The sequence below is a fragment of the Pezoporus flaviventris genome, unplaced genomic scaffold (genome assembly GCF_033815535.1).
Source record: "Pezoporus flaviventris isolate CSIRO_AGI_PZ_B2104156 unplaced genomic scaffold, CSIRO_AGI_Pfla_v1 ptg000093l, whole genome shotgun sequence".
Lineage (NCBI taxonomy): Eukaryota > Metazoa > Chordata > Aves > Psittaciformes > Psittacidae > Pezoporus > Pezoporus flaviventris.
In genome coordinates this window covers 3,305,795-4,441,763 of record NW_026892641.1, presented here as the reverse complement: position 1 = coordinate 4,441,763, position 1,135,969 = coordinate 3,305,795, and the positions used below count along the sequence as shown (strand labels likewise).

Genomic DNA, 1,135,969 nt, shown 5'->3' with positions numbered 1-1,135,969 from the left:
ACACTGAGCAAGTGCTACTGAGCAACAACTAAACCATCGGTGTGTTACCAGCGTTATTCTCACACTAAATTCACAGCACAGCATTAGGAAGAGCACTAACTCTATCCCAGCCAAACCCAAGACACCAAATCATTGCCCTTACCGTGTTCTTCATGTCCAGGGAAGCTGAAAAAAACATCTTTCCCACTGAAGAGCTCCCACTGCTGAAGCAGTTCATGATCCTGTGGGGTAAAAAGGGCCCAGGAGTTAAAGAAATGGGCAAGTGGGAAAACTAGCAGGAAGGTGAGAGATGGCCCAACAAGACACCTGCAACTCACCTGCCCTTCCATTGCTTCTGATTTACCTTCACTGGCCAGGCTGTCCAGGGAGGGCACAACTGCCACCACATCCTGCCCTTGGACCTTCTGCTCCACGGCCCGCTTCAGGGACACATTCTTGTACAGAGCGTTCCCCAGCAGCATCTCGAGAGCTTTCATTAACTCTGTTGCCTCTTGCCATGGAGCACCTAATGTGAACCCAACAGGCACTTTCAGTGGACTCCTACAGAACCACATGAAGAACTGCAATGATCTCCAGAGCAAAACCAAGAGCACGAACCTTTGGAAATGCCACACAGTGCCTCCAAGCTGCCTCGTGCTGTAGCATTTCCAAAGAACTCCGTGCTTACCTGTTCCTAAGCTGTGCCTGGCTTCTCAATGAACTCACACGAAGACAGGCTGTCAGCTCTTACAGAGCTCCTACAGAACTACAGCACCACTGGAAGACAAGGTCTTGTGGGATGTCCTCTCATGTGTATGAGCCATCCACTGTACACATCACGCACTGTGCCACCCACCGATGCTCCCTGACACTGCTGCTCTCTTGCTCTGCACTTTGGCTCTCTCACCTGATTGGGAGTTGTGTCCACAGTGCCCATCGCATTGTTCAGCACACGCTGCTGCCCTGCTGCTCTCTGCAGGTTTGTGCTCATGAGCCCTTTTCAAGTCTTCAGGGTCCAGTGCTTGCAGCATGTCCTGCTTACAGAGAACAGCAGTGTTCAACTCTGCAAGTCCCACAGTCCACCCATTCTGCTTCTTGTATAAAACCAGGAATTAGCACAACTATGTTATGCCAAAAGAAGGGACTGAAAGGAGCAAACTGCCACTGCAGGGGAACCATTTATCTTACAAACGTCGCAGTTGCAAGACTCCCTTCCCTCAGTTGTTTCCACACTGACCATGAGACTCTGGATCTGCAGGCTGACTCCATTGTAGAACACCAGCACGTCCATCCTGTGCTTGGCCAGCTGAGATGCCAGGTGCAAGTTCTGATCTTCCAGCTTATCATAGAGGGTGCGAACACTGAAATCCTCCAGAAGCCTCCGTGTCAAATGCTCTTCTGAAACACAAAGTGTCTGGGGAGTGGCCACAAGTCTTTATTTCCCACAAGGGGCACTGCCTGTCCATAGGAGGCAACAGCATGGTGTAGTGTGAAGGAGGAAAGCAGAAGAGGCAAGAGATGTAAGAGAAGGTCCCGTTCCTTAGTGAGGGGGAGGAGTGTTTCTATCACCTCCTAACTCAGGGTTTCTGCTCCTCTGTTCTCAGCATCACCATCGGCTGTGCTCTGGATTTTACTGTACCCTGTGAACATCCTGAAATTCCCAAGATGAGGTTTATTTCCCAAAGGCAAACAAGGCCAAAGAGGGCTGGCCACTGCCCTCCTAGGGAATAAAACACTGACCCATTCCATGACAGGAGGTTACAGTCCCCATCTGAGGGGATCAAATGAACCTAGAATGGAAATGTGTGTGGTGTGTGTAAATGTGCACACATGAGTACAGGACAGCCAAAGTGCCTGTGTGACCTTGGTGAGTAGGTATGAAAGTATCACACTAGAGAGCTAACAGAAGACAAAAGGATGGGCAGTAAACTGGCCTAGCACTTTACCTGCATTATGCACAGCTCCCTTCTCTTCAAAGCCAGCATCTTCTCCAGAAGCACGAGGACCGACTGTCTGATAGAACTGAAGGCTAAAAGGAATGACAGGAGAGGGAGAAGAGTATCTCGTCCTCAGTAAAATCAGATCCTGCACTATCACCAGCCCAGTCCAAGCAGGAGGATAGGTTTCTTGGCTAGATTCTGAAGTCAAAACAAAGATGGACACAACAGAGCTGTTACACACCACGCTGCTGGTAACACCAACGAGCTCCCTGTGCAGTTAGAGACAAAGCATACTGTAGAGCTGGCAAGAGGTCCAGCATCAGGGACTGAGAGTAATGCAACAGGACATGCTTTTGTACCATCAGGGTGTCCTGATAGCTCCCATGCAAAGGGGGTTTACCTGTCTTTAAGGAGGATGTACTCCGGTGGGATGTGTGGCTCACCCAGGCTCCTCCATCGTGGCTTCCAACCCTTCAGGGGGCTGATGATGGGCACAGCAGGCTGGAGCACTACAGCCAGGGTTGCCAGCACCACGGTTAAGGAGCCCAGAACAAAGAGAACTGCTGGGAAAGCCAAGAGGGATGGCAAGGAGGATGCAAGCCACACTTTCATTTCTTGCTTTACTGTCCTCCCACTGATGGACACGGGACTGGTATGTGCACAGCACTTAAAGAGGCACAGCTTTGAGGAAAGACCTCGACTGCCCTTGTATTTAGCCTCGAGCAACCTTATAAATGATGCCTTTCATTTCAGCTGAGTTTAGCACTAAAACACTCTGGCACTTTCTGCCTTCAAGTCAAGGGAAACAAAGCCCTCACTTGAATTCTTCAAGCAGAGAGTGGGGAGAAGCACAACTGGTCCTTCCCTCTCTCACAGTGTTTTGGCTGTACCTGTGATAGTGGCCCAGTTAGGAGCCAAGTTCAGGTCCTGTTGCTTCAGAACTCCATGTCTGGCCAGCTGGAACAGAGAAGAGGGCTGGAAGGACACATCTCGGGGGTCACAACCCACGTTTGCTTCATTCACAGTCACGATCAGGAAGTGCTCCTGAATGGTCCTATCCCTGAAAACGTATGTCCCAGACTCCAGGAAAACATGGGCAAACCTGGAAGGGAGAAAGTAAGGAAGAAAAGGAAGGAAGGTTGATCCAAGCTTCCTTCAGCCTCCAGCTGTGCTGACAGTCAAATACATGAACACACCAAGCTGGCATTTTCACTGCTCACCGATCCCATGACACACTCACCCTCAAGTCCTGACCATGACATGTGCATATTAACCACAGCAGGCATTCTTACCAGGAGATGTTGAGGTGAGTCTCCTGGATGAGGTGGTCCAACCTTCGGAAGGCTCCAAAATCCCAGCCTGGGTTGCTGTTATAGAGATGCTGCTTCTGATAGACAGGGTAATGGCTGGATGCACGATCTGGGAATGGTTCAGCACAGTGTCAGCAACAGTGACCCACTTTCAGTCAGGACAGTTGATACTGGTCTGGCAAAGAACTATGGAGCTGCATTTCTCTTATGGGGCCATATGCAGGGCCAACTCCTTTGAGGTGTGCATTACTGCCCAACAACATCTTCTGCTTTCTAACAGAGGACAAATGATATTTTTATTCTGTAGAGATCCAGTCAAAAAGTGAAAAAGCACCATGTAAGTCACTAGGCTAAAACTCTGGAGTCCCCCAAAGGCAGGAGAGACAGGGAGGTATCGGAATGTGCTCATATGCCGTGCTCCCAGATGTGGAGTCGTTGCTCTGGACACAAAGAGCACAGAGACCCAACAACACTCACTGTGGGAATCGATGCTGAGCTGGAAAAGGATCGTGTCTCCTGCTTCCAGGCATACTACTGGGTTAGGAACAAGGGGCAAGGTGTGGGTATCTGTGGAGGAAGCCCTCTGGATTCGATGACCTTTCTGTAGCAACTGATGTGATGAAAAGTCTCCTGGCATGGGCAAGAAACAGAATGAATTCTGCAGAATGAGGAGCTCTTGAAAACAGAGAACTCTCTCTTTGTATCTGTGGGCAATTACAGCTCACGAGGTCAAATTCTGCTCTCAGCCACACTACCATAAATGAGAAGCAACTGGAGTTAGGAGCCAGCAACTGGAGTTAGGAGCCAGCAACCGGAGTTAGGAGCCAGCAACCGGAGTTAGGAGCCAGCAACCGGAGTTAGGAGCCAGCAACCGGAGTTAGGAGCCAGCAACCGGAGTTAGGAGCCAGCAACCGGAGTTAGGAGCCAGCAACCAGAGTTAGGAGCCAGCAACCGGAGTTAGGAGCCAGCAACCGGAGTTAGGAGCCAGCAACCGGAGTTAGGAGCCAGCAACCGGAGTTAGGAGCCAGCAACCGGAGTTAGGAGCCAGCAACCGGAGTTAGGAGCCAGCAACCGGAGTTAGGAGCCAGCAACAGACCTGCCTTCGAGTGGAGTTTCCTTCTAGCTTCCTGGAAGGCCAGAATCATTCCACAGGCTGTACTTGACCTGCTCCCAGAGAGCCAGTGCAGGTCACCACTGGTTACTCCCACAGAGAACAAGATCTCTCCCAACTTTGTAAATAACTTGGACAATAAATTCCCTCTGTGCCAACTTGGAAGGAAATGAATGGCTTTGTCTGACTGGAACTTTGGGTCACCCTCAAGCCTTACCTGTGAGAAATGCATCCAGAGCATCTGTGCTGGAGGCAATGAAACCCAGCACTCCAGTGGGACTGAACAGAACCAAATGCACCCGCTGGCTTTTCTGCACGTGTTCATCTGGGCCCAGAACGTTTGCCACTTCCTGTTAAAAGCAGAGGCAACACTTGGCACTGATTCGAGCCTGGGTTGTGATCAGTGTCAGCTGTACCAGACTGCTCCACGGAGGGCTTTCGCCAGCCATTCAGAAGCTGTCATCTCTCAGCAGTGCAGAACCTGAGCAGTGAGAGTCTCTCCTCTCTACTCGCAGCTTTCCACCCTTGTGTAACCTCACACTTACCCACACTTCTCCTCCGTTCATCCTCAGCAGCAGCTCTCTATTGATGCCAAATCCCAAGGAGATCCGTGGGGCTCTCAGCAGACACAGTTGGTCACACAGTTCCTCAGCAGAGACATACTGCTTGCAGTGACATCTGTGCAGAGGACAAAAGGTCTTGATCATTTCCGATCTCTGAGCAAACAGCTATAACACACTGATGGTCAGGCTGACCCCAGTATCTTACAATCTACACTATGTCCATGGAAACCAGGATGGAGCAAGCTCACAGACCACCTCACCCAGCACTGCCTGCTATTCAGTGCCTGTGAAAGGCCAAAATGTAATACCCCACTCTCTAACAGGTATCTAATAGAGATCAAGTTCAGTCCTGTGGCAGTGTTATGCATCCCTCCCTAAAGTTCTGCTTTCAGTCAATGGCTGAAAGAAACAGAGTTTAACTTTAACACACCTCATTTCTGTGCAGTCCATGTCAGGAGGAGATTTTGCAATACGGAAGTTCCTCCACAAAAAGCTTAGAAGTATAATTTGACAAGAACTAGCTTTTAGTTGGCATTAAGCTAGTGTTTTAGTTGGCATTAAAGGTAGGGGGGGAATGAGGGTTGATTTCCTCAACCTGAGGCACATGGAGAAGGTCTACCTCGGAAAACATGAGCTCTGCCCACCCTCACCTTGTCCCTCAGTGTCATTCTGGTGTCTCTGCCCCTGACACCTCCCTCGGGATGCCCTGATGGGATCAGTAACTCAGAACTCACTGTGAGGCCCTTCTGGATGGCACTTACATGCCCAGCTCTGCATTCACCTCTCCCCCCGCGGGCCCGCAGGCAGGGGAGCAGTCGTACCGCTCGGGAAGCACGCACTGGCGTGTGGCTGCGAGCCGGACCGCTCCTGGAGCGCAGAGCTCATCCACCTGGAAGAGCAACCCCCGCCAGTGAGGGACACCCGAGCAGCTCCCACTGAGGGGCAGCACCCCGCAAATCCTCCCCCTGCAAGCTGCTGACGTTCAAGTAAAGGTAACCCCGCAAGGGCTGATAAAGACAACTTGGAAAGCAGGGAAGAAAGACCATGGCATCCCATCCAAGCTCCTCAAGCAGGGCTGACGAAGGACTCCATAGGAGCCATGTGGAAGCTTTAATTCCTGCATCTGTCATTTGTCTGTGACACTGTGTTGCTCCCCATTGCCACAGCATGGAAGAAGCATCCTTTGCCTCCAACTCTTATGAATTTGGCAAAAGCAAGTGCCATTACCCTACACGGAACGGTCAAACAAAGCAGCTAAAGGACTTGTGTCTGCAGCAGCCCAGAGAACTGAACTCGGATTGAATGCACGCACCCTGAGACAGGGCCTGAAGCACCAAATCACCCTCCCTCCCCTTTGTATCACACAACAGCTCTGTTCTGAAGGCAAGCTTTACCTGGGGCCGGCAATCCTGATCGCTGTTGCTGTCAGGGTCCATCTTGCCTCTCTCATCATAGTAAATGTAACCTGCCTGGCAGATGCAGGAGGCATCCGACTGCTGGAAAGCCCGGTTCAGCCCGTGGCAGGTACAGCTGGTTGCACCTTAGAGAAGAGCAGCAGTGGCACATTGACAAACGCTCCACTCACTTGTACATTAAGCCATTAGGTAGGGTAAGGACTTAGTCAATGCTGCCTAGCCCGTCTCTTGTGCCTCAAATCCACCACAGTACACAAGGTAAGGCATTTGCCACCTACCTTCCAGTTTTCCAGCCTTCTCCCAAGCTGGATATGGTTCAGTGCCCAACTTTGGCACACCTATACTTAATGCAAGCTCCCCAGTGCAGGGCAAAAGTACTCTTGGCGAAGCTCCAATGTTTTCAAAGCAATGATAGAACAAGAATTAGTAGGGCTGCTCACCTCTTCCTTTGAAGGAGACAAATCCCCTTGGCTAAGAGTGTAAGAGGAAGAAAAGCTTTGGAAATGGAATTCTCCTTCTGGGTGGGACAGAGGCAGAGCAGTTGGTAGCACCAACAGCATCATGAGGATCCCAGGACTTGTGGCCCATCACGGAACCACAATGTGGGGAATCACATTTCTGGGTGATTTCCTTCCTGGTCTCTCAATAGAGGTGAAAGTTTCACTCACACACAGCGACTCACCGGGCCGAGAGGAGGAAGAGCTGCCGCAGGGGAAGCAGGCAGCCTGGGCAGGGAGGTGATTGAAGGTGCCAGCAGGACAGGCCTGGCAATCCTCTATGTGCTTTGCAAAGCTGCTGCTCCTGTGGGTCCCCGGGGGACAGGGCAGAGGGGCAGATGCCAGGGCAGGGCAGTAGTGGCCACTGGGACAAGGCTTCTTGTGGTAACTCTCACTGCCTGGAGACACAGACACTGCGTAGAGACTGAAGCACGTGCCAAGAGATAGGCAGAGGCCACTTATTGCCGTTGTACATATCCACACCTCTCTATCATAGAATCCCAGACTGGTTTGGGTTGGAAAGGACCTTAAGATCATCCAGTTCCAACCCCCTGCCATGGGCAGGGACACCTTCCACTAAACCATGTCACCCAAGGCTCTGTCCAACCTGGCCCTGGACACTGCCCAGGATGGGGCATTTACCATAGGCAGCTGTATATAAAGTTCACAAACATTCAATTTATTTCATTGATACTAAAATATAAATCTTCATTTCTTTGTCTTGCCTCTTTCACTGGTCAAATCCAATGGCAAGAGCGAGCAGACAAGATCTCTTTCATGGGAGCTCAACACACATCAGTGAAGTTCACACAGGATACCAGCCAACAGGCTTGCGGTACTCGTAAAGCTGTTCCTAACCCCTCAGGCTGCAAGCAGCAGAGGCTGTCACAGACTTTGAGCCCTTAGACTCACTCCTCTGGTAATACATTAACTCTGAACCTCTCAGCTAAGCCACAGAAGTAGGGAGAACACGGTTCCCAAGGGCCAGAGGGGTCATCCCCTGGGAGACAGGACATGGGTACCCAAACCACTCTGGGCTCCTTTCTCTTCATCCATAACCACCTACCACAATAAATGCTCCACAAAGTGATGTGACAGCCCACACCAGGGTTTATAACTGCGGAGCAGCAGAGCTTTGCCCACACAGAACTTAAAACTAGCAGTCTAAGCTGCTATTTCTTGCCTCCTTCCTCTGTGACAGCTCCTTTTACCTTGTGGGCATATGAAGCCTGCAGGGCAGGGCTGGCAGGGTGACATGATGAGGGGGTCACTGCGGTAGGTGCCTGCATCACAGATCCTGCAGAACTTCTCAGGCGAATCCCTTGGACCAGGCAAGCTGAGGGCCATGTACCCTCCTTCACAAGGCAGCGGATGGGCACTGCCTGGGGGGCAGTAGTAGGGAAACACACACCTGGGATGCAAAACAAGGAGGGAAGAAGGAAAAGTGTCTGGAAGGGTTTGGATTTCCGGATTCCATGGCCAGTGCTAACCGAGGGCAAAACTAAAAGTGGTTTTCACCTAGTTCCAGGCTCAAGCTAACAAGTAGAAATCATAAATCCCCCTTCTCAGCCTTAGCAGCCGCCAAATCCATGACTGTTTTCTATTCCAGAGGTACCTTTGCTTCTGCACAGTGCACAAAGTCCATGCTTGAAGCATTAAAATGGGTTTTAGCACAGGCACATTTCACAATATTCAGTCCTTAGAAAGTTAAAGCTGGCTGCACCAAGCACCCCAGGTACTCACAGCTGCTCAGGGCTGTTGTATGTTGATGATCCTTCAGGACAGTAATACCCAGCAGGGCACACGGAAGGCAGGGCTGTGTGAGCAGCACAGTACAGGCCAGGCCTGCAAGGCTTTGGATTTACTGAACCTGGTGGAAAACAAGGGGAAACAGTGATTGATTCCAGCCAGAAATAGCTGGAAATAAAGAAAACAGGAGCATGGTCACGTCACCTGCTGGGCACTCATAGCCAGGTTTACAAGGTACTCCCTGGGTGTTAGGCAGCCCTGTCTCTGCTGGATCCGGGCAGAAGTATCCAGGTGAGCAGGGAGCACACTCTTCCAATGATTTTGCACCAGGCTGGATCCTGGAAGTGCCAGCTGGACAAAGGAAAGCATCCCCTTTACCTGGGCACCAGTATCCAGGGGGGCAGGGATAATCCTCAAACCCGGTCAGACCTGTTAGGAAGAGAAAGGAATGAAGACAGGGCCATGAGGGGGTTTAGAGAAGGGCTCTGAGTGCTATTGCATCTCAGGGAATCCTGTAACCAGCTCCAGAGGCAGGAAAAGGCTGGTTTTCACCTGGCACTCACCTGACAAAGGGCAGTGGTAGCCAGGAGGACAGGGTTGGCAATCTGTCAGGCTCTGAGCTCCTGGCAGCTTGCGGTAGGTTTGTGGAGGGCATTTCTGAGGTGCCAGGAGACTGCTGTGCTCACTGCCATTGCCTCCGAAGCAATAGTGTCCTGATGGGCATGGATAGGCCTCTGAGTCCCCTAGCAAGCAGAAAGCAGGGCTTTAAGGAGTCAGCTTTGCACTGTAATTGGAACACTTTCCTTCTCTGTCCTCGCTGGGTCCTTCCTGAACTCCTGCACAGATGTGCATAATCCACCTTCACAATCCAATCCCCTCTGACACAGGGAGACATCTGGAGCCTGGTTGTGGTTTCAGGCTCTCCCACATTTCCAGTGTTTGCTGGAACAGCACATTGTATTAAGAGCTCAGTGCCTTCTTCCTCTGCAGTCACTAGAACTCATCACTAGACAGTGTGCCTGCTGCAAGGACTGTTCCCCACTGCAGTATCTGGTCTCCTAGGCGTTCTCCTAGGCCAGCTTTCCAAAGCCATCACCAGACTCAAGGATACAAACTCTCCTTACAAACAATGCCCATTCCCTCCCCTCCCTGGTCAGCTCCAAGTTCCTACCTGCTTTGCACCAGTGGCCTGGTGGACAGGGGAGGCAGTCTCCTCTCTTCGCAGCTCCTGGAACACCTCTAATAGTATTCGCAGGACACGGTGTTGGTACCTCAGATCCCTCCAGGCAGTAGAAACCTACAGAAAGGGATGGCAAGGAGATGAAAATAAGATCTGAAAGCCCTCCAATGGCAAAAATGGCTCAGCGAGAGCCTCCTGTTGTTGTAGGATGAACACCTACACAGCTGTGGGGATGCTGCTGTGCATTTAGAGAGCCAAAACAGCTGCACCAGCAGTCTAGCACTATAAATTCAAGGCAGCCTTTAGGTCAGGCACACCTCTTTGTTCAAAAGGCACAAAACCAGAGGAAACCAATGAGCAATGACAGCTTCGCAGAAGGGATCACAATATGTTCTGCACGATAACAGATACTCTCCAGCAAGTCACTGTGCTTACACTTAACATACTACTGAGATCCTCACTTACCTGCAGGACACAGCCCTGCACACTCCTGACCCCAGCGGCACCCAGTCAGCAAGCGCCAGGAGAAGCTGTGGCCCTGGGGAGTGGATTGGGAGCTCCCAGCAAGGCAGAAGTATCCAGCAGCACATTTCCCCTCCAGCCGCCCATGCCTGGAGCAGAGAGAGCAGTGAAGAGGCTTTGTAGGACCTGCTGCTAATGATTTGGTGCAGGAAGAGATGCAATGAACTTGGCAATGAAAAAGACCTTCTTATGCCGATACGAGAGAGAAAACAGACCCATTTTGCCACTTACAGAACCATGCAGATAGCTTGAACCAGACAGTTCTCAGTTCAAATTCCACGAACATGGGCAAAGTGCTTTAGATGCAATTGTGGATGACTTTCCACGGGGCTGGAATTCCTGCATTACTTTCATGCTTTCAGAAGCACTACCTACTATCCCTTTCAGATGTATCAGACTGCTTTGAGGTGCCCCCAAAATTCATGGGTCCAACACCTCTGTACCCCAAAGCTGTGTCTAGGCTTCTGTTTCTTTCCTTTGAACGAGAGATGTGGTAGAGAGCTGGGAGGAGCCTGGCATCGACTCATCAGCACAAAACAAGATGCCAAACTGCTTAAAACGGAGAGGAAAGATGCCAGATCGAAATGCATCCTAACCTGCAGTAGTGACCAGGTAAGCAAGGCAGGCATTCCTTCTCATTCCACAGGCCAGTCATATTTGCAGGAGTGAAGGTGCCTTCGGGACATGTGAGAGGAACCCTTGTGCCTGAAAGGGAGCCCACAGAGACAATAAAACCCCTGTTGTGCTCTGACAAGACTCTATAACGGAGGAGCTGACTCCCAGGAAGCAAGATGCCAACTACACCACATCTGCTCATTGCCACTTCCCATCACCTGGCTTACAGGATGACACACATTAGGTTTGTACAACTCCTGGGTCACAGTGAAGCCACAACATTGGGATCCTTGGTGTGCAAGTTCCAGTGTACCTGTAGGACAGTAGGAATGTGGGGGGCAGCGCCTGTGGTCTCCTGCCACCAGCTCCTGGCAGTAGAATCCTCTCTGGCACGGGATGCAGGCTGCAGAGCCGCTGGCTGGCTGGTACTCCCCAGCAGGGCACGGCGTTGGATGGGCTGCCCCGGAGCTGCAGAAGTGACCCTGGCAATGACAGGAGGAAGCGGATTGCATGGGGATAGGATCCGTATAAAGGGTGATCCCAGAACTGCCCAAGCAGCGTCCTGCGGGGATGTAATCAACAATTCCATGGCCTTTCACGACTGTGGGAAATGAAACCTCCTGCCTGGAGCTGAGACCCACCTCTCACCTTAGGGCAGAGAAAAGCTGTGGGGCTGACGGAGCTGAAGTTCACTGGGCAGTAAAACCCCTCAGCACAAGGTCCTGTTGGAGAGCTCAGCCCAACACCAGCACAGAAGGAGCCAGGGTAGCATGGCACACAGCTCTCCAGGGAGGCACCACCTGGGAGCAAACCAGAAGTGAAGGCCAGCAGGGAGATGATGAATGTACACCCAGTGCTGCCACAGCATCGTCAGCGCTTCTTTGGACTGATAACCCATTGCCACCCTCAGGCCTGACTGCCTGTGGACCACAGGAGAACCCTGTGGGTGAAGCCACACTCACCCGTGGCATTGTTCAGGGTCCCAGCTGGGCAGGCAACTGGGAAATGGGTGCCCTCTGGACAATAGTGCCCAAGTGGGCAGGGTCCACTGAGCGGGAATGCAGGTGTCCCACGTGGAATGGCATCAGTGGCTCCTCCTTCACAGTAGTAGCCAGCTGAACACAGACCTGCCATGGGGGGACAGAGAGGGCAGCAGTCACCAGCCCATGGCACGGCGGTCAGCGAGGGAGCACCTCCTCAACCCCCCACAAGAACCTGTGTTATCACTGGTGATATCCTGGGCCTTTGGTTTGCCTTCTCTCCTTCCCATCCATCTTTGGTCTCTATCACTGCCCTTCCTGACCTGCACTGACCTCATCTGGCATTTGCCTATTCTCCTCATTTCTCTAACTGGTTCCCCATATTCTGTCTTGTGTGGGAAGAGCTGTGGCTCTGCTCTTCATGCCTCCAACCTTTGCTTTTGGCCCAGTGACGCCTACTCCGTGCTTAAATGGGAAGGGTAGGATTTTGGAGGACAGAAAAGAGCAATAAAAGGGTTAAAAACATAGAATGAGAAAGGGGAAAAACCTAAGGGGGATAAGAGAAGTGATGCAGTTACATGAAAGCGACATCCAAAACAAATGCTCAGCTCGAAGAATGAAACAGAAATGACTGATAGGCACAGACAGAGGGCAGGGGGTGCGCTTCTATAGCCTTCACTACCTCTGTTCCCTGAGATACGTTCTCCACTTCCCCACATCCTTCAGCCCTGACTCTCCAACCCCCCTGTGGTGGGTGTCTGCTATGAACCAAACTCACCATCAGGCTCCCAGTTGGCATCTCCTCTGCAGTACCTCCCCACTGGGCACAGCCTGCAGGCGCTGCGGGCCAATGCCCCCTCCACAGTGTTCAGTGTCCCCTCGGGGCACGGCAGGGGGGCAGCAGTCTGAACTGGACAGTAGTAACCTGTAACATGGGGAGAGGGGAGTGAGGCACTGCTCAAAAAAGAAAGGAGAAGAGGTGGACACGTTGAGCTTGCTCCAAGGGCAAATACCCCATCCCCTGGAGTGAACCAGCGCCAGCAGTTGTGCAGGCATCAGTACCTCTTCCCATTGCCGCACACTCGTGTTGCTCACCTCTGGGGCAGCTCAGTGGCTCAACAGTGGCTGCCCTGCTGCAGGCCATACCAGCAGGGCAAGGCAGGCAGGCGCTGGCCCCAGGCACAGGGCTGAATGTGCCAGGCTCACAGGGCAGCTCTAGCACAGTGCCTGCAGGACAGTAGAAACCACTGGGACATCTGTATCCATGAATCCCATCAGAAGGGCAGGGAGCAGAGTTTCCTTCCAGGCAAACATAGCTGTAGAGAGAGAATTCAGACCTGAAACAAAGAGCTCACAGCCCTGTTCTGGGGAAATAGACGGGGGAGGCAATAACCAAGAACCAAGGGTCACCACAGTAGAATCACGGGAGGGTTTGGGTTGGAAGGGACCCTCAAAGCTCATCCTGTTCCAACCCCCTTCAATGAACAGGGACACCCTGCACTATAGCACGTTGCATAAGAAACATCCCTTGGAAACCCAGGTTATTTCAGTTTTGATAAAACCAGTGAAATAACTTCAAAGATTCTAAGGCAAATCCTGCTATTTTGCCCCAGGAAGCGAGTGTCTGCCCATACCCTGCGTTACACGGCGAGGTCTGGGCTGGATCAGACAGTCCTGCCCCACTGCAGTAGCGTCCAGCCGGGCAGGGCTGGCACTGCTCCTCTGCCTCCAGCCCCACCATGCTGGAGAGGGAGCCAGGAGGACAGGGCACAGGGTATTCTGTACCACGGGGACAGAAGTGCCCTGCAGGACAGATGTCATTCCCGGGCAGCCCAAGGCTGGAAGATTCCACCTGCATCAATAAAACAGAGGAGAGAAGTGTTACTGAGAGACTTGGCACCATGTGCTACAGACAAGGTTCTGGAAAGGGCACAGAGGAGCAGAGTTATAATATCCCAGATCGGTTTGGGTTAGAAGGGACCTTAAAACTCCTCCAGCTCCAACCCCTGCCACAGGCAGGGACCTCTTCCACTGGAGCAGCTTGCTCCAAGCCCCTGTGTCCAACCTGGCCTTGAACACTGCCAGGGATGGGGCAGACACAGCTTCTCTGGGCACCCTGTGCCAGCGCCTCAGCACTCTCACAGGGAAGAGCTTCTGCCTTATCTCCAACCTGAACTTGCCCTGTTTCAGTTTGAACCCATCACCCCTTGTCCTATCACTACAGTCCCTGATGCAGAGCCCCTCTCCAGCATCCTTGTAGCCCCCTTCAGACACTGGAAGCTGCTCTGAGGTCTCCCCGTAGCTTCTCTTCTCCAGGCTGAACAGCCCCAGTGTTCTCAGCCTGGCTCCATACAGGAGGTGCTCCAGCCCCTGAGCATCCTCCTGGCCCCCTCCTCCTCCAACAGCTCCATGTCCTTCTGATGTTGAGGTCCTACAAGTCTGCTGCTACTGGAACTAAACAAAGACCACAGCTGGCACTGGCTGCCAAGATGTGGCTATCCCATCCCTGTGTCATCTCCTGGAGGAGGTATTAGACATGACACCTCAGTGCAAGCTACACAGGGGTCTGAGCAGAGTTTATCTGTGGGCAGCAACACATTGCAGTGGACATCAAGAGCAGTGGCATGTCACTGCATCTGAGGAGCTCTCAAGGGCAGCGATAAAAGGCACAAGCAACCCCACAGAGAGCAGAAATGCTTGGAAAACGTTGCCCCAGAAGGGACAGGTCCCCATGTCACCGGGTTTACTGCGCTGCTGCCTGGCACTTACTCACCCTGTGTTTGAATGGGGCTGGGCTGATGGCTCCCTTGGCACAATGATAACCTGAATAGCAAAATCCAGATGGCTGTGACAGGCCTGGTGCTGAGCAATACATGCCTGCAAGGAGCAGAAAAGCAATCTCAGTGTGAGGGCCTGCACAGAAGATCGGCGGAGGAGTCAATAGCATGAAGGGAGAAGTATTCCTCATCCCTCCCATGTATGCCCCTGGGTTGCTTGTGCCAACTCCCTGCTCACCTGTGGGGCAGGGCTCACAGTCAGACTCATTGGTGGCACCACTCCTGGGGCCAAAGGTGCCCTTTGGACATGGGTGCTCCAAACTGGAGTTGGTGCCAGGCAGGCAGAAGTACCCAGCAGGACACACCTCAGGAGTATGCGCTCCAGAGCCTAGGACACAAGCACAGCACCTTGCTCAGGGGAGGTGACAGGAGCTGCCTATGGCTTTAGGAGCACAATCCCATCTAGGGAGCTGTGCAGCCCCATTCCGTGTGGTTCATCTTGTTGCATGCATGAGCAGTGACACAGTGAGAGCTTCGTAACTGGTATTTTCCTGGGCATGGAGCTTCTCTCCCCAAATAGGAGAAAGATTTGGCTTCAGCCTACTTGTTCACCCAACAACCCCATGGGCTTTGAAACGGGTTTTGCCTTCCATTCTTGGCAGAAACTGCTGCTCCTGCATGTCCCGTCCAACCCACACTGACTTAGCAGAACCTTAACAGAAGAAAGGCAGCATTCAGAATAACCTTTTATTGTCTGTGTCACTAACAGGCAGACTCAGCCCTAAACGACATGGAATCCCTTTTACCACAACACACAGCCCCCCCTTCACACTCCTCACAGGAGAGTCCTGCTGGGCAGAGGTCACAAAGTCCTTCCTCTCCTGGGACTGCTATGCCCCATTCTCACAGGGTATAGGAAAGGCAGATCCCACTGGGCAGTAAAAGCCCCGTGGGCAGTGATGGGGGTTACAGAAGTCTGGCCAGGGGTGCAGTTGTAGCCTGCAGAACATGGTCCTTCAGAACTGGTTTTACCCAGCTCTGCAACGACAAAAGCAAACCCCTTCCTCTTCCTTTGCCAGATCAAAGACAATGGAAACCCTTAGCTCCTGAAATCACCATCTCCATCATACATACATGCCTGTAATACATGTCAGAAAGCAGCAATTCTCTGAAGTTCAGCCTCAGACAAAGGACATCTTATTGTACAGGAAAGTAAGCTCTGAATTATCTGCCTGGTTTAACACAGGCTTCCAATTCAATGCTCAGCTGTGAGTGACGCTCTCAGTTGTGGCTCCAGCTCTGCTAGAAGCTTTGTGTTAGCTCAGTCAAGTCATTTCCTTCCTGTTGCTTCAATTCCTCACCTGAGAAAGTCAAAGCCTCTTTGTCTCACAGAAGGTGATGGGTGAAGCTCTTACTGTCAGCGTGACCACAGACATTGCAGTGCTGGCTGGGGAGCACAGAAACATCTTGCACAGCCAGATGGTAAGAACATCTGAGAAGCTGCAGAGACCCTGGCTGTTAGCGAGCACCAAGGGCCCGTTTGCTGAGCTATTTTGTTTTCCTGAGGCCAAAGACACAATAGGCATCTAGAAGATGTGGCTGAGCCAAGGGAGAAAGGTGTGATAACAAGCAAGAAGTGTTGCGGGTGACCTGAGACTGCTACCGAGATCCCAACGTGAGTTTTGGGAGACAAATGACTTGGGGTGTTTATATTGGTGTACATCCTGCATAAACTGCTGCTAACCAAAGAAGATGCGTGGCACTAACCGAGTTTCTTCTCCTGTACCTGCTAAGCATGAGCTTGTAAGGATAAAGCTGCAGTGGGTGTCTATCTTGGCTCACATTGTGTAACTCACCACTGCAGAAGTACCCAGCTGGGCAGGGCTGACAGGCTGCAGGCTGCCATTTCCCACTGTTCGGGTTGAAGCTTCCAGGACTGCAAGGGACTGGGGATTCAGAGCCTTCAGGACAGTAGAAGCCAGGGGGGCAGTGCTCCTGATCTGGCTGCGTGGCTCCACGGTGACAGAAATACCCAGCGTAACATGTTCCTGCAAGGGAGAAAAGCTCCTGCATTAGGTTTAAGCAATGAGAGAACATCAAGAAAGCCAATCCTGGGAGACAAGAAAGATGTCAGATGCACGCAATACACACCAGAAACACTGGCCAGGCCTTCTCCTTGGCAGAACCTCCCCGCAGGGCAGGGCACGCAGGCATTACCATGACCCATCCCAGCCTGAGGCAGAAAGGTGCCAGCGGGACACGGCTCTGGCTTGCTGCTGCCTGGTGGGCAGTAATGTCCTGCTGGGCAAAGGCTGCCTGCCTCTTCATGGGCAGGATTGGGGACTCGAGCCTCTGAAGTGCAGTAATACCCAGGCAAACAAGGACCACTTGGGGAGGAGAGTCCTAAAGACAAGGAGCATAAAACATAAGCCAGTGGCGTGATGTAAATCACAGCTTCTGGACTAAACAACCCAGCCAAGCCTTGTCAGCACAATGATTGCAGAGTCTGATGGCCCCTTAAAAGCTCAATCCAGGGTCTTCGTATTCATTTACCAGGTAGCTAAAGGCTTAAAGAGCTTTCTAGATCATCTTCACAGACGGGGGGGCTTGCTCTATCCACTAAGAGGCAACCGAAAACTAATGAGTCCTAGAACCCAAGCTGCTTGGTTTGTGGTTCCATCATCTTTGCTTAACCAGACGCACCTCAATCTGCCTCTTTCATTCAGCTTACAAAAGACTGCAAAAGTCTTGGGCGTGATCACAAAGAATCCTACTCAAGGGGTCCCAGAGCTCACTGCAAATGCTACTTCAAAGTCACATAAACCGCATACAGAAGAGCACCCACTGGAGAAACTTTTCGGCTCTGCTCCACACAAACCAGCCTAGGATTCTATGTAACCCATAGGTGATTCCTACCTGCACTGGCACAAAACATGCCTCCAGGACAAGGCTTGCATCCCCTGGCATTTTCCAGCCCAGTTTGGTTGCTGTAGGTGCCCTCTGGGCATGGGTATTGATTGGCAGCTTTTGTTCCTGGCAGGCAGTAGTACCCTGCTGCGCATTCTACTGCCTTGACCACACCATGTGGGAAGCTCTGGAGGTCACCTGGCTGGGCTTCTAGGGCACAGAACCTGCCCAAAAGAGCCCAAGTCTTGCCTCAGGCCAGAAGTCCTGCCAGAGGCCAAGAAACTTGTGCACAACAGTGACAGTCTAAGACTCCACAATAAAAGGAAAGTCAATTACATGGAAGGAAGTAAATGGAGAACCAAGATGCAACCTGTCAGGAGCATTTTGTCCATCCCAGCAGACAGAGCTCCCAGGATGGGTTTTCTATGGTTCATAGACTGTGGTACAGAAAAATGACACAATAAAGGGAAAGGTGATAACAGAAACAAGAAAACCAGCCCTGTGTATCAAAGGATGCAACACACAGAGCAGTCTAAGGCAGAGGGAAATGCACATGCTAATTCCTAAGGAAAGCATCAAGAGCAAGGATAGAATCCACTTCACTTACATCCCTGCTGGGCATGTTTCACACTGGCTTTTCCCAGCCTGATCCTGGTATTTTCCAGAGGGACAGGGTATGGGCTCTGCGCTGCCAGTGGGGCAATAGTGACCCACAGGACACAAATAGTCTAGGAACAAAGAAAGAAACACACTTGTAATGTCACTGCTCTGCTTATGTGCTGAACAGCTCTATAGTGCCATGAGGGGAAGCACCACCACACACCTAGAACTGGAAGATTTAATAGGATATAAAATCTTTATAAAGCCATTCTGCACTGCCACATGGTTCAATAACTTCCCCTTCAGAGCCCCATGGATGTTTTTAATCCATCAGAATCTGAGTTACACTTATGCGTATATCACTCTTATGAAAGAGAGAATAGACAACTGCTTATGCATCTTCTTGCTCTCTTTCTAACAAAGGTGAAAATATCCCATGGAATAAACTTCTCTTGGGATATTGTTTTCAGCTTGGGTTTTGCCTTGGTAAGATCCCCTATTTTTCCTACTACATTTACACACAATTTACACACCACTAAACCTGTGTTGCAAACGCGTTTTAATCTAAAGAACTAGTCATTTCTAAACGTGACTTGAAAGCGTAACTAAGGTCAGATTTTAAGCCCTGTGCCTCCTGTAGGTAAAGAACGACCCAAAGATTTCCTACCTGAATGCTGGGCTGACACAGAGCCCTCTGGGCAAAACCATCCTTCTTTACACAAGCCCTCTGGGGATCTCTGGCCATGCTGAGAGCAGAACCACCCTGGGGAGCAGGCCTGGCAATCCTGTGCTGACTGGCCCCCATCATGAGCCAAAAAGGAGCCTGGAAAGAAAAAGCCATCAAAAGCACATACTCTTGTCATCCTAGACTAAAGGAAAAGAGCGGGAGCTGCTCACACAGTAACTAACTACACCAGCCCCAGAAACCTCCTGCAGAAGATGCCAAGAGGATGCTGGCAAGAAAGGAATCCAAAGGGAGTAGAGTCCCCTTGGAGAGTAGATGACAGGTTGGTCCTGAGTGCTGGCTGCGCTGAATTCCTCTTTATTTCTGGTCTGGACTGAGCAGTGCAACCACTTGTTTAATGTAACAGGAAAGAAACAAACATTCCACAGTCTTTCTCCTTCAACTTAACCATCTGTCTCATGAAGAGTGACGGTAAAGGACAGCTCTTGATGTGCAGGGAGGGTGGCAGTGGTGTGCTGGGCTGTGTGACCTCTCCTTCAGCATCATGTAGGCCACAAGCTGAGGCTTCTGAGGCAGTTTTGCAGCTACTCTCTGAGGACACATCTAGGACTGCTGTTCCCAATACAACAGCACTGGATTAGAGGATGAGCTTTGTGCTGATAGCAGCTGTCTCTTGGGGAAATAAAGGGGCAGCAGGACAATGGTACAGCCTCAGGCTCAGCAGTGCACTGGGAAGAGAAATGGTTGAATGCAGCAGCTGCCATCAAACCTACCTGGAGGACATGGAGATGGAGAAGAACTCCCTGCAGGACAGAAGTGGCCTCGAGGACAAATGTTCCCTCCTGCTCCATCCATGGGGTTTGGGAGCATTGAGCCCCCTGTGCAGTAGAAGCCAGCCTCACAGGGACCTGATGGAGCTGAGAGCTCTGCTGTTGCACAGTATGAACCTGATGCAGGGGTAGAAGCAAGGCTGCCATCTAAGAGTGCTCAGAACCAGTCCCAGCACAAGACTGGAATTGCCTACTGCTCTTGGCAAAAGGGAGAGCAGCACACATGGGCAAAACCCCATTTCTGCAGGAAGCAAGCAGTCTTCTCCTACCTGGGGTGCAGGGAAGAGGAAGAAAGGACCCAGCAGGACAAAAGGTTCCTGCTTGGCACAAGCCAATAGATCCAGAAGCTGGAGCTGCCATACCTGCTAATGGAAAAGACATAGACTGAGTTGAAACAGAAGAATTGAGAGTACCTAAACAGCTCAGGAAAACAGAACCAGAGTGCTGAAGGAAGGAAAAGAAACAGGAAAGTAACCCACCCTGAACTGCCTGGACCCTACAGGTGACTCTGTAATGCCACCTTCTCAATAACAACAGCCATCATGCTCTACCATTCCCCTTTGTACCAGAGTGATTGCCAAGAAACACTGGTTTGCTTGATGTGGATCCAGGTGGACAAAACCATCCAGGCATGCACAGTCCATCTGGTCTTGTCAGGCCTGGCTTGGAACAGACCCTTCCGGGAGGACACAGCTGGCACTTGGAAGTATCCCAGATATTTAAAGCTTCGCTGTAGGTTCCAGGGGGACAGGGATACTGAGTGGCAAATTCTGTATTCCTGGGGCAATAGTGACCTAGGAAAGAAGAGAGAGGTTTCACAAAGGTTAACACGTGCTGGAGAATCACCAACCTAGACACAGCATTCTCTTCATCTGAGAAGGACTGATCCCAAGCTTCTCAGCTTTAGTGAGAAGGTCTCAAAGTGTACGATAAAGGTCAAAGCTGATGCTCTATTTACCATTTTCCTCATTCAGACAGGAGCCGAATCTCAAAAGAGCTTAAGTGCTTTGACCAAAGACATTGACCTGTCCATCTGCTGCATCATGCAACCAAGTCCAAGGGCAAATCCACTCCAAACAGCTGCCGGGGCATCTGCTAATCTCAGATTACCCAATCCCAAACTGTGCCGGGATGAGTGGGCAGAACGACCAGACCCACCTGCAGGACAGTCGGTGTAGTTTGCGGAACCAGCCGTGCAGTAAAAGCCTTCTGGGCACTCCAAACACTGTGCCATGCTCCAGGATGGGCTGTAACTCCCCGCAGGGCACGGCTGGGCTCTGCTGCTCCCCACCTCACAGTAATGTCCCGGTGGACAGGGTCCTCCTCTGACCGTTGTCTTGCAAGAAGAACACCCCAGTTACAAGGCTACCAACTCAGGGGTGGCCCTTGCAAAGTGATTTGGGTCAAGCTCTTATGCCGATGAGAACCAGATGTGTTGTGTGAAATCCTGTGCTCATCCCTCAGGCTGCACGCCTGTTCCTTTCCCAAAAGAAGGGATCAGAATTGTGCCCATAACTTGCTGGGATGGCCATTTGGAAGGTGGCATCACCCTTTCACCATTCATAGTCTGCAGAAAGCTGAGGCATAACCTAGTGTTTGCTGAGTTACCACCTTTAAAGATTCTCACTGTATTTTGCCTAGGAGGGGGGCTGACAGATGCAATGTTCTCATCAAACTCCTGCACTCCTAACCTCTGGAATTCTAATCTGATACAGCATTTCACTCTGCTTTGCAGAATCAGTATGCAAATAGAGAGTTCTTTTTGGTCAGCTTTTAGATGTAAAAGCTGAAAGAAGGCCAACTGCCCCTTTTGCTATCAAGAAACCAGATGCACCGATGCACCCAATACACAACATAATGTAGTTAAGGGACAGTTCAATCAGGGGCAGAAGAACTAAGGTGACTTTATGGTCTTCAGTTCCACAGATACATTTTACACTATTCACAGTACAAGCACAGCTTACCCTGGGAGGTTTAGCAGAAATGGCTCCTCCACTGCAGTAAAACCCAGCCTCACATAATCCAGTTGGAGAAACAAGTCCAGTCCCATCACAGAAATACCCTGAAATGAAGAGGAACCACAAAAGGACCATAATGATACTGGTCGCATGAGACAGACAAACAGCAAGTGTGCAATGAGGAAATAATCACTGAAGCATCATGTTTGATAGCACCAACATCTATTCTCCTGGAGATGCTGTCACTGGGAATAGCTGCAAGTACAGAGCTTACATGCCTGAACAAACAGCACTCCTTGTATCATCTACAAGGGGCTGGAACTGGATGATCTTCAGGTCCTTTCCAACCCAAACCATTCTGTGATTCTGTGACTTTAGGATCTCCTAGTACAAAACCACATAGAGAAAAGGTGGAGAAAGGGAAGCTCACAGTGCAGATGCAGTCCCTTTATGCTCTACCCTGTATCTCTCCATGAAAGCAGTTGTTCATGATTGCTTGCTCTGGAACCACAAAGTGTCTCAGGAGCCCTGGAAATACTGGTGCTTGGCTAGAATCTCATTCATGCTTTCTTTTGATATTGTACCTGCATCACACAGGAGACAGTCCTTGATCCTAGTATTCCCAGTTGAGTTGCTGTAATAACCAGGAGGACATGGCTGTGGAAAGGCAGAGCCCATAGGACAGTAAGTCCCCTTTGGGCACGTGTTCCCCAGAAGACCATCTGTAGGTGCTGGAACAGAAACACCTCCTCTGCAGTAGAACCCAGCCAGACAAGGTCCTGTAACATGGGACTGCCCCACAAGTGCACAGTAGTGCCCTGAGAAAGCAATGCAATGCCGTTAGTAGGGGCAGGAAAACACCCCAGGTACTCCAGAGAGGAAGCTACACAAGTCACCCCTGAAGCTCAAGAACACTCCCAATTTTCATGCATTCTCCTGTCATATTGAGATGTCCTTATTTGCCGCTTGCCTGGGTCACAGGGGGTGCAGTGAGCCTTCAGGCTGCTTCCAGTCTGGGGGTTGTAAGTCCCTTTTGGACATGGGAACTGAGTGGCAGAAGCAGTACTTGGAGGGCAGTAGTGGCCAGCTGGACATTCATTCTCCATAAAGGAAGAGGAATTTGAGGGGCAGAAGAACCTAGTGCAAAGAGACATTAAAAAAAAAAAGAGAAGAAATAAGACATTTTCTAGCAACATTCCATCCCCAAATACCTGAATAACAACTTAGTGGTGGGACCAGCCAGTCTAATGTGGTGTATTGACCACAAGAGACCTACTTATGCATATTTTACTACATTTTGAGTTGTTTCCTCCTCTGCCAAATTGATGGCATAATTGCAAAAGCCACAGAGACATAATTTCCTTAACTTGAGTCACAACACATCCAGGCTGCGATTCATCAACTTGTAAAAGTTAATCAAGGTCAAATCCAGGCAGTAATTGGAGATGAATCCCCACAGGAAAAAGCCGGACTCAGCATCAGGTGATACCCAAGATCCTCTTCCCCTTCAGCAGGCTTGTTGCCAAGGGAACAGTCTCTTCCTTTAGACATGGGAAAGGTTTATGGTGCTAGTGGTTTCCTTGCTCCAAATAACTTTCTGATCTAAATTCCAGTGTAGTTGTACCTGGATTTAGGACTTTGCCTGCTCCCACACTCAGCTGTAGCGTGGTTAAACAGAGCTCTGCTTCCTCACAGAGACAAGTGCTTTTCAGTGGTAAAAGAACTCATTTTCCCACCACACTCCTCTCCACGATGACTGGATAAACAATTATGCCTAATAGTCCCTTACTCACACCTAAAATGTGTGAGTATGGGACTCACACATGTAGGGGACTCAGTGTCTCACCCTTACCCTTTGGGACAGGGGAGGCAGCTGCCTTGCCTTGGTGAAGGGTTATAGGACCCTGCTGGACAAGCAAAAGGAAGAGCTGTGCCCTTGGGACAGAAATACCCTGGAAAAGAAAGAACAGACCAGAATCAGCAGCCTTTGGAACGTCAAAGACGACTCAGACATTTAAGCAGGACATTAACTCACCCTGGGGACAGGGCTGTGGCTTCTCTCCAGAGACACAGTGTTCCCCCTCCGGGCAAGCACGGCACTCCTCTCCATGGGTGTGTGGCATGTAGGAGCCAGGGGGGCATGGAGCTGGACTGCTGGATCCGAGAGGACAGAAGTGACTGCCTGGACACGGAGCTCCTGAGAGGCCATCAGTGGGAGCTGAGGACTGGGCCCCAGAGATGCAGTAGTACCTGCAGCCAAGAAAACATCCTTCATTTCCACAAGGCTAAGAAGAGCCCCTGTAGACCTCCTCTCTTGCAACACAGCATGTAAATGTGTGTGCTCTTCTACTCACCCTGGGCTGCAGGGTCCTGAGGGGGCTCTCTGCCCTGAGCTATTGCAGTAATATCCCCCAGGGCAAGGCTGGCACTCCTGCAAGCTCCTGCTGCCTTCACCACCAGCCCATGTGCCAGGAGGGCACTGCACTGGAAGCGGGGCACCTGGCAAAATACATTGTGCTGGAGTGAGGAAACACCACCTCATGCCTTCTGCGACTGATCAACAGCTCTGCTTTAGCAAAGCGCTCTTACCTTCAGGGCAATAATGACCAGGAGGACAAGGAAGTCCTGATTCTCCATCTTGGGGGGTTCTTACTCGGGCACCACTTTTGCACCAAAACCCCTCAGCACAATCTCCTAGAAAACAGAGTAACTGATACGAAATGCATGAATCTATTAAAAGATATCAAGAAGTTCTTGATAAGCGAATGGGATAGTTCACCTAGATCAGCATCCTAATGTCCTAACACCAGTCCATCAGCCCCTGCCATGACTCTAACACCACTGAATACACTCAGGAGAGCAGCAATATACCTGTTGGGGCAGCAAGCCCAGAGAATTCACAGTATTTTCCTGGTGGGCACCTTTGGCATTCTGTGATTGCTTTCAGTTTTTGCCTTGGTCCAAAGGTTCCTGCAGGGCAGCTGTACTGAGTGCTGCTGTTTGTTCCTGCTGGGCAGTAAAACCCTCGTGGGCATGGGTAAAGGGTAAAATCAGTAACTGGCCCCTGCTGGTTGTTACAGTAATAGCCTGCAGGGGAAAAGAAAGCTACATTAGGAGATAGTTACTAGGAGATAGTAGCTATTGAGGTGCTGCTCATCAGGAGAGAGCAGGTTCTCCCAGGCACACATGTCTGAATTGCTTTAACCTCTAGTGGCCTTTTCACACAAAGCCAGAACTTGCTCTTCTCCAAGTCAGGAGAGGGAAACCACCAAGACAGGCAGCGAGACTCTAAACTTGCACCCATAGGAAGGCTCAGGAGTCAGCAGTAAGCAGCCATCTCTTGTACGATGCATGGAATTCCAATTGGAGACTGTGAAAACAGGACTCCTGTTTTCTGGGTGCCTGCACAGCCTACAGCACCTTCTCGACTCCTGGCAGATCTCCCGGCAGGGGAATGGCTTTTCCACCTTTGGCTTTTCCTCTCTAAACCACTGGCTCACACATTCATTTGAAGCTGTCCAATACACACAAACACACCTTCCTTTGAGCATGTGCCCAGAGGCTCGGTCTGTTTATCCATGACTTACCTTCCCAGCACTCTCCGGTCGGAGCAGTGAGGCCAGGCTCCTCACAATAGAAGCCAGAGGGGCAAGGCTGGCACTCCGAAAGCATTCTCCTCCCCTGGAGGCTGGAAAAGGTGCCAGCAGGGCAGAGCTTGGGTACTGCTGATGCTGCAGCTGCGAGGACAGAAGCAAGACAGAGAGAAATGAGCAGTGAAAGATGAAGGAGGTCGTTGCTGCGTTCAGGGCTTGGATGAACGTGCAGCAGCATGGAAACAGGGTCAGGGAAGCCATGCAGAGCTCAAACAGTGCTGCGTGGGAGAGGACTGACATTAGGAGCTTCATTTAACAAGGGAAAATGAGGTGCAGCTGTTCACAATCCAAAGATGGAGGAGTTTGGGTGCTGAGACAAATCTATCACTCCCCACTTTCAAAGAACAGGCCAGGGGGGAAACTAGGGGAAGAATCAGAGTCTTTAGGCAGTAGCAAGTTGGCCACCACACTTCCAAAATCAGCCCCAGTGATTTCAGATATTGCATGACATGAAATTTTCTGTATTTCAGACATTACGTGACATGAAATTTTTACTCCTGCCGGATACCTACTGCAGTAAGTGCCCCCAGGGCAGATATTCCCAGTCACACCATCTGTTGGGTTAGGGATTGTTGCTCCAGCTTTACAGTAAAAACCAGCAGTACATTCCCCACTGGGCACAGACAGACCTGGAAGACAGAGGGGATAATGGCACTCAGAGCACTTAGATAAAGGAAGGAAAGCAGGAAAAACACCCACTCGAAGCATCCCTCTGGAAGACACCAAAGGCATCTCACAAGCACCATCACAGCTCTACAGAAACATCAGGATAAAATCAGCTCCTGTTTAACACATGGAAGGAATACTGAAAGGAAGGAAAAGGAGCAGGAGAAAATGAAGCAGCATTTTGTCTGTATCCCAGCATCTGCAGGCACACAGAATACAGGGAATTCTGTCAGGAGACCCTGATACTCCATGTCTATGAACCTATAGCCACCTGTGTTCCCATCGGTCCTCGAAGATGGCCATGGAGGCAGTGACTCACTTGAAGACACACAGCAAATTCTGGGAAAACCAGGTTTATCATCCAGAAACAAAACTAGCTTTAGGGTCCTCTAGTGAGTTCTGAAATAACAAACATTTCCCTGCCCACACAATGCCTTCATTTTAACACCCCTCAAACCAGATCACTCCTGCTTTGCAAACACACAGACCTGAGGCATTGCAGTAAAACCCTGGAGGACAAGGAAGTGGCTCTGGGCTTCCTTCGGGGCAATAGAAACCAGCTGTGCACTTCCCTCCAGTGGCAGTGGCTGGGCAGAGGCAGTTGGTATTGGTGTAGTTATCCAGATCAAAAGGCCGTGAGGTCCAAGCAGCTGAGATGCAAAACCAACCTGAGAACAAAAAACGCCACTGAGAAGCTCTAGCAATGACAGAGCCCCAGGAATTCTCATGAATAACCCATCCTGGATGGTTTTGCTGCAGGACACAAGCATCAGCCTCCCAAAACTATGCTGTCCCCAAGTGCTGGGCAATGCAAAAGCCACAGAGATCCAGTCTCACCTGCATCACACATGCCTGAGGCAGCTGTCAAGTTCTCCTTCCCACAGTAGTGCCCAGGAGGACAGGGCAAGCAGCTATCCAAGCTCTGTGTCATGGGATCAGGGTTATAGTAGCCCCGCGGACAGGGGAACTCAGTAGCAAACCTGGTTCCTTTGGAATAAAAAGAGCAAATAGCTTTCATGGACTATAAATACTACCTTGGCTACCAATCCTGCTGTATCACTTCATGTAGCATCCTATGGTTCGGGGTCATCTTTGCCCATTTATGTCACTGCTGACCTTCACAGTGCACAGCTTGCCCTTCACGGCCAGGCAGACAGTGCTGTTTGGTTTGCCTTTAAGGCTCAAACAACAGCCATAGCTGTGGTTTCCATGGTTGGGGTTTCTTCCTGTGAAGAACCAGACTGACACTTAAACCTTTGGTCCACAGAGACAATTTCTTGGCCCATGGATTGCCTTGTCCCCCAGGACCCATCTCACCTTTGGGGCAGTAAAAGCCAGCTGGGCAAGGGTTCATACTGTAGCTGGTGGAGTTTTCTGGGCAGTAGTAGCCTGCAGCACAAGGGAAGCATGCAGCTTGTCTGGTGAGGTTGTTGTAAGTCCCTGCAAGGCAGGGCAAGGGAAAGCTGCTTCCTTCTGGGCAGAAGTGGCTCACAGGACAAGGACCTCCTTTCTCCCACATACCTAGAGCACAGAAAGCACAAAAACATGGCCCACAAAGGGAGCTGCTGAGGGAGGGACAATGCTAACAAAGGTCCAGCAAGAAAGATGTTGTCTTCTCTGGGATCCCAGAAGACAGATCAACACAGTAACTAGAATGACCACTTTGGAACTCTCTGATGCTGTGTTACCGTGCCTCTTCTCTCCTTGCTTCACAGGCAAAGCCACAACAAATCATACTGAACAGATCAACTTTCTAAATGCTCTGCTTCGCATCCACCAAGAATTCTGGAGGACATGGAATTCGCTATGAAAGATCTGTAACTCTTCCCTGGAAATTCTTATTTCTGAGACACAATAAAATGACCAGGAGCAACCAGGCTACGTCCATTACAGGCACAACAGGAACTGCCTGGGGCCAAACCCCCTCAGCATTGCACACAGACAAATGAAGACACCGACGTTCTTTCACCCAGGGCAGCTCACCATGTGGTGATGGTGAGGAAGCTCCACTCGAGCAGTAGTAGCCAGCTGAGCAGGGTCCTGAGGGTGCTGTGAGGCCAGCAGAGCTGCAGTAATAGCCAGATGGACACACTGTGCAGCTGGAGTCCTGCCTGTTGTAGAGCCTGGTGAGGGACACAAGCAGGCTTTCTGTTGGCAGGAGCACAAGTTCAGCAGTAGACCACTGATACCTACAGCTCTGGACAAGTGAAAGCACCCAGGAGGCTTTTGTGATCAATGCCATGTGTCTAATGAGCCTTGCTGAGTTGTACTTTGCTACTTAAAGGACTAAGGGAGAAACCAAAAGGAAAAGGATAACACCAATGAGCACCAGCAGAACCAAGAAGACTACTTACCTGTCAGAGTAAGTGCCCACAGGGCATTGCTGGGGGATGCTTGTGCCAGCTGGGCAGAAGTGGCCAGGGGGGCATGGACCACCAGTGCTCGTGTTTGTGGCTCCATTAGGGTTTGGGACGCTTGCTCCTACATGAGGAAGGTAAACCAAAGGTGTCCTGAATGACACGGGTGACTGTTCCTGCCTAAAGAAACATTTCCACAGCTGACAGAAGAGAGCAGCTGGTGATTGTTACTTAGGCCAATCTATAGCGGAATGGAATAACTAACAGCAAGTACCAGGGGGAACAGAACCATTTGGATGGCTTAGTCCACCACAGACCTACTCCTCTAAAAGCTGAGATGTCAGGGAGAAGGAGACAGTGACCACACATGATACAATTGCACTTAAACCCCTATACAGATTTAACTATAGCTCACAAAATACCTCCCTAGCATGTATCATCACTCTCCAGTGTATAGCCAGGAAAACATACTCAGAAGAGAATAAACTCATCTGAGTTCCCACTGCTGCAACCAGGACTAAAAGTGACCCCAAATGCCCACTTTCCATGCTAAACTGAGAGTCATCTGTTTGTTGAAGGGCCAGTATGTACAGAAGCTATTTAAGTTATACGGGAATAGTGAGAGCATCTATGGAGCCTGCCATCCACATTGCAAAGCATGGATCTGAATGCTGATCACAGCAGAGCTGACTGCCTTCTGCGCTTGACCTGAAAGAGATCCCAAAGAAGGGGTGAGCTGCCCAAACCAGCCACAACCAGAGAGCAAGGCCTCTAGGAAATTTGTATTTGTGTGGTTTTCAGCTCTCATCTCGGACTTCTCTTAATAATTCCAAGCACATAAGAACTTAGAAGTAAAGTAAATGTCAGGATCCCTATGAAATCACCCAAACTCAGGACCCGTGGTTCCATGAGAGGTATCAAGCACTAATCCTCAGCAGCGTGGTTGCAGCATGCAGCACAGAGAACATTCAGTGCTGCTGAATATAGTGCAGGGGGACTGAATGACGTTGCCACCATCTTCCTGTCTGTAGTCCTTTGTCCCTACAAATCCGAGCCCTTATCCTATGCAAACACCAACTGCAAGCTGCCAGGAAACTTGCTCACAACAGTCAAATCCCTATGGTAATGACTTTCTTGAGTCTGCTTCTTGTAGTTTTCCTCCCCAAGTCCTTCTAGTAGGCTCAGAAAGCAGGTATCTAAATAGAGAAACTTATGATGGGACTGATGATAACCTTATCACATTGCTTTATTCCTCAGGACCACCCTGGCACTGTCTGTAATAAAAACATGGGAAAGATTGTACAGAGAATGTACAAAACCTGATTCCTACAGGGAATTCCTTTTCGCTTCTCTTTTTTGCCCTGTGAGCTCTAAATTCAGTACCTGCTGTGCAGAAGAATCCTGGCCAACAGGGACCACTTGGAGAGGATAATCCCCATTCTCCACAGAACATCCCTAGAAGACCACAGAGGGAAAATAGCATCAAGTATGGGTAAACAGGGAGAACAGCCAGGAGAGCTGCTGTGCTGCACACACGCATCGGGAGGCAAAAGGGAAGATTGGGAGAGCCAGTCCCTCAGCAGCAGCACAACAGGGACAGAACCACATCCCAGCCCAGCTCATGCTCCTCTGGGAAACCCTGAGTGTAACCCAACCTTCTGCAGGGCCTCAGGGAAACCTGTGGCTCACTGGGGACACTGTCAGTGGGATAAGGAACCTCCTGGACTGTGTACTTTGATGTCTGTATTCCCTAGAGCTGAAACATGCATCAGTGGCTTAGGAAAAGGGATATTCAGAGATATCACCCTCTTAGACACTGCTCTACACTGACAGAGCCATCCCCTCACCTGCAGGGCAGTGCTGACACCTCTCAGCCTGGCTGAGGCCATAGGAGGGGTTGTAGGTCCCAGGGGGACAGGGATAAAAGCTGATTCCAGTGTTCTGAGGGCAATAGAAGCCAGGAGGACAGCGACGGCGCAGTCCACTTGAGCAGTGGAACCCAGCAGGGCAAGGGAAGCATCTGTCTTGACCTGTGAAGGAAGGAGAGGAATTAAAATGAACCATGTAATGAAGTGGAAGGAAAACACCACGTACACAGCTTCGCTCTGCCTTAGGAAGCAGGAATGGAAACGAAGTTATTCCGTAAGCCCTCCTGCTATAACTGCCCTTCCAACACAAACCAGGAGAGTTTGATTCAGCTTCTTAACTCCACCAGCCCCAGAGTGCCAGTAACCTCCACACCTCACCGCAGGCAGAACAGCAAGGAAAGGCCGTGAACCGCTTACCAGCTATCTGTGCACCTACTGCTCCAATCCTCACCCATGAGCTGTCTGCCAGGGTGAAATACATTCCCCGTGTGACACGAGGGAAAAAACAACACCCCCCCGACCCCTTTCTTTACTCCCCCCCATTGAATGCTGATAATGGCCAGGAGCTCTCAGGACACTCTTGGACGCAGACAAGTAACACAATTGGTGTTTTCTACATCCCCCAGGTCACAGACAAGTTGCAAAGCTCCAGTTCCTGACCTGTTGCATTGCTGTATTCTCCACTGGGGCAGGGAGAAGGGGCTGCTGAGCCTGCAGGGCAGAAATGTCCTCGAGGACAGAGATCTCCAGTGATCCCATCCTCTGGCTTTGCGGTCTTTGTCCTTCCTGCGCAGTAATAGCCTTAAAGCAGAAGACATTTGAGTCCTGTCTCTGATCCAGAGCCAAGGGAGTTTTTAAGAAGCTGAAGGAGCTTTGTCTGGCTTTGTCTCACCTCGTGCACAAAGTCCCTCAGGAGCAGCCTGCCCAGACATGTTGCAGAAAAACCCAGGAGCACAAGGCAGGCACCAAGTGGCATCCTGGGCTCCTCTCTGTGCATTCCAGGTGCCAGCAGGACATGGCATCTCTTTTGGGTGGGTTGTGCCAGCAGGGCAATAATGTCCTTGTGGGCAGAGATCTCCAACTGGCAGCCCCATCTGAAGCGAGGAAAATTACCTTAATGTGGTTTACAAAAGGTTTTGTAGTGCCAAAAGGCGTGATGCAATGTGAGATATTCAGTACTCACGGGTGTGGAGGTGCTGGAACCTTGAAGGCAGTAATACCCTGGCTGACAATGTCCTTCTGGCTCAGTCAGAGCAGCCCTGCTGCAGTACATGCCTGCTGGGCAGGGCTTGCAAGAACCTGCCCTGGCTACATCAGTGTAGGTTCCCTGCACGGAGAGAACTAGTGAATGTCCTCTGCCAAGGGGCTGGGAGCCTGCAGAAAATCACTGCTTGAGACCCAAGTTCACATTCGACTCTTACCACTGGGCATGGGAGAGGGAAGGAACTGCCAGCCAAGCAAAAATGCCCTTTGGGACAATCCTGGGGTGCAGCCAGGCCTGCCTCACTGCAGAATGTACCCTCTGGACAGTCCCGACAAAGAGCCTGAGCACGAGCCTAAAGGGGGAACACAGAAAGCACTTGGCAGATGTGGGGTATTGCTGCTTGCCCCATGAATCAGTGAACTTTGCACACTCTCCCAGCTCCCTACTACGGAATGAGCACCCTGAAGCAAATGAACTGCAGTCAGTCCCAATGCAACAGACCTGTGGGATCTGAAGAGCACCTTCCACCACTAAAGCAGTGGCAAGCACAGAGCTCTTCTGTTGTAGGGTAAAAGCAAAGGAGGTGGTGATTACCCAATGCAGGAGAAAACCCAGGTCCGCTTTTCTTAAGGTGACCACTTACAACCACTTCCTGCGTTTCTGTTCCAACACTGGACAGTTTCCAAGGGCTCTGATGCCCCCCCCCCCCAAGTACATTACACAGGGTATACTAACAGACTTACAGGCTGGAAGCTGCCAAGAGGACATGGTTCTGGCTTGAAAGCTCCTGGTAAGGAATAATGCCCTTCCATCACCACTTGCTGAAGAGCACTTTTGGCACCTCCTGTGCAAAAGTAGCCAGCTTCACAGGGTCCTGAGGGAGCTTGGTTGTTTGTCCCATCACAATACAGGCTATGTGGGGAAAAACAGACACCGTGGGTACAATAGTTCCTTTTGTCACTGCATAATACAATCTCAGTACAAAAATATCCCTGCTGTCTATCTGGAATCTTGGAGACCTGTTTCTTGAAAGGGAGTTACAGAGGATACGTGTCACTTCTCACACATGTGTTTTAAGGACCATAACCTCTCAGATTCAGTAGCTGTACCCTGGGAAGAATCCTCCCCTCTACAAGCAGGGAGCAGCATCTGCATCTACTTCTGACTAAAGGCCTTACAAACACCCAAGTGTTGGTTTTCTTCAAACCTGCTCTGCAGCTCTGGGCTAAAAATACTTAAGAAAGCCACTCTGACGGCATTCCCTCCAGCTTCTGCACAGAACAGGAATTCCAGAGCAGTCTCCTGCTCGGTTTTCCTGCCTACCTCACCTGGGAAAACAGAGTGAAGTAAAAAAATAGAGGGATAAGCTCTTTGAATTTGGATTCTCCCAGAGCTCTGGACTGCACCTCATGGAGTCCTACAGCACCTGAAAGTCACCGTCCCTCACTGGCCTTGTGCTGCACGTACTCAAAGCACGCTCACGGGGAAGTGAAAGCCACCACAATCCATTCCTTTGCCTTCCAAATCAGTGATGTCATTTTGGTGCCGTTAAAAGGAATGCAACAGGGTGGTGAATTACACTGTCTGCTAACGTAACATCAGTATCAGGGAGGATGTTTAGGCAGGAGCTGCTGGGTGAAACCATGCCGCACCACTGATAGGAGCCTTGCTCTGCAAGGTAAGGGTGGGCTGTTGGGGCAACTAAGCTGAAGGCTGAACAATCCCTTTGCAATGGGACAGGGCTGAACCATGTTCTCTGAAGAGGACACTCACCCAGGGGGGCAGTCCAAGCACTCCTGGAGGCTCCTCAACCCACTGAGGTTGCTGTAAGTGCCTGCAGGACAGGGGATGGGTGAGGCACAGCCAGGTGGGCAGTAAGCCCCAGCAGGACACACGTCTCCTGTCACACCATCTGTGGGCAGCTGGAATTGGAAAAGGCATCATTCAAAAGAAGGAGTAACCAGGGTTCAGGTGTTTACAGCATCATCCTGCTTTGGGCCCAAGGCAAGACAGGAAAACAGAGACATCTTCTGTTGTGCAGAGCACAGACAATACCTAACTTAGGGGAAATGCAGTAAACACAACATGAATAAACGGATGTTTTCACAGCAGCATCCCACTGGAATTCACATCCACTCAACTTCTGGTTTTAGTTAAGGGGATGTTGGTGTTGAGAGGGACAGATATGACGTGGCTGGCTGCACTCCCTTTGAGGGCAGCAAGTGGTCCTCATGCCATCAACCTGGGGACTTGATCTTGAAGGTCTTTTCCAACCTAGTTGATTCTATGACTCTATGTGAGCAGCGCAGAATTGTGACTCTTGAAGTCACCAAGCTAATAAAAAGCACCACAGTGACGAAAGAGCCACCACATTGGAGCACAATTAGATAAGGAGGAGAAGAACTTGCCACGAGACTTACTGGAGTGAGGGCTCTGCCCTGGCAGTAGAATCCAGCCTCACAGGGACCACTTGGCCCAGTCTGCCCTGGAGCAGCACAGTAGAACCCACGGGTACACGGACTGCACTTCGAGGGTCCAGATAGCCCCTTCTTGCCACTGTATGTCCCCTCAGGGCAGGCTTCAGGTTTAGAGCTGCCTTCCACACAGTAAAAGCCCTGCAAACCAAAGTCAGCTTAATACAGCACTTCAAGCTCTTCTATTAGACCCCCACATACCAGTTTCTTCCACGAGGTAACTAAGAAAGAACAACTCACTGCTGGGCAAGCTTTGGGCTCTGGCATGGCAGGAGAGTCACAGTAGTACCCAGGTGGACATGGTGTGCAAGGGTCTTCACCCTCTGTGCTGGAATTATCCCAGAAGAAGCCTGGCATACAGGGGAAGGAGAAAGGGAACCCAGTCCCCGGAGGGCAGTGATAGCCAGGTGGGCAATCCCCTGTCTGGAAAGCAGAATACACACTCAGGCATGGTTTTGTTGTCTTCTTCTGAGTAGGGAAGAGGAACCTCTTAAGATTCAACTCCAAAAGAACCAAGCTTAATCTATAATTTGAATAACCTGGCATCTTTTAATGCAGGAAAACGGGGCAGAAAAGAAGGGGAGGGAGGGAATTCACAGTCTTATCAGTAGAACTCTGACCATGTAGGATCATTATTCTAGGTGAGGGGTTTGGAAGGTAAAGTCTTGTCATTGAGATAGGCCCTACATGTTCTCTATACAGCTGTGGGGAAGATGCTCTTCTTCCACACTTGGAAAAAGGGCTGGAACTGGGATAAGAGTTATCCTCTTGCTCCTAAATGAAAGCACAGATTCACCCATGTGGAAGAGAAGAGGATTCTTTTTTTAACAGCTATTAATATTGGAAGAGTTCACTCTTTCTAGAGACAGAACAATCACCCTGAAAGATCCCCAAACTCATTAGATACAGAGCAGCACCAGCTCCTGATCTCTGTCCCCTCTTTCATAGCCTGCTTTGACAGGCAGAAGGTTAAGTAAAGACAAAAAACATGCATTAAGCTCACTCCATTTACAGTTGTAGCCTTTGGAGAAATAAAAAATCAGGAGGACCTGAGCTCTACTTACAGGATTGGGAATTCCTGGAGGCTCAATCCCATCTCTGTAGCAGTACTTCCCCATGGGACAGGGCAAGCATTCGGCAACACTGCTTAGACCCATCTGCTCACCATAGGTCCCATTGGGACAAGGCTTACCCTTGAAATGATATAGAAAAATGGACCTTTACCATACTAATATGACTGGGAACAAACACTGACAAGAGGCACCAGGAATCTGGGGTGAATGCTGAAAAGATGGTACAATGGAATGGGGATCCAATGCTCTGGACTGTGCACAGAAAACATTACCCCAGTATTAGCAACAGTTGTATGGAGGGCAAATATTGCTAGGATCTGTGAACCCCAAAAGAGTACAGAAACCAGTTCAGAGACTACTGGGAAAGGCTCCTATAGCAAGACAAAGCCCAGTGCAGACTGTAACTGCACAGCCAACTCAATCCCAATCCCAAGGACCAAAGCAGACTCACTCACAGTGTCTCCCTGGGGACAGTAGTATCCTCTTGGGCAGGCATTTGCACTGGTGTCTGGAACAGCAGCCTGTCCTTGTGGGCACAGGAGACCCGCTGGGCACATGGCTAGGAGCATCACCTCCCAGCTGGTGTGCTCTCCAGCACAGTAATGTCCCACCAGGCATGGCAAGCAGGAGGCTGAACCTTGGTCCTACAACAGGGAAAGCACGGGGTTCTACTTCTCAAGGGCAAAAGAATCCTTGCACAATTGGTAATGCTCCCAGAGACAAAAAGAATTCCCACCTAAGCTAACCTGTGAGCAGCAGGCAGCTTGCAATTCAGTGTATTCACCCTGCAGGCAAGGAAACCTGGGCTTCACAAATAAGAAGCAGGTTCTGTGGATTATCCATGGAAAAGGTTCTGATCCTCAGAACAGTCCAACACCCTTTGCCAGCAGGAGCAGAGAACACAGGCACGTCCCCTCCTCTTTCTTTGTTACACGGAACTCCAAGGCACAAACAAGAAGGAATCTCTTTGCTGTACATACATCTCCATTCACCATTTCCCTCCTCTCTGACCTTAGTAAGGGTTCCAGTGGTAACTACCAAAACTGTGCAGTGATGGAAAACTGGCCTGGAGGAAGATACTGGGGTCTCCTGACAGAAGTGAAGAGCCCATTTCCCATCAATGGGGAAACATGGCAATTAGCACGATTATTGATGCCGTTTTGGGGGTAGACAACTCAGAAACAGGCCTCAGCACCTGCCTGTGAGAACAATTGGGCCATTGCTACTCTCTGCTGTGGCTCCATCTTGCTGTTTAACTGACGGCTTGACTCCACTGCAATCAAATGCATCCTTTGGAGCAGGAACCAACTCTCCTTTCTGCCAGGGTCAAATATGCCATGAAAACCCAAAGTCCCTGCTCAGCTGCAGGACAGATGTACTCAGGTTGCTGGTCCTAGCCTCTGGAGTGGGAATAACAGCAAAAGCAGCACTGCACACGTGGTATGCACTTTTAGCACCAAGTCTGGAGCACACCCAGACCTGACTGTGTAGAAACACTCCTTCTCTGTGCTAGCACTTTCCCTCCTTACTTGCAGAGTCAGCACATGTGGCCAGTATTCTTCAGAGCACTGGATACGACCTCCCCAAATTGGAGCCATCGCGCAAGGAGATGAACTCACTCCAGTGCCTCCTTTTGAGGCACTCAAAGCCTCAAGCTCGCCTTGAAGCTCCCTTTCTGCCAAATTTCAGTCCTTCTGCTCAGCAGGTGCCAGGAGAAAATTATTGTTACTTACTGAGAAGTTGCCAGCACCACAGGGTTGAGGAGATACAGTGCCCAGCTCAGGGCAGTAATACCCTCCAGGACAAGGGGTGCAGTCTGCAGCCACTTCTGCACCATGTTCTATGCGATAGGTTCCTCTGCAGCAGAAAATCCAACAGAAGAGAGAGTCACAACAGCAGCAAAACGATCCAGTATCTGAAGGGGGCTACAAGGATGCTGGAGAGGGGCTCTGCATCAGGGACTGGAATGGTAGGACAAGGGTTGATGGGTTAAAACTGAAACAGGGGAAGTTCAGGTTGGAGATAAGGCAGAAGCTCTTCCCTGTGAGGGTGCTGAGGCGCTGGCACAGGGTGCCCAGAGAAGCTGTGGCTGCCCCATCCCTGGCAGTGTTCAAGGCCAGGGTGGACACAGGGGCTTGGAGCAAGCTGCTCTAGTGGAAGGTGTCCCTGCCCATGGTAGGGGTTGGAACTGGTTGAGCTTTAAGGTCCTTTCCAACACAAACCATTCCCTGGTTCTCTGATTCTATGACAGCACACCTCTGGTCTGGATCCTCAGTCATCTGTATAGAGGAAATCTACCATTTCTGGAGGCAAGAAACTCCCTGATTCAGAAAAATCCAGCCTGGACCAGCCAGTAACACGCAAGGTCAAAGGAACATTGCTGGTGCGGAAAGCTATTACTTAAACCCACAAGTGTTCTGAAATGCCATGTAGAAGTGTTTTCTTTTGTACCTGCACAGCTACTGCAGCACATGGGATGCACTTACACTGGGCACAGAGCTGGCTTGGAGGTCCCACTGGTGCAGAAAGCTCCTGGGGGGCAGGCAGCACAGTCTTCCACTCTCCCATTTCCCAGCCTGGTGGCATAGGTTCCTGCAGGGCAGGGGTACTGTGTGCCCCTCTGTGTACCTTGCCAGAAAGAGGAGAAGACCAGCCTTAGTTCTTAATACAGCTTCAAAGACAGGAGGCAATAAGCCCCCTGCTCTTCGTTGTTGGTATTTACATGAGTTACATGTAAATATGTATTTCTATATACAAAAATCACTGCTCGCAGCTCTGAGAACAACAGTGACAAAATCACCACTTAGCAAAGTGTGCCGAATCCCTGCAGGAAGTTTCCCATTTACAATTGCAGCAGATATTTGCATCTGAATCCTTTGCCAATGAAGGGAAAGAAAACAATGCCAATGTGCTCTGTGCAAACAGTGTTATTTACTAGACAGAAGGGACGTTTTGTTACCGACTCCACATTGAACACCCAGTGCAGAAGATCCGCTGATAAAGTCAGGGTGTGATATCAGAGTCCAACAACATTTCTAAGGACAGAAGCACACTAAAGCTCCTTCACTCCTACCCTGAGGGCAGTAGTGCCCTGAGCTGCACATCCCAGTAGGAGAACGGGCTCCTCCGAAGCAAAACCAGCCTGCAGGGCATGGGGAGCACTCCTCCGCTGAGGTCAGGCTTGTCCTGTTGCTCCAGGTGCCCGGGGCACACTTGTGCTGCGTTGGGTGCTTGGTGCCTGGTGGGCAGTAGTGACCAGCTGGGCATGGAGTGGGGGGCTTCTGCTTCCCCCCTGTTCCTGTAACACACATTGAAGACAAGCAGTGTAGCCTAAAGCTGGCTTTACAAAGCCCAGTTCTCGGTCTGTTTTCAGCTCTGCCGGGTGACCCTGAGTGAAGTCTTCCCCTCATTTTGCACCTTTCCTCTATTTGAAACAGGGTAACAAGAATTACATCCTCTCATGAGAGATTCTGTCAGAACTGGTTACTAAAGCAGCTTTTCATCAGTTTAAGTATCCTGTGTGGTGTCCCTGTCCAAAGCAGACACTGATATTAAAGCCACCAATAAGCGAAAAGCTTTGAAGACACTAAAAGCTGGCCACTTTGAGGCCATGAAGTTAAAACAGTCACTCTGGGTGGCATAAAGAGAGAACCTGAGAATAAATTTACCTTGTCCATAGGGCACAGCAGTCTCTGCAGTACCACTTTGGGCATCTTTTTCCCATTTACCGTCATTGTGATAGCTCATTGACCTGTTCCAGGATGTCCCAGTGGGCCCTGTGACACCAAAGAACACAGTTCACTTGGCCATAAAGCCTCTCCTTACCTCTCCCACAGGCAAATCCAGCTGGGCACGTTTCGCATTGGGACTTCTCAAAGAGGTTGAAATCATTGCCGACTGTTCCTGGAGGACAGGCGTTGCTGGGAGAATGAGGGCTGGATGACCCTGCTGGGCACACGTACCTGACAAAACACAGCAGGTTAAGCTTTGGTGCAAGAAGGAGACAAACTCTGTGCCCTGTGACAGTATTAGGGTGAGCGCTGCAGCTGGGGAGATGCAGCAATCCCGAAGGTGAAACACAGTGAACGGACTGGTTGCGTCAGACACCCTTCATCTAAAGAAAAGTAGGTTATGCAGCCAGGTTGTGCTGTTCACAGCCATGGGATGTGAGGCCTGGCTTCATCCTTGGCTAATTTTATAACCTACTCAGTGGCAACAGTGCTCTCCACCAGAGCAGGCTACATCAACACTGACTCAACGGGAACTGCAGTGATGTCTTGACACAGCAGCACCACCTGCACCTCTTGACACACGAAGCAAAACCAGGGGAGGTGAAATACATGCACAGACATCAGCAGCAGCACAGGAACCAAGCCAGGCTTACCCCGGTAAGCACTCAGCATCAGGCTGGGCTAAGCCAGCCTGGGTACAAGCTCTCCCTGCTGGGCAGGCTCTGCAGTCAGTGGCTTCATCCTGGCCTTGCAGAGGGTTGTGTGTGCCTGGCTGGCACGGCACTGGGTGACTTGCTCCAGCAGGACAGAAATACCCAGCAGGGCACTTCCAGCACAACCCAAGTCCTGAAGAGAGACAGAAAGAAGGCATTTAAGGTCCCCAAAGGAAGCGTGATGTGCTGACAAAACAGAGGGTCCCATGGAATGTGCTTCCTTTGCTTGTACCAACAATAAAATCACTGCAATGCCAGAAGGTGGTGCTGTTGGATTAGCTGAAAGCTAGTGAGGTTTAGTGGCTCATGCAAGCAGTAAGACCATCTGGATTGTGTTCTGAGACAACAGGACAAGAAATGAGACACATTAAACATAAAACCATCAGCCTTAAACCATGCTCTGCTGCAGGTACATTTAATAACCCTCATGCTCAGGCTTCTGCTGGAAGAGAGCCTGGGGTTTTCCATGCTTGTATGGGGTTTTCCATGCTTTACAGACTGGAGATATGCTCAGGACCCGTGGATACCTGGCTTGAATGACAAGCAGTGAGCTGTGAGCACCCCTAAAATCCTGGCTGTTAAACAGGAGGCGTGCATTGTGACTTAGAGGAACGCTAGTAAGATCAAGACGTAATAACCCAACGATTCCTTCCTGCTGTTACCATGCTCAGAAAGTGCATTTCGTCACAAGATGCCCCCAGATATCTCAGTGGGTGAAGAGGAAACACAACTTTAGCACAGGAGTGTCACTCCTGCACAAAGCAACTGGAGCAATTCAAGGGGAAGGGAAACACTGGCTGATGGAGTACTCCCAGGTTGAACCCCTGCTGCCTTCCAAACGCTTGTTGAAGCAAGGCTCAAGCACATCCCGGTGTGTATGTGCTTCTGCAGGCTGGAATAGAGCTCTCCAGCACCCCAAAATGACCAGGATTTATTCAAGCCCAGGTTTCCCCCTCCACAGAGGGAAGGTGCAGGTCCACATCAGGATTCCTCAGGGTGCAAAGCAAGTTCAAGGGTCACCTCTGCCTTCCACCCACTTGCTCATTCCCAGCCCACAAAACCCTCATTGTTTCCCCCTTACCTTTACTCCACACGGCCCAGAAGAACACAAGGGTCCAAAAGCTCGCTAGAACCAGGTCTGAAGTTCTCAAGGCTATAAAATCCCCCAGCTCTGAGCATAGCAACGGAGTCAACGCAGCTGAAGGGGGGCTGCAACCTCATGGAACTTTAAGCATTGCCTTAAGATGAAAACAGCTGCATGATGGGGGTCTGTGCCAGCAGCAAATCCAGTGGGAATGCCATATGACAGAACCAGAATCCACACCACTTAGCTAAACCATATGAGCCATCACCTATCTCATGATAGCGTACACGAAATACTCAGGGTTTATTCACATATCCCCTGCTTTGCAGGTGTTGTCCCGCCTTTGCCAAATGCTCCTTAGCATAATTGACTCAGTACATAAAGCACTACAGGCCTAACATGACCACTGAGCAGCTGAACGCAAGGTTTCTGCTCCTACCAGTGCACACGGTGATTTGTGACCCTGGATAAAACATCCTGGACTTGGACCAAAGTTTACTCGAGTGAACTGAGCTCATCCCCTGAGCATCCCTCTGATTGTCTCTCTTTCCCCATTTGTACAGCACTGTGAAGGAGGAAGCAGCAATTTCTACACCTCTGTGAGACACTGAGTTACTCTGCAGGGCACAAACCCAGGCAGAGCTTGCCTCAGCAGCATGCAATTGCTGCAGCAGAAAGCCAGGTCTCCCTTTGCATGTCTAAGCAAAGATGTAGTTACCATGCTCCATTATTCTGTCCTTCTCGATTCATTTATCCGTTACTAAACTGCAAAATCCAATCACCTTCCACAGGTTTCCCAGGAACTCAGCCCTGCTGGGTGCAAACCAAAGGAAAGGTCACAGAAGAGAGCTGGAAACCTGTGGAAGCTTTGTGCCTACCTCCTTGCATGCATTTCAGAACACGACATGCTGCTTCATCTACTTGGCACTATAAGAAAGTGGCACTCTTAAGGGCAGGGCTTCTACCGCTTCCGAAGGCTTCAATTCCATTGTTTTTTGATTGATACAATGAAGTTTTGCCTAATCTGTAACCTTATTTCCCTTTGCTACAAGAATTGTGCTAAAAAAGGTGACTCATGCAAAGCTGACACAGTTGAATAAGCTTTAGCAACAGGCAGCTGCTGACTTTGGCTTCACAGCTGACCTGCTGGATGCCTTTAGCACACTGTGTCAGGTTGCTCCTTGGTTTTCTTTCCTTCTGCTCTAAGTACAAGCATCACTTTTCCCTGCCATGGCAACTTCTTTCAAGTGTCTGCATAGGGCAGAGATCTAAGTATCAGGGTCCAAGTCCATAAGTGATGTAAGTGAAGTGAAATAAGGGGATAGTAACTTCTAGATGTAACAGCTTTGTAATCCCCAAATGCTTCACCACAAATCTGGTGATTCATAGGCAGTTCCATAGGTGGTCCTTTCATGCAGAGCTCTAGGACTGCCTGAGCCAGAGCCTAGTAAACACGTACTGTAGCTGCAGACCCTTCACAAGAATGTGCTTTAACAGCGTGATTTACAGTGAGAATTATAACCCCAGTGCCCAAAATGAAGATCTTTTATGACACAGACCTGGCAAGCATGAGGAGCTGCTGCTGCTGGGGGGGTGAAGCTCCTCTTTGGGCTTGAAACTCCCTGCTGGGCATGGAGGGACTGCAAGGCCATCAGGACAGAAGTGACCTACAGAGAAGAAGAAAACAACCTGTGGTTTAGCAATGACATTGTAAGTCAGAGCAGAGCGCTGCTGGGTTTCTTGCACGCTGATGCATGTCTGTGTTGCAGGGGATAAAGGGAAAGCTCAAGTATCCACGGCTAAATCATACCATGGTGTCTGAACGTTGCACCCTGAAGGCTTGGTTCTGCAATAGAAGCAGAGATGCATGGGCATAATCAGTGGAAGAAACCAGCAGGTCACTTCAGGGAGAAGCAGCACATTAGAGATAGCCCAAATCTTTGAGTCTGGAAATTCTGACAAGATTTGGTAAATTCTCATCCATTTCCCATCCAAAAGTGTTTCTTCCTTAGGTAAAACCTGAGCTGGTGATTCAAATCCAATTCAAAACATACAGTGACATTTCCAGCTAAATATCCCAGTTAGTTTTATTAGTTGGCATCATCAGAGTTAATTCTTCTCTTCCTATTCCAATTCTTCTGCTCTCTCCAAAATGGAAAGATGAGCTGAAGTGTTCCTGCTCTAAGGACCACATTCCTCTTTCCCTTGAGATCCTCCTGCCAGTTGCACATCTAGTGATGAAATGCTCATATCCAGTTACAATGAATTGTTCTTTCCAAGTAATGCTTTGTAAACCCTGAGTATCAACTAGTTTCTAAATTCCAGATGGATATTTGAAGAGTGAAAAGAAGGATTTACCTCTGGCATGAAGTGCCACTGCTAAGTGCAGATGTGTTGCTATGTATTAGAATAGCAATGACACATTATTCCCATGCACACGATGTTGAGTACACAGATTATATGGAATTAAACTCAGGCAAACCATGAAATATCCCACTGGGAATCCTCAGGCCTCTCCTGCTTGTGGTGGTAGTCAAACTCCTTACCATGTAGGGGCTTTGCAATTGGGCTGGATGACTTATTCTAATTGAAGGACACAAGAGGTACTCATTTAACACTGAATTTCACCTTGGGATCCTTGGCATATATTGAACGTGTTGAGCATCAGGAGATTCGCACTTGCTCTCTCAGGTCTTGTGGTTGATAGACTGGAGGTGAAACCTGACTGCAGCCTTTGGCTGATCCTGTGCATGGCAGGTAGAGAAATCCTCTGTTCTGTCCTCTCGTCTCTCTATTATAACTAAATCTAAACTCCTGAGGTCTTGCTCTAGCATGATCTCTTTAGCTTCGCCATTTCTCCTTCTACTGCACAACACGTAAGGTACCCAGAGCACAGGAACTCTTCATTATTTAATAAGAGGGATTCTAATTACAGACACAAGAATTAAGTTACTGAGTTGAGTGACTCTGCAGGAGGCACCTGGAGCTGTGTAGGGCTTACAGGAGAAGGAAAAGCATGATAGGACTGCAGATCACAACTGCATCTCTGTAGTAAGAGCTACCCCATGCTCTCCCTGTAAGGCCAGTGTGCTTGGAAATGAAGTCTGAAGGTGGGTGGAGGGAACTCTCAATGATATTCCTGCTACTGCAGCACCCAACTTTCCCTCTTACCAAGGACTGTGGTGAAGAATGGAGCTGAACTGATGCTGAGGACCTTGGAGGGACACCAAAGCACTGCACTGTATCACAGGAGACAAGCCCAACAGGAAGCTAATATTGGGCTACCAAATCCTCTCTAGGCTTATACTCATTCTCCTGGATGCATAAGGGGTTTTAATGCTGCAGAAAGCTCTCTTTTTATGGGGAAACTAAGCCAAGCAGCCCTTCAGTACCAGGACAGCTTAACCTCCAATGTCACTGAAGAGCTGCACGCTCCCAGCCTGGACAAACACAAAGCTTTGGGGTTTTGTGTTGGGATTATCCCCAAACAAACGCTCACAGACTGTAAGTTAAGGTGCTTTCACAGTTACTCCATCATTTCCTTCTGGCTAAGGAATCACGTGAAATGACATCCTCTGCCCAGTCCCTCCTATTCTGTTCCCCTGCTGCCTAATTTTGCACCAGCATCTCAGTGAGGAATTTGTACCCCCACCAGTGACAACACACTGCAACCACCTAAACATGGGCCTATCTGCATGTCTTTGAGAGTGTCAAGCAGAGAGAGGAATTAGGTAAAAAACCACAGCGTGGCCTTATTTGATTCTGAATGCTACAGCACCCACTATAAATGGGTATTAGTGATAGCCTGTGAAACCAGCCCCTGAAGTGGAGAAAGACATAACTGTGTGTGAATCAATTTCACAGATGATCAGTTAAAACCCACAGAGAGGGAGAGCTTTCTGGGAGGGAAGGGGAAGCCAAAGCTTTCCTCATGGCTCAGCAGCACTTGAGGAACTTGCTTTTCAGGAACCCTTCTTGATGGCATCTGCTGGTTTTAACCTCCAGTGCTGCTGTCCCACAAGGAACCAACCTCTGTTCCCAAACTGCCAGCTAAGCTTTACCAGAGCAAAGTGCCATGGCAGTCTCCTTAGGGTCTAATGCCTATAGAGGACACGGTGAGATGTACCTACCTGCTGGGCAGGGCTGGCACAGCAGAGAGTCTTCCCTTGGGAAAGGGCCGGGAGCGGAGGTTATACACTGAGTGCGGCTTGGATTCGGCTGCTCACCAGCCCCGCAATGCTAAAGGGAAGAAACAAGAATTGATCCCACCACAAGGTCCAAATGGCCATTGCTGCTCAAAGCTGTGTCCCAGGGAGGCCTGAGGCAGGAAAAAGCCCTTCATTCTATCTGAAAGCGCTTCATTCTGTCTCCTGCTTCCTCCTTGTCTGCCTTTTCCCTTCCCACCACCAGGGAAGTAAAAAGAGTACTTCAAGCTCCAGGCTTTTTGAGCCCTCAGCTGAGGGTTTTAGCGGTGGCAGATAATCTGAGCACTAACAGCCTCACAATTTAGATGGGAAACGTTTATTTCTATTAATAAAGGCTACTTGTAGAAGGCCTTAGGTCTACTGTACACCACTGAAGTGTACTGAATGCTTTTCCTTGAGGAAGAAAGGTTATATCCTACTATGAAAGCAGGGAAGCCTGACTCGTCCTGACGACTCACTTCTGCCTACCCCAAGTTTACCATTGGAGAACAACACACTCATTCTGTACCTGTCTGCTCTGTCCATCCGGGCAGATGTAAGTCTCTGGACATTCCTGGCACTCCAAGTCTCCCTCTGGTGAGTACTGACCAGGAGCACAGCTCCTCTGCACACCGCTTTGGGGATGGCAGGAATATCCCTCTGGACACGCACGGCACCCAGCTCCACTCTCAAGGCTGAGGTAGCCACGGGGACAAACCTGCAGTAGGATCACAAGGAGCATCAGATCCACGGGGACGCATTCTTTGCATGATCAGAGCAAGCCGCTTTCTCTGAGCCAAATCAGAGCCAAACAGTGCAGGAATATCCCGAACAATGTCAAAGCAGACTGTAAAATCTGGGAAGAAGCCTGACGGTTCAGAATAGGTGGGAATAGAGGCAGAAAGCACTACTTACTGCTTGCTCTTTCCCCCTGTCCCCCAGCTCACCTGGCAGGCAGTGATATCTGTTTGAGCCGTAAGTACATTGGCTGTTCCCAGTGGGCATTTCCTTGGAGCTGCTTGACCCCCAGGGCAACTGGATCAGAAATAAAGAAGTTGGAAACCTGACTCCAAACAACATCCCTGCCCCTCCTAAACACACACAGGGCACAAGATCTGCCCTAAGCAATAGCAAAGGGAAACTGGTTTTGTACATTCCCCACTCCCATTGACTTCGAGGGTTGCTCCGGATGCTGTAGAAAGCCCTGGATGGCAGTTTAAGTCAAAGACAGTGGATTCCCCATCACCTATAAGGGACCGGGCACCTCGCTTTGTGCCCCACCTCCTGATCTGCATTGTAAGACTGCTCTCAGGATATTCTGAGTAAAAATGATGTCCCCAGTGTTCAACTCCCTTCCTGCAGTGCCGAGCAGGAGGGAAGGAAAGATGGAGACTTACTAGAAACCTGTTGGACATTCCAAGCAGTTGCCAGCTGTGTAGTAATATCCCTGCCTGCAGGCTATGAGGCAGTGGGTCTGGCAGTCTGTGCTACAGCCTGGGGAGAGGGAAAAGGCCCCTAAGAAGAAAGCAGAAGAAATAAATGAAGGTACAAATTCATGACTCTAAGTTAATGCCCAGTTATTATCACACCATAATGTAGTATCTGCACTATTTTGTCATCAGTGTCAATGGCACTAGTAGTACTAGAGCAATGACTTTTACTGTTAAGAACATTGCTTTGCCTTTATAGAAGAATGGTGGTTATGAATGGGACACAGCACTCCACCATTTCACCCAGCCCTCTTGAGGATGTCTCTTGACTTCATGTTCCAGAAGAGAAAGGTGATGAATACAAAGATGCTGAAACCTGAACTTAAAGAACAGAACAAACCCTGAGTTACTATTGCCCTTTTTGCTCTCCATACTTTCTATGTTGAAAACACTGACATGCTCAGGCTTTTTTCTCTCTTCAGACCATTAAAACCTCATGGTGAATAGATGCCCCACCTTCTCCTGCCTTCTCCCTGAATAAATTCCTAGAAAAGACTGGAAGAATGGCAGCTACATTCATCTCTTTATGACCAGAATAAGCCACATATATACATGTGTACATATATATTTATATACACAACCACCATCTCTGTTAGCTTATAGCTTTCTGGAGGTAACCATATCAGCACCACTAAAACCAAAGTAAAACCAAACCAGACTAAACCAGAAGTCTGCCTGTATGAGAAAGTTATCCACTCACCTCTCAGCAAGATTCCAAGGCTACAGCAGACCGTCAGCCACCTCCAAGCATTAGCCATGGGGACTGGGAAAGAGTCCTCCAAACAACACCAGGCTTAGAGCTTACGTTTAAAACATTCCCTGAGCATCTGGTGGTGCTTTTGTTGAAGCTCAGTGTAACCGAACCCCTCCCAGGTAATCATTGCCAATCCAGCCTGAAGTGAAACCAACACCGAGCTGCGGAAAGAAGAGATGGCCCCAGAGCTCATCCCATGGGAGCTCCCCTGCAGCACTGCTGATGCTAAAAGTGAGGAAACCCATTTCAACAGGAGATAATGAATCCATACCTCCTAAACACCTGCCAGGCAGGGAGCTTGGAATATACTTGCCCTCATCTTGCACACCTGTCCGGCTGCCCAACAAGATGACCCCATGAAAAGGACCCCGTAGGGTCCCACGTATCTTCTTTTTCTTCACCATTCAGGTGAAATGCCCCCAGGATTCTCCCTGGTAATGTCCCCTACTCACTAGGTCAATTTTGCTCTTCCTGGACAGCTCTTTGACGAGGCGCAAGGCAAAATGCTTTTAGGAATAACATGGAAAATGTGAAGTTCAGTCAGTACCTGCTCCAATGAAGATTGTTTCTCTGTAAGTTACAATACGCTCTCTTTGTTCCGTATTTCCTATAACTTCCTGGAAGCCAGAGACCGATGAGGGCTTTGGAAATATTCTGATTCCTGATATAATTCCAGTCCAGGAGCCAGTCCAAGGCTGGTTGCTGGCTCTCATGAAATTACTGGGGTCTGGAAACCAAACAGATCCTTCTTTCTCCATACCACCTCCTAAAGAAACCTGTACAGCTATGAGGGGTCTGCTCACCTCTGCAAGCCTTCCGGAAGGGAGCTGAGGACATCTACAGAGGTCAGGGAACACAAAGCTCCTGGTGGGAAGGGCAGTCCCCTATGCACACATGGAACGCCATGGCTTCAATCTTCCCAGTTGGGACCAGAACATAAGGGCCACATTATCCTTGAATTGCCCAAGTCCCCTGATGGGAGGTTATGTCAGAGCATCTCCAGCCGCAGGGAGAACTCAAACCACCATGGCTGAACATGGACAAGGAGGCCCCATGACTGCCTTCCTCCCTAGCCAAGCACCATCTGCTGCATTTACGCTGCCCTTCATCGAATTCCTCCACTAGAACTCAGGTGTGTCTTGGGTATTTTCCCTATTCTACAAACAATTCCTGGAAAGCTCTGCAATTCTCTTCTATTGCAGAGAAGAACTGCCAATTCAAAGCTCACCAACACAGTGTAAATGCAGGCGCCAGGCCAAGCACTTCTCATTCTCTTCCCCTGTTGACCTGCTTGTTCCATGTACTTCAGCAAGCTCAGGAAAGATGGAAGATGCAATAGAAGGCAGCAGCGAGAAGACAAATGGTTCCATTCACTTTGCCTTGTTTCCAGTTCCCTAATTCACTATAGAATCCTCAGATTTATGTAGAGATAACTCCCAGGTCCAATTCACTCCTGTGGCATGCACTAGAGCAAGGCAAAGAAGGATCTGCTGTTTCACTGCAGTCCCATACCGACCTTGTGCTAAGAGATGGTCCTTCCTCTGCTCAGCCAAGCTGGACCTCTGAGGGTCAGTGACTTGCTGGACGTCACTCACCCCCTCCAGTATAGATTGTGAACTCCCCACCTCTCAAAACAGGTTCTGACATCCCTGGATTCTGCACCAAGCTTGAATGAACAACTCTGTGTCTGCCACTCCTAGTGCTGTGAGAAAGATGTGCCTCTGATGTGCTTCTTTCCAAGTGCACTGCTACAGAAGAACCTGGGGCTCACTCCAGAGCACTGCGATTTACTTCCACAGAGTAGCAGCATCACTCATCTGAAACATCACAAACCCCTGCACAGTTTATGCTGATGGTAAGACACAGCTCTCTACTCCTGGCTATAAAGCAAACAGAGCCTGGCTGTTATTTCATCCTCTTCTGTCAAGAAACAAACAGACACAGATTGAATTCTAAATCTGGGCTGCTGGATGCAATGCACAGGAACACGGAGACACCAGCAAGGAAAATCAATAGGCATGTCCTCTTCTCAGTTGCAGGCATTGGAGGCCTACCAAGTATCAGCATATTCCTCTGGGATACAAACCAGCTCAGCTTCCAGAAGAGATACACTCATCTTCCCTCCGCCAATAACCTGACTATTGCTTCAAGCAGACCTGCCCCTGTTTGAAAAGCTCATATTTTTCTTCATCTGTTTGGTCAGTCCAAAGCAACCAGCCAGCTCTGCAGGAGCTGTAGGACTACAGCTCTCTGTAGTCCTTCAGAGAGGAGGAAAGTACCATTCTTCTTCATTTGAACCCCCAAAATCCCTTCTGCTCAGCTCACAGCCAACAGCGATAAACTCCTGCATGTGCAAGCAGCAGCACTACCCACCTCAGGGCAGGTGAATGCACCAGGAGGGATGGAACAAGCTGGAACCTTGCAGAAAACCGCAAGCAGTCACCCTGAAATCAGTCACCATTTCCATGTAGGTGTTGGGTACCATTTCCTCAGCCATCAAGGCTGATAAAGCAGCAGTTTTCGAAATAGAGAAAGACTCCAAATTGCACATATTTCAGCCCCAGCAAGCCTTGCCAGAGGAAGGGGGAAAAGGAGGCACAGAAAGCTCAAAACTAGGGGAGAGGCAGGAGGTAGAAAACACACTGGGAGCAGTTCTGCTGTTTATTTGTATAGATATAAGTCCTAATAGCACCAACAGCTTATAGAGGTTTCTCTTCAATGCAAAAGGAAAGAAATCTGTGACTTTGAATCAAACAAGCTCTTGGTTCTTGTATAGAATCAGGAACCTGCCATACAGCCCTGGAGCAACTTGAGCACTGATGGCAGAAAACACGAGGTTTAACCGAGTTCAGTGGCATGATCAATACATGCAAACACCATCACAGTCAGGGTGCCACACACACAGCACTGAGCCACCCCTCCCAGACACTTTCCTACTGCTGTACACCGGGTCAGGGCATCTGTCCAACTACCTGATTAGCAGATGTTTGCATCATGGGATAAGCCAAAGCAACAAGGCAAGAACAGACTGATCCTTGTCTTGCCGTGCTCTCCCCACACGTCTTGGCTGTCTCTGTAAACGTGTATGTACAAAACACAGCCCAGGGCTGGCCTTGGATGTTGTCACAGGGCAGACAACGCTTCCAGAATGCCATAAAGCCCACATCACCACAGGCTGCATTTGCGTTGGTGCACCCTGCCTCAGGCTGTGTTTGTTACAGTGATTACCTAATTACAGTGCAGTTAGTGGCAATTACACTCTAGTGAGACACTGCTGAAAACCCCTTATTTCTGTGTATTGTCCTTAGTGAGAAGGGGACAGGAAAGACTAAGTCCCTTTGACCTCTGCTGCCCACAACCCTTTGCTTTCAGCTGCACCCAGCAGCAATGATAACTCCTGGTGTCTTCCAGTTCCTGATGGACATCACCCAGAGATGTGTTGTCCAAAGACACATCTGAAATCACACCCAACAGCTAACGGTGAGGGTTCCAGTGCTGGGAAACACAGAGAGAAGGTGGATTAACAAATGTGTTTGGTGCATTGCCAGAAAGTAAATCAACAGACAAACACCTAAAGGCTGTTAGTGACTTAGAGCTACTGCCTCTTGCTCCAGCAGCATGACTGGATTGGAAACCCTTCAGAAAATGAACCCAGTGCTCAGCTACCAAACCAAGCTGATGCTGGAACTACCTAGAGGAAGCAGGACAAATGTGCAGAGCATCTGCCAAAGAGACCAAGGGAAGCATCTTTGAGTATAGAGTATGACAAACAGGGCTGGTTCCAGCTCTGTTATTGCCAGGACAATCTCAGGCTGGAATAAGACCAGCAACATAGAAAACAGTTTGGAAAAACAACACAGGGCTGCTAAAGTCTCACTATAAGGCATCTAAATGACCCTGTTCAGACTGTGTGGTCAAGTGTGGTTGGTTGTGTGGTCCCTCAGCGAGGGCCCCAGTGCTTTTCTGTATCTCACCCAGGCAGTGCCTGCTAACAAGCAAGGTAACAGTGCCCAGAGCTTGATACAGGATCAGAGAGCGAAACACAACAAGCAGTGCTGATCAACGTGTCAGAAGCTGGAAGATCAGGAAAGGTCTGAACTGATTCAACTAACACGTATCAGGAGTCCCAGGCAGAGGGATGAATTCCATCTCCCCCGCTATCAGGCTGGGATAACAAACGCTTAATGCTAGTGAAGTGGTGCCTGCTTATCCTAGGAGAACCTGCTCAGTTTGCGTGCCTAGCACAGCAGTGGAGCTTCATTTCTCACTGGCAGGAAGAAAACAAAGGATAACTCCCTATAGCTGAAGCCTTTGCTAGCTTTGAATAAAGCATGAAGTGGGGGGGAGCATTTTGGCTTGGCTTTTAAACAACAGGAGCCCCTAAAAACTCTCTGGGGAGTTCATACAGAAAACTGTAGCAGCAGAATCATAGCTCGAATGTAAGCAAACATAGATCTGTTGCATCTGTACAAGCTTCTACACTGTGGCGAAGGAGTATCTCAGTTGCAGAGAAGCAATGTTACCTCAATATTGACTCTTCTATTATAGCGTAGCCTGATTAGCGTGTTGCATGTTGAACACATCTGGAAACACCGTCCTTGACAGTGGGCATGTATTATGCACATCTATTCCCCTTTTCAATACAGCAGACAGGAGAAAACGACACTGCTCCCTATATTGGGAAAATGTGGTCACTTCATAGGAGCAGCCGAGAAATCACTGGCATAGAGGTAGAACTCAAACACTAGTGTCAGTTGAATATGGTAGCTGGGGGGGTTATTTCTCCCCCCTTCTTTCTGCATGTGTGAGTTTGAAGGGCTGTGAATGGTACTAGGAAGAGGTAACTGTGATTTAATAACACAAAGCAAAACACAAGAGTCCAGATAACCCCAGCGTTCCACTTCTGTATATGCATCAAGTGGCCATAGTCCAGAAGGGATCACAAGTTAAGGCTCCCAACAGCACCAGATCTTCTTTTGAGAGCCTCCATCCTGCATTTTATTGGCAAACAAGATTGCTGCTACAGCAGACAAGCAGCAGGAGCTGACTTAAATTTGCTGGTTTATTTGTGACCCCACCACTCCCATTATTGTGTTATCTAGATTCTTAATACAAACATAGCTCAGCCTGCAGAAGGCACCAAGACAAAAGGCACAGCCTCATGATCAGAGATTTAAACACTGAAAAGAGTTTGGCAGCTCCCCCTTCATAAAAGCAAGGCTCTTGTTCCAGAGGACAGAAAAGCTAAAAGCCTACTACATCATCTTGAAACCAGGATCAATTCTGTCACCCAGAAGCAGCAGGAGTAACTCTCTTTTACACCCTGCCAAGACCTTGTAAAAGGTGCTTGCTGTGGGAACTGGACCATGTCAGAAGTCTCCAAGGCCAAACTAAGCAGCTGAAAGGAAAAAAGATTGAAGTGAGTGCCAGGAACAGAATATGGAGTGATTGAAAAGGAACGTGGACAAGACAGACCAAAGCCTTCCAAACCATCAGGCTGGTAAGCTATCAAAAGCTGCCAGTGCTTCATGGAGGGACCTCATGTAACTCATGAGATTTCTCCATCTCTTCATCATGAATTAGAAGCTTCTGATGGAATCCTCAGATTAAAGCAAGGACTGGCTTTGCCAGGACAGATGAAACAAACATGTCCATCCAGGAGGAGGAACTTCAGGCCAGCCACATCACATCAGGAATTTCATTTTGAGTCAAAACCGTTACATATGCACCCAGTGTCTGAGCAGCTGAAAGCAGACTGCAGCTCTTCAGGCAGCACAGGATGTGTCAGAGGTGGTCGCTGCACCATCATTCCCCTCCCACCTATGGTTTCCTTACCATAAGCTGCAACAATTCTAAGGGCTGTGTAATTTATATACCCTACCAGAGTCAAGAGCAGAGCCTGGCCACCCAGGACAGGGGTGGATTAACAGCTTAAGGCACAGTTAGCTCAATGGGCAGCTCAGGCTCTTACAGCAGAGCAGTATGCTAGCACCTCACCAAGGAAAGGGGATGACCTTGGGCAACTGATGCTGCCCATTAGTTTCTTTCTGCACCCCTGAGCTATTGTACCACTTCCCTGAGATCAGGACAAAAGGACATTTATTAAAGCCAAATCCCTGACAGGAAAACCTGCTTTTGGCCTCCTTCAGCTGCTGTGGACCACCACAGGATCCTGGTTGCAGGGGCTTCTCAGTCTGTGGCTGGGACTCATGTTGCAGTTATGGACACAGATACCTGGCTGTTTGTTTATCCCTGGAAGCTTTGCATTGTACAAGAGCAATCTGAGTTCAAGAGGTGCCTTGTAGCAGCTAGAATTGATCTCCTGGAAGAGAAGTGTTAAATAGACACTACTGACTTATCCTCCATAGTGTGCCCAAACCCATTATTTCTCATTTCTAAGCTTAAAGCCCTGGATAGCTGCTTTGCCTTGCTTTTGCTTCCTGTAAGCATCAGACAGTTTAGCAAGCATGAAAAAAAAAAATCACTTAAATGTATTTTTTAGTGCCACTTCCTGCATGGCAATGACTGAACAGCACAGAAGAAAGGTTGTTACGTACAGCATAGCCTTTGTTCAAAGGAGCGGGCTATTTAACAATAACTTCAGAGCTCTAAGGCAAGTGAAGAAGCTTCATCTCTTCAGTTCCCTGTAACCAGACTGGATGTAGCCCTGGAGAGTGTGCTGTATTCCCCCTGGAAACAGGGGTGACATTTAGAAAGTCAATGGCAAAAGCGAACAGAAGCTATTGGAATGAAAAGAGGTCTGAATTCAACCACTTGAAAGAACGGAGTCTGAACAGCTGGACCAACCTTAAGGCACACGATGTCAGCACCAAGGGAAGAGCATTTTTGGGGTGCTCTCATGTGCTAACCAAGGTACACACTTATCCATTCAAGCATTTACAGCATGCTGGGGTATTTTGACACGGTTTAACCCAGATTTAAGGCTTTGCCTTCAATTGGAGGCAAAAGCCATCTGGGGTCGAGTGGCTTCTGCTCCGTTCCATGACCAGTTACCTTCCAGGAGTGGCAGTGCTGCAGCTGCAACACTAAAAGCTTCTACAGATCTTCCTTTTAGTGCTTTGCTTAAAGAACACACAGCACAGCAGGACCTGAATTCCGAGTCCCAGAACTCCCTGACTTCAGGACCTCCTATTCGACATGAGCATCTCTGCAAGTACCCAGTTCCATCTGCTGTTCCACTGGAGTACCTGAATATCAAATGCATACTACCCTATTAACCCCTTTAAAACAGCTATTTCCATGCAGCAAGCATCAGGATAGCACTAGAGAGGACACTATCCGTGAACATTTAATCCACAGAAGTGCTGCATTCGAAAGACTCTTTCCTTTGTGTGCTGCTTAAATGCCAAAGTGCATCATGCAAAGCAGAAACATTCAGTCACAGGCTAAAACACTGCACGGCCCTTCAGAGACCAAGCAGATTCCTTTGTTTTCAATGTTTGTGTGCAGCTTTGGACCCCATGTTGCATCCTTATCTGTAAGGTACTAAGATATCCTAACATTCATTCCCTCTCCTGCTAGTCTGTTATCCCTCTCCATGCCCAAGTTGCATACATCCCCAGGAAACCACAGCAGGAAACCAAGTGCTTCATTGATTATCAGTAGCAAACTGTCCCACGGGAGTTTTGCTCGGTTCAGACCACCCCAAGCTACATCTTCTTTATAGGAGAGGTTTGTAGCCACATCTTGAGAGAGCTTCCTGCTATTTTTCTCTCACCGCCCCCCCCATCTAAACCCAAAGCCTGGGTTGTGAACCAGCCCCTGGAAGTTTCTAATCCCTGTTTAGCCTAGCATGAAATTGTGTGCCAGGTAGCAATTAATTCTGCTGCAACTCTCCCCCCTTCCTGGGCCATTTGTCTGAGAGGGCTCCACTAAAGCAGAGCTGCCCTGTTATCAGCACTGCCATAGCAGCTGTGTCAAACAAGCCTCTGAGCATCTCCTGGCACGGCATATCTCACTGGTTCCTGGGGACTGGAGCAGGAGGGGAGCTCCTCAAACAACAGGGACAGATGAGCATAGAGCATGAAGGAACAACTGTCGGCTCACTGACTGTTAGAAAGAAAACGTTTCATTGCAAAGGCTTTCTGGTTTCATTCTTTATCATTGCATGTTCGATGTAAAATGCAAACTCAGTGCCTGATTCTCCCCAGTTCCTTCCCTTTTGAGCTGCATTTGCCATAAAACCAAACCCAAGCACAGCTTTTCACAGCAATTCACTTTGCTTACAAAGCAGGCTTTGGTTCTTGGAGAGGACTTGTGGTTGGTTTTGTACCTTTCAGCACTGTGACAGTGTTTGATCCCCAGCTTAGATTAGCTGCCTTGTTACTGCGGTCTAATTCAAACCCCTGCGTTTCCCCTCACACTCTTCTGGTTTTGTCTATTTTGTCTCAACTCCTCATTTATCTCCATTTAGCCTCTCCCTATCGCTGCCATTCCTGTCTCACCACTTCCCTCAGGAGACTGCTGAGGCTCTGATCCTTGCTTCTTCCAGCCACCAGCAGCTCTTCCGTGCCTGCTCAGCTGGCACTAGTGGAAAACACAAGGAGGTTTGGTGTGATGAGGGGAGGAGGCCCCCACTTGAGCACAGATTTCACAGGGCTCACATCTCCCCTCTAGGACATCCTGCAGAGACCCCCAGTGCTCGGCCATGACACCTGAAGGTAGCAATGAATTCCTTTCCTACGCTTCAGGAGCTCTTGGAACTGTTCTTCACCCATGGCAATGGACCTGGGCATATTCTTTAACACCTGGAAACTCAATTCTGGGCCAATAATCTACTTTTACTGCTCTGTTCTTCATCACGAGCAAGAACAGCAGAATTTGGACCATTGTTTATTAAAAAGGGCTTTTCACTGGGACACTTTCAGTCAAAATAACCCCAAACCTGATGGATGGCACCTGGAATTTCCTGTTTGGGGATGAGCCCTGAAAGACTTCCAAGTGTGCCAGTCCTGCAGCCACCACCGCAGCAGCAAGTCTCCTCTAGGAAGATGTGTCAGTGCCTCTAATAGCTGGACCCATTCCACATCATCCAGCTTGCTGAGGAAAGGCTAATACCAACTCCCATGCTAGATTCCCTTACTGGAACTTCAAGGAAGAAATAATAGTGAAATTCCACTGAACAAAGGACATTTGGTAGGGAGAAAAAGGCCTGAACCCAACCTCTGTGTTTTCTCTGGCTTTTTACCCATTCTGGTTTCCACTTCAGAAGCACAGCATTTTGTATTTAGGTTTTTGTGCTCAGGTTTCCTTTAAAAGCCACAGTCACTCACACCATTTTCTACCAGAAGATGCTTTTCACTCATCGTTTTTCCTTCTCCAGACTAACCCCCCCAGCCCCTGATGTAAGGGACGTACCATTCCTATCTTAGAGTCTTTCTACTGACAAATAGTTTAGCATTGATTTTAAAGGCTCTCTGCAGCCAGACCGCAGCCAAAATTGCTTTGTGATACCACCAACTGCTGGGGCTTTTGTTCTGAGAAGCCAGTTTGGCTTGGACCCTAGTTTCCCCTTTGTGATGCATTTAGCTGCACAGCAGCCAACAGCTGAACTGAACTGAGCAGCAACATTGCACAGCACTGACCTCCAAACTGGTGCTGCCTCCAAGGCAGGGAAAGCACAGAACGTCTGTCCCTTTCCTTTTCCCCAGCTCCAAGCGTCACATTTGGCCATCTACACAGCACTGACAGTGGTGACAAGGCAGGATACAAGTGACATGCACATGTTCTCTTTAGGATAGGGCTTCACGAGCTCAGGGAGCAGCACTGAGACGTTGCTGCTAAGCAAATGGTCACTAGTACTGAAGTAGCCCACAGCAATAGTGACTAAATCTTTACACATCTGGCTTCACATCTGCTGGTAAAAGGCTAAATCCCAAGTTTCCCATTAGCTTTTACTCTAGGCTGTCTGTTCTGGGATAGCAGGACATCACAACCTCGCCTCACAGGCATGTGAGTGGTGCCCAAGGTACAGGATCCATGTCAAGCTTGGCTCTTTAGGCTGCCCTCTTCAAGTATTCCTTTCTGCTTGTCCAGAAGTCTTCTGTGCTCTCTTTTGTTGGCTTGAACAAGAGCAGAGTAATTCATTAGTGGGACCTTGACCATTACTGAGTCATTTGAATCGTGAAGCAGGGTTTGATCATCTAGCAAGTTACTGCTTTAATCTTGCCATTTTGAGCCACGTGAAGCAGACAGAAATGTGGAACACTAGCAGAATACGTCAGCAAGGATTCCTATCTGGATCCTAAATAGCTGCTTATGTCCAGAACTTCCCATTCTGACCAGTTTTGACATCCCACATTTCTTGGATAAACAGTTCTGGTTTGGGGTATGAAGTTGAGATCTGGAAGATACTCGTCACCAAGTTTTTAGGTTTGGGCACTGCGAGCCCAAAGCAGCATTAAAGAGTCCCATCCTGAGCCATCCAACACTGAGTCTGGCCTCATTTCAAGTTATTATGATGAAGTTGGATCCAATTCAAAGTCCGCTGTGTTTCAAAGAACTCCATAGACTCAGGGCTAGCTCATTCTGTAAAGCCTGGCATATAGGTTTTGGTCTTTCTAAAGTGAAGACTTGATTGACAGCATGGTATGAAAGCTAGGGAAGACTCAGTGGTCCGGAATGCTATTGCTGCTGACTCAGGAAAACATAAACCAAGCCTTACCTTCCCTCCTCAAGTTCAAAAGTAGTCTTTGATCACTCAGACTGACAAGTTAGACACACACAGGCTGGACAGAGTGCTCCTGTCCAAGGGGCTGCTGACAGGCTAGAAAGAGGCAGACTTCTTATACTTTGGAGCAATAAATGATGGCTGATTTCAAGAGAAATCAGGAATGGATGCACTGTCAATCTTATCTTTGAAGAGATTAAGAGCTGAAAACATTAAGAAAACCTTTTGATAGCTAGCATGGTACAGGGTTTACAGGTTTAGGCAAGCCACTATTATCCTCCTTTTCCATGCTGGGCACTGACACAGGGAATTAAATGGGCTTGTCTGAAATCATATGGAGTATCCACAGTGCATCAAGAAGATGGATTTCTGGACTTCCAGGCTATGGTCCACTAAATCTCCCCCTTCCTTTAAAGGCACTGGAAATAGCTACTGGTATTTAAGGAAACAGAAGCCAAAAGGCCAAGGCAGCATAAGATGCCAAACAGAAGGATAAGCTGATTTTCAGGTGGTTTACAAGTACTTGTTACTAAAAAAGTACCTGTATTGGTACTGCACTGGCTTTGCCACAGGTTCCTGTAAAATCTGAAGTAGATGATGTGTTAAAAGGACTGATGCTTGACCAAGTGGGAAGTGTTCCCCCTCCTAGTGCCCGTTTGCAAAGCACTAGTGCTGCCTGGCTGGGCTGCCATGGTGACTCATGTTCCCAATCGCTTGCTTTCATATTCTGAGTCCCTCTTGACATTGCAGTCTTGGAAAGGCAAGAATTGAGCCCCTTCAGGAAACTGAACTGCAGCTCAACATTCCACATGGAGACAAGAACAGCAAAACACAGGTCTGGGAGCTAGGGCCATGGGATCTCAGCTAAGAAAGAGCCCTAGCAAACTAATTGCATTCAGGGAGAAGAGAGTCATTTTCCAAGTAGGGGGGTTTATTTCCTTCTTCAGCCTGTGCTTTTGAACACCAAGACGTGCACCACCAGCCCAAAAGCCATTTCAGTATCAAATGCATTAGAACAGGAAAATTACAGTTCAAACTCCTACCAAAGCCTGAGCAATACAAGCTCAGAAGAAGGATGCTATCGCTTTTAAATGTCACAGCAGGTATGGAAACCCAGCTCTTTTTAAGGCAATAAGAACAACTATTAATAACCAAAAGGACACAGCGGCTGGGGAAAGAACAGCAGCAAGGGGCCCAAAGAGAATTAACCAATCTGTCCTACTTCGGGAGGGAGCTCTGCATCCTACCTAATAGAGAATAAGCTGTCCTTAGTAGGATGAAATGCATGATGGAGCAGTGAAACCTAGGGAACTCTAACCTTTGCATTCCTTCTTCAGGGGAAGAATAAGGCTGCTGATGTATTCTTGCATATGAAGACTGCACTTCTTAAGACCACAGCAAATCAGCTTCACAAAGGACAAGCAAGAACACAAAGTTTCACTCCCGCTCCTTCTGCTTCCCTATGCCACAACCAGGTAGGCCAAACCCTGGTGAGTGCTTTCAGCATGTCCCATCCCCAATGTCACACCTAAACCATGGAGTAAATCCTCACTCAGAATGGGTGACTCCAGGGAAGGCTCCAGACAGCCCACAGAAGTCAAGGGAACAGCCTGAAGGAGGCTTTTGCTTCTCTCCACTGCTAGAATAGAGCAAAGTCCTTTGCTGATGAATGCGTGGTTTTGCATAACAATAGAGCAACTGAGAAATGAGAATACAAGCACCCAGAATCAAATCTAAATTAAAAGAACTGCCAAATCAACTGCAAATGAACTGGTAACCAGTGAAGAGAGACCAAAGCAGGCAGAATGGGATCATATTTCCTTGCTGCAGCCGCAGTGTATGGAGCAGCATTAGCAAATTACAGAGCAATCCAAGAACAAAACATCCCAACAATCAATTCCTTTAGGACTAAAGGCACACGCTCTGCATTCTGCTTTGGTAGCAGTCACTCAGTCCCTTATTTCCGAGGGAATGTGTTAGCAAAGGAAAGGAAATCTCAGCCCTGGAATTTACAATTACTTCCCCCGTGCAGGTATTAATTCTTTAGTTGTGGGTTGGGTCCCCGCCCCCCCAGATGATCACTGGAGTAAAGGGAGCTACAGAAGATACTAATACTGGAAAATACTCAAAGATAGTCTCAAGTGCCCAATTTTCCAGGCAGTGGGAGGTATTCCAGAGAATTTCCCATTTCAAACTGGTTCAGGCACAGGAACACGGCAGTATTTAGGGGAATCACACCCAAGACAAAACCTTGGGTGACCTGGTTTAGTGTGAGGAGTCCCTGCCCATGGCAGGGGGGTTGGAACTGGATGTTCTTAAGGGCCTGTCCGACCCTAGCTGTTCTATGATTCTATGATCCCTTTAGCACCCATGTAGAAAGACACCACGCAGCACGCACCAAGGTTTATGCAGTGCATAGAACAGCTAGGAGTGTTGTTTATGGGAGCTTCTAGTGTTATTTTACATAGACTCCAACCAACATCACACAGTTCTCCCTTCCTTGGTGGTCTAATATAGCCTGCTGCATTTGTTAGCAGCTCGCTGCAAGGGCAAGAGTGACTGATACAACCTTGCCTGGAAAACGCTCCTGTGAAGAGGTCCCATCAGGACAAGTAGCTCTTCTTGCTTCTGGGGCTGCTTGCTGGAGTTATCATCCTAGGGAAGTTTAACCCAAGCTAAATTCCTGCCTCAAATGGAGCTTTCAGGAGGCATTCAAACACTGCCACCTCTTTGCTTTCCTCTTCCTCACACCCAACTCAAGTATCAAACAAAAGCTCCCTGTGGGTGAGCTTGCTTTCTTTCAAGAACTTATAAACCCCAGTCCTGGCAAGGAAATGTGAACTCATGCCATTTCTTCATGGTCCTACATTCATTCTTCCCCCTCTTGACCAAGAGTAAGGCCACTGTGCTACAACTGCTCCCTGCTGATGGCTCTTTCCCCATTGCAGTCTGTAACGTGGTAGCCTCTAAAGCAGCATGTGGCTGGTTCAGGAGTGGAGCTGGTTTCATGCTGTAATTGGTACTCATTTGAGACAGTTCATTAGGAAAGGCAGCACTTCTGCCTCCTTTCATGGCCCATCTGACCTGACAAGCAGGCACCAGCCATTGGGATCAAGCAGGGACACCAATGAACAAGCCCCAGCTCAGCTCTCTACAAACACGTTAGATGCTGCTGTAGGGCCACAGGGGGACAGAGGCAGTGTGCTCAACACATTCAAAGCTTTTTGTTTCCTTGTTCCACCTCTGGCAAGGCAGCCCACAGATGCATTACACACTCCAGCATTGCAGCAAAGGGACTTGGGCACAACACCGGATGAGATACTCTGAAACAGTCTTGCAGGACTTGCTAATAGGTCACCTGCTTCCATAGGGGCAATCCCATGCCAAAGGGACCACACTGCAGCAGGAAGGAAGCTCACAACCAGCATATTTATGCTGCGTCTCCCCACTGTAAACAGGTCTCTGGCACAGCCAGAAAGCAGAACCCTAACTGTGCAGATGAGGCCCTCATTGACATGGATTAGTGGTGGCTTTGGCAGTGCTGGGGTAAAGGCTGGACTCAATGATCCTAAAGGTCCTTTCCAACCTGGCTAATTCCGTGATTCTAACAAAACCAGAAAGACTCATTCACCTCTAACACTAAATTAAAAACTACTTCAGACCCAGCAGAGAGAAACCAGAGGGCAGATCTCAAGCAAGCTGGAGCCTGAAGGGCTCAACTAACATGCAACATCTCTAGTTCAAGAATAAAAGAGACATGTTAGCCAGCTAAAGCATGCAAAAAAGCTCCTATTTGAAGGCAAGAAGCAGCACACACTGATACTGTGCAAATTCTTTAGCCCATTTGTAACTGAGCCTCCACAAAGTCAATACCAAGGCAAACAATTTAAGAGTCACTTTTGGAGGCAAGACAGAAAGGTTAAGCCTTGCCATACCCAATCAGTGTCAAAGCAGAGCCACGAGAGGATTTATCTCCCAGACGAGTAGCATGGGATCTCATCTTTTATGTAAGGAAATACAATCCCCCACAGTGGAAACAGCCTTTTTTTCTTGGGAAAGCCAGGCTTGCAGCTGTACAGCTCTGACTGTATCACATGTTCAGGTGCAAGCTTGAAACTCAACTCATGACCCAGTTCTTGGAACTGCAGGAAAGCATCACTCTTGGAAAGTCCTACTTTATTCTTTCTTCCTGACTCTGGTCAAAAAATAAGGCACATGGAGAGAGCACTTGAGCTTCCAACACTCATCTCACAAAGCCTTAGAGCAGGCTGTACATAACACGTTTTACCTCTTATGCATCCACTCTTCCATAAGCCTGTGCTGTGGCAGTATTCCTTCATTCCCTCAGAAGACTGTAAAGCGAGGTTCCAGGTCCACAGCCTCTAAAGCCTCAGAGGTGTCTTAAAGCTGTGCTGCCAGCATGATGACAGCTCAACTTCTGCCTTTGCGTTGTTCTTCATGCCTGGAATTCAGGTGAGTCTCAGAAGATGAAAGTCATCTCTGCAATGGGGTTTTACAGCTCACTGTGAACTTACAGGGTGAGGTTTGTCAGGATTCCCATCTTGGTTATACACCACCAGCTGGTAGGTGCCACTAGCGAGGCACAGTCCCTCGGGGGGGACATTTATCCACGGGTGTCACCAGCAACTAGTTATGCTGATAGAGGGATGACTTGACAGCACTGCCAGCTGCTTACCAGGCCCTGTCTTTGTTCCAGCATGTCTTCTGCACACATTGTCTCCTCTCCCTGTCCTCACACATGATGTTTTACATTTTAGAGTGACACTGAAGCACTTGGGAACCTCAGTAGGAATAGGTACTATCATACCTCGTGCCAATTTGGTGCTGTGTGTAGAGACAAAGCAGGGCTGGTCTAGTGAAAGCTTGACTCAAGAGATGTCAGGTAGCTCTCACAAGCATGCAAACATGACTCACTTCAGCTGGTGCTGCCATTCCTGTTGGATGTACATAAAGCCTTTCCAGGAAGAACAATTCTAGCAGAGGTGCTGTGGTTCAAGTGGATTGATTTGTAAAGGGATTGTAATTTCTTTCCATTAGCAGTCCCCATCGTTTCTTTTAAGAGGAGTTGCTGCCCAACAAGGTATCCGATTAGAGACTTCTCCTTGCATAAATAATCACCACTTTGAATGCCTCCCCACAGCTGTTGGACGCCCATGAGAAGATGGAGCAACAGGCAGGATATCCATTCTGAACCAGACAGAGAGGGCTGGAAAAGGGGAGAGCAAGTGCACAACTGAATGATGCTAATAAGAAAGGTCCCTTTTGGATTCTTTCCCATCTCTATTCCCCATCCTCCCTGAAGCCTGTTCAGAAATCCTGTTGTCATTTGCCTTAACATCTTAATGTTGTCATATTTCAAGCTCATAATAAAATGTGAGGCAGCAGGAATTTCATCTCTTCACACTAACACAGCCACACATTAATTTCCTGTTTCATCCATTATAATACTTCTCCAGAGCAATTTTTCCAGGGAAATGCAGAAAGCCCCAAAGATTTTCCTTCAACAGTTCAGTCAAGCCGTGTATTTGGCAAGTTTAGTTTTTAGATCCGTGCTTGAGAATAATGTAAGTGATTCTTCAAACTTAATTGGAAAAAACACAGACTATGTGGGGATTTAATACCAGTATGAGAGAGCACAGAAGCAGGCATTTGCCGTTTGCTTTGCTGCACTATAGCTCCTTAAATAGCTTCTTACTTACATTGCATTCCTTGTGACAATTCCAGCCCCAGCACTGAGACTGGCAAGCTGTGCAACACAAACATACATTGACATCAAGGGAAGGAGATGATGCCGTTAATCAAGAACAGCATAACAAGGATCTGGTCAGCAGCATCTCAAGGGTATTCTCTCAAATGCAACACAGGAGAAGGACACTCAAAAATCATAGAATATAAACTAGAACATGATTTCAAAGTCATTACAGCTCCAACAGCTACAGGCCAATGTTATCCTTTCAGACACCAGTTGCTCTGAAGGTAACACTCCATGTCTTCCCCCCACCCCAAGCTGACAATACAGGACTCAAGATGCTTCAGATACGTGCAGATTGCATGTCTCCAGGCCACAGAGAACCAGCACAGCTTTGCATCCCAGCACTAAAAGCACTGGTGAGACAGCTCTCTCCAAACTTTCTGGCCACTCTGGAGAGACTTTTGGCTCTGGATGCACGGAAGACCTTGGTATGACTCCCAGTTTTAGATGGCCTGTATTATGAGCAGTAACACAGAACCCCTCTGTTGCATTTCCAGAGGGCAAAGCTAAACCCTCGCCAAACTTCAGAATTAAGGTAGGACCAATTTCACAGACTCTTCCTAACAGCAGCAAGCTGCAAGTAATTCTGAGCACGAGAGTTTCATTACTGGATAGCTCATAACATGCTCCTGAAGAACACTATTTGCAAAAGAGAGTGGAAGAAGCTACCTTATGAATAATGGAAGTTTATCACCAAGTGATGGGTTGGAAATAAATCCAAGTCCTTGGGCATTTCAGTAAACACCTTTGTGCCTGAAGGAGGAAGAAAAGAAGAAGAGAAGAAAATGCAGGAACAGCTCCTAAGCTGGTGCCTTTGTAGCTAACTCCTCAGCCAGGCTGATGAAGATCAAACGACTTTACTGCACTAACAACTGACAGAGCAATTTTACAACTCATTTAAGAGCCATCAGTTAAGATTCAGCCGATTTTAGTGTCACCAACTATGTTCTCCAGCGTTTCCAGGACACCCAATGACATCAGTCAAGGTGACAGCAGCATATAGGAAGGCTATAGCCTGTGCTTCAGGTGTCCCCCATCTGACAGTACTACCCAAGCCCTGGGATGAAGCGGTGAGTGTTACACATCCAGATTTAGACACAGGTTTACCCAAAACCTTCAAAACATCCTCTAGTCCTTTGTTCATCACTAATTCTAAGAGGAGATCCTCTGTAAAATGCACTGGTCACATCATCTCCTTCCAAGTGCTTTAAACACCTGAAAAACAGACCTCAAATTCCAGCAACAGAGATACCATGGCCTGAAGAAGCCGTTTTCAGCATGCACAGAAATAAGCCAGAAGGTGAATTGCTTGTTTCTACGCTAAAAATACCTTATGACAAACCCTGGGTTGTAGGAGGCAAAACAACAGGTGTATGTTTAAGAGGTTTCTAATCCAAAGTTGCTTTTGCTGTACCATCTTCCCCCAAATAGCACCTCTCCATTTCGTTTTTGTGTTGATTACGCTTAATATTCAGCCCATATGATAATTTCAGGAACTCTCCCCCTATTAATAACATGCAGATTTATGCACTTTCCTACTTTGCATACCTAATTTTCCCCACACAGTTTGTCTGCTTTACTCTAATTCCTCTGCTGTTTACTTTGCCTTGGTGTTCTTGATGCAAAGCTCAAAAGGAAACTCTCACTTGAGCATTCATTATTAATTTCCCCTAAGTGTCTCCAATTAATTCTCTGAATAGATTGGTACTTTATGGCATTTGTTATGGATTGTTTGGAAGCAAACTTCCAATTACCAAAGGAGCCCTGTTTTCCTTGGCTTGGAATAGTTTTCTGCTCAGCAAAGCAGTGTTAAAGAGACAAAACTCCTTTCGATGGAAAGAAGGCACTGTCCTCACCCAGATCCAGGCAAGGTCCAATTCTTGGAGGGTTTTCTGCTGCCCATCCCGACACCAGGCAGCTCACTGATGGAACCAGCTCCTCACACCGCAGCAGCTCAGCAGGAGGAAGGGAGTAGCTGCGCTGCTCTGACCCGGCCTCACAGCCCACAAAGAGAGCCCTTTGTCACCAGGAGGTCTAAGAGGGGAGTTCTCAGGGTCGCCACTCACCAGTTCCAAGCTTTCAATCGCAACAGCATCACCATACAAAGGAGCATCACCCTCACCCCTACTCTCCACGCTCTGCTTGGAAACATCCCAACCTCAAGTATGAAGGTTAAGCTCTGTTCCACCAAACTTAAAGAACTCAAATCTGGGGTTTGTGGAGCTGGTTTAAAGCTTTTCTTTCTGCTCAGGTTTTTATTTCTGGAGGCCTAGAAAGCTTTACAAGATGCCAGGTCCATGCAACACTCTAGAAACGCATTGCTAAGCAACACTCGAGCGGTGCTTAGGCTATAAAGATATTGTGGGCAAGAACACAAGCCAGGCATCACTTGAGTTACAATTCTAAGTACACCTCAGCCACCGGCAGACAGTATCAGCCCAAAAGGGGACAGCAGGTCAAGTTCCATGTCAGCCAGCTTTCATTCTCAGGCACAGGGATGTCACCTGTCTGCTGCTCCGAGAGACCCAGCCTTATCTCAAGATGTTTCTGAGCCTGACAATGACTTTCTAAGTGTTTCATAGGAGCAGAAAGAGCTGAGAACAAAGACAGGACTCAGATGAGACAGTCTGTGCTCCAGAAGTCAATATACAGTGTTTTTCACTTAGCATTTGGAACTACGCAGGCAGAAGGAAGCAATTTAGAGGCAAGGTCTCACACAGCACTGGGAACTCCAGTTCATTTTATTTCATCCATTTAACAAACATGACTTGCTATGTGTGTACCTTTGCCTGAGCTAGGTAACACACATCTTTGAATTAAGATTAGAGGAATTCAGTTCAGGCAGTGCAAAATAAGCTATTTCACAATAAGCAAGAGGTTGGCATGAAGATTAAGTCCTCATAGCACTCTGGGGAGAAATCAACTCCAAGCAATGCAACCAGTTTTCCTTACATAAAAACTAGTCTACTGATAGAGCAGGGGACAAGCAAACCTGTGGATGAGCAGTATAGACTGCAAGTATGGAGAAGCCCATTGCATTAGAGCTATTTATCATTGGCAACCTGAAGCCTCTTCCTAGAGATACCATTACTTGGGCACATGCCTATCATTGCAGTCTCTCCTATTGGAAAACAAGAGGGTAAACGAAATAGAGTTCTCATTCAGCTGCCTGTGCCAGTCAGCCACTGAAAGCTGCTAGGTTCTCCTCAGCCACCTTCTGCTTTCTGCCCCTTCCATCACACACAGTGTCGAGCAACATTTGCCTTCTAAAAGCATCCTTTACCTCATGAGCTGTGACTGACACCCACAGAAAGGGAGGGAAATGGAAAAGAAGATGCAAGTGTGGGAAATAACTCATTTAGCAGAAATCCGTCAGAGAAAGGAATGCTGTCAGAGCCAGGAGTCAAACAGTAAATAAGCGTTACCCAATTTAAAGGTGGAGCTGCTTAAAAACCTGCTTCACAGTAACAGGCAGTTTTAAGCACTTAGGAAAATTGCCAAGAGGTGTCAAAACAGGAAGAAGGCTGAAAATAAAACTGCATGTAAATAAATCCCCCTCAGCTCTGCCAAACAGCTCAGGCTCACTAACTACAAAGCGGTGCCATATGTATATATATACACCATATACATCAGATACCAGAGAGAGCCCCCTTCTAGCCATACATGGCCAGACTGACTTTTCTTTGCCATGCTGGAAGGAGCCACCAGCACAGACCATCTTGTCCTGTGCCCCCAAACCCTAAATTCCACCCTCCATTTTTGTGCTACTTGGTACCTTTGCACCATATCATCCTTCAGATACTCAGAGGATAAAACCAGACACGTGTGTTCTGCTTTTTTATTTGCTCTTAACCCATAGCCCCTCAGATGGTCTCATTTCTGGTCTCCTCATTGGAAAAGTTGGGGTTGAACAAGAAAGAATCTAAACCTCACTAGGAAAACAGGACAATTGTTTAATATCTGCTTTGGAGACATAAACAGGCTATATAACATCCTTTGTGCACAGACACAGCATCATTCTACAGCACAGGACAGTAGCAGCCATAGGACAAGCTAAAGAGCATGGGAACACCTTTCCCACCTCAGCCACCACCTTCTTACCAGCCAGTTTCTTTCTGCAATGCCATTTTTTGCCACTAAATTGGGAACATTACTCTGGAGGCAAGGTTAGTCCACGATTCCAGTATTTGAGATCACCAGATGAAACGGGAGTTCTCAGCATCACTCATGAACTGTAAGCACATGCTACGGGAGAACAACTGCAAAATAGGTTGTCAGCTAAGAAATCCCTGTGGGCTCACAGCTGTGCTTAGCAAAGACTCCCAAGGCAAGAGAACAACTGCTTCTTACTTACATATTCCTCATATGGCACATTCTCTCCTTAGCCCACGTGGTGCTAGCAGCACCCAAATGCAGCAGGGAACCGTTCTTCAACACTAAATTCCCTGGGAACTAGATGATCTTAATGTCCTTTCCAACCCTAACTGTTCTGTGATCCCAGTGGAAGGGCTGGTTTGCTACAGGGCTCATTCCATAAGAGACTACTAAAAGAGAAATCTCCTGCTAACCTGCACTGAGATAGTCTCTACCCCAAATTCTGGGCATTTTAGTAGGCTGACACAATCCATAACCCTCTAAGATGTCTTTTTTTATGGCATCTTCAATATAAGTCCCATGCACACCCCTCCAAACCCTGACACTGATTTGTATTATGCCATTGACTATTTAAAGCTGGTTTTCTATTAACATTCAGTCCCTAAACACTGTAGAAGTAAAGCTGCACATACAAGACAACCTCCACCCACTGTAAACAAGTTTTACATCCTCAGAACACCGAGCACAAGATGCATTTTATTTCATCAGGAAATCAACCAAGACGATCTCTTTATATCTTGATTGCTGAGAGCTATTCCCATAAAATAGTCCTGGAAAAATACTTCAAGCCCTACTTATTAATCAGCCTCCCAGCACTGCCACAGCTCTGGCTTGTCAAAGAGCTGGGAGGCAAGTTCCATGCATTCAGACAGAACAGAGTGGATGAGCTCCAATGCGAGTCCTGCAAGATGACAGGGCAGCGTTTAGGGCTGCATCTAAGCCCCAGCCTAACTGCGCTCAGGCTGAAGGCTGTCGCTGTATCTCCCATGGAGCTCAGTGCACGTGGGTTAACATGGCAAGATTAAAAGTCTATTCCCACACAATAAATGGAATTCCTAAGGCCTGGCAAGTAAAGGCCAAGCAGCAAAGACAAGACAGGGACGGGAAGAGAGCACCAGAACTCCAAAGTGAGCTGCAGAGAAGTTATAACCAAGTCACACCACAGCATGGACCTTCACCAGCTGAAGGACTGGTTACAGCAGCACTGGCTTTCGTGTTCCCACCATCAACTGAACCCAGACCCAGCAGCACACTTGCACATCCCAATGTGGCCGATCTGATAACCACATGCCACTGGGAATTCTGTGCTTTCCATAGCTCTTCCAGCCAGGATTTAGCTGGTTTGTCAACATCCTGAGGGCAAGTCAGAAGAAGATAAGCTACAAGAACTGCACTATTCCCAACTTCTATGCCTCCCCTCCAACACCAGGTCCTAAACACCTATAGAAGGTGTTTAGAAGCAAGGAAGGGGAATTAGAGTAAATTATCCCCTCAAATAAGTATTAAATCTCTCCCCATGACTCATTACAGACATATGACTCTGTTAACAGAGAAACAGAAGTTCCCTAAACTTGGAATTATTTTATCATCTATTTTCCAATTTAAAAATACAGGTATCTGCTTTGAGCTAGGAGCTGATAACTCAGACAACTCTTTGCCATATAGAGATTAATACTGGGATATTGGACCATGCCAGTTCTGTCAGTCGCTGCAGGGACTGGTGTCTGCAGTAAAATGTACTGTGTAACTAAGTGTTCTACTGGGCACCCTTACCCACAAGCACCACTGCACACATTCCACAGGTTCCTCTCCCTACCAGGTTTCCTAAAGCTCCCATGAGTCAAATCCAAAAGCACAAGTAGTAGCTCTCATTGGGAATCACACAGGAGAGATACGGATGGTGTCAGATGCACTGCTTTCACCCCCTGCTGCTGCATGCAGCACTGCTTGCTGACAGGTAATGGACACGATCTAAATCACTCTTCCCCTCACCTCTTCAGATACACTCAGTTATCGATGTGCAAGGAAATGAATCTGTCAGACTGGAAAACCCCACGATATCTCGATCGAATCAGCTCCTTGGCTTCCATTTAACCTCCTCTCCTCCTCCAACAGTTAGAACTTGAGCAATGCTCCATCAGGGCCATCCCCACATAAACGCATGCAAACATAAAGACAAAGGCTGGCCGGTCACAGAGAGCTTCTCTGCTGATTAACACTGTCATGCAGTTACAAGCCAACATGCTCACAGCAAGCAGTACCTCTCCTCTACACTTACCAGGGATGCACCTTCTTGCAGCTCAGAGGACCCTTTGCCTCCTGTATTCTGGTACTCACAAGCAAGCCTCTGAACTGAAGTCTTCCGCAGGCACTCCCTGACATCTTCACTTCTCTTAGGAATTTTTGGTGGCACTGATGTATATCCAAACCATTCCAAGCATTCCTTCCACAAACGAGTGCCACAAGGTAGCAGGGGCACAGAGTTCTCTAAATAGGCACCAAAGATTCAGGAGCTACAGAAAGAGTTCTTCTTAACACAAGAGCTACATATCTGCTTAGCAGAGACCGGAGCAGACACCTTAGTCGTAGTACTGATACCCACCTGGAAAGGCTCACAGGAGAAGAGTCAGGACATCTACACAAAGTCAAGCAGGCCACATAGCCTGTAGCATTCACAACTTCTGCAACAGCCCAGGAGCTTGTCAGATGTACAAGATTAATATCTACAGGGATGCCAAGAATCCCAGTGGATCAATACAGGTTCTGACAGACCCCTGCATGCTGAATTAAGCAGAGCTGCCAAGTGGGTTGTAAGCACACCATGTTTAATGATCAGATGAGCTTCCACTCCTAAAGAGATTACTCCTTTCAGCAAGGGTGTTTTTGCTGCAGAAGATGGATAATCCTGCACCATCAGCCCGTGCACACATGGAAAGCCAAGAAGCATTGCTCAGTAATGGGAATTCTATAGACACAGCCAAGCAGCTCAAGCAAACAGGTTTGACCTCCAAGTTTAATCAACAGTGGGGACTTGCTCAAAGCCTTCAGCAAAGCATAGGCCTCCATCACCTGCACGTGCTCCACTAGCATCACAGCCCCTGATTCCTGTGTGGTTCAGCCATTAGAGAGGATAACAGCAGTTGGTGCATCATCCAGGAAACAGGCTGTGGTTTACAATCCCCTACAGTTATAACACTTTTAAGCACAGGATACTTTTGCTCCTACAGTCTGTTACCATCCTATTTGAACCAAAACCCAGCATTGGCCTGAACTTCTATAATAGACACAAAGAGCATGGGACTGACAGATTCCAAACCACACACAGCTGATAATGCACCTCAAAACCACCACGCAATCCTGGTGACAATGGTCCCACTGAAATGTCTGTGATCAGGGCATTTTTGCTTCACAGACTCCAACGCTCCCAAGCACTCCCAGGTTATTCGACACGACAGAGAAGGGAGACCAAACCCACAGAACACACTGTCCAAGAGCAATGCAAGTATTTTAAGTGAATGCACAGCTCAGTTCTAGTGTTTTTCATGAAGCGGCACAATCTTAGAAAGCAGTAAAACCTCTCAATTCAAACTGCACCCCAAAGCTTAACGCCAAACAGAGTTGGCCTAGGAGAAAGCGAAGCATTAGGACAGGTGGAACATTTTCTCCTGTTCTTTCTGCTGCTGTCTGAACCTTAATTTAGTGTCAGTATTGCTTTCTCACTCATCTTCTCCCTTTCCTTAAGTGTGTTTAATCTGCTGTAAAATTGTTTTCATGGCTGCAGTGAATGTTATTGTAACTGGTTTACAATGTGCATTATCTGCACTGTGTAAAGGCTTTTGCCTTCTGTATGCTAATCAGTGTCTCCCTGCTGTCATTCAAGGTGCATGCCCTCACACAGCTCTACTAAGTTACAGTTCACCTCACTGAAGGGCACAAATGCCATTTCCTACACAAGTTAATAAATCACTTTGGATCCAGTCCTACCGAACATGGGTGCTCAGGTGGCTTTGTTCTGACCTGTAGCTGCTGAGCCATGGGAAACGAGGGCTTGAACAGAGATGGTCATCAATCACCAGCCTGACAGGCAAAGCGCAGAACTAAATGTGCCCATTCTGTGGAGAGAAAATCATCCTGGGTTAGTACAAGGAGAAAAGCCATCCTCTGAACCCTCCCTAGCTTGTAACATATCAAAAAGACTTCAGTTATTCAAGACTAAGCAAATCAAGGCAAGAAGCTGGAACACCATTTCCCCAAGATCCCTGAGCAAGTCAGTATGGATAAAGGAGTTCAGCTGCCAGTCCTGCACCACGGCCTCATTTCTAAGCTCTTCCCTCAAATATGACTTGGTCATATATACAAGTCAACGTGGCCGCAGGTAAGGTGACACACTTTTCATCATTGTATGCACACAGCCAGGCTGTGAAAACAAGAACTCAACCCCAAGGACTCCAAACTTGGAATACTGGTCATCAGCCAAAGGGACAAGCAGCCAACTTGTCCAGACCTTTACTTCTCTTTAGCAGACCTTTAGTACTCTTTAGTACACATACCCCACAGGGAGTCTTCTCATTGGAGAAGCAAACAACTCACGCACAAGATCACTTCTGAGGTGCCAACTGGGCCTCCTGCCACCAGCTGGTCGATTAGGACATCAGCTGTCTGATTGCAGCAGCTACCCCTTCCTGGCAAGGGCCTCAGCTCTGTACCTCCTCATCTGCACACATCCAGGGCTTCGTGGCCAGGGACAATCACCAAAGGAGCAGCTGAAAGGTGAATTCTTGGACTGAAACACGAAGTCACCTGCACAGAGAAGGTGGGACAGCTTCAAAAGCAAGCTTATAGGAAAGCCCAAGGAGTTCATCCCCTGTAAAAGGCAACGCTTTGTTCTCCAGGTATCTACGCACAACAACTCCTTTACCAAGGTGTCTTTAGGATCCTACTCTGTTTTCCACTTGCCAATTTCCCACAGCATGGGAGACTGCTCAGAGAAGCCTGTTCCTCAAGCTGTCAATGCAAGGTTACATGATTAACCAAGAAAATCTATAGAAAAAGGAGGAGAAAAGCCTACAGACCCAATCCTCAGTTCATCACACCGCTCCTGCTGTCATGCAAAGCAATACTGCCACGGTACCTTTAGCTCAGGGGCCAGGACAGCTGAAAGGAAGCACTTGTCTCCACTTTGTTAGCTGGGTAATTGGTCCTGCTGTGCAGGGTCACTTGTAAGGAGGATGACAGTGGGTACAGCCTGTCTGCTTCGACAGCAGGGGCACCCTGGAACAGATCTCCTGGATTTATTAAGCACTGGAGAGGTTAGTGAGCTGTGAAGAGCCGATTCCCCACCACTGCAGTCTGCTGACTAGAAACTTCCTCCTGTGCTTCATCAACTTTTCATTATCTTCCTGTGGGGTCTGGAGGGAGGGAAGGAAGCTTCAGGGATTTAAGATGCTGCAGGAACCTCCCAAATCAGTCACCCTCTGGCAGCAACCTTTGTGAGAACCAAGTCAGCTGGAGCTGGCTCTTATACTGAGCTCTTCAAGGCAGCACACGAGACAGATCAAGGCTTACCACGAGTTACGTTACTTCTTCCTCAGTCTGCCTACAAACATGTAAGCCAGTTGTACAGCATCGTTTCCAATGCTCCTCATTTCCGCACTCGGCTGTTTTCTCACCTTGAGGTGGAGAAGGCAAACCTCAGCGTTGACACAAACTATAGCTCCTCATGTGAAGAGAAGGGATTAGCTCAGAAGTGTGTATCCATATAACAAGCTGTTTGTCAGCCTGCATGCCCTCTGCACAAGAGGCTGCGTCCTGCAGGACATAGGCACACAGGAGGTACAAGATAACTCCAAAGACTGTAAGAGTTTTCCTCCTGGTCTTACAAAGCTCCCTTCCCCAAAGCTTAAAACTATCTGAGCAAGTATTTTACTGACACTTTGCCCTCACAGTTTGTAACGAAGCAGAGGGAATCAAAAATGTCCCTTTGAGAAACCTGTGCTCTATGAAGGGTAGAAGACAGAGGTTTTGATATCGCCAGCAACCTTTAAGGTTTCTTCTTTACTAAGATAAATCCTGAAATCTCTACAAAGCTTTGAGCAGGAGTTTGGGCTAGAGAACTCCTGAGGTCCCTTCCACCCTGAATTATCCCACTGCAAACCAAAGCCAATGAAGCTGAAAGTCAAACCACCGCATTCCCAGAAGCATCTTAGTCCAAGATGAATAAAGGAAATGAACTGCAGAGAGCAAGCAACAGTCAGGAGTGGCCAGAAAGTAAATACCTTCACATCAAAGCTGCTGCAGCAACAGCTCTTTGGAGCCCATCTGTGTCCGCAGAGCTATCTCTTGACCTCTCCATCAGACACATCAAATCAGGATGGGAAAATGCTTCTTCCCCATGGCACAGCTTCCTTTTCCCCAGCTTACAGATCCTTTAAAAAGCTCCTGCTATTCAGTCTGGACAAGGTAAGAGTAGCCAGAAGGCATCGTGTTATCTCTAGCAAGACTGCAGCAAGAGGTTTGCTGCTGCGCTTCATGAAGCAGAATTCATGCTTCAGACCAAAACCCGCTCCAGTGCTCCCTATGGGGAGCATGCTTCAAGCTGCAGGCCTGAGAGTCTCAGCTCCCTCCTCTTAGGCAATATTTTGAGCCCAGAATTCCTTTTGCCCCCAAAGCACAGAGGCTGCAGCTCACCTCCACTGCCAACTGCTGGCAAAGAGTCAAGGCAGGGAAATGCTTTTAGCATTTGCTGTATCTGCACAAACCCAGAGTAACTGCATGGATTAACAGCAGCCCTGCGAAGCACAAAGGGTGGTTTGAAGAGACCTCCCAGCTCTGCCTTTGGTGAGGTACGTGGGGTTCTGTGGCAGTGGTGCTGAATGATCCCCTTCCCCACAATAATGTATAAAGCCGTATCAATGATGGGATACAAGAAACCATTTCAAACACAAAAGCAGCAGTAGAAACAAAGCATGTTTGAAAATTTCATACAGATACATTAATGTCTGAGGATTCCTGGCTTAGGAATCACCTTAGCTTGCAGTCAGCCTGTAAGGGTGACATCCCAATAAAACAACAATTGTGAGGTGTGCTATAAATACCCCCTCATTTCTCCTTCAGCATGCACATTATCCATAATGACTGGGCCTTTTGCAAACCTTCAAACACTGTTTTACAGGCCTTTATTTTGGTGTAATATCCTCGTAAAGCACAACAGCAGTGCAGCAGAGAGACCTAAATTAAAAATTAATGGGCCCTGCCAGTATTAAGCTTTCTCAGAGCCAGTAAAAGGCAGAAGGACATTCCTCCCTCCAAGTACAAGTCCTCTTGTACACCACCACCAAGGATACCCTTCCCTGCCCCAGGTTGAACAGCCAGCTCTGCTCCAGCCGCTGTCACTTCAGCAGTGATTGGTGGCATAGGATGGGCAGCAGAAGGGCACTTACAAAGAACCCCGTAAGGGAAGAACCCAGTGAAGCAAGCCCCAGTTTGCTACCGTGCATAAGATCCAGAAGCCACCCCTGAGCTCCCGCAACCTTCTTCATTTCTATCTAACCCTGGTTTTCCCCATTCTTAACAACAGAACTCAGTGCTCAAATAGATACAGCTTTCTCTTCGCTACCTTTTAATAGCATTCCAACCTCTTGCAACTTACACTCCAAAGCTACTCAGCAGCGTAACTCACGACCACTCCACCAAAAGCATATAGCCCGGTCTGATTCTACAGTGTAGTTAATCAGCAGAAGCCCCTTCAAGCAATATTCCCACCTTGCACCATGGCATCAATGGGAAAAACATTCCACCATACACTCTTCATGCATTAGAGTACAGCCATTTCTTTCTTCTGTTGTCAGATTCATCTCACACCAGAAGCTCTGCTCCTGTTCATCACCGGACCATGCACATGCAGCCTGAGACTGGAACCCTCTGGAGCTCTTCAAAGGGAAGGAAGCTTTATCTTGATCCAGCTGCCCTCGGGCACTTCCACCAGACACAAGGCACAGGGCAGCAGGAATTACCTGGAGAAATGCCATAGTCTTCCATGCAGTACCAAGACAAGCTGTCTTCATTCTCTCTCCACTCCCTTGTATCTCAACGTGCTCTGCAGCCTCCCAGGAAGTTGTGGGAGCTCTCATGGGGGGATATGTGTGAATTACACAACCTGTGCTTCCTGACTCAGCAGCTTTGCACCCTCCCTCCTGCTTTTCCTTCCCAGGAACCCAAACGGTAACACAGCATTAAACCTGTGGTGTCCCTTCCTTGCTGGAAGTACGGAATGACCGGTCAGTGAGCACCTGACTACCCAGTCACTAAATGAAGATGGCAGCTCAAGAACTCCAAGCCATGCACTTTCCCTAAGCTCTTGCTCTAGTCTTAAGGGAAAAGCTGTCTTTTCACTTTCTTCCCCTTCACTTCAGTTAAAATTGATGCTTGCAATGAGTATCATTTATCCTACTGGATGCTACACTTCAGTATACAATTCTATCCATACAGAAGAGATGGCATCAAACAGCCTGTGAAGAGCAGGAAGTCTTAGTGGTGACTGTTGTGGTTAGCACAGTCTATGGCACCTCTGGATATGTTTCTCCATGCATTTCCATGCAGAGCCAGCCCCATCAGGAGTGCTGCTGCAGTCTGGAAGTCCACAAAAGCACGGGTATTAGCTTGCATCGAGCGCATCATGGGTTCATCCTGCCCAAGCACTGCTGACCATCTGCCTGCTCCACGCTCAAGCTCCCATTCAGCAGCTTCAGGAACACAAGTTCATTTCATTTAGGACCACCTCCAAGTGTTTCAGACCCACCACCTACACTACTCCTTAACACCGTGCAACCAACTCCATCCGAGGAAAACTAACAGCCCAAAAGCAGTTTATTGGATCAAAGTGGAAAGATTTGTTGCATACCAATGCAAAGCCCTTATGGGGCAGCATTTGTGACAATGACAAAATAAGGCTTCGGGTACCCAGACAAGCATTTAACTCTTTTAAGGCACCAGAGAAACTACTGATCAGCTTTCAACCGATGTCCTATGAGGTGTCTCATCTTCAGGACATGAAGCAATTCCTTAAGCCCTCATCCATCAGAACTCTCTCAGCACATCGAGCCTCCAAGGTGTGCTACAGACATTAAAAACTTCTCTTAGGAAGAAAACCTGCCCCCCCTACCCCCGGACCTGTGGCCCCCAAGATTTGAGCAGACTCCATCAAGAGCAGCAGCACTCCTCAGCATTGCTAACATGCCTATTACAGTCCAACAGCATGGAAAAAGCAGTCACCAAGGCAACTGCTGGAGAGACCTGCTGGTGCTCAGGGATAAGCTTCAGAAGCATGTGAACATAGCAATTACTCCAAGGCATCCACAGCTTGTGCCCTTTGGAAAACCTGCTGGAGAGCTGGCAGTTTCCATAGGAACACGGTGGAACAGCTCGGAGTGGAGCTTCCTCTCCACTGTTTCGCTTCCGAGGGCGAGCAGAGGCCCAGCAATACAATGAGCTGTAGTTTCCATTTACTACGTGCAGCAGCTGGACCGTGAGCGATGAGGCCAGAGGAGCAAGAGATTACCAGAGGTTCACCTCAGGGGTAAATAACGGAGTCCCTCACCTATAGTGACCCACTTTGCTACTATCTGCTTGCTTGGTGTCAGCTACCCCCTTTAAAGACATCATTCCTTGGCCAGCTCAAGAAGAAATACAGGTCTAGAGAGAGCTTCATGTTGTTAGAGTGACTGCATTGCACAGAGTTGAGGCTACAAGCCTATATAAAAGCAATGAACCTTTGGATACAAGCCCATATAAAATCACAACTGTTTTGGAAGCTCTCTGAGCACTTCCAACTAGATCACCACAAAAGCTTATGAAGCAGTTACAATGCTGCTTGCAGCACCAAGCATTTCTCGAAGTCTAGCTATATCCATGTGATACATCCCAGAGAGTTAAGCACACATCACCTCCATTCGGCAGCTATGGACCAGAAACAGGCCCACCTTCAGGTGACAGAACTATAAATCTTGTCCAGCAAAGGGACTCGTTTGCCTGAGAATTGTTTCTTTTTGTGCTCTAAATAAAAGCCAGCCCCTTCTGCTGCAGGGACCCACCTGCTCTAGCCATTCACTGCAAAAACCATGCATGAGCCTGTGCTTAGATCAGTGTGGGAGGAGTTTGTGCATCATTTGAGGAGTGAAGACAAGAGACCTGCCATAGCATCAGACCTGCAGCTCCTAAACAAGCCCTTCCCCATGCAGAGCCCTCCTGCAGGGTACTACATGAGGCCAACTTGTTCTTACATAGCAGGTTAGTCCTCACACTCACTTCAAACCTTCTCCTCCCCAGAGATCTAGGAGTGTAATGTCCCTTTGGTTCCTCAGCTAGAAACAGACATATTCCTAAGCCACCTTTGGCTGGGTGCTTGGATGAAGATCAGCACAATAAAGCACTCAGGTTAATTCCTTTTCATGCCTCTGCACCACTGCCAGTACTGAGCAATGATTCCTCCTCCTCCATAGAACAAGAGAAGTTACAGGAACTGCTACAGACGATCTTCAATCTTTTCACCTCCACAGCGTTGGCCATTTCTGTTGTTCTGATCTCAAACAGCAGCATTACTACCACTGACGCTGAAAGACTGAAGAGGAGATCATCTGGTCTGCCTGGAAACACTGTTATCCCAGCAGGAACTCCATGACAAGGGCTATATCCCTCCGGCATGCAAAGCAGGGACACCAACCTACCTTGAGCTGCTTTTCATCATCATCCCTGTGAGAATCCTTCTGGAAGTCTAAGGCATAGCTTGTGCTTATTCTTGCATCTGACATGGAACAAATCCTTCAAGGTCCAAGGAGCACATCAGGCAGCTCTGCTGGAAAACTCAAAGCATGATGCTGAGAGAGCAGGAGACTGGGACAAGAGCCCTTGTCCTCTCTAGTGACAGAAACACTTCATCAGAGCATACAGAACAGAGGGCTGGGATGACTCTGCCTTCTTCCTGGGATGCTGCTGTCCTGCTCACTGGACCATTCAGTGTGGAGCAGCAGGAAAGACAGGTTTGCGTGCATAAGAATGAAGGTGCATCGTCTGCAGGTTTTCAGTTCTGTCTAGAACCTACTCGTGACCCAGCTAACAAGGAGACTGGCATTCCCTGTCCTTACACCATTGGGGCAGAAGGTGTTTCAGCATGTAGTAGGCAAAACTGGCTATTCCCTGCAAAACTACTGCCCACAACCTAGGGACACGCAAGGCCCTAAAGAGGAGCTTTGGCTCAAGCTAGGTCTGCTCCAGCACAGCAGAGAAGGAACATTCAGCATCCATGCAAGTACCGACCCACTCGAGTTGCACACCAGCTACATTTGCCACCATTTCTGAGCCTCATCGTACACATCACACCTGTATATTCCTTATTCCTGGAGCACAGGGGTCCAATTTACTACTGGCCTTAACCATAAATTAGTTAAAACAAAGAACAGGCCGTGCTAATGTCAATGTAACTGCTACCCAGCTTCACCTCATGGAAATCCCAGGAAGAATTTAGCTCTCATGCAATCAGGTCCAAAGGGATCTAAATCCCAGCATATTACAGTTGCAGAGAAGAAGAATGAAAACAAGGAGCTGAAGAGAGAGAACCCAAGTAGGAAAACAGCTCTTGCAAATGAGGGGATGTTTGTACAACCCCATTAGCACAGTACAGAGGGAAGGCAATGGGGATGCCGGCTGGTCCTTGTAAAGCAATTGGCTTAAGCAGGCACTTGTCAGCTGGAGGAGATTGGATTTTAAACCCCCATTCCCTCAGGCACAAGCTCTGTGCCAGCCTGGCACCTGCAGCCTATGGCAGGGCTGGCTGCCACAGCAGCACAAGGTCTCCCAGCCAACTCCAGAGTATCCATAAATCCTGAAGAGAGGTACAGGGCTGGCAGGCTCTCAGCTGGAGAGGTGTTCAGATGCAATAGTGCAGTTGTTTCAGCTGGAAGGCACCCAGCATCATCAGTCCTGCCCCATCGTCACATCAGCATCCCAACTCACACCAGTACAAAGCTGATGTGGGGACAGCACCATTTTAGCCTAGACACATGGTAACCCAAGTTTAGAGACCTACCATTGCCTGGGTTGTTTCATTCATCTCGGCAGTGCCTGACTGACCTTCCACATCCCCATCTCCTTTTCCCAAGGAGGCTGTTTGCTGCCCTTTGCAGGCAGCACCGGAGGCATTAGCTTGTGGCACAGGATGCACCAGGACCAGCTCAGGTAGGGCCTCGTCAGCATTCAGCTCCCAGGGATGAGGGGAAGGTCTTATTATAGCCTGCTGCACTTTTGCTAGCAGCCCCAGGAGCAGAACAGTTACCTTGGGGTACCAGCTCACACCAGGCAGCAGATACAGCCAGGATCAAAGATGCCTTTCCTCCTCCCACCCCACAATGCTTTCTGAAAAGACAAGGAATCTGCCCTCACTTATCTCCAGCTATTTATTCCCGGCACGAAGAGGATGACAAGGATATAAACCTGTTGGGAGTGACATGGATGGCTGCAAGGAGTGACAAATGCTTCACGTGTCTCTAAACTGCTCGGGCATTTGCACGTGTGGCTGCATCCCTGCCTCCCTGCTGGGTACAGCCTCTGCAGAGCTGAGCGCCTTCACAAGCTGTGAGCCTGCTGCTTCCCCCCCTTGCAGTCAGCGGGGACAGCAACAGCATGAAGAGCTTTTGTGACAGCAGGTGTTAGGAAGTGACCCCTCACTTGAAGCAGCCCATCGTTGAGCTGCTGAACCTCATTATATTTGATCATCTTCACAGCTGAAGCAAAACCTGCACAGAGAAGCAGGCCTCAGATCAGGTCTGCCCCTGCTCTTCTGGGGTTTGAAGCCACTTGGGGATTCCTAGAGCATCTCTGAGTGTCTGCCTGGTTTCTCAGTTACTGCTTTGCCCCACAACTTGTAAACGAAAGGTTTAAATGCCTGCGGGCAAGCAGCCCGATTAAAGCACATGGTGTTCTGGCACCATGATATACCCACATCCACCTCCAAATCAGCCACTTGCCAGGCCAGATGGCAATTCCTACCTCTGCGCTCACCCTAATTCACTGGATCACTACAGCAGCTTCCAGCTGATGGCTGGGACAAGTCATAGCTCAAGATGATGCTGGTGCTGGCCCTATATGTTTTATAAACACAGGGAGTGCAGCTGTAAAAGCTGCAATCTTGTAAGGGTGGCAAAGTCACTTTATGCTCGCAGAGCACATTCCCCTCACACACAGATGTGTTAACATCAGCTTTATGGCAATAGTAATACTTAGCTTTCCAGCAGCATCTCTTACCCAGAATCTCAGTCTGTTTTATGAATATGATGGACCAGAGGCTCAGAGCCACTCAGCAGCCCTCTGGGAGCATTCACAGGGGCTAACTGCAGCTAAGGAAGCCAAACTCTGCAGTCAGAGACTGAAGCTGAGGCAGGACTGGTGCAAATCATTCCCTGTAGAGGCTTGTCTCTTCAGGGCCATTTGGAAAAAATCAGCATGAGCAAATAACTACCTTTAGATTCCCAAATTTCAACTCCTCAGAGAGCTTCTCGCACTGGCGCTTCAATTCACCAAGTTCTTCTCCAGCCAAGTTTTTCCTCCATCCCATAGCCTGCAAGCCATGAAACCTTCCTGCGGCACTCTTATGCTAAAACGAGGACTAAACAGGGAGCCCCACACAACTTTACCTTTGGGAAGGTTTAACTACCCAAGCTTCACACTTCTTTATCGAAACAAAAGAGTTCACAGAGCGTTTAGAACTCAAACAGGACACAAAGGGTCCCTAGAAAGGGTTTGCACCCCAGTACAGAAGAGGCAACACTGCCACCCGAAGGACTATGCCACTAATGAAGCCCCTCCAACTCTGGCCAGCAGTGACTGAACTCATCTTTCAGCAGGTGAAAGCCGGGTGAGGGCAGGTTCTGCAGGAGAAGATCCTGGAGTTTTACAGTTTCATGTGACCACAGGGAGCCTTGCAAACAGCCTGCATTTCCCACTGGAGTTACACTTCCCTTCAGTAGGACTCGATGGTCGGGATTTGCAGAGCCAGAAGCAACACCCAGCTCTCCAAAGACTATAGAGGAATAGATCCCCCCTTATTCCAAGTCAGTCAAAGGGGAAATAAAAGCCAACCCATCTTCCTAACAACGATTTTCAATGCCATTAGTCACCCTTTTCCCATATACCCTTCCCCACCTGAAACCCACTTTATAATTCACACAATACCAGCCTCTTAATTCTTATTCCTGGCAAGACCATTTCCCTCACTATCATGTAAATGAGCCTCCCTGGAGCTCTTAAGCATTATTATACATCATGGTAGTTGTATTACTCTCAGCACTACAAATGCAGTCCAGGACTCAATTACTATTCACAGATGAACAAAGTATACAATGCATTTACTGAAGCTGTGGCTGCTTAAGGTATAGAGCCTCGAGAGTTATGTGCATTTATTCATGAAGTGCCCTGAAGGAGAAAATGCAGGTCCCCACCTTTACTGTCCTTCAAAAGGCAATTAAAACCTGTCAGTAAGTGCCACACTTGCACACAACATTCATCTCAACGGTTCCATCCGCAGCTGCTGTTCTGCAACATGAGCACCCTTTGATTATTGCTTAAAGGGCTACAAAAATCAAAATCTGGCTCCTAAAATCAAGTACCTAAATTCTGCTTCCTAAGGGGCTTCTGAAAGGCCAAGAAAGAAACTGAAGATTCCCTCTGGAGTCTTATTTGGAGGCTTCTATAGGTATTTCTCATGTTTTACTCGATTCCTATAGCTGAGCCTTAACCTAGGGGCTGTTACTTACCTGCCATTGTAGTCATAATTACAGCTACTAACGGCAAGGAAGCAGTTGTCACGACCTACAAAAGAGTTCCAACCTCCCTAGCACTCAGGCTTGCAAGCTTCCTTGGCACACCGGTCCTTGTCTCTGCAAGCACAAAGAACAAGGAGCATGAATTAAGACAAGGTTTCTCCATCCCAGAAAAGGCTGCAGAGATGCAACAGGATCTCCATTTGTGACAAATCCCAAACTCCCTCTCTGCAAGAAAGCAGCCTAAAGGAAAAGGTCCTTCCACCAGCCATTTCAGCCTCCTCTATGGACCTCCACAAAGACCCTGACATCTTTGTTGCAGTTCCAGCAGAGGTAGCAGAAATAGCATGCAGCATGCCTCCCAAATTCCCTACAGGACCAGGACTTCATTAAAGGCTCTGCACAAGTGACTAATCTGTATTCAAACTGGAAACTGAAAAGCAAGGGCATAAGCTTGTCACCCACACAGAATACATTGTTAAGCCAAGCGTTTGGAAGCTTCCCAACTTATAACTTCTATGGACAATAGGGAGAGTCAAGGGAGTTAGAAATAAGAAGAGTCTCACTGGTTTTTCACTAGATTTACATGGAACACTCAGCTCAGTGCTCACAAGAAAGAAGCAAGGATTGAGAGGGAAGAGTGACTCCACCAAACTCAGCCTCCCGAGTCCTAAGGAAAGGAGCTCTGTCACATTGCCCACACTGGAGCAGACTAAGACTGAAAACGGAGCTGCATGCATGGCAAGTTGCTTTTAAGTAAATATAAATAGGCCCAAGAACCAGAGCAGCAATGTACCATGGGCAAAACCTTTCACCTGTGGCTTGTCGGGAATCCTGTTCTTAGTCACTGCTCCAACCCAAACCCCTTCTGACAGGAAGCGGGGTAATTTCACTGTATTTCTGGGGAGCAGAGCAGTCAGTGCACAGTTTACATCTGCAGAAAGGTGATCTGGAAGCTGCAGGGTATCATTTCTGACCAACAGCCAAAGCAACCTCACAGCCTGCGGTGAAAGCTGCAAAAGAGGGGGCACAAATCAGCACAGAGCTCACTTACTTGGCACAAAGTGCTCTCTCAGTTACACAAGAGCTTCATCTATCCAAGCCTGTTATTTTAGTGCACTTTGCAGTCCCTTCTAGATGACAGGATGCTTTCCACTTGGAGTAGTTTCTACCTCATAAAAACCAGGCAGTATTTCACAGATTTCTATACATTTGCCTATTTATGCACAAGCAACTCTTCTTTGAGGTGAAATTTGATTTTCCTGGCTGGCTAGAACTGCACGTCAGTACTGGCTTTTTGTCCTACAAGCTGTATTGATTTTGCACCCTGATCTATGGCTGGCTTTAGCATATGGTAATTCAATCTAAAGTCCATTTTTGAGATGTCAGTCTCCCCTTCTCCAGCAGAGTAACTGCTTACACTGCATAACGCTTTATCTGCACATAGGCTGGTTGCTTAGCACAAATACTTGTGGCTTAGGGAAGGATTAAGTTCCTGACAGGTACACAGGATTTATTTCAATGTATGTTTGCAAATCAGAACAAAAGAGTCTTTAAACTCATTTCACCAAATAAGCCTCAATTATGGCTCACATGAAGAAGAGGAAGAGTTACTGTCATGGCAAAACCTTTGATCTCCGTTCCAGGCCTATCTGTGTTAAGAACACACACGGCAAGTCCACTTCATCAGCAGTTTCACACAGGGACTCCATAAACCTGTAAGTTGAAGAGCTAAAATCAAGCACCTTGCACCTTTTACTCCTCACCCTGCACACAGGTGGAAGCTAAAGCTAGAATTCAGCAGGCACATTGAGTTCACAGAACTGCAAGGCTCAAGGTCTGAGCAGAGCTGTCTCTAATAACACTTGGAACATACTTTTTCACCAGCCATATCTTGGCATTTACCAGTTTTAGTATCTTCACTTCATGCCTCAGCTAAGGTTAGTCACACTTGAGCTTCCAATCCTTGAACAGTGCTCTCATGCTTACACTTAAACTGAATATACTGACTTTTGCCCAGTACAACTTAACCAGCAACAGGGAACTTGTTTTCTCTCCTGGACAAGAAGAGCCTCCTGTCTTCCACTCTCCTGCCTGACTTCAAACTGCTCATTCTTAGCATCACTCCACAGCCACAGGACACATTTCTATGAGCCATCTGTCTGCCTACCTGCTTGCTCACTTGACCCTGTCCAGTCTTCAAACAACCCAGACCTCCCTTTTTCACAAAGAGGAGCCCTACTTCCATCTGAAACAAAAGCAGACACGTTAGAGAGCTCAGCAAGGCAGAGACACCCGCACAAAGATACACACCACCCACAGAACTACCAGCAAATATCGCTATCAAATCAATACATTCTTACTTCCAAGACACTCTCCTGTTTTGCAGATCCTCTCCTCTATAGGGCAAGCCAGCTCATCACAGCCAATCCTACCAGCTCAGAACTACTTCAGTAGAAGCTTTTACCCCCTCACACTACCCCAGATGCCTCAAGCAAGCAGTAAAACTCTTAAAAGTCCAACTAAGGCTTGCAACCCCCCCATGCACTAAAATAATGAGTTTCCAACAAAAAAAAAGACAACTTCTTAACTGCACACACAGATCCGGTCCCTTCCATACCAGCTGCTGGTTGATGCTGCCCCTCATCACACAAAACAGAGCTTAGCCGCACGCAGCTGCTGCTCAGAACAATCTCTTTAACAACTGTGTATAAACTACATGAAGTGCTTGTTCTTTAAAGGGCAGTTACAGGTGAGGAGTCGTTGAATTAGCAGCTAAGTATGTGTCTGTTGCTTTAAATGGTGCCTGCAAAGCTCTGCTTTCTTGAGTTGGAATGGGATGCTTTCAGTTAGAAAAGCTGAAAAATACGGGGAAGAGGCATTCCAGGGCTTTCTGAGGTGTCTGGGGATGTCTTCACTAACCAGTCACTGCAGGAGACTTCAACCATTCGTTTAGAGCTGTTTCAGTCAAGCCACTGTGTTGTTCGAGCAGTGCTGTGTAACTGGGCGCCCTGTGCTGCCTCTGAACCCATCCTGAACTGAGGCCGGAGCTCACAGTGACCTACCACGTTTGATGCTCAGTGTCTGTAGATTAGTTAAGCGGAAAGAAGCTCTTTCCTGCAAACAATGTGAGATGGAAAGGCGAGCTTGGTGTTCGATGATAACTGATCAGTTAGCTTTAAAAGCTTTGTCACCATATTCTCCCCTTGTTTCCACACTGACCTCAAAGCCAGTTTTTCTCTGCTCTGGGAATGACAGCCCTTTCATTTTACCTTTTGAAGCGCTATTCACCCTACCAACTCTCCTTCCCAGAGGGGCTTGGCAGTTGTGTCATTATTTCTCCTAAGCCAGCTTTCATTTGGTTTGCTAGAGAAGGGGAAAGGCATCCGGGCTCCTTTGTGCCTTTGTTCTGGCAATTACTCTTGTGCTCAGTTAATTGGGAGCCTTTGTGTTTCTGGGCTCCTCCCATCCGACTGTTTCTAGTGGTCCTTTCACCAATGCATTCCCCATTAGAGTTTTAATCTCTTTCTTCAGATTCAGTTTCAATAGCAGCAGATGAAGTGGGTGAAGCATCAGAAGGATGTGAAAGTTGGCAACTGAAAGTCCGAGATAGCGGTGCTGTCCTCGGGAGGCCATTCACAGTGCAGGTCCCTGTTCACTAGCTGTGCTTCCCTCCCTCTGTTCTTCCTCTACCTTTAATATTATCTAGAACAGCGAGCTGGCTCTTTCCTCTCTTCCCTCAGCACCGTTTGTGCTTCCCAATCCTTTGACAAGTGGTTGTTATTACCCCCTCTGTGCAATCTGTCTTCCTTGGTGTCTCCTTTCTTGCTGCAGCCGCTTCTGCATACTCTGTAACGTTTCTTTTATCTGCAAAGATCCTATGTCCCTCTTCTGCGTGACAACATGCAGCTTTACTGTTGGTTTTGCCTCTTGTAAAAAGCATGGCTGATTTTACTGCACCAAAATAGAACCGTTGGTACCATTCTGGCCTGGTTGGAGTAGATCGCGAACTTCCTATTGCTTGAAGACTGTCAGCTTAGCTTATTTTGTTAACTTCAAGTCTTGATTCTGGGCGAGTACAGCCCAACCTTTCTTATCACAAGAGTGTTTTCTACCTGATAGCAGAATCTTCTGTATCATGCCTGTTTCCACCTCTGCTGCAGCGGTTTTGTTCTGAACAGTGAATGAATGGCTTCAAAGAGATGCAATGAACTTCCTTCGTTGTGACAGCGCTGAGAAGAGCAGCCGCTTCCTCAGCCTCCTTCCCTGAAGCTGTCACTTCCAGGTACGTGGAATCCAAAGCTGTGTGTTATGGTGCATATACACAGTCCTGCCTAATTGCTTCATACTTCTCTCTGTTCCCCGCTGCTCTTCCTGCTGAGAGGCTCTTCCTGCAGGATCATTTTCAGATGCTGCTTATGAACAAGAACTGTCATCTCTGGGCATGACACAGGAGCAATTCTGCAACAGAGTCAGTGATAGATGTGTTTGTGCTGAATAACTCCTATTTTTCATTAGGATCTGGGACTCTGCAGGCTATGGAATGATTTCCAATGTTAGTGACTCAGAGGGATCACTGTATTTGTAGGCATTCTCTTTGGTCTTTCTTTTAAAATCACTGGCATAATTCAGTTGGGTGTTTTGCTCTGTAAAGCTTACTAGAGCCATCAATCATTCATGAATTGCCTTGCATTTTGTACTGGATGGTAATAACTGTAGTTGGGGAAAAGCAAAATAAAGCACTGTCAGTTCATGTAATCCCCTATCACTTTAGGGGCTACCTGAGAAGATGTTTCTATTGCTGCAAGTGGTGGTTGCCCGTTATCAAGGTGATACTGGTTGGATGTGCAGCTCTCCAGAGAACTCACTGCAGCTTTCATAGGGCAAGTGCCACCCTGGCTCTGGTGTAAATCATGTGTATCATCTCTTGTACTAAAGCAAGTTGTGACACTTCAGCAGGAGTGAGCAGGCGCTGGTAGGCTCTAGCCTGACAGAAATGGCAATGCCTCCAGCTTGATTTCATGCATTCAAGCACTGCAGTCCTAAACTCAGTTACATTTTAGAGCTCAATAGTAGGACGCTGTGGGGTTTCTGCTGGATGTGTTACTGCTGCTGGAGCACAGAGTGCATTTATGTCCATCACGGGGATTTTAGGATTCCTCTTTGGGTTTATTACCATTTGACATTGGAACACAGTGGTTCAGTAGTTTCCCAAGAATACATTGAGCATGTGCTCATCCAGTAAGGAATATTCCCCCATCATAAATCACAAGCAGCAAAGGCTTGGTCACAGCCTAGCTACCCAGGAGCACCATATACAAGAATATAGGAGTCTGAGCTCTTGATTTTTCTTCTTGTTCTGACTTGAGTTAAGCATATGAAGGATACAACCACTTGATCATGAAACCAGTGGCTGTCGAATTCAGTGCTGCTGTGAAGAGATGCGCTTGTTTTGACTAACCTGTGTTAGACCAAATTTAGAAGAAGCAACAATCTGGCAAGGTAAACATGTTGGAGGGATGGGACAATACTAGAAGGCTGCTGGGCTCTTCAGCTTGCTAGAAGCTGCTTGATCAGGTAGTGATTCCTATCACCATGTTGGGTCTCAATGTACCTGAGTTCTGAGGGTGCAGGCTCTGCAGCAACTGAGTGACAACCACATTTAAGGGTCTATCACTTAGCTCCTTGCTCTCTAAGCTCTACAACTTGGTAGAATGGTATTTACCATGTAGGTAATCACTCTAAGTGAGGGGAAAATGGGCTTTCTGAATTAGTAGTAATCATTACGGAAGATAGAAGGCACAAGATGTTTTCTTGGCAGCATTAGGATTTTTATCAACTTTTTGATTGGGTTAATTTGAAGTGACAGCTGGTTGGAGTTTTTAAATGGATTGGAATATAGGTCCATCAATCTGAAATCAAGCAATGTAAATGCATCTGCAGTAGTTACCTTAAAATATCCTGCTCCTGTGGTTGCAAAGTGGCAGTTAACAGAGGAACAGCAGCCCTTGGAGAGGCAGGAGATGGATCCAGGCAAGTGGGATGTTCTGGGAAGTGTAATTCATGGAGTTGTACAGGTCTTAGCCATCATATGCTGAGTCTGACTCTCCAGCCCTGAAATGAGTGGTAAGATAATAGAAGGGATTTCAGCCTCATCGCAGAGGAGAGCTTGTGTATTGCCTTGTCTTTGAAACTTGGGAACTTGACTAGGGCTCTTCTTAGCCTGGAAGAAGAATTATTCCCCAAATCTGGAAATATACATAATTATTACTTCCAAATGTCACTGCATCAGTATCCTATTCCCAGCTTGAGGCTTGTCGTCCTTTCTACGGACTACATAGGCTGCTATCTCACTGATGGAGACAACTTCTTTATGGCCCTTCTTGACACTTGACAGCTGCTAAGAGGAGAGGAGTCTGAAATTTGGGATAAAGCTGTTTTCTGACACAGCACCACTGCCCTCTCAGCAGCGAAAGGGCAGGAACCTCACCTCAGGAGCATCTTTGTCCCTGCAGAAGCAGCTCTTAATTAAATGTAGGTCACAGCACAGTGACCACACCGGTGGTGGAGCTGCTTAGTTGTGGCTGTATCTTGGGCAGGCAGTTTAACCTCTTCTCGACCCCCAAAAATGGCCTTAATGTGTTCTTAATCCAGCTGTGAGATTCTGCCTTGCTGAAAGATGGAGTTTTGCCTTTCCAGGGTCAGAGCTCAAACTGGAGTATTGGTGTCCATAAGCCTGTGGATGAAAAGGAGCCAAACAGAAGGAGCTAAACAGAGCTTTGGGTCAGTATGCATCATTTCTCATCCTGCATGCACATGGAAGTTGGCCTGGCATGCTGAACTGTATAAACAGATTATCCCCTAAACTAAACAGCCTGTTGCAATCGACTGCATGATTACAGATGCAGCTTTAGATGGGTTGGGAAACTTAAGAGCAAGCTGGAGAGCTGTAAGACAAATTCATCCATATAACCATTCATACTGTGCAAGAAATCATACCCAAACTGAGCTCTGTAACACATAGGAGTCTATTTTTAAGCCTGACTTGGCATCCTGAAATGCTCTAGTGAATGAACAAATGCTGATGGACTGCCATCAGTGTTGTATAGAAATAAGTGTAATTAGGGAGAAACAAATAAATAATAAAGAAGCCTAACTGCATTTAGCACTTCCTTTATTGTCAGCAGTAGGATGTATATTCCCTTAACAGATTTAGCAACTGCACTGGTAGGTGGTGATTTGTATTGCTGCCAACATCATTCACTTAGATGAGGATGATCTTGATGGGTGTTTGCAATTGTTCTCCAGAGGCAGCTTCTCCAACAATTATAAGACGATCCCAGTTGGATTAAATGAGTCAGTTGTGTGCAATAGCATTCTGAGTGTCTTACCAGATCTCAGACAGCTCATTTTGTTCGTCCACTCTGCCCCACTGTATGAAATGGCCACGCTGTTGTATATGTTTTCCCATGGTATCTTATATCCACCATGCAGAAGGCAATAGCTGCTTTCCCAGATGGAGACCTACCTACTTGTTGTGCGTTTAGGCTTGGGAACAACAGGAATCATCTGCCAGCAATGCTGCTTCCAAGTGCTGCTGACTGCTGAACTGGAACAGAGGAGGGGCCCTGAACTGGTAAGTGCTCTTAGGAACGCTCGGGATTTAACCAACTGATGTCATTTTCTGTACAAGTCTGTTCTCTGCTGGCCTGAGACACGCAGGCAGTGTCTGTGCTCTGTTCCTGTTGCAGATCATGCAGTGGGAAAGATGCAGCTGCTTATGATGGGTGTCACTGAACGGTCTCTCGGCACCTGCCTTGCCATGCCTGCTCAATGAACTGATTTCTGGAGGAGAAAGGGGGTTCACACCAACTGTGTAGCCTTTTGTGTCCAGCTGCGGGCTGGGCTTTCCCCTTAGCCATACGTTGGCCTTCTGCATTATGCTTTATGCTTCTGCATCATGTGTGTCTCGTTGCTCATAAATAGCATTGCCAATGTCACCTGCCTGGACTGGATGTCCTCCCCAGTGACTTGAGCCACTTCCTCCTGATGATAGATGTGTGATGTAACAGGGCTGATTCTGTTCTGTCTCCTGTTACTGTAACTGTAAATACCTCACGTGTGTGCTGAAAGCTGAAGATATGACTGAGTTTAAAATGAATAGATTTCCAGACCACCAGTGAAGTTCCTTAATGCGCCGAGCCCTGTACTACTGAGACTCAGTTACAGGCACTTAGATACTCAGCAGTGTTGCAGCTTTAATGTGAACTCAGTGGTTTGAAGGCCAGGGTTAGCTTGAGTGTCCTGAAAACCAGTGTGGGACCTGAGGGAACCTGAGCCCTGCGGCTGACACTCCACTTGGAGTGTTTTCATCCTCAGTCATCCCAGTAACAACAGTGTAGTGTTTCTTCTGCGATGCTGTAATGAGATCTAAGCAGTCCCATTGGATAATGGATGAGGGTAGAAAAGATCAGTCCAAAAGCTGAGCTAATGCGGCTCTCCTGCAATTACCGTGGCATCTATGCGGTGATGGAACAACAAAGTCCTTGGTAATCACTGCAATAAGGTGAGAAAAGGTCTTGCTCTCTAATTGAGGCTGTCAAACCTGCGCCTTGACTTTGTAACTTGAAAAGATGCTTGCAGCTTGCATTCTCCAAAGCCTTTTGAACCACATGCTCTCAAGCTTAATTTCTGTTGAAAGCAGGCTCTTCCTTGAAAAAGATCTTCTTTCACTTAATGTGCTGCTAAATCATCTCAAAGGCGTTTCATCTATTTGCTAAGCCTCTTCATGCTCAGTCCAGTTCATCACCACGCTGTCACCCATAATTGTCACTGGTGTAAAGAGACAGTGATGTCTGCTTTCACCCCTGCCCTTCCTCCAGCCAGACCTGGCTTCCAAGCTTTGTCAGGTCTTAAGTGAGCTATGTGTATGAAAACATCCTGGGGACTTGAACAGAGGAGTGAGAGCAGGGTCTGATATGAGCTCTGTGAGATGAAAAAGGCAGAATCTTATCTCGGAGCTGTTAAAGAATGAACCGAGGTCAAGACCTAAGGCAGACATCTCACAGCAAAGGTGAGCAGTGGGGCTCGGTTTGCAATTTAATCAAGCTCTTGGACTTCTTCTGTCTTATTGAAAGCTCTGGAATATTGATTATGGTCACTAAATTCTGGGTACATGGGCACACTTGGAGGAAGAGGTGGAGTGAGAAGGCATGGGAGCTGGGAGATGATTCTCTGCTGACCCAGCCTCCTCATAGTGCCTGTGGGCAACCTGGTTGGCTGCGTGGCAAGGAACTCAGCTGCAGTCCCCTGGCAGGTGACCAGGCCCTGCTTGGGGCTGTCAAATCCATCTGGATCTCTCCATATGCTGCTGGAACAGATGTGCTTTCAGGGGGCCTGCTGAGTCAAGCCATTAAGCTTTTGTCAAACCAAGCTAACCAGACAGGGTCAGTGTATCCTGCAGTGCTGGAAATGCAAAGAGTAAGGAAACGTGTAAAATGAGGCTTCTCTTGTTTGTTTTAGTTTTAACATGTCAAGACTCCTAAAGCAAAGTCACAGGATTTAAATAAAGTCCCAAACAGAGATGTGTAAACACTTTTCAGTGCCGTTACACGATATCCTGCCTGTGGTGGTGGTGGTGGTCTGTGTGATAGGCATGGTGTATATTCCTGTGCCACCTGCTATATAACAACCAAGGGGAAATGCTTGGTGAAGCACTGCTGTCATTAAGCACCTCTCAAAATTCAATGTTAGGGCAGTTCTGGAGTAGGTGAGTTCTCAAGCTGTTACTCACCCCACAAAGGGAAAACCCACGTTCCACTTCAAAACGTGTGCATTATCCAGGCTCGGGTAGCAGAACCTTTCCCAAAGGAACCAGGCAACTGGTTCTTCAGAAGTGGTTTGGGAATGGGGATGCTCGTGGGGCCCTGTTTATCTGTGTGGGGCAAATAAGTCTTGGTCTAGTCACCAGAAACTGCTTTGCTTCAGCCAAAGACCCATTTCTCCTATGTGAAGTACACTATGATATTGTAACTGATCCAACATCTAGGCATGTGGCTGTTGTGGTATTGAAAGTGTGGGGAGCAGACACAATAAAGCAGGATTTTTGCTGTTCTCTGAGACATCAAAGGTGTGTAACTGCTGCAGTGGTCAGTGCACTGAGCAGTCTCCTGTGTGAGCCTGAGACTGCACTGAAGTCAAAAACTGTGAAGCTGAGCCTGTGATGGAGGCTGAAGAGGAGACTCCAGCAGTCTGGGCTGCTGCAGGGGGGCTCAGAGAGATGTGAAAATGAGTGCCAGGAGCCTTGGCAATGCCCCCTGCCTGAGGAAGCTGTGCTGAGACTAAAGACAGCACTCAGAAGTAGTCCAGTGTGATGAGCGAGAGCCTTGAACCTTCATCTTGATGGAGGAGCATAAAACGTGATAGACTCATTGAAAACAACACATCCCACGTGCAACAGAAATAAGTGGTGACAGTACATGTCTATGTGTAAAGTCCCAAAGGATTTCTGCAGTCAACAAGGAAACAGAGTGGTTATAATAAATCTGTAACCATGCCCACCTTGCTTCTCCTGTAGGAACAGCAGTGTTTGCATGTGCAACTGCAGGACCGGTTATTTCCAGGTTACTAAATGTGTAACTGTACGTAAACCCACTGGTATATGTCCTGTGGATGCTTCTGCTCACAAACTGAATCTGCCCTCAGTTCCAGATGGTTTTAACTTCAGTGCTTTAGCCTTTATTGAGATGACGATTCATTTTCCTTTGACAAGCATTTTTTAGCTCTCCTCGTGTGCCATGTCCCCATCTCCTCTGAATAAACCCAAGCTCTTTGAAGGCAAGGAAGTCTCATCGTGCATCAATGCCCAAAGGACAGGGAGTTTTCCAATCCTGCAACAGAAAAGCTTTCTCATACTCTAGTTCTATTTCTACAGCATCACTGTTCAATGTTAAGCACAGCTGACATTAAACCAGTACTTTGTGAAAGCTTTTTGCTTCCATTTTCTCTTTAGTTCAAGATGCAAACTGGTATCCACATCAAACATGCAGCCTGTATCATAGCTGGTGAATGTGATGTGGGACCAGGGCCAAGCTATTGGTGGTTTTATGTGCAAGGAGGTTGATGGTACCCCAGTAAAATAGCCAGAAGCTGCCTCATTTACTTCCCACTGGAAAAGCTCATTTACCCATCCCCTATGAACCAAGATCGAGGGCAAACCATACTTTAAAGGCCACCTTTTATGTCTATTTTAGCAACTGGTTAGTGTCAGTGGGATATATCTGGTTTTAGGATTAGGGTCTCACGTGCTGAGTACACTTACACCATCACTGTGCACATCACCAGTGCTGTCCTGTGCTGGCTTTGGCCTGGCCAAACCTGCTTCTTCAGAAACGTCTGTGTCTTTGCCCTGCGGAGGGAGCAAAAAGGCATTATGAGAAGAGGCAGAATGCCTGCTCACCCAGAAGTCTCTGAACACAGTCTGAGAGCTGTGCTCAGCCAAACTTGTAACAGACAAAGGCTGTCCTGAGAGACAAGGGGGGAAGAACTGAGCCAGAGCTTTGCGGAGCCCAGTCAGGGTCATCTCAGGGTAGTTAAGTTCTTCCCTGAGCAAAGAACTATGAAAATGCATAAAAGTATGTGAGGAACAGTTCTATATGTGAGGAGGAGCTCTAGAAAAGCCTCAAGGGTGCCCTCTCCTCGCTTACTAAGGGTGTGTAATTCAGGCAGCGTCTCTGAGGACATGACTAATGCTGAAGACACAGATTTGGTCTTTATTTCTTAGCAGGCAGTAGATGTTAGAGCAGGGGAAGCGTTCCACATGGACTCAAAGTGCAGCCACAGCCCTGATTTCAAGCCTTCCGATCACTGAGGTGGAGAGAAGCCCTCAGACACTGTCCATTTGCCTGTAGTCACAACAAGGGGAAGCACAACACGCAGGGACCCACCTGGGAAATACAAACATGCAGAAGGAAAATGTGCATCAGGCGCTGGGGCTCGAGTACACCAGGGCTCTGTTGGGGAAGTCAGCCCTTCTGTCTCACACATCACCCTCGTACCAGTGGTTCAGAGCCTCCTAACGCTGTGGGATCAGTCCAGAGGCGTTTAATAGGATGCCCAACTGTGGCAAAGCCAGCAATGCTTTGGAAGTGACTCCCTTTGAGGATGGCAGATGGTGCCAAGGCAAATACCAAGGTGCCTGACACAGCCTGCGCCCTGAAAACCATTCTCTGGCCTATTACACTGCTTTACAACAGCAAGCTGCTACACTATATTGCAGTGACTACTCATTTGCAATAAACAGAGGCTGTGTTTTACTTTTACTTTACCCTCTGGTAAAAAACAACACAAAATGGCCAATAAAAGCCCTTCAGCTGGAAAATAAAGGATGTAACTGAAACAGAAGGGAATGAGAATGGGAGGGAACTAAAGATTCAGGGAATTGATGCTCAAAGAATTGGGGGAAGGGATTTTGTGTGACCCCCCCCCAGTGCTATTTAAGTTGAGCTTGAGGTCTAGAAGGTACTTGGGATGTTTTCTCTTGTGTTCTGTTTGTGCTTTTCTGCTCTAGGCTGGTAAGTAGCTATGTGAACATAAGGTCTTTTGTTTGTTGGTTTCAATAAGTTAATGATGCTGCCAGAACAAATGTGTTGGGAAAATGGGTAAATTTGAAGAGGCTGGGATCATCCTGTGGTTTTTAGCTCACTTTGGCTCCTGAAGTGGTTGTATTTGTGGTAGTATCCAAATGCTGGCAGCGTTATTCAAAACTGAGGCTTCTTCTAATGAAAGTACACTCATGGGTTTAACTTTCCATTGAGCATTCTGGTGTGGACTTGTGTGTTGAGAAGGTTCCATGGTCTGACACTGACTTTTTCTGTACCAGCCCTGGAAGGTAAAACAAGCCCATGTGGTTTCAACTAGAAGGAACTACTTTTCTCTGTGCAGAATAAGCCTGGGCAGTGGAAATCTCTTAATTCTACTTAACAAAGGGTGTTTGCTTGGTTGGGTTTGCTGTCATTTAGTAGGGATTCCCACTGGAAATTTCAACTTCATTTCCCCTTCAAGTTGAAGGAGTTGCTCTTGTCAATAGGCTGCACCTGAGCTACGTTACTCGGCAGGATTAACACCAGCTACTCCTTGGTGTTGATTTCCACCTTGCCAGTTAGTAACCATGCCTGAGTGACTGATAGGAGTCCCTGATGGAGCACAGAGTTCAAAGCTTTGAACTGCCTTAGCTCTGCAAATACAGAGAAGCAGACAAGTGACAATTAAGAATGTACAGTGGTGGTGTTGTTACTTGTACCTTACTGATGCTCCCTGGTGTGTGATACTCAGCTGCTTCTGTAGAGGGTGGCCTGTCCTGCAAGCCCACAGTGTTGCTTGCAGGCAGACAGCTGTGATACCCAGTTGTTCTTTCTTGCAGGTTGAGCTGAGTGCCAACATGGGGAGCAGCTTCAGCAGGCAGATGTTCTGCGTGCCTTGTGGGAGATGTCTGAAACAGGAGGAAGCAAACGAAGAGATCAGTGAGACCAAGCCAATTCTGCAGGCCTCAGGGGGACCGTCGCTGTGTGTTGGTACACCACCTCCCGCACCAGCCCTGCAAGTGTCTAAGCAAGACTCTGAGGAGGTGCAGTCACTGAGCCAGGATGCACAGCCATCAGCTGATGCTGTGGAGGAAAACATGGAGCCCTCCTCTGCTGCGGATGCCATGGGAATGACTGAGGGGTGGGAGGGAGCCTGGGGCTCCACAGGCTTCTTGGTAGCCCTTGAAGATGGGGAGAGCAAAGGAGAAGCTGAAGTCTTAACCCAAGCAGGCAACCAGAAAGAGGGAGAGCAAGTGGGGAACAGGGAAGAGAAAATTAAACCTGTTCCTGGTGCTTCTGAGCTCCAGGTTGTTGCACCCACCACTCGGGATGCTGAGCTGGTTGGAGCCAGCGAGCAGCCTGATGAGCAAGCAGGGGCTGGCAGTAAGGTTAGCCCAAGTGCTCTCCCAGGGAATAGTCTCCCCTTTGTCCTCAGCTTCAAAGAAATCCTAAGTGAGACGGCAACTGGCCAAGACTGTGAGCCCAAACCTCCTGCAGGGACTGCAGAGAGCCTCATAGAAAGAAACTTGCCACCGTGTGCTGTGCGGATGGCGGAGGAGACTGACACCGACCTTTCTGCTGAGCATGTGGAGGAGCCAGAAAGGACTAAGCTTGCTGAAGTAAGTCCTCAGACAGCTGAGAGAACTGAGCTTCCACCTCTGGTAGAGGTAGAGACAGCATCTCCCCCGCCTATGCAGGCGGCCAGGGAGACTGCGGATGCTTTGGCAATCCCAGCTGAGATGAACTCTGCTTCTGCAATGCCTTGGGAGTCCCTGTGTCCAGAGGGGGCATCTCTTGAGCCAGCAAACCAGCTGCTTGACTTCCTAGAGCAAGTGACCCAGTCTACTATGGGAACTGCAGAGGAGATGGAGAGCTTGTGCCGCGCACAGCCTGCGGAACAGAGCGGGGTTTTGTGCTTCCATGAACTGGAAGATGAGCACAGGGGATGTGATACAGAAACTGCAGCAAGAGAGGCAGAGCCACAGCAACAAGCAGAGCTTCCAGCAGAGCCAGTAACTTGTGTTCAGATACCTGTAAAGCAAGATGCTGGCTTCCTAAATGTGACCCCCTCACTGTCTGAGGAGCCTGGGAGTAGTGGAGAAAGAGAAGCTGAGAATGTTGAAGCCTGAGAGACCTGAAGATGGAATGGCCTGCCGTCAAACATGTGTTCAGTGGCGAGCGTGATGCACTTGCCTTGAGGAATTTCAGCCATAGGAAGCAACTCCAACTGTTGAATTGGGATTTTGTAAGATGTTTTTGACTTCTGAGAGCAGTCTTGCTAAACAGAGAGGTGATAGTAGTAGATGTTTTGTATCTTCTCCTGAATTCCAGCTGAGATGCAGTTCCAGTTCTTCCTCTTTCCAGCAGCTGTTTTTCAGGAGATCATGCCCTACTGGGAGAGAAGAGATTCACTTCAGCTGTGAGTTCACAGGGGTGATGTTGGGCACTGCATTCCCCCAGTGAGGCATGATGTTCCATCTCTTAAGAGTCTGGGAATGGAGAAGACAAATGCTCCTTTAATCCAGCCCAGTCAGATCTTTTCTGTGAGGTCAAGAGTTTCTTCCTTGGCTACCTGGAAATAACCACATGTTTGAGCTACCTCCCTGCATACCCCTCGTGTGCAGCTCATAGTCCCTGGTTTGTCGTCAGTATTAAACGAGGTGATGAAATGATGGTTTGCTCTTGTCACGGTGGCAGCATTAATGGAATCTGTACCACTTCTGCAGAAGTGAGAAATGCAGTCTCGGTCAGAATGCAGAAGTCAGGGTATTGCAGCTTAAATCTACTGACTTTTAATGTTTCTACCTTTGTACTACCAATAAAATATTTTAAGATCATGGCAAAACCCTATCCTGAATGTTTTAATTGTTGGGTGTTAAAGGCAAAAGAATATGGCTGGAACCACTCTGTGCTCTTCTCTAAGCACTCCAAAGGAGAAACTGTGACTGTTCCTCCTTAAAACCCCTTTGAACAACTGACTGCATGGAGTGCGGTGCCCAGGTGTTCATGTGGGGGGCATAGGGATGGCACACTGGAGTTCTTTCAGGCTTACAGTGTGCTTGAGGAACAGGACTTGAAAGGATGCTGGGGGAGGAAAAACAATACAGGACAAAGCATAATGCTGGTGAATGATTTGCTGGCACAAGGCTGAAAGCTGAGGAGGTAGGAGCCACATGATGCTGGGGATGAAAGTGCTTTGGTGAAGGGATGAAGTGTTTCAATACCTTGACTTTGTTCTTCCAACTGCATTTAGGCTGACTAAGTCTCCTGTATGTAAGGCTTGCCAAACAAATCTTCACTTATGAGTCCACAAGCTGCAAGGAAAGAGGCGCCTGTAATACGTTTCTGTTCCTTAAAAGGCGTCTCTAAGCGAGTGAACTGTTGCTTAGGTGGGCTATCTCTGCTGTGATACCAAACAATGGGATGCTGGGGCCTGAAAGGAGAGAAGCTATTAAATAAACATCCTTGTGCAAAGCTGACTCAAAACTTATCTTTCTAAACTTGTTTGTCTCCATCCTGTTCTGCCAGAAGTCACAGTTCTCCCTGTTAATACTTGTAGCCAAGGGCTGCCCAAGCAGGGAACTGGATGAGCTAACTGCTGGTCTTTGTCTCAGCCTACCCCAGGAACAAAACATCACTTCAGGCAGATAGGAGGACCTAAAAGCCATCAGACTTCATCACATTTATGCCTGCCTACGGGCTGGTGAGTTAATTTTGTTAAGCAGCGTTATAAAAAGCAGCTGTGCTACAGAAGATGTTTCTTAACCATTGGAAGTCTGGGGCATGTGGTTCCTTAGTGTGGAAACAAGGGGAAGGCAGAAACTCTCCAGTGAAGTTCATGTGATGCATCATCTGGAAGGGTTAAGTGTTGGTGTCTCTACTGTGCTGTAGAGCTCAGTGCTGCAAAGCCCTTCTCACTCTTTGAAGAGGACATTTCTGTCGCTCTTGGTAATGTCAGCTGTGTGATGGATGAGAGGAGCCCCATGGCAGCTCATCCACTGCATCTAGCTGCCATGTGCACTGGCAGGAAGAGACAGGTCTAGTAAGAGGGAGCAGCTTGAACTCTGTGCAATAAAAACCCCAAACCACAAAGACTGATGTCCTGAGCTGACTGCAGCATGCTCCTCATCACCAGTGATGCCATCTAAAAGGCTTTGTAACAGTCCTGTGGCCCAGCGTTCAATCACACGACACAATCCTGAGCTGACATCTGAGCAAAGCTCTTTGTAAGGGCTGTGGTTTTGTCATTTGTCACAAAATGAATTGTATGGCTTTCTGAGAACAGCCCTTTAAAATATGTCAGAGTAGGAGAGATGGGAAATAGCCAGTCAGCAGAGCAGATGTGATTGCTGTGACAGTAGGGTTTCCCCTCCCCTGCTTGTGTGTGTCACATTGATATCTTCTGCGTTGTCTCCCATGCAAGAGATTTTCTGTATTGGTCCAAACAGCTGTAAGCTGGACTCTGCTATTAGAATGTCCTCATTTTCCACAATGATGCAAGGGCAAGAAATGTTATGCTTTGAATCTCAGATATTTCAATCTGAGTGATGTAAGGAATAACATCAACCCATGCAGAGGCTGCATGAGAGCTGCAAATGTGTCATTTCCTTCCAGTTACGCTGTTGTACAAAGCACCAATGTCCCTAAAGGCACCAGAGTTTTTCAGCCACTGATGTGTGACAGTCTGTACGTGCTGTCATCTGTGCATCTCACACATCAAAACCAAGGATGAACTCCAGAGAGGTTTCCAATAGTCAAAACCAAGGATGAACTGCTGCTATATTGCATCAGCCCAATAGGAAGCATACAAAAAAGGCTTTGGAAAAGCTGTCATAAAAGCCCCCAGCCATAAAGTCAGTGTAAATGTGTGAGTGGGATAGTGCAGAGAAGATGCTGGACCATGTTAAAAGGCAAGATATGGATGTTGTTCAAGTCCCACAACTGGCTGCACACATGGAATTACCCCACCCAAAGCTCCTTTGTGTTTTCTGCATCCAGGGAATCATAGCAGCTGGGCAAAGTATAGGAACCTGAACCAGATTTGGCATCAAAGAATGTAGGTTCAAGGGGCTTTTATGGCATCCAACCAGTGTGATCTTTCTGGGTTTTGTTCGGCTCCATCGTTGCTGGCAGTGGGTGTTCAGGATCTGCCTTTCTGCTCATGGCTCTGGGATTAGTTTGGCTTTAATGGATATTTGCTTTTGTGTTTTGCCCAGGTGACCTATTTCATGTTACAACTGGCTGCCAGGCAGTGAACACAAGCAGGGCAATACAGCAACTGTATGGCTGTTAATGGCAAGCGAGGGGGATCCGCTGGGGCTGCAGACATTAAGATAATCTGCTGTAAAACAGCCACTTGCATGACTCAACCAGTTGAAGACAGCACAAAGGTGGAAAGTGGGATAATTCCCCCCCCCCCCCCCCCAACTGTTCAATATGAAGTCATGCAGGAGGATACAATGGTTTGTAAACCCAGGGACTGCTCACACCCAGCCTGAAGTACTGCTGCTGTTCTGCCTCATCACAGGCTATAAACAGGGGTCACTTTACTTGTCCATGGCTGCACTGTATTAATCATTAGCTTTATTTTAAGTAGTCGATGCTTATTACCAAGTGGCCACAGCGAAGCTAATCATGTACCAACTGCACTCAGCAAGTACAGCCATATGCTGCTTCTGATGGCTATGAAATGGCTGGGAAAACGGGAAGACAGTGTGAGGGAGCTTCACAGCCTGGAATTAACAATGGGAGTCAGGGGAGGAGATTGAGCATGACCACCTCCTCCTATTTAACCCAGCTGGGGCTTTGCCTTGTAGGTGTTGGGTGGTCAGTGGGTATTGTGGAGTTGTGCTGGTAAGAAGGGGCTGTGGTTTGAGGGGTGGTGCTGGTGAGGTTTTGTGCAGTCTGAGGTTATAGTTTGATTTTAATGCTTTGGGGTCTTGGCTTTAATTCCTGCACACTTTTAGGGTCTTTCTGAGCGCAAGTAGCTCTGTTGTTAACTTGTGGAAGTGCTCAAGGCAGACCCTGCTGTTGGGTTCTCAGGAGTTCATTTTGTGCTGGGGGATGCTCTTTTGCTTTCTGATTTGCTTGTGCCTCTTGCAGCCTTCTTTTAATGGCCTTATTAAGGAACGAACCACATTGTGTCTTGTGAATTTTAAGTTCATGTGTAACTTTCCTGCCTGCCTTGCTTCCTGCTCCCATCTGCTACTGGTGCTCTGAACACTTCCTTGGCTGGAGCCTAACAAACTTGGCTTTGCTGTACAAGTCTGTAGTATAATGCAGTCCTCGTGGCACTGCAGCCACTGAAAGAGAACAAGCAGCAGTGTTTGGTTTGATGGATGAGTAGTCTCTTCCCTCTTCCTCAGACTCTTCATGTCTTAAGAAAGAAAGAGGGAAGGTCTCTCTGGTTTCCCCCTGCATGTGCAATTCCACCTGTGTTTAGCTCCTGTCTGTGATCCCTGACAATGCTTTACAGCTACTCCTGTGTGAGAACGGGACAGCTAATTGCCCCAGGTGGATACAGGCTAATAAATACCCATGTCTTGCAGGTGTGAAGCCAGTTCTTCACTAGGAAACAGAGCTCCCCACTCACCTCCAGGCAGTCTGCGACTCCTAGAAGTTTCTCCAGAAGAAAGTACTCAGCTGAGGTGCTCCTTTCATCTCCAGCAATGGGAGGGATCTTTGGCAAGAGCAAGAGGCCCTGTGTGTTTCCAAAAAGAGTCCTTTTTCATAAGGCCAAAGGAAAAAAGACATCCGGGACCACCCGTGTGTTCTGTGATGCTTCAACATGGACTGGGGAGAACCATTTTCAGTCAGCACGTATAGGAAGGACTCCAAAAGGCCCTGAACTTCCTGCTCCGAAGTTGGTGTTGGATGCACCCGAGGCTGCAGCTTGGGCTGAACAGGAGACAGGAGAGCAAGCTGCACCTCTACCCGCACGACACAGCGAGGCCCCGCTCCCTGTGACTGCTGGAGGCACGCAGGATGCTGAGGTGTCCCAGGACCCTGAAGCCAAGCCTAGCACGGAGGCGATGCAGCACCAGGAGCACACTGAACAGACCAAGAGAGAAGCCCAGTCTGCTTGGGGAAGCTCAGAAGAGAGTAAGGCTGAAGCTGTTCTGCACTGCAGTAGCAGCTGTGCACCCGATGAGCAGCTCGGCTGTGGGGATCGTGCGGTGCCACCTCTTACACAGACCACGGTGAAAGCTGAAGTCCATGTGTCTGCAGGTGTCCAAGATGGACCAGGCAAGGTGCAGTCTGCTGCAGCTGAACCTGAGCCTGGGGAGGAGCAAGAGCCTGGAGGAGTGTGTGCTCCAGAGGATGCTTGTGCTGGAAAGGAAGAGCTTGTGCAGAAGGCAGCTGACTCCCTGGCTGCTGTGTGTACCACAGAGGAGTCAGAGCTGCTTCTGGAGACTGCAGAGACGAGAGAGGGCCCCAGAAATGCGCAGAGACCCGCAGAAGAGCAGGCAGTAGAAGAAAAAGTACGTTGTGCTGCTAAAGCCCCACCTGATCTGCAGTGGGAACAGGATACAGAGGGTTCTGTTACCGAAGATGTGGTACAAAATGCTTTTGAACCAGAGCAAGCTGAAGAAATGGCTGAGGACTGTGATGATGGGCAGACACCAGAGGAGCTCCCATGCAGTCTGGCAGAAACCCAGGCTGCTCTGCAGGGTAAAATCACAGCGAGCAATGGGGGAAATCCAGAGGAGCCCTGAAAGAGCACATGAAACTTGGTGCGGCGAACACTGAGCGGACCGAGGGCTTGTTTGCAGGCAAGCGATGAATCTGCTGCCTTGATCCTGCAAGGACTAACATGCAACGGGTATTTGTACTCTAGAAACCTCTATGGGCTCTAAAGCCTGCTTTGAAAAGCGGTACTGAACTTAAAGCTGGTGTATTGTCTTCTGCAAGTGGCAGCACCCTCTCCCTCTCTCCAGAGCAAAGCGCATCTCTGCACAAAGTGTATTTATGTAGCTGACTCTTCCTTTCCATGCGTGTTTCCCCTGATCAGGGCTATGCACTTCACAGTGGTCTGTGTGTGACTGCACAGGGCTAAGCCTTCCCTGCCAGACAAGGCAGGCACATTAACTACACTTGTCTGTATCCTGAACTCTGTCACTACTATTTGGAACTGACTGTGGTGAAATGCTGGGTGGAAAGTAGAGTTTGTTGTGCTTGGGATCAATAAATGGATGCATTTTAACGCTTCTTACCTGGAAATGTTGTTTTATTAGTGGGCACCTGCTTGGTGGTTTGTGCTTGTGGAATGGAGGTAAACCAGCTCAGAGGGGGGGCAATGGCAGAGAAACTTCTGGGGGTGGTTTTGCTGCATTAAGTGAATTTCAGGCCATTGCCTATCCACTGCTGGTCTCTAATTATACAGCTCCTAAAGAAGGGGAGTCTTCCTGGCAAACCTGAGCAGCTGCCTCTCAATTTACAAGCGATGCGGTGCTGCAGGGAACCAGGAAAACACCATAGCCGAGCTCCTTTCCCTCTCTCAGTCCAAGCAGAGTTTTACACCAAGTGATTCTGCTGGAGCTCCTGGGGATTTCCAAGTGCAATAATGACTTGTTTTAGACAGCTGGAGAACTACCATGCAAAGGAGAGCCAGCTCTTCCCTAAGGAAACCATTTCCAGCTCTTGTGTTCCTGCGCACTGCATGGACTGACAGCGTTCATAGGAGGGAACAATTGTAGTTAAAGGCAAGTCAGGATATGAGGGGTTTGATAGCTGCGCATCTCTTTAAAGGATGATTGGTTTTACTGGCTTTTATGTACTTAATCACATCAGAAAGAGAGTGTAGCCTTAAAAAGATTTCCTTGGAATCAAAAGACAGGGCTGCCATGCTGCAAGCCTGACTTGAAGCAGGCTTCCTTAATATATTGCCCCTTAAGACCAAATCTGAATGGAGACCCTGTTCATGGAGATATCTCTTCCCCATCCCTTGAATAACACAGGGCATGTTCCTTCCCTCTGACTGATCCTCAAAATCCCAAAGGCACCTACAGCAGCTGATCATGCTGACAAGCTGCCCTGGTTTGCTTGCCTCAGACAAAGCTCCTGCTGCTCTTAGTGTGGATATTATGCCTTCCCTTCATAGGATTCAGCTATAACAATTAGTGAGTGGGCAGGTTCCTCCTTACCAATACCAGGAGAGCCTGAGGAAGTCATGGGAAAAGAGACAATGTTAACACAGCGCAACAGAAGCATCACTGCTTCTCTCTTAGATATTCAGATCAGCAGCTATAATGAACTGCCAAGTGCTTTCAAAGGGTTGGTGTTATCATCTGCTCTCTGGTTTGTGGTTGCTGGGAAAATCAATGGCTGGTTGACAACGTGGCAGAAAGAGCAGAAAGCACTGGCATGTTCAAGAAGAGGATCACGGATGAAGCAGAGAGAAAGGGACATGAATTCTTCTTAGGCTGGGGAAGAGCTAAATGCCAGAAAGGAAGAAATGGAGGGACAGGCAAGGCAAAGATTAGGTGGATGTCTGTTTGCATATATTCATGGCAAAGGATCATGGAAGGGATGGCAATCACATTGAGGAGTCTCAGGTGACATTCAGCCACAGACAACTCAGAGCAAAGATCTCTCTGATTCTGGCAGAAGAGCGTTTCTGCCTGCTCACACTGAAGAATCACTGCAGAATAAGCTTGTCTCTGGAGTCTACGCTTGTGATTTGCTAAATGCTTTTTTCATCAGGAGAAAGGGGTCACTCAGCAGCTCTTACTCCCCCCGAGACTGGGAGTATCTGCCACGATAAAATAGGTAATTCCATGACCCTGTGGCTGATGCACAAATGGTCACAGGGATCAGTTCTCCCCCCAAATGGTCTTATGCAGAATAATGGTGCAGGTTAGAGTTCCATAAACATTATCCCTAAGCCCAAGCCTCGTTCAGTCTGATTGCTGTACAGCTGCTAATCTGTTGGCCTGCATCACGAGCTGTTAGGTTAGTTTGTGTGAACAAACATGCACTTCAGTTCTACTTGAATTTAGGATTTAAGTCAAATTAGCAAATCTGGGAAACCAACCTGCAATAGGAATCATGTACCTTCAGCTTGTGCTCTCAAAACGGAGTAATCCTGCCTTCCAGAAGGGAATCATCTTCCACCAGATATAACACTGCAGGGATCTGGGGAAAGAGGTTTTCGTATGCCCTGTGCTCATTTACACCCAGCTTTGCAGTGTATGCTGTTCCTTGCTAAGTGAGACAGTAGCAGCACTTCCTCTTACAACAGTTCTGATGCTTCCCTTGAGCACAAACTTCTGGGGGTTTGAGATGTGCCCCACGTTCTGTCAAGCCAAGCTTTCATCTCCAGATGTCCTGGGTTAACCTCTCAAGTTACACAGGGAAGATTCTTCTTTGGTAATTCTAAAGAAGAGAAGACTTCTGGAGTCTCAGGAGAGACTCCACCTCATTTCTGATATTTGCACTGACTCTAATGTCAAAACTGATGTTTTTGCCCTTTTTGTCTTGTGAAGTATTTGGGTGAAACGCTACATATCTCACTGCCCTTGGAATGAAAGCTGCTTGTCTCCTGATGATTTCCTTGCAAGCCTTTTAACACTTGCTGTATTCCAGCTGCTGAAAACAAAGGTACAAGGCTACACCTTCAAATGTGACTCCCGTATGAATAGGACTTAAGTTATGAAAGCCCTTGAATGCTTTTAAACTCCTTCCCTTAGAACAGGGAAAAACCATTCTGTAACAGCAGAACAATTGTAGCGCACCCCATCTACAAGCCGTCTGTGACTCCACTTTGTAAGCATTAAACTCTCTTTGGCAGCCTCATCTTTTTGGGTAAATCCTAATTGGAGAGGGTGTTAACTGCGCAGTGATGTGACTGTAACTCAGCTCCGCTCCCAGGCTCTAGGCTGCCCTCTCAAGATGAGAAGCAGCAAATTCTTTGACTGGTAAATGGACCATAAATCACTGCAGACAAGCACGAAGTCGCACTGTACCCCCCGTACCTGGCCTGCAGACAGTGTGGATTCTAATAGCGGTTTGGCTTCTGAAAGTCTTAGCTCCTGACGCTGAGAATCGCTGCTTTTCTCTTTTATCAATCGGGTTTTCTGTCATTCAGCAGGAAAGCTTGAAAATACTCTTGAGAAAGTGAAAACCCAGAAAGTTTGAGGATTTATGCTGTAAGGACTCCGGATGTTTCTCTTCCTTTTGAAGCACTGTGGTAAAGAATCATCACCATCTTAATCACAGGAGTCCGTTTCTCCTGACCTGTTTAAACTGCTTACACAGCTTAGGAAGAAGGTCAGGTTTTGGTCAATACAAACCATATCTGTATCGCTGTATGTATTGTCCCTTCCTGGCTTTCAGAAACAAGGTCTGTTCCTTGCTTCCTTCCTCCCTGCTCTCTCCACAACATGTAAGAAACCCAGGCTTAAAGGCCCCACATCTGGCAGTGATCTGACAGCCAAAACTAACCGTGATGTGCAAATCAGACATGTCCTGAAACAAAAGGCAGTCAAAACCCCTTCCTGACAGAGGCAGAAATACCATCACAAAGTCTCCAGCAGCTCTGCCTCCTGTGTTAGATGAAAAGCACCTAAGATCTGTTCCTGAGGGTGAGAAACGTGTACTTGCCTATGATCTGAGGTGTAACAGGTAAGATACAGGCTATTTTCCCCATAGCCTGCTGTGTAGCTGCTGCTCAGTCCATAATCAGGGTTGTTATCGTCACTTTGCAGGAAGATAGCCCACTGCATCTTCAGTCCTGTATTAACACCATGGCAGGAAAAGAAGCTCACATCTAAATGCACAGAAACCTATGATGTGATCACAGAAGATGTTCATAACATGGACAACTCCACGTGTTATTTCTAGGCTGCAGAGATGGTGTAGGGGGACAAGAATTCAATCACCAGGTTTTGGTGGGAAGCAATTCAGTGTTACTGTCCTGCTCTATTTAAGGTCCCTCTGCTCCTTACAAACAGAGCTGTTTGGGTGCTTTACCTTTGAAAGTGTATGAGGGCACTGTATGACACAAGTTTGGGTGTTTGCTATTTGTATTTGTGGGATGTTTGCTCTCTGTCTTCTTGGGGTCCTAATTGGCTTCTCTACTGAGAGGAAACTCTGTCTTTAGACCAAATCTCAGCCAGTGGCAAGAGTACGGGGTGAACAGCAAAGCAAAGCAACATCCACAGTGTGAAACGTCTAAATGAGGATGAGGAAGGGAAACACTTTTACTGCCTATAAGAAAAATAACGGGTGCATTTGTACTCAGGGCAATGAGTATCTACATCTTTATGCCTATCTCTCTAAATAAAACGTCTCTTGAGATAATGGCAGTGGAATCTGTCAATTGTCATATTTTGAATCCCTTCTGTATCTGATGCTGTATCTGTTTACTGCTTTGATGACAGGATCTAAGAAATAGAAATATACCAGAGAATAAACTATTATTTCACTTTCCTCTCCTCCTATTACACTGCCCTACCAAAATCCTGGTGTGATCAAGAGGAAACGTTTCCCTGCTATACTCATTGAAACCAAATGATTGCTTACTCTGGGAAGTCAACCTGGCGAAGCACAGATTTGTTTCTAAGCTGTCCTCTTTCTACCTCTGTATCAAGTAACATCTGTCTGCGGTCTGGTTTCTCTCCCCCAGCAGAGGTGGCTGTGTTAGTCTTTCCTGCCTTCTCTTCTTACAACTGTATAGTTTTAAGTGATTAAATCCATGCAGTGTTGTGAGCGAGTGCCTAACCAGCATGGAATCACCCATTTTTACACATTCTACCCATAAAAGCAGCTCAAAGAGTGCAGCAAAACTGCTCAGGATCCATTAGTTTCACGTTAAAAACTGTAATTCCTAAATTATGGATGTTTTCCTCTGGCTCCCCTTACTCTGCGCTGTGCCAGTTCAGCTTTCTGCGGAACCAGCCGTGCCCCATAGCATTGCGTGGCACTTCTATGTGACTTTCAGTATTTCACTATGAAAACCAGCACAGGATTTGCAGTGGAACAGCACTTTGAAGGGAACTAATGAAGTGGGACTTGTGGGGAAATGGTGTGGTGTCACTAGCTACCCTACTTAGGAGCAATACCTCATCGCCAGGAGTAAGAAGTACCGAGACGTGCTGCTGGCAGTGGTTTAAGTCATGTTTACCGTGGAGTCTGTCTGCCAGAAACAGGGCACTTGTCTTGCTTGTTTAATTACATTCCGAGTTTAAAGCGTGTTTTCTTCTTTCTAGCAATGACAGTTCATCTGCACGACACAGGCTTCAAAAGGAATCCACAGACAGATCTGTATGTGGGTCCCTCTTTCCTTTTCTGAGAGAGTTTTCCCCTGCTCTTTCTCTGCAAGGTACTTAACCTAATGATGCTATAGATTGAACATTGCACTCTGGAGTAACCTGAGGTAATTTTTTCCTCTGCATTCAAAACATATTGTCCCTTATTACTTGAGCTTCAAGGGGTGGCATTGCTGTGATTTCTAAAACCTGAATAAATGACTGATAGAACAATGAGCTAAGGGCCTGAAATCCACGTGTTTCTCATCTCTCAATAAGGTGACGTTTTGCCTTCCCTATCTCCTCCCTTCCATCTCTCACTTTGCCTGTGACTGACTAACCTGGCTAAATGTGAACTTCTTTCTCCAATTAATAAATGGCATAGGAAATAAGAGGAGACCTAAATAGTATTTACACTGGTGCTATAAACTAATAACTGTAAAGTGCAGTATTGGCTGAGAGTCATGGTGAGCAACTGACTCCCTACATGCTCTCAGTGATATCAAAAGACTGTGCCTTGAACTGGCTTAAAATCCATAAATCCTACAATTTATGTCCAACCTGCTCTGAAAGGTGAAGCTGATCTTTTTTAGGGGGGCACATTGGTGGTCAAAATAACAAGGAGATGTAACAGTCTTTAGCCCCAGGAGGATCCCAACTTCCTGCTCCAGATGTAGATAATAACGAATCCACATGCTGAAGCTTCCTGACAGGCTGGGGGAATGGGGAAAAAAATCACATCAAACCTTAAACTCTTTCTTATCTCTATGCTCCTCAGAAAACCGGGCCAGAGCAGCAAATGACCTCTTCCCCAGGGTTAGGGTGTGGGTGCTAATGAATTTCTTATTGCCTTGCAGGTGTGATGGGCTCTATCAGCTAGTAATAAGGATTTAAATTGGCTGGCCTTTGAGGAAAGGCTGTGTCGGTGCCAGCATCCCAAAGGCTCGAGGTTCCCTAGAGAAGGCTGCTGCTACACAACTTGATCATGGGGAACGAAATCAGCCACAAGCAGTATTGCTGTGCAACGCCTGGGCCAGCAGCTGGGCAAAGCCATCCAGCCCTGGATCTCCCTGTGGCACAGACCACCCCAGGGGCTGTGCTGAGCTGCAGTGCGAGCTGTCCTGCGAAGGAGGGATCACAAATCACTGCTACAGGGATGCAGGACGAGGACGTGGGAAGAGAAAGTGCAATAGCCTCGTGTTCTCAGCCTGCTGCACGAGTAACGGAGAGAACCACTGAGCTGCAAGACCTTGGTGAGGCCCAAGCTTGTGCAGAGAAGGCAGAGGAGACTGCAAACAAGCCAGCTACAGTGGTAACTGCAGACAGGCAAACTTGTGCTCCAGCTCAGGAAAGACCTGCAACAGCTCAGCAAGCCGGAGGAGACAGAGGAGTGATGACAAGTGACTTGTCTCTGCAAGCTGCTACAGAGGAAGGAGCTAGAGATGGAGGAGATGTGGTGGCTGACCAGGCAAGGATGGAAAGGAGCTCCACAGTAAGCAAGAGGCTGTGCAAGCCAAGCCCTCTCTGCAGGTGGCTGAAGAAGCTCAAGTCCCCAGCTGGAAAAGCTCAAGTGAAGCCCAATGCTACCAACAGCCAAGAGTGAGCTTCCTGTGGACTGCAAAAATAAGAAGTGGCAGTAAGGTCCCCTCCGAAAGAGACTGTAAGTGTGACTGCTCTGTCCTATTTGAACTGCTGGATACTTATGTCTGTCTACATATATATAGGGTAGTATATAGAGTGCATTCTGTGGTAGAAAGGGGAAATGAAATGTCTCTGTGCCCTTAGCAAGCAGCGTGTGAGGTTTGTTTGGCTTGTCTTTCTCTGCTGCTCACTGGGGGATTGTCTGTAATAGCCTCCTTTTGGAAGCTCTGTGAGGATACAGGTTCCTGCATCTCCCTTCTGCTTCCTACCATCATTTGATTTCCTTTCCCCTGCTTTTAATAACTCGCTCTGCCTCACGGACCAAGATAAGTGCATTAGTATTAGCAAACTAAATAAATACATGGAAAACCCACAAGCTGACTCTAAATGCATAATGGTAATAGCGGGGGTTGTGTGGGAGGGTTGGTAAACAAGGGGCTCTTGTTTTGCTGTTCAAAGTGATTGCTCTGTGTATGCTTCTGTAAGTCAATAAAAGCTAGTTTCATTGCCTCAAATGAAGCATTGACTACAGCTGAAAGGGGGATAAGGGAGAGAAGGAAAGAAGCTGCTGCTACCTACCCACAGATGCAGGGAACGCTACTGAGAACTTGGAGTTCTCTACAATTAGGAAGGCTACTGAGTACTGCAGGACAGGAGAAGCCAACGGTGGCTATGGTGGGGCTGCCTCCAGGAAAGGGAAGTCCAGCCTAAGAAGATGTGTACAATGGTCTTTGATTTGATGACTGTAGCTGTGGCCATCCTCGTGGCTCCTAAACCTGCCTCAGAACTGACCCCATGAGGTGTGTGAGGTGTCCCTGCCCGTGGCAGGGCTTTGGAACTGGATGATCTTAGGGTCCTTTCTGACTCAACCCATTCTAGGGCTCCATGTCAGGCAGCTCAGAATGCTGAGCCTTCTTCTGCTGAAGAAACCAGCTCATAGCCACAATTCTGGGAGTAAAAAGAATAAAATGGGGAGCTGACTTGTAGGCAAAGGTGAGGAGTGGGGTGCAGAGGCTGTGCCAGAAGCATCCCAACCCATTTGAGGCCAGCCTGCCCTTGAGAAGCAGGGGGGTGAGCTGGTCTGCCAGGAAAGCTAAGCCAAGGGCCTGAGCTGCTGAAAACTAGCCATGGGCTCCTCCAGAATGCCTGGGGAAGCTGGAGCAGCACCCTTGCTGCTGACAGAAAACACGCTGCTCTTAGGCACTGGGGAGAAGCTTCCTCCTATTCCCAGCTGGGCCATAATGAATGGAAAGAAGAAATGCACCATCCTTGGTTTTGTCTTTCAGCTCCTTCCTTCACAGAAGCCACAGTTTAGAGTCCTGCCTTGATGTTTCACAACTCAGTAAGAGCATCCCCAACTCACATATAGGGTGAGCAGGGACAGCAATGTGCTTTGGCGTTGTTCTTGCTAAGCCCATGTTTAATGAGCTCAGGGTGCACCTGAGAGCTCCTCTTGGGACGGAATTAAACCTAAAAAATAGCTGCAGCATCTCTCCTTCCATTCCTCCACCTTAATCAAAAGCAGGTAGCTATGCAAGCAAAGAAAGAAGTAGGAAAGCAGCTGGCTCTCGCTGTGTGCTCAGAAGCACCATCTGGTGCACTGCTTCTCCTCGTGCAAAAATAACTCCTTGGTTGCTAATGACCTATAAGGATAATGTTTGCTTTGTGTCCTCTTCAGGTGCCCCCAGAAAGTTACAGGAAGTTTTTAGAACAAAGACTGCCCTATTTATGATTATAGGTATGGAAACTATCCACTAGCACCATGGCTGCAATAACCGCTTTGGAAGGTGAGCTACACCAGCCACTCTTGGCAATTTGGATGAGATCTTGTATGGATGGATTTATGTCCACACGCACTTGTTAAGGCACGGAGGTGTCTTTTATTTTGCTTGTACAGAGCAGTTCAATTTCCTGTGGATCAGGTCTCTCACATACAGTAGAACAGTCTGTGCCAGGATTACTGCCCTGTTCAATTAGGCTGTGATGTTTCCCTGCTCTGGAGTACTTTTGGAAACATGTCTTTTACCTGAAGGTCTTCCCAACCAATCTCACTGCACAGTTCAGTGCTGTAGCACTGTGGGGATGTTTGAATAGTGTGCAGGGAAAACATCATGAGGTGGAACTCACTGTGAGGTGGCAAAGATGCTAAAGGTGGCTGCTAAGCTCTATTCACAAACAGCGTGAAGCTGCACAGGATTTTATGCACAATTGAGGAGCGTTGAATGGTTTTCCCTGTCTGCTGGTGACAAAACGCTTTTGCTTTTCCTCCTTCTTCCTCCTCCTCCTTTATTGAGAAGGGCATCTCCTGCAGTCACTTGTTTCTTTGTTGGTTCTTCAAATGCATGTTGATTGTTTATTTTGAAAGGGATGCATTGGAACACAGCTGTTTGCTGCAGTGCTTAGTGCTCCCTGGAGAGATCCATTTGGAAAGCCAGGTTTAGAAAGAGGGGCACTCTGGTTTGTAGTTGTTGGAAATCCTTTTGTTTATATGCTCTCTGTAAGAAGCAGCCACACAGGTTATATTACAGCTAGAATATATTACAGCTAGAGTTCCACAGCGGTAGGGAAAAGCTTTGATTCGAGAACATCAGTGAAAAATAAAACTTGAGGCTTTGGTAAACTGATATAAAATGTGTTATCTGCTCCATGTTGCAGCTAATCCAAAGATAATGTTATTGCTTCTTTCCTGGGCATATCACAGCAACTTGGCTTTGATCCATTCAGTACCAAATGTGAAGCCTGCCCTGCATTAGGTGCACTGGCAATAGGTGTGAGGCAAAGGTTTTAGCCTCTCATTGCAAGGCAAATAACCCAGCATAGATTTGTTCTGGGTCTTGCCTTCTCAACCGGCCTGAAGCTCAGGATGTGAGCGCTCTCTCAGCTGCGTTTGAGCCTCTTGCCTTTACCCAGGCTTTCATAAAACCCCCAGCTGTGTTCAAGAACACTTTGCTACAGTTTGGATGAGAATGCACCCAAACTTGCCCGATTGGAAGACAATGTCAGCTTATTTTCAGCATCAGCATACTAAAAGCTAAGCCACTGTGTATCTGACACATTAATCACAAGCTACTGGAGGCTGAGGAGCTGTTTGGTAGGATTCATTCCTGTGAAAAGGCACCACCCCTTAAACTGATGACTAATACAGAAAGTGCATTTGCAGTGCAAGAGCTGTCTCCCCAGCACTGCACCTGCCCAGCTGCTGCAGCAAGAACCTAAACCTCTTACCATTTATCTAACTGGATGAAAATACCCTGACAGAAAGACGCAGCGTGAGCCCTTGCTTGTGTGGGAGCTGGTAACGCACGCCAGCCACCTTGCTGCTCTGTGAGCAGCATCTCTGAGAATAAACCCCATTCCTGACAGTGCCTGCTTAAACCAGAACTGTTTAAGATCAGCATGACGATGGCTGCAGAAAGCTAATGGGTCTGAACGCCACATACCTATTTACCTGAGCTCTGCTGTAGGGAAACTGCAAAGTCCCTGATGACTTCAGTTTTAGATTCAATTAGGCAGCATGAGCTGTCACCTGCAGGAATAGGCACCAGGGTTTCCTGCTACTTCTGCATCCCCTTCTGAAAGCACTGAAAAGTCTCAGCCATAAGGAAGGAATCTGTTGCTGAGAAACCTGAAGCAGCCATCACTGAGCAGAAAGACTCTACTGAGTAAACAGGGAGCCACTTGCAGAGGGCACAGAACCAAGAATGTGAGAAATGGTGGGACAAGAGGCAAGAGGGAAAAGCCCAGGCAATTTTGGCCTGCAGAAATCTGAGTACAGATACCAACTGCCAGAAAGACTGGGCACAGGACGCTGCTCCCATCCAGAATTTCAGGGCAAACTAACATAATAAGTCTCCTAAAAGCTAACTGCTAGGCAAAAGATGGTTTTTATACAACCAAAAGGCAGTGAAGCTTACCCCCGAGTATGGCTAATGTGGAGTTTCTAAAGCATTAAGCAAAACACATGCTTCCATTCTCTAACACATTTTCCTAGTTAGACCAGCCAACTACCCACAGTAACTTGCTATATAGGTCTGCGAATTGGCAAAGAGAAAACCTGCAGGGAAACACAAAAGGCCATTTATTTCACCTAGCTTCTCACAGTTAAGAGTCTGTTCCTGGCTCTGCTCAAGGTCCTGGTCCATCAGAGCCCTTTGGCACAGCCAGCCAGGCAGAACACAGGCTTTATAAATAGGTTTGCGAGAGTGCAAGGGTAATACCAGGGTTCATACAATGTGATACAAGCTAAGAATGAAGTACAGCAACTGGAACTCAGGTGCTCCGCACTCCAAGCTCAGTGAGTAAGCTCCCTGGCATTCACACCCATCAATAAGCAACTTCTTATGGCTCCCAAACCGTGCATTTAATTCCATTCTCTTTTTGCCTTTATGAGAAATTCTGCTTTCTGGCCATGGCCCTGTCTCGGTGTTACTGGCCGAGGAGCTTGCTTTGCTGTTTTGGTTTAACATTAACAAGTCACCCCGGAGGAAGCTCGGTAAGTGGCCACATCTGCAGTCAGGTAAGTGCTTGTCTGGGGCAATGGCCTCTAGACACCGAATACTCACAGATAACTGTCTACACGAGCCCTTGATATTAAGCATGCAGGTGGAAAAGAGAGGTTACTACGCTCCTGCCCGTGCTTTTAGCAAGCCTTGGTGTCTGCTGTGCTTCTGAATGAGCGAAATAACCACGGAGTTCTCACAGCAGCACTTGTGACTTGTGATTGCAAACCAGCTTCTTGTGCCTGGAGGTGCAGATCCTTGTGGAATTCAGGAGATGAGAATGAGGGCAGGAACTAATCAAGTGTCTCATCTAAAAGAAGCCTTGCTCTGGGTGTCTCTTGACTCCAGCCTACATGAGACTGCACCACCTCCTGGTGCATAACTGAAGTCAATGTGTAATTACAGAACATGCGTAAAGGGATGTGGTATCTCCATTAAATACCCAACACGTTTGTAACACATGAACAAGTGGTAGCAGAAACGCTCATCTAGACAATGAGGGAGTTGTCAATTACAGGTTGTGCACAGTTAACAGAACTGCAACACACTGACAGGCTTATCTTCTTCTGCCAAAGCTCCCAGTGAAACCAGGCCCTGTGAAGGGGATGCACTGGTATCACTTGCTTACGGTAGCTCTTAGCTGCCTTGGAGAAGCGGCACCAATGGTGTTGTCACAATAGACGGGATGATCTTAAGTCAGTTCCAGCTGGCAAAGAAGGGATTTATCTCCAGCCCTTCCCGAATCTGTGGGGAGCTGGCCTGCCGAGTACCTGCTGCTGTGGCAGTAATACCTGTAGCTTAACCCAGATCCTTCCACTGAGCCTCAGCCACTTCCCCTTCTCCCTTGTATTTAGCGTTACACAGGCTACAGAGCCACTGCTGCAGTCATCTCCTTCAGCAGAAGCAACTCGAGTTGTTACAATCCTCCTTGACTCATGAGAACAGCCAATGAATCAGGATTGCGTCTTCAAAAGCAGATGATAAAGAGGGCTCTTCTGTATCTGGAGTTTCCAAGTAAAGACAAAATTATCAGTTATACCTTTTAGAGTGAAAAGGACATTGAAAAGCTGAGGCAAATAATGTCTAGCACCTAGACAGAAAAAAATCTTTTGACACTTACTCATACCCATCAACTCAGTTATTCATTCCAGTCTTCCTGGCTTAATCACGCTGTTGGCTGAACGTGTGACTTATAACTCCCTTCTTCCCTTCCCACAGCCTAATTCTGGAACCTGAGCTAGCTTCAAAAGGAAAAAGCTGCTCATCACTCTAAATGGAAGGCTCCCTCCACTTATCTCCTTGGAACAGAGAACGTCTGTTGAAAAGTTTCGGAATTGAAAAGGTACAAATCTTGACTTCCCGCACTCCTTCAGCTTCCCAGGTAGAAGAATGTTCCTACTCACTCTCTGAAACCTAAGCACCTGCCAAATATGCCCTGAGATGTCAAAAGAGTGCCAGGGGAACTGCAGGCTGTGTATGAAACAGCAGATTGAGTATATCTGCCCAGAATAAGCATCTCTCTGTGGGGGCACATAAACAATATCGTCCCTACGTCAGTCTCCTTATCCTACTGGCCAATGAGTCCTCTTCAGTGACAGAAGGACCCGCCATGAACAGCCATGCAGACTGGGCTGTGGTGCTCAGGCACTCAGCATTCCTTGTCAAACCATGCCACCCATCTGAAACGTAAGTTCTATCTGTGCAAAGACACATGGCTCAGATTGCTGCTGCTGCCTCTGTTCTTCTTTCCCTGCGTGATCACTTCTCTAATGGCATTTAACGCTTCCAGTCATTACTCAGCTGCAGCTCGTGCTGAGCATCTCCCCAGACTGGCTTCCCCCGACTAAACTGAAATCTGTGACCCCATCAGTGAAGGGGAACAGAGATATAAACAAAGGTCATAAACTGAATTTATTTCACTTCTGATAAAACTTCCCATGACAGGTTTGTTGGGGGCTTTTTTTAGCTGGCAATTTGTGTTCTGGCGCTGAGGCTGCTTCAGGCTTGTTGCCTGTGGTGCACGTCTATTAGAAATACATCACTTTCTGGCATCAAACCAGAGGTGTGAGCAGTAATTAATGGCATGTTCTATAAATTTCACTCTTTTCTCCTTTTTCTTTCTGCTACTAAATATGCAAGAGACGACTGGAGAGGCGTCTGAAAACGCTATGAGAAAAGAGCATGTCCATTACTTACCTCCATAAAGAGGAACCTGCAAATGAAACAACTGTTTTCCATCCCCTTATTGGTTTACTTTTTTCTTCTCCTCATATTAATCAAACTTATGTGTTTAATTTGATCTTTCTGTTACCCCCTAAGTGCTGAAGGAAAGAAGAAACCCCACCTCATATGCCTTTAACTCCCAGACCCTTTCTTTGTTCTGGCTTTGCCTTCCAAATTAACTTTCCTGTTTTCTTGGAACTGAGAAAGCCATTACAGAAAAGACCAAACCAATTTTTCTTTCCAGTAGATGTGATTGTTTTCTACTTCCCTAAAAGGTTAATGTTTAACATGAATAATGGGCACTGGGGAAGAGGAGAAAGAAAGGTTTCTCCTCCTTGCCTTTCTCTCGGCTCACACAGCATGGAGGTACGGCTGTTTCCTCGCACCACGGGCACTTTCGCAGCCCACAGAGCTGTTTGCCCTTGGGTGGTGGCCTCCAAACCAGATCCAGGCTAATGACGGAGATGCTTACAGGGGGAATTATTTTGCCCTCCTCTTTTTCCCTCTTAATCAACAGCCTTTTGTTGCTGCTGCTGCCTCCAAGGGTTGCAGTTTCCTGCCAGCAGATTAGTTCTCAAGTCCCCTGTACAGACTAGCACTGCGAACCCACAGCAGTGTTGCCACCCAGTCATCTGTGCAGAGAATTCTCCTGCTGCCACTTTATCACTGGGCTTAGTGGAATGAAGTAAAGAGAATTGAGAATGTGCTAAATGAAGAGCTGGAAGAGTCACCAAAACTGTAAAGTTAAGAAGAGAAGCATGAAATACATCCATCAGCAGCACTGGTTACCTACTGCTTGTGCTCCTAACTTCAGGGTGGCAGCAGGAAGAGAACTGGGTTCTTCTTGCTTCCAAAGGGTGACTCTGAGCTGGCAAATGATCCAAGATCTGTAGGACAAAACAGTAGGATTCCAGTCAACAGGAGGGCATCAGCAGAAGGCAGGCAGCCCCTCTGTATCAGAGCCATATGGAAATAGTGTGGTTCCATTTTGAAGAGCCATTGGATTATCCTGGAATAAATTCACACTGGAAAACACTATTACTCCCTATTAAATCAAAACCTGCTTGCTTGGAGAAAAAAATCGGTAGTGCTGTAGGGTTATTCAGTTCAGCTCGGCAATCCAAGGCTCCTGGACGCTCCAAAGCTGAGGCTTGCCTTTCCACAGACCCACCTAATTTTTCCCCTTACATTTCATCCTCCTGGAGTTTCACAGGTAAAACCATACAGCTACTGACTTCCAGACTAAAAGGTGTGCAAACCCCCAGATTTCAAATAGTTATGCTGCAAACCCAGGTTTTCCTGAGCCCGTGTCTAAATCCTAGGATAATTTTCCACTCTCCAGCTGTGGACTCTCAAAACTGCACATTCTGCATCTCAGCCTTTTTCTCTGGGTGTCCTTGCAGAGATGAATGGATGTATTCCTGAAACGTGAAGGCTGTGGCTTTGAGGATTAATCTGCCACACCACTTCTAATTGTAAGGCAAACACTACATCGTGGTCCTCATATTCCTGCAAAGGCCTTTCCTTTAGATTTTCTGACATGAATAGGAAGCAACAGCATTTTATTGAGTCCAGCCTTGGATTTCTCTCACCTAGATGACTTTCTATTTTGCTGTTCATCCCATACACTCTACATACAATCAATGCACGTTCATTATCTTTTATACTAGGAAATACTGGACAAAGCATGATCTCGCGGTCACAGAAGCCCCCATAATAAAACATCCAGGCTTGCTTTTATTCCTCTATTGTTGTTGTGTATAATAACTTCATCTTTGCATTCCTTAGTTCAGTCTGTTTAAATCACCACCTCCTGCAGGCAAACACTACACTGCGTGTGCATGCAATTATGAGGAGGGAACTTTGTTAAGGCCTGTGGGCACTGATGGAATACTGAGGATAAATCCAGAGAGGCTGCCTGGCTCCATATGGCTGTAAAAAACCCCATGGAGGAGGACTGCATGTCATGGTGGAAACGGCAACAAGAGTTAAAAGAATTACCTCTGCGGATGGCAGAGCTGAGTTGCGCTTCGTTATATTGCACTGGTGTCACAGAGTGTGATAAACTGTGGAGACACAAAAATGAAACTTGTGTCACAGGCAGTGTAAGGAAGTACATTGCTAAGGGTGCATTAAACTTTGATGGCTCCGTTTATACATTATACATGTGCAAGTCAGCAAAGCTGTACTGGTGGTAATTTTCCAGAGGATTCAGCTAATAATGTTATGGCACGTGTTGGAACAAATCATTGCACAGGTTCTTGCTGCTTTTTTCTGGGTTTCTTTTGCTTACTTGCACACAAAATATGTAATGCTCCGCAGTGTTCTGTGCCCCAGGGGTCTTGTCCAGAGAGCAGAGCAAAGGGGAGTTGTAGGAAAGATTGACAGAGACACTTTCTGCCTATAAATAGCATACTGATGAGCAGGAGAGGAAACTAATGTTGGAAGCCCCTTACATGTGAATCACCGACAGCTCTCAACCATAAGAAAAAGCTCGCTGCACAAATTATGCCAACAATACCACAAGATGCAGGAGCAATTTTAGGAGAGGCTGGACTCCTTCCAAGCCTAAGGTGTTTAGAAGCCTTGCTGACAAACAGCACCAACAAGCCTGACAGCAAAGAAACCAGCTGATCTTCCCCTAGTTTTCTCCTTCGAAGCAGAACCCCAGCCGATGACACGGCTGGAATATGAAGCAAGCCAAAAGGATGGTGTGAGTTTTGTCCTCACCATACCATTATGGCTGAGACCAGCCAGGGAAAGGCAGCAGGCCTGGCAAGGCAGCACAGGGTAAGAGCAAATCTCAGAGGTTTTCTCTTAGCCTCCCCTCAATACAAGAGTCTGACATGAAAGTGTCAACTAGTCCTGGCCTGACATGTGCTCCAATGATTCCTATGAGACAGAGCAGCAGGAGAGGACTGGATAATTTCAGTTCCACAACGGCAGGTGAAAAGGCATCATCTGTCTCTATCCCTTGCTGAAGAACCCCAAAACCTCATAACGTTTTCTAGGCTCTGAAGAAAGTGTAAGACTCACCCCGTGACAAATGAATTAATATCCTCCCTACCCAACATATGCTGACCTCAGAGATGAGGCTGATACATTCTGAGGCTCAGGAGCAATACACTAACCTGAAAACAGGTAGTTCTGAGCCCTGAACAAGTCACCTGAAGTGATAAAATGGTCCCACAACAGCAGGACCATGCTCTCTTCATCCAGTGTGAACTGACAGAAACACCCAGTAACTCGGGCAAGTCTCTATTCCATGCCAGTAACTTACTTTCAGGACCCACCTACTGAGAACCTGCACCCCAAATTTAGGTGCTTCTGAATAATCTGCCTATTTCCAAACGTCAAAAGCAGCTTTGTACTTGTCGTGGGATGAATCTCTACTGACTGCTGCCACTACAGGCAAGGGGATACAGAGGAGGATGTTTCTCTCTTTGGAAGCCCCCAGGTGTTATCTCAGTAGCACATAACTATCACAAGTACTGCTTGCATTTACCAGATAGAGAATTGAAATTCCATCAACAATGTCAGCAGCAGAAAGAACAAGCCCTGGAATTGCTTGTGCTTCACAGACACTTCCTGACAGGAGCTTATCTCCACCGGTACAACGTTGTTATTCCGGTAAACACTGTGTGGGGGTTTATTATGGTTAATGAAATGCAGTCCTAACAACTCCTGAGATACAGGAGGACTGGGAGAGCTCCTTGCAGGGACTGGATAATTCAATGTGCTGTGCTTAATAGGAAGAAAAATGTAGGAAAGAGATGATTAGTGCAAGCAAAGCGAATGAGAGGAACGTGGCGACCACAAGAACTTTTGATGACATTCAGGTCTCACTTAAGAGAGACACAACTAGGCTCACCAACAGCATTTCTCCCTGGCATAGGTTAGGCTGCTTTATTACAGACCCTGGAATGAGGGAATATTCTGATAATGAAGTTAAAGCAAAAGCAGAACTTCCCAATTTGGGAGTAGCCTTTCCTTGCTTGTGATGCTAGCGCTGTGCTAGGTCAGAGTAAATCAATAGTGCAGCCCCCCGGGAAGCTCTAGTTATGAGATATCCTGTAAACTGATGCTTATGTGCTACTGCCAAAGAATAATGTTTTCTTTAAGGGGCCCAGATCTCTGGAGATAAAGAGCATTTGCATGAAAGGCAAGTTCTATTGATGCACCTCCTGTATAAACACACACTCATTAAAAGGCATAAGATCCCCTTCAATGCTGCTGAAAGGAGAGCAAGTATGTTTGCACATCATCGAAGAGATTTTGGTTCTAATTCAAGGGCTAAATGAAGCTTTCAAACCCCCAGGTTTAGGCTGGTTACCACTCAGCTCTCACCGTGTGCAGTACAAATTGTATGCAATTGCCCTTGTGTCACCGAAGATCATCTTCCTCCAGTATTTCCTCCTTGTGACAAGTAGGTGTCTCTGAAGATGATGTGACCCTTCCATTAATAGCATGTGCTGCTTCCTAACTCATGCACATATTCTCTTCCCAGGCATTTTGCATTGGCTTCTAACAGTCACTTGCCTTTTCCAAAGTGATTACAAAAAAGAAAAAGCCCTTTGTTTTATAGGTATTGCCTTACATTTATCATTCCTTAGCTTCAGCAGTTCCCTGAGGTGACCACATTAGCATGTTAAATACTCCAGGCTCCTTCCATAACCAAAGTAGAGACTTCAAATAGGATGAGTTGTGCTCTGCACATCTCTTTCCTTCTGCTAAGTTCAGAGAAAGCTCAAGGCATCAAATTCCTATTCTACGTGCTTCACTTTATTACAATGTGGGATGAATTTGGACAGTCACAGTTTTGGTTACGTCTTCTCAAACCATAGTGCAAATCTCTTCTTCTCAAACCATACTGCATGGACAAACCTTTGCAAGTGAAGCTGGCCAGACACAACTAAGTCCATTATTGCCCTAAGAAACTACTTTATCATTTTACTAACCATTCCTACCCCTTGTGTAAGAAAGGCTCAGGAATAAGCTTAACACGAACTACTGTTTTCCCATTAAATGCCTAAATATGTGTATTATTAAACCTTTAGATTGTAAACTCACATGGGTTCCTGGGTTTGTGCCACACCATGTTCATAACAGAGCAGCACCAGAATGTTGGAAAGTTGCTCCTGCAACTGCTTTCAACCATCTGATTTATTCCTCAGTGTAGCTCCCTCTGAGGAAAAATATCATTATCTCGATTTTACCAACAAAGCATAAACTCAACTAACTGTGTTACTCATAGGTCACACAGGGAATAAGTGGTGAACTTGCAAATGGAACCCAGGAGCCTTTGCCTGCTAGCTCCCTGCTCTAATTTACATTAAGCATGAGGAGAAAAAGCCTGTCCATCTGCACATGCACACGATGGGGAGCTTGTATTGTAAAAATCTCTCTCATTGCTGCTGCAGCAGGTTTGGAATTACAGATGGAGTGGAAAGTTTCTTGCCTTGGCTGAAATCAGCTTCCAAGCATCTGCTTTTCTCTTATTACAAATCTGTAGGAACAGAAATTGAGGACTGAATTGTGTCTGTAGAGAGAACTTTCTCATTTGTAGCATGCTCACTGCAAGAGGCCACCTCATTGCTGCAGGAATGCTCCCGGGAAGGGACTTGGGCTTTTCCTTTTGTATTCTACCCTTTGCAGCTGCTTGTGCAGGGCTCACACACTGCTAATCCTTCGCCCTGCACTGACTACAGGTGTTTTCCTTCTTACTACACAGACAGCTCATAATGTAGACAGGAATCGACACCGTGGTTTGGATGATGGGTTTTGTTAAAAGGATCAGCTGGGTGGGCATGCAGCTTGTACCTAAAACCAGGACAGGGGTAGCTGTCTAATGGCAATGCTGTGGCTCAAGAGTCGGCACACGTAGGCTTGTTTTCTCGCTCTGCCCCCAATGTCTAGTGTGCTCAAATGCTCTCCCTATTTCCCTTCATTTCAGGATTAAAGTACAAGCGTGCTTGTGTCCAATTACAGCATCATGAAGATGCATCACACTGTGGCACACAGAGGCAATCAATCAATCAATATACTGATCTACGAAACAGTCCCTTGGCAGTGCTTCTTTAAGAAGCCCAGACCTTTCCCCCTGACCCACTGCTTGCCTGCCAGCATGGACTGGGGAAAGCCTTTACTGAGCCCTATTCAATGCTCAGTACAGAGCAGGTCAAGCACCAGTGGCAGTGAGTTGCTGTAGTGTGACCTCCTTGTTGCTCAAGACATTGCTCAAGTAAAACAATCTCTCCAAAGTCAGCCCTATCCTCCAAAAGCCAGATCAAAGAGCAAAGCCAAGAGGTAAGGAAGGGTCAATGGCTCTGAGAAGTGGTTATCTGATACGGTGATCATGCCATTATGGGTAGAGGGACCTGGAAATCAAGTATGTCCCCAGGTTATCATCCCTGAAAAGTCACAGTCAGCTCATCATCAGAAGGACATGATTCATCAGCTTGTGTCCAGGAACACTGGGAGTAAGTGCTTACTAAAGCTTTGAGAGCAATGGTTCTGCTGGAGTCACTCCAGGCAGAGCCAGGGATAAAGGAACTGTGGCTCAATCAATACACAACGGGATTATTTTGTTATCCTGCCCATTCCCAAGTGCACCTGATGGTTGGAAACCAAGAGAATCAGGGCCCAGATTAGTTTAGCCGCAGAAAATGTGTGAGGGAAAAGAAAAACGAGGAAACAAGTCAGTATGGCTCTAACTTCCCCTGCTCACCCCCGGGACAGCTGAGATGGCTGGAAGGAGTGTTTCTGGTAGTCAAGCTTTTGTGGTGTTCAAACAGTTGAGAAACAAGCGTTCAGAAGCTGGCAGGAGAAAACGTGAGCTGCTGTGGAAGCCAGGAAGGCTCCAGCTTGAGAGCTGTAGGAAGGGAAGACGTCTGTAAGCTAGAGCAGCCCACAGGCTCTGCTACTGCAATACAGCAGCCAGGGCTCCTGTGACCCACGAAGCAAGTTGCCTGCTCCCCCTGTGTTGGCAAGCAGAAGCCATGTCTCAGGGCTTGCCTGTCAGAGGACAGTGACAGAAGGGTCTGAAGAAGCCTGCAGAAGCAGTGTAGAAGCCTTTTCAAAGTGTCATAAATCACAACCCCATGTGAAAGCACATCCGAGGGATCAGAAATTCAGGCTGTGTTTCTGTGCACACTATCAGAAGTTAACACCCTGCACTATCAGCTTGCAGTGTCAGGTCTCTCCTATTAGCTCAGATACAACAACCTTTTGCTTTTCATGCCTGAGTGCTTCCAAAATACTATTTTTCCCCATAGTATTCTGTATGTGCAGAATTAGGACATCAAACAGGACTGACAGCCCTCTCACAGCCTGACTGAGGCTAAATCTGAAAGGCTTAGCCCTTCCCATGCTGCGTGTGCTCTGTCTGATCTGCTGGGCTTCAACACCAGCACAAATACAACCCCCACCGTGGACAGTCTTTGGGAACCAAGGGAAGCCTGTCCATGTAGTTAAGGCACACAAGGAGCTCCCTCCATGTTCCCAGCAGTTCCAGTCTGCAGGATGCACAGACATCATTCTCCAGCAGGTTCCCAACACCGCGCGGCACACAAAAGGGAACACGACCCTGTTCATCCTCAGGAAGGCATCATGAAGGTTTCAGAGGACATGATCATCATGAGCTCACAGTCAGTAAGCCATGATGATGAGTCCATAGGAAGCCATGATTGAAGACTTGTGGTGTTCAAAGGCCCTCTGCCTCCAAGGTGTACGGCACTGTTATCACAAAGTTTATTCAGGAGCCTTGTGGGGCAGTGAGAAAAACAAAAGGCCAAAATGAAAGTTAAGCTGGACCCTATTTCATAACCATACAATCACTCTGTAATTACCCAACAATTACAGTCCACACTGCAGTTGTCTGAGCCTTTTGGAAAGCCCCACTAATTCCTGTAACTGGAAATGCACCAATCAAGTCAGAATAATTACAATATAAATATGATGTACTTAAATATCTGGAGTTTAATAGCACATCATTAAGAATAATATCCAAGGCTATCATGTTGTCACAAAGTTAACCTTCTAGTCATAAGAAGAAACATTATTTGCATACTTGAAAACAAAACTGGAATGGAATTCCACTGTCAGTACACAGGAAGCTATACAAGCGTGTTAGCCGCTATTACAGTATATGTACCCTCCTTGAGTCATTCATGCAGTCAAACATGTGGAAGCTTCAACATGCTACAAAGCTGAAGAGAGAAGAATGGCTATGAGATGGTGTTCCTCTTACTTCCACAGAACCCTGACATTTTTCAGTTATTTCCCCTGATATTTTCCCCTTAAGGTTTAAACTGAGACCTCAACAATTCCACAATTTGAAGCTGAGGCTCCTTTGCAGGATCCCAGCAGGATTCTACTGCCACCTCCCAGGGCTGGCATGAAGTTCAGACTACTATGAACTCATCCAGTGCTACGGCAGTGACCTCACTCAGCAGTTTCCTTCAGCCCATGCTCCCATGAGATCCCTCTTCCCCCTTTTCTGTTCTGGTTTGGGCAAAGCCATCCAGAAGCTTAGCACAGAAGGCAGAGCATGGCAGGCAGCTAACAGGGCACTTGCACCTGATGGTACTGGACAGAAGCAGCCTTGGCAGGGCACAGAAACAGCCTGGGCCAGTTGAGCTCAGAGGGGAGAAACAGAGGCAGGACCTCATCATCACAACCCTGCTCCTGGACTCAATACAAGGGTTGTAATTCAATTGCAGAGTTCTGCTTCAGTGCATCTCTTATGATGTTAGTAGAGAATCTCTCATCCGCGCTCAAGACTGGTATCAATCAGCAGACAGACACAATTTGATAGGGAGACAAAGCAAGAGAAAGGCAGTTTGCGTGCGTGCGTCTGCATCAGGTTCCGATTTAATCACGTCTAATTTCAAGGTAGTGGGATGCGAAACTCTAATTGAAAACTTTGGGTGCTTACGTCTCAAAGGCTGAGGAGAATTTGTGTGCCCATCTGCTTAATTGGAAAAGGATTTTACTTTCTAGATCATTGATTTATCATCATTAAGCCCCCAAATAGAGAGTTCTGTAAGTCAACTTCAGGAATATGTTTTTTCCATTACATTTACACTGTCTAAAATTGCCTCTGGTGCTGTGAATGTTAAAATTGACTGGATTCAATTTAGTGAGATGGCCTCCTTGCTCTGGCAGGGGTTATTCATCTCATTTAGCTCTTGGAATGGAAGGGGTTTGCTTGGGTTTGTTTTAAAAATAAAGATCCACCTAATTATTCTTTTTTATTACTAAAACACAAGCCCAAACCTGGATTGATTTCAAACGGGAACACTGTCTTGATGGCACCTTTAGTATAAATACACTCACTCTTGCCAAACCCAATCTCAGTCATCAGAAGAGAGGCTGTTGTTTTATTACAGGTTACACAAGAACAAATCCCCTTTAGCAACCTGGAATTCCTTCCCCATCCAGTGCAGAGGTCCATGGGGCACTACAGAACATGACATGAATTAAGAGCCGCATCTATCACATCTTACATCAACTCTGTTTACCATCCAGACTCGTGACAGCCTGTAGGAGAGTGGCTGCTTCTAAAAGAAAACAGGGAAAGCCCTGGAGGAGCCCACCAGGAAACCTAGGAGTAGCAGCAGTAGTAACTTGGGAAGTGCCTTCCTTGCTCTTTCTTTGTGCAGATACAAGAAGCGTTTAGGAAGAAGATCCAAAGTCTCCAAACAGGTTATTCCTACATCTCATTTACTCATTACTCCTTCCAAAGACCTTGCTGAAGCCACTCTCTTGCTCGGCTGAGTCACCCCAACAGCTTTCAAACCGATGTAGCAACACTACATGAGGTGGCTGAAAACCTCTGGTTGCAGTTTTGAGCCATCATGGGAATACCCAGAACACTGCAGAGCACCAGATTTCTGTTTGGCTTCCAGTTCCACAAGTGCCAGCTGAGGATGCTGCTTTTCACACTGATAGGATGAATACATGAGTGAACAAGGAACACCGGTCTCTGGGGAGGGAAGGTGGCCAGCGTCACTTACAGCTTTCCAAAGAAATGAATAATGCAACAATAACGTTAATATTAACATAAAACTACATAAAGACTGTGTGGTAGTTCAGCATCTGCCCCAGCCTCAGGACAGATGGGTAAAAATGGTGCAAAAAGAGGCATTGTGTTTAATTTTCTTGAGCCTATGTCAAACATCTGCTGCACTTTCTGTACGGTGCTTATTACAACACATGAGTTATTAAGAACTATTATATCTATGTAATCCTAGTGTTGGCAATACACACGCAAGTATAAAAGCTGCCTACCCAGCAAGAGCAGAGTGAGATGCCTGGTGCTCCGTCACCCTGCAGGCAAGCAGCTTTGCATCGAGCCAAACTGCTCCCTCTGGTATCAGTAACAGCAAAAGAACACAGATAGAACTACCACAGCCTTTACTAGAGTGAGGAAACAGTCTTAATCCTCCTAATGATTTATTTATTCAGCAGCTCCTACAGGAGCAGCAATCCATTCACCCTCCTGCCCTCCCCCAGCACTAAAGCACTTCATTTTTTTCCCCTTGCTTTCCTTTTCTTGGGTTTTCCCCCCTTTCACTCAATGCCTTTTACCCAATAAGAGGCTTTTAATTAGATTTCTTCAAGGTTACAATTTCAGAACAAAAAAGCACAAGGATTTCCAGCCAAAGCCTTCGTTTTCACAAAGCCATACTGTCAAAGGGCCATTTGCTGTAAAGTACAACTCTTATCTGCTATAAGCATATGTCTTTTTCCTGGTACAACATACCTATTTATTCCTCTTCCTTTTATACAGGAGGATTTGGAGGAATTCTTCTGTGGGGCCAGTGGGCATCTCTCCCCCCCAGGAAAATTCCTCTTAGGTAAACAGGGTAAAGTACCTGATACCCTGTGATAGGAATGCTTCCCTCCGGTTGGGTTTGAACACTTCCATTGAACTAGTACTCGAAAAACAGCTTGTAGCATTTGCTAAGAGATCTGTAATGGAATACATGCCTCTGGCCATGCTCAGATCCTGGTGTAAGAAAAGTCCCTGTACCTGCTATGGATCATCAAAGGATTTTGTTCTCTTTAAGAACTTACGGGGCACCTACACAGGGCTGGGAACATGTGCTTCATGCACAGCACGGGTAATGGACATACATCCTGCTTTTCCAGAACACGCTCCAAAAGCAACGTGGCTGCCATTGCTGAGATAAGACTTGGCTGCCTACCATCCTTCAGCACATCCTCTGGCAGCTAACCCCGATGGATGAGCATGGAGAAAGGAGCACAAGGCATACATACAACAGAGGACACCAGCTGTGCAGCCCAAGCGTGCCCAGAGAGGGCCTATGTGGAGCAGGGCTGCCAAAATGACCACTGAAAGAGGCCTTACCTTCCCTGGGCAGCGGACAAGAAGCCCACTCTCCACCAAAGAGAGTTTAGTGCAGGTGACTGAGCAGACCGCAGCCTTTCCCATGAGCGCAGTGAGGATGACAGCAACTTGTTCCTCCTCCTGCTGAGCCCTTCTCCCAGCTCTTTTTCTTTCTCTCACCTCCCACCAGCACACCCAGTTACGTCCTTACCTGCCCTTTTGCTCCTGCAAGCTTTGCATGAATTTGCTATCTGATTTCCTTCAGCAGGAGCCCTGTGAAAGCTCAGATTGGCTCCCTGTAGAGGAGAGAATACTAGTCTATAAACACCAGGCTGGTGGGAATCAAATTTGCTGTTATGGTTCTTGAAAGAGAACTGTTTTTTTTTCTGTAGCATTAGCTCCAGTACAGGTCTATCTTCCCAGCTGGGCTACAGCACTGAGGATACTGATTGCTGAACACTCCCAATGAGCACACATTAGAATTCAGACATTTACAGTCATCCAAACCAATCTGTGGAAATCCAGTGACAAGATGCTCTCGCATTTACAGCCCAGCTATTAAACTTTCTTCCTCGCTGCCTGCATCTCTCCATCCCCAGGCACACATTCATGCACTGACTGGGTTACAAAGGAGAACATGAGCTCAAAAATGATACTAAAATGTACTTATTTATTTTTACTCCCAAGCTATACCCATGATTTCATGGGGGCCTTCTGGTTATTCTTATATTCATTTGTAACTTCCTGAAATAACCATGCTTCCAAACCACTCTAGAAACCTCTATAATGGAAAATGCAAGTATCAAAACACAACCAGATGAAGCTCAGATAGGACCTTTCCCCACCCCTCCAAAAAAATCACATGCAAAAGTGAACCTTCAGGTCTGAGCTGGTGATTAAAGCCCTGAACTTAGACTTGCAAGATCTCAACTCTGGTCCTACAGATCTTAGGCCTTAATTCTCTATCTGAAATGAAGGAATAACATCTGCTTTTAACAGAAGGAATTGTAAGGGAGGGGAAAGAGAGAAGCTAAATCAGTTGGTACTTAGGCTGGGCTTAAACATGGTATTGGAAATTACAGTGGCACACTGACAACTAGCTCCACACCCATATGCCCGAGGGGAAAATGCCACACATTTAATGCAGGAAAGCCTCACTATGAGCACCTGGAGTAGCACAGACGTTCCTGTTTTCAGGGAACCACTCCTTCAATTTTGAGTTTTTTGTATAGACCATGAACAGAAAATGCAGAAAGGATGGGGGGGGGAGAAGGACAAATTCTCTCAAATTTTCCATGTTTCCCTATAAGAAAGGGATCCCTCATAAACATCATCCCAAAAAACTACAGTTTCCGCAGCCTGAAGCTTATTGTTGAGAAGCAGAATAAGCTGCACATGTCCAGTGACCACGCACAGGTGCATGGGTGTGCGTGTCTGAGTGCATACACATTCCCTGCCTATTTCAATGGGGGTATGTGTGCTCACACACGTGTCATGGCTGGTGGGTCATTTGACAGGGCTACTGCTGTAAGCTGTCTCGTGATTTGAGGTAATAAAGCAATCAGCCTTCATACCGGGAAGTCACGAGCCTTAGAGTGATTGCACCTCTATCTAACAAATCCCCCCTGATACCTCCTTTTCTTCCACTACCAAATTAGCATGGGCTCTAAACTTCATCTGTAATGTGCTCACATCTCAATATGGTAACAGGAAGCCAGGGAAAGGCAGGGAGGGTGAAGATCTATATTCACCAAAGCTTTATTATGAAGCTTCTCATTAATGAGCAAGGCTTGTGTAAAACAAATCAGCCCCCACCCACCTGCCCCTTGGGAGCTGTTTGTCTGATGGGTACAGATGGTTCTGTGCTCCGTTTGGTAGCAGCGATACCTCTTACTACCAAATACCACAAAAGTGGGTTTAACTTGAAGCCTGATGTTAAGCGTCAGATGCAAAATCCACACACTAAGTATAGCGTGAAGCCTGTACAGGACATGATACAGCAGGTTGGAACAATATATTCCCAATTTGCAGTGAGAAGCAGACTGATGCAGTGCTTCACTTCCAAAGTATAACGCATGTTCACTATCCATATGAGTGGGCAGGACATTCTGTATTCCTTCTCAGCACTGTAGCAGTGCAATTTGCATCCAGATCTGGAAGAGCAGTTGGGTTTCCAGAGATGTTTTTAAGAGGTGCCTGAGAAAAAAACTGACTCCTACCAGGAACCAGGTAACGGATGGATGATACATAAACCCATTTGCTAAATGCCACTTGAAAAATCACAGGCAGCATAATTGACTTTTACAGCTTGGATAATGTAGGTCAGTGCGTTAGTGCAACGAGAAAATGAATGTGTGTTGGAGTGCAAGACAGAAGGGAAGTAATTACAAACTATAGATTAAATAACCATCAGATAACAGGCATAATAAGAACAACCAGGGTGAAGATAGAGGAGAAACAATTTGTTAAACGGATTGTAGCAGGGTTCTAAAGCTGCTGGGCTGGATGCTAAGCTTGGCTTTTTTCTCCTTCACTACAAACTCGACAGAATAAATTACTCCTTCCCTTTCCGGGGCTGATATCCTACTTCTCGTGGTATCAGCTTACAGCTTGCTCAGCCTAGAGGGCTATTAAGTTAGAACCTGATTCTATTAACACCCACTTCTTAACTCCTGCAGAAACAGGAAGCCATATAATATCCAACAAGTAAGGGCTCACAGTCCAGTCCTGCAAAGCTCTGAATTGTGGCACAGGCTTACTCAAAGCTTTGCATTCTCAGTGCTTCTGTGTTTGGCTCAAAGATGTTAAAAAAAAAACCAAACCCACAACCAAAAAACATCTGCTCTTCCCCTAAACAAATGAACCGCCCTGAGAAACCCCCCCAAAAATGACAAATATGGCAGGGGGACTATGCAAAAATGCACATATGATTGTTTTTTCCCCTCCACGTTAAACAATTGCAGTCCAGCCTGGCCCAATAGTGCTCTAAACTCAGTAGGAACAGAGAGCTGTTTAGTGAGCTCCGAAAGGAACATTTGGAGGGCTGCCTGGCTGCAGTTAGGTTTTCACATCCCATCGAATCACCATCACAACTACCACCCCTTTGGGGAGGGCACATGGCAGCAGATAGACACACAGAGCTGAACTTGTATCTGCTAGAAAAGGGTCTGTGCAAGCATACTGTGAGCAGCACCCGAGATGACCAAGGGTGAAGAGGACAAGGCAGAAGAGATACAACTTGAGATCAGAGGAAGTTGCACAACAGCCACGTATGAACCTCTATAAGTGGGAATCCAGAATGAGCCTTATGTTCTGTACACGTATGCTCCCTGGAAAGGCCCAGAACACCATTACACATAACACAGAAGGCTACCACAGTGAGGAAATGGGAAAGAAGTTCATCTCCTAAGACCCAGTTCTTGCCTTTTCCCACCTCATCTGGTGATTTGCAACGAAGGGCCTAATACACCTTTTCCTGAAGCATTACTGCTGCTGCCTGCAGCTCGTAGCCTGTGGCTGCGTTGGCTCATCCCTGTCCTCTGTTGCTGTGTTCATTAATCAGCAGCTCCCCTGAATACAAATGAGTTCTAGAAGGAGGCAGGTGAAAAGAACACCAATTTGCTCACAGCTTGATAATTACACATTCTTCCAAATAAATTAAAGCCCCAGCTAACGGCAGCATACTGTTTCCACAGGTCCTTTTTACACAGGAAAATTAACTGGGAAGTACAGTGATTGGAGGGGCTGCTGAATTCCAGCATGGGATGTGTTTCACCATTGTTACCAAAAAGAACCTCTCACTTCTGCTCAAACCAAGAGGGAGCATAAAAGGAAGCACTTGAGAAGCCTCACTTCCTTGCAGGATGAAGTGGTGTTTGGGAGGGAAAGAAGGCACAGCCTTCAGTGAATCTTTGCTTTTGCGTTACCCAAGACAGCAAAGCTTCAAGATCAGTTAAAACAAGGGCCACGGCCATCAGTAGTTTTATGATTGAAGCACCTCAAACTAGTTCTTTCATGCCAAGACACGCAGATCAGAGGTTTGCGTGACCAAGCAGCAGATGAACACCACATGGACAATTTAGGTTGTTGAGATCTTCATGAAGAAACCCCACAGGCAAGCGAAAGAGAAACTCATCTACCTCACCAGAACTCCAGGCTCAGGGTTACCCGCTGTAAAGAGTTACCTAAGCTCTAGTGCAAATCCTCTGGCAACTTGCCACTCTATTTGAGGTATGGCAAAGAGAGAACTGCAGAGAGTTCTGCATTACAGAGCACACCATAGGAACCCCCATTTTGAAGATAATCCTTTCTCCTGAGTGTGCTAAGCATCCTAATGACAGCAAAGCCAGGGCAGCTCAATGGCTCCAGTGGGTGCCAGAAGGTGGTTGCTCTCTTGCAGCACAAACCTTAGGTGGTTGCTCTGTTCTGTTTATTCTTTGCTTGCCTCAGCAACTCGTGTTTGAAGGGGCAGCTCTGCATCACCAATTGAGTTTGTGTAATCGAGTGTTTTAGATGATGAGATTAGTTTTAATTTGTTGTTCTCACAGTTCCTCCCCCACTCTTCATAAAGCTGCACCCAGTGCAGCAGGAATTCACCTTAACCAGGGCCTTGCGGGTCTAATCAGGCAATTACTGCAAATAAGTAAAAGAGAGAATCCACCAGAGAATTACACCTACTTGGATCCACTTCATAACATTCAATTCACTACCAAAAGCATTAGGTGGCAAGGAGACAATTGCTTCTTTCTTCCTAAGAGCAGGGCACTGGAATGCTCAGGAAACAGCAAGACAATGCTCCCATTCCAGCTGTAGATATATGACACACCTTCAGCAACATCTCTTGTTGCCAAAGCGAGGGCTCAGGATTAGACATGCAACATCTGACACAAGAGATTAAAACCTGATCTCATTCTTAGAGTTGCCCAAATGTGCTTATCTGAGACTCTTAATTTGCCCCATTAGGAAATGAAGGCTGCAGGCACAATTTCCACGGAGGCTGCATGTGACTACACTTGTGGGTTTGAGTCACACCTTTCCTCTCTATCTTTTGGGTTTAATTCATACCCTTTCTCTCTATCTTTGGGCTTCATCTTGCCACACATCACTGCAGTGTCTGAGTATTTGCACGAAACAAATAAAGATCAGAGTAACAGCAGGTACCCTTCCCTCTATTCAATGCCAGGGTGAAATGGATTCTCTTCTGCTCCAGCTGAAATTGCCTCTCTTGGCTAAGCTAGGAGACATTCATATGAATTATTCCCAAGATCCTTGTGATCCATGTTCAGGGAAGAGGGGTATGAAATGGAAAGAGGAACAGCTGCAGCCCACTTCTCATTGCCTAAGCAAGACATTTTCACACTAAAAAATGAAATATAACAAAGCCAGCGTTGGCCAAAAGCAGAATTCACATTCTTAAGTATCACCTGTATTACCCTTTCCTAGATAGCTCTCTTATGAATAAGCAGCGTGCTGGTTTTACATCGAAGGCAGAGAGGCATGGGGGCAGTTGGCCGGGATACAGACTGCAGTGGCACCAGGCCAGGGTGGTTTTCTGCTCAGCCATACACCTTTCCTCTGCTACAAGTGACACTGCTGTGTGCTGCAGGGAAAAGAGCTAAAGAGCGATATGGCAGGGGCAATAAAAGGCGGGTTTCAGGGAGCTTTTATAGCCCCCTAAGTGACACCCACATTGGAGCCGAAGCATGGTTTCAACCACGCTCCTCACCTACGTAAGTTATTCATATCTAGGCTATGCACACTTCAGGAGTGAAATACTACTGAACTCAGTGACAGTTGGATGATTAATGCCATGGGAAGTGTCTTCAACTCTGAACTTGTTCACTGCTGCGCATACAGTCCCCTGAATTACTGACAACACCGTCTCATGTGCAGCAGAACATATAAATTACCTGTAGACCCCTATGCCCTCCATCAGTAGTCCCTTGACACAACACCATTAATTCCTTATCAATTCACCAGTTCAACACCATCCATCAATTCTTTATGTCAATGATAAAGCTTCCCCTCAGAGTCTCAGTGCCCAGCAACATGACAGATCTCATGGATCAGGGATACCCGAGCCATCACTTGCACATTTCAAACTACTTGCAAGTGGAAAAACACAACCAATCAAACAACCAAGATGCCCAAATAGTGAGGGGGAAAAACCCCAAAGCATAGTGCGGGTTGCATATGAATGGGTGATAACACAAACTTAAGCTGCTTGAAGTCAGCTGAACCTCACAGGCTGTATTTTTAAACCAAGCTACAAAGGTTTTGTTTTGATGATTCTTTTTACATTTGCATCGCTTCCTTTTTTTCCCAAACAATCAGCTGAGGACATGTGGAAAAACATCTCTGTCTTCTCCTGCACCAGACTAACTGCATCGGTTGGTATGCAGGGTATGAGCCAGCCTGTAGGAGTATCTACTCACTCCCCACTTCAGTTGCTTCAGTTGTGCAAATGGGGATTTTCCTGCCAAAGCCGTGTAGACAGCTGTGGTAAAGGACTGTGTTTCAGGAAGGAAAGGCATAGACTTCACATGTGCCAAAATTACAAAGAAACACCTAAGAAGTGTTTGCCTGCAACTTCCAGACACGCTGACTTCTTAGTTACGGTTCTGAAGCCTGAGCCACACATCCAAAATATACCTCCACTATCGAAGCAGCTGAATCCTTTCCAGGGCAATTTGTAAGATTTACACTTGCTATATTTAACAGGGCTATTAAACACATGGACGAAGTGGATTCGGTGATTGACAGTAACAGACCTTTTCCATTCCTCAACTCTTTGCGATCCCCCTGAGCAGGCTGAAGTTATTTACAGCAGCCTCTCATTTGCACTGACCTGGAACGCTGGTGCTTTTGGAGCTCCGCACGCACACAACCACACGGTGGAGTAGCACCGAGGGACAGATCCAGCTCTCCCTCCATGCAAGCGGGTAAAGAGCAGGACAAACCAACGCCACAAAACCCCAGCACAAAAAGAACAGCCCTTCTGCCTCACTGTTCCTCTGGAAAAACCTGATGGCTTTATTCCCTATAGCTGCCTACCTTCCAGTGGGCATTGCCACCACCAGCCTTAGGATTACTGTGGAAAGTCTCCCGGGTCCAGTGGTCTAGACAACCTAGGGAAGCCTAGGTTCTCCTCCCAGAAGAGATGCCTGAGATGGTTTTTATCCCCAGTTACTGTGCATAATAACAACTTAGCATTTGTTCACTAAACACCTGTGTACTAACAGACACCACCGCTGGTGTCAGCCCAACACTCCAGCCATGAACGCGAGACTTTGGCAAGCGCTGCGCTACAATCCTAGGTACATCAGCCCTTCAGAACAAGTGATGATGGGAATGGATACAGCTACAGAGCTCCGCAAAAGGGTCAGCGTATGAGAGCTGTGGCCCTGCAAACCCCATGGAAACACCAGTGCAGGCTTGTCCTTTGGCACCTGGGAGCCCTGCCCGGTGCTGTGACAGGGGAGCACCCTGAGGGCTCCCAAGTCTTGCTTCATTAACTCCTCAGGGGTGCTGCAGTGCAGAGAGGCAGAGCATCAATGGCTCCTTCATGCACATTTCAAACAACAGAGCTGGGAGGGACTGGGGAGGCAGCAGCAAATTAAAGAACCATCAAACTTCTCCTCCAAACCTCCCTCAATGAACGCTCCCCCTCCTGCCTCCAGCCAACATGCTAATTGTGCCTAATTTCTCAATTTTCATGCAGTTGCTGCATTTGCCTCCCTTTAATGAGCTGGAAATGTGTTGCCAGTTTGTGGATTTGTTTAATTGCAGGGTAGCTACACTGTGATTGGCCACAAGGTTCATTTTTACATTTATTTATTTAGCACACATGCAAGGCATTTGCAAGAGTCTTTTCTCCAGCTCAAAGAGAAAGGGGAACACATTCCATTTGCCACTTATGTTCAGGGTGCTGTCACAGAGGAACCAGCTGGTTTTCCATGTGTTTGCTTGTGAGCTTAGAATCATAGTATCCCAGACTGGTTTGGGTTGGAAAGGACCTTAAGATCATCCAGTTCCAACCCCCTGCAATGGGCAGGGACACCTCACACGAGGCCATGTCACCCAAGGCTCTGTCCAAGACTTCTGCCACGTTCCAAGTGTCTGAAGTAAACACCTGTTTACCTTGGCTTCCTAAACTGGACTTTGATGCTCAGGGATCTTTGGTTATCAGTGGGCACAAGAAACGCACTAAAAGCATTTTAAGTGGCTTTGCTATGCAACAATACTCATTCACTGGGCTTTTCCTCACCAGCCTCCCATTAAGTCATTTAAAAGAAAGAAGGAAAGACTCAGGTCCTAAACTGGATTAAGAACAGAGTCATCATTACCTAGCCTCTCTTCAAGTAAGATCCACTAAAGCTCGAAGGAAATACTAACTGATTTTGGTACCTTTAACTTACTGCCACTTCAGAGATTGTTCAAGATTAGGGGAGCAGGAAGAAATCTAAATCTCCACAAAACTTTGCAAGTGCAGATAAACCCCCAATTTGCCTTGCAAGAACTTTTACCACCAAATGTGATGATTTAGAAAAGGCCTGGTTTGATCTGCAGGCTTCAAAACACCTGGAAGTGAGAAAATCATCTTCCAGGATCAAGAATGGGAACAGAACCACAGGGCTGTTTTTGTAGGGGCAGCTTTCAAATGGACCCCCAACAGTTCTGGTTTTGCTGCTCTGTGATCCAGAGATCAGTTCTTCCACTCTGCTGTTACTTAACAACAATTAGTCTGCTGGTAAAGTGTAGCTTTTTCAATAAAGACCACTGTATAAATAATATATTCTTTTTCAGGATTTCTTTAACATTCTGCTTTCAATCAGTTTTATAGCACCTAATGTTGCTTTTACAGTCACCTTTATGTAATGACTCACCCATACAAGTCATTGAGATTTGTACCCATAAACTTCCCTTCAACCTCCCAGTAAAATCCTGAAGCAGCAGTGTTTACCCCAGCACATCTTAATTCAGCACCTAGCACAATAGATTCCAGTTACCATCATCTATAAGCCCCAACATCCAGTCTCAACAAGTTAAGGGTCCCTTTGCCATTCTGATGTCCTACAGGAATATTGCTACAGGATGAATCTTGTTCCCAAAATACCACTCCTACAGGAGCAGTAGACCTATGCAGACCTATATTTAGACCTACAGGTTTCTTCTTGGTCTAGAAGAAACCAGAAAAGACACACTCAGGAAAGGTTTGCCTCCTGGTAAATCTGTCCAGGAGAAACCCCAAGTATCTGATCGCTAGTGAAGGACACCACCACATAAGAGGTGAATATCCCGCCGTACAAGTAACTTCTATGTATCCTAGAGAGAAGAATGGAAGTTGATTTCAGCTCCATCTGCCTGTTATTCCCCCATAAACAGATAGCTACAAAGGTAATCAGGATGTCCCAGGGCCAAGGGCATCACTTCTCTCAACGACTGTCAGTAACAGCCAATAACACAAGCCAGCGAAGTAAAGGGAAGTGACAGCAGGGAAATAATTTAGCCTTTAACTGACACGTTATCCAGTTAAAAGCCATTTACCTTCTGCTGCTCGGTGTGTCATTGCTCATTTTAGTTTTGAAGTGACATCTCCCCAAATGCCATTAACATGCTAGCAGTGAAAGGGAATTTATAGAGTATGCACCCTGGAGAATTATAGCCTGGTTGGTTTGGTGAAGCAAAGTACTTTGTGGACTCTGTTTATCCTTACAGCTCCTACCCCATTCAATCCAGAGCATCCAGGAGGCAAAGGATCAGGCAGCTCCACTGTTGTCACCGTCTCCCTGCAGCACAGGATGACCTGATACTGCTCTTCAGCAGCAGTTATTGTCTGGGAGGATCACCCAGCATCCAACAAAGCACAGCACTCAAATTCCCCTTTCTGGAGGAAGAAAGGAAGAAGGGATCTATTCCTCACCAGCAGCAGGTCACCACTGCTGAGAGGGGCAGTCAATAAAGGTTACAGTCCCGGATAAACCACAAGGAATGACAGTGTAAATCTGTGGGATAGCATGACCCAAAGTGCAGGGGGGGTTGCAGAACTAGATACCTGCAGTTACCAAAATGCTACCTGCAACTGGATACCCACGTAGCACGTGAAAGAGTATTCAGCTCATAGCTACTTTGCCTGCGTTCAGAACTACTATAGTCCCTTCTAATTACCCAGGCGAGCCACAAAATAACAACGGGTTATTATGGGCAGAGAACATGTGGGTCTTAAAACAATCAAGTCAAGGTCAGGATAAAAGATGCCATCTATCATAAGCCAAGGAGCCCCAAGAGGAGCCCGAGTTATCTCAGAATCCAGAATTACCAATGTGTTGATACCGACGACATAAAACACGATGTAACGAACAGCTACAAGGCTGCTTCCACTGGGATGCACCCCACACCACCAGGAAGCTGTGCCCCTTTCGCTGCTCAACAGGAGAGGGGCAAACAGTCGCTAATTGAATTCGCAGTTGCCCTTTACATTCACCTGACAGATGAATTTCCATGAGTTCAATGTGAATCACCATGGATAATGGAAAACAATACTTATGCTAATGAGAGAGCAGAGCAAAAGCTTTGCAAATGAGGTGCCATTTGCTCGCCAGCCGGGGTTCTGCTGATTAGAAACAGCTCCGTGACTGACAGCTCCATCCCTCCCTGCCTCCAGCACACCGCCTTCACCGGGCACCCCACAGCACCCTGACCCCCACGGTGCTCCCTGGAGGTGCAAGCCAGGAGGACGCATTTGGGAGCAGACCAAGGTGTGAGGTAGCCCAAAGGAGGAGGAAACCAAGCTCTGGCTTCATACCGTGATGGCACACGACCTCCTGCCACCGTCGGTGGGCAGCGATGGGGCTCCCTCCTGGACCCTGCAGCCGGCCGCAGCGGGCACCCGTGGTGGAAGCAGGCTGTGAGGGGCTGCCCCTCAGGCAGCTCAAAGAGGACGCTGCTCCTGCATCCCATGGGAAGCCGTTCCGCTTGGGAAGGGCAGGGTGCTGCCGGTGGAGAAAAGAATCCAGACGTGGAAAAGTCCCCCTGGAGTTTTGGGGTGTCTCATGTGTGTGGCTCCCCTCAGGCCCTGTCTGCTGCTGCTGTCCCTGAGGAGAGGAGGGAGGGTGCTTGGTCCCCCGGGTGCTGGCAGCATGGTGGTGCGGTGGGAAGAGCTGCTGAGGAGCCTGGTGAGGGCTTGGGGGTGCAGGAGAGCAGTGATCCCCCCCCAAGGAGCCTTCCCCTATCTGGTTTGGTGCTAGAGGAGACATGGCAGTGGAGTTCTGGAGATGTGATGCACGGAGAGACTCCACAACTCGTTAAAGCTGTAAAGTAGGGATGCTTCATTCAGCGCTGAGGTGCATGGGGGATTGCTCCTCCAAAAGCACACACAGCAGATGCTCATACCACCTTAACTGGTTCGTTAACACCACGCACATTAACAATCCTCCTGTCCTCCTACTTACCAGTTAAACTGCAGCCCATCCTGGACACCTGCCATTCCCAGGTACTACTTATCCTTGCGTCCTGTTCTTCTACCCTGTTTTTCTTTATGTCAGCTATAACGGTTTATCTTGTACAAGAACTCTTAGTATGCTCTCCAGCTGTACTCTATTTTTTTTTCTATGTATCATGCACCTCAGTAATTTTTCCATTGCTGTTGTTACAAAGCCATCAAACTCAACATCACTTAGAACTGATTCTAAAGGTTTATATATTCCATTTTGCAATTTTGTGCCCCCCCTTTGTCTCAACAGCACCATTTGTTCCCTTGGGTGCTGTCTAACGGCACCAGTTGATGTATGCAAGCCAGCGGTCAGAAGCGTTTGAAGGCACGAATTCACTGCTTCCCCTCCAGGAGTGCTTGCAGCAATGGGACAGGGCAAGCTTTGCTGGGTGGCACCCAAGGGCTGCTTTCATGGGTGACTTGCCTCATGCCATGGAAGGGGTGCAGGGAGGAGGCTGCCTGCTGTCTGTGTGAGGGGAGCTCCTGCACACACGGAAAGAGTTGTGGAAACCTGGCAAACACTGCTGGGCATCCCCTGGGTATTTTGTGCTAGGAGAGGCTGGGCACCCCGGAAACACAAGGGAGAGGAAGGAGGCATGGAGGGTTGTGGGGAATGCTGCACAAGAAGCTGCGCCAGTAGACCTGGATGAGAGCCCGGACATCTGGACTCTTACCAGCCACAAACCTTGGGAGAAGTGAATGGGACAAGTCGGGAAGAACTGGAGAAAGAACACCAGGTGGAACCGAAGGAAGAGCATCAAGATAATTTCTGAGGACTGTAAATTTGGAAACAGGAGGATGCTTAAGACAAGATAAAGCATGTGTAGTCAAGGGGAAGTGGAAGTGAGATTGTAACGAGTAGTGATAGCAAAGAGCTATGTTTAGAAATAATTACTCAAGCAAAGGCGAGTGGACAGTAATGTGATTGGCTGAAAGAGTGCGTGATCAATAAGATTGTTTTGTGATGGAAAAGCACCAAAGGAACTAAGCGCTACTAACCGCTAGGCAGAATACTGTAAAAGCCTGTAAGCTCACTCAATAAGGGATTTCGTTTGCAGCCAGAAACAGAGTCTGTGCCTTCCATCCTCACAGAGGGTGACTCCATTAGTGAGGAGAGAGGGGTATGCGTATCGCAAGGCAAATAGAACACTGGGGTGAAGGTGCAGGTTAACTGCAGGCTTAATGTATAGTATGTGGGGCAAAGCTTTGTGGAATACCCGTGTTGTGGCAGGGTACGAGTCACAGGCACTGTCACAGCTGTATAGGCATTTATAGCCTTTCATACTAAACATCTGTAACGGTGTTGAGTGGTATGGTAGGGGTTTACTCTGCCTATGTGAGCTTGGGAAATGCATTGGTTCCCTAATTCTCCCCCTCCCACTAAGGAAGATCTAAACTACTTCTGCTCTTAGGAAGGGAATAAGGAAGTGGGTGTATAATGGCATTGCTTTGCTTACTGTACCCAGCACTGTACTTCCATCATTTCTTGCAGTTATTGGCTGTTAGTATGTTATAATATAAATACTTATCAAATACAATAGCACCTCAACTCAGAACAATGGAAATCAGCATCTCCTGGAGGAGGACTGAGGTAGGGTGCCGCATTATCTTGGGATTTCCATGAATATTTCCATTTAATTCCTGAAATCTCTAAATAGCTACTGAACAGCTCCAGACACAGGGAAGTCCAGGAGCAGAATCTGCTCTTCTGCTCATCGTTATTTCAGCAGGGCAAAGATCTGTATAAATGAGTGCTTAAGGAATGTCTGAACTAGGGAGGCTTGTCCTGCTGAGAGATGCTGACCCAACTCTTTTTAAGTCAAGTTTCCAAGGGCAGAGGGGATAACTGCTCAGCAGGGAGGCTGAGGATGCTGGGAAGGCTTGTCCTGTTTTGCCCCTTTTTTTCTAACTCTCCCCTCATCCTGTGATCCATCACACAGATTTAGGACAAATCCTGGTCCTCAAAGCAAGCAAACGGAACAGCTTTTCTGGCTTCGGCTCTCTGTGACTTCTTGGCCTGCAGTAATAGAGTCTGGCTGGTGTTGTGACCTTGTGTGGGGCGCTTGAGAAGCTTTCTGATGTTGATGGTTTGTGGATCAATTGTTCTTGTAGCAGTGTTTTGGCAGAGGCAGCAGTTTTGGAGGAATGCAGTGGTGTTCGCGTAACTTGCTCACTGGTGTTCACACCAAGTGGAGCTCTGTCGGCATCCCCAGACCTGACACCGAAGTTCCTGCTGCTGCTTGGAGCCCGTGAGCAGTGGTGGGGATCTGCTGCATTCATGAGCTCGGCTGTATTCGGTTCATCTTGCATCTACTACAAACATCTGCACCAGAATCCAAACCAGAAATGCTAAACTTCAGTTCAGGGACCTTCAGGGTTCATGGAATGAACCACAGCCTCAACCATCGCAAGAGCTCCTGCTGTTTAACTTGCTGAATCTGAATTCCCAACAGCATCTTCTCCATTGTCTTGCTCCCATGTTCTTCCATAGCATATCCCCTTAGAGCTGGACAGAGCTATTCCCCTGAACCCCTTTCCTTTTCCAAGGAGAAGTTATACTAGAATGGAGTTTGACATCCACCCTCTGTGTTCACTAGGACTCTGCTGGGACCTTCCTCTCTGTTGAACCCATCGTTCATCCATCAAAAAGCATTACTTCTCCCTTTTACATTGCTCTCTGCCTGATTTTCTTTCTTTCATTATCTTTTCAAGCACTGAGGAGCCCCATCCTCTTCTGCTCAAGCCACAAGATGATAAAGTTGTTTTTCCCTCTGGCTCTTTTCAATGCATCATTTAGCAGACCTCCTCTAACACGTTCTGAAAAGCCTCTCTTATCCCAGGTGGAGGGCGGGAAGGAGGAACTGTAGGCTGGTGGGACTATGGAGTTGAAATCCATCTAGGTTTAAATAGCTCAAGGTCAGCTCAGGATGGAAACACAACAGCGGATTTCTGGAGACTTCATTCAATGAATTGTTGATTGGAAAAGCTCTTTCAGATCCCCGTGGAGCAGAATCTGGAGGAAATGTGTTTTCCAAAAGGAGGACAGCAGGTTAGTTGTTAATGATTTCAGTAAAGCAAGAGAAGGCACGTTAGGAGGTTGGCCATAAGGGTAAAAAAAGGAGGCTGGTGTATTGCTCATTAGTGGTTTGCTAAAATTAACTCCATTACCATGTTTGCTTTCAGTGCAAACCTTCCATTTAATTGCAATTACCACTGAACTGCAGAGAGGGGACCCTGCTTCGTGCTACAGGTTGCCAGGAGCAGGAGAGAACCCAGAGCTGAGGTGTGGGAACTGTCTCTGGGGTACAGCTGGGCCTGTTCAGCCTGGGTTTGCTATGGGAGGAAAGTGGGGATTTACCCTTGTTCCTTTCCAAAGGTGTCACATGTATGAGCTCACCAGTATGAGCAGGAAGCTTGAATAAAACCAGAGGACCTGGTCCAAAGGGTGCTGAAATCACTGCCAGCTGTGCCATAGCTTTCTTTCAGCCTTGGGTTAAGCCCAAACCCCTGAAAATGTACTTTCTGTGAGGAAAAAAAGTAGTTTGAGGTTTTTTTGTACCTTTCTCCTCTCTGTATTCTGGCATTTCCTTTGATGTTCCTTTTCTCTTTCGCAAGCTATTGATGCCCATCTTGTCTTTTATTTACTGCCAGTTCTCTCATTATGTCAGGAATCCTATATTGAAATGCTGTTGTGTTTTCTGCACACACCAGTCTGGTTTCTGCATTTCCAACCTTTAAATAAAGAAAAGGCTTTGGTGCTCTCTGTGAAGGTGGCTGCCAGTTGGCTAGTGAGTATTTGAGTTTATAATGCAGAATGGAAAGACAGAATGACTGGAATGCTTTCCCAGCACTGGGAGGTGCTTTGCTTTCATCATACAGATATGATGTCTGTTCAGAAAATGAGGACAGGGACAGTTCTGGCTAAAGACACCAGGATATATTGGGCAGCTTCTTTCTTTCCAGTGAGATCCATAAGGATTTCAGGCATCTATTCACAGCATGAGGGCAGGGAGGAAGTTAGCCCTGTGCTCTTCAGGGCTTCTCTGAAACCTCTGAGGAGGTCTGCTGCTCCTTTGGGCAAGTTCAGAAGAGAGAAGGGCATAGATTGAAACCTTTGGCTTCATGGTGTGAGGTTACTGCTGTTCCTTCAGCCTTCAAGTAAGTCGGTCAGAGGTAAGTGTAGGTCCATGTGGTGGCAGCTTTTTCTGGTAACGGGAGCCACATTGGGAAGGGAAGGCTGCAAGTGGCAAAGGGAATGGAAGGAAACAAAAAGAAAAGGAGATGACAGTTCTCTGATGGAAGTAGGTCATTGTTTAATGCTGTGGCCAGTCTCTTTGGACTCCTGAGGAACAGTTTTAGCTCGGGATGGAGATGGCACTGCGAACTGAAGGGAGATGTTCTCTGAAGGCAGTTATCGACCAGCAATAGAATTCTAAGTGTTTGGGAAATGCAGCAGTTCAGTCCTGTGATTTTTATTCCTGTACTTTGCTCACTGACCCTGCAATGGTGCTGAGAAATAGGAGTGGATGGTATTGAGGAAGAAAATGGAAGATGGCTGTCAAACAAATAAATCAAATGAAGTTGCTGAGCCCATTTTAATTACAGCTCAGGGTGAAGCAGTTACCTCGTTCTTGTGGATGGTTCCAAAGCTTTGCTTCTCACTTTATGTCCATGTTCTGCGTCTGTGGATCTGATGCAGATAATATGATACAAATATGAGGCTACTTCTGGTAACATACTCTGTAATCAGCAGAACTGCCTGCCAAATTATGCTGCTTCTCCTCCCGATTAGTGCTAACACGTAGGGTAGTCATAAATATAACATGAATTGAGGGATTTTGATTACCTGATTGTAGAGGAATGTGCTCAGGGAGAGTGGAGCTAGGAGAGCATTAGAAATGCCTTGCCAGATCTCTGCCATAGGTTCAGAGGGGCATTGATCAATTGGAATAGCTCACTAGGTAGAAAAACTAAGGAATGGGGCAAGAGGGAATGACCATGAGTCTTCTTTGCTTAACCAGGGGTGGAAAGATCAGTGTAAAGATACTGTGGTTTTAGCTCTAACCTTGTCAGACCACAGATACCCATTTTCAGCTATGAAAGCTCAGCTTGTCCGCTTGTGCCCTGAGAACACTGAGCATGTTACCCCATGCTCTGCAAGTGAGCCACAAGTGGGCTTCAAAACCAGAGTGTTGTGACGAGTGGGTAAGCGGGAGAGGTACAGGCAGGGAACAGAAAGCTGCCGTTAGAGAGGGGTGAAGGAGCTTGCTGAGCAGCTTTTTCCTAACTGTGCAACAGGTTCACATTGCTGCCCATTGCTTTCCCTAGTGAAAACAGGTAATAAATGGAGCTGTATAAGTAATGAGTGTTTCTATTCAGCAATGTGCTGAAAAGCAAAAAGCACACTTTGAGGGAAAATGCATTTGTTACTTTCACTGGGGGCGGAGGGAAAATGAAGAAGGAAATATGTGTTTCAGGTTGAACAAAACATCGATTTGCTCTGGAGAAGGGGGGTGAGGTTATCCATTCTATTAAAGTTTGGCATATTTGTAAAAGAAAAGATCTTGGTGATGAAAAAGGGTTAGTTTAAAAAAGAAAAATGCTAGAAATATGGTTCGGATTTTCTTATTTGTTTTCTTTAGTTGAACGAATGTATAAATCTGTGTCACGTGTGTCGGTCCCCCTGCATGTGCCTGGTATGAAAGTCTTTACTAAAATCACCTCCTCTTGTCTGTTAAGCAGGTTTTCTCCAAGGAGCAGTGGTTATTTAGTGCCAACAGAGGTTATTTAGTTAATTCCTCTGTGTGTGCAAAGGGAAGAGGCTCCGATATTTGAGAGCCACAGACTCAGCCAGAACAAACAATATCCATCCCCGCTGCGCTTATCCCTGTGAGACCTGATAGCTGCTGGAGCTGACAATAGCTGTATGGTTATTAATGCTGAAGGAGACTCTGTTACGTTGATATGCAGGTTCAGATACCACTTATTTTCTGTGCTTTCTGGATGCTGCTGTTGAAGGACAAGCAGCTTTTGAAGCAGATCAAGGTTAGATCCCCATACTCCACCCCCTCTTCCTTCTTTTATTTGCCTCGGTTCCGTGTTGGAGACACATTGTGGGTTGAGCAAATCTCTGGGTAATTCCTTCTCAGCTGGGGAAGAATAAGCAAGGGCTCCACGTGTGTCAGGAGCATGAGATTGGCTGGGAGATACCCTAGATTAGCTAAGACACTTGGAATTGTTTGCAGCAGCACTCAGACATCCAAGGAGAGAACAGGAAGCAAAGCACACCTCAGGTTTAAGTATTGACCCCATGCGGGTGATAAAACACAGGGTCCTGTATCAGAAGCAGGTAAGTGAGCTGTAAGTCCTGCGATCAATAGGAAGGGGAGAAGATGAAATCAGCTGCTTGAAGTTCAGTTGCATCCCTGTGCTTTTGCCTGTTCATATGGATGAGATGGAGCAGGGGATGGTGAGGGCAGCAGACTGCAGGCAGGATGGATGCAAATACAAGAATACAGTGGAACGTTGTGTGTGTGTGTGTGTGTGTTCGTGTGTGTGTGCTCATGATTAGGTCTGGCAGTGCTCTGCATGAAGCCCAGCAGAGAGACAGGACATAGAAGGTCCAATTACAGTCAAAACCAGTGGAGAAAGAGTAAGGAGCTGTCAGCTGTTGAGGTAATATTGACTGTTCACTGGTCAGCATCTTGAGCTGGAGGAGACTGTAGCATTGCCAGGGTATGCTAACATTTTATGGCCTCTTAAACATATGAGGAGCTGAGACTGTCTTGGGATTCTCCGTGCAGAGGAAGGAAAACAAGCTAGTTAGGAGAATGTAAGTAAGTTTGTCATTTGGAGCTGTCTGTAAATTTGCTACTACCTCATTTAATGGGAGGAGAGAGGATGAAGTAAAATTAAAACAACAAAAGAAAGGAGTCACCTTTAATAAACACAGGTGAAAAGGGCAACAAAAAGCGACCGGCAGCTTCTTAGCTGTGCCTAACCTACAGCCAGATCCTCTCCGGCTCGGCTCAGCTCAACCAACAGGCTGCTGCTGCTCCTGCTGCTCATTCCCTGGGAGCTTTAGCTCTCTGAGTGTTACTGCAAATAAATGTCTGCAGTCCAGAGCCAATTTTAAGAAAAACATGCAGTGACAAAGGTAAAATAATAGAAAGGAAGGAATGGGTCCTGGCAGAGAGAATTAATGGTCCTCCAGCCTGGTCTCCAGTGAGCTCTGAGCCCTGCTTTGTGAGACAGCAAGTGGAACCTGTGCAGAGCAGGAAGGGACTTGGGGAAGGATGGATATGTGTTGTGTGGGGATGATAGGACAGAAGGATGAATATAAGGAGTTAAATGCAGCTGGGGGAGTTGAACACGGTCAGCATTCAGAGAATGAAGGTGAACATTCAGGGAGAGAGTGAACTATGGAGGTTTCACATATGGGAAGTGAACGTACAACTGTGGTCTGTAGGAATGGGTTGGGTGCGTTTTAGCTTTAGGGTTTTTAGTTTTTAGCCTGATGCAGTCTATGTCATCGTGGAGATTAGTGCTGAAGGACAGCATTGGGTCAGAAAGGCGCTGGAAAGCAAAGAGCTGCTGTGTCAGGTGCTGGCTGAAAGAGGTTCTAAGACTCAAGCCTGGCATTCCCCACCTTTGTGGCTGGTTAAACAAATACCTCTTGTGGGGGTGACCAGTCAGCCAGCAGGAGAATGGGCAGGAGAGGGTGGTGTGCTGTGCTGAAGGCAACAGCAGAGGAGCTAATCCAGCCCCTCTGGTAGCCACTGGCTTTGATGTGGCTCTGAAATCAGCTCTCGCTGGGTCTCTGAAGCACGACATTGCTTCAGCAGTGCAAACTGCTGCTCCCTGCAGAAAATTAATAAGGAGACTTTGAATTTCGCCCTGCATCTGACCTAAGCAGCTAAATAGGTTACACTCAGGTTTAAGAATTGCCCCAGTTTTCCTTTTAATAGGCGATTTTTCTGCTTAATTTGCAGAACAAGCAGAAAAAGCCATTATGTAAAATTTATCAGCGACAATTGACTCTCATTAGAGACGGGAGCAGGAGGCTTTGTTGTGAGGGGGAAGGAGCCTCCACATTTCCACTTCCCAGTGTTCGTGCTGACCCATGCCCTGAGCAAACTCAGACACCGATCCATCAACATTTCTGTTCTCACAAGTGCCGTTCTCACCTTCCTTCAGTCTGGTTTTAGAAGTCCTTAAGCAGTCAGCAAGCAGTTCTGTTTGCAGCGCATGCTCCAGCTGAATGAAGTGCCTGCAGATGGCATTGCTATTATTACAGGGGGTGAGGAGGGAATTTTGCCATGTTGAGCAAGCTCAACTCCAGTAGAAATACTCCGTTTCAAGAGTGTCAGAGTGCAGTTGCGCGCAGAGCAACTTGCTGGGCGGACAAGTTGGACCATAGGTGTCCAGTTGTGCCTCATGGCCACATGGACTTGGGTCTGGAAACTCATTCCTTAGTCTAACACAAGGGCTCTGGCTGCTGAGACCCACAAGGCTGCCTTTTCTCCTCCTAGGTCCTGTGTTGGATATAGAAGACATAGAAGGAGCTGCTGTCCATTCCTGGAGACCAGAACACAGCGTGGTCTGAAATGGCTCATGTTTTCTTCATGCTGCAGCAGCGTTTTTTGGCTCCAGCTGAAGGCAGCTGTGACTTGTGCTATGCAGGGGGACAGGTAAACTGTGATATACTTTCCTATGAGAGACATAAAGGAAGAGGAAATTATTACTGACATTGAAACATTCAGATGGGGATTTTTCCTTTCCCTTTCCCCATACAGTAAATGTTAATTATACATGAAGGTTCACTACAGCAGAAGGGATTATAATTAATTTATATTTGAACTATAATAGATTTCACTATGAGCTGCATTTCATTGCAACAAAGTGGATTATGACTGTTGTTTGCTGCCAGCAATTTACATAAACCAACCACAAAGCATTGCATCCATTAATCCTGCATTAAGGACAGCAGCAGGCAGAGAAAACTGTGGAAAAAAAGAAAACAAGTCTGCTTAACTTGTGAGCAGAGCCCTTGTGCTTGTGGCAGACCCTCTGCAACCTAACCTGAGAAATGCAAGCAGGGTTTTTCATTCTTGACCCGATGAAAAATCATTTACTTTCCACCTCTCTTCCCTTTTCTGACATTACCTGCCTAGCTTTACGGCATGGGAGTTTCTCTGCAGCAGGGGTTAGCTTACAAAGGTAGTCTGGAGCAACTCCCAAAGTCCCTGTCATAGTGTAAGTATTAAACCAACGATACCGGATGTTACATTAAAAGCATAGGATGGCGCATTGATAACTTTGAATTGGTGCTTTCTGATTTATTACTGCTAAAACACTAACCTCGCAGCTCACCCTCCTCCTCATCCTTTTGTGATGTCTCAGTGATGGCAAGTCTTGGGCCTTGTTTTTTTTGCCATCAAGCATACCCTGACACCTTACAGCCCTTCACTAGGGGGTGTATGAGACTCTGCTGATGCTTTCTGTTGCCCTGCATGCTGTCTCTGGCCATAGCATTATGAGCTGTAGTCCGCAGACAGGAGCTTCATCCCTGATGACCCAATCTTAGACTGTAGAAAAGGGCAGGATGGCTTGTCAGGGACTTCAACAAACAGCTCGACAGGAAAGGTCAGAGTCAGCCCTCCTCTGGCACTGATAAATATTTCCTCTCCTGCACTGCCAAGGTTTGGCCAAGCAAAGGGAAATGCAGCAGGAAGGGCCAGGGGAGGGAGAGCTGGGAACAAGCAGCACAAAGATTGCCAGTGTCCCAGCAAAGAGGATTTGGAGATGGGCTGAGGCTGTCTCTCAAAACAATGAAAACTCTTTCTAATGGCCAGGTGAGCGATTGACCTTTGTTGTTTACCTTCACAAAGTGCCTTGGGATACGTGTGGTTGTTAGAATCAGTACTCTGTAGGATTCCCACTTCTTTTCCTGCTTCTTTTGGAGGTGTTACAGGACACTTTGCTTGGGGAACACAGGGCGTGAATGCAGCTTCTGCCATCTTGGGACCTTGGTTGCCATCTCCTCAGGCCAAGGCACTCTGTCCTTGTTGGGCACCCAGTGCATGACTGGGAGCAAGGAGTTTCACTGCCTGCCATTGCTGTGCCAGTGTAGAAGCACATAGGTGTGTGGCTGATCTCGTGTGGCATGGCTGGGAGCAGCACTTCAGGTAGCCTGAGACATGAACCAGTATCAGGCTCTGGAGGTGCAAGTCACCTTCATCCAGAGGACTCAGATGATCGAGGGTGTTCCACGTCAGCACTTCTCTCTTCCACAGAGGGCTATTAAAAGCCATGCTGCTATTGCAGCTGGGGTCTGTGGATGCGGCACATCTGGATGCACTCGAGCTATCTTTATGCTGGAGAGCTTGGGCACCAACAAATCAGAACTGCAGCAGCAGAGCCCTCAGTAGAGTCAGCACAAGCCTGCCTGAGACCCTGGAAAATGAGCTGCTAGCTGAAGTGTTGCTGTCCTTAGCTCCTGAGCACTCCAATCTACCTAGATTAAGCAAGCCTGGGTGGCTGTTGTCTTGTGGCAGTGCTGAAGCACTATCTCCATTGGGCATTCTTTGCCCAATTTGCACTTGCTTTGCTTCCTGGCTATTTCATGGCTGTGCTGAAGGCACACTTGGCCACTTCAGTGATATCTGGTTGGCTTCCAAGAGCTTTCTTATGGAATTTATGCTTATACTCTAGCTGTAAAATTAACACTCTTTCATTACACAGGGTTTGCTGTTCAGGGGGACCCATCCAAAGGCTAGGAGGGGTTTTAATCCCAGCAGAGTGACACCTTGGCAGTAAAACAGTTTTGCTCCTGAGTTATTGTTGGAGGTGTTTGCTGAGAAAAGGAGAGAAGTCCCAAACAGGCTCCCTGGGCTCCACAGGAAGATGCAGGATGGGGTGTCCGAGTTTTGGAGCAGTACAGACCAACAGTGGTGCTAGTCCCTTCCCAGGTGATGCTGTGGGAAACAGGGGAACGGGGCTCTGGTGACAGCATTGCAATGCCTACGGCACTGAGGAGTAGGCACTGCAGGGAGTGGTGTGACACTGCAGGTATTACAGACCTGGCACCATCTCCTTCCCACACACCCCACAGCGGGACTTCGGTGTCGTGTCCCCAGAGAAACCACTTTTCCTGTGCTGCCTGAACATGTGCCTTGTCCTACAATGAAAACTGCTGCGGTCTGTGGTGGGGAGGCCCAGAAATTCCTCCTGTCCCACAATAGCAGGGTGAGTGGGGCGAGTCCTCTGCCCCCTTTACTTGCCTCTGACTCAGCCTCTCAGATAAGACCATCTCCAGAAAGCTCTCGGGGTGAAACTGTTCCACTTTGCTGCTGTTTGCAGTTGCCAGTCTCACAAATCCCTGCTCTGATGTCACCAGCAGTGGCCCCATTAATGTTATTTATAGTGTTTGTGCCGTGGGCTTTGCTTGTGCTCAAGGCTCTGTTGCTGGTCTGCAGGAAGGGAGGAGCAGCTCTTGGTGCTTGCAGTGACAAATCTTCCAGCCTGGAGAGTATTCCAGATCCTTCATGTCCCACCCGGGCTGCTGGCTCTATCCCACACTCCTGGATTTGCTCCAGCAACCTGAGCCATCCTGGGGCTTATTTTAGTTCTAGAGAACTTAGTTCTAAACATGCAGTAAGTCATGAGACCAAGCAAATCCGATAAAGATGCTCCAGGGGAAGGCAGTCTGCAAAAACAGATGCAAATGCAGCCAACCAGAAACCAGAAATATATTAGTGCTGAGAGAACAGGCAATTTCTCTCCTACCAGAGTTGCAGGATCAGTGTGTGTGACTTCAGGACAGCCAGGAGAAGAAAAGGAGAAGAGCCACGGTTGCTTCAAAGGCCATGTCTGTCCCTGCGCTTCACCCATGAACCGCAGTTGATGGATGCACTGAAGGCATGTGCCAGTCTATGTGAGAAGGACCTTTGCTAACCTCAGGTGTTGCAAAAGCACGAGTCAGGCTTTTTATCTGATCCCACTAATCCTAAACATTAACAAGGGAAGATGAAGCAGCAGGCAGGGCTTCTGTATTTACCTTCACTTACCTTCGGTGTTTACCTGCAGAGGTTTAAATCTCTGGAGTTTGGGTCTTAAGTGTGCACTGGTGTCAGGGCAGAGGAGACAGACTTGGGCAGGTAACACACGTCTACAGAAGAGGCTGTTGTGTCTTTGAAAGCATCCCATAAACCGCTTGGCCTGAGGTCAGTCCTTGGGTGACAAATTTATTTACAGTGAACCTGTGCCCTGTTCTTTCTGCGTTTCACTTTTTCCTGCAATATTTCAGCTTGTGAGAAGCCACTCAATGTGTTAATGATCAGGAAATAATCACGTTCTCAACCCACGGCCAAGTAGCCTCCGTCTCCTGCCATCTGTAATAGCAGCCTGCTGTATGAATGTCCCTCAGGAACCCCTGGGAGGCACAGAGCTCTACCCAAGGCACAGTTGCTCATCTGCTGCTGGAGGATTGAAGGCTCTTTCCCGTGTTTCAGTGCCAGGTTGGTGACTTTCCCAGTGACATCAGTCTCAGTTACCTGCAGCAGGCTCCTGTCCGACCTGGGCGCAGAGCTCTCCATCAGCACAAGGATCTTCTGCATGGGCTGTGAGCATCCTGTGGTAGAGACTGATGGCAGGCAGCAAGAACCACAAGGCTGCAGAGTCTCGCAGCAGTTGCCATGCATGATGGAGGAGGCTGTCAATCAGCAGGCAGCAGCATCAGTGCTCTGTTAAATCAAATCTACCAGAGTGGCTGCCTATGCCTGTGAATTGCCACTGGGTATCAATTACAGTTTGCCAGATCACTCTCTAGCAGCCTTGCTCCACACTGCTGTTATTACATTGTCCATGCTGTGTGCCTTTTGTGGGTTTAAAGGCAATGTATGATATTGCCTCACAACCCAAGAGAAATCCCGTTTTGAGGGATGCTATTCAGAGTGATTGGTCACAACCATTAGACCTAACACATGGCTTGTTCTGCCACCTAATTCATCTTTAGCTCTTCAAGAGACTGGCACTAAAGAAAGCACAATTACTGGGCTCGATCTGGCTGCTGCCGACTTAGAGCTGATGGCCTTTGTTAAGTGGTATGAACATAATGGCCTCCACTGGGCATTAATAGCTGGAAGACTTTGAACACAAGACCTTGGGCAATTTTTTGCAACCCTGTCAACTGTGAGCTGTGTGTCTTTGGGCAAGTCTTGTCTTCTCCCTGTGGCCCAGCTGAACAAAGCATGTAATAACACTGCGCTGCCTCTGAAGACTGGGTCATTGCTGAATTAATTCTTGCTGTGTTTTGGTTTTGAGAGAGTTTTGGATGCCAACTGGATTTTAGTGTGAAGTAGTATTGATTATCATCACGCATCTATACTGCAGTAAATTGTTATTCATTTCCTTATTGCTTCTCTTCTCTGGCATGATCCTTATGAGATACCTCAGGGGGCAGGTTAATGAAACTCTGTCTATTAATATTAAATTCTAAGGGAAGCATTAACTTTAGTCCAATCCTGCTCACTGCCCCAGCACAGTCCATCCGTTTGGCACAAGGCTCCAGCACGTTTCCCAGTGCCAGGATGACATTGTGCAGTGATCTATGTTTCCTTGTGTGTTCCCCTGCTGCATTTTGTAACTGCTCATCTGACCTGGCATTGCTGCCTGCCATAGGAAGAGGCTGCTTTTCCATGAGTGATCTCACAGGGCTTATTCTTATAGGTATATTGAAGTTAATGATCCTCTTTCTGAATGGGAGATAAGGAGACAAAGACAGAGCTGCTGGCTTTAACTCACCTGGAAAGCTTCAGATACATCTGGGATGAGGACCGTAGATGAAGACAGAGCAGTGTAATGACTGGTAAGAGAGTGAGCAATGTAGCAACTATGGACAGTGACCTTCTCAGCATTAAGCATATTGCAATATATTGCAGGAAAAAGGCATAAGACCCCAGACTCCCAAAGGTGACAAAAAGTGATGCTGAATCCAGCAGCATTTGAGCACCTAAATACTTTTGTAGATATGGACGTAAACGCCTTATTTAATCTGAATTAACATGACTGGAAAAGCAAAGCTTTAGCAAGTGGAACATGCTCTGTCTGCCGTTCTGTCTCCCCTCTCCACTGTAACTGCCATTTTGTATTATGGGCTGCACACGTTGCCAGCCTTGCCCCAGGCAAGGTTAATGAGTTGTGTTCCCTGTGATGCGCCTGGCTTTGGGAGAGCCACGCCATAGCTGGTGGAAGGATCAGCACTGGGGAGCTGACACAAGGCAAGCTGGAGCCAGCGGCTGTGATTGATCCCCAGTGGTTGGCCAAATGCCACAATCAACAGCGCTGCAGCACGGTGATCCCAGTGTGGTGGGCGTCTGAGGCACTGCTGAGCACATGGCAAATGGCTGGAGAGAGAAAGGGAAGCCAAACTTGCCAGCTGGACGGGGGGCAGTACAGGAGAGGGGGCATGTAGGATGCTGTCATGGCTTAATACCCATAAAACTCAGCATCACAGAGGGAGACTATTAATATAGATTTCTCAGACTGCTTCTTTCCTCTTCCTTCTAGTTTCCAGTGTTTCCTGGTTCCCATCTCCTACAAAAACCAAGTTGGGAGAGCTGGGAAACCTCTTCTCTCCTCCCCACACCACTGGTCAGGTTGCGTCTGAAATCTCGAGCTAAGGAGCAATTTCACCAGCATCTTACCTACCTTATGCCAACCGCGGTGTGCAAAGGACTTGTTCTATGACTTTGCCATCCTTTCCCATACAGAGAGGGAGAAGCATCCTCATTCAATATTAATCTCCCCTCCATGGATTCAGGCTGCTTCTGAAGGTGTATCAATTATTTAAACCCGTTTTAAAAGTTTCCAGGATTAAAGAGATTAGTTTCTTGTTGATTTTGGTAATTCCTCCTGCTTTTGCACCTCTGAGGCTGAATGCAGCGCCACTACTGAGCTGTGCCCCGAGTTCCCCCTATCCAGGGGCAAAATGGGTATTTTGTTTCCATTTGTAAATGCCAAGTGGTAAAAGCAGCTCCTGCAAAGTGGGTATCAGTAAAGCAATTGCAGATTTCCCTTGCGATGGTTTGTATTTGAAAGTGACATTTGGAAGTGATTTGAGAGCTGTATCCCCTTCCAGCTGACTCCAAGCATCAGACCAAAGAACCTCCTGCGCTACTGTCCCAAACTTAATGTCTAAAGATCATCTCTTGTCCCCTGCAGAATGGGTCTGTGTTAGCTGTGAAGGAGCAGCTCACCTGCAAGTTGAAATGGGGGCTGCAACTGGCACTTAGGAAAATTGAGATAGAAGGATTAAAAAGAATAATCAAAGAGCTTTAAACATCAAAAAGAAAACAGGTCTATGAAATATACATGAAAACACACTAAAAACTCAAGCCCAGCATTATCTGTCTCCCATCCGATCATTAATTCATGGGGTCGTGCTGCCAGGGAAAGTGAACTCCTTAAATGGGTTCTTTGACTGGGTCTTCCCTTTGCTAAGCAAGACCGAGCGGTCCAGCTCAGCCCTCCAGCAGAAGGGAACGTTTGTGGCTTCCTGTGATATCCCATAGACGTACCTGGTCAGGCAATCTTCACTTAACAGAGGGAAGACCCAAGCTGCTATAATTACAGATAAATCAGGAAACCCCCTCAGTAAGCTTTTCCCTCTAAAGAGTCACTGTTAGAAAGAATCAGATGGCCCAATCTTTTCCTCCCCATCTGTTTCGTGCTGCATGATAGACTTTATCCATCAGCCCCAGAAACCCTTCTTGTCCCAGGCTCCAGCACAGTCATCATCAATCACATGTGTGAGCCATGGCACTAGGGCCTCATCACAGCCTTTCCTCTGCTCACAAGCACCGCAGCTCGGAGGCAGAGAGGGAGATGCACATTGCAAATATCCATCATTGTCTCCTGCAGGGAAAGGATGTTGGGAGGGGAGAAGAGAGAGATCCTGTGTCTTAAACTGTTTTCTTTTTGTTGTCAGTGTCTCTAGCTGGCAAGTGATCAGCTGCAGGAGCTGAGAGCATAGAGGGAATGTGGCATGAATGGCTGTGGGAGGAAGGTCAGGAAAGGAGGAATACAAAACGTATTCCTGGTGCTACCATTATTTGTATTATAATGGTCCTACCAAGCTTTTAGCTTGCAGCATCTGTCCACCTACTGCAAACACCTTTATAAAGGTCAAGGGCATCATCTTCTTTTTCTAAATGAAGAAACTGAGGAAGGTTTTGCTTGCACAAGGCAGAGGTGCGGAACTGTATGGCTGTAAATCATGCCTGTAACGACAGAGAACAAGGTGTTTCTTATGCCCTGTAACACTGCTGATTCTGATTCTGCTGAGAATTTAATCTCTGAGTGCTCCTAGTTGTCTGCATGAACTACTCCAAGAACTCAGGCTAAGGCTGATATCCACAGCCACTTGGAATGTGGCTTCTTGTCAGCCTTAAGGAGGCTGAGCATTGTGGAGCACACATTCACCATCCGCAGCATCACCAGGCTGTGGTCTGTGGCTGATATGACCCGAATGCATGGAGCTATACTGGATGTTGCAATAGGATCTGAGTTGTGCTTCAGGAACTTTCTGGAGAACAAACGCAGCTGCCTGGATTTGCAAAGCAGAAATGATAGACATCTCAGAGCAGGAGTAGAGGCTTTGAATGATGATTTAGAGCTATAGGCTTCTGCCTTTGTCCCTCTGAATTACAGATGCTACATTAGCTCGAAAGAAACAGCTTGTATGAGTACCTCTGTTTTAAAGTTACATGTATCACACGTCTTGAGCTGGAGATCCATCAGAAAAGGATTTATCAGTCTTGTCCACGCTTGTGCTTTGAGCAGTCCCACGTGCAATATAAAAGCAAGATATTTCATAAGGCTTTTTTTTTTTTGCATTGGTCAAATATTTGACACTTCTTACCCAACTGCTTGTCTCCCATCTGTGTTAGTCTGGTTTGCTGCTGATCTCAGTTCCGCAGAGCCACAGTAAACCCCCTCAATTCTCTCATGCTTCTTAAGTACAAAGAATGTGTATTTATTTTGTCCAAGATCAGTTGTGGAATTAGTAGCCAAGCTGCACAGACCTCCCAGTTCCTGCTTCTCCCAGGTACCTGAGTGCAATGCTTTCTGAATCGCATCCCCTTCCTTCAGCATCTAAGCAGAACAAGCTTTCTGTGGGACCAGTGAAAAGCAACATCAAGTATCCAGGCAAGGGATGGATGGATGGAAACACAATGGTAATGACGCTGGCAAAGAAAGTTGTACAGAATCAAAACACCTCACGTTTCCGTGCCTTTCTGTCCTTAAAAACTACTCTGGATGCTGGTTACCCTGACTGGCTCAAGCCAGGGAGAGATCAGCTCCTTCTTCACTGCCTTTGTGTCCCTGCTTCCCATCCTATCCTAGTGTAGTCTTCTGTGAAATTGTTTTCTTTGCAGAGACGGAGCTGCCTTGTCTCTTGTAATTCCACTAGGATAATCCTTGGCTCTGAGCTAGGGAAGCAGGGAGCGTGGTCACTGAGGGGAGCGCTGGGGAAACACAGGCATCCACACACATCCACCTTAGTGCTAGGGGAGCTCAGGCAAGGAGTTGCAATTAGCTCTTTCTTTCCTTTAGTGCTTGCTCTGTGGTAAAGTAGAAAAGGCTCAGGGAGCAGCCAGGTGGGAGGCTGTGTCAGCGAGCAGGAAGAGTGGGGCACTGGGGGCAAACACAGGGGGAGCAAACACTTTGTACAGGACCTCCCCACATCGGGAGCAGAGCGATTCACAGGCAGTGCACGTAGAGACCTGGGGCTGCTCAGCATCAGAGCTGAACACAGGGCCAGGCCCTCAGCGTGGTAACTCCGCTGACCTTCCTGCAATTAGTACAAGAGGTTTTGTCCCCAGGTGCTTATGATCTCAAGCCATGAAAACGAAGACCTGGAACCTACCTGTCAGTGTAACTCTGTGATGTAAGAGGGAAAGACCTAGGCCTAATTACTTAGTTAAGTAGAGCATCCTCCTGTGACCAAGACAAGCGCTGCTCTCATTGTTACACAGAGCTATGCACATTTCCTTTAATATAGCTAACAATTCCCAACTCAGCATCCGAAGCCCAAACCATGAGGTGCCAAACCCAAAGGAGGCATAACTATTCCATGTGTGTGATTTCCAGCCAGAAGGGAACACTGTGGTAAGCCTCCCTCACACACAGCAGGTCTTTCCCTTTGCTAGATAAATGATGACAGTAATACTGGGCTGAACAATCCCCAGTTCCACCAGAGAGCATCTCTTCTTGAGAGGTAGCCAATAGCCATGTTCAGATGCTATCGACAGAGCCTGCAGTTGAGCTGCATCACACCGGAGCCCTGGCACAGGGCTCATTGCTCCCTGTGGAGACAACAGGGCTTCTTTGAGAGCTTATTGTCACCGTATCAGTGCTGCAGCTCAGGTTATCAGCCAGCATCCCAATGGCAGTGCTGAGGAAGATGCTTATCCGATGGGCTGATTAGTCAGTAATTTCCTTTTCTTTTGTATTTGCTCTGAATCCTGGCTGTTGCCAGTGAGGAGGTTTGTGCTAGTTAGGCATGTTCCAGCTAGTCCAGAATCACCTGGTTGTGACCCGTGATGCTCTGAGCTCCAGTGAGGTCTGACAGGCAGCTGACAATATTCTGTAGTCCCATCAGACAGAGCAGATTTAAACATGAAGTCAATCTATAGACACGTCATTGACATGCGTCAAGCCAGGCACGGGAGTAGGGAGACAGCAATTGGCATGGAACTCTGGGGTCTGTCACTTAATGTTTACATGTGATGGGTGTCCTGAAAGATGAGGGGTTGCCATTCGCATCCTGGGTATGCGAATTTGTCAGGCTGACAGACAACAGCATCCCAGCTCCTACAGGGAGTAATTAAACAGGCAAAGCAACCAGCAGACATGGCAGATGAGGAAGCTTAATGGGAAGAATGAGATGTATAGAGTGACCTTGTGATGGGGTTTGGTGTGGTTTTGTGTGATACCACAGTATTACATTTCCAGCACATAAGGTGTGACAAGGCAGTGATGACAATGCTGACAGGGTTCCATAGCATTCATCCGGAGGGATCTCAAAGCACTTCCTCAGCTGGCTAGATTCACCTCATGTAGCATGAGGATTTACTTCTCAGCTTTGCAGCTTTAAATGTGGTGAACTGGGCAATCCATTTCCCGTCTTTCTCATTCATAAAGCCATCTGGGTACATCAGCTGTGATGGATCATTTCAATATTATGCCTTCTGTCCTGGAAATGGAGCTTTCCCTCCCCTTCTAGATAAAAGCTGCTAATATGTGAGTCCTTATTCTAGTCAGCCAGGCCATCAGGCTTCCTAACAGCATATATGTGTCATGAGCATGTGACACTGCTCCTTGCTTCACTAGCCCAGACAATAAATATTGTGGAGCCAGAGCAAGAAATGAGAAGGAGGATTTACAGTGCACAAGCATCATACGGCTTGTAGGCTGGGTTCATCCCTGGGTTAGAGCTGCTCAATTCAGGGGAATTATCCCAAGCAGTGAATCTTCTCCAGGGGCAGACATGCAAGACTGGGATTTCAGCTCTGTTGTTTTAACTCACTCTTGTCCAAAACACCTCACAGAAGGCTTAGCACAGGGTCTGGGATTAACGCTGAGCTTGCTTAATCCATTGCAGAGGCTGGGGAGAACTCTGAGGCTGGGATTTAACTTAAGCTGAGTTTCTAAAGCTAGCCAACTTCCAGAAGGATCCAGGGAGCTGCTAGGATGAGAACACTGCCAAAGGTAAAGGCTGAGGGAAGGTCATCAGCAGCATTCGGTGAGTGGGCAGATGGATTTCTTTGTGGAGAGATTCAAGGCACATTGCTTCCAAAGAAGTCCCGGTTCTATATGCAAACCTCTCTCAAATGAAATTGAACTTGAGAAAGTCAATTTGTTATTAGGTGGCTCAAGAAGAAAGCTCTGTGAGCACTTGGACCACTCAGCCAGCCAACAGCTCTATGAGGCCTGAGGGCTAGCAAGAGAAAACAGTGCTGGCAGTACCACAAGTCATTACACCCCCCAGCAAAGCATCTCTTTTGGTTCAGGAAGTATTGCAGCTGGAAGGGGTTAAATGTTCATGCTCTCTAATCAGCCAGGGGTTGAGAACAAAGAGCCTGATGTGTGCTCTGCTCTCCTTTTGTAGTCAAGTTCTGCTTCCTTTGCAAGCATTCTTCCAATCCTCTGTGTACATAAAAGCAATGAAAGCATTTAAGGTCTGTGCGTGTGTTTTATATGGGATGAGAGGTGTTCGTGCATACAGGAGCAGTGCAGTGAGCTCCCAGGGGAATCCCAGGCTACATGGAATTTACCCATTAGGTTGCATTCCGAAGAACATCTGTTCACATGGAAATCACTGAATTTTTCAGCTTGTCAGTTTGCTTGTTTAGGAGAAAATGAACCCTTAGGATGTTTGTGATTTGGATGTGCAATCTCACAGTAACACACATCCCCCTGTAACATAAAAACACGTGGACTTAAAATTGGGGTTTCCTGGCATCCAAATTCAAAGGCTGAATGAAGTGTATGGAATGGGGAGTGAATAGAGAATGACAGCTATCATATCTATCTGTGGGAATACCTCTGTGGCCTCTGTTACCATAGCATCTGAGCTCTTCTGAATCACCAACCAGTTCTGCCTGCACACCCTCTTGTCCAGGAGCAGTTCCACTACCTTAAATTCATCCTTCCTGTGGAGAGTTAAATGGAGAGGCGGGGAGGGAGCGAGGTCTGGAGAGACCAAATAAATCAGCACCATTTACAGAAGGGTGGAAAATTAAAAGAGAAGGAGGGGGAAGAGGCAAGTACTGACAGTAAAAGGACAGATGAAGAAGTGCCATGATAAAGATGATACAGTGCCCGGGCAGTCCCCAGCCTTGAAACCCCCACCAGTAAAACACTGCTCAGTAAAGATGGATTGTTTCAGTTAACCTTGTTCACAGCAGCGTCTCTGCAGGTCAGAAAATGAGTCCTTTCCCACGTTCCATCTCTCAAGTGTGCTCCTGAGTATCTCTGCATATGGATAGGTAGATTGCATAGGGTTAGGCTGAATGAAGTGGCAGCCAGATTCCCTAAATCTGGGAATATTGTGCACTATCGTTCTTTTCCAATAATGAGGAAAAAAAACCTCCTGAAACAAACAAAGGGACCACAACATGTTGCCATCGAGCTTGTTTGTAGCCACTGACCAGGCTGAAAGAGCTGCACTGCAGCAGAAGTGCCTGGAAAAATGATGAGGACTTCAGAACTGCAGAAGCTGTAGGAGCAAGTTGCTTGTGAGAGCCTCTCCATTCCCAAAGGATTCAGGCACCTTCCTTTGTAGCTTACCCCTGAACGTGCTCTTGGCTCCGTGATGCAGGTGTGCAGTGTGGAAACTCTCCTCTTCCCTTTATCCACTTTTACTGAGCAGTCGAAGCGTTTTGCTGAGGTTCTCATCTAGGAAAGGTCCTTTAGGACCCTAGGTAGAATTCAGAGCTCTAGGCATTTTCACGCCACTGGTGTCACCAAACTGATGCAGCGTGGCTGTGGTACAGCCATGACTTAGGGATGTCACCCCATCACTAAGCAAACACAATCAAGGGAAGTGCTCCACAAGGCAGCCCACTCCCCATTTTCCCTCCAAGCCACCCAGTTTCTTCTTCACATAACATCCTGCCACTTCTCCCATCCCCAGGCACGGAAGGTATGGGGATAACCGTGTGTCATGTTTGTCTAATGCTCTTACTGCTACTTACCCATGCAGTTTCATCAGCAAAAGCAGGCACAAGTTGATAAAGAGACAGTGAACAGAGCTGCTTAGTGCTTGCCCACTGGATACTTCTGATCCTGAGGCAAACATGAGAGCCAGAATGTCCTTAGGCAATTGCTTTGGGCAGATCCGCAGCAGCACACTGGGAAATAAGGAATTATAGCTGTTCTAAACACTGAGCACTTGTTTCAGGTAATAAGATCAACTGGGAAGACCCTGCAGGTCATGGACCCTTACATTTCCCTATACTGGGTTTAAAATGGGATCAGTTCCTCAAGTCTCAGAAAGTTAGATGGTTCCTTGACATAGGAAACACAAATAATCAAAGAACCTCGTGTGCCACCAGTGCCCAAGGTGAAACTTGACAAGAAAACCTGTCTGAAGGCACCAAGAAGCACGAGAAATTCTCCCTGATCCTTTTAGGATCAGATTCTTCAGCAGAAGAACACAGTAATGGGTTGTAGAGCCATATCAGATCCCTGGGATAAAAGCTGGATAGAGAAGCAACAACATATGGTGATGGAAAAAACCTGCCTGCAGATATGGGAAATAGACCTGGTTTGGTTTTAATAATGTGTCAGCCTTTGCATGGGCTGGCCCAGCACCCGAAGAAGGGGAGCGTTGCTTCCACTTACAAGCAGGCCAGGTCTATAGCAGCCTACATAAATGTTCCATTATCTCTTACAGCTATCTATCCGATATGTTACCTGACCCGAGGTTTATTCATTCACAGATTTGGTCATCTTTTCTAGCAGAAGCTGGGCTCTTCCTTTTATCCAGGCGTTTCAAAGTGCTCCACACGTAGCAGTGATTTCAGCTTGTTAAACAGTACCGAAGCGGGAGCTGAGGCATGGAGAAAATGGAATAAATGAATCCAAACTCATGCTGTGAGTTAGAAACAGCCAGGAATAGTCTGGCTACGAGCAGATGAGAAATGATGAAAGGTCAGGGCGAAACCCAGTCTTGCTAGTTAGATGAAGCTGCCTCTTTACAAGGTGAGACACTCACTAGAGCTGAGATTCACTGTATGCATGAGGAAAAGCTGATAATACGTGTGTTCTTATACTGTTCTTGCCTATACTTTTCTCTGATTTCCTAGACTATGAGTTTGTGTCTTGCCCCTCACCAGAAGAAGGTGTGTAGCACTCTGTAGTAAGTACAGCTTTGGAACAGTGTTGATTTTAACCTTCCAAGACCTGTCATTCAAGTGAAGAAATGGGATGCCTCAGACGGTCCTTTCACTTTATTTTCCTTGCAGAGGGTTGTATCCTGGTTAAGCATATTACATAAAAGAGTCACTGCTTGATGCAATTTGTGATGGTTCATTAAGCACAAGATATGATTAACATGAACACTTCTTTAATCAGCCAGAGATGCTGTTACAGACACTTAAAAGCTCTGTGCACTTGTAGCTGTTCTTGTCTCCACATTGCTACTCTGCCCAGGTTGGTAGGAGAGCAGTTCACAGTCTCTACACGCCAGCACAGGGCAATTTCGAGCCATGGTAACTGTTTCAATACTGGATCAAGTGCAAAAGGCTCCCCTGCAAATAATTCCCCAGGTTTTGCGCTTACCCCATGTGTGTAAAGAACATGGACACACACGGTCCTCTCTTGCACCTCACCCTGTGTCAGCTTGTCTGTATTTCAGTTCTCGCTGTGACCAGGCTGGTTATTTAAATAAGGAATGGCTATTTCCTCACCCTTTCGTTCTTCCTTTCCTAGGCTTAGACTAGCTGAGGCCAACTTTGCCCTGGCTGCGGTGACTTCGTGTCCTTGCCTTGGAGTCACTTGGTGTCTCTTGTCCATCTGGTGTTAGCAGACCCCAGACCAGCTAAACAGACACAGACACTGCTTGCAATTCACTTTGGCTACTCACTGCAGTCTGATGCTTCTCCATTACATCTCTCCTCATTATGGATACAGATAACAGAGTATCATGAGCTGAGTAGCCTTATCCTTAAGAGATAAAACTAATCTGGGTGCTTAGATCAGCAGCCTTGTTCTTGCCTAATCTCACCTTGGAAAGCACAGTAATTGCAGAAACATAGAAAAGAAGTAGAGTAAGGGGGTGAGAAACACAGTGAATGCATCCCTCTGACCACCTTCTGAGCCTGTGGGCTTGCCCTGGTTCCCAGCCACATCTTTCCTCAGTATTGTGCATTTACACCATGCATCATAAGGAAACAGTCTGTTACAAGAACTCTTTTGTGCAAGTGAAAACAGAGCTAAACCTTATGCACGGCCTCAAGAATAATCATGCTGGGCAAAAGAACCCCTTGTACTCAAAGCTGAACTGGTACAATGGGCACAATGCGCAGCACACTTTCCTTTTATACCGCATTTCCTCTCTTGTCCTTGTTTTGGCTTTCTTTTGTTTTTCTCTCAGAACAAAAGCACCACCAATATGCTCCAATGGCCCCAATGTCAGATGGCTTCTTTTGACCCTGCCTAATACGAACAACGGAAGCAATAAAAACAAGGTAGTTCAAGTTGGAGTTCAAGCTCTACACCAACAAGGTTCAAGCAGGGGCACAGTCCTGCTAATGCTACTTGGAGCTTGTAATACTAATGCTCAAGACTTGTACCTTGTCTGCCCCAAAGGTCTGGTTCAGCTACAGCAAACACGTTTCCTAAAGAGGTTTCCATTCTTCCAGTGGCTGTGCTTGGGTTTGGAGATAAATCCAGTAAAACTTACAATCCACATCCAAATATCCTAAAACGCCAGCGATGTGGCTGTTCCCAAACCCAATGCCAAGAACCATCTTCTTGTCCTTGGTGAAACCTTATGCCAAAGCTTTTGAGACACAGTTTCTCCATTTAGTTCCTGCCATTTCAGCCTCTGGATATGAGCAGGGTTAGAAAGGAAAAAAAAACCACAAAGGCATCATACAGGTTGGAAAAACTATGACTTCATATTGATTTTGGGCATCCCAGGGATTGAAACAAGCCTTCAGCGCGGAACTCCTCCGTAGATGTCATGTTCATCTCTCCTCTGACACAACGTTTCATTGATGCCCCTGTTTGTGCCACATGAATGATGGATCATCGCGTATCAAACCTCAGTGTTCACTTAATGCCTGTGAATAAAACATTGCTCACAGATTAACTGGGCGGTTTGAAGTGGTTTCCATTTTCATGGGTACTGTTCTGAAGAAGGAAGACACTGTTAGTAACTGGGGAGAATGAGACCTTGCTGAGCCCTTTGGATTTAATAAAGTCCTGTTGCACCCCATTCATTTCTCTTTCAAATATCAGCATTTATACCAAGTCATTACACTTACCTCCCTCTCTCTGAAATGAATGATCCTGACATTATACGAAAGGAAGGGATTCTTTATGTACCAGGAAACTGGAATTTCATTGGGTCCAGGTCCCTCTAAACGTGGCCTGTGGTGGACTGAATGGATGAGAGGAGGGAAAAACACTTTCCAGTGGAAGCAGAGGTGCAGAGAGCAAGGTTAGGAAGAGAGGAAGGTATAGAGAGGAAGAATCAGGGGCTAGAGGAGAAAGAATAGGGATGGAGTTGGTCATATAAAACCAAGAGGAAGTGTGTATATGTATCAATGACGAATGAATACATCTCTAATATGTTTGTTCTGTCGTTCTGTTCTTTCATCCCTCTGCCTACGGTGTTATTTCAGTGACCTCTGCAACTCTTTCTCAGTCCTTGCCTGCCTCAGACTCCAATTCAGATCTCTGCTAGTGCTCAGAGCTTCTCAGAGCTTGACTTTACACAGTCCCATTTCTCATTTGTCAAATACAATTACTGCTTTACACACAGCCCCAGGATTAAGTTTCAAAGGAGAAGAGAAAACTCAATATGTGCACGATTTCCTTTATTATTATCAAGACAGTGTCAGCCCACAGAAGGCTGGTCTCACGCACATTTCATTCCAGCAAGTTTCATTAGATTTGGTGATCAGATACAGTGTGTTTGGTACAGGGATCTGATAAAGAGAGTCCTGAACACTCCCAAAGGTGCTGTACATCAGTCATCCATGGTCAGAGCAGCGAGTGAGTGGAGAGGCTTTGGCAGCAGGAGTGAAATAAACCCAACTAAATGCATCAGGTGCCCTCCTGAAAGGCTGTTTGTGCACACAGAAGGAAGGATCAGTTCCCTAACTCTGCATTAGTACACATTGTTACTGACTCAAACCACTTCTGAGCTATTCACGTTCAGTTCTATGTCTAGTGATTGGTTTTTGACTTGAAGGGGCTGTGATGAGAGGGTGGTAACCAAACACTCAGCCAGCAACAGAGGTCTCCTGCAAGAATCTCTTTGAAACGTTGCCTGTAAATTGCTTGTTGATATTTGACCATGAGTCACCTCTGCATAGATCTTTGCCTGTTATTGCAGCCACTGAAAAGATGCTGGAGTGCTGCGATGTGTTAGTGGGAGAACAGGAATGGGACTGGGCAGCACAGCTTGCCTTTAGATACACAGCCTTCTGTGTGAGTGATTGCAGGCAATGAGTGTGAAAGCCTTTGTGGGAAGGAGCTCAAAGCAGCTCTGCGGAGGAGAACACCTTCTTTTGTCATGCTTTGAACCAAGTTTCTTACTGGTGAGCTCATGGAAGGGGCTGGCAAACAGATTCTTAACGGAGCCGCTGTTATGGAGCCAAGCTGGTGGAGTTTGATTAGTACTGAGAGTGGGACTTGTCCAAGCAAACGCTTCTGTGCTGCAGAAAGGGTGTTGTTCAACAAGAGCATCAGTGTGGTAAGTACTCGAATCAGGTCCTTGGCAAAGGTGTCTGGTCACAGAGGGTGGTATCAGTCACTGCCACTTTGTTGGATATAAAATGGGATGTCTGAGCAGCAGTGATCTGGGATGCCTTCCCATTTGCAGACTAATATTCTTCCTATCCGTATTCCCTTTGGATGTCCACGAGTTAGTTCCTTCCACTTCCTATCTCAGGCTGTACAGCATCATCCTTAATCAGATGTCATATTCCACCCAAGGTGGGATTTGCTCTGTTTCAGTGGTAGATAAAGCAATTTCAGTTTTTCTCATTTGTGCCATGGGCTGCAAACCAGTGGCACCAGTCAGACCTTCATGTGGAGTTTTATCCTGATCCTGTGTATTAACTGTGCAGCACTGGGGTGTAAGCTTCCCTGAACAGCCAGGGAAGAAGGATGCAAGAGCAATGAACTGATGGGATAGTTCACACGTGCTCCAGTTCTGTATGGTAAAGGACAGCCAGGCAGCACTGAATGCTTGAGGAAATGCCACCTCGTTTGCATGTGTTATTCTTGCTCTGTCTCCAGTTGTGGTTTTTGGCTCATGCATTTGCAGACAGTGAAGAAGGAGGGTCTATCTTAGGACAGAAAATAGCTGGTTCGTCCTCTTCTTGCCAGTGAAACAGGGGCCAGTTTTCACCTTCCCATTATGTATTTGTTTAGAGCACTGCCTTCCAGCCAGGTCAGCAGTTCATCCCTACGTACCTGCTGGCACTGAGAGCCTGGAACTGTCTCTTTCCTGCAGCCCAGGCCCAGTTGACTGTGACTGATGGCTTTGCTTCGACCTTGGGAACTTGAGTCCATTGGCACAGCTCAGTGGAAATAAGGATTTAGCCCTTGGCTTGTCTGTAAGCTCGCTGTGTCTCTGGAGTACAACACAATCAGTGCTCACACGCCGGCTGCGCACACTCCCTGGCACCACAGGCAGGGCAGCAACGCAAGCCAGGGCTCAGCTGCAAACTCTGCTTCTGTGACATGGGCTCATTTGAGCTGCAACTGCAAGTGATGTCAATGCTCTGACCTCCTGATGGTCCTGTTCTTGCAACCGGCTTGTCCCAGAGTGACCTCCTGTAGCTGCTGCTCAGCAAATGTAGTCACACACTGAGTGCAACCGCACAATCCCAAATCCATGCGAGCCAACTCATCCCATCTCATTGCGCTCTGGGTCTCAGCTTCCCACTACCAGTCTCACAAGCCCTCAGGCAGTGTCAGCCTTGCAGACAATCAGTAGATTTGTGTGAACACCAGGGCATAATATGCACACCGTGTGGCAGGTAGAGTTATCCAGGCCATGCTCTGCATCACACGTCCCCTGTCAGTGCAGAGATCAAGTGGGGTTTACTTTTACTTCACTTAGGATGGACAGCATTAATGAACTTCGCTGCAGGCTCAGGGAAGCAGCTGTGGGAATGTGCTGAAATCCTGCTCCACTGAAGGTTTGTTACTGTTCAATATCCCCAAATCCCCAGGTGCGTTTCCAAATACGTTCTATGGGTGAGTACTGAGCCAGCTGTAACCCTGACAACAGTGACCCAGATGGCAATCGGCACAATGGACTAATTGAATAATGTTGAGGTAGAACCAGTGCTTGCAGAAAACTCTTAGACCCTGCAGTATCTCAGCATCATTTGAAGATGTGGAATGGATTTCACCTTCTCCATTGTTTTCCCCCACCTGGAGATGCTGGAAGGGACTTGTGTATGGACAGCAGAGACAGGGTAAGGGAAACAGCCAGTGCAGCAGTGTGCATGTGGGGAGAGCTTTCTGGAATTCAAAGAACTGGATTTATTTGTCCACATAGAACTCTTTGAGGCCCTTGAATAACCTTGAGACACAACTATTCATTACCAGGCAGCACAGCCAGGCACACATCTACTGTATCCCTTAGTAGAGTTGGAATACCACGGTGGGGTTCCTGCGGAGCTGAGCACGTTTGTATTGTATTTGTACTACCATACCTTTGGTAGGACACGAGCTGGAGAAGAGGGATTAAATGAGAAATATGACAGGTATCTGGAGGGAAATAGGAGTTGGTAAAACCAGGGATGGGGAGTTCGTTCAGTCCTTCCCACCGCTGAGGGGATGGGGTGCACCCAGGACTGGGAGTGCTGGCTGGGAAGCCTGGGCTTATAGTGGTGAGTGTGGGAGGCTGTGATTCAGCCCCCCCAGGGCCTGTGTTTCTGCAAGCTCTGAATCAGCGTGGCTGCAGCAACAGAGAGGGGTGTTTGGAAGCACAAAACAAACCAGCTGTGAACGGGAAAGGGCGCTGACTTTCTGTCATTAACCTCAAGACTCTCTTTGGCAGCCCTGGCAAGGAGAAGAATAATGAGCAGTGGCCAGTGTTGTTCTGTGCAGAGACCACTGCAGCCAACTGATTTATAGGGCAATGAAATCATTCAGCCCACCCCTGCAATGCTGTATTAGTTCTTGTTCTGTCACCAGGGCCTGGGGCATATGGGCTTAGGGTGATTGCTTGACAAGCTCCTCTTCCTCACCAGACCCAGGACACCAGGGCTGAGCTGAGAGAGAAGGGTGCAAAAGAAAGGAGCAACTGGAGCAGCAGCAGAAAGAGGAGGCTGGTGGGGAGTGCTGGAAATAGTTCTTGGGTGAAGGGGAGCCCAGAGCAATGCAAGATAATTACCAAGAAGAAGAGCAGGTCAGTCCGAGCCCGGAGCATCCATCAGTTCAGCCGTGGTAATTCCAGCAGACATGCACAACTTTGTCCCTGCTTGAGATCGGAGACCAAGGGAACCTCTTGGCTGCAAAGGTCTGAAGAGCTTTGGCCTGTGCACAGTCACTCTATGGTGATTGTCTGTGTGCTGCTAACTCTGTTACCTGTCAAAACTCCAGGAATGGTGCAGCTATAAGGATGTGTTACCCCTAATAGTGAGTCCATCCATGAGAACTGCAGTCTGCAGCGTGGAAAATGGATTGGGACTACATTCAGAGGTCTGCCAGTGGAGATGGGCTTGGAGTGAAGAGTCAGGAGAGGGATGCAGGCAGCCAGCTATAGGGGGTGGGTGGATGGTGTGCTTTTGCCAACATAGTCCTGGTGGCATCTGACATTTCAGGGAGCTGGAAAATTCCAGAGAGTATACAAGACTCATAAATTCCAGCAAAGGGCAATGAGAGCTACTTCTGCTCTTTGCTTTAGCTTCCCCCTTAGGGTCTGAGGGCTTCATTATCCCAAACAGCTTCACAAATTGCATAACAAATAGAGCTTTAAAATATTTAAAGAACAGTTGAATAGTAGATAACTTATATCCCATGGAATGAGCCTTTTCTCTCTTTCCTTCTTTCCACTGCCATAGATCCCTCCTTTTCTCTTTTTCCCACTCCACCTTGTGTCTCTGCTCCCTTGGTATCATCCTAGATCTCTGCTTCTGTATCTCTCCTCCTCTCTCAGCTTCTCCCTGTGCCAGACAGCACATGTGTTCCCAATGCCTCTGGTGTTACTTTCCTAGCTGCAGGGAAGGAAGGGATTTGGGGTGGAAAATTTAACGAGCTGATCCATAAGGCAGTTGTTTCCCATTTGTGTTTGTGTCCTGCTGGAACGAGATCATTTGTACATCCACAAACCGAGGGGCAGACTTTCGCTCCTGTAGGATCTGGGAGGTGTAGCCTGGGGTCACAGCTAAGCTGCACCCCTGGCTATACCCAGCATGAAGCTCCGTGGGCAGGGTGCCTCTCTCTCAGGCAATGCGAGCAGCTGACATGGAAGAACACACAGCAGTGACGAGGCATGAGCTGCAGCGGTGCCACATCATTTCTGCAGGCTCAGGCACAGGGAGTGACAACACATTCCCTCACAATGACCTGGAGCTGAGGAGCACCGGGTATGGATGGCAATTCATCCGTATGGCTCTGCCTCTCTTCCCTTAGAGCTACTCATCACACTAGAAGATGCTGTATTGTTAAATATGAAGCATCATATCCAGGTATGAATTTATGTTCAAAAGCAAAGCTCTGCGGTCTGTTCCTGTTTGTGGAAAGGTCCCTTTTTGAACAGCCTGGAGCAAGGAAGATGCAGACTTACCTGTGGCTGCTAGAGACAAGTCTCCCGCTTGGGAGACCTTGGTGGCTTTCTTGCTGCTCAAGTCTGTGAAATTCACCCTGTGAAAGTGCACATGGATTGCTTTATTATTTAACAAGCCTACCCAGAGTTACCATCAAAGTGAAGAGCAACTCGGGAGTCTGTGTTTAACATCATGCTCCAGGATTGTGTCACGCTGTGTCTTAAGGCTACGATGTGATGTTGGAGAAGTGGTTACTCCGTATGCACTGGGGTAGCAGTTCAGACTCAGGATGATCAAAGAGCCAAATGACAGCGTTACCTCGTGGCTATTGGCCTCCTGCATGAAGGGAAGGAGGTGCAGCAGGCTGGCTGTTCTCATGTTAAAGTAAACCAGAGCAGGGATGTGGAATGAGAGCCCTGACTCCTTCCCACAGCTTCAGGAACACTCTTCTCTGTGGCCTGCTTGCCTGGGCTCTCTGCTTCTGCTCTTTTCATGTCAGCCTATGTCACTGAGGCTGTGCAGCATAAAGAAACCCCTTCTTTGGTCCGAGAAGCAGCCCAAAAGCAGTCTCCTATCTCCTGTGGCTCCCCTGCTGCTGCTTCACAAGTTGCCTGTTCCAGGAGCCTGGAATTCATTCTGTGCCCCCATGACGCGTGGTTAATAGCACTGCTACCTGGAGCGGCACTGGGCTCTTTGCTCCAGCGGGAGAATCACCATGGAGACCCTGCTGTGCCTGTGCACCCAGCACACCTCTTGGCCCTGGCATTAATCCTTTTGCAGTGTACCACAAAGTCAGTGTTAGCTTGGAGGAGCGATCAAATCAATAGGAAAACTGCTCCCAGAGGAGGTAAATATTCGCCAGACAAGCAGAAAGGAAAGCAATAATATACCATGTAAGCTACTGCCTTTTATTAGCTCAGCTCCCTTTCCTCCCCTTGTAAAGGATTGCTGCGCTGTTGTATTCATCTTTACTCTGAAGCAAATTGAAGCGGGGACAGTTGTCAGAGTATTATGAAGAACATCTGTTTAATTAGGGCTGCCTTTGCATCCATCGGAGACAGGAATGTAACACCCCTGCTCATCCACTCCTGCTGCCTCACTCCCCCTTCCTGCCCTTCCCCAGCCTTGCTGCGTGCCAGAGGAAGAGCATGGAGTGAATACAGGAGCACCCGAGGCCTTTATTACCTTCCAGTGCTTGGAAGGAATGTCAGTGCTTTCCATTAATGCTGGAGAAGGAGATGGGGCAGGTGGAGGGGGGGTAGAGGTGTTGGGGTGTGGGTTAGTGAGTTCTGCCTTGGGAGCCTCTCTCCCCACCTTCTTCCGCTCAGAAAATCATCTGGAATTCGGGAACAACTATTAATTATCATTAGCAGTTTGCCATTCCAGGCCAGCCTTTCATCTGGGAACCTCAGAGCAGTTTTACACATGCTAATTAATTGAGACTACTCCATGAGGTAGGCGGTTAAACTCGTTTTACAGGGGTGTAGCAAGGCTAAGAGATAGGAAGCAACTCGCTGCTGCTGCCAGTAGAACCCCTGCTTCCCAGCTACAAACTGCCTGTTGCAACCATCCCACAAGTGAGGTTCTCAAGCTCTCCCACATTCCCTGCAATGCCCCAGCTGGATGATGGCATTCCCGCTGACGCTTCCACAAAGCAACACCAGGAGGTGATAAAAATGGTCACCAAAGCTCTGGTCTGGTCCATTTCTTCATCTTCATGAGATGCTTCACAAACCACAGGTTCACTATTAATAAAATACAACGATTTAAGCTGAAACAGGGGAAGTTCAGGTTGGATATAAGGAAGAAGCTCTTCCCTGTGAGGGTGCTGAGGCGCTGGCACAGGGTGCCCAGAGAAGCTGTGGCTGCCCCATCCCTGGCAGTGTTCAAGGCCAGGTTGGACACAGGGGCATGGAACACCCAGCTCTAGTGGAAGGGGTCCCTGCCCATGGCAGTGGGTTGGAACAGGTTGACGTTAACGTCCTTTCCAACCCAAACCACTCTGTGATTCTATGATTCTATGGTCTAACTGCAGTCAGAATCTGAAGGGAGTTACAGTCCCTGCTGGTCTTTCTCAGGGCTGTGATCTAGCAAGGACTTTTGCTGTGACCAACTCAAAACAGCTCTCACAGTTTTATGCCCACCAGTCTCACCTTCTCCATGCGTTCTGCATGTCTGCATCAGTTCACGTTGCAGCATCTCATTGCCCAGGCAGCAGTTCTTCTGCATTTGGGTATCCATTTACCTAGGCAGCCAGCAGTGAATTAATCATTATGTCTACAGTCTCAGCTGGGAGATGTATTGACTCACAGAGTCAGGTCCAGGAGACCAAGAGCTTGTTTGTTACCTGCTGAGATGAAGCTTCATTTGGGGCTGCTCAAGGTGTCACGGGTGCTTTAATGAGCTAACTTCATGAAGCGGGAAGGCTGGAGCTCAGCTCTGCACCACTGCCCAGGAAACACAGTTTGTGCATCTGATTGCTCCCAGTCTGCGTGCAGCTTGGCATGCTGCACATCACAGCACTGCAGGGAAGGGCTTGCAGCAAAGAGCAGTCTCCGGTTCACAGCGGTTGAGAGAGACAGAGCTAACTTCTCCCCTGCAGCCCTTTCTCTTCTCCATGCCCTATCCATCCCATTGTATGGTTTGGAAAATGAGGAATCCCAATTGAGGAGAGCCTTTTCCTCCATTTAGCATAGCCCATTTTCCTCTTAGATTGCTTTCCCTGAGAGCTCTGCCTGTTCTCTCCTATACATGATCCACAGACTGAGGTTATCTGGTGAGTTCATCAGGTTTAGAGCTATGTCAGGGCACTCGAAGTTCAAAGCAGTCCAGCCCTATGTGTGAATCCAAACCCCAGTGAGCAGCCTAAGATGCTGCAGCAAGAGCTGTGTGTAGAAATAGTCAAAATCCCATAAATCCTAGCTCAGTTTACATGTTCTTGGAAGTATGTAGGATTCGGGGATGGTCTAAAGAACCTGGACTCTGAATGTCTGAGGCTTTCCCATCATTAGAAGTATTACCCATCTAATTGGGTATTATCTGAGAATTATCCATAAATACTCATCACAACATGATATTTGCTAAGCAATAATCAGGCTGTGAAAGGAACTCAGATAATACTTTTGTCTAGAAAATGAAAGATCCTGCGTTGATTTCTACAGCACCATGCTGAGGGGTAATAGGGTTTAAAACTGCAGTGAATCACAGTTAGACCAGATCTCAGCACCCTTGAGTGGGAAGAAGCCTAAGGGCAGGATAGAATGAGGCCTCCAAAGAGATTCCGGAGAAAGCTATGTGTATTACAGCTCTTTACAGCAAGTTTGGAACCCAGTCAGTGAAAGACGTGAGCATGACACTGTACTTTCCACATGGCTCGTGTTGACGCATCTCTGATACCAGCTTTGGTGGGCGCAGGAGTTTGTCCTGCTGTACCCAGCTCCTGGGCACTGCACACTCTTAATTGTGCTCTCTTTTACACCCACCCTCTGGCCAAGACCATCAGCTTCAGGAGATACACGTCCTGCCCTGGTCATCTAGTAAGAGAGAGGCTGTGGCGTTTCTATACCATTAGGGTATAACAGAGCTGAGGGAAGAAGGCAAGTCTGTGTTTGAGGGCATCAGCGGTACTTACATGTGTGCAGGAAGTGCAGTGGCTGTGCAGGAGGCTGTGCCATTGACATCTCCAACGGGTTTGGAAATGGGTTTATTCAAGTTCCCCTTTCAGCCTTTTTATTGTCGGTTTTAAAGTCTAATGTGCAGAGAGGACAAAGTAGGGACTTAAACCTGCCTCTGCCTGCTGAACTCTGGTGTTTTATAGTGGGAGTCCTCTGCACAGGAGCCTTTGAAAAGGAGATGGGTTTGTGTGCTCTGACCCAGGAAGGGTCTGTGCTGTGTTTGTTCACTTCCAGAGGTAGACACCTTCCTGTGGAGGACAAGAAAATTAAGGACAATGCCACGCTGTTAACATTAAAAATGGCTTAAAGCTCCTGTGTGCTGAGATGCTTACGAAGCCCAGTCCACATTCAGTGTCCACATCTGCATCCTGCCCGAGCTCTGGACGGGAGTTAAAACATACCTATAGTAGCACCCTTCAGTTGTTAGGTGCTCCTGAGTGTCTGATGTGAAGGGCCTCATGCTGGGAAGCCTGTGGGCAGGGTTATTTCACAGAGCTCTCTAGGTTTGAATGCTGCAGCCCAGCTATCTGCAACGCCTGACTCCTCTCAACTGCACAGAAAGAGAAGACAAAGCGGTTCTCATCCTTTTCATGCTCTTTCTATCTCCTTCTTTGTTTTATCTTCTATGTGTGCATGGCTTCGTTTCTGTTCTGATAAAAGCAAATGCCATTTGACGTGTTATAGCATCATTTATTGTCATTTGGGTTTTAATTCATGAAGAATAACTGAAAAGAAAGAGCTTTCTCCCTGCCTGGCATTCTCCATAGCTATGAGTCTGTAGGTATTTCAGACCCAAGCAGGGCACGGATAGGGCATTTGCTGCTGCTGTTTCTGTGCCTTATTGTTTCTTGCTGGCTGAAGGAAGATGTGGAAAGAAGGATCACCTGATGGCCATAGCAGACAATGAAGTGTCAAGGAGCATAGTCGGTGCTCGTTCTACTTCTGTGCTCCATCGCATGCTTCCTCTGTTTCTTTCTGGCATGCCCCCTCTGATCATCACTCCATCCAACAAGGTCTAGCATCGCTCATCCAACAAGAGCATTCACTGAGCTGGGCTCGCTGACAAGGGGCATGGCTGCTGGTAGCAAGTTTCTATGCTGTAAACATCTTGGAGTAAACTGCTGCCAACAGCATCTTCTCCTTCCCTCGCTCTGTGGGGTCTGTGAGCAGAGCCTGGGTGAAGGAGAGCAGGAGCAGATGTCTGGATCTCACTCTGCACCTCTCCTCCCTGCCCATCTGCCAGCCTGGAGGAAGATTTTTCACCACCAAGTGCAATGGGGATTCGCAATGAACAGCCTCTGCTAAGCCAGGAAAGTGTCCTGCGAGCACCCAGGGCAGCTGATGGATGTGTGTCACTGGTAAGGGCAGGATGCTGGAGAGCTCCAGGGATTTCTTGCTTGGACAGGATGATTCTGAGTGCCTCCAGCCTTGTCTTTAGCAGAGGGGGCACAGCAAGGACCACTGGAGCAGAGCTTTGCCAGTTCCAGGAATGTTAACTTGATGGTCTGTCTGTGTTGAAGGAATGATGGTGGGAATCACAGGCCTGGGTGCCTCACTGCAGTCTCCTAGTATCAGAGGCCAAGAGGAAGAAGTTTTTGGTTTCCTTTCTGAAATGCCCACGTCCTCGCGTATCAGGAGTGAAAATCCCAGTCCTGCTGTCCCGACATGGCATTTACGTACTGTGCAGGGAAGGAAGGAAGTGAAATCCTAACCTATAGAAGCAGGCTTCTAAAGTGCACTTGGAGCAATACAACACAATATCCTTGCAATAAATAAACATCCCCCGTGCTTTGCATAGATGAGGAATGTGGTGACAAACCAGCCACTGAGATAGCCTGAAATCCCCAGTGGAAATGCAGCTCCTAAAATGGGGTCTGGAAACGGAGGGCAGTTTTCCAGCTAGCACATAGCACGGTGATGCCATGGGCATCTGTCAGTCCAGGCTTGTGTTTCCTATGGAAGGATTCTCCCCCTTCGGAAACATTCTGATTGTGATTCCTCTCAGCAGTTCCTCTCTGACCTTTGAGTTTGGAAAGTCCTGAAGTACCAGGATCCTTCAAGCAAGCTATTTGTAGTGATAAAAACTGGCAAGTCGGCATTAGTCCTGTTGTGTGCCACTGTCAGGCTCTGATGGATTGACCCAGATTGTTTCCAGTAGCTGTGACTCCTGAAGCAGGTACCTGTGTAACACCTCAGGGAGTTTATCGGGTTCCTTCCCTCCATTTGGCTCAATCCCGCAGCTCCAGGCTGATGTGGTGTGTTTCTGTGTCTCTGGCAGTGGCCGCTGCTCGTGCTGGCTGTGCTTCAGTGACAGATGACATTTGCCTGCTGTCTGCAGAGTTTATTACCAGCTTTTATCCATGCTTTCTCCTTCAGCAAAAGGACAGCTCTTAGGGGGAGAGACTGGCAACGAGTTCAGGGGTCTTTGATGCCGCGCTGTTGATGGACCAAGATGGACCAAGAGCAGAGCCCATCAGGAGTCACAGGACAGGAAACAGTCCCTTTCCTGGCACCTTTGGCTCTCTCTCAGCCAGCACGTGGCCCAAAGATTCCCCTTCACTGTCTTTCAGTGCTACTCTGCTATTTGTGTACAGCTCCTTTGCCTCCTTGCTACTCTTCCACATCTCCAAACCATCTCCAGGAAGAGCCAACTGCTTGTCTGCTTCTGGGAGTCCCTTGCTTGTGCACTAACTTTGGGCAGCAAGGTTTCGGGCTGACTGATGGAGCAGCGACATTTTGATTCCCTGATTCCATATATCTGCACACGGATGGGAAGGGAGGTGCGGCACAGGAACATAAGCAGCGCTTGGATCGTGAAGGAGTGGGGATGTGGATATACATTATGTTTTATGCATGCAGGCACATATCTTCAGATGCCTCAGCCTGTGCCAGGTGCAGGATAGGGCGCTACAATGATTTTTTACATGTTTGATGCATTTCTGTGCAGTGTCAATGTGGTTTAGTCCTGGTTTAAGCAACCTTCCTTTCCTTCAAGCACCTCCCTGCTTTAAGCTCTGCCTCTCTGTGAACTCTGGAGAGGTAAAGAGGGAGCCAGAGAATGGAGAGAGGCAGCTGGGAGATTATTAATACTGAAAGTACCAGCGAGCATCAGCCCTTTGATCACAGGCGTGTTTGCAGAGGGACCTTTCCACTGCATGAAGACTAGTTGGCATTCAGTGCATGCCACAGCATCTGGTTCTGTCTCTTGTTCTGTGCCCGTCCAGAGAGAGATTGTAAAGTGAGTCGACAGGTAGATAAATAAAGGGAGAAAACTGGGCTGTCCTCAGAGACCAATGGAGGTTTATGGAGATGCAACTGGACGGGAGGTGGGGAGGGATAGGTCACGTTTGCAGCCTGAGTGTGGAGGTGCTGCAATTGCACTGGAGCCTGTGGGCCAAAGGGAGCTGGCTGGGAAGACTGGGAAAGGAGAGGAAGGAGTTGGGATGAGCACAGTGGGGTACCTGGACCTGGGGTCCCCTTTCAGCCTTTGCCACAGTTCATGATCTGATCGTGTCGATGCTGATTGTGGCCTCTGGCCAAGACAGAAACAGAACACAGCACCGGTCTGCTCTGTGCTGCACCTCACCTGGGTACTGACCTGAACCCTCTTCTTGGCAGATGGTTTGAATTGCTTCAAATCAAGAGCAGAGCTGTATGATCACCTGCTCCTCCCAGCCCCAGTTTAATAGCCATTAAATCCGACATTAATGCCGTTCCTGCTGGCTTGGTTTGTGGTTTTGCCACGGGCTTTTTTCCTTTCTTCTTTTTAAACCAGGAATCAGCAATATCCGCCAGGACAGCGCACCCACTTCAGCATCTCCTTACCCCAACTATGCTGTGACTGGTCAAAAAACAACCTGTAGCAGGAGATGGCCCAGTGGAACCTCCATTCCCTGGCTAAGACTCCTGAATACCAATGATAACGTAAATACTGGTACTGCATAGTAATGGCTGCACGGCTCTCTGAGACTGCCTTGCTCAGTGCCATCCCCATTGACAGGCAGTGCCAGGAGATGGCTCTGTATTTCCTAAACAGCATTTGCAGGTTCTTGTCCAGGCTTTGCAAAAGAAGACCCTTAGTCCCTTGCCAGAGTGTTCCTCAGTACGTCTGCTGTGCTGGGCTCCATATTGCAAGCTCCTAAATTCCCTGCTCTTTAAACCACGTTTGGAAATCAGTGAATTTCTATGCTACGAGGGGAAAACCATCTCAGATGTACCCTAAAATGATGGGAGCAGAAAGAAAGGAGGAGGAACAATTCACCCGTCTCAGAAGCTGCTCATTCCCAGGTCTCTCCTATGACACACAGAAGAAAGGTTCTGTGGTTTTACTTCTGAGTCTATCCCCCTTTTATTCACACAAAGTATTTCCTATAGCCTTAAACCTCCCTTCCCTTGTCTGCTCCTCACACGCACCCCCTTTATAGGTTTAAGTTCTGTATCTTTCTCACCATGCAAATACCCATATACAGAAATGCACACACAAGCTGTTTTTATAGCTTTAGCTCCGCGTGTATCTGCCTTGTCATGGAGAAGGTTCCTGCAGCTTTACTTTGCACGTCTATAAATAGTCTCTCACAGGCACACATACATGAAAGCATGTTTCTGGAGCTGTAGTGACACAGAAGCAGGGTTTGCTCCTTTTGAAGGGTAAGAAGTGTGGGAGGGGGTTCCCTGTTTATGCTCCTGGAAGTCACATTACAAGATCTGCGATACCAAACCACAGCTGACCCCTAGCATACGGAAATGCTTTACTGCAGCTGAGATGACTGGATTTAATAGAGGCAAACGTCACGTATGTCACGGTGAATGTAACATTTGTGATATACAAGAGAGCATCCTCGATAAGCAGCTGGCTCCTGCTTCCCTTCCTAGAAAGCTTGTGCCGCCAAAGCAAGAGAAGAATGTATGGTTATAGGATTTGCTCCTCTGCTTTCCAAAACCAGACAATGGAGCTGGAAGCCAAATGGTATCAAAAACAAAGAAAGGCTCATTTTGAATAGCAGATAACTTTGCTATCTGCAGAATTTGCAGACACTTTGCTCTCCTCAGTGCAGTTACCATTAGCCCCAAAGAAACAAAGCAGTGCGCAAACAAGTGCAGGACGTGTTCCAAGGAAACGTGCATCCACAAACAGTGTGAGTGCCTTCTCCGCAGAGCATTGCCCCCTTATGCCAGCACAGGAAAAGGAGCCTTTCCCTGGAGATGCGTTGGAGGGCAGAGAGCTGCTGCTGTGTGCATGGACAGGAATTAGCTTCAATCTCCCTTACCCCAGCAGCAGCTTTAGCATCTTTGCCTGGCAGAGAAGAGGGAGCTGAAGAAGCGGTGATATCCTGACAGCATCTGAAATGTTCCTGGGGCTATCTCTGGTCACACTGTTTATACAGTTCAAGGTCTGAAATGTAACAGCTCCTGTTAGCCCAAGATAAGACACAATGAAACGGTGTCTGTAGCTGGGGAGGGTTATTTCTGTGTATCAAATTATTTCATGCTAGTGGGTTTTCAAATGGACTCTAATTAAATTAAACAGCTCTTTTTTTCCCCCTTATCACCACAGGCACATCGAGATTGTGTTGCAATTATGGGGGAAGATCTGTATTTATAGCGTGGAAAGGATTTGCACAGGAGCCACAGTCCTCTCTCTGCCAGGCATGACATTTCCATTCTGCACTAATGTTGTGGAACCTTGTGGTAAGTAAAACAGGCACAAAGTATTTACCAGTGATGTAAAGACAAAAGGTGTCTTCTCTCATGCTTCAAATCTGATAGCAGATGCTAAAACCCTCTCTGTTTCTAATGTGTTGGTGGTTAGAAGTTGAAAGCCTAATTCACACTTACTGACATGAATGCAGGAGCTGGGGCTTCAAGAGAAATAGCAGCTATCCTTGATTGCACCAGAAGAAATGCAGTACTGGTAATGTTTGCTGTGGAATTCCAATTACACTTTAGCTGTCGTTTGCTATCCTGTATGTTGTATCAGAGCATCTTTCCTGTATCTGTCCTCAGAACATCCCTGTGAAAAGCTGCTGACCTATTTTCCCAGGGGGGACTATTAATAGAGATTGGCAAAAGAAGTTCATAACTTTTCCAATATCAACCCCGCATGGATTCACTGCTGACAAAGGTTACACTGGGAAATTGGCTTTCCCCAGCACGGATACAACGGGATTGGAGGCATTCAGTCTTACCAGAGATGCTCTTTTTGTAACGGGCCTTGACGAGGGAGCTGTAAAACCCGAATTCAGTTTGTAAAACCTGTTGTAAAACGTGAGTTCAGTCTGGGCTCTGCCACAGACATCCTTAGAGTGTTCCTGGACAAAGCAGGTCCTCCTCTGCTTCAGCTTTTCCATGTGTGAAATGCAGAGCTCTGTCTGATTTAGCACCCTCATTAGTGGTCCAGATGTACTGGGATATTCAGGGGGGAAAACTGCATCAGTTCCATCAGTTGTGTGAATTCCAGCAGTGCTTTGCACCCAGCTCTCAGGCACGCAGATGCTGGCCTGGGAAGCTTGCCTCTCACAGGGCTTGTCACTCGGCTTTCTCATTACCATAATCAATGCGATTTACACCCAAAATGATCAATGAATGAGCATCAGGAGCACTGAGAGCTGCGTAACTACTCTTCTGCTCCAGTTCTGCTCACTCCCTTCTCTACATTGTGTCTGGAAGTGGAGCATAATAAAATGAAAGCAAAGATTCCGTTTCCAAGTTGAAGGTGCAGCTTCCTTTAACATTCCCAGGATAGCTCAGCTTATACAGACACTTGGTGTCAGCTTCTGCGGCCCGTGCTGCTCTTGCAGACATATTTTGTAATACATTTCTTTAGCCCATCCAAAAAGAGGACAAGTACAAAGGCAGAACCCGGGTTCTTGGTGCCTTTCTGGTGATAACCGTGCAGGTTAAGGAGAAATGAGAATTAGCCACTGAATCTGTGGCAGCAAACAAACGGCAGTATTCAAACGGGCTCTTTTTTTGCTGTCAGTGTTCTTGTAACACCCTGTGTGGGGGTTCAGCCTTCTGCCAGTGTTCCACAGCTTCCCAGCCACTGCTCAGGGAGAGCAGCATCCACCGGAGCTCTGCAGAGTGCACGGGCCACGCTCTGTGCACACAGAGACCTGATGCATCCCCCCCAGTGCCACGTCTCTGTGTGCACAAATCAGCTCCACTGGCCCCATGCTGTGGAAAAGCTTCCTCCTGCTCCCTGCTCGCATTCAAGGAGCACTGTGCAGAACGAGGCTGCTACAGCTTGTTCATCTAAACACACACGCGCTGCTCGTGCAGTAGGAGGGCAGGCTGTGGCTCTCCGTGAGAGCTCATTGACACCGGAGGGACCATTGCAAAGAGGGACATCAGAAGCAGGCTTTTGCCCAGAACCCTGTCTCTCTGTGATCCCTGGCCTGCACTCACAGGTGGGGCAGCTCTGCCTGGGGGAAGAGGTATCTTTGAAGAAGAAAACGACTGTAGTTTAAAACCACTTCAGGCTTGGCCCACAAAAACACATAGGGATCACTCATGTGCCCTTCATGCAATGATCTGATCTCTGGGAGCCCTTGTTCTTCTAAGTGGCTTGCTTAAAGCCTCATAACAACTGAAATCAGTGCTGGAAGTAGGAGCTGTAACTCGGAGCAGTTTGATAAAACCGGAGATGCTCAGCACTGTGCTCCTGAGGCAGTGTCCCCCTGTGCTTTCTATCTGGATCTGTGGGCAGAGTTGCAAGAGACTGGCTGGGTAAGAAGGTGAAGCACAGGCTCTCCTTTGAACATCTGGAGATGAGGATACTTCCAGATGGCTGAATGAGCTTTCAAATGGAAGATTCACAGTCATGTTTGACTGATTATTTGCATCTTTCAAATGCTGCCTAGATAAGCAGTAAGTAAAAGAACAGTTAAGATTGAGGAGAAAGAGGGAAATGATGCCAGATGTGGAAAGGTCTGTTTAAACTTGACACTCTGTCACACTGGATGTGATTGCCAGCTGTAGGAACAGTGTGCTTGTGCTCAGGGGCCTCAAGGTAGCAGCACTATTGTGTGTCTGAAGCAAGCAGACACCTGAGCACTTGCAGGCAGAGGACTTCTTGAAGAACATCTCTCCTGTCTTCTATGTTCATCACAGAGCCAGTTCTGCCCTCCCTTTTAGCATCACTTGCTGTGCAGCACAGTTATTTCCTAATCTAGCCAAGTCACTGGTGTTGAACCCAGCCTCATCACTATTAGTGTTTTTCAGTGTGATATTCTTTATGGAAGTTGTGCTTCGAAGCCACTCTCAAATTCCTGCTTTTCTTCTGCATATCCAGAAGATAACAGCACCTTTCCAAAGAGCAAACACCCTGAGTCATCCAGATGCAGCAGTTTGCACCCTGTTGTAGTGTGGTCCGTGTAAGTGATTTCTCATGTCAAGTTGTGGCCCCACTGCAGTCAGCAGGAGCATCAACTGGACAAGGATTTCCTCTCTAATGTAGTGAACTTGGTCCAGGGTAGTTAGACACTTGGCCTTTGCTAATGAAGGGGTGGTCCCCGATTCCTGACTCCTCGTTGTAATGAAGCCACTTAGAAACGTGCTGCAGAACCGTTCACTAAAGAGTTTTCCAAGCTTTGGGAAGGAAATCCGCTGAAGATGTCCAAGAGCTGGGGCTGGAGATGTGCCTCACGTGGCCTGGTTTCAGTAATGGATTGTCATTCCAAACACGACACTCCTTATTCCACTCCGTGGAGTCCAATTAACTGTCAGGAATGCACTGTTGAAGGGATGATGGATTATACCACAGGAAACATTAATGAAGCTCATTCCAAGCAGCCCACATGAAGACCACAGCTGATGCAACTGCCTGCGTGGAGAGCCCGTTCCTTTTGGTTTCCAAAGCCTCAAGCAGGGAGAACCTCATCCACCTGTCAATCCCACCCAATTAAGGGCCCATTAGATGCACCCTTTCCTTTCACTGTCATGATCAAGGTGATTTTTGGCTTTGCAAGTAGCTCTGGCTTTACCACAGAAGCAGAGACTGTGGAGAGTGAGCAATGATTATCTACAACTCACTGTATGACTTCATTATTCCTGACCCGACAGTGCTGCCTACTAATAAGGTAGCCAAGGTGAGAGAATAAAGTGCTTGGCAATGCACGCTTCCTAGAAGGTGAGGACCTGCCTCCTGCTATGGAGCTGGGACAGAGGAACACCCAGAGCATGCCACCATGCACATCATCCGGTGGGTGCTGTGCCACACCGTGGCATCCAGCTCTGAAGCTGCCATTCTGATCCGAGCTGTCCTCTCCAGACCATGGCTGGAAGACACCTACCTCCAGTCTGGAAGTTGATGCTGGTGTCTCCTCCCTACCTCTGTGCACAAGTCTTGCAGGATCAGCTTTTCTCTGCCTCTCTTCCTACTGCATCATCAGTAGCAGAATGAGTACAGAGCTGGTAGTGCCCTGCTGTGCTGCCTCACACACACTGGGAAGCTGTTTGTTTCGAGGTCATACTGGAAAGCAGTCTTCCCAGTGGTGAGAGCTCCACAGCCCCAGACAGCCTCCAATGCCTGATCCTCTCAGAAAGGAAGTGCTGGAAAGAGGGCAGAGAGCATCCCTTCAACACTCACCACAACTTGTCTCTCCTGCTGGCCAGGGCTGTGCCATCTGCTGAACGGAGAAGAGCATTTCTCTCCAGCCATGCTCCAGCCTTCGGGTGCCAGTTCAGAGGCACCAGCAGTAAGTGTGACAGCATGCAATTAAGTGGGAGTGGAATGGGTACCAGTGTGAGCCCAGCGGGCAGGGGTCAACATAAGATGCTGGAAGAGTTCTTCTCACCTCATCCTGAGCAGATGGCATCAGATTAGTCCTCTTTTTGTAGCCTTTTAAGTAACGAAGCAGCACCCTGGCTAAAATAGCCCCATCTGGATCATATAATCCTAATCCTCCTCAGTGTTATGGGCACCATGGGCTGATGGTCACTGGCACAGAAATTGCGCAGCTGGAAGTCAACTCTGTTAAGTGCCTTCATTTCCACCCATGTTAAATCCAGAATTAGAAATCCTCCCTTCTGGCTGAAGATCTTTAACCAGAAACCTGAACTAGTGGATACCTCACTGCTGCCTTTTTCTACCGTTAGCAGTTTTCAGTCACCAAATCGACAAGGGGTTGGAATAACAACAGGGAGCTGTACCCTAAATGTAGCTGAAATCCTATTTGCCAGACCTCAGAGCTGGCCTGGGGCTTGTAAGAGGCTGGGACAGTGAGTGAGTTGTTGACTGTTCTCTGTTTCTTCTCAATGGCTTGTCCAGCTACTGAGTTTAGTGTAGTGGGATGCCCTGGGGATTGAGAGTAGGGTTTGAGCCTTCCAGTTCCTCCACCCAGTCTCTGCAGGAGCAGCCTGGGAAAGGCTGTGAGTACCAAGATAGGAAGGTTTAAGGGTGATGCAGCTCAGCCTGAATAAAACTAGTGGGATTAAATGAAGCACAGAGAGGTTTACACGCACAGGAATTATATCCTATTAGACTAAAGGATAATCCCGAGAGAGGTGGCAGAATGTGGCAGACAGTTTAAACCACGTTGCTTAGACCAGCTTGTGAATGCTGCAAGATAAAAGGCAGGCAATACATGGATGAAAAATCCATAGTTCAGACATGATATGCCTCTTACTGTCCCTGGAATGCATGCGGAGAGAGAACAGTACAGAGGGAATACAGTAGCACAAGGGCCAGGCTCCTAGTTTGGCAGCTGATTATGTCAGTTAATTTAAGCCAGAGACACTGCAACACAAAAACCACTGCAGCAAAGAAAGGTCTTACCTGAACAAGTCATTTCCCATGTTCTTTATGACTGTATTTATCAGAGCATCTCTGAAACAAAGTTCACCTCTTTATATCTCATCATGAAGACTCGGTGCCTGCTGCACTGAGCACAATTAACTGAGGTCCTTTACAGAGAGTTACTTTCCCTCATGCATCATCCAGTTAATTATTTAATGGCATATAAATCCTCGTGGCTCACAAGGTCTGGGGCTGTGCTGCAACCACACTGCGAAGCTCTTTCATGTGTCTCTGCTCGCACAAGAGCAACTTCCACTTTGTTGGGAAGAAGGAGCTCTCTCTTTGAAATCTTGTTGTGGCAGCCATCAAAAGGTGTGATAGGAAATGTTTATTCACACTCGGATACCAGCTATTAAATGGAATGAAACATATGTGCTTCCCTGTTTGTTTGTTATTCCCCTGTTACACCCTAAAGACATTTTCCTGTCACTCTCCGGGTTGGGATTAGCTGTTGAATAGCACGTGTCTGTTTGATGGTGGGTGTTCGCTTCATTAGATAATAGCTCTCATTAAGGAAACATGACAAATTAATGAATTTGTAAAGAGACATCCTTTGTTAATGGTGCTTTGGGTTTAGTTGGTACCTTTCCAGGAGGAATCTTGGAACCAACTGCATTAGAGAATGATGCAGGTGTGTTTCCCACCTTGCACCTTTGGGATGACAGCTTTTTGTCTGTGCTTTGAGCAGCGAATTTGGAGCTACCCCTGGGGACCTTCATCACTGAGTGCCACAGGAACTCACTGACTCTTCCATGGCCTTGGCTTTCATCTCAGCGTAAGTGCACTGACCCTTGTCTTGCAGGATCTTTCAAAGCACGGAAGAGCACCCATGGCCACTCTGAGTGTCTCTGAGATGGTTTCCTTCCAGCTGACACTGGCTTCTTCTTATCTATAGCCATTCTGTGAATGGGAATGAGTGCCCCTCTCCGTAGAATAGGAATTGCTGTTTCTCAAGCCCTTACTCCAAAGGCTGGAAACAATCATTCTTCATTGTAGCCCAACCTTTCTAACAGATACATTATCACGTGTCCATGGCAATCAGTTTAAAGTCTAGATGGATTTAACCACAGTGGCAAACGCAGTTGCAAACATCCTTTGTCTGCCACAGAAACAACGGGCAAACATCCACAGTTTTGTGTGAGGAGAATACCCTCTGCATTGAAACAGTGCCTGAAAACCTTTAGTTGCTACTCTGGGCCTTCACCAAAGAGTTAAATGTGTCGTGGAGATCTGTTGAGGCCACATTGTTCAGCTTTACATGATCTCCTCTGCTTTGGAGCTGCAGAGGTGCTTTAACACACAGGTGTTTTGGCAATGGCAATTGAAGATGAGCTGGGGAATCAGCCAAAAAGCACAAATGCCCACCAGAGCAAGAGTCTGAATAGTGCCAGTGAGGGTGGAATAAGGAGAGCAACGGGGCTTGGAAGGGGCTGGCCCTGATTCTCCCCTGCCGTGTGCACAGCAGTATGTGAGTATTGCCCTGGGAAGGGTAGGTCCAGCCACACTGCCCCGTGTCAGTGCGTCTCCAAGTGCAGGGCTCAGCTCAGCACCATTTCTGCAGTGCCTTTTGCTACCGGAGCTGTCACAGCCTAAGGGGGAGCTCTGAAAAGCTGCTATTTAGGGACCGCTCTGCGTGCACGTCAGCTGGCATTTCTGTTCCCTTTGCTAACCCTGCTGCAGGGCCTCCAATGAGAGCAGGAGCTGTGTTTCTCCAGTGTTCACAACATCTATTCCCTTCTCCCTTCCCTCCCCACCTAGAATGAGGGCTCTCTGCAGCAGTGGAAATCAGAAGGTGCTGGAGAAGGGTCTCACTTGTCTCAAGGGTCTCACTCAGGGCCAAACTTGTAAGAGGCAGTGAGAATCCAGGAAGGCAATCACGATTTTCTTCTAGATCATTTGACAAAACACACAGGTATGCCTGCACAAAATGATGGGGAGAAGCATCCTTCACGGCCTGTTGGAAGACAAAGATGCTACCTGTGAATCACAGCATCTCTGGAAGCTGTGAGGTTGTGCTGGGTGGGGTGGCAATGTGCCCTCTGCTCACACTCCTTCCTGTTTGGCTTTACCCACTCTGACAGGAAGCATCTTTGGCAGGGTGGATGTGCAGGGGGATTTGGTAAGGCTCTGCAGGCAAATGGAACCCTTCTCCTTGCACTGAACATGCTAAGCAAATCTCTTGTGCTCTTCACCCTTTGCTTTAACCCTTGCTCAGGAAGCTGCGAGGCAGCGGTTGCCAAACCAGCACTGGTTTCAGAACAGAACATTTTCCAGGGCATGCTTTTAATACAAACCCACTGCTAAGGGCCCCTGAGACAAAAGAGATCAAAGAAACAGCTTGGCTGATACAAAGGCAGTTGAAGACATCCATAGCAAAATGAATATGAACAGAAATTAGCAAGGAGAAGGAGGACTACACTGATGTAGCTGCGCATGTTTAGTCATTATTCCTAAAAGGAAATAACCCTTTCTCACCTGCTGCTTCCTGTTTCAGCCCCAGCTAGCAGGTTCCCTTTGGTTTCCTCTCCTCAAGGGCTGGAACTGAAAGAAAGAGGAGAATGAACTAACCAGCTCCATTTGGAAATGAGTTGTAGCTTTGCAGGTTGCCACACTCACACCCTGGCTGCCCAGGACATAAAGCTTATGCCTCTGTAAGGGAGAAGGAACTGGGGGGCCAGGCCAGCAGAACCCCTTCCAATGCATTCCAATGCTTCCTAAAGGAAGTGTCTGAAAGCTTCCATTTAGATCCTGTCAGGCAGTTTCTGGGTGTTAATTATGGAAAACATATTTATGGGGAGACCAGACCTGCGGATGCCTCCAGGAGTGTTTTGTAACACATCCTACTTGGGAATCCTTCTTTTGCATTGGTTTTTCTGGGCTCTGTTTTTCACTTCCTTTAAGGATATTACCATGAACAGAAAGCTATTTCTCTCCTAAAAGTTTTCCTGCCATAACTTCTCCATTCTCTCTGCTTCTTACTGCAGGAGAGGAGACACAGGCAGTAAGTCATAAACTCTAGTTAGAAATATATAGACTATGGACATGTAGCAAAAAGGAGACATCTGAACCTTTCCTTCTCTTCTGATTTCTGGGGCTAGACACGCGTTTTGCTATGAACCCATATTTTCCTTGTGAACTAATACTGATTTCTGTCTAAATAATACTGTGTAATATGCCATCAAAGGACCCCTGGGTTTGACTCACCCATGGGAAGTCCAACAGAGCACAAAACTTAGCTTGATATGATTAAAACTGAGATTAGGGAAACACTCCAAAAGAAAAGGGGATGGCAAATGGATGTGAGCAAGGCTCAAATAGATCCAATACAACTCTTCTAGGCTGGCTTTTGCCCGGGAAAGGTGGATGAACAACGTGACTCTCCTGAATGCCTCGAAGGACATCAGAAACATGGTTCAGTATTACCTCAGAGGAAGCACCTCCTCTTCCATAAGCACAGGTTCCTTCAGCATCACGTTGCACTGCAGATGGCATGGATCTGGGTCCACATGAGCAACGCAACCAGCTGAATCACAGAGACAACTTGATATATCATCATTTGGCTTTTATTTAATACACAATAACATTGCACAGTGGTACGTATGAGTCACTTCAGTCTAATTGTTATTCCCTTCATCTCTGCAATCACAGTGGGTGAACAGTGGTACTTCATTTCCCAAGTGATGTGGCTTACACGGACAGCACGTTTTCTTTCTACCTTGTGCGTTTCTCATAGCAATCCTGTGTAAATCATAGCAGAGGATTCTGAAGCATTGTAACTCATCACAATATTCAGGATTTCCCCTTCAGCTCTTTGGTGACTGATTATCACCAACCTGCTTTGCTAGGTGACATCTTCAGCCAGGAGCTGAGGAGCCAGTGTCCAGCTCTTCTTTTAGTAGATGTATGCTCGTAAATGCATTGTGCCATCAGATTTACAGCTTCTCCAGACATTGTCCTGGGGTTTTTCCACTTTGAATGGTAAATATGTAACATCTATCCTGTAGATATCCTGGGGTCAGTTCTAGGAGTTGCCGGAGCCAGGAGCTGTGTTTCCTCGTCACTGAATGGGACAGTGTCTTTCCAGCAGCAGAGCTCTAGAGATGCATCGCATGCAGATCTAGGAGAGGAGAGTTCACTGATAAACTGAGTTTCTGCACTCCCTCTTCAAGCTACAACCCCTTTAATTCCAGGCCTGGACCATTTCTCAGTAGTTCTCACTTCCCAGCACAGTTTGGCTAATAGAAGCTGTATTGATGGACCCATCTACCCGAGCAAAGAAAAAACCAAAGCTCATGGATTGAAAATGAATGGAGTGTTTACCTGTACATCATTTTAATGGATGGGGAAATTCGTTCTCATGATAGAGCCATAAATGTCACTTTCTGTCTGCCACAGCAAAATACTCGCGTAACAAATAGCGTGCTGCATTCACACCCAACAAGAGGACGTTCAGAGCAGCTTGACTTGCATCACACACACTAAGAAAGGCTCAACCTGGGTTTTTTATTCATTCCATTGGCTCAGGGATCAGCAGAAACACATGAGTGGAGGTACAGCAACAGGGAAGATGAATGATAGGAGGACAAATCAACCAGTCTGGCTTCCCAGAAACGACTCTCTTTGTCGAGCCTGGGTTTATTCCAGGTGCTATGGTAGGAAACAGGTCCTTTTATCTTTACCTAGAGCTCCCTCTTGCATTACACACAACCCACTGGCAGGTTGCTCAACTCCAAGAAAACTCTGGGGCTGAGCAGTGGAAACAGAGATTCACAGCTCTGGCATCCCAGTGCCCAGGAAGGGGATGAAATCAGAGCCCTCAGGCTGACATAGGTGTGCACAGAAGAAGGAACGCAGCACTTTGTTTCTTCCTATATCTGCAAATCATCCCCTAGACTGCCCCATCCTCTGCCAATGGTCTGTTATGCCTTTGGGCTTGTCTTTCCTGGATCTACACTTTGAAAGGGAAGGCTCCCTGCTATTAAAGCTCCCTTTCCAAGACCAGCTCAGCTCTGCCACGTGGTTAAGCTGGGCCTGGCTGGGCTGTTTGCTAATGAGAGTTTTCTGTGTTAGAGAAATGTTTGTTCATTTGCATCTTCCAATATAAATATCTCCTGGATACCGGAGCTGAAAGCTCCAAACCCTTTCATAGGGAATGCAGCATGGTTTTCCTCTGCTTGCCAATTGCCCTGCTCCATGGCCAGCTGGCCCTGCAGCATCTGAAGGGCAGTGCTGGTTTGGATGGAGTCGTATCTTCAAGCCTCAAACAGAAAGCCAAGAGCATCCTTTAGGCTCTTGAGCACTGTCATCGCATCAGGACACGTGGCAATTGCCAGGCCCTCAATGCAGATGAGATCTGAAGGGTTCAGCTGCTGCTGCTATTTCCTCTTGCTGAGCTGGGGTGTAAATGCGTTTAAGGCAAACACCCTTGCTCCACTCTGATGGCCTCTCCAGCTTTTTATGTGGGGAGAGTGGTAATTCCATAGTGCTATCTCAAGAAAGCTGGTTCTCGGCGTTCAAGTGCTTTGAATCGTGAAGAGAAAGGGAAAATATAATCTTCTTATATTATCATGAAAGGCATCAACTAATCCTGCTGCAAAAGGTGTGATTTGCTGATGGGAAGGAACAAATTTCTGCTGCATGAGAATACATATCACCAACTAATGAGCACTTCTTCCCTGGTTCCTTGAGTGCTTATCTGTGTCTGATAAATTCCATATCCCTGCCTAGTTAATGCAGAATCCCACATAGCATATGCTACATCCCTTGCTCTAAATATTTGCTTTCTCTCACTGCTCTATCAATTCAGCCTGTGTAAGCCCAACAAAGTGGTGGTGCTGGCTAAGAGATGTGCTGCAGATCAGGCAAGAGGGGCCATGGCCCGGTTGGCTCAGCATCACTCCATCAGGGGTCACCCATGCCTTAGGCAAATCACTGCACTCACTGCACCTCTTTCAGCTTCATGTTATACCCACAAGGAAAAGAAATGCCAGTATATCCAGCTTTGCCCTACTCCTGTTAAAACAGAGAAGATCTGGGAAGAGGCATCTAAGCATGTGTGTTGGTTGGATTTACCTTGCTGCTGTCTCTTTACAACAGCTCCATCCACAGACGTGTGTCAAACTGGCTCTGTGATAGCATGCGCTGCTTCCCTTTCCTCATAGTCCAGAGCTTTGTATAGAGATCAGCCATTCCCTGGCCCTTGAGTTCTGCAGTGGCCTCAGAAAGTGTTCCATGGTATGGATGCACTTTGCATAAGGGAAAAAAAACTGGGCTAAAATGTTGGGGAATGGCTAAAATGGGATTAATAGCAGTGGAGTTCAGTGCAGGTTGTGCCTGTGGAGTGTGTGGGCTGGGGACAGGAACAGGATTCGGTGGCAGGGAAAGGAGGCTTCACAAATAGAAAGGACTTGCTTAGAAGGCTGGAGGAGTTGAAGCATCTAACACACGAATGAGAACTATACCATTAAGAGGCTCACAGGGAACAGCAGATCTGTGCAATAGCTTGGACCTGTGGGTTGACCATCACCAAGTGCTAAGGTCCAGCCAGCTCCTGGCATTGCTGTCAGCACGCTTGAGTCTCACAGCCAGCTGGCAGCAGAGGGGGAGTTTCTTCTTGCAACATTTCTTCTCTGCCAGTGCATTGATGGATTGCAGCACTGTTCAAAAAAGGAACTAAATCCTCTGGGATTTCCCATTTCTTATCTTTGCTTTTCGGTTGTTGTTTCCTTAATGACCTGCTTTTAGTTAATGAAACATCCTGTTTCTTGGGAAAGAAAAGAATAGACCCTGATTTGCAGCCAAATCTCTACGTGTCTGCCAGCGCCTGGCAGCATCATACCCTGTTCAAGTTTGTGTGCGCATCTGGGTGCAGGAAGGTGGGTGCAGAACCAGGATCTGAGACTCTTCACTTCTCCTGCCTTTCTCGTGTGTGATCTGGAGTTTGAATCTGGGTGGACACGTCAGGAACTGAAGCAGGAACACACAGAAAGGAAATCCAGCATTCTGTGGCTTGGGCTCCATACCTTCTGTGGGTTTGATATAGATGACTTGTATAATCCTGGCTGCAAAGTGGGCATCAGTTGTGATTTCAAAAGCAAACATCCTTTGTGGGGGGTTTAAAAGCTTTTTTAATCCCCTAAGTGGGATAAACAAGGGGAAGGATGCCTTTGAATAGCAACTCTGCCTTGGAAACATGTTTAAGATCCCTTTAAGTATAAGCTACAGCATACTTCTAGAGAGTGTGAGCTGCTATTAGGCATCTAGCAGTGGTGGTTTATGAAGGGGAAACATTTTTAATGCCAAAGTAGTGCTATTTTAAAACAAGTTGCTTTTATAGAACGAATGAGGTGGCTCTATTGAAAAGGAACGTCTGGGAGGGACGACTGTGGCTGTATTTCTGTTCGACAGTAGGAGGTAAATCTGCCTGGTTTCCCCCATCCCTGTTTTGGGAAGCAGCGGCTGGCTGTGATCATTTGGGTTTGTGTGGAGGCAGCTGAGGCTCTGTCTGCACACAGATGCTCTGCAGTGGTACCTGAAGGGGAGATTCAGGTTGGATATAAAGCAGTTCTTCCCTGCGAGGGGAGCCAGAGGTGTGCTTTTGCTCCAGGGAAGCAGCATCCGTGCGGCTCCACGAGAGGCTTGGCACGTCAACACTGTAATTCAGTTAAGTGGGAAGAGAAGGCAAACTCATCATAATAGCTCCAAATGAGAACCCCAACCCCAACAACCACCCGAGAACAACAAATAACAGCTGCTTGCTGCAGCAGCACCAGCGGCCCATTTTCCTGCTCATAAAAGGCAGCAGTGATGTGTGGCTGTGAGCGCGCCGCAGCTGCAGCATCCCTCCGGCTCCAACCCGGTCTCCAGAACAATGTGAGAGATTGTATCTGCATAAGCAGAAGAATACAGGAACCAAACCAAGCCACACTGCTAAGGGGCATTAAAGCCAGAGCGCTGGCTTGCAGTCATGTCACGGGTTCTTCTCCCTGCCCCAGTGCCTTCTTGTTTCATCAAACACTACAAGAGTCACACAGGATCTCTTTCCCCCCCCGCATCTCCAGTCTCTAGCACTGCACAGGGTGTGAAGAACTCAGCTCTCCATCCAAATTAAGAGCATGGTTATGGAGAGCAACTGGTTGCAGATGGAGCATGCTTCAGGTTAAGTTGCTATAATTGCTGGAGTTGAAAGGCAAAGGCAAACCCCAGCTCCTAGTGTTTGCTTTGTCTTTAATCATGCCTTTACAAAGTCACTCTTGTGGCTCCCTGGGGTTTAGCTGCCTGGTTTTGCATACCTAAGAGAGGCGAAGCTGCTTTCTCCCTTCCCTCTCCATTACTTGCCTGTTCCTTTGTGCCAGGTTCAGCTTCAGTTCGGAGCATTCTCTGGGCTGTGCTGATAATTACATTTATTCCTCTGAGATGCTTTCCATTGGGTTTGCAAACAGGAGATCCTGCTGTCCCTGGCCCTCGGATGGCTCTGGAACAAGAAGAGTGTGTCAGTCTCAAAGAGAGCTCAAAGAGAATGTTACTTGTGTTACCCAGAGGGACCCGCAGAGCCCTGTATGTCCATAGGCTTTGGAAACACAGACAGAGAAAAGACTTCATCCCACTACTGGGGCCTGTGCTGTAAGGTCGCCCTTATTAGAAACCAGGATCAGGGTGGGAGACGTTGCAACTGTCCCAAGAACAGGAATAAAGCTGCTTGCGAGCGTGCATCTCACCGACTGACAGTGCCTAAACCTCGATCCATTGCCATAGGACAGTCAGAGTTCTCTGATTCCACTGCTCACCGGGTGACCTGGGCACTACAGACTTGCATATGTAGCTTTCTTTTCACTGTTTAACAATGCAACAGGCATCTACCACACCATTTGTTCTCCCCAGCCCTGAGGAAGGAGCATCTGAGGACTGGAAGTAGTATAAATTCTGCTGTACTTCAGATAGAGAAACACACCTTGTGTCTGGCATTCAGTGCTTAACACCCTGATCCCTTCCCTCCCTGCAGACAGAGATGCTCCTTGGGTGCATGATTCAAGTTAATGATTGAGCATCTTTCCCATCTAAAGGAGCTGGTGCAGCATTCCCTCTGGGATTAGCACAGATGACCTCATGTCTGGAAGAGCACAGTGCCTCCAGCAGGAGCAAAGGCACTTTCTGGATGTTCTGAGATTTGCTTTTCAGTGGTGCGGTACTGAGCATCCTCAGACAAAGTTGTCCAGGTTCCAAGGGATCAGGAGAGCCTCAGTTGCCTGCTCTGGGTATAGAGCAATTAAACTGACATACTGTGTTCCTTTCAGATGTGCAGCTAAAGCAGGGAAATACCTCTCTGGAACGCTCACTTAATCTCCTTGCCCACATTACAGTAAACTCCTAGAGTAGACAAAAGGTCTCTTGCAGTGTGAGCTGGGAAGGGACCTGCACCCTTCTGCTCACAACACAAGGACAGTCATTGCTCTTCCCTGTCAGAAGCTCCAATTCCTACTTCAGGAGGTAATTCCAGTGCCAATTAGTGCTCCTTGCAGATGGAATTAGAGTCTGTGTGATCATTTGGAAAATACAATCAGTATACTCCAATTTGTACGTGTCCCATCTCTCCAATAATGAAGAATTCCTCCTCCTGCATGAATACAAATAATGAGCCGTTAGCCATGAGATTAGGGAGCCTGTCAGGAACAGCAGCCCCAAGATGGGATGTGCTACATGTGAACACCAGCAAGTGTTCACCTCCAGAGTTAGGAGGATAAATAGGTGATGTACAACCTCATTCTTGTCGTGCTGTACCAAACTGCTCACTGCTTCCTGCATCCCTTGCTCTTTGTTTCCAGAAGGGCCACTTGGCACATAGGTTCTTCTTTGGGTCGTATGAGAAGATAAAAGATGGATTTAAGGTCTCCATGGTACTTGTAATACTTTCAACCTTCCTCCTATTTAGAGGCAGGGCTGAGGAATCCTGGCTGTGCCAGAGAAAGGCCATTCCCAGTTAAAGGCTCCCTTTAATCCCTATGATGCCTACTGGAAAAGGTGGCTGCTTTATCAGGGGCTTCTGGGGCTGGAGTCAGGATGCAGAGCTCACCCCTGTGCTGAATCCAGGTAGGAGATTCCTACGGCATGCAGATGTTTAAGCATATGCATCCTATCACTGGGGCCAGCTTTAATGCTGTGGGAAATGTAGGAGATGGTAAAACCTGCATTATCTGGGATTTAGGATGTTTGCTTTGCAGAACAAGGGATTAGAGAACAGAAAGCTGAAATGACCATCTGTCTGCAGAAAAAGGATCCTGTGAATTACAATTTCCATGGTCATCTTCCCTAATCTCCTTGACTTTATTCGATACCTTCTCCGAGAGCTGATGTCCTTGCGCCCCGAACAGGAACACAGTTCACTTTCCACACATGGAGCAGTTTTCTTCTTCTTCCATCTTTCTACAAGGAGTTGCAAGGTACCCGTAGGAAGCATTTACTTATCTGCTGCTCTTGGAGTTTCCCAGTGTTTGCAGCCATGTGCAATCATCATCCTTCCAGCACCTTCTAGCTCAAAGAACGACAGCTCTGAGTGTGCATGATGTGTATTGCTCCTACATGCAGTGGTGCAAGGCAGTTGCTCCTGGGTGGAACAACCCATGCTGCTGACCTGTATCACTGCTCAATACCTCAGCTCAGGAAGTAAGCAGCAATCCTGTTGAGCTTATGTACTCTGTCATTTTTTGCGGTGTGACTGTGGATCTAATGCTATTTGGTGTTTCTCTGTAGAGCTTCTGGTCCTGAAACACAGGAAGCTGAAGCTTTTGCTTGGAAATAAGCTCCTAGAGCTGGTGGCTATAGGAAGCAATGCAGCAGTGTGTTACAAGCGCAGGCTGTGGAGCCCCAGTCCAGAGAGCTGAAAGCCCCAAGCTTATTAATTTTAAATCTCATTATTTTTAAGAGCAAATTCTATTTTCCTTTAAAACAGCAGAGGCGTAATACCTGCAAAGAGCCCGCAGAGCCTTGGTGCTTCAGATAGAGATGCTGACACACACATGCTTAGAGTCGGTATGAATAAAGTTCTTTCTTTGCTTTTGCACCGTTCCTTGCTCTCATCCTTTGTGGGTGGCATTTGATGGTGACAGAGATCCTGCCTGCGCAAGCTTGACTCTGGGTATCTTCAGCAAGGAAAAGAGGTTGCTGAGCCCTGCTCAGCGCTGGTGAGATGGGTTGGGGTTGTGAAACACACAAAATAGATGGGGGAAAAGAACCACATGAGCATTGAGGGTGCTGCTGCAGGACACTGGCCTGGGACAAAGAGTGGCAGGTAGGAGCATGCAGCGTGGAGCTGGGTCCTTCCTCTCTCCGTACAAGCTGATGTGTTGCACACACAGACTTCCCTTCTCAGGACCAGCAGCTCCTGAGCTGTTACCATAGTAGAAAGGAAGAACAGAGGGAAAACTTCTCTGTTGGCTGCTGCTGCTTCAGCTGCAGCCTGATCCAGTGTGATGTTTGAACCGGGGGAGAGCTAAAAGATGCAGGGCAACAGAGTTGTTTCTCGTGGACGTTTAGAGAGCAATCATCTACAAATATCAGTTAATATTTTACTTCAGTTGCATGAGACATTTCAGTGCCCTTGGAATCACTGTGCTGAGTTGGGATGAGGGATTCAATCAGGGAAGTGTGAAGCAGAGGGATTTTAGGCTGCTTTAAGTGCAAATGTCTGTGCGAACCTGAACATGGAGCTGCTACAGACTATTCCATTATTCATATAGTGGATGTCTTGCTCCGAGCATGGAGAGGAGAGGACAGAAGAGGAGAGGAGAGGACAGGAGAAGCCTCTATGTTCAATGCCTTATGCTGGCACTGAACAGCTACAGGGATGAGAAAGCAGGTCAGCATCGAGCACAGCGTTAAACTGGGCATGGGCAGACCCAGGTTTAGGCAGTTCTAGGCACACTTTGGGCCAGTTTGAAAGCATCCTCTGTGCAAATGGAAGCCCCCATGCAGGGTGCAGATCCCGTTCCTGTCTCTGCCTGTGGGAGAGAGCACTGCAGCAGCTGTGCCAAAGGCTTTGAGATTCAGCAACAAAGGGGTTATTTAGCAGGGAGACGGTTGTTGTTTTCCTCCTGGTGCTCAGCCCCTTGGCAGAGGGTGCTGCTGGGGGTCAGTGCCACGCACAGCCCACACGTCCGCAGGCAGAGATGCTCCATGTGCTGGAGGCAGCCCGGCTTGCAAGGCTCAGGTCTGTGTTCCTGCAGGAGGAGAGCACGGCTGCGCTCTGTGCTCATGTCCCAGTGCCTTTTGCTGCCGGTGTCGCCAGTGTGTGCTGCGGGTAAGATTGCTTTAGCTGCCAGAACAACCTTTGGTTTGCTTTGTGCTTCCAGCTTCTTCCTCCTGCCCAAGTGCCTGAGCTGCAAGCGTTGCTCTGAGGAGCATGAGATGGTCAAAAGAGAGGCCCTGTCCTCACCTGCCAGCTCACCCTGGCTGGTGCTGCATGTGTTTGCCTGTGTGCGATGGCTGGAGCAGCAATGAGGGCTGCACAGGTGGTGTTGCTCGAAGCTCCATAGAGAATCAAAGCCTGATTCCTGTCTTTAGCTGGGAATTAGTCTGGTGAGTGACTCACTGCTGCCAGAATAGCTGATGCTGCCTGCAGGATTATCCCAGCCACTGCAGCCTGGACTCACGCTGGTGTTGCTACTCAAGTGACACTTGGCCTTGTTTAAAACCTTCTTTGCTGCTTACCAAGCTGGTGAGTTGGTCAACGCGAGAGGGAGGATCCATTGGGGAGCATCAGAGATCTTTCATGGCATTGCCACAATGCCAGAGCTCAACCCGGCCCTGCTTGTGGCATCATCTCTTCCCAGGAGAGGTCAAACACCATGAGCTCTGCGTCTGCTGTCTGTGGGAGATGAATGGTGCTGTTCCAATGGAGCCTATGGCTCAGAAACAATGACCTGGTGAGAGGCACACCAAAACAGAGCACGGAAAGGTCATGGTAACAGTTACAGGAGAGTAATAAAAGTGCTTAAGTTTTCACAGCAGCTTATTCCTTGGTGAGGGTGGAGATATCCCATTTTGGAGAGGAGCAGAGGTCACTCTATAGAAGGATGATGAGCATATTTGATGTGGCAGGTGATGGATTCCCTGACTCCAGCCGGGTGAGTGTCCTTTCTGTCTGTGTGCAGGGCTGTGCAAGAGCAGGCATCAGCACAGGTGATGGAGAAGCCTTTCAGCTTCCTTAGTGTGAAGATGCTCATCTTCTGTGGCTTCAGCATCTAATTCTGCTGCTGAGATGCCTCTGGTGCCTGAATCTAGTAGGTGCCAGCCCTCAGCACCCTCACAGGGAAGAACTTCCTTATCTCCAACCTGAACTTGCCCTGTTCCAGTTTGAACCCATCACCCCTTGTCCTATCCCTACAGTCCCTGATGCAGAGCCCCTCTCCAGCATCCTTGTAGCCCCCTTCAGACACTGGAAGCTGCTCTGAGGTCTCCCCGCAGCTTCTCTTCTCCAGGCTGAACAGCCCCAATGTTCTCAGCCTGGCTCCATATGGGAAGTGCTCCAGCCCCTGAGCATCCTCGTGGCCTCCTCCGGACTTGCTCCCACAGCTCCATGTCCTTCATCCGGGAAGCTGTGGGGACGCTGCCCTTGCTGAGCTGGAGGGACTGGCGTAACCTGCTGTTAACCCCAGCCTGCTTTGCTTAGTTCTCCGGCTCTATCAGCCCAGGTTTGCTGTCAGTGGCGCTGGGGCTGTGTTTAGCAGCAGCTTTGCCTTTGTTGCCAAAGCTGCGAGGAGGCTTGGAAGAGCTGGAGTGTAATCACAGCGTGCTCAGACAAAGGTGTTTGGTGAGGAGCTGCAGTGTTGCTGAATCCACAAGGGGCACAATTAACTGATAAGAGTAAACTAATTGTTATTCAGATTAAATTAGGGCACAGGTGATTTGGAAAATCTATAGACACTCCCATATGCTTTGCCATTTTGCATTGCAGATTATGGTTTTATAAGGCCCTTCTGGGATTCAGATTATAGAGGCAGAGCGTGGAGCTGTGGCTAAACTGAACATACTCCTTCCTGATTAACTACATGATAAAACCAGAAACATGCACAGCAGAGGATTTATCGCTCTGGTTGCATCCTCATTTTTCCTTCCTAGGCATGAACACAACGGCTCTTCACAGATCCAATTGATGCTGGTTGGGAAACCCAGGCAAGGTGACGTGATTCCCACATCCTAGTTCAGAGATGGAGATTAGTAGCAGGGAATGGGCATCTGGCAAGGACACGACTGCCACAGCTGAGATTTGCTGCAGCTTCTTTTGTGCTGTGTTATCATGAATACCTGCAGGCAAGAGGCAGCAGGACCATGCCGACCTGCGGGGTGAGGTGAGGCTTGCTTTGCTTTTGGGGCATTCTGCAGCAGGCTCTGCTGGTTTGAAACATCTGAAATGAGCAGGACAGGGCAAAAGAGCCTCGATAGCTTGTGTGATCCTGGCTCTCTCTGTAAGGTCCAAAGCTGCCTGGTGAAGCAGTGGTAGGAAACGTGGGGACAGCAGGGTTGGAAATGGGGCAGAGCACGTGTGAACAGCACAGCGGAAGGATAAAGGCAGAGAGAAATGCAGGTCTTTGGCTTGGACGTGCTGGGGAGTCTCCTGAGCCCTGAAATCCAAAAAGGCCTGTGCTTCTGTAGTGGGGTTGTCTCAACACACTGAGAGACCCAGCATTAACCCCTGCATGGTTCTGCTTCCTCTCCTCTCTTCTGGCCTCAAGTGACGGCATCCAGAGCCAAGACAAGAGTTTCTGACCTCTGTGACGGAGGGTTTAGAACCAGAGCTTGGTTACAAAGCCATGCGGGGAGAGCTGGATCGCTGCTGCTGCTTGTTTGCTAAGAGGGTGCTTCCCAGTGAATTGCAATCGCTCAGGGAACACTTGGGATGCGTGTGATTTAGCACTGTCTGCCTTGTGCCGGTCTCTGATCAGTCTCTGCCTTGGAGTCCGGCCAGGGCATCGATCGGAGCAGGGCTGTAGCTGGACAAGGAGGTGAGGGGTTATTGAATCACTGCTGCCAGCTCCCAGCAGTGTGCTAAAGCATCCCCTGTTCGGTGTTCCCCTGGGTGAGGTTACCTGCGCTGGGTCTTTAGCCCGTGAAGAGCTCCTGCCAAGGTGTTAAGAAGCATCACTGCACTGCTGCCAGGGAAGAGAGGATCTCCCTGCCCCGGCTCCAAGGGAAAGATGGGCTGTACTCAGGGAGTGCTTTTCCTCCAAAGGTCCTTTTGGACATCATCGTGTCAAGTGGAGCTGCACAAGGTGGAGCTGAGGGATGAGGAAGCATCTCTGATGGCTTGTGTCGGTGAAGCCCATGAGATGGACTCATTGAGCGGATCATAAAGAGAATTCGGGTGGGATCTTTGTGACCAGTACGTACATGTAGGAGCAAGGATCCGTGCCAGAGGGTGGCATGGACCATGGTGCTTAAAGGGAGCACCAGGGCTGAGAGGTTTTGTTGCACTGAGAGCTATCATGGGTGTAGTTTGAGTTGTGGTTACACGCTCAGCCTCCTGTGGGAAGAACGGGAATTGTCTTAGTTTGGCAAAGGAGACAGACTTGGAGGGGCTTTTCTCCGTGGCCTCTCCCAGTGCATTGGGGCTATCTGGGAAATGGGATCTCAGATGAGGCTCTCCCTACCTAGTGCTCAGCTTGGCTCTGACATAAACTGGCCCATCTCCTCCCTCACCCTGTTCCTGTGGATAGCTGTGCTCCCTGCCAGCCCTGTGCACATGGAAGCACACCTCCATGGTGAGCCCTCGTGCTCTGCCCTTGCCTGCGCTGCCTCAGCATGAGCTGGAGACTCTCGTGTTCCTGCCTGGCTGCAGCGTGATTCCAGGCAGGGATCATCCTGGCAGTGCCAGATGGTGGGAAGAGGGGGAAAGGAGCTGCAGCTCTGCCTCCTCCTGGTAACACAGCCTGGGGGCTCTGCTGCTGTGGGGCTGGGATGGAGAGCCTGGGATGGGGAGATGGAGCGTGGGCAAGGAGCAGGCTTGAGGCAGGCTAGGTCAGGTTCCCCCACGTCCCCACACGTGCGGCAGTATCCCTGACAGGGGCACAGCATTCGTGGTTAAAAACGGCGTTTCAGGTGCTGGATGTGCGCTGTGCTCTCCAGAAGAGCACCCACGGGTGCGTGTGCCTGCGCCTGGGGCTTTGCTTTCCATTTACAGTGGGTTGTCGTGTTTGTGTGTTTTACTCGGGGTGGTTTGTGCTACAATAAGGATGGGGAGGGAGTAGGCAAACGCTGCTCTGTTTGCGTACACTGCTGTCAACAGCGAGGCTGCTGCTTCGCAAGCGCATCCTCTGGGAAGCACGCTGGATTCCAGGCATACAACACCCTTCCCTTCCCACCTTCATCCCAGATCCTTCGGCTGCATTGCCCGAGCCTCTCCTCCATCCCTCTCTGCTGGCACACGGCCCTGGGGCATGTGGCCCACTCCATCCCCGGCATTGCTAACACGTGGCTACGCGAAGGGAAGTGCCAGAGCAGCGGCTCCGCAGCAGTGTTCCGGGGGAGGCAGGCTGTGGTGTGCAGCCGGGGAGGGACACAGCACTGCCTCCCTCTGTCTGTGTCCCTCCAGAGCCTCCGATGCTTTCCCCAACACCTTTCACCTTTGTGAGCCTCCAGAGACGCTGATGAGGAGCTGAGCCTCGAGTGTTGCTGCTCACCCGTCGTGTTTCCGCATCTCACAGGTGTAGCACATCCCCTTGCCCTCCTCCCTGAGTCTGGATGGGCTCAGGTTCTATGGCAAGAACATCCTTAAGTCTCTTCTCCCTTGTTTTCTCACCCAGCCCTGAAGTAGACAAAGAAGAGGCCCTTTCTTTTCTCCTCAAGGGACAGTTCCTTCCTATTCATCTCCTCCATAACAGCAGGTAGCCTGGGACATACTGGAGAAGCGCTTGGTCTGAACCCCCCCTTCTGATGCAAGTGGGCATTGTGGATTTTTAACAGGCAGGGGGTTCAGTGAAACCTTTAATACTAGCTCAATTGGCACGACATTCCCAGGCTTTGGAGCTGAGCTCTCCCTCTGTGCCTCGCAGGAAATGAGACCAAGGACAAAAAGGCCACATTCCCTTTAATTGCAAGAACTGCCTTGCTCTGCAGCAGGAGCTGGCCTGGCTGTGCAGGAAGGATTCTGGCTTGGCAGCTGATGCTCGTCCATCCACAGGCTTGTAAAGCAGCTCCTTCAAGCATCGCCCTCTGTGGATGGAGGCATCGTCTCCCTGGTTTGTGCAGTGCAGACCTGAAGCAGTGGCTTGGAGCCACACGTGGGGTCCCCCAGCTTGCTGCACTTGAGGAGAGAAGAGCAATGGGAGCTGCTGGCCCTGGCAACGATGGGAATCACTGTGGAATATCCCTGAGAAGGCTCCCCAGCGGGGACCTCAGCTCCTCGCGTGCTGAAGCTTTCCACAGTAACTGGAAGGTTGTGGTTTTCCTTTGCTGTTCCTTTTTTTGGGTAAAGCATAAGTAAACGTGTGTATACCTACAGGTTACCATGGCACTGTAACCTTACCCGATCTGGAAGAGAGGGAGTAACAGGGGAGTAGCTGTGGATCTGTGCATGTCCTCTGTGGAACACGTAGGCAGGAGGAGATGGTGGGACGCGGAGGGGCTGATGGGGTTGGAAGGCAGCAGGAGCAGGACAGCTGAAAGGTAACTCACCCCCATCGCCAGCACTGACTTTTGGCTCCTGTTAGACTGTCCAGATGTGAGTGTGGCCTTCAGAGACACAGGGACTGTAGTGCTGAGGCAGCCTGGAGAGCTGTGCTGTGAGCATGAGGCAGCCCTGCCTGCGTTAACCACTGATGGGCAGTACCAGGAGGCGAGCTCTTTCCCGCATCCTCCAAGTGGTCCCTCTGAAGGAGGGGATACACAAGGTCCTGCTGCACTGTCAGAGGTCCAGGGGTCCTGTCTGCAATTGTCCCCAGTTGAGGGACAGCCCTCGGCACATCCAGAGCCTCCTTCTCATGGGGGAATCACGTTCCTAGTGCCAAGACCCTCAGTCAGCTGCTGTCGGGGTTGGGATGGCTGAGGGGAGGCATGGAAAGACATGGGGGACTCCCAAAGCCCAGGTGGGGAATGGAGGCACCCACCAAGAGCTGTGTGTGTGCAGAAGGTGGAGCAGCGGGGCTGGAGGAGAGCCTGGCTCTCCACCCCTCATCCGGGCGCCGCTTTCCCTCTCCAAGCCCCTTCCCTCTCACTTCCCCTCTGCCTGCTGGGCTGGGGAGCACCTCCGTCCCCTCCCTCCGTGGGTGATGCTTGGAGTGCGGAGGGCAGGAAGCAGTTCCCGAAGGGGCCCGCTCGGAGCCATCCCTGCCTTGCCCGCCCTTCTCCCGCCGCCCCTGCCCAAGTGGAATCAATTGGTACAGACCATTAGCGGCACAGGTCCTCCTCTGGCAGGGGGGAGGGCACTGCTCTGGATACAAAGCAGCCACGCTCCGGCTCCTTCCTCCTCCTCCTCCTCCTCCCTGTTTGCACGTCCCCCCCCCCTCTCCCACTCTCTTCCCCACGCTGCAGACCTGGGAAGCGGAGGTGCCCGGAGCAGGAGGAAGGAGCTCTCCAGCGCTGCTGCTTGGCGAGCGGAACGGGAGGCAGAGGCAGCGCAGGAAGGTCTTGGTGGCTGCCTGGATTGAGAGGAGAGAGAACAAGGCAGGAAGGAGAGGAGGAGGAGGAGGAGGAGGAGGTGGCTGCGGGGAGCCCGCTCCGGTGGGCGAAGAGCCGCTGTGAATCGTGCCTCTGTTCCCAGGGATTAAAGCATGAATGGGAGCAGCTTCCCAGCCACGATGGAGAGAGGAGGAGGAGGCTCAGGCTGTGGGAATAAGGTAACTCCTGCCTCTTGCAGGCATTGCATGGCTGAGCTGGGCAGGACAGAGCTCCTTTATGCACAGGGTGTGTGTGGATGCGTGCATGCAGCGGGCAGGGGCTGGGAGGAAGCAGGGAAGACTCATTCCTCTCCCCCTCGCCGTGTATTGAGAGGGGTTCCGGGAGCTGCTGGAGATCACTTTACTTCCCCCCCCCCCCCCTTTTTCAGGCTGGGATATGGATAATATACGCTGTGCTCCCAGACCTGCACTCGCTCCGTGGGCTTCCTCCCATGGGGAATACAATGGCCCCGCGCCCTTCCAGCTCTCCAGTGCCTCCGTGCAGGAGGATGAGAGGTGAGAAGCCACAGGGAGAGTTGCTTTTCCCTCCCCTTGGTCATCCTCTGCCTTTTCTTCGCTACAGAAAGGGATGGGTTTAGGAGGAGGGAGAACTGAAATCCCTTTCATTCGTGCCAGTGGTGGCGAGAGCCAACTTTGAGGCTGCTTAAAGGGAAAAGCTTTCTGAGTGCTGTCTTGTGCAGGAATAGGAGATGGCTGGGCAATGCTTTGCCAGCTGAGAGGTGATCTCTGTGTCGTCTTATGCTGTGTGAGTGAAAAACAGTGATTATGGGGGAGGAAGCCCATGGTGACCAATGAAGCCCTCACCAAATGTTGCTTCCCTTTCCCCGGCTGGGCCTCTGTCTGACTCAGTTCTGGGCTCTCTGACCCTGAGAGTCCTGATTCCTCTCCCAGACCAGAAACAAGTTCAGCTCCTACCGGGAGGTGGTTCAGCCCAGATGTTTGGGAAAGCACTGAGGACAGCCTGATGTTGACAGCTGTGGGGCCCAGATCCGGTTAATCCCAGCCAGTGGAGGTCTCGGCTGGGTGTCCCTCTGTCTTGCTGCTGCAATAAGCATTTGTTCTGTGCTGTCCATCCTCCCCTTGCCTTCAGGGGCTTCCTGACGGCTCTTGGCATGAGGTTAGGAAGCATTTGCTTTGGGGTTTAGTGACGCATCACACAAGTACCCACTTGGGTGCACCCAGCGCAGGAAGTCGGGAGCCATCCCTTGGCGTCTCTGCACACTGAAGGAGCCGATGGTCCAGTGCTGGGACTGGAGGAGCCTTTGCAGTGTGCTGGGTGGCTCTGTCCATGCTTGTCTAAACTGCAGGGAACTTGTGTAAATGGGGGAGGGGGTGCCCATGGAAATGGAATAAGGGCTGTGGAGCTCCAACACATTCCTTTGTTTCCTCCTTGCTCGTAGCAGGGAATTCTCCTGCTCACCCAGGCTCCTGCTTGCCCTGTCCACGTACTTCTCTGGGCACAGCTCTCCAATGCCAATTGCAAGCTTATGGTGGTTGGGATTTGGGGCTCAGCTGACAGAACTGGGATCAGAAAGGTGTGGGAAAATGGAGGCACTTGGGGAAGAGAGGGTGAAAGATGTTGCTGTATGTAGCACCAGCTCAGTGTCAGCTTCAGAGCGCTGGGAATAGAGAAGGTGCTCTGGGGAAGGAATGAGAAGGAGATTTCACCCACGAGGGTTAATTCTGTGGCAGGGAACAAGGCTCTGGAAATGGCCAGAGCCAGCAGGACAGTGGATGCTATTTGAGTGGGAAGGAAGCGGAGCAGTAGTGTCATTCTCCTGCTTCAATATGAAAGACAGAGGAAGAGAAGTGCCTGGATCCATCCAGCAGCCAGGCCTGGATTTGCTCTTCCCTTTCCCGACCTGCATCTTCCCAGTCTTCCCTCTACAGCTGGGCACCTCCCGAGGCAAGAAGAACAGCTTGGCTTTGCCTGGAGCTGGGAGAACCATCCTGAGCTGCCCAAGGAACCTCCCAGTGGGAGCACACGCTGTCCTGAGCTGGCTCCACGTCAGAGCGATGCTTCCCGAGAGGAAAACTGTGTGTGCCCTGCTCATCTCCTCCAGCACCCTCGTGCTGCACCAGTGGAAGCCTTGGGATGAACAGCAGGGCAAGTGTTGCACCTGATGGTTTGGTGTTTCTTGGAGACTTGCCTTTTGCTCTCTCTTGCCCTTGTTCTATTTCTATCAGCTCAAACCCAGCAGGTTTGGAGTCTTCAAAGCAAACCCAGTGGGCAGATGTGAGCCCATGGGCAGACAGGAGATGGTCCTTTCTTGCTTCCCTGTGCGGTTTGCCTTGCAGGGATGAGCAGCGCCTGCTTTCCAGGGGCTCACCAGCAACACCCCTGATTCCTGGGGACACACCAGGCCTCGGGCAGCATCTTTCCCTGTGGCTGATGCCCTCTGTGGCTTTCTCACCCTCCATTGCATGCAGCATCCTGGGAAAGGGAGGGGGGCTGTAGCTCTAGGTCTCATTTGAGGATACGGCTGGAGGTGCACTTGGTGTGGCTCAGACCAACCCAAAGGCAAAGCATCTTCTGGAAGCAGTGACATCTGCAGTGTCTTTTTCACAAGTCCGTGTTCTCTGTATCGTGTTGTCTGCTAAGCTTTGCTCGTGGAGATCCTGAACCAGTTCCCTGCCTTCTCTGGTGGCAGGGGGAGTGATCTTTGCCAAGCACAAGGGCTGAAGAGTGAGGACAGAGTCTCCTTTCCCTCCTGTGAGCCCCAGCTGCTTGCGTGTGGGTTGGCTGGATTCACCTCCAGGAGGTAAGAAGGGCTTTGCTGAGTGGAGACCTCAGGGTGAATGAGTCTTCACACCCTCATCTGGACACATGGACACCCCCAAGAGCCCCAAGTGATACTGCACGTTAGTCCCTGTTGAATATAGCCTCCCACATCCTTTAATGGGGACTCCACAGCTCCTGGGAGCTGAGGCACTGGGGGCTTGAAGGAATCACTGGAACACTTTTCCTGCTGTCTCGCAGTGCTGGTGGCTTTGTCCCACTTTAGTCCTTCCTTCCTGCTCTCTCAGCCTGTACCAGGTCCCACTTCCCACTCCTCTATCCATGCGCACCGCCGGTATCCATGCCTGTAGCAGTGTGTGTCCATCCCCAGTACAGCTGTGTGCAGATGTGCACATACCCTGGGCTGCTCTCTGAGAAGCCATGCCCTGTCCTGCCCAAGCAGCACATGGCTTCAAGCGCTTTGCCAGCTCACAAACCCCTCCTACAGCTATCCTATCCAGCTGATGTGCCTGGCAGCGACAGCAGAATAAAGAGAGAAAGGCTCCAAATCCCCTTCCTGCCTGGATCTGAGCTGTTTTCCTAAAGGTGGAACAAGAGCTCATCTTCTGTGCAAGGCTTCCTGTGCTGGTCTTTAAGAGCAGGTGATGTATTAGCTCTCCAAGGGTGTGCTAATGCATTGGTCACTGCTGGCCCAGCTCCAGCCTCTACACTGCCCTGGAATGCTCCTTATTGTTAGTGCCCGAGATGTGGTTTGATACTGCAGAGTCCTTGGTGCTGGGAACGCTGGAGAGAAGTTAAAGTGGGACTGACCTCAGAAAGGAGCTTAAACCCTGTCTTTGAAACCTCCAGGGAGGGGATTTACATCTTCACATCGTGATTGAGGACTCCCTTGTTCAGCTCGGGGCTGTTGAGAAGCACAGAAGAGAGATGTCCACTGAGCCCCACATTCCTTCCACTGTGCCTGCTGGAGGCTGGATGTCCTCCCTGAAACAGCATCAGCTTGTGCCTGATGGTGCGCTGTGGAGAGCAGAGTTGAGAGCCTCTGCTTCCCTTCCTGCTGGAGTGTACTGAAGACGTGGCTCTCAGTTCAGCAAAGAGAAATGGGCACCTCCAGGGTGCAGCTGAGCTCACGTGAAGGCATTCTCCCAATGGGAATTGGAATTGTCCCTGTTGGCTGCAGGCAGAACCCATCAGCGAGCTCTGCTATGGGGATGCCCAGCCGTGGCACTGCAGGAGGCAGGGGTGTGTGTCTCCTACCCTAATCCCTGCAGCTGGGCACTGCGAGGCCAGCGCAGCTCCCATCTGACCTTTGGTGAGTGGGAATTCACCCGGAGGCTGGTGTGCACGGCTGCTCCAGCCTGGTGAGCGCTCGCTCCAGTTTCACCGGTGCCACAGCTCATGGAGAATGAGACACTTCACTTCCTGCCGGGGAAAGGGCACGGGCTTGGCTCAGCTGCCTTCCTCAGTGCATTCCGGAATGCTCCAGCTGTTTCCTGCTCAGGTTCAGCGCCTGAAAGACAAGAGGAGGCTAATCCAGAAGAGCCAGCTTGACTCTGCCTCACTTCCACCCAGCTGGGAAGAGCCAAGGAGCAAAAGGATGGATGGCAAGGCTCCGCTCTGGATTTCATGAATGGATGACTGCAGAGGTGCAAGTGGGGCTTGGAGGGGATTTGGAAGCCTGCTCCAGGATTCGTCTGGCATGCAAAGCATTTCTAATACCTGCAGCATTATCATACCATAATGCCAGTGTGACTCGGGGCCCACTCCAGCTCTCAGTACAGCAAAAGCATCACTCCCCTCCCCATCACTTCCGATAAGGTGCAGCTTTGCACATCCCAGTCTCTTGTCCTGGAGGCACGAAGTGAGGGTGAAGGCGATCCTGTGCTCCGTTGGGAATGAGTGGCTCTGGGTGCATATGTGTGTGGGTGCTGAGCGAGCTGCAGTGTGACAGCGGAGTGGGTGCTGGGGTACCTCCCCCTGGGCTCCTCTATAAATACCACCGTGGTGCTGAAGCGTTCTGGCTCGGCGCCTTAGAGCCCATCCTTTGTTTGTCCATCTGTTTAGCAGCTTCTAAAGCTAAAGAAGAAATGTGTATCCATGGATTTCTCCTGGAGGCCTGGGAGGGCCAGGCCTCTACTTACTGGAGGCTGCTTGGGGCTTCTCAGTGTGCAAATCCATCTGAATCCCGTAGCCCGGGGCACGGAGAGGAAACCTGGAGCTGTGCTGAGACACCGACACCCTGCAGTGCATCCGAGTGGGCTTTGTCCAGCTCACGTCTTCCAGGCTCGTGCTGATGCGATTCCAATGGCAGGAATTGGTTCCGTGGGAAGCGCCTTTCTAGTGGTCTGCACTGCTGTGCTCTGCTTGTTGTTGGAACCCATCATTCCCAGTGCTTCCTCGGGTGCAGGAGCCGTCACCCATCCCAGGGCAGCGGTGACACAGCCTGACGGGGCCCTGAACTCCTGTCCCTCACGGTAACAAAGCTGGAGCAGCCTCCGCAGGGATCAGAGCATGGGAGCAGCTCTGCTCTCTTCCCGCTGAGGCCACGCTGAGAGGGGAGCTGTGATTAATCCCTAGCACGGCAACCCATGCCATGTGTGTGCCGGGGCAATGGGCAGCACCCCGCGAGCTGGGGATGCTTTGAGATGCTGCCTCACCCGATGGCACTGAGAAGCAGCCTTCTGCTTTCCCCTGGCTTTCTAGTGGCACGTTTTGCTTCTGATTTGGGAGAGAGGAGTGGAATGTGGCACAGGCCTGCCAGCCCTGCAGCCTGCATGCTCCCTGCAGCCCTGCGCACATACAGGAACACGGTGTCCTTCCCAGCCTCCTGCAGGAGCTGCAGGGATGCAGTGCCCCAGGAGGGGCCGGCTTTGCCTGGGCGATGTGGGGTTGTATGGACACGCAAAGGTTTAGTCAGGTGGGTTCATCCATTGGGATGAATGGGAGACTGGAGGTGCAGAGTCACTTGTGAAGAGTCTGGTAACAGTGGCACATGACTCTAGCATGCTCCTTTCCAGAGAGCTTGCTGGGATGACCTTCTGCAAGGGTTTGGGAGGAGCTGTCGCTGGGTTTCAGTTAGATGAGCATCATTCCTGGCATGCTTCTTATCAGGAAGTGCTAAAACTGAAGAGTCTGGGTGGAATGTGAGGGATAAGGGTGAGGCCAGGACAGCTCTACCTGTGTGGGAAGCTGTTGGTGTGCCCAGGGAAGGATGCTGATGGATTTCTATGGGCTAGCCTGGCCGGAGCAGCAGGGTTCAGGCATGGCAGGAGATGGTTAAAAGAGGATGTGGTGTGGTGAGAGTTCAGCTGTGGGGTGGCTCAGGCTTGTACCTTATCGTTATTCTATCAGTTACCAGTGACTTTAGCTCTGAAACACTCCGAGTGCAAGCAGCCAAGAGTATTGAGAAGGGGCCTGGCAGGCATAACTGTGAATAACAGCACTCCAAGATGAATCCCTTGGCAGCAAGGTGGAGCTGTCTGGATGCTGGAGGTGTAGATCCTGTCTCTGCCTCCAGCCTGGCACAGCAGCCTCAGGAAGCAGCACAAACGGCAATAAAAGGTGCCTTTCCATAAATAAAGCCCAAAGGATGGTAGTGGGGGAGCTGCCCATCCCTGCCTTTTGTGGAGGAGTAATTGTCCATGGCACTGTGAGGATGCTGGTTATTGTCACCGTAATCAGGTGAAGGAGTGCTGGGCTCAGGCCAGCGCTTCAAGGCCATGTTGGACACAGGGGCTTGGAGCAAGCTGCTCTAGTGGAAGGTGTCCCTGCCCGTGGCAGGGGCTTGGAACGGGATGGGAAGCAACACATCCAGAGGGACTGAAAGAGGAAATTCTTCTCTTTGATGCCGACGTGACGGAGGGAAGGTGTGCCAGGATGTCCTCCCAGATGTGCTGCACCCCTCGTGTTCACCGCCTGCGTTCTGCATTGGTCAGCAGCGCTGCTTTAGGGCCCCATGTAGCACTGAGCCCCTCTGGAAGCAGGCAGCACTGATTCCCCCCCCCCCCATCCCAGCTCTCCCTCATTATCAGCTGACTCAAAGAGCTCAGTAACTTGTTTCTAAAGCTTACTCCTCTGCAGGAATGCCATTTGAAAGACTGACAGCTCCAATCAAACACCCAGGGCTGCTCTGGTGCTTGCAGGTATTTGTTTCATCGCATAAAGGTAAAACCAACCTGGCTAATGGAGTGTTGTACCTTGAGATGCAGCAGGAAGGCACAGATGTGCTCCTGCTCGCTCGAGGAAGCCACTCACATGGCTTGGCGTGTGATGGGGCTGTGCGGGGAGTCTCCTAACCCTGTCCCCTCCTTGGGCAAGGGGGTGGCCTGTCTCTGTGTCCCTGCCACACAAGGTAGGTGACAGGCATAATAAGGCTGCAATTTGTGTGGCTGATTTGAGATGCACTGTAATTACTGCATGATTACAGTATTCTTAGAGCAGCCATTACAAACCCCTCCAGGTTCTCCCCAAGGGCTCGTCTCGCTCCTCACCTTGCAAGTAAAGCACTGCAGGGGAGTCTGTCTGTCCATCAGCGAGCTCGGTGGCACATTCCATGTGCCTCTTGCAGGCTGGAGTTCCTGTGTCCATATGACCCAGGATGGAGCTGGGTCCAGGCTTCCATTGGAAGCTGCTGACACTGGTAGAATCAGTCTGTCCCACCCAGAGACAGACCCAGAGCCGCATCCCGCTTCCTTGCAGGGCTGGAATAGCCCTGGGTTTGTTGCGTTGGCACAGGGGGGCATGGCAAAGGAAAGGCACTCGTTTCCTTCCAAATGCCTCCCAGGTGGGAGATGAGTCCATGTTATTCTGACCTGGCAAAGGGTCCTGGCCAGGCAGAGGCCTCGTGTGCACTGTGGAGACAGGAGGTGAGGCAAGCAGGATGAGCGCATCCTGGGGACCCTGCCCAAAGCCAGCAGGAGATCCCTTCCAAATGACCTTCCTGCTTCCGAGGAGCAGGTCTGCGGCTGCACTCAGGGACACCGAGCGCTGAGCAGCGTTTGGATTTGAGGCTCATCTCTTTAAAGAAGCCATCTAGCAGGGAACGGGAGATGGGGTTTCCCCTGGTGCTCTTGGTTGGGATTTTTTGGCTGACCAAGGAGCTTTATCTTTGCTGGCTCTGTCCTGGGAGAGGAGAGGAAACTGCAGGAGAGAGCTGCTGCGAGTCAGCCCTGCCCCTGCAAGCGCTGCTGCTGGCACAGGAATCCATCCTGCAGCTCCGAGGGATGCTGAGGTGCCGGTGCTGAGCTGCTGGAGGGGTTGCTGCTCAGGCAGCAGCTAACACGGGCTCTGCTGAGTGTGGAGTGTGGAGGAGATGCATTGACAACACATTGCATCCCCTGAGCAGCTGCACCATGGCAGTGGATGCTCCCCTCAGCCTGGACATGTGCACCCCATCAGGCAACTCAGCGACAGCAGTATTCCTTCAGTGGCATCTTCAGGGCCTGGTGCTTACGGTGCTCACAGTGTTTGCAGCGCTCAGGGGGAAGCTGGATGCCAGCAGGTTGGTTTTGCTTCCAGCCTTCAAAATCCAACCCTGAAGATCCTGGATTTTGCTCCTGAAAAGAAAGGAATTTATGCTTTCCCAAACTAAAGCCCTTTTTAAGGTGTCAAGGTGCCCGGTGGTGGCTTGCTGCAGTGGAGAGGGCCAGCTGGCTCGCTCACTGCCAGCCTTCTCCTTGCATGCATTGGAATCAGGTTATTAATAACTCTTTTTAAATAGAGCAGGATTTAATTCCTTTCAGGGCTAGGCAAGAACTCAGTGATTCAAAGGGAGTGCTGGAGGCTGCCGAGGCAGGTCTGGGGTATGGGGGTGCTGAGCTCTGCGCCACTGTGTGCCCTGACCCACAGCCAGGCAGCGGGTCTTCCCCCAGCCCCATCTCCACAGCGGGTCAAGAGGCAGCAGCGTGTGGGGTGAGCAGCCTCAGCTCCAGGTCTGGGATCGGGAACACCGTGCGGAGCCAGCAGGGAGAGTCAATGAGGGCTTGTGGCTTGTGGGCACAGCTCCTCGTGGGTGATGGTCCCAGTGCCAGAGGCAGCCCCCAGTGTACCCCACCGCCTGGACTGAGCCACAGGATCCTACACCCCTCATTCAGGCACTGTCAAAGCCTGGGGCTTCTCTCCGTCACTAACAACAGAAGGGAACGATAACAACAGATTGGGGTATTGCAGCTTCTGAGACAGCAGCCTTCTGCCTGCAGGTTGGCAAGGTGAGGCTTGGTCCTTAGTTCCCACTGCCACCCTTACACAGGGGGTATCATGGAAGTCTTCCAACCCTTTGGACAAAGCATATGCAAAGCGTATTATGGAGCTATGGAAACGAGTCCAGTCCTGTTGAAATTGGGTCATCCTTTGTTAATGTCACTTTTTAACATCTATGGAAGGTAGCAGTGAGCAAAATACTCGGTGCAATGGAAACCATAGGGGTGGAAATAGAGACTCTGAGTGGTTCTGACAGCGTGGATGTGGTCTGAGCTGAGCGAAGGTATGACTCAAGGTATCGTGGTGTCACCAGCTTGAGGAGGCTTGATGGAGAAGGAGCTACTTGCTGGAGCACTCACTCAGCATTCAAGCTTAAAGAAAGTCAAACAGCTTCTCATGGGTGTCATCAGCATTTCCCTGGAGAAAACAACTCCCATTTGTCTTTCCCTTTGGAAGTGGGCTGTAAATCCAACAGCTTTCCGTCGTGATGGGGATGCTTTCTAAAACCCATGTGTGAAGGGCAGCCGTTGATGAAGAAGCATGGAGTGCTCGGAATGCTTTCTCAGCCAAGACCTGTCACCCACAGCTCGCCTGGCTGGGGAGGGAGCCTGGAGCAAGCATTGCCAACCCGGAATGACAACCAGAGCATCCCCTGAGAGCATCACGTCTCCTGTCCTGTCCCTAGCTCGAGCATGGGGGGAAGATGAATCTGCAGAAAAGGAAGCTCCTGATGTGTGTTAAAACATGGCTGAAGCTCTGAAGCTCCAGGGTTTCTGTTTCCCGGACTGGTGGGTGTCTCATTCTCATTCTGGATATGCATTTTATTCACATACACAACTAATCCTGTTTGGAATCCTGTTAAGTTCTTGTTCTTCTTCGTATCCTGTGGCAATAAGTTCCAGAAGCTAATTGTGCTGGTGTTGAGCTCCCTTGATCCACTTTGCTCACGCTTGCTGTAAATGGTAAGTGTTGCTCTGAGAAGATGGGCTCATGTTATTTCTTCTTGTGAGCTAATCTGTGGGTTTGATCCCATTTGTTCTTGACTTGCAATTCCAGCTTTGGGATGTGCAAATCAGCTCCGGTGCAAGGCTGGTCGCGGTGATGTGCAACCCTCTGGGGGGGGGGGCTCAGAGAATCCCAGCCTGGGTTGGGTTGGAAAGGACCTTAAAGCTCATCCAGTTCCATGGGCAGGGAAACCTTCCACTGGAGCAGCTTGCTCCCTGTGTCCAACCTGGCCTTGAACGCTGCCAGGGATGGGGCAGCCACAGCTCCTCTGGGCACCCTGTGCCAGCGCCTCAGCACCCTCACAGGGAAGAAGCCCTGGAAGAACAAGCAATTCCATGTGCTCATTACTCAGCTCCATGTTCTGCTTAATAACTAAACAGCAATTAGCTCCGCAGCTTTGCTACTACACTGATAACAGCCCCCATTAAAGTTATGGGGTTGTTGGCATTAATGGCTTATGGAGTAACTAGTGAGCAAGAGTTATCACCGCCTTTCTTCTTAGCCTGTGCTTTACAGACCTTTGCTGCCAAACACCAGCATCTCTGACAGAGGCTTTGTGACAGTGCCCGTGTCCCCAGTGTCTGCCGGGCTGGAGATGCACTTTATCCTGGTCAGGGGCCATTGTCCAGCAGGGATCAGACCTGTTCCCATCCCCAGGGTGAGAGGAACCCTGTGTTTGGGTTCAGGGACACTTTGCTCAGGGGGAAAAGCTATCGGTGAGAACATGCTTTGTATCCCGACGTGTTCATTTGCTTTGTAAAGCTTTTGTTGCAGGATCTGCCACGGTGTGTGCTATTTCCTGGCTGGTTGTAATGCAAGGAAGTGTTTGACTGTGTTTGTTTGGGGGGGTTCTCTGTGTTTTTCTTACATCTAGGCATCTAGTCAACTCTGGTGACATCTATCTACTTATCTATCTATTTATCATCTATCTATCTATCTATCTATCTATCTATCTATCTATCCATCCATCCATCCATCCATCCATCCATCCATCCATCCATCCATCCATCCATCCATCCATCCACACAAACTCAACCCAAGCAAGTCTTTAGGTGAACATGTTCTAAATCACTCCTGTTCCATGGGGGAAAAACCAAGGAGTAATGACACTCACCAGCCCCACAGGACGGAAGAAGGGATAACTACAACCGGCTTGCAGGTGGAATCCGTGTTTCCTACAGCAAGGACCAGCACTGAGGCAAATTCACTCCATTTTGAAGACGAACCTTCGGTGTTTGACAACCCAGCCGGCTCCCAACGCGTGGCTCCAGGGTTTATTACAGCTGCGTTACCAGATGAACGCCCTTTCCCTACTGTCATGCCTTGACACCATTGCCCTCTGCCGGAGAATGGGGAATCTCTGCCACCGTGTGCCACAGCCCTCCTGCTTCCAGCCTGTTGGAAGAGATCCCTGCTCCAGCCATGCCAAACGCCTTTGGGTTAGAAGTGTTTTAACCCCAAATCACTCAAAAGCTGGGGATTTGTGTCTTTTGCCTAAAACAAAAGGAAGTATTCTTTCCGTTACTTCCTGTTTCACTTTGTTCCCCCTTTTCCCTGCAGAGGAGGAGGTAGCAGGAGCCTCACACGGACAATCTGAACAAAGGCAGGTTTGGGTTTAAAGCTATGCACTGGGAAAAGGAGAGTTGTACGTGATGGGGAAGGGACGGAGCGAATACCTGGAGGAGGAGCATCGTCTTTCCCATTCTAATTCTTGGCAAGCCTCCCTTGGGCCATAAAGAGCAGCAAAAAGCATCATTTAGTTGGGCACCAGGGGCTTTGGGGCTCTGCTGCAGAGCAAGCCCTCATTGTCTGACCGTGAAGCTGCGACTGCTGTCACCAGCAGGGTACAACCATGGGATCCTGGCTGATGCTGTTCACAGCAGCAAATGGATTTCACCCCTTAGCACGTGCTGGTGAGGCAGGAGCGTGGCTTTGGAACAGTGGGAGCTGGCCTCACGCTGGAAATACTTTGGATCCAGGTTTGCTGCTGCTGCCCATGGGAGTTCTCCCCATGTCCTTCAGTCAGGCTTCTCGGGGTCGTGCAGGCACTCAGATCACTCCAGGGATTAACAGCGAGCAAACGGCTTTGCTGCAGAGCAGCGGATCCCACACACAGAAGGCGCTGGCTGTGTCCTCACGTTCTCCCCAGCCATGGAATCATAGGATCAACCAGGATGTAAACCATTCCCTTGGTCCTTGGGAGCAGAGACCAGCCCCCTCCTGGCTCCATCCTCCTGACAGGCAGTTGTAGAGAGCAACAAGGTCCCCTCAATGTCTCTCTCCCAGTGAGGGGCGCAGACAAGCACCATCTGCTGTTGGGATCCCTACTGTGTCCCTTTGGGCATGCGGAGTGTGCTGTGTGCAGGGAAGGAACATCAGGAACAGTCGCTGTGTGCAGGTACCTCATTCACCCCTGCAGCCCGTGGTTTGGTGCTGCAAAGGGAGCTCAGCCAGCCCCAGAAGGACACGGAGAGGAAAAGCTCCATCCTAGGAAGCCCAGGCTCAGCCTTGTCCTGTGGGAGGATGCTGGCTTGGCAGGAGGCAGGGAAAAGGCATCTTTAAGGTATGAGCGCTGTGCTGGGAGGAAGCTGCCCTTGACAAAGGGCCATTTGCTGCATGCCAGCCACTGTGGCAGCTTGCCAGAGCTCTGCATTGACTCTGAGCAGCTCTTTTTGCTTGTCCTTTCCTCCCAGCCCCTCTAAGTGCCCGAGGCCTTCCCTGGATGCATTTGCAGCTAGCTAAGGTGGGCAGGCTTGTCAAAGCCACCCCTTCCAGCTCTGCCCTATAGGGATGCCCAAGGGATGCACAATAGGATTCCCAGTGTCCTCTGTCGGGGCACTGACAGCAACTGCAGGGACAGCAAGGATGAGGCCGGATGCTCTTTCCTGAAGGCACTGTGTGCTTTGGCAGCGGGATGTCTCTGGCTCACAGAGCTGGAGAAGGGATGCAGCAGCAGGCTGGGATGCGCTGGAATAACTCCTCTTCTTCCTCCCTGGCTGCTTTCTCCAGTCCTGACCATAAATAGGGACAAATCCGCATTGCTGAGAGATGCTTCCCTGAAAGTGGCTGCACCGAGCAGCTCCTTGAGCTGTGAAAGCTGTTCCCTGCTGCTTCCCTGTTCTTCCCTGCAGGAAACCTGCCTCTCTGTAGAACCAGGTGTGTCTGGGGGCTTCTTGCTGCTGGAGACCCTACCAGGGTGGGTGCATGGGAGGTGGATGGGTCCCCAGCTCCATAGATGATCCCTGGCACAGGTTTCTCTATGGCAGGTAGCAGGTTCCCCTTGTTTTCCCTGGTAAGTTAACCCCTCTGTGACTGAAGTGCTGATCTGGTTGTGTCCAGCAACTTGAATCCCACTCCGAAAGGACAAGCCATGGCTTCTTGGAGCCGCTTCACTTCAGGTCTTCCGCTGGGCTCAGTGTCAGAGGCTGACTCTATAGTCAAGGCACAGCCAAGGAAACCCACATCTAGCCAAATCAGGGATTTGAGCCTGCATCTCTCCAGCACTCTTCTAGCATCTCTCTGCAGCCCTTTTAGCAGCAGGTTAATGCCTTGCCCCGCATGGGAGCAGTGGTACTAAAGTGGTACCCATGTTTGCAGAGTGTCCATCGCGTGTATCCCTAAGTGATGTACTTTGCTTGCCGAGACACTTGGATAAAACACAGTCTGCTTAAATGTTGTATGTGCTTACACTGAATCAGCCTGAGCCATCGTGGCAGCTTAATATGCTCCAGTTGCAACACCCCTGAGATGGAAGAAATGAGCCATTGGAAGCCTGAGCTGCCTCAGAGATGCCAGTGGGATGGTCTGAGCTGAGGGGAAGATGGTGATGGGCAAAACACAGGGTCACCAGTTCACTGGAGCTGTATTCCCAAGGGAGCAGGCACAGGCAGCCCAAGTGCTCTGCCTGGCCTAGGGAGGGGGTCTGGTGGGTCACAGGATCATTATGGTCCCTGCTTCCTCCCAGGGCATGGGCCTGGCACGTGGTGGTGTGAGGCTTGGCTGGCTGGGGGATGAAGGGTCCTCTTCCGCTGGGCATGGTCAAGCAGTGATGCAGCACCGAGCAGCTTCTGCTTGAGGAGGTGGATGTGAAGGGAAGCAAGGCTCTGAGCACGCTGGAGGGCTGGGACACGCTGCTGCTGCTGCTGCTGCTGCTCAGTGCCCAGCTTTGATTTGCTCTTCCTGAGGAGGGCTGCGAGCCCTGTGCAGCAGCTCCACAGTGCTCTTCTCTGCCTCCTCACCTCTGTGCTGTGTTGCAGGTTTCATTCCACGTGAGTCCCTGAGGCTCCTGCTGCCAGCTCCAGCTCTGCGCTGCAGAAGTGCCCTCCTGCTCCGGGTGTCAGCAGCCGAGGCCCCTCCAAACCTGCTTCTGCAATGGGTGGGTTGTAAGCACTGGTAAGACCCACGAGTCGTGTCGCCGCTGCTGCTCTCCCCTTCTCGCGTTCGCTCTCTTGTGTCCTTGTTCCTTCCTGCCCATTTATTTCTATTCTCCATGTGCTCTGCTGTTCTGTCTCTGGGGTTCTCACTGTCAGGTAATGAGGAGCTGTGGGTCCAGTCAGTCTTGGAGATGCCGAAGAGACGAGACATCCTGGCTATCGTGCTGATAGTTCTGCCCTGGACACTACTAATCACCGTCTGGCACCAGAGCACCATTGCTCCACTGCTTGCAGTGCACAAGGGTGAGAGAACTCAAACCAGCCCATGCCTGGTCTGTGCATCCCTCCCTCGTCTTCACCTCCTCCCTCATTTCATTTCCCCATGGCAGCCATGCTCATCTCAGCTCCCAGTCCATGCTCATGCAGAAGCCTCCCCACCTGTGCTGTAGGAGCAGCCCAGTGCTCACAGAGGTTCTTCACACACATCAAACTCCAAGCCATGGGGTGTGCTTACTGCACTTGGAGAGCAATCTGTGGCCTATATCCAGGGTTCTGAAGGAAGATGCTTTTCTTTGCTCTGGTTGGATGATGGTCCGCAGCAGAGGAGTCCCTTCCTGCTGTCTCTGCGCACAAGTCAGTTGAGCAGGAAAGCTGCAGAAGCAAGAGAGCAGAGGAAACAAAGCTGCCACTTGAGACAGCTCTGGGAGACGGGAGGCAAAGAGCATCCGTAAGTGTCCTCAGGAAAGCAGCCAGCTGGTGCTCCTGCACTTGAAGAAGGCAAGAGGCAGCCTCTCACCTGAGTGTCTGTGCAGTTCCAACGCTATGAGAGCATCAGCTCCCACGCTACCTGTCACACAAAGCATTAAACAGAGCCCTGGCCCAAATCAGATTGATGCAGGAAGTTCTGAGGGATCCCCTCTGGCCAGAAGGTCCTAGTTTTTACCCTGCTCTTGGCACAGCAGCAATACCTATAGGCTGTGAGAGCTCTTGCAGGCTTCATTCTTGACTCTGCCCTTCTGCTGCAGGTCATTATGGGGAGGCTTGTGTGAGGGGAAGAAAGCCACTTCATTTCCCCTCTCTGGTCCTTTTCTATGGAGGATTCTTTCCCCTTTTCAATGTCATGTTTGCACCCATCCTCCAAAGATGCTTCTTCCTTGGCTGAACACTTGGAATTGTCAGTTCAGTCTGCTGATGCGCTTTGCCTCGTACCAGCATGTGCAGGCACCTCATCCCTGTCCATCCCCACCAGACAGACACATCTCCCTCCGTCAGCACCATGGAGTTGGAGGCCTTCATTCAGTTCAAGGCTGCTATCAAAGTCAGTGATGCTGGAAGGGTAACATGCTATGACCCTGCTGGGTCACATCTAATGTCTGGCCTCTTCTTTCTCATCTGGTGGTCGCTCGGTTTGCAAACCCAAGTAGGATGTGCCCACTAGAGAGCAGCTGCCTCAGACACTGAATGGAAGTGTCCCTTCACCTCTGCAGCTCCTGACTGCAGACTGTGGTGTTCCTGCTTGCTCTGCAGTGGTACACCCTGGGAAAGCAACAGGGGCAGGACCTTTTCTTCCCTTTAGCTGAATAAGAAGGGTTTTGTTTGCAAGGAATGGTTTGGATCATTGTATCCTATGTACATGCTGTCTATTGTTCACTCTGCTCTGCTGAGTGTGATGCTCAGAGACTGGGAGGGCCTTCCTGAGGGTCTCTGCAGGACAATGCCTGCACTTGCAGGCTTTGATTCCCCTCTCCATCTCTGGATTCAAAGTGTGTCTTTCCCTGCTTCCGCATGCCCCATCCCAGGCCTGTCAGTGCTGCAGAGTCGCACAAGGTGATGCTGCTGGGAGATCTTCACTGCCTTGCTATTACCACCAGTTAGCTCCCTGCCTCCCAGTCCAGGTGTTCCGGTGTCCTGTCCCACTGAACGTGGTGCCCAGAGCACTGGATCCCTTTGGGAATGACACCTCATCCATCCCCGTTGCTGTTTCCTTTACCTAGATCTGAGTGCTGTACAACAAAAACCTGTCTCCTCTGTAGCTTTGCCTGGAAACGTTGGACCGGATGGTCCTCGAGGTCACTTCCAGCCTGGTACTCTGATTCTGGGATGCTTGTGGAAGTTGCTCTGAGCACTCAGGCCTTGCTTGGTGCTGCTTTTCTAACAGCAGAACCCTCTTTCCTCCTGTATGTTTGTCCCCGATGCCTTTATTTATTTGTGTATTGATGGAAGCCTCCATCCGAGCTTGTTTCCCGTCCTCTGCACCCAGGAGGGTGACCTGCTATTAGCAACCAGCCTGCAGGCTCAGCCGGGTTGGGGGGGGGGGATGCTGGAGGACTGAGTCCATGCAGCTCTTTCTTCTCTCTCGTACCCTTGCTCAGATGATGGTGGTGACTCCCAGCGTGATCTCGCTGCAGGCTTGGACTCCAAGGAATACTGCCTGTCGGAGCGGGACATAGTGGAGGTGGTGAGGACAGAGTATGTTTACACCCGCCCGCCCCCGTGGTCAGACACCCTCCCCACCATCCACGTCGTCACCCCCACCTACAGCCGGCCCGTGCAGAAGGCAGAGCTGACCCGCCTGGCCAACACCCTCCTGCACGTCCCCAACCTGCACTGGATCCTGGTGGAGGACTCCCAGCGCCGCACGCCCCTCATCACCCGCCTGCTGCGGGACACGGGGCTCAACTACACCCACCTCAACGTGGAGACCCCGCGCAACTACAAGCTGCGGGGGGACATGCGGGACCCCCGCATCCCCCGCGGGACCATGCAGAGGAACCTCGCCCTGAGGTGGCTCAGGGAGACCTTCAACAAGAACAGCAGCCAGCCCGGCATCGTGTACTTCGCCGACGACGACAACACCTACAGCCTGGAGCTCTTTGAGGAGGTAAGACCCTGCTGGGCTCACAAGCAGCCTGGGACGTGGCGGGTAAAGGATGCTGTGTATTGAGCCGAGGGGATGCTGTGTGCGTCCTCTCCTGAGCTCTTGGACCACGGTCGTCCTGTGGGAAGTGATGGGAACCCCAGTGCCATGAAATCGGGTAGGTTTTACTGTAAAGAAAGATAAGGAGGAGCTGCCTTCCCCTGCGGGGAGTATTGGAGGAGTGGAACATCACAACACATACATCCACCCTCCTTCCATGCACCACCCTGGAGCAGATTCCCAGCTGGTTCCTGGGCTGATGTTACCCACTTTTCTCCTCCACCATCCCTCTGTATTGCACTTGCCTGCCTGTGAGTTGGTGTTTGTTCTTGTCTGAGGAGCTCCTGGGGTTTCTCCTCCCTGCTTGCTCTTTGCACATCCTTGCTCTCATCCCACAGTGCCCACTGGTTGAATCCTGGAGCCGTCAGGAGCACGGTGCCTGCTCTGCACTGAAAGGCACCAGTGCCCTTTCAGCGCTATGCTTGCGTGGCGTCATGCAGGACATCTTCCCCAATGGCTCTGCCTTGCTGCACACACCTGGAGCACGGGTTTGGGCTTGGTCCTTCTCCCGGGGAGGTGGAGCCCTTCACACTGCCTTGGAAAGGGCTGTGTTGCAGCAAGGGAGGAGAACGGGGGACTGCTTCCTTCCCCAGCAGCTGCCAAGCTCCATAGCAGGGAGCTGCTGTTTGTTTGCTCCACACCTGCCTCCTTTCCCTCCCCTGGTGCCTTTCACTTTAGCTTCGATAGCCGCAGGAATATGCAGCTTTTAAAGCTGGAAACAAATCCAGATGAATGCCTTTCTTCCACGGTCCCCTTTGAGCCTGGCTCTGGCAGCATCTCGGGACAGACACCACACGTGAATAAAGCAGGAAGGGTTCCTCCATTCCCCTGCGGGCTCTGCTTGCAGAGGTTTTTCTCCCATGCGGAGCTGCAGTTTAAGGTCACACGGAGCTGCTGGAATGTGCTGTGAAATGCAGAAGACACGCACCAGCGTCCCCCGTGGGCAGGGGCTGCTCTTAGCCTGTCTATAACGCGGGAGGGCAAGCGCCAGAGCTCCTCTGGTCTTGTTTGCTGCCATTGGCAGTGATGAGATTAGCTCTGGGAGATCCCTGAGCTGAGAGGCTGGGCTGAGAGCAGGCTGGAGGCTGAGCCTGCCAGCAGAGAGGGCCTGGGTGAGGGGGCAGCCTGGCATTCAGAGCATCTGCCCTGGCAAGTGCAGGCATCTCGAGTGGCCCCTCGTGGCTCCTGTCTGTGCCTGTTGACTCTGCAGGGCGGGGAGGCATCCAGCACCATTCCAATGCAGGTAGGAGCAGGTACAAAGCCCTATCCTGCAGGCTGGGAGCTTCTGGAGAGGCTCAGCTGGCCCTGAGGTGTGGGCTGCAGCTGCAGTGCCTCACTCTAGAGATGCTTTGAGTCTTGCTCTGCATCACGGGCTGAGACTGCAGCTCAGACTCCTTAGCTATCACCCTGCTTCCTCCATATGCCACTCCTGCTTCCCTCCTATGTGCCCTGTGCTGTCCGTGCGGGGCAATGATGCCCCACAGCTCTAAAGCCTTTGGACAAAACCCCACTCTTCAGTCTGTTACGGTTATTATTGGCAGCTCAGGGGTTAGTGCTCAGCATCACGGCCAGGGCTTGGAGCAAGCTGCTCTAGTGGGAGGTGTCCACGGTTGGAACTGGATGAGCTTTAAGCCACCCCAACCCATTCCATGGTTCTATGCTCGTTTCAGCTCCATTCCTATGGTGCCACTTTGCTTCTGCAGCTCCCGGTGCTCATCCTCGTACCGGTGAGCGTCGAGCTCCGCGGCTCGGGAGCACAGCCCAGGTTCTTGTCTCTCGAGGCGGTGCCGAGCGGGATGCGTGCTCCCTGCGGGGTGCTGGCAGCCCCTGCAGCTCACCCCTCTGTGCCCCTGCAGATGCGCAGCACCAGGAAGGTGTCGGTGTGGCCGGTGGCCTTTGTTGGAGGGCTGCGCTACGAGTCGCCCCGCGTGAACGCCGCCGGCAAGGTCTATGGCTGGAAGACGGTGTTCGACCCGCACCGCCCCTTCGCTATAGACATGGCCGGCTTCGCTGTGAACCTCAGGCTCATCCTCCACAGACCTCAGGCGTACTTCAAGCTGCGGGGAGTCAAGGGGGGCTACCAGGAGAGCAGCCTGCTCCGGGAGCTCGTCACCCTCAACGACCTGGAGCCCAAAGCTGCCAACTGCACCAAGGTACGGTCTGCTCCTCACCCCAGCGCACAAAGCCTCGTCGGCCCCATCCTTCCATCACTTGGCTCCCCCCTCCCCTTTCATGTAGGTGGGTGTGAATGGCAGGCGTGGAGGGTTCTCTTGGCCTTGCCTTGACGTGCTTGGGGACCAGCAGCACTGCTCTGCAATGCCGTCCCCTGTAAAGCTGTCATTTACACCCGAGGAGCTCGGATGCTGCAGCCCTCTCTGCCTGCACTCGACATGGAGCTCTCTGCTGCAGCTGCAGTAGCTCGAATCAGGCTGCTGTAACCTTTTCTTCTCTCGTGGTCCGGTGTGTTCCGTCTCTAACACCCATCCCAAGGCACAAAACGCAGCTCAAGATTAGTTTGAGCTCATTTAATAGCAGTGGCCTCGATTCGCTTGACACGGAAGAAAAGCAAGAGTTAGAGGAGAAGTGAGCTGTGTTTGTTACACCAGTGGGTGTGCTCTGGGGGAAGAGGATCTCCACAATGCTGAAGAGAGCCTTAGAGATGCAGGAACTCGGGTTAGCACAAGCTGGGAGGAAGCTGAGCTGTCACTGCAGCTCGGTGTCTCTTATCCTTCATGCTGTATAGTCCCCATCTCAAACAAGAGCCACTGCAACCCCTCCAGGTCAACTTGCCTGTCGGCTTTCTCATTTCCTGTTAGAAGGCAACGTCTGCCATGGATGAACAGGCTTGTGGGGAGCAATAAAACAGGGCTTTGGACCAGCTCCAGGCAGCAGCCGGTCTCTATTGCCCCAGTTGGTGAGATCTGAGCCCTGCACAGGAGGTGATGGCTCGTGCCAGAGGCCCAACAGGTTCTTGGGGTGCTCCTGTTTAACTGAGGGGTTTTCAAAGGGCTTTGTTCATCCTTTAGAAGCAGAACATGCCCTTGTTTCCTCCCGAAGAGCAGGGCCTGGGTATGGGATTGCACATCCCTGGATTAACCGTGCAGAGCATTGTCATAGCAACAAGGGGAAACCCCGGCAAGGCAGCAAACATCAGCGAGAGCAGGTGAAGGGAAGCAGGAAGCTGTAAGTGAAGGGATGGGGCTGCTCCCAGCAATCCAGGTTCTGGGAGCAAAGCAATGAGTGTAATTGAGTCCGGTGACGGGAGAGGGTTCCATGAGCTTCCATGCAGCAGAACGGCACAGCTGCCTGAGGCTGCTTACCTGTAACCCTCCTCTTCAGTTTATATGGATTCCAGCTCTCATCCACAGAGGGTCATCCCTAAACAGTCTTCCAGTGCCTAAAGGGCCTACAGGAAACCTGGAGAGGGGCTTCAATCCGAACCATGTCGTGATTCTATATTGCGTTTTGCTGCTAAGACCGTAGGGATGCTTTAGCAGAAGCTTCAGTTCTGGTTTAAGCTGGAGAGGGGCTTTAAGCGACGCATTGTACATGGTACAGATAGCGGCAGTGCGAGGCCAGCACACCAAGAGACGTGTACGGGGTTTTGGGGTGATCTGGCAGACAAATGCTTGCTGGGTTCTGGAAGGGCCACGTGCACGTGGAAGGTGGGGAGCGTTCTGCACCTACCTCCTGCATCCAGGGCTTCCCTGCAGCGATGGATGATCAGGATGCACTGAAAAACTCCCTTTACTGTTTCCACACTGGCCAAGGGTGTAGTAACAGGAGGAAGGAGCTGGCTCTGTGGGGAGCACACGTGCTTATGAGGGAGCTGCCCTACATCACTGCGAGGGATGCTGAGCCTCTTGGTTGCTGGCTCCCTGGAAGGAGCAGGTTGATGTCCCAAGGCAGCACGCTGTGAGATGCGCTGCTCCGGGGCTCTGGAGGCACCAGGGCAGGCGGTGAAACCGCACCATTGATGGAAGGCGCAGGAAGAGTTGTTAGCGCAGGCAATGACTTCTGTTGCTTCCTCAGATCCTGGTCTGGCACACGAGGACAGAGAAGCCGGTGCTGGTGAATGAGGGGAAGAAAGGATTCACAGATCCCAACGTGGAAATCTGACTGCGTGGCTGAACGGAGACCAACGGGAGGTGAGAGCTCTCGGATCTGGACCCTAACGGGAGGAGAACGCCAGGCAGTGACTCTTCTAAACGTGCTTTTTCAGTGCCATTTCTCACATTCTGACCTTCCCCTTGTGCAGAACGTCCTGAGACAAGTAGAGAATCTCTATTTGATCTTCAAGACAAGCTGCTGAAGGGGGGAGAAAACCAGGGCAGGAGAGCTTAGGCACAGGTTACTTGCTTAAATAACCAAACCTCTGCCCAAACAACAAGGTTGCCTTATGAACTGTACTAATAGAGCCAAAGCACAAGGGCGCAGGATGTGCACTTAGGCTGCAGTTGGTTTGCTAAAGTGGAGGATGGACTGTTCACTCCTATCCATATCCAAACCATATTGCTGCATTTCATGATTATAGGGAAAAATAAATGCACAGCTCCCTTTAACTGGAGTGCACCACCAGGACTGAGGGGAGAGGGAGCTGCTGCTTGTTCTCTTGTTCTCTGGAATACAGGGAAGTAAGCACAGCAAAGGGAAGGGTCCCCGTGCTCAGCAGCAAAGGGAAGGGTCCCCGTGCTCAGCAGCAAAGGGAAGGGTCCCTGTGCTCAGCAGCAAAGGGAAGGGTCCATGTGCTCAGCAGCAAAGGGAAGGGTCCATGTGCTCAGCAGCAAAGGGAAGGGTCGTTGGGCTCAGCAGCAAAGGGAAGGGTCCCTGTGCTCAGCAGCAAAGGGAAGGGTCGTTGGGCTCAGCAGCAAAGGGAAGGGTCCATGGGCTCAGCAGCAAAGGGAAGGGTCCATGGGCTCAGCAGCAAAGGGAAGGGTCCATGTGCTCAGCATCAGTGTGTTTACCCCAGCAGTGAGCTCTCGGACAGCCCATGCCCTCAGGCTGAGCGGCTGGAGCCCTGCCTGCTGCACTGGCCCTCTCGGCAGCCCACTGGCAGGCCAGCAGAGGAGAGCACATCAGCTGCACTATATATAGCAGCTTTGCAGAGAGGCCACAGCTCTCCGGCGCTGTCACAACTCCTTGTCACCAGCACCCAGTTGCCTAGCAGCAGTACTCCGGATCCGAGATGGGGTTTGGGCTAGCTCCAAGGGGTGGCAGCTGACTGCAGCGAGGCAGGAGGGTGATATACATGCTGCTTGTGTCTCTGTTGCAGATCTCTTCATGCACAGCCTGCAAAGCTCCTCTCTACAGCATCCAAGCAGCCAGACGCGCAGTAGCCAGGACCTCTGCTGACTTCCAGGAGTTCTTAGTGTACTGCAAACAAGCACCACTGCATCCATGAACTGCCCAGGTTCCCCTGCCCTTCCTCCTGGACTCTGAGAACAACCAGACACTGGAGGTGGAGAAAAAGCACAGAAAACACAGGACTGCCATCGTCTTTGGTACCAGAGCAACTGCCTTGCGAGAGGAGATGCTCGGTTCGGGAGCGGTGGATGCAGGGCAGGAGGCACTGAGGCCGTGGCACCGTTGCGATGGTGGGTTAGACCGAAGGGGCTGTTCCACAGGACCTGAAGGCGAGGGTGAGGATGGCCACAGGAGCATGCTGGCCCCTGGTGACTTGTTTCTGAGACACGTGTACCTTGTGGCTGTGCGTGCCTAAGAGCTCCCTGCTCGTGGAGGGGACAGCCGCCTTCTGAGATGGCACCTTAGCCCTTCCTTCGAAACCTACTTCAATCAGTGTTCATTACAAGACAGGAAGGGTTTGAGGGAGGCTGAAAAGCAAGGCAGGTTAGAACAGGCCCAAGAAATATCTCTGTTCTCTTTGTATTCCCTCTCCTTTCCCTTCATTAGTTTCACGGTTTGGGGGGCACTGATGTACCTCTGTGTTCATAGAATGGTTTGGGTTGGAAGGGACCTTAAAGCTCACCCAGTCCCAACCCCTGCCACGGGCAGGGACACCTTCCACTAGAGCAGCTTGCTCCAAGCCCCTGTGTCCAACCTGGCCTTGAACACTGCCAGGGATGGGGCAGCCACAGCTTCTCTGGGCACCCTGTGCCAGCGCCTCAGCACCCTCATTGTTAAAGAAATTCTTCCTTTTATCTCGTCTAAATCTCCCCTCTCATTTTACACCATTCCCCTTGTCCTGTCCCTACATCCCTTGTCCAAAGCCCCTCTCCAGGTTTCCTGCAGCCCCTTTAGGCACTGGAGCTGCTCTCAGGTCTCCCCTTCAGGAGCCTTCTCTTCTCCAGGCTGCCCCAGCCCAGCTCTCTCAGCCTGGCTCCAGAGCAGAGCTGCTCCAGCCCTCGCAGCATCCCCATGGCCTCCTCTGGGCTCATCCAACAGCTCCAGGTCCCTCTTGTGCTGCTGCCCCAGAGCTGGATCAGGGCTGCAAGGGGGGGGGGTCTCAGAGCACAGCAGAGGGGCAGGATCCCCTCCCTGAGCTGCTGCTCATGCTCCAGGGTCATTCCTGGATGGATTTATGGTTACAGCATGTGGTTCGCTGTTCATCCATGCTAAAGCAGTTGGGAGTGGGTTTTAACCAGAGTGGTGTGGCCATACACTATAATCCCTGCTCCAGTCTCAAATCCCGGTTCACGTGAGCGTTGGGTGTGGGATTCTCTTCCCCAAAGCCTAATTTCCACCCTTAAAAATGTTAACTGCTTAAAATGAGGGATTTAATGATAAAAGCCGATTTTAGTGCATACCCGGATGTATGCTTCAGCCCCAGCCCCTTGCTCAGAGCCGGGCCCCACTACTGCAGAGCTGCTGGAGCAGTTCCAGAGGTAACCTGTGATAGAGCAGCACCCTTGTAAAGGGATCCTGTGCTTAGTGCTCTTCAGCGCCTGGCTCGAGGTAGGTTGATAAACTATCCCTGTAAAACGTGAGTCACCTCTAGTGTGTTCTGAACATCAGAGGACCCGAGATGGCACTGATGGAAGCGTGGTCTCTGATGAAACTGTGTTCTGCTCCTCAGTGAGACACAGGACTGAGCACTGCAGAGGAACCTGGGTGCTGCTACCTTGGGTAGCTCTGTTTGAGATAGACTGACACCCTTGCTGAGGAACACTTGAGGTACACCACCTCCCTCCTCCCCATTAACAACCCCCAGAACTTACCTCCCCCTTCCTGCTGTATTTAAACCTTTGATCAACCCTTCCCACCGTTGTCCCAATTCCTTCAAAAAGGTCTGAAGCACAATTTTACCTTTGAATTGAGGGGAAAAGTAACCCTGCAGACGTGGTGTATCTCCTCAGATCTCAAACAATCTATTTTTGGTAAGTTATTTTCTCCCACTGTGTATCCATCCCTTGGGAAGAGTGGCATTCCCCAGCTCCCACTCCCGAAGCCTTACAGAAATGCTCCTTTAGGTGCACTGGCTGAAGAGCTACTTGGCTAGAGAGCTGCTGGCTGCTCTATGGGAATTGGGGGGTGTTCTATTAAAGCAGATTGACTCCAAGTTCACTTCAGTCTGCAAAGCCTAGAGTGCAAAGAGACACTTAAAGGACCGCAGCAAGTGCTCGTGCCACTGGAATCGTTTCCAAGTGCTGCGTCCTCTCCCGGCTGTATGTTTGGTTTCACTCCTCTTAACCCCAATCCCTGCCGAGTTGCAACCTTCCCTCCTTGGAAGGGAATCGCTTCCAGAGGCAGGGAAAGGCTCGAGTCCTGAACACATCCATACGTGCTCCATCCTCCTCCAAGCTGGTGCCACCAGCCTGGACCCTTCCAACGTGCGGAGAGGGCAGCAGCGGTGCCGGGGCGCAGAGCTGTGTGCTGGGTGGGAGCAGGGTGGATGCAGGGTGTTCCAGCTGCGCTGTCCTCACTTTGAAACAAACTCTATTGACATTTGTTAATAAAACAATGGTTTCTAAGAGCCAGCAGACCCTGAACTGCTTCCCTCATAGCCCGGCCCCTCTGCTCACTGGGATACGAAGCAGGGGCTGAGCGGCTTCTCGGAGATTCCCAGCTGGAATTTGATCTAAAGAGGTGGCAGCTGCTCAGTGACTGCTGGGCAGGGGGGTTAAACCCAACAGCTCACGATTCCCTACATCCTGGGTTTCTCTTTGAGGGACAAAAAGGACACAGGACCCAAGACGCCAAGCTTTCAGAGCGGGTTTAACTGGGAAGAACAGATGTGCTCTCCCCCTTGCAATCCCTTCTATCCCAACCCAAACCTGATCCCTGCTCCTTTTACAAGGGGGGATTTCACCTTCAGGTGCTTCCCAGCGTGAGCAGAGAGGAGGGATGACTGAAAACGAACCGGTCCTTTCTCCTCCTTGCGAGTCCTCATTCCTGCCTGAAACACACTGATGTGTTCGACAGGGGACGACACACAGGTCACTTCTTCAAACCCTTTTTAATCCTTTTTGAGAGAGACACAAACCCCCAGAGTAAAACTGAGTGGGAAAACAGCTTGAATTAAAGCCATCTGACGACAGCCTGGCTTCCAACGAGTGAACAAGGAAACGGCCTCTTTGCAGAGTGAGTTGCTGAGTTCTCCACACCTCGTTCCTCCCATGTTCACCAACTATTTTCTCACTATCTAATGATAGAAACGAGGAGGCCAATAACAACACATCTTGCAAGTCACTGGGGAGCTGGGCTCAGCTTTCAGTTCGGGTGGTTTTAGTTCTTTCTCTCTCCTTCTCCTGCCTCTAGCACTTTGACTCTCCCACATTCAGGCTGTCCATAGCATCATGCGCAGCCACCCAAGCTGTGGGTCCTCAGTAGTCCAGGGAGATGAGCTTCCACATCCATCTATGAAACAACAGACCCACCTTCAGGGCCCATTCTCTCTTCTGAACTTACTGCCAAAGCGTAAATCCTTTACCTGGGTCGAGTGGGATTTAACATGCCCAAGTGCCTGGACCATCACATCCCAGCCATGCAACCAGGAATGTTCAAGGTGAACCAAACATGGGGAAGAAGCTTTCATCAGTCCACATACTGGGTCCTTCCTAAATAAGGAATGTCCACAGACTGTATGATCCTTCCTGCAGTGCGCTCCTCAAAAATGACAATCTGCAGAAGAAAGGGACACAAAACCATTGCTCACACAAGGTTACTGTCAGCAGTTTGAGGAGGAAAAGGCACACCATCCCAGTAGGGGAAGGCAGCAGCACTTAGAGAGAGCTCTGAGCAGTGACTGGGATTCTTCAGCACCACACGCTGCTGAACATGAACCAAATCAGGTTTGCCTTGATTTGGAACGTGATGGCTTCGAAGTCGAGCTGCCATCCCCATCATGTCTCACCGGCTGTCAGAGCCACAATCCCTCATCTCCCAGACCTTAGGAGAGAGCAGCCTCCTTCCTCTGTGCCGCACTGCTTTGCAGCTGGGACACAGGCAATCAATACATGATCTATGTCCAGCTCTTTGGGACCTGGCTCGGGGCAGGATCTTGCATCGAGCAAGCAAAGGGGAAGCTCTCACCTCATTGCTCCCTTTCCGCAGCCAGGGACCAGGAAGGTAGAGTGTTTCCTGAGGGCCGATCTTCCAGTAGCGGCCCAGGTTCTGCCCGTTGACAAACACAACTCCCTTTTCCCAGCCCTAGAACCAGGAGAACACCGGGTTACGGAGGCAGCTGTACTGCCTGCCTGGCATTCCCACTGGGAATTCGGTCTGCTTCACACTCGCCTTCTTCCAGGCCACTTCCCGCAGGTTTTCTGCTTGCTCTCCCTGAAGCCAGGAACGTTTAAGCCCCATTGAACAGGAGTTATCCCTAAAGCACTAATGAAAAGGATAAAGCTTCCAAAGCTTGTACAGGAAAACCTCATCCTTTTGACAGACACATCGTGATTTCTTCCCAGGCACAGAACCTATTTCCCACCTATTTCCCCAGGTGACAGAAATCCTGCACTGACAGCAAAGCATAACTGGAAAAGGGAGCACTACAATAATGATTGGCATCAACCCTGGCTTGAAGGGAATGAAATCAGAGAAGGAAGCTGAACGATAGCTGGAGTTCTCTGCAAGAGCAGCAATAAGCCACAGAAGGAAGATGTGAGCGAATGCTAACTCTCACGTCTACAAAGAAGTGCCTCTTTCCATGCCCCATTGAGGAGGTAGGGTTAAAACCAGTGCCTCCTTCCTTTGGTGTGCTCTGCAACTAGAGAGTAGCAAGCAGAAAACACTGTCAATAGAGGAGCAGCTCTGCAGGCTCAGCATCGCCCGTGTTCTCCCAGCAGGACCACTACAGACTACACAGAGCCCAGACCACGCAGCTTCCAAACCTCTTGATCCAGAAAACACAAAGGACTTGCCTGTAGCTTCAGGAACGTGTCCTGGGGCTGATGCTCGATCCACAGCCTTCCACGGAAGAAAGCTGGACCCACAAAGTAATCCGGGACGGCGCTCCAGCCCGTCACACGCTGCAAGCTGGCAGAGAAGGAGCAAACACAGCACGGAGCTGTTACAGCAGGGCTGCCACTGCTTTGCGTGCCTGCAGTGTCAAGCAGTTGCTTTCTAGAGGGAGGGGGGCCCTCATGCTGCAAAGGGATGGAGTGGTCATCTGCAGATAGCCAAGGCAAGCACCAAGGGGGTCTTTGTTATCCTGTGCTTGCCACATCACCAACAGCCCCACTCCTGGTACAAAGGAAAAGGCTCTATGGGGCTATCACCGTCTCTAACACTACTGAAGTGCCCGTCCTCCTTCAGATACCGCGGTGCAAGCCGCAATGGAGGTGGCTGGCATGTGCTAGAGGAAAACCTGCAGAGCTGACAGGATTCAAACCACACATTCCTGCCCGCGTTCCAGGTGAGGAACACAGACACGTCCATGGGAACCTGCGGTAACTGGGGGCAATCTGGCACCATTTCTTACCTGTGGCAACAGTTTGGGGGCAGGGGGCAAACAGAAGAGGAACAGAGGAGTGTGGGGGTCCCACGTGTTCCTTCTGACCCTTAGGAGGTGCAGCTCTTGGAATCAGGGAAGCCGCTGATCCAGTGCAGTTGAATAACTGGGGAGCACTCAAGCTAAAAGCCTTTCACACCCTCCCACCCACTGAAGTGGTTCTCCGCTGTGTTCTGCTGCTCCTGGGCACTTGCCAGTGCTGACCAACCTTGCTTTAGCCTGGGTATGGCAGCTCACTTGCAGCCCAAGCTTATGGGAGTCACCCCATCAATACCCTTCCAGTAGCCCCCCCAGCACCTCCTAAGATCAGCCTCAGAAATGCCCAGATCCCTTTGAAAAGCCATTTCATGGCCTCCATTCTCCTTCCTACACACACCACAGGAGCTGTGAGATCCCGGGGGATGCACACTGTGTTCCTTTCTGGAATGAACAAGCTGCAAACAGGCTCTCAGGATGGTGGCCAGAGTCCATAGGGTGTCTGTTGCCTTAAACATTTGCTAAGGTCTTTTCTATAAGAGGCTCCTTGACTTCCCCCTGCTTGTTAATGTACTATCAGTAGTAGAGTTAATCCATCTCTTGTGAGCTTGAATTACTAAGTCATCTCCAACAGGGAATCACAGAAACAACCAGGTTGGAAAAGACCTTTCAGATCCTCAGCCCAGCTCCTGGGTGTGCTGGGACCCATCCCTTTGGGGGAGCCACGCTCTTACCTGCCTGATCGAACCCTGCTCTGAAGGAAGCCTTTAAATCCTCCACAGTGGGAATACACTTCACCCCTAAATCACGGCACAGACAAAGCATCCCCTGCTTTACCTTGTGCTGCCTGCCATATGGAACTGCTATGGAGCAGATTTTGCCCTGTTGGTAAAAGTTGGTTTCAAACGAGGAAGGAAAGAGTTTTCAATGCCACAAACCTCTTCATGAAGGCAGGTTTCATCTCCAAGCTGTACATCTTGAAGTTCCTCAAGGGGGTATTATTCAAGAAGACATCACCAATTAAGCCTGCAAGAGCAATGGGGGTGATGAAGAGCTAAGAACAGCTAAAGCTAAGAGATCTTCCTATTGGAACGTGAGGAACAGCGGGAGATGGAAAGCAGCCATGTTCTGCAATGGAATTACGAGTCCATGTGGTCCCACTGCTCATCCAGATTGAGTAGGGAACATCACTGGGCTTTGGCCTCCCCACTCTCTCCTTTGCTTCTACCCACCAAGCCATTAAGCACTGCTGAAGCAGAAGGCACAGCTGGCACAGGCAGCAGCCAGGGTGCATTGCTGGGTTTAGCTGACCAGCTATAAAGCAGCCAATGGGCTGCTTCTCTAACAGGCACAGCACAAGGTGCCAGGGGCTTGAGCATCCACTACTGTTCATCCACGGATCTCAGGGCACCTGAAGAAGCCATTTGCACTCTCTTGTTACATAAAGTTATCCTCTACGTAGCAGGCAAAGCTGGGTCCTAATCCAGCCTCCTACTTACAGGAGTGCCTTTGAGACTGTCACAGAGGCTTTGTGCACCTCTTCTGCAGTAAAGCTGAGTACAGCCACGTGCCCAAGCCCATTGGTCTGTTTCGTGCAGGTTTTGCACCTAACTCCCCACTAAAATGGAATCCTGGGGGCTTGACCTCGTGCAGCTCCACAGCTGGGTCAGACCTGAACGTTTTAGTACGCTCAATTTGCTCCTCCTGGAATTGGGTGAGCTTTTAACTGCTGTGATCCTCCAGCATCAAACTCAGTTCTGCAGGGCTTATACTCAGAGAACTATGTAGGACAGTGGGAGAACAAAGAACTTCACTTACCTTTTCTCTGCTCATTGAGTGCCAGGCCATAATTGACACGACCACGGTTCTCTACCAAGAGTCTCAACTGCCTGAATCCCTGTAAGAAAGATAAGGAAGAGCATCAGCTGGACCAGTGCTCAGCATGTGCTGTATCAGCCCCAGTGCCTGGCTAATAGAGGCCAGTGGAGGTGTTGAATAGAGGGAAGGTGGCACCAATACCTTTGGCAGTTGCATTTTGCCTGTTGAAAGCTCTGGATCATGGGGCAGGTTTGTACCTTCTACCTACTACAAGCAGTGATGCCCCTGAGCAACTCTCAGCCTTTTCGTAAGAGCTGGGTTTTTCTTGCTGTTAAAAGCTGAAGCATCATTTTGGTATCATCCACAGAGCCAGAAACGGAGTCTGACACAGTACAGCTCATGTCAGACACCTCTCCATCAAGTCAAAAGAACAACTCCTGTATCCGACCCACTCACCCAGGAGCCATGCACGGCTCTGTTGACATGCTTCAATCAATGCACTGGTCTTACTGCCAACTTCTGCCAGGGTAAGATTGCTCTCAGAGCAAAAAAGAGACATCCCCCCTCATTTTATTTAAGTCCTAAAATGTGCAAAAGCCCCCAAACCCCCTTAAAAGCTGCTTTGTGCTAAGGAAGGTGAAGCCTACACGGTTGCAGCTGTAGAATGTGTGGCAAAGACAACAGTGACTTGAATCTTCTCCATGGAGATGTATTCAAACCCCACTCCTCAAGCACAAACCCTCACTTGGCAGTGAAACCACCCTGTATTTCACTGGTGAAACAGTGTCTCATTGGGGTATAACAACCATTCCCTGTGTCAGGCTACTGTTAAAGGGATTCAGTGGGAGGTGCCTCCTGCAGAGCTATTCCTCTTTAGCAGTCGTGGTCCTGTTATCCCCATCCTACTGTGAGCAGTCTCCAAGCAGTTACCTGTCCTTCAGGAAGGGAGAGCTCCACTATGTTGTAGTCCAGCTCACCAACATACATGGTGTTAACAAACACCTGCAGAGCAGAGCACAAGAGAGGAGAGCAACCTCTCATCAGTTATACAGTCATAGCTGCGTGAAGCTGTATCTGGGGAGGAAATTGCCTCTACTAGAACTCGGTGCCACTGACTGAGTGGAAGTGGGGGAGGAAAACCACAGCATCCCTCAGAACAGCCAATATTCTGCTGTGTAAAGACAGAAGCTCCATCAGACCGGAACCTCAACCTGATTCACACATGGTGAGGGTTGGGGCTTAGCTGAGAACTTCCCATTTCCCTTCGTGGCTGACCCATTTCCTGCCTGCCAAGTCCAAAGCATTTACACCTGACTGAGGCTGGTCCATCTGCTCCTTACCTGTGCTCGGTCACGGACGTGGTTCCTTGAGTGGAGGTGGCCACCACCGAATATGACAGTCTCATAGAGCACGTACCCATAGGCCTGCCCGCTGCTCTCATTCAGCTGCAGATTCTCCATGTTAATGGGAAACTCTGACTTAATGGGCTGCAAAGGAGAAAGGGATGGAAGGGCAGAAATGGGCTCTCAGCACTGACAGCCCACCCAGAGGCAGCTCATTTCAGATAGGTGTTCCACATCTACCCTGTAAACCTCCTGTTCCACCCAATACCCCTGACTCTCCAAAAGCCACAGCCAGGAAGGTGCCAGAAAAGGGAGCCAAGGACTTGCAAAACCAGAATTCCAAGATAAGGGAAGTGGCAGTAAAAGAGGCGAGATAAAAGATTTGCCTCCTTCAAAGGCCCTTGATAAAACCCTACCTGACTTTATCCTCCTGGGGTAACAAGCACTAATTGCCCTTCCCACCTAAGGAGTGATGCCTTTCAGCATGCAGATTGGTAGTGCTACCTGTAGAAGAGATGGTATCACATCCCAGAGAGAGATGTACTGATGCAGCAGGATTGCACCGTATGATGCCTTGCTTTCAATCACAGGAGGGAGAGGAAGAGGCTGGCCTGAGATGCAAAAAGAAAGATAAAGATGGATGGACTCTTTGAGATACCAAAGGCCAGCACAGATTTAAAGCCTCCTTTGGTTCTCCCACCCATCTTTAGCACAAGAACCAACCAGAGCCACTGGGCTCCAGCTAAAGAAGCTGAAACCTGAACACTGGAGGCAGGACAGTGACTTGGGGCTGGATCTCTCCTTACCAATGATCATGCTGAAGAGCTGCCGGAGCTTGAAGAATTTGGATGTATAATCTCCAGCCTCTGTCAGCACAGCATCGTAATCTGAAAGAGCAGCACAGGGGTGGTTTGGAGCACACAGCAGCTCTGGGACAGCACTATCAACACGAGGCAAAGTTGTCATCTGTGACTTCTATTCCCAATTCAGAATGAGGGGGTTCTCCACACCCTGGAATGGGTCTGGAAATAGGAAACACTACTGCAACCCCCCTTGTATACAGGTACTTGCTTCTGAGCTCTCTTCCAACTCATCTCTCCACGACAAAGTGGACGTAGTGATCACTTCTCAATGCTTCTGTCAAGTGTAACCAGCCCACAGGGGAGCCTGAGCTGCATTCTGTAGGTGCATGGGCAAGGCCATGGGAGAAAACTCACCATAACTGGTGACATCTGACTTGTATTCATCAGCCTCCAACGCACCGTTCATGAAGCCAAAGTTGGTGCCGCCGTGAAACATGTAGAGATTGATGGATGCTCCCAGTTTGAGGATGCTGGCTACAGTATTCACCATCTCTGTAAAGGAAGGGCAGTGCCAGGTAGGCCACAGAGCAAGAAGCTAGGCTAAAACTCCTCCAGACACAAACATTCTGGTCCTTGTCAGTCAGTATCACTGCAGGGATTTGGATTGGGATATGGATTTTGCCCTCAGGAAGAGCAGCACATCTATTGACGTACCAGGACACGTTAATACATTCAAATACAGCTCTCCTATAGGTGAAAAAGGGTAAAGCTCATGTCCTTGAACAGGAATTCTGCTTTTAAGCAGAGGAGTTGGAAGCACTACTCAGCCTCCTCTACTCAACCACTAATGGCCCAATTACAACTGCAGGAGGGTGAGACAGTCATGACAATAGCATTACACAGCTTTCCCAGCCTCTACAGCACCTGGGTTAGACACCCAGGGGGGGTCTGGAGGTTTGGCTGGGCTGGGTGTGCTCAGCACCAGTTTTCCTTCCTAATGAGCTCAGGAGGTGACCCTGAGGGTTTCAATCACTGGGCTGCACTTTTAAACCCCCCTAGAGCAGCACTGACACTGACACTGAGAGCACAGAACCCCAGAGGAAAACCTGCATCACCACAGCTGCCGTTTACTGACACGACCCAAGGAAAGCCACAGCCCAGCAACGTGAGCCACTCGCTGCGGGGCTCTTCATCTCCAAAGCCTCCCACAAAGCAAAGGCTGCAAACTGCTGCGGGCCCTACAGGAGCAGGATATAGTGCTCACCGTCCGCATCAAAGACATAGTGAGGGCCCCCCCAGTTATCGAACCATCCCGTCCAATACTCCATCACCATCTTGGGCTGATCTCTCTGTAGCGAAACAAAACCAAGGAGTTAAACTGGAGACCTGGCTCTTCTAGAGAAGCATCGGTCAAAGGCAGTTTGGCAACGTGCTTTCTTCTCCAGGGCACCCGAGAGCTGTGAACAAGACGCTGTGGGGCTGCAGCGCCCAAGCAAAGCAGAGAAGACCTCTTCTAGGCACAAAGCAAAACCCACAGCGCTCAACCAGGCGCCACCAAACACTTCTGGATCCTGTTGTGTGGTAGAGCCAGAGCAAAAGCACAAACCAATCGTCACTGCTTTGCTCCTGGAAATACCCATTTAGGAATGACAGCTTCCCAGTGCCAGCCCTGAGCGTGCAGGTGCGCTGCATGAATGCCTGCCAAGGTACAACAGCAGCGCTGAGCAGCTTAATGCCTTTTTAATGCTGCACATGGCCCTGGCAGCAAGGAATTAGCCTTTGCAGGAATTAGGTCTTCATTAAAAGGCTCTGCAATTGCAGACACAGAGCAATTGCTTCCTATGTGTCACAGCCTGCCTTAGCTCCTCGGGAATTCCAGCCAGCCCCATCCCACTTGCCAGGAGCTCAGCCTGGCTGGCACTCCCTCCTCATGGCACTTATCCCTAGCAGAGGGAATTCTGCCCTTTGTTTGACAGGGGCTTTATCTGGTGCCACGTGGAACGGCCACGTTAAGTGGCATTAAAGAAACTCATGTTTCAGTAGGAGGAAACAACTGCAGGTGCCTGTAGGGATCTAACTGTTCCAGGCTCAGAGCAGCTCTTGGGAATGTCTCATCAATCCTTCCCTACCAAACTCATCCAAGGAGGAGTTTTATCACCCTCTGGAATAAAAGCCCTTAAAAAGGAGAAGGTAGCAACTACAAGAGCTCCATTTCCAGAGCTGCCTTTCCAAATCAAGCTCAACACAGCTCTCTTGCACCTTACCTGCACCGAGTCCAGATGTTTCAGCAGCCCAGGTTCCAGCTTCTGGAAGTTAACAGTGGCCAGTGCTATTGGGGAGAAGGAAAAGGGTTTATTCCTTTAACCACCTGCAAAATGCCTGAGGGACCATTGGGAATCCAGCACGAGCTCAGGGGCAAGCGGAGCATCATCTAAACCATCATTACAGCCTCCTCAGAAGCTGCCCATCGAAGCCTTCACTGGGTATGCAGAATCAAACTGGACAGCAGCACACAGTGGAATACCTGCAGCCATCTCTGTGGCTCTCCTGTTCACAGGCACCAGAAGGAGAGCACCAGAGTAGGTCCCAGGGTGTCACAAGCTTTAGTTAGAGGCTGTAAAGCGCTTGGAGGTCCTCAGATAAAAAGCACCACATAAAGGCAAACCGGTTAGTCTGGATGCACACTGAGCTTCCAGGAGTCAGGAATCAACCCCTGCTACCTTAGGGCTTGTCAGGCCTGCGGGGTGGGTGAGAGAAACCACAGCACCAGTGAAGCAGATAGAAATTGGGAAGCTTAATCTGTGCTTCTGCCCTGTGCAGCACGAGGGGACCAGCAGCTCCTTGGTGTGTGCTGCAGCGTAGCCAGGGTCACTGCATGAGCTTCAAGCACTGGAGCAGGACAACCTCTCTCCAGGAGCCCACGCATTAGAAGACATTGATCTGGTATTAAGGGCCCAGCCCCTGGTACGTGGCTGGATTTAGCATCCCTTGGCAATCCCGCAGGTGAACATGCTCTGTTCTGCTTTCCACGCAGATCAGCAGCACACCATTGGGAATTGCGCAGAGAACCAGTCCCCAAAGCCATCCCCATCCATTCCCCAGCTGGCAGCTCTCACATACACACAGCTTTCCACCAAGAGTTTCCTCTGCAGAGCACCAGACTGCTCCTGGCGTGAAGGGCAGAACTCAGTACACCAGTGATGAACTGGATCAGCAAAATCACGTCCAGTTTCAGCTCCAGAGCACAGCCTTCTCTATTTGCCTACCCATGTCTACAGCGGGTTTTGTTCTCTCCCCTGTAGTGCTTCCATAATCTCCTTGCTGCTCCACTGCTCTGAGCCCTAGTTATTCCACACATCTGATTACTTGACACGTTGACTCTAATGAGCAGATTGTTATGACATCCAAGAGGCAAATTGGTATCCAAGAGCGCTCAGCATGCAACACGCTGCAAAAGGCAACTCCAAACACGAGCTCCGAGGCAGGCAACGTTCCCACAGGAGATGGGGAGGGCTAAACAGGGACTTCCACAGCAGAGCCAAGGGGGAGAGCGACTCTGTGTGGTGATGGCTGAAGACTGCTGCACGCCACCAGAATACACGTGAGAGGATGCAGTGCTGGGGTAGGGCCATGGGCTGAATTTGTCCCTCTCTTATTACGGTCATAGAACCATGGGATTATTCGGCTTGGAAAGGACCTTAAAGCTCATCCAGCTCCAAGCCCCTGCCAAGGGCAGGGACACCTTCCTCTAGAGCAGGCTGCTCCAAGCCCCATCCAACCTGGACATAGAAACCCTGTCATAAGAACAAGAGGAGGAAAAACAGGAGGGAAATGCCTTTAATCATCCTCCTGCATGGGATTAACAAAGGATGCCCTCCTTCACCTACCTACCAGAGGCTGTAAGCCCAGAGCAAGCTGGCTGAGCAGAGAGGGCTACCCCAACCCACTAACCTTACAGGATGCTGTATCTCTGAAGCAAGGTTTTGATGGGCTTTTTCCTTCTCTTTGTTTATTGCAAAGTGGGTATCTTCTTCTTAAGTTATTACTATTAATAATGGCTGAGGTACTTGTTTAGTATCTATTGAAATGAAGCAATAAGAAGCAGTATTTCCAGCCTTGTAATCTGATTAACACAGCTAATGGGTGCAGCTTAGTGAATGGAGCATACTGCTCTCACCCAAAGGCTATGTTTCATCAGCTGCCCCTGGCAAAGAACAGCCTTACCCTGCTCTCCTCCAAGCACACACCTGCTCCGAGCACATACCTCCTTCCACTAAGCCATAGGACAGCCCATTCTTGTTGTCCGAGGTCATTAACATTTCCACAATCCCTCTGTTTAGCAGGGCCTAAAGGAGAAAGAGGAGAAGCAACTGCGTTAACAGCCCGAGTTCAATGCTGGTCAGGGTATTAAAGCATTCGAGCACATCATCAGCACCTCTGGGGATAGCTTGAGACTGGGAGTGTCTTGGTAAGAAACACTATTCCCGTGACATCTCCCATTGCTCCTAAAGCTTAAAGTCAGCTGCCAAACCTTGTTCTGTCTTAGCAAGCTGGATTGCAAGGGTGATGCATCAGACTCCAGGGTTTCCTCTCCTTCTGAGAGCAGCTAAATAAAGAGCATCACTGCTTTCCACCGAGAGAGGGCTTCAGGTGGAAGCAGCTCACCCTCCCTGAATGGGAGCTGATGTGCCAGTGAGCTCATCACGGACTGCTCAGGTACCGGTGCTCTTCACCAGTCAAGGCAATGCATTTCCAAGTTCTTCTCTGTATGAAACAGGACCCTAAGGCTTTAAAATGCCCGTGCACACAGAAGGCTCTTCCCATCAGGCCTGCTCTCTTCTGGGCGTTTTCTTTACAGAGCAGTGGCTCGTGTTTGCAGGAGAGATGGGGAAACCCCAAATTCACCCCTCTTTTCACTGGACCCGCAGGGAAGTCACTCCCTCAGCCTCGAGCAGCTCGGAGAACAAACCTGCAGTGCCCTCACTCCGAATTCCTACCTCTGAAGTGGCGACAAAGGCATTCATCAGATAAAGCAACCCGCACCACGTGCAGCCACCGGCTCGTGTGTGCTGCGCGACCAGAGAAACCGCTGCAGACAGCACCAGCCTGCACAAAGAGAAGACTGGAGCATTCCGCACAGGGAATTCCTTAGGGAATTCCAGCACAAAGCTTAGAGACAAGCTGGGACAACCTGCCTTGTTTATCGACCTGGAATTACTTATTGATACCCCACTGGATGCTGGGAGCTGATAGAATCCAGCTACCGAGGGACTGGAGTTTCTAACACAGCTTCTTGTGTATCCACGTGAAGTTTCTTTGCCTGTCTCTTGAATGGAAGTGTGAAATGGAGAACCAGCAGAGAGCTGCACACATGGGAATGGCTTAGGGCATTCCAGGGCACAGCAGAGAAACCAGGAATAGAAACAGACCCAGGTGAGTGCTCAGCTAATCCCAGCTCCTGCTCCGCGCGGGGAGGGAGCTGCCAGGACACGGCACTGCACCCACACAGGGGAGGTTAGCACAGGGCTTCCAGGTGCTCCATGAGGTTGGGAAGGTTTAATGGGCATATTCCTTCCAGGAGGATTGCAACGTGTGTTCTAGCTGCAGATGTGAATCAACCGAGTTTAAAACCCAAACCAGGACACAGACCAGGAGCTCCGCCTCACGTTAGATCCCACTCCAACCGAAAAGGATGCCCTGCAGATCCTGCTTTCCCACATTTCCACCTTCAACCACCCCAATGCACTTCCTCGGATGCACGCCGCACACAGCACCAGAGGATGATGAAACAGCACTGCAAAAACACACCCACAGCAGGCCCGGCAAGGGGATCTGTTCTGGCAGGTCTGGGAAGCATCACACGCTCTTCCAGGACTGAGAGATGGAAAAGCACCGAGGCAACACGCTGCTCAGGCACAACAGAGCCCCTGCGCCCCATCCATGCAGGCCTCTGCAAGCCAGTTGCTTATATACTTGCCACTGGTGTGACTGGTGAGAGGAAGCTGATCTGTTATCAGTGCAGACTGGCCATTAACTCCTTCACATGTTACTGTGTACTCCCTATGGAACCTTCTAAGCGATGCTGAATCACTCCACGGGATGGAGATAGTGCAGGCACTGCTCTAAGCAGGTTAAGACCCCTGCCACACCATTGATTCACTGCAAGAGCCTCTCTATACCTTAAGCAAGAGGACAGCCGGAGCCAGAGGGAACCTGAAGGTGAAGTTGGGGCACGCGGAGGGTTTCAGAAGGCAGAAGCACAGGGAACATCCAGTTCACAGCAATGCACACCCCTGTAACAGCACTTGAAGCACTGTGAAGTGTCTGCCTTGCAGCTGTGCTGGGGGCAAACAAAGAGGACAGGCTTATGTTGGATGATCGCTAAGGTTCCTTCCAACCCTAACCCTGCCTCTGTGCGTTAGATCCACTGGGATAACCTGGCCCCCATGGGCACTGGCCAACTCTCCATCACTCAGCTCAGAGGCAGGGGCCAGGGCACGGATTAGTCTCTGCTTGCCAAGGGGAAGGGAGGCACTTGGCAGATGACCTGCCCGGAGCTGAGCTCCGGATCACACACGTTCAGGTGCGTGCCACTGGCTTGTTCACAGCCACGCAAGTCAGAGGCAAAGAGAAACCTTCCCCTAATGCTAAGAGAAGCCAACCAGGACCAGAAGGAGACAGCTTCTTCAAGGCTAGCTATCTACTCCAGATGCTCCCCCATTTCCCTATCAGCCTCTTCTCGGGGAAACACGAGTCCTGAGAGGCTCATATGCCATCTCTTCCACTCCAGGAGGAAAGACAGAAGGGGAAAGCAGCGGGATGATGCACTGATGCTTCCAAGGGTTTCTGAAGCCCAGCTCCCATACGGAAGGTGTTTAGGAGAGATTCACCCCAGAAACAAGTGCCCGTGCCAACGTTACCGTTTTAACATAGGCCATGTAGTTTGGGTCTTTGGCATAGGAGCCATACTCGTTCTCCACTTGCACTGCAATGATGGGACCTCCTTTCTTGTACTGTTGGGAACGAGAGGGAGAAGTCGGTCAGCAGGGAACTGAGCAGATGGACAAGGAGCCTCGGTGGCACAGGGAAGATGCAGGAGTCTCGGATGGACTCAGCTCCACCCTCCCAACGTCTGTGTACAACCAAACCTCTGGATCTGGAGAGCTGACAGAGACAACCCTGGTACTGCTTCAGCCTGCTGCCATCACACACAGTCCCTGCTTGTGGACAGGGAGGGTAATGGGCTGGACTTGCCTGAAGAGGGACCACAAGAGGCATCAGACGGTCGAAATAAGCATCCACGGCTTCCGTGAAGCCCTTGTATGTTGTCCTCAGCTGCATCTCTGGGTCCTGCAGGAGCCAGCTACGAGAAAGGCAGCAAACAGAATCCATCAGAGTCTCCTGGCCACTCAAGGAATGGGCAACTTGGCTAAGGCCACAGTGCAGGTATGGACACCCGAGTCGGGGGGGGCCCATCACCCCTTCCAGTGAGGCCAGGCTGCAATTGCCAACTTCTCCCCCTCTTTTTGGCCTGCAGTTTGGGCCTAAGCTCATTTCATACCTTTCCCAAGAGGATTTCAAGGGCTAAACTTACCACTCGCAAGGTTACCCTGGAACATCCTGCATCCCCTAGGGCACAGACCCCAACCATCACCCAAACAACGCCTCCAGGCATTGTTCCCGTGGTTTCTACTGCTCATTTCCAAGACTTAGTTTGTTGGTTGGGTCTTAACAGAGGAAAGAGCAATTGGCTTCAGAGCAGACCAGTGCCACGCTGTAACGCTTCGAGCTTGCACCTTCCTTGTCTCTGCATAAGGAGGCATTAACTAATAGCGCTGCCAGAGGTCTGGAATACTCAGCTCCTGCACTCTGCGTGCAGCTCACTGGGGTTACAAAATCACTGCTCTTTATCTGTGAAACGAGAACAGCACTGCTGCTCTTTATCAGTCTTTTATCTGAGTGATAAAGATGCACAGGGCAACACGGGCACTTCCCCGTCACGCAGAGCCAACCGCTGCCTCTGGGCACACAAGCCATCCCCACACACCTTCCATTCCACCTCGAGCCCTCTGATGCCAAAGGCATCTTGAGAAACGAAGACTCCAAGCAGCAATCCCCACTGCAGTGTCTCCACTAAGGTTCACACTCCCTGACGGTGAGGAAAACAACCGGTTCCACTGGGATCCAGTATCCAGGCGAGCCTCAATGCTCACGTCTTCAAGTCAGCTCTCCAAGCACACAGCAGGAGGGTGGCACGGTTAGGGGTCAGCCAACCCTTCCCCATCTCTGAAGGGGGCTCAGCCGTGTGCCCAAGGGCTTTTCCACCCCCCCAAGGGAAGCAGCACACACTTACCTGGGCAGACCCCCAAGGTCCCACTCGGAGCAGATGTAAGGGCCAGGACGCAGAAGCACCCACAAGCCGTTCTTAGCTGCCAGCGAAAGGAAGGCCCTGGGGATGCAGAGAGCTTCATCAGTGCCTGCCTGCACCAGTCACCGTGTGGCACAGCACAGCAACTGCCTGCTGAGGCTGGGACTGGGACGACAGCTCCAAGGAGCTCCAGAAGGAATGAGAGCCTCCGTTGCCTGATCAAGGCACGGGCTGGAAACGACCTCCTCACCCACAACCAGCAGAGCCAAGCGGGTCTGGAGCGGAGCTGGAAGAGGCACCACGTACCCGAGATCCAGGTTCCCACTGAAGTCGAACTTCCCTCGGTCTCGTTCATGGAGGTTCCATGGCACGTACCTGGGCAGTGCAGGGGGGGAAAGGGCTCTGCATTGGTGAAGCACACCGAGACCCCCCGCGCACCCCTGGGCACAAGCATCCCTTCAAACAGCCGGGATGGAGGACAAATCCCAGCAACCACTATGGAAGCCATAGGGAGGGAGGGGGGGCACTTACGTCGTGAGGGTGTTCAAGCCACAGGCTTTCATTTTCAGCATTCGATCTTCCCAGTATTCCCTGGGCACTCGGAAGTAGTGCATGGAGCCTCCAAAGATGCGGAACGGCATGCCCTCCAGCAGGAACTGCGAGTGCTCTGCCTGCAGGCCCAGGGTCCTCCCCCATAACCGCAGAGGGACCAGTTCGCTCCAGTTAAACCTGGAAGAGAAAGGCAGGGATGAGAGCACCCGGCCTCCAGTGATCAAATCTGACCCGAGAGGCTGCTCGTGCTCCCCTAACCTGGCAGGGTCCGCTCTGACTGCTCCTCAAGCCACGCTCTTTGCCATAGAGAGCTATAGGCAGAGGGAAGCCTGCCCACGATGTGCATTTACCCTTCCTTTCAGTAGCAGCTCCCATCCCAAGCCTCTCTGCCACGCTCTGCAACTGAACCGTGGCACCGCTCCGGCCCGGAGCATGGAATCACCCCACTGGCAACAGGAGGAGGGCAGCTCCTCACCCCCAGTTCCAGCACTTCCCGAAGTTATTCCCTGTCAGATGTCCCTGTTTTGCAGCGGGATGGCCGATTCCCAGGTCCTTGCTCCAACAGCAGCTGCAGCTCGGTAGTGACACCCTGAGCACCTTGTGGCCTCTGACACCTTCCAACTCCATGCACGGAAGGCAAAGTGCCCTCAGTGGGAACAGAGAGCTTCTTCCTTCATGTCCTGGATTACATCCATCCCAGGAAAGGCAGAGCCAGCTGCCAGCACCAGCTTCTCACCGCTTCCATCACTATGTTGTTTGCCAACAGAACAGGAGCAAAGGCGATGCCAGGTTCCACGGCACTTACCGCCTTGAGTCCTCATGCTACCACAGCTCCATTCGGGATGCTTCCTGCGTGCTCTGTCTATTCCCTATCCCCTTGCAGCTGGTTATGGCTGAACCAAGAAACCATTTCATCAACAAGCAGTCAAACTGCCTCCATCATCCCAGTTCCACCGCTCTGAACACGCAGAAGAGCTGGACAACAGCAGCTTGCTCCTCCGCACAGCCACATGTGAGGGCTGAATTCCCATCTCGAGCAAGCAGGAGTGGAAGGGAAATGCCTCAAGCTCCAGCTGCTTTCTCTACTCTAGGTGCAGAGCAGGCACTAGCAGAGGGGCTTACAGGGATTGCTAACCAGCAGCTAGTACCTGTCCTTCAACACAATGCAAGGAGAACTAAGCCTACTGCAGGGGCTGGCTGGGAAGCCCAGGGTACCTGTACAGCACAGCATTCCCACAGGGCTCTGAAACAGCCGGCAGCAGGCACGGGTAATACCTGCAAAAGGAAGTCTCGATTAGCTTGGTGCAAGCCAGAGCTGGGAAGCTCAGAGGGGTCTGGAGACTCCAATCCTTCAAGAGTAAGCTGGAAAACCCCTTGTTTCCGATCACTTCCTCAGCCCTAACTCACCCCTGCCCACAGCACCCAGGAAACACACAGCCAGGTAAAGATAACGCCATCGCTTCATCCACTTAACCCTGGCCATAACCCAGCTGGCGCGTTCCCTGCCTCAACACCCCCTGGCACCCACCTCCGTGCTTCCAATGGAGAGCAATTTATAGCTCCCAGGTTCGGGTTTCTCACCTCCATAATGAAAAAACCCAAATCCAGCTCAAGTCCTCTCTGATGAGCAGGGATCGAGCCTTGGTATTGCTCCCCCACATACCCACAGCAGCCAAAGGAGAAGGAAAATGAAGCCAAAACGAGGTGAGAAGCACGGAGACCCACACTAAAGGACAAGAGACTCCATTTAACCCCTAAACTCTACACAGAGCTCTTTATTCCATGCTCCCTGTGGCCAGGGGGAAGGGAAAGCTTTGATTTGCCTTCACTTGCTGTCCGGTGGCAACCAGGGTCCTGTGCCAGGCAGCCAAGCCCCAGATGCACGTGGTGGGGATAATGATCCTGGTACAGGTTATTCCCAGCGGGAGAAAACCACCGGCTTCTGATGGACACCCTGGTTTACAGGCACTCTTTGGAGCAGACTTCCACCCGTTTACCAGGTATTGGCTTGCAAGAGTCCTCTGTGAGGAACGGATGTGGCACAAACCCAAGACCAGCCCTAAGAGAACTTTGCTTCTAATTACACAAGGACTTAACCAAAGCTTGTCTATAGCCCCGAGGATCAGGTAGTTTCCTGTTATGAACTCCAGGACCCATTATAAACATGCAATAAATCCCGGGAGTAATAAATCCCACGTTGTCATGGTGTGGGTTGGAAGGAACCTTAGGGCTCACCTAGTTCCAAGGGGCAGGGATACCTTCCACTGCATCTGTTCTATCCAAGGCATAACCACATCTGTTCTGTTCTATCCAAGGAATAACCACATCTGTTCTGTTCTATCCAAGGCATAACCACATCTTCCCTCGTATCATCCCCCGTGCCAGGGACTGAAGAGCTCCTGCCGCTCGGCATGGACCAGTCCAACGCGACACAGGCTCGTCCAGGGAGGAGCATCACCCCCGAACGGATGCGATCCAAGCGACAACCCCGAGCAACAACGCCCCGGAGCAGAAGGCGGCGGCAGCAGCACCGCGGGCACAGCGCCGGTCCCTGGGTACCGCACGGGCACGGGATGGGAAGAGCCGGCCCCGGGAGAGGCTGGAGCGAGGTGCACGCAACGGGAGCGGCTCCAGCGGCGGCACTGACGGGAACCCCGCTCCCGTTCTGCGCTGACGGGAGCGCCAGCATCCCCCGGGACAGCATCAGCGCAACGTTACCGTTACCGTTTCTGACGGGCAGGAGCTGCGTTTATTATCACCCGTGCAACTCACGCTGCAAACCGTCCCCACGCTGCCGAACGGGAGCGGGGCGCGCTCCTTCCCCCCCCCCCCCCCCCCCCAAGGAAGGATTTGGGTTCATCCCCATGGATTCACCTCCCGCCGGCACTGCCTTAATTCACCGGTTTCACCCCAAACCCACGCTCCCGCTCCCGGCCCTGCTCTCACCTCCGCACCAGCACCCACAGCACGACCGCGACCAGCGCGACCCCGCCGACACGGCGCTGCCGCCGCCCGCCGCACGGCCACATGGCGGCCGCGCTCCCGGCCCGGCCCCGCCGCCGCGCCCCCCTCCTCACTCCGCCGCCTTGGTCCGCTCCGCCCGCTGCTCGCTCGCTATTGGTCAGCCGCGGGCTCAGCCTGCCTCTTAGCGGCCTCTGATTGGTGGCTGGGCGCCCGCAGGGCGGGGCGAAGGGTGGCGGTATGGAGAGGCGGGTCCCTGTGCCCCTCCGCCGGCCGCTACCCGGGGAGGTAGCTCCGAGCCCGGCCAGCGCGCTTCGCTCCTCGGTGAGACCCAAGGCAGGCGGTAAGGGTCCGTCATCTCCCGGCCCTGCCATGGGTGAAGCGTGGGCTGGGAGAAGAGGAGCCGGGTTTAATCCCTGCCATAGCCCAGAAGGGAATTATCAGTCAAATCAACATCGCTGCTTTATTGATTCCAAATGGGAGGGGGGAAACACCTGAACTCACTGATTTATTCCCCCTACGCTGTGCAGGGCAGGGAGTACCGATTAGGAACAACAGGTTAACTGTTCCCATGCAGTACCTTAGTGTTCGTACCGCTTAGGTTAAGCACCAATACGTGGTAGGAATAGGGAGAACAAACAGTCGGTCCATTGGGAAAGGGGTGCAGGGATAAAAAGGAATGCTTCCAGGTAGCCCAGAAGCATCCTGCTTCATAGTTAAAAAGCCATTGCAAGTGGTTAGAGCTGCAGTTATGTGGGTAACTTGTTCCCTATGTCCCCAGAGGCCTGGTGTTAAAGCAGAGCTAATAGCTCCCTTGACCTAAAGAGCAAAAATCCCATGGGATTAAGGCTGCACCTCTGCCCGGTGTTCCCATTTCAGTCCTGACTCAGCAGAGGCTGGGGTTTCTCTGGTGTGGCAAGCAGCCCGTGATGGAGATGTGGAGACGGAGGCTCGTATTCACTGCTGTGATTGGCATCCTCAGGCTGCACAATAGGAGCCACGGCACAGCAGCTCTGCCAGGCACAGGGTGGCAGCATATGAGGGGCATCCAGCTGTGTGCTTCCAGGCAGTATGAGGCAGAAAGGCTGTTTCCACAGGGATATCGATCCCCCTCCGTGCTCCCAGGGATGGAGCCGGTGCACAGGGGAGGGAAACAGAGTGAGTGTAACACACGATGGCATTTTAAGGCTGGAGAAGAGCTCCTGGTTTCAGGCCTGCAGCAGGCTCCTGGCCACGATCATCCGCATCACCTCATTGGTACCTGCAGCAGGAGAGGGGTGCAGAAGAGAGGCAGTCAAAGGATTTTCCTCCAGATAGAGGATTCTCCCCAGATCAGCAGTTTCACAAGCACAGAAAAGCTCCTCCCAGTGATGGAGGTGGCATTTAGTACATGTTGGGGCAAAACACAACACATTTCTCAGGATTCAGAGTGGCAGATGCTGTTGCTTGTATCAATTTGGGCTTTGGGAGGATGCAGCACCAGCAGTGGACATAAACCAACATCCGGGTTTTCGCTATTAACATAGAGGGAGTGTGGACCCATTTGGTACTGGAAAGAGGATGTCTTGGGTGTGGGTGAAGGGATGTCAAAGGAGGGCACACAGAATGGCCCAAATGAGATCAGAGCAGGGCAGACCCTGTCAGAGACATGATGTTCTCCTGGCCCTAACAGTGCCCTTTACCTTCCAGGATCTGGTGGACTCTGACGTCTCGCACAAACTGCTGCACGGCGTAGTCCTTCAGGTAGCCATAGCCCCCGTGCATCTGCAGAGCCTGGTTACAGATCTGAGGAGAGAACACTCACCAGTGAAGGGACACGGAGGACACGGCAGGGACAGGAGCTTGGTAAGAACCCAGGAACCTCCCTGGTGTCTTTGTTCTGGTCACTTAATCCCATCTTTTCAAGTGTGATGCGGCAGCAAGGCACTCCCAGTGCTGCTCTCAGTGCCAGCGCATCACCCAAGTGCTGTTTCACATTAATGATGCATTTATAGCACAGAAACACCAAGGAAAACACTTTTAAGGGGTATGCTGCTGCATGTCTGTGGTGCTACCGATGCAAAACGCCACCACCACCATCTACTGGTCAGAGAGGGAGAAACTGTTCCTTTTCCTCCCTTCTTGCTTCCCCTTTTCAGGGACGTTTTGGGGTAACAGTGGCCTATCAAAGAGCACCTGCTACCTGGGAATCACGGAATGGGTTGGGAAGGGCCTTAGGATCATCCAGTTCCAACCCCCTGCCATGAGCAGGGACACCTCCCAGCCTGCAGCACGACTTTTACCCTGTCCTGTCCCCCTCTTTGGTCCTCTAGAAGGCAGTGTAGGAAGCGCAAGCCTGAGCTGTGAAGCCTCCACGGGCTGCAGAACTCAGTCCCATGAACACCCTGCTCCTGCAATGAGGCTTCTGGCTCAAGGAACGTGCTTGGGGCTGGGTCGTGACAGTGCCCAGCTGCTTCCTGACACCCTGGAGGGGCTGCAAAGCTCCCAAGCGATGCTTCGAGCAGCCCACCTCAAAGCACGCATCGGTAGCAAAGAGCTTGGCCATGGAGCACAGCACCGGCGCGTCCTCCCGCTCCTCCTGCAGCGCCCGCGCCGCGTTGCGCACCATCAGCCGCGCTGCCACCAGGCGTGTGGCCATCTCTGCCAGCCTGAACTGCAGGTACTGCACAGGGGAAAGCAGGTCAGCGTCTCAGGGAGGTGGGGGGGACGGGACCTGGGCCTCGTCCCCTCCCAGCTCTGATGGGGGGTACCTGGTTGTTGGCCAGGGGCTCCCCAAACTGCTTGCGCACGGTGAGATGCTCCTGAGCCAGGAGCACAGAGGCGTGAGCAGCTCCTAACGAACAAGAAGCTGGTGGGAGAAGGCAGGGACACAGAGTGAATGGGAAGCAGTCGCAGACAGGGAACAGGATGATCCTGCCCTCCTTCCTCCTCCTCCTCCCTTGGCTTTCTTACCTATGTTTATCCTGCCTCCATTGAGGCCCTTCATGGCGATGCTGAAGCCCTGCCCTTCGGCTCCCAGCCGGTTGCTGATGGGAACCACGCAGTCCTCAAAGATCACAGCTCGAGTTGGCTGGGAATTCCAGCCCACCTGGGGAAGAGCAGAGTGCCCTCAGCCTGCCCGAGGAGCAGCACAGCTCCGGCTCCCAGCACAGAACTGCTCTCAGCCTCTCGGTCTCCTTGCCAAGCTGCTGCAGAGCACCCCCAGGCTATGTGGTCTGGCCTCAGTGTGGAAACAGGAATGATCTATTTGAGAAGAGGCACAGATCCAACGGTCCGTGATGCTTCTGACATTAAAACCCTTCCCTTCACAAAGGGCAAACTTCACCTAAGCTGGGCCTGGCTTGGGAAGAACGGTCCAGGTGGGATTCTGGTACCATCCCAGAAGAGGTCCCTCATCGTTATCCTGCGCTTCCCTCAAGCACCCAGGAAGCAAGCCCCAAGCCTCGTACCTTCTTCTCTTTCTTCCCAAAGCTGAGCCCTGGTGTTCCCTTCTCCAGCAACAGGCAGGAGATGCCCTTGGGGCCTGGGCCTCCCGTGCGACACATCACCAGGTAGACATCCGTGTCCCCGCCTCCGCTGATGAAGGCCTGCAGAAAGGCACGAGAAAGGGGTCCCTGTCGTGTGCTAGCCCAGAGCCTGCAGCTGTGAAGACCCCAGAAGGTGTTCAGGGACCAGCTCTGGTGAATGCTCTGCAGAGAATACAGAGATGAGATAGCAGGAAATGGAAAAGATGAAACCCTGTGCATGCACTGCATCCAGCAGCTTTAGGAGCAAGGAGGTACCTTGGTGCCATTCAGGACGTAGGAGTCCCCTTTCCTCTGAGCTGAGGTCAGCAGGGAAGCTGCATCACTCCCGCTTCCTGCTCAAGAGGTAAGGAAGCAGCCAGTGAAGCAAGTCCAGAGCCTGAACCTCCCCCCCACCCCAACCTGCCCCTTCCCAACATCCCGGTGACTGCCCAGGTAAGCACAGGAAGAAACTTCCCTGCTGCTTGGAAGGCTCAAGTCCAGCTCGGCTGCGCTGGGAGCCTGGGAAGGAGCCGATGAGGATGCTCACCTGGCTCGGTCAGGCAGTAAGAAGCAAACTGTTCCATGCTGCAGAGGGATGGGCAGAACCGGCGCCTCTGCTCCTCGCTGCCAAAGGTGTCGATCATCCAAACACACATGCTGGAGCAGCAGAGAAGGAGCAGCATTACAGGAGGCCTGCACAGCCAGCACTTAATCCTATCCTGCACGCCACAAAGGCAGAATCAGTTCCTGGTGGCATCTCCTTTAGAAGCCTGTTTGTTCACAACCACTAAGAGATCCTCACAGGGATGGGTTTGCTCAGGGTCCCAACATGAACTACGAAGCAGCGCCAAGGGAGCTGCATCCAGCCCACGGAACAACTCACTTGTGGATGCTCATATAAGCAGTGGTGCTGGTACACCCCGTTGAGAGCGCTTCAAAGATTATGGAGGTATCAAGTCGTGACAATCCAGAGCCACCGACGTCTGGTTTCACATAGATCCCACCAAATCCCAGCTGGCCTGCCTTCCGCATGGTGTCCACAGGGAAGATTTCCTATGGGACAGGCAGAGGGAGCACAGTAACCAGGATGAATTCAATCTCAGCATTCAAACTCTTTTGGTACAGCAAGGCCAGACCCAAACTCCTCCAGAGCTGGCGTTAACTGGGCGGGTTGCAGAATGGTTTGTCTCTACTTAGGCAGATAGAGACCATCTTCAGGAGTAAACCCAGGTCTCAGGTGGTTGAACAGCCTGGCCAGGGAAGCTTCAAGGTCTTCCTGATGGCTTTCCACCCCAGCTGCAGCAGCAGCTTCAAAGCCAAGCCCTACAGACGATGTGACAGCACCGAGGAGCTACTGCAGGACCACCCCTCTAGGGAGTCCCAAGACCCATCATGTCCTAAGGGACAGAAAGCAGAGCGGTACAACCCTGCTGGGGCTGCGGTACCTTCTCATCCCACTCAGCCATGTGAGGAGCCATCTCCTTGGCAGCAAAATCTAGGGCAACGCTCTGGAATTCCTTCTGCTGCTCAGTGAGCCCAGCAGATGCTAGGGAAGAGAGATCAGAAACCGTGTCTGCTGCAGGAAAACCGAGTGTCAAACAGCACCCAAGTGTCCCAAGGACTGGGACTGCAAGGAAGTCGAGAAGCGAGCTAAGAATAAAGCAGCCCTCTATAGCTTTAGTTAGAGCCTGCATCCTGCTTCACCCAACACCGATTCGTTGGTTCCTCTCCCAGGGATGCCGCAGCTCCAGTCCCACACGCTGGGACACCCGGCAGCAATGCATCTGGGCAGCGCTCAGGAATCCCGTAGGAGGAGAGCAGCTGGGCCCCAGTAACCAGAGCCCCCGCTCAGCATCAGGGCTACGAGCCGCCCCTTCTGCCTCCCTTTCCGAGCCACGCCGACCCGCAGCCGATCCTCAGGATACACCCCAGGTACCGCGGAAGGGGAAGCAGCGCTTGGGCTCTCCCGGCCCGCACCGCCCTGCGCCGGGTCCCGGGGGGTCCCCATCCCCTCCCGTTCCGCTGCTCACGGTCAATGCAGGAGGCGATGCGGCGCCGTCCCGCCGCGCACCGCAGCGATGCCAGGGGCAGAGGCAGCAGCAGCCGAGCCGCTCGGGGGGCTCCGCACCAGGCCATGGCGCGGCCGGACCGCAGGCTGCTCTCGGGTGCAGGCTGGGAGCTGTAGTCCGGCCCCCGGCGCCTCCCGCCTGCGCGCTGGTTCCGGGAAGGGGGCGAGCCCGAGGGCTCTGCCGCCTCCGTCCGCGTAACGGTGCCAGCTGGACCGCGCCCGGCAGCAGCAGGAGGAGAGGAACCGGTGAGGGGCAGCCGGGGGGGGGCAAGGAGGGAAGGGAGCGCTTGGCACGGGAGGTGGAAAAGTTGATGCCGCCGGAGCCGGGTCAGTGCCAAGGGGCAGCGGTTGGACGCGCCAGCCCTTGCCCAAGGGGGATTGCGGGCGGTAAGCAGCGAGTAACAAGTCGAGGCAGAGCCCCGGGTGGGAGGCTCCCCCTCGCCTTGCGCCGCTTGCAGGGCAGGGCAGGGCCGGGGGGGGGCCGCGCTCGGGACGAGCACCCCGGGGCCTCTCCTCCATCAGCGTGGGGCGAAGCTGCCCTGCTGCTGGTGTCCATCAGCGCGGGTCCTGCCTTCGGCACCGCGGGTGTGGTCCTCAGGCAGTGCCAGCCTTAGCACTGATAGAGGAAACGGCTGGGCCCGGGGAAGGAAACCGCTCACTCTTCCACTCACGGCGCGGCTTCTACTGCCCTGCCGCTGCTCTCCTCAGCTTACCTGAGCGCTGCTCCCTCTTCCCTCCTTCAACGGCAGCTTCCCAGCGGAGAGAAGATCGTTCCAAGAGAGCGGAGATGCCTTGGCCAAGCAGGAAGAGAGACAAAGCGGCAGTAGCAGGTCTGTGCTGGCATCCTCACTAAGTCTCTTGAGGTCTCAAGCTGTAGTGAAACTGCAGACAGTCATCTTAACCCGCGCGGGTTTCAGACAGCATTTCCTCCGTGCAAACGGGCTGAGCAGCCAGGGGTGACCGAGACCAGGCTGTAGATGAGGACAGTGGTGCATTCACAACGCCAGGTGGTTAAGAAACACAATTCACGCCCATTTACAAAGAGCTTTCACCTGCGTGTGCCCAGTGGAGCAGCAGGACACTGGTGTCTGCACAGACAAAACCCCAAAGAGCAAGAACCGGGCACCTGAGGCACTCTTCTGTGGTGTTTAAAGCAGAAGGTGAACAAAGTGCCCAGTTGGCTCATCTGTGGCACTCCTCTGCTTAATAAACTCCAGCAAATAAGCATCATCTTAGCCTTTCGTCACTCCTGTTGGGAACAAAATGGGGTTTATCTGAATGTTTTGTTGTCTCTTTTAAAGATAAAAAAGAGCCTGATGCTAAAATTGCCAAAACCGAGGAGGAGGCTTCGGATAAGGAGGAAGAGGAGAAGTCCACAAAAGCTCCAGCTGGGAGTTCCAAGTCGGGGTGGAAGAACTGGAAGAAGGCAAAGGAGTCTGACTCCGGTGGGGAGGAAAGCAAGATCACGTACTGCCACTGGCTGCTGAAATCAGAACCAGAGAGCAGGCTGGAGAAGGGAGTGGATGTGAAAGTAAGCACCTGCACCCCCCTTCCTCAGCAGGGTACAGCAGCAGTGTCACTGCCATCCCCAGAGCGCTGAGTTACAGGCTCAGGCAATCGGGATGAACGCTGTTGTGTCTTTACTTCTCAAACCCCGTTTGTCTCCCTGCAAACCCCTGTTTTTTCGTTGCATTTGGCAGTTCAGCATTGAGGACTTGAAAGCTCAGCCCAACCAGACCACCTTTTGGGATGGAGTAAGAAACTACCAGGTACGGAGCACACGACAGGGGAAGGCACTGCAGTAGCACTGGGAAAATGGGTAACCTATTCTTTTGCCTGGAAAAAGGATTTGCTTTTGAGGTTCAAAGGTTGGGCAATGCTCTGTTACATCATCCAGTTTTCCTTTTGCTTTGAGCAGCCCTTATTCCCCCTGGCAACCTCTTGCAAGTCTGTCCTTAAACTGTCAGCAGACATCAGCTTTCTCTTCCAGGCCTCGCTGCAGACAAAATCCACGTGTGCTTCCACTACTGTACATGCTTGCCCCCATACGTGATCAGCTCTGCTGAACTGCTGGGTTCCCACATGCTTTCTAACCATCAGGAGCTTGTCTTTAGCCTGGGTTTTATTTCACATGCACTCTTGTTAGCTCTTGTTCCTGCTGCTTGTAGTGAAACCCTTGATGCAAAGAGCTCAAAGTCTCTTCTTTACACCTGACAGGCAAGGAACTTCCTGAGAGCCATGAAGCTGGGGCAGCAGGCCTTCTTCTACCACAGTAACTGTAAAGAGCCTGGCATTGTCGGCATTGTCAAGGTGAGTGCCTCTTCCTTGCCCTGTGTTTTGGGGCAGGGAATGGGTTATCCAACAGCTCCTTAGCCCTGCTTCTGTCTCTGCACCAAAGGAGGGCAAAAGCTGTCCAGTGGGAGCAGGAGGTGAGCCTGGGACATCAAGGCTCAAGGGTACATGTGACAGCAGGGCTGACACAAGCACTTCTCCCCGGAGAAGTGGGACTAAATTATTCTCCTGCTGGCATGTCAGGGTGCTTCCAGCCAGGGCTTGCTCCACACTGATCAAAATCTGACTCAGTTCTAGTCAGTAATAAAACCTCGGGCACAGAGCAGCTTCTGCAGGAGGAGAACTCACCACAAAGTCTCTCATCCTCTACCCAGTTTTCCTCTGTTGGGTGCGCTCCTCTGCATTGCACTCCAAAGAGGTGATGGGGCTTCACTGACAACCGTCCTGCTCTGCAGTGCTTTGACCCAAGAGATGGAAAGGAAGGAAATGGACTTCCCTGTGAGAATGGAGCGCAGGGAAAGCCAGGCTGGCTTGTGCATCAGGATTAGTCCTTCTCTCTAGTCACAGCTTGCTCAAGGGCATTTCATAGCCTTTGCTGACAATAGCTTTGAACTGATGTCTCATGTTCTTCTCCCTTTCTGCTTCAGATCGTAAAGGAGGCTTACCCTGATCACACACAGTTTGATCAGAAGAATCCTCACTACGATTCCTCCAGCAGAAAAGAGAACCCCAAATGGTCCATGGTAATGTAGTAAACTAAATACAGCTGCTTCAAGCTCTGTGTGCAAGCTGAGTGGAGGCAGAAGCCTCTTTGCATCGTACTGTGTGTCTCCTTAAGCTTCTGGCCTGGCCTAGCTACCCTGTTCTCTCTCAAGAAGGTCAATCCTGATAGTTTCTCTGCCTTTTCCCCTATTTCTTCCAGAAGGCTGCCAAATCTATCTCCCTAAGTCTTTGAATGTTGGATGCAGACTAACATCCACGCACAGCAGGATTCTGGGTTAGCAAAGAGAACATCTTTAAGTACCACTCTCAGCCTAGCACAAAGCAAGCTGTAGTTCTGAGGCACGCTAAATGACAGGGAAGTGACTGTTCACAGGCTGGCTACATCCCACAGCTTCCTTCTGTATTGCCCATGCCAGCATGGATGTGTGCTGCTAGTGCCCAGTGCTCACAGTGCTGTAAGCACATCATCTGCCAGGAGCAGCCCAAAGTTCTTTTAGCCTTAAGCAAGGAAAAGCTTCCACACCATTATAAGGTGGCATTTGCTTCAGTTTAAGATCTTTATCCCCCTCCACCAGTATCTTATGTGATGCCTGGAGGCTTTATCCTCCTCTGCTGCCCCTCACTTCCCAGGTGGATGTGCAGTTTGTGCGGATGACCAAGCGGTTCATCCCGCTCTCCGAGATCAAGGCTCACCACCTGGCACACAAAACAGATGGAGGCCCCCTCAAGAACATGATGCTCTTCACAAGACAACGGCTCTCCATCCAGCCACTGACACAAGGTAGGAACCTTCTTCTCTGCACTCCTGGTGCTATTCCCTGCGGAGGCAGCCCTCACTCCGACTGCCTGTAAGTCCCAATTACAGCTGTTCCTCCCTTACCTTTCCAACGCAGAGGAGTTTGATTTCGTCTTGAGCCTGGAAGAGGAGAAGCCACATTAAGAACCTACCAGCAGCACAGTTTGTACCTTGCCACTGATGCCTCCTTCTAAACCAGCCCAATTCCCAAGTTCCCTTGCTCAACCCCAGCAACAAAATGTGCCTGCTCATGATCCACAGCTCCACATCCCTTCTCCTGACACACTGTTACTTGCTTCTTTTTAAATAAAGCTTTTGAGAATCCACTGCAGCTTCTCCTTTGTAATAGCTGGGAAATCTGCAGTTTAGCTCCTCAGGGACCAAACATCCTCCTTGGGGATCTACTACAGGAGCCAGTATGGTTCTGTGTGCTGCAGAGGCACATTTCTCTGCAGGAAGGTATCACTAGAACAAGAACATATAAACATGCATCCAGCTTGCTTGCTGCAAAGCACATCAGTTAACTTCCTGTAGGTACCAGACTCCTCACGTTATTTAAGCTCTGGTTATCAGGGAAGTGGAAGATAATAGAGCTACCTTGCTCGTTTTAAGCTATAAGGGTTCATCAGCAAAGCTTCTAAAGGAAGAGCAAGGACTGACAAAGCTACCAAAGGACAGACTGCTCCTGGAGGGCTGCACTGCACAGCACTAGGGGAAAATGGCTTCAAACCATAAAGAACCCAAGGCCAGAGGCAGGCACCATGAACCACAGCAGACCAGGTCGTGCACAGCATTGACAGCCAGGGCTGGCTCTTTTTAATTGGAGAGACAAAAAAAAAAACCCAAGTTGGAAAATACAGCCATTGAAAAGACAACGAATTAAGAAACATGTAAACACAGCAGAGGCTTAATCACAGGTTGCACTGCTTGGCTGGAGTACTTGCACACTGCCCCTGCTCCAGCCTGCCTGGGCAAGAGGGAATGAGCCAAAGGCTGAACAGAACCCTCAGGGGCCACCACTGCTCCAGTGCTGTCTGCCCCTTACACACTAAGGAAATGCTCTTCTCTCCTACCTGCAGTGACCTTATGCTTCTGCTTCTCTCTGAAGAGGCTCAGCACTTCTGCTCCACCCCAGACAAACACAGGGCCTAGTGGGCAACAGGTTGAATGGTCCATTAGATGAAGGAAAAAATGGGAATCGTTTCTACATTCTGGGTCCACAAGTAGGGACACGGGAGAGGGGCACAGAGGAGGGAAAAATCAACCCAAACGACTCATGCACCTTCTCCAAGTCAACCCTCCCTAAGTGGTGAGCAGTTGGTGAACAGAACTCTCCCAACTGTGCCTTGTTATCCCACATCCAGTACTGCTGCTGTTCAGCCAGTAAACAAAACACTCCTGGAATGCAGAGACACCTTCATCCACGGGGTTTCTTTGATACCATGTGGCCTACAAGCAAGAGGAATAGGCAAGGATGGGAATTCCAGGTGGGATGGGAGCCGAGGGGAAGCTAGAGGGGGGTGTTAGGGTACTGCTGTGCTCAGCTAAGCCATGGAAGGATAGTCTGCTATCCCCAGAGGCTCCCACTGGGAGCTTCACTTGTCCCTACAAGATTGTATTGCCACAGCACAGGTTCCCCCTACACAGAGAGGGAGAGTAAGGAGTAAATCCAGATTCCATTGCCACCGGGGCCTGCAGCAGGTCCCCACCCTCTGCCCTGCCACAGGGCAGTTGTCTGACGCCAGGAACACCCAGCTCCAGCCCACGGCACAGCCCTCTCATGGGCAGAAAGCAAGCCACATCTTCAGATGAGAGCAGCACATGGTGAGACACAGCATCGGGCAGGGACGAGCTCAGTAGTGTCCTCTACAACAGCGTGATCTGTCCAGCTCCACTGACAACCACAGCCTTGCACGTGGTGAGTAAAAGATAACTTACTTTGGCAAGCAGAAACACACATTTATCACTGGAATACAGTAGCTGTCTTAGTACATAAAATGCTCCCCTTCCCACCCAGGCCCCGCTCCCTCCACCAGCACTGCTCCACTAAACAAAGCAGAAGATACCCTAGTGAGCCACCAACTCACAGGGAAATCCAGGCAAATCCCACTCAAGAGAGCTCACATCCCAGCATTTCCTGCAGGCTTCTCTCTCTCCATCTGGGAGGAGGTCTAGCCCCCTGCATCCTCAAAGGGCAGCTAATCAGGGTGGATATTCTCCAGACTCCATCAAGTCTACAAAGCCACATCTAATTGTTAATGGAGGAATGACTCCCTTCTGGGAATGTTCTCATGATTTCACTTAGCTGAAGACTAGGAAAAGCTTAATTCAGGGAAGGAAAAGCCCACATTCAGGTTCTCAGTTCACAGCATGACCCTCAGACCTTCAAGCTCAGACCTTAGGAATGTGCCTCTGGAAACACAGAGCTCCACCATCCTTCCAGTTGCTGCTTGGCTTCATCTTGCAGCACACACAAGCCATAAGCTTCTTAAAACCATCTCATCCACTTTCTGTAATTCCTAACCCTCATCCCACAGGCTCAAGGAAGCAAACAACCGTACACACGTGTTTCTATACTGCCCTGTCTGTCCCTACTACAGACTGCTCTGCCACAAGGACACAGGAATGAGCAGGACAGCGTGTGCACCGTAAGTCCACTCCCAAGAGAGACCCCATTGATGTCTCACACCCCAAAAGCATCCTTGAGAGCTCTCCAGGCTGCTCTGCAGCAGCAGCCAGAGAGGGGCACTCAGGCAGGTGCTGGGACAACACTAGGAAGGCACTGCTCTTGGCCAGGAGCCTTCTGCCCCCTCCTGTTGCCCACTCAACAGCACTGGCACCTTCACAGCTCTGCCCAACCTGTGCCACCTCCTCCTGCACTCTCATGCCTCGCTCCCTCCTGCCAGGCACAGCTCCTCCTTGCCACGACACACAGGAGCTCCACGGCAAGGCCACTGCAGCGTGCTCAGTGTGGCTGAGTCAGTGACATGATACAGCTGTTTGTGACAAGGAATCTAGCATGGAAAGGAAGGGGAGACAGCAAGGGGATAACACTCAGCACTTCAAGAAGGTCACACCTCAGTCCGAGTCCCTCCTCTACCTTCCAGCTAATCCCTGTGTCCTTTTCCCTCGTGAAGGTTTCAGAAAGGCAAGACAACATCCATCCTGCACAGCCCCAGAGCAACCTCCACCCCGCTGGGACGCAGCAGCAGATGTGGCCTTCACTTGCTCTCTCCCTCCCCGCTGCCACACCAAAAGGGTCTCGGGGCAGAGAGGAGATCAGGCAGCGCTGCAGCCTCGGGGCACACGCCTCAAAGCAGCCAATCCCAGAGGAATGTCGTTGACTGGGAAGCACTGAGGCACCTTCAGCTCCGCAGCACCAGTGCTGCAGCTCGCTCTGCCCTCCCATCCCTTCCCACCCTGCGAGTCCTTTGAAGAAAGGAATTAAGTCAAAAACGGGTATTTGTTTTCACAAAGTCTCTCTAGTGTTTTGTCCTCCTCCTCCTGCTGCTGCTGTCCCTCTGGCTCCACAGCAGCATCCTCTGCGTGGCCCCTCACTGCCGGCCGTTGTTCTCTGCAGGCTGGTTGGGGGTCTTGGCCTCGGGGTGCGAGGAGGTCCCCTCAAACCGCTGGGAAGCGATGGCTGCCTGGTGGGACATGCTCTTCCTCACGATGTCTCCTTTCCGCCAGAGCACCACCTCCTGCAGTAACACAGCCAGCAGGCCTGGTCAGGGCTTGTGGGGCCTCCTCCTGGCCCCAGCCAGGCCCAAAGGCTGAGCCAGGCAAGCAGTGAGAGCTCAGCCAATGCTGGCATCTTCCACCGCATGTGTGCATGAGGTTATTTGCAGCCTTGGTATGTTTGGGTAGAGCGCTCCTCCCCAGGGTCTGAGCACACAGAGGCAACCCACTGGACATCTAGGGCAGCCATGGGCTACCGCCATGGGCTACCACATTGGAATGGGTAAGGTGAGAAGCTCCACCATGGGGCAACAGTGGACAAGAAATCCCAGTTAGGCACCTGCTACGCGCACATCTGACCCACGTGGACCACTCTTTGCACTCTCTCATTGGTATATGGGTAGTGGTATATGGAATATCCTTATGGCTATTCAGTCAAGAACATGATTCTCCCCATGGGAATCCCAAATTCCCAGAAGGTGCTTCTAACACTGGATCCCAAGTGACAGTCCCCAGGTCCGAGAAGAAACCCAGCTCTGCTCCTCACCTGCTGTTTGAAGTAGCGCCTCTCTTCCTCATCGATCAGCACCAGGTTGAGGTAATAACGCACCGAGAACTTCTTATTGATGTCCCTCATGGTTGGAGTCAGCTCATAGCCAGCCAGGAAGAGCCTGATGGGAATGGACTCCCCTGCGAAGTGCACAGAACCATCAGCACAGGCAGAATGCACAGCTGTGAACTAGGAGAGCATCAGCAAAACACCTCACTAGGCCACAAACATCGTGACCACCTCCACAAGTGGGGTAAGATGAGCAAGAAGATCTCGACGCCCTTCAGAAACCCATAGCCAGATTCTGCCCTTGCTGACAGCTACTCCACCTCCACTTCTAAGAGCATGGGACTCGCTGTGACCTTCAAGACAGCACTGCAGGAAGAAATGAGTAAGGTGCCATTTTCTCTGGCAGAGGAGAATGTGGCACAGGAGACTGGCACGGAGCTAGAACATCATCTTTCTGCTCCAAGCTGCAGCAATGCCAGTTGGTGGCCCATGCCAGCAGCGAATTTACATCTATTCCACTGCTTCAGCACAAGACTTAAGTCATTGCAACTCATTATGCCTCAGTTCCTCCTCATCAGATCAGAGAAGGAAGGGGATCATATTTAACCACCTCTGGAAACTGCTGTGAGCCCACCAGTGAAACAGGAGCACACAGATCCAGCTGAAGATACTGCAGGACTCCTGTTCCCATCCCAAGAGACTCCTAAGAAGAGGAATTCCAAAGGGTTCATCTGCCTTCTCACCTCTCACAGGTGCCCCATCCATGATCTCGTATTTGGCTATTGTGTCATTCTCATGATAGACGTTGGGGCCGGTCCCTGTTGTTTCTCTCTTGATGATATCTATCTCCATGTGCTTGATCTTGATTCGCACCAGCAGGAAGTAGATCTTGCCAACAATCACATCTTTTAAATGATACCTAGCATGTGAAGGGAGAAAGCACCACAATCAGTATCTGCACCGTGACACCAAAGCCTCCAAATCCAATCTTTTAGGTCAATTAAAAGTAACCCCAGTATTACACCAGAGGGAGGTCTGCCAGCATCAGCTGGGAAAGGTGCATCAAAACTAGCTTAAAAAGAGCTGTTCCCAACTCCTCTGCCTGAATTAATGTCCCACTTCAGCCGCACTGACTGGTAAAGAGCAGACTTGATACTTGGAAGACACTTGGAAACACTGATCTTGCCAAGGATAATATAGGGAACACGAAGTTACTGCAGCAGCCTCACTCTGCTGTGCTCCAAGCTCAGGGAAGCCACAGCCTCCCACGCCTTGATCACAGAGATGTGATCCCCCACATCTATGGGGCAGGGTGAGGAACCCCCAGATCCTCAGCAGGATCCAACCTGCCTTGCTGGAGCACGTGAACACAAGACTGCCTTTGAGGATCACACACGTGCCTCAGGCTTCTAACCCAAGCTGTCCCCTGCAGCAGATGGCTCCTCACAGCCACTGCCTGCTCCCGAGACACTTACTTGGACTTGTTGTACTCAAACTCAATGTGTAGGCAATCCTCAATCCCCACCTCCATCTTGATGGAGGAGTTGAGCTCCGGGTAGGTGCTCAGGGTGTGCACAACTATGTCCATCTCCTTCACCACGTCGTTCAGTCTGCGGCTGACGGTCGCGCGGAGGAAATACCTGCAAGGCCAGTCCCCTCCTGTTAGGGGGGGCACGGGAAGCAACAGGGACAAGCAGGGAGGGATGTGGGGCTGAATGGGTTGCACTGGACTAGCCAAGCAGTCTCACAGGTATCCTGGCTTCTGGAGCAGCCAATACCCCGGGTTGGAAAAGACAGAAGGGAATTTTCTAATGGAAAAGGCTTCCCTAAGCTTCCATGCATTTGTGAGCCTCAGCTGCCCGAGTATCATGGTGGAGATCCAAGTAACAGCTTGCACATGGTAAAACCACTTTTGCAAGAGATGAGATCACGCTGGTCTCCAGAGACACACCTCTTCTTGCAGGTCCCAACTTTCCAACCTCCCTTCAAGGGCCAGCGACTGGATTTCCAGTCAACTGGAGCTCCTCAATGTGAAATACATGCTGATAAAAGCAGAGCCCTCCAAGACAACTCAGCCCCACCAAATCCACTGGGAATGACATTCCAAGCTTGTAAGGATGTGTGGGAAGGGATGCAGTGAACACCAGCACCTGCACACTGCACAGAGCCAGGGCCTGGGCTCAGCATGAGGAGGGGACTCACCGTAGCTTCACGTTCTGCCCCGTGTAGGACTCGTAAGGCTTTTCCACGTGGGTGAACTCGAAGTCAAACGTCTGTGACTGAGTGAATTCACCAGGGCGGGCCAGGTCCTTCACCAGGGACACGAACTCGTGGTGGTTCCCTCGGTCATAGTAGAGCTCTGGGAAGACAGAAGGGCAGGGTAAGCTGTGCTGCTCCATCCCGCAAAAGCAAGAAAGGCAGGAGATGTCACAGGCCCTGCAGCAGGAAGAGGTCTGTACAGCCTCACCAGCTCCAAATCAGGAGCTCACCTTGCCTCAGGGACGTGGGTCACCTCCTGTCAGTATTAATTAAGACTGGCTGAGAAGAGGGGCCAGTGGCTCCTGCAATATTCCAGGGAAAAGGCATTGCCACTGTAAGGAGAGGAAAACGCCACCACTGCTTCTCTGGAACAGCAAAGTGACCGAGCAAAATCAAGGACTAGGAGGCTTCCTGCTGTTCCTGCTTATCCTTTCACGACAAAGAGTTTGAGTGGTCTTGATTCCCACCAGGGAATAACAGTGGAGACTGTCACCAATCCTGCAGTAAGCCAGCACTCAGTGCATGACTGCCAAGTGTGTGGGGAGGAGGTTGAGTCAGGTGCTCCACCAGTCCCTGGATAACACATGAACACTGATGAGAGAAGAGCACTGCTCAAACCAGCTCAGGTAACCAACACCAGCCCATTGCTTCAGTTTCCCCACAACCTTCTTGGGCATGCAAGAAACAACTGCAGGTCTCCTCACTTAATGCCCTTTCACAAGTGCTCTTCTCCTTTAGGACAAAGCCACAGAAACATAAAGCGCTGCAATTTGCATTAACAGCTGGGTATTACAGCTGAGCATCAAGGAAACCTGCCCTTCCCAAGGCTGTGTGAGCACTGTTCCTACCAGACACCCACACAGGCCTTCCAAAAGCTAAAGCCTTTGCCGGCCTGATAAGGTGAGATGAAGAAACAAACCCCCAAGTCATCAGACAGTCACATGCCCAAGCTCACTGTCAGCACTAAACTGTGCAGAGAAGACTTCTAAGAAGGATTAGTAGTGGTCAGGAACAGTTGTGAGACTCACTTCCCCACTCCTTGAGATGCACAGCAAGACTCCAGCTTATGATTTCTGCTTCATACACCCCTCTGCTCACCCTGTCTCCATAATGGAAGTATTGGCACTAAGACACCCCTCACTTAAGCTAAACAGTGAGTGCCATCAAGGCTGGGCAGGCAGGTGACATAAATAAAGCAGCTCTCTGCATTGAATACAGGTCCACAGGGAGGGAAGTGCTTGCTAACGTGACAGGAGGGACAGATTATCCCGCCACACAATGCAAAAAGCAAAGGCTGAACTTAAAGCAAGGGGAGGCAAATGTCAGTGCTGCCTTGGAGGGGCCCGGGCTGGCACTTTGCAGCCTTAAGTGGAGGAAGGATTGGTGTTTCTCACACTTCAGAAGACATTAGGATGCCAAACAGGTATAAGTTGTAATTGCAGGTTTTCAGGGCTACAGGGTTTCCAGGTTAAACAAAACCATGCTCAGGACACTGCAAAATGAAATGTTAAATGGGTTCTGTGCTCACCAGTGGCCACACAGGACAGTGTTCACAGCCTGGACCCTGGTCTGGAGCACCCGTTCTTCCCACTACACCTCTGTCTCCCTACCTCTATGTATGGTGTGGATACTGACCTTGTGACAATGGGAAGCTGGAATATAAGGCAGGCTGGTTTGAGATGGAAAGGATTAAGGTGGTACACAGTTCAGCTCTTGAATAAAGTTGCCTGATGGGCAAAAAGAAAGGGCTTGTGTGTGGCCACAGCACCTCCTACCATACCTGCTGGGGTGATAATGTGACTTCAGAGCCCTTATTCTAACCAGGTGAGGCTCAGAAATCTTCCAAAATGGGCAATGAGAAGCAGGTGAGGCAGCACAAAGCAGAGAATAGAGCAGGAAGTGAAGTTCATGCTTAATTTCCACTGACAATCATCAACAAATGGGCTCCCTCCTGAGGAACAGGCTTAGCTACACCCTGTTGTTTGCAGGCTCTCCTACCGGACCTCCCCTTCCCTTCCAAAAAGCAGCATTAAGCACAAGTGAGGCCAGCAAAATCATCCAACACCAGCATCAGGGTTGGGTGGGGAAACCTCCAGCTCACTTGCCTACAGCACATGATTTGCAATGCAGAGGCTGCAGGCCCACAGCTCACACAGTGGTTCTGGGGGTCAAAGTGCTACAGACACCAAATGCAGCTGCATCACCAGGAATACCAGCACAAGAGGGACGTGGAGCTGCTGGAGAGAGTGCAGAGGAGGCCATGGAGGTGCTGCGAGGGCTGAAGCTGCTCTGCTCTGGAGCCAGGCTGAGAGAGCTGGGCTGGGTCAGCCTGGAGAAGAGAAGGCTCCTGAAGGGGAGACCTTAGAGCAGCTCCAGTGCCTAAAAGGTGAGATGATGATTCCAAGATCCTGAACTTATTTTGGGGTGCAGGGATGAAACATGGACATCTCCACTGGGATCCAGGGTGGGTGTGGCAGCCACCCTTCCTCTGAGAGAGCAGGAAACGTTCAATCTGCATTGGTTACACACATGGATAACCACGAGTTTTGAACAACTTGAAGCCACCCAACCAACCATGCAGGGGCACACAGACATGCACTCGAGAAACAGAGTCAAAATGGAATGAGCCATGCTGAAGAGAAGGCATCAAGAATTCCAGCCTGGTTTGGGGTGGAAGAGACCTGAAAGCTCACCCAGTTCCAAGGGCAGGGACAGCTTCCATTGGGCCAGGTTGCTCCAAGCCCCTGTGTCCAACCTGGCCTTGAACACTGCCAGGGATGGGGCAGGCACAGCTTCTCTGGGCACCCTGTGCCAGCGCCTCAGCACCCTCACAGGGAAGAGCTTCTGCCTAAGAGCTCATCTCATCTCAGACTCCCACCATAAGAAAGCTCATTCACACGGGTCAAATAGTGAGGAACAGAGGTTGCAGAAGCCCCTGGGATGGATGGGCAAAACCCACCCAACTGACCACCCTTATTTTGCTTCCCAAAGTGGGTGGACAGACACCCAAGCAATGCCAACAGCAGAGCCATTCTGGAGAATCGCATTACTGGGACGTGCAGGCTCAGCCCTGCACCTGCAGGAGGTAAAGCAGGCACCACCCCCTTCCAAAACACATGCATCTGCGAGCTGCAATCAGTGCCCGAGCAGAGGCTGGAAAATAGGACGAGGAAATAGGGAACAATGACCTGGAAAAAGGCTGGAGCTCCCTCCCTTCACCAGGGTACCCACCTCCAGCAGAGGATGGACTGCCTGCGTGCGGCCATAGGGATCCGCCGGTGGGCAGGAGCACAGCCCCACCTCCACACCCCAAGGCCCAGCAGCATGCCCAGGACCCGTGCTACGGAGGTGAGGGGAAAGGGAGCGCGGCTCAGCGGGGCCTCACCGATCTGCCCGATGAACTCCACTTTGATGCCCTGGTGCTCCAGCCGCTTGTTGGGGTGCTTCAGGGTGAGCACCACCCGCCCGGACACGGTCTCCCCGTCGTAGAAGAGGAAATACTTCTCCTTCTTCCCTTCCTCCGTCTTGTGCTCCACCCGCCGCCGGCTCTCGCCGTCGCTCAGCACCAGCTCCAGCTCCACGCTCTGCCCGAACCCGAAGAAGCTCATTGCACCGGCGGATGGGGCGGGGGGGGGGGGAGGGACGGCCCGGCCTGGCCCCGAGGGTGAGAGGAGCGGAGAGGGTCTGGAGGGCGGAAGGGGCCCGCAATGCGGCACGGACACGGGCGGCGGGACCCGGGCGCCGCTGGAGGGAGCCCGGGGCGGGCGCGGCCCCGCGGCCCCTCAGCCCTCACCGGGAGCGCGGCCCCCGCCTCACCGCCGGCCCAGGCGCCGCGCACCGCGCATGCGCCGCCCGCACCACGGCGCCCCTCACCGGGAGCCGGGCGCAGGCGCGCTGAGCGCGGCGCTGATTGGCTGAGGGGGAGAGGCTGCCGCACGCCATTGGCTGGTTCGAAGCCGGGCGGCGGTGGACGGCGGGACGGTGATGGCGGCCGCGGAGTTGGTGCAGGCGCTGGCTCGGTGCAGGCTGCAGGAGGTCGGATCAGGTGTGGGACCGGGACCGTTCTGGGGGGGTCTGCGAGGGCCTCTGAGGGGGTCTGCGAGGGCCTCTGAGGGGGCTGCGAGGGCCTCTGAGGGGGTCTGCGAGGGCCTCTGAGGGGGTCTGCGAGGGCCTCTGAGGGGGGCTGCGAGGGCCTCTGAGGGGGGCTGCGAGGGCCTCTGAGGGGGGCTGCGAGGGCCTCTGAGGGGGCTGCGAGGGCCTCTGGGGGGGGCTGCGAGGGCCTCTGGGGGGGGCTGCGAGGGCCTCTGGGGGGGGCTGCGAGGGCCTCTGAGGGGGGCTGCGAGGGCCTCTGAGGTGCATGAGAGCTGCCAAGGTCTCCTGTGGGGAGCTGGAGTTGCTATGCACATACGGTGCTTATACACCACCCCCCACCCCCACCCCCCCGCCTTTTATTTCCCCTTAGTTTGGGTGGACGCAGTCTGGGATCTGGATTTCACTGAGACCGAGCCCCTGGATCCCAGCATTGTAGAGGAGATCACCAACGATGGACTTGATGTCTTCACCTGTCTTCACCAGGCCCTGCTGTGGTTTGCTGATGAGAACCAGAAGGAGGTGAGGATGATACTGACACCATGGAGGTGGGCCCTGGTGCTGTGCAGGTATTCAGGGCTGTCCCACCTGGAAACGTGTAAAATGCTCTAAGGCAGCCCTAAGTAATCCTTGTCACATGTGCTGGAATGCTTTGGAGGGAAGGTATTCCCATGGGTAAGAAATACCAGATCATATATAGTATAACATCATGTAGACTCTATATAGTATTATATACCACAGCATAATTGTGAAAGTGTTTTCACACTTGAAGTTCAACTGTAAATTCCTGCCCCTGGGTCAGGACAATCCCCCAGCCCAAACACAGGCTGGGGGAGGTAGGATGGAGCAGCCCTGAGGAGGAGAAGCTCCTCATGACCCAGCTCCAGTGTGCACTTCAGCTCAGATCTGCACCCCCAGAGCATGAGCAGCAGCTCAGGGAGGGGATCTTATCCCTCTGCTGTGCTCTGGGGAGACCCCCCTGCAGTCCTGATCCAGCTCTGGGGCAACAGCACAAGAGGGATGTTGGAGAGAGTGCAGAGGAGGCCATGGAGATGCTGTGATGGCTGGAGCAGCTCTGCTCTGGAGCCAGGCTGAGAGAGCTGGGCTGGGTCGGCCTGGACAAGAGAAAGCTCCTTAAGGGGAGACCTTAGAGCAGCCCCAGTGCCTAAAGGGGCTGCAGGAGACCTGGAGAGGGGCTTTGGACAAGGGCCTGTAGGAACAGGCCAAGGGGAATGGCTTGAACCTGCCAGAGGGGAGACTGAGATGAGCTCTTAGGCAGAAGCTCTTCCCTGTGAGGGTGCTGAGGCGCTGGCACAGGGTGCCCAGAGAAGCTGTGGCTGCCCCATCCCTGGCAGTGTTCAAGGCCAGGTTGGACACAGGCTTGTAGCAAGCTGCTCTAGTGGAAGGTGTCTCTGACAATGCCAGGGGTTGGAACTGGATGAGCCTTAAGGTCCTTTCCAACACAAACCATTCCATAGTTCTATGATTATTATATATTTATAGCATAATTATTAAAACATGTCTTTAAATAGGGGGTTGTTTGCAGTGGGATGTGTTAAAAATTGAACAGTAACACTAGTGCAGAGTTATGCTATGGTGGTATTTCTCACTCTTACCTGTGTATTTCACCTCAGAACATCTGGACCATATGTGCTGAAGAGAACTTCTCTCCTACTGCTCTAGTGGCTGTGTTACATCACTTTGTCCAAGCGGGCCAGCACAGGCAAGCTAATGCACAGAAGAGGGTTTTTGCTCTCCATGCAGCTGGGTTGTACTTCTTGTTGCTGGAAATCCCAGGTGAGCAATGGGTCCTACTCTTAATTGTAGGATAAAGCATCATTCAGGATAAATCAGCTTTCGTTTAGAAGGATTCCAGGTGGAGCAAGTGATGGCTTTAGAGCTGTCTGCTTGATCTTCCTGAAATCCTTGGGGATCAAACCCAGGCATGGTTTGAGTGATCAGCCTGACAGCAGCTTGGTCACTGGTCATAAAGTAGCTTGAAGGTGTCAGCTCAGGCCTGTGCTGCTGTGCATCTTAGTAGCTCTGTGACAAGGTGGGCTGAGGAGTCTGGATGCTACACAGAGCTGAAATCATGTATCCCTCTGCTTAGACAGTAACACACAGTGAAGGCAGAAGCTTATTCCTGTTCCTGCTCTATAACTAGAGAGGATTTCACTGTGTGGAGCTTTTGGACAAGCTCATTTGTGAAACAATAGTTTTTGTGTAAAATAATCAGCAGTGGGAGTGTTCTAGCAGTCAGTTTTCTGGCTGTCAAAGCAAGCAGGGAGCTGGCCAGATGATTTGATGCTGTCTGTATTTTGTGTGGAAGATGCTGATGTTGTCTCTCCTGGGCAGGCAGTATAGTTAACCAGCTGTTGCACCAAGTGATGTTTGATAAGTGCCTTTATGCCCTGACAAAATGCTGGCCTCAGGAACCAGATCTGGCCAGGAAGAGGAAGAAGATGCACACTCAAAGCTCTCAGACCACTGCAGGGAGAAACAGAAAGAAAGGCAAACCACGCAGGAATGGCCCCTCCCATGTAAGATGTTTGTATAATCTCTTCAGATATAAATCACTATTAACAAGCAAGTTGTTGGCAGTCTATTTCATCTTGAGGGCAGTGTGATGCTCTTCCTCTTTTCCACCCTTTTTTCCATCCGTACCCTTTCATTCAGCACTTCAGCTGTGCTCTTGGTCCTCTACCTAGTAGGAATTTCAGAAATCTAATGATTTGTGTGTGGCATATTGTTAGGAAGCTCAGTAGCAGAGGGAGAAACTAATTCGTATCAGCTTCCTCAAGAGGGTTCAAGTTAGTATTCAGTCTGATGGACTTTGTCCTTCAAAACAGGAATAGGCTATGTTGGCACTTTCTGGTTTTGTACCCAACTTTCATCTTCCTGTCTGGTTTTTGGTTGGTTGGGGTTTTTTGTCCCCTTCCATTAAGTGTGTTGGTTCATCTGAAAGAAAAGATTCCACATTTGGGATGGGAAATCATGTAGGATGTAGCCTGAAAACCGAAATGTGCAGAAGAGACCCACCAGTGATGTGGGGCAGGATGGTGTTGTTTCTCTTTTCTACCAATATAGATGGAAGAGATCCAAGAGGAAGAGGAGAAGGAGGAAGAAAATGATGAAAATGTTTACTTCTCAACAGATGACCTCCTTCAAGTTCGCAATGCAGTCTTCTTTCTGCTCAAAAACATCTTGAGGCTGCTACCTAAGTTCCCCCTCAAAGAAAAACCTCAGTGTGTGCAAAACTGCCTGCAGGTAATGGGATTCAACTACAGGAAACCTGGAGAGGGGCTTTGGACAAGGGCCTGTAGGGAATGGCTTTAACCTGCCAGAGGGCAGATTGAGATGAGCTCTTAGGCAGAAGCTCTTCCCTGTGAGGGTGCTGAGGCGCTGGCACAGGGTGCCCAGAGAAGCTGTGGCTGCCCCATCCCTGGCAGTGTTCAAGGCCAGGTTGGACACAGGGGCTTGGAGCAAGCTGCTCTAGTGGAAGGTGTCCCTGCCTGTGGCAGGGGTTGGAACTGGATGAGCTTTAAGGTCCTTTCCAACCCAAAACAGCCTGGGATTCTCTCTGAGCGGGATGCCTGCTCCATGTCTGTCACGCTCAGCAGATTGTGTTTCGTTCCAAGGTGCTCAACCCTCACCATACACATGGTATGGAGCTGCTGGGCTTTGGGTCTGCTCATGTCCTGCTTCAAGGGAAGTGCTGTGGTTTGAAATACAGACTTGAGTTCTGCAGGGTCTGACCCCCAGCAGACCTGCACATCTTCCCCGCTTGTGAATGAGCTAAGCTTGGCTTTCTTCCCTTGCAGGTCTTTATTGAAGTGACAAACTTTGAGCCAGTGGTACAGGAGTTCAAGTTCTCATCAGCAATGTGAGTAAAGAATTCTGGATGCTTGGGGGATTCTGTTGGTGTTAACCTGTTGTTGTGACAATGAAATCAGGGTTTCCTTTCACTAAAGATAATTAAAACGTGTTCCCCCAGCTAACAGGATACAACACCTAGTGAATATTGAATATGTTCCAGTCAGTGAGCTGATTTAGTTGTAGTAATTGTAGTAAACGCTTCTCTGATGAGAGATGATGACATCTCTTTGCCTCCTTTCTCTTAGGAATGTTGACAAGGCCAAGTACATCTCTGAGCTGGCCTACTACGGGGTGCGGTTACTGTGCTCCCCTCTACATGGTACAGAAGATAAGGTAAAAGTTAGGCAAAATCTTTAAAATCCTCCCTGCTGTGGTTTGTTTCCTTCTCTGCACGTCATTTGGGCTTGCATGTGTTCTACTTCTCCAGTTAGTTTTACTCTTTGTGCATGTGTTTGCTGGGTAAGAGATGAGATGCTGTCTTCCATCCCAGCCCTTATTCCTTGACTTGTATAATGATGTGTCTTGTGAGCTTTGAGTTCTGTGCTCTAGTGATTCTTGTGGCAGGTGAATCGAGAGCAGAGGATAGAGATCTCTGTTTGTTAAAGAGAATTCCAGGTTCCTGCATTTGCTGGAATGCTTTTGTTTCCTGCTAGGTGGAGCTGTAGCACTGCTTGTACCATGCTGCGGTGCTGGGTTGTGCAGCAGCAAAGCATGATGTCAGTGTTATGTGCAGATGCTGGTGAGCAGGGCTGATTCTGATGCAGAGAACACTGTCATCTGGCACATCCCATTCCATCAGGAATGTGTCTGCAGATCTTATTTTGTTGTCAAGCACACTGTGTCATCTCGCTTAACCTGTGCTGCTCCTGTGGATGGGGCTTTTGAGCTTTGGGTGTGACTGTGCTGCTGTGTTTGTGGGTCTTTCTAATCCCATCTGAACTAGCTCTGAGCTAGCAAGCCAGGAGTTAGTGTCTGTCTAGTCAGGACGTCCCTGCCTCTCCTGTTTGACTGCTCAGAGTGTGCCAGGATAACAAGGCATGCTGTGATCCCAAAAGTATGGCAGGGAGGAAGCTCCAAAACACTTCTTGTGTGTGCACACCAGTGCATTTCCTCAGATCCCAAACATTTCTGACGCACTCAAGTCCACTGCTTTGGGGAGGGGGATATCTGTTGATGTTTTCAGGAAGCCCTTAGACATGAGCAGAGCCCAGAGCCCAGCAGCTTGATACCATGTGCATGGTGAAGGTTGAGAATCTCGGAACCATGCCTTGCTGAACTGGAATGAGAACATCCCAGCTGGGAAAGATGTGGTGTATTAATGAAGGGATCCTCTTTGAGTTACTCTTCTGGGAGTCATGTTTTGCAGGTTCTGTCATTTGGATGTAGGCTTGTTTGGTTTGGAATTCTTCCATAAACCTGGCCAGAATGCTATATCCATGGGCTCTGGTTGCTGCTGAGCTGAACCTGAGAATAACCTTTTCTTTCCAGGTTCTCCGCTGTGTCTTCCAGCAGCTCCTCAGTGTCATTCTGATGCTGGAAGGTGGTGCAGGCTCCAGATTTGCAGTCCTTGCCATCACATCAGCTGTGATCAGTGCCAGGAATCAGGCTATTAAATTTATCAGGTGAAGTACAGAGCTCTGGCACTACCCTCCCTGGGTAGGTCTGCTCTTTCTTCTGGCGTGCCCTTGCTTTACTGTTTGCTTGATAAAGGGATGACAAGAACTGGCACTGGCTTTGAAGCTGGTTGTGCAAATGAGGCTTAATTAAAATGTCTGTAATGTGAATTTACTGAACTTGCTGGCAGAGGTGCTGTTTGACAGAGACGTGGCACTGAGTAGAAGGCATCCCTTTCTCTGTTTTGCTTTGTGTCAGCTTTTCAGCTCTTGTGGTTTACTACAAAGTATTTGGAAGGGAAGATGACGATGGAGCTCATGTCTCCTTAGCTCTTTGCATTCTCCTGCTTAAAGAGGGGTTTTGCCTGTGTTTACTGGGGATCTATGTGGTTGCAAAGCATAGTTTGGGCATAGGTCCCCAGACAACATCTAGTGAGTAGACTGAAAACAAAGAGGCTTTTCCTGGTTTCTACCTGCAAGCCAGGTTAATGCAGACAGTAGGTCTTCCATGCCCATATCTTCTTGTACTCCTTGACTTCTGAAATGCATTCCAAAAGGAATTTACTTCATTTTTGCTGTCTCCTAAACCGAGTCTTATTAACATCTGCTTTTCCTTTGTGCAGCTCTGTAGTGGATGAGCTGAAAGAAGTTGCTTTTCCAGTTCTTCGGATATTACTGCAACATATCTGCACCAAGGTACGCTGAGCTTTGTTACCTCTGGAGCTGAAGAACTGATGGGTGGCAGTATCTAAGAATTAGGAAATGGGTCTTAAAACAGCTTATGGGAATGCTGAGGGTGAGCTCTGTCCCACTCATTTCCAAGTGCTTGTTCCCCACTGTGACCTTTCCAAAATGTGCTGTTTCATTTTCCCCTCCCAAAAGATTAGTAAAGAAGCTTGATTCTAATACAAGACTATCATCTGAGCTAGCTGGTGAAGGGCAACTCTTAACCCATCCTGTTCAAATATGTGATTTACATTAATTTAATCATGTCAGAGAGCAAAAGTGAGCCTGGATACTCACTGGTGCCCACATGATTAGAAAGGTTCTTGGGGGCTGGGATTTGTTGGGATTCAGTCCCTGTTAATACAGGGGGGTTGGAATTAGATGGTCTTTAAGGTCCCTTCCAATCCAAACTATTCTATGCTGAGAGCTCTTGGCCTAGGTACCCATCTGTGGACAGTCAGGTAGAAATACTCCCTCTGGATTTAATCCAAGCTCCACCTTTCCCTGGGGGAGAGTGTGGAAATGCCACACCATGCCGTTGCCCTTGTTTTTCAGGTCCCAGACAAGGCTGATTATCGCACATACGCTGCACAGGCCCTGGTGACTCTGCTGAGCAAATTCCCTAATGTAGAGTTTGCTGACTTCATCGCCTGGCTTTACAAATACTCCCACAACACTAAAGTAAGTACATCTTGATGCTCCAGGCTTCGGATGCAGCAGCAGGTTGAAGTTGAAGGGTTCTGAACAGCCTTGCTGTTGCTACTGCTACCTAAAGGCACTGAGTAGAGCACTCCTGTGGCTTTGCTTACATTAACAATGTGCTTTTTCTTCCCAACAGATTGCCTACAGGGTGTTCGCTCTCGATGTAGCCTTAGCTTTGTTGGATGTGCCAGAGAGGACCGTGGACACCTCCCTGTCCCTGGACCAGCAGAAGTTTCTGAAGCATAAGTTTTTAGTACAGGTGATGGTGTTTGGGCGCTGCTCGGACAAAGCACCCGTGGTCCGTAGCAAAGCTTTAAGCAGCTTTGCCCAGTGTCTTGAAATGAAAGCTGCTACTACCTTGGAGAGCATCCAGGACTTATTACAAAGCTGTAAGTATTAATGGATCAGATAGGGGGAGTATTTCTTGAACTTTAGGGAATAACTACTGGGAGATAAGAGAGCTGGTGGTCAGGAACTGAAATCTGCTCATCCTTGCGTATTTGTCGTGATGAGAAGTAAGAAATGAGTCTTGTTACTCATGAAGCCTTATATTTGGAAGGGATTCATTCTCACGAGCCAGTTCTAAATAGATGCCTCCATATGAGATACCTTTGAAAGATATTTGCAGATGACTGAAATTGCTCACTAAAAAAATGTTTGTTCTTGCCTGAGAGTTGCTTGATTCTTGAGTTGCCTTTTGCTCCTGTGAAGTTGTGTGCTCTTCACTGGCATTCTGAACTCCCTCAGGTGTGGGAAAGGCCAGATGTCCCAATTCAGAGATATGCCTGGGGCATCCTACAGTTAGATGAGTTGCCTGAAAACAATTTGGAAGGACAGAACATCTGGAATTAAAAGACTTCATTTATTTCTTTTGTTTGCTTTCTTTTCGGCCTCACAGTCTTGGAAGCAAGCACAGACGCTGCGAGTTTGACGGGCAGTGCAGAAGGTACAGAGCTATTCTCTTCTAGTAAGTCTTTGGCTTTTTTTGGCATGCCACATTCTGTGCATATGCATGCCTGTAAAGCCTAGGCCATGCATGAGGCTCATTGTGTAACAGTGAAGCATCTTGCTGGGTGAGCATCTGCCTTTTGAGCTCTTAAACCCTGAATTTTCCTTCCAGCTGTGTCCAGCCATCCACTGAAGACCTTGCCCATGTTCAAAACCATTGAGTTGACAGACAACAGCAACGCTGCTGGGCTTGATGGTATGTCAAAATCACACTTGCCTTTTCAGGTGATTTTTCAAAGCCTTCACTGAAATTAGGCCTTCTGAAGTGTATTCACTGTCCATTTCTCAAAGAGAGCAGAGGGTTTTCTGTAGAGCTGCTAAAAACCCACTTCTGGGTGATGAAGGGGGTGGAAGTGGCAGCTATAAAGAAATCCTGTTTCCACTCAAGTCTGACAAATTCATGTAATCTTGAAATCCTGATGTTGGTTTATGTGAATGTAGTGGTAACTCTTGTGGAAAAGCCTGTAACGTATCCTTTCCAGGAAGGATGGGGTATATTACTTGGAACTCCATAAATATAAGGGTAATTACATCTTTTGCTTCAGTGCCAAAAGAACTAATATATTTTTGCCATGTAAACCACATCACCTTTGAGTAGGACTTAAGTGGGGAAGAATTCACTTCTCTGCAGCATCAGGAACTGGCTGGAGTTGAAAGCCAAGTGTGAGGTGGACCGATGCACAACGGCAAGCAGCTGGTTCTAATGTGTTGGTAGCATGAAATCATCTTTTGTGGCTCTTTGAATCTCTTCTTTCTTTCCCTCTTCAGTCTAAAAGCTTTTCTTCCTAACCTTTAGGCCTGTGCCAGTATCTCTGCTCTGAGTTCTTGCTGCTCACCTCCCTTGAACAATTCAGCAGGCGGCTTGGTTCACATCCTGCATTTGTGGCTTTGTTACGCGCCTCATGCTGTGCTTCACATGGGATCTCTCTCCCTATCTCCATGAGTCAGGCTCCAGTCCTTTCCATTGACAGCTTTCCTTTAAAACGTTGCCCTGATAAATGTCATTAATCTGCTCTCTCAGATAGAAAAGTCCTCCAGGCCACTTAAGGTATTGTGTATTCCCTGTGTAGTTGCAGGCTTCTTGTGGCAGAGGATGCTTGGCTTTGTATCCAATACCCAGCTGAGCATATATTTGGCACGTGGCACAACAACTTCAGGAAAGGATTGGATTAGAAAGGGCTGTCTTGGGCTCAAGAGGATAGCTGGAATACAGGCCCTCCGAGTCAGTCAAGATGCATTAGCAAAGCTGTCTGGCACACACTTGTGTTTGGCTTATGCTTGGGCTAATCTTGCACTTCTGTGGAGACCAAAGAGCTCATATTGGAGAAGTGGAATAAATCTTGGTTGAGGACAGTCAGAACGTGCTGATTGCACAAGGGCAGAGATAAGAAGGGGGGGGGGAATCTGCAGGGTGCTGAGGAGTTACAGCATGCAAACGTTGGTGCTCCCTTGGTAATTCTCAGCTCCTCTGTTTCTTTGGTGGGTTGTTCTGGGGTTGGTTTTCCTCCTTCTTAAGGCACTGGGAGTCAAATCAGTGTCAGCTGGCAATATGTGATTGGTTTCACACATTTGGTCCCCTTCACAAGAGAAGGTGTGTTTTAATGGCAAAATCTGGTGCTAAAAAGGTTCTTTTTCTGGGAGGAACCTGTGATTGCAGTTAACTTCCTGTTAAGATTGAAGTCCCTTTTCCAACTGCTTTTGATTAATCCTATTTCTTAATGGCAACAGAGTGAACCTCCATGGGGATCTCTTGTCACAGACACCCAAATTTGCCATATCTTGGGCAAATCTTCCTTGATGCTGTAAGAAATCTAACAAACAGCATTAAATAGAAACCTTAAAAGCAATAGTCAAATGCATCAGTCAGGGTTGCCAGCTTGTCGCTAGCTCATTTGAATGATTTAAAGGTGCTAAACAATTGTTCGTGGCTCTGTGTGTTCATTTTTGTGGCATTTAATAAACTCCATTATGTATTTTTCCTGAGAACATCCAGAAATAAGTATGACTGTGACTATGGAAAGTGAAATCTGAGGCCTAATTTGATGTTCTGGTTTCCTTCTCTTGGGTTCTTTGCAGCTGCCTTCTGCAGCCTCGAGGAGTTCATTCGGCTAATAAATGGAGTCATTTCCACTCTAGGAAACACAGCAGTTCATACATTAATGCTTTATCCTGTGTGGAGCTCTGAGGCGTAACTTACAAAAGGTTGTAGGCATTCAAAGCTCTCTGCTTACAAGTCTATTAACCTGCCTTGGGTTCAGACCTGAAAGTCTCCGGCAACAAATTGCTTAGTTGAGTTGGGAGCTGTGCTCCTCCTTGCGCAGCATGGCAGTGCTGCTAAATGGCTCACTTCTTCTTGTCGTGGTTTTGGATAGGAAAAGAAGTCATGGCCATGCTGAGACGGAGAGCTGGAGATGAGAAAACCAACGTGAGGAAATCCGCTCTGCAGGTGGGATGGCTCCTGCTTGATTACCCGCAACACTCCCAAAAATGATGAGGCCATAGTACTGTAGGGAACTCTGCAGCTTTACCCTGTAGCTTCCTGCACAGTGCCTCCAGGCCTTGGAAAGATCTTGTTTCCTAGCTCCTGATCAGTAAATAATGCAAGCATGATGGTGGGAGATTGTTCTAGGACTCTTGCTGGCTTCTCTTAGCCCCTCATTTAGAAGAGAGGCTCTTTGCAAATGTCAACAGGCATTTCAATTAAGTGACTTCCTTGGAAACTGAAGCAGATTAGCTGCTTAGTTTGTTTTGACCTTGTTATGAAAGAGATTGGGTCTTTTTGAGGGATGCTTTGCTTGTTGCTCCCTTTATTTAATGAAATCATTAGCTTTTAAAGAGATGTGCTTCAGCAAAGATCTCATCCTTTTATAAACCACCTTCCTCTGTTAGTCCTCTGCACCCCAGCTCTTCCCCCTGATTCGAGCTTCCCAGGTAACAAACATGGTTCATACAAAGATCTGTTATTTTCAGGGGGAAATAGTGACATTTGCTCTATCCAAATGCTGTTTCAAGAGCAGAATGACTGAAAAGATGCGTTTTGTTTCATTCTGCGTCTCTGCACCCACTACCCATAAATTGTGAATGTGATGCCTGGCTCTGGCTGAGGGAAATTCATGTCTGGTTCAAGTTGCTAGGGTTGGATTGTATTTTTGATTGGCTACTTGATGCACATGGCCTGTATTCCCAACTCCCAGGTTTTCATGAGCATCCTGAAGCACCAAGTGATCCCTTGCACTGCAGAGGATTTGTGCATCCTTCAGGACCACTGCCGGGACCCCGCTGTCTCTGTCCGTAAGCAGGCCTTGCAGTCTATAACAGAGCTCCTCCTGGTGAGTGATCTTACACAGATGAGCGAAATGTGAGTCAAAAGAAGGAGACAACAGACAAATCTGGTCTGTGTCAGTTGTTCATTCAGTGAATTTCATCCTATGACTGTGTCTTAGTATTTTTTGTTACCTTTTGACTCGGAAGTTGTGATTCATTCTTACACATACTTGTGATTGCTGCAGGGTGCTTCCAACTGTTGGAAACATTTCTTTTCCCTGGGTGTTGATCTCTGTGTCATGGAGAAAATGTTTATGTGGCTGGCCTTCTCCAGTTTGAAAGAAAATGTGAATCACTCCACTGAAATGCAATGTGGAGATGATAGCACTGCAATATTTTGATTTTCTATTTATTCACAATGGGTTAGTAACTTGGAGCCCAGGGTTTATATTAAGCAAAGCTGGTTTTTTAGTGTTAGATCATCTGCTGTGCAGCTTTATTGTGATACTGTGAGGACTATTTATAGGGTTTCAAACCAAAGTGTTACAGTACTTCAGCAGAAGCACCAGCTATGATCATATGCCTCATGGTGTCAAGGAGGTACAAGTTCTCTTATCCTATTGCTAGTTGAGCAGTATGCTGGCATTTACAACAATTCCCTTACCGATCTGAATCTGGAGGCTCCTAGGCCTTTGCTGATCTTAGATCCTTTAATGATTTAAAGATGTTTCTAACACAACATTGTGTTTCTCTCAGTCTCAGCACAATAATGCTGTAGTGCAGAAGGCCTGGTTAAATGGAGTGGTGCCTGTTGTGATGGACTCGGAGAGTTCTGTCCAAGAAAAGGCCTTGGATTGCCTTGATCAGCTCTTGTTGCAACATATAAAACGTTATGATAAATTCAGGAGCGATGATAAGAATCAGGTGCTGGCATGGGATCTCCTCACCCTCCTGGCTTCAGACAATCAGGAGCTCAAGTAAGTGCATTTTTCCCCTCACCGTGAGCTCTGTTGGCTTTTCCCTTTGTTCGATGCCTCGGGTGCTTCTATTGCCTTTACAATGTCAGCATTCAGGTCCAAAATCCAGTACTGTTACTTGGAATCCCATTAGGATGTGCAACTTTCCCAGCACAGACAAGCTGGTGAGAAAAGTGCAGTCTTCCTTTGTGTCAAGTGTTTCCCCTTGCTGCTCTCATTACCTGTGCTCTGTCCTTGCACCCCAGTGTTCACACACAGGAGCGGTGCGTGCTGTTCTTGATGTGTTGCTAGCAGCATGACTATTTAAGTCAGATGGAGGTGTTGTGACGACAGAAGAGGGGATATATATAAAGAAAAGAGAACATCGCCCTGTATTAATTCTGATGTACAATATGTTACTTGTCTTATGACAAATAGAATTATTCTGCCTTTTGTAGAATGCTGTGGGAAGAAACAGCAGAACTGGCATGACACACAGTATGACAAGGACACAACATTGGTTAAAGGCAGCTGTGTGTTTATTAGTCAACAGGGCATAATTGCTCAGAAATAGAAAAGGAGATGCTGGTGGGGCTGCCTTGCCCATCTGTGACACTGGCAATGTTCTCATTTGGGCTATTTTCTAACATGGTTTGCACAGTCATGGTGCCTTAGAATATCTTGCAGCTTGGTAGAGCTCAGAACTCTTTCCACGTGAAGTAGATAACTGGTGTTAAAGATGAAAATGAGCAAGTTTTGATGCCTTAACATGAGTGTAACTTGTCCCATCCATGGCTATTCAACAACAGCTACTAGAAAGTCTGTTACAGATTGCTGAAATGATGTTTTCTTGATGTGTCATGATATCAGTTGGACCTTGCATCTTACTGACACGGAGCACTACCTCCATGCTTGTGTGCCAGGGCATCAGGACAATGAGCTGAAAGACTGAAAATACTGCTAGTGAATAAGTGGTAGATATCCCCCTGTATTGCAAGTCATGGGAATGCCAAGCAGTAGCAGCTTTTTTGCATTGCCCAGTGTATCCTGGATAGGGATGCTGGATTTTCCTGCCAGTGCCTAAGACCAAGTGTTTGTTCTCTCCTTTAACTTATTTCTCTTCTTTCTCCCCTGCAGCCGTTACTTGAACAAAGCTTTTCTTGTGTGGTCCAGACAGAATAAGTTCAACTCCACCTTCATTAATAACATCCTGTCTCATGTGGAAACAGAGCATGCTGTACCAGCCTGGATGCTGCTTGCTAAGGTGGCACGTTCTTCCCCCAAGCTGGATTACTCCAAGATCATTGAATCCTGGGACAGTGTCAGCAGGTATATGTGTGCTTTGAGCTCCATTCTGTACTGAAAGAGATGGGGGTGAAGAGGAGGGAACAAAGCAAGTGAGCACGTTCTGTCCTTCCCCAGGCAGATTGCTGCTTAGATATCAGTCCTTGATTCAGGCAATCTGTTCTGCAATGGGAGGCAAGCAACGGCCTATAGTTTGTGCAGTAACCAGCTCTTACCTAAAGCTTTTTGAGTTTTCATTTGGTTTGACAGGGCTGCCTTAATAATGCATACCCAGATGAAAGGATCTTTCTGCTGTGGTTTGGTGGTGTTCCTTAATGTGAGCTTGTCTGCTCTGCTCTTTTTCAGGCAGCAGAACATAAGCGCTGATACTACAGGACATATGCTGTGTGTCATGGGTCATGTCGCAAAGCACCTCCCTAAAAGCACTTGTGAGAGGCTGATTGGTGAGTGGCCTTGAGAAACTGCAGTGGGGAAGGCAGGGTTCATGCCTCCCATCTTCAGTTAGGTCTTCTCCATCACTTGGGAAGCTTAGGAAATGCTCTGTTTCTGTTTCTGTTGTTTTCAGATCATCTCAAGTGGTGGCTGAGGGATCCTCGGTGTCCCTTGGAGGTGATTAGCCCAGCTGTGGAGACTCTGCAGAAGCTCTGCCGTGCCTACACAGATGTGCTGGAGGAGGCACAGGTGTGACTGAAAAGATAGCTTCTAAAATAGCTTGTTTCACACTTTGGAGCGCTCTCTCTGTCTCCAGTCTAGGCTCTCTTAACAAAGGGGAACTGACTCCAGCAGCTCAAGTCTGTCCTGCTTGGCTTTTACCTGCTTTACTGCAGTTGTGCTGGAGAGCATCCTATAAGGATGGGCTTGTGAGAAATAGTCCTTTCTTGAGAAGGATTTCTCAGCACCACCACCTGAAATACCTTGCATTTGCCTTCTGTCAGAGCTGACAGAAATAGGAGACCTATGGCTGTGCCTTTTGAAATCAGCTACTTCTCAGGCTTACTCCAGTTTGAAGCTGCAGGCGTATGCTATAAGCTCTGAGTATTCTATACCAGAGCTGCTGTACATACACATATTTTCTAGACCTCTTTCATGGGACCAAACAGAGAGTTGGTAACACATCAGTTGCTCATTTTTAGTGCCCCTGTTTCATACCATAGCTTGTTTCACTCCTGTAATGAGAAGGTAAAATAGACATCTCAGCCTGAGCAGTCTCAAAGAAGCTAAAACTAGTGCAGTTCTCTCTTGCTACTGTTCTCTCTTTGTGTTCTATATCTCTTTCAATATTGATGACAGCTATTTGCATTGTGTTTTCATTTGAATAGAGCTGCAGTTTCCAAGCAGCCTGTGAAAATTCACACAGGTAACCCCAAATGTGTTGGATGTACATGAAACAGTCACTTAAATCCTTTTCAAATCTGTGTTATTTCTATAATGAAGTAAACTTAGGCCTGTAGATCAGTAAAAGCCAGATTCTCCAAGATGTTTGGACACTTGCACACATCCTTTGATGTGTAGGAGGAATTTGAAAGCTCTAAGGCCCTGTCTGATTGATTTCAATAGCACCTAGATTATTAAAAGCATGTAAGTGCTTTCAGATAAGATTTTCATGTATGGACAGATATTCCAGCTCCATTTTGCTTAATTAATCAAGTGCCCAATTAATTTTGTTTAATTATGGAACAGGAGCTGCTCAACCAGGTGTGTGGAGATTTAGTATCCAACTGTGAAAGCTACATCTCGAATATAGTCCTCAAAAAGGATGGAGCAAAGCACCTGCAGGAAGATCTCTTGGTACGTTTGGTTCCCCTTCACAGACTGCTCGAAGGCTGGAGGTGTAGTTGAGACTCCAATAACTGTTCCACAGGAAGATCCTGGTGTGTGCTTGGGTGTACACACTGGGATCTGGTATTTGTGAGCATCCAACAGTTTTATACATCAACACTTGCTTTAAGGGTACAATGTCCCATGTATTTGTAATAAAATGACATGGGTTTTCTTTGCTCTTCCACTCATACTTATGAGCTGTTTGGGAGATAAGTGTGAAACACAGGTTGCTTTTGAGGTGGATTTCAATGTTATTGAAAGTTGGTTTTGGAGAGGTAGCAACAGAGTCCTGCTGACTTCATTTGCAGCTCAGGCATTGCCTTTTGACTGCAGTGGTGCTTTATCTCTGTAGGTGAGACACCTCTACCTCCTGGGGGAGGCTGCACAGCTCTGTCCAGCCAAAGTGGAGAAACGTGTCTTCCTGTTGATTCAGTCCATTCTGGCCGCTCCTGTCAGCGAGGACAAATGTGAGGCTCTCTCCTTGCTGCCTGTAGTGTTGGGCTTACAGACAACAGTGTTTACCAGAAGAGCATGTTCTCATTCCTGACCTGTTCTTCCCTAGTGGTTAGTCCTCCAGATGGTGAGGAAATCCCAGCTTCTCAACCGCTGTCCCAGTTCAGAGGATCAGCCATGCCTTCTGTGGTCAGAGCTCATGCCTTCATTACTCTAGGTGAGTGCCATCCTGCAGTAGAAGCTGGCCCTCACATACCCAATTCCCGGCCTTCCTGCTTCAAGTTCTGCTCAAAAAGCTGAGTCAGTTGTAGGCACAGTGCTCCATGTTGGCATCTCCTCAGCTCATGGCTTTTTAGCAATGCAAATATCCATGGTAACAAGTGGCACAACCATAAAAATACATCCATGTAGCTGTTTCTCATGGTGGTTAATGGTGACCAACAATTAGCAGTGTCCTTCGGAATCATACTTGGTTGCTGTCTGGCTGAAGGATTCTCCTACATATGGTAAAAGGATGAAGAAAACTTCATGCTTCTGATGCAGTTTAGAGCAGAATGACTGCACACAGCTCCTTGTTCTCCTCAGCACGAGGGAAGAACTTCTTTGAGAGAAGCCTCAGACTGCATCTCCAGTATTAATGGAGAGTACTAAGTGCAAGTTCTGCTTTCGTAGTACCTCTGTGGTTAAGAGCAAGTCTCTTCTCTCGCAGATAGTATTATTCTTAACTGCTTTGGGAAGCTTAATTCTTTTGTACAGAGCTAAGAAACAGGGAGAAGTAATGTTAGAATGCAGGCTGGTTTATTTTAGGTTGGTTTAGTGATGCTCTCAGAGGTGGGTGTCTCCCTGCTATGCCTATGACAGCTGGGGCTGTTCTTTTTAGCTGCTTTGAATAATACCCTGTACACAGAAATAGTTTGCTGTGAAGGAGGGAATTTGGCATGGAGACCCACGCTAAGGGTCTAAGTGGAGTTTGGAACAACTCCTCAAAGTATCATTTCTTGGAGAGATGGTGCAGATTGCTCATCAAGTTTCCATGTGTGTTTCTTCTTTATTCCTGCTAACTTCCCGATTCCTTTCTTGGCTCCTATTGGGCTCGAAGGAGGCAGTAAGCTGGGCTGCGGTGGTTAGGAAGAAGACTGTCGTTACAGCTCTGACAATCTCATCCCTGTTTCCCAGGTAAATTGTGCTTACAGCATGAGGATCTGGCCAAGAAATGCATTGCAGCTCTCGCTCGAGAGCTGGAGGTGTCACAGGATGTGGCTGTTCGCAATAACGTTGTCATCATCATGTGTGATCTGTGTGTCCGTTACACATCCATGGTGGACAGATACATTCCCAACATTTCCGTGTGCCTGAAGGACCCCCATCCCTTCATCCGTAAGCAGACACTGATCCTGCTCACCAACCTCCTGCAGGTAAACAGGGGCTCTGTGTCTCACAGCCTGTCCAGCCAGTGCATTGCTTACACCTTGATTCAGCTGCACTTCAGCAGGAAGACTTTAAACTATGTGTCTTGTGCCTGCTTTGTTTTGCTAGCTGGGCAGGGATCCTACCAAGGACACTTTACACAGTTGGATAATGGGGTTATTTTTAGACAGTGGGTACCTCTTTTCTCACCTTCTGTTTCTCTGAATTCCCATCACTCCTGTATGAATGAATTTAACGAGCATTGCAGCACCTTCTTCTCCCACTGAGAAGGCTCAAGATGTTTATTCTCCCCATATCCATACGAAGCCAGGCAAGGCAGATTTGGAGTGCATTTGGCTCCCAGAAGAGTTGTTGAAGAGCATATGTTCCTTGGGATGCTTCTGCTTTTTCACTGGGACCTGTGGTAAACCTGGATCCTTGCCACTGTGGCATCTGTATGTCCACTCCAAAAGGAGTGGTTTGGGGTTGATTTTGTGTCTCTCCAGCTGAAGGTACCTTGCTCATCTGCCTGATGTATCTTCTGCTGGCCTCCATCAGATACTGTCCTGACAACAGTCTGAAGGCTTTTCCTGATCCAGGTAATTTGTTTGCTGTTTCTTACAGGAGGAGTTTGTGAGATGGAAGAACTGTCTCTTCTTCCGTTTCATCACTGTCTTGGTGGATCCATGTCCAGACATTGCCAGGTAAAATACTCATCTGTGAGTTCAAAATGAGGTGGGCTCAAACCCAGTTCTAGCCTTGTACCTTCAGCAAGCAAAGCAAAGACCCAGTGAGAGAGATCCCATTAACCACTTCTATGGTGGTCATGCCTTAGGGTCTGCCATGGTAGCAAAGGAGTGGGGAACTTCTTTCCAAGTCATCCAAAGGACCCAAAGTAGCAAGCTGTGTGTTCTTGCCATGCTGGTTTTGACTCTCAAGTTATCCAGGGAACAGGAGTTTTTGAAGGAAGCCTTGGTGAAATTCTCCCTGTGGTTGTCCAGTAGGCTCTGTCTTGAGTGGTGGTTTTGGTTTAGGGATAGGATTAAATATTCTCCTTTTAAGCCTTCCACCAGTTTGTAATACTCTGACACCTAAGAAGACTTGTGCACACTGGCTTTAAGTGATGTTTCTGTGGGTTTCCAAGTCTCAGGCTGCTCTGTTACATGAGAAATGGGAATGGGGCAGGTTTCCCTAAGGATGGTGCTGCACAGGAGACTTGGACACTGCTGCTTTCTCCCTGAAACAGTCAATCTGAAGATTGGCATCTAGCACCATCAACCTGTCATTGCTTCCTAGTGCATATTCAGACTTTCCTTTTCTCTTCAGTGAGTTTAAGATGTAAAAATGTCTTTCCAGTAGATGGTGACATTGCAACATCACGTTCCCAGAGCTTCGGCTGAAGAACATGGTGTTATTTCTTTGGGAACCTTTCTCTTTGCATCTGCCTTCAGTGACTGCATCCAGACAAAACCATGTTCTTCATGTCTGGGTTTGACTTGCAGCTGTTGTGGGGATTTTGGTGATTCATTTTATGCTAAGTGCTGTGCGTCAGCCACAATGGAACTTAAGTTATTTAAACAGTCCAAGTCTTGTGCATGGATTCAAGTTCAGTCTCTCTTTAATGGCACAAAAATTGTAGTATTGTGGATGCTGAGAATGTCTGTCTCTTTCTGCATGAAAAAAGGCTTAAAGTCAATGAACTGATAACCTTGCTCGAGCCCAGATGGAGCCAGGCAAGGATTAAATGTGGTGTTGAGGGAGAATTGCAAGAGAAAAACCACCCTACTGCTTTATAGCTTCTGAACCCTATGCTGTGTTTCAAGGGGTGGCTTTAGAAGCTATTTGATGGTAGGGTCTTTGTTTTCTTCCTTTTCAGGTTTGGAGAGTTCTGCTTGGTGCATCTCTTGCTGAAGAGGAATCCTGTAATGTTCTCCCAACACTTCATTGAGTGCATCTTCCATTTCAATAGCTATGAGAAGCATGAGAAGTACAACAGGTTCCCCCAGAGTGCGCGGTCAGTTGAGCACATTCATATCTCCTCTTTGCTAAATGATGGGCTGTCTGGCCCATCATTACCAGCCCCGGGGCAAAGGTTGGGCTTGATGATCTTAAATGTCTTTTCCAACCTAGTTGATGCTATGACAGCACTTGTGGCACTGTGTAATTATGTATGCAATAGGGTGAAAGCAGCCAGGGGAAACTCTGTTAAATGCAGGGTGCTCTCCCTTCCCTGTGACACTTCTGGGAGGCCTCCTGCATGTGATTTGTGGCAGTGTGTGGTATGCTAACAGGTTTATGGGTCTGGAAATTGACATTCAGCTGTTCCTTGCTGATTGAAAGTCATTATTTCAGTGACTTCACATAATGTGACTTGGCCCTGGTAATATGTCTTGCTCATCCCCAGGGCGAGGAGTCTCTTTTCTCTGAAGGGGAAAGAAAACAAAGAGAAGAGGATGCTTATCTACAGGTTCCTGCTGGACCACTTTACAGATGAGCAGAGGTTCAGCATCACGACAAAGATCAGCCACAGCATCCTAGGTAAGGGCCTGTCCTTTAAAGTCTGCCAAACTGATGTCTGTATAAGACCACAATCCAGCCATGTTATCTTCCCGTCTTTACTGGCACTGCTGCTTTCGGTATACTACTTATTTCTTCCCTGTGTGTTCCAGCATGCTTTGTGGATAACGTCCTTCCATTGGACCTGGAAGCCAGTGAGCTGCTCTCAGATACATTTGCAGTCCTTAGCTGCAAAGAAATCAAGCTGTCAACTATGAGGTCAAAACCAGACGAAGATACTCAGCCTGAGGAAGATGAAATGGCAATGGCCAATGCTGTCATGCAGGTGGCACAGAAAAAGCTCATCTCGCAGGTGATTGGCACTTCATCTGGAGTGGGGAGAGGACTGGCCTCTTAAGAGGCTCTGCTTAGGTTAAAAGCCTATGTACATATGTATGGTGTTAAGAGCAGGCTTAGCTGTGGTAATTCCCTTGCTATGGAGTGATAACTCCTCGCTGAGACCATTCATCTAACCACAGAGTGGCTTCTCCTTTATTGCATTGTGTAACTGTTGATGCCTTGTTCAAACAAAGGTTCAAAAGAAGAACTTCATAGAAAACATTGTGCCAATAATCACATCCCTCAAGTCTCTGATGGAGCAGAAGAGGTTCCCAGCTCTCCGGGACCTTATGAGCTACCTCCAGGTAAGGGGAAGTGTTTCCTTGTTGGGTTTCTTTTTCCTCTCTTGCCTTAATGTGTTAGATGTGCGACTGGGAACAGAACAGCCTTCTTAGAGGGAAATTTAGAAGGCATATGATGTTGTGACACTGCCACTGTGTTAACTAACATAGGAGGCGAAGGGATTTTAGATCAGGATCAGTGTGATATGTGTGAGCCTCCTCAGTGGAACGTGGGCAGAAAGCCTGAACGCTGGAAAGCTTTTCCATGTTCTCAAGTACAAACTGGAATCGAAACTCTTAGTCTGTTAAAAACACCTCTGCTCCACCAACTGGTATTTCCTTTTGCACTTAAGCAGCTGTGATCTGAATGGGGATGTGAATCAGTAGTCAAGAGATTTCTGAAAGACTTGAAACATTCCTTATTGCTCCAGGAAATGATGCAGGATTACAGAAATGAAATCAAGGACTTCTTTGCTGTGGACAAGCAGCTGGCAGCCGAGCTGGAGTATGATATGAAGAAGTATGAAGAGCAGCTGGCCAGGGAGAAGGAGTCAGACCAAGAGCAAGTCTCCACAGCACAGGCAGAGGTTGGTGGTGCCATTAACTGTACCTGTGCTGTCTCCTCTGCTAAAGTTGGTGTATGGCTCACACCCCGGCTCTGTATGTGTGTGGACCTCGTTACAGCACTTGTAACAGCATGGCTGTGTAATGTTCTCATCCCTCCTCTCATTTGCTGGCAGAAGCTTTGGTTTCAGAGTCATTTAATGTGCTTAGAACCACTACAAGCAACACGTGTTAGCCAGAGGAGCAGCAAACAACTGATGTAAAGAGAATTCAATTTAAAGGGAAGGCTAAGTCTAACTTGCCACTGGCTGTGCTTACATGTTGTGTTGCTCTCCGCTCCCAGCGTGATAGAGATGATAAAAAGGTTCATTTTGTCTGACTTTAGGTGTATACATAGTGCAAACTTAACCTGTCCTGGTGCACATCCTCTTTTAAAGTCATTGCAAAGAAATATGTGCTGGGGTCAGTTGTCCTGAACTATTTTACATAATGCTTGAAGTTGAGGTGACTTCTACTCTGCTGATTTATAAGAGCACCTCTATATACACTCCTAAACTAGGACATGTGTGTCCCATCTCGATTTCCTATTTGCTTCTTGTTAACATTTTGGCCAATAAATTCTGTCTCCCTTTCACCCCTTGACATCCATCACCCAAAGGGTAGTTCTTAATCATGCAGCATGTACGTCTAAGTGTATTGTATCGGGCTTATCTACACCTGTATCCACTGTTAGACATGATCTTTCCTCCTGTTTTCTATAGCAACCTCCATCTTTGGAGAGAACTGGACCTTCTGGAGGCTGGAGCAGTAATGCTCAGTCTCCTACAAGTGGGAGACAGTCCTCCTCACCTCAATCAAGTGCTTCCTCGGTGCCTTCTGCGTTTGCTACACCCAGGGCTGATGCTCTGAAACGCAGTCACAGGTATGGGTCCTGGTTAGGATGACCAGTTTGATGACACACTGCAGGGCTACTGCTTTGCTTAGCCACTCCTTTTTAGAGGTATGGAAGCTACCAGTGTTGCAGCATGATCTTCTCCAAAACATCTGGTGTCTAAGATCAGAAGGGATTGGAGAGCACAGGTCTCTCTTCCTCCCAGGCCAGGTTGGACAGGGGCTTGGGCAACAAGGTCTGGTGTCTTAAGGTCCTTTCCAACCGAAACCATTCTGTGATTACATCATCTCCTTTAGGCTTGCAGAAAGCAATGGCTGGTTCTGTCATGGCTTTTTCCCTATAGGCCAACATCCTTGAGCACAGTTGCCATCCTGAACTCTGCCAGGAAAGCGATGGAAGCCAGGAGCAAGCAACGCAGCAAGAGTGTTGGAGGAAGTTTAGCGACTGCATCGCTTCCACCGAGCACAGCCGGCAGCAAGCAAGGTAGGAATCCTGCTGGAAACTGGCATTGGATCAGATCTAGTTGACACAGCCTGATTGTGAGACCCTGGAGGTCTCCGAGTGAACACATTTCTATTTGAATGATTTCCCTGTTGTTCCCAGCATCCTTCCAAAGCCTGAATGAACAGTCTACGAGAGAGAATGTTTCTGTGGTGGGCCGTGCAATCAGCACACCAGAACGTAAGTACAACCCAAAGGAGCCCTTTCCAATGGGGCTGAGCACTCATTCTCTGAGAGAGGTAGCAGTGCATGCTCTGTGTGCTCCCTAAAGAGCAAAGGAATCATTGCTAGCTGTAGGGTATTTATCTGAGTGCTTGTAGTAAATAAGAACTGTTCTGAAATGGAAGGCATTGGATGAATGATGCAAGGGAAATACTCAGGGTCTGGTCCTCTTCAGCTCTAAGACAGGAAGCTCCTGTTGTCCAAACAAAAGCTCTTGGGTGAGCTACGACCTGCTTCTAGCGCAGGCAGTGAGCTGTGACAATTGCAAGAGAACAGAGAGATCTGCTTTAGTGGGATTAATAACCTGCAGGGTCATTTCTGAGTGTGTGTGTTCTTCCCTAAGGAAGAACTGAGCATTGGAGAAGGATTCAGGTTTTTTTCACTCTGCTGTGGAAACTAATGTACAAATACACAGGGAGGAACCTCGTACACAGACTGGGAGTTTGCTGTGCTTGTGTCCATGGCAGCTTCAGCTCCTCCCTCAAAACCTGACCTTCAAAGTCAGTCTTTCCTGGAATGCTTTCTGCCAGCCTACAGCATTCTGCAGTGTCACTTTCTGCAAGCTGAGAGGCAGTTACTCAAATGGGGCTGAGTTCCAGCAGTGGATTCCTTCCTTTATGTCAATTCACTGCTGACCTTCTGGAGGGCATATCCGTCATGGTGTGAACTGTGTCACTGACACCCTCCAGTGAAGCTGGGTGAGTATCTGACAAGTTGTCTCTCATTAGGCAGCTGTGAAGTGTTGTGGGCATGGGTTGATGTTCCAGATGCACTGCTGTCTGCCTGCGCTCTTTGCCTCTATCTGTGCAAGCACCTGACCTGCACACACACAGGAGAGCAAACCTCATCTAGCCAACAAAGCAGGGAATGGCAAATACCTGCCATGTGTGAGCAGGCAGCAGTGATGTGCATCCACTGGAAAATCTGACCCTTCTCTTCCCTGCGTGCTCCACTCTGTGGCTGGATTTGTCTGCCTCAATGTTTCTCTTTACTGCCTGAGCAACAAGCAATGATCTTTGTGCAACAAAAATACCTGAGGGCATGTTTTTAGAGAGCAGAAATGGTGAGGAGCCAGCTCTCTGTCTGGAGACTTGCACGGCTGTTTCTCTTGAGTGCCATATGGTGAAAAAGGAGGCAGAACATTAATCTGCAGTGGTACTAGGGCTGAATTCCTCCTTTGCTTCAAGGCAGCGCATGTCCTCCTTCAGCAGGGAGACAAACTGTACAGAGCAGTGTCATCACTTGAGTTAGTGTGCTGAGCCATCTGCATGGTGGGCCTTGTAGGCTGATAGTCAAAATAAAGCATTCTTGTTTCTCTAGTATATCGTTCTAGAACTGACAGAGTTCTTTGTAAGCCAGTCTGTACTTGAGAAGTTCAGAACAACTGTCTAGTCTTTTTATTTGTCTGTTCTGGCTGTCTTTGGGTCTCCTTCTCAACCCCTGCCTGTTACTTTGAGGATGCCTACATGGCTTTGAGCAAGTAGCAACACACGTTGTGAAGACAGCACCTTTGATTACATGGGAAACCCTACTTGATGGCAGTTCTTTACCATTTCCTTCCCCTGACATAAACTTCTCATTAACCAAGGTAACTTAAGGCACACACTGCACAAAGGACACTTGCAGGTCAGTCTCCAGAGATGCAGTGGCCAGCTAAGGCAGATAGATCAAGCTGGATTCCCACTACAAGCTTCAGGGGCTCCCTTCTGGGACAGGGAGGTAGTTGAAGGGCAAACCCAGTTAGTCTGGAGAGGCCTTACAGCAGAGTTTCCAGCTCCTGTCCTATAAAGCACCTTCTACCTTAATTCCTTGTGAAAGGTTCTGAGAAACATGAGCGTAAACCAGAGTGTTGAATAAAGTAAAATCTGAATATTGTGACATCTCTCCTGAGATAAATGACAGCAAAGAGACAGCTGACAACTCTGGCCTATTCAGGCAAGCTAAATTCTACCTAGCTTCCCTGTCAAGTAATTCCTCTTGTCTGGCTGCAGGCAGCTCCTCAAGGAACGGCTGTTCAGGTCCTTTGTCAGTCTTCAGGGGCCCATATTGTGCCTCGGCAAGGCAAAGCAACTGCTCTGAATCTAACGTGTTGCTGAGACAGATGGCAAAGCTTCAGTGGAAGGGGTGGCTGTCCCACTTAGGGAGGGCAAGGAGGTCTTGTGATTGAATTAGCTTCCTCCCCATACAAAGCAGGCTCTGAGTTTGGAGTGTAAAGGTGATGCTCACAGATAGCCCAGCACATTCAGCACACAGTTTTGAGGCACTGAGGTCTGCTGTGGATGTGCTTGCAGTTACCTGGATACACTCACTCTGTGCCACTTGGGTGCCACATGCCCTGCCCCCAGGCTGTGTCACAAGCTCGCTCTAATCTGTGCTTCTCCTTTCAGAGACCATTAATGACTTGACTTTTGGTGCTGGGGTCAGTTACATCAGCTTGATGCGCACACCCGCTTCAGGTCCAGGCAAGTTCTCTTTGGGATTCTAACCTGAGGGAGGGGGAAACACCCCGATGATCAAATCTGTGGCATTTCTTACCATATGAAAGTATGTGTGTTATTTGCAGAGAAGGAGAAGGCTGAGGAGCAGCCAAAAGATATCATCTGTTTGAACTCACCAGATGAAGTGTAAGTCACTGCAGGGCTGAAGCAGCAATGGCAGTGAGGGCCCACTGATGACGTGCTTTACAATCAATGCTCCTTCTCCTTCCTTCTTCCAGCCCCCCCCAGCCCCAGAAGTGGAAAATAGAATCCCCAGCGAGGAAAAAGAGCAGCCAGTGTGTCCCCTTGAGACGTTCCCAGCGGAGAACCCCACTGAAACCAGACAACTGATCCCTTCACTGAGCCATTGTACATAATCATCAGGTTGCCTGAAATTTGTCCCTCTCCTCTGTATTTATAAGTCCCTGTGGGCACACGTCTGTCCTCCCTTCCTTCCTTATCTATTCTGATGTGGGTTTTACATGAAACTGTCTAGAAAGTGGGCACACAAAGCCTGCATTACCACATGTACATATTATAAACTGCTGCTGTTGACAGAGCTCAATGGAGTGCTGAAAGCTGCAGTATAAAGGGAGGCTTGCTCCTCACCCACAGGATGTATAATTTGTCCATTTGGAAAAGTAAGAGCATAATGTTGCCACCAGCTTAGCAATAAAGGCTTTTATCACAGCTTGCAGGGGAGTGAGTGGCTCTGCTTAGTCCCTCATTGTCCCTTCTGGCTCTATGCTAGGCTTGCTTTAATTTGCACAAAGGTAAACCAGCTTGTCACTGCCATCCCCCTAAATCTGGTAATTGCAAGCTCCAGCACCTCTTATTTGTTGTGCTAACTCCTGTGTGTGTGAGCAGCCTTCGTGTTCTTTTCTATGGAATATTTCCAGTCTTGAACTATGTGATTTCCATTTTATGAAAATAAATGGTTACGGAATTAATTCCACCCACAGCTTCTGCTCTTGAGCTGACAGAGGAATTCTTTTTTCCTATGGATTTCCACAGCCTCTTAACTCTCTTCCACTCCGTTGCTGGTATCTTTAGACAGTCACTTCAATTAATGTTGGACCCAGCAGCTTTTAAATATAGACTCTCATTTGACTGCAAGCAGGATGTGAGTAACTCAAATCAAAGCTGGTAAGTCCTGGGCATGGCTTTGTGCTCTATAACCTGTTTATCATAAATACGCTGTGGGAATGCTGGGATCCGACCATTCCTGAGGCTCTCTGGTGCCATATGAACCTCACTGAAGCAGTTACAGAGCTCTTGCCCTAGATTTCATTGCAACTTGAAAATGGAATCTCTTTTATTCATGCTGGGCTGTCTCAATCGGCCATGACCAGCAGCAAGGGAATGGGTTTTTCTGCATAAGAGGAAACAAAGAGGCCGAGCGTGGTTTGGCCACAGCCCTTCCAGGGGCACTTACCTCCTGCATTGGAATTCCATCATTTGCCCTCAGTTTCCCTACTCTGTTCTGAAGATCAGAGAAACCTTTAAGCAAAGTTCAACTTTACTCTCCAAATCAAAGTCAAAACCTGGGAGCAGGGGATGTACAGACCGGCTTTGGCTTAATTATGGTCAATTATGGCCTCATCCATTTATTTTGTACCTTCTCTCCTACAGTGAAATATGATTTAACCACTGGAATTGGAATAGGTTGTTTCCTAACTTGTGCTTTTCTAGTTTTGTTCTGTTCTTGATCAGTGTTTGAGATGAGCCCCATGAGCCTAAAAAGAACCAGGGATAGACAAATGCCCAAGTAACCTTCAGCCCAATACAAGTAAAGGAATGCTCAGCCAGAAGAGACTTTCACTGACCTTTGCTGCATTGAAAACAGAAGCCTCCACTAATCTGGCTGTTTAAAAACCAAACCCACCCCAAGCAACCCCACAAGACTGCTTTGTACCTTGGTATTTATGGAAAACCTTCTTGGCAAAGTTAAACAGAATACATTAGTACAAACCTGAATATTATTCACAAAGATGATACAATGAACTCCATCAGAGCTGGATGAGGGGGATCATCTCCCCTTCTCTCGTTAGAGATGCCACTGTCACATTTTAGAACTGAAACAGAAGCTTGCTGGCTTTTTGCATGAAGGCTGCCTTTGGTTCATGGTGAGACTATGTAGATTGTGCTCCCATAGTGCCCAGAGCTCCCCTCATTCAACCCTTTTCTTCCTCTCCCTTATTACAGGTATCCTGTAATAAAGATACCTGTAGAAGCAGCACAGAAAAGGAGTAGTGGATGGACAGAAAGTGCAAAGGAATGTTATGCTCACTAGTGGCATACAGGTTAGAGGCAGCCAGTGACCCACGTGTGGCTTGCTTGAAGAGCATGTCTTAAGAAGGTAATCATGATGTAGTTCAATATAGCAGTGGTAATGTCTGAATTACACAGAGAACACCAGGTTCTTGCTGCCTCATTCTTATTTTCCCTTTCCTTAGCAAAAGGAGAAGTGATGCCACTTAGCTTAGGCAAAACAAATGCAGCAATGGCATATCCAGCGAGGCCCCAAGGAACCAAAGCAGGTTAATGCAGAACACTAGAAAATAACACTGACAGTCCAAATCGTCAAGTATCCAAAATACTGTATCCAGGAAAAGTTAAGACAACTCAATTCATATTGGAAATACAAGAACACTACATTATGCTACATTAAAAAAACTCCTAAACCACAGCATAGTTCTAGTGTTGCTTCCGCATCTTGCAGCCTTATATTACCCAATGCTGTTCAATACTATCAGCACGTTTCCAATGAGTCTCTTTAAGCCAAGAGAACATGTGTTTTCTTTTACCACCTACAGAGAAGTTGCAAATGCCACTACAAAAGTGCTTTTGTATTGAGCTTTTGCTTTCCCAGCTCCAGGAACAGTTGCCCTGGCTCTGCAGCTTGAACCTGGAAAGCTGCTGTAGCTGTCACACTGGGTTAGTGCTTTAGGGAACTTGCAGAGGGGTAGCAAACGTTGAAGTCACTCTTGTCACCTCGGTGGGACTGAATCCAAAAGCCATCCCTGGCTGTTTCTTGCAACACCAAACCCGAAGTGTTGGTCACTGGCAAGAAAACTATGGTTTATGTATAAAAAAGTTGACAGCTCCTGCCATAAATGTACAAAAACTATCCCTGAGTGACTCTGTTCTGTGTCTGTAAGACCTCTTGTGACAAGGAAATTGCTGAAGCTAGCTGGAGAGGAAGGAGATGCTGTTCCACCTGCAGCTCTTTAGCACACTCTGCAGTAATACTGACATGCTCTGACAGTGCCCGACTGGAGCAACTTTTGAGCTCCTCTCTGTAGCTTGAACAGTAAAAAAATAGCCCCATTCCTGACCCGCTGCTGGCATCACCTATTTATACTGGCAATAGAAACATTACCTTTTCTGAAGTAACCAAAATAGATCTTTCTTTGCCCAAAATTGAGGCTGTGGGATTTTTACAAAAGGAAGGGAGAAGGTAAAAAAAGCTTGAAGATATCTCCGCCTTTCCTGGCCTCCTTCCCCCATGGAAATATTTGGCTTTAATTGTCCTGAAAGGGATGTCTCAGCACACTCTGCCTCCACTCTAAGCCTCTTTCCAGCACCAGGAGATGCAAGAGGCAAGCCTGCTTTGTGCAGATTAGACTGAGGGGTTACCTGCGTGCAGTGAGCTCTCTATAAAGCAGCGAACAGAAGCAATCCTCCTGGCCTGATGCTGCCTGCTCTCTCCTGTTAGACAGAGGAACAAGAAGGTAAGTTTACAAGAGGGCTGAGAGCGTTAGCTGTGTATCAGTACCTGTCGCTGCAGGCTGGTCACATCCCTGTTCTGCACCAAAGTCGGAGCCAAAAGCACAAGACAATCACACACATGTAAAAGTCACCATGCAGGCCTGGGCAACCAGCTGCTGAGAGGAAGATCCTCCCCCCTGAAGTCCATCTATTGCCGGTGCTGGTGTATCAGCACCTTTTTTTGTCTCCTAGTAACACCTACTAGTAATGTCTACTACACGTTTACCTAACGCTGTCCCTCTGGTGGGTTTGCACATTGTGGCTGTGTCCCTGCAGCACAAAGAGAAGGCAATTCCACAAACTTCCACAGCCCGCAGTCTCTTGGGAAGCATTAGAAGGCTCCCTCAGTCCAAGGACAGGTTTAGGTGATCCTGCTGGTATCTCCGGAGGCAGGGGAGATGCGAGTTGGGCAGTGAGGAGTTACTTTAAACTTTGGCAAAGAAAAAACAAGATACAGATAGGTAGCTATCGAGTTCTGGTGTGTTCCAAACTCTTCCAAGCGCACTTAATTCATCCTTTGCTCTTGTTTCGGGTTCCTGGAGGAGGTATTTGCACACTTGCTTTTGCTGGTTTGTGAGACTCTCGTGGCATCTTAGATGACGAATGAAGACTTGTGCCTGAAGTCACCCTGCAACAAAACAGTGCTGGATGGAGGGAGGATCTAGCACCTGCAACGTGCCCATGAAAGGTAGATCCAATCTGTGTCAGTACCAGGATCCTGTCCCCCTTCAGGCAGGTAAGAAGAAGACACCAGTCACTGACCAAGGGCTCCTTCTGCTGTCCTCCTCCCAAGAGACTTTCTCATTCCCTCCTCAGCATCTCTGCTACAGGGAGAGGCTTTTTCTGCTCTTAATCTTAGCGATCTATCCAAATCCCAGAATGGAAATTCTCTTGTAACAGTATTGTGGCCTGCCCACTTAATCCAATGAAACTCATCCTAAGGGGGTCAAGCCATGAGATAACGGAGGGAGAGCAGAGCTGCATTTGATAGCTGTTGGCATCAAGCCACTCAAGGCAACTTAAACTGTTCATCAGTTCTAAGGAAATGACTCAGCCTTCACCCTTCTGTCTCCTCTCTGTTCTGCATCCTTGGTTCTGAGTGGTGCTCATGTCTAAGAAAGCCTCTAGGTCCTAAAAAAGCCAGTAGTTCTCTGCCCACCCCCTTCCTCTCCTAAACAGAGATGTTAAATGCAAATCATTTGTTACCTCATCATCTGTCCGGATATAGTTAACGCCATCAGGCTTTGCTGGAGTCTTGTAGCTGAAATAAAGGGAAAGATCTCATTTCTGGGACAAGAAGACTGCAGGGTTTTGGAGGGGAGGACAAAAATCAGGACAGGACTCGTGCTGCAAAGCAGCATTTAACATGAAACGGTGAGAAGCTTGGGTTTCCATATATTATCTCTTCTACGGGTTCAGTAAGGACATCAAGGCTTGTTTCTGATGCTAATGCTGTTGGTTTGAACATTTTAATGTGCATTCTAAGAGTTAGTTTTGAATCCCAAATTGAGCTTCTCACCACGAGTGAGATTTCCTGTTGAGAGCCTCCTCTTCTGCATACATTTCCTATGCATGTCCTGATGCTTTTAACTAATGGTGCAGTGAGCTCTGTTCATGCCATTGTAGCCCTCATTATGCCAACAGCACGTAACCCCTTGGCCAAACCCCTGCAGGCTTTTAATTGTGCTGGTCCCCCCTTCCTGAGCAAAGGCTGAGGATATCAGAGCACAGCATCCACTCCTCTGCCTGCTCTTAGCAGCAAGCACAGGAGGAGCCAAACCAAATGCTCCTTTAGGCAAATAAACCTTCAGCATGGTGTAGGGCTGACAGTGGGGGATTGGATGCTTTAAGAACTGCTTGGCCTCTACTCTTTGGGAGGAAGCAAGGAAGAAATATGTCTGAGTCAGGCATCAAAACACCCTTTAACCACCAGTTTCTGGCACCTTCAGACTCCTTCATGCAGGCTGTGAGACAGGGACTTGTCTAAGGACACTCTTACCTTTCCCCGCTCTCTTTGCTGTTTGCAAAGTAACCCCTTCTATAGGCACAGCAGATACCAAGGGTGATGAGCACCAAAACTGCGAGGACCACCAGGACCCCACCGATGATCCCTCCAATGTTGAGGTCATCTGGCAAAGAGAAGCCATCGATTCACATTTAGATTTACATACACTAAAATGACATCTCTCAAGTACTGTAAGTAATGCATAGGGAACTGATTCCAAGACTAAAAGGGTCATGGATCTGAATAGTGTTTTGATGTTTCCCTGGATTTTTACTTAGCTTTTCCTGTGTTTGGAGCTATGAGAAAGCAGGAAAGACACTTGAGGATGTCCCCCTTCTTTCCCTATGGTGATGGCAGCTTATTTATGGGGATCTATTAAGCAGCATTGATATAGAGCCACTCACAGACTTCCATCTCCTGCTCCTCACACTTGGCAAAGCCGGCATCATTGGTTGCTATGCAGGAGTAACGGCCCGTGTCCCCTTTGTGCACAGCATGGAAAACCTGGCGAGGAGAAAAGGGAGGGGAGGAGGATGTGAGAAACAGAAGGCACTGTGAGGGCATAAGCATGGATAAGCTTCACTCCCAGGCATCTCAGTGAGCTGTGAGACATCTTCTCCTTCAGCACCAGGATCTTCCAGCATTAATCTTCCCCTTCCCAACTCACCCGCCTCCTACACAACCTTCTTCATGTTAGACCTCCCTTGACAGCTATGCATTGGCCTCGTACTCCCCCAAGCAGCCCATGCCTTGCTGCTGTGTGCCAGGGCATTACCAGAGTGCCTGTGCTGGGGTTCAGGGTGTAGGAGGAGTTGTGGGATTTGGCATTGGATCTGGAGTCTGGTGATAGAGGTTCGCTGTTGCGGTACCAGCTGTACGTGGACTTGGGGTAGCCTTCGCTCTCGTGGCAGTGAAGAGAGGCTGTCTTGCCAACAGGGACAGCTTTAGGCACAGTGCATCGAGGAGTCATAGGCTTCACTGTGGGAAAGACACAAACCATAGGAATGCTGCTTTCTAAAGTGCTACAAAGCCATTAAAACCTGCCCTTATTCCTAGCTGCTTTTAACCCAAACGCAGAGGGTTTGGACTCTGGAGAGACCCAGAGCCCTTTCTGTTAGGCAGGCATCTGGATTTATAGCGGTACCTTGGACCGTGAGCTGGATGTTGATCTCATCGATGGTTTTGGTATCAGCAGGCGCTGCCACTTCGCAGCGGTACGTGGCAGTGTCCATCCGGGTGGTGTTTTTGATCACCAGCGATGTCCTGCTCAGGATCTCTGCACGAGTCACAAAGTCCCCTGAGGCACAGGAAAGGGACAGAGACGTTTCAGGGCAGTCACACAGACCGGTTTCAGGGTCTGAATTAAGTGGCTCAACTTGGAGCCTGGAGAGCCACCTAAAAGGAACCTAATGCTTGGAGTTAAGAGCTTTCACCAGTGAGCACAAAGGGAACCGATGCTACTAAGTAAGAGGATGAACTCTAGAAGGCACCACTTCAATCTCCAATCATGGCAAAACTGAACTTCCAAGACCCTTAAGGTCTCGTCTCCTTTGGAAGGTTCATTTGGATGTGGCTGTGGTCCCATCTAAAGCACTGGAGTGTTTCCAGATGGAGTCAAGCCCTTTTGGCGGTGCTGGGTTTGAGTTTCACCATCAAGCCAAAGAGTCTGCTTCGAAGCAGAAGATGCCATATGGGAAGGTGATAAAAGACAAGTATGTCATATGGGAAGACAGAAAGGGTCAGTGTCTGGTCCTGAAAGCTCAGACACCCAGTGACCACCAGTCATTTATGGCCAGAGCTCCTGCCTTTACAGGCTTGTGCTCAGCTCTGTTGTTTCTGAGGCTGCTTTGGAGGCTTCAGGACAACAAATCTCCCTACCCTGCATTTTATTGTCGAAGAATACATAAGAGGTTTCCCCATCCCGGATCTTCTTCCACTCGATTCTGGGATCTGGTGTTATGGTGGATTTGATGATGCAGGAGAGCTCAACACCTACCAGGAGAACGAAAGGACACAGAGATTAATAGGAACCAGATGTATTTTTCTCTGCTTTAAGCAGCCTCGCAGAGTGTTTTATTAGGAGATGCTGCCCACGAAGCAATGCCTTTCATCTGCCTCACAAACAGAAACACTGCTGGCTTCCAGGAGCTATTGGGGAAGATGGATCTTGGCCAGCAAAAATAACAGTTGAACTATGGAGAGAAATGAACACACTGTTCTCTGCGGGCTCTATCTTATGGCAAACAAGCCCTTCTGACAGGGTGAGGCCAGAGCACTGTCCTGCTGCTAATCAGAGCCCACCACATGAGGCAGGGATGCAGAATCTCCCTGGGTGGTGTCTGGGGATGTACTAAGGACCACGATGCCTGGGGATAACTGCAGCAAACCCAGTCCCTTTGAAGCAGGCACTGTCACCTCTATCTCCTCTACAGGAGAGGGCACTGCAGCAGGTTGAGGGGTGCTTTACCCACTATCCCATTGCACATCTATAGGGGGGCCAAGCTACCACATACTTCCCGACCTGCTTTCCAGTGTATTAATTGCAAGGCAACTGCCATTCCTCCTTTTGGGATCCAGTTCAAAAAAGCTCTTAGGGAGACGCTTTGCCAGCGGCTTGACTTCAATAAACCATTTCCATCAAGAGCTTGGCTAAACAGGGAGCTCCAGACATCTTCTTCAGCACTTCTGTGACTCTCAGGCTCCCTAAGCCCCCAGAAAACCAGATACCACAAGCCAGAAGCAAGCTCTTTCCCCCCAGTTCTTTGCACTGCAGCCAGGACTCACTCTGGAATTCCTGCACCACGGGCTTGGTGTTGCTGGATGTCAGCTCCACAGCCAAGAGCCTGTAGCCTGGAAAAGCAAACAGAAGGTAAGGAGCAATAGCACAGCTCATAAGTCACCCAGCTGGAAACTTGCTGGTGTAAATAGAGGGAAAGGGAACTGGAGTTAAAGGGAATACATCATCAGGTGTTTCAGGTATTGAGTAAACCAGGGAAGGACTGGGATTCAGGAGGAAACTGGGTGTTGTGGTGGTTGCAAAGCCCATCAGCCCATGGTATTCTCAGAAGAGGCTGATCAAAGGAGGACGATACAGGAGGAGGATGCACACTACAACAGGGGAATGCCAGGGCCCCACATGCAACTCTGCTGTTCAGACCTCATTGGAAGCTACCTCTTGAAGAAGGGAACTGTGCCACAAGGCACTGACACGTCCCCTCTGTTGAGCCTCTCATCCTCTCAGGTGCTCTCTCTGGGGTTGGGATCCTCGCTTGCTCCCTTGAGATCACACACAGATCCCACGGATCCCAGCAACACCCCCATCACCAGAGGACACAGAACAACCTTGGATCATGTTCTCAACAACACCATAGGGCACGTCACACAAAGCATTTGGTTGCTTCTGCTGTGAGATTCCTGCTTCTGGGACCAAGAGAGTTGTGCTTGAGCTCAGTGTGGAGATCCTGGCTGGCACAGGTGACTCTGCTAATGCATTTAGCTTGGTCTTCCCAAAAGGGGGAAGCTGGAGGTGCTGCTTTCCTTCTTGGCCATGGAGCTGCACCACAAAGACCTCTCCAAGACCTGAAGCAGGAGATGACTATGGAGCTGCACGGCACCTGAAGAGCCACAGAAGGCGGCTTGCACAGCATCCGCCTGGTCTCTGCTATCCTGTATGTGTTCCTTTTGGAAAAGCCAAAGATGGGGAGGGAAAAGGTTCCTTAAAGGAAACCTGTGGATTTTGTTACATGTTTTTGCTCACACAAGATCTGTTTCGAGTATATGAGAGTCCTACAATATAAGTGCGGTTAAGGTGGGGACAGTCATACCCCAGTGTTGTTGCTCTGAAGGAGTTACAAGTAGAAGTATTCACTCCAACAGTGAGACTCCATCAGGCTCCAGCCCTTCATTCCTCAGGAATTGCTCACAGCTGGCGTTTTCCCACCCACTAAACACAAGAGATTTAGGCCTATCCCTGAGGGATGACAACAGATTTCAGACAGAAGCCGAGCCCTTGGGGTTCTGACACTATTACATGTATTGACTGCAGGCAGAGATCAATGTGGCTCCTCAAATCACTGCTGAGACAGAGTTATTCTTGTGTGCGTGGCAGAGAGGAGCAAGGAGCGTGCCCTAAATCACAGGAGAGGAGCTGAGCACCTTCCTGCCTCTTCTTAGCATTCCTTTGGGGGTTCCTTGTCCCCCAGTTTCCCTAGGGCTGAAGGAATCTGCACCAAGGCAGTGCTTCCCAGCTGCTCAAGGAGCCAGAGCATCTGTGCTCTTCCCATTTCCCTGGTGTTGGCACACTTATGGTTTGCTTGTTTTAAATCCTCATTAGTGGCCAATGGCACCTTTTAAACTGAGTATTCCAAAGACGTTCCTTTAGGCCTCTTTGAGCCCAGTGCAAATAAGCAGCAAAGGATTTGTGTTATGGCAGTCTCACTTCAAAGGCCTCAGCAGCCAGGATGTGGGGAACAGCCGGGCACAGGCACGCATTCCTTTCGGGAGCAGGAGGCATGCCACAACAGACACACCTCCAGCTCTGTATGCGCTGCAGCTCCGAATCCTTACCAGCTCTGTATGTGCTGCAGCTCTGAATCCTTACCAGCTCTGTATGTGCTACAGGCTCGGGCACACATATGGCTGAATCCTAAATGCCATCAGCTCTCCGAAATGGAATCCAGGACAAGGCAGTGAAGTCTATAGCATATTCCTACAGCACTTCTTTCAGCTTCTGCTTGTTGCTGTGACTCATGGCATCTGAATCACTTCAAAATGCTACTCAAACTATAGCATCAGGAGAAAGCTTTACAGACAACTACACTGCTAAATCTCCTCCTTCTGCACTGGGTTTAAAGCCTGACCTTCCATCTCCTTCCATCCCGACCTCCTCTCTGTTTAAAGCAGAGCGCAACCCAGCGATGTACTGTAGGTGTTAACCATGCGTTAGCACACTTACGCCTGCCAGCCTGGAGATGCCCCCCTGCAGCAGCCACCCTCGATGCTGTGAGCTGCAGGGGAAGCGGTGGTGACAAGGACAGTGTAAAAGGGACGATGAGAGCAGCAGGCAGGAGACAAGCACTGCTGCTCAGGGCAGCCCAGCCGACCCCAGTGCTGCCCCTGCCTTGCAAGTGATGCGTGCATGCGGTGGGGAGGAAGCAAAGTGTTCAATGGGAGACGCCTCCAGAGGGAAAGCAGAGGAAGCTGCACGGTGCTGGGCTGGGGAAGGCAAGGAAGGGGAGGGCAGGTTTCTGCCATCAGCTTGTTTGGAGGAAATCACCATAAACCATCAGGTTTAGAAGCATCTGGCCTCGAAATGCCTCCTTTTGTGTCTCAGCTCTTCAGGCTCTTTACCCTCCCTCCTCTTTCTCCCCAGCACATCTCTGTGATTCCATGCTTGTGCCGGTGTGGACAAGGTGATGTAGGCAACACAGCAAGCAGGACTGAGATACCAAAAAGTGCCTTCTGGTATGTTTGGGGTAACCAAACCCCCTTGGGGTCTCTTCTGCCCAACCTTCCCTTAGCTGGGGCTTTGGGAATAGCTTACGGGCTTAAACCTGTGCTAGATAAAGACTGGATTTATATAGGATGCCTAAATGTTTTGTAGCACTCAGTCTTCCCATTCAGCCCTTGCCTCCAGCCCAAGGAGCTGCCTTTATGTTTGCTCTGGCATCATAAAGTTGATGATGATGCCATCAATTTCAGGCTTTTAACCCAAAGTTGCAGGTTAAAAACCCCTTCCAAGGAGCAGGCGGGTGGAGTGTGCTGATCAATGACTGGAGCGAGCTGCCTGCCTCTCTCTTATCCCAGTTTTCCATGGCAAGCCAAGCCTGACTCAGGGGTGGGCTGCCCTGCTGGAGAACAATGTAGATGTGCAGGGAGAGATTAGCACACAAAAGCTGAGGAGTGTCTCCGTTCAAATCAAGTAACAGATGGACCTGGTCTGTGTGGGAGCTGATAACGGGTATAAAAAGGCCATCACCAGGCTGTGGCCAGGCAAAAACCCCACTCAGGCATAAATCCCCAGGGCTCTCAGAGCTGCCTATGTAAGGCTTTATTTTTACCAGCCAGCAGGACTGATTTTAGATGCATGGCTTGTACCTCTGAGTTAAATCGGTGCCAGCTCTCTGACAGACACCTACAAACAGAGATGTGCCCGCCTGGGCAGGGAGCATGAAGCATAATTAACCTAGAGGAGGCAAATGCAAGCCTTACAGAGCAGGGTTTGGCATTCCACGTGGTTCTGCCTTTTGCTTTTCTCCTCTTTTAGGTGGCTGATGGCACTCAATCCTTCCTTATGCTGATAATAAAGGAGTATCTGGTGGTGTCAGCAGGACCAGGACCCCCCAGGACAAAGTTGCATGGGAGCCCATGGAGTGTTTTCAGCCATCTGAAGATGTAAGGATGTCACATTTCACTCTTGAGTCACTCTCTTCCTGCGCTAGAGAAGGCAAAGGAGGTGCCTGTCTGCAAGTAAGGTACATGCAGTTCTGGATTGCAATCTTAGCCTGTTTAAATCTCCAGATTTAAATCTCCTGATTTAAACTAGCACCTTAAAGACCTGCCTGTGCGTGCTGCAGATAAGGTCCTGTATTAGCATACGAGCCATGCACAGGCTTTTTTTCATCCTTTTCCTTTCTTTTCCCCTCCCTCTTCTGACAGGAGGATTTACTGTTCTACTCACAGCTTACACAGCCACACTTGAGAGTTGCTATCAAGGAGATATAGAGCCCTCTTAAGACAAGCGCATCCCTGCAAAGCAGCCTCCTTCTGCAGACAAACATTCCTCCTCTCTCCCAAGCAGGAGATTCCATCATAGAATCATGGAACGGTTTGGATTGGAAGGGATCTTAAAGATGATGCAGATCCAATGGGCAGTGACACCTTCCACAAGGGCTTCTGGAGGTAAGGATTGCACAATCCTTGGTTGCCATTGCTCATGGCACTGCAGGCTGTTTAGAGATAAGGTCCCACGTATCTGCACCCTCACAGAGACGAGACAGCTTGTTCCCAAGATGAGATTCACACACCACCCACTTGGCAAATCCTCAGCCCCATGCAAAGAGGGAGGCACCGTGAGCCGTGCTGCAGAGCTGTCTGAACAAGAAGAGTTCAACTTACTCATGGTCTTAGCATGAGTCTGAGCTCTTGGCTGGACACGTTGAGCTTGGACCTCATCCACCAGCAGGTTCTCCTGCTCTGTTCTCCCTAAAGGAGCACAGATGCTGTTCAAGGGATCCTGGGATCATGGCTGGCATCCTGGGAAGAAGGTTGAAGGGCACAGCACACCCAGCCCATCTTATTGGAACAGCTCTTACCTCCCAGAACAGACATGGATCAAGAGGCCAAGAGCCAGCTCCACAGAGGTATCTGAATGCTGTTGACATCAAGGGAGAGATGGGCAGTTAATACATGCGGCTGTGCACGCCTTGCCCAACGTCCCAACCCGTGCATGGTCTGGTCTTAGCTCTCCTCTTTTCCCAAGCTCCTACCCTGGGTTTTGGCTCTTCTCCTGGGAAGGACTGAGCGTACGTGCAGCATGGGAAGGAAGCAACACTTGGGTGGATGACTAATACCTAATCTTGAAAGAGATTAAGATGGAAGCAGCACAGGCTAGAGGGTTCCCAGCATGTCAGATTGCCTCTCTTCCTGCAGGGTATTTTAGGCCATCTTCGGCTCAAAGAAAAGATGGAAAGAGAATTTGCCCCTCAAAATCTGGGAGAGGGAGCAGAAAGGGAACGGGGCACAAAGCTGCTGTTGTGCATTAGATACCACTAACCAGGGGATTAAGCCTTGCCCAGCTTATTCTGCCTGTGAGGTCCAGCCCCTCACACAGACACCTTGCAGTGTTAGGCTGATCTCGAAGCTATGTGGCTCCGAGGGAAGGCCACAGGAGAGCCTCTCGTTGCCTCTGCACTAAGGCTTTTTGGCAAAAGCCATTAGAGAAATAAGGCAAGAAGGAAGCACTGAGCTCACTTGACTGGGAATGTACCAGCACGGTTGTGTCGTACCGAGTGCTGCTCCTGCCATTCTCATCAACAAATGGACAGCACAATTACAGCTTCAATCTGGGCTGGTTCCCAGCCAGTCCACACCATGACCATGAATTCATTCACACAAAATGGGATGTGAGGGGAGCTCATCTCATCCCTTCCTCTGCATGGAACACGACCAGCTGGGTCCCTCAGGTTCCCATCTGCAGTGTTGCTTTGTGGTGGCTTTCATCGTCACAACCCTTCAGGTCCAGTGTCCCCTCCACCTCAGTAAGGATGTGCAGTTCCAGCTCACTGGAGGGAGCACTGAGGACCAGGAAATCTAAGGAAGAGTAAGGAACACAGCATCTCAACCCGCAGTGGCTATACCCTTCTGTGATCTGCTGGCTGGATCGAAGTGCCTTGCAACAGCAAAGGCTGGGAGCAAAACTGGTGAGCACTGAAGACAGTGGGAATATTTGCATAGGGCAGACTTGAAACCAACCCTTCCTCCCTATTCCCACTTGCCTTCTTGCATTGTTTCCCTAGCCAGCCCCAAGAGTTGCCACGCAGGCACATCCTACGTTATTTCTCACTTCAGCAAGTCCCTTTACTCCCCAAAGTGGCAGATGCTGGTACCAAATTAGTGCCAAGTGGGAGGGAACCAGCAGATAACTGTGATAAGGAGCCAGGGGCAATGGTCTTCTTCCTGTCCTCTCCCTTCCTCCCAGCAGGGCTCTGGTTGCAGCGGACCCGATAATGGAAGTCTCCTTCAATTCAGTAGCATGGCAGGGATCTGCAGCCTGGATAAAGGGGACAGAGTGAACTCTAAAGGGGAAAGTAAGGGGAAAGGGGGCAAGTTCCTTTATTTTAGTCTTGTGTGGGAATGTGACTCAGGGATTGCTGAGGAGCTCATAAGCCCAAGTGACATTTTCCAGGCTGAGTGCCAGGTGAGGCACAGCCTGGATCCCAGCAGGTATTTGACTTCAGGAGGAGCTGGGGATGCTCTGGACCTGCCTGACCCTGCCTCTGGAGCAGGACACATCTATCAAAAGCCGCCTGAAATGCAAAGACAGGAAATAAGAGGATATGCTATCAGCACCAGGCTCTGCCATGCACTTTGGTGTCTGGCTCTGTCCCAGCCATCAATACAGAGACTCGCAGGGTTTTAGCCTATAATCCTCTATTTCTCTGTCTGTGACTCTAATCTCTTGATCCTCTGTCCTCCCCCAGCTTGACCAACAAAACACAGACCTGAAGTTCCGCTTATCAGAGAGCAAGCGTGTCATCTTCCTGTGGAAAACGGAGTTGGGAAGACAGCGGGAGCCATCAGAGCCAAGAGAAGGGAACAGGAGAGGGCGTGAGCAAGCACACAGAGGACTCCTTTATGACAAGGCTGAAAACAGCTCTCGCTTTGAGGACGTGATTTCCAGCTTTACAGTGTCTTTTTTGTGCGTATAATTCCAGTCTCGGGTAGAAACCAGTTGTCTGTCTCCTGTGCAGCACAAAGCGTGCACAAATGAGCGCTGCAAGAGCCTGATGGCAGGCACCAAGGGAACATCCACATCTGCCTATGAGCGTGCGATCAGGAGCCTGTGAAGCCGCTGCCGTCATTCCAGGCAGGAGAGGTGGGGCTGTCTTCCATAAGGCAGCCTGGAAGCGTTGGAGCGGCTGTGTCGGAACAAAGGATGCAGATCCAAAGGGGAAGAGGCATTCTGCCTGCAGACATGTGAGCTGGGGCAATGCTATTCTAGGGGCAGCCCTGACTCACACGGCCAGATTTGAAAGGACTTCCCTTGTTAACATCAGCCTGAGCACAGGCTGCATGGGGAGATGTGCTGCACGCTTCAGGAGGGATTGTATCCTTGGGAAGAACAGCAGGGAATTAAAGGGAGCCCAAATGAGCTCCCAGACAGAGAAGATGGGAAGCTTGACAAAGGGCACAATTAGGAAGATGCTGCAGAAAAGGGAAAAGGGAGGAAAGTAATGCCCTGTCAGAGCAAAGAGCGAGGAGCAAAGCCATTCTGGCTACTGCCAACCTGGGGCTCCTGGCCAAGGCAAGCTTAGCAGAGCAGAAATGAGCCTTTGGCATGGAGGGGTTAAAAGATGGCTTGCGCTGGGGAAGCTGAGTTCCCCACGTCTCTGGGAACTAACTTCTCCCAACCCCTGACTTGTTTTTCTCCTTCAGCATCATCTGCTGCTATTTTTAGCAGAGAATTCTCTCAGCTGAATGCTCCCAGTTGAGTTTCAGGCAGAGGCCCTTTTCCCACAGCCACAGCCCCGCAGCACGCACTGGTCCCCAGCTCAGCTTAGCTCTGGTTTGTCCCCTGCTGCCTTTGGGGGTTAGGTGTCCCTCCAAAGCCAAGGGGGACAATCCCCCCATCAGCATGCTGCAGGCATAGGAAATGCACTCACGGCCCCTAAAAGCCAGGCTGCGATCTGGGCTGCAATCTCAGAAGCAGCTAAAGAAGAGGGAGGACTGGACTTGGTTTAAGTGCTTGCAGGAGTATGAATGGCCAAGAAGGTGGGAAGGAGATAGAAAAGTGATTGGGCTGACTTTAATAACAGGATCTGCTTCTCAGCACTCAAATCTCTTTGGATTCATTCCAGTTCCTCCAAGGGAAACCGTGGAAGCCTTTTATTGTTCATAAAAGTTGCAACTAAAATCATACTGGATAAAGCTTAAGGAAATACCTCTCAGAGGACAACCCTGCCTTGGCTGCTGGAAACAAATGAGGTAACTCCCTTCCTCTTCACTGGCTTTCTTGGGGGCTTTACTCCTCCTTAGCCCAAATGGCCCATCAGTCCATCACTCCCTTCCCTTGGCCCCTTGGCTCCAGAGCAAGCTATGTGCAATGAGCAATGTCAGTGAGCATCACAGGGTAGCGACGCTCAGAACCTCCTTTATCTCCACCTTGATTTCACACCTGCCTGCCAGACATGGGATGTAAATCAAAAGGCCAGATCAGGGCACAGGGATGGACAAACAGGAATGAAGCCCTGGCTTGCCTGTGCAGTTAAAGCTGAGTGACCTGCGAGGATCAAGCACTCTGGGGCCTGTGAATGAAGCAGCACCAGTTGGTTGCAGCAGAGCCACAGTCAAGATGGTCCCTCTAACAATGGCCCCTTCTTGGTCAGAGGATCTGTGGCCTGTGTGTCTTGGAGCCGTGTCAGTGCAGCAAACAGCTTTGGAACATATTTGTACTCCCTGCAGCAGTGCAGAAGCCAGCCCAGACACACAAGAGCAAGCTGGGCTCTTTTCTGCTCCTCGCCTCAGTGCCAAGTTTCCAGCTCTGCTTGAAACCTGTGGTCGAGCCCTGCTCTGGCAGGGGTGAAGGGAGAGGACAAGGCAGGGTAAAGAAATCCTCTGCTTCCAGCTCATGTTTGCAGGGATCTGCAGCTGGGTGCGGGAGAGGGGAGCCAGACTGCACCAACACTGCACCTCTGAGGGCCCCAGGAGGGCTAAGCCTGCCTTTGCCCTTCTCCCCAGCTATGCTTTAATGGGGCTGCAGCAGCGTTCACCTGGACACGCCACAGATGTTGCACAAGGGCTTGTCCCAGAGCCAAGAGGAGCCCAGGGTTTCTCTCCCGACCTTCCCATCCGCATCCCAACGCATGGGCACTTAACCTCCGATGCTCCCTTGGAAATGCCAGAGACAGCGTTTCAGGGATGAGCATGTTTCCCCCTCACATCTGCCCCCTGTAACAGATGCTGCCAGAGCATCTCTCTCCTGGCTCTGCTCCCAGCTGAAGGACACAATAGGCATTTGGATGAAGTCTCCACTTCCCCTCCCAGACAGCCTGGGGGACATGGCACATCAGAGCCAAGCTCCGAGCACAGCTTGCCAGCCAGCGACACATCCCTCCCGATCATGGCCTGCCTTTTCCTCCCCTCCCCATGGAGCTGAACCACTGCTACAGTTGTTCCTGGCCATGCAGGGCAAGTCCCAGCAGCATCCAGCCCAGAGCCAGCCCGATCCCTCTCCAGATGCTGCTAGAACTGAGTGACATCCTGGATTCCCACCCCTGCTGCCCAGGGCGCTGGGTAATGGGACCTCTCCTGTACCTCTCTGCCACGGAAGCACACTCTTGGCCTTCCCCTTGGTCATTCCTAATAGCATCTATGTGCAGTTAACTGCTGCAGGCACAGAGAGGAGCAGTTCCACCGTGCAGGAGGTTCGACAAGGGTTCAGCAAGAGCTGGCTGGGATTCTGCTGGAGAGCCATTGTTCTGTGTCTCTGGAAACAGCTCTGCTGCATCCTGGAGCCGTGCAGCCTGTCTGGCACCACTTGTGTGCTTCAGAGGCAGCAACAGAGGGTGAGAAAAACCTGTCTGTGCGCCCTTTACCTTCCGCGGGCTCCCATTGCCACATCAAAGCACTGCCTCAATCAAAGTGGGCAAGCAACAATCCCCAGCTCCAGCCAGAGGCAGACACATCCCATCGTGCTCCATCTTTAGCCCAGGCCCTCCTGACAGCAGGAGGAGAGGCAGGATGCAAAATCTCATTGCAAGCACATCAGGACACGTTTCCTGGCCTCCCATCACTCACATGGGAGCTGTGTCCTTGCTGCTCAGCATCCAGGTACAAGCAAAGTCTCCTCTGCCTGCTCCCAGCACTGTGCAAACCCCCAGCTCCTTTCACAAGCAGCCCTCAGACCACCCTGAGACCAAAGATCACCTTCCTACGGCACCCAAGGGACCGGAGCTCACCCAGAGCAGCTTGCCCAGTGGCTGTAAAGCAGTGGGTCCCTATCAGAGCAGGACAAAGTCACAGGAGCTCAAGGGTGCAGCAGCATCAAGCATGGACCCTCTGCAGCCACCACGTGAGCAACATTGAGCTTATTGTTTTAATAAGGATCCTTTGAAATAGCTTCTGTGTGAGAGGCAGCTGAGAAAATCCAGCCTGGCTTTGTTCTGTCTGGGGCAGAACCAGCCTTTAGTTAGCAAACCGCTGTTAACAGCCCTGTCTCATTAGTCAGTGTTTAGGGACCCAGGCTGCCATTGTTCAGAAGCCTGGCATTGCAGGCAGAGCCTTGGTAATGAGGCCTCCAGGAGATGATTCCTCCTGACAGCCCCACAATGACCTAGAAATCCTACTTAATTCCCTGTCAGGGAGGTGCTGGGGCTGATTGGAGAGGGATGCTGCGGCCTCTGCTTGCACTGCGGGCTCTGATGGGTAGCAAAGCTCCCCCCATAAAGCAGAGGGGAAGCCCCCAGGCTCCTCACTATGGTTCGTAGCCTCATCTGAAATCTGTGTTTAGCACAAAGGTAGAGGCAAGAGCAGGCACCTGGAAACAGCCTGGGCTCCTTTGAAGCCCCCTCAAAGCAGCACCTGGATGTGGTCTTCTCAGTGCAATAGGCATCACCTCCTCTGGATCACGCCCGTGGCAGGGGGCTGGAATCAGATGATATCTTTAAGGCCCCTTCCAACCCAAACCATTCTATGCCTGCCTGCAGACTGTGCCAAAGCCAAGCTCCCTGCCTCAAACAGCTCAACCTTTACTGGTGTTCCCAGGCCTGAAGCAGCTCACCGACAGCATCCAACAGACTGCAGAAGCCGACTGGAGTGGCTCAGGTATGGATGTGGGATGAGCAGCAGCTCTCTGCCCTATTCCCTGGGGGCTGGCACAGGCTCGGGCTGCACACACACTGCTTTCAAGTGGTTTGCTTCCAATAAGCAGCATGTGTGCGTGGTTGGGAACCTCTGGGCTGCATGGCCAGAAGATGAGGTAGGCTGGAATGTGGGCTGGATACAGCTGACCTTGAAGACCATCCCCTATAAAGACCCTTCCAGGCATGTGCTTGGCAGCTGCTTGAGACAGCAGAGCAGGGACTAAGGCAGGAATGCAGGAGCTGAATGCAGTGTCTGTTCAAGAGGGGTCTGAGGGCTGCCTCCCATGTGGGCTGTCGCTGATGCGCTCCCTCACAGACCCCTGCAGAGGAATGCATCCTGTGCGCGGCTGCTCATCCCAAAGCGCAAATGCGGGGAGGGCACGGCTCAGCCCCGCACAGGCTCTGCTGTCGGGAAGGAAACCACCAGCCAAAACAGCGTCTAAAGACGAGGCCCTCCAATGTCAGCACCAGAAGGAGGGCTCTGAAAGGGAGAAGCCAGCTCACTGTGCACTAGCTCTGCTGGCACAGGCAGAGGATGTGCCTCGGAGACATGAGGAAAAGCCATATGCTGAGAAAGCAAGGACCAGCTTTATTGTACCCCTGTGTTCCCAGCAGAGATGTGCTTTAAAGACTGCCTTGCGAAGCAGGAATCGAATCCAAAGGTGCCTCTTCCTCGCTGTCATCCCCTCACCAGTTATCTGCAGCCTGCTGCGTGAGCCAGGAGATGAAAGGATCATAACGCCACTTCTCTTCCCACTTCAGAACACGCTTACAGCTTGCTGTTGAAGAGGAGGACACTGGAGCCTGGGGAAGCAGCTGTAACTACTGCTTCTCAATGAGGGCCCCAGGAAAAGGAAAGCAGGGAGGGAGGAAAAGAGGGAAGCCTTTGTAGCAAAGATGTCCAGAAGATGACAGATGTAAGATGTATGGCATGCGTGTGAGGGTGCGCCAGGAATTGAAAAGCTCTTGGGAAACATTTAAGCAGCCAAATGATGGGATGTTTGTCACCAGAGCACAAGAAACTCCACAAACACGCTCCCCTCAAGCGTGCAGTGTTGCAGCCAACAGCAGGGATCCCCTTACGTGCTGCACGCAACCCAGCTCCAACAGTTGAGGTCAGGTCACCACACACCCTCTCCCATAGAGCCTCCTGCTTCATCTCTGATCTTGACACCCATCTCGCCCCTTTGTAGAGCTACTTGTGACCAGGGTGAACCCAGGTCCAGCTTCCCTTTGTCATTCCATAGCTGAATCAAACCATCAGAGCAGCCAAACAGGATCTGGTCCAAATACTTGCAGGAGGAGGAGGCTCCAGGAGCCTGCAGCACAGCACCAGCAGAACAATCGCTGTTGTTGCTGAGGCGGGCGAGGAGCATGGCTCATCACAAAGCAAGCCCCCAGTCCTCCCATGCGGGAACACACTGGGCTCTGGAGCCCCCTCTGTCCCCTGGCAAAGCCCCAGTGCTCCAGCCCTGGATGGGTGCTCAGCTGTTGGCTCGGAGAACCGAGGTGCAGTTGGCAACTGGATGCACTGGGGCACCTCAGAAGCTGCTGCCAGCCCAAATGCACACTTCAAAGGGCTTATCTCGCCCTGCTGTGTGGGAGAGATGTGGGTGAGGACAGCTGCGTGCTGGCCAGGCCCACTGGAGCATTCCCAGTGGGAGAAGAGAGAACCTGGTACCTGGTTGAGCCTCCTCTCCAGCACACACAGGCAGAGCTCCAGGCAGAGCTCCCTGCTCTGATGGGATGTGGAAAACTGGCCCAAAAGAAGGGGAAACGCCAGCTGTATAAGGATGCTTCCCAACTCCAATAGTTCTGCTTGAGGGAGAATCAGGAGGTGATCACAAGGTGCTCTGCCTTTCATCTCCACATCACCAGTTCAAAGGCAGCTCCATCAGCACTGACCAAGCAGAAGCCAAGTAATAGCTGTTTGTTTGTGCAGAAGGAATGAGATAAGCCATTGCTCCTTGAGAAACCAGCCCAGCCCCATTGAAGTGCTCTATATGCAACCTCAGCAGAGTAACTAAGACCAGAAAGGGAACAAACCAGCTCCTCTGCTGGAGGAGCTACTGGAGCAACAGGGAGATCCATGGTTGAAGCCAACAAACTGGCTTCAAGACCAAGACCAACAGGATCCATGGTTGATCCATAACTTGAAGCCAACTTGTTTCCTGCTGCATGTGTATTCTGTTATCAAAGCACAGACCACTCAGGCCAACAGGGAGCTGTGTATTTATGACTGCCTCCACCTCAGTTGGTGGTATCTGAACCCCTCAACAACAACAACCCACCCTTCCAAGGATGGGGGGCACCAGTGGCCATAGCATCAGGGATGATCCAGAGGTACAAGTCACTGTTGGGGCTCCCCTTGCTAACGTGTTACTGATGCACAGGACCTTGCTTGCAACAGAGCGGGTGTTTGCCAGGCTCTAACACAACCACCCCAAACAACGTGGTGCGTAAAAAGTAGTATTCCTCTTTGGGCTTCTGCAGAGATCAATGCAGAGGGAAAGGAAGGTGAAAGCACAGGTTTAAGTGTGTATTAAGATCCTTTGCTAGGCTAATTGCAGCAAGTGATGAATGGGTCCTTCGGGTGCCTGTCACTGAGTGGGGATGCTAATTGTTAGTGAGATTTCACTTCTTTTCCTTTCTTTTGACAGCCCAAAGCAATGACAGAAACCAAGCCATGAAACAGAGGCTCCCATCACACAGGTAAGAGCAGTAACATCTCTCAAGGCCTTTGCTTTCCAACCGTCCCGTCCTAGATTGTCTCCATGGCTCATCTTGGTCTAAAAGATCAAGCAGAGCCTTGTTGCTGTGCACACACAACCACTGTGTCCATAGCTGTGTAACCAGCTCCACTCAAGTGGGTCTGGGAGAGGTGGGATGTGGCAGGAGCCTTTCCCTTAGGAATACAAAGCAGGAGTGCTGAGCAGAGCACTGCTGGCTGTGTTAAAAGGTGAGACTGGCTCCACAAAACAGCTCTCCCCCACGACATTGCTTGCCAGGCTTATTCCCTGTTACTAATGAAACCCATATTCAGACTTACTGTGGACATGTGGACTATTCTGGGCTCCTTCAGCACCCATTGAAGGACTTCAACCTGTGCCAGCCCCTCACCACCCTCCCTTTCACCCTCCAAAACAGAGTCTAAACCTAAGTGCCCCAGTTTACATCCTCCTGTCAAGTGCTGGCCAGTTACAGAAGTCATTTCCACAAAGTTTATTAAGAAAGCCATGGGTGTTAGAAGCAGCTTAGTAATGGGACCAAATCCCCTTAGACCTCAGTGGATTTCTTTGGCTCAGCAACAAATCTTTTTTTAGGCCACGAAAATACACTTTTAATGGTGTGGTTAAACCCCTTGAAATACTGCTGAGCATCCTCAACTGCCACCTCTTAGCCCTGTGCCAAAGATACAGCAAGTCCCTGGCACAAAGCTCTGCATCGTCACATGAGCCAGCTGTGCCCAAATGAATCCCAAAGAGCCTTCAAAAGGTGCTGATCTCAGGTTTGTGCTGTAATCAGGTACATTGATGGGGGGGGTGTGGGGTGTTAGAGCGTTCTGGCTTTAACTCCCAAATCCCTCGGATTTATGACTTAAAAAAGAAAAGGAAACCTTGAGCATGAGCTGAACACGATTTAATTTCATCTACTGCATCCATTGCTGCGCTGGAACCTTCATTTCCCCTTGTAACCACCTCTGTGCTAAGCCCTTTGCTCCAGCCCATGAGGGGCAGGCACTACACAACCCAATGTTCTGTATTATTTATACTGACAAGTGATTTGGGCATGACAGAACAATTCCCATCATGTTTCTAAGCTCACCTCAAGTACCTGTGGGCTGTCGGGTTACAACTTGTATGCAGCTGGGTTTTAGGTAGGTGATGCCAGCCCAGTGCGGACTGGACTCAAAGAGCACCCAGCAGCCCATGGGAATCCTGTTCTCGGGAGCAGGGGGCATTGCAGAGATGGGTTTTATCCTTTGCCAACTCCCATTTATGATTTTCCCTTCTGCCTTTGCACCTCTTTTCTCTGCCTGGTTTGGGTCACGCACCAAAGCAAATCCCTTCCATACTCAACACAGCAGAGACCCTTCAGGACCGGTGAGGAACAACACCCTCCCTAGACCTTACTTCTTGCCTTCCTAAGGCCTGGCTTAGGATGCTGCTCTAATAGGAACCAGGCACCAGCTCAGTTATGCAGCTGTCCAAGCTGTGTCTTAGACAGCTGAACTCAGCACAGGAGTCACACAAAGCTTACTTATAGCCCAAAACACAGCGAGGCAACCAGAAAGTCAGTGGAAGAGGGGATAACAGAACCTCAGCTGGCCGTTCTTGTGCAGGACACAGCTCCAATATCCACATCCCTCAGTGCCTGTCCCCAGAGGAAGCCTGCTTGACCTCCACTTATCTAAAAGGAGGAGCAGAAGCTTGTTATCCTCGTCCTAATGAAGTCCATGGAGTACTTTGCTGTCCTGTTCCCCACAGATGAACTCTTTTGCTGGTAAGCCTCTAGAACAAGAATGAAACGCTCCAAACAGCACCTCTGACCCCAGGTTAATGCTGTGGGTGTTGTTAGCACTCTGAGGAGTCATAAGCAAACATTGCCCTGAGCTTTCCAGCCAAAAGGAGAGTCCAGTTTTCATGTCCTTGTTTGTTTTACTGAAACTGAAACCTCTGGTTTCCAGCAGGAGCCCAGCAGGTATTTCCCCTGCCCCAAGCACAGCTATTGCCAGAACTGCACCCAAACAGCAATCCAGCCCCTTTGGGTGAATGTGGAACTGTGTCCAGAACATTTATTAGAGCAATTAAAGCCATTAACTGGTTCTTAGGCCATGTCTCAGCAAAGGGATGGGTTTCGTTGCAGGGTACACACCCCCTTCTCCACTACTCAGAACTGATGCTTCGTGGTTGAATTTGGGGTTGATCTCATGTCTCCTAAAAACAGGATACCCCCTGGGGGTGCAGAGGGAAGCAAAACAGCCCTTATCAATTGGGAGAAGATGGTGCAGTTCAGCTTCCAGTTGATGGAGAAGCCAGATTGAGAATGTAATTATCCTAATGAATTTGCTATCACAGATACGTCTCTTTAGCAGATGAACAAAGCAGGCCACCAGCTTGTAGGCAGAGAGCAGAGGCTGGACCTTCTGGAGGGGCACATTAGGAAGGCACAGTGCAGAGAAGGAGTCAGGATCCTCTTGGATCCTAACTCCCTCCCACCACTCCAGGCGTGCTCTGTAAGGAGTTCAGGGCTTGACGGAATTAACTGTGAGGCATTAGCTCTAAATATACAACAGGGAGGCTGGTTCTGCTCCAACACAGCAGGAGCAAGTGCTTTACCCTTTGGAGATGGATAAAGTTAGGGGCAAACTGGCAGGAGACCCAGAAACGAGCTTTTGCCCTGAGTTGTGAGGCTGAATGCAGGAGCTCCTTCCACTCTATTGCCTTGTTGAAGGTGAGGTTTTTGGCACCACACCGTGTGTTCCTGGTGCACATCCTCAGTGTGTGGCCAGACCGCTGCAACTCAGCTGCAGGAGACCCGGAGTTCAACTCGGAGAAGGAAAACAAACAGAACAGTGAAAGAAGCCAAGTTCACCAGCAGAGCAGCAGCTCTTTCTCCTCGCTAAAGAAAACACATCTCACTCTTTAATCTACTTGAGCTCCAGTACCCAAGTCATTCCCCAAAGTATTCCAAGCAAGAGGGAATGCGCTGGTGTCATGTTCTCTGTCAACAGCTGTAAAGGGGATGCGCATCCAACCACCCTTTGGTGGTGATGCCAGATATTTCTTACCCAAATAGGAACACCAAGCCCTTCCTAAGAATTTTTTGGAAGAGGTTCTTAAGCCTGTTGGCTCTCCATGCTGTTTGTGCTGGTTCTATGCTGCCTGTTGGAAAGCAAGCAACAGTGCAAATACTCCTTCCCATCAGAAAATACCAACAGGGCGACTGAACGCTGCCACCGAGTGCTTTTTGGCACTGACAGCTGACTCGGAACAGTTGCTGGTGGCTGGGACAGATGGACTTCAGAGAGGGAAAAAAAGGGAGAAGGAAATGGGAACTGCTCTGGAGAGTCTGAAAAGCATGTCACCAAAACCTCACCACTGAATCGAAGGGAGATTTGGATGTATTGAGCTTGAAATGAGCCAGGGACTTGCTGGATCTCCCCACTGAGGAGTACATCAACCTGTTTGTTTCAACTTGAGAGGCTGGGGAAGGGCTCAACATCCAAACCTTTGTTTCCACAGGGAAGCTTGCATTGGAGCTAGGGCACGACACTGATGTCAGCTGGAAGCCCCACTCTCCATCACTGACGCCAGTCTAATTATGACTGTGGCATGCCCCTGATGAGCAGAGTCTTTACATGCTTTCAGTGCCTGGAGCTGGGTAAGCACTGAATGCTCCATTGGCTCCATGGCAAGGCTTTAAGACTGCGAGCAAGAGTAGGGGGCTGTTCTGCGCAATACCACCCTAGGAGGAGGCAATCCCTGCTCTGCACCTTGTATCGGCTCACCAGCACCTTCTAGCCTAAACCATCCAGGTTAATTTTGCACCTCGGTATCTCAGCATCCCATTAACTTCCTTTTGTGCCTGGTTTGTTCCCAAGTAGTCTGCTGGCACCAAGCACACCCTCATTGTCATGCTCCTATCCCACTGTCCAACACCAACCCTGCAGGCTTCAGTCCGTGTTTCATTTCATGTGCTGCTCACAGCACAACCTTAGTCCATCAGAGTGGGACAAACTTCTTTATTCTCAACCCCACTCTCCTGCACTTAGGAACCCAAATTTGAAGCAGCTGGAAATCACTTCCAGGATGAAGCACTTGGATTTGGCCACAACCCTTTGGATTTAAATGCAGAGCAAACGCTGGTATCACTTGGTTTACTGGCCAGAGAAACGCTGTCAGGCAGAGGTGTGAAATGAGTGGGGTTTGTCTGGCTAAAGCAATGCAGGAGTGTCTGTAGCTCGCTCCAGCTTTGCTATCTTTCAGGCCAGATTCAACGGGACACTCGGCACTGGGTACACTACCTTACAGACTAACTGTATGGAAAAGGTGCCTTAAGTCTGTGCTTTTTCTCCTTCAAAGTGAGCATCCGGATCCAGAGTCAGCACTTGGAACACCCTGTGATGCTCTGGGATCAGGCATCCCCATTCCTCCTGCTGCAACCATTTCTGCCACAAACCTCAGTAAACCAAGTGAACAACAGACCGTGGAGCGCGTGACAACCATCTCCTCGCTGCAGATGAGATGTGAAAGAAGATGTTAGAGTCATCTCCTCACCGCTCCACTCACTCCTTTTTGGTAAAGAGTGCCCACATCTCTCTTCTTTCAGGCTCTCTCAGTTACATGGAGAATTGCTCGATAAGCTCTTTGAGATACTCCAATACACCTGAGTCTGAACTGACCTAAAGCAGTTATTTCTGGGTCGGCATTGCCCTGTGTGTTTCAGTGATCACTTGCTGCTTGTCACCCCAACCCCACTCCATCCATCCCCTTTCCTCCTGCTGTCTGGGCAGAGAAAGGGGGAGGGCAATCCAAGCCCACCGGCTGCTGTCCCCCTCCTCACACACACACCCCCCCCCCTCCACTATTAATAGCCAGACACCAAATGAGCCCAAATTCATTCCTGAGAGGAATTAGCAAATGTTTTTGCAATTAAAACTGCAAACATCCATGCGGGGCCCCCGGAACAATAGGCGCCTGTGCCTGGTCCTGAATAGGCACCAGTGTCCTCCCTGCCTGCCTGCCGAGCCTGCACATTCCTGGCACCCTCATCCCTGGTCCGGCTCCTTGCTGAGCTGGGCTTTGGGGGATGTTTTTACCCCCCGCTCTCCCTCCCTCCTCGCCGCACCGCACTCCCGGCGCCGAGTCCTTGTCCCGTCCCGTCCTGCCCCTACGTCCCGACGGGGTTGGAGCAGCGCATCCATGCCGGGACAAGGCTCGGGGCAGCGCATCCCTCCTTTCCTCCCTCCCGGGATAAGGCTCGGCGAACGGCATCCTTCCCTCCTTCCCTTCCCCGCTCCCGGGACAAGGCTTGGGACAGAGCATCCTTCCTTCCTTCCCTTCCTCTCTCCCGGGACAAGACTTGGGACAGCGCATCCCTTCTTTCCTCTCTTCCTCCCTCCCGGGACAAGACTTGGGACAGCGCATTCCTTCTTTCCTCCCTTCTTCCCTCCCGAGGCAAAGCTTGGGGCAGCGCATCCTCCCTCCCTCCCCGGCCAAGGCTTGGGGCAGCGCATCCCTCCCCTTCTTCCCTCGCGGGACAAGGCTCGGGCAGCGTATCCCTCCCCTTTCCCTTCTTCCCTCCCCGGACAAGGCTTGGGGCAGCGCATCCCTCCCCTTTCCCTTCTTCCCTCCCGGGACAAGGCTCGGGCAGCGCATCCCTCCCCTTTCCCTCCTCATCCGTTCCCCGGGGCGCTGCCGCCGCGGGTCCCCCGGTGCCAGTACCGGGGCAGCTCCGGTGCCCGGGACTCACCGAGCAGAGGCAGGAGCAGGATCCGCAGCGCCATGATGGGATGGGAGGGAAGGAGTGCGGAGCCGTGCAGAGCCTGCGCACTGCCCCGCCGGCGGCCGCGCTCCCGTTACCGCAGAAACCGGGCGGGGAAGGGGCGGCCCCGGGAGGGCAGGGCCGGGATGGGGACCAGTGGCGAGGGGGGAGCCACCGGTCCTGGTCCTCCGGCTGCACCCCCCCCGTCCCCGTCCCCTCCCCAACCCAGCCCCGGGAAAGCCGCTTCCCATGGGAAGGGAAGAGGATGCTCCGTGCGTGGGACTGGCCGGGAGGAAGGGGCTGGGCAGGTTTTATGTGGTGGAGAGCAGGGAGAAGCTGGACGTGGGCTGGAAGGCAGAGGTTTGGGGTCAGGTTTTGCTCTAAAGGGAGCGTTTCCCCTCCTAAAAGCCTCTGAAAAGGGTTTGAGCACCCTGGTCTAGTGGGAAGCGTCTAGGGATGGATCTAGATGGGCTCTAAGTTCCTTCCAAGCCGAACCATTCCTTGAGTCTATAAGAAAGGGGCATTTCCCTGCGAGAACCAGTCCCCAGTCTGTGCATTTCACTGCAAACTTTGGACCAACCCTAAAAGACCTCCCAGAGCCTTTTTCAGTGATGGCGAGAAGCAAAAGCCATCAGGACCGGACACTGGAATCCAGTGCCTCAGCCTGGGCTAATGCTGGCTCCCACGTCACTGCCTGTCAGCAGCCTGTCATGATGGGATGTAATTAAGATGCTGTTGAAGATCAAGCAGCTGGAATGAAAGCTGAGCTCTCCTCTGTGCTGTGAACCAGCTTGGGAGAGCCGGGAAGAAATGAAGGGATGTAAAGCTGTATTTAAGTTGATAATGTGGCAGATCTAACTCGAGATGCTAATGAGTAGATTTAAAGGGCTGATCTGAGCCTGGTGAAATGAATACAGAGAGGCTCATCAGCTCTAATGGCCAGATGGGACGTTGCGTTGAGGATGAAGGGGAAGAAACCACCTAATAAGATGACACAGCTTAAATCCTGACTCCAGCAGTCTCTGGGCTGGGCCCCTGATGAGCAAAGAGTCATCCGAACACAGTCTGCTTGGGCTGGAATGACAAGAGACATAAAACACAATGACAGAGAGTGTAATCAGTGGTAAAGTGTCAGCACTGAGCTGTCGGGGCCCTCTTTAACATCCAGCAGCAGCTTCGTCAGGGCAGAGTGGGGCTGAGAGAGAGGAAACAAGGAAGGATGGGAGGGTTTCCAGCTCCTGGCCTTCTACTTTGTATTTACACAGCCAGGAGGAGCGTGGACCTGTGAGTGGCACCATGGCCCTTTCCATCCGTTTGGAGTCACAACAAAGAGCGCACAGGGACTGCAGAGCCCGTCAGACCGGGATGGCGAAGCGCTGCCATGTCAACCATGGGCTTTCACACACCAATGCAGCTCCCCTTTCATTGTTTAACATCGAAACAAGGAACCGGAATGAAATCCGTGCTCAGAGCAGCCCTGGGTAGCACGGGGTTTATTCAGGCGTGATGAGGAGCAGCACGAACCTGCCTCTTCCTATGATCCCTTTGTTCTTTGAAGAGCTTCCCATCTGTGCTTGGAGCAAGGATGAGAGTGGGGGAGCACGTGTCCCGCTGAGAGCCCCCCTGAGCCCCAGCCAAGGCCTGTGGTGGGCAGTGATGGAGAAGAGAAGCCCAAGAAGAGAGAGTCAGCACTTGTGAGAGCAGTGGGAAGAGGATTTAAGGTTAAACAGAAGGAAAACCCCCTCGGGGAGGGGGGGGGGGGTGTCTAGAAGCGGCAGTGTTGTACACGGAGAGTTCGGGATCTGCGAGGAGAGGAAGGCAATCAGGGAACATGGAGATCCCTTTGACACTTGTAGTGCCTGCAGGCCCAAAGTGAGATTCCAGCCCTGCTGGGAAGAAGCTGCTCCAAGCTGTGAGGACAGGCTGCGCCTGTCGCCGTGGGTTTCCAATGGCAACACACATGGCAGATGGGAACCTTATTATCCAGGGCACCGGGGCTCTGAGGACTGTGCCAATGCCTGGCGTGTGGAGCAGCCTGGCTGGGGCCTCGGGGCTCTCCACCTGGACCTTCCCCAGCCATCGGGGTCGCTCCAGACCTGGAGCCGTGGCAAGGAGGTAAAGAGGGGCGGCAGACCCCAACGTGCAGGGTTGTGTTAGGTCCAGTGTGTCAAGAGCCATCGCTGTGTATGGCACGGGGTGATGGAATAAGCCATTGGAGAGGGAAAGGCTCTTCAGAGCTGCCCTCAGGTGAGCAGGATGCTGCCGCACCCGAGTGGAGCTGCAAGAGGCTTTTTCCCATTGGAAACACTGGCTTGGGAAGCAAAGTCCTGCCTTGTGCTGGAGAGGGCCTTTAGGCTCCACAGGTAACACCACACTCATTTATACACCTCCCTTTGAACGCGAGGACCCCAAAGCACTTCCCAGCTTCACCCAGGCTCACTCTCAGCAGCTCTGGCAATAGAGGCAGGGCCCTGGCATCCCTGTTCCATGCGGATGCTGGGGCAGCTTTCCATGAGCCGAAGGCAGCGCCTCTGTTTTTGGCTGCCTCAGCCCAGACAAGCTGTTGCTCCCGCGGTGGCTCAGCCCATGACCCCACTCCTACACCAGCCCCATCCTTCTCCCCTCGCTCATCACTTCGGCATATGCTCATCTATTTTGAATCCTGCCTATGTGTGAGGCTGGGCTGCTCCTAATCTCGTCTCGGTGCCGGGCGTCAGTCTCCCTGGCATGTGCCTTTTCCCTGTCTGCCTCCCTCTGCTTATGGCCTGGGGATATTTTTACCTCCACCCTCTAATTAGAGGTGGTTTTCTTTGGGTGCTTTGCTCACAAGGGCTCCTGGAGTGGTCAGCGGGAGCTGCTTAGAATAAACCCACTGCCTCCCAGCAGGATGCTTTGAGGGAGCCCGGGATTTGGGCTGCATTCCTTGGGGTCTGTCTGCAGCAGCGTGGTGGGATGGCAGCTATAGAGAGGAGCCACATAACTCTCATCCAAGCTGATCTCCATCCCCAGGGATCCCTGAGCCGAGATCGCTTACCCTGTGCTGGTCCAGGGATGGAGCAGAGGCGATCCTCACCCCGATGCTCAAGCATTGGGATCTGCCTGGCCCTCAGCATCCTCCCCACGCTCCAAGCAGGAAGCTGTGATCCCAGAGCTTGGGGTGTGCAGCCTTTTTCTCTCCTCGATGGGCAGGGAGCATCTGCAACCCCTGGGGCTGCTGGAGCCCTGTTCACAGCCAAATCCTCTCCTTCCTGCCCCTCAGCCCCCAGCAAAGCAGAGCTGTGGGTGGCAGGACCGGGGGTCACCATCCCGTTATATTGCTCGCTTCCAGGCCAAGGCAAGCTGGGACATGGAATCAGCTCCGGTCTGAGTCCTGCCAGCATCCCCAGGCTGGCACTGGGAGGAGGAGGGGGTCACTGCTCCCCTTTCCCCCACCTGGAGTCAGTGGGAAGGGGGCCATGGAATCCCAGCCTGGTTTGTGTTGGAAGGGACCTTAAGGCTCATCCTTAAAGCCACGGGCAGGGACCCCTTCCACTAGAGCAGCTTGCTCCAAGCCCCTGTGTCCAACCTGCCCTTGAACACTGCCAGGGATGGGGCAGCCACAGCTTCTCTGGGCACCCTGTGCCAGCGCCTCAGCACCCTCATTGTTAAAGAAATTCTTCCTTTTATCTTACCTAAATCTCCCCTCTTTTATTTTACACCATTCCCCTTGTCCTGTCCCTACATCCCTTGTCCAAAGCCCCTCTCCAGGTTTCCTGCAGCCCCTCTAGGCACTGGAGCTGCTCTAAGGTCTCCCCTTAAGGAGCCTTCTCTTCTCCAGGCTGGACCAGCCCAGGTCTCTCAGCCTGTAAATGCTTCCTATCTCCTGATCCCACTCAACACAAACAGGTTTGGAGCTAATGCTCCACAGCATTTATGCCTGTTCTTGAGAGAAGACAAGGGATATAGAGGAAAAAGCTTGAGGAGAGTGAGGATGTCCTGCTCCCACAGTCCTCCTCTTGTGCTGGTTCCTCTGTTGCACTGATTTACTGCTTAACAAGTGCTTTGTCTCCAGCAGACAGTGCTTGGTTCCCCACCTTAAGCCGGTTTCAATGGCTCCTGATGACTCCCATGGAAATCAGTACTGTGGCATGTTCTGGCTTGGAAACTGTGCTCAAGTACAGTAGATTGCTTGGAAAAGAGGGAAGAACTTCCTAGCACCATGGAATGGGTTGGGTTGGAAGGCACCTTAAGGCTCAACCAGCTCCAACCCCCTAGAGGACAGATGGGATGCGCTGTGTGCACCCAGTGCCATCATTTACTCCTCCTCTGCCCTAGAGCAGGCAGGTGAAGGCCCTGTCCTCCTGCCTGGCTGGGCTTGGAGGAGGAGCAAGGGCTTAATCTCTGCCTGCTGTGCTGGCAAAGGCGATTAGACATATGCCACCTAATTCAGAGCAAACAGGATGGAGGGACCATTTGCCACTTAGGAACAATGAGCAAGCCCATCGCTCCCATCAGGCCTGGGTAATACATACCGACAGAAGCCTGGGTTAGGGTTTATCATTGCTAATCCTGGCCCATGCCCCTGCTCTCCATCCCTCTGGCATCTCTTCCCCTTTCCCTCCCTTGCTCCTGGTACTGGCATCTTCAGGTGCAGCAGACAAGTTCCTCAGCACCATCCATCCATTCTTTTCCCATACATGAGAAATGTTTTGCCTTCTCCTGGATGTGTCCCTGTGCAAATTCAAGCCACAGGGAGATCCTCTCATCCCATGGTTTTAGATTAACTTCCCAACCAGCCCTCATCACCTCTATTCCCAAGTCTATCCCCTTTGGTCCTCCATGGCACTAAGCATTGCCCAGTGTCAGCGGGGCTATAAACCTGAATGGGGACCAATATCTCTGCCCCATTTGGGCTCCCTCCTGAACACTGTCCCGCTGGGATGCAAACCAGAGCCAGGCCAGCTACATCATTCCTGGAAATCCTGTTGGCTTTCCTTTATGGGATGCTGTGAATGGCCATAACTGAGCCACCCACAGCCTACGTGGCTGCTTCTTGTCCCATCGGATGCCTGCTGTGCCCCCTCACTCAGGTAAGCTTGAGCTGTGTGTCCTGCCTTGGTCCTCACCCCTCGGATCAGATCAGCTGGGAAATGAGGTCAGAGACGGGAATCCCATGGAGAGGTATCCATCTCCCAGCGGTGGGGTGCATGGAGGAGCTTGCAGGTAGCTTGGGGCAATAGAAGGGGTCCAAAGCCCCCTTGCTGGCGAGGGGAGCATCCCTCCTGGCCCCGGCCCCTCTCTGGAAGCAGGGGCTGGGAAGCGGCTCCAGGACGGGATTCTCCAGCCCAGGGGTTCCCTCTTGTGGCAAGATGCTCCTGGATGCTCCACAGCCAGGCTCGGAGCCCCGGGGTGGGGGGAACTTCATCACCTTCATCACCCCGTGTGTGGGGCGGCACTGGAGACCCACTGCGTGACCCCAACACGATGTGGGGCTGATGGGCAGCCGCCACCACCCGGCACCTGCAGCCCCATCGATGAGCGGGGAGCAGCCCCGGGCTCCCGTTTGGGCTCTCACAGCCCAAAGCAGGGGCTCACACTGACGGCGGGGGGGGAGAAGTCCTGGTGCATCAGACCCCTTGGGGATACCGGGGAGTATCCAGGTGCAAAAGCCTCTCCTGGAAATAGGATTTGAGTGGGCTTAAAGGGAGCCTGAGCTGGGCGGACATGGGGTGGAAGGGGGACTGGGGGGCTTTAGCCTGCAGCAGCCGCGGCTCTGGGGCTGGAGGGGGGGACCGGAGCGGGAGAGGCTGCTGCTGGTGGGGGGGATCCATCCGAGGGGAAGGGGGGGCTCGGGGCTCGGGGGGGCCGCCAGGGGGAGCCCGCGCCGAGCATCAGCGTCACCCTTCAGCATCATCCCAGCCCAGCATCATTCCCGTCGAGCATCATCCCCTATGAGCATCAGCATCACCTCCCAGCATCATCCCGATCCAGCATCATTCCCTTTGAGCATCATCCCCTCGGAGCAGCAGCATCACCCTCTCAGCATCATCCCCTCTGACCATCGGTATCACCTCTGAACATCAGCGTCCACTCCAAGCATCATTCCCATCGAGCATCATCCTCTCTGAGCATCAACATCACCTCCCGGCATCATCCCCTCTGACCATTGGTATCACCTCTGAGCATCAGCATCCACTCCGAGCATCATTCTCCCTGATCATCATCCCCTCTGAGCATCCTCATCCCCTCCAAGCATCAGCATTATCTCCAAGCATCATCCCCTCCAAGCATTAGCATCCCCTCCAGGCATCCTTATCCCCTCCAAGCGTCATCCCCTTTGAGCATCATCCTCTTTGAGCATCATCATCCCCTCTGAGCATCATCCCCTGCACCCCCTGGGCTGGGACATGGGACATGCTCCTGGGAAGAGCATTGCTCTGGCTCCTGCTCCAGCTGAGCCCTCAGTGTCCTCATATGAGGGCATGTGGGGGTCCTGCACTGCCCCAGAGCCCTCTGAAGTTCCCAGGACCCCACATCAGCCCAGAAACAGCTCCTGGAGGGGTGCAGTGGGAGCCAAGGTGGGTGGGAAAGCTTCTTGGATAGCCACAAAGCCCAGCTGGCATCTCCCCAGTGCCTGCGTAGTGGCTGCACCCCACGTGCTGGCAGTGAGGTGTCCCCTCACTCTTCATGCATGGAGCCATCCCTCCAGTGCCTCTGCCACAGCCAGATTCCAGGGGTTTGGAGCTTGTCCCTCCAGCGTGCAGGCCCTGACACGCTCCAGCCTCATTGCATCCATGAGCCATCTCCCACCAGCCTTCCTCACCACTTCCAGCTTGTTCCAATGCCAGAGGGCTGGCACTGCCCCGGCAGGGATGGGAGCAGAGAGGTACCTCCAGCATCGCCTCTTCCCTGAGCTGCTGAGGCCGAAGGAGAGGCCAGGAGCTCCCTGGAGCACACGGAATCTGTCGACAGGAGCAGCAGCCCTGATAAAGCAGCACAGATCCAACTCCCTGGCAGCGTGGGCTGGATCCTGCTGCTGGATCCTCCGCCATGGGGTGTCCGTGGAGGTGGTGATGCAGGGGCTGTGCTGCACCCAGCAGCAGGATATTTTGGGTGCCCTGCTCCTCATCCTCCCTTCACTTTCTGTTCTGGCTGCTCGGTAGCATCACCCCTAAGCTAAGGTGGATGGCGACAGCTGTGGTCCCAAAGAACATGCAAGGGGGGGGACGACACTGCCCTGAGACCCTGGATTTGTGCCCCTCTCCTGCCTTTTCCTGCCCATTGGGACATCCCCGGTGGGTTCCCCGTCTCCATATGGCTGTGGATGCCTGCGGATGCGTTTGAAACCCTCGGATGGGGAATAAATAGCAGCAGGCCCGCTGCCTTTTGTTGTGATTGATTCCATTTGTTCTGCATAAGCAGTTCCTTTCCCTTGCCAAGGCTCAGCTCCTGGGGAAGGAAGATGCTGTGAGCAAAAGATGCTGATGAGCTCCAATGTGGGGAAACTGAGGCAGCCGGTGGCACCGGGTCTGACTGGTTCCAATGGAGGTGAAGCCACCAAGGGGCTGGACCAGCAGCGTCACCCCATGGGTGAGCGGCACTGCCCTGCACACGGTGGAAAACGACTTTATACAGGAGCTTGGGATGCAAATGGACACGGGAGCCGGGACTCCTGTTGTGAACAACAGCCTCGGGCAAGTCTGGTGCCTCCCTGCCTCAGTTTCCCCAGGCTGCAGAGGCTGTTTATCCATCGGGAGCTGGGGAACCGGCTCGTTTGGCAGCGGGAGGATCCCTGTGGATGAAAGGCGCCGCTGGATGCTGGACCATGGGCTCCCTGCGGGGCGGCCCTGGGGGCTGGATGGACCCCATGCGCAGCCCGTTTGCCTGGGGACCCGCATCCCTGGTGGGAGGAGGGATGGATGCACATGGGCTGGGGGGGTACAACAGTGGTGCTGTGCCCTGTGGGTGAGTCAGAGCAGCCCAAAGCTGCCTCCTCACCGCCACCACGTCCCCGCTCTGCTCCTCTCCTCCTCCTGATGTGGCTCATTATCTCCTGAGTCATCGCTCCCACCTCCGCTGCAGCCACAGCCGGGTGCAGGGACGGGCACATGGGGGCTGCCACGGAGCCCGGGGGGTGCTTGTGGGGAGAGGGGGGGGGAGCCTGCACCCCCTGGTCCTCGGGAGCAGCCCCGGCGGTGGGAAGCGCTGCGGAGCATCCTCCCGGCGCGCGTTGCTGCTGGGAGGGATCCTCGGGATCGCGCTGCTCCCGCAGGGATGCTCCTAGGCTGGAATCAGGCTCCAGTGCGCAAGCGGGCTCCCGAGCAAACCCCACGGGCAGAGCCGTGATGCTCCGTGTGATGCTCGGGATGTGGATGCCGGAGTCACCGAGCACACGGGCTGGCTGCAGAGGTCCGGGATACGGCTGCTTATCCCGGGGGATGCTGCAGAACTTCCCCTCTGAAGGTGCTGGGATGAAGCAGAGTCAGGGCTGCTCCCATTGCGGTGCTGGGCTGGGAAATGCAGCTCTGAGCTGAGAATGTGCCTCTGTCTCCCCGTGCCCTTTGGCAGCCTCTTCCCAGGCTGAATTCCCCTTTGACACTAACAATTTGTGCCTTATTAATCCCAATTTGAGCTCTCCTGGTTTCCTCTCCCAGCTCCTTGCTCTGCCTTTCCCAGCAGATGGATGCTCCCGGGGTGCTGCAGCTCCTCATCTCCACTCGCCTTTATGGGGACAGCAGTTTTCAGTGCTCGGCAGGAGATGTTTGCTCCCGGCTCATGGAATACCACCACAGCTTCCCACTGACCAACGTCGGGATGAGCTGTGGCCGCTCGGAGCCTCTGCATGGACCAGTCTGGGATTCTGTCGTACTAAGGACACTGCAAGGGGGAGGATGCTGCAAAGAAAGAACCAGGATCTGTGTGGGGGAATGCTGAGCAGAGGAAACAAGTGAGGGCCAGCCACATAGAATCATGGATTCATGGAATGGTTTGGCTTGGAAGGAACCTTAAAGCTCATCCTTAAAGCCACGGGCAGGGACACCTTCCACTGGAGCAGCTTGCTCCAAGCCCCTGCGTCCAACCTGGCCTTGAACACTGCCAGGGATGGGGCAGCCTCACAACCTCTCCAAGGCCTCCTGCTTGCAATTCCCAACCGGATGCCTCCATTTCCCCTTCTATGGGGTCAGCCCTGCCCTTGACCGCCTCAGCTCAGGGTCCCGCCGCAGCCTCCGGTCGTGCTGGCAACCACCGGGAAGTGCGGGTGCCCTGAACAAGCTTCCCCTTGTGTGGGCAGCCCTGGCCTGCGGCAGGGAGCAGGGAACAAGGGGGTCTGTGTGCGCCCAGCGCTCGCTGGCCCCATTCCCAGTGGCTTTCCGGGGATGCAGGCGGCTGCGGGGGCTTGTTGAGCTCTCTCCTTCTTCTCCTCTGTTATCAGCATCCTTAGGGGTGTTAATGTGGGTCATGACACCGGGGCTCATTACAACCCGGCATCCAAAGGGATGCTCTTGGCAGCTCCGTGCCTCTGAGCCCCACATCCCACTGCTGGGGGAGCAGGGGCAATGTGGGGTGACTGGGGTCCCCCTTGCTGGAGTGGGCAGTGATGCTGTGCGGGCACTGGGGTACCCGGTACCCACTACAGGGCTCAAGAGCTTTTGAGGGTCTTTGGCTTGATTTTATGTCACACGAGCCGATGCTGGTCTGCTCATAGAGTCCTAGAGTCATGGAATGGTTTGGGTTGGAAGGGACCTTCAAGCTCATCCAGTTCCATGGCAGGGACATTGTCCACCAAAGCACGGTATTCCAACCTGCTTCCCCTCCCCTGGCTGGGGAAACTGAGGCAGGGACCCCATCCAACTGCCTGCTCCTGCCAGGCAGGGAGGACCCATCCCTCCCTGGCCAACGCTGCCCCAAGCAGCCATAGGGAATGGGTCCGTGATTCCCGTGCCAGGAGCCGTGTCCACCTCATGGATGATGCTTCAATGGGTTTGGCTTTTGGGCCATGAGCTGCACCTGAGCTGCTCATCCTGGCTGCTCTCCTGCTTGTCTGCTGCAAGCCCCGGCCTCAAACCTCATCACCCTGAGCCCTGCTCCTGCTTCCAGCATCCCTGTGTGGCTCGGGCCGCTGCATAGGGATGGGGACCGGGAATGGTGGGGAACATCCCTGCTCCTGGCTGGCTGCAGCACAGCATATGTGCTGGGATCTGCTCCCTGCCTGCTGTTTATCCGCTTCCTTCGAGTTAACTTATGTTTCCATCGCTGCCCATCTGTCTCCTTCTCCTCCTCTCTTCCCGCTCATCCCTGCCTGCTGCAGGCACCACGCAGGTCCCCATCGGCTCCCGGTGGCCCGTGGTGAGAATCTCACCTCTTCCTGGGATGATCCCGGGCTGGATGCATTGAGCTGTGTCCATTCCCTCCATCCCCCATTAACTCCAGTAGCAGATTTTGGCCGGAGGTTCCCCCCTTTCCCATTAAACTGGGGCTGCATGGATGCCGGCAGCCCCTTTGGAGCCTTCGTTTCCCTCCCACCCTCCTCTTCCTCAGCTCCTTCTGCTCTTCTGACACCAGTGATTTCCAGAGGGAATCCTGGCCCCGCTCCCACCCGGATCCCGGTTATTAGGGATACCCGGGAAGCACAAAGGCATCAAGAGCCAACGTGCACCTGCTTTGCTTGCTGCTCCAGAGCCCCTGTGGCTGCTGCCTCCCACTTCTCCAGCCTTTATTTATAGCCTGTCTTGCTCTCGCCGCATCCCATATTCCCGTTCCTCTTCCCAGCCCAGCTGAGCTGCTGAACCCGGCACTCCACAGAGAGGCTTCTCCCTCGGCTCAGGCATGGCAAAGGGAAGCCACATCCCTACGGGAGCTCCATCACCCCCCAGTGCATGGCTGACCCACGTCGGGGACCTCACATTGGGGTGAGCTGGTGCTGCCCGTGGTCCTCAGTGCCCTGGAAGCGATGGGGAAGGTGTTTGCCCACTGCAGGATGTCCCTGTGCCAGAGAGGAACATGGCATCAGGGTCCATGCCATGGGAAGCTTGGGAATTAGCTGTGTCCTGGTGCACTGGTGTTGTTCCACGCGGGATAACTGTGACATCCCTCAAGGAAGCCACCAAGGGCTACTGAGAGGAGCTGAAATCCCGGCTCTCTTGCACATCAACATAGGATTCATGGCATAGAATCCTAGGATTCCAGGGCTGCCCTCTGCTATGGAAGGAGGTGGCGAGGGGACATGGGAGAGGGGAAGGGAGGCGAGGGGAGGGTGCACTGAAATAACAGCCAAAAATAAGGGGGAAAACATGAAATCACAAGGAGAGAGGCTTCACCATCTGCAGCGTGGGAGCCCGAGCGGGAGCCGCCCGCCAGCCCTGTGAGTCAGCACCGGGAACGGAGGGATGCTCTGGGGTCCAGGACATGCCCTGGGTGGGAAAACCAATGGAGAAACCCTTGGTTGTCCCACCCAGGCAGGAGCCCGTCGTGGCTGGGCTTCCCTTCACACCTCCTTGGGAGGGAGGATGAACCAGGTGGAAGCGGATGGAGATGCGTTTCCATGGCACCCAGCGGGGATGTGCTTCTGCATGGACATGATGCTGGATGGATGCTGGAGAGGGGCTCTGCATCTGGGCCTGTAGGGACAGGGCAAGGGGGTTCCAGACTGGAACAAGGGGAGTTCAGGTTGGAGATAAGGAAGCTCTTCCCTGTGAGGGTGCTGAGGCGCTGGCACAGGGTGCCCAGAGAAGCTGGGGCTGCCCCATCCCTGGCAGTGTTCAAGGCCAGGTTGGACACAGGGGCTTGGAGCAAGCTGCTCCAATGGAAGCTGTCCCTGTCCTTGGAACTGGGTGAGCTTTAAGGTCCTTTCCAACCCAAACAAATGTGGGATTCCACGATTCCATGGTGCTGTGTGGGGTCCAGCAGTGTGGCAAGGGATGCCCATGGAACACCAGCCCAGGGTACCACAGTGAGAGGGAGCCTCTCAGAGCATGCTGCCCATAGTTGATGTCCTCATGTGAACACGGCTTGCCATGATGTGAAACCACCATGTGTCATCCCCGAGGTGTGTCCCCCCCCGCCCCGGGGTGCCACCCTGGGTCCCATCCTTCTGGATGAGGTGGCCATGGGGTGCTGTGTCCCTGGCTTTGCTCCATGCTGGAGATGGAGACAAAAGCAGGATTACTCACTGCCGGGGAGGAGCAGCTCAGAGCATTACTCAGCCCCGCCAGCAAATGGGTCTATTCTGTGTGCATCAACCTGTGGGCCCAGGAAGGAGGAGGAGGAGGAAGGCAGGGGGATGAGGGGACTCATTCTTCCCCTCTCCTCCCCACTGCATCGCTGCCCCTCTGGGAGGGTGCTGCTGCCTCTGCTTCTCCCTGTGCTGCTTCACTGGGCTCATTGGAGGGGGTTAACCCATGGAGGAGATGCTGCAGTGTGGAGGCTCGTGTGGGTCATGGACCAGTGCTTAGGGCTCAACTGGAGCTGTGGGTTTTGCTGTTGGATATGGGTGCAGGTGCTGGTGTGGGGTTTTCCACGGGGTCAGGGGCAATACATCCCCCATTCCCAAGGCTTATTAATTGCTTAATGTCTTTTAAGGAGCTCTTGGTGAGGCTGATGCCAGGATGGATGGAGGCATTAAGGGAAGGGAGCTGGAGATGGGTGAGGGATGAGCCAACAGTGGAATTGCAGCCATGGATGCTGCTTTCTTAATGGAGGTTGTGGGTTTAAGTGAGGAAGGGGGACATCACTACCCTGGATTGGGACCCAGGGATGAAGGGGGACAGTGCCCACGAGGGAGGGAATTGGGATGCAGGAGTGACAACAGCCCTGATAGGGAGCATCTGGAGCCTCCCAAATCCATAGGGGATGCAGCTGCAGGGCATGAAGCTTTAAATAAGGGAGTGGGACCCATCCTGGTGCTTTGGGGGCTCTGCCTGGCTTGGTGACCCTCAGCATCTCCTGGCCAGGTACCAGCAAATGGGATGGGATGGGATTGCATTTGCTGTGTTTATGGGATGCTGGTTGCAAAAGGTGTTCCCTCACTTGGGAAACAGGCTTTGGGAAGGGAGGGTTGGAAGAGCAGGTCCTTCCCCAGCAGCATCCAGCTTCCTGTGGTGTCCGAGGTGGGATTTGGGGTGGGGAATCTACATTGAGGTCCAGGGGATGTGGCTCTGGGGGCTCTGGGCATGGAATGGGTGCTCAGGTCTGTGAGGGGAGTCCCGTTTGCTCATGGCTTTGGTTATAGAACATGGAGTCATGGAATGGTTTGGGTGGGAAGGGACCGTAAACCTCATCCAGATCCTACCCATCTCCTACGGACACAGGTCCCTGTTTGGGGAATGCTTCACAGGAGCAGCACCAAGAGGGGATGGGAGCAGTGGGACACATGGATGCCAGTGGAGATGTGTGACCACTGGGACATTTCCCTGCCCATTCCCTGGCCATTTCAAGCCAGGTTGGAAGGGGCTTGGAGCAACCTGCTCTAGTGGAAGATGTCCTTCCCCGTGACATAGAATCCTAATGCTTGCAGACTGCCCCAGCCACGGCAGGGTGTGATGCTGGTTGAGGTCCCCATCGCCCTGGCCATTGAAGGCAGGAGGAGGTGCTGGTTGCCCTGATTTGGGAGCATGTCCCCTCCTATCTGAGACCCTGCTCTCGGTTCAGCATCCTCCATGCGAACTTGTTGCCCCAGGGATGGCTCCCGGGTGCCTGGCTGAGCTATCCCAAGGGATCCCATTCCTCTTTGAGTCACAAGGCCTTCTCTTATGGTTTTACATATCAAAATAGACGGGTTTGGCTCTCAGCATCCCCCCTGAAGGGAAGCCCGGTGTGATGTGCTGTGGAAGACACCCGCTCAGCTTTGAGCTCTGTCCTCATCCAAGGTTTTGCAGGGGATGCCTGGAAAAAAGCATGAATCAGCCATTCCCTGAGCACAAAGCAGAGCGAGCTCTTGGTGCGTTCCCCTCGGGGGCTGGCTGGGATGTGGGATATTCCCCACACACACACAGCTTGTAGGGACTCATTTCTTTGGATCCCCTCAGGCAGCCAGCGGGAGTCTCTGTGTCCTCCAGTTGCGGTGCTTGGGCAAGGAGCAGCATCTCCTGCCTTGTCCTGCTGCTCGGACGGTGAAACACAGGTAACGGATGCGGATTTTGGGGGTGGGAACACATGTAAGGCATCCCTGTTCCCAAAGGATGCTCTGCTCTTGGGGATCATTTCCCTTGCCGTGGCTTGTGGGACTGGCTCTGGGGAGCAGAAAGGTGCTGGTGGCTCCCATGGGTGTTTTCCTACCTCGGCTCTAGGTTGCATGGCCATGCCTGGTGCTGCATCCCTGGCTCTGCAGCACCGATGGGGAGATGTTTTGTCTATTGCTCGGCTTCGAGGAGCCGTGCATTGGTTTCCATTGCAAACCATCTGCTGTGATGCTTTCCTCCCTTCCTCGCTGGGGAGGAGCGGGGCCCGGGTGGCGAGCGGTGACCAGGGGAGCTGCAGCACAGCAGAGGAACAGCATTTATTTGCTGCGACAGCTTTGCAACAGATTCCTTCGGCGGCACCGACTGCAAACTGCAATCCCAAACTGTCGGCCGGCTCCTTCTTCCCAGCCTGGGAGTGTGAGGAAACCAATTTGTTTGGGTTGGAAATCCGTATTAAAAAGCAACACATTTTGTTTTGCAATACACACAGCTCCTCCTGCCAACTCCCATTCTCGTTTCTTCAAGTGAGCGCAGCTCGAATCCCTTCCAAAGGGATCTCCATCACTTCTTTTTTTTGTGGAGGTAATTGGAAGGGAGCCGTTTCAAAGCGCTCCATAGGGAGCCGTCGGTCCCAACATCCAGCTACAGGGGAAAGAAGGATGAAAAGCTTTTGGGTGTCTCCAAACCGGGTGCCTGCAGTGGGAATGCCCAGCCCTGGTAGTCTGGGATGTCTGGAGCAGCAAAGGAAAGTGGCTTTTCCCTCATTGCATCGGGATGCTTTGATGTCTGGAGCTCTCCAGTGTTTTACTGGCTGCTGCTTCTCCCCAGATCCTTGGCTTTGAGGAGCATCCTCCGGGTACCAGCAGCTTCCTTTACTCCTGGATGGGGGGATTGCAGCCTCCTGCTTTGGTCCCAAACGACAACCAGGACCTCCAGGGATGGGCTTGGAACAACTTATGAGGGACCCCTGGGAGCTGCAGGTGGGGTTTGACCCCAAACCTCAGGTCTCCATTCCCTCCTATGAGCATGCACACCCCAAGAGGTGCTGCTGGTGGAATGAAGCAGCTTTCCACCCAGGGCTTTGGGAATGACCGTATTCCATACTCCACAACACTGGCACAGGCAGTGAGGGAAATCCATCCCACCATAAGACATCCATCTATTTCCCAAGCAATGCATCTTGCATTCCTCAGTGCTGGCGGCGGAGAGGGGAGGCTGGCACCTCTTCAGCTCTTCATGTTCTTTATGGAGCTGCCTCTTTGCTCTCCATGCCAATGTGTGCCTGTGTCTCCAAATCTCTGTCTCCCAACCTGCTTTGGTGCCAAACTGGTTTTTCCAAGTCAGTGTCTGTGGTTCCTCAAATGCCCTCGGGTTATTTGGGTTGTAAATGGGCATTAACCATTGCTGTGTAATGAAGACACCCCATTTCATTAGGGGAGTACCACAGAACCTTTAGAATCAGGACTATTTCTATGTATTTACTCCCCTTGTGTTCTTCTCAGTGACTGGAGTTCCACCTAAACCAGTCTCACTATGAAACTGTTGGCTCTGAAATAATACCAGGGGCTAAGGCCACCTCCCTGTCCCCACATCTCTCCTTTGGGCCGTCCTCTCTGCGTTGGTTTTCCCCCCATGAGCTTCTCAAGGCACTTGATAGAGCTGGTGCTTGGCTCCATGGCTTGGCTCCATCATGCTTGCGCTTGTTCCGGGCTCTAATGTGTCTGGAGCAGCTCAGTTGGGATGAAGGGATGGGTTTACAATGGGGCTGGACTGGTTTTCTCCCACCCCATAATCTAAGGACCTTTTGGAGGTGGTTTCTCCCCCAAAAGCCCATCCTGATGTGCCTCCAGCTGTAAGACAACGCTACAACAAGACCAAGGGAAACACTTTGCTTTCCCTCCAAGCACTCCTGGGTGATAGATGCATTTCAATATAGGAACAATAGCCATCCTGCCAAGCTAAACACGAGCTGTTCCCAAAGCTGTTGGCATTCTGCTGGGGTAAACAGCCACTAACTCTGAGCTGCAGCAAAGAGGTGCCTTGCTCTTGAGCTAGAAGGGAGCTTGGGCCTGGAGCGTATCCTGCTTGGAGCACCCAGGTTGCATCATCGTATCATCATCATCATCGTCATCATCATTGTATCATCATCATCATCATAGTCGCTTCTGCCTTTGCCCTTGGAGCCAGAGGGACTTTGTGCATTGGGAAATGGAGGTTTCCAAGCACAACGTGGTGAGCACCCTGGTTTGCCCCAGCGAGGCCAAATCCTGCCCTGTGGCAGCTTTGCCTGGAGCCGGGGTGCTGAGCAGCGTTTAATAGGGAGGTAACTCCCCAGGGGTACCTGAAGTTGCCTCCGTGGGAGCTGTGAGGATGATGTCCAACTGAGCCAGGCTCTCCTGTGCTGGGTTTGGAGGAGCTGTTTTGATGGGATGCTGATGGCTCCTTCCTCATTGGGAATGACGGGCTCTCTCCATGTCCTCCCCGAGTGGAAGCTGCTGCTTTCTGTCATCATTAAGCAAAAAGGGTGATAATGGCTTTAAAAGAGAGCAGCCAGGGTTTGGTCCTGCTGGGTATGGCACGGCCTGCGCATCCCCAGTGATGCTCGCAGCCTGCAGAGGTGGCATCTTCGCCATGGGTCGAGCAGCGTTTTGGGTCACTATTGCGCAGGGTTGGGGCTTCCTCAGCTCGTCTTCATAAAAGAAGAGGTTAAAAATACACACCAATAAACGCCAGATTATCGAGGTGGGATTAATATCAATTTTAAACACCCCCTGCGCATGAATAACGACCCGCCATAGCCCAGCTAATGAGATTGGGGCCTCAGCAATCAAGGCGAAGGATTAGAAATGATGAGGATAAATCCCAAATGATAAGAGACGTTGCCCAAGTCTATCCTTGGAAGACCCCACAGCATGGGGCTGGCTGTGGGGGGATGCTTCAGGCTCTTTCTGACCTGGCTGGGGGCTTAGACATCAGCTGCTGAAGTGTTGGAGCCCCAGACCTTGTGACACCTCAGCGGTGCACATCCCACTTGTCCTGCAGCATCCTGCGTGCTCCCATCTCCATCCATTCTCTCACCTCCATCCCTGCTCCAAGGCTGGTTTATGCCACCCTCAGATGTGTTACTCTGTCTCCCCGCAGTCCTTGGGTACCCCCATCAGTCTTCTCCTGCATCCATCCATAGTCTCCAGCTGTGCTCTCCCTTCCCAGCTCCCAGTTTAATCCCCAGGAGTGTTTTTAATGCCTCTGCATGTCTCTAAGCTCTTCTGTACCCAGAAGCCAAATGCTCCTTGTAGGATTCAGATGTCTCCCCTGTGGATTAGATGGGATGGCTGCAAATTCCTTGTAATTTCCTCGTGCAGGGTCCATTATCCACTGCTGGGAGGTGCAGGAGGAGGAGGCTCAGGGGCAGCCCCCCCATTTCCCATCTGTATAAGACTGAGCGATCCCTTACTGGGGCTCTGATGGAATTATTCCCCCCTCTGCCTGCTGAGGTTTGGTTCCTTGCATGGTGCAATGGAGAAGGACACCTCATCCCTGCGCTGGGGCAGGAGAGGACCGCAGCCTCCCCATCCCTTGCAGCCTGGGGGGAGCTCTCCCCATTCCCAAGTTAGCTTGAGACCTGCTGCCAGTCGTATCCAACCAAGCTGGTGCTTTCAGGTCCTTGGAAGCGTTTGCCTGATCCATATGGCTTTAGGGATGGAGAGCATCGAGTGAAGGCAGCCCTGTGCATCCCGCATCCCCCCAGGGCTGATGCCGCCTTCCCAGGGCAGGGAGCCTGGATTTGTCTTTCTGATGCCTCAGTCAATGGCATCGATTGGGCTGGAGAGAAGAATCAATGGTCGTTTGTTGGGAGGGCCCAGTGCTGGGTGCAAGAGGGAGTTATGGGAGCAGCAGAGCCCATTGCCTGGGGAGGGATGGACAGACAGACAGCAGGGAGGGTGAGGGGCTGGCTCCTGCTCCCCAGGCAGCCGGGATGCCCTTTGGTACCCAAACATCTCTAGGCTGATAGGAACAAGGGGGGTTACTCTGTTCAGGGGTTGATCCTGAAGTGAGCTGTTTTCCCAGCATGTTTTCCTCTCCCTCTTGCTGCTGGAACAGCATCCCCATCCCTGGGAAGTGATTTTCCCCATGCAGGTTAAAGGCTGGATGCAGGGAGGTGCAAGGGACCCATTGCACTCCCCAACAAGCAATGATGGGTGATCCTGGCAGACATCGGGTCTTGGTAGGGGAAAATGGGACAAATTTCTCTTTCAATCCAAGGAAATAGCTCCAAAAAGCCTGGATTCGGGCTGTAGCACTTGGGTGCTGAAGCTTTCCTGGCTTCCCCTTGTCCTTCCATCCACGGAAGCATTTCCTTGCTTCCCCCAGCTCTGCCTTCACACTGCCATGGCCTTTCTGCTCCTCTCCAGCAGGAATTACGAGTCCATCTGGATTCCAAAGAGGTTTCTTGGGAAGCTGTTCCTTGCAGAAGGAAGAAGGGGGCTCGTGCTTAGTGACAGCCCCAGCTTTGTCCATGGGGATGCTGGAGAAGCACATCCCGCATCCCGGCTGGGCCGTGGGGGATGTCTGCACACAGCCAGGCTTGGGGGCTGGATTTCAGCGCTGGGTGGGAGGAAGGGAAGGGAAATGAGGATGTAAACTTGGGGAAAAGGTCAGGCGTGCTATAAATAAGTGGCATCCGGGGAAGGAAATGTCAGCGTGTGGCAGGAGCAACACAGCAGTGCCCGAGATGGGGAGGGAATGGTTATCCAGGGGATCAAATCCATGGGAGTCAGGGCCAGGGCAAGAGTGGGGGGGTTCTCCCTGCATTGTGTGTCACAGGTTGTTATTTGGGATGCTCTTGCAGCAAGGAAGGTTGGGAATGTATCAGCCAGAAGCCACCCAGGCTCTCTGTGTCTGATGGGGGATAAAACTGAGGAGCTGAGGGGTCTGCACTGCCAGGACCATCCTCAGCAGCAACGGATGGGCAGATGGGATATGCAGGAGTGGGTGAGCACCCCTTGGGTGCGGGTTTGCTTTTGGGGATGGAGTCAGCGCCCATCCCCAGGGCATCCCTTGCCCTTCCCAAGGGAGCAAGTCCTGCTCCTCGGGGGGCTGATTGCACATTGTGCCCAGAGCGGTCTGACTGCTGCTTCATCATCATCCCCCCCGCCCGCAGGCCTCTGAATGCAGGGCTGATTGCTGCTGGCAGGGAGGGAGCAGGGGGAAGCTGTCTGGGAGCCAAGCCCAGCTGCAGGGAAGCGATGCCGGAGCCGCTGGGCTGAGTTTGGATGGAGCTGAGGATGAGCCAGCTCCCGTCTCCAGTTTGTGCCAGGCTCCATTGAAGGTGACCTGTGGGGCAGGACCCCCCCCCTCGCCTCCGTGTCCACAGCACAGCCCTGGGGTGCTGTCAACGCTCCGTGCGATGCCTTGTGTGTGTGTAAAGGGGTGAGTGGGGCATCCCCCTGGACCTGCAGGCTGGTGTCACTGCATTCCTGATATCTGGCTTGGGATTCCCTCCCTATGGCTGCAGTGGCACCGGGACATCACCCCTTCACCCCCTGTGAACTGACCCAGTTTGGGGCTGTTGTGATGCTCTGAGCTCAGGATGGGGCACGAGGTGCTGAGCCTCCTGTCCTGGGCTGTGTGTTGGGTGGGGGGAGTCAGCACAAGCTGTGTCTCCTTGAGCCCTTCATTGTGGCCTCTGGGCTGTGGCCGGAGGGGACCCATGGAAGGGCCGTGGGCTGTTTCCGCTCTGCCTGGGCGCAGGGAGGTGAGGATTTGCCCACCCAGTGTGGGGCAGGGAGCAGCATCGGGGGGCTGGGCTTACTCCCTTCCCCGCATCCCCTTCTATTTGCTCCCAGCAGCTTGGCTCCCAAAGGCTTTCTGGGAAAGCGATCCCGCAGGGAATGGTCCGCTCATCCCCTGCTGAGCCCCAGTCGGGGATGTGGGGCCGGAGGGAGCAGACGCGCCGAGGCTGGTGCAGCTTGAGCAGGGAGGTGCGAGACTTCATCCGCTGCCCTCTGAACAAAGGCAGCTCTGAGCCTCCTCTGCCTCTTGGCACGCTACAAGAGAGCCCTTCTCTCCGCAGCAAAGGCTCTCCCCAAGCCTTGGCCAGGCTGCAACCCCTTCCATGAGCCCGTCCCCAGCTGGGGGGTTATTTGGGAGGCTATTGCCGCAGAGCAGAGCACGTCCTTGGTGTGTGTGTGTGGGGGGGGATGCCACCGCATTGAGGCTCCTGGGGGAGCAGGGCTTGTGCAATGGGGTGCCCCGGTGGGGCGCTCCTGCCGCCGGGAATGGCGAGCCAGGTGGATGGCAGGGACGTCAGCAGAGTGTGTGAGCAGGGGCTGCAAAGGATGCCAGGGCGAGAGGTTGGAGCATCGCAGGGACAGCATCGCTGCCTCAGCCCCGCAGTGAGTCACCTCCCCAGCGCAGCCGGAGCGGTCCAGCCTGCTCTTCCCTTCTCCTCCGGGAGCTCCGTGCCTCAGTTTCCCCCATGGTGGGAGGGGAAGAACAGCTCCGGGCTGTTTGGGGCCCGGTTTTTAGGGTGATCTAAGACAAAGTGTGGTTACTCACAGCGATGACAAAGTCCCCCAGCCCCCAGGAGCACGTGCTGTGCCTATTCCCAACGCAGGGAGGTGTGTTCCCGGTGCCAGAGAGCCCCAGTGAGTAATGGGGTGGGTGGCAGTGCCGGGGGATGCAGTTGGTGGTGCTGAGCAGAACATGCTCCAGCATCGTTTTAGGGTTTGGGGGGGAAGACACACGACACACACGACCAGCCCCAGGGGATATGCTGCACTGTGGGGCAGTGAGATGGGGGGTACAGCACCCAAACTCATGTTGGAGGCTGGAGAGGGACCCTTAGTAGGGACTGTAGTGATAGGACAAGGGGTGATGGGTTCAGACTGAAACAGGGGAAGGTCAGGTTGGATGTAAGGCAGAAGCTCTTCCCTGTGAGGGTGCTGAGGTGCTGGCACAGGGTGCCCAGAGGAGCTGTGGCTGCCCCATTCCTGGCAGTGCTCAAGGCAAGGTTGGACACAGGGGCTTGGAGCAACCTGGTCCAATGGAAGCTGTCCCAGCCCCTGGCAGGGATTGGGACTGGATGAGCTTTAAGGTCCCTTCATCCCAACCCAGGCTGGGGGCAATGGGTCCCTGCTGTTGTCTTGCTGCCCCTTGCTTGGGGGAGCAAACCCCATCCCACGGTGCCTGATGTGGGTCCAGGGTCTCCCACTCGCCCCCAGGTTCCCAGGGAGCAGTGAGGCTGAGCCTGACAGCACTGGCTTCCCCGGGAATGGTGCTGGGATGAGGATGCCCTGCACCATGGAGAGCCGTGTTTTGGCTGCAGAAGGAGGTGATAAGGATGGGGTATCATTACTTTGCTTTGAGGTTGATAAGACAAGACAGACATCGCTGCTGCTTGATCCAGGGAGTGCGATGAGTGAGTATTAGTGGGCTTGATGAGTAATCAGCTGTGCTGGAGACCTGCTAACGGGAGGGAGAAGCTGTGAACGTGACTCAGCTGACCCCTCGGTGCTGGGGTTTGCTGTGTGTCTGCTCAAATACCACAGGTGGATCATTCCACGACTTGGAATGTGGAGCCGAGAAAGGCCTGGCAGGATGTTCCTCCTCGCTTGCCAGCCCCTGGTGATGAGCCACCGGTGATGGGAGAGGGAATGAGCCTAACCCCGGCGCGGCGTGAGCTGAGCACTGAGCCCATCTGCCTGCTCCAAAGGGCTCTCTCAGTGTCTCCCGTGGCAGCCTGGCTGTGTGCAGCGTTGCTGCAGCCTGCCTCAGCAATTCCCTGCTCTGCTCCTGCCTTTCCCTGCCCTGGCCGGCCGGGCATCCCGGCTCCAATCCCGCATGGAGCAAGGAGGAGGTGGCAGCTGGGTGATGTGGGATGCTGTGAGACACCGAGTCCCACTTTCGGGCTGTGGGCCGTTGCCTCCCCACTGCAGGAGGAGATCAGGTGTTGTGAGACTCGTGACTCCACCATGCAAATGCTGTGAATAATCATGTACTTGTGCAGGGAGACTCAGCCCCGTGTGGGCTGGAGCATCCCGCGGCCGGGGGGGATGCAGCTGGGTCCGGATCTCCTGCTCTCCACACCGGATCACCGGTAGAGAGGAGCTGGGAAGAGAGCACCGGTGACCCACAGCCCAGGAACTCCCCATTATCAGCCCTTCTCCAATGGGAAGTCTTTCTGCTGCCCCATGAGAAGGTTCAACCAGAGCCTTGTCATGGAAATCTCTGCATTTCCAGCCTACATTTCTGTCTCATTCCCAATTTTCTTAAGTCTCAAACCTCTGTTCCTGATCCCAAGAGCAGAGCCCCAGGGCTTGAACACAGATGTCCATGTGTTGCAATGGGAAGAGCTGCGTCCCCATTGTCTCTTGCTCTTGTGTTCATGTCAAGAGTCCAGGTTCCTGCCTCATCTGTCGGAGTTTTAGGAGAAACAAACCCAAAAGCAATTGCTCCACCTTGGAAAGAGAAGGTGCCAGCTCCATGGCTGCCTGCATCCCATGGGAGCTGCATTCACTGTGCCCCACAGGGTTGGATCTTGGGTTTATGTGGGTCTGAGGTGTCCACGGCTTATTCAGCTCCTTCTCCTTTCCTCGGCAGCTCCCATCTCAGCTTCCTGCCTGCTTCCCACATGGACATGGCTGAGGACCGGGATGCTCCTGGCCCTGCCTTGCCTCGCTGCCTTCACCCTCTCGCGGCTCTGCCACCGCAGGCTGACGTGTAAGTACATGGAGTGCCCTGCTCATGTAAATAAACCCAGCTATAAATAGAGGGAGAGAGGTGTGAAAGCAGTGGGGAATGGATTTCAGAAACCAGCAAATTAGGCAGGAGAAACAAGAGCCTCAACCCGAGCCCATAACTCCGGGTTCTGGAGGATGCTGCTGCGGCCCCCGCACCGGGGTCAGCTTTGGGAGCGACACACCGGGAGCATGGCTGTGTCCTCCCCATCGACCATGGGCTCCTGATGCCTCCCAGGTTGGGCTGAAGGTATCAGTGTTGTTTGGTATCTATTGTTCTTTAGATGCTGGAGAGGGGCTCTTCGTCAGGGACTGTAGCGATAGGACGAGGGGTGATGGGTTCAAACTGAAACAGGGAAGTTCAGGTTGGAGATAAGGAAGAAGCTCTTCCCTCTGAGGGTGCTGAGCAGGTTGCCCAGTGTTGAAGGCCAGAGCCTTGGTCTAGTGTGATGCATCCCTGCCCATGCCAGGGGGTTGGAACTGGATGGTCTTAGGGTCCTTTCCAACCCAAACCATTCTGGGATTCTATGAGTCTATGAAAATGGGGCAAAACCCAGCTAAAGGCATGAAGATGATCTAGATGGGAACACGGACTCCAACTGGACCAGAATCTATCGACTCTGTATGGCTGGGAAAGGGGTGAATGGAGGCCTGATGGCTTTGAGTTTGCTCCCTCATGGGCCCGTGGGTGATGCCTGGGAGGCTTTGGGTGCTTTGGAGCTGGTAGGACTGGAGCAGGGAGGATGTGAGGTCTGGAGAGCAAACCCAGCCCAGCACGAGGGTCATCCTTGGCTCTGCCACCCCACCTTGTAGATCTGCAAGCTTTCACTTCAGACCTCAGGACTAGGAGCTGAGTCAGGCTTTTCCGAGGCCTTGGGTTTTGCTAGGGAAGCAAACTGCTTGGGAGCCTGCAGGAGCTTGGGCTGGAGGATGCTCCTGTGCCAGGGCTGCACCCAGGCCTGACCCTCAACCAACCTAATAGTGGGCAGAGGGGGTGGGATGCTCCTCAGACACCTGCATCCTCTCCGAGGGTTGGTTTTGGTGCCTCTTTCCAGGACACGCATGGGAAGAGGTGGGAAGAGCAGCAGCTGCTCAGACCTCTCCCCACATCCCTTCCCAATAGTGTGGGCACAGGGAAGTGATGCTGCGCCAATGCAGGAGCCACATCTGGAGGCAGGGAGGTGATATTGAGCTGGTGCAGGGGGGGCACATGTGGGGACAGGTAGGTGATGCTGAGCTGATGTTGGGGGCAACCTGTGTGCCTGTCACTTAGGGGGTATTCAGTGGCCCATTTCTCCTGCTGGCACGCTCCTTGGGGAGCAAGCCAGGCTGTTTGCCCATCTGGCATCACCGGAGGTCTTTGCAGGGATGAGAGGTGGGCTGAGATGGGGGAGCACAGGAGGGGGCTGCCCATTTGCTACCTCCTTTAATTGAATTGCCCCCCAATTCTCTCTTTTCAGGTAGAGGGGTGGGCTCAGTGGGGGACAGGGTGACACAGCGGTGTCATAGGGTGCAAGGGGCTAGGGATGGGGGCAAGTGGATGTGACACAGGGTGCACGGCCCTGATCAGGGGGACAGGTCCTTTCCCCTGTGCTGACGGGGGTACAGGGTTGCAGTGGCACCAAGTAGGTGGCAGGGATGTGACCGTAGTGGTGCAGGGTGGCAGGGAGAGCTGGCACAGCTTGTGGTGGTCAGGGTGATGTGGAGCTGGGGCAGATAGTGGGGAGGTGACCCCGAGTGGGAGCAAAGTGGGGCTGTTGTGATGGAGAGGTGGTGTGTGGCAACAGGGGCAGGCGGCAGAGGAGGGGACAGGGCAGGGGACACATCTGGGGACAAGGAGGTGATGCTGAGGCAGGGCAGGGGGAACATCTGGTGGCACGGAGGTGATGCTGCACTGATGGATGGGACCATCTGAGAACAGGCAGGTGACTGTCCTGGTGCAGGGGACACATCTGGAGACAGATGGGTGATGCTGCACTGGTGCAGGGGACGCAGCTGGGGACAAGGGGCACATCTGGTGACAGGTTGGTGATGCTTTGCCAGTGTGGGGATCACATTTTGGGACAGCGAGGTGACTGTGCTGGTGCAGGGGCCATGTCTAGAGACAGACAGGTAATGCTGCACTGATGCAGGGGCCACATCTGGGGACAGGACAGTGACTGCACTGGTGTGGGCAATACATCTGGGAACAGGCAGGTGATGCTTTACCAGTGCCGGGGAAACATCTGGAGACAGGTGATGCTGAGCTGGTGCTGGAGCCACATCTGGGGACAAGGAGGTGATGCTGAGCTGGTGCAGGGCCATATCTGGGGGCAGGCAGGTGATCCTAAGCTATAGCATGATACACATGGGGACATGAAGGTGACTGTGCACTGCTGTAAGGGCCACATCTGGGGACAGGTAGGAGATGTTGAGCCGGTGCAGGGGCCACATCTGGGGACACAGAGGTGATGCTGAGCTATTGCATGATACACATGGGAACAGGAAGGTGACTGTGCACTGCTGTAAGGGCCACATCTGGGGGACACAGAGGTGATGTTGAGCTGGTGCAGGTGCCACATCTGGGGGTAGGCAGGTGATGCTGAGCTGGTGCAGGTGCCACATCTGGGGGCAGGCAGGTGATGCTGAGCTATTGCATGATACACATGGGAACGGGAAGGTGACTGCACTGCTGTAAGGGCCACATCTGGGGTACACGGCGGTGATGCTGAGCCGGTGCAGGGGCCACATCTGGGGACATGGAGGTGATGCTGAGCCAGTGCAGGGCCACATCTGGGGAAACAGAGGTGACGCTGAGCCGGCGCAGGGCCACATCTGGGGACACAGCGGTGATGCTGAGCCGGTGCAGGTGCCACATCTGGAGGCAGGCAGGTGATGCTGAGCTATTGAATGATACACATGGGAACAGGAAGGTGACTGTGCACCGCTGTAAGGGCCACATCTGGGGTACACGGCGGTGATGCTGAGTCGGTGCAGGGGCCACATCTGGAGACACAGCGGTGATGCTGAGCCGGTGCAGGGCCCACATCTGGGGCCACAGAGGTGATGCTGAGCCGGTGCAAGGGCCACATGTGGGGACACAGAGGTGATGCTGAGCCAGTGCAGGGGCCACATCTGGGGTCACAGTGGTGATGCTGAGCTGGTGCAGGGCCACATCTGGGGACACAGAGGTGATGCTGAGCCGGTGCAAGGGCCACATCTGGGGACATGGAGGTGATGCTGAGCCGGTGCAGGGCCCACATCTGGAGACACGGCGGTGATGCTGAGCCGGTGCAGGGCCACATCTGGGGACACAGAGGTGATGCTGAGCCGGTGCAAGGGCCACATCTGGGGACATGGAGGTGATGCTGAGCCGGTGCAGGGCCCACATCTGGGGACACAGAGGTGATGCTGAGCCAGTGCAGGGGCCACATCTGGGAACACAGAGGTGATACTGAGCCGGTGCAGGGCCCACATCTGGAGACACAGAGGTGATGCTGAGCCGGTGCAAGGGCCACATCTGGGGACACAGAGGTGATGCTGAGCCAGTGCAGGGGCCACATCTGGGAACACAGAGGTGATACTGAGCCGGTGCAGGGCCCACATCTGGAGACACAGAGGTGATGCTGAGCCGGTGCAAGGGCCACATCTGGGGACACAGAGGTGATGCTGAGCCAGTGCAAGGGCCACATCTGGGGACATGGAGGTGATGCTGAGCCGGTGCAGGGCCACATCTGGAGACACAGAGGTGATGCTGAGCCAGTGCAGGGGCCACATCTGGGAACACAGAGGTGATACTGAGCCGGTGCAGGGCCCACATCTGGAGACACAGAGGTGATGCTGAGCCGGTGCAAGGGCCACATCTGGGGACACAGAGGTGATGCTGAGCCAGTGCAAGGGCCACATCTGGGGACATGGAGGTGATGCTGAGCCGGTGCAAGGGCCACATCTGGGGCCACAGAGGTGATGCTGAGCCAGTGCAAGGGCCACATCTGGAGACATGGCGGTGCTGCTGAGCCGGGCACTGCGTGCACAGGCAGGTGACCGCACCTTGCGGGCCCCGGCCGGCTCGGAGGTGACCGCTCGTCGGAGGTGACCCCGCTCCGCTCCGCTCCGCTCCGCCCGCCGCTCCCGGCAGTGCGCATGATACTGCGGCGCAAGGGGGGCCCCCCGTGCGCGCCAACCCACCTTGAATCGGGCCCGGGCCGCGCCGCTAACCAATCACCGCCCACTCCCCCGGCGTTCTGACCAATAGGAGGCGGGCGGGGGCGGCACCGAGCCGCTAAAGGGAGCAGGCTAGGCTGCGCCCCGCAGCGTGCGGCGGAGGGCAGGTGCGGCGGAGGCATGGCTCTGGGCGCGGGCATGGGCGCAGCGGCCGGCGGCCGGTCCTGAGCCGCTCCTCCGGCCCCGCGGAGGCCCGGGGAGCCGAGCCTCTCACCCCGGACCGGCCAAGCCCTGCCCTGCCCCGCCCCGGCCGGGCCGCCCGGCGGGCGGAAGATGCTGCGCACCGGGGACCGGTAGTACTATGATTTGGTATGTGGCCGCTTTGGTAGCAAGTGTGCTCGGTGCCCGCGGGCTGCCCGTGCAAGGTGAGTGGGGATAACGGGAGGGGTCCCCCCGCCGGGATCTATGGGGCTGCGTATGCATGTATATCCTTCCTTCCACCACCCCCCCCCCCGCCCGGTTTGCCGGCTGCGGCTGCGATGCATGCACCGGGGTGGGATGCGCGCACCGGGGTGGGATGCGCGCACCGGGGTGGGATGCATGCACCGGGGTGGGATGCATGCACCGGGCATCTTGCGCCGAGAGCGCGTCGCGCTGCGGGGTTCGCATCCTCCCCGGTGCCCGTGGAGCGGGGCCGGGCGCTGCCCGTGTCCCCGCTGCAGCGGGGAGGGAGGGAGGGAGTGAATGTGTGTGTGTGGTGGGGGGGGGAATGGCGGGTCCGTTATCCCTTGCACCCAGCGCATCTCCTTCTGCCGGTGGTTCGTGCCGTGACCTCCCGGAGGGCAGCGGCTGCAGCAGGGGAAGTTCGGGAGGCAGGAGGTGGTGCGTGAGCCCGGTTCTCCGCTCGAAATTCCCTGTGGCAGAAGGCAGCCGGGTGCGAGTCCTTGCTGGGGGCGCCCCTGGCTGGGGCCGGAGCGCAGGAAGGGAATGAGGAGCGGTGCTGGCTCCCCTGTTCCTTCTCCCAGCTTGGGGAAGCAGCCCACAGCGTTTGCCCTTCCCTGCAAGGGGAAACGGGAAAGGGATTCGGTGCCTTTCCCTGCAGCGCCTGGGTTTGGGGGTGACTTTGCTCCCCGCTGCCCAGGGGGAGGTGGCCAATAACCCCCCCTCACCACTGCAGGCTGGGCTGCTGCGCCGGGTAAACTGAGGCACAGGGTTGTCCAAGGTCAGGAGGGAGACAGCAGCAGGGAATAACCCTGATTTTCCTGCTCCGGCTTCTTTTTCCTTGAGCTGCCTCCTCCCTCCCTCCCAGCCATCCCTGCAGGTGAAGGGAAGCTGCTTGCTGCTGGTGCAGCACCGTCTCCATCTCTGCTTTGCCGGGCACGGGGTTATTCCTGCATCCCAGTGGTCCCAAACCGGGATAAGACCCGGGATCTGCACCCTAGGTGTCCCCGAGCCCTTTTCCATGGGGATTCAGCAACTGCTGGCTCCCCGCTCTGCAGGGAAACGCTGCCTTGGTGGGCTGGGATGGGGCACATCAGCATGTACCGGGGGCACTGCAGCATCCCCCCTGCATCACGGTGCTCCTTGAACATGTGGGGTCAAATCTGCATCTCGCCGCGGTCCCTTGGCATTCCTGCCTGGCAGCGTGCTCCTTAGAGGCGGGGGCAATGTCAGGAATGTGGGGGGGATTTCAGGATGGGGCTGCCCTTTTGGTGCCGAGCCGCCTGTAATGCGTGCTGCAGCGTGGCGAGGCGGTGGTTTGCAGCAGAGGGATCCTCTGCTTGGGAGAGGAGCAGAGCGCTCGGGAACTTGGAAATACCTCGGATGGGGGCTCCGGAACCGGTGCCAGGGTGGGTGGGTGCCGGGAAGCCCGGGTGCGGGGGTGCCGCGCGTACGGAGCGGCGCATACGTGGTGAATGAGTGTGCCATGAGTGATGCCCAGGTGGGTGCTGCGTGGGGATGAGGACTTGCTGCTGCAGCCCCATGGCCACAGTGATGCTCCCACCCTGCATCGCCCAGGGACGAGGCTTCGGAGCAGGGATGGGGCTCGCCATGGGGTGATGCCCTCATCGGGGTTTTTCCCCCTTTCCATGGCCTTCCTCTCCCGCACTGCATCCTCCTCTCCTCAGCCCTCCTGCCTGGCCTGGCTCTCCGAGGGCTTCCCAGGCGTTAATCGGCTCAAGGGAGGGATGGAGGGCGCGTTATCCCTTCTTACGGCATGGGGGGAGGAGAGCCGGGATGTGACCGCGCCGGGAGTGGGTGTTGGAGGAGGGATCTGGCCTCCTGGCATTCCCAGCCGTGCCGTGGTGCCGAGGGGCTTTTCCTCCCTCTCCCACGAGAGCGCCGCGGCGCCGCGCCGTCAGGCCGAGCGGGGATGCTCATGGATCCATCGGGAAGGAGGATTCGGCTTCGCCAGCGCCTGGTGAAGGCTCCCATGGAAGAGATCCCTCCGGATATCATGGCAGGTGATGGTGACCTTGATGGTCGGAGCGGCTCGCTGCGGGGGTGCCGGAGCTGCATCCCTGACTCGCTCCTGGTGCAGAGCCGTGGCACATGAGGGTTGGTGCCTCTTTGGCCATGGAGGGGTTTGGACCAGCAGCCACCATCTTTGGCTCCATTCTCCTCTGGCAAGGGGATGCTTTGGCACTGGGAGCGGCCAAGGGGTTGGCTCAGCTCCCAGTTCCATCCTTCCCTGGAGGATTTTTGCTCTCCTGGACCTGTTGGATGGGAGGGATGCGTCTCAGTCGCTGACTTGGCTTGCCAGAGGGGTTTTGTGGCGATGCTTTCCCTGCTTGGTCGCCTTTTGGCTTCGCTGGTGATGAGTGAACCCTGCAGATTCCCTTCTGGATCTGCAGCAGGATGGGTTAGCTCCCATTCTCCTCCAGTTCTCTGTCTTGGAGGTCATGGCTGGAAGAGAAGCCCCACAGATGGGTTGGGTGAGCAGTGGGTCCAACCTTGTGCCGGAGCCCTTCCCTTTCCCTTCCCCTGCAGTAGGCATCTCCCAAGCTGGGGCCAGCTGGCCTTTGGAAAAACAACTCCCATCCTCCCGCTTCCCGATGGAGAAGCTGGCGTTGGTGGGAGGGCTGCCTGAGAGCCAGGAACAGCGTGATTCAGGAGCTGCTGGCGGGCAGCTCAGAGTGCTGCCTGCATCCCAGTTGCGAAGGCATCATCGGGGTGGCACACGCTGCTCTATGGGGAAGGCGATGCGGGTACCGGTGTGCTATAGGTCTGCTTGGGGGGCACAGTGCTCGCTGGGTGCAGGTCTCCCTTGGGAGCAGTTTTGGCTCCGGCCTCCCTCTATGGCATGCGGAGGGGGCTTGTGGGGAGCTGCTGGGATGGTGTTGTGGTCCCTCAGGGCATCCCTTGTTCCGGGGGATGTGGTTCAGAGCCGCTGTGGATGGGACATTGAGCCACCCCTCCCAGCTAATCCCGCTCCTCCGTGGCCCCGGGTAACCTTGAGGCACGTCACTTGACCTGCGCTCCGCCCTCCATCCAGCTGGAAAATCGGGTTTAAAACGCAGGAATTGCGCTCAAAGCCCAGATGCTGCTTTTCCAGCTGGGGGGAGGGAGTGAGGGCTGCGCTCCCATCCCCCAGAGCCGCCCCTCGCCAGGGATGGGTGCTCTGGGGGGGTTTGTGGGGACTGGGGTTGCTTGCTCTGCTTCCCTGCTGGCCTCCATGTGCCGTGCTGGTGGCCTTGTCCTCGGAGATCCCTGCCGTATCCCGCCTCAACTGATGTGTCAGAGCAGATCTTGTCTCCGCTCGGCAGGGAGGAGAGGTCCTTGCTCCTGCTCCATCAGATGTCCCCATGGGGGGATAGGGATGGGGATGAGAGCCTTGGGGTCGTTGCAAGCAGATTGTGGGACCTGCTTGCCTGTAGCAAGGTGGCGGGGGGACAGGGAGGGATCCGCTCTGACCGTGCACAGGCAGGGCAGCATTCCCACCTGGAAACGTGGCCACATCCTCAGGAAGGGTCCCGCTCCCGATCTCAGCTTCGTGTCACCTTAAATCTCTGCTCTTGGGATGGGAGGAACCGGATGCCCAGACCCGGGTGAGGGTCTCCCCAGCCTCAGCATCCTCCCGGGGAGCCCCTCGGCAGCAGCGTTCCCTCCTCTCCCATTGGGATGCTGTTCAACTCCACCTCCGCAGCTTGTATCCTCGCCTCCTGGCACGCAGCGTGCTTTTATTTCTCCTGGATCTGCTCGGATGACGGAGCCTGTTGATTTACTTGTTTTCCTTTACGAGGCATCCCCCGGCTCCACGTGAGCCCCTGCCCCGAGGTGGGATCTGGGGCTCGCATCCCCTCTGTTATCCCTCTCCCCAAGCTGCACGTTGAGCCTTGAAACCCCTTGGCTGGGGAAAACCAAGTGGGTTTAAAAATACCCCGTCTGTTTGCGCTCTGTTTCTGCTGGCGTCTGCAGGTTGTTTCCAAGCATTTCCCCGTCAACGTGGGGGTGAGAAACGCTGCTTCGAGTGGAGCTGCAGCCTCCAGGGCTCGCGTGCCTTCAGCGGATCGGCTTGGGGAAGGGAAACCTGGTCAGGGTTGGCAGCTTGGGAAGTGAGGCCATCAAAGGTCTGTGAGGCATCTCCCTGATGCTTTCCTGCTGTCTCTAACAGTGGGAATAGGAGAGCAGGGGGCTGGTGGTGGGGCTGGTGGCAGCTGGGCAGAGCCAGGGGCTGGTTCCCTGCTGTGGTGCATGGGGAGGTGATGCTCAGCCGTGCGTGCCATTCCCCACCGGCACCGCGGTCAGACACCGGCGCCGCCAGCTCCAGGGAATGACCTATTTTTCCCTGCACCCTGGCATGGATCCACCCTCCTCCCCTGGGACATCACCCATAGGTTCACTGGGGGGGGGGCTGTGTGTGAGTGTCACTCCCCGGTGCCCGTCCCTCGGGCATCAGGGCGGCCTCGTGCTTCAATAGCTGGGTAAGCATCAGCATCCCAGGTTCTGCTTGGTTTGATGTAAGATCCCACCTTGGTACCCCAGGAGCTGAGGGGCTCCATCCTTTTGAAGCAGGACTGTCCCTGTGAAGGCAGCAAGGTGCTGGGGACCTGTGTGTGTCCTTGGATGCTCTTGAGCAGCACGTGATGGCAGCTTGTCCCCTGTGAGCACAGGAGCACGGTGGGCAGGGAATTGGGGGGGGGGGGGGGGGTCCCAGCCCTGCACTGCAGCCCCCTAAATGGGTGCATTGGGCTCGGTCTGGGTCCTCACAGCTCCTTGCTGGGGTGGCAGGGGAGGGCTGCCACCGTCCCTGCTGACAGGGTGTGAATGCCTGAGCTCATCAGCGATGCAGCGATAAGGAGGGATGGGGAGAGAGGTGCAAAGAGCGGTGTCAGGGTAGGCAGGAGCAGGCTGCGTGTGTGCATGCCTATTGCACGCGTGTGCATGCCTATTGCATGCGTGTGCATGCATAGCACATGTGTGTGTAGCAATCCTCTCCAGCTAGATGGGGTCCTGGCTTTGCAGGACCCCTGTAGTGGGTGTGCAATGCAGCATCTGCTCCTTGCAGCTGGTTCAGAGGATCACCCTCCCCATTGCCACCAGCCAGCCCTCCTGGTTGAACAGCCACTATAACAAATCCCTGTACCTGGCTAGCAGGTGATGCAGGGACTGAGGATGCCTGGATGCAAGGAATGATGCCTGGATGCAGGGATTGATGCCGGGATGCCTGGCTGCCCATCGGGCTGTGCATCCCTGCCGTGCTGCACCATGCACCACGGAAGGGGTTTTGGCTATGGGGAGCTTCAGGCTCCTCTTTGCCGTGGTGGGACTGGGCTGGAGAGCCCATGGGGTGGCACAGTGCGCGCCTCTCGCCGGTGTGAGCTTGTGCCAGAGCCAAAAATAGCCGGTGATGCTCGGCTCCCGCGGCGGGGATGCGGTGATGTCACTCGCCGCCAATCACCGACGGCCCCGAGGAGCAGCGCGGAGGAGTGGGAACGTGCTTCCCCGAGCATCCCCCTTCCCGAGCATCCCCCTTCCCGAGCATCCCCCTTCCCGAGCATCCCCCTTCCCGAGCATCCCCCTTCCCCAGCATCCCCCTTCCCCAGCATCCCCCTTCCCCAGCATCCCCCTTCCCCCCTTCCCCAGCATCCCCCTTCCCCAGCATCCCCCTTCCCGAGCATCCCCCTTCCCCAGCATCCCCCTTCCCCTGCATCCCCCTTCCCCTGCATCCCCCTTCCCCAGCATCCCCCTTCCCCAGCATCCCCCTTCCCCAGCATCCCCCTTCCCCAGGATCCCCCTTCCTCAGTATCCCCTTTCCCCAGCAGCATCCCCCTTCCCCAGCATCCCCCTTCCCCAGCATCCCCCTTCCCCAGCATCCCCCATCCCCAGCATCATCCCCATCCCCAGCATCCCCCTTCCTCTGCATCCCCCATCCCCAGTATCCCCCATCCCCAGCATCATCCCCATCCCCAGCATCCCCCTTCCTCTGCATCCCCCATCCCCAGTATCCCCCATCCCCAGCAGTATCCCCTTTCCCCAGCATCACCCTTCCTCAGCATCCCCCATCCCCAGCATCCCCCTTCCCCAGCATCCCCCCACTCCATGCTGCATGTGCCAGGGAAAGAAAAGGGGGAGGTCCTTTCCATCAAGGAGACCCCTGTGCCTGCAGTTCTGGGCCTTGGCTCCAGCCCTGGGTTTCCCTCTCTAAAAGGCCATGCTGAGGATGCAGCTTTGCTGGCTGGGTGATGCCAGGCTGCAGCTGAGCAGGGAGGCACGGCTGGGGTGGAGCCGTCCCTGCCTTTGATGGGGACACCAAAGCCCTCTTTAATTACCCCAGCAGGGTGCCAGGCTTGATCACCAGGTTTCAGGCCTCGGGGCTCTTGGGGATGCCCCAGGATGGATGAGCTTGGCTGCAATGTCAATGCTCTGAGCCTGCTCCCGTGGGAAAGCCAGATCTCCGGTCTGGCAAAGGTCTGTGGGTCAGTGGTCCCAGAGGACGTAAGGGCACAAACAGGACAGCAGAAGCAGCCTTTAACCCGCCATGGGGATGTGGGGCAGCCCCGATGGTGCTGCTAAGTGAGGAACAGCACTGAATGTGCTCTGTGCACCCCCTCCGTTGAGAACAGGAGGTCCCCGCCATGTGGGGTCACTGGGCATCACCTTGCCCTGGTGCAGAAGCTTTCACCTCGGGGTCCCATCCTCCATCCATCACTGGTGCTGGGGTCCAGTGGTGGGCTCAGCCCCAGTTTCATCCTTTGCCCCTTGCAGGTGCCCTCGGCTCAAGGGAAGAGCCCGAGTTCGTGACCGCTCGCGCTGGCGAGAGCGTGATCCTGGGATGCGACGTGATCCACCCGCTCACGGGGCAGCCCCCTCCCTATGTCGTGGAGTGGTTCAAGTTCGGCGTCCCCATCCCCATCTTCATCAAGTTTGGGTTTTACCCTCCCCATGTCGACCCGGAATATGCTGGTGAGTGTAGGGGTGGCGAGGGGGATGTGGCAGGGGTGCATGGATCCGCTCCATCCGCTCCTCCGCCGGGAACCGCGCGGGCTCTGCCTCTCCTTGCTTGCTTTCCACCCAGTTGGTTTTAATTAAGCAGCAGCACTAGGAAGCCAGCTGGGCTGCGTGGGACAGGAGCAAGCGAGGCAGAGAAACCCAGGGTGACACGTGGTGGCGGCGGCTGCTGCTGCTGCTGCTGCCACCACTGCGCTCCAGAGCATCTGTGAGCCGGGAGGAGGGATGCAGGGATGCTGTGGGGATGGAGCCAGCCCCACGTGCTAGGTGGAAGCAGCAGGTTGGAGCTGCAGAACCCATGTGGCCACTTGCCAGTGTGCCGCCAGCCCCACGTGGCTGGTGGGGATAAGCCTTGACGTGGTTGGTGTGGTGGGGAAGACCCATGTCGGTGTCTCAGTCCCCTTGGGTCTTTACCCTGTGGGGCTTCCTCGGCCCACATTGCTCCCCTGAGGGAGGATGCACCTTAGCTTGGGCTGAGCTCTGCCACACTCAGCTCATGAATGAGCCCAGTGGCCTCTGTGCTCCCCAGATGGGAGCTATGAGGCTCAAACCCATGGATTTTGGGTGCTTTTGACCCCAAAGGAGATGCTTTGGGTGTCCCCAGTGGTGACGCTCCGGTGCGGGTGGGCGCTGCGCTGATGCTGATGGCTGTGCTGTCCCCACAGGCCGGGCCAGCCTGCACGACAAAGCCTCCCTGCGCATTGAGCAGGTCCGCTCCGAGGACCAGGGCTGGTACGAGTGCAAAGTGCTCATGTTGGACCAGCAGTACGACACCTTCCACAACGGCAGCTGGGTCCACCTCACGGTCAATGGTGAGCCGGGCATGATGGGCTGCATGGTTCCTGATGGATGCTGAGCCTTGATGGTACCTTGGAATCCCAAACTGGTTTGGGTTGGAGGGACCTTGAAGCTCATCCAGTTCCACAGGCAGGGAGCCCTTCCACTAGAGCAGCTTGCTCCAAGCTCCTGTGTCCAACCTGGCCTTGAACACTGCCAGGGATGGGGCAGCCACAGCTTCTCTGGGCACCCTGTGCCAGCGCCTCAGCACCCTCACAGGGAAGAGCTTCTTCCTTATCTCCAACCTGAACTTCCCCTGTTTCAGTTTGAACCCATCACCCCTTGTCCTATAGCTCCAGTCCCCGATGAAGAGCCTCTCTCCAGCATCCTTGTAGCCCCCTTCAGGCACTGGAAGCTGCTCTGAGGTCTCCACGCAGCTTCTCTTCTCCAGGCTGAACAGCCCCAATGTTCTCAGCCTGGCTCCATACAGGAGGTGCTCCAGCCCCTGAGCATCCTCGTGGCCTCCTCTGGCCTTGCTCCAACAGCTCCATGTCCTTAAGCTGAGGACACCAGAACTGCACACAGTGCTCCCAATGGGGTCTTGGAGAGCGCACACCTCGCAGACAAGGCTGGAGCCATCGAGGGTGGCTGCTCCAGCCAGGGTGTGCCTTAACAAAGGGACATGCTTTTATGAAGGATTCAGCAGTTTAATTATGAGGTGCTTGTTGAAAGGGCAGACATCAAGGAGCGGGGCTGGGAACAGATCTGCTCCGAGCAAGCGGCTCAGAGCATCCCATCTTTGTTCTCTTGCAATCCAGATTTACTCAAATGGCTTCTCCATTTTATTAAGGCTGCGGCTTAAACCCATCACAAACTGTTCTCTGCATCAGGAGAGGGCTTGATGTGGAGCCCAGCAGCAGGGCTCTCTGCCTCTCCTGCTGCAGACGAGATGTGGGCACCACCAGCAGCTCCTTGGTCTTGCCTGACCTTGAGTGACTAATTCAACCTTTCAGGGGGGTGCTGGGCTGCAGAATGGACCAGAGCCGCCTAATTGAGCCCAATTAGTGAGCAGGAGCTTTGCAAGCCATGCACTGCCCCAGCCTGGCCCTGCCCTGCTGCTGCCTCCTTTCTCCTGCTAATGAGCTCACAGGGTAGCATGGTGCCTGCTTCACCTCCACTGCATGCAGGGATGCTGCAAACCAGCATCCCAATGGGCTGGAAGTGGTTGCCAGCACCTCTGACTCCCCATGGGCTCGACCCCCTTTGGAAAATGGGGTGTTTTGGCAGGGGTTATGCAGTAAGGGGCACACAGTGGCTTAATAACAACCATAATCCTCCCGGCTTGAAGAGCTGCTTGCAGGGGGAAGGTTGTGGCTTCCCTCTCAGTGCATTACAATGCTTCCTTTTCTTAGGGGGGGAAAACAGGAATCATCTGGGGAGAAACAAAGTGTAATTCTTCTTCTTTTCATCCCCAAGCAGCTTAAATTGCCAACCTGTCTTCCTCCAAAGCGAGCTTTAACAAGTGCTGGTAATTGGGGGCGGGCTGTAATCCTGCCAGCCTCTGGAATCAGGAAGGAGCCTTTCGATCTGCACTGCGGTGTTTTCCCATGTTTTGACAATAGGAAGTTAATGTGCAGCCGGGGGGAGGCTGTGCTGCAAGCCTGGAGCTGCTGGGGAGGAGAGGGGACAGGGCTGGGGCGCGTGTGGCAGGGAAAGGGATACCCTCGGTGGGTGTTATCCCCATCCCTGCTCCCTTTTGGGGTGGTCCAGCCCCCTCCATAGGGATGTGCAGCGTGTTCCCTCTGTCCCTGTGCCTTCCGCTGACCCACAGCGGCCATAGGGGGGTCACAGTGGTGTCCTCTGCCCCCCAGCTCCCCCCACCTTCACGGAGACACCGCCGCAGTACGTAGAGGCAAAGGAAGGCAGCAGCGTCACCTTGACCTGCATGGCGTTCGGGAACCCCAAGCCCATCGTCACCTGGCTGAGAGAAGGAGACCTTTTGGGTGCTAATGGCAAGTACCAGGTAGGTAGATGGGTGGTGGGAGCTGTCATGGGGGTCCTGGGCATCCCACTGCTGGGGATGGTGTCAGTGGGACCATGGTGGCCACAGAGCCGGGTGTTCTCTCTCAGCATCTCCTTGCCATGATGCCTGTTTCTCCCCATGTCTCTTCCCACCCCATCCTCTCATGCTGCATCCCTTTGGTACAGGCTAGAGACCCCCCCCAGGCTTTATCCCACATCCAAACTGCTCCCCGGGGACTCCAGTAGGGGCTGTAGCCTGGGAATGCTGTGTCTTCAGGCAGGGATGGATGCAGGGGGAGGTTTGGGCAGGGAGGATATCCTTGCCTCCCTCCAGGACCCTGTTTGCATCCCTGAGGTTCCCAAGCAGAGATTTCCCCCCCTGAGCTGTAATTGGTAAATCAGGCATTGGAATCAGCGCAGGCACTAATGAGAGTAATTAGGAATCATTTGTTACTAATTGAAATAGAAGGAGGAGGAAGGATGGGGCAGGGGGAAGCCAGGCTGGGAGCGTGGCTCCTTGTGCTTGGGGGTGCTGCTGCCCTGAGGGTGACAATCCCTCACCCATCCTTCCTCTGCTGTGTCCCCAGGGAGGAATTTGGCTTCTGCAGGGTGTCCCTATAGGAAGGATGGTGGCTGAGCCGGGTTCTCCCCCTTGTATCCCAGCCCAGGGGTGGATCACTTGGGAGCAGGGGATGGATCCGTATGAAGGGCTGATGGTGCCGGGGGCACCTGGCAGGAGCGGTTTGGAGCCTGCTTCCTGCCAGTCACTTCTGCAGGAGATGAATGCGTTGTGATGGTTTATTTATTCATTTATTTATTTATTTTTTTCCCTTCCCCTTGGCATCCTGCAGGAATCTGTGTTGGTTTATTAATATCCAAAGCCTTGCCGAGCCAGGGAAACCCGTTTCTCATCCAGCCCTTAAAGCGCTGGTAGCGCAGTGCTGCAGGGAGGGAGGATGCTGAGCTGCGGCTCTAGGATGCATCCCTCTCTCCCAGGGCTCCTTCCCTGTGCTCCAGGGTTTTCCCTTGTCGTTCCCAGGTGAGCGACGGGAGCCTTACAGTGCTCTCTGTGAGCCGGGAGGACCGGGGTGCCTACACCTGCCGGGCATACAGCATCCAGGGTGAAGCTGTGCACACAACGCGCCTGCTCGTTCAAGGTGAGATCTTCCAGCACGGACCCTCCAGCTCCTCTTCATCCGCTGGTTTATTCCATAGGGAAAACTCCATGGACCGCAGGACTGCGGCGCTGTCCTGAAGTGACCCGCGAGCCTCATGGGCTCAGCATCCTGCAAGCTGTAGGATGGAGGAATCTGCTTCAGCATCCTGCCAGCTCCGCATCCCGTTTGTGGGATGGAGGAATCTGCTTAACTGGGGCATGCAGTGGCCGTGCCGGGCCCCTTTTGTTTGGGAAGCAGGGAAAAGCTTGAGGCTGTCACAAAGCCCCTCGTCAGACAGCGGTGATGCATGGCAGGGCCTCCTGCTCCCTCTTTGATTAAATAAATCTTTAATTAGGTCAACAGCTACCAGCAGAGAGAGGAGCACGGGGTGTCCTCTGCTCTGCTTTAGCTGTGGTGCTGAGCTGTGCATCCCTCTGGTTTTTCCCGTGGGTGATGTGGAAGTGCTCAGGATAAAGGGAAGCATGAGCTCATCTGGCCTGGGAGGAGCAGAGCCGTGTACCATGGATGCAGGGACCCTCCCTAAAGCTGTAGAGAGTATAGCATCCCACACTGGTTTGGGTTGGAAAAGACCTTAGGATCATCTCGTTCCAATCCCTGCCATGGGCAGGGACATGGTCCAATGAATCAGGTTGCTCCAAGCCCCATCCAGCCTTGACCTTGATGGGATGGGGCAGCCACAGCTTCTCTGGGCACCCTGTGCCAGTGCCTCAGCACCCTCACAGGGAAGAACTTCCTTATATCCAACCTAAACTGCCCCTTGTCCTATCGCTGCATTGTCCTGATCAAGGCTCCCTGTCCGGCATTAGGGGGAAAACGTTGGGAATAACAGGGCCAGCGCGCTCCTGGAGATGACCCCCTGCGCTCCATGATCCCAGAGCAGCTCCAAACCAGTGATGCTGGGATGGAGCTGAGCCTGCGCAGCCTCTGCAGGGCCATGTGCTGGTGGGGGTAACACCTTTCCCTCCCTGCCTCCAGGACCTCCATTTATTGTTTCCCCTCCGGAGAACATCACGGTCAACATCTCCCAGGATGCGCTCTTCACCTGCCAAGCCGAGGCGTATCCCGGGAACCTCACCTACCTGTGGTACTGGGAGGAGGAGAACGTCTACTTCAAGAAGTGAGTTGGAGCTGGCTGCGTGTCCTTATCCTCCTTTTCCCGCTCCGGGGTCATGGTGTCCCCACGATCCTCCTCCTCCTCTCTTCTCTCGCAGTGACCTGAAGCTGAGGGTGCGGATCCTGATCGATGGGACGTTGATCATTTTCCGTGTCAAGCCAGAGGATGCTGGAAAATACACCTGTATCCCCAGTAACAGCCTGGGCCGCTCGCCATCGGCCTCTGCCTACCTGACGGTGCAGTGTGAGTGTGGGTATCCTAAGGGATGGTGCTGGGATTGGTAGTACTGGGCTCTGAGGCAGCCCAAGAGGCTCTGTTATCCCTGAATCCTATTACAGACTGGTTTGCGTTGGAAGGGACCTTAAAGCTCATCCAGCCCCAACCCCTGCCATGGAGAGGGACACCTTCCACTAGAGCAGCTTGCTCCAAGCCCCTGTGTCCAACCTGTCCTTGAACACTGCCAGGATGGGGCAACCACAGCTTCTGGGAATCCCAGACTGCATCCCACATGTGTTTGTAGGGTGCAGGCAACAGGAAAGCAAAGAGCCTGAGCATCCTGTGTGGCTTCCACCTTTGATACAGGTGGGTTTTGATTAGGCAGGCATCTCCCCACCACGCTGTCCTCATCTGCATCGCGTTGGGCAGGGAAACACCAGCTCAGGGCTCTCAGACCCAGCTGCCTGCTTGTGTTCCCCAGTGTTTATTATGGGGGCATGTTCCTGTGGAGGAGTTTTCTGCTTTGCATGTTGTATTCTTCAGGCTGTAACCGATCTAAACAAGCAGAGGAGAAGGGGCTGGAGCAGGAGCGTTGCTGCCCACGCTTGTTCTCTGGGCTCCCCAGGCAGTAATGGGTAGTGTGCTACGGGTGTCCTGTGGCATTTGACAGTAATGGCCTCAATTGCTGCTGCTCTCAATGGCAATATTACTCTGCTGTAAGAGGTTTATTTTATAATGATAGATAGGCTTGAGCAAAGTGGGCTCCTGATTTGAAGTGTTTTAACTCAATAATGCTGGTTAGTGGGAAGCCCCACACTGGTGGGGAGCTGCCGTGAGAAGGGCCGGTAGGTTCAGGGGTCTCCCTATGGGGATGGATGAAGGGGTGACCAGGCAGAGGTGCTTGGATACACCCGGCTGGAGAGCCTGTGGCCTCAGGCCATTAACTCTGCCCTGCTGCTAATCCAGGACCACTCATCAGGGCTGAAGGCTGTTAAAAATAGCTCTAATGTCAGGAAAAAGAGCCTTTGGGCAACCTGCCCTCCAGACAGCCCTGCAAGGGGGGCTGTTTGTGCTGCAAACCCCTTTCCCCCACAGCAAACCTCATCTAGACCCGGGCTGACCCCTCAGGAGGGAGAATTCCCACCCCCTGAAGCAGCCCTCGGATGGGGACACAGCTCTGGGGCATTACTGAGCCGGGCTGGCCCCTCGCCAGTGACCTAGTAGTGAAAGGCTCGATCCCATTACCCTCTCCCATGCTGCCAGAGCCCTTGATTACATTTCCTAAGAGGTGGAGTGAAGCGGGGGGGGGGGGTAAAGCCCATTCCATATGCAGCGCTTGGCAAATCTGGGTTACGGTGCCATTGCCGGGGGCACCAGCTTGGGGTTCCGTGTTTTGGCAGGCAGGGAGGGAGCAGTACTCCCAGACTGGGTGTTTTTTACCCCAAGGAAGGGCATCTTCCATCCCTTCCTCCCAACCACCTCACCCTTAGCCCCAGCTTTGCGTTTCTGTATCCGCAGCACAGGGATGCTGCAGCCCAAAAACGCATTCATCCATCCCTTATGGCAGTGTAAGCACTGTCAGGATTTCCCCCCTAACCTCACGCTGCCGGTGTCTAGACAAGGTTGTGGAAATACTCTTCTTATTAAAAGTAACTTCTTTTTTCCTCCTTTTTTTATCAAGCTGCTTATTAAAGAAAGCCTCGATTCCCTCCAACCCACTCACACTTAATTAAAAAGCTCTTAGAAGCACTGGTAATGACACATCCTAGGCTGGAGCATCGCGAGACTGTGTGGGTGATGCAGCGTGGGGGGGTTAAGGTGCATATTTTAAGCTGCTTGCATCCTGTTGGGAAGGCAGGAGGTGGCTGATGCTCAATGTGACCCAGGCTCGATGAGCCGCGAGTACAAACAGACAGGAGGTAAAGGACTCGCTGTAGCCCAGTCATGGATCCCTTCTCCCATCTCTATTGCTGCAGCTGGGAGCTGGGCTAGTTTTCACTGCTGCTGTGCAGAGCCAGGCAGGCTGGGTGTGATGGAGCATGCTGAGCAGGGCATGACTCAACGTGGATGTGCCAGCAGATGGGTTTAATGCTGCTTCTTAAATGCATCGTTTAATGAGCCCCAGGTAGGAACACCCTGGGCATGAGTAAAGCCCCCTTGAAATACCAGGTATTACAGTGGATTTGTGTGTAGGAAGCCTGGAGATAACAGCCTCCGGGAGCCAAGGTGGTGTCTGGGCTTGGAATTCATTATCAAAGCTATGGAGATCGCCTGAAGCTGGGTGGTGGAGGAGAGATGGACTCTTTCCCCACCCTGACACGGTGCTTCTGCTCTCCCAGATCCTGCCCGCGTGGTGAACATGCCCCCCGTCATCTACGTCCCCATTGGGATACACGGATACATCCGCTGCCCGGTGGAGGCAGAGCCCCCGGTCACGCTGGTCAAGTGGAACAAAGACGGACGTCCCCTGCGCATTGAGAAGGTAAGGAAGCCCCCGGGGAGGGACACAGAGGGATTTGGACCCCTTGTCCTCTGCGTAGCCAGAGAGCATCACCATGTGTGTCCATCAGGAGAGAAGAAACCCCACAGGATCAGCAGGGCTGGAAAAGACCTTTTAAGATCGTCAAGTCCAACCTTTACCCTGCCAAGTGCATTAATCCATCCCATGGGTGGGATGATGCTGCTGTTCCTTATCAGCTGTGGGCAGAGTGAATTCGGGTTCTTGTGTAGACGTGATGTCTGCATCTCCCAGACCTTGTGCATGCTGCCCTCCCAAGTCACATCTTGATGGCCCTGTTTTGGTTTCTCCAATGGGAATGGATGGTTAAAAGACCCTTTTAATAGGTTTCTGCCATCCTATAATCACAGTTTGATCGGCTGAGCAAGGATATGAGCCATTAAATATTTAAAGGAAACGCTCAGGATCTTATATTTCCTTAAATATTAATGATCCAAAGTTTTAATTGCATTTAAACTTGTGGGTTCCTGCTCCTTGTTGCCCTCAGCCCCTCGGGTGAAGTTGTCTCCTTGGTGCCACCAGGATGAGTTTCACTTCAGGGGGTGATGGATTGGGATGTTAAGTCTTTTGGGCTACTTGTGTGTTGGGAATGGAATCGGGCATCTCCTGGGGCATTGCTGAGGGGGGGATTGGCTGAAGGGAGAATAAGCAGCAGTGGTGGGTGTGGGATAAACCAGCTCCCTCTTTCTCACTGCTGCAGTATTCCGGCTGGAACCTGCTGGAAGACGGGTCGATCCGGATCGAGGAGGCAACTGAAGATGCTCTCGGCACTTACACCTGTGTGCCTTATAACGCCCTGGGTACAATGGGCCAGTCTCCCCCTGCCCGACTGGTACTGAAGGTAAATTTGCCTGCTCAAACCCTTGCTCTGCAGCCATTGGATTGTGTCTTCTGCCAAGGGATGCTCTAGGGGTTGTGCTGCAGTGAATCTGTGTGTGCTTTGTGGAGATATCTCCTGCTGTAGCCAGGCTTTCTTAACGTAGAATTGCAATGTGCATGTGACTCCTTCTGCCTTCCTGTTCAGCACAGCACTGCAGGGATGGATGAGGTGGGGTTTCTAATCCATGGTGCTTATTTGGTTGTTAATTCAGTGCAGGGATTGAGGATTTACTTTGCTTCTCTGAGTGCTTCTCTGTGAAGAGAGCTCAAGAAGGGCTTTGTGCCCCCAAAATTGGTCCATTACTCACTGTAGCAAAAACCTTTGCTTTGAGCCTTATATCTCTTACCTGTGCTGAGAAAGATGGATGTGGAGCCTCATGAGCATCCTGGAACACCAGGCAGGTATAGCTGGAGCAGTGCCACAGGTTGGGCCACAGCCAGTGTATGATGAGTGTAAGGCTTTGGTAATGCTGGACCAGGAAATGTGTCCCTGGGATGGCCTTTTTGCAACAAAACACTTGGGCCCTGCTGTCCTGGGCTTGGGTTCATGGTGGACTTTATTAAAGGGATGATTTGAGCTCTAGAGATGCTCCATGCGCTCTTGCTGCATGCAGAGCCTGAGGTGGGCTGAGGTCCCAGTGCAGTTCCCACTGTGGCTGGGGTGGGATTTGCTTGCCTCTTCCTTCCCTGATCACCAAGTCCATGCTTGTGAACAGCAGTGATTTATGGTGTCTTGTTGAGATTCATCTGATAATGCTTTGTGTATCGCAAACGCACATCCACTAAAATGGCTGTTGATGGTATCTGATGTGATGTGAGTGGGTTTTCTTCCCCCTGTTGACCTCCTTTAAACTTAAACAAGAAGCCATAGTGCGGTGGCTCTTCAGAGGAAACACTCTCTGCTGTGGCTTTCCTTGCAATGCCTCAGACCAAATTGATTTGTGTTGGAAAAGGGTTTGTTTTGGTGGTGGGCAGCTCCTTGCACATGGTGGAGTTGGCAATGGGTTGGTGCTCCTTGGTGAGAGTCATCAGTGGGTTGATGCTCCTTGGTGGGAGTCGTCAATGGGTTGATGCTCCTTGGTGGAAGTCATCAATGGGTTGATGCTCCTTGGTGGGAGTTGGCAATGGGTTGATGCTCCTTGGTGGGAGTTGCAATGGGTTGATGCTCCTTGGTGGGAGTCATCAGTAGGTTGATGCTCCTTGGTGGGAGTTGGCACAGGTTGATGGATGCCTTTTCCATTGGCTGCAGGACCCCCCCTATTTCACGGTGCTACCAGGCTGGGAGTACAGACAGGAGGCAGGGAGGGAGCTGTTGATTCCTTGTGCTGCTGCCGGAGACCCCTTTCCCATCATCGCCTGGAGAAAGGTACCCGGCCTGCCAGACAAATCTGCAGTGCCTTTGGCTTTTGGTGACTATTGCAGACAGAGAAGCCACACTCTGTCCCGGTAAGAACAAACTGCAGGTACAGCTGCTTCGCTTTGGGCTGAGCCACTGCCGTCCTGTCCCGCAGGTGGGTGGGGGAAGCCCAGTTTGTGGCCACCAAGTCCTTGAATCCCATGAAACCAGCACGGGAAAAACATCTGCCAAGCTGAGCCCTGCCCCTGTCTCCCTCCTCTTCCTCCTCTGAGGTGGCCACCATTCCCATGTGGATCTCCCATCTCTTGTGCTACCAGAGGACCCTTGGCTGTGTTTTCCTAAGGGGCTGGACCTGTTAGCAGCCCTGTGGCTTTGAAGACCTTGAGAAGAAGCTGTTTTGATGATGCTGAACTCAACATAATGACTGTCCCTTTCTGTGCCACGCAGGCTGTGGTGGCACAGCCAGAGAGCAGTGTCCTCCTGAGCCTTCCCTTTGCTTCCCAACCTTGCTGCTCCCATGAAAGCCACCATGCAGGGACCCCATGTGCTCTCTGTCCCCCTGTCAGAATCTTCTTGCCAAGCTTCATGTCCCCTTCTCAGAGCTCCTGAGAGTGATGCGGTCCCTTGTGTCATCCAGTGGGCAGCAGCATCTTCAGTCCTTATGGTGTGAGATGCTGGATCTCTTTGAGTTCCTTTGACCCGCACGAGGAGGGCCATGGCCTGCACATGGACCTATCTGAACCTTGCTGGCCCTTTAGTCTTTTTCTCCATCTTATTTTTCTCTTCCCTGCCCCTATTCTTATTCAGGTCTCTTTTCAACCCTTCTTGTGCCTTCTGGCCATCCTCTTACTGTCATGACCTTGGCCTTATCCCTTCCAAGTGCCGTTGTGGCTGGCTTGGGCTCAGTTTCCCAGTGCCAGAAGCAAGCTCCCCATCAGCCCACCAGCGCTGACCAGTCTCTTGAAGAACCCCTGAAGACTTGGGCTTGGCACTGGTAATCCCATGTCCTTTGTGCTCGTCCTGTGCGTCCTGGCGTGGATCAGCAGAGCCCTCCGCGTGAAGAACAGCTGAAGAAGACTCGGGACAATGTGGGATTTGGATCATTTGGGTTTACGAGCCTAGGAAGGAGCTGTTACAAGATCCATCTTCCAGGCATCTCCCTCCATCCTCCTGTGTCCCCATGGGGCCCTCTCTGCCCGCACATCAGGGTCCTGCTGCTGGTGCAGGGGCAGGTTGGGCACCTGGGGACAGCCCGGAACGGTGTTTGCTGCTTTGCCCCTTCCTCGGCAGCGGTGCCCATGTGGGTACCATGGGGCTCTCCACTCGTGCCGAGTGCCGAGCACCAACCTCCCTCACACCTTCCTCTCGCGTTGCCCCGCCAGGTCCTCTCGCAAGCGGGGGAACCGGGTGCCCTGCCACGACCGGAGAGACCAGCTCCCTTGCCGGTGGCCGGCGGTGTCCCCTGGGCCACGCAGGTAGCTTAGTGTGACCCCACTGCCGCCTCGCCCTGCCCCACAACCCGCCGCTGAGTCCTCTCTCTTTCTCTCTTTGCCCGGCTCCTTGCCCAAGGTAGGGAAGCCCAGCAGGAGCAAGCACAACACACTGCCCGGTGGCACCCTGCAGATCCGCTCCCTCGGCAAGGATGACCACGGCGAGTGGGAATGCGTCGCCACCAACATCGTCGCAAGCATTACTGCCAGCACCCACCTCACTGTTGTAGGTACGTAACTGGTGGCACCTCGAGTGAAGAAGGTGAGAGCACCCACGCTGTTAACTGGTGGAGCTGCCTTTTTCTGCTCCCGTTTTGTCCTGCTGCTGTTTGGAGCAGGAATTCTGGGTGGCCTTCGGTTGGGGCAAGAGGAGTCCATGTGGAATCGTGGCTGGGAGCTGAAGTGATTCATGGGAATCGCTCCTTGTGGAATCATGGGGGCTTCCAGCCCTCTTGCTTCTGCCAGCTGGCAAAGAATCATGGAATGGTTTGGCTTGGAAGGGACCCTGAAGCTCATTGAGTTCCATAGGCAGGGACACCTTCCACTAGCCCACGTTGCTCTGAACCCCATCCAACCTGGCTTTGAGCACTTCCAGGGCTGGGACAGCCACAGCTTCTCTGGTTTTGCTCCCATTGACCCCCCTCCCTTTGTCCCTTGCAGGCACAAGCCCTCATGCCCCAACCAGCGTGCACGTGGTGGTGGCCATGACCTCAGCCAACGTCTCCTGGGAGCCCGGCTACGACGGTGGATACGAGCAGACATTCTCAGTTTGGTACGGCCCTCTGTGAGTCATCCTGGCATGCTTTGCTCTCTGCTTCTTTTCCTTTCCAGCTGACCAGAGCTTCCAGCAGTGGGGAGGAGGGAGGGGGGGGTGGGTTGGGGGGAGGAGGGTGGTGAGGGTGGCTCTGCACCCATGGGTGTCATTAGGGCTGGGTTCGGAGAGGTTGGGTGGTGATGGGTTTTGTTCTGCTGATGATGGTACAAAGGGAGACGCTTTGCATTCACGTAACTTTGCCCCTGGCATCTCATTTCAAGATAAACTGTTTATGGAGCTTAACAGGCAGGGAGAGGATGGGAAATGCAGCCTTTAGAGAGCGCGTCCTGGAAGAGCTGTGACTAAGCAGAAATGATCTCTCCTTGCTCTCTGGCTCCCTGGAGGTGATTAAATCCCAGCTCGCTTCGCAACCAGCCACTGCGAGATGAGGGCTGGGTGTGAGCCTGGTGGGGCTGTGCTCCCATCACTCCTGTGCTACCTGGTACCCAAAGCCAGTGGGTGCATCCCTTGGGACAGGGGAGGGTGCAATGTAGCTGCAGTGAGGTTGGGGCTCTGCACTTGCTTTTGTCTTGCATGTCCTCGGAAACGTGGGGGGGGGATGATGCCTTCCCTTCCCAGGCTTGGGCTGGTGTTCGTCAGCCTTTCTTCTTGCTCTTTCTTTCCTTCCTTCCCTTAATTTGCCTTGATGGAGACTGCTGAGAGTGGAGATAGGGCAGATGTCACCTGCAGCGATTCCTGCTGTGCTCCCCCAGTCTGCTGGGAGGTGGGGAGAGGAAGGAATGGAGCAAGCAGAGCAGTGCAGACCTTGCTGTGATGAAAATGCCCTTGGGAAGGAGCAGTTAAACCTCTCTGCTCTGGAGAGATGTGACAGCTGCTGCTATTCCGGCTCTGCAACCTGCTGCTGGTTTCCTGCCTCATCCGGGCTCTTCCAGACCCCTGGGGAGAGCAGCCAGCAGCAGAAAGGGTGCTCACACCAAGCTTTCCATAGGGAATTTATAGGGTGTTGTGGGAATAGGGAGCCAGAGACCTGTCTTGCCCTGATTGCAAGGGTGTGAGCCTTGGGTGCTATGCTGCTCCTTGGGACCAGGGATCTGGGATGGTGCTGGGTCATCTAGTGCCATGTAGAGAGCTTGGCCATCCCTGTGCTTTCCTCCATGCTGTGGCTATGGGATGCTCAAGCAAAACACAGCTTCATCCTCAGTGAATCTGATGGTTCCTCCATCTTCCATGGCTATCGATGCTGGAAATGCAAACCCTGCTCCCCAGAGGTAGCCAGGGCCAGCGCAGCATCCCTCCTGCATACACAGCATCCCTCAGCAAGGATGGTCTCACATCCCTGGGGGGGTTGGTTCTGCATTTACCCTCCTCTCACCCCAACTCAGCTCCTTGCTGTTGTGTGTCCCCCCGCAGAAGGGATGCAGGAGGGGATGGAGTTAAATGCCACACGGAAACCCACTCCAGGCACTGGCTGCTCCACTGTGGTGGCAGTGGGGATCCTGGGAGGTGTATTCCCAGCTGGAGCAGTGGTGGGACAGAGGCTTTCCCACTGGGTTTGGTGGAGCACGCTGCAGGTGCATGGCTCTCCACCGACTTCCTTGTTTCCATAGCTTGCTGCTGCTTCTCCTGCCTCACCTTCTGCTCCTTTACAGCAGCATCACTTGTCCTTGCTCCATCTTTTACTTCCCACTTGGGGGATTTACTTGGCTGTAAACTGGTGGTTGCAGATCTATTCAGAATAGACCATCTGCAGCAATCCTTCCCAAATCCTCTATTGGACACCACCAAAACCTGCAGCCGAGGGCTGGAACTCGCTACAGCATCCTCTAACATAAGCACCAGTAGTTGCAGCACAGCGATGCTCCTCTGGGACATGGTGCTTCCCAGCAGGGTGATGGCTTGTGGCTGCACGCTTGTCTATGCTGGGTTGCACTGGGATGGCTCTGGGAGCTCTTTTCACCCTGGGTTTGTGGGTTAGAACCCAGCAGAAGGGCTGTGTCCTGTGTGCCCCACAAGTGCTGTGCTGCTAAAGCCCAAGTGATGCCCTGGGCTGTGCTGGCAGCCCCCGACTTGTGTAGATGTGGCAATGGTAGTTGAATGTCTCTTGTGGGGTTGCATGGACAGGGATAGAGCTGAGGGAAAACTCAGGTCTAAATGGGAACAGGGCCCATCTCCATCCCAGCAGCACTCACCTTAGGAAGAACGTTCCAGCTTCTACTTTCGCCCATGGGAATCTGATGGAGACAACCTCAGAGCAGGGCTGTTGGTGGTGACCCTGCTCATGGGGGTGCAGGGCAGGGGGGAGGCTGGTGGCAGTGTCCATATGAGCTGGTGTGGCACAGCGGGATGCTGACCCTGGTTATCGCCAAGCCAGCTCTTGGGTGGCTGCCCCATGTCCATACACATCACTGCTCTCAAAGCAAACCATCGCTCAGGAAAGCTCCATATTCACTCCAGAAGTTAATGCTGCCTTTTGGTCCTCCCTGTCAAAGACCCCTTTCCCTGAGGATGCTCCCTTCTCTCTCGGCAGGATGAAGAGAGCCCAGTTTGGCCCCCATGACTGGCTCTCTCTCCCTGTGCCAGCTGGTTCCAGTTGGCTACTGGTGGATACCTTGGAACCGGAGACTGCGTACCAGTTCAGTGTCTTGGCTCAAAACAAGCTGGGTACCAGCTCCTTCAGTGAGGTGGTCACTGTGAACACTCTAGGTAGGTCCTCCATGGGCACGAGGGGAGGGATTCAGAAGGGCTATGGGGATGTCCTGTCTGATGGTGATCAGCAGCACTAGTTTGAGGGTTCATGGAGGGTCCTAAATGATGCTTTTGGACTTTGTGGGGTGCATGGGGCTCCTTAAAGCTTGTCCTAACAGGCAGTGCTGGAGAGCTGTGCTGCACCAGTCACCTTTCAGATCTCTCTTAAGTTCAGCTGGGGTCAGGAGGGATTAATGGAGCCCCAAATCACTTGTGTGCAGCTCAGTTGGAGCTCTCATGTGCTGGTGCCTGCTTTGGAGCTGTCTCAGGAGGAGGTGGGAGGAAGCAGGATGTTTTCTAAGGCCTTTTTCTTGGATCCACTGCATTGTTAGTCCTGCTTTTTGGAAAGACACTGAGATGGGATGCCTCAGATAGGCCTGAAACTCCAGCAAGCTGGGAACCGCTGCTACCACCGTGCTCTGTCTGCCCTTATGGGAGAGCATCCTTCACCTCGCCCCATCTCAACAGTGTCCCTGTCCCATCTGCTTTGTCCCCAGCATTCCCTGTAACAACTCCAGAGCCTCTGGTGTTGGTAACCCCACCGAGGTGCCTAACAGCCAACCGCACACAGCAAGGCGTCCTCTTGTCATGGCTTCCTCCTGCTAACCACAGCTTCCCCATCGACCGCTACATCATGGAATTCCGCGTCGCGGAGAGGTGGGAGATCTTGGATGATGGTATCCTGGGGACCGAGAACGAGTTCTTTGCCAAGGACTTGTCCCAGGTAGGCAGGGGCTTCGCACCCCATATGTATGGTGTTGTGCTGTGTGCTGCGGCTCTGGGGATGCTTTAGGGGTGGCTCGGGGTCTTCAAGGTTGGAGGCTGCGGTGAGGGACCTGATGGATGTTCTTGGTGTTTCAGGATACCTGGTACGAGTTCCGTGTCCTGGCGGTCATGCAGGATCTCATCAGTGAACCCAGCAATGTTGCTGGTGTCTCCAGTACAGGTAAGGGGTGGTTTGTTCTTCTACCACAAGCATCTCTGCTTCTACAGGTAGCGCTCAGGTCATGCAGCAGAACTTGCTCATGACACTGAAGGGTGGTTGTGTGCTTTTGCTGTGGGCTGGCTGCATGGTTGTGGTCATTGTCCTGGGAATGTTGCTGGCCCCATCCGTGTTTGGATGCAAATGGCGCAGCACCGGAGTGGGTTAGTCCTTCCCGAAGAGCATTGTGTTGCAGTGTGACAGCTCTGCAGGGTGCTTGGAGGACAAAGACCGGGCACAGCGTAGCCTGGAAATGGGAATGGAAGGTGCAGAGAGGGAAACGTAGCACTGCAGTGCGGAGATTCAAGGGATAAAAAAGCTTTGGAGCTGGAGACTGCAGCATGCTGCAGCTTGTGCATGGACCTGTATCCCAGCCCAGCTCAGATGATGCTTCTGAAGCAAGGGGCAGGGGAGGCGATGGCGATGGGAAAGGCAAGGGGGAGATGGGAATGGGGAAAACCCTGGGATTATGGCTCTGATGGAAAAGCCGATGAGCAGCAGAGTTCTGCTGCGGTCTTCCTCTGCCCCCAAGTGGTGCTGGCACAGTGAGAGCCTGCCTGCTGCAGCCTCCCTGCTTCCGTGCTCCAGCTCCTCTCCCAGAAGCTTTCCCAGGGGGTTTGGCAGTGCCTGCAGAATGTGTGTGTGCTCTTCCCAGCTGGAAGTGGGGCAGGAGCACACTGCAGGAGCACCGGGGTTTGTGGCCTCTTCCCTGGGTGTCTATTAGCTAAGGCAAAAAGGCTTTTTGCTTCATTGAGCACCCTGTGCCAGCGCCTCAGCACCCTCACAGGGAAGAGCTTCTGCCTAAGAGCTCATCTCAGTCTCCCCTCTGGCAGGTTAAAGCCATTCCCCTTGGCCTGTCCCTACAGGCCCTTGTCCAAAGCCCCTCTCCAGGTTTCCTGCAGCCCCTTCAGGCACTGGAGCTGCTCTAAGGTCTCCCCTTCAGAAACCTTCTCTTGTCCAGGCTGACCCAACCCAGCTCTCTCAGCCTGGCTCCAGAGCAGAGCTGCTCCAGCCCTTGCAGCATCTTAATGCATTTATGTGGTGCAAGGTCACCAAATCCTTTGTCAGTGTCCTGCAGCAGCACTGGATGCTCTCCCTAGGTAGGCTGAATGGTCAAAGAGGTGATCCTGCCCCTCTGCTCTGCTCTGGTGACACCGCACAGGTTGGACGGGGCTTGGAGCAACCTGCTTTAGTGGAAGGTGTCCCTGCCCATGATGGCAGGGGTTTGGAACTGGATGAGCTTTAAGGTCCCTTCCAACCCAAACCAGTCTGGGATTATCATTCCTAGTACCAGTCACCTTCACAGTTGCTGTGACGGGTCCCTGGAGAAGACAGCAGTGATTGTGCATGATGACACCCAGTTGTCGTGGTTTCCCCCCAGACGTATTCCCTCAGCCTGACCTGACAGATGAAGGTCTAGCCCGCCCGGTGCTGGCTGGCATCGTTGCCACCATCTGCTTCCTGGCTGCTGCCATCCTCTTCAGCACACTCGCCGCCTGCTTCGTCAACAAGCAACGCAAACGCAAGCTCAAGCGCAAGAAAGGTAAGCCCGTCCCCTCTCGTGTGCTTCCTCCTCCTCCTCCTCCTCCTCCCTCCTCCTCCTGTCTTGTGTTGTGGTGGTAACCGTCTTCCCTGTCTGTCTCTTCTTCTGTGCGTGCGCGTCCTCAGGTGAAGCCCTGACTTCATCCCTCGTCTGTGCCTGAAAGAGCCCGTGGTCGGGAGCGGGAGAGGCAGGGTGGGTGAAGAGGAGACACAGGAACTAGCCTGGTGATAACTCCTAGAGATGGGGTTTAGGGTTGGGGTGTTGAGCCCCTCTCCTCCTCGAGGTCCCGTGGAGCTGGGCTCTCTAGTTCCTTTCTGCCCAGCCCTAGTGCCCCACAGCCACATTACACTAGCGAAGACCCCCGCAATGGAGACCCTGCTGCTCTGCTTCCCAAAAGCTGGGGCTGCAGCCACCATGCAGGAGTGACTCGTAGGGACAATGGTGGCTGGAGAGCCAGGAAGGGCAGCAGCTCCTCTGTCCTGGAAGACTAGATGACCTTGGAAGGTCCCTTCCAACCCATATGATTCTATGAGCTAAGATGCGGCAGCAGGATGGGGCAGGACCCTGTGACGGGAGCTGTGTGTTGTCAGCAACCATTAAAGCGCTGGAGCAATGAAACCTTGGCCTCTTGTTGAGTGTCTTTTGTTGTCTTGATGTTGAGTTTGTGTTGTCTCTGCTGTGTTGCGCCTCCTCAGCTTTCTCTCTTCTTTCCCCTTTTTATTCTCTTCCAGACCCTCCTCTCTCGATAACCCACTGCAGGAAGAGTTTGGAGTCCCCGTAAGTATCTGTCTTAGATGCGGCACCAGGCTGTGGGTCTTCAAGGTGCCTCCTTCCTTACAAGTTGTTGCAAAGCTCAAATGGAAATGTCTCACCTTGTTTGCTTGCTCCTGACGAGTGGGTTTGGGTGTTCCCTGAACTCGTGGGAATACAGCAAGAGACAAATGGGCTTTGGAGCAGAAAAGAGGGACAAATGCAGCTAAGTGATGACCCCGTTGGATCTGTGAACACTGACCAAAGCTGGAGTTGACTGATGGAACTCAATTTCACACCCAGCTTGAAGGGGCTCCTTAGGAGAAGGGTTATCCTGCTGCATATGAGTCCTTCGTGCAAACCCGGTGTAGGTTTTGGGTGACTCTCTGTTGATTATGGTTTTACTTGGGAAATTCAGGGAATCTTCCACCTGCATCCTTTCTTTTCCCATCAGGAGTGTCCCGCTGAAGCCTCTTCCCACACGTGCCCCAAGGTGGTGGATTGTGGTGTTTGCAGCAGCCACAGCTCCTTGCAGAGCCATCAAAAGCATGTATAGCTGCTAATCAGCAGGAGCATCTTCATGGGAGTCAGATGTGGACACCTCATGCTTTGGCTCCTGGATCGCTGTAAAATGTCCCAGTGCTGGTGGATCTTAATCTTGCTTTATTTTGGTTCATCCACTGCACTGGAATAACCATGCCTGGGCTGGCTTTGTTGGATCTGCTGCCTTTTGCCTTTGAACCCTCTTTGTCCGAGGCTTTCTGGATAGGGATGAGTGAACTATTCTGATGCTTTCTGCCTTTGAGGCTCTCAGCCTTAAGTTGGAGTGTTGAGAATGGGGTAGACGGTTGGTCTGAAATGATCCATCAACATCTGCAAGTGAGATACTGAGTTCTGCAGGAGGGAAACGTTTGCCTGATGTCCCTCTCAGGGGCTTTCTCTGTGTTGATAGCTCAGGTGGACATAGGAAACCTTTGCAGGAGTTGGAAGTGAGCTCTGGATCTGTCTTTTGTCCTTCTGGGGCTATGGAGCTGGTTGCAAGGTGCTGATGGAGCTGGTTGCAGGGCGTTGGTGGAGCTGGTTGCAGGGCATTGGTGGAGCTGGTTGCAGGGCATTGGTGGAGCTGGTTGCAGGGCATTGGTGGAGCTGGTTGCAGGGCGTTGGTGGAGCTGGTTGCAGGGTGTTGGTGGAGCTGGTTGCAAGGCATTGGTGGAGCTGGTTGCAGGGTGTTGATGGAGCTGGTTGCAGGGTGTTGGTGGAGCTGGTTGCAGGGTGTTGGTGGAGCTGGTTGCAGGGTGTTGGTGGAGCTGGTTGCAGGGTGTTGGTGGAGCTGGTTGCAGGGCGTTGGTGGAGCTGGTTGCCTTGGTGAGGGTGCTAAGCTCTCTTCCAGCGGAGCAGGATGATGGGCATTGCTGCTGGTCCTCTGACCGTGCAAGACTTTGCCATCCTGGTTTCTCCCAGTGGTTCCTCTTTGGAGAGCTGGTAGCAGTCTGTTCTCTGGATCCAGCTGGTGGTTCTTCTGCTCGAGAAGACCTCCTTTCCCCTCCGGGTGACAGTCCCCTCTTGGTTTTTCTCCCTTGTGGTCCAGGTTGTCTTCCGGCAAGGTGAGTCCCGAGAGCATCCGCACGCTCCGTCCCCCTTCAGAGTCCTCTGATGACCAGGGCCCACAGGCCAAGCGGATGCTGAGCCCCACCAAGGAGAAGGAGCTTTCCCTTTACAAGAAGACCAAGCGAGCCATCAGCAGCAAGAAGTACAGCGTCTCCAAGGCGGAGGCCGAAGCCGAGGCCACCACCCCCATTGAGCTCATCAGCCGCGGGCCGGACGGCCGCTTCGTCATGGACCCATCGGAGATGGAGCCCTCCTTGAAGACGCGGCGCATCGAGGGCTTCCCCTTCGTGGAGGAGACGGACATGTACCCCGAGTTCAGGCAGTCGGACGAGGAGAACGACGACCCCGTCGTCCCCACCTCCGTCAGCGCCCTGAAAACCCAGCTCACCCCTCTGTCCTCCAGCCAAGAGTCCTACCTTCAGCCACCAGCATACAGCCCCCGGTTCCACCGGGCGCTGGAGGGGTCCGGTGCTCTGCAGCCCACCGGCCAGGCTCGCCCACCAGCCCCACGGGCTTTCCACCACCAGTTTTACGGTTACCTCAGCAGCAGCAGCCCCGGGGAGGTGGACCCACCGCCCTTCTACATGCCGGAAGTCAGCCCGTTGAGCTCGGTCATGTCCTCCCCACCGCTGCCCCCCGAGGGGCCCTTCGGACACCCCACCATCCCCGAGGAGAACGGCGAGAACGCCTCCAACAGCACGCTGCCCCTGGCCCAGACACCTACGGGGGGCCGGTCCCCTGAGTCGTGGGGCAGGGCTGAGTTCCCCTTCGGCAGCCTGGAGCTGGCCCCTGCGCCGTTCCCCCACCAGCTCCAGCCCTGTGAGGGGGGCGAGGGCACCCAGCCCACCGGTTGCCTTCCTCGGGGGCCACCCCCTTCCTCCCTTCAGGTGGTCCCCGCATCCTACCCGGGCATCTTGCCCTTGGAGGCACCAAAGAGCTGGACCGGCAAGTCACCCGGCAGGGGACAGCCTTCTGTGCCCACCACCACCAAGTGGCAGGACAAACCTATGCAACCCATGGGATGTCAAGGGCAGCTAAGACATACCAGCCAAGGTATGGGCATACCCGTGTTGCCTTACCACGAACCGTCCGAGCCCGGCGTTCCCAGCGGCACAAGCACATTCAGCCTGGATACCAGGTGGTACGAGCCCCAACCCCGACCTCGGCCAAGCCCTCGGCAGGTCAGGAGGGCCGAGCCCAGTTTACATCAGGTGGTGCTACAACCTTCGAGGCTTTCTCCTCTGACCCAAAGCCCCCTCAGCTCCCGGAACAGCTCCCCGGAGCTGACTGCCCGTGCCCGGCCCCGGCCGGGTCTCATCCAGCAGGCTGAGGTGTCGGAGATCACCCTGCAGCCCCCCACGGCCGTGAGCTTCTCCCGCAAGTCCACACCGTCATCAACGGGATCCCCGGCGCCCAGCAGCCGGGGCGACAGCCCCAGCTTCCGACCTACCACAGCCTTCACCTCCCTGGCCACCACCGGCTACTCCGCTTCCCAAGGGTCCTCCTTGCCCGTGGATACCATGGATGTTTTCGGAGACATCCCTTCTCCAAGGAGGGCCAGTGAGGAGATCCTCCAACCGGAGCCGACATCCACCACGGTAGCCGCCACGGGGTAAGTGTGTGAGCCCCGTGGTGCCTCCCTCCAGCCCCTTCCCTGCTTCCCTGACCCTGCCTCACCCATTCCCTCTGATTCCTTCCCCGCCATCACCATCCCAACTCGTAGGGACTCTCTTGGGCGTGCTGCAGCATCCCTTTTGGAGATGGCATCTTGCGGGCTTTGCTAGGAAGAAGCTTGGTGGCACCAAGGGGTTGCATGGCCACTGCCCAAGAGAGCTGGGGTTTAGGCGACCTTCCCAGTCGGAACGCTTGCCTTCTCCTCCCTGGCTGCTCCCTTGGGAATGTGGGAGCGCCGTGAGGACTATGGGCTGTCTACCAGGCGTGCAATGACCTGGCTCCCGGCTCACGTAGGTAAGTGTCCTGGTGTCACTGGCGGTTGTTTCCTCTTCTAGCTGCTGGCTCTTGGCTTTCTTCGAACGTTAGGGCCGCCGCCGCCGCGCCTCTGTCTTCCTTCCTCTTCCTCTTCCTCCCCGCGGAGTCTAGAGAGCTTTAATGCATGACACGGTCACCGCCCCACCTGCAAAAGGGATGCTGCAGCCCCAGGACGCGGGCAGGGAGAGCTCGAGGACTTTTAGCCACAGCAGCAGCATGTCAGGAGAGGAGGACATAGAAACAGTAAAGTAACCCCAGCGGAGATCGGGAGGCTGCCGGCACGCTCAGATCCTGCCCTAAGAGAGGGATGTGGCTGCACTAGACAGTAGCGGCTGGTTTTCCAGGTACCAGGGTTGCTCCAGGCAAAAAGCGTCTCTCTCTTTCTCCTTTTCTCTCTGTATTCCTCCTCTTTCCCTCTGTCTTTCCCAGCTCCTCAGACCCCGTAGCCGTGCTTTCGTCCCATCCTTTCGTCTCGCTTCATTTTGGCTTGTTGTCTGGTGGGGCTTGAACCCCCTTCCTCTTGTGGCAGAGAGGACTTGGGGGGCCGGGGCCCCCTAGCCCCACGGAGCCGGCGCGGTCGGAGGCGTGCGGAGAAGAGGAATGTGTTTTGGGGAGGGGGGAGGCAGCGTTTCACCACTTCCCCCATTTCACTCCCTCCCTCTGGTACCTGGAAGCGTTATGGCCTTAGAAAACCCCTCTGGCGCAGGGGGAAGGATGGAGGGCTCGGGGGAGAAGATGGGGAGGGAGAGGAGCTGAACGAGCCTGAAATGACTTCTGTGTGCCTTTTGGGAAGCACAGCTCCGGAGTGATGCCGTTAAGCATCTATAGGTCCACGTCTCCAAGCCAGGGCCAACCCTAAGGAGAGCCAGCTCCAGGACAGATCCGTGTTAGAGCCAGCACTGTTGTACGTGCTTTTACGCAGTGTATCCATTCGCTTCGTTGAGTACTGTTTTGGTTTCTTCTTTGTTTCCTTTCTTCTTCTGTTTCTTTCCCCCTTTATTCTCCAGCCTCGTTTTGTTTGTGGTTTCTGTTTGGTTTCTTTCCCTCCTTTTTTCCTTTGGAGTTGTTGACGTGCTGATGTGTTGCGGAGCTCGGCTCCTTGCGGGTGTTGATAACTGCTTTGTTTTTGATTAATCTCAGCTATCTGGGCAGTGTTGTCGAGACAAGCTTCTCCTCAGCTCAATAGGTAAGGGTGATCCATGTCCGAAAGGATGGTGTGGGCGCTGTGGAGGGTGGCTGGGAGCGGGGCATGAGAAGGGGGACACGGAAGGGGCTTTTCCAATACCATCTCTTCCTTTAAAGGGGAATAAGGAATCCGAAAACAGTAGGAAACACCTCTGGACACACAGTCTCTGTGGCTTTTGGGTTTCCCCTCCCAGCAGCACGCTGCTGCTCCCCTGCCTTTGGGCTGGAGAACCCGGTGGTGGCAGCAATGTCTTCACAGTGGACTTTGGGATGAGCCAAGCTGTTGTATTCCCATGGCCACCATTCCTTTCCTGGAGGATGGCACCCTCGATCCCGGTGTTGGTTGTGTAGTGTCAGGGAGGTGTGTGCTGTGTCCACGTGATCCAAACCAAGAGGAGCTCAGGGCCACCTTCTGAAGCCAGGTAGAAGGCACAGATGGAGCAGACAGTGCCCTCGGAATAGGGTTCCACAAGGCGGTCTCCAGTTGCAGTCCAGGACATGGGGAATTTTGCTCCCATCAATACCTGGACCTGTTTTGTTCTTCCCACATCCCCTCAGTCATGGAGAAGGGGAGAAGCCAAGATAGGCTGTGTGGTTGGCAGCAGCGTGGCTGCAGTTTCAGGCTGCTGGGGAGGTGATTCCTCATTCCCATTGGGAAACCTTGAAGACTTCTTCTGATCCAGCTGTAATTAAAAAGCCCTAAGCAGATCTCGGAAGACTCTCCTAAGAGAGAGGCTGCCTTCACAGGCCCTGTTTCCTGGATGACCATGGGCACCCCTGGGACTGGGATGGAGTAATTGGGAGATGGCTTTCAGACCTTAGAAGCAGAGGATGTCACTAAAACTGCTAAAGGCAGATGGGGTAACATTTCTGACTACAAGGACTGGGAATGCCGACCCCTTTGGCTGTCACCCAGCCTGGTTATGAAAGGAGAGGTTGGATTGCACATGGTGGGTCCGTTTCTAGGGCTTGGCTGTTCCCAGGCTTCTTTAGCACAGGTCTGACAGAGCTTTTCTGCCTTGGATGGACAGAGTCAAGGTCTTGGCTGATGCTCTTCTAACAGCCTGAGGACCCTTGTTGGGCTGGAAAAGAGCCTCATGAGAGAGAGATGGGATCGGGTACATGTTTCCAAGAGAGGAGAATTTCTCCAGCTGACCTGGAGGGTTGTTGTGGGGTGGGCAGAGCAGGAGAGGTGAGGAAGGAGCAGGTACAGGATGTGTGCTCCATGGAGGAACCATTCTCTAGTTTGAGCCTTGTAGCTTCCAAAGGTCTGGAGTGCTTGGCCACTTTCTTCTGTTTTCCCCTGCTGATCCCAGAGCAGGGTATCGCATGAGGAACAAAGCTGGGACCAAGCCTCGGGGAGATCTGAGCTGTGCCAGGCTTCTGGAGTAATAAAGAAGCCCTCAGTGAGGACGTGGCTGTTCTCACTCTTCCTTCCCTGTGGTACTTCCCTGCTCTGGGAGCATTAGGGACACAAGTAACATGGCTTTAATAGAGCAGAGGTGGATCCGGGCTGGTTTGGTGTGGCTTTTGCACAGATCCTGGTGGGCTCCTGTCTCCAGATGCCGTGGGCTGATGGGTTTTTAGGAGCAGAGTCACATTGCCCAGCAGGATGCTTCCTGAGGAGTAGCCATGCATCTTATTCCAAGATGCTGCAGGGGACTGGAGCTGCAGGAGAGACTTCCCAAAAGGGGAAGCCAGAAGGATAAATCTCCCTTTAATAAGCAAGGAATCCTGTAAAGAGCCCAGCCAAGTAATTTCTTGATGATTTGGGGTCATAAAATTGTCAGTGCGTGCAGAGCACAGGGATTTTTCACCAGACCAGCTGGACTGCTGTACTGCAGTAATAAAAGCTGAGGGAAGGAAAGGGAGAGGCCATTCCTTGGGGATGCTCCATCCCTGGCAGTGTTCAAGGCCGGGTTGGAAGGGGCTTGGAGCAACCTGCTCTAGTGGAAGGTGTCCCTGCCCATGGCAGGGGGTTGGGACTGGATGATCTTAAGGTCGTTTCCAAACCAGTCTGTGATCCTGTGGTGTATGGGCTCGGTGGTGGTTGCAGGCTTTTCCCTGGGTGAAAGGCAGGGATAAATAATGCCATTCCCGAGTCAGCACAGGCAGTTTTCCCATCCTCTTCTCTCCGGATGCATCTCCTAATGGGCTAAAGCGGGGCTGTCGCCTCCGTGCAGAGGGAAACCCAAAAACCACAGACAAAGCACCAAGCACCCATGCCCCTCAGCACCACAGCCTGCCCTGGCTGATCCCTTCAGGACCCCCCTTTTCCAGGGCAGTGCTGCTGATGCCAGGATTTGGGAGGCTCGGCCATGGCGTAGCGTTGAGTGACAAAGGGACGTGGGTGCCAGGCGTGCGGGAGGAGGTCACCCCTCGCTCCCCGCTTGAAAGAAACCAGGTTCCCCTTTAAAGACTGTCCATGTGCTGCTCCTCTGCATGTGTTCCATGCCTCCTCCCGCTTGGAGAAGTTGTGAGTCCGCTTGTCTGAGTGCGTTTTTTTTTCTCTTTTCTTTCTGGATTATTACTATGATTTTCTTCTTTTCAGTCTCTTTTAAGTTCCTTCTATATTTTCTCACTCCCGTTTTTCATTTCTCTTCCTCTCTTCCCTTGCCCCGTGACTTTATTCCCCCCTCTTCCTCTCCAGTCCAGCCCCTTTTCCCTCACCCTCTCTCCTCTCCCGTCAGCATGGTGAAGTCCGTTGTGTAGATGAGTTGTGGTGTCTGCAGACCTGGAGAAGGGGACACCCTTCTCTGGTGTGTTCCCAGCCTCTTCCTCCCTCATTGTGGTGCCTTGGCAAGGGGCCGTCACCGCTGTGTTTCTCTAGCGCCTCTTGTGCCGAAGGATCTCAAGTGTTGCATGATGGCATTCCAGGATGGAGGCAGCAGCCTCGGGACAGAGGGGGCATTCCAACTTGCAGGACATCTTATTGGATCATGCTGGACTTTGGGTGTGAGATGGAGCCTTGAATTGAACTCTTCATCTGAGGAGGATGAAGGGTTGAAGAACGTGGTGGGCTCTGGTCCAAGTGGTTGCTCTGTCTGGTCCAAGTGGATGCTCTAACATGTCCAAACTATTCCTGGATGTCAACATCTTGACTCAAGGAGAGCAGGAGACAGGGAATGTGTATTGAGACCTCCCTGAGGTGAAATACATGTATTGTGCCTTGAATCTGCTGGACTCTTCCTTTATATGGGTTCCCCCTTTTGGGTGGAAGGAGGTTAATGATGCTTTCACAGGGCTTTTCCCTTGTGTCTTTGCCTCGTATGTGGAAGGAGGTTTGAAGAAGAGCAGCTGAGATGTGTGTTGGTTTGGATAGCTCTTTTCTCTCAGCTACCTCTTCCTGTGCTGGGGTTCTCTGAGGTCCCTCAGTACCTTTCTGGTCTCTCCAGTACTTCCCTGTCTATGCAGTTCAGACCCTAGCTCATTCAGAAGGGTTGTCCTTTGAAGACTTGAGAAAGCTTCTGCTCTGGGTGTTTGTGGGGCCTTGACCTGGAATTCACGTGTGCTTCTTGAAGCTCCTTTCCTTGGTTCTGCAGTGGAGAATTTCACCCACCTTCCTGAACCTCATCATCATGTGTTCAAGAGACTTCTGGTGCATGGGCAGCTGCCCAAGATATGAACTCTGTGGGCAGGAACAGACTTTTGGCTGAGCTTAAAATGCAAATGAATGTGAAATAATTGGAGTCCTTGGAAGAAATAAAGGGTGGGTAGAGCAGATACGATTTGGCTGGTGAGTAACATCGTCTCGTCCTCCTCTGTATCTCTTCCTTGCCAGAGGTCAGACTATTTATGGTGACACATGGGTTCATCTGCTTATGTTTGTGTGTATAAATACAAGCCCAATTATGGAGAACAAGTGGAAATGAGCTTCAGGCAATTTCCCCCTAATCCCTCGCGTAAATCTGTCTCATTTTGTCAACGTGCCACAGGAACATCTTCTTAGAAGGAAAAAAAGCATGGAAAGAGCAAGAGCCTTTTATAAGTTGGGCCTTACTAATAGCAGCAAAGTTAACTGGATGGTGGGAACAGGCAGTAAAAGGTAAAGATGCTGATGGGCAGGATGGTGGCACACATGGGAGATGGAGTGGGGCTGGAGCAATTGAGGTCGCCATTAGCCAAGTACCTGCATGAATGTATTGTGCAAACCAGAGAATGGTGGATAGAAGTGGGAAAAGCCTCTTATTGACTATTCAGATGGGAATTACTGCAGGAAGTCCTATGTTGTTGGCCTTCTGGGTCAATGTGGTGTTACTCTGAACCATCTTATGTGTGTGGTGTACAGCCCAGTGGCTGTTGGTGTTGATGCAGCCCAGTGGGCAATGCCCCAGTGGAGCTTGGAGCTGCCACTTGCAGCATCTCGTTGCCCTTGGGAAGATGATGTTGAAGAACTGCAACTCTCTGGGCTCGTAAATGTCATCTTTCCTATGAGGGAAAGCTCTCACTTGGATCCAGCCAGCAGCTCGTCTGACGAGTTGCTTCATCTTCTGTTGACGTGCTGCTCTGCTGGGAGCTGGAACAGAGGCTCTCCAGGAGCATTCCATGCCTTGATGTTGATGTGAAACATGAAAAGCAGCTCTTCATACCCAGTGTTTGGGTTTCTGTTGCATCTGCTGTGCCCCAGCTGCTGCATCAATTCGCACTGTGCTTTTCTCACTGCTCTCCAACGCGGCTGGAAGATCTGAGAGGCTTTGCAATCACACGTACCTTCAGAAACCAGCTTCAAAACCAACCCCTCCTGCTCCTCAAGGGGAAAAATCCCTTGGGAGCTCTCTGCCTGTGCCGCTTCAGCTGAAGCATCAGTCACTTGGGATCTGAGACATGAAGAGTTGCTGGCACATCGGGCTCCACAGCAGTGGAAGACTTCCAGAGGAAACCCTGCAGGGTGTTTTCAGGGCCTGCAAGGCTCCTCCTGGAATCTAATGGAGATGAGAAGCTTCAAACACATCACAGGGGGATGTGGTCTTGTACCTTGTGCTGGGGCTCTATGCTTACTCATTCCCTACCGCTGGCACACAGAGTTTTGGCGATGCTGGATGGGTCCCATCTTACTGACCCACCAGGAAGATTTCATCCACAGCTTCTTGGGGACACTGAGGCAGCTCCTCCACATGCTGCTGGGTGCAGGGCGTGTGCCTTGTGGGGTCTGCTCATCCCAACCCCATCACAGACACCTGAAGATGCAGGAGTTGCCATGCTCTGTGTGGCTGTTTGGAAAAGGTTTGGTCACCGACCTCCAGTTGTGAAAGCAGTAGAGTGTTGTGTAGACAGGCTTGTTTGATGCATGCTGGTTCAAATCTCCTCTCTGGAGCCTGGCTTTGAGCACTGGCTCTATTGCAATGAAGGATGTTTTGCGGGTGCTTTCCCTGTCATCTCTGGACACCTTGCATGCAGGTTGCTCTGTAACAACTCAAGTTGATCCCAGGTTGTTACCTGTAGCCTCAGGCTTCTCCTTCTGCAGGTGCTGGTGCAACATCGAGGGTCCTGAAAGTAAAATAGAAGAGGGAAGGAGATGGGAAAGCAGCAAGAGGGGGGGATGCTGGGATGTGTTATAGGCAAGAACTGGGCTGACCGTTGTCCAAAGGGAAAGGTTTTCCTTGCTACCCTGCTGACAGCAGTCAGCTTTCCAGCCCTTGGGTGGGAAAACAGGTACAGTGAAGAAAACAGAGCAGAAGATCCCTTTGCAAAGGGGAGACCACTTAACCTTGAGCTGATTCCTGTAGAAGAGTTACTCAGGGGCTGGAGCTGGAAAACTATCACTTACAGCTTCTTGCTGTCCTGCAGGAAACACCTATTTGCAAATCCCCTCCTTGTCCCTCATGGTAAAACCTCACCATTCCAACATCCTGTCCCACAGGGCAGGAAAACCCAGCTCTGGGTGGGAAAGGAGTAGATGCTCCCGTGCTGTTGTGTTTCTGTTGTTGCTTATAGCAGGGACCTGGGAATGAGGTTCCCGGCTGTCGGCGTGTGCCCTTTGTGTCCCTGTCTGTCGTGTGGCGCTCGGTTATCCTGGCCATGGGAGCAGGGCCGGGCAGGATTCTGCCTCCCTGCTGCTCGTGGTGCTGGTGTTGTCCACCATGGGTGGCTCGTGGTGCCCGTCTCGATGCTGCCGTGCCGCTTCTGCCTGTCTTCTTCCTCTCTTTCCATCCCAAGGGGTTTCCCCCACCGCTTCCCAGCAATACCTTATCGGACATAGGATCTGCCCCGTCCTTTTTGGTTTAGCTGTGCTGGCATGGCAGGCAGGTGAGCTGGGGGTGCTGGCAACGCTCTTGCTGGACGTTGCTTTTGGGACCGGCAACGTGGAGGAGATGTCGGGGGCCGGCGAGGCCCCGGGTTTCTCACCTTTTCCTTTTCCATGGCACAGCTGGCTGGGGTCAACCGATCCCCCACCGGGGACATCCAGAGGCCGGAGAGTGGCTGAGAGCCGCTGACAATGCCTGTCTGCTTTTTGCTCCCTAGAAACTGTCCATCTCCGCCCGGGGACGCTGCTGCACCTGAGAGGCTTGAAGCTCTGAAATACCAGCGGATAAAGAAGCCCAAAAAGTCATCCAAGGGCTCCTCGAAATCCAGAAAACAATCCAGTGAGTGCAAGGGCACCGTGGTCCCCATCAGCATCCCCTCTGCCCTCCCATGGGCAAAGACCAGGCAGGTCCCTGCTGGCTCCAAACCCATCCGTGGATGATGCCCTCACCCCCTATCCCTAAAGGGACGGCTCCCTTGCTCACCGTGTCCCTCTGCTGCTCCTCCCCACCTCCAAAACAAGTTCCCCTTTCATGCATCTCCAGTCTGGTTTGGGTTCTGAGTGTTAACTTTCCATGATGCCCTTCTCACCAAGTGATTAGATTCAGGGCCGGGCTTGTTTTAACCTCTCTTTTACAGCATGCAAAGCACTCTGCTTGCTGCTGGTGTTGCCTCTGGTCCCATCTATCTTGGGTCTCAGGCACTGGAACAGGCTTCCAGGGAAGTGTTGGAACCACCATCCCTGGAAGTGTTCACAAACCATGTAGACAAGGCCCTCAGTGGCATGGGTTAGTGATGGGGAATGGTTGGACTTGATCTCAAGGGTCTTTTCCAACCCAGTTGATTCCATGCTCCTATGATTCCATGCTTCTCTTCCCCCGCAGACGGCTCTGCCTCCCAGGTTCAGCACCTTCCCAACTCTCAGGTACTGTGGCCTGACGAAGCTGTCTGCCTCCGCAAGAAGAAGAGACACCCTCGTCAGGACCCCTTCGCCCGCCTCTCGGCGCTGAAGGACGACCTCTGCCACCGGCAGCTCCCTGAAGACCAGACAGCCATCCTCAACAGCGTGGACCATGACGACACCAGCGGCCACGCCACCTTGCTTTAGCCTAGCGCCGGCCCCACGTGCTTAAACAGGACGGGGTGGAGGGAGCCAACATCGCGCCGCCGGGGGATGGAGGTGATGGGGGACATGGTGGGGGACGCCCCTACGCTGGTGGCTTGGGGTGGGGATGAGCTGGGGGCATCTTGGAGCAGGTTAGGGGGTGGAGAGGATGCCTGGGATCTGCTTCTCCCCCACTGCTCCGGTTGGCTTTGGTGGTGGGGTGGGAAGGGGGAGGCATTGCACCTCGGTTTCGGGAAAGATCTTTAGGCTTAAAAGAAATCAATGGAGCTTTTGATGTCGCTTCCATAGTGTGAGGTTAGGGAGGAAGTGTGGGGTTGAGCAGCTCGATCGCTGGAAGAAATTAAATGGCACAGGGTGTAATTAGTTGACAAGAAGCCAAGAACCCAGCCGGGAACTGGTGATCCCATGAATCCGATTATGATAAAACCATGACCAAATAATCCCAGGAAAGCTGGAATTGTGAAAATTGCCCTGCCTTCCCCTTCCCAGCCTCCTTTTGTGTGAAGATAACAGCAACAAAACCATCCGTGACATCTTTCCTTACCTGTCTCTGAAAGGGAAAACCAGAAAGACCCTGAGCCTTTGAACTGGTCTGAGATAGAATCGCAGACTGGTTTGGGTTGGAAAGAAAGGTCATACAGTTCCAACCCCCTGCCATGGGCAGGGACACGTTCCACTACAGCAGGTTGCTCCAAGCCTTGTCCAGCCTGGCCTTGGACACTTCCAGGAATGGGGCAGCCACAAGCTTCCTTTGGCAGCCTGTTCCTGATGTGAGGAATCATTTCTCTCTGTGTTTGAACGTTTGTTAAAGCATGTGAGCATGCAGGTATGGGACTGCTGTCAACCAAGGGTCTTTGTGCCCCAGGTCTGGTGTCCCTCAGCTTTGATGAGGGTGGTTTTGATTTATTCCTCCTGACACTTTGTGTTATCAGTGGTGCACTCAGTGCTATGTGGTAATGTGATTTCTTCCTGCGGTAACGTCTGTAATCCTGACTCACAACTGCCAAACAGGGGAGACGCAGGCGTGCAGACCAAGGGGGTTTGGCCACGGGGTCCCAAAAGCCTCCATCAGCAGATGCTGAACCCAGTGCAAGCAGCTGGAAAAGCCCCAGCTCTGCAGATGGAGATGGATGATGGCTCCTTGGAGCATCTGTGCAAAGCGAAGCCTGGCCTTTCACATTGGCTTCAAACACGTTGCTGCTGGTTTCACTCTTTTCCCCACTTCTTTCTCCTGCTCCAGCCTGGCCGTGGAGGCTGTGAGCCCCACCGGGGTTGTGTCCCTCCCTTTGCTCCATCCGAGGAGACCTGCTGTTCCCCTCTTGGTAATGCTGTTGTATCTCTTCACCAGAACGTATTTCACCACACGTAGGGTAGGTTTGGCGGCTGGTGGTTTTCTGGATTGCACAGGCCTTTTGTTTTCCCTTTAGCAGGAGAGGTGTAGCCTGTCTCCGAGAGCAACCGGGCTCCCTTTCCTGCTCTGCCTCCACTCTCTGACTGCGTGGCCTTGGGCAAGTCACTCAACCTTTCTGTGCCTCAGTTCTCCCATCTGTAAAATGGGGATAAGTCATATTTGAGCACTTTGAACAAGCACTTCGGTCACCTACAGACCGCAAGTGCTGCCTAGATGCTGAGTGCTGGTACCAAGTGATCCCTCCCTTTAAGAGATTTAGAGGTTTTGGGGGTTTTGAAGTGGTAAAATCAACCACTGCATCCAGATTTGCACACTTCTTCCTCTGAGTGCTAAATCCTCCAGCCTGCCTGGGAATAAACCACCGTGTGTTTCATGTGGATATTCTTGCTTCCAGCGGATTCGGGCTGTCTAGAAGAAGCATCAGGAGAATCCAAGAGCCTTTAGGCATGGTTTTTGCCCCAGGCTCTCCATTTGCATCTGAAACTTTTGTTTATTCCCAGGTAGAATTGCCAAGAGATTCTCCACAATCTCGCCTTTAATTCTGCTTTGCCTTGGTTATTGCTCTTGCTGCTGGTTGAACCTCCAAGGGCTTAGATGTTTGGACAAAGACGTGAGCTCTCAGCTGGGCTGCAGCACTCCAACCACGCCACGCTCCCTGGGAGCTTTTAGGTTGGAGTGTATTGATCCTCCAGCCTAGAAATACCTGGGTTTGGAGGTTGTGCTTCCTCTTCCAGCAGGACACTGGGCTCCCTGCGACCCCAAAAGGCAGAGCGCTGTGTCTTTTCCAGTCTCAAAGCCCTCACTTAGGTTTGAACCACTTGACAATGAATCCTCTAACTCGATAACGTGATATCTCGGAGCTTTAACATCGTGTAGGTGGTCTTCAAACCGTGAGCAGGTTTGTCTTGGGAAGGAGGGAGGGTGTTGTAGGAATGCCCCTCTCCTTCCAGCCTCTACCAGGGCTTTCTATTGAGTACGTGATGTTAAGAACCTCAACTATCAGAGTGAGAATTCAACCTCGCTAACGGTATGACTGCCAATTTCTTTGCTTTGAGTGTGTTTTTAGGGGGTTTTCCCTAGAACCCGCTCGGATCTGAATTGATTTAATGCCATTCCCCCGCTCGCCAGCGGGAACACTCTGCCTGGGTAACTTCAGCTCGCCGGCAACGTCAGTGGGCTGCTCCTGATGGACAGGTGACAATGGGGGCCGGGGGGGGAGGCTTCGTGCTGACTTGCTCTTCCTTTTGCTCTTGTTGCCTCAACCTCTCTAACAGAAGGCTGGGGTTTTTTTATCCTTTGAGTGCTTTCCAAGGTGTTTATGACGCCCGTTCCTATGGGCAAGGTGATGTCTTCGGGCTCTTGAGGTCGCTACCTCGGGACTGTGCCCCTTTCCCGTCTTAAGGAGCTCTAGAGGCTTTGGAAGGTTGATGGAGCGCGCCGGCTTGCTGGGTCAGTCTTTTTGAGAGTTGTTTTCCTTTTGCAGGTGTTTTGAGCCACTGGGCCCCCTGCTTTTCATGGTCTTCGACCTTTAGAGGCTGGAGCTGCAGCCCTCTCTCTTTCAGCCATGCTGCTGGAGTGGGAAATCCCGCCCGGGCGCCTCATGGAAGCGGCTCTTCCCTAAAAACCATCCTTAACTCCTTTCCCTGCTAGACCGAGCTACCTTCTGATAGACTCGGGCTGTGCTTTGGCAGACGGGCTCACCTCTTGCTTTGGCAACCTCCTGGCTTCTCCCAGCCCTCTGGTTTCCCCTCTCTCCTCCCGCGGACCTGGGACATCGAAGCTGTGTCAGACGATGCCAAACGCTTCCCCCATTTCATCCCTGTTTGAACTCCGTTTCGCTTTGGTGGTTTGCAAACACAGCTGCTGCTGCTGCTGCTTCATCTCCTTCCTTTCATTTTTCTCCTTCATGCTGCAAAATATATCATGTTTTTTATCTCCCTGGGCCCAACTCTCTTATTTGCTAAGCTTGTCTGAGGTAGATGGCTCTTCCTTTAGCAGTAAGCACACGATTCCTCCTTGCACGTTCTGTACTTGATGCATTTCATTAGGTCCTTTGGCAAATCCTGGGCCAAAAGTGAAGAGATGCCTCTGAATCACAGGAATATTTGGCCCTGGGCTTCACCAAAGCGTCACTGCAGTGGGCACCAACCTGGCTTTAGGGGGTTCCTGCTGTGAGGTGGCCATGGTGGGGATGCTCCGGTGCTGTTCTCCATCACCATCGGGGTGCAGGATTCGGTTGCTGGGTCACACCGAGAGGTAGGTACGGGAATGTTGCTGAGATCCCTTGGGAAGATGGGGTTGTTATGGGATGCTGTTCCTCACACCCTCTCCATCAACCTCGTGCTGTCCCATTGCTTTTCCAGCAGGAGCTGCTGAGCAATCAGCCATGGATTTTTAAGTTGACTTTGCCATGCAAACCCACCGGTGGTCTCAGTTTTGCAGCATTGTTGTGAAGGGAAATGCACGTTGGTGTAAATGGGAGAGAGGGGATGTTTATGGCCCACTTATGGGGCCTGTTTCTGTGCCTGCCATTAACTGCCTCCACAGGAGCGATGGGGTTGTAGGGTGGAAGGTCTCAGGGTCTCTTCCCAGCCCTGCCATGGGCCTGGGATGAAGACCGTGGCAGGAGGCATGGTTTGTGGTCTCACTGGGTACATGTGTAGGTGCTCCCTGAGCAGAGTGGTCCCCATGAGCTCAGGTGATGGTTTTCCCAGGGTAGGTTACTCACTGCTGCTGCTGTGTGTTGGTGTGATTTGGAGGCCGGGTTTGGTCGCTGATGGGCTCCACGTTGCTGATCTGGTGGTGTCCCCTCAGTGTCACCCTTAGGAGGTTCAGCCCTTCCTTTGGAGGTGATGGTGTTTGGGTGTATGGATGTATAGGGAATATAAAGGGAATATCAACTTTGCTGGACCTGCTTCCAGGGGTGGAGGTGTGCTCTCACAGCAGGCATAGTCCTGCAGGGCTTAGTGATGGCAGCTGGGCATGACACATGCGTTAGAGATATGCTTGTCCCTTGCAGCCTGTCTTTGGCAGTGATGCAGATATGGGAGTTCTCTGAAGTTCTGGGTTGGTTTCAGCTGTGGTTCTTGGTTCGGGGTGTCCTTCAGCAAGGCTGGACCAGCTGCTGGCTGCCTTCAGGCATTGCCACGTGTCCCATGTGGCAGAGTCGATGCTGTTTGTGGCAGGAAATCTTTCCAAGGAACTGGAGTCAAACACACTGTATATATGAGCTATAAATACATAGAGAAGCGTAGGACAAAGGTAGATGTATGCAGAAGTCCAGTAGATTTGCATGTTGGGGGTATGTTTGTCATTAGGGGGAGAGTATTTAGAGCTGTGCTGAATGGGGGGTGGAATTGGGATGGGCAAAGCTTGGTGGAAGGGTTGGGAGCAACAGGATTTGGGAACGGACCAGGCACTGCAGCCCTGCTGCACACAACCAAATCCTGCTTTTGATACTCATTACCCCCCTCCCCGTTTGGTTTTGGTGCTTTATTCATTGTATGGGACTTACCCCGGGCCGTCACATTGAGAATCAGAAGCGTCAGGTCCTCCCCTCTGCGTGTGCATGGCGTGTGAAAGGGCCATCACGCTGGTGCAGTGGCTTAAAGCAGAGGCAGCACCACGCAGGAACCCTTCCCTTACGTCCCTCTAGACGCTGCTCTGGTGTGGAAGCATCTGTTCTTCCCAGGAAAAGCATGAGTCAGAAGGGATGAGAAGGGATATGGCTAAATTTGTCCCTCGGGATGAGGAACGCGGTGCCAGGTGGGCCCAGCAGTGGCTCCTCGCTGGCACAAGATGTTCTTATCGATGGCTTTTCTTTCCTTTTTGCTTTTTTAAACCTCATTAGCAGGACTGTTAATATCTGTTCTGTAATGAGAGCAGAGCCTGTACTGGCACCATGGGACTGGCTGAATTCAGGCTGGCTGCTCTGCGGGAGCCCATCCCCATGCTGTCTGGGCTGTTAAAAGACAATGAGATGCTTGCTCCCATTACCCCTCTTCACCTTGGTTGTCTTTTTGGCTGAGTATCTTTACTCCTCCCTGCGTGTGTTGGCTGGGAAGTGCAGTTTGCTCCTCTTGGAGGTGAGGGCTGGAATCTGCAGGAGCAGGGATGTCACCTCCAATCTGGCAGCAAAAGAGGAAACTTGATGTCAAACTCCATTCCCATCAGTGATGTGGAGCTGGTGCTTCCTGGGAAAGGGCTGGAGGTGGGAGCCTGTTCGCCTTCCCAAGCAACTGGGATGAGTGGGGGCCTCCCAGTGCTGTGTTTCCCTGTTTTTCCCTATTTATATGTGCTTTGACTTGGCAGGTTCCTGCTAAGCTGGCAGTTCCTCATCACTTGTGTTGGCAGTGGGCATCTTGCTGGATGACCTCGGGCCCTGTGCCAACGAGCATCCCCAATCCCAGGGCTGCATCCCCAGTCCCAAGGCTCTGGCTGCCTTTTGATGCGTGCATGGATGGATAAAGGACCGTACTGGGGAGAGGGTGGGCAGGAGAAACAGGGGCCAGGCAGGCTGGTCCAGGCTGTAGAGGGGGTTGGACATGGAAAGCAGGTGCTGTAGTGGTAGTTAAAGATTTATCCTGGTTGGAATGGGGTGGGACACGTGCTATGGAGGAGACTTTGCCCAGATTTTTGCTTTGCCATCAAAAATACCAATTTCTCTCCTAGAGGAGGCTTTTATTCTTGTTCTCCTGAGGTTCCAGGGGACCAAGAGGGCTGCAAAGGGGGTGCCCATCATGCCAGGATAAGGCATTCCTGTGGTCTGGAAGCTCCTCTGATTTCCACCCCTTCCCCTCGGCACTTCTATTATAAAACAAAAGAACTACTTTCCAGCTGAGCCCCAGTATCTCTTATCTAAAGAAACGATATTGGTGTTTGGAACCTGCGTTGTATATACAAACCTGAAACAAATAGATAGTTACTTTCTATTTTAGAAGGGGGGGGAAGAGGAAATATTTAAGTGAATTCCTTAGATGTAGGTGTCAGAAATCTCTGTGCAGCAGGAGAGAGGCTGGCAGAGGTGGGGAGAGTGGGAACAGCGGGAGCAGGGCGAGTAGTTTGCCATCCTCTTGCGCTTTGGCTTCTCTGCTTCTCCATCCACCTATAAATAGACAAAAAGATATATATACAAATCTATCTATATATATATATATATAAATTCTATATATCTAAGTCACATAGCTGTTTTATTTTTGTATCCATGCCTAGTGCTGTTTGAGCAATATGGTGGCCAAGGAGAGGAGGGTTGGGTAAGGCTGGGGGGCTCAGAGGGCTCCATAGGCTCTGGCTGCCCTCCCAGCATCGCTGCTGTTTGCTGTTTTGATAGGGAAAAACATGGAAAAGGGAGGGAAAAGGGAAAAATCCCCGGGATTGGGGGGAGCCTGGGCACCCCGTTTGCCGCCAGCTTGCTGGTAAGGAAGTGGTTTTCCCACTGAGGGCTGTGTCTTGCTTGGATTTTATTGCTTCTCCAGATGAATTTCAGCTCCAGGGGTGCTGTTTTCAACGGGAAGGATGAGGCCCGTGGGGTGGCACAGGACGGGGGACACGCTGTGGGGACAGGCTCCCCATGCCGCTACCTCGCTGGGTGCCAGTGGGCACCCATCCTCGCCGCCTTGGTGTTAATCCTGATGGATCCCATGGCTTATGGAGCTGCCTGGGTGGCTGTGGTGAGGTCCCCTTAGGTCCCCATGCCTGACTGGAGCAGGGCACCTTCTCTGTAGGCACGTCAATACCTCTATAACAAACACAAGATCTCCAAGCATCAGGGTTTTACTGGTGCCGTGCAGGCTGCTGGTCCCCGGGGCGGGATGCGAAGCTTCATTCCCAATGTGTGGAATGGCATGGAGCCCTGGCTTGGTGGGCAGCAGGCACCATGGAGAAGGTGCTGGGGTGCTCAGGGCCTTTCCTGCAAAGCAGTATGGACCCGCCATCCCCTTTCCCTATGTGGTGAGGGGAAGAAGAGCCAGTTTTGGGACCGAGCAATGCCAAGGAGTGGCAAACCATCCCCTCTGCCTCCTTTAGGGCAGGATTTGGGGATTGCCTTTGGGCAGCGGTGCTTCTGCTCCCCTCCAGCTTGGTCCCATGGTCCTTACTACTATGGGGTGGGGGGGACCCAGATGTTTTTGGGGCTCAGATGTCTCTGCATGGAGACGGGATGGCGGGGCAGACCCTGGGTACTTCATGCCTCTGGGACCAGGCAGAGGACCCTCACTGTTGCCATGGGCTGAGACACGAATGTAATGCCCAGGAGCTGGTCCCCTCATGTCCTCCGTAGGTGTCACCTGTATTTTCCATGATATTTCTGTCTTCTTTGTTGGGATGGGGATGGGGAGGGTTGGGGGGGGACGGGGGGACGGGGGGGGGGGTTGGTGGTATATTTCTAATATCAAGCCAAGAGTTGTTCAGCACCAATTCTTGATATCGAAGCAAAAGCATGTTTGATGGGACTAACTTGCATTTATTAGAGGTAAATACATAAGTGAGTATTTTCTATGTTAAAACAAGGCAAAGGATGGGAGGAGGAAGAGGAGGAATGAGACTTCTCACTGGTTCGAGGGGCTGCGTTGCCTCCAAGCAGTGGGGCTTTGGGGTAGTGCTGGGGTGGGTTGGGGGGGGGGGGGGGGGGGGGGGCAGCTTTCTCCTTTCCCTATTTCCCCTGGAATCACTTACAGAAAAAAAACAGGAAAAAGAAGAAGGAAACACAAAACTCAGATGTTTACAAAGCACATTTGCCACCGTTAACCCTCTGGATGCCAAACAGACACGTCAAGAGCTGCTCCTCCCCATGTGCCATGGGATGGAGGGGTGGCTGCACCAACGCCATCATCCTGCTTCCCTTGGGATCATTGACTCTGGTCGTATCTTTTCCTTTGGTACACTCAGCCCTGCTTCCTCCATCCACCTGCTGGCAGGAGCTTGCTTTTTGGGGGGGTGTGTTTGCTTCCTGCCCCCTTTCCAGCCTCTTCCTGCTCTGCTTTGGGAGCGGTGGGAAAGCGCCTGTCTCCACTCGGGGAAGTTTTGGCTTGGTGGGAGGCATTGGACCTGCTTCCTGCCCTCCCAGATGCACTTTAAGGCCAAACTCCTCCTTTTTCTTATCTATGGGGCTGGTAGAGAGCAGGCAGAGGATGCTCCTGTGGTCCTGGAGGGCTGCAGGACCTTCCCTAGGCTGTGTGGGCTCCGGTTCCTTTGCCTTTCCTGCTTGGAAAAGCCCCATAGAAATAGAAATCCTTCTGGACACATCTAAGTTGCCCTAAGTTACTCGAACCATCCTTTTGGGCTTTCAGAGATTGCACATGTGCAATCCCTGGATCCTGGGGGAGCATCTCCAGCTCTCCTGGGTGAGCATCCCTGCATCTCCAGGGAAGCATCTTCACCTCTCCCACGGGAGCATCCTTGGCTCCCCTGGGAAGCATCTCCAGCTCTCCAAGGAGAGCATCCTTGGGTCTCCTGGGGAGCATCCTTGGAGCTCCAGGGGAGCATCCCTGGATCCCATGGGGAGCATCTCCACTTCTCCCAGGGGTGCATCCCTGTCTCCCCTGGGGAGCTCAGACTTTTTACTCCCCTTTGCTAGGTTTGTAGAGTCTCTGAACCCTCATAGATCTCCCTTAGGTAGCTCTTGATTTCATTCCCTCCTAACTCCATAGTGTTTTCCCTAAGGCTGGATTTTCTTCTGGACCCACCAGGTCTCTGGTTGCTTGCAACATCTTTTCCCACTTCTTTAGGAAGAACTTCTTGCCTGTGGATAGAAAGACTAAGACCATCCAACCTCATTTCCATTTCTTGAATGTCCAGTATTCCGATCTATAACACACATTAGGGTGCTCTTTGGTGCTGTTTCAATGGGAACCAGTGGAACTGCCTTTTTTTTCCCCCCATAACAATAAAGGAATCTTTAGGACCGCTGGTTCCATCCTGTTTCTCGTCGTGACTTTTCTTTCCTCTTTCTTAGTTCTTTTTTTTTTTTTGGGGGGGGGGGGTGTTTGGGTTTTTACTAAACAATGAGTAGCTCTCAGCTGCTGGAGCTTTGTGGTGTTGATTCTACTGCCTTGTGCACTGCGACCTGCTGCCTGCATGGGCAGGATGGATGCTGCGAGCCGGGTGGGCTGTATCACCCCTTGGGATACAAGAGGATCCCAAGGAGACTCCGAGGAGGAGTTGGGGTCGAGTCGTTTCGGTTTGCAGTTGCACACAGCAAAAAGAGCATTGGAGGGGAGCCCGGATGGCAACTAGGGGGTTAATTGTTGAACTTTCAGGTATGTTCCTCAAGAGAAAAATAATAATAATAATTAATAATAATAAAAAGAATAATAATAAAATAGAGAAACAAACCACTATTTTTTCAGTCAGCTTTTTTTTTTCTGTAAAGGATTTACAAAGAAATCTGACATGATGGTGCTGTACCAAAGCCTTATATGAAACTTATTCCGTGCTCTATATAATCTCTCTGTATCTGTAATTGTTGCTCTCGGCCTCTGTGCTCACGAAGGCCACTAAAATGCTATCGGGAGGGACCGACGGTGGCGGCGTGCTCGGCATTCCCAGGAATACCCAGCTTCCTACCCGGAGCTGGGCTGGGACCGCAGGGAGGGGAAGCCAAATTGCAGCATCACTCCCCAGGTACGTGATGAGGGGCACAAGTGGGGGTCCCTCACCCCAAACTCTCTTTCCCACTGGGTGCTAAGCCTGCCCTGGGGCAGGTAACTGAGACCTCGCTGGGAGCACTGATGGCTCCTCCTGGGCAACCTCCGAGCTCACCTCCAAGGGGATAACAACCCATCGAGACCCTTTGCCATGGGGGTTTTACATCTTCCAGCTCAGCCCAACCTAAGCAGGGCTTGGCCAAGGCAGATCTGTCCTTGCTCTCGCCCTGCGAGCCCTATCCCTGCCCTTCCCCATCTTCCCTTGGGGGTGGACGGGGAGCTGGGGCTGCTTTGATAGCTCTAAGCAATAATCCCACTCTGCCAAGAAAGTTGGGTCCCTTTGGCTCTTGGACTGTTGTCAGTTAATGAGTAAAGGCTCAAAGCCAACACCAATTGGACAACGTGAGTTTGAAGCCCTGCCTTACTGGGAATACTGGTCCCTCGGTCTCTGCCTGTTGGGATTTTAAGGCCTTCTGAGCACTTGATTTTCTCGCCGGTCCCATTGCATGTTCCTAGACTGACTTTTTATGTTGGTTTTCTTTCAATGTCCCCACGATGAGAGAAGTTCTGGCAGTGTTGCAATGTTACGTACAAGTAGCCATGCTGTAGGAGAATGATGGGTTTTGGAATCGATTAACTTGCTCCTCATGTAACATTACCCTGCTTCAGAAATGTTTTGTATTTTGATATAAATAAACATTTGCTAAAAAAAGAAAAGAGGCTTTTTTTTTGCTGTCATTGGTTTGGATTTGCCTGTGGAGATGGTTGTGGAGAGGATGCCGCTTCCTTGGGATGCGGGAAGGATCACCCCCATCCCCTGCTCACCCCTATCCCCTGCGCATCCCATTCCCTGTGCACCTCCACATCCCCATCCTGTGCACATCCCTTTGCTCCTAGGCCCATCTTGACGCCAGATCATGACCTGGCTCTGGGTTGTGCAGGTTTGGGTGTGCAGCAATGAGGGTAGCAGCCCGTCAAGCCAAAATCCACCTCATTCCAAGCTGTGGAGCTCTTGAGGCCACCCCATGCCTGGGAAGCAGGACACAGGGCTGTGTGCAGCCTGCTGTCAGGGTGGTCCCCCTTGCTTTGTTATCAGCTTTACCATCCAGCATTCCCCTTCTGCTTTGTCTTTGCTTTACATTCATCAATATTACCAGCTGATCCTCCAGTCCCCCTCAGTGGGTTTATTAATATTGCCCTCTGATCTGCAGGAAGCAGCCATGCTTTATATTCCATCCCCATCCCCAGCTCCTTCAAGCCCCAACACCACATTTAATTACATTTTCCTCCTTGGCTCAAGCAAACACAAACTGAGCTCCTGCAATCCCTCCCCTGCACTGGAGCTGGTGCCTGGTAGAGGTGGACAGCATCCTCCATCGCTTTAATAGATGGGGCTGGTGCCCATCTTTGGGGCTTGCTTGTGGGAGATTGATGTTTGTCGTTCCCTGTGGGTGGCATTGAACTTGGCAGGGAAAAAGGTTTGCCCATGGGGTTCAATGTGGAGGGCCGCTGATTAGCAAGCAGCACAGGAGCCTTGGACCACAAATCAGAAGCTTTGCTCAGGGCAGATGCTGCTCCTGCCACGTCCCACCCTCTGTGTGGTGGATCCAGGATGGAGTTAACTCGAGGGATGGATGCTCGCATGGATGCTCATGTGCAGAACAGAAACCCCTCCTGGGGCTGGATCTGCCCTTCTTGGCCCAACTATGATTCCATGGGGCAAGAAGAGGCAAAGATCTTTTCTAACCCCCCCCCCCAGGGTGGCAGCTTGGAGCCCTTCTCACTGTACTGCTGGGTGCAGGATCTGGTCTCTGGGGCTTTAGTGCTTTTCCTCTACCAGCCACTGCCTGAAGACTGTGTTTGCCAGAGTCAATAGAATAGAAATTAAGCTATTTATGTGGGGACAGCAACTCCTATGGTGTTATCCTAGGAAACACGGATGTTGGGATGAAGGAGCACAAGGAACGGCTGTTGGCAGCCCCTGGGATGAGGAGAAGCTCAGCTGGGGCTGAGCGAGGACGGTACCAACAGCAGCATCCTCAATGGAGCTGCTGCCAACCAGCTCCTTGGCTTCCACACACTGCCTGAAACAAGCCTTTGATGGTTCTGTAGTGCCTAATATTTTTCCAGCTGAGAAGCTGGTGGTTTATATTCACATCCATCCATAACAATGGATGAGATTTATTCCTGGGTGAACAGCGCTCCATGGCTCCATGCAGAGGACCCAAACCCCCTTTTCTCCCCACTAAACTCTCCCCTCCGGGCAGTCCAGTCTTGCTGTTTGCAAAGCAAAGCAAGCTGCACATTAACTTTACATTGACTTTCTCTTAGCAGAGCCCCGGGAGGTTGCTCCAAGGTGTGCAATCTGTTCTTTGGGGGCTTTATAAGCTTTTAGTAGCTTAAAACACAACTAAGTTGGCCCTAATCTCTCATAAAAGCAGGTCTTAGCCCAGTGCTTTCCTTCGCTGTTGTGTTTGCCTGATTGATGGGAAGAAAATGGGCCTCAAATCTCCCTTTGTAAAATCCCAGCTCAAACCCATCCATGGTGTTTGCAGGGAGAAAAAACACTGGGAACATCTATTTCTCCAGGCTTTGCTCCTTTGTTTTGTAAGAGCTTATCCAAGCCTGGCTGGGGTTTCCTCCCAGAGACATCCATGGAAATGGCTTGTGTGGGGTGGAGATGAAGGTGTGGAAGTGGGTGATGGAGGAGCAGGAGCGGTCTGTGCTCGTCCATGGGTCTGCCAGGATTATAATCCCCAAGGAGTGATTCTGATGGGCACTTGTGGTCTCCAGACCTCAGCTTTCACTCTCTGGTGGGTCCGTGAATGCTTTGCACTCCGAAAGGTGGATTTCTGCATCCTGAGTGGGAATAAGCATCCTTCTGGATGTCAGGGGGGACATTGCCTCCTGCAACACCCCCAAAACAATCCATAGGAGATGCCGTTGAGGCCAATGCGGCAGGACCAGCACCATTTTCATGTTACTGGTGAGTTTATGCAGAGGACTGGCTGCAACATGCGAGCACTGAAAAGTGTATTTGTCTTTGTGTCTTATTGATTTATTTCCTCTCTCCTGCATTGCAAGCTCCAGCAGCTGCAGCAAGGAAGGGAAAAGAGCCCAAGAGGCTGCTGGAGTCGGATCATGTCCCCATCAGAGCCAAGGGTCCCTTTGGGTTTGTCCCCTTGCAGGATGAAACCATCAAGCTGAGTGCTGAGAGCATCTTTGGAGTACTCAGAGGATTGGTTTGGTGGAGCAGGAGCCTAGGAATGATTCAAAGAGAGGGGTTTGTTGTGGTTGGTGACAGCAAAGATGCTCATGAAGGGTGATGTGGATGGAGGGGGTGTGAGCAGGGTGTGTATGAGCAGTGCAGCCATGGGATGCAGGAGAATCATTGCAGCCTGGTTGGGAAGCTGTAGCTGTCCCTGTTTCCAGTCTAATTGCACCATGCTTGGACCAGAGGGAGATGCTGGGCATGGCTGTGCTGATGCAAGGGGACCAAACCCTGCTCCCACTCAACAGGAGGGGTCCCATTCCCCATTTTCCCAGTAGTTTGCTCTGAGAACCATGGGTGGCATCATCACGGCTGGGAGGACATGAGCGTGTGTGTCCTCATCCGGGTAGAAGCACAACCATCTCTCCCTTGTCTCTGTGTCCATCCCTCTGCCCTTTCCACTCATTAACTCCACCATCTGCTCCTTCATTCATCTGCTATCCCCATCAATAAATCACCCCTGCCTTCCCCCTCCATCCATTCATGGAAGTACCTTTGGGTTTCCCCCTCATCCCAGACCCCCGGGACCATGTTTTGAGCTTGGAATTCAGGAGGAAAGCTCCCATGTCCCTGGGAGCTTTATTTTACCTCTTGTGATGGCTCTGGAACGCTCAGGGACATGGGAACGCATTGGGAGCTGCTCCCTCTGCAGGTGGATGGGTCGTGGGTACCACTCACATCCACACTCCACCTGCTTCCTCCTGCATCCATGGAACTGTCCCTGTTCCTCCCGGCTCTGCCCTTTTCCCCAAGGCAGGAAAGGTTAAGCCGAGATCACCCAGCCCAGATTCCTGCTCCCTGGGGCTAATTACGGAACAACATTAGATAAGAGTCAACATATGTTGTAAAAGGCACTATGTATCACTGCCTGACAGCTCCTAACAATGTGCTCATGTAACAGCTGTCAGCCTGCAATGCTTCGAAATGAGTAATATGGTGATTTATGGATATCAGACCTGCCCTTAACACTCACCAGCAACAACACACGAAGCCCTAAAGCTGTGGCACGAGATGGGCTTGGCTCAGCCTCCTGCTTTCTCCAGTGATGCTTCGCTTCCAGATGTGTCTGCATGGATGCTCCCTGTGCAGAACTATTGCTTCTTCTGCCTCCTGCTACCAGCAGCAGGAAGAGCCAGCTCCTCTCCATGGGCTCAGATAGGTCTAACTTCATTACTATGCTAACTATAAGATGATGTTTGAAATGCAACCAAGAAATACACACCAGAGCCCTGTTTTCCCCTATTCCCTGCCTGTTCAGGGCTCTGGATGCTCAGACCTTTGATTAAACCAAGCTCCATGTCATTTTGGAGCCCTGGGGTCAGAAGGGAGATTTTGTCCACTTATGAAGCCCTTGAACCCCAAACCACGTCCCTTTTTTCCCTGTTATCCCAAAGGCTCTGTATTTTGGGGTAAAATAGAGCAGGGGGTGCAAACTCACCAGCTGCATTTGGGAACGGGGAAGCTCCTCTTCACCTTTCTTAGGCATACTTGGAGGGATGCCCTTAGGTATGGCTGTGTGCAGGGGGTTTTGCTCCTTGCTGCTGCAGTGCTTTGGCTTGGATCTTTGGTGCTTTTGGCTCTGTTTGGGCAAGAAAACCGACTTTTGGGAGGTGTTTCTTTGCTGGGCAGAGCTTGGCTCAGGTAGGGATGCTGGGGAGGCAGGGGGGATGTGGTGAGCTGTGCTGGAGAGGCTGCTGGTGTGAGAAAATAGCCCCAGACTCATGTTATTTAAAATGTATGTATGTGTTTGCCTTTCCTCGTTGGTTTTAGCAAGCCTTAAGGCTCGCTCGAGTTGGGTGCTGATGGTATTTACTGGTGGGAATGGGTGTTTTTGGTGAGAGCTGAGATCTGCTTCCATGTGGGAAGGGCTGCAGCAGGCAACGTGACTGGGGGGGATACAAGCTTTAGGCACCCCTGCATGTGTGGAAGGCAATGAATCCAACATGAATTAGAGGTGGGGATGAGTTTTCAGCTCTTAATGTCATGAAGACATCATTTTTCCCCTTTGCTTTTCCAGCTGGTGATTTCCAGTGGGATTTGCATCACCCTCTTTGGTTTATTCCAAATCCCTTGTTTTCTTGTATGTGTGTACTTTTCTCCAACCTAACAGTGGGGCTGTTTTCATGGTTTCTGGGGGTAAATATGTCTTTTGGACAAAAGACATGAGCTAAACCTGCTCTGGCACTTGGTGCTGGGCTCTCATAACCTATAACCACACCAAGTTCCCTATGCCGCAAGAGGAATGTGGGAATCCCACTAAAACTGATCATTTCATCAAGTTTCGAGGCTATAATGCAACTGGTAATGCGGCTTTATACAAAGTAATAAAGAAAATAAGGGTGATGGCCTTACCCCTGTGTTTTAATCTGCAAAACAACCATGGAAAAGGCCATTTATGGAGCTTCTGAGTGGGTTGGATTGAGCCTTCACAAAACCTCACCTAAACTAAGGCTGCGTTGCGATGTGCTCTTTATAGGCTGGTATTTACCAGCCTAGCAACTCCTTTACTTTGGAAGTGAAACTGTATTTCATGTTTTCTAATACATATTCATTATTTACCAACTTGTTTCCACTTGAATTTTTGCCGTTTTATGCGATTTCTCATGGGGATTCTTTTAATATGCAGATTTCATCTAAAATATTTCAAAGGTGGGTATTTTGGCTGTGTAATTATCCCTTTCTATTGTGTTTAAGGCCAAATATAACTTTTAAATTCCCCAAACTATGGCTCTATTTTGGGTTTTTCCTACTGGGATGGTTGTATTAATCACAGCTGTGTGTGAGACCTGCATGCAGGCGCTGCTGTGTTTCCAGCCCTCAGCAAGCTGTAGTTGAGAGCTGATGGCCCCTCATAGGTGATGCTGATGGTTCTTTATAGGTGATGCTGAGAGGGCTTGCAGCTAGCTGGCATTATACTCCCACATGAATTGGGATGAATAACGGGGTTTGGGACCAGGGAAGAAGTCGATGGGGGTGACTTTGGAGCACATCATCTCACCCTGTGTTAGCTGCTTTGTTCCCTAAATAGAGCTTTGGCTCCTAATTACTACAGCTACTTCCAACCTGTGAGAACACTTGGAACAATAACCAAAGCCAGTCGAGAATGGGTTGAGCCATCTCCATTTCCATTCCCAGGATGAGAAAACAGCTCCAGGCTGCTTCGTTTTGCCCCAAGGGCTAAATAAACCCCCATGAGTGTCTGCCTTGCCCCTTTACACTGCTGCTCTGATGGGGAAGGTGAGCTGGTGACCACTGGAGGAGCGAGAAGCTTTCTGCAGTGAGGCATTCACAAACCAAGTGTGTGTTAACGGGCTTCATCAGGGCTGGACCAAAAGCCCTATGGCATTTGTAATGCAAATCACCCAGCCATGCCTTAATCATGACCCCCGGGAGACAATTAGGGTTAAAATAGAGATTTCTCCACAACAAGGGCAAACAATAGAGAAATAATAAGAAGAAAGGCTTGGTTTGGTTCATTTCCAGCAGACTGTTGCTTTGGTAGCTCTTAGGGCTTGAGCTGGGCTGCTTCTGCTTGGAAAGCATCCTCAACCCAGTGCTTCTGCCCTAATATAGAGGTTAGTTTGAGGAGGAAAGGGGGGTTTTGGGTGAGCTCCCCCAGTTCGAAAGTCAGGGTTGGCTCTTCTTGCAGAGAGCCCAGCAGCGAAATGGGTTAGAAACAAGGGAAACAAATCGGCTCTTGTGGAACGTGATGGCAAATGTGACCTAAAGGAAGAAGGAGGTGAGGAGGAAATGGTTTTTCTTTGCATTTTGATCATATTGTCGGTTTTACCGTCTAAGTAAACTGGGTGTGGGACAAGAGCCTTATTCAGTGCTGCCCTGAGGCTATGGAAGGAGAAAGGGGCTGGGAGAGCACTGTGGGGCATGGGGAGGTGCTGCTGGGACCCACTGGAGCCAGGCTGTGATGCCCCTTTTTCCCCTCCAAGCTACAGCTTGGGAATGATGCAGCCAGGATTTATCCCCATGGACCACACAACCGTTTTCCTTGCCTTTTACCTTCCTTTTGCTCCCTGCTTTCCCCAAACAAGCGCTAAAAGCAAGGAATAGGAGCGTGTGCCCCTTCTCCATACTTGTGATGCCCTTCCTAAACCCAAACCCAGTGTCTGAAGTCACCACTAGGACTTTGTAGAACGCTTACCAAGGTTGCATTTAAGACTGTCCCTGTCCTAAAGACAGGGAAAAGACACCACCAACAGTGCTCTTATCTTTACTTAGAGTTTATTAAACCTCTGTACCTCTATACTGCATTGTGCGGGGTGCTTGGACGTGGGATGAAGCTGTTTTGGGAGTGTAATAAAGGACAAAGTCCTTTCTTTTTCTTGATACCTTTAATATATATTTTTGCTACTTTTGAGCTCCAAACAGGAGAATCTTGCAGCAATTTTCTTCATTTACATGGGGGGAAGTGTTGCACAAACCCAGTTTGGGATGTCCCAGGGCCCTTCCGTTAGAGCTGGGGGGGCTGTATTCCTGCAGGGATAGGGGTGATGTCCCACCTGGCTTAGGAGGTGCAAGGAGAGGAATGCTCCTTGCAAAGGGAAACGAAATAGTAGGAAAGCTGCAGTGATTTGCAGCAGGAAATGTTTCGGAGCACATACACTGCCCTGCTTAGAGCTTATGCAGCTCGTTTTGCATCAGTCCTTCCACAAAGCGCATTAATCTCGGCTTAATAGACATGGTGATAACAGCAATGAGTTGCATCCATGTTCATCACCTCCGAGCACCCATCCCACCCCTGTCTGGGCTGTATCACACTGTGCCATCACTCCTTACATAGAACGGGGGGGGGTCTGGGCATCACCAGCCATGATTTGGCCAGAGGAGGGTGCTCTCTGCTTAGAATTACCCCAGCCTCTGCCTTGATTCGACTGCAAGCACCTCGCAGCATCCTACAAGGTCCCGGTGCAGAGGGGTCCTGCTGCCTTCCCTCCAGCCTGGGTGCTTTGGGCAAGGGGGATGTCAATCTCCTTGTACCCACCCCAGCATCCCCATCCCAGTGTGCGACTTAGGATGAGCGTAGGATGAAGGTAAAGCGAAAGAAAGGAACATCCCTATCACAGTACGGGGTTCTGTGTGGGATGAGCAGGGGGAGAGGATACAGCAAATGAAGAGAACAACCCTATTCCGTTGTGGGGCTCTGCTTGTGATAAGCAGGGAGAGAAGATTCCCATCCTAGTATGCGGCTTGGGATGAGCACAGGGAGAAGATAGAGCAAAGGAAAGCGGTATCCCCATCCCAGTATGGGACTTGGGATGAGCACAGGCAGAAGATAGAGCAAAGGAAGGGGGCATTCCCATCCTAGTATGAGACTTGGGATGAGCACAGGGAGAAGATAGAGCAAAGGAAAGCGGTATCCCCATCCCAGTATGGGACTTGGGATGAGCACAGGGAGAAGATAGAGCAAAGGAAGGGGGCATTCCCATCCCAGTATGAGACTCGGGATGAGCACAGGGAGAAGATAGAGCAAAGGAAGGGGGCATTCCCATCCCAGTATGAGACTTGGGATGAACACAGGGAGAAGACAGACCAAAGGAAAGGGGTATCCCCATCCCAGTATAGGAATTGGGATGAGCAGGGAGAGAAGATGGAGCAAACAAAGGGGGCTCAGCTACCAGGGAGGGAGTGTGAGTACATTCATCATCAAGAAAGGCAAAAACAAGAGGGAAACCAGCAACCCAGCATCACCAAGTTGACTGAAGCAAGTGTTTCCAGCCCTGCAGGAGGGAGCCGGGCTGACTGGAATGCTAAAATCCCCTCGATTTGCATCTTTTCCAACAGGAGCCGATAAAAGCAAATACTCCACTGCCAATAATTATAATATTTTAATTGCCTTTCTTCAGGCTTTTTGTTTTTTCCTGAGCCACACAAAGGCTGCATCCCAAACCCGCAACACAGCATCCCTCCTGGGGGAGCTTTGGGTGCCTTTTGCCTCTGGGAGGGTCCTATGTGTGACCCACAGCACCCTGCAGGGTCAGCTCTGGGTGCGTACCTCAGCACCCACTGTGTGCAGTGGGGTGGATTTTGCCCCTCTTCCTCCCAGTTCCATGTGTTCCTCTTGTGATTTGGCAGCATTTTGGCTATAGGTCACCCTCTGGTTTTGGGATTGCACCCCAAGCATCACATATTTGGGCTCACACTGGAGTCCTTTAATCACCATAAATCCAGGGATCAGGAATCACCTGGTTTATTTAGGTTTTCATTGAAGGCAAGGAAATGAGGTTTGGTTGGTGATTCCTTTTAGGGTTTGTCTTTTGGAAGTGTTTCAGCATGGTGCAAACCAGCACTTCCATGTCTGGACCCTAAACCAGTGATGGTTGGTGGGGTGGAAACTGGGATGGAGCAGGAGGGGATTTTTCCTTCCTTGATGTCAGCATCCTTTCCCTTCCCAGGCATGGAAACAGCCTCTGGGTTCCCCAACCTCTTCCCATCCCTTCCCCATCCCATTTCCAGGTTCACCAACCTTGATGTGAACTGGTACCTTTGGGCCTGGAGCAAATGGGTCATTGTGTTGGGATGGGGTATCAGGAAGGTCCCTTCTTTAATGGCTGAAGACGGGGTTGAGATGAATTTGGCTGCAATTTGGGGGCTCGAGGGCTCTTCTTGCACCATGGCACATCCTCCGTGCATCCATGTGCAAGAAGGTATTTGCAGGGTGAGGGACTCATCATTTAAACTGTTGAGCAAAACAAATAGATGTAAAGCAAAGCCAAAGGCAGGGAGCCGCAGGAGTAGGCAATGCTGTTTGCTTTTCAAACAGACACACCAAAAATACAAACAGTAGCAGGAGGGATGGGGAGATTAAAGTGGAAACAGCAGAAATCCCACCAGGAAGTGGTGTTTTCCATTTTGGATATGCAGGAGATTAGCAACACTTTGTTGCCTGCTACAAATGTCCCTGTCCCCCTGGGAAACTTGCTTAGAAAAGCTCTTTTTGGGAGGGGGAAATAATTCATATTGAAATCCCTTGCAGGGAATGCTGACTTTTGAAATGGGAGCTGCCCCTGCTTGCCTTTTCCGTGCAAAAATGGGATATTTGGAAGGAAATGAGATGCTTTCCCTGCAAATCTGGATATTGTTATAAAGCTGATATCTATTAACCTGATGTCGATGACCCCCTAGCTGCATCCTGCACCATCTGCTTCCACGCACAAAGCTATCCCTGCAATAAGTTATTTGCAGGCCCACACAATTCCAGGTGGATTTCTGCTCCCATTCCGACTGGCAACAGCCCTGAGTTGGGGCTGCAGTAGCCAGGGGATGTGCCATGGGTTTTAGCCTATAAAAGGCAGGGAATTGCTTCTTGGGATGCAGGCAAGGGAGAACTTTGCTTTAATGCATAGGAGTCAGGAACTGCATTTTGTAAGAGCTCCTTGCCTTTGCTCCTGCTTGGGATCCAAACCCAAAATGCTGTGGAATCTTGAAGTGTTTTCCTAGTGAATATTCCAGGGATGTGCAAACAGCATTGCAAGGGCCAGCAGGGATGTATTGGCTTGTCCATAAGGCAACAGGTTCACAGCTGGGCTGTAAACTGTGGTCCTTGGGGCTTTTCAGTGCTTTTCAGGGTAGCTGGTGCCTGAGCATCACTGGAAGGATCTGTATCCACTGCCATCCTTGTACGTGCTTTGCTTGTAAGGGGATGTTTTCATTCTGGTGTGTTTTTAGGATCTCTGGATATTAAACTTTGGAAACTTCTGAAGTGTTTTATTGCACTTTAGAATCAGAAATGACGTCTGTTTTGAAAGCAGAAAGTTAGTGTGTGCTAAGCAAAACTGGGAGTTCTGCTTCTTTTGCATTGGAAGCTCTGCTGAAATGGATGGTTTCACTAAGGGAAAGCTCAGCTTGATTTGCTTTTCAGTGTTGCTTTTGCTATTTGGTCTGGTAACACCTTTTTCTGGTGCTTTGAGTCACTACTGAGCCCCTGGCGCTCCTCTCTGGTGCTGTCATGTATCCAAAGTGAGCTTGGAAACAGGCAGAGCTGCGCTGGGAGCTTGTCTGCATGCGGGATGATGCTCGCTGCATCCCCAACCTGCAGCCCCCATCCCTCCTCCCTTTGGGAGTCCACGTTTTCCTTGGGGCCTGCCGGGATCCAAACCACGTGCTGGGTGGGAACAGTGTTAGGAACAGCAGCGGGGTGGCTTTGACAAGCAGATCCCACCATCATCCTCACCTTCCCCACAAGCATTTGGTGGCGGCGGTGGCTGCGGGGGGCCGGCAGCGCTTGTGCCCACCCCGCTGCAGAAGGCTGGAGACAGCATTTGAATAATGAATTCTGTTTAAGACTGAAAGCTCGGAGATCCATCTGTAACAAGACTCGGAATAATTACAGCTGATGATTGCCTGGTACCTCAGCCAGAAAAAAACAGAACAGATTTTGGCCGCCAGCAATTACAAGCAGGCACCCGCTCAAGCACACGGAGAACTTTGGGAATGAATTCATGAATGCAGCGGGGTGGGTTTGAGCCATGGGGATGGTGGTTTGGGGTCCAGGGCTGTGGGAAAGGGGTGTCTGCATTCATACGGCTCCCAGGTTCCTGCTCTGAGGGGCAGGGGTGTCCCCTTAGGGGATGCGTGTTGTCCCCTGCACATCTACAGCATCATCTGGGGCTGGGAGGTGCAGGGCATCAATACCTGGACCAGTGCTTGTGTGGGGCTGTGAGAATTGGTGGTCCTTGCCCATGGCAGGGGGGTTGGAAGTAGATGTTCTTCAGGTCCTTTCCAACTCAAACCAATTTGGGATCCTATGAAATAGGAGGATAAAGGACAAAAGTGGCGTTGAGATGAAGCCGTTCGCAGGAGCAATGGGGTACCTGGAGGTGGCAGGAGCAGTAACAAGTTTTGGGCCAGCCATTTGCCCTGTGTTCCTTTGGCTTTGTCTTGTGGCTTCATGGGCAAGGGATGAGCAGGGAAAGAGGGTTCCTCTCCCCAGCACAGCAGCAAAGCCCTTTAATGGCTGCCAAACCCATGTGTGCTGTCCCCAGCATCTCAGATTTGCCTTGCCTATAATGGGGATAATTTATCAGCTAGTGAATAATACGCTTTCCTCCTTTCATGTCTCCTCCACCTATCATTTCAACCAAGTGAAAATTGTCAAATTAGACTATTTTCCTTGACTGCTCCATTTAGGAGCGGGGACGGGGAGATGAAGGCTTTGATAACCGCGCTCTGCCGATGCCTTGTAAACCAAGCAGCGAGTAAAAATGTTCCTGCCTGAGACTTGAGGGATTCCCTCCTTGGTAAAGCCCCAGCATTCCCTGCTGAGGTTACATGCTCCTGATTTGTAACAGGCTGTTTTCTTTGCCCCTTAGAGCTTGGCTGGCTGAGGCCTGGGGGAACCTTGGCTTCGCAAGTCACTTGGGGACTGTAAGTACATGGCGCTATCGCTTCTTGCCATCCGCCAAAATTGCGTGTGCTTTGAATTGTCCTGGTGTAATGCATCTATATTCATCACTGCTCCCTTATCTTGCTCGGCTCCAATCTACAAGGATCTGCTTAGTTCTCCTCTGTACCTTTAATTCTCCTTTATCTCAACTGGTGTCACCGCCGAGCCTGAAGACGGCAGGAGCATCTTTACTCCTGCAGCTGTAAAATCCCTGCTCTGTCCCCAGCCCTGCCCTATGCAGGGGACATGGGACTGCTGCTCATCCTGGAAGGACTCATATTGGCATTGAGGATGTGATGGTCTGTTGTGCATGAGTGCTCTGTGCTGCCCTGATGGGAGGGATGATGCCAGTGATGAGTCCACTTGGGAGGAGGAAGGTTGAAGAGCTCTACGTGAGCGAGGAGACCTGTGGCATCCCTGGATATCTGGGGGCAGGGAGCACGTGGCCAGGTCCTGTGATGCTTTTCCTTAGGGAATCCTGGGCCGGTTTGTGTCGAAGGGGCCTTAAAACTCATCCAGTTCCACAGGCAGGGACACCTTCCACTAGAGTAGGTTGCTCCAAGCCCCATCCAACCTGGCCCTGAACACTGTCACGGATGGAGCATCCTCATCTTGCACTTGCACCTTACATCCAAGCTAAGGTGAATGCCAAAAAAGGTCTTCCTGGTCCTTCTTTGTGTTTTGAGCTGATCTTAGGTTGCCAATGGGTTTTTGCAGGTTCTTTATTTCTCTTATTATGAAGACAGGAGGTTTTAAGATGTTGGTGTTAAGATGGAAGGATTCAGTGATCTAGGTTATTTCCTCCACTGGAGCTGGTTAAATATAACAGGACCTACGAAATGACTTGATGTCCAGTTTGAATTATGCCTCACATAACTCGTTCTGTCTCTCTGCACCATCCTGTTTTGGGCTGAAACACAAGGCGCTGAGTCTGCCATCCTGATCCAATGCTCTTCCCTCAGCCTCTCCTAGAAATCTCCATTGAAACCCTTCACCTTCCCAGGATATAGGAGCTGTGTGGGCAATACGGATTGTGCAGCATCACTTAACAGGGACCCAGATACATGGAACAGCTGGTTAATCAGTTCAAGTGGCCGGGCCACCAGTTTATGGTATATTAAGTATTCTTTGATTCCGTTTAATTGGGACATTGCAGAGACCCTGATGTCCAGTAATAAAGACAGTGGGAAGCTGATCAGACAGCTCATAAACACTCCATTAATGTCACTCTGTACAGCCCAGCAGTGACTTAAAACACGTCCAAGTGTGGCTGAGGTGCAATGGAATTGGGAAGGCAATTTCCAGCGCTCCCAGCGTGTGCGTGTGTGATTGAAGTGGGTTTAGGAGTTGAAGTGCAGTATTTCGGGGGGGGGGGGGGTGTGCAGCCGCTTTACACAGCACAGAGCGAGTTCATTTTTAATTCATAAGGGCAATTAAAGCGCACTAAGAATAAAATTCATAAGTCTGGAGCTAAAAAACTGACCGTGGTGCTTGTGAAAACTCTTTCTGCTCCTCCTGATGTGGGTGTTTGGTGTGCCTGGAATAATAACCACAGCCAGTTAGTCCCCTTTTCCCTCGTCCTTGTCAATCCAATGCAGGCTTTATTAATCTTACCTAGATGTGCCCTTGCGATACTCTGCAACTGCGGTCTTATAGAGCTTCAGCAGCAGGTTTAAGTTTGGGTTTTGGCTGCGAGGCCTGAGAGATGGGGGTGAATTGGGTGAATTCCTGCCTGTGGTGCTTGCTCAGATGCAGAAATAGGGCCTGGGAACCATCGTCATCCACTTGAGATGCAGAGGGACAAAGGCACGACTTGGGAATAGGAGTGGTGGCTGTGGCGGTACTGGGAGACCCGGAAAGGAATTGTATGGAGAAGTGCTAAGGAGCAGTGTTTGTGTGCTCCTTCAGCTCTTGGAAGAGGCATCTTGGTCTGCAATACCTCCCTGTGGCACTGGTGGAGGCAGGTTTCAGCTTTCCCTTCTCCCAATTGCTTTCCAACCCTTTTCCTCTTGGTCCATGTGGTAGCGTCGCTGGAGGGGTGACGGCCAGCTCCTCATTTCCATAATGATCTCTGGGTCTGCTAATGATCCTATTGCTCCTGCACAAAGCAAGTCTAACAGAGAAGCTCTGCTCCTGGGGGGCTCAGCTTTGATCAGGGGATGTATCTGGTCCCCTGTGTGGTTGGAGGGGGACAATTCCCTGTTGGCTGCTTTGTAACTCCAACCATTCATCGCTGTCAATAATGGATTCATTTAAGGGTCTAATTCCCCACCCCCTGCCTTATTCCTTTTCTTTTTTTACATCTGCACACTCACTCATGCAAAAAATTACATGATTTCAGAGGCCCAGCTGACTCTGGTCTTGGATTGTGAGGGCTCCTTAGTACCACGAGCACCATTCAATTAGCCCTGGTGCACAAAAGAGACGTGCTGGAATAATACAGCCTTCAGCTGAAAAGGGGCTTTGTCCCGTGGGGAGCTCCATCACTTCCCGGCTGCATGGCACACGTTGGTCCTCGATGCTCATCCTTTGCGTGCATCCATTGGGATAGTGATGAGGACCAAGTAGGGGAGGTTGGGACAAGTTTGGGCATACCAATAGATGTAACAGGCAGAGATTTAGGTGCTTAGTGCCGCTGGCTCCCAAACAGGCACTTTGAGGGTGCTTGGTTGTGTCTTCTGCAAGATGCGAGATGAGTCCAGCCCTTTGGAGCATCCTCATCCTCCCGACTGCAATATCAGTCCCCAGTGTGTCCAGGCTGGAGAAGTCCTGGCATTCCCTTCTGCATCCTCAGCTCTTTGGATGTGCCCTGGAGCACACAAGGTGTGGAGAGGGCCCAATCTGTTACCTTGAAAGGAGGATAGGAGTTATTTCTTCCCTTCATCTCTGTGCTTGATTAGGAGCTGATAAAAAGCCAAAGGCAGGTCTGTGCTCCAGCAGGACATCAGATTCCACTCCAGCTTTGCCTGGGAACCATGTGGATGAAATATTAAGCAGCTTGGGCACAACAGGCATAATGAGAAGAGTAGTTAAAGGTCTGGCATCCTTTGGGGCCACGTGTGATTGATCAGCCCTTGCAAACATAAATAACAGCCCTTTAGATCTATGTGGCAAGTTTAAATGTTTAATACAGCTGGATGTATGGTGAAGAAGTTGTCACCCTCTGCTCCGTGCCCGTGATGCTCCAGGTGAATCCATCATGTTCTCCCTCCTGGAAACTTCACATCCCGCTGGCAGGCACTTTGAAATTCACATCCCATCTTTAGCTTGATACAGGACTGGGGATGCTCTGACTCCCATCAGGGAGAGGGGACAGCCCCAAACTGGGTTTGCTCCATGGGACCCCCAGGTGTGCAGAGGGAGGAGGGATAAGACCTGCCATGAGGCTGATACCCCACCTCTAACCATACAGAGGGGCTGTTACCCTTTGTGGCTCTCCTAGCCAAGGTTATAGCATTGGGTGAGTTTTGGGAAGTCCTGCCTTCCAAAATGCCATCTGCCCAGCGTCCATGCTCCTGCTGGAAGCTCTTGGGTAGCTGCAGTCTGCTGTACTTCAGCCCAGGTAGTTGCTACTGATATTTAGTTCTCATGGGGTGTTTATAACAGCATCGGTCCTTTTAAAACTAGAGCTGGCAACAGATCCCTGCGGTGGCTCTGGAGCAGGAGATCTGCTGTTCTCAGAGGCTTATTTCACCTATGAAGGAGGATCCATAGGGAGGTAGCAGTGATGCTCAAAGGTATGGTCAGAGGGAGACACCTCAGCATTGCAGAAGGTCCATCCCTGTGCCATGGCAGGACAGTGGGTGGCTGAGATACCCAACAGAAGCCCAGCGAGCAGCCCTGGGGACAGCAGGCATCATGCACAGGATGGTGGCAGGCAGAGGGAGCCCCAGGCTAGAAAGCAAAGGGAGTGAGCAGGGAAAGGTGTCCAAGCCATCCAGATGTGCACGGATGCATTGGTGGAAGCTGATGCTGCCGTCTCCGGTGGTCCCAGCCTGGCAGAGCTGTGACATCCATCCCTCTTCAAGCACTGCTCCCCATCTCTATAGGAGAGCTCATTAAAAGCAAGCATCTCCTGCTTCTGCAGCAATTGAGAGCGATCACTGGAGCTGCAGGGTGCTCTTTAAAGTCTGATGGGTAAGGAGAGAAGGTAAAAGCCCAGGGATGAAGGCCAGCAGCAAGGATTAAACAGCACTCAGTAGCAAGCAGGTTTGCCTTGGGCATCCTGGCAGGCATGCAGCCTTCTAGGTAGGATGATGCTGACACGCAGGTGTCATCTACTTTGATTTCCTGATGGCATCTTTAACCTTTTGGAGGCTGGGAAAGCCATCCAGCCCTGCTGTTAGTGCTGGTGAGGATGGCTGCAGGTGCTTTGGGTGAGTTAGGTCATGCATGGTTGGGTTTTTCCCCCTGTACCTGAGGCAAGCTCTGGTAATGTCCTCTGTGACACCCCACAGCACCACCTGAGGAGATGGAGGGCTCGTGGGGTGAATGTGGCCCTGTTTGCATTGCAAACCTTCCCACTGGTTTTAAACACTCTCTGGCTGCCAGAGCTGGGCTCTGATGATGACTCCTCGCTCAGGCTTCAATGAGGGATTGCATCCCTTCTGTGCTCTGTGTGTTGCCTCTGTTCCTGTGATCACCAGCAAAGATGATGCTGGAGACGTCCTCTCTCATGCAGATAATATTCCTCCTGCTTTGGGCTTGAGCAGACGAGGTGTTGCGGGGTGAATGGGTGCATTTTGCTTTGTGGTCCAAGGTGTGTGGAGCCCAAAATGCTGCTTCTGAGAGCAAAAAGGGCTTCAGAGGGGAGTGTGAGGAGGCGGAGCAAAGCTGCTTCAGAAGATGATGGCTGTATGTAAAAGCACTGGGGAGGAAGGCAGAAGGTAAGGTCATAACATCACCCAGCTCCATGCAGGAGGCAAGTGATTCCCAGGCATTCCCAGTGTGTTTCTCCCCCAGCTTTTTGGGTGGCACAGTGCTTTTGGCCACGTTTTTGCTCTGCCACAGGCCCTGGATGCTGCTTCCTGACTCGTATCACCTCTGTAGGGCTGAAATCATGGTAGAAGTGGCATCTGATGCTTGCTCTCTGCTCCTCTTTGCATCCTTCCTCTTGTGACTGTACGTAAAAGCTGCTTTCATCTCCTGCCTCCTTTAGCATCCTCCCTCCCATTTTTTCTTTCCTTTTTTTTCCTATAAAAAGAAAGATTTTGGGAAATGAAGGGAGAAAGAGACAAAAAAATAAAAGCTCAGATGCGAGGGGTTTTTTTTTTTTGCTCATGAAAGGGAAAGCAGGGAATACAACAAATTAAATAGCCACCCGGCGAGAAAAAAGGGATAACAGTGGAAAATGAGGAGGGGAAGGGCTAGAAACCAGCTGAAAAAAGCAGGTTGGTGCTGGAAGGTGCCAGCAAGGGTTGGTAATGGAAGCGTAGAGTGTGGTCCTTGTACTGAAGTCCATCACTTGCTCTCTGCCTCGCTACCCCAAGCCTGCCATCCTCTGTTAGCTCCTGCAATGTTGTACCTGCCAGCTGTGTTTGACCAGTGATGGAGAAGGACCAGATTAATTAGGAGATATCTCTTTTATAGAGCCAGCCTGGCTCTGCAGGAGGACCTATTTAAAGGGATGAAGATGCGCTGCAGCAGCTGCCATATCACTGGCTAGGAGCGTGCTCACTCACCTAGCTCCAAATCCATTTCCTTTTGCCCTCTACCAGTAATTCCCAGCATATAAAAGTGAGGCGAGCACTGAGCTGGGCTGGTGAAAAGCAGGAATAGATGAGGAAATGGGAGCAGGATTATGTCTGGATGAATGCTGGGAGCTTGGAAAACTTATTATAGAGCTGCCAGTGGGAATGGGGCTGTGGGGTTTCCCATATCCAGCACAGACCCAGCCATCAAGGGTGGTGATGGGAGCATCATTCCACTGTTGCTAGGCTCATTAAGGCCCAGCCTTGCCTTCAAGTGACACAGGTAATGAATCCTCTGCAGGGTGCCTGCTGGCTTTAATAAGCTGGAATGAACTGAGGAAGGGAATTAACCTGGCAGCACTGGTTCGTGCTGCAGCGGGATGCTGGGGATGTCTCCTCCCAGGCCGTGCTGGGAATCTTAACACTTCTCCAGCTTCCCTTTGTAAAGCACCCGCAGGTTCCAGCCCCAGTGAGGCGGTGGGGAGCAGGCAGGGAGGCAGCACCCTTGTTTCCATGCTGCAGGGCACCTCCTGCCTGTTTTCCCCCTGGATGAGTGATGTCAGCGAGCTGAGATTGGCACATCCAGATGTGCAGCATCCCACTCGAACCGGCTTCCCTCCCGCTGCCTCTTGCCACCAGCCTCCCTCCTGCAAAGGGACAGGGATGGTTTAAGGAGCCGTGCGTGTGTTTGGAAGGTGTTTCAGGCCGTGCATAGGACTGCTTTTGGTTCAGGGTCCTGAAGGCTGCTTTATCATAGCACATGGAGAGCATCATGCCTGCAAACCCTGCTCTTAAAGTGCTTTCGGTTGGATCTTTTAGCTTTTGTTTTAAAAGGCTTTGTAAGGCAGCCCTGCTGTGGGGCACACTCAGTGGGGCAGGAAATGTGCTTCATCCAACCGGATGGCTGCATGGGAAAGGTGCAGACCCCAATACTTGGCTGTCAGGGGTCTGGGAAAGTAGGTCCCATGTTCTGAGTTGCATTAACACTGATCGCACAGTGCTTTTTGGGAGCACATGTGATGAAGAGCTTTCCTGCTGTCCTTTTCCTGCTGGTTTTGGCTGGAATCGAGTTACTTTTCTTCCTAGTAGCTGGTAGGATGAGACTTGTTATGATACACCCCCCCTGTTCCATATCATCCTCCCTTCATCTGGCAGGTCCCTGGGAAAAGATCATTCTGGCAGCTGGGTGAGCCCTTGTGGACACCAGGTTGTGTGGGTTATCCCTTGGGACATTGGGACCTGTGGATAAGAGCCCACAGCCTGTTCCCTATGGGAATGGCTGGCCGAATTGCATGCCTGGCTCTGTGGGTGAAGGGGTGAGGGAAGGGTGGTGAGGGATGCTCCCTGCTGCAAGCACAGAGCCCTGTTTTGGCCGTGCTCTCTCCGTGCACATGGTGCATGCATACAAATGTGCTCTTCCTGCAGTAGAGGAGCCTTTCCCTGACTGGTCCCTGAAGAACAGCCATAGGTTTTGAGAACCCCTTGATGGCCTTGCTTGTAATTATAATGTAATCGGTGTAATTGAGAGCCCAGGGGCTGATTTGCATGTTCTTCATGTTATTGAGGCTTGTGGGGTTATCCCTTGCCTTCCCCTGCAATTAGTGGGGTTTAGTGATGCTGGGGTTGGGTCCTTCCTCCTGCCCATCAATGGGGAGCAGGAGATGAAGGGGCTGAGGTTTGAAGGCGTGGAGCAAACAGTTCCTTGTGGCACCAGAGCCTGGGTTTGAGGGCCACCAGAGCCATCCATAATTGATAACACCCAGGCTGTAATGAGGTCCCAGTCCAGGCTAGGAAATCATTTGCAAGCTGATCTGGATTTCCATGGAAAGGGCTTGTTCTCTGAAGGGTTTTCAGGCTTTTGGCTAATGCTCATTCAGAGCACGAAGGGGGTGATGTTTAGACCTCTGGGTGGATGAGTTTTAGGAATTGAAGAGTGGATGTCATGTCCTAGGGCTATCTCATCCACAAGATGCTGAACTGGGGACTGAGCTCCTGTCCCTTGACATGGGCATGATGCTGGTGGCAGATAGAGCCTGGATAACCCCATAGGGTTTTGAAGGGGGGCATTTATGGTGAGTGGAGAGGGTTTTCCACTACTCCAAGTGCTGGTGTTGAGTTTTCCCTAGGAAAAATCTGGGTGAAACACACATTTTAGTTGGGTGATACAGAAACACGAGGGTCCAGCCCAAAGGGCACATGAGGTTGGGCAGGGTGGTTGTGCCTGGCCCACTGTAGTCTTAAAACTCACAGGGGCCCAGTCTTTGCTGGGTAACTTGATGTTCTTAAAGGTCTTTTCCAACCTGGTTGATGCTATGAAAGATGCAGGATTTCAGGGAGTCGTGGGGGGGGGCTCCTGCTTGTTTCTTCCAGCCCAGTTTGCAGAGGAAGAAAAACAATCAGAGGCAAGCAGGCAGGGAGATGCTCTTAAATCCACCGGGGCTTTGAGAGGATATTGTTTGTGCTTCTTGAATAATGGCTTTTGATATGAAATAATAGATTGTGCCCGTTTTGATGGCCGATATTACATTTATTTTAAATGATATAATCAGCCCTCAGCGTCTCAATTGATTTAGTCAATTAAGTTTTTAACCTCATGTCTTCAGTCTCATCTGTGAGTAATTTAAATGTGGTGGGTTTAATGAAAGAACATCTACCTGTTCATTTAGCCAGGCATATCATTGCCCTTTGGATCTCTGGTGGTGGGAAATGTCTCTTCTGCATGGCAATGTTTACCAGGGATGAGGAGACAATAAATGGATTGGCATTTCCAGAGCAATCCAACTATACCAGCCACAGCGATATATTGAAAAGGCTTTTAAGCAGGACAACGGGCTTGTCTCTTAATGCTGGGGTTGTGCTTAACCACAAGGGGTGATGGCAGCAATGAACCATCCCAAGCTGATAGATGCACAGCAGCTTGGAGGGACCAGCCTGAAACCCCCTTTGCCTGGTTTAGAAAGCTGCTTCAGCCCCTCTCATCACCCTCACTTTTACCTCGTGCTACATTCAACACCAGAAAATGAAGCTGATGGGTTTCAGCCTCCCCTATTGTTGCTAAGAGAAATCAAGATAAATGACCCAGGGCTCCTCAGTTACTGGTTTTGCTGCTTTCTCTTCCCCATCGTTGGGCAATGAGCCTTTGCATGGGATGGGTGGTGGGTGTCCCTTGGTTTGCTCGCAGGGGGGTGTCTGTGATGAAGTGATTTGAAACCACACTTAGAAACGTTGGTGTTGACTTTTTGTTCTCGTCTCATAGACTGATATTCCTAAAATAACATTTTCCTCCTGTTTTTTGAAGCAGAAATACTCCCAAGGAGCATTTTCTGTGGTTTTCTCACAGAAGGCAACCTGCCTCCCCCTGAAAAGAGTTGTTTTAGAGTTTTCAGTGCAAAATGCGACCTGGTTTTGATAAAGCGTTTCTATTCATGAGCAGTAGCTCATAGCGACTCGCAAGAAACAAATAGCTTTTGGCAGCATAAACATCTGTGTCGAACAAGGGGATGGGGAAGGTTTGAGACTTGATTTGGTGCAGTTTGCCCATGGAATTTCAGCAATATGAGTGTCAGGGGATGTTTTCCCATCCAACCTAAGCCCAAATCTGATGCTGGTGAGAGCTACAACATTGTTGTGTTAATGATCTTCTTGGCTGTTGCAGTGCCTCGCTCCTTGGAGATCTATTTCACAGTCTCATTGTTAATGGTGCATCTCTTCTTGACCTGGGATATGAAGGTCCTTGGTGCAGGGCAGGTTCTTACTCTCCTCTAGGACACTACCTGGTGTAAATGGTCAATAACACCAAGAAGAAGATGAAATGAGCATTAACGATGTGTGATTAATTCACCAGGGTCCTTCCCACGTACCCCATACTTGCACTGAGTCCTCCGCTGCAGTGGAGTACATCTCATCTTGCAGATACCTGGTGTGAACCCAAAGCTGTTGCTCAGGTGCTCTGAGACCAGGTTTTCAGGCTGGTGATGCCTCTCTCCTGCCCTGACTCTCCCAGATGAAGTTTTGGGTCTCATTTCCTTGCTAGTTTGAGTCTCTTTCTCTCCCTGCTGCCATAGATGTGCCAGAGATGATATGGTTTCAGAATATGACCTGAGCTGGCCAGCTGGTCCATCCTGCGTCTGCATTACCTCCCCTCTATTCCTGCTTATAAGGAGGATTAATAGTGCTTGAAGGCTGCATAAAAGGGTGTTTCTATCTCTGGTAAGGAAAGAGTATGAGCCAGGGATGCTCAGAGCTGCCTTGGTACCTCCACCTCTTCCCCCACATCCTCTTGGATGCAGCTTCACTCCCCTGCACGTAAGGGAGATGGCCCACACTGGTTTCCTTTAAGCAGGGCTTCAGCTGTGGCTCTGAAAGCGGAATTAGAAGTAGGACTTAATCATACAAGCTCTGGAAATGTGGGAGATTAGATCATTTTAAGGAGAGTGGTTAAACACTTTCTTTGCTGTGCAGGAATCTTCCGGGGATTGGAGAGTGGAGAACTGGATTTAAAGCTTAGAAATTCCTTTTCTTTTTAAAGAAGGGTTTGTTTTTTTTCCCCAGATGGACAGGAAAGACTTTAAAGGGATGGTTAAAAAGAGGGAGAGATAGGGAAGGATGTGTGGAATGGAGACACGTGTTGAAAATAGACATGAAGCATGGATTGAGTTGTCTGGCCACATTAAAGGAGTTTAAGGTCCCTTCCAACCCAAACCATTCTATGATTTGATCTTTGAAGTGCAAGTCTGCTCTGGGAAGTCATTATTGTTGGTGGGGAGACCTTTCAGGTGCTCTGTGTTGTTTCTTGCCACCTTTGAGGACAGATTTACTCCATGTAGAAACAGATCTTTGGTAGCCTCATCCTCTCCCCTGCCTGCTGCAGCCTCCAATACAGCAGCTGAAGACAGCAGAGGATGCTGGTTGCTGTGGACCCCCTAAGCTGGGGGCCCCAGGGGTGATGTTGAAGCTGATATTGGTGCTGTGTCTGTAACTGGGGTTTTGTTTCTCAGCTAGGCATTGCCTGCCAGCTCCTGGTCCTGTTTGGTTGCCTCTTAGCTTGCTCAGGGACGTTTGCTTGTGTTTCTTTAGCATTTTTCTTCATTTCACAGAGCTGAAGAGATCGATGGGAAGGTAGGGCTGGGATTTCAGGCTGCCTATAGCATGGATCTGTGACTGATGACCCAGCTCTGCTGCTGCTTTCGGGCATGGGAGCTTGCAGGGCTTGGTGCAGGTGGGATACTGTGTTCATCCCATATGTGCTCTTCTCCAGGGACACCCACATGGGTTGTGATGCTGTGACCACCCCAGAAGAGAGTGGAAGGTTGGGTTTAAAGCCTCTCAATGGCCGAACTGTGCCCTGGGAGTCCTGCGTGGAGCTGCAGAGCAGGAAGAGCCGGTGGGACCACGGTCCCCCATGTCAGCAGAGCGGTGCTGGAGTCACGGTGCTGGCTGTATCAGAGATGCTCGTTGCTATAGAAACACCCTGTGGCATTGTGCTTATTGGGAGGGAGGTGGCATTTTTATGATGGAAGGAGCTCGGTGTGGACACATAGGTGTTGCTTCACTCTTCCAACCTGGGGCAAGTGCTTTTGGTCACTAGGTGGGAAGGAAGGTTTGGCTTGGGTTACTGTGCTGGTAGGGCTGCTGCAGCCGAACCCTGAAGACAAAGGTGATGGAGAGAATCATAGAATCATCATAGAAAGGTCTGGGTTGGAAGGAACTTTAAAGCTCATACAGTTCCAACTCCTGCCATGAGCAGAGACACCTTCCATTGGGCCAGGTGTCCAACCTGGCCTTGAACACTGCCAGGGATGGGGCAGCCACAGCTTCTCTGGGCACCCTGTGCCAGCGCCTCAGCACCCTCACAGGGAAGAGCTTCTGCCTAAGAGCTCATCTCAGTCTCCCCTCTGGCAGGTTAAAGCCATTCCCCATTGTCCTGTCCCTGTATGCCCTTGTCCCTTTAGGTGTTGCTCTGCTGTCATCCTTGGCGCAGACAGTTTGTTCCTGCTCTTTTTGAGCCAATCACTGCTTCACACTCTTAAAACACACTCTGAGCAGCCCCAGATGTCCCCAAGGAACCCCTTTCCATCCCTTGAGCATCCTTCCCCCCCCCCCCCCATCCTCATACCTGCCACCCTTCCTTTTAATAGCCCACTTCCACTGAGCAAATGAGGCAGAGCCTCGGATCCCTCCCCTCGGTCTGCCAGTGAATTAACACTCCATTAACTTAATGAGGGCTCTCCCGGCTGCCCTGGCCCTGGACATAGTGTGCAGTGCTGCCAGCCAAGGGGAAAGTAGGAGCCAGGCTTGGCTGGACACAGGGGCTGAAACAGAACACCTGCAGCTGAGCAAGGAGAGCTTTGTCCAGGGGTCTTGGGGTTGCTGAGGCTTTGGGGTGCCTCTGGGGTTTCCATGGTGGGGATGGCTATGAAGGGGAAGGGCGATGGGAATGGCTGGGTGTAGGTTGTGATGTGTAGTCCAGGACGCCGCACAGCTGTAGTGCTCCAGCATCCTTCACATCCCTTCACACCAGGAGGAGTGTGGCCACAAGGCTGAGGGAGGTGATTGCTCCCCCTCTACTTGACCCTGGGGAGGCCACATCTGGAGTCCTGTGTCCAGATGTGTCCTCAGTACAAGAGACAAGGGGCTCTCTTACGAGATGGGGTTCATGTTCCTTCAGCTTGTGCATGGGGTCTACATGGCTGGAGCCTGTTTGAAAGGAGGTCTCACTCTCCTATCCTGTTATTAGGGCACAAAATTTCCATCCAACGTATTTAATCACCCAATTTGTGTTAAGGAGCATCAGATTTTAGTTTCCAGCTGTGCCAGCACAGAAGATTCTACCTTGTTAATGAATCCTAGACTTGAAACACCTTCTGTGTAGGTAGGGGGACATAAAAGCCAAGGAGGGGAGAAGACTTGAGGGTGCTTCAGGAAACAGGGGGCAAGGGCAGGCCCATGTGAAGAGAAGGGACCACCCGTGGATCACCCTGCATTGTACTCCATCCAGTATCCAAGTTTTAGCCTTTTAAGTGAATTAGCAGGTGTCTGTTTGAATTACCCCGACATGAAGAGTCAGTCAGAAAATGTATATTCATTGGAAAGGTCAAGTCCATCTGATTCCTGCATTTGGTATGCGGGGGCTTCTCCTTTCAACTCTCCTTTCCTTAATGAGATTCTTGTTTCCAAGTGCCGTGCTGCGGGCACGGGATTTGACAAAGTCAAGTGTGGTGGAGGCATCGTTTCTGTTAACATGTTTACCCTTTCATCTGCCTGTCCTTTGAAAGCTCCACAGTAGACAATAAGGATGCAGTGGGATGTGGTTGTCAGCAAAACGAGCCTTTTTTGGGGGGGGAGGAGATGTGCTAGCGGGGTTCTGCATCACCACCAACTTTGATTTGTACATGGGGAGGAATGCAATTGGAGGGAGGGCTTTTGGAGGCTTTGAGAAGACCCCGTGGTCACCACGGGTGGCTGGGGCAGGCAGCAGGGTGTTAGCAGCTCCTGCCGTGGATAGAAAGCTGAAGTTGGCCTGGCATAGCAGAATGGTGTTTCTTGATTAAATTAATGCCTATTGATAGTTCTCCTGTTGTTTTGATTTCGCAGGCTGTTTAAATTCAGGCTTGTCACAACAAAATACAAAGGAGGTTGCGCGGAGATTGATCTGCTTTTTTTTTTTTTGCATCATTCCCCCCCCTTTAATCCTGTCTCTGAAGAAGAGTGTTTTAAATTTGTGTGTATTTTTTCTCCCTCCACTTCCAGATTGACAGCAGGGATGTTCAAACAGTGGCACAAATAATTATGGTAAATTCCAAGCATACATTAGCGGGGAAGGTGCTCCTTGATTGTAAAGCACAGCTCAGTTTCCTGCGTCATGAAACCACTGACACGGGGGTTGACTTTGGTGATTTATTCCCTTGGATTTAGTGGCTGCCAACCTGCTTTACCCAGAGAGGGTTTTAGGTTTGATGGGTGAAGCTTTGGTGTCCTTTTTGTTGTCAACGCTGTCTCCTGCCTGCTTTGTGACGGTCCCCTCCAATTCTTCAGCATAGAGCCATTTATGCAAGCTGAGTCCCAGAGCGCTCTGCCAAGTTAAATAATGTAGTCACAAAACCAAATATTGAATAATGACTGAGGAAAGGATTAAGGGAGACAGTCAAGGAACAAAAAGAGAGATTCTCAAGCGGTTTGAACGCCAAATTGAGAAGACAGAGATGTTTTCCTCGTGGAAAGTTCCCAGGGAGGCTTTTCTGTTCGCTTCTAGGCTCACTTGTTGGAAAGGAAACATTCACTTTCTTTTGTTCCTTTAGAGAGCTGCGTCACCAACCCCAGTTCTTGACTTGACGCTGGTTTTGCAGGGAGATTTAAATAAAAGATGCCTTGCGGGGAATCAGATGTGTAATTTCACATGCGCTTCGTGAGGCTTTTCTAGCCCACCTCGGCGTTGTTGAGCTGCGGTAACCATGGGGTGGGTAGTTGTTGGGTACTCATATGGTGAGAGAGAAATAGGCTGAAGGAATGAGCTCCTCCTGATGTTGCACAGAAACTTATGTAAATGCCTTTTGTATAGCTCAAAGAAAATCTAGAGCTCCTCTAAATCAGAGAGTGGGAAATTCTGCTGGGAAGCCATAAATTCAGTAGATATCTTCAATAAGTTCCAAGTATTGACCAGGAAAGAAGTATCCATGTGGCAAAAGGGGTTATTGGACCTCCTGCTGGTTTCTTTATCTTTTCGGGTCAGTCCAGAAAATGCAGCTTAGGATCCATTGCAAGGTGATGATTTACATGGCAGGTGACATAAGAAAGCGCATTATGCTGGGAGGAAGCATGAGATGGGATGTATTTACTGCCTGTCTGGGTGAATTATCCACTCTCACATGTCTGCCATGTGCTTGTGTGGAGAATGTGTGTGTCCAAAATAGCTGATAAAGTGAGTGCGGAGTATAACTGTTCATAAATGCAACCCCCCCATGGCTATTGCTGCATCCCTTGTGCTGAACTCTCTTTAACTCCCTTTGGAGAAGCTGGTGCTGGAGGTGATGTGAAGAAGCTGGTTTTGATAGAGCATGCACACAGACAAATCTCACTTCTGCTGCAGAGGTGAGGTGAGCGTGGCTTTAGCTGGGAAAAGGAGAAGGATCTGTATTTGTGGGGACATCAGTGCTTGTGGCCTCATGCGCTGGGATATTGGAGCTGCAGAGGCCATCTCCTCGTCTCACTTCTCTTACTTAGCGGGGTTAGAATGTCCCATCCCACTGGGGAAACTTCTCATTTGAGATCAAGCAAATTATCCTGTGCTGGCTGCTGCTATTTCTCAGTCTTGGCAGGCTGGCTGTGATTTACTCCTAATATTTATCCCTCTTCACTTACTATTTCTTGCTGAATGAGTAAAAACCCTGCGAAAGAATGAAGTGGAGGGGATGAACTCTAAGCTCATGCAGTACAAGGGGACTGCAGCTCGCAGGCAGTGATGCTTTGGGAATTGAAATGCAGGTTTGAAGACTTGACATCCACCGTGTTAGTTGCTCGTGACCCTTCACGCAGAGGCTGCTTTAGGCCACATCTGTTATGGATGGATGGCTTGTGTTTCCAGAAGGCTTCTTTTTCCTTCCCCCCAGGCGGGTTGCAGGATGATTGCTTTTTATTTGTGTGTGTGTGTGCCCCCACGGAGAGCTCAGGATCTCATCTGGCTTTTAAGTATATACTTCTGTTATCTAGCAGGTGTTGTAGGTGGATGTGTAAATTAGTATACTTCTGTTTACACAGAAATGAATATATAGTATAAAAACAATTTGCTTGCAAAAGACTCATTCTGCCTCCAGAATATGTTTGAATCTTAACACAAGACAAAGTAATTTAATCCCTCCGAACCCATACGTTGTTTGCCTCTCATTTCTTCCAGCGTGTTTTACCTTCATCAAAAGATAAATCAATTTGTAGCAGCTATTGGCAGCTTTTTAAGCCAGCAAACTGAACAGCTTAATTAGGGAAAATATATTAAAGGATCTGAGAGATGCTAACCCGTTCAGTGCCTCCTCATGGCTGCATCCTCCTCCACCCTAAAGCAGCGTCTGGGGCTCTGTGCATCATCTCCAGTGTGCTGGTTTGCTGCTGCCTTTATCTGATTGATAGTGCATGGTGAAGATGGCAGGACTCATCTACTCTGTAAAACCTGGTGATGCCTTTCTTGGCCTGGCCAGTTTTGGGGCTTGAAACTTCATTATCCTCCAGTTTGATTTGGTATCATTGAGGGCTTTTCCTATTTCCTTTACCTGCTGTGTGTGAGCATCCCCATCCTGACACCCTGGCAGTGGCTGCCTCAAGCACAAGATGTAATCCCGGTCTCATAGTTTGCCCCATGCCCAAATAAACAGCATAGGAATGGGGAGCAGCATTCCTCAAACACCCCTTCCTATTCAGCTCCATTCATATGTGTTATTTGTACTTTAAAGTAGAAGGAGCAGGGGGAAAGGTATCCCATAAGTGCAAACCACACTGAGCTCTCATTAGGGCTCGTCCCTTGGGGTGGATGTAGCTCTAGGATGCCTAGAGATGAGCTGGCTACAGGCTGGCTTCCGCACAGAAGATCTTTTTCTTGCAAAGGCTGAGAATTCACAGAGCTGAAGTCCTCGAGGCTTTTAGTGTGTGGGATGGCGATGGGTTACAACAAACAGCCTCAATGTTTGGTTAATTTCAGCTCCAACTTAAGGTGCTCAGACGAAATGGAGTTGATATCAGGACAGTCTTGCTTAAGGAAGAGTATTGTCAGCGCAGACCAAAGCATTCTCCATCTGTTGCTGTAGCTGTTAGAGCCAATATTAGATATATCCACTGCAGGCTGGAAATCCTGGAGTAAGTGCTCATGGAAAAGCTCCACTTGGGAACTTTCTTCCCTACTTTACCTTGCTGCAGGTTATCTCATGCCCAAACCAGCAAAACTAAGTGTTCCTCGCCATGTCTAGTACTCACTGAATGTCCCTCACTTCCCTCTGAAAGGACAGAGCTGAAAGGGGAAGGTGAAACATCAGCTGCAGAGTCTCCTTGTCCTTAGCTTGAAAATCTCCTAATGACCCAAGAAGTGCTTTCCTTGCTCTTGGAGCTTGCAACAAATGGCAGACCTTGATGTTGTTCTTCTCCTACCTGTTCTTTACGTTCCATAGCAACAGAGGGTAAGGTTTATTACTGCTGAAGAGAAAGAGGAGACTTGGCAAATGAGGTCCAGTGAAAAGCGAACACCTCAGATTGCTTCCAACCTGATATTCCAACACACCTACCCAGTTTTATTCCTTCATTGCAGATGGCTTCTTCCACCATAACATCCATGCCCATGCACCACGTGCATGTGTGTGTACACGCGCAGTTATTCTTGCCTCAGCACAATGACTTCCTAACGATCTCTTACCCATCCAAGACAGATTGCTTTTCATGGTTCAGTGCTCGCAGCTCAGGCATCCATTTTAATCAATAAAACAGTCAAAAGAGAGAATAGATTTACTTGTTTCTGGTTTTTTACATTTAATTGAAAATTTTCGAGTGATTACAAACATAGATATTGTATAGATTGAGGAGTTTAGAAGACAATAAGTGCCAAAAGAAAAATCTCCCTGTAGCCTCGCCTCTTCTCCTGTTGTGCTACAGAATAGATGGTAGCGGTTTATGCCTGGCAGTGACCCTTCTTTTCCTGTCTCCTGCCTTGTAAAAGCTGGGATGGATTTTATGGGGTTTTACCCAGACATTGCTGAGAGTATCTGCGATGAGCACTGTTAAATCCTTTTTACCTGTGATGAGGGAGAATCTTCACTCACATAGAATCATAGAATGGTTTGGGTTGGAAAGGACCTAAGGATCATCTAGTTCTAACCCACTGCCATGGGTTCTAATCCGCACCAAGTGGAACCTGGAGATGTCATAATTTCATGAGTCAGGTGGTCATCAAAAGTGTGAGAACAGGCCCTCAAACCTCTCCAGATCCAACAGAAAGGGTTTAATTTTAGTGAGAGCTGATAGAAAAGTGTTTTTTGGAGAAAAAGAGCTTTTGGTCATTAAGAGGGGACAGAAAATCAATATTTTCTGTTGTGTTTTTAGCACTCTTTCCTCTGAGATGTCAAACCCAAGTGCCTTCTTCAGACAAAAGCCAGAATGAGTGAATAAGAGGGAGGTGGGATGCAAGTGCCAAAGATACCTTCTAGCACCCAAAAGTGTATGCTGCTGTGGTGTTTATCCCTTAGTACCAAGTAACTTAACCCTTCCCTACTGGAATATTTCATTTACTATTAAATCTGTTCAGTGCTGTCAGTTTCCCATGGAGAGATGTGCATCTAAAGATGTGTGTGTTTGTGGGCATATCATATACATAATAAATCTATTGGAATAAATATGTGCATGGAGCACTATCTGTCTGGTTTGTGTGCACTTGGGGAATGGGTCTTCTGGACTCCCATGTTTTCCTAGCCTGTGGATCTGAATGATGCCCAAGAAACTTTGCCTTTCTTCTGGGGGTTCTTTGGGAAAAACAACAAGCCAGCTTGTCTCTCTGGTTGTAAATGTAATATACCTGGAAGCAGCACAGCAGCTGAACATGGAAAAGTCACAGACTGTCAGCTCAAATGCAAGAGAACTTTAAGAACAGGCATTGAGCCCCCTGCAAAATGAGATCTGATTTCTCTTTCAGTTGCTTTTAATACTGGAATTACCCAAGATTGGTGTTTACCAGCTAGTAGGCACCTGCTTGGTGCCCATGGTGATATCATTTACACTGGTATTCATGCAATAACCTCTCGAGCACACAGGTCTCCTCACAAATTAAAGCTGAACCTTGTGTGCCGGGTGCGCTCTGTCTCCCAGACGGACAATTTCCTCGATGCTTTTATTGTCATCTCTGATTTACTCAGCTTCGTTGCCTGCTGGAAGCATATTTGTTCCAGCGTGGGCCTAGATGTGACTCTGGAGGAGCTGCTGTCATCCTCGATCTAGTCAAGGGCAGCCGTGCCCCGGTGTCGCTGTCAGCTTGCAATAAGCGTGGCTTCATCCCTATCAATCCAAATCAAGTTGCAGATCGCAGGGAAGAAGACACCAAATAGGCCCCCCACACACCCAGAAGCTGGTGGTAGGAAGGTTTGAAGAGCCCTTTGGAGAAGAAGAATGGGGTTTGGGATGGTTTTGTTCATGCAATAATCCATTTTGGTCTTGCTTATCCCCAACATGATGGTGCGAGCTGGAGACCCCAGTGTGATGGGGGAAGGACATGCAAACACATCCGGAGCAGCTTGCAATGAAATCAATTTCTTACGACCAAAACAGCATATAGATTCATGGCACTTCCTATCTTGGCAAAATTTTGCCTCTTCATCCCCATTTTGGGTGAGTTTAATCCCCTCCCTATCCCTCGCCAGAAGAAAATGAACACTGGGAGGAAGAACAGATGCTTTTTGCAATGTTCTTTTCAAACACAACATCCCATTTTCCTGGAGGAAAAAGCTTCAAATGGCAAACTCTGACCAGCCCAAATTAGGGGGACTTAATTTACTATGGTAAAACACTTTGAGAGCTGCAGATGAAAACTGCAATTTAAGTGCCTAATATTATAATTAGATACTGATGTGTTTTATTAATGGGATTGAATGCTCACAGCTTTGTAGTAATGAGCTTTTTTGAAGATCCATATAATAGAGTTTTCTGATGGTAAAGGACCCTGGTGTGCTGTTCCCTCTCCAAAGCACCTTGAAACTCATGGAGTAGCCAGGGATAGGGTTAATTTGTTGACTTGAGGAGTAATTAGGAGCCTGTCTCCTGGAGGAGCCCTTCTGGGAGGAGGGGAGGAAGAAACCAAACCTCCTCCTTCAGGCGCTGTAGGGATGATCTGAAATCTTATTGTGGTGGGACAAGTGACTCTCGAGCAAATGAAGTGTTATGGGAACCTTAGAGATGAAAGGTGTCATGTTGACAAATTAGCACTTAGCAAATTGCTAGTATTAAAGATCCGTGGGGTTGAACAGTGTGTGCATTCAGGTCTTTCTAACACAGGGGGAAGAAATGATTTCCCTGTGCTATAACACCGCTTTAAATGCACTTCTGATAATGAATGGGAACCACAAAATCAGAGCCTTGAGTGTTTTCCTAGGCCAGGGCAACTCCTCCCACCAAAGTTAGGCTGGGTCAGCTCAAACTGTGCATGCTGTGTCAGATTCCATGTGAAAAAGTCCTGACTGATGCTAACCTGAGATTTAAAATGAAGAAAGACTTGCAGACAGGCATCAAGTTTAAAGGAAATGTTGAAATGGGAAATCTTGTTGATTTAATTTTTCTTCTTGTAGTCAATTTATCACAGTTGGCTTTCTGGTGAATGAATTTAGATTGGATAAATCAATATATAGTATTAATTATGTTAATAGACACATTCATTTTACAAGTGTTAGTACATAAGACTTCCTAAGGCTGAAGAGGGAGGACATTGAAAGGAAAGGAGCAAATTGTAGAGCTTGTTATAGTGTGGACTGGATATTTCTTATGTGCTATCTTTTGACAGGGAAAAAGTGATTTTTCAGAAGACACTACAGTATTGTTTATAAATCCTGCTTTTTCTTAAAAAGCTTCTCTTTTATGTGAGACTGTGATTTGCTTTTGATAACTTTTGTATGGGCAGTTCTCATTGTGCACTTTGGGAGCTGTAGCCACTCTTCTGCAATAGCTTTTGAGGCAGTTTTATTTCTTCCCTCAGCATCTTCATGTTTTGCCTCCCCTGGTGTCCTTGGTGCATTCCTTTAGGAAATGGGAAGCCAGGTTGGTGTTCACCCTTCTCCCTTTTTAATTAACACAGTACTACAGTCATATTGTATTTGGCAGCTTGACTTGAGAGCCCAGCTGCTGGGAGATGAGCCATGAGAGGAGAACCAGAAGCTTTGTGTTAATACATGGATTTTGGTAGCCTGTGGATGCTCCCTGGAGCATCTGCTCCTTGGAACTTCCCTTTCCAGCTCAACCTGGCTTTTTCCAGGAATGATGGAACAAGGGTTAGGGAAGAAAATGGGGATGGAAATGGGGAAACTGGGTTGCGAAGCAGGTGGACTTTCACCATGCTACTGAGTGCTGGGAGCTTGTGTGTGCATCAAAGAGTAAATCCTCAGACCCAGTTCAGGACAAAACCTACTTCTGTCCTTCTGAGGCCAAGAAAGCACATCTGGCTTTTGGCATTATCCTCAATGACCTGTGGCAAGCAGGGTTTTGGGTGGGTGAGATGGCAGGAGACAGGAAGATCCCTGTCCTGCGTGTTCATCATCTTTGCCTCATCCCTTCTGCTCTTCTCATTCATAGTCACTGTCAGTAATGAGACAGGAAGACTGGGCGAGGAGACAGCTCCAGTGCCACCTTGTCCACCCCGCCATTATCCTGACTTATTACGTTATAATAAATGGAACCATTCCACTTCATTATTTCATATTTGAGGAGATTTATAGATTGTCCTGGTGGCTGAAGAGGCAGTGATTAAAGAAGCAGTGTGCTAATGAATGAGCCTCAGCACAAAGCCTTTTTAATTACTGCACAGCCCAAGGGCTGTAAACGACTTGCTGATAACAAGCCTGGCCCATTCAGGACGTGAACTGACAACTTTGCACACGTGGAGACACTGGGTTGGTATTGAAATGCAATTAAAGCTAATAAAATGATTCATCTGCTTAGCCATCGCTGCGGTGCTGGCCCTCCTTTGGAATGCCCGGCCCTTTCTCTGCATTGGAAGTAATGGCAGGTGGAGATTCCATTTGGCTCTTCCAACCTTTCTTCGGTGATTTAATTTACAAGCTGGCTGCTGCATCTGTTCCTTCACGGGGCTCTTTCAGTCGTGTTAGAGGTGGATTTTCACTCCAGGTTTTCCTGAACTTGCATGGAATTTCCCTGAGTCACTTTCTCTGGTGTTTTCCACTGGGTTTCCCCCTGTTTTGTTAAGCTTTTCTAGTGAAGTGTCTTGCTAGGAAAGAAGGCAATGAACTTGTCAACAGTTGTCCATCCATCCATCCATCCATCCATCCATCCATCCGTCCATCCATTCTTGACTGAGGTCTTGTCAGAGCACTAGGATAAGCAGAGGGTGGGCTCACACGGCTCTGAGATTGGAATGAACTGGACAGGATGTGAAATACCAGCATGAAAAGGACGTCCTCAAACCTGCCCATGCTTTTAAATGGGTTTTGTGTCCCCTCTCTGTATGTACCGGGATAAAAGACTTGGGAAAGGTGCCTTAAGGGACAAGTCAATCCTTGAATTGACTTGTGATGAACTGGAAGTACCCATGCAGCAGAGCATTGTCCTTGGGATGTTATGAGTCAGATGAGCAGCACAGGTAGGTCATTCCTGCTCTGACTGAATTCTGAGGAATTACTGTGCCAAATCCTGCATGGTGGTGCTTTGGTGGGTTTAAATGCTGTGTCCCGGGTCAATCTTGCAGCAAAACCTCAATGCGTTCCAGTAGCACACAGGTCTCATGAGCGGAGCCAAACCAGGCATCCCCAATGCTGGCCAGGGCCAGGCATCTCTGCAATAATTGGGAACACTGCTCCTCTGAGTGTCCCCAGTGGATTGAGAGATGGGGAACTTGAAACTTTGGGTTTAAACGGGGGAAGTTCAGGTTGGATATAAGGAAGTTCTTCCCTTTGAAGATGCTGAGGCGCTGGCACAGGGTGCCCAGAGAAGCTGTGGCTGCCCCATCCCTGGCAGTGTTCAAAGCCAGGTTGGACACAGGGGCTTGGAGCAAGCTGCTCTAGTGGAAGGGGTTGGAACTGGATGAGCTGGATTGTTGGTCCCTTCCAATCCAGACCAGGCTGTAATTATATGAGCCCAAAACCCATCATTGTTCCATCTTATCGGGGTTCAGCGTCTCTATTTCACCAAGTCCCTGAGAGGTGGAAGCACTGTTTTTCAGTAATATGGGTAGAGGACGTGGTAAACTTTGAAAACTAAGTGTAAAAAAGAAAAAAGGCCAAAAAATATAAGCGATGATGCTGGCTATGGCCTGTGGATTTAATGATATTTACCCATGTGATTGATGAAGATGATGAACAAAGCTTCGTGGCCTGTTGAGGGTGAAAAGTCTAAGTACCAGGACAAAGAGTAAATCAATCACTTCTCCAGCTCCCCTGCCAGATGGGTTCATCAGTTAACTGCAGCTCCCAACAGGGTCGTATATTACCCCTGGCTGAGGGACTGCATGTCAGCTATGGCTGCTGACTCTTCTCCAGAGAGATCGATAACCCATGGCGAGTAGAAGCAACACAGCCTAAATGAAACCACTAAAACTCTTCTCTAACTGTATTATTTTGAGTCAGATTATGTTTGTTAATACATATGTTCCCACAAAATGTCTAGCAAGGGTTGGACTAGATGGTTGGTCCATGAATTGGTGTGTTCTACAGGGCCAGGTAAGAGATTTTAACTGGAGAACGTGGTGCAAAGTGCTGGTGGTTTGTTGAAGAAGCTTCTCTGAGTGCTTGCAGTAACCCTGGTTTTGTTATGGCCTTTATTTAAAGTTGAGGCTGGAGGAGAGAAGGCTCTGGAGAGACCTTAAAGCAGCTTCCAGTGCTTAAAGTGGCCAACAAGAAACATGGAGAGGGGCTTTGGACAAGGGCCTGTAGGGGAGGACAAGGGGAATGGCTTTAACCTGCCAGAGGGGAGACTGAGATGAGCTCTTAGGCAGAAGCTCTTCCCTGTGAGGGTGCTGAGGCACTGGCACAGGGTGCCCAGAGGAGATGTGGCTGCCCCATCCCTGGCAGCGTTCAAGGCCAGGTTGGACACAGGGGCTTGGAGCAAGCTGCTCCAGTGGCAGGGGTTGGAACTGGATGAGCTTTAAGGTCCCTTCCAACACAAACCAGGCTGGGATTCTGTGGTTTGACCACTTGCTCATCATTCCCATAGGTGGTTGTGAGGAGCGTTTCTGTGCCCGCTCCTTCTTTAGGCCAGATGCACGGCTGCATCCTTATTATTTGGAGTAATATTTACCTTGCTCTGAGCAGAAGTCAGTGACTTACTTGAGGATGTGTTGGTAAACAGGGGTTGAAACACAGTTGTGCAGAGCTGTGTAACAAGCTCCAGCCTTGGGATGTTTGTCACCAGTTTGGGGCTTTTCTATTTCCCAAGGTCCACTAAGCCTGTTAACAAAGCCAGTGTGATTTATGGCTTTGGGTTCTGTTCCTGGGAAACTTGCAGGATTTTGATATAAAATTCTCTTGGCTTTAACTATCAGGTTTCACCTGACTCCTGCTTGGAGCCTGTTATTCTTTATGTTGTCATTTCTGAAGAGTCTCTTATAGCGGGAGCTTGGCATTATATAGCACTTAGTAATGGGCAGGTTATACTCCAGAATAAAGAACATTCTGCTATGTTCAAACCTTTTACACTGATCATCGCAGCTGCTGATGGACAGGACAGATGTGCAGAGCGTTTTGCAACATATTCGTGTAGGGAAAAGCCCTTCTGTTTCATGGGTTGTGATTTAGAGCTTAAAGGTGCTGGAGGATTTTCATGCCGTCTGAGTTCAGTTATTTAACCCAGTCCCAAGTTGTGCTGGGAGAAGTCTCTCTTGACCTGGTCTATTGCTTTCCCGGATCTATAGTCAGGACCCACTGGCCTTAATATTATGGGCTTAATGTCTTGGTCAGACGGAGATGCTGTCACATGCTAAGGTCCTTGCCAGACATGAAGAACATGGTGGGAATTAAATGGAGGAGGATGTTGCGGTGATGCAGGGATGTAGGAGCTGTGGTCCTTGCAACATGTCCAGACCCTGAGTTTTAAGAACGGGGATGCTGTAGGCCATGTTTGGTCACCATCACAGTGCATGCAGAAGCTGTACACTAGATTTGCAGCCCAAAATGGTGTGAAAATAAGAGGGAAGGCGGCTTTCAGCGGGGCTGATGGATGGGGATGTCTCAGCACTGTTTCTTTCCATGGCTGTGCTGCACACTCCTTCTGTGACCTTGGGGATGTTCTCAGATCTTCCTTTTCCCCTTCTATCAGTGCACTCTGCTGTGTCTGTGCTTTCTAGGGCAGGGATTGTCTCTTCTAACGTGAACTTAATCAAGGTTTGCCTCTCATTTGAAGTTTCTACTTTTCATATCAATAACAATCATGATAGCGAGAGACCAGAGACAAAGGAATGATTCCCAGGAAAAATAGAGCAGTGCTGCTCTTCTGTATTGGTAATTCAGGGGGAAGGAATATAGATGAGTTTTAACAAGAAACAATAAGTACTGGAGAGGTTCAGGCTGCAGTCCTAGTGTGGATGGATAGCTGGTATAGGATGAAACAAGCTCTTCTGACTTCCCTGTGCTCTTTTCTTGGATGGGAGAGGAGGAAGAGGGATGCAAACATTTCCTAGGAGGAAATAGGCCAAGTGCCTAAAAAGCAGCTCTGCCTAGGTGAGGGTTGTGGGACAGGTCCTGAATCACACGCAGGGGTAGACGAATTGGGAAGAGCCCATTTATCCCAGTCAATCCATGCTGTGCCTGATGTGAACTAGAGCTTTGCCAAGTTGGAATTGCTAGCTAAACTCCACGACTTCTCTTCAGCCCAATGTAGTCATTAGAGAGGGGCTTAAACTCATTATCTCCTTTTCATTAGCATTAACCACTAACTCTGGGTAGCTATGTTATTGATATAAATGTCTGAAACCTTCTGAGCTCTTGGCTTCGATGGGTTTCATAGGCTGGTTGGGGAAAAGTGTTTCTTTTCATCAGTTTGGAATTTGTCACTATTTCCATGGAATCAAAGGGGACTTAGTGTGTTGCAAGGCAGGGAGTGTAGAAATACCAGATGTACTTTGTCTCTCTCATTCATTAATTCATATACATTTATCATTACACTTCCTATTTGTCTCCTTTTTAAGATAAATAATCACAGCCCTTCCAATCCCTGTCATATGGAGACAAGAATGATTTAAGGAGCTGGAAAAGTTCCATAGAGAATAGATACAGGGACTGGTATATTTAGTCTCTATCCTGAAGGGTAGAGCAGAAGATGGAGATGACCAACCTGAGTATGCCATTTCCTCTGCAAATGTCCTGCTGGCTAACACAGGGACAAGAGCATGGACACACATTCCTCTACCCCATTATTTTTGGGCTGCTAACACACTTCTGGCCTGTGTTTGGCATTTTAGTATGGAATAAGATGAATTTGATAGGAGCTGCCTGTGCGGGTCCTGAACCCAGAAGTGGGTGCTGAACGTGTTTGGGTCATTTACTCCATAGGCATGATTTATAACCCGAGTGAGGTTATAGCTGTAGCATTCTCCTAAGATCTGATGTAGATTTGTAATTGCCAGGATTTGGAAGAGCTTAAACTGCTTATTCCTTTCCTCATATCTTGAAGGTTATGCACCCATGTCTCCCCCAGAATACAATACTCTTTCTTGGGGTACTCAAGAGGATCAGAGGAGGGCTCACAACCTTCACTCTGCGTAGCAGCAGCTGTGTTTTAGGGTACTAATCCTATTGTAAATCCCTGCGCTTGGCTACCTCTAATCATCATTCCTGGCACTTGAATGGTGGTTTACACACACCCGTAAAGCAATAGAGTAAATACTGAGCTAATCCTCCCGGTGCCCTGGGAGCAGGAATGTGAGCGCCTACTTAATGCTTGTGCATTTGGAGTTCCAAATGTACATTTGGACTTGCAAGGGGCGGTGGTGGGGCTGCTGCTTCCAGGAGCACGGCGAGGACCCTGGGACCACGCTGATGCCATTTAGGAGGCACGGCTCACCCAGTGGATGTTTTTTGCATTACCCTCATGTTCCTCGCTGCTTACAAGCTCGCTGTGAGCTCCGAGGGAGCAAACTGGTTGAGAAATGTCTCCCTGCAGCCCAGCCTCATTTGTCCCGTCAATCTGGTGCTCGCCTTCCCGCGATCGTACTTAGCGCCATTGATTTATTGAATTGCAGGAATATTAAGAACCTCCAACTATTAGTCCTGATTACAACTTCTTGGCAGCTTCATCACTCCATGTGTCTTGCCGGGCTCCGAGGAGGACTAGCTCCTTGGCAGCTATCAAGCAGCAGTTCACTACTCTCCTCTTCCCTGCTCTTGCTTTCCTGAATGTGCCTTTCTTGCAGCCACAGGTATTTTGGAAGGGAGAGACGTAGTGAAATGAAACAGCTTTCACAAGCTGAGATGAACTCTCAGAACCAGGAAAACGAGGTGGATTGTGTCCTTGCCCTGATGCTCTCAATGCACTGAAGCTCTCCTCCTTTCTCCTCTGCTGCTTCCCATCCCTTTGCTCCCTTTGGCCATCACCAGTCCTGCAGTTAGCACTAGCTTTTCTCTCCTACCTTCGATGTGCTCTTTGAAAATCACATCTTTTGCCTTAGAGTGGCCTGCACAATGTTTTCCCTTCTCATTCCTCCTCTGGCTCCTGGATGCTTCCAGAAAGAAACGTGGCTATCCCAAGTACAGATGGGATGCATTTAGCTCCTCCGGAGGGATGGGGATGCCACCCTGCAAGCCATGGGGTGTTCACTGGTGCTTATTGCCTATTGCTCACTGACACTGGCTGCTGGGGTCTAGCAGGACCTGCTACCACCATACAGGAGTGATGCTTTATAGCTGCTGACAAGACTTCATGGGTGGGGGGAAGTAGCCTAAGAAGAGCTCAGTAGTGAGGACAAAAAGAAAGAGTAAAAGCTTGTAGCTGGATGTGAAAGCATCAAGGAGGCTCTTACCTCTGTAGTGTGCATGACACCAGGAACCACATAGGTCTGGTGGTGGCTGGGACCAGGCTCCTTGCTATGGGTTGCCAGCTCTGTGATGCTTTGGAGGGGATGTCATGTCCCATGCTGACTGTCACGGCTGGGAGAGAAAGGCAGTAGGCTCCCCCCTACCCCATCCTTCCTCCTCTGTCAGGGAGAGGGTTGCATCCCGCTGCTGGGTGGGTTCCTCCAACAGCACTTCTGGATGGAGAAGCGGGTGCTGGTCCCTATGTGATATTCCCACTCCTGGGCCTCCTTTCCTGCCCTCCAGAGGCTTCCTGGGGAGGTGAGAGATTCAGCTTCAGCCCTGTCCATCCTTCATTGCTCATGGCTTTAGAAATATTTTGGAGAAAGGGTTTCCAGGCTGCTACCTCGAGGGTCACCAGCTCATCTGGTGAGTAATGGCTGGTGTGTGCTCCACAAGGACCTGGCCATTTCCTCATGAAAAGCTTTCCATCATGCTTTCCCAGCCCTGTGGCCTTAGCCTAATTACAGCAGCTCTGCTTAATACACTGCAGCCACCAGCAGAAGGGGATGTCTAAGCTCTGATGGTGGCTTTTACCATCCACTGCAGAGGTTTGACATGCTGAGGTCCTGCTGTGTGGATGCTGTTGCTCCATCCTTCCAGGCTTGGACAGCAGCATCACCTGGAGTTTTGGGTCCAGCAAAGGGGGTGGAAAATGAGCAGCACATAGGGTGGATTTGGATGGGTAAATGAGCAGTGAACAACTGCTCAGCCCACTTCTACCCCTCGTGCTGTCCTTTCCCATTGTTGTCTGTACTCCCTTGTCCCACAGCTGTGTGCCGGTGCCTGGGAATGCAGCAAACCCGTTCCTCAAGGAGCAGCGAGCCTGCTTAAGGAGCTAAATTTATTTCATTTTCTAAACTGCAGCTGGGAAAAAATAAGGAGCCATTAGGCTGTCAGTTGTCAGAGCTTTACAGGAGCATCAGCATCGTGGTTTGCTTTACTGAGACATTAAATGTGTCAAGACCCATGATGGATGGGCTGGATCAGATGCAGAGGGCAGACGGGATGGCGAGCGAGGGCAGGAAGGCTTTGTCTGCTCTATGGTTGTGTGGTCCTCAGGAGTTCTGTGCTTCCCGAATTGTAAAGGGCAAAGTCCTTCAGCCCCAGGGCCTGCTGCCATGTGGATGTTGTCACCTTAATGCCACTGGTCACTGTGGGGATGATGGCAGGTGATGGTGAGGTGGAGGTGCATGGGTGAAGCAGGATTGGGTGTCCTTAGTACAGTGTTTGGGTGAAGATCTCTCCCTCTTTTCTCCCCATCAGAGGTTAATAACTGCCTGACCACAGCAATGTGCTGGGGTGGAGATCTGACAGGGAGGGTAATGCGGAAACTGTGACTTAAGCTAAGGAGAATTCAATGGGAATGTAGGATTTATTATTATCCAAAGCCTAACAAGTCTCTGTGCTTTCAGTTTTGCTTTATATGTTTGCCATACATCCAGAAACCTCCCCAAAGCCTTCACCATCAGTAGGCTATCCTGAATGTACTGTTTGGTCTGCACGTACATGAAATATATGGCAAATATTTTATTTCAGATGCTGGCATATTTGCATTGGTGCTGACTGCATTACATGTGAGTGATGAAAGGCCCTGTATAAATACAGTGTTTTCACCAGTATTGATTGCATTATGATTGCAATTACATTTGCAATGGAGCTGGCTGTATTATGTGTGTCGTTATACTGGCAGGCAGCATCCGTGCTTGCTTGTGGCCACTTTCTTTTGCTTCAAGTCATGCCAGGAGCAAGAACTGACCTCTTGAGGCAGAGCAGGGCTGGCTTTGGGATGCTGACACCCACCTTTGGCACCCAGAAAAGCTGTCCTGCCACCACAAATGCAGGGGAAGCTGGCTGCGGGTGCATGCAGGGTATGCCTATGTGTGGATACTGGACCTGAGCAGGTCTGGCCACTGATGCAGGGGACCAGTTGATGCTTTCCTGGCTGTGATTTCTTAGTACCTTCACCTTCTTCCTCTAATATTTCAAGATGCCATTGAAAAGTTCCTTCTTTCTGCCTGCGCTGACTTCCTTATTGCAGAACCTGATTTCCTTGGATGATCTGTAACAAGCCCATCTTTTCTTCTTTGACTCAACCTCTGTCTTCTTTTGTTTTGTAAGAAGAGGTGCTGTGGGCTCAGAAGCGGTTTTGATATTTTCCAAGTCAATATTCCTTCCCGCTAAGAACAAGATGTAATCTGTGCGTGTGCTCGCAGGCTCACGCAGAGCAAGAATCAAGTTCATGGAATAGGAAGAAAGGGATGTGCGTTCCCCAGACGCAGGTAAGGATGGATGGTGTTGCCTTTTAGTGTCCCCTGAAGCTTGTGAGAAGGATGCCCTTTGGTACCCTGCCCTGGAAATGTCATCCTGGATGGGGAGGGAGTTTCGTGCCTGTTCCTCACCCGAGGCTGAGGCAAGCTCAGTGGTAAACTGATTTAAAGCAGATGCTTTGAGCTCAGGAAGGGTTTTCCCTGCCTGGGCAGGTGTTAATGGGAAAGGTTGCAGGTATGGTGGGAAGTGAAGATTGGAGCAAGAAAGGGCAGACAGGTAAGCCAGGGGGTAGGGATGTTGGGAGAGGGTGAGAGCAACAGGGATGTCTATGGAGGCTGTCTAGGAGATGAGGAGCTGGCATGGTGACCTCAGCTTGGCCACCCTATGGCCTTTAAAGTGGGGTGTGGATGTGCTCTGAGCTCTGTTCCTAGCCCTCAGGGTGTTTGCCTTCCACTTGCAAGCAAAAGAAGACGAAATGAAGCCACAAAGGGGTGGAAATGGTGAGGGGGAGGCAGGAAGGAGGAAGGGACACAGAATACGCTCCCTCTCTGACAATCCACATGAGTTTGAAGTCAAAACATTCTGTGCATGTCTGCTTTTTGCTTCCCTCGCCACCTGGTAGCTATTATCAGATGACAATTTATTCCAGGCGTTCTCTTGGGGAGAGATTTCATAAGCATCAAGAGTTTAAATCAAGATAGGGCCATGATGTGCATGGTGCCTGCACAAGGCACAGCACTTGTCCCCTGCTTCCCATCCTAGGATGTGTAATCCCATGCATAACCTCAGGCTTTGGCTCTGAGGTTTGAAGGCCAGGAGGCTCTGATGGCTTTTGGACCAGGTCTCCAGCCATGACTGGGAGGGGAAAGGACTCTTGCATCCTGGGATAAGGTGGGAGAGGCTGTGCACGGGATGTGCTCAGTGCGGAATTTCATCTCTTGTAAGCTCCGTTTGCAACGCAGATAGAAGTGGCTGCTGCCAAGGAGCAGGTAGATTGCAGGTGCTCCTGGAAGGAGATGAATCCCACACAGTGATGCTATGCAGGTTGCTCTGATTGAAGTCTTAGCTTTTGCCTTTGCCACAGAGGCTTATTAGTCAAATTAACTGCTGGAATATTACTTTGCTGCTAATGACTTAGTAAGAGGTTGCACTGGGCAGCTCCAAAACTCCCTTTATCTTATCAAAGCAGCTTTCCCTGTGGCAGGAAGGCTTCTGTATTTAGGGTATTACTTGTGCAACCTTTTCCCAGTGGCCAAACCCACCTCAGCTCCTCTTGCACTCACCCTATTGCCTCTCTGCGCACCAAGAGCTTTGCTGGGATTGCACCTGATGGTGAAAATAGACTTGTCATGTCTGGTTTGGTTTGGTTTCCAGCAGATGGATTCCCAGACAACTTCATTTGATGGCAATGAAGGGGAAAGAAAAGCATCCCGATCATTTCCTTAATGTTATCCAATGATCTAAAGAGCCAACTCAGCAAAGAAGGGGAAGAAAAGGGATTGTGAGTAGTTGGACAAGAACGTCAGTTCTTGAAAGTACTACTTGCAGCACATAATTCAACTGGCTTGAGTTCCTTCTGTGCTTCAGTGCTGGTTCCTGAGCACTGCATTCCCAACACACGGGAGGCACAATGGGCATTACAAGATGGTAAAACTCACAGAGCCTTTACTATTGCTCCTAAGGCTTGAGGGAGGATGCTTTGGGATGTCTTTTCCAGACTGGCTGATTCCATGATTCTGTGATCGGATGGGTTTGCTCTTGGGTTGTCCTTTCTGCTCAGTGCCTGCTGCAAGAGGTGGAAACCCCAGGGCTTACAGGGGGTCAGAATGGTGGGATTTGTGAGATGAAATGAGTGTTGATCTCAATTTGCTCCCCAGTGCAAACTGGAAGTTCCCAAGTGCACTGAGCACAGCAGGAGGAGGGAGCTCAGGCACCACGTGGGGTAAGTCTCTGCAAGCATTCCATGGCTCTGGTGTGAGATGCTCTGGAGCTCCTTTCCCCTGCAGCTGCATTAGAAACCTTCTCAGGTCCTGCTTACACGAGCCAGAGCCTCGCCAAATCCATCCCTGCGTGGTCCCATAGGAGCGATGCTGATGGCAGTTAGAGTCTTGTATTGAAAACAGAAGCGCTGGGTACTTTGAGTGAAGAGACTGATGTCCAGGGTCTCATTTGCACTGGATTTGAATTGGGTTTTACTTACAAATTTGTAAGTAAAGTACTTACAGATTTGTATTGTTGGATGGGGGAGCTGTGACCAAGAGTGGCCATGCCACAGTGATGCTGGGTTAGGTACCATGAAGCAAACAGGGGGAAAATACAAGTGATAAGAAATAATACCATGGGAAAGCTTAATGTGAATTCCCTTCATGTCCTGGCTGTGCATCCAGCAAGCAGCTCTCGTGACATGGGGTTTGGTCAGCAGGACCAGGGCTTGGAGATGGGCAAGGGACAGGACCTGGCTTGCTCAAACACCCCAGGGAGCATGATGCCCTGTCCAAGGGCTCGTATCCGGGTGGCTGCAGGCACAGTGTGAGGCTTTGTCTCTTGTTTAGAGAGCCTTGGCTTTTATAAGTTCAAAACGAGACTGCAAATTGAATTTATTCATGAGCATGGAGGCTCTCTAGGGTTTCCTCTTTAATTCAGTAGACTGGCTTTAAGGGACTTTGTATTTTAGCAGAAAAAGGATGGGATTGGTGCTTTTATCTTTCTACCTTCCTTTACTGGTTTCCCCCCCACGCTTTTTGCTTCTAGCTCCTGCAGAGTCTGTCCGAGAGCAGAAACATCCCCTTCTGTGCTTCCCATCACCATCACAGAATGGTTTGGGTTGGAAAGGCCCTTAAGACCATTAAGTTCCATGGGCAAGGACACCTTCCACTAGACCAGGTTGCTCACATCCCTGAGGATGATGGATTTTAGTGTAGCAGCTTGCAAAGCACTTGAGAGAGACCCATTGGAGGGGCCGCAGCAAAGCCCAGCCATGGTTTTGGGGCTGGTGGAGGATGCAGGACCATGGTCCTTTCTCCTTCTTCCCCATCCTTTTTTTCCCTGCCTATACAGCTCACCAGCAGCTGGTTTTTGCTGCGTGCTGTCAGTGCCATCCAGCAACAGGCTAATAATGTGTGCCATATGGAGCAAGTGAGGCTGGCTGTGGCTCCCACCTCCCCTGTTCTTCCAGAGAGCCCCAGGGGCTTTCTGAGCAGTGACAGGAGCAGTCACATGCAGAGGGACCTGCTAGTTCCTCTTTCATGCTCCAGCAATCTCCCTTTCCACCTGGTGCTCCCTAGGGATTCCCTGTGGGCTGCAAAGGGTGATGTGGGCAGGGGGAGATGGAGGCTTCAGTGGGATGCAGGGCATCTTTGATCAGGACAAAGGCATGAATTAGACCTGGAACCTCTGGCTCTTCCCAAATATTCCCTCCTCAGGTACTGGGAGAAAGCAGCAGCTTTCCAGAGGTGCCCAAATTCCGATCATTTTCCTCCCTTTTTCATTTGTATTGCGGCTGGAAAATGAAGGAGGGTGCAGCTGAAGGAGCTGCTTCAGCACATGAGTACAGTTTGAGTTTGTTGGTGTCCCAAACTGGGATTCAGGTGAGTTTTGCTGTGTTTTAGGTTTTGTCATCTTTCTGGGAGCATCAGGAAGCAGCAGATGGGAAGGTGCAGCACTCACATCCATTGCCTGCTGAGCTTGCTGCTGTGTGCGTACAAGCCTTGCACTTAAAGCAGCTCTCTGGGGTTGTAAACCCCATGGAAAGGAGGTGATAAACCCTCAGGAGACTCCCTGCACCTCCACATCTGCTTGCAGGGCTAATGGGACCTCCTGACGCACTTCTTGCTCTTTGCTGGGAAGGTGATGGTGAAGGAGAAAGCCTGATGATGCTTGGATCTTAATGTTTTACAGCTCCCCTGCCTTCGAACAATGCCTAAAAATACAAGTGTATGCAGATTATAAACTAATTTAGATGATGGAACATGGGAATATTGCTCATATTCCCCAAGCATGGCATTTCCAATCATATCTTCGTTTCATTTTTAAGCAAAGAAATCATAATCTTGACATGTTTATCATTCAGTGCCTGCACCAATTATCTCTTTGGGTTCATTCTATAGTTCATAGAACTGATAGATTATGATCATGTTGTTAGGAGAATTGTGCAGTCATTATTCCTGCAGCTGGAGGAGAAGTGGAAAAACAATTATAAAGAATGATTCTCCTTTGGATTGCTTTCTGAGTTCATGAAATCAGCAAGTTCCTATTACCGGGGGGCATGAGCTGCAAGGCTACTGCCACTCTTGGTTGTGAACTCTTGTGATGCAAGCCAGATGGGCTTGTAACACTCATTTTCTCCAGCAAGTTCCTGTTGTAGTTATTATATCTTTATGGGTTGAGATCGCAAAGATGGATACCATTGGCCACACAAGAGCTCAACCTCTGAATGGTAATTTCCAGTTTAATTACAGAGCAGGGGTGGTGATGAGGCACCTTTTGACGCTGGGGTGCTGCATTAAGACATTAAGACCCAAGGCTTTGCATTCAAACAACACAACGCTAGCATCTGTGCGTCCTTTTGGCTTGAAATGGGATGAAGTGTGGCTCCCTCCAACAAGTTTTTTTTCTCTCCAGATCTTTAATAAGACTCAGGGGACTGTGACCCCCCCCAAAGAAAGTATTTACATGAGCTGCTGCAAAAGGAGGCCTCTGGGAGTTGGACCTTTGCTTTGATCCCCAGAAGCAGCTCTCTAATCCCATCTATTAACACATTTGGGAAGCTCAGGGGTGATTTGGCAGCCTTCCTTCTGTGATTGATGGTTCCCTGAGGAATACATGGCCTTTGTGCTCTCCCCTTGCCCCAGTTCTCTGTGCACGGCTGTTGAATTTTCAAGTTACTTGACCAGAAGGGAACAGAAGCAGGAAAACAAATGTCTTGACAAGGCATTGCTCCCGTGCAAGGATTTTGCCTCCTTGTCTCTTTAGGGCTTTCCTTTCCTTCCTCATCTCCCAGCTGGGGTTCGGGACAGGAGGAAAAGGCTGCATCCAACACATTGGTCACCTTTGTGCGTATCCCATTTGGGACTGGATGAACCTCCCTGTCCCCCAGGCCTTGTTGTTTTGCCTTCTTGAAGTGGTCAATATTGAATGCTTGAGCAGATCTGCTGATCTAATAAGGTGCCCTGTCAATATTTATGTAGCTTGTAGCTGGGTATTCCACATCCGTGTGGGGAATGACTGACGTGCACAAGTAACTCTCCACATGTGAAGTGCTGGGTGCCTGGGGAAGGAGGCAGCGGCACTTGAGGGGGGCTAGTGATTCTGTAGTGCCTTGGAGTGGCGGTTTCCCTCTGCGTGCCTGTTGCAGCTTCCCTCCTCTTGCTTTGAACCTCTTCCTTTCCCCTGTCCATCCCCACTCCGGAGGCCTGGCTTGGAGTTTCCACTGGAGGACCATAGTAGAAAGTAATACACTCGCTACGAGACCTGCCTTTGGAGACCTGTTAGTATGGGATCTGCTCCCATTATGTGCCCCATAGCAGAGAGCCCTCAATTAGGTTATTTGGGTGCAAGATGGATGCATCTCCTTAAACTAAGCTCATGCTTTAGTAAGAACCTGGTTTTATGGGCTTGAGTTGGATGGTGGCACCCAGAGTCCTTGAAACTTTAGAGGGAAGATGGAGAAGCAAGCGTGCCTGTTTATTGTAGTTGAACACCCTGAGCTCCCCGAATTAACGGGCTCCCTGTAGCTCTCTGCTTGCTTGTCTTTGATAACTGGAGAAACAGAGTTTATTTCTTTATAAAGGGGAAAGGGTGTTTACGGGTTTTAAACCAGAACAGAAATGCTGTTTTCCATCAGAAGGGGTTTGTGAACAATAATGTTGAAAAAACCCAAAAGTCCTTTTCAACTGCAAAACTGAAGTGCTGGGAAGCACATGAAACGCACACAAACCTGAGGAATTAATGCTTATTAATGAGCTAAGACAAAAAATGCAATGGAAAGCAGAGATTTATGCCCAGCACCAAAACCTTTGTGAAGACGGTGCCAGACCTCCAGAGGAGAATGGAGACGTCTCTTTAAAACCAAACCCAGCCACACAATGGGCTGTGACACCTCTGCCTTTGGGAAAAAGAAGCCCCACGGCTTCCAGACATAAGGTGATGTCTTATTAATAGTGGGCAGGGAGAAACTCTGGGTAGGGAGCACTCAAGGGGCTGGCTGTGAGGCTCCTACTTATTTCTCCATGGTCCTCTGTGCTCCGGTGCTGCTATTGCTTTTCTCCAAGTGTATTTGACTGCTCTTTGGATATTAGACAGTAGCAAGAGTATGTTTTGCTGAATTCTCCTTTTGCTTGGAATTAGAGTAGCAAGGATATCAAAAAAGGCTTTTAAAGCCCAAATTCTGCATGCTGGAGTCAGAGCGAGACTTGAAGAGCAGGTCCAGCCAAAGAGGACTGGATGTATTTCCACGTACTTCCTGGCCAGCCCCAATGAGAACTACAAATATTTCCAAGTGCCAGAGGAGGGAGCCAGCAAAACACAGGAAATCTGAAGCTTTCTGCTGTTTTAATGTCTCTTTTCCTCATGAAATCGGAAGAGATCAAGCGGAGCGACACCAAACTTCGCTTGGCACTTGAGAAAGAGCTGCTACAAGGGATGACTTAGGAGCTCTCGCTTTCCCCTGCTTTTGCAGCATGGAGTTATCCATGTGGATAATTCAAGGGGAGAATTCCACCTTCATGGTGCTTGTCAGGGAGCACTGCTGCTCACCCCACAAGGCAGAAATGCTTTTTGTTGATGGGTTCTTGAATTGGGCCAAGTTGCACAATATTTGGCTCCATCTCTTGCTGCCAGTGCTCCCTGGGAAAAGCCTGGCATGGAGCATCCCTTGCCAAGGATGTTGGGTTTGCATGGGGAGACGTGGCTCACGGGTGTGATGGGGAATGGGAGAGCTGTAGTTCTGCCTGGAAAAGCTGTGGGAAGCAGGGAAAAGGACATCTGTGAGATGCTGGAGGCATCCCTCCACCCTGCAGCATTGCTGGTGGAGGCAGGGATGTAGTGGGAGAGATGGGGAGAGGCGCGTTCCACCCTGGACAATGCAGGCATAGACCCAAAATATCCAGGTTCTTCCCTCAGAACTCCTCTCTGGTGTCTGGGATGGGTGGGAGCTGCTGTTGCCACTCGGTTTTGGGCTTTGCCTTTAGATTTACGTGCGTTCCATCCCTCTGCAAATTCCCATTCCCCGTCAAGTCGCGCCTTGCAAAATGCCTGCGCCGCATATGAAATGGAGGAGATAAAATTACAGTATCTCCAAATTGGCCGGGCTCTGTGCAATATATAACATAACAGATGGTTCCACATGATGCCTCCGAAATAGCTGTGCAAGAGCATTTGAAGAAACTGATATAACTGATCAGGCAGCATATGGAAAATACTCTGTGTGCTGCACAAGGATGCGGTGCCCCGTCTCCAGGCACCTGCTCTCCCTCCTCGAGTTAGGTGATGAGCATAGAATCATGGAATGGGTTGGGTTGGAAGGGATCTTAAAGCTTATCCGCTTCCAACCTCCTGCCATGGGCAGGGACACCTTCCACTAGACCAGGTTACTTCAAGCCCTGTCCGGCCTAGCCTTGAGAGCTCCATGCCCTTCTGATGTTGAGGACACCAGAACTGTGCTGTAAGTGGGGCTCCTGGGGCAGGGCTGCCCTTGCAGTTGGGTGATCACCATTGCAGCACAATGCCAAAAGGAAGCAAAGTGGTGTCATCCAGGAGCAGAGGGAGAACAAGGCAGTTTGGGGGCTTCTTCACAACCTTCTGGAGGTCCCTTCCCCTGGGAGCATCCCAAGCATGGGCCTATTTGCAAGCAACCTCCCCTCTGCTGCTCCTGGTTGAAAACAGGCTCTCAGTCATGTATTTCCCACCTCTCAATGCCTTTAGCAGAGAGCAGTGGATGCTACCTAGAGCAGACAGACCAGGAGAGTGGTCACAGAGGTGGCTTCAGATTGAGGACTATTCGTGCTTTCCATCTTGCCTCTTGCTTTGAGCCACATCTAAAGCCTCTGCTGTGTATGTGCTGTACCCTGTATTTGCTGGCCTGCTGCCTGTCTCCCTGGTTGCACCCCCCCGTCTAACAGAGAGGATGCTATTTCCTCTCCACGAAGCTCAGCTCATATTCTTTAAGGCGCTTTGGGGTCATGGGATGAAAGGCTCCTTGCTGTTTTCTGCAATGAGGCAAAGTTGAGCTAAGAATAGATCTATAAACAAGACAGCAGGGAAAGTTTCCTAGCAGAGCCTCTGGGGACACTGAGAGTATGTCACTGCAGGCTCATTTGCAATGGAGACGTGGTCTATGGGGTGACCCCTCACTGGCTTTGCAATGGAAGGGGAATGGCTGCAGGCAAATCCCTTCATAACAGGTTGGTTTTGGTGCCAAGGAGAAGTGTTGGGGTTGGAGGCATCCCAGCCTAGCAAGAAGAGGCTCGCCGTGGTGGGTGATGCTGTGGGGAGCAGCTGGTGGGCCCTGGTTGGGCTTGGGAGTGGTGAAACCAAGGTCTTCACCCAGAACCACGTCTCTGTGGGTGCTGCGGAAGAGGACCAAGGGCTGAAGTGAGCTGGGTGTTCCGCCAGCATGTGAGATGCTCTGGCAGGAGGCACTACACTTGGATGCTACCCACACTCATGTAGAGAGGTATTTAGAGCTGTCAGTCTAGCGTGCTGTCTGTCTGTCCATCTGCCCACCCACCTAGGTGGCTATAAAAATCCAGGGTGTATTAAATGTCTGTGAGAGCCTGGACACCCTGAGACGAGGCTTCCTGTATCCCCACATCCAGGATGAGAAAGTTGGGATCAGAGTCCTGGATGTGCCGCTTGCTTCCCGTTTCTGGATTAATCCCCAGAAAATCCCAAAGCGGGAATCTTGCAGAAAACAGACTTTCTCATCCTTTGTCTTTGCTGACTTTGTCCTCTCTGTCATCTTGGCAGCTTTCTGCTTGCTGTCGTGTTTGGCTTTAATCTGAAGCCCTCTGTTCTTACCTGAGCTACAGAGGAAAAGCCACTGAACTCGATGCAAAATGAAAGGAAGTGAAGCTTAAACCCCCTGTTTTCTTTTGCTCTCATTCTTTAAAAGAGGGAAAAAAAAGCCAGAGAAAACCCAGGGAGCAGTGCCTGAATTATCCTTGAACCATCAGCTCCTGCGTCTGGATCAGGATGCATCGTTTCTGCCCTGTTTTCTTTTCATTCCCCCTAACATTCAGTCATTTTGATCAAAGCCAGGCAAGCAAAACTCAATCCATCAATGGGAGAAGGGAATTCTGCCCTGGCTCTGGCGAGTGTGTGTTGGGAGCTGATGGAATGGGGGGGACCGGAGCGGTGGGGCGTGTAGAGATGGGATGTGGTGCAGAAGCAGCTTGATGTCTGTGAGGAGGTGTTTTGTACACCATGGCAATGCATAATGGCTATGAGCAAAGGTATCTTCTGTTTCTTTGCTCTATGGAGTGGGCCCATCCACCTTGTGGCTATAGAGGGGAGGAAACTCCATCACTGGCTCTTCCCATGAGGATTTCTTCCAGGAGATGGGGTGTTCTGTGTGGCTTGGAGCAAACTCAAGGGCAACAGGCGCAGGTTAAGGTACAAGGAATTCTCTTTAAATGGAAGAAACAGCTTTTCTTATGCTATTGGGATAGGTTGCCCAGGGGTGCTGTGGGGTTCCTGGCCTCACAGTGCTGCCTTCACTGCTGGAGGTACCCCATCTAGCACGTAGCTGGTAATGATTCCTGATGGGAATTAGTACCCTGTCCATCTGGGCCTGTTCTGCCATCTAACAAGAGGAGCTAAGTGCACTTAACAACACACCAGCTCTTGTTCAGGCCCCTTCTTCCCAAGCCAGAATCAATAGCAGGTCTCTCCAGCTTTTAGAGACTTAGATCCCACCTTTTCATGTCTCTCTCACTCGTTTTTCCCAAGCAGCATGTGCTTGATTTCTCTGTCTTTTTCACGCTGGGGATATTTTCCCCTTCTCCCTTTCATCTGCACCCACTTGGCGTTTACCCAGCCAGGGCTGCAGCTTGCACACCAGATAAGAAACCCCACCATGACCGGGTTCCCAATCCCGGTCTCCATCTCCCTCCTGGTTCCGAGCTCTCTTTATCTTCAAAGGGCTTTGCAAAGAGTAATTAATCCTTCCAGCACCCTGCTGCTGTAGGTGAGGGGGAGCTGTTTGCCATCACCTTGTCATGCCGGTCCTCTCCTGTGCCATGACATGGCTTTATCCCTCTGTGACATCCCTTGTTTGGAGGAGCAGGATGCGCTCCCCCAGGCAGGGCTAAGCAGGATGCTTGGGGTCTGTGTCACAATGGTGGCTGGACACCTGGGTGAAAGGAGGGTGCCTGCGGGTTAATACACACCTCAAAATGCAGGAGAGGAGCCAGCTCCAGCCTGCTTCTCCCATTGCTTTTCCTGCTCATTCAGTCGCCTTGCCCGGTTTGCCTTCACCACGGAGCTGGCTGTGTGCTGCTTCCCCAGCCTGGGGTAACTCGCCCTGTTTGCCCTTGGGAAGGGATGGAGAAGCACTTGGAGGGAGGGATACATGTATACGGGAAGGGAGGTAGCTCCTACAGTCTCCAAGCTGATCTTTGTGCTGTGCAGGGAGTTGGGGGTGACTAAAAGTGATGGGTAAAGCCGGGGCGCAGTGGGGAGGCAGCTCAGGCTGCTCTCCCCTTTATCTTCTGTGTATCCCTGTAGTAGCTCTGCGTTCAGAGGGGAGGGGGGAATAAAAGAGACTTCCCCCCCTCCCCTTTCTCCTTACACGAAATGCAAATCAATAGATGTTGTATTCACATTCTAACAAGATGTCAAGGAGAAAAGGGTAGCCTTTCATTCAAGCAGGCGCGCACACACACACACACACAGAGGAAGGGGGGCCGGAGGGGACAGGAAGGAGGCGGGCAGGAGAGGGGAAAGCCCATAAGGATGCTGGTTTTGGGATACTTCCTCTTCTCCTCCTTCGTGTGCATCCTTTCCTCCCTGCCCCAGGAGCTCAGCACAGCAGGAGGAGAGCAGAGACCCGGTAATAGGAGCACTTGGCAAAGCAGCAGCCCGTTGGAGAGGTGCAGGGGAGTTGGGAATCATTTGGAGCTGGATGGGAAGGGGAATCCCTGCGTGGATGGGATTGGGGAGGAGCAGGAAGTGCGAACGCGGTGCTCCCCGCGTTTGGGATGCGCTGCACCCCTCTTTTTCTGAAGGAAAGCATAAGGGAATATCGCTATGGAAAACTGAGGTTCTTTACCCTGGAGGCAGGTCGCAGATGTGAACATGCATTGAGACAGTTTGGGATTAAAAAAAGCCTCTCTGAAAACACAGATAAAAATCGTGTTGAAATGTGCCCAGGGACCATAATGTCACCTCCCAGACCGGCTGCTGCCTGTCAAGGTTGTATCTGCGTTTTAGATTCTCTGCTTGATACCAAAAATGCCCCCAACAGCCCTAAATACCCCAGGAAAGCTCCACCAGCTCAATGCATATTTATAGATCTGGGGTTTGGGCAATCTGGGGGCTAGAATGTGTGTTGGATTTGGGTTATGGCCATTGCCAGGTGGGAACTGAAAGGTACGTGGGAGAATTAAGGAATTAAGGTTTTGGTTTGAGGTTTGCCCAAATAGAGCTTTTCTAACCTCTTTCTTCTGAGCCCATCAAACATCTCAGTTAATAAGAAATGATTCCTTAAGGATAACAATATTCCTTTTTGCCTTGGGTGGATTTAGAGCTTCCTGGGGTGGGTTTCGGAGCACAAGCTGTAGTGGATGGTTCAGCTGAGTCCCCTCCAGGGACAGATATCCCTGTCTTGGGCTGCTCATACAGGCTGCAGCCCTAGGATATCCCAAATGCCTCCTTGCAGCTGGTTTCCCAAAGCACTTGTGAAGCAAAGGATGAGTTTGCTTCTTGTTGGTTGGTTTGGTATCAATTACAAGGAAATTCAGACCAGGAATCTAGCCTTCCTCATAGAATCAACCAGGTTGGAAAAGACCTTGGAGATCAAGGTGAACCTTTATCCCAAGTCCAACCCTGTCCTCATCTGGAGCGAAGCGATGCTTTGGCTTTTTCAGAGGTCAAAGTTATGTGAACACTGTAAATTTACTCCTATTAAAAGAAAACCCTCCCTGGGCCTGTTTCCTCCCTAAAGCTTCAGGAGGTGGGATGCTTTCAGCAGGATAATGTGGGAATATGGCTGAGTTAAAAGCTCTGAAAAACTTGTGGCTTATCCATGCAGGGGAGCAAATGAATAAAGATTAATGGCTAAAAGCCAGGGAACGTTTGTCCTTGTGGCTCCCATCCCTCTCCTGTTAAAAGAACCCCCTTGAGAGCAGGATGGATATAGCTTTGTGCATGGAAAATGTCATTCCAGCTCCTTGGTGCTGCCTTTTATGGCGTTAATGTGAGATAAGAAGTGTGTGGAAAGGGATGTTCTTGCCATGTCTGAGTAGTCTGCACCCAACTGCAACAAGTGGTGAGAGAAACCTGGTGAAGAAGAACAACAGGGGAGGAGATGCTGGGTTTTGGGGCTGGGTTTGGATGAGAGGAGTTTGGAGAGGCTGAATCCTGTGTTCAGCTCTGCGACCCTCACTACAAGACAGACATTGAGGTGCTGGGCTCTTTTCCATCCTGGTTGATCCTGTGTTTCCACGCGTGCAAGTGGGTGTTTGTGGCAGCATCCTCCATCCAGGAATCGCGCCTGGATGTGAAGTGCCTCTTTTCCAGGCACTCCCTGCGATGATGAGTTAATGCAAAAAGGAATCTTGAGGGAGGGGAAGGTCCAGGGGGGGACTGGGGGTAGTGAGAGGATGCCCGGGCTGATGAGCACTAAGGCAAAGAGCAGGATGAAACCCTGGGATGGGAGATGAGGGATGAAGGAGTTTGTGGCCGCAGGAGCCTAAAAGCTTTGGTGGGTTAACAGCTGGGAGTCCAAAGTATTGGCCTGAAAGTATTCTTGGAACACAAAAGAAAGGACTTTTATCCCTGATTTAGTGGGGAAAGAGAGAGTTTGGAGCAAAATGAAGCATTTGAGTTTGTCTTGAAGCATTAAAAAACCACTTCTGATTTATTTTTAACAAAGCTGCAGTGAATGCAAAATAAGAAATGTCTTTTTTTTTTATTTAGAAAACATCAAAAATAAGTGCTGTTTCCTTTGGAAACTTCTTCTTTGCAACCCTTGTTCTTGTGGCACTGCAGCAAACTGAAGCTCTTGCTGGAGAATGCTGTGATTTTGGGGGTGGCTGTGGGAAGGGGAGACGTGGCAGAGAGGTGGGAAGCAGCGTCTGATGCTCTGTGGGGGGATGCTTGGGGCTTGGGAACGTGACAAAGGGGGAAAGCCGGGATTTGAGGGGAACTGTGACAGCCTGGAAAGGGAGGGTTGCATTACAGAGCCTGAGGAAGAACTACTTGGCCTTGGGAATGGGATGGTATCAGGCAGGGGGTCTGCAGGAGCAAGTGCTCAGCATCCTTTTGGGCTCAGTGAGCCTGCTGAAGGGAATCAAATCCAGCTCTGGTTGAGATGTACAGAGAAGATGCTGCTTGGTTTCAGAGATTTGGTGTGAAAACCACCCACTCTTGCTAAAACCCTTCCATCGCTCCCTGCTTTGCCTCTCTTGGCAGTAGGCAAAGCTGCTGATTGCTTCTGGGGAGGAGAGCAGAGCCCACAGAGGGGCAGGGGTGAGCCAGGGAGCTGTAGCTGCCCCATCAGCCAGCTTCAGGCTGGCGACAAAAGATTTCCAAGTCCCTTCATCCCTGGTACCTGCTGCCTCCATCCCTGGTACCTGCTGCCTCCGTCCCTGGTACCTGCTGCCTCCATCCCTGATACCTGCTGCCTCCATCCCTGGTACCTGCTGCCTCCATCCCTGGTACCTGCTGCCTCCATCCCTGATACCTGCTGCCTCCATCCCTGGTACCTGATGCCTCCATCCCTGGTACCTGCTGCCTCCATCCCTGATACCTGCTGCCTCCATCCCTGGTACCTGCTGCCTATGATCCCTGATGCCTGCTCCCTCCATCCCTGGTACCTGCTGCCTCCATCCCTGGTACCTGTTCCCTCCATCCCTGGTACCTCTTCCCTCCATCCCTGGGTACCTACTCCCTCCATCCCCGGGTACCTCCTCCCTCCATCCCCCGGTACCTGTTTCCTCCATCCCCAGGTACCTCCTCCCTCCATCCCCAGGTACCTGCTCCCTCCATCCCTGGGTACCAGCTCCCTCCATCCCTGGTACCTGCTCCCTCCATCCCATGTACCACTGGGAGGGATGCTCAGGGGGTAGATGCCTACATTTAACTCCCTGGTTGCAGAGTGAGCCCTGCAGAAGAGCAAGTGAGCGTGTGTCACTCAGCATCTTGAACCAATGGGTGCCTGGTAGGAGGTCTGCTTCCCCCAGTGCACGCACGGAGCCTGGTGCTCCTTCTGCTAGTTGTGTGTGTGTGTGTGTGTGTGTGTGTGTGTGTGTGTGTGTGCAAGGAAAAATCCAAGCCACTGACTGCCTGCTCCCGTCTGCCTCTCTCCAGCTCACTAACTCAGTCTCCCTCCCTCTGCAAACATTGGATTTAAACCTGCTCAGAATTCAGCGCAGACGAAAGCAGCAGCGGCAGCCGCAAGCAGCAAGCAAATCACCCTCTATCCTAACCGCAGCTCCAAGATGTACCATCCTGCCTGCTGGATCGTCTTCACGGCCACAACTGCCCTCCTCTTCATCCCAGGTAGTGCATAAAGCTTTGTCTCCAGGGGATGGGAAGGTTTCGGCTCACAGGGTGGGAACACAGAGCGCGTGGGGGACCCGGACTTCATGCCCATTGCGCACGATCGCACACATGCAGGCAGGCAGCGAGTTGCTCTGCAGAGGGGGAATTGCCAAGTGCTTTCAGGGAGTGGGGCTCGTGCCTCTGCCCCATGGCAGGGCTGTCTCTAGAGGCAGGCACCCGAGTGGTGCTGGCATCTGCAGTGGGGGCTGGCTGGGATCTGGCAGCCCCCCATGAGCATCATCCATCCATCCCCTCGGGCAACCTCCTGTTGTAAATGATGGGCTCAGGGAGCTTTTCCCCCTTCAAAGTTGTGCCCCTCCTATGCCTTCCCTCTTGCTGTGCTATTCCCTGCGCTCCCCCTCATCCCTGCTTCCGAACTCGAGTGCCTGCCCCTCGCTCCCTTTGCCAAGTGAAAATGAACCCCCCAATCTGGTACTGGAGGGGGGACCGCGTTGGGCTGCGGCGAAGGTGCTGCAACCTCCGTGAGCTGCAGGTTGCTCCCGAAACTGGCTTCAGCCTCATCCCCATGGCAGGAGGGGAGGGATGCTGAGGTTGGTGGGGCAGCAAGCACAGCCCTGTGCTGCATCCATGGGGAAGGAGTGAGTGATGGGGGTGGACCACAGAGCTGAAAAGTCTCTGGCATTTTTTGGCTGCTGCTGATGATGTGTGCACTTTTAGCAGCTGAAAAGATTCCGGAGCAGGCAGATGGAGTCTGGGTGTTGAAGCTCAGAGCAGATTTTAATCCAATGTAGGGGATTTTTGTGACTGTCAGCGGGAATTCTGTTGGGCTCGGGAGGGCATGGCTGTAATTCCAACAGCTTTCCATGGTCTGGTTACAGCGCTCTGCTGGGCAGGGCTGGTGTGTGTGGGAAGAGGATGAGGTTGGTGCAGGAGAGGTTAGCTGTGTTAGCTGGCTCTTTCCACAGATGTGATGAGCATGAGGGGACTCGGGCTAAATCTTGCTTGTGGAGCCTCATGCCATGGGATCACCCACATCCCATGGCAGCAAAGAGCCCTGGAATGGGGCTGGGTACCACTGATGCCCTGTGGGATACGATGTGAGTTATCCTGGGGTGCGTTGGCTGGTTAAGGACCACCACAACAGTGCCTCCAGCAGTGCCTTCAACCAAAATGGTGCATGTCTGGTTGAGCACGTGAGTACCGTAAGGATGATGGGGCTGTGTGAGCGCCCTGACGTTACCCAATGCAAGGGGGTTTATTGGGAATGTTATCCTGAGCTTCACCAAAGCTGTGCTGAGCAGTGTTGGCTCCGTCACCCTCTTGCTAGATGAGGTTCCTCTGGGTTGAGATTGCAAAGAACTGGATGCAAGGGTGAATGAGAGGACGTGTGACACTCGCTGTGTTGTCATCAGGATGTCCTTAAGCTGCTGGAGCTGGCAGCGACGTGGCACGGAGCATTTGTGGGTTGCTGGTGCCCGGCTGCAGTTCCCTTGGGATGTGGCTGGGCTAGCTCTGACATCCGTGCGTGCCAGAGATGGAAAAGGTCCATGTGTTTAAGCCCCCAGTAACTTGGGAGAGGTTTCTTGATCCATGCTTAAGCAGTTGTAGCTTTCCCCTCTTATTTCTATTAAGCAGCAATATCTGCTTTGGCTTTTGAATGTCCCCTGAGCCAAACCAGCCCAGGACTTTGCCCAGCTGGGCTCAGCCTTTAATCCACCAAGCTGAAAGCTGCTGCCTGCATTAGAGGAAGGGAGATATTCCAGCGTGCTGAAGGCTGCTGGGTGCTTTGCCTTCCTGCTCCCACACCAACCCTGTTCTGCCTTAAAGGATGGGATTTGACCATCTCCTGTGCCCTTATTTTGGCTTGCAGAGGAGGGATGTTTTCTCTCCCTGTCGCATCTGGCCACAGCACTGATTTTGCTCGGGGTTTCACTCTTGAGTCACATTGGCAAAGTCTCTCTGGCTGGGAGCTGGTGCAGAGGGAATTTGGCTGGTCTCTGCCAACCCTCTGATCCTGCACCTTCCCAGAATGGTGGGGTTTTTCTGGGAGCTGTTTATTAGTTGCAAGCGTATTCCCATGCGTTTGATGCAGGTGATGCTCCCCTGGGATACACAGAGGCTGTTTGTGAAGCCTGAACTCTTCCCCTCTCCGTTTTTATCCAAATCCTGCAGGATTTTCACAGGGGGTTAGAGTGAGAAGGGAACCTGCTTTTAGGAGGTGTAATTAGAGTGAAGGGAAACATCACAACTTGAAGGCTCCTGCAGAAAATAGCATCACAAAGTTATTATTAGCTGTAATAGCTTATTTGCCAGGTTTTATCCTTCTTTCTCTTGCTCCCACCTCTGTTCTTCCCCCCCTCCCTTTTACTTTTGTTAGGAAAGATGCATTTTCCCCATCGGGGCTCGTGTCATCTCATTACCAAATTACTCCTGTGGAATCTAAAGACACGAAAGGTTAATGCAATAATGAAACCCTGACCCTTCTGGGTCAGAGGCAGTGTCTTACTCTGCAGCTTTTTCTTCCTTTGCAAGACAAGTTTGCATGGAAAAGGATTTTGAAGGCTTTTAATGCTGTTGTCATCTGGTGCCTTGGGGGAGGCGGGTTCCTGGACATCACTTGCTCTCTGAGGTGGGTTTTTCCTGGTGGGAAGGATGCTGAGGGGTTTTAGCAAGCCCAGCGCTGCAGGATGCGGACGTGGGATGGGGAATTGAGTTGTCAAGCTGTTGGGAAATGCTTTGAACTGCTGGGCATTTTGAGTGCTGCTGGTTTGGGATGTACCAGGGTGGGCTGTGATGCACTTGGAGAATGAATTTTGGGGTGGGAGGGAGTCTCTTAGGCTAATGTGCGGTTGTGGTGTGACATGATGGCTCTACAGGTGGCAAAAATCAATGCACATCAGCTTCCTCAGACATTTAGATTGCTGCCTTGGGGAAATGACTTGTCATGGCAGCAGCTCCTTTCTCTTAGGCTGAGATAGATGGTCCCAGTTTTCACTGCTCCTGGGCATATGGGTCAAGGTAGAGCTCTGTAGAGTTACCCCAGTGCTCTTCCATTGCCTCTTGCACATGGGACTTGCTTTCTGCATCCCCCAGAGACTGGCTTTGTAACCCCTTCTTTATCCTTGCCTGGGCAGCCTGGCTTTAGTGATGGTTGTAAGTCCAGTCTGAAGGTAAGAAATAGCTATTGCAGGACTTAAAACCCCTCATCCTGCTGCAGGAGCACAGTCCTCCTGCTGCCACCACTGCCTGTGACATGGCCATTGCCTCTCTAAGGGAGGTAATGTCGGCCTGGCAGAGGAGGGCTGCTAATCCCTGCGACCAAGCCCAAGAATAAGTACCTGGAGCCCATTAGTTCTGCTTTAGTGTCATTTCAATATGAGCAAGAGGGATTTAAAGGGGTTTTCTGTGCTCTTCCAAAGGCTGGGGATGGTAGTGGGTAAGATGCTGCAGCCATAGATCCTCCATCAGTCAGAGATGCTGGGGGAGAGGTCCCAGCAGGATGGGGAGCTGCCTGGGAATCTGCTTGGTCTTCCTCTGCCTACTTCTTGGAGTGTGGTTTCCCTTTTGGAGGTTGATTCCTTCATCCCTGGGGGAGGGAAGAAGCTGATGCTGGCTGTTTAGAAGGGGGCTTTATTTCTGCTGGGGAGAAGCAGCACTTGCTCTCATTTCCAGATGATGCAGGGAGGGAATGGGACAGGAGAACGGGCACGCACAGCTTTTGCTCCATGCAAATCCTAAGTTTTCCCTCCCAGGATACCCAGGAGAATCCTTTTGCTGCAGTCAGGTGGGGATAGAGAAAACCTGCTAAGTTCTTTGTAACCCTGTGGTCATCCTGGGCTTTGCAGCCTCATCCTTTTACCCTTCCCAATTAGGCAAAGCCGGACACTGGTCCCCGTCCCTTTTTGCCTTGTGCTCCGAGCATCCCCTGTGATGCTCCCAGCTGCTGGTACGCGCAGGATGGGGAATGATCTCGGCTGTCACACTTCTTCTTTGTTTAAACTTAAAACTAATAACAGCTCTGCTGCGAATCTCCGCGCCTCCCAGTCATCTCTCCCAAATCCCTAATGAAGGCATGGTACTTATAATTACCAGTGCTGCAACAGCACAGAGGTGGCTTTGACACTTGCTGCTCAGTGGGTGGGTTTTTCCAGGGAACTCCTCTTCGTTTCATGCTTAGAGGAAAGAAACACTTTCTTGCCTGCTGCTTCAAAGCTCTGGGGCTGTATTATCACCCTCAAAGGGTGACCAAGCAAGGTGGCTTGCTAGGGATAAAGAAGCGGGAATGGCATGGGATGCATTGCCTTTGTGAGCTGATGGTACCATGAGCCTGGTGGGGTCCAGCTGAGTAGGACCTCAGAGCTGGTGGCTCTTCCTCTAGTCCTGGCTTAGGCTTAGAGAGCATGGGGTGGTTTGGGGCATTGGTTTGAGCCGTATGGAGGCTGTGGGCTGCTGGCAGGGCTAGAGAAGAGTGTTTTGCAAAGGAGGTGTCAGTTCATCTGAAACAGGGCCGTTGCTCCTCATCCTGTCCTTGGGGCACCATTGAAGAGTCTGGCAGCATCCTCCTGGCACCCACCTTTGAGATCTTGTGTGCTGGAGCTGCCTCCATGGGCTGAGCTTCCCAGATGGACACAGCCTTGGGTGAGCTGCAGAAACCCATCGGTGCATCTGTGTCGAGAGCAAGCCTCCTTGGGAGGCTTTGGGGAAGTTGGCCCCTTTGCCTGTGCAGCAGGGTCATGTGCAATCCGAAAACGTGTGAGATGAGGCAGGGAAGGGGGAAAAGGGTTATTTTTGGATTTCCTTTTCTGTGGATTCAGCGCTAGGGAAAAGTGCTGGATTGACAGCTCTGGAGGCTGAAGTGGGCTGTGAAGTGCAGGGAAAGGGTAGCCCAGCAACCTTTCCCTTCAAGTGAGCTCCATGCTTTGGGATGGGATGCTGCCAATGGACAGCACAACCATGGGGGGTGTCCATTGTGTTGACCAGAACTGTGCACAGGTGGGGTTTTATGCATGGGATACAAGCCTCCCAGAGGGCAGCTGGGGTTACCTGTGCTTGATAATGGCTTCATCCTTTATGAATGCAGTGTTCAAGGCCAGGTTGGAAGGGGCTTGGAGCAACCTGGTCTAGTGTGAGGTGTCCCTGTCCACTGCAGAGGGGTGGAACCGGATGAGCTTCAGGCCCTTTCCAAACCAAACCATTCTATGATTCCGTGATCCTTTATGCCTCACCCCATAGTCATGGCTTCTTGTTGTATGAGGACCAGCTGAAGCTGTAGCAGGAGGGCTTGGGCTTCCTTCTGGTGCAGCAGGACCATTGCTGTTCCCACTAACTAAATAGCCCAGGCACATTTCTCCCCATGCTCCTTGCAGAACATGGAAGAAGAGGTCTTCACATGGGGCTTTGATCCATTAGAGCAGCTTCACACTGGTGAGACAGGGGAGAACCAGGCTTGCTTCACCCCACAATGTGCTCTCCAAACATCCCTCTGCTGTGTGTGCCTGCCAGCCCATCACCTCCTCTCACCCAACTGTTTACTTCTGGCTTCTGTTCCCTGGACTTGTTGCTATGCACGAGGCGTGTGGAAGGAGCTCTGGTGAATATAGGCCACACTTTGATTGTTCAGCAAGCTGGAAAATGATGCTGATAATTTTTGACAGAAGGGAAGGAGGGGGATGGAGATCTCTGGGCTTTTAAATCTGCTCTGTCATAAGCAGGATCTTGCAAGGGCCTTCTGATGACTTCTCTGTCCCAAAGGAAACGGCGTTTGCATAGCAAGAAGGGGTTAGAGGGAACGTTTCTCTGTTCGCAAGGACAAAGCAGCACTTCTGTCACCAAGCACCTTGTGCAGCGCTCCTGTCACAGTGCATAAGCAAAACACACTTGGTGCTGGCCAGTAATTGAATGGGAAGCATCCAAGAAACCTGGATGCTGCTAAAAAAACCCCATCACTGGTAGAAGCACAACCAGGATGCGTCCTTCGCTGTGCAGCTCTTGGCAGAGGTTCTGGCAATGTGTTGCCTGCAGCCCAGGGAGCATGGGCATTAAAGCCACCTTGTGCAGAGTGTCCTGAAACTGGCTGGGAATGAATTCCCATAGGCTTATCCCAAACAGATGGCTACACTTAGGGCCATATACAGTCATAGAATCCCAGCCTGGTTTGGGTTGGAAGGTAAAGCGCATCCAGTTCCAACTCCCTGCCATGGAGACCTTGGGTGCTCCCACCATGCCAGGTCAGTGATGCAGATGATCTCTGTTGGCATCGGCTGTAGGGTCCCCATTGGATCCACCCATTTCTTTATTATATTTCATAGCATTGGCTAATTTCCATTGCGATTTTTTGGTGTTTATTTTTTAATGCCATCACTCCTAATGAGGCTAATGACATTTAGTCTCCATGGCGGCGCATCTTAATGTGGCCACTGAAATGTCAGCGCGAGGCAGCCACCTCCTATCTACCCAGGACAAGAAGCACCACACACAAAGGGGCTCTGTCCCTGCTTGTCCCTCACCCTCCTTATCTCCAGCCTTCCAGGGACAGGCCAGGATGTTTGGCAAAGCCACCCTCCTGCCGTCCCCTCCTCTGCTGGCACCAGAGGAGTGAAACGCAACCAGCCGGTGCGATATAATTAGTCAGATGTCAAAACCTCCCAGCAAAGTTAGCTTTGACTGGCAGGAGCCTGTCAGATGGGTCCTTCTGCTGTCCATAGAATCATGGAATGGTTTGGGTTGGAAGGGACCTTAAAGCTCATCCAGTTCCAACCTCCTGCCACGGGCAGGGACCCCTTCCACTAGAGCAGCTTGCTCCAAGCCCCTGTGTCCAACCTGGCCTTGAACACTGCCAGGGATGGGGCAGCCACAGCTTCTCGGGGCATCCTATGCCAGTGTCCCTCCACCCTCATAGTGAAAAACTTCCTTATCTCCAATCTGAACTTGCCCTGTTTCAGTTTGAACCCATCACCCCTTGTCCTATCGCTAAAGTCCCTGATGAAGAGTCCTTCTCCAGCATCCTTGTCTACTTTGCTACCTCTCCTTTCCATGGCTGCAGTAGCAACCTGCTATAGCCAGATGGGATAAGTCTGTGGAGTCTTCCAGCTTGCAAACCATGAACCAACACCTCCTCACCCTCACTGGAACCAGTGGCCAGGCTGATGCCATGGGGCAAAGCAATATGGCCCTTTGCTGAAATGCCATGGGCATCCCTGGGCTGGAAATGGGGCAATGGACTGGGCAATGGGATAGGAGGTCCATGAGCTGAAAGAGGACATAGGTAGAAGTCAAGATGGTCAAATGCTGTAGTGTGAGATTGAAGTTGGGGTGTCAGGAGCAGCCTAAAATCCAAGGGAGCAACGCTTGGGCTTGGATGTGATCTCTGGGGAGATGACAATTCCTCTGCATTGTGTTGCATTGAGTCCTCATGAGATGTTGAACCTTAGAAGCCTGAGCCATTTTGCTTAAGAATGAGTCCTTTTTTCTGCAATCTGGGCCCAAATGCAGTTGAATTTGATCTGTTCTCCTTTGATGTGTTCCTCCCTCTCCATTCTGTGTACCAGGAATGGATGAAGATTAAAGTGTGCAGCTTCTGAGCAAACTAGGTTGCTCATCACTGCGTGATACCCAATTACCTGCTGATACCTCAGGAGTGAGAAGGTATTGATCCTGCTTGGATTTGAACTTGGTGAACCAAAGAGTCTGGTTGTTTCAAATGCATTGCTTAGGACATGCCATTTCCTTCAGGAATCAAAGCATGCTGCAGGTTGTGTTTCAGTGCCCCATGGGCCTCAGAGCTGACGGGAGGTGGGTCTGTTGTCTCTGCCACATAGGGAATGACCACTAAGTGATAAATAATAGCACCTGTACTCTCCACAGTGCAGGAGGGATGTAGATCTAATGTTCTTTGTGATATACAGGAAGGATAAATCTCCATTTACCTGCAAATGAGTCCCCATGAGCTGATTTTCCCCCTATGTGGGGGGTTTTCTGTGCCCTCCCTGCACACCATCTCTTTGCGAGCCCTCAGAAGTGCCTTTGATGGCATCCCCCATGTGCCTGCCTCCTATCTAGTGCTACCTGTCATGTTCCCAACCCAAAATAGCCCCTTAGTTCAAAACAAACCCAAAACCTCTTCCAAGATTACCTGGTGAGACGAGGCCTGAGGGACTGGATTGAAACATTTATTACTGAAACTTGGTGGTATCAGTTGTTACTTGTCTTGTGGCTGTTTCTAGCAGATCTTAACACGGAGAAGAGAAATGTTGTCCCTGTTTTCGCAGACAGGGAAGCCAAGGAATGAAGAGGGAAAATGACTTGCCCGAGGTATGTGCAGAGACACGTGTTAAAAGACGTGTCCTTGTTGTAGCTCTGTGTTTGAAGTGGAGGATTCTGCACTTGTTATCATGTGAAACACTGAGTTTTGGCTTCCTCTTTTGAGAAACACGGGAGAAAGACTGGGAGATCAATACATGGGCTCCTAAAAGGCTGGACGGGGCTTGGAGCAGCCTGCTCCAGTGGAAGGTATCCCTACCTGTGGCAGGGGATTGGAGCTGGATGAGCTTTAAGGTCCCTTCCAACCCAAACCAGGCTGGGATTCTAAGATCCCTGTGCTGGGCTGACACAGAGCTGGAGCATCACAATGCTCTTGGGTTTGTGCTTACGTGACCATTGGAGCAACTGATGCTCTGGTTAGCGTCATCACCAGGAGAGGCTGTACCACGCTTCAGGCAGCAATGTTTGGAGGTAGGAAGATGGGAAGTCATGATTAGCAAGAGAATTAGTCTGGCTTTGTGAGTCGAGGGGCATCCTCTGCTCATCTTGAAGCTGTCAGGAGGGCAGTGTGTGCTTGATCCCCTTGTCTTTCTCTGCCTGGCTTCACCCAGGGTCTGAGAGATGACCCCTGAGTGGAAACCAGGAGATGAGCAGAGAGGAAATTCTCAAGCACGCTCTTCACTCAAGCCTTGGACTCCAAATGGAAATGCTCTTTGTAATCTAACGGAGAGCACATGAGAAACCTGGAGAGGGGCTTTGGACAAGGGATGTAGGGACAGGACAAGGGGGAATGGCTTTAACCTGCCAGAGGGGAGATTGAGATGAGCTCTTAGGCAGTTGGAACTGTCCCTTCCAACCCAAACCATTCCATGGTTCTATGCCTCTCTTCTGTACACCACAGCATCCAAGGGCTGCTCTGAGGTTGCAAGTCGATGCCTTTGCCAGGAGTCTTTATCTTTATAAAGTAGCAATGAGTGGACAGTATAATATATTTCACTTTTAATAAGGTATTGCCAGTTGCACACACTCCACAGAGCAATTAGTGTCAGAAGTAGCTAAGCAATGGTGGGGAGCTATAATTTGGCTGTTTACTGGGTTGGAGGATTTATGGGCAGGCATTGGGGAAAGCTGCGGTCACATCTTGGCTTGGAGGTACAAGAAGTGCTGTGCACTGGCTATTGAGAGTCCTCCTCAGTCGTGGCATTCGTGAGAGGCCCAAACAAACCACTACATTATTTTGGTGGCCCCCCAGCACTAAGGTTTGGGAGGATGTTTTCAAAGCAGGATGCTGAGCCTGCTCAGGTGGGTGGTTACCCAAAATTCAGGCAGGGAGGAGCCTGAATTGCTCTTTGGGGCCTGGAAGGCAGAGCTTTGTGGAAGGTGGGGTCTGAGGTGGTCAAGATGCTTTTTAAGCATCTGATACTGCAAGTCACAAGTATAGAAAGGAGTCCAGCAGTTGGTGGTGCTCTAAATTCAGTGGTTAGTAGCTGAGAAGAGAATTTATCTGGATTCTCCTCCAAATACACACTTCTGGCCTTTATCAGGCTCCGTATTCCATTATTTGGGCAACCTGGTCTCCTAGAAAGTGTCCCTGCTCATGGCAGGGGATTGGAACTGGATGATCTTTAAGGTCCTTTCCAACCCAAACCGTTCTATGAGGTTGTCCTAGTTGGGGAAGAGTCACATCCGGATTGAAGGGAGACCCTGGGCTTGGTTGGCACATGGGCATTGTGCTGATGGGGATGGTCAGACAGGATCGGAGAGGGATGTTTTCAAGTCTGGGGAGGCTTTCTTGCATAATTCCAGCCTGTGAAATACCTGGAATATCCAGAGATGATGGGGGAACATAGTGAGCACCATTACTCCATGTGAGAGTATTGCTGGTTTCTATCGTAGGACTTCTTGCTTTAGTTTTAGGGGTTTTTTAGCATTGGAGCGTGTTGGACAAAGAGCTTCAGTGAGCTCAGCCCGGGGAGGTGCTTGTCTCTGCTTCCTTCCCATGAACTGAACAATCCCCTGCTTTTGTCTGGGACTCTCTGATCATCACAGGTTGTACTGTGCAGTAGGAAGGCAGCTTTTATAAAGCCCATCTGCGTGTTGATCTCTCTGCCGAGGCAGTCAGCTAAAGCGATCCTGCCAGAGCCCTCCTACCCAGATCTATCCAGGCTCCTGCTGGTGTTCCAGAGGCTTGGCCCACAGTCTTTGGCTGGGAATAGCTTTGTGGGTGGACAAAAAGCAGTCTCAGTTTAAAGCCGTGGTGTGGATGGAGATGCTGCCGTGCCTATGGGTCCGGATCGTGACGCAGATGCTGCAGGCTGAATCCAACCTGGATCCACAGAGGGGAAACAAACTCGGTTTGTGTCAGATCTGATTTAGGGGGCTCTGAAATCAGCCCATAGGGGGGTGCGCGTGGAAGCTCGTGGTTGCTAACAAGCGAGGAGCGATGCCAGGGATGCAGGTGCGTTTTGCATCCCTGGTCCCCTGATACCATCGGCCCTGTGCACCTGAACCTGTCTCTCAGCTCCCCGGCCCCTGTGTCACTGTAGTTTCTAGAGGGAGCACAGGCAGTATTCCTGAGCCTGTAGCCCTGCCTGCTCCCCCCTTTCCCACCCCCTGTTTCTCAGTTCAATAAAGTCCCAGTTCCTTGGGTTTGTTCTCCGAATTGAAAGCCTTCCACTTTCACACCTCTGTAATTGGTGCTATCTGTTGAGAGAAACTCTGCAACTCCAGCCCGCCAAGGTCAGGAGGAGCTGAATTGAATTAAAAGGAGCAGAAATTGGTTCAAGGTGGGCAGAGGACCACAGGGAGAACGATGCAATTTCTCTCCTCAAGGCTTCTGATGAGCAGAGTGAGCGGCAGCTTCTCATCTCAGCCCATGGGGGGCTGACATCAGCTCACCCACACCTTAATGCGCACACCGAGGTGGGCACCTCTCGATTGAAAACAAGGAAATGAAAGCCAGCATCTCCTCCTTTTATCTGGACAGCGGGACAGGGCTCTGCTCCTCTGATGCCTTGTCTTGGATGCTGACAACTGTCACTGGAATGACCCTGCAGTGATTAAATGCAGCAAGGAATGGTGTTTTTAATAAAAACCTAAAGCTGCGATACAAGCTGATGGCCAGGAGATTGCAGATGCTGGGAGTTTAATCCTACCTCTAACTCAAAGCCATGTGGAAAACCCTATGTGCTGTAGGACTGAGAGAAGGGAGAGCATCCTGGTGTTTGGATCACGGCTCCTTAGCTCAATCTCTGCTGGTTTAAGCTGGTGTAAAACCAGCGTAACTTAAGCCAGGATGGATTTATAGCCCCGTGGAAGAGCTATGGCTGGAGGGTGTGCTGGGAAGCTGCGTGGCAATAGATGTGATGCTTATAGCTCTTACAGAGCCACTTGGAAATTTTCCCTTTCCTTTTTTTGGCCTTGCCATTGAGAAATGTCTATTTCTGCGCTCACAGAATCTATGAACACTCTTTCTTTAGCTCTGGAAAGTTTGCTTGTCTTGAGGATGCTGTTTCTAGGAGCAGGAGGAGATCCATCTGCTGTGACCTCCCATCCCTGCTCTGCCCTTATCCTTCAGCCCACACAAAGTGTTTCTTGCCATGGCCGGGCTTGGCTTTCTCTTTTGGAGCTCTTCTATGGGATGTATAATTTAGAAGGGATTTGGCCCCAGGTCTTCCCCAGCCCAGCTTAAATGTCCTTGGCTCTTCAGCAATAGAGCCGTGATGGCTTGGGGAGCACTCGGAGCCGAGTGGCTCCGACAGGGTAGCACAGAAAGGGGGAGATGTTTCAAATGGTGACATTTCAAGCAACAAGGGGACAATTTTCCACCCACTTCTGAGCTGGAGCAAAGCCCTCCCAGTCTCTCTTTCACTCCCCAGCTGGGCTGGCACCGGGGATGTGCCATTTATTAGCAGCAGCAGGAAGGCACATGGCCAAGGTAGCCTTGGAGGATGCCCAGCGTGGTACCCCAGCTGTTTGGAGGATGTCCTCAACCCCATTTTCTTCCCTGGGGAACTCAGTGCTTGTGGCCTGCTCCCATCCTTGGGCAGGAAAGGAGCCACTGGCACGGATGCAGCCAGCGGCTTGCCCTGTGACATCCCTGGGCCCCAGCTCTTCCTCTCTTGTAATTTATACAAGCACAAGCTGATGTTCCCTTTTAAATTGACAAAGGCAGGGAATGGAGCCTGGGAAGCCCTCTGACCCCGGAGCCCTGGTCCATGAAAATTACAGCGCGTTTCCTCTTGATGTACTTGCAATGGGGAGACGCTGGTTAATTTGCCAGGACTCAGAGGTGACCTGGGTTTAATAAAGAGGATTAATGGATTTGAGCTAAAGGTCTCGGCTGTTTGGAGCTGATAGCCTTCTCCTTCGAAGACACCAGCCTCTTGCAGGGGGATGTGGAGGCAGCTCTCTTCAAGGGACGTGCTGCTGTGTCTGCAGGTGATTTCCTTATGGCTTGATAAGCAAAACCAGGTACCCTGACCCCATCTCCCTGGGCATGGGCAGTGCTGCTGTGATGGTGCCGACCTGCCCTGTCTGCTGCCTGTCATTGCTGCCTCTGGACGTGCTGGTGCTGCCTGTTCCTTCCCTTTCTGCCTTTAGGACACGTGTGCCATCCCTTGTGCTCAGCCTTGTGCTCTAGCTTTGGGGTTTGATGCTGAATGTGGGCTTAGCTAGCTGCATCCTATGGCTGGTTTAGGGTAGGCGATGGCAGCAGTGCCATCAACCAAGGCATCCCTATGGCAGTGCTGATCTTACCAAGCAGGGTTTGTGTTTCATCCCACGTCTGGCACTGCTTCCCACAGGGATTTTCACTCATCCCTGACCTCTCAGGGAGGAGAGGCAGGGATTTAGGGATGGGTGCACCAAGAGGCTCTACAGTGGGAGGGAGATGGTTTAGCTCAGGGGATGGATGCCTGAGCATTGTCACGACTGGGTGTAGGGATTTAGGAAGGATGAAGGGGGAGTTTGGTGCTTAGGGAGGAAGAAGAGGATGCACAATAAGGTGTGAGGGGTGGCAGGAGCTGCATGAGGGCAGTTTGTCCCAGGAGATCCTTGCGGGGAAGTGCCACGTGCTGTTCTCATATGGGTTAAAGTCAGCCCTGCGAGGATGATCCCACTCGCTGTCAAGCCCCGTAGCAGGAGTGATAGGCTGCCAGTGGCCGTGATGGGGAGCAGCCTGAGCTGCTGCAAACCCTTCTCCTCTGCCTTCTCTCTTAATGTTCCTAGTGCTCAGAGAGCAATCAACTTGCCCTTCAGGTCTTTTTTGGGTCGGATGGGAAAGATGCCCTGACTGAAACCCATTTATTGAGGAGAGAATGTGCAATGAAATTACAAGCTGTAGCTCTTACCAGCTCCTGGCTTCTGCCTTGTCTTTTTCTTATCCAGCAGCATACCTCATCTTAGGAAGCATTATTCTCATTAAAATCCCTTTTCTCTCTTTTCAGAGGGACTAGGTAAGCAAACAGCAGTTCATCCTTTGCCAAGCACAGGTAGAAGTGTTCAACAAGAGATACCAGAGTGGAGCTGGGTCATCTCTAACCCATTATTTCTCTCTCTTGGGGCGGACAGTGCCATCTCTTACCTTTGGTGCTCACCAGGGGAAGCCAAATGGAGGATTTCCATGCAGAGCTGAGCATGAGGTCAAAGCTGAAGGCATTTGCACCCTCCTCCTAATGAATCCCACTGCCCTTTAGGACAGGAAGGGAAAGTATTCAATGTATTGTGGAGAAATTAAGTACAGGAGCCTGAATGAATGATTCAGCAAATGCACTTGAATGTGATGCTGTTATAATGGATCCTGATGTGCTGCTGGATCACTGCTCCAGGAGGGAGTTTGAAGGGATGTGTGTGGCCACACAAACCCCAAGCATCATCAGGAATGAAATAAGATTTGGTCCATCCAAGCATGTGCTTTGGTTACTTCAGGCTCATGTTGGCTGCTTGATTTTGCCTGAGCACTGTCGCTCCTGGGGAATTTCTCCCTTTTTAAACAAGCCGATTTTGAAGGTGCTGATGAAATGAAGGAAATCTAATAAAAAGAAGGGAATTGCGAGTTTGCTGTCATTAAATCTCTTGTGCTGCTTCTCCTAAGCAGCCCCCACAGAGCTCGCTGCAATAGCCTGTCTGGCAAATCATCTTTAATGCTCACAAGTGGCCAGGACGTGGGGTTTGTCTCACGCCTGCTTCCTCCCACAGCCCGGCAGAAAGCAGCATCACCTCCATCCTCATCCTCAGGAGGACTGAGGGCTGCGTCCCTGCCTGCTGTGCTGAGGCTTTGCTGATGTGACATTAGAGATCTGGCTAATGGCCTTTTGCTGCCTTCCTTTATCCGCAGGGCTGGGGACCAGATTTAGCTGTGCAGCAGTGAGGTGAAGCAGCTATTTTGGTCACCAACAGCATGCAAAGAGGAGTGCTTCAGCCTCACAGCCGCTTCCCAAGGCTGCTTTCCCGGGAATGCTATGGTTTGGGATGAAAAAAAGCCTCTTTACAGTCAGGTCAGGCTCTTTCCTTGGAGCTGAGCCCTGCGCTGAGCCCTCCTCACCCCACCATGACCTGGGGACCCCTGCTATGTGCAGCGGGGTCTTGCCAATGAATCAGGCTGCAGCAGAGCTGCTGCTTTAATGCATTCAACCCACATTGTCTCCTGCCTGTAATTTATACCTGAGGTTGTCATGTATTATTTAGCTCAGTGCTGGAGATTAGAAATGCAGTTGGTGGGAAGGAGCTGGGCAGAGCATCCCCGGCTCGTATGGGAAGTGAATGGAGCAGCTCCATAGTTTGGCCCTTTATCCGTGGCTTTTCCCAGGAGAACTCTGATCCTGGGCATCAAGCTGCTGTTCAGCCCTGCAGGAGGAGCCCCCGCTGCAATATATTGATGTTATTTTTGTCCTTGCGTTTGAATTCTTTGCCTTTTACAGAAACTTTTTTATCCTAAGAAGTTTTGGGCTGCTTTAGCACTGTGTGACCACAAAGAGGGGAGAAAAGGCCAGCTTCCAGGACAAGAGCAACCTGTGGGCATGGTGAAGAATGTGCAAATCCCATTCCCAGGGTCTGAGCAGGTTTTGATGTTGATTTTATATACAGTGGGAATAGAAATCAGAAGCATTCGAAAATCACCTTTTTCTAGCAGGAAAAAGAGGTTGGGAGCAGGAGTCGGGGTTGTGGTGAGCGTGGAAAGAAAGGGAGAGATCCCCAAGGAATTTCCTCTGTGGGTTGCCCAGATTTCCAAGTTTTTCTTTCAAGACTCCAGCATCCCATGCACAAAACCAGCCCAATCTCTCCATGGAACTGATGCCTTTTAACCAAAGTTGGTTTTCATCACACACGTCCCATAAAACATCCTTTTCCAGCCCAAATTGGGTATTCCCCACCACTTTTGCTCTGAAATCCAAGGGATCCCTCAGGCTGTGTCCCTGATGCTGTGACCTTTTCCCATGGCTTTTCCCATCCCTCGCAGCCTCTTTCCCCCCAATGCCAATAAAGGCAAACAAAAATTAAATCTATAATTATCATTACTAATTCCACTTAATTAGTCACAAGCCAGCAGCCAAATTGGCTTTCTCATAATTATCAGATAAGCAGTAAGCACATCTCATAGATTATAATTAACACTACTTAATTAAAATCTAATATACAGACACCCTTTCCTCAACATATGCCTAATGGGGTTCATAGAGGGTACGTGAAGTCTCCATCCCCATTGCTCCCCCTAAAGTTGCCTTGGATGCCGCTTTGGCGTTGAGTTTGGGATGCTCTTCCTTGCTTTCAGACACTTGGGCTTGGAGAAAGGCATCTTGCTGCTGCATTCACATGAGATACTTCCCCAACTTTACTGTTGTAGAGCCTTAATATTGTTATTGCTCCAGCTGTGACCCTGCCATAATCCCTGTCTATGCTGGGCTCTGCAATAATAAAGCAGCTTGAATAAATTACACTTTCCAAGGCAAAGGCTGGATTTTGGTGCTGGGCTCTGGGTATTGATGGCTCTCTTATTTCCTCCTCCTTTTCCTGACTGGGGTCAGGGGGGGGTCTGAGTTTGCAACGAAGCTTTATGCATGAGGGGAAGGAACTCACCCCCTTGCTTGCACCCTCCTTGGCCATTTATAGCCTTGTAAAAGGCTCTCACTGGCCCCATTCCCCTGGGTGTTGCAGCACCCACATGCAAGGAAGACCTTGGTCCCCTCCAGGGCTTGGCTGGGGGTTGAGCATCAACCAGTGCACTGGGGGAGCTTTTAATTGTTCTTTCCCTGCGTTTGATGGATGCAGATGCCTGTGGATGGAGAAGCAGGGGCTGAGCTGGGGAGTCTGAGCATCATAAGGGCCACCAAGGCTTTGGTGTCCCTTTGCGGATGGCACGATGAGGTGAACTGGGAGCAGTGCTGCCGTTGTCTGACCTTGGGGTGATAACTCCATCCTGTTCCTGGTTTGCTGCCTATTTGGCTGACTGGGAAAAAACGGAAACTCCTGATAGTGCTGATTATTAATGAGATCATTTGCCTGCCAGTTTTTTGCTGAGCTAATATCTGACTGGTGAGTTGATTCACTGTGGGAGATTTAGGAAATGTGATTTCCGTCTCAGAGATGCTGAGCTGAGCTCCTTGAAACCGGGAGGGAGGGAGGGAGGGAAGCTCCTTCTCCAGGACTTGGTGCCAGCAAGGGCTCCTGGTTGTGATGCCAGGAATGGAGACCCCTTCTCTATGCAGGGCAAGAAATGGAGCATCACCGTTGCAAGCACTGGTCCTTGGGGATGGGGAACATCCAGGTTTGGAGCACCAAGGCTGTGGGTGATGGAAGGGCAACCCAGTGCCTGTGATGTGAGCTCATCTGGAAAGGCTGCAGCAAGTAAGGGCTTGGCACGTGTTGTGGTGTCAGGGGAGGATTTGCGGATTAGAGATGTGTAATTGTATGTAGTGCATGACAAAACAAAATAAGTGGTAAAAGGAACTCAGTTGTATTAAGAATTCAGAGCAAGTGTTAAGCTTTTTTACGTGAAGGGGAAGGAAAAAAAAGGCCTGCAAAATCCCTTTTCCCTTCTGCAGCCTTGGCTCCATGTGCTCCTGCTCCTGGCTGCAGGTGATGGAGGATGAGGGATGCTCGTTGTCCATAGGAGACAGAAGAAGGACTGACCACTCCTGAAAGCTTTCCCTCCCCAGTTTCTAGACCTGAATGGATTTGCTGATGGGGTCCAAAGGCAGTTGCAGGACTCTCTGGTCCATCCCATCCCTGCCATGCCGTCAAGCATCTTGCTTGTGAGCTCTGCAATAGACCGTGCGAGGCAGCTGTATGCTTTTTTTCCCATAGGGATTTCTTGCCATCATAAGATCTTCCCAGATTAAGTAAATAATTTCACATTAGCTTAATTAAGTCTAATAGACTCATTAGTTCACTCTTTGCGCATGTTCCCAAGGGGAGATGGCCGGGAACCGTGAAGAGCTGCTGCAGAGAAATCCATCTTGGAGGCAGGAACCAGCAGCAGGCAGCTGGGCTCCTGGTTGAAGGGTGGCTCCAGGAGGTGCAGGAGTTAAAAGCTGACATCCCTGTGCTGTAGCTTGAATCATGGACATGTTTTTCCTGCCCCACACGGGCTGGCTGGAGGCTCAAGCGTGGCCACCCGTGTTCCAGACCATCCTGGCATGTCACAATAGCCTCTGTGTGCTTGGGGATACCTTGAACTGCTTTGACCGTGGTAGCATCATGAGACCAGTTTAGCAGCCCCATGAGGTCTGCGTAGTGATGCTTTGCCAGCCCTTTAGTTATTTCTCCTTGATGCTGGCTCCTTGAAACTAAGAGGCTTCTAAGCTCATCGTGATCAGAAGAATGCAGTACTGATCTGATGGGGTGAATGTTCCTTCTGCCTGCTGCATGGGAGGGCAGGAGCAGATTCTGGATGGAGTGAGTGGTAAGGACAGGTGTTGAGCAGATGTTTGGGGAAAACAGATGGTGATGGGGAAGGGAAAGAGCTGATGGAGGCTAAAATAGACGTGTGTGTGCAGGTGCTTGCCAGGGGAGAGGTGGAAGCATTGGAGGAATGTGGCTTTTCTGTTCCCTGCTTTCCTGGTGGCGCATGGTAGTGAATTCCACTGCAATGCACAGGACATTTTTGTCTGCATTTTAAAGTTACATCAAGGGCATTGAGAGCATATGGATAGATGACCCCTTCTTCCATTTGCATAAATCTAAATAAAACCAAATAAGATTGAGAGAGGAAGGCAGGGACCTGCAAATCTCTTCATTCTAGTGGCGTGTTCCTATCTCCTGCACACAATGCTGAGGAGCAGGAAGCACAGAAGAGGGACGTAGACATCTGGTTTCCCTTTCAGAAGTGTTGCCTGTTCTTTATTTATAAAGAAATGATTGTATTTAAAGCCAATACTCAATCTCTTGTAGCAGCAGAAGAGCAGAGATGGGTGGAGAGATTAGAGGGAAGTGGCTTATGCATATAAATGGGAGTTAATTTTCTTGACTCTTTGGAGAAGTGAAACTTTACTTCGAGCTCTGGGGCTCTTAGGGGTATTTTGCCTTCAAAAGCAGTGGGATGAATACTTGGCCTGGCCGGAGGGATGCTGTGTTGTGGTGTGCTAGGGACCATCACCTCTCCTGCATGGCAGAGGGCCAGGATGTAGCCCGGGGTCCAACAGAAAGCCATAGGAGGAGGGAAATGCTGTTCCACTCGTGGTTTTGAGCCTTGTTCCTCCAGATCTCATCCCCTGAGCATGTCTCCTTACCCCATAGCACAGCCCCTGGCTGCGCATCACCTCCAGCAGGGATGGGAATGGGAAGAGAATAGATTGAAATGCTAAATACACTCAGCTGGAGCTGGTGGAAACCTAGAGGAGAACAACACAATGTTTCTTTTGTTTTGTCTTATTGCACAAGAAAAAAATCTTCCCAGCCCAAACTGTCACTTTGGAGATAATTTGTGGCTGAGGATTTCAACACCCACTCCAATGATATTTTATTCTGACCCTAAACAAAATCAATAGCTTTTTTTTTGCCTCCTCCTTTTTCTTCTTCCTCGAGAAAACAGTATTTTTCAGCTCAGTGGAAGAAGAAAATAGATTCTGCCCAGTGTTGTTAAAAAAGATGGTATAACCACTGTCTCTGGAAGTGTAAAAAGTACATGATCTAATATGTCTGAAGCAATTTTGAAAGGCTGCTTTATTTAAGGTAATGGAGAAGCAGCAGTAAACCTCATAATCTTCCTGGATAAAGAGTGCAGCAGGAGGGTTCAGAGCTGCACAGTTCTGCCCTGCCTGCTGCTGTTCACCTTGCAGAGCTGGGGTTTGGTGCTGGATGGAGCATAGGGAGGTGCTGGTACCCACCAGAGCATGGTTACGCTGGAGGGATTGGATGCTTTGGGGTCTTTAAAGCTCTTGTAGAGGGAAGGGGACTCTGAGATGCAGGAGCATCTCTGGGGGACTTAAGGGAGCCGGGATGGGTGTCCCTGGCACATCATTTCCAATTCCCAAGCTCTGGAAGCAGAAGCCTTCAACAGTGTTGTTGCGCTTCTTGGGAATTACAGCAAATCTTGTTTGTCAGAGGAAGCTGATGAACTTCCAGCTAAATTATAAATTATTTTCTATAAATTATGGATGCATTTTCTCTGTTAGGAGTTGAGGCTCTGATCAAAAAGTTTCCAAGTGTGCTCTCTCCCTGCTTCCTCAAACTCAGATCTGTGCGCTTTGGCTCCTGATTTGCTTTGATTTTGATGAATTTTTTACTCCCCCCCAGAAACAAATCCTTTGTTTGTTCTTGACGGGCACCAAGGGAGAAAACTTCTGAAACCCAGCTCAAACGCTTCACTTGCAATCAGGGTGAGCACTAAGAGGGTGCTCTGTGTCGGCGCTTGGAGAGGGAGGAAGAGGAGGAAAAGGGAGGACGGAGGGAGCTGGTGCTAGGTGGGTTTGACATATACCACTCCCTATTCTGAGGTTGGAAGCAGTTTCTTGAAGGTCTTCCCAAAGGTCTGAGGTTGAAATGCATTGAAGAAACAAGATCCAACAAGTGATGCCACCCTTGGGGTGTTTGCATCCTCCTGTCTCTATGCCCAAGCTTCCAGCGTTTACACCCTGCTCAGGTGTAGGTAAGGACCCAGTTCCTTACAGACACCCAAGACTGGTGCCCAGCAGCACGTCGCTGGACCGGATAAAAGGGACTCTATTAGCCTTCCCTTGTGCGGATGACAGGGGCAATCACTCTTGTAGATGTTTAATTAAAATGTTTAATTAAGCACACTTCGAGCAGGCAGCAAAGTTAACAGTGATCCTGGCTGAGTCCCCAGACTTGGAGTTAGTGAAGGTGGGGGGGGGCGAAGAGGAGGAGGTGAGCACAGAGGAGATGCATTAGGCTGCTCCTCGGTAATGTTACAGGTCTCCTGCTAAGAGCAGGAAGGGCAGAAGACAGCAGTGACGTGTGTGTGTGTGTGCTGGCTATTGATTCCTCTCTGGTGTATAGAGGCTAGTTGGGGCTTCCTTGCATCTCCCGCTGGTTCTTTGCCTCTTTATTGGCTGAGGTGCACTCCCAGGTCCTTGTGGGTTTGGACTCTTTTTACCCATTGCCTTGGAAGCACAAGTCTTCCATGGGAGTACATCCATCGCTTTAAAACCAGCCTCAGAAACTAGTTCCTGAAATAGCCCGTGGGGAAGGAAGGAGGGAAGGAAAAATCAGTGCAATGTACAGCCTTTCTCCAGGGAGCAATTACCAGGCTGAGAGAAAGCTATCGGTGCTCCACTCCCTTAAGCCGCCTTTCCATGTGTGTGCATCCTCAGCACCTCCCTTCCTGCTGCTTCCCCAGCAGCAGGTACAGGAGGAGCCCCTCCAGAAACATCCCATGAAAGCATGGAGCCGAAACGAACACTACAGGGTTCAAATGGGGAAGTTCAGGTTAGATATAAGGGAAAAGCTCTTCCCTGTGAGGGTGCTGAGGCGCTGGCACAGGGTGCCCAGAGAAGCTGTGGCTGCCCCATCCCTGGCTGTACTCAAGGCCAGACTAATGGGGCTTGGAGCAACCTGGCCCAATGGAGGGTGTCTCTGCCCATGGCAGGGGGTTGGAACTGGATGAGCTTTAAGGTCCCTTCCGACCCAAACTGGTCTATGAGAAGCTGAGATTACATGGAAATAGGAGGAGCAAGAGGACCAGAGTTACCAGCTAGAGAGCGATATGGTCTTGTTATCCAGTTAACACCATGTGGAGCTGAGCAATATTTAGCTCTGGCTAGCAGGAGCCCCAGGGTGAGTAGCTGAGGGTTTGAAGAGCCAGGGCTGAGAATGCCAACCACTGTCCCCAGTTCCCTGGTTAACATCTGTGCCGAGGTCAGCCTTACTCCATCTCCGAGTCGGGCTCCTCTGCTTCCCCTCTCTGCTGACGTGTTTATTTCTCTGATTAATGAACTCTGCAAATTAACCTCCACGCTGCTCTATAATTGCTATTAAAGCTTCAAAAATCACTTAAGCGTTCCCAACGCTGCCGAGCCCATGCTGGTTGGCTGGGGGTGCCAGGGTGCTGCACTGATTGCGGGGAGATGGAGCCCATCTCCTGACCTCCACGTTGACAATTAATTATGGCGTTCAGCACCCAAATTACCCCTGGTGTCCACGTGCTCAGCTTTATCTCTCTGCACACACGAGCTTGGCTTTTAATTAAAGGGCCTTCAAATTAAATGAAAACAAATTCAATTATTGCCTCTTCTTAGAACAGCTCGCTGCAGACTCCTGACGAGCCTTCGATGGAGAACCTGGGGAGCGTTGGTCTCCCATAATCCAGTCGAGCTAAATTTGTCTGCTCTGCTGTTTTCCTTATCATCAATTGAGCTGTTCTCTTGCCACAGGGTCAGACATGGGTTTGATTTGCAGAGGAAGCTGAGTTTTAAAGGTTATTGCCTTCTTCATCTTCATAGTTCACTTCAAGGAGAAGATGCTCTTGCATGCGGTGGAGGGGTGGGACTGTCATCATTAGTCTTCATTTGGGCTGCAGTGGAAGGTAGGAGACCACAAAATGAGGGTCGGTGCTGGATACCTGACTGCCAGGCAGCTGGTCCCTCACCCAAGGGGACTGTAGTGTTCAGAGCTGTATGTTCAAGTGTGGACTCCTCCAAACCTATAAAGGTCTTCTCAAAGGGGAAAGTGTCATATAGAAACGAAGGCAAAAATCTTCCAGGAGCTTTGCTGTGACTTCCATTACTGTAGCAGAGAAAGCATCACGAGTCAGTGTTATTGCTGATGGCCAAAAATAAGTGGCTGAGAAGGTTTCACAGCAGGTGGACACACTGGGAGAGCTTGGCTTGAACAGGAGCTCTTGGCTGGAGGTCAGCTTAGGTTAACCCAAATAGTGCCTTCTAACACCAAGGTGCCTTTTTAAGTGATGTGCTTGCCTTCCACTTCCATCTGCAGCCATCCAGGCAGGGTTTCTTTGCTAGAAAAGCATCTTATCCGTTCCACATGCTAGTGATCCCCTAAAAAGTCCTTGTTCATCTCCCTTGGGAAGGAGAGAAAGAAAATGTGGCTCTGGCACTGCTCTTCCAAGTCATTTTGGTCCTAGTTATTATTTTCCTCTCTTTGTGGAGTCTGTGCTATCATCTGTGCTGGCAGGAGCTGGCACGAGGGACTAGCTGATGCAGAGGGAGAAACCAAAGTCATCAAAACCCAGAATGATAATGAAGGTCTGGGGTAAGGCTCTCTGGTCTTGTCCATGAGCAAAAGCTCCACAGCATTTTGCCAAGCAGCATCGGTGGATGATCAGCCTCATTAGCTTCACCTATGGAAAACCATTCCCTGGTTGGCAGGGAAGGACGCAGAGGGATGCTCTGCCAACGTGGTTCAAAAAGCTTTCCAGAGCAGCCAAACTCCTCCTAAGCCCTCCTGCTGTGCCGAGCCTCTCTGTCTGCTGCTCTGGATGGTAATAACACGAGATGATATTGCTCTTTAAAAGGCCGCAGTGATCTCTCTTTATTCTGCTTGCAGCCAAGCACCACTGCCTTGCAGTGATTGAAGGTTAGGCTGCCGTGACCGCCTGCTCCCGCCTCCAGGGCAGCCTGCCTGCTCCCAGTACCAGCTCCCCCCTTCATCTGGTCTCCACTAGGAGCTTACCCTGCCTCTGTTGCTCACGGCTACACTATCTGCTCTCTCATCACCACGGTGACATCTCTTTCCCCAGGTCTGTGCAGGACGCGGATGGAGGGTGGCAGCCTCTCCTTCCCATCCCAAGTGGGCTGCACCTTGGGAAGTGGGATGCTTCCTGGAATCCAGCCTCAGCTTGGGGTAGGGAGCATCCTGCAGCACCTCCTTAGAGGTTTCCTTCTTAGAGGAAAAGCAAGTTCTGCTTCTCTCACCCAGCTCTCTTGCCTCTTACCAGTGTGCACGAGGTGGCTTTGTACTTGGAGGCAGGCTCTGGTTGGCTTCCCCCCCTCTGGAATGCTGATAGCGAGCTGCAAAGAAGAGGGCAATGCCTGTAAATAACCTTGAACCATACACAGGATCTGTGCTGCCATGGCAAGGGGAGGAGAGGGGAGCAGAGCATGTGGAAAGGGGCGATCCAAAAGCACGGAGAAAGGAAAGGTTAATAGGGATGGGAGGAACGGTGAGGCAGATGGCTGCACTGCAGGGAGCAAGCACTGGAGACTGGAGCAAAGTCATCTCACTTGCCCATGGGGTGCCTGGGCTGGGTGAGCTGGCTCTGGTGGCATTTCATTTATGGCTGGACACTGTGTCCCGCAGCTTGGTCACCTCCTTGGGGCAGCAGCAGAGCTGGTGCCTCTGGGCCAAGGAGCAGAGTGGGTTTCAAAGCCAGGCATTGCTTTGTGGTTTCATTTTGTGTTTCCCTATTGCTACCAGCCAGTGTTTGGGCAATTATTAGTTTAGAGCAGTTGTGGAGGATTTTCTGCTTCAGTTCCCGAGTTCCCCCTTTGCTGCACAAGCACTCTGGTGGGAATCTGATTTTCCCTGCGATGCTCCCGCAGACGCTGAGATGTCAGCTGGGGTATCACAACGGATGTCTCTTCCCCATCAAAACCATCTGGAGTGCTTTAGTAACCCGGGGTGAGATCCCAAAGTAATGCTCCTGTTGCAGCCCAGGATTAAGACAGGAAGTCAGGGCTTGTGTCCGAGTGAATCGGCATCTTTCCATCAGTGGACCTCAAGGCACGTTAATCCTCTCTGCTCGCCTGTGAGGCACAGCAGGTTTAGAATCCTCGGGATGCAGCTTGGGGAGAATAGGAACACTTGTCTGAAGCTGAGTGGTCAGAGAGGAGCCGACTTCCATCAGCTCCATGCCAGCCCTTTGCTGTTCATTAAATACATGTAAAGAACACACTGTGCTGAGCATTGAAGGGCTGTGTGCTGGGAAGCCCACCAGTGCTGGTGCAGCCTGGGATGTGGCAGAGGGGTTTTATCAGCCTTTTGTCACCTGGAGGTTTGCAGTGCATGGAGGAAGCACCAAAGCCTGAGCCCAGGTTTGACTGCAGAAGGAGTTATTAGGCATTTTGGAAAGGGTTTGTTTTGGGCATGTGTTTGCCTTGAGAGGGTCATTACCGAGCGTGAGCCCCTACTTTGCAGTGCGGTGATGGCAAAGTATGGTTTATAGGCCTAATGGAGCAAATTTATCACTGGAGCAAGGAGGTGTGACTCTACTCAAGCCACAGAATTGTCCCCCTGTTTCTGCAGCCTGCTGGTTTTCCTTTCCCCCTCTTTCCTTCCCCATCCATCACCGTTCAGCGCTTGCCGCAGTGATTTCCCCAAAGTCATCTACCCCGAGGCTGTGCCATTAACGCACAGGCTTCCGTGTGATAGGTTTGTTTGTTCTTGGAAAGCTATAAATACTGCTGAAATAATGGCCTAGAGGATGAAGCCGGGCCTTTTTGGGGTGTCTGAGTTCCAGGAGGGTGAAAGCTACTTAAAGAATTAAACACATAGCAGAGATGGCTTTATGGTGTGGAAGGAATGAAGGTATTGGGCAGGGGTTTGCCTTGCTGTCCATCACACACCTCACTCCTCCAACTCCAGCTTGTTTTGCTCTGCTGCAGCATCCTAGCTGGTGTCTGCATCCCATCCTGTATCCTGAGCATCCCGTACCCCAGCAAAGCAGGTTAGGGATGGGAGTATCCTAAGGAGGAAGTTTTAGTGGTTGCAATATGTAATTTGGTTATCATTTGGTATTCTACCAGAAGAGAGTCTCTTGTTGGTTTATTGGGTTTTTATTGTTTTTTTTTGTTCTGTGTGTGTTTACATCTATGAAAAGTGTTATTTGGGATGAGGGCACAGCTTGTTTGAAGCCAGCTCAGCTTCTGTGACTGTAATATACACCTAATTTTGTTAATTAAATCGCTACAACATGAACCATTAATCTCTGGGGCAAGATGCTGCTGGCTGGCTGGCATTTGTGTGGTGCAATGTGGCTATGTGCAGGGTATGTCAGGAGCTTTCTGACCTTTAGAAGTGGTGGATCAAAAGATTAAACAAGGGTTTCTGTTAAAACTGAAGCATTATTGGTCTGTGGGTGCAAATAAATGCTGTGGATGGGGGATGCTGGAGGGTAGCCTGCCTTTGGTATGGGTGTCCTTATCCCAGCAGTAACAAGCACCCTCTTTCTATTGAAGATGCTCTCTCAGAGATTAAAAGCAAAGATCACTTGGTTTATCTCCTCAACCCTGCACTGCAGGTAGAGCAGATATCTCATGGGAGCTGGCTGTGTGGGTTGCTTTGGCTGAACTCTCTGTGAATGTTGATGGTGGATGCATGCGAAAGGGAAAATGAAGATGAGGTTATGACCAGGTTTCAAATGGAAAACAGCCTGAATTCCCTGGGTGTTCATGGTGGAATATCTGATGGGCTGAGGAAGGGTTGTGCTGCTCATGCCATGGGGATTCCAAGAGATCTGGAGGATCTGCAGACCCTGAGGTCAGGTAAAGATATGTGTTGGTGTACTTGTGAAGTGCTGCTCTTGGCCTCCCCTTGCCACCTAATGGCTCTTTCTGCTGAGGACAGAACAGCTTGCTTGGAAGTGAGAAATAATTTGTGAACCCAGAGGATGACACACGAGAACGTGGGTGGAAAAAGCTGATTTTTGGCTTCTTCCTGCCAACTAACTCTTTTCCCCATCCAGAAAGCAGAAGCTTATTGTAATTTGCAGCCATCTGCATCCCTTGCTTTATTAGAACAAGTGAACACAAGATGGACAGGTCAGTGGTGTGCCTTTGCCTTGGTTGGAGCAGCACGGCTCTGAAGGCGTTTTTGCTGTCAGAGACAGTGATTATACAAGGAATTCTGCTTTTCCCATCCTCCCAAGAAGCTGGCACCATAGACTGCAGCTGTGTAGTGAAGCAGGGAAGAAAGAGAGATAAGATGAAGCGAGAGTGGCAGCCGGGATTGGGTTAGACCTGTAATAGAGTATCTTCCTTGAAAGAGGCTGTTACTGAAAATCGTTGGCTATTATAATGCACCCAGAGGAGAAGTGAGGCAGTGGGTATGGCATAACTTTGCGTGGGGAAGCTTCCATGTAGGAAAGCTTTTAGGAGGGGCTTCTAAGCACAGCTAATTTGCCTGGAAAACCAGGAGTGTTTAGCTCGATTTTACGTGCTTCACACAGCTCATCTGCCTTGTGAGTCCTGGTGATGCCTTTGAGCGTGAGTTCTTGTGTGAGGGATGCATGTGCACAAGTTTCCACCCCACTAAGTAAAAGAAAAGCCAAGAAAAGCTTGCAGTGAGCCCAAACTCGGTTTGTTCTGCCCAACCTGAATGCTGCCCAAGGCATCACTGAGGTTAAATCTTTCATTTTCATCCCTGTCTTCTGTGAAGGCTGGACGACTTGGCTAAGTGTGATTGGAGCAGTTTGTTTTTAAGCTCCACATAAGCACTATGCTGGATTTATAGCGTTTTCATTCTTTCTGAATCGACCCACTGGGAGCCATTAAACTTTTATTGCTCTCAGCAGTTGCCTGGCCAGAGCGGGATAGAGCAGCCCTGCTGCTGGAAACTCTCCATCTTCAGCTGCTGTGGTTGTGTTGGAGAACAGGGACTCTGGAAAGAGGCATTCCCACGTGTAGGGCCACCCAGGGCTTTGCTTCTCAGTACAGGATGCTTGGGGTGCAATGGTCTTCCAGTCCTCTGCAATGCAGAGGAAGATGTATGAGAACATCCTCCTTTAGATCTTGCTGTTTCCCACCTCTATAGACCGAGAATAATATTGCTGCTTGTCTTTAAAAGCTGGCAGAGCAGGAAATCTAAGACTGTTATTCTTAGAATCACAGAATCTCAGAGTGGTTTGTGTTGTAAGGGACCTTAAAGCTCATTCAGGTCCAACCCTGTGCCATGGGCATGGACACCTTCCACTCGAGCAGCTTGCTCCAAGCCCCCTGCAACAAGGCCTTGAACACTGCCAGGGATGGGGCAGCCACAGCTTCTCTGGGCACCCTGTGCCAGCGCCTCAGCACCCTCACAGGGAAGAGCTTCTGCCTTATCTCCGGTCTGAACTTCCCCTGTTTCAGTTTGAACCCATCACCCCTTGTCCTATCACTACAGTCCCTGATGCAGAGCCCCTCTCCAGCATCCTTGTAGCCCCCTTCACACACTGGAAGCTGCTCCAAGATCTCCACGCAGCTTCTCTTCTCCAGCCTGAACAGCCCCAATGTTCTCAGCCTGGCTCCATACAGGAGGTGCTCCAGCCCCTGAACATCCTTATGGCCTCCTCTGGACTTGATCCAACAGCTCCATGTCCTTATGCTGAGGACACCAGACCTGCACACAGTGCTGCACATGGCGTGTCACCAGAGCAGAGTAGAGGGGTAGGATCACCTCTTTTCGCTTTATCCTCCCAAGGATGCCCAGAACCACTGCTGGGGTCCTTGGGTGTGTGTTGCATCATGCTGCCTGTCTTACCTCTTTCATCCACAAGACTTGCATTTAAATATTAATGAAAGACCCTACTTTTTAGGAGTGGGAAAAGTTTGTCATGTTTGTAGTGTGGGGAAAGCAAAATATGATTGCTGGAGCCAGAGCTACCTGCCTTGACACTCTTTTGGCACAAGGAAAGAGAGGAGCCTCCCAGTGAGGGCATTGTTCTTATCAGAAAATATGTTTTCAGGGTAGATGAGATGAATTCCTTGTTCAGGTGCTGGTTGTGAAGCTGGGTGCCCAGCTTGTAGGTGGCTAAAGCTGGGGGAGATGTTTCCTACTCAGGAGAGAGGGAACAGGCACGGGGCAGAGCTAGATCAAACCAAGAACCTCATTCTCGTGTGTCTTAGCTGTTTTCCTGAAGGAAACTTCAGGAGCAGCTGAGGAAGTTTCTGGTAGGGATTTATCTTGGCTTTGCAGCCTGTGGCTCCTCTCCCACTCTTCCCCACTGCACCCAGACCTTCATCACCATTGGCTTTCTCTCCAGCAAGGCTCTTCAATGAGAGAAAGCACCATTTGTGGGGTTTTCTCTTTGGCTGAACCTCCTACAGCCCTTTCCCGTGAGAGTTTGAGTGTGTTGGGTGAGGGCTCAAACCCTGTGGAGCTCCAGTATTGAACCCGAGCCTGAAGTTGTGCAAACAACAGTTGAAGAGACCCAGTGTGGCCACTTTTCCTGCTGGAGGAAGCTTTCCATTATCCTCTTGTAGCTCCAGGAGGCCAGACTGGGGTACTTCTGTCGGCATGTTTTCTAATTTAATTACTTCTCCTTGTCTCCAATTGTTTATGGTACACTGGGCTATTAAATGTGCCATAAGCAAATGGCTCTTGAAAGAGGAAGAGGATTTATTTGTTTTAGCAAGCACTCCAACAAAAGTCGATTTCCTCAGCTAATTAAGATTCCATTCGCTAATTTAAATGTTATGCTAATTAAAGCATAATTCTGAAACTGTAAAAAGGAACTTAAAAAAGGGGAGGGGGGGGAGGAAGAGGGAAAAAAGAAGCAGCAAGTAGGAAAGAAATCGGGTTGGCCTTTAGGAATTACATGGAATTGATTGTGGTGGTGTAACAATGGTGAGCAGAGTCATTATTTCATTTGCCTATCATGTGCTATTCATGCTGGTGCTTTTATTCATTTTCCCCCTCCTTCTCACACTTCATCTCATTAACACCCCTCCTCTCCCCTCTAATGGGCATCATCTTGCGATGGTTTAAGATGAATTGTGAGTGGGAGCCTTGCCTTCCTCTGTGAAGGGCCACATGGAGAGTATTGGAGCTTGTTTATCTTCCAAGCCAAGCTGAGACAATGCTCCATGGCCAAACTCACTTCTGGAGTTCCATTGTGCTCGCTTTAATTAAAGTATAAATAACCTAGTTTTGGAAAACGGGGAAAAAAGAGAGCAGAAAGGAGCCAGGTCTGGTTTGTTTTGTGTTTCTTTTATTATGTCTCACTATCCATGCAGAAAACTTGTTCTCAATTAAGCCACGTAACTCAGCAAATGGTATCGCTGAGCACTTAAAAAGGAGTTTTAATTCACTGGAGACTTTGGTACAATCATTGAGTTGAAGCTTAAACACTTGGGGGAATCGTCATTTGAAGGAAGGAAACTGGACTTGCTGTTGTAGTTGAAGGCTGAGTGCAAGACGTCCATTGCTCAACTTCAGTCTGGTTGATCCCACCGTGGTTCATCACCCACTGCGGGCTGGGGCTTGAGTTGTGTGTGAGAACCACAGCCTGAGCATCCTCTGCTTGCTTTGATTTTTGCCTTGCTGGTGTTGCCTGGTCCAGCGTAGCCACGGGCAAGACTCTGACGTTTGTTCGAGCCCCTGGAGGCCCTGATGAAAGGGCAAGAGCTGTCTACAAAGTGGAGAGAAACCGAGTTCTTGAGAGCAAGGTTGTGCCTGGAAAGAGGATAATAAAAGGAAAAGGGTGAGATGAAAGAGGAGCATGAGGAGGCCTCTTTGGGAGGAGCAAGCTGTGAGCACCAGCAAAATGGAGGTGGTAGCAGACCTGGTTTTATCTCTTCTTGCAGTCAGGCTTCCCACCTTCCTCCGTGTCCTTCCTTTCCCCAGTCCTGCTGGGGTATGGAGCTGGGGGATGTTGCCTGCATCAGCCTGTGCTGCTGTGGATGCTCCCAGCTGGACGTGAGCATCTTTGGGATGTTGCACTATATCTGTGGAAGGATGGCGACTGAGGGATGCAGCAGCTGGATTGACCCCATTGCCAAACACCGGTCCCTCTGTCCATCTCCACGCAGCTATGCTCCAGCTGTGAAGCATCCCTTCATCCCAGCTCAACCCTGTTGTGCTGCTGAGCCAGGTTCCCTTGGTCTGGACCCACGAGCAGCACCTGCTGTTCCTGTCCTAATCCACAGATCTATTTAAACTTTGATCCTGATGGGAAGTGACTGGTGATACATTAAAGCCATATGTTTTAGATGGAACGGCGAGGACGTTTAAGCTCAGTGATATTCACATCTAGAGAGAGCTGGGAACTCGTAGTGCCACCCACGCTTGGTATTTCTGCTCGCTCTGACACAGCTGTGGAAGGCAGAGTGGGAGCGAGATCTTCTGCTGAAGGGATTGTATAGAGGGAGATGGATGCGATGGATTTGATGGGAACTGATAGTTTATGAAAATGAATTCACCTGCATCTCAGAAAAAAAGGAGAAGGGAAGAAAAAAGGCAAAAAGGGGAGAGAAAAAACAACCCCAAATGAATTAAAATGAGATTTTCCTGGGCTGTGCTGGCCCGTTTCCTTTTGAACTGGGATCTCTCTATGTCAGCTTGTCAGCAAGGAGTAAGCAAAGCGACGTGGATGATCAGGATGTTTTCTGATCTCCTTTGACTGCCTAATCGGCAGCTTAGGAGAATGAAGTGGGACTGTGTCAGGAGAAGTGAGGAGAACTGTATTGGCCATGGGTACTTGGCAGCATGAAGAACAGAATTGCTTCTGTTGGCTGCGTTAATCTCCGAGGCTATCGGAAGTATCCTGCCAGGAGTGGAATGTAGTGCTGCTAATTCAGCACCCAGGCTGCCATCTCCGCTGCCTGTCATGTTTGGCCACTGAAAGCTTTAGTGGGGGGGGAAAGATGTTAGATAGGAAGGGAAAAATAACCCTTTTCCAGCTTCGCTGAGTCACCAGGAAGATGGGAAAGCAAATCATGGGTGTTTGTGTTGGAGCAGGGTGGTCAGGGAGGGTTGCAGGGGGCTTGTGTATGGGAATAGGATTGTCTCCGCTTTGAAGAGCACAAGAAGAATCACAACCTGCTTTTCAAAGGCTTTACATAGTCAAAGGTCCCCCCCCTGCCTTTTGTGTGGCACCAGACAGGCAAGAAACTGCAGCCAGTGCATTTGGAGGGAGGATTCAAGGCCGGGTTGGATGGGGCTTGGAGCAACCTGCCTTAGTGGAAAGTGTCCCTGCCTGTGGCAGGGGGATGGAGCTGGATGAGCTTTAATGTCCCTTCCAACCCAAACCATTCTATGATTCAGGTGGCTATTGGACCTTGGTCTGTGTGTTTCTAGATGATGGGGCTGTTGGGACAGCCACTCTGGAGCTGGTGGGAGATCAGGCTTTTCCCTTCGTCTAGGTGCTCAAGCAGGGTCTTTCCTTTCTTCCCTGTGATGGAAAACCCCATGAGCAGCCTCTCATCCCAGGTCGCTTGTATACCTCTGTGATGAATCCTGTTTTCAGGACAACGAGGGCTAGATAGGTGCCTGGAATATCATCAGAGTAGCAAGGTCCAGGAGCTGAACCATATTCTTTATTGCCATCTATCAATACTCTTATTGCTAAATAACTATTGCCATGGATAGGCACAGGCAGCTCCTCAAACTCTGCATGACCTTAGGCAAATCACTTCATCTCTGTGCTTTGGGTCCTTCATCTAGACAACAGGAATAATAATCCTTCTTTTCCCTCAGCCTGTGTCATTCTTTCAATATAAACAGGAATTCTTTGGGCAACAAGCATCTCAGGGAACACGTGAGGAATAGAGGGTGCTTGGAGGTGGTGGTGTGTGTATGAACAGGACCTTTATAGAGGGGCTATATGCAGCTCCAGAGAGGGTTTCTCAAAGGAGGATGGGAGGAAAGAAACCACCTTGGTTTGAAACAAAGATGTAGGTAACTTGAAGCATGTAAGTCTTGCCTTGGAGTGCAAGGGAAGCATCTCTGCCTGCTTAGTTTATCAAAGGGAGGTTAAGAGGTGATTTGGTTGTGGTCTGCATATTTGTCTGTGGGGGAGAAGTGCCTGCAAATAGACAGGTCTTTAATCTAGCAGCAAAGAGTCTATCAGGACTCAGTGTTGGAAGGTGAAGCTGGACTCATTTACAATAGAAGTGGTGTCCAGTTTTTGAAGAGAGGGTAATTAATCATTGCAACAACTTACTCTGAACCACAGCGGGGCTGTAAAGACATTACTTTAAGCTTCCTTAAGCTTCAAGATTAAGGAGGAAGGTTTCAGAGGGACTTTCAGGAGCTGCAAGGGAAGTTAAGAGCTTGTGCAGGCCATGGGGATGGGGGTGGTGTGGTCCCACGCTGGCTTTTTTGCCTTCAGAAAGCAGGGGCTTGCTCGGGTAAGGGGGTTCAACCCAGTTTCACCCCAGTTTGGATGTCTGCATGGTGCCTGGGCGTCCCCAGCCGCATGAGCGATAGCAGATGCATTAAGCACTAATCACTGTCTAGCCCCCAGGGATGAGGAGAGTCATTGTGCACTTTGGTTCCCCCTTTAGAAAGAGTTTTAAAAATCAATATAAATAAATAAAGAGGCCATAAATCTCAGAATGGCACCCGCAGCTCCCTCTGGAGCCCTCTGCTTTGTGGGGATGGGTAGGAAGGGTGACAGAGCATTGACCTGCCTGAGATAGATGGGGTGGTGATGGGTTGATGCTGGAGCAGCTGTGTGCCCTCTGAGACTGCAGTAAATGGGGCTTAAAGGTGGCAGGGTTGCAACACTGAAGGGGCTCAGCATGGATGCTTTGCATCTGGTTTAAGATACAGGACCAATCCCCAAGGGAAAAGCCTGCCTTTAGGAGTGTTATGCTAATTTGGAGGGATAGCTTGGAAAACAAGACCAAGGCAGATGTGAATAGTAGCCCCTTGTCTTTGCTCCCCCTTAACTCATATGGTTGGATATGCTTCTGCAGTGCCTGAGCTTGCAGCTTTGGGGGCACACGTTGCTCCAATCTAATTTGTTTGTGCTGAACCACATCACCTGCCTCCAGCACAGGCGGGTGGAAGCGATGGGCACATTTCTGTAGGGGGACCCATCCAAGCTGTCTGTCATTTCTGCTCGGCAGGAGTGGGGTTTTCATGGGAATGGGTTTGGATTCCTCCTCCGTGTCTCTGGGAACTTGGGGTTAACAGCGAAGTGCCTTGTCCTGCTGTTGAAAGCTAACTAGGAAATCATAGATTAACTGTGAAATTCACTGCAGCAGGTCATTCCCAGTGCTCCTTCCTCCACGGCTGATGGTGCAAGCTAGTTAAAACTCCTCCCAAGGGGCAATATATCCTTATAAAACAGAAGATGCTGCATGTGCCCTCTCCTGCCCTGGCCAAACAAATACTACCTTGGGCAAATAAAGCATCTGAGCTAGCTGACATATGCAGCAATACCCTTTACCTGAGCAATGTGCCCCTTGGCATGCAGCAGAGAAGCAGCTCTGCCTTGGCAAGAGGGGGGAATACCTAAGCAGGATAGCTCTGAATTGGGTGCTGGGGGTCCGTTGGAGGAGGATTCATCAGGATCTCAGCATGTTGCATGGTTTTTTCTCCCCTCTACTCCCCTCTTTCCCTGTGGGAGGCTGGCTGTGTCTCTGGCACCAAGCACCTTGGTTGTGCTGCCTGCTTTTGCAGCAAGAGCTGCGCTACTTGATAATCACAGGCTGTTAGCAGCCTGCGGAGGGTTGTCCAGCTCAACACCAACACTGCAAGGAGAGATAATGGTAAATAACCAGCAGCTGTTGGGGAAGGTTGAAGTAAAATAAATGGATCCAATTTTCAGTCTTTTTGATCTTCTTTTCTCTGCCTCGCTCTGTCCTTTCTCTCAGTGTGACAGGAGACCAGCTCACGCCCTTGCAGCTCAGCAGGGCTGCAGAGCCCTGCACCCAAACCCAGGGTGCCTTCCTCTTTGACTTGGGTCTCCCCCCGGGTTTCAAGTGCTGAGGTGTTGAGGGGGAGGCAAAAAAAAAGCAATCTGAGCTCTTGTCAGAGGATACGCTGTGAGGGAAAACGCCTGATTGCTGCAAAGTGGATGGAGGAGGGGGAGAAAAAGGGGCTCCAAACGTCTCCTGGCTCCTGGCGTCTTAAATAAATCTTTTCCCTTAGTCTTGCTGCCCACACGTAAACAAAATGCATTTTCAACCTGTTCTTCCTCTATCCTCGACATGGCAGAGGCAGTTTGTGTGTGAAGTCCTCGTGGGCTGCTAGTGGAAACAGTGGTGGGAAGCGAAGGGTCCCTGTGCCCCGCGGGGGCTGTGGGAATCGCTCCGGGCGCTGCTGCTCACTGACGTCTGCTGGAGGCTTTGAAATCAACGTGATGGAAACATAATAGTTCTCCACCTTGCACCATCCTCCTTGTCAAAACGGAATCGTTTCTTGCAGGACCACCTCCAGGACTTACATATTCCTCTGCAGCACTTCGCTTTGCTGCTTGACATCCAGCAGCTCTGCTTTCCTTCCTTCTCAGCATCTTTCTCACTCCTGCCCCGCTGGCCTCGAGGAGACGGGAAGGACACGATCCTGATTGCCCTGATGATGTTTTCTGTCAAGGCTTCGGGCTGCATAGCCCCAGAAGAGAAGAGGAGGTGCAATAACTGCATCTCTTTGTCCTTTGCAAAGCATTTTGGGGCCATAGTGAGGTGCTGCAAATGATTTGGGTGCAGCCTCTGCCATCCAGATTGCTGGGTCTCCTTCCTTGCTGCGTGGTGCTGCATGTGGCAAGGAGGAATGTGAAGACACCCCAAGTCCCTCTCCCCATCCATGCTCCATACTCAGCTGTTCAGACAGGAAATCAGATAAGTGTCCATTTTACCCCTCTGCAGGCACTTTAAGCCCTTATTGCAAGCAATGTGCTCCCTGCTGTTTCAAGCTCTCCTACAAAAGTGTGTCAGATTTCCCTTGGAATCACGTGGAACTTCCTGTCCTTGCATGACTCCTCAGTGGTGCTGGGGACATTGGGTGCTGCAGGGCAGGGTCGTTGCCACTCAGTCATGATGCTGCTCAGTCTGTACCTGGGTGTTGCTTGGGAGGGCTTTTGGCAGAGATGCTGCATGTGTGGTGCCTGATGGAGAGCGGCCTGTGTGAGGACATCATCCCCATTGCAAGATGCGTCATCATCCCCGTTGCAAGAGGTGTCATCCCCATTGCAAGAGGTGTCATCTCCATTGCAAGAGGTGTTGACCCCATTGTAAGAGGTGTCATCTCCGTTGCAAGAGGCGTCATCTCCATTGCAAGAGGTGTTGACCCCATTGCAAGAGGTGTCATCCCCATTGCAAGAGGTGTTGACCCCATTGCAAGAGGTGTCATCCCCATTGCAAGAGGTGTTGACCCCATTGCAAGAGGTGTCATCCCCATTGCAAGAGGTGTCATCTCCATTGCAGGAGGTTTTGACCCCACTGCAAAAGGTTTCGACTCCATTGCAAGAGGTTTACCTGGGTGTGGGGCTCTGCCAAAGCTGCAGGTATCTGCTTTGCAGCCCTTCAGGAAGACAAGGGGAGCTGGTAAATCAAATAGGATAGGGGAATTTGCTCAAACAGCAAGGTCACCTCCAAACAGAGGCAAGATGAGGAAGCTCTTGGCTTCTTTTTACAGCTAAAGGGTTCCTTAGCTTAGGCAAGGCAGCCTTGCCACATGCCCACTCTTAAAACCCAGGGCACAGCTCTCATGGCCCAAACTCTCTTCTCACCCTTCTAATGCTTCAAGTTTCCATGCACCTCTGCTGAAGGGCAGCTTCTATAGAGCAGGCATAGGGAGGTGAGAAGAAAAGGGTATCCTCTCTCTTCTGTAAGGCCCTGTTCTTGCCTTTTCGTGAGTGAAATTCCATAAGGGCTCAGTAGATGAGCACTCGCCCAGAACTCTCATTTCAGGTGTGAATATGGAGACGTTTTTCATTAGGCAACATATGGCGTTAGGGTGGAAAAAAAGAAGAGATGAAGTTTGACAGCCAGGAACAAAGCAATGAAATCAGAACTACAGGTGGGCAAAGCCTCCAGCAGAGTTTGCAAACAACAAAACCAAGCCAGGGGCTGTTCAGATCCAAGTGTTATTGTTGCTTACTAAAGTCGGTGAGGAGTTTTTACAGGGAAATGAGGGTGGTTTTTTTGACAGAAACTTGGGTTTTCATCCAAAAGTGCAATTTCCATGGGAAGCGTTCACCTTCTGCAGGAAATCTGGGCAGCTTCGGGGAAGACAAAGAAAGAAAGGAAGGGAAAAGGCAGAACAAGTCAGAAAGCAGGTGATGAATTTCTATGGTGAGTGGTGGATGAAGTCCCCTCCCTGTCACTAGTGCAGGGTGTGAACAGATACAGACTGGACAAGGAACCTGTGTGTAACTGGGTGGTTGGTTGCTCAGTCTGTGCTGAGGAAGAGCTGATCTGAGCTTCAGCTCATGGGATCACTGGTGTCAAACACTGGTCTGATCTCCCTGCTGCAGCAGCTTCATCTTGAGTTAAAAATGGAGATTCCCCCATCTAGAAGAGGATGTTTCCTTGATACTTCTTTTGGGACTTTGTGGAAGTCTTCTGCATCCTCATCTATTCAGAGAATTCCAAACTGCTTTGGGTTGGAAGGGACCTTCAAGCTCATCCACTTCCAATCCCCTGCCATGGGCAGGGACACCTTCCACTACGCCAGCTCCTATTTCTCTTTTTGCTTAGTAAAATGGGGCCGAAGATACTAATATTCTTGGTGAAATACTGGGGAAGATGCTGGTTATAAGAGCAGGATGGGAGGTAGATCCTTGATGCTGGAGGGTTGTGCTGGCCTCTCATCTCTCCTTGGGGCTCTGGCAGCAAGTTGTGGTTGGGAGCCAAATGTCATTGCTGAGGCTCTGCTTTCTTCTCCTCACTTTGAATGCTGGGTCCCGAGTGGCATTGCAATTGATGGTGAATATTTTATCCTTCCACAGGCTGTTCTGTGGAATTCCGCTGTCTTGCCTGCTGTGCTTCCATCACTCTTGCAGGACAGCTGCCTTTGTTGTAGGTGTCAAGCTTGACGAGGCGGCGTTTTTCCAAATGGATAATTCTGGTTCCTTCACCCTCGAGGAAATTGTTTCCTTCCTGGAAAGGCTCCTCTGCTGCTTAAACGAGGAGAAAATCTGTCAAATGCCTGCAGGTGACCTTGAGAAAAGGCACGGATGGGTGGGTTGAGGGCTTGGCTTCCTTCTATTCCTTTCACAGTCCCCTTTTGCAGCTTGTTGGGACTGGAAAGAGCTCCAGTACAGATGGCAAGAAGGCACAGAGAGGGTTATCAACCCCCCATGTATATCCTTTCCCATAGGCAACGTGGCATGGGGAATGAACTGGTGTAGGGGGAGGAAGTTTCTCTTCAAAAGGGAGAAATCTCAGGGACTTTGAAATAGCAACCTTGAAAAGCAGCATGCATTTAAATAGGCAGAGAAGTGGCATGAGAAGCAAGTCACTAGAAAAAGACAAATCAGACTTCATGGAATAATTTAGGTTGGAAGGGACCTTCAAAGGTCCAACTCCAACCATCTAGATGTGGAGTATGCTGCTCATCTTCCAATTCAGAATCACAGCCTGGTTTGGGTTGGAAGGGACCTTAAAGCTCATCCAGTTCCCACCCCTTGCCACAGAGGCAGGGACCCCTTCCACTAGAGCAGCTTGCTCCAAGCCCTTGTGTCCAACCTGGCCTTGAGCACTGCCAGGGATGGGGCAGCCACAGCTTCTCTGGGCACCCTGTGCCAGCGCCTCAGCACCCTCACAGGGAAGAGCTTCTTCCTTATCTCCAACCTGAACTTGCCCTGTTTCAGTTTGAACCCATCACCCCTTGTCCTATCACTGCAGTCCCTGATGAAGAGCCCCTCTCCAGAATCCTTGTAGCCCCCTTCAGACACTGGAAGGCTGAATTTCACCTTCTGCCTTGTAGATAAAACAGGCTCGATGCTGTGGCAGTGGAACCAGTCCTGCCGTGTACCCCTGCAATGCAGGAGGAGGATGGAGCCCAGCCAGCATTCCTTGCTGCTTTAAGGCTGGAGCATCACACTCCTCTGCAGGTGGCTGCATCCCAGTGCCCTCGGCATGCACGCTCCCACCCCATCTGCAAAGGGCTTTGACTTCAGGGACCTGTGGGATGAAAGGTGCCATAGAAACACGAGTTGTATTTATACTGTGGAAGGTTGCCAGTCATAATGAAAGCCGTGAGAAGCTTGGCGGTTCCACTTCATGGAGCTTGCTACAAATCTCTCTGTTGGGTTTGATCCATGCTGCTTTGTAGCCACTTGGTTTCACCTTGCGCTGCTGAGCTGCATGAGGTCTACTCGAAGACCTTGGTGAGCCCTTGCTGAGGTGCAGCAGGGCGAGCCTTAACGTGATTTGAAGGCTGACAAGCCAGCCAAGTTTCCTCTCGGTGGGGCATGGCTTGCTTGCAAAGTTAGGAGAAATTGGATGGGAGGGAAGTAACTTGGAGAAGTCAGTCAAATAGTGCCTTGTGTGGGATTTCACCAGCATATTTCCCTCTGTCTTGGAGAGGAGGAGTGTGGGGAAGGAGCAGACTAAGAAGAGGAGGCAACCTTTGGGAGCTGCGTGGAGATCTCTCTCCTCCTTCCCCACTGTTGCAGTAAGCCATCTGCTGCAGCTCAGCAGGCTTTAGCCCAGTCAGGCTGGTTTCCCTCCGCTTGTAAATCACTGCTTGCGAATTGAGGCAGGTCATAGGATCAGTTATAAACACACTGGTTTGGAGGACCTCATTGCACATGTGGTGGGTATGAGGATCTGGGTTAGCTTCATGATACCTGCTGCTTTTAGGCCCCTAAAAGTCCAGTCCATGTGAAGCCTTCAGTGACATGGGTTAGTGGAGGAGTTGGCAGTGCTGGGGTAGAGGTTGGACTTGATCTTAAAGCTCCTTCCCAACCTAGTTGATTCTATAATTCTATGGTAGTTGTCCAGGTTCCTCCATGCCCATGGTAGTGGGATTGGATTTAAGGTCGCTTCCAACCCAAACCAGTCTTTGATTGCATGATTTATTCAACTGGGAACCTAACATTTAGAAGGCAAAAGCTGAATGAGGTGGGGTTTTAGGAGGGGATGGTCTTCCTATTTGAGCAATACCCAAATGGAGGGAGCAACTGAGAGCTGTCTTACCCTTAAACTTTGAAGCTGGCTTTATTCAGCTCCTAAGGACTTGTCCCATCCTTGCTGAAGTCCAGGGAATGGGGATGATGACTTAACCTCAGTATGGCAGAACTACTTGCTTCAGCATATAGTAACTATGATATCATCCCAGTGGCAACATATGGCTCACCCCCAAGATGATGTGTGCCTCCCCTAAATTCCTGAAAGCCTTTCCCTCATCCACACTGTTGAGATCCAGCCTGGATCCAACCTACAGGCACAGCCACGCTGTTCCTCCCCTCTGTTCTGCAAGTTAAAGATATCCTGGAGCTCTGCAACGCTGCTTGGAAGGTGGCTTTCTGGAAAGCGCCTCCTCCTTTCTCAACAGCGGCTTCCCAGCCGCGTGCAGTGGGGTTGAAACTGGAGACAGAGATGAAGAGCTCCTTCCATCTGTTGCCCACCTCTCCCTGCGGATCAGATGGGAAGGAGGCACCAAAGGGGGCACAGCTGAAAGCACGCCCGTGGGAGTCTCGACGCTGAGGCTGCGGCATGCGGGCTATTTATAACGCTGTGTGCAGCCAGAGCTGGCAGAAAGTGCCGGATTGCCAACCCAGCCAGGAATTCTGGGCTCGTGAATTGCCAGGGAGGGAGCTGAGGTGTGAATTCAGCGTGCCACGCTTTGTTCCCACTGGAAAATGAGGTCCCCGTGCCGTGCGGGGACCTCCTGCCTGCATGGAGAGAGCTGGAGCATCCCTCCATAGGCGAGCCATGTGGAAGACACCCTGGGTTGCCTCAGGCATGGGTTTTGGGGCAAGCTTCCCCTCTGAAATGTCCTACAGCAAATACCCTCTCCTCTGTGGCCATGGAGTGTGGTGGGACCTGTGTCCTCAGCCCATCTCAGGTCCCTGAGGATGGTTAATGCGATGAAGCAATGCCAGCCTCTATGGGTTTTGCTGTTCCTCCCCAGCTGAACGCTGCTTCCTCCTCAGAAACAGGGCTTTAGCTTGTTCCTGACCTAGAAATCAGGCCAGCCACCTCGAGGTGAAAAGCTCTGCCTCCTATTCCCCATCCCTGGAGCCTTTTAATCTTGTGAGCTGAAGATCTTTTGATGTGAGCAGCTCTGTAGTGCAGCCCAGTCTGGCCGGGTGGTGTTGAATGTTTAAAACCCTCAGCTCCTCTCACTACAGGGGAGCAACACAGGATAAAACCGGGTCTGTGGTTCCTCCTGTGGATGGGTTGTGTGTTGGGGAAGGGGGAGGACCATGGCACTTGCCAAATGCCTTGGGTGCCACTTAGCAGCCTAATACCTAATGGTTGGTCCCACGCAGGTGCTTTGGGCTACAGCAGCATCCCTGGGGCTTGGGGATGCTCTCCAGCAATGGGACAGGAGTCAGGAGAACATCCATCCCTGCAGAGCCTTTAATTTCCTTAGGAAACCCCTCTATGGTTCTTAAGCTGGCACCTGAATAGCTCCAGAATGTGGGGATAAAGGCTTGGGAAAACCACTGAGGACTGGGGACTGCAGTGCCGGCTGGGCTGTTTTGCTGAGGCCCCCTTAGGCTGCACCCCTCAATTGTGCTGCCTGCTTCATAGCTTCCCCAGAGCAGAAAGCTGATGGGGAAAGAGGTTCTGGGAACTGATGCCATGTCCTTAGAGCCAACACAAGAACCTTTCTTTGCCTCTGAAGCTGCACATCAGAGCTACCTCTTTATCATCAAGGGGTATATTCTGGAGAGCTGTTACCCGTATGGTGAGCTGCTGAGATGTTTGTTTAGTGCATAAAACACTTTTCTTGCTGCAAATAGGTGCTATTTAGCAGCTTGGAGTGGTTTTAGGGGATGCTTATGAAGAGGGAGGTACAGCCTGGCAGGGCACAACCTTGGACTCTGACCTTACAGCGCCTTTGCACGATGCTGGCTGCCTAATGAGGCTTATGGGGAAGATCAGCTATTATTGGAGTTAGTGCAGATGATTGCAGTAATGATTTGCTTCTCTCTCAAAATACAATTAGTCCCTTCTACCAGCACAAGGAGGGTGAGGAGGGCCTGAACTATTTGTGGCTTCTTGCTGAGGAAGCTGAAGTCTGAGTCCTCTTCTGGATCTCAACGACTCAGGATGAGCTTTGCCTTCTGGTGGCTTTTATTGCTGATGCTCTCATCATGTTCTGTGTCACACCACTGCATCCTTAAGCGTCCTTAGGCTTGAAGTCATGTCCTGGGTGTTGGGTGAGGTGGTGGAGGCAGATGATGGGTGTTGATGGAGCCAGACCACGGGCACTGATGGAGCCAACTGGGTCCATCAGTGATACAGCAGCAATAGGGAATGGGAAAAGAGAAACCACTTGCCAGAATCCACTATGGATGGGGCTGTTATTTTGTCATTCCCTAGAGTGGTTTTACATGCATGCAGCTGTATTTCTTCCCTCTGGCTTGTGGGGAAGGTTTGGGCTCATCCCTGCCCTCTCTGCCATTGCCAGCTCTGCCCCTGGGATCGTTTCTCTCCTCGGTGGGAGCTAAGGAGCATCCTTGTCTGCTGGCAGGCTGCCTCCTCGCTTCACAGAGCTGCTGGCTGCAGCTTTGCTCATTTGTAGGTGAGCTGTGGCTCGGCTGGAGCCTTGCGGAGCGATGCTCTGTGCCAAGAAGTTGCTCAGGTGAGATCCTTCCTGCTTTGGTACCCGATGCCGGGTGCTTTAAAGGCGCCTTCCTCTCCCTGGGCTGCACTTTACCTGTAAACGTGCCTGGTTGGTAGTTGCTGGGAGTCTGAAAGTGCCTCAAGTCAATTGGTGTTTCTGAAAACCTTAATTAAATGCTTTTTGCTTCTATTGAGCCCCTGCCCTTTAAAAACCAGCCTTGAAATTGCAGTACATTACCGGCATCTTAAGGTTTCTTTATCACCTTAACTTTCTGCTTGCAGATCCTTTCTTGCTGTAGCAGTCACTTCTCCCCCTTTAGTTCCCTCCTCCCTGCCTGCCAGCCACTGCTCCCCTTGGAATCTCCCTGGATCTCCCAAGGAGGGCTGCATGCATCCCTGTTGAAACCTTTCTGTGCCTGAACCCTGCCAATTTGGCTGTAAAAATGCAGGCTCAAGGTGATGTTTTTATCCTACTGAGGTGCATTTAGGTCTGGGGGCTCCTGGGACTTCAATGTGTGCAGCATCTTCAGGCTGCTTTTGGGATCCAAGTGAGATTTGCAGGGTTTCTGCTTAGCTTCAGCCTCCCTTTCCTTGGCATGGGTATCCCGATGCTGTGATGCACACGCTGTCACCAGCATCCCTGCCCTGATTTGCTCTGGTTATCTTAACTCTCCCCTCCTCCTCCTCCTCTCTTCTTATTATAGCAATTGTATTGTTTTAAGCTGTAACCACGGTACACTGTGAATGTTCATAAAGGACGTGTTGTGGAAGGGAATTGTGTTGTGGAAGGGAATTGTATTGTATATCCTGGCTGTGTGCTTCCTTTGAAACTACACCCCTGTCACCAGGCAGCTTTCTACAGGTTGGTTGCTGAGTGGAACAGCTGAGAACCTGTGGGAAGACCCAAATGGCACTTAAATTATATTTGCTCTTTGATTTCGAAGACATTTAGTACCATTTAATAGAATCAGAATGCAATTTAACTCTGCCAAGTGGGGGAGGCTGCCTCGGGAGAAGTGCCACTGCCAGAGCTGGGGAAACAGGGAGCAAACCAGCAGGGTCACGTTTACTATCCACATAATGAGTATTAAATAAAGAGCAGAGTGGGACTGTGTCTATTGGCTTCTCCATGCACTCGAAATGGCATTAACCACTTCAGCGCTGTGGGATGCTCTGGGTGAGACGCGCTGGGGGGACACCTGTGGATGTGGCATCTTGAAGAGGCTGTTGTGGTGGTGCGTTGATCATCAGAATGAACCCAGGAGCTTTCAACACAGCCTGATTTTAGTGTTTTAGAGTCTTGCTATATCAGCATCTCTCCTAATGCTCCCATTACCCTGGTTGGGCTCACTTCCCGAAGCATGCAGGAGGGCTTTAATATACTGTTCTCCATCAGTTATTAAAAGAATAACACAGGGAAAGGGAAGTTTCTCCAAGCCACAAGCTGTGCTGGCCATGTTCTCCAGCACAACTAGGAGACAGCACTGTGGGAAGGTCTGTCTTCCCTGCCTCCCTGCTTTCTGGCTTAGAATATGGTCCCCATGAGGTGCTTGGGGAGGATAAGTCTATTAAAGGTTGCGAGGTGCTAAAGATGCTTTATTTACTGACTGGGGGCATCCAAGTAGCTCTCTGGTTTAGGCAAAGCTTTGCGGTTGAGGAATAGGAAGAGTGTCTGTTTTTATTGCCTGCCAGCTCTGGCTGGCACCTGGAACTCAAATTGAGTTGTTAACATTTGTATTTGCCTCAGATGTGATATGTGTGGTGATGAGGTATTTCATTCCTCAAGCATGTTTTGGTAATAGCCCCAAGGCTTCTCACACAGCAGGAAACACACCGAGCTGCAGGTGTGGAAACTGAGGCACTGACAGCTGAGGTGATGGTACTCACCTACCCATAGGGACATAGAATCATAGACTGGTTTGGATAGGAAAGGACCTTAAAGCTCATCCAGTTCCACGGCCAGGGACACCTTCCACTGGAGCAGGTTGTTCCAATCCTCTGTGTCCAACCTGGCCTTGAACACTGCTAGTGGTGGGGCAGCCACAGCTTCTCTGAGTGTTCCAGTGCCTCATCACCCTCAGAGTGAGTAATTAGTTCCTAAGATCTAATTTAAATCTAAGACTTGATGTTAGCCCTTAGCATCCTCCAGACCCAACTGCCCAGGAGAGCAGCAGGTCAATGCACCCCAGGACGCATTGAGTGAATGAGAGTTGGTGGGAAGCCAAGTTCCCCCTCAAAATAGTCAGGAGTCATCTTCTGCTTTGTTCAAGCACTCCAAAACTCTCTGCTCACTGCAGAGAGTGCTGCTGGGTGTCAGTATGGACACGTAGACAAGGGCTGCTTGATGCTCTGAAGTCTTTGGTTGCTCCAAGAGAGTTTTCCCTGGAAAACATCAGGTTTGTACGGAGCAGCCATGCCAGACGCAGGCATCCCTCCGCCAATAATAGGTGTGAGTTTCCGTCTGCATCTCTAAAACAGCTCGATATGGCCAATCCTCCTGGATAAAGATGAGGGATTGAATTATTACAAAAGGACAATATTTCATTTCCTATAAGTGCCTTAATCTCGTGGGTAAATATTACAGCTTTGTGCTCTAATCCGTAAACTGGTATATCTTTTCCCTTCCCAGTTACCTTTTGTGTTGATTTACTTTTAATATGTTGCCATTAAATCTCTTTCTCTCCCCGAGGCCTATTCTAAGTGCAGTATTTATTCTGTTGAGTCTTTTTTAGTCACATTTGTATTGTATTCTAATGTGCTCGCACAAAAGGCTGCCGGGCACATTCCTGAGATATTTGCATCTTTTTCTTCCCTACTTTTGTCTGTGCTGCTGCAAACACACGCTGCTTTGGCCCTGCATCTGCAGGAGTGTTCCTCATACTGATGAGATGCCTGCAGGAAAGCCTGGCTGGTAACTCCAGGGCTTGCTTGGGCTGCTGGTCCTCCTGGTAGATTGGAGCATCCTGCTGCATCGAAACGTAACTGAATCACCCCTGGACATCTCCATGTCCTCTTTCATCCTTGGGAGCAGGGTTTGCATGAACCCGGTTGATTCATGAGCTTGGTACAAGAGAGTTTGGCAAAGGTTTGCTGTCACCACCTGGGAGATGTTTTGATTGACCTCCTGGAGCGTGTGTTCCATGAGGATTTCCCCAGCTGCATGGAATTGACTGAGTGCTGGCAAATGGGAGGGATTGGTTTCAGTGATGGCTGCTGGGTATTTCATGGGTGCAGCTCAAGGCAGGGCACTTAGTAGTATGGAGGGCTTGCAGTAAGGCAGTTTTGGGTTAGCATGAGGGGTTTTGGGCTCCTTGCTCTAACAGTAGGTCTGTCTAACTTGCTCCCCAGCTATCTCCATAGCCAGTTGGTGCTTTGTGGAGGGCGTGATAAAGACTAATTGTAAGGTTTGACTGAGCTGGGTGGCAGAGGCTGAGCTAGAGGTGGTGGAAGGGGATGTTCTGTGTCCTAGGGGATGTGTAATTGGGGTTATCATTGCCTCTTTTTCCTCCCTGGAAAAGTGCACATAGCCTTGAAAGCAGCATTCTTACTGCCTTGGGGAGCATTTTACCTGCTTACTAAAGCTCCTTTCCCTGCCCTCAGCCTCTGCTTTCCATGGCCACTGCTCCAACTCACTTGTCTCTAGCCTAGCTGCTTTTTGGGTGCTGTACCTCTGATTTCCAGGCTGATTCCCAGTCTTTGGAGGCAGGTTTGAGAGATGGGGGTGTGTATGTTGCCTGCATTGCTGATTTCCTTGTGTAAATCCCTAGGCTTTTGTATATCCTTGTTCTTTTCCCCTCCTTCCCCTCAATATAATAGCTTTGCTCCTTTCTAAAGTGCTCGGATCTCTACAGATTAAAGGTGCTCAGGAAGAGGTGTTATTATTGTGATGTTTTTATTGTATGGAGAGACTGAGATATTAAAGGACTCCTTCAGTTTAGGCTGTTAGAGGTAGAGAAGGTTGTCAAGAACAGATTTGGGTGGAAGCATCTACCCCAAGAGACGACCTGAAGCAGTGAAAAGCTGAGATCATCTGCCTGGGTTGGAGGAGAGCCTCATGCTCAGACTGCAGATTGCTACCAGCAGCCTGAATGTCAGCTCTTTGGAGCAGTGCTAAGCTTCCCCCTTTGCAGAGGGTTGCGTTGTAAAGCACGAGGTCCCACAGACTCAGCTCGCTGTGGGGGAGCTGGAAATAAAGCCTGTCCCACATGGCTGGAAATAAACCCCATGCAATATGTTGACTAATGGTCTTAAGCACATTAAAAGCGTGCTCTTGGGTTCCCTTGTCACACACCGCCACCATCACATCTGCTAGGATCTGTTGGCAGAGTCAATGCCGGTTCGTCTGCTGGGGTCACTCCATCCATTAGCGTGGACTAAGCATCACAGTCAAGCAGGCCTTTCCCTATGAGACTTGAGGCTGGGATTAAGATCCTGCAGGATGTAAAAAGAAAACGAGCCCATCCCAATATCCAGGGGTAGCTGCAAAATGGCTGGTTCCGAGCTGTGCCAGTGAGGCATTGAGCAAAGGAAAGAAAACCCCACCGCTGGCAGTCAGGGGACACACAGAAAGGAGGCTTTTATCTCTTTTAAAATCAACCTCTTCTATTTGCTTTTAAATCTTCCATCCTCAGCAGAGCCATTCTGCTACCCAGAGCTGCTGGGGGAGTTGGGGGGGGGGGGGGGAGAAGGAGAGAAATTAATTGAATCCTTACGTTTGAGTGATGGCTACTCCAAGAGCTTGTCAACCTGATGGTGAAGCTTGGGGGTGTTAATTGCTTTGAAATCCCTTTCTTCTTGTCAGCAGTTCCCCACCTTCCACTCAGACCCCATCTCCCTTGTGCGCTGCCTGTGGCATCAGAGGAAGGCTTGGGGTGAAAGGGAGAGAAACCTTTTCCTCCTTCTGTTTCAAGCGGCTCCCGTTTGCTGAGGAGGTGAATTGATTTCTTGGGCTTTAATTAAGGAAATCCAATTCCCACTTAATGAGAAAGAGTTTTGGTGTGACACGTGTAAATGGCAAAGTGACGAGTGCCCGATGAGGACAGAAGGAAAGGAGGCAGGGTCCCCCATCTTGGGTATCCTCCTCTTCTCCCCAGAGCAAGATGCAGCCCACTGCTCCATCTTCTGTGGTACCCACGTACATTAGCATCAGCCACCATATTCAGTGGAGCTTTGATGTCCTTCAATGATTGCACCCTCCATGTTTGGGAGAGAATTGACCCTGGGATGGGCAATACACTTTGCTGCTGCTTTTATTGAATCGTTGTGGTGAGATTGGCAGGGCTGATGTGTGATGGATGGCGTGAGGGTAGCTCTGTATTATGGATGGGGGTAACTCTATTGGTTTAAAGCATGGTGGGTTTGGTGGGGGGACCCATCTGGATGAGTGCATCCCTGTGTTCTTTGTGCCAAAAAGGTGTGTTGCCCAAACCAACGTCACCCATCAGAGAGGCTCTGGAAGAGGCTCCCATGGGAGAAGTGACGCCCTAAGGCAAGATGCCGGGTACCAGCATCATCTCAGCCCCGCATCCCCTGTGCTCCCCAGTTAGCATCAAGTTGTCTCTTTTCCCAGCCCTCAGCTGCCTTGTTTGCACCGAAACTGGTATCAAGGGGGGGGGGGGGGGAAGGAGGCTGGCAGACAGAGTCACTTCTCATCAAGTTGATCAATCTTTCTGCTGTTGAAGCCTCTCAATGAGTTGAATGTGATTTTCTCTGCTTTCCGCGCGAGGTGCAAGTCGATCACTTTCAATTTTCAGCATGCAGAACCCTCACTCTATCAAGCTGTTGCCTTGCATAACCATGATTGCTGCTGGCGAGGGCTTCCAGCACGCCTGGAGCCGTGCTAGAGGCGGGGGGGGGGGGGGGGGGGGCTGGATGCAAGCAGCAGTTCTTCTGCTTCAGTGATGGGGGCTCTTGCTTGTTTGCTGCCTGCCAGGGTGACAACTGGCTCCAGTGGCCGTGAATGACAGGCTTATGGGAGGAAGAGGGAAGGATCTTTGCATGGGGCTGGGCAAGATGCTGTGAGGTGGGCAGGCTGTGGGGTGGTATTTGCAGCAGTGGCATCTCTTAGTGTCTTCTTTATCACCCCAGTATTGCAGACACAGAGCCCTGTTAAACTTGTTGTACATAAGCAGGGAATGGGAAAGTGTTGAGTGGCATTAACCTGCCTGGGAATGCAGAGATGCTCTTGGCTGCCCTGAAATTTCCTATCTCCTAGAAATGCATCCCAAAGGATGCTGCACGAGCACCAGCAGGGCTATTGGGACGGCACGTTGTTGTCAGCAGCCCAAGGGGGTGCGAGCGGTCGGGGAGCCTCCTGCCCGCCGCACACAGGCCAGAGGCTGCAGATAAGAGAAAATGATTTCTGGTTTTAATTAACTGAGCTTTCATTTAAGAATAAACAAAGGCCATGTTTGTGTGCTGACAGCTGGCTGTCCTTCTGGGTCAGATAAGAAGGCAAGTTATTGCCTCCAAGCTGAGAGAGGGACCAGGAGAGAGTCCAAGAAGCAGGGAAACGTGAACAAATGCCGAGCGAACCTACATGCCGGCAGCCGGGATGCTTTATTGTGCGTGTTAAATAGCGAGCCTTGTGCCTATTCATCTGCCTGCCCCTGGGTAGGAGCTGCCATCCTGCCATTGTCCAAGCAAATCCCTCAACCAGTGGCAAGTGTGTCGGGGTGGGCAGCCTGCAAAGCCAGGCTGGTGCTAGGGGATTTGGGAAGGTGTTTGCCCGGCCCTGCATAAGCATCGCTCTTTCTGAGGCTTGCTGGTACCCTGAGGGTGCAGATGTCCCCACATGTGCTGCAGTAAAAGGCAGGGCACTGATTTGCTTTAGCTTGCTTCAGAGCAAAGGCTCCTTCAGGAAGAGCTGGTAGTACCAAATGCCAGCCTTGTTTCTGTATTGCCTTCAAGAGGGATTAAATGTTTGGAGACCTGAGACATTGCAGCATTCCCAGCTTTGTCATCTAAACAATTGCATTCAGTGCGGGCAGAGTGAGTGTTCCTGGGTCATCAGCAGCCACGTTCTGGTAGGTAGCAGTTAAACTGATAGAGGAGTGAAAACACCTCTTGGCAGCTGATGATTCAGAAACTCAGTCAACCTACGTGGCACCTTTCACCAGTACTGTTCTCAGCCTTTGCCACCACTATTGGTGGTGCTCCAGCTCAGTAGAGGCTGAGGAGAGCTGGATTTTGGCCAGAGCGAAGGACATTGCTCCCTATAGGTCCCATACTCACTGTACAGGCTTCTAAGTGCACTTCAGGTGGATCAAAGCACCAGGAGAGTCACCTCCAGGTGACTTGGCTTGCTCAGCAGATGTGCTGCTCTGCACATCTGGAGGCGATGGGGAGCAAAGACCCCACCGCAACACCGAGTTCAGCTCCCTTCAGATGCTGAAAGGAAGATGCTTATTCCCTAAACTAGAAAAGGTCTTTACATTCTATTTTCCCACTGCCAGAAAGTCTTTTTGTGCCCACAGTAAAGATATTTGCTGGAAGTTTTTGGTAGGTCAAGGTTTTCACTTGTCTTTGTGAGAAAGGAGAAGGCAACTCCTTTTGTTCCTCGTGCTGTGGCTTGTGCTCACTGTCCCTTCGAAACTAAATGAAACCAGGGATCTGTTCATTCCTTAGCTAATTTTCACTGGATTCTGTTGCTTGTTCTTTTTCATTGAGGAGAAGCAAAAAAACTTCAATGATTTTGTGGGAGATGGAAGAAAAAAGTTGGGTTTTCCTCTAATCTTCAGCAAAACAAGTTGGCAGTTTTGGTCCACTTCTAGTCTTGGCACATTTTCTCCTTGTGCCTAATTTAAGGTGACCGCTGTAAGATCTGCTCTAGTTTCACATTCCTCAGCCTCATGTTTTTACACTTCCAAGCCTGTGTGATGGATCTTAAGGAGCCTGCATTATGCAGCCCTGTATCCATCTGTTGTCCTTACAAGTTAAACAGCGTGGAGAAAAAAAAGGGATTAGAGCCTCAGCTCCTCTAATGAAGCAGCAATTTGTCTCCAGATCCTGATCCAGGTGTAGGAAAACTAACGAGCCGGCTGGCCCTGAGCCTCAGGGAATGTTAAATACGTGCTTTTGGTGGAGAAAAAGCTGGAGAGAGAAAGCGTTGGGAAGAGGGAGGGGGGGAAGAAGAGCAAAGGCAGGAGAAACTGGGAAGAGGGATGGGGTCATCTGCGCTGAGCATCAGCCATGGAGCAAAGGGAGATGTGCAGACCATGTCAGGATTCCACTCCAAGATGTCTTTGAAGGCAGTTCCAAGCAGTTGTTATCTATCCAGTGGTGATACATGTTACAGGGAGCATGGAGGGAAGGGGACAGTCCCAATTACACCACCTGGTTGCTACAGGGGGCCACCAATGCTTGCACGAGCTGTGTCTTTTGGTGACTCTCACAGGGTACAGGTTAATGGAATAGGTCCCCCCGCATCCATTCCTGCTGTTTTCCAGGAGAGAAAGCAGGTGGATTTAAGGCAGGGAAAACCAGTGGTGAGAATATAAGGAGGAGAGAAGGTCTCATTCCATTATGTGGGAGAAAACGCCTCCTAATTAAAAAGAATGAGCTGAAAGTGGTATTTGTGGGGAGTGAGGAGGGGATTGTGCAGGGAACTGTTGCCATCAGTGGGGGTGATTTACCTGCAGCAGAGTCGCAAGATGTGAGGATGAGGAGGATGGTTGGTAGGGCGATTCTGTACATGGGGAGGAAGGTGTGGTGATGAAAGCCAGGAGAGGTTGATGGAGAGCACGTTCCATTCAATGTGGAGAAAAGGAGCGTGAGAGAAAAGACGAGCCCGAAATGAGGCTTAATCTTAATGAAGAAAAATTCTCCTCTAAGTAAGGAGAGTTGAAAGGGAGGGGAGAGGAGGGTTTGAAAATGATAGGAGCCTGACATGCTATTGTGGTGGAGAGATTTCCTTTTCTTTCTTTTCCCTTTGGTTGGGAAGAAAAAGCAAGATAATAAAGACAGTAGAAGGTGGGGGAGAAAAGAGAGGAGAGATGTAATAAATGAGTTGCAGCACCTGAGAGGAGGTGGCTTCGTGGGAACTCTGGGGTCCTGCTTAGGACTCTGTGTGTGGGATGCAGATGGCTTTTCTTGACTATTCCTTGATGTGCTGTGGGGCTCAGCCCAAGCCTTGTCCTTGATTCTCACTTGGAACTGACTTTCTTAATGGGTACCAGGAAGCTTGAAGTGCCTCAGGGGCCACCTGATGGATGGGGCCATGAAGAATGATGAGCATGAGGCCCTTGCTGCTGCCTGGGGCATTATGGCCATGCTGGGGTGGGATGTGGGGACAGCAACATGCTGCACAGTGGGAAGGATGGATCTGGTGCTAACCCATTAAATGAAGTGGTTCCTTTACTGGTATACAGGATGAATTTCTGGCCCCTGGAGAGTTGACTGCACTTAGTCTCCATGCTTCTGCTTCTTCCCAGCTCTTCATTTCCATTAGAACAAGTTAAAAATACATGAATGATTCCCTTAGCTTTGCATTCTTTGTCCTTTGAGAATAGTAATTGCGCACAACTGTGGCACAGTCACTATGGAGGAGAGGTCCAAGCATGGTCTGGTTGCAAAGTGATGTTCCTTGGGGGCAGTTGGCAGTGCCAAACCCATGAAACCCCTTTTGCAGTGGTATGTATTACTCTGGGTGCTGATGGAAATGCACCAGGATTCTTTACTACCTTCAGATATGCTTGAGATGTTGCTAGGAACCTGTTGCTGTTGTCGTTCTGGCTGCCCTTGGTTTTGTGGGAATTACTGGGTATTCCATAGATTTAGTTTCCATCTGTTTCACAGATTTCTGCTCCTTCCTCACATCTCCTGCTTGGCTTCTAGCTGGTGGGTACCCAGATTGAGAGCACAGAGGGAACCACAGTTAAAAGCCCATCTCATCTGCACTGCAGAACTTGGTTGGTTTAAGGCTGATTAAAAGAACAGCAGCACATCCTCTAGGAACAAAGAAATCTGTCTTGCTTCCAAATGCTTTTGTGTTTATGGGTACAAATTCAACTGCTTGGCAATACCTAGCCCAGGTGAAGCTAATGTATTCCTTGCTCAGGTGATTTTCAGTTCATGCAAGCTTCTTGTTCTTGATGACTAACGTTTAGTAGGTGTTGAAGTAGTATTTGTGTCAAGCCAGCTGAAGAAAAAGGAGGCAAAATGCACCTATTGGCTGGTTCCTAATCAACAAGCAAACAAGGAACTCCTGGGCAATGGGGAATTGCTCCCTCCTTTCCAAGCTCTTCCTCTTCACCAAAGTGTTGGCGGATGCTTCAAAGGGAATGAAATGGTGTTTTTGCTTCCTGTGCTCCATCTTTTTTTCCCTCTCCAGGAGATAACTGTGTGGTGAATGCCAGCCTGTTTCTGGAGCAGTTTCTTAAGGGATATGGGGAGCCTGGGAGGCTCTGGCAATCTCTGGGTTTGTTCTGCCAGGTAAAATGCTTGCTTCCCTCTGATGGGGTCTGTGAATTTGTTAGGAGAGCGTCCATCCTGTGACTTGTGGGAGGTGGCTTTGAAATGGGGTATGTAATCTCAGACTTTGGACCTTTTTTCTCTCTAATCCAAGGCTTAGATCCTTGATTTGGTGTGGATGATTCCCTCTCCTTTCCCAAATCCTTTCCCTTTGAAATAACACCTGCTCACATCCTTGTGTCTGTCATGGGGAGGCAGAAAGATCTTCTCTCATCATGAGGAAGCGCAGTCCTCTCCATCCCCCCTACCGCCACACATCCTCTTCCAGAATACTGCATAATGTCAGCCTAAATCCTTATCAGAAATTTTAATGAGCAAAATAAAACCTGAAATCTGTGTGATTAAAATCAAATCTTCCCTCTTCTGCTCTGCTGGAGCTGGCTGCCAAAACAGAGGCACAATGCTGACAGTGGGAGGCCCCTTGGATTTAATTACCTTCAGCTTCAGTGCGCACTTTAGATAGATGTCCTCTCTGGTCCCTGCTGGGGCCATGGACAACCTCCTAGAACATACAAAGGGTGGTTAAAGTGGTCTCCACTTAGGACAATATTTGTCGGTCTGTTTTGGTGGAGATGGCCCATTTTTGGCACCAAATAGAGCCTGGTATTTCCAGGCATCTCTAGAGTTGGCCAACCTTGACCCCACATGTTGCTTCCCCTCCAGTTGTCTTTTCCTACCTCAGAGAGATCCCCTTTTCCCTGCATTGGCTACCTGCAGGCTCTTGAAGAGATGTCATAGATCTTTGCAGTTGCCATGATAAGAGTGGACATAGTGCTACCAGCTGCCACCATCCAAGGTGGTGGCTCACCAAAGGGAGAAGTAGGGGTAAGTTCTGGTGCTCTTGCTGTTGTCCACCATGTCAGTGTCCTGTTCCAGTTCCCCATCCCCACTGTGTGCAGGGCAAATTCACTTTTTAGCCCTTTTACTTGAAAATAGGGTGTCCCCCTGCTCCATAGTGGCTTCAAGCCTGCCCTGGGCACTCCTTGCAGCAGACTTCCAGTCCCAGGTCCATGCTTCAGTGAATTAATGGACTTCTTTCCCTGTTACTTCTGTTCCTGGATGAATTCCTTGGTTACCTTCAGAATCACCAGCTGACTTTCCCAAAGTCTCTTGAATTATGTCTTCACTCGTATCCTCTATCGTTTGTCTCCTTCCAAGGGGTTGTTTCATTTCATTTGTCCTTTGAAGGGAGCAGGAGCATATTTCATGAGCCGTGGAATTGAATCAAATAGAAGAGAGCAGGGAGCACTCACCTGAGCTCAGACCTTTCCCCATTAGAAAGAGATAATGAAGAGATATGCAGAAGGTGCAGCCAACCCATGTTTCTGGCAGGCATCCTGACTAAGGATCTCTATCTGCTTTGGCCAGGATGCTTAAATTATCATCATTTAATGGTAATAATATAAGGATCTCGATAGAAATAAGCTAGGGCTTGGGTAGCAATGACCTTGCTGCGTCTTAAAACCTGATAAGGCATGGTGACTTGAGCTGGTGAGACAGTAATGAGATGAATATATGCAGATGGCAGTGTCCTCTTCAGTTCCTTGTGACATTGTTCACAAGCAGTTGGACAGGACTGCTGTCATGCCTTGTCTTGTAGGCAGCTGGCTCTGAAATGGTGGCATGATGGTGGGATATTGACTCCTTATGGCTCTTCCCCTCTCTCTTTCTTTTCATTTTGGGTGTGAATTGGGAGGTAGGAGTGCCAAGCTTAGTGCTAATCATCCCTTGCAAACGGGGGAGTAATTTCTGAAGCAGCAATCATAGACTGGATTGACTGACTGCAAATCTGAGAGGAGCCACCCAACTGTTGTCCTTCAAGCATAAGTCTCCTTGACCTCGTCAGTCTGATGTTGCTCATGTGTGGGCAACAGTGGGTCAGAAATCTGTAAATCAGCAGAGAAATCTTGTCTTGATTCATGGCCAGACAGTCTCCCTTTGTCCATAACTAATCATTCAGCTTGCTCAGTGTGCTGGGAGAGAAATGCTTGGCTTATGAGACAGCTTCTTGTGCGCTTCACTTGATGTTCTCCAAGCCACGACCAGGAAGGCTGGGCTGGAATAAAGCGTGTCTTGAAAAGCCTCATAAAACTGGATAGGAGAAGAGGCTGCAATGTTTGTTACATAGTGCAATGTTTGCAGTCCCTTGGCTCTGTGGGTTTTTTGCAGCAAAGCTTTATATTGTAAAGGAGCAGAGACATCTCTTGTGGAAACTTGTTGCCTATTTGTCCTCTCCCGTAAGTAAAAGCCTTGTGGGACTAGAAATGTAGATGCTCCCTTGAGGAGCAGAAATCCCTTCCTCCTATTCCTCTTAATTTCATTTCATTGGACAATAATAAAATAGAAACCTACAATTAAATCCCTATTAATAGCTACAGTTGCACACAGTCATGGGTGCTGTTGAATTAAGGTCCAATCCTGCTCAGTTCTGAGTGTCTTTCCTTACTGTTTGACAGCAGTGGGGACTTGAGAGCTCAAGGCTCTCATGTGGGGTGCTCAGCATCTTGCAGGGTTGGGGCTTTTAATTTTGCAGCTCAGCAAAGGCAAACCAATTCTTCCATTATCAACGCTTGAGCTTGCTGCTGAGTAAATGAGTATTACCATGTATCAATTAGTAGTCTCAGATGCCCTGAGATGGGAACAGAAGAGCCTTCTATTGGGATGTGCCTGGCATCTGTGCTTCCAGTCTTCAAACTTGGGCAGCGGGTGCTCAGATGTGTCAAAAAGTGGTTGTGGGATTTGGTTGAGTGCTTGAGAGTTTGACTTCATAGAATCATAGAAGGCGTTAGGTTGGAAAGGACTTTAAGATCATCCAGTTCCAACCCATGGGCTGGGACACCTTCCACTAGAGCAGCTTGCTCCAAGCCCCGTCCAACCTGGCCTTGAACTCTGGAAGGGATCAGTGGGTTCAATACAAGAAATGTTTTGGGATAACCAGCCTTTTAGAGTAAGAAGTTTGATGGTTTAGGTTTCTTTTCTCCCTAGTTAATCAAATAGGTCTTTCAGCCTTTCATGACATGGGGATGGAAGGATGCTGAGATCTTAGGCTGACATTGCTGTTGCAAGGAGCTGTGCAGTGTAATCAAGGTTAATGGGATTATAAGTGATGATGAAGATGTTAATTCAGCAGCTGATATCAACACCTCGGATGCATTTGGCAAACAATTCCCCCTTTTTTGCCATGAGGAAACTGAGTCCGTTTGTTTGCCGCATCCATGCTCTGGTTTGCATCCAGCTGTTTGCAGGGGAAGGGATGTGCTGAAGCCACCCTGGGGTTATGTTTTGGGACATTTATGATGACTTGTGCTGGAGTGGCAGAAGCTGATCTTTCCTCATCTGTGTCCAAAGGAATGCGGCAGCATCTCTGCCTTTCCCAGCCTCGCTGCCTTAAATGTTCCTGGCATGTTACATGTTTAAGGAGTGTTCATATAGCATCTCCAGCTGTGCACCTGAAGGATTAGAGCTGATCTTTGTAGCAAGAGTTTAGTGCTTGATACACGTTTATTATATATTTCAGCTAAATTGGAGTAAATAAACTCTCTGCATAAATATATATGAACAAAACACATCCCCTCCCCAAATAGGCTATTTCCTATGCAGGAGCTCTAAAGAGTTGCAGGGATGTCTGATTCTTACTTCTGTTGTAATTGGCATTAAAATATAATACCCTCCCTTGAAAGAGAGGCTCCCATACTGTGAAAATGCCTTTTCTGGCCAGGCAGGGGCCAAATAATAGCAAATTATAAGCATGGAAAATACTTAGAACAAAAAAGAGGACTCTCAATTATCAGAGCTGATCCATAGCTTGCAGTCTCGTCCAATTTGTCTTTTGAGTGCACCATATGAACCAGCTATGACTAAAATCAGTCAATTTAACCCCAAATCAATGTTCTTTTGTAGAAGTGTTTGAAATCTGAGTGGAAGGGAAAGCTTTGAAGCTGCCTATCCCTCGGTAAACGCAGCACTTGAACTCCACGTTTGATTTGAGCACAAACTCCCTTGGTCTCCCAGTGCCCAACACAGCACCTTCATTAGAAAAAAAGTGTGGAAAAAGACTAAATTGATATATCTTTAATAAAGGAAAACAGTGTTTTCCCTTCCCATGTGCTTTGCTGCAATGAGATTGTGTACTGGCTCCCTTGGGGTCTTGTGCCAAGACAATGAATTACTTGGGACACACATCCCCTGGCAAGGGCCATGCACGTCTTGTAGGAAGCGCGGAGCTGCCTTTATCTGCCTTGTGCCTCCAGGGAAAGCCCATTGCTTCTCCACCTTGGGAATGCTGCCAAGGCTGGGAGCGCTGGCAGCCGCTTGCTTCTCAGCAGGTTGGCAAGCCTGCATCTTCCTAAGGGATACAGGCAGGCCAGGTTGGCTCTTGCTGCTGGATTAGAGTCTGTGGTGTGATAAAGACATGCAAAGTGGTTCCCCTGTCTCCCTTTGGGAAGGAAGCTTGTGGTCTCGCAGGCACTGGGGTAACTGCACTGGTGGAGGTGGTGTTTGGGCTGGTGTGGCTCTCCTGGCTTTAAGCTGTTGCCCCCTTGGCTTCTCTTGTTGGCTAATGGAGGTTTTATCCAAGCCAACTTTGCATCTTGGACAACATACTGGTCCCTGTGCAGTGCAGATGGTTGAAACCCCATTGAATGAGATGTTTGGAAATGGATGGGCTGTTTCAGCCAAGGAATTGAGGCTGACAGGTCACTGTGGAGGTGCCCAGTGACCCCCTTTAAGTCCAAGTCAGGAGCTGCTGTGATTCAGCAGCTGTGATCTGGCAGGGCTGAGGGGACTAAAGGTTGCTTGGGTCATGCTGAAAGTTCTGCTGTCATATCTTGGCACCTCACACTGGTAATGTGCTTTCTCTAAAGCATTCCTGAAGGAGATGCTAACCCTGCTGGGAGCCAGGACCAAGGAGGCTGTGTGATGTTCTCAGGGTCTCACTGGGAGGCTGTAGCAGAGAGGAGAGTGATTCCTTTCTCTTGAGTCCCTGACCCCACTTCCATCAATAACACCTCTGATCTTCCAGCTTCACCCATTAACCTGTTACAGTGAGTTGAGCAAGGGTTTTCCTGAGAGAATTACAGAGTTATGGTCCATAAGTTGGTTTTCCTCCTTCTGTGGTGAGAGGTTGCTTTAATGGGGCAAAGTCTTGGAGATCAACTGAACAATCTGCAGTCTTGAGGGGGAGGAGGTGGTTGGTGGTCCTGGCCTTGGGAGTCCTTAGGTATCAATTACTGAAGTGAAAGGTTTTGTTCTCCCTCTTTGTTGCGATCAATTGTTGATGAATAGCTCAGTGCTTGTGATGGATGTTGTGATCAGAAGTCTGAACTTAGCCTGGGCCTGTCGCATTTGATGTATATCAGATGTCTGCATTAATTTATACAAATGCTTTGCAGTGCTGGAAGAAAGCAAAACCATAGGGTTGGACCAAAAAGGACCACCTTTTCTCTCTTGTCCCCAAAGACCTTGTGTTGGTTTAGTGGTGGACAGTGTGATGATTATGGTGTTGAACCTCGTATGCTGGTAGGAGTTATGTTAATGACGAGAGACCCCAGCCAAAGTCAGAGTCCTGCAGTGTAGCTGCTGCATCCATGCATAGGAAGACACAATCTGTCTTCCAGAAAGCTGATTTCAAATTAGACACAAGCCTTATAGGGGAAAAGAAGGGAAGGAACAGCGGGGCATGACTTGCAGGAGGGCGTGCAGGTGGTTGGTAGCGTGGCTGTGAATATAACCTGGTCTCCTGCAGCTTTGTCTTCTCTAGATCTGCCTCTTTCATTTCCCAAGCTGGCATTTCAAGCAGGTTAAGCACAGAAATCAAAAAGCAACTCAGACTCAATTCTCTAAATAAACACATTTTGTGGCTTAGCCTATTTATAGCCGGATGAGTGCAGGCAGCACTCAGTCCGAGAGACGTTGGGAGGTTAATATGTATACAGCTGGTTTGGCCAAGCGATTCCTCTGACCGTTAAATTCCCCTTCTGAAAGCGTTGCATGCCCATTTCAGTTGATGCATCTTGGATGGCAGCGCTCGAAGCTTTGCTTTGTCTCCTTTTGGGGCAATAAGATGGTGCTGGTGAAAGGTGCTGGAGCTAAACACGGCGGGGTTTGTTTTGTTGTTTCTTGTTGGGTTTGTGTTTTAATTGGCTGGCAACTCCCAGCATCCCTCCCTCCCTTAAACCCTGATTTAGTTGCGTGTGTAATTCCATGCACAATACGCGCACGCTGAGGTGTGGTTTCAAGGTCTTAGCGTGTTTAGCAAATATTTCAGCCGAAACGATCTGTTCAGCTGTTACATTGATTGCCAAGATTACAGCACGACAACAAACAGTATTTGGGGGATCGGAGACGAAATTACAGCCCACTCTCGCCGGCGTCTACAGCGAGGAGCAGATGCACCGTTAATTTTGTGCTGCAATGGCCATTACTCGGCGCGGCGGTATGGCCAGGCATTAGCATTGCAGCCAGCCGTGCCTGATGGCTCCTCGCTGGAAGGAGCCAGGCAATTCCAGGGTGGTTGTTGGCTACCAAGGGCTGTGGTGGCCAAGGCCAGAGCAAGGGAAGCAGAACAGGTGGTAGAGGTTGGCAAAGTCCTGGTGAATGGCTGGGATGCAAAAAGAGGTTCTTGAAATGGGGACAGAGCTACGGTGCTGCTGTGGAGTGGGGGATGCCAAGCAGTGTGGCACTCTGGCCATGGTGCAGGTTGGTTTTTTCCATAAGCATAGCTGATGTTGGACCACAGAATCATAGAATCCCAGAATGGTTTGGGTTGGAAGGGACCTTAAAGCTCATCCCGTTCCAACCCCTTGCCATGGGCATGGATGCCTTGCTCCAAGCCCCTGTGTCCAGCCTGGCCCTGAACACTGCCACAGATGGGGCAGCCACAGCTTCTCTGGGCACCCTGTGCCAGTGCCTCAGCACCCTCACAGGGAAGAACTTCTGCCTTAGATCTAATCTGAACTTCCCCTGTTTCAGTTTGAACCCATCACCCCTTGTCCTATCACTGCAGTCCCTGATGAAGAATCCGTCTCCAGCATCCTTGTAGCCCCCTTCGGATACTGGAGGCTGCTCTGAGGTCTCCACGCAGCTTCTCTTCTCCAGTCTGAACAGTCCCCATTTTCTCAGCCTGTCCAATTGAACCAGTTGTACAACTGAGTGATGATAAACCTATTTGCTTTGGAAGGAGTAGTGATGGGCAAATCAATCTATCCTGTCCTGGTGAGCTGGCACAGTTCTGGGGACATGGCATTGGGGCACAGTTGTGTTAGCTTAGGACTCGAGCTTCTGCTTGAATCCAAATCCATTGACTTGCAGACTGCGTGTGACTGAAGTGGAGGAGCTGCAGAGGGTGGAGGTGTTGGGCTTTGGCTCCATCCCTGCAGGATGTGTGAATGCTGCTGACGCACACACGATCTGACCTTGAGAGCTGAGCTGGAAACAAAGTGCAGTGACCAAAACTCAGCAGAAACCTGGCTTATGCGAGCCAGCCTGCCTCAGTTTCCCCATCCATACTGCAGGGAGTGCCCTTCCACAAGCATGCAAGGGAGCCACGTGCAGTGCTAGCACATTGTGACCTGTGATGCTTGCACATCATGATGCATGACGTTAGGGCATAGTGATGTGCCTTGGCACGGGGTTGGACTAGACTGTCTCTGAAGGTCCCTTACAACCCGAATGATTCTGTGCTTCTACGTGCTGACATCCAGGGTGCCAGAGAAGGACCATTTGCAAGGGAGAAATGGAAGCAGGGTTCTTGTTTTGTCCTCCCTGTGCAGGGGAGCAGGCTGTGGAGAAGGAAGGTTCCATCCTTCCCGATGGAATTCACTGCTGTGCCTCTCCTAAATACAGGCTTTTCACCTCTCATCTTGAAAGAATAAAGTATCTCCTACACCACATGAAGCTGGTGCATGCAGAATGAGGTCACTGCGCTCGATCTCTTTATGAACTGTCTTTTTTTAATGGTTAGAAGTTGAATATCATCTGCGTAGTTAAAGAGGAGATAAAAGGAATACGGAGCCTAATGCACATAAATGCCTTGAAGTTTGGGGTAGGGACTTTGCAGTCCCAAGGATGAGGCTGGATTCTCTGACCTTGAGCATGCTGCTCTTATCCTGCCTGATGCTCTCCTGAGGTTTCTGGCAGGGAGAAGCAGCCCAGTTTGAAGAGTTCATTGGATGAGATATTTCTGCTTCTGATGCTAGCAACGGGGTCACCCTGCTTATTAAAGTTACATTTATTGATAGCTCTTCAGGAGGCTGTATAGAGTTAATAAGTGGTTAGCAGATGTTAGAAACATATTGCAGATATTAGGAGTAGATTGGTATAAATCCATCAGTAGATGCTATTGGTGGCTACACACTATGGGTATAAGCTGAGCACTGACTCATTGGCTGAGTATTTGGCAGCCCATTAACTGTTTGCCTCTGTTATGCCTGGTTTAACTCCCTGTTAACCAGCTGAAAGTCCCTCTCTGGGAAGTTTGGCTTGAAATAGCCCCAGATCTCTCAGCATGTCTGCCAAGAGCTTGGGGGGCAAGTAATTTGTAAATCTGATTCACGCCTTTACCTTGGATCCTGCTTGGAGCTTCTTCCTCAGCCCCTATCTCCCATTTATGAAGCATCTTTGTCCTAAGAGTGATAGAGGCACAAAAAAGAGGTGATCAAAGGGAAGGAGCAGGCTGGAAAGAGATCAAATATGCAATTTCTGACTGTTTTCTGCTAAGTGACAGCCAGGGAGCAGGAATGAATTGAGTGTCCAATATTGCTGCTTTCAACAGCTTTCTCTTCCAAATGTCACCGCGCAAAAATACAAGCGAAGGGAAAAGGGAGAAGCCAAACAGCGAGAGGGACGCATCACGGCCCTGTTTCTTGCTAAATGACACTAGGATGGTTTCAGTACCTTTTATAGGAGCTGCTCCCATCTCGGCAGAGTTAATGAGTATCCAGTTTTCACTGCCTGCTGAGTAATGTCAAGGCTAAAATACAGCAAAGCCTGTCTGAGGCAGCCACTCAAGGGAGCAACAACTACAGGTTGCTGGCAGAGATGGCTCGGAATTGCTCTCCATGGCCCCAGTCTTCTGCTGTGCCCAAGGAGCTCGTCTGCTGGTGGCAAATGAGGAAAGCTGACAAAAGCAGCATGGAGCTGCAGCCTTCTGCCTCTCTCTGCTTGTCTCTTCCTCTTTGATGGCCCTTTTCCTCCACCCAAGCTGGAGGTCGGTGTAGCAGCATCTCTCGCTGGTTTCCTTCTGTGCTGTGGATGGTCTTTACGCATTCGAACACTGCAGTTTAGACTTGCCTTGGTGATTGCAACAGGGAAGGAAGCCAGGGGAAAAAACCTACATAATTATGTTATTATTATTACTATCATTATTACCTATAAAACTATTAATTGGATGGCTCACGGATAGACCTTGTCCTGACATCTCTTTTCTCTACCTCCTACCATGGCCCAGTCACTCTGGGGATCTTGCATCTTGGGCACATCACAGGATCATGAGGGTTAGAAGGGGCCTTTGAAGTTCATCTAGTCCAGGACATGCTCTCTTACACCTCCATGCCGGGCTTTTGGGTCCTAGCAGAGGAGGAGACCTGGAGGACAGCTCACACGTGGCGTTCAGTGATGTGTTCTGGTGGGGTGGCATGGGCTGGGGAATTGTCACTGGGGAGAAATGCTCAGGAAGTGACTACTGACACACCAACACTCACAAGAGGGAGTTGGGAGGAGAACTGAGGTTTGCCAAGGGCTGTTAGAATCATAGATTGGTTTGTGGTGGAAGGGACCTTAAAGCTCATCCAGTTCCAACCCCCTGTCACAGGCAGGGACACCTTCCACTAGAGCAGCTTGCTCCAAGCCCCTGTGTCCAACCTGGCCTTGAACACTGCCAGGGATGAGGCAGCCACAGCTTCTCTGGGCACCCTGTGCCAGCGCCTCACTGCCCTCACAATAAAGAACTTCTTCCTTATCTCCAACCTGAACTTGCCCTGTTTCAGTTTGAACCCATCACCCCTTGTCCTATCACTACAGCACCTAATGAAGGTCCCTCTTTAGCATCCTTGTAGCCCCCTTTGGATACTGGAGGCTGCTCTGAGGTCTTCATGCAGCTTCTCTTCTCCAGGCTGAACAGCCCCAATGTTCTCAGCCTGGCTCCATATGGGAGGTGCTCCAGCCCCTGCTCATCCTTGTGGCCTCCTGTAGACTTGCTCCAACAGTTTCATGTCCTTCTTATGTTGATGACACCAGAACTGCACACAGTGCAGTGAGTGGGGTCTCATGAGAGCAGAAGTGTCATGTCATGAGAGACGTTGCCCATCGTTCATCTGGTGTTTGAGAGGAGGTTTGCTCTGAGATCTGTCTGCATTTCTGCTGAATAACGGAGGCATGGGGGAGTGTGGGTGGGTGTAATGTCTCCTGTTTCCATGGCATCTAAGTGCTTCTGCACCGCTCGTGTCTCCATGAAATGGGTCGGTGTTATTATTCCCATTAGACAGATGGGAAACCGAGGTGTGGAGAACTCGGGAACCAACTTGGGCTTAGTGATATTGTCACTATATTAGAGTGGTAGCCGAGCTGGGACATGCTCTTCCCACCTGAAATAGCACCCTTCAAACAGGAGCTATTGCTCTCCTTGGGAAGAATCACTGTGGCATTCTCTTGTTGTGCCTCTTGCCTTTACTTGGAATTGTTTATTCAGTTACTTTGGTAAGTCCCCACTTCACAGAAGGGATCTGCACCTAAGGAATTAGTGGCCTGTCAAGGCAATTTCTCACCCTCTTCATCTGGGGCATCTGGTTAGTTGACATTAGGGAATTGTTTGGAGCCCATAATTCGTGTATTCTTTACTTCAAACCACTCATGTCTGACTTTGCCTCTTTGGAGTTTTCCCGAGTCTGAGGCAGTTGACATTTGCTGCAATTATTTTATCCCTAATTACCTCCATTTTTGATGCAACAGAATTAAGGCGTAATCAACATCCCCAAAGTATCTGAAGGCAGACAATTGCAGCCTGAGTTCATTCCCAGCAACGCTATATATCACTGGGACAGCTTCTTCTTCTTTTAATCTTCTTGTCTCTTCATTGCTTATTTATACAAAGCTCATTGTGTCTATTCCTGTAGCATTTTGTAGCTCTCGCCTCTGTTTTTCAACCACTGGTGTCTGGGGTGAGTGGGGATGTTTATATTGAATTTCATGCTCACTTATACCCAAGCCTGCTTTTTGCTTTGCTGACTGACATCACTTTAAAGAACCATGGATGGCTGCATATGGTGTTTCCTATTTCAGTCGGGTTTTGCTCCTTCTATGGAGCCGTTTTCAGGCACTGTAGCATGCCGCCAGTTTATTGCACAGGCACTTAAAATGCCCCTGTCTTGTTAAAAATAATAAAGGTTTAAAGTGTTATTCTTGGAGTATCTTTAGCTGGTAATGACCTTTCTACGTGTGCCGAGCGCTCAGGTGAAGGAAAGACGCCGTTGTTCTTTATTACTGGAGGAGCTTAACTAAGCTGCTTTTGCCAATGTCAAATTGCTCGTGGGCTGGTTGACCTCCTATTTACTTCTAATTCCTGCAAGCTGTTAGTAAGAGCTACACTAAATCAACCTGTCATTTGGGTTTGCCTTCTGCGACCATTGCTGAAAGATTTTTATACTTACGAGCATCAGAGAGGAACTGCATAAAACTCCTTAAGAGCGTATTAGGGTTTACAAAGTGTGTAGGAAGTTGTTCGGGGCTATAAATGGTACAAATTACAGTGGGAGAGGAGAAAAGCGGGTGTCTAGCCTGTGTTCCTCTTGCAGGGGAAATGTAGGGAGCAGCAAGGGGAAACACAGACTTTGAAGCAAGATTTCACCTGGTGGGATTCCACCTTTATTCTTACTCCTTGGTTTCAACACCGATTATGGGTTTATAAGATTTATTCTTTTGCCTAACTGCTGGAGCTGCAAAATCAAGCTGCATTCACCCTGCTTCTTAGCTCATCCCTAGTAATAAAGATCCTTCAATGGGAGTCGAGTTGACAGTTGTGCTGAGGACAGTCATCGTGGGAGACGGCACCAAGAGTGAGAGCACGTTATTGTTTGGTGTGAACCATTGTACCCACATCACACAGCTCGTTCAAAGGCTCTTAAAACGCTGCTCAGTTGTTAAGCTTCTCAATATCTCTGTTAGGGAGCTGGTGCTGGAGATTCCCTGTGGTGAGGGAAACGGAGGCAAAGGGAGGATGAAAAGGGAGATGCAAACCTGAACATCGATCCTCCTATATCTGCGTCCGAGTGGGGCATGGGAGGCGTGGTCCACAGGAGTTGTGGTCCATGGGAGTCATAGTCCATAGTTCTGGCATTTAAAGTGCCTTAATTTTTATCCTTTGAAGAATTGCTGCAGAAATATTAGTCTGGGAAGCTCCTGTGCGTTATGGAGTATGGGTGCTGTGATGGAAGCACGGTGGAGATGGTGTTTTTCATGCTGGCCAAGCTTGCTCTGCTGTACTTCATCTGCTGGAAAGCAGCCTTTGACCAGCAACCAACTTTTTCAGAGTGTTTTTAAAAGCCTGATATTATAGTGATGTATCTGTGCTTGCAAAATGGTGGGTAAAAGGTGTTGTAAAGAAAACTCACTCTATTAAAGTGTTTACTGATATATTTATACATAAAACCAGAAGACAAAGCCGTAACAAGCCCCTTTCCTAGCTACTTATGGTCAGGTTCTGCTGTGTCATTGTTCCCACTCCTCTTTTTCTCCTTGCAGGAACAACCTGGGGAGCAGAATGTTTCATCTTATCATAGAATCCCAGCCTGGTTTGTGTTGGAGGGGACCTCAAAGCTCACCCAGTTCCAACCCCTGCCACGGGCAGGGACACCTTCCACTGGAGCAGCTTGCTCCAAGCCCCTGTGTCCAACCTGGCCTTGAACACTGCCAGGGATGGGGCAGCCACAGCTTCTCCGGGCACCCTGTGCCAGTGCATCACCACCGTCACAGGGCAGAGCTTCTGCCTAAGAGCTCATCTCAGTCTCCCCTCTGGCAGGTTAAAGCCATTCCCCTTGTCTTATCCCTATGTGGCCTTGTAAAAATCATGGCCACTGATGCCACTTAGTTGGGCATCAGGTGCATCGTGATGGGTTTGCCTGAAACCAGGGCTTGCCTGCTTACCTAGGAGAAAAAGAAATGCTTTTGGAGGCCTGTAGACCTCTGTGGGCCACTTGTTTCTCAGTGTCAAGAGAAGGGGACCAGTAAAAGACAGAGTTGCAAGCCAAGATAAGGCTGGGAAGGAAAAATCCTGACCTATTCCATTGTGGAGATAACTGAGGTATAAAATTGGGTCCATATTGAAGTCCAGGGGAGAATTGCTTTCCATGGGTAAGGGCATGCTCTGGCCAGCACCTAGTGAAGTGCTGCTCAGTCTCCTAATTTGGCTGTTACAGCATTTGGGAACAAAAATGTGGTAATAACCTTCCTTGAAACAAAGCTTGAGAGGAGAGAAAAGATGTGGAAGTGTCTTAGCAATCTGTGCCCGAGTGCTTAGCACCAGGTGCTTGGATATGGGAAAGATGAGGGTGATATCTGTCTCCAAAGAGATAGCAGCGTTGTGAAAACACAGCAAAGTAAATCACTGCTCGCGAAGCAGAGCCAGCCCCTATAAATCAACAATAATATCTCAGTCCTTGCTGAGTGCACGTCTGAGGAACTGTACGCAGCTCTAGTCACTGTGTTACCAAGAAGGAAATTACAGCATAAGAGAAGGTGAGAATTAGGGCAACAAGACCAGAGCTCTGTGAATATCAGAAAGGAGGGGGTTTTTTTCATAGCACTTCTGAACAATTGGGGTCAGGTTGGTTTTGATTTCTCCTATAGAATCAACATAACACCCAAAATGAAATATCAGACAGTGGAAAAAAAAATACCCCCAGATGTATTGAAAAACATCACATCCTTCTCCGGGCATGGATTTTATTACTCTGGAAGCCAAAAAGCATCATTCACTGGGACTGGCATAAATGTAGTTGGAGTTTCAGGAGAGCCAGGTGTGAACTCCTGGTGGAGCCAGTTCTCCAGACTCCAAAATCCATTGGGAAAAGGGTGATGGATCAAAGCAACCTAAACCTTGTCTAAAGACCAAAGAGAGTGGAGTTGATGGATGCTGGGCAGAGGAGATCAGGGCTGGTTGCAGTGTTGGTGGGAGCAAGGGAAAAGCTGGTTTGTGCCCTAAGGGGCTCAGGTAAGGTAAGGGGAAGGAGAATGTTAGAAGCTGGTTTGATGTGCATAGCTGGTCAAGGCTTTTAAGTAAGGCTAGTGTTTCTTAGGAACACTGGCTTGCCCTTGGGGTTTTGCATTGAGCCAGCCTAGCCCTATTTAGCCTGGTTGGCTGCAGCAGCAAAACCCAAACCCTGTAGGTCTGGGATGCAAGAGACTACCACTTCGATCATCTCTCAACAGCAAAGGTGTGAAATGCAGTGTTGCTGAGTGATATGTTCATAATAGGACTCCTTTATTAATGCTCTGCAATGACCTTGCTGGGGCACAGTCGAGTTCTTTGTCACCTGTTGGTGGGATTCAGTGTGGGGCCTGTGAGTTCCTCTATATCTTGGTTGCCATCAATATTGCGTGTTGGCATCACGTAGTCATGATGGGCTTGTTCCCAAGGGCCCGGAATATGTCTAAACCCCTCTTCGTGACTTGCTATTTTTAGAGTTGCATTTATAAAACAGAAAAAAACTCTAGTCACAGCAGACCAACAGTGTCTTCCCTATCAACAGCAGATATATCAGAGAGAAAGTCTCCTTTCTCTTTCCATTTGCTGGTGCCACGCGAGGGAAGAAATCCTGTTGATTCATGGGCTGGGGGAGGCTCGTGTCTCCAAAGCCTACTAATCACTGGTATTAATGAAGCCAACTGGAGAAGTGGGTCAGGGCTTGGCCTGAGTTAGCAGGAGTGGGTGTCACTGGGAAGAAAAATAGGTGGAAAGCTGAGAGATGATGTTGGCAAACGGATTTCTGCTGGGAGAGAACCGAGAGTGGAAGGGCTCTGATATCTCCATGAGCAAACATCTTGTGCTGTTGTGAAATTGAGTTGCTTGCTTGTAAATGTTAAAAGATAATGTGTTTCTATCAATAACTAGAGGCTTAAAAAATAGTCTTTGGTCTGGCTACCCATTTCCTTTCCCCACTGAGGGAGAAAGTCTCTTAGAGCAGCAGGGAAAGTCTCCACGCAACAGCTTGTATCTCGCTCTGTCACACACCATATCAGTGAGTGTACTACAAGTTCCTGTACCGAGTCATCATCTTTTTCTTTGTCTCTTCATTCTCTTCTGTGCTTTTATTTGTGGTTTTTCTAGTGCTCCTTACAGGCAGATAACTGATGGCTTAGGTTGAATCTGTCCCTTGGATTCAGCCATTGCAGAGGAGCTGGAAGGTGAGTTACAGAAACCATGTAGACAAGGCCCTCAGTGCCATGGGTTAGTGGTGGCCTTGGCAGTGCTGAGGTAAAGGTTGGACTTGATGATCCAGCGGTCTTTTCCAACACAGTTGATTGTGGTTCTATGATTCTAAGCAAGGCATGACTGTTTGTGCATGTGGAGAATGAAGAGGATCCATGCCTGTGTGCATCCCAGCATGGCTATAGGAGTTTTCGGTGTCTAGAAAGAGCCAAATTCTCCTTTTTTCAGACATTCCTGTGCCTGAAAGCGTTCAGTAGCATCCCTGTTGTTTTACATGGCTGAATGTTTCATGGCCCATCATGTTTCATTGGCTTTTCCCCCTCCTTTTCTGGGAGACTGAAATTGCAGTGCGAGAAACCCATGTGGTTTCTTGCAAAATGAAATTCCAACTGGGAATATTTGTATACAGTTCCGGTGTCCTCAACATCAGAAGGATATGGAGTTGCTGGAGCAAGTCCAGAGGAGGCCATGAGGATGCTTAGAGGCTGGAGCATGTCCCGTATGGAGCCAGGCTGAGAACACTGGGGCTGTTCAACCTGGAGAAGAGAAGCTGCGTGGAGACCTCAGAGTAGCTTCCAGTGTCTGAAGGGGGCTACAAGGATGCTGGAAGGGAGCTCTTCATCAGGGACTGTAGGGATAGGACAAGGGGTGATGGGTTCAAACTGAAACAGGGGAAGTTCAGATTGGAGATAAGGAAGAAGCTCTCCCCTGTGAGGGTGCTGAGGCGCTGGCACAGGGTGCCCAGAGAAGCTGTGGCTGCCTCATCTGTGGCAGTGCTCAAGGCCAGGTTGGACACAGGGGCTTGGAGCAAGCTGCTCTAGTGGAAGGCATCCATGCCCATGGCAAGGGGTTGGAACTGGATGATCTTTAAGGTCCCTTCCACCCCAACCATTCTATGATTCCTGTTGCCTGCTTTGTGCCCCACTGCTCCCCTATTCAAATAAGCTTGACTTGCGAATCAGTGCAGTGCAGTGGAAGGGACAAGGCAAAGCAAGTCCGAGGCTCCAAACAACAACTTCTTGAATCAAGCATCTCATTAATGGCTGCAGTGTCGCTGCTCTGCTCTGCATAATTAAGTTTCATGGGGCGTTACAATTAACAGTTGTGCCGCAACGTAGGTAGGAACAATCTCCCGTTTATTTACCCTGGCTCTATCTGAAAGTGCTGTGTGGTGAATAAGATGCATTTACAAGTAGATTAGGGTGCATTCTGGGTCATAAATTGAGTAAGGCTGTAATTGCTTCCCAACAAAGGAGAGCTGCAAATAAGACAGGCTGCCTCTTTTTTTTCCTTGCTTTCCTTTCCCCTCCTGAAACCCCTTTTTTCCTGTTGATGTGTGTCTGAAAATTCTCATCCCCAGCTAAATAACACAGTTACGGCATTGAAAACCTTGTAGAAGCTTTTTCAACTTGACAGCTCCTACTCTGTAATATTTCAAGGCATATTTTCCCCCTTCTTCTTCTTCTTCTTCCTTCTTCTTGAGACTCTGCGGCAGAGACTTGTTTTAAACCCGCATATTAGGGCTTTTTGTATAATATCAGTCAAATATCCGCATGTGCATCCATGATGGGGAGGGGGAGCTGGGTTTCAGGCACTTGGAATTAACTGGGAAAGAAGCCAAAATGTCATTAGAAGCACTCGGATACGGCAGAATGCAAACCACCTCCAGTCTATATTCAGCTACGAAGGCAGGCCCAGGAATTAAACATTTATCAAGGCAGGGGGATTAAAGCCTGACCACAAATACTCTTCTTCATGAAGGGCTTTCCCTGTGAGGAAGGAAGGATCTGGAGAGTTAGCACTACCGCTTGCATGCTGTTGAAGAGCAGGAGAAGCTCTCGCTGCCTGGAAACTCTCTAGGCCAAATGAGCTTTTCTTGCTTCAAATATTTCTTAATCGGAGTTTCTTATAGGATTATGAAGAGGCTGGTGGAGAATGTTAAAAAAAAATGGGTTTTTTCCATCCTCATGAGTAGTTCTCAGGTGGTTGGTAAGACTTGGAGCCGGAGTAGCTCGAAAAGGGGGAGATTCAGCTCTCGTCCAATTCTCCTCCTTGTTATACACTTAAAGAAAAGCTGCCATTTCCTGCTAAAGCCCCATTTGTCTTGCAAATTTCTCTAATGAGCAGATTTTGGAATAAATACCATGTAATCTGCAGTGACAGTTCTCTCATTTCTTTTTTATTAGCTCAATCTTCTCTGCATCTGAAACACGGAGTGGTGGAGTCTCGCAAGAGGCTTCGGCAGCTCTGTGGGAGTCGTTTTAACACCTTGGCACACAACTCTGCCACTCGCTTTCCCATTGTATCCCTCCCCTCTCTGCTACCTTCCATTTATTTATTCAATTGTATGTTTTAGCAGCATCTGGCCGTAGCCCCAGGCACCCTTTAAGTAATTTAGAGTACACACAGTCACTCATTAGCAAGACGTGCCCCGTCACGTCATCTTCGATTCCTACAACAGCCCATGGAGCAACAGCCAGATGGGTACAGGCGCTGTCTTGCTCAGTTTTCCACATTCTGACATGCCTGGGGGGGGAATGGAAGGCCTTCTCATGGATCTTGAAGGGTTGTCTTAAGATTTATCCTATTTAGGAGGTGGATTTTGTGATGGAGGATTTCTCTTTGTCCTAGAGAAGGTCAAACTGGTCTTTCTACCAGTGAAGGATGAATAGCTTGTTGGGTTTGTCCCATGGTTGTGGTGTTGGCTGGTGGGCTGAGCGTGGGTGTAGGACATCCCATGTAGAAGGATGAATTACTGCAGTTTGGGTAGGACATCCCCATTTGGAAGGATGAATTGCTGCAGCTTGGGTAGGACATCCCCATCTGGAAGGATAAATTGCTGCAGCTTGGGTAGGACATCCCCATCTGGAAGGATGAATTGCTGCAGCTCGAGAAGGAGCGAGTCTCTGTTTTGATTTAAGTTTTGGGGTGAGAAAGGGCAGCTTTTGCCTCTGAAGCTGCATCCTCCTGTTCTGCAAGCCAGGATCAGAGGAGGTGGAAAAAGCAACTAAATGAGACTGTGAGAAATAAATAAGAAAACAAACAGCCTGCAGGATGGCCTCTGTAACCATGTGCCATTCAAGCTGACCTTTACCAAAGTGTATTTAAAACTGGAGTTTTTCTCTTGTGTTTCCTCCAGTCTCCAAGTGAATTACAAATCCCATTGCTTTTAAAGTACATAGTGTTGTAATGCTTGGTGAACTTTAATTTTTATTTCTTCTTTTTTTTTTCTCCTAGGTAAGTGGCATTCGCTTAATGTTGGAGTACTTGAGGGTCCAAAGTGGCGATAAAAAACATTCCTGCCTGGTTGGAGGTTCCGTGGTAGGCAAAAACCAAATCCTTTTATTTCTTCTCTTTCCCTTATGTTCCCCCCAAGCTGTTTTCTCTCTCTTCTGATGGTACTGAAGTGCTGATACTGCAGGGGAAGGGTGTGAGGCTGTGTGAGCTTCATTCACAGCTCACTGCTATGAGGAGTTGAGTTGCAATTTGGATTGGCAGCGCTGTCCGTCTTCCGTACTGGGTTGAGCATTGCAGTGCACGAAAGCAGAGGTCCCAGATCCCATGGAATGGCAATGCTGAGACATACTGTCTTTGCCCCAGCTGCTTTTAGCCATGCTGCAGTGGCATGGAGCCTGTTTCCGTCGTATAAACGGGGGGGGGATTTGCTCACGTAGTGCAGTGATTTTCACAGGCAGTAGCACTTTGAAGCAGTTTTCTCCCTCAAGCCCTTTTAGCCCCAAACCCCACATGAGGAGCTGTTTTCTTTGCTTGGAGTGCACCCTATGGTTGCGTGCAGAGCCCTTAAAAAGCCTGCGTGAGATACCCACATCCCAGGGCTGGGAGTGATGCGCTGAGCAAGGTTTCACCCTGTCACATAACTCTGGGTGGCTCATTCCCAGCATGTCACTTGTCTCTCTGCTTGGCGTATTATCTCTCCCTGGCACACGCAGCGAGGTAGAAATACAAAGCTATTTGCAATGCAGTTTATTAAGACTGTGGTTTAGAGGTGGTTTGAGGGAGCACGGGCTGGAAATGTTAATCGGCATCTCTGACAATGTATTGACCTGCCTTCTGCCTTACTTCAGTGCCTTGGGGAGCTGGAGCGGAATGCCAGGTAGGATATCAGTGGTAGAAGGAGGGGAAACTTTTTGCCTGTGGAAAAGCAGCTTGTGGGTGGGGAATGCAGAAGGAAAGAAGTTTTTAGTTTAGTTATTTTAGATGGTTTTTAAGGGGTTTTCTGGAGACTTGTCTTGGTGGGAGAAGGGAGCAATCTGCCCGCATGGAAACAAATGATCCCGCACGACTACAGTGCTGCCTTCTCCTGCTCCACCTGAAAAGCTGTCATTAGTTTTCCCCTTTTGTTTTAGACTTCTGTGAACCAAAAGGGCTTGAGGATTTTAATGGTCTATCTCAAAGATTGAGAGGCCCTTTATATGTCAAGCCACAATCCCATCCTAGGCTGTACTGGCCTCTGTTTGATTTTATGAAGCTTATTTTGGATAGATGGTATTTTTATGGCTCTTGTCTTGCTTCACCGATGGCCATATTGATGTAGTGCTACAGGACAGGGCTAATAAATAGTTTATAAAACTGTAGGTTCATTCTCCCAAGTGATCTACAGCTGCTTCTGAGCTGACTACAAATCATCCCAGTGATGCTGAGCCTCCGTACCAGCACAGCCCTGGGCAGACCCATGGCACACCATGGGGAGAGAGGAATGAAAGCAAAGCAAAGCTTCCTCTTGATGAAACTCATGCCTGTGTCCTTTACAGTGACATTTTGCCCCAGCAGCAGAGCATGGAGCAGCCAAGTTGGTGTTGGGTTAGAGCAGGATGTCTTGGTCACCATAGGAGCAAGCCTGTGTTGGGATGTCATTGCTTTGGAAAGCTACCTTATGCTACCTAAAGCCTGTCATGATATTAACAAAGCCAAATAGACCAAGGTATGGACATTCCCAAGCTGTAAAGATGGGGTCATAATGAACTTGTTATATGAGGACCTGTGACATGACCAGAGTTTGGGTGTAAGGACATGGGAAGTGAAGGATAGATGACAGCTTGGATGTCATGAGCTCTAGAGCAGGAGTTAATGAGCACCTATCCCTCTCACTATTGCTCCTGCTTTTCCTGAGCTGCACTGGTGCCTGTGCCATCCTCCTACACTTCACTACGCTGTTATAATGGTAGTGATTATTTTTATGGCCTTTATTTTACACCAGGAGATTTTAGGCATGGCTGCCTGATTTTATGCATGGCTGGAAGGAGGTCAGTAGGCTGGAAGGGGAGGTTTGTGGGCTAAACCTGGCTTTCTGGCAGGAAATAAGCATGTCCCTTAGTGCAACCATCCGTTTCCTGGATAACTCATGTCCTGGGAGATGCTACCCACCTTTTAGAGTATTTCTTCCATGCTTTGCATGGGTGGATTACTTCCAGCCTCTTCTTTAGGAGAGATGCGACCAAGGTGTCTGGTCCAGCCTGACCACAAGGATGTGGCTTCCATCCTTCTCTAGAGTCCATCTCTCTGGCATATGTAGATACCCGTGGGTGTACGTATCTATCATTTAGCTCTGAAAGCATCTTAGCTGCTCGGTGCAGGTAGTGTTTGTGTGTAGATTTGGGTTTAGGGGCTGTATGACCTGATAGGATCTGCAGAAGGGCTTCTTGGTGGCCTGTCTCTGACCATGGTGTATGAGGTTGTCCCTTTGGGAGCTGGATCAGATCCAAGTAGAGCCCTTTTGGAGATTTGGTTTGCTTCTAAATGCTTGTTCAGAGAGTTGCCTTTGAGTCTGTTTTAAGTGCTGAGGTCTGATATCTGCTTGGCTTGTTCTTCATTCTCCATAGCTGTCTTTTTACTTCTCCCCTTGAGCTCCTGTGTGTGTGAAAACCCACAGCTGTCTGCTTGGATCAAAGGCTTTAACATGTTGCTTCCTTTTGGGTAGTAGAAATAGGAGCCTGCTCCATTCTTCCACTTTGCAATCTTAAAATGCTTGAGGTTGAAGAGCCAGTGAGGCTTCCTCCTCGTGGATGGTGGCATACTCTGTAATGTCATCCTGCAAGGGATATGAGGCATCTTTATTAGTCTGTGTGTTGAAGTAGGGTTTGGTTTAGATCCCAGAGCAGCCTTCCAGTGTCTGAAGGGGACTACAAGGACGCTTCATCAGGGACTGTAGTGATAGGCTAAGGAGTGATGGGTTCAAACTGAAACAGGGCAAGTTCAGGTTAGACATAAGGAAAAAGTTCTTTATGGTGAGGGCAGTGAGGTGCTGGCACAGGGTGCCCAGAGAAGCTGTGGCTGCCCCATCCCTGGCAGTGCTCAAGGCCAGGTTGGACACAGGGGCTTGGAGCAAGCTGCTCTAGTGGAAGGTGTCCCTGCCTGTGACAGGGGGTTGGAACTGGGTGAGCTTTAAGGCCTCTTTCAACCCAAACCAGGCTGGGATTCTAGAAACACAGGGCTTGATGAAGGTGCATGTATGAAGAGGCAAGGGCAGTGTTGTCAGGGTGAGATGTACCCAGACACATGTATATATTGACTTTTGCCATGCCAGAAGTGCCATGCATCCCCTTTATGGTCTGTGCTCACTTTGGAGGGTTAGCAAAAAGAGTTCTCCCGGCATGACTAAGGGCTTTATTCCTTTGCAGATAGCTCAGAAGAAGGAATAAAGCAAACGCATCCCATTGACTTCCCTGCACCCACCATCCTCTCCCCACTGGCATTTGGCAAATGATAAAATATTAAAGCCATATTTTTCTTTTACTGCTGTGCTCAGTTACCACGTTGTCCTTTTCTTTGGAAAGGAAATGCAGTTGGGGAGACATATGGAGGTGCTTGTTCTTCTTGTTGCCATGGGTATGTCTGCAGTGTCCTCAAATGCGCGGCTCTGGGTGCCCAGCTTTGGCTTGGGCTCCTCAGCTCCACCGCTGCCACACACCTACCTGGGGTCTTAGGTCTGTGTTGCTGGTGCATTCCCTCTCAAAGGGCTTCTTATCCGGTATTAGGGTATGTTTCCCTGTGAGCTATATAATCCGAAGGTTAATTTGGCTATTACTACACTATTGCTATAGTGTTATTACAAGGGCTTACTACAGTCGCTGCAGTGATTGATATTTTTTTAGGTACATCTTTGTCATAGCCTGGCTTAGAGACAAGTAAGCTCTGTTTTATCCAGGGGGAGCGTGAAGCATCCACAACCTCCTAAAGCCTATGTGGGGTGGGTGGGAATGTTTAATCAAGAGCCAGAGCAACTCTGATGCATCCAAAACTGGGATGTCTGAAGGACTTCTCGAAGTGAGTCTTGGGCTCTTCGGGAATAACTGGCTGTAAGGGATGTGTGGGTGATACTGAGGGAGCTGTGTTGCAAGCATCCATCATGTTGGATGCCAGTTTGCCCAAGGAAAGGTGGGAAAAGACCCATGGGGGCTGTTGTGTCTTTTACTTTGTTACCTGAACCAGCCTAGGACAAATTGGTGTGTTGGTGTAGGAAACCTTAGGCTGTCCCTGCTTGTTTTGTTCCTTGTTGTAACTACCTTACAGTGAAATTTCAGAGACTTTGAGTCTCCAGGTAGCTCAGGTGAATGGTTTTCTCTTTAGTGCTGTGCATAAAAGAGAAGTGCAGCCCTTCTTCCAGCTCCGCAGTGGAGTTCAATGAGAGAGATTTGGAGTTGCTGCATTTATTAGTAACATTAGGGTAGAGGAATGTGCACAGATCCATCACCAGCTCCATGCTTTAAACTGACATTTTTCCCCTTGATTTCAATTGCTCTCACTCTTTTCTGTGCTGATACAGGAAAGCCCCAGCATGGGATGATGAGATCAAGTGCACATTGGTGGCAAACGCAATTTGTAAAGCGCTGGTTGGATAAATGACATTGTGTAGAAAAGAAATGTTGCAACACAACGGTACTAATGCAGCCATGTGACACCAATTTAATGCATTTTCCCCATTAAGCTGCTTGTTCAAGACATCTTTCGACCATTTTGAGTATAGCAGTGGTGTGTAAGGCCTCTATTTTCTGAGTATTACTCATTTTGCAGCTAACAGATGTCAGGGTCTATTTGTCCCTTATGGAAAAGTCCCTGTAAAGTTCAATAGGGATTAAATTTGTCAAGCTCTATAGAAACATAACAGGATTCTATGGAAATTACTCTGCAATCCTATAGAATGTAATGGATAATCTCCTCGTCTCGGGAGGAATTTTAACTCTTGCATAATTGTGGGCCAGAATAGAAAATCTTCATTAAATTCCAACGCGACGGTTCAAAAAATCCTATAGGAAAATTATTGTTCCGCGTTCAAATCAGGAGGACTTTTGCATCACCAGGAGGTTTTATTCATTTGCCGATTCTCCTAAAAAGTGTTTTGTCAGGAGGCTTTGTTCTAGGGAACAGTGATTTGTACATAAATGATGCTTATGTCCAATACTCATACAATTTATGGCAAGGCACTAAATTCCCTTTTGGAATAACTGGAGCAGGAGGAGGCTTTAAACCCTGCAGGGGGAGTTAAAATTGGGATTTTGGAGAAGGGTTCTGCCTGTGAAAACACCTCGGAGCGCTGTTATGATGTTATAGGGGTCGTCAGCAGCCCAACAGCAGAGCACAGGCAGGGTGTTGCGTGCAGGCATGGATGTGCCGCAGACACAAGCTTTTCTCTGTCATCTCTCTGGCTCCGGCGCTGCTTATCTGAAGTGTTCAGCCCAGGATGCTGCAAATTAATGTTGGATTGAAGCTCTGTTTCTGTTAAACTGCCCGTGGCCGGTTTTGAATGGCTCTGCTGCCTCTTTCTGCCCTTTTTGATGGGGTGGCCTAGGTGATTTGGGGCACTGGATGTGCCGAAATCAGGGCTTTGCTCTTGGAGGTTGTTGGTGGTGGAGCTCAGCCAACACATGGGCTGGAGCAGTTAATTACGGGGAGGAAGCTCTGTGTGTGCATGTGAAAAGCCACCTCTGAAAGGATTATCTTCCTTTTCCTCCAGCCTTGGAAGGTGCTGCTGTGCATTTTGATGAAGGCAAAGCACCCAGGTCATGGCATGATCATCTGCTGTGGTCCGGGTGGCATCAGGGCATCGCTTGAGCGTTGGTGCTGTACAAAGGGGCACCCTCCTGAGGGAGCTTGCTGAAGAGTGGGGACACGAGCAGTGTGGGCATGGGCGCGGTGGGTGGATGATGCTGGGGGGAGCAGGTAGAGCTGTGCCCATAACTGATTCAGAGAGGGGAACGGTTGTCTCTGCGGCAGACTGACACGGCAGCGTGATTGCTCTTTTCATGGTCCATTGTGTAGGAGGATGAGTCATTTTGGAGAAAGGAATTGCAAACTCCTCGGGGGTATTTACTAAGGATGATTTCAGCGAGGAAGGTTACTTTATTTTGGCAGGGAGAAGGACTTTCTTCAAAGGATGGCAAATCAACTTGTCAGCAGAACGCCGGCTGCGCTGGTGCTGTTGCAGGGGAAGGGGGACAGCATCCTGCACTCTGGTTGTGCTGGCGTCTGTCCTTAGCAAAGCCCATATAGCCCTGTGTTAAGAAGTTTCATTCTGATGTGACCCAAATTGTGCCTCAGCAAAGGATTGCACCCAGTATACACGTAGGGAAAGTTTGGGACAGATTCTGTGTATGAAACACAGGACACAGATGGTTTTTGGTTTGTCCATGGAACACAAGACACTGATGCATCCCTCCGTGTGGTGGGGAACAGGTCAGGGAGGAAGGTTTGCATAGCAGAGATGGGATCAGCTGATAAAGTTGAGAAGGTCCAAGGCCAGGAGAAATTTAATGCCACAAGATAAAGGTCAGGATGTGCCTCTTGATAGGGTGAGGCATAGAGACCAGGAGCCAGGTCCAATTTTAAGTGCCTGAATTCCTTTGCACTTCCCAAAGCGAAGAGTCTAAAAATCAATTGACACAACATATGTAACGGGCTCATTTACTGGCGAACAGAAATGTGTGTAAATCTGGCATTAAACATGAGTTTACACTGCTCCCCTTCTTGGGAGAGCAGTGATTGACGGCGCTGTGTAAATGACATGACGATGCTGGTAGAAGCTAGGAAACATTTACCCTTCCGAGATACATGTGTACATTGGAGAATTGCCTCACCTCACCGTGAGCTTTAAAGCATCTGGAGGGATATCTTTTTGCACAGGTCTTTGCTGTTGCTTACAATTAATACCTTTGCGTGTAAGAATGAGTACACAGAGAAGCAGCCCTGTCTTGAAGAAGTTATAACGGGTGTTTTCTTTCCCTCCTTGAAGGTGCTGGGGCAAAAGCTCCTGCAAAGCCATCAGCTTCCCAAGCTCCAGAAGCTGAGAGACTGCGCAGGTACGGAGGGCTGGCTCCTCTTGCTGTGCCTGTCAGGCTGCTAGTCCGTGTGAAAATCCAATAACAGCCATTTGAGATTAAATTCTGAGCACTTGAGTAATCTAAAGCCAGCAAGGAGTCAGTGTCTCAGCAGTCAGTCGAATGGTCGGGGCCGTCATCTTATTATAGAGGGAGAGAGAAACTTTGATTTAACCCAAGACCCTTAATTTTCCATCACGTTTCCTGACTCCCACCGGCTGTTGATGTTTCACAGAATCTTTTGGCTTCTCAAATTTGTGGCTGTCTTCAGGGTTTCCACTTCTCACGCAATTTCCTTTTAGCAAGAGGATCCATCCAGATCAGTTAATGGAAGCAATAGGCTGCATGGGTGTTTGATGGGGGGGGGAAAGTGCTAGAGCAAACACCCTGGGCTTAAAGACAAAGGAGCTGCCATTAGCAATGTTAGGATATAACAGTATAGGAAGGGGGAAAAAAGAGCTCAGAACTGCATAGAGCTGCATAGAAAACCCTGCTGAAGTTCCTCCCAGCCCTAGTGACCTGGGTTTCAGAGCCCTCTGCAGAGGTCCCGGTTTAACTCCATGTTCTGGGTGCACCTCGGTCCCTGCCTGGTCCTCAAGGCCTATGTTGTGTTAAATCACTGCCATCCAAATGTTAACTGATCACAGCTTCTGAAATGACTGGGAATTAATTGCAAGCTTAAATATTGCCTTGGCCTTTAACTCTGCTCCGTACTGAGTGAAGTAAAGGTTTTGTCTCATCAGAAAGACATCTTTCTGAAGAAGAAGATGTTCTTTTTTTTCCCTGCTGAAATTCATTTTCCTTTTAATTGCTTTGTGCAATGCCAACCATGGGAATCAGCCCTGGGTCTTTTATTTATTTAACTATACATGATTTCATTGCAAATTCCCATTTTCTGGCTGAGGAGGTTTTCTTTCACCCTCAGAGGTGTTCTTTAACAATAAGCCCCATGTCCTCTCCGTGTTTCTTCCCCGTGCTCATGAACCAGGAGGGCAGCCAGCAAAAAGGTGTGAATTAGATTTCAGTGTTGCAGCACAGAAGCTTCAGCTCAATCCTTCCGGAGCCGCTCGCTAGAGCATCTCTCCACCTTCACTGCTATTCTTCTTGTGTGCGTTACCTTCATTTCCATAGCACATCCAGCACCCCGGCTGCATTCTCATACACAGCTCTCCCCTGTAATGAGTGACCTAGATAGAGCTTTCTTTTTGGACAAAGCAATAAACAATAGCTTCACTAACAATGTGCTTGGCTGCCACTTCACGCTGAGTAGGGCTTGGACTTAGCATTAGAGAAATAGTCCCTTGGAGCCAGATTATCTAAGGTACTCGGATGCCCCCTATTACCATAGTATGTGAGCGCCTTGCAGCTTTTGAAGATGCTTATTTTTGTGTTAACCCTGTGATGTTAGCCTTATTCTTTATTTAAAGACTGGGGACTGAAGCATCAGGAGTGCATCTGTGCACAAAGTGGCTTTTTTTTGGGGAGGAAGAGCATTGCATTTACTTCCAAATAGGCTGTGATGAAGTATGAAGGTGGCTGTGCTGAACGAGATGCCGTGGGGTATTAATGTCAGGACTGTTTTGTGCTGTGCCCCTTCCATTCAGACCCTGTCTGAATGATTTTCCCTTCTCCAGGGAAAGCCGATGTCCCCCTTTTCCAGCTGGCACAAATCAATGGAGCCCAGCTCCATTGCCATCAATGCGATCACCCCGTGTCTCTAAAACTCTCTTAGATGTTTCAAAAGGCTCCAGGGTCTCTTAAGCCACATCCTCCTTCCTGATGGGAAGCCACCAGCTTGTCGTCAGTCCCATCCACCTGGAGATGTACTTCCCTCTCCTATGCCACATTGCAGGGATGATAATTTACTGTACCACACTGCTTCCTTTATCTCCATTTATACTCTCTTAATGTGGTTGGGAATCCACAAATTCCCTTTTACGCTGTTCTGAATGTAACCTCCTAAACCTTAATCATGGTTTGGGGAGTAGTAATTCTTTCTGTTATATGACTCTCTTTTTCTTCTTTTCTTCTGTAATTTTTCCTTTAAGAAAAGATCATTAATCCATGTTTCCGAGCCTTCCCATCAATCTATAATTGAATCGTATAAGAAAGGCTTGGGTTTACATCCCTCTAAGAAAGAATCCAATTCTCCCTAATGCCTGCAGATTTATAAGCCTTAAATCTCCTGATTTCCCTTATTGTTTTTAATTTCCCTAATAACCCAGATTGTCTGGAGTTCTCAACATGAATTGTGAACCTGAATATACTGTGATCTGCAGAGATCAGTTATCTTTTTCCGTGGAGGAGATGCCAACAGCTTAACAGGCCCATCTCACAGGGAAAACAAAACCACTTCTAATAGCTCCCTAACCTTGGTGTGTTGGGAAACACCCCTCGCAGGCATCTTCAAAAGATGCTCACTTCATTATCACATATTGCACTGCAGGGCTTTCCCCCTCTTTAAGTCACAGCTCTGCTGTCACCTCCTCCTTTCAAAGTACAAAGGGAGCACATCCTGCCTTGCTAGCTCGGTGGCCTGGGAGCAGAAACTGCCTTTCCAGCCCCGGCTCTGCCACCAGACTTGCTTTTAAGCCTAAGCACAGTTATTGCTATTGCCTGGTTCAAGGCATCTTCTCTTTTTAATAGCAGCAGCCCCCTGTGGAGAGCAGAACCCATCCTTTGGCTTGCGTTGGATGGGTTATACCTGCTGGGGTGGATAGCAGGCACTGCTCTGGGCCCTGATTTTGAATCCTGGAATGGATTGGGTTTGAAGGGACCTTAAAGATCGCCCAGTTCCAGCCCCCAGTCCCAGTGTTCTCAGCCTGTCTTCTTATGGGATGTGCTCCAGGCCATTTTTGGATGAGTACAGCTTTAGCACACCCCATCATGGGGGTTTGCCATGAGGCTGTGTAGTGGGAAAGGGAGACAGTGACCAACACTTGCAGTCGAGTCTGTCTGGAGCTGGAGTGGAGCGGGAGCATCTGCATGTGTAAGACATGCAAGGAGGCAAATGGCTTTGCTAACCCCTTAAAAATAGGGGTTTTGTAGTGATGGGGAACTTACAGCATTGCCAGGCTTGTGTATCCCATGATTTGGGTGGTCCATCTTTTCAAGGGGAGCAGCGTTGGCTAAAGCAGCCTTTGGCATCTGATCGAGATGCTGCTTTGCCTTCTCCTTCCTCCTCCCTTCAGCAGGGAGGAAGAGAACAGCAGGTAATTGTGCTGTCTCCTGAGACATGAATCGCAGCCAGGGCGGCTGTTTGAAGCTGTTTGGAGCCTTGGCAATGGCATGTGAGTGGGAAATTGCTCTGAATTCCTGCTGCAGCCTCATCTATGCTGAACTCCTGGGCAAGGTGTTGAGAAAAGCAATGCATCCTGGAGTGGTTCTAAGCTTTCTGTGCTGGAAGGAGAGTGAAAGACAAGGTTTTGCTCTAGGTGTATTTACCAGCTGCCATCCCTGTCTTCTCCTGTAGCCTCATGGTCCCAGTTGATAGAGATGTTCTTTTACCCTGTTTTCATGCCATGTCTGCACTGCAGATTCATCCTCTTTAAGTGAGATGCAGGGATCCGTTAGCAGGGTGCCTTCCAAACACATCCTTTCCCTTTTCCCTTTTCCCTTCTTCCCCAGTAAGAGAGGGCTGGATTACAAGCAGGTCTGTTGGAGCACTGGGGGTACAACTGTCGCTTGGAATAGCTGCAGGCAGTTCTGTGTTTCTTGTGATTCATTACTTTCCCTCCCTGCCTCCATTTTCCTAGTTGCTTTCCGAGTTTCAGATGGATTCTCCAGATTGCACAGCCCAAACCCTCTCCTGCCTGCCAGGTCCTTCTGTTCCCTTCCAGTTCATTCCTTAAAGCATTCCTTGCAGCCTTCTTTTCTCATGGAGCACAGCTCGCATGGGTGCAGAAACAGCTCCATGCACCCACATAATGTGGGTGTCAGGTCACCTTGAGGACACCCAATTGTCCCACCAAGGTCTCTGCTGGTAGGCAGAGAGAGGATAGGGCTTTTTTAGGGTGGCTTTTTGCCTTGCTTCCTTCTCAGGAGGGATGCTTTGTGCTTCCTTAAGCACAAGCCTTCTCCATGAGGCATGCTCACTGTTCATCCCAAACCAGGAAGGATAAATCCTTGCCTTCTCCAGGTTTATTTTCCCTATGCCCACAGTCTCTTTGGAGAGCTTTAAGAAACAAACCAGTGTTTGTAAAGATGGAAAGGGAAGGAATGATGGAGCAAAGGGATCTCCAAGTTGCTTTATGTCCCCTTGTCTGTATGGGTGATGAGTTGCCCCTACCCTGGCACATGAGGGTCCTGTCACGCCATTAGTGATTCCTCCTGGATCCTATGTGGGATATTGCAGGCTGAGAGACTGGAAGTGCTGCTGCAGTGAGAGAAAAAAAAGGGGAAAACCACAATATTTTCATCCCTTTCTCCTTTATTTTGGAGGTAGATTCAGGAATTTGGAATTGTGGCTTTTCCCTTGAGGAGTTCACTCTCCAGGTCATTCCTTTGCTGCAGCAGACAAGGGGATGTTTTCCTCTGAGGGAAAAGAACAGACGTGACCATCTTTCTGTATTGATTAAACACATCAGACATCCTCGAGTGCTCCTGGGCTCTGTGAGGTGGAGGGAGAGAACAAAACCCAGCTCTGCCTTGGCTCACCAGCATCATGAGGCTTTGCTCCGTGCTACCTGCAGCACCAGTGGGGTCCACCATAGAGGGTCTCTGCTGTTAAAACACCCCATAATGAACCTCTTGGCTAGGGTTAGAGGGGGAAAAAGCAGCTTGATCTGCTGACAAGGTGGCCATATTGTAGCTATAAGACACAAAGGGCTTTGCTCTTAGCCTGCCTTGGTTTCCCCATCAGCAGAGATTGCCATGTTCTTTATGGTGTGTGCAATGCTTTGTACCAGGGGAGGAATCTATGTGTAGAAAAGCACCTGAAGTGTATGCCAGGTACATAGATGTGTGTGAGAGAATAACATCTCTGCCTATTAAATGCAGGGGGTTGTCCCTGGTGACATTACCACGCAATGAGGCAGATTGGGGGGCCCCCAAAACTGCCATTTAGGATGCTGTAGAGGTGTGAACCCAGATGTTAAATGCTTACTTGTGATGACACAGCCCTGCCTTGCTGGTGTTTTCAGTGGATGACGGATGACTGCAGAACAGCTGAGATGCTTTGAAGTGTTCTGCTTGCTGTCAAGCCCTGTCTTTCTGCCTGTCTATCCATCTTCTCAGCGTAGCTGCGTGCTGCAGTCTTCTTGCACACATGTTCAGCTCCATGGGGAGATCCTGGAGTGGGATAACAGAGGCACTGCAAGGATTAAATTATTCAAAGCAGCATTTGTGATGCTCTTCACTCCTGAGGGTCTCAGAGCAATTTGCTGAGGTCTCTTATACACATGGGGGAAGCAAGGCAGGGCCCGGAATCGTGCGCTGAGTCGGGGGCAGTTTGGAAATGGAGCTCAACAGTTCTCCATCCAGGACTGAGAAGAGCAAGGTGTGCTTCAGAGTTGGTAACAGAGGTGTCTGGTGGGCCCTGTAGGGAAGCTGCAAGATGGCAAAGTCGGTAGTGTGTAAGCAGTGATGCTAGTTCCATCCTCCTCCTCTTGCTGCATTTCTCTTCTTTGTGCTACCCCTCTGGGAGTCCCGTTAAGGAGGGAAGAAATTGCCTGGAAAAGCCATCAGCCCACGTCTAATTCCCTTTGGAATTGCTGTTTCATGCTCTGAGAGTTTGCATTAAGCTGGCAACTTTGGAATAACAACTCTGTTTTTCATCAGGAGTTGGTTCTTCCAGCTCCAAAGGCTCTGGAGGCACCGATCCCCCAGGTTTGGGCTTGGTTTCCCACTCAGGTTACCTGGGGAAACATAAACCAGATGAGAGAGAAGCAACGCTCCTCAGCTCTGCTACACAGGAGCTCCTCAAGGCATTCAGATGCCCTGCAATTAGGTATTAAATAAGGTGGAAATGTTAATATTAAATAGCAGGAAGAAAGTACCAACCTTGGCGTCACAGACCAAATACTCTGAATTACAGGCTCGGTGCTTTGGTTTGGTGGGGTTTTATCTGTATGAACCTGGTTTGAGGAACTTTGCATGAGTAAAGCTGTGCAAGAGGGTGTCTGTGTGCTCTGGTTTGTTTACTCCAAGTTGGAAATATGTGGAGGTTGGAGAAATCATTCTCCCTCAGAAAGCCTGTTTTCAAGCGGGTAGGAAGAGCTGGAATTACAACGAGGGACAGAGCTGGGTATCTGCAGCTTGCTCCATCACTTCTTTGCTCTTTAACTGGAGGGATTTAGCCTCACCTCCCTCGCTCAGGGTGGCTTCTGCAGTTTCGAATCATGTAGTCAATCGGGTTGGAAAAGACCTTTAAACTCCTCCAGTCCAACCATTCCCCAGCACTGCCAAGACCACCACAACCCATGGCACTGAGGTCTCGTCTCCACAGTGTGTGAACACCTGCAGGGATGGTGGTTGCAGCCCTGCCCTGGGCATCCTGTTCCATTGCCTGAGCACCCTCTGGGGCAGGAATTGTTCCTCAGCTCCATCTAAACCTCCCCTGGTGCAACTTGAGGCCGTTTCCTCTTGTCCCGTCCCTTGTTCCTTGGGAGCAGACCTGGCTCCATTCTCCTGTCAGGCACTTGTAGGGAGCGATAAAGTCCCCCCTGAGCCTTCTCTTCTCCAGACTGAACCCCCCAGGTCCCTCAGCCGTTCCCCATCACACTTGGGCTCCAGGTCCTGCACCAGCTCCATTGCCCTTCTCTGGTCCTGCTCCAGCACCTCAATGTCTCTCTTGTAGTAAGGGGCCCAGAGCTAACCACAGGATACTTAAACACAGTTTAATTAGCAACTGCCACTTCCCTTGCAGGAGAGTCCCGGAGAGTTCCATGGCAATGCTGCTAATGAACGTCTGTGGAAATCACTGCCGCGACATATGGTGATGAATATTTCTGTTGGGTTGGGTGCTGCTGTGACAGGAGCTGCTTCCCCGTTTTGCTTTGAAAGTCAAACGCTTGCACGGGCTCTAATGTGGCTCTAGGATTTTTCCATCGAGATGAAAGGGGTGAGAGAAAAGAAGGAGGATTGTTGATCCTTAATTACGGGCTTGCTTTAATGACAAGAAGCCTTGGTATCCAAGAACAAAGTCGTTACCTCCTGCTCCCCTCCCTACCCCTAAATACATGAATTTGGGCTCCTCTGTTATTTTCCCTCATCCTAGATTACCCAAGGTATGTTTTGGGCCTGATTTTTGGCATGGATCATTCCTATTTCCCTCTTTCCCTCCAAACCCCATCGCACCAGCACAGCGGGATTTGCTCTGTTGTGCCGCTGTGGCACAGGGAAAGCTGTTTCCATGCAAACGGCCACCACCTCCTGTCATTGCAATCATGTTTTGAGGGTTTGATAGTCCAGAAGTTAAGCTGCCGAGTTTTGCTGCACCATAATCAGGGTCTGATCTGAACCTTTGGGAAATGGAGGTATCCTTCGAAGGCAAGAAGCAGTGACAAAAGGAAGCTGCCCATCTTTGATGTAGTGCTCCTTCTTTTTCTCTATTATCGTGTTGGGAACTGTACTTGGGCCTGTTGAGAGAGGGATGCACAGGAACCAGGGTATGTCTCATGTTTTTCGCTATCCCAGGTCTTAACGTAGGTAGAGCAGCATCCCTGGTGATGCCAGAGCTTGTCAGCTTGTTTGGGATTGCAAAGGAAAGGATTTCCTATATCTTTTGGGGCTGGGAAGCTTGTTCCAGATGCTTGAGTTTCTCCTAGCTGGTGTTGACCACTTGAGCCTCAGGAGCACCGAGTCTGAGTGAGACACTACCCAAGCTGCTGGGTGCTATAATGCAGGTATTTCACTGTTCAACAGCCCTACATGACTTCCTTACAAGTCAAAACCTCCACCTATGTGGGTTAAAGGTCCATCATCCGTTGGCTGATGACCTCTGTGTGGATCAGGGGGTATAGTGGGCCTGGTTGGACCTGTACTTGCAGCCAAAGGGGACATCCTTTCTTTCTTTGGATCTCTCTGTTGAAGTGCCCAGCTTCCATAGCAGTGCTTTGCAGAGGAAAAGCTCTTCCCTGTGTGCCAAGCCCACTTCTGAAAGATGTTGTGTAAGCTTCTTGGCGAGCAAGTAACTTTTGTACTTAGGCTGTAATTGGCTTTAAATTCCAAAGGTCCATTGCTAATGATAATTCAGAGCAGTTTAATTAAAGGGGCACTGTCAAGTGCTTCCTTTATAGTTTGTCTTTCGTGTGCTTGTAATACCCTTTTTATTTTGGTACGAGCTTGAAGGTAATAATTAAAATAATTCTCAGCTGATTTTGTCCTTTTCTCTTTGGCAAACTTTGATCCGTGCTTGTTTTTCAATGGAGATGAGATTAATGTGGCCACTTTTGTTCCAACACATTCCGGCTCAATGCGGCGCCTTATTGCGCTGGGATCTCGCTGTTCCTGTGCTGGTGGCATCACTTGGAGATGACATTGATGCAGCTTTGGGGAGGGTTGCTAAGGCAGCCACAGGGCTAGTGCTCTACCTAAAGAGTCTCTGAGCTGCCTTATACAGAAAAAGAACCTGGAGCTTTAGTGAAAGGTGAGGAGGTTTTAATTCCTTAAAATGGGATGAAGGCAAGCCGCTCCTTTCCCTTACTAGGAAAGCCCATCTTTGTAGATGTAATAGTGTTTTCCAAGAAAAAAATGTATTTAAAAGGTGTCAGCTCATAAAAGAAGCCATCTCATGATCTAAATTATGAAACCATTCTGTTGAATCTGTCCCTTTGGAGATTTCCACTCCAGATTTAAACTGGGGACAAATAATTCATCTAGGACTTCAAAACTCCATGTTTTCCCTGCTTATTAAAGGAAAATAAACCTGGCTGAAGGATCCTGGCTGATTGTCCTACAGCCAGGACCTTTTCCAGCAGCTCAGCTTGCTCTGTGCAGTTCCCTTCCCACATATCTCTTCCACAGGAATTGCTGAGGGATGCTTGTCCCATCCATAGCCTTTTCCCTGAAAGCACTGCCTGGAGGAAAGCTGTGCTGTGCAATGAACCCACTAAGGGAGTGGGTGGGATGGAGCAGGAATGTTTTGCCTGAGTTTTAGGCAGTGATGTTCTTCCTTGGGAACCCATGAGGTGGGTCAGGAGGGAAATAGCAACCAGCCAAAACTCCTCTGTGCTCATCAGCCCCTGCTCAAAGCTGCTCTGTCTTCCTTAGAGCAGCCAAGTGTGGAGAGTGCTTTTTAGATCCAAGAGGATAAGGCAGTAACCATGGAAAGAAAGATACTCACAGTGGGTCAGGTTTGAAACAATGAGAGTGTTTCTACATGGCAGCCTCTGCCAAGAATTCCTTGTAATTCCTTTACCTTCAGTGCTGCCTTTTCCTTCTCTCCTTTACAGGAGATGCTTTCCCCCAGCCACCGCGCTCGCCTTTGTCCCCACCTCATGCTGAGCAGGAGCTTGTTTGCAATGGGGTTTTTCACTGCAGACACTGTAAACAGCTCGATTGCATCCAGAGGGATAAAGGGTTCCTGCTTCCCGTCTCCTGCATCAGGTTGTTTGGCAGCTGGTTATTGCAGCAGCACTGAAGGCACGCAAGGTTCATGTTGAGGTGGAGCTCAGCACTGGAACCAGCAGCTTTTCTTCTCCAGGCAGTGAAGGGAGGTGCTAAGTGATGTGTCTGAGGGGAGGGAAGAGCTTTCTGGGCTAACCTGGCCAGTGACACGCAGAGGTTGCATCCATAGGGAAGGGTTCTGTGTGTTCCTGCCTTGCAGTGAAGCACACACTTCCTAACTGCGGTTCATCAATGGGGAGTATTTATGTGCAGACAAGGAGACCATGAGCACCTAAGCTTGGCATCTGCCTGCAAATCCCCACTCCATGCCTGGGTTGCACCTCCCTGTCTGGATCCAGTGCTGAGGAATTTTGGGAATGCTTCAGGTTGGAGATGCTGCTGTGCTCCATGGGAAATCACAGAATCCCACAGTGGTTTGGGTTGGAAGGGACCTTAGAGCTCACCCATTCCCACCCCCCAGCCACGGAGAGGGGCACCTTCCGCTAGAGCAGGTTGCTCCAACCTGGCCTTGAACCAGGGATAGTCCCAGTGGGTGCAGGCAGCAGGCTTGGTGGCACCCTGGACTTGTCCTCTGCTGAGCCACCCAGACCTTTAAGCCGTGCTCTCCTTTAGCCCATGAAAGTTGGCTTCCCTTTTCCCTGGTGAATCAATTTCTCAGTCTTTCAGTGGTACCTTCCTTGTGCTATAATCATACAATAGGACTCCTAATGAATGTCTCAATTATTTAATGTTTGAATCGAGTAATTATTTTCTTGAGGTAGCAAATTGAGGTTTTTCAGGAGGAAAAATGCCATCTCCCCCTTCCCCCCCTCATTCTTTTGCTGCTACATAATTAAGTAATTGTATAGCCAGTGATTTAATAGCTACAAGATCAGGAGTGACATATTTTATTCATTTGAAGCAGGAGCGTTCCTCATTTCTCCTCTTTCTCTCTAGGAGAAACCCTGGCCACCCTCTGGGAAGGCAGGGAAAGCACCTGCAAAGCCTTCCCATTGCCTCTGTGGCGTTTCTATAAGCAGATAAAGAGGAAGAACGGGGAAGAGCTTCTGCCTAAGAGCTCATCTCAGTCTCCCCTCTGGCAGGTTAAAGCCATTCCCCTTGGCCTGTCCCTACATCCCTTGGCCAAAGCCCCTCTTCCAGGTTACTTGTAGGCTCTTGCACTTTTTGCTGTGTATCTGGAGGGAGGGGAAGAGCCCAATCGCTGACTAGGAGCTGGTTCTGCAGTCAGACACCACCCGGATGAGGAGATACCTCCCTTTGGAGGAGACACCCACCACTGGTGCAGAGCATTTGTCACACATCATCCCCGTCTCGCTGGCGGTGAGACATGCAAAGTGACAGTTGTTCTGGTGAAAACCTCTCCACTCCTATTTAAATAAATAAGGAAGTTAATCACTAGGGAATTACCGTGCTTGGATGTTGAGACATCCTGGGCATGAAACGAAATGTCTAAGGAACAAGCGCATTTACTGTCGACTGAGTGTATGTCTGAATTACCTTTGCTCTCTTGCCTGTTAGCTGCATGTGAGTGAGAACATGAGAGACCTTGGGTGGTGTTCAGAGCAAATAATTCATCTTCCCTCCTCGTTTTGCTTTTGCTTGTGCATGGAATGTGGTTTCTTTGGAGCCGGTTGCTGTAGCTGTGGACTCGATCTGTAGCGCTTGGTTCTCTGTCGTTGCCGAATGTGTGATGGAGCTGCTGTCTCCTGTGACAGGGTTAAACTGCTGTGATGGTGAATGATTGCTCACCAGATGACAAATGAGAAGAGGTTTTGGTGACATTCTTCAAGGGCTTGCTCTGCTGATAAAGAAATAGTGACTTGCTTGTAATTCTTTAGTTAAAACTTTGTGTTCTAATGGAAGGTGTCTCTGCCATGGCAGGGGGTTGGAACTGGATGAGCTTTAAGGTCCCTTCCAACCCAACCTATTCTATGATGACCAGACACAGTGTATTAGCCAGCCCATGTGCATGCAAGACAGATGTGGACATCTCCAGCCACGGCTTTGTTTTTCCCACTGGTTTTGAAGCCTTCTCAGAGGGCCATCGTGGTGGCTTTGCCTTTGAAGCCCTGGGGATTCCATAGCCCTTAGGTGTGGTGGCTCCCTGTAACATGAGCAGCGGTGATGTCTTCACAACCTTTCCCAGGTACTTTCAAACGCTGCTTTCTGGTGTCCTTATTTAACACGCACATTGTAAGTAAGAAGAATTTCCTGTACTCCTCTGGGGCTCCAGAGAAATTGGAGAGCTGGAGGGTTTTGTATGTTATGTTAACATGCTTGTTAAAAAGAATAGGCCTTGGCAGGGCTGAACAGAGCCCAGACACCAGCTGGGACATGTAAAACGATGGAGGACCTTTGGGAAGCACAAACATGAGATGGATTTGGGCGTGCAGGAGGGACTGCAGCTGTTTGCCTTAGAGCTCTTCCAGTTCCAACCCCTGCCCCTGGTCCACTAGAGTAGGTTGCCCCAAGTCCCATCCAACCTGGCCTTGAAAGCTGCCAGGGATGGGACATCTCGCATGGTGACCCACCTTCACTGCTGGCACTGAGTTGGAGGGGAGCTGGTGGATGCTCGATGTCCTGGCTCTCTATTTCTGCTTATCCTGTGTACAGCAAACCTTCCCATGTCATCAGGTGATCTGAGTCATCCTTCAGCATGGCCATGACTCTGTGTTCCTCTACCCAAATGAATGTAGCTGTTAGGTTTGGTGGCTCTAATACCCGCTGCTGAGAACCTTAGGGTTGCACCAGGGATAGGAGTCACTCAGGTCCTCCTTGCAGGGCCTCCCTGCATTTGCATTGTGGTGGTGAGAAAGCTTGGATTTATGTGTTGTGACTTCCCATGCCCACTTCTGCAGCTGGTAGACAGCCTTGCCTCTAAGCTACGTCTTACCCTGGCCTCAACACACCCCCGAGCATCTCTGCTGCCGTCAGCGCCGGGTGAGTTCCTGGGTGTCCCTATGGATAACCGTTACCAGATGTCTACACGCCTTGAGATGTCATCACCAGGGCTCTATTTTTACGCTTCATTTCATAAGGAGCATTTGTATTTAGCAAAGTGAACTTCCCTCCCTAAATCCAGCTGTTCCCTGGGGTCTTGCTGTGCCATGTACTCGTGTATTCCAGCAGCCGCTTTCCGTGGTGGGGCACTGGGATGTGCAAGGAGCATCCAGCTGTGCAAGGAGCATCCAGCCATCCTGGATCTAGCTCCATGACTTTTTTGGGCACCTGAGTGTTGGTTTAGGACTGAGAATGTCAAAGGGAGGCATATTATGGGGTTGTTTAGTCTGGAGAAGACAAGGCTCAGGGGGGACCTTATTGCTTTCTATAGCCACCTGAAATGAGGATGGGGCCAGGAGGGGCTGGGCTCTGCTGCCAAGGAACAAGGGATGGGACAAGAGGAAACGGCCTCAAGCTGCACCAGGGGAGGTTTAGATGGAGCTGAGGAACAATTCCTGCCCCAAAGGGTGCTCAGGCATTGGAACAGGCTGCCCAGGGCAGGGCTGGAGTCACCGTCCCTGCAAGTGTTAACACACAGTGTAGTGGTGGCCTTGGCAGTGCTGGGGTAAAGGTTGGACTTGATGATCCTAAAGCTCTTTTCCAACCTGGTTGATTCCATGATTCCCATCCTCTCCAGTGGCTTTCCCCCTGGATGAGCTCCGTAGGGAAGCTCATCTCAAAGTGATAGCACTGGACATAATGTGCAGTGTCTGTGTGGAGAGAGGTGGCTTTGCAGAGCAAGGACAGCTTGGAAATCCACTCTGGTGTGCAAGACCAAAGCAAGACACTGTTGTTTTGAAACGTCCCCCACATGCAAGACTTTGTTTGCAGTGATGCCAGTTTAAATCTGAGACAGATCTGAGTTACATAACATTTTGGAGTTGTCATTGAAGGCCCTCTTCTTGGGTTTGTTTCTATCTCTTCCTGAAGGTGAAAGCTGAAGGAGGCCCCAGTTATCTTGATTTCACCTTGAGTAGTTTTTGGCTGCAAAATTGTGGGGTTTGGTTCTGGAGAGATGATAAAAATCTAAGATTTCACTTGTGAAGGCTTAACTGGGCTGAAAGTCCCTGTTGGATGGGGAATGGGGGATCAGACCCCTCATAGAGATCAATGGTTCATGGGGAAAAAAGGGAGACAGAGATGAACTCTGAGCCTGTGAAGAAAATCTGGTCGGGGGATAAGGGAGGGAGGGGGAGAAGTGAGTTAATGAAAGAGAGCTATCTCCAGCCTGGAAGTGGATAAAGGGAAAGGGAATGTATCACACCTCGTCCTCCTGGGATTAATTTTGAATATCAAACACTCGATCTCGAGCTGTTCCTCAGGTCGTGTCTCTGTGAAAGCTCTATTTTGCCACGGCTTTTCCTGCTGCTTTAAAACAGGGGGAAAGCAAAGCAAATGACCTTATCCTGCTTTGCATTATGTCACGCTCAATGATATTCTTTTGCGGTACTTGCAGCTAGCTTGACACATCAAGGCAGACAGCCCCTTATTATTAAATCTGTTTGCAAATGGGCTCGGATCGCCCTTCACATCCAGCCCTGGTTAGGAGCGGTGGGAGACCATGGCTGCAAATCACAGGGCCCCACAACCAGGCATCGAGCTGCCTCCCCTTCTCCCCACCTCCAGACAGAGATGGTCAACAGTGTAGGAATTACTCAAGTGTCCTACTGGAAAAAGAAAGTCCTTTCTTCCCCCTGCATGGTATATAAGGGATGGATGGGTCCGTTCTCCTCATGCCCTTTTCCCATGGGTCCTCCTTTGCAGCTGAGATCCAGACCTTAGGAATCTGCCAGTGCAGCCATCCTATAAATGGCAGTGAATAGCTCAGTCCCTTTTAAGCTGTGTCATATCTCCCTGCGGGTCAGATCAGGCCACCGGTGCTTTCATTTCTTGTCCGTCAAAGCTGGATCAATAGTGCCTCATGCTGCTGAGCTTTGCTATTGCTGCTGCTGTGAGGAGCTTTCCTGGGAAAGGCCACGTTGTTCACTCCGGTTTCCATCCTTCGCTGAGTAAACCCACCCTGCAAAGTGCCTCTGTCGTAGTCAGCATCCCTTGATTTGCCTCCAGCAGCTGTCCTTGTGCAGATGTCTCTGATGCCTGGCATCCTGAAGGGGAAAAGTCCCTCCTAAAAGACAGCAAAGGGAATATGCTCTTTCCTAAAAACAAGCAGCATCTTTTTCCAGAGGAACACCTTTCCATAAGAGACAAGCTGGGCTGGGTCAGCCTGGACAAGAGAAGGCTCCTGAAGGGGAGACCTTGGAGCAGCTCCAGTGCCTAAAGGGGCTGCAGGAAACCTGGAGAGGGGCTTTGGACAAGGGATGTAGGGACAGGCCAAGGGGAATGGCTTTAACCTGCCAGAGGGGAGACTGAGATGAGCTCTTAGGCAGAAGCTCTTCCCTGTGAGGGTGCTGAGGTGCTGGCACAGGGTGCCCAGAGAAGCTGTGGCTGCCCCATCCCTGGCAGTGTTCAAGGCCAGGTTGCATATGGGGGCTTGGAGCAAGCTGCTCTAGTGGAAGGTGTCCCTGCCCGTGGCAAGGAGTTGGAACTGGATGAACTTTAAGGTCCCTTCCAAACCATTATAAGATTCTGGGATTCTAACAGGCTTGGAATTGGCTTTGGACCTCTACGAGGAGCTGTTGTTAAATAAATAACCAGGCTGCCCAAAAAACACACATAGGGGAGACTCCAAGAGTCTTTTTGCTTTGGGCTCCATTTGGATCCTAGTAGATTTTCCTCCTGCAAGCAGGTCTTTGGGCTTCAATATTCATGTTTTTGTCTGATGCTACTGCAGAACCTGATAATCTCCGTGCATCACTGGTAGCTTGTGGCAAAGGCTCCCCAAGTGGTTTGGGCTTTTCTGCTGAGACGTTGTCTACTGCTTCCAAATTTGTTGGCTTTCAGAGCCAGTGAAAATGCATTTTCATTACAGGAGGATGAATCAAAGGCACCGCTTAACCTTGGATTTTTTTGTTCTGCAATCTCTTTTCTCCTTCCTTCTCCTCCTCTGGAATGATACAACCCCATTTTGTTTGCAGTCAGTATGGAAATGGTGTAGGATCAGAGTTTCTGGTTGTTTCTCCCAATCCCTTTTCCATACATCTGGAGCAGGCACTGCGAACGGAGAATGCTGTTTTGTTCTGTGCCAGCACCACAATATTTTCAGTTATTGTTCAGTCTCACTTGTCTTGTTTTCTTGGCCACCGATGTCTGTTGATCAGATGTTTCTGTTAAGGTGTCCAGAGTGATGTGTAGTGGTTTTTTCCTTCCCCTGAGTGCTTACAATGAAGTTAGAAGCCATCGATGTGTACATGAGTTGTTGGAAACAGTGCTTTTGATAGGCATTCCCTTGTACTTGTCTGTATTAAATTTCAGCTGTCATTGTTTTCTTAATTGCCTGTGTTAGATAATGCTGAATTTCCCACAGCCCTCTCCTCCTGCCTGAAATGAATAGCATTTGTATCACAAATGCTTCAAACTTGACACCTTTTTTCCCCGATGCCATTGAAAACTTCACCTCAGATTGGCTGATTTAATCTGCTATCAATTTATCTCTTGAAGTCATTGCTTGCTTGCCTTTCTGTCTCTGCCCGTTTGCTGCTCTGCTGTCCTGTCTATCCACCTCAGGGCATCTTTTTGCCATGGGAGGTGTTCCACACACCTTGGATTTATCCAGGATGGGTAAGGAAAGCTCCACTTTGCAGGAAGTGCAGGAGCTCTGGGACGTGGCTTTGGGTTGTTAAAACCTGTTTTCTCAGCTTGAATCCTGCTAATGTGCATGTCATCATCTCTCCTCCTTGGCTCGTCAATGTCACACTTGGGATCTGCCTGATCCAGGGGTGGCAGAGCCATGACTCAGGATGGGTAAGGAAAGCTCAGCTTTGCAGAAGGTGCAGGGATGAAGATGCAGGAGCTCTGGGATGTGGCTTTGTGTTTTAAACCATTTTTCCCAGACTGAATCCAGCTAACGTGCATGTCATCATCTCTCCTCCTTGGCACATCAGTGTCGTGCTTGGGATCTGCCTGATCCAGGGGTGGCAGAGCCATGACTCAGGAGACGTGGCTTTTCTTTTTCCCTCTCCCACGTCCCTGCTTTGTGCGGCTTTCGACAAGCTGCTGCTCCTTTCCAGCTGCTGTCTGGTTTATGTACTTTCCGCTCCAGATGCCTTGTTCAAATGACATCCCTTCACAAGGCATCTGCAGGAAGAGGGTTTTCATCTTCTGTGCCTGCTGCTTCTTCAGGGGAACTGCTTAGTATTAATTAAGACAGTTTTGAAGGTCCAGTAGATTATACCTGCCTCTCTTGAAGGTATTGTTGCCTTCCTCAAAGTACCCCAAGAGATCAGAGAGGTGGGACTTGATTTGCTGCTGCAAGCCATGCTGTTTGCCATGTCGTGTTCTTCTAGGTCGTTTCTTATAACTTTCAAGCCCCTAATTTAGCAAGTTTACTTCATGCTGAAGGAAGCCTTTGAAGTCTGAAATTATCTGTTCGCTACCAAAGCAAGGAGTGATCTTTTCCATGCCAGAAACAATTACCGAGGGAAACTGGGTGGTAATTTTAGTCTTAATTTAGCTTTCAATCTCTGCAAGTTTCTTGGGGTTTTGAAGTGACATGGAAGGATCTGTTCTGTGGTGCCCCGAAATCCTTTACTGCAGTAAATGACATGGTTTGGTACCGTGGCATTTTTGAGGAGCTTTTCGTCACACCTATGAACACCTTTTTGATGAAGAAGTGGATGGTTGGATGGCAGCCCAGCCCTTCAGAAGGGGCTGGAGGACCATAAAGAGGTGGAGAGACCTCTGGCATTGCTCTTGAGGCAGGTGAAAGAGTTTATGGAGGGAGTTTATGGACCCATCTGCAGGAAGAAGGTGTAAGCTTGCCGGTTCAGCGAAGCTTGGTTGAATCCTGCCTAGTCAGGGTAGACCCAAAGCTAATTGCTAGGAGGTATGTTGGTATTTTTATCACTGCATTTATATTTTATGGAACCATCTGGTGCCATTAAAGCTTTTAACGTCAGTTTAAGTTGTATTGAGTTGCCCAGGAACTGAGAAGAAGAGGAGCAGGAGTAGGTGAGGTGTGGGAATGAAGCGTGTCTCATTGCAAACCAAGTGCTGATACTCAACAGATCATGGGGTGAGAGGAATGGTACAGATTTAGAGTGCAACATTTAAATCCTGACTAGTGATGGGGCTTTGTCTCCCCCCAAGGTAACTAGTTTTCTAGCTGTAGTGGTGCTGTCGATACACCATCAGCATCTTCTCCCCTGGGGTTACTCAGACAGAAGACAGCCTTGATAACTCTTTGTCCCATCGATGGCCCCATCCCCATGGGGTGCGACTATCTCATTTTCCATCTTTCCTCTCTCATCAGCTTTTCCAAAGCTCACTGAATAGCCAGGAGAGGAACTGCAGCCCTGGCTCTGGTCCTTGCTCTTGTGCTTGGTGATGCTGGTGGTGCCAGTGGAGCAGCTGCAGAGTTATGGAAACTTGGAGCTTTCCCCTTTTCATTTCAGTGTTTGCTTGCTTGGGGGAAGGCTCTTGGAGCCTGAAGGTCTCTTCCCTATCCTGCACATTGCCTTTCCAAGGGATATGGACTGGAAAAGCGGGAGCAGAGGAGCGTACATGGACTGAATTGCCTTCTGCTCGACAACACTGGTGGCTTTCCCAGAGCTGGCCTGAGCTTTGGTGGTGATCCCAGTGCTCCCATATGAAGGGTATTATTGATCCTCCAAAGAACCAGGAGTGAGTGTCTGAGGAGCCCCATGGGGTGCAGATGAAGGTGCCTGCAAGGGAGCCTTGGGTTCCTTGGCAGAGGCAAACCAAGGGCACCTCTTAATATTTCATGGGAATAACTTGGACTGTCTTATCTTGGTCTTAATCCCTCCTCTTGCCTCTGAAAACCTCAAAGCTGCTGCTAACGCTGCAGCTTTGGGGCAGCTGCTCTGGAGCAGATATGAGTGAATTATTAATGTAAGCAACTTACTAATTGAATTCATCAGTCTCAAGCCTGGGCTGTGTCTGCTGGGCAAGTTGCTGTTTCCTTCAGCTTATTACGAGTGGAGTAAGATGCTAATATCCATTGGAAGTTATGTGGTAGTAATTGTGTAATCCAGAAAGCTGGGCTGGTGGCAAGCTTGGGATGACAAATGTGGGCTGGTGTCCTTCTCCTGCTAGGGCTGCCTTGGGGGCAGCATCGTTTGGATAGATGCACACTGGCTGTCTGCAGGCTTTGTGGTTGCAGGAGGTGTTGGAAATGAAGGGGATGATCTTTGCTGATCGCTCCTGCTCTCTGTGGAGACCAGGGCTCTGGGCTTTGGAAGGAAGAGAGGCACAAGCTGTTAATAGCCTTAAAATAGTGTCTGCACAGGGATTTTCATCCACCTCTACTCCTCAAAGGCCAGGGAATTGGAGCTCCTGTTATTACTGAAGTGTCTTTGGAGCTGCTCCTCATCCTGTCATCTCACTGCCTGTCTCTGATTAAGGACCAGCCTCTAAATTCCACTGCTTCCCTCTCTTCGCTTAATTCCCGTCGTTTCCCCTCCTTTTCTCCCCTCACACAAACTGCTGATCTAAATGTTCAAAGTAATTTCTGCTGAATAATGGATGGAGATGCATAATTTATAGTGCCACAGGGTGAGGCAAAGCCATGAGGCTCTTCCTCTGCTTCATGGTCCCTTGTGCCATCCCATGGCCTTTCTCCAAGCAAACCAAGGAGGTGAGGACACCAGGTTTGCTGGTGGCCACTCTTTAGATCATGTCATAACTGACAGAAGGGATTTAACAGCACAGGGGTGTTGGAAGTGCAAGATACTGGCGTTCATCAAAGATAACAGGGTTTAATGAGTTCTTCCCATGATGTTCTCCTCCTTTTGCCTCTCCAGCAGGATGGTGCTTGGGTTTCTTGGGTTTGGGGTCTTGCTTTGCATGAGGAAGACTTTTGGGCTCCTACTCTTAGTTATGTTGTTCCTTTTGGCGAGCTGAGGCAATTTTTGCCTGACTTTTATCTTTTCTTCCCAATCTGTCTTCCGAAGGGTCTCGTCTCTAATTATAATCTATTGAAATGAAGTGCTTCAACCTTATCAAAAGGCACATTTTGATAATTTTCTGCTGAAAATGTCAACACAATCAATAGGTTCTGGCAAATGTTTTGATTTCCTTGCCTCCAGCAGATTGTTCTGCTGGCGTGTGTTAACCCCCCCTCAATAGCCTTTTTTCCATATCAGGATGAACTTCGATAATAAGGTCGCCTTTAACAAAGCCACATGGTGCTGAAATAGAGGTTTTTTTTAAGCACCAGCCCTCTGTCTTCTTTAGTAAAAGGATGAAAGAGTGGCAGAGATGACTGAGACAGGGAAAGAAAAAAGGAGAGATGGAGAGACATCATTTTTCTCTATCCAAGTTTATTATCCCATCCATTTGCCTCTGTCTTTTTCTGATGGCTTGTCCATCAGCCAGTAAAACTTAATTCTGTGAGGAATAACTACAACTTGAGTAAATTAAGTGAAAAGGCTGCGCAGAACCCAATTACTCTCCGTCCCCTGGACACTTGGGAACAGAGTTCATTTCCCTGTAATGAACAACGTGGTGAGTGACAGCCTGGCAAAAGGAGCTGCGGCTCAGAGCTGGTTCCATCAGGGTAAACCGGGGGATATGGAGTGGTTTGGAAGGATTATGTCTGTGTAGATGGAGATGTGGGGATGCAGGAGCATTCCTCTGGGAGACTCCAGCCCCGTCTGGCTTCCCAGGATCATCTTTATTATGGAAACCACATGTTAATAAAAAGCAAAGCAGCAGTGAAAGGCGCCCAAGTGTTTCCCTTCAGATTATCCTGCTTCTATTTGCTTGAAGGTCTCAGCTTCCAGGCAAGCGCTGTGCAGGCAGAGCCGTTCTCTGTGATGAAGGAGATAAGGGAGGACTGCTCGAGGCAAGGAGCTGCCTCACAGCTTGCAGGGAGGAATACAGAAAGATGCAAAGCCAAAAGTATCTAGGAGCTAGAAAGTGGTGTGGCAAAGGAATTGACCTGCACTGCCACAGCCATGACTGGGTGACCTGCAGCAAATGGTTTCAGGCTGTTTCTCTCTTGCCTGACAGCATGTCATTTTGCTCACTCCTCTCCTCTGATTGCAGCAGGTTTGGGAGAAGATGGTGTGCTTCGGTGTGTATATTGAACTTTGCACAGAAGCCTCTCGTTCCAGCTGGTGCTGTAATTCATGGAGCGTGCTTTGTAAGGAAAAGGAGTGTGCTGGCGTAAGGCAGGTGGGAACCCACGGTGAAACCCTCTGCTTGTGTTTCGTTCTGTGTGTTTAAAGTGGGAAGCCAAGAGCTTGCTTATGTCAAATGGACATTTAAGAGTTTCCTGGGTTTTGGGAGCAGATGGGGTGCCACGTGTAACAGGAGTCAGTTTGGTTGCTGTGATGCTGGTGAACGCAGAGTTGACAGTGCATGTTGTTCCCATAAGAGTGAAGGATCTTGCCCATTCCCTTTACCTTTCTGGCTTTCATGCAGCTTCCTGCTTGCTCCTCCAGCTCCAGAGGGATTATTCAGGAGGCTGGACTTGATGGGCTATCACCCTATGAGTCCCTGCAGCCCATACCTGATCCTTTGCTTGAAGTTAGAGATGCCTGCAGCAGGTTTGAGCCAGCACAGCTTGTTTGCAGGAGCCGTTGTGGTGCATCGAGTAATAACTGCATGAGAGAAGGAACTTACAGCGCTTTATTATGCATAATATCCAGCCCATGAAAGACAGCTGCTGCTGCTCTATGGAGTATTATATCCCCCTAATCAATATCAGGGAGGAGGAACTGTTGGGCAACCTGTTTCCTATTACGGGCGCTTACGCAATGCTTGGGTTGACAAAGAACCTTGTACCAACTGCAGGCAGCACATGTTCAACATGCTCCTCATATATCATGGAGCGAGCCAGCCAAATACCCAGATGCTCTTTACGACTAACTTTGGAGAGGAGCAAATGACAATGCAGCAGTTTCCACTGGGTGAAACTCCTTTTGCTTTGAGTCCTCTGTGATCCCCTTTGCTCAAGTCTTGTGACCCAGGGCAGGGAAACGATGGTCCTACGCAATAAAGCCCATAAATACCAGCTATGTAGGCGAGCCGAGTGGTGTGATCTGATGTCAGGTGTGAAGGACCAGGAGCCAGCAGTGCTGGGCTGTTTTTCTGCTGCTGCCACTGATTCATTTTGACTTGGAGCAAGTCATTTAATCGCTCAGTAATTAATCCTATTCATACAGCTAAATTGAGTAGTGCCAGGTACACGAGCTCTCGCTGCAGGCGCACTGTGGCCATTCAAACAAATCACAGCAACACCTAGAAGAGAAGGTGTTTGATTTCAAAGCATCCTGCCCTGCCACTTGGATCCTTCCCATCACATCCCTAAAAAGGGCCTGTGGCAGGTCTCTGAACAGCTCTGCTTCCTTAATGTGGGAAGGAGTGATGCCCACCGGCCAGAGCTGGGGTATCCATCACCTACCTCAACAAATACGTGTTAATGAAGTTCGTGGGGAGCCTGGGAGGGTTGGCACTAGGGAACAGCAGATAATTTGTGCTGGCTTAGACCTGATCATCACCCTGGCCCTTTGGTTTGCCAGCCTTAGGACCTCAGCCCCTCCTGCTTTCCTAATCCTGACAGTGTTTAACCACAGAGCCACTGAAGTCAATCAGAGCCAAGTGTTTGCAGGCAGGGCCGGTGCCTTCTGCCCAGTGTTTTTATTAGCTCAATACAAACTGCAGCAGAGCACTTATTGATTCCAGTGATCCATTGCCATCAGGAGCATCGTTTGTAAACTTTTTGGGAAGCAGGAGTGATAGCAAAGCCTTGCTCTATGATCCGAGTCCCTTGGGCATACAAAGTACCTTTACTGAGTGGAGCATTTACTTGCTAAGACTTGACTCCAAGCTTTGCTGGTGGGTTAGGAAAAGCAAGCAGATACAGAGAGCTGCAAAGCCTATTGTTACCCACAGCCCCAGCTGTGTCAGGCTGGAGGCCGTTGCCCATCCTGCTTAACCTCCATGTTACATGGGAAGATGCAAGACCTCTTACATTGAATTAATGCAGTCTGGGGATGCTTTCTTGTGCTCACAGTGAGTAAAATTCAACATCTGTGGACCTTTAGCTGCAGTACAGGGCTTTGCTTAAATTCCTCTGTCCTTATTCTTGCTCCTGGCAGACCCCTGTAATTGTTCTGTGTTTCTCCCTATAATTATGCATGTTATTGTATCTCAGTCTGCTACCAAGTGGACCAATTCGTTGAATAAAGCTGCTATTTGGTTGTGCATTAAGCAGGTTTTGCTGGCCAGATGTGGCACCACTGCTGCTCCATCAGGGAATAGTTTCCCTTCTTTGGCTGTTCTGGGTGTACATGAGGGATGTGAGTGTTTAGGGCTCTTCATAGATGGAGCATGCACACAAAAAAGTGGGATGCTGGGATAAGCAGATAAGCATCTTCTTTATTTAGCTTTGGAAAATGACAGATCTCTATCACTTGGAGGAGTTTCTCAGCTAAATAGTGGCAGTAGATCCACTGGGGAAGCAAAAAGCTTAATACAAAGTTGGTACAGTTTAAGGGGGATTTACAAACCTACCCAGTGTGGGTGAGGGCTTTGGATGGGAATTAAGTACTCCAGTTCCCCCAGGTGGCTTAGAAAGTTCTGTTATTCTCCAAAAACAAGCCCTGGAAAGCCACCAGTAAATGTGTTTTGCCAGAAGAAGAGGGAATTTGGGCTGCCTGGCTTTTAACTTATTAGTAGCTATGGGAGGTTGTGGCTAAACAGAGGATGCAACTGTGAAATAGAGCTCTTGCTATCCCCTTCAGTGCAACTTTTACCTGCAATTGAGATGTCAGTTTGTCCAAAGCAATTGAAGAACACATAAATCCATGTGTATTTTCTGTTTTCCCTACTATATCTGTATAGGTGGTGGACCCATATGGACTTTTAGAGACACTAAATTACATTTAGGAGGAGAAAATGAAAGGGAAAGCCACGATGCTGCCAGAGGTACAGCATGTGGATTAGCTTTGCTGGCACAAACAATCTGGGCTACTGACTTATTACATAGACATCATCTTTCCTTCCTTTCCAGGTCCCCGGGACCACAATTCCAGGTCATTTCCATAGTCCTTTCCTCAACTATACTTTCCTCTGCCTCCTTCCTTTCCCTTGATTAGAGATGGTGGTGTCTGGTGGAGTAATTGCTCTGGGGATAGCACCGGACTCGAGATGGATTGGGAGCCATCCAACAGTATCTTGCCTCTGGTCCTGGCCTCCATGGGGGGAGTTTTAAGCGTGTTGAAGTGGTGGCTATGCACGAATTCCCAGCTGCTGGGGTGTGTGTTTGGGCTGGCTGGCTGGCCAGGAATTCATGAGGAACTCTTGTGTTTGCAGCTGTCTCTCGGATTATATCTGTATCGATCCTGCCTGTCCACGGCCAATGGGAAATATGTGGAAATGATGAAGCTCTTCTGAAGGGGAGTTCATAATCTTGCTCAAACAAAGCCAGGCCCCCAGAGGGCAGGATGAATGGTCTGTGTATAGCCTATTTTGAGGAGATATGGCTATCACATCTTGTTCCCCTTGTTTTACTGGGATAACATTCAATTACCCCTGCCAACAACAGCTTCCCGTAAGGGTTGTTGAGACATCTAATCACTTGCCCCAGTTACTCCAGATGAGAAATACAAGTAGTCTGCAAGTCTGCCTGGGGCTGAGTGGATCTGATTTAGGACTCGGCAGTGGTATCCTAAAGACCTGGTGTCTGGAAGAGGTCATGGAGCTGGAGGTCAGCTTTGGCCCCAGCTCTGCCGTGGCTTTGCTGCGTGACATGGGCAAATGGCTTCATTTATAACCATAGAATCACAGAATGGTTTGGGGTGGAAAGGACCTTAAAGCTCATCCAGTTCCAACCTCCTGCCACAGGCATGGGCACCTCACAGTAGAGCAGGTTGCTGCAAGCCCCTGTGTCCAACCTGGCCTTGGACACTGCCAGGGATGGGGCAGGCACAGCTTCTCTGGGCACCCTGTGCCAGCGCCTCAGCACCCTCACAGGGAAGAGCTTCTGCCTTATCTCCAACCTGAACTTCCCATTTCAGTTTGAACCCATCACCCCTTGTGCTATAGCTCCAGTCCCTGATGCAGAGCCCCTCTCCAGCATCCTTGTAGCCCCCTTCAGACACTGGAAGCTGCTCTGAGGTCTCCACGCAGCTTCTCTTCTCCAGGCTGAACAGCCCCAATGTTCTCAGCCTGGCTCCATCCGGGAGGTGCTCCAGCTTCTCAGCATCCTTCTGGCCTCATTTTGTGGCAGGGTTTGAGCAAAAGGCTGTGGATGATGGTTTAGGGGGTTAAGTTAAGGCAAAGTTCCTGCTTCTTTGCCATTCATCAGCTGAGAAGCAGCAGCATCTTCTGCAGGGAAGCTGCTCTGTATCCCACGCTGTGTGTGCAAGACCTCAGCAGAGCTGTCAGCAGGTAACAGCCTTCACTTGCTGTTAAGCTAGGCTGGATTTGTGTGGGCACCCCAGGGCTTTACCTCTCTAACAGCCCTGTATCAATGCCTGACAGCACCTTCCTATTTGTATACCCAAGAAAGGAGACAACTTGTGAGACACCCGCACTTAGCCCCTGCCAATGCCAAGAGCTTGAGAAGTCCCTAATGTATTTAGGGAAACACACTGTCTTGCCATGTCTGCTTTGGAGAAACCACGCTAATCCTTCCTGAAAAGCCCAAAGGGGGATCCAAAGCAGCTTTTCATTAGCCAGACAAGCCCTACAAAAGACATACAACAGGAGGGATGCTGCCCTGCGGGCTGACTGGTGGGGGATGCTGTGTGGAGGGAAGGAAAGAGATGCAGCCCTTGTGCTGGGAGCGGGGAGAAGACTGTGGGTACCAGCATCACTTTGGGAAGGTGCTGGGAGCTTTGCCTTGCCCTGATGGGTAGGAAAAAGTGGGATTCCTCCCTCAGACTGCACTGTCTTTAGGGGCTGCAACCCCCTGGGAATAGGTACGTGCTCTTTTCCCACTGGAGCCTGTCCAGGCTCATTCCTGGACAGCCTATTGATGGATAGCCCTGACTGCTGCCTGCAGGCAGGCAGGGCTGCCTGGCGTGTTTCTCTATGCATGTGCAAACAAGCTATCCCTGATGCAGCGACTTTATGGCAAAATAACTATATCCAGTGGATTGGGCTGTGCTGTTTCTTGCTGAGCCAGTACAGGAACTGAGCATAAACAAGTCCAAACTGCATGGAAAGCACTTATTTAGGCTTCCTGCTGCATTTAGGGAAGGGTTGGGAATTCATTTCTCAATGAGGCTAGCTGAGCTCTTGTTGATAGAGTATATCCTCAGGACACTGCAAGCTGCAAGGTCATTAACAAGGCTGTGCACATGTAAATACTCTGCTGCTTGCTTTTCTTTGGACCTGCTGTGCATCAGACCCCAAGCTGCCCCAAGTCTCTTCTTCCCCCTCATCTCTCCAAGCTGATAAGAGCCTTGAGCTGCAGGAGGTTCCATTGCAGCCAGCTCAGGATCGGGCTAATGGGTGATGCTAACAGGTTGTGGTTGGAAAAGGATGCGTTTTCCTAGGCTGGAGTAGCTAAATCTGGCTGGACGTGACTTGCACACAATCCCCCTCTTGCAGTAGCTGGGAGGGGGGCTCTGGTGTTATCTTGCAGGCATGGCATAAAATCATTTCCAGTGGTGGGAAGTGACTTTGCTGGATGGATAAAATCTTGTGAAATGACTCGGAGGGGAAGAACAATTTGTTTCAGTCTCCTTCTGCTGAGATACTGATGCTGGAAACATCCAGATGTGCCAGACCTGCTCTCTCTGTACCCGTTTAAATGCTGGTTTGGGGCTTTTCTGTTGTTGTTTTGCATGGGTGTGATTGTGGCCTTGGGGACAAGGGTTACACTAAAGCAGATAAAAAGCTTTTAAATCCCTAGGCTTGCTCTGTGGATGGGTAAGCACCTTCTAAGGTGTTCTGTGACTAAAAAGAGGTAAATCCTACCAAGGCCAGGAGAACCGGGTGAAATTAACCCACTGCTGAAGAGCTGGGTATATATGTCTGCATGCATTAACATATGTCTGGATATCTGCTAATATTTATATATAGGGATAGGTGTGGCATGGTGCAGGGGTGTCTGGGTTCTCCTGCTGACATGGGAAGATGAAGTCAAGTGAATCTTAATGGAAATGGGGTTTTCTTCCCATTCCAGGGTTGTTGGGGTGTTATAAAACATCCAAGGGATGTTTTATGAGGGAAGAGCATCATCTCACACAAGCGCGGATGGGTCTGGCTTGTGATTATCCTAATGGAATTGGGGGCTCAGCTCTGCCTCTGTGTGGCTCCTCTCCTTCTTTTAACGTGTTTTTCCCCCACTCTATAGCTTGACAGATTGACACCAGAGTGCCTTTGTTATCAGGAATGGGAATAGCTGTGTGTAAGGGAGAGCAAAGCGATTTTTCCTAGGATAAGAGAACCCAAACTTTCCTTCCTCCCTTTTCCACCAGCACTGCCTGTCAGTGGTCCTTGGTCCAGGAGTGCTGCTGATGCTCTGAGTGCATTAAATGTGCTGGTAGCCCCAGTCATCAGGGATACTGGTCCCGTTGGATGTACCTGATGGCTCCTTCAGGGAATGGTGCCCAGAGCCTAATATCATTTGCCTGGGCAGGATTTTCTCCACACATCTCAGTGACTGACTTCAGAGCAGAAGGGTTTACATCTCAGATGTGTTTTGATCTAATATAACAATGAGCTTCCTTATGGGTCTTCTCCACCTCTTAGCTTCTGTGGAGCGCTGTTTCTGCTCCTCCATCATCCCAGGCTTGTCAGAGGCAAGTGGGATAAAGAGCCACAGACCTCTCTTGTTAGAGACATGCTTCTGTGGCTTTCCTGAGGGCTCAGGGATTGCACTACGAGCACTCTCAGAGAAGCAAATGCACTTTGTACAGCATGTTTAACCTCTCTGGGCCTCTGTTTCCCCTTCATAAAGGTGTAATACTCGCAGAGATGCTGTGAGGATCAATTACTGCTTGTGTGTTGAGATCCCTGGATAAAAAGGGTAGAGAATTATCCTGCCAGTCTGCCTCAAATCTTGTTTTCATTAAGATTAGCACTCTTCAGTAAACAGACCCGTTAAAGCCGTATTAGGTGTTTAATAAGTAATATGCAGTTGATATCCCTCACAGTGTCTTTGTGTCGTGGGGAAAGCACAGTAACAAGCCTGTTGAAGTGAAGCATCCCACTCTAATTGCTCTTCTCTCTGTATTGGATGAGTGATACTTGGGGTTACGTGAGGGTGATTGGGTGGACCTCATCACAGTTCCTCATCTCAAGGGCATGGAGGTAACAGGAGACACAGGAACAGCAGGACTCTGGAGGTTGGTGAGGCTAAGATAGATAAACCTAACCCTGCCTTGCTATTAGCCTCTGAAAGCTGGAGGGAGGCAGCTCAGGACAAAGAGGGTGATTGGGGAACAGGCAGAGTATTGTCAAATCCTGCTGCATTTGGCATCTGTTCCAAAGAGAATCATCAGATGCTTGTTTTCCCCTTGCCTGCAGGCAGTATCTGCACATACTTGCCATGTAGTTATGAAATAGGGCTGCTTTAAATGGGGTGCTCACCACAAATGGAGAGTCAGGTAGAGCTTCATTCACACCCATTGTTGAGCTCTGGGGGGGTGGCCAAGTCCACAAGAGGAAGAATTCCTGGTTTGTTGCATCACCTGCTCTTTCAATTTACCTTCTTTGTTGCTGTTTCACGTGCACCCAGACCCTTCCAGGCCAGCACCTCTCAAATCCTCCTCCTCCTCACTCATAGGGACTGCCCTACAGCCTTGGCCGTGCAAGCAGCTCTTTGTTTCTCCCTATATCCGGGGTTTTCTTGCCCAGACTTGGCTGACAAAAGCTATGGAGCTGAAGAAAAATAGAGTTTTAAAAGTCAACAGCCAGAACTGGGTCCTCAGCTGGGTCAAGCATAGAGCTGCGCTGATTTACACTTGGCTGAGGTTCTGGCCCATAATCTTTTGTGATCCATCATAAATATTATGTTGATTTAAAATGAAGAGGTCTGTCTCAAACCTGGCTGAGCTTTCAGTATATAGTGCAACCTTTGGGAACCTGCTTCCATTTTATTCTTGCTGCCTGTGCAGACACAACTCTAGCTCTTGTAGTGAGGGGCCCAGAGCTGAACACAGGATTCAAGGCGCAGACTCACCAGTGCCCAGTGCAAGGGGACAATCAATGCTCTGGCCCTGCTGCCACGCTGGTGCTGATCCAGGCCAGGATGCTGGTGGCTTCTTGGCTCCCTGGGCACAAGCTGCTCATGTTCAGCTCCATCAATCAGCACCCCCAGGTCCTTTTCCATGAGCAGCTTCCCAGTTACTCTTCCCCAAACCTGGAGTGTTGCAGGGGGCTGCTGTGGCCAAGTGCAGGACCCAGCAAGTTTTGGAGAAATGATGAGAGAGGATGCCCTGACCCTGTGTGAGTGCAGACCCATCTCTGTCTTGAATATTGGGTGGCATTCCCAATCTATGCCATAGACTGATGAAGACAGCAGAGACGCAGAGAGCATCTCTGCCGCACTTCAAGGCAGGCATGAAACGACTGTAAGGCTTTGGCTGCAGGTTCCCTCCCTGGGGAGGTCTGTACTGAGCTATCACTGCCTCAGAGTACTGCTCTCTGCTAAGTCCCAAGGAAATCCCATTCTGCCCACCAGCCTGGAAAGGAGTCTGCAGGATTTCTCCCAGCCTGGAAATAATGGGAGAGTAACAGCAATTAAGAGGACAGACTCAGCCTGTCTCCCGCTGCTCAGCAGAGAAGATCAAGGCAGGTTTGTCACTGTTTGAAGACTGGCCTTTGAGAAACTCGCCAGTGAGGATGTTCTGAAATCACTCCAAACCTTGTAAGTCATTGCTGCTGTGAATACATATGGGTTGAATGGAGTTTTATCTGGAGAGGAGCTCACAGGGGGTCTTCCGTGCTGCCTGGTGAAGGGAGATAGAGCCAGTGGGAGCCGAGTCCTAGGGTGATGTGCTGGGAGGAGAGGCATAAACTGGTGGTATAGATGTGTTTGTGTTTTGTCCTGCTCTGATAGTCTAATATAGAGTCAGTGTTTAGCTGGGCATCACGTAGCACAGGCTGTCTGAGAGAGGAGAAAGAGAGATGTAGGAAAGACCTTAGAGCAGCTCCCAGTGCATAAAAGGGCTACAAGAAACCTGGAGAGGGGCTTTGGACAAGGGATGTAGGGAGAGGACAATGGGAAAGGCTTTAACCTGCCAGAGGGGAGACTGAGATGAGCTCTTAGGCAGAAGCTCTTCCCTGGGAGGGTGCTGAGGCACTGGCACAGGGTGCCCAGGGAAGCTGTGGCTGCCCCATCCCTGGCAGTGTTCAAGGGCAGGTTGGACACAGGGGCTTGGAGCAAGGTTCTCTAGTGGAAGGGGTCCCTGGAGCTGGATGAGCTTTAAGGCTCCTTCCAACCCAAACCAGGCTGGGATTCTCTGATTCTACCTCCATCATGTCTGTGACTCTTTAGCGAAGGTCTATGAGTAGGTTTTGGGCTGACAGCAGTGTCCCAGCCTGACGCAGTGTCCCTAGCTGCACTTCTTTATGGGATGGAGCATGTGTGTGAAACCCCAGGTTTTGACCTAAACCCCAAGACCCAGCAGGCACAGCTGCCCCTGGGTCACCAAGCCATCCATCTTCCCACCTTCTCCATCACACAAGGAGCCAGCAAGAAGCTGTGTGGGCAGCGTGTCAACCTGCAGCCCCTGTTGTTTGCAGCCTTCTGGCACATGGATGGAGCTGCCCAAAGCTCCTCAGGTTGAGCAGGCACGTTTTTAACTCTGCTGCTATGGTGTCAGGGCATCTTGATCTTTCAGTGCCCCAGCAAAGCCCTGCCAGCCCTTGGGCAGCAGTAAATCCTCCGGTGTGGGACCTGGCACTGCTCTTTGCCAGTTTCTGGCTGCTCTGAACCAAGGCATTGCATCTCGAGAGCAGCTTTATCTGAGCTCCCTTTGATGCTCACCAAGCTGTACCAGGTTAAGCCATCTGAGCGCCTGTGTTAAGTCCTGGCCTCAGGCTTTGGCAGGGGGTGAATGCTTGCGAAGAGCATTCAGTGTCCATCACTTGCTTGTGTATCAGTGCTTGGGCTGTCTGCACCTCTGACCCCATTGAAACCCCCATTAAGGAGTTCTCCCCTCCAGAAGCCGAGCTTAAGAGGTGGCTCCAGCAATATGCAGGGCTGAATTAAACATGTGTGGTTGCTTCTTGCAGGCTCTGGCTGGTTTTGGGGCAGGGAGGGTGCAATTGGCTCCCAGCATTCTTTCCAAGCAATTTTGAGCTGTTGGAGGCTGCTAGGGTCAGTGTGGTTATGACTTTTATCCCCTCTTGTCTTGAGATACCTGTTAATCCATGCAGCCCTTGGTCAGGCTCTCATTACTGGGACATTCAGCTAACATCGGTTTCATTTCTTTTCCTTGCTCCATGTTTATTTAGTTCAATAGTTTCTTTCCCTCCGGTAACTCAGATGCAGCATCTGGGTTTCAGTGAGGTCCCTCTAGGTTTTATGGCTGCAGCAGGCATTTGGTTTTCCAGCTGTGAATAAAACCAGTCCCCCTCATTTGAAAGGACAGGTTTTCGTTGTGTAGTGGTGCTGGGTGCTTTCAGGAAGAGCAATACATGAGAAAAGGCTGGAAAGGCCCTAGGAAAAGCTTCCTCTATTAAAGATGTCCATATCCCAAGGAAGTTGGTGGACCAGTGGCAGCCTTGGGGATGGTGGGTGGATGCAGCCACCCTAACCATGTCCTGAGGTACCTTCTTGACCATCTTGACCATGTGGCTCGTGTGGCTTGTCTGGTGCAGGGCTGTGGAGGAGGACGGGAGGCAGAGGTGCTGCAGGGAGGGACAGCAGCCGCTGATGGAAGGGAAAATGCTGCCATAAATTAATCAAACGAGGCATCTCACAAGATTGAATTAGCTCCTGATTTATGACTGCAGTGCTGCTGCTTCTGCAGTGCCTCTGCTTCTTGCTTATCCCTCACCCCCTGATTTATGGGGAAGCTCCCACTGAGAAAGGGGCTCCTATGGGAAGAGTGGATGGCTGATACCAGCCATCACATCGTGTTTTTCCTTAGGACTTCACCTATTTGAGTGCTGCAAGAGCTTGACTTCTAGGTGTATTGTATAGCTCTACAACAGGAGTTGCCTTTAGTCCTGCCTCTTGCTCATCCTCTGCCTCAGTGCCACCAAGAAAGCCCCTCTTAGCATCTTCCTGCAAACAGCTTCCCCTTGGCCTCCTGCAGAAAGGTCTTTCCGACCCCTTCAGATTGGAGTTGTCTTCCAAGAGATGTTTCTCCTGTGTGGGATCCAAATCCCTTCTGAGAGTTCCTGTATCTTCCTTATTGTGCCTGTAATAGAAGAGTATGATTTGTTTGGACGTGCCCAACACATTCACACACTGTTCAAGGCAGCAGCAGGTTGTCAGAGCATGCAGAGGGCTGAGCACGGGTGGCTCAGCCCACTTCATGTGGGAAATAGGGATGTGTAGTTTGGGATGAGTTAGAAGAAGGGAAATGCAGAGCATCCATGGAGAGGACGGGGATTTGGAGAGAAATGAGGTGCTGCCTACCTGCGGGCTCTCTTGTTTGCATACTGTCTGTGTAGGATTCATTCAGCTGCCTTCATTCCACATAGGAAAAGCATTTCCCAAAGAGCCAGCCCTTTCCCTGGCAGTCAGTGTTCCTCTGTGGGGTGGGGAGCAGGAGGGCAGTACCCCACAGGCCTGTTTGCAGCGATGTTCCCTGGGTACCCAGCATCAGAGATGAAGAATAGAAGCAGCTCTTCTGTCTTCCTGCAGCGTATTGATTTTTTGCTCCCTGCTCCGGCCTTTTGCTCGTCCTGGCGCAGTGGAATGAAATATAAGGTTTGAAAAACTAAAAATACAGAAAGTGACAGCTTCATTGCTCCGAGTGATGGGATTTCAACGGGAAGCGTGACCTGAAAAACTGGAGATGATGCCATCCTGGCCTGTCTCTGCTAGCCTGGAGACAAAGGGAGCGGTGAAAAGAAGGGGGCTCAGGGCTGGGATGTGGAACTGTGGCACTGCTGTGCTTGGGAGCAGCCCTGCTCCTTCCATAGAGCCAGCTCTGGGTTGCTTTGGAGGTTTGGGAATGGAAGGGATGTCTGTAGTCATAGAATCAGGCTGGTTTGGGTCACGGTAAAGAAGTCCTTCCTTATCTCCAGCCTGAACTTCCCCTGTTTCAGTTTGAACCCATCACCCATTGTCCTGTCGCTGCAGTCCCTGATGCAGAGCCCTTCTCCAGCATCCTTATAGCCCCCTTCAGACACTGGAAACTGCTCTGAGGTCTCCATGCAGCTTCTCTTCTCCAGGCTGAACAGCCCCAATGTTCTCAGCCTGGATTTGAAGTCCCAGGATATGGGATGTGCTCTTCTCCTGGCCACACGTTTGAGTGTAATCCATCCATGCTATGCCTTTGTGTCCCCGTCTGGGAAGTGAAGGTGGGTCTGGGACGTGATGGAGCAGGGGTAACCCTGATGAGCTGTTGCTGTATGTCTTGCACTGCTGTACCTGGCACTGTGATTTTAAAGCTATTTGCATGCTTCTGAGAGGTTAATTAGCAACTGCTGCAGCTCTCTGCAACGCAGCAGCCTGGCTTTGGTCAGAGAGTGCCCAGCAGGGTTGAAATTGCTTGTCATTTGCCTTGTTTTCCTTGGCCATTTGAATGGTTGAGTCTCTCCTAATTGGCGGCGTAACCACTGGGGTGATACACTCAGAGGTTCTGGGTTGAATTCCTTATTTTTGGAGGGGGGAAGCCAGGCAGATGCTGCAGAATTGAAGCAATAGGGTTTAATCCCTTTGTGTGTTTGAGCGGCGATGCAGAACCAAGAAATCCTTTGGGTTTTCCATGTTGGGCTGGACTCATTGCGGGATTTGGATGGTGCGGGTAGAGGTTAGGTGGGATCTTCACCCTTTTTATCCTCCCGGGTGCTGTGGGAAGGCTGGAGCCATGCAGGTTGCAGGTACCAGCAGAGACGGGCTATTTTGGATGGTGTTTCAGGGTGGGAGATGAGTTGATTCATGTGTTCCCAGCGAGGAATTACACAGAAAACCTAAAGCAAGCATAAAACCTGCATCACAAGGACTGCACGGTTGTGATGGGTGTCTACCAACCTCCTCACTCCACTTATTGCTGTAGGGCTCCCAAAACCAAGGGATTTAGGATCCATGTGAGCCCTTGAGAGTTTCTGTACCCCACTGCAGAGCCGAGCTGAGCTTGTTCTGATGCAATCTGATGGCGATGAATGGGACATGACACCTGCGTCTGTGATTTAACTCGAGTCATCCCATGCCACGCTGTAAATCAATAAACAAAACGTAGCCGCTGACAGCATTTACAGTTCCCCCTATTACTGCCAAGCAGCCCATTTTCCGCGCATGAAAGAGGCATTTACACCCCATTTAGCTGTGCTTTGAGGCGGGATCCTGTTCCCGGCAAGAGCGGAGGCTTTGACAGGTGACATTAGGAGAAGGGGAGATCTACAGCGCTCATTTGCAAGAGACCCGAGCTAGGGGATGGGAAACGTCTTGTCCATCACCCTAATGGCTGATGTGCAGGAAACAGAGGGTGGGCAGCTACGCTGGTATTTCCCTATGGATCACATTCGTAGGAGAGAGGGAAATATGTTTTCCTTTCCATCCCGGCTTTGGAAAGGTGTTGAGCTGAGTGACAGGAAGAGAAAGGACAAGGGAGAAGCAGGGACATGCACCGAGAGACATCTTGGAACACCTCAACTGTCCAACTTGATTTTATTTAATGGGCTTTGCAATCTGGTGATTAATCTGGTAATCAGAGCAAATGGTACAGCAAGGGCTGGCAATGAGCAATAGAACCTCCAGTAGATACAAACCCTCTTTTTCTTCTCCTTGCAGAGAAATTGGCGTGTTGACATCTCTCCCCTTTATGAAAGGCGGCAGGATGGGGAGGGAGATGCATGGCAAAGGAAAAGCAGGTCCCTGTGATAGGAAAACCATCTCAGCAGGGCTCAGAACACTTCCCAGCTCCTCGCTGAGGCAGGGAGCAGCTCCTCCACCTGAATGTAGGCAATGAGCATCAATTGGTGCAAGTATTCTTGGGGAGGAGGCATAGACAGGGATCAGATCAGCTGCTCTCAGAACTGAAAATGGAAAGTTTGTCTTATTGCCTGGAATTCCACCAAATTCCTGAATTATTCCTCCAAGAAAGGCCTCACTTTCTCCCTGCCTGCCTTTATTGCTTGATTTTGTTGGTGTTTTGCTGCTGCACTTGGTTGAAAAGGGCACTTTGTGACTGAGAGGGAGAGCCATGGTTAGGAAAGAGCAAACGGGAGCAGGGAGTTTGCAAAATGTGCTGCTCGAACATCACTTTGGCAGGGGAGGGACATAAATCCAGGCATATTTCTCACATCCCCCATCACATTTTGCTGCAGACTTCCACCGAAACAAGTCCTCTAAGCCACAGTGCAGCTTGGCGAGAGACAGAGCTGGTGTTGATGCTGGAGGAACAGTATTCCCATATGCTTTGCTTAGTCCAGATCTGCTTCCAGTAAATACCCTCAGCAGCCAGTACTGAAGTTCGACTGTCTGCCAGTCATCCTCAGCTAAGTCTTGCATGTATTTATCCATTGCAACTCCCCTGGTGAATATCTGGGGCTGTTCTTTCCCCACCTCCTTGAGCTTTTAGTGTAATCCTCGTGGGACCAGTGAGGAAGCTCCAGTCCTCTGGTGCTAAGGGATGCAGGGATGGGGATGGTGTTTCCACACTGACTCAGTGCCAGACCTGAATCTGCAGGATGGAGCAAGCTGTCAAATGGGAAAGAGCACTGAAGAGCATACAAGAAGTGGGAAAGAGAATGCTTAAGTGCAATTTCTGTTTCTGAAGGTTAAATATATCAAACTGGGTTGTTTCTTCTTGTATGAAAGGTTGGTTTGGATGCTTGCTTTCAGATGAGAAACTAGTCATGGGAGGTTTTGGAGTCATGGAATGGTTTGAGTTGGAGGGGACCTTAAAGCTCATCCAGTTCCAGCCCCTGCCACGGGCAGGGACACCTTCCACTAGAGCAGGTGGAAGCCCCTGTGTCCAACCTGGCCTTGAACACTGCCAGGGATGGGGCAGCCACAGCTTCTCTGGGCACCCTGTGCCAGCGCCTCAGCACCCTCACAGGGAAGAGCTTCTGCCTAAGAGCTCATCTCAGTGTCCCCTCTGGCAGGTTCAAGCCATTCCCCTTGTCCTGTCCCTACAGGCCCTTGTCCAAAGCCCCTCTCCAGGTTTCCCCTTTAAGCACTGGAGCTGCTCTAAGGTCTCCGGAGCAGAGCTGCTGAAGCCCTTGCAGCATCTCCATGGCCTCCTCTGGACTCACTCAACATCCTTATCCTCTTGTGTACTTCTCAGTTTCAACCCCAAAAACCTTAATATCAACAAGACATCATCCCCAAACTCATTAAAGCTCCTGGAAGGTGCTTTCCCACCCTCTGACACCCAGCACCCTCATTAACGTTGCCTGATTCCACTTTGCTGCCTTGGCAAAGATGTCCTGTGTGCCCTCCTCTGCCCTTCTCCGGGTTGCTGAGCACCGTGCTTTAACTTTGATGGAGATACACCCATCTTTCCGCATCTTTCCCGTCTTTCCTTGGCTGTCTCTCACCTTTTGCTGCCAAATTTCCTGGACTGTGAAATGAAGCTTTTATTATCCTCCAAGGGGGGGGGGGGGTGGGGAGGGGGGGTTGGGAGACAGAAATTAAATTAGTGAAATTAAAAAGCTGCTGATGATGACGATGACTGTAACCCAACTCGCACCCTTTTCATTACGCCTCACGGAGCGAGACAGCAGGCGCTGAGCTGGGGCTTCTGCTTGGATTGCTGTAAAGAACCCAACTTTTGCTTTCAAATTAACCTGTCAAATCCTATATTTCTAAAGGAATTGAAGGCAGGAGAATGAGGGTCCCGGATATTCCCACGCATCAATTAAAAGGGGGAAAATTAATTACAATTTACCGGCATTACCACATTAGAGCTCTCTTGATAAAGAGCAGAGCGCTCTGTGCTCTGGAAGAAGTTAAAAGAGGGGGGTTGGAGGGATGGAGGGAGGGCCTGGTGCGGGCAGCCCCCTCCAGAGCACTGCTTGGGGTTGGTGTTTCCTCGGAAGAGCTGTTTTGGGGCATGAGGGCTATGGATGCTCTTAAAGTCATTCTTTAGACCTTGACAGAGCCCATGGCTTGGGGCATGGAAAAGCTGGTTCTTCTTGCTGGTTGTTTTTTGGGGGAGGTTTAGCATTCCTGGTATCAACCATGAGCAAAGATGAAGTTCGTAGGCTCGGAGAGCTCACATTTGGAGGTCAGATCTCAGGAAGCAATGTGAAATACTATGGTGCTGAATCCACACTGTGAATGGAGTTATGTGTTGCTGGAGATCGCCCTGAGACCCAGAGTTAGCATCCCTGGGAGTTAAGGGCTGTCTTATGTCCATATACAAGACTGCCCTGTGTGACAGTGCCTGTTTCCAGGCAGCTGGGACACGGATGTATAGTATTTGCCCTGAGGAGGTGAGATGAGGTGTTTGGAGCAATGATCCAGCTCCTGGGACTGGTCCCAGACAGCTCATTTTTCCCCCTCTTGCAGAACAAGGGCTGCTTTATGGCTGGGGTGTGCCACCTCTTATCAAGGACACTGCAGATGTGGCACAAGGTGCCAGGGATGCTGTGGGATGGTAGGGAGAGCCCAGGGCTGCCTGGGCAGGATCCAGCCTCTGAGCTGCTGCTGTGATTGGAGCTGTGCAGGGTGGGGAGGTGAGAGCTGCTGGGATGGATGCACTGGGAAAGAGGCTTCTTTTCTCCTGCAATCCAGCTATGGCATCTTCTGCTTCCCCAGAAAGAGCCTGAATCCTGCTCCTTGAAGGACAGCCCTGCCCTAGAGTGAGCAAGATACCCAGTGAGCCTTCATCCATGGGGTACCACTGCAGGAAAGGGCTGCTTAAACCCAATGCCTTTCCTCCCCTGTTCCTAATCCCCAATTTCGCTGTTTCCACACGGGTTACACATGATCTATTCCAGTTCCTGCAGGAGGCTGCCAAATGCTTTGTGTGTTCCATCCCTTGGCGTCCTTGCCCTAATACGAGCTGTAGTCCTATGGGTGCATCTCCTTCCTGTATGTCCCCTCCAGTGTATGCTGTAATGGGTGCCTGGGGTGGAGGGGGCCGTGCCCTTTCCTGGGAGCTGTCTTGGCCAAACTGGGGGGCTTGGGGCTTGCTCCTCTGTGCACATCCCCTCATTCCCCTTTAGTGCATCTGAAACCAGCCATGAGGCTGCGTGAGCAGTGAGCAGAGCTCTTCCTCCAACCTGATTTACACCAGAGAAGGATCTGGTCCTCCAGGGGAGCCAAGGGTGGGAGAACACTGGGGTTATAGACCCCGAAAGCACAAACATCCCTCTGACAAGCTGTTTGAAGCCGAGTTGATCAGAGCAGGTGACAGCCCTGCCACATCTGGGAACGGTCTCGCTGTCCTCCTCGCTGACAGGAGGACTTTGATTCCTTTAATATATGATGTGTTCTGTCTTTTGCAATATTTGTTTTCGCCATCGTGGGGTTTATTTTATTTCATTTTTAGGGTTTGTTGTGTTTTTTTTCTAACCTCTGCTGCTGCTTCTCAGCAGCAGCTGCCTATTTGCAATCTGGATGGGAGCTCTGGAGATGCCAAGGGATGGGGAAGCAGGAGGATAGCAAAGGTGATGCTCGGCTACCTAAGAATTCTGCCTGACTTATGAGGTTTCTACTGCTTCTCCCCATCCTCCTCCATCCACCTTTCCAGCTGGAATTAGGTGGTTGCATCCTTCCCATGTGGAGGAGGAGGGCAAGGGACCACATGTGCCCATGGGAGCCCTGTTTGCCTGTGTCCGTGGGGCTCCCACCCCTAGGAAACACAGGGGCCAAGCAGGCTCTGGTGCTGGGAAATGGTCCACAGGTCCCTTTGGATCTGTCCTCAGCAGTTCATGGGTGTTTTGCTGTTGTATGAGGAGCTTCAGGCTGGGTGACAGCGCATGATGTGACATTGACTGGTGAGGCTGCACCTCAAATCCTGTGTTCAGCTCTGGGCCCCTCACTACAAGAGAGACATTGAGGTGCTGGAGCGGGACCAGAGAAGGGCAATGGAGCACAAGTGTGATGGGGAACGGCTGAGGGACCTGGGGGGTTCAGTCTGGAGAAGAGAAGGCTCATGGGGACCTGATCGCTCCCTACAACTGCCTGACAGGAGGATGGAGCCAGGAGGGGCTGGGCTCTGCTGCCAAGGAACAAGGGATGGGACAAGAGGAAACGGCCTCAAGCTGCTCCAGGGCAGGTTTAGATGGAGCTGAGGAACAATTCCTGCCCCAGAGGGTGCTCAGGCATTGGAACAGGCTGCCCAGGGCAGGGCTGCAGTCACCATCCCTGCAAGTGTTCACACACTGTGGAGACGAGGCTTTTCCTCCTCCTGTGTGTGGTCCCCTCCTGTGTCACTCAGCTTGAAGGAGGGGAAGTACCCTCCTGGGAAAACACTTGGACCATCAGATTTCAGAGCCCACTTCTTCCCAGCCCAGCCCCTGCTCCTGCAGGACAACAAGCTGCCAGCAGCTCCACTAGAGCATTTCCAGCAGCTGGGTGCCCTTGGGCTCAGCACAGCAGCTGTACTGATGCAGAATTCCCACTTAAGGGATGCTGTGCTCCGCACCCAGCCCCTACCATTACCCATGGCTGCTGTGGATGGGCAAAGCTGCTGCCTGGAGAGCCAGATTTCCTGCAGTTCCCTCTCCTGGCACATCCCTGTGGATGCAAACGTTCATGCAGGTTGGAATGTGGAGCTGAGAACAGGGGTTGCATGTGCTGATGGATGGGAAGATTTGGGGAATCTGTGTGTGGAGCAAGCATCTCATACGGGGTCTGGAGAGCCCCTACAGGCAGCAGGACAGGGTGGCCAGGGCTGTGCTTTTCCAATGGGCTCCCAGAGCAGGATCAAGCTTGGGAGTGTGTTCCCCTTCGAAGTGTGCTGCTCGTATTCCTGGTGGGAAGGCGGGAGCGAGACCCCAGAGGGGATGAGGGAGCGCTCAGCGCTGGCAGGGTGAGCTCCCTCCCATACAAAGGCTGACATAAATTCAAGTGGGTGCTGCAATTACCGCAGGCTCTGACATCTGAAATGAGCAGAGCCACCCTTGCTGTAACTCATTGCCACTCTGATTACAAAGCAGAGCAGGGAAAAGTCAAATTAGCCAACAAAGCAAGAAGAGAAAGGGAAAAAAGTCGTGCCTTGCTCTAGAGGTCGGGTTGTCTGCTGGGGCAGGACGGGAAGCAGCTCTGATGCCCTTGACGAGCTCAAGTGATGTTGTTCGTGCTCGGGTTTGAAGGTCTTTCACGTTGGGCATGGTGGGATGGAGAGGTTCTTCCCTGGGGGATTTGGAGGTGCTGGTGTGAGACAGGTGAGAGCAGAACAAACCAAGGATGAGCACTTGAGGGCATTTGCTTGAGCAAGTCAATTCTAAGGGTGCTGAGGCGCTGGCATAGGGTGCCCAGAGAAGCTGTGGCTGCCCCATCCCTGGCAGTGCTCAAGGCCAGGTTGGACACAGGGGCTTGGAGCAAGCTGCTCCAGTGGAAGGTGTCCCTGCCCATGGCAGCAGTTGGAACTGGATGAGCTGTAAGGTCCCTTCCAATTCAAACCATTCCATGATTCTAAGCTCTTTCTGGAGAAGCGGGGCTGACAGGGGAGCTGGATGGGATGGAGATTGCTGCCTTCAGGTCAGTGATACAAATCATGCTCTCTGGTTGCTTACTGAAAGCCAGGCATGATGTGCCTGACAGCAAAGCTGTGCTTTGAGCCTCTTAAAGCTCAACAGCATGAATTTCTTCAATCCCTGCTCCCAAGCGCCTGGCTGAAGGATGCTGGACAGCCAAACTGCAGCTTCTCCTTACTGTCAGTGCTGCTGAAACTCTCTTGCTTGTATTTCCTAAGGGATTTTGCTCCTTCCCCACAGGCTGGGAGGAGGAGGGAGGAGGAAGGCACTGCTGCACCACTGGCTCCTTCACACCCACTGCATCTCCTGCATCCCATGCACAGCAGCGGGGAGCCCTGGGTAGCTGTCACTCCTCATCTGCTCTTCTTTCCTTTCTCCTTTCCCTCTTCCTTTTCCCTTTCCTTTCCCTCCTCCCAAGGTTCATTTCTACATCTGTTGGACTCGGCAATATGCCAGCTTGGTTAATTACAGTCTGCTTACCTGAATTCCCTTGGGCAATTCCAGCTGGATAATGGTACCTCTCCCTGCCTGCCCTTAAAGAAACAACAAGCAGCAAGACCCTGCTGCTTTGGGGTGTAAAAGTGGGTTTCTTGTTGCTCTGAGCACCCCCAGGGCAGCAGGAAGGTGGTTGTAGTAGTTTTCCTAAAGGCTTCAGACCCGCTCTGCTGCTTGTTTGTTCATCTTGTGGCTCTTGGATGGATCCAGCATCCATCCGTCCAGGAGAGGAGCCATCAGGATGGTGGCAGATGTACCTGGGAGCAGAGCTGGAAGCCACGAGCATTGTAGGAGGTGAATGAATGCACTTTGTGAGATCTCTAATGGTTAAGTGGACAAGATAATGCGATACTTATTTTTCCCTATTGGACCAACAGCTCAGTTATTAATGCAGGCGCTCGCGAGCGGTGCCTCTGATTTGCATGGATACAATAGAACAAGATTGCCATTATTTGGCTCCATCAAGGGCTGTGGAAGGGAACTCGGGGCTGATGTTGTGCACTATTTAGTGTTCTTCGTTACTAGGCGCCTTGTCCTGCCTCAGCTCAGCGCCTCTCCAGCAGAGGAGAAGCATTTCCCATGTGTCTTGTTGGATGATGAAGTTATCAACATCTGCAGTCGCTTTGCTTCAGTTTTGGGGCCTGGTTCAGGTTTTGTTGAAGGCAGCGTGCGTGATTTGCACTCACCAAAGCACTCGCCTACTGCACACGGGGTGAGATCTCTTATCTTGGGCTTAGGTGTCAGCATGGCAGGTCCTCTCCCCATCACCCCATCCTCATCATCCCTGGCCCCTTTCAGGCCAGCAGAGGGCCAAAGGCAGAGGAAGGGGGTGTCCTGAACCCCCCATATCTCTCATTCATCCCATGCTTGGTGATCCCCATGGAATTCCATCCATGGAATCCCATCCTGGTAGTGGCTCATACTCCAAAGCAGCTTTTGTTTGATCTGACTCTTTTTTGCACTCTGGAAGCCAATGCAATCTCTGTTCTTATTGACACCATGGATCTTTATTGAGGATACGGTCCAGGGGAGATGTTGGGAGCCGGGCCTTCAGTTTACTGCAACCCCTTTATTATATCCCATTGCAATTCCTGCCTGCTCACAAGCTGGCTGAGAGCAGTGTTTGCGGCAGGACCATAGCAGGAGTCCTCAGTAATGGACATAGATTGGGAATGGCATTTTCCTTGCTCTGGCAAAACTGGGAGAAGTGAGACTTTGGAGGTGAAGCAGGGCTTTTCCTAAGGAAATGAAACTGTGCTTCCAGAAAGGGCTTTAATGGGAAGCTGTACTTGCAGGCAGATGGCTTTCTCCTGTGCCACCAAGCTTGTCCATGAGATGCTCTGAGCCAAGCGCTTTAAGCTCATCAAGTCCAACCTTACCCCAGGGCTGCCAAAGCCACCATTAAACCCATGGCACTGAGGGCTTCATGTGAACACTTCCAGGGTTGGTGGCAGAGGGAGGCTCTTGGAGCGGGTCAGCCCTTTGGCATATGGAGTCGTTGTGGTTGGGTGCTTTGTTTTAAGGAGTTATCAAAGAACTCATCCCTCTGGGCTCCCCCACACCACTGCCACTGCAGCAGGATCCCAGCAGATGGTTTGCAAACACAACAGCTTTGGCTGACAAAGGGAAGGAGAGCTGTCCAAAGAGGCTGGAGCTCATTTCCCAGCTCCACAGGCACGGAGTCATTGCAGGAGCATCTTCTCTGAGATGATGAGAAGCTGCATGGAGACCTCAGAGCAGCTTCCAGTATCCGAAGGGAGCTACAAGGATGCTGGAGAGGGGCTCTTCATTAGGGACTGTAGTGATAGGACAAGGGGTGATGGGTTCAAACTGAAACAGGGCAAGTTCAGGTTAGATCTAAGGCAGAAGCTCTTCCCTGTGAGGGTGCTGAGGTGCTGGCACAGGGTGCCCAGAGAAGCTGTGGCTGCCCCATCCCTGGCAGTGTTCAAGGCCAAGTTGGATGGGGCTTGGAGCAAGCTGCTCCAGTGGAAGGTGTCCCAGCCCCTGACACTGGATGAGCTTTAAGGTCCTTTCCAACCCAAACCAGTCCATGGTTCTATGTGCTGGTGTGTGTTTGTGCCCCTACAAACCTCCTCACAGCTGCCCTCAGAGGGCTTTAGTAGCAAAGATTGCCCCAGAGAGCTGGCTTTGCTTCCTTCTCTGTGCTGCTCCACATGGGCTCATCCCTCCTGGGGCTTGTGAACATGGGATTGCTTTGTGAAGGCTGGTGCTGAGCAGTTTAGGGAAGGGCTGATCTGCTGCTTGCATTCCCTGCAAATCCTTCATGCAGTGGCTGACCCTGAGATGTGACAAGCTCCCAGCTCTTGCCAATAAAAGCAGTGACTTGGTTTGAATAATAGCTGACAATTACGTGCTGAGCCCCAGCATTATGCAATATTTATGCATGTGTCTGGACTGCAAAGCAGTGATTAGCTAAAAGGAGTAATTGTTTGCAGTCTTCCACTGAATTTCTTTCCTCCCTTGGCCTCAGAGAGCCACACTGTTAATCAGTGCCACTTGTTAAACTCTTACACTAAGACCAGAGCCACCATTAGCACCACCATTAGTGGAGTGCTAGAATCACAGAGTAGTTTGGGTTGGAAGGGAGCTTCAAAGCTCATCTACTTCCAACCCCCCTTCAAATGAGCTTCAACTACATCAGGTTGCCCAGAGCCACATCCAGCCTGGCCTTGATGCCGTGGCACAGTGCTTTGTGTGGGGCTGGGCTGGAGCCGGTAGCACAAAGGTTGGTTTTACTGCCTGATGTTGTCCCATTGCTCCTACTTGGGAAGCAGGGGGAAGTAAAGAGGGAAGTAAAGGAGCACTCACCCAGTGCCAGATGAGCTGGGGTGGGAAAACAGCCATTGATGTAGTGAAGGGCAGACACATGTATCAGGTACCTTGTTCTGAGGCAGTGGCCAAGCTCTCCTTCCTTTCCCCCCTTCCTTTCCTTCCTGGACACGTTGAACAGCTCAGTCATGAAGGGCCTGGAGCACAAGTGTGATGAGGAATGGCTGAGGGACCTGGGGGGTTTAGATCTTAAAGGTCTTTTCGAACCTGGTTGATTCTATGGTGCTGCCATGCCCTTGAAGCAGAGCAGTGATTTGAGATCCCTTCCTCACCCTTTCCACCACAGCAGCTGCTTGTGCCTGCCTTTGATTTCGCTTTATTTCCCTCTTCTCTTCTTTTTCCAAGCATTGTTTCCTGTCAGCCTGGGCTAGGAGGGGTTCAGAAAGGCAAATGTGGGCTGTCAGAGAGGTGGGAAGGAGAGGGCAATGAGAGGAGGTGCTGTGCGGCGCATGGAGCCCCACTGCTCTGGGGCCAAAGGGGTGATGCTCATTTCTGCAGCACAGCAAGAGAGCAGCAGTCTCTATTTTGGGGGAGGAAGCAAGCTTTGATGTTCATTCATAGCTCTTCAGAGGTGGCAGTGGGGCAGAGTGGAGCCTGCACTTCCCCAGCACCAGCACAGGAGATAGATCCCAGTGTAATCCTGCAGGGATGCTCGGATTTGAGGTGGAGGAAGGCTCAGGGGAGGGGGAATTGGCACTCAGGTGGTAGCTCTGAGGCAGCAATGTGCCTGGTCAGCAAAAGTGGTGGTGGAGATGGAGAGGGCAGGATTACCGCTGCCACAGCTTGTTAGCATAAGCTAAGGCTGCTGCCTTAGATGCAGGGAGATAGGGGGGGAGAAAAATGGGGAGCGTGTGCAGGAATAAGGGCCTGGATAATGAACCTGGCAATTGAGAATGCAAAGCAAAGCAAAACCAAGCAGGAAGGAATGCTTTTTGTTGTGGGCTCTGTCAATTCCAGCTTCTTGCTGGTATTTACTGTGCTGGGATCGCTGCTGGGGTCCCCTCTCTGCCCACAGAGTTGTGGGAATAGGGAAATATCCCATTTGGAGTGGTGAAATGGCTTTGGGCTCCTGCAGCAAAGAGCAAAGCAAGATCTGTCCCTCTTCCAAAAACATTTGGGGTGAAGGGGGTCCTTGCGCATCCTGGCATGGGATGGATGCATGCAGCATGAGATGCAAGAGGACAAATGATCTCCAGCCTCTCTTGTTTTCAGTATGAAAAGCAAATTCAGAGCATGTGGGACCAGGCTGAAAGGCAATACCTGTTAGATGAAGTGTTCCTACTCACCTGAAGGGTCCTGGCTTCTCACAGGTTCCTCAGCCACGGACAATTCATCTGGTTTTACGGTGATGATGGAAGAATCCAATCTGGCCAGTTCAGAGCCATTCAAGGCTGGTCGGGGAGGAGAGCAGGGTTTATGGACGATGGGCTGGGATCCTGCGGGTTGTGTGAGAGGAATCTTGGTAATGGGTCCCTTGGGCCACTGCCTCCTGACTCTGTCTTGTGCCCTTATTCACCAGCCTCAGCTCGTCTGGCTTCTGGTTTTATTACTCCTGCTCTTTTCTGGTGGTGTGAGGGCTTTGGAAATGCAGAAGGGAAGGACCCAGGCACTTCCCCTTTGCAGAGTGATAGAACCAGCCAGGTTGGAAAAGACCTGAAAGCTCATCAAGCCCAACCATTCCCCAGCACTGCCAAAGGCCACCACTAACCCATGGCACTGAGGGCCTCACAGTGTGTGAACACGTGCAGGGATGGTGGCTCCAGCCCTGCCCTGGGCAGCCTGTTCCAATGCCTGAGCACCCTCTGGGGAAGGAATTGTTCCTCAGCTCCATCTGAACCTGCCCTGATGCAGCTTGAGGCCGTTTCCTCTTGTCCCATCCCTTGTTCCTTGGGAGCAGACCTGGCTCCATCCTCCTGTCAGGTAGTAGTAGAGAGTGAGCTGTCCCATCTCTAACGGTGTGCGCGTTGGTGTCGGAGACCACTGCAAAAGATGTCTCAGGCTTCATGATGCACTCTGTCAGTCCAGAGCAATGGCCTGCCCTCCAAGGTGACCAGAGAGCTGTTGGGCTGCGCTTCCACGCAGCAGAATTAGACCTTGAGGAAAGCATCCCGTGGCCTGGTGCTTGGTGGGGAAATGGTGATTGTCAGTGGTGGTTGTGTTCTGCATCCCAAATTGTGCAGCCTTGTCATGGCAACCTGGTCTAGTTGAAGATGTCCCTGCTCATTGCAGGGGGGTTGGAAGTAGATGAGCTTTGCAAGTCCCTTCCAAGCCCAGCCATCCTGTGATTCAATGACTAGTGATTCTCCCTTGAGGCAATCTGATTGGCATCGCGGGGTTTTCGGAGCAGGCTCCAGCCTTGCAGTGTGGTTTTGCTAATGAATTGCTGGTTGGAAACGTGTGACAAACAAACAGCCACCAGGAATCAAACCCCCTCACATGGGCATTAACATTTCATGTCGCCTTTCTTGTTTGCTTGCTTTTAAATCACAAAACACTCTGATACATTTTTAATCGACAGCGCTATTGGCTCTTTCCATCACTAGTCCAATAACTTTCTCGATGACAGGGAAGTTCAATACAGCAATGTAATGGGATCCTTTAGGAGGTGGGTGATGGCTTTTTGACAACCATTTTCATTTCTACAAAGGCCCTTTTTGTCAGGGAGAAATACATTTTAAAACATGCTTATTTGGAAAAGCAAACCAACGTTCCGAGCTCTCAGGATGCTCTTTGATGGCTCTTGGCATCTCCGTGCGGTGCGTGATGGGACGGCAATGCCTGCGTGTATTTAGTATTTAGCTTGTATTTAGCGTTGATCTCTTGGGTCCTCAGCCCCTCGAGGGGCTGTTGCTTTGCAATCACATTCCAAGCCTTCCTTAAGGTGCTCACAGATGAAAATCCTCCCGCCAGGCTAAACCCAGCGACTTGCACATGACTTTCTTATCTTGAAAGCTTAACTCGGGTTGTTTCACCTCTCCTCTCCTTTCAAGGCAGGAGATGAAAGGCATGTTTCTGCGTAGCTGTGTGTGTGTGCAAGCACAGTAAATAGGGGGTGGGGAATATTAATACAGGGTAAACCCATCCCTGGCATGATGCACAGGCAAGACATATGTTGCTACAACTTTCCTAAGGGGGTTCTGGCCAAGGTAGATACCAAGTGCTCCCTGGAGGGAAGAAGTGGGGAATGACAGCTCTTTTCTTTCCAAGACTGATGTAATTAAAGAGTTAGAATGTCCTTTCACTTCCCTGCCCTTGGCACTGTTGTGCACTGGTGTATTTATTTATTATGATGTTTTTAGCACTGATGAGTGCCTAATAGGCTTTATGGGGAGAAGCAGGAGGCTCAGAGATACAGTTCAGCATTGCAAAGAGAGAATATTATTGTGTTTCCCTGAAAGTCAGCATCCATCCATCCATCTTCTCTGTGTGGCTGAGCATGAGGTTACCCCCCCCCCCCCGCCCCGTCCTTCCAGCTGATGGTTAACACTGAACTCCATAAATGAAGCTTAATTTAATGGAAAAATACATTCTACATAATCCTCACCATAAATTTCCCTTCCATCTGAAGGAGAATCTACTCATCGAACACGTCCTCCCAACCCAGCCCAGCTACCTGCAGATTTGTGGCTCTGTGGCTTAAATAATAACAATAACAATAGCAGGAGCAATAATATCCTCTGCTGCTGTCCTTGAGTGACAAAGATGATGGAAAATGAAGTTGTAGATAGCTGGAGATGACAATGTGAGTATCCTCTACCCATCTTCCAGGTTATTAGCAGGTGTCAGTCACTGGAAGGAATCCAATCATTCCCAGATGCAGCGATGTCTCCCAGCATCAGCGTTGGTGCTGGGGCTGCAGAGGGTAAATGGGGTTTATGGGGTGGATTCCCATTTCTGCTCAGACCTGACACTACAGGCAGTAAGGTGCAGGTGTCTGTGGCCACATCTCATCACAGGAGGGGGCAGACACCCTGCTCTTGGGTGTAATTCTTGTAGCACCAATGCAGATTTGCACCACTGATCCTTTCATGCCTTGCTCTGTCCGGCCTCACACACTTCTTCATCCTTCATCCTCAGTGTTTCTGAGACACATGGCGACGGTGAGGCTGTTCAGCCTGAAGAAGGAAGCTGCATAGAGACCTCAGAGCAGCTTCCAGTGTCTGAAGGGGGCTACAAGGATGCTGGAAAGGGACTCTTCATCAGGGACTGTAGTGATAGGACAAGGGCTGATGGGTTCAAACTGAAACAGGGGAAGTTCAGGTTAGATTTAAGGCAGAAGCTCTTCCCTGTGAGGGTGCTGAGGCGCTGGCACAGGGTGCCCAGAGAAGCTGTGGCTGCCCCATCCCTGGCAGTGTTCAAGGCCAGGTTGGACACAGGGACTTGGAGTAAGCTGCTGTAGCGCAAGGTGTCCCTGCCCGTGGAACTGGATGAGCTTTAAGGTGCTTTCCAACCCAAACCAGTCTATGATTCTATAAGTTATAGAGGCAAAAATTGCATTGCTCCCTTTGACTTAGCATCCTTGATGGCTCACTGTATAAACACACAAGAATAAGTGGTTTTGGAAAGGACCCATGGGTGGCAAGGCTTGCTGATGTGGGGAGTCTTGCTCCCACATCTCTTTCCCAGAGGGTCCAGCTAGTCTGGAGAAGCTGGAAAACCACAGGAGTTCATTGTTTCCCAAGCAGGTGGTGCTTTGCAGGCTGAAAGTGAGCACCAGATGGGCAGAGATGATGAAAGAGGCATCGGCGTGAAAGGCTTCCCTCTAGGGTGTTAAATATTACATCTACCCAGCCCGCTGCACTGTTGAAACCAATAGAACTAATTAGAGAGACGATGCTGGGAAGGACCTGCCTTGGCTAAAGGCTGAAAGAGATGCCAGATCATACAAACCCCTCCCTTTGTCTGCCCCAGCATCTCTTATGAGAGTGGCAAAGAGGGCATGCCACTTGCAGCAGTTTTGGTGTCCTCAGCTTAAGGACATGGAGCTGTTGCAGCAAGTCCAGAGGACACCACAAGGATGCTCAGGGGCTGGAGCACCTCCTGTATGGAGAAGAGGCTGAGAACACTGGGGCTGTTCAGCCTGGAGAAGAGAAGCTGCTTGGAGACCTCAGAGCAGCTTCCCCTGCCTGAAGGGGGCTACAAGGATGCTGGAGAGGGGCTCTGCATCAGGGAGTGTAGGGATAGGACAAGGGGTGATGGGTTCAAACTGGAACAGGGCAAGTTCAGGTTGGAGATAAGAAGTTCTTTACTGTGAGGGTGCTGAGGCGCTGGCACAGGGTGCCCACAGGAGCTGTGACTGCCCCATCCCTGGCAGTGTTCAAGGCCAGGTTGGACACAGGGGCTTGGAGCAAGCTGCTCTAGTGGAAGGTGTCCCTGCCCGTGGCAGGGATTGGAGCTGGATGATCTCAAGGTGTTTGCCAACCCAAACCACTCTGTGTGTCTATGATTTTAAGTCATCCTTTGTGGCGGAGGTGTGGTGCTGGAAAGGAAACATGTCCCATTGTCCCTGGGCTCATCTTCCAGCGTGGATGAAGCCTGGGAAGTGAAGAGTGCACTGGCTCCTTTGCAGCAAGTATTCCCCCCTCCCCTTCTCATGGGGCTGTTTGCATGCTTTTGGATAGCTGTGCAATGTCCTATGCTCACGTATTACGTCTGTGAAGAGTTTCCAGGGGGTAGAACAGAGCTTGCTGGGGTCACAGGGGCTCTGGAGAGCGTGTTAAAGTCACCATTACATGGTTGTCACCCTAACGACACCACAGTGAGTGGTTGCTCCTCTTTTTGGGTGACAGATCAGGCTTTGTAAGCAGAAAGACCTGCTGAACCCATCAGCAAAGGCTCAACACGGCATCTGCATGGGTTTTGCTGTATTTAAGATGCTATCCCCAAGTCTACATCTCAGCAGAGCCCTCAGTGGGAGGCAAGTGGGCACCACCACACACCTTGGCCCCCACAGATCAGTGTTCCCCCAGCTTCTGTCTCTGCTGTGGAAGCTCCTACCATGGTAGGAGCAGGAATCAATCCATGCCTGTGCCCTTGTCAAACTGGGGTCTTTTTCTCTTCATGGGTTTGTTAAGAGCATGTGTGCCAAGAGCTGCCCTGAAAGAGGGTCAGAATTAGCTGAGCCAGCCCATACCATCTGTGGCCTCAATTGGAGCTGCTTCGTGTCCCGTGCTCTGCCACTCCCTCCCTGGCAGCCCTTACAACAGGAATAATCATACTCCTAATAGTAATAATAAAAGGAATTAATACAAGTAGGCAAACAGAAAGATGAGTTGCTGCATGGCGTCAGCGCCCGATTCTGATCTCAACGTCAAGGGAGCATCATTCCAGCCTAATGGCATCTTGCCGTGGAAGCCCTTTGTAGCAGTCATAAATAAACATGCCAGCTGAAAGACAGGAGAACAAAAACCTGGAAACTGAGGCACCCGGGGTCTTTAGTATTGAGCGGGCAAAGCGTCTGTGATTAGGAAGAACAGGGGAGAAGGGAGGCTGCAAATAAAAGGCATCCGATTGTGTTGCTGCCTTGTCCGTGTCAAGAGAGGATCTAGCTGTGGTAGGTTGACAGGTTGTCTGGATAAGTACTTTGGGGGCAGAACATAACATTTCGGATGGAACTTTCTCTTTTACAGCCGAGATCAGGAGCTCCAGAGGTACTGTCAAGGACGGGCGATGCTCTATAAATCAGGACAGGCTTTTTTGTCTGTCTGAAAAGTCTTATCTCGGAGTTCGTCCAGGCAATTTTTTGAGGTCTCTCTAGCTTCTTCCCTTTTCCCTTATCAGAGCTCCACAGCTTTAAATGCAGATAGATACCCTCTAATGGAAGCACAAGCCAGAGCCCTCACTCCTTGTAAGTGCCAGCTCGTAATTTAGTTGTGTGCCCTTTGGCACTGGCGCATCCGTCAAGGAAAGCGGAGGCAGCATCACCTCCTTGCAGTTCCACCAGTGACCATGGCGAAGGGGACCCAGCTTTGTGTCCTCTGTGCTCAGTGTGCGATGGGACAGCAGTAAAATGGGTTGATACTGGTGGTATTGGGGTTTTTTGCCACGTTGAGGGGATTGGGGAATGCTAAATCCTTGCTGGTGCCTGAGGCAGCAGAGTGGGGATGTGCAAAGTAGTTTCCTAACCCTTTTCCCTGCATCTTGGGGACTTTTCTCTTGTTGGGTCTATTTTTCCCTCCGGTGTTGGTATTTAGATGGAATTACTGGGGAGGAAGGGATGTCTTGGCAAGCTGGAGTCCAGAAGGATGTCATGAACCCCAGACTAGAACTCACCAGCATGAAAACCATACTGGGTTGGGGTTCTTTGAGTGGTTTCATAGGGGAAGGTGTCCAGCAAGCCCTTGGCTGCTAGAACCCTCCTTAATCCTCCTCTATCCTTGTAAAAACCATCTTTTCTAATGGCTTACGGCAACATCTCACCATTCCAGACAGCTCCAGATTGTAATTCTCCCTGTTCTCCTCCCTCTTTGAGTAGTGTTTCTCCTTCTGGCTAGCTAGTTGCATCAGCCCATGAGCTCCTCACCTATGCCCATGCGAAGGGGGTTTAATCGGTTTCTTCTCTTTGCCCCACTGGGCTGTGACTGGGAGGGGAGACAAAGCCACATGAACTGTTAATTGCTTTGGCCCTGCAACTCCCAAATGATGGCAAAGATGAAAAGGGAAAGAAAACAGCTATTCTATCTCTTTCTTGCAAAAAAAAACTTGCAGGATGAAAGGCTCATTAACATCATTAATGTTTCATTAACCTTTAGCCAGACAAATAAGCTGGAGGTAATTTAACAGCAGAGGGGAAAAAGCAAGGAAATTAAGAATTACCCAGGTGGAGGTGACATTCTTCAGCTTCCCTTTGGGGGAGGTTTGGGCTCTGCTGCCTGCCTGCTGCTTGCCTGTGGCTTGGAGGTAATGAAAAGCAGGGAAAGTCATTGATTGTGACAAAAGGGGATTCGTTGGAACACCGCAACATCTGCAAGCTGGCAAAGGAACGTGGCTCCCCACAATGGTGACTTAAAATACAGAGAATTAAAAATAGAGGGAAGTGAGGGGGGGGAAATAAACCACTGGCTGCAAAAGGAGTTTCTCTGGTGCAGTAAAACCCGTTCTCCCCTTGTTTAAACTGTGGTGGGGGTTTAGTTGCTTTTTCTCTCTCCCTAAGACTGTGTTTCACCCTCGTCCTGCTCATCTCAAGTCCATGTGTGTGTGTATGTACATGTATTTATGCATGCGCAAGCGCAGGCACTGATTGCTGCTTTGTGCCCCTTGTAACTCATCCCGTCTTCCACAACTGCCTTCTCTTTAGCAAGACCTTCTGGTATCAAAGGGATGTTGTTAGTTCCTCCCTGAAATCTAAAGATGGATTGAAAATGTCGAGGAATTGCAGCTCCTTTTGTTGTAGTGTGTTCTGGTAGCTTCTGGAATTGCTTAAGAGATCTGGATTGTCCATGAGCAAGTGACAAGAGGTGGTTTCTGCTTCCAAGAGAGTGGAGAATAAGGAAAAATAGCCGAAGGGAGATGTTTCTCCCCATCCATCCCATCCCCAGTTGCAGAGGGATGAAGGCGACTTGCCCAGGGTTACCCTGAGGAGATCACACTGGAGCTGGGAATTGAACGTGCTCCTCATGGATCCCAATCCCACGTTTTCCCCTTGTTCTCCTGTCCCACAGTCTGGACCCTGCACAACTTCCCTTCTCCCCTGTGAGGTTTGCCTGCTTCTAGGTTATCTTTGCTTTGTGGCTGTAGAACCAGCAGGTTTCCTGCTGTTATCCTTGAGGATGGGAGGAGGAGAGCTCCACTGCTCTGTTAGTTCTCATCTTGGCTCTTATATTTGCTCTGTGGCTTTGATTAAGGTGCTTAACTTCCATAGCTCTGTTTTCCCTATCCACGAAACGCGATAGTAACTCACAGTGTTATTAGAATCAGGCCTTATGGAGAGCTTTAAGTGTGAAATATCATGTTAATGTCCATTTTCATGTCTTTACCCACTCTTAACTGAGACCAGAAATCTCAGCAAAGTAAATGGGGGTTTGCTTGAGCCGAGGTTGCCATCAGGATGTTGTCCAACATAAGGAAGGGATGGGAAATGCTGAATGACATTGCACCACTAGCTCTATAAACTTGGCTTCTGCTTGTTCCTGTCATGCCTGTGAGGATGGAATGATAGATAGAGCAGGTAAAATATCCTGGTGGGAAAGGCTCTCCCACATGGACTGCGAAGGGAAAACTGCAACCCAAAGTAGGATGGGAGCAGAGGGATGGATGTGTCCGTGCCTTATGTCAGGTACAGCTTGCAAATCAATGTCTGCAATGGCAAGGACTTCATCAGCAGTTGGATCCTTCCAGGCAGTCCTGGGGAATGATGGTTGATGGGATGGAGGATGCAGCCTCCGACCTTGGTTAGATACCCAAGCATAGCACAGTCTGCAGCTGCAGCTACAGATGTGAACCCTGCTTAGCCAGATGTAGTGGCAAGTCTGATTCTCTCTTTAGGCAGGGCAGGCAAGGTAGGAAAGCTCCGAGGAATGCCTTTAAGCATCTCCAAGTTAACCTGTATGATACAAAACTCGGCCACATTTCCTGTGTGACTCCATATTGAGGAGTTGAGCTGAGATTCCTGAGAAAGGCGGGGGTTATTTGGGATGCTTGTCCAAGCAGGGACCTGCTTAGGAGCAGTCCTGAAGAGCCTTGTGGCAATGTGGGGCCCTTTTTTTGCTGGATGAGCCCTTCAAAAGCGACTGTGTTGAAAATCAGATGGAGAAATCTTGCTCTAATTTTGCCATCGTGAAACAGCATCGCCTGAAACACTATAAAGATCATTTTTATTGCCACCTATCAGTGTTTCTATCTGTGTTTCCATCCCATCCTTTTGACAACAGTGTATAAGCAGCCAGGATTTATCCTTCTGAGCGAAATCTCTTTCAACCCATGCAAGGAGCCCAGGAAATGAGTTGACATAAATATACAGTTCACCAAAATGATTCAACCCTCAAGCGTTCAGGTTTAGGTCAGTGTAAATTTGGAATAAATATTTGTTCTGGTTCTTATCTCAGCCAAGCTGATTTATCCAGCAGCAACTGATAACTCCTTTTAAATTCATTGCAGAATCAGCTTCCAAAAGCTTATTCCATCTTTTCCCCCATGTTCCTGCCTGGGTTTATTATTATTGTAGGGTGGCACAAATGGGCACCAGATCCTCAGCTCCTTGATTTTCCTTTTGGAAAAAGCAGGAGTGGAAAGGTCCTTTTTAATAGAATCTCATCCCCCAAAAATTAGGAAACGCTTTTCCAACTTTCCTTTAAAAGCCCAATTGGGAAGGGATGTCTGATTTGCAAATATTAGTGTTTAGCTGCTTTCACTTGTTCAGCTTTAAAGCAGTTGGTTGGCTTCTCCTCTGAACCTCAGTATTTCCTTCTTCAACTCATCTTGAGGTGGAGAGGGCTTTGGAATAATGTTATTTACCCATTTCTGTTTCTGTGATAAGACTTTAGAAGAGCTGAAAACCAGGAGCTGCATTTGGACCAGCTCCTGCCAGCTCTTGGGCTGAGCCACCTCTTTCCCACATCTGCCCTTTGCTTTATGCAGTGCAAGAGGATGAGGGACTGCAAAGGAGAGTGGTCTTGGAGCGTTCCTGCCCTGCATCATCCCTGCCTGCCTGCATCCGTGCCTGCATCCCTGCCAGCATCCCTGCCCGGCAGTATCCCTGCCTAGTATCATCCCTGCTTGCCTGCATCCTTGCCCTCCTGCATCCCTCCTGCATCCCTGCCCGCATCCCCGCCGTGCCTGGGGAAGCAGCACCATCTCGTGTCTGTTCGCAGCCAGCACATCCCGGGCACATCCCTCCTCCTGGGAAACCCAGGGAAATGCTGGCAATTGCCTCATACTGGCCCCTCAGCACCTGGACCACATTCCCCTCCTTTCCCCCCCTCTCCTGTTTTTCGAGGGCATGGATTTCTGGAGCCTTCTGGTAACTGAAATGATGCTGAACGGCTCAGGAATGCATCTTATTCCCCAGGGAGGGCCTGGTTTAGGACATGAAGAGGTCCTTTAGCCTCCCTGCTCTACAGCAAAAGAGAAACCAAAAGGCTAAGTGAAAATCATGGTTCTAACCAAAAGCACAATTAGGGCAAGAACTCCTTATTTGATACCTCTATGAATTGATCTTTGGCTTATTCAAGTGCATTATATCAACCAAATATGAATTTTAAGGAAGTTCTTTGGATAAATCCGAAGGAGAGAAGGAACAGGGGGGAAAAAAAACACTAAATCAATTTAAGAATTAGGCATTGAAAGGATATTTCTGGACTTTCTAAGGAGAAAATGCCCTTTAATGAACCAACACCCCCCCCAACACCTCATTTACAGTCACTTGCAGACACTGGTAGATGAACTTGTGTGCAGATTTATTTGCTGTTGCTCAGACTCCTTTTACACCAGCCTATTTTATACCTGTCTGAAATAATAACTACATATAATAGAATTAGGAGGCCTGTTCCTCTGGAGCTGTGTTTTTCAAGGGTATGCAGGACACTAAAGGAGGTACCACATCCTCTGAGGGAGTTTTATCCTCTAGAACGTGATGCCTAACACTGGGAAATGGTGAGATAAAAGGGGTTCTGATGAAAGCAGGACCAGGTCCAACACAAGGTCCAAAGCAGCTTGTTTCTATCAGCTTAAGAGGAGGATTTCTAGTGCTGTGAGATGCTGAGAGGAGAAGCCAGTGGGTAATAGCCAGGAGTTGGATGTATTGCAGTTGCAAAGAGCAGGACTTGCAGCTGAAGGCCTGGAGATGGCAGGTCTGAGCTTTAGCTGCGTGATGCTTCTCTTTTTAAAGCTGGTGGAGGTTGTTACTGTGTTGGAAGCAGCAGAGCTCAAGCTGACACCGAGATGCTGCTGCGTGGAAGCGATCAACTCGGTCCCTGCTTGGGAATAGCATGCTTTGAGGGGAAACTGAGGCACGTTTAAACCAGCTTTGTAAAGCAGCCCTGGGCTGTGGGAGAGTGAGCTTCAAGGGGGTTCTGCTGGGAAACCTTGCACCCCATCTCTGGGAGCCCTGTGGGTCATGCCAAGGGGTTAGGAAGGAGCTTCCTGTGCTCTCCTATGAGGAAGCAAAGGGCTGGAGTAGCTGCACACTTAGCTCCACGCTAAGAGGCTCCCTGCAGAAACCCTCTTCAGCATCTTCTTTAACCCAGGGGTGCAGCTGGGCTGCTCCCAGCAGCTCTTGGAACAAAACAGTTGGAGCACGCAAGGTCAGGGAAGCTGCCGGTGGCACAAAAGATGGTTTTTCCAGGCTGAAAAGGTGTGGAAAACCCAATCACAGAAAACATGCAGAGAAACAAAACGCTGCAACCTCCTTCCCACCAGAGTGGGGTTAGTTTGTCTGCGTCGGATTGAGATCTTGGCACTTGAATTACACCACAAATATATACATACATATAATATATATATTTACAGACAGAGCCCTGGAAGATGAAACTTGTAGTTTCAGCAAAAGAAAGACTGAAATAACCTCATGTTTTTGCCTTTCGTTTCCCATTCTAGTGAAGAGTCTGTTATTGGCACAAGGAAAACGCCAGGCTGGAGAGGTGGAAATGGTCCAGTATCATATAGATGGAGAATAAATACCATTCCCTCTCTTATACCCTTTTTTCTTCATCGTGGTGGTGTTTGGTGGCAAATACCCTTCTGCTGTCTCTTTAGGTTGTTTGATGTGCATCATGTTGTCTAAAGGTTTAGTTGGCAGTGGTGGTGCTGAGGAGGCAGATCTAACGTTATGGGGGAAATGAAGAGCAGCTTTGGGTACCACAGTGCTTGGGGGCACTTTGTGGCCAACTCTGCTAATGCATCAGGGCAAGAAACTCCTCATGGAATGGAGCAACTCCCCATGCAATGAAGTTTGCTTGTCCAAGGCTCTCCCTGCAACCCAAAACCTGCTCAAGGGGTGATGTAGGACTTCCATGGTCCCCAACACAGGTGACAACATGAGGGAGATGGCATCGCCTGCAGCCAAGTTTTGCTGCCCGAGGGGGGGAAGGCGAATGAGGGGCCACTATTGACATTGAAAGTTGGCTTTTTGAAAGGCATTAGAACTTCTGCTTGCTGCAGAGCTAATTATTATGCAGATTCATGCTAATGAACCCTGCCTTGCATGTTGTTGAGAAGCTGCCTTTCCCGGTTAACATACCAGTAATGAGAGGTAGATTTGTAATTCAGATGCTAGCAGTAATACCCGAAATGACTCTGTGCTGTAATGGACTTTATTTCTTGCTCCCCTCAGCATCCCCCCCAGTCTGAATGTCAATGCAAATCATTTACAACCTCCCATATTCACTGCAGGTGTATTTATTGATGATACAGGGGGGAGACCCTCAGCTAAACCAGCTCCCTTCAGCACTGCTCCCATGCTTGGAGGGCATCAGGACGCTTTGCATCCTTCCTTGCTCCAGCTCTCACATTGCTTTGGGTAATGGAAGTTTGGGACTCTTGTTTCAAAGGTCTTTGGTCTCCTTTGTGCTGGCCAAGTGGAGGGCTGACCCTGACTTAGCTTAGCCAGTTGCATAGGCTGGGCCAGGAGGTGATTGTGCTCCATAGGACAAAGCAGCAGCATCTTCCTCTGGACCAACATCTCCGCTCCATGGTCTATTTTGTTCCCAGGAGCAGCTCTGGAGCGGGAAGAGCATCTGGTACTTTTTTATTCATTAATTCCTCCAGTGTGTGGTTTTTACATCACTGCTTATTCCCTGCGTTGGTTGAGATAACCGAGGAAGAGCGGATCATTTCCAGGCTAAGGTGGGATTTAGGCCTGAAGCTAGTGAACTGAGGCTTAGATTAGATGGCATCAGCCCTCTGTAATCTGTCTCTGGAAGATTTTGGCCCAACTTTGTCATCTTAATCAATGGAAAATCATGCAAATCAGCTGTGCTTGATGTTCCAGCCACCACTGAGCTGCTTCTGAGCCAGAAATACCCTTCTGTTACTCAGTGTCCCATGTAGCAACGACCTAAGTGCGGGTTTCTTTCTGCAACCATGACCCTGTGCATAGCAAATCCTGATTTGAGGCCATCTGACAGGGAAGGAAAAGCAATCTCATCCCAGATTGAGTTGTAGGTAACCAGGGGTAAGCAACTGCCTCTGTTTGGGGTGAACGGAAAGGTCCTGCTCCTTGCTGGTGTTGGGCTTTGAGCAATGGAGGAGCGGTGCTGAAAGAAAAGAACCCATTTGTATTACTTCAGAGTTTTGTGGGATTTGGTTTCCCAGCTTCATAGTTTTCCCTAGGAAAACCTTGCTAGAGGAGCAGGGTTTTGTTCAGGGCATTGCTCCAAGTCCCAAAGCGTTTCCTTCCCTGGCTTTGCTCCACGGCGTGCAGCCCCATTAAAATAGCCCAAGGTGCTCCGGGTTGAGACCTTGTGGGAGTGGATGCAGAAGCAGAGGAACCTCCAGGCTTTCCCAAGTGAAACACAGAGGGGTTTGAAACCTTTGAACATTTTTACTGGGCTTCCATTTGCATTCTGGCTCCTGCACTGGGAGAAAGCAGCTGAGCTGAGCAGAGAGGGAGAGGCTTTTGAAAGGGACTCAGAAATGCTTCTCTTCCTCCCCATGTTCTCCCAGGCATGCAGAGGGATGAACACTATGCACCCAGTGCTTGCTCTGAGTCCGTGCTTACATTGTTTGCCAAGGCTCTCCTAAAGTTGTCAGAACCAGCCCTTCCAGCCTCAAAATATCCATGAGGCACTGAGGATCAAAGGGCTGCAGAGCCAGAACATGGGTAGATAGAGAGTAGCCTTAAGTGTGTTATTTCCAGACCCTAATTTGCTTGTGTGGCCCCTCTGCCATGTCTCAGCTTCATACCTCTACCTTGCAGGCAGCCTGGCATCCTTGGATGCCTCCTTGTGCATCTTTGTGCAGCCTCATGCATCCTTGGGCATCCTTGTGCATCCTCGGGCATCCTTGGGCATCCTCATGCATCCCTGTGCATTCTGGCATCTTGTGATGGGGATACCAAGTGTTGCTCTGCCCTAAGCAGGGACCAAAGGGTGTACCGTGGTGAGATGCCCAGGGAGCACTGAACTATGTGATGGCGAAGGGCTGGGAGCAATGTGCAATGCTGGAGCTCTGCCACACGGTGCTGATAAAACTCCACGGTAGACAGAGAAGCCTTTAGATTATCATTGGTTTCCCCTCCGTAGCGCTGCTGTAGTTTCCCCCATCCCATCCAAGGGTGACAGTGCTCCCTGGGGAGGGATTAAACTTGACCCCAAGGATGCAAGAAAGAGGAATGTCGGCTGTTTAGGCTGTAGCTCTCAGCTCCCTTGATTACTGTATGGTCTGCAGACCCTAAATGATACCCTACTGCTGTTGTACCAGCTCTCCAAGCCATAAGGGTGTCCAGGGTGGACAAGGCAAAAGATGTTTCCTTCCATTTTCAGGTCAGAAGCTGAAGGGCCCATCCATGCTCCGAGGCACAGCCCAAGGACTCCTTATACGAGCTTTTGGGGGGCTTGGACGCAGTGATTTCTTGGCTTCATGGGGTGGCAGAAGAAGGGGTGAAGCCTCCTCTCGTGACTGTGCTCAGCAAGTGTCTGCAGCAGGTTCTTAATTGCTTCCTTACTCCTCTTGTGTTGGCAGTGCCCTGGAGGAAGGAATCCCTCTGGTGCAGTAGCTCTTACATGCCCAAATTAGCTTGCTTTTATTTAATATTAGAGAAATGGAGGTTTCTGTGAGGGCCTCTCAGCATCTGGGATCGTGCGCTTCCTTCTGAGGGTGCTCTTCTTGAATGGGTGTTAGTCAGCCTTGTGAAAGCTTTTAATGTTCCTTGCTGCTGCCCTCTGTCACCCTGTGCCAGTCAGGCTCTGTGCCTATAAAACGAGGGTATGAATACTTCATCTCTCCTGGCATATATCGGTCTAAGCTGGTTAGAGCTGACACTCTTCAGGATGGGGGTACAGGCTCCGGTGCGTTCTGCTGTCGTGCAGAGCTCTGAGTGGGGTTTAGAGGGCTTGGACCCCTGCCTGTGCTTAGGCTGAGCCCCAGGATTGGGTTGACCTGGGGCATCAAGGTGGCCTATTCCTCATATGGCATGGGAAAGTCACTTAGGACACCCATCCCTCAGCTTCTTGCTGTTTGGGATCACAATGGGATGACATGGGGACGGTAACAGGAGTAGTCCAGCATGGAGAAGGCAGGGAAGTGGGGCCAGAGAGCCCTTTTCTGCCACTCATTCCCCGTATGGCAAGGGAAAGTCACTTAGGATACCAGTCCCTCCATTCAGATTGGTGTTTGGGATCACGATGGGATAACATTGAGATGATAACTGGAGTAGTCCAGCATGGAGAAGGTAGGAAAGGGTCTTAGATGAACGGGAGCCGGAGGGATAAGGGCTGGAGGATCTCACTTCTTGCAGACTTTGCTGAGTACAACATGCACGTGTGTGTTTTACATAGGGCCCTCAAATAATTTATGGAGAGCTTCTCCCTTTCAGCAGAGGAGGTGGTCAAGATGAGCAAATAAATCTTTAAAAGAATAATGTTTTCAAAATCAGGCTCCTTGTCCTCGAAGCCTTTGATGTATGAGAGCAATAGTAGGTAGGACACGTAGTAAAATATACATGAGATCTCCCTGGAAGAGAATAGCAGAAGGGAGAAAATATTAGTGTTTACATCAAAACTCAATTGGAGCACTCGTTTTGAGATGATAGTTTATTAGACCCAATGCAATTTAGTCCCACAAGGATGTTTCTTCTGCAGGTGACAACAGGATTTGCCTCCTCCTCCTCTCCAGACCTGGGCTCTCTGTCTTTGCTGCGTGATTCATGCTCTCCTCCTTGCTGCAGTCTCAGGATGGTTGGGAAGGGAAAGGGAAGAAATCATCAGCTTTTGTTTCTTGGAGGCCTGCTGATGGCGATAGCCCAGGATGTCTTGACCCTGGGTTGGGAGAGGTGTGTTAAGGGGTGAGAGGATGTAGAGGGAACAAATCTCTGTGGAGAGCTGGTTTTCAGGCCACGAGTCATAGAACCATGGAATTATTAGGATTGGAAGGGATCCTAAAGCTCATTTATTCTGTGATCCAGCTCCAACCCCCTGCCATGGCCAGGGACACCTTCCACTAGAGCAGGTTTCTCCCAGCCCCATCCAACCTGGCCTTGAACACTGCCAGAGTGCTTTTAAATCCAAGCCAGCAGCTGTATGGCCATGGTTAATGGATGGGAGAGCTTTACTCCTGCTCTCAGCTCTGCTGGGAGCTTCACAGCTCTTTGCTAAGCCTGAACATGAATAGATCATCCCCAGGCTACACTTGTCAGTCTTCAGGTAGCTTAACATTGCCCTGTGAGAAGGGGAGGGTTGGGGAGAAGGAATGTGTGTGAGCCTCAGCATCCTCCAGGAGTCCTGATGGATGGGGATGGAGAGCAAGGTGTTTTTGGAGAGGTGACTCAAAGAGATCTGCTTCTTCTGCTCCAGATGTGAAGGTTTGCAGTCTGCTGGGTGCATTTAATACACTTCTATTTGCAGTGGGTTCCTTGATGCACAGTTCCATGTGGCAGGGGGCTTTGGGCAGAGCATCCTAGAGGGCTCGCCTCAATCGCGCAGGTACCCATCACAGCTTAGGTGACACGGGGCAGCCTGGTGTCACCCCACAGCTGTATGTGAAGCCCCGAGGAGGACAGCTTAGTCAAGGTGGAGTATATCTGAGTGCCTCTGGGGCATGTGGTGCAGCAGAAGTGCATCATTTTGTTTGCTCTCCTTCTTCTTAACGCATTTACCTCCTGGTTATGAAGAGCTGTGTCAGAACTCCCTCCTGCCTAGTGCATTTATTAGCAGTATATTAGCTGGTCTGGATGGTGGGGATCTAACTCACTCTTGGCTGTAATCTGTGCACATTTCCTGGGCTTTCAGTTGATGTGATTCCCCAGGGCTGGGGCTGTCAGGGCCAGAGAGTGTGATTTGCTTTCAGGCAGAGGATGAATGCCCTTAGCAGAGTTATTACTTCCATGGATGCTTTGCAGAAGAGACTGCCTTGGAGATGGGTACCAAATCCTACCTGCGTACCCCCTAATTACATGAGATCTGAGCTCTCCTCTCTCCTCCCCTTCTTTGTTTGCTAATGTGCAATTAGCTCTATGTATGTAAATGACAGGAGCGAGGGAGATGAGCGTGAGATTTAGTTAAAAATACCTCAAAATATTCATTTATTCCAGTGCAAATGTTGTTTTTTGTGACCCTGTATCCCTCAGCACCCTGGGGTGGGAAGAGGAAGGCAGTGATGGAAGCACTGAGCAGCAAATGGGAAGCAAAGATGAGATTTCAAAGTCACCTGGGAGGTTGGGCTGCTCAGTTCCCATTAATTTTAATAAGCAGAGGACATCTGTCTCGTCGCTGACTTTGAAAATACCAGCCCAAACTTTGTCTAACCCTTAGTTCTTTCTCCACCTGATGCTGTCTGCTAACAAAGCTTTGATGGCATTTAGCAATCAAAGCGGCTTTTAAACACGCGAGTGCTTCCTCACCAGCTGCTGGGGTGGGCTTAGAGGGACCTTGTTAAAGGGAGAACGTAGGCTTTTCGTGGTTGCAGAGAGAACATCACTTGGTTTTTCCGGGGAGCAAGGGATCATATCACTAATACTGGGTCAGGAATATCTAGAGGGGCTACAAGAAACCTGGAGAGAGGCTTTGGACAGGACAAAGGAATGGCTTTAACCCACCAGAGGGGAGACTGAGATGAGCTCTTAGGCAGAAGCTCTTCCCTGTGAGGGTGCTGAGGCGCTGGCACAGGGTGCCCAGAGAAGCTGTGGCTGCCCCATCCCTGGCAGTGTTCAAGGGCAGGTTGGACACAGGGGCTTGCAGCAAGCTGCTCCAGTGGAAGGTGTCCCTGCCCGTGGCAGGGGTTGGAGCTGGAGGAGCTTTAAGGTCCCTTCCAACCAAACCACTCTATGAATCTATGATCTTTAATTTAGTTCATAATCTCCAAAAGAGGAATAATCTGCATTCTCCCGAGGCACCTTATTCCTGCTGGAGATACGGTCTTCCTTGGAACCAGCATCCCAAACTAGACCCTCCTTTGCAGCCAAGCCATAGTCAACTTGTATTTGCCTGCTGATTGTCTATTTGAGCACCCTGCGCCGCAGTACCACTGTCTATCCAGCATTTGATTTCTTCATCCTAAGTGTATTACTTTGCAGTTGTCTTTATTGAATTTCATCTCACTGATTCTTTTCCAGCTGTTTGTCTAATTTATCATGAGCAGTTTGAAGTCTCATCCTTGCTTCTGGAGCATTTGAGGGCTCTCTCTGCAAGATCTCAGATGCTTTCTGTTTTATTATCCCCATCACCGCTGAAATAGAAAGCAAACAGACTCAAGCCCATGGGAGACAAGGGGAAGACGTTTGAAATGCCCTCCACGGTGACGGGGAAAAGCTTGGCAGCTATTCTCTACATTGGTTCAGTCAATGACATTCACATCCTTGGTGCTGCCCGAGCTTTCTTCCCAACATCACTCATAGGGAATTTCACATGGGAAGACGTCAGGCACTATAATGAAGTCAAGGTATATCACATCTGTTGCCTTCCCCCCCCCCCTTTCTGCTCCATGACACCAATTACACCATCAAAAAAGGAAATTAAGTTGGTTTGACATGATTTGCTATTGACAAATCCGCAGTGGCTGTTTCTTATCACTCCATTATCTCCTCAGTGCTCCCAAAATTGATTGCTGTGTAATTGGGCCCTGTGGCTCGCAGAGGATAGGGCAAAATGTGCACAACCCCTTGGGCAGCAGGGAAGAGGAGGCAAAAAGGGGAGTTTTCCTCCTTGGCTTTCATCTTTCTGGCTCCGTGTGTGCTCATGTGTTGCTGCTGACAGGGAGGGTGATGGATGCACCCAGACAGGGTCCTCCTGCCCTCAAACAATGGGTAACTCTGGTAGATGTCTTGGTCATTTCCATTTTGACAGTGTTACAAAAGGGCTGTGTGCTTGGTTCTTTAGGGATCTTGGGGCAAGTGCTGATCCCATTTATCCCACTGATTCCCAAGCCCCTGGAGACCAGAAGCAGATATCAACTCATTGGACCCCACTGTGGCCTCCCTCCACGTTTACTCTTCTTACAAGCACCACGATTTAGGTTTATGACCTAGAGATCAATTCTCCATCAGGAGCTCTGGAAAAGCTACCGATGTGCTTTGGATAACTGGTACATCAAGGAAAATATCTCTGATCCCATCCTATCGCTGTCTTACTTCCTTCTGCACCTCACCAGCCTTTTGCAAACATCTCCGGGAGGCAGGAACAGGGATTCCTTGTTTGTTTGAGGCATTAGGAGCAAGGGGATATTGATTCCTTGGGGGTAGGAGGAGCGGTGGCAAAGGAAACTCATACAACAGAGTCACTGGCGAGGCTGTTGGTTGCTTGCAGAGACAGGGAGCGCACGCCATAGGTTTGTGAAGAGCGATTGCACTGAAGTTAGAAATGAAATGAGTGTCAGGGAAAATAACTGGAGGCTGATGTTAATGATTAAGCTTTCTAATGAGAGCATTAGTTTTATTCCTGTTGATGGATTCAGCCGTTACTGCCCTGGCATTGCTGCACATAAACCAAACTCAGTTTTCCATCTGCTTTGTTGCTCAGGATGAAACCCAGCGCAGGCAGCGATTCCTCCTCCTGCCTTCTGTGATGGTCAGGCCAGAAGAGAATGGGAACAATTACATTTAACGTGAGGAGTAATGGGTTTAAACTGAAACAGGGGAAGTTCAGGTTGGACGTAAGAAAGAAGTTCTTCCCTGTGAGGGTGGTGGGACACTGACACCGGTTGCCCCAACCCTGGCAGTGTTCAAGGCCAGGTTGGACGGGACTTGGAGCAACCTGCTCTAGTGGAAAGTGTCCCTTGGCAGGGCGTTGGAATTGGACAAGCTTTTATTTACCCTAATAATTCCATGATTCCATGAGGATGGGAACAATTGTATTAAATGTACTCCTGCTCCATGGAAGTTGAGTCCAGTCCCTGCAATCCTCCGATTTCCTTGACTGTGAAATGGCCTTTAAGGATCCTGGAGCTGGGTGGGTTTTATGGGAAGAAGTCTTTTCCAGAAGCAATCTGGGTTTCACTGAGATTTACATTTGTGCTGGTAGGAAAGGACTGGAAGCGGGAGCATTATGCTGCACTATTTTTTCCTCTCCTGGTGAAAATCCAAACTAAGACATGTTGTTTGAAACTGGCACATCAAACCAGTGCAAATGTGGTGTGGTACAACGCACAGGTTTGATGAAACTAAGCAAAAAGTCCCCATTTCTGAATTTCAGCCTTGTGGAACTGATGATTCCAGAAAAAAAAAAAAAACCCTTTCAACTTCTCACCCTATCTCAAGATGAAAATAAATGTTGAACTACTGAGATTTCCCAGAGGAAGGAAATCCTGCTTTCCTAACACCTCCAACACTTCCTTTTTGTTGTAAATCATTTTGAGCTCTACAGATGAAAAGCTCGTGGTAGATGCAAAATATTGCTGCTTTTTATTTTATTTATTATTCATCATGATACTTTGTGCCCAAAGAGGAATTCGTAGACTTGCTTTCTTTCTTAGCTGCTGGGACCTATGAAAATCACCCAGCTACAGAACCCGAATGCTTGCGGTTGGGAAAGAAATGGGAAATTCAGTCAGATTTCATCATTTCTAGCTTCAAGTGTTTGCTTTATTTGACCAGCTCTGTTGGGGGTTGTCTTCTGGCTCCCAAAGACCCAATGGGATTTGCTTTGCCAGCTCGGACCTCGTCGTACGTGCTCTTGGCATGTTATGGGAGGGAGCACAGGAAAAAGAGGGGGGACCCATGGGAACTGGGGTGCTTGGGCTGGATGGAGGAGAAGGAGGAGGCAGCTGATGAGCTTTGCTAATTGCCAAGGTTTGCAGGCAGCTAAACCCCATGTGGCTGTGGCAGGACCATGTCTTTTCCAGCACCGTTCCAATCGGTGCTGGAAGGAGCATTGGCATAAGGCAGGAGCAGCACCTGGTTCCCACTAGTCCCACAGGCACAGGTAGCTGAGGAAGGGGGAATATTAAAAAGCAGCCTGGCAAAACACCCCTATGGATGAGGAGGGAGGGAGCCTTCGATGAAGTTTCGCCCCCAAAATGCAATTAATTTTGACTTAATAAGACATTTATTGTATAATAACGACAACTGATTCATGCAAAAATATTTATTGAGGATTTACGGCTGAGTAATGAATTTGTAGCTCAGTTTGCCTCCACTAGATTTATTTACATAGCAGTTAAACCCCAATCAATAATATGCTTTTAATAATCACTATATTTGAGGAGTAGTTCAACAATACACTATAATTAGCCTATGAATTCCACTGCAATTCTTTAGATTTAGGAGACTTTGGGGTTCAAAGTCTCTCCTTGATCACGATGCAAGAGCTCCATTAACGTTAATTAAGTGCGTGTCAATCAAGCAGAGAATAAACCTCACTCTGTGTGTGATCTGTTGGTGCATAGCAATAGAGAAGTGGGAGAGAAGGAGCTCAGGCTTCCTGGGATAGATAGCAAGCGTTTCGCTTCAGCATCCTTTGCTGGCTCATAGATCTTCAACTCAGACATCACTAGGTAGGAGGAGATTCAGGGCAGAGACCAGCACTGACGGGCACATTTCCATCCACCTACACCAAGAAGGCTCTGTCTGCCTTTGAGATTAAATTGCTGGTTTATACCCATAAGTTACAGCACAGGTCAGGGGAAAAAAGTCCCCAGGAGCTGGGTTTGCTGGGTGGATTTGCTTTGTCTCCAGGAAAGCAGGTCTTGAGCTGGGTGGTGCATGACAGGGGATGCAGGATGCTCATCCAGTGTGGACTGGACATAGGTTTGTGTTGGGTACATGGAATGAGTTCTGCTATTTGTAGCTGTTTAGATGCAAGGCACATGGCTACAGGGCGGTCTGGTACTTTGCTTCCCTTTACCCAAGTCAGTTTGAGCGGGGCTTTGTAGTCAGGTTTAGTATTCTGCTGGGCACGCTGATAAACGTGAGCGTGGAGTGCGTGCACTTCATAGCACGATTCTGCACAGTTTAGCTCTATTTGCAAGGCACTTGGAAGTCTTTCTAGATGAATTACACTTTAAATCCACATTTTTCTCCTGCTCTTGGCTGCTGTGTCTAATCTCTCTTTGTCTCAGCAATTGTACCTCCTGTCTTGGTCTGATACCACTCCTGAGAAAGATACGGGCGCGTATGTTTAGAAGTTATCTCCTGCCTTCCTCTCCCACAAGGGACACTGGAAATGGCTTTGGGGGAAGAAAAAAAAGCACCAAAAATATAGCCCTTCACTTTCTTCCTTCTGCCTTATTAGAACAGAGCTCTGGGCAGGAGAGATGCCGCAGAACAGCGCACGATGGCAGGGCTGGCAGGATGCTCTGATGAATACGTACTGCACCTGAAGAGAAGCTTCAGCACTAGAAAGGACTTTCCTTCTCTTTTTGATGCTGTAAATCATCTCATGCTGCATTTAAAGAGTCGCTGCCAGATGGGTCAAAAACCTCAGTGGGGTTAAAAGCTCCATGTGGGAAGCTCCATGAGAGCTTTTGCTGGATAGGAGTTGCAGAGTTGGGAAACGAAGGCAGGCAGGGAAGAAGGATGTGCTGTGTTATGGTAATCACTCTTCTTAATTGCTTTGACTCCAATGACCAGTCATTTCTTGTTCTAACAAAGACATGATGGCCATCCGGTCCTGATTGCAAAGCAAATCCCAATGGGACCTCCAATTCTTGCTCCATCACAGACCCGAGCTGCCCGGTGTAGCCCCATGGTGTAGCTGTTGTTGGGACATAGGAGTGGCTGGTCTGGGGGTCGTGGTATTGGAACCATGGAATTGGAATCACCATCCCTGGAAGTGTTCAGAAGACATGTATGCGAGGCCCATGGTTTCTTGGTGGCCTTGGCAGTGTTTGGGTAAAGGTTGGACTTGTTCTTAAAGGACTTTTCCTACCTAGTTATTTCTATGATTCTAACATATAAAGAAGCAAGGCAGGGCCACTTCCACTGGTATGTTACCAAACCTCTTTGAGCTACATAAGATTCTGATGCTCAGCTCTACAATTTACACTGATTCCTCAGTAAACTCCTGGTCTAAACCGAACAAGAGCAGGTGGAGGGATGCCTGCTGCTTTTTAGCTGGGCTTTATCCAGCACAGAATAATTGCCTTGACTGTTTCACTCTGTGCCTGACAGGTCAGGCCTTAGAAATCCACCCCCCCAAAAAGACCTGCATATAGAAATATGACTCAGAGCTCAAAGCAAAGCTACAACTGGCAGAAGTGCAGATCTTCAGGCTCAATCAGATGCAGAAAGACGGACAGGCAAAGCTGAGCTGGGAATATGGTGCTTCGGCTATGCTGACGTTTTCCATATCAGAGAGATGCTGTACAAAAAGGGATGGTCTGGCTTGGGGTTTGCAGGGAGTGAAAACAACAGCGATGATGAGGGCAGCAACAAAAAGCTCCCCCTGCTTTCCACACTGGTGGGAATTGTCTGTATATTCCTTTCCAGAGCCAGCTTTCTCCATGTACGAGTCCAAAGCACTTGCCCTTGGTGTGTCATAAGCTCTAGCAGCTAGGGTGTCTGCCACCAGTGTCACTGGCCAGTGAAGCCGTGCATCCAGCCTGGTTGTATCACTGGTGTGAAAGCCAGCCCGGGAATGTGTTTGCACTCAGAGATGCCTGGACTGTGGAAAGCGGCTGGCAGAAGCAGTTGTGGGTATTGATTTATTGATTTGATGGAGAATGGCGATTTGATGCATTTCTCCTCATTGCCATCAGTGTGCCTCTGGGTGATGAAAGGAGCGGTGGGAAGGTACTGGCCATGCTCTGAATTGTGCTGGAGCTCATCAGGATGAATGTGAGGAGGGGAAGGATGCACACTGCTGCTCTGCAGGAGGTTTGAAACCACTCTTAGATATTCAGTCCGAGTCAGAGAGGTCATATTTTACGAGGGGAAAACTTTGCTGCTACCAGCACCAGTAAAGAACACCTTACCCAGCCTGCTTGAGCAGTTGGGAAGCCAGCAATGACCACAAGAGGACTTTGGCCTCCCTATTCCCATTAAAATTCCCCAGGCATTTCAGTGGCGGTGGACACTCGGACATCAGTTGCATTAAACATCGCGTCAGTCATTGCCTTGCCTTCATTCTTTGTCTGTAATTCTGCATCTAATGGCAGCAATTAGTCACTGTCCAAGAAGGGATGAGCAAGCTCCTAGCTCATCCCTGCTTTCTGATGGATCTGCTCCTCCAGAGGGATGGAAAGGTCATTAGCAGAGGGCTAGTTATTGATCAGCTTGGGGAGGAGAGAGGGTCCGGGGGTGAAGCTCAGCATCTAAGTGATGGGCCAGAGAAATGAGAAGACATATAGGCTGGCAGCAGCCCCTGGAGCCCACAGCCACTGTGCCATAGATGCAAAGGACAAATGCCTATTGATTGGAGAGGTGTTTTTGGAGGGAGGTTATTTCTTTTTTCTCCCTAAAGCAGGGAGCAATTATGGCTTTGGGCTGGCAGAGACAAATGCCAGAAGTACCAAGCCTAGATTTCCTAGTGCATCTCCATATGGTGGGGCTGCAAACCTGCTGTGCTGAAACAAACACCCGCCTTTTACTGCATGGAACATAGGAATGGTGTCCCAAGACATTGTTTTCTGCTACGTTTCCATCATGTCCTGTTTGGCCTGGAGAAGAGAAGCTGTGTGGAGACCTCATAGCAGCCTTCCAGTGTCTGAAAGGGGACTATAAGGATGCTGGAGAGGCACTCTGCATCAGGGACTGCAGCAAGAGGACAAGGGGTGATGGGTTCAAACTGAAACAAAGGAGATTCAGGTTGGATATAAGGAAGAAGTTCTTCCTTGTGAGGATGGCGAGGTTCTGGCACAGGTCGCCCAAGGATGTAATAAATGCTCCTGGCAGTGTTCAAGGCCACGTTGGATGCAGCTTGGAGCAACCTGGTCTAGTGTGAGGCGTACCTGCCCATGGCAGGGAAGTGAAAGTAGGTGATCTTAAGGTCCTTTTGAACCCAAATCAGTCTGGGATTCTACGAGGAGGAGAATGGGGCTGCTTGTTGCATGCACTCCTCTGCTAGTTGTGCATGAGCTGCTCTGTGCTGTGGTTTGCAAAAAGGCCTGGAAGGAAGCAGGTAAGGAATAAGTCAGTCTTGTCTAGGAGAAACATGAAGCAAAGGAAACCCTGAGCACTGGGCTGGTGAAGGAGCGGGGTGCCTGGGGCAGATGCTGTGCTGGAGAGAGGAGAGAAGGATCCAGGGCAGATTCAATGATTCAATCACCTCATTTCTGTCACTGGATTTAATTGAGTTGTGCAGTAGATAAATTGAGGCCATTGCCAGGTTCCTAGGAGGGATGCAGGAAGGAGCTTTATGGTGGATGAGGGCCAGGCTTACACTGGGGTGAGGAGTCTGGGGCTGTCCAATAGGCTGATGGGCTCTTCTCCCCCTCAACCATGAGTTCAGGGCCTGAACACCCTATGACCTCCTCTTCCATCATGCCCACCTCATAGGATGAGGTTATTGACTGTGTCAACAGGGCTGATAAATCACAGCCTCTGAGTCCACTGTCACAGCACACCACAGCTTGGCTTGGGTTGCATCTTCTCTGCCCAGCTCCAATGGTCCCTCCATGGGTATGGAGACAATGGTCCTAAAGAGACATCAGTAGTGATTCTTCATGCTGCCAAAGCTCTTCCTTAGGGTCTCAGAAGAGTTTCTTCTCATGCCTTACCCATCCTTTCCTCTTGGCTGGACAGCGGTGGCTTTGCTTCCCCAGCTCCTGCAAGGCTCCTTTCTCTTAAAGAGAGGCATGAAGGTCAAGGGCTGCACATGAACACAGGCCACAGCAGAGATCAGGAGAGCTGACAAGCCCACCCAACCCTTGCCAATAGCCCTTTGGTGCCCAGTCCCTTCAGGATGGTTGTCAGGCAAGGTGGAATCAGGGATGGCTTCATCTGTGGGTGAGAAGAAGGTGGGCTATCTGCATCCTTTCCATGGCTTCTGTTGTCTCCACGTTGCAAGTGATGGAGTGCAACCCTCTCCTGTGTAGTGATTATCCCGTCCTCGGAGACTTCTTTGACCTTCAGCACCAGATGGATAATGCTGCGGGCAGGCAGGAAGAAGGCTCAGGGAGCGCTGCCTTCAGTACGGCTTCACCCTCCTGATTTATATGGGGAAGAGAGCGGTGCTGATGCACGCTGCTGCTCATAGATTATCTTCATTCCAGCAGCAGGCAGGCAGACAGGAGAGGTAAACGGAGAGCTATCCGCCACCCTATCTGTCACCTTCCCTCTGGCAGTGGCTTCTGCGGAGCTGTCTCTTCTAGGGGAAACTTTCCCTCTCCATCAAACAACACAACAAAAAGTCGTATTCTGCAAGCAGGTCCATGCATCTCTAAAGAGCTTGTCATGGTTGTGTCTCTCCCAAGTCTCCCTGAAGGGCAGGGAAGGGGGGAACAACAGGAAAATGCTGGAGAGGAGCCGATAACCGCGGTCTCAGTGGAGCAGGACTCAGGGTTGAGGTCTGTGTTTAACCCAGAGCAATGCTGGGGCTGCATCTCAAGGTCTGCTTATGGTAGTTGAACCAGAGGAAGGTAAATCGAAGGTGCTGGAGACTCAGTGTGATTTCATGTGTTGCTATTGAGGTTTTTTTCCCCCCTCTCCTCATCTCCCAGGCTTAATCTTACCCTCCTCCTAGGGGAGCAGGGAGGTTTGTTCTGTTCACGTCAGGAAAACACTTTGAAATCCTCCAATGAAAGGTGTTGACAGAGCACCAAGTATTTCCAGATGGAGAGATAACGGGATAAGGGGGCTGAGGAAGCTGTGCCACCACACTGCATCCTGATCGGGCTTTTTGGGCCGGGTTGGTCCCTGTGAGACCTCTGGTACAAAGCACACCAAGAAAACCATTTTAGAGCAGAAAACAGGAAATCCTGCGCTGGTGCCAAGCAGGAGCATCTCGAGAGGGAAAGGGGGTGGGAAGCCTGAAGGCAAGTTACACCTTTCTTCTCTCACTGCCTCTGAAAACACATGAATTTTCCAGCCTTTGCCACCCGGAGACTAGGATCAAACCCAGATGTGCAGAGCTTTGCTGCTGAGGTTGGGATGCACTACAAGCATGGTATGGGGTGTGCAGGCAGGAAACCCAGCGCTCCCTCTTGGAAAGCATCATGTGCTTTAATTCCCCCTTTTCTTCCTTTTTTTTTTCCTCATCATTTTTTTAATACTCATGCTTTAGATCGTGGTAGTGTTTTTACTATCATCTGTATGCAAAATGTAGACCAGTAGCCCCAACGTAATGAGTTCACACAGCATGGAGCCAAAGTAGTGTATGTGTAGAGAGTGCAAAGCCCACCTCTGTAAGCGCCATGTGCTTGTTTGGTGTCTCCAAACAAAATCCTTCCACCTAAACTCTGCAGGCTTCAGGGAAGATAGAAAGCTCTTATCCCAGCCTTCCTTATCCTCGGGAGGCCCCTGTTTCTAGCTCAAATCTGATCAGCATCCCACGGCCAAGCATGCTGGGCTTGGTGCATTCAAAATTGCCCTGCGGCATAAGATGAGTAGAATTTGAATGCCTGGTGAGCAGCAATCCATAGAGTAGGAGGATCTATTACTCCAAATGGAAATAATTCCTATTGCTGGGGAAGAGAGTGGCTTGTTCTGAGCTCTTGCACTGGGCTGCTTGGTAATACGCGTGGTGCAGATGGAGGGGCAGCGAAAGCTCAAGTCAAGTTGTTAAGGAAGAAACACAGAAAAAGGCAGGAAACAGAAAGATCAAAGTTGAAAACCATTTACATTTCGTCAAGAACTTGTGGGAAAAGGACAAGAAGAAATCCCTGTCGGTGGTGCTGGGTTTTCAGCAAGGGGAGGACGACTGAGACGAGGAGGAAAACATGGGGAATTGACGTTTCCCTGTATTTTCCAAGCGCGAATTGACTGCTGAGCTGCAAGTGTGACTTGAAGTGACATTTGTGGGCGCGCTGTGAAAATCCTCAGGCAGCAGAAAGCCTTGTTCAGCACAAGGCAAATGTCACCCTGAAGCTCTTGCGAACACTGTGATGGCAGAAATGTACCCCGGGATCCAGGGCCTTGGAGTGGGTGGTGTTGGGGCTATAGAATCGTACAATGGGTTGAGTTGGAAGGGACGTTAAAACTCATCCAGTTCCAAGGGCAGGGACCCCTTCCACTAGAGCAAGTTGCTCCAAGCCCAGTCCAACCTGACTGGGGCAGCCAGAGCTTCTCTGGGCACCTCATCACCCTTGCAGGGAAGAATAATGTCTCCTCTAAATCTCCTCTCTTTTATCTTAAAGCCCCTTTTTTGATCCCCTCCCAGCCTTTCCCCTCTGTTTTTGGGATGGGGAGAGCCCTAGCACCATCCTGAAGCTGGTGTGCAGAGGGAGAAGCGAGCACACCGCCGTGATGCAATTTGTCCTCTTGCTCAACTCCTTTGAAGGTTCACGTATCGTTCCTCTATCTGTAGCATTTTAATGCCACTATAAAATGTTTCCTAATGACAGAAAGATAATTTGGCTAATGCAGTGCTGCACAATTAGGTTCCCTAGTTAACATCATGTTCCTGTGTCAGATGCCCTTTCATCTCCCAGCCTATTTTTCATCCCCTCTGTAAATATGGTTAATAATCAATTGACATATTATTAAGGCACAATAACGATCTTGCTAAATCAAAGCTTGGTCTTTACTTGAGACACTTACAGTAAATATTGACTGTTGTGCAGAATTATGGCAGAGCCCTGAGCACTCTGTTCCAATGGGAACTGGATCCATTTTTTAATACCAGTTATTGATTTTCAGCAAGCAAACTGCCTGGAGGCATCTGTGGTTTTCCTCTTCCTCTGTGAGCTCTTGAGAGGTGATGGACACACAGCAAGGAGACAATTTCCCTCTGCTCCATCAGTAGTGCCATCGCTAGAGATGGGCAGAGCCTCGTGGGGTTTCTCCATCTCCCTTTGGTGGTTTCTCTATAGGTAAGGTCGCTGCCATGCCCACCGTGCTAAAAGGGGCCTGGTATTTCCTGGTGTGCTCCACCGAGGTGACAACTGCTTGCTGGAAGATGCTGCTTCAATCTTCTGCCCTTAACTGCTGCTAAGGAGCAAAAATAGGCTCCTAAAAATGGTCATTTGATGACGGTTCCTGCCAGCTCCCATTTTCCTGCTGTCCAGTGACCTTCTTTGCATACTAGTTCAGATGCACATCCCCATGAGTGAGCCCGCTCTCATGCTCTTATCTGATGATGGTCCCACCAGCTCCATGTGGTTGCTTTCCCTGAGGAATGGGTTTTAACTTTCCCCCAGTGCTTACAAAAGCCAAGGGAATAGCAGACATCTCCATTTTTCACTCTGATGGGAGAGGAGGGAGATGGAAATTAATCACATCCCATGCAAGATCTGTTAGGAAATGCCTCAGAGGGAACAGGCAGGGTGGGTTTTCCCTCTTGTTTTGCAAATGCTCTGTGTTCTTCCATGGGGAGAGCTTTGGAGGGAAGATTGTCTTTTAGGGCTGTGATTTACCATGTGGATGTATTACGCACGTGGAGTTTTTGGGGAATGTCATCCTTATGATCCTTGAAGCTAGCAAAGGACAAGGAGCATGTGAGTGTGTGAATGCAGGGTTAGCTGTCCATGCCCCGAATCCACAGGACCTTCCAGTTGTGCATAAGCCCTTAGAGATAGCCCCTTGCAAAGATGAGGGCTAATTCCCAGGCTGTGGGCTTGTCCCTATGCCTGCAGCTGAGGAAGAGCTGTGCCTTGCCCATAACTCATTGAGATGTGAAGCCCATTGGCATGCCTGACTGTCTATGTATATTTATGTAGAAGACTTTGGGGCCCTGGAAGGTGCTGTTGCTTGTTATTTTGACTGATTGCAGGAGAGTGACTGTACTACAATAGCAGGAGCCACTCATTAGCTTTGGAGTAGGGAGAGAGAAATCGGATACTCGTTCCAGCCATATCCACCCCTGGAGGTGAATATTAAACAGGAATTGATCCTGGATAATGAGAACACAGCCCGGAATGCTGTGATTAGCACTGCTTGAATTGTAAATAGTTAATTATTACAACAGACAAAAGGAGCTTGATGAGGGTGGGTGAATGTGTTGCCTTCAGGGTGGATGTTAAGGGAGGAGAGTTGGTGTGGTTGTAATGAGTTTGGGGGGGGGGGATATGGATGGGTCATGGTCAGGGTGTGTATATGGCAGGATACACCAGGGGTGCTGCCTGGAGAGCACTAGAAGGGCTTTTACCTGTGTGAGGAGGCAAGTTGGAGGTATGATCTTGGCGCAGACAAGTTTTGGGCAAGGGTTCAAGGAGCTGCTGGAGATAAGGGTGCATCTGTGTCCATTTCCAGCCTCTCCAGCCTCAGGCTGGTTCAAACCCAAAGGACTCAGAGCAGGCAACAGGTCTGGGAAGCTTCGTTGGGAATATATTGAAGTGAGTTTTAATTGTGCTTCCCATCTCTGCTGGCTTCCTTCCTGTAGAGCACTGCACAGAGGCAAAGGGAAGGCAGGAGGGTACCCAGGGGAAGGCATGCGATCTGCCTGGAGACAGGGGAATTAGGCAGCTCGAATAAATAGCTTTCAAAAAGAGAGGAAGAAAGAGAATTTCACCCTTCTCCTCACCCCATGCCTCCCAAAATACCAAATCACCATGATTAAAAATTGACTCCAATGGACATGCAGGCACAGTAATTGATTGTGGCCTTTCATTCTTGCAGCCACACTTCATTAACCTTTAGACTCAAATACCAAGCACTGGTTAGACAGAAAGGTGTAGGCAGGGAAGAAGGCGACAGTGCCTGTTGGGAGGATCTTGGGCTGTCAGAAGTCCTATGGGGTAAAGATGCCTGGATGATGCCGGGATGCTCTGCGGAAGAGCAGGCTACCCGATAACGCAAGGCTTATGGGGGCTGGAGGTTTGTTTCCCTTTGCAGAGAGCAGAAGGCAGAATAACCCTTTTCCAGATTGAATTTCCCCTCCCAGGGTGTTCCAGCTTGGCTCTGTTTCATGTTGCTACTGATATTTATGGCTGTCGTCATATTTAGGACCATAGGCAGGAGCCAAGTTGCCATCAAGCTGACAAACTGTGCCCCAATGGGTTTGTCTTGGTGCTGGGAGCATTACTTTGGGAGGGGGGAACACCCCAAAGGAGTGTGACAAATGGACTTTCAGGTAGGAAAAAGCTGTTATTTGAAGGGTGCTCTTTTTGCAGTGATGCAGCAGGCTTGGAGAGGTCGGCGCTGATTTTGATGGTTAAGATGCTGCAGGATTGCTTTGCTTGTGGTGACCACCACTGACCACTGCAGTATCCCAGAACATCTCCCGTTAAAGCCAGAATCGAATGAGTGGCAAGCAGAGGTTACTGAGGCATTTCCCTTGGCAGAGGGCTGGGGATGAGAATCTGAAAGCATCAAGACTAAACGTCCTCACACCTGGCTGTGTGGAGCTTGGGCTTCCCACAGGATTATCCCCTTGGCAGACATTCCAAGGCTGGTCCCCTGAGGATCTGCAGGTGCAAAATGGGGGTTTTTGTCTCTTTGAAGACCTGCCTGCTCCTACACATCACCCTTTCAGCCATGGCCCCTGTGTTTTATGCTCATGATCATTAATGCAGAGAGGCTCTGGCCTCCTTACAGCAAGAGTTGTCTCCACTCCGCAGTGAAAATGTGCTTTGACCTGGAAAATCATTGCCAGGAGCAGATGGAGCAGCCCTGCAGGCCAGCTGGTCCGTGCCCTGCCAGGTGCTGTGGTTGCTTTGGATTTCAGTGCTTTTGGTTTAAAGAAACTTCGGCTGGAATTGGGGATGTATCAGAGGAGAATTGGGGTGAGGCATCAAAAGGAGGTTCCTCATTTCAGAAGAGACAGGGATGAATGCTGAGGAGGCTCCGGGTGGATCTACTGAAGGTGATGCGCCTTTGAAACCCTTGTGTAGTGTTGGGTCTGGTTTTCAGATCAAACCCTGATTCTGTTTAAACCCAGGCTGATTTGGAGAGCGTGGCTGAAACCCAGCAATGTGAATACAAATACCTTGTGTCGCTTGGCATGATAAATAGGAAGGATTCCTCCAGGAGCAGTGGCAGCTCTTGAATATCTGCTGGAAATCACTTGCTTCCAGATGTCTGAGCATTAAGGAAGCCTGGTCCCGCATTTTTGGACAGGGCTGTGATGAGATGGAGCGATGCCTGGGCTCAGCTCCTACTCCTAATCCTTGCGGTGAGCTGGGTCCTACCTGCAGCTCTTTTTGTATGCATCCCCTTGTTTGGGGACAAATTGCATTTGTGCGTATCAGATGGAGACTTAGGGGGCTTTGGAGCAGGATTTCTCTGCCTTTTGTCTTTTATCATTAGGAGTCAGGGATGGAGGCGACAACAGAGCCATGTCTGAATGCAGAGTAAACAAAGCTGTGTGTGGGTTTGATGACATGTTTCTTTTGTCCATAATCTATTCATCCTCTGAGTGCTCCAGGGTTATGCATTTAATTTGGTGTGCAATTGGCAGCTTGAGGAGCACTTCAGCATCCAGCTCTCCTAAAAATAACTGAAAAGCAAGTGGGCTTCTTTGTTTTTCGTTCAGGCTAAAGGAAAGAGAGGTGGACCAAGGAGACAAATGTATTCTGCAAGCCAGGAACACAGCAAATACAAGGAGAGGAAGAGTAGGCTGGTGGTTAGAGCGCCAGCCCAGGATTTAGAAGCTTTGGGGCTGAATCTCTCATTTTGCTTCTGTCTTTCTGTGTCATCCCAGCGGTAATAACACTACTTCTGCACAGGGGTGTTGCAAGAGTCAATATATTAAAGATTGGGAGGCATTAAGGTAGTGTGGGAAGGCTCCTGCAGAGCAGGACAGTGTGCACTTGCAAATCTCAGTGGCTCAGAGGGGTGATGAAAACAACCTCGACTTGATTATATTTAATATCTCATTATTTCAGAGTCAGTTGGAAGCTTCTGAGCTGACCTTGGCAGGGAGAGAGACTTGCCTTGTCAGGTCTATGGCAGACTTCACTCCTTCTGTGCCGTTGGGTCCCGTCTCTGCCTTGCATTAGAAGCAGGACCCATAGGAGTATTGCCAGCCCAAGGCGGATCCCATACCCTTGGTGCTGGCAGTGTGGGCTCTCTCTTGCACTGTTGACTGAATAATCATAGAATCACGGAATGGTTTGGAAGGGACCTTAAAGCTCATCCAGTTCCAACCCCTTGCCGTGGGTGGGGGGGACACCTTCCACTACAGCAGGTTGCTTCAAGGAAGGCATTTGGGATGCACAGCTTTCTTCTGCCTAAGATCTCATCTTAATCTCCCCTGTTTCAGTTTGAACCCGTCACCCGTTGTCCTATCACTACAGTCCCTCATGATAAGTCCCTCTCCAGCATCCTCGTACCCCCCTCAGAGACTGGAATGTAATGTAGGGCTTTGTGTTCGTTTGGATGCTCAGCGCCCATTGAAACCTGGCTCACATGGCTCACAGTGCTAGTGGCACCCACCATCATCTCAAAGTGCTGTGCAGCGTGTGGCTGCAGAGCTGTGGACCCGGTGCTGCAGCAAATTGTGCCTTGATGTGTGCTCCCAGCTCTGCTCTCTGTCTGTATCTACCAGCAGCACCGTGCAGAAGCAGTTTTTGAAGCCTTTGCAGCCGTGTTTTGGCAGCTGATAATGGGGATGAACTTTTTGTTTCATAGCCTACAGAAGTTTGGAGCTGAAAAACCTTGGGAGCCCAGGGCCTGAACCCCCAGGAAGATGAAAATTCCCGACTCCTACTTTACAAAGTGTGTCTGGCAAGACAGGTTCATTAACAAATTAATAGAATAATCAGCAGGGCTTTGTGTGTGTTTTACAGATAAAGAACTGGTAACAGCATTCTTTGGCTCTTTAATGGGCTGATAAGAGGCAACTATCTGCTCCATGGCGGGGCTAATCACAGAGATAACAGAGGTTAAATCAACTGCGGGGGTCTGGTGAGGGCAATCGCAGAGGGAGCTGGATGGAGGAGGGAGAGCAGGGGTTTAAACATGATGAAAGGGAACAGGCAGGAAGGGGAGGGAAGGGAAAGGAGAGAAACAAGCATCAGCTCCATGAGTATTTTTAGGAGGATTGTGCAAAGCCCACAAGTTCCAAAGTGGATGCTTAGGCTCTAGGGAGTTCCATCTGCTCTCAGGTGGTTTGGACACAGAACAAAGTGGTTGTCAGCAGCTTCCCTCTCTGGTAAGGACAGCAGGGATGTGTTCCTGACAGGTCTGGAAGGGAAGAAGCAGGCTGGGCTGCAGTCCCTCTCCAGCATCCAAAGATGTCCCTCTCCGGCAACTCCAAGTGCAAGTTCGATCCTTGGCCTTGCCTCAGGAAAGCAGAGGGGGAGAGGAGTCAGGATTCAACTCTTGTTTTGCTCTTGAAGCCTCTTCCATGGAGGTTTTGGGGTGCATCTGGTAATCAGGGACCTTTGCTTGTGCATCGTGGTCGCGGTGAAGGGTTTGTCCTCGCGTCACCTCCAGTGGTTTGCTCTTGGAAGAGGAAAGAGGCTGTTGGGGCTGTGATGGGAAGCACTTGCCTCTGTCTTTCCCAGAAGGGCTATTAATTTATACAGTATTTGCTTTGTTAAAGAAAGGACATTGTCAGGCAGCTTTCAAGTGATGTGTGAAAGTGACTCTAATAAGATATTCCAGGGAAGCCTGCAGGCAGCACCGCCTCTCCTCCAAACCTCTTCAGGTCTTCTTTGAAAGGAGCATCAGCAACCTTGATCCTCCTCCTCCACTAACAGAGGCACTCGTTGCACTCACTTGCAAACTTCTCCGGAGTGGGGAGCCGGAGGCGGAGGCGCTGGGAAGAGCGGGAGGGCCGGGAAGCCGGGATCAGCGGATAATTGCACGCGTCTGGCTGCCAAGGAATCGAAACGAGGAGGAGATGGCACGGAGGGGTGGGAGTTTGCTTTGGAGGAGCAGCTGCAGCTCAGGGCTGGTGCTTGGCTAATCAGTGCAGCGTGGAGAAGAGTGCAGATGAGACCTGGCTTTGCTGCTATCGCAGGCTTATGGGCTCGTGGTAATGGGGTATGCCCACAGAAAGGGGTCTCCCCTCTTCCAGCATCCTTTGGGTGTATGCCATCACCACCAGCTTGTCCCAGTCCCGGTGCCAGTCTCTGGCTGTCTTTGAGGGGGTTTGGTGCTCCCTGGGGGGCTCCCTGTTGGCCTTGCTGCAAGTTAACTGCTATTGCTTGTACACCACCTTGGTGGGATGGTGTGTAGGGTGGTTGGTTATCCCCTTGCGTGTCATAGAGTCATAGAATGGTTTGGAAAGGACCTTAAGATGATCTAGTTCCAATCCTCCTGCCATGGGCAGGGACACCTCTCACTAAACCATGTCACCCAAGACTCCAACCAACCTGGCCTTGGGATGGAGCATTCACAACTTCCTTGGGTACCTCACCTTTCACCCCAGAGCCTTCAGTCCCATTACAGATATTAATGAAGCTTGTAAGCAGAGGGATATGTGTGGCAAAGGGGTAAACTGAGGCATTGGGCCAAGCTCTGCTCATTCCACTCTTCTGCTGTCAATCCCAAAGGAGATCTCCAACTGCCTCAAACTGGGCAGGGTGGTTAATAAAACATCAGAGCCATTAGAATCTAATGGGTTTGGGAGATAAAAAGCCTCAGCTTCCTGGGTCCCTGAAGAGATGCTTGTACCTTGCGGGGGGGATTAACTTGTGGAAGGGACTTTGAGGAGGTGAAGGAAACTAAGTACCAATAAAAAGCCCAAGGATGTAGGTGAGAAGCCTAATTCTGCACGGGGAGGTGGTGTGAAGGTGCCATCTGCTAGCCCAGAGCAATTTAGTTCAAGGGTAAGGAGCCTTAACTGGCAGCAACAAAAAACCTTGGTTTTTCCCCCTTTTCTTCTCTTTTCATAAGGGCTCCGGTGCTGTTGGGGGATTTAGCCAATTAGTTAAGATGTTTTCCACTGTTATTGTGCCTCCCTCAAAGGCTTCTGACGGTAAATTCTCCTCATCAAGTGGAAGATCTATTAAGTACCACTTATTGAAGTTTGCTAATTGCCAGCTAATAATAATAATGCTAATAACAATAATAATAATGCTGATTAAGAACGCTTTTAACCCCACTGTTGATTTCAAAGGGGGGTTACATGCACTGCACTGATTTCAGTTGGCATTTCTCCTGCTTTGTGGCTGAATGGGGTAAAAAGCAGGTTGGTGGCATTTGATTTTCTTGTTCTGGTGCAAAGAGCAGCTTGGTTTCAGGCCCGTCTACAAAAGCCTAAGTTCAGAAGCAAGAGATTTAAGAAGGAATAGAGAAGTGCAGGAGGAGAAGGCAACATGGAGAAGCATTTCATTAATTCCCTTGACAAGTGTAATTTAATTTTAATTATTTATGATTCCTCATAGCCCGCTAGTAAACGTTGTGGAGTATATTCTGTAAAACTAATGAAGTCTTAGTAATAGGACACCTTACTTAAGCCCTGCACGGAGTAGTGGGAAGATGTAGCTTGTCTCTTGCTTTGTGGTTGCTCCATCTCGGTGATGCTGTGGGCAATTATCCTTCATAGATCCCACCCAGGCTGGAATGCTGCTGTTCCAAATGTGCTCATTGTGTGGGAAGTGGATCTCGAAGCTTTTCATGTGGGTTTGCTGTACAACTTTGTGCTTTTTGAGCTGCAGTGATGGGACAGAGAGACCCTTTGTGGGCAGTTAGAGCATCCCCATGAAGTTATAATGAAGTTGTTTATCCCCCCTATGTTATTCCATTTGGATTTCTGCTGCTAATTCCCAAGAGGGTAAGGAAACATGGAGCAAAGAAGGAAGGCTGCTTGCTTTGGAATTCCTCAAAAGGGAAGAAAAAGCTTGTTCCTCCACAGTGTCATGGCTGGGGTTTGGGATAGGTGAAGGATGCTGGTATTCCTGAGCACTGGAGTTTTGGTGGACGGATCCTCGGGGTGGGCATGCCCAGAACAGCACGGGGGGGGGGTTGAATGGCAACCTAAATTTGAATGTTAAAAAGCTTTTGTTCATTATTGGTGGCATATCCTCCCCCTCCCCATTTGTCACTTGGAGCGGAGCTGTCACTCTTTTAATATCAAACAAATAATAAGCTCCTTCTAAAGTGATTTTTCTGACAAGGAGCTCAATATATTAAACTTTATCTATATTTTAATAGCCAATTTCACACCAAACTGCCTTCTTAATAATGTATTTACCACCTGGGGATATTATTCCAACCCATCTGGAAAGAATTGGAAATTAACTGTCCCTAAACTGAGTCTGTGTGTGCTTTAGATGCAGCGGAGATAACAGCGGTGTCATTCCTAGGGGAACTGGGGGAGGAAGCTCATCATGCACTGAGCAAAATGTCAGCAGCAAAGGCAATAGCTGGCGGGGAAATGAGTGCTCTCCTCTCCGCAACCGAGAGCCCAGCCCACCTCAGGAGTATTCAGCTGCTTGGGAAGCAGCTGACAGCACCTCAAGGGCTTCTTCTGCGCCTGTAAGAGCGGAGGGTTTGGGTTTCCAAGGATGCGGCATGGATACAGGGCTGAGGGGAATGCCAGCATCATCATAGCATAGAATCATGGAATGGTTTAGTAAGGAAGGGACCTTAAAGCTCATCCAGTTCCACGGGCAGGGCCACCTTCCACTAGACCAGGTTGCTCTAAGCGCCATCCAATCTGGCCTCGAACACTGCCATGTATGGGGCAGCCGCAGCTTCTCTGGGTATTCCAGTGCCTCACCACCTTCCCAGGGAAGAACTTCTCCCTAAGAAAGACACCCAAAAGAGGGGGAAAAGTTGTGTGTTTGTTACGGGAATGAATCCAGTTAGGCAGCACTTTCATCTTGCTCCAGTTTGGAATGCTCCCCACCAGGTCATTCTGATCCCATCTGAGCCCACGCTGTCTGATGCAGCCCAGGCAGACTGCAGCATCTGCTCTTCATGTGTACCTGCAAGTGTGTGTTTGGAAAACATCATTTTGTTCAGTCTTAAGTTATATATCTACGTGGTTACTGTTGCTATTTGTTTACCTCCTGCAGTTTCAAGGGGTCGAGCAGCTCGTTGGTGCTCTGTTGTACGTGATGGTGCCAAACCTACGCCTCTGATGTCCCCTCCAGACAGAAATCCACGCGAGAGAAAATACATCTTGTGGCTCCTTTGTCCTCTAAATAGGAGAGTGATAAGGTGCTTAGTCCACAGAGCAGTGTCATCCTAACCACAGCTTGCCAGGCTGGGTTTAAATCACATTTTGACTGTATTTCTTATCACATAGGAGCCTACCAAGGTCTATCTAGGTGACATTACTCATTCCTGGCTGTGCAGAGCATCCTTTGCCTCTGTTTCATGGCAGTGAAGACACAACAGGGATGGCACTGCCCGGGACATCAAGTCCCAGCAAAAGCCCCTTCCTGAGCCTCCTGGGTGCATTTGACAGGGAAAAACATCCCCATGGCACAGTGGGACAGCACAGACCTCCCTTGAACTGCTCTTCTTGGCAGGAAAATCCCAAAGGATGGGAAGTTTGAGAGTTTCCCTTGAACATGACACCGTTTGAGGGTTTGGTTGTATTATTTCTGCATGTCGAGATGAAGCCTTGCAATGTTTCCTTTGGGGTTTCAAATAATTAAGGGCAGCTACTACTTCAAGTCGACTAAAACATCCTACTTTAGAGATAAAAGTGCCTCGTGTTTGTTGTTGTAATGAGTAGTTTGACATTGAGATGAAAAGCTGCTGCTGTTTGTGTTGTAAAACCCGGGTTTGACGCTGTTCTTGAACAATATCAAACTGTTTCCTTCCATTTGGAACAAGATACACTTTGATCTAACCCCCCCCCCAAGATGTTTCAATCAGAATGGAGAAGCAGCAGCCCTAATGATCTGAAAATAGGATCAGATTGTAAAGTGTTTCCATCATGATGTTATGTCACTTAATAACACGCTCGGAGCGGTGCTGGGTGATGCTCGGCATCGCGTTTAGCATGGTGAAATGTGGGAGAAATCATTCCAAAGCATCTAAAATGCGGAAATACAAAAGTGAAATTGCAAAGTGAGCCCTTAAAGTCCTTAAAAATCTCATTTCTGGCATTTTGGGGTGTTGCTGAGCTCAAGGGAAGAAAGGATGCGGGTGCTTTTGTGTCGTTTCAGTCTGAAACAGAACTGAAAGCAAAGTGTTAAGAAGTTGGAAGCTCCTTGTGAAATGGACCTTAGAATCATAGAAACAATTCTATGAGAGAATTCTCTAAATCCACCTATTTTAACCATGATCCCAACATGAGGGGAAGTGCTGGGAAGGAGGAGTGGGACCCTCTGGACTGTGTCTGTGCATTTGGGCTGAGTTGTGTTTGGAGAGGGGTGGATTTGCACATCTTTGCTCCCAAGGAACAAGGGATGGGACAAGAGGAAACGGCCTCAAGCTGCACCAGGGCAGGTTTAGATGGAGCTGAGGAACAATTCCTGCCCCAGAGGGTGCTCAGGCATTGGAACAGGCTGCCCAGGGCAGGGCTGCAGTCACCGTCCCTGCAAGTGTTCACACACCGTGGAGACGAGGCCTCAGTGCCATGGGTTGCTGGTGGCCTTTGGCAGTGTTGGGGAATGGTTGGACTGGATGAGCTTAAAGCTCTTTTCCAACCTGGTTGATTCTGTGACCCCTGTTTTAAACTGGCACTTTGGGTACCTTTGCTCTTGTGTTGCTTTGGCATTTTCCCATTGGGGATGCCAGGAAATGAGAGGGATGGAGGCAACAAGGTTTGGGGTTGCATCCTGCAAGCTCCAGAGGGCTTGCTGCTGTGGTCCTTCTGGATTTCTTAGTGGTGCTACCTATCTGGGAGCAGGGAGGGGGTGATGGCCATCTCTGCAGTGCCCAAACCATCAGCTAAGCACACAGACTCTGTGTGACAGCCAGGTCAACGAGGAGAGGTGCAGAAAGGCTGCTTTAATCCTGCAAGGGGAGGATATGAGTGCTGACAGTTACCTGGGGACCCTGAGATACCACATTCCCTAACTTAATCAGACAGATAACGGGAGCAGCTAGAGCTGAGGCAGGAGCAGGAACTGCTGAACAATAGGAGCAGCCCCCCCCGGGCCCCCGTGCTGAGCTGGAGATAATCAACTCTCTCCAAATCTGTCACCGTGCGATAAGTGATGAATTAGAATCAATTATATGTTTAAAATAATAGACCTCCCCATGGTGTTACTCTCCACAACAGTGACAGCATCAGCCTGGCCGGTGATGGCAGCTGTGCTGGCACTGGCACCAGCAGGGCTGGGACACCTCGTGTGCCACCAGGGAGCTCAATGTGGTCTTTTCCAAAGCAACCCATTCCATAGCAGCCTTCCAATATCTGAAGGGGGCTACAAGGATGCTGGAGAGGGACCCTTCATCAGGGACTGTAGCGACAGATCAAGGGATGATGGGTTCAAATTGAAACAGGGGAAGTTCAGGTTGGAGATAAGGGAGAAGTTCTTTACTGTGAGGGTGCTGAGGCACAGGGTGCCCAGAGAAGCTGTGGCTGCCCCATCCCTGGCAGTGTTCAATGCCAGGGTGGACACGGGGGCTTGGAGCAAGCTGCTCCAGTGGAAGGTGTCCATGCCTATGGCAGGGGGTTGGAACTGGTTGATCTTAAGGTCCTTTCCAATTCAATCCATTCCATGATCTATGATTCTATTTGTAGCTTATAGGGATTTACCATTTTTGTTGCATTATTGGCCGCTTCACACGCTTGGCCTCGCTGCTGCTCTCTGTGTGGAGCAGCTATTTCTGAGCTGCTGAGTGCTGCTCTGCTAAATAACACCATTTTGAGTGCGTTTTTCCTCTCCCTCAAATGCCAGGAGGACACCTGAAGGTGTGAAAATGCAAGATTAACCTCGTGAATCATCCATCAAATGGTGCACAGTTGGTTTGCTAGTGCTGGGCTGGCAGGAGAGGGGAAAAGCATCCAGACTTGAGTGGCCTGGTGCTGGTTGGCAAATGCTCTTGTAGGGTGGTGGGAAGAGCGTGTCTGTCCATCCCAGTACTTAATTTGGGTTGAAAAAAGAGATGTGGAGCTTGGATAAAGAGGAATGGCTTGAACCTGCCAGAGGGGAGACTGAGATGAGCTCTTAGGCAGAAGCTCTTCCCTGTGAGGGTGCTGAGGCGCTGGCACAGGGTGCCCAGAGAAGCTGTGGCTGCCCCATCCCTGGCAGTGTTCAAGGCCAGGTTGGACACAGGGGCTTGGAGCAAGCTGCTCTAGTGGAAGTTGTCCCTGCCCTTGGAACTGGATGGGCTTTAAGGTTCCTTCCAACCCAAATGACAATCTGTGATATCTGGTCTTTTGGCCATGCTGCTTGCAAAGGGTCTTAGGAAGAAAACTGGGGCCTGGGAGAACATCTCCCCTGGAGGCTGTGGCTGTACTTAAGAGCTGCTCTGGCCATTTTGACGAGGATCAGGCTGATGTGCTTGCTTTTCTGCCAGAAGCTACAGTGCTGTAGCTTGACATGGTCTTGATGCAAAGGGTTTTGAGACCCCTGGGTTCAGCCTGCGTCCTTCCCAGGCACATTTCCATACCCAGCCATGTAACTTTGCTCGGGTGTTCTCAGATGGTTGTCATAGGATCAACTATCCAAGGACAATGACTCCACCACTGCCCTGGGCAGCCTGCTCCAATGCCCATCACCCTTTCCATTAAGGAGTTGTTCCTAATCTCCATCCTAAACCTCCCTTGGTGCAGGTTGAGGCTGTTTCCTCTTGTCCTGTCACTTGTTCCTTGAGAGCAGGGACCAGTCCCCTCCTGCCTCCATTCTCCTGTCAGGCAGTTGTAGGGAGCGATAAGGTCTAATTGAACTGGAAGTTCCCCAGCTCCCTGCAATGCCAGGGGGGGAAATATTCCCTGTCCATCCCAAATTGGATTGGAAACCTGTTCCTAGCCTGCCTTGCCTTATTACTGTGTGAAATAGCACAAGTTGCAGCCATAAAGCCCCTGGAATCATGTGCTGAACAGGGGCGTTGGGACCAGTTCTAATGGATTGAAGCAAGCGGCTCACCAGCCACAGGGGTGCCCTGGGAATTCCCTTTTGAATCTTATTTACATTCAGCCCTAACAATAGCTCCCAAGCTCGGCTATAAATAATTTCTAGGCAAGAGTTGTCTAATTAAACGTACAACAGCAAAGAAAGTACTTTTAACCACAAGGCTGGTGCCCTAATGAACGTAATCACTGCATCGGGACAGCTTAGGAAACAGAACTTGACATCTCCCGGCGGAGGCAGAGAGATGGAGGGGAACCATACTTGGGGAGAATTCCCTATCAATATTTAATTGCGTGGCGTGTAACGCGCCGTCGTGTTTTGAAACATCAAATGGAAGCCCCACAGAAACTGGAGAACCTTTAAAGCAGATTTGAGGAGGGGGAGCCTCTGCTTTTACAGCTGTCTGGGGAGGGACCAACATCGAAGTGCCCCTGTGGGCATGCAAATGGTTCTGTTGTTGGGAAAACAGCCTGAATTTGCAGCCTTCCCTCACCCACCACAGTCTTCTTCCGCTCCTTGGGCCTCAGTTGTGTTGTCTCTAAGGGGAGAATACAAGAATTCCCCCAGCCCTCATAGAGGCCCATCACAATGGGTTTTGAGACTCACGTTATCCATAACCAGCCCTGTGCCACAGTGCTGTACAGCTAAAACAAGCAGGAGCTGGTGGGATTTGGTGATGGGCAGAAGCGGTGTGCTGCAAATAGGTAGATCCAGCTGGAGCTTGGGATAGCAGAGAGGATATTGGGCAGAGCCTGATGCTGACCTGGGAGGTTTAAAGACGTAGAATCATGGAATACCATGCTGGAAGGGACCTCAGCGATTATCTGATCCAGCTTTTCTTGGCGAAGATAGATGTCCCAGCACCTTGTCCAGCCAAATCTTCAAGTGTCCAGTGTTGAGGGTGGAGGTTATTGTCCATGTAGCTTAGGGGTGATGGAAAAGCATCTATGGCTGGTTCCCATTGGCTTTATAATGGACTCAATGCCTATGTCTAGGGGTGAAACACAGCAGTGCAGCCTATGCATGCTGCTGTTCACCCTGCCTAGAATTTGGGCTTCTCAAAAGACTCGGGCACAGAATGATGGGGCCAACAAACGCCACCTGCATTTGGAGCAGAGGTGCAGATTGATGCCAGTAGGTCCATAGTGTTTTCCTTCAGGATCTGGGAATAACACAGCCCTGAAAAGCATATCCCTTGGTTTGTGGTGGTGGTCCTGGCAAGAGATGCTGTTTCAGCTCCGTCTGCCAGCCCTTGGTGAATGCTGGCTTCATCCCTAGAGAGTATCTCAGCTCTGCTGCGATTAATCTAATCGGCCACTGGATGTCAATGTTGCCTCATCCAATTCCAAGTGGGAAAGGCCTGCGTCTTCAGAAAGGGGAAGAAAACGCTATTGTCAGGTTGGATGTTGTTTTCTTCTGCGGAGTCGGCTATTGAGCACAGCTGAACGAAGGTACTGGGAAGGAAACAGTCTTTGCCCTTGTTTTGCTCAGCCAGGGTGGGATTTGAGCCAGTCTAAACCCTGATTTAAGACAAAAAGCCTCAGCAGAAGGAAAAGCTGGATGCAAAAGCGTATCCCATCCTTTGAGGCACAGCTCCATGCGAGTTGTTGGTGGTTAGCATCGGGCTTTTACATGGTGTTCAGGAGGATGGTGATGGTGCAAGGGAGGTTTGAGGATGTCTAGTGAGAAAATCCAGCTCTACAAGGGGAGGTTTCTCAGCAGCATGTCAAAGCAGAGCTGGATTTAAGCATTGCAGCTTGGTCTCCTCTCCGTTATCCATCTCCTCATCCCAGGGAAGCACAGCAGCAGCTGCATCCTGCCAAGATTCATGAGCAATAACGCCTCTCCTCCACCTCCTCCCTTCCTTGGAGAAGTCATTTAAATCCAGGCCCTGGTTGGGATGCAGGTGCAGCAGCTGGCTTCTCCAGGCTATTTGCACGCCCAGATGGGACATCTTGAGGGGGAACTTGGGAAGAATTGAATTTTGATGTAGGTCTAAAGGTATGGCCCCAATGGGATGAGCAAGGATGGGGAGAGGTGCATCTTGGTCCTCTATGTGCTCTGATATAGACCTTCCCACCAAGAATATCTGAGGTTGGAGAAGCTGCTCATGCCCTTTGCTTGGGCAGCACATCCCTGGCAGTGAGACATGAGGGCTGGTGAAGGCTCCTTGCCCTCACTGGCACCTCTGCAGCAGTTAAAGGCAGGACGTTGCTCCCCTGAGCTGTCATCTTGCTCCTAAAAAGGGAGGAAAATGGATTTGTGGTTTCCATCCCTTTGGAATTGCCTCCCTCCCCATCCCCCCTTCACCCCCCTGGGTTCATTTGAGCGCGTTAATAGCTCAAATTTAATGATAAGTCTAAGGGAATTCATTTATAAGATAAATAAGATGTTATTAGTACATTAGTGGCAAAAAATGCACAAGGACACTGCTAATCTAAGGTGAAAATGCCTTCCTGCGTGAAATTTAATTAGCAGATTGTGTTCTATTAGTGACTTTTATGGGGAGTTCATGAAAATGAATACAAATATGATGCACGCAGCCTCTCGAGTGCAGTGAGAGCCTGGCTAATAGAGCCTCCCTCTCCCTGCCACACTGCTGCTAGCATGGAAAACACCAATGTGTGTTCTACCCCCTTGCCACAAGAGGACTTTCTGGAGGCAGGATAGCCTGGGGCCACCTTGATGGGGCAGCCACAGCTTCTCTGGGCACCCTGTGCCAGCGCCTCAGCACCCTCACAGGGAAGAGCTTCTGCCTAAGAGCTCATCTCAGTCTCCCCTCTGGCAGGTTAAAGCCATTCCCCTTGGCCTGGCCCTACAGGCCCTTGCCCAAAGCCCCTCTCCAGGTTTCCTGTAAGCCCCCATAAGGCATTGGAAGGCTGCTCTGAGGTCTCCCCTGAGCTTTATCTTCTCCATGCTGAAGCCTGTCCCATAAGTTGAGTGAAATGGAATGGGGCAATCGGAAACATCCCATCTTTTCCCTCTGCCTGCACAAACAAGCTTGTTGGAGCAGTGTCTCTGTGACAAGAGCAGTGATCTCCTTCATGCTTTGAATTCTCTCCCCAGCCAGATGTCCTGTAACACTCAAGACTGGTAGCAGAGGATGCCAGGTCCTGCAAAGGGTCCACCACAGAGCTTCAGCCTCACGCTGCCATGTGCTGCTGTTCGTGCAGGGCTGTTGGCGTGCGGTAGCTGCGGGGGAATGGATCCCATCCAAGAACATCATACATCTTTTAAGGACTTGTGTTCCCTTAGCAAGCCTGAGGGTGTTGTGCAGCTGCTAGTGCCAGGTTGTGCTGGAATCAGGCTGTAGACATGTCACTTTTGGTGTCCCTTTTCCTTCTGGCTCACCTTGCAGAGCCGGTGCGGCGTGGACTCCCATGATGGATGATGGGTTGGACTTAGAGAATCCCAGACTGGTTTGGGTGCAAAGAGACCTTAAGGCGTATCCAGTTCCAACCCTCTGCCATGGGTAGGGACACCTTCCACTAGAGCAGGTTGCTTCAAGCCCCATCCAACGAGGCCTTGAACATTGCCAGGGATAGAGCATTCACCACTTCTTTGGGCGGCCTGTTCCAGTGTCTCACCATCCTCACAGGGAAGAGCTGAGTCGTCCTTGGTTTTGTGCTTGGGGTGGTCCCAGAGCTGGAAAACATTCCTGTGCTGGATACTGTTTTGAGACCTTATAGATGACTTAGGAAGGGAAAACATCTTGGCATTAGCAACAAAAAGAGAACGAAATGAAAGGGATTTCTGTTCTCAGTCTTCCCTGGGAAGACTCTTCGTACCTTTGGGAGTCCATCCAGTGCATTTCAGCCCATCCAAACCTTCTGGTCCCAGCCACTGTGAGAGGCTAAAGGAGGTATCCCTTAGTGATGCTGCTAGCCAAAATCCAGGTGAGATTCAAACTGGTGGTGGACACCATGCAGCAGGTGATGTGATGCGCATGCGATCTTTGAAGGTGATAGTGAGGGTGTTTGGCCACCAGAGGAGCAGAGAGAGGCTTTGTGCCCTGGGAAATAGCCTAAGAGCACTCACCTTCCCCATGGAAGACCTGTCCCATCCCTTGTATTGACGCAGAATGAACCTGATGAGGCTTTTGAGGCTGGGGGGAGAGTCCATCGGTTACTGTTGCTGACGTAGGAGGCATCTGGTGATGGTTTGAAGGATGCTCCCCTCCCATCTGCGGGTGTAGGATCCAGCTTTTGCTGCTTTTCTTGCCGAGCAGAGGCAGAGCAGCGAAGCAAATGCATGAGGAGTCATTACTCATGCAGATGATCCTCACAATTCAATAGAGGTAATTAGGAGAATGATGGAGGAAATTAGCACTTTCAGTGGCTTTATTAATATTAATAAAATGATTCCACGGTTAAAAATAATAACAATAATAATATTAATAAAACAAACAGCAAACTGCACAAGAGCTCTGCCCAGCTACTGAGGCTGCTCAGGCAGTGCTCAACCAGTAGCTTGAAGCATCCTTCAGGGACAGGTTGCCCTCTCTAAACACACTGTTGTAGAAGGCAGGATGGGTTGGGGCCTATTTGAGGGTGATTCCTTGTTCATCTTCCACATTAGGGAGAAGAGCCGAAGCTCAGCCCATCCTTAAGGCATTAGGAATTGAGTGGCTTGTCTTTAATGTGCCAGTGGTCTTGACGATAGGGTGTTCTGATGCCTCTTGTCTTCTTGCATCTTCACCTGCTTGTCTCTGGTGGTCCTGGCAGGAGAAACTTTCCCATGTCTCCACTTGCTATAGGTTTGGTGTAATGTGGTTCCTGCTTCTTCCATGCAGACCCATTCCCAGGTCATGCTCCCAGCTCTCTTTCCCATTCCCTCTTGTATTGATGGCAGTAGAGGGCTGTGGAGCACTGCCACCAAAGAGCCTTGGGATAGCTCTTGAGCTCCCTGTGCCAGTGACACACCAGATATGCGGGAGTATTTGGAGGAGGTTATTTACAGGGGGTGAGGAGCTGATCACATTAAAGGCAGCATTATTAATGAAAAGAGATGACAAATGTATTTAGACATGTAAAGATTTAATTAGGCTTTTTATTATTAAAACATTGCTGAAAGTGCTTATTGAAGCCCTCTGCTTTCTTCTGAGATCAAGGATTCTTGCATCCTAAGAGGAGGATTTGGTGTAAGGAAGGGAATAACTGGTACTAAGTGGATTTGCAGAAGGCAATAAGACTTTGGCTTTGGATCTTGGACACAGGATTCAGGCTGGCTGTACCCATGGGGATACCTGCCTACACTTGACTCTTTTGGGGAGGCATTTTTGCAGTCATTGGAGCACTTTGCTTGCTATGAGGGACATCTGGAGAGGTGCAGTGTTGGGCTGGGGACTGTGCTTTATGTGGAGGATGGCAGCAGAAGAGACCTTGGAAGGGCTGTTGGACTCGTGGCTCCTTCTCCATCCATGCATATGTCTAAAAACCTTCCTGATGGAGCAAAGAGAAGATGCTCAGAGACCCACTGAGGTCTAAGCTGTGTGCCTGGGGCACTGGAGAGCAGCTCTGTTTGTTGTCACTCCATGGGGAGCTGTGACTATGCCAGGAACAGCTCTCTCCTGCCTGTCCTGATTGCGCGGGTGCTCCTGAGTTAGAGATGCCTGTCTGGTGGGTGGTGCCAATTCCCAGAGCTTTCTCCATCCATCTTTATTTAAATGGGAAAAGATCAGAGCAGCTGAACCCATTGCTTTAATGATAGATTCCATTATATCAGACTGTAATTGCAAAAAATCAGTTGCTGTGATTAAAACCTCACAGATATGGTGGCTTTCTGCTGGTGCTTTACGTGGGGTAGAATCACAGAATCCCAGACTGATTTGGGTTGGAAAGGACCTTAAAGCTCATCCTGTCCCAACCCTCTGCCACAGGCAGTGATACCTTCCACTAGAGCAGCTTGCTCCAAGCCCCATCCACTTGGCTTTGAACACTGCCAGGGATGGGGCAGCCACAGCTTCTCTGGGCACCCTGTGCCAGGGCCCCAGCACCCTCACAGGGAAGAGCTTCTGCCTTGTAGCCAAACTGAACTCCTCCTGTATCAGTGTGAACCCATCACCCCTTGTCCTATCACTACAGTCCCTGATGCAGAGCCCCTCTCCAGCATCCCTATAGCCCCCTTCAGACACTGGAAGCTGCTCTGAGGTCTCCACTCAGCTTCTCCAGGCTGAACAGCCCCAGTGTTCTCAGCCTGTCTCTGTATGGAGCTGCTCCATCTCCTGAGCATCCTCATGGCCTCCTCTGGACTTGCTCCAACAGCTCCACGTCCTTAAGCTGAGGACACCAGAACTGCACGCAGTGCTGCAAGTGGGGTCTCATGAGAGCAGAGGGGCTGCATCACCTCCTTTGACCTGCTGCTCGCACTGCTGGGGATGCAGCCTAGCACACAGGGGGTTTCTGCCTGCGAGCACACACTGACGCAGGTCACGTTCAGTTTCGTATGGACCAGAACCCCTAAGTCCTTCTCCAAGCATCTCCAAAGACCTCCATCCTCTACTCCTTATTGCTGGGGATCCTCATGGAACCCAGTGCTTCGTCTCCAGTGAGCTGCCCCTGCAGCTCTGGAATCGGGAGCCAGATGGGTTTCCCTCTCCATCTATGGAACCATGCCCAGGGCCATATATCCTGCACTGAGGTGACAGAACCAGCAAGGGGTGGGGGGGAAGTATTTCCATTCCTGAGGAATTTGCAAGGCTGGCAGTTTGGAGGGAGGGGGGAAGCAACCCTATCTCCCAAATTGTAAATTAAGCAGCTCTGGTCAGGAACTGTCACGGCAGCAGAAGAAATATGGAACCTCTGGGGTCGTGTATGCAGAGTAATTTTTTCTGACTGTAACTCTACTTAAAAGCAAAGATAGGATGAAAACGCTGAGAGCATTTTAAATGGACTCAGCAGAGATCGGATTCAGCTTCAGGGGAGCCTGTCTTGGGTGTTGGCTTACTCTAAACTCCCTGACACCAGAGGTTCGTGTGTGGCTGAGAGATAAATCACTTAAAATAGTCTGTTTTCAGTGGTTTTAGTCGGTTGTGGTGGGTTGCAATGCAAGAGGGTGGTAGTGTTGAGGTGACGCATTGCTGCTTGCTCCCCACCTTGATTCAGGGTGCAGATAGGCTCCGAATGGGTCAGGTTTCTGAGTGATGGAGACCCCAGTGAGGTGAAGCTGACTTGGCAAGGTCTGTGTGTGCATCAGGCTCCCTGGAGAGCACAAAGCAGCCATGAGAGAGATGATGGGATAAGGCTCATTTTAAGGAACTATAAGAGGAAAAGGGATGAGAACTTCATAAAACATAACCCAACGTGAACTTCCCTCGGGAGTGAATCAAGCTCCGGTCTTGGTTCTGCTCCTTGGTCTTTGCCTTTGGCTTAGAAGAAGTGAACAAGGTGCCTGGCTTTTCCCTTGTGCTGTGCAAAGCAAGCCTGTTTGAAACTCTGCTTTAAGCCCTTTGAAACAAGCCAGGACCCTGAAGCTGTCAATCTGTGGTGTGTTGTATTCTAGGACATGCTGGGTACAGGGAGTTTAGGGGGAGGGAAGCAGGAAAGATGCATCATCACCTCTCCTGGGCATGCAAGAATAGGGAAGGGCTGTATTTTCCTCCCCAGTCTGTGTCAAGGCAGAGGCAGGATCTTGGGTTCACTGGGGTGATGGACAGAGTGAAGAGTGCGTTACTCCTCGATGCATCTCTTGCGAGGTTTGTGGAGCTATTTTGGACATTGCAAGGCCTGAGGAAGGGAGAAGGAAAGGTTTGGAGTTCATGCCCGTCTCTGCGTGAGATGCTCTCTGTGGTGGTGCTCCTGCCTCCCTTGGCCATCCTCGCCACAAAAAGCAGGATGTCTGGACCAGGCACATCATGCTGGGCAGCAAATGAGAAGCCAAAGCTGTGTGGAGACCTCAGAACAGCCTCCAGTATCTGAAGGGGGCTACAAGGATGCTGGAGAGGGACCTGCATCAAGGACTGGTTGGTCCTTTCCAACCCAGATTAGTCTGGGACTCTATGATTCCATAAAATGTAATTCCCTTGGGTGGGAATTCCCTTGGAGTGACAGCCAGGCCAAGCTGTGCTCCATCATGATGTGGTTCATGGAGAAAGACGGGACAGCCGGCCCCATGGGCCCATCCTTCTGCTGTGGCATCAGGCATCCCGTTTCAGGGGAGGTTTCTAAGTGCCTGGCTTGCAGCCACAATAGGTAGATCCTCCTTTTAGGAGCATGGGAATGCCCCAAATCATAGTCCCATAAGATATTAATAAAGGTGGGTTTGGTGGCTGGGAAGTGGCGAGTGCATTCGTGTATGCTCCCAGGAAATGCAGCATCTAGATATTCAGGATAATGGTGTGACAGGAGGAAATTGGGATGGGGAGAAGAGTGACAGCCACCCCAGCTTTGCCCTCTCTTCCCTCCATCTTCCTCCCTGCATCCCCTGGATTTCAGTGGTGCCAGATTTTCATCCCGTGTGTTGGAAACAATATCTTGGAGCCATTCATTTCCCATTTAATTGGCTATTGGGGAGAAAATAACCAAGGGAAGTCATGCAGGGGAAGTTCTCTTCCGTGCTTTTTTTGGCAACAGAGTCACAACAGCCTTAAATTTATTTATTTAATTGCATTATTAAAAGCATAAATAAAAATAAATCCAGGAGAGCAGGCGGATCTCTGCTTTGCAGCTCTAAAATAGAACTATAAATGCCACGGAGCACTGGGGGAATGATTTATTAGCCTGTTATTGTGAGTGACTGGGATGCTTTCGATGGAGTCCTTGCTAATTTTTAACAGCTGCATTAAATCACAGCTGCTATCAAGCTGTTATAATATAATCACCCAATGGCCTGCAACCCAGGGTCAGTGCTGGAGCCCTTCGTTTGCTTCCCATCTCAGCCCTCCGAGGGGAGGGCAAATAAATAGGACTCCTTGTAGCGGCCTCATTTTATCATCCAGGAGTTGATAATAAATAAAACCTCTATAAAACTTTTCCTAAAAGGAGGTTGGATCAGAATTTGCAACGAGGAAAAAACCTTGTTTTGTGCTTAGATATGGTCAGGACTCCTGGGCCCTATTTCTAGGGCTGAAAGGGAGCTTGTCGTTGCTGATTTATTGGGAAGATGGAGGAATTTGGCTGCAGATGGGGCTGGAAGGAGGGGAGAAGGACCTGAAGCAGGTAGGAACGTCTGTCTTGGCTCCTTTGCCTTCGTTGTTTCAGACGAGTCACTTAAATTTCCCTACAGCTCGCCTGCTTTCCCCTCCTTTGACAAATAACGTGTGTGTTTATGTGGCTGGGCTCCGGAGGGGGTTAATACTTGGCCTGGAAATCTCTTTAGAAGTGCCAATTTGTAGCAACAGAGAAAACAACAATGAATAAGAGAGCCTGGGAGGTCCAGAAGTGAGCAAGCGGCTGCTTATCAGGCCGGTGGCTTGCGGAGCCAGCCGCAATAGCAGGGATGGGTTTAAAGGGTGAAGGAGATAGGAGGGATGGAGGGAGGGGGGGAAACCTCAAGTAAATAAAACCAAAGCAGTTAGGAAGAAAATGCCACCCATCTGCAAGGCTCCTATTTTTCTTGATGGGTTTGCTTAATGTTTGAGCAGCTGCTTAACATGACAATAGAGTCGTGAGGAGATGCAGGATGGGTGAGGAAAGGATGGAGCTTTCCTGCTCATCCTGCTCACTGGGGCTCTGACTCTGATGAATATCCCTGCACAAGGGGATGCTGTGTCTTGAACCCAGCCTGGGAAGTGTTTTGGAACGCTGCTGTTGCAGTGGTTTGTCCTTGTTGGAATTGGAGGGGGGTAAAAGGGGCTTTGCCCTGAATACAGCCAAAGGAACCTCAGGGCTACTGGGTGGTGAAAGAACCAGCTCCTGGTGGCTGCTCCAAAGCCATGTGCCCCTTGGGAATGGTGCACACAGCGATGCTTTGGAGGGACCTTTGGCTTCCAGGGTTGCTTGAGGCAGGTCTCTTATTCCTCCAAAGGAGTTTGGCTTCCTTTGTCTTTTCCTACCTCGTTATTCTCTCTGCAGAACGGGATAACAAGCTCTTGCAGCTTGCAGGCTGTTTCCTTGCTGCGGTATCGGAGGTTGTCGGGTTGTCAGCAACCTGGAGATAGCAGGGATTGCTGACAGCAGGCAGAACTGTGTACAGAAACCTTGCTCAGCCTTTGAAACCGCAGGCAAACCTCCCCCAAGGTTACCCTTCTCGTAAAACGTGCTTAGTTTTGTTTGCTGCAAACCTAGATTTTAATCCCAGAATCCATTCTCTTTGAAGAGAATTGGGTTGGAGTCACAAGTAAATGGCTCAGACCAGGCTGACTGGAAAAGATGAATTAGAACTGACCTAGGAAGATGGAGATGTTCCCATCCCCACCTCGGCTTTGCCACTTGCATATTTATCTCTTTGTGCCCAATACCCCTGAGAATAAATCAGCAGTGAGATGTGCATGGAGCAGATCCGCTGGCTCAGATAGTGAGGTCCCTGTGCTGGCATTTACCCACAGCTCAAATCAAACTCCCAGTGAACTTATCCAAAGCCCGCAGGAGCCAAGATCCTTCCTTCACCCAATGTTCCCCCTCCCTTTCAGCCCTTAGAAACAAGTATTTCAAAGGAGGAAAAAACATCATCTGCAGTGGGCACGGTGAGGAAAGACTGCAAACACTGAGAATTCTGATTTCCCCTGGGATTTGCAGCCTGGGAAGTTCAGACAAGCAACGAGTAAGTGTTTTAGACCTTTATCTGCTTAACGCAACAGCCCAAGCTACCCACTGCAGGGGTGAGAGGAGGTAAAGAGACCCTGCTCTGCTGCCATCTCTCCTGCCTCTTCCAGCAGGCAGCACAGGCAGGAGATGGCTGCTCCTGGAAGCCAGCTTGTCCCATCAGTGAGATGTTCCAAAGGCTCATGTGTGTTGGCCTGTTGCCTCGGGAAGGAGAGCGGGTGAGAAATGAGTGTGTCAAGGCAGAGGCAGGATTCTGGGCTTCCTGGTGGTAGACAGGCTGTGCTGCTCCATGGTGAGAGCCATGGGGCTGCTAGGGACCATCCTGGGAGGAGAGGACCATATTGGAGGGTTACGTGGTGGGCAGGTTGAGCGCTGTGCAGTGCTTCAGCTCTCTACAGCACAAGCTGTTGCTTGCAAGGGAATCCAGGTTTTCAGTCGATGGAATTAGGCGTATTTTCCTCTTGCTTTCCCTCTTTAGCTTTACATCTTGTTGTCTTGGCCACTCTGCTGATACAGAGGCAGAGCTGAGGGTGGGGTTGGGCTGCAAGCCCTGTAGCTCTACAGTTAGACATGCCTGCATGGCATGGGGATAGGTTTGATGCTCAGCCCAGAGCTGGGGAACACTGGTCCTCCTATCCCCCAGCATGGGAGAAGTTGTTATCCCAACCAGCTCTGTGATGAGTGGCTCTTGTGTCACCCAGGGGTGCAAAATAGCAACACCCACTGAGCAGAACAGGTAGATACGGTTTTCCTTCCTGTCACCTTCTGAATGGGTGCTGGGGATACTGCTTCAAAGCCTCCCAGGACAGCCAAGAACGTGGTTTCCTTCTTCCAGCATCTCGTGGAGGTGGCACAAGTGGGTTCTGATCGTTTCCACGTCTCTGTATTTTGTAAATAAGCCCAGAGGCTACACGGTGTCTTCGTGTTTGGAAATAGCATCAACAGGGCTCTGCGCTATCTATTTATTTGTTCTTTTATTAGTTCGGTTAAGAGCTCGCAAAACACTTTGCAAGCGGCGATGAAATGAGCCTTGTAATGTTGGCAGGAGAGGGAAGAAATGTTCCTGCTCCGCTTGGCAGTGCCTATGCTTGCTATAGGGATGTGGTGGGCTTTCTGAGGTGGCATTTGGGGGAAATGGGGCCGTTGTGTTGCCCCATGCTTGGTCACACTGATGGGAGTGTGCAGCGAGCTGGAAACAGCAGCAGCTTGTCTGCCCCTGCTACTCGTAACCTACAGTGCTTCTAAATAGGACTTTGGGCCATAAGGGGATGGAACTGAGGCTTCAGAGCAAGAAGGGGCATTTTGCAACCTCAAACCTGCTCTTGTCTTGGGGGGAACATGGGCTCTGTCACCCTCGAGCTGCAGCATGCCGTGTTCCCATTCCCCTGAGCATCCCCACTATAGAAACCCCATATCCTTTGGGCTGGTATTGAAGCACGAGGCTTTTAATCTCTGTAATCCCCCATCCTGCACTTTCTTTCTCTTCTCTACTCGTAGAACAGTTTGGGTTGGAAAGGGCCTGAAGATCATCCAGTTCCAGCCCCTCCAATTCCCTCCTTTTTGCCCCATTCTGGGTTTTCCCCTCTGTTTCCCAGTGATGTGGGAGATGCGGGCTTGCTGGAAGCATCTCTTCGGCAGATGCCTGCAAGGACTATCAATGCAGTGGGGTTTTGTTGTGCTGTTTCGATGGAGCAGCCTGAACTTTGGTGTGTTTTGATATGGAAATGTTTTGGCACTGAAGCAAAATGTCACATGTCTGTGATGCCCCCCCCCAGCCTCTTCCCTCGAAAGTTGGGTTTGAAGGGAAAGACCGCAGGGGAGCTGAACACATGCCCAAAAGCACGAAATACCAACAGGAATGGCAACAACAACAAAAAAATCTTGGCATCGCAAATGAAATCTTCACATTTTGCTTGCCTTAGAATAAAAAGAAAAAAAAAAATCCTGGACCGTTGTCAGAAATCCTGCTGGAAAATGAAATCATGGGATCATGGAATGGTTTGGGTTGGAAAGGACCTTAAAGCTCATCCAGCTCCAAACCCTTGCCATGGATAGGGACACCTTCCATTAAACCAAGTTTCTTCAAGCCCCGTCCATCCTGGCCTTGGGGATGCATACACCTCTGCTTCAGCTGGGGTTGCACGATCCTAGAAGGATTTTATGGAAGATGGGAGCTTTTATCCATGCATTTAGGTTGCGAGGACGGTGTTGGAGGGGTGTTCATTGCTAAATCAGCCCCACAGTTGGGCGTTAGGGAAGAGAATGGGTCTTGAGTTTGCATTTTCTGCCTAGGAGAGCTCACGACCACGATCAGGTTGAGGAATAAGCTGTGTTTTTTTGGTCACAATTACCTCAGTGTGTTTTTCTGTTTGCTAAATTCCTGCGATAAAATGCATTAAATGTAACAGCAGAGAAAATAAAAGTTCCCTTTGTACAGAGAGCCTGATTGAGTGTGAAGATAAACCGAGATAAAACAACTGGGAAAATTAAGTGGGAGAAATAAATCCTGCTGGAGAGAGGCAGGGGGATGGAGGGGGAGAGCTGTGTGTGTGCTATTGCCTGGGCAGCGGTCAGTGCAGCTCTGAATAGCATTCCCAAAGCTTTGATCTGAGGAATGGGGGGATGCTTTGCTGCACCCCAGTTCCAACATACTGGAGGATGCTGAGCTTGTGGCTGTTCAGCCTGGGGTAGAGAAGTTGTGTGGAGACCTCAGAGCAGCTTCCAGTGTCTGAAGGGGGCTATAGGGATGCTGGAAAGGGACTCTGCATCAGGGACTGTAGTGATAGGACAAGGGGTGATGGGTTCAAACTGAAACAGGGGAAGTTCAGGTTGGAGATAAGGCAGAAGCTCTTCCCTGTGAGGGTGCTGAGGCGCTGGCACAGGGTGCCCAGAGAAGCTGTGGCTGCCCCATCCCTGGCAGTGTTCAAGGCCAGCTTGGACACAGGGGCTTGGAGCAAGCTGCTCCAGTGGAAGGTGTCCCTGCCCGTGGCAGGGGTTGGAATTGGATGAGCTTTAAGGTCTCTTCAACACAAACCATTCCATGATTCTATGGTTCCCTGCTGTGCCGGGGTGTGCGTGCACAGGGTAAAGAAATGGAGACTGTTTGGCAGCAACTGGGGAAAGGAAGAAGCAGGGCTGTGGGGGAAGAGGTGTCTGGAGGCAGTGCCAAATACGCTGGGGAAAAATTAGCAGCTGCAAGTGTGCAAGAGAAAAGGTGGAGAAGAGAAGGGATGGGGACAGATGGAGAGAAAGAGGAGGTGGAAAGGAGGAGGAGGTGGGAGAAAAGGGAGGAGGGGATAGTAGTGCAGAAAGATATTAGTTAAAAATCTCATAGCCCCGAGCCCAGATGCCATCTGCACGTAGCAGGATACCAACAAGATACAGCGCTCTCTATTCACCATGGAGTTGTTATGTGTATCTTGGCCAGATAGTGTAGCCGGGATGTTCAGGAATAGAGATTTCACGTGCCCCAGGAGAGGGATGCCTTGAAAGACCCCGGTTTTTGGGAAGCACCAGCAGCTCTCTGCAGACAGGGACTGGGAAGGAGCTTTGAAACAACTTCTTTGGGCTTTCCAGAGGGAGATCTGGGAACTTCCACCAGTGCTGGAGGGTGAAGGATTAGCTCTTTGATTAAACAAGGCCAGGTCCTCCAAGGACTGCTTTCCCCTCCAGCTCTGCTGGGTTTTTGCTTCGATGGGTTGCTTCAGTTGTGAGTGGCTCAAAGTTCATTTTAGGGGAAAAAAAGGACAAAAAAAAAAGGCAAAGAAAACCATTTTCCATTCTATTTTCCTTAAGAATTAGTTGTCTTTGCCTGCTGAGGACTGCGCTTTGCACTTTGACAAGGACGTGGTGGTTGGTTGTTCTCACCACGGGAGAAGATGCTGTCCTGGTGCGAAAAGTGGATGTGCTTCGTAGTGTTTCTCTCCCCAGGCAGGGTGCTTGTGGGAAGGTCCTAAGCTGTGAGCATCTGTTTCTGGTTTGAAAGGAGTTGGAAGAAAGCTGGAGAGGGGCTTTGGACAAGGGATGTAGGGACAGGAAAAGGGGAATGGCTTTAACCTGCCAGAGGAGAGAATCAATATCCTTTAGGAAGAGGCAGTGTATCAGAGGGTGCTGGTGAGCAGTTAACGCTACCCAAGTGTGTGGGGTCCTGGTGTTGTTGCAGTCTCCGTCCCTCACTGCATCCATCTTAAGGGAGATGGACTGAGAGCATCCCAGCATGCCCTAAGATGCGTGGAGAAGGGGAAAATAAACGTGGAGCAGTGGTGGGGCTGCAGAATAAAGCCCAGTGTTGCTGTACATTGGTCCCAGTATGGTGCTGGAGCAGCGCTGCCACTGACCTGCCCCACAATGGGCTCTGGTCCCTCACTAATTACTTCCAAGCCTGGACTCTTGGCATTTGCAAGCTCCTGATGAGAGCAATGAGGGAGAAAGCTCGGAGGGAGATGGAGACCAAACCGCACCACTAATAAAAGCGGAGATTGACAATGGGCTGGGAGGTGGAGGGACTCGTCCTTGCAATCTCAGTTCCTTTCTGAGCCTCTGGGATGATGAGAGAAGGTCAGGGCTTGTTAACGTCACTCTGAGGAGCAGGATCAGCCGCTGCCATATGCCTGATGCCCTCAGGGCCTGTGCCAGCCTCTCAGCTAGCTGGTATTTTTAGACATGGACCTGATCTAAAGCCACCCCATGCAACCTCTGGTCTGCAAACTGTCTGGGCACAGAAGTGGCTCTGCTTTCATGTCTGCTGCGTCCACGTTTTGTACCCTCCTGGATTCTGAGTTCTTTTTCCCTTTGCCCTTTCCTCCCCCATGTCCCAGCTTGCTCCCTCTGTTTGGTGGCAGTGTGCTTCCTCAGAAGGTAGCTTTAACCAGAACTGTGATGGGGTGAGCCAGAAGACAGAGGCAGGAAAGGGTGCTCTTTGACTGCCTGCTCCCGCTGTTGAGTGCCCAAAGGGGCTTCACTGAGGCATGCCACCTGCATAGCGGTGCCAGGTTGTTGTGTCCTACCCAGTTAGGCAGGTTCTGTTCCATAAATATGGACACCGTTCCCTTCCCTCTCTTTTCCCTTTTGGATGCCCCATATATGCCAGTTCAGCTCCCTGTCTGTCAGTTTATACCTTGCCTTTACATGTGTCTGCATCTCTGCAGCCTCCTCAGAGGCTCTTTTGAGGCAGACAGGCTCTTTTCCCCCTTTAAATCTCCCCTTTGCTAAATTACACCATCTCTGGCAGGCTTCCTGCTACACACACTCTATGTCTACAGCTTCCTCTCTCAAGGGGTGAGCACTATTGAACCCAGCACAGCTTCTGGTCACTGCAGCATCCTCCCCCTTGGAGCTCACCCTGCTGCTGGAGGAGGCTCAGGCTGTCTCACTGTGGGGAGCTGTGATGGGTTTGTGCTCACTCCTTGCTGCTCCTTCCCTGCCAGCAGCCATGGCTCCTCTGTGCCAAGGTGGGAGCCCATCGGGAAGGAGATGGGGTGTTCTTCCTCTCCATCCTTCCCCCCCAAAAGGATGCTTCGCATTGTAGCAGCTGGCTTGTGTATTCAGGGTTAAGGCAATTTTCTATCAGAAGAGCTGGAAAACTCATCCCTGTGCTTTTCCCTGCACTTCCCTTGGCTCCTGGGCTGTCCTATTTATCCAAGCTGCAGTCAGCATCCCTCTCATGCCTGCAGCCATCAGCTGGTGCCAGGAGTCAGCACACATCTCTGCAGTGCTAGCCTGTGGCTAGCAGTGTCTTTAGGGTCTCTGCATCCCACTGCTATATAGAGAGGATCTTTAGTGCTGATAATTTGGCTTGAAATCACTGAAAACCCCTTGCCAATACCTCTTGATTGGTTGTAGAAGCTGTATTTGGGTCTCTGGAGAAGATTGGGGCCCCAAAATAGCTTAAACTCTTTCACTGGTTGTTATATTCCTCCTGAAAGGGGCATGTTATATTGAGTAGGAATGCATCCAGTTGAGGACCATGCCCGTCTCGACTTAGGGATGAGGAACTGTACAGCACAATGCAAGGAGGTAGCAATGGGAGGTTGGTTTCCTTTCGTAGGCACAGAGATGGATGTGTCTGGATGGTCACTGAGGTCTTGGTGGCCTCAATTGCTGCTTGAGGAGGTAAATGATGGTTTCTGCATGTCTCCAAGACCACCTCCTGTGCATAACAGGACTGCAGGGGGACCAGGGAAGGGGTTGGTGCACTCTGATGTCAAGCACTACCCTGTTTGGAGTGGTGGGGTGGAAAACCATCCTAGTGCAAGGCTGTCTGTGTCAGGAAGTGAGGACAGCAGGGATATGGAGTAGGGAGATCCTCTGGAGCTCCCTTCCACAATGAGCTGGTGGGGCAAATATGTGTCAGCAGGACCTTGTTTCTCACTGCCCTGCCTGCAGACAGGCTCCCAGCCACAGGGGAGCCATCCCTGAATTCAACCATGCATTAACAAGTGGATGGAAGTGTGATGAGCAACGGCTGAGGGGCCTGGGGGGTTTAGTCAGGAGAAGAGAAAGCTCAGGAGGGACCTTATGGTTCTCTACAGCTGCCTGGCAGGAGGATGAAGCCAAGAGGGGGCTGGTCTCTGCCCTCAAGGAACAAGGGATGGGACAAGAGGAAACGGCCTCAAGCTGCACCAGAGGAAGTTTAGATGGAGCTGAGGAACAATTCCCTCCCCAGAGGGTGCTCAGGCATTGGAACAGGCTATTCGAGGCTCTCAGTGCCATGGGTTAGTGGTGGCCTTGGCAGTGCTGGGGAATGGTTGGACTGGATCTTAAAAGATCTTTTCCACCCTGATTGATTTTAGGGATGCAGGGAAAGGTGCAGCAAGGGCGCTGGGGTGGCCGAGGGGACCAGCATCGTGGTGCTGAGCCGGGCGAGACGTCCGGGCTTGAAGCAGTTAAAGGGGGGGGCAGTCCCTTGGGCTGGTGGGAGCCTCTCGGTGCCGCTGCTCTGCGGGAGCTCGGTGCGGCGGGGGTTAAAGGCTGGCGGGTGAAGCGCGCTCCGCCCGCCTCGCTGTGTGTGTGTGTGTGTGTGTGTGTGTGTGTGTGTGTGTGTGTGTGTGTTCGTGCGGGTGTTACCGGGGTGTGCGGGAGCCCGATCGCCGGTCAGGGATGGAGCCGCTGCCATGACAACGGCGGGCAGTCCGCCTGCGCGCCCGGGGATGCTGCCGCCCGACCGGGCCGGGATGCTGCTGCTGCCGCCGCGGCCCCGACACCCTTCCTCCTCCTTCTCCTCCTCCTCGCTGCTCAGCTGAAGGGGGGACGTCTCTGGAGACCCACTTTTGGGAGCCGAGAAGCATCCCGTCCCCGGCCTGGGGGGGGAAACATCGCCGGCAGCTCCGCGGGGAAGTTTCGATCTTGCGACAGAACCGGCATTTCGGGGAGCTTTCGGGTGTTTTAGGGGCTTTGTTTTCCTTTTCCCGTTATCATTTCAAAGAGCAGCAGCCGGCAAACAGCCAAACTCCCCTGTTTTTGACTGGGTTTATGGCCGCCCTCCCTTTCGTGCCAGAGCCACGTTTCCTCCTTGGGTTATAAACTTTTGATGCCAGATCTCCGCAGCGCGTGCCCAAATGAATCTTAAAGTAGCGTCTGGAGCAGGCACACATCTGTGACCTTCATCTCTTGCACTGCATCTTCTCTCCTCCTCTTCCTCCTCCTCCCCTCCGGCCCTCCCGTCCTCCTCCCTCACCCAAGGATACTGGGGACTCCCTCCGGATGCCGCTCGGCAGGCTCAGCGCTCGCATCCTGCCTTGCCGGGGGCTCTCCTGATCTCCGTGGAGCTCCTCATCGCTCGGCCCCGGTGGTTTTGCTCCCCTCCTTCCCCACACACACGCACCCCATCCCTCCTCTCTCCCCCCCTTCATCCCCTTCTCTTTTCGCTCCCGGTGGCCTGGTCGGGTGTGTTTTTTGCCTGTTGGAAAAGTCCCTGCTGCCCAGGATGGGGGTCGGTGGGTGCTTAGCCCTGCCCTGGAGGTGCCTAGTCGTCCTCTGTCTCAGGCTGCTCTTCCTTGTGCCCGCAGGAGTGCCCGTGCGCAGCGGAGATGCCACCTTCCCCAAAGCCATGGACAACGTGACAGTGCGGCAAGGGGAGAGCGCCACGCTCAGGTAGGAGCACCTGCATTGATGCCTTGGGGGGGCTGAGGAGGGGGGTCTGGATAAGGCTCATGGGGGATGCTGTGCGCGGTGCGGGGCTCCTGGAGGGTTCTGGGACCTCCTGGAGACTTCGTGTGTGTGTCCCGTTGTGTTGAGGGGATGCTCTGCGTTAGTGGTTTTGGGGCGAGCGATGCGCTGGTGCTGCGTGGGGCTGGGGCACGGGCTGCAGCGTGGGGCTGCGGGTGCCAGACGAGGAGCTGACACAGGGGTTTAGGTGGCAGACAGTGAGTTAGTGCCGCCTGCCGCTCCCAAAGTTGTCTCTGGGTGCGTGCGGCTGTGTGGGAAGGGAGGGAAGGGGAGGGGGGGGGGTCTGTGCTGCTTGCACCGATGCCAGCCTGCATTGCCAGTGGGTTTCCAGGGCTGCGATGCCTCCGAGGTGTCAGTGTTCTGCCTTGATCACTTTATAGTCTCTGCACGAATCTGTTAATATCAAATCAATCTTTTACTCCAGGGGTGCATCTTATGAATTCTGATGGATGCTTTTACCTTACTCTGTTTGCTGGGGGAGAAAGGCAGGCGGCTTCTATGCAGATGGGCCACTTCTCTGCTGCACAATAGAGCAGAGCATCCTTTTCTTATTCCCTGAATGAGTTACAGGTGTACATGGTGCATTAGCCTGTGTCGGATAGCAGCTCTCAATAGGCATCACAGAAGCGCGGTCAGATGAGCAGATAGCAGCCCAGCCTTTTCTCAAAGGGTGATGGGGACTCAGGTCGTGTCTGGGGCTTTGGGTTGTGCTGCGTGTGCTTCAGGAGGACCTGAGCTGGTTAATCCATGTGGAAAAGTGACCCTGTGACTCGGGAATGGAGCGCTGAGGGTGTGAGCTTGGAGAGAGAGAGAGTCTGGAGAAGTTAATCTGCTGCTTTCACTGCATTAGGGAGTAGTGTGTAACCCCGACACAAGCTCAGACCATGGAGGAACAGGGCTGCAGCAGAGAGCAGCTCTTCCCAAAGCCTGGCACAGGGATGAGGTGCGTGCCATGCTGTCTGTGAGCAAGGATGAGCCTGGAGCAGAGGATGCTCTGCTCACCTGGATATGGAAGGATGGACAGGGAGGGTTGGGTGATCTTCCCCTTGTTGTAGGGGGAAATGGTAGTGCAGAATGTGATGGTGGGAAACAGGCTCTACGAGTTCCATGTGAGAGAGGTGCTGGTCTCCCAGCACGGTGCCTTCCATGCTTTGGGATGTTGCCTGTGCCTAGCACATCCCTGTTCCTCACTCCCAGGCAGGGCCCTGCTTGTCATCACCCTGTGTAACTGGGGGCCGTGGCACTGCAGAGGGCATGTGTCCTCTTCATAACTGACTGCAATGATGCTTAACCTGAGCTGGAGTGAGCAAGGCAGGTTAAAGAAGGGAGCACAACCCCTCCGAGAGATGCCTTTGGCTTTGGTGCTCTTTTCCCCACCGTCGGAGCAAGAGGATGCTCATTGGGGTTTGAGCAGGATGGGTGCTGAGCCCCTTCCCGGGGCAGCTCCTGCAGCTCCAGCTGATCCTATTGCCAGCAGAGGGCTGACTTGGATCTCCTTTATGTATATTTTAAAGCTTTTGGCCTCTTTTCCGTGCTGTTTGCAAGAGGGGATGTTTGTGAAGCAGCCAGCTCCGGAGCGCTGAGCTATTTTAGCCTCCCCATAAGAAACGCTGCATCTCTTGGTGTGACTTACAGGAAGCTCTGCCCCAAAAGCACTTGTTTTCTACCCATTTCCCCGCTTGGCATCTGATTTTTCCACGCTCACCCCATCCCTTTTCCTCCTCAAGTTTAGCTTTTGCTTGCTGCAGTCAGGTTTCTGGCCTCCAGCTCCCATTTGCCCACACTCCCTTCTTGCATTGCTGTTTCCCAATGGTCTAACTCCTCTCTCCCATTCTTATCCCCTGTTCTGGGTATGCAGCAGCCCAAAGGTGGAATTCTCAAGGATGCAGTTGGCATTCGTTATCAGGTTGAAATACCCTACAGAGAGCTGGGAATGGGAAACTGCCCAGGACAGGCTTCCCGTGTGGATGATGCTTGGGTAGGTGTCTAGTGTGGGGCCCTCAATAGGGTTTTCACCCAGCAAACGGTCTGTGCACCTGTAGTCAGAGCAGATGTGGTGTCCTCTGCTGTCCTCGTTGCAAAATGGCACTTGTGGGGCTCAAACCGAGGAGAAAAGCTCCTGTAATTCCAGTTTATCGCACTTATGGAATTAGCCACAATCCTGCAGGGATTGGACTCGCCAGGTCCTCTCCCACCCTGCTGCTACCTGGTCATAGGGCGGGCTGAGCTGTGTAAACTCCCTTGGATTCAGCAGGGCTGATGGAAGCTCTGAGCTCTTTAAGCACACGCATGGCACTGCAGAAAGATGTGAGGGAGAGCAGAACCGCATGATGGAGGAGGAAACCTGGAGGCTTTTCAGGCTGTTTGTGGGTTTCCTGTATTGGATTTCGGGCACATCCATTTCCACCTCTCCACCCTTTTTCCGAGGGAGGCTCAGTGGAATCCTTGTAGAAGCTAAGGCTAACGTTTACAGTCGAGTTTGGGGTCATGTTAGATCAGCAGCAAATGAGTCCCCTGTTTTAAGCAGAGATTGTTGGTAATTCACTGCTTCCTATTGTAAGAACAAACAATTCCCATAATAGTCCTGCACCTTTCCTCTCCCGGGAACTTGAGGCAGTTTGCAAATTCTCTGTGTAGTATTAAAGAGAAAATCGAGCTGCCTCCTACCTGCCTCTGAAGCACAAAACCTGCTATGAAGAGGGGCAGATGTTTAGGTGGTAGCAGTAACCCGCATTAGCCACCAGTTTGGGACGTGGAACAGAGCAAGGAGCACGCTCGAGGTTGAAGAAGGTCACTTTTTCATTTCCCAGCTGGGATTTGATGTGGAAACAAGGATTAAGTTTGTGCTTGTGGGAAGAGTGCCACCGAGTATCAGCTTGCTATGCACGATGCTTCTTGGATGCGTGCCCTGCAGCTCGCAGGGCCACAGGCATCTGTCCCGTGGGATGCTGCAGGGGCATCGCTGGCAGGTCCCCAGCATGGTCACTAATTCCCAATGGGTTGATCCTAGCTAGAAACCTTGGATTATGTTTTCTCCCGACTGCTGGAAGCACCAGCACTGCTGTTGTCAGAGCTCAGGGCGATGCAGGCAGCGGCTGAACCACGGGTACCACATCTTGATGCTGAAATGGGGGATGTGGAGTAAATGGGATCGTATTCCTTGTGCCGCCAGCAAGCCGACCTTTTATAACAGGCATCAGTACAGTTCATAAAGACATAAAGCAGCAGCTGCTCCAAATTTCAAGGCTTTATAGTTTTATCTGTGTTTAAGAAATATTGGAGCTTTATTTTTAAGGCAAAGAGAGCCATGCAGTGGTTGGAGGGAACAGCTGGGCGATGGGATGTGCTGGGTTTGCTCCTTGGCTATCAGTGTGGGGACACAAGGACTTGAGAAGGCCTTTCTTGCTCTCTGCCTCAGTTTCCCCATGTGTAAAATGGAGCCAACAGCACTGGTTTGGTTAGAGGAGGGGGATGAGAAGAAATGAGCTTTCATAGGTGGTGCTAAGATTGTACAACTAACACATGTATAACTAAGCTTTTATCTAAGATAAATAATACAGAGAGGCTTTCCCCCTGCATTTAAAGGCAGATTTTCAAGTCAAATCACCCTCTACCTTTATGTTCACTTCTGGCCTCCCTATTGCTTGTCCAAGGAGACCAGACAACCAGGGTGGCTCTGCTCATTTGCATCCAAGACTTTGCTCCTGGCTCTGTTTTGTCAATTAGTGACTATGAGAACAATTCCAATTAAAACTAAGAAGCTAGAATAAAAATGCCACTCTTCCATTTATTTTTGCAATTATAGTTTTAATTATTCCTGACAATTCTGCTCTTTTTTTTTTTGGGGGGGGGGGGCAGGAGGTGTAGTAATCTACCGCACTTTGATTTCCCAGTACACAATGAGGCCCGAGTAAAGTAGAACCAGCAGGAGCAGGACCACAGGCTCTAACCATAGGTTTGGGAAGCTGGGAAATGAGATTTCCCCCCCTTCTTGCTCAGTCAAACCACCAGCCCTCGAGTTTTCCTACCTGTTAAATAGGGGTTGTGACACTCACCCGTGCAACCAGTATAGAAAAGACACGGTAATGCAGCCCCGTCTCTCCGCAGTTAAGTCCTTGCTGGGAAGTGGGAAGAGAGTCGCTGCTTTTTGTGTGCAGATGCTAAAAGCATGGGGATTAGTGAAGAGCAGATTAGTGAGGACTTGCTCCATCACTGGCCTTTCCTCCTTCTCTTTCCCCCCAAAAGTTTTCTGGAGCAGCTAAATATATACCTGCTGTTTCCAAGGTAGAACTCGCTGCGTGGTGGAGCTGTAATTGGCGACTCAGGGAAATTACAGCCATGGATTCTGGCATTTGGATCCTCCTGGCTGGCATAATAATTTCTCCCTAGGTAGCTGGTATTTAACTTGTCTTATCTGCTCCTGATAGTTATAATTACAATGCCCACTAATTTCACTTGTAACGGTGCAGCCGTTGGAAGGGTGGTTGGAGAGAAAAGGTTGAGGGGGTTGTGGAAAGGTTCCCTCCACCCCAGCCCGGTGCATGAAGGCGAGTGGTGATGCTGAGACCATGCAGTTGGTGCCCATCCTCCCCAGGTGGTGCTCCCTTCCCACTTCGGTGGGGTTGGAGCAGCCCTGTGCCATGCTGTTGGCCTGGCTGGCATCAGGAGAGATGCTGGTGGATGTGAATGAAGAGAAGGCTCAGGGGAGACCTACACAGAACCTGGAGAGGGGCTTTGGGCAAGGATCTGTAGGGACAGGCCAAGGGGAATGGCTTTAACCTGCCAGAGGGGAGACTGAGATGAGCTCTTAGGCAGAAGCTCTTCCCTGTGAGGGTGCCCAGAGAAGCTGTGGCTGCTCCATCCTTGGCAGTGTTCAAGGCCAGGTTGGACACAGGGGCTTGGTGTCCCTGCCCGTGGAACTGGATGAGCTTTAAGGTCCTTTTGAACCCAGATCAGTCTGGGACGCTGTGTTTGAACTCCTGGTGTCCTTGCTATGGGATGAATCTGAGTCTCCATCTGGGGCTTGCTGGTTTGTGTAGGATTGCATAGGGACAGGTTGCTTGTCCCCGCTCAGGAGCACAGTCGTGTTGTGCAAGGAGGAAATACGGGGCTGACTTCGGGGCATTCACCTTGTGCTGCTGGTCCTTTTGCCCAGCACAAAGCCAACCCCCACGCTAAGTTTCTGAGCTCCACTCACCAGAAATAGCTCCGAATGGTGATGCTCAGCTCCAGGGGATGAGACTGAACTGTGAGTAATCCTTTCTCTATAGGGTACACGAGATCTTCTTGCAAGCATAATAAACTCCCCGGGATTGCAGGCAGTAATAGCTGTCCTTCCTCTGGATCACACGCACTTCTCCAGGAGCTCAGGGTCTTTGTTTCTAGAAAAGGATTAGGTGTTAACGCTGCAAAATGAATCCGGAGCACAGCGGCTGTCTTTCACGTTCCTGGCTCCCAAAGAGTTCCTCTGTTCCCTCGACTGCTCTCACAGTTTGCCTCCTCCTTGTGTTTCTCAGCCCTAAACCGTGGATGCTTTTTACATCAGCTGGACATATTGTTTTAAGTGATAATCTTTAGATACTGCAGCCGAGCAGGCAGTTCATAAGGGATATCTCATTCAGTGACTATCATTTTGTGTGTCCTTGGAAGCAGCTTTTAAGGGTGAGGATGTGCCGGGTTGATTTCTTCTTTTTCAATGAACAAAATAATTCCCCCAACAGCCCTGCCAACAGTTTTTAGCCTGGAATGGGTTGTTTACTACAGGTTTGATTTGCTGCGTAGGTCTTGTCTTCCCTGACAGACAGAAACCCTTCGAGATTGGTTCTTCAGTGCAAAATACTCACTTCTGTTTTCCGATGACTGTATCTATCCCAAGGTTTGCTTCAAACGAGTTGTTTCCATGACTATACTCTCTTGATGCACTTGTTCCTCGGGATACAAATGGGTCTCCAAGTCTGCTGCTCCGTGGATGGGGGAGGATAATGAGAACAACAACTGTTGTGGTGGAGGATCAGATGAGTAAATTGTGCTGACGCTGTGCTTTGTGCCATCTCCAGTGCAGCAGAGTTCAGGGTAGGGAAAGCCAAGGAGCCATCTCATGGAGCATCTTGCTGCTGCTTCTCGTATGTGGTGTCACCTCCTGGCTGGAGCTGGAGAGAAGAGGGATGGGAGGGCAGGAGGGAGAAAGAGGGACAAGGGGGGGGGGGGGGGGGGGAAGAAGAGGATGAGGAAAGAGAAAAAGAGAATGTTGGAAGGATGAACCAAAGCAAACCCCATGACTGGTTAACTCCCACCGTGTGAAGTTCAGTGCTGTGGGATGAGTTCCTAAATCAAAGCGCAGCAGTCAGCATGGGGTTGAGATGCAGGGATGCTGGGCTTCATCCAGCTGGTACCCAAGCCCCGGGGCCAGTCCCGCTGGGGCAGTGCGTCCCCCTGCCTCCTATTTGGGATGTTTTTGCTGTATGTGTGCCTGTTTGTGCGTGTATATATATAAAAATCTAACAAATTCCTAACCCATATAAATCCAATTACCCATGTTTTCCCTGCAGGGAACGAGGGAGATTAATGTTTGGTATTTTGGCAGGAATGTAAAAAGAAATAGGTGGTAATAACAATGAAGGCTCATAAAAAGGAGCCGATAGCCGTGTCTGTGCCCGGGAACCCCGGCTGTAATTCTCATGGGCATTTGCCAGCAGGCTGTCCTGCTCCCATGGAGAGGCAAGAAAAGCCAGGAATGCTTCCTGGGCACCTAAGCAGGGCTAACAGTAATGTGATAATAACGAAGGCTGATAAAAAGAAGCGCTGTCTGCTCCCAGGGCACCTCCTTGTAACACATCCCACTTGTAAGAGCCATGGGAGCATCCTGCTGTTAGCCTCATTTTACAGAGATAGGAAGGAGGATGAGTGGGATTTGTGGAAGGAGTTTGAGTCTGTGGTCGTGTTGGTTCTTGCAGATCTGTCTCAGACTGACATATCTGAGAGTACCAGAGTGGAGAAAACAATATCTCCCTCCATCTTTTCCTCCACTCTAAGCCCTTTTCTGCCACGTCCCTGCGTGCTGAGTTTCCCCCAACTTCCTTGAACAGGAACCCAGGCACAGGAGATGACTTTTTCCTGCAGCTTTTGGTCAGGGGATGGTAATCTCAGTGCAAGGCCTGGAGCACAAGAGTGGTGGAGAATGGCTGAGGGACCTGGGGGGTTCAGTGTGGAGAAGAGAAGGCTCAGGGGGGACCTGATGGCTCCCTACAAGTGCCTGACAGGAGGATGGAGCCAGGTCTGCTCCCAAGGAACAAGGGATGGGACAAGAGGAAACGGCCTCAAGCTGCACCAGGGCAGGTTTAGATGGAGCTGAGGAACAATTCCTGCCCCAGAGGGTGCTCAGGCATTGGAACAGGCTGCCCAGGGCAGGGCTGGAGTCACCGTCCCTGCAAGTGTTCACCCATGGTGTAGATGAGGCCCTCAGTGCCATGGGTTAACGGTGGCTTTGGCAGTGCTGGGAAGTGGTTGGTCTTGATGATCTTTCAGGTCTTTTCCAGCCTGGCTGATGCTATGATTCCATGATTCTGCGTGGTACCAGGCACCTCTCCTCCCTCAGCTTTGACACTGGAGAACCAACTACTCATCATCCCTCATCAACACCTTCCCCTCTGCCCCAGTGAGGTCCCCTCTGCTCTCCATTTCAACCCCCCATCACTGGTTCAGTGCAGCGAGTGGCATCCTGCGCTGCTCTCCCCGTCACCCATGGTCATGTATTAATCACAGTTCAGCTACTGCGTCCCCATAGTGGCTTCTGCCTTCTCTGCTGCCTTTGCATCAGGCTCCTTGCTCTTCGTTTATTACCACCACAGGTTTTATAACCCACTTTATCAGATGACTTTTTTCCCTCTTTCTTAAAGAGCATAACCCATGAACAACTCATCGCTGCAGAAAGAGGATGAGTGCCGGTAGGAGAAGAGAAAGCCTCCATGCTTACACCTGAAATTAAGAGCCTGCTTCACAGTGGCATTGCATTTAATTCGATCAAGGCAGCTAAAGCTGAGATCTCAAGGCCTTTGTGTGATCACAGGAGTTGCTGTGGTGCAGCAGCAGGTAGATTGAGCCCATTTCCGAGGAGGCTCGAGGTAACTGGTGGAAGCAGCCAGGCCTGGGGCTTACTGCAGCGACGGTGGAAAGCTCTTAGCATTCACTTCGCATCCTGTCTCTCTCTCTGTGTCACCCTCCCTCCTCTTGCTCCCTCTCCCTACATATTCCTTTATGTGGAATTGATTCGTTTGGCTTTTTCCTATTTTTAAACTGGGGGGAGGTCTGGTTTTAATTAATATTTGTAACTGGAGGATAATTCCACCACTGGTCCCATCGCTGCCTGAGTCACCCTCTCCTCCCTTCTCCTTGGGAGAAGGCTGCTTGGACTTAATTAAAGTCAAGGATTCGGGCTAGTGGGAACAGTGGGAGTCCTGCAGGGCTCTGGATGAAGTGATTGCTGTGGGGGAAGCAGGTAATTTCTTCTCAGAGCTGTAGACTGTGATGCCGAGACACTGTTAGACCCATCTGGTTTGACCACCTGCATTACCCAGGCTGTTGCATCTGGTCCTGCGTTTCCCATCCTGAACCCAGAAACTCCTCTGAGTGCTCAGGCCCCTGATAATCCTCGTGGCCTCCTCTGGGCTTGTTCCAACAGCTCCATGTCCTTCTGATGTTGAGGACACCAGAGCAGCACAAACTGAGTTCCCCATGCCCATTGCCACTGGTCATGATGGGGGATGCTGGAGGGATAACGGCAAAGCTGTATGTACCCGGTGCATGTCTCAGTGCTTGTGCTTGCAGACAGCACTGCCACTAGAGCTCAAATGCAGCCTAAGCAAGAGCTTAACAAGCTCTGAGAGCTGTCCAGAAAGTTATCTTGACACCAAGTGACAGACTCTCAATTGAGATCCTCTGGAGACTTTGAAGTCACTTCCGCGAGGTTTCCAAAGCTGGTTTTTCTCATACCTGAAGAATCCTTTATCTGCTGCGACGCCTCCCCTGCCTTGTCTCATTGCTTTTGACGTTTCTCTTTGTTGCCTGCTGCAGCACAGGTAAACTCCACTGCAGAACTCTTGAAGAGGGGGGGTTTTCTTGCTCTCTGCTCCTCCTCCAGTCTGCTCCGCTCTCTTGCTGCTGTTCCCATAGGAATTGCTTGGGCCGATGCTTGGATCTGTAGAGAACTGGCTGGAGTGATGTCAGGACTGCTTCAGCTCGTCTGGGAGGGCAGGGGATGCTCCAGACCACTGGGGAAGGACAAATGGAGTGTCTAGTGTGGAAAAGGGAGGAGAAACTCCTATATTGCTCACCTTCCATCCTGGGAAAGCCCTGGAGCAAGGGAAGGACAAGAAGCTGTACCACAGCCAGCAGAGGGATTGGTCACAGAGGACTACTCCAATATCCTCTGTGTGGCAGTGGGACAAACCACATGGGTAAGGAGGAAGCAGAAGGTGCCTCTGTCAGTGACCCAGGCAAGGCTGTAGTGAGCTGATGGGAAACCTCAGGTGGGAACCAGTGTCTGGGAGCAGGCTGGAAGGAAATGGACTGGTCCTTGTAAGGTGCTTCCCTGCTTTTGAGACCCAGCCCGATATGGACTCTGTGCCCAGCAGGTAGGAAAAGCTGCCTTTACAGTACTTTGAGGCTTCAGCTGGCTGATGATGCCCTTCTGGATGGTACCAAGGGCTGAGTGACATCCTTTATGTCCTAAATCTCGCATAAGGTTCCTGGTGTGTGGGTTCATAGCAGCATCATGCTGCAGGGCTGGTGTTTTGGGATGGCATTGAGGACTTAGAGGGTCTCTGAAATAGCAATGTGCTTCATGATGTCTCATTATGTGCCCCATCCCTGGCAGTGTTCAAAGCCAGGTTGGACAGGGCTTGGAGCAACCTGCTCTAGTGGAAAGTGTCCCTGCCCATGACAGGGGGCTGGAACTGGAGGAGGTTTAAGGTCCCTTTAAGGTTTTTCCCTTTAAGGTCCCATAGAATCAACCCATTCTATGATATTCTCTGCTCTGTAAGGTTGGGTTGGTTTTCCTCCCAGACAGTGGGTGGCCGCTGGCCTCATCCTGCTGCCTTCTGCTGCCGTTTGGTACAGTTGTTGGCAGCAGCAGTGCTTTCCTCCCGTTCTTGCAGAGGATGTCGTGCTCCAGCCCCCCAGCAGAGTGCACCAGCCCCTTCCCTGGTCCCCGGACAGTCCTGGTGTGCACAAGAGGAGGTGTTAAGAGGCAGCCGGGGCTTGCCCAGACTCTCTGGCCGAGGCTGCAGACTCTCAGAGGTGCACTTGGAGCATTTGTCTTGCCTTTGCTTTTATTGCCTAATAAATCAGTGCTGGGCACAGCCCATCAGTGGGAATTAGCTTCCTTTGCTAAAGGCGCTGGCTCTTCCTATTGTAGCTACACCCGGTGAGGGTGTGTGGTGCCTTCTCACCTTCACCAGCTTTTCAGCAGCCACTTGTGTGACTGGGAGCAGGGAATGAGCTGCAGCCACATCCCTCTGGGCAATGCCCTGATGCCAGGTCAGTGATGCCGACTCCCAGCTGAATCCCTTTGCCATCCCTCTCCGAGGCCACTGCCCCAAGCCAGGAGCATTGAGGGTGGCCAGGACCACATGGTCCTGGCTGTGGGCTCATTCTGGGAAGCATCTGCTTGGCCTCACTCTCTGAAACTCCTGCTTTGGGCTGCAATTGCTGAGCTTGCAGCTGGTTTTCAAGTCTCATCTGCACTTAGCAGGGTGCTGCCAAACCCACTGAGTCCAGCAGGTTATTTCCCTTCAGAAGCCATTTATCTTTTCCCTTTCAGATGCAGGGCTTCAGTCTCTCATCTTTCTTTTTCCTCCCACGTGGAAAAGAGCCCATTCTTCCCAACCTTCCCACATTGCTGGCTCTGGGCATGGGCTCGGGCCCCATCCGTGGAGCATGGGGATGTCCTGGGGGGCAGAGGCAAGTATAGGGAGTGGACACCATGATCGAGATGGGCTGCTTGACATCTACTGATTCCAGTTATTTAGAGGGAGATCACTTCAGACTTCAGTGTCTTGTGTGTGTCTTTTCCAGTCAGGATTTAGGGGGCTTGCCCATTGGAAAACCCCATCTCAAAGTTACCTTCAGGAGCACCATCTCATTCATGCAACAGGAGTACGCTGTGCGATGGTTCCTAAAGTTTAACAACTGTATCTATTACCTAGCTGCTAAATCTTTATATGCCTTAAATAATCAATTGCTATTCAATTAGCATACAGTACTGTTAGTGCCTTCCTAAATCTATAATGATAAACCAAGTTACAAGTTCTTGGATGTTAATTACTATCTGATGATTAGGAACAGCAAGACATTTACCAGCTTCATCCCAGCTATAATACAGCGTGTCCGCGCACACTGCAGAGCTAAACCCCACTTACTGTCTCTTAATAATCAATGGGTGTTTAACATGCAATATTTGCCTAATTAGCACTAAATGAAATCCTCATTGACAACACTTCAGGGGAAGAGATCTGCCTCGAATATGATGGATTAGACACGGAAGGGCTGTTATTGTAAGCAGGAGATGCGTGTGTCGGTTGCTTTGCTTGTCATGGCTGGCACATGTTTCCCTGTGACTGGCAGCCTGGTCCAGGGGGGATGGAGTGATGTCTTGGTGGTGGATTGACAGGCCCAGAGACCCCAGCTCTCTCTTTACTCGAGCAGCTCTTTCCAACACCCTTCCCTGCTTCCAATCCCCACTCACCCGTGGATATACTTGTTCCTCTGCCTCAGAGGATGCTCTTTGGGGTGGCTTCCTGCCTCTGGTGCTTTATCTGCAAGCAGAGCTCTGGCCACAGCTATCATAGAATGCTTTGGGTTGGAAACCTTAAGATCAACCAGTTCCATGGTGTCCCGTGGGCAGGGGCACCTCACACTAGACCAGGTTGCAACCATTCCTTCTGCATTTTGGGCTATAAGCTAACCTTTGGCGAGTCTCTGTTTGGGCAATGAGGGTCATGGAGATGCTTGCGGCCATCTGTTTGACCTCAAATTGGGGATGCTGGGTGGAGGTGGGAGGGCTGCGGGGCTCAGAGCAGCCCCGAAGCCTGGTGCTGAGTGGAAAAGCTCCCTTGGGAAGTGCTGTGCTGCAGTTTGTCAGCAAAGGTGGAAGCTGTTGTGCGAGAGCAGCGGGATGGATTGCACAGCCTCCGGCTCTTTGCAAGCATCAGCCTGTCCTTCACAGTCAGCGTGGATGTAATTAACTGTGCTGATGGGATGTTGTGCCAACAGCAAAGCAGAGAACACCGCGAAAGGAGGAGGAAGCAGTACCAGGGCTGTTTGGCACATGCTGCACAGCTCACCTCCTGCCACAGGAGCATCCTCTGGGATGGAGGGCAGGGTCCATGCTATGGAGAGGAGTTACACAGCCACAGAGCCTGGAATAGCGAAAGGATGCTCCATGGGAGGTGTTTCTCTCCCTGGGTGCGTGATGGGTATGCAGCTTCCAGCTCTTTCAGTCCTTTGCAGGCAATCTCTACCCTTGTTATGTCAGAGCAGGTTTCTCACCACCAACTTCAGGGTTTCACCAAAGGCCTCTTGAAGCCTGAGCAGCTCTTTGGTTCTTTAGGGGTCTTTCTCTGCCCCCCAGAAACCCCATCCCTGCAAAGTGCAGAGCTGGGATGGATGCTTCCCGCACGTGGAGCTGGGATGGGAAAGAAGGAAGGGAAAAATAATCAGTAATAATAAAGAAAAAAGTCTTTCCATTAACAATTGAAATGGTTCTTAAAAGAATTTGCCTATTCTGCAAGGAATGTTTAGTAAGTGATAGCAATTTCTAGCAATTAAATACAAATTAATCCGTGCTACTGAGTAGTGCTTTATTTATGGCTCTGTATTTATGGGCACTCCCTCTCCTTAAAACATCATCGTTGCTTTTGATAAGTAATTAGAGTTTCCTGGATAATCTCCCAACGTAGGTATGAATTTTAAGTAAGTTTTAGTAGCAAGCAAGTGTTCCATTGTGATGCTGAGGGAGGGATTATCATTATTCACACTCTAGTAGGGCCAGGAGGCTGGGACAGGCACTAGCAAAGAGGTAGTCCCAGCTCGGTGTAGTTTATGGTGATTTTTATGTCTTGTCTCTCCACAACAGGCTCCTGAACGTTCTTTTCCAAGGAATAAAGGTCATTTGTTGTTACTTGCACCAGGGCAAGTTAGGGAAGCTGTGCATCCCAAACGCCTTCCTTAGAGTGGAAGGTGTCCCTATGTGTGGCAGCAGGTTGGAACTGGATGAGCTTTAAGGTCTCTTCCAACCCAACCCATTCTATGATCCATTGGGCTGTGCTGGTGAGCGTGTGATCCCCTCTCATTCAAAGGCTGTGCTTATCCTGGCCGTGGCTGCGCAGCCTGTTCTGGCTCCTTTCTGGCTTCATCACTGAGCTTGATGAAATGGTGCTTGTACAGCCAAGGGTTGGGAAAACACACAAAGGGACTTTTCTAGTCACCTGAGGCACTTGGATACTGTGGAGATGGATGCTGAAGGGACAGAGGCAGTGTTTGACATGTAATGAGATGTAACCCATGAAGGTCCAGATGCCTCCAAGGAAGGGAAAGGGTTGAGACAGAGCCTTAGGACCTGGAAAAGGCTCCCTTTGAAGAGGAAAAGAGTGAAGTGGAGAGTTACCCTGTCCTTGAGAGGAGTTGGGGAGACATTGCTTTTGCAGAGGATGGGGTTGGGAGCAAGTGAAGGTGAGATGGTTTTGGCCTCAGGATCTTCTGTATCTTGTCTTATAGTATCTATGTGTGCAGCCAATGGTGTTACTCATTCTGTTAGAGCACTTCAGGCTCCACCTCGTGGGATGTGACATCATGGGGTGTGTGTCACCTCTTCATGAAGTGAGGGGCAATCTCCTAAGCCATCAGGTCAAACTTGTCTTTGAAGGTGGCAAGAAAGGGCAAGTTTGGCCAAGTCTGAAGCTGCTGGGTCTGGGGAAGACCATGGGGTCACCCCAAGTGACAACATGAGGCAGTTGCCTTGGCAAAGACCAGCGTGGGAGTGACTTTGAAGGGTGAGGAACAGCGTCAAAGCTACTGAACTCTCCTGGTCCGGCAGTTTTCCCTTAGATTTCACAGTGCCATTAGTCTCGTGCCATCCTTCCCATGCTGGAGGACTGGGGACCTTTGCAAACCTCATCTCTTCAAGGTTTTCCTTTTGCCCATCTCTTGCTGCATTGAGGGTCTGGGGCATGGTGACAGCTTTTATCTCCTCTCCTTTCTTGTGCTGAATCAGAGCTGGTGGCTTTTGGCCTCTGCACTGCAGGTTTATTAGCTGTTGCGAGGTGCTTTGTGGTACATGGAGGAGGGATGCTGAGGACTCTTTTGGGTTAATCAGCTGTCTGACTGGGAGGGATGAGCCCCAGTGAGCCAGCTGGTCCCCTCTGGGGGCATCCTAAGAGCCCCCAGCCCTCACGCTGTGATTTAAGCACGGTGGCACCCTGCTCGTGTCTGGACATGGAGATCTTAGATGGTTCAGACTTTTGAAGGGCAGTCTCTGACAGCCCCTGCTCTCCCTTCCAGCAACACAGATGCTCACTTGTGTGATTAACTTCACATCCCAAAAGTCACTGCCTCTGTAAAGCTTCAGGTCCTGCCTGGTGCTTCTGACTGCTTGAGTGCCCTGCGAGTCTCTAGACAAGGGTCAGCTGCTGTCAGAGAAGCTCAAAGGCTTTGGGTTTGAAAGGCAGGAATGAGTTCTTGGCTCTTGGAGTTCAGACTCAAGTGTCTGCAGACTGCAAGGGGCATAAACAGGGAGTTTGGGCTCTTGTCATCGCTCAGGTTTTGTGCTTGTGTGCAGAGGGATGCTGGTGGTGAGAGGAACCATCCCAGAGCTGTGTCCTTGGGGAGGTGGGCGAGGGGAAGGAGCTGAGCTATTCAAATCCCTTTTGGAATGCTCACAGCTCCCTCGGGCGTCTCATTGCTCACCCCGTGATTCATCCTAGAACTAGGGCGGTTGTCCTTGGCTCTTAACTTGGGAACAGGGGAGGGAGGACTTGTCATCTTTCGGGGAGCCTTTGATGGCTCTGAAGCGCCACCATGTGGGTAACCCACCCGTGCTGGGGGGTGAGAAGAGGAAAACGGAAGGGCAGAGGTGGGCTTGCTGCTGGCATCGGTGTCTCGTTGACTACACATGGCCAAGGGATGCTCCTCAGCTGGGTAGTGATGGGTGGACACTGATCTAGGGGGCAGAGGTGCCTGCTGGTGGCTGCAATGGGATTTTGCCCTGGCCTTTTGCATTGTGAAGCACATAGAATCATAGAAATGGTAAATGCTCCATCCCTGGCAGTGTTCAAGACCAGGTTGGACAGAGCCTTGGGCAACATGGCCTAGTGTGAGGTGTCCCTGTCCGTGGCAGGGTGTTGGAACTGGAGGAGCTTAAAGTCCTTTCCATCCCACGCCATTCTATGATTCTGTATTAGAACCAGCTTGGAAAAGACCTTTAAGATCATCAGATCCCAGGACTGCTAGGACATGGGTTGAACCTTCTCCGTTGCTTGGCTCTAGGGAGATGCTGGTTGAAGCCTCCCTGCCTTCCTTGCTGCCTTCCCTCCACCAGCTCACCATTCCATGCACGGAGCCCGTGCAAAACACCAATTAGCTCTAAAACAATTATTATTTCTTTTGAAATGCCATTTTATATATGCAATAACCCACCACAGTAATCCCGGGTTATTTAACAGAGCATTTACCATGAAAACAGTCATTACTCTTTAAACGCTGCTGCCTGTACAAGCCTCTTAACATGAAATGGCAAGTGAGGCAGAAGTCTCGCTGTCACAAATGCTACATTCCCCTGAATACATTAGAGACGCGGCCACCAGGAAGCCTCCTGAGTGGGTTTAGTCATGTTTGAAGAGGGGCCTTTCCATTTGGATTTCCATTTGGATGCTGGAGTGGGGCTCTTCATCGGGGACTGTACCAATAGGACAAAGAGTGATGGGTTTAAACTGAAACAGGGGAAGTTCAGGTTGGATATAAGGAAGAAATTCTTCCCTGTGAGGGTGCTGAAGCACTGGCACAGGGTGCCCAGAGAAGCTGTGGCTGCCCCATCCCTGGCAGTGTTCAAGGCCAGGTTGGACACAGGGGCTTGGAGCAAGCTGCTCCAGTGGAAGGTGTCCCTGCCCATGGCAGGGGTTGGAACTGGATGAGCTTTAAGGTCCTTTCCAACACAAACCAGTCTGGGATTCTATGTGTCTATGTTCAGATGGGTTCAGTCCAACTCTGTGATGGCCCCATAGCTTCCCTTTGCCCTCATCCCTCTCTTCTGTACCCCTTCTAATCTCCAAGGGCAGCAGCTGTATCCGTTATCCAACCTAAACCCAGTGGATTTAACTATTTTAATCTTGTTGATAGGACCTCTCATACTGCACAGATAAAGACATTCTTGCTGCTGAGTCAATAATGAATTTAGGAGCAAATTCTGCCTTTCCCCCCCTTTTTTGTACTTCTAGGGAATTGTGCTGGATGACTGTTATTTACTTTGTAGACCTCTCTGAGATACCTGGTGTGAACCCAGGGGACCAGATGGAAATACCAGTCTCAGGCTTTGGTTTAAGCAAAACAGTTGTGTTTAAAGATTAATTGAAGATGTTTTAAAAATTGAGCAGCCCATCCATTTTTAATATTGATTGATATCATTATAAAAGATTCAGCTGCAACTCTTCTCCCCAGGACCTCTCTTGGCGCCTCTCACTCAGCGCCTTTGTCTGCGAGGGACACGGAGTAGCTCTTTTTCATCTTTGATCCTCACTCTTGTGAAATTTATGGGAAGCGTTGGCTCATGTCTGGCACAGCAGAGCATCCCTGGGATGTGCTGGAAGGATGTGATGGTGGGTGGTTGAAGCCCGTGTCTCTGCTGGAGGAAGGAAAGGGGATGGTACATCTGAACGTGGTGATGATATTCAGGTTGGATATAAGGAAGAAGTTCTTCCATGTGAGGGTGGTGAGGTGCTGGAATAGGTTGCCCAAAGAAGTGGTAAGTGCCCCATCCCTGGCATTGTTCAAGGCCAGGCTGGATGGGGCTTGGAGCAGCCTAGTCTAGTGGAAGGTGAAGGAAAGGGGATGGTATATCTGAATGTGGTGATGATGGGCTGCTGTTGGTTGAAGACCAAGTCTCTGCTGGATTGTACATCTTACTGCAGTAGCATCACAGAGCTGGGAGCAAAGCTTCTTCCATTAAACTGGAAGAAGCCTCAGTGCAAAGAACACCGAGGATGTGAATAGGAAGAAGATAAAACCATCCCAAACAGCAAGAACATTTGGTTGTTCTTCCTTCAACCCCCCCCCCGTATGTTATTTTCTGTATTTAACACTTCTGAACATGGAAGTGGAAAAGAAATACCAGCAGAGCACCCAGGCCTGGTGCCTCCTTTGCAGAGGCCTCTTTTAAGAGGGTGGTGTTGGCAAGTGGAAACACCAGGCAGCCACCCCACAGCCCTGGAGGGGCTCAGTTTGCTGCTGAGGACTAAGCCTCCAAATGGCATTTATTTCACAGGCAGGAAAGGTCATGAAGTGAAGGGAAACAAGCACTGGATTCAATTAGACACCTCCATCCAAATAAATCTGTCAAGATGGCATTCCTGCTGAGGAATCAATTGACTTGCAAAAGGAAGGCTGGTGGTGGTGGTATTATTGTTGTTATTATTGTTATTAGCTGAAATTAGCTCCAGTACCTGCCTGAGTTGAAGTGCCTGAGCAGGTTCACATAATCTATCACTCTTATTAGATATTAATACAGCCTCCTCCACCTCACATTTAGTGGCCTGCTAATGGTCAAGTGGCCCCAGAGTGCTTCCAGGGAGGTTGATAGGAATGATTAGTGATGAGAAGGGATGGTGAGGCTTTTTCCGGGCAGAAGGTTAAGGGGAGGAAAAAGAAGGAAAGAGGGAGAACAAGCAAGTGTGCTTGCAGCCAGTGTGCTTGGTCAGATGGGTTTCTTGGTGGGTCTTAATCAACCTGAGTAATATCTTTATGTGTTCCCTGTTGTTGGTGCGAGAAGGTACTCAAGTATTTTACCTTGTGGCTGGGCATTGAGAGGAGCAATTCCTTCCCCAAAGGGTGCTCAGGCATTGGAACAGGCTGCCCAGGGCAGGGCTGGAGTCACCGTCCCTGCAAGTGTTCACACACCCTCAGTGCCATGGGTTAGTGGTGGCCTTGGCAGTGCTGGGGAACAGTTGGACTTGATGATCTTAAACCAACCTGGTTGATTCCATCAGTCTATGAAAGGGTTTGATCTCCCCATGTTGCTGCTGCTCCTGCCTCCCTGGGTCTCCTGGCTCGGGTTGGCTTGGTGTTTGCCAAAGGGTGCTATATAAGGATGGGGTTAAAGGAATACGGTCCATTAGGTTGGAAGGCGAGGAGAGGAGGAAGTGGGCAAAAGCTGAGATGTTCCATTAGGGAGTAAATGATTTTGCATTTACTGTTGGAGAGATCTTGAAGCTTACGCAGTCCATCATCTGAGCTATTTAAAACTTGACTTGAGAGAGCACTGGAGAATACGGCAAAGGAGCAGGCCTCTCCCAGCTGGATGAGAGCCTGGATAACTCCGATAGATCTGATCCAGCTCTGGCACTTCCCACTTTGCTGCTGTCAGCCCTTGGCGGCTAAGCTGGCCTCACCTCCCTGTGCTCCCAGGGATGTCCCCTCTTTGAACATGAAGTATGGGGACATCAAATTTGAAGGTTTCCCAGGGCAGAATTTGCTGAGAGTGTGATGGGAAAGGTGATGAGAAAAGTTTCCTTCATCTTTTACCAACGGTGGGGTTTTCCTTTCTACTGGGCAGCCTTAAAAGAAACCCACACAGGAAAGAAAGAAAAGCCACCAACCTCCTTTGAAGAAAGACTTTATCATAGCTCTGCTTTCCAAGCGCCTTCAGCTTGGTGCATCTCATCAAAGAAACTCTTCCCACACTGTAGGATTTGCCCAGGGGTGGGTGGTCCACCTCATACAGCACCAGATCTTCCTCTCCTCCTCATCTCGCTGTGGTTGGAGTTAGGTGGCAGGAAGGATGTCCCTCCTGGACGTCATGTAGGTGCTGGTGCCGTGTCCCAGCTGGTATCTGTGTGTGTGATTCCAACCGTCTCCCCTAAACGCCCCCCAAAGTCCATTATGTGGTTCCTAGACCTCTGCTCCATGTATTGAGATGAGTGTGGCTATGCTCACCTTGAGACTTTGGGGCAGGGGATGTGTATTCAGAGCAAGGATGAAGATGCACCCCTCGGGTGCAGTGTGGAAGACAAGGGACACTGACTGTCATCACCACCTCCTGTTGCTTGTGTTTTATTGACTGGTGCTGACAAACTGGTTTATGGCCAGATCTTTTCTCCCCGCCAGGACTCAGCAGTTATTTCTGAGATGATGCTTTGCCTCGGAATCTTCCTTCATCCTTCATAAATCTTGAGCGAGGCTGCTGCATTCAGACCAAGCTTAATATTCTTCTTGCAGATCTCTGCACCAAAATGGCTGCATCTGAGCAGGGAGGTGTAGACTCATTCTCCTCCACCCCTTTGCTCTCCCCAGTGGTGGTATAGCCTCTCAGAAGGCTTGGGGTACCTTATGGGGCAGGATGGTGCTACCCTGGGCGGGGGGGGGGGGTTGTGTGAGGATGCAGTGTGTGGACGCAAGCATCCTCTTCCCATTGTGAATAATGGGTTGGAGTATGGAGGTGGTGTTAATGAGGGAAGACTGAAGGAGAGCAACGAGTAGTGGGAGTAAGGGCAAAGAATAAGGAGGAGGTAGCAAAAGAGACTTGGTTTGTAGCTGTTTGTTGCTGCTGTTGGCTTTTATTCAAGTAAAAAGCAGAGCAAGAGTCCAGCCCCTTCACTTCACCTCTCCTCCGTTAATGCATTGGGTTGCAAAGGACAAATCCCATTCACTTGCCCTTTCCCCTCTCCTCATTAACTCCCATGACCCCGAGGCTGTGCCTGGAGCAAAGCGTTTATCCCAACAAAAGGATTAGCCAAATAAGGACCCAGTTTTCAAGGTGGTCACATCCCTCAAGGCCAGGCGGAGGCAGAACCTCTGCGCTCAGCTGAGCTGGGTCCCGCTTTTCCTCCCCGTGTGCCGAGTGATCAATCCCACTTGCTCTCACCTCACCCATGAGCATCCCCTCTCCTTTGCCATCCCCCTAAGAGAGTGTTTTCCTGGGGCAGTGCTCAGCAGCAGCTCTATTCCCTGCGGATGCTGGAATAGCCCCAGGAGCTGTCATCACTGTTCCCCATCCCAGGGCGTCCCAAGAATCTCCCAGTGGGATGTGCCCAGCAAAACAAGCCCCCAGACTTAGTTTAAGTTATTCTTAAGCCCCATTAGTAGGTCACTGGAGAAGTTCTCATGTAGACAGGCTCCATAAGATGAAAAAGCAGGAGCTTGTGGAATAAAAAGCTGAAGAAGACGTGTAAGAGAAAGAGCACTTCCAGCTTCCAATAAATCCTCAGCAGCATCAAGCCAGGGTGGGGAAAAAGCAGCATCTCACTGGTCTTTGGTAGAGAGGAGTTAAAGGTATGCCATGGGATGGGAGAACAAGGTGGATGTGTCCTGGGAAGGGTGAGAGAGTGGTTCTACAATCATACACACGTATATGTGCAGACAGAGATGGTTCCCAGCTAAGCCACAACGCTGTAACTCCAGATCTTGGGAGTTAATAATCCCTTTGCTTTTCATATCCTTTGGGATTTCTCACGCTCTGGTTTGGTTCAAGCTAGGCTCAAGAGGGAAGGTTTTGCCCCGAGCACCTTCTTTAGCAGATGGTCTTTTTTATCAGGTTTCCAACAGCAAACAAACATGTCTCTTAGATGCTCTGACTGCATCCCGAAAAAACAAGCAATAAAATCCATCTTTGCCTGCCGGGAATGAATCTGGCTGCTTACAACAACCTTCCCCTTCGGAGGCTGTCAGCAGAAGCCAGGCATCGTGCACCCAAGATTTGAAACCCAAGTGATGAACTGCTGTGAGTGTTATACCTGTCTGGTGGAAGGACAGAGCTGCTGGAGGCTTTCTCACATTACAGGGTGAGATCCTGGTTGGGAGCTGAGCTCGGCTGCTCCACAATTCCCTTCTGCTCCTCGTTGCTCCGTGCAGCTGGAATAGGGGGATAAAAGCACCTGCCTTTGCTGCCACTGCCTGAGTGAAGTGTTACCAGGCCTTATTCTCCCTCCTGTGTCTCTTTTTCCCACCCATGTATCACAAAGTGTCTCTTCTCATCACACATCCCATGAAAACTCTCCCGGAGCGTTTATCTAGTTGAGAGAAATAGCATGCGATAGGGTGTGATTTAGGAGGCTGCGTCCTCGCTCCGTCTTTCATCCCTTCTCTTTGACATGATGGAGCACCTCCCAAGTTGGAAGAGCATCTCTTTGTGCTGCTGCACCTGCTCCATGTGCGTGCAGGTGGGTGGTGGTGAAACTGGTGAATAATTTGCCAAAAGGACCCATAAAGCTTTCAGTTATTAACATCAGTCTCAGCTGGGAGGAGAGATGGTGGAGATGTTTGCTTTGGCTGCGGGCTCCGACTCCGAGTCAGGGTGGTGGGAGCAGGAGAGTGGTTCTGGAAGGGCTCTTGCTGCTGCAGATGGGTTTGTGGTGATGTATGGGCGGGTGGGAGAGGAGCCAGCGAAATAAATACATGAAAAGATCCAGAGAAGCCCAAGAACAATCCTGACAGCTTGAATTATTTAAACGGGAGATGCCTTTTCCTGGGAAAGAGGGAGAATGATGACCTTGTGTTGCATTGCTGGAGAAAAGACATTTTCTTTCACCATCACCCTTTCTTCACTCAGAGGCAACTGAGCTGATGATTCCTCTCCTGGAGCCAACACAGGGCAGCCCCTTCCCAACCCAGGGATGGATGCAGGGCCCAGGAGGCTTTACCCACCACGACCACAACCAGGGATGTGTCCCCGTATTCCATTTGCTCTCCTTTGCATGTATCTTTGTGCTGCTGTGGGATTCCCCTTGTATGAGTGTCCTGGGTTCAGCAGTAGCAGTCATTTTTTCTCCTTCTTGGTAGCTGGTGTAGTGCAGTGTTTTGACTTTCAGCTCGGGAACAGAGCTGATAACAAGGATGTTTTGGTTTGGCCAAGGACTTTGTGAGCCTCATGCTCTGCCAGGGAGGAGGGGAGGCCAGGAGGAAGCAGAGACAGGACACCTGACCCAAACTGACCAAAGAGGTATTCCATACCACAGCACGTCATGCCCAGGATGTAACTGGGAGTTAGCCGGAAGGGCTGGGAGACTGCAGGGTTGGAGGAGGTATCGGTCGGAGCTTGGTCGGGCTTGGGGGGCGAGTTATCGGTCAGCGGGTGGTGAGGTGTTGTATTCTGTTCCCTTGTTATTTCCTTTATCATTATTATCATTGGTGGTAGCAGTAGTGATTTGTGTTATACCTTAGTTACTAAACTGTTCTTATCTCAACCCGTGGGAGTTGCATTCTTTTGATTCTCCTCTCCGTCCCTCCGAGAGCAGGGGGAGGGCAAGAAAGGGGGGGAAGTGAGTGAACGAATTACCTGACTGGGTTTAAACCACGACAATGAGGTAGGTATATCTCCTCCTGGAGATATACCCAGGAGCTACAGCCTCGAGCCTGGACCTGGATGCTCCTCAAACATGGAAAATCCCAGCTGCTTTCTGCAGCAGCTTGTGAAGGAGATGTGGGGCAGGTTGGAAGCTGTACCCAAGCTGGTCTGCATTCACTATTAGGGTTGGAAGGGACCTCTGGAAATCATCTAGTCCAGAGGGCCAAGGCAAGGCCACCCAAAGCAGGTTACACAGGAACACATCCATGTTGGCTTTGGGACGTCTCCAGAGCAGGAGACTCCACAGCCCTCCTGGGCAGCCTGTTCCAGTGCTCTGCCACCCTCAATGTCAAGAAGTTCTTATTCATGTTGAGATGAAACTTGTTGTGTGTAACTTTATGACCGTTGCTCCTCATCCTGTTGCTAGGTACCACTGAAAAGAATCTATTCCCATCCTCTTGGTACCTGCCTTGGAGCTATTGATCTGCACTGATGAGATCCCCTCTAAGCCTGCGCTTCTCCAGGCTAAATAGGCCCAGCTCCTGCAGTCCCTCCTTATCAGAGAGATGTTTCAGACCCCTAAGCATCCTTGTGGCTTCCATTGAACCCTCTCCAGCAGCTCCTTGTCTTTCATGTAGGGTCACCACTTGACCTCCCCAAGTGCAGTAAGGCTGCCAAGCCAACTGCAAAGCAGAAAACATCCCTCTGGAGGTGGGAAATGGGGAGCATTTGGTTACTGTCTTTCACTGGGTAACGACAGCATCGCATGAACCTGTGCTGATCACAACATAGTGCTGCGTTGAAGGGGTTTAGTGTACTTCTCTCCTGGTTTTCTTTCTTTCCAAGCATGCCAAGAGCTGGGAGTTAATTCTGGAAGCATCGCTTGTGTGAGGATGTTCCTGGCAGGCTCGGGGTTGCTAAGTGTAGCTACGTGCCTCGAGCATCTGTAACAGTTCTGCTCCCGGTTTCTTTCTTCCCCTTTCCCAAATAGAAACTTTCTGAAGGAAAAATCAGTCATGCTGGTGCATGGATGGGTCAGGGTTAGGATGTGCAAGGGTGGCAGCTTCAGAGGGCGGAGATGTACACTCACCCCCCTCTCTGTTATTCCACATTAACCTGGGGTATTGGGTTTGCATTAAATCGTAGGACCCCAGACTGGTTTGGGTTGAAGGGCCCTTAAAGCTCATCCAGTTCCAACCCCTGCCATGGACAGGGACACCTTCCACTGGAGCAGGTTGCTCCATGCCCCTGTGTCCAACGTGGCCTCGAACACTGCCAGGGATGGGGCAGGCACAGCTTCTCTGGGCACCCTGTGCCAGCGCCTCAGCACCCTCACAGGGAAGAGCTTCTGCCTAAGAGCTCATCTCAGTCTCCCCTCTGGCAGGTTAAAGCCATTCCCCTTGGCCTGGTCCTACAGGCCCTTGTCCAAAGCCCCTCTCCAGGTTTCCTGCAGCCCCTTTAGCCCTGGAAGGTGATGTAGGGGTGAGCTGAGCCTTGTTCCTTCTCTAGCACAATGAGGGGGTTGGTACCGCTGAAGACTCTGGATGAAGGAGCTCATTTCAGGCACGATGTGATTTGCCTCTGGTGTTTTAAGGAAGGATTTTGAGAACTGTTTAAATCTGGTAAATTGCTGATTATTTAACAGCGTGTTTCTGAGTGAGGGATAAAGAGAAGGCTCCAAACCTTCGAAGTGGGTTTTAACAAATACATATTTCATTTGTTATTAACATCTTGGAATTGCTTTGTGAGGTGTTAAACGCTGCTCTTTGTAGTTGTTCCAGCTCCTTGTTCTATAAGTCTAGGAGCCAGCCCTGTGTAATGCACCTAAACCCCAGAGCTGATTGGGTTTGATGGCTGCTCTTAGTCTCATGGTGGGTTGGGGCATGAACTGGACTCAAAAGCATCATTCCTGTCCTAAAGCTGTGTGCATTTCCCAGCTAATTCAGCAAAGCGAATCCCCTTTTGCCCCTCTCCTTTTCCACCATCTAATCCCATTTCCAGGGGACCAAAAGGGAGAGAAAGACCTGAAGCCTCCTCTACCTGCCTGCTTCTCGTGCTGCAGAAATTAATAACCAGCTTCAGCTCCTGAGACCTTCCTCCTAGAAGTTTATTTATACCTGTTCTTGGTGTTGATTCAGCTGCAACCATCACTCAAATTCACAAGAGTCCTTATAGAGAGATGAAACCTACCCCTCTCCTGCCCCTATTTCTTCTTGGTTTAATCTGTCCTGCACACTCAAGGCACTAGGTTTTGAGCACTGGGGAAAAAGATGCTGTCCCCATATGTGATTTCAGAGCCCCCAACCTTTTTCCCTGCTCAGGGCTGGCTTCACAAAGCGAAGAGCTGAGATTAACACATCCTTGCCCCTTAGAAAGCCTGGCCCTAGTGCTGCCCACATCAAAGAGGAGAGGAGAAAAGACCCAGCAAGTACCTCCACGGCCTTTCCAAATATCCCACTGTCGGCACATTTGTGTTAGCTATTGATTTCTGTTTAATAGAATAAGCCAGGAGGAATCACACTCTTTGTTGGCGTTCAAGGGATAAACCATAAAAGCCATTAAGAAGTACTGTAAGCGGCGGGATGATTAATGAGGCTTCAGGTGCATTCTCCTGACTGCTTCCAGATAATGTCTTTGAAAGATCCCGTTGCTTCTGGCTGCAATTCAGAGCTATTTATTTGCAAGGTGAAGCTCTGAGGAGCTTCCAACACCAGCCCTGCCTGATGCCGTTACGGAGGAGGACTGAATGCTCCCCATTCCACATCTCCGGAGGGATCTTTGTGCTTTGCTGTTTGCTTGGCAGCTTTGCCAAGATACTGGAGAGGTCAAGTGGTGAAAGACACTGCGTCTGCCCTCAGATTGCTGCCTTAGGGAGGGCTGTGGGGTTTAAGGCTTGTAGGAAGGAAGCCTTTATCAGGAGACATTGATCCTGTTGGAGTTGTTTTTCTTGGTGCTGGTGCGTCTTTCCATAGCTCCATGGCTTTGTCCGAGGGAGCTCTTCCGTAGCTGGGCTTGTGCACCCAGAAACACCCTCTCAGATCCAGCATAGGCACAGCTCACAGCCGTGTGCTGCGTCATCCGGGGCTGAAGCCCAGCCAAACCCATCTACTGGGTGTCTGTGTGGTTCAGCATCCCACCACGAGCCTCAAAGCCATGTGCCCATTGGCACAGCATTCCCCTTCCCTGGCAGAGCATCAGGCACCAGAGATGCCAGCAGAGCTGGAAAGGACATTTCCTCCCAACCCCTTCCATGGCATGCCTGTGGGGTTTTACTCTCTGGGGTCCATAACTGGGTTTTACAGGAACTGCCTGTTCCCCATGTGCTCTCCATGGCAAGCAGAGACTTGGTTTCTCTTCCTGGATAAAAACAAGGGGGCAAAAGGTGCCTCAGATCTAAGTTCTAATCCCTTCTTTCCCCTTTCCCACTTTGCTTTCCCAGCTGCCGAACTTGCAGACCTCAGGGTGGGATGTGTGGAGGGATGGGGTGGCCGGAGGCACGGAGCTGCTCTGCAGAATGGGGATGTATGGCCCCATATCCCAGCTTCCCTCCTGCTTTGCTGGGTCTCTGGTTTTCCTTGGGATGTGGAAGTTATTATCATCACAGCAAATCCTGCTTATTTCTAACCCAAGGCAAATAACAACCAGAACCCAAGGAAACAGATCAGCAGAGATAAAAAGAAGCTGTACTTGAAATGGTGTGTTATTTTTATCCCTTGGGAATAAAAGATCCTTCCCCGTGGTGGGGCAGGATATGGGAGGCAGGGATTTCCTATTGAGGGAGCGGGAGCTGCCAGAGTTTGTCACCAGGAATAATAAATACAACCCAAAGATGATTGACAAAGTGTTGTTGAGGGGGTAAGGAGGATATAATCCAGAGGAACAGGGCAGGGGGGCAGGCAATATCCTGTCTTTAGTGAACAATAGTGCTGGTGGTAGAAGGACAAGGACCCAGCTCTGCTATGGCCTTGGTGGTTGCTGCAGAGGCAGCTGGAGAGAGAAACCCACCTTCCTTAAGCAGGGGATTGGTTTGCCCTCTTAAACTCTGCTGCTCAGTTGCTGCCTCTGTTTTAATTCACAACCCTCTCCTCTCCCCACCGCCACCTCCTCCTGCTTTTCTCCTTCATTTTCCTCTCCCTTTTCTCCCTCTCCGTGCCTCTCCTCCATCTTTGTTTCACTGTCAATCTCTTCCTCTTTTCTAAAGCTTCCTTTCTTTCCTCTGCTCTCCCACCTCCTTTATTCCCTTTAAATCCGCTGCTGCTTCTCTCTCCCAAACCCATCTCCTCCCTCATCATCCTCTCCCTCCTCACCACAAGGCATTGCAGTCTGCTTCGCCAGCCCTTCCATGGCTGATTTATTGGCTTGTTTAGAGAAAACTGGGCTGGTTTTGGATCATCCAAGGTGCTGGTGGTGGCCAGAGGAGCACTAAAAGGGTGCCAGGTTTGTTTTCAGCATCGGAGATAAGTGGGTAACCTCTCCTGCAGGCTGTGTGTTTGGAGAGGAAGCTTGGATGCTCTCCTGGCTTTCAGCATCCTCTCCCTTTCATAGCTGCCCTCCAGCCATGAGCTCTGGAGCGAGGTGCTCCCTGGGCTTTGCTTCTTGCACGTACTCAGCACTTAGTAAGCAATAGTTAGTAAGAAAAACAGCAAGTGGAGGCATGTGTGGGGTTGGGAGCCCGGAGGTGGGGGATTTATCATGTTTATGAGTGGCGGGTTTGCCTCCGCCACTGCCTGCTGCTGGGGATTTAGCAAATCCTTTAATCTCTCTCCTTCCTCAGTTTCTCCAGTCGGTTAAGTGAGGATAATGAGCCATAACTAACTTGCAAGCTGTCGAGGGAATGGTTTAATTAGCAGCTGATCTTACTAGGTGCTGTGGGGCTTCGGTTCGCATCATGGTACGGGAGCATGGATTCAGGCATGAGAAGGCTCCAAGGGGCTGAGGACCTGCAAGATATTTGACTGCCTAAATGCTTGGGCTGGTCCAAGCCTCAGCTCAGCTCCTACAGCCCTCACTGTTGTTTCCTGGGGGGAAAGGGGCTGTGGGGATCTTGGTGCTTGTCTCTGCTGTGTATTTTGCAGGCAGCCCTTTCTCCTTCCCACTCTGTGTGTGTGGGGGTTAATAGCCTCGTGCATCTGCCAGCCGCAGGGCTTCCCAGCCAGCACTGCTCTTCCAGGAATAGAGGCTCTTGGTATTCAGCTCTCAGTCATAAATCCAAAAAAAAAGAAGGAGGAGAGAGAAAGAAGAGAGGAAATTATTCCTTCTTGCCGGCTCTGGCTTATGTGACTCATTAGATACAGTGGTTTCTTATGGAGTAAGGGGGAGGTGAAGCAAACAGGGTGGAGGAAGACCGGTCACAGGGTCAGCTGTGGACCTTCACTTGTGTATCTTCCATCTTTCCCTTTCTTGTTATCCAGCAAAGAACCTTCCTCCTTCCACTATCATGATGCTTGAGGTGGGGTCGGTCTCTGCTCCCAAGGAGCAAGGGATGGGACAAGGGGAAATGGCCTCAAGCTGCACCAGGGCAGGTTTAGATGGAGCTGAGGAACAATTCCTGCCCCAAAGGGCGCTCAGGCATTGGAAGTGCTGCAGTCACCGTCCCTGCAAGTGTTCACACACCCTCAGTGCCGTGGGTTAGTGGTGGCCTTGGCAGTGCTGGGGAATGGTAGGACTGGATGAGTTTAAAGGTCTTTTCTAGCCTGGTTGATTCTATGATTCCTTTGGATGCTCTCTAGAGCTTGGCTGCCTTCCTATCACAGCCTGCACTTGATTATTGTTATGAGATCCGATCTGGTTTTTATTTGGAGTGTGTTTCTCTTACTATCTCCACCAGTTGTAACCACACACTATGGGTGTATTTACTACCCCTACTCTCTTTGATGGGGCTACATTGCCTGCATACATCCTCCGTTCCAGAGGATTAGCTGACACCAAAGCAAACCCTATCCTCTGCCTTAGTCCCTTAACAAACTCTGTTATATTTGTCTTGCACCAGCTTTTTGCTTGAGATGAGCCCATGCTGAGTTGTGTTTCGAGGCCCATTCTCTTTTCCCCCGCCAAAAACACAGGGGAATGGTATTTCACATCAAAGCCTTTGAGAAGCAAAGAAGCTCCTGAGATCTCACCCTAGAGCGACCTTTTTTCCCCTTCCCTTGAGCAGGCAAAGGGCGTTGTGTGACCCGTCCACTCAATCCTGTAAATCGCTTTTTATGGCCATGTAAAATAGTGGTGAGAAATACTTCATCCCTTTAAAGAGAAAACCAAACAGTTGCTCTCATCATTATACAGTTTGCAGGAAGGAAAGCACAGCTGGTATTGACAAAGCTTAAAAAGGGGGCGGGGGGGGTGGTGGAAGAAGAAAGCAAGCCCAAACCCAAGATGCTGAACTTCTCGCAAAACAACCTGCCTTTGATATTTACCCATGTGTCATTTGCTCCTTGTCGGATTTGGTGTGAACTCGTCATCAGCAGGGCTGTGTGGGCACGGGGAGATAAGGTCCCCGCTGTGCATGAGCTCATGTTTGTCACTACAAAGCCAGTGGGAGGTGTTGAGTGTCTTGGTGGTCATTTGGTCTCTGGAGAGGGTGATCCACTACACCCTAACAAGTTGTCTAAAGCAAGAGGGCTTGTTTAAAAGGTGCTTTAAAGGTCCCTTCCGACCCAAAGTGCTTTCTGATTGGGGTTGGCCATCACTTTTCAGTTTTGAGCAGGAGCCTGCCCAGGGGATCCCATTTGGGATACCAGAGAAGGGCTCTTCATCTGGGGCTGTAGTGATAGGACAAGGGGTGATGGGTTCAAACTGAACCAGGGGAAGTTCAGGTTGGAGATAAGGCAGAAGCTCTTCCCTGTGAGGGTGCTGAGGCATTGGCACAGGATGCCCAGAGAAGCTGTGGCTGCCCCATCCCTGTCAGTGTTCAAGGCCAGGTTGGACACAGAGGCTTGGAGCAAGCTGCTCTAGTGGAAGGGGTCCCTGCCTGTGGCAGGAGGGTGGAACTGGATGATCTTAAGGTTCTTTTCAACCCAAACCATTCTATAAGTCTATGGTTTGGAAAGGGCTGGAGTTAGCTGAGCTCTGCACTGCCCTCAGTGTCCAACACAAGGTGCTTGCCTGGGATTTTTCATGGCTGTGGCTCCATCTGGTAGTGTTTTATCCCCCCAGAATTCACTTTCCATCACCTGGGATTGATTTCAAGATGCGAACTTGACTTCTCCTGTGACCTGTAGTTGACTGCGTGCTCCATTATGTTTCAAAGTACTCTGAGAGTGGTAGAAATGTCTTTTGCCATTGAAGTATTTTCGTTCCCTGCTTCCTGGGTTTATTGCCTTTGAATTGTGTCGGTGCTTTTGAAGTAGGGATGAATTTTAGCCATGGAGTTTCATCTCAGGGTGTAGATCCATGCTCAAAGGAAGGAAGCATTCGCTATGTTTTCTGTTTCGGTTCAGCCTGTTGCAGAGTTGAAGCCACGCTGTGAGATTCAGATGTAAATTCCCCCTAGACCCAGCCACCACCAGGCATGGTTTGGTCACTCAGCTTTTAAGCTGGTGACCACCAGTGCCAAGCAAGGAAAAGCTCAGGGATGTCTTAAAGATAGAGGTGACACTGTGTTACTCTGCATCCAGAAAACAAGCTGAGAGTGGGATTGCTATGAAGCCAAGTCTTCTCATCTCCAGTGTCCCAAAAAGGCAGTTTCTACCTCTAAAGTGAGTTAATGATGTAAGAGATGTGCGAGGTTATATTGAAAGTGATGGGAGACAAGTGAGTCTCTGGCAGGGTGAAACACCCCATACAGTGATCCATCTAAAGCACGAGACTTTGCCTCCACTGCATTCCCTGTGCTGTCCTTTGGCTCAGCCCCTATGGATGAGTGGGAATTCCACGTGGCCTCACCAGCAGAGCTGCCCTCAGCCAGTGGCTAATTGGCCATAGTCACAGCTCCGGGTTCGCTCCATTTATATCCTCGAACAGGGATTACTGGGAGCCGACCGGCTTCAATGCCAGCTGCGGAGGAACGAAGGAGGAGAGGGGAGAGCAGCAAATGAGCCGTGCACATGTTGGAAAGTGAATTAGCCTTTAAGAGTGTTTTCCGTGACAGAGGCAGTGCAGCAGCCGAGGTAGGAAGGGAGCAGGATGCTGACAGCATCCCTCCAGCAATCCCTCATATTTACCAAGGGATTGAGATGAGTTTGTTCTCTTCCAGCGGATCGAAGGCTATGGGGATTGCAGAGCTTCCTAGGGGTGCATGGCAGGGCTTAATAATAAAGAATGAGTCAGGGCTTCAATATTTTACATGAAGGTATCAGGCTTAAATAATAAATGAAGCAAAATTAATCAAGGTGTAGCTGAAAGGGGCTATGCTGGGAGCTTGGGCTTGGCTGGGCAACCATCAACGTGCAACAGGAATGAAGTTGCTCCTAAACAACTTCAGTCTCTAGGTGTTGGTCCTTTAGTATCATTTGTCCTGAGATTTGGTGTTAATGACCCACTGCTTCCCAGGAAGACATCCAGACCAAGAAAGGGGCTTCTCTTGAAGAAGTTGTAGTGCTTCACAGTCCCGGTCTCGTCTGGTGTGTGGAAGAGGTGAGGGAATCATAGACATAAACATGGAACAGAGTTGAGCATCTTGAGTGATGCTGAGTAGCTGAAAGTTGAAGCTGGGCTCTGGAAAAGGGGAGATGCCCGAGGTACAGAGTGTCCTCTATGTGCTGCCCTTTTTCATCCCTTTCCTACCCTCCAGTACTGCTGTTTCTCCTGCCAGCCTTATACTGCCTTCACATCATGTGTTGCAGGTTAGATATAACGAAGTTCTTCCCTGTGAGGGTGCTGAGGTGCTGGCACAGGGTGCCCAGAGAAGCTGTGGCTGCCCCATCCCTGGCAGTGTTCAAGGCCAGGTTGGACACAGGGGCTTGGAGCAAGCTGCTCTAGTGGAAGGTGTCCCTGCCCGTGGCAGGGGTTGGAGCTGGATGAGCTTAAGGTCCTTTCCAACCCAAACCATTCTGTGATTCTATGTGTAGGAAAAGAGGAGAGAAACAGGATGGATCCCAGTCACTTTTCCCTCTATGTTTAGTACTCTTTGGAGCAGACATGAAAGCACCTCACCTTGTTTCCACTTAGGTGGTTCAGAACAGCCTTGTGGGCTTAGATGTTCATTGTCCTTTGACTTTCAGCAGGCTTTGGGTGCTGACTCTCAGATTCCTTTGCAGATCTCAGCTTTAAGCCTTCCAGCTTTCTTCTCTAGCAAGAGTTCTGTTTAACCTTTCCTCTTGTCTGAAGCAAGCACATCACGTTAGCCCATGGAAAACTGAAGAGGATCATTGTCCTTTCCCTTCTAACATAGCGACTCAGGGATCCCCCATAAGGGCTGGATTTCCCTTACTAAGCACTCGGAGGCAAAAGGCATGCAAGGTAATTGGAAAAGTAGCCAGATTTGAGATTCAGGTTGTTCCAACAGCTGAAGACAGTTGTGGAAAGCTTCCCCTCTGGCTGATTTACATAATGCTCCAACCCATTTCAGGAGGAGTGTTGGGAATCCCATAATGCAAATAACCCCTGAGCCTATATAATCAAATGCTTTCACCTGCTCCACGATGAGCGCAGGAGCAAATTTGCCACATGTTTTACCCAGCTCAGCAATGTCTCCTCTGCAGCCGGAATTGCTAACAATATTCCGACCTGTTGGAGCACAACATTGAAACATATAGAAACAAGACCTGCAGCCACGTTCTGCAATTCAATCTCGTCTTTATTGCGGCGGTGGAAGTGTGCTGCATATTAGCAAGGCTTTTTTTTCCCTGACTAACCTTGGGGAGGTTTCATTACCGATTCCTGCCTCTGCTAGGAATCAGGATGCATGGGTCCTTGTCTCAGCGATGGGAAGGTGACTGGTTTCCCATCCTGGCTGGGGATGGGATGGAGAAGCAACACCAATCCTATAAACCTGCAAAGTATCTCAGCTCCCACTGAAGGGCCAATGGAATCACAGGTGATGGGTGAGGACATGCTCTTACCTTTTTGGGGGGCTAGAACTAGATGATATTAAGGTCTTTTCCAACCCGAACCATTCCATGATGCTCTGGGTGACAGCAACGCTGCTGTAAATTGATGGTGCCGTATTGACTGCAGGGCAGATTCAAGTTAGATGTAAAGAAGTTCTTCCCTGTGAGGGTGCTGAGGCGCTGGCACAGGGTGCCCAGAGAAGCTGTGGCTGCCCCATCCCTGGCAGTGTTCAAGGCCAGGTTGGACACAGGGGCTTGGAGCAAGCTGCTCAAGTGGAAGGGGTCCCTGCCTGTGGCAGGGGGTTGGATCTAGATAACCTTAAGGTCCTTTCCGACCCAAACTGTTCTAGGATTCAGTGCCCCTACACAGATTTCCCCCTGCTGAGGATCTGTGCTCTAATCCTCTACTTACTTTTATTTCCCCCCACTCTTATCTTCCAGAGAAGAACAATATATCTCTTACCCGCTTGGTAGTTTCCTCTTCATTCCTCGATTGAATTATACAGAGGGTGCACTCGAGTGATTTTTAAATCTAAATGAAAATGTAAAGCACCCATTGCTGTAGTACCAACTCCTGCAATAAGGCAAATTGTTTAACTTCTTCACACCCCCATCTGGCTCTAATTGATTCTTGTAACCCAACGGTGATTTCGAACATGTTCTAGTCAGAGAAATCTACCGGCACTAATTCAACACGGTGAGTGTTGGTCCGGTGTTTAATGTGATGATGAGATCGATGTCCCTTGCCCGGCCATGGGAAGCAGCAGCTCTCAGGCAGCACGTGGTGGTAGAAGAGGTTTTTGTCCAAAACTTTGTGTCTTAGGATGAAAAGAGAAGCTTTTCTTCGTCCTTCTCTTTCCTCACTCATGTACTTGCAGCTCTTTCTTTTCCCATTGAAATCCTACAGAGGTGGATGCTCTTTGGGGAGCAAAGATTAAAAGCATTTTAGATGAGCCTGCACTTGCCATACCCCTGCTTGTGAACCCCAGGATGTTCTGGCATTTGGATTCGGTGTGTGGTTTGGGTGAAGGTTGAATCCTGTTTCTCTGCAGTGGCTTCCTTGAGCCTCAGCCCTGCTGTGCACAGCAGGGATCCAGGGGCTGTCGTCCAAGGATGCTTTCACTCAGCATTACAACTTGTATCCTCTTGAGGCGTGCTATAAATAGAAAGGTGGCTTTTTACTTGCTTCTTATTTAAACTATGGTAAAAATATTGTCTTTCTGGATATCCTTGTCTTCTTAATAAATGGGGTGAGAGTGTAGACCTCTGGGTCTCATCCAGCTTTTGCATTGTGCTGTTGGGCATAGCAGGAGTCCTCAGAATGAATTCAACCAGGTCTTTGGAGCTGTGGAGGAGCTGGCTGTAATCTCTCTACCACTACAGCTTTCTGGAAGTGGCAACGTTTATCTCCTTGCTCTGGGCTTTGGATGTCAGTGAATTGGAGTCATATTTTAAGCAAGAGGAGTAAGTGCTGTGTTGGTGGGGATACCTACTTTTCCACTTGAGTAGGTAGGTTGGAGTTGTAGGAGAAGCCCTTGCGTAGGGCGTCTTCATGGAAGGGAGGTGGATGTCCTACTGCTTCCATACAAGTGTGCAAGAAATGCCTTGTGGCATGGTGATGGGAGACAACACTCCCCCACCTGAAGCTTGGCATCAGTACAAGGGCATTGCAGTTGTTGTCTTGGTCCCTCATTGCTTCATCTTCCCCTTCTCACCTCTTTTCCTCCAGGAGGCATTTCTAGCTGCCAGCACTTGGTGAAAACAACGTGGTATTTTAAGGGCTGCCTATTTTCAGGCTGCATGCAGTGTGACTGGCAAGTGACAGCCTGCTTGATGGCAGTGACTGGCAGGAAGGTGGGTTCCCAGTTGCAGATGACAGGTCCAGCCGACACCACACCATATGTGTGGGCTGCTCCTTAGCAATACTGGGAGGAAGGAAGAGCATTGCCACTTTTGGTCAATGCTTTTTAACTGGCAGCAGTTGCTTTCTCTTCCATGTTGCTCCCCTTGGTTCTCAGTATGCCAGAAGACCAATCTCCTTTGGCAAGGTGATGGTTGGAGGCTTCATTTTGACCACAGTCAACCAGTTGAGTTGAGACCGGGTCTTTGGCCTTAGAGAGCAGTTGCCTTGTCCAGGCTCTCACTCTCCCATGGGCTGGGCACACAGGTTTGTTTCTATGCTGCTATCCGTGTGTGATGGTGGGTATGGCATGGCTGGGGGGCAAGATCATTCTCTCCCAAAGCAGATCTTACAGCATCAGCTCCAGGGTTGTTTGCTGTAGTTTCTCTTGCAGTAGCTACGCTGAGATTGAAAAAAGTAGGAGAAAACCAGATGCAGGAATTTCTGAGACGAGATTTACATATATAGGAGACCCAAAAAGCTTCGTTTTTGATTGGGTTTGTTCCTGTTTGTTTGCTTTCTTACTTTTCTGACTGTTTTTCACATTAAAAATTCAAGCTCTGTCTGTCTTCTTTTTTTCTGGAAGGCTCAGAGGACATCTGGAGAACTTGTTAGGATTATGTTGTTTGAGACATGATTTCTTTAGAGGACGAGGGATAGCTGCCTGTTTGAAGCTGCGCTTTTGGGGGTGGATTTTGTTGTCACCTCCTTTTCTACTGATTTTGGAGGGGGGAGAAAACCTTGTGAGTGAAATGTTCTTGTTCAACCCAGCCCTGTGAAATAATGGCTTAGAAAAACCTCCACTTTGGGGGGACCTCTAATGAGGCAGAGCTGTAGATCCTGGTTTTGTCTGAGGGAAATGTGGAAAAAAGAGGGAAGTCAACTATGGAAAAGCTTTTTTCAGTTCAAACCCGAAGAGAACAGGCAACCTCAAGCCCCAGCTTTCTGTATGCGCCGCTTGTAAGTCAGGGAAGAAAGGCAGCCCCCCACTTTTTTTTCCATTAAGCTGCTTCTATAATGTATTAATGGGGAATTATCTCCTCACTATAGGGTTATTAAAAAAGAAGAGAGATAAAAATGATAGAAATGAATCCGTGCGCTATTATGTGGATGACAGTAGATACACTTAAGCCTTGCAGCCCTGACCTTGGCACATGTTTCATCTCAACTCTCTGAGAGTCTGAAATTGATACACTGACACTTAGCATTAATATGAAGAACCATCATCTTCCCCCAAGAGCATGAAAGGATGGGAAGTATTTTGCCAGTGCTTCGAGGGGCAGAGCAGACCTCTGCTTGTCTTAGTGCAAAGCCTTATGTCCCCCCTTGGTTTTCCTTTAATTAATTCATTTTTAATTATACCTGCCCCCCCCCCAGGTTTTGTGTTGGATTTGTTCCCTTGCTCCCCACTTGATTGTGGAATCACCGTTCCTGGAAGTGGTCAGAAACCCTGTAGATGAGGCCCTCAGTGCCATGGGTTAGTGGTGGCCTTGGCAGTGTTGGGGCAAAGGTTGGACTTGATGATCTCCAAGGTCTTTTCCTACCTGGTTGATTCTGTGGGTTGGATTGAAGATGTTAAAACCCATTCAGCTCTCTGTCCCAAAGGCCAGGCCACTTTGGCAATGCGAGGGGACATCCACTGCCTCCAGCTTGTGACACATGGATGTGTGGGTGATGGGTGTTAGGGGAAAGGTTGTTTGGGAGTGAATGACATGAATGCTCCCATATACTGAGCAGTTTGAGTCTCCCCACATCTGGAGGCAGCTGTTACTTCTTCCCTCTGGTGCTGTGCATCCCTCGTAGCAACACAGCAGAGGTGGTACTCAGGAGTCCTCATCCCCTCCTATAGCATCTCTCCCTTGACCACTGGGGTCTCCCCCTGAGCTTGGAGAGGGGAATTTGTTTTCCAGGAGCTGCCTCTGACCTCTGCATCATAGAAGAGGGGCAAGTTGCTGCTGTGGGCTTGTGTCTATCATTGATGCTGGCCAGCATCCTCCTGGCTAGGGCTGGGTCTGAGCCTCTGCCTCCCTGTATCCCAACCCCACACAGCTTCCCCAGCAAAAGGTTTCCACTCTCTATTCCTTCCCCAAACCGAGTTTGTTTAGCCCTTAAGCTACAGTGAATATTGAGAGGGAAAAAGAGCTGTGTAATGTAGTGACAGCTCTGCTGTGTTCCCGCTAACGTAGATATCATTTGATCAGTGTGATCCTCAGCAACCTCTTGTGAGGATTAATAATGAAGAAGCTTCTCTGGTGTGAAACCTAAGGAGCAGCAGACTTTGTTAGCAGTGCTTCAGGTGGGAGCTGGCTCCAAGCACTACTTGAGCAATGGTTTGTAACAGCTCCTATCCCACATCACCTCTGAAGTCCAGAAAGCGGGGTTGGCTGCAGCGATTCCCCATCCCTGCGCTTGTGGGCATCACCAGGGGATGCTGTTGGTTGTGCATGGAGCCAAGATTGGAGCATCCAATATCCACAAACGGATAAATGTAGAATAATCAGGAGGGAATTCTCTCCAAAGACCTCAGTGTGGCAGCTTAGCCACCTCTACACACCACGTGGGCTTCTTTCTTTCTTTGTGTCTCATTTTATTTATAAACTTGGTTGGCTTCTTTTAATTATTACTCCGATAACTCCTGCTGAGCTGTGAAGTCGTTGAGGAAAGAAAGGATAAAACACTAGGACAAATGCATCAGGCAGCTTCAACTGGCTTGATACAATCAGCTGCTGTTCTGCATTCGTTGCTGTCTACCCATAGTGCCCATGTGCATAGGGATGCTCTCCCTCCTCTCAGTTTCAGTGTCAAGAACTTTATTGGCATGACAAGATATACTGTGTTGCTGGAGTTAATACAGTCTCAAGTGTGTATGTCTGAGAGAGGTTTTCACACTAGTAATTGGGTTTTATACAGTGTGTCCAGTTCTATATTTGGTGGCTGAGGCGCAGCTATATCAGGAAGCCATTTCTGCCACCTCTGCTTGAATTATGTAGATGATCAGTCCTGTTTTCCTCGCTTTTAAGGGCAAAACCAAGGCTGTTTGTGCTGCCAGTTTACTCCTTGCACACCCCACTGGACCCCTTTGCTTCATATTTATCCCTCTCCCTTAAGGCTTTCCTTGTCCCCCCATTCCTCTTTCACCCCCCAAACCCATTGCAGACACAATGGCACGCACGCTGTTTGCAGAGCTAAGGCACAGAGCAGGATGGAGGACGAGCAGTCCGTGAGACGAGGAACCTTTGATCCAAGAGGTGATGGAAGGCAGTAGAATTGGAAATGATTTGATTTCAGTTAGGCTTTAATTAGCTTCTGTTTCCGTGCCAAATAATTGCAAAACAACAATATTTGCATGTGGTGCCTCGAAGAATAGCTGGGTCTGATCCAGGGCAAGGGAGGGTTTGGGGAGATAATTCCCAAGGTCAGCTGGTAGTTCAGTGTGGGCAAGTTTCTTGCTATAACCCTCTGTAGCCTCACACTAATTTTGCAGTAAATTAATGCCAAGCTGGCATTTGTATGGATTTAATTAGAAAGCAACACAGTTTTAGGACCCTTTTGCAGTGGCAATTGAAACCTGATGGCAAAGTTATTAAAGGCAGCCATGTGGCTGCTTCCAGGAGTCTACAGGGACTGAGGTGCACTTAGGCTATGCAGTGGGTTGATGCTGCTGGAGCTCCTCATGGCCAGGGTGGACAGATAAAACCACACTGAACATGGTGAGGGTGGGGTCAGCAGAGCATCTGGTGTGTGCTCTGTGACTGGTGCTGGCCATTCATCCTCCTAGGAGGTTTTGGTTTGGGTTGAAAGGGACCTTAAAGCTCATCCAGTTCCAACCCCTGCCACGGGCAGGGACACCTTCCACTGGAGCAGCTTGCTCCAAGCCCCTGTGTCCAACCTGGCCTTGAACACTGCCAGGGATGGGGCAGCCGCAGCTTCTCTGGGCACCCTGGGCCAGCACCTCAGCACCCTCCCAGGGAAGAGCTTCTGCCTAAGAGCTCATCTCAGTCTCCCCTTGGGCAGGTTAAAGCCATTCCCCTTGTCCTGTCCCTACATCCCTTGTCCAAAGCCCCTCTCCAGGTTTCCTGCAGCCCCTTTAGGCACTGGAGCTGCTCTCAGGTCTCTCCTTCAGGAGCCTTCTCTTCTCCAGGCTGCCCCAGCCCAGCTCTCTCAGCCTGGCCCCAGAGCAGAGCTGCTCCAGCCCTCACAGCATCCCCATGGCCTCCTCTGGCCTCGCTCCAACAGCTCCACGTCCCTCTTGTGCTGCTGCCCCAGAGCTGGATCAGGGCTGCAGGGGTGGTCTCACAGAGCGCAGAGGAGGGGCAGGATCCCCTCCCTGAGCTGCTGCTCACACTCTCAGATACAGCCCAGGATGTGCTTGGTTTCTGGGCTGAGATCAGAGATGTTTGCTTTCAAATCTGCCCCAAATTCCTCTTGCGCCCATATCCAGGTGGCTGCCGCATGGTTTTTACAGTAGCTACAAATAGCTGGGAGGTGGCGTAGCCCATAAAAGCCAGCTCTCTCCTCTCAGCACATGCAGGCAGAGCAGTTTACGAGCAGGTCTGTTGTCTGTGGCAGTAATGTGCTGTGTGGTCCCTGAAGAGAGCCGCTAGAAATCATAAGATCAGGAGTTTCACAGTGCATGGATCAGGAGTTTCACAGTACAGATCTCTAGCTGGTGGCACAAAGAAGCGGGTTAGTAGCCTCGGTTGGATTACAGCTCACATAACTCATGGTGGGCACGGTGTCAGTCCAGCTGTGGCTTTAAGAGTGGAAGAAATAGCTCTGCAGCAGGTGGATGAGGCTGGATGGCCACATTAAAAGGATCTATCCACTCTGGAATGATGGGATTCCTTTTTAAATGCCTGTGGAATGAGGCTAGGTCTCATTCTCCCAATAATTGCATTTAAAATCTACCTGTATCTATGTATGTATGTGTGTATATTGAAGGGGAAATGCAATTCCTGACAGAGCAGATTTAATTGTCTTTGTAAGAAAAGGGAAATAGCAGCTTTTAATGACAATGGAGGGGTTTGTGTGGCAAGTCCAGACCACCTCTGCAATCAGCCAGCGAGATTGTGTCCTCCATCCTCCTCTCCTCACATGTTGGGAGGACAATGGCAAGTCATTAACAAACTATAATGGGAAAAGCCATATCTAAGGCTTCCATTCTCTTAACCACTGGTGTACTTTCTCCTTCCCTTTTCTCTTTGCTAATAGCCTTCTTGCTGGAGTCACTCAAAGGCAGCCCAGATGCCGGGCTGCTCACTGCTGTGCTTGGCTTCGGGTGCTGCGTGATTGAGTGCCCAGCCCTGCTTTGCTGTCTGTTGCGCTGTGTAGATCTGGAGTGGCTCCACGGGCTTGCATTTGTCTGACATAAACGGGAGCAAAGCCTGGCCTGCTTCAGCCCCCTTCCCTGCGAGCTGGAGGAGAGCTCTGATTAATGATTGATTGCTGGTATTAATTTGTTGCTTGTAAGAGGTGGCCAAGGACAAGTTTGAAACGGCTCCTGTGTATCTGAATGCAGTCAGGAAGCGCTGATGGATTCAGCAGGAGCTAAGCGCTGGCAGGTGCTTACCCGAGGGTGACTGAGACGCAGGAGCCCCTTTGGGGTGGTTTGATGTGGCTGGTTACACCTGTGGAGTTATTCCCTCCTAGAATCCTCCATGCCTGTACCCATCTTAGGTCCCTGAAGACACAGCCTGGTGTTCAGAGCTGCTGGGCAAGCAGTTTTCCATATGGAGAGAAACTATTGAGCATCCAGCATCTTGAATGCGGGGCTGAGATATTCAGGGGGAATAAGGTAGACTCTGAAAGTCCAGCTTCCATCCCACGGGTCCAGCACAAGGAAAGGCAGGTGCTGGCATCATGGAGGAGCTATTTTTGAGGTCTCGGTCAGAAAGAGCCCAGCTTTTAGATGCTCTGGTCCCTGAAAAAGTGGCTGCTGTGACCAAGCCCCATCTCATTTCTGCCTTGTTGGTCCCTTCTGCCAATCTGAGCCCGGATCTGGAACAGGGCGAGGTGGGAAAGAGGAGAGAAGAGTGCTAAAATAGTTGGGAATGCAAGAGTAGAAGCTCTGAGAGCTATTTGCGGATGGATGTGGGTAGGAAAAGGAGTGAGAAGGCTATTTGCATCTTGCAATTAAAATAAATCTGAGCAGGAGAGGAGATGGCAGTGCTGAGTCTGTTGATGTGTGTGATGGAGCCCAGCTGATTCACCTGGAAGTTGACACAGCTGTGTTAATGTACCTGCAAAGAGCAGCTCCTGCCTGGGATTAAGCCATGATGGAAGGGCTGGCCTCTCACCTGGGGACTTATAAAGGCTGGTTCCTCGCCTTCAGGGGGAGATGGTTTCTAACTGGGTTCTCACACATGCACCCGGCTCCTGCTGCCAGCTGAAGGGGCAGCACCCATCAGTGTGACACATTGGGTCCAGCTCTGCTAGTGGAGAGCAAGGTACCGTTAGCAGTGTAAGCACTGCAGTTGCCACCCCTGGCTTTGTTTCATGGGCAGAGGGGTGAGAGGAACTCCGGATTGGAATTTTTTGGATTGGAATTGCCCCTTTTGCTGTTATGAGCACGGGTAAGCTGCTAGGCAGGGGCTTAATGCTGGTGGCACGGAGCAGCATCACCGTGTTGGAACCCAGTGCTGTGCTTAGGGAAGGGAGGAGGCAAATGAAAACCCTCCTTCATGAGGGAAGAGGATTCACACGTGCCCCCCCATGCTCTAAAAATACCTTTTGGTGACGAAGCTCCTGCTGCTCACCATCGCGCTGTCTCCCTTGCTGCTGGTGCTCGTCACTCCCTCAGGGTATAAATAGCAGCACTGCAGTTGTTGTTGTGGCATCCCTGTCCCTGTGATGGTACTGATGGGTGGCACCTCTCCCTAGCACCCAGCTTCCGCATAGACCTTACTGGGAGCAGGTGGCACCCACATATGGGGCATCCCATAAGAGAACTGCAAGGGTGGAAGGAGATGCAGGTGTGTGTGCGTACAGGGAGCTTAAAAACTGCTTTATGAAGTCTTTACAAAGGCCTGTAAGGACAGGGCAAAGGGAAAGGCTTTAACCTGCCAGAGGGGAGACTGAGATGAGCTCTTAGGCAGAAGCTCTTCCCTGTGAGGGTGCTGAGGCGCTGGCACAGGGTGCCCAGAGAAGCTGTGGCTGCCCCATCCCTGGCAGTGTTCAAGTCCAGGTTGGACACAGGGGCTTGGAGCAAGCTGCTCCAATGGAAGGGGTCCCTACCCATGGAAGTGGGTGAGCTTTAAGGTCCCTTCCAACAGAAACCATTCCATGATTCCTATTGCCCTAGCTAGAAATGTCCATGTAGTCTGTTGGATGTTAGTTCCTGCATCCTTTCCCACCCTGTATCCTTTCAGCTGAGGGACTTCAGCCCCCCGCCCCCAACATAACTCAGAAAGCAGCAGGGGAGGGAGGCAGCAGATATGCAGATCAGCTCCTCTCCTTGCTGGGTGCTTCCAGCAACCCTCCAAGTGCTTCTTGAAGTCAAAGGAGGGAGATGTGATCTCATGTGTCACAAGTTGTTAGAGAAAACAGACCGATCGATCGCTCTCCGTGTCCACCGCGAGACACAACAGGAAGGAATCAGATTAATCTGCTGTGGGGAAGATCAAGGTTAGATATTTAGGAATAGCAATCTCTGCTAGTAAGCATCAGAAAGTGCTATGGCACCGTAGGCAAATACATGGTGGGGATGGGAGTCTGGGAGAGGTGGTTTTGTGAGGTCTTTTCATGAGTATGGACGTGCCGTGGTGCTGCTAGATGGGCGCGCAGCAAATGAAGCTGCTGTGATGCAATGCTTAGGAAGTAATTACTAAGGGAAGCAGAGGGGGTGTCTTCAAACTGGCTGCTCGGCAGATTTCCTGTGGAAAACTGTCTCGCTGACATCCAAATGTCATCAGTCAGCAGCAGCTGAACAGCCTCTGCGAAGCCCCCGAGTGGGACGTATGCGCTGGTTCATTACAGCTGTCATCCCGCTGGTGCTTGGGTTTATTTGTGGTGGTGGTGTTCACAGAGAGCCTCTACTCTGCTTTTTGGCCACGAATGCTGACTCTGGGGGCTGGAAGAAAGCTTCATCTGCTCTGAAGACAGATGCTGTTTCAGCGCCCACCCTGGTTTCCCAACCCCACTCTCCGTTGCATCTTCCTTGCTTGCTCTGCCTTATTCGCCTTGGAGATGATGGAGACCTTGCAGAAGGGGATGAGAGGACCAGGGTGGCTTTCCAAAGGTGCAGTCCTTATGGCAGCTGTGGCTTGGCTTTCTCCTGTGCCTGGTGGTGGTTTGGAGCCTAAACTCTTCCCCCATGGTACGCTGCTGGTTTAAGAGTGTTATTCCCCACTGCAGGGTATAAAATGTGGAGCCAGGCAAGAGGAAACCTAATGGTTGGGTAATTAAAGGACGTGCCAGGGGGTAAATGGATGGATAGAGCAGAGAGAGAGTTCAGAGGGTCTATAGAAACACATTAATACATGTATGAAGGAGAGATGGATGAGAAGATGAATTTATGATTGTTACTGTCTGTTATTATTCTGAGTCAGAAGCTCAACTCACATCTGGAAGGTCTCCAAACCTGTCCCCATGCTGTAAGGTTAATACAAGGCCAGTGGTTCCATTGAGATTTGCTGGGTTTGGGGCTGGATTAGCCAAACACCAGCTGAAACCAAAGGTGGATGGATAGGGGAGTGAGAGATAAGAGGCTGAGCAGTGGGGTTAGAGGGCTTTGTGGCTGGGATTAGTGAGTGATAATATGGGGTGGCACTGGCTTGGGGTCATCCCAGAATAGGAAATCATCCAGGATGGTGGCAGTGGAGAAGCTTGGGCTTGTTTTAGGAGGGAGGAGGCAGTTGGTTGTATTCCCTGCTTCCTGGGCTGGCTATATTTGGCTGCTGCATCTCAAATTCCTCTCTGTCCCAGAGGTACTTCAGCACTTGGTGGCAAGTAGGGTTTTTGGAAGCCGCTGCTGATGTCCTGCTTTGGCTCTTCTATAACAACAGTCTTGGTTGAGTCTCAGAAGCTGATGAGCATTGGAGGACCTTGTTGTGTGGGGATCCTGAGTTAAGACCAAAGGGAGAGGTTATTCTGCTGTAGCCTGGGGGAATAAGATGCAGGTACAGCCTGCTCCTGGCACCGTTGTCCTGCAGGTTACTGGCCTTTTCTTGGTGTTGCCATTAAACAGCTATGTTGTTCCCTTTCCCCTCACACCTCAGCTGAATGCACTCTTCTCATTCCAGCTTCTCAGCCTGGATGTCCTGAGCAGGATTTCCCTTTCAAATAACACAGCGGGGGGACGGGGGACACCCCTCCAACCCAACTGGAGCAAGGTCAGGGTTTGTCTGCTGGAGCCATGACCTAGGCAAGCTCCCCTGGGTCCAAAGACATGGGAATGGGGCAGCATGTTTGGAAGGACAAGGGCAAATGACTGTTTGTTTATTCCCTGCTTTAATAATCAGCTGCATTTTCATTTGGTTTCAATGACAATCAGATTGAGAGTTGGAATAGCCACTCACACCTCATAATTGTCATTAATTCCTTCTCTCTCCTCCATGCGAGGCAGGGCTGGGGTTGGCAGAGGGTGCCTCAGATCATGGCACTTAGCGTATTGATGAGCCTAAGGTAGTGCCCGACACAAGCAGAGAGGGAAGAACTGGTGGGGAGGGAGAAGGGGGTGAGGAACAGGGGGAAAATCCACCTTAAATCCCAGACAAAGGCAAAGTGGCCGAGTCAGCACAACAGCCCTGCGAGCCTAATTACCATAACGATGTGAAAGAGCCCAATCAGCAATCTGGGGCTAATCTTTCATGTATTCCAGGTCTCTCTTTTCGGAGCGCTCCACAGCTAAATGCATTTTTAATGAAGATATTCCTAGACTCGCAGATAATTTCCCACTCTTTACAAGGAGGGGATCAGAGCTCATTAAGTGGGTCGTTCTTCTTTTTATATATATATTTATATATGTATCTCTGTGTGTATATATATATATATACTGATTCTTTGGGAGGCTGGTGCTGCTGGCAGTGCAGGGAAGACATTCCTTGTCTCCGGAAAGGAGGGATGCTACTGGCTCTTTCTGGGGCAGTTTGCTGCCTTCATCTCCCATGGGCTTAGATGCTCCTGGTGCAGCAGCATATAATGCAATATAATCAAACTATAACAAGAATGGGGATGCTGGGGGTATCAGGCAGTGTGGGGATGGAGGTCACTCAGAGGAGGATGGGTTGTGGCGAGGCCAAAGCCAGAGGGGGAGCAGTGGATGCAGTTATTGCATCCTCGGCTATGGCTGTTGAGGGACTGTGATCGCCTTATTGCTCCGATGGTGCTTTCTCATCCTGCTTTTTAAAGTGCTGTCAGATGAAATCTGGCTGGGAATGAAGGGGAAAGCTGAGGTTGAGATATTTGGGAAGGGAGAGGGGCTGTCTCATCCTGCTCCCCTTAACGCTCATCTTGCCAGCATCTCGGAAGCTTTTGTGGGGAGAGAAGCAGGGAAGATTGTCTTTAAAGCATCAGACAGCTGGCTCCTGACAGGAGGAGGATGCCGAGGGTGTGTTTCCAATTATCTCTGTAGATGGGGCTAAATCCCAAGGGGGGATGAGGAACTGCAAGTCAAAATGAGACTGAGGAATTGCCGGAGAGAACCGGGAGCGATGATGGGTCTCGTCCGGCACTGCATCTCTGAGAGCTGCTGATGTGGGGAACGTCACGGTGCTCAATTATAACCTGCCCAAAGGGAAGAGGCTTTGAACTTGAGGGAAGAAGCACTTGCTGTGTGCCTGCAAGCAGGAGGGTGTCTGAAGTGCCTATCTGATGCCGTCGCAACACTGGGTTTTCTCTTGGGCTGTGCATTGCTGAGTCTTTGAGCCTCTTTAGTGCTGGGGGCTCCTTCCCTCTCGGGATTGAGCTCGTAAACCTAAAGATGGAAAGGCCTCTGGAGTGTAGGGCTCTTTGAATGTGTTCTGGAGATGTGGTGTGCTGAGTCTGATAGCTCACTTTTGGGTATGAGCCTTGCAGGAGGTCGTTTTGGCCCATAGCTAGGCCAGATTTGGTTGCCAAATTCCCTGCTCCTCTAGTTTCTGTTTCCAGCCTGCAGGGAAGTTTGGTGTCTGCTCGGATTCATTTCTGGCCTTGTCCCTCCTTGGTTTTGGGATAGCAACCAGCTTGTTGTCAGGGGTTATAAGGGCAAGAGGCTTCTGTTGAAGGCAGGACCTTGATGGGTTAAATGTGTCAGTGAGGGTGCTGGGAGCTGTCACTTGTATGTCCTGGGGGAATGGCTTCCCTCCTCAGCCCATCCTGAGGAGAACCAACTGGAGACTGAAGCAAGGGGTTAAAGAGGTAGAGGAGTGAGAGGACAGCAGGAGTTTGCAGGGATGATAAACCCCACGGAGGATGATTTCCTCTCCGCAGAGCAGGCCATTGATCTGTGATTAGAGTAGCTGAAGCTTTTACGATCAATCAAGTAGAAAATCACACTCTTGTGGGTTCAGAGGTCAGAAACTGGGGAGAGCAGCAGAGGGAAATGCTGCTGGAGCCTCTTGGAGGGCTTTGGAAAAGCAAGGAGGAGCTGTGTGCAGGTGCTAAGCTCAGGCACAGTCATCTCTCCTGTGCGTGTCCACTTTGAGGGTCCTCAAGTCCATTCATTCATTGGGGCTGTGTTGTCTGGCCCCAGAAGCACTTGCTCCAAGCTATCCTTTACTTGGGAAATGCTCCTTGAGCTGAAGTCCTGCAAGCACTTGAGTTTAACTGGGGCTGGGTTAAAAATACCTAATGGAGCTGGTGCTTGCGATGCTGAGCTTTAATACTGTGAATAGATTATGCATGTGCTTCTGTGACTGCTGTAAATAACTAGCTACTGTAGCCAGGTAGGTGTTATGGATTAATTCAGTAATTGGTCCATCTGGAGCATCTGCTTACAATAGCAATTTATCTACATACCTTGTACTATCTTGAAAGAGGCTTTAGAATAATGCCCCTAACTAGGTGGGAAGGGAAATCAAGGGAGAGCTTGTTTAGCAAGCAGATGGAGAGGAAGGTCACGAGATGAGCTGGCAGGTTGGTAAAGGGTTACTCTGGAGCAGATCCATCACGTGTAATCTGGCCTTGCACTGGGGAAAGAAAAGAGATAACAAAGGTAGGGCAGGTTAACTAGAGGACAAAGGCAAAGTGTGTGATTCCAGCCTCTCCTGTCCTGCTTCCTCTGTCACCGCAGCCACACCTCTCATTTTCTGCCTGTTATTCTGTGCCTGGCCTCAGCCCCGTGGTTTCTCAGCGGGGTGTTTTTAAGTTATGATATGATTCTGTTGCCGTCTGTGTTTGGAGACCCATAGCAGGCACTGACCTTTCAAGTCTCTTCATGATTAAAGCTCTTATTAATTTCCTGTGGGGCTGCAGACACTGTTAAGTGTTGGGAGTTCATTAACATGTGGGGCTTTAATTAGCCGGCGAGAAATCCCTCTCTGTCCTGATTTGACCAAGGAAAAAAAGAGGAAGGGTGGGTAAAAAGAAGTGAGAAAATGATGTTAAAAGAGTCACAGCAACTGTCTTTTGCAGCAGGAACAGATTTTAATGCTCCCGATCTATTTATCAGGCACTCTAGACCTGGGTCTGTGTTCCCTTTACAAACCATCAGTGACAGCCCTTTATATAGGGATGCTGACATGCAGGATAACAATCCCGCTGGTACCCAGAGCAGTAAATACCAGCAGCAGGAAGGAAATTGGTTTGAAAAACAAGGAAAGGAAACCCATGCAGCAGCCTCCGTGCAGCCAGGTGCTAGGGTGCAACGAGCCTTGGTGCATTGGGCTTGATCCTTCCCCCGTGTGCCTTCTTCAGAGGATGGGGCATCCCTGTTGGAGTAGGTTTAGATGGAGTGGGAAGCAGCCCAGGAGGTTTACTAGCCACGGGAACACAGCATCAACATGTGGCCCTGTTATTTATTTAGACCTCGGGTGAGATAATATATGTTTGATTGCCCAGTTGATCTATTTGTGACAAGTGTTCAAACACATGTGCATTGATTTTCTTGGAGGAGAGTATTTCTAAGGGTAATTTAATAGTGGTATATTGAGCATAGCTCTTACTGGCCACGGAAAAGGCAGAGGGAGGGGATGGGGGATTAGATGAAGAAGAGAGAGCCGCTAATGGCGTTTTCACAATGCAATTGCTTAGGTCAGTGAAAAGCTGTCACAGTTTAATGCACTCGCTTGTTGGGGATGTTATCATAGACAGGATTAAGCCATTCCAAAACATGAAAACAAGAGCAGCTTGTTAGTGGGGGAAGCTGTTAAAGAGCTGCTGTTGCAATAGTTATGATCACTGTGCAGAGGGAGGTACGTTGTGCTTCTCAGCTGCTGGGAGTTGTGAGAGACTGCACGGATGCTCTTGTATTCTGGGACCGGCTAGTCTTCATCTCCTTTCTTCCTGGAGGTCCTTGGCATTTGCATGGAGATTTTGGATTGGAAAAGGTCATTAGGTGTTAGGTGTAGAAATGCTTTAGCCTTGGCTGGGTAAATCCATGTACATCACTTGGCTTCAGGCTGAGACCTGATGTGCTGACGTGCTGTCTTGTAATGACGTTGGTAGCAGCTGAATCTCGGGTTCTTTAGGCATGTTCCCCATCTGCCAGGGAAACAGAGTCCAATATTCACACACCCAGAGCCTTAGCAGGTTTGCATTTTGGCTCTGGATGAGGCAAATAAGATCTGCTGCCAGCCCAGGCTGGGATCTGAAAGTCAAGCTGGTTTCTTCTAGCTGAAATATGGTCTTTATCCATAGCTTGTCTCCTGTGGGATTGCAAAGCCCATGCTTCTGATGGCGATACTGTTGTTCGTCCTGCAGCAGTCGGGTGGCTCCAGCTCCCTTCTTCCTGCCTGCGTTGACTGAGTTGACAGGAGTAGAAAGCATTACAAACTTGTCTGTGTCACCAAAAATCAGCAGATCCGGCTTGGTATATGTGCAGGGAGCTGTTTGTGGAGTAGGATGGAAAGGCTGTGTCATCTTCCCATCGGCATTTTGTGCTTTAGTCTATCCCCTTGCTAGCATGCAAGCTCCTCTCTACCATATGTAATATTTAATCCTCCATCCAATCTAGTTTGAGATGTTAAAAACAATGGAGCATCTCTTCTTTCCTCCCAGGAGATGGTTGCACAGCCCTGTAGAACTTGGCATCAAGAACCTTTTCTACATTTATACTTGACCTAAATTCTCTCTCTTTCTCTCAAATAGCCCCAGTTTTAGCCCTCTGGCACCTATACCTCTTCTTTAGAGTTTTCACACTTGAAATGCTTACAGGCTGCAATAACACAGGTACCTTTATATGTATCTTAACCAGGCTATAAATCCTACTAGCTGACAAGGTTATTGTTATCTGGCTTCTGCCATGACCCACTGTTCAAATACATGACATAAATTACACAGAACATGCCATACAAGCCATTTTTCCTCATATGAAGCCTGATAAATATTAATAGCCCATTGCTGTAGCTTTGTACCGTGGTAGTATTGGAGTCAATGAGGTTGATCCGAGGCATGATAATTGCTGGTGGACATGGACCCTGGGCAGCTGCTGAATTAACTCTCCTTCTAAGCACAATGTACTTCTGGAGCTCCGAATTGGGTCTTGAGGGGTGTTATTTATGGCCTCTGCTCTTTGGAACTCTGTGTCATAGATGGGAGACCTAGGTTGGATGAGACGAGAGTCTACCCAAGACTCTTTCAATGCCTTTGCTGCTTATTTGTCATCCTCAGTAAGGCTGTGTGTGGTTATTACATGTGGGCATCCCTGCCCACACGGCGAGGCAGCAGCGTGGATGTCCCCCGAGTCCCCAGACCCTCATGCCCTTGGGACTCGTTGTCCTGCACCTCCCTTTATCTCCCTAATCTCAATTCGAGGCGCCTGCATCCTGTAAATGCCACTTTATCCAGTGGAAATGTGAATCCGGTCGGTAGCGCCGGCTCCGTCATGCTTATCACAAATACATTATCAGGAGGGGATTAGACAGAACCTCGCTCTCCTGTTGCTGTCCACACTGGGTGAATAATGAATAATGAACATTCCAGGGACCAGAGACAAATGCACTTGACAGGCAGGGAGGCACCTGGTTCTTACTCGCATTAATAAGACAAACATGGCTCGTTGGAACTCTGTCACTCCATTCCCCATGGTATGGTTTTTACCTTGCATTTCCCTTCCTTTCTCCCATTCCTGCAGCCCTTGAGCCCCTGTGCCATGGAGAACAAAAGGGTGAGGATGGATTGAGGCAACCACAGACACCCATTGCCAACCCAGTCTGCTGGAGACCACTCTGTGATCAGCTCATGTAGGGACACCAAGTGATTTGAGTCCTTACCTGCTGTGAAATTAAGTTGTATTGTGATTGTTGTTTGCTAATAGAGGGTGATCAGGCATTGGAACAGGCTGCCCAGGGCAGTGCTGGAATCACCGTGCCTGGAAGTATTCAGACACTGTGTAGACAAGGCCCTCAGTGCCATGGGTTAGTGGTGACCTTGGCAGTGCTGTGGAATGGTTGGACTTGATGATCTTAAAGTTTTTTCCAACCTGCTTGGTTCTATGATTCTGTGAGTCTCTCATAAGCTTTCAGGAGAGGACAGAGTGTGGCAGAGGTGTCATTCTGCTCACACGGCCCTTGCTTCTGTCAAGGTGAGTTTGGTGCGGATGAGAGAGAAGGATCTGTGTCTTCCAGTGCATTAGTCCTGTGTTCTTCAGTGCTGACCTTCCACACGCTCTTATGTTTTGATTCTCCCTCTAGACCTGTCTGTGCCTCGTCCTGCACAGCTGATATCTTGGTTATCTCAAGTCCTTTCCGTTTTCTCAGGGTTGGTGGATGCTCTGTTTCATTCTGTCTTTTACCATCAGCAGCATCTCTCTTGCCTCCTCTTGGTCCCAAAGAGAGCAAAAACTTTGCTTGGCACTGACCGTCCAACTCCTTTTCATGGTCAATTAGAAAGGGTACCAGCAAGGTTCTAATGCATCATTCCTGGGATTAGAGAGAGTTTTTCCTGCCATCACTGTCCTCCATCTGCCTCACGTCCTATGTTATGTATGATTCACACATACGGATGGGTGGACATGGGCTAAGTAGCAGTGTACACCCTGGTACAAGCAGCTGCGAGCAAGCTCTGGTCCTCCAAAGCCTCTGGACATGCTGGAGTTGACCTGCAGAGTAGGGCACTTGTCACAAAGAAGCCAGCAAGATGGAGCACGGAGAGGAAGGGGTTCTTCCCAGCCAGGTATGGGATTTTTCCCAGCATACAGGTCTGGCCTGCCTCTTGTCTCCTGTAAATCAGCCGTGGCGATGCCATCTGTAAAGGCTGTCTACAAGCGACGCGACTCCAGCATCGGGGTGTTTTGTCCTGCCAGTTGTCATCGAGAAGCATGCAATAAATTTTATGGACCAGGGTTTATCGAGCACAGAGGATGAGGAATTGAGCTTCCTGGCTTGAATCTGAAGCGGGTGTTCTGGAGGGAACCGGTGCTTTCAGACAAGTGCTTCGATCGCTCACTACCCACTTTGTGGGGGAAGTCAAATGGCCACATCCCATGCTGGCATTTCCCATGGGAAAAGGAGAGCCCTGGTGCCAGCCACCCCCTGCTTCTGCCTTGTCTGTCGTGGGTGACATTTGCCTCTTTCCCAGCCTGTCTCTTTTAGAATGAATGCAGCCTGCTGCTGGGAGGCCGGCTCTGCTTGGCACCGGTGCTGACAGTCCCTCTTGACGCAGTCTTCCTGGATGCATTACACCGACTCCGTGACTCCAGCTCTTCCTCCCATCCAGGAGGCAGGGAGGGAAGAAGGAGCTGGGAGCCCACAGCACATCTGCTGCACAGTGTGAGCCTTTGCCAGTGAGATTCCTGCTAATTAATGTCAAAGTGATTTTAGCAAATAATGCACATTAGCTCGTCTTGCGGAAGGGGTTGGTGCCAGCACCGATCCCTGCGGCTCCAGAGAAGACGTGGCTCAGGAATATCAGGGTTTAAGCATGGAGAAAGGCAGGAATTGCTCCATTAGGCTTGCAAATACTCCTGGGATTCTTGGCTGATTCCTAGCCATCCCTTCATACACATGAACCCAGTTTGTGGCACTGGCTGGAGCAAGGACAGCCTCTGGAGTTTTGGAGTCCTCTCCGAAGGTGTGCTCCTTTGCTCTTCATCTGTAGCAAGAGGTTTCTTGGCTTTTCTCTTTGAGCATATGGTGCTCCTCCTATAAGGAAGCCTGAGGGAGAAGCAGAGCAAGCCCCAGTCCACTCATCCCTCTCCCAGTGCTGCAATATTCAGTAGTTGATGCTTGAGGAGGGATTTGCTAGATGACCACTACCCTGACTCCCTGACTATCACAGAGCAGGAACAAGCTGGTGATTTATTGTTAAGGGCAGACAAACAGAACTCAGGCTCAGGAAATGCTAGCAGGGTTGCTTCTGTAAGCTGAGACAGCTCACCTGCTTCAGCAGAGCTAATACTTCTAAGACTGCTGCTGTTAGATGGCTATTATTATCCCCATTTTTCACATGAGTCAATTGAGACCCAGGGAGAAAACAAGCAGGAGGAGCCAAAAAGTAGTCACATATCCTAGTGCTGAGTCTTGGGCTTGTGCTGTTTTGACTGGGATGCCTCTTTAATGTGATGGCTGAAGGCAGCTCCTTTCTCCTTGCCCTATGTCCAGGCCCTAATGGTCTGCAGTCCCTGGCGCTTAAGGTTTTGTGTCTTCAGTGGAGTCTGCATGTGGTTTACCCATAGTGTTTTAGCAGAGTTACATCCTCTTCTAGGTACAACGCCATATTTTGGCTCTAATTGTGGGCTCCTTCAACCTCATGGGACTTTGACTGGAGAAGTTCCTGCAAGTTATTTCCTCCTGTTAATGGCAATTTCCATTCTTGTGCCATTGCTGTAGATGTGCGAGGCTGGGTGACCGCTCGAGGCAGACCGGTGTGCTGGGATAGCCCTGAGGATATACCCTCTCTTGTGCTCTAGCACAGGAAGAGCTGTGGGAAACCTGAAGAAATCTGGGATTAGAACTCAGAGAAAGATTTCCTTCCCAGCAGAAAAAGGCTGCTTTTGTCAAGAGACCCTGATGTGGGACACATCTGTGCAGTGCTAAAACAAGGAGGGGAAAGTGCATGGAAGCAAAGCCTCCAGATTTATTCTCTCCTTTTCCCTCTGCCTATTAACCAGCAAAAGGGGGATCTATAGAATATGAGCATATGGGTGAAAAATAATAAAAAGGTGAATGAAATGAAATGATTTTCTGGCTGGGCAGCCGGTTTCTTGGCGTTGGTTTCATTTGTGGATGGCAGAATTGGGATGCGGGGGAATAACGTAGTGTCTGGACTGGTGTAATGGCATAAAACAGGCAAAGATGGAGCAATTAGATGGAATTAATTGCAGCCCCATAGACTGGATGTGGAAATACCACCATGTTCAAGAGAGTACATAAGAGAGTAGTGGCACTGCCTGATGTGCCAGGTCCATGCAACCCCAAATCAACCCTTTTGTGTTAAGTGGGCCTCAACTAACCCCTCACTCACCATACCCCGTGTGTGAACCCATTACAGTCCCCTTGAACTGGAGCAGCTCTGGTTGTGATGGTGGCAGGGCACAAAGCAACCCACAGTTAGAGCAATCTCCTAGTATAGCACTAGACATGTAGTACTCTTAGCAGATGCTGTGGCTGAACTTCCTGCTTCACTTGAAGTGAGCAGTGATGTTTCTCTGCCATCCTAGAGGAGGGGAAGGAGTGGAATCAAGACCAGAAGCTGTGATCTTATGTAAGTGATAGCACGTCAGGTGGAAATTAAATGCCTCTTCATCTCCTCCTCGCCTGCTGCTTGAGCAGGGCGGGGGGATCATCTCCTCATCACTCTGCTGAGCTTGTTGTTCCCCAGGGTTGATGCCACATCGTGTGTATGGGCTGTGTGGTGGTTGGCAGAAGTGAGGGTGAGACGTTGTGTTTCTCTGATACAGGGCTTGACACGAGCCCTTCGCTCTCACTGGTGGTGCGGTGGTGCTAATGCACCTCTTTGTCATTGTCCCATCTCCTCCTGACAACGCGGTCCTTATGTTTCAGTCAGAGGAGAAATCTGTCTTCATAACTTGAGAGGAGAGAGGGAAACAGATCAAAGCTTGCAGAAGGATACCTTGGAATGCAATAGGTCCCCCACCCTGAATCTCAGAGATAGCGATTAGAGATGGCCTTTGCCAACTGGTAGCTGAACCTCCGTTATGTCTGGACTGTGTGCTGATCTTGGAAACCATCTCTTTGGTCATGATGTATGCCCACAGCTCATGTGGGTCATTCTGCAGGTCTCCTTGGAGGAGCAGAAAGCACCAGGGGTGTTAGTGCAGCTGAGGGCAGCAGAACCTTAGTGTCTGTATGAGCCCTAGCATTCTGGCCGTGCTGCCCTGCGTGTGGTGGCCCAAGGACCATGTGTGTAAGCACAGCTGCTCTACAGTACCCATGAAGATTGGGCACGGGGCACTTACTCTTTAATAAGGTCTCCAAAATCTTAGGAACAATATCCCAGCTTCTCCTCCTGCTTTACCATCCCTGCAGGAGGGCTCTCCTTCCCATAACCTCTATGCTCAAAGTCCCAGCCCCATTCCTGGCTCGGCGAGGCATCTTGTTGGGAATCAACCAGGGTTGGGGTCCTTTGTTTCCCTGCAGGCTGGAAACTTGCCTGTGGCCCCTGTTGCGCTCGCCTTCGGAGTAGCAGCTTCTTCTGCTCATTAGCTCATGAGTAATACAGATCAGCAGCATTCAGAGCTAATTAATGTTGTGAACTGAACCAGGGTGAATGGGGTAATTGCCCATGGCGCGTGTGGACCTTCAGGTGAGGCCTCCTGCTTTCGCCCTTCTTGTTTACCAGCTCCTCTGCTTATCTGCAGCAGCGTTTTGGTCCCCTCTCCACGTGAGGAAGAGAAGCCACATGATCCAACCCAGAGAGAGCGCAGCAGGCGCTGAATATGAAATGAAAACACATCCTCACTTACAGGCACAAAAAGCCCCCTCCAAGCTGGAAAGGTTAAGAGCTAAGAGAGATGCTCAGAACAGTCCCTGTCTGTTTGGAATGCATTAATCAGACCATTAAATGAATCTTTTAATCTGAAGTATCCCTTTCATTTTGGTACTCTGTAAAACAAAGTGACTGGAGTAGTGAGGGAAGTAGTTTACCACCACTGGGCTGTACTTGTAATGCAGAGCTGGGTTGGTGCTGGCGCTTTTCCTCCCTTTTCTCCTCTTTCAAAGAGAAAAGTGGGGTTAGATAAAGCACCTGAGTGGGGCAAAGCGGGCATGGAGGAGAAAGGAGCTCCCATGGCTCATGAGGTGTTATGCACACCATGGGCAGAGAGTGCTTTTTGTCTCATGGAGAAGAAAAAGCTCAGCAAGAGGCAACATCTCAACTGGAGATGAATAATACTGGGAAAGTAGCATGGGGCAGTCTTGGGATGGGAAGTCTTGGGATGGTGGGGCTGCAGCAGGGTGGACAGGAGCGTTATCTATGTCTTGCAGCTCAGAATGAACAGGAGAGGGGAGCTTTCCACATCAGAGCTTGGAGATGAGAGGCTGGGAGATGCTCATTTGGAGGCTGTCTTTGAGATCTGTGTGCCACAGGCTTTCTTCAGGCAGGAGACTTAGCATCCTTCTGTCTAAGGAAGGGTCTGTGAGGATGTGTATGTGGCAAAGTGCTTAGAAACTCTGTGTCCTACCATAGACAACTCTTGTGTTTCCAGACTGTTGCCTTCCAATGCACAGAGATGCATTGAGGCCTCCTGAATTGTGTTTTTAAAGACATTTGCAAAGCTGGTGGTGCTTTGAACTTCCTATTCCTATAGGTTTAGCTGGTATCTGCAACCTTAAACCTGGCTTGGGTTTTGGGCACTGAAAGCAGCTGCCAAACTCAGTGGGGATGCGCTTTTCTGCCCTTCCTTTCCCCTTTGTATGGATTTTTAAAGCCCTTTCTGGCCTTTTTTGCCTTCTGAATCCATGCAGGGCTACTGGGAGGACTTAACCTAGCAAAGGTCCCACCACACAGCCCCATGCTTTGGGCCTGGGGAGGGAGACCTTGCACCCTGGTTGCCTTTCACCACCTCTCCCTGCTATCGCTCTCACAAGAGTTGAGCCAACATTCCGACCTGCAGGAGAAGAGAATGAAGGGAAGAGGCAGAGATAAAGGGAGGGAAGACTCAGGGAAAAGCAGGGAATCCTGTTGCAAAATCAACTGTATCTTCTCTCTTTTGTTGTTGTGATTATCTGTTTTCTCCCTTTTTAACGCACTCTTCAAAGCTTGCAGAGATTAAGTGCACGATTTATCTTCCCCGAGTTGGAATGTTAAAAGGAACAGCCGACTGTGTGATCCTATTATTAATATTTATACCTCGTCAGAGAATGTTGACAGATTAATTATGCAAGATGGTATAAAAATCAGCAGGCAGTGTGGGAGGGCAGTGCCAAAGTTCATGTATTAATAACACAGCGGGGTGGCTCATGCTCTCCCTGTGTGGCTCCTTGTTACCAGCACCACATCTGTCGAAAGCACCTTCATCCCATGAGGACTCGTGGGGATGAGGATGTTGCAACACAAGCAGGAAAGGTTGGGAAGTCCCAGCCTGTTTTTGCACTGCTCCAGGAGCTTTCTTAGGGCTGTGAGGAGCTTTGTGGCCATTCTTGATGTTAATCTGGCCCAAAGAGCATCTAGAGGGGACTCTGTACAGTGGAGAATCTGGGTTGGGAGTAGGGGGTTTCCTCTGAAGCTGTGGTTCTTCTCCTTATCTCTGTAGTTTGCCCTTCTCTTGGCAAGCCCCTGTTGCCCAAATCACTTCTTCCCCATGTGTCTGTGGTGGAGGATGCAGTGTCCTCTTCTGAGGTCTTGGCTGGCACGAGGCGCTTTGGAGGAAGGCTTAAATCTTCTTTAGTGGACAAATACAAGATGGATGGTTGCAGAAGGAGAGGCTTTTTCTTCCGCTAGAAGCCAGCTCGGGTTGTCCGACAACATCTGATAGATTTATATAGGGCAAGAGAGGAAATCATCACTGTGCAAGCCCTAGGGGTGGGAGCAAAGTCGTCTGACAGCACCTTCATCTTGTTGGGTCTGAGCCTGGCTGTGGAATTGAAGAGTTTGTAGATGCTTTGAGGAGCATCTGGGATCTTCTCGGAGCCTGCTGGCTTTCTCTTCGAGATGTGTGGACCTGTCTGTGCCTCTTGGTTCGCTTCGACTCTTTTAATGACTCAGAGCATCTCAGGGGGGATGTTGCTTATGAAACCATTTGCATGATCCTTTGTGGATGATTTGAAGCAGTGTCTGGGGGGATGTACTTAGGCTGGGTAGAGATTTCTTTGTCAGCAAAGCCTGGCTTTTTGAGAGGCAGTGAAGGGATCAAAGGTGCTCTTGTTCCACCCTGGCACAAGCTCTTTGCTAAAAGAACCGCTTGTGTACAGCCATGCTACGGGGAAGGACTTCAGGGGAGCTCTGCAGAGGCATTTCAAGGCAAGTATCGCGGCTCTGATGAGGTGTTTCACCCACCACCAGCAAAGAAAATCATTTATGGTGGGCTTTTGAAAGCCGTGGTGAGGATTTCGCTTCTCGGTTTCCATTCAAATGAATTTTCCCCCTTCCTAAACTTCCCAATACCTCTTTTTTGTTCTTCATTAAAACTTGGAGAAAACAAAGACACAACTGAGCAAAGCACTTGAACAAACGGTTAAAGTTACAGGTTTTCCAAGGCTTTCAGTACAGGCTTTGAGTTGCTTTAGGGCTTTGCTCCATGAAATTGGGGTCCTAAAGCCAGTGGCACAAATCCCTCTCGCTTTTTTGCCCTCAGACGCAAGAGCACGTTGGGAACTGTTTGTATCCACCCAGAGCAGGTTCTGGTCTCAGAAACTTGTGTTTTATGTGAAGGTTTTCTGCATTTTAACAGTTTTCCTCCTTAATGGTTTCCATCCAGTGGGATGGAAACAAAGGCAGAAGCCTCGGAGTTTTTTGGGAAGTGAGTTTCCTGCTAATGGCAAAGTTCATCTCCTTTGGGATGCACGGCAAAGATGTTGTCAGAATGTCCATTAGTTGCACAGAGAGCCCTTAAATAGATGGGAAAATGGAAATGCAAAGGATTAGCTATTAACAAATGGAATTTGGGAGCAAGAGGTGAAGGGAAAGACAAGGAATGTCCAAAATGCCAGTAGATAGAGCCATCCCTGCAGCTTCCACATTGGAGCTGGCTCTTCCTCCAAGCTCCCTCCTGCCTTTCTGGCTGAGAAACATTGGGTAATTGATTTATTCCTGTCTGCTCCCTGCTTCCCCTGAGTGCCTGCAGGCACTTTCCTGGCCCTGCTCGAGCACTTTCCCACCATGTGAGGACATGGTGGCTTGGCAGGGAGCAGATGGACAACCCGTCCTGTAGACATCAAGCGTGAGAGGCTTAGTGCTGAGCTCTTTGGAGGTTGACGGCTCCCAAGACATGGAGTGTTGCAGGGAGCGTTGGAGACAGGGCTGGTTGTCGGTGGGAAGGCTGTTTTGCTGGCTGAAGGTCCTTTTCCAAGTAACCCTCAAGGTTAAAGTTGGATGCTCCTTCCAGATGGTCTCCATCTGATGCATCTCATTACGGGGTTGAGCTGCCTCGCAATCCCGGCCTCCCAGTGCCAAGAATAACAAGGAATGGGAGCCAGCAACAGCGATCGCTGCTGTTAGAAGGGCATAAGAAGATTTAAGGGTCAAGAGAAGACCATATGGCCCATCAGGGCACCATCCCAGAGGAATATAAAACAACTTACATTAGCGATCATCCTTGCTGCTTCCTACCAAGGCTGTTTGCTGTAACCTTTGCAAGATCACTTCCCCAGCTCCTTCTTGCTCTGATTTATGCCCTGAGCTGCTTTCTAGCTCCCTATGGATCCGCTTATGTGGTGTCATCCCTGGAGGGCAGTCAGAAGGAGCAGAGGCACCCCTGGGTTTGTGGCTATGGGCTCAGACCTCCTGTCACCACATCTGATGACATGGTCTAGTGTGAGGTGTCCCTGCCCATGGCAAGGGGTTGGAAGTGGATGATCTTAAGTTCCTTTCCAACCCAAACCAGTCTGGGATTCTATGATTCCATGATCATATGGGCAGCCACCCCTTGGGGCCATGGCTTCTCACCCCAGTGCCATGCCTGGGTCCTGTTTTGGTGACAGAAGAGCTGCTGTTCTCCACTCCCCACTTGTCCTGAGCTCCATTTGCCCAAGGGAGTACTTAAAGCGCTGACCTTAAAGAGCAATTTCGGGCGAGTATAGAGCAGCTCAATTGTTCATAAAGCTGACATTTATCTCTCGGAGATTCTTCCTCTGCAGGATGCACTGCTCTTTATGATTTTATCAAATCAAATGCCCCTTCACCCCCCAACCACCCTCTTTCTCTTTCCCTGATGTTTTTGTAAGGCAATCACTGCGAGCAGAGAGCTTGAAGGCATTTGCAGTGGCCTTAATATTGTGGTGCAGAGAGGGGTAGGGAAGTGGTTGTGTATGCATTAGCTACTGTGCTCTGCTCCTCTAATGTTGGTAATTACTGAGCAGGGATTAGGAGCTTGCACTTGGCACACGGAGAGAAGTGAAGTATTAAATGTAAACAGATCAAACTACCTGATGGACCTGCAAAGTTTATTCCCGTGATGTTCTCTGCTCCGCCGAAATGCTTCCTTGTGCTTTCACATCATTTCCCTGCTCTTCCTGGGGATGAAACTCTGGCCTCGTGGTGGGTTTCGGAAGCGTGTGAACCAACATACCATTAGTGTCATCCCCAAATAGCTGTGAACCAGGAAGCAGGATAACTAGTGGGATGCAGGAAGCACGTCTTGCTTCCTTTTGTGTTTCAGTCGCACAACGGCAGCAGCCAAAGCCAGCGGTACCCATGTGAGAGCAGCCTGTGGAGGGATGCTGCATCCCGTCCTGGCCCGCGGGGATCACAGTGGGGATCTGTGGCGTGGGGCAACACTGCTCCCTGTCATCTCCCCTCCCTCTGTGCTCAACCTGCATCCTGTTTCCTTCCCGCTGGACACACAGGGGTGAACAAACCCCACTTACTCTGGGGAGCAGGGCACCTTCTATCTAGGCTGTTTGTATCAGCTCCACATGGAGAGCTGGCTGCCCTGGAAGTGTTAATTAGCTTTCCCCCTCCTCCTTCCCATTATTTTTCCGCCTGGCTCTTTAGAAGATCTCTGAACCAGGAGATCAATGCCTCCTACTAATCTGCTCTTCAGCAGCTTAGACAGGCACCGCAGAATACTCTGTTTAATTCTCCTCTAACACCTTTGCTAATCATCCTTCCCAACCCCAGAGCCCCAGGCAGGCAGCGAGACGGGAGGCTGGATGGGGAGCGTGGCACACGCTCATTTACACCCAGCGTGGAGTTGTGGGGTTACCCGCATGCTGTGGTGGGGAGAGCAGGATGGAAGGGGACAAAACAGCAGGAGAGGAAGGAGGGGAAGGTCCCTTCCATGGTCTTCTGTAATACATCATGATGCTGCCTTTCCTCAGGTGTTTGGGTGGGGGCTGTGTGCATTGGGAGCTGTGCCCATCACCTTCAAAGCCGCTTGGGTCCCTGTGCTGTGACCATCTTCCTCCCCATGGGAGCAGGACTTCCCTAGGGTCACTCAGCTTTGATTCACGTGCCCAGGGAAGTACAAACCCCAGAGGGGCTTAAGTAGCCCAGAGTCACTCCAAGGGTTGTGCATAGTCCCCTATGGGTAACAGTACCAGTGCTTTGACTCTTTGACGTGGTGTTTTGGCTTGTGCTGGGCAGGTTTCCCAGTGGCTGCATCTCTCTCATTGAGAAGACAGTGGCCTGGATTTAGCACCGAGGACCTCACTAAGCCTTTCCATCACCAAGTGCCGTGCTCCAGCTAAATGGCTGCAAGCAAAAGCCCACGTGGAAATGAGAATGCATACTAATAACTTGTGTTGCCAAAACCAGAAGGAACCAACTCTACAGGGAGTTTATACTTCGCTTTTTTTTTCTCCCTGCTACCCAAGTTCAATAGCAGTGAATTGCATATTTCTCTGAGGCTTCTCAACAAACAATTTACAGTGTAAATATATTTGTTGGCATGCAAATCACTCTGCATTATGAGGCTTGATTAATAGTATAATGTGTTGATGAAAGCCTGTAAGTGCTTCTTGGAAATAAGGTTCCTGACAAAGAGTGGCTGTTTGGGTGCCCAGTGTGTGTGGAACATTACATTAGGGTGGATATTTCCTCTTGGGTTTGTTTTTTTTCCCTATTCTCTGTTGTTTAATGACTTATTTCCTTCTCCCCTCCCTCTGCTTAAGACGTGCTTCAAACCATGAATGCAATTGAGCTCTTACCCGCTCCACTACAGCCTCTTTCTCCTCCTCAAGCCCTGTGTGATGAGGATGCTGCTGCGCTCCTCCTCGCTATGGTGTGGTCCTCAACCCCTGCTGCTGGTTTTGGGGCTGGTTGGGGTTGTGCTGAGGAGGCACATGCTGTGATGCCGAGGGGATACAGAGTTATTAGGAGTTCCTGGCTGTGTAAAGCAAGCTGATGGGCAAGCAGCAGAGCTAATGAAGCTTGATTGCCTATGGACATGTCCCCTGGGGCTGTGCTCTTTTAGGACTCTTCTCCTTCCCCTTAAACGAGACTACCAAGTGCTTTCCAAGACCAAAGCAGCTCCCCCTCTGTGGCAGTGCCACAAAGGTGTCAAGAGGTGCTGGGCTCTCCTGTCCCACTTCCCCATCTCATGAAGCACCCAGAAAACCCTTCTCTCTTTTTCCACTACATCCTCCTTGCCCAAAATGGGCTGCTCCGGGTGCTGGCTCACCTCTGGGAAAGAGGATGTGTTTCCAGCCCTTCCCTAGCATTTGCTTGCGGAGACGGGAGATCTCAGTGGGGACAGGCTTTGGGAGCCATCCTCCCTCCTCTGGCTTTTATGACAGCTCCTTTCATTGCCGTTGCCAAAGGTGTAAGGACAAATGCCACTCGGTACAGATGTGCTGGGAGACGATGCCCAGGCAGGCAGGAGCAGGGAGAAAAGGCAAGGTGGGGAATGAAAACCCTCTTTAGAAGGCAGCAGGTGAGGGTTTAGTGGCAGCTTCAAGTTGCTGTTCTGCTCAGAGGGTGACAGGAAGCACCACGAAATACCCAGCTGTATGTTTGTACTTCTCTGGAGAGCAGTGCAGGTTGTGCATAGCTCCCCTGTCTGTAGGAGCAGGTCATCTGGGGGCAGCATCTCCCCTTTCAGCAGCTTATTACACTCGAGCCGGTTCTTGGGTTTGCTCCTCTCCATCCCTGTGCAGTCCTGAGTGGTTTTCTTCAACAGATCATGGATCATCTGCCCATCCAATGGGAATGGGGGGTGACATGGCCATCCCCACCTTGCTTGTTGCCCTCCAAGGAGCCAAGCAGGGCAAACACCTAAAGGTACCTTAAGAAGAGACCAGGAGAAGGAGGGGGAAAGAGGGAACAAGCACACACACACCCCTTAAAAGAACATATTGCTTCCCCCCCCCCTCCCTGGCTCCTTTTCCTTTTCTTTCTTTCTGAAAGCAGCTGTGCCTTTTTCCAGCACTTTTAAATGGTTGCCAGGGAAACAGAGCAAGGGAGAGTGGAAAGGTTAGATGGATATTGGACAAGGCTAATGCACTTGTTTCAACTAAGAATTGACAGGTGCTTAGGACACTGAAGGTCCTGATAACTCCTCATTTGCACGGCTCCTCTGCAGAGCCTCCAGTACCTCCCTCCCACCGTTAATTGGGTTTTAATCATTTGCAAATGAGAATCCATCTCCATCAGGGGATCGCTAATGGTGGGTTTATGGAGCGCGGCCGCATGTTCCTTAGCCCTTCAGGGGTACTGGGGATGAAATATTGGGTACCGTGGGCCCTGCCTGGATGACTTGGTCTGGCTTGAAGGGACTTTGATGTCAGCAGAGGTCCCGATGGAAAAGGTGGGAATTGCATGCCAAAGGGGCTGTTGTGTGAGAGGTGGTGATGTGCACATCCAGGTAGAGCATCCCCTCAGCCCAGCATCAGGTCCCTGCAGCTCCCTGCACCCTGGCAGCTCCCATCCAGCCCCTGGGCTACTGGGACCTGTGGTCACCAAGCACTTGAAGCCCCGCTTGGCTTTTTGACCTTCCTGCTGGTTAAAAACCAAAGAGAAATGTCTCAGGATGGATTTTTGTCACCAAATTCCTCCCCCCCCCCCCCCCATTTCTGCTTTAGGTTTTGTTGTTGTTTCCTGTCTGTCTTGTCTAAAATAGCAGCTCCATCTATGGTATAACCAAGGGGCTTTAAAGTCAGGCTGTTCAGGATGAGCCTCACATCTGGTATGCAAAGCAGTGAACGATAAACAGCACCAGTGTTGTAAACCTCAGTCTCTGGAGAGGCAAGGGTGGCTGCTGAGGCTTATATTACTCGTGTTTTGTTAGTGTTTTCCTAAGGAGGGCAGAAGGGTATTGAGGGAAAAACCCACCACAAACCCCACTTGTGGGTGTGAAGATGGAGGCGGAGAGCGATGCTGCCCCTTGATACCCAGAGTCCCATCCTGCATCCCTCTGCGCATCCGTCGTCTCCAAGTACTGATGGGTGATGGGGCTCCCTCCTGCCTTCCAGGGTGCCTTCAGGTGACTCTTTCCTCATCCTGCCTCCCCCTCTGGAATGCCTGGATGAGACCCCCCCCAGACCAGCTCAGGGCCAAGCTGTGGCCACTTCTTTCTGATGTGTTGTGAGCCAGGGAGAGAACGGGGTTTAGTCTTAGCTTCTCGTTGATCCTTCTTGTCAGTAGCTTCCCAAGCCTGGAAGGCCTCTGAATGTAGGGTTTAAGCCCTATTCACTTTTCAGCTTTGGGGTTTGTAGGGAAAAGTGTGATTTTAGTTGTGGTGCAAGGAGCCAGCTGACAGCACCATGCCTGATGTGAGCCTGACTCTTCGAGGAGCCATTGATGAGCAACAGCACAGGAGGATGTGCTGTACCCTTAAGAGGGACTCTGGAGGAAAGGCAGCAGAGCAACAAGTGCTGAGCTACCTGCTGGCACTTGGAGCGGGATGTGAGCTGGAACAATGCCTGGCTCCAGCTCCTTGGCACCGCTTGGCTCCATGTTTGGAGCTTCAGGTGAGTTCCAAACCTGGTTGCTGGGAAGAAGGGACCTTGTTAACAGCCCGAGTGCCTCCTTTTTGGTGCCATCCATCTCCCCCAGTCTTGTCCCCTTGGCAGAAGGTTGTGCCTTATGGTGCCAAGGTGACGGGCTTCATGAGCATTATACAGCTTGAAAGAGAGATCAAGAACAGGAAAGGGGGTGGGAGCAAAGGAATGATTTATGAGGCTTCGCTTGGCCAAGCAGGGCATTCTCAGCATATTCCAAAATAATTCAGCATCATCTATTCCGCCTGCAGTGGGAGCTTGGTGCGGAAAAAGAAAGGAAAGGCACAAAAAAAGGCCAAAACCACGCAAAAAAACACAGAAAGCCCCTGGATGGGACGGTTTGAGCTTGAAGTTTCTTCTGTCCTGAGGGTGATTCTCTCCTCTCCCAAGTCCTCTCTGTAAATCAATCGCTGATGTTGGATCAGTGGCTCTGTCTTTTCTGCAGCCGCTTCCCCTAGGCCTCCCCATGCACTGAAGGGATGTAATCACCACCTCCACCAGCTTGAAGGACACAAGCTCCAGAGCCGGGAGGACGATTTGTAGTGAATAATTTAGTGGATGAATTTAAAGCTTTTGTTCTCGTCACAAATTACCTGCGAACTGTATGGGAAGGCTTTGATCATACAAATTCATTTTACAGCATCTCTGGCTGCCAACAGACCCACCTACCTCCTTAGCTGTGTGTTAACCAGTGTATTTTTCCCCTGTACATCAGTGTATTTTGGGGGTGGGCTGCACCCTTCCTGTGCCTCTAATTAATAATTCATTTAGGCTTTAATTCCCAACGTAGGATTGTGCCTTATCTGGGTTGAGCTGGAGTTTGGAGTGTGGTGTTTGGAAATAGGGATGAATCGGTGGTGAAATGGGGATGAATTTTTTGGTATCCCCTGAATATCACAGGGTGTTTGCCAGCCCTCCAGGCGTTTTGCTTTTAGCTGGAAGAGGATGAGATAGGCACAGGATTGGGATGCAGGCAGCAAGGAGTGTTGTTGTGGGCAGGGATGCACCGCTTGAATGCAGTTGATGTTGCCTTCCCCCTCCTCACCCCATCAGCTCTCCCCTCGCTCCATCTAAAGGCTTTTCCCTGCATCCCCTTTGTGCTCAATGCAGACGGTCGGATCTGAGGCTCTCTTCGAAACGAGTTTATTTAGGGCTGGGGAATTCAGCAGAGGCTGCAGGCACAGGAAATGAAGTTGTAGCGCGCTCCGAGATCAAATCATCCTGCTTGGTTTTCGGGAGCGGACTCGCCGCAGCCCCGTGCGAGAGCTGCCTCCTCCTCCTCAGCTCCGCTTATATCCCGGTCCCCTGACAGCGCTGCAAATGCTCCCTCATCAGGGCTTGCTCTCAGTGCTAATGGCCCTCTATAAATAAGCCCCAGGAACAGTGATAGAGAACGATCATAAAAGGCAGGCGCATAAATTAAAGCCGATGTTATAATAAACTAGACAAGCCCTTCATCGAGAGGGTTATGTTTCTCCTTGAGTCGGCAGCTTTGCCAGGAGGAGATGATTCCTGCATGCCTTGTGCCTGGCTCCCTGCTCCATAGGCATCACCGTCCACTTATTTCAGTGTTCCGGGTAAAAACAGCCTTGGGGATTTCCCAGAACAGCTCTCAGCTCCCCTTACTCAGGTCCTTAATGTGTGACAGCACCGCAGATTGACTGTCCAGGAAGGCTTTGGCCACTCTTTGAAGCTATAAATGAAATGGGATGTCCCTGAGTGGCTGAGATTGCCCTGAACCTCCAGGGAGAGTGGAAGTTGTTTCGTTTAGCTCAGTGATTGTAGGCAAACCTCTGATGTCTGACCTCCAACCCTGAAGGGAGATGGTGGAGTATGAAACAGCAGCATCTCTGTGTGGATGGAGAAGCATGTGTGGTACCTTTGAAAGGCTGCTACTTCCCTTTTACCCTAAAGCATCTCAGTGGCTGGAAAAGCATGCACCAGTGGCTGGCACACAGGCTTTCTTCCGTGCCTCGGGAATGCTATCGATACTGTGCTGAAACTCCTGCCTCTCCCAGTGAGTTCATAGCTGTCTCTTTGCATCATGTCCTGGATGGCTGGAACTTGGCAGAGCGAGTGGAAGCATCAGGAGGAGCCACCCGTTCCCAAAGTGCAACTTGCCTGTTGTCTGAGAGACGTAGGGACTCATGCTATGGGCATGGGGCTGTTCAGGGCTCTGGTGTGTGACCCGCTGAGAGCAGGATCTGGTCTGGCAGTGAGGATGCAAACTCCTGCTCCAGGCTCTGAGCTGGTTTTCAGCCCTCTCCACCCATCCTTTGCAGTCCTTGCAATGAAATGCAGGTGGCACGCTGAGGATGGGGATGCATCAGCAGGTTCCTGGGGTGCTCTGAACGTGCTGCATGTTGGCTTCACATAGGCATGGAGGGGAAGGAAGGGAGTGAGGAAGGAAAGGAGGGACACAGATGGAGTCAGAAAAGGAGGGTGAGCAGGTAGGCTCTGCTTTCTGCTCCGTGCTCCTTGCGTGCTCTGGCCTCAGCTCCCTCTCGTGTTCAGCTGCACATTACTTCTCTGTTGCTCTCTGACAGCCCTCTCCGGGATGCAGGGATGTTCAATCTCTCCTACCACATTTGTGCTGCAGAAGCTGGACCCTGCTGGCTGCAGGCTTGCTTTTCTCCATCACCAGAGCATCCCCCCTTCTCCCTAGTGCAATTACAGCATTGGAAGCACCTCCAGCTTTTCCAGTTATTCCCAGATGGTCAGAGGAGCTCTGGTGAGACCCAGACATCCATAGTGTTGATCGCACAAGGGGATGCGGGTGTGGGATGATGGGCTGGGACTCTGTGCCATGCCATGCCACTGCAGTATCAGTTCCCTCCGAATGCTCCCTGTCCTCTCTCTTTCACCCATTAGCCCCTCACTGGTCTCTCACAGGACTGATTTCAGTTCCATTTCCTCACCATTCCTTTAGATCCACCCCTGAGCTCTCCTCTTGCTGCTTCATCATCCCCACTGCGATAGAATCTGAGTGCAGGATCCCAGCTCCCCTCAGGGTCTGCTTGCCCACATCACCCATGTTGGATCAGGAGCCGCCTGCCCTTGGCACGATATGTATTCCTGGCCGCTGGGGTGCTAATTTGCAAGGGCCATTACTCAAAGGAAACATTCAAATGGCTGTCCATAAAGCAGAGCCTTTATCCGTGCCTCCCCCTCGGTCTGAATTCCCTGCTCCAGGTATAGGTTTCCTGTCAAGCCCAAGAGCCAAAAGCAAAGATTTATTGATAGGTACCTTGGCTCTGGGCTGTTTTTAAATGATGTCGCCCTCAGCCTGTGCCGAGAATAAACTCAGGGCTATTATAGAACTGTAGAATCATGGAATGGTTTGGGTTGGAAGGGACCTTTAAACCCATCCAGTTCCAATGCCCTGCTGCAGGCAGGGACACCTTCCACTAGAGCAGGTTGCTCCAAGCCCAGGTTGGACGTAGCCTTGGGTGACATGGTCTAGTTTGACATGTCCATGCCCGCAGCAAGGGGGTGGAACTGGATGATCCTGAGGTCTTTTCCAACCCAAACCATTCTATGTTTCTACGGTGCGTCCCCATCTCTCAGTGCCTTAGTTGCCCTTCATGTGGTGGCTCCGTCTCAACCACTCCCAACCCGCTGAGCTTGTGGGAGGGCAAGTTTTGCCCTGTGGTGGCCACCTCAATTCCCTGGGGGTGGGAAGCAGAAAGCCAGGCTCAGCGACGTGCTGGATCCTAAACTGCTATTTGAAGGGCTGGATTTCACACTGGGAGCAGAGCCGTGGCAGCGGGAGGAATCAAGAAGCCACGCTTGTCACCGGAGAGGAGCTGAGATGAACTTGGGGCTTTGCTTGTTTATTTCCCATAGATGTTTGTGTGTATAAATATTCCCTGTGTGTGCCAGACGCCGCTGGTGTGTTGCTTAATGCTGGTGCATGGTTTGACCTGGTGCTTTCCCAGTGGGTGTGATGCATAGTTATTAGCAAGGCAATGGGTAGGAAGGAATTCCTCACTCCTGCAGTGTGGCAAAAGCTCCCTCAGCAGGGCTTGGGCTAATAGGAACATATAGCCCAAGCTGCGGGGCTGTGGCCACATCTTCCTGTGCTGATTTGGACAGGAACCACTTTTTCCTGGGTTGGGATGCAGAGGAGATGCTCATGGGATGGTTCCAGCAGAATCCCTGTAGGCACCAAAGCTGGTTCCCTGCCTCAGTTTCCCCACTGGTAACGATGCTGTGTAGAAGTGATGTAAATCTCAGCCCTCAGCCCAGGGAGGGGAGTGCCAATTCCCTTCATTAATAAGACCAAAGTGCTTTGATATTTTTAGATGGAAGTGCCACATATTGATAGAATATTACTGTACCTCATTTGACTTCTTTCTCGCTTGCGAGCCCCCTCTTGATCCCGTTACCTGCAGGAACAGTTCGCGGGCTATATTTTATCATCTGAATATTTCAATTAAACGACTTTAAGGGAAAGGCAAAAAAATCCTCCGCTGAAGTTGGAAATGATCACTGTAGCACTCCAACTTCCCTCCATTCCCAGAAGGTTAATTGAAAGGCAGCCATCTTGGTGACGTTTAGACAAATGAGGATAATTATGTGTTCTCCAGCTCTTTGCGAGGTTAATTGCTTAGATGTACGAAGACTTGAAGAACAAAGAAGGAATAAATCAGCAGCAGGACTATGATCTGATAATGTAATTTGGGATATTCGTGGACAACTCAAACAAATAAACCCCCTAATTGAAGGGAGTTGGGTAGCTGGGATCCGGGCCTCAGTGATGCTCGGGAAGGGACAGGTCTTCAGGTGGCAGTTGTTATCTCTGTATCAGCACCAGCGTGGCAGTGATCGTCCTGTGCTGGGCACTGGTGAGGCCACACCTTGAATCCTGTGCTCAGTTTTGGGCCCCTCACTACGAGAGAGACATTGAGGTGCTGGAATGGGGCCAGAGAAGGACCTGGAGCCCAAGTGTGATGGGGAATGGCTGAGGGACCTGAGGGGTTCAGTCTGGAGAAGAGAAGGCTCATGGGGACCTGATCGCTCCCTACAACTGCCTGACAGGAGGATGGAGCCAGGTCTGCTCCCAAGGAACGAGGGATGGGACAAGAGGAAACGGCCTCAAGCTGCACCAGGGCAGGTTTAGATGGAGCTGAGGAACAATTCCTGCCCCAGAGGGTGCTCAGGCATTGGAAGTGGTGGAGTCCCCATCCCTGGAACAGTTCACACACCATGTAGCCAAGGCCCTCAGTGACTTGGGTTAGTGGTGACCTTGACAGTGCTGGGGAATGGTTGAGTCTTTTCCAACACAGTTGATTCTAGGATTCCTGGTGATGATTTCTTTATCTGGTGGTGCCATGCAGCTGTTGCCCAGCTCCGTAGCGGAAAGCATCCAGCCTTCATCCTAATAGATGGAAAGGAAAGGGGTCATTCAAGGCTTAGGGGCAGTGAGCAGAGGATTTCCTCTGGTGGCTTATTATACTTTGCCTAATTGCTGGTGAAATCTCTGCAAATTGGCAATTCTAATCTTGGGCTGATGGCTTACCCAGGTCACTTACAGCACTCGTGTCTGGCAGGAGCGCTGCCCTGTGTTCGCCATGAAATACGGCTTCACCTTCCATCAGGAGAATTCCCTCTTTTGAGTGGTTGTTAGTTCTGCCTGTGAGGGTTCCACACCTAAATCTGCAGCACCAGCCTGCAGGCACCTGGTTTATTTCTCCCTTTCTATTTTCCTTTAGCGATTGGGGCGAGGATGCTCATGTCCTGGTCAGTTGTTTGGGATTCAGTTTGTCTGTTGGCTGCATCCCGCAGGGATAGGGTACATAAGGTGTTGGAAGTGATGCCCAGGTATGAGGGGTATGGATGGAGGGAGCTGATTTTCCTCTCCTCCTTCCCTGCGTTTCTGCCCACTGGCATTGCAGCATGGAGCTGAGGGCTTGGAAGGTTTGGGCTTTTATAGAAGGCTCAGGGCACTGTGAAACACCAAGTTTTCCAACTGGGATCAAGCACCACTTAATTTTTCAGCTGGAAGGGTCATAAAAACGGTGCTTTTTTCCCTCCATTGTGCTCGGGGGTGAAACATCTTCATCAGGCATCGCCTTTCCCCCTCTGCTCTGTCCCTGTAGGAAGGCTGAATTGATTTCAAATGAGAAAATGCCTCCTCACCCCTAATGCATGAGAAGCCCCGAGCCTCGGTGTCTGAAACACCACCGAGTGGTTTTCCCACCTATCTGTCAGGCCTGTCTGCAGTTGCAGTTGAATTTGCTGTATTTGCTCTTGTATTGTGCATTAAGATGCAGTGAGTTTATCCAGCAGTCCAGCTGTTTTGAAGATAATTACTACAGAACTCAACCTGATGTAAAATAATCCTCCCGGGCAAGCAGCCAAGAGCCTGAGACTTATCCTCCAAAGACTGAAACCTCTCCATTACCCTGAAGAGCTGCAGAGATAGAACTGGGTGTCTCATGACAAATATATTTTAGGTGGAATTACTAGGGGGGTCTGGAGAAGAGTTTCCCTTCCTCCTGACTTCAATTGGACACAGCGACCAAGAGCGTGAGGACCACGTGTAATGATGACGTGGGCAGGTTTCCATCCAGAGCCCCGAGTGCCATCTAAAGGACCCATTGTGGGGTTGTCACCATGATCACTTCTGCCAGCCCTCTCACTGCGTTGTCACCCTGGAGTGGCTTTAGGTCAGTTTTCCCTCTCTACAAGGCAGGGGCAGATGTAAAGTCGCTTTACCCAGGGTGTACAGGAGCTCCTTATGTCACAGATGCCCTTGGCCTGTGTTTTAATCATCATCCTTTCTTCTTTTGTGACTGTGGGATACTGCTGGAGCTGCATCTACCTTCTCCTAGGTATCTCCTTGCCCAGCTGAGATGTAGGTGCTCACCAGTCCCATGAGGATGCCTGAATCATAGCGGTTGGAGCCTTGGATTGCCATGTGTTAATTACCAGTAGTTAACTACATGCCTAAGTGTGACAGAGGAGCGGCTATTTTTGTCTCTTCTTGCTTGGAAAGTCAATGAAAAACTAGGAAAAAGCAATAGCAAGGGGAAAAAACAACCCCAAACCCCACCAGAGGTGTAGAGGGCTCCGGGTTCGGCTTTGCAGGCATGGTCAGGGCTAAACTCCACTGTTCTTCTCCTTTTGATTGAAGAACACTAGAAATCAGCCATGGCGCAGGCGCTGCAGTGTGTTAGATTAGCACTGATTGAATCCATACAGGGGCACTGATTGAGGCATGGGGCTGTGCTGGTGCTGGATGGGGGGAATGTTGCTGGATCGTGGCCCTTAATCAGCATTCTTCAATGGTGGTGATGGGGTTGGTGGGTGTCTCTCGGTCTTTTTTGGGGCGTAGTTCAGAGCCCCAGTGTAGGGAGAGGGGAATGTGGCAGTGAAAAGAAGGGTCTCTGTGCTGTTTTCTAGGGCAGGTAACAATCCTTTGAATCCTTTAAATGCTTGTAGGCATCAGTCATCTCTTTGGAGAGGAGCTGGAAATGTTCCAGCCTTCTTCAACCCACAGTGGCCATGAGCAAGATGGAAATCGGTGCCCTGCTGTGCAGGAGACTTTGGAGAGAGAGTGCTGTCACTTGGGTACTATTTTGGGCAAGGAAAGATGCCTCGCTGCACCTTTTCCCATGTCCACGGTTTTCCTGGACTGGCTGCTCCCACTCAGTGCCTTCATTTTCATCTCTATTTGGTAGATCAGGTGTTGCCAGCAGCATCGACCAACTCTGATGTTAGCATTTAAGCGCCACCTGCGCTGTAAAACACCTCCATTGATTTGCTCTATCCAGAGTTCTCTTTATTTCTCTTGCTGCCATCTCCTATTTCCTTATGAAGATTTCTCTCAAGCTAGTAACTGCTGTCAGCCATCAGGGCTTAAGCAAATGCCTTCCGACCTCCCTTGGGGCTGCAGACGGCTCCTGAGTTGTCAGGATATGGATGAGTTGTATCCCAAACAAGGGACTTAGAATGGGAAGATCAAGCGGGAGCTGAGAGCAGAGTGTGCCGAGCATCCCACCCCATCACACCACTCCTCCCATTACAATGATGTTGTCAGGGTTGCATGCGTCCCCGCGAGGTGGAAGGAAAAGCAATAAAGAGGGAAAGAAGGGCTTTAGGAAAGAAACAAAAAGCTTAGCTTGTAACAGAGTTGACTGGGCTTTCTGGATTTGCTCCATGGGGAGCATTAATTCAGAGTATCCCACAAATGGCTTTGGGGAGAAGATGTGGTACCTGGGTCTATGATTCCCAAAATGGGATGCAGGGCCTTCGAGGCCAAAGGGGGTGCAGACCCTTCCCCAGATTAATGTTACCTTCAGCTCAGCCACAGCCCAGCATCAGGCCATGCTTTGCATCCATCAGGTCATCACAGAGGCCACCGAAATCCTATGGATGTCAGGGCTGCACAGAGAGTGTTAAGTCTGGACTTGGGATGCTGAGCGTAGACAGCTCCCGCCCTCCTCATCATCTTGTTATCAGTCTAATGTCTGGGAGCTGCAGTCATGGACCAAAACACCATTAAACTATCTGAAATGGAGCAACTCGACAGCCCCTGCCCTCGCAGGCTTATTATCTTTGCAGATGGATATTTTATATTTAGCAACCTCTAATGTATCAGTTGGGGCTTGAATCTGTCACGGGGAGCAGCTTCTATTCTAGTGCTTGGGAGCGTCAGACAAACCAGAGGGGAAACTTAGAGCAGCTTCCAGTGCCTAAAGGGGCCACCAAAGGTGCTGGAGAGGGGCTTTTGACAAGGGCCTGTAGTGATAGGAGAAGGAGTAATGGGTTCAAACTGAAACAGGGGAGGTTTAGGTTAGATGGAGAAATTCTTTACTGTGAGGGTGCTGAGGCGCTGGCACAGGGTGCCCAGAGAAGCTGTGGCTGCCCCATCCCTGGCAGTGCTCAAGGCCAGGTTGGACACAGGGGCTTGGTGCATCGTGCTCTAGCGGAAGGTGTCCCTGCCCCTGGCATGGAGCTGGAACTGGATGAGCTCAAGGTTCCTTTCCCACTGTAATCATTCTATGCTTCTATGATTCTATGTAAACAGGGTAGAGAAAAAGAATTTAGGGTAACCAAGCTTCCTGAGCATCCCACAGTCTTCTGTTTTCCTATGGGAGACGTGGGTGCAGTGGCAGGTTGGGAATCACCAAGCAGTGAGGACTGGATGGGAGGTGGTCATGCTGAGTGATGCCAAACGGCACATCCTGGGTCCCCTCTGCCCTCAGGGCGCTGGGATGGTGTGGGAATGCTGCGAGGCATCCCATATCCGAGCACTGGAATGGATGGGGGAGGTGGGAGAATAGATACTGCGGGTGCCTTAAAGAGGGTGGCAGTGGAAAGGAGTGGGAATAAAGACAAAGTGCCTCCCGCCCTCTGCATGGAGAATAAATACCAGGGATGACAGTGAGGGAAAGGCGAGCGGCACAGTCCTGCCCTGGGGGAGCTGTTGTTCGAGACCCGCCGTCACACGCTGCAGATGCCATTGTCCCCGCAGCTGATGTGACGCCTCGCATTGTTGGGAGAGGATTAGCGGAGCGGGCGCATGTTGATGGCCCGCTTCTAATTTGCATCTTTAACGAAGTGGGAGCCCAGCCAGGTTCTGTTCTTTTGTGTTTACTTCCAATGATTACAAATAAATCTCGGCTGCCTTTGCTCCAGCTTCCTGGAATAAAAGGCATTCGGAGCCTGTTAACTCCGTAGTCGGGGCGAGTAGCAGAAGGAAAAGAGAAACCCCATTAGGATTAGGTGACTGTCATTAACAGTTTCTTCTCAAAGACAAGGGTGCTGGGGTGTTCCCTCTGCCCCTGTGACAGGTGCTTTTGGGTGGTAACTTCCCAGGATGGAGCAACACCCCGTCACTGCTGTGGGGCTTTGCTCCCGATGCGGGTGAGCTAATTTAGCCACTGAAAAGTGGGTCATCCAGCCAGTTTGGGACTGGTTTTGGCATCTCCATTTGTCATGTTGACAGGAAGCGTTGCCTCCAGGACAGAAAAGCAGTTTGGGGCTGAAGGGCCGTAGAAGTATTTACAAGTAGAACGTTGTGGTTTGCATAAGGAAGGGGGAGGGTTTGGGGTTGATCCAAACACGAACATCACCCTGAAGTCTCCACGCTTGGGGTAAGAAGTGGTCTCCTGGACTGCTTGGGTTATGCATTGACATTTTGGGGTCACCAGCATTCCATCCTCTGGGATATCTTGCAGAGAGGGGGTTGCAAGACTTGCTTTATGCCTCCAACTCTTCACCCACCATTTATCCTTCCAAACTAGTGCCGGAAAACTTGTGCTGACGTTGGACGCTGTATTTCCTTCACCATGGGGCAGATGGTGAGGGCAGCCCCAGGCTTTGCCCTCATAACTCGGCTGAAGCAGCAGCGATAGAAAGGTCTGTGACGGGGACAGGGAAAAACAGCGAATGAAGGTGGCACATCCAACACATAGGAGAAGTGCTGTCAGTGTCATTGATGGGGCCAGGCAGGACCCCGCTGCGGGAACGACACGGGGGTCTCTCCTAATAGATCCAGGAGGAGGGAGCCGATCGCTTTGTGGCGCCGAACACAAAGAGCGCGTCAGTGGAGTTATTTGTATTGTTGACACTAAGTGAAAGAATTCCTTGGCAAACTTCACAATTAGCATTTAAGGATGAGGAATTGGGGCAATTAGAGGGGAAGCGGTGCTGCGCCGGTGGCCCCCGGCTCCCTCCCTCGTGCATCTTCTTGTTCTGCTGTGTTCGGGTTCATCGCCCTCATCACTCCAGCAGCTCTTGGCCCCCCTGAGGGAGGGGATCAAGATGGGTCTTGGGATGTGGCATCTCCGGGAGGCCACATGTATCACTGTGTGCATCGCCAGCATCTGAGGCACCCCAACAAGCTGCTGTAGCAGAGAGAGGTCATGGTGGGAGGCAGCCAAAGGGCTGCACGTGGTGAAAAGTCTCTGCTCAAGGTCAGAGCATCTTAGGCAGAAGCTCTTCCCTGTGAGGGTGCTGAGGCGCTGGCACAGGGTGCCCAGAGAAGCTGTGGCTGCCCCATCCCTGGCAGTGTTCAAGGCCAGGTTGGACACAGGGGCTTGGAGCAAGCTGCTCTAGTGGCAGGGGTCCCTGTCCATGGCAGGGGTTGGAACTGGATGAGCTTTAAGGTCCCTTCCAACCCAGATCAGTCTGGGATTCTATGATCTCAAACTGAGTACGCTGTGGAGGTATTTGGAAGGGAAAGGGCAGAGAGGGTCTGAGTGTGGTAGAGATGGAGGAGCAGATGTGTTAGGTGGTATCACATGAAAAAGACCTGTAGAAGAGAATTAGTGTAAGGTGGGTGTCGGGGTTTGGGCTGACAATATCAGTCCCAAAATCTTCCCCCTGCCTTGCTGATGGTTTTTCTCCAGGTGAACTGCAGATCCAGGATAGGTTTATTTCCCTCCCATCTGACAGGCACTTTATTGTCTTTGGTCCCTTTTTGGACTCATGAGGCAGGGTTTCTTCTGGAGATGGATGTGGCGCCTTAAGGAGACTGTTAATGGGGGTTTGTCTTTGTTCTTAATTAGATCCCTTCAAGGGAAAACCTCCTGGCCCGCTTTATTCTCCAGCTTTGTCAGAGCCTGTCTGCTTTATCTAAACACTTTGCAGAAGTCTCTTTACCTGTTTGCTTACTGGAGACATTATCATAATCCTGGTCAATTGGAAAGAGGTAGCTAAGACGGCTCGGCAGGTGAGGGAGCTTAGCAGCTAATGGAGATCATTCTCCAAGCTAGGTAAAGAAGGTAGAGGGGTGTTGCTCACCTCTGGGTGTTGTGTATTTGCCTTTGAATCCTTTCTGTGCCAGCTGATGGATGATGGCTCTGTTCTGATAACTTGCAAGGAGGCAGAGGAGGGCTGGTTGAGAAGCAGGGTGGGTTGTCTCGTTCCTCACCACCTGCAGCTGCAGGGCATAACCCAAGCTGTGGTGGAGAGGAGCAGGATGCTCAGCAAGCAGAGCCAGAGGGATTCAGTCCCACGTTAGTTATTGGGTGGCAGCAATTGAAGAGTGCAATTGAGGGATGGGGAGAAGGAGCCTTCACGTCCTTGCTCTTGGCATGAATCTGTAGGAGTCTCCATTTGCTCCTACCCATTTACTCCGAGTGGTTTTGAGGCTGGTACCAGTCCCTGGGAGCTATGGGTAAGGGTGGGTGATGCTGTCCCTGCCCTTCCTTGTGTGTGTCCTCCCATGTTATGGGCACCCCCATGCACTTGGGATCTGAGCTGAAAATGGGAGCTATGAATGCAAAATGAGTGACTCCAGTCCTCAGGGGTCCCCGAGCACCCACATTTCCCTGGGAAGCTCACCCAAAATGTGTTGACATAGGGATGTGTTTGGTTACGGCACGAGCTCCTCATCCCTCTCACTCTAAACCCTTGTCAATGTGCTTCACCCCTAATGAGGGAACCCAAGAGCCCCTCGCAGGGCTGTAGCCTGGCTATTTATGTGAGCACAGACATGCAAGTTGCCTGTTCTACATATTGCTGCCCTGATTTTTCAGTGCACATGATGAATAATTTACAGAAGCCGTGTGTAAGTATCTCTTTATTATTCATTATAATGAAGTGAGACAGCAGTAATAGTCCACTAGACTGGAATCCCCCAGGGCCGAACTTAACTTGGCTCTGCTTAGCTCTCCCCCAGTTAATTTGAACAAAGGGAGGGCTCCGCTTCCAGACAAGGATGCTGCTTGCTCCGGCAGAGCAGAGCCAGCATCGCTGCAGAAACAGGGGCACGTCTGCGGTCTGGGCAGGCTCCTGGCATTCCAGGTGTGGAGAGCAATCCATCTTTCCCACCATCCCTACGTGATGCAGCTGGAGGAGACGTACAGCTCCAGCAAGGGGAGCATTATTCCTTTGCAGGAGGATATATGGCTCGTGGCTCCAAAGCCAGCGCCCGGAGGGACCCTGAAACATGCCAAGTGTCACCCCTTCCCTCCACCCGATTTATACTATCGATCGAGGTGACGCTTTGCCATCCCAGCAAGGGACGCATATAACACCCTGAAACCCCTGCAGGAGAGGTGCTGTGGTGGGGATGGGGACAGGGACAACCCACCAGCCCATCTCTGAATTTACAGGCATGTGGAAAGGGACTTGTTGTGAGGTTTTGATTGACTGGAGGTGCCTTTTCCTAGCGTCTTGGCTGCACAAAGCTGCTGGCACAAGCTCACATCAAGCCTGATTTTCATGGTTTGCTAGGGGAAAGTTTCCTTTCTGTGGTCCTTGGTTGGGAAAGATGAAGCTCCTGAGAGGTGCTGGGCTCTTCATTTAACCAAATCCTTGGTGGTTTTGCTGCTGTGGCAGCAGCAGAGAGGCCACAAGTAACAAGATGGAGAAAAATCTATCAGACGAAATGAAAAAGCAGTGTTCTGCAGGAACATTTTAATTCCCTTTTCCCCCTTCCCTTCCCTCTGTTCTTTGCCAAGCATAAGTCAGCACCACGGGCCGGAGCTGCCGCGTCTCAGAGCAGGGAGGGTGGGAGACAGGCAGGAAATAAATCGCAGCAACAACCGCGTTGTGTTTTCAAGGCACTTGCAGGATTTACAGCTGCTTGTCCAAATGTTCTCTTCTCTTCCCTGTGCACTGGCTCCAGCTGTTTCTCTTCTTCCCCTCTTCCTGTGTGTACTATGGCCCCTGTGCCCCGGCAGCAGGTGTATCTGTCACCCTGGGGGTGGCTCAAGGGCCACGCTGACAGGCTGAACTGTCAGCACATTGACAGCTTCATCTGGATGTCTTGGTATGGAGCAAGGGTAGATTGAGGAGGGGAGGTGGACATGGCTGAGATGAGATCCTCCCCCTCTACTAAAGCTTATTGAGGCCACACCTGGAGTGCTGTGTCCAGTTTGGGGCTTCTCAGTGTAAGAAAGCTACCGGAGAGGGTCCAGTGAGGCCACAAGGATGCTTAGGGGTCTGGAGGAGAGACTGTAGGAGCTGGGCCTGGTTAGTCTAGAGAAGGGCAGATTTAGAGTGGCAGAGCATGGGAACAGGCTCCCCAGGGAGGTTGTGGAGTTTCCTAACCTGGAGACATCCAAACCCACCATGGACACATTCCTGTGTAACCTGCTCTGGGTGACAGGGGACTGGACTGGATGATCTCCAGAGGTCCCTTCCAACCCTAATGATTCTGGGACTGTATGGGTATGGAAAGTCTGTGTAGCATGTGGAGATCAAGCAAAAAGGATTTTTGGCTCTGGTTCTCCAGCTCTGTATGAAAGAAAACTATGGTTTTTTTGGTGGACCTGTCATTTCTGTGATGACGTGGGACATGGGGACAGGGTCGCATGGCCACGGCGTGTGCCATCTCCATGTCTGCCCATGATAGGGAGCTCCTGTTGTGCTCGTGTCTGCTTTTTGGGAATGGGGGCGCTCATTGTGTGATCTCCTCCAGGTTTGTGACCATCTTGTCTCTTCCTTTGCAGATGTACTGTTGATGACCGGGTCACACGGGTAGCGTGGTTGAACCGCAGCACCATCCTGTACGCCGGCAATGACAAGTGGTCTATAGACAACCGTGTGGTCATCCTCTCCAACACCAAGACCCAGTACAGCATCAAGATACACAATGTGGATGTCTATGACGAAGGTCCCTACACCTGCTCCGTGCAGACAGACAATCACCCCAAGACTTCACGCGTCCATCTCATTGTGCAAGGTAGGTATTTACGTGACTCATGCTGTTGCTGCATTGACTGTTGGATATGGGAAGCTGTATGGACTTGGGAAGGGTTTGGAAGTGCCATCTTGGTGATGGAGGTGTAGGAATCAGACCAACATCCATTGCTTCAGGGATCAAGTGGTGTGGGAATGGATGTGGACCAGTGCCGGCCATGCCAGGACTGGATGATGACTTGTGTCATCTCAGCCTCGCTGTGTTGTATGGACATCATGTATAGCAGAGCTCACCTAAGGACTGAAATAGGGTCTGGTGTGTCCTGCTGGGAATTTGACCCACCTCCATTGCTTGGGACCATGTTGCTTGGGAAGCAGTCAGCAAGGCTCCTGGGCATGCATATGAAGATGCTTTAGGAGGGCAGAAAACAAAGCGTGAGGCTCTGTGAGTTTGGGAGAGGGAACAGTTTGCATGAGAGGCTCAAAGTCATTGCACGGCCATAAAGGGCTTTTGCAAAGGGCTTTGGAGGTTGGTGTAGCAGGTCCTGTTGGGTTGCAAAGCAGAGTTTCTCTGCTGGGCAGAATCTGGGTACCAGCAGCCCTGTAGTACTGTGGTGGATTCCACTCTGTATCCTTGTGGCTTTACATCAGCTCCCGGCTTTTGTCCGGCCTCTAGATTAATTTTTCAGAGTTAGTGTTAGTTCAGGTTAGATAAAGATAATGAAAGTTTCCTAATCCTCTTAAAGAAGATTTATCTGGCTGAGTAGAAAGCTCTCGGAATACAATAAAGCGTGTATAAAACCAGGACCTAATCTTGCCTTTAATTTCAAACAGCTGATGGGTATTGATTTAGCAATGAGCAAATCTGAAACATTTCTCAGCCTCGACATGTCTCTGAGAAGCTTCCCCCCCTCCTCGCATATGTATGTATTTATATATCCTTCTCATTTGGAAGAGGCAGGGTTTGATTTAGGCCACCCAGCCAAGGGATTTTCCTGCTTGGTCTCAGCAGGAATGTGTTGGAGAGCCCTGAGAGAGGGAACATTTGCTTTGGGAAGAAGTCTGCATCAGGGACTGTAGCGATAGGACAAGGGGTGATGGGTTCAAACTGAAACAGGGGAAGTTCAGGATGGAGATAAGGCAGAAGCTCTTCCCTGTGAGGGTGCTGAGGCGCTGGCACAGGGTGCCCAGAGAAGCTGTGTTCAAGGCCAGGTCGGATACAGGGGCTTGGAGCAAGCTACGCTAGTGGAAGGGGTCCCTGCCTGTGGAACCAGATGAGCTTTAAGGCCCTTTCCAACCCAAACCAGGCTGGGATTGTATGATTCTAAGAGCAGAGCTCAGCTCTGCTGGGAGCATCCCCTTTCACTGGGCCTTTTCCTCCTTTTTGAGCTGCATGTGAGCAGTGTCTGTGAAGTTTAATCTGTTTATCCTGTCTGCTCTCTAAGCGCGCTAATCCGTCCTGTCAACACAGGGAAGTATCCGAGTGCTTTGCACCTCATGGAATCAGGTGAACTGGCAGCTCCCGCTCCCCTTGTCCCATTTTCAGAGCAGGGCTTGCCATGCAGGCACTTCCCAGGCTTGGATGAGTGAAGGCGAGGGATGCTTTGCATCCAGAGCATCTGTCTGGAGCTGAGACAGTCCTGGCTGTTCCTGGAAAGGTTCTTCCCTGCTGTGGGCATGTGGCACATCTTATTGAACAGCTTCTGTGCAGCAATGACTGTGGTTCTCAGCTGTGTTGCAGAGAGGAGCTGGGGTTCTGTGGTGATGCAGGTACAGGTCAAGTGCTCTGTGCTGAGAAGCTTCTCTATTTCTCTTTTGATGCATTAAGATCAAGCCACAGGGTTTACTGAAGTGGGGCTGCTGTGAAAGTCCATCTGTAGGTACCACCTTGCTGTCCTGTAGATGGTGGTGGTGGCCCAAGCAGCAAATCCTTCCCTTCTCTGTCCCTGCTCCAGCCCCAATGCAGTTCCTTGATGAATAAAACATGCCTTCTGACCAGTCAGCAACCGTGTTCAGGGCAGTTCATTTCTATTCGTGTTGTGCAAAACTCTGAAGTTGGCTGGATGGACTATTGGCTCTTTGTGTTCAGTTGGGTTTTAATGGTGTTTCTGCCTCCCCCCCGCCCAGCAACCCGGTGATAAATCTGCCACGGAGCTGCAGTCAACAGTAAACGTGTCTCTTAGTGTTGCTATTAATACACCTCTTGGATTGGATCATAGCAACAGCTGTTAACAAGGGTTTATAAGAGTGTAGGTGGCCGGAAGCCAAAGGGGTTTGTTTTGTCTCCCTTTTCCTCCTTTTTCTCGGGGGCCACCTCGTGATGATGGGATGGAAGCTTTTAGGAACACACGTGATGTTTGTGGCTTGCCAGTGTGTTTGGGGGAGTTAGGCATACAGAGAGAACTGGCATTGAATCTCATGTAAGTAGAAGATCATAGAAGCATCATAGAATCCCAGACTGGTTTGTGTTGGAAGAGACCTTAAAGCTCATCTAGTTCCAACATCCAGGGTTCACCTAGACTAGAGCAGCTTGACTCCAAGCCCCTGTGTCCAACCTGGCCTTGAACACTGCCAGGGATGGGGCACTGTAGACCACAGGCAGGATACACCCATGCCTCCTTGGTGTGCACTATTTAAGGACTTGGGGTGTATTTCAGCCTGAAAAGTGGACTTCAGGGAGGATGTTTTGGTTAAAGCTGTGGCTTTTGTAGTCAATGTCCTCCTTGTAGTAGACACTGTAGGGAGGAGAGAGTATGTGCTGAAGTGGCATGGCATAGCATAGCTTTGCTTTGGGATCCACACAGCTCCCTGGGTGATGGAGCTTTCTGTGCTGAACACTGTAACAGTCCATCCCTACCTGACAGTGGTCTTTGGTATCCCTCAGATGTCCTCTGCTGCTGCTTTACGTAGTGAAGCCTCCTTTGTGTGGCCTTAATCCTACTCACCATAGATTCCTCTTTAAAACCCCTCCTGGCTGTCAGCATTGTTACTGGGAGCTGCTGGTCGGTGCAATTCATTTTCCCATCCCAGTATTTGCTGCTTTCCTCATGCTGAGAGCCAGGATGGGTTTCAATGGACCGTGGCCTTTGTTTTCAGTAGGGAAGTTGTGGTCATGTGGATGGCTTTCCAAGTGCACCTAAGGATGCTCCCTAGGGCTGCCTCGTGTCACTTGTTGCATCCGTCACTTCTCAAAGCATCACTGATCCACCTGTAGCTCCTCACCAAGTGTCTCCAAAGCAAACTGAATCTTTCTTTCTGCCTTCTGATAACAACCAGCTCCTCAGGTCTCTGACAGGGCAAATCCCCCACCCCTTGATGGCCCCACTGAGCTCTTCTCTGATGTAGACTGAGCTCTGGGCTCCCCTTGGCACCGCAGATTTCAGGATGGCTCCAGTTAAGCTCACTTTTATCCCGCTGCCTTTGGTATCCAGGCAAGAGCTGAGGCAGTGACACTTATTAAAACCTTACCAGGAGGCTGATGGGTGTGTGGTGAGCTGAGGAAACGCAGGGAGAGGCTCAGCTGCCTTAGGTTGTAGGAAAGAGCCAGTAATAGGCTGTAAGCATAGGAAGTGTTTATTAGAAAACATATTTTAACTGCTTGGTGTTTAAGACTTGGTGTGAGGAGGGGGTGTGTGGAGTACAAAAATAGCCTGGAGAAAGGAAAAGGGGAGAGAAGGGAATGCTTGCTAGGTAGGGACCTCCAGAACGGGCTTAGCTCCCTCCTCATTGGATACTTAAGCCCTTATCAACTGGTGTGGGGTTTTTGATCTACCTAAGAAGTCTCTATCACAGAGGGCAAGAGATAACAGTCTAAGATGACCATATCTAAGTATGATAGAGAGGACGGGCAGTCAATGTGATGCTGTTGGTAGATTCAGGTTGCTTTATGTCGTGTGCTGGGCTGGCAGGATGCGGTATGGATGGGGAAGCAACCGCCCTCCATCCTGCTGGCTGCAGCAAGAGGGTGTCTCAGGAGGAATGCCGCTCCTTGCACCGAGGTCTCCAAAGGCTTAGGGCTCAGAGCAGGTCCTCTTGGCATTTTGGAACAAATGCACAGATATTACTGAAAGGTGGCTGAGATCTTCAGTCAGGGTGACAAAGATGTGAGATTTGTCCCCTCTTGGCAATGGAAGTTGTCCTCAGTGGGGTGGCAAAGTGGCCAGTGATGTTTGGGCATGTATGTATTCCTTTGCCTCTGGGTCTAGCCAAGTGATTTGAAGCTACTTAGGCTGGAAAGGCGTCTTCCTTGGCATGTCTGTAGTGTTTATAGTCACGTTTTATGTCCTTCTCTGGGGACATCTGAGTGGGCATCACATCCCTGGACCATGCAGTGGTGCCATGCAAGGTGTCATCACACCAGCAGCTCACGGGGAAATGCATTTCCTCCCGAGATGGAAGCAGAGTCGGATGTGGCATTCAGGCCCTTGCATGTGTTTGCAGGACCAGAAGCAGAGCTTCCTTCCACCCTGGAGCTGATGGTATCTTGTGAGAGCAGGAGAAAGGAGGCAGTGCTAGAGGCTTACCTGGAGGTCTGGATGCATTTCTTCAGCATCCCACTCTGTTTGGCTATTGTGAGCCTAAAAGGGTAAGAACAGGATGCTCGGGAGTATGGAAGGATATAAGTGGTAGTGCTGGACCTGAACCAGGGTGGTACAGGTTGAGGTTGTGGCTGTTTGGTGAGGAATCCCAGAGGTGATGGGCTCAGTGGAAGGGAGCCCCACTATGGCTTCCAAGTCTCCCTGAAGAGCATGGCAGGGTTTGGAGAGTGATGCTTGTGCTGCCAAAGGGGGTGGCTGATGGCCACAAGTATCACCTAGCACAGATGGAAAGGAATCCTTGTGATAAGCAGTGTCCTGTCTTAGGATGGGAAAAGGGTCCAAAAGAGCAACCAGATCCATATGACACCATTCTTCCCTCATTGAAGCAGGAGAGGATGGGCCAGAAGGCAAAGGCAGGCAAATAAGGAAGGTGCAGCAGTGAATTTATAGCTGAAGGAAGACTAGAGAATATCTGGAAGGAATAGCAAAGATTGAAGGGAGAAGGAACTGGAGGGGGAATAAAGCCAAAGAGGATGAATAGAGAAACTCAGAGAGACATAGAACAAAAGGAAGAGAGAAGCAAATGTGCACATGCAGGAAAACACTGAGCATCAAAAGGGGATAAATGAAAGAGTAATGAAGGAGTGAGGGCACAGGGAGCGGGAAGCAATGGAAAGGAAACAGCATGTCCTGCCTAGGTGGGAGCAACCTTAAAGAGGACATGGACCTGAAATCCAGATGGGGCTATGGAGGAGGGATGGGATGGGATGGGATGGGGAACACCCAGCGAGTCCTTGGCTTCTGAAAGTCAGGGAAAAGGATCCGGTGGGACATGCCATGGGATTGGGAGCTGCTGGAACAACAGTGGGGTGGTGGCTGATGAGTTACTGCCAAAAGGGAACATGGGGAAGAGGGGGAGAGAACTGGAGATGTTGTTTCCCCATTCTGTTGCGCTCTGGCTTCCTAATTGTTCATAAAGATCCCAGGGGGTTGTTACACAGCGGGTAGAACATTGGGAGTTTGGGTTGATGGATTTCCCTGGCTCCATGTAAAAACCTGGAGCACAAGAGTGCATGGCAAGGAGTTGGGAGATGACCTAAGATAGGGTAGTCAATGCCCATGTTTCATTCTTGTGATGGCTTGTGTTTAGTCCCTGATGTGGATGGATTTTGCATTCCCCCCTGGCTTTTAGATGCCTTTATGTTGAATTCCAGTGTGGGAGAGACGTGGTTGCTGAGGAAATAGCAGCCAGGCTGGCAAATCTTGTCTGCACAGCAGAGAGGATGTGTCTGAAATCTGTGTGTGATGATCCTGTCCCATCAAAGGAACACAAAAAGTGGGTTTTGCTGGGGGAAGGCTGTGAAAAGGGAATGGCCTAGAGAAGGGGAAGGGAGGATCTTTTAGTGTGGAGAAGAGAAGGCTCATGGGGGGACCTGATCGCTGCCTACAACTGCCTGGCAGGAGGATGGAGCCAGGAGGGGTCTGGACTCTGCTCCCAAGGAACAAGGGATGGGACAAGAGGAAATGGCCTCAAGCTGCTCCAGGGCAGGTTTAGATGGAGCTGAGGAACAATTCCTGCCCCAGAGGGTGCTCAGGCATTGGAACAGGCTGCCCAGGGCAGGGCTGGAGTCACCGTCCCTGCACGTGTCCACACACTGTGTAGACAAGGCCCTCAGTGCCATGGGTTAGTGGTAGCCTTGGCAGTGCTGGAATGGTTGGAATCAATGATCTTGAAGGTCTCTTCCATCCTGGTTGGTTGTGTTTGTAAGCTCTTCCCTTGCAAACGAAGCACCCAAACTGTGTGTGAGGCAATGTGTGGCACATAGCTTGCTTGCCTGGGACATTTCAAGTAAGTCATTCTGTTGAATGAGGCACCTAATCCATTATCCTGAAACACTCAGCTTTGGATGAGCCTCTCAGATTGGGCTGTCATAGGAACAGGTTTGATGGGAGATGATCATCTTTGCTGCTGAGATGCAGTATTTTGTTCAAGTTCCTCATGTTGCCTCCTTGCCCCCTAGGTGGGATGTGGGGGCACTTTGCATGCCTGCATTTCTTCTTTAAGGGCATCAGCCCCAAACAGGAGCTTGCAGCATCATTGGCACCTTTGTGCTGGTTTCTGTAGCTAGTGACTCCTTGTGCAATGACAGCTCCATCCCTCTTACACCAGGTAGGCTCATGCAGATCTGGAGGCACCATGATGTCTGTGGAGGCTATCACCTTTCCACTGGGACGTCCCCTTCTGTAGGCAGACCAGGTCTCTGTGGGGACCTGTTCCTTGGGTAGAGGTGGGTGATTGGTTGTCGTCTGGTATTATGTAGAGCCTGTAGGTAGCCATGTGTCATCTCACCCTACTAAAGGTGTAGGAAGAAGTCTCATTTAATGGCCTAGGAGCCAAGGATGCGGAAGGAGGAACACAGGTTGCGTGTGTCAGCTGCAGTGCTCAGCCAGGCTCTGCACTCTGAGGCGTCCATCAGGAATGATCTGGTGGCTAAATATAGTCCAGGGCTGCGGTGAGTGGCTCCAGTCGGGATCGATGTAAGGAGCAGCTGGGAGATGACTCAGCTCGCATGTGGTTGTGTGCATCAGCATCACATGTAATCAGTGGTCACGCAGTGATGCCTGCCGTGCTGGCTCTTCCCATGTGGTTTAGCAGGGAAAAGGGATTGCCAGTGACACGGGCTGGACCTGTGCTCTCGGCTGGGGTGGTGGTGGCTGTCCCTAAGCACGCACCGGGGTGTCTGCTAGAAGCACACGAGGCCCAAGCTCCCTGGTTGCTTTTGTCCCCATATGGGGAGGCTGTGGAGCACATGCAGAGCTTGTGCCCGCAGGAAGAGCATGGACTGGCTGGTTTGGGGGATGTCACAAGGGTGACTTGGCTATTTGCAGCCCCTGGTTTAGGAGGCAAGGGGCTCCGATGGAGAGCGAACCGCAGCAAGCGGTTCAGGTTTGGCGCGGTAAAGGAAGGAGATAAATCACAGGCTTATTGTTATTGAATTTAGTGGCATCGCTTTCACATTCCATTTCTCTCGCCGGCTTTCCAAGCAAACAAGAAATTACAGCACAAATGCATTCTTTTTGGCCCAGCAAACATTATGCATTAAGTTACTTGTGATTAATACCATGCAGGGTCAAGGAAATCCTCTGTGGGCTGCTCCCCGATTCCTTGGGATTTAATCTGTATTCAGTTTGCTTCTAGTCGCAGTCTTTTACAAGGAAGGCAGGAGTATGAATAAGGGGGGATAGGGACCTTGCTAATATCTTCTCTGGCTGCTTGTTAGCATGTTCCGCTGGTTCTTGGTATGTTTGTGTCTCATATATGTAGTGTGGAGAGTAACAAGACAAGAGGAAACAGCCTCAAACTGCACGAGGAGGGGTTGAGATGGAGCTGAGGAACAATTCCTTCCCCAAAGGGTGCTCAGGCATTGGAACAGGCTGCCCAGGGCAGGGCTGCAGTCACCGACCCTGGGAGTGCTCCCAAACCATGTAGACGAGGCCCTCAGTGCCATGGGTTAGTGGTGACTTTGGCAGTGTTGAGAATGGTTTGAGTTGATGATCTTAAAGGTCTGTTCCAACCTGGTTGATCCTATGAATCTATGGGTTACTGTCTTAAGTCACGGGTATCTGCTCTGTAGGGGATGCAGGGCAAGTAAATGTAAAGAAACAAAGTGAATCCAAGGAAAGCATGCTGTCAGTAGGGAAATGATAGGAACAGCATCCATAATGGTGCTGGTGGGCTGTGAGATATTAGTAGGGCTGTTTGTGGCCTTTGGTGGCCAGGAGAGCATTAGGACTGGCACCCAACCCCGATCCCAACCGGACCCCATCTCAAGGCACAGCAGGATGGCAGGATGTGCTTGTCAGGGCAGATCTGTGCGTGCTTTGGCTGCACCCACCTCATGGTGTTTATGGGGCACAGCAGGTTGGTTTTAGCTGCAGAGTCATGTTTGGTGCTGGATCTGTCCCTCCTGCCAGCACTCGTGTCCTTGCATTTGCCTGGCTCCCATCCGCTCATCCCATGGGATTAAACCTGCTTAAAGGCAAAGCCAATGTGCCCTTGAGATGCCATTGTCCTCAACAGCTTGGCTGGTAGGATCTATAGAAATGTAATCAAGGTCTTTAGATGTTCTTCTCCAAGTCCTGGTAACCTCATAGGCAACGATCGCTGTCGTGGCAGGGTATCAAGCCTCATCTGCCCACTGTGTCAGCATCCTTTGCTAAGGGAAGGGGGCTAGGGCTGATGAGTGTATTGATAGTGGTATTTTCCTGCTCAGGAGCAGAAGTATTTCTGTGCCTGGGAGGAGCAGAGGTTCGCATCTGTGTCCAGAACGCTTGTTTCTGCATGTCACTTTGTACGTGTGGTTTAGGAGTTAGGGAATGGGAAAGGGATGCTGACTGTGAGCTGGGAGAGGGCTGGGAAGCTCCAGCTTACACCCCCCACCCCCCGCATGTGTGACCCCTTTTTCAGCCTGGGAGAGTAGCCCTGTCCTAAGGCTGTATTGCTGGAAGACAGACGGTGATGGTCCTGGGGGACAGCCTAGAGTGGGACAGTCCTGGCTGCGTTCTGAGCATGCAGCACCTCGAGTTTTCGAGTTGGTTTTAGTTGTCCTGAGCCACCTGCCTTCCTCTGGCAGGGAGCACGTGTATCTAGTAAGGATGTGAGAAGAAGATAATGTCTGTGCTGTGTTTGGGGTTTTATTCTCCGTCATCCATGGCTGGCACAGCCTTTCAGGTAGCGTGGAGTGTAGAGCAGGGTGTCACCCCACAGGGGTACCTAGGGGGAGTGCGATAGCTGTGATTTTGCTGGTCCTGCATCACCCTCATCCTGCTCTAGAGCTTCTGTAAGTAATAGCACACATAAGACAGCCAGGCTGACTTGTGGATCAGGGGTAGACATCCTGGGCTCCCACCAGATGCTGTCCTTTAGGTCTAGCACTGCTTGTGAGGAGTGCTGGTTTGCAGGCTTGTGAGTGAGTGACAAGGGCCCAGTGGTGGGAGGGCTTTTATGGGATGACGTGGCTGGTTTTAGATGTTCCTGGTACCCGCTGAGGTGCTGTTACTGATAGAGCGAGGTGCAGGGAGGCTGGTAATAGGGGATAACGTCATCTCCTAGTCCCAGCGAGGAAGGGCCATCAGAGCTCATCGGAGTCAACTGGCACCACTCTGAGCGTTAACTACATTTTCCAGCAGTGCACACTTTTCATTTCCAGATTGCTGCTTCCCCCCCATGAAGGACTTACTTAAACAATCTTCCTTGCTATAACAGACCGTGTACTTCTGTATTCATGTGTCAAGGTGTTGGGCAATTCACTGCCTTGCAGGGCACATCTAGCTGCAGAGACTGGTCTGTGGCTTGTCCCACTGAGGGAGGTGGTTGGGAAAGCAAACATAGGGTGTTCTGGTTAAGGTTGGGATAGAGTTAAGTTGCTTCGCAGTAGCTGGTACAGTGCTGTGCTTTGGATTTAGTCTGAGAATGATGCTGATGACACAGTGAAGTTTTAGTTGTTGCTAAGTAAGTAGTACTTACCCTGATCTGAGGACTTCTCAGGCTCCTCCAGTGAGGAGAGGCACAAGAAGCTGGGAGGGAGCATTATCCCCTTTTAGCTTTATATTCTGTCCCCATGCTTACTTCCCTTATCATTATTATTATAGAATACATTATAATGTATTTTATATACATTGTCTATTTTATATTTTAGACTGTTAAGTTCTGGGCCCCTCACTGCAAGGGAGGCATTGAGGTGCTGGCGTGGGGCCAGAGAAGGGCAATGGAGCACAAGTGTGATGGGGAACGGCTAAGGAAAGAAGGCTCAGGACCTGATCGCTCCCTACAACTGCCTGACAGGAGGATGGAGCCAGGAGGGGCTGGGCTCTGCTCCCAAGGAACAAGGGATGGTACAAGAGGAAACGGCCTCAAGCTGCACCAGGGCAGGTTTAGATGGAGCTGAGGAACAATTCCTGCCCCAAAAGGTGCTCAGGCATTGGAACAGGCTGCCCAGAGCAGGGCTGCAGTCACCGTCCCTGCAAGTGTTCACACACCGTGTAGACAAGGCCCTCAGTGACCTGGGTTAGTAGCAGTAGACTTGGTCTTAAGGTCTTTTCCAACCTGGTTGACCCTGTGATTCTATGATTGTACTGGTGTTATAAACACTCTTCTTATCTCAACTTGTGGGTATTACACTCCTATGATTCTCCTCCCCATCCGACTTGGAAAGGGGGAAAAAGAGGGATGAGTGAATTTCTGCATTGTACTTAGTTGTTGGCTGGATTAAAACAGCAACAGGGCACCCCTGATGTCCCTTTCCAGGCAGTGTCTGTATCGGCTGTGATAGATTTCTGACTCTTCCCAGTGGGAGCACCCTTGTTTCAAGGGTCAGGTATGTGATGCTGTGTGACCTCGGGTCTGCTTACCTTGTATGCTTTAGGAATGGGACTGGGACAGTATTCCTGGTGTTGCAGAAGCAGTGTCAGGGCTCAGTCACTCCAAGGGAGCTGTGTCTGACTGCCCGGAGAGCTGGGAAGCGGCGTCAGGGAATGGGCTTTAATTGCTTTTTGCCAGGGCCTGGGTTATTTATGGATGTGCAGATTGCCAAGTTATTTATTAGATGGAGTATCTGGGGATAGAGTCCTATAAATCACCATGGATGGTATTGAAGGGAGCAGACGCTCAGTAATTTAAACAGCTTTCTTTAATAAACATGCTAAAAGATGAGGCTGGTTGCAGGATGTAAGAAGAGCTGGATATTGGGCTCTTGGATGTGTGTGTCTGGGGGGAAAACCAGTGTATCTGGTCCCCACTGGGCACTGGGGACCCCTCCGTGCTGGACTCGTCTGATACACTGGGTTGGTGACTGGACAGGGCAATGGGGTGGATGCAGCCAACTGGTGATGGGGGTAGGTCTCGCTGGTGTGTTTGACAGCAGGTTTGCTCCTGCTTGTGTCTTGCAGTTCCCCCCCAGATTGTGAACATCTCATCAGACATCACTGTTAATGAGGGCAGCAGCGTCACCCTCATGTGCCTGGCTTTTGGGAGACCAGAGCCCACCGTCACGTGGAGACACCTCTCCGGGAAAGGTGAGACCATGCTCAGGGCTCAGTGGATGAGGGTTCTGAGGAAGGATCTCACGTGGGAGAGATGGGGATTACAGGGATGCCAAAGGACTCTTCATCAGGGACTGTAGTGATAGAACAAGGGGTGATGGGTTCAAACTGAAACAGGGGAAGTTCAGGTTAGATATAAGGAAGAAGTTCTTCCCTGTAAGGGTGGTGAGGCCCTGGAACAGGGTGCCCAAAGAATTGCTGAATGCTCCATCCCTGGCAGTGTTCAAGGCCAGGTTGGACAAAGCCTTGGGTGACATGTTCTAGTGGATGGTGTCCCTGCCCATTGCAGAGGGTTGGAACTGGATGATCTGAAGGTCCTTTCCAACCCAAACCAGTCTGTGATTCTATGGTTTTATGTCCCCGTAGAGGTGGCTAAAGGCAGTGCAAAGATTTCTGTTGCAGAGGGTAGAGATGCTGTGCCTAGGTATGGGTTGAAGATGTCCCAACCTTCCTGGGTGGATGAGAGACCAGAATGGGGGCTGTCAGAAGAGGGCAGGTCTATGGGTGAGATCCCAGCACTGGTGACAGTGTGATCTGTTTGGCCCATCTCCCAGGGCAGGGTTTTGTCAGCGAGGATGAGTACCTGGAGATCACGGGCATCACTCGGGAGCAGTCCGGGGAGTATGAATGCAGCGCCGTCAATGACGTGGCTGTTCCCGATGTGCGGAAAGTTAAAGTCACCGTCAACTGTGAGTGCAAGGGCCGGGGGAACGGTGGTGGGTGGTGGGATCGTGGCACAGGGTGACATGGCATGGGATCTCCACAGACCCACCGTTCATCTCCAATGCCAAGAACACGGGCGCCTCGGTGGGCCAGAAGGGCATCCTGCAGTGCGAGGCCTCGGCTGTCCCCGTGGCAGAGTTTCAGTGGTTCAAGGAGGACACTAGGTGAGAGCTAAGGTGTATGGAGGCAGAGTGGGTTCAACACATTGTGCTGGGTCTAAGTGGGTTGTTTCTTCCAGAGACAACGGTGGTGGCTGATAGGGTTGATGTGGGACGCGTAGCTTATGCAGGGAGACGGGTTAGGGGATGGAGAGCTTGTCAGGGCTTGTCTTGGTGGGATGAGGGAAGTCTGGAGGGGGAATGTGTGGGATTTAGCTGGTGGGAAGGGCAAGAAGCATGGCGTGTTGCACTCGAAGTATCATCAGTGTGGCTTTGAACCCTGCAGGTTAGCCAATGGACTGGAGGGTGTGCGGATCGAGAGCAAGGGCCGCCTGTCCACGCTGACCTTCTTCAATGTCTCAGAGAAGGACTATGGCAACTACACGTGTGTGGCCACGAACAAGCTGGGCAACACCAATGCCAGCATCATCCTGTATGGTAGGTACCCTGGTTTTGTTTGCAGCAAGGTGTAAGGAGGAGGAGGAGGAAGAAGGAGAAGAGGAGGAGGAAGAAGGAGGATGAAGAGGAGGAGGATGTGTGGCCGGCGATGAAAGGGAGTGGGTTTTATGAAACAATGCCATCCCATCGAGGTGCCAAATGGCATCAGCTCTGAGTGCAAGGATACATCAGAGGATGGTGAGGAGACCTGCACTGGCTCATGCAGGAGGGCACTGCTTAGCAGTGCTTGGTGGTGGTCATGGTGAGTTTTTAGGGTGGAGAGACAGGACATCATTGGAACGCAGGCACGAGGAGAAGGCCCCAACAGGTAAGGGCACACTCTGGGGACACAGTGAAGGGTATTTGCAGGTTGTCCCCTTGGCAAGGATGCAGGCAGTTGTTAAGGGGCACAGGTAGTGGCAGATTGGGAAGTGTAGGTGTCAAGCTGGGTATCATAGGTGGCACTTGAGGTAGTATAGGTGGCACTTTGGCTAGCATAGGTATCAGGTTGGGAAGCGTAATTGTTAGGTTGTACAACATCAGTGTTAGGTTGGGATTTAGGGGTCACTTTGGGTAGTGTTAGATTGGCACTTTGGGTAGCACAGGTGTTAGTTTGGGTAGCATAGGTGGCACTTCAGGAACCATAAGTGTTAGGCTGGGTATCTGGGTGGCACTTTGGGTACTGTAGGTGTTAGGTTGGGTAGTGTGGGTGGCACTTTCAAAACCATAGGTGTTAGGCTGGGTAGAGTATGTGGCACTTTATGTAGTGTAGGTGTTAGGCTGGGTAGCATACTTGGCAATTTTAGGTTGGATATCATAGGTGTGAGGTTGGATACTGCAGGTGGCACTTTGGGAGCCATAGTTGTTAGGCTGGGTAGCATAGGTGGCACTTTGGGAACCATACGTGTTTGTGTGGCACTTCTTTAGGTAGTGTGAGCGTTAGGTTGGGTAGCATAGGTGGCAGCTGGGGAACCGTAGGTGTTAGGTTGAGTAGAGTATGTGGCACTTTAAGTAGTGTAGGTGTTAGGCTGGGTACATTAGGTTGGGTAGTGCTGGTGGCACTTGGAATAGTCTAGGTATTAGGTTGGGTGTTGTAAGTGGCACATAGGGTAGTGGAGGTTTGGTAGTATAGGTGGCACTTGAGGTAGCACAGGTGGCACTCTGGGTGTGCTCATGCAGCTGACTCGGGGTTAGCACAGCTTTATTAGACTGGTGACATCAGTGTAGTGGGTTGTGAATAGAGGCAGGGGAAATGGGGTGGGGGGATAGGGAGCAGAGGGATCCCCCCACCCTGCACTCTGTCAATTGGCACCAGGCACCATAAATAATCCCATCCCACATGGGACCTCTTATAAGAAGGGAAGGGAGGGGGAGCAGAGGGACACCCCTGCACTATGTCAACTGGCACCAGGCACCATAATCCCATCCCAGAGGGGACTTCTTATTATAGGAAGGGTAGGTGTAGGAAAAGCTAACGCCCAAGGGATATGGGGAAGGAAGGAGTTAGTTAATGGCTCTAAGCCCCTCCCTACCACCCCAAGCCCTCCATCCCCTCCCCTAACCCTTTCCGTCCCCCCAACCCCTTCCTTCCCCTCTGGAAGGAAGGGGCTAGGGGGAGAGAGGGGGTTCTTATACCTGTCCAGAGTCCATCCCAAATGTTGTGTCCCTTCTGGAAACGCAGCTCTCGTCGCCGACCATCCCGGGGTGCCCGACCTGTTACCTGCAAAGAAGAGCACCCACTGCCACCATTATCTCTTCATGTGTTGGTTGTTGGCCACCTTTCCTACCCACCACCAGCCCCATCTGCTTCGTCCAGTCCTGATGGTTGCATGGTCTCCTCCATCATTACGTCCTCCCTCGTTGTCTCCACCACAAAGATGTGGTTCTGTGCTGTGGATTGAGAGCTGCTCGCAGGTGATAGCTGAGATGTCCTAAAAGAAAAAGTCCTACCTATCCAGATAGTCCTCCTAACTCCCTCTACAACAACTCACCAGTGCCTACATCCCAGCCAGAGGATTCATAGTGACTCCTGCTAGGATGTCACCTTTTATTTTGCTTGGTCTTCACTGGATTTCCTCATACTTCCTGATGTTCTGGATCTGGAACCTCCTTCTCTGGCTGTCCATCCATTTCTGTCCACGTGGGCCAGGCTGCCTCTACTCTATCTGTCTACCAAGCTTCCTCACCACACTCCTTGGCTTGGTGGCATGACACCACGGCCATGTTCCAACCTTATATTTGTCCTTCATCATCTCCTCCTGCCTCTCCATGCCATGTGGAGCATGGGCAGACCTGTGCCTGGTCTCTTCTCCAGGCCTTTGCTTCCCTGGCTCTTCCCAACTGGCACCCACATGCACCCACCTACCCAAATCCTTCCCAAATAAGAGCCTTCATCCTATGAGATTCAACAGACCTCCAGTCCACACACAGACCTCAATGGCTGCATCATCTTTGTCCTCCTCTTCCTCCTTGCCTGCTTCCTAAGAACCCCTTCACACCATGACATCAGAACATCGCCATGCACCTGACAGTCCACATGTCTGGCCAATGCCATCTCCAACTCATGCTCAGCACCAAAGGCTGATGCCTTTAGTGCTGAGAATGAGTTGTCCCACTTCCAAGCACCTCTGAAATGGCATCTGACTGCTCCTCTTCCTCACTGCTGCCACCACTATCTGTCCTGGCTTCTGCTGGGGTTAAACTACGATGTTGTCCTAGACATGTGTCTGATAGGAAGAAACCCCACATCAACCCCCTGTGATTGCCCTGGCAACGCCAACTGGTCTCCACGAGGCTAACTCAAATATTGTCCCTTCCCATTCCACGTCAAAGCTTAACCCATGGCAAACAGCTTGCAAGTGTTACACCTCACCAACTAACTGCTGTCCAGGACCAAAAGACCTCCAAATATAGCCTGTGAACCCCTTAACATCCCCAGCCACAGGGGGTCCATCCTACCCACCCCAAGACTCAAGTCCAGAATGGCCAAGAGCACTCAAACCAAGAGACAACAGCACACTTCTTTCCTCACCCTTGTGCTCCCGGCTAAAGACTTGCCTGCACAGCCACACTCCAAATAACCGATGTCCTCTGCCACCTTCTCATGCCTATGGGGCCTCACCAAGCACCTTCCTCCTCCTCCTCCTCCAACAAAGACAACGCCTCCTCTAAACATCCCTCAAGCTCTTTGCCTACCTCCCCAACACCACCACCAGCAACGCTCGCCGAACAATGCATAAACTAACCTCCCTAAGAGGGAGGAATGCAACACTCCAGGAACACCCAGCGCATGGGGTGTGGGATATGAAGGACACTGATGAGGTGGGTCACTCATGGTCACCTGCACTGCCCTTAATGCTCGCCTTTGTCTTCTTCTCTCCCCTGCACAGGCCCCGGAGCGGTGCACGACGGCGGCAACGCGGCGTCCCGGGCGGGCGCCGGGCTCTGCCTTTGGGCCACCCTCCTCGCTCGTCTCCTCCTCGACTTTTGATAAGGGAGCGGAGGGTCCCGGGAGGCCCCCGCTGCCCCCCACGGCACCCGGGGACTCCTCTCCATGGGGCGGGCGATGCGCCAGAGGATGGGCGCTGAGCAGCCGGGGATGGGCCCGTCTCGGTGCCCTTCTCGCCGCCGGTTATGCTGTACAGACCCCACCACGTGCCACCAGACTGTCACCCACCGATGTCACCCCAGGGACGTGGTCCGGCACAGACGGGGCTCCCCACAGGCACGGAGCTGTCGCCAGGGATATCCATCTCGTTGTTTCACTAAGCCACCTATGCCCGAAAAGACCCCAAGGGCTGAAGCCCCATGGCTCTGCCTTCAGCCCTCTTGGTCCTGAATGTCACTTCTCGCTGCCAAAGCTCCTCCCTAAGCGCCCTCAGTGGCCCCTTCCAAGGGGCTCAGCCCACACAACCAGGGTCAAACCCCTCACATTAGCCCTTCTCCCAGCTACCATCTTCCTTACCCAAAGCACCATCGCATTCCTGAGGGCGGGAGCCTGGTCACCCAGGGATGTGAGCCCTGAGGACTGCCACCAGCCCTCCTGGGGACCTCCTGCTCACCAGATCGGGCAGCCAGGCTGCCACCCCTCTTTGCTCCAGACCCCTGTCCACTCCTCTGCTGCCCTCCCAATGTCAGGGCCTGCCCCATGGCTCTCGTCCTCATGTGCTGCCAGCACTTAGAACCATGGAATCAACCAGGTTGGGAAAGACCTTTGAGATCATTAAGTCCAACCTTTTTCCCAGCACTGCCAAGGCCACCACTAACCCATGGCACTGAGGGCCTCGGCTACATGGTTTGGAAACACTTCCAGGGATGGTGACTCCAGCCCTGCCCTGGGCAGCCTGTTCCAATGCCTGAGCACCCTTTGGGGAAGGAATTGTTCCTCAGCTCCATCTAAACCTCTTGAGGCCGTTTCCTCTTGTCCTATCCCTTGTTCCTTGGGAGAAGAGACAAATCCCCACTTCACTAAAACCTCCTTTCAAGCAGTTGGGGAGGTTCCTCCAGGCGTGTTTTCCCAAGCACTTTCCAACCTGCCCATCAAAAGCACAACACCACCACATTGGGCAGAGGCACTAAATGACACAGCAAAACACCAGGTCCTGACACTGGCACCCAGAGGGGATGCGACCACTCTTCACCTCCCTGTTCTCCCATGGTGGCCTCTCCTACCATTTGGCCAAGTATCTCTGCTCTTTGAGGGGTGGAAAACACATGGGTGCACACTCTGAGCTGTAACATCCACATTCTGCCTTTTCTCACACATACCACGTGCCCCTGCCTGAAGAAAGTCCATCTAATGCACTTGACCCTATGGAGGAGGCTCTGGCTCCATCACTTGCTGCAGGGACAAGGACAGCTCTCACGCCCTGAGCTTGCTACTTGCCAATCCCTGCTGCTGCTACATGCCTTGGACACCAAAATGGATGCAACCAGACTCTACCCTCTGCTTTCTCCCCGCTACCCGTGATGATGGCCCCATAACCTCCCTCGCTACTGAATCACAGCCCCAACAGCATCCTGCACCACAGTCCTGTATGTGGTGGCAGCCCTGAGCCTTCCCAATGCCCTGTGTCCACCTGGGAATGCACCAGGGATAGACCCTCCTGTCCTGCCTCTGCACAGTCACCTACAATGCCAGACCCTATGCCTGGACACAGAGCTTCAGCTCTATAACAACACAGCGAGCAAGCACACAAAGCATCCAAGTCCTGCCCTATGCCTCCCCATACCTTGTCCCTTCCTTCTCCTTCCATAAGTGACATGGCTTAAGAGCAATGACCATGCACACGCTGCCTTTCCCATGCAAACTTTGCTGCTACCACAACCTCCTTGCTCTGCCATCCTACTGGAGAAAGCTGGGGCTGATGGTCCTCAACGCACAAGACGATAGAATCAACCAGGTTGGAAAAGACCTTTAAGATCATCAAGTCCAACCATTACCCCAGGACTGCCAAGACCACCACTAAACCATGTCATTGAGGGCTACACCCTCTAGCCAGAAGCCACCATGGGCCACCTCTCCATCCGTTATGCAGCCCCACAAGCACAGGACCTACACAAAAAGAAAGCAACAACTACAACATCTCAGTGGATGGTCCTGCCTCCACACCCTGGATGTTCAACATGTACCATGGCTGACTGCTAAAACCAACGCTGCCCGATGCGCTGGCTTACCTGATGGATGAGGATCCAGCACAGGGCTGACCTGGAGAGTCCATGTCCTGCAGTCCCTGTGGTCCTGCTCCTCTTCTCCAGCAGTGAGCTGGGTCCTAGCACATGGCCCTGGGTGGCACCATCTTCAGCCAGCACGGCGACAAGCACATCCTTCTCATGTGCCAGCTCCAAAAATCCCCTTGGGCGCAGGAGATACCTTGCCCCAGCACCTCCACCAGTCCACACCACCCTGTGACGGCCCCTCACCACCTCTCCGTGCCCCTTCCCGACCAGCCCCATATGTCCCTGTCCCCACAGTAAACGCTGACATAGCCCCAGATGCACAAGGGCAGTGGCATATTGGAGGTGACGACGAGACACCACGATGCACGCTGATGCCAGCGGACCTGGCGCCGGGGCCACCCCATGCCCAGTCCTCCTCCTCCTCCTCCTCCCTGGGTTGGGGCTCCCCCATCCTCTGCCTTGGATGGTGGTTGACATTCCCGTGCCATGTAACGTGCCATTGTGAGGAACGTGTTGGCTCTTGGAGGCCGGCTCTCCCCGTTGGGACGCTCGGGGGGTGGCCGGGCACCCGGGATGGGGGGAACGTGGCTCCCGGGTCTCTCCGGCTGATGGCCGTGATGGCCAGTCTTGAGTTTCCGTCATTGTATTCCAAGGGTGGCTCTACTACCTGAGATTTGTGCATGTTACATTGTAGTTGTAACCTTTTCTAATTCGGCAAGAATAAGAGATGGTTGTGATTGTGCAGTGTATCAATAAAGTTTGACCAACTTTGTACCTTCGGGGCTTTGCTTCATGGACCCCATAAACACCATGATGGATGCTTTGACCTCCCCCATCCCAACCAGGGGCTGTTCAAGTGTCCCTCATCCCATGTGTCTCCCCTGGGGCCCACACGTACCTGTTGATGGAGACCCTGCAGGGTAAAGACCAGCTTTGCTCTTATGGCTCACCTAAGTTCTGCAGAAGCTGCTCAGTTGGGAGCTTCCTTTGAGCAGTTCCTGGCGTCTTCTCCATTGTCTCTTAACAAGACCTGCTCCAAAAACTAAACCTACCCACAAAGTCTCTGTGGACGACACACTCCTAAGGGTGGTTTGCTCCCATTGGGATCTGACAGTGTGTGACATGGACAAAAAGTCTTCATCAAAGGACTAAGACCACAAGGACCGGGAGCAGAAGAAGCTGGCTCCCCAGCGCAGCTATGATCTCACCCTAAAAACATGGGGCTGGGATAGTCCCCGGGGGATGCTTCATGTTTCCACCCCATCTACTGGGAGAAAACATTCAACAAGCTCCCCTAAACCTTGAGTGATCCCAGCAGTAAGGTAAGTGCTTCCTCAGGAAAGGGATCTGGCAAGGAGTGAGCTGCCCTACACTGTGCATCCTCCCGGGTGTCCCAAACACTGCTGTCCCTGTGGTGTATGAGCCTGGCAGAAAGTCTCCCTGCCTTGGATGAGCTACATCCTGACCCCATGCTCCTCTACCCGAAAGGCTTTCCTCAGTGTTACCATGGGAAACCCTCTGTGCTTTGAGCCTCTCCAAAACCAAATTGCTATCAGGGAGCTAGGACTACTAGCCTCTCTATTGCTTCCCATCTTACCATGCCAAGTTTGTTGGGTATCTAGCAATGGATCAACTTCCATGGGAGATAAACACCTATGGACAGCCTGATATCCCATCTGCCAGCACACCTCACTGACACCATCACCCAGCACCAGGGATGTAGCGCAGCCCCTTTCCACATGTCCCTGGCCTTGGGTTGCCCACTGGCTCCCTTCCTGGTTTGGATGGTTTCCTCCCTGGCCCTCAACAACACCCAACTTGCGCCTAAGGACAAGGGTCTCAGCTGCTAGGTCCAGAGGGATGGAGGGTGTATATTCACCCTATTCACCACCAAGTGACACCAGTACCTATGTCAGTAAATACACACAGAAATACATCCACGGAGCAGCCTTGCTCTCAGTCTTTAACTTGCTCTTTGTCCCTCAGCCTCTGGCATCACACTCCTTGATCTCTCACCTAGAGCACCGAAAAGTTGACAGTTACAGAGAGGTGAAGGAGACGGCCCCATTACCTCCATCCCCATTATGAGTATGAGCACTCCCCATGCCCCCCAAGCACTGCCTCTGCTGCCAGGCTGGTTCTACTTGTCCTGGCGGCCCCAAGAGCTGCACAAAGCCCTCCACCACCTTTCTCCCTGGGAGAGATGGAGGTACATCTGCTGCAGAAGGCAAATCTGGCTCCAATGCTTGCTCCTATAAACCACATCCATAGGAAAGGGCTGGTTCCAGCCTCCCCATACTGGGGCTGGTCTGGCCAGATGCCTTCTCCCAGTGCCATCCTGACCCTGGGATGCAGGAAACCGACCAACTGTCTTGTCTCTACAACCTCATTACCCTGTCTCTTACTTGGGACTTTGCCTTTGATCCTAGAATCAAAAAGGTTGGAAAAGACCTTTAAGATCATCAAGTCCAGCCTTTACCCCAGCACTAACAAGGCAGTGACCCATATCACTGGGGGCCTCGGCTACACGGTGTGTGAACACTTCCAGGGCTGCTGACTCCAGCCCTGCCCTGGGCAGCCTATTCCAATGCCTGAGCACCCTTTGGGGAAGGATTTGTTCCTCATCTCCATCTAAACCTCCCCTAGTGCAGCTTGAAGCCGTTTCCTCTTGTCTTATCCCTTGTGCCTTGGGAAAAGAGCCAGACCAGTTTTGCTCAGCCACTATATGTCACAAGGCAACTCCTTACCATGCCTTTTGCTCTCTCCCTCTTCTCCATGTGCATCTCTTGGGTGACACAAACTCATCATAAGGCCAAGGAATCAAAACCCCAACAAAAGCGTCCTGCCGTCACTAACAAGCAGCTTCTGATCCTACAAGAACATGCCAAGCAGCTTGAGGAAAACCAGCACACGGAGCCAAAGACCAAAAGCACCAAGTAACCATCAGCAAAACACCAAGATTGATACAAGAAAGTTGTATCTACAGCCAAACTCCAGCCCAGGACACTTCACCCTGGGCTTGGCATCCAGTTTCCTACACTCACCTCATCACCGTGCCTCCTTCCCATGGGACTCACTTCAGTTGATCCATGAGGCTCATGGGAAGCTTTTGGGATACCGAGTGGGATCCTGCATGGGGGAAACAGGGCAGAGCTACCCCCCCGCACACTCCCCATGTACTCACCAAAGCCTTACCTGTGACACGTCACTGGTGAGGTCCAGGGTGCCTTCTCTCCCGGTGTCCCTCCCCATGTCCCTCCCTGTTACCCAGGGTGGGAGAGCACGGCAATGAGCACCACAACCAGACGGAGCGGCCACATGGAACAATCGTTTTAATGGATAGGCAGAGAGAGCCCCCCCCTCGCCGCCCGCCCGTGCTCCCCGCGTGCCCCCCGCTGTCAGCTGCAGGCAAGGAAAGGAACCCAAAGGAGGAAAAGTGACCGCAGGAGAGACCCACCACTGCAACATTCCCAATCCCACGGGTCGGGGTGGCCGGGTGCCCATCGCTTCGCCGCCTTTTCCTTATATCTTTGTTGGTTTTTTATATATATATATATACACACACACACACACGCAAACACACACACACATATACATACATATATATATATATATATATAAAAATAGAAAACTGAGCTACATAGATCTCCCCCTATCCCTGCCCCATGGCAAAAGGCGACAGAGATGGGCCCCGGTCCCCCGTGGCCCTTTGTCACCGGTGACCCGAGAGCAGAAAGGTGAAGGGGTTTGGGGACATGTGGACCAAGACGCTGGTCTCGTTGAGGACCAATACACACCTAACTCCATATACAGCATGCAGTAATGGCAGCGGAAGGACCCAGCTGGGAACCGTGGCTAGAAGGCTAACCAAAAAGAAAAATTATATATATATATATATGTATATTTATATATACTGTATATATATATCCCATAAAAAGATTTAGCGTCTCCCTCCGCCTCGACGTGTGGCGAGAGTTGCCCGTGCCCTTGGCAAGAAATGTTCAGACATCAGACTGCTTTTCGGGCCGGTTTTGGGGGGATTTTGCACAGGTTTCTTCCTTCTCCTCCTCCTTCTCCATGCCTCCTTGGCTGCGCGGCGCTTGACAACTTCTCTCTGCTCGCTCCTCCTCTCCTTTCTTCCTTTCTTCTTTATTCCTCCTTTTGATTTTTTTCTTCCCCCTCGTTTTTTTTTGCATCTCTGTTTTTTAGGAACTAAGAGTTCTAGGCTCGTATCAGAAAATACAATTAATAAAATGAACCATGATATAGAATCCCTTCTCATTCACAATGTCCGTGGGTGGTACGATGAACGCGTGGCTCGACGCCTGTCTCCTTCCTCCCTTTCTGTCTGTGGTGGTGTGGTAACTGTTGAAGATCTATATATCTATACATATATATATATATATATGTATATGTGGATATATATATATATATTCTGGAACACAAATGGCGGCACAGTCCTTGAGAAGACGGGGAAATCTCAGCCAAGAAGAGAACCGGCACGTCTGCATGGAGGGTCCCGTGGGAAGGAGCGGGCGGGTGGTGGGAAGCACCGTGCCCCATGGCCCTGCTTGTCCCCTGTGGGCAGAGAACAGCGAAAAAGGGGAGAAAAAAGGCCTGGGAGACCAAAAAAAAATATAGGGAAAAAAAGAAAAGAAGACTCAGTTGCGTTGCATCTTCAGCAGGAAGCCTGGGATTTGTTCTGCTTTTGTCGCTGTTTCTCTCCTTTCCAAATTCTCATTGCAGTTTGTTGCATGGTTTGGTGCTTCTCTCCCCCTCCCCAGGTGGCCTGGCCGGATACTCTCTCAATTCTTATGATTATTTTCGGAAACGGTGAACACATCATCTTCTTCTTCTTGTTCTTCTTCTTCTTGTTCTTCCTCCTCTCCCTTCTGCTTGCACTCGCTGGCCATGGTCATCGCCGCCGCTGCTCCGCGGGCCGGCTTCTCAGGTCAAAAGTGGAGGGCGAGCTGGGCGAGCGGCAGGGCCAGGAGCCACACGCAGCCTCCTCGCCGCCACGCGCCATTGTTCCCATCGTGGACTGCACCAGGACCTGTGGATGGGAGAGGAACAACCCCGTGGTTAACCACAGAGCCAATAAAACCCACTAAAACCCAACTACCTGAAAGGAGGTTGGAGTGAGGGGCTGGTCTCTTCTCCCAAGGAACAAGAGATGGGATAAGAGGAAACGGCCTCAAGCTGCACCAGGGCAGGTTTAGATGGAGCTGAGGAACAATTCCTGCCCCAGAGGGTGCTCAGGCATTGGAACAGGCTGCCCAGGGCAGGGCTGCAGTCACCACACTTTTGAAGTGTTCAAAAGCCATGTAGATGAGGCCCTCATTGACATGGGTTAGGGGTGGCCTTGGCAGTGTTGGGGTAAAGGTTGGACTTGCTGATCTTAAAGGTCTTTTCCAACCTGGCTGATTCTATGTTTCTATGAAAAGAAAACCAACAAACCCACATAATTTGGGCTCCTGGTGTCATGGCTCTGATAGCACAGGGGGTATCCGCATCTGCCCGTACCATTATCAACCCCAGCCTCTGGGACATAATCCCCTCCGTAAGTCCACTATGGTCCTGATACCCCATATTGAGCCTATCCCCTGCTCATCACCACCAACCAACCCCTTTCAATGCCCTTTGTCCTTCCCCCAAAATCTGTCCACATTTCCAGTCACACTTGTAGAGGACAAGATGGGTTTGGCCCAACACTGTCCACACTCTGCCAGCCCCAGTGAGTCAGCACATAGGGCTGACCACCCTGTTATCTCCCTTCCTTGTTGTGTGGGGGCATAATAACTCCCTGCCCACCCAGCAGAGACACTGCCGCTAGTACTGCATTCAGAACTTGGTGTTCTGTAACTCCACAGAGCTTCTGTGGGACTCACCACCCATAAAGTGCTCTGCCCATGGGCCCACACTATCTTGTGAACAAACTGGTGTGAGGAGGGTGCTCAGGAAGAGCCAAGTCCATCCATGCCTTTGGGGATCACAGAGGGTGAGGAGCTCATGGCTCAATGTGGGAAAGGATGTGGGGGTTCCAAACCCAATGGCTTCCATGAAGACACCCCAAATAGCTGGCCAAGGGGAATACTAGGCTGGAAAAGCTCTAGGGAGAGCAGGTCCTGATGTAGCAGGGCTGCCCACAAGATCTGCCCAACCTGCTTTAGAAACCCCAACACATCCCCTCACTTCAAAGCCTGAGTGGAGCACTAAGAACCATTAACCACTTGGTCTCCCACCAGTAGCACTCACAGACACCTTGCAAGGTGTTAGGGTTGGGGCTTCCCACTGAATCCTGGCTCCTGCCATGGCCAGGAAGCCAAACACAAGGGCAGATCTGAAGATGTGCCTGTCCCTGTGCTACTTCCACAGCCCTCCCAGCATCTTTAAGCCATCCCAAGGCATCACAAATAAAGCTGCATTGCTATGGAACCCCAAAATCAAGATGACACCGAGCCAGCTGCTCTTACGATAAGCCACAGATAACACCAGAAAGAGGACCATTCACCTTTCCACCCCTACAGCATCTCAGCATAAGCACTAGAAGCATCCCAGAGAAGGCAGGACTTGCCACAAGACTCAATTACACAGCAACACATGGAAAGCAGACCAGAGACAACCCATCTCCACCCCAGCAACAGGGAGAAGAGGGGGGGACATGCAGAAGGCACAGACTACACTGGACGGGCACAGTAGCTGGCAAAGAGGAGGAGGAGGGGTGGGAGGACAACTACACAACAGCAAGAATGCCCTAATTCATCATTATTCCAGTGGGAGCACTGGGGCTGTGGGGCAGGAACTCCGGCTGGGATGAGCTGGGGTGGGAGCCGGTGGGGCCCGAGGGGAAACGGAGCGAGGGGGAGCGCTTGGCATAGCAGGGGTCCCCAAATTACTGACCTTTCCAGGGTGTCAGGGCAGTAGTTGTCTCTTCTAAAAATTAAAGAACAAGGGAAAGTTAAGGCAAAAGGGCAATGGAAAGTGCAGGCTCGAGACACTGTGCTCGACCTGGGGCCAGGGAGAACAAGCAGATGGGGTAGAAAGCATGGTGCTGCTGCCCAAATCACAGCCTGCTCCTCTAGGGGTACGGTTCCCCCCATCTGGGGATAGTGGTCCATGAGCTGAGACAAGCTGGGGACTGTGGGAACCCAGACTGGCAACGTCCGTGGTGGTACCCTGACAAAGGGCACGGCACAGGGGCTGGGATATGGGGAATTCTGGGGGTTCAGCTCTTCCTTCTGCTCCTCTTATTCCCCTCTGGCAGGGTTCAGGGCCCATCCCTTCCAATAACCCTGCAACATCCCAAATGGATTTCTCAGTCTCTGGAAGTGGACCACTTGATGGAGGAGAAGCAGAGGGATTGTTCTCTCCTCCCTGACTCCACGCAACGCTGTGGAACACTCCATCACCTTCCAGACAGCACCAAATGAGCCGCTGCACGAGGCAGCAGGCCTATAATAACAAGTGCTACATGTTAAATAAAGCACTAGTTGACCTTCCTGAAAAATGAGATTAAAAGAAGGATTAGAAGATGTAACACTACATTAGCCTCTGTCACTCAGCCCCCAAAAAGCTCATGTCATGGGATCCGCTTGGATTAAACCTTCATTTGAGGGGAGGAAATGTCCAAAAGACTCGCTCAGCTGTAGCAAAAATGGGATGCTATGAAAACTGTCCCCCAAAACATCGGGTCCATGGTGGTTTAGGGCAGCTCGAGAGCCATCACCGCCAGCGGCACTCAATTAGTAATGCTATTAAATCAATATTGTTCTATGGAAATGATGGGTGATCAAAGGAATCCAAGTATGTTCCCTGACGGGATTCACAGGCATAGAAACAAAGCTAAGAGGGATCATAAAACAAGCTTAGGTATTAGTGGGATGCTTCCCTGCGTCCTGCCTGACACTGCAGTCACACAGAACATCACCCATGGGTTAGAAACCAACTAACAGCTCGCAGAGAGCCAGCAGCAGAAAGTCATCTTCCCTTTTGGGGGTTCATCGAGCCAAACTGAGGTCACACATTAATTAAGATTTAGCCTCAGAAACCCCACAGGGAGCCTAAACCATCCAAGCTAAGGAAGAACATGTGGCTCGGGATATGCTATGCAGGCAGCAGCATGGATGGAGCCAGGCCCAGGCAGCTCTGCAGTGCCATTGTCCCTAAAGAAAGGGGGTTATTTGGGGCACCAATGACCAGGAAGGCTGGAACTGAGTTCCTAGGCAGTGATAATGATGGTTTAATGGGCAGGTAGAGATGCTGATGTTCATCACTTGGATGTTTTGGGAGAACAAATGGGTGTTAGGCTCATGAACATCCAAGGTTAGCTCTGCATCAGGGGTGCAGGCACAGAGCCAAGCATCCCAGATGGGACAAACTCCCCTGCCACAGCTCAGGGAAACCCAGGACTGACACTAGACAGGTTGTCCATCTGCCCCTTCATCCCTTGAACCACATCCAGCCCCTCCTCAAGGATGGTGAGAAGTGGATGTTGCTTCGCAACATCTCCATATACATCCTGTGCTGCTCCAGCACCTTAACAACCCAACCTGTGCTTTGGGAATGCCACTATCCCAGTGTACTTTGCATCACTGAGAGTACAGCCTGCTAGCCCTGAGCCACCCCATCGATGGCTTTGGAATGACGAAGCTTGTTCCTGACCATGCAATAACAAGGAGAAGACAACGCGGGTGGCAAGGAGAGATGGGAGAGGATTTTGGGAGAGGGCACAGGTCCCCAAGCCCTGCTTTTCCCATATGGTTCTCACCCCATATCCCCGGCAGGGAAATATCCCCGTGGAAGTGGCCAGAGACAAGGTCTGATGTCCACCTTCAGCTCTTGATGGCCATGAGAGGGATCTGGGGATCATGGCCCCTGCTCCGGCTCTGCTTGATACATGTTGAGCAATTACTGGACATGAGCGGTATCAGATGGATGCATTGCTCTCATCCCAATTCTGGTACACAGAGAAATCAGTCCCTAGATGAGGGTACATAGGTTCTTCTCCTTCCTGCATTCTACACCTTCCCATCTCCTGGCCCTCTGCACCTTTCCATTCCCGCTGGCACCATCAGTAAGAATATACCTGCTTGGCAGGAGGGGAAGACATGACCTTGAAGGTGGGGGAGCCCTGGGAACCTTTAAACAGAGATTCTCCTTGGTATTTGTCACAGTGAGAAGATAGAAACCTGCAGTCAAGTCCTAACTTGCCTTTGACAGAAGATCCCAAACACCTCAACACTGGCAGACAGAGGACCTGAATCAGGAGGTAGGTTTGGAGGTTTTCCACTTCCCCTGAGCTTACCAGGACCTCCAACCCGTGCTCCAGAGCAGAAAAGATCAGCACATCTCCCCCAAAAGACAAGGAAGACCCTTCCCGTGTCTCTCATGTTGGTGGTCTCCCTGTTAAGCTGTTCCCCATCCATCTCCCTCAGCCCTACTCACCATAGAGGATCATGCTGGCGTTGGTGTTTCCTAGCTGGTTGGAGGCTACGCAGGTGTAGTTGCCATAGTCCTGCTCGGAGACGTTGAAGAAAGTCAGCTTGGAGGAGAAGGCTTTGTTCTCCACCTTCAGTCCTTTCTGACCTTCAGCCAGCCTGGGAGGAAAGCAGAATGGGAGAGGGTCACTGCGATGGCATCAGGAGGAGAAGCACCAGGTGTTTTCCATGACCTGCCATCCCCTGGTCCTGCCTGTGAGTGGGGACATAGAGCTTGGGGCAAAGATCAGGGATGAGGAGGGAGAAGAGAAGGTATTGAGAGAGATATGGGAGATGGATGCTGCTCTGCTGGCCCTCATCCCTTAGCTGCCAGCCCACACCATCCCCATCAGGGGCATCCATCAGAGTCACTGATGAAGGGGTTGGGGCTTCCCAAAAGCCATGCAGAGGGAGGGATGCTCCCATGCCCAGGAAGGGAATATGGGAAATGCTCCTGGCTTCCCACTTACACCAGCCTCAAGGACTTTTCAGTCCTCCCTGCTCTGTGGGGTGCCTTCTTGCTCCTTCCTTCATCCCTCACCCTGCCACAGCACCCATGCCTTTGTGTGGACCATGGAGCAGGGAGGCATTCCTCAGCTGACACAAACCTGAAGCATCACCCAAGTGCTTTGACATCCCTGAGCCGGTGTCCCCCTCCTGCTTAGCTCCTGCAGCTCTTTTGCTTGCTAATTCCTCCCAGGAGGTGCTGCATCTCCATTCTCACCCCTGCTACACTCTGAGCACCCATCTGCTTTGCAGGCCCTCATGATGTGACCTACTTCTGAGTAAAGCCTTTCATCTGCCACGCAAACATCCACTGCTTTTACATTCCTCTTGCTCCTTTCCTCCCCCAAAAAGGCAGCTCCAACCTCTCCTCTAGCTCCTGGAGCATCTTTTTTGGTTAAAACATGCTTCTTTTTAGTGACCTAGGTGGCTTGTGCTGTGTTCAGCCACACTACAGCCCCTCCGGGCTTCCCAGGGAGAAGCAATGGAAAAATGGAATCACAGAATCAGCCAGGTTGGAAAAGACTTTTAAGACCATCAAGTCCAACCTTTACCCCAGCACTGCCAAATCCCACCAATAACCCATGTCAAAAGGGTTAAAACCCTTTGCCTGGGGTCATCCGCTCCAGAGCGGGATCCTTCCCTGTTCTGCTTGCTCCCAAGCCACATCCCTGTGCAAACCCCGTCTCTCAACACCTCATTTCTTTTGCCTTTCCAAGAGCAAGGAGCTGACTCTGCCTTCTGGCTAAAGTGTTTAAAAAGATGACAGGGATTTCATCCTCTCCTAAGTGCTTGGATTTGTGCTGCCAATATCACTCTCGGATGTTATGCTTCACCTAAGCAGGGATTTACCTTAAAACAGAGGCACGGGCAGCAGTGATCCTGCCTGTGCTACCTGCACAGGGAGGGAAAACCTGTCTGGATGAAAGAGGCTGCTGGAAAAAAACCCTCCAGTATACCAGCATCCCAACCTGGCTTGTGCTGAGGGTTACTGGGAATTCAACTGGTTATTGTGGCCCCATTGAGGAAGCTCCCACACCAGGTCCCCTACCCAGTTTTGTCCCCCAGGATCTTACCTTTTGTCATCTTTGTACCACTGGAAGTCAGCAGAGGGGACAGCAGAAGCTTCGCACATCAGGATGCCCTTCTGCCCCACTGGCACCCCAGTGCTCTTTGCACCCGAGATGTACGGTGGGTCTGTGGGGAAGATGGGAAACCTGGGTCAACACCTTGGGGCATCTGACCCTCTGCCCTTGCTCCTCAAGTTCCCTTTCATTTCTCTGCACTTAGGAAGGGGCCAAAATCATCTCCAAGCCCATGTTCAGCCCCTGATGCTCCTGTCCAAGGGGTTTGGGGTTCATGGAGGACCCCACGTTGCAGACCAGTGATGGTTTCTCTGAGGACTGGAGTCCCCATCCCTTGGGTACCATGTGTGTCCTTGTGCTAAGCAATGGGGGGCCACAAAGGGGTTTAGGAGGGTCTTCAGCTCTATCAGAGCATGAAATATGCTGTTTGCTTCCTCACTCTCTTTCTTTCTTTCTCTCTCTTATTCTTTGTAATGGAAAAAAAAAATCCTATTTATTGCTCACTTCTCTCCTCTCCCCAGAGGTTATCAGCACAGCATCTCACCATGGGTGGAAAACCCAGGTTGATGGAGACAGCTGAGGAGGAGGTGACGGGAAAAAAAGCAGCTTGAAAAGAAGGGGGGGAAAAGGGCAAACCACAACCTGTCCAAATAAACTCTTGCTGCTCCTGCTTCCCAAATCCCATCCCCTCATAGGGTGGCACATCCAACTCCATCCCTGCCTACTCACAGTTGACAGTGACTTTGACTCGCTGGACCACAGGCGCTGCCACGTCATTGGAGGCACTGCATTCATACTCCCCGGACTGCTCCCGTGTGATGCCCGTGATCTCCAGGTACTCATCCTCACTGATGAAGCCCACGGCTGCAGGGACAAAGGGAAAGGGCCATGAGTGATAGGGAAGCATGGCAAAACTCTATCTGCGCAGAGCACCCAACCCTTGTATGTGTTCCACCATCCCAACAAAACCCCTGCCAGAAAGGTGTTCCCAAGCAAGACCTCTGCGGTGGCTTTGACCCCACTAAGAGCATCACTTGCTGGAGACAATGTCCCGAGGGTGGGCAAATTGGTCCTCACCAAACCTGCACCAATCTCCACATGCACCCTGCAACAATGACCTGAAATTATCTCTTATTGGCAACTGTACATCCCACCTCCTGGTGGGTTCATATAGAATCATAGAGTCACCCAGGTTGGAAAAGACCTTTAAGATCAAGTCCAACCTTTACCCCACCACTGCCAAGACCACCACTAACCAATGTCACTGAGGGCCTTGGCTACATGGTAAAGGAACACTTACAGGGATGGAAGAGTTCAGACCCTTCAAACAGTGTTCAGACATGGACACCCATCTCTAATTTTTCAGCTTCAATTCATTTACAGCCACTTTATTCCCATTAGTTGCGGTGTCAACACCTCCCTTCAGCTGAAACACTTCATCCCATGACCGCTCCAGGCTCATCCCATGGGGCTTGTTCCCCTTTCCCTCCAGTTTGGCTCAAAGCCACACAGACGCAGCCCCCTCTCTTCCAAGAGTCTGCTTCACTTTGAAGCATCCCTGGAAAACCACAGTGTTGGACCACAACAGTCTCCCGGTTGGAGATCGCGGTGTTACAACAAAGCACAGATTTCAACCAAGAAAGCTGGCAGCTAGAACACATCCACATCCCGAGGAAACGCAGCAGGAACAAACAGCACGGACAACTTTTCCCTTCTCCCTTCTTTTTGTTCCCATCTCCCTACCAGATCTCCCACTGATGGCCGAGATGCTGTAATTACTGTGCAAAGCATCTCCAGGACCGGTGTCACACTTAATATTCCTATAAATTTTAAACGCTAGTCCTTGGTACATATGTGTGGCAATTGGTGTCATATTTTAATTTGGCTTGCCCTACACCATCTGAAATTAATAATAGCTGGAATTACCAGTGTAATTTATAAATTAACATCGCTGCAGCATTAGGAAATAAATTAGCTCTGGACAGCTGTTGCCAGCAGTGAGTGCCAATGGCACAGAGGCCGAGCACAGGTCCCTGTGGGATGCAGCCGGTGGATCCCGGTGATCCCACCCTCACCCTGGCTTTCCACCCGGCTACCTGATGTGCCACAGCTCGCTGCACTTGACCAGTGAACCGTGCGCATCTTGCTCCTGATAAATCCATGCAAATTATCCACGTGGGATGCTTCTGCCAGGGCGCATCCTGCTGCTGAGCCTTTTGTAGCATCCCTTCACATGGTACATCAATACTGAGTGTGGCCACACGCCACCACCCACCGATGTGGCTCTTTGGGAAACACACAAAGCCCTGGTGTGATTTCTGTTACACTCCTGCACAGCTCAACAGGGTGAGCTCCTGCAATAAGCACCCACTGGGATCCTGCTGCTGCAGTCCCAGGTTTGGGATTGTTCAGCATCGCAGCCGGGATAGCCCAAACTAATGCAAAGATGCTCAGCCCTAATCATAGATCCATGGAATGGTTTGGGTTGGAAGGGACCTTAAAGCTCATCCAGTTCCAGCCCCTGCCACGGGAAGGGACACCTTCCATTAGAGCAGGTTGCTCCAAGCCCCTGTGTCCAACCTGGCCCTGAACACTGCCAGGGATGGGGCAGCCACAGTTTCCCTGGGCACCCTGTGCCAGCACCTCAGCACCCTCACAGGTCTCTATCACAGAAGGATTCTGATATTCCAGCCACTCATATCAGGAGCAAGCGAAGTCTGTCCATCCAGCTGATATATGACAACACTGACAGCTATTCTGTTACAGCATCTCCTAGACATGGGAATTTGCAGTGTGCAGGATGCCAATTCCTATTCCATGATCTGCATTATGGTCACTGATATCAAGATAAAATGTCTTTGTATTCATGAGTCACAAGTTGCTTGTGGTACTTGCACTGGCAGTAGAGATCCATTCAACCCATAAAGGTAGGACTTAACATCATCTTTAACTGGAGCCAGGGAATCATGTTTCTAAAATAAATACACCTTTTCTACTGCTGCATACCCAAGTAACAGTCTCTAAAACACATATAGCAGGGATATGAAATGTCAGGAAATCACAGCTTGGCTCTGCCCTGCAGCAAACCTTATGGGAACCCTGGGACTTCGCCCACCCACTGAACTGAGGTCCCTGTGTCCACACACATGGATCCCACCATTCCAGACCAACCCCATGAGCTTCGGGAAGGGGGGAAGCAGCTTTTCCTGTGAATCCCATATGATGAGTTATGATGTTCACCCTCATCGCCAACCCCACCGAGGGCCTGACAGGCAAAGCTGCTGAGCTCATCATTCAGCACAACTGAAGGGCAGCATATGAAGGTTTTACCCCAAAATTAGTTGCAGCCACACAAATGCCAGCGTTAAATCCATCGGGCTGGCAGCACTTTGCTGCAGCAAAAGGAGAGAGGGGAGGGAAAAGTCATCCCTTTTATAGCTGACCCAGAATCAGCTTCCCTGTAGCACAGCGCTGCCTGCTGATAAAACAACGCCACAGCCGGTGGCCTTCAGATGCTCCGATGAGCAAATGTGAGTCAGGTTTGTGCAAAGGCTCAGATAACACTCTGCTTCCAAACTCTCACATACCACTCGGCTTCCCAACTACCCAAAGGCTCTTCCCTGAGTGTTCCGGAGCCAGCTCACACACAGCAAGAATTAGGTCTCTCTATAGCCAAGCTGTAGTTTGCGGGCCCAGTTTGATGTGTGAGCAAAGCAGCTCGAGTGTGTTTCATTCCCTGGCAAAAGACTTCATTAAAGTAACTGCAAGGGTCAGCTTTCCACCTGCAAAAGCTCCGAAAATTGAGAGATGAAGGTTTTCTCTGTGCCTGTACTGGAGTCTGAGATACGCACATAGTAAGCAGCAGAGCACAGAGTTCAGGGCTTGGAGTCTGGCACCTTGCGTTTTCAGCTGCTGCCCATGGACCTTGGTGTGCAGAGCCCACCCCATACCAAAATGGAATGCTCTGAGCCAGGGCTGACACCTGCACAATCAGATACAACGATGATAGCATTAGGAAGGCCTTCCTGCATGAGATGCTGGCCACATCCTGCTTCCTTAGTGCAGGCTACAGCATCTCAAGGAATAAGGTGACATTAGTGATTCCTGCCCTGAGGACACCAGGTGAAGAAGCCACTTGCTGTGTCCCTCCATCCCCTTCTGCATAAGGGGATTTGCAGGAAAACTGGGTCCAGAAAGTCACTTCACTGCCTTATTGCTCCAGCTGCCAAAGGACAAAGGCATGGCCACAGAGTAATTGCCCAACAGCTCGACTCCCTGGCCTCTGCTTTCTTGCCTGTTTATAATGGGAAGTCTTCCTGACAGCTGGACAAATCTCATTCATTAGTGACTGCCAGAAATAGAAACCCAAATAGATGGGACCCAGGGAGCAGGGCTGGGGCTCAGCAAACACAACCTGGGATAAACCCAGGGCTGGCTGATAAACACGGTCTCTGCTTTGGGTGAAGCTCAATTCCCTGGTTTTAGGAGCAAGGCAAGCCCTAGGTGGGCTTTGGATGGGGATTATTTCTCCAACACCTCACATGTATCCCTTTGGGATTGCACTGCAGTCATCCCTCCACCCCTCTGAAACTAGAGCTAAAGCAATGCAGTGGGGACCCAGCTCCCTCCATCCCGACCTCCAAAAGCACCCAGAGCTCAGGGATGTTCAGGGATGCTCTGGCCCAGGGCCCTGCAGCTCCAGGAGCTCCTCCAGAGCTGGAATTGATGGTGGGAACTGTTCAAGGCTGCCTCTGCTTGAGCACAATTAGGAGCTGAAATATTGCAGGAATTAATGGGAGAGTGCTCTCATCTCCTCAGGAACTAGAAAACCAGCACAGCCAGCACCCATCATTATTATTATTAATACTAATAATATAATACAGGCCAGAAATGGACTAGGCACAAGTGTAATCCTTGCTCAGCAGCTGAGGATGATGAACTAACCCAGTGAAAGCTGGAGAGATGGAAAACCAGAGCCTGAATCCACCTGGATGGCGTAAACCATCACATGCTATATAGGACTTGGGGTCCCACACAGTGTGAATGGATGAGGACGGCAGATGCCTCCTGCATCCATGTTCCTCCCTTCTTGCCTTTACCCTTTGCTTCTCCGGGTTTTCCTGGCCTGACTCGTCTCCCTTCTGCCTCCTCCTACCCATTTGCTTCCATTGAGCCTCTGACAAGATAATAACTCACCAGAAAGTGAACACATGCTCCCAAATTAATGATGTGCCGCCGTTCCCCCGCTTGCTGGTGCAGCATGTTCAGAGCTCTAGGACACAGCACTTAGGGCATTCCCTGCAGAATGCTGCCCATAATGCCATTAATAAACAAGGCAGAGAGGTCTTACTCTCTGTCACAGTGTCCATCATTGCTTCTGTACACCATGGTATCTTCTGAGGACCAAAACTCTCACGGAACAGTCCTGCTCCTGCTCTGAGTCCTGTGGTATATCAGCAATCAGCACCCACAGCATACCTTCCATGCTGCCATGTGCCCACAGCAATTCCTAGAATCCCAGCCTGGTTTGGGTTAGGAAGGACCTTAAAGCTCATCCAGCTCCAACCCCTGCCACAGGCAGGGACCCCTTCCACTAGAGCAGCTTGCTCCAAGCCCCCATATGCAACCTGGCCTTGAACACTGCCAGGGATGGGGCAGCCACAGCTTCTCTGTTCAAGTCATCCCAGTGCCTCAGCACCCTCACAGGGAAGAGCTTCTGCCTAAGAGCTCATCTCAGTCTCCCCTCTGGCAGGTTAAAGCCATTCCCCTTGGCCTGTCCCTACAGGCCCTTGTCCAAAGCCCCACTCCAGGTTTCCTGCAGCCCCTTTAGGCACTGGAGCTGCTCTAAGGTCTCCCCGGATCCTTCTCTTCCCCAGGCTGAACTCCTTGCACATTGGACCAAGGCAAGATCCCCACCAAGGCTGTACTATTTCCACCTCTAAAGCTCCAAACCCTCAGCAAAGCATCCTGCAATGGGTTTGATGCCCAGAGTCCTAAGGCTTATCCTTAGGCACCACCATAGCTCCTACACTGATCTGCTGCATCCTCCAGGCACCGATCCTCCTGCCCAGGATGGGCTGGATAAGGAGAATATTTTATGGAGATAATTTTATTAAAATGTTTACAACAATGCAGATATTGACATCTGGCTTCAATCAATAGCACAATTTATTGTCCTTCAAGGTGAACATTAAGCCAAGCTACCCATTAGTCAATATTTACCTCTAAGGTCTATAAATCTTTATATGGGCTGCAGCGGATGTTGACAGCGGGCTGATTCCAGATAAGTAAAAGGAAGAGCGTGAAACATTGTTCCTTTTGGAGGTGAAATAGTAACTAGTTAATTACAGCCCCTACAGCCATTCTCAACTATCAATTTATGGCTACTTCTGGCAATAAAAATTAACATTGTGCAGACTCCCTGCTCCGAGTGACGTGCTAAACCCAATGGCCGTATATTTCCTATGTCACTCCCATAGTGACGGCCATTGTAGGGCAGTTTAGAGTAACTAAATAAACCACACAAAGGTACCAAGAGGGAATTGTTGGTGCCCAAGACCTGCTTCACCTCTCCTCTGTGGCACAGCAGGTGGGATGATGTAGGGTGGGTGATTTAGTAGCATCACACAGGCAGCGCAGCGCTCTGTGTGCAGGGAAGGAGGTAGGGAAAGGAATGGAATTGCCCCAAAGCTGAGTGCTCAAAGCAGAGGCAACACAGCCCCCAGTATGTATGTGGGCAGATAGAAGCAATCAGTTAGGCAAGACCTTTAAGCTCCAACCTTTATCCCACTTTAAGCACTAACCCATGCACTGAGGGCTTCGGCTACACCGTTTGGGAGCACTTCCAGGGATGGTGACTCCAGCACTGCCCTGAGCAGCCTGTTCCAATGCCTGAGCACCCTTTGGGGAAGGAATTGTTCCTCAGCTCCATCTAAACCTCCCCTGGTGCAGCTTGAGTTCATTTTCTCTTGTCCTATCCCTTGGGAGCAGTCACCAGCCCCCTCCTGGCTCCATCCTCCTGTCAAGCACTTTTAGGGAGCGATCAGGTCCCCCCTGAGCCTTCTCTTCTCCAGACTGAACCCCTCAGGTCCCTCAGCCCTTCCCCATCACACTTGTGCCCCAGGCCCTGCACCAGCTCCATTGCCCTTCTCTGGCCCCGCTCCAGCACCTCAATGTCTCTCTTGTAGTGAGGGCGCCAGAGCCGAACACAGGATTTGAGGTGCAGCCTCCACCACAGGAGCACAATCACTTCCCTGCATTTCCTGCTCCCAACTGCTCAATTAAAAACCAAGGAACAAAGTTCAGGCCTTTCTAGAATTCCCTTCCCAAATCTTTGTTTGCTGAAGCAAATGAGAGCAGCCAGGGCAGCATCCCCTCCATGCATTCCCTCTTTCAACTCCCCGATGCCAGCCTGCTCCAGCTGAGAAAGGCTGGGGAGAATTAACCTGCTGGAAACCATCCAGAGCAATCATTAAAGAAATGATTTTCTGAAGATTACCCTATCGACCCATGCAGGCACGGATGTTCCTCTCCTCCTCTTGGGAATATTCCATCCCTCTACCACCGGCTCCAGTCTGTAACCCCCCTTACAATCATAGAATCATAGAATAGTTTGGGTTGGATGAGACCTTCAAGGTCATCTAGTCCAACCTGCAATGAGCAGGGACATCTTCAATTAGATTAAGTTGCCCAAAACCACATCCAGCCTGGCCTTGAATGTCTCCATCCACCACCTCTCAGGGCAGCCTGTGCCAGAGTTTTACCACCCTCATTGTAAAGAATTTCTTCCTTACATCCAGCATCGATCTCCTTCTTTTAGTTAAACCCATCACTCTTCATCCTATCACAACAGGGTCTGCTAAAAAGTCTTTCCCATCTTTCTTCTAGGCCCCTTTTAAAGGAGTGATGCCTTTAGAATCACAGCACGACCAACATACAGCAGAAATGGAGTATGAACCTCCACTTCCTCATTATTCACAAGCCTTCAGAAGGACTTCAACCCCACAAATAAGCATATCAGAGACTGCATTGCGCTTACACAGGGCCAAGTCTCTCTCTTTTTGAGGTTTCCTGATTACAAGGAAAGAAATCTCTCCTCTTACATGTTTTTCCATGTTAATGAGCATGTTTCCATGGTTGTGTAAAGACCCAGGGGATTACGCTCTTGCTGCTTGGCTTTCACACAGTGCTCAGAGCTTAGCAGTACCTTCCTCCGTTGCTCCCTCCTCATCCTCACACCCCAGGGGTGGTCACTATCCCTAATTGTGCCCAGTGCCACCAAAGAGAGAGGAAATATCACATTCTCCTTACTCACATCCTTCATTACATTGGTTTGGCAGAACTCTCCCAGCCAATGCTGCTCTGTGCCCTTGTATGCACAGGCTACGAGGGAGAGGGATGCCTGGTGCTGACCACTGCACCAAAGGTTCCTGATGCACCTCAGGCAGATGAAGGCTGAGGGATAAAGTCATAAAGCCCTTCTCCTGCCCTGGCTGTGCTCTCCTCATGCACGGCCATGAAGGGCTGTGGCTTCTCTTCTCCTTCCAGCTCGTTTGAGTATAATGGAGCTGATGGTTTCACCTTGAGAGGCGTGATTTGGGCTTGACATGAGCAGAGATGACTATAGCTGAGAGCTCCATCTCTGGCTGCCTGTGATTTCAGCAGACACCTTCTGAATGCAAAGCACCAACCAGGAACCATTACAGGAACCATCACTGCTGCCAACCCTCTGCTCTTTGCTCATTTCTTCAACTTCTTGCACTATTCAGAGCTAGATCTGAGACAGGACCCGCTGCTGAGACCGCACTTGGGACTCACATCTCCTACAACAACTCCAACATTCACCTATTCAGTGGGCACATCGAAGCAGTCACTGGGTCACACAACTGGTGTAAAACCTCCAGACACCACCCTATCTCCTATATTCACAGCCTATAACCAAGAATCACCTACAGCCAGCCTAACTGAAGCACAGCAAGCTGAAACACCTTGGGCTCCGCCAGCACGACCACCCTGCTCCGTGCTCAGGGCCAGACCTCCAATGCAAATCTGTGCCAGGGCCGCCTGCCCCGTTGGCTCTCGTCTCCTCTAACGGTGCAGCCGATCGAGCTGCCCATTATAGCACCATTGTAAAGAGTTTTGAGCTTAAAAGTCCTTGAAAGTTTCCCACTGTGACTCGTCAAACAAGATCTTTTTCACTTTGCCTCTATTCTCCCCCTAACAATATTTATACTCATTTCTTTTATTGAAATCTACCAGCCGCCTGTTCTATTATAACCACCTGAGTGGCAGCTCCTATTCTCCAGGAGCCTGCAGCCCATCTATTCTCCAGACAATGAGGTACAAGCAGTCTATCTTCTATTGTGCTTCCCAGCCTTTGGCTCTCAAATCTTCCATCGCAAAAAGGCAGCTCAGAGATGCCTCCATGCAAAACATAGGAATCCTGGGTTGTGCAGAGGCTTCCCAAGCTTGCTGCCCTCCAGTATCCAGGGAGATGCTACTGTGGTACCCGTGATCCCTTAGGAATGCTTCCCCCTCTGTCCCCTGTGCATCACAAGTTGGCCTTAAAGATACTCGGGTTGCTGCCGGGATGTTGTATGCCTCAGACAACTTATTTGTTAGTGGGAATAAAAGAGGAGCATTAAACCCTTTGTTTGCAAGAAGTAGTTCCTTGGGAAATAAAAGGATTATGGAAATTAATATTTAAAGAAACAAAACAAAACAACTTGGAGACCAACCACCCTTGAACGAGGCTCTAATTCAGGAGGAAATGAGTCGAATCAAAAATGAGCCCTTTTATTTCAGTGCAAGGAAGAGTCAGGCTCAGGGCTCACTGGAAGCAACCATACTCGGCCTCTCCCAGTCCCTGCCTCCTCCTGGGCTGCTGGTAAGGATGCTGAGCAATAGGAAGGGGTCCAGATGGCACATCCCACCCTGTTAGAGCACATTAGCAATGCCTGCAGCTCACAAAGCACCTATGTGGTGTTCAACTGGGTGCATAGATGGGTGCAGGGCTCACAGAGGGCTGCTTTTCTTAATGCTATCTACCTATTACCACAAGCATGGAGCAGGGCACCTCCTGCTTGGACCTTGGGGTCCCCACGCTCAGAGGTGGTGACCCTCATGGTGGCACAAGGATGGATGCTCTGATCCGCTTCATAGACTCATAGAATCAACCAGGTTAGAAAAGACCTTTAAGCTCATCAAGTCCAATCGCTCCTCATCACTGCCAAGGCCACCACTAACCCATGGCACTGAGGGTGTGTGAACACTTGCAGGGACGGTGACTGCAGCACTGCCCTGGGCAGCCTGTTCCAATGTCTGAGCACCCTCTGGGGCAGGAATTGTTCCTCAGCTCCATCTAAACCTCCCCTGGTGCAGCTTGAGGCCGTTTCCTCTTGTCCCATCCCTTGTTCCTTGGAAGCAGACCTGGCTCCATCCTCCTGCCAGGCAGTTGTAGGGAGCAATTAGGTCCCCCCTGAGCCTTCTCTCCTCCAGACTAAACAGACTAATTCTAGGCAGCATCTCTGCCTCCTTGCAGGAACCCATGCCAAGGGTACATAAAACCCAAGTATCAAGCTAAGCTCTCTCCAGAGGCTTCCTGATGAAACAGCACCTCCCGGCAGTTCTGTGCTCCCACTGAAGCATCAAAGGTGCTCTCAGGACACCTAAGCCTAAAGCCAGACCCTAACAAGCCACCCAACAAGGATTCCTTTCTCTTTTCTTGCCTTCCTTTTTAATTCCTCCTTGCGCTTTCTTCCCCGTTGCCACTTGCAAGGTGAGAAAGGACAGCGTCGCCAGAATGAAAGATTCTCCTGCGTGCCCTCTCCCAGCAGCGGCCCTAATTCATTTTTCATGGCCCCTTGCAGTGACAAAAGCCGCTGCTTCTCTCTTGTAAGCGTGAGCCATGCAATAAGTCAAAGCTGATGTGCATTTTCCCCCTGGGTGCCAAAGCTGTGCTTTTGATTTAATTTCTCCTGTTGTTTGGCGCTCAACCTTTGCCGGTGAGTTCCTTTGGAGAGGAGGCAAGGTAGGGCCCCATCTGTGTGGAGGGGCTGCCTGACAGATGGGGTACAGTGGGTAGTGTTTAAATAATTTGCTGCAATGATACCAAGATGCTGGAGAGTGACAGATGCTGCCGGAGAAAATCGCTCAGACAAACAGGAGCATCCTGTTTGCAGGAGCGCTGCTCCTCGATTAAATCCTGTTGCAACTTGGTTTTCCTGGAGCCCATCCCACTGCTGGCAGCTTCCTCGCTGTCTCTCGGAGAAGCTGCGCTGCACAAGGCTTGGCAAGGAGAAAAGTGGCTCAGGAGAACGTCAAGAAAGCAGAGAATCCCATACTGGTTTGGATGGAAGGGACCTTAAAGCTCATCCAGTTCCAAGCGCCCACTATGGGCAGGGACCCCTTCCACTAGAGCAGCTGGCTCCAAGCCCCTGTGTCCAACGTGGCCTTGAACACTGCCAGGGATGGGGCAGCCACAGCTTCTCTGGGCACCCTGTGCCAGCGCCTCAGCACCCTCACAGGGAAGAGCTTCTGCCTTATCTCCAGCCTGAACTTCCCCTGTTTCAGTTTGAACCCATCACCCCTTGTCCTGTCACTACAGTCCCTGATGCAGAGCCCCTCTCCAGCATCCTTGTAGCCCCCTTCAGACACTGGAAGCTGCTTTGAGGTCTCCACGCAGCTTCTCTTCTCCAGCTTGAACAGCCTCAATGTTCTCAGCCTGGCTCCATGCAGGAGGTGCTCCAGCCCCTGAGCATCTTCGTGGCCTCCTCTGGCCTTGCTCCAACAGCTCCATGTCCTTCTGATGTTGAGGACACCAGAACTGCACTCAGTGCTGCAAGTGGGGTCTCATGAGAGCAGAGCAGAGGGGCAGGATCATCTCTTTTGACCTGCTACTCACACTGCAGCCTCTTTTGATACTCCTGCCTTCTATATGCAGGAGGCTACAAAGCACCTTAAACAACGTCCTGGGTCTCCCCAGCTATGAGCTCCACACATGCCCTATCAACCATGCATCCCTACATGCAAGACAGAACATTCCATCCCCTGCCAAACTCCAGGCATCTTGTTTTCCTCTGGATTTAGCAGAAAAACAACTGCTGGTGGCCAGGATCGTAGGGTCCCTCCGGCTGCAAACTTAAACCCAAAGGCTTTCTCTGTAGGACAAGCTCTTAAGAAGCAAATGCAATCCCAAGCGTTACTTGGCTGTAACCTCAGTTAAGCTGCATTTCAGCCGCATTAAGAAAATATCCCGCGGATGGGAAGCAAGTGGCACAATGGCATTAGAGTGAAAAAAAAAGAGGCATCAAGTACCAGCTAAATCCATCCCCAGTGCTGCCAAGAAGCCATGGGGAGATGGGAAACTTTCCCTTCTCCCTGCGTATCCCTACAGGTGGCTGCCACTGCCACATCTTTCTGCACGTAGGGAATCTTTTCCTCCCCTCCTCTTCCCCACGGGACTCCCTGGTCCCTCTTCACCCCCTTCTCCCTCTGACTCACAGCAGGGTGAGACTCGCTCTTGCCTCTCCATCATCTTTAGCCCCTCTTTATTTTTGCAGCCACGCTATTTTCCAGCCCAATGGCCTTGCTCTGTCCCTCGTGGTTTATGGCACTGATGTCTCCATTTCTGAGGAGCACCAGTGAGAGACATTGCTTTGCAAGGAAAAATCCATATTAAGTAACAGCAGTGTTTCACAGGAAGGGGAAAAAAACCCCGGGCTACGGCATTGCTCTGGCTTTAAATTATACTGTAGGAGAATAAAACTACAAGAGAGGAAGACAGAGAGAGCAGGAGGAAAAAGAATTGCCATTGTTTTACCAAGCAGATGGGAAAGTTCAGGGGATCACAAAAAGACTATTATTATCTTGACTTGACCGAGAGAAAATGGGAAAGGAAGAGGCATTTTTTTCCCCTTGCAGTGCGGAATGCTGTGGCTGAAGTCATTTCAGCAAAGAATTGGAAGGAAACGGTGCCCTTGGCTCTGGGCAGCACCCGAGCTATCCCCAAGGCCTAGGCAATCCATTGGGATTTGGCTTTTTATCCCGTTTTCCCTAGTGATGCTTGCTGTCCCATGTACTGCGATGGTAAAGATGGGTGCATGAAGTGGTACCCAGGGCGCGCATCCCTGCCTGCCTCCAGCTGCTCCTCCAGATGTGCCCCTGCCAGTGGTGCTGCAGCTGCGGGTACCCCTCCATGCCCTTGGCTACCCAGAATCCTGCTGCCCTGCCCCAGGGACACCACTGAATTTGCTACAAACCATGAAAGAATACTCAAAATACACAACAAATCTTCCTACTTCTCCTCCTTCCACATAACCACGGTTCTCCCCCCTCCAGACTCATGTGTCATGCCCTTCTTCTGCATGTGCAACAGTGCCTGCAACTCCAGAGCGATTCACTGCTGTTCTTTAGCTCTGCACAGGGCAGGGAGCAGCTCCAGATCGTGAGCACGTTTCAGCTCCTTGCCCTTACAAGCACAGCAGCGTTCCTCAGCCTCACCAGGGACAAGGAAACTCTCTTTCTACCCATGTTGAGGCTCGAGGAAGGGCACAACCCCAAAGCCCACAGCACTGACCGAGCGTAGACACCAACAACTGATTTATCAAGCGGAGCAGATGCTGCTGTAACATCTTCCCTGCCAAGTAGCAAGGACATGGGACAGGGAAAAGAGGAGGTGGAGGACAGGTCTGCTCCAACAGAGCATCCTTCACCTGCTGCATCACTTCCTGCAACCACTCTTCAATTTTCCTCCTCTTTATGGTTTCTTTCTCTCCTCCTCCTTTTCCTCTCCTCTCTCCACCTTCCCTCAGTCCCTACACTTCACCTTGTCACCAATCCTTCTCTGCACCCACATCTCTCCCAGGCCCAAGGGACACGGAGAGGGTCTGGCAAATTGCCCTGCTTAATCCTGCCTCCTCGGGCACTTAATATTCACGACAGAGAGCAACATTTCATGGTGAATTGGACGCACATTCAACTGGAAATGGACATTTTATGACTCTCCTCACTCTGCGCCACAGATTACACCAGCTGAGAAAACATGGAAGCAAATGAACAACCTGTGAACTGTAAAGTATATTAATAATGAAATCACAGCCCGGGAAATGAAGGCTTTATTCTGTTTATATTCTGCTCCATTAATAGAGAGTGTTCTCTCTAGCTCCACCCCATTAGCTGGCAATCTGTGCAGAGGAAGAGTGCAAGGACAGCAGAAGAAAGGTGTCAGGGAGCAGAAGCCTCCTTCCCACATGGACAACCTTTGCAAGGGCAGGAGTTTGAATCAAAGCATCTCCTTGTGCTGTATCCACCGATGGATGGGGCAGCAGGAGAAGGCAGGGGATGCCTTTGGCCTTGGTGTCCTGCCCTGTGCAATCTCAGCGAGCGGAGGAGACTTTACAAATGAGAGAAGGGAGTAAATGGTGATGCCAGGAAAAAGAAAGGCACAGATTCGGAGGGAAAACAGCTCCAACACCACCAGAAGCCCCCCAGCAATGCACTGCCATCGAGAAAACCATCCACACGCAGAGCTCCTCGCTGTGCTGCTTACTCCCTTTACCTGCCTGCAGGTTTGAGCATCTCCACCACCTCTCCGAGCATCCTTCCCACTCTTCATCACAACATCCATCTCTCCGGGGATGGAGGTACCACTGTTGTGCATCCACAGCCCTGAGGCCACACCGATGGCCATGGCAGAGTGGGAGAAGACCGAGTCGGGCTCTTTCCTCCCCAAAAGCAACTGCAGCAGCTTATGCAAAGCACATCACGGGGAGCTAAAAGGAGCCGGAGCAGAGTTTTCTATAGCAGAAGCGACCCAGTGTTGACAGAATGGGGACGCGTTTTCACAGCTCAGGTTTTTATAATAATACCTCAGGGGAGTCGCTGTGGAAGTTTGGCCCAAATATAATTAGTTTGCAGAGCTATTAGGAGCTGATAAAAGGTTTTAATTTGTGTGGAGATCTCTGGAATCTCAGACACTCCCGTGCTCTTCCTCACGCCAGCCGAATGAAAGGCAAGTCCCAAGCAGGCAGTGGGATGCCAGCACAAAGCCACACATTTACCAGGGAAAAAGGGAGCTGTGTTAAGTGCTGATAGAAGAGAGAAAATCCAGAGGCTTGTTGGGTTTTGTTCACCTCATCCCACCACACCAAAGGAATACCTAACATATCCCTTTCTTCCAAGGCAAGGTGCTGCTGGGGATAGAGAAGGGATGCTGGCTTGGGAAATGCTGCTAGTGGTGTGAAAAACACTGTCTCTGCTCAGAACTAGAGCATGGGATATGAGGATTGAGAGCGGCAAGGGTGTTATTCCAGGAAATGGGAATGAACAGAAACTTCCCTGCTTCCTTAACCTGGTCCCACCACTGCTTCGTGCACAAGGGCTGACGAGATTGTTGTGCAAACGGGTGGACTTAGGTGCAAGAAAATCAATCATAATCTGGTTTGGAATGTAATAAACCTAAAATTCATCTAAATCCAGCCCCTGCCATGGGCAGGGACACCTTCCAGTAGACCACATTGCTCCAAGCCCCATCCAGCCTGGCTTTAAACACTTCCATGGTTTTATACGGGTACCAGCTCCCTTGCACTCGGCATGGCAGTAGCACAAGGGCCCTTTGCAATACCACAGTGGGCCTCACCTTCCCAGATCATGTAGCCAGTGACTGAAGGGATAAGCCAAAGGATAAAACCTGAGGGTGCAGGCAGCTGCCTGCTTTTACCCCTCTCTCCCCCGCCCCAAGTTGTACAGTGACCCTAACCCCAATCCTAACCCTGTTGTACAGTGACAGCTGCTCCCCAAAAGCAAGCATCCTACCTGCATCCCCAGGCTGCGATAAGGAGTGGAGCACGCTCTGCCTCAGGCAAGGAGGGAATGTGTGACATTGCAAAGCTATGTTTAGGGAATATGCTGAAGCCAAGAGAGGGTTTTTTTTCACCCTTTTCTTAAGGGAAAGACATTGCCTCATTTGTAGCTGGTAGGGGGCTTGTTATTTTTGTACCGAGATGCATATTTTAGAGGCAGCAATGCCAAATCTGCAAACAAATCAGCTCAGAGAGTTGATTTCCACCACGCAGGGAATCAAAACTATTACTTTTATGTATATATATACACGTACAAGTACATAATCTCCCAGTGCTTCGAAAAAGCAGGAGGAACCAGGGTGCATCAGTGGAAGGAAAATGCTAACAGGAGCATCCCACAGCCAAGCGCTTAGCACCCAGCACACAAAACATGTTCCAGTCATTCCCTGGGGAAAGCCAAAGCCATGGTGCAATTCCACTGACTGCTGCAGGGCATCAGTCTGTTCCCATGGGAGCCAATGGGGATGCACTCAAGGGGCTAATACTCACCCTGCTCTCAGCAGGATCCTGTTTTAGCACGTGTCCACATGCTTTGCAAGCAGCCCCTGGTAATACCAGCTGCCAGCTTCTCCATCACTACACACAAAACTCGTGTCCACCTCAAAGCCCTGCTTATCCAAGAGCACTGCAACCCGTTTGTGATGCAAACCCAGCCAGGCCATTGGTGACCCTATTCCCAGCCGATCCATTGGGCATGTGCTGGTGGAAGCGCGGATCAAATCCGGTGGCAGATTTCCAGGTTAACAATGATTTAGTGGAGTGCACCGCAGCCAAATTAATGCTGGCTATAATGTAGTTTACCTCATTAAACAATGCACACCAAGATCCTGTCTGTTGTAAAACAATTGGTCTCTGAAGCCTAGTGTTCATCTTCCAGGGTTGCTGGGAGATAATAAATGGGTAATATTCCGGCGGTAATGGTAATGGAGTCACGGCTCAGAGCTAATATTATGGCAAAGCAGTAATTATTTCAACAGTAAACAAGGGGATGGTTGAGCTGCCGACAGGATTGGAGCTGGTTGAAATGCTTCAGTTAATATAGCTCGAGTCCAGGCCTGCAACTGCCTCTTGGAAGGAGGACAAAGCTCTCTGCCACCAAAGGAGTTGTCTGAGCCTCGGTGAGATACTTGGTTACTCTGAGATGCATGAAACATGGGGAGGAGGGACGTCACATCCACTGTGGTGGCCAAGCCAACCTAAGCCAACACTGCAGCTCTGCGACCCATTGTATAGCTGCCGTAGGAGGACTCTCATCCCTTCTTTGAGACACAACTTGGGTTGGCTCACACACTGTCTCAAAAGGAGACATGAGAGAGTGCAGAAACATAAGCCCCAGGATGAACCAAAAAACAGCCTTACACAAACCATCTGCTCTCTCCAAGAGCTATTTCCCTGTTAAAAGGACCAGCAGAGAACATGGATTTCTGGCCTTAAGGTAATAAGGTGACTTGAGGCAGGGTTTTCCCACCTAAGTGCATCCCTTTTCTCTCTGTGCCTCCCAACCAGGCTCCAAACCCAACGTCCAACCTACAGATATCCTTTGCCTCCTGTCCAGAGAGGATCCTGGAAAGATGAAGACAGCAAGCAATGTGCTTCACGGCCCAGCCTCCGGGGAGGGAAGACATGTCCCCTTCCCACGGACAAGCAACAGTTCAAACTGGATTCTTTTCTGCAGTTGCTTGTCCTCGTGTTTTAAGCCAGAGAGAATCAATATATCCAAATATACCAGCTTTCTCCCAGAGTCCCTTTGCTGCTTTGCTGCTCATGTATAGACAGATGATCTCATGAGACCTCTGCCACATCAGGCCACCGGGCCTCATCTATCTTAAGTGCATATACGAGCTGTGATTACTGCTGTGTCTGAGAGCTTCATGTCTTGAATCTATTTATCCTCCCATCGGGCTTGCAAAACAAGGGACTGCTATTGTACCTCTTGCAGGGAGGACACGGAGGGCCACAGGGGTTAAATGGAATGATCAGGGAGGATATCCGGGATGTGGCAACATCAGCATCCTCCAAGCACCTCCCTTGTCTTGTCCCTCTCCCTTGCAGAGGCAGCGCCTATTCAGCAAATCACAGCTCAGACTCCACATGGGATGTAGCTTTCAGCACCCAGCTTAATCCTGACATTAATGAGGGATTCTTGCTCTAAAAACCTCTCCATCAGACCTTTTATGAGTAAATACACCATGCAGCCAAACCATAATGTTTTCCTACCCTGGCAGCTGCTGTCTTCAGCCTTACCCCAGAATCCATCATCCTACAGCAATAATCAAAAAGCAATTAGACAAAAAACATGGCAGAAAAGTCCATCAAGGGTTGTTAAGGATGATGACTTGGATGCAGGCTCTGGCTTGGGATGTCTGAGTGTGGCAGACTGATGTTGGCCAGACAGATGAGCCATACACACACCTGATTTTACATCCTTTCCTCGTGCCCCTGCCTCCATCGTGGCAGGATAGTCACACTTAAGCCCTTGTTATTATGAGAGATGAAAACCAGCCTGATAACACAGCAATTGCCATGACAACATCAGAATTACCCCCAAAATAAATACAAAGCCCAGTAGCTATGGAAACACCTGAGTGACCAAAACCAGACTATTGTCTAGAAGACCTCTCTGCAGTTTACAGATGACATTGGCACCGTGAGACAGCGGACCCTAAGACAGCCTTGGAAGTGAAGAGATGCTTAGCACCTGTGAGTGCAAAGCCAAATGTGTGTGGGCACACACAACACTGACTTTCAGACCCCAGCTTCCAAGTCCTCAGCACAACCTACACCTCCTCTGGAAAGATGCTGCTGCCTTCTTGCTGGATGTTATATATATCTACATCCTTCTCTCCCTCTTTGTCCTCCTCCCTCCCTTCACCTTGCTGAGGATGCCTCTCTTGGTTGCCATCCCAATGGTCCTGGAACTGCAGGGCTGCCAAGGAGGGATGGATCTGCTCTATGGCATGCCAGAACTTGGCCTTCTATCATGGTTTTGGTGACTGTGTTTTGAAGCCCCGGTGCCTGGCAGCTCTGGTGGTAGTCACATTGCCAGCTGGAGCCTCCGAACCCAGGGCAGTTAAACCTCTTCCACTGATGCAGAAGCAGCTGTGACTACACCAGATCCTCATCTTTATCCACTTCAACCCATTCAGCTGCATTACTGGGAGAAGAAAAAAGCAAGGACAGAGAGGACTGATGCAAAGGGATGGAAGATGTCATACATCTTGGTTGGACTGGCCACAAACCCCTTCGCTAGAGCCAGCACTGATGTGATTCACTTGCAGAAAACTCTTCCTCAGGTTCACTCAGCTTGAGTTATCCAACAAAAATTCTCCTCCTCCTGGCTGTGGGGAATCTTCCAGCCAAACAGACTCAAACCCAGATTTAACAGCTCCAATCACATACCAGCTACTGCAGACACAAAAGTTACCAGACCAAACTCATATTACACCAGACCCGAGCAATGCACAGGAGAGAAAACAACAAAGTGGTCAAGGTGAGTGACTGCAAAAGGGTCTTGAGTGAGCTCAGTCACCAGGGAACCAGGTTGCTCTTGGTATAAATCCACTGAAGGACGCAACCACACGCTCCATGGTGAGCAAACACCTCTTACATTGCCTCCATTTCCCATCAAGAGCTGCACAGAGCTAGCAAGGAAATAATAAAGCCCATGAAGAGCCTTGCACAGAGGAGCACTCACCAGCTTAAGCACAGGGACCAGCTCCTTCAGCTCCCGCTCTGTTCGTGCTTGGCACAGACAGTGCTATCAGAGCCTCCCCCAGTGACACAGGTGAGAGCTGTTACCATCAGCTATGTAAACCCTTCAATTATGCACCAGCATTCCCTTAACCAATCCTCCTCATCCCTTTCCTCCACCAATCCAAGCAGGATGGGGAAAGGCAGGAGGCAACTCGCTTGAGGCTTGGGGATGAGCAGACCTGAAATCCAGCAACGAGCTTTGGGTTCTTATTTGTTCCCAGCTCTCCAAATTAGACTATATCCCACTCGGGAAAGGGTTATCATCTCAGCACCTGCTACAGCACCTCTGGGCACCTGCCCTGGCTCTCATTTCGGTCCCCAAACTTCCAATCCTCATCCCTGCTATGTGAGCTGAATGCAAAAAAGAAGTAAAGGTCCTTGTTGGCAGCTTGGCAGAGCCAGAGAGAGAAACAGGAGCTGCCTGTGGGGATCTGCAGCTACCAGAGTTGTCTCGGGCCACCTCTGGGCTCAGCACCCTCCATCAGCATGAGGCCAGACTCCAGTAAATCTCTGTGATCATTTGTTCCCTTTGAGTTTTGAAAGCAGAATGCCTAATCATGGCCAAAATCAGGTAAGAGCTGCTGCTGCAAATTACACAGCACCACAGGTAATTTCTGATTAGCTCACTCTTCCTCTCCTGGTGCATCCTCAGTTTCCATAGCAGCTAAGTCCTAAGTAAAATGGAAACATCTGGTTCAAGCGCAGGTAAAGAATCCCTGGGGGAAGAAACCTGCTTGATGGCAGCAAACACGGAAAATAGCCCTCACAAAAGACAGAGGCATTGGAAGCCAGAGCCTGGTTAGGAGAGGATGGATAGTGTGTGGGAAAAGGCAACAAATGGCATGGGAATGAGAGAGGAGGGTCCTTGGGAAGGAGGAGATGCAGGGAGGAGAGCAGGGATGTGAGGGGAACAAGGTGCATGTGAAAAACAAGCAATGAGGAGGTTGAGTGAGACAAAAATGCCTTGACAGCGCAGACAAGGGGAAGAGGACAGAGAAGAAAAGGCTTCAAGGCAGGAGCGCACGGACTGCCGCCACCATAAATGCCACCTGATGGTGACAGCTACACTGACAGCGACTTCATAGACACCCAGGGATGGAGACGAGCGCACGCATCTGCGCCCCGCGTTTCATCATTCATCAGTCCCTGACCGAAGGCCACTGTCTCGGGGACACAACCACCTAAAGCAGATAAACCAACATGTGCACCGGGGGGAATATGGCTTTTACAGAGGCTGCTGCTGTCAGGGGAATGGGCTGAGCTGCCACCGCCTCAGCTCGCTCCCTGCCTGAGCTACGGAGAGTGATGGCTCAGGCCCAGCCGTTTGCTTCAGAGCAGACAAACAGCAAAAAAATCAATGGAGCTGCACCAAGGCGCCGCAGCCATTGTCAGGCAGCTGAACAGAGAGAGCAGACACGGCCCCATCCATCACTGCCGCCGCTGCGCCGGCTCCTCCGGCTGCCGGCAGCCCAGCCGGGGTGTCCCCGAGGAGAGCTTGAGGCAGACACTGGTAAAACCTCAGGGGGAAAGCGCCTGGGGTGGGATGGGAGCGGCAGAAAGCAGGCATCACCCCCTTGGTTTCTGTTGCTCCCGGCAAGAACAGGGCAGCGAAAACCAAAGCAAACCCCAAAAAGCATCTGGGAACCCGTTTGGCAATAATATGGGCACACATGGGAATTGGCTTCCCCGCTGGCACACCCACACAGCTCTGCTCAGGCTTTGCATATCAATTCACAAGGCCACCAATTAATGCTTCCTGCCTTTTCCTGCTCATTTGCACTAGTTACAGCCTTCCTTTAAAGCAACAGGTGACAAGATCCCCCAAACATAGGGCTAGGCGAGCACATTCAATCCCTAAGCAAAGCAACATCAACCTGGTACCTTCAGCCAGAATTCCACATGAGCAAAACCATCAGTTCCACCACCAAGATGGATGTTTCTCCACCAGAGCCATTAACTGCTGCATTAAATCCCATCGCTTTGGCTCACATCATCCTTTCTTTGCTACGTGAACCAACCAACAACACCTCCCCAGCTGCTTGCAACCGGCTTTGTGCCTTCTACAGAGTATTTATGGTAAGGTTTGGCTCTTACCTTTGGGTGAGATGTGCCTCCAGGTGATTGTTGGATCTGGCCTGCCCGTGGCTATGCAGATGAGGCTGACGTTGCCGCCCTCATTGATGGAGATGTCAGAAGAGATCTCGGTGATCTTCGGAGACACTGCAATGACAGAAAGAGGGAAATGAAAATGCAACCGGTTCTGCTCCAACTCCAATCCCAAAATAGGGCTAAAGGAGGCTGAGTTTCCTTCCTCCACCTTGACAAGCTCTGCAGTAGCTCATCAGTGTCGTTTGGCTTGACGGGATCCTGCAGGGGAAGGGGGGACAGAGAAGACAAAGGCTGAAGTGGGAAGAAGTTATAGCCAGAAGGGATTCAATCACCAGGATGCTCAAGACAGCTCCTCCTTAGCACCTCTCTGTGTGTGAGATGGTACTTCTCCCACACCCTGCTTCCAGGACTCATCCTGTCCTATCAGCCCTCTCTGGCAGAGCTGCATCCTACTGAGGAAACACCATCCACCCCCTCCAAACTCCATCAAGAGCAGCCAAAACATGCCTGTGGCTTGCAGCTCTTTCTGCAGGCTCTCTTGCAACCAGGAAAGCACCAAAAGTTGCTGGCTATGAATACAAGTCTACCAAGGAGCCTCTAATGTCCAGCACTATGCAAAGGAAGGGAAATGCAACTGGGATGAAAGCCATCCCAAACCATCAAGAACACGGAGGAGCGGGTTAGATGCAAGGGATCCAGACCGAAACTGAGGACGCATACATAGGACGGGGGGTGATGAGAAGGGGAAGGGATGAGGAGCGAGCAGGGATGCGGCTGCCAAGGGAGGGCTGGGGTTTCTACAGCTGCTGTTAGCAGCCTGCACCTGCACAACGTAATAAAGACCATCACTTTCCTTGGATTATTATTTTCCAGGCCGTTCTCTGGAGCTGAGCAGCATCAACATCCCTCTGAGGTGCTGTGCAGGAGACTCACAAATCACTTCCAAAGCATCCTGCTCCTTCCACCCTCCCTGGATGAGCCCAGCCATTGACCTGCTTGAAGCTGCAGCCCTTTGCAACCCCCTTATTCCTGCCTTGGATCCTGAGCACGTTTTTCCCTGTGTATCTCTGTTTGCCACATCCTTCCCGGGGCTGTGCCAAGCTGGAATGACTGCAATGGCCTTGCATGCATTGCCTCTGCTGTGCAGGTAAGTAATTTATTGATCCGTAAAGCACTCCAAGACACTCTGGAAGGGATTATGTCATGCCAGTGCTGTGCAATAAAATAAAAAATGATGGATTTTTTGTGAACATGAGGGTGATTTAGGGTTTGTAGTTGGAAGTGTAGTTAAAGTACATTTTAAGTGGAAATCAAGGTGGGTAATGAATTATTCTCTGTTTTGAAGGGCTTCTGGGAGTTCATTTTTTTGCTGCTGTGGGCACAATGGTTAATCTACTAATCATGCACTAGGGATCAGATGCTCCCAAAACAGCTCCTGGGGCAGGACAGTGGAGGGCACAAAGATGACACCAAAAGACATATTAATATGCATCAGTGTCATTAAGCCCAGTGGAAGGGGACAGCACATGTCTCCTGGGACCACGCACCCCTGTAGAGCTGGGAGATGCTCTGTCAAATGCCAGGTAGTCCATTGAGGAGATGCAATTAATTACAATGGTGTAATGATTGCCCTGCAAGGCTGGGACTGTCGGTCAGGAAAGCCACGTGCACTTGAAAAAGCCCAATCTAAGTCTGGACAACAAAAGTAGGCCTAGAAGGTATTACTGATGCCATTTCAGAGGTGGAAAGAGACAAGTGGAGGCACAGTGAATTGTCTGCCATCACCTGGGAAGAAGAAATAGCTTCCAGCTGAACGTACCGACAGAACTAGAGCAATATCCATCATCATCAAGGTGATGCTCGCTAAATCACAGAGGAACCTTTCTGATGTTTTTAACTACTGAAGCCACATCATCCCATTTCAGCTTGTTTTGCAGAGCTCACCGAGACTTCAAAAAGGAAATCAAGTCAGCCTTTGCACCGTGACTCTGGTGCTGCACCCACAAGGCAGGAGACAAACATCTGCAATCAAATCAGGTGACCAGATTCTAAACCATAATCAAAGCAGATTAAACTTAGATTTCTCTTAATAGGAGCATTATATCCTCCTCCTCCTCAATACAGAAAGAGATTTAAATGTTGCTCGGATGATGAGGAGAGGTGATTGTGGTGCTGCTCTGCTGGGCAATGGGAGACTTTGCAACTCCAAGTGCAAACGCAGCTCAAGCCACCTATACAGCAAGGAAAAAGCCCATTACACTTGGGACGTGCTTGGGAAAAGCCAATTTGCTGCAGCCCGCCTGAGATGAGATGAAGAAGGAATGGTTGGGAAGTAAAACCAGAGTGACCACATCAGCAAAACTGAAGTGCAATGTGCAGTGGTAGGATTTACCATGGCAGTTATTGCATGCTAATTAAACGTTTGAATAATTAACCCCAGGGCTATGTAAAATGCCTTTCTGGAGACTCATCAGGTAAGGGGAAGGCTCTTCCCACACTAGGGAGGGAAGCCTTAATAAATAAGGGTTCACAAGTACCTATTTAATCTTATTTAATGGTCACTGGTCCTCCCATTCCCTCTGCATTCAAACACTTCCACCATCACTTGGCATTTCTGCAGCCATGGGGCAGAGGAGGAATTTCTTCTGCTGAATGCAGGATGCAGATGGAGCTGTGCTCCTTTGGGAATGAATAAATACATAAAGCTAAATAAATGCAGGCTTCCCAGGCGGGAACCCTCTCCTTGCGGGCAGGCCTTTTATGCTCAGCATCTCTTTTGCTTACAAGTGATTAAACATGGCAGTGTTGGCCAAGCTGCTCCAGTGACACAGCACAGATTTCCCCAGGGGCAGGCTGGTGTTTGATCGATCTGGCTCCTCTTTTCCTCCCCTATCCTTGCCATGATAATGGGAAAGGGCTCTGGGCTGCTCTCAGCCCCTCTAGGACATGCTCCCAGTTTGCCCAGCTGTGGTTCCTGCTCACACACATGGAGTCCCCAGGCCAGAAAGCAGCTTACTTAAATATTTAACCAAACCATATGGCACGTTGCATGTTGGAGGGTGTTCAGTCAGGTGATAGATGTCTTTACGGAGCCAAGCATATGTGCTTGCCTACACAGATATATTCCCTGGCGCACAGACACCTTCCTGCCACTGGCACAGACTATATCCCCGCTGTGCCTTCACCTCAAAACCCTCATCCCAGAGCCAGCACTGGTGCAAAATCTCATGCATCCCATGATGATGCAGTGGTGAGCCCAGATCTTCATGGCCTAGGGATGCAGCAGGGCATCTACACCACTTCCTCTGCCATGGTACCCACTGTGGGACCAGTGCCTTCCACAATTACTCCTCCAACTCATTAGTGTTGGAAGGGACCTCTGGAGATCATCCAGTCCAACACCCTGGCAAGGCAGAGCCACCTAAAGCAGGTCACACAGGACCATGTCCATGGTGGGTTTGAATGTCTCCAGATTAGGAGACTCCACAACCCCTTTTGGTTTGGGTTGGCAAGGACCTTAAGTTCCAAACCCCTGCCATGGGCAGGGACACCTTCCATTAGAGCAGGCTGCTCCAAGCCCCTGCCTGGGGCAGCCTGTCCCAGTGCTCTGCCACCCTCAACATCAAGCAGCTCTTCCTCATGTTGAGGTGAAACTCGTTGTGTCTCTCCACCAGAGACAGGGAAGGAGCCCTCAGATGAGCCTCACCAAGTTGAGGGCCCTCAAGGAGTAATGGCATTTTTTTGCCTTAACCACATCCTTTCTCCCCAATTTTTGGAGCCAAACTGAGTAGAGTTTGGCAGTGCAGAAATACATATGTGACCTTTACAGACCTGCAAGTCCCTTCTCATGCTGGAGCTGAGCGGGGCAGTGCAAACGACTCAGCCCCAGCAGCAGCCTGCAAGCGAGCCCAGCATCTCCTCGCTTCCCCCTCATACATAACACATGCAAACCTCCATCCTCCAGCACGAGCAACATCTGCTCCAGATCAAAGGAAACAACAAAGAACAGCTATAAATGTGTCTCGGAGAAAGAAAAAGAGGGAGAGTCAGACTTGCGTTCTGCAGGCAATCTGTGATGTGCACTGCCAGCTTCCTCAACATCAGGCTGCTGCTGCTCCTGCTTTAGTAACAGCTTCTTGCTGCTGTCACCTCCAGAATTCCCTGTGTTTTACAGCGTGCTGCTACCACAGGTCCTATCCCTGGGTTTGATGATGCTACAGGTTGATGCAAGGAGTTGGACCCACACTGCACTCCCCCATCCACCTCCTCCAGGTTGTAACTAGAGTAGCTTGTCTCTCCTCTAGTGAGTCAGGAGAAGGTCCAGCACCCGGCTGATGCAGTGCCAGGCCTTGCACCTTCTCTTTCCTTTGTGTGCCAAACCTTTCTGTCCTTTTTAAGGGAGGCAGAAAGCAAGTTGAGAGAGCTGTGCCTCCAATTATCCTTCTGCTCAGGAGCTGGGCAGGGGGGGCAAGGAAGGGCAAACACAGCTTTAAAGCCTTTAAAGCTTCCACCTACACTGCTCGCTCAGGTAGGCTTGTACACAACCCCTTTACACTACAAGTGCTGATCCTGCCCCTCGGAGATGCCTCTACCCTGGGTCTCCACAATGATCCCCTTCCCCACTGGCATTCCTGGTTTGGCTGATCCCCCTCTGTGCAAACTTGGAAATGAAGAGGACATCCATAACCACCTTCGGAGCAATTAATAACTAACTAATGGCAATTGCTCGTTTGAAAGCAAGGTGTAATGAGATATGTCATATGGCACCGGGATGTGCCTAAATGATTTCCCAAGCAGGAAACAGCTCCTGTTGCAGCAAAGCTCTCCCGAGCTTGGAGGACACCAAATTCTTTATGCCCATGTCTGCAGCAGGTTATACAGCACGGCAGCATGATCATTCAGAGAAAGAGAGGGGAAACAAGACGTTTCCAATCATTCATTAGGAAAGGATTTGGGAACGTGGCTATAATTCACCACAGAAGCAGCAGGGTTGCTGCAGAAAAACTTTATAGCTAAATGCCAAAAAAGAAGCCCAATCTGATTCCACTTACGACAGCATAAATCAGCAAGACTCCTACTGCAGTCAACAAGAGATATGCCAGAAGAGACATGGCACGGAAGGAGAGTCAGGTCTCCATCAGAAGGACTTTTCCTGACTTTTGGATGGGTCCAGGTCACCAATCTGGATCTAGTGTGTGCCACCCTAAGGATCCAGGGTAATTTGGTCCCTGCTTGCAAGGCTCTGAAGGGATCCACAACCTTTCTCCTACCACAAAAAGGAAGAATCACCTGACAGCGAGCCCCACACCTTTGGGGAATCAAACAAGGCTTAGTAGCTTAGCATCACTGTTAACAGCAGCCTCACAGAGCAGGCAGAATTCCTCATGCAGGGAGACCTGAGTTCTGCTTTCACATGATGATTCCCACAGGAAGTTGTGGGACTCTCCTCCCTTCTCTAAAATGAGTCTAAGGATGATGGATGAAAACGAAGGGAAAAGAAAGCTGTACAAGGAAGGTTTGTGCATTGCTACCCATGAAGATAAGCAGCCAAACACAGCCAGCTTGGTGGTGCAGCTCCCAGATCTCATTTTCAGCTCCACACACATGGTCAAGGATCTTGTTTCCAGCTTTTGCACCCCAAGCCACTTGGGATTCCCCTGAGAAACCAAGCAACACCTCCTGAAAGCCAGAAAATTGAAGGATCTCAAAGCCTTAAGAGACCTGCATCATCTCCCCAGCATTATTGCCACCTCTCCTCAAGGCATGACAGCCTCTCACACAGTGACCATCAAACCGACAGCAACCATCTCACCCTGCTCAGGGACCCCGTGCCCTCAGCTGCATCCCTTCCATCCCACCAGACATCGAACGGAGGCTCCCAGACCCGCTGGGAAAAGCGGGGATGAGGCAGAGCGTGTCCAGGCCACCCGAGGAAGTTGGAAGGCGCCTTGTGGTTAATACAGAGCTTGTCAAAGCCATCACCTCGAAATGCTGAATGTCTTTATTAGATTCCTTTATCTCCCCCCGAGATCGGAGGGACACGATGAGATGATTCTCGGTGGAGATGTCATCATCCAGAAACTAATTAAAGGCTGAGCGGGAAGCTGGGCCCCGCGCGCTCGGGAGAACAAAACGCATTAGCAACCCGAGTCAAGAGGAATATTACAAGTGAACTTCAGAGCAGAAAGGGCGAGCTAAGGGTGTGACAATAGCTCTCCTTTCCCTCCTGCTCATCCTCACACTCCCTCATCCTTGATAGCAGAAGCAAGCTGCTCGGGATCAAGGCCAGGTTGGACAGAGCCTTGGGCAACATGGGATAGTGTGAGGCATCCCTGCCCATGGCAGGGGGTTGGAAGTGAATGAGCTTAAGGTCCTTTCCAGCCCAAACCATTCTATGATTCTATGCCTGCACTGTTCCCTGCCTCGCCAGAGTAGTCCTGGGCTAAACACTTGGTCTCTTTCGGTCCCATCTCTCTATCAATGCTATAACAAGTATTTCTCTTCCTTGCAGGCTTGTTAAAGACAACAGCATCTAAGATCCTGATCACGTTGAGGTCACATAATGCTTGATCATTTACAAAACAGAAGTGCTCAAGGCCAGGTTGGACCGGACTTGGAGCAAGCTGCTCTAGTGGAAGGTGTCTCTGCCTATGGCAGGGGGTTGGAATTGGATGAGCTTTAAGGTCCCTTCCAACCCAAACCATTCCATGGTTCTACAATATGGGGGGTGTGTGTGTGTGTGTGTCTCTTCATGCCCCCCTTGCCCCATATCTCTCTGTCCACAAGGACTAGGAAGCACACCGAAGGCTGAGCCACTTTGCTCATCCAAAGGAACCAGGCAGTAACAAAAGAAGCTCAAACCTCCTTTCCAAAGGCAAATCAGATGCTCTAATGCAGCCTGCGTCTCCAATGAATATAGGGCAGGTGCCTCTGAAGTGAAGTATTAGTTAAAATGATGCTCTTTAAATTACATTTCGGCTATTTCAGGCAGACAGGTTGTGTGTGGGTTGGGATGGGGTGTTTTTTTTAAGATCTATCTAGAGGCTTAAAAAGACACAGAGAGAAATAAATCTCCCTTCCATTAAAAACACACTCTGCTCTTGCATATTTGTTCTTATCGCCACGCTCTCTCCCCCGACTAGAGCACAAAGTGTTTATGATTACACTTTCCACACTGACACTCATCTAATTCGAGGAGCCCGTGCCCAGGCAAGGAGGATGAGGTTTTTACTTCAAAACCCATCAAGCTCCATGGCTTTAACGTGGAACCAAATGAAAGCCCCAAGTTTTGATTAAATCGAAGCCTATTTCTCTCTTCTGGGTCTACCTGTGTCCTTTTTGGCTCTCTTTAGCTATCCCCCTTCCGTTCCCAGGCTTCCCTATGACATCTTTGATACCCTCAGACCCTACTGCACTTGGGTGCTGCACCAATAGGAGAGGGGGTGATGGATTTAAACTTAAACAGGGGAAGTTCAGGGTGAATATAAGAAAGAAGCTCTTCCCTGTGAGGGTGCTGAGGCGCTGGCACAGGGGGCCCGGAGAAGCTGTGGCTGCCCCATCCCTGGCAGTGTTCAAGTCCAGGTTGGACACAGGGGCTTGGAGCAAGCTGCTCTAGTGGAAGGGGTCCCTGTCTGCGGCAGAGGCTTGGAACTGGATGAGCTTTAAGGTCCTTTCCAATGCAAACCATTCCATGATTCTAAAAGCAGAGCCTTTGCCTCATGAACACAGGAAGGAATAGATGAGTGTAGTCTGCGTCCTCAGCCTGGAAATCATTGTTTGCAAACTAACTTTAGGCATCAAGTTTAGGGATGGGACAAAATGGGGAGGAAGAGGTGGATGTGGAAAGAGATGTGCAGGAGGCAGGGGTGGATGCAAACAATCTCTAACCACACAAGTGCTGTTGTACCCCTACAGCCCCTTTCCGCCTGGCCTTCCTGAGCCCTTAGCATGGAGCTTAACCCTGGCCCGTGTTTCCTCGTGCTCCAACCAGAGCCTTTACTTTGCTTGGGCTCCTTCCCCTGCTTGCCTTTGACTCCAGTGAAAAATGAATGGAGCAGACAGGGAGCATAGCCCTGTTATTCTCCGATTAGGTGATCCGGAGGCTGCTACTTATGACCAGACCCTTTGTTCCTCTGCTTATAAAGTGGGAGGTCAGCAAGTCTCAGCGGTTCAGAATGAATTGCAGGTGAGGTGATTTATGCCGCTCTTCCTGTCCCCATGGGAACGCATCTCTTCAGACAAGACTTATGAACCCATCCATTGCTGCAGCAGAGGCAGCTCTGCCTTCCCAAAGATGCCCTGGTCCAATCCTTCCTCCCCTCAGTCTCTTTACACAGGTCTGCCCTTACAGGCTCACCTCCTTGGGCTGCAAGAGCCCCCCATGGAGTACTCCTCATCTTTCACCCTACCCAAGGCACCTTGTAGCATCCACCCTGTACCAACACCCCAATTGCTTCAAAGCCAGGGGATCAACCCAAGGCTTGAACAAAGCTGCCAGAAAGAAGCAGGAGAACAAATACCAACAATCCAGAGGCTGTGCAGCCATAGAATCATAGAATCAATTTAGTTGGAAAGGACTTTTAAGATCATCAAGTCCAACTTTTACCCCAGTGTTACGCAGTGTGGGCATTAATAACCTCATCATCGAATCACCCTGGTGAGATAAAGGAGCATCATTATCCCCACTTCATGGCTGGAGACTGAGACCCAAGATTAAATGGCCCAAAAGCACCCATTTGCTTTTCAGCACTTGTTTTCCAGGCTCTTTGGAGCTCAGGAAAAGGCACCAGGAGAGCTGCCAGGACAGGTATATCCAATGGTCCACATGAGACCATTGCAGTTACAAGTTAAGTTATCGGGCTGTGGAGAGCAGAGCAGGATACCCAGGTACACAGAGAGGCAATTTCCATTTCAGTACCCAATTCCAACCCAAATAGGCAGAGGTAAAAGCAAAGACACAGAATAATGGACATGGACATGCCAGGAGAATGGGGACTGTTCTTCTCCATTAGGATTACTCCTTCATTTCCCATTTCTCCTAAATAAAGTTCTCTTCTTGGCCACCCTCATGCTTTTGGGAACACCAGAAAAGCCCCAGGGACTTATCCCCCTCCAGAGCATCCTTTAGCATCGCTGTTTGTCTTCCTCACACGCAGCCTCGTCGCCAGCACTGTTTATTCCCCGTGTGCTCCTGCTTTCCATGTCAGGCCTGGTTTTACCCCTTCCTTCTATGCCTCCTTCTCTTGGCATTTCATCCTTTTTGGATGCTCTTTATGCCCGGTTTCCTTTCTTTCCTCCTTCTCTTTCATTTTTCAACCCTGTGGTTCCTCCGCTTCCAAATCCTGACTGTTTTTAACTCGGCTCGAGCCTCTTAATTAAGTTACTTTCCATTATTTTTTATCTAGTCCATTTGTCTCCATCCCCCGCACCCTCCCTTATTCTCCCTTTCCTCCCCAAGGCAGGCAGGGGCTGAAATCTTCCATTTCCATTTGGCTAACAATCACTTTGAATTTTTAACTGCTATTAAATTGGATCACACCGGTCACTGGACTGGAGTTGTCGAGCTGTGATATTTACTGGTGCCCGTCAAAGGGAAATGAAATTGTGGCTGCACAAAGGGAGAGGAGATGGGGAGCACAGATTTATTCTGCCTGCGGTACTCGCAAGCAGGCACAATCCCTTTGGATTTCTGAGCGAGTTCAAAGGAAAACCCTTAACGCTCAACCATGAATGTATTGTAATGTCTTTAATAAATCAATTATTTGTTGGCAGGAAAGTGTCACTGCATCTCCAAGCCTTGTAATCACCTTCCTTGCTGTGTTTTAAGTGCTGAAAACCCGACGAGGAAGACGGAGAGGCAAAAGAAGCAGCGGCACAGTGCAAACACTCCTGCTTCGTCTTGCCACAGAGATGCAAAACCACGGCAGTCCAGTGACCCCCAGTACCAGAAGGAGGAAATGATGGTGCCAGCACTAAAGGAGTTGAGCCTCACTCTTGCAGGTCATTTGCAAAGCAGCGTTTTCCTACAGTCCCCCAAACCAACCCATAGGTCTGAGCTTTGTGCTCCTGCCTTCGGGAGGATGCCGGTATTTTGGTTATGCTAAAAGAGGCTTTTTCCCCACTCAAAAATGTGCTAAAAAGAAAGAGGATTTCATTACAAAGCATCCCTGGCCAAATCCAGCCCCTCCTCCTCCTCCTCCTCCTCCTCTCTCTCTGCTGACAATATCCTCCCTTCCACAACAACAATCATCTGAGCACAAACAGACAACGAAGCTTTTCAGAAAGTAATGAACTCCAGTCGGAGCCAAGGCAGGAAGGGTTTAATGTTCAGCTCAAAAAGCTTGGCGAGGCCATCAATTATATAGCCCTGCTGCTGAAGGAGCAAGGGAAAATAAAATAGCATTTCAGGCAGGCTCCGCCAAAAAAAGGGAAGATAGGGAAGGAAAACACTGCGGGAAAGATTGAATTCCATGAGCGAAGTGTTTGCAAAAGAGGAGGAGGATCAAAGGCTGCAGCTGAGAGGAGGAGGGATTACAAGGAGGGCAAACCACAAAGAAGATAGCTCTGTTGACCCCTGGTCTCAAGGCTGGCCCAGGCAAGGACAGCCCTGGGTAGGGTTTGGTGATGGGGAGGGTTTGGCAGTGAAGGAAGTGCGATGAGACCTGTCGTGTAGGACAGCAAAACAGCACAGGGGCTGCAACCTCCACTGCCTCAACACAGTCTTACACTAGATGCTACCAAGGGAAAGGAGAGCTGAAATGTTCTGGGCATCCCTATGTGATGGGACCAGTAACCCAGACAGGCAAAACGAGTGTATGGGTCCACCTAGAGGAACACTACCTCCTCATCCTCCCATCTGCACCCGGTGGGGCTCTTCCAGGGTTCCAAACTTGGTCTAAGGAATAAAGCCACCTTATTGCTGAGGAACAGGGCAGAGACGTATCATTGCTACCTCACACCACCAGTTTCTCAGACCCCAAGCCAGCCAGACCCCCAAAATCCAAACCAGGAATATGCCAAGACGACATTTCCACATCTTTTCCAAAGATCCTTGCCTTTTTGTTCTCCACTTCCAACTTCTCTTTCCCTTTCTCCTCTTCTACATCTCTTTCTTTTCCATTGCAGCACCAGAACAGAAAGGAAAAGGAGCCCACAGCTCTCTCAGTGTTTCAGCACAACTCCTCTGTTCCAAACTTCAACCTCTCCTTTAAAATCCAAGCAAAAAGTGTGGAAAACACCACGTTTACCTCCTGATTCCCCCTTTCATTCTCCCCTGGGGCTCAGTGACCCCTTTCAGCCTGTCCTTAAGCTCATGGATATCTGCTGGAGGTTTTCTAGCACGTGGAACCCGCTATGGGAGATGGCAGGGTCAGGCTGGCTCTTCAGCAGCTGTTCCCTTGGTCTCTCCTTTATCTCCAGCATTGTGTTCGCATCTGCTTCCCCCTCTGCCTCTTTCCCTGCCGCTGGGAGCCTGGTTTTAAATCACTGCTCAGCACCAGGCGCGGGTTTCATGTCCTGTTTGGATGGGGATCCAAAAGCCATTTGCAAGCATCCCTCTGCCTTCCCCCCCCCCCTTTTTCCTTACTTTTTGTTATCCTCCCCACTCTGCCAGCACCGCCACACTGCTTCCCCCTCCTCCCTTTTGGCTGTGGAGTTATCTTGGCTCTGGAAACATGTTCAGACACCTGGTTGCTGGCAGGAAGGGCTTTGGCAGCGGCTGGATGCGTGCAGCTCGCTGATAGGGAAGGGGAGGCGAGTAGGGCGCAGCCGGTGTGGGTCACCGTGACCCACCTTGGCTCTCAGGGACATGCTGGTGGCCACTTGCACTGCTCCTGCCTGGCTGGTGGTTTTCCTCAAGCCTGGCATCCCTGTGGCTTTGCCTGGAGCTTTGGCAGAGGCCAGCGTCTGCTTTCACTGGGGATTTGTAGGGTGAAAGAGCGCAGCTTTGTACAGCAGCGCCCAGGAGCTGTGTTTTGAGGGATGCATTTAGGACAAGGCACTGCCATCTGTGGCTTCCTTCCCTTGGCAGAGAGCACGGCTCCTCAGCACGGCAATTCTGGCAAAACAAAGCAGCAAAAAGCCTCGGGAGCAAACCGAGTGGGGCATGTGGAAGGATGCCTCACTGCCACTCTGCCCATGCAGCGGCTCCAGCCTAAATTCCCCTTTCTGATTGCAATCTGTCCATGCTATCACAAACCAGAGAGGCCTATAGCCCTGAAACATTGCTGAACAGCTTAAACTCTTCTCACCAATGGTCTAGACAGGATTACAAGCCACAATCCCCATGGATGACACCAAACAGACCAAACTCCCTTGGGAAGAGCCCCCTGCTCCTGCCCTTTGAGTCGCCAGGTCTCTGCACCAGGCTTCTGGGCTTGCCTGCAGTGGGACTGGCAAGAAAAAGCAGCTCTAAAGGCCAAAAAGAGGAGCCAGATTAAAGTATCAAATCTGAATTTATGCTCACGACTTAAGGTTTAATAATGCAACAGAAAATCAATATTTAATAAAGCAAATGATGGGGAAAAACACTGAATGGGAGATGAGCCTCTGCTCGTGTTTTCAAACAAGTAACTCTCGGAGGAGCTGGTTTGGCAGGATGGATGCAGGACCAGATTGCCATGAAGAGCTGGCATGAAGGATGCCCCAGGTCCCACCAATTCCAGCTCCAGTATCAAGGGAGCTCACGGGTCTTTTATTAAAGGACAAACAAGGAATTACTGTGGTGGTCAGAGTCCAAATACCCATGGAGAGAGATCAAATGCTGATGCACAAGGGAAGCCAAGCAGCTGCCTCACTGAACAGGTCCAGATCTGAGCTAGGGCTGGAGCCTGGGCTTGTGAAACTCAAAGAACTCACCCAAATTTGGGTTTCAAATGCATCAAGAAAAGCTGTCAAGGGATGGATATCCCCTGAGAAGTTGGAAGGGAGCACAGGAGCTCAAAGAGAGGATAAACCCCTGCCTGCCAAGCAGGGTGTTGCTAATTCAGGGGTGCAAGTGCCACGGTGAGTGCGCATCCCTGGAACGCTGGGCCTGGGCAGGATGAGGGATGAGCCTGGGATGCTGGACGCAGATTTGTGGCAGCTTGGACTCCCTCCCCTGGAGGATGGAGAAAACTGCAGCGAGCCCGAGCACGGCACAGAGATGTCGGGAATGGATCGTACCTTGAAGCTCATCCAGTTCCAGCCCCCTACCACGGGCAGGGACCCCTTTCACTAGAGCAGGTCGCTCCAAGCCCCTGTGTCCAACCTGGTCTTGAGCGCTTCCAGGGATGGGGCAGCCACAGCTTCTCTGGGCACCCTGTGCCAGCGCCTCAGCACCCTCACAGGGAAGAGCTTCTTCCTTATCTCCAGCCTGAACTTCCCCTGTTTCAGTTTGAACCCATCACCCCTTGTCCTGCCGCTACAGTCCCTGATGAAGAGTCCCTCCCCAGCATGTAGATGCTGTTTGATCCACATCCCACCTTACCATTTACAAGCCTGGGGCTGCTAGAAAGCTGATGCTGAGATGCAGAGTGTCCCTGCAGCCAGCACTGCAGTAATAAATGCCTTTTGCAGCAGTAATCCTCACTGTTTGCCTACCCCACCTTCTCCGCTATGATTTTCCAGCCCTAAACACAAGCTGGGAAGTGGGGACTTTTCCTCATGCCCACCCAAGCGAGAGTGGGATGCACAAAGCTCGGGATGCACCAAAACCCCTCTCACGAACTCTGGGGGCTCTGTATAAATCCTGTCCTCCAAGGAGACCCTCACTTGCACTGGTATTGGTGCTCAGCTCGCTTCAGGGCAGCAAAACGAGCTCTGGTGCCCTTGGATGAAATCCTTCCTTTAGCACGCCGGGTTCCCAGCCTGGCCCTGCAGCACCGCAATAATTTGTAGCTTGTGCTGGGATCCTTCACGATGAAAGATGACATATAAATATAAAACGTTATCACTCCATAACAGCCACATGCTATAAAACGCCGGGCAGAAGGATCTGGAACTAGATGGAGGCAGTGCTTTCAATCCTTCCCTGCAGAGTACTGCTGCTAAAGCAACAGACCCGCTCCAAAAAGCTCCGGAAATGGAAGAAGGAGGCACAGCCCCCTAAAAACATCACAATTGTGGAATGAGATGGATAAAGCAACCTGCCACCAGCATGACCTTCCTGTGCTGACAGCCCTGGGTTAGGTGTAGCACTAACACACCGATGCCACCTCCTCCCATCCCCTAAAGGGACTTTGGGATGCTCCGTGTTACTGTAGTAACAACGCGCCGGTAGTAATGTTACACTACAACGAGTTGACTCTGCTCCCGTGACAGTGATAACAACGCTGTTACTGTAGTAACATTCCATTGGTGAGGTCTCACCGTTCTCCCCTTAATTTTATTGTCATCAGATTAAATTGCAATAATGTTATTGAGCCGCCATTAGGGTTGCCATGGTGACAATACCATTAAGGTACCGCTATCGCATCACAGTGGTCCAACCGTTCCACCACAAATGTTTTAATGTAGTAAAACAAAAGAGATGACTGCAGTAACATTAAACTGCAGTGACCTCGATACTCCCCCCCGCCCCTGCATCCAACATGCCTAACAACTCTGGAAACCAGATGTGGTGATGGAGGGATCATACAATCAGAGTCTGGTTTGGGTTGGAAGGGACCTTAAGAGAGAGAGCTCATCTCCATCTCCCCTCTGGCACGTTAAAGCCATTCTGCTTGTCCTTTCCCTGCATCCCTTGTAAAAATTCCCAGCATGCATCCCAGAGGCGCAGTGCAAAGTTCCACCACGCAGGGGATGAACACAAGACCCACAGACAACTTGAGTCTGGCCGACAAATGGCCTCCCACTTTCACCCTCTCTGCAGAAGAGATCAGTGCAGTCACCATTGAATGGCTCCGGGTGATGCAGCGACCTCTCCCTGAAAGCCTTTAGAGAGGATGGGTCAACAGGGCTAACTGGAGCTCGTGCTTTCAGAACGGCTCTTGCTCTCTACAAGAGGAGTGATCAGAAGGTGACCTCCATGGTTCTGAGCACCTCTGAGGGACTAGCAAAGAGAGTTACCTGCCCTGCCACAATAGCACAAGCAGCTGGAGCTGAGGAGGATGGAAATAAAGGAGCCATAGGGGTACCAGAGGCAAAAATGACCCCAGTGGGCACCATTATGCTGTCCCAGTACAAAGACCTCACAATACACTGGATGACAGTGTTGGCACTTCACTGGGGGAGAGAAACAGAAATTGGCCACAGCCTTGGTGTACACAAGAAAGGAAACCACAAAGGAAATGAAGCGGTCTGTGCGTCCTATGAATCACCGGTTCTTCTTTCCCCTTCCTCCATCCTCCTGCCAATTATTTCTCCTCGGGAACGGGCTACATCCTCCCCTGGGTCTGGGGTGCCAGGCAAGCATGGGGGATGCGTTCCCTTTCCAACCAACCTAACCTAATCACGGAATGGTTTGGGTTGTAAAGGACCTTAAGCACATCCAGTTCCAAACCCCTGCCATGGGCAGGGACACCTTCCACTAGAGAAGGTTGCTCCAAGCCCTGTCCAACCTGGCCTTGAACACTGCCAGGGATGGGGCATTTGCCACTTGTTTGGACAGCCTGTGCAGTGCCTCACCACCCTACTGCTTCTCTTTCTAATGAGGACAGTGCCAACACACTCGAGCCCCGTTCACCTCCCCATCCCTCCCCTTGCACCACTGGGGCTCCCTTCTGTGCTCCAGGAAGGAGGACACTGCAGCGCAAGTGGGCCACATTCCCAGCGGGATGCAGTGTGCTGGCTTCCTCCACCAGCAGCATGGAACTGGGGCAGCCCAAAGTGCTCCAGTCCAGGCTCTGGAGTCCCTGGTTTCCCCCCCTTCCCACCCCACCATATAATTGCTAATTAATAATAACGTTTAGCTCTCAGATAGCACATTCCATCTTCAAAGACCTCTGTCGACATTAATGAATTAATCCTCATCAACCCCCCTGTGAAGGAGGTGACAATTATTATCTCTGCCTCACAGATGTTAAATTGATTTGCAAAGAGGTCAAGTGGCTTGGGGGGAAGGGGGGGAGCTTCCAGAAGGCCACATGAGGAAGAACATCAGTGGGTTAAACCCACAGACTGGGCTGATGGAGAAGACGGAGCTGGTAATCTTAGGGGGGAGATGGAGAGATATGGGGGCAGAAACGGATGTGGGACCTGCAGAGATGCTTCCTATGGGAACAGCAACGCAGGGATACAAAGCCAACAACTAGGACAGCGCGAGAGAGAGCGTGGGAGACCTTCAGTCCTCCACAACAGCTCTGCTACAAAAGGAAAAGATGCTTTGATGGACGGATGGCTATTAGCAACAAAGGGAGACGGGAAGGAACGCATCAGTCACCGGAGCTGAGAGCGCGGGCGAAGCGAGGGAGGATTTCCATTTCATGCCGCTGGTTTCCTCCCCTCCACCCATTTAGGGAGGCTCTCCCAGCTCTCCACACGCCTTTCAGAAGGTATTATCTAAACCTGCTTTTGCTTCTAGAAAGAAAAGCTGCTCTCATGGGCAAAAAGTTATGGATGCACCCGAAAAACCCATGCCAGAAGCTGTGGTTTCTGCTGGGATTCATCCTATGCAGCATGTGACCAACTAAACTGAGTCACCAAAGAGCCCTGTGCGAATCCCTCTGCACCTTCTCACCCCACTGTGGTTTTGGCAGTGCAGGGCACAGGCTCGGCCCCATGGGGACCCTCCCAGCTCCGTCAGTGATGCCCAAGTTCTTTGGTAGAGAGTAGTTACGAAGGTTCTAAGCATCCCCAGTAAAAACCAGGCACAAGCAATGCATTCCCACCCAGCCTGCTTTCCCTACAAGCCACCTTGAGCTCTTTGGACCAGAGTGATGGTGCCTGCAGGGACTGATCCTTCCTCCCAGCCTCCCTCCACTCTGCAAGGCAGGCAATTCCCATGCACCCCAATGCAAGGCAGGATAGAACCATCAAAAAGTTCTCCTTATTCTCCCCCGAGTAAAAGGTTTGAAACAAAGCCCCACCGGTGGCTTTATCTCACCAGCACACACCTTGGCAGTGATGCTCCCGGGGTGGCTTTGTCATGGGGTGAGGTGCCACCAGCATTGGAGTGTCACCCCACCACCTTCACTCACTGCCCCCTTACTTCAGCAGCAGGTAATTAACTCCCTAATAAAGGCAGGGATTTCCAGCTTAACCCCAGGCCTGAGAAAGAGTGGGAAACCTCATTTACCTCCAACAAAAGGGGAGGGGTGATTAGTAGCTCCAGTGACAACAGCAAGAGCCAGATAGGGCGAGGGGAACTGATAAAGCAGCAGAAAGCGCTAATACCCCTCAATCGCCCGCCTTTTCTTTCCCCTCCTTCTTTCTTTCTTTGGAAGCACTAAAATTCCACCATTTTCTATCATGCAAATTTGTGTGCCTAAGTGAGATTAAACTCTGGCAGTACTGTGCCTCCTTCCCCAAGTCCATTTCCCGTGCGGAGATAAGGCCAACTTCCCTTAATGCATCTTACAAGGCAGTGGGAGTTTTGAAGGCGCGCACTGGAGACGGCTTATTATCAATACAAATAAGAGCTTTCCAGATACTGTCCTTCTCCTCCCTCCCCTCTCTCCTTTAAACCCAGGAACCCAGAGAACAGCTTCAATAGCAGAAGTGTCATGCAAGGAGCAAGGAGAAGGGGGAGGCTGTGCCTGAGATGCTGCTGCAGAGGCAAGAAGCAGGACCAGGATGGGATACAGGAGAGGAGAGGAAGGGAAAGCATCACTTCTCAGAGGTCAATGGGGCCTGAGTGTTCTTTCTCACTCTGGGTTTCTGCCTCCCTCCCAAAGCTTGCCTGCAGTGAATGGGGCTTCCCTGGGTTTTGTCCCTTTGGGATTTACACCCCTAAACCTCTCACTCTTCCCAGGGTCCAAGGCAAACACAGGCAGTGCTGCTTCCCTGAACTTTGTCCGGCCTTATGGCAACTCCTCTTAAGAGGAAATGAGTGCTGAGCAAGCAGGACAGGCAGAGACCAGCTTCCAGACACATGGACACCCACTGAGCTGTTCATTGTAGTCTGAGATCTTCAGGTGCTAAAAACCTCCTTGGACCTTTTGCAGCTCTGTGGTTGGCTTGCATCAACTTGGCTTTACCAACACTGAGCCTGACCCAATTTAAAGCAGTCCCCAAAATAGCAAGTCTGAACTTTGATGCATTCAATGCCAAGAGACTGTTGTCTCCTTCCTGGGGCTCATTTGTCCCATATCGGCACAGAAGCAGCAGGAAGGAGAGATGCGCCAACGTGCTATTCCTGGAAGCAGTCACCTTTTGCCTTTTGTAGAGGATTTTAAGACTGACAAGTGTTTCTGAAAGCCTGACCGACAAGGAAAGGTGGGAGAAACGGGGCTTGAATCCTTTCAGGGAGAAGGTGGCAACACGATAACAACCTTCCCAAAAGCTAAAGGTTGGTACAAAGAGGACACTGATCAATTGTTCTCCACATCCTCTGGGGATAGGCTGAGAAAAACTCCACTTGCAACAAAGAAGGTTGAAGTTGGATATTAGCTATACATTTTCTAATTATAAAGGTAGCGAAGCAATAGAATAGATCGTCAAGGGAGGCTGAAGAACCTGCTTTGTTAAAGAGTTTCAAGAATAGCTTTCACATGTGTTTGCCAGTGATGGCTCAGCCTTGTTGCAGAGGGATGGGCTAAATTAGCTCTTGAGGTGCCTTCTACCCACCTATTTTGGGCTCTCAGCCATCAATACAGTCAACCTAGAAATAAATGTGCAGCACTCCCCTTGCTGCAGCGTGGACATTCTGATTTCCTGGTGGTTTCGAGCTCATTCCCTCCCTCTGCCTTGGGGCACCATCCCCAACCCTCATACTCTAAAGGAAGCTCCTTCTCTCACCTCTATCCCTCTTCTAGTTTTTGCTCTTTCCCCCTAAAGCACCCCCTCCTCCAGCACCCCACCTTTCTACATCCCTCCATCCATGGCTGTTTTGAAGTGATATTCCTTAAAGCTGTTGAGAAGGAGGGATGCACAACATGGGATCAGGGCTCCTGGACCCTGGCTGATATGCACCCATCAGGCCTGCTTGGGGGAGCATCAGGCTGCTGAAACCCTGGCTGGAAGGGGAAGAGCACCTTGTTTGGAGAGCACAACATGCCCCAGGGCATGATTTAATTGCATCCTGAGAGGCTGGAGTGCTCCTGCGTGCCCCCAGGCCCTTTCCTGGTGCAGCAAGGGGAAAGTCAGGGCAGGGTTATAACACATTGCATATTCATTGGGCCCATTTTCCAAGGGAGGAGAGTTAATCCTGGTACCCCAGCCAAATACTTACTAAGGTCATTAAGGCTTCCCTTTACTTAGACACAATATTCACCTTCATGTCCTGCTCTGCCACTTTCCATGCAAGAAAGGGCTGGTTGAGCCAAGCTTTTGGAATTAGGAGGCCAGTATTTCTGTAAGGATGCACAGCACGGACATAGTACTGAGCCCATCACTGAATCCTACTGAAGTGCACTGCGGCAAGGAGTTAAGAAACAACCTTTTCCTCTAGTACCCAAACATCTTTTCCTAACGATACAGCAAGACACAGGAGGGATGGGCCTGGATGTCTGGTGAAACGGGGCAATTTAGGAAACAGGCATCAGAACAGAACAGATAGAAATTGTCCTGCATCACCCCAGCATCTGATAGCCACTTCAGAACTTGCGGGTGACCGACTTTGGCTTAAGAAACTAAGGCAGGTAATAACAGGTATTGCAAGATAAAGAGCAAGGAACTGGGCTGGCGATGCATCCGTTTCCATCCATGGTTAATGGAGATGGAGGAAGTCTGGCTCTGTTTAGTTTGCTTGATTGCTCCAAGAGGAAAGAGAAAACAGAAAGGGGGAAGCAGGGGGGGGAAATAAAGGCCCTGGGTTTGGGTTTTCCCCCCTGCTTCTATTCATTAGGCTGCCAATAAAGCTTGGGCCTGGCGTATCGATGGTGGTTGAGCTCAACCTGACTCTGCATACAAGACCAATGGCTTTTTAACCCAGCTTGTTTCCAAATCAATACAGCCATCAGCATCTGAAAATTAGCCCCAGACGAGATTCCAATACTCAAGCTGGTGTCTCATGCTAAGAGTGCTCCCGCTCAGGGCACAGAGGAAGGAGGAAGGAAAAAGAGCTTGCTAGCAAGGGATTAGAGACTTGCCATTAATCTTCCCCAAGGCAGCACATTGCAGCCCGAATGTCCCACCACGTGTGCTCCTCCTTTCCCAGCGTCCTGCAGCACAGACACGGATTGGATGTGGCATGAACATTCATTTACTTGCTCATCATGTGTGCCCACACATGTAGGTCCCCTCTTAAGAGGCCCATGTTGCTTGTATGCTTGCCAAAGAAAGCACATACGTGCATTGTGCATCATCGATGCGCACTCAGGGACCAGCACCAGCAGGATGCTGCAAGAGCTCTGCCACCCCATGCCAACCTTCCTCCTCCTCCTCCTCCTCCTCCTCAGAAGTACAATTTCAACACACAAACACATATTGTTGCTAGGCTTAAACACACCCCCACAGAGTACACAAATCTGCCAGCTCGCTCTATTCCCTCAACACAAGTTTTACTTCAAGCGTTGCCTCCAGCATGGAAAACAAACACAACCCAACATCAAATCACAACAACCAGCATCATGGGTTTGCCAGTGACTACTTCAGGAGGCAAAGCTGTATCAGCCCTCCGTGACTACTCCAGGAAAACTGGCTAAAGGCATCACCCAGCTTCACTGGGGCTCTCCAAGCCTCTGCATTTGCACCAAGTTGTCTTAAAAGCTAGAAGTAGGAGCAATGGGAAGAGAAGACACCAGGGTAGAAAGGAAGAACAGGAATCAAAGCAAGCCCAACCCCTTTATGAACTCCTTTCCTCTTACCTTGCACGATGAGATGGACGCGTGATGTCTTGGGGTGATTGTCTGTCTGCACAGAGCAGGTGTATGGGCCTTCATCATAGACATCCACATCTTGGATCTGGATGCTGTACTGGGTTTTGGTGTTGGCCAAGAGCACCACCCGAGGGTCCAAGCACCACTTGTCATTGCCGGCATAGAGGATGCTGCTGCGGTTCAGCCAGGCCACTCGGGTGACTCGGTTGTCCACGGTGCACCTGGGGAGAACAAAGAGGTGACCCATCAGTGAGCTGATCTTGGATGCTCTGCCCTCCCTTCCCCAGCCCCTCCTGGTCCTTTGGGCACTGTATTTAGCTTTGCTGCCAGCATCAGTTTCAGAGACCAAGTGTTTTCAGGGTCCAAAGAGGACAATGTCGGCACTTTACCTGCTCAGAGCACCAATATCCATCTAAACTGGTGGCTCCAGAGATTTGCCCAAGAGCTTCACAACGATTTCAGACAGAAAGAGGTCAGAGCCACGCGGTACCAGCCACCAACAGACTCCTCTGTTCCCATTTGCTCCTTTGCAAACTCAAGAGACAAGTTAAAACCTCCGTCCTGAGCCCAAACCATGCTTTTGGGGGGATGCAGCTCAGTTCCTCCTGCCCAAACCCATCACTTGTCATTCTCTCAGACCCGCATATCCCTGTGTCAGGCAAAGAAATGTGAAGTGGAGCCAGGAAAGCAGCTCAGGCTGCTTCACAAAGGAGCAAGGAAAATTTATCTGAGGAGGAAGCCAGCTCTATCACATCTCTAAACAGGAAGCTTTTGCTTCCTACCACTTCTCCCTCTGTCAGCTCTTCCTTCCCTACCCATCATCTGCATCATTGCATCTCCCTCACTTACTGCACCTTACCCCAGCTAAACATTTCCCTTGTCAAGTGATGCTTTGGAGGTGGAAATCTCTATCCAGCTTTATTAAACAACTGAGTCTACACCACGGTGCAAACCAAGGTGATTCTTTGCTCCTGAAGGAGATTATTAATGCCCACATTAGCAGGGGCCACTCTTGTTCCTCCTGAAGGTCTCCACTAGCTTGTAACCCACCATCCTCACATCCCCAAGCAAGGTTTGAAACCTCTATGTCCACAAATCATCTCCAGATGAGTGAGCAGCAGAAGCCATGCAGCCTTTCTGCTGGCCCTGCAGGGAGCTGCAGCCCCCTCCCAATCCCAAGCTAGTCAAACCCCTGCTTCTCACGGAGCAGGTTTGGGATTATGGAGCCATTAGGATTTAGCCGCGCTTTGCTGGATGCAACAACAGAGGATAATGTCCCTGCATAAAACCACTCAGCCTAAGATCCACTGTTTATATTCTCCCCAATCTACTTCATTACTTGTGCAGTAGCTTGGATGCAAATTAACTTCAGAGGCACCAAAAAAGAGCACAGCAGCTTCTGTGAGGTCTCACACGGGGTAACCTCAATGAATACAAGAGGCTTAATGGGCTCTTTCTGCCAGGCTGTGGTAGGTCAAGCTGTCTCATCTCACCCAGCTTCTTTACGGAGCCTCTTTGGCTCCAGAATGACAGCAGAAGCTTAAATAACCCACTCAGCCTCCACACACAACAGAGAATCAAAGAATCAACTGGGTTAGAAAAGACTTTCAAGATCATCAAGTCCAACCATCCGCCAGCACTGCCAAGGCCACCACTAAGCCATGGCACTGAAGGCCTCATCTACACGGTTTGGGAACACTTCCAGGGACGGTGATTCCATCATTTCTTTAGGAAGCCTGTTCCTTTTGGAGGTTAGGGATGATGGGTCCCCATGCGGTGATGTCCGCAAGGTGAGAAGGGTAGGGTGCAGCCCAGGACTCGCCTGCTGATCTGTTAGGCAAGTACCCAAGTTACTGCACCATCCTCCTCCCTCTCCGGTGTGAAAAACATCTGAGATATTAAACAATTTTACTGCTGTTCCATAATGATATTACGATAATAATAAATTACATGTGAGCAGATTTTTATTATCTACATAAAAAGAGGCAATAGATTCAGCCTGGGCTGAACACCAAGAACTTGGCTCTGGTTTTCAGCTCTGCTACAACTGGAGCAAGTCTTGAGAGTTCACTTGCTCAAGTTGAGCAAAACTTGAGGGTTCACCCCAAAGGATGGTTACTGCACCTTGTACTCTGAACCTCAACTCTGCTGGGAGCTCAGACCTGCTGGGCTCAGCTTAATGCAGGGGATATTTGGTGCTGGGCTCATTGCAAGGCCATGAAATAAGCTCCTGTGGTGACAGCGAGCAGCATTTTCTGTGAAATGCATCGGTTTGGAGATCCCTGGATAATAATGGAGCCAGACAGTGTGCAAACCAAGCATTCCCTCTATCATATGAGCATTTAAAGTGCTTTTGAAAAGCAACGGGGCTGAGGTAACGCATGAGGCAACAGTGAAATAAGTGCTTTTGCCCTTCACAGCACCCGGTCACAATCTCTTATCATCCAGACACGCTTCTCTGTCCCTGGGATGGGCAAGCTTGACGTTGTTATTGCATTTTCTCCCCTCCTTTCAAGCTCCTGAGTTAAAATATATATAATAAAGCACAGAAAGAGCTCCTGGGGAAGACACACTTTGACCTCTGGGTTTGATGTGCTGTTTAGAGGGTGGTGGGTTGTGCTTCTGCCCAGGCTCCTTCCAGCCACTGCGCTAAACCCTCCTCCTCCTCGCCTACGTGCCGGATGGGATCCCCGAGGCCGAGGCTTGCCGCAGCGACCTGATGCTCTTCCAGCCCTTCCATCTGCTCCCCATTCCCTCCTCCAGCAGCTCCCCTCTCCAGAAGCCGGGATGGGAAGCTCTCCTCTCCCGTACACAGGCAGCCGAGCGGAAAACCTTTGGCTTTGGATGGGAAGCTGGGCTCCAAGCACAGGTGGAGAGCAAATGCACTACCAAGCCTGCAGCCTCCCCTCTTCCCACCCTGTTCCTGGCAAGGAGCAAAGCCCTGAGATGCTTCCTCCACCTCGCTGGAGGCTCTCTCCCCATAATGTGCCAAGGAGGGAGGGGAGCGAGAGGTCCTTGGGGTGCCAGAAAGCAGCTCCTGCTTCCAAAAAGATGATGTAAAAACAATTAAGCACAGATGAGGTAATTTTCTCCCTCAAGATCCTTAATCCTTGTTATGTTCCCGCTCAGAAGGCAAGGCCTTCTCCTCCAGGAGGATGAAAAACTGCTGCCTGTCAGCACAAGGAGGAGATGCTGCTGCTCTCCCTCTCTCTGCTGTTTCTCTCCTGCTAAACCAAACCCCAAGCCTCAGGGTTTCTCCTTCTGGAGACGCTGCTAACACACGACTCCTGCATCAGGTAGTAACGGTTTGCAGAGAGATGTAGCTCTTAATGCTACATCAGACCATCTGCTCCCTGCTGCCACTCAAATGACCACAAATGACGGAGTTTGGGCATTTTAAGACAGTTGCATGCATCAAGCAAAGGTGAGATTTGTGAGCATACGTCTTCCCGACCTGTCCCAACATCTCCAGTAGCCAAAGCTTCTTGGATTTGCTATCTGCCCTCAACAAGCAAGCCGGTCCTTTAGGGACTGGCTGCTCTTCCCCACAGCCAAAGTCCTCATGCCTGTACCCTCCTCATCCCATGCAAGGGGCCCATGGGTGCAGTCAACACCCAGCCTGGCTGCAGGGACACCAGTCAAAGACAGAAACTGGAATAGGGAGAACACCACCATCAGATTTCTGCCCAACTTAGGTAACGTAAGCACGAAGACGAACAGGGCTATAAATGCCAACAGAGCCCTCAGTAGGGATAAAACAAGGAGGAGCAGGATGCTTTACAGACGCAGATCTGCTCCCAAAGAGCCCACCACCAAACCGCAGCCACCACTATTGAGTATCAGGAATGAACTAGCGACAGGGTGCCAAAACTGGGCTCCCTGATGGCTTCCCACAGGGACCTCCCTGTGTTTTTGGCATGGACACACAGCGATGACAATGAAATCCTAAATCCCTCTCGTTGCTTTCCTGAGTTTGCACACAGAAAATGACGGGAGAGGACGTGGCCCAGCAGTGGGAGGAAGGAGGTTTTTAATTACTCAAGTGTACTAATTGGCGCACAGCACTTTTTGGTTGCCTCTCAATGCAAATCGCTGGTGTTCCAGAGGGCTGGGCTGGAGAGCACAGATTGTCTCAACCCAGCAGGACACACAAGCCATGAATCATGCTAATTAGAACTGAAAAGAGCTCAGTGAAATCACCAACCTGATCGCTGCTTGCTTTGCACTTAGCAGGGTACAAGCTCCATCGTGGGGAGGCAAAGCTGGGGCTAAGCCTGGCTCAACCCATTCAACTCGGTGGCCCATCCAGTTGTGACCAAGCTCGCTTCGCCTTCCACCACCACCACCTCACTCTTTGTGCCCACCCCAGAGAAAACAGCTTCCCAAATCCAAACTGATGGAATTTCACATGCGTTGCACCACAGCATTGACCCCTTATCAAGCATCTTTAGATGTCTTTTTGTTTTCTTCCCAGACACTGCATTTTGAAGCAATCCCTTCTCCACCAGTAGCTTTTTGTCCCTGCTATAGGTTAGACCAAGCTGGAAATCAGCTTGAAACAACTCATTTGGGGTCAAAAAGCTCCCCAAATCTCTTTGCCTGTGGTTGGGCAAGGAGACAAGCTGCTCTGGCCTCAGCATCTCATGTTCCAGACATCACCTTGCAGCCTCTGCGCCATCAGCTACGTTATAAATGATCAGCTAAACTAGACCGCTGCCAGAGGCAGAAGCTTCACAGTGCAGATTTATTTCTGTGATTATCACATTTTATTGTTATTTATTAGGATTAATTAAAGGCTGGGCTGTGAACAACTCAATCCTGTTCAGGCACAGTCCCACTGCTCTGCTATTCTTTCCTATGATGTTTGTGCGCTGGCGGCAATAGATGTTTGGCCATCAATACCGAAGCAAAGGGAAAGTTAGGGTCAGATTGTCCCATGCTCCCTGGCACAGGTGCATCCTATATGGATGCATGGACAGCCCAAGGTGTGGCTCTCATAGAGAAGCTTTGGTACTAGTAAATATTAAGCCAAAGCTCTCATTACCACAACTCAATCTGGTTTCCCTCTCAGTGCTTTTTTGCTCTATTGCGTTAAGTCATGCACGAGCAATTTCTACCAGTCTAGGTTTTACAGCATCTGCTCCTACAGACCGTGTGTGCTTGCAGCACCGTCTGCCACACACCCCCCAACATGCAATGCACATACTGAGGGCACACATGCTCATCCGCATGCATGGTGAATAGCATGTGCACCTCCAGCAATAACCCTGCTGACCCCTCCTGCAAGCAGGACACAGAATCATGGAATCAACCAGGTTGGCAAAGACCTTTCAGATCAGCAAGTCCAACCATTCCCCAGCACTGCCAAGGCCACCAGTAACCCATGTCACCCAGGTGGTTCTAACAGGGGGCTTAAGGCTCATCCCTTTTGAGGTCTGTGTGGTTGACAGAGTGGTAGGGCTTTTGGCATGCCCATGGGGTTGGACTAGATGATCTCCAAAGGTCCCTTCCAACCCTATTCTGTGATCAGGACCAGGACCACCCCAGCCATCCTCACCTTCAACTCTAAGATCAGCTGAAGGGCATCCCTGCAGCTCACACTGATGTGACACTACCAAAGATGCAGCCTGAGGACTTCTCCATCACTCACAAGACCAAAACCTGTTTCCCCGCACAGGGAGGATGCTGTCTGCCAGGCAGGATTTGACCAACAGATTAACTCAGCAGTGGGATCTGATAGGAAACAGGGGACCCTGCTGGGGTTGGCACCTGCCTCCAGTCCCCTCCACAGCAACCAGAGCACCGCCAAAGGCTGGGGAGTGAGGAGGTGCCCTCAGATCCGCTGCCACCCCAAAGCCCCTTCACAATCCCACTGAGCTGGTCAAAAGCAGTGCTCAGAAGTGGAAAATAAACCCCTTTTGTGCTTCCCTGCCCAGACAAGAGTTTCATTGCTGTTGGTGCAGAGGGAGTTTGTGCTCTGGCCTGGGAAGTCCTGCTTTTCCCACCAGTTCATGTCCCTGCCCTTCGCTTCTGCCCTCTGCCAGGCTTTAAAGGTATTTGGCACTTCCTTGGCAAGGAGGGTGAGTTAATGTGTGTTTGTAAAGTACCTGATCCCCCGGATTGGAAGTTTATACATGCCAATGATTCCCACTAATGACATTAATAATAATATACTGGGCTCCACAAGATCTGCCTTGGTTCAGTGCCCGGGATCTGCAGAGCTGCAAACAACTCCCAGTGTGCTGCCTTAGACTGAGCTATTGGCAAACACCAAGGAAACAGGAGGAAACCAGGCTGGGGAGAGAGGAAGAGCTGCAAAAAGAGCCAAAGCTCCCACTTTAGAGCCTGAGCATACGGGTACGGAACAGCCACGGGTCCCATGAGCACCTCTGGGTGCACCCAGCACCCCACCAGTCCTGGCAGAGGTAGTGGCAAGGATTGGTGCTGCAGCATGCAGGTCGTGCTGCAGCAGGCAGGGATGGCTTGTCTGGAAAAGTCTTTATCTCTCTGCAATGCAGCAGTGCACAAGCACCTTTCCAAGTCCCATGCTCGCCTCATCCAGCCTTTCTATTTATCCTCCCATTGTCTCTGCTAACAACAGGGCTCTGCACATCTACAGCATCTTCCATCTCAGCACGTGAGGCAAAGCATCAATGAGGGCAGCAACTCTGAGACCACACATAGAGGAAGCGTGTCCCAAACCTGGAGCTGACCAGGGAGCGTGCTCCTGGCCCATCTGCTTGGGTGCCCTCCAAAAGTGCTAATGGCACTGGGAATGGGGGTGATGCCAGCACCAAAATGCCTGTAGGCAGCTGTGCAGGGACACACTTGGTTTACTAATGATGTCCACCAGTCAGGGAGCTCCTGCAGTGCTGGGATCCTGCTCGGAGCTCAAGGAACAGGTTGGTCCTCCTTGTTTTCTCCTTGGTCACATTCCCAAAGCCCAAGTGGTTGTTCAGGGGGCTCCTGGATGCCAGTAGGCAAAGAACCCCAGGTGAAAGCCACCCCTTTCCCAGTTGTGTTCCAGTGTTGTCTACGGAAGGGTCCTCTTCCGCATGGAGGACACCACCCTAAACCAGGACCAGGCTTTGGCAGTTGCCTGCACGCTGGCTTAGAGGCTTCAAAAGGAGGTGTGGGAAATGCCACGAGAAGAAAATAACTCTATCATGATCTCATCCTCTCCCCTCAAGTGTTACAGAGCAGCTTAAACCCTGTAAAATCAGGTCTCCTCATCGGAGGAGGTGTGGAGAAGAAGCCTCCTCTCTCTGCCTCCAAAAACCTGGAGACCTCCCTCCTCGCTATACACTTTTCTTGGGGAAAAATGCTCCTTTTCCACCAAAAATCCCTAGATTGAGCTACTTGAGACACCCCCAAGTCCGCATCCTGCTCAGCCCCGCCAGCATCTCCTCCTCCAGGCTGCGCTCCCAGCAGTTAGTGCTGAACTCTCCCAATTACAGGCTGTGCCCCTGAATAATTCCTGCTTCTGCTTTGCTCAGTTGACACTAATAGCCCAGGAATAAAGCGGTGCCATCCACCCCACCGGCCTGCAAAGGAGCACATTTAACTAAGTACCAGGCAAGGGACTGCTGAGCTTAACTGCACTGCAAATGTATTCCAAAGGAAGCGATGCACTTAACTTCTCACAAGTGGGAAATTATCACTGAAGTGCCTTTTCCTTAGAAGTTGAGGCACAAAACAGGAACGGTGAGGGGTGAGAGCTCTCTATAAGACCTGTGGAGAGGGAATGAGGAGGGATCTGGAGCTGGCTGCTAAAGGATGCTCCAGGAGGCACCAGGACAGGAGGAGCAGGCACAAGAGGGAGTGAGAAGTGCTGCAAACAGAGGCCTGAATGGAGATAATGTGGGGAAATCAATCCAGGGAAGAGCATAAAATGAGGTCCCAGGTTTTCAAAGCACTGGCAGAGCTCTCCAGTAGCACATAATACAGTACCACAGGGTTGCAATGGGAAGATGAGGGGAGCTTGCACTGGTACTGGTGGCAGCTGACCACCATGGAGCACATACATGCTACTACACACATGTGCATATATCTCTCTCTCTCTAAAAATATATATATACACACATATACATATATTATAAGCTAATATATTATCATCTAATACATGTATATCTGTAGCATAATCATGGGTTACCACACCACTTTCCTGCACCAGTTCTCCCTCATGCTCCTAACTGCAATCTCACCACAGCACCCAAGCTTCTATTGCTTCTACAAGGAGATGGGGAGAGGTGGACAGAAAGAGGACAATGAACAATCTCTTAAGATGGAAATAGAGAGGTGGTCAAGGTACCACAAGACCCCATGGGAGGAACAGGACACCCTAAGCCTTTGGGAATGAATCCCTATGCCGTGCACCACTGCTCCAGGTCCCAGAATGATGGGGAGAGGATCTTCCCCTTTGGTAAGAGAAGAGGCTTCCCACTCCGAGGTCCCAAATGACCAAGACAAGAAGGTAACCTGTGCCTTTTGCTCTGACAGCTATCTCATAGTGACCAGCTTCCTAGCAGGAACCTACACAGCCTCTTATACTTGAAACCCACCACCCATGCAGATCTTTCCCCAGCACACACCCAGAAGGTTGTTTGCCACATGAGCAATGTTTAAGCACCTTGTCTCATGACCTCCCACCACAATGGGATGGGGACTTGTCTCTGAGAGAAGCTACCAAATGGTGCAGCGAAGGAAGTGGAGAACCAGAGGAGGGGAAGTGGAGGGACAGGAGGGATGTCAAGGAAGGAAACAAGATGGAGCCAAAAGCACATAGACTAATCCCAACCATGCCACTCACACCAATACCCACTCCCCATTTATAAACCAGCACAAATGAGACTGAAAACAAGAGTGGGACTGAGGTAAAGGCCCCTTCCCAGCACATACCCCCCTTTTCCTTCCCTCTCCCCTTGAGGACATCATCCTTAAAATATATTTCATTTCACAGCTGCATTATGGTACCACAAAATCCTGCGAATCCAATTTAAGAACAGATTACCTCCTCACTTACTTCATTTGAAGCAATTACATGTTAATTTTCATTGAGACCAGCCTAATGCATACCAATCTGATGCTGCAATCTCATTTGAATACTTGAGGGAACGTTAGTTGGGCTCCGGGCTCTGGAGGCTCATATTTAAAGGGCCACTTCACATTTCCTTTCCCTTTTCCCCCTGTTATTTACACCTCCATTGCACTTGTGGTGCTCCCTCCCTCCCTTCCCAGCATTCCCAACAGCTGGTACCACTCGTAAGACCAACTACAAAGGACAAATAAGCGTTGTGGCAAAGCCTTCAGAGCGATGCTGTGCTGCTTCCCCAGCCCAAAAAGCAGTAGCCTAACATCTTTCTGCATCAAGAAATCACCTTCCAGCATCACCCATCGGTAAAAGGTGTGTTGCTACCACACATCTCTCTGCAAAACAACTCCTCCTCCTCCTCCCAGACCAAGAACAGTGTCTGCTAGGTTTGTAGCTGATGGTTATCTTCTTCTCCCTCGCGCTCACTTATCTAGCCAGGCCCATGGTATCGATTGGTGTCTCGGACACCAAGGTTTGAGTAATTAAGAATGCCAGGAGAGTGGGGATTCAGCTCCTGGATGTCGCTCCGTCTCGCTGTACACATCCCGGTGATGAGCATTCATGTTGGAGGCTGCACCTTAATTAGATTTTGCAGATTGCAAAAGGCCCTGAGACGCTTGTGCAGACACCATATAAATGTATATTGCATTGTACTGTAATTAATCCAAGGTGACGCAGAGGCAGATGGAGCAGGAGCAAGGGACCGATTCACGGCGACAAAACCAGCCCTAAGACTTCAGCACATCAGCTGCAAACCAAGAAAGCTCCTTCTGCCAGCCACAATGTGCTGATGACCACATGTTGGACAACAGTTAGCTGAACATCATGTATGGACATCAGATGTGAGGGTCTCAGAAGCAAAAGGCTTCCTGGGGCCTCCTCACCAAGTAAAAGCTCACACTATTAATGTTGCCCAAAGAGATGGGGAATGCTGCACCCCTGGCAGTGTTCAAGGCCAGGATGGACAGGGTCTGGAGCCATCTGCTAGTGGAAGGTATCCCTGCCTGGAACTATATGAGCTTAAGGTCCTTTCCAACCCAAACCACTCTATGATTAAGCAGACACCTTTTCCTCCGCACAAGGAGTTGAGCAGCCAGAAAGACAATAAGGAATAAAGACAAGCACAGATTAACTGCAGCTCCTCCTCCCCCAAAGAAATCATTGATCTTTCTTGTTATCTATTGCCTATGCCACTGCTGAAAGCACCCGGGTGTCACAGCCCTGGGGTGCATCAGGGGGGCCCCAGTCCCTCATGTCCCACAGCACACGGCCAGGATGCTCCACAGGCACTGATGGAAGTGACTGCACCCATGCAAGGAGGGGTTTTACATGTAAGGAACTGCGGGATTTACCCTTAGGCCTCTTCTTCCTGACTGTTTCGAGCTCTCCTGGAAAACAGAGATGCAGAATCCAGTTTTGGCTGGCACAAAGCTGCTGTCTGTGCCCACGGGTGCTTTGCCTGCAGCGGAGAAGCTCTGCTGACCTTGAACACACACACACACAGAGACCTCGAGATGAGCTCCCTTTGTACATGACTGCCTCACCGTGACACTGCTCCCTTTGTACTGGGCCAGCCAAGAGCTTTCCCGTGCATTTGGGAACTCCCTTTAGTATAATTGATGCCATACAACTCCTGCTGCTCCAGCCCAAAAGGCTTTGCCTCCAAGAAACCACTTGAAACACTAAGGAGGTGTCAACCTGAAGCTCTACCACCATCACATTGGACCCTTTATGCACTGTGAGACAGGAGACCCCTGGGGAACATCATGGCAGCTGTCTGTCCCTACACCCTGAATGATGGTCATGGCCATCACCGAGACACAGAAGGAACTGACATCCCATGGCTTTGCTGTCCTTCCCTGGGGAACATCTCTTCCTGCTCCATCTCCCATCACACTCACTTCCTAAAAGCTCCTCTGCAGCAAGCAAGGAAGGAGATGCCTCTACGGGCAGGCAGGGATGCTGACGCCAAGGTGATACAAGGACACAGTGGATGCTGGCAATGCCAGCACTCGACCTCTTACAGTTTCACCCTTGGCGAGGTGGGTACCACAGCATCCTCCACATCTGGCTGCAGAACGTGTTTGGCAAGAGGAGAACCAGCCATGCTCCAGCTGCAACACAGGGTTGTGGTGTGTTAGGGACACCCTTTCACAGCACCAGGAGAGAGCCCCTGCATGAACCTTTGAAAGTGGGTCCTTTATAGTTTTCCATTTTGATGTCACATCTGTAAGAATATATTGTGGGGTTTCCTTTTCTTCTCCTCGCCCTCTCCTTTTCCAGAGGAGATGTCACGCTTTGAACTCTAATCTTTATTTATTTTATTTCCCTAGAAAAGGTTTAACTCCCCACTGAGCACAGAAGGACGAAGAGAAAAGGGAGGTGGGGAGGAAGCCATCCAAAAGTGCTCAGATTTAATTTTGTATCAGAGGGACAGAAAGAGAAATTTGTGCTTGATCAAACAGATTGAAATACCTGACACCAAAAGGACTGTCAGTAAATGGAAACTAGTTAAGGAATTACATGAAAGGCATGGGAGATGCTCGAGAAGCAGAAAAGATGCTGTAACCAAGTGGAAAACCAACCCCATCAGTCCCTAACCACCGGAGCAGCGCGAATCGGTAGGTGAAGTATTTGCTCTATGAAAGCAGCAGGCAATGGAATGTGAATGGGGGTTTGATGAAGTCCTGAGCCAGCTCAGCACATACTGTGCCCCCACAGGAGCAGCACTGGTGGCGTTTTTAGCTCCTCACATCCCTGCATAGTTAAAACAAGTGCAGGCAGTCAAAGAAAGGGCTGCAGTGCTTTGTAAAACAGCGCCCTGGGGGCTTTGTGTTTTCCTTCTCCTCCTTGGCACCTTCCAGCTTGAGTGTGCTCGGTTTATAAAGCCAAAGAGGGTGGGATTGGCTTATCTGTTTATTTCTCTCTCTCTTCTGCTTTGGTTTTTAATCCGCTAACAGCGCTTTGCAACTGGGGCTGGGATCTGAAAAGCCAGTGGAGCCCTCCCAGGACAGTGGAATACAGTGATTTAGGGAGGGGAAGAGCAAGAAGAGGAGGAAGAGCACAGCAGCATCTAAATAGCCTGTGACAGAGTCAGAGGTGGACATGATGGTGACCAATTCATCCTCAACCTCTATCCCACCCATCCCAACCCCTCCTTGCCAAAGCCTTGGAGCGTCCAGATCCTATTGCTGCCTAAACTGTGACCTGCCTGACTTAACATGGAAATCTTAAACAGGAAAACAGCCACCGTTTGCTTTCATGCAAAGCAAAGCCCAAGGGTTGCATTAGATTAGCAGCCTGGCTCTTCCCAAGGCATGGAAACTTTGATCATTTAATATGTATGCTCCATGTCAGAGCAAGCAGGTCTCCAAACCCCTGTAAATGTTTTATTAGGGCAACTCTGGCTTTCCTGGCCAAGCCTTGCTCCTTTTGGACTCTGGGGATCTTCTTGTGATGGGAGAGACACTGCTCATCATCTCCCTCTTTCCCAAGAAGAGCCATGCAGTTCCTGCCTTGCTTTTCCCTCTCATCATGCTTTAAATGCTTTACAGTAGCCTGAACACTCCAAAACTGCCCCTAAATTCCTCAAAGCACCTCCTCTTGCATCCTGAATGGGTGTGAATATAGATCATAGCTACAGCAGGGCTCAGCTCTGCCTCCTCCAACACCACCAAAGCCCCTGGGGACATATTAGAATCACAGAACCATAGAATGGTTTGGGTTGGAAGGGACCTTAAAGCTCATCCAGTTCCAACCCCTGCCACGGGCAGGGACCCCTTCTACTAGAGCAGCTTGCTCCAAGCCCCTGCGTCCAACCTGGCCTCGAACACTGCCAGGGATGGGGCAGCCACAGCTTCTCTGGGCACCCTGTGCCAGCGCCTCAGCACCCTCACAGGGAAGAATTTATCCCTAATATCTAATCTAAATCTCCCTTTTGTCATCTTAAATCCATTCCCCCTTGTCCAGTCACTACATGCGCTTGTCAAAAGCCCCTCTCCAACTTTCTTGTTGGCCCCTTTAGGCATTGGAAGGCTGCTCAGAGGTAATTTGTGGTTGAAAATGTCATCTTTGCCATTAATTCCAAGGAAAAAAAAAAAAGGAAAAGCTTAAGTTACCCCTTGTACTGCCCTTCTCAATTCAACATGAATATAACATCGCTCAGCACTGTATTTCCAGCTCCCAGAGCTGGGTTTCAGATTAGGAAACAGTGCATGAAGAAAGAACAGGGCTAGATATGATCTCAGCCTACAAGGACTCCTATTCAGAGGACACTGGACCAGGACTGTAAATACAAGTGCACATCCCCACATACATCTGTGTCTCGAGAAGCCCTAGAAGAGCCATTCTGGGGGAGAAACGACACCGTTTGTGTTCTATTAAAGCAGCTCCCATTTATATTTTCCTGATTCTAAACCATATTTACATCCCAAAATGACAAGAGAAGTCTGGTGCCAAGAAAATAGGGGATTTTTATAGCTCTTGTTGCTGCAAGAAATTACCAAGACAACAAGTCACTAAGTTCTGAGAAAGGATTTGACATTTTCCTGAGTAAAAATAGCACCTGAAGTGGCATCACTTGGGATAACACCTTATGGGCAAGCGCTACCAAAGCCACCAGAGAATGAAACCCTTCCCACAGCATGGCAAAACTCACCTATGGGATGCCACCAGGGATGCTTCACTGCCTCCTTGTTCTATAGGATTTGACACTGATTTGCACACAACCATATTGGTCTTGTCCCTATTAAGTTTGATTGGATTGGGGGGGGGGATTACAAAGGCTAGCGATTGTCTTGCTGCAAGGCATCACCAGCTCAGAGCAGACTGACAATGGACCACATGGTGCTCCACTGTACAGAGACGTGTGTTAAGGGTTTTTTGGTTTAAGCACAAGGGCAAGCTTATTTCTTTCTTTCTTTATTTCCCCCCATCAGCTTTGGATTAAATCCCAGGTGAGATCTGCCACTAAAAGCACACTCCAGTGATCCAACCCACTGGTGGATGCAGGAGCAAGAGGGATGGATTCAGGTAGGATAGGACCACCTGGTCCAGGTAAAGGATGCATCTCCCAGAGATGCAGCTCTGGCAGTTTTATCATTCACTCTTTTAAAACCCAAATAACCACCAAGACCTAGCACACCATGAAAAAAGGAGACCAGAGGCCAAGCCAAAATGCAAGGGAAAGCTGCATGAGGATGCTGGGATTTTGTATAAGCATTATGGCCATGACAGCTTTAGAATCCTATAATGGTTTAGGTTGGAAGGGACCTTAAAGATCCAGCATCCACTTCCTGCATTTTCAACCTCCAGGCAACGGATGTGTGTAGAGAAAGGTGGATCAGGAAGTGTTTCCAGCCACTGCAACGTGCAGATAGGATCCAGGAACATGCATCCATCTCCTGGCCCTGAAAGCAGGATGCAGCCCAGCTGCATCTCTCCTCTCTGGGAGAGCTCACATCTCCACAAGCCACAGTCATCTCTTCCCCCTGACTGCTAATTAATACCCAACCTGTTCAGTGACTAACGAGCCCCTGCCTGTGCACACATGCCAAGTCCCAGGCATTGACCCAAGGCCAACACTGCTTCCCACGCCTCGGATGCAGCCGCGCCAAGCGGACGGGGAGGCAGATGGATGGGAAGGAGAGGGAGAAGCATCGGCAACACAGACCCTACAGGGAAAGCCAAGGAAGGAGAGGGGTGTGCCTTCTCCTAGGTGCTTTTACACACCAACATGCTGCTCTCCAAGCTCCTTTGGTGAGGCCAAGCTGCCCTACCACACTGCTCCGCCTCACTGATGCCGATGTGGAGCTTGACCCTATTTATCCAGATGGCCCAAATCTCCCAAGTGCTGAGGCTCCTGCTGTTTTCAGGGAAATGCCCAGTGGTCTCATTACATCCAATCTCTTCTCTTTCAACTAGCCCAGCAAATACACTCCTTCTTCCCTGCACATCCCCAAAGTCGGAGGAACAGAGGAGAAGTAGAGAGCAGCAAGGAGAGGTGGGGATTTCATCTATCAAGGGGTTTGCTTTCTTCCTCTGTTTTTAAAACGAGCATAGGAATGTGTTTATTTATAAATCAAAATTCAAACTAATTATTAGATGGAGGCTTTCAAGTAAATAATGTAGGTCATGCGATATCCTGTGGAATAATAGCAATGGTTTCAGTTTCAGGAAGCGCATAGTAATAGACACTCATGGACACATCCGCCCTGCAGGTCAGGAGCTCCAAGATCAGGTCTTAACACAAAACTGGGTATCATTTCAACCTCTATCCCCTGCCTTCACCCCAGCCATCCTCTTTGCCTGCACATGAGGAGTGCAGGACCAGAGCCATGTGGTCCTCACCTCAGCAGCCAGTCAGGCTTCTTATGAAGCAAACAGAGCAAACCCAAACTCACCCCGAAGGAAAAGCTGGACCTAACAGTTCTAATGCTTAAAGGTAATCATTGATAAAATCAGTTTTCAAACAGACAAGAATCATGGAGACTCCGAAGACAGGAGCCCGGGATACATGTTTGAAGCTACTTCTTGAAACAAAGGTGAAAGCACGGTGGTACCTCCCTCTTCCTGCCTCTCAGCCATCAGAACCGACTTCATTCACTGCACAAAAGAACCTCTCTTTGCCTTCTCTAAGAGGAGCCTTTCTAATGTCGGGATGTAAAGAGCTGCAGCTCTCCCCCCGTGCCTGTGGGCAGCAGATATCAAAGCCAGGGAAAGCAAAACGTGGAGTTTACACCTAAGGAAATAGTTGGCAGCGAGAGGATCGTTGTGCCTGCACCCGTTTGGAAGGAGCAACCAGAGGAGGTGACTTCCCAGAGCCAGCCCAAGTGCCCGAGACAGAGCTCATTACAAACATAACCTACTTGCAGGGAGTGATCAAGGCTGAACAGGTTGCCAATTAAAACTCATGATTTCAAACAACAAAGAAACCTGTGGACATTGTTTGATCGTCCCCATTCTGCATGAGCTAAAAATAGGCTGGATGCCGGGAGCCAGATCCTCAGCCCGGCTTCAGGGAGTTACAAGCTTTACCTATGCATTGGTGTTAAGTTCTGCTCTCTATTGAAACTTGCAAAAAGGTTTTCTTTTCCTGCATAAATACAACAATCTTCCTTCCTTTCCCCCAGCCCTCTCCATCTTGGAGCTCATCTCTCCTAAAGCAGCTCACATGATGATGATCAAAACTAAGCCCTCCAAGCCTAAGCTCACTAACATTCATTTCTCTCCTGCTAATACTGGACTTCTTACTGTTAATCCTTAACTATATCCTTAAATAAGAATGACAGTACCTGAAGCGCCTAACAACCCCGCGTCAGAAACAGACACAGCCTCTGCATTTCTAATTTAGCTTGCCACAGGAGAGCTGACACTAATCCCAGCTCCTGAATCCCGGATAGCGCCAATGTAAATGCCATCACCTTGCTCACCTTGACATTACAGAGCAGCCTGAACTTCCCTTGTCCTGCTCAACTTTCCTAAGTGCTTGTTGGTTTGCTCCCCTGGGGACATCAACCTTGGCTGATGTTGAGGATATGAGACAGCAACCTGCTTACACAGCAGCCCGTCTTGTGTCCATCTGCATGGCTCACGGGGGCAGAAACAGAGTGGTGGGTAAAAGGAAGGGGAAATCAAGATGATGACACTGGCTCATGGCGGGCAATGCACCAACAATTGCCGGGTTTTGCCATCTGCAAGTTGCAGGGAAACCCTTTTAGATCCGAGAGTCCAGTTTTCAGAGGGCTCCAGAGCAACACAGAGCAAACAGAAAGAGCCTCTCACTCAGCCTGACTACAAGTTACCTGCACTTAGGACGCAGGAAAAGACCCCTTGACGTTTTGCAAGGACTCCAGAAAGCAAGGGAAGAGCAGCTTCACAAACAGGAGCTCGCCCATCCTTCCCCGGTGAATGGTAGTGGTTGGCAAATACAAACAGGCAATCTGAAACCAAAAGGCTACGAGGAACTGCAGCTGGCTCCTGCAAAGCACCAAACCCAGGGACTAAATGCAGTCTTTCACAGGAAAAGCAGAGGGGAGGGAAGGATTTTAGCCTCTAAGCCAACTGCAGCACAGATTGAACTCTACACCAACTTCTGGGGCTTGCAGAAGAATTATCCCCATCAAGATGAGGGTTAGTACAAAGCAACCATGAGCCAGAGACAAGAAATACCAATGGAGCAGCGAGAAGTGCCAACAATAAGGCAGGCACAAGCCTTAAACTTCATTGCAAGCCCCCATGGACCCTGCAGGCACCTTCCAAGATGGCAAAGAGAAGATGCCAAAGCCTGTCATCCTGTCAGCAGCATCCCCCTGCAAAGCATCTGCTGTCGAGGTGCTGTGGTATGAATAAAGAGTCAGAGCAAGGGCTTTGGTCTGGTCTTCTGCATATTTGCATTGTATGAGCTATGGGCACCCCAGAGCTGAGCAGAGCATCGGATCTTTGCAGTCCAAATTGGCTCTGCTGGGTTTTACTGCATCATCCTCTGTTATGGTGTGGGCATCTGTAACTGCTGGAGGGACTGGGTTCCTGCTGCAAGGGTGTTTGGAAACCCCTGACCCACCGTATGCTCACTGCTGGGTGGCACAAGTCATGCCTATGGGTGCAAATGAGCTCTCCTCACTTGCATTTTCCTCCTATGGTAAACCAGGAAGGTTAATGCCTGCCTAGCTCCCAAAGATTGTTAGTTCTACAGTGCTAGCTGCAAAGCAGTAGCTCTTCCAGCACAAAAATGCCCATCGATTTAGAGACAGATAAATGCCCCCGAGGTTCACACCTCTGCAGGACAGGGCAATTGTGCTCCAAAGGTCAGGAGCTGCTACACAGGAGGGATGCAGGTTCCCAGGTTTGGGTCCTATCACAGCTGAGATAAGAAGCAACTGCAGTGTGGGAGCGGGTTCAGCTTTCAGGCTTCCATTCAGAGCTGGGGTTTTGTTTTGGGCCCATCCCCAGCCACCAGTGAAGTGGAACAAAATCACTAGAAGGAAGCATGTGGTGCCTCCGTTTCCCTGGACAAGGTCTGGTTCTCTCCCGCTCTCACTCCGGTGGCTTAGGAAAACAAGATCCTGCTCCTGCTGTGTATCACATCCCGCACACAAATGGGAACTGGCAAACGTCTCCAGCACTCACCAGCAATTACTGCTGGAGGAAGGAGCCTCAGATCTAAGCATGCCTGTGCTATACACAATTTACATCCTACTTAGTGACTCAGAAGGGGACTGCGCTGTGTTTGCCTTCTCCTGGACCTGCTTTCATCCTCCTATGGAGCACATGAAGCTTTGTTCTCCGCAATAACACCCAGGGATCTTTCTAGACACTGCCAAACCTTACAGCATGACCCAAGCATTTCGTAACCTCTCGCAGTTTCCTTTTAAGCCCCGGCTCTCAGGCATAGGTGGTTACACAAGAACCTCAGCTTTCATTACAGAAAAAGAAGCTGTTCGCACTCCTCCCTCTCCCCTTTCCAAAACACCCCTCAACCCACCAAAAAAAAACCCAAATCAAACACAAAAGACCCAACAAAGCAACAATACAACACTTCAGAAACCACCTCCTCTCTTCAGACACTTGGTTTTAAAAGCCCGGCTCCAGGTTTTGAATCTTTGCTTACTCCAGAGTGCACAGGAGCCCCTAAGAACAACTCTCAGGCTCCTTTCCTGTCTTTAATCTGCCTCAGCAGGCACAATAAACAACTACAAATGGAATAACAATATCAAAAACGAGGGTTGGGAGGAGGGGAGAAAAGATGCTGTGCTGCAGAGAAGGGCTGAGATGCTGGCGAAGGCTTTTAAGAGCCATATATGTTAATAATGGTGTTAAGAATCTGCCAGTCGAAGGGGCTGGATATTAAATGGAATTGGCTTGAGATGACAGGTCTGAACTGGGCTTCAAAAAATTATTTATTAAAATGCTCTGGATACAAATTAATGTTCTTAGTTCAAAATGTATTATTGTCTCTCTGGCTTTGATGTGCAGAGTGCTTTGAGCGATGAATGGGGAAGGTTGTCAAATTCCCCTCTGCACGCACTCTAAGCGACTCCGTGATGCTGCTTAGCAATTTCCTTCAGCAATTCCTCTCCTGCCAGCCCTGGGAAGATCTGCCTGCAACAGCCGTGCCCTACAGCACTGGGAAGGAGGCAGGATTTGCTTCCCACTCCTCGTGCCCCATGGCACCGGGGAGGATTTGCTTCCCACCCCTGCCTGAGCAATGCGGCTGCATCCATTGCATGGGCATCACCCTCTTCTCCCAAACAGTTCACCCTGGAATTGGCTAGGCTTTGAGCCAAGCTCCTTTCCTCCATGCCCTGCCTGTCCCTGCCTGCTCCAAGGTCTGCAGCAGTGTGCAAGGCCAATCCCATGGTGAACCACGAACTTGGAAGAAAGAGCAGGAACCTGACAGAATTGACTGCTTCCATGCTTAGGAAAGCTTGCTGAAGCCAGGGATAAGGGGGTCTGACCCAGCTTTTTAAGCAAGCTTTGGATCTAAGAGGCAGGATTCAAGTTTGCCCGGTGAAAAGCATCTTTGGGAAGCTCTCTGCTTTCCCCTCCTGCTGAATGCAAGCGGATGCTTGGTCTGTGCACATCAGTCAGATAATAATGGGAAATAAAGGGTCTATTCTAGGAAACCTGAGGTTGAAAGGTGTTTTCTCCAAATCGTATAATCCCAGACTGGTTTGGGTTGGAAGGGACCTTATAGCTTATCCAGTTCCATCAGGCAGCGACACCTTATTGCCCATCAGGCCAGTTCACCCACTGCCTCCAGCAACCACCACCAGCCCCGGGCTTTGGCTCTCTCTAGAGTTCACTCCACTTGGTTCCCAGGTCACCCCCTTCCTTCCTGTTTTATCTGTTGCTTTTTCATGTTTTCATTCCTCGTCTCACGCCACAATGTCTGTACAATTTCACTCTTGATAACACGCGAGTTAATGAATCTGTGATCTCTTGGAGACAGGTTGCTACAAGGAGATAAGAGGCAGCTTCTGTTCCCCATAAACAGCCGAGTTCCCCACCACCTTCTGAGGATTTGCTGCCTTTGTACAAGGAGACAAAACAATCGTTGCCAATGAAACCTCTTTTCCCCACCATCAGTGAAGCTCTTGACATCGCCTTCCCCATGATCCATCCGGAGGAGTTGAGGCTGCAGTAGTGGGACGTGCGGCTTAGGGGACATTAATACCTGGAGTTGTAGTACGCCAGATAATGGGGTTAATACAAGCTGTGCTGCTTGAAAGACAGAAGCTGTTGCGTTTCCAATGGAGTCGTGTCAATAATGTGGGTTTGGGGAGATGAATAAATGGAAGGAAAGAAAATCCCAAGGATAAAAGATATCTCATGAGCTATCAGAGATGACTCGCGGTTTAGAAGGGCTTGGTGACATGGAGCCAGAGGGTTTGCAAGGGCTTTGGAGGGATAGGACTGGAACTTAAAAGGTCTCAAAACAACGGAGAAAGAGTCTGATGTGAAAAGGAGGAGATTTAACAGGAAAAAAAAAAAGTGAAGCCAGATGCTGAAGTCAGGAAAAATCAAAGCAAATTAAAGCAAGACCAAGGAGCTTTGCTCTGCTCAGCACAGGATGCATTTGCTCAGCTTCCTGTGCACAGCACAACCACTGATTTTTCCCTTTTCTCCCCCATTTTCACCAATAGGATGACACTAAAACACCAGTATGGACCCAGAACCACGCAGAACACGCAGACAACAACCCTGACCTCACTCTGTACCCAAGGCTGCGGGACACACAGACCCAGCAGTAAGGAGGGACCTGGAGATGCACAGAACCCATCTCATTGCACCCATTGTCATTGCAGGGCTGGGTGCTGGACCACCACAAATGACCAAAATGGCAGGATTTGAGGTTTTCACAGCCATGGATGCTCAGCAACCTCCTCCTGGGCTGCTCTGGTTCCCAGTACAATTACCTGAATAGCACGGAATGGTTTAGGTTGGAAAAGATGGAGTTCAACCATTAAGTCCATCACTAAAGCATGTCCCTAAACACCACAGCTACACATCTTTTAAATCCCTCTAGGGATAGTGACTCCCCCACTGGCCTGGGCAGGCTGTTCCAGTGCTTGACAACCTTTTGGAGAAGGAATTGTTCCTAATATCCCATCAATTCCCCCCCCCAAATTTTACCTGCGACACCAAGCTCAGAGCCAGGTTATCAATCTGCTGTTTCTTCCCTTCTCTTTCCATGCAACTGGAAGGACAGGGGAGAACACTGCTTGTGCTCCTGACCCCTTAACCAGTCATCCCGAGGCCCTGAAGTCTCTCTTGATTGCCCTCAGCCTTCTTGTTGCTGCTTTACCAGTGCCTATCATCAGAGATACGCCAGGACCTTCTCATTAAACACAGTCATTTTGGCTTGGGGGGTGGAGAGAGGAGAAAGGAAAGGTGGGGGTTCCTTTTTTATTCCCCTTGAATGTGGCTTTAATGATTTTAAATCCCTTCAACCCAATTACAGCTCTGTCTCCTGATTAGGGATTCGGAGCTATTGTGCACCGGAGCCATTATCTGGTGGCCCATAGAAAAATTAGTACCTGGAGAGGCTGTGCTGGGAAATAAATCTTTCCCTGACATTTTGGGACCAATTCTTGGCCAATTAGAGCACACTTTAGCAAGGGAGGTAATGTGTATCCAAACTGCTCTCCCTGCTGAAAAGGCCAAGCAGAGAACAAGTGTAATCCATGCAAAAGAGAAGGACAAATCACCCGCTGCAGACTTGTAACTCCCAGCCAAGTTGCGCTCCCTGCTGCAAAGAGCTGCCTCCCACAGCGGCGACCGGCTCCTCTGACCCCAAAGCCATGGGGCATGGAGCAAAAAATGCTGCTGGTCTTTGTGCTACCACTTCCATCCTGCTCCTCTCCTGATGGCTGAGCTCAGAGCCTTGGGCTTGTCTGAGATACTGCTTTTGCCTGCAATCCCTGAGCCGCAGATGGCTCTGGGTGCGAGCATGAAAGATGGATACAGGCTAAAGAAGGGGACTTGGCGTGTGACAGATGTGGCCCAGCACGACCCTAAGGCTTTTGACACTCCAATGCTGACAAATCCATCCAGGCAGTGAGGACCTGGCCAACAGAGCTGAGCTGGACTTTGCAGTGAGTGGTGACAGCTCTGGGACACCCCAGAGAGGACAGGAAAGTGCCCAGGTAGATCAGAGGTGGGATGGAGCAGAAACCTGCTCCATCATCTGCAATGAAAAATGGGTACCTGAAACAAGCCCCTGCTGCACACAGCAATGGGGACATCAGACGTGGCCAGAGGGAAATTAAAGGCAGCAGTTCCCACTGGTTCAATAAGAGAAACACATGAGATGCTCCTTATGCACTCCAGGTCACTCGGCTCCCCTTCGTCCCATCCCTCTGCTCTGCAGTGTTTCCAGAGCAACAGGGAAAACCAGGATTAAACCAGAACTGAACTCAACAAGGAGGAGATGATCCCAAATCCACCATCTCCTGGCCAAGCAAAGGGATCTGCTCAGCCCACAGACCTACCACAGGAGCTCAGACAGATGCCAGAAGGAAGGTGAGCACCAGGCACAGCACTGCATGATGTTTTGAGCGTGAATCAGCCCTGATGGGGTCAGAAATGGCTTTGAGGAGGTCTCGTGCTATCTGTTCCTAGACAGCCATGGGGTGGATGCATCCTCTGGGACAGCTCCTTGATGACTTTGTGAGGTGGGAAAAGCCCAACTCCACCTTCTAGGTGGGTTTTGAGATAACCAGGAGGCCTGTGCTCCAGAGCACAGTGGTCCCGCTGTGCAGGCACTAATGGCACCAGCTGCAACTGAAACTGGTGCCTTGTGTTGCCTTTTAACACCTTCCTCACTCCCTGGCCCTGGGAAGAAGCAGGAGAAGGAATGGAGGGTCTGTGGGCTCATCCCACAGTCACAGCATCATGGGGAAGGCTCAAGAGGGAAAGCACCCACTTGGGCTGGATCCCGATGTATGGGGTTGAGTTAATGTTGCATGAGCATCTTGATGTAACTTTCGGTCTATAATACTAATAGTGAGGGTTCAATTCATCCCTGGGGAGAGATGAATTGTCATCGTTAATGGAATTGATGCAAGGTTTCAATTTGCCTCTTGCTGCTTGGTCCTAGCAACTCCCCACCCTCCAGAAGCATCAAAAAGATGGAGTTTGATCTTTCTTCCCTTGATACTCATGTGCTTCTCATAGAATTCACCATCTGGAGAAGAGAAAACCCATCAGACCTCTGGGCTCTGCTGCAGCACTGAGAATCAGACAATCTGGTGCTGCAGCCACCATGCAAAGCCCACATCTTCCAGCTCCTCCTCACCTCCAGGCTTGCAGAAGCAGAGGTTGAGTCTGTGCAGCTCAGCACATGGTCCAGCACCTTCTGGCAAAGGGCTGAAGGCAGGAGAGGTCGGCAGCACAGGGTTTATATGGCCACAGCACTTGCTGGCATCTTTTGGAGCATAAGCACCCAGAGAAGCCACCAGACCTTATGTAAATAAGGAAGAAAACCATGGACACAGTCCAAATTTGGGGATGCAAGCCTCAAAGTGGAAGGGTTTGGGGGTTGCTGGAAGCAGTGTGGGCGGTTGGGATGGCTGAGACGATGAGGAGCACACCCATGGCTAAAAAAGCATGGAAAAGCTGTCAGAGCAGCCAGGAAAAGTCTGCTTTAAATCAGCTGGGAGAGCAGAGATTGGGTGGGGGGTAAGGAAAAGACTATTAAAACAAGTAGAGGTGTGCTGCTGCGATGAGATTAGACCAGTACCAGGTTCACTCCCGTGCCAGCTAAATCCCCATTAAATCTGATTAATGCAGATGGTCTTTATGTAACTGACCAAGATCAATAGTGCTGTTGGGGAAGGGAAAAACTTGTCCTGCTCAACAGAAACACATTGATTACCAGCAGCCACCTCCTTGCTTAGGACTACCACCATCAGGCTGGATAGATCAAACACGTCAGGACTGTCTCCTTCCCATAAACTATTGCCACTCGGAGTGTGTGTGTGTGTGTGTAAATGAGGCTTTTTCTTTCTTGGAGGGAGGAATTTCAGGGGTTCTTCCCTTGCAAACAGCAGGGAAGTCCCCCAGCAGCCACACTTCTCATCCATCCACTTTTCCTGTGCCAGCTGCAATAGTGAAAAGCAGCATCCCATTTGCTATTATTCCCCACTCTTATTAATCCCTCTTCCACTTTCTGCTGTGGACAGAATTACCTCTCCCTGCAGGATAGGTAGCAGACATGACTAGAGCATCCCCTTCCCAAAGCCTCCCAGCTCTCCAGGATCCAAGAGTTCGGAGAATAAAAAGGGGAAAAGAAGGCAGAGGAGGAAAGGAGGGAGGGAAGAGAGCCTGGGATTCATTTACCCTGGAGCCATTGTGCTACAGCACAATTAGCACCTGGAGATACAAATCTTCCTGTGGCATTTCAGGCCTGATTCCCTGCCAATTAGAGCATCCTGGCTCACCATGACAAAGGTCAACCCCAAAGGATGGGAAAATCCACCTGGAGGGAAGAGAAAATGATGCTGTTGCTTTGGAAGAGGGCAATGAAGGGATGCAAGCGGCTGGAGCCAAGCATCTCCCCTGCCAGCCTGGTCCTCCCCATGCTCCCACATCACACCTGGCAACGGGAATTGTGTCCACTGAGAGCTCATCCAAAAGCCCTGGCCCAAGTCTAAGCTTTTCCAGAGTTTGGAGAAGCACCCAAGAGCTCTGGCTCCTTCTCTCCCCATCTCATCATCAGGGATGGATGGAATGCTCTGCAGACAGCACTGGTTTTGTTATTCCTAGGTTTGGAAGCATCTCCACAAACATCCCTTTTTGGTCTGGTTCTTAATTCAAAACTCTGATGTTTCAAACAGTCTTTTGCTGCAACCTTTCCCTTCCATTTGCTTTATATCAGCCCTAAATCTAAAAGCTCAAAAGCAAACAGAAGACTACTTTGATTTTGTCGAGGCAAAAGAGTGAAATCCAGTCAGAATATTTTCCCGGACTTTAAATCCAGTGACATTTTGGAACGTTTTGTTTCTGAGCTGAACCCAAATGGTTTGGGTTTTGGTCACTGCATCACCACAAGCCTCAATTCCAACCTCAATTCCTGCTTTTCCCTAAACAATTTGCTCTAACTCCTCGCAGGGTGATCCGCATGGATCACACGTGCTCAGCATGAGGAGGGTGAGCCATAAAGGTCCCTACCTTTATAAAACCAACCCCGTTTTCCCACATTTGACATCCTCCCACCAAACCTGCAGAGCTGGGGATGGGGTGGGATTCAAAAGGGCTTAGCCCTGCTCATGGAATCTCCCTCATTGCTCATGAAGCTACAACTGATCCCAAAATGCTTCCCCAGGTAGGGTTTGTTTGTCCCTTGGGGAAATCTATCACAGCATCAAAGGGAAGACATCTCCAATGGCAGATGCAGAAACGCACATGCTTTAGGCATAGGCAGCAAATCATATAGGCTGCAACCCCCCTCCCCACATGCTTTTTAATGTATTTTGTTGCTGTTTCTTTATTTTCTGTTTTAAATTCCTTTTTTTTTGGGGAACAAACGGAAGAAATCTCAAATTTCATTTGATCATATTTGCACCTCCTCCCTGCCTGGAAATGGCTTTCCTTCAACCCCTACAGTTTCCTCCTTTGCTGGTTTCCTTTGGCTAACGCTGCCTACTTCCCGCTGGCTTTCTAAGGGACATGCAAGACTCTGGTTACATCCTTTATTTGTGCTCTAACAGCAGCGAACACAGACTAAAAGCTGCTGGGGGAATGCAAAGGGATGCAGGAGGGGGAGAACAGCACACAGCGTTGTTTTTTCCTTCCCTCCATCCTAGGGAGATGCTGATTCAATTCATTTTTTAATTGTATTTATTCCCCAGCAATGGGTGGCGGACATGGAAGTGACAGTGCCACTAGATAAGGCAGCTAGTAAGTACCAGCATTAAAACCCCCCTGTGTGTAGATGCAGAGGGCTGTAAATCAGCGTCCGTGCAGGACAACAGCCTCATCCGCCAACGTCCCATAGCGCAGCTCTCCTCATACAGTGCTCATGGAGCAGCAAAGGCATTTAAAATGCAAAGACCACCTCCTGCTTTTACAAGCTCCTGCGTGTGGAGGGCAGAGGTAAAGCTCCTGGATCAGCAGCTGGAATTGCAAATCCACTCCAACACAGCAGGCGATGAGCATGAAAGGAGTAACCCACCTGCTCAAGGTGCCCCTTTCCCCCCTAAAAAGCAGCCATGCAAACCCCCCCCCCTTCCTCCAAACAGCAAAGGCAGCCTCAAAACCATCCCTTCTGCAAGCCAGGGGTTTGTTACTCTAAATATACTCTAATTGCAGATTGCCAGAGAGAGTGAGGAGACCCTGCACCGCCGAATGAATGCTCCCTGATTGGCATCGCCGGCTCCGCTGCGCTGTGTTGTAACAAGCGTGTAGCGTGTTTGCTGATGGGAAGATGGGTTGGCTTTGGGGGGGCTTGGGATTAAGGCTCCCTGTGAAATCAGTGCAGGCCTTGCCTGCAATCAGGGACACCAAGGTTACTTTCCTGATTAGCTTGGAGAAGTACGCCTCAGGGGTGCAGGAATAACCTGCCTGTTGTTCAGTGAAGTGATGGAGAGATTTAGTTTTGAGGCAATATTAGATTTCTCGCAGGGAAAGGGACCTCTGAAATCCTCCTTGGTTTTGAACAGGTTTGGGAAGCTCTGTGCTGGGCTGCTGAGGAGGATTCGCAGGTGTCTGATGGAAACCTTGCTTTTCTATGGGGGGGGGGGGGAAATGGAGTTTTTACAATTGTCTGCTTTCAGAGAGATTTTCTTAAGAGAAAAAGCAATCCCACTTGACCGTGTCCTTGGCTCCAGCAGGCTGCTATTTAACCCCTTTGCCACCCATAATGTTTTACTGTGGGGTTACTATAGTCACTTTAAGCATAGAGTCACACATCGCAGCAACTACCATGCTGGTAACCATAATGCTGGGAATGGATTCACAGTGGATGGGTTTGAAGCAACCTGCTTTAACGGAAGGCATCCCTGTCCATGGCAGGGGGTTGGAACTGGATGAACTTTAAGGTCTCTTCCAACCCAAAGCATTCTATGAGGAGCAGGACAACACTCAGATCGCGAACTAAACCCCATCAGGCTCAGCATGGCACGATGGGGCAAAGGGAAAGCGACTGAAAGACGGAGCTCAGGACTCACAAACAAGACCAGCAGGAGCAAAACCAGACACAACTATGTCTCTCCTTCACCTTCCTTGAGCAGCTTGGATACATGGTACTCTCACTTGCCTCCTCTCTCTGCAACACCCCATCGAGTCTTCGCATGGTGATGACCATGCCTGTTGTCTGAGCACATGCACACACTTGATGTTGCACCTTCTAAATCTAAACTATACCTAGCAATTACTGAGTGGAGAGAGTAGGACTGGAGTTGTATTGACTTACAAAGCCCACGCAGTTGGAAGGCAGCCCAAGCAAATCAATGGCATATTTAACCAAATCAACTGCTCCAGCAAGCTGATGGCTCCAAGGCCTCCTTGCACTCACTGCTCTGGAGGCAGAGCTTACTGGAATGCCCTGTGGTTTGCTGGTAGAGCAGTTTTAAAAGCATGAAGCAAGCGATCACTGTGGACCTGAATTCCGCATCACAGGATGTTCAACCAGCTGACATCCAAGAAGTCTTGTCCAACTTGAGTTATTACATGATTCAGCCCACTTACAGTTATGAGAGCATGGCCCAGATGTTGGCAACCACCCTTCCCCAGTAACATCTGATAGCAAATAAGGATTGGCGACACTGGTCTGGGGCTCATGGTTCTTGCCAAGAAGCCAATGGGAAACCAATGTTACTGAGGAAGAGGAGATCTAGGATTGAATCGAGCAGTGGAAACACAAGCACATAGCTCAGCTCTTCCAGAAAACCCAGCTCCCAGGTTGCAAGAGTCCCTGTGCAAGCACCAAACAGGTCCATGAGCAGACTGGATCTGCTTTTCCTATAGCTTTGAGTCCAGGGACCAAAACAATGTTCCCCCCAGAAGCAACAAGTCGAATAACTTGGGCACTTGAGGTCAGCTTCTCCAAACCCTTTAAGAAAATACATTATTAAACAGGCAAATGTCAACAGAAAAACGTAATTTGGAAAGAAAGCCCTAAAATGTTTGTTTTGCAAAGTGATTTTCAAACTGGATGTTTTCCAGGCTTTTTCGTTTTTCCTTTTCTTTCTTTCTTTCTTGGCTCAATCTCTCCGCCACATTTGGCAGGGCTTCACAGATGGCGCTGCCCGACCCACAACTGAATTCGCTGAGAATAAGCAATTTGTCCAAAAGAAGAAAACATGCCCAGATTTACCAGGCTCCAACCCTCTCCCACGCTGCTCTCCCTGCTGCTGCAGCCGTCGGCTCACCCACCCCACAGCAGAGGCTCCAGGGAGGAGGAAAACTGCTTTAGAGCAGGTAAGGAGCTACTTCTTCATCACCAGATGGACAAAGAGCATCTCTTGCAAAGAGCATCTTTTTCAACAAGCATCTTTTGCAACGAGCATCATCTCTTGCAAAGAGCATCACTTGCAATGAGCATCTTCTGCCAGCAGCAGGAAGAACACCCAACCTCTCTGCGCTTTGCTTCTCCCTGTACTTACTGAGCACCCAACAGAGCTCTTTCCTTGCTAAGCAAGATCCCTTGGTCTCTGCTGCCCACAGATGGGATGCAAAGCTTGGCCTGGGCACACAGGAATGCTCGTGATTTGCAAGTAAACAAATGTGCTGGGGAAGATTTGCTCTATCGCTGCGCAAATCCGCTTTGATTCTGAGCCTCCGGAAGCCAAGCCAGTCAAGGAGACTAATCCCAAGAGCCCCTATTCAAGCTCAGCATTGAAGCCGTCTGCAGGGGTCGATGCTCAGGGAGATGTGGGCTCTCAGCACCTGTCAGGATGTAGCCCTCAAGCTTACCCTGGTGTCTAGGAGGGCTGGGAGATGTTCTTTAATGGCAACTAGAAACCTCCTTAAGCCCCACAACAGGAAAGGAGAAGAAAAAGTACTGCTAAAAGCAGGCAGGAAGGGACCAACACCATGTGCAGAAGCCACACAGGGGTGCCAGCAGCAACCCTTTTCCACTGCAATAGCATGATCCCAAAGGCTCCCTCCTCACGCTGCACTGCATTCACACCCACCCAGACCTAATCCTGATCTCCTTACTGAGCTAACGCTCTGCCTTTCATCCCCAATTGGGGAAACAAGGAGCATTTATCCATGCCCGGGAAATCTGGATCCTATAAACGTGGGCTGAAATCCCCACAGGAGGGTTGGGGCAAGTATTGCAAGCCCTGGAAAAGCAGGCAGGCTTTTCCCAGAAGGATTTCCTAAAGAAGGTAGGAGAGACTAGGGGAAGTCTTTACCAATCTGACCCTTAACTCCATCACTATCCTACGCTACAGCACTGGCTCAACCCACAACAGCACTGTCAGGAGCATCATGTTAATAGCTGATGCATATAAAGACAAGCAGAGATTTGCTATAGCTCAGTGGAAGCCACCACATGGCTCTGTCGTTTGCAGCTTGCTGGTGGTGTTTGCTCACAAACAATATGTTCACCAGGATTCAGCCTCGTCTCTCAACTACCAGATTTCCTTATGGAAGTTCCTCTGCGGGGAGCAATGCCATAGAACACTCACGGCAGGATCGGTCTGGCATCCAAAGCTCCCAAAGAAAAAGCATGGCCGGTGCTCAAGTCACCTCCTCTCCATCAGATCCGTCTTTCATAAACTCAATATGGCTTCAAACCATTGAAATCCCTTTCCCTCCTTCCTGAAGTGCCCTGATGCTGCTATTACCCTGCTGGTGAGGGCCCCACAGAAGCACTTTTATGGCTTTTTATTACACTTGCACTTAAAAACCAAATAAAATCAACTCCACATCTATCTCTGGTTATTTGTGGGTTTGCTTCCTGACACGTTCACACCTTTGCTGTCCCTTCAGAGGATGCAGCAAACACTTGTGATGTACCAAGTGACCTGGAAGCGGCCCCAGCTTGGGCTGCGAGGCGATACCCAGTGCATGAGGAGCAGGAGCAGCCTCCTCTTCCCAGGAAGCTGCAGTCACCTGGAGGGAAGGTGATTTTATGACTAGCACGATGATTTTCATGCTCTTGAGATATACCACATGGCAGCTAGCAAGCAAAATCTATTTATTTCTCTTCCTTAAGCCTAGAGGACAGATACAACTCGGCTCTGCAGCGTGAGCACAGCCGGGGAGATCAGCATCCCCATCCCGCAGCCCCCCAACCCTACCTGCGAAGTCAATTTACTGCTTGGGTTTAGTTGGCAGGGAGAAAATTCCCCATCCGTGGAGGCATAGAGGGAGGAGGATGGTAAATCTGATGGTTCCTGCTCCCATCACCTCCCTGGAGCTGGCTATAGCTGGAGGGGTCCATGCTGCTAAGGGAGAGTTTGCACAGCTTGGGATGAAATTAGCTCTTCCAATTCATTTCTATGACTGCCAGCTCTTCATTTTAGCCCCTGCCTGAGCTCCTTGGAAAACCTTCGCCCATAAAAGCAGTGGAGCTGTTCTTGGAACGCCCAAGGATCCCAAATGCGGTTGTTTCCAGCACTGTCAATAAAGAAAGGCAAAAAACTGCTCCCTTGGGCACTGCAAACCTGCCCCCTTGGACCCACAGGGATGCCCACAAAGGCACGGGCTCCAAAATGAATCTGAAGTTCTGCAAAGCACCCAAACCTTCATCAGCCTTGGGCCCAGTTCAGCTTCCAGTTTATAGGAACACTGACAGGTTTGGGTTGGAAGGGGCTTTAAAGCTCATCCAGTTCCAACCCCCTGCCATAGGTAGGGACCCCTTCCACTAGAGCAGCTTGCTCCAAGTCCCTGTGTCCAACCTGGCCTTGAACACTGCCAGGGATGGGGCAGCCACAGCTTTGCTGGGCACCCTGTGCCAGCACCTCAGCACCCTCACAGGGAAGAGCTTCTGCCTTACACCTAACCTGAGCTTCCCCTGTTTCAGTTTGAAGCCATCACCCCTTGTCCTATCAATACAGATGAAGAGTTTATAAGGAGAACGGTGCTACCCCTCAAGCAACAACCTCTATTGTGTTTTGAATGACAAGTTCAAAGCCTCCACACAACAGGCTGCATTCCCAGCTGTGCTAGGAAGCCAAGGGGCCATGGGGCGTGCTGGTTCCCCCTCTGTTGTGCAGCATCTCATAATGTCACGTCCATTTGCAGATTGCACATTATTGGTTTTTATTTGGCAGCCTCGCTTGACTCTGCCCTTTAATTTATCCATTAGACATCCTGATTAATTGGCCGATAAAGCTCTGTCCAGTGTTTTAAACCAAATTCCCAGTCCATTTGCTTTTAGTGGAACTGCGAACAAGCAGTTTAACTCATTACATTATAGAGCTCGTGCTGGAGGTTCGCTGGGGAAGGAGATATTTCAGGATCATACATATGGAAAACAGCTCTGATCTGCATTAATAATCCCTCAGAGGGCTGGGGCATGGGGCTGGTTAGGGAGAAATCCCACAGCTCTTCCAATGAGCTGTGTAGGAATCATGGAATGGTTTGGGTTGAAGGGACCTTAAAGCTCATCCAGTTCCAACCCCCTGCCATGGGCAGGGACACCTTCCACTAGAGCAGCTTGCTCCAAGCCCTCTCCAACCTGGCTCAAATCCCAGCCATTCAACAGGAGCAGACCCTTCCTCCTCATGTTCAATCCATGCCTTGATGCCAAAGGAATGATTAATTCCCCTAAAACCAACTTTTGTACCTCTCTCTTTCTAGTCTTCACCACCCTACTGCCCTCTTTTGTAATGAGCCACCGCCAGGCTCCCTTTCCTCTTTTATCCCTTCTTTTAGGGTTGGGAAAACATCTCCTTAACCCCCTAATGCCTCTTCCCAGCCATGTCTCCTCCAGTAGCTCCATCTTTCTGGCTGCCAGAATCAAACACAATCCTTTATATACGAGGATATCTCCGAGCCCAAACAGCCCAGGATGTGGAGGAGGATTCACACTGCCCATGGCAGATGCCTCTTTGCACATCCCTCCCTCCCTCCCATGCTGCTACTTGCTTTGTGTGCAAAAAAAAAGCCCTCTTTTTTATCTCAGCACCCAAATGTCAACGTGCCAGCCCTTATTCTGGGGGCAAATGAGGAGTGACACATGCAGAGAGGAGAGGAGAGAATAAAAAGCACGAAAGGAAGGAAGAAAACCAACCCGAAAGCAAACGCCTTTCCCCTGCGTATGAAACCAGGAGTGAATAGCAACGGACTTCCATAGGGCGCCTTAATTCCCACCCGTCAGCCTCGCTGCCTTTTCTCCCCTCAAAATGTTATTATCTATCACTCTCCCGGCGTGAACAGCACTGGGTGCATCTCTCTGTCTCACTAGCTCAGCTGATAAGCTTGACAGACCTGGGCACTGGTGACAGCATTCACATTTCCAGTGGATAAAGTGCCTTTTAGATGAGGCAAGCGCCTGGTGATTTTCCATCAGCTGGGACAGAATGAGGATGGGAACAGCTTGTAAACTTCCCCTCTGGAGCAGGGATTGGGCTTTCTTCCGCTTTCCTCTTTTTCTTGGGGTTTTGGGGGGTTGTTTTTGTATTTAAAGGGTAAAATCTGGACCTTTTCCTCCCCTCGGGTTTCTAAACAGCACCAGGAACAAGGCCCTGGCCCTGATTAACATTCCCAACGTGCCAGAGGTTGCAAAAATCTCCTGCCCTGAGGAAAACAAGCTCAGGGGAAAGTCTGGCAACCCACTGGAAGTGGCTGTTGTCGAGGGGATTAGAGGGGAATTTGGCATGCTCCCTTTTTCCTTCCTTCCTTCAGACTCCTGCCTTATAGTTTTCAAGGATCCTTCTTTAGAGCACACTGCTTTCTTCTGGAGGAGCTGGTTGGGTTTTAATGTTCCCTTTTGTCTCCCTGACACTGCTGCTTTCTTTGCTTTTTACTTTGCAAACCCTTGCCTCCCTTAGGCAGGAACAACCAGTGGCCAGTTCCCACAAGGAAAACCAGGGGAGCTGGGAAAACACATCCTCGAGACACATTCTTTCTCTATCAGCTTCCTTATGCCCTCATATTCTCCATCTTTCTATCCCAGACAAGCTGCACCCATCAATATTTAAGGGAGAGGGTGCTCCACACCCCTTTTGGACCTCATTTTGTCCCATTCCACTATGGTTTAAGTGGGTCTACAAGGCACGGAGCCATCCCCAGGGCTGTGGGATGCAGCACGGATGCTGCCCCAGCACTAAGCTGTAGAAAATAGCTGTAAGCCCCACTGCCTGGCTCCCAAAGCCCCCAGAGATCCCAGACAAGTCACGTCGGGAGCAGCCACGCCACCAACACAAGTGAAACTTCATCTGTGGCAAGCGTGATGGAGGCAATAAAGATCTCCAACAACGCTGATAACCACCAAGGTCACCAGCTTACAGCACGCTCTGCTCTGACAACCAAGGCTTTATTGACTTAAAAGTATAAAAATCTCTATTTTTCCCCCTTTTTTTTTTTAGTTTATCCCTAACTTAGTTGCAGGCTTTATTTCCAACCAGAAGCCATCAGTAGGTGAGTCCCCATCCAACTGCTTCTTTAGCTCATGGCTACCACATACAGAAGACCCTGTGGCTCCATGGAGGAGATGAGAACTGGCTCAACAGCAGCAGCCTTAGAGGTTCATGCATGGCAAGATGGGCAATGAGAGGAGCACAAACCTTCTTTCGGCCTGGAACCAAGCAGACACCCACTGGTTGGCAAATAAACAGCACGACTGATTCAAAGAGGAAAATCTCTTCCTATCTCTCCCTTATCTTGCAGCACGACTCCACATTTAGGAGGGTTTTTAGCTGAATATTAAACGTACCTATTGCTCTACAGCTCCATCTTTCTTTCTAGTTGGGAAAGTATCAAGATGAGGGGAAAGCCCCACATTTTTATCATCAATACCATCCCTCTTCACTCACCACAAGCACAAACCAAGCACTGACATCAAGGACCACAGGACACAGCCATAGATGGAGTACAGAAATGCAGTACAAGCTCGGGAACAGGAGAGGGAGTAGCAGCGGTGGAAGAGGGAAAAGGAGAGGTTTCACTTTGCTTTTGCCCTGTTTCATCTTGGTACCAGCCCATCACTGCTGTAAAATTGTCTGCTTGGGTATCTGCAAGGTGCTGGAGATAGCAGGGATGCTCCAAGTCATTTCCCATGGTATTCATCCCCCAAAACATCATCCACAAGGATCACTTCACACTTCAATCCCTGCTGGGAAGGGCAACATCTACCTCACACAGGGTATCGGCCCTGCAGTATGTTGCTTCCGAGGCTGTTACCCAAGGATGTCCAGTATGTGAGGAAAAGCGGCTCTACCTGGGGCTGGGCACAGCATGGGTGGGAGGATGCTGACCACAGGAGCTGAGCAGCAGCTGTGGCGTTCCTCTGCCTCAGTCATTAATCATGAAGACACAGGGAAGGTTTACAGTTACTCCATGCAGGCAATGAGCCAGCCATAGAGGAGGAGGATGGAGGTCCCCTTTTCACCTTGTCTTCTTTAGGGCTACTTCTGGAAACGCCAGGAGCCAGGAGAAGACTTTGGCTCCATCCCTTCCCTCGAGCTCCAATTCCAAAGCTCAGGAGGTGCAGCAGAGCAAATGAAATGGGAGAAATGTTCCTTTTCTGCAAAGCTCAGCCTGGCAGGAGCCTGTGTGGGGAGGAGCTGCTCACAGAGAAGCCCGTCTCACCCCCTTGCCTTCGCTTCTTCCTCTGCTAAAACCTGCCTGGAGCAGCCCCTCAACATCTGCCGTGCTGCTCCTCTTTTGCCCCTTACCTGCTGTTCAGACAGAACTTCCCACCCATCTCCAGGCTGGCTTTTTCCAGCCACATCCTCCTCCTTCAAACAACCCTGCAGAGCATCCTCATTCCCACATCCTCCTGCTGCCGGACACAGCGAGAGCTGGAGGGGCTGCAATCTCAACCTGCTTACTCATCTGCAAAACCAGGATTTGGGAGACACGATGCTCCAGGTCCTGTTTTATTCATCCAGACATCTGCCTGGCAGAGGCGGGGGGGTGAGCTAATAGCACAAAGCCTGGGAGAAAAAGCTCATTTTCCACTCTTTATATGAATTCATACCATCCGCACCTCAAATCCTAACCCGTGGGAAGGTGATCATAGGAATTCACAGACCTTTCCGCATACAAACAGTGCATGGACCACGACAGCCTCACAAACTGCACAACATAGGTAAGAACAGAGAAGGCTCCAGAGCATAAATGTGCTTGGAAGCTCCACCTTGCTTTGGTTTGCACTGCAAAACATACCCACCTGGAGTCCAGACTCCCAGCTATGTCCCCATCTATGTCCCCAGCCATTCCCTCACAAAGTCTTACTTGTCCTGGTGCTAAGGAGGGTTATTATTCCTTCCTCCCAGCATGCGACAGAAATGTTTGTGCAGAGAAAAAACTCTCCCCCAAGTCAGTACATTAATGTCCTGCAATGAAAAATAGGTCTGCCTAAACATGCTCAGGGTAATTCAGAATACATTTGAGGTGATTTCAGGCTCTAAAGTCTGCCTGGAACAGCAGTTCAGGCTGTGTTTATCAGTGCTTTCCCCCTGCACTTGCATTTTCTTTCTCCCTGCTTATTTTTATAACATTTGCACAACAACAGAACAAAATGATCACAGGCTGAGGGTAGAAATCAACCTCCCAGCAGCAATGGAGATTTTACCTTCCCATTTACCGAAGCCAAAGCAGGCTGGGGTTCAGCTCAGGTCAAGGCCTAATCCTTGTCCTACAGCAGCAGATCTGCAATGAGTACCCTGAACTCAGCCAAACCAAAGCCAAATTTCAACCTGGGTGATGCTGACACCAAAAGTCAGACATGGCCTTTGTGGCTCCCACGTGAGAGATCCCATTTAGGAGCTAAACCTGAGGATGTTCCTCAAGTTTCAAGAGGAGGATACGTTCCTCTGCTTTCTAACACACCAAAGACAGACCCACATCTGCTTCAAGATAAACCTTCCCCAGCCAAAGTGCATGCTTATCCCTCATATTTGCTGCTGGGAAATACCTGTATTCCTGCTTGGAGAGCTTGGAAACGCTCCTCTGGATGCCCCAGAAATGATCTTAACCCTCCCCACTGATTCACTGCAAGGAGACAGGAGCTTGAGGGATGACCCAGAGCAGTGAGCCATACATCCTGGAAATAACCCATCACACTGGCTGCTCCCCAGTAACAGATCACACTGGCCAAGTTGTACAAAAGCCCCTTACACACAGACACAGCTTTGGGGATCAGCACGTTGTCCCTCCCCGAGCTGCAGCATCGCATCCTACTTGCAGTGAAGAGCAGAGATTTGCAGCAGGGGGGAAGGAAATCAAAGCAGAAAGAGGCACGTAGGCAGCTGCAGGGCTATTTCCCCCACATGACAAAGAGGAATTCAGGGACTCAGAGCCAGTTCTGATGTACTACCTGTGGCAAAAAGCACCCGGCACAGATCATGCACTGAGAAGCCACTGCGGCAGAGGAGAGCGTCTGTGTGTGTCGCGCACAGCTCACACGCTGCTCTGAAGTACCAGTTTGGAAAAGAAACAAAGCGAGATGGCTTTGGGCTCAAGGGGACCCATCTGTTTTTGAGGAGTATTCATTTATTTATCAATTAATGTATCTATTTTACCTTGTGCTTTTGCACCAGCTTGAAAACAGGGAGGCGTAATATCCCTCAAGCAATTCTGCCCCTTATCCATCTGGTAAACAGCCATTCTGCTTTATTTTCTTGGGATTTTAGGGCTCTTTTTAAGCTCTCTGGTTTCTAACAGAGCTGAAATCCACCCATTTCACAACAAGGACATCACCATGAATGAGGAGAGCAGGAATAATGCCTCCACTGGCAGATTTCAATCCATTTTCCAGTCACCTGCAAGCACCCATCTGAGGGAGCCAAACACGAGGCTCATTCAGAAACTTCCAGTGAGAAGCTGAGCTTTTCCTCCAGTCCCAAGACAAGCCTTTAACTGGTTATAAATAGGAACCAGGGTTGCCAGCCCCTTTTCTCCTGGTAAATACAGGCTATCACGTGTGTGTGAGCTCAGTGACATTTTCCCAAGCACTTCTGCAATTAAACCCTTTCTCTGGCTTTATACTGGCTTGGTTTAATTACCAAGAGCTTTTCAGGAGCTGGAGACTGGGGTTTGCCAGCAGAGGGAACCTTCCCATTGCAGGTTGGGATGAGGGAGCCTGCAGATGCAACGGCAGCATCGCTTCTACCAGCTTCAGGGCCGTTGCAAGCACAAGGGTGGCTTGGGACCCGCTTGGGCATCCCGATGCATTCTGAGGCAGTGCAAAGTGCCTCCCTGCTGTGAATACTCTGCTTGCTGGGGTGGGATACATCAGTCTGGAGAAGGGAAGGATCCAGGGAGATGTTAATGCAGCTTCCAATGCCCAAAGGGGCCGACAAGAAACTTGGAGAGGGGCTTTGGACAAGGGATACAGGGACAGGCCAAGGGGAATGGCTTTAACCTGCCCGAGGGGAGACTGAGATGAGCTCCTAGGCAGAAGCTCTTCCCTGTGAGGGTGCTGAGGCGCTGGCACAGGGTGCTCAGAGAAGCTGTGGCTGCCCCATCCCTGGCAGTGTTCAAGGCCAGGTTGGACACAGGGGCTTGGAAGATGTCCCTGCCACACGTTTGGAACTGGATGAGCTTTAAGGTCCCCTTCAACACAAACCATGCCTTGATTCTATGTGCACGGGTGATGAACCCAGCCCCAGTCCCAACCACTGACAGTGAAAAAAGCCATTTGCATCCCTGGGACACATCCCTGCAAAGCCCTCCACAATGAAAACCCCACATCAGGGTGAGTGTTCAGCTCACAGCCCTGTGCCATGGGGCACAGCCACTCACTGCGGGGACGAAGGAGCTGCTGTCTCGGCCCCAGATGTATGTGTCGCAGCACTGTATGCTCACATCCATTATTCATGCTGCTCCCCCTAAGGCTATAAACCGTTCCTTTTTAAAAGTTTTTAAGTAAAACCAAGTCTCTAAACGACTGACACGGGGTTAAACTATCTCTATTTCCCAGCAAAAGCCATTAAATTATAACATATATATATATATGTATTCCCTCTGAATGATGGAGCTGGTGCTGCAGCTGGAGGCAGGGCCAGGGATGGAGAGACACATGGGATTTATAGCCTCAAAGCCTCCACCAGTTGTTCCCAGCATCAGCTCCCTGCGCATTAGAAACCGGGCCCCATTTCCATCGCAGGCACCGATTGTACTTTGCAGTTATGAAGTTGTTTCCCCTTTTCCTCCTCCTTCCCTACTATAATATTTAGTCTGCAGCTCTGCTTATTTACATACTTAATTTCAGTTCTGTTTGCAAACACAAATTAGTTTTGTGCAATTACTTTGTGCACGGACATGGAGTTTATCCGCTTCAGCGGTTTAACAGCACTGAAAGTGACTGCACAGGACCATATGGCTCTCTATATATAACCACAATATTACCTGCGTGTATTAGTTACATTAGAAGTACGTTGTAATGAATGTGGTTCAAAGAGGTTCAAAGAGAAAAAGGCAGGAGAAGAGGAAAGGGGAGGATGGGCAAAAGGGGAAGGAGAAAAGGAAAAGGAAAGAAAAAACTGGGAAAAGAGTGGGAAAGGAAAAGAAGGAAGAAAAAAGGGTGGGAAAGCAGCAAAAACCATCAACAGAAAAAGAAACAATACCAAAGGCAAAAAGGGAAGGAAAGGGAAAAATCCCACCAAGAAAAGCCAGGCAGAAAGTATTCCCGGTGCGAGGGAGAACAGAGCTATGCAGGGCATTGATTTCCTGACACAAGTGAAAAATCAGGTGAAAAACTGCTCAGGTCAACTGAAATGTTTTGCTCAAGCAGAAAAGAAAGGGTTTGTCTCCTTGTCAGGGGCTCACTTGGTTGTTTGGCCTCAATAGCAACAGTTTGATGTGTTTTTATAAGCAAAACTCACGCAATAGCACCAAAATACCCCCAAAATAAAGGTGGAAAATGAAACACACGTTTCTAAATTGTGTTTTCCTTTCCCCAGCCTAAAACTAGCGACCTGAGCCTACTGCAGTGATGCTTCCAGTCCTCTCTTCACCAACGAATGGAATATCAGCATGGAAACCTCTTATGGGATCTATTGGATGGAAGCTTTTAGCAGTTCCTTCACAGGGGGTACTGGGATGGGGTTTGCAATGATTTCCCAAATTTTTCCAGTTTTGTTTTTTTTTTTTTTTATGGGATTCTTTTAAAGTCACACTCTGAATATCCCCGTTTTATTGGCTGGAAAGTGTTTTAAGCACATCTAGATCCCTAAAGCCCTCCAAAAGCCATGTGATGTCTGTGACCTTGAGGCTGGACTTTCACATCCATTCCCATCCCTGGTGCCACCAGGATGATTGGACCCGAGAAGCATTGAAATTTCCCATGGATAGCAGGGTTCACATCCCTGGCTTCCCAAAGGAATGCCTGAGGGATGCTCTCCTGCCTTGCTCCTCCTTGTACCCCCTTTATCCCTATGGATTTGCAAAGGAGGTTTCAGCCCCTCTGCAGCACAAAGGCTGTGGATAAGGGACCAGTTAACCCTGTGAGCATCCCAGGGCCGGTACCTCCTTGCACCACCTTTACCACAGCTCCATCTCCACGGCCCATTTAATCACTGGGCTTTCTGTACAAGCAGCCAAAGCCCCCACGAGCGCATCATATTTTATGGTCTACTAGGAAGCAGTGTAAGAACACAAATTCATTTCACGTGCAATGAACAGCCTCCAGATTGAGCAACCTGCCAGCTGGGAGCATGGGAGACTCTGACCTACTCACCCAGCATCCTGGGCACCTTTTCCCAAGGCCCCTTTGGGTGCTGGAGTCTTTAAATCACATCAGAGCATCAGCTATTCCCAGGAAGAGCACAGAAACCTCTTCCCCTGCTGCTTGTGATGCGGTCTTTATTTATATCATACATTTCCCATCATTGAGAGCTCTACACAAGTATTAATTACCAAGCCCTAGGTGGTAAATTATAAATACCCATTCTCTCAGGAGTAAAACCCCCCCACATTTAATAATAATAATAATAATGCTACTAATAATAAAGATTTCACTGTGGCACGGAAAGTGCTACAGGAAGGAGGATTCCTTTGCTCCCACGCTGCAAGAAAACACACTAGACCCCAGAATAAAGCACACAAGACCCTAGAATAAAACACACTAGACCCTAGAATAAAACACACTAGACTCCAGAATGTAACACACTAGACCCAAGAATAAAGCATACTAGACTCCATAATAAACCACACTAGACCCTAGAATAAATCACACTAGACCCCAGAACGAAACACACTAGATCCAAGAATAAAGTACACTAGACCCTATAATAAAACATGCTACACCCTAGAATAAAGCACACTAGACCCCAGAACACCTAAAACAGAGAACAACCAAGGGTTAGGCCACCAAGCTGGGTGGTGGACACACAGCTCCATAGGAAGAGCCTATTTACAGCCTCGCAAACCCAGAGATCTGATGCACTGCAAATGATGGAGGGGGGAATAAATCCTTGCAAGCAGCTGGCTTTGCAGCCCCTAAGCATCTCTGCTGTGCCTGGCCTTTAGCGAGCAGCTGGAAACGGGTACCCGGCGATAGCTCTGCTGATACCATCTCGTACGCAAAGCAGGGCAGCATCCCCTCGGCTTGTCTAACACTGATTATCTCCAGCAGGATTTCTGTGCTACATGAAGTGTCAGAGTCCCGACAACATGATGATGGACTTGCTGGCTGCAAGGCCAGGTGGAATAAGGAAGCAGCTGCTTTTCAATTCTGCTCGGGGATCTCTTGTCCTTGCAAAGCACGGTTCTGGGGGATACTTGACACTTGTTCCCCAACTGAAAACAGCCACAGTTGACAGTGAGGAGCACATACAGTGGACGTAAGACCCTGCAGCAATAAGAGACCCAAGGTTGATGCTGCCTGAGGCAGTCCCCAGGGATGCTGCTGCTTCTGACGGGTCCAAACACATCCAATGAGAAACTGAACTCCAAATCATTCTGGTTGCCCTGTCACAACGACGCAGGACCCTGAATATGGGATGGCTGAAGTCCACCCATAAATGGATGCGTATATCTTTCATATCTTGCTGTGTAGATAGATAAGGTATATAATATACATCTTACATACATAAGATATCTATCTAAGGGACGCACCTTCACCAAGATAAGGAGGAAGAAGCAAAACTCCCTCCCCTTGGTCAGTCTATCTCCAATGCACATCATGCCACACTGTCTCCATCAACCCCAAACACCTCAGCTCTCCCTCCTATGTTCTTTCCAACGCTCTCTGGGTTTCTCCCAGTGTTACAGCAACCCCACCAGCCACTGCTCACCTCCAAACCCCCACAACAGGAGCAGCTGGCTGCAATTCTTGCTCTTTGCAGCCCTTCCCAAGCCCGCTGAGCTTCAGGTCGAGTACTCAAGTACATCACTTCCAAGCTGCGGATGGTACAAATGGGGCAGATCATTTAGAACTCGGTCTTTCAACATTAGCATTATTGTTGTTGTTATTATTGTTATTATATTATTATTATTACTGGTCTTAATTCAGATTTTCCTCGTTGCTGCCTGCTGGCCTCCCCTTTCTTGTGTAGCTCAGAGCAATCACGGAAGAGGACAAAGCCCCAGCTTCCCAAAGCGGAAGAAGCAGGCAATCAGAGTGAGTGGAAAGGCCATGCTGGGAAGTCAATGAAGATTGGAAAGCACATTTACAAACCCGGGACTCAGCAGGCCCAGGGTACTTTGCCTGCCTGTTGGAACAGTGTGTGCTCCTCTTTCCCTTTGAGCGCAGCAAACAGCTGGTCTCTAAGGAGGGTACCTGAGGATAATGATGCTGGGATGAGCACTGCAGCAGCCTCCATGTGCTTCGACTGGGATTTCAGCCTGTGCAGTTCACTTTGTACGTGAGAGGTGCTTAACGGTTTGCCTCTGTCCACTAGTTACCTTCATGCCAAAGCCCAGCATTGCTTCATGTCTCTTGAGCAGTTCTCCATCCCCATATAGGGCTAAACTGCTCTGCAAGGAGGCTGGACACAGCAGCCTCTTCACCTTCTCCTCCTGCTGCCCTCATTTGTGCATGAAATATGAAGCAGAACTAGACAGTGGCTCAGTTTGCCACCTCATTTCAAAGGCTGGTGCCTCCAGCTGCCTCCTCAAACCACCCTTGTAGAGGAAGGAGGCTGAGTTGGGCATTTGTTTAGCAAGAAAATGCATGGATCCTACAAAAAAACAAGGGCAGGATTGTAAGAACTATTTACTGCTCAGTGCCCACTGCAGCGCTATCAAGCATCCTCCCCAGTAGACACATCCCATCCCCAAGGAATAGCCACAGTGAAGCACAGCACATCTTCAGAGGCATGAAAGGGAGAGACACAAAGAGGGGGACGGGGGGGAAACATCTCCAACTACAAAACTGTTTGACACAAAAGAAAATGTCTCCTATACTCACACAAGGAACAAAAGTAACCATTCCCTCTCAGACAGATTGGGGGGTTGACATTGACCCCCCCCCACTTTGTCCCCCTTATGATGCTTTATGTCAGGAAAGCTTTTGCCTTCCTCATCCATAGCCCAGGTCCTGCTTAGCTACATAACTCCCAAGAAGAAGGCCAAATAGGACATCCTACAGACTATGATACATCAAGACTTATGGAGAGCATTAAAAGCACCTACACTCATAAGGGCTTTGCCCAGCCCTGATTCCTCCCATCACCCAGTGCTAACCCCTCAATTCTCCTCCTCCAGCCCCAGCTGTGGTCGATGGGGCCAATTTCACAGCTGCTGGGTTCCAAATTGGACTTGCACTTCCCAGCTGGACTCGGACTCCTGCATTTGTTTGCCATCAGCTTTAATTAGGAGAGCTTTCATTGCCTGACACATCCAAGCCTCTGCTCCAGCTCCTCCAAGGCCACCTTCCTCACCCGTTCCATCCTGAGCGGCCTGAAAGCTTGCAGCCGCTGCCTTGGAGCCATCTCCTGCCCTGCCAGCTAGGAAATAGCATGGTGGGAAGGCATAGACACCCCTGCCCTACTGATGGGCACCTCTGCCAGGTCTCAGTGCTGAGCCCTGAAGCAGAACTGAGCTGGAGAAATCAAAGCTGATTCCAATCTTATTATCCAACACGGCCCTATCAGCTGAGACAGCGACATTTATCACATTAATAGGAATGATAGAAGAAAACTGGGATCCTGTCCAACAAGAGCACTTTATCACATGTTGCACTGTCTTACAAATCCAATTATCACCAGCTGAAGGTCTTAACGGCCCTCCAAGAGTGGCTCTGGAAATCTTAAAAGACTATAAAAGCACTTGGCCAGAGCCTGCAGTAGTGTTTTGCCAGGGCATGGGAGGAAGCATCACATGCTTTTCAGGAGGCTGGAGCAGCTTTATCCCTTTAAAAGAGAAGGCCAGAAAAGGGGGATAGTTTCCACTGGGAAATCTCCATCATGGCAGGGGCAAGGAGAAAGAAGGATGAAAGAAGGAAAGGAAAGGAAGGATTCAAGGAAGGAGAAAGCTAGATGCAGCTATACGGCATGAGGAAGGGAAGGAAGCCCACCAAGCAAGTGATGCTCTCCCTGCAAGCTACATCCCAGCCTCTGGATGCTGCCCAAACCCCATAGGATTTGCCTGTGCAAAGCACAAGGTGTCACCCAAAGGAGAGGCAACAGGAGTTTGCTCTTCTCCTTGGTGTTACAGACCAAGAAGAGTGGCAGAACAGGCACGATCTCAAAGGACTTTGTTGCTCTCTTGGCCTTTCCCCATGAAAACACTCAAGCAAAGCATTTCTCAGTTCTCACTGAATGAGGAACAGTCAATTCAGCATCAATTCCCATCTTTCCTTCAGCTGTCAGTTATTAAGGATTCATTCCAGCTTGATCCAAAATGATTCCCCCATTTTCAATATTGCAAGAGAATCAAAAGGCAACAGAATTTGCTTTCCTCTCCTTTGCTCTAATGATTGTACCTTAAATAATTTATCCACTCCTCTGACACGTTCCCACCCTTCTCTCACCATCACCCAAGCAGGCTTCAGCAGTTCTCCTTCTGCCCCACTGCTCGTGGTCGGAGGACCAGGGGATGCAGCACAGCAGGACAGGCTTTTCATCTCCTTCTACTCCACTGAGCATCTACAAACAACAGCTCTTATTTTGACCATCTCCATCCCTGTGCTATTCTCCTGAGGCATGAGACACCTCGGAGAGCCACCACGAGTGAAGCATCAGGGCACCATTTGTGTCTTTGAAAGCCTCCTTTGAACTTCCTCACTGGGATGCTGGGACCAGACAGGCGTGATGACAGGAGTGAGAAAGACAAGGTGCAGGGCAGTGGAAAATCCAGGCCACGGGAGTGGGAAGATGCTTCCCAGCAGCTGGGAAGAGCAAGTTCTCCTCTTTGTGCTTCCTTAATGCAGGGAACACTTGCTTGATGTCACATGGGCTTTAGGATGGGTGCAGGGAGCTTGAAGAGGGTTAGGTGCACCTCATGGGGATGGCAGCCTTAGCGCCCTGGGGGCGAAGAAACAGGATATGTGTCCCCTTTGGCTGCTCTAACTTTTGAGGGGTCCTGAAAGCTCTGCTGACAGCACCTTGGAAGTGCTCAAGGCTAGGTTGGACACAGGGGTTTGGAGCAAGCTGCTCTAGTGGAAGGGGTCCCTGCCCGTGGCAGGGGTTTGGAACTTGATGAGTTTTAAGGTCCCTTGCAATCCAAACCATTCTGTGATTCCATGTCCTTCATCCTGTTGTCATCAATATGAGTGGGTTTGTGGGATCAAGCCAGAAAGCGTGGCCTGATTTTGTTGAAGCAGAGGCTGGGGTCACACAGACTCTACCAGGCAGGACTACAGCATCACTTGGATCCTGCCATAGAGGGGTGGTCCATCACCAGATCAGGAGATAGGGATGTATTCTAGTGCGATATAGCACAGCCCCTAATCGAATACAAAGCTCATGGGCACAAGCACAGCTGGTCCCTATAACCTGGATTATTTCTGCCCACAGGAAACCCACTTTCCAGGCACAAAGCTGCCATAAACTGAGCTTTACCCAGCTGAAACCTGCAAAGAAATAACATCTTCTGCCTCACATCATCCTGGCAGCGCCACAATGAACCAATGTACCCATAGACCTGAGGTGGGAATCTCATCCCAATTCACTCCCCCCCCTTTCCAGACATTACTACTAAATAAAACAACAACCAGACACACTGGGTGTCTGCAGCATTCCCCTCTTTGTGTGGCTGTTGGCACAAGAGGAATGTGCTTCTCCACACCTGGATGGCATTTCCCCTGCCGGGAAGCGAGGGGTCTCCATCGCACTGCTCGTAGCTATTTAAAGTGATTTAATGCTTGTCATTCATTATTAACCACGGTTATTAGAAGGATGGCTATGAACACACAGAGAACAGGATCTTGTGAGGCTAGACATTGCACAAACACTGAGCAGAATGTAAAGGTCCCTTCTAGGAAAAGCCCTGCTCTGATAAAACAAGCACTTGCGGGAAGTATTTGGTAAGGAGAGACACACACACACATGCATTTTGCAATAGCTTGTCTGGCTTTTAATCCTTACATATTTGATAGTCTTAGCAGGACTTGCCACCCTCTGCTTACTCTGGGTGCTCCTCTAAGGGACGTGAGCTCCATTGTATGGGTGAAGGGAAACCAGATGCTCCCTGCCTCCGAGCATCCCCCACTAAAAGACTCCAGGCAGGTATAAATGTAAGTGAATTCACAAGGCAGAGGGGAAGAAAAAGCAAATCACAGAGAACTGGGGATGTGCAAAGCAATAAAGAGAGGTCTTAATAAGCATCGTAATGGAAATTTATATCAGGGTCAGCAAAATATTACAGATGGCAGCTTATGAGGCACTTGTATTCAAAACAAAGGAAATGATCTTAAAACACTAGCTGAAATGATTAAGCATACAAAGAAATGAAGAGATCCAGCAGCAGATGCACAAGCCAGCTCAGCATCCTCGCCCCAGCATCCCACCGCTGGATGCTCCCCCTTACGAATCGCTTGGTTGCCTTCACACACCAAGGCAAAAGGTGGTCTTGAGGTTTGTGCAACAGAAAGGACCCTCTCCGTGTGTGTACTGAAAAGGGATGGATGACACCGAGGAGATGGAGGGGAGGGAAAAGAAACCAGCAGAAATACTGGGATTCGGCAAAGCTGAGATGCGCGCCAGGTATCCCACAGGAGCAGCCTGTGTTGTCCTGGCATCCGTGCCCATGTCAAGTGCTTCCCAGCAATCCAGCTCATTTCTCTGCCCTGAGAGGGCTGAAGGACTTGGGGGTGGCTTGAGAAATGAGATCAAGCAGATGCTATTGAGCTTCCCCACTTTTCCCCACTTCCCTAGGAGGCTGCCTCCTTTTCCCTTGGTGAATCCCATTTGTCACAACTGGGGGGGGGGGGGAGAGAAGGAGGAAAAAGAAGAAAAACCCAAAGCTCATGTGGTTTGACACTGTTTTCAGCCCATCAAAGCACTTACAAGGTGGATTTTCTTCCATTTCCACAGAGCCCTGCACAGCGATGCTGAAAGCTCTGCTAAGAGGAGCTGTCAGGGCCCATTATCCAGAGGGGCTGCTGCCTATGGAGAAAGGAGGGTTGAAACTATGAGAATGAGGAGAGAGGACCACTGAATGGGATGTGCATTAAAAGAGGGAAGGACATCATCAAGAACTTGAAAATCCATTGGGAAACCTCTTGGTTGGGTTTGGATGGATTGACAATGCACCAACCTGCTGCAGGTTGTAGGGCTTTTTACCTATGCTGCAACCACCATCCAGTGGCATTGCCTCCTTAAAGGTGGGATTTGTCTTTCCAACCAAGATGTCTAATAGCATGTTGCTTGTATCAGTGATCATGGTCTAAGGTCCTCCCCATAGCATGAATGAGTCCTACTAATTCTCTTGAACACCTGATGCAAGGTGGGATGATGCTCTCTGCTGATCCCTGATGGGGCTCAGAGGACTTCCTCACCCACCACCAACCAACCCACTTGGATCACTTTGGTCAAATGAGTTTTCTCCTGAACACATAGTTGCTCTGCTGGCAATGGAACATTCCTTTCCAAAAGGCACATGGCCTCCTTCGTGGTCTCCATCAGCAGCCTGCTTCAGGAAAGCAGCAAGAAACAGAGCTGGTGCTTCATCTTTTGTGCTCTTATTGCTTGTACAGCAACGACCCCCCCCCCCCCCCCAGCTACTGACCCTGAGACCAAAATCCAACACAGCAAACAAGAAGAGGCACAGATTTGGCCACCCCCTAAAGCAAAGCAGTTATCACAGCATGTCCCTGCCTCTGCCCATGGACAACCACCAGGACACAGCAAGAAGCCCCAAGCTCTACTGTGTGATTACAATCACTATTCTATTATAATCAGAATTCAATGATTACAAAAATAACCAACTTTGAGGGAAGTTTGATCCAAACCCCCATTGCTGAAAATCCAGTCTGTGGCTTGAAAAAGATTTCACAGCCCTTTTGCTTTTAAACAGTGTATAAGCCTGATACACTCATGGGTAGTCTCATTCCCTGCATTAAGTACCTAACTCCCCTCAAAACCAAGTCATGGAGACAGAATTGATCAGAAGGGAGCACAGCAGCTTGCCAGGCAAAAAAGCAGCAGCACATCACCAGGACAGGAGAAGGAGGAAGAGGACAGGAGGGGTACCCAGGACTCAGCTCAATCCTACAAGTCACTGCGTCTTCTATCTAAGGCCCCTGTTATACCTGGGCTCATTTTAGATGGGTGTGAGGATCAGCAGCAACTGGAAGTCTGGAGTCTTTAATGCCTGCAGCCTTAGCTTTCTGCTGTCAGCACTCAAAGGAGCTCTGAAAACCCTGCTCCAAATCACTGAAGGTCTCTCTAATTGGCACAGTGCTGTATGAGAAGAGAGAGGCCCAGGGTAGGTATAAGACAGCCAGGTTGGGTACCAGAAGTTAAGAGCATGGCAACACTAAGCCCTATCCCTGCAATCAATAAGGTGTGTTAGTTTGTTAAAGATACCCCAACTAATTGGGATGAGAGGCTTCCCACGGCTGCATCGGGACCCTGTGGATACAAATGAAGCCCAGTGCTGGGCAGCACCTCTCCTATATAAAATCATAGAATCATAGAATGGTTTGGGTTGGAAAGGCCTTGAAGATCACCCAGTTCCAGATCCCAGATCTGAGCAGCCCGGAGCTGTGTTGTGCTCCCAATGCAAGCGGAAGGCTTAAAGAAGGCAAGCAGGGCACAGCTCAAAGGCTGTTTGGTGAGCAAACACAACCCTGCCTGGTGAATGCTGCCCAAAAGAGTCATTGACCCACTGTTTCTCCATCCATCCATGCTGCAAAGCTTCCTAAGAGGCAGCAGGAACTGGAACATCTCTTTTGACAAGGAGAAAGTTGATATTATTGGCGTTATCGAGTGATTGGAATGCCTGGCCTGTCTAAGTCTTTGCTATAATCCATATGGCTCCCTACTTTTAGAGCTGTTCAACACTTAGATTCATATATATTGCTGCCGATCCCAAGCAGGCACAACCCACAAAGGGAAACAACAGCCCAGGATGAATTTCTCTACAAGCACCATGCTGGAAACAAGGAGAAAGATGAACAGCTCAGTCCTGAGGAGCTTCATTTGGGGAGATAATAAATTAGAGCTCAGAGGCAGGCAGGAGTGAAACATCAGGGTCTAAAGACCATCAGTGGTGATTGTCTAAACAAAGGAGTATTCATCTCCTCCATGCAGGCTCACTGTACTCGGCTGAGCATCCTTCATAGTAAAATACCACAGACCTGAGGACTGGGGACAGCATTACACTGACAATGTAAACACATTAAGAAAGCAAAGAGTTACCAGCTCAGATGCTGAGTGTCAGAATCACGTCCAACCTATTTAGCAAATAACGTGGAAAGAAGACATGATGGATAAAGAGGGAATTAATGACTGAACCAGTGCTCAGTGATTATCAAGAAACTAGTGATGAGGACCTGATTACATTCACAACGGATAATAAAGGCTTGCCCCAATCAGTAATATATATACTCAGTGCTTCAAAAGGACTCATTGCCAACGCCAGGGAAAATTATGGGAGAAATTGGCTGGAAGGAAAAATGTCAACAGAGAAATGTGGGCTCATAACACAAAACTTATTAGAGAGCCAAAAAGTCAGGCCACCACAATGCAAAAAAAGACAATTTTGGCTAAAAGCCCTATTCTTATTGCTAAAGCAGCAATCAAGCATAACACAAAACTAAAAGGAGAAGGAGACAGCAATCACTGTTCATTAGAACTTATGAAGTGCACTGATAAGGAAAGCTGCAAACACCACGGGGGAGGCAATTGCTGGCTGGTGTTGAAATCACCATGGAGGTGATTTGAACAGCACTACCCAAGGCAAGCTGATGTCTCACCTCAAGGTTTCTCTTGGTTAAAGGCATCACCAGAAATAAATCAGCTTTGAGACCACTGTAGGCCCTCTGCGACCCCTTCCATGCCACGTCACCCCTCTGCAGCAATGGGTACAATGAAAGCTCCCATCCCTGTGCTTGGTGTGCCCTTCAAGCAATGACTTATCGCCACCAATGGGGCTGCACTCTCCTACAAGTCCAGCACCCTCGTCAAGAGGGCTAGAGCCAAATCACATAGTAACAAACACATTCCCAACCATCGCCAACAGTTTGGGCCCAAAGCCCCTGATTTTGACTCGGATTTTGACCCAAAACTCATGGTTTTGGGTCTCATGCCTCTGGAGTCATGCCCAGAACCCTTCTTTCGGATGTTGGTTCAAGCCTTTTCCTATAACAAGACTGAATTTATTACTAACTGCAACTCATTATGGCTGACGCAAATACTACAGTGCTAATACTGGGAAAGAAGGGGCTGCCCAGCTCATTTCGCCTTCAGAACTCCAAATCCCAGCTTAGTTTTAGCTCAGGTAATTACAGTCCATCTCCCCAGATGCTCAAGCAGAGGAAGATCCCTTCCTCCCACCATCCCTAAGCAGCTGAGCTGGAAAACTTCACTGACAAACAGATGTGCCAGGCATTGGTATTATTGCAACGTCTTTGGAGCAATTTGGATCCCCAGAACGATGCTAAAGAGATATTGTATGGCAAATAAATTAAAGCATTTGACCATAAAGTCCATAACAGACAGAGAGAAAGAAGCACAGCCACTGGAGGAGCAAGAGGGTTGTAAATGAGGTTAAAGATAGATGGAAAGCCAAGGAAGGGGGAAAGGAATCCTAAAATACAATATATATTAAAGCAGCAGCAAAGATGCTCTGTCTGGGGTTTGTAGCTACAGCTCGAACAAAAGGGAAGCCCATTTGGCCAGTGCACAGAGATAAGAGGTTAAACTCTTTTCAACACCTCAAGTGGAAAATAGAAGAGGAGAAGAGGGAGAAGAGATGCTCAGCTCCCCGCCCTGCTTACACATCCCTGCTCAGCTGGAGCAGGAGGCCCAGGCAGATCCATCACTCACACAACTGGGACTATTTGCTCCCAAGCAGATAGGGGTGAAATGGCTTAAACCCTGTTTATATTAAGGCAGATGGAAAAAGAGAGAAGGGGAAGGAAAGGGAGGGGGGAAGGAGGGAGATCCATCCATGTGCCAGGTGCCAACAAGGGGGAAGGAAGAGAAAAAGAGAAATCAAGCGTGGAAAATAAAAGAAAATGTAGTCGGAGATATAAAGGCTGTCAAATTGGCTGCAAACAGTAACAAAAGCAAAGGAGAGATAGTTTTCTCTTTAACAAATGCTTTGATCAGCTCTAGTTGATATAATTACTATATAAAGCTACAGCAAGACAGAAATAAGATACATTTATCTTGGCAGAGCAAAGAGAACCTTTCTGATCGCTTCCTTTCTTCCCAAGCTGTAACAAACACATGCCAGGCTGAAAGGTCCAACAGCTGAGATTCGCTGGTCCTTCTCTATGGGGATGTGGGACCTGAGCCTGGCTCCTTGGGCTTGGCCACTGGGAGCCACCATTGCTCCTGCAGACCATGACTGAAGCAGAAGCCCATGGAAATGAGAGATGGGGAAAGGCTTAAGGTGAGTGGTGTTGTGTACACCCAGCAACCAAGACCTGACCTTGCCATTGCCTTGCATGGTGCAAACAGGACAAAAGAAGCTCCCATTGCAACACCAGACCTTCTTTTTGATGCTATGACCGCTCCATAGCTCGAACCACACGTGCTTCACCTCCCTCCTCCTGCTACGCCCGACCCTCACTGCATCCCTCTTGCTTGCAACTACTTCATCACACAGCAGGGCTGATGAGAGTGCCAGCACCAAGAAACAATTCCCTACCCCACGTAGTGAGGGAAGGCAGATTCCACACCAGGAATCCTCATTTTCAGATCACACCACACCAAAAGGTCTGATTCTGTAGTTTCAAACATCACATTCAACCACTCTTCTTTATATCGTTGTCACTGGGTAACGTTAAGGGGCGGAAAAAAACAGCCACAACAAGCAATTCCTATGAAGTCGTTCCCTTTTGACACACTGACATTGCTCAGTGGACACACAACTCAGCCAAAACCAAGCCTGCCGAACTCCAGCAGCTCTCATTGCAACCGTTACCATGTGCTGGGCTCTGTCCCTGCATTGCTGACAAGTAGACTAGCATCTGTGCAGAGAAAGGACTATAATGCCACTGGGGCTTCAGTGTGGGGCATGGGGGACAGGAAGGATACTGAATCATGGAACAGCTTGGGTTGGAAGTGACCCCAAAGGGACTGAGTGTTTGGTGGGTGCAGGGATGGTGCGAGCGTGAGTCCTCATAAAGCAAGCTGAGTGATGCCATGCCCAGGGGAGGCAAGCACGCAGCAGCAGTACCTACAGCCCAGCAGGAAGCTCTGCAAGAAGTCTTGGAGCAGCAGAACTAAAGACATGCCCATAAGGATGACAGAGCACAGAGACCACTAGGAACTGGGGAGGAACCAGGGCTAAATGCACTGGGAGCACACGCGTGTCCCTGCATGCACGCAGCCCGGCTTGCAAAGGGGCGCGGGGCTCCTCTCTCATCCTCCATGCAAAGCCCTGATTTATTTAGACTGGAACAATTTGTTGGTGGCTGTAATTTTAACTACCTCCGTGCTGAGGAGCCAATCAGGGGCTCTGCTCATCGAGGCTTTTATGAGTTCCCATAAAAGCAGCAAAATGAAAACTCAGGGGCCCTTAAAAATATACTCCACGGGTTTGTGCGGTGCAATTGGAGGCTTTTATGACTCCTGTCAGGGCTTTTATGACCCTGTAAAACTGTGCAGCAGCCTAGCCGGCGATGAAAAGTGACCTCAGGTGTCTTAAAAGCCTAAATGGTCCTGTACATTTACAAGACCTGTTGGTACAATGCAAGGAAGCCCTTAGGGGATGTCACCCCAGCTCTGCGTTGCCATCGCTGAGGAGGACAGGGATGCAGGGATGCACCGCAGACCCTTGTCACCTCCCTGAAATGACAAATAATGCAGTTTTGCTGGAATAGCAGGAAAAATCCTCAGCTGCCCTCCTGTCAAAGGCAGGGCAGAGACCAGGGGAGATGTGCTGCTAAGCAATGAGCTCCCTGCCTCTGCAAAACATGATTTGCAAGCAGGCAGGATGCAAACCTAGCCTATCTCCAGAATAAGTGAGTTTGATGGCATCACTCTCTCATTTCCCAACACAAACAGCATTTGATTTAGCAGAAGCAGCAGGGTTTTGTTTCCCCCCTCCCTTAAATGAAGCCAAGGCTGTAAGATTAGGGATGCTGCAGGAAAGCAAAGAGAAAACCCATCAGGCTGGATGTGACAAAGAAGCATTAATAAACAGCACGAGGTACGATATGCCATGCAGGAATAAGGGAAAGGAATGAAGAGCAGAAAGGATAAAACAGATTTGGTGCTGCAAGCCAGGGCACAAGCACATTGGGTCACTAAGGCACAGAATTAGAGCAAATGGTGCAAATAAAGCCTGTAGCACATTGCAGAGGGCATTAACTAAACACACACTTGATGCCATAAAACACCAAGCCATCTTCCTATGCTCTCTTGAGCAAGAAAATACACCACAGCCTCTTACTATAAGAAGAGTTGCTTCATGCATGAGGAAAATGCTAGTATATCACAAAGAGAACTTCCCGTCTCCTACATGCCACCACTAAATAGCTGTTTTATTGCCCTGAGATGATAGCCCAGCCCCAGCAGGGTCAGCCCTTCAGCTTTGTCATCCAGCAAGAATGTGGGATACACACTGATGCACACCAGTATCGGCATCAGCTTCTCCCCTGGATGATTGGGGGACCCACGGCGTGACTGCAGAGTTAGCATCACTCCCCCCAGACTTTGCTTTTTGAATCTAAAGGTTTGAATTCAAGCTCAGAAATCAGTTCCTAATAAATATCACCCATCGAAAACCCCACAGCCTTTGGGTCCACTTCAGAACATGCTCTTACTGCCTTCCTCCATTGCTTCAGCAGCTTTGGCATGGTGCAGAAAGACTCACAGAGGTCTTGATTCCGCTAAACATGGATCCACATGGAAATGCCAATGGATCGATACCACACCAGACTTAGCAAAACACTGCAGTATGCCTCTAAGTGTTCCTAAGCAACTTTGCACACCTAGCAAAAACAAACCCCATGGGAAAGCTGGTATTTAGTGGCTAAGTTGGTGGGTGGTAACATTCAGGGCCAACACGTGGAAAACCAGGGGAAAGTGGAAAAGGAGGGATTGTCTTTATTTTCCTTTCCTTCTCCCTCCTCCTTTTATTTCAGGAAGGGAGCATGGATGTGGAAAATAGCCTATTGAGCCCACTTCCCCGCCTCAGAGGAGCTGCAAATGCGATCCTTTGCTAGCTCAGACAAAATCTGCCATGCTACATTAGGCTTGATAGCAAATTTGCTACTTGCAAGCTTTTATCAAAACTGTATATCTAAAAATCCTCATAATCCAGAGCTTTTGGTTGGCCTTTCGGGTGCTTCTTCCCACCCCTCCGCATCCTTCTTCCCGCCGGGCGCACGGGGCTCTGCTCGGAACCAATTCCCAATTTGGAGCTCAGCGTTTTTAGCCAAGCAAGAAAACAGAGCGTGGCAGAAGGGGAGGGAAGAAATCCACCACATCTTGATGGTTGGGATGCATTCTGGTGTATAAAAGACCGAACAAGGACCGAATGCTTCTTCCATCCCGCGCGCGACCTATTTCCGAGCCTTACAAGTTCATTTCTGACTGAACAAGCCATCTACAGTCAGTGGAACAAATAGAACATGGGCTCCACAGCCACGTTCCCCAGAGGATGTTAAGGTGCAAGGGCTGGTCAAAGATATTTGCTTCCCCTGAAATTGCTTATACAGAAAAGTCTTTCTGCTCAGCCAGTGCCTGACGTTTAACAAAGCCTCTGCATATACCAGAGCCCCCGTCTCAAGGGGCTGCTGTAACAGCCAGTCCCTTCAACACAAGCTCTTCTTTTAATGAAATATATAGAGATTTAATATCCTTGAGATCTCTTCCCTTCTGTCAAATTGGGTAGAAATTGGCCAGAAATTGGCCAAAGGGCTCAGAAACTACAGAGAGGAAGGAGTGGGAAGGGCAGACAGACGGGGACCGCGGGATTGCAGCGGCTCCTCTCTGGAAGCATCCAAACTAAAAATCAATATCTTTTGCTTTTGTCTCTATGGTTTTGTCTTTCTTTTTTTGGTTTTATGAAGGTATTTTTGACAGAGAAAGATTTGCCCTTCAAGAAAGGAAATATGCTCCGATGAAAAACTTCCTATGCCATGTGCCTGATGGGAAGCTGTCAGGCAGCATCACTTAGAGCTGCAGAACAAGCTTTGGAAAGGGGAATGTTGTCACTCATTCCTTTCCCTCCCCAGTGCACAACACCTTGGGTTTTCCTGAGTCCCACGATGGCAGAAACTACAAGACTAAAGCAGAGAAGGTTTTGCTCCTAAAGCAAAGTGTGGACAGCCACGTTGGTGCAGGACACCACAATCAGAGGACCAACTCCATGTTTTGGGTCTGGCTGAGGTGGAGTTCATCTTCCTCGCAGCAGCTTTCGGGAAGCTTTGTGTTTTGCCTACTAGTGAGTAGTGCTCCACAGCATCAAGGCTGACTCTAACACCCCCCACATCCATATACCAGGAGTGGGCAAGGCCTTGGGATGGAATGCAGCAGGACACCTGACCCAATCTGACCAAAGGAATATTCCATACCATAGAACATCTGATCAGTTATAAAGAGAAAGCAGGAGGAGAGACAGAATTCTTTATGAACGATGCTTGTATTCTGGAGCAACCGCTGCACATCAAGCCCTACTTCCTGGGAATTGTCTGGACAACACATGCTGACAGAAGCAGAGAATCAAATCTTATGTTTTCCTTTATTTAACACATGACTTTTGCTTTATTAAATTACCTTTTGCTTGACCCATGGGGGTTTTCTCCATATTATATTATCCCCCTCCCTATTGTGCTGAGGAAAGGAGCGACAGAATGGCTAGGTAAGCATCCAGAGTCCAGGCAAGGTCAACCCATCCCAGTGCTTTTTGGCATCCCACATAAGGCAGAAGAAATTTGAGATAAGGATTGGGAGAGGTGAAGGGCAAAACACAGACTGAATTATATTAGGGAGTGGAATGATCATGGGCGATTCCTGTTGCAATTGTGGTGAAAGAAGGGAGATTGAGATGGGGCCTTAGGCAGAAGCTCTTCCCTGTGAGGGTGCTGAGGCGCTGGCACAGGGTGCCCAGAGAAGCTGTGGCTGCCCCATCCCTGGCAGTGTTCAAGGCCAGGTTGGACACAGGGGCTTGGAACAAGCTGCTCTAGTGGAAGGTGTCCCTGCCCATGGCTTTAAGGGTGAGCTTTAAGGTCCCTTCCAACCCAAACCATGAAGGGACGAGGGGTGGATTGTCCAAGTTGTCCACTTTTATTTGGTGGTGTGATGATGCTGCTTTGATTTTGGCACAGGGAATTCTTTATTTTTGTGGGTGACAGTAAAGATTGTGTAATGAATGTGCATTTGAATGATAAGGCTTATAGATGTGATTCAGAGAAGCAAGGGGTGGAGCGTATTGGGTTTGTTTGGTATCATGTGTGCTGGAGCAGGATCCTGGCAGGAATTGTGGCCCCATGGAGGGAGAAACCCACACTGAAGGTGGTTTTCTGGCAGGACTTGTGACCCCATAGGAGACCCACACTGGAACCCTCTGTTCCTGAAGGATGCACCCCATGGAAGGGACCCAGGCTGGAGCAGGGGAGGAGTGTGAGGAGTCCATCCCATGAAGAGGAAGGAGCAGCAGAGACAATGTGTGACCAGAATCCCCATTCCCTACCCCCATGTGCTGTTGTGGGAGAGGAAGTAGAGAACTTGGGAGTGAAGTTGAGCCTGGGACGAAGGTAGGAATGGGACAGTGATTCTGATATTTGCTTCTATTTCTCATTATCCTGTTCTGATTTGATTGGCAATGAATGAAACTAATTGCCCCAAATCAGGTCTGTTTTGTCCATGATGGAAAGTGGTGAGTGATCTCGCACCATCCTTATCTCAACCCATGAGCCTTTCATTCTATTTTCTTCCCCCTCTCCAGATGAAGAAGGCAGTGATGGAGTGGCTTTGATGTGTGACCAGCCAGGATCAACTCGCTACCCTCCATGAACTTCAACAAGACACTTCACCTCCCCAAACCACTCTATAGAACACTCAGTGCAAAAGCTCATTCAGCCTCAAAACCCAAGAGAAACACAAGGAAAACCTTTGTGGAGTCATTGAAACTGCTGCTCCAGGTTCATCCCCAGCTGCACCATGAGCCACACTGACCAGCTTTATGTTTCTGGAGTGAATCCTATCACCCAGCAACTGCCAGAGCCAGTTGGGAGCTGCAGGGTTTCCTTGACTTCTGTTAGGGGGATAATCTCCACACCCTGGCTCAGGAAGCAAGGGGAGGTCTTAACTCCATTACCAAAGTCGATAGAGCAGATGGATGTAAAGCTGCCCAGCACAATGGATGCTCTGCAGAAGTCCATGAGCTAAACAGGGCAAACACAGAGGAAACCATCCGAGACTGCTGCGTGGGTCTGCTGAAATGCAAAGGACTCTGCTTAATTCCTAATGGAAGTTTGCTCAAGCTTTAGCAAAGGACAAAGCCTTCCCCTCTGCAAGGAGCTTGATGCTCTTGCCAAGTACAACAATCTCTGGATTTTGTAGCTTGCCCAGTTCCAGCAGGCCAAATCCTCAAATAATACTTAAAAGATATTCTCCAAGGCTGCTCGGCTCGGAACACGGGAAGCTGCTGTCAGAGCTTGCTATAAGGAAGCTTGCGCAGGCTTCCTATCTGAGGGGCAAGCAGCTCTTTGGCAGGCTGGCCTCAAATGAAGCTTTCAAAGGGTGGCTAATGAGATCCCTTCCTCTCCTTTCAGCCCCTTCACAAACGCCTGATTGAGGGTGAGACCTTGGGGACTCGACCGTTTCTTTGGGTTCCCCTTACAATATACAGAGGGAGAGGTCCCGAGGAGCTCTTTATGCTGCTACAAGGTTTGATTCAGAGATTCCAATGCCTCCTTCCGCCCGCCCTGATGCTCTCCTCAGCAAAGCTGCCCAGTATCAGCTTCCCAAAGCAATAACGAAGCATGGAGCTGTCTAGTTTCTCCCAGACGAGTCACCGAGATGAGGGTTTTTGCCACATTAACCATCTTATTCCTCCACTGACAGATTAGTTACTATGCAGGAATGTGTGTACCTCCATTAGGAAAGGAAAGAGATGATGGAAGCATGCGTTTCTCCGGGTTAATCTTGCATTTTGACACTGTTATTTATAAACCCAACACACAGTCTGCAAACACGCTGCATCCTGCTGGGAAAGGCAAAAGCTCACCCCAAAACTCATTCCATAGAATCCCAGACTGGTTTGGGTTGGAAAGGACCTTAAGATCATCCTGTTCCAACCCCCTGCCATGGGTAGGGACAACTTCCACTAGACCAGGTTCCTTTGTACCATCCCTCTTGGCTGCTCAATGCCTCTCAGGTTGGCACCTCATGCTCTGCCTCCATCCCTCAGCCATGCTGCATCCCCAGCAAGGCTTTGGTCACAACCACGTTCCTCCTCCAGCACCGCTGATTCCCCTCAAGCACAGCAACCAGATAAGACCTTTATCAGCTATTTCTATTCTGCAACAGGGAGAACACAGGGGGAAATTCAAAGAGGTTGCAGTTGGACTTCATAAAAAGGGCTGATTACCCGCTTCACGAACCGGAGCAAACCGCAGCAGCTCCCTCAGCCTCTCTGTTTTCCCCAGGTTGGCTTAGAGGAGGGATGCTCAAACAGGGAGAGGGCTTCCCTGCTTCCTTCTCCCCCTTCCCCAGCCAAGTGACATCTCTCTTAGTCCTTCAGAGGCTCCCCAGACCTGTGGCTCCCTGCCTCGTTGTGCTCCTTACAATGTGTGGAGCATCTCTGCATTTCAACCACTGAGCTAAAATTCCTTCAGGGAAATCCTTAGGGATCAGAAGGCTTGAGAACCCCTCTGCTACATAGCAAGCATCTCCCAAGGGAGCTATTTCCTCACCCTGCTGCCCTGCTTTGCACAGGTTGAAGGGAGCAGGGGACGTGGTGTGGCTCAGACCCAAGTGTCACGTCCGAGTCTCACTTAAAAATGAATGGTTTCTTCTATTTCCCTGAGGAGAAAGGAGCTCACACCTGCACAGACACACACACATACACACACACAATCAATAAGTCATTGGGGCTCAGGGAACAGCTCTTTTAATTACAACTCTCCTCCTAGCTGGATGCAGGGCAGGGTCTGCAGGCTGGCAAGATGATGCTGCAGTGGCGCATGGGGAAGAACAGTCCCAAGGGATGTATAAGCACCAGGGGGACCAGAAGGGATGCTGGAGGTAGAGGGGAAAAAAAATCACCCTATTCCCCACATAGGGACTGCCCAGATCAGATCTTGCACCCAGCAAGTGCAGCTGATGCCTCTCCTTACCCCAGTGTGAACCTCAAGCTAGACAGCACCATGCGTGCTATTTATCATAAAGGGACTTAATCCAAAGAACCTTTTGCTGCTGGCTTGATCCATCGCATTTGTCTGCTGATCTCTCCCCATCTCATCTCGCATTCAGCACAGCCTCCCCTGAGCTGCAGCTGGTTTGTGAGCAGCAGGCATAAATCCTGATTTAATACCTGGGAACGGGGGGCAGCGCCCTTTTCTAGGGAGCAACAGCCGGAGAGATTCCTTCGCAAGGATGCTGCCAGTCCCATTGGGATGCAGATCCCCGCAAAAGCATTGCTAGAAGAAAGGCTGTGTCTTCACCCTAAGTCTCCCCTGGCTTCAGCCAGCTCCTCCATCCCTCCTCCCTCTTCACCTGCTCCTTCTTTAACTGTTTCCAAGTGCTGAGTTACTATCAAGGAAGGTTTAATAGGATCCAGGATTTTAAAGCCACTGGTAACACAGTCTGGGCCTTTTATGGTTAGTAATGAATAAAAGAACCCAAATCACCTTCCCCCCCCCCTTCTCTCTTAACAGTCTCTGCCTACAAATTAAAGTCATTGTGCTCCTCTCTCTGTCGCACTCCTTTTGTCTTCCTCTAACACCATCCAGCCCCATGCAGCACGAGTCCAAGATGTGCCGTACCCTGCTTCCCTTACCCCCTTGTCTTTCATTTGGCAATACTGACCCCTTTTTCCCTCCCTGTTTGCTCTAATTTTTATACCACCTTTTCTCCTTCCCCTTTTTTTTCCCTTCTTTACCCCCAAATTACCCTGCGAGAAATGACATTTCGGAGCCATGCTGCAGAATGAAGCCCTTGACTCCTTCCCGTAGGGCTGGCAAGCAGCCCTTCACGCTACAAAAAGCCAAAATTGCTACTATCTTGTCACCCATGCTGGTTATTTTTAGCACCCTTTCCCTTAAAGCACCAGCTCCCTGAATCATGTGATGGCACCAGGAATCTTCTCTCCCATCTCCAAAAGTTTCATGCCCTCACAGCTGCCGAGAAGTGCTGGGAAATATGAGTCAGGCTTTCAAAAGCACGCAGCCAGCCTGAGCTTAAGTGCATCTTGTTAAAACCATAACTCAGAGGGGCACCTAACCTCACTTATTAAACACTCCTAATTCAATGCTGGGGAGAATCAGCCGTCCCAATGCCGTCAGGTGGCTTCTCTCCCTTGATTAAGACAGCACAGAAGATCTTCATATCCTTTGGGTGAAGCATTGGCTCTGTTGGACAGTTTTTCATTAGCTTCCCCCTAAATAAGATTTCAAGACTTGGCATTTACCACCGGAGTAAAATGAAGAAATCAACGGGAAGACAAAACCTTTTGGTAACCACAAGTGGATTTCAAGGCAAAACACACTCTCTTATCTTCACATTTATCTTTAGCCCATTGATAAAGCGCTATCGATGTCCGGCAGCTATCTGATAGCACGCTAACAGCTCTATTTGTAGCTTGCAATGAGATAGCCCTGCTTTCTCCCTGCCTCACCGGCAGATTTTGTATGACAGGAACATTACACGACCTTTTCCTCTACTTTTTCACCCACCCTGGACTTGCTCTGCATGCAGAAATGCTCAACCTCAGCGAGCCCTAAAGAGCACCTGGATCCTGCTTAAATGGGAAGTACAGCCTTATAATATATAAGCCAAAAAGGAAAAGGACAAGAAGAAGAAAAAGTCGAACCTCCTGATCTCCATCTCATCTCTCTACAAGTTCCTGCCTCATATTTACCCTTCTCACATGTGCTTTGAATTTTTCCTCTGTAAAGCGTAAGGAGATGGACTGAATGACACAGGATATAGAAGTACACAGTTTACTACTGTTATTTATTATTAATAACAATAATGCTAACTCTGCCCTTGTGAGCACCTCGAGGAGGGAAATAGTGTTTGCAAATGTCAATAAGCAGTTTCCCAATAAGGCCCAGGCATACAAAGCAGCTCCTTCCCTCTGTTGTTAAGTGGAGGCACATCCCTGTTTCCATCCCCTTTGGTCTCCATGTCCTTTCTCTGCAGGTGGGCTATAGCTGGGTAGATGCTTCCTTCATCCCCCCCCGGAAAATGTCTTGAAACTAACCCCAAAATACTATTTCCCTCCACTTGAGCCTCATTTTCTTAACATTCCTTCCAAAATAACTCTGAGTTAAGCAGTTGGATTTCCAGTACACTGTGGGCTTGTCCCCCCCTTCTGCCAAATGACCCACTCCAACATAAAAAGCCATTTTTGTCTTTTATTTTCCATGCTTTCCCTTTCCCCCAGATAACTCGAGAGCCCTGGCATGAATGGGGAAATGATTTCAGATGGCCTAAAAGAGGCGTTATTACTTGTGCAGTAAAAATGCGGGTGGAATTTGTTCCGCCTACCACAAGAAGAGAGATCCCATGTCCAACTGACTACATAGGCTGGTCTATGTGGGACATAAACACTTCAGGGATATCAGAGCAGCACAAGGGCTTTGTCCAAGCTCCATCTGCCTCATGGTGCCATCACCACAACCACCAAGGCCATCGTGGCGGCTCTTGGTGCAGGGGACCAAAACCTTTTCATGAGAAGTCCCTGGGATTTTAGATCCATTATTTGGGATCCACAAAGATTCACCTTCCAGCATAAGGATTTGTTGGAATGCTGCTGCCTGCCAGAATATGGCTGCACTAAAGGACAGCTGATGCCTGACATTTATCTTCATGACTGAAGACTGCAGACCACAGAACATGAGAGGCAGAGTTAGTTATCTTCTCCTTACCCATGATTGACAGTACATGCCAGGAAAGATTAGTTATTCTGCATCATATACATGCCACGCATGTTTTCAATTCTCCTGCTGCTCCAGTACTATTCTCAGGCGCAGTTGTAATAAATCAAATGTGCTTTCTTTGCCTGAAGAAGAGACTCTGCAATCATGAGAAGATACGCTGGTCACCCGCTGTACCTACTTCACATGTCCTCAGCCCAGCCAGGGCCTTCCCTGCTCTCTATCTGTGACCACAATACCTTCATTTCAGCTAAAATGATGATTCAATCCATGTGCTGTTTGGGCTGCACCTTCCATCAGGATGGATCCAACAAGACAAGTTAATAAGTGATTCTATGAAATCTGAAAGATGCTGTAAGTACCACCTTTGCCAGCAGATATAAAACATAACTCTCTGGAATAATTTAAGCTGCCTACTCTTTCTCACAGGTCATCACATCCCTAAAGGCACTGGACTTCCTGTCCTTGGGAATCAACTGCTATCTCTAGTCAAGGAGCAATGATACCACATCTTGACCCTTCTGCCTGGTTGCTCTTTTGGTATCACCCTGCCTTGCTTTGCTATTCTCTTTTTGGGGTCCAAGCCAAACAGCAACCAAGCCAACTGATTCCAACCCAAAACGTTGGGACCCCTTGAAAACCACCTTCAGGTCAAGGCGGTTACCATGCGTGCTTTGTTTCATCCCCCATCCCTGTGTCAGTGCTGATGTTTGCAGCTAGTCCTGCAAGCTGTCAAGGGGAAGCATGGAGAAGCCTGCAGCATCTCCGGAGGGGCACCACGTCCCTTCCTAATGGCTTTCATGTCTTCCTGTCTCTTTAAATAATTGAAATCTCTTTGTTGCTAAGTACATCCAAGCAAAGAGGGCACTAAAAGTTTTAAACCTCTCTGGGGACGCCAGGGCCAGGAAATCTACACAACTCACAAGATGTCCTGCCACCAAAGTACCTTGTCTCCTGCAACGAGACCAACTACGTCGCTCCTCCAAGCTTGCTCGCCTTAATGGCTGCTCTCTCAGGATGCTTGTTGCTACTCCAGGAGAGGCGTCCTCCTTTACTCAGAACAGCATTTCCAAATCCAGTTTAAATAATCATTTCAGAGTAGAGCATGATGTCTACACAGTGCTCCTCCAGGGAAGAAGGGGCAGCAGGGTAACTTGAGGCTCCTGTCAAGCAGGAAGCACAGCACCGTAGCTGCACGTGCCTGGTCCTTACAAGATGCATTACTCTGCCTAAAGCAGCTATAGCCACGGAGAGGCAAGTTTGCATCTTTCTACCCCATGAATTCCCCAAGAGGAAAGAAGACCTAAATGGTTGCCCAAAGCAGTGGTAAACGCTCCATCCCTGGCAGTGTTCAAGGCCAGGTTGGACAGAGCCTTGGTCTAGTGTGAGGTTGTCCCTGTCCACGGCAGGGGGCTAGAACTCGATCACCTTAAGCCCCTTTCCAACCCAAACCATTCTATGGTTCTATGACCCTAAGGGCATGATTTCCTCCCTTGTATCAGAAGGCAACCCCTCTACAAGAGGTCAGGACATTGCAACCAGGAGAAAGCCGGGGGTCAGATCTGCAGCATGGGCGGACTGTGGGTGTTGCTTCCTCAGGAGGCATCACTCCAGTTGGAATCAGGTCTAAATCTTGACCTGAATGTCCATATATCTTCAGGTATATGCCTTATTAAATCATCTCTTATTAGAGACCCTAACAGCTTGTTAATGACCCCAAAATCGTGAGTACATATTCCCTGTCTTACAGAGGAAGAAGGTGAACACCAAAGAGGTGGCTGAGGCACACAAGTGCCTGGCAGAAATGACACCAAACAAATGTCCTTTGCCTCAAACACCAGTTCAGCCTTCCGCTAACTAAATCCCTGTGCATCACTCCTGCTGTAAATAACTATCCATTTATAACTCGTTGTAATTACCTGCTATCTCTGTGGCCCGCCTTCATGAGGTAGTCTCTCTGCAATTATAGTTAAGTGCCTTGATTGCTACTGCATATTTCAAGAAACTTCAGCAAAAAAAAGACATGAGACAGGATAGTCTCACAAGGAGCCCTATGGGGACCGACACAGGAAGAGTTAATATTGAAGCGTGTGATGTATGTTTCGTTCCTGCCACCAGAGTAAGTCCTTTGCATGTGAAAGCCCTACCAGAAGCCCAGACCTGAATATTGACCACTTCTGTAGCAAGCCATGGAGCTTTCTCTGAACAGAAAAACCCTGAGAAGCAGCTGAAATGGTCCCCTGCAGATGTTCCTGGTACTAACAGCAGGTTTACATCCTATCACCTGCACTAACTTTAACCCATAATCCACTCATCCTTGGCCAGGCTTGAAATGACCCAGGGTGGGACATTGGAGCATTGATTTAGTAAAAGTAAGCAAGCCCCAAGGGCTGTCCCCAGAACCTGAGCAGTCATTACTGATACCAAAACACTCCCCTCCCTGCCGTGGCACTTCAACACAGGCCCATATGGCAAGCCCAGCTCTGAATGCCACCACAAGCCATCAGTGTCCTCGGTTGCCCTCTTTTCCCTCCTTGCGTATGTCTCCTGGCTCCCAGTGCTGGCCCTGACGGTGTTACAATCCCTAGCTGCTCCTCAATGGGAAGGTCTAGCAGAGCAAAGCCTCAACCACAAACCCTCAGCTCACCTCCTTTCAGAAGGCCATAAATCACTCGGGGCTGTCAGGATGATAAGGCAGCCCAGCCTCCATAATAAGGAGGATATTCAAGCTAATAACTTCCCATTAAGCTCCTTGGAGCTGGATGTTTTCCATGCTTTTCTGCAGGCCTGCTGCCAGGGCTTGTTTGCTCCCCTTACCCAGCTAACTCTTGAAGGGCTATGGCTTGAGGCACTGGTGTAAAAGAAGCCCTGCCTGGAAATCCTTGGCAAAGCTGGGCAGAGAAACCACGAGCTCTGGGTTTTTGCTCTGGTGCCAGGTTAGCCTTCCTCCTCCGAAGGAGGATGACAGCACTCAATGTTCATTTAAGCAGAGTAACATGGAAATGAAAGAACCATCTCCATCGCTGCTGACCAAGATATTGACTGCAAGCTTGCTGCCAGCCTGCTCAAGGCAGAGCCAAGGAAGGCCGGCCAGGATGCTACTGAGTCTGTGATCCTATATTCCACTCTTTCTCCCCTTTGAAGGAGCTCACTAACCTTCAAATGCCCTTCGTCACAAACTGAGAGGGGAACCATGAGCATTCTCAAGTTCAGGGTTAGTTTATGACACTGAGCTGAGTATCTGCATTGCATCCCTCTACTTCTGCAACCCATCCTGCGCCTCCTGCCCACCCTTCCCAGCAGCTTCTCCCAAAGCACTCCGTGTCCCATGTTTCTCAAGAGTGTGAAACTGGGCTGGAGTTCTTTGGGGTTACCTTCACCTCATAAAATGTGCTTGAGACGAAAACTCTCTGAGCCATTAATGCTTCATAAAATTTTTACAAGGTTTCTGCTAAAGGAAGGCAAACAAACAGAGATGGTGTCGGCATCCAGGCACTCTTTAAATCAAACATTCTTTCTCTAATGCATTAGTTTTTATAGTACCCATCAGGAAAGCAATCAAGCATGAAGCCCACAACTCCCAGTGCCTCCACTTTCCAGCATCTCAATGTTTCCCAGCTCAGGACATCCATTCCCAGTGCTCCCATCAACCCCATGCTGCCTACAACAGTGTGTCTCCCACTGCAAACCACCCCCCAGAAAGCCAAGGGCCCAGCACCCTGACAAGGATCCTGAGCTCCAGGAGAGGTGTTTGGATCAAGTTAATTAACTTTACAACACCAACATCCAGAACCAGAGTGGGATTGATGCATGGAGCGCATGGGGACTCAGAGCATCCTTCAAGCACGTGGGGATGGGTGAGGGAGACATCCTTCTCTAATAAAGCAGGAGCCACCACAGCATTAACAACTCCTTCATTAAAAAGCAGAGCCTGGCCTGCTTTTCCAGCAGGGAAGGGTGCAGCACTGGGCTAGCAACAAGAGATTTGCCATTAAATCAGCAGCTGAGGTCTAGTCCGGGCAGAAACATTTGGAAACCGGGTACCTGAGTCAGCTCGAGACCTGTCTAATAAGTCTGGGGAAATGTCAAAGGTATTTCTGCACTCTTCACCATCCAAAAAAGCCCCCATAATCCTTTTTTTTTCATCCCTTGTTTGTGTGTTCTCTTATTTTTTCCGAGAGCTTCCCATTTGCTGCAGACACGTTGTGCTGCAAAAGCACATCCTTCCCCAAATCAGGCTTCTTCATAAGCAGTATATTAAAAACCAACCCCCCATAGAAAACTCTGCAACCGAATCCAAAGCAGAGTTATTGAAGAGCTGCACAGTGACAGCTAGCGATGAGAAACAAGAACATGAAAGGGGGGCATTAAATATCTAGCATCCAATGTGTATCTATAAAATATACATAAGTTTCATAAATCAACATTATATCTAGATATACAACCTTAAATATATATTATTCAACTTCAAACTTCAATTTGAAAAGCCAGCTTTCATGTATAAATGGGTTTTTGGCTCTCTCTTCTACCCGACGTGGATCCTGAAAAAGGGAAAAGTTGGTTTTCCTGAAGAACTATGTAGAGATTTGGGATAATTCCTAAGGGATGGGCTGCGGGGTGGAAGACTGAAGGAAGCAAGCAAAGCTGGTGAGGGAATCACCAGCATCTTGGGTACCAGCAGTGAGATCCATGCCTATTCCTGCCCCTATTTCCAGAGAGGAAAGAAACCCTTTTGACTGGAGCTGCTTTTAGTGGAGCAGCACCCTGTTTCCTAGCACTATAAACCCCCTCAAAAGCTCACTCCACACCCCACTATTCACAGCCTGGCCATGCTCCATCTCTAAGGAAGAGCTTCACAGACTGGCAGTGAAAGCATCAGAGCTACCTAATAAAGCTAGAAGAGATGGCTTCTCCCATCCATCTTCCCCATGGCTATTCGACAGAGCTCTCTGTGGACATCTAAGCCGGTTAAATAAATAGGGGCCTCCTAGAATTCACACTGGGGGTAAGTCACATTAGGGGAGCTTCATTTCCACCTCATTTTTCTTCTGTTCCACACTCAAACCCCTCTCCATCTCCCAGGCTCCAGCCAGAGCTTTAGCAAAGAGAAACAGGAGAGAAACACAAGGCAAAGGGGAAAAAATCATCAACAATAAAGCTTTTGCTGCCTCCATCCCTACTCTGGAGAGGTTGGGAGGCTGGTTAATGCATGTCAGTTCTGTTTCCATTGAAGAAAATGAAAATCAATGAAAGCCTCTTAGGCAGGCAGGGCACAGCTACACGCCTTGTGCTGCTTTACCTCTTTAGCATACACCGCCCCAGCCTGAAAAGGAGCTTGCACCCACATAACCCAAGACAAGAAGCAGAGCCAAGAAGCCCTATAGGTTCCTATAGGGAAGCGGAGCATCCCTAAAACCCAACCCTCAACGCTGCTTCTTCACTTCCAGGTGCTTATTCCTATGGATTTCTGCAGCAGACTTAGCGCTGGGGTGGGAAGAACCTCTTCTCCAAGTGCCACATTGCTGCGGATGCAATTAGAAAAGATGCAGTTATAAAGATCAAATTCTCTCCTGAACGCTTTTGGGTTTGGTTTGGGGCTTTTTATGCTCCTGTGGTTTTGCCACACTGACACAAATGATGCTTTGCTGGCAGAAGGGGCCAGCTCCGGGTGGTCTCCCCAGCACTGGAGTCTGATTTTTCCCTTAGTGCTAATGCATTTTAGCCTCTCATGCAGAAAAGATGCAGCTCAGACATTTCCTTAGCACTCAAAAGAATACTAATGAACTTGCAGGTTGCGGGGTGAGGTACCTAATGACAAACCACGTGCAGAGTTGCTTAGCTGGAAGTTCGAGGGATGAGAAACAAATGGACTACAAGATAAAATCACCAACAAAACCCATTTCTTCCCCTTTTGCTGCTTACTGCAGTATCAGGTGCATTCCTGCTGCTTAACACCCTTCCCTAGCTCCATCACCATGCCCTGATCAATGCTAGGTATTCCCTATTTTGATCCTATGGCTTCCTCTATGGCTTAAGCTGGGATTTATCACCTCAACATGCAAGCTAGCCTTTCAGACCCCTTTTTGTAGCAAATGGGGAGAAAAAGGCACTGCTAGGACACAATCTGTCTGACCTATTTCAGACACCTGCCTTAGACTGGGATGAATTGCACCCTAAAAAGGCCCATCGCTTCTCCAGCAACTACAAAAGGGGACTAAACACACTCAGATGCAGACATCCATCATCTCAGACACCTGCAGTCACAGGAGCAAGAAGCCCAGATTGCTTCTGCTTTTCTGGAGCCATTTCTGGGCTCCTACAGGAATGTTAATGGATCAAGAGCCACCCAGCCTTTGAGGTGGGTTTTGATAGTTCCTTTGCTTTTGCTCTCTTGACAGATGCATTTCATCTTGCCTTAGCCCACACTGGTCATCAACATCCCCCAGTTCTAAAAGATGGGATTCTGGGAGATGGAAAGTTCTCTCTTTCCAAGACTTCCTAGATCAGGCATCCAGTTTCTGGATCAGCTAGTACTGATCACACTGGGAACATCCTCAAGGAGACGTTCTTATGTCTCTTACATCTTCTTCCCACACACAACCCTCCCATTCAAGGCCAGGCTGGACAGGGCTTGGAGCAACCTGGTCCAGCGGAAGGTGTCCCTGCCCATGGCAGGGGGTTGGAACTGGGTGATCTTCAGGTCCTTTCTAACCTTTCTATGACTGTATGAAAGAAAACATAAGGCAGCACATCCTACCCAAAGCAAAGTCCATCTCCGCAAAGGAGCTTTCTACAGTACCAAAACCCAGACCCAAGTCCAATCTGTCCCATACTGGGGAAAGGTTGGATGTGGATCCCATCTCCTCAAGCTGCCTTGTCTCCAAAGAACGTACCCTGGTGCATTTTTAGCCTTGGATCCTGCTGGCATGAGCTCACGCAGCCTTGCTCCTCGCCTGTGTGCCTCCGTCTAGCAATCTTCCCAATAATTTGTGAAGCCCTTGGCCAATTTTGACTGAATTTGACAGAGGAACAGATGGCTCAAAGACATTAAATACCTGCAAGTCTAGTACAGATAGGCAGCCAGGTACAGGAGAGGGACTCTGTGAGTGCCCCACGGAGGAAAAGGCCACGTAAAAATGAGATTCAGCCTCATCTGAACCTCAGAGAACCCACACAGCACAAAGCCTTTCCAAATGTCCCCACCGCAGGAGGCAAGTCATTTACTCCTATCTTGGACCAAAATGAAGCAAACTTGTAAGAAATCTGCCTTTAATCTGCTTCCATGCCAGGCAGAGGATGGGGTTTGCATATGAAAGCAGAGCCTACGTGACAACCTAGACAGAGGATGAAAACCAACGAGGAAGGAAAGTCAAGTTGCTGTTGGTGCCAAGGCACTGCTGGAAACCTTGCACCAAACCTTCTCCCATCTATCCCGTTGCCTTGGACCATGCATCTGGGGTAAGGGGATGGGGTTTGCACCTGATTTTGGGTGGCTTCACGTGGATATATTGCTTTGATAGAGGAAGAGCGTGCAGCACATCATCTCAGCAGCACCAGGGTGACGTGGCATGCTACCCACCGGTAACAGAGCTGCTCATCTCTTTCCCATCAGTGTAGCTTTTTAATGAAGGAAAATGGCTTTTTAATAAATAAAACCTCGCACCAGAAATAGCAGCACAGTCATCTATAATCCCCTGAAAACTTCTCAAGGCTCAAAGTTGAGATGCAAAGCACAGGGCAACAGTTAGCAAGGGGGGGGGGCATAAAATAAGGCAGCTAAAAACATATACACACATGAAAATGCCTCCCCCATCACCAAAATCATGTCAAAAGCATTTTGGCAGTGAATACTCATAACTTCCAAAGGCTTAAACAAGTATTAAATCTTATTTCAACACAAAGAGAGGCAGAGAGCAGCAAAATGACTTCATCCGAAAGGGTTAGCAGTGGTACAAGCAGGGTGCAGGATGGAGCAGCTCCCCATGCCCTTCCCGAGCCAAAGCCAGGGAGGGATGAGGCACGGAGCCATGGAACCACCTCCCCTTTTCTGTCTATCAACACCATCACCCCTTCCCTTCCCAAGGAAACCAGATTTGTCCACAGAATCAGCTCCGGGTGCCGCAGCCTCTCCCAGCAGGTACAGATGGACTCAGTGACCAAGATGGATTATTTGGCACATTCAAATGACCTGGATGCAATCACAGAACAGGCAACACCTCCCCGCCTGGGACATAAGGGGACCCTCTAAAATACAAAGGACCCCAACATCTGGACCCCTTTGCCACTGAGGTCTGGCTTGTTTGCTTCAGCAAAGGCCCCTTCCCCGCTCTCAGACAAGGTTAATAGGGTAGAGAGGGAGCATCTGTTTATGAGAAGGTTATCAAGTGAAAGGCACTAACACAGCCTCCAAACCAGCTTTGCAAAGCCTCTTCCTTATTATTTAATTTGGCTCCAGGACGTGAAATTAGGCTAATGGCTGTTAAGTGGTTAAGGCATGAACATTGTCCATCTGCCGAGAGGGCTCTGGGCCCTTGTTCTCTTGCAAAGACTAAGGAGGAAATATAATAGGAGAGCTGCTTGCTGTTAGTTTGAGAGCTCAGAAATGCATTTTCTCCCTCTTGCCCCTGCTTTTTGATTCCTTTTCTCTCCAGCACTTTGCCTCTTGCAGCATTAGGAACTTCTGGAAAGCAAGTTCCTGGCTTGCCTGTATTTTTGGGTGTCATCGTGCTGTGTTTTCTTACGTTGCTTGCCTTTAGTTTTCGGATGGGTGAGCCACTTGGTTTGAGCAATGCCACAGCAACCAGATGTTGCTGTCTCCTCATTCAGGCAAGCCAAGTGCAGCATTCCTATTTGATATCAGCTGCATTAAGCATGAGCTTTTGTCTCTTCTCCTTGTCACCAGGACTGGCAGCCTGTCTCCACCACCACCACATCATCACTGCAGTTTGCCTTGCACTCAAGCCTTCCCCATCCAGACTCCTTGCTGTATTTAATGAATAACTCTACACATACCACAGAGAACACGTGCTTTCCTACACATGTCAGTCTTCAAGGATGCAAAGGCTGGAGCTCCCTCTTCCCTTGAGTCTTGCATAGAGTGCCCACGCAGAGTCTCGGGTGTCTCGTATAAGAGTTGAGCTCATTCTGCCTGGTGACTAATGACATCTCTCAACCTCTACGTGCCTGTTTTGTACCTTGCTTCTACAAAGATCTGAATGACTTCTAAGCGAGTAAGCTAGAAATAGGGTGGCCAAACTGCATGCAAAACCTGGCCAACCCTACTCAGCAGATCTATAGATCTCAAAACCACCTCTACATTGACATCTTTTGGTTCCCAAATGCAGTTTGCAAGCTCTGCCTCACCCACAACAGGACAGCACTTCACTGCTGGGTAAAGCTATTGCCCGGCCAGACCCGGGTTTATTAAAAGGGGGTGGACACAGAAGGATCAGACAGTAATTTGGGTATTTTAAGCACTTTGTGGCTATCTCCCAGGAGCAGGCACTTGGCATTGCTGCTGTCCACCCCCTAAAGGCTCATGCTTTGGTCACCATTGGGATTTGACTTAAAGCTGGGATGAACACCAAAGTAGCAGCTTGGGTTTGGCGATGCAGTGGTAAAGCAGGCTCATACCCAAGAGCTGAGGCTCTCGGAGGAGCAGCCCTGGGCACAAGCAGGCTCTGACAAGGTGAACTACAGGCAGGAAAGGGCTGTGGCAAAAGAATAACAGCTCAAAACCCATCTCTCTCCTGTAAGTAAGAGCCGAGGTGTCTTCGAGCGAGAAGGGTTATTTATGGGGACGTGAGGAAGGAGAAGGTGGCTGAAAAGCATTTCTCATTTCCCTCCATTACTGCAACAACCCCACTTGAAATCCAACTTTATTTCTGCCTTCTCAAGCCAGGGAAAGAAAAAACCAGACTGCTGCAAACAATGTCAGCATTCCCTCCTTGTTATCCCGATTTTGCCAGAGGTGAGTGAGGCTGTTTCAGAATCACAGCAGGAGAAACAAGCAGCAGTTGGCACCTCCGGGAGAAAAGATATGGGCATTTACTAATGGGTTTATCCCTCTAAAGCATCCACCTGGAATTCCCACCCATCTCTTCTTTTTGCTACTTGTTTCCTGGAATTGATCCCAAACTGCACTACCCAAACTCTGCTTGCTGGGGGAAAAAGATGAGGAAAAAGGAAATGAAGCTATGGAGGAGCATTGATCACGCTGCCTGATGTGAGAATAAAGCTGCTCTGCACTGGAATAACCACCAAAGTGAGATGCTCAGCCTATGTCCTGCAGCTCTGCACCTGCTTGCACTAAGAAATAAGTGCCCTGCTTGCAAAGCTGATGGGAATTATGGAGAGGAGAGTGGGCTTCATGGAATTGCGCCCGGATTTGGCTGTCTGGTGTGGAGAACTTCCACTGGTGCAGCAATCCCCATTGGGAAGGGGGGAAATGAGCTTCTGCTCTATTTTTTATGCTGGCAAACCCCTGCTTTGACGCATTTCTGTCTGTTCTGTCACCAGTCCTGCTTATTTCCCTTGCATGCTGGTAGGAGTTATTAAGTTCTAGCAGAAATGTGACACCAGGAGAGTTTTGTGTGACTAGCATATCCCAGCCAATGTGCAGGATAGAGAGCATCTAAAAAGCAGGTTAAGAGAGAAATCCTGACAAGCCCTGACTGAAGAATAAAAGAGTCTTCATTCAAACACCACAATTGCTATGGTTTTCCCCCAAAACAATGCTGAGCCTTGTTGATAGGATTTGAGCCACATGAAAGACCATAAGAAGGATGCAATTCCCAAGCCAAAGGACTCAGGAGAACCTTGCCAGGGTTTTCCAGACCCTTCAGCCCAGAGTATGGGGACCTTCCATCTGTATCTGGGAGGAGAGCTGGCAGGGCAGGACTTGCAGGAAGCCTCTTTTGAGAAGTCCTTAGCACCAACACATTGCCAGGGAGCATATGCAAGGAAGGGAAGCATTACAGCACTTTGCTGCTGCTCACCAGTGTTTTGAAGGCTTTTCTTGGCCTTGGTCGCCAGCAAACTTGGCAAGAGGTTTCCCAAGCCCTGAGCTGGCAGCTATAGGAAAGAAGGTGGCTTTATCCAAGACATAGGAATCCAGGGAGATGGCTTTGAACTGAAGATGATGGGGGAGAAACACAAAAGGAAATGTCCTCGTGAGCACAGCAGCTACTTGGGAAGCAGGAGGGAAAATCTGTGAGGTGAGGATGAGCTTAGAGAAGAGGAGACCTGAGGAGAACAAAATCCATCCTTTTCCTGTGATTGCTTTAAGGAAAGGAAGCTCTGACCTCCTCCTCTTCTCTGATGGGAGTGGTGAAGCAGCACAGGATGCTCCTAACCTTGCTGTTGGGATGGGAAATCACTGGGATCCACAGCCCAGGCCACTAAAGGGAGTGATGGATGCAAGGGAGGGAGAGGAGGAGGAAGCTGTGTCTTAAGGCTCTGCAGCAGCAAATGGGCTCAGTGATTAAAACTGAGTGGGCAGCTGTGTATCACTCTGGATTTTCTGCCTGTTTCATCACTAGCAGTGACTCAGGAATATTCTTCATCGCCCTCAAGCGAGGATATGATCATTTTCTGCCACTTGAGATGAAGCTAATTTTACAGCAGCTTAGAAAGAGAGATGTCATGTGCTGATTCCTATACTGCCTGCATCACATGTCAGCACAGCAAGGCTATAGGTGCTGACTGCTGGAAGTTATACCTGATACTTGAGAGAGAAACGCCATGGGCCAGGAGAGCCTTGTTTGGAGCTGCAAAGATGAGAGAAGAAAAGCAGCAGAGGATCAAGACTTCCCAGCAAGAAGAAAGACCACAGCATCCCCTCTCCAGTGAGGTTCCTTAGGGGGAGAAGCATCCAGACTGCCTGAAGGTTTTGAATGTGCTTCTAATAGGATAAGCGAGCTGAGCAAGACTGATGGGCTCAAAGGATAGTTCTCTCTGCTCAAATCCAACCCAGTCCCAGAGAGATGAATTTACCCAAACCGAAGCTTGATGCAGTGAGGAGCCCACCCTCCAAGGTGAAAAACGCTCCTGGTCCCAGTGCCAAATTGCTCTGTTGGTGCATCAAACCCAGGTCTGGTTGGGCTCCCCATCTCACCCTACCTGGGCTCCCCACAGGACTGGGATAAGACAGGAAAGGAACCAGCACTGCAGTTTGGGATCCCAGCCCTCCAGCCACATTCAGATGGGTTTTCTCCCTCCTGGATCAGGCCATTTATTTAGTTTGGAGATGCAAAAAGCTGCCTCACACCAGGCCCTGGCAATGCCTTGCTGGGCTCACTGCATGAAGCCATGGTCTCCCAGCCACCGGCCGGCATGCCATTCCTTGACAGCCCTGGCTTCAGGAGCTAACTGGCAGTGGTAGCTGTGTTTGCAGGGCAAACGGAGCACTCCTGCCAGCTCTTAGTGACAAAAGGAGTGCTTTGAACCGGCATGGTGACAGCTGTCCCAATGCCACATTTATTGACAAAACCTTAGTTAAATCACTGACAGTTGGCACTGCAAAGGGAAGCCAAGAGAAGAGCTGACATCTCCCCATCACACCAATTCAGAGCCCCACGGCACAGTTCTGAAGGCTCCCATCCCACCATGGCTGCAAACCCGAGGCGTTCAGGACATCACTGGACTCCATCCCTTCCTGCTTCAACTCCCACCGACCCAGAGGGTCAGTCCTGGCAGGTTGGGTGAAGCTTCTCCTAGGCAACGCATTGCCATCAAGCCTTTGGTCTTTTCTAGAAGGACCAAGAGGATATTTCTCACCTTGTGATCATAGAATGGTTGGACCTTAAAGCTCATCCAGTTCCAACCACTGCCATGGGCAGGGACCCCTTCCACTAGAGCAGCTTGCTCCAAGCCCCTGTGTCCAACCTGGCCTTGAACACTGCCAGGGATGGGGCAGCCACAGCTTCTCTGGGCACCCTGTGCCAGCGCCTCAGCACCCTCACAGGGAAGAGCTTCCCTATATCCACCTTAAATCTCCACTGTTTAATACTGAACCCATTACCCCTTTGTCCTATCACTGCAGACTGATAAATAGCCCCTCTCCAGCCCTTCAGGCCTTGGCTGTTTGTTGAGGCTACTTAGGGCAGTGCCACTTAAGTGGATGGAGGTCATCAAGCAGACATCTGAATGGCCAAAAATACCTGGCTTGCTGGTTTTAGATTCATGGAGGTGACTGAGGTTAAGGGCCCCATGTCTCACTAAGCAATGCCAATGGCCTGTGTGCTGCTGGCTTGAAACCAACAAGGAAATTGCAGCTGCCACCCTCCCCGAGCCAAGGACAAGCAGAGATATTTAGGAGGCCCAACTGACGCACACCAGTGAAGGCATCTCAACCAGCCACCTCCATGACAAAGCAATAAGAACCCAAGGCAAGACGCTGACCTTCTGACCATGTCTCACCACCACAAGCATTGAGAGAGGCTTTCGTGAGCACACAGGTCAAGGCTAACAGATACCTTCTGCTCCTACTGTTTGTAGAGGACTTGATCACATCACACACTCATAACCCAAGAAAAACACCTTTAAAGGTTTGGAAAACACTCGACTTTTCACCTTGGTCACTCTTCCTTTGGACTCCTCAAGAGCTTTGTAAAGGCCAAGATAAAGATTAGCCTGGAATAAAGCCCTACCACCTATAATTTACTGGATTTGGAGGACTTAAGGGTAAGAACCCAACTATTAGGATCTGTGGGTCCAAACCATCTTGAGATTTGGAAGTGGCTCTGAACCTGAAGCTGCCCTTCTCATACCTATGAGAATGTGCTTTCTCAACAGCTCTCTATCCTTAGAAGAGATGCATAAGCCAGAAAACCACACCAGAGGATGCGTAGCTGGGAAAATAATGATCCCAGCATGGAAAAAAAAACACAGGAGAAATCAACAATCAGACTCCAAACCCCAGAGTAATGAAGGTTTGGATCGCGTCCGGGGCTCTGCATGTGTCTGATAAAACAAACGCAGGTGTCAGAGCCATTTCTGGTTGCAAGCACCGAGCTGGTCAAAACCTCCCATCTCAGGGAAAAAAACCACCCTGTGATATTTCACCAGCTGCTCCTGTTGGAAGGTGCTTTGAGTCCTTATTTGCTCTGGCCTCATTGGGATGCAGAGCTGGACTCGCTCGTCTCCCGTTTGACCCTTGGTGTCCTCTCCTATTCACAGCACCCTCCCCAAAGGGGTCCCCACCTTCATACCAGGCTCAGCCCTTCAGCCCTTTTCTCCTTCTCACTAACACGGGCTTTTGCAGGGGAGAATCCAGCTGCAAAGTCCAGTTTGCCTCCAGCCTTTCCACACGAATCCATTGGCTTTCTGCCTCCTCACCTGGTGTATAAACCAAGGACCGCTTCCCAGAACCACCACCACTGCTCACCACCAGCTGAAGGATCCTTATTTAAAGCAAGACTTTCAATACCCTAACGCTTAAGGTGCCTTTGGTGCCTCAGCAGATGCTGCAGCATCCACACAGCTAAGCCCAAATCTCAGACTTGGCTCTTTCAAAGCCTTGCACCTCAGAAAACGAAGCCTAAGGAGAGCAGAAGGTGTTTCCCATTTGCTTTGCTAAGGTGCTACATGCAACAAGGAGCAAACTTTCTGTTCAGAGAGGGCTTCCTGCATTGCTATGCCACATGCAACCCAGTAACAGTTTGCATACTGTAGCAAGACTAAAACACCATCTTCCAACCTGATCCACAGTCCATTACACTTAGGAAAAAGACTTGTGGTGACATTAATGAGCACTGGATCAACCCCTTTGCTGGCATAAATCTCCTTCTAGCACTGGGGGGATTGCATTTTCCCATTTGCTTGTTAGTTAGGCTCTGTATTCGCATTACAATTTCTATTAGGTCCTTCTGTCACTGATGTGGTCATAGATTAGGGCCTTCATGATATTCCCCTTTTCCTCCTGGAGGAAAATAAGGATGGCTGAGCTCAAACTGGCAGGTTTAGGAGGGTCTGGGAGGAGGAAAGAACAACTCTGCTAGACCAAGCTGAGATTTTACCAACACCACAAGCTGGAGTAACTCCAGTGAAGCCACCAGAAGAGGCAATGATTTAGGCAAGAAGAAGATGACCCAAATCCCAACCCACCTCTTGTTACAATCTCCATAGAGCTGCCAGTTCATAATGTCCAATGCCAAGCAATGGTCTGCTCCTTGCCCAAAGCCCTCTGCTAAGGCAGAGCAGGGCACTACAGGGAGCATCAGGATGGCCAAGACCTAGGGATGAGGCTGGTTGCCAGCCCATGGACTCTCACCCACAAGTCTGAAGCTTAGGTTAGCTGATGACCATGATGCCAGCAGCTTCTCAGCTGAGTCTGGGGCTGTGAGTAGTCCCATGGTTGGGAGTGACACTGCTTTTGCTGGTCCCAATCCCTAATTTTGCTTTGGTTCTTACCTAATGAGCATTACCCACCAAGCAGCTCTGCAGTACCGCAACCATACCCCATATAGCCCTGCAACGACACCTCCATCTAAGAAACGCTCACGCTAGCCTCTCCAAACCCTAGGCTGGAGCAAGACACAGGTGGATATCTGTGGTGCCCTCCAAAAGGATGCTCTTCGCATTTTCCTTACGGAATGATGCATCCTGCCACAAAAGGACAGCAACGCAAGCAGATGACTCACAGAGGCAGAGAAAGGAAGCGTTGCAACTGCTGCACACGAATAGACACGAATAGTTCAGAGGACTCAGGAGGCTGCCTAACGTCACATGAGGAGTCACAACAGGGCTAAGAACCCAACCTCCGTTTCATAACCGTGGCTTAATGAGTAGAAATGCCACCCCAGCACCACTCCGCTGTCCAGATGTTACCCCAAAGGATGCTCTGCCCTCCCTTCTTCTCCCCCAAGCTCTTCCCATCCCAAAGGGGCAGGGTACAAGTGTGTATGACTTAAGTCTTTCCAGAGCTGGTAGACTGGAGAGGATTAACCCTATGATGGAGATGACACTCCCCTAGGAGACACCAGCCCAGACAGCTCCAGTGAACTAGAGGCAGCAGCTCTACCAGGAGAGCTATAAAGGGAAACCCTCCTCTGGCGCAGCAATCAGGAGCTTGTCTCATCTCAGATGGAAATTGCACTAGGGGAAAAAGGAAAAAAAAAAAAGAAAAAAAAAAGAAGAAATAAAACATAATCCATGCATATGACAATTTTTTCCCCCACTTTAAGCTGATTCCATCTCCGAGATGGGAGAGAGGTGGCGGAGATTTGCTGACATGTCACTTGAGCAATAAACTGCTCTTTCTGAAACATGCCATCGCAAGCAAAGCGACAAACAGCCCACAGCAGCACACATGGGCACTGCTCGGGGCTTCTCATCAGCTTCAGGGATGTGGAAAGAAAAGCCTGGCCAGAAAGGAGGACCCAGCAATGATGGGAGGAAGAGAGAGGCAGAGGTAAAGTCCTAACTCTCAGTCCTGCTCACACTTGCACTGATTTATAGCATCCCAGTCTGGTTTGGGTTGGAAGGGACCTTAAGGCTCATCCAGTTCCACGGGCAGGGACACCTTCCACTAGAGCAGGTTGCTCCAAGCCCCATCCAACCTGGCCTTGAATGCTTTTCCTGAGTAAAGGCATAGATGCAGAACACACTCTGCCTCTTCTTCACCTTTATATAGGAAGGGTCACCCCAGCCCTGAATTTATTCCCTAACCCTCAGGAACAAAAGGAGAAGGCAAGCATGCTGGATACTGAAGGAGTAAGGAGAACAAACTTAGGTTGTTAATATGAGTGCAGCTTAGCTCCATCCTCACCCCATGCCTGCAGGGTTGTTGAGGGCTGCTCCCCATCAAGGCCAAGAGCTCAAAAGTCCTTCACTGCTCAGTTACAGAGAAAAGCAAAGTAATTGCACCTTGGCCTCCACAGCCAAGCTATATTCCTTTAGTCCAGGCTTGGGAAGAGAGCAAGGAAGCAACCAGAACCTTCATCTCTGCCAGTCAGCCCCCCACACACCCCGCCATTCAGCCTTGAGGCTGCAAGGATGGCAAACACCACTTCCTCAGGGACAGAAAGCCTGGAGCAGGTCCTTCTGCCTTCTGTTTCCTCTCACCAACTGCAAATGCAGCTGCCCAAAACCTCAGTGGAGACTCAGCATGGCTCAAGCCCTGGCAGGAGCAGTCCTGGCCATGGAGGGGGATATGCAGCCTCTGCCAGGCCCCAAGCAAAAGGAGCATCACACTGTTAGCCATCAGAAACCAACCCCGTTCTTCAGATTAAGAACATGAAAAGGCAAATTCCCATGGATAAAGGTGCAGGCAAAAGTCACAGAAAACAGACCTATTGCTGAGAAATATTCTTTTCTGCTTCACAAACAAGTGCATTTTGCTTGCATTCATCAAACACACACTTTATTTTTGGTTTGTTTCATGGCCAACTTATCATTTCTCCTAAATTACACCAAGAGCACAGCAGGGGCAAAACCAATTGGCAAAAGAGGTTGAGGTAAAGCATGGCAGGTCTCAGTGGCAAAATGCCTTTCAAAAGCCTGAGTGGAAACCATGGGCAACATCAGGGTTAAAAGAAAACCAGCTTGGACTCATGTAAAACTCAGATTTGACTTGTAGAGCTAGAATCAAAGGGGGCACAAATAAAGGCATCACATCACTCTATCAAGACAAGCAGAAGGGATGAACAGAGGAGCTTGAGAAAGAAACAGCTCTCACCCTACAGCCAGATCCACTCTCCATCTGCCTGGGGCACCACTGGATTTGGGGGCTATCACGCAACATGCTGATGGGATCATCAGAGCATCGCTGTGGGAAGCGCTGAGTGATGCCAATTAAAGCGGCATCATAATCAAGCTGCTTCTTTTGGTGCTGAGAGGACTGCCCCAGAGGTCTCAGCAGCGCCTGGACTCAGCTCAAGCACTGGATGAATGCTCACGATAGGATTTCTCCAGTGTGAGCCGCTTGCTACTGGTAAGGGCAGATGCTGAACACGGTGGGAAGGGACACAAATGGCCTCATCCTCATGATGTGGCCTTATGAGATCCAGCGAGACAACCACCTCTGACCAAGACAACCACCTCTGACCTTTGCACATGCACAAGCTCTTGATGTAACCCCACATAGAGCAGCCCCAGCTCAAGGACCTTCACATCCATCAGTAAAAGCACCAAGCTCTTGGACCCACAAACCCTCTTCCTATTCCTGCAGGTTTTGCTGCATCCAGGAATAAATCCTGCCCCTCCTATCCCAGCAGGTAGCTCTGTCCCAGGGTCTAAACCTGGATTTAACACACCCATCTAAAGTGCTGGTGCTGAAGCAAGGCATATAATATCCCCTCTAACAGACATGGCAAGATGGAAGGAAATACTTGAACATCTCTAATGACTCTGGTCCTAAACTGACTCCTAATGGTGGATTTATGGCAACTGGGTTTGCATGGAGCAAAGCCTGCACCCTATAATGGGAAAGTCTCCTCACAGCCTTCAATCCAACATCTCTTTTACGTGCTGAGTTAGCTCTGCTTGGAGAGGTGGCGAGGATGGAGCTGAAAGGAACCCCCTTAGCATGGCAAGCTCAGGGTCCTCCATGCCGCACCACCCCATATATAATAACCTATCTCCTATAGCCAAAACCCCTCCCTCGATGGGGAAAGGGCTCCTGAGCACTTCAGAGAAGCAATAACTTCTGCTGCTGAGTTTTCAGCTTGCTTTCCCTGTTGTTGGCTCTGAAAACCTAAAAAGGGACCTCTAGAAACATCTCTTCCCTTCCAAATCCTTGGCTGCGACTCCCTGTCCTCCCACCTCGCATGGAAATGAGTGGAAAAAGAGGAAATCCTACTTTTTAACCCCCTCCCATGCACCCTTCTCTGTCTGCCATTGTTACAGGGCTGGGGAGAGGACCAAAAGCAGTGGTGGAGCCACTGAATCCTTTGTGAGCAGCATTGCTATTCCAAACAAGTTAACTCCACACCACAGATCGATGGATACGCTGGGCTGGGAGGGGGAGATTCACGCTTCCTTAATTTCCTCCTCTGGAAATGTGTGGTTTTCCTGTGCTTTTGGCTCCTGCCACAACGCAGCACGGCTGCAGGGATCAGGACCGACCAAGGGATGCAGCAAGGGACCATCACCTGCCACACTAACCCCTCCCATCTCAAACCAGAATGAAACCACCTTAAAACACCAGTGCAAAACACAGTCTCCCATCTACTAAACCAGTGCTCCAAGTTGGCAGGAGCAGCAAGGCACTGATTGCCTGCTCTAGGGGCAGGACAGCAGGAATATCATCCGCACAGACTGCGCACCCCAAAGCCCACATCCTGAGGCGCACTCGGAATGACGAGACGCCTGCATAGGGACGCAGGCGTTCCTTGCCACCATCCCAGCCGCACTGGGATGCGCATAGGAAAGCTTTAGGGTGATGACAAGCCTTCCCTCCCCGGCACAGGATTTGTCCCTCTTCCCACCAGGCCTCTCCAACAGAAGAACATCCCTCCTGCTGACTCACCCCAGCTTGTCTTTGTTCTCCCATCAGCACCAGGTGAGCACCCAGAGCCTATACTGGGTGAGCACCAGGATGATGTGTGCTGGAAGCCCTTTGCCGAACCCCACTACCAGAGCAATTCGCTTCTTTCCAGTAAGTTTGCACAGCACCCGTGTTCATACCACCCTGCTGCTCCCATCTCCCTATGTGTTTTGCTGCCCAGACCCTAAATATCCCCCAAATCCTCCCTTTTTAATACCCCCATGGCAATATCTGTAGGATTTTTGGTGCTTGGGAGAGCTTTACACTTCAAGCAAGGAAAGGAGCCGCTTAGTACTTAAGCCAAGCTCAGTTATGTAAATTAGTGAGACACTTCATCCTCCAACCTTTGCCACCCATTTTCCAGCCTCTTCACCCAAACACGACACAAGACAAAACCAGAGGAATGGCCATAACACAGCTCATTCCTTCCCGGGAACACGCAAAGGGCTTGGGAAGGGAGAAGAGGTTCGGCAGCCGAGAGCTGAGTTTAAGGCTTCCCACTATTCCAAACCAGACCTGTCTGGAATTCTTCCACTCGCTGGCATCAAGCCGGAGTGCGGCTTTCACTGCTCACACCCAGCTGGCCCCGCAGATGTTGGTGTCACCAATGCAACGCACGGAGCAAAGTCACTCGCTCCCGAGCGTGCTGGAGCCGCAAGCGCCGCTTTCCCAGCGCTGCAATTACAACCTGCCTTTGCCTTTTTAATATCCCTATCAAACATCCTCTGGGATGACTGCGCCCATCTGCTGCGAGGACAGGGATGGGGATCCGGGTAGAAGACACCGCAGAAGTTAGGCTGATTTAAAATCACAGTTTCCTTGGCACCCCTCAAATTGCCGCTGCAGGCAACAGGACCCCGGCGCAACGCTCAGCCCCACATTTCCCTTTATCACAAAGAGTTAATCCTGACAGGGAGCAGCAACCCGTGGAATCAGGAGCACCATCCTGCACTCCCTCATCGCACCAGGTCTGGATAAAATCCCACTGCGGGGGGGGGTTCAACAACAACTGCTTTCCATTGACTGGGTTGCTTTGACACACGCGAAGGAGCAGAGGGGTGTTTACCCCCACCGAACGCAGCCAAAGTGCCCAAGCCATGCCTACAGGCAGCAGGAGACCAAGGAGGAATCATACTCCCTTGTTTTCATCCCCAGTAACTTTCCAGAGACAACTCAGAGCAGGGGGGGGCTAAGCCAAACCCCATCCCTTGGCATCCAAAGCTCCTTCTCGCTTGCTGCAGCACCAACAACGCGCTCCCCCATGGGGAAACTGAGTCACATTCCCGAAGGCACAGGTTGCCTTCCCAGTTCACGAGTCCCCCCCACTCCAGCCCCCCCAAGGCATCAATGCAGGTGCTCCTACCTGAGCGTGGCGCTCTCCCCTTGCCGCACTGTCACGTTGTCCATGGCTTTGGGGAAGGTGGCATCTCCGCTGCGCACGGGCACTCCTGCGGGCACAAGGAAGAGCAGCCTGAGACAGAGGACGACTAGGCACCTCCAGGGCAGGGCTAAGCACCCACCGACCCCCATCCTGGGCAGCAGGGACTTTTCCAACAGGCAAAAAACACACCCGACCAGGCCACCGGGAGCGAAAAGAGAAGGGGATGAAGGGGGGGAGAGAGGAGGGATGGGGTGCGTGTGTGTGGGGAAGGAGGGGAGCAAAACCACCGGGGCCGAGCGATGAGGAGCTCCACGGAGATCAGGAGAGCCCCCGGCAAGGCAGGATGCGAGCGCTGAGCCTGCCGAGCGGCATCCGGAGGGAGTCCCCAGTATCCTTGGGTGAGGGAGGAGGACGGGAGGGCCGGAGGGGAGGAGGAAGAGGAGGAGGAGAAGTGGCAAAGGTGCTGGACGCTGGGCGAGCCGGCTCTTCCCGGGAAGCAGTCCGCGGCTCACTTGGATGAGGAGGAAGCACGGGCGGGAGCCGCCCGGCTGCGCCCCGCTCGCGCACTCTTATCCCGAGCCCGCAGCGCGGAGCGGAGGCAGTCCAAGGGGGGGGAAAAAACAGCGAAAACCCCCCAAAAAACACCAAAACACGCCCGGAGCGAGCGAGCCAACGGGTCCAGACGCAAGAAGGCACAAGCGGGCAAAGGCAGCCCGGCAGTTCCTCTCCCCTAGCCCCGCCGTCGGGTCCCAAAGGTGCGCTGGTCCAGGCGGGATGCAAATGCAGGATGCAGGACACAGGACACGTCGGGTGCAGGATAAGGGGTGTCAGGACGGCGGAGCCCCCAGCGTGTCCTCAGCGGCGGGGCCGCGGCGGCGGCAGCAGCAGCAGCATCCCGGCCCGGGCGGGCGGCAGCATCCCCGGGCGCGCAGGCGGACTGCCCGCCGTTGTCATGGCAGCGGCTCCATCCCTGACCGGCGATCGGGCTCCCGCACACCCCGGTAACACCCGCACGAACACACACACACACACACACACACACACACACACACACACACACACACAGCGAGGCGGGCGGAGCGCGCTTCACCCGCCAGCCTTTAACCCCCGCCGCACCGAGCTGCACAGGGACCCCTTTCCCCCCTTCCCTTCACTCTTACCTGCACCCAGCACCTCTAACATTGCCCTCCTCTACCTCTGCACCATCCCCGCCCTATGCAGGAGGGGAAACTGAGGCACGGGTCCATTCCTCCCCCTTAAAGTCGGGCAGGAGATGCCCTCCTGGTTCTCTGCACCTCCCAAACACACAGCATGAGCTTAAGTGGCAAATTCCTCCCCAGCCACAAGCACGGTCCCCGCGTACTTTTTATCGGCTCGTAATTTAACAAACAGCACATTTGCTTATGCCTGGTAGTTCCTCCTTCCCTCCGCTAGTGGCTAAAACCCATTAATATTGCCAGGCAGAGTTTCCGGCTGGAAAAAGGTGCCTGGGAGCCACCCACAGAGCACTAAGTCCCAAAGCAAACACAGAGCCAGGAGGTAAGTGGTGGCTTTCGGGGTGCTGCACTCGTGGAATCCCGCCCCCCCCCCCCCCGAGCCCCACGTTAAGGGAAACCAGAAGTCCTCCTCTTTCATCCACTGTTCCCAATGACTTCCCTGCAACACGGGACCATATCCAAAGTCCTCCCCACCGTGCACTCGGCAGCTATTACACTGCACCAATTATTCCTCGTTTTACAACTCGCTGCCAACCTGAGCAGGGTTCCAAGTGGTGACCTAGATGTGAAAGGATCCATAGCCCGTTACTAATCCCTGGAGCCTCCGAATTCCCTGTAAACTACTGCTTAATTCACTAACTGTGCTATTTAATCTCTACAACATTATGAGCTGCGCCGGGCCGAGGAAACACTCAGTCAAATAAAGCTTTATTACTACTGTGCGTGCTGATAGGTCATAGGAGAAGGGGGTTGCTTTGCAAGTCTCTGCTTCTCCCTTGTCTGAAGGCTTTCTGCTCCTTGAATTTAGTACTGGTTTCCCCAGAGGGCACAGCAGCTTTCCCATCTCATGGCAGGAGGAGTTCAATCTCTGCAGCTCACTTTGGCTGGGCTGATAGGGGAAGGATAAGGCCCTGCCTCGAGCAGCTCCTTTGGGCTCACAAATTACATGGGAGGGCTCTCTGAAACCTCAATTTAAAAAGCAAGATCAGTGGTGGGGTGGAATGGCTTGCATAGGATTGTGGCATTGCATAGACACTGCTTTTGGTGATGCTGCAGCATCCAAGCACCCCGGCAGGATGGGGACCCTGCTATCCTACCTCCTCGCTGCTGGACCAAGAAGCCATCACCACTCAAGAGGCTGTTCTCTCTGTGAGGCTGCAACCCAGGATGGGCAGGGACCATCTCCTGTGTCAGCAAAACCCATGGGATTCCAACAACCAGAGCCAGTTAACATTTCATTCTGGGCCATCATTGCAAGGAACATCTTAAACCATGCAAGCAAGCACCTGCCTGCACTGAAAGCATGCGAGGTCGGGGCAGAATGTGACCTGATGAGTGGCTTCAGCCCTTGGAAAGGCTGATTTCAGCCCAGTGTTGGGAGCTTGCGAGGCTGTGTGCTAAACCCCAAGGAATTTAAACCCAGGATCGTTGGCTCCTGCATACTAAAGCCCAGCAGAATCCTTGCTCTGTCTCCCCCCTCTCTCCCAGACATACAATGTACATATAAATCAGGCTGTCACAGCTCGTCTCTTTCCTGACAGCTGTAATTGCTTCAGACTATAAAAATATCTATAGACAATAAACACAAGGCACGAAAACAGCAAAGAGAAAAGCAAATCAAGGTTCCTTTAAATAATTCAGTTGCTCCAGCAGCAGAGGAGCCAGCAACTGAGTCCAGCTGTGAAGGTTCGGCAGCAAGAGAAAGAGAGCTTTGTAGCCTCCTCTGGGGATGAGGGAGTCTTTATTCCTTCGCTGGGTTTTGACCGCAGCAGCCGAAGTGCCGAGCTCAGCCGCTTGCAAAGCAGCACCAACCCGAGCACGGAATGCAGCTCCTTGCTTTCAGCTCCTTCCCTTTCTTCCCACTTAGATAAAAGTATTTATTCTTTTTGCTCTTTCTCAGTGCGAGCAACAGGCAGGAGATGAGAAGCAGCAAAGCACAGGCACGCTTTAGCTGTATGCTCGTCTCCGTATCGGTCTCCTTCGTTCCAGCAAGGCTAAAGGCCCCCCTCTCCTGGCAGAGACCACAAACAGGGCAGCAGAAGCAGAGCGAGCCAGGGACGGAGCAGCAGCAGGATGCGTGGAGGAAGGGAAAGGATTTTCCCTGGGGAGACGGCAACTGGAAGGATGCTGACACCACAGAGAGGGATGGGGTTGGAAGAAGCAACAGCCTGTGCATAGAGATAGAGCATCTCTATCAGAGCAGGGAGAGATGGGGAGGGGAGTCTTGATGCAGTAAATCAGTCCCCAAAACTCCCTCCTACTGAAGAACCATGGCATTTGGCTTCCCACAGATGCTAAGGGACACCAAAAGGACTGCACAGCCTGGGAGCCTTGGGGCAAACACTGCCCCAACCTCAGGCTTTTTGAGCAAAACCAAGCCTAAGCTTCTAATCTAGAGATGTGAGTGGTCCCGAAGGCTGATAACCAGATGCAAAACTACAGTTCAGGTTCCTTATCAAGTAAAACACCACTTTCTGCAGCTTTCTCAGCATCTCTTGTGCCTGTAGCTGCTTGCAGGGCTCCCACACCCCCTGTGCATGTACACCTGCAAACATCTACACAGCCAATACTAACCAGCCCACACCGAAAGGTTTCATTACTAAAGAAACTCCTTTCGAGCAGGTCATAGCAAGGCAGTTTGTGCAACCAGATTTTCCCTTTTAATTCCCTTTCTTCCTTTCCAGGAAGCTGAGAGATGACAATCTCTAACCCCAAGTCGAAATTGAATCGGAAATGGCCAAATATGAGCAGAAACATCATTCAGGCTCATTCCTTCAGAATGAAAACGTTCCTTCTATCACATATCCTGCTATTCCTTATTGCCCAAGGAGCTCAGAGTGGTGAAAGTGCTGAGTTTTCTTTGGTTTCAGTCAGGTGAATGGGCCTGGGGGAGCTTTTCCTCACTAACTACTGAGCCCTCAATGTCTACACCCATTCAATGCAGACACAAAGGGCACTGACTCATTTATCCCTTCATTAATGGTGGCCCAATTAAGAAACAATGCTTGAGAGCCTTTACTTGGCTGGAGCCATTTGGAACCCCTCAGGCCCCAAAGGCATTCCGGTGCTGAGCTGGAGAAACTGCCTGGGCAGGGCTGGTTTTAGGCCGGTTTTCTGAATGCAAGAAGCATCCTCATGGGGCACTCAGCCCTCAATCCTTGCACTGGAAGAAGCGGGGGCTACCAGCACCCTCTTCACAGTGTTTAAAGGGCAGTCCTATTAATCCCTGCTAAAGATGTTGTTAATGTTTAACTGGCATTTCTATAAACTTACAGTAACTGTCCTATTAAACGTGAATAGAGTGGGCTTTTGGGAGCCTTCTCTAAAGCCATGCTGGGATCTGCTGCACCAGGTAAAAAAGGAACACTTTGCCCTTTAAAGCAAGCACGGGGATTGGCATCTTCCAGTCCAAGTTAATGCCTGCCCTGAGCTGAGAGGGAGGACCAGCCACCCTGCAAGAGGCTGCAAAAGCCTGTCCCAAGCTGGTGCTTTCAAAGCTAAAGCCAGAATAGGATTTACCTCCCTGCAACATCTCAAGAGGTAACCTGAGGAAGAGGGAAACCCCATCACCAGCTGCCAAAAATCCACGTATAACACTGACATCCTTACTGCACACAGGGATACAGGGCAACATCCCTGAGGATGCGCTGATGCTGCAGATGGGTCAGGCAGCACTGAAGCTTGGACATGAGCTCGCAGAGGGATGAGCAGCCAAAGGCCTGGCTTTTCCTTTAGGATTACTCCTTTCTATCACACGTCTCAGTCTTTAAACCTTTTACAACAGCCCAGCCAACGCATGTGTATTTATGAAGGGAAAACCTTTGTACATCCAGTCTTAATGTTAAACATCCATACAGGGAGAGAAAGAAAATTAATGAGGAGATATTGAGCCACGCTGGCATGGGGAAAGTTATGAACTGGGATCGATCCTTGCTACAAATCAATATTTCTTTTCCACAAATCTGTTTCTTGTTGTGCTGCTGTGATGCACGTTGCTGTATTAACACCCTGAAAGACATCCTATACAGCAGCATTTGATCGGCATCAATCAGGTGCCAGAGCCAGCTGATGACAAGGGATAAAATCCTGCCATTAGCCATCTAATAGCATTTTATAAGCACATGACATTAACCCTGTGCTCCACAACTCAATCCACTTTATGTTTTAATAGGAGGATTTGCACATTGGAAGAGTGAGAATGCTGAATAGGCTGAAAAAGCAAAGCCAGCCACGTCCCGATTCCCACAATAGCCAATACAGCAACCTTAAACGTAATAACATGAGCTTCTCCCCCCAATTTGGGGGTATTTGTGAGTCCTGCTCTGGAAAAGCAGCTCCAAGAGTTGCTGTGCTATCTCCTCGGATAGCCCTAAACAAGACAAACCAAGCCAAGCCTTTCCCAGCCCATCTGGATATCAACACACGCATCCTAAACTCCAAGGAGAAGCGAGAAGATCAATGTCCCTGGTTGATACTGGCCCACCACCACAGTCACCCCCTTTCCACCTCATTTTGCCCAGCAAACCCTTACCAGAAAGCCACCAGGTCCAGGCAAAGCAGGCATCAGGAGAGAAGCAGGTACCTTGATTTAGACCATGATGATCCATAAAAAGCAGATAGGAAAAACAGAGCCCCTGACATCCCCCTTTTATACCACTGAGCAAACCCAGTGAAGCCCCAACCCACTGCCCGGTGTTTGCTACCTTGGAAAATGAGACTCTCCTGCAGACACTGATTAACCTTTAGCTGCAACTGCCTTTGGACCTATATCAGTCACTTGAACACTGCCAGGGATGGGGCAGCCACGGCTTCTCTGGGCACCCTGTGCCAGCGCCTCAGCACCCTCACAGGGAAGAGCTTCTGCCTTATCTCCAACCTGAACTTGCCCTGTTTCAGTTTGAACCCATCACCCCTTGTCCTATCCCTACAGTCCCTGATGCAGAGTCCCTCCCCAGCATCCTCATAGCCCCCTTCAGGCACTGGAAGCTGCTCTGAGGTCTCCACGCAGCTTCTCTTCTCCAGCCTGAACAGCCCCAATGTTCTCATCCTGCCTCCATATGAGAGATGCTCCAGCCCCTGCTCATCCCCTGGCCTCCTCTGAACTTGCTCCAACAGCTCCACGTCCTCCTTACGCTGGGGACACCAGAACTGCACACAGTGCTGCAAGTGGGGTCTCCCAGCCATCACTCGAGTGCTCCTCATGCTGCCTGATCACTTGTAGCTTTGCTGCTGGGCCTCTGCCCCTCGCGGCGCTCTGCATCCAAGAATAACATTAATAATAGTCCTGCCATTAAGCAGGATGCTTGGTTGGAATCAGGAGATTCTGAGCAATGAGCTCATAAATTTAATTCCCGGGGTACCATCTTTGAGCGGTACCAGGCACGGTCGCCTCTGAATGCTGGGAAATGAGCATAATTACATGGAGATCGACAAGGCACAAATGCCAAGAATTCTGTTAACCTTTAATACTGCAAAAAAACTCTCCCCTTGTAATTATCTCTTTCCTTTGTCTTAAATGTTACTGATGAATATTTAGTGGGATAAGCAAATAAAAGGAGGCTGAGGGGCGCGAGGAAGAGCAGAGTCAGTCTGCAAACCTCAGGGCCCCACTGTGGGGTGGGTTGGGACCCGAGGTCACCAAACCTGCCACATGGGGCAATGACATCCCCATGGTGACACGCAGTTACCAAACTCCAACTGAATCACCAAAGGTACCCCCCAATCCACATTAACCTCCACATTAACCTCCAAATACACCTTCACCCAGGTCCGTGGTACAGCATGGAGTGATGCCATGGTCCTCAACAGGATGCTGTGAGGTGTCCTTTCCCCAAACTGAACTTAGGCTTGGAATAAAACTTCCTGGCTGCAAAACACATCACCCTTCAAACATATCCTCCCTAGGGCTGCAAATGGCACTGCCCTCTTGCTGCACATCGAGTCTGATGGGAAGAAGATTTTCTCCCGGCGTGAACTGCATTAATATCTGTCAGCACTGTGGCATTTCTGCCTATAATGATGAAAAATACGTGCAGAGGATGCGGGGTGCTCTCAGCATCCCCTCCGTCCCCATGAACTGAAATTAGAAGCAGCTGCTCCTGCTCCCGTCCTGCTTACAACCCCATGGAATTCTCCCTGGAAGCTTATTATTTGGGAGATAGCATGGAGCTAACGGAGCCTCATGACCTATCCACATTCAAGATGTGCCTGGCTGCAGGTGGGGGCTCAGCTCTCCCCTCCCTGGAGCTGGAGACCAGTGTAAAGGTCACTCTCCTCTTTTAATGTCGCGTCAGACCGACCGCTGCGTGAACAAGGGAAGGGAAAAGGCACTTCTTCTCCTGCCGCAGGGAGGAAAGCCAGCTCCACCTTAGGAGGAGCGTGCCAGCACGAGGAGGTCGGGCTATAACAACCTGCAACACCAAATGCTTTCAGACCTCTGTCCAGGAGCTATAGGAGAGGTTGAAGGAGCATCCTCCTGGCTTTGATGCTGCTGCGTTTAACTGCATCCCAACCAGCACAGCCCCACTGCTTGGGATGAGGGAGGAGGCACAGAATGGGGATGGAAGAGGGTGATGCAGGATACCTGCCCCAGAAATGCTGGAGGCATTCGTGTGCCTTCAACTGGTGTGTGCTTTCTAGGCCCCTAGCTGCTTTTATGCCTCTTTCAAAGGTTATAAAAGCTGTCTTTATATCCCAATAAAAGCATATAAAACCAACCTTCTTTGCAGTTCAATAAACGTGGTTAAGTCTTCTCCTCATTAAGACTTTTTGCCTCAGGGCCATAGGCATGTGTGGGCTGCTGCAGGGCATGAAAGAGGAGGGGGCTTTGGGCAATGAATCCCAAAGCAGGAGACAGCAGAGCATCCCAAGGGAGAGGGACCAAGAGGCCAAGCAGAGATGGGCATCATGACCGAGATTCACAGTCCAAGCCATGGACTGTATACACAAAGGGGGAGCAGTTTCCTAGCAGGGTTTTGCCTCTCCCAGTAAAGCCCCTTTGAATGCACCTGATGATAAAGTGCATCCTGGTCAGTATCCTTCCATGAACTAGCTCGCAAGCCATCTAGGACAATGAGTGTCAAAGGACACTCTAGCAACCCTCTGCTCCTTCAACATCCATTTATACCTTAGGGACTATGGATCAGGAAGTGTCCCTCTAAAAGCAGCAGTGCCACACAGAGCATGGCAGGACCACAGCCTCCAGACACAGTTCTACTTATTATTTATGCCATGGCTTGTAATCAGTCTTCCTCAAAAGCCCCTCTTTCCTTGGAAGAGGATCTAAACCCATCCAACAGCCTCTCAGGGCACTAAACCAAGGAGGTCTATTCTTTTTGGTGACAGCCTGTTCTACAAGGTGAACAAAACTCATCTGAATCAACCCAGCTTGAATTTCATCCATCATCCCCCAGCACCACCAACATGAAGGGCAGGATACAGAGCAAAGGAGCACGTTATCACTGGTGATCTATTAGTGACCAGCAGGCTGCAGGGCAGTAAGCTTGTGGCTGATGCCAGAGGAAGAGGAGCAGGGGAGATGTGAGGCCATAAAGTGTTCCTTGTGTGAGCAGCTATGGGGAACCCAGATTGAAGCCCTGCAGCAAGGCTTTCCAGTCTGTGCCATCACCTAATTCATCCCCTCCGTATCCCTCCACAGGTGCTATGGGATGGGGACCAGCGCAGTCTCTTTACCAAGAGGCTCCTTGTCCACACACCCTCATTCCACAGCCCAGCATTGAAGCTGAGCCCTCCCTACCACTGCCAACTAATTAATCCTAGCTAATTGCCATTACCAGGCTCCTGTTTGAAAGGAGAAAGATGAGGGCAAAGGAAAGGTGAACATTCTTCCCTAGGGAATCCAGAAGTGTTTACAGTCCCTGGCCCGAGAAAATCCATACTCATCTTGGCTCCAGGAGACAGGGCTGCCCCCCCACGCTCTTATTAGCAATTCCCAATCATCTTTTATTAGGCCTGCATTGATTTGCTGCTCATTTCAGGGGGAATAAAGGCCTAAGAGCCTCAAGTCTGGAATCCAGGCATGGAGCCAGTGGTGCCGGGTGGGGAGACAAGGGCTGGGATGCTGACACGGGTCCAGAAGCAGAGCAGAAGCTTTGCCGTTTCCAAACAGACTTGAACATCCCACTGGGTCTTTTCCATATGGAAGAGGCACCAAGGGACTGAGAGCTCCTCTGGATCTTTATTTAGGGAGCTCATTCTGCTCTCAAAGGGGAATTTTGTCCTAGCAAGGATTTATGGAGCCTTGTCCCTGCTAGAAGAAGTCACACTAATCCCACACTCCAAATCCCAACTCAGTTGTTATCCCCTGGGAGAAACAGGCTCCTAACACTATGCTTCTGTTTCCAAGCCAACATTTCCAAGTAGCTTCTGAAACACAAATTCTGTTAGGAATCATCTGAATATTGTGTTAGGATAATGCCACAACACCAGCGCACACATTAGCACACACACCACCCAGCAAAGAGTGTTGGAACAGCAAAACAAAGTGAATTTGCAGGGTCTTGGAGGGGGTTTTCCCTCCCCCTCCTGGCAAAGGCATGAAATTATCAGTTTCCAACTGTTTGCTTTTCCACACATGTCCCTGCTGTCACCAAACCTGTCGCACTCCGTGTCCTCACGTAACCCAAGATGCGCATGGGTACCAAAGGACCTCACAGCCTCGGGGGAGGAGATCCCAGGGCCAGCAGGGAAGAAGCAAGGAGGGTGGAAGCAATATGAGCCCTGTAGAGGAGATGGTGGGAGATACAAACCTTTAGGTGGCTGAGCTTCAGGTATATCCCCCACTGCACCCATCAGCACCCAAGGGAATTTTGGTGACAGCCTCATCCCATCGCAGCACATAGGTCATCATATCACAGCACCCGCCTCATCCCATCACAGAATCTATGCCATCACATCACAGCTCATCACGCCCCCACCAGCACCTATGTTATCCCATCACAGCACCCATCTCATTCCATCACAGAACCTATGCCATCACATCACAGCTCATCACACCCCCCACCAGCGCCTATGTTATCCCAACACAGCACCCATCTCATTCCACCACGGCACCTATGTTATGTCAGCCTCATTACCTATGTCATGCCAACCACAGCACCTATGTCATCCCATCACAGCACCTGTCTCACTCCATCCCTGCAACAACCTCATCCCATCACAGCACCCACCTCCTCGCATCACATGCTGATCTTCTCAGCAGACCAAGGAGGGGGAGATGCACTAAAATCCACCACTTTGCTGCATTTAGACCAAATTACACATATATTTTTCAGTGCCCCTGCATTTAGAGAGCAAGAGCCTCTCCCTAAAGCGCCCCAGGTGATATTCAAATGGCAAAGCCAGCTCAGAGGAGAGCGGCTCCGGACTGCCTGTGGTGAGGCGGATGAAAGCCCAGGGCTGCAAGCCCTGGATGTGCCTCACTTCAGGGGGAAAACACTCTTAAAGCTTTGCCCCAGATCTGCCAGCACGGAAAGTTCCACTCTGCTTTGAACCAGGCATCTGAATCATCTCCCCAGGAAGCAGCTGCCTCCGGGCAGTGATTGGGAAGTGATGGGAAGCACTTGCTGGTGAGGATAACGGCAAGGACCAGTACTGGATTGGTGGGTTGTGGCCAAAGGGATGCTGTGAGTGATGGCCTTGAACACTGCCAGGGATGGGGCAGCCACAGCTTCTCTGGGCACCCTGTGCCAGCGCCTCAGCACCCTCACAGGGAAGAGCTTCTGCCTAAGAGCTCATCTCAATCTCCCCTCTGGCAGGTTCAAGCCATTCCCCCTTGGGAGATGAAACATGGAATACCGACCTGAAGTCCTATAATGAGCATGTTGCTTGATTCCCTCTTCTCTCCCCATTAGTGGACACTTCTACCCCACACCAAAGCACCAGGATCTTTCGTCCCGCAACGAAATTGGGCTGTCAAAGCCCTTGCTGGCACCCACTGTGCCTTCTGACTGGCATCAGCACGCAGCTACAGGCCAAATTCCTCCCTGGTGCAGCTTAATTAAATGCAGTGATGTTACACCAGGGAGGAACCTGGCCCACTGTCCTGAGCTGGAGTCCGCAGCAAGTCCAGCTGGCAGCTCAGTGGCATCAAGAAGGCTCCCTGGCACTGGGAGCAGCGCTGGGAACTGTATCCTGCATTTACGAGTGGGAGACAGGCTCAATAAACACAGTGCTAAGTAAACCGGATCCATAATAAATAACAACAACCAGCAGTTCACCTCTTCCAAATGCTACGCAACCGGACCAAATTGTCCTCCCAAGTCCCATGAGCGGTGGGGACGTTTCATCAGCCCGATTATACTGACAGGGAAAGAGGCGCTGGGAGCTTAATAATAATAAAACCCCATTATGTTACAGTGCTTGTGCATCCCAACAAGCTCCAAAAGGCAAAGAAATGGCTCCGTTCGTTTTAATGGAGTGGAGGGGATGGAGATGTCCAAGCAATAAGCTTCAGGTTGCTCATAAAGCCGGACTGAGCGGTGCCACTAAGTCGTGACCATTGTGGGCTGCTGGGCTTGAAGCCTCAAGTGGGATGGATCACACAAGATGCTGTTCCACAGGCTTTAAGCAGAGGAGGTTTGCACCTCACTGGAGCGATGTGCAACAGCTCAGCTCCCTCTGCCCAACCAAACCGGTGCCAAGAGAGTCAGGGGAGCTCCCACCAAAACTCGAAGGTGGTTTGCATGCTCACAGCATAAGGGGTGCAATTACCCTGCAGTCGTGGTGTGATTATACAGTAGCTGAGCATCCCACACCTGTAATTTCCACTCCTCTCATAGAACTCCAGGGCTAGGAAATTAATTAGAGTCTAAGTGCAGAATCAGTGGTACCACTGAATGCTAAAACCAGGCAGCCCCGGTGCCCAGGAAGCCAAAGGCACAATTGTGGACATGGAGGTAACCTTAGAGTTGCAATGTAGAGAAATTCCTCTTACAGGGACTAGTGGGTGGTGATGAGGTTATTCTAAAGCCTTACCATGGTGTAATTACACTATATTTGTAAGGTAATTACAGCCCTGCTATTATACATGCTACAACCCTCTATTTCACGCCTAATCTCATAAGGTAGATGCAGAGGGATAAAAGCACTTGACTTGCAAAGGAAAAGAATGGACACACGTTGACAAGAGCATCAAGAGAAGAGGTAAGAATGGAAATGCTCCAGGCATCTGCAGACATCCCTAACCCCACAGGGATGCTAACCCTCTGTGGTCCAGGGGTTCAGGCAAGGAGGAAGACCTGCACTCAGTTGCCTGGGAGGTATAAGCATCCATCAGAAGCCAATGTACTTTTGAGAAGCTGAATGAGGTGGGGAAGGAAAAACCACCCAGCCCTGGCTGGAGGGATGGGTACACCCCTTCCCCAGTCACACTGTGGTCCTTTGGGCATTTATCCCAGTGCTGTGCTGGTCACCTCTGATGGAGGGATGTGCTATCTGCTAGCCATGAGGCCACCACAAAGAGGGGATGGGTTTGAGCACTCCACTCAAAAGGCGCAGCCCCCAAGTTCCCAACCCAGAGCCAGCTTTCCAGGAACTTCCAGAGTTTTCCAGGTGTTGCCATGGCTTTCTGCCGTGTAGACAAGGCCTTTAGTGACATGGGTTAGTGGTGGGCTTGGCAATGACAGGGTAAAGGTTGGACTGGATGATCTCCAAGGTCTTTTCCGACTGAGCTGATTCTGATTTGAGTCAATGGGGTTTTGGCCCATTGGGCATAACCAGCACCTTTCCAGGGCTTCCCTATACCCAGACCATGAAGCCAGGTAGATATCAAGCTGATAACTTCCACCCAGCTCCATCAGACCCCATTTGGACCCTCCAGTGCTGCGCGAACTAACGGGTTACTCAACACAGCCAGGCAGACAGACCTCATGTAACTTTTGTGTCTCCTGCTGCTCCACATCTCCACCCGATCCTATTTCCCTGGTGCTATTTACACTTGCTACAAGGTGGTAGATGGGAAGATGCAGGCATAAGAGGGGACGTGAGGGATTGTATCCATGGTGGAATTCAGCCAAGTCTCTCAATAACCCAAACCCTTTCTGGTGCACATCACATCGCTGCAACGAGGGACTATTCCCTCCAGCATTCCCAAAGATTTATGCAGAGTAGATGTGTGGGCATGAAAATACAATCACAAACTGTGATTTTGCTGCTTTTTTGGGTTAGTTTTGGGTGGTTTTTTTCCCCCTCTTTTTCTTTGTTTTAGGTCTATCCAGGCTAAATTCTCTATCAGCTGCCTCTGCATAAGCCATGCAGAGCACAATTACAGAGGAAAGCAATTCCCTGTGGGATGAGACCACATCCCCAGGGAGCAGCTCATGGAATTGCATCCACATGGAGTGGCTCTAGTCCCTCTGGGTGCAGTTTCACCCAGGGAAAGCCATCCTTTGCAAGGAGCAAGCACACCTTCCATGAGAAATAAGGGCTGAGCTGTTGCAGGAATGACTTCCCCATCTCCACTAAAGGCTCAGCTAAGCCATGAGGGCTGGAAGTTGACGATATCTTTCATTAGGAATGATGTTTTTAAAGTGGGAAACACTCATTTTCTTTAGTGAGGCCACAGAATAGGGTCCCTATGGAATGCATGCAGTTGTGAGAGTCAAAATTGAATTGATATTGGAAAATTTCCTGAGGGGAATAAAGAAGTCAGACGCTGACTGCAGAAACAACATCACATTGAGAGCAAATGGAAATCCACTGAAACTTAAATATATATATTAATGAAAATAAAAGCATAAAAATCTCCCCTAACTTCCCCATCTCAGCAAAAATCCCCCCAAAAATAATATTTCCATGGAATGCACCTTTTCCCTCCCTTTGGAAGTAGTCTTTTAGCCACTACAAGGACTTTCAGCTCATGGAATAGCCATCTGGCTTTCACAAACTCCCTTTACAACATGGCACGTTGCCTCCTAAGTGGGTCTGGGAGGAACAGGGATTCCCCATTGCTCCAAACAGGCCAGCAAGGACAACTCCTGGCTTAGCTGTTAGATAGCCAAAACACTGAGCTCCTTCCAGGCAACCATCCATTCCCTAGATTTTGGTTTTCCCAATGGAAAACCAATTTCTCTGGGGGAAAAAAATGGAAATTGTCCCAGGAAATTGCATGGTTTTGTCATAAAGGTTCCTTCTAAGGGGAAAAGTGCTTCAATGGAAGATCCAGAGTTTTCAAAGGTGGCTTTCTGCATCCTTATGGATGCCCTCGTGCATTTGGGAATGGGCAAATAGGGGCAAAGAGAAAAGGTGGGGATGTGAACACCGTGACAACCTCTCGTGCATCAGCCTCCCTCATCTGCCTCCAACCTGACACAAGCACCAGGAGCTGGTGAGATGCAATGTGCATCCACAGGGATGCATTCACAAGGGGACCCTTCAGATCACATTAACAAAGAGCCACCTATGGTGACAATTCTTGCTGTTGCCTGCTGATTATTTACTGGGACAGCCCCTGGAAAGGGCCATGTGCTCTTTTGGCTTTCATGCCCTGCTCAAGCCAAGGGAAGTGGTCATTCCCTGGGGAATTCAGCCTTAAGGCAAGCTGGAAGGATGCTGCCTTCTCATCCCCCAACCTTGGGCATTGCTCCTGGACACGCTGCTCATCCCAAACCACCTGCGTGGGGACACAGCCTCAAATGCCATCTCTCCCTTGCCTATCACCAATTTGCTTACATAAAAGCATTCAACATGGTTGTGTGCCCTCCGGGGATCACGGAATCATAGAACCCCAAACTGGTTTGGGTTGGAAAGGACCTTAATATCATCCAGTTCCTACCCCCTGGGACACCTCCCACTACAGCAGGTTGATCCAAGCCCTGTCCAACCTGGCCTTGAACACTGCCAGGGATGGGGCATTCACCACTTCTTTGGGCAAAGCTCCCCATCCTTCACATCCCCAAGCCCATCCTCCATCATTACACCTCCCCTGAACACATCCGTATCTCCCCTGCTCCCCCCCCCCAACCTTCATTTTGACATCTAGAATCAAAGCACCTATAAGGAAGATGGGCTGGTTTTATTAGCCTGCAGGTTCCCCTCGTATTCCTGTGCTTTTCTGCAACCCCAGCATCTCAAAGCTGGTGCTAAACCAAAGCCCAGATTCCTGCAGTTACCTATGCCAGTAATATTAAGGAAACATCAACCCTGATGACACCTATGAGACCTGCAGTAAAAACAGGAGGGCTGGTAGCACTGCACACATCTGCTGCCAGCATCATTCCCTGCACCTTCAAGCAGCAGATTCCTGCTCTCTGGGTTGGTATCAAAAGGGGTCACAGCACCATCAAGCAGCCCCATGCCACCCCATTTGATCTCTGCTTTCATAGCCCTGTTGCCAAATCAGCCCTTGGAGAAAGCAAACTCCAAAGACAGGCTCCTAAAGGCAGCTTGTGCAGATCCGCAAGGCAGCAGAGGTCAGAAAGGGAAAAATCCATGGCAAAGAGGAGCCAAGACCTCAAGAGCCCATGCTCTGAGAAGGGAGCTAATAAAAAAGCATCATCCCTTGGCAGACAGTGAATTGTTGCTTAAACCCAAGGATCACAGACAGCCCTCTCGTCTTAAGGGGAGCAGTGAAGTGAAGAGATTTCCTAGCCATTAAGCCGAGCTATAAAGTGCCTGCAGTAAAGTAGGGTAAGTGGAATTTATCATGGCACTGTATAGACTGTAGGGCCAGGAGAGAGCCAGTGTGGGTCAACAGGCTGACCTCTTGCATTGTCTAAAGATCCTTCCCTTCATCATCCCATTAACATCCCGTCTCCCGCGCTGCCGCCCGGCGTCTGAGGTCCCTCCTTGGGGAATCTCCTCTTGCTCGACTGCAGGGCACTTTCTTAATGGCCAGGCTGGAAATCTTCCTCTTCCTTAGCTCCAGGCCACTGCTCCTTGTCCTGCTGCCTTTGGAGACAAGGGATTATTCCCTTTCTTCATTCCTAACATCACCTGGAAGGTATTTATAGGCTGTGATCACTTCACACCTCCTCAGGAGGTTTCTTCTTTGCTAGGCTATAATTTAGCACTAGAGCCAGGCAGCCCAGCTTTGTGATGTGCATGCTCAGGGAAGCCACCTCCCCAGCTTCAATAGTAACCATCATCCTGCTCCTCCCAGGGACTGACACAGCTTTAAGGTCCTTTTTGCTCATGGCCTTATGTCCATAAATTAAAAGAACCCCAGATGCAGCCAGGCAGGGGAATTTGGGGCAATGCTTTTGCATCAGGGACGGCAAAACCCCCTCTAAACCCCTGGGATCTGAGACCTGCGCCATTCAAAGTCTGGTTTTGTTCGGCATCAATGACTTTGCTCAGACCAGAACCAACCAAGCCCACAAGCACAGCTCATGTTTAGTATTGAGGATGTTTTCTCAGTGGCAGCTGGCTGGAGTTATTCTCATTTCTGCCTTTTTCTATTTCCTAGCAGAGACAAGGCAGGAGCCGAGAGAGCAGAATAACCAACAAGAACACAATTCCCAGGATGATTCCTGCCTCGTATCCGAGGAGCCAAAACATGCAGGTGAAAACTCTGCCAGTGTTTTGCAAGGGAACAGGAGCCCTTTTGAAGGTGGCTGATTTCCCAGCACAAGCATTTAGTCTACTGCTTTGCAAAACAGTCGGAGCCCCACAAATCAACGCTCAACAAGCCCCCAAACTGTCAAAACATTGTGAAGGAGGCTGAAGTTTTGTTTTCATTGCAAGAAGAACCATCAGCACCCAAGCCCAGCAGACTGGCAGCTGCATAAATGTACATATAAATAGGGGAGTTGGTGCTTCTGCCTTCTCCATGCAAGAGCCAAGGGGTTGTAAAGCTCCTTTCTCAAGGGTCACCTATTCCATGCAGGGAACAACGTCCCCATCAGTAGCATCACTCTGCATTTAATAGATGCTCACTAGCCTGACCAAATCCATCACTGTTGCACCAGTGGGTACAATCCAGTCTGGTCCAGCCAGCATCATCTGGTTGATATTCAGCTTCTCCCAAGCCATTAACTCTTTGGAGACGAGGAAAAAACTATCCTCACCCAGAGTTAACTTGTCTTAAGACAAGGAAGGAGGACAGCATTCAAGGCAACAACCCCTGTGCTCACCCACAGCCTCATTGTGCAGTACCCAAAAAACACCTGATGCTGTTTTGCTGTTGCCCCCCCCCAAAAAAGCTGATCCCTGCAGCAGCCACATATCATGAGCTTGCTGCTATGCTGCTTGCTCTTCCTCCTCTCCACATGGCTGCTCTGCCCGCCCGGCTCCTGCCAAGAGCATTGATGCGAAGGGAGCGCCGGATGGATGGGCAGCAACTGTCAGCAGAGCCAGCCTTGGACAGACGTGATGAACACGTTCTGAGGGGTGCCTGCCAGCTCTGGACCTGCTGTGCTTACAGCATTCCTCCTTCCCCATCCTCTCACCCTCGTTTCATGCTCTGGCTGGGGGACCCGCCTTCTTGAGGAGCAAGAAAATCAAACCACCGCACCATGTTCAGCAGGAGGAATAGGGATGTTTCCTTCCACTCCTGGCTTGCTTTGCCAGGCTCAACCAGGCTAAAATCAGGTCGATGTGGCCCCAGACCTGCAGTCCCTTCTATCCCAGATTGAAAGCAGCACAACCTGTCTCTGTGCTGGCACTAAACAGGATGCAGGTACCCAAAGCAGCGTCCAACCAACTCTCAAGTGACATCCACCCTGATTTGCCTCCCATCCCCTTTCCCCTCTCTGTATCCAGCAGCACAGGGCTGGGAAGCAGCCGCTTATAAAAGCCAGCTGGAAAGGAGGGAGGGATGGATGGATGCAGGGAGGGAGCTGCTGCTTTTCAACAAAGCCAGAACGCAGCTACAGTGCTTATGAGCTTCTCCTCCCCATGTGAGCGCTGAGAAGAGGATTGGTACCCTGGGTGCAGCAGGCTGGGGGCTGATAGGATGCATCAGCTAATTTGCACTAATGGTCCCAGAAAGGCAGGGAGTGCTCTCCAGAGGAGAATGCACTTGAGCAGTAACCTAAATAGATCCGCGTTTCCAAGCAGAAAGTCCTTGAGGAGGGAAGAGAGGCCCCTACAGTTGAATTTCTCTCCCTGCCTGCACCAAAACTTGGCTGGGGATGTTGGAAAAGAGCTGCCTGGGCAGGGAAAAACATTGGATCTGCAATGTGGGGAGCAGCACTCGGAAGAAGCTGGACCATAGCTGGACATCCAGCCCCACGCTTGGACAGAGTGACGGCAGCTCTGGAAAGAGCCAAGCCCAGAGCACGTTTGGCCCCATCATCAGCCCAAGGCAAAAAGTCCGCCCATCTGTGCTGCGACAGGTTGATATAGAGGGTGAAATGCCTAAGTAAAATTCCACAACAGGGCATTAAAAAGATGTAATAAAATATACACGAGTTATTAAATATTGTCATCAAGACGAGCCATAAATCAGAGATTTTATGGTTTCTGATTATAAATTCCATTTATTCTGTAAGCGTTTAAAGAAAGAAAAATGGAGCCTGGGTAAAGATTTAAGCCCAGCCTTGATGCTGCTGCTATTTCACTGTTGCTCGTGGATGGCACATCTATGGGAGCCAAAGTTGGGTACACAGAGTTGCGCGGAAGGATGCTCTTTGCCAGCCTGTGGACCACAAAACACCCCAATGTCCTTAAGGACACCACTAAAGATGCTCCTGGCCATGCAAATACGATGGTAGGGTCCCTGTGCTGCCTTCTCCATGTGCACTATGCATCTGTACCCTCTGCTTCTCCTCCCCACCTCTTGTTTACGGGTTGTAAGGCAGGGTTTACTCGTTCAGGCAGAGAAATCAACGTCGTTTCAGGGAAGTGAAGGACAAAAGCAGTGAACACATGAAGGAAACACTTTTCCCCCTTTCAAATGCCAAGAGAAATATCATAGAAATTGCTTTCTTGGAAAGACCTGAGGGTTCACATAAATCGGCAAGTGACAGGGATGCTTCTCTCATACCTGGTATTTCCCCTTCTTGCTCAGCCCCTGGGGCAGAGGAGATGCAGAGGGACTGAGCTGCCTATCCTGCAACCATGAAGAAATAGCAGGAGAAGCAAACCTCAGGAAGGTTTCCATGGGAAAACTATCCCCATATCCTTGGGGAACACCAGACAGCCTCAAGGCAGCCTGAAGCTTCCAAAGCTCCCCTTTGCTCTAATATTTTACAGGCAGCAGTACCCAGGAGCCTCCAATAACCCTGCCACATCCTAGAGATGCTCCTCCCAGATGAATATTTCCCAATTGAATGCCCAATCCCGTTTTTCAGCCTCACAAACCAGCGTCAGACAATCCTTCTGCAGCCCTCAATTTGGCTGCCTCGATCCCCAAAGTGCATTTTGCAGCTAAGACCCTTGCGGAAACACACAGTGTGATGTCCAGCTTAGCACAGGCTGTTTCCATTCACCTTAATCTATTCACCATCCTATTGCACTCTATTTCCAGGGGGACCAAAGCCCACGGATGCAGAACCATAACCCCAGCAGTTAAATCCCATCCTAGAGATAGGCTGGGTGGAAGGTAGACCACAGGGCAGATCCTGTTTAATTAGGGCTCATAAAACCAGCTCAGTACTGCACCAGAGAGTGGGGCTGATTTGCAGCTGCCTTTAAAACCAAGCAGGGTTACTGCTTCAGCAGTTTTCCCAGCCAGTTTTATGGATGCAACAATAAAGCAAAAGAAGTTTGGAGTGCTGAGAGTTTTAGTGCTGCAGCACATCTGATAACGTCACGCCAGCTTATCGCGGCATCGAGGGAAGGAGAGCGCTGGGATAGGGAGCAAAGACACAGACAAGCTGTGTGAGGGAAGGAAACCCAGCCTTCCTAAGCCACAGAAGCTTCTCAATGGAGAGATAAGGCATGCTTAAAATGAGCTTTGCCATATTTCCAAATAGCCTGTGCAAAGGTTTATATCCTTCCAGATGAAGCAGTGATGGGCTGCCAGGTCCGGGAGCTGCCGGCCTGGATTTATCTGCCCATCAGGGAGCAGCTATTCATGGTTGGGGTTTATGGGGTTCATCATGAAAGGAGCCCTACAAAGCACTGCAGGAAAACATCAGGGTACATCATCAGCACCTAATAAATAAGGATTCTTTAATTCTTTCCTTAAATTACTGGGTAGAGATGCTGCCTCCTCCTCCCAAACTCCTCCTGAGCATCCACTGGGGACCAGATGATCTCCAGAGGTCCCTTCCAACCCTAATGATTCTGTGATCTCAGGCTGCATCTGCCCACAGTGCACATTGCCAGGCCAGCTCTCATCCTTGCAGAGTATCTGTCTGCAGAGGGCACTCGCTGGGCTGGGGATAGGAACAGGGATGAGTTTATTCCTGATGCCGAGCCCTTGCACAAGGGGCACTGGTTTGTCCAGCAAAACAACCCAGGTGGGTGTTTGGAAAGGCACCGACAGATCAAGAAAACAAGGGGGGAAAAGCAGCACACGAGGTTTCTAGGATAGGAAAACCACCAGAGGATGAAAGCTTCCCTCTATGGCTGCACTCAACCAGGGGAAATCAGTGCTTCCCTCCCTGCTTTGCCAGCTGCGACTGTGGGTATAAATGTGATGGAGCAAGCTTTGTGCGTGAGAGAGGACAACGTAAAACCCACACAAACCAGGGCAAGCGTAAGGAAGACAAAGAACAGAGCGAGACTGATGGGGTCAGGGCACTGCTAAGGATGTCAATACCCATCACTCACTAATAACCTTTCTGTAACTCCCGACCTGCAGCGGCTGTCGCGAAACGGCAGCGAAATTAAAGCAGAAACGAAGCAGCATCAGGTCCTGGCGAGAGGAGGCAGCTCTGACAGGCAAGGGAAGGGCCTGCCATGGACATAAGAGGGGGCATGGTGCTGGACCTGCCAACCTGGATCCCCCTGTGATCCCGGGAAAAGTGCAAGGGATGCAGGATGCAGCAGGAAGGGGAAGCAGGCTGGATGTGTGGTACCCAGCCCAGCATGGAGCAGGAGGTGAAGGAGGCAGAGGAGGAGGAGGGGATGTGTGGTCCAGCTGACAGCAGCATGCTGACGGAGGCGAGCATCCTCCCCAGGGAGAGGAGAGGGGAAGGACAAGGCTGATACAGACCCAACAGAGTTGCAATGCAATCAGCTTGTGTTGTGGGGGATTTCTGCTAACGAAAGGCTGTTTTCCCAGGTTCCAGGTGGGTCTGGGGGCTGTGTCCCATCCATCCATAGAAACAGCCAAAAAAGCAGCAAAGCTCCCTCTGCAGCAAAGCTCAGCACTACCCTCCCTTCTCTTCCTGCCCCCTGCTCTCTGTGCAAATTTAAAGCATGTTCCAGATATGGGCTGACCTTTACAGTACACATGAAAAGGCAAAAGGAGACTTGGAAATGCACAGAAGGGAAAATATGCCTGGGAATGGAAAGCAGAGCGTGCATATCCCAGCTAGCAGAGCAGAGCAGACAGGGCAGAAAGGGACGCTGGCCTGGGATCAGTCCCAATTCAACCCCAAATCTTCATCCTGGTGCTATTTGAACCCCAGAATGAAAGTCCCAAGGGCAGAACCTGAGCAGCTTTAACCCAAAAGCACACAAGGACCGGCTTCTCTGCCAAGCAGACCTGCTATCACCCTCACTGCACTCCCCCAGAGCTTTGAAATGAGCCTACCAAGAGCATCAAACCCCTTCAGCGGGGTTGTTCTTGCTGGGAAGCATCCCTAAGGCTCATGTGCAAGGATCTCTCAGCTATTTAATCAGGCACGGGTAAAGATATTGAGGGAAGTGAATTCCCCAGGCTGGCTTATGGAGCAGTAGACCATGGCCAAGTCTCTTCAGCATTAGTTCACCCATCTCCCACAGCCGGCAGAGCATCCTCCTCCCTCCCCATCACATGGATACCTGCCTTTCTGCTTTACCCCCCCCTCCTCCAGCCTGCTGTTGTGAGAAAGGGAGGACAAGAACATCCCCCCTCCCTGTGCCAGTGGTTCTTCCTCACACCAAGCACAGCTCTCACAGAGCAAAAGCACATAGAGGGAAACCAATCAGGAGAACCATGGGAGATGCTCTCACACACACAAACAGCACCGACCCCGCTGGGTACCCGTGGACACGTGTATAGCAAGAACACACAGGTTCCTGGGGTCAAGTTAAAGCTCTTTCAGCTTTAACTCAGGCCATGGTGAGGGCTCCCCCATTTGTGGGCATGACCCTGCCTTCATCTCCCAGCCCAGCAGCGACGTGAGGATCAGCTCAGGCTCCTCTCTGCAAGACATCCAGAAGCTGAGACAGAGCTGATCCATCTTCCCTGCTGAAAGAGTGTAAACAACTCAGCTGCAGGCTTGGAGTGCAAGAGAGGACACGCAGTTGGGAACTTTAAGGGCCAATTTACTCAGTAATTTACTAAACACACTAATAATTGACATTGCAAGCACCATACCGCTGCCTCCCCCGCTCCCACCTAATACCCGTAGCAAGAGGGGAAGAACAGCATTCCCTGTCCTAGCTGCTCTGCAAAGCTTCCTCTGCCAGACACAAACCCGGTTGCCATCTGGGCAGCCTCACTCCACTCATTCCCAAGCAACACAACAGCATTCCTGGCAAACCCCACGCTCCTGCTTAGCATCCGTCTTTCCCAGCGCTGATTCCACCTGAGGAGCTGTGCAAGGGAAAGGTGTGTTGTAATTACCAGCCCTTCCCGTGCTGTAATTAAAGACAAACTGAAGGGAGTTCTGCCCACTCTCCAAGTTTCCCTGAAGCTTTTCCCAGTGCCAAAGCAGCAGCTCTGCAGGAAAACTCCCAGCAGCGTCTTGGAAGAAAAGCAGCAGCTCAGACTGGAGTTACAACCTGTTTCAGTTATGGTACTTAGACTAAACTTCCCCCATCCAGCCAAGGATGATCCCCAGGTATCCCACATCCTTTAGGAGGGGGTATGACCTGTCCTCTCTGGTCAGAATGGTGATGAAATTTAAGCTTCCCTTGGGAATGCGTTCATTTGGACAAAATCATCCTTACGCTTTTATTCCCTCTGATTCCCTTCATTTCATTTCATTTCCAGTTACCTTTGCTGGTTTTTAGTGGTTTATATCCTTATCGAAGAAACCTTTCCTAGTGCACTATAGGCACTATGAACAGTGGGTTGCAGAACAGAATCCATGCTCAAAGGACTAATGAACATCTTTCCCTTTATTTCTGCCCTACACCTGGCTGGATCCATACAGTACAAAAGAGGATGAAGATCTGATGAGTAGTGACTCCAACTCCAAAGGTGTAAGGGTTTAAAGACCCTGTCAGCCACAGCTTCTCTGGGCACCTTGTTCCAGCACCATCACAGGGAACTTCTTCCTTGTATCCATCCTGAACTTCCCCTGTTTCAGTCTGAACCCATCACCCCTTGTCCTATCACCACAGTCCCCGATGAAGAGCCCCTCTCCAGCATCCTTGCCCCCTTCAGACATTGGAAGCTGCTCTGAGGTCTCCCTCATTTGAGCATCTTCAGCCTGAAAACGCCTCCAAACTTGCCACTTCCAACAGCTCAGGTCACAGCTTGCAATTAATCAGTCACTTGATTGAATGCTTCCTTTTCTGCTGCTGGGTGGCCTGTGAGTCCCTGTGGGCAACAGCACCCTGCCAGGGTTGTTATTCCAACTCTTCCCACTGGACCAGCAAAACATGCCTATAAAGTTGATGGGGTTTTCTTTTTGGCGATGCTTTTCTTTCCTTTTCTTTCATTAGGAGATATGTTCATTAGGAAACTATCAGAAACCTCTGGGGCAGCTTGTGCTTCTTCTAATTCATTTTCCACATGGATAATGAGCCAGGAGTGAATTTTTTAGGGTGAATTTAATTGACCTTTGCAGTGGCATTAGGCAGATTGGCTTCAAGTCTATTAGAGCATAATGTAACCTGGTGAGATTTTAGGGATGTTTTTTGGATAGAATGTTTGAGTTGGACTGCTTTGCTCCTTTCCTCCCCTTAGCTTCGTGGAGAAAAAGAAGGACGGCTTGGGAATACAGAGGGATGAACAGACGGGGAGAGAATTAAAAGGGAGAATGAGGAATAGAATAGGGAGAGAAGAGCTCGGATGCTTGGGGACAGGCAGCAGCAGCCACCAACCAAGCAGCTGGCCCATTAGCTCAGTGACACGGTGCCAGCTTACACCAGCTGAGGATCAGGCCCCGGGGTGATGGACGACATCCCAGCTTTGCAGGGATGGCTCGGGAGCTGCTGGTTCCTGCTGTCTCATAGGGAAAAAGGGATCTGCAAGGGCTGGCAGATGTCAGGCTCAGTGCTCTGGATGCCACAGCCAGGGATGTGAGCCTATCTGCTTAAAGCCACCCTTCTGGGGCAGGGTAAGCTGACCCTATGGAGGCTGAAGGAGGCAGGGAGTGACACATCCCAACTCACATCCAAAAGGATACATGAGATCTCCAGTGTTGCTAATAGGGGTTCTCATGGGACAGCAGGAGGTGAAACCCACTGAATTCCACTCCAGTGCCGAGGAGCACCATGGTAGGCACCGTGCTACAGAGTCATGTCCTTCACATCCCTACCCCTCTGCTCTTGTGTTCTCAGAGCACACTTGGGACCCAAAGGTACTATGGTGTGACACTATACAGCACCCCAACAGCCCCAGGTGGTGTTTGGAGAACACCCAAGCCTTGCACCAGCAATGACTTTCCATCCTCTGGGTTCAAATCCTGCTTCCAGCCCCTGCAGAGGAGAGGTTCTCCCCTTTCAGCATCAGCATCACCAGACTAAAACCCTTATGCCAGGCTCTGGGACAGCAGGGATGGGGAAGAGCACATCTGCTGTGCATCCTCACCCCTTTGCAAGCCCTCTTATGATAAAATAGCAGCAATCAAATGCTCTGGGAAAAGCAGGATGCCAGGAAGCCAGCACGGCATAGATGATGCTACCTTTCCCCATTCACAACACCAGCATGCCCTGGAGCTTTAGCTGTGCTAAACTCCATCTGATGGGGCTCTCACAGGGATCACACGATGGGGACCCTGTGCCCCAGCAGAGGCTCCCAACAGCATCCTCTAGAAGCCAACATGAGCAGCCCAGTTGTCACAGCCCAGCACAGGGGAGACCACCAGAAACACCCAGCTCTAACGTGGCAGCACTAAAGAGCTGTTATCCCTTGAGTGGGAAAATCTGCTTGGGGGTGTTTTGAAGCATCACTTGGTTTCCATTGGTTTTAATCCCCACCCAGCATGGATAATCGTATGGATAACCTCAACCCCTGTCCACACAGGGCTGGGATATGAATCTCCAGTCTCTCCCAGCCCACAGCATTCCCGTTTAGTGTGCAAGCATCCCTCTCTGAACTCATTCCCCAACCACTGATGAGGCAATAGGATGAGAAATGTGCAGCTGAGAGCTCAGGGCAGGGCTGAGGGCAGCAAAACCTGGGCTCAGGCTGGCGCTGCGATGTTGAAACCATCCCCATCCTCCATCCCTGCCATACAAAGAGCTCCTGAGGGATTCTCTGCTCTGTGCCATGGCACTTGCTTTCCCCCTGTTGTGACATAAATGAGATTTCAGGCATCCTGAGTTCCAGCTACAAACCCTCCACTGGGCGCTGACCGGTGCCTTTGCCCATGCACCAACCGGGCTGGAGGATGCTTCTTACTGCTCCCCATGCACCAAAGTGGCCACAAAAGGGTTAATGACCTGCTCTGCTTTCCAAACTTTGCTGGATTCTGCTCCTCCCCTGAGAGGCTGCAGCGAGGGAGAGGAGGGTTTCAAAAGAGAGCCGGAAAATGAGAGCAAAAAGGGGAGTGTTTCAGCTGGATGCAGTGGAATGGAAGGCTTTGTGGTTTAGAAAATTAAGGGTGTAAGGGGTCTCTTTGTGCTAAATGCTCTGGATGGGATGAAAGTAAATAGAGCTCAGCTGGGCAGGGGAGTCAGGGTGACACCGAGAACATTTTTGAGCCCTGTTAGGTATTAATTTCCCATACATCATCTGCCTGTCCTCTGCCTGTTTGAAGTGCTCAAGGTTTCAGGCTTCAAAGCACGGCTGTGCACAAAGCTCATGGATCCGTGGGGAGCCACCTCAGCAGGTTCCAGCCCTGTGTCTCAGCAGGACCCCCCTCCCAACAAGGCCATCGCCTTCCACCCGCAGCCAGGATCAGCCTATGGCTTGTGTCACCATGCGGTGAGTTCCTCGGGTCTCTGCTGCAGGAGGGAGCTGGGAAGGGGGGGGGCAAAGCCCAAGCAGATGAAAGCAGTGACCCACTTTGTAGCCCAAAGCCCTCATTAAAACCCAACCACATGTACACAGGCGCCGGGAGGAGCCGGTGGGGTCAGAAACCCCATCCCTCGCATCGCTGGCACTGAGGAAGCACCTACCAGAATCAATGGGGCTTTGTTAGCTTGCGTCAGCTAATGAGGATAAGGCCATTTATTGTTTCAGCACCACAAAGGAGGCCCTTTGCCTGATGTGGAGCAGGCAGCCTGCAAAGATCTGGGGGTTTTCTAGGGTGATTTGGCTTTGACAAGAGAGTTCTGTCCCTTAGCAACATCTCCTGGCTCACGGCGATGTCAGAGTCCCCCTTCATCTGTCTCCACTGGATTCTTCCAATCCCCACCGGATTCTTCCAGTCCAATCCCCTAAATTGCTCTGCAGTGACTTGATAAGGACATCGGTGAGTTTTCCTCACGGCATTCCCAATTTGCTTGTGGGGGAACAGCAGCACGACTGACCAAAGGGCAGACGGCAGAGCCGAATCTGACCCAAAGCCAGGCTAGGCAAAGCCCTACCATCTGCCTAGTGCAAAGCCAAGCGGGCTGAGGTTACTTGATCGAAAGAGCAAGTGGATAAATAGCCAAGAAAACAAACAGCAGTCATAATTAATGACAAAAAATCATCATCCTTATAAAAGCCTTTCCTTTTTTGCTCCTGCACTTTGTGGCCACGGTGCTCAGGGCACATCACACGCCAGAGTAACAACTAATTATAAGCACCAATTACAATGATAATGAAATAATCTCCCTTCCAAAGCTGATTCCCATTCATTTTCCCTGCTGTAAATAAGGGTGAGCGCTGAGCGGGGTGGGTTCTACCTGCCCTGCATTCCAAACCATCAGTGGGAGACAGCAGCATCCCCGGGACCATCACACAGCAGTGACTTCTGCAGGTGGGCACGAAAACCATGCAGGGAGTTTGGGGTGGAAAAGCAGCAAAGCAACACTGAGCCGACCTGACTTCTCTCCTCCTTCAAATGACTGACACCAAAGTCAGTCCAAACACTGTTGGAGATGAAAAACAAGGGGGTGAAGGAGGACGCTTTGGATGGCGATGCTGAGGAGCAGCGTTTTTCCCCTCCTAGACTGTGACTCAGGAAAGCACGTGGGCACAGGCTGATGTGTAAGCCAGCAGCTAAGCAATAGCCTGACTGATGAAGTACTCAGGGTTTGCACTTCATCGCTCTCCTGAGTCAGAGCCAGCATCTTGCTCCTGCTACCGACTCATCTCACATACGGCTGTGGATGTGACTTGGCTGACCCACACCTCCATTAACCCCAGGGAGAACAAAGATAACGATGCTAACTCATAGCTCTTCCTTGGTGCCACCAAGAAGCCATAAATACACCCTGCTTTTTGGCTTCAGACCTTGATTTCTGTTGCAGAGGACTCAAGTAACTGCATTGCATCAGCTAAGATGATGACCAGGCCCTGAAAAGCTCTCCTCCAGCCTTGCAGACAGGCACCAAAGTGCGCTAAAGTCATAAATGCAAAATGTGTGGGTTGCAAAAAGGGAAAAGCAAAAACTCTGCATGCCACAGGGAGGGCACAAGACCCTCGTGTCCTTCAGGATTTTCCCAGTCCAGGATTTTCCTGGCTCTGCTCTGGAGCCAGGCTGAGAGAGCTGGGCTGGGGCAGCCTGGACAAGAGAAGGCTCCTGAAGGGGAGACCTGAGAGCAGCTCCAGTGCCTAAAGGGGCTGCAGGAAACCTGGAGAGGGGCTTTGGACAAGGGATGTAGGGACAGGGCAAGGGGAATGGCTTGAACCTGCCAGAGGGGAGACTGAGATGAGCTCTTAGGCAGAAGCTCTTCCCTGTGAGGGTGCTGAGGCGCTGGCACAGGGTGCCCAGAGAAGCTGTGGCTGCCCCATCCCTGGCAGTGTTCAAGGCCAAGTTGGACACAGGGGCTTGGAGCAAGCTGCTCCAATGGAAGGTGTCCCTGCCTGTGGCAGGGTTTGGAACTGGATGAGCTTTAGGGTCCTTCCAACCCAAACCATTCCATGATCCAAATGCTATTGAGATATAAGATGTGTGGAAAACCACAGGGCTGGGGCTGCACCGAGGAGCGAGCACGGGCTGTAGGATTTATTCTCCTCTTTGTTTTCCACTGTGTTTGCTAGAAAATGTCATTTCCAGGCACTGAAACCGTGTGTGGATTCAAGTCAGGTTTTGCAAAGAGGTTTTTTTTTTGCAGAAAATAAATAGAACGGGGAGAGGAGGCAGCTGAAGAGAAGTCAAAACATCTCACGGTGATGTTTCTCGCGTGTTACAATTCAATCTCTCCCTTGAAATGTCATTGTCATTCCCCAAAATTGACATTTATAGAAAGGTTAAACCAAGGCTAAGGCAGGGTTTATTTTCAGGTTTGCATAAATGGTTTCATTCCGCTTGACAGAAACGCTGCCTTTACTCCATGAAAACCAAACCCCAACCACAATTCCCTACTTTTTTTTCCCCAGTTCACCCCAAGCCAATGTTATTTCTTGGTTCTGGCCACCAACTGAGCTGTGAAAAATCACTTGAAAAGCCATTATTCTCCCAGCATTACATGGAGTTGGTGAGCTTAAAGTGGCTGCAATTCCCAACAGAGGGAATCTTTCGGAGCACTGTAGGTGTGCAGACACCCCTGCAAGTCATAAAGGAGTCTTTATTGCTCTAAGGGAGGATGCTAAACCTACAGAGGTGGAAGAGAAGGGGTCAAACCATGCTACAAGCAGCACATGCAGGGAGTATCAATTGTCCCATACATCCTGACTTTGACCCTGGGAAGCCTATGGAAGTATAACCACCAGCTCCCACCAATTTAATCCTGTGATAATTATAACTATAATAGGACTGGATGATCTTAAGGTCTTTTCCAACCCAAACCATGCTTCCAGGCTGCCTTTTTATTCCCAGACCCTGGAAAACCGAACAACCACCACCCTGCACCTAAGGCAGAAAAGGCCCTTTCATCCAGCCTCTGAATTTCCCTGTGGAATGGTGAGTCAATGGGTCTTTTGTGATACAGCAATCCCAAACTTCCAATGGGAAGGGCACTGCAGGGGAAACATTCAGCCAAACTATAGGAAGATGTTTGCTCTCCCCTGTCTTTCTCAGGGCTGGAAATGGAATTCCCAGCCTGGGGTGGTGGGCAGGAGAAACAAGCTGGAAGCACTGAGGTGCCCACCTCCTGCGTGCATAGTTGGATCTCCAAGTCCTGTTGGAGCACCAGCACACTGAGCATCCCATTCCTCCCTTCATCACCTCCTACTCCAGTACCTGAGAGGAAAACACTTATTTCTTAGCAACTTCAGCAGGTTCTGCTGATAAATTAACTGCTTTAACAGCTCTGGCTCTTCCTAACAGCAGCAAACACTGAAATCAGAACAAAAGGCAGGTGAGTTTAGCAGCAAAAGTGCTGGCGACATTTCTGATCCAAGTGTCAACCCTTGTAGCTTGCGTCAACTCTTCTCTTTTTAATTCTCTAGTTGGTTGTATTTGTTAATATGTATTTATTCCTTTTAAAGCAAGCTTCAAGAGGCTTACAACAAGGATCGCTAGGGTTTCCTGTTCTGTACTTGGCGGATTCTCAGCCCCCTGACAGAGGTGCTACCAACATACCAACGGATAATTAATCACCATAATTGTGCCTTGGGTGGCTTTTATTCACTTCCATTCTCCTCTGTGGTGTTTCTTCCAAAGAAAAGAGGGGGAAGAAAAGGAAAGAAGGGAGAGAAAAGCAATCTAGTAGAGAAGAAAGCCCCTAAGCCTAAATGAGCTGCAGGGATTTATGGAGAATTAGTTTAGTCTTAGGGACCTTGTGACATGAGAGTCCAACCAAACTCCATTCTTGGCTTTATGATGTTTTCAAGCCCCCTCAATGCAATTATTTCCTTGTCTCCCTACAGCCCATCCATTATTCTCTCTAATAATATGTTTTCTGAAACTCCTTTCCATAAACAACTAGAGCAGGCAGCGAGAAACCTCATTGTTATTGATATCATGTCACATCACCAGTAAAACAGCTTATGGAAAATGGGCTGTGAATGGAAGATGGGTTCCATTTAAAACATCCCGACCTTTTCCATCACTTCCAAGATAAATCAAGCTTCATGTGCAGTGATGTCACGTGTGGAAATTCAAACCCAATGGTACCAGCGACGAGGGGGTCACTTTGGGGACAAGGTTGAGAAAAATCTTGCCCTGCATCCCATATTGTTGGTAGGAAATGGGTCTCCAGAGGGGTTTTCCTTGCTCCTTCCACTGAATCTGTCACTCGCCTCCTGGCAAGCAAAAGCTTTTTGCTCAAGTGGCAGCCATCAAACTGAAAAGCAAAAGGCCACAAGCGGCTTTGTCCTTGAACACCACGAGGAAGCAGCACAGCTCCCAAATAGCCAGCAATGCAATAAAATGGGGTTCTTCACCATACATACTGAATCTGACATTCAGTAGCACACACGCAGCTCACTTAGAACAGACATCAACAATCCTCCCCCCCTGCCAAAACATCATTCTGCGGAGGTTCAAGCCCACAATTCTCATTATAATAGGTAAAATCACAGCAGTTGCATGGTCTAATTGGTAGTTTTGATGGCAGTATCACAAACAAAGTGTATGAGATGTGCTTAAATGTGTAATAGCGATGCTTGCAGCAATGCTTACTCAGTATGGGACTGGATGGTGGACTCCTGGAGGATGGGCAGATATACTTGGGCTGTAGTTTTAGCCACAATGATGTCATCTTTACATGGATCAAGCTCACTCAATCAATACAGGGCAGTTACGGTGCTGACAGCAACAAATAAGAGAGTAATAAACTGTCTATGCTTTCTAGTTAGACCTAGGAGTCTATCTGGCCATCCTACTACCCCAGAGATCATTGATGGTCTTGAAATGACCCTGCACCTTAGAGAGAGATCTGTACAACAAGGACGATGGAATCAGCCTATTCATAAATTCAAGAGCAAAGATTTCATGTTATAAGACTAAGAGAGAAAATTACTTGTTTGCCACTATAGAGAATAAACCAAAAAAGACCCAAGACACACAGAAGCAGCCCCAGGGGCTGAGGTAACTGATGCTGGAGGCCCTGCCTCCTTCCTCATCCTCCTGTTCAGTTTGACATCCCTGCAACAGCAGCAGCCGAGGCAGCGTACTTCCTGAGAGACCAGATTTTTATCTTCCTAATCATGATCCGGGACCAATACATGGAAGCATTTACTGGTCCAGAAAGCATTTGTACAGTTCCAGTAACTAAGCACTTTTGAAATGCTCTTTTCCACTTGATCGTAGGAGCTGATAGCTCGTGAGCCGCTAGCCAGAGATTGATGCTTCATATGTTTGAAAGCTAAAACTCCAAGAGGAGGATAGAGCACTGGGTTTCTAGCTCTAGTGGTTTTCATAACACCCAGCAGCAATATCATGTCAGAACAGCAGCTGCGAAATCTGCTCTTCAATTATTGCCAATTCCAAGTTCAAGGAGAGCTAAATCCAGGGGTTTGGTGCAACTGGGTGTAAAACACAGCTCCTAACAGGGCTCCTTTGCTTCCTCCCCCCCCTGCCCCATACATATTTCAGGAGCAACCAGGTGTCTACATTGAATTAGAGCACACCAAGTTCAAAGGAGTGCATTGCTACAGGCATCCCCTGCCATCTATGGCTGAACTAGATGGGATAAATGGCACAAGCAAACAAAACCTTATTGCTTTAAACCTCAAAGGGGACCTTCAACCCTTCCCCTTTTACAGCCTGTAGAGGGGTGAAATGAGCTGCAGAAAACGGTGGGTTGAGACTGGCTCTCTTGCCTCTGCTCATTTAGCCCTGGAGAAATGCAAAGGAGATTTATGCCACTTTAAGGAAGGACAACGTGCATCGCATCATCTTCCACCTACAACAGCATTAGAGACTGGGAGCGGCTCTAATGGGGGGACGGGTGCGTGCTAACCCTGCTGACCCCATCACTTTAAAGCCTGATTCTGAGCTTTCCCACCATTCCCAATGAACAGATTTTGCCTCTTAAAACCAACCGGATTAGCCACGTCTCCGCAGCCAGATTGTTTAGACAGCAAAGAGCTATTCAGACAGCAGTGATGCTCGCAGGCTTGTCCTGAGCTGTTCTGGGGATTTGATACCACCATCAATGTGTTTTGAGCAAAACCCCACAGCAAAAAGCTCCATTTAAAGTCACCTGAGTAACCTGTGCAGAGTATTAAAGCAGGGGAGCAGGATATGCTAATTCGATCACTTTTGCAAACAAAATGAATGCTTTTCAAACCCTGGAGCCACCAAATTCTCCTGCAGGGCCTGAGAGCAGAGTTCCCTAAAGGCACGTGGGAATTTCATGCAAAAGATGAGGGTTTAGCACATAGGGAAGCTACATAAGGACACAAGACAAAGGCCAAGATGAGTTTCCATCAATCCCAACGTCAAAGGCCAGAAGAGACAATCAAATCTGACAGCCTGAAGACGTCAAGCCACACAATTTCACCCCGTAAGCCCTATAGCAAACAGGAGGATTATTCCCTTGCGCTCAGGCAAACACTATCAAACCTGATAACTTCTTGCTGATGCAACGGGCAGGTTGTAGAGGGACAATCAGTCTTGCTTAAAAGACTTCAAGTGGTGATGAATTTACCATTTCCCTCACATAATCAAAGGATAGCTTGGTTTGCATCTGGCTTCCATTTTAGCTGAGTTTAAAAGATGTATTACACAAACCAGCCTGGATTTAGGTCATGTATCACTGACATCTCCATCAAAACAGTACGGCTTTGCCAGCATCTACAACCAAGGGTTGGAACTGGATGATTTTAAGGTCCTTTCCAACCCAAACCATTCCGTGATTCTAAAACTCCCCTTCCTCCAAACCAGCCTCTGGGTGCCCAGGACAGAATCATGGTAGCATAGAATCCCAGATCGGTTTTGGTTGGAAAGGACCTAAAGATCATCCAGTTCCAACCCCTGCCACGGGCAGGGACCCCTTCCACTGGAGCAGCTTGCTCCAAGCCCTTGTATCCAACCTGGCCTTGAACACTGCCAGGGATGGGGCAGCCACAGCTTCTCTGGGCACCCTGTGCCAGCGCCTCAGCACCCTCACAGGGAAGAATTTCTTCCTTATATCCAACCTGAACTTCTCCTGTTTCAGTTTAAACCCTTTCCACCTTGTCCTATTGCTACAGCTGCTGATGAAGAGTCCTAGAAGCCATCCTAGCCTGGGGATGCTGAAGAGGACACATCCCCATCTTGCCTTGACAGCAGTCTCCAGCCTGGGAAGCTACAGAGAACCTCCACATGCTTCCTGAGACCTCCATGCCACAAAAAGACGGGGCAAGAGACCCCAAAACCTGCTGCAATGGTCACCTTGGACCCAAAGCATCCTCTGAGATCCATCTGGGAGTGCGGGGATGGGAGAAACATGGGCAAAATAAATAAAGGAAGCCAATCTCCATTTGGAGGCACTAAATCCCCACTCATTTCCAGATGGCTGGGAGATTTCTCCCAGGTGGTAAATATATTATTAAGAACTCATTTCACCGTGAAATTGACTATTCAAAACACAGACAGAAGTTAATATATTAGGACAACCTGTCTGAAAAACTCCTCTTAGAGGGAGTTTAGTTTTGTTTAATAGAAACCGTGGTACTACACGCATGGCTTTCCGCAAGCTGCACCCCAATGTGCCTTTCTATGTTGGAGCTACAATAAGACAAAGAGCCTTGGATTAAAGTCAGCATCATCTCTGGGGCTGCTCAGGCAGCAAGGACATCGTCACTGGAAGGTGGTACCTGTGCCTTGGCTGAGATGCTGCTCCTTGTGAAGAATGTCTTTCGCAAGGGCATCATTTAGGTCAGAAGATCCCGCTGGAGATCACCTCATCTAGTCCCTCACTCAAAGCAGGGGTAGGCTTCAACCTGAAGTCAAGCCTAAACTTGCTCACATTTAGATCAAGCCTACATTTTGTTCTATGTAAGTACCAAATGCAAAGGCTTAGGAAGGCTGGAATGTAAGCAGGGGTAGACTGGGACCTGATGTGGAGCCTAAACTTGTTCAAATTTAGACTAAGCCTGCACCTTGAGGCTATTTCCATTTGCATACCAAATCTAAAGCCTTCTGAAGGCTGGAACCTTTCCTTACTACCGTTACTAACTGCACGATTAATGTATTATTGCTTATTAATCATTGCCTAATAAGAAGATGCCTAAACTAATGTGTTTGCTAAAGGGTTTTCTAGTCGAGTCAATTGCTTTGATTTGGGTAATTATGTATAAATATCCCAGGTATTGGGGAGGGGTTGGGGGTAGGGGGGGGTGGGCAGTGTAATTTTGCAAATCAATAATGAATAAGCCTCAAAGGAATGAGGACTACTTTGTCTTGGTTAATTTGCTTCACAGCCTTCCTGTCAAGGAGCTTCACAGCTTTCCTTTGGTAGAAGGTCTGCCTGGGGGAAGGTCAAAGAGGGCAAACTTTGCCTTCTCACTTAATAGTGAAGGAGGAGATTCTGACTGCTGGATTCATATAGACTTCACAGGGTGGCTCCACGATAAGCTACACAACAGCTCCAAAGTCCCAGAACTTCTGGAAAGGCAGAGATGGAAGAAACATCTCCAAGTCATGGATCTATTAGACTAGAACATCTCCTTTTGTTCGAATTCAGCTGCTAATGAACTCACTTTAAGCTAAATGCCTGTATCTAGGGGAAAATGAATTCTTTGCAGACCTTTGGTCCAGGACACACATGGCTTGACAAATGCCTCAACGAAGTTTTTTGGCAGCTGAGCTAGGGGAAAGGTCTTCAGAGAGATGCCCCAGGATCCCTGCAACCACCACAGGTTGGGAGACTGGGTTTATGGGACAGATACTGAATCACAGAAAGGTTTGGGTTGGAAGGGACCTTTAAGATCATCCAGTTCCAGCCCCTCTGCCATGGGCAGTGTTGCCTCACACTAGGTCATGTTGCTCAAGGCTCTGTCCAACCTGGCTTTGAACACTGCCAGGGATGGAGCATTCACCACTTTGGGCAGCCTGTGCCAGTGCCTCGCCACCCTCATTGTACAAGTTGAGAAGGGAAACTGGTAGAAGATACACGAGGAGCAAGGAGCATAGAGATCCTATAGATAACGTGAAAGGAAAGAGTTATCCCACCCTGGAAAAAAGTGGTCATTTCAAAGAACCACCACTTTTTCTAGCCCTTGGAAAACACCTATAGAAAGAAATACAAACACCCCCAAACCAGCCCAATCTGCCAGGAGGAATCCCTAAAATCCAGTCTAGAGAACCCATATGAACCCTAAACCCCACCATTTATCTGCAGTAATAAAACCCTACAGCCTCTCTTGGCAACTAAACCTCTTAGCTCTCAGGCTACAGACTTGGCCTCTGGCTTTTTCACTCAGTCTCTTCTCTGAACCATTTTGCTGCAGATAAATAATTAAAGGCACATTGGAACAGGGACCTGAACACACATCTCCTCCATCCAGGCTGAGTGCCTGAGCTGATGGGATATAAAATTTCTGCTGGCCCAACAAATATGTATTCATGCAAAATAGAGCAGCTTCAACAGAGATAGAGCCATGCTCTATCCCTCTGCTCCTCGGAGAATTCACCCAGGAGCAAATATGGAGAACGTGGACACGGGGTTCTGTTGGCCAAACATAAAATGAGTTCATGTCTTGGCTTAACTCATCATCCTTCCACATTTAACCGCAGTAAATTCAACTGTAATCATCACAGGAGCAGTTTCCATTCATAAAGTAATGGTTTCCATGAGGAAAAAATCCCCCCTTGGATGCTCTAACCCAGCTGCTTAGACTATTGAATATGAAGGGCCATGGTGGCTTTCCCCAGTGATAGGGCCACCCAACTGATGGCAAACTCCACCAACAATAAGAACAGTCTTGAAGATGCTACAAACTACCACATCCTTTAGGAAGCCCTCTTATTAAAGCTTTCCTTCCTTGATTTCAGTTCTTACACAGAACTTCTCTTTCTCAGCCCTTAGTTTTGATTCTCTCCCATCTCCCTTCTTGGGTGGAATCAGCAATTATTAATCTCATCAAAAGAAATGAGACTTTTGCTCACATATAGGAACACACCTGAAGTTCCTCCAGCAAGGAACACATTACCTTGATACGCTGACACTGTGAAAAACAGTGCTGGGGAATGGGTCTTGCTTTTTTTCCTGCTATCAGTTATTCAAGGCACCAAAACCAGCTGTTGTGAGTGACCGGTATTGGCTTTACAAAGGGAAAAGGGAAATAAAATAAGGACAGCTTCTTCTGTTCATACATTCTTTCTACAAATCCGAGTACTAATAGTGTTTGACATGTTGGTAATTTGGGGGGTTTCACCATAAGTCATTTAGTGTGCTTCTATTTTATTAAGGTACATGTTACACGGTGATGCACAGAAAATGTTGTCGCGTTTCTTCCTCCTTAAACAATTTCATTCCTTCTACAAATCACTCACTGATGCTAGCCACATCCCAGGCCACTGAAGGAGGAGGGAAAAAGCAGAAATCAAATAGAAAATAAGCAGTGGGAGAAGAGAAAATAAATGAAAAGAAGGGAAAAGACAACAGGAGGAGAAAACAAGACAAGAAGTTACGCAAATAGAAGGGAGCCAGTTCCCTGTGTATTGAGGAAGTACATCCTACAGTTGCCCGGATGCTGGAGCAAAAGGCAATCTAGCAGCTTAAGAATCATTTGGATTTATTTGCCATGGAGTTATCATAGAATCATGGAATGATTTGGATTGGAAACGACCTTAAGATCATTCAATTCCACCCCCCCATCACAGGCAAGGACACCTTCCACTAGAGCAGGTTGCTCCAAGCCCCATCCAACCTGGCCTCCAACACTGCCAGGGATGGAGCTGAGCTGCTCTTGAGCTCAAATGGATTTTTCTCCATGCTTAGGCTGTTTGTGTGACATTGGGGTAATCTCCAGTCTGAAGAAAGCTGGCCCTTTCCAGTGAAGGGAAGGAGAGGGGGGAGAAGCCCTAAAGATTCCAACCCTGACTGTTCTATGAATCATAAACCACAGTTCTCAGATCACTTAAACTCAAGTAACAATTGGGCCAGACTCAACAGGATCTTTCCATTTCAACTATATTCCTTACGAACTAAAGGAAAAATTCAGCTACACCTCAAGTTTTTACTTTGATCCAAAAAAATCTCTTTTTTTTCCCCTTAATATCTCCCCCCCCCCCCCCCCCCAATTCTATTTTAAAACCTTGCAAAATGCTTTCATTTTCCCTGTATTTCCTAATTTTCTTCAAGCACTCCTTTGAAACTGCCCTATTGTCCTGGAAAGGCTGGTATCCCTAAATCAGCATGTCCCAGCTTAAGAGGAAGCAGCCACCTTCCATCATCACCTCCTGACCAACCACGGCAGAAAGGAAATTCACAACCAGCACCATGAATGTTAATGCATCCTCAGGCTCCCCATGGGTAGAACAGGAAAGGATCAAACCCTTAGCTCCCAGCATCTCGGGACTGTAGCAATAGGACAAGGGCTGATGGGTTCAAACCTGAACAGGGGAGATTTAGGTTGGATGCAAGGAATAAATCCTTCCCTGTGAGGGTGCTGAGGCGCTGGCACAGGGTGCCCAGAGAAGCTGTGGCTGCCCCATCCCTGGCAGTGTTCAAGGCCAGGTTGGACACAGGGGCTTGGAGCAAGCTGCTCTAGTGGAAGGGGTCCCTGCCCGTGGCAGGGGGCTGGAACTGGGTGAGCTTTAAGGTCCCTTTCAACACAAACCAGTCCGGGATTCTATGATAAATGGATAGACACATATCAGCCAGAGTCAACTTAGGTGGATGACCAGCAATGGAGCCCTGAATAATCCACCCAACCTCTTGGTGATGGGAAGGAGCCACTTTGCTCCCAAGCCATTGCTGATGTTATTACATCCCTCTAAGGGTTTCAAGCTGCCTTCAATCCCCTGTTATTTAATCAAGAAAGCGAGATTCAACAACTGTTTTTGCTCAGGCTGCCTTGTAAAGGCTTCATTGCTCAGCAATGAAACAAAGAGGGACTAATAACACCCCGTGCCGCAAAAGCAAGTGCCAAGGAAGAGCCAGGAATCAATTATCTGGGTGAAATTCAAAGGGAGAGGAAGTGGCAAACGCATCCACATCAGCAAACAGCACGCATAATCCCATTAACAGAGACTGCCAGGGAGAAAGATGATAATGAAAATAAACAAGCAAGAAGTGGCCTCAGCTTCATGGTGAAGGGATGACGGGTGCTTGGGTGCCACTGGGATGTGGTAGAGGGAAAAGGGGGGAGCTGAGATGAAGCCGGGGGGGGGGGGGGGGGGGATTGGGACCATGGAAGGATATTTCTTAAGGAAGAGGCTGTATCTGATGACCCTTGAGGTCTTCTTCAACCTGGTGGTCGCTGCCCATGGCAGGGGGTTGGAACCAGATGAGCTTTAAGGTCCCTTCCAACCCAAACCATTCTACGGTTCGATGAAGGCTGAAGCAAAGGCCAAGGAGGGATGAGCACACTGCTGAGATGTGCTGCTGCTCCCCAGAGCAGGGACCACCCCCATGACACCCCTCCATAGGAAGAAAACTCTATTTTTCAGCACTGATGCTATGTGAGGCACTTCCAGTGATTTTTGCCAATGCTCCTGCTCCTGGAGACAGATTCAACGCGGCACACAGGGGAATTGCAAGAAAATAACAATCCATCATCAACCCTTCTCTATTCCTTTGTCATTTCTTAACACTTGGAGCTACACAGGGACAGAGATGACCCTTCCAGTCCTCCCACAGGCATTTCAAATACTGGTGAGTGTCTATTTTATCTCAGGAACCCATCTGGGCAAGGATGGGTTTGGCATAATTGTTTGCGCAGTCCCCATCACAGCTTCCCAGATAAAATATATTACTCCAGCATCACTCTCTATTACTTTTTTTCCTGAGCATCTGCTGCTGGCAGCTTTCAGAGATAGGACACTGCACTGATCTGGTATTGCAATCCCTAGTTCTGCTCAGAAAAGACCTCTCTCTTCTGTTAGAGTTAATGGAAAATGGGATTCACACCACACATCATCTTCCAAGGATTTGGGATAAGCACCTAAATGAGCTCAGGAAGTCAAAGAAAGTCTAAATCCTTCCCTCTTCACCCCCAAAACTGTTCTTCTTAACAGAGCACCCTTTGCCTCCAACTCTGGCTCAGATATATGGCTGTTCTGTGAGTTATACATTGTCCAAAGACAACACAGCTCATAAATGAAACAAAACAGTCCTTTGCATGGGATGGGCTTAACATGAAGCTTTTGATTTAAGGAAAGAGCATTCGCATACTGGCATTCCTGCTCCACTTGGTCCCTCTATCCCAGGAGCATCAGCAGGCAGGGATGGGGAGAGAGGCCGAACCTGCAGCCCCAAGCAGTGCATTGGGACCCAAGACACATCTCCATGAAGGCAAGATTAAAACAGAGTCACTTAATCTCCTGCAAAGCCTCTTAAGTGTTTCTATCAGGGGCAGCTCAGTTGGTGCTTTGTCAACCTACCTCTGAAAAACATTCCAATTGAGGCCCTTCCGCTGCCTGTCAAGTAGGTTGAAATGAGGGATGGGATCAAAGGTGACAGGGAACAAGTGGATGAAGGTAAATCCCATGTAAGTAACCCTCATTAGGCCTTTTATAACCTCTTTCATACCCATCCTCTCCCGGGATGCTCCTGCATCCTTCCCAAGCCAGCCTGAGCAGAGGGAGATGTTCTTTTCCCTCACTTCTCAGTCCTCAGTGTTTCAGCACGATGACCTATCCTGGGGATAAGCCCATCAGCTTCGAATGAGTCATTTGCACCAGAGACTGGTACCCTGCCCTGGGGGACAGCAGATAGGCTTTAAGCTGGAGAGGTTCAAAGGAGAATTAAATCCTGATAAAACCACCCAAAATGCGGGTCTACAACCTCTTGGAGGGCTGTATCCCTCTCCAAAGCAAAAGGCTTTCTCCTCCTCATGACTTTCCCCAGGCTCCTCTCAAGCAGCTCACCAAATACGAGACATTATCCTAAAGAAGTAAGTTGAGGATGGCATTACAGAGCTCAAGCAGGAATATTAAGGGTTTGCAGCAGGCATAATGAAAACAAAACATCCTCTGACAGTTTATTTAGGCTAGGCTCTGCTCTGCCACATTCACTTTGAATCACCTCAGCAGCCCAAATTTCCCTCTTGCTTCCCTTTTCCACCCTCCCCTCAAGTCAGCTAAAATTAGAAGGGAGATTCTGAGCTACAAAATGCAACTCCTACACCAGTCCTGCTCCTGACACACAGCAGTGACAACAGGAGAATGCTCAAGTGTGGGTTAATGGTGTTTTGGAGCTGGAAACCCAGCCTTGTGCTGTGGGACATGCTGAACCCCAGGCTACCACCTGCATCTGCCCGGAGCAAGATCTTCTGAGCCTGGTTGCCAGCATGAAACTGGCTGCTCGTGCTCTGCAAAAGCATCCCAAAAGCATCGGGACCAAGGTTTCTCCAAAGCTAAGCAATAACTGGATTCACTGGGAGCTCAGCTCAAGGATGTAGGAGCAGCACAAACTATTTTTGCCCGAGCATAGAGCTGATGATAATACATGGAGCTGTCTGGAATCCTGGGCACGTAGTTATAACCGTAAGCACAAGTGTATATATACGCTCAAATACACACAGACATGCATTCAGCTTGCAAAGTCCAGATGATCCTACAGCTGTACTTTAATATTTCAATACCAGGGTCAGAGTGAATCTCACTGCCTCGCTCTTATCTTCCTTCCACATACCAGTGCTGTCAATGCCATTGGCAATTTTACATGTAAATGAGCCCATCCATCACTCCCTCCTCTGCAGCGCTTCACTTCCAAGACTACCATGGAGTTACACCATTAAATCTCCTGGCTTTACAATATACATCATGACATATTTGACATCAATCAGCTGTGTCAGTCCGCTCACTGTAAACCATAAACTTGCTCTGCATTCCAGCTCCGTGCGCAGTGATTAAAACCTTCGAGCCTGGCTTCCTGATTATGGTGACAAATGATGATGCTTTCCCATCTGACTCAGCGCTTGCCCATCCTCTTCTCATCACCCTCAACCAGACCAGAGCTCTTCCTGAACTATCCATGGGCAGCACTAACCCCCTTGTCTGGTTCTTGGGTCTTTCTGGACCATTTCATCCATCCATTTATCTCTCTGCATTTCTCCCCCACATCCTTCAAAGCAGCTGCTGGCACAGCTTTGACCATCTCTGGAGTTAAAGTAAAGCATCAGAAGAGACATTGTTGGGAATGATTGTGACCTTGATGGATGTAGGTCGGTCAACATGGTTACCCAAAGTCATCCTTCACATCACAGCCAACATCTGACAGGCTTAGGCAGTCGTCTTTATGTACACTCAATACATCAAGCAATTTGGTCAGACATACCATAATCCTGCTTCATGCAACATTGTGCTTTGAGGCACCTATAAAACCCCCTCTCAAGTGTCAGAATGATTGATCCTTCCCTAATCCCATTTGCTTCCCAAAGAACAAGTGACACTGCGTGACTGCTGAGGACGTTCAGTATGAGGGCTATCAAGCCAAGGACCAGGCTTTACACCATAAATGCAACTTAGGCTGGCTTCAGGCTACTAAATTTTCACCTTCTACTTCAGTTTCATCTTTCTGCAGTGGGAAACTCAGGATGAGGAGTTTGGTTGGGCAAGCCTAGACTTTAATGTCTGTTCTGGGGACCTCTTTTTTGCCCATGTGCCTGAAATTGCAGAAAATCACTATTTTCACATCGCATTTTGTATTTCACACGCACACTTGCTCTTCTGGACGCACTCCTCAAAACAACCCATGGCCTAAGACTGAAACCACATTGGAAGGTGGGATTGCATCACTAAAAACCCCAAACTTGAGTAAAAACCCATCACCAGCAACAACAGTTTCAGGCGCGGGCTTTCTAAGTGAGGAAATTGAGCTTCTGGGGGGAAAAACCCCAAACCCACAAGTGAATAATGAAGTCACAAACGAGATCATTACAGCTTCCAGCCACCTTATCTTGTTAGTTTCTTTCAGTAACTAATCGTTGTTGTTTCACACACCAGAGAAGCCCCACAACCTATTGCCATTACTCTCTCCCTTTGCACATCCCCGTGAGAGTCAGGACAGAAGCCACGTTAGGACTTACAGTATCTATAATAAATTCCTATGGCTTGGGACCTTTCTGCCACTACATCACCTTTTGAGCACCTAAAGATAGAAGGTGTATGAGGGCTAGCTCAAAGATGATATTGTTCCTGTCTGCCGCTGAGATGAAGCATAGAGGAAACCCGACAGGTAGAAGAGGGAAAAAGTTAGCAGCTCGCTTTCATTGTTGGGACATCCACAGAGAAATGATCCCTCCTTCACTGAAAGATGAATGGGCAGCTCTCCGGGTTATGAGGGAGGTTTTATTGCAGATCGATAAATCTGTGTCACAGACCCCATCTGGAGGGAGTTTTAATTTAAAGAAAAGACTGATGAATGCTGAAAGACAATAAATCAAAAGTTGTGAAACCCCGTCGGCGTTAACCTTCTGCCAACGCAAACACGGGCCGCGGGGTATGTGTGGGGACAAGGGGTTACGGCCCCGTGGCCAGGGGTATGAGGGGCATGAAAGACAGGAGCATCAACAGGGATCAAAGAGGCATGAGACGCCAGGATTTATTACTGTGGTGCTATCAGGAATCGGTGGGTGTCAGCAAGACACAGCTCCCTCAGATCCAAATCGGAGAAGAAAGCTAGGAAAAATAAACCAGAGAGAGTTCACAGCAACGAAGTTGAGACAGGACTGACAGCAAAAGGGGAAGATCAGAGATAATCTCCTCTCTCTCTCCTCAAAACACAAGCAAAAACCACTTCCTTCCAGAGCTCTCCTCTTCAACATGTGGCTTTCTGCAGCTGCCAAATAGAAGTCAGCTGCAGCTCCCATTCCAAGGACCACAAGGCGGCTCTAGCTCAGACCTAAGGAAACATCCATAGAATCACAGAATGGTTTGGGTTGGAAGGGATCTCAAAGATCATCTAGTTCCAATCCCAAACCCATCACCCAAACTAACCCAAACGTGGTTGAAGATGATGGCAAGGAAATCCGTGTTAATGCCAGAAACCTTCAGAAGGGGGCTCTGGGGGAAGCCTCACATCCACACATGGGGATTCCCAGCTCCTCTGCATCAGCACACCTCTGTTGGAGGCCAGACCTGGCCAACTTGGCTTTGCCCATCAGAAAGGCTTAAGTGCCCCTCTTACACTAATTTAAGATGAAATCAAGTGTCTGTAGCCCACTTTCAATGATGGATGCCCCGTCCTGGCAGTGTTCAAGGCCAGACTGCACAGGGCTTGGACCAACCTGGTCTAGCAGTAGGTGTCCATGGAACTAGATGAGTTTTAAGGTCCCTTCCAACCCAAACCATTCTCTGATCCCACACATCCGTCCCCACCGTTCCTCTTGCCTGACTTGGGGTGCTCTTAGTGCAATAAGAAGGATGTGATTTTGCCCAGAGCATATGCTGGGAGAGCACCTCAACTGGGAGGTTTCCAAACCTCTTCAACACCAGTTGCTTTGCTAGTTTGGAATGAGCATTTTTTTCCCTACCTTCCCGAGCTGTTCCATTAATCTTATCTTCCATTAGGGAAACAAGAGCTTTTTTAAAATCCAATTTACTTTTCACCGTACACACACTTCAGGTTAACTTTATTTCTCACGTTCCTCCGCTTGAACTCCGCAATAATCATTTCCAGATTAATGGTGATAATTTCAAACACTTTTTCAGAGCCAAGCATCTTAATATCCTCTCTGACCAGCGGAGAATTTCCTGTTCTACAACAGGATTACATTTAGGAAGATGAAAGGCGTTTCTCTTTTGCTAGAGGCGGTGGTGATAGGGACTTTGCTAAAGACTCTCAGCAGCACTTTCCGTCCAAACCAAGCTCAGAAATGCAAAACCAACAGTCCTGTGCGACACTGGCCTCAAATGCCACTTTTCATCCCTAATTCCATTCCTTTAACCCCCCAAAAATGGGGGAAATAAAAGGCTGAAGCAAGGGAAAGACTCACCAGGTTTCGATCTCAGATAGGCTTTAAAGAGCTGGCTAAGTGCCACCAGCTCCATCCTGCAAAGGGGAAACTGAGGCCAAGCTCTTGTTTAATTGGTGCTTAAACTGAAAACACAAATTACATCTCAGGGAATCTAGTGAAAGCAACTGAAAGGGGCTTGTCCCAGGGGGGCTGATGGTGGTGAGATTAGAAAATTCCCACTCCTGTATTCAGTTCTGCTCCTAATGAATTCAGTTTCCTTTAAAAAGACAAATAGTAGAATATGAGAGGATATTTCCACATCGGCTTTCAAGGGCTTTTATGGGCTTTGAGCCACCAAAACAAGAGCGAAAGCACAGCAGGCACTTGAGCAGCAAAAGGCAAAGCTGACGAGTTGACGGAAAACACGGACCTGTTGGGATGCACAGGCGATGCTCCCCCAATTCGGGAGCTGATGGGAGAAGGAAACTGAAGGGCTAAATGGAAAAGCAGCAAATACGTGCTCAGAAAGAGAGGAAAGAGCTCCCTGCATAAAATTACACTGAGTTATTCCTGATTTTCCCCCTCACCCCAGCTCAGACCTGCCTCGGAGAACTTAACCGCAGCCATGACCAAAACCCTGCTTCTTCCCTGCTCTCATCTTCAAATGAAGGGGTCAAACTGCAGCACACGGTTCTGCACTCAAACACAATAGCCCTTCAGGCACGGAGAAGGAAAACCCGGCAGGAATTTACAAACCCTCCCTAATGACTGGTACCTCACCTGTAATTCACTGAGCTGATAGTGCTTCCTGGCCCTGGAGATTCTGAGCCTGGTTTTAAAGGTAGCAGTGCTTCCCTGAGCAGTAGCTCAAAATGCCTGGGGCCATTCCAAGCAGGGCTGCTTAAAAATAAAGAAATTAAAGCAGCAAACACACTGAATCCCTCCATCAGAGTGAATGGGCACTGCTAAGGCAGGAGGAGAACGCGATCAGCATCCATGTCTGCAGCAAATGTTAATTAGAAGCTGCCTTGACAAAGAACTTGTGCTGGTTTTGCCTTTTTAAGTGGGATAGGAGAGGAAGTCCTAATTGCAAGGTAGGGTTTGGAGGCCAAGAATGCCCCAGCAGCACTGCCTGGATGGCTGGAGAAGCCCATGGAATGCTCAGGGGCTCATGGCATTCAGCTCAGGGTTACCCCTTTGAGGCTGATGGGTGCAGGGAGATGTGCAAAGGTGCTGCCAAAAAAATCCCCTGCAATTCCCAGAGACTTTTTCTCCCACCCCTTTGCTCCATCACCCTTTTTATTGATTCTTACTTTATTCTATGATTCTATGATTCATTTTCCCCAAAGGCCAGTTGCTCCCATCACAATCCCCATGGTCAGCAGCATCACTACTTAATCGAGGCTCCTCTGATCCCTGCCACAGCCCAGCTCCTCCCAAGGTGGGTGAGAAAGAAGTCTTTTCCTGCTCAGCCCCAAAGCCTTTGACAGAGAGGAGAAGCCAGAGCGAATATTAGCACAGCAGCTTTTTGGGTCACCATTAAAAAGGATCATGTGAAAGGAGGTCAGATAAATATTTAACATGGTTATTAATATCTGCTCCTAATTTCATTCCTCCTCCTCGCCCTCCCCTGGATCCTCCCTTTCCTCTTCATCTCTTCATTTGACACGGTTGATCCCTTTTAAGAAGGTCAGTTGGGATCATAGGATGGTGCTGGATGGCAAAGAGGGGCAGAAAGAGATAGCTGCAACCTTCCTCTTGGGGAGCATGGCCTGAATTAACGCTGAGGCATCAATGATACCCTTGGGTTTCTCCTCCCAAGTGCACAGCAGCCTTCAGCCCCAGTGTGGAGTGCTGTTCAGTGCTGCCAAACTGGTGGCAACACACACACACAAGGGTGAAGAAGTTGTGCAGAACTGCAGACAGAACCCCCAGAGCAAAGAGGGGGCATCTCTTTGTTCAGCGCCTGGAGAAGAGAAGGCTCCTTAAAGGGAGACCTTAGAGCAGCTCCAGTGCCTAAAGGGGCTGCAGGAAACCTGGAGAGGGGCTTTGGGCAAGGGATGTAGGGACAGGCCAAGGGGAATGGCTTTAACCTGCCAGAGGGGAGACTGAGATGAGCTCTTAGGCAGAAGCTCTTCCCTGTGAGGGTGATGGGACACTGGGATGACTTGAACGGAGAAGCTGTGGCTGCCCCATCCCTGGCAGTGCTCAAGGCCAGGTTGGACACAGGGGCTTGGAGCAAGCTGCTCTAGTGGAAGGGGTCCCTGCCCGTGGCAGGGGGGTCAAACTATAGGAGATTTAATATCCCAAATGAAGCCAGTCTATGATGCTATGATTATTCCAGCAAAATGGGTATCTGCAAGCCTCACCAGTACTTACACACCAACAGAAAAGCACGTGCACCCATGCAACACATGCACCCAAGCCCCATAAACCACCTCTTCCCTCACAGACGCCAACCCTGTTAATGCACTGCCCACTGCAAGCCCACAGTGGTGGGTTTGACCCTGTTTTTCCAAGGGGAAAACAGGATCAGGAGCCAGTTTTCTCCTTCCTGAGCCCCATGAGTGAATGTCTGAGCTGCTGCTGCTGGGACCTGCTCATGCTGGCACTGATGCACTCACCACCACAGCACATATGGGAACTTTGCAGGTGCATAGCATGCGTTTTTCTTTCTTTTAAGCCTTATTTACACATTTCACAACTCGCCTGTAGTCTCTATCCTTCACATCCTACTTGCTGTCCTATACTGCCATCCTGCCATCGTTTCTTAAAACAATATTCCTTAAGGGAGAAAAAGAATTGTTCATCCAATGTTCAAACAAACAGCTTTCCAGGGTCTTTGGGTCACCACTTCATGCCTCTTTCCTTCCCTGATAGAGATGTCAAGAGCTCATCCTTTTGCTTTGTATTCCAGAGACATGCTGAGTGACCAGCACAAAGTACTTGAACATTAAAGCAGGCTTTAAGTCCAGCTCTTGGTGCATCCCCCTCCCAAAGCAGGCTCCAGCACAGGTCCTCATTCTCAGGTGGCTCCAGGATTTATTTAACACTGTTCAAACCCCTTCCAAGGAGAAAATTATTCACTACCTCCTCAGCCTTCTTGTGCTGCTGCTCGTGACAGTGTTAGATGCTTCACAAACATCCTCACATACATCTTCACCACCCTCCCTCAGTTTCAAGATACTCCCAGTTTTACAGCCAGGCCCCTGATGGTTCAGTCTCCCCAAATAACTTTTGCCAGCAGGAAAGAAAGGGATAAAAACAAGAGCACCAAACCCAACTGAGCATCCAGGGGGATGAGGATGACCTTCAGGCATGGATATGAGCAGTTCTGACCCGCAGCATCTGAAGCGTGGGGTGGGATATTTGCATGCTTGGATTCAGGCATCTAAATTAAGAAGCTGGTCACCCTCAGCAAAGATGTTTGTGAAAGAGGAGGTCACCCAAGGAGAAGCCTCCCTGCTATGGGATGAGGAGCTCTGCCAGGAGAAGCCAACCCATTGCTTTGCAGGGGATGGATCAGGGAGGAGGGATGCTTCGCAAGGGATGGCGCCCCAAGAACCCCAGTGCTCCTTGAAGGTCCATCCCCAGCAATCCCACATCTCCTGGGCTACCCCTTGGCTCTCCTAGCTTGATCATACCAGAGAAGCCCTCGTTTTGCAGCAACAGTCCCATTTCTGAAATCAGCCCTTCAGATCTTATTTGCAGCCTGTTCTTCCACCAAACCATCCTTTTCTTCCTCCATAACATCCTTTTCCTTCTCCAAACCGTCCTTTTCCTTCTTCTTCTTAACCATCCCTTTTCTTCCTCCTAACCATCCTTTTCCTACTTTTTTCTAACCATCTTTTTCTTCTTCCTAACCATCCCTTTTCCTCCTCCTAACCATTCTCTTCCTCCTCCTAACCACCCTTTTCCTTCCTCCTAACCATCCTTTTCTCCCTCCAAACCATCCTTTTCCCTCCTAACCCCCTTTCTCTTCCTCCTAACCACTCTTTTCTTCCTCTAGACACTTCCTTTTCTCTCCTTCTTCCAGTATACAAAAGGTCTGCTGCTAAGCAGGGGTTGCCATGATAACAAGACAACCCCTCGGCTGCTTTGGGTAGGGAAAAGGACCCCTGTCCAATGCCAACCTCTCCCCAGATAAATAAATAAGGTGGGGGGGGGGGGGGGGGGGGGGGAAGAGGAATGATGCTTCGTGTCACTTGAGAGGAGTGCAGAGCAGAAATTATGGCAATTTCCTGTCACTGGAATCAAATGCCCAACTTGCCGGATCACAGCAGGCAGTGCCATTAATTCAAACACTCGGGTGAGAGCTGGGTTTCCATTAAAGGGGCCAATTTGGAGTCCATTTCCCTGATAAACAGACAGCAGCGAGACTCCTAAATTGGGCCTTGATAGATTTGATTAGGGCAGAGTTTGCACAGGTTGTGATTTGGGAGAGGGAAAAGTGCCCTGTGATGTGCTCGAAATCCTCTGGCGCTTGGCGAGGGGGCAGGAGCTGCACTGAATCCCAGCCCTATCCCAATTATCCCCAGTGGAGATCACTGAGCAACAACACATTAGGGGAACTGGAGAGATTAGCTGCTGTAAAAACAAAACTGTTATTTAAACAAGGCATAACAAAGTCCATCTATCTCCTGCGGCTTCAGCAGGGATTGGCAGGGCTTTTTCCTAGGGATAACTAGGCTGCAAGGAGCGATGCTACCCAGGACCAGGTTCCTGCTGTTTTCTCCCTAATATTTGCAGTTGGAGAATCAGTCCCTGCACAGCACGGATGTTTGTGGCAGATGTGAAGGTGCAAAGCATCCAGGATGCTCATAGAGGGATTGCAGGATGGGAAAGAAGGAAGCACATGGGGAAAGCAGCATCACTCTTTCTGCCCTCTCCCAACCTAAGTCAGCTCTCACCACCCCTGATGGAAAAGCTTTGAGCATCCTGGTCTAGTGGAAGGCACCCCTACTCATAGAAAGGATTGGAACAAGATGATCTGTAAGATCCATTCCAACCCAAACCATTCGATGAGTCTAGGATTACAGCCCTGGGGTATGGGTACTTGGGGACAGATGGTCCCTTCTCTGCTCCCCATCTCAAAGCCACCCCTCCAGGAGCGGGTTAATCCCCCCCCGCCCAAGACGAAGAGCTGGCTCAGAATCGCCACCACAAAGGATGAATATTCATTTTGGCATTAAGTCCTCTATCAGGCCTTCCAGGCAGGTGGTATTAAGGCTGGATCTCCAGAGAGTTTTGTTTTATTCTCGGGAAGCAGAGCCCTGACTCGGAGACACAATAACTCACTTAAGGAAAGCTAATTCTCTCTGCTGGTGAATTTAAAGCGTGGCAGGAAGGCGACGCTAAAGCGACAGCCTGGCAACACCTCTCACGTCTCATCTCGTCTGGGCTCGGATGCTCGTAGGGAATGGCTGCAAATCCCTGTCCCCCCCAAGCTTGCCCAGCTGCTGCAACAACCGCCTTCAGTGCCTGGCCTGGAGCAAAAGAGCAGGAAACCAAATCCATAGGATCCCATACTGGTGTTGGAAAGGAGCTCATCCAGCTCCAACCCCCTGCCACGGGCAGGGACACCTTCCACTAGAGCAGCTTGCTCCAAGCCCCTATGTCCAACCTGGTCTTGAGCACTGCCAGGGATGGGGCAGCCCCAGCTTCTCTGGGCACCCTGTGCTAGCGCCTCAGCACCCTCACAGTAAATAGTTTCTTCTTAATATCTAATCTAAATCTCCCCTCTGTAATAATAACCCGATAATGCAATAGTAAATCCACATTGCGTAGCAGCTGAGTGCTGTGGTGGCATTTACCAAGGCACTTTGTAACTCCTCATCATCCTACAGGGCTGTAGAGCCTCTCTGGAGGCTCCCTAAGGAAAAGCAGCTGGCTTTACAACTCAAGGAACAAAGGGGGACAAAGTATTTCCTGTTACTGCCCCCAAGCAGGAACCAAACCCCACTTTACAGGCATGTGCCGGGCTCCCAAGTGAGAGTTCCTAATGGAAACATTTGCAATTACAATGATAGTATTAGGATTTTAAAAGGAATTAGATTGTCCTGACCTAAACGTTCACTCTGCAGCAAGATGAGGCTATGTGGGCTTCTTAAACTAAGATTGCATGGTTCCCTTATAGATGCGTAGGGTCGGAGATGTAACCCTCACCCCCAGCTCTGCCTGTGCAATGCGGTGCCTCAGTTCCCCCCACCTTTACAAAAGGGATTCAAAAGGCTCAAGTGGAAGATGAGCACTGAGGGCACGGGGTTGTTTTCCTCTGAAAACACCAGAAATCAGCACAGAAAGATGTTTCTCTCTTCTGAAATTGCACAGTATGAAACTCCTGAGCAGTTGTGACAGGCGCTCTAACAGCGGCGTTCATTATCCTTTTTGTTCTGTTTAACACTCCTCACTCAGTGCTCCTCCCCAGAGCCCGGTTTACTCCTCCTCAGACATCACACTGAGCTTGATGCCTCCTAACCCAGTAATCGGGATCACGGCATTCCCAAAGGTGCAACATGTGATGTCCTGCACTGGCCAGCATCTCACTCCATCTTCCCTCCCAAACATTCCTTCTCCCTCCATGATCCATCTTCCTCCAGTTTGGGGCACCTCAACCCATTTTTTAGCACCAACACCCCTTTGCACCCATCTATCCCAATGTAGGTGACTGAGTTGACATCGATCAGCTCTATATATCAACCCTTTGTCTAAAAAGACTTGCTTGCCTCCCAGTCACGCATCATCCACAACCTACCCAATGGAATATCATGCACAGAGCTGCATTAATAGATATTTTGGGTAGGAAAAAGTGCTTTGTCCACCTTTATCCTTGAGGTTGTAATAAAATAACAGCTAAAGCTCATTGGGACTGCTTGGAAATGTCAGGAAGTTAAGTGATTTCCCATCTATCTCTCACTGAGCTCCTCGCCAGCGGGCCGGAGCTCCCCATTTGCATGGATGAAGGCAGCATAAAACACTACCTACTTCAGCCTGTGCCCAGATATAAACGAGCACAAGGTCTGCCGGCGTTCTCTGTATTCAAGTACCTGGTTGCTGAAGATCATGGCCCCTATTTATCAACAGATATGAAGCTTTTCCTGCTCAAGACACTGCCTTTCTACGCCGGGCAGCTCGTGGGTGATTGAAAAGCAGCTCAGTCTCCACTGGGGAGGAGGTTAATTATAGCTACATCATCATAGCGCAGACACGCTGCAGCCAGGGTCTGATGAGAAACCTCTTCCCTTCCCTTTGGACTCTAAAGATGAACATATTTAATCCTCCTGCGCTATTCGCAGAGCCCCGTGAGCCCCAGAAGATTCATGGTTGGTTTCCTGCAGTGCTGCTCTTCCTGCTAACGATGCCCTTCCCGCTAATACATGCCGGATGGGATTTCTATTAGTCAGATAGGGGCACCATAAAACAGCATACGGAAGAATAGAGGAGCCTGAAGGCAATAAAACGCTTAGGAGAGGCACTGCCATCTAAGAAGCAGGACCTGGTCACCAAGAAAAGGCTTTGCCCTCCATGCCAAGCCACCCTATGTCCAGCAGAACCTCTTTTGGTGTATCAGGAGTTTTACATCCCCTGCTCAGTGCTCCAAGCTAAAGGGATGTAGTATGATGATACAGCTGATACATGCATCACTCACAGGGATGTGTCACAGGGGTCTTCCTCTCCCTCTCTGCCCAACCACCCTGAGCAACAGCAGAGGGTGGAATAAATGCATCATTTTCCTGCTTGTAGGATCCCAAGCTAAGAAAGGGGGGAAAAAGCCAACAGCAATACACGAAGGGTTGCAGTGAGCATGGCAAGGATGCTGAGGGAGCAGGTTGTGACATTCCCCAGCACTGCAAGAAATAGCCCGGAGAGCTGATACCAAGGATTCCCCTTTCTCTGCTCGGCTGGTAACAGCAAGAAATGTAACCCAAAAAGAAGAACAAGAGAAATCAGGAGCAGCCCCTTACAAGGTGTGTCGCTTCTTTCTTGATTTTTAAGTGGCATCATATCAAAACAGCCCATAAAAATGAATCTGAGTGCGTTTTGTACATTATAGATGAGGCAGAAGCAATCCCTCACCAGAAAGATTGGTGCCGAGTTGTGATTTCAGCAGCTTTCCAGCTGAGCACGCTGGGCAGGAGGTCACAGCAGCCAGAGCTGTATGTTCTCTCTGCTGTTATGATGATGCTGCAGAAATAACACTGGTGCACTACACAAGGCCAGAGCGTGGGGAAAGAGTAGGTGGGTGGGTGGTGATAGAAAGGAGCAAGTATGGGGTTAAAATCATCTTTATTCCCTTTATCTTGCCCTGACTAACTGAAGGTATATGTCAGACAGGGCTTGGTGGGAAAGAAATCACTCTTCTTCCTCCCCTCTTGACTCAACCTCTGAGTAATTGGAGATATTCTGGTAAAATCAAGGTGTTAGGACCAAGTGGGAGTCAAACTACTGCTCTAAACACATAGTCTTGGGTATGAAGGTGAGCAAAGTCTGTATCTGGGGGTGCTGGCAAGCCTGGGGATGGGGTGACGCACGCTGCACCGGAGTGGAGCATCACCTACGTGACCTGTGCTGCATTTAGGGGTTTATTTTGCTGCTCTCTGCAGGTATCAGAGCAGAGCAGATTGAAGAGGTGAATATTAAAGACACCTCATGCCAAAAATAGGGTCTGAAAAAAAGCTGTATTTGGGGTTTCTGCTAATTTCCAGGCAGCTTTTATTTCTCCTGCTTTGTTTGACAATTCGTTTTGAACACCAGTAGCAAGATTGGCCCATTATCATAATTGGGTCACCCCTAAAGATTGTGATAGACACCCAGGGCAACCTACCAGAGAGAATCTGACTTATGGCTCATTATTAGCTTGAGCTTGACAGGTTATTTCAGTAACAGGCAGAAAAGCCATCAGAGCAAAAGCACTGGGGAAAACCTGCAAGGCTCAGCTGCTGCAAAACCCGATGTCACCTATGGGCAACGCTTTTGGCTTCAGGCTGGGGCTGGGAGGATGCAATTGGTCATGTAGGGGTACACTGACAAGTAGTTGAGCTGTGAATATAGGCCAAGCCCTGCTACGGATCTGATGATGCGCATTGGTTTAGCTTGGAGAAGCAGCAAGCCGATGATCACACCAAGATCCCCAATGCTGTAGCACTCCAGTACATCCAAATTGGTGTTTTATCTTGTTCTGGGGAGCTCTGTTAACACCAGAAGGTTGGGTGCTGGGTTTTGGGATGACTTAGGCAGTCTGCCTACTAAAGCCTGGTCTTTACCCACGTCTGGCTTAACACTCAAATCACAAAGGTCAAGAATCAAATGTTATCTCCAGCTTCCATGGTGCATGGTGAAAGCACATTCTCAGAACCAACAGCTTATAGGAGGAAACAAGTAAAAAGCTCATTTCTCACTGAACTCCCACAGAACCCTTCCAAAAAGCCCAATCCCAAATCCCAGTAACCCTTGCAGCATCTCTCACCCCATCAGCATCAAGCCTGTATCACTGGGATGCATTTTCTCCTTCACATCCCTTCCAAGGAGGGATCCTGCTCCATCCCTCCATCTCCACTATTAACACTCAGCAAACGCATCTTTATCCAAGCCCCACGCAGCCAGCCAGCTCCCCGAGCCTCTAAAGGAATCAGGATGGAACAGATTTTTGAAGGACTTCATAAAATACAGACAAAGAAAACCCACCCAGCACTTTCTAACCAAACCCTATGCTGACAGACCGGAGCATCAGAAAGAAATAGAGCCACCCACAGAAACCTGCTGATAAATCTCTGCATCATGCGTATATATATATAATACATATATATGAGTGTGTGTATATATATATGAGTTATATATAAGATAAATATATATAAGTATGCTCATGTTTTCTAAAATATGAAATTGCCAGATTTAGACCCTCATGGCTAAAAAATTCATCTTCCTTCCTCTCGCTGGGCTGCCTTTGCTCCCATTAATCTGACCAGCTCCCCCCTGTCCCTTCCCTCCCGGAGCAGTTGTGACTCCCAAACTCCCCCCCTCGCTATCATCTCCCCCAGTAACTCCTCACCAAATTCCAATGAGGTTTTCTAATGAGACTAATTCATTTTCTGCCCAAGTTAATAAGAGTGTCTAGAGCTCAGAAAGAATTGGCCTTCCCAAACAGCACCATCCCCTCCCTTTCCCACTCTCCCTCTGCAGCAAGTGGCAAGAGGGCTCCTTAATAACTCAAACCCAGCCTCTGTTTTGTCAGACGATGGGTTTGTGTTTCAGGAGTTATTTAGTTTGGTCAGCCCCTGCCCAGGGGGACACTGGGAGAGGGATTACACGCCAAGGGATGCTCTGAAGTGTGTGGGATCCTTTCCAAGAGGCAATAAATCCCTTTGGGATCAGCGCACACCGCTCCTCCCATGTTACCAACGACCAGATTGATATTCCCTATACCAGGCTTTGCTTTTGCACAGTATTCTGGAGTCAAGACTGATTTGGGTACCTGGTGCTGTAAAAAGACATTCTGCTATAAGGAAACTCTATTACAGCCCTTGGATAAGACTCTGCTAGAGATCACAGAATGGTTTGGGTCGGATGTGGCCTTAAAGCTCATCCAGTTCCAACCCCTGCCATGAGGACGCCTCACACTAGAGCAGCTTGCTCCAAGCCCCTGTGTCCAACCTGGCCTTGAACACTGCCAGGGATGGGGGTAAGACATTGCAACGCATTCAACTACCACCTGAGGCTGCCTTTCAGCACCCTGAGATAGATTTACAAAGGGAAGAAGCCCCTTCTGCTGCCCTTGGGGAAAACATGGTGATGCCCCAATGCACAAAGCAGCCCTAAGGTTCACCAATGCCTAAGTCAGGCTGAATCCCATCCGAGCTCGATGTGTCATGATGCTAAACCTGGATAGATCCATTTTCCTGGTGGGAAAGGATCCAAGAGCATCACAAGGGACAGCCCACACAGCTCTCCCTGTCTAAGCCAAGTACTGGAGCTCCACAGTGGGGCTGGACCACAGCTTTGGGAGGAGCATCCTACAACCCTGAGCTTGAGCAGACAAACACTGTGTGAAGTTCAGAAGCGAGACAGGACAAACGCTTCAGATGGAACAGCTGAAAAGAAATATTAAAGCAGGTTCATGGGGGGAAAACCAAGCAGAATTCTGACACCAAAGGAGAAACTCTCCCAGTTTTAAAAGCATTAATAGAGGGGGCAATCCCACAACTTTCACCTGGAAGCATGCAAACACTCTGACTTCGTAAAGGAAAATGGTTTAGTGACAACAAAGTTCAATGTTGCAATGGAAAGGGCCTGTCAGGTTTGGAAGATAGCGAATGGGGCCATCAGAAGAGGCATATTCGCATCAATCCTCAGCACTGAGAAGAACAAAAGCTTTCCATATATTTTAGGGACACGAGCACAGAATGGGAGATCCGGCTCAGTGGGTTTGGATGGGAGGATTTCGTGTCCTGACATTCACAGAGCATCTCCTCCAGGTGAAATGTGGGCTGGTGCTACCCAGAAGGTCAGGGTAAATGAGAGCAATGAGAGCCTTAATCCTCTGACCCAGGCGTCCTACTAATCAAATCAAAGCAAGAAGATAAAATGCCCACCACGAAGCAGAGATTTGCAGCTGGGGGATCTAATTCCAGGAGGCTGCAGGCCATAAAAAGAAGGGATCCATTAGCATCCACTTACCTGCCTTGATGAAGTGACCACGATAAAGTGCACAGGATTAAATGAATTGAAGTGAATCCCCTGACGGCGTTTTTAGGGGATTGAAAGAGGTTTTATCCACTCGCAACCTCTATCCTCGGAGGGAATGGATTCAATAAAACCCAAACCCACTTCATCTAGCAGGAAGGGGAAGGAAATATAAACACACACCAACAGCACAACGTTTACAGAGTCACTAAAGCAGGCAGGAGAGGTATTAAATATAGGGCAAATCCCTGGCTGGGAGATGTGTGCAGAAGTCTGCTGCTCTAGCTGAGCCCCATCACTTGAACTTCACACTTCTAATGCTCCTTCATTCCCTGCAGAGTCAGCCCCTGCTGCCAGGCACCTCACAGCTCCCAAAGTATTTGGAGCAAGGGGAAAAATAAGTAGTTCCTCCTTTTTACTCCATCTCCAGACGCCCTTTCCTCCATCCTTCCAGCTCAGCACCTAAATTGCCCTTGCTACCCAACACAAAGCAGCCTGGGTATCCATAGCGCCCTGCAACCTCCTCTCCCACCAAGCCAGGCCAGAAATCATCTCACCCCCATCTGCTGACGAGGATGGGAATTAGTTCCTTCCCTGCTCCAGTATTTTGTGCTGAGCTTTGCAAAGGAGGCACCGCCACTGCTGCCTGCAGATAAGATGCTGATGCTCCCTGAGGAGAGTGATGCCATTTCCCATCCAATGGTCCCCATCTGCTGCCACCGCCAGTGTGCATCCCGAATGCTGAGCATCCTAAACAACGAGCATCCTAAATGCTGAACACCCCAAATGCTGAGCATCCCAAATGCTGAGCATCCCAAACACTGAGCATCCCAAACGCTGAGCATCCCAAACGCTGAGCATCCCAAATGGCGAGCATCCCAAATGCTGAGCATTCCAAATGCTGAGCATTCCAAATGCTGAGCATTCCAAATGCTGAACATCCCAAATGCTGAGCATCCCAAATGCTGAGCATCCCAAATGCTGAACAAGCCAAACAGCAAGTATCCCAAACAACAAGCATCCCAAATGCTGAGCATCCCAAACGCTGAGCATCCCAAACAATGAGCATCCTAAATGCTGAGCATCCTAAATGCTGAACATCCTGAATGCTGAACATCCTGAATGCTGAACATCCCAAACAACAAGCATCCCAAACAAGCATCCAAATGCTGAGCATCCCATTCACCTACCCCAAATACAAGCCACCATCACTAAGCTGCATCTTTCAGAGCCTTCTCTCCAGTCCCTAAATTATCCAACGGGGGCAAAGCTATAAATCCCATTACACCCCATTTATCCACCTCTGGATCTACCTCTAGATGGAATACCTCCTGGAAAAGCTTTCAGAGGGGTTTGGCGCCTCTTAACCATGGACCTATCCCTCATCTCCAAATACAAGCTGCACCTTTTGGAGCTTTCTCTCCGGTCCTAAATTATCCAAAGAGGACAGAGCCATAGGGGCATGGAAGGAAAACCTCTGGTCTTTAGGAGATCCAGCAACAGATTCCAAAAGGCCATGATGAAGGAAAAAGCAATGGCAATGCTGAGAGTGCAGCAGCCTGGCCCCAAAGAGCAAATGTTATCGATCCCTATCAGAGGAAGAGGAATAAAGATTAGAAGCTCCTCAGAACAAAGCCACTTTCCTCTGGTGGGGGGGGGGGGGGAAACCATTTTAATTACTGATTCATAATAAATGTCTTGCCATTTGCTGGGCCTTTCTTTTTAAATATATATTATTATCGTGGAAATTACTTTGTAGAACGACTTAAACTTATTAATATATTTATAAGGCAAGAAAACACCCATAAACGCTCAAACCATGGAGCCAAGGAATTCATTAACATCAAATTACTGGCGCTTACTACTGCTTGACGCTAAGCATTGCTCCCCTATTATGTGGAGGATGGACAAAAGCCTCTTGCAGCTGTTAATTATGTCAATTATTAATTTTACTTAATAATTCATAACCCTCTCCCTGGAGTCTACTACAGGATCCCTGTTTCTTCCTCTCCATCTCTCCCTAACTCTGATTGCAGTGGGATAATCCATCACTGTGCAAAGGTGAGTGGCTTTAGGAGGGGAGGGCGTTTGGGATTCTTTGCTTTGATTTTTGGCCATCCACAGTCATTTCCTCAGAGAAATTCCCCCTTGCTGTAAAGCAAGGATCATCAATCCTTAAAGGTGAACTTTTCCCCCCTCTCGTGCTCCCTTTAAAAACACAAAGTAATACGTCTTCCAATGCAAGCCCCACCTCTGAGAGCTCCCGTCTTCAACAGTACATACATGGGAGTGAATCCGAATAAATCCACTTTAAAGTCAAGCAGAAAGGATGGGGTTTAAGCACCTTTTCAGTCTGGATTTAGGTACCCCCAGCATCGCCCATGGCTGTGTTTGGTCCCTAGCACCAAGTGGCAGCAGGAAAAGGGGAAACTGAGGCACAGCCTGCTGTTAAAGACACCTATTCATGAACTCAAGTCCCCACCACATCTCAGCATGAGTCCAAAACACTGCCCTGCCCCCAGGCATTAAATGAAAACATCCCTTAAAATACAAAGGGATTAAAAATGATGCGCCGACAGCCCTTTTTCCTATTTTTCCCCCTCTTTTCTCTTGGTTTTTAAACCTTCAGCATCTGCCTTTTTGTGCTTTTGTGCTTAACCCCCCTGAATAGAGACTTACTTCAAAGTGAAACGGCAAGTTGGGATTACAGGCAGCTTCCCTATCAGCTGATGCAGCAGGAAAACTGTCTCGGCTTTGGAAGTGGGCTCCGTGCACTGGAAATGCTGCTCGTGGGTCAAAACCCTGTCACCCCCAATAGAAAAAGCTTGCAATGGGGGGTGGGAGGCCATAAAAATAGTACCACCTATTACAGATATAGTTTTACACACATTCATATAGATATTATTCCATAGAACAGCTTAATCCTACTAATGCCTGTTGCATTTGGCACTTATGTGGTTGAGGGATATAGAAATAGCTTTATAAGGTATAAATTTAGCTGATGCCTACAAACTGGATGCGCACCCGTGCACCTTTCCATGTGTCCAAATTCCTCTGGAAATTCATTTCCAGGTTAAAAGGAGACTGTTTAATGACAGAAGATAAATGAGGGGTGGAGAAAAGGATGAAACCCCCGCCATGGTCCCAAAGCATCTTTTGCTGCTGAAGGGATTCACATTTCTGATGGGTTTTGGAGGGGAAAGAGGAGGAATCTGGTGTTCAGCTCCAGGGCAGAGCATCCCAGATTTGATTCCAGGCAGCAAGCATTTAAGGAGAAGGGAGAGCACACACGTACCCACACAATAAAAGCCCTCATCTATTAATCTTCGTCATTGAGCCACAGGGTAGAGCTAAAATGACGTTTGATGCTCTTTGCTGATCTCTGGAGGGCAAATCAAATCACAAATAAGGGGAAAAGCAGTCGGAGAGATACAGCACAGTTTATAGTGCATAAAAATAGACACACAGTGAAAGGAACATGAGGATTGTTCGGTTGGGGTTGTTTAAGGGAGGGAGGGAGGGGAGAAGCAGCTTCCCAAACATGATTTTCCTTCTTAATTCACCTATGAAACACGGTGAATAACAAGGTTTGAGTATCTGATGGGCAGCCTGATCGGGTTTTGCATGTTCTCAAATGGGGTAACAGCCGTACAGAGCTTAAATATGATAGATGAAGTGGCTGGTACTCTGCTATTGTGTCCCAAAAGTCCCCTGCTTTTCCATGGCATCACTTCCTAAGGATGCCCAAGCACTTGGCTTTGCTCCCACCTCCCTTAGGCAGCAGGTAAAAATCAGTCCCATTCTGAAGACCTGGGGAAACTGGGGCAACAAAGATGGGAAACAATTTGCCCACGCTGGCTCAATAATGTGGTTATAAAAGGAATCTGAGAGCACTTTTCCCATCTAAGCACTAAACCTCCCTCCCTCCCCAAGCGGCTCTGAATAACTGTGTCACTTTGCCTGCAATTTGCAGAGGCCACACGCTGTTCCTCTCTTCCCTTGGCTCCTGCTGATTGGCATTTCCAGCTCTGCAATGTGGTGCTTTTCCATTCACCAAGGGAAATGTGGGGCTTTAGGAGCTCCTGGCTTGTTCTTCAACAGCAAAAAAGCAGAGGACAAAAGCCCAGCGGCCACAGAGGGAGCACGAAACACGAAGAGTCCCTGCTTGGATCCAAACCTACATGAAATCTGCGTTTTCCTCCTCTTTTTTACCCCTTTTCTTCTGGTTTGGTATTTTTGCGAAGCCCAGAGCATCACTCACCATGGGGTGATCCCATTCCTGCAATGCTTCTCCTACCATTCGCTCTACCAACCTGTCACAAACCAACTCCCTAGGTTAAACCCCATGGCTTTGCATTCCCCTGGCTGGCACAAGGGCACTGGGTACAACACTAACCCAACAGTCACCAATAGTTTTCTGCCTCTCCAGCATCCCAGCCCCGATCCTGCTCCCTAACTACCTGCCTGATGCGCCAAGGTCATCATCCCAATGCAGCTATATCAGCACAGGCAACAAACAAACAGATCCCACATGGGTCCTCCAGAGCCACTTGCCTTGAAGATGAGGACTGGGGTTTGTGGTTGTTTTGGCTTTCTCCCCCCTTTATTTCCTCTTAGGCCTGAATGGTTTCATGAGCGTCCTTTTAACCTAGGAAACTTCGTTTTAATTTTCATCGCTTTACCCAGAGAACAATGTGTCCTGGGGGCATCTTTGAGCACAATGTACACTTTCATCATCAAAACAAATGCTAGAAATACCCATCTGCCATGTTATCAGAGCGTGTTGGCTCACTGAGCCGGACACCGCTTAGGGGACAAGGGAGGTTTTTACTCTTCTCAAAGTCATGAGTAGCTCCCTCTAAGCTCTTTAGCATTAGAGACTCCTGTGGAGATGGGTATTAGAAGCTCCATTTCTTTTTTCCCTAGTCAGGAATGATGGGAGACAGAGCTTGCTTTGGTGATTCCTGCTCTATGGGAGAGAAAAGAAAAGCAGATCCTCCTTTAGTCATCCCCATGGGTGACTTGTAAGGTCTCGGAGCGCGATGCTGCCTGTGTGATGCTGCTCAGTGGGAAGGATGCAGAAGCAAGTTGGTCCCAAAGTCAAGGTCTCTGAGCTGAAGGTGACCCAGCATCCAGCAAGGCTCCACTTCAGCTTTCTGTCCCCAAAAGGGGGGTGATGACTCTCCCTGATATATTTTGCTTGGGAAGCATTCCCTCCCATTGCACCTTTGCTCTGCATCCAGAGCAGAGGGGTCTGGACCTCCACGCCAGCCCCAGCTGTATAAACAATCCACCTCCATTCAACTCCCTCTATGATCCAGATGTTCCCAGTTCCTCCATCAGCATCCAGACACCCTTCCATGCTGGCCTTTGGAGGATTCGCCTCCTTTAAGTCCCTTCCCCAAGCCCACACCTCCGAAGAGGTTTGCAAGCTAGAGCTTCCTTTCTGTTCCAGCCTGGAATAATTTGGAGTAAGTTATAATAATAGTAAACATAGTAAAAAAAACAACAACAAATCAAACACGCTTTGTTACTCCCCAGGCACACGCATTTGTCTTCCCAGCGCCAAAGTAATCACATTTTGGGTTTTAATTTATTATGTGCATTCCAGTCGGTGCCTGCCGGCGTTATCACAAGTCACAGCCCCAGTACGCAACGGGAGGAATCGAGGCTCTTAAATCCTCCCCTCCTTTAGCTCCTCCACCTGCCAGCAACTCCAAAGACAACATCTTCCCTCCTGTTGGAGCTGATTGCAGCCGGACCCAGGGATCACACGCCCAGATCCATGGGGAGAGCTGAGCCATGGGATCGCTGTCTCCATGGAGACGGGGCTCACAAACCCCACACTGAAACCCTGCCTGGGTTTAATTTCCTAAGGAACTCACATGGAGAAGCATATTTTTGCCTATTAGGTTTTATGTTCTGCCTTCAAAGAGCCTCAAAAGATAATGTCCATCATTAGGGTTTATGGGACACCATCATGCATACAGAAAGTCTCGGAAAGCTGGAACAACACAGAGGGTCAATGCCACGCAGGCCCATAGTTGAGGACCAGCTGCAGAGAGAGGGATGAGCGCCAGGATCTCGAGGGAGTTTAGGGGACATCTCAGCATCTTCACAGCTTCTAGAGAATTTGGATGGAATGGGAAGGTGCAAGGCTCCTGGCACTCTCCATCCACACTTGAGGGGGCATCAAGGCTTCAAGGAGAGATCTCCATGCTCAGGGTGCTTTCATAGAAGAAGAAAATGAGTTTCCCCCTGTTTTGACCACAAACTCATGTGAGTTGCTGTTATTTTTACACAGCGGTAGCAGCCTGTGCTTTACTCAGGGAATAAGGAGAAAGGAGCCCTTCACATCCCCATCCCACACCAGACATACAGCCTCTTAGCGCAGGACCAGCACCAGCATCCCAATGCACACACACACATCAGTTTAGCAAGCACCCAGAGCTCTGTGTCACCTCTAAATCAGGCCAGGATAAGCAATGAGCCTTCACTGGGCTGGGGAAGGGGAAGGAACTGGAATGGGAGCTGCGACTGCCTCCCCCAAGATAAGGCAAAGAGAAATCTCCGCCGCGAACCAGACTAATCACATTTCGTGCCAAGGAGCATGAGCCTTTTGGCAGGTAGGGGATGGATCTCGGGAGCTGACATGTCCCTCTGCCGTCTACAGCTGATGAAGTGTCAAATGAGATGGAACAGAAAGTGAGACCCATCTGGGGAAGCAGGCTCCACCGGGCTGATTGATACCAGGAGGAGGAGGGTGAAGTGGCTCAAGCACCACAGTCGTTCCCGTGCTCAGCAAGGCGATGCTGCGGGGTGAGTTTAGGCTGGCCAAGCATCATGGTCACTCCTCCTTCTCGTCCTCCTCCTCCTCATCTCCCACTGGCCTTTGTCATTGCCAGTGCAGTCAGCAGTGACATTGCTCATAGTCCTCAACACAACTAACGATGATCATTCATTACTGTCCTTATTCATTAGCATGAGAGGGGGTCCCTGGACAGGCCTCTCTGGAGCTGACAGGTAGCTAAAGGGTCCAGGGCTTTGCTGGAGGGCTGCTTTTAAACATGCACATGAGCAGTTGGGTTTTTCAGTGCTGGGAGAACAAGGGGAGGAGGGAATTCTGAGACTCTCATCCCACTGACTCCCAAACTCACTGCGCAAAGGGCTGCAATGAACACAAGGGAGGGATAGAGATGTGCTGGGAGGAGCAGTAACACACCGGGGGGGGGGCACCAGTAGGGTGTAATGAAGCTACATCCAGCAATGAGTTGGTAAAGGGAGAGGATGCACCCCCCAGCCTTGCCCACAGCATCTGCATCCCATACAGGGATTAATAGGAATAAGAAATAAGGAATTGTCACAGCTCCAACACCCCCCATCAAAACAGACCATTGGCTGCTCCAGAAAAGCAGAGGGTGGCTTTCACAATGTGGGGATGAGCTTTCTCAAAGGACATTATGGGAATTCAGTGCTGGATTAATGGAAATCTCCTTCCAGCCCCATGGCAGACCTGATGTCTGGGGGCTGAGTTAGTCAGGGATTGTAGCAAGGCAAAAGATCCACCAAAATGAAACACAACTGGAAAAGCCCCTGCTTACAGAAAGCCAAATACATATATAGCCATGAGGTGCTGTGTGGCACGATACCCCCTAATAGGATCAGCAAAACAGGGGTCAGCATATGAAATAGAGCTGCTTTGGAGATCACACAAAGTACTTTAATCTGAGGTGGATTTGCACCTCTCGGGGGCTGGGAACTGGTACATCCTATGTGCTTATTTAGCTGAGCCTGTTAAAAAGGTACCAGAATAAAGCAAAAGAGGAGGGGAGAGAGGAAAAAAACCCTTCCTTGTATGAACTGAGCCGGAGAAAACTTTCCCTCTAGCAAGACTCTGGCAACAATCCCAGTCCCACTCCACTGGTGCTTTGAAATACAAACAAGAGGATCCGCTGCTCCTAAAGCACGTTTCCACTGCCCCAGGGCTGCCCATGGCGGGGTTCTGGAGATGCTCCTTCAAGCTGGGTCTTTGAGCAGGGGTGGGCATCACACCTCCTGCAAGGAGAAGCTGGGAGATAGGGATGCGAGAGAGCAGGAGCAATGGAGAAGCATTGATGGTGGGTGCTGTGCGAGGAATAAAGAGGGATGGAGTTTGTGTCCATGCTCCCCTTTCCCCCCCAGCCCCGCTGCTGCAGCTCTAACGCAGAGCCTGAGGGCAGAGGCAAGGACTTTGTCACATAGCAGCATCAGGGAGTGACAGGGAGAGCTGGGAAGCAGAGCGGGGGGAGTGCTGGTCATGGTCAGAGACGCCGCCACGGAGAAGGATGCTCGGCACAAGCCGCTGCCTAATAGAGACATCACACGGCAACTATGCATGAGACAGAAGGGCAAGAACTGTCCTCACACTGCTAAATCCAAGAGAAAAAGCCACAAACAAAGGCAAGATACAAAAGCAGCTCTTGGCTGCTTTAGCAGCAAGTTTCAGGGGGGTGAGGGGGAAGAATGAGGCAATAGAAATAACAGTGATAGGCAAAGCCCAAATGGTACAGTGTTCCCTAATTTTATGTGAAGAGATGGGATCCACAAAGTGTAAAGGGGTAAGAGTCCATCCTTGCATAATAACTCATTGCTATGGGATAATTCCTGAAGGATGAGTGCGCCTCATCCCCTTGGATTCCTTAGAAAACCCCTGACCAGGGCATCGAGCCCTGCACATCACCCTGGCAAAAGCCTGTTTCTCACCCTATGGAGAGAGTCCAGGAGCTTCACCCTATGCCCATATGGTACAAGTCATGCTGATCACAGCTCATGGGGTGCTTTGGGGAAGCAAAGGGATCTACCTTGAAACCATCAGCACACCAGCAAACAGCCTTCAGCTTCTTCTAGCCCTTAACATCAGCATATATCCCTTAAGGAGAAGGTTAATAGCATCACAGAATGGTTTGGAAGGGACCTTAAAGCTTATCTACTTCCAAGCCCCTGCCATAGGCAGGGACACCTTCCATTGGAACAGGCTGCTCCAAGCCCTGTCCAACCTGGCCCTGAACACATCTATAATAGAATACTATGAATAATAGCATTATTTTGTGACAAATGAGGTTTTGGGGCAGCAGCTTGCCCAGAATCATCCCAAATGCCTGAAACACAGCTAGGAGATGGAACTGCCTCTTACATTTAACTGGAACTGGCTCTTAACGTCAGCCACACTATTCATCCCAGGAGATACATCCAGCGTGGACCAAGGATCAACAAGGACCCATATCCTGCTTGGTCCTGTTCCCATCCCTGCTCTCACTAAGGGCACTCAGGATCAGTTCAAGCCTGGTTCCACCACATCAGAAGGGAACTGAAAGGATTGTGGCTCTCACGCTCCCATCACACGGGAGCCGGGGACAGCAGCGCTCAGTGCCTCCAGCCCTGACCTTTATTTTCCATTAATGGACCTGGGTGAGTGTCAGCTGTGTTTGAAGCTGCATAAAATGAACTGAAAATAAGAGGGACAAACAGCAGCAGTTAAGGGCCCTTTTTTTCCCCCTCCCTTTTTTTTTCCTGTCCTACAGGAACGCTGAACCAATTGCAGCAGCGTTATTGACACACAGCGAGCTGCTTCCAGGCACTTATGACTTGCTGGGATCCAGTTCCTAGCCCAGTAAGCAGCAAAGGCAAAACCCAAAGGAAAGCTGCTTCATACAGGGAGGTCTGAAGTCCCCAGGTGCCAGAAAGCATCATCTGGTTCAAGTGCAGAGCCATCCCATTCCCTACAGTGAGCATCTCTAAGGCTTGAAAACAAAGACGTGCTATGGGAAGGTGATGCTGAGAGTTGTGTGAACTTCATACCAACATCCCCGAGTGCTTCTCATCCACCCCATGGATGCAGTTTGCTGCCCTAACTGAGGTATTTTGCCCCATTGCTGCTGTAGGTGGATGGGCATCACCTACATGGTGAAGCCTACTGAGAAAGAAGGGCTCTTGTGTGTGATGCCCATGAACCAAAGAAGGGAGAAGACCTGGGGGGGTCCAATGTGAAGCAGCATCACCATGGCAGCTCCCATTTGGCCCTTCACATGCCAGAATTGCTGGCAGAGGGAAAGAATCCAGCCTAAAACTCTTAAAAACATCAACCTCTGATGGTATTTACAGAGCAAACATGGAGCTCATTCAAATTAAATGGCAATTCCCTCTGCTATTCCCTTGGCAGCTGAGACAGAGGCATTGAGGTATCCCCTGGGGAGCCAGGAGGCCACAGGGATGGGCATCCCAGCCCTGCCTGCCAGCCAGGAAAGGTGTGGGAAGAGGTGCAGGGATGGGACTGGGTTAGGATAAGCAGTTTAAGGATTCCAGTGCATGCTGGAATGCTCTTAAAGAGCGCTAACTCTTTAATACTTGAAATCCAAGCTCATCTCTCAGCTAGGCATTTAATTTCTATTTAGCTGGATAGTCGCTCTATGTTTAATAAATAACTATTGATTATTTAAAGAGCACCTGGGTTGAGGTTTACCACCTAAGGCTGGCAACACGTGTAAATATACACAGCACCTATTACTGCCTTATTAAACCTTAGTCCTAAGCATGTGCTTAATAGCCACTCGCTATTTAATCACACAGTGATTTCAGGGCTTACGCATAAAACCCACCACGAGTGTGGTTTGCAGCAGGTGACACATGTGTCCCCACCTTCCCCATGTCCATATTTCACACCAAAGGCCATATATTTGAAGGGAAGCTTCCATCAGGATCCATGAGGATTTATCTACGCTGGCTCCCGTTAGCAGTAATAAGATGAAGGCGATCAGCCTCATACATTTCACTTTGACCATTCTAAATGCCTTCATATTCATTAGACAGATGTCAGCAGGAGTCAGGGGCAGGAAAAAACAGGGAGAAGAAAGAAAGGAAGAAGGAAAAAGAAAGGGAAGAAGAGGCAGAAATAACTCCTTGCCTATTCCTAGATTTGGCTTTGCTGGGTTGGGCTTAGCGAGCATTCAGCAAACAGCAGCTTGGGAGGGTCCAAAGCAGCCTCTTAGACCCATTTCTCCCTCACACTCATTTCGGGGTGGATTTGGGGTTATTTTGGATGTTCCTTTGCAGGATTTTGAGTGTCTCATTTGCTCTGTCCCAATGGAAGTTGCCATCTGCCAGCGCCTCACCCCGACAGGCCATTTTGTCAGTGCCACGCTCGGTGTCCCTGTGAAGGTGACACTTTGCAGGGGGCCGTGGTTATGGGGTTTGTCTGCATGAAACTGAACCTCAGAGCAACTGAGAAATCAAGCTCCAAACAGGCCGAGGAGAGAGACTTGGTAAAACTAATCATGACAAAGCTCTGTGCTTGCAGATAGCGGCATTGTTCCAGTGAGCCCCCGAGATAACAGCTGAAATCAGGGCCCTGCTGTGCACTTCACAAACATGCCAAAAGAGTCCCTCCCATCAGACAAGGTCTGTGCTTGCTCTGTATTACAGCACAGGCAGCGAGATACAGTGCCAGGCAGTGCACACGTGTCAGATGTCTTCTCATGCAACCACACCAACACGTTAACTCTGAAGCGTACTGATGGCAAGCTAAAAGTCATCTTGGTGTTTTGGTTGACTTGCTCTGCTACTCTTTGCCTGTGTGCACAGCCTTCTGCTTCCTCTGCAAGTAAAGGTCCCTTAGCACCCATAAACCAATCCAAAAAGGGTGGTCAGAGAGCACTAAACCCCAGGCAGCATCCACGCAGCATTCTATTAGCATGGCCCAACATGAAGCCACCAAATATCTTGCTATTATCTCCTGCTCTTCCTCCACTCACTGGGTGGACACAGGGTGCTGATAACCCTTGCGAAGCTGCAGAGCTATTGAGCCAAGTCACTGCTTTCCTGACATGGCATTTGTTATCCCTAATTACCAGCTTGGCTTCATTTTCAAGTCATTTGCACTGATTACTCCGACTGCTGCCTTGGGTTAGTCAATGACTTAGATTAGCTAAGCACAGCACGCAGGAAAATGGTTTCAATATATGTATATTCACCTCCATTCCTTTCGTGGCCTGCTTTGAGGCGTCTTGGCTTAAACTGATGCCCACTTGTTCCTGTAAGCTGACACGAGCTCAAAGAGCCTCATGGCATCAATCCGCTCAATTCCCTTCAGAAACATGTAAGCCCTCCATGAAGCCCCTTCTTAAGCTCCTTTTTGCCAGTGATTACAGAGCCAGTGTCTCTAACTCAGCCTGGATAAGAGTCCCCATGTCCCCATCGGGTTGCCTTTTTTGCTTGGCTGCTTGGTGTTGCTCCTGCAGCATCCCAAAATAGGTTCCCTGGGTAAGTGCCTGCTCCAAAGAGAGGATGCATTCATTCTGCAGCATCGCAGCACCTCTCCCATCTTCCATGTACAGCAGGACCCCCCCACTGCACCCACTCTTCTCATTTCTCCCCCCCCCATAACCCATTTTAAGCTGCTGGATGAGAACTCATTCCAGCTTGGATGGAAGGAAAGGAAACAAATGGGTGACCAGCAGGAGTCTGCTCTTCCCATTGCATGTGGGATTAAGAAAGGCTTTGCCAACTGCTTCCCAAAACCTGAAGAGACATCCCAGAGGCTGGGAATTGCCCATCTGGGCTCAGGAGCCCTAAATCCCTGCAACACAAGCACTGACAGAGAGAAAGAAGGAGGAGAGGTGCTGCTGCCTTGTTGTCTGTACAAGCATGCTCAGTGTGTCTGTGGAAGGGCGAGGGCAACGTGGCACTGGCAGAAGTGCCATATCCATAGGGCAAATCCATGGTGGAGATGCCCTGGGATGGGTAGGGAGGGGATGGTGCCAGGAAAGATGCAGTAATTTCCGACACAGGAGCCTAGGACAAGCCCATTTCCTCCTATTTCCCCCTCAACCTGCATGTCTCTCACAGAGTTTGAACTGGAGAACATCCCCCTTCACCTTCTCCATCCAGCGCCTCTCTGCTCCCACTTCCCACTCCCTTTTAGCTCTTCCCATCGCAGCAATGAGTCCTGTCCAGCCTCAGAGCCCTGCATCCATCTGCTGCAGCCTGTGCAAGAGAGGACAACGGGGCTTTGCTGCAAGCCATCGGTCTGGTGGTACCGCAGAGCAAAGGAAGGAGGAGAAGAGCTAAACCTGCACAAGCATCACATCCAGGGCTGATGACGCTCAAGGTCAAGGGAAGAGTTTCAGCCACGCTCAGAGCAATCGTGGTCCCCAAACTTATCTCTCTCTTATTTTATATCCCAAGCCTTCAGCAGCGGTGATGGGGCGAGAGCTGCGAGGATGCGTGGCGAGGACCGCGGCGGGGTTTCACAGCTCATTTTCGCCATCTAGCGCTTAAATCTCCACCAAGAAGCGATCCAACAGCTTCTCCCACCGAGAAACAGGCCAAAATACACACTATTTCCCATGTACAGAACAGAAACCGGCTCGTAAAGTCAGTTCAGATCTGGCCCCCGTGCTCCTGAAGCCTTACAGCAGGAGCTGGTCATAAATGCTCACGTTTGAACTGGTTTTATGGAGCGTTTTTCACATGTGGATGTGAAGAACACAACTGAGCAGTCCCAGGTGAGTGCAGGAAAGGCACGGGGAGGACACACAGGTTTTAGTACACGAAACCTCACTTTTTGCTCCTTTTCCCATGCTCACAACAGTGGCTTTGAGAAATCACTGCAAGTGCCTCAGTTTCCCCAATGAAAAGGGGAGGAAAGAGGGAAACATCTCTCTTTAACAGCATAGAGAAGATTGTGTATGGTCATACCTCATCAGTATGCTGGGAAGGGAGGAAAGTTTGCCTTCTTGATGGATAAATGCCTGAATACATTATGCTTTCCACAAGACCCCAAATATATACTCATCCCCAAGAGACTGTGCAAAGGAAAAGCACATTTTGATACCCACCACAGTGCCTCACATCAGCCTGGATATTTGTTAACTCATACACGATGAAGCATTTGAATTGATAAGGAAAACACAGTCCTGTGACTTGCTTTAGGGAGGAGCACAGCAGATGCTCCAAAATGAGCAGGAGGGAGCTGGAACTGGATGATCGTAAGGTCCTTTCCAACCCAAACCAGTCTATGTCTGTTCCCAGAGCGTGGTCTCCAGCAGACCTTGTGGTCCCCCAAAGTACCACCAAGCAGCCTGCTTTGCCGTGCTGCAGGAGGGCATTGCCATCTGCTGACAAGCTTCAGCCCTGCATGCTCCTGCAACAAGCCCTGCTTCCCACTGCACTGCCCTTGCCAGGGATGGAGCATGGCTTTGCCGTGCTCTCCAGCCCAATGGGATGGCTTCCGGCATCCTGGGCAGGATGATGCCCCCGGTGTGGGATGCTGCTCTGTACCAGCACAGCAGGGGGAAAGCAGCATCCTCCTCCAGCAGCGGCTGCTCTTCGCTAGTGAATAATCAGCTTATTACAGATTCCGATAGAAAATCATAATATTTGCTAATCACAATATTAATTTCTTGCTAATTGGCTGCCTGATGGCACAGGCAGAGCAAAGGGGGACCAGCTGGTACCGGAGCAGTGCCTTGCCTGGCTGCTGCACAGCACTCGAGGCTTTGGCTTCCTCCAGGCAAAGGCGGGCGCCCAAATTGACATCCCCATTCCCCAGGATGGGAACAACGTGCAGCCTTTCACTGCCATGCCAGAACCCTCACCCTCTGCTTCTATGAGGGCAGGAAGAGGGCAAGGGGCTAAGTATGAGGGCAGGAAAACCGAAGCCTGAACCAACCATCCCATATGAACTGCGAGGACAGCAAAACCCAGGAGCTCCAAGCAGCATTTTGACCCTTGCACCCTGGTTTTGCACACCACAAAGCCAGCCCCACTGTTCCCCACCCACCCCAGGGCTGTCCCCACATCCTTCCCCATGGGGATAGGGGTCTGTGGAGGAGGAGGAGGAGGAGGAGGAGGGCGGCTTTGGGCAGCAGCTCACAGGTAACCCCCTCTGTGTGGAGCCTGTGTGACATGATGCAGGTTGGATGCCAGGCAAGGCTGATCACAGTCATTGCTGCTGCTGCTAATGAGGCCCTTAGGCTAATTAAAAAGACGAGTAGAACACAAACCCATAATGAGGAGCCAGTTTATCAGTCAATCAGAGGACATGAATACGCCAATAAAAGTTTGAACTACCTCCTTGCTGCCAGCATCCCAGCCCCTGCCTGGAGGGGGACCAGGCTTTTGGTGCCTCCCAGCTCCTGGCTGAGGACGAAAGGAAGGGATCAGAGGCTGGGAAAAGGCGTGCAGCCTCTCCTCTGCCTACTGCGGTTACTGAGCAGCATCTGATGAGAGGGGCTCGGGTAGCATCAGTAGGTCCATATGGACAACTGAAAGACCCCTGTGGCCTCTTGCAGGCTTTTAGGCTCTTCCCCAGCATCACCATCGTCGCAGCCGTCTGAGACACCCATCTGTGGGCACAAAGCTGCTCGGCTCCCTTTGGATCTGTGAGGGCAGAGGATGGTGGTGGGATGCTCCTTCCAGCCAGACACCTCAAAGCTGCAGTTCCCTCCCCTGGGAGTCATGTTAGCCTCTAATCAGCCAGAATGAGAGGGCAGGAGAGGCTGCAGTCCTGCTGCAAGCCTGAAGAAGAGAAAGCTCCTTAAGGGAAGACCTTAGAGCAACTCCCAGTGCCTAAAGGGGCTCCAGGAAACTGGCAGTGCCTGGTCCCACTCTGATAGCACCCAAAACATGTGTTGAGGGCATAATAGATCCTGCCTGGGGGTGTCCTAGCATCTCCCACAGCCCCCTTCCCTGCACCTCCAAGGTGAGGATGGGGCCGGGTGCTGGCTCTGGAGGTGGTTTTGCTGACAAATGCTTTTCCAGGGATGAGTCAGGAATCCTCAGGGGTGTCTTTGTGCTAAACAAATGTAAGCACTTATACCTAAACAGCAGCAGCTGGAGCTGGTGTTCCTGGGGCCCCAGGGCACCCATACACCGACATGGAGGAGGAGGAAGGATGCTCTGCAGGTGGAAAGGACTGTGAGGGTTTGGGAAGGGACAAAACACGAGAGCAAAGGATGGGGGAATGGGAGAGGATGCCCAGCTAAAGAGGGGGATTTGGGGAACTGCCCCTTCTGAATCCTGTCAGCACTGCCTGCATTTCCCAAGGCAGCCCCCTGATTACTGCTGTGCCACACGTTCCCTTGCAGGAGCGAGATCCCAGCTCTGTCACCAGAGATGCTCTTCCCGGGCTGCAATTCATTACAGCCAGGCAGAAGCTTTGCAAGAGGAGGTGATACTGCTCCATTCCCCAGTCCCAGGGATGGGGGCTGGCCAGTGCCCCCGAGCTACTCCCAACCCTGAGATAACGAATTGGCACAGCGCAGGCTGTGTCTGCCTGCAGAGGATGCTCCCTGCAGTGCCCTATTCAACAGAGATGCAAAGATTTCCTGTTATTTAGCTTATTTTCCACCACTCCCCTTTAGCACAGTCCCAGAAACATAAGGTTCCTCCCACGCAATGCAGTAAAGCCCACTGGCTCACAGTCACATCCCTTGGATGGTCCAGACCTACCGGCTCCCCATTTTGGGGAGCTCCCCATCATCTTCCTCACTCTTCCCTCCTATCTCACAGGCCAGCTCTGAAGTGGAGATGCTAATTCAATTACAGCAGCCCAAAGAGCTTTCTCAAGTAAATAAATAAATAAAAATTAGAAGGTCATGGAAGTTGTGTTTGGAGACCATCTCATTAGCATACATCTGCATAGCAATGAAGGGGAAAAAAAAGGGGCCATTTAAAGAGAGCTGATAATTTACCCAGCCAAGTAAACTTCATTACCTTTAAGTAGCACTGCAGGACAAGCACTAATTCACACTTTTAACGACCCTGGCGCAGATGGCAGAGAGGGAGTAGGGGAAGGAAGGGGCAGCATCAATACCCCCAGCACCCTCAACACACACCAGGGCCACGGGATTTGGGTGCTGCAGGGGATTAATGCCAAAACTTCACCTTCTGGAGGGTGCAATTGCAGCTTATGTGTGGGTTTGCTTCAGGTCCTGCATCCCACCTGGGGCCGAGAACCCTCCAACGCCCCCAAGCCACTTCCACCTCTGCACCACTGTCACAGCATCGCCTGCCTAGCATCACATCAGAGCTCTGAGCAGCTCCTGGGGAGGAAAACGGGGAAAAAACAGGGGAAAAGAGCTGTTTCCCCTTCTGCTTTCCGATAATCCAGCATCCTGACACATCCTCCCGAGCATCTCTGTTCCGTAGCAGTGCCTTGTAGTACCCAACGGAGCCGGGCGAGGCCACCACAGCCCCGCACTCTTGTCCCTGCCTCTCCATTAAGTGCAGCATCTGATTTCTCCAGGCTGCTATGTGTATATTTATTTCCAATGAGGTCAGGAGTATCAAGGTTGTAAAATAACATATTTTCGCTTGTTTTCATCCCAGATCTCATACGAAGAAGCTTCCGAAGTCAATTATCTCCCGGAGGCTCTGCACCCGCTCGGCTCTGCCTTGCAGCACATCAGCCGTCTGATATCACTGCACCGGAGAAGGGAGGGGATGGAAACAGGGATGGGGAGGGTGAAGGAGAGATGGGAAGCGGGGGAAACACAATTCCCTGATGGGGTTGTCAAGCCTCCGAAATTACAATTGCTTGCAAAAGACACTCGGCAGCACACGAGCACTTCAAGAGCCAGTGTTAGCATGGAAAGCCGAACCAGGAAGGCTGTAGATCCCTTACAGGTTTTGCCACCGCACTGCATCCCAGCTGTATCCAGGGATTAAGCCGTCACCCTTGGGTAGGCACAAGCTTTCCAGAGTGTTGTGGTTCTACCCTTCATTAGGAAAGGATGGGATTGCTGAGCCAGAGCAATCCACCTGTGGTATCCTCCTTTTGGGGTACAGCCCTTAGGATAAGGGCTCCCCTTCTAAGGCCTTCATGCTCCAACCTCCAAAACAAAAGCTGCTTTATTATACTCAAAGGGCTTTGGAAAAGGTCTCCAAGAGGCAGAAATTCACGGCAGGAACATTACAGGCATCAAGCCCTCTCTCAAACTCAAGCAACACCCCAGCCACCTCTAATGGGAGGGACAATGGGTCACCATGCCCATCCCAGTGCCATCCAAGGAGCCACGGATCCAGGACGACATCCCTGTTTTCCGTTTCCCTTCCCCTCTCAACTCTTTTGCTGTGTTTTCTAAAGGCCTCTTTTGGCAAGGTCTCATTTCATTCCTCATCAGATGCTTTCACAGAGCATAATCCCGGCTTGTCAGGCAGCCCTTGCAGAAAAGACTAAATCCTGTTTGATCCATTCCTGCTGCACTTTGAAAACGCAGAAGAGCACCTGAGGCAGAAACACAATAAACCTGTGCGTAAGGGGCTTGCTGGGCTCCTTAATTATCCATACACCAAAGTCCTTTAGCTCTGGGTAGAAGTGGTTTAACTCGGCGACTTCGCAGTGTATTTCCAGCTTATTTCTCTTCTTTTTAACTCAAGTACCGGCACAACCGACTAACACTTGATGGGAAACAAGAAAAACGGGTTTGAAAGACAAGGTGAAGTTGCTCCTTTTCTCTCTCCCCTTCTTGAGACAATAGGGATGATGAGGGTGGTGACTGACTGGGAGCAATTTAACGCTGTGATTGAGGGCTCCATACCAAACAGGATCACTCATTGATCCTTTTTTGCCCCTTCCCTTGGGGCCAAGGAGGTGCCAGGGCAGGGCAGAAACTGACTCATAGAATCACAGGATTAAGCAGGGTGGAACAGACATTTAAGATCATGGAGGCAAATCTTTACACCAGGACTGCCAAGTCCACCACTAAACTGTGTCAAAACCAGTGGTGGCATCAGCATGCACAGCATCTCTCCCAGCTACCAGGGGAACAAATATCCTTCCCCATATGGGTACCAAGCAAGTCCCAGTGCAGCCCTGGGGCTGGTGTTGCAGCATCCACATCCCTCCTGCCCCTCATCACTTTGATGTCCTTATGGAGAGAGGAAAGACCTCACCAAAGAAGCCTTTTGAAAGCATTTAGGCAGCTACCAGCCATTGCCATCAGCCTAGCACTACAACACCTTGAACACAACCAGGTTCGGGTTCAGAAGAGATTTAAGGGCACAGACATGAAGCTGTGGACAAGGCAGAGTTGCGATAACCAGAGAGGGTTTCAACTCTCCTTCACCATGAGTCTGGGGTTAAATAGGTTGGACAAGGACCCCGGTGATGGGGACCAGCAGAAAGACATCTCAGACTGGTTGTGACTGACTCTCATCCAAGCCCAAAAGCACCCTCTCAGCTACACAAAGTGCATTAGGTTTGTATTGCATTAACTAGACCCATCTCAGTGCAATGCAGCTGAATGTGTTTGGAGGCAGACTGAGAAGCAGCACAGGTCCTATGCTGAAGGGTTTGCATTGCCACACTACAGAGCTGGCCCCATTACAGCACTTCCTGAGCACCTTGTCACTCCAGACACCTATATCCTCCCAACCCTCTGCAATTACAGGGTACCACTATTACCTCCCATTAACAAACTGTGATCTCTGATCCAGGGAGGTGAAGAGAAGGGATTGCAAAATAACACTTAGAGAATCCTGGGAATGTGCATCAGGATATGCAAAGCATCTGTGTGAGCACCTGACTGTTCTGCTGCAGGGATAAAACCTGCCCCAGGGCATCCAAACTAAACCTGGTCAGGAGTGGAACAGACCTTATGTCCTTCAGAAGAGCATCAGAGGGAAGCAAGGTTACAGAAGAACATCACATCCATTAGCTCCATCCCACCCATCCCTGCATCTGTATGAGGATGATGCCAAAGTGTCACTGCACACATCAACTGTGTGCAGTTCTGGTCCCCCCAATGTCAAAAGGACATGGAGCCATTGGAGCAAGTCCAGAGGAGGCCACGGGGATGCTCAGGGGCTGGAGCACCTCCTGTATGAAGACAGATTGAGAACATTGGGGCTGTTCAGCCTGGAGAAGAGAAGCTGAGTGGAGACCTCAGAGCAGCTTCCAGTGTGTGAAGGGGGCTACAAGGATGCTGGAGAGGGGCTCTGCATCAGGGACTGTAGTGATAGGACAAGGGGTGATGGGTTCAAACTGAAACAGGGCAAGTTCAGGTTGGAGATAAGGCAGAAGCTCTTCCCTGTGAGGGTGCTGAGGCGCTGGCACAGGGTGCCCAGAGAAGCTGTGGCTGCCCCATCCCTGGCAGTGTTCAAGGCCAGGTTGGACACAGGGGCTTGGAGCAAGCTGCTCTAGTGGAAGGGGTCCCTGCCCGTGGCAGGGGTTGGAACTGGATGAGCTTTAAAGTCCCTTCCATCCCAAACCATTCTATGATTCTACGATTGCAGGGCTGCTGAATCAAACCGGGATGCAGATACTGATGGCACAGACATCTCCTTCCATCCCTCCGCTGGGTCTCGCTCCTTGGCCTTCTCCTCAACCCTTATCTAGACCCCACCAAGTTCTTTCCCCGGCTGCTGGGGCTGAAAGCCTCTGCTCAAGACAAAGTTGTGTTGCAAAGTAATTGCAGCCGGCAGGCAGAGCCGCTGCTGCCACCAAGCACCGGGTGCTGCTGCTTTGAAATTTGCAAGAAGCAGCCGGAATACGTCGGGAATAAAAACAACAAAGAGGAAAATTGGGACAAGCCGCACTAATACAGCGGAGGTGGGAGCAGAAAGCAGAGAGGGGGTGGAATGATTTCCCTTATTCCCTCATGAGGCAGAGAGACATACACGTACCTATATAATTATTTTCTTTAAGGTTTTCGGGTTTAACATCTTCCTGCTTCTTTCTTCCCCTTTAAAATCCAGCAGGAGCTGAGGCATGATCCTGGCTCTCAAGGATGTACCTACCCTGCTTTAAACCACCTTTTCCAGGAACAGTAATAGAGTCATAGGATGGTTTGGGTTGGAAAGGACCTTAACATCATCCAGTTCCAACCCCTGCCATGGACAGGAACACCTCACACTAAACCATGTCACCGAGGCCAAGCTATGGACAAAGCAACAAACCCCTTGCAGCCAAACCCCTGCACCTGCATTTGAGAGCGCTGTAGATGAACCATACAAATCCTACCTCCCAAATGCCTATTCTTTTTTAACACTCCCTTAGGATGCATTTCTTTGACTGGGCATTTCTTCATGCCCATGGGTTTGCTTCCTGCCTTCTGTGGAGCTCTGGGATTGCAGGATCCCACAGGGGTCAATGCTCAAGGCAAGGTTGGAGGAGGCTTGGAGCAACCTGCCCTAGTGGAAGGTGTCCCTGCCCATGGAGCTGGATGAGATTTAAGGTCCCTTCCAACTCTGTGAATATGAACACAAGGAAGGACACACCTGGAAATCACCCTCCTGCAAAGGCGATGCGCTTGGAGACCACCACCTCTTATCCTAATCCCTTTTTTCCCCTTTCCCTAGAGGACCTCACTCCAGCAATAACTTGCTGAGATGTCTTGGGATGCGAAGTAACAAAATGCATTTCCGCAGCGGCTTCATAATTAATGTTTGCATCGTTTATCTTTCATGGAAAGATTATTCTGACTAACGAGGTTCTGGGCCACTAATTCATTACAGTGCCTTGTCACTTCCTGCTCCTTCTTATTACCCAGAAATAGACTCATTAGTCAGAGTGCAATGACAGGGAGAAATTGTGTTCGTTAATTTAATTCCTCTTCTCTCCCTTTCTGGAGCCATGTTTGTCCGAAATCAGGGATTAAAAGGAGAGGGAGGGAACACGACCTGTTGCAATGCTTGGTGCTTCCCCCGCGTTTTCCATCTCGCTTCACAGAGTAAAAGCAGTGTGCATCGCTGAGCCCATCGCTCCTCTGCAGTGACAGATACACATAGGAAGGGCTCATCTGCAGGGGATTTTGGGCTTAAAGCTTACTCACGGCCTGGGTTGTGAACACAATTCTCCCTGCAGTTGGATTTCCTGCATTGGCCACACACAAGGGAGGCAGGGAATCGCCTACCCCTGTCTCAGCTGGAGATGGAGCAAAGCAAACCTCCCCCAGGTCCTGCCAAACCATTTCCCTTTCCACCAGTAAGCTATAGCACGCTTCCCTATTGGGATTTACCCCCTTGGTGTGATGGAATTACAGGTCTATATTTCATGATTATCCATTCCTAGGTTTCTGCTAGGTGTCTTGCTCACGGTGCCATTTCCAGCTGGGCAGTCCCAAAAAGCCACAGGGAGCTGGCACCGAGCAGCAAACACAAAAAGACATGGCTAAAGAGAAAGGAAATGGATCCCAAATGGGACAGGATAACAGTTCTCAGGCAGGGCTGATGGGAACCGATGGCATTGATAGGACCCCAGTCCCACCATCACTGAGCTGAAGCCATCAACCAGCAAGAAACCTGCAGCCCCTCAGCTGCTCTGGTGCATGGGCAGCTATGAGAAGCAGCAGGTCCATTTATTTTCTCCTTGGCTCTTGATCAAGGTCCTTTTCTTACCAAGTGCAGCCTCCACAGCACGATGTGGGCTGTTTTCTTACATTTATACAGCCCCTGGCTGAAAAGGAACCACTTTCAGCAATCACTTTGTGGATATAAAGTGGAGGTGCAGGGACAGGCAGAGGGAATTAGAGGAGGAGGAGGAGTAAAAGCTATTTTATACCCCACACGTGCTGAAACCTGAGCAATGAGTTTAACACCTGCAGTATCTGACACGCTTAATACAGCAAAGATGCTCAGAGGCATCTGCTGTCAGGACTGCTCCGCATGGAAAAGGTTAAAAGCTCTTTGATTTCCACAGGTTTGGCAGCATGTTCCTGGGTTTCCTACAGGTAATTACAATAATTGGGGGATGTAAACACTTGACAAGGGAGATCAAAACCAGGGGTGTGAAAGGGAGAGGTACAAGGAAGATCAAAGGGAGAGCTATTAAAATCTGTACAGCGCTGCTTCCCAGTTCCTGGGAAATGGAATAACAGGGCTGGAGAACAGCCTCAGTGCTGCATTAGTCTTCCAGCCCATACATTCCCATGACCCCATGAAGTTCACTTATCAAACTATACAAGAAAACTGACTCAAACCCATCTCACACATTCCATGCCCCAGCACCATAGGATACAGGTTGTATTCCCAAAGCCAAACCACAGTGAGGGCATGAACCAACTATTCTTTTGGGGAAGAAACTACTCCACTTGTTGCTTTTCCAAGTGGGATCCAAGCAGAAACTCCCATTACTTTGACTTTGTGGTCCTCCCCATCAGCGATGCTCTCTTGCTCTAATCGGCGGCACGGCAAGAGGATCCGTGTTTCCCTGCAGGATCGGCTATTAGCAGATGATGCTTCGTTTAAACAAAGCCTTGAGATTGTCCAAATATTTGCCTCAAACACGCTTTCTGTTTTGCTTCTCAGCTCAGCCCCCCTCAGAGGGGGGTTTGCTCCAACTTTCCCATCTATCTCAAGTCCCTGGGTACCACTGCCACAGTGATGCTCAGGATGCGCTTGGGAGTGCAGGAGTGAGACCTTAAGTGTCACCCAACAAAGTAAACCTTGACCCTGTACATCATCTCCCTCCCTGAAGCAAGCCATCAAAGCAGAGGGAAACTTATATTCTTGGAGCAAAGTGAGTTTTTAAGTCATTTACTTTCCATTTGCCTTTTCTACCCTGCAAACCCAGGTGTGGGATAAAAAGGAGCACCAAAATGGTACCAAAATGGTGATGAAAACCACATCAAAATAGTAAGCAAAACACTGACTTTTCCCAAACCTTTCTTTTCCTCCCAGCCCCTCCCTCCCCCACCAAAAAAGGTTAAAATTGAACCCTTAATACAAACATCTTTTTGTAGGACCATGATTCAGCCACACACACACACGCTGAGGTCTCCCCAGCTCCATCCCTGCTCCTCCTCCTAACACCCCCCCACTGGAGCAGCAAAATGTGCTTGGAGAAGGGGCTGACACTTCCTTTTGGATAGAAAAGCAGCTGAGAAGCAAGGATAGAGCTTCAAAGTGTATTTGCCCTAATGAATTATTCCCCCCAAATGCTAATGAAGAACAGCTAGCCCGGAGAATCCCAGGAGATGCACATCCATGCAGACCTGGGATAGGATAATACAGACAACGAATACATAGACCCAAAGGCTCCCCAGTCCTTATGCATTCTCCACCAGCCTCTTTTCCCTGTCCTGCCTTCAATTTCAAGTCCAAAAAAATGCAGATTTCCCCATGTTTTCCCTGCCAGCAGCTCAGCTGGATGCAGACTCTGGAATAACCCAGGTTGCCTGGAACATCAGCACAAACAGAGAGGGATTGCAACGCAGTGGTCAACGGGGTGGATGAGGAGCACAAAGGGAGATGAGAAATAAAGCAAGAGCTGACAACAAGGGTTACAACATGCTGCTCCACACTCGCCTGGGCTCCACAGGGATGCCAGGAGAGAAAGGACATGCTGCTGTTTGCTTAGGTAGGTGTTTTGCTGTTGTTTACAGCTACTCTTTCCCCTTGCTACATTTCCAGCTAAGCCCTGCAGCCGCATTCCTGCTTGGCAATCCCCTGTCCTGCTCACATCCATGTGGCTATAAAGACATCTTGCTGCAGAGCAAAACAGGGCAGGAAACAGTAATTCTTTCCCATCCATTCCTGAATGGTTCCCAGGGCGGTTGCTGCTGGAGCTTAGGCTTGCCTTGCCAGGTTAGGTTTACAGGAGAAGTCAGCATGTTCACAGATGATCCATCTGGAAATGCCCCCCGTGAAATTACCTCATTCCTACTGCAAAACATCAGCAAAACCAACCCAGATATTCACCAACGTGGGCACAACGTCGTGATGCAGCCCAGAAATGCAAGAACAAGGTTTACCCCATTAGCCCTTCTATGGTAGGAGCTTTTAGCGATGGCAGGGATGCTCAGGAGAGCACCTAGTGTCATTGCAATATGTATTTCAGGAACTAGGATAGGATTTCCATATGCTAAGTTGTTTAATTCCTAGATTTAGCATATTCTTGCCCCTATGCCAAAGCACCAAAAGCACTGCTACACACTGCATCGTTAATACAAGGGATGAACAAGCAGCAGGCAGTGAACCGCCACATCCCTCCACTTGCCCATGAGCGCATCCATCCCCCAAACCCATGGCACCACCTAGAAAAGGGGAGCCAGCCCCATACCCCCACTCCCATCCCCACACACGTGCTTCTCCTGCCCACCTACATCTCCCTCAGCTTCCCCAAAGGCCCCTCCTGAGGCTCTTCCCAATGATTTCCACAAAACTGGATGCAAGGGAGGATACTTGTGATGGCCATGGGTGCCCCCGAGGGCTGTAGCTCTTCCCTGGTCCCCAGTCAGAGCCACCTACCTCTGCAGCTTTCTGATCCCTCTCTCTGGAGGCACTGGCCGCTGTGCCCGTGCAGCTCCTTCACCGCATGTCTTATCCCCCCCGTCCCCATATTCCTGCTTTAAAAAGCAAGAATAATCCAACTTTGCCTTAAGGATGAGCGGAATGAAATGTCACTTACCTATTAGGGGGGAAAAAATAAAGAGAAGAAAGGAGGAAAGTATTACACACTCATCCTTTGAAATCAGGTCAGCTTCAAGCTTTGAAATGGCAAAAACTGAAAGATATTTTCCACCCACTTCCCTTCCTCTTTTTTCCCCCCTCACTCTTCTAAAGGACTCCGGATGTTCAAAGTGTTGCCGTGAGTCCGGTTTTCCCACTATTGCAGCTTTGTGTGCTCCATGCTGAGGCAATACCCACCTCCTCCCATCACACATGTGCACATGTGTGTGCCCATGGCTGCTGCCATGCGAAGGAAAGAGTTGGGCAACACAAAATAGCACCTAAAGGAGGAGAAATGTGATGGGGAGATGACACCGAGGAGTTCATCTCAATGCCCTGAAGCCAAGCGCTCCAGTGGCCTCACCTTTGCTTCAGCACTTCCCAATAGACCTTCACGCATTGAAGGGATGGGAAATCCAAGTGCAAGGGGAGCCCAGGAAGCATTCCTGCTCCTCCTACAGCCCAGGACTGGCTCACAAAGGGCTTTTTCCAGCTTGTTCCTGAGTGATTTAAGCTAAAGGCTCCTACCCCATCTTCCACAATGCTATTTACTGCCTAACAGGCCTTAATGCTCCGGAAAGCTCAGTACTGAAAAAGGTAGTTATTATTAAAGAGGAGTTTTATCATTTCCATCTCTCCACCTGCCCACCTTTACAAGCTACATATTGGAAGCCTCAGATGAGTGGAAATGCCATGTAAAATCTCACTAGTTCCATGTAGGAAAAGGAGGAAAATTGGTCTCATCCCTCCTTATCCATTTACAAAGCATCTGCAGCCGCACACGCTGCCTGAACGGGCATATTTAAGACCTGCTGAAGACATGGGGGTTATTTCCCCAGGCTGAGCATTGTGCTACCAATCCCCACAGAGAGCTGAAGGGGGGAACCAGCTGCAGGACCGCCTGTGCCCATCCATATGCCTCTCCAAGCCTGCTGCCCCGCTGGCAGCAGTGACAGCAGCATGCCAGATGGGGCATGCAGGATGCTCTGGAGAGAGGAGAGCCCATCCTACTGCAGTCTGTTTGCACATGCACCATGCACACTACCTGCTGTGGGGCTGCTCTAGAGAAGAGAAGGCTCCAGGGAGACCTTAGTGCAGCTCCCAGTGCCTAAAGGGGGTCCAAGAAACCTGGAGAGGGGCTATGGGTAAGGGATGGAGGGACAGGCCAAGGGGAATGGCTTTAACCTGCCCGAGGGGAGACTGAGATGAGCTCTTAGGCAGAAGCTCTGCCCTGTGAGGGTGCTGAGGCGCTGGCACAGGGTGCCCAGAGAAGCTGTGGCTGCCCCATCCCTGGCAGTGTTCAAGGCCAGGTTGGATGCAGGGGCTTGGAGCAAGCTGCTCTAGTGGAAGGTGTCCCTGCTCTTGGCAGGGGTTGGAACTGGACGAGCCTTAAGGTCCTTTCCAACCCAAACCACTCTGTGAGTCTATGATAAACCCCTCTCCCTTTTTTTCCTGCAAAGACCTGAGGTATCTGCCTGCTCAGAGGATGCTCTGATTGCTCTGCAGCCCCAACCTGGAGCGGACAAGTGAAGCCCACCCTAATGAATTACCTCTTGCTTTTCCTAACACCATTATGACACCGGGGTTGGTAATACCCTGTCTGCTCCTCGTCCCCTTCCACTCCAAGGGGGCTCTCTCCCTTTTAGCTTCAACAGCAGAAGTCGCTGTGGTGAGTTTAACACTGCCTTGCGATGGTTCAATGCAGCCAGACAGGGGTTGAATTCAGCTTCTTCCCATCGAGTGGGAGCAATCCAGGCTAAAATATGAGGCCCTTCTTCACAAGTGGAGGCTGCAGCAGTGCCAGGCACAGCCCAGCCATCGCTAGATGGGGACAGAGTCCCACCAAAGCTTGGGAAAAGGCCCAGCATCCTTAAAGCCCCGCAGAAGGGATGCTCCGGGGATGCAGAGTGGGACCGCAGCCCCTTTTCATTGCCCAACTCCACTCTCAGCTGCAAAGCTTGAGTGGGAACATGAGAAAAACCCTTCTGGAAAGCCAGAGGGAGTATCCAAACCTTCCCACCGGGTATATGTCCTCTCACCAGGTGCCTGCACTATCCCCACTCTGATTCTTTTCTACTTCCCCAGCAAAGAGCTTTGCTTTATGATTGCTTTTCTAAGGCCTCCCTCTCAAACAACTATTCCTTTGAGAGGAGCTCTTGCTCTCCCTCCTCCCCGCTTTGTAGCAAGTTTCTCTGTGTATTGTGGGTTTGGGTTTATTTCGCAGCGAGCATATTTATTGATTTTTCACACTGGGCAAAGCAACACGTTCTGCACCTGTGGGGATCTTCATTTGCAGGACCCACAGGGCTCCCTGCCATCCTTTATGAAGCAGGAGAGAGGATTAGGGGACAGAAAGATGCATGACGGCTTTAAACTGTTGCTTCTGTCACCCAGCAGGACACAGGGCAAAGCTAGCACACAAAAAGCATTCCTTTTATTCGTTTCTTTATGGAAAAAAAAAAAAAAAAAAAGATGTGGTTTTTCCAACTGACATAATTTTCCTGGTTAAAATCCTGTCCTTGCAGCTTATCCACAAGGAAATCACTGCTAGTCACCCCGGGATGCTCTAGGGGGGATGCTCTGATTGGCACAGGAGCAGAGCCAGGCTGCCACTGACCACCCTCCCTATGAACACCTGAGGTTCACACTGGGTATATATATTTCTCCCAGTTCTCTGCTTAAAATGTTTCTTTCCAGCCACAGCAAATGGATCCTCCCCAAGCAGAAATGCAGAAGGATGCTGCATCATTCCTTAGGGAGAATTATTACTAATCTTCAAGCAACAACCCATTTTCCCAACATCTCAATAAACCCCAGAGTCTAGGGTCTCCTTCAAGCCCCACACTGCCCATCGGGAGAGGAGATGCTTTGGTCCTCAGCCCCTTCTAGGCTTGGCAATCCCCTACAGTGATGGAGGGGAAGGTCCCACTCTCATCGTCCCCTTGCTTCCCATCAAACTTCCCATTCCCTCCAGGAGCCCCATCTGCAGGTACAGCAGGATTTGGAAGACACCAGAAGACAATTCACTACCCCACTTTCCCTCCTCCCAGCCTCTGCTATCACATGTACCAACCCTTGCCTTTGCTGCCTCTTGTATTTGTCTCCTCCAAGGCTGAAGGAGAAGGAGGGATGGGTGGGAGTGTTGTACCTGGAACCTCAGTTCCCTTTCCCTACAGTTCCCTCAAGGCTACAGGTGGTAAATGAAAGGAAGATAAAAGATGCTTGGCTTGGAAGTGCTCAAGGCCAGGTTTGATACAGGGGCTTGGAGCATCCTGCCCTAGTGGAAGGTGTCCCTGCCTGTGGCAGGGGCTGGAGCTGGATGAGCTTTAAGGCCCCTTCCAACACAAACCATTCTATGATTCTACAGTATCAAAGCAAGAAGGGCTCAGGCATTGAAGGAACAGGGGCTCCTGCATAAAGGGGACATGAAAGGGCACATGCGAGGGAGGCAGAACAAGCCACAGCCCTGGGGAAACGCCTCATTTCCTCCCCCTCACCGATACTTTTAATAACCAATTAATATTTAGTCAACAAGCAGCTCTGCTAAATCCAAGGAGATGGATTTCACAGGAGGGCTATTTCATGTTAAATGAGCACTGACTCATCAGCAGCATTTACCAAGGATTATGGATTAGCTGCATGCCCGGTATCCATCACTACAAATCCAGTGGGGAGGCAGCTGCCAGCGGTGCTGTAATGGGAGAGCCCCTGGAGTTGCTTCCTTGTCCCCTCCAAGGGGCATGAGCTCATCCGGGCCCATAACCGGGACATTTCCCAAAGCAGGTGCCCCAGGCAATGATTTGAGACACTTGAAGTCCTCCTGATGGGGTCTAACACAGCACAGAGCCAGGCTGGAGCAAAGCTGATGCACACCGGGAATGATGAAGGGGAGGAAAGCATCCTCCATCCCAGTCCCCTGAAGAACAGGGCACACAGCATCACGCCCTGCACAAAACCTTGCAGAGGGAGCCCTTCCTCAAAGTGTGTTTTGCCAAGGCTCAGCTGCTTGCATGAAGTAGCAGAAAACACAAGGGTCCTACAACAGCATGGGGCTGCGGCAGACAGCGATGGAAGCGCTGCTGCTTCTCCGGCTGAGATGGGAAAACTCAGCCGTCCCATGGAAAACACTTCTTTCCCTTTAAAGCCAAACACCAACAACCATACAGCAGCTTCCCAACCTACTTGTACCCCATCTCTTCGCATCCCTCTCCAAAGCAGAATGGGTACCACGGGGCAAGACCCAAGGCAAGGCAGGCTGTGCCCCGCGCTGCCGCTTATCGGCGGTGCTTCTGCTGGAGGAGGTGATTAACTCCCTGACCTGCCGAGCTTTAACGCGACCTCTGAGAATAGATAGAATCTTGTTATCTTGTAATGAGTTTTATGGCTTATTTCAGTACATTTTGGCCATGTTTCTCCAGTGATTAGGGCAATTATCAGCCTGTGCGTTTCAGGATTATGAATTATGGAGCCTCTGAAAGGCTACAGACATTTAATATCTCCCAGCGTCCCTCTGCCTCACTTCCAGCATTTAACTTGCTCCCAGACTATGTTTGGAGCATGGGAATGATAGCACAGCAAAGGAACTATGTATCAAAGCTTGTGAGTGGGATCCAGCCATTACAATTAACACCACACAACACTTAACACTGCCTGACCCAGGGGCACAGGGCACAGCTGCATCCCTGGGTACCACCAGCATGGATGCAGGCAATGTCTCACTGGGATGGGGACCAGAGTATGGATGTCCTGACCTTTGAAGGACTGAGTCCCAGCTCCCAGGCTTGGCCATAAAGTGGGATTTGGGGGAAGTGGTCTAATCCCAAAGTGCTTGAAACACCATTTGTGGACATCCAAATCATCAGACCTGTGGCTATTTTAGGGCTCTCTGACTCAGCTGGGGACATCCAGCTCTATTCACAGCCCTCTCCCTGGGCTGCCCTGTCCCATCCAAAGCTTATTTAGAAACCTAAAGCCGCTGAGCAGCTTAGGGCTGGACTGCACACATGGGATTGGCAGCAGGGGAAGGGAGAGATTCCCACCGGATACAACTTGGCTTGGATCTGATCCAAGCTTCTGACTAAGGGAAAAGGCATGGACAAGCTGGAGCCACTCACGTGGACAACAGGACAAGCGCCTTGCTTTCCTAAGGTCCTTGATATGTTCCAAAGCACCTCAAGAAAAGACATCAGCATGACTTCATGGAGGGCTTGGAACTAGGTCAGCCTTAAGGTCCCTTCCAATGCAAGCCATTCTAGGGTCCTATGAAGGGGAAACTGAGGCACAACTCATCGCAGCTGAGGCTGAATCTCCACTCTCAGACTGGAGCTTCACAATGCACTAAAGGAGCCTGAGCTATGCAGAAGGGGAGAGCAGAGCTATCAGGGGATTCATGGCAGGGTAAGGATAAGGAGCACGTTTTGCTACCCAGCAGCCTCAGCAGCACAACCCATGCATCGTAGGAGCACAAAACCAAAGGGCAATCCCTGCCCCAACACCAGCCCTGCACATGAACACAGAGAGTGCCGACGCACAAAATCAGCCCTCAGCGTCCCCCCGCACTTCACTTTGTGCCAAGAGACACAAAAAACAGTTAGAGCCCCAAAATCATGTCTAAACCTAACAACAGCTTGGTTGTGATGGGCACAGCAGTGGCCAGACAGGGCCAAATCCTGCTGCCTTCATCCCTCCTTAGCACAGGGTCCAGATGGAGCCTTTTAATGATCTTGATCCATGCCTGGGTTTATTTTTATGTTTTCCTCCCTGCAAATGATCACTACAACTTGATGGCTGCTTGGGAAAACACAGACGGCAGCAGAAACGCTGCGGTGCGAGGAGCGGCGCTGACTCAGCTTCCTCCTCTTCACCCCTCCCCTGCTCCTATTCCGTGGATCTGAGCAGAAACCCCCTAAAATATTCATTTTGTGTAAGAAATAAAACTAAGCCCTCGGAAATGAGCTCCCAGAAATAAAGCCATCGCTTGAGTTAATTAAGAAGCGATTCTATCAAAAGGCTGCAATAAAGGCAGGACACACCGAGCTGCTGCCACAGCGCGGGATGGGGAAGGAGCTGGGTACCAGCCAGGGTGAGCGATGCGGGGGGTGAGCATCCCCTTTGCTCTGCTCCATCCCTCAACCTGCTGCCCCACCTAAATCCCTCTCCTGCAGCACTCTGGGCTGGGTGAAGTCGTTTCACAATGCAAAATATATGCAGAGCCAGGCTTCCCCCAAGGGGTGCGAGTGCCTCTGCCCTCCACGAGATGACAGATAAAATCCCCTGTTACTGGAGGAAGGTAATTTGACATAACAGCTGTTCTGACATTCTCTCCCTATGGATATTGCCAGCAATAAGAATGCAAATCAGCGCTCTTTGCACTTCTCCTGGAGAGTAACTTTCACCTCAAGAGTCGAGAGCACTTCCAAAACGTGAACTCATTAAAGCATCTCTTCCTCCCGGCAAGGCCGAGCCTGCGCTGCCCCTTTGCCTCTGCACTGTCCACCTTGGGAATGAAACCCTCACTCTGGTGAGCAAAGCAGGGCGGAAATGAAGAAACTCGTCTTTATCTTGCCAGTAAAAACGTTTTCCAGCTCTTTGCCTCAGTTTCCATGCTGTAAAAACCAGGATCAAGCTGCCTGCTGTGGTGAAAGACCCGGAGATCCAATGGAGGGAAGGGCTGCAGGCAGCGAGAGCTTGGGGTGCCTACAGTCAGGTGCTTTCACTCATTTCTCCAGTTCAAAATGAAGCCATCCATGTACACAGAATTCCTCCCATCCTCTAAATTCCCCCCATAGAGATAAGTCCTTATGTTGGACCCTCCAAAGGACAGCTCCATCCTTGCTCCCCATCGCTTGGGCAGAAGATGCTCCAAAACTCAAGTGGTTACTGCCCCGCTGCCACTCATTATCCTGGGTTATATATATAGGTATTTCAGTTAACAGCAGCCTCATGTCATTCCCCATTCATCCCACAACCATTCCTGGTTTTAACTCAGGCACCAACTGCCTTCCATGGCATTAGCACTGTCCTACACCCACCCCCACTGCAGGCTGGATTCCCCAAATTCTCACTGCAGCTTATCAAGGGGATGAAGTGAAAAGATCCCCATGGCCAAGACCCTCTGCCCCACATGGGAAACATTCAGTTTCCCTCATCCTTAGGGACCCAAAGCCATGTCCACGCTTGCCAGCATATCACCAGCCACCCCCTCATATAGTATTCAGAGGGGGTTGCTCCCTCCTGTTGATGATATTTTACTTTGTATAATTAAACCTTAATGAGAATAGGGACTGGAGCTTCCCTAGTGAGTAACCTAACCTCTGAATGAGGGAGCCACTTGGATTCCTAATTAATAAATACCTATTGGTATACAAAGCAGAGAGCTCCAAGCAGGAGAGCATCTCCCAGCATCTCCCATCCACCAACGTCCTTCAACATGAGCTGTAGGTCCAAATTCCCCAGGCAAAAAGGAGGATTGATTCCCAAGAGGCTGCTCTAAGCCCTCAGCTACTGGATTAAAACACAGTTATCACCACTCCACTTCTCCCATCAATCTAGACACCCCCCCCCCTTCTTTCTTTTCCTCCTGCAGTTGAGCATTTTGATTAATTCAAATCACATCACTTCCAGACAAGTAACACAGCACATTCGCTATCCACTGAAAAACATTTGTTCAGGTGGATCGAGGCTCCTCTGCTTCCAAAACCAGGTCTGAGCAACTCCAGCATGTCGGAAAAGAACCTTATCCTGGAGCTCACAACCAAGGCTTAACACTGGTGAGCCTTGAGGATGATGGTGCATCCCCAGCACATCCCTCCATCCCTTCAAACAAATGTCACACAAAAGGCATGTATGACTGAGGAGCATGCAGCCCTCCCCATCCTGAAGGAGATGCTTCAGTGTGGTCAAATATGGCATTTGATGGGTGGAAGAGGGATGCTGACAGTGCATAGACCTGATGTTAGAAAACACCTCTTTTTCCATCCTGCAAAGCCAAGTATGGCCCTGGCTTAGCCTGAACAACTGAACTCACACTGTTAGCAGCTACTTTACTATTACTTTTTGTGCAGTTAGTAAACCAGCTCTTCTTTTCAGGACAGGCAAACCCTAGGGTGCTCATTTCTCACCCCCAAGGCAACAACACACCGACAAACCAGGAAAATTCCATCACCCCCATCACACAGAGGAAACTGAAGCCCAGAGGTGGGAATTTCCCAGCATCTGTGGCAAAACAAGAAAGAAAACTCAGGTTTCCCCGAGTCCCTCATGAGCTCCCAGTTTCTGGCCCATCCCCACTCTCCAAACCAATGAAAACCCTGAAGACGGACACACTTAAACAGGCTTAACCCTCCATTAAATCAGCTCAGTCTCACTTGGTAATTTACTGTCACAAGCAAAATCAATTTAAGCAAAGGTTAAACTAGTTCTGTCTGTATTACAGTTTGCACCATTTTAAATAAATGGATTTAAAACCAATTGACTTGATTTTGTGCAACTTTTCTAATACAAGCAAAGCCGTCGCGAAGCTCGGGTGGAGTTTCGGTCCGCTGCTTGCTTTATTTCATTGCTGCTGCTTTCCCCACAGATGTCAAATGCCAGATGGGGATGATATCATTAAGCAATGATAAAGGACTACATAGTTAACCCAGCTTTAAACAGCTATTATCTCCTTTAAAAGTCATGGGGCTCTTCCAAAAGGAGGTGGTATTGCCTGAAGTTTTCTGGGTACCAAAGGAGAGTCCAATCTACTATTCCCAAGCAACAAAAGGAGAGTCAATACACAATAAAAAGCTTTCTTTTCTGTTCCCCATCCTTGGGTACTGCCCTGCCCTCACTTCTTTGGTGGTCGAGATTATGAGCGGGTCCAGGTTTGGCTTCAAAGCATCTTTAACATGACGAGGACTTAATAATAACCCATCTCTTCAACTTCTGCAAAGCCCTCTCTGAATCGAGACCATGAAAGCACCCTATTGACTGCCACATCCCATCATGAGGGTGGAGATAGGAGTATAAATAGCTCAAGCACTGCAAAAGAAGAAAAAGCAAGTCCCTTCTCTTTGTCAAGCAAACCTGACCTCTCATCCCATCAAGAATAACCCCCAGCAGCCTACCACAGGCTTGCGAAAAGCAGGGTACCATTTGCTTTTCACCTCTGTGGTCTGCATAAAATGGTGAGGCAGGACCTTTTGTGAGCATCATCATCATCTCTCACCCCCAAATTCTCAGAGCATGAGAAGTCCAGCCTTGGAGGTGGCTGCAAGGGGAACCAGCAAGCCAAGGGGTTGCGTTACAATCCTAAGGATGGACACAGGACAGATGAGGATGGAGGAGTCGCCTATTGGGATAGTAGAGGTCTATTCAATGTAGATAGACAACCTAAAAGGCTATATAGTGCCATGAGACCTGAGTAACCCATTGGTATCCCATGAGTATTGCAGGAACCATGTCGTCCTCCACACCATACCACACCATATGATGTTACCCTTTGGAGTAGACAGTTCTTCCTGAGGTCTGCTAAACTCAGCCTCCCTACTAACGTGGGGCAGAAGGTCTCACAGGGCGACTGTGTCCCTACTAAAACTGTATTATGGTTATAAAATTCCTGTGTATGAGGCTTAATTTTGTTAATTTTCAATCCCACACATCCCTGGGATCCTGAATTAGATGACAGCCAGTAGGAGTTGCAGCTGACCTCTGCTCTATCATCAGCCAGCCCATGAACACTGCAAAACACTAAGCAGAACTCAAATATTTGGCAACCACCACCCTGCTCTATCTATCACCTCCACTTGTAAATTCATTTACACATTGAGCAGACACCTCAGCGACGGCCAAGCACCTCTTTGTTTAGTTGCAGACCGAGTAAAATCATCCTAGGCCATGCCCCAAAACTGCAGGGAGGGGTGATGCTCCTTTTGTGACATGGGTTAATGGTGGTCTCGGCAGAAATGGTTGGACTTGATGATCCTAAAGGTCTTTTCCAACCTGGTTCATTCAGTGGTTCTATGATTTTATTCTTACACCTTACCCCACTGTGCAATCACACAAGCAAACAGATCCTTCTCCCATCTCCCAGCCCCGGGTGTTAGGACAAGAACTATTTGCAAGTTAGATAGTTTGCAGCTGATGATGCAGGGAGTGACATGCAGAGATTGGATTTGTGTTTCCCAGCTCTACAGGCTGGAAAAGAAAAGGCTCAGAAAGGGAGAGGGGGGGAGGATTTGTGCTTTTCGAGAAGGGGGGCTGAGGAGAGGACAAGGTTGGAAATTTCCTCTTGGCAGCCTTTTCTAGGAAGAGTTATTAGAATTTATTTGTAATTATACACAAGAATAAGCCGTCTGCACTATAGTTAACTTCCAATTCCCACCAATTTTAGACGCATTCAATCACAGATGCCTCAGTGATTAAGAATCTATGTTGCAAAACAATTCCCACTTTGCAACAATGCAATCAAACAGATCTACAACTCATAACCCATTATCCAAGAGTTTCTCAGCTCATTGGTGAAGTGAAATAGGATTTACCAAGCAAGCCCTTCTTTACCCAAGCTTGTTTGCAAACAGATCTGTGATTCAAAACAACCTGGGGTGGTTTGTGGTGCTTTTCCTCCCTCTCTCCCCCCATAGATGCAGCAATTCAAGGGTGGGATGCAGTGGCTCTGCTTTGGGGGTGCCTAAGAAGCAGAGATGCATCAGTGGGGGACCAGAGGGGGATTTTCCATCACCCCTCAGGGTGAAGGTATGGGGAGGGGCTCAGGAAAGCTGCTTCACTCCAAGCTGGCTGCTTTCCCCCCACTTTTACACACCTTAGCAAGCACAATGATGCTCTGACCAATGATACGCAAAAGGTTATGACAGCCAAGAAAAACACTGTCCCCATCCCAGGCTCTGTGATGGACCCTGCTTCCCTCATCCTGCTGCAGCCCCCAGGGAGGAGAACCAACCCCAGGCTTTACGGGGCTGGAGGATGCTGATGGCTAAAGGATGCCTCCTACATCTGCAGCATCAAGAGTGAGCACGGCACAAGAGCAATGACTTTCAAACCAAGATGCTTCCTCTCCTGAGACCATTTTAAGTAGATAAATACAAGTTGGAGCAGCACAGACCGCTGTGCTCACAACACTCACCAAGCAGAGCAGACAGTTATTCCTGCTCCTACAGATGCTAAAGTGCCTATCTCCTATTCAGCGCACAGAGCATGACTGTCCATCCCTGCTCCTAGGGACCATTCTGAATGGCCACCAGGTCGTTCTAGGAAGGGAAAGGTCACGGTTCACAGCAAAGACATTAGGACAGAAGAGATGATGGGAGGTGAGGACTTTAAAGCCCGCTGAGCCTGGAGGATAGGCAATAAAGCATCAAGCAGCCTGCTGATGGAAATGGCTTTCCTGGGCAAAGTGGCATTTTGTCAAGACTAAACTTCTCCTTGGGAATGAGCTGATTTTGTGTAAAAGCCCTCAGAAATAAAGCAAGCCATAAAGGACCACAGCGACACAGTGTGGAATGGCAAAGTGGAAGCACCACAAACCACCTGCACAGACCTCACACTGGCTCCCTATGCTCCAACAATTACACTCAAGACCCCGAATCCCACATATTGCCCTGATCTGAGACAACATGCATGGATGGGGTCCATGGAAGCAGATGGATTTATCCACTAAGGTGGAGACTTTCCAACATCTCAAGGGGGCTACAAGGATGCTGGAGAGGGAATCTTCATCAGGGACTGTAGCGATAGGACAAGGGGTGATGGGTTCAAACTGAAACAGGGGAAGTTCAGGTTAGAGATAAGGCAGAAGCTCTTCCCTGTGAGGGTGCTGAGGCGCTGGCACAGGGTGCCCAGAGAAGCTGTGGCTGCCCCATCCCTGGCAGTGTTCAAGGCCAGGTTGGACACAGGGGCTTGGAGCAAGCTACTCTAATGGAAGTGTCCCTACCTATGGCAAGGGGTTGGAACTGGGTGATCTTCAAGTCCTTTCAAACCCAAACCATTCTACGATTAAGGAACAAGCCTGGCAGAAGAGAGGCTCCCCATCACCAGGGATCACACGTGCACCCCCTGCACTGGCTTTTCTCTGTCTTTGATGCTGACAAATAACACTTCCGAGCTGGGGCAGGCACCTGGGAGAGCCGCGGCACTTGTGCTACAAGATAATTAGAGATTATTCTAATCGAGATTTCATTGCCACATCAAACTGTGTCTTTTAGCATTAATTAATCTCCTCTCCCAGCCTCTGAGCGCTGGCGGCTCCCGCGCTGTAGGACAGCAGCTTGTCAAGCACACCAAAGACTTGCATCTCATTACCTTATCAGAGGGGGCGAGTGGGGACCTGGGGAGCAGCAGAGACGCTCCCCGACGCAGCCAGGGACGTGAGGACGCCGGCAGAGCTGCTCTTGGTTTGCAAACTTGTCGAACAAGGCACACGAGGGATCTTCCTCCCCTCTTCCCCTTCCTCTCCCCCCCCTCCCTGATACAAGCAGGCGTGGAAGAGATGCTGCTCCACTCTACGACCTTGACTGAATCATCTGAATTACAACTGGTGACATCCGTGCAGGGAGGGAAGTGCTCATGTCTTGCTTGCCCAAGTGATTTAGGCACTAAAGAGTGGATGTAACAACGCTGCTATCTCAGTTATGGTGTAAAAATTCACCTCTCTGGAGAAGGGAGATGAAGATGCTGCAAGGGCTGGAGCAGCTCTGCTCTGGAGCCAGGCTGACAGAGCTGGGCTGGGTCAGACTCAAGAAGAGAAGGCTCCTGAAGGGGAGACCTTAGAGCAGCTCCAGTGCCTAAAGGGGCTGCAGGAAACCTGGAGAGGGGCTTTGGACAAGGGATGTAGGGACAGGCCAAGGGGAATGGCTTTAACCTGCCCAAGGGGAGATGAGATGAGCTTTAAGGTCCTTTTCAACCCAAACCTGTCTGGGATTCTACGATTTAACATCTCATTTCCAGCCTAGTGCCTGACACTGTCCTCCTTCGGAAGTTTGGTGCTAACCCCTGTTGTCTACATAAGGTTCACAGCATCTCTGGATGAGATGGCAAGCCTGGCCTTGAAGACCCATCTAAGGGGTGGAAAACTCCAGCTTAAGGAGACCTCTTTCAAAAGCTCTCAGCACCTCTTAAAGTGACCAAACCAAACTAAAGACCTACAAAAGGGAGAAACCTCAGCACAGGAGCCTGGTGCCATGAGCCAGGCACACGCTGCATCACTTTAAACAGTGGCTGAAGATCTGAGGGCACCCTCAGCACTTGGCAAGGGCTGTGTATATATTAGCGATCCGCATGAGGTGCTTTATGCTCTAAGTCATTGATTCTCCACTGCTTTCATACCTCATCTGAAAATAAATATCCTCTCCCTTGTCTCCACCTCCCCACTCCCCCTGGCCCCATTATTGGCTTTGTGATGGAAGGTGTGAATTTATTCCTCCTGCCATATCTTTGGGCTGCTCTTTCCTGGCGATTTACACCATCTATTACCCACCGTCTTGTGTCATTGAACTCCAGAAAGTGCCCTGACATACAGTTTGCTTGAAGGATGCCGGAGCCATTCATCCTAGGTCCTGCAGGATGCCTCTGGCATCACCTCTCCTTAGCTCCTGCTCTTCCGCATCCATCCCTACACTGATACCCGCTACCTGGACCTCTTTTAACATCTAACAGATACAAGCACGTATGGTTTCCTTCCCTCTCTTAATAAGTATGAATGCTCAGTCCCTGGCAGTGTTCAAGGCCAGGCTGGACGGAGCTTGGAGCAACCTGGTCTAGTGTGAGGTGTCCCTGCCTGTGACAGGGGGTTGGAACTGGATGATCTTAAGATCCTTTCCAACCCAACCCATTCTATGACTCTATCAAGCAGGCAAAAAGCTCATGGATACAAGTGGTACAAACTCCAGGAGAACACGGTGGGCAGGAGGATCACGGCAAGCAGAAACCAGCAGGGGGGGAGGAGAAATTCCAGTCCCTTTCATCCTGGAATGTGGACAATGAGAAGACGAGCAGCGCATCAACTACAGCAGATCCTTTCCTCTGAGCTGCTAAGTGTCACGCTGCCTGGAAATTGCTCACCAGAGGGAGAGCTTTGATGGCAAATAGAAAGAGGAGAAGGAAGGGGGGGGGGGGGGGGGAGGAGGAAATATCTAATGAAATGAAAAAATGGCATTTATTTATTTATCAGACTATTTCTATGTGGGGAGAGGAGGACGGGTGTGATTATTCATTGCAGTCTCCATAGCAGGCTCTGCAGGGAGACGCTGCCACTGCGCTCGCATCCCTGCGCCGCCTGACACGTCGTTAGGGTCTATTTAATTGTGCTCCTGCTTGAGAGATGAGAGAGCCCCTGTCTGAAAGAGCTGCGAGCTCAACCCGCTTCAGCAGAGCCTGTGCACTCAATGAGTTCAGTTGGAAGGAGCCGCTCAAGTGAACAGCTACACTTGCAAGAGGCAAACCAGATCCCGTACCAAACCCACGCCACCACTAATTCCCAGTGTTTGAAACCCACGCCTGTTCTCATCCTCACTGCCACCACAGCAATCTGTAACTATCCTGTAGTGTTCTCCATATGCATCTCACCAAGGGGGACATTTCCTTGCTCTTCTTTTGCTGATGGGGAAACTGAGGCACGGGGAAACCGGCCAAGTTTGGAGCAAGCTGCTCTAGTGGAAGATGTCCCTGACAGTGGCAGGGCTTGGAACTGGATGAGCTTTAAGGTCCCTTCCAACCCAAAGCAGTCTGGGATTCTGTGATTTACTCATCCAACCAGCATCGCTTCAGCTCCTGCCTCCCAGGGCATCGCCTCCTCTCCCAGCCTGCCCCAAAGATGCTGCATCTCACCAACTCCTCATTCCTGCTGCTGATTTTCACAGCATTCCCAGCACAGCACTGATGAAGCAGCAAGGCTGGGGGGGAGAGGTGAGATCTTTCATTAGAGCAGCTGAAAAAAGCAGCTTTTATGCGGAAAACCTGGATCTGATTGAGCTCTTCATGAAGGGATGCTGCATCCATCCGCCTTCTCCGGCTGCCTAATAAAAGCTCCCTCCTTCAGCACACATCCCTGCTAACTAACTGCTTAAAACAGGGGGAGCAGCAAACAGCAGCCAGCCCTGACCTGCATTCAACACATCAGCAGCCCTTGCAAATCCCTTGGGATCTGCAAGTTTTCCTTTGATTTCCCAGCAGCCCACCGAAACCGCGCAAGCAAGAAACTATTCCAAGCCCATGAATAAGGAGCGGCCTGAAATTACCACTTGGATTCAAACAAAATGCTCTCGAGTCCCTTTTTGGGGATTGGTTTTGCCATGTCCCAGGGGAAAAGGAGACGTCTCTGGAGGAACAGGAGCTTTATTTCCATTACTGAAGGCAAATAACAGCCTGGATGCTGCTCAGCATCTCTGGGAATGAGGAGGGCGAAGGGAAGGTGGCTGAAAAGGGTTGTTTTTGTGGTTGGCTTGTGGGTTTTGCCTAGAAATGATGTAAAGGCCAAAGCACTAACAAGTGCACAAGGGCAAGAGGCAACAAATGCCTGGGTGAGAGACCCAGAATTACTGTGTTAATGGATGAGCATCGACTCCCTGCAGACCCCTGTTTGATTTCCTTACCTGGGGAGCACAAGGATTTGGCACAAGCAATTAATGCTGAGTTCATTAAAGGGAGGGGTGGAAGTGCTTCTTCTTTTCTTCTGGATTCAGCCCAGGGGAATGGAAAGTGGGAAGTAAATCAGTGGGAAGGAGGTGGTCACCCCAAGGATGCAGAGGACAGAAGCAGCTCAACACATCAGCGTCCAATGCAGCAGCATCAGACCCTTTAAGACAGTGACATCAGGAGGCTGCCCATTTTGGGATCCAAGCTTCAGATCACTGCCCCCAGCATCCTCACACTCCAAGCAAGGGATTTAGACCCTCCACTATTACGACAGAGAGAAAGAAAGAAGGAGCAAGCAGGGATGAATCCCCCTTCCTAGGGATGCTCGGAGGTACCTGAACCAGCAGCTCACTGCAGATAAAGCCCTTGCTCAGCAGGATCGGTTTGTTTGGGGTTTTTTGTTGAGGAAGCACAAGCAGAGGTGGAAGGTTAAGTCCACTCAACTGCTCTTTGCAGGCTCTCCAGCCCGTTTGGCAGATGAGCTCCTGCACAAGAGGCAGCTCTGAGAAATGACTGCAGCTGCAGCCGGCAGCATCCCGGGGCCCTGTTCCTCTTCCCGAGCTAAACATGAGGCTGCTCATCTGCAGGAACACAGCTTCCCCTTCCCATCCACACCACAGCCAATTCTCCTCACAGCATGCCCCTGCCCAGGCCTGCACCCAGCACTGATGCTCCCACAGTTTACCCATGGGATGCAGCTCCATTTGCTACCCAGCACAGCCCCACTGCAGGGGGGCGGGCAGAGAAGGGATTGTGCCTAGAAGAAAGCTGGTTTATGGTTTTCTTCTCAAAATCAAACCCTGCCTCTCTTTTTCTTTGGCTTCTTCTCCCTTCACCTCCTCTCCTCAGGCCTCTCTGCTAAGCACAGCTCCCCAAGCAGGGGGTTGCATTCTTATATCCCATCACCTGGGGCTAAGAGCTGTAAAGATGCTTCTCAGTCACAGCTGTACCCTGCTACATCAGCTCAAGCCATCAGACCATTACTATACTATTACCAGCTTCTCAGGTACCAGACACTGATAGATCTCACCAGGTCCTCAGAGGCTGCTCAAAGATGCCATCAGCCAGGTTTAATGCTAAATACACTCCTCACTTTGCCCTGAACACAAACCAGCTCCCTAGGGAAAGCAGGCAGAGGAGGAAGGGTCTGGCAAAGCATCCACAACCCCATGGCAAATGGGAAAAGCCAGCAAGGAAAGGGACAAGTGGCATTAACAGAGCCAAACACGCTGTGGATGCAGCTCAGGAGCATCAGCTCTCCTGGGAGAATAAGAGCCAGTGCCTGAGCTGGGAACTGCATTGGCAGAGATGCTCCAACACCCATTTCACACACAAAGCCCATGAACGAAGTCCTTGCACAAGCTCTCCTCCACACAAAGCTCCCCAGGAGCTCAGGTTGGGCTAAACTGGTATCCCCAGGCAAGCTCCAACTCACAGACTGAGTTGCATGCAGGAAAGCCCTGCTGACACCAATTAGCTGCTCCGTGAGGTTAAGACAATGCAAAGCCCATCCCTGCCAGACGCAAGATGCCAAGGGAACGTGTACTGCAAGGTTTGGCCTCCTTAGCATCTCTCCGAAGTAATTCCACTTGTAACTCATAAAGCTTCCCCAGCCGACTGCGGTGTGCTTGCCAGCTCCAGGATGAGACAGACATTTGTATGAGATATACAAAGCCATTTAGCTGTTCAAAAGCTATCAGCACTTACATGCAAGGTTGAAGCAGGACAGATTCTGCCTGTTTTCAGGGCATCAAAAGGGATTATCCAGGAAATGATAACAGATTTTAATTTAGATCCTCCAAGATGGGCACTGGGAATGGGCAGGGAGAGCGGGAGGAAGAGGTAAGCTCAGCTCCGCGTTGTAAAACAGAGAGGGGGGAGACAAGGAAAAGAAATAAGGAAAGAGAGATAGCTGACAGCAGAAGTTGTGGCCCACAGTTTGCCATGCTGACCACGGAGCCTCGCACGCACCGCTGCCATACTCTCATCCCTCTGCATTCCCGCACTCCTCATCCCCACATCCTTCACAATTCCAGGGTGAATTACAGCCCCCCCCATCACTGGATACTGCCCTTTTCCCCAGGCAAAGCCTCTTTTTCCTGCTCAGAGATACATTCTTTGTAGGCAGGAGAGGACGAGGCTACCCATCCGACTGTGACTGCTGGGTATCAGGCAGTCTATCAACGGCTTCTGGGTACATTAAGCTCTGCTTTGCAGTGAGATCTCTCTATTCCTGTCCTCCCAACCTGATTTGCCATGCAGATTTAAAGAGCTCTACACAATGAACACTGCTACCTTGCAGACACGCTGCTGCTCGGGTTTAGGTGCTTTCAGGTACCTAATTTGAGAGGCAGGGCCTGAGGTTTCCCATGTAATGGAAGGAATTTATGGAGGTACCCCCAAGAGATGACTGACAGCAGCGTTTCATGAGCTGCTTTTTGGCCCTGCTCAATTTTGGATACGCCCTTAAAATCATTAAAACCCACCAAAAAAAGGGGCTTTTAAATGGTTTTAATTGAAGGTACGTGGCAAATCCAGCTTGGGGAAGAGTTGAAGTCAATGCCAACCCTTGTTTTCTCTTTCGAAGCAGCTCTTTGCCTCATGTCCTCTCCTGCCACATGGCTTCTTTACAGGTTCTGCCTTTCTATTTCCGACAGTCCCAGATGGAATCTATGAATAAAACTGAAGAGGAGCTGGAGATTGGCTCCGAGTCATTAACGCAGCAAATATAGACTCAGCTCAAGATCTAAGGCATGATGGGGGGGAAGCAAAGCTTCCACCTGTCTTCTGATGGATCCAGGCTAACGTGAAATAACACAGCCCTGCTGACATTAGCAGAGGAGGGGTCTACTTCTTCCCTTTTAATCCCCAAATAAATTCAGTGTACACAGACAGTATATAAAATGCATTCCCTTGGGATTAAGGGGCTCCTGGCTATGTGTGACACAACTTTCCTGCCCAAACTTCCCACCACAGGAGCTCCTCATGGACAAAAACTACCCAAACCCCATCTGTTGGATGACCCGTATCTTTCATCTATGGAAAAGTGTTTTTTTTCCATAGAGTTCTATGGGAACTGGATCCCATGAATGCAAAGGGTTCACCCACAAGTTTGACCCATCACAGCCACCCATCCCCAAAACACCCATCCTCGACATGCAGCAGGGATGCAGAACGAGACCAAGGGGATAAATCAGGCTATTTTCAATCTGATCCTTTAGGCATTTAGACCAAAATCCTGGCATTTGGTCAAGAAAACTTCTTTCAAGAATCTTGGGATCAAGCCCAAGAAATGCACCCAGCATCCCAAAAGCCCCCTCAAATCCTCCAGTTTCCCAAGCCAGCGCTCAGGACATGGACTCCCTGTTTATAACGCTATTGCAAAGCACTCAAAACCCAAGAGGGATGAACCTACAGTGACAACCTGAATGCCACCAGTTCCATCGACACAACCTGCAAGTGCCATCTGCTTCCAAGCCTTTGAGGTTGACCTGATATCCAGCGCCGTGAAACCCCTCAAAACCCAATGCCCATCACCCATGAGGTCCACAGAGAAAACCCTGTGCAGCTTAAACCCACCATCCGTCCCCAGTTCCCTTTCTTGGCAATTAATGCCATAAAGAAAGGTGAAGGAATCTCATTTTGGTTTGAACGGAAAAGGCACGAAAACGGAGCTGCTGAGAGCCAGGGGGCCATAATTAAACCTTCTCCCTTTGTATTTTACTGCTGCTTTTCTGAAGACCTGCCTAAAATGCCTGTAAAAAACCTTCCCTGTACAAAGGCAGCAGAAAGACACCCCCCCCCTTCCCCTCCCACCGCCACCACTAAATGGAATGAAATGGATTTTTCAAATGTCATGCTAGTAGCCACTTAATAATACATTTTCCTATAGACAGGACAATAATATATATTTTAATCACTTTTCTACAGGCAAATAAACGCCAATGGAAGCCTGGCCTTCACCGGCGCTTGGAAATTATGAATTTTTCAATAACCTTTTCTATTATTCATCCCGTGTTATTCCGTAACATTTCTATGTGAGGAATGTGCTTGCCAGACACTTTATGAAGCTCTTCTTTTATTTATTAAACAGCAAGGTGTCTCCCTGAATGCCTCCTCCCTCCTCTGGAAGGGATGTTGCTGGAGCCTGAGCAAGGTTTAAGACACGTAATTACACCTTGGCTTATTAATAATTTCCCCCTCTATAAGAGCAGCCACGTGAGCAGCTCCCGGGCTGCTGCTGGCTCAGCCTCAAGTGGTTTTGGGGGCGGATACAGGGAGCAAAGGCCAAAGCGCAAGGGAGATGTCCCATAAAAGCATCATTCCCAGATGGGCCGTAAATATAGGGAGTGATCAAGGAAGCTGTGGCTGCCCCATCCCTGACAGTACTCAAGGCCAGGCTGGACTGCGCTTGGAGCAACCTGCTCTAGTGGAAGCTGTCACCAGATAAGCTTTAGGTCCCTTCCAACACAAACCATTCTACGAGTCTATGACCCAGCAGCAGTGCAAGCCAGCACCCTTGGCCATTGCAGGGCTGAGCCAAATTGGGGCCAAAAACAGGATCCATGGTCTCGTGCTTGGTAGAAGTGATTCCCATGGGCACCCTCCATGAGGGTCTACAGTGTTGGTGACCCAAAATGCCTGTTGCACACCAGAACATCGGTGCCCTGCTCTCCCCCATGGTTTTCACTGTGACCTGTGGCAGGAAAGACCCCATAGAGGAAGATAAAGCCCTTGGTAGCACCAAAGCCTCCACGTCTGCCCTTCCTCATCATGTGTTCGATGTTGTGTACAGCACGGGGGGGGATCAAAAAGGCAAGCGGTGCTTCCCAACACCTAATACCACCTTAATTATGTGATGCTATCCGTGACTTACACCCCTTCACAACGCACAAACCTCAGCAGCTGAAAGCAAAGAGCTCCTCTGATGCAAGCCAATTAGGAATCGAGATCCGACAGTCAAGAGAGCTGACGGGTTTGTGTGTACCTTAAAAATGAAAAGCAAAGGAGACGACGAGGAAGAAGACCTGGAATTAATCTAAATGCTGGGCTCATGTGTACCCACAAGGTGACGGTTAAAGAGATTTGTGATTTAGAGGGAATGACCTCTTGGGGGAAGAGTGGTGGTAGCAGCAAGTGGGACCTTATTATTTTGCAAATGACATCTCCATTGCAAGGCAGAGCCTCTCCTGCTAAAATGCGATGAATAAATGATACGTGGAGGAGCTGCTTTATGCAGATTCCTAGCGGAGATACGAAGGGGTAGGTGAGGGAACAGAGAGAGAAAATGAAGACATAGATTTCCCAGGATGTTCCCATTCCCCTGCCCAAGTTCAGTCCGTTTGGGAATGAAAAGCTAAATAAGTAAAAGAAAAAGCTCAAGAAAGAGGGAAAGGAGCTTCAAAATGGGATGATGGCTCTAAAAGGAGTTTAAGGCAGGGAGGCCATCCCTATGTCTGGTGCTGGTTCAGCATCTAGGGCCGTTATCCCCACCAAACCCCGATTCCTTCATCTGCACTCGGTATCTTCAATTAGACGTTCTCTGCTGCCCATCACAAGGACACGAGGAAGGACATCACCCCAGCCCATGGCCAGGAGCCTATTTCATACCTGTTCAAACAGTGATAAACTCTAAGTCCTGCTGCTTCAGGTAACATTTGACAAAGTGTTTCTCTGATAACTGCTTGCAATCAGCATGGAAAAGAGCCCCACTGAAGCCAGCACAAGAAAACCATATAAATAATAAAGGCAACCATGAGAAAAGGACAGGGACAGGGACAGTAATGGATTTTCAGGGGCGGGAAATGCTTTTGCACAACTTTTTGTTGTCACAACAGGGGGCTGGAATTGGAGGAATTGATTGCAAGGCAAGGAAGCGGCTCGATGCGCTGAGGAGAGCACGTCCCTGCTCCCATCATTCTCCTGCTCTTGTTACTGCTATCGTGGTAACAGGGAGAATCCACGAGGCAGAACCAGGGTCCTACCACACACACACAAAGCCCAAATAAAAGAAGCAATATCTCCAAGAAACTAATTTCTTTCTATATCTTGCAGTGGAGGAGGAGGTTCACAAAGAAACAGAAGGTAGGTGCCATCACCACGTTGCCTATTGGAATGAAGTGACTGTGGGCACAGAATAGCACCGATTCCCCCATGCCCTCAGAAGGCAAAATTCATATTTCATGCCCAGGGATGGCTATTTTTCAGCCTGTAAATCTACCCTGAGCAAGAAGGGGGTATAGGGAGTGAAGAACAGGAGAAGGGAGCATGAGGAGGGCTGGGGCAGGACAGGAGCACTGTAAACAGGGAAGTGCAATCCCTGATGTCAAAGAGCTGCTCCAGGACAGCCAGGAACCTTGGATCCTCCCAGTATCCATGCTCAGCAGGGCTGGGAGGAGGGAGTGATTGCTTAGGGGGAAACCCCCTGGCAGATAAAAGAAGGGATGGCTCAGGGACAGGAGTAGGAAGGCTCCTCAGATAGTGGGGTCACCATCCTTGCGTACTCCTCTATAGCAGCATCCCCATGGAAGACCAAGCTGATTTCCCCAATCCCATAGGCATTCCCATAGGCATTTCTGGACACCAAGCAAAAAGGTGCTCCTGAGAGTACACGCTCAACTACAACCATCTCTGCAGCTCTGCTGAAAGCACAGCATCGAGGGCCACCCAAATCCCAGCCCATTGCTTCCATCTTTGTCCTCACCACACGTTGAACCTGCTCAACCTCAGCTAATGGAAAATGAAGGTGTGTCGATGGACCTCAGGACAACTGGGGGTCCCCAACAAAGTGAAATGAAGGTGCCAGGCCTGTGATGGCCAACATCTTCAGAAGAACTTGGCGATCTACCTCCATGTGTTTAACAAAAGAAACAGCTGACCATTGCAATGTGCTCAAGAAGCTGGCTGTTGAGCTCCTTGGAAATGCAGGAATTTGTCCAATTCCTTTGCTTTGGAACATACAGACTAAACTAAGCACTTGGGAAAGAGCTTCCAAATATCTCAGAAGCTTTACCCCTAAATAAGAGTCACCAGCAGCTCCAACTTTTTAATGGTACCCAAAGTATTTGCAGCCTGGTTTCCTGAGGAAACGAGGCTTACACAGCAGCAGCGCCTGCCTGGCTGCTTCCTTCCCCCATCCCTAGTGATTTCTAAACCTTATAACCCATTTCAATAAAATCGGATAGAAAGACACATTTATCTCCGAGATACAAGTTTGGGGGGAAATAGGAAGGTACTCAGATGAAAGATGCTATTAATGCTCCTACCGAGGGAAAGGCAGGAGGATGAATTCAGCCTTTCTCAGACATCCAAAAATCCAGCCTCACTTTACACTCGAGACACAGGCGCAGAGGGCTGCAGGGATAATTATTTCTGCTGCTCACAGAAGTAGCTGTGTGGGGTTTTTAGCTATATCCATATGTGAAATCAACACCAGAATATTTGCCTGGATAAACTAATCGAAATTGCTTGTTGGATGAGTTCACCGGCTATAAAACCCTGCAGTTACAAGGTATAATTACAGGAGCTTTTATTTCCCTCAACAAAAAAAAAAAGAGAAAAAGTCTTCATTAAAACAGAGTTAAGGTTGTAAACAGATCATTAATTTATAACAACATTATCAGATGGGTTACAGTTATTCAAAGAGCACATATCGAAAGAGGCAGGAAAGCGAGGAGTGAAGGTTAAAACAAGATGGAATTTGGGAAGCTCAGTTTTATCAGGATCACAACCACAACCCCAGCAGCAGCAGGGCTAATGCAGGAAGGACACCCGGGGAGAGCTGTATTACTGATTGGCTGGTAGGAGGCACAACGCAGCACGGAGATGCTTCAGTGATGGGCACGGTAGATCCACCCCACTGAATAGCACAAGCAGCCCAGGGGACTGGTGCTCACCCTGGATGACACCTCCTGAGCCCTTTTTGGCCTGCAACTCATCTCACACCAAGGCACTGATTATACCCCAAGACATTCAACCCACTGGGGTCTGCCCAGCTAACCCAGCCCCACCTGAAACCCTCTGGGGGACCACACATGGACTCATGGAATGGTTTGGGTTGGAAAGGACTCTAAAACCATCCAGTTCCAACCCCTGCCATAGGCAGGGACCCCTTCCACTGGAGGAGCTTGCTCCAAGCCCCTGTGTCCAACCTGGCCTTGAACACTGCCAGGGATGGGGCAACCACAGCTCCTCTGGGCACCCTGTGCCAGCGCCTCAGCACCCTCACAGGGAAGAACCTCTTGCTTATATCCAACCTGAACTTCCCCTGTCTCACGATCCATTCCCCCTTTTCCTATGGCTACAGTCTGTGATGAAGAGCCCCAAAACCACATGCCCAAGAGCAGTGACAGCCACAGGGACTACACCAGGTGATGCACAGCAAAGCCACTGGTCTCTCTTGAAGGAAATCTCATCTTCATTCCCTATAGAGAGCAAAGACCAACACCACCACTGAATCACAGCATGTAAGGACCTCAATGAGTTTTCAGGCCATGAATTAAGGACCCTTTGCTGCTCCATTCAAGAAAAGGTTTCTGCTCGAGGGGCAGAAGACAAGAGTGAGCAGAAACCGAGGGCGAGCACACACAGGGAGGTGGGAAATCCTCACAGGAATTCAGAGCAAACAAGGTTTTTTTAGCTGTATGCTTTCCCTCCAAACCTTTCATCCTTTGTATTCCTTTTATCCCTTAATTTTGCCATAAGGACCAACCTATCTCCCAGTAGGTGCTGGAGGAGTCAGCAGGGACCTTAAGAGCATCCCACAGATCCCCGACCCCAACACTATCCCTGTGTCATGCCACAAAGCAAGGCACAGAGACAACCAATTCCCACAGCCTGGGGCCTTCCACTTCCCTTGGAGCTTGCTTCACGTCTGCTTTCAGTGTATGGAGTGGAAAGAATGAGAGAGAAATCCAGCCTTGGGAAACCTTGGAGAGCCTGCACAGTTCTCCCTTGACAGCACATTGTTAAAAGGGATGTTATTCCGAAGGGACACTGTGAATCTATCCAGTCAATGCTGCAGAACTTTAGTGGCAAAACAACTCAATAGCCTCAATTGACTGCATGAAATGCTATCATCTTTACCACTACAAAGAAAGAAGACAGGAGTAAAAGAAATAAATAAGAGGCTACATTGCATTTGTCTTTCGTTAGTTCCCTGTGCAAGAGCGTTTCAATCCTTGTCCTTAGCACAATGTGAACTCCTAAGTGGCTAAAAAAAGACCCCCCCAAAAAAGCCAAACACATCCAAAATACATTCCTCACACTCCAGAGCTATTCTCATGCCTACCCCAAAAAGAACAGCATATAAAAAGAGCATCATCCCCAGCCAGCTGCCTTGATTACCACCTTCCCTCTGATGAAGATGATGCGGGCTATGATTGAAGATGCTCTGAAAAGACACACAAGGAACAGATGAGAACTTTTTGTCTCCTTTTCCCAGCTAGGTCACTAGGTATTCCTCCTCGGCAGCTGATTTCTTATTCCAAATCTGTCTGGACCCTGCTCTTCTTCATCAGCAGAAGAGCTCCGAGACCGCCAGCGCCTCGATTGTTCCTCTCCTGCTGATTGGGCTTTGTGGCTCTCGGGGAGCTTCTGCTTGATGGCAGGAGTCTGGCTGCACCCTCCATCAACTGGCGCTTAAGGGGGCTCAAAGGGATGGTGGAGGGTTCAGAGCATCACAATGTATTATCTTCTTAAAGCCAAACCCCTGCCTAACTTAATTTCCCTGCTGTACATGAGGGAATTCAGCTGCTTTGGCCACAGCAGCGAGGAAACACACCAAACCCCACGACCTGTCCTCAATACACCCCCATGAAGGAGGGAAAAGATGCTTTTCCTTCAAATAGCACAAGAGAGCAGCTGGGTGCTGCTGCAGTGTGACTTTGGGGAAGTCACTGCACTGCTCCGATTCCCCTTTCATTTCCCCTTTCTTTTTGCCCTTCTCTGCCATTTGACACACAGGCTGTTTCTTTGTCCCTCATCCAACCCCCAGCTCCCTGCTAATGAGCGATGCCATTGAAACCTGGACACGCAGGGCTGAACATCTGTGCTTCCGCTAAAACATCTGGATCGAGCGAGCTGCAGGCATGGGAACAGCACAAGCAGGGGGGCCTTGCCTCAGTCCTCCAGCATTCCCTGCCCTTCCAAGCCCTCTTCCCACCCTGGCAGCGTCTCCCCAACCCCAAAGTCCACCTCCATCCCATGTGAAGCCCACGGTGCACCAAAGCAGAGCGTGGGACCGAGCAGCAGCTTGAGTCCTGCCTGCACAAGCGATGCCAGGAGCGACTGCATCAACTTGTTCAGCCTCCTCCATTCAAGGCAGCACCTGCCAGGATTTCTCATCGCAGGCAATTGAGATTCTACAGAGCATCTTCGGAAAATAATCTGCAAACAAGATGCTGCAGGCTATAAAATCACTCCCTCTCCTTTGCTTTAGATCGCAGCTTAATAAAAGCCTAACACGAGCTAGCCGAGGAAAGTGCCGCACTTTGCCCAACCACATCATCCCTTTGTGTATTATTAATCGGTTTCAAGTTGTACCATGGTTTCCTGGGGCAGGAAGGAGAAGGGGGTCTCCGGTTGTGGAGGAGACTTGACTTTTCCTTACAGGATTCAGCGAGAAAAGAGCCACTTAAAGCAGCAGAGAGTGGTATTTGCACCTCTGGTTCCCTGCATTGCTCATAGTGAGGATCGATAAAGGGGACAACAAGAAACCTGGAGAGGGGCTTTGGACAGGCCAAGGGGAATGGCTTTAACCTGCCAGAGGGGAGACTGAGATGAGCTCTTAGGCAGAAGCTCTTCCCTGTGAGGGTGCTGAGGCGCTGGCACAGGGTGCCCAGAGAAGCTGTGGCTGCCCCATCCCTGGCAGTGTTCAAGGCCAGGTTGGACACAGGGGCTTGGAGCAAGCTGCTCTAGTGGAAGGGGTCCCTGCCCGTGGCAGGGGTTGGAACTGGATGAGCTTTAAGGTCCCTTCCAACCCAAACCACTCTGGGATTCTATGATATGATACCAAACATTTGGGGTTTATCTCTGCCAAAGGACACAAAAACGCAGACAGGTTCTTCCAGCCCCAAGCTGGAGAAGAGATTTTGACCAGTGAAGGTGGAAACAGCATTATTGCCTGGTGAGAAGACAAGAGCAGCTCTGGGATGCAGAGTGCACCACTCTGCAGGGTTTCTGCATCACCCAACCCCTGCACAAGGAAGGGGTTTACCCTGTGGAGGGGCAGAGAGGCACATGAAGGTAGAGAAGCTGCTGCAGAGCCTTCCAATCACTTCTCCACTCCCACTAAGAAAAGTACAATATATTGTCTATTTGGGAGCAGTTTAAGTTGCTTCACTTCACACAGTAAATTAACCTGATTTCTTTAATAGGGGATTTTTATTTGGTGTCAAGCCCCAACTGTTACACCAAATACTGTGCCCTGGGACTCCAGCTATTAAACCTGCTCTGTGTGCTCGGTGCATCCCAAGCAGCAAGTGCTGCCAGACGTGCTGCTGGGGCAGCAGGCTTGGTGACACTTGGAAATAATGGCTCAATCATTCCTAAACGCCCCAGCTATTTACTGCTGCCACCTGACCCAGGAGATTTCTCCAAGCAAAACCGCTTTGTAGAGCTCCCAAATGGAAAACAAAGCATCGGGAGCCTCCCCGAGCGCAGACCCTTCCCATGGGGATGCTGAGGGCAGCCTAGTGCTGCTCTCTGGCATGCAAATTCACTCTAGGATGAGATAAAACACTAAAAGCCTCTAAATATCCCAGCTGGGAAGGATATCAAGGTTTTCCTCTTGTGGCAGGGCTTGGTCTTGACTTTCTATTGAAGAGCTATTGCAGTCCAGATGGGAGCTCAGCTCCTTTGCTGGAAATTGGTGCTCTCTGTGCCAGGGATAAAATGAAGCCCTTGCACAGGCTGTGGTCAGGCCACTTCCAGGTGGGCAAATAACAGCATGGATCTGGCATCGCACTCACCCCCTCTGCTCTCTGCCATGATTCATGTGGCTCTAGATCACTTTAATGGGGCCAGAACCAGTGGCCAAGGGGTCTGTGAGCAGAGGCACACCATCCTTAGCAATTCAAATGGGAAAAAAGAGATTTAGAGCCATTCCCAAGGGGTAAAAAGCAGCTCTTGGGGAGCAGGGATGGGGTAATTTTTCTTCCCTCTGTGAAAATCCCCATACTCAAAGCTGTGCCCCACAGCACCAAGCCCCACAATGCTGCTTGCTAGAGTAAACCCCAACACCAAAATCCCCCTGCTCCAAGGATCAGGCTCCCCTTCTGCTTCCCTTCCCACTCCATCCCGTTCCAGCAGCCATCACCTTGGCATCCAGCCACTCTCCTCCGCTGCACGCCTGGTTTAACAGCTGACAAATGCCCCAGTTCATTTTCCTCCTCTCCCCCTCTCTGGGGTGCTGCTGACATTCTGCTGTTTCCCCATGAGATTATCCTTCACATAATGAATTTTCTCCTCAGCCCCTCCTCTTCCCCTGCGCCTTTTGGCTCCGCTGCTTCACGCTCTTCTCAACTCTGCCGGCTCCGGGAGCATTCCCGACACAAGATGAATCGCCCAGAGACTCCCGGTGCATCCTTCTTTACACTTCACATCTCCCCACCACCGATGAGAAATAGCTTTTCTCCTCATCCATCATAAGTCAGCGTGACAAGGCTGTCGTCCTCCAGCACCGCATCACTGTATCATGCACCGCTCCGACCCGCTTGGCTGAGCAACCCGCTCCCCTCCGAGCAGCTGGGACCTTTCCAAAGTGCTTTCGGTTGTATTGGGGATTTGGGCACTGAGAAAAGTTATTTCCAACCCCTTCCTTCCTCCAATTTGCATCCTGAATGGCTCAGGCGGTGTTAATGCTAAGGAGAAGTCATGTTCAAAGGGGAAACTGAGGCACAGGGCAACTTTCTGACTCCCATAAAGGCTGATTCCATTTCTTGGCAGAGCTGGGAAGAAATATCCTGCCTTTTAATTTCACTGCTTCCACCATCTCCCAGCTGGGCCAGAAAGCAACCATGACCCCACAGCTCACAGGAAACCTTGCCTTAGCCACCCTGGAGACCCCTGTTATTGTCCCCAAACGGTAAATCACAGCCCCAAACTCAACACGTGCATGCAATACGCTCGTGCTACTCCACAGCATCCTGAGTGGTGGCGTAGGAACTAAATAAGCTAAATTGTCAATTCTCATCTCTTGAGGAAATCCCAAGTGTTTCCTTTCAATTTTCCTCCTTCCTTCCAAGTCTAAACGGCATTCCTGCCTCAGTTTGGAGAGCTGGGAAGCAGCGAAGGCGAATCCATGGGTCTCACAGAGGAAGAAGGGAGGAACTCCCAGCCCTAAGGCCTCTTGTCATTCCCAAACCAGCTCAGCCAGGATAAGAAGAATGAACTGTGTTTGCTTCCAAACCCCAAAATGAGTTCCCTCCTACCTGCCAGGAGTGATCGATCTCCTGAGTCACCTGTAAATCACCTGCAAATCCCCCTGAAGCACTTTGGCCAGAGAGGAATGAGGCAGGGAATCGCGCTCTTCTCTCAGGGTTCACATCCTACAAGGACATCGCATGCAGACTAACTCTCCAGCACACTTCTTGGTTATCACAATTGCAGCCTGGTGGTTCACTCCCTCATTTCTTCTGTCTGCAGATAAAGAACTTTCCACCCCAAAATGAGAACCACAGCTCCCAAAAAGCCTGGAGATCTCCTTATTCAACTTCCTAAATAAGGCTGACAACATCACAGGGAGGCAGAAACCCCTGCCCCATCACCAAGGTCACAGGTACCCTTAGGACAACCTTTGCACCTGCTTCAAGTCGCTGGACAGTAGGTGGAGAAGAGCTTTGAGCAATGAAGCTCTAAGCGGCAAGATGGAGTAAAACTGGAGTAAATAGTGGCCATCAAACATCATGCCAAAGAGTGTGTGTTTGCAGACCATCCGAACCCCGAAGAGATCCACCTGCCAACACTTCAAAGCGACAAAGGCAACATATACACCTATCTATGTCTATTTTTAAACTCGGGGGCTCATTAGGCAAGTTCAAGCTGTGTTGTTCTACTCGAAAGGCTCTGATGATGCCATTTTTATTCCCTACTGGTTCTTTAGTTTCTTCTTGAACTGTTGCAAGTTGAAGTTTTCAAAGGGACACGCTCAAACCTCACTCTCTGTAAATCCATAGTAACAGCAGCTAATTCCGTGCAAACCAAGTGGAAGGTGCTCACGGGATTGTTGATGCCAAAGCTTCAGCAGGAGCCTAGTCCTCAGAACTCAGATTTGACTATTGTGTCTTTTCCTTTTGCTAGCACCTTTCTCACCTTTCAATAAATGCTTTAGGTCTTCTGTGCTTTTGGGTTGTTTCTTACCTTGGCATTACCAAACTCCTACAGGCAAACTACTATACAGGCTGGACAAGTAAGGACACTGGGAGAGGTACCTGAGCATCTGAATTTTGCCATGGCAATCCATGCTGCATGTAAACTGCAACATAATTGGGGATTTGAAACAGCAGGACAAAAGAATCACTCTTTTCTGTGGAGAACCACCCAAACAAATCACTCCTGAGCATACGCTCAGAGAAATGAAAAGGGAAACAAGAGAGATGCACAAACAGGCCATCCTTATTCCATGTAATGCAAGAGAAAGGAACTCCTTGAGTGAATAGATGCTGCTCAGCCCTGCCAAGCCCACTGAGAAGGTGGTAATCACAGCACACGTCTATCTTGCCTTCTGTTCTTCATCCACCCATGGCAAGCAGGTAGCAGGAGAGGCTGTGGAAGCACAGACCATTCCTATCACTGCTGGCATGCTCACACGTTCTGGCGATGCTCCTGGGCCATGCATAAAACATAGCAGCTCTGCCTCAAGCCCAGCAGGAGATATTAGCTGCATTAGCACTACAATCTGAATCTTATCTCCCCCAGGACCCAGATTCACAACTCTCCAGCTGGGACATTTAGAGTGAGAGGTGAGATGTCCATCTCACCCTCTATAACTCCCTCCCTACCTTGAGAGGTGACAGACACACTTGGGATGGGGATAGCACGTGCAAGGGCAGGATGGGAAACAGGCATCCTGATCCTCCCACTTGCAGTAAACCCCCCTAGATCTCAACAAGAAACATCCCTATGGACCTTGCAGCAGTCCCAAATCCTGCTTTTGAACAAGACAAGCACCACTGACTATCCCAGTTGAGCCTATTCCTGCCCACTGTCACCAACCACATCCCCATCCTCACCCTGGGTGCAGGAGACAATGCCCCCATTACACCAGTGTCCCCACCTCGTGAGAGGGTGAGATTAATTATCAGAACCATCCCTTTTATTCCACTTTTCTTATGGTTCTTTTTTCCCCACTGATGTTAAAGCACAGCAGCAAAACTAGGATCAATAGGTGGAAAACAGAGAGAACAATTGGCCTTTAACAAGGCATCTGGGATGTAGTTGTCCTGCTCAGCCTGATGGGCATCATTCTGGCACACAGTCTCCTTGACTCCTGTTGAGAAGCTCCATCACTGGAGAGGCCAATATCTAGCACTGCTTCAAGGACTGAGCTCATCCCTTGTTGCCCTGTCAGGAAGGGATCCAGGATCTTGGCTTTATGGGAATGGGGAATGGTTGGCAGCACAACCTCAGAACGTGGAAGGCTTCTGATCCATCCATCCCTTCTGGATACATGGCCAAGCTCTGCAACTCCATATCCAGTATTAGCACCTACTATTCTATTTGTGTTGCTAATCTCTATTAGCAAGACAAGTATGATGAAGATTTGCAGAGGAGTCAAAACCCCATGTTGGGGTTTTGAAGCCACCTTCAGCTGCAGGTCAAGGATGGAAGGAGAGCCGAGTCTGACGGGTCAGACCGGTGAGCAGCTGCATCTCCAACCAGAGCTGATGTACCAAACCCCAAAGCTCTGTACAAGGAATCAATGCCCAAATTGCTTGCAAAACCACCTGTGCCAGCCTAAGAAACTGCTGTTACCACCCTATGCAAGCTCCTCAGCCTTATCCTGATTACCTCCAGCTTCCCAGATCCATGTCTATGCAGGTTGGAAAGCAGCATAGCCCCTCCAAGATAAGCAGCCATCCCATCTGCAGCCTGGGCACCCACTTGAAGAGGAAGGAACTGCAAAGGTGGACTTGTGCATCCCGCAGAGCCTTAGCTGAATATCCAAGCAGCACGGTGCTGCTCAGGGCTGTGTTCCATGTTCCACCTTGAAGCTCCGGTTATTATGCAAGTCAGGCAGCTCTTGTGACAATTAGACATCTCCCAGAGGCAGTGCAGGTGGCTGCCTGCCTGCACCTGGGAATGCCACCCCAGGAAACTGGGAATGGTTTGGGGGAGCTGCTCCCCTTGCCTCGCTTTTCCTCCCCTCGTGTCAGAGGGTGTTATCAGGCCCATAAATCCCTTCAAGATCCTGCATGATATAGAAAGTCTTCTCCAAGAGCCTCAAGCAGGGTGTTCCTCTAAGGAAGCCACCCAAGACAGGACAAGCAGAGAGGATTTGAAGAAGCAGTAAATGATCCATCCTTGGCAGTGTTCAAGGCCAGGTTAGACACAGGGGCTTGGAGCAACCTGCTCTAGTGGAAGAAGTCCTTGCCCATGGATGAGCTTAAAGGTCCCTTCCAACCCGACTCATTCTATGACTTAACTCAGCTCCCCACCACCGAAGGCATCCCAAATCCCAGCTCACGACCTCTCCCATTCCATCAAGGCATTAATCAGCTTTGAGAGCTGATTGCACACAACTTGTGGAGTCAGGTGGGCTCCCTGGTAGCAGCGTGGACGTGGGCTCCCCCGGACCTCTTTCTCTCTTCATCAGAGTTACTGTTTTGGGTAATGATGAAGCAGGGGAATTGATTTGAAGCCTAATGAATAATCAGCCACCATCAATAATTGTAATCACTAATCTGGTGCAATTAGAGGCAATTATAGTAAATGCAATTTCCTCCCGAGCTGCTAACGAACTGCAATAATATGAATTGACTTCAACTGCCTGCCTGTGATTTATGCAGTGGCAAGATCAAGGATCCCATTACACCAACAAAGGCTTTAAAAGAAGCAGGGAAGTTGGGTTGCCCCCATTTATCCAACCCACCTTTCCAAGCCACCAGACTTTACATGGAGTCCTAAAGTAGCATCATAAAAGGTCCAAATCCCTATTTTCCTCTTCTTTTCCCTCCATGTGAGACCCATCACATGAATGTACATACAGTTCCCATATCTCCTACAAACAAAGGATAACATGTGCAAGGAGAGGTGCTCCACACCATGCCCATGGAGACATTGCTACCTATTGGCACGTCCACGCGGGTGATGGAGGAGGTAGCATCATCTACAGACCCAGACTGGCAGATCAAGCAGCAGTTCCTTGTCATTTTGGAGATGAAACAGCTGATTTCAAGTTGCCTATTACCCTTATGATGCCATTAAAGGCACTATTCCAAAAGCACCTTTTAATTCCAAGTGCCCAGGAAACGGGATTTTGCCAACAAAAGGTTCTATCCCTCCAAAAATGGTTCTATTACACATTAGATTTCCAGCTCAAAACACATTTGATGATGCACCAGGAGCAAATAGCTGCCACTGCTGGCAAATACACATACCAAGGCAATGTATTTCTAGAGCACATCAATCCCAAGGCTGGAGGAACATTCAACCAGCCTGATGGGGCATGCAAATGAACACACATGATCAGCAACCCCCCTACTCAATCCCAGTTATTATTCTCCTCCAAGTCAATAGTTTCCACTCTCATGTCAGTAAATCTTGATATTCACCTCCACGGCAATCAATAGCTGCCTATTATTGGGTCTGTAATTGTTACAGAAATGTAATCAAGAGTCAATAAAGGAAAGGAGCAACAGCATAAGAACTGCAAAGGTAAAGTGTGTCACTGACCAATTACCCAGTGCTCTTGACTTTTACTAGTATTATTTATGATACGGGCAAGTGCAATGCCCAGAAGAGTCAATCTCAGCTTGGCATGCAGATCTCTAGACAAGAAACCCTCGTCCAACCTGCTTGCAAGGCACACAGCCAACCACGTTGTGTAAAACCAGGCACGAACTGCTATGGAAATCAGCACTGCAAGAAGGCTAGGTCCAAAACTAACCTCTAAGTGAGCTCTGAGACATGAAAAGTCAAACACGATACTCGTCCCCACACAAAAGTGAAGGCAGTGATAATTGGCACAAGGTGGGAATCTCTCTTTTGGGTGTGTTTTGGAAACGCAGACTGGGTTTCTGTGCAAAATGACCACTTCTATGGAGATTATTTGGATTAAATTCTCCTTAAAATAAAGGGGAAAAGGTTTAGAAGAGAAATGGATGAAAAAAATCCTGTCATTTCTACCCAAAGCAGTTCCAGGGTTGTCTGCTCTCCGTTCGTCTGTGTGTGTCTTGCAATGACAAAAGAGGAGCAGGGAAGTTAAAGCAAGTCTCAACATCTTTAGAACCACAAAATACTTTGGCACTTTGGACATGTGTTTGCCCTCACCGACCGTTTCTGAAGGGGCTGTGAAACCTGCCCGTAGCTGCCACATCCCACATGGCCACTTGGTGATAATCCATCAGATTTCCAGTTTTCCCCCAGGTTTGGAGAGCTCTGGCCTGGGGATCTCTCCTGCCTCATTCTCCCCTTGCCTCCGGGGTTTTACAACTAAAAATCATCAAGCTTCCCATAAATCCAGCGGGATTATTTCATGCAAAGGTCCCCATCAACATCGGAACACAAGTAGCAGGGGCAGGGAGCGCACCACAGACCCAGCTCAGAAGCCTTAAAGCATTTAGTTATATTTATGAGAACCCTTGGGTATTTGCTAAGTCACTCGAGGGTCACTTTTGCTTCTCTTCATGTCCAAAACACCTCTTCTATTGCTTACCTCCCACCCTTCAAACTGCATGGAACCTAAACCATTCCAAATGGTTCCAAATGGTTCACTTCTATTCCCACAAAACAAAGCAGAGGGTGTTTGTGCTTCAGGGGTGTATGCCCAAGCAAGGATCTAAATAAAGGAATCACATAAAATCACAGAAAACAGGGAACCACCAGAAAAATCAAAGCCCAAAACCACCACTTTAAGAGATTCTAGTTAATTACCCAGCAACACATGGTGCCACCACCCTAAAGGTGCAGGAGTAGCGGAAGCATCTCCAAACCCTCTCATCCTACATGGAGATTTCCAACTGCAAAACATTGTTTCCCCCCTGCAGTCCAAAATAAGTAATAAATATGGAAATCCATAAAGCCAGAGAAAACAGACACTCCACTGTCTCTTCCCAATAACATGGCTTCGGGAGGGAATGAGCAAGCTTATTGATGTGATGAATTCCTTGTGCTTTTGTGTTATTGCTGGTCCAACACCAGCGAGGACGCGGGGAGGGGAGGGATGCACTGGGGGGACAGTGAAGCCTCCTTCCCTCTCCAAAACCACCCTGGTACAAGTTTGTAGGTTTAAAGCTTCACTCAACTCTGCCACTCTGCCATTCAGCTGTTGCCAGTGATATTTTCCACCACGGGCCAGCTAGACAAGGGTTAACAGCAGATTTCCTTTGATCACTTGTGTATTTCCAGCTTTATAGGAGCTCCATCACTCCCTCCTATTAGGGTGGAGATGGCCAACCCCCCCCCAGAGAGCTTTTTCAGGGCTGGTTCTCCATATATATGATAGAATCCCAGCCTGGTTTGGGTTAAAAGGGACCTTAAAGCTCACCCAGTTCCAATTCCCTGCCACGGGCAGCCACACCTTCCACTAGAGCAGGTTATATATCCAACCATAAAGCCTTCCCGCATCTTAAACCAGGATAAATCCCTTCATTTGCTGCAAGTTTGGAAACATTTGGCTGGATTTCAAATCAAAGCTGAAGCTGTTTGAAGTTTTCTCCCAGTGTTTTGCTGCTGGGCAACTGGAGCATTTCATTTGCAGGGAAACAATCTCTGTTTGCTTCGGTTTCTTGCTGCCTTCAAATTCTACATTGCGAGATGCAATCAGAGCAGGGAAAATAAAGCAATTAAAGAACTCGCCTGGGATTCACACGCGGCCATTGATACCAATCAGTTTCAAGAGGGTCTTGGCATCCAACCTGCACAATATTTGAGTATCTAGAGTGGGTTTGGGGTTGATTTTTTTAATGAGTGGAGTTGGAGCTCAGATCTGGCCCCATTTGCATACGAAGAATGACAAGGATGCTCTAGAGAAGACCAGAAGTGGCGAGCACTCACATTGCTGAGCTCCACACTGCGATGCTTTTCTGATTCAAGCAACACAGATTTATTCCCTCAAGCTCAAGGATCACATTTGGTCCTTACTCAGCCTTCTGCCCTTTCCTTGCTCATTACTACCCTGATATCCTTCTCACAGGTAAATGCCACCCAAACCACCATCCCCTCCCTCTGCACATAAGCAGCCACCCCAGTATAATCACAAAGCAGCTTCTTTCTAATTGTGCTGAAGCTAATTTGTTATTTAAGCTTCAGATCTCACTTTTCTCCCCCCAAAACCCTTTTAATTCCTTCCAGGTTATAATTATACTGAACCACAAAGCTGCAACAATCTCAGGCTGGCTAAAGAAAAAGCCCCTCTAGTTGGATCCTGATGTGGCTTTGGGCATGGGAGCCATCTATGGTACCTTAAAGACAATGCTTCCCAAAAGACCTAGTTGATTTTAGAGGTCTAATTTCCATTTTTCCATATCATTCCTAATCAAAGCCTCTCTAACTTTTAAAGAAACCTTGAAGTGGGGCTAAATCTTTTGGGAAATCTGGCATGGATCCTCCAACCCATCAGTTGTCTACACCTTTGCCCTTACACTTGTTCCCCATATGCATTTTTCATCGCAGATATAAAGACACTGGAGCAGTGAAGATTTATCTGGGCAGATGTGGCAGCATTTACATATTTATTTGGAGCTGCAGGATATAAATTGAGTTGTGGGCTCCTTCCATCAGGACATATTAGCAGCTCACACAAGGATAATGCTTTTCTATTATACCTGGACATGGAAAAGCAGGACTTGCGCCTCGCTCCATCATTTCAGATGTGGTTTAGAGTTCCTGCTATTGAATTGCTTTGTTGTTGATTTAAATACCCGTCACGGTAGGTTGTGGCATTTTGGTGGCTGACTTGATAACCCTTAGGATATGAAAGGGAATGCGATAAGCAGAGAGAAAACACTGCTCCTTCCTTCTCCCCATCACGGTTCAGCAGCAGATACAACCCATAACAAATGGATTTGTCAGAAGGAGAGAGACAGCACGTGGTATTAAGAAATTATGAATTATTAGGGAGCTTTAAAAGGGGAAAGATTAGCACCTATAAACCATGGGGGAAAACCCATCTCTATGACAAGACACCAAATCCCTTGGGATTTGCATTGCCTTTACACAGTGACAACACAGGCCCTGCAACGCTGCATCCTGGGCTAAACAGGTGAGCAAAACCAGAGCCAGTCTCTGTTTTTAAGCCCTATTTCCACACCAAACCATCCACAGGGATGCTCCAGGAATGGGTGGCCAGGGATGTGCATCCCCATTGGACTTTGCATTCATAGGGTGTTTGGGATGGCCCAGAACTTCACTTTTGGAAGCGGTCATCTCCTGCTCTGAGTGTTACAGAGTAGGTCGCAACCCTGGGCAAGTGAGTTTCTTTACTCCTCTACAACCTGCTGGTAGAAAGCAGGGTGTTTAGAAGGAAACAGTGATAAAAAGAAGGCTGTTGGATGCCAGAGAGCAGGATGGAGCCCACGGAGCAGGGGCACTGCAGACATACCAGCCTAACCTCCTCCACTAAGAGCCTGAGCAAGGTGCTAACAACTGCAGGCATCACTAAGATGCTCCCATGTCTGCCTCCTGCATCTTCCTCCTCTCTTTCAGCCCCAATCCCAAAATCCCCTTGTCTCGGATGCTCTTTAGACACAGTAGCATAGGGAGGCCCTGCTGGGGAGGTCAGTCCACCCCTACCCCACCATGCAAGGACAACAGCAGCCCCTCCTGGTCCCCTTTCTGGTGCCCAGCACTGCCTTTCTCCTAGCTCTAACGGGAGAGCTGAGGTTTTAACCCAGCTTATTCACACAACATTACCCCCACCTCCGCCATCCCTGTGAGGAACAGGAGTTTAGCTTAATATGTATTTAAAGACTGAACGTATGTATCTGTATTTCCAAATATCCGCCGCCCAGACACGCAGCTAATCCGCTTCCAGACATTCCCCCAATTATCCCAGGGTCTTCTGCACAGCCCATTACCCCGTAGATGTTACTAAGTGCTGCATAAACAACCCTCTCTGCTGTGTGGCTGACACTTAAGCGGACAAGTGTAAGTGTATTGCAGCAGGACAGCAAATGGAGCCATAACAGTCACAGCAGCCAGCCAGCCCCACCGCGAAAGCCATTATCTCCAGCACATGTGTGCTCATCCACCCAGAAAGCAGCTGGAAAAGCCCCATCAGCACAAAATTCCCACCCTCCTGCATTCCTCATATCCTGCCCAATAGGGTCAAGCAATATTTGGGGGTTACAAGAGGCTGGGGACTCTCTGGAGCTCACCCATATGATGCCGGGGATCCAGGATGGGAGAGGACGTGGGGTAAAACTCCATTTCCTCGGCTGCCCATGTGGAAAGAACATTCCTATATCCCTACACCATCATTAAGCATATGTACATGCTGTCTGGAGGCAAACAGGGCTACAGTAAGGTCAGGAGGAGGGCCATACAAATGGATGGCACCCAAGAGGTCAGTTTTGCCCCATCTCTACCGAAAGTTGGGTTCTGCTCATCAAAGCAACTCTAGGACGTGGCTCCATCCCCATCATGTCACAGAAACACTAACTCATTGAATGAATTGGACCTTCAGGATCATCTAGTTCCAACCCTCTATTACAGGTCCCACATCCCAAGCCAGCACCCCCCAGTCCCTCTGGACCAGCCAGGCTGATAACCCTAATCCATACAGTCTGCTTAATACAACAACCCTATGGGAATCCCTGGAGCCTCCATCTCTCTGCTCAGACACACCAAAGGGCAATTCCCTTCTCAAACTGGGACCAGTCCAACCTAACCAGGCAGCACCTTGCTCTCCCATGTCACCAGCTCCAAATGTCACCACGGGTGCTCTTCCCCTTCTCCCTATTGTTTTGATCAGGCAGGCAGGCTGTTAATTAAAAAAAGCAGGAATCAATTGCCCTCATCTCCCCATCAGAAGCTCCTCTGCATGCATGGATTAAAGGCTGCTTCTACTTTAAGTCAATTAGAGATAAGGGGAAGCTGACATTTCTCCAACCCGCCTTATCAACCCGCTTGGAAAGTGCTCAGATTAAAATGTACAAAGATTATTTCTTCAGCTCTCTCTCGTCTTCCTTTCTTTTAATGATTCATCTGAACCCCCACAATCAGTTGCCGATAGCCGGAGATAGGCTTTGCCCTGGGTTTTAGTGGGAATTGGCAGCTCCATCGGGATGGGTGCTGGAACGAGCATCCTGCTGCCGCGATACCCCAGCACCCCCAAAACGAAAGGGGAACAGGCAAAAAGGCCTCATGACTGCAAAACCATGGGCTTCCCAGCTGAGATCCCATGGGAAAGGGGACCAGCAGCTGCCAAGGGGGTGGCATCCAGCAGGAACTGCAACAGGAAAGTGGGGGGGAAGGGGTGGAGGAAAGGGAAGGGAAAAGGGAGGGAAGGGGGAAAAAGGAGAAGGGGGGGGAGGAAGAGGAGAGGGAAAAAGAGGGGGGAAAAAGGTGGGAAGGGAGGAGTGGGGAAGAGAGGGGAAAAGGAAGGGCAAAGAAGGGGGAATGGTGGGGCAAAAGGAGGGAGAATGGGGGGAAAAAGAGGGGAATGGAGGAAAAAGGAGGGGGAATGGGGAGGGTAGAGTAAAGGGAAAGGACAAGGACTGGAGGCTGCCAAGGGGGCGGCATCCAGCAGGAACTGCAACAGGAAGGAGCAGGGCAAAGGAGTGGAGGAAAGGGAAGGGAAAGGGGAGGGAAAGGGTAAGAAGGAAGGGAAGGGAGGGGGAAGGGAGAGGAAGAGGGGGGAAAGGAGAGGGAAAAAGAGGTGGGGAAAAAGGGGTGAAAAGGTGGGAACGGAGGGGGGGGAAGAGAGGGGAAAAAGGAGGGCAAATAAGGGGGAAGGGGGGGCAAAAAGGGAGAAAAGGAGGGAGAATAGAGGAGTAAAGGGAGGGAGAATATGGGGCAAAAAGAGTGGGAAAGGGGGAAAAGGAGGGGGAATGGGGGGTAGAGAAAAGGGAAACGACAGGGACTGGGGACTGGCAATGGGGTGGCACCCAGCAGGAACTGCAACAGGAAGAGGGTGAAAAAGGGGGGCAGAAAGTGGGGGGATAAGCAAGGAGTAAAGGACAGGGACTGGGGGCTGCCAAGGGGTAGCATCCAGTAGGAACTGCAACAGGAAGGAGCAGGGGGGAAGCGGGGAGGAGGCTCCTGAAAGCTCCTGCATAGGAAATAGCACAAAGCCCTCAACTCTAGCTCATGAAATCCGCTCTCCACAAGCTGCTCACCTGGGATTGTGTCCCAGGAGGGAGTTTTCCACCCGGACTGCTCTATTCCTCCAACCTGGATCCAGCACCGCTTAACGGCTCATGAATTCCACCTCGCATTAAGCAGATATTAAACATGTATTTATAAAGGCTTAAACTGATCATTTCCAGTTCTCCTTTAGGCAAGAAACCACCTTCCAGTCTGAGAACATTGTGCATGCGGAGGAGTCTCCCCATGAAATCCAACAGGAATGGGATGAGACATACACCCCCCCCCATTCCACAAGGAATAACTGTCCCTATGTATCAGTACAAGGAAGAGCCCCAAAGGGAAGCACGAGGATGGAGGACTCATGTGAGCAATGAGAACTGGTGGCTTAGTGCTTCAGGGTGAGATAGAAACTTCTCCAAATGGGTTGTAACTGCATAGAAACACGCTGGAAAGCTTCTTGGCCCATTCCCAGACTCCCATATTTCAGGAAGAGGATAGGGGATGAGCTGACCCATTGATTTTGAGCCCCACACTAGCCCAATCGATGTGACAAACCCCTCGTGTTTCCACGACAGGGTCACCAGAAGCATGGCACTGCCTTGTCCCTTTTAATGAGTGTTAATGTTCTCCTTTCACTGCGGCGCCTATGGGATGCCATCCCATTTATCTGCTTTATGAGGCTCAGTTCCATTTCAAGAGGCATTTCTTTGGCTGTGGAGCACTGTAATTTGTACAAGCTCCCCATAGCGAAGGGCTCAAGTTTGAAAAATCACTGAGTGAGTGATCAAACACGATATAAAAATAGGCAGGCAAATGCCCCACTATCTTCTCCTCAAGAGCCATTTATAGGGGCCAATCCAAAAGCCATTCAAGTCAATGGAAAGACTCCTGCGGAATTCAATGGGGTTTTGATCGAGTCCTTATTGTGCTATCCATAAGAAATAGGTCAGATATTTATATATGGGCTTGGAATGTTGCGTGCCACCGCGCTGGCAGCGTGCCTTTTTTGAGGTACTTTTTGCTGTACCAGCTGCAAACCTGAGGCTTTTGCAAGTCCAGTTCCCATCATTTCCCACTCTGGCACCTTTGCTTTCCCCTCACCTTCTCCTTTCTGCTGCAGGAAATTCCTCCTCCGACCTGGTAATGAGTTTGCATTTGCTTTGCACAAAGGTAACCCAACCTCACGGCAGAGAATTGCTCCCAGTGCCCATCCAGAGGGAATAATAGAGGCTATGTAGCTAAGAAGGAGCCCACATCTTTGTTAAACCTCCCCACACACAGGGACAAACACTCTTGTGAGCACTTATTTCAGCTCTAAAAGAGCTTGTTCCAGCCTAATCTTTAATATGTTCCAAATGAAGCTGAGCCAAAGCGGATCCTTACGTCTTTTCCAGCTTCAATACATCAGTTTAAAGTCATATTAAGAATGAATTCTTAATAGGAAGACATGGAGACAAGACTTGTGCTGTTGGCCAGACCTTCGTTACACACACCTTGAGAGCGCAACTGCAAATTCACCTTCTCTTGCATTCAGTACATTGCATTTTGTGATGATTTAGGAGGGGACTTACAGTAGATTTGGTGACCATCATTTCTACTGAAGACACAGGATTCCAGGGAAATAATTGCTGCTTGCCAAGTGAGCTCCTTCCGTTCTAGTTTAGATGAGGCTCCAGTTTCTGGGGTAACAAATCTCACCTTTATTCAGACGATGCACAAACCAGGTTTTGAGCACTGGGAACTAAATAAAAGCGAGCCTCCACTCTTTGAACCATTATTCAGAAGCTTAAATTCATACAAGTGAACGCAGCGCTGCTTCTCCCATACTCCAAATGAAATACAAGCCTGTTTACCAATTAGTAGGACTGCAATAGGTTTATTCGGCGTAGTTCCACGTTAATTATTTATAGGGCTTTGTGGTACTCCAGTAAATGCAGAGTAGCATCTCCTCTGAAAGTAATGAGCCCTTCGTCCTGTGGAAAGTCCCTGCAGCATCTGTTATTAAACCTTCATTGAACTGAGAGAAGAAATGGATGGGGTTTGCATCTGCACCACGAACAGCAACACTTCCACCGAGCCGAATGGAGCTTTTGTGTGTTTTGGTCCTTTCAGTAAAAAAATCAATGGTGAGAAATAGCAACACATATCTTTTTTTTTTTTTTTGCTAGACCCTTTTAGAAGATACTTGGGGAACGTGTGTCACTTTAATGACTTGCCATCTTAAGCAACCAAGGAGCAGGGAGATGGGTGAGCAGCTCTGAGGAACACTAATGGAGCTTAAGGTAGGTGTTCTTGTAGGATCAATTTGACTGCAGGTAAGTCTTGCTTCTTGGCATGGATTTGATGAATGCTGGCTATGGCTTAAAGATGAGATAATCTGCTCAATTTATTCTTATTATTTATTTGCTAGCCTTGTGACAAAATGAGTTATGATTCTGCACAGAGCCAGGAGCAGGGATAACGTTACCATTGGGGAAGAATATGTCACTGTAATAGTAGCTTCTTTTTTCTCCCCCCACTGAATGAAATCAGTACAGTGAAAAAAAATGCTTCACATATAACCTGGAGGAATCATTTCCAGACAGCAGAGGGGTGAGCTGAGCCTTTTTGCTTCACTGTACAAACACAATTACTACAACAGCAGCTTAATACAATTGTTTATACAGATGCCCAGCGTTTTCAACAGCCACAAAAATCCATGTCTTTCCAGGAAGCAATGCAGGGCTCTGCAATGCTGAGCTAGAGATGTGCTTGGGAAGCAGAAGGGTGGATATTGGATGACATGGGGGGCTCCCGATGATCCCAGCTTGCTCCAGCCTGATGCGAACCACTCCTTCACCCAAGGTCTGCAGCAAGCTTGGGAAGGGCCTCCAGTGATGCTGGGGACAGAAACAAGCACTGAGCAAACAGCCAAGGGTGCAGCTCCTAATGGACCAACAGCAAAGTCCTGGGTTTCTTTAATTCACATGAAATATCAATCCAGGTGTTTCAGCACCTTGCTGAGCAGATCTGCAGCTGCTGTAGCACCAAGGCTTCATCCCTGATGGGGCAACCTGTATGGATGCACATCTCCGTCATCAGCAAATGATGTACATAGAATCCCAGAGTGGTTTGGGTTGGAAGGGACCTTAAACCTCAGCCAGTTCCATGGGCAGGGACCCCTTCCACTAGAGCAGCTTGCTCCAAGCTCCTGTGTCCAACCTGGCCTTGAACACTGCCAGGGATGGGGCAGCCACAGCTTCTCTGGGCACCCTGTGCCAGTGCCTCAGCACCCTCACAGGGAAGAGCTTCTGCCCAAGAGCTCATCTCAGTCTCCCCTCGGGCAGGTTAAAGCCGTTCCCATTGTCCTATCCCTACATCCCTTGTCCAAAGCCCCTCTCCAGGTTTCCTGCAGCCCTTTTAGGCACTGGAGCTGCTCTAAGGTCTCCCCTTCAGGAGCCTTCTCTTCTCCAGGCTGCCCCAGCCCAGCTCTCTCAGCCTGGCTCCAGAGCAGAGCTGCTCCAGCCCTCGCAGCATCTCCATGGCCTCCTCTGGACTTGCTCCGAGAGCTCCACATCCCTCTTGTGTTGTTGCCCCAGATCTGGATCAGGACTGCAGCAGGGGGAGTCTCACCAGAGCAGAGTATGCATGAAGCAAGACCCCGTTGGTATTTAACCAGCAGCCAGGAATACTGTTAGATTCATGTTTAGCTCCCTCCTTGCAATAATTTGATGCTTGGCTTTGGGTCAGTTGTCTCCATTCCCCAGCCTCATCAGTGTGTGAATATTCCCCTGGTATCCAGCTTGCTAGTGTATAAACCCAGCAGCAGCAACAGCTCTGCTGTTCTACATACCACAGCCCATTAATTTACTATCAAAGGGGTGTTACAAGGATAACTGCATTAATGATGAAGTCTTTGAGTGTCTGATTGTTGGGTAGCTGAGGATGTGTCAAGGAACATGACAGGCAGGTACTTCAATTTGCTACCTACACACAGCGTCGGGTATTAACCCTTCATCAATACTTGATGTTTGTTTTCCCCTCACATAAAGAAAGGGCAGGAGCCTTTTGAAGAGCTGAGCTGCAAGAAGAACACACAAGGTTAAAGCCCTCAAAAGTCCTGATCAAGGAGGCGACTGGATTACAGCCAAAGCTGCAGTGAATTTCTCTCTCTCTCTCTTCCCAGACAGGGATCTAAACACAAAGCAATAAGGTTTGGGAGGAATTCTGCTTAATTCCATCAAATCCTTTTTGTCATTTCTTCCCCATCCTTTAAACATCTGACAAGGCCAATCGCCCGCACCGGGCACAGAGGGAATCACGGAGCCGGGGCTATAACTCTAAGTTCATTAAGCGTGAATTATTAGTTGAGCCAGCCTCAATTTCCAGCAGCAGAATTAGACATTCCTAAAATAATGTCCCTGACACAGGCAGAAAATGGGCTTTACGGCTCTCACCTTGAACTCCACCAGAACTCCCACCTCATCTGTTCCCCTTCCACGGGCAGGAGACGGAGCGCAGCGCCGCAGCTTCACCTTTAATTATGCCAGGTATTTAAGGGCTAATGTTCATAGAAGAGGAGTATACGAGGCAATAAATGGCTTCTGGGGGTGATTAAATGCCCAAGCAGAACAGAGGCACTTGATAAGCTCAAAGGCCATTAGCTCGATTATGCTCCCGACACCGTCAACTTTATTCTCACTTTATTCTCCAGAAGGAGAATATTCAACAAGCTGGAGACAGGGAAAGAAAACATCAACGTCCTGGATTCCATTTATTATGTGGTTTTTCCTTCGCCATGCATTGAAGTTGGCTCTGGCCAAGCGCAACAGCTTCACAAGTTTAAATGACAAGTGTAACGCCACCAAGCACCCGGATCGAGGAGGACACCGGACCAAAGCCTTATTGCAGGGAACATAAATCACATTCCATGGAGCAAGTACCTAAAGCAGCACCAAAGTCGGGGACAGAGGCAGTTTGCAAGGTGTAGTGATGCTGTGACTTCTCTAATGGCCAGCAAACAGCATTGTGATGTGCCATGGGTTTGTGCCAACCTTGGGAACCATAGATGGCACCTGAACCATATCAACCGAGGGACTGCAGATGGGACCTGAATCAGGTTTGGACATGGGGTGGAGTGGCTGAACATCTGCTGGCTTCATGAAATGGTTAGAGGAAGAACAGAAATCATCTCTAAGTCAAAGAATTTCTTCTTAAGCCCCTATTTTGGGGCTCTTTTTTACCATGTTGCATTGCAGAAGTTCTTATTTTCATCAGTTTTAATTCCTTGGAAATGGTAAGGAGCCTTCAGAAACATCTTTGTATCAGCATTTCCTTCCAGTCCTAGCTGCAGAAGGAGTTCTAAACACCAGCCTAGCCATACATCCAGCAGCACAAGGAATCTATAACTCTATTTTGCAGCAGGTCACTTCCACCCAGCGTGACTAAGGACATCAGCACCATTCCTTAGCTAAATACCCACTATTTCCTGCCAGTGCCTAATGGAGGGCTTTCCCTTGCCATAAAATCACATCAGACCCCATCTCCTCAGCCTTTTCATTTCCTCATAAGTCCCAAACTTGCCCCTTACAAACTTCAGGGATGCGCAGCTCTCCGTGAAATCCCACTGCTCCACTTCCATGGGGATGGAGCACCTCCCACCCTGGTATTTCATCCCTAAATTCTCCATATACAGCAAACTGACCCTGTTTCATTTCCATCCCTTTAGTCAATAATGCTATTTACCTCTCCAGAAGGACGCAGCCATTTCCACACACACCAGCCCACAATCTACTTTATCCAGTTCCTTTTCATCATTCCCAATGCTCCATTATTAGGGCAACTTTATATTTCTCTGTATCAAAGGCCACAGCCAAGGTCAGCGTGTGTTTCACACCATTAAGAAGTTAAACAACATTAGACCCCAGAGGAAATTTGAGGCCTTCTACTCTTAAGCTTTTGCTGCAATGAAAATGGATCTATTTGTCTTATTCCCTGTTTCCCGTCAAGTAGATGGTTTTCAGTTCCTAACAAGGCTTGGCCATGAAGGGTTTTCATACCATATCCTCAGCATAGGGTACAAAGCTTCAGGCTCTTCCCAGCTCAACTCTCCAGCATGCAAGGATACAAAATTCCTTATTAAATATTAGTTAATATAAAACTACTTCATGAAAACTCAAGGTGCAAAGAGAGCATGGACAGGCCAATGTTTTCCTTGTTTCTCTTAATCCCATATGAGCCCTTCTACATATAAACCCCAAAGATCATCACTACAACTTAGTTTTGTAGTCTAGACAGCATCCTAGACAGGAAAGGAGCATCCTAGACGGGAAAGGAGCATCCTAGACGGGAAAGGAGCATCCTAGACAGGAAAGGAGCATCCTAGACGGGAAAGGAGCATCCTAGATGGGAAAGGAGCATCCTAGACAGGAAAGGAGCATCCTAGACAGGAAAGGAGCATCCTAGACGGGAAAGGAGCATCCTAGATGGGAAAGGAGCAGCCTAGATGGGAAAGGAGCATCCTAGACGGGAAAGGAGCATCCTGCTTCAGCATGGACAGCAAAGAGTCTTCTCCAAGCAGAACACTGCCTGTGTATTCAGACTTTCTCACCCCCACTGCTGAGCTGATGGTTGTTGTTTGTGTTCTAGCTGCAGAAACTGATGTCTCTCTTGAAATCCCATTGCTTTGGGATATGTTGCCAGCAGTTTCCAGTGCCAGACACTTCAGGAGGAGGAGCCTCACCCCTCCCAGAACCCAGTTCCACGTGCATTCCTGCACTGAGAGATGTGTTTCTTCCTTGCCAAAGCCCATGTCCTCCATCTCCCAATTCCTTGGATTTAATGAACAGAACAGCTTCTGTGATACTGATATTACCATTTAACTTCTACAGTGGCACAAATGGCATCTCTCTCTCCAGGCAGGATCCCAACATTCTGGGTGTTGTTTGGAAACACAAGCAGACAGCTTCCAGGAAAAGGATGCTGGATGTGGAAAAGAAGTGAAATACCCTCATATTGGGATATCTGCTTTACTAAGGAGAAAGATGGAGTGACTTGTGCCCATCTCGTCTCCCCAAGGCACTAAGTGGGATGTAACTCCTAAAAGCACACAGACAAAGTAGAACCCACCAAACACAGAAACAGAATAGTTTGGCTTAGAAGGGCTGGATGATTTCCTAGAAAGCCTCACTCTGAAGACTACAAATAAAAGGGTGACAGGAGAGGATGAATTTGTCCAAGGGACATTTCTCCACTTGCAGAAGGGAGCAGGGGAAGATGCAGCCCAGGAAGTGGGCTTTGAAGAGTCCCTTAGAATAACAGAATCAACCAGGTTAGAAAAGACTTTTAAGATCATCAAATCCAACCTTGGTCCAGGAGAGGACATCCCACCCATCCCCATTAAAGCCTGACAGGCTTCACATCAATGCAAGCCCGACTCCAGCACTTCGGAAGCATGGAGAGCTGTGGCCAACCGTGTGAATGGAGAGAAGGTTGGGATTTGGGAGAACTGGGAGAAGCCTCATCTAAAACACCACCTGGGAAGCACAAGGGGTGATGTCTCCAGCAGCCCCCTTAACACCCCAGACAGCACCAAACAGCATGGGAAGCAAATGCTGAAGTGCAGCAGATGGAACCAGTTCTACTCCCTGCTGGAACCAGTAGCTCAAGAACCATTCCCCATGGTGTTCCCATGTCCTTGCTATGGAGGTGCCTGTGCTATCCCCACCTGAGACAGCACCTCCTCTTGCAGCTGCAGCTCTGTGCAGCGCTGGCTTGCTGTTATTATACTGTTCCCCAAATAAACCCATTAAACTCAGAGAGATATTTTCTCTTGTCACAAATTCTGCCTCAATAAAATGTGACATTTTCCTGCCTCCACCTATTTATTGCACAGCACTTGCTCATTCCCTGGTGCCGATTGAGATGCAGAACTTCCCTGTTCGATTTTATTATTTCCCTGCTTTTAATTGGGGAAGAAAATCGGCTCCTTCAGTTGTATTCCTTATGCAGTGATTGAAAAACCTGGAGTGAGCTGCTACAGAGACACAAAGTTCTCTTTAGCCCTCATGAGCTTGTTTGGCAAAGCTCAGATTTCCTTTATAACCTTGGATAAATCCCACGGGATCACACCGTGAGCTTTTCCCTTTGGCTCAGCTGTCTGGAAAACGGGAATAATGGGAAATTCTGTATTATCTATGGGGCAGGTCTGCCTCTTGCAACCTGCTTGTAACAGCACCAAGCACGCGGACGCCTCATGTCAGGTCGGGACTTTTGGGCAGCTGGAGGAATGTGATGACAAATGGGATTTGCAAGAGAGAGATATGAGATCCTGATATCTATCAGGCAGTGGTGATAATAGATAAGATAAAGCCTACATGCCTATAGTGCTGTTAAACAAGAAGGGTCGGGCCAGTCTCCTGTACCAATTTGCAGCTAAGTACAACAAAACCCCAGTGGACACCCCAGAGAAATAGGTGCTACTCACTGAGAGCGCAGGGAGCTGCTTATTTACTCCTAGCAAGAAGTGTGGAAGCAGCTGCGAGGACCCATCAACCTGTGATTGCCCTGGAAAATAATCCCATCTTCCTGGCTTTCCACAATCAGGGCTGGAGAAAAATCAATCCCGAGCTCAGATTGGGTCTAGATAGACAATATTTATGGCTCTGGCACTCAACTCAGGTGCTGCCTACTGAGCAAGGGATCAAGTGTGGCTGTTTCCATGTCCCCTGGGTGTCCAAGTGATGCTCAAATGGACTTGGATTCATCTGCAGCCATGGGCGCTGCCCGCTCTGCCGCCCCTGAGCTAGCCAAGGATTTATAGCAAGGCCATAAATGCATTGCCCCCCTATACAACAGGTCCTGTAACTTCATCAACATCTCCATATTCATGGAAGCAAGGGAAGGAACAGGGCCTCAAAGACAAGCCTTGCTAGACCCTTAGTTTCTTAGCCGTTCCCAGTGAGTTTCCCTGCCCAGGGCAGGTTCTCTGTGAATGGCCCCATTGCATAAGGAACAAACAGATCCTGCCAGATGCTCTCCATGTTTATTAATGCTTATTAACTTCTTAAGGTCCACATGGAGGCCAGGAGGCACTCATTGCTTCGCCTGTTGAGACCAGTCACAGTGATGCTCAGTCTCAGGGGATGGAGGGAGAAAGGAACTGACTGATACCAACCCTATAAGACACAACCAAACCCTGCCTGCCCCATCAGCCCAACCACAAGCACCTATTGCCAAGCAATCCTGCCCAGCCAAGCCATGGTGATGCCCCAAGAGCCTGGAAAGCAGCACTGGGGGGTCCAGCGGACCCCCAACACAAGCATCACCAGGAGGATTTATGGGGCTGTCCTGGTGACACACGGTGTCTGTAACTGCAGAATGGCAGTTGTAAAAAATCCCATTTGCCAGCGTATTAGAATCCCATTAACGTTCCCAGTGGAGAAATAACACCGGCCCTCCTGGCGGGATTAAAGGGACCAGGACTCAGCCTCTGCGGTTTTATGGCCCTCTCCCCCATTTGCTGATCAAACTGACAGATATAAAGCTGCAGGCAAGAAGTGTCCTTGGCCCATAAGCCCCATAAGGACAAGAAAAGCCTTTGAAGCAACACAAGTGCTATTCAGCAGGAGCCAGCACTGCCAAGGGAGGGAAAGGGGCCATTTCGGCTTCCTTGCAGCATCTTCTCCCCTTCAGCCCCAGTATTGCAGGGGAAGATGCAGCATCACAGAGACCTATCCAGAAGGTCGATGGAGCAAGCACTGGTGCCGCTTCCCATCCGTGTCCACATAGAATGATCCACAGAATAACAGATTGGCTGGGTCTTTAAAGACCTGTTTTCACAAACCCATGGGCAGCTGCATCGTTATTGTCATGATCGCTCCTAAATACCTATTGATTGCCTGAGGATGCTGCAGGGAACAAAAGGAAGCAGATGGAGCAGCACTAATGGGCAATGCCACCTGAAAGACTCAGAGCAAAGGGTGGACACCAAACTCCAATGACTTGCCATGGTCCCCAGGACAGAAGAGGCAGTGTGGGGCAGGACATGGGTAGCCTTCCTACTCACTGGGCTCACAAGCACGGCCTGGCTAGGGACAATAAATACATAAGTATGGGCTGCTTGCTCAGCATGGCTGTAAATAGTTCATGAACTCCAGGAGATTTATTCCCCTCTTCCAACCTTTACGAGCCCACAGCAGCCATGAAAAGATGGGAAGGTTCATGGTTTACAGCCATCAAACAGAGGGTTTGGGGGGAACAGAGACCCTGGTGCTACAGGACAGAAGCAAGTGGGACTCATGGGAACAGCAGGCACAGAGCCACCAACGTCAGCTCATCCAGCCCGTGCCCATTCCCCAGGATAGGAATGATGTGCAAATGCTTTTCCCAACCCTCACGAGGTCCCTGAGGATGATCCCATTTGCTGCCTACCTTCATCTGGGAATGACTGTACCCACCAGCCCTCTCCAGAGGTTTACAGTGAGATGTTGCACAAAGCCAGGGGAACCAGTTCCTCCTGGGAACATGGTCCATCCACAAGAGATTTCCAACACAAAGAGGATGCAGGAGGTATTAGGAGATAATAAAGAGGTATCAGCATCACAGCCACTCCAGGGACAAACCCTTACAGCTGAGGACTGCACAACTAACTATGCATCCAAGCTTTCATTTTGAGCTCCCTGCTTTATTTCCAAAGCAAATTTGAGCAGATCGGGTTGTTCCAGGAGGATTTCTCCCGTTCCCACCTTTCCCTTGGTGCCACCTCACAAAAGGGCCGGCAAAGCGTGTTGTGGGAGCTCCACACCACGCACCCACCCCTCCTTCCCAACAGAACCAGCTCTGTAAAGGCTTTATCAATCCCTGGAGCCATCCAGCCTCCCCTGCTAGGTCTCTTTATTATGTGCCTTGACATTTCCAAGGGTTATATTTCCGCCTGTGAGAACCATCAGTCCAGCAGCACACAGTAATATATGGAGTAATAGAGTCTCAGCACAGCAGGTTTAATCTCATATTGCTGAAGCCCCTGGTGTCCTAGCTGAAGTAAGTTAGTCATTAGGAATTCCTTTCTCCCGACTGCAAGCTTGTTTTGTTTTGGGGTTATTATTTTTCCCCTAAAGAGAAGAAAAACACTCGAGATTGATTTATGACTTTCCCATTCCCTCCTCTGCAATGGAAAGTGGCTGGAGGGGAGAGATGGAGAGAGCCCAGCGCCTGCTTTCCCTGCCAGCCAGCACAGGGACACCCTGCCACTGCCACCACCAGCTGGGTGACACCTTGGGGACCCTCAGAGCCCTCTGCAGAGGATGACTCTGCAGCTTCACCCGAGCAGATGTATCAGGAGCGCTCAGGAGCCATAGAAGATTAACGATGGTGCAGCCAGGAAGTCAATGAGAGGGCTGGCCCCAAAGGAGCAAGGGAATAGAATAGTGATGTGTTCCATGGTGCCAACTTGGATTTGGATGGATGAGGCAGCAAACAGGGAAGCAGGGAGTGAAAAAGCAGATTTCTTCTTAGGAAAGGGGTTGAGCCCCTAAAAGGCAAAAGCTTTAGGAGCAGATCAAAGACGTGCTGAAGACACCAAGCTGGCCTGACCACAAGAGGAGCTTGGTGTTCCCATGCCCATGGGTCGTGTTCCTTCAGACTAAGCATCAGATTTACCTCCCAGTCTACCCACAGCACTGGGGAGATGTGAGCATGAAACCATTTTGCTTTCTCTGGGAATCCCAACCATCTGGGAAAGATGAGCTTCAGAGGGGAGTCTGATCAAGCACGACATGCAAGCAGCGACACGCTCCACTGCTTGCTATTGCAAGATAGGATCTTGCTTTTCCTCCTCCATCCTAGCAATCCCAATGCTCTGCTGCATGTATACTGCATGCAGCAGCTCCCAACCCATCACAAGCTGAAGCCCAGCATCCAACCTGATGCTCACTGGTGTTTCACGTGTCACTCTGACATCTGGCAGTGCAGCAGCTCCTTCAGGAGCATCTCAGATCCGTACATAGACAGCAGCAGCTCTTCCAGCCAGCCCAGCCTATGTCTCCTCACTCAAAGCCCTGGAGCACATCAGCTTCTATAGCTGATGGCAGAGGAGCAAGCGATGCAGCAAGTACTCTGTTGCTTCTTGAGCATCCCAGCACACCCTCATGGCTGTGACAGCTATGGAAGTACTGCAGCGTGAGCCCAGAGCAAGGCTTGAACACACATCTCTCGATCCCTCACGTCATGTTCCCATAACCATGAGGATTATCAGGCTGTAACATAAAAGCCAGGATTAAACCAAGGACAATAATGGGGCTGGCAACCTTCTGGAGCCATCTTAGGGCAAGAGGGCCCAGAGGACAGACTTTGTGCACAGCTCCAAAGAGGGAGAATGAGGCGACACAGATGTGCACAGCAAGGCCAGATGCCAGCTTCAAAGCCCCATGTAGAGAGCCTGCAGCACCACATCCACCTCTACCTGGAATGAACAAACTCCACTGCAGCTTCCAGCTCCTCAGAGCCCTTTCCAGACTCCCAGGAGAGATGAGTAACAGTGAAAGGCTTTATCTCAGCCCCCCCCCCAAAGCAGGAAAACCAGAGGAAGAGCCAAGGACATCATCCCCAAACAACTCAATGGAAGGACTTGAGGTGCCTCTCCACACTTGGGGCATTGGCAACAGGTTTTGCTCCATGGTAGGAGGTTTACTTATCTCTTTGCTTCTTTCCCCTCAAGCACGGTTATTCCTGGGATCATAGCTTCATGGAGGAACAAGATAACAAGGTGCCAGGAATGACGCCAGAGCTCCTGGGTTTAATCCATGCGGAGCTAGCTGACATTTCCCAGTTGAAATCTCTGGCTCCATCAGAGCAGAGGATGCTCTGGCAAGTGCCAGATAATAAATGGGAGGACATGGACACGGCACTGAGGTGCTTCACTCAGATGTATTGGCCATGGCAAGCAGGGAGCTCAGCTGCCTCTCCATTTAGACAACAGCAGAGGCTTCGGGGTGCTATGTGGGGTCATATCTGAGCAAGCAGGAGCCACGTGGGCTTCCAGATGTCCCTTGGGGCACCAAATGCTGCTGGAGAATCCCAAGGAGTTTCAGAGCACACCTATTGCATCTCTGCACTGGCTTTCGAAGCCTCAGTAACCACCATAGTAAAGACACCTATGGCAAAGCAATGGGTATGGGGACAAAGAGGTGCATAAGGACCCAAGATTTCAATGCACTGTATCTTCTAAACCATGAGGATCAGCCCCAGCATGCTGTTCCAGCTTGGGAATCCCAAACCAGCTTGGCTGAGCTTCCCAGGTGAAGCCATCGACTCCTGTGTTTCCCAGGTATCAGGGCAGCCCATCCCTCCAGCTGCACATAGGGATCCACTCCTGCCAGCAAACCAATCCCTGCTGTACTGATTACATTGCCATTAGCAAGAATCCCATCCCAGTGAGACTGGAGAGGCAGTGACAGTGCTACTGAGCCTGCCTAAGAGGGAAAAATGCATTTCAATCCAGATGTGCCCCATGCCATAGCCAGCAACCCTGGAAAAACCTGCTTAAAGACATGTAGAAGAGCCCCTCTGCTACAAATCCCAGCCACGCTGACAGCTCCTGTGCATATCCCTCTTTTCCCAGCTCCTTGCTCCCTTCCCATCAGTTGCTTTTGTGCTAGGCAGGGCAGCAATCAGTGCTTCCCATGGGATCTGGGATCCAGGGCTCAATCTCCCAGCCTCAACTAAAGGAAAGTGGTTTCCTACTGTAGAAGTGATTCCTGTCTTCCCTTACCATGTTGAGGACAGCTCTATATCCAACCTGGCTACTTAAACCTTTTAAGAGGCTCCAGCTCCATCAATAAGGCTTTCCATAGGGATACAATTCCAGGATGGGCGACTCATCAGGCAGCCCATCCTGACACAGCCCAAGGATGCTGCAGCACCACAGCAAAGCATTTCCCTATGCAGAGCAGCAGGTACAGAGCTGGGGAGCCCAAGCTGCAGGCTTTGGTGTAGAAAAGAAGCTGAAATTTCTCCCTCTCTTTTGTCAGGTCAAATTTACTGCAAGAGGAGAACGTTCCAGGAGGGATTTGTCATTGTTTGTGGCAGTTTGGAAAGCTCCTAAATACGCTCCATGCAATCCTGGATGTAAATTGAATAGAAGGAAAAGCAATTTGTGAGGCATTAAAATCCCTCTGCAGGTTCCTTTCAAGTGATCGATGTCTTAAACCACGATGTTATCTACACGTAACCGAGTTGGGCAACACAATCCAATCCCCCAAGTCATTGCTTTCCCAGGTAACTCATCAGCCCATGGACCAGATTCCCTCTGACCTCAGCACAGGCAGTGCTGTGCCTGCAAAGCTCTCAACTCCCTGTCTCATAGTGACTTTAGCACCGAGCAAGGGAAGCTGCACAGCTGGATTTCGGGATGCATCACTGCGCTCCCACCGAGCAGCATCACAGCCCCAAGTGCCTGCAAGAGGGAACCAGGACCACCTTTATTTGTGCAGGATGCATAAACCCCAGATGACATTGCTTGGTTTGAAGCTGTTAACCCCCTTCAGAAGCACAGTGATCAGCCCCATGCAGCGTGTCCTCACAGCTCCCCAGCTCCCCCACCGAAGCACAGGCAATATGCAGCAGAACGGGAGCAATCACTGCGTCCCTGTTCCCTAGGGAAGTGTTTCTTCGGGAGGAGATTCAGTGTGCTGCCATGCAAGTCCCACAGCAGCGTGTGGAATCTAGATCTGAGATCACACAGCGGAACAAACAAGTGACAATCGTAGCCATCAAACTCCCAGGCCATGCCCCCAGCCTATTCATCCATTGCGAGAAGATCCATGTCCACTGCACCAAGGATTGATAAAGGGGGAGATGCAGGTTGGAGATAAGGCAGAAGCTCTTCCCTGTGAGGGTGCTGAGGCGCTGGCACAGGGTGCCCAGAGAAGCTGTGGCTGCCCCATCCCTGACAGTGTTCAAGGCCAGGTTGGACACAGGGGCTTGGAGCAAGCTGCTCCAGTGGAAGGGGTCCCTGCCTGTGGCAGGGGTTGGAACTGGATGAGCTTTAAGGTCCCTTCCAACCCAAACCATCTTCTATGATTACAGAGGCTTAAAAGCCTTTACAAGTTTTGATAAGATGGGACATAGCAAGAAGCCTGGAGTTGGTCAGAGTCACTGCCAAAATGACTGCTCTCCATGATGCCCTTCACATCCGTAACCCCTATTCCTGGCTCCAGCCCTTGGGAACACGAAGTCACACTGGCACATGCATGCATCACACAAAGCACGTACATCGCTTGCAAGGCATCTTCCCGTGGTGCCCGTCAATCTGCCCTCAAGGAGCAGGTAAGAGCAAGGGGCACATATGGGCTGGGTGGTGTTTAATGCACCACAGGAAGGCGCCGTGATGCTGAGCTGATGAGGAGGATACAAGAACTGGGATGGAACAGACAATAATGCTCTGAGCGGAGACATCCGCCTCCCATGGTGACCACTGCTCCCTGTCTCCCGGGGCACCCATCTGCAGCAGGCAGATAGGCAATGATTTCTCTGCAAGGAAAGTTTCTTCCTAATCCCATTAGCCAGAGCTGGGCCCGTGCCCTGCAGCAGGCAGGTTTCTATCTATTTCAAAGCCTTCATTTATTAAAATAAATTCACTATTAGAGCTGTGGAGTGTCTTGTGCATATATAAGCAGCAGGTCTTTGGGGAGCAGGGTTTCGAGTCACAGAGCAAGGGTAGGATGAGAGGAAGGAATGAGCCAGCAAGAAGGATTGAAGAGAGGTGAGAGAAAGGGTTAAGGCTCCTTCCATCCCTCCCCGGCCCAGGCAGAGCCTCTCTCAATCAGTGTGTGATTGCAATCAGCGGGAAGGTGCCGTTTGCATTAAACAGAGCAGACAGGGGAAAGAGGAAAAAAGCAGGCTGTGCAATCTGCAAAATTTATGGAAAAATCGCCACCAACAAGAAAAAACAGCTGCTTTTCTTTTCCCCTTCCCTTCCCCTTGTTATTACATCCCCCAAGGGCAGAAGATTGGGATGGAGCAGGGAGCCTGCGCTTCCCGTCCCCAGGCCGGGCTGCAGGACCTCAACCCTCCCTACATCAAGCTTTGCAATCAGTCTCCTTTCCTACTAATTTCCCCTCATGTTTTTTAATTAAATCCACTGCTTCCTTCTAACCCCAGCCAATGAAGCATCCCCATTCCCTCCAAATACCCTTGAAAACATGGAATCAGGCAACACAGTACGATGGTACCCAATGAAACATCACCAAAGAGGCATAATCCAGCGGCACAGCAAGAGATAAGGAGAAGATCTGGGGTGAAACACCCCCAGCTTGGCCACGATGGCTTTTCAGCAGGCTCAAATGAGCAGCCAACTGCAATAACAGCACCCAACCTGCTTGTTCTTAGGAAACAAGGTAGCAGCAATCCTGAAGATGGCACTCATGGGCTACCCTTCCCAAGCCAAGCTCCCTTCCTGACCCTTCCTAATGAGAAGGTGGCCCTCCGAACTCTTCAAGGTTGTCCAGGTTGGACTGAAACGTGTCCTTCCTGCACAACCTCCCACTGCTCTGCTTTTGGTTTCAAAGGTAGCTCCTGACAAGGGATTTGAGGCCAAAGACCAAGCAAAAAAAAAAGGCTGAGAAACTCCAGTGCGTTTTGTAAGAAGACACATTAAAAAAGGGGAAAAGAAAGGTTTTCTTTCATCAGTTTGACATTCGCTGCTCTTTGTTTTGCTCAGCAGCATCTCCTGTCTATAGACAGCAAGACAAGGGACCGGTGCCTCCATTTATTCACCTGGATCCCGGGTGCCAGCCTGGGACTGATTTACAGCTCTGCATTGAAACTCAATGGGAACTGCATGAAATGTGACAGTTTTGCTCAGCGTTTCGCTTTGAGGGCTCAGGCTTGTTTGAACGAGCAGCTCAAAGGGAAGGGAAAGGGCCTTTGAAGCCCCCTGCGGCTTGGGACTGCATGAAAAAGCCCCTGTGAGCCCTCAAGGAACTCACTAACACCCTCATTCCCTTTGTGCCAGGACTCACCCCGCTGCGGAGCATCACTGAGAGCTCAGGACTGAGCCCACACAAGTCCTCGTTGCTCTGCAGTGTTGCTGGAGCCACTTACAACCCTGAGCAGGCAGATGCTCTGTGTAGACTGAACTGCACAAGGCGGCTGCTGAGCTTTGGTTCAGCACCTTGGGCTTTCACCCTCCCATCAACGAGCCTTTCTGAGTCATCTTCAACACCAGAGTGGTCCAAGCCACCAGCAGCTGGACCTTAAAATAGGGAATGCTCTAGGCGCATCTGGAAGCAATTTAGTCACTGATAAGGGAACAAGAGTGAATCCTAAGATGCATTTCTGCACATCACAACCCTTGTGGGTGAAGACCCAACTCCAGCTACATCTGAACCACCTCTGTATTCTTTGCTGGCTCATATTTGGCGTTCCAGCTCGGCACAGCCACACACAGAGGGGCATATTCTGTATTTAAATGGACAAGCAGCTTATCCCATAGACAGAGGGAGATGGTGGGAAGGCAGCACCTCCAGCCTCGTGAAGCCAGGCAGAAGGATAAGCAGACACATTCCCCTCCCCATCCTCACATCACCTTGAGCACAGTGACATTCAGAAGCCTTACACCCAGCATACTACACCCACCAGGGCTGCACTGATAAAATCAGGCAGTGCAAGTGATATCTAAAGCTTTATTAGGCTCATTTATCTATTTATTTTGGGGAGCAGGAGGTGTTAACCTAAGGTGTCGAAGAAGTGCCGGTATTGGGAACAGCAGACAGGGCAATACGTTATTGAGAATTCTTCTATTTGTGAGCAGAGGCTGCTCTTGTGCTCTATACATTATTTATAGCCCTGCCTTCTGCCTCGTCCCCTTTATCTGCCTTCCAAGGGGCTCGCTAGGAAGATGAATCTTTGACTCAGCAATTTTTAGCCCAGCCAAAGGAAAGAGAAATTCACACAAAGAAATATAGATATATATGTACATATATATATGTAAACCAAATCCACCCTGGGGAGGTGACAGGGTGCTAATCCAGACCCCTAAGAGGCTGCAGGTACCAGTCTTCAGTGCCTCAGAGGGAAAAGCTTTATCCTGTACATAAATCCCGTGGCTCTTCCCCTTCTGCTGACCTCTACCACTGCATCTCCCCATCCTTTAGGCTGCACAGCCCTGAAGCAAACCCAAAGCCCAGCCTACCACAGTCTAGGTGCTGCCATCAATTAAACACATCTGCACAAGCCATCAAGCAAATAAAGAAGTGGAGATAACTGAAGAGCTCCTCTTCTTTTTCCTATGTGCACACACACACACACATGTATTCGGAGGTGATTTTTCAAGCAATAAAACAATGCTGAAGTTTTTCTGCATGAAAAATTCATTCTGTCTCAGTCACCTCCAAAGCAAATAAGCAAACAAGCAACCAAAAAAACCTGTCTCGGTGGAAACCATCACCCAAACCACTGCTGATGAATCCCCTTCGCTGGGCAGACAACTTCCAACCAGCCCTTACTGCTCCCTGCCAGGAGCAAAGGGTGGATGCAATGATGGGAATAAAATAGTGATTGATAAAATAGCATTCAGCAGCAAGGCCTTTTGGAGGGAGGCAAAGGAAAGAAAAGGGAGTTATTCCCTTCTCCATCCTGGCTGTGTTTGCCATGGGGAGCTCTGGAGCTGCCTGTTTCACAGGTCCCCATCCCTAGCCCTGGCTTGCAGCACAGCCACCAGCTAATTCTCACTTCTTCCTTCCCTGCATCCAGGCTCTTTATAAATAGTTCTTTTAATCAGGGCTGCTTTCCCCGCCGGGAACCAAGGTGCAATCCCAGCACTGGTTGCAAATGGGTGCCCCAGATCTATTTTGGGCTGTGCCAAGGAGCCGAGCTCTTTCCCTTGGGAATGGAACTGCGATGCTGCTGGATGCTGCAGGCAAGGAGCTGAGGGCACTCAGATAAACCCAGAGAGCCACCGAGATGTGATGCTGAAGGCATTTGTAACACCTACAATGGGGATGAGTTGTATCAGACCCTGTTAGTGGGGAAATGACTCCCTTTTCTTCCTGGGAGATCCTCTCCATGGTAACAAGTGGGAGAAGGGGTTCCCTTCATCCCAACTTTCCCAACCTCAATGGGAACAAAAGCCAAGGCAACCAAAATAGGGTTTCCAATCCCCAATGTGAACATGGCCATAGTGTAGCGAGGTATCTATGGCAGCCTTGCTCAAGCAAACCCACGGACAACCAAGGACATGTTGTGCTGATCATCAGCAATGCACCACTATGGCATTATGGGGTACCTGGTGTTCCCTCAATTCCTCATTCCTGGACACTATCCTCAGCTTGCACCAGTGCTCCAGGTGACAGAAGCACCCAGGCATAGGGAAAGCACAGAAATACCTGTGCTTTTAAAGTGCTGGCATTAGGATGCTGCAGCAGGACATGTGCCCCTCGGATGACTCCTTTGGAGCATCCTGCACCCACCATCACCCTGCAGGAACCCCTATCATGGGAGGATAAACTATGGAATACTCTCCTTAAGAACAATAAAACCAAGCCAAAACTCCACCTTAAGATGCTTTTTGGAGGGCAGACGGTTGTTCAGATGGCTAACAGGTAGCATCCCTCATCCTGCTGCCACCATCCACAGTTCCCATACAGCCATGCCTTTGGCTCTGGGACAGCTCTGCTCTGCCAGCTGGTGGGTACAAAGGTCGACCAAGTGACAGCCAACACGGGTGCTCACAGCCTGAAATCCATCGCAAGACAGGTGGAGGAGGTGAGGATTTCATTCAGGACATAAGAAGTCTTCCCTAGCATAGAAAGCACATCCTGTGCCATGGGCCCGGTGCAGAGGTGTGCTCGGAATTCCCATTAAAGACCGGAAAAGCATTGAAATAATTGAAAAGGTAAATAACAGAGAAGCAGTGATGGCAAATGGGGTTGGCAGCACCGTCTGTTCACTAGGAAAGGGGGGCATTTACTACACAGCCAGCAAATTAGCCTTTCATCATCACTTGGGTTTTATCTGCGTGCGTGTTTCAGCCTCAGCACCTCCCTTTTGGAAGCCCTGGGGACTTCCAGCTTGCCTCCTGTTTACTACTTCCCAGCTGCTTTGCTGTCTCGGATGAGCAGGATAAGGGAGCCGTGTCGGCAGGAGATGCTTGTGTGCAGGCAGCGAGGAGTTCACACGCAAAATTGATATTTGCAGCAAATTATTTTGGATGATTTACTGGAATGAATTAACTCGCAGCGACGCGGAGAAAATTCCAGCGGCGCTGCTGCTGCCTCCATCCCAGCATCCACAGCGTGCCTGGGATTTAGCCTTCACCTGCTCTTGGGAGGATGAGGATGGCAGCAGCTTGGAGAAGGCTTTTAGGACTTAGTCTTGCTGCTGTGGCTCCAAGAGGTCTGACAGGGATGGATCTGCACCCCATGGATGATACCACTTGCGAATCCCAAGCTGCATGTGTTGGCACACTGGGAAGTTTGGAGAAGGATGGAGGGGCAAGCTTGGAGAGGGATGGGGAGGAAGGTTTGGAGAGGGATGGGGAGGAAGGTTTGGAGAGGGATGGGGAGGAAGGTTTGGAGAGGGATGGGGAGGAAGGTTTGGAGAGGGATGGGGACGAAGGTTTGGAGAGGGATGGGGACGAAGGTTTGGAGAGGGATGGGGAGGAAGGTTTGGAGAGGGATGGGGACGAAGGTTTGGAGAGGGATGGGGACGAAGGTTTGGAGAGGGATGGGGACGAAGGTTTGGAGAGGGATGGGGACGAAGGTTTGGAGAGGGATGGGGACGAAGGTTTGGAGAGGGATGGGGACGAAGGTTTGGAGAGGGATGGGGACGAAGGTTTGGAGAGGGATGGGGACGAAGGTTTGGAGAGGGATGGGGACGAAGGTTTGGAGAGGGATGGGGAGGAAGGTTTGGAAGAGATGGGGAGGAAGGTTTGGAGAGGGATGGAGAGGGATGGAGAGGATGGTTTTGGAGAGGGATGGGGAGGAAGGTTTGGAGAGGGATGGAGAGGAAGGTTTGGAGAGGGTCGGGGAGGAAGGTTTGGAAGAGATGGGGAGGAAGGTTTGGAGAGGGATGGGGAAGAAGGTTTGGAGAGGGATGGGGAGGAAGGGTTGGAGAGGAATGGGAAAGAAGGTTTGGAGAGGGTTGGGGAGGAAGGTTTGGAGAGGGATGGGGAGGAAGGTTTGGAGAGGGATGGGGAGGAAGGTTTGGAGAGGGATGGGGAGAAAGGGTTGTTGGAGAGGGCTCGAGAGGGAGGAAGGGCTGGAAAGGGCTCAAGAAGGAGCCCAAGTTTGGAGAGGGATGGGAGCACCATCTCAACCAAGGGTTGTTGGTTGGCCAAAAGCAGAGCTAATGCCACTGACTGACCTTTTTCTGCTCTTTGGGAATCTCAGGATAAAAGACTTGGGGTTTAACACAGGGAACAGGCACCACATCCCACTGGGATGCTGTTCCCTTGGGCCATATTCTTTCATGATGATGACTTCTGAGGTGCTCCTTCCCCTCCAAACCAGGGCATTAAAGTGGTCCAGGGTCCCCCCTGCTTGCTCCGAGGGATCCATATGTCCCTGATCCCCACGCAGGGGCCTGTGTGCCCACCAGCCAGCTCAGCAGAGGGTTACACTAAGTCAAGAGCATTTAGGGATTGCTCCCAGGCCATGAATACACCAGGCCTTGCCACGACTCCACTGACTTTGACAGGCTTACAGGAGAGATGAACTCAATCCCTCAATCCTGGATTTCCCTCCCGTCACCTCCCTAGCCCTAAATGCAATCAGCATGGTTTGCTGGGAAGAGGGAGTCCTCCTGCAACAGGGGCTTCAGTCCTCACACAAATGGCAAAACCAAGATGAAAAGGTCCCTCTGCTCCTTTTCCTGGCTGGAAAAGAGGAGGAAGAGGTTGGCTGCAAGCTGCCTTGACATTTTCCGTGTCCTGGGATTGCTCATAACCCTGCCTAATCCCTTGAGTAGCTTAAAGCAACCTCAGGGATCCAGTGCTTTACACACTGAGCCCTGCAAAGCCAAGAACAACGAAGGACACTCGCTGGGAGCACACCCCATGAGCAAGGATGCGCAGGGGCATCACTGCTCCCCAAAAACCCCATTTGGAGGGGGGAACCTGGGCTCCCATCCCTGCTCCAGCACAGGACCTTGTGCTAAAAGCAATCTGATTTTCCTCCTCCAACCAGCTCATTGTACAGATATCCACCAGGAATGGGTAATTGCACATCTACTCCCACTCCATGGGGCACAAGCTCCGCTTTCCCATGGTCAGCTCAGGTAACAGCCTGCACATAACCACCTAAATGCTGCAAAGTCTTTGAAATAAGCAGGGAAATTGGTTTCCAAGCTCCAGCAGTTTCTAAATAATGGATGTTTAAGATAATAGTGAAAAAAAAAAACAAAACAAGTGACAAAGTGGTTTCTAGAAAGGCAAAAGAGAAAACGGTGGAGCACGTTCTCAATGTGAACCTCCAAGAGAGGCTGAAACTGCATGGAGGAAGCAAACAGGGACCAAGAAGCTCATCTCCCCGTGCTCCCCCCCACTTCCCAGCACCTCTTCACTTTTTCTTCCACTTCAATTCCCATGTAACATATGCTGTCAGTGCAAAATCTGGGCTGAAAACTGTGCTGGCCTTCAGGAGACACTGGGATTGGACTGGAAGAGCCAGAGGAAGAGGGCACGTTGTGTCGGGCTCAAGAGATGGAAAGGAATTGAAAAGCTGGAAGGCTTCAACTTTCGGGTTTCTTCCATTAGCCAAAAGGCATCCTTGGCTACTACTCAAAGCAAAGGAGGACTCATTCCTGTATGGCAACATCACTCCAACTCCATTTCAGCCACAAAATTAACCTCATATTCACCTAAATCCGTAAAACTGAACTAACACTGATCTTGCAGCTCAGTGCATGTGATGGAGGAGTTCACACACGGTCTCTGTGGTCATAAAGACGAGGACTTTGGAGGCCGGGCAATATGGGAAGGAGTCTGCAGTGCCACTGCAAGGAAAAGCCTCCAGAGGATGGAGCGCCAGCTGATCCCACATTGCTCTGTGCAATACCAAAGCTCAACAGGTATCAAAAGCATGGTCACCAGTGACTGCTCTTCAGGGGAGGCTTTAGAGAGCTGAGCGATGCAGCAGGGCATCCCCACAGCCAACCCACCCCAGCAGCTCCCCCACGGGCAGTGACACCGACCGGGAGGGCCGTTTGCTTTAATCACACCAAGCGCATTACCTTTACCCGTCGCCCAAATTACACACACGAGCACGTTGTAATTCACTCAAAGGGACTTTTTGGCCCGAGTCAGCAAAATGAAAAGATTCAATTACAGCCTTTGACTGGCTCTGCTTATTGTTATTTATAATACAATACAGCCTGCCTGCTCGGGAGAGAGATGTACACGTGCTGAAACGCTGCCTGTCTTGCCAGCTAATTGAAACGCCGGCATCGCGCTAAGATTGCTTCTCGCTGCCTCCCCAACGCCGGGTGGTGGCATCTACCTGCTGCCCCATAATAGAGAGGCACTGTCACCAAAGGCCACCCGTGGCAGGATCAGACCTTTTAATAGCAGCCAACCCCTGTGCTTCAAACCCTATAGCTGCCGAGGTACAATGGGGGGTTTCAAATGAAGCCGGGCAGAGTGCTTGGAGGAGAATGGCTCTATTTTTGAAGAATGGAAGGGGGGGGGGAATCCACAGCCATTTCCTCTGAATGGCTTCAGGCCCAGCTGCACTTTAGAAGCGAAGACATGAAGGTTTTCTTCCCCACATCTAGCTGCCCAGGCTGGCTCCGTCGGCGATGAAGTCACACTACCTGAGTCCCTTCTGTGCCCCTGCCTCGCTATTAGCAAAAGGATGCTGAGGTCAAAACTGAGCTCATTAGCCGCTGCCGGGGGCACAGAGCAGGAGGACAAGTGGCTTTGCCACCTGGAGCAGGGCGGGCTGTGCCCAGCTCATGGCTTGGTGCCAAGGACTTCACAGCCTGCCCAGATCAAGGCACAGAGGGAATCATTTCCCAGGCGTGCAGCAGCCAACATGGGCAGCAAAAACCCTTTCACCAACAGCAGCTACATAAGAAAGCACAAACCCAAACAAGTATTTGCCCAGCCCCTGTCTACCCATCTCTCCTTAGGGCAGAACATTCAGTCCTGGCTCTCCAAGCACACCACTTCAGGAGTAAATCATACAGGGAGCTGCTCTGGTGAGACCCCCGCACCCCTGCAGTCCTGCACCGGGGCAACAGCACCAGAGGGATGTGGAGCTCTTGGAGCAAGGCCAGAGGAGGCAACAGAGATGCTGCAAGGGCTGGAGCAGCTCTGCTCTGGAGCCAGGCTGGGTCAGCCTGGAGAAGAGAAGGCTCCTGAAGGGGAGACCTTAGAGCAGCTCCAGAGCCTAAAGGGGCTGCAGGAAACCTGGAGAGGGGCTTGGGACAAGGGATGTAAGGACAGGCCAAGGGGAATGGCTTGAACCTGCCACAGGGGAGACTGAGATGAGCTCTTAGGCAGAAGTTCTTCCCTGTGAGGGTGCTGAGGCACTGGCACAGGGTGCCCAGAGAAGCTGTGGCTGCCCCATCCCTGGCAGTGTTCAAGGCCAGGTTGGACACGGGGGCTTGGAGCAAGCTGCTCTAGTGGCAGGGGTTGGAACTGGATGAGCTTTAAGGTCCCTTCCAACCCAAACCATTCTATGATATGATGCTTTTTGGCTTCTTCACTCTCCATCTGAGGATAACCTTTGAGAACCAGTGCAGACCCACTTGTAATGGACCCAGCTTCCTGCTTCCTGGAGTGGCAATAAACGTATGCAATAACCAGGAGCACGTAAGCATCTCAAGCAGACTGACAGTCCCCAGCACTCCTCCTGGCTAGCGGAGGAGATACCCTCCCATGTAGGCAGTGAGACAGGGGGAGATGCAAGCTCCGTGCAAATCCCTCTCCCCTTCCTTGGCAACTTCATCTCTTGATCGTTTCTGACAGCCCAAGTTTTATCAGCCAGACACGTTTAAGAAGGAAAAGAGAAAACCAGAGCAAGTCAAAGACGCACTGGGGGGAAGGGGAGAGGGAATAAGAAGTAGGAGGCAAGGAAAAATCCCCGGAGATAGCAGTGAATATGTAAACTTTCTCGATTTCCTCTGCCTACTCATACCTCTGTGTGTTAACAACGAGACAGACATCTTGTATGTATTTGATAAATAAGCCTCTCCATTTATTCAGGGGAGTGAATTTGTAGCTATTATGATTCAAATGGCATGACAGGTTCTGGATTGTTGGGATGGTTGTTTTTTGGTTTTTTTTTGCTATTGAGTTAACAAAAAAAAAAAAAATAGAAACCCAACCTGAAAATTGCAAAATTCAAAGCAATTTTCCCTGGCTATGGATCTTCACAACGCGTGGATAGATGGATCTAGTTATATATACATATATAGAATGAATACAAAAGCCAGTCCAAGCGCTTCTTCCCTGGAGACAGGAGGGTGAGGGGCTCAATAAATGATTTAGGAATTGCTCCCATCACTTGATGCAGAGTGATGGATCTGGCATGTGTTCCAACAAGGCACATGCTGTATTCATTACCCATTGAGCTCCCTTTTAATTTCTCCCTCATTAACCTTATCTGTGACTGGGGTTGTGCATCAAGTCAAATCCTTGGCATGTCAATCAATTCATTAGATGGTTGTTTGCTTTGTCATATGTGCTGTTATCGCTTATTAGACCGCCACGCCGATCAATCCATCACAAGGCAGGCAGGAGCTGGCTTGGAAAGGGATGGAATGCAATGGGCAGGAAGCCGGCAGCATTCCTTGGAGGAGCTGCCTGGAGCAGAGACCGCGGCTCCAGGAGGAGCGTTAATGTTTCATGAAGCTCAAAGAAATGCAAAGAGATCCCATGAAGCTGAGATGAAAACCTCTGTTTGGTTTCGGATCACTGAAGCAAGCTATAGGCATATAAAGATAATAATCAGGTTAGTTAAGGCTTTACCACCAAGGGCTGGAAACTTAATACAAGGGACATCATACCACCAGCATGGAAACTCTCCCCTCCTGAGCAATCCTGCCTCTGTTTCCACTGGATATTTGCCTCCCACGGGATTCCTCAAGCAGCTCCCTGATGTATCCAGTCAATAGAGCATCAACAAAAGGCTCTGGAATGACTGGATCTACATTCCCACCTTCTATTTGAGCATCGTTTCCACCCATGGATTAAAGCAGAGGCCTCACTTGCCCCCACTGGGAGAGGGGTGGGTGCAGGACATCACCCCAAAGCATAGCCCATGCAGGATGGGGGTCCCAGGACCCCCATGAACCTCCACTGGAGCCAACCTCACTCCCTCACACCCATTTAATTCCACTGATGGCACAATCTGGGGGAAGCACAAGAGCATTTCCATGAAGGAATGGCAAGTTTCCATCCATTTCCTTGGCTATCAGCAAGTCCTCATGCAGAAACCTCTGTGCCAGCCTCAAAACCCCATTGTGGAGCACTCAGAACCATATAACAGCCTAGCAAAGGGCCGTAGGTGATGCTACACCCCAGCTCCCCATCAGGAACACTGACTTCTCATCTCTCCTTCCTCTCTCCAGCATGTGCCTCCACCAAAATCAAACCAGCATGACTGGCTGAGGGTTGCAGCTGATGCTACACAAAGCCTAAACAGAACAAGCAACAGTGCCCTAGCTGTTGGTTAGGGGGGTTTGAGCAGGGTATTCACCAGAAAGGTGAACCGATTCACTTGTAGCAGAGGTACTTTGCCAGCTCCAAAACTGGGAAGCCAACCACGCTGCTCCAAGAAGAAACGATGCTGTATTGTTTTATAGCACATCCCAGGCTGAAAACAGTGGAAAGACAGAGCCTGCATCCAGCACTGGGGGCCACCAGCTGGAAAACATCAACTCCAGCAAAGCATCGGGGTACCTACAGCTCCATGCTCTGCACCATCACCAGGAGTCCCAGCCGCTGTGCTGAGCATCACCTCAAACCACCCCTTGGACCAGCTCTTGGGTGAAGCTGAGAGCCTGGAGAGCCTGAACACCTCCTGAGAGGGTGAAGCCAACCAAGTCTGGGTTTGATTTTCCATCAAACCCTTTAAAAGCAGTGCCCAGCTTCCATAGGAATCACTTCACTGCGGTAGGGCAGTCCAGGAATACAGTCTGCCATGTCCTTGCCCAGCACAGACATAGAGTGACAGCTAAAACAGCATGCCACAGCTCCCAGAGAGGTCAAACCTAAAGGGGGGGATGCTTAGAAAACATCCCAAAGGCTCCCTGACCTTCCATAGCATGCATGGGATGAAGAGGGTCACTGCAGATGCCACCACAGAACGTGTTTGTGGGGGAACTTGCTATGGGAAGCTTTCCTTTCCCACCAGCAGTAATGTTTGCAGATGAGTGAAAGCCTCCAGAAGGCTCAGGGAAACATCCACGTTTTTAAGGGGCTCGTCTGAACCCATTAGCACATCTCAATTGCTCTCAGCACAGACTTGTACACGTCTGCCGTCTGTCAGGGATAGGGAAAAAGCACCAGCTCCCAGCCCCGGCTCCTGCAGGCTGGAAGTTCGGGCTCCTCTGCGCACAATCTGTCCCCGGGGCTCCTCAGCTGTTTGCAGGAGGAGGAAGGGAGAGGGAAAAGAGCCAATCTCCCAGCCTTCCTCTTGGGGAACGCCGGGAATCACAGCAGGGCTTGCCAACATCCTCCGGAGCCAAGCCCCGGAGAGACACCCACATTCCCTAAGAGCCAGCATTGGAGACATCACCCCCAGGAGTGCCTGATGTGCCCATGACACCGTGGGGACGCACTGAGGTTGCCTGGGGACAAAAAGGCTTCCCCAAAGCAGGGAGGGAAGCGGCAGCCAAGGGATGGACGGCATCTCCCCACCGGAGCTGCTGGGACCAGCTTGGAGCTGCTGCAGAGCACCAGTTAATTTGTCAGCATGGAAACGGCCAGGCTGGGTCAGCAGTGGTTGGTGGAGGAGGTGCTGGTGGGAGCTCTTCCTGTGCTTTCCCCCCCCCTCATTTCTATTAAGGGGATTTCATTTGAAAAAGCTGCCTTGATAAGGAATTTACCAGGGCAAAATGAGATTACAGCGGAGTTCAGCGCAGCTAAAAGCAGCAGTTTGCTGGGGACTCAGGCTGCTGCTTATGCTATCTCTCTATCATCACATATATCCTTCTATCTAATCTATCTAGCACCGTATATACCCTTTAGCTCACCAGCTCTCACAATCCATGCCCTCTATCCATCATCCACCTATTCATCAACACACATCCAGCTCTATCTACCTAGCCATCACTATAAATATCCCATCCATCCATCTCCCCCAATTTATCTCTCATCAGAGAGACCTTTTCCCTACCTACCTTCATATATATACACATATATATCTATACACACACCCCCTTGTCTGTCCATCTGTCATCAGCAGAGTGCTCACCTCCTCTCCCCTTCCACTCCCCAATCCCTCAGCGCACGTAACCTTCTATCTGCTGGTCCATCCATCACAGCCACTCATAGGGGCTGGGGGGCTCCTCTGCTTCATTTACTACCACATCTTTTGCTCTGGATCACTCGATCCACACCCTACCAAGCGCTGGGGTCACATCCTGGCAGCTCCAGAGAGGGAACTGAGTGGGGTAGTGCTGGGAAACGCACTCCAAACTCAGCCACAGGGACTTGTTGTCACTGGAGAGGATGGGCAGCACCCATGGAGAAGCTGGAGTTGTGCTGGGAAAGAGAATCAGTGCCCTGGATCCTGCCGAGCCCCTCTGCAGTGTTCTGCCAAGTACAAAGGCAGGAGGGGAGCACACACACAACCATGGGAGAGCCCAGGGCTCCAAAAACCCCTATTCCCTCTCCTCTAACTCAGCTGCTGCCCATATCATGCCATAACCTGCCCCTTGCCAAATGCCTCCACACTGGAGCCAAAAGGAAGCTTAGGGACAGGATGGAGAGGGGGGAATGCTGTCGAGCATCACCGAGACACAGAATTTGCCAGAGAGAAGAAAACACACAAGCTGTGCTTAAAACCTGAAAGCTGTTACTTTAATTACGGGCTTTCTGCTTTATCACCAATAGCATTTCTCACACATTCATGGGCAAACCTGGTAATAAATCAATCCTGGGTAGCCAGGAGCTGCAGTCTGGCTCCTTCCCTTTCTCTTCCCTGCTCCCTGCGAGCTCTCCCACCATTAGTATGCAGTCCAGCACTGCCAGTCTGTGCAGTTCTCATCGGCTTTGGACTTGAGCTGGTATCAAGCGGATGCCCCCAGCACACATTTCACACAGCCAGCTTTGGCTGCAGGGAAAGCAGGAGCTGGTAGGGGAGACAGCAGACGTGCCTCTATCCTTTGGGATGCATGCACAGATTTGCCTGCATGCCGCAAGGGTATTTCTGCACTCAAGGGGTGTTTTGGGGGTGATACAGGGATGGGGCTGGGTGCAGGCACCAGCCTCTGTGTTCTCCTGCGCCTTTGCCATGCCCTTGCGCTTGAGGTGGCCACAGCAGGCAGCTCTGCCTGTCCCCTACCCCAAAAAGCCATATTTACAAGCCAGATGGGATGGTGCGACATGGAGCCGTGCTGCATGGGGGCGGCCAGGCTTATCCCTGCATCCATGAGCTCCAGGAGAGGATACTGCATCCCCTGAGTGCTGTCACAACTCCCAGACAAGGCAAAGTGCTCCTGTCTGGATTGCCAGTGGGGCTGGAGCAGCTCTGCTCTGGAGCCAGGAGATGAGAAGGCTCCTGAAGGGGAGACCTTAGAGCAGCTTCAGTGCCTGAAGGGGCTGCAGGAAACCTGGAGAGGGGCTTTGGGCAATGGCCTGTAGGGACAGGCCAAGGGGAATGGCTTTAACCTGCCAGAGGGGAGACTGAGATGAGCTCTTAGGCAGAAGCTCTTCCCTGTGAGGGTGCTGAGGCGCTGGCACAGGGTGCCCAGAGAAGCTGTGGCTGCCCCATCCCTGGCAGTGTTCGAGGCCAGGTTGGACACAAGGGCTTGGAGCAAGCTGCTCCAGTGGAAGGGGTCCCTGTCCATGGCAGGGGTTGGGACTGGATGAGCTTAAGGCCCCTTCCAATCCAAACCAGTCTGGGATTCTGTGGAGATTCAGCACTGGGAGCTGAGGACAAGGAGGATGATTCCAGCTGAGAACCTTGTACCTGGGCTTTTTGTTCACTCCTCCATCTGCTGCTGTCCTCTGCAGCGAAGCCATCACTAGCTCTAACAGCTAAAAGTCAATTAAACAACTCCAAACCCTTAATTTCTCCACTCCTTTTTCATTTCACTGTCACCTCTGGGAGCTCCCCAAATGCTTTGCCTTTTTCTTCTCCCATTGCAGTGCCTCTGAGCTTCACCCTCCATTAGCAAACCCTGCATGCCTGGTGGCAGAGGTCCTCCCCTTGCCCCTCGCAGCACTCTGTTACCTGCTGCTTCCCATCAACCGTGCGAGCACTGCGCAGATGTGCACAGCGGCAGCCCAGATGTGCGCACTGCACTGCCAGGGCAGTGATGGAGAGGGAGATGCTATCTCCCTTCCTGCTCCAGCTCCCTCCAATCCCTGCTGGAATGAGTGGCAAATCAAATCGACCTTGAGAACTAATTGACCCTCTAATTAATACCCTCATCATAGAAGTGAAGGACCAGGAGGAGACTCTTCTCCGAGGCTGTGGCAGAGCCTTGGCCAAGAGGAGCAGCATCCCTCCACGCTGTGTTTCTGTATGGCTGAAAGGGCACATCTGCCTGTTTAACTATGAAAATCCCCTCCCTGACACTAAACCTTGGGAACGGGAGCTGGCATGAAGCTGGGATCACAGTAACAGGGAGAGCATCCTAAGGCTGCCCTGCAGCACACACCTTCCCATGCCTGCCGAGCCCCACACCGGATCACAAGCATCTTCCTGGGATGTCCCCCATAGGGGAGGTTGGCTCCAGCCCTCCCTGCCCAGGGTTTGCATCTCTGTCACGCACCGACTGTCTCATTGCATCCTTCATCCTCCCACGCCAACGCGCACATTTCCCTCTTCTTATCCCCTCCTTTAGCCTGGAATTAGGAGCTCTGGGCTTGACATTTTCATCTACCATTATTTACAGGAGGGCACATCCAAGGAACTGGTCACAGGTGATTTCCCCTTGCTGCCAGCTCCGCACTGAGCCGCAGGGGCTAGGTGCCTCACTGCAGATACCATCAATTCTCCAAACCCCCACATCCCACCCTCATCCCAGAGAACCTGGAGGCATGACAGCATCTGCAGCCCTGCAGAAGCTCCCACTGCCTCTGGATGGAGCTGCCCTCCCCAGTGAGCCCCATGGGCTGGATCCTGCTGGTCCACAGCCTGCACAAGGAGGGAGGAAGACCCTCCACAGCTTTGCTTCATAGCACTGAGTGACCAAGGCAGGGAAGAGCTGGGGTCACCCCTGCATTGGGTCTGGTAATGGAAAGACCTAAATCCAGGGCTGGTCCCTGTCCTGTGTGGGGTGAAGAGCAAAGAGCAGCACTAGCAAACATAAAGCCAGGCCTTTACACGCTTCCTTCTGATAAATAACCACACCAAGTGACTGCAACCACCAGAAACCAAAGGAGGTTATTCCACTACAATTAGCACTAGGAGCTGCCGGGGAACTGGAAACTCGGGATGCAGCTCCTCTTTGGAGCTGCTCCTGCACAAGGGACACTTTGGCTTCCCGCTCAGATGAGCTCAGATGAGGCTGTCACCATCCTCCATCACTCATGTGGATGGTCAATGAAGAGATGAAGTCGTGCTTGCAGCCACCAAGCTGCTGCTCTGTCCTGGCTGGCATCACCAGCCTTCAATCCTGATGCCATGGATAAACCCCATCCATCAGGGATCATGTCCTGGAATAATCCTTATCATGAGCCAGCAGCTGGGCTGGGTTGAGTTGAGCATCACCTCCTACCCCAGTGGTGCTCAGGGTCCAGACCAGCACACAACCATCACAGTAAAACCAAGTGCTCCTGCCTCACGGGATTGGGAATGGAGCGTGCCATCCCAGGGAGATTCCAGCCGCCTTCCTCATGGCAAACAGAGCTGGCAGCACACCCGGGGAGCTGGGCTGTGCACTCACCAGCTGCTGCTTTCTGCACTGAGTTGTCTCCCTGACCATAACTGCTCTTTAATTATTTCATGGCTGTTAAAAACCTGGAGACTTCGCATTGGAAGGGAGACAAACTGCACGGTATCAAACGGGGCTTGCTCCATCTCCAACTCCTTGCATTTCATCCTGGGATGAAAGGAGCTCTATTAGGCAAAGCATCAGCATTATTAGATTTCCTTGGAGCCCTAACAAACGGATATTAGATTATTACTGCAGATGCATTTCTAAGGCACTCATCACCAGAGTATCTGGGCATCAATTACATAGATTTAGAGATAAAAATGCTTCCCCCAGGAGAACAGGGGACAAAACCCCTTCTCTTTATGCCTCCCTTCCCCATTTCTTCCAAATCCATTCACCTCCCTCCCACTGCCTTCTGCAGAGCCAGAGCTGCTTACAAGGAAAGCTCACTGGTTGGCGGGCAACCCTTCCATCTTTGAAACATCTGAAGCAGCAAAAGCTCTTTGTACAGACTGGCAGGAGTCAGCTGAAGAGATTTCAATGTGCAAATGGACATAAAAAGATGCAAGAGGGGGGAATGAAACGCCAGATTTATTGTTCTAAGGACAAAGGATTTGCTATTAGATGAGGTGACCCGATGGCTTGGCTCCAACACCTACAGGTCACACCACACAGAAAGCTGGGCCCCGCTTTAGGGGTGAATAGGAAAAGCTGAAAAGTTTGGGTTTGACTGTGCTGATAACAGCCTCTGATAATTCCTTGCATTACTATTGCCATTATGCTAACCCCTAGCAACACCACGGGAGCTGGGCTGGATATCCAACATACAAATCCACGGCTGGAAGTGCTTAAAGGCTGAAGAGAAAAGATCAAAGTTTGAAAGGGAAAACAAGGAGAAGGGGCTTGGCCAGGATCACACCATCAGGCTGCAGCAAGGACCAAGATGCTCCTCATCCCCCAGGTCCTCGCACATAGGCTGGCATGGGACCAGGCCACATTACCCTTGCTTAACTCAGCCTTTTTTACCCTTCCAGCTCATTTTGCTTCCAAAGAGACTAGATAGAGTGATGTGTAAGTGTTCTTTCACTTCAATAGCCAGTTCCAGAGATGGCAGTTTGGCCCAGTTTCAGAGCAAAGCATCAAACCACATTCCCTGGCAGTGTCAACCCATGCCCATTCCACTCAGGAGATGCTTCCAGCTCCTCTCGCCCTCCCTTGCTTGCACAGCCAGCTGCCAGAAGGGGCAAAACCCAAACTAAATCCCTTAATTCCATTCCCAATGGCCACAGACCAGGCTCCCTTCCCTGGTGTGGCTTTGTCCTGCCTCTGCAAGCCAAGCCCAGCTGCTTGGCTCATCACAAAGCACCTTCTGCATCACTGATGGAGACAAAGCCGGCTGATCCAGCAAGCCTGGCTTTGTGCATCAGCCAGAGCAGCCCCCATGCAGCAGGAAAAGCAGCCCTATTTCAATACAAAGCTCTCAAAAGCACACATATCCCCTTCTATCCATGTATCCATGGGCAGGACTCCAACTTGGAGCCAGGACCAGGGTCTCCCACTGCAATGCGGCATTGCCCCACCAAGACCAGACGCTCTACATGCACTGACCTGCCTTGACATCACTGTGATGGGCTTGACATCCCATCATATGAGAGCTGCCAGCCCTGGGAGCGGTGCCACAGGGGTTAAACACTTTGCATGAGTAATCCTGACTGACTTGGAGGAACATGATCCCGTAATCCTGCCCCATAGGGAAAACCTTGAGGGTCCTAGGCCAGCTTCCCAGCAAAGATGAAGGGGAGCTAGGACTCGGCTCCATGACACACTGAAAGGACAGGGCTTGGAATAGGAAGAACCCTGTGTAGAGGGATCTGGCCATGTTACAGAAAGGCACAGCTAGCAGAAGAACCACAGATCCTAGAAATGGAGCATCACTGCTGCCCCATCACGGCATGCTGCCAACAGCAGCGTCTAGCCAAGGGACTAGGGCAGAGGGACAGCTTGTTCATGTGATAGGACCCACTGCTGAGTGTGGATGCCAGGCACAGCCAATGCTCAAACCTTAAAGAAGAAATGATGTGAGCTTTTGGGATGATTTTACAAGTTACACAGTCAATGTGCTTGGTCCTCTCAGGCAGAGATGGAGCTTGACCTTGTGCTGCTGCCCTAAATACGGCTGTGAAGGCACTTCCCAACCCCAGCATCATTATTCTGCCTATCTCCCACATCCCTGCCATGCTCCATCACTGCACAGAGTTCTAATGAAGAGAAGGAAGGCTCCTTAAAGGCTCAAAGGCCCAGTTCCTCCTCTCCTCCATTGCAAGCAGCTCTCAGTGCATCACGAGCAACCCCAGCAATCGATGCTCGCTGAATCCCACTTAGTTCCTTTGCTTTATTTATTATTTGCCCAGCTTGAACTCAAACCTCCTCCGGCATGGGGAGAACAGGGGAAGAACCACCCAGCGCTTCAACAAGCACAAACACAGTGGGAGGGATGAGACAACAGGCAGGAGACCTGCCCTCATTGTGCCAAGCTTCGGGTCCCACCAGGCACTGCCCAGTGTGAGTTAGACAGCGGGTGATGGATGCAAAAGCTAGGAGAAACAAGGGATTTCTAAGTGTTTCCTATGTTTTCCTCAATGCACTGGCCCTGCTATAATCCTCCTATGATGACTTTTTCCTTGGGTTAAAGGGAAAAAGCAGGCAGTTATCAAGGCAGAAAGGACAGAGGGGCACCAGGGCACATGTCCTGCTCCGATTTCTTCACTGGTGATGTCTCTCCATCAACCTTTCCATGCATTAGCAGCCACCTTTGCTCCAGGCAAGCATCCACTGCATTGGGTCAAGGACCGGGTCTTTGAAACAAGGTGGCAGGACTGGCAAGTTCCATCTTGGCTCTGCGACATCAGGCAAGTCACAATGGGTAGAACCTCTTACACCCTAGCACTCAAGGGGCTTAGACCCAACCAGGGCTTCTCCAAAACCCTTTTCCGGAGGGCAAAGCCCTCCTGCACCCCCACAACTCGCTTCTTCATGGCCGGGGGCTTACCCCTGCAAAGTGAATTGCCAAGACAGCAGCGCCCGAGCAGAAGGCAAGTGGTGGAAAAGCCAGTTCCCATAGGGAAGAGCTGATGGGATTTCCATGTGGAAGGGGGCCGGGGTGAGGGAGCCGAGCGTGTCCCAGACAATCGCTCCCGTGTGGATAAATAGCCGGTGCCAACATCTGCTGAGAAATCCCTTCCCGCTCCACACTGAGAACTGCAATCTAATAATATCCCATCTGCTCCCCCCCTCTTTCTCCATCCATCCATCCCTCCATCCCTCCCTCCCCCACCCAATTACCGAGCCTGACATTATCCGTCATCTTCCCTTTGTGTCGGCGAGATTCCAAACGCAGGCGCCGGGAAATTAATAGTAATTGTTGTGTCAAAAAGCGGGATGTAATCAGGATGCGGCGTGGAAGCTAATACAAACACAAACAAATGGTATTCAGCCTCCCCAAAGATGCTTCCCCTCCCTTCCCTAAGGGCCCCTGATGATAATACTCATGGAAGAGATGAATCAGTGCTAATATAGGGATTAGGAATAGATCCCAAACCCCAGCCTGGGCTGCAATCAAAAGGAGCGCTCTTAATTGAAATTAGAGCTGGGATTTCTGCGCCTCTGCAGGGATGGGTTAAGCCCATTGGGGCTAAACAGAAGGGAAAATAAAAATAGCATCTTTATTGGAGAACAAGAAGGTGGGCAATGAGAAGAAAAGCTCCTCTCTGCCTCGGCACACCTGGTTTTCCCTCTCTTTTGAGGCTGGGTTTTGTGTCCCAGCGCCGATTCCCACTGGCAGGCTGGAGACGAGGCGCTCCTGCTTCTCACGCAGGCATCGCTCTGCCTTTTCAGCTCGAGTGGGGCTTCAGAAAGGATATTTCAAGATCAAACCGTGCCTCCCGTGCTCCAATAAACCCAGAGCTCAGCTCAAGGTCCTGTTCCCTTCCCTGCAACTTTTTACCACTCTGCAAGTGGAACGTGCTCTTTCCCTTGCAGAGACAAGGGCCCTCGCTTCTAGCTCCTTTATTTGGCAGCCAAGGTGGGCAGGAACAAAAGGTGAGGGAGAAACCACCAGAAAAGAGGCTCAATTCCTCCTTTTATTGCTTCAACACACACGTCCCTCCGCACCCGAGGGCTATCTGGACCAATATATCCCAAGCAGCAGAAAGGCAACATCATCTCCTGCTGGCTCACTGCAACAATCTAAGCACATTTGAACATCTACCACTTATTTAGAGGGGATGAATTCCCCCTAAATCCCAGTCCCAGGCAAAAGGGATGCTTAGGAGCCAGGTATTCAATCACATTTGCCCTCTCTTAAAGCTCTTGGTGATGACTGACTCCTCTTAACCTTCTCCCTCCCAGCCCTAGGCATCACCCCAAGCGATCCCTCTCCATGATGTCCCTTAAAGGAGACTAAGGCACATGAGAAGCAGAAAATAGGATCCAGCCACAACTGATTCCCACGAGCATCTTAGCAATTGCTGCACTTTAATTCCAAATTAGACTTTACTTCTAAAAACAGGTTTCTCAATGCCTTGCTTGGGAACGGTGCCACAGTCTGTGCTTTCCGTCAGCAATTACAGACCCAGACTGCAAACACACCCCAAAATAAAGCAGCCAAGCACCAAAATGGGCCCAGCAAAGGTTGGGATTTGGCTCCAACCTTCACCAGTATCACTCTGGCTTCCCCACCTCCGGTCTCCCCTGCCCATAAGCCCATGTGTGGCTCTGCAAATCCCATTTCCAGAGCTGAGAGGCAAAGCAAACCCTCTGCAAAGCTGCCTGTGAGCTGTGCAGACTTAATTCAACTGCTCAGCAGCAGCAGGTCCCCCAGGACAACCCAGGGGGTTGCAGGTCAAGAGAGGCTCAGTCGAGTATGGCCAGTTTGAGATGACTTAGGTGCGTTTCTATTCCCCATCTAAACCTTATCTCTGCAGTGTCCTCTCCAGGAAAAGCTGGCACGAGAGCAAACATGAGTGCATTCAAACACACACAGCAGAGTGCTGATATTGCTGCTTACCCCAGCATCACTGCACGATGATGTTGTGGCTTTTACAAGCATCCCTGCATCCCAGCCAGACTTTGATTTATACCTTCAAGCTGCAGACAACTTTGCAGGCACGGAGTTGATCAGAGGGTTGGAAGGAGCAAGATTCCAGGCAGAGATCTAGTTACACACATCCCAGAGTTTGGAATTCCACTCTTAAAACTCCTCGGTAGCTTTTCTTTGTACATTCAATTACGAGTGCACCGGCAATCCGGTGAGGACAGCTTTGGATTAGCCTCAAGACTAGACTTTGAGAGCAGCTCTGAAGAGCCTGACTCATCACATATTGAGCCACTGAATCCAGTACAGGTCTTGAGGCCAGTCCAGAGCTAAATTGATTTTAAACACAGGCACCATCTAGAAATTCAGTGCTTTCATAGCCAGCTGCATTTGGAGTAGGTTTGCAGCTGGGCAGAGGAGAACATTAGGAGTTCAGGCATGTAGAGCTAAATGAGCTCCCCAAGGTTGCTCAGTGGGATGGGGATTCATCTCCTCCAGCTTCTGCAACCGAAAACTTGGCTATATGGTCCAACTGCCTCCTCTAGCAGGAGCGGAGATTGATGCCTCTAAATAGCCCCTATCTAAGGATGAGATGAACAGAGCTTTGGCACTGCTAAACATCCAACTCATGGGCTGGACCACAGCATCCATGTCCTAGGGCTGCTACAGCGAATTCCAACACTCCACCTAAAGAGACTTAGCAGGAAAGCAAAGACCTGAGAAGTTCTCCTTCCTCCTAAACACCCGATTCCCAGGCGGATTTGACTGTCTGTGAAGCACGTATCTGCACTGTCGGCATCCCAAGGCTGGACAGCCTCCAGGTCTGCAGCATCCCCCCTCACCGAGCCCGTGCTGTGCTCACTTGATCCTGCTCAAACCCCAAGTCACAGCAGCTAAAGAGGGGCAGGGTGAGGAGCAGGATGAGCCGTGAGGCTCGCAGCGAACGGCTGGATCCCAGCTTGTTGCAGGCATGAAAATTCATTCATATGAATTTGGAATATAATACCTGACACAAGATGTATCACTGCTGCCATGCTGCAATCCCAGATAAGGACACAGCAGTAACAGATGGAGGAACAAGGCACTTATCTTGTTAGCTGATGGATTTATCTCTCCTTCCCCCCACCTTTCCCTACATATTCCACAGTGTGCAGAGAGCCACGTTCCTCGGCAGAGCAGCATATGGAGCACGAATTGATTTCTTCCTAACACCCCCTCCACACTTTAATTCAATAAGAGCTGGAGTGGCGGATAAACAGCTTGTTGTGCTAGGAAAATTTCAAAACAGTCAAGAAAATGTCAAACTGTCTTTTTTATGACTGTCTTTCCTCCCCTTTCCCTTCCCTTCCCTTTCCCCCTCCTGCTCGGATGGCAGCGAGGAGCTTGGTGCCTAGAGCCAATGGTCCTTCCCCAGCTGCAGGGAGGCAGGCAGGCAGGCACCGGAGCATCCCCTGTCAGGCCAGTCCATGGCAGAAAGTGGCTTTGGTCCCATCCTTGGATGGAAGCTGGGTACAGAGCGGCTCTGGGTAAAAGATTAGGCAGATGGTTTCATCTGGCAGCTCCCTTCATCTCATTACTGGAGCTGGTGGAAGTTTTTAATGTGATCTCTCTTGCCTTCGCTACCCTCACCCCACGCAAAATGCCTTCTCCCCCCCCAAAAGAAAAACAAGGCACATTTCCTTGGTGGTTTCTTAGTTAGGCATGAATAAAAGCTTCCACTAAAAAGCCCCAACATTCAATTTCTGGTGTTCTTTCCATCTCTTTCAGGGCTTTATTTTAGCTCTGAAAAGGAGAAATTATGAGAAAGGAGGAAAAAGCACAATTAGGTGCTTTCTGCAGTGATAGGACAAGGGGGAATGGCTTTAAGATGAAAGAGGGGACATTTAGATTAGATATTAGGTAGAAATTCTTCACAATGAGGGTGGTGAGAGACTGGAACTGTCTTGGCCATTAACCTAAGCACAGCAACGGGCTGTGCTGCAGGAGCCTATGCGGGGACCTAGCAGTCCAACCCTGGGTGGATGCTGGCACATCCCACTGCCCCAGGGTCCCTGCAGGCCTCCAGGCCTCTTCCAAGCATGTATCCCTGATTATTCCTCATATTGCTGCTCCTTTGTTTCCACCCTGTAAACCAGCCAGGAACCTGAATCTCCTCCTGAATGCATCACGCCATGACTGCCCTGCTTCCCAACTCTCCCTGTGCTTGCTCTCCTGAAGGTTTCTTGCAGGATAAAACCCTTCAGATATGCTTTTCCATGCATCCTTTCCATAACCATTGCCCTTCAACTTCCCTGCAGAGATCACTGCATAGAATCATTGAACGGTTTGGGTTGGAAAGGCCCTTAGGATCATGTAGTTCCAACCACCCTGCACAGCCCAAGCCATCCCTGGCTCACACTGAGCAGCTCCCAGTGCTGGTAAAACCCATCTCCAAGGTGGTTTGAAGGTGTCAGAAGAACGAAGCCCAATCCAAGAGCCTGCTTTCATATTCTGAGTAAGATCTACACAGGCACAAGAGGAATGTGTCCCCTAAAATGACATCAAACCCAATAGATTCCCAATGAGCTCAGCAGGAGACTGAACTGCATGAATACAAACGTGCCCCTAAGAAGTGTAATTGTTGCTTCTTTCCCTTCAAAACTTCTCCTACAAAGTCTCTTCACTAATACAGGGTAACTGCAACTGAGACACAGCAAGGGGACCCCCAACACGATGCCATCGGTGGCCTCAGCACCCTGGTCAGGATGCAACACCTGCATCCCACATAGCTGGCAATCGCTGCTCTGGGTGAGGCAAAGACCTGGCATCACAAACCCCAACCCAAGGGGAGAATCAAACCCCAAGCCAAGGGGAGCATCCCCCACTGGGGAGCAGACATGAAGACAGGTACAACCCCTAGCAATGTGATGCTCAGGGCTGCACATATCTGCAGGGCCAGCAGCTGCTCTTAACACTGTGCAGCAGCACATGGGCACGCAGCAGCTCAGGTCTCGAGCTTGCTGAGCATGAGCTGGGATCCTTTCGGGAGAGAACAGCCCCATAGGAAAGCATCCAAAGGGAGGAGGGCTCCATCCTGTTGCTTCCCACCTGCCCATCATCCCCCTGCTGCTGTGCTAGAAGGCAAAAGCCGCCTCCCCCTCCACCATTCTGCAGCAGAGGAGTGCAGAAGGCTGCAGGATCCTGCAGGGAGACAGCACGTTTAGCATGCAGGAGGGAGTGCAGAGCAAAGCCCTGGCTCGTGCCATGGTGCACAGGGCCTGCCAAGCAGCTGGCCAGGAGCAGCAGAACGCTGCAGAGAGGAGTGGGGGGGGCTTTGGAGCCCCTCTGCTGCTCCCTTTATTCCTCCCATTTAGGTGATGGGTGCAAGGTAAAGCTTGGGTTTGGTGCCTGATCTCCCTGTCTCAGTTTCCCCTCTGCAAAGCAGCCATGGGGCGATGCTGAGACCCCACAACTCCTCTTGCTACAGCCCCAAGTTGTCAGGCAGGAGCACTCATCTCTGCTCCAGGATTAACATCTCCTTCCTCCATCCTTTCATCCCCCGTTGCTGCATCCGCTAGGTACCCACAACCGCTAATGACAATGGCAGCACCCGTGGGTGATGCATCCTGATAAGCACCCACCCCACAGCCCCTACCACTGAGCTCTTCTATGCTGCAGGCTGAGCCCTCTGAGCCTTACCTGCTGCCAGTGTCCCCACCTTGTCCCTTCCCTGTCTGCCTCAGCAGCCACACAAAGGAGGGGACCAAAGGAGGTGGCTGCAAATCACCACCAAGAGGCCAGTCCCCTTTTGATGCTGATGCCTCCAATGGGCTCTGACCCCCTGCATCTATATCCCCATCAAAGAGCATAATGAGCCCCTTCTCCCCACCCCAGGGCCCTTTCAAACCTGCCCCTTTGAGCCAGACTCTCCCCAAGCACCCAATTAGGGCTCTACGGCCAATGATGAAAAGCTGCTCTCGCAGCATCCTGTTTGCTTTCTCTTCTCCCCTCTCCCCCTGTTCAAGGCTCCTTTTCCCTCCCTTCTCATGAGGTTAAAGAGCTAAAGACCAACTCAGAGACAGATAATAGAGTGACAGAGCCTCATAAAGAAGCAGCCCAAGCTTTGGAGAAAGCTGCCATACGCTGCATTAGGGATTTCTGTCGCAGCAGCTGGAAGTAACAGTGACCCCTCTGAACTCAATTTGCTCCATGGCTTTAAAACCAAGGAAAGCTTTCGGACTGCCAAACTCCTCCTCTGGCTTCCAAGGGGGGCTGCAGACTCCACCACGAGCTTTTGAGGGCCCAACACACTCCTCACCTCTTGGCTCGCAGCATCCCAAACGCTGCGGGGATGAGGTTGAACGGGATGCAGCGCAATGCACCCATGAGGACCGACGCTGAGCCCTGCCATGCACGGATCTATCCGTTCCCAAGTGCTAACAACCCCTCAGGGTGTTGTTTTTACACAGCAGCCCCTTTCCTTCCCCCTGCCCCAAGCCAGCAGGATGGGCTGGGAGAGGGATGCATGCTGCATACCAACAGCTCAGTGCCTCTGCTCAAATCCTCCCCCTTCCCCTCTCCTGCTGCCTCCTGTTTTGCCTTTAAATGAGTCGAAATTCTCCCCACTACGCATTAGCGCCCAGCGTAATGGTGCAAAGCATTCTTCATTTATCATCATAATGCCAGTCAAACGAACCCCCTAATAACATAAATGCAAGAGGAAAGCTATTAGAGTTCATTTGTGCAGTGCCTTTGAACTCAGCCCCGCTGCCCCAACCATGCAACTGGAGGGGATGGATGGAACTTGCATCTCTCCAGGTCCTTTCATGGGAAGATATTCCATGGGGCTTGCCTTCCAGACCATTGCAACCCTGCACACGCTTCTGGATTTGCTGAGTTATCCATAGAAATACCTAAAGAGCTGAAGGGATCCCATGTTTGTGCCATCCCATAGGTATAATGGATTCCAAGTCAAGGGGGTGGGGAGGAACACACTGGGTTCACCTCCAGCTACACATATCCCAATCTTTGCCTGCTATTCCTTCCGTGCATCCCTGAAAAGAGGCATTTACCTTCTGCACCACACTGAAACTTGCCTCTAAATGCTTTGAAACTCCAAGTAATCCTTCTATACAGCTCTCCTTTGCTGCAGCCATTCCAACCCCACGGCTCCTTTCCTTCCTGCCTTGCAGGTCCACCCTCATCACTCCAGGCCCAGCCCTCAGCATCCTTTAACCCCAACATCTTCCAGCTTCGCTTGTCCCAGGAGCCCTCATCCCACGGCAGCTCCGTCCTGCAGAGCCACCACAAGGCACTCCATTACAGATACAATAATTTCCTCATTAAGCCCAAATTAAATGCATATTTCAAAGCCTACGAGCGAGAGCAAACTGCTCGTATGCTTTATTACACAACAACATCTTTGTGTGGAAAGAGCCTCAGTGCCAAATCCCAGCCCCACTGAGCTATTCCCAACCCTACAGTAAGGGCCATGTCAAGATGTGCAGGGCTGGCAGAGAGGACCCACACTGCAGAGGGAAACACAGAACGTTTCCTTAGGACAAATCACGTTCCTCATTAACTTAAGGAGCCCTATTTTGCTTAGCTGCACCAAATCAGTGTATGATCACTCAGGAATCTTCCAGGGATGTGCCCACTGGGGTCACAAGCCCATAGGAATCATGGCTATTGCCACAAGCACCGTAAACTTTGTTCCCTTCACCATGCTGTGCGTTGGAGCAGGGAAAATTCACTGTGTATATGATGGGATCGAAAGAAATCCAGGCTCATCCAGGGCCTGGATATCAGGAAAAGAGGAGATGCCTGGGTGTTTGAAGCAGAGCACACAGGTTGGGCCACGAAAGGGTCTGATAGGGAGTGCAGAGGGCACTGATGTTCAGCATATACTGGTTAGGAAGCATGTGGTAGTGAATGTGGCATCATGGTTTACTGTGCTGTGCTTCTCACATTGAATTTGGGTAGTAATGAGCTAAAGGAGTCCTTCAGCAAATCCATGAAACTATATAGGGAAAGGGAAGTGTGTCCTTGGATGGAGAATGATAGCAGCCTTCTAATAGCTGAAGGGGGCTACAAGGGGATGCTGGAGAGGGAATCTTCATCAGGGACTGTAGCAATAGGACAAGGGGTGATGGGTTCAAACTGAAACAGGGACAGTGCAGGATGGAGATAAGGAAGAAGTTCTTTATTGTGAGGGTGCTGAGGTGCTGGCACAGGGTGCCCAGAGAAGCTGTGGCTGCCCCATCCCTGGCAGTGTTCAAGGCCAGGTTGGACACAGGGGCTTGGAGCAAGCTGCTCTAGTGGAAGGGGTCCCTGCTCGTGGCAAGGGGTTGGAACTGGATGAGCTTTAAGGTCCCTTCATCCCAAACCAGTCTGGGATTCTATGGTGGAGAGCTGCAGGTTTAGCAACCGAGCAACAGCAGCAGCAGCAAGCAGGGACCAGTCCCTGTGGTACAAGCTGGGGACAAAAAGCCATCCATGAAGCACAGCTGGTGGTGACAAAGAGCATTCCTATGCCAAAACCAGCAGGCAATGCCAGCAATGAAGTGCTGAGGGGTGCTCACCAGTGCATTGCCTATCACCTACCCATAGGCAGAGCCAACGAGCTATCAGCCATCTCCCCTTCTCCACTTGTAGCCTTGGGTGCAAAGAGGATGACATGAATTGAAAGCAAGAGTCACAGCAGAGGAGGGCTCGCAAGAGGGGAAGGCAATACAAGCCAGGGAGAAAGACAGAGATTAATGAGTGCTTCCCAAATATGATCATTTCTGGGCATCAACACATTACATTTCATATCCTCATGGGTTACCGAGGAGGACAATATCTCTCTGACCCTATACACAGGTCCTGGCTGGCTCTGCAGCCCCATGAGCCAACCCCATATCACATCTGTCTGAGCCTGTGTGTGCACAGGGAATGGATTTACCACTGCAGCACAGCTCCAAGCCTCTGCATTTGTGCCTCCTCTGCAGCAGCACATCAGCTGTCAGCAGCCAGGCGCTGGTGACACGTCCCTTAGGACAGGCAGAGCACACACAACAGCCTGTTTTGGGAAGGCGTCTGTCATATGCAGCTGTGGGTTTCCAGGCAATGCCAAAGGGGCAAATCCTGCTCTTATCCTCACACTGCACTTGAAGAACAGGATTATTGTCCCAGGGTATCTCCCACTGAGTCTCCTGACACCATGCAGCCACTCTGCATCATCTCCACAGGCGCATCCAAGCCGGGCATGAACCACACTTGAGCATTGCCTGCTTCAAGCAAGCTACCACAAAGCCCATGGGAAAGGGGTCTCCTTCCCTCTATGCCCACAGAAACCACTGAAGCAGATGGATCTGCTCTAGCAGCCATCAACAACCCCTTGGCTTGCGACCGCAGCTACTTCCCAGGTCTCGCCCCTGCCAGAGGCTGCTCTGACACAGATCCGTTGCTCTGGGGCCAGTATTCCCATCACTGCATTCCCTGTATCCCACCCCCCCAGGATCTGTGGGCTGTGCAGAGTTCCTTTGTTGACAACACATCATTGTTAAGGAGGATGGGATTCGCTTCACCCAAGTCTGCTGCCTTCAAGTTCAGAGTCAAGTGAAAGCTGTTTGTGCCTCCTCAGCTGCTGTGACAGTCACTGGCTTGGTGACAAGACATGCCTGGGACCCCATCACAACCCCAAGGGCCACCAAAGCCTTACAGCCACCACACACAGGGCATTAACACAAGAAGCCATCAATGAAGATGGAAACTGGTTCTTCCTACAAGGAGCTGGACATTTGCAGCCATGGGTTTGGGCAAGCAGCTGAGGTGACCAGGATGGGAGCCAACTGCTTCATGTCCTCATCTAGAGCAGGACACAACCAGGGAGAGGCCCCAACCCAGAATGTACAACCATGAGACAAGAAGAGCATGGAGAGGCCAAGAGCCAAAGGGCATCCCCATCCCTGGCAAACCCTTACCAAACCAAGAAGGACTTAAAGCACAAATCCAACACAGAATCCCAGGTCGGAAAGGACCCCAAGGATCATCTGGTCCAATCTTTCCAGGCAAATCATGACCCGGACTAGATGTTCCATCACCCACCCAGACAAATCTTGGAGCGTCCAAGTTGAGGAATCCAACACTTCCTTGGGGAGATTATTCCTCACGCGGCAGGACTCAGCCCATCAAGCCCCTGTGATGTGTTCTAGGCAGCTCAGCCCTTGGGAATTGCAGGGAAAAGCTGGAGACTGGGGTCTGCCTGGTAAAGATGGACTGCAGGCTTTGCGGGGGAAGGTAATTTGGGTGAGAGTGGTGCTGAAACGCTAAGAGTTCACAACCTGATGGAGATAAAGCCCCAGAATCAGGCTAACAGCCTTCAAAAGCCAGATTTCAACAAGTGTATGGGGTCTCCTGGGAAAATAGGTACAAAGAAGGGGAGAGCTGGCAGTTACTGAAAGAGACTGTATTACCTGCACAATAGCAGGCTATGCCTATGCAAAGGGAAGATAGGAAGCATAGGAAGAGGCTGCTACAAATCAGGAGCCATTCGATGACCTCGAAATAAAGAAGGAACCATAGGAAAATGGAGTAAAATAAAATACAGAGACAAGGGCTTGTAATTAGGGATGGGTATAACAGAACCACAACAGCACCGGGATGAAGTCGGAAGCACTAACATGCAAAGCGATGCGTTCAAAGGAAGAGGAAAAGGAAGGTGAGGCCCATGACCAAGCAGGATCTTCACTGCTGTGTTTGATTGTAGCGGGATAAAGGCAGGTTTATGGTGAACAGAAAGCTCCAAAATCCATGTTTAACGGGGAAATGGGCATTCACACCGGAGTGTGGGGGGAAGAGGGTTAAAAGTCGTGCTCTTACGAGAGTGCTACCCAAAGCATCACACAGAATAGTCCCTGAGCCACCAGTGCTGCTCTATGGGAGGCTGAGGAGGCCAGCAGAAAGGGCAAGAAACCTTTGTATCTGTAAGAGCTGGGAGCTGTAGGCAATGAGCTCAGCTTCAATCACTGGGAAGAGACCAAACCCAACGATGAAACTATCACAGCTTGTAAGGCCTGGGAATTTAATAAAGGGAGGGAAAACCACACAACCAGCACCACCGACACAAGTCTGTCAAGTACACATCATGTCAAACCAACCTCATTTCTGCCTTGGCAGGATAACTAGACATGGTGGGTAAGAGGAAAGCTGTAGACATGATAGACTTTGACTTTAATAAGGCTTCTGATACCGGTCTCACACAGCACCCTCAGAGGGAAGCTGAGGAAACACAGGGTGGATGTAATCACTGAGGCTGGGGGCAAAGGGGAGGAGAGATAACAGCCTGTTGACAAAGCTCTCTCAAAGAGCCCTTATCTATTATTAACACCAAGCTAGGAGGACAACCTGGAGTGGGATTCCTCTGGGACCTGTCCCAGGTCCTGCTCTATCCAACATTTGCATTTAAAACCTTGCATTATGGATCCAGGAGCACTGTTATTAACGTTTGTAGATGATGCCAAGCCGGGACGAGAGGGGTTGGAAGGGCTCTGAGGGTAGAACCAGAATCTCCAATCACCTCTGGAAGCGAGCAATAGGAAATCCAACACAGACAAGCAGGATGTGATACACTGAGGGAGGAAAAATACCGAACACATGTACAAAAAGGAGGAAAACCAACTAAGGAATCATGTGCAGAAGAGGGGGTGTTGCAGCACACCACAAACTATGACGGCATCAACCAGGCTATAAAAGATGGCAAATCTTGAGCATGAGCACTGTAAGAAGGAAAAAGCAGTTCTGTTTTGCTCCACTTAGTTTAATGCAAGGGCTCAGCTGCCGTACTTCATCTCGAGCTGGGCACCATGCTCTGAGAAAGCTAAAGGTGAAATCACTGCGGCTTAATGTGTTCACATCTACCTGCACTAACCATGCTGTCCTCCTCCACAGCACATCTGGCCCCATGGAACCGGCAGCTGGGGGTTCCCTTGCTGATCAATCTAAACTGCATTTGCCACAGCACGAGGCACACAGCTCTAACTGATTGCACATCTGAGCCATGGACAAGCAGGAACGAGGCCACGGAATAGCAATGAAGTTGGGGAGGGAGGCAGACAACTCCAGAGAAAGATGAAAGATGCTGGGGTTTGCTTTGTCACTAAGAGAAGAGATTGAGGAAGGCATGTCAGCACTCTTCCCATACATTAATATCAGATGAAGGAAGAGGGGAATAATTATTTGCCACATCCCTTCAAAGAGGCAGAAGAAAGCAGCCTAATTCACTGCAGAGGTGGGTGCTTGGAATAACTTCCACTCAGGCTCATGAAACCCTTGCAGAAGGTCCTCAGGAAGCTACAGCACAACTGGCACCAAAGAGCAACTCAGTGGCCCATGAAGTACATCCTGTGAGCGCCCAACTCCAGGGTGACATCAGCTAGGCTCCACCTAAGCCCTGTGATGTTGTAATACTAACAGAGGTTATTCAGCATCAGACTAAGGCACAGCAAGCTTCCAGGTCTCACAAATGCACTGTAGCAGAGCAACAAGGGTTTGGACAATGAACTATTTCCTCCTGCTGGCAAGAAACCTCCATACAAGCCATCTCTGCAACATCAATGAGACCCATCTGCTCACCAGTGGGAGCAAGGGCTCCGCCATGCCAGACAGTGTGACCCCACAAATCACAGCAAGCCACACTCAGCACTTTTATTCTTTATTGCTACAGTTCAGACAGCTCCATTATTTATCCAGATTACTTATTCATGTCCTATTTCCAGGGACAACTTGCTTTGCTGGATAGAGTTATCATATTCCCCCTTTCACACGGTATTCAGACACGATGCTACCACTGTTCGTGCAACATCCCATCCATCCCAGCCCATCACAGGTGACCATCCCATTACGGGAAGGGTTCTGACAAGGGGAGGATTGAAAAAGCTCAGTCAAAAATGACAGCTAAGTCTCAGACACTGGCAGAAGCACTGAATGTTTCCCAAGGCAACTCAATCAGAGCAGGTTTTCTGTCCATCTTCAGAAACTGCAGCTGCTACACTAACTCAGACAACTCCGACTCCTACCCAGAGAGACAGCAAGGGCTGGTCATTAGGAGTAAGGTGGCTGCTGGCTTGAATTTAATAGAGACCTCCAACACATTTCTATATGCCCCAGCACCAGAGTGGTTTCAGCACTCTCGTTTCAGGGCTGCACCTTGGATTTTTATCCATTTTATAAAGATGTGAAGACTGAAAGGTTTTAAGTACCTGTCTCCAAGCTGACCTGATCACACCACTGGCCCCCGGGCCAGACCTCTGGGCACAGCCTGACCTCCCCAGCACTCAAGCTCAATGTGACCCATGGCATCTGAAGCCAGCCAGCTCTGTTTGACACATCCTCCTTCCCCTGGGGGACTCAGTTTCTTTATCTTAAGTGCTGCCATATTCAAGTTTCACCCTTGTTAAGAAAGCATTTTGAGAAGGAAAAGTATTTCTAAGAGCAAAACACATCATGAGCAGAACTTGTGATCGCTTCTCCTCTGCCAAGCCCCATGCAGATCCTGCACCTCCAGGTACCACCAGCAGCAGCTCAAGCCCACATCTGCGGCATCCATCCTCTCCATCACACCTCCTCCCTGTGGCGCATCCCATTTCCCCAAGACCATGGAAGAAAGGAATATAAAGAAATGACTACAAAATCTAAACAACCCCATGAATTCCCTGAACGAAATGCTGAAGTCAATGCTTAACTCTTGTTAAACAAAGGGAGGTTTCTCCGAGGAGCGATTACAATCAGAGCAGCAGCCTAACTAGGCTTCAGACAGCACTCCAGGCACACATTTCTGACTGACAGACAGCACTAAGCAAGGTCTGCACCCTATTGCAACGGGTGCTGAGCACCTCTGAACATTCACAGCACATTGGAGGCTGCTCCTGGCTTCAGCATGGAGCCAAATACTAAATACTGAACCAGAACTCTCAACCTCGATTATCAGGTAAAACAATTCAGAGGGAATTGTTCAGTATTTTGCCATTCTAGCTAAGGAAACAAGCATGGCAAAAGCAAGAACTCCAATAGATCCACGTGTCCTCACCATGGGTATCCTCACAGCCACGACCCATGCACATCACAGACCTCCTCCCAAGCCCATCACCACCACCACCACCAGGGCATTTCCCAACCTACAAGCAGACACCTATTTCCAGGTCACTTGAAGAGAGCTCCAACAAGCTTGAAGTCCCAAGAAATCACATGCTGAGCACATAAATACCCCAGCTCCAACTTCCAGCCACTTCTCTGAGCCATCCTTTGAGGTGCAGCACAGCCGCAGCGGCTGAGAGATGCTCTAATCAGTGCATCTAATTTCAAACAGTGTAAGGACCATGTTATGCCTTGGGATAAACGTGAAAGGCTGCCATTGAAGTAAAAGAGAGGTATGCACTTCACAGGCTGGAATCTGGCCTCAAAAGTCACTAAACCTAAAATATTAAAGTGCATTTAAAAGCATAATAAGGCAGATTAGCAATCAAACAAAGTGGCTTGCTGGGGGACTGATGAGGGAGGAGGGTTCCAGGGACAGATACCACTACTGAAAGCAAGCCAAAAAGGCCTTGTTTAGAGTAGAAACCACTTTTGATCGAAAATACAGCACGGAAATTCATTTCTCCTCATGCATTTTCCATGAGAGAACAAGCCCAATCAGCCTTGTTTTAAGCAGCAATGCTGAAGCTCCCACCTGGAGTGTTTTGCACTGGGATGGGGAATTAGTAGCATGATGCAAGCTAAGGCCTCATCTCTGCTGTAGATATTTGAAGCACTTCTGCCTCATTCAGAATATGATTTGACCCAGCTTGGTCCCAACTTCCTGAACCAGGCAGTACAAGAGCTGCAGAAGTCTTCTTGTAATCTGGTCTTGATTTTATTTGCTCATTAAAACATCCATGCAGGAGACGCCTTTTATCACTAAGAAAGCAGAGGAGTCATTGGAATGAGTTAGCTTTGGGGCTAATGGAAGGATGGGGTATGGAAAGGCTGCATCTTCTGCTAAGATTTAGCCTCTTACTCAGCGATTCTTGAGTCACAACTAACTAAAGAGATACAATGTGTTGAGCTGCAAAGGCTGGAGCACCCGTTGCTATAGCCCCAAACCTTTTACTGTCTTCAAACTGAGGAATCAATACAGGTTTTGATACCCATTGAGCTTCCCTTTGCCTACAGGCTAGCAAGCAGGCAGCCAGGGCCACCTCTGCCAAGGCTTCTTTCATGTAGTGATCCCCTCACTTCCTTGCTTTGCAGAAATCCTCCTGCTCAGCACTTTCAGTTCCCTGCAACCGGTTTGCTGAGCCCATTCTCAATCACATTCAATGGCTTAGTTCTCTTTGGTTTAGGTCAGGAAGTAGATGGCATCTCTTCTAATGCCAAACCTTGGAAGACTGTACAATAACCAACTTAGAAGGGGCAGATGGCTCACATTCAACCCCAAAACGTGGCTCAGGTCTATTCAATCTCTGTACAACTCATGGGACAAGTCCCTCAGCTGCACTAAACCCCTTTCGGTGTCCAAACCAGCATCAGAAGGCGCTCACAGTGAAAAAGGTCCCAATGGGATCTATCCACAAAGGGAAAAAGGGTGACCTCCATCCTGTAACTACAATCAGGATCCCTGTTACATCGTCCCAGCCCAAGGGACCAACAGGAAATCCTCCCTCCCCAGCTTCCATGGTCACACAGTGCTTGTCTTCCTTCAAAAGCAGGGATGTTGGAGCCTTGTTATTCCAGCTGGGGTCAGGGCAAACACAAGTGTGTAATCCCATCACAAGTTAATTAAAGCACCCATCCATCCTTCAGTCAAACCATTAGCCATGGCTGTTTATAATTAATTATTTGGAACCAAATCAAACGAACCAAACAGAAGACCCAAAAAGAAAAGAGGAAGCAAAGCAGAGACAAGGCACTCCTGGGGCTGGGCATTAGCAAGGCTCCTGCATGCCTCCTAAAGCAAGGTGCGAACCTGGTTACAGCCAGCACAAGGATTCAATGGAGGTGGTTCAATCTCCAGCTGCTTCTGTGACTTTGGAAAAGCCTCTTTGTCTCTCCTTGCCCTTCAAACTGTGTGTGCTCTACCCCACACTCGTCCCCTTTGCTCCAGGCTTTAAGTGCAAATCAACTACACATAAATCATTTACACACCTTGAGAGCTCTTTGGTGAGGTCTTGCTAGGCTGGGGCACATGGGTGGAGAGGAGCCAGCGCTCCCAGCACACAAGAGGTCACAAAAGCATCTGCAAGGCCTCAGAAGAGGTAAGAACAGAGCAGAGGAGCCTTTCCACCCGCGTGGATAGTCTGGGAAAGGCTCCTGAATATTGCAAGGAGGGCAAGCAGCAATTCTCCCTGCTTGGGCGGAGGCTGGTCCCTAGCTGATGCTCTTTGGCCTAGTTTATCTCTTCTTTTCCATCATCTCCTTCCTTTCCGAATGCTTCATTTCAGTGCAGGTATGCGAGGAGAGAAAGGGAGGTGGGGAGGAGGGAACCATCCTTCTTCTTCTCTGCTGCATCCCCTTCCCTCTCATTCATCAGCACACTTTGTCTCTTATCCGGAGCCTCCCTCTCCTCCATGCCTTCCCTCTAGTCCCCATGAAGACAAGGTTTAATGCCTTTCCATCTCTTCCCGGGTACATTGCGGTGAGGCTGCCGCCCGCTCGGGTGGAACACACTGTTTTATATGCGCCATAAAAGCAGAGAACTCTGTAAACAATATTAGTTTTAATAAAATCCCAGGCTTTGGCAGGCCAGCTGCTTTTGTGTCTGTCTTAATTTAATCAGCCCATCAGCTCTCTCAAGCAGCAAGAGGGAATGAAAAGCATTAGCAAGGAATCAAGGAACTGGGGAGGAAGAGACATGATTTCCATTAAGTGTTTTCTGGCCCCGGTGTGCTGTTATGTGAGCAGGACCAAGTTGGGGGAAACACATTCCCAGCCTGGCTTATCCAAAAGCAACTTTAAGGATGGGAGCAACTTCATCCTATAGTGCTTGAAAACCAGCCGTACATCTGGAACATGCAATGAGCAAAACCAGGCTCGGTGATGTTTCCAGTTAGAGGGGATCACTGTGACTGCCCTTGAGAAGGGGCACGTCTCTAACATACCCCAGTGCTCCACAAGATAGGAATCCTGCCTGGTTTAATGTGTCAACCATGCTGGTACCCAGGTACGACCACCCAAACCAGCATCCATCACGGCCCTGTCCGTAGCCAAACCCCACACCACACTGCACATCCCGTTTGGCGATTCCAAACCAATACAATGAGAGCATTAAGGATGTAATACTCAATTCTGCACATGCCTCCACAAAGGTCCAGCCAAAGCTATGGAAGGCATCAGCAGGGGAAAAGCCTTCTTCAAAGAGCAGTGAGGGGAGAGATGCTGCTGGCAGCTGGAACAAGGGGAAAAGAAGGGCAGCCCTGAGGCAGCCCTTAACTCTCAGCATCACAAACAGCAGCTGAGTTTCAAAGGTGTCACTTCCAGACAGCAAAAACCTGGCAGAAGCAGCTGATTTCGTGACACTTCTGTTCTTCAAGACCAAGCAACAGCCAGTGAGCATCTGCCGTGCACAAACTCCCTCTTGCTCCAAGCACTCACAGGAGGCTTCACTGCCAGCAGGCTCAAACCTGGCCGTGATGTCCTCAGAGCCGGAACCACTGCGGATGTGATCCCTGTCTCCTCCTAGCTCTTTGTTTCTTGCAGCTGGAGGAGCCTGGAGCAGAAGCCAGGAGTCTCCCACCTTGGGAGCAATCAAGGCTTCCTTTGCCTCCACTCAAAGCCACCAATACAGCAGAACAGAGATCCTCAAAAAGACGGAATAATAATCACTAATTATAGACACAAAATAAACAGATTAATTGATATTTACTTGCTTACCAAAAAACACTAACTCACTTAGCATGTATTTTTAAGACATTACACTGTGTTAAGGCGCAGCCAGAAATATCACCAGCAAAGCAAATATGGTGCTCGGCACTGCAAAGGAATTAAAATGACTATTTAATTACAAGAAATTGCTCCAAGTTCTTTTGCTGCCATTAATCACTTTCAATTATGACTGTAATTAAAAGTCAGCTTTTCTCTTTGGGTGGTCGCTGCTGGGACCTGGATCGGTGACCCTCTGCTCCACAACTCAGCGCCCCACTTTGCTCGCCAAATGACAGCTCCTCGCTAACAGGACCCATCATTGATGCCTTCAAGAAGTTCCTCAGTGACAAGGGCATGCAAACAAGAAGAGGGTGAGGAGGAAAACTGAGTTACTTCATCCCATTTGCTTGCACTGACTGTTACAACATCCAGTATGAGACCAAAAGCAGGTTCAGAGCTACTAAGATCGAGTGATGCAAAACCACACTGTCCTCAAATCATTAAGGGATGAGATGATAATTATCTCTTATATTATATATTATGATGAGATATAAATATATAAACATTATCTCTTATTACAAGGCAAATCAAAGCCTAGAGAGCTCCTTGCTTGCAACACAAAGCTTTACAGTGGGGACATGTGGCAGCTCAACTCCACCTAAGCAGAAGGACATCATGGTAGAGGGCACAGCCAAAACTTGCCCCCTTCCACTTCAGCATCTCTAGGGCAGGAAGTTACAAGTAGAATTGGCTCTACGTGGGCTGCACCATGGTCAGCATCACCTCTTGGTGGTACAAGATGAAGCATCCTCCCTATTTTCAGTTATGGCTCAGTTTTCAAGGGTATCTACATTGGGAGTCTGTGAAACCTGGGTAAGAAAAGCAAACCTATTGGCAGCAAGGTCTAATTTTTTGAAGGACATGACACTTTCCTTCTTTATTCTTACAACTAAAGATAAATAAAGCTGTAAAACTACCACTTTTCTCAGTGCAAATCCTCCATCATCAGTTCAGACGTCACTCAAGGAGACTGGGACAACCAAGCTCAAGCCCTGACCACAGGCGGTCAAGTGAAATAAATCCATGCATCAAGTTGGACCACGGATGCTGCTGGCAGAGCATCTCCAGCCTGGGACACCAGTGCTCTGATAAACGTAACACTCCCACACACATTGCTGCCTTGACTCCCCCTCCAAGTCCTTTTAGGCTCACAGCCTGCCTTTGGCACTGCACGGTACCAGAGGCGACCAAAACACAGAAGACAATGCGAAACATCAAATGGAAACGTTCCCTTTGGGTTCCCTTGGTACTTCTGCCCAGGGAATGGGATTAGACTGTCCTTATCTTGGTGGGAACAGTTGTCAGTAATAATGAAATCATCCAGTGCTTTTCTTTCTGAAATCCAGCCACATCCTTTTGGCTCCTGGAAACAGGGGCAGCGACATGTGCTGCTTTCATAAAAAGCCACAAGACAACATATTTCATCACAATGAATTCCCTTCCCTCAAGAGAAGGAGAGAGGTTTCAAGGACAAGGAAAGTTGGAGCCAAAAGAAAGGGCTGAGTTGAACTCTTGCCCATCCTTTGCTTCTTCTTGTCATCCACTTCTTCACAAGCCGAAGGAGGTTGGATGACAACACCGCTTCTTGCTCTCTCCATCCTTGCTCCTTCTCTCTCAGCTCCTGTGATGGTAACATGAATCACCCATTGAATTCCCACACCCAAGTCCAACACAACGACTTTCTGCTGGGAAAGCCCAGCCTCTGGAAGATAACCACTGCTCTCTACGTTGGCCAAGAGTCCAAGGAGAACTCAAGCCAAACCCTCATGGTTACTCCGCCAACTCACTGCTACCTTGGAGCTAGGAATATGCCTGCTAGGGTGTAAATCCAGCCAACTGCATGCTTCATCCTCGCCTCATCCTCAGTGGGTGCTGCCACCACATGGCTCTGGATCTAGCCCCCTATTCCCTGCTGGGTGCTCCCCTTTGCCGAAGGACCACGTAGCATCCCTGAGGATGACTTCGGCACCCCAGAGAGCACGTTGCCACCCGTGCAGACAACACACATCGTGTCTTAGTCACTTTGCACCTGAATTAAGCAGGCACCGTCCCCCTCTGCCCTGCTGTGCTGGCTCCTCATTAGCAGCCTGCATTTCCCCATCCTCCTGGTAGCTGGCTGAGTCTCCCCCTTCCTTCTGCTCCTGGCTTCTTCTCTTCACTGAACTAATTGCTGAGCGCCTGCACCCTGGGTGTCTGCTGCTGGTGGAGAAGATTAGGATTTATACAGAGGGGGAGAAAAGAAAAGATTAATAAAAAAGATTGTGTTTTTTAAAGCAGATGAAAGGAGAGCCCAAGGAGATGTGCATTTGACTCTCAAACACGCTCCTTCAAGTCTCCCTCAGCAGCACTTAAAGGCGTTTCCAAAGCAAGACTTTATGAATGCTAAATGAACCCGGCGCCTTGTTCCTCTGCCACAAGAAAGGGGGGGAAACTTATCTTTTATATACAATATTTCCTTTATGGCTGACACTGTGCATCATGCGTCGCTGCTACCAGCCCCTCTTTCAGACACGAAGGCTGACCTTCACAATGTCACAGGGAGACGACGGGCGTCTCGCCGGGATGGAGCAACACACATTGGGGTCAGGGATCTGGCTGGATCCAAGCAGCCACGTTGGACTTCATCTGCTGCTTCCCAAAGTGGGACCACCACAAATAGGGGAAAACGGGAAGTCTGGCTTGCAGTCCCTGCAGTGGACACCCCTGCCAAACCTGGGATGTTGCTTGGGAAGTGTCACCTTCCAGAAAGCTTTCTCAGGATGCAACTCGGTCAAGGAGGGTGCAGGCTGGGCCAGAGAATGATGAAGAAAGGGGAAATCAACAAGGCAGAAGGAAAAGGGAGAAAATGCACCACTGAGCATCCAGCCCTATAAACCACCATATTGCCACCTCTGCTTCACCAAGGGATGCTGGTGGGGTCTTTAGGGTGCCCAGCAGCCCAACTCTCCCCAGTTCCACGAAGGATAAGCAATGAGCACACTGATACATTTATGTAGCATTTGAGCACCTTTGGCCATGTGGGTCATCAAGCCAAGGCCACACGACACTTGCAAATGAAGCCTACACCCAACGCAGTGCCAAGACTGCTCACCACAACCTTGCTCCTGAGCTCAGGCTCACCCTTAGCAAGGAATTCCAGCAGGATCACTACCTTTCCCTGCGTGTGAAACAGGGGAGGAGTGCATTCAGCCTCACACAAAACACTATGGGCAGAAACTGGTCCAAGCTCTCTGGAAAACATCCGCCCAAAGGAAGCCCTGGGAGATGCGCTTAGCTCCCGTCTGCGCCGTTTGAGCTTGTGAGGGGCTGTATAATTGCTAAATATTATTATTATCTCTGCAGGTAGAGCAGTTTGTTAGGATAATGATAGTGACTGACATTTCCCTGGCATCTCACATCCCAAGCAGATCCCATATTCCTCTATTATAAAACACTCCTCTGCCTCGACTCTCCATATGCTTCCAAACTGTCAACAGGATCATAACTGGCTCCATGTTGCCAAAAGAGATGAAGGCACAAAGTGGCTCATGCGAGTTCATGGGGTGTACGTTCAACTTTGTGCTCAAGAACACAAGTTGTGCAGGTCTGTGTGTGGTATAGGCACAGATACACAGGCTCTACTTCAGCACTGAGCTGCAAGAAGTCCCTGTAAGCCACCACAGCACCCAAACCCTCCCTAGTCCTCATCCATCCCCATCTCCCAGCAAGCAGCAGTAGGTACCACAACCCAACCATCCCTTGGAAAACCTATATTCCAGGGACAGCGAATCAGAGGGGCCAGCGAGTGATGAATTGGGGACTCTCAGTTGGGGATAGGTCTCTAAATTCTCATTAAGTCAGGTGCTGAGGCATCACACATTAATCCCGAACATTTCCCCTTCGGCCCAAACAAATAACTAACTCTTGTATAATTCAGGGGAGAAGGGGGTGGAGCCATCTCTCCCCCTTCCTCTGCCTCTTCCTAACTAACCAGTGAATAAAACATCGCCCACAAATCTATTAGGCTAATTTTAAATCCTGACAATTTAGCAGCACTCCAGCAAGATAAGAGCCATTTATTAAAAGCCACAGTTCATTAAGCCAAATGCTGCTGGCGTATTTACTCAGAGAAACGGGGCTGGGTTTGGCTTTCACCAAGACGGCAAGTCCCCAGAGGAGCAGGAGTGATGCTTCTTCACCCTTCAGAGAGAACCTACCCCCATCCCAATCCCACATGGGGCAGCGAGTGCTTCCCATCTTGCTCAGCAACGCGCCATCACCATCGAGAGTCAGAGGATGCTTTGCAGGTTGTAAGTCTCCAGGAGCTCTGTTTGGATAAGTGTTGAGCCTTGCAGCTAAACCACGCTCCATCACACCAGGGTCCCGCTTCCACCCAAAAGGGATCAAAACCAGATTCCAGATGAGGCACGCGCCGCTTTGGATCCGTTCCCACTAATAGCAAGCGCAGATTGACTTTGGAGAGAGGACGACTGCTTCCAACAGCAAGCCAGGAGAGGGCTGTTTAAGAGGAGCTGTTGCTTGCCAAACGCTACCAGACTGCACCCGGAGCTTTCGTTCCCCCAAGCTGCTGCTTGACATCTCTGCTAAACCCCCTCTGCTGTGCTGCCTGGGGCTGTGATGGTGACAGCGGGTGCCTTGGGACGTGGGGCTTGGAGTTTCCCCGCTTCCAGAGTGGTGGAAAGAAAGAGGAGATGGACTCACTGCTGTGAACTGGAATTTCTGCTAACCTTCATGAGGGATGAGTTTCATGCTCCTCCTCAACAAAGATGTGGGCAGGATGCAATAACCACAACCCGATAGAATCAAGTGATGCACAAGCTCACCTTATCCCAAAGCAGATAAAGACATATGAGAGCACACATGGCCCTATCAAGCTCTGCTCCAGCATCCTGAGCTTATTCCCCCCTGGAAACTGTGTGCTGCTCATCACAGTGTGGGTCTTTGCAGGTAGAGAGTGATGGAGAGGGTCTCGGTGGTACCCAAGAGCTGGATGGAGCTGTGCCAGCATCGCTGCGAGGAGCCAGCAGCAGAGGGCAGTGAAGAAAACCCATCTCACCGAGTTTGTGAGTGTAATTCATTCCAGCGGGAGCCATCCAAGAGACTTTATCAAGTGCAATTGTCCCACTGCGCCTTTCACCTGCACAACACTTGCAAGACAGTCTGGAGTCACTACAGAGTCTCCCTTTACAGTCAGCGCTGAAAGGAGCATTATAAAGGTGAATTAACATTTAAAAAGAATGTAAAAAACCCAGAACTGTTCTAATGATGATTAATGGGAAGCTATAAGGGAGGCCGTGACCTCCTGGTGTCATTAAATGGATTGGCAGGTTTCTGAGCATTAATTATAAATAGCCACAGGAGTTTGAGTGCTTAGTGGAATGATGATAAATCCATGACACAAGGCGCAGGGACAAGGAGCGCAGGGGAACACGTGCCCGTGTGTGCACACACAGCTCAGTGTGCAAAGAAACAGGGGTTCACACGTGGGTTTTACAAGCAGGAAAGAGCAAAGATGCAGCCATGAGGCCATCGGTGTGTGTTTGGGTGTATGGGAGGATGGAGGGAGAAATGGGTAAATGATAAATTAGGCTTTGCCAGTCAATCACATTTTCTAAATGTTTTATATCCCAAAAGCTATAAAAGCAATATTCCTTTCTGGCCTTATTGGAGCCATTCTGTAAGGCAATCACATCTGTTTCCCCGGGGATTTGAGCTGAACTGTGCCTTGGCTTGCCTTCCCCCCCCCCCCTTTCCTTCTTTTTCCCTCCCCTTTATATTTACTCTCTAGCCTGCTGCCAAAGAAGGGTCAGAGCATGCATACAAATAGGGAGGAGAAGTGGAAAACAAACAACCCCGATCCAGCGGTGATGAACAGACAAAAAGTAGCTGCAAACTTCCCCAAATTCCCCAGCCCATTAGCAAAGGAATAGCTGCAATACCCAGGGGCCTGCCTGCGTTTGGAAACACTCAGCTCTTGGAGTTAATGTTTCTTTTCCTTTAATATGCATTATTCCACAACTGCATTGATATGATGGAAGATGTGAATTACCTGGGATGCGCTGCGCCACCCAACCTGCCTCGATTGCTGTACCAACAGCATCACTGTGCTCTTGGCAAGAGCCCTTGGAGAGATGCTCCCTGCTAAAAGCCCCAAACCCTCTCCCAATACCACAGGGACTCGGAGTCACAGCCACATTTGCTCCACAAATGAGGAGGTATGAAAACAGGAGCTCACTGCAAAGAGAGTATCAGCAAACTGTCAGAGCCCTGGGATCACGGCTCTGAATAAATACAGGAGATGAATGGAGCGAGGACCTCAGCCTTCTTAATGAGCTCTCCCATGGACCGCATCAGCTGCCGAGGGTGAAGGCTCCTCTTGCTGCCAACAGGCAGCACAAAAGGCTCTGGCTGAGATGCCAGAGGGGCAGCCCCGTGGTCTGGGCACCCAGTAAGCCCCCCCTTCACCCTCAGGAGGGATGCTGGAGGCTTCCAGGTCTCATACAGCTCTCTGCATCGGCAGCCGCATCCCAGCATCCAGCCCCAGTATCCAGCCTTTCCCTATTTCCACCGGCAATTGCGCTAGCTGCTAGTTTGGCTTTTTTTCCCGCTCTATGGGAAAGCAAAAGCCCAAGCAAAAACTCCTCCCCCGAAACTGAAACCATCCCTGTTTCTATTCACATTTAAGTATCATTACTTTGCTGGGCTCTTCCAGGGGGAAGCATAATTTCAACTGATTGGAAAATGGTGACGAAGGAACAGTTTCTCCATACAATTTTCTTCATATCCTATTAGTTGCAATACAATTACAGTGAATACATCAATTCTTTGTCCCAGCAGCTCCTGGAAAGAGCCACCTATTAAAAGCTGGCTTATTAATGGAATTGTACATCCAGGATTAATCGGGCCGCATTGGCCATTTCCATTTCTCACTCCACAAGTGCTTTTGTTTGCTTAATAGGCTGAAGTAACTGGAAAATGACACAACTTAGAGCTTCCCCCATTTGCTGTGCATATCACTAGCAGATTTAATATCACTTTCCTTCCTGGCATTGCTCTGGGATAAAACCTGGCACGTGCAGCCAAGGAAATCCAAGCAGCAGGGAAGAGAAGAGGCTTTCTGCCTTTGGCAGAGCCAGCAAGTGGGGATCTCCAATTGATGCACGGCTTTAAAACCCATTCATTTGCAACATCACAAAACCCCCAATTGTCAAAGCAAGCAAGAGAGCCAGGTTACCCCTGCAAAATCCCATGGAAGTATTCAAGGCCAGGTTGGACAGGGCTTGGAGCAACCTGCTCTAGTGGAAGGTGTCCCTGCCTGTGCCAGGCAGTTGGAACTGGATGAGCTTTAAGGCGCCTTCAACCCAAACCATTCCAGGAATACTATCTTCCAAGCACTTCAAAAGCCTCCAGGCACCCCAAAGAGCGTTACTCCCTGCCCAAGATGCCCCTCCATCCCTATGGAATCACATCAAGTAGCACACCAGCCCCATTGCAAAGCAGCATCCCTGGAAGCGAGGACCACTGCCTCCCAGTGCAGCTATTCCTGTGGCAGCAGACTCGCTGCATGTTGAAGCATGGTAATATAGTATGACTTTTCCCTTTAATGGAATTTTTCTAGCCCACTAGGAACAAAAAAAAGGACTCCATTAGCCATACTACAAAGGCTCCTACTTATTAGTATTTGAGAACAGCGGCAAAAAAACATTTCTTGAATCTAATTATTGCTGACAAATATGAAAATTGAAATCAAAGTGAAATTTTCAGCTACAGCTGCCTCGTACGGCAGCAGCTCGCCAGCTCCCGACTATTGCATCAACACATTCATCCTGAGAAGGCTGCAGAGATTGGGGGCCCCCCCTTTCCATCCTCTCCATCTTCGGAGGCATTAACTCTGACATATTCATCTCAACAGCCGGGGCCGTGGAACTAACTTCATGTTTACCAGTCACACGCAGCCAACAGATTGGAGCGAGGCTGGCAATGGCTGAAGAAGGCAGAAATAGGGCTTTATTTTAGGTGTTGTACTCTTTAATCTATGTTTATTCATTCCCAATTTTGCTCTTTTCCATCCCGTTCCAACCTGACCCCACAAAGGAGTCACTGGGTGCTTCTGAATTCCTCAAGATTGAGGCTCTAACATGGGAAGGAAGAGTAGAGGGGGGGGGGGGGGTGAAAGCCTTGTCAACATATTCCCTTTCTCCTACCTCCCCCCAACACACTGTAAAAATCAATCCCCTTTGTCATTTTGCTCTGCTTGTGTGAATGTTTAATGGCTGTCGAGGGAGATAATGATTGCTGCTAGGAAATTCATTTCAGATTTGCTATTTATAAAGTACTTGGTGCTCAGGTGGGAAATTAACATAAGGAAAGGGGAAAAGGACCAAACCCAGGGGTAGGGGGGGAAAGCAGCAGGAGAGGAGGGATGAGATGCAGCGGGGCTGGCTGGAAGGGGCCAGTGCCACAAGGAGGATCCACGTGTGGTCCCATCTCTCCTGGCATGCAGGGAAAAGGCTCCACATCTGGTCCCCCCTCTCCTGGCACTGTGAGAAAAGGCTTGCACAGAGGAAGAATAGGCACACTGAGGACATATGGGTGCTCACAGCCCCTTCCCAGCACCTTGCCAATGCATGCAAGGGATACAGAGCCGGAGTCGTGCAAGGAGCATCACTTGGGAGCAGGCAGCGATGCTCCTCGTACCCACCACCACTGATGGTTTGTATCGCAGCTCCCTCCTTCCAGCTCTCGCCATCCCTCTGCGTTAAACAAAAACCTCCTTCGAGTCCTCCCTCCCTGCAAAGCCCAACAACCTGTTGCCACGAGTTTCCTTGCTGAATCCCGAGGGAATTCCCATCTGCGATAGAGCCGCATCCAACCCGCGGTACATGCGCTGCCATTGAGTTGCTAATTCCTTGTCTCAGAAGTTGCTTTTCACTTTCTGATTTTTCAATAATAGGCTTGGTATGAATCCCTTAAGCTTCTGAAATAAGCTGAAAACCGCTTTTCCAGCCATTTACATAAACACAAGTGGATCAGAAGGAATAATCATAGTTTATGCATTATTTGGGGGGTTTGGAGCTGGCTGCTAATGTGATGTCAGGTTTTGAAGCCCAAAACATACAATGAGAAGCGCTGATGGGCAGAAAAGCAGCACAAAAAGATAAACAATAAATAATACAACCATCTTAAATGTTGTCTTCGATGACAACTTGGCTTTTGGCTTCACCACTGTCCTGGCTTCTGATGGATCCCGTTCCTTGCCAGCCTTGTTCCAGAAAGGGCTTCATTAAAAGAGATGTCACTCATGCTAAATCCAAGTTCACCTCTTGCCAGGCAGCCCTGCCGCTCTCCTGTGCCTTGGCCAGCTCTCAAAAACCCCGGTGCTGGCTTTGGGGATTGACTTTGCAGACAAATAAGGTCCAACACAGACACCCTCTGATCTATAAATACCATCTGTCCTGCAGAAAGAGAATAAAAGCTCGCACAACAACCAAACCAACCCAGAAACTCGGTGTTATTCACCAGATAACTCCTACAGGAGAGAAAAACCTACTTAAACACGGAGCTAATATTACAGTATTAATGAACCTTGCTTCGCTTCAAGTGCTTGTCACGCTTCCAATGAGGCGTCTCTCATTTGGCTTTCAAACCAGTTCTTTACATTGAGAATGCAGTTTGTGGCTAAAGCAAAACATTAGCAGAGGGGCTGTTTTGAAGAAATAACAGGGAAAAAAATGGAGCAAGGCTCGAGATTCCAGGCTCTTTTGATATTGCTGGAATGCAGCCTTCCGATCGCCTCTTTCTGCTGTTTGAAATCCCTTCACAACTTGGTACGTAAAGCTCTGAATCAGAGCAAAAACACTTCAAATATCAACCCCTGCTTTCCCCACAATTCCCTCGCACTGGCAACGTGGAATCAGTCTGGTTTATTCCATTTTGGAATAAAGAAATCAAACACTGCTCTGCTTCATTGCAATTTCCCATAGTATTTCCTTCCCACACGGGCCAAGCGTCTGGGATTCACAACCCTCTTTGCAACCTAAATCAGGTTTCCCCATGCTTAGCAGTGTACATTCACATAGCTGGGAGGAGGAAGACCCTGCTTTCAAGGCAAATCTGGGTTTGCTACACCAGGCAGCGGGGAAAGATGACTGGTGTCCTTATGGAATGCATGGGTAAGTGAGGAAGAGGAAGGACCAAGAAACAAGGCCAAATCACCGCAGAACAAGCAAAGGATGTGAACTCAGGACCCCCATTCCAACAAGGCCAAGTCACTGCAGAACAAGCAAAGGATGTGAACCCAGGACTCCCATTCCAGCCCATAGCATCTCTTTCCACTCCTCCTAACCAAATCCCTGCTGAGCATTCGCTTGTATCCTGCTTGGAAGCCAAATGCACCACAATACAAGGATGAGGGATAAGCCGTATCTCACTGGGTGCATGCAGATGCCCTCACACAGGGTGCTCAGCACCCTTTCGCCCCACTGATGCTGGGATTATCCCACTTCCAGAAGGTTCTCAGTGCTGCATCATGACTTTGTAACCTGGCAGCAGCCGCATCTCTCTGTCCCCATCCCCATGGGAATGAGGAGGATGCTGTCCCAGCTTCCATCACCCCAGTGCTTTAAAGGGAATACTCCCATCACCAGCAACCCATACACACTGGGTCCCTTGGACCCTGGTTTTCCTGCATGGCTGCTCCAAAGCATTTCTGGGCTGCTCAGAGGGAATGCTTCAGCTCCCCCTGATTAGTAAGCCAAGCATGCAGGAGGTGGATAAGTCAAAGGAAGGAAAAAAGCTGGGGGAGGATGCCAAGAACCAAACACTGTCTTTAGTGGGAACAGTCAACAGGACAAGGGGGTCAAGGGGTCAATTAATTTACAACAGCTTTCAGCATTGGACATATTAACTGTAAGAGCATCAAAAAATCCATGTGAGCCTTCCTGGCGGGAGCTAACAGCACAGCAAAGGCAGCACCTCTGATTTATTATTAACCAAGAGCAAGGTGCATGCTCAGGGAAGAAGGAGGGATGTGCTGCTAGTCCTCCGGGCTGGGGAACACTGGGGGCGTGATGCCAGGAGGGTGCAGCTGCACCCCAAAAGGGGTTGGAGGTCCCTGGGTGTCCCAGGGGATGCAGTGACAAGCTGCAATCTGGGGCAGGGTTTGCCTATCCAAGCATGGACAGAGCCACGTGCAGGGGTGGCAGACAGCAGCATGGCTTGGATTTCCATTACAGAAGCCCAAAATCTGGCTCCTTGCTCATTTGAGCCCTTATTTGAAACCAAGAGCTCAAGTCCAAGTCCAAGTTACAGCTCCAAGGCAACTGCAATGCCTCTGCCATGAATATCCGAGACAGATCGTGTTTGGTTCCCACTGAGTCTAGTGGGAGATTTGCAACCCTGCATCAAAGGAGCACTACCAGGAACACTGAAAAGAAGCAGATTTACACTTTAAACCTTTTCTCTAGTACAGCATCCCTTCAACTGGGGAGCAAGCAAAGAGAATTTCAGCCTTTCCTGCTACTGCTGAAGTTTGGGAAGGAAAAACACATTCCAAAGGAAGTTTTCTGGGATGCCCATGATGATATTCCCCATTCTGGAGCCCACCTTTGCTGGCTGAGTTGCTTGGGAAGCAGGCTGGTGAGCTCTTCCCTCCACCCTTGTTTTAACACAGCAAACAGTTAAGTCCTGCTTGCTAACTTGACCTCCATCTGGCAACTCATCAATTCTTAACCCATGGGGAATCAATCAAATAAGGGGAGGGGGAATCACAATATGGATGGTTTTAAGCAAAAGCTGCAAGAGAGATACACAAAGAGGACACTTGCACTATTGAATGTGCTCATCTCATGCTTAAATCAGGGCAGACATGAGGAAAACAGGGGAAGCAGAAGCCAGAGTTAGTATGATGGTCAAAATACCTACATGGATAAAGGAAAAGTAGCTTTTGCTAAGCACTAGGACACCCCAAAATGGGCTGCAGCCTCCAGAGCATCCAGCACCACCAACTCTTGTAAACAGGGATGCTCCCTATGATGCTTCAGTAGTTTTAGCAGGAGTTTCTTTCCGAGCTCACAGCTCATCTTATCTGCTTGTCAAACTCATATTCACCTCATCTTGCCTGGTCCTTGAGTCCCATCCCAACTTGTGGGAATGGTTGACCAGTCCCAAACCTCCTTGGCCACACATCCCAAGTCTGTTTCACTGCCTCCTCCTCGTGGATCCCACTGTAGATAACCACCGCCACCTTCTTCATGCTGGCATTCCAAGAACAGTAAGCAACCACATCCCAAAATGCGTAGCACATGGGACCTCACACATCCCTATTCCACAACCGGGGCTCCTAAAGCTATTGGAGATAGAACATGACTCCAGTACATGGTTCCCCCCATCACTCCATGCTATAAGGTACCTCATTACAAGTGATAACTCTCTGGAGATCTCTCCAATACACAGAACAGCTCCTCACTATGTTCTTCCATCCCATTACTGCATGAGCAGATCAGCAGAGGGATGATCCCAGGGAAGGAGGGATGCTCCTGGGAAAGGAAGGAAGGAAGGAAGGAGAGGGATGCTCCTGCAGAGGGAAGCAAAAAGATGCTCCCAGGAAAGGAGGAAGAAAAAGGAGGGATGCTCCCAGGAAAGTAGGGAATGGAGGAGGAAGGAGGGGAATGAGGGATGCTCCCTGAGAAGGAGCAACACTGCACCAAGCACCCACCACAAAGCCATCAAGCAAAGACCCTAAGCGCCAATCCAACATCTTGGGCTCCATTCCACTCTCTAAAGCACCTTTCCCATGTGAAATGTCTGCTTGGGTACCTCTTTACCCCTCTGAGTCTTAAAGATGTGATTCCCAGAGGTCCTGGCTACCTGCATAGAGCTCCATTTAACATCAACCATCATGACAGATGTGAGTAAGGAGAACGCATTCCCCTCCTTTTATGTACTACATATAACTGGGTTATCTAATCATGTAGCTATTGATTATTACTGTTATTCCCTATTAAACAGCTATTTGCTGCTCTTGGGGTGAATATCACATTTTATTGACCTGCACAGTAACTATTAACCACCACGAAGCCCCAGCTACTATTTTTCTCAGGGAACAATAAATCTGGGTCTTCACAGGAAGATGTCGATACACATAATTTCTCTTAGCCACATTCATTAGCACAATCACCTCCTTGCACAAACTGCCACAGGGTTTCCCCTCCCAAACCCAACCCAAACTAAGTCCTCCCGGGATGCAAAGCCTGGATACACAGGCGGTGGTCCTCCATCCTGCCCTTCCCAAAGGGAATCAACCAGGCACATCCAGCCTTTTCATCACATGCAGCCCCTGTTTCGGTGTGGGAGTTATCTGCGACGCAGCCACAGTGATGGAGCATATCATTCTTTGGGATGAGGAAGGCTCTGTGGATGCTGTTGACATATGCTACTATTTTACATACCTATTTCAGCTTGTATGCTTATTAGAATAAGGTCTTTATGCTAATTTGTAAATCAAATTCCCATCATTCTTGGCTTACTGATGCTAAAGGCCCAGCTAAATCTTCTATGACCCTTTAGCCTGGTTAATCCTTTTACGCATGGTTGAGTGAAGAGTTTGCTTCTCTCTTCCACTCCCCAGGTGCTGGGGTGGGATTTTTGCCCAAGCCTTCCTCTTCCTCAAGAAATCCAAGTCAGGGACAGTGGGACCACACCAGAGCATCTCCCTGCTTTGAAACATGGGAAGAGGGGTGAGAAAATGCTGAAGCCGAGTCCTTTAAAAGGCTGTAGATATTCATCACCACTATTTAGAACTGGTAGAGCAAACACAATGAGAGCTGTGTTGCCAAACAGCTACTCAATTCCCGATGCCTTGAGGCTATCCCAGCCCTCTGCAACCTTTCCCAACTCCTTTCCTCATGCAGGACCTTCCGCTGGCTCTGCCTTGCTTATGAAGTGATGAGCGCCCGCATCTCATTCCCACGGAGATGCGGCATCCTCGGCCTTGCTCTCCAACACCAACACCCAAAACCCAACAGCTCCCTTGGGAACAGCAGCATCACCAAGCACAAAACCACTCTGGACCCTGCAGGGCTTGGAGGCCTCCTTCCTCATGGCCGTGACACCCAGTAACTCCTGTTTCAGAGAGGCAAAGAGGCACCTTTCCATTAAGCCAACAGCGAACCTGCAAACCTTGGAGGACCTCTGGCTGTTTGCACAAATGCAGATGGTCGAGCACTTAGGAATTATCCCACTTCAGGCTCGGCGCTTTCCTCTCAAGCACCCTCACAAACCACTTTGCTCACTGTTTGTTTGGCTGTAAACAGGTAAATGCCCTGGAGCATTGACAAAGCGCTGCAGAGGGCAGCACACATCGCTCGAGCTGTTTGGAGGAGATGGGAGCAAACCACTCTTCCTTGCAAGACAAGAACGTTCCCCGGTCAAAACCACACAAGGCAGCTCCGCTTGGGTGTGCGAAGAGGCACGGATAGAGTTTGGAATTCCAAGAAACACCGGGAATAGCACAAGAGCTGAGGAAGCAGCAGCGAAATGCTGCTGGTATTTGGCTCACCTACATTACACCTTTGGGGCTGAAGGCCCCCCAAGAGCTCAAAACGCCCTTTGAAAGCTTCTGCTGCATGGTTTTGTCTTTCTAAATGACTTTTAGATACAATCATGCCATTAAACCTCCCAGGGGGTCTCCTTCCCTCTGACAGCGCAGCAGTCCCTGCTCTCAACCCAGAAAGGTCCCAACTTTTCGCTTCCCCGTGTAATCCTTTGCCCAGCATCCCATGGTTCTGCCCTGGGTCCCCTCCAGACCTCAGTGCAATGCTGCTCCCTGTTTTCCACCATCCCAGCAGTGACTTAGGGACTTCTGGCACCCACAGGATGCTGCAATGCAAGGGGCTCAGGGGAGTTACTGCTCGGGGAGGCAGCACATCGCTCTCCTTTGCTACCTAGGAGAATAGCAAAGGAGATACCCACTGCTTTCTGATCTGTAAGCTTTTGGTGGGAAAAGGGAAAGGAAAAGCAGGAAAAATGACCAGAAGCAAGGAATAAGACTGCAAGGGAGCCAAATGAGGAGCCAAAAGCAAGCATTAAAGGAAAATAATCAAATAAATGAAGCAGAAATCCTGGCCAGGAGAAATGAGGAAGAGAAGGGCAGCTTCACCCCACTCCTAGGAGCCCATCCCGTGCTCCCATCCCTGGGCACCCCCTTGGGATGCAGGGATGCCAGCATCCCGAGCGGGAAGCAGCAAGCCTGGGAGAAGGAGCTTAAGAAGGGGGAGAAGGAGGAAGGCAAAGAGGAGCGATGCCATGGCGTGTGCTGTGCATGCTAAGCAGCCCGCGCCGGTCGATACGGCACCGGTGGCTCTCTGCAAGAGCGGGCCCAGTGTGCCCGGGAGGAGAAGTTTGAGCCCCCAGCTCCACCAGCTCTCCCCAGTCCCCAGCCAGGGGCTCTGCACCCCACCAGGGTCCTGCAGGGTCCGAAAGGATTTAGCCACGGCTCTATCGGGTATGTGGGTACCCAAATCCCATCCCTCGGTGGGCACTGGGGCAGTCGGCACCGGCTGCTTTCCCTTTCCCAGCGGGATGGAGGTACCCTCCATGTATCTCCATCCCCCCACGGGGTACCTCTATCCCCGCTCCCCATCCGGAGCCCCCCGCGGTGGGGGATGCTGCATCCCCGGCTCCGCGCAGCGCATCCCCCGGCTCCGCAGGATGCAGCCCAAGGCAGGATGAGGCCCGGGGGCAGGATGCGGCCCCCCCTTCGCCTCCCCCGGAGGTAACCCCGCTTCCACAGCCCCTCCAGATGGCTGCGAGGAGACTAACGCAAGCTGACAGGCTCGGCGCTCCCGGCCAGATGGGGCTGGCTCCTGCCTCCTTCCCCCCCCCCCCCTTCTCCCCTTGCTTCTTGCTCTTTTTTCTTGCACCCCCCTTCCAAAGCACCGTTGGGGGGGGAAGATGCAGCCCTGCTCGTCCGGGATAGGCACTTCCCAACTCCCAAACCCAACAGAAGCCGAGGCTGCATCGAGTTTTTGGGACGACCTTGCAGGCGGGTCTGGAAAAGCAAAGCCGGGGGGGGGCGGACAGAACACAGAGGGACCCCGACCCCCAACTTCCCCCAGCCTGTTGGATGCATTCCTGCACCAACTAAGTCGCGGTAAAGTCGGCCGGTACAAAACCCCCCCAAAACACATCAGGACGGGGAATGCTGCGACATGGAAGAAGTTCCCCCCCTCCCCGCAACCCATCGCACCGGCAGGATGGAGCAGGGATCGGGAGATGCCGCCGTGTCGAGCCCGCATTGTACCCCCCCCCCCCACCTCAGCTTAGCATCGGCGGGGACCACCACCCCCAGCACCCCGCGGAGGGTGCACCCGCATCCCCGCAGCATCATTCCCTACCTTGGGAAAGGAGGAGTGCAGCCATCCCGGCCAGGAGCACCCAGGAGACCGGGTGGTGCATTTTCGCCTGGGCCATGTTTCGCTGCGGGTTTCTTTTCCTCTTCCCCCCTCCCCTCCCGCTCACTGCCTGGCGGGGAGAGGTTTAAAATCCAGCGTTTTCCCGGAGCAAAGCGCAGGAAAAGGGGGGGAAAAAAGGAGGGGGGGGAGGGAAGGGAGGGAAAAAAAAAAAAAAAGGAGGAAAAGAAAAAAAAAAAGGCACCGCAGGGTGGGGGAGGGAAAGAAAAAGAAAATAAAAAGGGGAGGGGGGGGAAAGGGGGTCGGAAGGGGTTGCAAGGTGCGAGGGACAGGCGCTGCCGTGCCCGCCGCTCCGGCCCGCACACGCCGCCCGGCTGCACCACGCCGCCGGCCGCGCAGGCAGCCCTCCCCTGCGCCGCACTCATTGGCTGCGGGCCCCCCCCGCCCCGGCATCCGCACCCCCCCCCCCCCCCACACACACACCCCCCTCCCATCCTGCACATCCCCATTGGTATCCCCCTCAAGGCATCCGCAACCCGCCCTGGCCATCATATACATCCCGGTTGGTACCCCCACCCCCCCCCCCCCCCCGGCATCCAGTACATCCCCGTTGTACCCCCCCCCTCGGGGTATCCGCACCCCCCGGGCTGACACCACACACATCCCTGCGGGTACCCCCGCTTCGGTATCCTGCACATCCCTATTGGTACCCTTCTCTGGGCGTCCACACTCCCCTTCAGCATCCCCACCAGTACCCCACACACGGACACCGGCATCTGCACACCCCCTCTGCATCCTCCACAAGCCCCCCGCCCACAGCATCCTCACTGAGGGGCTCAACCCTCCAGCGTCCACACACATATCCCCCCCTCAGCATCCTTTCCTTCCCCACAGCATCTTTACCACCCCCTATAATGGCACTGTCCTTCCCCACCAGGGAAATGGGGGTGACTGCATCAAGTCTGTGACTCAGTTTCCCCACCTGCAGGATCCTGGGAAGGAGACCCACACCCCACACCCCCCTTCCTCCTCTTTGCACCACCTGCCTGTCCTCAAAGGCTGAAGAGCATCCTCCGCTTTTGGGGGATGTCTGAACAAGCCTCCTTCCTCCTACAGGGCTAATCCCATATGGAAATTGCTCTAAAAGCAAATTTAATAGGGAATAACTCTTCAGTTTGTCACAGAAATCAATCCCAGCCTGGTTTGGGTTGGCAAGAACCTTAAAGCTCATCCAGTTCCAACCCCTGCCATGGAAAGGGACACCTTCCACTAGAGCAGGTTGCTCCAAGCCCCTACTTTCATTCCAGATCAAGGCTTTTTCTCTGTGTTATAACCACTCTCCCCCAATACCTCCCTCCAAGACCAGCTCCAGGGCCACTTGCACCCTCTTTCATTTTGAACATCCTCCCGTTATCCCATCTCCCATTGCCACAAGCCAGATTCCAGTGCCTATTTCACAACCATGGAAGCAGGATAGACCATTCTCCACCTCAATAAACCTAAACCCACATCACCTAAACCTGATGCTTACACAGAATGGGCCCTCAGGTTCCAAACCTTTAGTTCTCAGCCTTTGTCCCACATGGGGAATATTGAAGGCACTGAGCCCCAAGCCTCCATTTTGACACCACCTACATCAATAGTAGTTTGTTAAATATTCATTATTTTCATTAGTGGAAAAAATGTCTCATTTTGTTGCTCAAGGTGAGTCACAGCCCCTTAGAACAACATTATAGGCAGGAAAAAGTGACAAGGGATAAAAGAAGGAACTTGCCTTGGTTTTGTACGCATTTCTCCTCAGAGGCTTCCAAAATCTGAGCTGTTCACTTTGCAATTCAGAAGGAGATTTGGCAGCAAACCCATGGCAATCCAGCTGCGTTCCTCCCTCCCCTCTATCGCTGCCACCCAGAGACAATGCCTCAGATCCAGGCCAGCCATTCTGCCCAAGAAAGGTGATAACCTACAAGCCCCAGCCCCTCTGCTCAAACCCCATCCAGGACTGACAATCACCATCCTCCTGTCCAAAGCCAGCAGCCAGGAAGGAACCTGTGGCTCCAATCAATACCTTTTGGATGGAGAAATCCTTGCCAAGAGGTAAGGATTCCTCCCTCCATCGCATCATCTCCTCCCCTTCACTGCTTCCACCAACACAACTCACCCATGCTAACACAAGATGCCATGTAGCAGTTTTGCCCACCTTCTGCAACACTTCCCAGTGTGATGAGCCAGCTCCCGTACTTACAGCAGCTGGAAACGGTCCATTAGGTTAGTTTGGTTTATGACCTACCCATTATGCTTTAAAAAACACAACTTCCCTGTCTATTTGCCTAAGCAGGGAGCAGTTTGTAAGCAGGCCCTATGCAGAGGCTGCTTCTCCTCCAGATTTACTCTATGCATTATTAATTCACACGCTGCTTGTTCCGAGCACGTCTATTTACCCGCTGCACCAGAACGGCTCTTAAGGAGCCTTTGGCTTGTGGCTTTGTGGAACATCAACTTTTCATGTTGAACAGCAGGTGATGTTCAACAGAATGCCTTGCAATAAATGCCTAATAGATCCATTACGCTCATCCATATCTATGGGATATGAAGATAGAGATAACAGGGCTGCACTCCTGAGATAGGGGCACAGGGTGGGGGGGAAGAAGTTATTCCTTGGAAATCACACGTAGAGTTGGTGTTAAACAGGGACATCGTGCCTCCGTGTGCATCAAGCAGCACAAGGCCCCTTTTGGCATTGATTCCTGGGGGGAATTTCAGGTGATATTCCAACCCCCATCCCTCCGGATCTGACTGGAAAACCAAAATCCAACACCTCAGCTAAAAGGCTGCAGAGGAAATGGGAAGAGGTGACGTGCTGCTCTGAATGAAACCCTCTAACTGGCTCGCAAAGGAGCATTGTGACCTTGCTCAACAGCACTGTGTAATTTTTAATAGACATTCCTTGCTACAACTGACATTCCCAGCCATGGTTTTATTCCACAGCCGTTTTTCCACCAGGAAATGCCACGTTTCGTTGGCGTTTTTTATATCATCCCTACGTATACGTACCTATAATTACCATATGCATTACAATAGCATTCACGTGGCTGACGGGAAGATCCCGGTTCCATTCTGTTCCACTCTGTACATACACCTGGTAGAAAACAGTCCCTCCCTTGAGCTCTTGGAGTCAAAATACAGCAAGCAGAGAAAGGTGTTGAGACAAGAGCAAATTACTTCTCCTTCTACAGCGAGGAAAAGGCGGCTTGGAAAGGCTAAATCACTGCATGAGGTCAGGAAGGGAACTTCCAGCTGTCTCCAAGACACGACAACAGTCTCCCCCATCCTAAGGCAGGGTTGCAGGACTCGCCTGCTTCTTCCTGCAGCCTTTTCCCTCCCTGCTCTCACTTGCACAGGCATAAAGGGAGAGTGAAGGGAATGCTTCCACCCGCTACACAGAAATATCCAAGCCCGATGTGCTAAAACTCCTTTTCCTTCCTAAGGGATAGCAAGGGAGGGGGGGGGGAGGCATTTGTAAAGCTGAACTCAGCACATACTCCAGCCCACGTTCATACCAAGGCATTCCTGCACCCCCGTGCCCTTGCACGCACAGGACGCACGGAGCCAGACAGACGAGTGCCCACAGGCAGCGGGTGCCCGGCTTTGCTCCTTTAATTACACCTCCTCCGGGTGAGAAAGATAAGCCCAAATGGAGTGACTGCATCAAGGGAGGAAGCCTATAAGTTATTCATAAGTTCAGGCTCAAGCTCCTCTCTTGCTTTCACTCCATGACACCTTCAAAACATATTATTCATCTCTTCTTTTTTTTCACCTCCTCTGGGAGCAGAGATGGTAATTGTAGTAAATATATTTGCTGCCAAGTCATCCTCACACAGTGCTAGGGGTAGGGACCTGAGGCAGAGGCTGCTGTCAAGATGCTTTGGGGTGCCCAGGCTCCGTGAAGGACATCCCCACGCTGCTATGGGGACCACACTGGGGGAGAACCTCCATGCAGCCCATCACTGAGACATCTACTACCCCCCCAAGAAACACAGCCAAAATCAAACCCTTCCACTCCACCCCATTCCAGATGAGAGGCCCACAGTCCCCACTGAGCATTTGCCAACAGCGCTATGGCAAGTTGAGCAGAAGACTTTACTACATCCCCACTGAGCCCACACTGGGACCATTGTTTCCCTTGGGTTGCTGCACCCCATTTTCACCCATTTGGGCAAATTTTGGCTCATAAGAAATCACAGCAAGCCACGACTGCAGGCAGCGCTGCCTGCAAAGAGCCTTTGGAAACAAGAGCCACAGCACAGAGGTTTTGTTTGCCCTCTCAAGGCTGTTCCAGACAGAATAATGCTACTGCCAACTGAAGCAGCTCTCCTTGAGCTCGAGAGGTTAGTTTTTCTGAATGCAGCAACACGAATCCTTCTCTCGGCCCCATAGCACAGAGGATTTGTTGTACTCCGGTGCAAAAATAGCCCTGAAAGCATCGTCTATGGTCACACCAGGCTGAGGCATTGGTGTACGGCGCCTGGGAGGAGGGAGGCAGGGGCATTGGTTTTATTTGTCCTCAATTCCCAGGGAGGTCGTTCACTACAGTGCCCCTGGCACTTCCCCAGCCCTTTCTAACACATTTGATTCTTGGGAGTTTCCTTCATCTCATTTCCTTCGTTGGTTATTGCTCCTTCAGTGCTGAACTCAGCAAGATCGCTTCTGTTTAGAGTGAGATTAGCACCGAGTACATTAAATGCATGGACTAAAGGGCACTGGGTCGCCACCCCAGCTCCAAACACCCTTTAACACCTTCCCAAGTGCTTTTTGCTGGGTTTCCTTTTAGCTCACCTCTGCAACACCGAAAGCCTCAGCAGCAGGCTCTCGCAGGCAGCAGCATGTCCTAAGGAACCCTTCAGACACAAAGAGCCAGGAACCAGACCCGATGCTGAGCATCCTTTCTTTCCCATTAAAATTGATCTGCAATCAATGATCCTCATGGGTCCCTTCCAACTCAAGACATTCAATGACTCTATTCCACTATGGCAAATTATGTGCTGAGGGACAACATGATGCTCACAGCAGAACGAAGGGTGACGGGGACAACACGATGATCACAGCAGAAGAAAGGATAGATGGAGAAGGGGCTGGTTAAGCCCAACAACATGCCCCCCATGAAACAGCACCCTGCAGCTCCGAAGTACACCTTCCCCTCCCGGTTTAAGCCCCAGAGCTGTGATCTCAGAGGGAGGAACAACCCACATCCCCTGCAGGAAGGGGACTGATGCAACACTGTGCTTGCGAACCACATCCTTCCCTCACGTGCAAGGACCTAGAGAATTCACTTCCCCATTTTAAGCAGGTTGCAATGTGTGTTTGGTTACTCTATTCTCTTTATTCCTCTACCCAAATGAACCAGATTCCTCCTTATTCCAAAGGTTTTGCAGCCACATTTTCCAGCCCATGCTGCTGTTATTCCCCATCCCAGCCGGACTCTTATCACAGCTCAGCACCTCCATCCCCTGCTTTCCAGTTGATTAGCTGTCTATTTACCTACAGATTACAAGGAGGCAACAAGTCCACCCAGGGAAGAGGCACGGTTGCATGGGCAAAGACTCTGCAAACAGATGGCTTGAGGAGATACAGGATGTTTACTGCTTCGTGTGCGCTTCTGGGCTCGAGGGTGACATAGCCCTGGCACACCCCTATGTTTCTTGGCATTCTTTTGCTCCTCTTCAAGCTCTCTACCACCCTCTCTGGGACTTGGAGAGTGAAGACAAAGACTCAGCCAACAACCTGGGTCTGCCCTGGAAGATGGTGCAAGGCATTGGGTTTAAAATACCTGCCCTCAGAGCAACGCGATTGTCTCATTTCCAACCACCCTAAACATGACAATGGGATAGTCACTTTGGGGGTGAAAACACCCACACAGCTCTTCTCCAGCCCCTCTGAAGCTAGTGGTCACAGCAGCAAAGCCAGGGCTCAGCAGTGACCCGGGGAAGCCAGCCCTAAGAGGAACAAGCTTCATTTCCCCCAAATAACCCCCATTTACAACTTGAGCTTCTCTTCCTCGCCCCAAACAGATGGCATTCCCTGCATGCTCCTTCTCCTTCCTCCCCGCCCCAAGCTTTAAAGGGTTGTGGTGTTACAGAGTCGGCTCAAAACGCGCTCAAGATTAGTTCTGTGACCTGCTCGAGCGAGGCAGACAGTTGAATGTGGTAGCAGCGAAAAGGAAGGAAAAATAAAGAACATCATCAAGGAAAAGAAAGAGGCAGCTCTTGTCGAGAGCGCAGTGGTACAAGGAAGTGATTCTTCTCTCCCCATTGCAGTTGGAGGTTGCTGTTTATGGCCGTGCTACACGCCACATCCTTCCTTCTCCATCATGCAGCTGTAGCATGGGCGCATTGGAGAGGGGAGGCACGCAGAGGGGGAAAGCAATAGCAACAGAAATTGGATCCTATTGAGTTTTCAATAGGACACCCAAATATATACATATTTCAGCGTGCTTGTGTACAGATAGACCAGTCAATGGAGGAAGCTGGGAATAGTCGGTTCCGAGTAATTACAGTGGGGGGAAATCATTGGAATAATGAGCAGTTGCTACCAGAGCAGGCAGGGAAATGAAATGCTGGCTGCTGTTTATTAAACAGTGCTTTATTTTCAGTTTAGGGTGTTTGGGAAGAAATTAGGTGACAAATACACAGCGTCACTGAATGATGGGGAAAGCTTGAGATCATTTGAGTCGCTCAAGCTGCCATGCTCGTTCCCTCCATTCCTTTCCCCTCTTTCTGCCTTTCCTTGCTGTTTTCTCCCTCTTTCCCTCCCCTTTCGACTGCAGCAGCCTCGGGAAGGGGCCCTCAAGCAGCTCTGATGCCACAGGAGGAAGAAAGATGGTCTCTGCCCTCAGATCTCAGCGCTGCACCATGGGCACTGGCAGCAGTGCTGCGGGATGCCAGCGCTGGACCAGAGCCACCCGCAGGGACCATAGGCAGTGGGATGGGACTTGGAGACACAGCAACGAGAGCATCACCCTTGATCAGCCACAACCTTCAAAGCCTTTGAAGATTTGGTGTTATTTTCCACCAATATCCTTGGAAGGATGATGCACATCCCACATACACCCAGAGCTGCCTAGCATATGCTTAACTTTCTTCTTTGAACACCACCAAAGAGCTACAGAGCACAGGAGAGAGCCAAAGCACAACCAACACGTCTGAGCCTCGTAACAGCAAAACATCTGCTAGGAAAAGTAAGAGGAAAAGCACATGAAAACCAGACTATATTTAGGAAGAAACAGTGATTTCTCAGCCTAACTGACCTTTCCTGATGTGGTTCTTGGCCTTGCAAAAGACAAAACATATAAGTCTTGCAAACACGCAGCCCCCAGCCTGCTGGTTATAATTCCCACTGTCCCCACATCCAAGATGAGATCTGCATGGGGCCGTTGCATTTGAAGCCCTGTGGAGCACAGACCAGAAAGCAGGAAGAGGAGCAGGATAACACAGGGAAAGGGAGACGGGGAGTGGAAGCTCATGCTCTTCACTAGCTCCTACCCACTGCGCTCCGGCTGCTGGAGCATAACGTAACCAGACATGGATCAAGACTGAGGAAGGAGAGATGAAGTCTGAAGGAGAGGGAAGCGCCTGTGTGTATATGCACAAGATTTAGATTTCTCAAAAGATTTCACACTGTATTTCACCTAATTCACATTTCTAAGCTGCTCCCTTAGCAATGCAAGAACCGAGCATCAACGAGACGGGTCAAAAGCTTCCCGAGCATGAAACATCACCAGGTTTTCAAATATCCCTTTCAAAAGCTTCCAGTTCTGGATTAAGGAGTTCCCAAAGACCAGGCAGACAAATCCACGCTCCCAAAAACGCTCTGCAAGAACAACTTGACACCTCCCAGACACAGGATAAACCAGCCTGCTTTGACAACAGATTAACACGCACCATGGTACAGTACCTTGGAGATGTCTTCTCCTCGGGGTGATGCAGCAGTCCATGGCAGAAGAGTCAATGTGGTCCTGCCTGCAATGACAAGAGGATGCTCATTCACACAAGGTGCAGAGAATTCAACCTTTCATTGCAAGCTTAGTTACTGGGGAAGAAAGTGAACAGTTTATAACCATTTGTATGAACATAAAGCAACCTAAGGAGACACAAAGAAGCCTTCCCCATAGCATAGCCCAATCCTGAGCTGGAAAACAAGAGAAACTCCCATTTTTGGGTGGGTAAAACTGTCCTCAAGCAGTGAGCATCCTCAGGGTCTATACACAAGGATGCAGAAGTGTTTTCCCACCCAGAGAAGGGAATTCACGTTGTGTCACTTATAACTATGAGCAAAACCACAGGATCACTATTAAACCTGGAGCTGAAGTAACCTCACAGCTCCACCACATCCCTCAGTGCTGCCTTTCCCATATCTCTTCTCACCCTGCAAACCAGTGACCTCTATTCGCACCACCTCTGCTCTGCGCTAAGCTTCCAGCATTGAGGAGAAAGAGCAAACTAAAACCCCCAGGAAACAACCATCCATCACCATACAAATAACTTAAACCCCCTGGAGATAAATTGGAGCTCCTTTTCGCTGTGTTTTCCAAGGTGCTGCTTAAACACTGACAAGGGAAGGTGCACAAATCCATCAGCAGAGCTCTCCGGCCTGCAGAGGAGCACAAAGACGGAGCGGAGCTGGGATAATTATACCCCTGTCTCCATAGAGCCAGCTCGGCTGCAGCCCACATGCTCCACAACAGCTCACCCAGCCCCATGCAAGGGTGTTTTAGCCCATTCTGGCCCGGGAGGGGTGTTAAATCACTGAGCAAGATGCTAATTCCCATCTCTCATCACCTGCTGGCTCGCAAAAGGGGTCTAAATTGAACTTTCTCAGCACAGACACCTCCAATGTGTCCGTTCCCTCACACTGGCCGCTGTAAAAACACATCTTCCCCCTCCAACACCCCCACAATGATATACAAATAAGCAGGAAACAGCCAATATTTGCACTTTGGACTGGTCTTTGCCTCCTTTTGATGCCTAAGGTGTGAGGAGCACAGAATAAAAGGTGGTAAGAGCACATTGTGGCTCCTTCCCTGCTATCTTAAGGCACGCAGTGATAACCGGGGCCAGGGAAGGCTTGTTGCACACTGCATAAAGAACACAGGTAACACACACACCCCAGGAGGGATGTTTCCTCCCCCGAGCACTGGCTTTAGTGGCTTTTCAGCTACAAAACACACAGCAGGGGCTCTGTGCTTGCAGGGGCAACCAAAGGGAAAGCACAGCCTCAAATATGCTCCAAAATTAGCAGGGGATGGGGAGCAAAAAGCAGTTGCTTCTGACTGCATCTTGCACATCCACGTTCCCAATCCTTTCTTCCTTCATCCTAGAACCCCCTCAAAGCCACATCCCGAAGAGCTCAAGCCAGAAACCCTGTTGCCTCCTGGGCTAGCACAAGCATGGTGAAAAGCACCTCTTGAGCCATGGCTTGCCCTGAAGATGGAGAGCAGCTGGACCACCGCCTGGAAGGCAATTTATCCATCTCAGGTAGGGCAAACCCCAATTCCTCTGAGCAGCATCCCAGGCATTGGAACTCCGAGCACAAAGAGCTCACCAGGCTCAGGGGGTTTGTGGTTATGGATGAGCTGTTTCAGTAAGGAGGTAGCAGCAGCTCCAAGAGCTGAGCGGCCAAGTCCCTGCTGTCTCCAAGCTGCAGATACAGGTTCCTTCAGCTCCGTTCCATAGTGACTGAACAACTTAAGGTGTTAAACCAGACACAGCTTCGTGCCAATTGCTCCTTGAGTTACCCAAGTTGTCAAGTCAAACACCAAAGAGCCCTTGGTGTCTCCAGGTGGCAGCTCAAGGCACATTCTCCCTACCTGAGGAATCAGCCTACCCAGAACATGCAGAGTTTGGGGCAAAAAGGTTCCTGTCCTCCTTCGAGATCCCAAGATTTCCCCCTCCTGGGATGGAAAAACCCTTTGGGGACATCACTAGAGATGCACACTTGGAAATTCATGCCACATATGCCAATGACACTGATGGAACACTGGGGGGGGGGATAACCCACTGCTGCCCCAGTGCTGTCCATCATCACAGCCTCCCTCCTCTGCTGATTCCACCTAATGTGCTAATGCTCATCATAATGAATACTGTTCAAAGGGAAAGGCTCTCTGGAGACTTCAAATCTCAGGCTCAGGTGCTCAGGCTGGGATAATTGGGTGACTCATTCATTAAGAGAAAGGCAATTTCCAATCTATTACATTCTTTTAGAACACAAAGCTTTCCCCCCCCTCTCTCCTTGCCCTGTTTCTGGCCCAAGCCCAGCTTGAGCTCCCCCTGTGTTCAACAGGGCTGTTTCTGCAGTGGAGGAGCATGACACAGACCTGCTCCCATTCCCAAGTCCTGCTTTTAAAGTCTTTGGAGAGCCCTTTTTGTTGTTTTCCAATATCCATATTAAAGAGTAACCAAGAAAGGGAGAGACCTGGAAATGAGATACAAGGATTGGGTGATAAAACCAGCTCCACTGAAGGCCATGGAGAACCTCTTTAGGCTTTAGGGAGGTACAGTTTGATGAAAGTAGCAAATGCCAGGTGATTTCTCTCAGCAGAAAAAGACACCTCAATCCCAACCAACCCCAAGTTAAAGACGAATTAAACCCAGCACTAATGTTTAGCAGTGAGGGTGATTAACCTTTAAAAGCCACTACCTGGATTCAGCATCTCCTGAGGTCCTTAAATCAACCCTAGACACCTTTGGGAAGATTTATGGTCGACAAACACAAAATCCTAAGCACAGGAAAAGAGGCATCTAATGACTTTCTGAGGTTATGGGATCTAAAAGTCCCTTCTGGCCCTAAATTCATTGTGAAATCAACCCCCAAAGTTTGTCTTTGAAGCTGCTCACTCTGTTGCTGTATCCCAACGGCCTGCCTCCAATTCAAGCTAAACCAAAGACAACACAACGAGGGGAAAGATTCAATCCAACCTTCTCCATCTTTGCCTTCTTTTCCTCCCCGTTTGAAGTTGATTTTGGGGGAGGAAAAGGCACAAAACTATAGCTGGAGAGATTATCTTTGAGCTGTTCCTTCCAGCTCCAGTTTTGCAAACACAGACAAGAAACAAATCGACCCCAAGAGCTGCCCTGGGTTTACCAGGCACCCGGACACTGTTTGCTCCCCAAATATGAGTGGCTCTGTGCTCTACAGTGCTGGCTGGGTTACTAGGACAGGTTGTCCTGCTCCTCGGGCAGAACAAGCAGTGACAGAAAACCACTTTAGAGCGGTGTAATTGCAACCGTGGCGCAAGTTGAGTGTACACAGACCTACTGGCAGAGGGAGAAGTGATGCTTCCAGCCAGCAATATCAGAGCAGCAAACATTTCAAGTGCCAACGGCTCCTGTGGCTCCTTCTCTCTGCTTTTCCTCTCCAAAAACCATGTCCTTCATTCGCTCTTGCCCTGAGCTCTCGTGCTCACTGATTACCACAAGTCACTGGAGCTTTATGTAGCTTCACCTTGTGGTTACTACACCGTGCATCATCCAAAACCAACCTGGACAGCTTAAAGACGTGGCTATGGGGTGGAAGATGGTGCCCAGGACACGTGGCAGGGTCACAGCATTGGGTGAGGTGAGCTTCCAACACTCAAACTGAGCACAAAGGCACAGGAACGGTGCGTGGCTCTCACCGGCACATTAAGCACAGCTCAGCATCCCCCTCCTCTTAAGATTTCCCTTTGCTGCTGATTTCTATCAGCCACCACTTCTTGCACTGACATGGTTGCAGCCTGTCTCTTCTCCCTTTCAGCCTCGAGATGTTGCCCTTCATTTCTTCTGGGTTCATTTGTTCTTCCAGCAAATGATTTTCCTGCACTGATGATATTTAGCAGCAAAAGCACACAGTTCAACCCCAGGAAATTCCCATCTATCCCAGCTTCTGCCACCACAGTGAGTGGAAACAGAGATTTAGCCTTTGCCTGCATGACCTCTGCAGCAAACATGCAATAACCTGGAATTCAATGTCTCCTTCACCATGGAATGGGGCTGAAATCTCAATGGCAGTGTCTTCCCTCTCCATCAGTCCCATTAACCCCAATTGATGAACACCTTTCCCTGCCTTGAGTGCCCTTCTGCTTGCATTGCCCTTGCCAGAAGCTCTTCTCATTCTCCTCCAATGCATTTAATAAATCCCACCACCCTGGTTTCCAAGAGGTGAACGCTCTCTTGACTTATTCCTGGCAGCACCAGAGAATGAGAGCAGAGATACCTATGACACCCAAGCTATGAGAGGGATGTGTTTACCCATGGATGAACTGGATGACGGCCTGAAGTCAGCGGCATCCCTCTGATCCAAGCAAGATCAGAGACGATGCTTTTGGAGGGCTACCAACAGACCTATCGTGCCTTGTCCCGAGCTGAACATTCTTTACCCACAGCTTGACTTCCAACTAAGTCACAACCTGTCACCACAATACTTTTGTCTCTCTGATAGGACTCTGTTTCACACCCAGAGAGCCTCTGAAACCCAGCCAAGCCTGCATCCCCTTTGGCTGCCCATTCATCCTTTGCCCAGGGATGCAGCCTTGCTTCCCTGTGGACAGCAACTCTGATGGAGGAATCTGCAGGCCAAGGCAATCTGGAAGCAACACCTGATTCCTGCCTGGTTTGAGCAGCTTCCATGGAGTTTCTGGCTCAGAAAACAACAGGCAAAGACTCGGCTTTTATGGCACTGACAGAGGGAAGAGGGAAGAAACCAACATGTCTCCTTGTCCTCTTTTACCCTTCCCAGCCCTAAAACAGGGGCGCAGCAAAGAGACAAAACCCCAGCATGGAAAATCCTCCAGGAATCTTGGATAAGAGGCAGGGAGCCAAGAGCTGGAGCCAATCAACAGCTGCCTCCTGAAGCTACCAAAGGGATAAATGAAATGCATTCATCTCCCCACGACTCACAACGGCACCGTTTTGATCCGACACCCAACTTTGTGGCAATCAACTTCATTTACTTCAATAACAACTGCAAAAGGCAAGTTTTCCATTCCAACAGCAATCAGAGACGGGTGCCGCGGCGCTTTACTGTACGCATCTTCTTTGTTTCTAAAGCAAACTCCATTCAAGGCATTCTCTTTAAAGAAAACAATTCCTTTCTCTATTATTCATCTGAAATACAGAAGGAGGACACAAGGGGCTGTGGAAGCACATAGCTTGTTTCTGACGTCTCTGGAATAGTTTTTAGGGAGACAAAACGCACTGAGCAAAGGGGGTTGGTAATTCCTCCCATTCCCTCTGGTTCGTGGATTTATAATGCTACCCATCACCCCAGTGACTGCATGCAAACCTTTGCTAGTTGAACCTGTTTAATTCGCTTACTGCTGTTCATGAAGACCAGTAGTTTCAGTGCCTTTACTTGGGACCTGCAGCTATGCAGCAAATGTGCTTGCAAGGCATCTGCCTAGGTTTTCTACCAAGCCATCAAGTATGTGTGACTCTAATGCCAAAAGAAACTCCACCTTTGGGCAGGAGATTCAATGGGAAAATACCCTTTGGGATGCCAAAGACACAGGACGGGGCAGCTCCTAAAAGGCTGGTTATCCCCTTGCTTTAGGTATAGCCGTGCACCAGCTGCTGAGAGCATCCCTGCATCCTCAGTCCCTGTTTCCTGTCAATCCCAACAGGCAGGATTCACCTTCATCCCTCCCATATATTTTTAGTCTACATCTAGAAGACATATCCAGAGCTCTTGTTGTCAGTGAAGAGAGACCAGCACCTCTAGAGGGCAATTCATCCAACTGGGAGAAGATAAATGGCCTCTGGAGATGCTTATTTCTCTCCACCGACTAGGAGAGAGCCTGAGACAACCAATCCCCATGCTGACATGTAGCTTTTAGACATGCAAGCGAGAGCAGATTAATCCACCCCGTTAATGGGGCTTTTAGGTTTTGCTGGCTGGATTTACTCATGCTTGCTCAGCATGTTGAGCCCCATTGCCACATCACAGGGGACCCAAAGAGTCCTTTCTCCTCTTCCCACCTTGGGTACCACCATCTTTACTCCAACCACACACCTCTGAATAAATCAGACCAGCACCTCCCTTCCTTCTATATCCCACTTCCCACCTAGGACATCGCTCCTCCCTCTGTCCTTTCCCTGCTCCAGCGCTCCTGACTCCATCCTCTGTCTCTCCTCACTGGTCTCCCACTAATCTGTGCACAGGAGCTCCAGCCTGGCTATTGATCACTGTTTGTGGGCTCTCTGTAAACTTTGGCTGTAAAGGTTTCATTAGGCTGCCTCATAGTCATTACATCAAGTAATGGAAAACATCCATCTCCTTCTAGCTCCTCTGCAGCAGCCAATGGAAATCGGTCTGGGGAGCGTTAATCAAGCCATGAAAACCATCAGCAGCTCAGGCTTTGATGAAGAGAAGCCCTGTACACTGAGCTTACATGGCAAGGGCTTGGTAGCACAGGGGCTACTACAGGGGTGGCTTCTGGGAGAAGCTGCTGGAAGCCTCCCCCATATCTGATGGAGCCAATAGTGAGAATATGTGAAAGCAGCCCCCAAGGGCAGTGAAAAAGGACCATAGTGCAGCCCATGGTAAGGCAGACTGTCCCCCTGCATCCCATGTTGGTCCACAGGGGTGCAGAGATCCAGCCTGCAAGTGAGCATCTCCACAACCTCCAGGCTATCGTTTCTCCATGGGTCACTCAGCTTTCCTTATTTACACCAGCCTCAAACTGGACCTTGGCAAAGGTAAGCCAAGATCCCAACCCTCCCCTTGCACCGGGCAGCTAGATACCAAAGGAAAAGGGATCCGTTTGGGACTGGGAAGCCAATATTCAGTGCTTCATCAAGGCTGAACACTCACTGTTACCCTTCAATCAAGCCTTACAGTTGAGCATCACTCTCCATAAGGTCACACTTTGGTACCTTTCCTTTAGTCTTGCTGTAGACAAGCAGCAGGAGCCATCCCTTTCCTGCAGAGCTCTCAGTACAGGATATCAGAGCCCTCTTTCCCCTAAAGCCCAATACTGCTGCAGCAATTCATACACGAGGTCCTGCTGCTTGCAACAGCCCCTGAGCACACCAAACCAACCCCAAACCAGGAAGCCACAAAGGTGACTTAAAGAATTAAAGATAATCAATGTTCCCACATCAAGAAAAAGCCCAACAATGCAAAACTGCTTCACTATGGATCCCAGACCTGCACAGCACCATCCCTCCCAGCAACTCCAAGCCCAAGGCTGCATCTCCCAATGGTTTCAACTACACTGAAGCCAGTTTGGATGCAAGAAGCCACCAGCCCAACCCAAGCTCACCAAGGCATGAAGAACTCCAGGCCCATTGTGCCTCATAGCAGGTTGCAACTGGTTAAGGAGGCTCAGATTTGAGAGTCAACAGCAGCCTCTAGTTTCAAAGGCCAGTACTGATCTTGTCCCTGGGCCCTCCCCAGCACCAGAGGATGTTTGCTGACCCTCAAAGTTGCTGCAGTTCTCTTGGAAGCAGCCTTTTGTAGCAGTCTTTCCATGTTATTTTAGCAGCTGCTGTCTTACAGGCTGCTGGAATAAGAGATTAATGCTTTAATTATACCATGTGAAAGCTGGGAGGCTGAGCTTTCGGATGGTATACAGCACTGACTTCTGGCACTTGTGCATCTTGAGGGAGTACACACTAAAATCAAGCCGGAATCCAAGTGAGGAATAGAAGTGGAAAAGAACTAAGACAGTACTCAGAATAATGTGCTTTTAATGCCCAATATCTCACAACCAGCTGGGGCTGGAAATTAAAGCTTCATGCTTGTTGCAAGTGGGGGATCCTGTCTTGTGAAGACTTTATCTCTCCCATCTCCAGCCTTGGTGTTGCAGGAGGTATCGGATGATAAAGTTACCTGCATTTGCTCCATGGAAGCATCTCATCAGCCTCCTTCCCCACCCAGACAGTTCAGGGCTATGTCTGACTGCTCCTGCATCCCCTGCCCTTCTTCAGTCACTGTCAGCAGCGTGACGGAGGGCTGCCACATCCCTAGGATGGGCATGGAGACGTAGCTGAGGAAAACCAAGCTGGAGTCCCTCATTATCCACCAGTATTGCCTTCATCACATGTGGCAGCTCTGGTGCTAGCTGGTGGTACAACCGGAGCATCACCACGGCTGGTCCTGCATCCCGGCCACCTCCTGCATCTCTGCTGCCTCCTGCATCCCTGCATCCTGGCCACCTCCTGCATCCCTGCCCTTTTCCTCTCCATTTCCCTCTCTTCTTCCACTCATTTCTCCCCTCCCATCTTCATTCTCTCACCACCTCCAAACCTATTTTTCTCTTCTCCCCCCTCCCACCATCCCTCTCTCTTCTCCCCCTCCCTTCTACTTAGGAGCAGATCAATGTACTGAGAATGCTGACTAGGGAATTAAATCCAGCCAGGCTGTCTCTTTGAGAGACCTCTCACTAATCAGCTTGGATGGCTTCCTATTCCCCCCTCCACTCAACAGAGAGCCTGCGATGAATTCGGCCATCCCTGCTCCTTGTCAGCCTGCACACAAGGAGGCAAATGTCTCTCTCATCTGCTCTGCACTCGGCTTTTCTTCTCCATCTCTGTATCGAGCATGTTGGAAGCAGTACCAGGACTACCTTGTCTGCTTCTATTTTCTCCCCGAGCTGTGATCTCGACTGGAACACTGTCTGCCAACGAGTCATTCCTTCCCCTCAGCTGTGGGGTCCGTCTGTAGCACGTGGGGCTTCTGTATTTTGCCACGTCTCTTCTCAGAGCACAGCTGAGAAGGAGAATGGTGCAAATCAGGCTTTTCAGAGCCCCATTTATCTTCCTCTGCATCTTTCAACTGAGGAGCTTTACAGGAATTAGGTTTATGGACACGCTGCTGTGACTTCCATGCTCGGGGCCGGCCTGAAAGGATACTCAAGTGAAGGCTCCTCCAAACCTAAGGGCAGAGGCAGAGCTGAGCATGGAAACCAGGCAGCTCAGCTCACACAACGCTCAAAGCTCTCCAAACCCAGCCCCAACCTGCAGCCAGTTCTTAACGGCTAAAGAGAGCCCAGATTCCCAGCCCAGAGGGACTTGGGCTGCTCCGAAACCTGCTTCCTTGCCCCCAAACCAATCCCTTTGCCTTCTCCATCTGACTGTTTTCATTGAGTTCTGAAAAGTTCTGGTTGGGAAATGTCAAAAAGGAACGTTTTGACATTTCTACTACCTGGTGCTCTTCAACTGCAGTGTTTAACTTGGGCTTCGGGGGCTGAATGAAAACATCAGCTCTGCACAGGTCAGGAGTCAGTTCCTGCAATGCAGCAGCAGGAGAAACACGGACACACGGTGGAGGATTGGGAGCCAAAGCTGGAGGAGCCCAAATACAATCCCTTGGGCATAGCAGAAGGATGCACACAAAGGAAACGTTTGCCTTGCTTTGCCAACGCAACACGTGCCCCTTTTGCCCACCCGGAGCCCGCTGCGAGGCAAAATAACACGAGGGGAACACACACCAAGTGCTCATAAGAATAATTACAACCCAAAGTCAATTCTGTAGCATGTACGTGTTCCTTGAGCAGACGGTCCCAGGAGCAGCACAGCTAATGAAGCCTGGCTGCCTATGGATCCGTGTCTCACGGCTCAATTCTCTGCTGTCTAATGAGGTGCAAGCTCTGATCAAAGTTGCTCCCCACCATGGGGGAATTTGTAACAATGCGTTCATCTGGGGACGCTCCGAAGCTCGAGGAAGGGATGAGCTCACGCTGCCGCCTCTCCTCCCGCGGCACTGGGAGCTGCCGACACCAAACCCAGTGCCTTTGGGCATAGTGTGGTTGAAGGCACTCCGAAGTGGTGCAGACTCGCTCCTGCAGAGCCCCAGGGAGCTGCAAAGAGGGCTTCCCCACCTACACTGCTCTATGGGAGATGGGGACTGGAACTGTTGGCATGAGGCTGCAGGCAGCAGGACAGATCCCTTCTAATAGCAAACTAACATCACAGATACAGTGTTTGCACCAGTCCCCTGCTCTCCCAAGAGCCACAGGCAGCAGGAAAGCTGTGAAGTAGGACCCTGAAGCAGGTTGGAGATGTGTAGGTGGAGAAGAGCTAAGTTACATTGGAGGAAAGATGCTGTTTGGTCTGAGGGGAGGCAGATGAGGAGCGGTAGGAGCTCACCAGCTGCTGGTCTTTTATTGTAATAGAGGAACACAAGTGATGCAGAAGTAATTTCCTTGCATGGCTGCCTACGCGGGATGCAAGTGAAGTGAACCCAACTGTACACCAACGTGTGTAGTAGGCCTGTGCGCTTAAACATGCATGCAAACAAGCTCTGCTTCCCCAAAATCTCCCACAGGCTCATCCCTGCATCCAAATGAAGCAAAACGCAGTGTTTACCAGCACATCTAGAGCTTGCTGACAGCCAAAATAGAAGATTTCAGCTTCCGAGGCCCTCCTAGGATTAGCATGTTTCTAGGAGTGAGGTTTTAAGCAATCTTTTCGGTCCCTAGCAAAGATGCTACACAGGGCAGGATGCACCATGCCTCGGTGTGCGCTGCTGAGACCAAAGGAGGTGGGTTCAAGCAGTCCAGCTGAGCCTTTGCAAACCCTAACACCAAAGGAGCCACTTCAGCTGACCAAGGGAGGAGGTAAAAGGAGAGGAAACGGAGCTTTTCCCCACCTCTGGGGCTGTTACATGAGATCTCCCTTTCTCAGTCTCAGCCTACAACAGCATGAAGATGCTATTTCCTCCTTCACCATTCCCTCTGAAGTCAGCTCTGCTCTGGCATCCTTTGGCTGTTGGGCATTTGCCATGGAATACCCTGGCACATGGATGCCAAACTGCAACTGGGCAACACCACCCTTAAAGCAAATAGCATCTTCTTCATGCACAGAGTAGGCAACACAGATACAACAGCTCATGCTTAGGATCTCTGCACAGAGATGCAGGTACCCAAACTGGAGCAGGCTTCATTCGCCCCTCACTTGTGCAAAGCAACACCCACTTATAGCAGCACTGTGAGCTGCCTCTGGTGATGGAGGAGCTCAGGCCCTCACTGCTGCCAGGTGATGGGATGCCTTTTGCTCAATACAGAACAAACTGATGAACCCCACTGTGTTGGGGCAGGCTGGCAGGTCAAAGGGAAGCTGTCAGCGCCAAGGCACTGCCATGCCATGAAGGGATGCAGCAGCTTTTCCCTGCTCCAGCTGGAGCTGGGATGCTGATGGCTGTCACAACCACGAGGGCAGTTTGCTCTGCTCTGAGAAGAGCTCCCACTCTTGAAGCTGGCAGCATCTGCTTGTTTCCATCACCACACAGCCTGGCTCTGTGCTGAGATGATGTGGCAGCAGCCCACAGCTAACATGAGGTGCCCGACACATGCGTGCCCTTATGGGACCTCTTCTCACAGCTGGTGCCCCCTCTGCATGCCAAGGAGTGGTGAAGGAGGCATCAGAGCCGTCACCTCATCTGCCAGGCTTGGGAGACCTTGGAAACAGTCACTGCACTTGACCCTCATCCTCCTCTTAATTAACAGCGTGGGTATTTAATTGCAGCCTTTTATTCATGGCCAGGTGTGTGCCTTTGTCAGAGGTCCCTGCTTAAATCATCCTCCTCGTCTCCAATAACAGCGTTAAGGATGCTCAGAGCCAGCTCTGGACTGTAAAACATATTTCCCTGATGCTTGTTCAATAATTCCCTGAGAATTAAAAACATCTATTACCGGCTGCAGGATGCTAAGAGGCCCCTGGAGCAGAGACCAGGCTGTAACTCACTGCAGGGGCACCAACTGATGCCGCAGATGCTGTTACTGAGTACCAGGCTCTGGCACACGGTGGCATTTGACTCTGTACCAGTCACAGCACAGGACTGAAGTTATCAGCCATGCCCATACCCCTGATGTGCTCCAGGAGTGCCCCTGTCCTAATGCCACCATTGTCATGGCACTGGGATGTTATCCCAAGGTGGCACTGAGGCCATAGCAAAGCTCCATTAAAGACCATATAGAATCATGGACTGGTTTGGGTTGGAAGGGACCTTAAAGCTCATCCAGTTCCAACCCCTGCCACAGGCAGGGACACCTTCCACTAGAGCAGCTTGCTCCATGCCCCATCCAACCTGGCCTTAAATCCTTCCATTTCCTTTGCTCTGCATCACTCAAACACAATGGAAAAGGAGGGAGCAAAGCCGCTGAGTACAGGCAAACGTGGAAAGAGGGAGGATGAACCACACTGTGGCACTTGGTGGCAGCATAGGGACGGAGCCCAGGTGTCCCCAGCCATTCCCAGCAGCGTTCTCATCTAGAGATACCTGTTCAGCACCCGTATCTTTGGCTGCGGAGTGTGATAGAGGCGCTGCCTCGCCACAGAATCCCTGTCATCACTTCTGGCAGCTCAGAAATGTTGTTTCTGGAGAAATATTTATCCTGTTAATGAAGCAGAGGCAGCAGCAGAGGCCCCAGAAGGTCAGAGCCGCGCTCGGTGCAATCAGCTCCCTTCACAGCTCCAGCTGAATGGGGCTCTGATTGCAGATGCCAATCAGAGCACTCAATTTTGCCTGCCTATTTAGGAATTAAAACATAAAGGCACTTTCCCAGACACTGCATTTAGGGGTGGTTTATAGAACATAATCTTGTGGGCAGAAAGCCAGATGGGTTCCGAGGGTGGGATGCCGGAGTCGGGTGACTCCATGGAGAGGGAAAATAAGTTGCACACATCTCAAAACACACATTCTAGAGGGGGTTAGAGGATATCAGGGGGTTGCTGCCCATTGAACTCCCCCCCCCCCCCCCCCCATCACCCAGAGCATCATTGGGGTTTCACACTGGTCTCTGTGCCTCAGGACTGAGCCGTTCTCAATGGCCACTGGCCAAGCTGCAGGTTTGGTTCCAGTCTCTGTTCTTTTTAGTTATTATTGGTGTTCCTAAGCATCTCTGTATCTTACCCAACACTGAGACATTTGGATGATCAGCAGGCAGGAGGAGAAACGAAAGCAAACCAAGCCAGTCCCTGCAACAGCTCCAATCCGAAAAGGAACAGCACTGAACTGCACGGAGCGCCTGGACTCATCCCGCCTTTCCATTTAAATCATCCCAATTACAGAGCAGCTCGAGTTAGAGCATCTGCCTCAAGGCTTGCAAGCCCCCCCCCCCCGTGCCCCCAGGGCACAGCTGTTTGGATCAGAAGCGAAGGAACTCACTGCGGGATCACAGCCAAAAAGGGATGGAAATGAGAGTTAAGCTGGAAACCCTCTCCTTGCATGGTCTCAAGAGCATAGGGATGCAAAGTCACCTCCATGGCATGTGGAGGACCTGAGTTTCACCATTTCATGAGGGACACAAGGAGGAGCTGAGCAGAAAAGCACCTGCAGCATTGCTACCCACATGGAGGCAATACAGATGATGCTCCAGAGCTGACAAGCCAGCTTCAAGAGAGAAAATACACCCATTCCCTCTGCATCCCTTGGCCCAATGCCTATCACCCGTTTCCCCAGGCTGTCACTTGTTCCTTGCACACTTGACACGGCACTAAGCAGGCACTGAGCAAATCCCTTGGGATCTTTTCCCTCTGGCTCAGGTATGGGGGTTTTGTGCATTTCACTCCTATATCAGCAAATACTTCCAGCCTTTGCTATCCTGGGAAAGCAAGGAGCTAAATGCAAACCCCTTGTGGTGTAGGTGAAGACAGCCAGGAGCCAAACACAGCTCTGTCCATCCTTTGGGACTGGGTTCAGAGTGACACAGCCCTGGGAAGCCTCTGATGTGGGATACGGGATGCTCCAGCCGAGAGCCAGCACTGGGACAAGAGCCACCTTGTTGGGATAGGAACAATAGTGAATGGTCCAGGCACAGAGAAGGAGCTGTCTCTGCAAGCCCCACAGCCTGCCTGGTACAACGGGGATGTGACAGCCTCCTGCCATCCTCTGGATGCATAGGATGCATCCCCATGGACATTCAAAATGGCAAAGGATGCATCCCCATGGACATACAGGTGAAGGATGCATCCTCATGGACACACAGGTGAAGGATGCATCCTTATGGGCACACAACCCTAGGGGCATGTCCAACCTGATCATCATGTCCATCAGCTGGTCCAAAACCACAGAGAAGGCAAAGAGAATGTACTAAGGCAAAACCCAGGATAAATAATCCTGTTTCCTCTGGCTCAGCACCTCTTCCCCATAGGGCCTCCCTGCCCCGTGCAGGAGCTAATGTTAGCACACCAGTTATGCAAGCACCTTATAGAGCGCTCCTATTTAAAGCTCTGCTTCAGTGACAGCACATGACAGAGACATTTCAATCCTCCACATGAACCATCCTGATGTGCTTCTGCTCTCTCATTCCCTTCACTCACAACCTGCCAGGGTACACATCTGCTCCCACATCTTCCCACCACATGGAAACGCCATTCTCAAGTGCCTCCCCATGCCTGTAGTCAAGGCTATATTGCTAACCCAGCTTTGATTACAGGATAAGAGAGCCCATCATGTCTTCATTTAGTTGAACACACAAGGTATTTAAACTAGAAAAGTGATGGTGGGCAACTCAAAAAGCCCCCAGTGATGTTTTGGGAAGGCAACTGCTTCCTATGCTCCTCGTTTCCTATCCCATAGCTCCAGCATCATTCACCAAAAACAGATGTGCTGTCACCAATAGGGAGCAGCACGGCAGCTCTTTAACACACTTGGGAAACTTGGGACAGCAGTGGAGAATTGCCCCATCCTAGCACATCCTAAGGCCAGCGTCCCCAAGAAAGCTGCAGCTTGCCATGGGAAGGATGCTCAACCCACGAAGCCTCATCCCCAAGCTCAGCGCCTTCCTCAGGGGCAGGTGATGTGGTTGCATAAGGCTGGCTCTGAAAAGCACACTGGGAGATGGCTGCGTGCACAGACACAAGCCCCAGGCTGGAAGGAGCTTTAGTGGGGTATCTCAGGCAGTATTTGTGTGGGGGTACAGGAGCGTTTCTATCTATCCTGGGTACTCCTCCAGTGAGCAAATATCCTCAGCCTGAAGCAGTCTCTGTGTGTGCAGATACCAACCAGACCTACCAGGAGAAGGGAAAAAGAGCTCCAAACCCAAAGCTTTCCTCTGGCATTCATCATTTTAATTAGCAAAACTGTGCCTGGAATCTCAATGGGGGATTATTCCATGAAAAGAGCCGGGCGGAATGGCACAAGTGGCTCCTCTCACTTCAGAAACAAACAGAACTCTCTGTGAAATTATTAGGAATATTAGGTGGCACGTTTCAAGCACAACACGCGCATCCTGGGGGCTCACCCTATGGCAACGTGATGGCTGGGATGGTTTCAAGCTTATGGACCAGCATCCCGCCAATCCATCAGTCCTTCATCCCTTTCTCCCGCATCACCCACCCAGACATCCCCTGGTTGTTGCTCACAGTAATATCAATGCTGGGAGGCAAAGGAGGCATCGAGTGCAGTCAGTCCCATGGCACTGGGTATCACATATCACACACGTGCTACTTACGCACCACCCATACGGATACGCCGAGGAAATACATTGACGCTAAGTCTTCATCCTCAAGTAACCATAAAAATCATGACAGTACATGAAACCACAGGCCTTTTTCTGTGTTTTTTAACAACAGCCTCTTGTTCTCTCTTAGAAGGGTTAAAATCTTCCTCTGGGAAGATTAAATCCACAGTTTCACATTCAAACGGTCCAGGGTCTGCACAGCCCTGACTATATTTGCGCGCCTCCTCCAAGCACGGGCAATCCCAAGGGACCACTTCTGCTCACCACAAGGGAGAGATAAGGGGGTGGCAGCATCCAGCATTCCCTATAAATTGTTAATGACCCAGCCAATTGCCTGAATAAATAGGTAGCAAGCAGCAAGCTCCAGAATCACCCCCATTTGTCTCCCCTAAAAGCATCCTTGCTGTAATCTCTTCATTAAAGGCGCCTTGGCTTGCAGCAGGCTGTACTGCAGCACTGCTCTGCCACCGTGACTGGGTTTTGAGCTCTTCCCCCTATCATTGAGTGGAAGTTAGTGGAGTAAAAAGCATTTCAGGATCGTGGTGTTATCGCTTTGTGCTGAATTGGAGGCTACAAAACTGCTCAGCAGATCCTCAGCGCTCAGATAATCAAATCAAACTAAGGGAGCGCCAACTGGAAACGCAGCCTGGCGCCCGACCAAACCCCCTTCCCGAGGATAACAATGGGAAAGGCAGCATTTGAAGGAGTTAAAGCTGCCTGTGTGGGTTTTTCATGTCCTTATGTGGGTTTTCAGGAGCTTGGCTGGCACCTCCCCAAGTGCCAATGTGCCTCCAGGCAGCCTGGTGCTGCCACAGCATCATGGACAGCGGACTCCACCGCCTGCATCTCCCCTTCCCTCTTTACAAGGTGATGGGTGAAGGCACCTCCTCCTTCCAAAAGCTCCAAACTTACAGATGGAGATGCTAATAAGAGCTGGTTGTGCTTAATAAAGCAATTCCCCAGCAGCTGATGCAAAGAGGACATTCCGGGAAAGCCGGCTCCCGGAGATGACTGGTGCAATTTGTAGATCGTTATTGCTCAGATAAAATCAGATAACTTGAAAACAATTGGAAATGTTGAGTTTAGACCATATCCCCCTGGGATAGAATATATGCTTTAATGATGCTGCATTGTAAGTAACGCTAGAATTGCCAGCAGTGCTACATTCCCAGCGCGGAGAACAGAGCCAGGATCTATGACTGTCAAAATGAAGCATCCCAAACCAAAGGAAAGGCATCGGGAGTCAGCGGTGCTTTCATGCTCTCCGTGGGAGGGAAAGAGGCACCTCTAGCCCCTGCAGTCGCACCTAACTGGCATTTGGAGACTTTAAAGGACTTATGGGTGGAACAAGAGCCAAGAGGGAGGTGTAAAAGCCTCAGAGGCCTCCCATGGGGTGGTGAGGGCTCAGATCAGAGGAATAGTTTGTCCCTAAATTGAGGGCATATTATTATGGAATCACACCGGTTTGGGTTGGAAGGGACCTTAAAGCTCATCCACTTCCAACCCCTGCCACAGGCAGGGACCCCTTCCACTAGAGCAGCTTGCTCCAAGCCCCTGTGTCCAACCTGGCCTTGAACACTGCCAGGGATGGGGCAGCCACAGCTTCTCTGGGCACCCTGTGCCAGCGCCTCAGCACCCTCACAGGGAAGAGCTTCTGCCTAAGAGCTCATCTCAGTCTCCCCTCTGGCAGGTTAAAGCCATTCCCCTTGGCCTGTCCCTACAAGCCCTTGTCCAAAGCCCCTCTCCAGGTTTCCTGCAGCCCCTTCAGGCACTGGAGCTGCTCTAAGGTCTCCCCTTCAGGAGCCTTCTCTTCTCCAGGCTGAATCAGCCCAGCTCTCTCAGCCTGGCTCCAGAGCAGAGGCCTCCATCCTCTGCACATTAACAAAAATCATATCCCCTGGACCCCAGCCAGGCTGGAGCAGTTAAAAGGGCTTTAAAAACACAACCCTCTGACTCCACGCACAGTCCCTTGCCCTCAGTAAATCCGTAATGCCCAATATTCAGCCACTAAAAACACGATTAGTACGAGCAGGTCGAGCCTTGGCAAGCTCGGAGCTATGTAGGAATGATGAAGAGGATGCCGCCTACCTGCCTTCCAACACACAGAGCCATGACACCAAAGGGAGAAAGGATGCTCACACCCTCGTGGATGATAGCAACAGTTGCTCTTGCATCGTCTCATGCATATTTAACAGTAAGCACTTTGTAAAGAAGAATGTTATTAAGGCTGGTGTAGTCTGGGGCTCCAAATGTGGCCATACATCAGATGCTGCAAACCCCTCTTAGAGCAGCCAGTGGCAAATCGGCTTCTTCAAGGTGGAAAACAGGGGGGAAAGAGTGAAATGCTGAGTAGCAGAGCCCAGGGGAGACGTGTGAGATGTTTGAGGGATGTCCTACCAATAGATCAGAGCATCACCATCACCTGCAGCAATACGGGTATCTGTGAGAGGAGGGAGGAAGGGGAGGGAGAAGAGGCAAACCCCAGTAAAACAGAATAATCTGGAGGAAAAGCAATTCTTGGCAGCAATTTTTAGCACAAACACATCATTGGGTTGTTTTTTTTTTTCCTTTCCTGCAATAGCAAATTAATCTTTTTATTGCTGCTGAAGATGCTTCAATAATATTTATTCCAACGCTTTTACGCTTTGGGATGCTGCTTCTGAATTCTTTTGGGCTCTGTCTGGACTATTGATTCTATTTGCTTCAGCATCACCCTGACAGCCCCCAAGGGAGGGCTGGAAGAACACTTGCTCCAGCTCAAAGCAAACCTTTTGTGCCCATTCAGAGCCAGGCTGGGCTCCTGCTCACCTTTTAGAGCCCCCCAGGAGCCACAGAACAAACCAAGCCCCTGCCTTTCAGCATGTTTTAGCAGCTCATTGAAGCCAAAACAGTTTTCCGGCGTCAAGGATCAAGCCCAAAAGCCCAAAGCATTGTCCTGGCCCAAAATGTGAATTAAAGACCTCATCTTTGGAGCTCATAAGCTTCCCCCCCCTGTTCAATTACATTACCAACATTACCAAACAAGGAACAAAAAGAAGTGACCCAGCGATTCCCCACCTAAAGGACATGCTCAATCTGGAGGATCCCGATTTCCTTTGCTTTTCCACCAGCATCCTGATGCTCAGCTATCACCACATCCCCAGAACATCCCCCTCCACTTCACAGTCCTTGCCAGGTGTTTATTTCTCTTCCAAAACACTGCTAATATCTTTCATTAGGCTTCCACACACCCATCACTCGCTCTCAGTGCATAACCAGGAATGGTTATAGTGCCTGGTGCCCATTGACCATCTGAGCAATGGCACATGAAGCGTATTTCAATAGGAAATAGGCCCATTAAGAGGCCTGGCAATATGGCAGCAGCAAAAGCAGCCCATGAGTTCATCATTTGGTTTCAAAATATTGAAAGTTAGTTTAATTTCTGCATTATCATAATGGAAACCTGGGGAGAGGATGTGTGTGTGGAAGGGAGGGAAAGCTGAGAGGTGAAAATAGGCAGGAAAAGGGATTTCTAAGGCCGAGTTCCTCCAAGCAAGTGTTTGTATAGCCTAAAGGCCAGGAGAATGGATCCTGCACCTTCCTACCCCAAATACTGGCTCAGAAAGCTGGTAGGACACAAGCCGGAGCTTGGCATCCACAGCAGGCAGCTGGTGGGTTCCTGCTCCACATGGAAACCTCAAGAGCATCCAACAAACATCCCCAAACGATGAGGATGAGGTGAATCCAGGGCTGGACCGCACGCCCCATCCCATCCATGCACCACCCTCACCCTGTGCCCCAAACCAGCACACTCATACCCGAGCCCAAGCCAGGCTGAGGCAGGACCAGAGCAGTCCTGCTTTGTCAGTACCGAGTTCATTTAATCTGTGCATGTGTTTAATTCCCCGCTCTGGCATTTCTCTCCTCTATCACTTTTCACAGCCTGTCAGTCCCGAAATCCTTTACAGAGCAACCACATGCCATACCTACTTAGGAATTACGCCAGCTCCAGCAGTCATTAGGCACTTCCATGTCCTACATGCAGCTGTGAACATTCATGCTACTGAGACTTGATCAGACAGCGGATGTGCCGCAAGCGGAGCGCGGAGGTAAGCAGGGATGTCACCAGCCACGCTTGTGCCTTCAAAGCTTTCAGGTTGTTATTAATGGAGGGGGTTTTTTTTGCCTTAAAATATACAGAGCTCCATTTGCTTTTTGTTCTGCTCGAGGGGTTTCAGCATCACTGACTGATGGCTGCCCATTCACCCCCTGTTCATGGTAATTCACCCCTTAACCTTCACCTTGTCTACCTGCTCCAGCACTAACTCTCCTTCCACCTTTCCCTGGGTATTCCAGGGGTATTCTGCAACTATGGACAGAGCCCTGGGCTCAGCACTTATGGCTCTGATCCACTCTGGGACAGATCTGCAAAGGCATTTAGGTACCTAAAGACATGTATCAGTTGCCTGGTGGGATTCTCCCATACACCAGGCAGAGGTGCCTGCTCCCCAGTGAAAGCTTCAGGAGGTAAAGAGCTGCAGAGATTTCTGCAGGTCTCTGCTCCACTGCTCCAGCTGGAAAAGCCCCAGGCAACACTAGGGACAGCTCACATTGCAACCATGCCCTTGACAGCATGTAAACCTTGCAAGTAATGAGTGAAATGAGTGCTATCATGAGAGGAAATCATCTTCCCTTCCTTTTGCCCAACACAAGTTGCAGGTAAATCTCCAAGTGGTTTTATTCTGTTGTTTTAAACGCAGGGTGGTTTAAGACAGGGAAACTGAGGCACATAAAGAGGACAGGACATGTTTGTCCATCACTTCACAAAGAGCCACATCCCAGCTGGGAATGCAGTCACTGCAACCCAATGGAGAAGGCAGTGGGAAGACTTCCCTGCTGCAGCATGGCTTGGACCCACATCTCCCTAACAACCCCAATGGTCATTTCCGACCCGACATGCCCTATATCCCCCCAGAATCACTAGGAAAAGCCACAGAGGTGGTGGGAGAAGCCAGTTCTTGCTCTTTGCAAGGTCAAAGAAAAATCCCTCCAAATTTCATAGGGTTTTGAGAGTCCTAAATGAAGAAATAGCTTAATCTACCTGGGGGATTGCAGCTATTCTATCCACTGCCGTAAACAAGCTTCAGATCCAGCTCTTAAGCATTGCACCGACAGAGAGGAGCCGAAGCTAAATTGACAAGTTGTCTCTGCTGCCCTTGAAACTCAATTTGCCATCGCTCACCTCATTTCAAATTAGCACAGAAAGCAGCTTCGCCGGCCGAGGATGCTCTTTTGGGGCTTGGATATGCAGCATCCCTGCTCCCTGCTCTGCACGCCATTGGGTTAGGGTTCTGTCCTGTTGTAGCAGGCACGGAGGGGGGGAAAGACTAAATGCAGACCCTAAAACATGATGAAGCTGCCTAAATTGGGGAGAAATTCAGCCTTTTGTCAACCAAACCACTAAGGAGCACTCAGGGGAGGATGGAAGGGCTGTACACGTATTCAATAGGCAATCACTGCATAGAGGCAAGGTTTGTACCTGCTCCAAGCCTGCGCTTGTTTGGGACCGAACCAAGTAGCCACAGTGGGTCAGGAGCCTCGATCCTCCAGATTTGGATGTGATATATTTATAAGGGCCCTGAATGAAGAGTGCTTGAAGCTCATTTGCAACAAACGTGTTCAGCATCCAGGGAACTTGATTCTTATCATCTGAAGAGGGGTTTTCAAGTCCCAGGTGAAAGTTCACTATCAATGCTGGATGGATGGGCTCTGAAATATCAAGGATATTGTCCTTGAGGACAAACCAGTCTCATTTTCAGACCTCAGCCTGGATCTTCACTCGTGCAGCATGAAGCTGTCCCAGCACAGCAAACAATTGCCCTCTCCTGTTGCCACTCATGGCATTTGCCCATCAACACCAAGGAGAGGTTAAAACTTGCCTGTGGTCTCCCCTCCTTCACTCTCAGAGGGAAAATCACTACGTTCTCCAGTCTCCAACTGGTCCAACCCAGCTTTGCACCCCTAGGCAGGGAGGACAACATCCACGGGTGCTCCTGAGCTGCCGGAGAAGCCTTTGAGCCTTCCCCAAGGCAGCTCCCTGGGACTGAACAGGGCAAAAGGAGGAGAAATGCGCTACTGGGAGAGACGGACAATGAGGATGCTGCTCAGGGGATTCCAGCCTTATCCATCCAATGATTCTTGCTTTTCCTGGCTCTGTTCAGCACTGCACACAACCAGTGCTGCAGGCACTTGCTGCAGCCGCATCCCTCCAGACCCTCCACTGCAGCAGGGGCTGATGCGACAAAGCCACCTCGTATTTGGTCCCCCACAGCACACAGAGGGACACCATGCTCCCCCTCGCAGCCATCTCCCTCTGCTCCCTGCACAAAGGGCCTGTTGACAGCTCGGTTCATGGCAGCTTTTGGCCTGAGTCTGCAGCAACAAGAGGGCTTATGTCTGCAGGGCAGGAGGGGGATAAAGAGTCAGTGTTTGCTGCTACCAGATGACCCAAGACCACAGACAAGAGCCCACCATTCCCCACGCTGGGATCTCTGACTCCCCTGGCCTCTCCAGCTTACACAATAATAAGAGCGGGGAGGTCCAAGCAGGAGCCAAACTTTGGTTTCCCCCCACCTCCAGACACTGAGTTTGCTAGGGATGCAGTAGGATGGGGAGGAGCTTCACCAGCACCCCTGGTTAGGGTGAAGAGTGATAGAGCATCTTAAATAGCACATAGAGGCATGGCCAATGCTTGTCTAAGACCATCATGTGTTAAAGCTCAAAAACTGCTGGTTGGTTTAGGTTTCACAGCACCAAATAAGCTTTTTCATTCCCCCAAAAGAGCCTGGAAATAAGGGAAAGCAAAAAGGTAACTAAGAGTTCCTGGTACATCCTAAACTATTAGGGGGCAGGTACCACTGACAGGTCACTTGCAGCACCCACATCAGGCCGTTTGGCATAGTTTGGGTTGGAAGGGATCTTAAAGCTCATCCACTTCCAACCCCTGCCATGAGCAGGGACACCTTCCACTAGAGCAGCTTGCTCCAAGCCCCTGTGTCCAACCTGGCCTTGAACACTGCCAGGAATGGGGCAGCCACAGCTTCTATGGACACCTGAGTCTCTTTTAACCTGAGCCTCTTGTTCTGCTCCCCCCTTCTGGTGTTAAAGCAGCACAGGCTCACACCAACTGCTCTTGTTCCAGCTCTCAAACGCATCACATCCACCGCATCCCTTTGACTCCTGCTGTGGCTGTCAGCACAGCTCTTTGGCACAGAAACCTTTCCCCCTCCTCCTGCCCTGTCTAATTCATCCCCTGTGCCCGGCTGAGGCACCCAGCGCCTGGCACACTGACCTTCCTCCACCCCATGCAGCTCATGGTGTGACACTGGCAGTGGCCTTTGCTCCCAGCCCGGGGGTGTTATCTACAGGACAAGGCACTGTGCCCGCTTTCAGAGTGGGTGGCTATGCTCACTGTGCCCACTAACTAAATTCAAGGCCAAGTGCATGAGCAGATGGAGAAGCCAACATGAAATTGCCCCCCCACTGCTTCCATGTGAATCAGCCCCATGCTTGGCACAGGAGATCCTGAGCTTGTGGGGCAATGGGAACAGGAGAGGGGAATTAGGTCCTGGATTAGTGGGCACTAAGCTATCCATCACAGCGCATCAAGCCCATTAGCTGAAACATTTGGCAGAGCAAATTACCTTGAGCAGTTATCTCAAAGCTTATTGCTCAATGAGAGCTGCAGGTGTAGGTATGAGCTTGGCTAAGTGGGCAGGGAGGAAGAAAAACTGGGCTTGTCCAAGCAGCATCCTTCCACGGCCCTCTGATCCTTCCCAGGCTTCTGGTCCTGATCCTACAGCAAGATGCACTGAAATCACATCTGGTTTGGGAGCACTGTGCCCCTGTGGCTGACTTTGCCTCACAGCAGCACATACAGGATCAGATCCATCAGGAGCATCCCAAACCCCATTGAACCTCCTGCTGATGGAGGTCACTGAGGATCCTCCTTCAACCCATCCCAAATCAGTCCTCGGAGAAGCCCTGCACCTGCCCATTGTCCCCACCAGCAAAAAGAGCTTCTGATCATGGCACGTGATGTGGAATTTGACTTGAAGCCTCTCTCACAAAGCCTTGACTATGTTTTAAGCTGGTTTATCCCATTTCCCTCGCTCACGAGGAGTGCACCTTGGTGTCAACGGGACTCTTTTGTCTTTGTAAGCTATTTCGAGGTAAAATATCTGTAAATTACTTCCCCCAAACCTCCGCACAAGCAGATCATGCAGAGAAAATAGGCTTTGCAGGAATGCAGTAAATTGTTTCTGTCACACAAGGAAATATAACCAATGGAAATCGTTATGGATGAGTCATTATGAAAGGGCCCAAAAAAAATTAACCTTCATCCATTCCCTTCATCCCTGCATGTGTGTGTGCACAGGAGGAGGAAGGTGGGAAGCGCCTGTTGAGCTGGGAGAAAGGTGGGATGTGCAGGAAGGTGGAAAGGGGGAAAACCCGATGTGGGGCTGAGTATTGGGGAGAGCATCCAGGGACAGAGGTGCACAGGGCTGCTGCAAAAGGAAAGATGCATCAGGCCCCCCAGTCCTGAGAAGGGATGCTCCAGGGTGGCAAAGAGCTCCATTCAATCCATACAGGAGGGGGATTCTCCTTTCCCTGCTATTACGCATTGCTTTCTTCTCTCCATGTCCTCAAATCCCTTCTCAGCTCTTGCAAACATCAGGAGGCGAATGTGTGTGCGTGTTTAAAGAGGGAGGTGAAGCCAAAGCTCCACAAGGACTGGTTCTCCCCCACCAAAGCACGTCCCAGCACTGTTTCCTTGCTCACCAGTGTGAGCACTCAAGGTTGTCCATTTGTCAGGGGCACAGTTTTTTGGTTAAATACAGAGAAAAAGGTAAAAGAAATGCCGAAATATTGGCCAATAAGCACAGGGACATCTGCTGCCTACGTGGGAGAGGTGGCTCTGAGACAGAAACATCAGTACGTGTGAACACAGCGGAGGAAAACATTCATTCCTACTCATTGGGCAAGTGCTATCAGTAGTAACACCAGTTTATGCACCAACCCTTCCCCATGAACCAAGCACTTTCCCACATGGATTTTGCTCCATACACGTGCACATTTGTTACAGACACAGGAGATATATAATAGAGAAAGGAAAGACTCCATTTCCAGCGTGGCAGACAGTGATTCCTCCAGCCAAGGCGTGCAAACAACGCGGCGGAAAAGGCTCAAGTGTTAAACGTTCCCTAATGTGCAGTAATTGATTTCCATGTGTGCAGTAATGGATTTGGTCACATCATGCAACAATGGATTTGACATGGGCTAGCGCTGATATTATAAACACAGGCAAGTTGTTAGCCTCATGCCCAGGAATTAGGCCTTTAATAGCGGTGACCCCGGCGCCCCGCACCAGCTGGCCCATCCTGCATAGGCAGCAGCAGCATCTTCAGGCTGCTTCATAGTCAAGGACACAGCAGTGATTTAACAGCAAAAAGCCACTCGGAGCTGCACAGAATGTTTTACTCCAGCCATTTGCTTCCACACACACAATTCCCATCCAGACAGGTTAAAGCCATTCCCCTTGGCCTGTCCCTACATCCCTTGTCCAAAGCCCCTCTCCAGGTTTCCTGCAGCCCCTTTAGGCTCTGGAGCTGCTCTAAGGTCTCCCCTTCAGGAGCCTTCTCTTGTCCAGGCTGACCCAGCCCAGCTCTCTCAGCCTGGCTCCAGAGCAGAGCTGCTCCAGCATCACCATGGCCTCCTCTGGCCTCTCTCCAGCATCTCCACATCCCTCTTGTGTTGAGCTCAGTGCTCCAGGTTGGAGCCCCACTACTCCTCCACCCCATCCCACAGCTCAGCCACAGGAGAAGCCAACCACCACCACATTTCCCTTTGTAGGAAACACCAGCTCAAGCCCAACAACATCTCCTGTCAGCAACAGCTTTCTCAGCAGCAGAGGTGCTCGGGGCAGGGGGGAGAACTGGTTCTCGCTGGGTATTTACAAGCCTTGCAGCGGTGTTAAGAATCTATTACTTTCCCTCAGCTGCCGCAGCAGCGCTCGCCTCGTGTCCAGGAGTGATTGGGCTCCTGTCCATCAGGGACACTGAGTGATTGCACCGAGAAAATTGCATTCAGCAAGGGGGGATTTAAGAGGGTGCTTGTCCTCAACCAGGGCTCCAATTAATTAACTCGGGGGAAGGGGCTGCTTGGGCTTTTCTGTGTTTTCCTTGGTGCGTTGAATTTATCGGCGGGTGCCTTGTTTTGTTTCCTTCTTGCTTTTCTGTTTGTCTTTAAGGCTCTTTGCGGGATGATAAAGCACAGGGAACGTATTTACTTGGCAGGGGATTAATTGGCAAGCAGGCAGGAGAAATGGCTGGGCCAAGCCCTAAATCCCAACCCTCACGCTGTACCTGCCAGCGCCGGGAAATTGAAAAGCCTCCCGCTTGGATAGCCTGGTGGTGTGGAGATCCATTGGAAACAGCACCAGGAATATACCTCAGGGATGGGGCTTTCATTCCAGATACACAAAAAGGGGGAAAACGCCAGCAAGACTAGCAAATAGCAACAGGGATGTGCTCAAACTGGGTTTGCCAATAGTGGGAGCTTGGCAGCAAGGCTGAGCTCTGAAGAGACTGGGAAAGTCTTTTACCATGGTGGGTTCTCTTCCACCCAGCTCAGTACTTGTGACATACATACAGGGTTGCAATGCCTTCTGCTCCTCCCTCCATGCTTTGGTCACTTAGTAGTCAAGAACCTCCTCAAGACATGCACAATTCCTTCAGTTCTCCAACAACTAGCATAGGATGGTGTGACCCCAGATGGAGTCCTGTCATGTAAAGCATACCCTGACGGATAATACTCTATATTTAAAGAGAATGAGTGACTGCTGTTACATATGGAGGGGTTGTGGTGCACAAACACATTTATAGGCTTCAATCAAAGCACAGCAGAGACTTGGACAAGCACCACAGGGATGTATGTGACTGCATTGAGAAGAACAGGTCCCCAGGTACAAGGACAGGGTTTGGGGATACTATTCCCAAATTTCCAATGGAAACACATTCCCCAACAGCAGACGGAGACCTGGAGGCTGGAGATGCACGTATGGCTTATGGTGACCCACCATGCATCACAAGCTCTGCTTGTCAGAGACCCACTGCCCCACGACTCCAGGGGAGCCCTCCCCAAACACAACCACATCCACAACCACCCAGCCCCTGCCATTTCCTTCAGCCCTCCAGACATTTCACATCACTGCTGCCATTTCCAGGGGTGAGAAAGGTCCTAATCCTGCCCTCAGCTTTCAAAGGAATTAATCTTCAAAGCAATCTCATCCCAGCTACACTGCAGACTTAGCTTTGATTCATGAGTTGTGGCGACAGCCGAGTTCTTCTGACAGGGAAAAGGGGGAAGAGTTGGGTGGATGGGGCCAGTGCTAGGAGAAACCTCACCACAAACAGGCACCCAAGGCCTCAGCTGAAGCAAACACCATGGTTTTGTCCCGGGGAAATTCCAGCTCAGGTTGTTTCCTTCATTAACCAGAAGCGAGTTCCCACCTCCCAAAAGGACAAAGGTGAGCTCAGCAATATCACCGCCCCATCCAAGCCTTTGTTTTCCTCTCCTAATACCATTCCCTACCACAAATTACAACACATCCGCTATGCAAAATGCTCAGCTGAACCAAGGGGTTTCATGGAAATCAAAGGTTCTGACGGCGTTTGAAATGAGAACACGGTGATGGCCCCACAAAATGATTGGATTTCGGGGAATCTGTTTTCATTTGGAAAACTGATTCATTAGGGAATCTTCTCAACCAGCTCTAATCAAAGTGCTTTAAGGCATTGCTGAAAATCTCCGTCTCGAGCTTCGAAACAATTTCATTTGTGTCATAAAGCAGGGAAGTTTATGACGCACAGACAGAGCGAATGGAAGCACTTTCTGACTTTGCAAACACTTCAACTTGGAGAATTTCAATTAATCCTAATGCGGGAGAGTCATTTCAGAAGTTTCTTTCCTCCAGTACAGAAAGTACATTCCAACCCATCTCAAGGCAGGCTTTATAAATATAATATAAGGTTGTCATCTTGGCACTTACAGCTTGCTTTGCACCAACACCAGCTCCTAGGTGGTGAGCAATCCTAGGAGCGATGGGATCATTACATTGAGCATCTCCAAAGCAAAAGGCGATGCGCACAGAGAAAGGAGAGAGGAAAAAGAAGAGGGTGTAGAGCAAAAATGGAAAGAGAATGAGAACATCACGGGAAATGCTCATTCCAACAAGAGCCCCATTCACCCTCGCTTGTCTTTCCCTCCAGGGTTGTTTCTTGTTTCATTACAGATTAACTCAGCATCTCTTCTCTCCACTCTCACTCGCTGCAGATCGCTCCATCCATTTAAATAGATTTCAAAAGCCGGGATTGATCTATGCCAAGTTGTAATTTTGGACGCTGGCATGATGGGTAATGCACTCCTCCAGCCTTTGCTGAGAGCAAAGGAGGTGTGTGAATTGCTTCCTTGATATGATAAATTCATTAGATAAAGGAATCGGAGATAACAGGCATGGTACTTAGAAAGCATCTGGTGACACGAAGCACAGATGCGCAAGGAAGGGGGTTGCAGCAGGCTTGATGGCTCAAGAGATTTACATTAAAGAGCTGAACAGAAGAGAGTTGGACAAAGGACTGGAAAGGGGTTTTGGGTCAAGCAGTGCCGGGTTTTGCCCATCAGAGATCACCACGTAATATTGTGGTGGCTACTTGAACCCATGAACGCCGTAGCATGGAAATGAAGCATCTCAAAACACCAACCAGGCAGAAATCTCATTTCCTTAAGTCAGGGGAGACCACAGGCCTTGTCTGAAACACTCCTACACAAGACAGCTAGTGGAGATGTACCAAACGGATGCCAGAAACCTGCTCTGCTGTCCAGGCTGGATGCAGGCAGCAGGTAGTGACACAGCTATGGACTATGTAATCCCTGCTAATGCGCCACTTCCATCTTCAAGCACTGGCAACCCGTAGCTCGCTGAACCAGCCCTCTCCAGCCTTCTTTACATTCAACTCCAATGCCACAGGGAAATGAGCGCTGCAGGATCCAAGTACCTGCTCCACTGCTTCTTCTCACAGGACAGAGAAACAGGAGGATGCTTTGGCAGCCATGTAAGGGAGACTAATGAACACTGCAGGTCAGAAGTGGGGTGACTGTCAGGGTATTACAAAGCAGCAGGTTAAAAGAGGGGAGGGAGGGATGCTTTTATGGAGAACAAGGGGAGGGGGTTAGGAAAGCCAGCAAGAGATTAGGGATGCTACAGGGTTCAGAGGGTCTTAAAAGGCATTGCAGGGAGCTCAAAGAACTGCAAAGCCACAAAGCATGGTCCTGCAGCTGACCAGAGCCAAGTGATCAGAGAGGAGCAAGTCAGGTTCAAGCACTTCCAAGCCCCCCTGCCACAACCCCAGCCAGGAGCACTGCATCCACCCACCCTTTGCCACGCACGAAGCTGCTTGAATAAGCCTAGCACTGACATTACTTAATCAATACAGTGAGACACAGCGAGGTGGAATCCGGCAAGCAGATATCACCGCGGCGCTGGCAAAAGCCTCCCCATGCCAGTGAGTGACTGCCAGACTGATTTAGATGGCATTAACCTCTTTGGGGCCCAGCCAGCAGTGCTGCCATGGGCCAAGTGACACCTTCCTCTGAACCCTCTGCAAAGGGGAAGTGTTGTAAGTGGAGATGTTCTCCCACCCGGAGCACTCGAGTCATGGAAATGTGGGTGCTGTATCCAGGCTGTTTGTCCCGTTCTGCATCTTGCTGTTTGGATTTCATGTAAGGGAATGAGGATAATGCATGTGTCCACCCAGGGAAAAGCCTTTCCTGCACTTGCATATATTAAGTATCCCCTTTAGTGCACAGTGCAAGGGGACAGTGCTGCCCAGTGGATAACGTAGCTGGCTGGGACCTGGAGTCTTCACTTTGCTGTTGGCCCAGTAGGGATAGCAAGTTAAATCCTCTCTGTTTGCTGATGAATAAGAGATAATGAGCAGATCTGAGGTCCCCCAATGGAAAACACTCTGTAATTGTTATTTCAGGGATTGGAGAACATACAGAGGGGTCTCCAGCAAAGCCTGAATTAAAACCCATAAAGGAGGAGACAACAAATCTGTTACCTACAGACATCACTGCATCGGCTTTTAGCTCCCTGTAGGAACGTGCTTATAGCCATCACTTACAACCAGACCAAGCTAAAAGCAAAGCTGGGGCCACCACGCAGCCTTTGCACAGGGAGACCACTTTCAGCTGCCACTAGCAAAAGAATACCACGTTGCTTTCCATCACCATAGGTCCTCCTGCTCCTTCCACCCCTCCGCTGCACTCATCGACCGCCCAATGCAGCAAACTGGCCTCTGGTGAGCAAGAGTTCAGCTTCAAAGCAATTCAAATGCACAGATGTGAGGGGGCTGCTCTCAGCTCAGCTTCGAGGCAGTTCACTGCAGTTTGGTCTATGGCAATTAAGGACAAATTTAAGCTAATGAGAAATAAGTGTCCAGGCCGAGCTTGACATCGATTTGGTTAAACCGATGTAAGAGAGCAAGCGCATGTGTGGCTGCATGCGTGCGGATGGCTCTATTGCACAGTGGCATTTCACCACCCCCCCCCCCCAAAACCTTCCTTGGTTGATTCCGAAGGTTTTTCCAATGAAACCACCAGATCTGCAGTGTTCTGTTTGGAAGCAGCATCGCTTCCCCCTCTACTTCCAACCCCGCTGTGGAGCACTCACTGTTTTCTTTTGTACGGCGAAGTTGGGAGATAAATTGCAGATGATTCAGTAAATAACTCAGCCTATGACCTTGATGCTTATTGATTCCTCAAGCTGTTTATCTTGCTGGTGTTCTCCCCAGCAAAAACAATTATCACTTAATTATAAAGCAGCTTGGCTGGAGGGAAGCACCAATTGGCTGCTGAGCAATGCAGAGGGCTGAGTTTCCCCCGTGCGCACCGCACAGCCCCGACCAAAGCAACTGCTTAGGATTCAGAGCCACAAACTTCATCATTTTCTTCCTAGCTCCTGTTTTTTCCCCCTTGTTTGAAAATCACTTAAGGATGTTCAGGCAATCCGGGTGTTTGACTGCCCCAACGCTCGCAGCGGATGGGATTGAAACAGCAGGTGCCAGCATTGGAAAAGGGAATCAGAACGAGAGCTCCAATGATAAAAAGCACAGGGAAAGGCCTGGGAATGAAACTGTTCTATCCTTCAGTGACCTTGGGTAAGGCATTTTCTCCACCTCCACTGCCTCCCCCCTCTTCTCTATGCACAACTGCTTTGAGTCCATGTGTGAAACCCAGCACAAAGCCTTGGTTTTGCTCTTGACCCAAGCTCTGCAGCACCACTGGGACATGAATAAGGACAGTTCTTGGTGTTTCTGCAGCCAGGCATGCACTGCAAAGCACTCAGTGGCATCCCCTAGCACACGAGAAAGGGAAGGACCATCTCGCCCCCAAGGCAGGAGGAGGGAAAGGTTCCTCCCCTTTGACTAGAAATGAAGGATTTGCCATTTTCATGGACTTTCTATGTGCCTTCCCCTCCATGTCCATTGCAGGGACTCACTGAGGTGAGCTCAGGGTCTAAACACCCCATTTCCCAAAGCCATTTGGTGGTGTTTGTACCTGCATGACCACAGATGGAGCTACTCCTGTCTCCTTACAGCAGAGCAGGCAGCAGGACCTGCATCTCGGAGGGCTCTCTGGATGCCTCTGCAGCAACGTTACCCTGTGTGCAGGGCTAAAGACAGGGTACAGACCTGGTGCCTCAGTTACCCAACAGCACAAGCTATTGTGATGTCAGAGCTAGGATGGGTTCTAGAACTCTACCAGCATCCGAGTATCCCACAGCAGCTCCAATTGGAGCATCACATAGGAAATGGCCTTACGGTGGGCTAAAGGGAGGTTTAGATTGGATATTTGGGAAAATATCTCCCCAGAAAGGGTTGTGAAGCACTGGAACAGGCTGCCCAGGAGAACCGAGGGATTTAAGACATGCAGATGTGGTGTTTAGGGACATGGTGTAGTGTGGATGTCACAGTGCTGGGTTAACGGTTGGACTTAAAGCTCTTAAAGGTCTTTTCCAACCTAAACCATTCTATGATTCATAGTCTGGAGACTCCCTAAGCATGGCTCTGCCCTTCAAACCCCCCCAGCCTGGATCAGAGCCACTTCCCTTCCCAGCACCAGCTGCAGGTTTGCTGCTGGCTTCCCCAAACCTTCCCTTCTCCTCCATGCAACCTAAACCCAGCAAACACAATTAGGGGGCTCCGGGACACTGATGCGATCAGAGGCTGCAGATTGAGGGATCCAATGCAATCAAGAAGAGCAGCAGCCCAAACTGCTAAACAGACAGAACATCGTTACACACTGTAAGGGAATTAGAGATGAGGAATACCTCCCCTGGCTGGCTCTGCCAGCTTCTATCCCTGCCTTGCAAGCAGGGACCAGGAGCAAAGCCACACGATGGCACTGCGTCTTCTACGCTCCTATTTCAATGGGATCCGTAGCAATGCAAAGCACAATGCAGCATTGGCCTGTGCAACAGCAAGGGGAATGTGCCTGCTTTGCTTCTCAGAGGCGGCTGAAGGGGATTGCTGCATCGTTTCAGCTGCATCTCCATCACACCAAGGGCAGGAGGGAGCTCTGCAGCAGGACGCTGAGCGCTTGGCGTAGTTGCAGCAGCCTGATCATCACTTCCTGATGTTTAAAGGTAAATAAAAGGAGGCTTTGGTGTCCTCTGTGAGTGACATTAAGGAGTAAAACAACTTGTCTGCGCTTCCCAGGCTGTTTTAACTCCGGCCTTACAACCAGAGTAGCAAGGACTGCAAACAGACCACACCACAAAGGTTGTTATCACTATTCATAATGAGTGGAGCTGCCCACAATTACCCCTATTCCTTTCATTCAGGTATCAGAAAAAAAAGCATTCCTACCCATTTTGTTGGCTTTTAAGGCAGTTTAAAGTGTGAAAATAAGCACTACTTTCCTTCAAACCCTTCTTTCCTGCCCATCAAACTCACGCACAGCAAGTGAACATTCTACCCATCACACCCCAGATATAAACGTGCATCTTTCCAAAGGTACAAGGCTCCTCTGCATCTCCTCATCAGTTGTTCAGAATTAAATTCCACGTCCCTGTGCTTCCACACACAGGGAAGACGACGAGCCCTGGACATGACAAGGTTTTATGGCCCTGTATTTCACAGGGAGCAGGCAGGAGCAATCCAGTATATACGGTACCCTTGCAGGAGAGGCTTGTCACATTAAAAACATCTAAACGCTGAAAAGGGTTTTTGTTTAGGCTCTCCTGCTGTCAAGTGTCTTCAAGGGCCCCAGATTTATTATTTCAGCAGAAGATCAGAGAGGGGAAGTTTGTCGGAGATCAAACAAACAGGAACACGTTGGAAGAGACAGGAGGAGAGGCTGGAGGAACCATTGCATTCAATGGAGCAGCATGAGGATGTTCAGCTCCCACCCTGAGCACTCTAAACCCTGTTTAGGTAGATAGCATCAGGGTGCTATGACACCAGCCCTTGGTGTCAGCAGGACCAACCTCCATCTCTGGATCCACTGCTCCTTCCATCCCCTTCCCAACACATCAGGTCTAACAGCTCCAGGATTCAGGGCAGGATTCAGGCAAGAAGATCTGCCATGACACTGCCAACACCAAGTCCTGGAGCATGCAATAGGATCTATGGATGCAGTGAGAACATCAGAAGACAGGAAAGCATCTTCCTCTTGGCATATGTGCCACAGTAGAGGGAAACTGTGAGAGGTGAGGCCGTGGATCTTATGCATTTCACTATGGATCCACCATAGGTATCAAAGATGGGTAAAACCAAGCGACACCACAACATTTCAGGACATTGCTGGTACCCTGTTATGCTACCAGCTAACACAGGTGTATTTTACAACAGCAGAGTGTGTATATCCCTAGCAAACTGCACTGCAGATCAAAGATCTACAGAGGATGCAAGAGGAAAAGATGGATCTTCCAATGAGATGAGCCTGAGTTTGCTTCCTGGCTCTGCTGCAGGCTCTATGGGGTACTTCTACCCCTGTGCCTCAGTTTCCCCATGACAAAAGCAAGCCTCACAATGCTATTTCCTCACACTTAATGGAATGGAGACGGAGCTCTTTAACCCTATCTGTGCCAAACCCCATCACAAACCCCTTAAATATCAACTGGTGCTTTTAGAACCGGGGCTTGCTGCAGCAAACAGCAATGATTCTCATGCCACGCTGCAGCATCAACTCCGGCCTGTGTTGTTGCGCTCTGCTATTCCCTGCTGCTCCTCCTTCCACATTGGTGAGTTGAGACACGTCAGATTCCCGTTTCCTTAACCCCCTTCCCAAGCCCGTAGCAGCTGAACAGGCTTCAGAGCCTTCTGTTCCCATCCCACCCCCAGCACCTCTCGGCTCCTCTGCATCTGTCAGCTCGCACGGCTCCAGCAGGAGAACATGAATATACCCTATATATATATAGCACCGTGCCCAGCAGGACCTTGCTTCTGCTCACACGTCTGAGGGGAGCAGGTCGGGACGTGAGATGCCAGCACGTTTCCTCTCTTCAATCCTCATTCACAAGCAGGAACGTCGCACCTCGAAGGTCAAGGCACCCGGGTTTAATTCATTCAGCTAACTTCTGTGCTGGCTGAGGCTGCAGTCTTCAGGGAAACTGCTGGTTTAAAGGGATAGAAACAGGAGAGCTTTGCTTGCTGCTACCCAAATCGCCAGCATTTGGGTTGCCATCAGCATCTCCTCGCCTAACCTACGCTTGGGCGCTTCATTTAAGGGTTAATGCAGTGTCAGTATAGACACAGGACCAGCTTTCTATCCTCACACTGCCAAGAATCACCCCCAGACCAAGCCGGGATGGCCTCATCCCCAGTGATCCAGGAGGATGTAAATGCCCCATCCATGGCAGTGTTCAAGGATGGGGCTTGGAGCAAGCTGTCCCTACCCTGGAACTGGATGAGCTTTAAGGTCCCTTCAATCCAAACAAGTTCGGGATTCCATGATGGACAATGGTGCTTCCCCCTCTCTTCCACACCCTGTAAACCTGCAGCATCCAGAGCAGGTCTGGGAGACACAGGAGGCAGCAGGAGCACCTTGCTGGATGCTCCGCAGGGTGATGGAGAGCAAACTGATACAGCAAACAGTGCCTCAATTGGATCCCGAGCCCTGGACTCGGGGCTGCCAAGTGGAAAAAGGCATGGAAGGAGGAGGAAAAACGATGTTTTCAGCCCTGGCAGCTGGGCAGAGACAGCGCCTGCATCTGCCTGCTCCAGACTCAGCAAAACACAGCTTTCATCACCTGATAGTGTACACTGCAAGCCCACGCAGACACCCGGGGATCGATGTGCATCGATTCCCCAAGCCAGGAATTCATAAACTCCTTTAAAGGTCAAGGATTGATTTTTCACTTGCTGTAAAAAGAAGAGACTCCTGCCATCAGCCTCCCAACCCCTATCCACTGCCTCATCCCGTGCTTCCCTCTCCTGCAGCACCGCATCCCAGCAGATGCTCGCCAAGCACGTACGCTACGTGCTATCATGTACCAGCGTAGAACCACAGACATTTGGAAGGGAGCTTAGAGCTCACCTGGTTCCAAATCCCTGCCACAGGCAGAGACACCTTCCACCAGACCCCCATAAGTGGCTATTGTACCTCTGTCGACCCACAGGGACCGAAAATCACCCAGCATCCTATAGCAGCAACCTCCTCATCTCCAAAGGATGCACGCATTGAGCATCACAGCAAAAGGGCCTGATGGACATCCCTGAAGTGTCAGTGGGGTGCAAGCAGCCCAATCCTGAGCCCCCATATCCTAAAGCCCCTTCTCCCTACTCCAGCCTTCACAGCACCATCTCTATAGGTCAGCACTTTACACATATGTCCCAAGCAGGTCATTGCAGAATCATATTGTAGAAGCTTTTTCTATCACCCCTGGCCCCACAAAAGCCCGGTCCATCTCTGCACCAAGCCTTATCTGCAGCTCCTGCTGCACCAAGATACAGGATGCAAAGCTTCAAAATGCACAAAGCTTTCCCCAGCTGTACCCTGACTTACTGCTGTTGGGATGCACAAGGAAGCAGATTGGAATAGTACTGGATTTCATGGATATTGCCCTATTTCCTCAATGGAAGTTCAGGGAGGAAGGTCAGAAGCGTGATGGGTGCAGAGGAGCAGCCGTGTCGGGCTGATCCAAAGGCAAGGCTACCTTTATCTCTTTAAGGAAGTCCTGCAACTGGATGAGCTTTAAGGTCCCTTCCAACTCAAACCATTCCATGATGCAGTGGTGGCAAAAGCCTCTCCAAGCTCTAAGGTGCCCCAGGTTTGCCAGCCCCTATTCCCACCTCATTTCTCACATAACCTTGGGCAAAGCATTTAATCTTTCTCTGCCTCATTTTCTTGGTGCTCACCTCTGAGGACTCTGGGTTAAGACTTTGCCTTACAAGGGCTTTGGCTCCACTTGAATGCTTGCTTTCAATCCAGTAATTGCCAATTAAATCAACACGCTTAGCATGCTTTCATGGGCTCTGCTTCTTGCCCCAGCTAAACATGTTCACCTTAATTAAAAGGAGTCTGCAAGTCATTGCAAAGCCATCATTGTCCTGCCAGCTCAGGCTCAGCATTGCAGCGTTTGTATGCCCACAAACCCAGTTTTGGATGACTGGCACTAAGGGATGGACCTTCTGTTCATTAAGGGCTGCAAAGTGCCACTAGGCAAGAATATTAAATCCCATTCAGATGGGAGGAGAAGGATGCCTCAAAGAGACAAGTGTTTTCAGGGAAGAGAAAGGGAATACACAGTCTTAAACAGCATTTAAAGAAGATATATGGGGCCTATTTTGAGGCAAAATCTGTGCAAAGTTGGCCACAAAGGGTTTAGGATGTCCCTGCGTGTGGCAATGGGGTGGAACCAGATGAGCTTTAAGGTCCCTTCCAATCCAACCTGCTCTCTCCAACCTGCCCTAACAGTGCTTTGCACAAGCACAAAGTGGCACCTGACTAACAGCAACAGTGACAAGCTACAGGCATGGGGCTGTGCCCCACAGCACCCACAGGAGCAGCTCAGAGCTGCCCCAAACCCCTTGCTTTTCCAAGTTGGGATCACCCAGCCCCCTTTGCGTTAGGGCTGCTGGAGTCTTTTAAGGTAAACCCACCAAAACTTAGCAAAAATAAAAGGACTTTTTTTTTTTAATCTTTTTTTAAGAGGATTTGTTTCAGAAAAGCTGTCAAAAATGTTTAATTGATGAAAAGCTGGATTTTTAAGGAAAGACACGTTTCAGAAGTGACACTGATAGCCGTGTGAGTAGAGTCTGGGGTTGAGTGTGAGGAGTGGGTGGGAGTGCAGGGGAAGAATACATTAGAGTTGCAAATGCAAGATGAAACAAACCCCTCCATCACTTGCAAATCTTCACTGAGAGGGAGTTCTACTTTTTGACCCCATCAGGAGTTCACACGGTGCCGTTTGGTCTCAATGCTCCAAGCAGTTGAGTGCAGCGATATTCACCCTTCAGCACCAGTTTTATGGCCCCAGGGAGGGATGACATACATTTCCCTAGCACCACAGCAGGGCTCAGGGCTGGCAAAGTCATTCTGTGTCCCAGTGCTTGTGGAGCCCTGGATTTCAGCTGCTCTGAGCACTGACAAAGCCCATGCCACTCATTGCCAAGTGGCTTGAAGATGGATTTCTTGCTCCTGTGTTAGATAATACAACACATTGCATACATTAATAGTATTTTGCCATCTATTTCGAACAGGAGGAGCTCTAGAAGGATGTGGGACAGTGCCTATGTGATGTATTATTGCTGTAGAGCAACCACATCTAGCAGCCAAATGAAGGAGGATACTGAATCCTGCAAACGGGTACCACGAGAGCTCAACTCCAGTGCTTTGATGTAGTAAAACTGAAGTTAAAATGAACAAGAGAAAGCAACAAGGAAACTAAAGGATCGAAATATTCCCTAGTATTTTCAGAGGAAAAACAACCCTTTTTGACCCTTGTGGCTTATAAATCATACAGCAAAGCTACAGAGCTGGAGATCGCTGTGTTAGACTGATGCTGCTGTGCTTCCCTTGGAGAGGAGCAGTTTGACCTCAGGATGTCAGCATTAAACAACACAAACCCATCATCAACGTTCTCTTTTTATCCCTATAAATGTTGTGGCAGCCTCTCACCCCGTTCAAAGCAAGCCCCTCATCCCTGCAGCTGCCTCTCTCTAGGGAGCCCTTGTCCTATAGGGCAGGCATACACTTTGGGGAGCGGATGCTAAGGTGCCTCCCCCAGGACTCGGAATCCCATAGATGAATGCATTGAGTGGCCTTCGAAGCCAAAGCTTCAGGATGGAGAGTGGCACGTATCTGAGCAGCCATCCCAAAGGAAACATCACATCTGCTGAGTAAGACGTAGCAAAAAGACTTCCAGAGCTGTCTATAAATAATCAGGCTCTGTGCTATAAACATGCCCAGACACCACAGTCCCCACGCTCTGCATTGCCGGGTCCTTTCTTATTAGGGAATTGCCAGTTCCCAATCTCCCAAGTAGCCTAAGGGATGTGTGATGTGAGCCCTAAGGGCTTGGAAGGGGCAGAAGGAGATGTCCTTCAGCTTTGCTCGGCATCCCAAGCTGGCTATTGGGGAAGCCAAGCATTCATGAACACCACCACTGAGGTGACCTTGAGAGAGTTAAGGCTGGTTCTTGCCCATAAACCAGCTGCAAAACAGCTGGAGCAGGGATAGACCTCAATCTCCTAGGTGGAAGGAAAAGGTTAAGCCATTCCTTAATAGCCAGTGGGTCTTCACATTGAAATAAAGCTTCCAATGACTCCTTGGGACCCTGCATCATCCGCATCTGAATTTAATCTTGGTCTAAAAAGGTGCTCCAATAGCAAAATTCCCATTTAAATGCCTTTCCCCAAATTTTCCCATAGAGGGAACACATACAGGACATTTGGCCTTCTGATAAAACCCAAAAGAACACGCCACCAACCTAACAGGTCAATTCAATACATGTACTTGTGTTTCAAACATGACCAAACGGTTGAACCAGCTGAAATACACAGCTTCCAAATGGCTTTCTTCTTTCAGCATCCCTTAATACCACCCTGTAGAAGTGGCTTGATAGGAACCCTGCTCCATTTGGAAACCATTTGCCTCTTTGTGTGTTTAATTCCCCTTTTCCTGGCTCAATATGCGCTTGGATCAGCACAAACCCATGTTTAGGGGTGAATAAACTACTTGCTGCAAGCAACTTGCCCAGAGCTGCTGCAGGCCAAACGGGGGAGTCGAATTCCCAGACACTACAGACTGGCCTGAAATGACCACATGGACACAAAGACCATTTGATCTCAGTTAAACACTCAATATTATTTACCCAGGATGATACAAGAGGATGGGTCTTTAGCCCAGGCAACCCGGTTGATGCTGCAAGGTGAGCATTGAAGAAAGGGCAAATTCCTGCCTGATCCCAACATAAGAGGGACATGGAGCTGTTGGAGTGAGGCCAGAGGAAACCCATGATGATGCTCCAAGGGCTGGCGCAGCTCTGCTCTGGAGCCAGGCTGAGAGAGCTGGGCTGGGGCAGCCTGGACAAGAGAAGGCTCCTGAAGGGGAGACCTTAGAGCAGCTCCAGTGCCTAAAGGGGCAGCAGGAAACCTGGAGAGGGGCTTTGGACAAGGGATGTAGGGACAGGCCAAGGGGAATGGCTTGAACCTGCCCGAGGGGAGACTGAGATGAGCTCTTAGGCAGAAGCTCTTCCCTGTGAGGGTGCTGAGGCACTGGCACAGGGTGCCCAGAGAAACTGTGGCTGCCCCATTCCTGGCAGTGTTCAAGGCCAGGTTGGACACAGGGGCTCGGAGCAAGCTGCTCTAGTGGAAGGGGTCCCTGCCCGTGGCAGGGGTTGGAGCTGGATGAACCTTAAGGTCCCTTTCAACTCAAACCAGGCTGATTCTATGTTTTCCACGTGCAAAGGAAAAGGGAGTGATCACTAGAGCATCCACAACCACTTGTGCAGGTTATTGAGCTATTTCTCCCACCGTGTCTGTGCATATTATGGGGGGGGAAGAACAACGCTACAGAAAACAGTTTGCTCAACACCAATGGAGTAAGTTCATATGGAGCAAACTGCAGCCCAAAGTGACGGGCAGTTTTCAACCAGCCTCTTCGTTACCCCAACAGGACCCCTCTTCAAACAGCACTGGGTGCTTCCCTTTGGAAAACTGGCTCCATTTACAGATGCTTTAAGGAACAGGAAGGTAAAGAGTCACCGAAGCACTTTTGGACTTGGGAGATTAACTGCAGCTCATTATCCCTGAGCTCAGCCTGGTCATCCGCAGCATCCGGGATCAATTCTGCTTCAGATGGCCAGCGAGACAAATAGCCACGTACATGTCTCCCAGTGGAGAGATAAGCCAAGCAATGGGGCAGGGAAGGGGGAAAACTGACCAACACCAAGCCTGCTGCTGGGTTTGGTCCTGAGCTAGCGGCACAGCTCGATGCTGCCCTCGCAATCAAGGCAGATTGGAAAGGAGGGAGTGAAACCCCGACCAAATGAATTCCCTGCCAGACACGGCTTGCCACTAGATCTGCTTGTGACACCTCCAGCAATGCAAATTGCCTCGAGCACAGTCCCACCTCCGAGGAGCACCGAGAGGCGAGCGAGCAGGATGGCACCGAGCATCCACGCGGAATTCCAATGAGGCTCCGCAGGCAGCACTGCTGCAGTGCTTGCACAGCCTTGGGATGGGTCGGGAAAACCTTTACCCCCATCACAAGCCCTTGTCCTGTGCTGTGTTTGTGAGGGGGGGAAAGGCTTGGTATGGATGCTGCGGTTAACGCATCTGAAATGCAGCACTGCAAGAGGGACAGGGGCACCCCCAAAGCATGGGGACCACAGCACATCCTTATGCTGGCAGAGAAAACCCCAGTGATTGAGCACAGCAATTTAGGAGCAAGGAGTGAAAGCCACGTAGCCCTTCCCATCTCCAAGGCTGAGCTCCCCCATGGAGCAAGGCAATGCTCACATTGGGTCTTTCCTATTTGCTCCTAGAACCCAAGACAGGGACACGCTCCTCCAGCTTCCTAAGGACACAACTCAAGGTACTGTCCCACAAGTCTGTCCCCCCCCCCCCCCCCCCCCCCGCCCCAGGTGTTCTGTCCCCTGCGGAACACCCAGACCAATAGCTCTTAGTCCCCTCCCCATCCTTCACTATTCAATGGGAGCACCGGGCAGCATTCCACACACAAAAACCCCACAGTCTCCTGCCTGGCACAGGGATTCTCCCTAAACCTCATCACTGCTGCGCTCCCACACCATTGTATGCCCACAGTGGAGCAGAAAAGCCTGAGTAGCACAGACCAAGGTGAGAACCCAACCGCAGACCCTCCATCGCTCCCACACCGGCCCCAAGGAGACCAAAGGCTGACTGAATGACTCTGACAATTAACTTCCATAGTCTCTAACCCAGTTCCTTTTAAGGCAAATTTGCTCTCGTTAATGGAAAAAGGGTGTTTTGGTTTTCCATCACCTGCCAAGTCATTTAAAAAGTTGTTTTCCCCCTTCTCCCCTCTGCATTCACGACTTAATTGCAACAGCTCTTTGACAGCAGATAGGTTCCAGTGGGCTGCCACTCCAGATGTCAGGAACGTGTTAGCAGGAAGGGGCTCTGTAGGATATTTATGGCTTTAATTCCTCGGTAGAGGGTTTTGTTCTCTCATGCGGTGACACACGAATTGCTACTCATTTGATCCCGCGTTTCCACATCAGTGACATTTTATGAAGGGCTCCTGGCTTCTCGTTCCTGTCGCCAAAGTTACCCGTCCCTCCTGCGCCAGCGCTGCCCTGGAAAAGGGAGGGATAGATAGGAATGCCAAAAGGGCTGTTCAGCAGCATGGTTCCCTCCTGCACAGCACTGGCAGGGGATGAGGGAGTCAAGGGTTTGCACAAAGGACCCCAAAGGTACCCAGAAAGCAGCAGCACAGGTCATTTAGCTCCTCTTTTCCATCCCTGCATCCTCAAAGCAGAGCTATTTGCAGTGACCCCTTTGTTCATGTGGTTGCAAGGCTTTTCCAGAGCAGATCCCACATTCCATCCTGCAACAGCAGCCACAAGCCTCAAATCTGGGTTCCACAAGCCTGAATGAGCCAAAGATGCCCTGCAGAACTCCGGTAACACATCGCGAGTGATGCACAGCCCCAAACTGACTGCAAAGAGAGGCAGGATGCTCCAAACCGCTTGAGTATTGCCAGCTTGATCCCAGATTTGGGATCAGCAAGCATGTTAAGCAATTACTTTTCATGGAGCACCACACTCCATCACACTTGCACACAAGCATGTGATGAACCACCCTATGAAAGAAGGGAAGCTGAAGGGAAGGGATTCCCACACTGCACTGGAAACAGGCTGAAGAAGCAGATTTACCAAATATAAAGGAAAACCACCCAAAAAGTGACACTTTGGAGCACAATGAAGCAGGTTCACGCTCTTTAATCAAAGCCCACCCCTTAAAATAAAGAGCATCAGGGGATGCTCACAACAGATGGTGTGAGGCTTCTCTGTGTCAGTGGCATGGGAAGGAGTAAACCCCATCCCACCATCCCCTCCCTCCTCCATGCGCACAGTGGGGAAGGAAACCTCTTTCCCATCATTTCCCAGCTCCAAATGGCCTGAGAAGAGCAACACCACGCACAGAAAGTCACGTAGGTTCCTATTTGCTCCCATTTATACACAACAAGAACAAGGGCATGCAAATCCTTGCGTTATTTTGTCAATACAATTAGCTGGGGAAGCACCAGCCTGAACTTGCCGCATCCTCACCCCGCTGCTCCCCTATCCGAGGGGAAATTGGCTTTCCTAAACACAGCAGTTTGGTTCCCCTTTCTCCAACATGCACTTTGCAGGCAGATTGTGCTTCTCCCCCCTTTTCCCCCCTCCGACAAAAGCAATCTTGCCAGACCTCTCCATCTGATGGAGCTAACCCCCCTTGAGAAGCGCACTGGAGGCCCCTCCATCAGCCACTCGCTTCCACCAGGCACCTTGCCAGCTAGCCACGAGCGACTGGTTTGCAGAGGGAAACGGGATGGGAAGCGAGGAAGAAAGGACCCGGGGTTTGACAGCACAAGTCAGCCTAGCTCTAGGGCTTCTTGTCGCACATCAGAAACCCTGCGGTTACACAATGCACGGCGACGGCGAGGTATAAAGTCACCCTGCCACCTCCGATTTGTTCCGTGGGGTTTGACAGGTTGACTCTGTAGCAGCCGGGTTTACACTGGATCAAACACTGCCTGCGTGTGCTGTTGGAACAGCGAGGGAGAGCTCACCCAAATCCCCAGAGGCAGCAGCATCGCGGAGCTCAATTCCAGAAGGGAAGGGACCCTGCTGGCACCCGGCCCACATGGGGACTGCATGGCATTGAGCAAATAAGGGTAATGTAACCGAAGAGCACAGCATCACCCTTTGGGGGGGGGGGGGGAGGGGGGAGAAGGGGTGACGGCAAAGACACATGGATCCTGTAACAAGTGTTTTGCAAAGGGCCCTGAGCTGCTGGATCAGCTGCAAGGAGCTTTCAGGCTCCCACATATATCGTGTATGTGATGGGGTTGCGATGCTGCTCGGTCCATGGGAAGCAGCATCAGGAGCAGATGACCCACAGGGACAGCATTCAGCACCTAAAAGGGGCTACAGGAAACCTGGAGAGGGGCTTTGGACAAGGGTCTGTGGGGCCAGGACAAGGGGGAATGGCTTTAACCTGCCAGAGGGGAGCTTTAAGGTCCCTTCCAACCCAAACCCAGTCTGATTCTATGACAGCACAGCAGTCTCATCACTCACTCTGCACCACAGACTGGACTCTACACATCCCCTTTGCTGCTCAACACCTCCAGCACCCATCTGTCCTGCAGGCATGGAGCCCTTTTGCAGTGAATTGACTCCTTTTTCCTAGCCTTACCCTGTCTGCATGCATGATCATGCACAGCCAGTCCTCCTGCACTGGACATAGAAGAGCCATTCAGGCTTGGGCTATTAATTAAAACCCAGGAATGTTCATTTTACTGCCAAGTTGGAAGATCCTTACTGCATTTTATTAGGTAATTGCCACTTGTAAGGGGTTTAAATTGATGTCTTTGTTACCCGACGTGGTACAGGACAGTTAGAATAATGGTTGAAATCATATCCTATACGCGTTCAGCCAGACGCTGCTCCAGCCTGCGCCTCTGAGCAGAATGGGGAATTGCTTCCCCTCACAGTCCCTGATCCCAGAGGTGTCCCAGGCTTCCAACTCTTAGTCCTGGCTTACATCTAAACAAGGAAGAAAGGGAAAACCTATTCAGCCGGAATAGCCTCTGATCACCCCAAAACATCGCATTGCCCTTTGCTTTGTGCCTTCTCCTTTTACCTGTTCTCCAGGCTGGGAAAAGGCAGCCCCTGCACTGCTGAGTCATTGCAAACCCAAACTGCAAAGCCAAAGGTTTTGCCTGCTTCGAAGCTGTTTTCTCATCTAAGGGGCTGATTTGTGTCGATCTGGATACGGCATCGTGCAGACAACTTGTTTCCCCAGCACATCTTGTACTGCTTCCCTCTAATCGAGTCCCCTGTAACACGCTTATTGCTCAAACACCCCAGCACCTTCCAGCCACGGCGCAGATGTTACATGACAGCCGCAGCGTTTCCCATCCCTTCCCAAGGGAGGGGATGCTCGTGCTTAAGCAGACTTTGCTGTCGCTTCAACACCAGGGTCTGAGGGAAGGGGGAGCAGAGGGACCATCCCAAGGGCTGCTGGCACCGCAGGAGAAGCACAAAGCACCCAATTCCTGCAGGATCCCGGTTTCCTCTCAATGCCTTCTTTTTCCCCTCCCCAACCCTTCGCTGTCCCAAGGGGCAAGAGATAAATAGCTCCAGCTTAAGCCAGGTTCTTAGAGAATTACAGCCTCCAGACAGCTTTATAACAGGGCTGAGTCACAGACAGCTCCGAGGCAGCGATGCCCTGTTTGGATCCTGTTGGAGCTGGGATGGAGCCAGCGGGAGCACGGAGCAAGGGCTGCCCGGGGACAAGGAAGGGGGGATGATGTCCTCATTGCTGTGCTATAGCATGGAAAGGATTTGTGCATGCAGACAGGGAACAAGGTGGGGAAGTGGCACCTATTTGGGTGGCTCTGAGCTCCCCAAAGGAGAGGTCCCGGAGAGTCCTGCTTGGTGCTCTGCACCAAGAAGGAAGGGACCTTAAAGCTCATCCAGTTCCAACCCCTGCCATGGCAGGGACACCATTAGAGGAGGTTGCTCCAAGCCCCATCCAACCCGGCCTTGAACACTGCTAGGGATAGGGTGGCCAGTGCCAGACCTCAGCTCCCAGCCCCAGCACAGAGCAAGGATTGCTGGAGAGGACGAGAGAGACCCAAGACCACCAGTTCGAAAAGCAAACTCCATATAGGAGAGCTGGAGCCTGGGGACATCGGAGTTTCCCTGCACCAAGGAGGACTCAGGGTCTCTCCTTCCCCATCTGGTTCTTTACAGCTTGCAGCAAAGTCAGCCCCAATTGACAAACGCACAGTGATGGAGAAAATCAACACAGGAACTAAGAGGATTCACCTCCTTCACTGTTTAAAGCCTATTACCCAAACAGGGGCGCAGGGATGCTATTAGCAATGTCATTCCCAACACCTTCCCCTTCCCGCCTCCCCCACTTTTCGCACCAAAGTGGCCAACCTATTAGGGAACAAAAGGAAGCTGCCTTTTAAATCTCATTCACTCCTCGCCTGATAGATGGCTTCCCCTCTGAAGCTCTGTTTCACATAAAAGCATCTCAGCACGGTGCTGTAAATCTGGTCTGCACCAGCTTTTATGGGAGGCTGGGATGGGTCCATGACTAAATTACCATTTATTTACTTGCTTGCTTCAGATATTGCTCAAAACCACCCACTACACCACTCAGCACTGGAGGGCTGGCAGCACTCAGATGTGCTTCACAAAGGGGGCTGGATGGAGTAGAACTACTACAGGTCGCAGCTCTGCTAGGAGGATGCTGAGGTGAGCGACGTGGCAGCAGGATCCTCCTCCAGGGATGAGGACCATAGGATGAAGCAGAGCCAGGAGCTTCATGCATGCAGCTCCTGAGTGCTTTGCATGCTTTATGCTCCTACTACACTGAGTAATTGCACATTAAGTCATTACTACCACTCTCCAAGTAAATCTGTATTAAATAACAACATCCAAGGCAGGGAAACTGAGGCACAGATGGGCATTACTCCCAGTAAATAATGGGAGCAATAGGTTTACAAGCAAAGCAAAGGATGCTCTTGTCTCTGCCCTACTCATCTGAGGCAGCACATTCACATCCATAAGCACCAGCCACCTCTTGTAAGAAAATGGGGAAAAGCAGGGAATCAGGTTTGGGATTTAACCAAGTGTTTTGCTTCCCTTTCAAGCTGGTTTTGCTCTGTGGGTTTCTAATAAATATAAAGGATATTTCAAGCAAATGCAAGACTGCTTCTGTTACTAAGTGACCCTTTTGTGCATGCTTTCCCTCCCTAAGGCATTGATAGCATGGGGATAACCATGCAAAATGGACCAACATTGGGTTTTCCTTTGAGCCATCTCAGCTGGTTCCTCTCACCCAGCTCCATCCCAAGGTTCATGCTGTCACATCCCACTGTCGAGATGGATATATCCCAAATGCACTCTAAGCCTCTGGGGTCACACACAGCCATTCACCCCTCCATCCTGCACAGATTCCCACATCAACACAAAGGTCCCAATAAAGAGCCAAATAGTATCCCTGAGGAAAAGCCCTGTGTCCTTCACACTGCTCATCACTTGGGAGCTGCTACCCACAACCACCTCCCCTCTGCAGCCAGTTTTAACTTCTCCTGCCCCTTCTTGTATTGATTTTCCCCCTGGGGCTGTTATCCCAGTTTGGAGGTTTATTTCCTTGCTTTGCATCACATGCAGAGGGGGGGGTTTGCAGCAAAAGCCCTTATCTTACACCTCCTTAGGGATAATTATCCCAAATCACAGTTTTTATACTCTATTGGGAAATACTCATCAGCTTTTGCATGGAGGCATTTGGGTTGCGATATGGACATGGGTGCTCAAGAGCCACTTGCAGCCAGCCCCTCTTGGGGCTCCTCTTCTGCTTATTCCCACCATCTACAGCATTTGCAGCTTCCAAAAGCAAAGCATCACCATCAGCCCTGGCCCAGCACCAGGCACCCAACATCGCTTGACCCCCGTACCCAATTAGCACGACAGACCATGTGTAACATGCACTTGACATTGATATGATTGAACATTAACAACCACGTTTCAAATATTTATTACAATGGCTGTTTTTAATAAATATTTCATGCACACCAATTTTATTCTTGGGTGTTTTTGTTGGGTTTTTTTTTTCTCCTTCTCCCTTCCCATTGCCAGCTTCGTGCTTTAATTTGCCTTAATGAGAATAAAAATCACTCTGATCAATTGCTGCTTTGCAAACGTGCACGATGCAAGAGCAGCACTTGCCTCAAGTATTTGTCATGTGGAACTGAGCAGCTGATGAGGTGTTTGCAAACAGACCCTGAGAGCAAGGAGCACACAGGGATATCTCCCTCCTCATCATCCTCAGGGCTGTGATGGGATAATGCCAGGCATCCCAGGACAAAAGAAGGTCCCAGGTATAAATCACAGCAAAAGAACAGCTTCAGCTATAGGATAATCACAGAATGGTCTCAGTCTTCCCTCTGGCAGGTTAAAGCCATTCCCCTTGTCCTATCCCTTACCCAAAGCCCCTCTCCAGCTTTCTTACTGGCCTCTTTAGGTATTAAAACGCTGCTAAGATATCTCCTACTTTTGTCTTTTATTAAGGGAAGCATCCAATGTTTTCTTTGCAGTAAGAGCTTAGTGTATGTTTATGCCCCGATCATAAGGAAGTCGCGAGTTAATACACTGAGGCTTAGCATTAGAGATGTTGAGCTAAAAGCTTTAATGAGTGCAGGCAGCTAAGCTGAAGCTTTACCCAAAACTAACCCAAACACAGGTCCTCTCCCTGCAGGCATCAGCATCAATACCAGAGCTGAGAGCTCAGTGGTCCATCCCCAGGTAGGATGGACCCACGCACCTCACTTGTACCCATCTCTTCCTTCCCAAATGCAACTGGGGGTTATTATAGGAACGTGGCTGGCTCAGCAAGGAGTATCAAGGCTTCTCCTTCCTCCAGTATTTATGGTGTGAGCAGACATGGGAGACAATTAGAGGCTGTATAATCAGCAGTGCCAGAGGCAGGGCTTTCATGTGCGCGCACTCGGGGGCTCTGGGGAGGGGTTATTACCATACGAAGCATCTTTGGCTCAGCTTTGCTCAGCCACAGCTCTGTGCCCCCCTCTTCCAGCCCCCAAACTGAGAGGAAATCCAAGGGGGATGTGCAGAGACAGCCACAAAAGGTGCTTGAGAAGCAGAACTTCACTTTGTCTTTCACTGCCATTGCGTTTGATGGTTCATTTTCCTTCTCCCCCCTTGGTTTTATTGATTCTTCTCTTTTTTAAAGGCACTTTTTGGTGCATATTCCAGCATTCCAGTCTTATCCCCATGCATATTCCCCTCTTTAGGTTGCTGCTGAAAGCATTCCTGTTGCAGAAAATGGGGAACACAAATCCCAACCCATGGCCAAGACATCCTAGATGGGGTGATGAGGAGCAAGCATGAGGGAAAGACCAAGTCCAAATGCGCTGCGTATCCTCTACCAGAAGAGATTTTGAAGCCAACACACCCGAAGTGACTGCTTGGAGGAATCAGAGATGGCTCCAATATGGTTTTCCTCCCCTAAATCCTTTCCAGGATCTATGGGGACCCCCATTTCCTCCGTCCTAATGTCAGGGAATGAGAAAAACCCCAAAATGAACCAAAGCAATTCAACTCCCTCTCAGCTGCAACAGCTATTTCTGGCAGGAGCAGCAACGTTATTACCCTGCTTAACTCCACATTGAATTGTGTGCAATCAAGAACGATTTATCACGTTTTCCCTCAGAAATTCCCCCAGAGGGAAATGATTTTTATCCCAATAACAACAAAAAAAAAAGGGGGATATGAAGCCACTACAAAGCAGAAGAGATTCTCCCATCCGGGAAGTTCATTTCAATCATCAGGAAGATTTGAATGGCAAAGAAGAGGAAAATCTTAATATTCCATAAAAGCCTTCCAATGGCTCCAACATGCAAAACCCAATGGGACCTTTGCCACACTTAGTAAAATAAATATCAGGTTGATGGGCCCTTTGGGCCATGATTATGAATAGTGATGGAGAGATGAAGCAGAAACCCAACAGCTTGGTTTTAATGAGAGTTGTCTAGAGAATGGCGTTTTGGATCTGTTCAGCAATCCAGTCCCTTTAATGCCTCACGTTCCCCCATCCACCCCAATCTCTCTTCCACGAGGTGTGCACAAAGTGCCCAGAAACATCAATTGGGAGATGTCAAAATGAAATATCTCAGCATTTCACTTCAAACCCGAGCGTTCGGCTTGGAAATGTCGCTGGTTTATAATTCAATAAGCCGATTTGAAGCATCTTATCTGGCAGCTTTCTGTCAAAAATGGGCAAAAAATCGACTTTTTCTAACAGTTTGGGTAAAACCCTCTATTTTCTTAGGGACATTTTTAGTCACATTCAATCACCTTTTGTTCTAATGTTATCTCTGCTGAGGCTCCTTAGAGGAAATCATTGCCTGCTTAGGAAACAAGAGCTTGTCTCCAGTTAGACCCTACCATACCCTCCCCAAAACCATTAATAAGCTTGAAAAGACCCAAAACAACTCCCAACATAAGAGTACCACTTATTCCTTAGCCAGGTAATGCCACACAGAACATATTAGCCACATATGTTAAGTTCATGACCAGCTCCGTGCCGATGGGAAGCAGCATCCCAGGGCTCCTCCTTCCCCATATTAATGGCATGTTACCTTAAAGTAAGAGCAAAGCTGGGGATTTTTTGCAGCTGCAGCCCATAACTCACTATATTTTGCAGCAGAAGCAACATCATTATCTTCCCAGGGGCTCTCTGTATGCATACACGTGCAGATGCATGAGGGAAAGATGTGCTCTGCTTGATAAGCTCATCGAGATTCTAATCTCACAACAAATAAGGCATGGCATCGAGATGGACGGCCCGACCAGAAAATCCATATTGATTATTAGGAGCAAATATGCAGGATATAGCTGACAGCTCTAAATCCTTTTAAGATCCTGGGAGAAAAAATGACAGTTGGATACTACCAATATGGCAGCGCTGATTCAAACAGCTTCATCACCCACTGGATCAATAGGGAGCTTGGGTGAAGTTTGGGGAGCTGCAGGAAGCTCAGCCTGGGAGCAGACAGGGGAATGCTGTGTGGGTTTATAGGGCTGCACTGGAGATAACTCCAGAAGGGGTTATGAGGGTTTTAGGCTGTCTGAATACATGCTGTATGGAGACCAGGGCCAAGTGTGTAGGAGCTACAGGTTGAAGGGACCACTGATGGGAGATGCTTCAGCCTGCTTGGATTGCTGAACAGTTCAGAATGTCATTCTCTATATAACCCTCATTAAAGCCCAGCTGTTGGGTTTCTGCTTCAGCTCTCCAAGTATTCATAGAATAGTTAGGACTGGAAAGGACCTTAAGATCATCTAGTTCCAAACCCCCAGATAATCAAGAATAAAGCTTCATCAATGGGAAAAGCATCAGGCAGGCAAGGTACACAAGGTGTCACTGGCTACTTGCACGCAGTCCCTGTGTGTATCCACATTAAATACACATTTGTGCAGTGAAATGCAGGGATTTGCTCCCCCTTGCCTGGTTTAAATTCGACCCTGGTGGTGGGAAAAAGGAGTGTTCCTGCTCCACACCTACTGCACAGGGAGCAAACGGGGGTTTCCTCCCTTTCCAAATGCCTGTTTTCCTCGTGGGGCACAGAAACACAAGGTGTCCTCCAGGATTACAGGCAGCATTTCCCATCCTCAAGCACTGAGCCTCAGGAATCCATTTCATCACCTTCCTGCTTTGCTCCACGCTAGCCTGGTAGCACACTCATGCACACCCCAGTGTTATCTCTCCCCCTGCATCCTGCTTATCATATTAGTATTATTGTTAATTTATGTTGGCAAAGGCTCTATCCATGCAGCTGCAACGTGAGCAGTGCCAAGGGGAAAGCCTTCCACCCGGGAATGACACTCATTACACGTGCATCCATGGCCTTCCACCTCCCCATCACAGCACGAGCATCGGGAGGCACAAAGCTCTGCGGAGCTGCGGAATGGGGTTTGTCAGCGTTCAGCACGTTAGAGGAGGAAGCATAATGCGTCCTGGCAGTCAATCGAATATGACATGATAATGAATGTTAACATCATGTGCCCCCCTTTGCCACCAGAGGGGAAAGTCATGTTAGATTACAGCTAAACACCATGCCAGTGGGAATGCCGTTTGCTTCCTTTCCTCCTCTCCAGGCTTGCTCCTCACTCACACAGCAAAGGATGGGCTCTAGCAAGGCCAAACCACGAGGCTCTGCTCTAAAGGATGCATTTCAGAGCCAAACAGGGAGGTGAACCCCTTTGCTCAACCCACCTTTAAGCACAGAGCCAGTTCAGAGCCCTAAAATAACCACAGAAAGGCTTCTTTCTGCTATGCAATCCTCCCCTTGAATGGTGTTACTCAGCACTGATGCTGCACAGGATACTCTTCAGCCCTGATACCCCTGATGCAAGAAAAGGAGCCCCACAACAGCCAACACCACACTGCGGGAATGGAGAAATCAATTGCTTTTGGCCATAGAGCATCACCCAGTGGATCCACAACTCTTCATGGATACAGGCTCCCTATCAAAGATGCTCTTTCATCAAGCAGTAGAAGGAAGAACTAGGAATTTGGGGCTTTCCCCCCCCTTCCAGACTCCAACAGCAGGGACAGGGACCCTCACCACCATGTGTAGCTCACTTGGTCCTACCTGCTCCATCACCACCTTGCTCCCAACAGTTCCACTTAGGGCAAAGGAGAAGTGGTTGAGCTTTTTAGCTGTAGGTTTAAAAGCAGACACCCCCCCCCCCTCCAAACTTTTCCCTGCAGATACCCAAGCCTGTTGTAACAACTGGATCTGGGGGGATTGCGGGATGCAGCACAGCTCCCTAATGCTGCGGCAACACACGCTGGAGCCGTGGTCCCCCCGCTGAGTGCCTGGAATAACCTGGAAGCCCGGCTGCAGACACAGCATGATGCTGACACATTAAGAGACGGGCTGCTCACATTGCAGATGCATCGATCACGCCGATCCCTTTGCAGGGACACGCTGATATCATCCCACATCTCAGGAGATGAGTTACAGACATCAGAGCTAGCCCTCGGAGGACGCTTTGCCCTCTTAGCTTTAAGCAAAGACCAAAAGCTGCTTCCTGCCTTATTGGAGATAAGAACTGAGCTACAGCCACAGAGCAGGGATCCCCGCTTGAGAGGATGCCTCAAGGCAGCCCGAGCCAGGCTTAATGATGCTACTTGGGGATATCCTCAGCTCCCTCACCATGGTCCTAGCTACCCTTGCCTTCACATCCCTGGCATCCCACACCAGTGCATTAGCTCCATATATAATGTCCTCAGTAACCATAGAACGGTTTGAGTTGGAAAGGACCTTAAGATCATCCAGATCCCACCCCCTGCCATGGGCAGGGAGGCTTCACACTAGACCATGTCACCCAAGGCTCTGTCCAAAGCTGGCCTTGAACACTGGATGGAGCATTTTACCACTTCTCTGGGCACCCTGTGTCAGCACCTCACCACCCTCACTGTACAGAGCTTATCTTCAACCTGAAATTGCCCTGTTCCAGTTTGAACCCATCACCCCTTGTCCTATCGCTACAGTCCCTGATGAAGAGCCCCTCTTCAGCATCCTTATAGCCCCCTTCAGACACTGGAAGCTGCTCTGAGGTCTCCACGCAGCTTCTCTTCTCCAGCCTGAACAGCCCCAATGTTCTCAGCCTGGCTCCATACAGGAGGTGCTCCAGTCCCTGAGCATCCTCGTAGCCTCTCTCCAACAGCTCCATCTCCTTCTGATGCTGAGGACACCAGAACTGCACACAGTGCTGCAAGTGGGGTCTCACGAGAGCAGAGCAGAAAGGAAAGCCTTTCCCAAACCATCCTCTCCCCTGCATCCCTCATCCCTGTGCATCCTCCATCACCTCCACCCTCGTTCTCACACCCATCCCTGCTGCTGAGAGCCAGGAAGATGAAGTTGGAGCAAACTTGCTCCCGGTGCCACCGGCACAATCCACCTGCGGTTGCCGGCTCAGTGGGCGTGAAGGGGCCGTGAAGAATACAAATGGACTCTTTCACTTAGCAGGAGGCAGGTAATTTCTTTTGTCCCCGTTGATGCATTATTGATTGTGATGAATGTCAGAGCAGGAGCCTGTTCCAAAAGCCATTAAACAATAATTTCATCTCTGGAGGGTAATTGATTGTCAGAGGGAGCAGCTTTGCCACTTGCAAAGTGGCACTGACGGGGGATGTTTGTGTTTGGGTGGGGACGGAGGGAGTCTTGGGCAAACTGCATGATTTATTCATCAGACACGGAAAGAAAGAGTTGGGAGCGCACTGAAAGCAAGAGGCTGACCTCTTCCAAGCTTCTGGGCAACGCCAGGAGCCAGCCTGACCTCAGCACGGCTCCTTCATGCTTTGCAGGACACCCTTAATGGCATTACGCTGAGGGCTGCTTGGCTCCAGTGACACCCCCAACCCTGCCTCACCACCACCCTTGTTATTCCGGTCTGTGGCTCACATTAAATTGCTTTCCCGATGCACCTTATGTCCTGCCCTGCTTCTCTGCTAATGCACTGCCAGCACAGCCCATGCAGCACCCAAGCCAGCCCACTCCAGTGACCCCAACTGATCTCACCAGTGTGTGCGTTTCACTGATTTCAGGCTATATATAAGACTACATCACATCTGCGTGAATAGAGCAACGCAAGAAACAGCAGGGTCCGGATTTGGGAGCTGGGATTTGTACTTAGTGGCATCCAGCTGGATGATGGCTTCAGCAACAGGAGAGGTAGAAGGGCCCTCATCATCCCCAAGGAGGGAACCAGAGCCCAATGGACTCAAAAATCATCATCAGTGGTTGAACATGAAGCCTCAACAGCCATTTAGCAGCACTGAAGGGAGACACAGCCTGGCAAAGGGACATGGCACTGCTGCCCCATCCCTGGCAGTGTTCAAGGCCAGGTTGGATGGGGCTTGGAACATCCTGCTCTAGTGGCAGGGGTTTGGAACTGGATGAGCTTTGAGATCCCTTCAACCCAAACCAATCTGATTCTGCCCCCAACCACGCACAAGGGCTGTGATGGAGCAGCATCCTCACCCCATCTCCCTGCAGTGAACAAGGAGAGACAAATCCCGCTGTCAGGAGGAGAAAAGGAGTTTTTATCCATCTCCTCCACTGCTGTGAGAGGTGGATTTATCATGGATTTCCCTTTCCCCAGTGTTTTATTCAGTTCATTATCTTGTCAACTGGAACCATCCAGCTCTCCCAGCACACTCCATCACTTCCAAACCCTTACAGGAGCCACGCATGAAACCCGGGTCAAGCAGCCACATGAAGCCCTCATCTGATACAGAAGCAACAGTTCCCTGTGGATGAGGAACAGGTTGGAATGGAATTTGGGATCATTTGCTCCTCACTGGCTGTGCTGTCCCCATCTCTGCACCAACCTGGGAAAGAGCGTGTCTAATTCCAGCTGATGCTTTCAATTGGAGACTCTGTTTTTGTTTCTTTGGTTGCTTTTCCACCTAGAAATGCTGCTATGAACTAGAAAGGAAATCCTGTCCTTTGGGTGCAAAGAGAGAGTATTGCTGCAGCAACTCACCCTTAAACACCTTCCCCATGACAGGCGAGTTGGAAACCACATCAAAACAAACCACCAAGCCCACAAAGGGTTGAAAATAGTACCTTGCAACTGCTTCAGACACTGCCTTTTGCCTTCACATCAACACTAGGCCTGCAAGGATTTCTAACAGGATATATTCCTAACAAAACCCAAATCTCTCTCCACCACTCAACTCTCACAGGAGCAAGAAACATCACTGAAGTGTCTGTTCTAAGGAGGAAACACTTTTGAAGCTGTAGTTCTGCTCTGTGTTGAAGTCAGCATCTTCAAGCAGTACGAGATGGGTGCGATGCTTCTGATCCTCCAAGCTCCCAATGACATCCTTGGCACCAAATGCAAATACAGGGCTGTTAATGCCAGCTTTCAAGTCAATAAATGATAGAAGATGGACAAGAACACAACCTGAATCTTTCAAAGCTACTCCAAGCTAAAAGCCTGGCCAAACCAAGCCAAGTAGCCTGGCAAGGAGATGCAGCAGCGCATCTCCTCTCCCATGGGCTGCGCTGCTGTGACACCCCATTTGCTAGGGGTGCATTTGCCAGGATATCTTCATAATTGGGGTAAATAACCTATGGTTGTGATGAGTATTGACAAGCAAGTTCCTGTCCCACTCAATTGCTTATTTATACCCCTCCTGGTGCCATAAGCATCTCGTAGCTACACACTGATAGAGGAGTAGCGGCTGCATCACCAGTCGCTGCTCCTACACCAGACACAGTTCCTTGACTTTCAGGAGCAGACCTTGAAAGTTGAGTGTGAATCTTCTGGGTTTATTTGTTTTCATTTATTTTCTCCATTACTTTCCCCACAATCAATACCATTATTTGAATAAAAATGCACTATGCACCCGAGCAAATGCCATCCAGAGAATACCAATTGCACGCTCTGCCTTGAAGTGAAGCCATCCAGGGGGAACCTAATCCTCCTGGGGAGCAAGAGGCCATCAAGCCTTGATACCAGCACACCACTGAGCCACACTCCTTGCTGTGCACTGAAGGGAACAAAAAAGAACAGCAAAGAACCACATCCCAGCTTCTAAAAGCTCCCTGTTTCAAAGCCTTGCGTGAGCATTAACTGGCTTGTCTTCCCAACACCCCTTTGTGGCAGGTACTGTTTGCTGTGTTGCAGAAGCAGCTCGGTTCAAGCCCCAGCCCTAAGCTTTGCAGCCTCTGTGGTTTGAAGCTGGTGCATCCAATGATGCTTCAGTGTCCAGGTCCTCTGGGTACCAATCTGCCCTTTCCTGGGAGCTGATGGGCTCTGCCAGGGGAGAGAAGGGGCAGCATAGAATCATGGAATGCTTAGGGCTGGAAACGACCTTAAGATCATCTAGATGAGTGTTTGCTTTATCAGCCCCAACCCTCAGACCTATTAGCCTAATACAGATCTAGCCAAAGGAACAACACCCATCCTTGTGCTAAGCTCACGCTTAAATGCAAGACATGAAGTACAAGGGTGGTCTCACATGAGGACACAAGGATCCAGCTAAGACATCAGAGCAGCTTCCAGTGTCTGAACAGGTCTACAGGGATGCTGGAGAGGGACCCAATGAGTGTTTCCCAAGGGAGGGAAGCTGAAGGAAAACACCAGCTCCTTATCTAGAAGATGAGGCGATATATTCCAGCCAATGCTCAGCACTATCAGCATTTTATGAGCTTTGGAATCCAGTTACTTAGCCAATATTTTACTTAGCTCCAGTTTAGATTTAAAAACCTGACCTTCTCCAAGCACACCCCTGCACTGCATTTCACTTGGCCTCCTTCTGCTGAGCTTCCAAGCACCAGTTTATTCACCCCCCTGGTTTTATTGTTGTTCTGTTATTTGTTCATCTGGACCATACAGAAATCAATGAGAAGATGGGGCTCCCTAAGCAGACACTTAAGGCACCCCCATGGCTCTCAAACGCAGTTATCCCCTACAGCAAGAGGCAAACGACCAGGAGCAACTCTCCTCCTGGACAGGAAGAGTGTAAGTCAGGCCACAAAGCAGCCTTGATCCTTCTCCTGTTGTTGAGATAGACTCATGGAACAGTTTGGGTTGGAAGGATAGGAAATTGCTTCTACCTTGGCATAGGGCAGCAGTCTGGATGCCCAGATACAGATCAGAGCCCTTCCAGATGTGAAAGCACTTTAAGAGGGGAAATCACTGTTTGGTGATGGGAAAAGCCCAAGGATAGAGCAAGGCATCAACGGCCTGGCTGGCCAATCTCAGCTCTAACACACACAAGCCACAGGGCATATACATGTACGTATACACAAATGCAACGCGCATCCCAAAGCTGGAGGTTCCCTTTATCACATCCCAGCACAGAAAGCATGTGGGAGGCAGCCAGTCACTGTCCCCCTCCTCACACCACCTGCCTGAATTAGTAATAGATGAAACAATTGCATTTTAATAAAGAAAACTGGTTTAGTTGGGTTTCTTCATTAAGGAATGGGAGCACACGCCGATCGGGAATGATTTATGTCCGCAATTTGGGAGATGATTTCTCCATTGATCAGCCCAGGTTTGTTTGCTTGTGGGTTCTGTCAGTCAGAGGGACTAGCACTCAGGTGGGCAAATTAGTAAGCTCTAAGTAAAATCCCCCTATGGAAAGGGGCCTCACATGACCTGGTGCTGATGCAAAACCTCACTGAGCTGAGCTTTATCCTTATGCAAGGCCTTCAGCATCATCTCAGCCCCACTAAAGCTAAGGTTCTCAAGCTCCCCCTGTTTCCAGTCATGAACAGTGACTTGAGAGATGCAAGGCTTTATTTCAGAGGATTTTGCATCCAGTCCTTGTTTCACCTCAAGTGGTTTCTCCATCCTGTGCCCTGCTCCTGTGTTTCTAGACATGCATCATTCATATGATGGGGATGGCCACCAGCTTGCCATCAGAAGGCTGTAAGCTACATGGAAAGCATAGAATCATAGAATAGTTAGGGTTGGAAAGGACCTTAAGATCATCTAGGTCCAACCTCACACTAAACCAAAGCATCGTGCAGAGCACACACGTAGCACACACACAGGGCAGCACTGCTGTGCATGACCAGGACAGAGATCAGCCAACACAGGAGCAGCCCATTGCCATCTCCCACATTGTTATCACTGCACTGCAGAGCATCCCAAGCCCTCTGGTCAAGGGGATGGACGGGGCTGTGCACTTTCCTTATCAGCTCCAAGTCAAGCAGCAATGTCAGCCCAGAGGGACTCGAGCAAGCCCACGCTGAGGCAGGCAGGGTGTAATCACATGTGCTCATCTCCTCTCCCAAAGCCAGCTTTTAAGGACCATTTAAGGCACTTTCCTTAATCTCAGCGTTTGCAGCAGAACCCAATAAATCACAAAGCAGCTCCCCCACTGAACACTCTATTTTCCCTCCAAGCATCACTTCCAGCATGCTGGACCTGCCATGGAGCCCACGAGCAAGGCACAGAGTGCCTACCATGCACAGCATGGATGCAGAGTTGACCCTATGGATGCAGCCAGCAATAAGGCTCATCTCTACAAACATCAGGACCTATTTGGTCTTGAATGAGATATGTACATGGCAGAGTGATATTAAATTACAAGTCAAACAGTACAAAGGCTTTTAATTACACACCAAACACAAGCTGCTGTCAGGGAAGAGACACTGGGCTCAATGGCCCATCAGGCTGTTCCGCTCTGGCAATTCCTATCTACCCGGTAAAAGTCCAGGAAATTGGATCCATAATGGGAACTGGGGCCTTTCACCTCCAGCCCAGCCATTCAAATCCAGCCCTGGAGGGAGAATGAAAGTCATTACCAACGTGATATGGGGCAGCAGCCGCTGTGAAATGAGTTGGTGGGGTTGCAAGCCCCGAGGTGACACAGGTTTGGTGTCATAAAGGCATCAGGAGAGGGACAGAGCATCCTCCCGGCTCCCTGCAACCAAACCGCATCACTTGCTGCCAGGAGGGATGCTGCAGACCCTGCTCCCAGCACATGGGGTCTGGATGAGTCCTCCTGCATGTGTTCAGCAGCATCTCATCCCCTTCCATGTACTCAGAGCATTTCCCCTTCTCATGCTCCCCACAGCACAGGCAGCTGGGTTTAGCAGAGACAGAGTACCTGCGGATGCTGGCTGCTTTTAACAGCCTCTCGCTGCAAAGTCCTCTTCAATGGGTGCATTCATACCCTCACAGCCCCTCAGGGAGGTGGAAGAGCATCGCACCCATCATTAAGGACAAGGCACCAGAGCACGGAAAGACAAGGGGCTTGACGGCCACTGCAGGACTTGGCAGCAGCACCAGAGAGCAAAGGGAGAGCATCCTCATTAACAACACTCTTTGCTCTATCTCCCCACAGCAGCAGGGCTTGCAAAAGGGAAGGAGTGGCAAAAGGAGAGCCGAGGGCTTCACCAGCATCCTTCAGTCAAAATACACGGGAAAACCAAGGGAAAAGAAGAGGAAAAGGCAGCTGGATGCCACTGTTCCTGGGCATGCTACAGCAATCCGCATGCTGCCTGCTTTGGTACCCAGGCTGCAGCATCTGCAAAGCTCTGCCTCCAATCTGTAAGGCTAATTTGTTCAACAGCTTTCTCATCCCTTGGGAACGGGGTCGTTGGTCACAGAAGATTGATTCAGCTTTTGGTGAATCAACATTAATGAAAATCAACACTAATGAGTGTTTTTTATGGCAGCCCCATAAAAGAGAAAAAGGCATTAGGACAGGTACACAAAGTAACAGCCAAGCAAATCAACAAGGTCCTGTCCTCCCTTAGCCCCTCATCCTTCCTGCTTCCCTTTGGAACACCAGCTGGCAGACGGGGACCTTCACACGCATCCCTGCGGATGGGATGCTCATACTGCCTTCAGTCTCTCACGTCTCTGCAGCCTTGTCTTCAGCACGAGCTGTGTGAGATTAGACTCCATCGTGGTAGTGACAAGCTGAATTTAGCTCTAGATAGCGGGAATTCCTGGCCTGGAATGGGATTCTTTGATCCTTACTGATCCCCTTCTTGCACCAGGGGGAAATTCAGCTATAAATGGGACCAGGTTTTTCTTTCTGACCTCTCACTGCTTGCAAAACAAGCCGAAAATAGAAATAAAAGGCAACCCTAAAGTGAGTATTTGATTTCTGAAGGCTGCAGTTAATGCCCGCTTTAGGGCAAGGAGCATCAACACATCAGACCTTGAGTCTCCCCTTGCCTCCCTCCAAAATGCTGCTTGACAGGGTAAATCAGCCAATCGAATCCATGCCCCTTCAGCTGTGGCATCAGGACTGCAGTGTCCCAGCTTTGGGACCAGCACTGCCATACCATGGCAATGCCTGGCAGGGGTTTCTGCCTCTTCCCAAGGTGCTTCGGCACATCAGATTTCTCCAAGCCATCCTTTAGAGGCTCCAGATCTAAACAGGATCATTGCAGGAGGCTTTTTGTTATCAGATATCATTAAACATAATGTATGTGCTTCAATTGCAGGCAGCAAGGCAATGCCAGGGATGAGAGAGGGGGAAAGCAAGGGCTCTGATCTTGGATAGAGAACAACCTATTAAAAGGGAATTGAGCTTCTCATATAGAGTCATCAAACCCTGGTCTCTGCCTCCAGGTTCTTGCACCTTTCAAGGACAAGAAAAGCCCAGGTTTAACCCCCTCAACCATATTAGAGTATTTCATTCCTATTAGATCAGCTCTTATACCAACCCGTTTGGACCAGGAGAGCCAAGGCACTGACCCAAGGCTCTGGGTCACCCACTCGAATCACCAGCGGGACAGCAATAATCCCTTCCATTGAACATACGCGCACCAGAAAACCCCTGTTGTAAGGCAAGGCACAAAGCCTTGCTCGGCTTTGACAGGGAGAGATGTGCAAGACACCCAGCTGGGAATTCCCTCCTTGTCACCAGGATGACAGCGAGGAAGCAGCTTGGGGATTTCTCTCTTCGCATCCCTCCCTCGCAGCACCATCAGCGGTACCCAGCACAAGTAACACCAGCGCCTTTGCGGTGGAAAGGCTCCTGCAGGCATCCCTGTGAGCCCCACATGGACCCCACATCCTTCCAACACAAACCAGTCTGATTCTGTGTGCTCCATAGGAGCCAACCCTGGCGCAACACTGACCTATCCCACAAGTATACAGAACCTTCTCTATTTTAGCTCTTATTCACGCTCTCCCTTGCTTCTGCACAAGCAGAGGAAAGCCAGGAAAGATTAATTCCAAGGAAAAAAATGATAAAATAAGCAGGATGGCTGCTTTGTGAGGACTCCTATCCATTGAAAGAGCTGCCTTCCCCCAGCCTCCCGTGTCACTGCTGATTGAGTTCCTCCTCTGCTCAGCTCTGGGCTCTGTTCGAGTATCTCGTCTCCTTAGTATTACTGCCGCACTTCCTTTTCATATGCCTGAAACATATACTATTGTGTTCTGACTTTTAGGTTTTTGTGCAGGGATCCCTTTCATGTCTCATCTTCTGTAAGGCCCTTTCTTCTTGGCAGTCAAGTGCATGAATGTTTGCTGCCAGGAGATTTTGCTCCTATTGTATTCCAGGCATATTATAATTTATCCCCCTTTTTCTTTGCTCTGTACTGTCTGTGAGGCGTCCCATTGGTATTTTTTCCATGCTAGCGTGACTTTTTCCACGTGGATGCTGCTTGCCTTGCTCCTGCCCTTGTGTGCATAAGAAAAGCCTCAAGCAGTGGAATGGGAAGAAGGCCGAGAGCTGGGGCAGCGCTGCTTGGGGTCGTGATGGAACTAATCCTCTTTCCCCACATTCCATGGGGTTTTATTGCCAACATCCCCTCTGCAGAACTAGGACACCCAATAGCAGAATAGGCCCAGGCCAGGCCACAATGCAAATCAGACCAAAACCAAGCAAAGCAACCAGGGATTTCTGTCCCAGGGCTTGTCAAAGGACTTCTCTTCTATTCCTGACCTAAATTGCCACCTAAATTGCCCTAAATCACATCTTTCTGCTGCTTAGAGCAATCTCATGGCTGCTTCTTGTAATCATTCCCAGTCTCAGCAGCAGCAAAAGGCCCCAGCGAGCCAAACCAACAAGAAGCAGCTTATTTTAGGGCACAAGCCTGCAGGATGAGCCCTGTGTAAGGAGAAGGGATGCACACAATGGGCAGAGGATGCGCCATGCTTCCTCCCCTATCCACGCATGCTTCATTCCAACCGTTCCAGTATAGATGTAGCCAGAGATACCATGGATAAAGTTCTCCTGCTTGTGCTACAGTGAGTTTTGCCTGCTTTGCAATGCAGGAATGGGCATTGTAGTTGCTCGGCAGCATCAAACCTTCACTCTCCATCCATCTGCCAAGCTAAAGGAGTCCTTTCCGCAGCTCATCCCTGTTCCTCAAGCTCTGCTCTTCCTCACATCCAACACCCCACCTCTCTATGTCATTTATCAGCCCTTTATCAGCCTTCGCTGCTCCACCAGCACAACCCCATCCCACCTCACAAGCCGCAGCCTCAACGCATGGGGTGTTTCTAAATCCCCTAGAATGGAAAACACGAGCAAATCCAGAGTTCACCCAGCTCCAAACAGCTCTACAGGGGGTCTAAACACTGAGCAGCTTCTGGAGAGATTAGTTCTCCCTTAACACGCTTTGTGATCTCTATCAGCATCCCTCAAAGAGCAGCTCTGTTTCCTATTTGTTCTTTGGACCCCTCTCCTCAACTCCTGGACTACTTCTGGTTTGGGGTTGTTATGGCAACTCTGGGTCTCTGTGGGCATCCAACGCTCCTGCTTTGGCTGTAAACTGCAACACCAGCAGAATACAAATGGGGTTTGAAATCCTCCTTGCTTCCCAGCCTTGCTAAATCCCCCTACAAAGAGAGCCGTCCCGTTGGCTTACTCTGATTCTTGTTACTCAAGGAGAGGCAGGGCAGAGTCTTCAGCACCTCGTGGTAGGGAGGATGCTACGTGCTTTAAGTCAAGCCAGCACACCAGAACTGGAGCAGGACTTCACCACCAAGCAGATATAAATACATCGTGTCACCCACTTCATCTCGCACTCACTGTGCTGCTCAGGACGAAGTGAAGCCAGACACAGCACAGGAGTCAAGCTAAGGACAACTCAGCCCATTCCACATGAGGATGCTCAAGCAGGGCTTGGGACCACTTAAAGAAGCCGATACAAGAACACACCTAGAAGCCAAAGCCAAGGTCTTTCCTCCCCTTTTGCCCATTTGGCCTCATCACCTCCAGTGCAAGCACTCAGATAATGGGTATTAAGAGCTCAGGGACACAAAAGCTGCTTCCACCAAGTCATCCTTCAGCACCAAGGCATGGCAGCAACACAGCTGGTCCTCAAGCATCTCACCCCAAGGAGACAAGGATGCTCCTGGGCCCTTCCATGATATTTTTTCATTAGAATCAAAGAAAACAACGCTCTGAACTCCACTCCTTCATGGCTTTTGTGGCTATGATGTCTCATGAATGCCATGCAACAAGCTCCACTGGAGCTTGGACACTACCTCTGAAGGCTTCATTCGTTCTGCACCATATCTCTTACATAGGGACATAGCAGGGGGGGCTTAGCAAATTCATACACCCCATGTGCCGTGCTTTGCACAGCAAAGACCTTCCATACAACAGCATTGCATTCCCAGCCAGACCCCCCCCCCCCCCAAAACCACAGGTCTCATCTGCATATGACCCATCACATGTGTCTGGTCATGTCTACACTGCACTTGAAGCACCCCAGGAAGGATATCCAAGTGCTCCATCCTCAAGGAGCTGCCCTGTAGCCAGGGCTTGGCCATTCCTGGGTTATTTTGGCTCAGATATGAAAGCATTAAGTGTGATCTACACTAAACCACAGAAAACACCCGGAGGCTGGCAAAGGGGTGACCCCATTGCCCCCTATTCCCCAAACCAAGGTTCTCCTTTTCCTTCCTATATTGCCACAGCCTCGGGAGGAGGATGAGGACCAAGTTGCTGTGTGACATTCACAAAGTGCCTGCTGATGGAGGGCTCTTTACCAAGCCGGCTGGGGAGGGACCTGCCATCAGCTCCCAGCCTGTGGGAGATCAATACTGTAATTGGGCCTGCTCGTAGTACATGAACTATTATAGCAATAGGAGCAATGGAAGCAGGGGAGGACGAGGACAGGCTTAGCAGGGCTTGCTGCCCTCTGCAGTGCTGTGATACCATGGGCACAGTGGCCACCTTGGCTAGTTTGGGGTGGAGAGGGTGGGCATGGGGTCGTACCATTGCCTGCATCCCCTCTGCAGCAGGTACCGATTGGAGTCCTTCAACAGCTCTTTTCAAACTGCAATACAGATTTCGTCATAGGAAATGGCAAATAAACCTTACAAGTGTTTTTAGTGGGGCCAGGAGGAGAGAGAAAACCCATCAGCTCCTTGGATTTGGAAGAAATAGAGAAAATCAAGTGTTGCAAGTGACAACAATCAATAAAGCATCAGGAGCCTGATACTGAGACCTCTGCTCAGCCTGGGAGTGCAATGAGGCAGCTAATGATGGAACCCCCCCCAGCATCACAGGCACTGCATCCATAGGGAACAGAACCCTTTTCCCTTGTTCATCACCTTAAAGGCTCCTCTTGGGATGCAGCAGCATGTCCCGACTTCATGCGCGCTAAAAGCATCAAGTCTGGGGCAAGTCAAGCAGTTTAGATCATGATGAGGTTTCACTCCCCCCTCAACACAGCACCCAACCAGTGGGTGCTCAAGCTGCACGGGCACCGTCTGCCACCTCGTGGGCAGCAGGAGGAGAGCATCTTTCCCCGAGCATCCGCCTCCCCTTTATCACCGCAAAGCCTTGCTCCCAAGCCCATGCGGTCTCGGCTCCCTCAGCGCACACAGGATCGCTACAGAGGTCACCAAGCCGGCTTTACATCGGGGTGAATTATTCATAGGCCGGTATCAAATATTAACAGCAGCGTTATATTGACATATTCTTTGTATATTCAAGAGCAGTAAATGGCTCTTTCCCTTTGGCCTCCTTTGGCCTGTTTCCCAAGTAGCCCGAGGGCCTGCTGATGTGTCATGCTGTTTAATTGCACCTTTACACTCCTCTATGTGCTCTCTCTCTGGATGGAGATGACTTGGGAGCACAGAAATCATCTGGGCTGTACGTTTCTGGTCCTTTCCGGCAAGGAAAAGCTGCATTCCAGGCTCTCCCAGCTCAGCATCTCAGGAGCAAATCCTGCTGCTTGTATGTAAGAGCAATGTGAGCTTTTTGTATTGCATCTTTGAGATGATGGGGGCTTCTGCTCTCCCCTGCAGATATACTATGGGAGAAGAGGAAGGCATCTATCCCATCGTCTATTCCAATTACCTTTCTGCCTCCATCCCCAGGCCTTGCTCCTGCAAGGTCTCAGCTCTGATTCCCAAATCCCATCATCACCCCAAGAAAACACCACAGTCCCTGCTCTTTAGTCGCTTCCATGGAGTCTGAGCCTGCCTTTCCTCCTCCCCTGACACCCACAGAAGCCTCCAGAGAAGGAAGGAAGAAAAAGGGAATACATGAATACAGCAGGCATCATTTCCATGGGAATCTGCAATGCAGATGGGCTTGGGGAAGCCGGTTGAGCCAGAGCACCCACCCCAGCTCCAAAGGATGGATCCTGACAGCACCACCTGCTCCCAGCGGGATGGGAAGAGCTTGGGAAGGAAGCACCATTGGTACTGGGGTGGGGTTCGGCAGCTTTGGTCCAACTGGGATGAGGAGTTAAGGATGCCTCCTCTTACCTGGTCCACGTGTGCCCTGGACATGCTCAATCGCTGGTGTCACGCAGCACCAGCCACTTATCGACGCATTAAAGTTCTCCTTAAGCTGAGTTAATTCCTCAAACGCCCTTTCAAAGGGGGAGATAAATGCAATCTGGGAGCATCTCCATTCCCTCGGCTCCTGTATCTTTAGCCAGGCAGGGAGATAACATTTCATACCGATTGAGATAGTTTAAGCAAAGGTTGCTGGCTAACCTTTCCAGCAATGGCTGTTTCCAGCGCTCCGGTTTGCCTCCCAAGCTAAGAGACCTGGTGTAAACCCTGTGTGAGTGCTCCCCCCGAGCCATAGCGGGATGTTGCCTCCCTGCACACTCTTATTTCCAAGCATTACAAGTTGCCACCTGCAGGTTTCAGTGCTGTGACACTGATGCTTTCAGGATGGAATGCCTAAATACATCATTACACCCTGTCCATGCACAAGTCAACCCAACTCAACCTACGAGCTTGTCTTTACTGGATTCTTTATGGCTAAATGGGACTAGATGATCTTTAAGGTCACTTCTAACCCAACCCATTCTATGAGACCATCATACTTTGCCAAGCACTGCAACCCCAACACAGATTCATGGAGCCCTGCATCCCAGCACAGCCCAAACCCAGCTCTCAAGCGTTGGAATGCCAAGAAGCATTTGGATTCAGGGTTTTCCAGGGTCCAAGACAGACACCCAGGCCCATCTCAGCCTCCTCCACTTGGCTGGGATGGACTCAAAGCGCAGCAGAAGTTGTTTCTTTTATTGCCCATCTCACGTCCTGCACCATAGGAGCCCGGAGACGAACAGGCAGAGCCACAGCGAGCTGGGGAGCATCTCAAAAGCCATAGCTGGCAAGGGAGGGAAGGAGGAATACTGGCAAATGACAGAGCCCTTATCTTAATTACAGGCTTATTTGCATTTAAATGAAGGTTATTCTATAATTACCACCAAATGTTTTGTGTTGCAGCTGAAATACCTCTCCATGGGCTGTCAAGCTCCTTCCCATTTTCATTTTCTCTTGCCATTCTTCTGCTTCCTAATCAGCTGGCACATGCAGGGAGGCAATGCATGCCATCCCACTCCAGCAGTGGCTCCAGCCCACAGCTTCCCTTCAGGAATGGGGCCTTGGGTACCACTGCATCCCTCCCAGGGCAAAGGATGCAGCTCACCAGCTTTCTCCACCAGCACTATGGGAAACAGAATCAACCCATAGAATCAATCAGCTTGGTAAAGAAATTTAAGACCATCAGGTTCACACTGCTCTGAAGTTCAGAGGGATGAAGCAGCTCTGAGGTTCAGACATCGGGTTTTGCAGGTGCAAAAGCAGTGTTTTCTGTGTGCACACAGAGTGTAGCTCAAACTTCTTGTAACAGGGCGATGTGAAAGGCACAAGCATGGGCAAGGTCAGTAAGAGATCCAATTCAGGGAGAAAAGAACAAGAGCAGCATCTCAGACATTGAACTCCCAAAGTCCCTAACCCACAGCTTACTGGAGACCAGCACTTTACCAGCCTCTCCTCTGTCTTCCCATTGCCAGCACTTATTCCTGCAGCAGGACAGAGACAAACCAGCACGCAGGGAGGGATGTTTGCACTTCATTGCCATAGATGAAGCGCTCCCATCGAGAAAATAACACCCAATTACATCATTCAAAACAATCACAGCCAACAAACGCATGCAAATGGGCAAATTAGGGCTGAATGAGCAACCTTCTGCTATTCCCGAAATTGTTATACCTTTAATCAGGCTCCTTTAACAATCTCTCACCACCGTTTGCTCCAGCTAGCCAGGAGAACCACGTTAACCAACCAGCCCATACAGGGAGGGACAAGACAGCAGCTATTAGAGCCACAGCAGAGCCTCCTGTTTACAAGGCAGTGGTAATGAAAACAGACAGTTATATCTCACTAGACCCATCACTCCTCTCCCTGCTCCTTCCCATTTCTCCAAGCTCAGCTTTCATCCCCCCTCTGCCCAACTCCAAGTCTCTGCCTCCATCTCATGGAGAGACTGGATCGCTTCAACTCTGTTCCATTGCCACTTTTGAAGCAGCAGGCACAAACCCGTCCCCTCTTCGCCCAATTTCCTATAGCCCGAGGCACACTTAGAGCATGGAAAATTTTAGCCTGAACAATTATCACTTGGCAGAGAGTTAACTCGCTGCAAACAGCATCTTATAATGGGCAGGCTTGGCTATAAGCAGCATTGCTGGCTCCGGTTAAAGCAAGTTCCATACCTCAGGATGGATATCCCCCTCGGTCATTTTCCCAGCTATTTATGTTTAATAAGAGGCAGCACCAGCAGCATGGGGAATCAGCAGCACATCCACAATGCGGGCTGGGTGCTGATGCACACACCAAACCAATTCATCTCATCCCTCCATCACACAGGAGGGACACAAAGGCAAAACCCTGCAACAACCCAGCCCTGGCCATATAAACCGTCCCCTCTCTGCTCTCGGCAACAGCCACAGCTCCTAAATCTCTGCTACCGCGATTAGGACTGCACCTCTCTGGTTCCAGCTCCCAAGGGCAATTGTGGCAGGGGGTTGGAACTGAATGAGCTTTAAGGTCCCTTCCAATCCAAACCAGTTTGATTTAGGGAAATCTCAGCAACTCAGCATCCAATAACGCTCATAAAACCTGCAAGGTTCTTCCTTCCCCCTCCGAAAAGAAGAGTTTCTTTAGTCCACACCGACTCCCATCACTAATTGCATCAAGAGGAGACAACCTGCAGCCCCAGCTTTCTATTAACACCACCTAAAGCCCTGTCCCAGGGGATATCACAGGCTGGTGACAAAGCTCCAGCTCGCAGCTGTCTGGGATGGAGTCAGGGCTTGGTAACCCAGTGACAGCGATTGCCTGGTGCAGAGCTAGAACTGTGAGGGGTATTTTGTAGAAGAACCTGCATCAGGGACACTGGAAGGCGGATACAGCCACAGCAAGGAACATTGCATCCCACT

At 50.1% G+C, this 1,135,969-nt stretch overlaps 14 protein-coding genes and 6 long non-coding RNA genes across 47 annotated transcripts; 8 read left to right on the top strand and 12 right to left on the bottom strand.

Annotated features, from left to right (window-relative positions):
- Positions 1–815: 815 nt before the first annotated feature.
- Positions 816–13,259, bottom strand: LOC133280981 (multiple epidermal growth factor-like domains protein 6). Its single transcript, XM_061476069.1, has 24 exons — positions 12,957–13,259; positions 12,640–12,786; positions 11,844–12,008; positions 11,530–11,681; positions 11,195–11,363; positions 10,863–10,971; positions 10,210–10,355; positions 9,736–9,861; positions 9,128–9,307; positions 8,769–8,993; positions 8,559–8,685; positions 8,027–8,226; positions 7,001–7,213; positions 6,298–6,443; positions 5,665–5,792; positions 4,886–5,018; positions 4,558–4,690; positions 3,707–3,859; positions 3,212–3,338; positions 2,810–3,021; positions 2,320–2,482; positions 1,926–2,008; positions 1,217–1,377; positions 816–1,013 (listed from the first exon to the last, which is right to left on the bottom strand). The coding sequence occupies exons 1-24, from the start codon at positions 13,003–13,005 to the stop codon at positions 816–818; spliced, it is 3,645 nt and encodes a 1,214-aa protein (XP_061332053.1). The 5' UTR covers positions 13,006–13,259.
- LOC133280980 (uncharacterized) lies at positions 13,077–18,005 on the bottom strand. Its single transcript, XM_061476068.1, has 7 exons — positions 17,555–18,005; positions 16,790–17,041; positions 16,495–16,686; positions 14,877–15,026; positions 14,635–14,738; positions 13,496–13,713; positions 13,077–13,177 (listed from the first exon to the last, which is right to left on the bottom strand). Exons 1-7 carry the CDS (start codon positions 17,603–17,605, stop codon positions 13,077–13,079), a joined length of 1,068 nt encoding a protein of 355 aa, XP_061332052.1. The 5' UTR covers positions 17,606–18,005.
- An 82-nt stretch (positions 18,006–18,087) lies between these two features.
- On the bottom strand, positions 18,088–19,739 carry LOC133280965 (uncharacterized). Its single transcript, XR_009747322.1, has 3 exons — positions 19,604–19,739; positions 18,813–18,968; positions 18,088–18,273 (listed from the first exon to the last, which is right to left on the bottom strand). It is a non-coding gene; the product is annotated as an uncharacterized LOC133280965 (long non-coding RNA).
- Positions 19,740–20,859: 1,120 nt separating this feature from the next.
- Positions 20,860–22,316, bottom strand: LOC133280966 (uncharacterized). The gene is made up of 3 exons (XR_009747323.1): positions 22,203–22,316; positions 21,625–21,722; positions 20,860–20,996 (listed from the first exon to the last, which is right to left on the bottom strand). It is a non-coding gene; the product is annotated as an uncharacterized LOC133280966 (long non-coding RNA).
- Positions 22,317–23,189: 873 nt separating this feature from the next.
- On the bottom strand, positions 23,190–45,654 carry LOC133280979 (multiple epidermal growth factor-like domains protein 6). The gene is made up of 32 exons (XM_061476067.1): positions 45,573–45,654; positions 45,155–45,343; positions 44,572–44,680; positions 42,001–42,108; positions 39,298–39,490; positions 38,739–38,875; positions 37,987–38,211; positions 37,400–37,541; positions 36,647–36,770; positions 35,369–35,557; positions 34,905–35,033; positions 34,081–34,263; positions 33,787–33,981; positions 33,140–33,288; positions 32,110–32,278; positions 31,584–31,718; positions 31,346–31,489; positions 31,055–31,256; positions 30,823–30,963; positions 30,142–30,324; positions 28,292–28,418; positions 27,921–28,060; positions 27,255–27,458; positions 26,775–26,924; positions 26,426–26,605; positions 25,784–25,900; positions 25,206–25,355; positions 24,490–24,705; positions 24,208–24,312; positions 23,973–24,117; positions 23,654–23,868; positions 23,190–23,570 (listed from the first exon to the last, which is right to left on the bottom strand). Exons 7-32 carry the CDS (start codon positions 38,015–38,017, stop codon positions 23,467–23,469), a joined length of 3,969 nt encoding a protein of 1,322 aa, XP_061332051.1. The 5' UTR covers positions 38,018–38,211; positions 38,739–38,875; positions 39,298–39,490; positions 42,001–42,108; positions 44,572–44,680; positions 45,155–45,343; positions 45,573–45,654; the 3' UTR covers positions 23,190–23,466.
- A 16,090-nt stretch (positions 45,655–61,744) lies between these two features.
- Positions 61,745–63,437, bottom strand: LOC133280928 (uncharacterized). The gene is made up of 3 exons (XR_009747310.1): positions 63,280–63,437; positions 62,495–62,786; positions 61,745–62,021 (listed from the first exon to the last, which is right to left on the bottom strand). It is a non-coding gene; the product is annotated as an uncharacterized LOC133280928 (long non-coding RNA).
- A 19,217-nt stretch (positions 63,438–82,654) lies between these two features.
- Positions 82,655–84,544, bottom strand: LOC133280957 (uncharacterized). Its single transcript, XR_009747320.1, has 3 exons — positions 84,465–84,544; positions 83,349–83,466; positions 82,655–82,727 (listed from the first exon to the last, which is right to left on the bottom strand). It is a non-coding gene; the product is annotated as an uncharacterized LOC133280957 (long non-coding RNA).
- Positions 84,545–85,843: 1,299 nt separating this feature from the next.
- LOC133280933 (uncharacterized) lies at positions 85,844–90,201 on the top strand. Its single transcript, XR_009747312.1, has 3 exons — positions 85,844–85,941; positions 86,458–86,579; positions 90,046–90,201. It is a non-coding gene; the product is annotated as an uncharacterized LOC133280933 (long non-coding RNA).
- Positions 90,202–94,728: 4,527 nt separating this feature from the next.
- Positions 94,729–97,725, top strand: LOC133281009 (uncharacterized). The gene is made up of 2 exons (XM_061476121.1): positions 94,729–94,866; positions 95,715–97,725. The coding sequence occupies exon 2, from the start codon at positions 95,733–95,735 to the stop codon at positions 97,002–97,004; it is 1,272 nt and encodes a 423-aa protein (XP_061332105.1). The 5' UTR covers positions 94,729–94,866; positions 95,715–95,732; the 3' UTR covers positions 97,005–97,725.
- Positions 97,726–170,814: 73,089 nt separating this feature from the next.
- Positions 170,815–252,673, bottom strand: ACAD8 (acyl-CoA dehydrogenase family member 8). 2 transcript variants are annotated; one of them, XR_009747349.1, is made up of 12 exons: positions 252,553–252,673; positions 251,968–252,068; positions 251,406–251,575; positions 251,070–251,179; positions 250,799–250,875; positions 250,466–250,603; positions 249,969–250,104; positions 249,767–249,864; positions 249,526–249,678; positions 248,699–248,801; positions 247,978–248,277; positions 170,815–170,825 (listed from the first exon to the last, which is right to left on the bottom strand). XR_009747349.1 is itself a non-coding variant. In XM_061476162.1 (11 exons), exons 1-11 carry the CDS (start codon positions 252,656–252,658, stop codon positions 248,225–248,227), a joined length of 1,245 nt encoding a protein of 414 aa, XP_061332146.1. In that variant the 5' UTR covers positions 252,659–252,673; the 3' UTR covers positions 247,461–248,224. The 2 variants fall into 2 exon arrangements, 1 of the variants encoding a protein (XP_061332146.1); XM_061476162.1 differs by lacking the exon at positions 170,815–170,825 and having other exon boundaries at positions 247,461–248,277.
- Positions 176,954–354,261, top strand: B3GAT1 (beta-1,3-glucuronyltransferase 1). Of its 8 annotated transcripts, XM_061476165.1 has the most exons (8): positions 176,954–176,970; positions 203,005–203,152; positions 217,193–217,311; positions 217,466–217,612; positions 219,682–220,190; positions 222,143–222,439; positions 224,319–224,434; positions 225,559–226,271. In XM_061476165.1, the coding sequence occupies exons 3-7, from the start codon at positions 217,308–217,310 to the stop codon at positions 224,403–224,405; spliced, it is 1,044 nt and encodes a 347-aa protein (XP_061332149.1). In that variant the 5' UTR covers positions 176,954–176,970; positions 203,005–203,152; positions 217,193–217,307; the 3' UTR covers positions 224,406–224,434; positions 225,559–226,271. The 8 variants fall into 8 exon arrangements, 7 of the variants coding, with proteins under 7 accessions (XP_061332149.1, XP_061332150.1, XP_061332148.1 ...); XM_061476166.1 differs by lacking the exon at positions 176,954–176,970 and having other exon boundaries at positions 202,994–203,152; positions 219,718–220,190; XM_061476164.1 differs by lacking the exon at positions 176,954–176,970 and having other exon boundaries at positions 202,994–203,152.
- Positions 228,763–247,105, bottom strand: LOC133281030 (beta-galactosidase-1-like protein 2). 2 transcript variants are annotated; one of them, XM_061476160.1, is made up of 19 exons: positions 247,002–247,105; positions 244,035–244,232; positions 243,810–243,878; positions 243,489–243,584; positions 242,390–242,498; positions 242,056–242,148; positions 239,400–239,481; positions 237,400–237,464; positions 236,400–236,484; positions 235,550–235,687; positions 235,139–235,219; positions 234,837–234,943; positions 234,330–234,476; positions 233,920–233,991; positions 232,990–233,068; positions 232,110–232,197; positions 230,606–230,720; positions 229,776–229,892; positions 228,763–229,364 (listed from the first exon to the last, which is right to left on the bottom strand). In XM_061476160.1, the coding sequence occupies exons 1-19, from the start codon at positions 247,082–247,084 to the stop codon at positions 229,278–229,280; spliced, it is 1,911 nt and encodes a 636-aa protein (XP_061332144.1). In that variant the 5' UTR covers positions 247,085–247,105; the 3' UTR covers positions 228,763–229,277. The 2 variants fall into 2 exon arrangements, with proteins under 2 accessions (XP_061332144.1, XP_061332143.1); XM_061476159.1 differs by lacking the exons at positions 228,763–229,364; positions 229,776–229,892 and adding an exon at positions 245,271–245,330 and having other exon boundaries at positions 230,528–230,720.
- On the top strand, positions 253,378–256,725 carry THYN1 (thymocyte nuclear protein 1). Its single transcript, XM_061476066.1, has 7 exons — positions 253,378–253,420; positions 253,892–254,121; positions 254,291–254,359; positions 254,808–254,900; positions 255,530–255,625; positions 256,236–256,386; positions 256,499–256,725. The coding sequence occupies exons 1-7, from the start codon at positions 253,378–253,380 to the stop codon at positions 256,543–256,545; spliced, it is 729 nt and encodes a 242-aa protein (XP_061332050.1). The 3' UTR covers positions 256,546–256,725.
- Positions 257,186–266,741, bottom strand: VPS26B (VPS26 retromer complex component B). The gene is made up of 6 exons (XM_061475985.1): positions 266,283–266,741; positions 262,841–262,997; positions 262,114–262,278; positions 261,382–261,557; positions 260,627–260,769; positions 257,186–260,102 (listed from the first exon to the last, which is right to left on the bottom strand). Exons 1-6 carry the CDS (start codon positions 266,503–266,505, stop codon positions 259,956–259,958), a joined length of 1,011 nt encoding a protein of 336 aa, XP_061331969.1. The 5' UTR covers positions 266,506–266,741; the 3' UTR covers positions 257,186–259,955.
- Positions 268,621–292,910, top strand: NCAPD3 (non-SMC condensin II complex subunit D3). Of its 2 annotated transcripts, XM_061476185.1 has the most exons (33): positions 268,621–268,783; positions 269,342–269,526; positions 270,074–270,253; positions 270,808–270,869; positions 271,108–271,195; positions 272,351–272,484; positions 273,099–273,171; positions 273,757–273,882; positions 274,040–274,292; positions 274,802–274,849; positions 275,024–275,107; positions 277,284–277,357; positions 278,106–278,240; positions 278,932–279,152; positions 280,269–280,460; positions 280,782–280,879; positions 281,002–281,117; positions 282,117–282,224; positions 282,610–282,724; positions 282,820–282,927; positions 283,887–284,125; positions 284,742–284,821; positions 285,994–286,131; positions 286,522–286,655; positions 286,787–286,986; positions 287,207–287,317; positions 287,725–287,880; positions 288,619–288,779; positions 289,093–289,232; positions 289,353–289,430; positions 291,860–291,934; positions 292,036–292,096; positions 292,189–292,910. In XM_061476185.1, exons 2-33 carry the CDS (start codon positions 269,374–269,376, stop codon positions 292,298–292,300), a joined length of 4,053 nt encoding a protein of 1,350 aa, XP_061332169.1. In that variant the 5' UTR covers positions 268,621–268,783; positions 269,342–269,373; the 3' UTR covers positions 292,301–292,910. The 2 variants fall into 2 exon arrangements, 1 of the variants encoding a protein (XP_061332169.1); XR_009747358.1 differs by having other exon boundaries at positions 268,649–268,783; positions 270,083–270,253; positions 274,802–274,870; positions 291,860–292,096.
- JAM3 (junctional adhesion molecule 3) lies at positions 293,858–319,879 on the bottom strand. Its single transcript, XM_061476186.1, has 9 exons — positions 319,781–319,879; positions 300,510–300,575; positions 299,604–299,717; positions 298,870–299,022; positions 298,501–298,703; positions 298,130–298,229; positions 297,720–297,849; positions 296,927–296,981; positions 293,858–296,348 (listed from the first exon to the last, which is right to left on the bottom strand). The coding sequence occupies exons 1-9, from the start codon at positions 319,812–319,814 to the stop codon at positions 296,313–296,315; spliced, it is 891 nt and encodes a 296-aa protein (XP_061332170.1). The 5' UTR covers positions 319,815–319,879; the 3' UTR covers positions 293,858–296,312.
- Positions 347,053–385,553, top strand: IGSF9B (immunoglobulin superfamily member 9B). Of its 8 annotated transcripts, none has more exons than XR_009747347.1 (22): positions 348,956–349,294; positions 354,039–354,236; positions 354,947–355,093; positions 356,930–357,081; positions 358,120–358,237; positions 359,234–359,375; positions 359,470–359,615; positions 361,928–362,070; positions 362,807–362,947; positions 364,235–364,351; positions 365,725–365,817; positions 365,912–366,062; positions 366,493–366,616; positions 369,135–369,310; positions 369,850–370,076; positions 370,214–370,298; positions 371,716–371,877; positions 372,609–372,654; positions 374,216–375,847; positions 377,365–377,410; positions 383,872–383,993; positions 384,537–384,551. XR_009747347.1 is itself a non-coding variant. In XM_061476155.1 (21 exons), exons 1-21 carry the CDS (start codon positions 347,191–347,193, stop codon positions 384,758–384,760), a joined length of 4,410 nt encoding a protein of 1,469 aa, XP_061332139.1. In that variant the 5' UTR covers positions 347,053–347,190; the 3' UTR covers positions 384,761–385,553. The 8 variants fall into 8 exon arrangements, 6 of the variants coding, with proteins under 6 accessions (XP_061332139.1, XP_061332142.1, XP_061332141.1 ...); XR_009747348.1 differs by lacking the exon at positions 384,537–384,551 and adding an exon at positions 376,245–376,568 and having other exon boundaries at positions 383,872–383,962; XM_061476155.1 differs by lacking the exons at positions 348,956–349,294; positions 377,365–377,410 and adding an exon at positions 347,053–347,254 and having other exon boundaries at positions 384,537–385,553.
- Positions 385,554–393,179: 7,626 nt separating this feature from the next.
- Positions 393,180–394,468, top strand: LOC133281001 (uncharacterized). Its single transcript, XR_009747338.1, has 2 exons — positions 393,180–393,529; positions 393,664–394,468. It is a non-coding gene; the product is annotated as an uncharacterized LOC133281001 (long non-coding RNA).
- A 5,209-nt stretch (positions 394,469–399,677) lies between these two features.
- Positions 399,678–731,866, top strand: LOC133281060 (opioid-binding protein/cell adhesion molecule homolog). 6 transcript variants are annotated; one of them, XM_061476212.1, is made up of 9 exons: positions 399,678–399,743; positions 451,727–451,918; positions 635,621–635,705; positions 713,747–713,979; positions 725,423–725,548; positions 726,130–726,264; positions 726,342–726,462; positions 726,743–726,894; positions 730,284–731,866. In XM_061476212.1, exons 2-9 carry the CDS (start codon positions 451,858–451,860, stop codon positions 730,382–730,384), a joined length of 1,014 nt encoding a protein of 337 aa, XP_061332196.1. In that variant the 5' UTR covers positions 399,678–399,743; positions 451,727–451,857; the 3' UTR covers positions 730,385–731,866. The 6 variants fall into 6 exon arrangements, with proteins under 6 accessions (XP_061332196.1, XP_061332195.1, XP_061332197.1 ...); XM_061476211.1 differs by lacking the exon at positions 399,678–399,743 and having other exon boundaries at positions 451,608–451,918; XM_061476213.1 differs by lacking the exons at positions 399,678–399,743; positions 451,727–451,918 and adding an exon at positions 469,924–470,081.
- Positions 731,867–736,119: 4,253 nt separating this feature from the next.
- LOC133281059 (protein CEPU-1) lies at positions 736,120–1,068,010 on the bottom strand. Of its 6 annotated transcripts, none has more exons than XM_061476207.1 (9): positions 1,067,956–1,068,010; positions 868,930–869,014; positions 786,243–786,475; positions 765,346–765,471; positions 744,368–744,502; positions 743,630–743,750; positions 742,018–742,169; positions 739,474–739,506; positions 736,120–737,626 (listed from the first exon to the last, which is right to left on the bottom strand). In XM_061476207.1, the coding sequence occupies exons 1-9, from the start codon at positions 1,067,993–1,067,995 to the stop codon at positions 737,526–737,528; spliced, it is 1,026 nt and encodes a 341-aa protein (XP_061332191.1). In that variant the 5' UTR covers positions 1,067,996–1,068,010; the 3' UTR covers positions 736,120–737,525. The 6 variants fall into 6 exon arrangements, with proteins under 6 accessions (XP_061332191.1, XP_061332188.1, XP_061332192.1 ...); XM_061476204.1 differs by lacking the exon at positions 1,067,956–1,068,010 and adding an exon at positions 1,059,994–1,060,246; XM_061476208.1 differs by lacking the exon at positions 1,067,956–1,068,010 and adding an exon at positions 870,108–870,461.
- Positions 1,068,011–1,135,969: the final 67,959 nt, after the last annotated feature.

What these genes read in the sequence shown, in the direction of transcription:
- LOC133280981 (XM_061476069.1), bottom strand. Translation starts at nt 13,005, where the DNA reads ATGGCCTGCAGCAGGGCAGCCACTGTTGAGCCACTGAGCTGCCCCAGA. An exon ending in ACTCACCTCAACATCTCCTG is followed by an intron (nt 3,022 to 3,211) that starts GTAAGAATGCCT and finishes TCTCCCTTCCAG; the next exon opens with GTTTGCCCATGTTTTCCTGG. An exon ending in TAACTGGGCCACTATCACAG is followed by an intron (nt 2,483 to 2,809) that starts GTACAGCCAAAA and finishes TGGCTTTCCCAG; the next exon opens with CAGTTCTCTTTGTTCTGGGC.
- LOC133280980 (XM_061476068.1), bottom strand. Translation starts at nt 17,605, where the DNA reads ATGCCAGGGGATGCAAGCCTTGTCCTGGAGGCATGTTTTGTGCCAGTG. An exon ending in CATGTTTTGTGCCAGTGCAG is followed by an intron (nt 17,042 to 17,554) that starts GTAGGAATCACC and finishes CCTTGTCTTTAG; the next exon opens with GACTCTCCTCCCCAAGTGGT. An exon ending in AGGCCTGGCCAGTGTTTCTG is followed by an intron (nt 16,687 to 16,789) that starts GTGTGTATTGCG and finishes TCTCCCTTGCAG; the next exon opens with GAACATGTTACGCTGGGTAT.
- LOC133280979 (XM_061476067.1), bottom strand. Translation starts at nt 38,017, where the DNA reads ATGTGCAGCTCAGGGCACTACTGCCCTCAGG. An exon ending in TGGCTTTTACTGCCCCAAAG is followed by an intron (nt 26,925 to 27,254) that starts GTGAGATGGGTC and finishes TTTATTCCAAAG; the next exon opens with GAACCAGGTTTGCTACTGAG. An exon ending in TGGTCATTATTGCCCTGAAG is followed by an intron (nt 24,118 to 24,207) that starts GTAAGAGCGCTT and finishes GTATTTTGCCAG; the next exon opens with GTGCCCCGCTTCCAGTGCAG.
- LOC133281009 (XM_061476121.1), top strand. Translation starts at nt 95,733, where the DNA reads ATGGGGAGCAGCTTCAGCAGGCAGATGTTCTGCGTGCCTTGTGGGAGA.
- B3GAT1 (XM_061476163.1), top strand. Translation starts at nt 217,426, where the DNA reads ATGTGCTCTGCTGTTCTGTCTCTGGGGTTCTCACTGTCAGGTAATGAG. An exon ending in ACTGCTTGCAGTGCACAAGG is followed by an intron (nt 217,613 to 219,681) that starts GTGAGAGAACTC and finishes ACCCTTGCTCAG; the next exon opens with ATGATGGTGGTGACTCCCAG. An exon ending in GCCTGGAGCTCTTTGAGGAG is followed by an intron (nt 220,191 to 222,142) that starts GTAAGACCCTGC and finishes GTGCCCCTGCAG; the next exon opens with ATGCGCAGCACCAGGAAGGT.
- LOC133281030 (XM_061476160.1), bottom strand. Translation starts at nt 247,084, where the DNA reads ATGTGGCCGTGCGGCGGGCGGCGGCAGCGCCGTGTCGGCGGGGTCGCG. An exon ending in AGTGGGAACCTGGATCTCGG is followed by an intron (nt 243,585 to 243,809) that starts GTACGTGGTGCC and finishes CTGCATCCCCAG; the next exon opens with GGCCTTCCTTTCGCTGGCAG. An exon ending in GACCTTGGGGGTCTGCCCAG is followed by an intron (nt 242,499 to 243,488) that starts GTAAGTGTGTGC and finishes CCTTTCTCGTAG; the next exon opens with CTGGCTCCTGCAGGACCCAG.
- ACAD8 (XM_061476162.1), bottom strand. Translation starts at nt 252,658, where the DNA reads ATGGCCTGGTGCGGAGCCCCCCGAGCGGCTCGGCTGCTGCTGCCTCTG. An exon ending in GCTTATATGAGCATCCACAA is followed by an intron (nt 251,180 to 251,405) that starts GTGAGTTGTTCC and finishes CTGCTGCTCCAG; the next exon opens with CATGTGTGTTTGGATGATCG. An exon ending in ACGTCCTGAATGGCACCAAG is followed by an intron (nt 250,604 to 250,798) that starts GTACCTCCTTGC and finishes GCCTTTCTGCAG; the next exon opens with GCCTTCATCAGCGGAGGCGG.
- THYN1 (XM_061476066.1), top strand. Translation starts at nt 253,378, where the DNA reads ATGCCTTGGCCAAGCAGGAAGAGAGACAAAGCGGCAGTAGCAG. An exon ending in AGAAGGGAGTGGATGTGAAA is followed by an intron (nt 254,122 to 254,290) that starts GTAAGCACCTGC and finishes TGCATTTGGCAG; the next exon opens with TTCAGCATTGAGGACTTGAA. An exon ending in AGAACCCCAAATGGTCCATG is followed by an intron (nt 255,626 to 256,235) that starts GTAATGTAGTAA and finishes CTCACTTCCCAG; the next exon opens with GTGGATGTGCAGTTTGTGCG.
- VPS26B (XM_061475985.1), bottom strand. Translation starts at nt 266,505, where the DNA reads ATGAGCTTCTTCGGGTTCGGGCAGAGCGTGGAGCTGGAGCTGGTGCTG. An exon ending in GGATGGGGCACCTGTGAGAG is followed by an intron (nt 260,770 to 261,381) that starts GTGAGAAGGCAG and finishes TGCACTTCGCAG; the next exon opens with GGGAGTCCATTCCCATCAGG. An exon ending in GGCGCTACTTCAAACAGCAG is followed by an intron (nt 260,103 to 260,626) that starts GTGAGGAGCAGA and finishes GTGTTACTGCAG; the next exon opens with GAGGTGGTGCTCTGGCGGAA.
- NCAPD3 (XM_061476185.1), top strand. Translation starts at nt 269,374, where the DNA reads ATGTTTGATAAGTGCCTTTATGCCCTGACAAAATGCTGGCCTCAGGAA. An exon ending in TTTGACGGGCAGTGCAGAAG is followed by an intron (nt 274,850 to 275,023) that starts GTACAGAGCTAT and finishes TTTTCCTTCCAG; the next exon opens with CTGTGTCCAGCCATCCACTG. An exon ending in AGAAAAAGCTCATCTCGCAG is followed by an intron (nt 286,987 to 287,206) that starts GTGATTGGCACT and finishes GTTCAAACAAAG; the next exon opens with GTTCAAAAGAAGAACTTCAT.
- JAM3 (XM_061476186.1), bottom strand. Translation starts at nt 319,814, where the DNA reads ATGGCGCTGCGGATCCTGCTCCTGCCTCTGCTCG. An exon ending in CGTGGTGCAGGAATTCCAGA is followed by an intron (nt 299,718 to 300,509) that starts GTGAGTCCTGGC and finishes TTCTCCTGGTAG; the next exon opens with GTGTTGAGCTCTCCTGCATC. An exon ending in AGCAAAGAGAGCGGGGAAAG is followed by an intron (nt 296,982 to 297,719) that starts GTAAGAGTGTCC and finishes CCTTTATTTCAG; the next exon opens with CTACAAGACTCCAGCAAAGC.
- IGSF9B (XM_061476152.1), top strand. Translation starts at nt 349,048, where the DNA reads ATGGGGGGAGGAGAGCCGGGATGTGACCGCGCCGGGAGTGGGTGTTGG. An exon ending in GAGAACGTCTACTTCAAGAA is followed by an intron (nt 359,376 to 359,469) that starts GTGAGTTGGAGC and finishes CTTCTCTCGCAG; the next exon opens with TGACCTGAAGCTGAGGGTGC. An exon ending in CACCCACCTCACTGTTGTAG is followed by an intron (nt 366,063 to 366,492) that starts GTACGTAACTGG and finishes TGTCCCTTGCAG; the next exon opens with GCACAAGCCCTCATGCCCCA.
- LOC133281060 (XM_061476210.1), top strand. Translation starts at nt 635,539, where the DNA reads ATGGGGGTCGGTGGGTGCTTAGCCCTGCCCTGGAGGTGCCTAGTCGTC. An exon ending in GGGGAGAGCGCCACGCTCAG is followed by an intron (nt 635,706 to 713,746) that starts GTAGGAGCACCT and finishes CTTCCTTTGCAG; the next exon opens with ATGTACTGTTGATGACCGGG. An exon ending in GAGACACCTCTCCGGGAAAG is followed by an intron (nt 725,549 to 726,129) that starts GTGAGACCATGC and finishes CCCATCTCCCAG; the next exon opens with GGCAGGGTTTTGTCAGCGAG.
- LOC133281059 (XM_061476203.1), bottom strand. Translation starts at nt 869,096, where the DNA reads ATGGGGGTCGGTGGGTGCTTAGCCCTGCCCTGGAGGTGCCTAGTCGTC. An exon ending in GAGGCACATCTCACCCAAAG is followed by an intron (nt 744,503 to 765,345) that starts GTAAGAGCCAAA and finishes TTGTCCCTGCAG; the next exon opens with CCGTGGGCTTCATCAGTGAG. An exon ending in CGCCAGCATGATCCTCTATG is followed by an intron (nt 739,507 to 742,017) that starts GTGAGTAGGGCT and finishes TTTAATTTTTAG; the next exon opens with AAGAGACAACTACTGCCCTG.